The 1,138,713-nt window shown below is 33.8% G+C and overlaps 55 protein-coding genes and 10 long non-coding RNA genes across 95 annotated transcripts; 37 read left to right on the forward strand and 28 right to left on the reverse strand.

The window, feature by feature from the left end:
* Window positions 1–15,144: 15,144 nt before the first annotated feature.
* LOC135138417 (lysosomal acid lipase/cholesteryl ester hydrolase-like) lies at window positions 15,145–15,682 on the reverse strand. Its single transcript, XM_064068388.1, has 2 exons — window positions 15,319–15,682; window positions 15,145–15,248 (listed from the first exon to the last, which is right to left on the reverse strand). Exons 1-2 carry the CDS (start codon window positions 15,680–15,682, stop codon window positions 15,145–15,147), a joined length of 468 nt encoding a protein of 155 aa, XP_063924458.1.
* Window positions 15,683–19,941: 4,259 nt separating this feature from the next.
* Window positions 19,942–21,450, reverse strand: LOC135138419 (gastric triacylglycerol lipase-like). Its single transcript, XM_064068389.1, has 5 exons — window positions 21,307–21,450; window positions 21,035–21,233; window positions 20,878–20,989; window positions 20,565–20,826; window positions 19,942–20,124 (listed from the first exon to the last, which is right to left on the reverse strand). Exons 1-5 carry the CDS (start codon window positions 21,448–21,450, stop codon window positions 19,942–19,944), a joined length of 900 nt encoding a protein of 299 aa, XP_063924459.1.
* Window positions 21,451–26,392: 4,942 nt separating this feature from the next.
* On the reverse strand, window positions 26,393–27,928 carry LOC135138420 (lipase 3-like). Its single transcript, XM_064068390.1, has 6 exons — window positions 27,746–27,928; window positions 27,501–27,693; window positions 27,328–27,439; window positions 27,018–27,276; window positions 26,622–26,777; window positions 26,393–26,575 (listed from the first exon to the last, which is right to left on the reverse strand). Exons 1-6 carry the CDS (start codon window positions 27,926–27,928, stop codon window positions 26,393–26,395), a joined length of 1,086 nt encoding a protein of 361 aa, XP_063924460.1.
* A 4,028-nt stretch (window positions 27,929–31,956) lies between these two features.
* LOC135138421 (gastric triacylglycerol lipase-like) lies at window positions 31,957–33,644 on the reverse strand. The gene is made up of 7 exons (XM_064068391.1): window positions 33,486–33,644; window positions 33,244–33,433; window positions 32,962–33,073; window positions 32,671–32,917; window positions 32,473–32,619; window positions 32,196–32,423; window positions 31,957–32,148 (listed from the first exon to the last, which is right to left on the reverse strand). Exons 1-7 carry the CDS (start codon window positions 33,642–33,644, stop codon window positions 31,957–31,959), a joined length of 1,275 nt encoding a protein of 424 aa, XP_063924461.1.
* A 254-nt stretch (window positions 33,645–33,898) lies between these two features.
* On the reverse strand, window positions 33,899–37,349 carry LOC135138422 (gastric triacylglycerol lipase-like). Its single transcript, XM_064068393.1, has 7 exons — window positions 37,236–37,349; window positions 36,752–36,928; window positions 36,507–36,699; window positions 34,860–34,971; window positions 34,430–34,808; window positions 34,154–34,381; window positions 33,899–34,107 (listed from the first exon to the last, which is right to left on the reverse strand). Exons 1-7 carry the CDS (start codon window positions 37,347–37,349, stop codon window positions 33,925–33,927), a joined length of 1,386 nt encoding a protein of 461 aa, XP_063924463.1. The 3' UTR covers window positions 33,899–33,924.
* Window positions 37,350–37,647: 298 nt separating this feature from the next.
* On the reverse strand, window positions 37,648–39,455 carry LOC135138302 (gastric triacylglycerol lipase-like). 2 transcript variants are annotated; one of them, XM_064068247.1, is made up of 8 exons: window positions 39,348–39,455; window positions 39,074–39,293; window positions 38,836–39,022; window positions 38,675–38,786; window positions 38,379–38,625; window positions 38,181–38,327; window positions 37,905–38,132; window positions 37,648–37,858 (listed from the first exon to the last, which is right to left on the reverse strand). In XM_064068247.1, exons 2-8 carry the CDS (start codon window positions 39,230–39,232, stop codon window positions 37,667–37,669), a joined length of 1,272 nt encoding a protein of 423 aa, XP_063924317.1. In that variant the 5' UTR covers window positions 39,233–39,293; window positions 39,348–39,455; the 3' UTR covers window positions 37,648–37,666. The 2 variants fall into 2 exon arrangements, with proteins under 2 accessions (XP_063924317.1, XP_063924318.1); XM_064068248.1 differs by having other exon boundaries at window positions 39,074–39,308; window positions 39,348–39,454.
* A 16,927-nt stretch (window positions 39,456–56,382) lies between these two features.
* On the forward strand, window positions 56,383–57,284 carry LOC135138423 (uncharacterized). The gene is made up of 4 exons (XM_064068394.1): window positions 56,383–56,461; window positions 56,508–56,748; window positions 56,798–56,934; window positions 56,989–57,284. Exons 1-4 carry the CDS (start codon window positions 56,383–56,385, stop codon window positions 57,282–57,284), a joined length of 753 nt encoding a protein of 250 aa, XP_063924464.1.
* Window positions 57,285–70,163: 12,879 nt separating this feature from the next.
* LOC135138424 (uncharacterized) lies at window positions 70,164–71,104 on the forward strand. The gene is made up of 4 exons (XM_064068395.1): window positions 70,164–70,227; window positions 70,286–70,526; window positions 70,583–70,719; window positions 70,772–71,104. The coding sequence occupies exons 1-4, from the start codon at window positions 70,164–70,166 to the stop codon at window positions 71,065–71,067; spliced, it is 738 nt and encodes a 245-aa protein (XP_063924465.1). The 3' UTR covers window positions 71,068–71,104.
* A 461-nt stretch (window positions 71,105–71,565) lies between these two features.
* LOC135139003 (geranylgeranyl pyrophosphate synthase-like) lies at window positions 71,566–72,475 on the reverse strand. The gene is made up of 5 exons (XM_064069064.1): window positions 72,343–72,475; window positions 72,134–72,281; window positions 71,948–72,074; window positions 71,755–71,900; window positions 71,566–71,705 (listed from the first exon to the last, which is right to left on the reverse strand). The coding sequence occupies exons 1-5, from the start codon at window positions 72,384–72,386 to the stop codon at window positions 71,682–71,684; spliced, it is 489 nt and encodes a 162-aa protein (XP_063925134.1). The 5' UTR covers window positions 72,387–72,475; the 3' UTR covers window positions 71,566–71,681.
* Window positions 72,476–93,456: 20,981 nt separating this feature from the next.
* LOC135137999 (uncharacterized) lies at window positions 93,457–113,789 on the forward strand. 3 transcript variants are annotated; one of them, XM_064067807.1, is made up of 7 exons: window positions 93,457–93,557; window positions 101,562–101,722; window positions 104,467–104,625; window positions 104,822–111,953; window positions 112,003–112,112; window positions 112,165–112,272; window positions 112,330–113,789. In XM_064067807.1, the coding sequence occupies exons 2-4, from the start codon at window positions 101,585–101,587 to the stop codon at window positions 110,054–110,056; spliced, it is 5,532 nt and encodes a 1,843-aa protein (XP_063923877.1). In that variant the 5' UTR covers window positions 93,457–93,557; window positions 101,562–101,584; the 3' UTR covers window positions 110,057–111,953; window positions 112,003–112,112; window positions 112,165–112,272; window positions 112,330–113,789. The 3 variants fall into 3 exon arrangements, with proteins under 3 accessions (XP_063923877.1, XP_063923878.1, XP_063923879.1); XM_064067808.1 differs by having other exon boundaries at window positions 112,170–112,272; XM_064067809.1 differs by lacking the exon at window positions 93,457–93,557 and adding an exon at window positions 97,078–97,161.
* Window positions 113,790–116,486: 2,697 nt separating this feature from the next.
* On the forward strand, window positions 116,487–118,015 carry LOC135138425 (uncharacterized). Its single transcript, XM_064068396.1, has 3 exons — window positions 116,487–117,535; window positions 117,770–117,832; window positions 117,913–118,015. Exons 1-3 carry the CDS (start codon window positions 116,487–116,489, stop codon window positions 118,013–118,015), a joined length of 1,215 nt encoding a protein of 404 aa, XP_063924466.1.
* A 1,406-nt stretch (window positions 118,016–119,421) lies between these two features.
* LOC135138889 (uncharacterized) lies at window positions 119,422–120,445 on the reverse strand. Its single transcript, XM_064068915.1, has 3 exons — window positions 120,334–120,445; window positions 120,040–120,280; window positions 119,422–119,981 (listed from the first exon to the last, which is right to left on the reverse strand). Exons 1-3 carry the CDS (start codon window positions 120,398–120,400, stop codon window positions 119,540–119,542), a joined length of 750 nt encoding a protein of 249 aa, XP_063924985.1. The 5' UTR covers window positions 120,401–120,445; the 3' UTR covers window positions 119,422–119,539.
* A 10,382-nt stretch (window positions 120,446–130,827) lies between these two features.
* On the reverse strand, window positions 130,828–131,759 carry LOC135139120 (terpene synthase-like). Its single transcript, XM_064069230.1, has 5 exons — window positions 131,676–131,759; window positions 131,496–131,622; window positions 131,289–131,434; window positions 131,135–131,237; window positions 130,828–131,071 (listed from the first exon to the last, which is right to left on the reverse strand). Exons 1-5 carry the CDS (start codon window positions 131,709–131,711, stop codon window positions 130,842–130,844), a joined length of 642 nt encoding a protein of 213 aa, XP_063925300.1. The 5' UTR covers window positions 131,712–131,759; the 3' UTR covers window positions 130,828–130,841.
* Window positions 131,760–135,430: 3,671 nt separating this feature from the next.
* LOC135138969 (uncharacterized) lies at window positions 135,431–136,834 on the reverse strand. The gene is made up of 7 exons (XM_064069020.1): window positions 136,729–136,834; window positions 136,511–136,671; window positions 136,306–136,453; window positions 136,105–136,231; window positions 135,905–136,050; window positions 135,748–135,850; window positions 135,431–135,685 (listed from the first exon to the last, which is right to left on the reverse strand). Exons 1-7 carry the CDS (start codon window positions 136,831–136,833, stop codon window positions 135,456–135,458), a joined length of 1,020 nt encoding a protein of 339 aa, XP_063925090.1. The 5' UTR covers window position 136,834; the 3' UTR covers window positions 135,431–135,455.
* Window positions 136,835–139,158: 2,324 nt separating this feature from the next.
* LOC135138426 (terpene synthase-like) lies at window positions 139,159–140,077 on the reverse strand. The gene is made up of 4 exons (XM_064068397.1): window positions 140,042–140,077; window positions 139,841–139,967; window positions 139,562–139,792; window positions 139,159–139,388 (listed from the first exon to the last, which is right to left on the reverse strand). The coding sequence occupies exons 1-4, from the start codon at window positions 140,075–140,077 to the stop codon at window positions 139,159–139,161; spliced, it is 624 nt and encodes a 207-aa protein (XP_063924467.1).
* A 1,667-nt stretch (window positions 140,078–141,744) lies between these two features.
* Window positions 141,745–143,858, reverse strand: LOC135138427 (uncharacterized). The gene is made up of 4 exons (XM_064068398.1): window positions 143,770–143,858; window positions 143,251–143,727; window positions 142,206–143,193; window positions 141,745–142,152 (listed from the first exon to the last, which is right to left on the reverse strand). Exons 1-4 carry the CDS (start codon window positions 143,856–143,858, stop codon window positions 141,745–141,747), a joined length of 1,962 nt encoding a protein of 653 aa, XP_063924468.1.
* Window positions 143,859–158,182: 14,324 nt separating this feature from the next.
* Window positions 158,183–164,786, forward strand: LOC135138238 (uncharacterized). Of its 5 annotated transcripts, none has more exons than XR_010282013.1 (5): window positions 158,183–158,300; window positions 161,184–161,311; window positions 161,362–161,742; window positions 161,801–161,963; window positions 162,073–164,786. It is a non-coding gene; the product is annotated as an uncharacterized LOC135138238 (long non-coding RNA). The 5 variants fall into 5 exon arrangements; XR_010282016.1 differs by lacking the exon at window positions 158,183–158,300 and having other exon boundaries at window positions 160,826–161,311; window positions 161,362–161,511; window positions 161,554–161,742; XR_010282014.1 differs by lacking the exon at window positions 158,183–158,300 and having other exon boundaries at window positions 160,826–161,311; window positions 161,362–161,511; window positions 161,567–161,742.
* Window positions 164,787–167,730: 2,944 nt separating this feature from the next.
* LOC135138428 (uncharacterized) lies at window positions 167,731–172,872 on the forward strand. The gene has a single exon (XM_064068400.1). The coding sequence runs from the start codon at window positions 167,731–167,733 to the stop codon at window positions 172,870–172,872; it is 5,142 nt and encodes a 1,713-aa protein (XP_063924470.1).
* Window positions 172,873–173,182: 310 nt separating this feature from the next.
* Window positions 173,183–173,677, reverse strand: LOC135138429 (terpene synthase-like). The gene is made up of 4 exons (XM_064068401.1): window positions 173,634–173,677; window positions 173,440–173,587; window positions 173,255–173,381; window positions 173,183–173,205 (listed from the first exon to the last, which is right to left on the reverse strand). Exons 1-4 carry the CDS (start codon window positions 173,675–173,677, stop codon window positions 173,183–173,185), a joined length of 342 nt encoding a protein of 113 aa, XP_063924471.1.
* Window positions 173,678–178,148: 4,471 nt separating this feature from the next.
* On the forward strand, window positions 178,149–319,095 carry LOC135138748 (uncharacterized). Of its 4 annotated transcripts, none has more exons than XM_064068751.1 (8): window positions 178,149–178,244; window positions 182,723–182,883; window positions 183,344–183,502; window positions 183,709–189,869; window positions 189,920–190,030; window positions 317,409–317,569; window positions 317,617–317,786; window positions 317,840–319,095. In XM_064068751.1, exons 2-4 carry the CDS (start codon window positions 182,746–182,748, stop codon window positions 188,092–188,094), a joined length of 4,683 nt encoding a protein of 1,560 aa, XP_063924821.1. In that variant the 5' UTR covers window positions 178,149–178,244; window positions 182,723–182,745; the 3' UTR covers window positions 188,095–189,869; window positions 189,920–190,030; window positions 317,409–317,569; window positions 317,617–317,786; window positions 317,840–319,095. The 4 variants fall into 4 exon arrangements, with proteins under 4 accessions (XP_063924821.1, XP_063924822.1, XP_063924819.1 ...); XM_064068752.1 differs by having other exon boundaries at window positions 317,414–317,569; XM_064068749.1 differs by lacking the exons at window positions 317,409–317,569; window positions 317,617–317,786; window positions 317,840–319,095 and adding exons at window positions 276,532–276,639; window positions 276,693–276,862; window positions 276,916–278,183.
* On the forward strand, window positions 211,481–212,952 carry LOC135138750 (terpene synthase-like). Its single transcript, XM_064068754.1, has 7 exons — window positions 211,481–211,729; window positions 211,773–211,933; window positions 211,989–212,136; window positions 212,180–212,306; window positions 212,361–212,506; window positions 212,555–212,657; window positions 212,706–212,952. The coding sequence occupies exons 1-7, from the start codon at window positions 211,703–211,705 to the stop codon at window positions 212,933–212,935; spliced, it is 942 nt and encodes a 313-aa protein (XP_063924824.1). The 5' UTR covers window positions 211,481–211,702; the 3' UTR covers window positions 212,936–212,952.
* On the forward strand, window positions 213,028–214,139 carry LOC135138751 (uncharacterized). Its single transcript, XM_064068755.1, has 4 exons — window positions 213,028–213,196; window positions 213,251–213,491; window positions 213,545–213,678; window positions 213,730–214,139. Exons 1-4 carry the CDS (start codon window positions 213,130–213,132, stop codon window positions 214,029–214,031), a joined length of 744 nt encoding a protein of 247 aa, XP_063924825.1. The 5' UTR covers window positions 213,028–213,129; the 3' UTR covers window positions 214,032–214,139.
* LOC135138892 (putative nuclease HARBI1) lies at window positions 232,530–234,309 on the reverse strand. The gene is made up of 4 exons (XM_064068917.1): window positions 233,807–234,309; window positions 233,465–233,751; window positions 233,215–233,412; window positions 232,530–233,164 (listed from the first exon to the last, which is right to left on the reverse strand). The coding sequence occupies exons 1-4, from the start codon at window positions 234,007–234,009 to the stop codon at window positions 232,629–232,631; spliced, it is 1,224 nt and encodes a 407-aa protein (XP_063924987.1). The 5' UTR covers window positions 234,010–234,309; the 3' UTR covers window positions 232,530–232,628.
* Window positions 242,636–243,592, forward strand: LOC135139126 (uncharacterized). Its single transcript, XM_064069236.1, has 4 exons — window positions 242,636–242,733; window positions 242,784–243,024; window positions 243,081–243,217; window positions 243,270–243,592. Exons 1-4 carry the CDS (start codon window positions 242,670–242,672, stop codon window positions 243,563–243,565), a joined length of 738 nt encoding a protein of 245 aa, XP_063925306.1. The 5' UTR covers window positions 242,636–242,669; the 3' UTR covers window positions 243,566–243,592.
* On the reverse strand, window positions 243,750–245,167 carry LOC135138752 (terpene synthase-like). The gene is made up of 7 exons (XM_064068756.1): window positions 245,137–245,167; window positions 245,032–245,084; window positions 244,813–244,972; window positions 244,604–244,751; window positions 244,227–244,544; window positions 244,075–244,177; window positions 243,750–243,995 (listed from the first exon to the last, which is right to left on the reverse strand). The coding sequence occupies exons 3-5, from the start codon at window positions 244,854–244,856 to the stop codon at window positions 244,398–244,400; spliced, it is 339 nt and encodes a 112-aa protein (XP_063924826.1). The 5' UTR covers window positions 244,857–244,972; window positions 245,032–245,084; window positions 245,137–245,167; the 3' UTR covers window positions 243,750–243,995; window positions 244,075–244,177; window positions 244,227–244,397.
* Window positions 247,137–297,302, forward strand: LOC135138741 (uncharacterized). The gene is made up of 7 exons (XM_064068733.1): window positions 247,137–247,206; window positions 260,696–260,710; window positions 266,505–266,686; window positions 267,104–267,262; window positions 269,019–269,177; window positions 269,364–273,795; window positions 294,958–297,302. Coding segments are annotated over exons 1-7 (6,591 nt in total). The 5' UTR covers window positions 247,137–247,205; the 3' UTR covers window positions 296,601–297,302.
* LOC135138749 (uncharacterized) lies at window positions 282,387–294,299 on the forward strand. The gene is made up of 4 exons (XM_064068753.1): window positions 282,387–282,604; window positions 287,551–287,711; window positions 287,993–288,151; window positions 291,306–294,299. Exons 2-4 carry the CDS (start codon window positions 287,571–287,573, stop codon window positions 294,195–294,197), a joined length of 3,192 nt encoding a protein of 1,063 aa, XP_063924823.1. The 5' UTR covers window positions 282,387–282,604; window positions 287,551–287,570; the 3' UTR covers window positions 294,198–294,299.
* Window positions 301,485–311,903, forward strand: LOC135137825 (uncharacterized). The gene is made up of 3 exons (XM_064067577.1): window positions 301,485–301,511; window positions 302,304–302,399; window positions 310,629–311,903. The coding sequence occupies exons 1-3, from the start codon at window positions 301,485–301,487 to the stop codon at window positions 311,901–311,903; spliced, it is 1,398 nt and encodes a 465-aa protein (XP_063923647.1).
* A 6,062-nt stretch (window positions 319,096–325,157) lies between the features above and the next one.
* Window positions 325,158–665,174, forward strand: LOC135138742 (uncharacterized). Of its 6 annotated transcripts, XM_064068737.1 has the most exons (7): window positions 325,158–325,257; window positions 334,835–334,989; window positions 335,450–335,608; window positions 339,725–343,364; window positions 343,467–343,934; window positions 630,495–630,728; window positions 663,752–665,174. In XM_064068737.1, the coding sequence occupies exons 2-7, from the start codon at window positions 334,858–334,860 to the stop codon at window positions 664,894–664,896; spliced, it is 5,778 nt and encodes a 1,925-aa protein (XP_063924807.1). In that variant the 5' UTR covers window positions 325,158–325,257; window positions 334,835–334,857; the 3' UTR covers window positions 664,897–665,174. The 6 variants fall into 6 exon arrangements, with proteins under 6 accessions (XP_063924807.1, XP_063924804.1, XP_063924806.1 ...); XM_064068734.1 differs by having other exon boundaries at window positions 339,725–343,934; XM_064068736.1 differs by lacking the exon at window positions 325,158–325,257 and adding an exon at window positions 331,618–331,717 and having other exon boundaries at window positions 339,725–343,934.
* On the reverse strand, window positions 375,672–417,181 carry LOC135138350 (uncharacterized). The gene is made up of 7 exons (XM_064068307.1): window positions 417,093–417,181; window positions 406,232–406,347; window positions 377,701–383,661; window positions 377,546–377,650; window positions 377,329–377,486; window positions 377,098–377,267; window positions 375,672–377,043 (listed from the first exon to the last, which is right to left on the reverse strand). The coding sequence occupies exons 2-3, from the start codon at window positions 406,325–406,327 to the stop codon at window positions 379,039–379,041; spliced, it is 4,719 nt and encodes a 1,572-aa protein (XP_063924377.1). The 5' UTR covers window positions 406,328–406,347; window positions 417,093–417,181; the 3' UTR covers window positions 375,672–377,043; window positions 377,098–377,267; window positions 377,329–377,486; window positions 377,546–377,650; window positions 377,701–379,038.
* Window positions 436,464–437,287, forward strand: LOC135138975 (uncharacterized). The gene is made up of 2 exons (XM_064069034.1): window positions 436,464–437,214; window positions 437,267–437,287. The coding sequence occupies exon 1, from the start codon at window positions 436,502–436,504 to the stop codon at window positions 437,147–437,149; it is 648 nt and encodes a 215-aa protein (XP_063925104.1). The 5' UTR covers window positions 436,464–436,501; the 3' UTR covers window positions 437,150–437,214; window positions 437,267–437,287.
* Window positions 460,344–462,169, forward strand: LOC135137826 (terpene synthase-like). Its single transcript, XM_064067578.1, has 7 exons — window positions 460,344–460,436; window positions 460,839–460,999; window positions 461,046–461,193; window positions 461,252–461,339; window positions 461,382–461,572; window positions 461,622–461,724; window positions 461,804–462,169. Exons 1-7 carry the CDS (start codon window positions 460,344–460,346, stop codon window positions 462,031–462,033), a joined length of 1,014 nt encoding a protein of 337 aa, XP_063923648.1. The 3' UTR covers window positions 462,034–462,169.
* On the forward strand, window positions 489,350–493,256 carry LOC135138378 (uncharacterized). 2 transcript variants are annotated; one of them, XR_010282032.1, is made up of 4 exons: window positions 489,350–491,946; window positions 491,997–492,135; window positions 492,187–492,625; window positions 492,676–493,256. It is a non-coding gene; the product is annotated as an uncharacterized LOC135138378 (long non-coding RNA). The 2 variants fall into 2 exon arrangements; XR_010282031.1 differs by having other exon boundaries at window positions 491,997–492,625.
* Window positions 594,524–595,902, forward strand: LOC135138117 (uncharacterized). The gene is made up of 2 exons (XM_064067989.1): window positions 594,524–594,982; window positions 595,045–595,902. The coding sequence occupies exons 1-2, from the start codon at window positions 594,699–594,701 to the stop codon at window positions 595,829–595,831; spliced, it is 1,071 nt and encodes a 356-aa protein (XP_063924059.1). The 5' UTR covers window positions 594,524–594,698; the 3' UTR covers window positions 595,832–595,902.
* Window positions 595,879–597,253, reverse strand: LOC135138118 (uncharacterized). Its single transcript, XM_064067990.1, has 2 exons — window positions 596,761–597,253; window positions 595,879–596,704 (listed from the first exon to the last, which is right to left on the reverse strand). The coding sequence occupies exons 1-2, from the start codon at window positions 597,011–597,013 to the stop codon at window positions 595,911–595,913; spliced, it is 1,047 nt and encodes a 348-aa protein (XP_063924060.1). The 5' UTR covers window positions 597,014–597,253; the 3' UTR covers window positions 595,879–595,910.
* On the forward strand, window positions 634,970–637,253 carry LOC135138756 (uncharacterized). The gene is made up of 4 exons (XR_010282051.1): window positions 634,970–635,439; window positions 635,492–635,625; window positions 635,679–635,834; window positions 635,888–637,253. It is a non-coding gene; the product is annotated as an uncharacterized LOC135138756 (long non-coding RNA).
* A 4,425-nt stretch (window positions 665,175–669,599) lies between the features above and the next one.
* Window positions 669,600–677,946, reverse strand: LOC135138430 (uncharacterized). Its single transcript, XM_064068403.1, has 3 exons — window positions 676,205–677,946; window positions 670,377–670,554; window positions 669,600–669,782 (listed from the first exon to the last, which is right to left on the reverse strand). Exons 1-3 carry the CDS (start codon window positions 677,944–677,946, stop codon window positions 669,600–669,602), a joined length of 2,103 nt encoding a protein of 700 aa, XP_063924473.1.
* A 2,895-nt stretch (window positions 677,947–680,841) lies between these two features.
* On the reverse strand, window positions 680,842–682,693 carry LOC135139032 (uncharacterized). The gene is made up of 2 exons (XR_010282105.1): window positions 682,598–682,693; window positions 680,842–681,272 (listed from the first exon to the last, which is right to left on the reverse strand). It is a non-coding gene; the product is annotated as an uncharacterized LOC135139032 (long non-coding RNA).
* Window positions 682,694–686,525: 3,832 nt separating this feature from the next.
* On the reverse strand, window positions 686,526–687,476 carry LOC135138431 (uncharacterized). The gene is made up of 4 exons (XM_064068404.1): window positions 687,407–687,476; window positions 687,113–687,356; window positions 686,925–687,058; window positions 686,526–686,572 (listed from the first exon to the last, which is right to left on the reverse strand). The coding sequence occupies exons 1-4, from the start codon at window positions 687,474–687,476 to the stop codon at window positions 686,526–686,528; spliced, it is 495 nt and encodes a 164-aa protein (XP_063924474.1).
* A 6,898-nt stretch (window positions 687,477–694,374) lies between these two features.
* LOC135138432 (uncharacterized) lies at window positions 694,375–695,284 on the reverse strand. The gene is made up of 4 exons (XM_064068405.1): window positions 695,212–695,284; window positions 694,917–695,157; window positions 694,727–694,860; window positions 694,375–694,676 (listed from the first exon to the last, which is right to left on the reverse strand). The coding sequence occupies exons 1-4, from the start codon at window positions 695,282–695,284 to the stop codon at window positions 694,375–694,377; spliced, it is 750 nt and encodes a 249-aa protein (XP_063924475.1).
* Window positions 695,285–701,148: 5,864 nt separating this feature from the next.
* On the forward strand, window positions 701,149–702,155 carry LOC135138922 (uncharacterized). Its single transcript, XR_010282083.1, has 4 exons — window positions 701,149–701,467; window positions 701,522–701,667; window positions 701,717–701,819; window positions 701,871–702,155. It is a non-coding gene; the product is annotated as an uncharacterized LOC135138922 (long non-coding RNA).
* A 138-nt stretch (window positions 702,156–702,293) lies between these two features.
* Window positions 702,294–703,318, forward strand: LOC135138434 (uncharacterized). Its single transcript, XM_064068406.1, has 5 exons — window positions 702,294–702,360; window positions 702,415–702,655; window positions 702,709–702,842; window positions 702,894–703,198; window positions 703,258–703,318. The coding sequence occupies exons 1-4, from the start codon at window positions 702,294–702,296 to the stop codon at window positions 703,193–703,195; spliced, it is 744 nt and encodes a 247-aa protein (XP_063924476.1). The 3' UTR covers window positions 703,196–703,198; window positions 703,258–703,318.
* A 15,739-nt stretch (window positions 703,319–719,057) lies between these two features.
* On the forward strand, window positions 719,058–720,014 carry LOC135139139 (uncharacterized). The gene is made up of 4 exons (XM_064069262.1): window positions 719,058–719,155; window positions 719,206–719,446; window positions 719,503–719,639; window positions 719,692–720,014. Exons 1-4 carry the CDS (start codon window positions 719,092–719,094, stop codon window positions 719,985–719,987), a joined length of 738 nt encoding a protein of 245 aa, XP_063925332.1. The 5' UTR covers window positions 719,058–719,091; the 3' UTR covers window positions 719,988–720,014.
* A 157-nt stretch (window positions 720,015–720,171) lies between these two features.
* LOC135138754 (terpene synthase-like) lies at window positions 720,172–721,589 on the reverse strand. Its single transcript, XM_064068758.1, has 7 exons — window positions 721,559–721,589; window positions 721,454–721,506; window positions 721,235–721,394; window positions 721,026–721,173; window positions 720,649–720,966; window positions 720,497–720,599; window positions 720,172–720,417 (listed from the first exon to the last, which is right to left on the reverse strand). The coding sequence occupies exons 3-5, from the start codon at window positions 721,276–721,278 to the stop codon at window positions 720,820–720,822; spliced, it is 339 nt and encodes a 112-aa protein (XP_063924828.1). The 5' UTR covers window positions 721,279–721,394; window positions 721,454–721,506; window positions 721,559–721,589; the 3' UTR covers window positions 720,172–720,417; window positions 720,497–720,599; window positions 720,649–720,819.
* Window positions 721,590–723,548: 1,959 nt separating this feature from the next.
* On the forward strand, window positions 723,549–751,363 carry LOC135138743 (uncharacterized). 2 transcript variants are annotated; one of them, XM_064068742.1, is made up of 5 exons: window positions 723,549–723,644; window positions 743,234–743,415; window positions 743,833–743,991; window positions 745,748–745,906; window positions 746,093–751,363. In XM_064068742.1, exons 2-5 carry the CDS (start codon window positions 743,254–743,256, stop codon window positions 750,974–750,976), a joined length of 5,364 nt encoding a protein of 1,787 aa, XP_063924812.1. In that variant the 5' UTR covers window positions 723,549–723,644; window positions 743,234–743,253; the 3' UTR covers window positions 750,977–751,363. The 2 variants fall into 2 exon arrangements, with proteins under 2 accessions (XP_063924812.1, XP_063924811.1); XM_064068741.1 differs by lacking the exon at window positions 723,549–723,644 and adding an exon at window positions 737,340–737,439.
* A 4,423-nt stretch (window positions 751,364–755,786) lies between these two features.
* LOC135138757 (uncharacterized) lies at window positions 755,787–758,293 on the forward strand. Its single transcript, XR_010282052.1, has 2 exons — window positions 755,787–757,855; window positions 757,908–758,293. It is a non-coding gene; the product is annotated as an uncharacterized LOC135138757 (long non-coding RNA).
* Window positions 758,294–758,940: 647 nt separating this feature from the next.
* Window positions 758,941–892,577, forward strand: LOC135138746 (uncharacterized). Of its 3 annotated transcripts, XR_010282049.1 has the most exons (7): window positions 758,941–759,166; window positions 764,020–764,180; window positions 764,468–764,626; window positions 811,724–811,884; window positions 812,340–812,498; window positions 812,667–817,164; window positions 892,538–892,577. XR_010282049.1 is itself a non-coding variant. In XM_064068745.1 (6 exons), exons 4-6 carry the CDS (start codon window positions 811,747–811,749, stop codon window positions 817,080–817,082), a joined length of 4,713 nt encoding a protein of 1,570 aa, XP_063924815.1. In that variant the 5' UTR covers window positions 758,941–759,166; window positions 764,020–764,180; window positions 764,468–764,626; window positions 811,724–811,746; the 3' UTR covers window positions 817,083–819,033. The 3 variants fall into 3 exon arrangements, 2 of the variants coding, with proteins under 2 accessions (XP_063924815.1, XP_063924816.1); XM_064068745.1 differs by lacking the exon at window positions 892,538–892,577 and having other exon boundaries at window positions 812,667–819,033; XM_064068746.1 differs by lacking the exons at window positions 758,941–759,166; window positions 764,020–764,180; window positions 764,468–764,626; window positions 892,538–892,577 and adding an exon at window positions 800,268–800,366 and having other exon boundaries at window positions 812,667–819,033.
* On the forward strand, window positions 792,135–1,047,075 carry LOC135138737 (uncharacterized). Of its 8 annotated transcripts, none has more exons than XM_064068726.1 (10): window positions 869,279–869,381; window positions 878,249–878,451; window positions 882,690–882,848; window positions 888,037–891,979; window positions 956,248–964,413; window positions 964,463–964,575; window positions 964,628–964,735; window positions 964,789–964,958; window positions 965,013–965,256; window positions 1,046,227–1,047,075. In XM_064068726.1, exons 2-5 carry the CDS (start codon window positions 878,269–878,271, stop codon window positions 961,761–961,763), a joined length of 9,801 nt encoding a protein of 3,266 aa, XP_063924796.1. In that variant the 5' UTR covers window positions 869,279–869,381; window positions 878,249–878,268; the 3' UTR covers window positions 961,764–964,413; window positions 964,463–964,575; window positions 964,628–964,735; window positions 964,789–964,958; window positions 965,013–965,256; window positions 1,046,227–1,047,075. The 8 variants fall into 8 exon arrangements, with proteins under 8 accessions (XP_063924795.1, XP_063924796.1, XP_063924794.1 ...); XM_064068724.1 differs by lacking the exon at window positions 1,046,227–1,047,075 and adding an exon at window positions 876,310–876,468 and having other exon boundaries at window positions 965,013–966,314; XM_064068729.1 differs by lacking the exon at window positions 1,046,227–1,047,075 and having other exon boundaries at window positions 956,248–956,844; window positions 957,640–964,413; window positions 965,013–966,314.
* LOC135138381 (uncharacterized) lies at window positions 849,900–850,278 on the reverse strand. The gene is made up of 3 exons (XR_010282033.1): window positions 850,214–850,278; window positions 850,008–850,127; window positions 849,900–849,955 (listed from the first exon to the last, which is right to left on the reverse strand). It is a non-coding gene; the product is annotated as an uncharacterized LOC135138381 (long non-coding RNA).
* On the forward strand, window positions 859,357–861,308 carry LOC135138353 (uncharacterized). 2 transcript variants are annotated; one of them, XM_064068314.1, is made up of 4 exons: window positions 859,357–859,709; window positions 859,770–860,821; window positions 860,871–860,928; window positions 860,980–861,308. In XM_064068314.1, exons 1-4 carry the CDS (start codon window positions 859,607–859,609, stop codon window positions 861,234–861,236), a joined length of 1,470 nt encoding a protein of 489 aa, XP_063924384.1. In that variant the 5' UTR covers window positions 859,357–859,606; the 3' UTR covers window positions 861,237–861,308. The 2 variants fall into 2 exon arrangements, with proteins under 2 accessions (XP_063924384.1, XP_063924385.1); XM_064068315.1 differs by having other exon boundaries at window positions 860,983–861,308.
* LOC135138744 (uncharacterized) lies at window positions 905,470–919,645 on the forward strand. Of its 2 annotated transcripts, XM_064068743.1 has the most exons (5): window positions 905,470–905,574; window positions 910,357–910,517; window positions 910,935–911,093; window positions 913,560–913,718; window positions 914,651–919,645. In XM_064068743.1, exons 2-5 carry the CDS (start codon window positions 910,377–910,379, stop codon window positions 919,430–919,432), a joined length of 5,241 nt encoding a protein of 1,746 aa, XP_063924813.1. In that variant the 5' UTR covers window positions 905,470–905,574; window positions 910,357–910,376; the 3' UTR covers window positions 919,433–919,645. The 2 variants fall into 2 exon arrangements, with proteins under 2 accessions (XP_063924813.1, XP_063924814.1); XM_064068744.1 differs by lacking the exon at window positions 913,560–913,718.
* LOC135138435 (terpene synthase-like) lies at window positions 970,426–971,685 on the reverse strand. The gene is made up of 7 exons (XM_064068408.1): window positions 971,678–971,685; window positions 971,463–971,629; window positions 971,258–971,395; window positions 971,062–971,187; window positions 970,857–971,002; window positions 970,707–970,809; window positions 970,426–970,655 (listed from the first exon to the last, which is right to left on the reverse strand). Exons 1-7 carry the CDS (start codon window positions 971,683–971,685, stop codon window positions 970,426–970,428), a joined length of 918 nt encoding a protein of 305 aa, XP_063924478.1.
* On the forward strand, window positions 976,245–977,323 carry LOC135138436 (terpene synthase-like). The gene is made up of 6 exons (XM_064068409.1): window positions 976,245–976,286; window positions 976,342–976,502; window positions 976,566–976,713; window positions 976,773–976,899; window positions 976,968–977,113; window positions 977,162–977,323. Exons 1-6 carry the CDS (start codon window positions 976,245–976,247, stop codon window positions 977,321–977,323), a joined length of 786 nt encoding a protein of 261 aa, XP_063924479.1.
* On the forward strand, window positions 986,962–987,899 carry LOC135139128 (uncharacterized). The gene is made up of 3 exons (XR_010282122.1): window positions 986,962–987,563; window positions 987,618–987,763; window positions 987,813–987,899. It is a non-coding gene; the product is annotated as an uncharacterized LOC135139128 (long non-coding RNA).
* Window positions 988,680–989,458, forward strand: LOC135137811 (uncharacterized). Its single transcript, XM_064067557.1, has 4 exons — window positions 988,680–988,748; window positions 988,802–988,935; window positions 988,984–989,288; window positions 989,349–989,458. Exons 2-3 carry the CDS (start codon window positions 988,836–988,838, stop codon window positions 989,283–989,285), a joined length of 402 nt encoding a protein of 133 aa, XP_063923627.1. The 5' UTR covers window positions 988,680–988,748; window positions 988,802–988,835; the 3' UTR covers window positions 989,286–989,288; window positions 989,349–989,458.
* LOC135139138 (uncharacterized) lies at window positions 1,010,783–1,011,739 on the forward strand. Its single transcript, XM_064069261.1, has 4 exons — window positions 1,010,783–1,010,880; window positions 1,010,931–1,011,171; window positions 1,011,228–1,011,364; window positions 1,011,417–1,011,739. The coding sequence occupies exons 1-4, from the start codon at window positions 1,010,817–1,010,819 to the stop codon at window positions 1,011,710–1,011,712; spliced, it is 738 nt and encodes a 245-aa protein (XP_063925331.1). The 5' UTR covers window positions 1,010,783–1,010,816; the 3' UTR covers window positions 1,011,713–1,011,739.
* On the reverse strand, window positions 1,011,897–1,013,314 carry LOC135138884 (terpene synthase-like). Its single transcript, XM_064068909.1, has 7 exons — window positions 1,013,284–1,013,314; window positions 1,013,179–1,013,231; window positions 1,012,960–1,013,119; window positions 1,012,751–1,012,898; window positions 1,012,374–1,012,691; window positions 1,012,222–1,012,324; window positions 1,011,897–1,012,142 (listed from the first exon to the last, which is right to left on the reverse strand). Exons 3-5 carry the CDS (start codon window positions 1,013,001–1,013,003, stop codon window positions 1,012,545–1,012,547), a joined length of 339 nt encoding a protein of 112 aa, XP_063924979.1. The 5' UTR covers window positions 1,013,004–1,013,119; window positions 1,013,179–1,013,231; window positions 1,013,284–1,013,314; the 3' UTR covers window positions 1,011,897–1,012,142; window positions 1,012,222–1,012,324; window positions 1,012,374–1,012,544.
* LOC135138747 (uncharacterized) lies at window positions 1,015,273–1,047,075 on the forward strand. The gene is made up of 4 exons (XM_064068747.1): window positions 1,015,273–1,015,369; window positions 1,036,717–1,036,871; window positions 1,037,289–1,037,447; window positions 1,041,062–1,047,075. Exons 2-4 carry the CDS (start codon window positions 1,036,827–1,036,829, stop codon window positions 1,045,556–1,045,558), a joined length of 4,701 nt encoding a protein of 1,566 aa, XP_063924817.1. The 5' UTR covers window positions 1,015,273–1,015,369; window positions 1,036,717–1,036,826; the 3' UTR covers window positions 1,045,559–1,047,075.
* LOC135138740 (uncharacterized) lies at window positions 1,029,569–1,090,014 on the forward strand. The gene is made up of 8 exons (XM_064068732.1): window positions 1,029,569–1,029,668; window positions 1,058,601–1,058,761; window positions 1,059,059–1,059,217; window positions 1,073,613–1,073,693; window positions 1,080,452–1,080,601; window positions 1,080,797–1,084,535; window positions 1,084,833–1,085,030; window positions 1,085,987–1,090,014. The coding sequence occupies exons 2-8, from the start codon at window positions 1,058,621–1,058,623 to the stop codon at window positions 1,088,518–1,088,520; spliced, it is 7,002 nt and encodes a 2,333-aa protein (XP_063924802.1). The 5' UTR covers window positions 1,029,569–1,029,668; window positions 1,058,601–1,058,620; the 3' UTR covers window positions 1,088,521–1,090,014.
* Window positions 1,090,015–1,090,793: 779 nt separating this feature from the next.
* On the forward strand, window positions 1,090,794–1,092,969 carry LOC135138755 (uncharacterized). The gene is made up of 4 exons (XR_010282050.1): window positions 1,090,794–1,092,524; window positions 1,092,575–1,092,685; window positions 1,092,738–1,092,845; window positions 1,092,899–1,092,969. It is a non-coding gene; the product is annotated as an uncharacterized LOC135138755 (long non-coding RNA).
* Window positions 1,092,970–1,093,134: 165 nt separating this feature from the next.
* Window positions 1,093,135–1,099,228, forward strand: LOC135138758 (uncharacterized). 2 transcript variants are annotated; one of them, XR_010282054.1, is made up of 3 exons: window positions 1,093,135–1,093,229; window positions 1,093,283–1,096,355; window positions 1,096,519–1,099,228. It is a non-coding gene; the product is annotated as an uncharacterized LOC135138758 (long non-coding RNA). The 2 variants fall into 2 exon arrangements; XR_010282053.1 differs by having other exon boundaries at window positions 1,093,283–1,099,228.
* A 1,443-nt stretch (window positions 1,099,229–1,100,671) lies between these two features.
* LOC135138233 (uncharacterized) lies at window positions 1,100,672–1,109,030 on the reverse strand. Of its 2 annotated transcripts, XR_010282008.1 has the most exons (4): window positions 1,108,919–1,109,030; window positions 1,108,625–1,108,865; window positions 1,101,851–1,108,566; window positions 1,100,672–1,100,909 (listed from the first exon to the last, which is right to left on the reverse strand). XR_010282008.1 is itself a non-coding variant. In XM_064068160.1 (3 exons), the coding sequence occupies exons 1-3, from the start codon at window positions 1,108,983–1,108,985 to the stop codon at window positions 1,108,125–1,108,127; spliced, it is 750 nt and encodes a 249-aa protein (XP_063924230.1). In that variant the 5' UTR covers window positions 1,108,986–1,109,030; the 3' UTR covers window positions 1,100,672–1,108,124. The 2 variants fall into 2 exon arrangements, 1 of the variants encoding a protein (XP_063924230.1); XM_064068160.1 differs by having other exon boundaries at window positions 1,100,672–1,108,566.
* LOC135138437 (uncharacterized) lies at window positions 1,104,120–1,105,416 on the forward strand. Its single transcript, XM_064068410.1, has 2 exons — window positions 1,104,120–1,105,040; window positions 1,105,162–1,105,416. Exons 1-2 carry the CDS (start codon window positions 1,104,120–1,104,122, stop codon window positions 1,105,414–1,105,416), a joined length of 1,176 nt encoding a protein of 391 aa, XP_063924480.1.
* Window positions 1,109,031–1,112,194: 3,164 nt separating the features above from the next.
* On the reverse strand, window positions 1,112,195–1,113,317 carry LOC135138438 (terpene synthase-like). The gene is made up of 5 exons (XM_064068411.1): window positions 1,113,273–1,113,317; window positions 1,113,060–1,113,223; window positions 1,112,854–1,113,001; window positions 1,112,488–1,112,590; window positions 1,112,195–1,112,424 (listed from the first exon to the last, which is right to left on the reverse strand). The coding sequence occupies exons 1-5, from the start codon at window positions 1,113,315–1,113,317 to the stop codon at window positions 1,112,195–1,112,197; spliced, it is 690 nt and encodes a 229-aa protein (XP_063924481.1).
* A 6,913-nt stretch (window positions 1,113,318–1,120,230) lies between these two features.
* On the reverse strand, window positions 1,120,231–1,121,305 carry LOC135138439 (uncharacterized). The gene is made up of 6 exons (XM_064068412.1): window positions 1,121,268–1,121,305; window positions 1,121,076–1,121,223; window positions 1,120,878–1,121,004; window positions 1,120,678–1,120,823; window positions 1,120,521–1,120,623; window positions 1,120,231–1,120,460 (listed from the first exon to the last, which is right to left on the reverse strand). The coding sequence occupies exons 1-6, from the start codon at window positions 1,121,303–1,121,305 to the stop codon at window positions 1,120,231–1,120,233; spliced, it is 792 nt and encodes a 263-aa protein (XP_063924482.1).
* Window positions 1,121,306–1,138,713: the final 17,408 nt, after the last annotated feature.

The raw sequence follows: 1,138,713 nt of genomic DNA on the forward strand, positions 1-1,138,713 counted from the left end.
TTAGATATTTCGATTTTTTAATTTGTTGATGTTTGGATTTCTGGATTTTTGAATTTCTCAATTTTTAAAAGTTTTAAATTTTCGATGTGTCGATTTCTCAATAACTTGATTTTCCGATTTTTTAATTCTCTGATTTTTAAATTTTTCGAAATTTTAAGTTTTACATTTTTCAGTTTTTTGATATTTCGATCCTCGATCTTTCGATTTTTCGACTTTCCGGTTTTAGATTTCTTGGTTGTTCAATTTTCCGATTTTTAAAATTTTTTATTTTTCGATTTGCCAATTTCTCGGTTTTAAATTTTTTCGATTTTTCAATTTTTCTTATTTTCGATTCATTATAAATTCGATTTTCCGATTTTTGATTGTTAAATTTTTCGATTTTTCGATTTTTCGATTTTTCGACTTCTTAACCTTCTATTTCTCGATATCTCGATTCTTCAAATTTTCGATTTCTCGATTTCTTCATTTTTTCATTTTTCAATTTTTCGATGTTTCAGTTTTTCAATTTTTCAAATTTTGACATCTCTAAATGTGTAATTTATCCATTCTTAAATTTTTCTTCCATTTTTCAATTTTTCGATAGTTTAGTTTAGACTATTCAATTTTTGAACTTCTGAATTTTAAATTTTCCAATGTCTTAATTTTTTGATAATCTAATTTTTTATTTTTTGGGTATTTTGATTTTTCAATTTTTAAATTTTAGATTTTTCGATTTCTCGGTTTCTCGATTTCTCAGTATCTCGATTTTTCGATTCTTCGACTTTTCAATTTTTCGAATTCTTAAATTTTAGATTTTTCTATTTCTGGATATTTCAGTTGCTCCTATCTTCAATTTTACGACGATTTTAGATTTTTCGGTTATTCAATTTCTCAATTTTTAAAATTTTTGTTTTTTCGATTTTTCAATTTTTCGGTTTTTATTTTTTTTTTTATTTTTCATTTTTTGCATTTGAATTTTCGATTTTTTGATTGTTAAATTTCTTGAATTTTCGATTTGTCAATTTTTCAATTTCTCGATTTTTCAGTTGGTCGATTCTTCAATTTTCTGAAATTTCAATTGTTACAATTTTTAAATTTTGGATTTTTCAGTTCTACGATCTTTCAATTTAAAGTTTTTCAGTTTTTTGATGTACCAAATTCTCGGTTTTTCTATATTTCGATTTTCAGTTTTAAATTTTTCGGTTTTTAAATTTTTCGATCTCTAAAATTTTTGATTTTTCGATTTTTCAATTTTTCGATCTCTCGATTATCAAAATTTCGATTATATTTCGATTCTCGATTTTTCGATTTTTCGACTTTCCAGTTTTAGATTCTTTGGTTATTCAATTTTTTGATTTTTAAAATTTTTGAATTTTAGATTTTCCAATTTCTTGCTTTTTGATTTTTTCAATTCATCAAAATTTCGATGTTCCGATTTTTTGTTTGTTGAATTTTTCGAGTTTTCATTTTTTTAATTTATTGATTTTTTCCTATTTGGTTTTCGCAATTTTTCGATTGTTCGACTCCTTAACGTTCCATTTCGCGACTTTTCGATTCTTCAAATTTTCGATTTCTCGATTTCTCGATTATTTTTCGATTTCTCAGTTTTTTAATTTTTGTATTTTTGACATATCTAAATTTTCAATTTTTAGATTTCCCACTTTTTCTATTACTCGATTTTTTGATTTTTCCATTTCTTGATTTCTTGACTGTTCAGTGTTACAATTTTTCAGTTTTCCAATTTCAAATTTTTGATTTTTCAATTTTTCTTATTTTGATTCATTGTAAATTCGAGTTTCCGATTTTTTTTTGATTGTTAAATTTTTTGATTTTTCGATTTTTTTCGATTTAGGCCTATTTCGATTTTTCGACTTCTTAACTTTCTATTTCTCGATATCTCGATTCTTCAAATTTTCGATTTCTCGATTTCTTCATTTTTCGATTTTTCAATTTTTCGATGTTTCAGTTTTTCAATTTTTCAAGTTTTGACGTCTCTAAATGTTTAATGTTTCCATTCTTAAATTTTTCTTCCATTTTTAAATTTTTCGATAGTTGTTCAGTTTAGACTATTCAGTTTTTGAATTTTTGAATTTTAAATTTTCCAATTTGTTAATCTTTTGATAATTGGATTTTTTATTTTTTGGATATTTTGACTTTTCAATTTTTAAATTTTAGATTTTTCGATTTCTCGGTTTCTCGATTTCTCACTATCTCGATTTTTGATTCTTCGACTTTTCAATTTTACGAATTCCCGGTTTTAGATTTTTCTCTATTTTTAAAATTCTTGTTTTTCGACTTTTCAACTTTTCGGTTTTTTTTTATTTTTAATTTTTTTCCATTTGATGTTTCGATTTTTTGATTGTTAAATTTCTCGAATTTTCGATTTGTCAATTTTTCGATTTATCGATTTTTTAAATTAAAAGTTTTCAATTATTCATTTTGTTCTACAAAATTTTTCGATTTGGGCCTATTGAGATTCCCCAATTTTTAGTTTTTCGACTTCTTCTTGATGTTCCATTTCTTGATTTCTCGATCGTTTGACGTTTCGATTTCCCCCAATTTTTCTTATTTTAGTTTTGGAATTTTTCAATTTCTCGATTTTTCAGTTGGTCGATTCTTCAATTTTCTGATATTTCAATTGTTACAATTTTTAAATTTTGGATTTTCAATTTCTCGATTTCCCTATTTCCTGGTTTTTTAATTTTTCTAATTTTCAATTCTTGAATTTTTCAGTTTTAAAAATTTCAGGGTTTTCGATTTCTCAATTTCTGAATGTTTCGATTTTTCAGTTCTACGATCTTTCAATTTAAAGTTTTTCAGTTTTTTGATGTAACAAATTCTCGGTTTTTCTATATTTTGACTTTTCGGTTTAAAATTTTTCGGTTTGTAAATTTTTCGATCTCTAAAATTGTTAATTTTTCGATTTCTTAATTTTTCGGTGCTTAATCTTTTCGATTTTTCAATTTTCTATCTTTGGATTATCAAGATTTCGATGATATTTCGATGCTCGATCTTTCGATTTTTCGACTTTCCAGTTTTAGATTCTTTGGTTATTCAATTTTTTAATTTTTAAAATTTTTGATTTGTCGATTTTCCAATTTCTTGCTTTTTAAATTTTTCGATTCATCAAAATTTCGATGTTTTTTGATTGTTGAATTTCTCGACTTTTCATTTTTTTAATTTATTGATTTTTTTCGATTAAGGCCTATTTGGTTTTCGCAATTTTTCGATTTCTTGACTCCTTGACGTTCCATTTCGCGACTTTTCGATTCTTCAAATTTTTGATTTCTCGATTTCTTCATTTTTCGATTTCTCAATTTTACAGTGTTTCAGTTTTTTAATTTTTGTATTTTTGACATATCTAAATTTTCAATTTTTAGATTTACCACTTTTTCTTTTACTCAATATTTTGATTTTTCCATTTCTTAATTTCTTGAGTGTTCAGTTTTCCAATTTCAAGTTTTTGATTTTCCAATGTTTCGCTTTTTCGACTCTTCGATTTCTCGATTTTCAATTTTTAGATTTTTGAATTTTTCGATATGTCCGTTTTGGGATTTTGCAATTTTTCGATTCTTCAAATTTTCAATTTCTCAATTTTTTTATTTTTAGACTATTCAATTTTTCAAGTTTTGAATGTTCCGATTTCTTGATTTATTGATATTTGGATTTATGGATTTTTAAATTTTTCGATATTTTGATTTTTCAATTTTTAAATTTTAGATTTTTGGATTTCTTGAATTTTCGATTTCTTGATTTCTAGATTTCTCGATTTCGCGATCTCTCAATTTCTCAATATCTCGAGTCTTCGATTTTAGGTCTTTCCGGTTTTAGATTTTTCGGTTGTTCAATTTTTCGATTTTAAAAATTTTTATTTTTTCGATTGTTGAATTTCTAGAATTTTCCATTTTTCAATATATCGATTTTTACTTCCCGAGCGTAAGCAAAGGAAGTATTGTAATCGAGTCCGTCGGCCGACTCTCTGCTTTTACGTTTTCTCGATCTTTCATGACCCCTAGAAGACGAAGAAATAGGTCTCCCATTTCCGTCTGTCTGTCCGTCCGTCTGTCCGTCCGTCTGTCCGTCTGCCGTCCCGGATTTTTATTAGACAGATAATCTCCGAAAGTACTGGACCGATTGTTGTGAAATTTTGTACTTATATTAGGAATATCATGTAGATGGCATTAGATGGTAAAACGCTAACCAAAATTTGTCTAATCATCCCCACCACTAATGCGATGACGTCACTTCAAAATTGTACATAGTAAATAGGTCTTAAATTGTATAAAATAACATAGTCCTACACATGTAGTTTACGACTCCGAATTCAGTTTTTACCCGAAACGTGCAGATTTTTGGAAAAAAAATCAAAATTATAAAACAACATTTTGCAATTTAATTTTGAATCTGCTAACCCGAATGTTTTGAAATGTTGCAGATGTTTTAAGGCTCTAAAGAGCATCATAAATCTTTAGTCAAAATATATTTGGTTATCCCCTCCAAAAACTTGATGACGTCAGCTCAAAAGTTTGCCAAATAAATCCTATCTAAAATGTACAAAATATGATGCGTCTGTGCTTGTGATATATCACTCCATTCATATTTTTTGGATTTGCATATACAGGGTGACTCAAAAAAATTAATGAATGCGCAAAATTTATTTTATTGATTTACTCATTAACTACAAAACCGAATGCTTCGAAATCTTGAAGATGTTTTAAAGTTATCATAAGCATGGTAAATTTTTTATCAAAATGTATTTGGTCGTCCCTCCTAAAAAATTTATGACGTCACCACAAAATTTTGCCGAATAAATCCTATCTAAAATGTACAAAATATGGTGAGTCTCTTCTTGTGATTTATCATTCCATTCAAATTTTTTCGATTTGCATATACAGGGTGACTGAAAAAAATTAATGAATGCGTCAATTTATTTTATTGATTTAATCAGGAATTACATAATCGAATGCTTTGAAATCTTGGAGATGTTTTAAAGTTACCATAAGCATGGTAATTTTTTATCAAAGTGTATTTGCTCTTCCCCCCTAAAAAAATCGATGACGTCACCCTAAAATTTGGTGAATAAATCCTATCTAAAATGTGAAAAATATGATGAGTCTGTACTTGTGATTTATCACTCCGTTCATATTTTTTCGATTTGCAGATATAGGGTGACTGAAAAAAATTATTGAATGCGTCAATTGATTTTATTGATTTAATCAGGATTTACAGAACCGAATGCTTTGAAATCTTGGAGATGTTTTAAAGTTATTATAAGCATGGTAAATTTTTTATCAAAATGTATTTGCTCATCCCCTAAAAAGTTGATGACGTCACCCCAAAAGTTTGCTGAATAAATCCTATCTAAAATGTACAAAATATGATGAGTCTGTACTTGTGGTTTATCATTCCATTCATATTTTTGGATTTGCATATACAGGCTGACTCAAAAAAATTAATGAATGCGTGAATTTATTTGATCGATTTAATCAGGAATTACAAAACCGAATGCTTTGAAATCTTGGAGATATTTTAAAGTTATTATAAGCATGGTAAACTTTTGTTCAAAATGTATTTGTTCATCCCTTCTAAAAAAATTGGTGACGTCACCCTTAAATTTTGCTAAATAAATCCTATCTAAAATGCAGAAAATATGATGAGTTTGTACTTGTGATTTATCATTCCATTCATATTTTTTAGATTTTCTTAAAGGGTGGCTCAAAAAAATTAATGAAGTCAATTTATTTTATTGATCAAATTAAAGGCAACACTTATTATTAGTATTACATTGGACCAACCCAATTTGGTAGACACAAAATTTTTTAAAGTTAAAACTCGGTTGAAACATAGCTGACTAGGTTCCGCGAATGTGGTATAGACATGTTTTAAATCAACCAATTGTGAATTCCACCGTCAAAAATTAAAATAAAATCCAATGTTTTATATAATAAGCGGAAGTCGACGCAATAAAACCGATTGTCGTTTTGTTTACAGTTTCTTTGTTTGACTCTCACGTATGCTGTTACGCCTGTCATCTTAAATTAAGAATGTTTATACATACACGATTTTCAGTTGCCTCTGATATGTATACGTGAGTAAATTGTTTCGTTATTTTATTGATTATTACAAATCAATATTCAAAACGAACCAATTCATTTTCCCGAAAATTTGAGAATATAATAATTTTATTCTTAGTATTACACTACATCTATCCCAACTGATATACGTGTCCTTGCAAAAATGTTGATGACGTCATCGCAATTTTTTTTTAAATTCCCACTACAAAAATGTAATGAGAAAAATAACACGATAGGCATGCAGTCGTCAAGTTTCCGACAGCGAGGGAAGTACTGTCTAAACTCTTTAGACCAATTTTTTTATTTAAAAATTTTTAATTATTCATTTTTTACAACAAGATTTTTCGATTTCTCAATTTTTCGTTTATCAATTCCTTGACGTTCCATTTCTCGATTTCTCGATCGTTTGATGTTTCAATTTCCCAATTTTTCTTCATTTTAGTTTTGGAATTTTTCAATTTCTCGATTTTTCAGTTTGTCGATTCTTCAATTTTCCGATATTTCAATTTTCGCAATCTTTTAATTTTGGATTTTCGATTTCTCTATTTCCCGGTTTTTCTATTTTTCTACTTTTCTATTTTTTAATTTTTCAATTTTAGATTTCTCGGTTTTAAATTTTTCGGTTTTTCAATTTTTCGATTTCTTAATTTTCCTAGTTCTCGATTATCAAAATTTGGAGGTTCGATTGTTGAATGTCTCAATCTTTCGACACTTTTTAATTTTTCGTATTTTTTTAATTTTTGAATTTTTCAGTTTTTCCTATTCGATTTTTCAGTTTCTAAATAAAGATTTCAATGTTTCGACATCCCAATTTGTACTCATTTAGTTTTGGAATTTTTCTATTTCAAGATTCTTCATATTTTCCATTCTTCAATTTTCCGATTTTCCAATTTTTGCAACGTTTTAAATTTTGGATTTTCTCAATTTCTCAGTTTTTGATTTTTCGTCTTTTCAATTTTTGCATTTCGTTGGGGTTTCGATTTTTCGGTTTTTCAATTTTTCAAAATTTCAATTTTGGCAACTTTTCAACTAAACTTTTCAATTTTTCGATACAAAATATACAATTTTTTATTATAATTTCTTTAATACTAGGGATAGTCTCATTGAAAATATCTGATACATAATTTTTTCTCAGTGTACTTTCGGCCGGTATAACATTTTTACAATATTTTTCTAAAAACGCTTTGAAACAAAGATCTTTTAAAGGGGAATTTATTAAAGTTTTTTCCACTTCGTCATTTTTCACAAAATTTACAACCACCAGTCTTCTTCAATGTTTATTAGTTATGGTTATGAATTAATTAAAAGTTATTTCGCCTGTAGTTTGTCTAAAATTTTGAATAAGTCCTTATAAAAGGACTCTTCTACGTATCTCGACCAGACAAAGTCGGAATGCCCAAACTGCCACTTATCATCTTCAGTCCCACTCGGAACCTTAAAATACCCCTTTTCACTGCTTCCCAACTCTTGAAAAATTTTTTTCACACCCTGTGGGAAAAACGTACAACAACTCTCATCACTCAAATTTAATTACCTCTTCCTTCAACAAAACATCCTGCTTGCCATAAAACATGTACGTCGGAAGCTTAAAATTGCTTAAATTATACAGAGAAGGTTTTTCTTGTTTGTACCTCAACAAATTTTCTTCTCTTCCATAATCAAATTTCTGAAAATTCCCGGAATTAGTGAGTTGTGAGTAATGCAGGAGTTGCATCACTGAGACGGTTCCAGGATATATGGAAAAATAAGCCAGAAGATCCTCCTAAATACGAGTAGATAGAAAACACAACCTGAACGCTTATTTTGAGCAAATTATCGTTAATTACCGGCGAAAATTGTGAGGTTCTTCCAGAAACCATATTGACAATGAACAGACAAACGTAAGGAGAGTTTGTGCAAAGAATTTGGAAGAAATTTACTGTCAATTCTGTGGGGTAAAAAAAGACTGAAGTTCTTAGTGTTTGGAAGAATTCCTACAAATAAAAAATCTGAGTTAATTACTTAAGGGTATGCAAAATTTTAAAATGTGGAACTGACTCCAAGAAACGGTCCATTTTGAGAAATAATTCGGATGGACGAAACGGGTTCAAGGTACACAATTGGAGCTATGGCAATGAAGCCAGCTAGCAATTTTTGAGCTTCTTCTGGGTGTTCGCAGGCATACATGAAAAGTACTGTGCTCCCTCTGGAGTGACCAATGTAGATAATTGAACCTGATTTGTTAGTTGCTAAAGCGACAGTGTTTAAAATTGCTGGTACGTCGTAGGCAGCGACAGTGTCAAGGCTAAAATTAATAATAATTATATATAATTATATATAACTTATATATAAATACGTGACGTTGTCGAATTGATGATTAAAGAGCGGATTCTAGAAAGAAATAGTAGGAATTGAAAAATTTTAAAAAAGAAAAATTAAAACATCGAAAAGTTGAAAAAAATTAAGAGATCGAAGTATAAAACTGTCGTAAATTTGAGAAATCTAAAGTTTAACGAAAAATTGAAAACCCAAAAGGTAAAAAAGGGGTGGAAACCCAAAAACTGCAAACTGAAAAATTTAAAAATTGGAATCGATTGGCCTGAAAATTTGAAAAATTGAATAAACGAAAAATTGGAAAATCAAAAGAAACAACAAAAATTAAGGAAATAAAAAAACAAAAAAATGTGATATAAAATCGAGAAAATGAAAAATTAAAAATCAGGAAAATGCAAAATAAAAATTGGGGAGTTGAAAAATTGAGGAAACGGAAAATTGAAAAAGGACATAATTAAAAATCGGGAATGTGAAAAATGGACAAATGAGAAATTGTAATATTGAAAAATTGGAAAATTTGGAAGTCGACAAATTGTAAAATTGAAAAATCAAAAATAAAAAAACGAAAAAGTGTATAATAGAAACTTAAAAAATGTACAAAGTGAAAAACTTGAAAATTTCAAGAAAAATTGCTAAAAACCTGAAAATTTGAAAAATGTAATAAAGGAAAAATTGTAAAATCGAAAGAAACAACAAAAAATAAAGGAAATCGAAAAAGTGAAAATTAAAAAATCGGGGAAATGAAAAATAAAAATCGGAAACAAAAAAATTGGAAAAGGGAAAAATGAAAAATGAAATTCTGTAATATTGAAAAATTGCCAAATTGAAAAATGCACACCGAAAAATTGAAGGAACGAAAAATTAAAAATTTTGGAAGTCGAGAAATTGTAAAATTGAAAAATCAAAAATGCAAAACGAAAAATTACAAAATGAAAACTTGAAAAGTCTTACGAGTCTAAAGAAACAACAAAAAATAAAGGAATTGAAAAAATGAAAATTTGTGACATAAAATCGAGAAAATGACAATTAAAAAAATCGGGAAAATGAAAAATAAAAATCGAGAACTTGAAAAATTGAGGAAACGAAAAATTGAAAATGCAAATATGTCGCAGAAAAAATGAACTTTTTAGAAAGACAAATAAAAACTGTAGAGGAAGCATACAGAAAAAAGAGATAAGAAACTTTTATAAAGACATACAAAACACAAAGTGAACAAAACACGAATCTACGCAATATATAAAAGATATAGAGGCAACTTAATAGGTCACGATGAAGGAAAATTAAGAAGATGGAAACAGTACTTTTAACAAATATTGAATAGCGAAATCAGAGATCAGAGAGAAGAGCAGTATAGAAGGATAAATGGAAGACGCTCTAGGAGAATATCAAAGAGGCTTTAGAAAAGGAAAAGAGACAATCGATCAATCGATCAAATATTTATGTTGAAACAAATCATTGTAGGAAGCTACGAATATGAGATTCCTATTCATTTACTCTTCGTGGATTTCAAAATAGCTTACGATACGGTGAACAGGACGAAGTGAATAAACATATTGAGAGAACTAGATATTCCCGAAAAACTAATAAATCGAATAAAAATGATATTTAAAAACACAATAAGCAGAGTAAAAGTAAAAGTAAAAACAATTCTATTCAATCTGGTTGTAGAGAGTATTACAAGGAAAAGTGATATAAACAGGAAGGGACTACTATTCAATAGAAGCCATCAATGCCTAGCCTAGGCAGACGATTTAGTCCTACTAGCTAGGAACAGAAAGGAATTAGAAAGGATAACAGCAAAGCTAATGAGACAAGCAGAAGAGGTAGGCTTAGAATTTAATATAGAAAAACGAAATATATGGAATTAAAGAATAACTGTGGGAGTAGAGACAAAAACAACCAACAAATAGACAGACAAGAAGGAATAAAAGTAGAATTTGTAGAAGTAGAAATGTTTATGTACTTAGGAGTGTTGATAACTAACAAATGCCAAGGATAAAAAGAAATAGAATTGAGAATTTCTAAAAGTAACAACTGTGCAGGAGGCTTAAGAAAAATTATGAAAAGTTACGAAATATCAAGGCAAACAAAACTAAGAATATATAAAACCATAGTGAGGCCAACCCTAACATACGCGTGCGAGACATGGATTATGACAAATAAAATGAAACAAAGACTGGAAATTGGGAAAGGAAGAAGAATCTTTGGAGGGAAACAAACAGGAGGAGGATGAGAAAGACGAACCAATGAAGAAATATATGATTTATATGAAGACAAAGTTGTAAGCAATTTAATAGTAGTAAGTGTTTATTTTTTACCTTACAGGCTTAAAAGATTCTTGATTTACAACACTACAAGTTTTTTCCTAATTAACAAAAACCAAATAACTCATTTTTTTTCCTTTACCCCATCCCCCCTTGCTCCAGCCTTACTCTTGTCCTCTCCACTTCTTTCATCCATTCCACCCCTCTTCCGTCTTCATTCAATATCTTTGTCACACTCTCCTCTCTTTCTTTGCTCTCCTCACAGTCATGCAGCATGTGCTTTATCGTCTCTCGCCGTTCTCCACACATCCTACACATTCTCTCACCTTCGCTTACCCAAAACTTATTATTTCTTTCTTCATTTCCACACCTAAATCTCGCAATTATTTTTTTTTCTTTCGCGCTTTCTCTGTCTAGGTACTTTGGTATTGTTTCTGTTATTATCTTTCCATAGTCTGCATTGTACCTAGATTTACTTACACTCGCTCTTGTCTCTTGTTTATCTATGTCTATGTCACGCATACACAACTCTTCTCTCATACTCACCCCCATTTCTCTCTTTCTCTCTATTTCCATCCTTGCATATCCCAGTCTTTCGTAATATCCTTGTCTACCCTTGTGGTGTTCTTTCCCTGCTTCCTTTTTTATTCCTTCCAGCATTCATACAATATCCTACATTCCTCTCTTTCTTTCAACCTTTCATCATACTTTGCCGCTCTTTTCCCAGTGTATACTCTTAATTTCTCTCGTTTACATTCTTTTGTTACTATATAGCCTGGCGTCTCTTTCCGTAGCCCTAACATCCACCTCAAATATTTTTCTTGTACTGCTTCCATCTCTGCATATTCCTTCCGCCCCCATATCTCCACTCCATACATTAATACACTCCTAACTAAACTATCAAACATTTTCATCCTTCTTCTTACGTCATGTCCAAATATTCTCTCACCTATACTCCACACCATTACCATTATCTGCATTGCTTTGCCCCTTCTTTCTCTTATGTGTGCTTTTACCGTGTTAGTTGTTGTAAACTTAAATCCTAAATATTTAAACTCCTTTATTGTGTCTATGATTCGATCTTCCCAACGCCAGACTTTTTCCTCCCCTTTTCTTTCTTGTTTTTTTCTAAACACCATCATTTTTGTTTTTTCTACATTTACCTCCAGTTTCTTTCTTTTAAAATATCTTTGCAGATTTTTTTTCATCTCATTCATTCCACATTCATCCTTCGCCACTATTACCAAATCATCTGCAAATGCCAAACACCATAGCTTTTCTCTCCCCACCACAATTCCTCCCGCTTGTACTCCTCTAAACATTTCCTCGATATCGCTTATGTAACAAGCAAACATACTGGGACTTAATGGGCATCCCTGTCTCAATCCTTTCGTCGTCCAAAACATTTCACTTTCTATTCCTCCCACTCTCACACTAGTCACTGTCTCTCTATAAATCTCTCTTGCTGCTGTAATTAACTTTTCACTCAGTCCTCTTTTCTCCATGTATTCCCACAAACACTCTCTGTCCACCGTATTAAACGCGCAGGATATATACATTGTCCATAGCCCCTCTACCTTTTCTAAATCCCGCTTGACTTTCCGGTAATATACTGTTTTCGTTCATCTCTGTCACCAACCTTTCATTTAACACCATTGCGTACAGTTTAAATGCCGTATTTAGGAGAGTTATTCCCCGATAATTCTCTACTTTTTCTTTATTACCCTTTTTATGAATTGGGCATATTTGCCCTACTCTCCATTCCCTGGGAAAACCTTTACCCGTCCACACATCATTCATTAACTCGCTCAATCTTTCAATCATCCCATCTGTCCCAAGTATCCACACTTCCTTTACCAACCCATCCCTCCCCGGTGCTTTTCCCCTTTTCAGTCTTCCTACTTGTTTTCCTACTTTCTCTACTCGAATCTCCGCCTCCCTTTCTCTACCACCGATCCCGGTTTTACTATCTTGCACTACAATTCTCTCTTTCTTTCCATTCAACAGTTCCATAAAATGTTTCTTCCACTGTATTATAGATATGTCTTCACTAATCGTGCTTCTGTTCTTCAGTTCTTTATTTATATACTGCCATGCCTCTTGCTCAGTTCTTATGGCTTTAATTTTTCTTCTTCTTCTTGCTGCATCTCTTCTTTCTTTTCTTTGCATCGTTTTCTATAATTATTTTTTGCTTGCCAGTACTCTTCTTTTATACCTTTCCCCTTTTTCCACCTTCGTAAACATTTCCTTGCTTCTGTTTTTAAATCTCTGCATCTGCTATCCCACCATCTGTTTCTCTTTTCTAAATTTCTCGTTACAATTTCTTTTCTTATGGCTGCTTTTTGAATTTTTCTTTTTAATTCTTCCGTTTTCTTTTCAGTTCCTTTTTCTTTAAATTCCACTTCCAACATTTTTTTTTAATAATGCTCAATTCTTTTTTCATTCCATACCCATGTCTTCTTCTCTTTTCCTGCTTCATTACTTAAGCATTCGCTCCCTCTACTTATGCGCCTCACTTTTACTTCTAGTGGCATGTGATCGGAGTCCACTCTTTCTCCTATCTTGAATGTTTCTATCTCTTCTTCTGCTAATCCGTTTACTATTACGTAGTCTATTATCGATTCCCCTTTTTACCTATCCAGGTAAATTCCCCCTCCTCGTCCCCTTCCTTCACCCCATTCAAGACTTCCCAATCTCTTTCTTTAATTAATTCCCATAGCAATTTTTCGTCTTTGCTTTCTACTTTATCTTTCGATTTTCCTGTGTTTTCCCCGTCTTCTTCCCTGCTTTTGTTCCCTATTCTGGCATTAAAGTGCCCTCCTAACAGTATAAATTCTTCTTCGGACTCTTCGATTTTTTCTTGTATTTCTTGTTTCGTGTTTCTCATTCCTCTACTATATATTGTGCAGATTCTCCATCTTTTTTTTATTTACCATCAGTTTTCGTTCAACCATGCCTTCCATTTCTATCGCCCCATGTTATGATTCCACCTTTTGCTCTACCCTTGCGTTTTTCTTTTTTTCCCCTTGCAATTTCCACTAAAATTCCTTTGGCAACACGTCTTTCAGTTTGTTCCAGTCTCTCTCTAGTATCCATGTTTCTGTTAGTCCCAGAAAATAAAAATTTTTCACGTAGTCCCAAAATAAATTATCTTTCTTTTTCAGACCCGCAATATTCCAAAAGAGTAATTTTAAACCACGTTTATCTTCCCCACTCTTCTTTCCCATTCTCCTATTATGTACAAAATCTACATTCTTAAACCTAAAGTCTTTAATTGTCCTATCATTACTACCCCTCCCCTTTGTGTTTCTTTCTTCGGTTAGTGCTGACTTGATTTGCAAAATTTTTCTTCCAATTTTCCTGTATTGTCATTCCATGTATACATCTTGTCCCCTACTTCCAGCTTCTTATACCCCACCCTTGTTGTATATCCTTTTTTTCTTTCCTCTTTAGCTACCTCCCTAATTTTTTTTTTAATTTTTTGTTCTTGTACTGTCCAATCATTATCAATATATATTCTCTTTCCTCTCAGTTTATTTTTGTTCTTCATTACCTCTTGTTTTTCCTCCCAAAGTGTCTTAACCAGTATTTTCTTGCTTTCCTCTTTCCCTATAATTATTGTTTCCAACACTTTTACTTCTACCTCAATTTCTTTTGTCAAAAATTCCTCTACTTCTTTTGCATCTGTTTTTTCCCTTATTCCATACCCGTAATTATGAAATTGTTTCTTCTTTGTTGCCTCTCTTTTTTTCCAACTTCTTCTCTAAATTATTGATTCTTTCTTCGAAGCTTCTCTCCTTTTCTTTCCATTCTTCTCTTTTTCTTTCCAGTATTCCATTTATTGTCTGTAATTCTTTTTTTACCCCTCGATTTTCTTCTCTCAGTTGTTTCATTTCTTCCATTAGTTGCTTCATCATTTCCATCAACGGCTCTTATCCTTGCTTTATTATCGCGACAAATCGGATCGGGCGCGAATTTCAAAATACGATTTAAAAACCTTTTTACAGTGAATGAGTGCGATTCAACGATTTGAAAAAAATACTGGCCGATAGCCCTCTTCGACCCCCACAAAGGCATCACTCAATAGTAGCTTTGAAATGATCTGGGGAGATATAATAAAATAAAAACCAATTTGCCATGTTAATTCCGTATGTCCAAACTTGGATGCGGCAGTCTGTATAGTCAATTTATTAGTTGGTACTTTATGTACAAACTTTTATTTAATTGCTGTAACTTTGATGTTCAACTGTTGTTTTAAGTTTCTTGTTGTCGAAATAATTCTACACATGCTAAAAAAAAGACAAAATGTAGCACCACTCATTCGCCCTATCTCAATTGTGATGTGGGCGGGGTTTATATTTTGTCCATTTTTCTTTAATGTACGAAGGCTTCCTTTCCCAACAAGAAACTGAAAACATGTTTAGCAATCTTGTTGTGATATTTATTTTCAGAAAGTATGTATTTTTATCGCTTACTTTGGCTTTTTTAACCTAAAATCCGCTCTTCAGTTTTGATTACCTGTTACTCCAAAAGTTATAGTCAGAGGTTTTGTACGTTTTGTGTGTGGTGTAGCCGCTGTCCCTCTGGTTTGCTAACCACACGTCATAGCCGGCATTGGCTAACACAAAAGCTTCAATCACAATAAAAAACTAAAAAATGACGGTTAATTTTTCACCTTCATTTTATACCTAGAGATCGGTTTCCTGCCCACGTCCAAACTGCAGAGTTCACAAGGACACCGTGTTGTAACACCACAGGTTGTTTGTTCTTCCTGTTATCGTTATCTCGTACTGGTATACGAAAAATTCGTGATTTGTAACCGTCCCCTGTAACTACGTCGTGTTCCTGCACGTCGTAACCACTTTGACGAATCATTTTAACGGTAGACGAGAGCACGTTGGGATTTTCGTAACAGTCAGGGCTGTGTTCTTTAAGAGGATAATCCCCAAAACGGGTGCAGGCATTCTTTTTCGTGTTTGTGTCTGTAGAGCCTGTTAGTGGAAGGTAAAGTTGACACAGCGAAAGTACGGTAAGTGTGGTAACTAACAACATGTTTGCAGCTTGGAATCACACTAACAAAATTATTAGTCATTACTGTCTAGTCAGTGATTATAAAAAAAAATATACGTGCATAGACTTATGTGTCTATTCTACCTAAATCACTGTAGACCAGTTTTTTTAGACAAGGAAATCTATACTTCTATACTTATATTATAAAGCTGAAGAGTTTGTTTGGTTGAACTACTGGTTCGAATTCAAAAAATCTTTTTGTGTTTGATAGTCCATTTATCGTATTTACATATAGCCTATATAACATCACGCTACGATCATTAGGAGCGAAGTAGCAATGAAAAATTCGGAAAAACGGGAAAATTATTCCTCCTTTGACAGCTTCCGTTGCTTACGCTGCTTAAACGGTTAAAGTTACGTAAAAATCATGTATGACGAAATTGTTCCCCTCTAGAAGTTCTAAAGAAAAGTCCCCGGCAGCATATGTCTATCTTTTAAGGTCGACTCAGTATAACCTTTTTTATGGTAATGAAATTTGTTTTAAAATAATAATGCATCTATATAAATAAAAATGAATCGCCGAAATGTATGTACGAGCATGACTTCAGAACGACTGCACCAAATTGGATGATTTTTTTTATGTGTTCCTTATTGTCAGGACAAGGTTTTTATATAAGAAAATTTATAAAAAAGCGAACAGCTAAAAAATAAAAAAATTCTAAAAATTTTGTATGGGAATCGCCACTTCGAATTAATTTCAATAGTTGGCGTTCCTGACGGGCCTGTCGTCTAACTGACGTGTCATACAAAACTACTTCTTCCGTGCGATTGTGAAAAGTATATTGCATTTCAAATTCTTCTTTGTTTTTTCGTAAAAAAACGTCGTTTATTTTAAGAAAAGTCTTGGTTAAAGTGAATTTAGTTGCACATTGCGAAAGTTTCTTATTAATTTTGACCTGCCATTCTATTTACCTGTATTCACTTTGTTGGTTTCGACAAAACCTTTTATTATTCTTTTATTTTTAATTTAGTAGGTAGGTACCTATATTTTTTTTTTTTGAAAAATATTCATTGCTTTTTATTGCAAAACTTCTAATTAGCAACACATAAGTTTTTTTTTCTTTTGTTATTATTATTATTTTTTTGTTTTAGTTAAAATGAATAAAACTCCAAAAAGAAGTAAGTTAAACGAAGAAAACCGCGTATTTAATGAAAAATGGACTTTTGATTGCTTTTTCATTAACAACTTTAATAAAGCATTATGCTTAATTTGCAAAGAAACTGTAAATGTGTTTAAAGAATTTAATTTACGCCGTCATTACGACACGAAGCATACAGATGAGTACGATCAATTAGAATCGCAGTTTAGGCAAAATAAAATAGATTCTTTGAAAAAGTCATTACATGCCCAACAAAACATTTTTAAAAAGTGTGTTGAACAAAATTCAGCGTTAGTCAAAACGAGTTTACAAATTTCAAAATTAATTGCTGAACACGGCAAAGCATTTACTGATGGAGAGTTTATTAAAAAGTGCATTTTAACTGCGGTGAATGAAATTTGTCCGGATAAGATTAACACATTTGCAGATATTAGTTTGTCTGCGCGCACAGTAGTTCGCCGAATTGAAGATATATCGACAAATATGTTTTGTAAATTAAAAGAAATGTCTACAAAATTTGAATATTTTTCACTTGCACTTGATGAAAGCAACGATATTACTAGTACCGCTCAACTGTTGATTTTTATCCGTGGAATTGATAAACAATTTTAGATAACGGAGGAACTAGCTGCCCAAGAACATGACAGGTCATAATACAGGTGTAATGGGGTTGATTAATAGAAAAATCACGGAATTAAATATTACACCAACCCCTTTACAACTGCATTGCATTATTCATCAACATGCACTTTGTGCCAAAGTTGTCAGTTTGAAAAATGTTATGGAGACTGTAATATCAACCGTTAATTACATTCGCAAAAACGGTATGAATCATCGAAGTTTTCGAGAATTCTTAAATGACATCGATGCAGAATATGAAGATATTATGTACTTTTCTGAAGTAAGGTGGCTTAGTCGTGGAAAAGTTTTAAAAAGATTTTTTGATTTGAGACTTGAAATTGAAATATTTTTGACAGACAAAGAAAAGAGTATACCAGAAATATCAAATTTTCAGTGGGTAAGCGAGTTAGCTTTTCTTGTTGACATTACAACTTACCTCAATAAATTAAATATAATTCTACAAGGAAAAGGAAAATTAATTAATGAGTTATTTACAGAAATTAAGAGTTTTCGGTTAAAACTAAAATTGTTTATTTCACAAATTGAGAGGAATAATTATTGTCATTTTCCTACTTTACAATCAGTGTTAACAAGAAATGACAGACAGTGTATTTCTAATGATGTTTATCTTAATTCTTTGAGATTACTGGAAGAAAATTTCTGTTTGCGATTTAAAGATTTTTTTGAGCAAGAACGTGACATCAAAATATTTGAAAATCCTTTTAAATTTGCACCGGAAAATTTACAACTAGAACTAATAGATTTACAGGCAAATAGTATATATAAAAATAATTTTGATGAAAATAATTTAATACTGTTTTATTCAAGCCTACCCGAAAATAAATTTCCAAATGTTAAGAATTTTGCAAAATCAATGATTTGCATTTTTGGAAGTACTTATTTGTGCGAACAAATATTTTCGCGGATGAATATTATTAAAACAAAATACAGGACAAGATTGACTGATGACAATTTACAAAACATTCTCAGGATTTCTGTATCGCAAACTGATGCCGACTTGAATGAATTGGCAAAAATGATACAGCAGCAAAAGTCGCATTGAATTGTAATGTTACTTCTCAACAAAATCAGGTTTTTTACTTATGTGATTATAATATTAGATTTTATTTTTATTGTCTTATTATAACATATTAATCCTAATAAAATTGTTTCTGTATAAAGATTTTTTTTTGCTGTGCGGTCCGCGTAAATTTTTTTTTTTTTAAGTGGCCCACTCTCCTAAAAAGGTTTCCGACTCCTGATCTATTCTATGTACTGCTATGTATCTGCTTGGAAACATTGTATCTCCCCGGACACAAACTGAACATCTACGCGATTTGTCGTTGTAAGAGTGAATTTTAACTAAACATGGCGACTTTCGTGAACGTGGAATGTCGTCAAAAGGTGCATTCAGTTTGAAAAACACATTAGGAGTGGGAATATCTAAAACTTTTCAGATAATTAACTGTTATTTATGCATAAATTGTGCAGTGCGTTTTTTCTAACACTGGCCACAGAGATTCCCATCTCAAGGTGTCTACCCCATACTAATTTATATTTTGGTGACTCGATTTTTGCCTTGATGGTTGAACACTGTCACTGTTTTCCTTTTTTGTTGTATCGAGATGCTACTTGAGCATCAACTGTTATCTACTAAAGTATTAGCATCATCTAGAAAAACTAGAAATATTTTGATTTGATATTCGAGTAGATACTTCGTACTTCGAGTATGAGCATCTACTGAGTTTTATTTATATCAACCATTGTCAAAAAATTGATCGAACGTTGTTTCGACAGAACTCCCTTCGCACCAAAAGTATAATGAAACATATTCAGCATTTTAGAGTTGAGTCTTTTCTTCACACAATTTTATGATGACCTAATCAACATTTACAATTAACACATATACCACCTTGGATTGGTGCAGCGTAATACTAAAAATAAGTAAAATAACTGTATTGTAGGTATTCCCAAAATTATCTGCGAAAATCGAGTGAGCCATTCCATCAATTTTTTGGGGGGAATAAATAAATATTCTTAACAATTTACCATGCTTACAATAACTTTAAAACGTCTACAAGATGTCAAAGTATTCATTTCTGCAACTCTTGAGTTATTCAATAAAATAAATTGACTGATCCATACATTTTTTTTTGAGTCACTCTAAAAGCAAATCTAAAAAATATGAATGCAATGTAAATTACGAAAATATAATGATGATATTTTGCACATTTTAGATAGGATTTATCCGGCAAAATCTTGAGATGGCGTCATAAATTTTTTGGAGGGGATAAGTAAATATATTTTGATTAAAAATTTATTATGCATATCATATGTTTAAAACATCTGCAAGATTTCACAGCATTCGGTTTTGCAGATTCAAAATTAAATTGTAGGTGAAACGAAGTTCACGAGGTCAGCTAGTAATAAATATGTTGTTTGAAATCAAACATTAAATGCATATATTTAACACTCTTGAAAATTAAGATATAATAACTGCAGATTCACCAACATCGCGGATTATCCTTTAGGTTTCAATTTATTCAGCACTTTGAATAGGTCCTTGTAAAACAACTCTTCTATATACCTAGACCAAATGAAATCGTCATGACCAAACTGCAACCTCTTATCGTCAACTCCAATTGGCACACTATGGTATTCTTTTTCGCTGCTTCCGAGCTCCTCGAAGATCCTTTTTACGGTCTACAAGAAAATTTTGTAAGGACGAAATCGCCAAGTATTATTCATTACATGTTCTTTGATGAAAACATCGTGTTTTCCATAAAACATATATATTGGAAGCGTAAAATTACCAAGATTATACAAAGGCGGCTTTTCTTGTCCATATTTTAGCATGTTCCGTTTTTTTCCGTAGTCATATTTTTGAACTCTTTTGGAATGAAGTAACTGAACGACATGTAAAAATTGCATTGATGAAAGAGAACCCGGGTAAATAGAAAAAAATGCCAAAAGGTCGTCCTGAAATCAAAATTGTAGTTTCCGTGTTACAAGGTTGGTAGAGTTACCGGTAGAAACTGATAAGCGCTACCAGAAACCGCGATAAGATACAGCTTACAAACATATGGAAGAAAGGTGCAAAGGATTTGATAAAATTTGACGGAGTATTTGACTGGATAATTTACCACTGGAATAATATTCAAGATTAAAGGAGACAGACGGGCAACAATTCTAAAGTGGAAACTAAAGTCAAGATACGCAGCAGGAGACAGTGCTACCACGCCCCGTATAAATTTCTCTGCCTCCTGTGGATTCTCAGACATATACATAAAAGACGTAATGGTCGCTCTGGAATGACCAATAAAAATAATCGAACCCGATTTGTTGGTTTCTGCAGCCACCGTCTTTAAAATTGCTGGTTCCCCTTTAGACGCATAATCATCTAAACTGAAATGACTTATTTAGAAAACTGGTTTAAGAATAGCGCTTAGTGCTTGCCTGTTAGCCCAAAAGCGGGAATCTGAAGTTTTGTATTTGTTGTGTGTTGTGTAACCACTATCTCTTTGGTTCACCAACCACACGTCATAACCAGCTTTGGCCAAAACGAATGCTGTAACACAAAGAAATTTATGGAATGTAGAACTTTTATAATTACGCGAACCTAAAGATCTATTTCCCATCCAAGTCCAAGCTGCTGAGTTAATCTCTATCCCATGTTCCAAGATGATGGGTTGTCCTTTTCCTCCACCATCATCTTCCCGTGGTAGTACCCGAAAAATCAAGGATGTGTAACCATCTTCTGAAACCACTTTGTATGTCCCGCATTTGTAACCGTTCTGTTTAATCATGTCAGGCTGAAACGTAATGTTATCATTATCACATTTTGGAATTGTCATTTGGTTCGTTCCTCACAGTTGAAGATAGTACGTTTGGATTTACGTAACAGCGGGAGCTGAAAGCTTTCACAGGGTAGTCAATCAGGCGCGGACAAGCATTATTTTCTCTATGAAAACTAAAGCCAGTAGTTGCAGTGGAACACAGTACTATTAGAGGTACAAAAATTAGAAACATAGCTTTAGTTATGTGTGTTTCTGTCCACGTTCAAACACTAATGGATAGATACTGATACCTCATTTAAAAAATGTGGTGTAGTTAGCTTTTACGCAATAGTGGAAAAGTGCTATTTTAATATGGACTGTTTCGCTGTAATTAAATGTCGACTAAGCTTGACAAGTTTCGAACCAAACTAGTGCATGTCAAAACCCATCATGATAATATGTACACTTTGTAGATTACGAACTAAGTGGTTTGGAAGTCGCTTTCAAAAATGTAGAAGGTGATAAAAATTAAATAGGTGCAGTGAGGTTATAGTTTCACGATCGATATTTATAACTTTTTATTTAAAGTCGTGAAAATATATAACTGTTTTTGTCATAAAAATTGAAGACAGTCCTTCAGCAATTCTGTGTTTACTCGAATTCTGAAAAAACAGACTTGCTATGCTGTTAATATTGGAAAAGTGTTACAAAAATTTCGATGTTGCTATTCGTCTCTACGCCAGGCAATATCCTACTAGAATATTCAACTTTTCGAATGAAAAATGGAACAACTGCAAAATTTTAAAATCAAAAACCAAAACTTTGAAAAATATAAAAACTGGAAACAAAGAACTTGAAAAATAGACGAAATGACACATTGAAAAATCGAAAGATTAAAAATTGAGAAACTTAAGGATCGAAAAGGTGCAAATCCGAAAAAACGAAATATAGAATCAAAATATTGACAGTTAAAGAAATCGGAAAATCGGATAATTGAGAAATCCAAAAATTGCAAAATTGAATCACTTAAGAGTTGGAAAATCGATGATCGAACATTTGAATAACTGATTAAACGAAAAAGTATAAAACGAAAGAAACATTGAAAAAATAGATCAAAATATATGGAACTAACATCGAAAGGCTGAATTGGCCATCTGTTGCGCTATTAAATATAGAAGAAACGGTAAAAAAATACACCAGAACAGAAGAATGCATTTAAAAAAAAGAAATTCTGAACAGTATTCATCATGTTTTCGGAAATCATGAAAAATGTGATACATATGTACTTCTCCAATGGTTCCAAAGCTAATGAGAAAAGTTTTATTCCGGAGTTGAAACAATGTGGTTTATACAATGATGTATTGATTCACTTCAACAGACTGGTCCACAATAGTAGTAATCTTTTGAAAAATATGACGAATAATGCTTCGGAAAATTATATTCTGTATTGGCAAAATTTGTAGGAGAAAAAAGAATAGATAGGTTATTCATGGAATTCCGAAGCACCGTCGGCCTGGCATATTTCAGGGCCCCCAGCGAAATATATTTTCGGGCCTCGTTAAGTGGTACTCTTTTTAAAAAATCAAATAAAGTTTTAGAGGAAACAATGTTTTTATTACAAAATTAGGTAAAATTAATAATTCTATTACTAGTACCAGTACAGTGCTAAGATTTATTACTATTCATCCCAAAAACAGATTAAGTATTATAACTACAAGGGTTTACACTTTGCCCTTTTTTTTCTTAATATTTGTAGTATTTTTTTTAAAATAAGAAAGGTAAGACATGTTTAAAATGGTAAATTTTTGTGGGAAAGTATCGATTTTGCAATTAGGCTACTCCCCTTGGTTTGACAACGAATGAAAAATTCATCACAATTGAGCTTGGGATGGATATGGGTGGGGCTTAATTTTTGGGTTGTTTTTTCTTAATATACATTGTATTCTTTCGACAATACGATACTCATACATGTTTTCTATTTCCTGTAGAGAAATAAGGACTAACTGCAAAATACCTAATATTTCTTTACAAGAAATTAAAAACATACTTGGTAATTTCTCGTAGAAACATAAGAAGTTTAAAGTTAAATAAATAATAAATAAATAAATAAATAAATATATTATTAATATCCAACAGACATTAGTGTCTAACAGGATTAATGTAAGAGTTATATAAATACAAAATATCAATATAGAAGACATACATAAATATAAAGAAGACTTAGCAAAATAGTAACAAATAAAACTACAAACTAACAACCAAGGACACTTTTACATTGTGAACAAAATTTTTTAATATCGTACGTAAATATATCGACCTCCGGTATGCCATTATAACACCGACACATATTATTTAGTGGGGCATTCATGTGCTGATTTGTTTGACAAATGCTAAGAGCAAAAGTTAATGGACACCGGGAATTTAATCTAGGCACATGAAATTTGATCTGATTAACAAGACTACTACAACTAATAACGCCATTAATTAATTTAAATGAAAATAACACATTTGCGAAAGTTCTTCTTGCTTTTAATGAGCACAAGCCAAAAGCCGATAATAATACTGGATGACTGAATGATCTTACAGGATAAACACCGTACTTAATAAAATAAAGTCGTGTAGTGTAAAGATATTGCAAGCCAATGAACCCGGACGATGAATCGACAAAAGCAGCACACTTTAAGGAAATAACTAAGCAATATTATAAGTGCTCATCGGTTCATTGACGAGGAAATGGTGAAAATGCATAATATACAGAATAAGCAAAAACTGACGTAAAATATTTTTTAATTTTTTTTCTCATAGGTGGGAACATCAACTGTGGCGAAAATTTTATCAACAGGGATCAAAATTTAAAAACATCACTATCTGGCAAGCGAAACCACCGGATTTATTTACAAATTATATGTTTCGGCAAGACCTGCAACGACACATTTGGCAACTTAATGGAAAAAAAAACGAATATTTCACTATAGATACTCTTTTGGCATATTCTAGGGAACAGTTGGAATTTAAAGGGGGGCGAACCACATTATACAAAATTCTTAAGTCAATGGGTTATAAACATAGAGAAGTAAATGGTCGCAAAATTCTATGTGAACAAAAACATGTCGTTGCAGCCAAAATTACTTTTTTGAGAACATATTTACAGTTTCTAATTTCTTGTGAAAATTTGACTTTCGTGTATTTGGATGAAACATGGATCTATCAAAATGGTCCATTCATTCGTTGTTGGGTGCACGATACTGATCTAAAAAGCAATCCCATCAAAATTAAAAGTGAAGGATCAAGGTTTACTGTTCTCCGCGCAGGTTGTTCAACGGGGTTCTTGGATGGTTGTAACAATTTTTTTAATTCAAAAAATAACGATAGAGACTAATCTAAAACGATGGACGAGACAATTTTTCAAAATTGGGTGGTTAATCAGCTCATTCCTGCTTTGGCAAAGTTGAACCAAAAATGTGTGGTGGTTTTAGACAATGCACTGTATCATTCGGTCCAGTTGGATAAACCACCCACTTTTTATAGTAAAAAATATGAAACGCAGAAATGGCTCTTTAAACATAGTGTTGAATTTGATAAAAAAATTTCGAAGAAACAGTTGTGGGACTTAATTAAACCCTTCAGAAACAATAGAAAAAAAAAGATATTTGGTAGACGAAACATTAAGAGAAAGTGGCCATGAAGTTCTTAGATTGCCTCTGTATCATTGTCAATATGATCCAATTGAAATGGCGTGGGGATTTTGTAAGAACTGTTACAACAAGCATATAAATTCTCAACGTTCATTAAAAATAGGGTGTAAAATTTATGGCTTGGGGCGCTTTCTGAATGTACTCCAAATATGTGGCAAAATTTTTGTAAACATTTTGAAAAACTTATTTTGCCAAATTGGGAAAAACTATGGGAAATCTTTCGTACGAATCTATACCTCCTTTCATTATTTCGCTAGGTGAATCTGATTCAGAATTTGAATTTGAAAATGACAATGATGATACAGATTTTCATAGCGAAATAATGGAAATGGAGTGAATTGTAGCTTGTCGGGGGGTGATATTTTTACGCATCTTTCGTTCTAAATTTACCAAGATAGTATATGAAGAACTACCTAACGTACAACAAAATAAATATAATTTTAGTTAGATCATCCACGTTGTTACTTTGCACCAAATTTTAAGCATTTTCATTTTTTTTGTAACTCTTCATGGACATGGAGAAGGCGTATAGTAACAGTCTTGTTAATAAGCGTTTGGAAGTACTTGGTAAAAGCAAATAAAGAGCACTTACGTAAGCATTAGTAATAGCTATATAGATAAATCATTCAATTTAAGGCCGGAAAAATGTTTCAGAAGAGCTAAACCCAACAAAATACTGGAGCAAGGTTGTTGTCTTTTACCAACCCTTTTAGTAATCTTAGAAAAGTGAAAAAAGAAGTTGGAAGAATGCAAATAGGCTGCTCACAAAGGTCGAAATTTCCATTTCTAAGAAGAGTGGGCGAGCAGAACGAACTGATGATTGAGAATTAAAGATGAGATGCTAAATGTGGCATGCGACAATAGTCGTATGTAGAACCCCCATTTATATAAAAACAATGTGCAAGTGAAATTTTAGTGTTTGTTCCTTACATATGAAATAAACACTTACAAAAATCCGAATAACTGTTTTTAATAGCGTAAAGTTTTATGCTTTCTAAGAAACGGATACCGTTAATTTGGTCATTGCTACTGAAAACTGTAAGTATCGGCAACAATGTTTATATTTCTGGCATATTTTTTAACCTTTAATTTAATAAAACATAAGCTAACGAAAACTCTAAGATCGTGAACAGATAATAATCCGAAATTCTCTGGAATGTTACAATGAATCATATTATGGATACAAAAAAAAAATAATAGAAACATCACTTTATGTATACGTGACTCAGTTCAAATATTAATAAATACTGATAACACTATCTAACACTGCATATGGAAGGAACTTATAATTATACTTAATAACTAGGTATGACCGAGACTACCACCCAGATCGGAATATGTGTGTAATTTTTGACATAGGTACATTGGTGGAACTCTTAACACTTGGAACTGGACTAGGTCGTCTAAAAAATAAACGGATCTAAATAACTATATTTATATTTGACAACATTGTCAAAAATTAAGCCACAACACACGTGCAGATTAACCAAACTTCAAGCATTACTCCTTAGGTTTCAATTTATTCAGTACTTTGAGCAGGTCCTTGTACAACAACTCTTCTATGTACCTCGACGAAATGAAATCGTTATGACCAAACTGCAATTTCGGATCGTCATTTCCAATTGGCACACTAAAATATTCCTTTTCGTTGCTTCCAATCTCCTCAAAAGTCCTTTTCACGGTCTAGAAAAAAAAAATTGTACTGACGAAATCACCAAACCTTGATTACCTTTTTTTTCATGTAGACATCCCGTTTTCCATAAAACAGATATACAGGAAGCTTGACATTACTAAGATGGTACAATGGAGGTTCTGCTTGCCCATATTTCAGCATGTTCTGCTTTTTTCCGTAGTCATATTTTTGAAATCTTCCAGTGCGGTATATCTGAAAGAGTTGTACAAAATGCATTGTTGAAAGGGAAAGTGGAAAAATGGAATAAAATGCTAGAAGATCGTCCTGAAATCAAAGCAGTAGTTTTTGTGCTACACTTAGTTTGTAAATTACCGGTAGAAATTGACTAGCGCTACCTGAAGCCGCGTAAATAATCAGCATACAGACATGTGGAAGATTGGTGCAAAGGATTTGATAAAATTTTTTTGTGAATATGTCTGGATAATTTATCACCGGAATTTTTCGTAAGATGATAGCGGCTACATAGAAAGCAATCTTAAAGAAGAAACTAAACTCAAGATACACAGCAGGAGCCAGTGCTACAACACCCCGAAGATACTTTTGTGCTTCGTCTGGATATTCAGACGCGTACATAAAACCCAGAACAGTCCCTCTGGAATGACCAATATAAATAATAGAACCAGATTTGTTGGTTTCTGAGGCAATTGTTTTTAAAATTGCTGGTACTTCGTAAGATGCAACATCGTCTAAACTAGAAGTACTTATTTGGACAACAAGTTTAGGACTATTGCGTAGTGCTTACGTGGTAGTCCAAAAGCGGTAATCTGAAGTTTTATATTTAATGTGTGTTGTGTATCCACTATCTCTTTGGTTAGCCAACCATACGTCATAACCAGCTCTGGCCAAAACGAATGCTGTAAGACAAAGGGATTTGTACAATGTATTTAGAAGTAAAGTGTGACGTAAACTTTATACCTAGAGACCTATTTCCCATCCAAGTCCAAGCTGCTGAGTTAACTTGCACCCCATGGTCCAAGACGATCGGTTGTCCTTTTTCTCTACCATCATCTTCCTGTGGTAGTACCCGAAAAATCAAAGATGTGTAACCATCTTCTGAAACCACTTTGTAGGTCCCGCATTTATAACCGTTCTGTTTAATCATTTCAGGCTAAAAGGTAATGTTATCGCACCTGGTAATTATCAGTTGGTTATTTCCTTACAGTAGAAGATAGTACGTTGGGATTTACGTAACAGTGGGGGCTGAAAGCTTTCACAGGATATTCTAACAGACGTGGACAAGCATTATTTTCTTTATGAAACGTAAAGCAAGAAGTTGGAGTGAAATAAAGTAGTGTTAGAAGTACAAAAATTAAAGACATGTTTTCAGTCGTACGTTCACCCATATTTCTGATAGCAGAAAACAACCGCAACTACACTGACTATAACTACCGGTTGAGTGATTAATGCCTAAGCATTGCTACGAAATTTATATAATTATGGGAATAAGTTTCTGTTAAAACTGACACACGTAAAAAAATTATGATAATGAATGTTTTATGATTCAAACTAAGTGCTTTCAAAGATACAGTAGAAAGCTCAAATTTGGATAAAATACTTTTAACTGGGTTCCAACTTTGACCATATATGATGCATCAGAAAGCATTAATACGATTGTATTAAATGGTATAGCATTGGATAAAAATATGTTAGTTAAACTTTGTTGGGCAAATCTACTTATAGTTACATTAGTCGCCTTTTCTGACTCTTTAACAGCAATTAAATAAGAAGATTACAGGCCGTTAAGTAACGAAGTCTTGGAAAAACCCGTCCGCATTACTACAAAACTGTATTAAAACTGTATTAAAAGTAAGATTTTCACCAATTAGCACAAAAAATGCAGCAAAACTTCCCGGGTTGAAAATTATTCTCCCCACTGCGAATAACCACGACTCGTTATTGTGATCGTTTCTACGTTTTCAGTACTTGTTTCATGCTATTTACTGTTTGAAATACTTAGTCTTGTTGGTATACTTTTCAGTTCGCAGTGTTTTGCGTTTGTAAAATTAAGTTTTTAGTGTAAAAAAAAGACTTGTAGATATAATGGTCAGTTGTAAATTGTGCAAACGTACCATTAATAACATGATCTTCTGACTGCAGATAAGCAACATGAAATTATAAATTTTGCCCAAGATATCCTACAAAATAAATTAGAAAGGACCTAGAAAATGGGGCTGCTAGTATTTGTGACATTGTTCAAATGTGTTCAGTCAGAGTAAGTTTTTTCTACTTTTGATCATGAGTGCACAGTTATGTACGTAGGTAAGTTTTAAAATAGTTGTCTCCTGCTTTTTTATGAAGAGTTTTGATACGTTAAACGTTTTTGTAAAGTTAAGTTCAAAAGTGTTAAAAATGCAATTAATTCACGTTTTGTAAAAACATAGCAACCAAAAACTGACAACGAAAGGTGAAGTTTGAAAAATCTCAAGTAAAAAGTCAAAAGTATTTTTTCAGAAACAATCAATTTGAAACAATTTTAACCGGATGTTTAAACATTTTGGAGTAAAGAATTATTTTAAATGGTAGTAATTAGTAGAGAGCGGATTTCTAGGTTTAATGCTTTTTGTGAAAAATGTAAGCACTTCAAAACTTTTTTATATCTGTAACTATGATACAATTTGGAGTCATTTGACACATTTTTTTATGCTTATTTGTTTTTTTTTTCAATTTTATGCATATTAAAACTTATTTGCTTATTTAATGCTTTTTTCGACGAATATGAGTTTTAATGCATATTTTCTTCAAATGCCGGCCTTGTCGGGATGACAAATACTTGTTAGTTAGCCGTATCGTATCGTATGCATTTTACCTAGACTTGACCATTGAAGTACACTTAGTCAAGACCCTTTCTGTGAATAGGTTCCGGTCGTTTGGGTAATAAAATTTTATTATAGGATTGGAAAAATACTCCATAGATTTTATGACTTAAAAATCCTTACTTCCGTTGATAATGAATTAAAGCTTTTAACCAGATGTTCTTTTTCGGCATTTTGCGGCAAGACCGTTGAAGATTCTACAAAAAAGGATTATTGTACCCAACTACTTACCTTAAAATTTTTCTAATGGAAACTTTTAAGTAAATGAACCGTTTATTTCACAACCATCAGTCTATCGCATCTGTCGTAGTACAGTGTTATACGTGGTTCTCCCTTGTTACATGTTGAGTTCTTTTTGGTAATATTACTAATATTTTAAAAGAATGCCGAAAGTAAAATCGACGCCGGATGAGTGGATAAGGGATTCTCCAGAATTAAAATTAGAAAACAACAAAATATTCTGCAGAGCTTGTGTGAAAACCGTAAGCACACTAATTTTTTTTTATCTATTTTCCTTTGTTAATCCTGTATAAATACGTTGTTTTAGATTCAAAGTGATAACGTGACGCAACATGTCAGAACGACTCTTCATGTAGAAAGGAAGAAAATGTTTGATGTTTCTAAAATTAAACAGCAGACCATACATGAATCTGTTGCATCTACTTCCACAAAAGATGAGCAGTTTCAGTTTAATTTCGATTTATTTAAAATGATGATCCAGTCCAATACACCTTTAAAAAAATTGGAGAAAGGCCCTCTTCAAGAATTCCTTGAAAAATACTGCAATCGAAATATTCCGGTTGAAAGTACTCTTCAAAAAAATTATGTAGGCCCAGTGTTTCAGCAAGTTTACAACGAAATTAAACATCGCATTGGAGATAATTATTTATGGTTCGCTGTCGATGAAACAACCGATAGTTGTGGAAGATACGTGGCAAGTTTAATTGTTGGAATCTTAAATGAAAATTTCCCTAGTCGAGGGTATGTAGTAAGTTTGAAAATGTTAGATAAAACAAATGGCAATACGATTACCAGATTTGTAAATGACCATCTTACGTCACTATTTTTGCCAAATAAAATTTATTGATGATCTTGGATGCAGCTCGTTATATGTTGAAAGCAGTGAATAATCTAAAAATATTGTACCCCAGTTTAATTCACTCTACTTGCATTGCCCACGGTTTAAACAGAGTGGCTGAAGGAATACGTTTGCAGTTTCCTACTGTTAATAAATTAGTGGCAAATGGTAAAAAGATTTTTGTTAAAGCCCCACTAAGAGTGCAACATTTTAAGGAAAGATTTCCAAACATACCATTGCCGCCAGAGCCGATTATAACGAGGTGGGGAACATGGTTACAGGCCACATTTTATTATGACAAATATATCAAAGAATTTGAGAAAGCAGTTACGGAGTTTAGCGAAGATTCTTCTCAATCGATTAAAGATTGCATAAATATTTTGGAAAACAAAGATTTGCGACAAGATCTAGCTTTTCTAAGAAGCAATTATCAATTCGTATGTGAGGTAATAGAAAAGTTAGAAAAACCCAATATGTTGTTGGTAGATGCCATAAACTTAGTGAAAGAATTTAAACAAGCAAACGTAGTAAGGGGTGATATTGGTACTAAAGTACCTCAAAAACTTGCCGAAGTGTTAAATAAAAATGCAGGTTTCGGTGTTCTTTCCGACGTTGCTCGTGTTTTACAAGGCCAGGAGGTGGAAAATTTGGAGTTAGATTCAACATTAATTGCAAAATTCAAATTTGCGCCAACAACGAGTGTGGATGTTGAACGCACATTCTCCAATTTTAAACACATTTTAAATGTCGGCGAAAAAATTTTACAGTGGACAACTTGGAACATATTACAATCATAAATTGTTTTAAAGAAAACTAAAATACGTGTGTAAAATATAAAGTCTAGGATTATTGTAATAATATTTTATCTAAAGTTCTAAGAACTGTTCTTTGATTTGTAATATGATTGTTTTTAATACTTTTTTGTTTAAAATAAAACTTTTTTAATGAAAATGTTGTGCTTATTTAAGCGCTTATTCTTAATTTTTTTGGGCTTATAAATCCGCTCTCTAGTCATCACAACTAATTAACTCAAATACTTTTAAAAGTCATCGTTGCTGAAAGAAATAATTATAGATCCGCTGTAATTAAACTTAAAAACTAGACAGTAATTTGATAGTGACTATCTCCACAGCTCAAATGATCGGAATATACTTATCTATCTGTGTATAATTATTGAAACATGTTTTTAACGAATGTAAAAGTTCATGAATTGAAAGTAGAGGTAAGTATTTACACCATTATTAAAATTGATGAAGAGTGGAAATTAAAAAAAAACTCATTTGATTTTAATGAAATTATGGGACAAGGAAACGGGTGCTTTTGATTATGGAAGAGCAGTTGCTTTCAATTTTTTTGTCGATTTTTTTGTGAAATCGTTTTTTACTTTAGTTAAATAAAATACACTATTAACGATTCATTGATTCTATTAAGTCTATTATTACAAATAAAAAAGCGTTAATCGTTGATTAGTCATAGCTTGTCATTCCAGCGAAAACTTAGGCTGTAGCTTACTCAGAGTGCGCAGCAAATCTTTATAAAATAACTCTTCTATATAAATAGACCAAACGAAATCATTATGACCAAACTGCAACTTCTTGTCGTCGATTCCGACAGGTGTACTGAAATATTCCTTCTCGGTGCTTCCAACTTCTTTAAAAACCCTTTCCACGCTCTGTAAGAACTATGTTGCTGGGAAAAATACGCAAACAGTTGTATTACCTTTTTTTTGATTAAAATGTCTCGCTCTCCATAATACATATAAATAGGAAGCTTAAAGTTACCGAGATTGTACAAAGGAGGTTCTTCTTGCTGATATTTCAGCATATTTTGTTTTTTTCCATAATTATATTTTTGAAATTTTCCGGAACGGTATATTTGGGCGTATTGTAAAATATGCATTACTGAAATCGTAATCGGAAAATTGGAAAAAACTGCTAAGAGATCCCCCTGAAATTAAAATAGTAGTTTTTGTACAACAGAAACGTGGTAAAGTTACCGGTGGAAACTGATTTGCGCTACCTGAAGTCAATAGAAGAATTAACTTACAAAAGTATGGCAAATTGGTGCATAGAATTTGATAAAACCCTATGGTTAGTCCAACTGGATAATTTAGTACCGGAATTCTCAAAAGTTCTAAGACTTTCTAAAACAAAACAAAAATTGCAACAGGAAACTAGTTTGAACCCTATCTTACGCCAATTATAGGTGCTAAGTAGCAAAGAACTCGGACTACCAAATTGGGATTAAGATACACAATAGGAGACAGAGCGACAACACCTCGAAGCAATTTTTGGGCTTCTTCTGGATTTTCGGATGCGTACATGAAAACCAGAGTGGATCCTCTGGAATGTCCAATGTAGATGATAGAACTGGATTTGTTAGTTGCAGTAGCGATTGTGTTTAAAATTGCGGGTACTCCTTTAGACGCAACGTCGTCCATACTAAAACGATTTAGTTCAAAGTGGGTTAATGCATTATTGCTTACCTGGTGGCCCAGAAGTTGTAATCTGAAGGTTTGTACTTATTATGGGTTGTATAGCCGCTGTCCCTTTGGTTTACTAACCACACGTCATAACCGGCCTCGGTTAAAACAAAAGCTGTAACAATTAATTCTAACACTCTATAATTTTTAATTTTACTTCAAATTAAGCACCTCCATAGACACGTTGCTTTTAATTTCAAGGCTACACGTGTCGGTGACACAAGGTTGACTAAGTTAAGACTAAATGGACGCTTTAAGCTCTAAAATCATTTGACGGTACTTTACCTAGAGATTTATTTCCCCTGTAAGTCCAAATTGCTGAGTTAGTCTGTATCCCATGTTCCAAAACGACGGGTGGCCCTTTCCTACCATGGTTATCTTGTGGTAGTACTCGAAACATCAAAGACGTGTAACCATCTTCTGAAACCACTTTGTAAGTCGCATATTTGTAACCATTGAGTTTGATCGATTCAGGCTGAAACGTCATTGTTATCACATTTTAAAACTTTTAATGGTATTGATAACACAGTTGAAGCAAGGACGTTAGGGTTTACGTAACAGTGGGAACTGAAGGCCTTGACAGGGTAGTACTTTAAACTTGGACAAGCATTATTTTCTTGATGAATAGTAAAACTGGTGGCTGAAATGGAACACAATACGATTTGAAATATAAAAATTAACAACATAATTTCAGGTATATGTGGCTTTGTTACTTCCAATTGTCAATAGACACTGACACGAATGCCAACAAACAATTTCATATATGTATAAGTATACTAAGGTCGAAACTTTGTTCATATCTACCACTTTAAAAGTAGCAAATAGATTAAAATAAAACTAGCAACATATAATTTTTATAATATCGTTGCGTTTGTCTAAGCAATTTATTGTTAGATACATACATTGAAGACCAATTTCTTGAGACAATAAAGTGTGAAAACTAAGACAAAATCGAAAGATCAAGCATTATTCTTTAGGTTTCAATTTTTTCAGTACTTTGAGCAGATCCTTGTAAAACAACTCTTCTATATACCTCGACAAAATGAAATCATTATGACCAAACTGCAATTTCGTATCATCATTTCCAATCGGCACACTAAAATATCCTTTTTCGCTGCTTCCTATCTCCTCAAACGTCCTTTTCACGCTCTACGAGAAAAATTGTGTACGGACGAAATTACCAAATCTAGATTACCTTTTCCTTCATGAAAACATCCTTTTTTCCATAAAATAGATACGCAGGAAGCTTGAAATTACTAAGATTGTACAAAGGAGGTACTTCTTGTCCATATTTCAGCAGATTTTCTTTCCTTCCGTAATCATATTTTTGAAATCTTCCTGAACGGAATAACTGAACGATGTGTGAAACTTGCATTGATGAAAGGGAAACTGGAAAAATGGAAAAAAAAGCCAAAAGGTCATCCTGAAATCAAAATTGTAATTTCTGTGTTAGACTTAGTTTGTGAATTACCGGTAGAAATTGAGACACGCTACCAGAAACCGCGAGAAGAATCAGTTCACAAACATGTGGAAGATTGGTGCAAAGAATTTGATAAAATTTGATTGAGTATTTGACTGGATAATTTAGCACTGAAATTCTCGGTAAGATGATAGGTGCCAGGTAGGCAACAATTCTAAAGTGTAGACTAAAGTCAAAATACGCAACAGGAGCTAGTGCTACAACACCACGAAGAAATTTTTGGGCTTCGTCTGGATATTCAGACGCGTACATAAAACCCAGAATAGACCCTCTGGAATGACCAATATAAATAACAGAACCAGATTTGTTGGTTGCTGTAGCAACTGTATTTAAAATAGCTGGAACTCCTTTGGATGCCATATCGTCTAAACTAGAATACCTTATTTAGAAAACTGGTTTAAGAATAGTGCTTAGTGCTTACCTGCTAGCCCAAAAACGGGAATCTGAAGTTTTGTATTTGTTGTGTGTTGTGTAACCACTATCTCTTTGGTTCACCAACCACACGTCATAACCAGCTCTGGCCAAAACAAAAGCTGTAAGACAAAGAGATTGTTTTGATGTAGAAGTTTGTGGTTTCTTTAAGATATTTATGATATAGGTGTTAAAAATATAAAATTATTTTTCGAGTATACGCTTTTAAATGACTTTTATGCTTGATGATGATCAAAGGAATTTTGTTTGTAATATAGATTCGTCACATCAAGTTAATGATGTCGGTTTAAATGTTACTGTTTCAGATATTTTTAATCTTACATGCAACTTAAAGTCGTCATGTAATCCTGGTCCCGATGGGGACCAAGGATTACATGACGACAAGCGTAGTTTTAAAAAACTGTATCTACTCTATTTGTTCACCTTTATTGATATTATTTAAAACATCATTGGACAAAGGTATTTTTCCTAAATTATGGAAGAATAGTTACAGCTTTCCTATTTTTAACTCTCGTATCAAGTCAACTTCAATGGGCATCGTCGCAGATCATTTCTTGTCAACAGCATGGTTTTTATCCTAAGAGATCCGCAATGTCTAATTTGGTAGAATATCAGTCATTTCTAAACGATGCATTGTCTAACCCTATTTAGGTAGATACTATTTATACGGACTTTGCGAAGGCATTTGATCGTGTCAATCATCGGTTACTGATTATAAAACTTCAACAACTGGGTTTTAAAGATTTGACAGTGAAGTGGTTATCTTCATTTCTTTATGATAGATGGCTACAGGTTCGTATTCATAATTTTTTTTCAGATTCGTTTGGGCTCCGCCTGGTGTTCCTCAAGGTTCACATTGTGGGCCAATTATTTTTACACTATTTATTAATGATTTGACATGGTGTTTTCAATATTGCAATTATTTGTTGTATGCGGATGATTTGAAATTATTTGCAATGATACGTTCTGTTCAAGATTCGAAACAACTGCAGAATTTAAGTTATTTTTATTTTTATTTAATTAATGTATAATTTTCTGTGAATTTTTGGTGTCATTGTAAGTTTGTAAAATGAAGTTTTTCGTTAATAAATATTAATTTACTGCCGAAAATGTTACTTCAGGGAACTTGTATGATACAGTTGAACTGGACTACACAAGTTCCCGAAGACTTAAAAGAATCCTTTTGACGATGGTTGAACGATTTGAATTGTCTTTCATTACTGAGTATCCCTAGATGGTTTTGCACACAGAGTGATCAGCTGAGTTTCCACACTTTTTCTCTCTTTGATTAAGTTGACTGAAAACTGGAAACCATTTGTTTAGAATCGGATAGAAGAATTTCACAAGCTGACAAACGCTACCGACTGGTACTTTGTACCTGGTACAATAAATCCAGCTGATTTACTATCAATATTGTCACCAAACAAAATTGACGTCTCTTGGGGTTACAGACAATTTTCCTAATTCGAGCAGGCAGTCAGATTGTTTGGTTGGAACAGAAGATTTTGGCACAATGCCAAAAATTGCAGCAGTGGAAGAAAAGATCCTATGTTAGAATTTGGACTGGTTTTCTGTTAATTTGTTGTCGTCTAAATTATTTGAGGTGAAAAATCATAGCGCGACGTAAACTTTATACCTAGAGACCTATCTCCCATCCAAGTCCAAACGGCTGAGTTGACTTGTACTCCATGTTCCAAGACGATGGGTTGTCCTTTTTCTCCACCATCGTCCACCTGTGGTAGCACGCGAAACATCAGGGATGTGTAACCATCATCTGTAACAACTTTGTAGGTTCCACATTTGTAACCGTTCTGTTGAATCATTTCAGGCTGAAAGGCAATGTTATCACATCTTGGAATTTTCAGTTAGTTGTTTTCTTACAGTAGAAGACAGTACGTTGGGATTGTAGTAACAGCGAGAAGTGAAAGCTTTCACAGGGTAGTATAGCAGACGTGGACAAGCATTATTCTCTTTATGATAAGTAAAGCTCGTAGTTGGAGTGGAATAGAGTACTGTTAGAATAATAAAAATTGGAAACATATTTTCAGTTACATATACCTAAGTGGGTTTGTCCACATTCAGATATTAATATATGTGTATTTTTGACAAACAGAATCTAACTAATGGTCGAAAAGTAACGAAACAGTATTGAAATAGAACGGTTAATTTATGACTAAGTATATGTTATTATGCATTTATCGTAGGAGGCTTTTAGTAAAACTGACACATAAATAAACATTATGATAATAAAAGTACATATTACAAGCTAAGTACGCGCTTTAAAATCCATTTTTTAATATGATCCCTGTAGAACATTACCTATATTTATCTTTGACGCTGTTACTGCTATTAACTATATTCTTACTGTTGAAGTTATTATCGATAACGTTACTTCAATGCACTCCATTGGTCGACACATTTTCGAATGGGCATAGCCTTGCGCTTTATCAATGCATTTATTGTTCATGGTTGCGTCCATGGTCTTTCTTATCATTATTTATTTCTTTTATTTTTCAGTTTTATCTGTATACTAGTCTAGGCAACCCATCTTCTCCTATTTTAATCCCCGCTTAGTGCAATATAATGACTGTTTTTACTCCCTAGGGAGTTAAAAAATCCATAATCTTGAAGGTTTCGCCTCGTGATTTAAAGATAGAATATTAGTGTTGTGATGGTCATTAAATCAGAGTTATATACACTGTTTTTTCTATATAAAAACTGTATTTATCGATTTACTAATTTTATTAAGTCTAGTATTACAAGCAAAAACGCTAGTCGAACACTAATCATAATTTATTATTCCAGCGAAGATTTAGGCTTTAGTTTACTCAGAGTTCGCAGCAGATCTTTATAAAACAATTCTTGTATATCTTTAGACCAAATGAAGTCATTATGACCAAACTGCAACTTCTTCTTGTTAATTCCAACAGGTGCACTGGAATATCGCTTCTCGGTGCTTCCAAGTTCTTTAAAAATTCTTTTCACACTCTGGAAGAAAACATATGTACCGAAAAATATACAAAATTTATATCACCTTTTCTTTGATTAAAATATCCCGCTTTCCATAGTACATGTAAATAGGAAGCTTAAAGTTACCAAGATTGTACAAAGGAGGTTCTTGTTGCTGATATTTCAGCAAATTTTGTTTTTTTCCGTAGTTATATTTTTGAAATTTCCCGGAACGGTATATCTGGGCGTACTGTAAAGTTTCCATTACTGAAAGCGAAATTGGGAAAATGGAAAAAAAAGCTAAAAGATCATTCTGAAACTAAAGTAGTAATTTTGTATTCCAGAAAGTTAGTGAAATTACCGGCTGAAATTGATTCACGCTTCCTGAAGTCAAGAGAAGAATTAACTTGCAAAAGTATGGCAAATTGGTGCATAGGGTTTGGTAAAACCCTATAGTTAGCCCTACTGGATAATTTATTACTGAAATTCTTAAAAGTTCTAGGACTTTCTAAAACAAAACAAAAATTGCTACAGGAAACTAGTTTGAATTCTATCTTACGCCAATAATAGGTGCTAAGTTGCAAAGTACTCTGACTACCAAGTTGGGATTAAGATACGCAATAGGCGACAAGGCGACAACTCCTCGAAGAAATTTTTGTGCTTCTTTTGGATTTTCGGACGCATACATAAAAGCTAAAGTAGATCCTCTCGAATGACCAATGTAAATAATAGAACCAGATTTGTTAGTTGCTGTAGCAACAGTATTTAACATTGCTGGTACTCCTTTAGTGGCAACATCGTCCAAACTAAACCGACTTACTTACTTAAAAAGTGGGCTTAGGGCTTATTGCTTACCTGTTGGCCCAAAATTTGTAATCTGACGTTTTGTACTTATTATGGGTGGTATAACCACTGTCTCTTTGGTTCATTAACCAAACGTCATAACCAGCGTCGGTCAAAACGAAAGCTGTAAACCCTGTGTTTTCTTATTTTGGATATATTTGACGCTACTTTACCTAGAGACCTATTCCCCATCCAAGTCCAAACTGCTGAGTTAACCTGTACCCCATGTTCCAAGATGACAGGTTGTCTGTTCCTACCACCGTCGTGTGGTAGTACACGAAAAATCAAGGAAGTATAACCGTCTTCTGAAACCACTTTATAGGTTCCATATTTGTAACCATTGAGCTTAATCATTTCAGGCTGAAACGCTTTGTTGTAACATTTTAAAATTTTAATGGTTATTGATAGTACGGTAGAAGCAAGGACGTTGGGGTTTACGTAACAGTGGGAGCTGAAGGCCTTGACAGGGTAGTACTTTAAACTTGAACAAGCATTATTTTCTTGATGGATAGTAAATCCGGTGGCTGAAATGGAACACAACACGATTTGAAATACCAAAATTAATAACATAGTTTTAGTTTAATGTGTGTCTGATTACTTCCAGTTGTTAATAAACACTGACAGGAATGCCCTACAATTTAATATACTTATAATAAATTAAAGTCGAAGTCTGTTTCATATCTACTATTTTAAAAGCGTTGCACTTTATTAAACTGCCTAGAAAAGAATACCATATAATTTTGATGACTGTAAACGAAACTTATCGTTTAACTGTCAGTCGACGCAATGTTAACACGACTATACAAATTCAAGGATTCGAGGATAATAAGTACGTGTTAGATAGCTCAAAATTAGTATTTAAAACAATTCTACAGACATGTTTTTTTTTTATTTTTATTGGTAGAAATATTAAAATAACAATCAGACAATAGATCTACACTAACTAAAGTAGATTTGTAGAGGTTTGCTCCATTATCTGCTTAACATTTTCATTATTTTCTGTTATTTTTCCGTCTGACATGTAGAGACGAAATTTCTTGGAACTTTATCATACATCGTTATAATGGGCAGAAATGGGCATAGTTGAAGATATTTCTGCGAGGAGTAACAACAAGTAAGAACGGAGTGCTTCGTGTGACATTTTTTCTATGATGTAGCTTTAAGTATTCCAAGTATGACTCGATTACAAATTATGTTGTTCGACCGATATCACAAAGGTCGCACATATAATTTTTATCAAATGCTTTTTTTTGGTCACTAGACGTGAAACTAACTATTTAAATGTAATGTAAATTTAAATGGCCGTTGTAATTTTAACAAGGACATAAGTCAAGGGTAAAGGATAGTAAATGTATGTATGAATAATGCAGATCTAAATTAGAATTTGAAAATAGATGAAAACAATATGATTACTTTCCCTTCTTCTTCTTCTTCTGCATTTGTTTTTAACTGTGGAAGAGAATTTGAATTCAGTGTCAAGGACCAACGAAGTTAAAATGTTGTTAGATGTTCACTGGTTTAGAAATACAGTGATTCTATAAACAGAAATCTTAGACAGCTTGTATAGTCCCTATAAACTAAAAAAGAGCCTAGATGATATAGATATGGACGATTAGTATCGTTATGTAACAACTAGGCTTCGGATCTTAGGTTTTTTGCCTTTTTACTTCCCGAGCGTAAGCAAAGGAAGTATTGTAATCTAGTCCGTCGGCCGACTCTCTACTTTTATGTTTTCTCGATCTTTCATGACCCCTAGAAATCGAAGAAATAGGTCTCCCATTTCCGTCTGTCTGTCCGTCTGTCCGTCTGTCCGTCCGTCTGTCCGTCCGTCTGTCCGTCTGCCGTCCCGGAATTTTATTAGACAGATAATCTCCGAAAGTACTCGACCGATTGTTGTGAAATTTTGTACTGATATTAAGAATATCATGTAGATGGTAAAACGCTAACCAAAATTTGTCTAATCATCCCCACCACTAATGCGATGACGTCACTTCAAAATTGTACATAGTAAATGGATTTGAAATTTAATTTTTAATCTGCTAACCAGAATGCTTTGAAATGTTGCAGATGTTTTAAGGCTATAAAGAGCATCATAAATCTTTAGTCAAAAAATATTTGCTTATCCCCTCCAAAAACTTGATGACGTCATCTCAAAAGTTTGTGGAATAAATCATATCTAAAATGTACAAAATATGATGAGTCTGTACTTGTGATCTATCACTCCATTCATATTTTTTGGATTTGCATATACAGGGTGACTTAAAAAAATTAATGAATGCGTAAATATATTTTATTGATTTAATCAGGAACTACAAAACCGAATGCTCTGAAATCTTGCAGATGTTTTAAGGTCATAAAGAGCATAATAAATGTTTAGTCAAAATATATTTGCTTATCCCCTCCAAAAACTTGATGACGTCAGCTCGAAAGTTTGCCGAATAAATCATATCTAAAATGTACAAAATATGATGAGCCTGTACTTGTCATTTATCACTCCATTCATATTTTTTGGATTTGCATATACAGAGTGACTCAAAAAAATTAATGAATGCGTAAATTTATTTTATTGATTTAATCAGGAACTACAAAACCGAATGCTTTGAAATCTTGCAGATGTTTTAAGGTTATAAAGAGCATAATAAATTTTTAGTCAAAATATATTTGGTTATCTTCTACAAAAAACTGATGACGTCAGCTCAAAAGTTTTCCGAATAAATCGCATCTAAAATGTACAAAATATGATGAGTCTGTACTTGTGATTTATCATTCCATTCATATTTTTGGATTTGCATATGCAGGGTGACTGAAAAAAATTAATGAAGGCGTGAATTTATTTTATCGATTTAATCAGGAATTACAAAACCGAATGCTTTGAAATCTTGGGAATATTTTAAAGTGATTATAAGCATGGTAAACTTTTGTTCAAAATGTATTTGTTCATCCCTCCTAAAAAAATTGATGACGTCACCCTTAAATTTTGCTGAATAAATCCTATCTAAAATGCAAAAAATATGATGAGTTTGTACTTGTGATTTATCATTCCATTCATATTTTTTAGATTTTCTTAAGAGGTGGTTCAAAAAAATTAATGAAGTCAATTTATTTTATTGATTAAATTAAAGGCAACACTTATTATTAGTATTACATCCCAACCAACCCAATTTGGTAGACACAAAATTTGTTAAAGGAAAAACTCGGTTGAAACATAAGGGTAGCACGCTTATTTACATCGACTTTAACGTTACAGATCTGCATTTGTTTTATGCGGTCACTTGGTTCCGCGAATGCGAAATAGACATGTTTATAATCAACCAATTGTGAGTTTCACCGTCAAGAATTAAAATAAAACCCAATGTTTTATATAATAAGCGGAAGTCGAAGCAATAAAACCGACGGTCGTTTTGTTTACAGTTTCTGTGTTTGGCTCTCACGTATGCTGTTACGCCTGTCATCTTAAATTAACAATGTTTATACATACACGATTTTTAGTTGCCTCTGATACGTAGGTATACGTGAGTAAATTGTTTCGTTATTTTATTGATTATTACAAATCAATATTCAAACGACCCAATTCATTTTCCCGAAAATTTGAGAATATAATAATTTTATTCTTAGTATTACACTACATCTATCCCAACTGATATACGTGTCCTTGCAAAAATGTTGATGACGTCATCGCAATTTTTTTTTAAATTCCCACTACAAAAATGTAATGAGAAAAAAAACACAATAGGCATGCAGTCGTCAAGTTTCCGACAGCGAGGGAAGTACTGTCTAAACTCTTTAGACCAATTTTTTTAGTTCTGGCACCAATTATACGTCCTACCCCAGACAGTGCATTGTAACGGTAGTATATGGGACGCAATCATTATCTACCTCCCTCGCCTTCACAGCTAATCGGTACTCTTCTTTACCTGCGTTTTGGTTTGTTCTTCGAAAAGTGCTTGGATGCTTTTTAGAACTCTAGCCTCGGCTTTACGATATGTCGCCTGGGGTTTTTGAGGGATATCTAGAGCTGAACAAAATTCTGAAATTTGAGAATAACCTACGACCGTTGATCTAGCTCCACAAATAGCTGCATAATTGACTTTGTATATATGATTTTCAGGTTCAGTACAAAGATTACCGAATATTCCGTATATATGAAATTTGTAGTAGAAAAGAATTTTTAAACGATAACAATTTTCATGAGTTATTTCAATATTATCTAAAGTACTGATTGATTCCAGTGTTGTTAATAAGTGGCCTATGTCAACAATTCTACGTCCAGTACTAATTTCTCGACGTGTCATGACTTCTAGAGTACGAAAAAAATGGTCTCCCGTTTTCGTATGTCCGTCTGTCTGTCTGTCTGTCTGGTGTCTGTATCCATTTTTTATTAGACAAGTGTTCTCCGAAACTACTGGATCGATTATTGCCATATTTTGTATGTATATTAGAAATATCATGTAGATGGTTAAACGCTAACTAAAATTTGGCAAATCATCTCCACCACCAATGGGATGACGTCATCTCCAAAATTTATAATACAAAGTTTTTTATATTTGAAAAAATTAGATACTCCTGCACTTGTGGTGTGTAAATCCGTGTAGAATTTTCACCCTAGACATCTAGAATTTTTGGACAAAATTTTAACATATCCGGGTTCTCATTAAAAAAATATAATTCGCATAATCAAATTTTATAATTTTTCGAAAAAGCTGGGTTTGTTTTATTGTATTTCAGAGGCGAGAGAAGTTCTGTTGAAATAACCTTCCACCAATTTGCTTCATTCAAAATGCATTCCGAGAGGTAACTAGGTATGTACCTACCTAAATTTCTAATAAGATTTCGGGTTGAAAAATTCCAAGATTACTAAGAAATACTCACAATAACGAACCTTCGTACCTACAATAAAATATTCTTGGAAATTTAATTTTACTTTTCTACCTACTTACCGAATATGCCCAACACGTACGAATTTTTATGGAAACAGGAATTTAAAAATAAGAGGAAGAATTATGGTCGGAATTATATTTATGAACAAGCATTTTTTTGTTGTGTGTATTGCGAGTAAAGATCTCAACAGTCTCTGACAATGATTTTATTAATTTATTTTAAAACACACATTTGGCTTTTTTCTCGTCTTATGACAGTAAATTAGGTTAAACCGCATATCAAAAATTCTCTTTCAAGGGACTTTATGCTAAAAAAAGGTAGGAGGTGCTATTTAAAAAATTATCGATGACGTCATACACCTGTCAAATATCGCTCAAAACTTTTGAAACTAATATTACAAAATGGCAATTTTTAAATACCAGTAGACGTGTTTTTGCGTTTTTACTTCTCGAACGTAAACTAAGAAATATTGTTTGTTTTCTTTCATAGTAGATAAATATTTTAGTTCCTTACTCTGCTCTACCTGCAAGCTGGGATACACTTCCCCCGCTGACAATAGCAGTAATAAAACTAGTTAAGTATTGTAAACAAACTGAACGATTTTAACCCTTAGAGATGAGTGGCAGCTGTCATAACGAGGTAGCACGGGTGTTTTACAAGTTACATATCTTTTAAAATAGAAATTTTCTTGAGGTGTGGTAGAGCCTTAATTGTAAATTTTAAAAGTGGACGTGCTTGCACAACAGAGATTTTCCGTGAATTCATTGCTTTGGCTGGCAGATTGTTTAAAAATGGGTTGCAAACAACGCCCTTGAGTTTAATGGTAAGGGTTGCCGTCGCCAACTGACAACGCTGGCCTACCTTTCATTTAGATTATAGCCGGAAGGAGGTGATTCTCTGAAAAAGCATTTTATTTTAGAAGTTTATTGTTAGTGATACTGAGTGTCTTTGCGTGTTATTGAGTGTGCTGGGGCCGGTTTTGTTTTTTGTGCATACAGTAAAGAATCCTCAAAATGCCTAAGGTAAAATCATCCATGAAAGATAAGATCAAATTATGGTTAGGGAATAATTTGGACACTAATTTTCAATTTCCTTCTTCAACCAAAGACAATGAGTTATTCTGCAAAGTGTGTAGAAAAGTTGTAAGTAAACATTTAAAATACTGAAGCTTGAATTATATCCACATTTTTGTTTCCTAGTTTAAGTGCGAAAAAAAATCACACAACACTGCAGTGGCGATGCACGTAAAAAGAACTAGAATACATCCAGTAAACAGACTTTATTAAACATTCGTTCCGACAATGATTTTACGCAATTTTGCATCGGCTGCCATAAATTAACGGAAAGGGCGGAAGTGGCCAGATTTGCAAACGGTCAGCCGAAGACGAAATCGTATTTTTGTAAGAACCAAATTAGAAACAATTTTTTTTTTACATTTAAGCCGAAGGGGGCCTGAGTGGTTAAAATTGTGTGCTAAAAACGATAAAATCGAGTTAAGTGTAGATTTTTGTAACAAAATAGGTGAATTTCTTCAGATATATGACGACTACATAAATTTACACAGTCCTAAGGTAAGCAACCGACTTACCAGTTTTTCATTTGTTTGAAGTAATTTTCTAGTACGCAACCGTTCGGATTCTCTCTTCATATAAAATAGAAGTTTCACTTTAACAAGTATCCAATATCACCATTTATTTTCTTAATTCTCCGTGTTAGATATGTTAAAAAAAGACCACTGGACATAGAAAGTAAGAAACTTTTTGTGGAGATCCTGGAAGTTTCGAGTACAATGGAATTCTGGTCGACGTGGACAACATGAATGTAGGAAAAAATTCATGTCTAGAACGAGTTCTTCACGATCTACTCGACAATTTAGAAACGGAAATTTATTACGATTATTTCATTTGTTTGTAAAGGTACGGTGCCAAATTAATTCTACAGGACCGCAGAAAGTTTAGTGGATTAATTATTATAACTAAAAATGTAATGTATTTTTGAAGTGTCGAGTTTTAAATTAAAATAACCGTTCCAAATATGCACTATCTACTTTATTTTACCCCATCACATTTGTCGTACAGAATTCTTTATTCCTCGTTAATCGAAAAAGTTCTGCGCTGGTACTCTTCGCAAAATATTATTGAACCACACCATAAAATATTGTGTGTAGAAATGTGGAAATAGTCCTTGCAGGTATCTACACGCGCCGTTTCCATTTTGGTTAATTTTGGCATTCAGAGCATCGTTCTGCCACTGATCATCAAACACTTTCGTGTAATTAAATATAGCTTGCTGAGGTACCATATACAACGTACTGTTAACCGCTCTAAAATAGACGGTGCCATTTCTTGGTACTTCTTGCAGGTTGAATGTTAGTTCGAAAGTCGGGTTAACTGAAAAATACAAACTGTGAATGATCCAGTCTAAAACAAACTATATTCTTACTTAACAGAACAGAACTATTTCGGCTTATCGTGTTCATTGGTATGGTGATAAATCTTCCATATATTCCATAATCAAACGTGAAAAACACCGCATTGTAGGTAATGTTTATGGACAAAACTCCCGACGCTGGATTGAATCTGGAAGAAAATTATTCAGGTGGACTCGTTTCACGTTTTTTATTTATAATACGTAGCGCTGGTTGAGTTGATATTCGTCAGTCCGAAAACTTCTATGTTGGTGTAGTTTTGTCGAAGACCGGTTCTTGCATCTCCGAATACGGCTGGACTCGGTACTTTGAAAGGGTCGATAACTGGTAGATCGTAGTCGGGTATGGGAACTACCATCTGGATGATCGCGTGTTGAATGGCATTCGATAAACAATTATTAAAATTCGGAAGACTTATATTGCATCTGATGATAGAAGTTCGCACTGAAGTAATTTTGATAATGATGAAAAAACCAGCAAAATGTACTTACTTGGCCCCATGCAGTAGCAGCAGGTTAAGAGGGCTGCTGTAAGAATTAACGCCGAAGTCTTCATTGTTTCGACTACGAACTGTTGGCCAGAGTTTCTGTATTTATATTGTATTTTTGGTGAGATAGCGAATATTTATTACTGCATTTTTGTCGGTAAAAGTGGCAATAAATATCTTATTGTATTAGCTTGTAGCACCGTTTTTTAAAATAGTTGCTATTTCAAATTAAATTTTCCTTTAACTCACTGTTAAAAATGGCAACAAAATCATAATTTATTGTAAAAATGTGTTTAACTGTTGTAGAAGAATACAGTTTTTCCGTCAATGTATACCGGCTTATTTACCCGAGAATTTGTTTGTTACAGTTTATATTACCCAGTGTGTCTTAATAAGGCTCGGATGCTATACCACTTAATAAAATCGTATTAATGCTTTCTGATGCTACGTCATATAAGGTCTAAGTTGGAACCCACTTGAAAGTATTTTATCCAAATCTGATTCATTGCACTTGTCTCGTCCAGGGTGTAAACAGAATACCGGAAGAAGTACGAAATCAATTTCCATTGGTAAATCAATTAATTAATATGAAATTTTTTTGTTAAAGCTCCTTCAAGAGTACAAGTATATAAAGATACTCTACCAGATGTACCATTGCCTCGTAAACCTGTCATTACATGATGGAATACATAGTTTGACGCAGCTTTATTTTATTTCAAATATAACTGTAAAATGAAAGAGATCATGTCAAAATTTGATGATAGTTCATCTGCAGCAATCAAGGAAGCTAGAAAGATTTTAAATAGTCCTAACTTAAATTAGAACTTAAGTTTCATAAATAACAACTACGAATTAATTGGTGTAACATTACGAAAATTAGAAAAACACAAAGTACCGATACGTGAATTCATGCAGCTAACAGAAAATTAAGAAAAAATCACTAAAGGACAAGGTCCTATTGTTCAAACAGTCTCAAAAAAACTAGCCGAACTATTTAGTAAAAATGAAGATTCTACAAGAGTAACTGATGTATAGGCTTCGGATCTTAGGTTTTTTGCCTTTTTTGTTCATTTATTACTACCTAAAATGCCTAATTTACCGTTACAGATCTAAAGTGTTAATTAAAAGACTTAACTGTAAATTTTAAAAGGCTTAACATAGGATTCCACGACCAACGAAGCAGACGATCTTGAACGATAGCGATTTTCCGTGAATTCATTGCTTTGGCTGGCAGATTGTTTAAAAATGGGTTTTAAACAACGCCCTTTAGTGTTAGTGAGTGTGCTGGGGCCGGTTTTGATTTTTGTGCATACAGTAAAGAATACTCAAAATGCCTAAGATAAAATCATGAAAGATAAAATCAAATTGTGGTTAGGGAATAATTTGGACTCTAATTTTCAATTACCTTCTTCAACCAAAGACAATGAGTTATTCTGCAAAGTGTGTGGAAAAGTTGTAAGTAAACATTTAAAATACTGAAGCTTGAATTATGTTCACATTTTTGTTTCCTAGTTTAAGTGCGAAAAAAAAAATCACACATTGAACAACACTGCAGTAGCGATGCACATAAAAGAACGAGAATAAATCCAGTAAACAGACTTTATTACACATTAGTTCCGACAATGATTTTACGCAGTTTTGTACCGATTTATGTAAGGCATTTACCGCAGCAAATATTCCATGGAATAAAGTTAGTTGTCCTGAGTTTAAAAATTGTATGCATAAATATACAGGAAGGCATTTAACCTCAGAAAGCACTCTGAGAAAAGAATTGTTTACCAAAAGATTACGATATGGTGAGCACTAGAATTTTTATTTAAAAAATTTTTAACATAAATTTTATAATTTACAGGTAATTAAACAAACTGGAAACTCTATTGGAAATAATGATGTATGGATTAGTATCGATGAGACGACGGACAGATTAGGAAGATACATAGCCCATTTAGTAATTGGAAAGTTATCTTCTGAAGAAGCTAACCGTCCATTTCTACTAGCTTTGACGCAACTTGATTTATAAACGAATCATTGGGTGTGCTATTGATAATTTTAAGCATTGAAATTATTATAATTTATTTAATTGCGAATTTGTAGCTTTATCGTGGCCAAAAGGAACTGAACACAAAAAAGTTAAATGGTTTGTATCAGATGGTGCTTCATACATGATCAAAACTGGTACTAATTTGAAGGTGTTTTATGAAAATATAAAACACTTAGCATGTATGTCACATGGGTTACATTTAGTGTCTGAAACAATTAGACTGAATTATCCAGATGTCAATGGGATAATTAGCAATGTTAAGAAAATGTTTTTAAAAGGACCAATAAGAGTAGAGTTTTATAAAAACAGTTTACCAAATACACCTCTCCCACCTGAACCTGTATTAACCAGGTGGGGCACTTGGATTCAAGCAGCATTGTTTTATGCAGAACACTTTGATGTTTTAAAACAAGTCAGTAAATATATAATGGTTTTTTACTATCATTCTTATATTGAATATTTTTAGGTTGTAATGTCATTTGAAGCAACAGATGCACAAAGCATTAAAAAAGCTCAAGAATTCCTGAATAAAGCAAACGTTAAAAATGAACTCTTGTACATTAAAACTCACTTTAAAATTATTGCTGATGCAATAGAACAATTAGAAACTATAGGTTTAAAATTAAACCAAAGTATGGAAATTGTGGAAAAAGTGTAAACATCTTTAAAAACACACCAGGAAAGGTGGGGGAAATGGCGTTCCGAAAATTCTGTTCTCTATTAAAAAAGAATCCAGGATACGATTTTATATGTTCAGTAAATAACGTAATTTGCGGTAATGGAAATGCTACCAACAATACATACATAAATGAAAACGTAGATTGTTCAATATTTAATTTTGCACCCATTACTTCTTGTGATGTGGAACGCACGTTTTCAAAACTTGAAAGTGTTTTAAGCGATCAAAGGTGTAAATTTACAATCGAAAATTTAGAGAAATATATATCTTGCCTTTGTAACTCATTTTAAATACCTGAATTAATATTTTAGTTTTGTTAAATGCGACTTACTTTAATTTGATCACAATTTTTTTGCGATAACTTAGAATTAGTGTACGTAACTATAAATCGTTTGTTTATTTAATCATTTTTTTGTTTGTTACACAAAGTATTTGTTTCTATAATGTTTTGTTTAATGTTTTTTTTTTAATATATATTTTTTTGATGTATGCTTTTTCGTTGAGCAAATATGTTTTCCTCCAAGTTTTTAACCTAGACTAAGATTTTTATAACCTAATTCGTCAATTTTGGAACCTAAAAGTGTCTCCTTTTATTCATTTTTTAACGACCAAAGATCCGAAGCCTAGTAATAACCTATAGAGGATGAGTATGATAACAACGAGACCCTGACCAAATTTCAATGCAACACAAAATACTTACTTATCTTATCTGTAACTCTAGTACTTGCTAAGATAAGAATGATTTTGGCAAATGACATATTTCTCAGGAAAATATAGGGTGGGTGGGTGGGGATAGTACTTGCCAAGATAAGACTTTTCGATATCCAGAAGTCATTTTTGGCTTCGTTCCTTTGAAAATTTCTACCGTTTAGTAAAATCGCTAATTGAAATACAGCAATTTTTAGAGTTTCGTCAAAATAGCTCACCATAAAAATTTTGTAGACAAAAAAAACTTTTTATAAATTTTTCTTTTTGTATCCCATTTAAATAAAAAAAATTTATTCAACTTTTAAAGTTATAAATTTAGAGGTCCAGAATTTCTTTAATTTTTATAAAAGTGTAATAATATAAATAAAACTTCTGTTATTTTCAAAAATCCTAAACACGAAAAATTCAGATAAGTTAAAAAACGAAGGCCTTTTAACATATCTTTTAAAGAATTTTCTAAATTGTGGGTTGATTTCACTAACAATAAAAACCGAGAAAAATTAACAACTTAACTGAATGTATTAATTTTTTCAGACAGTTTTGAATATTTCACTAATGTAAATTTTTAATGCTGTCAGCATTTTTGGGTATTCCCAGTATTAGATTCAATTTATAAAATTTTGCGCAAGAATTCTTTATTTTTATCGAAGTTTCAGGTTTTCAACAATATCGATTTCAGCAAATTTCAGAATTCACGAAATCGTTTTACCATTTTAAGAAAAGTTACGATTCGCACTTTTTCTTCTAGATTATATTATTAGTTTCCATCCCCATTTGAAAGAAGAACATAATTATCCCCACCCACCCACCCTGTCTCCTTTTGAGTGATTATACTAAACAGAAACAAAATTAGTCGTTGGAATGACAAGAGGGTAGGTGGGCGGAGCTAGTACTTGCTAAGATAAGACTGATTTTGGCAAATAACATACCCCCTAAAAAACGAGAGGGTGGGTGGGCGGGGCTAGTACCTGCTAAGATAATACTGATTTTGGCAAATGAGATAAGAAAATCTATCTGAATAGCATGCTTATTTCTCGTGGTATAGGCATAGTCTATAGAAGAATAATTTGAAATTTGACCCATTTTTATACACATAAATTAAACACTCAAGAATAAAAATGCTAGTACTTTACAAAATAAGGTCTGCAATGCTCATGATAACGATATAATAACTGAGGTGTCATCGGCAAAGAGGATACGTTTGCCGTTGGTAATACAATTTGCAAGGTAATTAATGTATATTAAAAAAAGCAAAGGTCCAAGAATCGAACCCTGCGGAATACCCATATATATTTTCTCGACAGCTGAATTAACATTGTTAAAGTGGACAAACTGAGTTCTGGTGCTTAAGTAGGATTCAATTAACATTGTACTATTTGTATTGACAGAATAATATTTAAGCTTCTGTAAAAGAATACTGTGCTCCACACTATCGAAGCTTTTAGATAAGTCAAAACTTAACATTGAAGAGTAACTTTTTTTTTCAAAGGCTTGAAGAACTTCATTACAAAGTGTACTAACAGCTAAACTCCTGGATCTATTATTACGAAAACCAAATTGAGAGCTATCCAGTAAGTCGTTTCCTTCCTGATGTGCATTAAGTTGTATTTTAAGAATGGTCTCAAATATTTTACTTAAAATGGGTATAAGCGATATTGGTCTATAATTAGAAACAACATTTGGATCATTCTTTTTTAAAATAGGAATAACCTTGGCAAGTTTTAAATGGACAGGGAAAACAGAATCTCGAATACCTTTGTTAATTGTTTTTGTTAATGAAATGACAATTATATTAACCAAATTCTTGATTATGATGGTGTTTATACCATATACATCTCTACTATTTGTGTTTTTCAAACTATATATGTATCGCACTTCTAACCTCATTAAAAGTTACTTCTTTGAATTCGAAATTATTGACATTAGCTTGTGGTAGATACTCATTGAAACTAGTCTTCACCTGTGGTATATTATTTATAAAATTCTTGGTAATATTTACAAAATGACTGTTGAACTCATCAGGTGTAACATTAATACCATTCATTTCTATAGAGTTTTTTATTTTGCTTTATCACGTCCCACATAGCTTTAAGCTTTGTAGATTTAGTTACATAGAATAATATCTGGTGACATCGAAAGTGGCAACAGGCATTCCACAAGGATCCGAGTTGGGGCCATTGTTGTGGAGTGTCTTCTATGCCCAGAAGAAGTAGAAGCCATGGGCTACTTTTTTTAGTAGGCAACCAACAAAACACCGACAGTGAATAAAAAGTATGATTTTGTTCCAATTTTTACGCTTATAGCAACTACACAATTGAAGAGTCCTAGATAAATCATCACTAACCTATATTTTGGCCAAATTTTACCACATGTCATACTCTGACATCTTTCCGATCTCGTATTTTTTCAGATTTTCACGTATACCTACTTTGAAATTTTTTCGAACTGTTTTCGGATTCTCCTAGATTTACTTATTTTGATCCTTCCGGATTCTTCCGAATTCGCTCGGATTCTTTCAGATTCTTTTGGATTTTCTCAGACTATTATCGATTTTCTCAAATTTTTTGGAATTTGGCTCGAAATTCAGTCGGATTCTTTTCCGATTCTTTTCGTATTCTTTTGGATTCCGCTGGAATTTCTCGAGAATTTGACCAGGTTTTTATTCGGTTCTTTCGAAAATTGGTCAGATTCTCTCGAATTCTTTCGGATCCTTTTCTTTCTCCCGAATTCTCGGGGATCCTTTCGGATTTTTCCCATTATCCCGTATTCTTTCGGATTTACATTTATGTTCACGAATTTTCTCAAATTCTCTTAGGTTCTTTGGAACATTTTGAATTTTTTGCGTGTTTCGTATTCTCTCGTATTCTTTCGGATTATGTTCAATTTTCTCAGATCTTTCGGATTCGTCGAGATTCTCTCTAAATTTGGTCGGATTCGCGAGTATTCACTTAAATTTTTTTGGATTCTCCAATATTCTTCTGTATTCTTATCGTATTCTTTCGGATTCCGTCGGATTTTCTCTGATTCCTTTGGATTGTGTCGGATTTTCTCGGAATCTTTTTATTCTTCTGGATTCTGTCTGATTTTCTTTTATTCATTACAGTTTTGTCGGATTCCTCCAGATTCTTCAGATTTTTGAGAATTCTTTGCATATTTTTCAGCTTCTTTCCAGATTCTGTTTAATCCTCTCGGAATTTGATTTTTGCCGGTCCTGTCGCAATTTGGTGGAATTTTCTCATATTATTCCTATTCATTCATATTTTTTCATATTCTTTCGGATTCCTTGTATATTTTTCGGCTTCTTTCAAATTATTATGCGATATTCTTTTCGGTCCACTTTTTTTATTCTTTCGGATTCTATTGAATTATTTGGGATTCTCTAGAACGCTAAAATATGTTAATTTAGTTTTTGTTTCTTAGGTTTCCTAGGTTCCTATAATGTAGCCGAATTCTCTCGTATTCTCTTGTATTTTTACGGATTTTTCGGATTCTTTTTGTAATTTTTTGGATTTTGTCTGACATTCTCTGGATCTCTCGTATTCTCTTGAATTCTTTCGGAGTTTCTGCAATCCTCACGAAATTTAGTCGAAATTTAGTTTAGATTCTCTTGTATTGTTTTCGAATTCTGTCAGTTATTCTCAGATTCACTCTTCCAGATTATCTCGTTTTCTTTCAGATTCTTAGCGCATTCCTTCCGATTCTTTGGAATTATTTTTGGATTCTCTTAGACGGGTATTTTTCTTTCCGGGTTCTTTAGAAATTTCTCAGATTTTTTCGGATTCTGTCCGTCTGTTCGTCTGTCCATCTGTCCGTCTGTCTACGAAACCAAATGCTTTGAAAACTTCCAGATATTTTTAAGTTATGATAAGCATATTAAATTTTTATTCAAAATATATTATTTATCTAAAATGATGAGATATGATGAATCTGTACTTCATACTAATGATTTATCACTCCATTCATATTTTTTGGATCTGCTTATACAGGGTGATTAAAAAAAATAATGAATGCGTAAATTTGTTTTATTGATTTAGTCGAATCCTAGCATATAAAAACTTTTAAATCCTAGGATTAAAAGTGAATGTTGCCCTAGTAACACAAGTGTTTTTCCTAATTACAAAAACGTCTACTTTTACTGTTGAAATTGTCATTAAAAATGTCATGTTTTGAGACGGCTGAAGAAAAAATAATTTCTCTTGCATACTTTGCATATATATCTTGCTTTTTTTTGCAATTTTTTTCATATAATGTGAAATTTCTCTGCGTATATATGCGCATATTTACATGTTTTTTCTGCATATAGTTCCGAGCTTTATTTATACTCTATAATATTCAGTTCCTCAGAACACCAGAATTCTCAAATCCTCAGAACAACATAATCCTCAGCCTCGTCCTTTTTGTCCTTTTCGTGCTGTTCCTCCTTTTTGTCCTTTTCGTCCTTTTCGTCGTTTTCATGTTTTTCGTCCTTCTCGTCGTTTTCGTCATTATCGTCCTTTTCGTCTTTTTCGTCGTTTTCGTCCTTGTCTCCCTTTTCTTTATTGTCTTTCTTTTCTTTCTTTTCGTCCTTTTCGTTCTTGTCCTCCTTTTTGTCCTTTTCGTCTTATTCGTCCTTTTCGTCCTTATCGTCCTAATCGTCCTTTCCGTCTTTTTCGTTCTTTTCGTCCTTTTCCTCCTTTCTTTCCTTTTCATACCCTTCGTTCTTTTCCTCCTTTTCGTCTTTTTAGTCCAATTTTTTGAATTTCGTGCGTTTTTTGTGTTCCTTCGATTCCTTGGGTTCTTTGGTTTTTTTCGGATCCTTTCGTATTCATTCGGATTATTTCCGATCTTCTAGAAATTTAATCGGATCTTCCCATATTCTCTATGCCATCACAAAAATTCGACAAAAATTTTAGCACCAGAATATAACCCTCTAAACTGGTCAGAACTATGCCCAATCGAAAAACTTTGGACTCGTTAAACACAAATTACTAACGACCGGATTCTAAGCGGTTAAAATTTTGATAACAGATGGCCAAAATACTTAGTTCTTTAAATTATCAGAAATAGTCCTCTAAAAGTCGAAATTAAGAATTTTTAATAATAAAAAGGCATCATTGTGCCGAAAATCCGGGTCCTAGAAATTAAGCAGAAATAATAAAAAGATCTTCGGCTAGAGAAAAGTGAAACAATTTTGTTTTTGATGATAATATTATCTTATATTTGGCAACACAATTCAACAATAATAATCAGTAACAACCCTGTTTGATTTACATTAAACTCGAAATCGGCACCCTATCCAAAACATTATTAAGCCACACAATAAAAAAATTTGTCCAAAACTGTGGAAGAAGCCCTTGCAAAAAATCGAGGCCCCCATTTCCGTCCTGGTTAAGCAAGGTATTAAGAAAATCATTGAAGGATCGATCGTCAGATAGCCCCGTGTAATTGAATTTGGTCTGCTCTGGCACCATATTCAGCGTACTGTCGATAGCCCTAAAATACTGCGTGCCATTCCTGGTGACTTCTTGAAAGTTGAAAGTTAGTTCAAAAACAGGCCTTACTAAAACGAATAAAAATAAAAACTGGTGTTTTTACGAAACCTATCTATGTACCAAGAATTACTGTATTATTTCGGCTGATTACATCCACCGGCATGGCAATAAAGCGACCGTGCAAACCTAAATCATAGGTACAAAACAGCTCGTTGAACGTAACATTTATAGATAAAATTCTCGACACTGGGTCAAACCTGCAACAAAACTAGTTATTTTTTTAATTATGAAGATTTAATCTTCTTTCCATACGTAGCATTAGTGGAGTTGATGTTCGTGAATCCGACAATTATAAAATTGCCGTAGCTTTGTACAAGTCCGGTTCTTTCGTCCCCAAAGTGTTGAAAATAGTCGCCTGTTCTGAATGGGTCAAGACGTGGGATGTTGTATTCAGGCAGTGGTCTGCGGAGATGGATGATTCCCTGCTGGATGGCATCCGACAAACATTGGTTGAAATTGGAAGATCGTAGATAGCATCTTCTAAAACTCACTAAAAAAGAAGAAAAATTTGGGTGTAACGTGGGGAAAATAAATTTACCTAGTCCCATGCCGTGACAGCATGCTATGAGAGCCGCTACGAAAATTAGCGAACGAGTTTTCATTTCTGTTGGTAAAAAATTGGTTCGAAACCCGATATTTATAGGGGAGGATAGTGGCTATTTATTGCTACACGTATTAGGATAAAGATGATAATAAAGATCTTAACATATTAGTTTGCTACACAAATTATAATTTTAGAAACTTAACATAATTCATTTGTAGATAATGAAGTGCAAGTGCTCGTAAATTTTTAGGAATATCTACTAGAGGTGTCATAATGTAGGCTGTTTACGTTTTAACGCATGAATTACATAATTCACCTATAACTGCAATTAAGTAATGTAGCTAATTGAGTAATTAGTGACACAAATGTAGCCATAAAAAAAAAAAATCAGTTCTGCTATAAATACAGAAACCTTCGACACCATATGGTAGTAGGAAAAATGAAAACTTTGTCGTTAATTCTTCCACCAGCCCTCATAGTCTTTGTCTCCTGCTTGGAACCAGGTAACTACATTTTTTCCATTTTTCTCAAAACAGAAACATTTCGTAGTACCAAATTTTATTGGAAGATGTGATATAAACCTTCCGAGTTTCAACCAGTGTCTATCAGATGCCATTGAACGTGCCATCATACAGATGAAAGAGCCAATACCCGACTACGATCTCCCAGTAATCGATCCTTTCAAGCCAGGACATACTGCCGCATATGGAAACTCGAAAACCGGTCTTCGACAAACCTATAGCAACGCTGAAATTTTTGGATTTACGAACATCAATTCGACTAACGCTACGTACTACAGTAAAAATGTGAAACAAACCGAATTTGATAGTTCTTTGCAGATTCAGTCCTGCGTCGGAAATTTTGGCTATAAATGTTACTTTCAATGATATTGTTGCAACGTTTGATTATAGACTACGTGGCAGGTTTGTCACCATCCCTGTGGACGTGCTAAGTCGAAATAGTAGTGTTCATTTAGGTGAGATAATATTTTTCTAGGTGAGTAACAATCATTGATGTTTGTGTTTTTCAGTTGAACCAACATTTCAACTAATATTCTACTTGCAAGAAGTTCGAAGAAATGGTACCGTGTATTTTAGAGCGGTCAACAGTACGTTGAAGATGGTACCGAAGGAAGCTATATTTAATTACACGGGGATATTTGATAACCAATTCGAGAATGATGCTCTAAACGCCAGAGTTAACCAAAATGGAAACGAAGCTGTCGACTACCTGCAAGGACTATTTCCGAATTATTTTACGGTGGATTTTCTAAAGTGGTTTAATAACGTTTTAGAAGAAGTACCAGCGAAGAGCTTTTTTGTTTAAAGGGAATAAAGAGTTATTTATATATGTCATCTGTATGGTACTATTGCATACATAATAGTGTTGCAAATACTAATCACTAACAGGTGCACAATAAAAAAAATTGGTCTAAAGAGTTTAGACAGTACTTCCCTCGCTGTCGGAAACTTGACGACTGCATGGCTATTGTGTTTTTTTCTCATTACATTTTTGTAGTGGGAATTTAAAAAAAATTGCGATGACGTCATCAACATTTTTGCAAGGACACGTATATCAGTTGGGATAGATGTAGTGTAATACTAAGAATAAAATTATTGTATTCCCAAATCTTCGGGAAAATGAATTGGGTCGTTTTGAATATTGATTTTTTATAATCAATAAAATAACGAAACAATTTACTCGTGTATACGGCAACTGAAAATGGTTTATGTATAAACATTCTTAATTGAGGATGACAAGCGTAACAGCATACGTGAGAGTCGAACAGAGAAACTGTAAACAACACGACCATCGGTTTTATTGCTTCGACTTCCGCTTTTTATACAAAACATTGGGTTTTATTTTAATTCTTGTCGGTGAAATTCACAATTGGTTGATTATAAACATGTCTATTTCACATTCGCGCAACCAAGTGATCGCATAAAACAAATGCAGGTCTGTAATGTTAAAGTCGATGTAAATAAGCGTGCTACCCTTATGTTTCAACCGAGTTTTTCCTTTAACAAATTTTGTGTCTACCAAATTGGGTTGGTTGGGGTGTAATACTAATAATAAGTGTTGCCTTTAATTTAATCAATAAAATAAATTGACTTCATTAATTTTTTTGAACCACCTCTTAAGAAATTCTAAAAAATATGAATGGAATGATAAATCACAAGTACAAACTCATCATATTTTTTGCATTTTAGATAGGATTTATTCAGCAAAATTTAAGGGTGACGTCATCAATTTTTTTAGGAGGGATGAACAAATACATTTTGAACAAAAGTTTAAACTTTAAAATATTCCCAAGATTTCAAAGCATTCGGTTTTGTAATTCCTGATTAAATCGATAAAATAAATTCACGCCTTCATTAATTTTTTTGAGTCACCCTGCATATGCAAATCCAAAAATATGAATGGAATGATAAATCACAAGTACAAACTCATCATATTTTGTACATTTTAGATACGATTTATTCGGCAAATTTTCGAGCTGACGTCATCAAGCTTTTGGAGGGGATAAGCAAATATATTTTGACTAAACATTTATTATGCTCTTTATAACCTTAAAACATCTGCAAGATGTCAGAGCATTCCGTTTTGTAGTTTCTGATTAAATCAATAAAATATATTTACGCATTCATTAATTTTTTTGAGGCACTCTGTATATGCAAATCCAAAAAATATGAATGGCGTGATAAATGACAAGTACAGACTCATCATATTTTGTACATTTTAGATATGATTTATTCGGCAAACTTTCGAGCTGACGTCATCAAGTTTTTGGAGGGGATAAGCAAATATATTTTGACTAAACATTTATTATGCTCTTTATGACCTTAAAACATCTGCAAGATTTCAGAGCATTCGGTTTTGTAGTTCCTGATTAAATCAATAAAATATATTTACGCATTCATTAATTTTTTTGAGTCACCCTGTATATGCAAATCCAAAAAATATGAATGGAGTGATATATCACAAGCACAGACGCATCATATTTTGTACATTTTAGATAGGATTTATTTGGCAAACTTTTGAGCTGACGTCATCAAGTTTTTGGAGGGGATAACCAAATATATTTTGACTAAAGATTTATGATGCCCTTTAGAGCCTTAAAACATCTGCAACATTTCAAAACATTCGGGTTAGCAGATTCAAAATTAAATTGCAAAATGTTGTTTTATAATTTTGATTTTTTTTCCAAAAATCTGGACGTTTCGGGTAAAAACTGAATTCGGAGTCGTAAACTACATGTGTAGGACTATGTTTTTTATACAATTTAAGACCTATTTACTATGTACAATTTTGAAGTGACGTCATCGCATTAGTGGTGGGGATGATTAGACAAATTTTAGTTAGCGTTTTACCATCTACATGATATTCTTAATATAAGTACAAAATTTCACAACAATCGGTCGAGTACTTTCGGAGATTATCTGTCTAATAAAAATCCGGGACAACAGACGGACAGACGGACAGACGGACAGACGGACAGACGGACAGACGGACAGACGGACAGACAGACGGAAATGGGAGACCTATTTCTTCGTCTTCTAGGGGTCATGAAAGATCGAGAAAACGTAAAAGTAGAGAGTCGACCGACGGACTCGATTACAATACTTCCTTTGCTTACGCTCGGGAAGTAATATATGGTTTAGTATACGGTAACTCAGTACTCTATCAGTGCTCTTTTTCCTTATTCTTAACTCTGCTCCTGAGGATGCCACTTACGAAAGTGTGCGAAACGTTGACCCCAAAAACGCAATTAACACGATTCCAACCCGGAAAACGATCATGTATGTTTTAAGTTTCTTGTTGTCGAAATAAGTCTACACATACTAAGAAAAAAAGGCAAAATATAGCCCCGCCCACCCGCCCTATCGCAATTGTGATGATTTTTTTATTCGTCGTGAGACAAAGGAACACGGCTTAACTGCAAAATCCTTATGTCCCTACGAGAAATTAAAAACATGTTTCTGAGAGATGTGTTGTTCAAAGAATACTATGTAGATTAAGAAAAATATAAAGCCAAAGATTAGACCCCACCCATATCGGCCTCGATCTTAGTTCTCAATTGTGATGCATTTTTCATTCGTTGTCAGATCGAGGGGCCGAGCTTAATTGCAAGATCGAAATTTGTCTAGAAGAATTTATTATTTTAAACGTGTTTTAAGTTTTGTGTTCTGAAAAGACGACTAAGTATATTACGAAAAAATTGGTCTAAAGAGTTTAGACAGTACTTCCCTCGCTGTCGGAAACTTGACGACTGCATGCCTATTGTGTTTTTTTTTTCTCATTACATTTTTGTAGTGGGAATTTAAAAAAAAATTATGATGACGTCATCAACATTTTTGCAAGGACACGTATATCAGTTGGGATAGATGTAGTGTAATACTAAGAATAAAATTATTGTATTCCCAAATTTTCGGGAAAATGAATTGGGTCGTTTTGAATATTGATTTCTTATAATCAATAAAATAACGAAACAATTTACTCAGGTATACGGCGCCTTTTTTTGAACCACCTCTTAAGAAAATCTAAAAAATATGAATGGAATGATATATCACAAGTACAAACTCATCATATTTTTTGCATTTTAGATAGGATTTATTCAGCAAAATTTAAGGGTGACGTCATCAATTTTTTTAGGAGGGATGAACAAATACATTTTGAACAAAAGTTTACCATGCTTATAATAACTTTAAAATATTCCCAAGATTTCAAAGCATTCGGTTTTGTAATTCCTGATTAAATCGATAAAATAAATTCAAGCTTTCATTAATTTTTTTGAGTCACCCTGCATATGCAAATCCAAAAATATGAATGGAATGATAAATCACAAGTACAGACTCATCATATTTTGTACAATTTAGATACGATTTATTCGGCAAACTTTTGAGCTGACGTCATCAGTTTTTTGTAGAAGATAACCAAATATATTTTGACTAAAAATTTATTATGCTCTTTATAACCTCAAAACATCTGCAAGATTTCAAAGCATTTGGTTTTGTAGTTCCTGATTAAATCAATAAAATAAATTTACGCATTCATTAATTTTTTTGAGTCACCCTGTATATGCAAATCGAAAAAATTTGAATGGAATGGTAAATCACAAGAAGAGACTCACCATATTTTGTACATTTTAGATAGGATTTATTCAGCAAAATTTTGTGGTGACGTCATACATTTTTTAGGGGGGACGACCAAATACATTTTGATCAAAAATATACCATGCTTATGATAATTTTAAAATATCTTCAAGATTTCGAAGCATTCGGTTTTGTAGTTCCTGAGTAAATCAGTAAAATAAATTTACGCTTTCATTTATTTTCTTGAATCACCCTGTATATGCAAATCCAAAAAATATGAATAGAGTGATAGATCACAAGTACAGACTGATCATATTTTGTACATTTTAGATATGATTTATTCGGCAAATTTTCGAGCTGACGTCATCAAGTTTTTGGAGGGGATAAGCAAATATATTTTGACTAAACATTTATTATGCTCTTTATAACCTTAAAACATCTGCAAGATGTCAGAGCATTCCGTTTTGTAGTTCCTGATTAAATCAATAAAATATATTTACGCATTCATTAATTTTTTTGAGTCACTCTGAATATGCAAATCCAAAAAATATGAATGGAATGATAAATGACAAGTACAGACTCATCATATTTTGTAGATTTTAGATATGATTTATTCGGCAAACTTTCGAGCTGACGTCATCAAGTTTTTGGAGGGGATAAGCAAATATATTTTGACTAAACATTTATTATGCTCTTTATGACCTTAAAACATCTGCAAGATTTCAGAGCATTCGGTTTTGTAGTTCCTGATTAAACCAATAAAATATATATACGCATTCATTAATTTTTTTGAGTCACCCTGTAGATGCAAATCCAAAAAATATGAATGGAGTGATAAATTACAAGTACAGACTCATCATATTTTTACAGTTTAGATAGGATTTATTCGGCAAACTTTCGAGCTGACGTCATCAATTTTTTGGAGGGGATAAGCAAATATATTTTGTCTAAACATTTATTATGCTCTTTATAACCTTAAAACATCTGCAAGATTTCAAAGCATTCGGTTTTGTAGTTTCTGAGTAGATCAGTAAAATAAATTTACGCATTCATTAATTTTTTTGAGTCACCCTGTATATGCAAATCCAAAAAATATGAATGGAGTGATAGATCACAAGTACAGACTCATCATATTTTGTACATTTTAGATATGATTTATTCCACAAACTTTTGAGCTGACGTCATCAAGTTTTTGGAGGGGATAAGCAAATATTTTTTGACTAAAAATTTATTATGCTCTTTATAGCCTTAAAACATCTGCAACATTTCAAAGCATTCTGGTTAGCAGATTAAAAATTAAATTTCAAAATGTTGTTTTATAATTTTGATTTTTTTTCCAAAAATCTGGACGTTTCGGGTGAAAAGTCGATTCAGAGTTGTAAACTACATGTGTAGGACTATGTTATTTTATACAATTGAAAACCCATTTACTATGTACAATTTTGAAGTGACGTCATCGCATTAGTGGTGGGGATTATTAGACAAATTTTGGTTAGCGTTTTACCATCTACATGATATTCTTAATATAAGTACAAAATTTCACAACAATCGGTCGAGTACTTTCGGAGATTATCTGTCTAATAAAAATCCGGGACGGCAGACGGACGGACAGACGGACGGACAGACGGACAGACGGACAGACGGACAGACGGACAGACGGACAGACGGACAGACGGACAGACGGACAGACGGACAGACAGACGGAAATGGGAGACCTTCAAAGAATACTATGTATATATATTAAGAAAAAAATAAAGCCAAATATTAAGCCCCACCCATACCTGACCCTGATCTAAATAGTAATGAAGTTTTTATTCGTTGGCATACCTAGAGGCAGAGCCCAATCCCAAAAGCCATATTTATTTAGAAAATGTTTTAAGCTTCTAAGAAAAAAAAAATCATCACAATTGAGGTGGGGTGGGTGGGCGGGGTTAATATTTCACTTGTTTTTCTTGCATACATAGTATTCTGTGAACAACACGATACTCAAAAACATGTTTTTAATTTTTTGTAAAGAAATAAATATTTTGCAGTTAAGCTCCACCCCCCCCGGTTCACGGCGAATAAAAAAATCATCACAATTGGGAGCGGGTGGGTGGGCGGGCTCACATTTTGCCTTTTTGGTTTAATATATGTAGACTTTTTTTCACAACATGAAACTTAAAACATGTTATTTGGCTCCGCCTCAAAATTACGAAATTCATATTTACTCGCAAAAATGTACCATTTTGACCATGTTTTAAGTTTCTTGTTGTGAAAAGATGGCTATGTATATTAAGAAAAAAAAAAGGCAAAATAGAAGCCCCACCCATCCGCCCCATCTCAATTCTGATGATTTTTTATTCGTCGTAAGCAGAGGGGCGGAGCTTAATTGTAAAATCCATATTTCTTTACAAAAATTTACCATTTTAAACGTTTGTTAAGTTTTTAAGAATAAAAAAAAATCATCACAATTGGGATAGGGTGGGTGGGTGGGTGGGGTCTATATTTTGCCTTTTTTTCTGAATAAGATGGTATTTTTTTAAGAACACGATATTCAAAACCATGTGTTTAACTTCCTGTAAATAAGTAAGTATTTTGCAGTTAAGCTCCGCCTCTTTAACTGACGGCGAATAAAAAAAAATCATCACAATAGAGATAGGGCGGGTGGGCGGGCTTACATTTGCCCTTTTGTTTTAATATCTGTAGATTCTTTTCACAACATGAAACTTAAAACATGTTTAAAATGGAAAATCTATATAAGGAAATATTGATTTTGCAATTAAGCTCCGCCCCATAATTGCAAAATCCATATTTCCTTGCAAAACTATTTTCACCATGTTTTAAGTATCTTGTTATGAAGATGTAACCAGGCTGGGGCGTGAGTTAAAAAAAAATAATATTTTGAAAAATTAAATTATCGTTAATCGGGTAGCGTGTTTTTATCTGGTCTTCTACCTGCGAAGTGTTAATCACACATCACAGAAAAATGGGAATTCTCTTACCTTTCGAAACTTCCCTTTTCGCTGCTCGAGGGCACGGAGTCACTCACTAGTACCGCTGTTTCAATGCACTATTATTTTAACGGAAGGGTTGGCCGCAAAGTCCGCGAAAAGAAAGTCCAACTTAGTTGAAAATCGGTCACCCTTATTTATTTACACACACTAATGAATTAATCAAAAATTTACACAAGAAAACCAAAATGAACAAGTGGATCACCGCTCGCGGCGACTTCCACAAATTTAGAAAATAAAGCAAATGAAAATTTAACACTGAACAAAAATGAACACTAAGACACTTTGAAGCAAAATTTAAAACAAAGAACGCGTCGAGAAGGAACGAGTTGCACACTACAAAATCCCGACCAGAGAACTGACAAAAATTGACAAAACTACTCTTTTATAATTTCGCCAAGAGTGGAGACTCCACCCGGCGTCAAAGGGGCTAACAAAGAGAAACCAATGGGATGAAACTCCCTGTGTTGGAAAGAAGTGCTTTCTCGTTCTCTCTCGTCTATACCAGCAAAACACCCAAATCGCCGTCGATTTACATATTCCTATCAAAAATTCCCTAACAATAGCAATTACCGTATGAAATAACTCTATCGAACAGCTTTTTGGAGTGGCCACTGGCTCGCGACTTAACTAGGATAGCCAGACATAGATCTCGAACCCATCAAACGTTCTTTTACTTATGACTCGGCTGTTTCTCACAGGTGGAACTGCAAACTTTATTCCACCTGTGGTGGGCCAGATCTATGTCCGTCATCCATCCGAATTTCCAACCTTTTGTTTTCTCAAAACATCTGTACATAATTATTTACAAAGTGAGGAATCGCATCATGCCATTTCGATAACGGGATCTCTCAAACAAAGCCCTTCTCTGCCTCTGTCCCCATCCATCATGGTCGCTATAAAACTGTGCCGTTTCTTGAAATTCGACAAAAGGGCTAGGCACGCTTGAAACTCAATTTACTTTTTTAACGACTCCCTCGGAAAAGACCGGACATGTGGTACTATAAAGTTAACCCGAGGGTCCAGTGCCACATGCAGAGAGGACAGGATATAGCTAGATGGGACAAAGGAAGTATATGGATCTATTTGTTGGGATTTTCTGGGAAGGTGATTTTTAAGGGGTCGTTAACAAGAATTTCGACCCATGATGAACAGCCGAGACAAATCAGCTCGCGACAATGACCTTTTTGGGGTTGCACGTGCACTCGTACAAATGCACTTGTTACAAAGAGATGGCTGTCTATATCAAGAAAAATGCAAAATATTACTTCCGCTCTACGAAGAAATAGGTCTCCCGTTTCCGTCCGTCCGTCTGTCTGTCTACCGTTGCGATTTTTTTTTTTGTATATTTTTGCAGAGTGGTTCTTCTGTAAGTATGCTCTAGCTGTGCAAGTGAGTTGTCGTTTTCACCCCTTGGTGCTTGGGACTCGGGGCGGGCCGCCACCACCGCTCCCCCTTTAAGCCGCCACTGAATGTATTAGTTTTTTGAGGAAATATAGAGAAGCTCTGATACGTCTAGTCTTTAAGTCGTTATACCAAATCTGATTAAAAGGTCAGATTGGGGTACGCCTCTAGCTTGATTAATTTACAAATCAATACAAAATGAAAACTGACTTGGATTTTTAAGAAAAAAAATTTCAATGATTGTAAAAATTTTTGATTCTTTTAGTACATTTACAAAATTAGAAGCTGGTCATTTGAAACCGATAAACTATTGAAGAGACCACATATATTATGGCCGATAACATCTTCGGCTGTAGTAAAAGCCATGAACCGCACCATCATCGGGTAACTGGACTATTTATATTGTTACGAAATACACCCTTACGCCGCCCCAGTACGACGCCTATGGCCGTCGAGAGCTTCCTGCGCTGATGGGTGAATCATCACGGCCGAGCGGCGGACGCATAAAGACAGGTCTGGAGCCGGTTACCGGAAGTCTCGAAGCGGCGTCCAGGGAAGTCTCGAAGGGGAGTCGCGATGGATGTTCGTGAAAGATCTCGATCAGGTAAGTATGGGTTCAAATAAAGGCGATCGTTGGGAAGGAATTATTCAGCCAGTGAAGATAGTCAAGAGCGTCCAGTGAAATTCGTCGGAATAATTTCTGTACATATTCGTTGTAATAGTTAGTAGTGTAATTCGAGCTAAAGAAATAAATCTTTGAGTTATCTTTTCATCCATTATACCTCTCGCTGAGTGTACACGTATAAAATTTATCTCCTATTGTTTCCCTGTTTAACAGTCATGCATCCTAATTGTATAAAATGTAATAAAAAGTGTAGTGATGGGTTTGCATGTGATTTTTGCAAACAATATTATCATGTCGATTGTGCTGGTTTATCAGCTACTGAAGCTGCTGGTTTACGTATAAAAAATAGGAGAATTCTTTTCTATTGTGATAACTGCAACGTGGTAGATATGATAAAAGAACTGAAAACCCAAATCCATATACTGTATGACGAGATTGAAAATTTAAAATGTATTAAACAATCGCCAGAAACACCTTCAAACAACACCTTGTCGGAAGATGAACTTATCAGTGAAATTGAAGAAAGGCAAAAAAAGCAACCAATGTCATTATTTATAATTTATCAGAATCAACACATCAAAACAAATCTGAGGAAGATCACGAGAGATGTATTACTATTATTAATAAGGCATGTCCAAATGTTACCATTAGACTCCGCTGATGACGTATTAGCAATCCTAAAGGCCTACAGAAGACATGACAATATCTATCTGAATCGTGATTTAACTTATAGGCAACGTAATCAGTGTTACAATATACGCAAGGAATTTCGAGAAAGGATTGCTACTGGAGAGGGAAACATTATACTTAAATATTATAAGGGTATTCCAAAGATTATAAAAAAAACGTCCCTCAATCCAGCAGCCAATAAATTCGCAACATTTTTCTATCTGAGAGTGATGTGGTCGTACTCACAGAAACATGGTTGCAGGAAAATGTTGAGTCATCTGAATATTTTAGTGGTAACTATGATGTGTTTCGTTTTAACGGAGGTTATAGTGGCCGTAGTCGTGATATCTTAATTGCTGTTAATTCTATTTACTCTTCAAAAAACCTAAATTTAACTAGTCCTGTGTCCTGTTAATATAATTGATCTTGTGGTGGTCAAAGTCTTTCATCAAACTAGTCTCTTTAATATAATAGCCATATATGTTCGTCCTGGAACTTCATTAGCCGATTATCAAACATTATTTGACTATCTCGAACAATCATTGAACATTTCCACAAAAACCATTATTGCAGGCGATTTTAATAATCCGAATTACAGTCCTTCTATTAGTTCATCTCAAACGCATTGTGTGCAAGCTCTACAACAGTTTGCCTTGTATAACGCCTTGAATCAGGTAAATACTGTGTGCAATAAATACGGTCGATTTTTTGATCTTCTATTATGTCCGGAAGATCTGAAACTTCCTGTCAGTAAACATGAATATCCACTAGTGAGAGAGGATTGTCACCATCCTACACCTTTAGCCACTGTGGATATAGATTTTCTTAAACAAGTTTCTCATTCTAGCGTCAGATCTGACAACTATTTTTTCTACAATTTCAAAAAAGCTGACTTTCGTAGTTTATATGGTGCGCTAGCTAATATGTCCTGGAATGTATTATATAAGATAAATAATATCGATGATGCTTGTAATTACTTCTATGATAAACTGGATAAGATAATTGCATCATGTGTACCAGTAGTGCAACCTAGAATGTCTACTTTTCCCAAGTGGTATTCTAAAGAAATGATAAATAAGAAAAAACACTTTAGAAAAATGCTTAAGAAAACGTAAAGATATCAAATTGATGATGAAAAGAGACTACAGCAGATATATTGAAGTTGTTGAACGCAGTATTCGCACTGATCCATGTAAATTTTGGTCATATATTAATCTAAAGAAAAACTCGTCTAGAATCCCTGGAAGAATGATCTATGGAGATCAAGAACTAATATCACCAGTAGAAATCGTCAATGTTTGCTAAACATTTTGGGAATGTATATATCTCAAATTCGTTATGCGATGTTAAAGAAAATGATACGCCCTCTAATAGTAACGAATGTGATATAAAAAATTCAACGTATGATAACAAATGTTCTACTTCATATGGCTGTGTGGCAGAATTCCGGCATTTTTTGTTAAGGATACTATCTGTTGTTTAAGTGAGCCACTTTGCTATCTTTATAACTTAATAATGCGTAGTTCGACTTTTCCTGGATGTTGGAAAACTTCTAAAATTACACCTGTGTTTAAATCTGGAAGTAAGGAAGAAAACACAAATTTTAGACCTATCGCTATTATAAACAATTTTGCTAAGACTTTTGATAGTATTCTAGCCGATGCCTTGCGTAGCCACACATCATCTTTAATTATTGACGAACAACACGGTTACATCAAAGGAAAATCTACTTGTACGAACCAATGCGAATTTATTCAGTTCGTATCGGATGCAATGAACAACTTTTTGCAGACCTTTCGAAGGCTTTTGATGGTGTGAATATAGACTTACTTTGGGAAAAACTCAATCATTTTGGTTTATGTAATGGTCTGATTACACTTTTTAAAACTTTGCTTGCCGATCCTAATCAATATGTGGAATATAGAGGATGTGAATCTTCACATTTTGCTACAGCTAGTGGGGTCACTCAGGGATCCACACTAGGTCCAGTATCATTTAGCCCCTTTTTATAAATGATGTAACAAAGTATGTAAACAGTAAAATGTTTCTTTATGCGGATGACTTGAAAATAGTTGGAGTAATTAAAGACATTAATGACTGCTTTGCACTTCAGAGAGATATAAATAATTTTACACATAACAGTGGACAGAACAAATTAAAAGTTAACCATAAAAAGTTTTTTTCAACGACTTTTTCACGCAAAGAAAATCCAATTACTTATGAGTATACTGTAGATGGTGTTGTAATAAAGAACTATACCGAAATTAGTGATTTAGGTATTATTATGGATTCGTCATTGTCGTTTGTCTCACACGTGAATAAAATTTGTAACGATGCCTACAAATCACTAGGACTAATCAAAAGAAATACGTCTAGATTTAAAAATGTAGATTACTTTATTACTTTGTTTAATTCATTGGTTAGGCCTAAATTAGAATACTGTTCTAATGTGTGGTATCCTTTTTATCAAATTCATATTACCGATTTGGAAAAAATACAGCACAAATTTTGTAAATTTCTTTACTTCAAAATATATGGAGTGTATCCTTGCCAGGGTTATCCAAATACACATTTGCTACAGGAATATAATTTGTACACCTTAAGATCTAGAAGAAATTATGCCGCAATTATATTTTTATATAAGATCCTTAATGGAATTATTAACTCTCCCTCATTATTGAATTATGTTAAATTGAGTGTACCGCATATTAATTTAAGACAGTTTCCATTATTTTATTGTGAATTTGCACGTACTAATCAACACATGTATTCTCCAATATTTAATCTGTTTAAAACATACAATGAACATACCGATCTCGATATATTTGGTAACAATTTTAATACATTTCAAAATAATTGTAAACGCTTAATCTTAAAATTTTAAATTATACATATAGTGATTCGGCGACTTTTAACTTATTATTTAATTAATTACATATTCATTTAGTTTTCATTGTTCTACAACTTTACATACTGTTTAAGAGATATTTGCTTAAGTTGTCATGATGTCTATACATAGTGAAAAACTAACAGTTATGTTATTCTTTACTTTGTGAGAAATCATTTTTTGTTTATATTATATCCTATTTGGGCTAATGGTCTGCCGGATGTCAATAAACATTATTAATATTATTATTATTATTAATATTCCTAGACATATTACTAGCTAGTGCGCAACAGTTGAACAGACAATTTTTATGTACCTATTACTATTTTGGTGGTATGTATTTTAATTTAATTTTGTTAATTATTGTATGTTTCGAACTGAAATAGTAACCGTTTTAAAAAACTAATATGGTAAGATATTTATCACCATTTTTACTGACAAAAATGGGGTAATAAATATTCGCTATCTCACCACAAATAGAATGTATTCTCCTATAAATACAGAAACTCTGTCTACCAATTTGTAGTCGAAACAATGAACACTTCGTCGTTAATTCTGACAGCAGCCCTCCTAACCTGCTGCTACTGCATGGGGCCAAGTAAGTAGTTTCTATTCCCCCATTCCCGTTTTTCTCATCATAATCCAAATTTCTTCAGTGCCAACTTTTATCATCAGATGCAATATACAACTTCCGAATTTTAATAACTGTTTATCGAATGCCATTCAACACGCGATCATCCAGATGGTAGTACCCATACCTGACTACGATCTACCAGTTATCGACCCTTTCAAGGTGCCAAGCCCAATCGTATACGGAAATGCAAGAACCGGTGTTCGACAAAACTACACCAACATAGAAGTTTTCGGACTGACGAATATCAACTCAACTAGCGCTACGTACTTATTATAAATAAAAAACGTGAAACGTGTCCACTTGAATAATTTTCTTCCAGATTCAATCCAGCGTCGGGAGTTTTGTCCATAAATATTACCTACAATGCGGTGCTTTTCACGTTTGATTATGGAATATATGGCAGATTTATCACCATACCGATGAACACGGTAAGCCGAAATAACTCTCTTGTATTAGGTAAGGAGATACTTTGTTTTAGACTGGATCATTGACAGTTTGTATTTTTCAGTTGATCCGGTTTTTGAACTAACATTCAACCTGCAAGAAGTACCAAGAAATGGCACCGTCTATTTTAGAGCGGTCAACAGTACGTTGTATATGGTACCTCAACAAGCTATATTTAATTACACGAAAGTGTTTGATGACCAGTGGCACAACGATGCTCTGAATGCCAAAATTAACCAAAATGGAAACGACGCATGGAAATACCTGCAAGAACTATTTCCACATTTCTACACACAATATTTTATAGTGTGGTTCAATAATATTTTGCGAAGAGTGCCGGCGCAGAACTTTTTCGATTAACGAGGAATCAAGATTTCTATATGACAAATGTATAATGCAGTAAAATAAAGTAGATAGGGTATACAAAGCATATTCGGAATGGTTATTTTAATTTAAAACTAGACACTTCGAAGATACATTGCATTTTTACTTATAATTAATCCATTAAATTTTCTGAAGCCCTGTAGAATTAATTAAATTAAAAAATTAACCGTACCTTTACAAACAAATGAAATACATGCAATCTCCAAGTTTATGTTAGTCGCAACCATCGTAATAAATTTCCGTTTCTAAATTATCGAGTACATCGTGAAGAACTCGTTCTAAACATGAATTTTCTCCTACATTCATGTTGTCCACGTCGACCAGAATTGCATTTTTCAACTCTTCCAGTACCTTTCGCGTGTACTCGAAGCTTCCAAAACTTTCCAGTATCTCCACAAAGAGTTTCTTACTTTTTATATCCAGTGGTCTTTTTTTTAACGGAGAATTAAGAAAATAAATGGTGATATTGGATCCTTGATAAAGTGAAACTTCTATTTTATATGAAGGATACTAAGAATGCGATGGTCGTTGGGATGGGTGTGAATTACATGCATTACAAGAAAGTTAAATTTTCCCTCATCAAGATCGTCTCAGAGAATCCGAACGGTTGCGTACTAGAAAATTACTTCAAACAAATGAAAAACTGGTAAGTCGGTTGCTTACCTTAGGACTGTGCAAATTTATGTAGTCGTCATATATCTGAAGAAATTCACCTATTTTGTTACAAAAATCTACATTCAACTCGATTTTATCGTTTTTAGCGCACAGTTTTAACCATTGGACTCCCCATACGAAAGCAGTGGCACATTCTAAAACAGGAGACTCCATTTCAAAAATTATAAAACCTTGAACTTACTAGCACGAATTAGTGCTCTAAAATCGTTAAAAGTAGGACATTGTTGGATGTCTCTATAGTAGATTTCGAGTCCTTGTCCAGTGAAGAATCGAATACCTAAAGTAATATAATCATCAAGAGCGATGTCCTAAATGAAAACATAAACAGTAACAAAGAGAGAAATTTTCATCAGTGGTTGTTGGTTACCTCCCGGTTTTCCGCATAACAGAGTACATTTTTCATTATTAGAACCATCTTGTGTAGTGTAGCATACAGAGTTAGCGGAATTCCATAAACCATGTGGGCAGAAGGAAGTCCTCTGCGAAGTATCGTTCCGTCCAGAATATCGTCTACTCTGGAAAAAGTACATGGATTAAAGTAGGTAATTAAATTAAGGTGAGTATAACGAAACTTACATAATAAGCATTTCGTATAATCCACTTTCAATATCATTAAACATTTTCAATTCGTATTGAGGGCACTTTACCCAAACATTGCAAGCACCAAACAGTCGGTTAAAAATGTTCCGATCTTCTCGGCCCGCTTGTAAAATGTGTTCCACGCCAGTAAACACAGTTACGTTGTAGCGATGTTAATGCCACTTAACTCTGTCTACGATCTTGTTAGCTGTTACATCCCAAACTGCGTACGTTTGCCTTCCCTGTGCTATGTAATGTAATCAACAGTGGCCCATGCTTGTAACATACTGGTGATATCCACATTGTTTCAGACTAGAGACGTGCTCGCTGGTACATCATCATAACGTTGTGTTAGTATGTCGCTAGATTCTCTATATTTTGATGTATCTGTTACGTTTTATTTTAAACGCCAATATAACGTATTAAATGGACATAGACGTTACGTATATATCGCAACATCGCAAACATATGACTCTCAGTATATTTTATTAACATGATCTATGTGATATGAATAGGCATTTCAGAAAGTCTAGTTACCATTTAGGGATATGGATATGGAGAGTAAAATTTAGAGCTTACAGTAAATTATTATTTTATTCAATGTTTGAAAAAATATAATATGTAATAAGTAATAAAATACAAAAATTAATATAAATTCATAATATAAATAAATAAATATATATATGATTTCCTAATTCGAAAATAATACAATATAATTTACACTTAAAAAAAGACACAGAAACTATAAACTGTCGTTGTTTTTTCTTTCTTCAGGCGTTGACTAGAATGCCGTAGCCACTCTGAGCAGCGTTGTTCTACTTCTTTTTCTATTGCGGAATGGGTCTTCATTGTAATTTCTTCAAAAATAAAAATTGTAATAATTATATTTATTGCAAAAAAAAATACCTTTCATAATATTCATTGTTTTTGTCCCAGCCATTTTGGAATTTTCCTACCGAACAAACAAGCTACAGCAAATTCACTGAATTTTTATTTTTTTTTTAATATACCCCCCACATTGTTCTTTTTCCCATTACCACCTATCTGGGACAATAGCAGTTTCTGAAATAAGAAAAGAAGAAAATATTTTTATGTGTATATATCGAGTGACTCTGAAATAAGTTCGGAAAATAAAATCACAACATCACGAAGTAGAGAAAATTTTAAGTAATTTCTTTTATCTAGTCCTAATTCAGGGGAAAAAATATCAAGATCTACACCTCATTCAGTGCCATTTGTTTTCATCTAAACAACACACAGCAAAAATAAAGAAAAAATTTAGTCACAATGGAAACTGAATAAATCATTGCCGCATCATTTACATTTAACAAGATGTTCCGTATTTGTTTCATGAAACTGGAGCAGCAATTTAATTACTTTGAATCCGTGTGACAATTAAAGGATTTTTTTTTCCGAATCTATTTGGAAGTCACCGCGTACGTATAACATACAGGGTGCTTCACTATAAGACTTTTCTGCAACCCACTATGTATGTAACGTGTTAAGCGAAATGTGTCATGTTTAGTAGGTTCCTAAAAAGTGTTATAGTATTACAGGCATCTACCTGTATATAATATCCAAAATTATGTTATATGTAAGTACATATAAATATATTTAGTCCAGTCATTTTAGCATAAAAAAGGGATCAACCTCGGAATGAGAGACAATAAGCTGAATTATTGTATACGCCTTAATTTTGGCGTTCTAAAAGTTGTCTCAAAAGTCTCATAAAATCTCGTGTCTGCGTCGTAAGTTATTCAAGGTCAAAGGTCAAGAAACAGTTTTTTGCAATTATCTCAGTTTCTATTGCTCCAATGATGTTAACAATTATTACCATAATCGTAGAGCACAAAATTTGGGACAAATTTTATTTGAAATATTTTTTCATGCGCTCAATCGTTTTTGAGATAGAGGACAGTGAGCGCGCAGCGCTCGTCCATACGTACTGTAATGCAATCAACCGTGAATATCTGTGAATACTACCTTGAATTTTGAATAATTTGTATTATTAATCAATTAATACATTGTATTTAATAACATTTTACATATTTTCAATATATTCATAGAATAATACTTACCTACTTTGTGTAATTAAAAACTCATTTAATGAAATATTTATTGTATATCTCAATTTATTTATATCTTTAAAATGTGTAAGTTTTTAAATACTTATTTTTCTATCATGATTATAACTGGAAGGTCTGGAAACAACAATTCAGGGCACCGAAGATGACGACGATGAAACAGAAATTCCCGAACGTCCAGAAGATGACGGTGAAGAAGAAGAAAATTGATACTTTTGTTCTTTAAATTATTAAAAATTTATAGATTTTCACTGCAATTCAATTTCAATCGTAAGAAATGTACAGCTGCTGAATAAAGATAAAATTAAAATATATTAACTCGTTTTACTTCCTTAAAATTTACTTTGAAAACATTAATATAACTTTAAGATATATAATAATCTAACCTAAGATATACCTACAATAAATATGTCATTTAAAGAGTTTTTAATTACACAAAGTAGGTAAGTATCATTAAATAAATGTATTGAAAATATGCAAAATGTTATTAAATGCAATGTATTAACTGATAAATAATACAAATTTTTCAAAATTCAAGGTAGTATTCACAGATATTCACGGTTGATTGCATTACAATTACAGTATGTATGGATGAACGCTGCGCGCCCACTGCCCTCTATCTCAAAAACGATTAAGTGTATCAAAAAATGTTTCAAATAAAATTTGTCCCAAATTTTGTGGTCTACAATTATGATAATAGGTGTTAACATCATTAGAGCAATAGAAACCGAGATAATCGCAAAATAATGTTTTTCTTGACCTTTAACCTTGAATAACTTACGACGCAGACACGAGATTTTATGAGACTTTTGAGATAACTTTTAGAACGCTAAAATGAAGGTATATACGAAAATTCAGCTTATTATCTCTCATTCCGAGGTTGATCGCTAATTTGACTGGACTAATTGTATTTTTTTAACTTACAAAGAAACCTGCTTGTTGTAGTAGGCAAAGATAATCTTCTAATTCCTCAAAATTTGGTTACTTGTGGTCTTGGCGGCATATCTTCTATTACTGTTTTCTTTTTGATTTGTCACATTTGATGACGTTTTCATATTGGAGATTTGTTCACTCGTTTCCTTTAGAATTTCTTTTGTTTGGCACATATTTTTTGTATTTGTTTCAAGTCTAGAGTAAAATTATGTTCATTAGCACCTAGTTCATAAAAAATTGCAGTAACATACCTTTGCAACATGTTATGGCAAAGCGCCTCACTTTCAAAAACAATCACCGTAAGTTCATCAAAATCAGCGGGAGTATCGTCAGTGATTAATGGTGGTATTTCCAGCTTGTCTGAAAAAACTGTTGTTGTTATTTACGTACAGTTATCAAAAACAACAGAAGCATGTAAAAATTAAAATGATTACTTCATTAGAATTATATTAACTTACCTAGTGTAAATTCAACCCACACTGAATGGCACAATTTCACAAAACTGCATTAAAAATGAAGTGAGTTACGGATTCACGAGAAAGGTTCGGTGGTTGTGAACCAAATGGCTAAATGGAATTCGACAGCTTCACTGTGAGTGTGAAGTGCAATAACCATAAATACGGAAAAAAGGGATCGTCCGACTCATAGACAAACCAAACCAACAAAGGTCCGACTGCACCCCCCAAACATCTGGTGGATAGTAAATGCAGAAGTTGAGCGTTACTTTTTCATTAGATAAAATAAATTTAATAAAATCAAAATTAACCACTCTCTAGTTTTTTTGCTACCCATCATCGCTTTATAAACGTCTTTATAAAATCAAAATTCGACGAATGAACTCTTCAAAACCTTGTCCCGTTTCAGGGACAATGGGCAAAGAATTTTTATGGCTTTGTTTGTGTCGTTGGGTCTTCCCTATATTACCCCAGATGTTTAAGGTGACCAGACGTTCCGATTTGATCGGAACTGTACCGATTTCAATACTCTAATAATTCCGATTTCAAATTTCGTCCAATAAATGTTCCGATTAAAACATTCGTTCCGTGAATGTTCCGATTTCTATAAATCTGATAAGAATAAAGATAAATCCTCGGATAAATCACTAATTTTCATGAATAGTAATTTTATTTTGTGAAAAATTGCGAACAAAACTTGTATCGATACTGTTTTAAATGTCAGCAGATGTCAGTACTGTTAGTATATTACACCTAAAAATTTTTAAAGCAGTTATATATCAGATTACGATGGAAATGGAAACTAATGTTCCGATTTCGGACTTTTGAAATCTGGTCACCTTACAGATGTTCTATTTATAATTTGCCAAGCAGGTACTTACAAAATAACATTTCAAGTGAACAAGTTTACAGAAATAATTCTTAGAAATTATTACAATGAAAAAAACTTGTCTTTGGTGTATTTCTAATAAAGCCGTTGTATTTTTCGCTCTGAATATAATTATTAATTCAGCATTACGAACTCACTGACGAAGGTCACTTTTTAAAGAATACGACGACCCACATCTAATTGACCATATAATCTTTAACAATAAATTTCAAATAATACCATAGTGGTTTATTTAAATTTTGATAAGGTGTTGTAAAACTATTTCTGTTTCTGTTTTTATTCCAGGTACTGTATTTACGTGGGCAAAGGATGCCGTACGTGGGATTTTAGGGGCGGAAACGTATACCTGCTTAAATACTGTAAATACAGTGGTGTCGAACGAAGACAACAACAGAAACATACCCGATGTATTGGTTATTATTAGAGAGCGGATTTTATGAAATTTGCATATCCGTTATTTTTTGTATATAAGTCTTGATATTTAATATGTAGACAGCGGATTTCTGTCGGGCTACGTCACAATTATAGGTGGGGACGCGCTGCATCGCCGGGACTCAGTAGCGGGTGATAGGTAATCACTGAATTTAATTGTCACTTTATTCGATAAATACAATTAACGATTTATTAATCAAACGGCTAAGTAAATGAGAACTGGAATTAACAGCAGAGTGCAACGAAGCAGCGTTATTCTAATCTCAAATAAACGAAGTGCAGCCGGTAACTGCAATGAATTCCCATCCCGTACGAGCCGTACCGAGTTTGGCCTTGTCTAGCCCATAGAGATCTCAGACTGGAGAGACGTTAGAGAGAGAGGGTACGGTGACCATTTGAGAGGTCCGAATCGGTAGGCAAAACAAAGCAACTTCCAGTTAAAATTTACTTTTAATTACTCACTTCCTGGTGTGTGTGGCATTTCTGTGCAGTTCTAAAGTGCTTTTTTTCTTACAATCGCAATAATAACAATCATATTCACGATGGTTACATCTTGTTGTGCATTTGGATGCGAAGAGCGGCATCACAAAGGCTGTAATATTTCATTTCATCGGTTAGATATCTGCTGAATAATTTTTTCATACAATCTTTATTTAATTTAATTTCAGTTTTCCGACAAATCTGTTGCTAAGAAAGCAATGGATTGTTGCACTTAAACGAGATAAATTTGTTCGGACGTCTGCGTCAAGAGTGTCTAGCAAACATTTTAAAAATGAGAATTTTCGGCAGTTAATAAATTCTGTTAATCCCACACAACAACTGAGCATTTTTCAAAACATAAAAAAAATGAAACAAGGCCTAGAAAACTGACTAACAATGAGACCCAATGAGACCCTTTCGGCACTGCTAAATTTAAAAAAATAGAGGTGAACTTACAAAGCCATCAGTTGATGTCATCAAAGTTTGTAATGTAAGAAAGTTTTGGGAGTGATATTTATTTTCTAATTAATTTTGAGAATTGACGAAGACATGTTGTATTTAAAGAATTTTATGGCATTTACGACCGCTGATAAAAATATCCCAGACGCAAAAAAAAGGGCATTATGTCCGTTCACACTAATAATCTGACTGCAAGGGTGCGACGTTATACTTGCATATCGAATCCGCTATTTAGGGCGATAACCACTTGACTGGTCCATTAGCGAACCCTGATGAGTGACTTGGCCCAGATGGGTGGCCCTGTGTTTTATCGGGATGTTTACCAAAAAGGTCCGAAGGAATAGTTTTCAGTTTTAAAACGGACGCGTACCGGTTAAGACGATTTTAATATTACGTGTTACGGTTGATCAAAAAGTGTTGAGGTGAGTGTATCACTGAGTTATCGGTCTTAGGGGTGATGTGAGTGAGATTGCACTAAGGTGTAATCTGCATTGTTAATTGTTGTAAAAGCTAATTGGATTATCTACTGTGATTTGGTGAGTCCGTTCCTTGTTGTTATCGTTGCATTTGACATGATTATTGATAAGTGGTACCGAGTCAGTTGTCAAATAATGTTAACAGAATCTTGAGAAATATTGCAATAGTAAAAGTGATGAAATGAGCCTTGACATGTCGAGCTAATTTAATTAGACTGTCCGCCCTCCTGTGATACCTTTGTCCGTTGTCGCGGACGCCCGTTGTAGCGGGACCTGTTATCCGTTGTTGCGGATGCCCGTTGGTGCGGGACGCGCCTGTTGTCGCAGGCGCCAGAATAAAATCCGTTGTGGCGGATGTGTCTGTTGTAGGCAGATACGGTGCGGGCATCAATCCTGATGCCTTGTGGTCAAAGGACTAGTTATCGAAGTGGGCACCTCGCGCGTCTTCAGTTTTTCCCTTGGTGTCCTTGCACTCTTTGGTACTAGTCCTGGGACAGTAACTGGAGCGGGGCGTCGTGCGCCTTCATTTCCCTTCGCCCATTGCACGACTCAGTACTGTACCCTGTTGTCGGTAGCGAGAGCGAGTACTTCGTGCGTCTTCAGTTTTTCCCTTAGTACTCATTGCACACTCCGTACCGGACAATTTCGACCGTTGTGACTCCAACCTCTTGGACAGAGCTCATTGATGAAATAATTGTTAATTAAAGCAGTCATATTCATGATAAAGTAGTACCAAACTTGTTGATTGTTGATAAGTCAAAATGACACGGACTCGCTATTAAAGAGTATCACCCAATTAGCAAATTCGCCACATCGACTTTAGGAATCGATGGCTCACATCCCCAATTGCATTTTACAGGGTGCATAATTGTTGTAATGACCGATTCACCTCGACACCAGCCCTCCTGACCAGGCTATAAATGTAATGAATCAGCTATCAACACTGACGACTTAAAAGTGAGTTTATAATTTATGTTATATTAAAACCTGACGTTTGATAATGCGGATAACTGGTAAAGAAATAATGTAACGCCCTCACACATCAAAAAAAAAAAAATGTGTTCTTTTTGTTTAAAATTTTTCATCTCCTACAGTAAGATAGCTGAAACCACTTTCAGAACTATGAAATATAATATTTCAGCGAATGTTATTAATATTCTTACAATTAAAACCATTAGATTACTAAATTTCAGAAATATGTTTAATGTCTTAAATGACCACATTTTGGATCAAGATCCACTTAACAATCATGTAGTCCAGTTGGTTTATGTAATTTTACGTATTTTTTTATTATTAGACTGAATTATGAAAACAGCAGAAATAATCAAGTTCCTAATAAAATCAGACAGGTATACACAAAATTAATTTTGTTCAATAAATTGTGTGTTTATATTCATTTTGTATTGTATGTATATACAGTGTCCTACAAAATAAAAAAAAACGACAACAAAGTTGAATTTTAAAATCATTTTTACATTATCTCCTATTTAACTCAACGGCACCGAAGCTCGTTCTTGCCTACCGATACGTGTTGGCCTTGTCTAACAACACTCACTGTAGATATGTTTATTTCTCTCTCTAGTTGTCACCGCATGCGAGCGGTATTACGCGCCTCAACATTCTATCCATTAGTTATTAGATCATTGGTCTAGCCCGACAGAAATCCGCTCTCTATTAATATGTGAACGAATCATGCTAATTAAAAATGAATACAGCTATAAAAAAAAATTGCATATTTGCATATACAGGGTTAGTCACGAGAGAATTACTTCTGAAAATTATTTTTACGCAACCCAAAATACGAATACCATGTACCACTTGATACTAACTGAATTTAAAATGTAATGCTTAATCCATGATTGCTTTGAGTTTGGCAGTCTCATTTTGACAATTGTGGAAAAGGAGGTTATGCGAGTGTCCATGGTGGTACCGCAGCCAGTCGGAAATCTCCTCCGGCGCCGCTAATAAATTTGTCAGTGTGCCTTTTGATCTTCTGCAACCGATTAATCACGAGAAAATTATTTCTAAAAATTCCTTTTACGGCATTTTATTCAAAGGTTACAACACAAACTCAAACAAGTAAGTAAATAATTTAACTACTAATCTGTTGAAAATGTTGGGCATTTTGTGGGAATGCTACGGCTTTTTTGTAAATGGATGGCCAAAGAAGTCCAGAGGTTGCAGATTTGCACTTCGAAGAGGCTCTAGGTGACCCAGAGATAGCGAATTAACACATGCACATTAGCGGCGAACAACATTGGTAGAGCACTTACGGCTTCAGTATAGCCCAGATTGATCTGACTGTATGTCGTCGATCCAGTGGGGCTCTATAGGCGAGTCAACGATGAAAAAAAATGTTAAAAATTAATTAACGTCAAAGTGACACTGCCAAAGTCAAAGCAATCATGGATTAGGCATTTCATTTTAAATTTAGATAATATCAAGTGGTACAGGGTATTATAGGTTGGGTGCGTAAAAATAATTTTCAGAAGTAATTCTCTCGTGACTAACCCTGTATTTGCCTTCTGCTGCATATTTCACGTAACGGGTGCATATTTTGCATTTTTATCAATTTTTGTGCTACTTTGAAAAAAAAAAATGCCATTCGATCGGCATTTTTCTAGAAAAACAAAATTTCATGAATCATATTGCAAATATTGTCCTGAGCTTCAAATAACTGGGAAAGGTTTGGGTTTTATAGTAGTTTGGGTGTTAAGCCATCCTTCCAGGTAAATTCGGCTCCTAATTACTTTTGGAAATACCATTCATTTCAATATTTTTGTTCGTTACTTAAGTGTACCTATTAATGATATATTTTATGGTGGTCGAAGGGACGTTATCCTATTATTTTTCATCCTGAGTTTGCATTTAAGTATTTAAAGCGATAGAGATGTGTGTCAATATGTAGATAACTCAAATTAATTTATGAATTAAATCTTTTCCTGAACTTAGTCTTCAAGAAGGAACTGTGTTTTGTTGTGCCTGCTCTAATCCGATAAGTATTTTTACATCTGTGGACGCAGTACGCAGTTTTTCTATTTACAAATACATACTTTAGAATCACCGGCAAAATTTTTGTTAGAATATTTCGAAAAATATTTAAAAATATATTGTTACCAAAATAGTAATTAAATAGTCGATTACTACTATTTTTTAATTCGTTCTGTTTACCTATATTTATTTTTGAGTATAAGAATATGATCTTAAAAAATGTCATTTATTTGTCAGTGAGATCTAATTAAACATTTTGCAATGTGATTTATGTATTTTTTTGTAATAAAAGCTAAGGTGTTTTTGCAATTTGTAAATAAATTTAGTTCGGTTATTACGCTTTTTTTTAATTTTTGGAGCATGTACAACTGCATATCTCTGCATATATTAAGAAAGTTATTGCATATTTGCATAAATTTGATGCATGTCATATGATCATATTTCCCAAAATTTTGCTGCATATTTTCCGCTCTCTAGTTATTATACATACACTCTATTACCGACATTAAAAAAAGTCTACACTATTTCGTCATATCTGCTGCTTTATTATCAGTTTTCAGTTAGTTACATATTGGATATGAAATTAAGTGAATTTTTTGAATAAATAATAATTTAAAGATCAACCATGAAAATACTCAATTAATTATACATTATACATTACCAGTTTATTTTAGAGCCCAAGATTAAATTTTCAAAAGTTTAGATTTTTCCAATGTAATGTTAAACAGATATACCTATAACTGAGTGCGAAAGTCAATACACAAAACTCGATGATCAATTATTGTTTCGTATTCAAATTATTATTTATTTCCCTTACGATCAAAGTGAAGAAATTATTTAATTCATTTTTATTTAAGAACGATATCGCTGACCTTGAAATAGATTAGTTTTTTAATTTCGATTTTTTTCTTTTTGTTGCTTTTGTTGCCGATCAACATATTTCGCATTAGAATTAATAAAATAATGAAATATATCATTTTATTTTTCGAGCTCAGTTCAAAATTCTGTATATGTATAATTGTTCCTTTTTGGCAGTGACGCATACGCAGAGGTTAAAAAATAATGTCCCATTACTAGTCTTAATTCGTATTACCTGGTAGATGGGACATTTTTTAATTTTGATCATAAACTATGTGCATTAAGTCTCTTGTTCTGTTTTATAAAGCGCAGGTCGTTATGGACATATAAAAATAAAATTATAAATAAATATAATTACAGGAAATATAATATGAAAAAAAAAAATTAAGAGCAACTCACTATTGGCGTCATCTCGCTTGTGCAAGATTTAAGACAGAGAAGAAATTTCTTTTTTTAAGACTCAGTATCTTTTGTTTATGAATATACTATTTACTTGCAACACAAACATAAATAATAAATATAAAATAGAGCTATATAATACTCGATATTTGTATTTTTAAATGTTTTTTGCTGTTGCCCTGTCAGAAACGTTAATTTTCGATTTAACATGCCATTTTGTAAAATCAACTGAAAAACACTTTGCATAATTAACTAATAAAAATAAAACATTCCGAAGCAAGTATATATGTATATATATATATATATATATATATATATATATATATATTAATCAGATATCTAGTAACTGCAGTTAACATTATTTATTGGTTACATAACCGTAGTACTCCATTGTGATGTTACAATGCATACCTGCCAACTATATCGCTGCGACACAATAATGAGATATCTAGTAAATGCAGTTAACACTAGTTGTTAGTTACATAACAGGAGTACCACAGTGTGATGTTTAAATGCTTATACGCAAGCTATATCGCTGCGACATAATAATGAGATATCTAGTAAATGTAGTCAACATTACGTGTTTGTTACCTTACATAGCATGAGTGCTCCATTGTGATGTTATATAGCTTACGTTCCAGGTATATCGTTAAGACATAATCATGCGATGTACTTATTGTTCTTTTGTGAGTACGTACCTGTCACGTCAACATCACAACTGTGTTTACTGGGACTGGTCTTGTCAATAACTGCAATAAATAGTTTGTTAAGAAATACAGACAAAATTTTACTGTTGCGACTACATTACCTCTTCGCTTTTGATCTCCATTTCGTCTGTGTTTGGTAGATATTTCTGCCTTCCTATAATTCTGAGTATTTTTCTTTATTATACGTACGAAGATACGAAACATACACAAATAACTGCCTTAATTGTCTTTCGTGTCTACTTATAAAAATCCTTGACAAATAAATCTAATACGAGTCGTTATAAAAAAGTAATAGCCCATTTATCATTCTCCAATTACGTCAGCAAAAATGAAGAAAGCGTCAGCGACTCTAGTCTTGATTTCGCTGTGTAGCTGCTACTCCATGAAATTATTACGTCAACTTCGTAATTTAAATTTATCACGAACTTCTTCAACTTAATTTTACAACAACAACTTTCGACTTTCATCCCTGTTTATCCTCGGCAGTTGAGAATTCCCTAAAACAACTGAAATTTTTTGAATCCCTAGGGATTCAAAATTTGCTACTATGGGTAGTGGTCGAAGTTGCAGGACCGAAGAACTGTTGAGCATAGAAATAGTTGTATAGAGGAACCGTCCTTGTTGACACTAAGACACAAAAGTCGCGACGATTTACCATTTTTCATGAGCACAAGAAGTCGATCAGTCATTTGGAACTGTACAAGAAATACGCCAGACTGAGGCCTGAAAATGCGCCGCACAAACGGTTTTTTATAAATTACAGAGGGAATAAGTGCATCAAACAACCCATTGGAAAAATATCTTCTCAAAGTTTTGTAGAATTTTTGAAATTACCAGATTCTACGCTGCGTACAGGGCAGTTTTTGTCGGTGCTCTGCGACATTTTTAGTCAAAACTGGCGATAATAAACGTTTATAAAAATGTTTCGTTGTGTTTATTCTTCTTTGACAACAATTAACAAGAAGTTAATCGGTATGAGAAGAATATTGCATATGTGAAGAAAGTATGTGTGGAATAATACAACCATGGTGACTGTTGACGACTGGAGCTTTTTCCAGCCGTATTTTTTTTTTTTTCTAATCAACACAAGATTCATAATTAGCGGAACGCAATTGACGAAAGACGAAAATAGAAACAAAAAACTATTTTATGATGGACATCTTTGTATATATACCTACATCCTTCATCTGTCTTCAGATATTGTGAAGATTTGTGTTTATTTATTTATTTATCTATATAGCGGAAACAGTTGTTATATCATGTAATGTTTCTATTTAACTTCGCTTTCTCTGTCAACCATCAAAAGCACCAACAAATTTTCCACAAAATTGTGGCAAGTTTCTGGCGATTATTTTTTTTTTTTTTAATTAAAGAATTCCATGAGAAGATGTGCAAAAAGTTTTAGCATGTAATACTAATAAGTATTTTCTATTTGACTGCCAATTTTCTTTTGTTTTTCTGTACTGTACTGAATATAAATGAATTGCGAAACCAATTCTTGGAAGATAGATAATATCTTATCCGCTACGACGCAAATGGTAACAAGTACTTAGATAAATATGAATTACTACTTAACTAAGATCAAATGTCGTGATTTGATTGTAAAATTTTCAACCAAGGCGTCAATAAACACTTCATGTTTATCGTTATCTTAAATCTAGCTTTTAAAATATTTACTTGTATAGTATCTAAACAAAAAGCAATTAATTTAAAATGTAAGTTAAGTATTATTAAAACCTTCTGCACTTTTTGCATTTGGCATACCAGTGTGTTATGCGTCAGGATAACTTGATACACTTTTTCGAAATGAAACGCAGCAGAAACACCACTAAGAGGTTTTATTAAACTGAAGACAATTAGGATGTTTTACACAGTGTAGTCGATAGGGCAACAAGACTTGACTATATTCTTAATGATTACAGTAGTAGGGCTCCTTTATAAATCAAAATTATAACAAAGAAAGTGACAAAGGGATACAATTATTCATTGACTGCATAAATAATAATAGATAAAACAAACTAATAAGTTGCCTACATTAGTCTACAGATTTGGAATAAAATATTATAATATTAATTAATTGATTAATTACATAAGAATAGGGGTTCTCAACACCTCCCCCCTTGGTAAGAATTTCGTCATTTATATTTAGGCGAAAGTTCGTGTGAAGCCCTCAAGGCAGAAGCAGGTGTAGGCTGTGGTACTGGATGACCGTCATCATCGTCATCTGTGGTAATGCCTGGCGTGTGGTGAGTCAGATTTCGGAAATGAATGTGCTCGGAAGGTGCAACCTGTCGGGTCTTTTTCCTACATTACCTTGAAATAATGTTATTAGTGACGGAATTACGCGTACTTATTCTAGCCCTATCGTCTCCTGGATTGCAACGTTTGTAATAGCAGTGTAAACATTTATACAGGGTGCCGCATCCAAGTCTGGATATAGGGAATTAAGATGGCGATTGGTTTTAAAAATCGTATTTTGAAATTCGCGCCCGATCCGATTTGTCGCGAACTGTTCCGTCGCACTATCGAAGTTCGGCGATCGCGTCTCTGGATTAAGCGTACAAAATCCAAATGTCAAAGTGAAATAAGAAATTACTCTCAGAAATCAACAAACAACTCAAACTGAATTATTTTATTCAGTGTGATGATTATTGTAGGACAAATTAAAAGGAATAAATGCACAAATTGATCCATTCATTCGTCATAGTGCGCGACCCCGTCAAACGAACTACACTCAGGCCGTATTCAAAAAGCAGGAGATGAAGACTTCGAGCAGCTCGTCTTTCTCAAAACCCCGTCAGCAGCATTGTGACATATCCTGGGAGCCCGTCAAGCTAGGAATGTACTCGCGCTGCCTCACTCAGTAATTACTGAACGACTCAAATTGAATTATTTTATCCAATATGACGATTATTGTAGGTCAATTTAAACGGTATAAATGCACAAACTGCACAAAATATTTTATTAGGTTATGCTATGTTCTACTGCGATTAGATGAAAAGCGAGGACCTTCTTGTTCTTCAACGGTTAACTTAATTAGTAGGTAATTTGGGCAAATTTCACATTTTTTTTTCGAATCACTAAAGATTGGAAGTCAATTGATTTTACATTCGTTAAGCAGGGATGGAAGTTTTACCGCCTGGAAGCATGTTCGTTACAAGAAATTTTTGAGAAAGAAATGTAGACATTGACTCATAAACATTTTAAAGTATTTTTCTCTATTACGAATGTGTTTTGGGATTCAGAAACTTTTGTATTACTGTTTTATTTGTTTATTGTGTTAACAACAACAAAAATAAAAATAATATTTCACAAAACAAAAGTTACATTTATTTTCAAAGGTGATAAAAAGTAAATAAAATTAGGTGGGCACGATGTTTTCTAGGGATCTTAAACAGATAGGATAGAAGAGTTTCAAAAGGCATCATGACAAAAAACTGAAGCCTGAGGACTACTTCTCACGTATGGAGTCTTACGAAGAAACATTTGTTTTACTGACGAATGTTCATTTGGTTTTAAGGGAAGTTATAATCGTCAGAACGATTAAATTTGAGCATTACACAACCCTCACGTGGTCCATGACCATCGTTAATTGGCGTGCAACTGTCAGTGTATGACTGGGGCTTCTTGGACAACATGTCATTGCACCTTTTTTCATCGAATCTGGATTGAATGCTCAGAAATAGGACAATATGCTAGCTCAGCAAATACTTCCTGTTACTCGAAGGGTGCGGCATCTGCAACAGGTCTTTTACATGCAGGACCAAATCTCCAGCCACACAGCTCGCATAAATGTTGTTTATTTGAACCAATATTTTCCCGCAATGTTGGAATGGAAAGTTTGCACCGCCCCATTGGTCTGTGCATTCGCCGGATCTAAACCCCTGGGAATTTTTTCTTTGGAGATTTCTTCACGACCATCTGTATTCGAACAATACCAGCTATATAAACAGAGAGCAATCCTGCAATATTGTCTTCAGATTTCAACTCAAACACTGATCAACACACGTAGGAGTTTTGAACATCGGCTTACTTACTGTACAGTTGCTGAGAGCAGTCTTTTTAAGCAATTCTTGAAAATAGTGCAATACTTCTCCGGATTCGTAGAATATTTCATTACTTCATTCATCAACAATTGTTAAGTTTTGTTATTTGTAATTAGCATAGTGACTGTATTACGTTCATTACTAATTGTATTAAAAACCATTTCTCTTAAATATGTTTATTTTTAGGTTTTTATTTTTTTTTCTCTTTTTTAGGGTTTTTGGTTTGTAATCAATATTATAATTGTTTTGTTATCTTTATGTATTCACTCTCACTCTATTAATCAATTATTTGTCAATATTTCCTGTAACTGGGTGTAAATACCGTAGGAAATAAAGATATATTATTATTATTATTATTATTATTATCAAAAAAAAAAGGAGGGCCCGCTTTTCTTATTGTGTAATGATAAGATTTACCATCAAAACAGCTGGCGCTTTCGAAGAGAAACTTTTAATGAACCATTTAATGTCACAATAGGCGGCAATATCATTGAATAATTCGCACATTAATGCAATAGGCGATCTTACTAATACGTTGGTTCTGTTTGATTCACAATAGAATATGTTAATTTGTCTAGTATTAATCCTAGGAATTAAAAAATTGAGTTGTTCTAAAAGTAACGGACAGTCTATTTTATTATTTATAAGATGTATTAAAAATTTTATTATTATTATAATTCTCCTTAAGTGGAGAGGTAAAAAGTCAAATCTTGAGAGTAAAGCAGAATGGTCATAGCCTCTTGCTGGGTAACTGGGTAAGTACCATCAAGTAGAAAGCATAGAAATTAAAAAAAAACACGTTGGATGTGTTCAATATGTTGAATGTGAATCTGATATATTGGGAACCAAATTAAAGCTCCGTATTCAAGTTGTGATAGCACCAGAGAAAAGAATAGAGAACACAAGGTTCATGTATATGTAAAATCTCGGCAATTTCTGTAGATAAATCCGTACGTTCTAAAACTTTTGGATACCATCTCATTAATGTGCTCTATGAACTGAAGTTTAGTATCAAAGAGTATACCTAGATCTTTAATCCTTTCAGTTCTATTTATTAAACTGTTGTCAAATCGATAGGGAAAAATGATGTTCTCCTTTTTTCTAGAGTAGGTCATAGCTAAGCATTTATCTTTGTTTAACTACAATCTATTTTTGGAAGTCCAGTCGCATATTGAGCATATATTTTGTTGTAATTGTTGGCAGTCCAATGTTGAGGTAATTTTTAAAAACAATTTAAGGTCGTCTGCAAAAAATAATTTCTGACATGAAATAACGTCTCCAAGATCATCTATAAAAAGTAGGAAAAGCAGGGGGCCGAGGTTAGAGCCTTGCGGAACACCAGAGGCGGGCTTGATAATATTCGATTTGTAATTGCGATATTTAACATATTGTTCACGATTAAATAAGTATGATTCAAAAAGTTTTAAAAGACCTTCTGAGAAACCAAATCTTTTTAATTTGTCGAGTAGTATAAAGTGATCAATTTGATCAAACGCTTTCTGAAAGTCAAAATAAATAGTATCTACTTGCTGACGATTATCAATTGCTTTGGACGTAAATTGTGTAAAGCAGGCTAAGTTTGAAACTATGGAACGTTTCTTCATAAATCCATGTTGGTGAGGCGAAAAAATATTTTAATTGAGGAATAGATATGTTTATAAATTATAGATTCAAAAACTTTGGAAAAATTGCAAAGAAGAGAGATAGGTCTATAATTCTTTATTTCTGCTACATCTCCTTTTTTGTATACTGGACAGATAGTTGCTCTTTTCCAGATATTTGGGAAAGTGGAAGAATTTAATATTTTATGAAAAAACCGGAAACAAGGATCTACAAAAATATACGCACAGTTTCGTAACAGAAAACCTGGAATGCCATCAGGTCCCATTGTAAGCGAATTTTTACAACTTTTTAAAGCAGATAGAATTTCTTTTTGTGAAATACTATTGATATTCACTAGTAGCGATGGATTGATTTCATAGTTGTTGGCAGTTGTGTTGGAATTAGAATTTTTGTAGACTCCATTAAAATAATTTGCGAAACCTTCAACAATTATATTCGGAGAGTTGAGTTCTTCATTATTATATTTGCTTTTTCTTCTAATCGCAGTAGAACATGGCATTTTAATGAGATTTTAGTAATAAAGACCCGACCAGCACCAGCAACATAACCTAATAAAATATTTTGTGCAGTTTGTGCATTTATTCCGTTTAAATTGACCTACAATGATCGTCATATTGGATAAAATAATTCAATTTGAGTTGTTCAGTGATTACTGAGTGGGGTAGCGCGAGCAAATTCCTAGCTTGACGGGCTTCCAGGACATGTCATAATGCTGCCGATGGAGTTTTGAGGAAGACCAGTTGCTCGAAGTCTTCATCTCGGGCTTTTTGGATACGGTCTGGGTGTAGTTCGAGATGGCTCGTTTGACGGGGTCGCGCACTATGACGAATAAACGGATCAATTTGTGCATTTATTCCGTTTAATTTGTCCTACAATAATCATCACACTGGATAAAATAAATCAGTTTGAGTTGTTCGTTGATTTCTGAGAATAATTTCTACTTTCACTTTGACATTTGGATTTTGCATGATTAATCCAAAGACGCGATCGCCGAACTTCGACAGTGCGACGGAACATTTCGCGACAAATCGGATCGGGCGCGAATTTCAAAATACGATTTTTAAAATCATTTTACAGTAAATGAGCGCGATGCAACGATTTGAAAAAAATACTGGCCGATAGCCCTCTTCGACTTCCACAAAGGCATCATTCAATAATAGCTTTAAAGTGATCTGGGGAGATATTATAAAATAAAAACCAATTTGCCATGTTAATTCCCTATGTCCAGACTTGGATGCAGCACCCTGTATATGATATAAAATGGTATTAGTATGATAAACATATTAAATAGAAACGAATAATGGGTTAGCGTGGATGAGTGGACAGCATTTCTTTCGTTCTCTTCGATAAGAGATGTCACTTCTTTAAGACTTTTATTAACTACGTTCAACTGATGATGGTTATGAATCTTGTACATTGTTGGGGCATATATACAATGAAAAATCAGTATCGTTAACAATTTTTGACTTATTTAAACATATATCTAAATTTAAATTAAAAAATGGTAAATAATTTGAATGGACAGTAGAATATAAACTTTCATATGGTTTTAACACAGACTGGCTAGTAAAGGCAGTGCCTGTTCTATTCAATTTAAACAAATCGCTTCTTTCTAACTTAACATTGAAAGGTGTGCTAAAGTTTCTATAATTTATAGTTACGTATTCGATTGATCCTAACACGATGACTAATGTTACTGTAAACTCTTATTAGTTGCCAATTACACTACTTAGTTTACAAATTTAAACTTTTTTTCATATCCAAAAATAAAAAAAATATTTTTTACTTCTAAATTACTTACTGATAACAAATCCAAAAACGGATATTCCTTATCACGTCAGATTTTTTCATAAAGCCAAAATAATGAACTTTGCTTTTACCTTCACGTTAGTGTTAAACTGATTCATGTTAATGCACCATTGTCGCATAAAAAATATTTTCGAGATCCTGCAAAGTAAGTGCAAATCAGTTTAGTTACGTTTGTGGTAAAATTGTAGTACCTAAAGCGGGAAGACCTGTTCAAATATGCTTAAAAAGAAGGTATCAAGGATTTTGGGACGAAAATCTGTTACTGTTGCTCTATTATAAGGGAAACTGACAGTCATAATGTTTATAATATATACTGGGTGTGGCTTTTATTTGATACAACCCCTAAACTTCTTTATTCTTAAAGATAAACCTGTATTTTTTTGAACAAATTTGTATCATTTTAAACGATCTTTGTGAGGACAACCTCACATTTTTATTATCACTTCCCGTAGAAAAATCAAAAGCAACCAATTATTCTAAAATCAATACATGAAAAATTTTGAATAAAACATTGATGACAATCTAATAGCTTGACAAATCGACACTCATGTTATTTATTTATGTAAATGATCTTTTAAAATGATACAAATTTGCTCAAAGAACTAGGTATATGTTCATATATATTTAAAAATAAACAAGTTACAAGAGTTGTACAAAAGAAAAGAAATACGGGGTATGTTTATATAAATATCTCAAAAACCTGACGTGATGAATTTCCCGAACCCAAATCCTTTATATTCAACTATTTTTGCCTTTGGATATAAAACCTTGTAAACTAGTGATATCGTTGGTGATTAGGAAGTCTTCTCTAGCCTCTAAATAAACTCCGGGTTGAAGAGAAAAAGATTTATTATGATAAAGGTCATCTTCATGGCAATTATTGCAAAGATCGAAGCTAATGACCATGTAATTAAAAATGGAATTAGTGAAGGATATAAAAGATGGTCATACCTAGTAAATTTTGGACAGTTCGTCTTCTTGAAGTGGGGCGCAGAACTCCATGATTTAGAGATAGGAGTTATGCTATTCCATACTACAGACGTTATTCTCGGGTTAGTTTTAGAAATATATACAGGGTGCTAATTTTATCTGTTCACACCTGACAATTTTTGCATAGGCAACATATTATACACCCCAGAGACGACTTCCTCTAATTTATTTTTTTTTTAATAAGCAAAAATAGCAATCACAGAAAAAAAAATGACAAAGATGTCAATGCCAAATAATGACAAAATTGAAAAAATTAATGCTCAATTTATTAATGCATTAGATTACAACGAAAACGAATTTATAATACTTAAATGTTCAAAATACCTGCTTCCACTATTTTCACAAAGTCCTATCACTCCTATCCTACATTCAAAATTCCGACCAACTCTATTTTACAAGTCGGGAGTTATAGATCTGCATGATGCTATTATCCTTTCACGTAAGTGGTTTTGATTTTCGATTGGGACACTATAAACGTCATTTTTCACCTTCCCCCAAAGAAAAAAATCTAATAGATTTAGATTGGGGCTCCGTGCAGGCCAAGCGTACTCTTCTTCTCTAACAATAAGCCTTGGTTCAAACGCTCTGTGTAAATACGTCCTAACGTCTCTCTGATAATGAGCGGGAGCGCCTTCATTTTGAAACCAAATTATTCTTCGTATGTCCAGCTTTACGTTTTCCAACAGTTGAAGTAAAATATTCTTTAAACAATTTAGATGCATGGACCAATGACGTGGTTACCATCAAATAGATCATATCGTCGCTATATGACGCAAATGGAAACAAGTAGATAAATATGACTTATTACTTAAATAAGATAAAATCTCTTGATTTGATTGCAAATTTTTCAACCAAGGCGCCAAAATAAACACTTCATGTTTATCGCTCTCTGAAATCTAGCTTTTAAAATAAGTATTTACTTGTAGTATGTAACCAAAAAGCGATGAATTTAAAATGTAAATTATGTCCAATATACCAGTGGATGACGTGTTTATTGATTTATTACGACGTTTAAACAAAAAACTAAAAGAAACTCACTCTCATTTAAGCATTTAACTACATTAAGGTATACTTCATAATCATCCGATGGTCTTTCGTCCACTGAAGCCTGAAGTTAGTACGCCATAGTTATCAGTAACAACAAAAATTAATTTAGGAAGATTGTTTTTTGTGTTAAATTAATATTATAGCTATTCACCCTGCCATAAATTACATATTACTACTTGATCTCTTATTTGCTTTATTTTATTTTACTTTATTGGTAGTTTCGTTAATAAATCTAAATCTGCGTACGTATGAAAAATGGAAAAAAACCATGGAGAAAACATTAAATTAGTCATTTATCAGGTTTTAGAGTTTCCAGATCTTGAAGGTCTTTCTCTTGATAACACAAACTTATCAGATATGCTAACCCCACCTTTAGAATATAGTATATAAGGAACAACATTAAAAAAAAATGCTGATTATTGTAATACGGCTGACTTAAAAGTTTACCGTAATAAAGTAATACGTTAGTTGTAAACATATTTCATAAAAGTTTTTGTGATTATAAATTTCAAAAATAAGTGAACTTCCTGACGGGTAAGTTGAAAATTACACTCAGAATTTACCATGTAGTTACGCGTATTTTTGTTTTCGCATAATGATCGTTAACGAATTTATTATAACTTGCATTGCTTTTATCAATATGTACAGTACTACACTTCAGACTTAAAACTTGCGTTTCTACCTCGAATAAATCTCCAAATTTGTGTTCTAATGGTGCTTCTTATAAATAAAGAGCGAATTTTAGACTAAAAAAAAAGTCAAAATAAGCGATAACAATTGTGGATTTAGACAGGAAAATGGCAAAATAGGCGCTTTAGGCAAGTTTTAGGAAAAATTTTAAGCAACGTCTGGTTCACTTTCAGATCTATAATTTGAAAAATTGGTGTGGATGTATAGTTACACATGGCCACTTGATAATAATATTTTGCTTTTTTTTTATTGCTTTCGGTTTCATACAGAAGGCCGCCTTTTTTTTTTTTTTAATGGAACCCCCAGATTTATTGACATTTTCTGATGCGGAATAAAAAACTCCGACCCTCTCTAGGGGTCGTGAAACGCCGAGAAAATTTGAAAGTGCTAAATCGCCTGGTGAACTCAATTACTATATTACTTAGCTTACGCTCAATATTTCTGTAATGTACTTAATATAAATAAGCGCGAAACCAATTCTTAGAAAAAAGATTATATCTTAGGTATTACGACGCAAACGGAAACAAGTAAATAAATATGAATTACAACTTAAATAAGATAAAATGTCGTGATTTAATTGCAAAATTTTCAACCAAGGCGTCAATAAACACTTCATGTTTATCGTTATCTTAAATCTAGCTTTTAGTATCCACCCAAAAATAAAAATTAGTTTAGGAATATTGTTTTCTGCTTTAAATTAATCTCATAGTCATTTAGCCCACCATAAAATATTTGCTCTTTAGCAATTTGTTAATATATGAGTGAAATTTTCACTTATACGGTTAGAATTAAATACCAGATTTTGCAGTGATCAGTTTATTTTTGGTTTGCTCTTTTTTATTTTACTTCATTACTACTTGCGCTAGTAAATCTAAATTTACGTATGAAAAATGGAAATCTAATATGCAAACACTAGAATTTATGAAATTAGTCATTTATCAGGTTTTGGATTTTCCATAACTTGAAGGTCTTGCTTTTGATAACACTAACTTATCAGATATGCTAACCCCACCTTTAGAATATAATATTTAAGGAACGCCGTTAAAAAAATTGGTGATCATTTTAATACGGATGATTTAAAAGTTTATAGTAAAAAAATTGGTCTAAAGAGTTTAGACAGTACTTCCCTCGCTGTCGGAAACTTGACGACTGCATGCCTATTGTGTTTTTTTTCTCATTACATTTTTGTAGTGGGAATTTAAAAAAAAATTGCGATGACGTCATCAACATTTTTGCAAGGACACGTATATCAGTTGGGATAGATGTAGTGTAATACTAAGAATAAAATTATTATATTCTCAAATTTTCGGGAAAATGAATTGGGTCGTTTTGAATATTGATTTGTAATAATCAATAAAATAACGAAACAATTTACTCACGTATACGTATCAGAGGCAACTGAAAATCGTGTATGTATAAACATTCTTAATTTAAGATGACAGGCGTAACAGCATACGTGAGAGTCAAACAGAGAAACTGTAAACAAAACGAACATCGGTTTTATTGCTTCGACTTCCGCTTATTATATAAAACATTGGGTTTTATTTTAATTCTTGACGGTGAAATTCACAATTGGTTGATTATAAACATGTCTATTTCACATTCGCGGAACCAAGTGAGCGCATAAAACAAATGCAGGTCTGTAATGTTAAAGTCGATGTAAATAAGCGTGCTACCCTTATGTTTCAACCGAGTTTTTCCTTTAACAAATTTTGTGTCTACCAAATTGGGTTGGTAGGGGTGTATTACTAATAATAAGTGTTGCCTTTAATTTAATCAATAAAATAAATTGACTTCATTAATTTTTTTGAACCACCTCTTAAGAAAATCTAAAAAATATGAATGGAATGATAAATCACAAGTACAAACTCATCATATTTTTTGCATTTTAGATAGGATTTATTCAGCAAAATTTAAGGGTGACGTCATCAATTTTTTTAGGAGGGATGAACAAATACATTTTGAACAAAAGTTTACCATGCTTATAATAACTTTAAAATATTCCCAAGATTTCAAAGCATTCGGTTTTGTAATTCCTGATTAAATCGATAAAATAAATTCACGCCTTCATTAATTTTTTTGAGTCACCCTGCATATGCAAATCCAAAAATATGAATGGAATGATAAATCACAAGTACAGACTCATCATATTTTGTACATTTTAGATACGATTTATTCGGCAAACTTTTGAGCTGACGTCATCAGTTTTTTGTAGAAGATAACCAAATGTATTTTGACTAAAAATTTATTATGCTCTTTATAACCTTAAAACATCTGCAAGATTACAAAGCATTCGGTTTTGTAGTTCCTGATTAAATCAATAAAATAAATTTACGCATTCATTAATTTTTTTGAGTCACCCTGTATATGCAAATCGAAAAAATTTGAATGGAATGATAAATCACAAGAAGAGACTCACCATATTTTGTACATTTTAGATAGGATTTATTCGGCAAACTTTCGAGCTGACGTCATCAAGTTTTTGGAGGGGATAAGCAAATATATTTTGACTAAACATTTGTTATGCTCTTTATGACCTTAAAACATCTGCAAGATTTCAGAGCATTCGGTTTTGTAGTTCCTGATTAAATCAATAAAATATATTTACGCATTCATTAATTTTTTTGACTCACCCTGTATATGCAAATCCAAAAAATATGAATGGAGTGATAGATCACAAGTACAGACTCATCATATTTTGTACATTTTAGATATGATTTATTCCACAAACTTTTGAGCTGACGTCATCAAGTTTTTGGAGGGGATAAGCAAATATTTTTTGACTAAAGATTTATGATGCTCTTTATAGCCTTAAAACATCTGCAACATTTCAAAGCATTCTGGTTAGCAGATTAAAAATTAAATTTCAAAATGTTGTTTTATAATTTTGATTTTTTTTCCAAAAATCTGGACGTTTCGGGTGAAAAGTCGATTCAGAGTTGTAAACTACATGTGTAGGACTATGTTATTTTATACAATTGAAAACCCATTTACTATGTACAATTTTGAAATGACGTCATCGCATTAGTGGTGGGGATGATTAGACAAATTTTGGTTAGCGTTTTACCATCTACATGATATTCTTAATATAAGTACAAAATTTCACAACAATCGGTCGAGTACTTTCGGAGATTATCTGTCTAATAAAAATCCGGGACGGCAGACGGACAGACGGACAGACGGACGGACAGACGGACAGACGGACAGACGGACAGACGGACAGACGGACAGACGGACAGACAGACGGAAATGGGAGACCTAGTTCTTCGTCTTCTAGGGGTCATGAAAGATCGAGAAAACGTAAAAGTAGAGAGTCGGCCGACGGACTCGATTACAATACTTCCTTTGCTTACGCTCGGGAAGTAAAAAGTAATACTTTAATTGTATCGTATTTTATAAAAGTTTTTGTGTGATTGTAACTTTCAAAAATTAGTGCACTACCCGACGGGTAAGTAGAAGATGATAGTCAGAATTAAGCATGTACGCATGTTTTTTATTGTACATACATAATAATCATCCATCGTCACTTGCAATTGCTTCGACCAATATATGCAAAACTTGACCTAAAACTTGCATTTCTACCTCTGGTAAACCACCGAATTTGTGTTCTAGTGGCACTTCTTCTAAGTTGATGCATTCTAAGTAAGCCTATTTAATACAAACTGTGTTTTAGACTCATCTTATCATTATAAACTTATAAGCACTAAAACAAACCTCAAATTTAATATTTATTTTTCTGGATCTTCAAATGCAAATGACCCTAAATATGCTTTCCAATTTACGAAATCCATCTTAAAAGTATATAGAATCAGTCCAACGCAAGTTCCTGAAATTTTTGTCATATCGTTCATCTGGGGTAAATCCTGAGAGTAATCTATTTCTACTTCATTATATTTTAGTTAATAATTTTTTATATATACCTAGATATTTTTTTCCTTTTCTTTGTATTTACTGCATAATCATTGTTAGTTTTTTCCCTGTAACCTGGTGTTTTGTTACCTGTTGGGAATAAAGTATTATTATTATTATTTTTAGTTGATAAAAATCTACATCATTCTTCCCTGTGCATAAATATTAACAAGATTTCCATTCGCTCTTCTCAAGCTTTTCAAATTGTGTACAGTTCTCAAAATTATAAATATTACTAGCGCCACTAATTCCAAAATTTGCCTCTAAGAAATTCACCTTTTGTTTACAATAATGCGCATATGTATCGTTAAAAATATGAGCACATTATTAAACCCCTACATCGTTTCCAAATTTACTTTTACAAATTTTGGGGACAGATTCTAAATTATAGAAATTATTCTATTTTCAAAAATATTAAAAAAGTCATGTGAAAGTGGTTTAGAATTTTATGAGCTAACCTTAGAAATCGAGTCAATTTTCAATAAAGACATAAACCACTTCAGTCTTCCCGACTTGAAGCAAAACTATCGTCGGCATTCTGATTTTAATTTTTAAACGACCAAAAAATTTATTTATTTTTACTTCCCGAGCGTAAGCAAAGGAAGTATTGTAATCGAGTCCGTCGGCCGACTCTCTACTTTTACGTTTTCTCGATCTTTCATGACCCCTAGAAGACGAAGAAATAGGTTTCCCATTTCCGTCTGTCTGTCCGTCTGTCCGTCTGTCCGTCTGTCCGTCTGTCCGTCTGTCCGTCTGTCCGTCTGTCCGTCTGTCCGTCTGTTGTCACGGATTTTTATTAGACAGATAATCTCCGAAAGTACTCGACCGATTGTTGTGAAATTTTGTACTTATATTAAGAATATCATGTAGATGGTAAAACGCTAACCAAAATTTGTCGAATCATCCCCACCACTAAAGCGATGACGTCACTTCAAAATTGTACATAGTAAATGGGTTTTCAATTGTATAAAATAACATAGTCCTACACATGTAGTTTACAACTCTGAATCGACTTTTCACTCGAAACGTCCAGATTTTTGGAAAAAAAATCAAAATTATAAAACAACATTTTGAAATTTAATTTTTAATCTGCTAACCAGAATGCTTTGAAATGTTGCAGATGTTTTAAGGCTATAAAGAGCATCATAAATCTTTAGTCAAAAAATATTTGCTTATCCCCTCCAAAAACTTGATGACGTCAGCTCAAAAGTTTGTGGAATAAATCGTATCTAAAATGTACAAAATATGATGAGTCTGTACTTGTGAACTATCACTCCATTAATATTTTTTGGATTTGCATATACAGGGTGACTCAAAAAAATTAATGAATGCGTAAATATATTTTATTGATTTAATCAGGAACTACAAAACCGAATGCTCTGAAATCTTGCAGATGTTTTAAGGTCATAAAGAGCATAATAAATGTTTAGTCAAAATATATTTGCTTATCCCCTCCAAAAACTTGATGACGTCAGCTCGAAAGTTTGCCGAATAAATCATATCTAAAATGTACAAAATATGATGAGCCTGTACTTGTCATTTATCACTCCATTCATATTTTTTGGATTTGCATATACAGAGTGACTCAAAAAAATTAATGAATGCGTAAATTTATTTTATTGATTTAATCAGGAACTACAAAACCGAATGCTTTGAAATCTTGCAGATGTTTTAAGGTTATAAAGAGCATAATAAATTTTTAGTCAAAATATATTTGGTTATCTTCTACAAAAAACTGATGACGTCAGCTCAAAAGTTTTCCGAATAAATCGTATCTAAAATGTACAAAATATGATGAGTCTGTACTTGTGATTTATCATTCCATTCATATTTTTGGATTTGCATATGCAGGGTGACTCAAAAAAATTAATGAAGGCGTGAATTTATTTTATCGATTTAATCAGGAATTACAAAACCGAATGCTTTGAAATCTTGGGAATATTTTAAAGTTATTATAAGCATGGTAAACTTTTGTTCAAAATGTATTTGTTCATCCCTCCTAAAAAAATTGATGACGTCATCCTTAAATTTTGCTGAATAAATCCTATCTAAAATGCAAAAAATATGATGAGTTTGTACGTGCTCATTCCATTCATATTTTTTAGATTTTCTTAAGAGGTGGTTCAAAAAAATTAATGAAGTCAATTTATTTTATTGATTAAATTAAAGGCAACACTTATTATTAGTATTACACCCCAACCAACCCAATTTGGTAGACACAAAATTTGTTAAAGGAAAAACTCGGTTGAAACATAGGGTAGCACGCTTATTTACATCGACTTTAACATTACAGACCTGCATTTGTTTTATGCGTTCACTTGATTCCGCGAATGTGAAATAGACATGTTTATAATCAACCAATTGTGAATTTCACCGTCAAGAATTAAAATAAAACCCAATGTTTTATATAATAAGCGGAAGTCGAAGCAATAAAACCGACGGTCGTTTTGTTTACAGTTTCTCTGTTTGGCTCTCGCGTATGCTGTTACGCCTGTCATCTTAAATTAACAATGTTTATACATACACGATTTTCAGTTGCCTCTGATACGTAGGTATACGTGAGTAAATTGTTTCGTTATTTTATTGATTATTACAAATCAATATTCAAACGACCCAATTCATTTTCCCGAAAATTTGAGAATATAATAATTTTATTCTTAGTATTACACTACATCTATCCCAACTGATATACGTGTCCTTGCAAAAATGTTGATGACGTCATCGCATTTTTTTTTAAATTCCCACTACAAAAATGTAATGAGAAAAAAAACACAATAGGCATGCAGTCGTCAAGTTTCCGACAGCGAGGGAAGTACTGTCTAAACTCTTTAGACCAATTTTTTTTTACTGTACAGAATCTATGATCACGATTCCCACTTTTGACAACATGAGTCATTTTTATCAAGTTTTTTACGTAGTATTGCGACGAAATTCCGGATGATGGGGGACGGACGGTCCGGTGACGGTCCGGAATCTCGCCGATAACGTATGGGGTGGCGGCGTACTTGGGTGCCAAGCTTTGGGTCGACTAGTATCGCTGATCTCAGTAACACGTCTGGTCGACCAAGCTTATGCGGCTACCTTCACGCCGCCGGGGGTGGCGCCTTCGGTCAGGAGCGGCGGTCGCTCGGGCGCCAGCTCCCTCTCCGGGGGAGGGAGCGCCGGGGTGCTCTAAAGCCGGAGACAAGGAATTCAGGTGATGAGCCGCCGCGAAAACCCGAGAATAAATAAAATAAAACGGCAAGAGATATTTTACAATAAAATAGGGTTTATTCCCTGCCACCAGCTACACGGTCTAAAATAATAAATCTTACGGCTAAACAACCAAAGTATCTAACAAAACGGTTTTACAAACAAAAAGAATCAAATGTCCGGCACGGTCGTTCCTCCTGGGCGGCGACTTCCTTCAGGCCGAGCTCCTCTTGGCTCTGGAGGCGGCGATCTTGAACCTGGAAATCGCGCGAAGACGGTACGGCGACCCGGGAGGGGAGCGCGGTGACGGTAACGACGCGTGCACGACGGTGTCGACTTTCGACGGTGACAAAAAAAACGCGGTGACGGTGACACGGTTTTTCGCTCGGGGCGGCGATTCCAAAACCGGTACTAACACGGGCAGACGACCCAAAAAGGTACTTACGGTGGTCGGAGGGTCAACTGCGGACTTCTTACTTCTCAAAAACACTCTTCACCAGGACAGCAGCCACACACTTCCGCACTCTCTGGAGTTGCAGGGAAGAATCCTCTTCTTCCGCCGCGGCGGCGCGGCGATCGCCAATTTACCCCCGGCTCTCGCGGTACGCGGCACGGTTTCCGGCCCGCGAAAATTCGCTTCGTTACAGTATAATTCATTTTTAGCTTTATTGTCGAAAAATGACACATATTAGTATCTATGTTTTCTGACCGTCGCTAATTTACTTGATTGATTGATATTTTTCTCAGCATACACGTTCAAATTTGTCGCCATGGACTCAAGTTCCGACGAAGAAATCGGAAGATTAAGAGAGGAATTGGAACGTAAGCTGGAACAAAAAAGACGAAGAAAACAAGAAAAGTTGCTACACACCCCGCAACCCGAGGAGAATACTACTTCTGCGTTAAAGGTATTATAAATTTGGATCTATCAAAACCGTCCTCAAATTCATTTGGTTATTAATTTCTATTTTCAATTTACTTATTACATTTTTACAAAGACAAGTACCTGAACTTCAATATTCAACGTAGGCAACATAGTATAGCATTGTATTGTATTGTATTATAGTATAAAAAATTGGTCTAAAGAGCTTAGACAGTACTTCCCTCTCTGTCGGAAACTTGACGACTGCATGCCTATTGTGTTTTTTTTTCTCATTACATTTTTGTAGTGGGAATTTAAAAAAAAATTGCGATTACGTCATCAACATTTTAGCAAGGACACGTATATCAGTTGGGATAGATGTAGTGTAATACTAAGAATAAAATTATTATATTCCCAAATTTTCGGGAAAATGAATTGGGTCGTTTTGAATATTGATTTGTAATAATCAATAAAATAACGAAACAATTTACTCACGTATACGTATCAGAGGCAACTGAAAATCGTGTATGTATAAACATTCTTAATTTAAGATGACAGGCGTAACAGCATACGTGAGAGTCAAACAGAGAAACTGTAAACAAAACGACCATCGGTTTTATTGCTTCGACTTCCGCTTATTATATAAAACATTGGATTTTATTTTAATTTTTTACGGTGGAATTCACAATTGGTTGATTTAAAACATGTCTATACCACATTCGCGGAACCTAGTCAGCTATGTTTCAGCCGAGTTTTAACTTTAAAAAATTTTGTGTCTACCAAATTGAGTTGGTCCAATGTAATACTAATAATAAGTGTTGCCTTTAACTTGATCAATAAAATAAATTGACTTCATTAATTTTTTTGAACCACCTCTTAAGAAAATCTAAAAAATATGAATGGAATGATAAATCATAAGTACAAACTCATCATATTTTTTGCATTTTAGATAGGATTTATTCAGCAAAATTTAAGGGTGACGTCATCAATTTTTTTAGGAGGGATGAACAAATACATTTTGAACAAAAGTTTACCATGCTTATAATAACTTTAAAATATTCCCAAGATTTCAAAGCATTCGGTTTTGTAATTCCTGATTAAATCGATAAAATAAATTCACGCCTTCATTAATTTTTTTGAGTCACCCTGCATATGCAAATCCAAAAATATGAATGGAATGATAAATCGCAAGTACAGACTTATCATATTTTGTACATTTTAGATACGATTTATTCGGCAAACTTTTGAGCTGACGTCATCAGTTTTTTGTAGAAGATAACCAAATATATTTTGACTAAAAATTTATTATGCTCTTTATAACCTTAAAACATCTGCAAGATTTCAAAGCATTCGGTTTTGTAGTTCCTGATTAAATCAATAAAATAAATTTACGCATTCATTAATTTTTTTGAGTCACCCTGTATATGCAAATCGAAAAAATTTGAATGGAATGATAAATCGCAAGAAGAGACTCACCATATTTTGTACATTTTAGATAGGATTTATTCAGCAAAATTTTGTGGTGACGTCATAAATTTTTTAGGGGGGACGACCAAATACGTTTTGATCAAAAATTTACCATGCTTATGATAATTTTAAAATATCTTCAAGATTTCGAAGCATTTGGTTTTGTAGTTCCTGAGTAAATCAGTAAAATAAATTTACGCTTTCATTTATTTTCTTGAATCACCCTGTATATGCAAATCCAAAAAATATGAATGGAGTGATAGATCACAAGTACAGACTGATCATATTTTGTACATTTTAGATATGATTTATTCGGCAAATTTTCGAGCTAACGTCATCAAGTTTTTGGAGGGGATAAGCAAATATATTTTGGCTAAACATTTATTATGCTCTTTATAACCTTAAAACATCTGCAAGATGTCAGAGCATTCCGTTTTGTAGTTCCTGATTAAATCAATAAAATATATTTACGCATTCATTAATTTTTTTGAGTCACTCTGTATATGCAAATTTAAAAATATGAATGGAGTGATAAATGACAAGTACAGGCTCATCATATTTTGTACATTTTAGATATGATTTATTCGGCAAACTTTCGAGCTGACGTCATCAAGTTTTTGGAGGGGATAAGCAAATATTTTTTGACTAAAGATTTATGATGCTCTTTATAGCCTTAAAACATCTGCAACATTTCAAAGCATTCTGGTTAGCAGATTAAAAATTAAATTTCAAAATGTTGTTTTATAATTTTGATTTTTTTTCCAAAAATCTGGACGTTTCGGGTGAAAAGTCGACTCAGAGTTGTAAACTACATGTGTAGGACTATGTTATTTTATACAATTGAAAACCCATTTACTATGTACAATTTTGAAGTGACGTCATCGCATTAGTGGTGGGGATGATTAGACAAATTTTGGTTAGCGTTTTACCATCTACATGATATTCTTAATATAAGTACAAAATTTCACAACAATCGGTCGAGTACTTTCGGAGATTATCTGTCTAATAAAAATCCGGGACGGCAGACGGACAGACAGACGGACGGACAGACGAACGGACAGACGGACAGACAGACGGAAATGGGAGACCTATTTCTTCGTCTTCTAGGGGTCATGAAAGATCGAGAAAACGTAAAAGTAGAGAGTTGGCCGACGGACTCGATTACAATACTTCCTTTGCTTACGCTCGGGAAGTAAAAATGATGAAACTTTTGAAACTTTAGTTTCAAAATTATTCTAGTTAATTGTTAAAATTAGCTAAAATAATTGTAACAATGTTTTGGCAGAAACGCGATAATAACTTTGTTAATTAAATTATTTTTAGCGGACAGATCTCACAGGAATAGAAGACACTCCAAACAAGCAAGCTGCTCTATCAGAAGACAGTCATCAAATTAAGGGAAATACCCAAGAAAATGTAGTTCCAGGGAACCGGGCTGGACAAACAACAGATGGCGAAAGAAATAAAACTTCGTCGGATAAGGTAAATTTATTTATGATGAAATATACGATTTGGCCGTTGTTTTGTACCAAAAAAAAATAACTCAAACAAGACCTGTCTGCATTTATATCTGCAAAAGCATAAAAAAAACTGAGAACTATTTCGAAGTCTAATTTTTAAATGATTTACAACTATTTTCGATTTATTCACATTGTTGATTTCTTGATTTCTATTCCAGATTTTTGAAAAACGAGCAGGAACCACCGACAAGGGAAAAAAATACGAAGATTTGGTTACCGCTAAAGTCGCACTACAATTGGTAAGCGACAGTAAAATAAGAGATTTCTACATTTCTTCGAATGATAAAAATTTTGGTGATTTTGATGACGTGGTTATTGAAATTGAGACAGATAGTATAATAAAAACAATAGCACTGCAATTAAAACACAGTAATGAAAAAAAACAATTATATATAAAGCAACTGGCAGGCAAGAAGGGAGACTTTAGTTTAATCAAATATTTCAAATCTGCTCAAGAGGTTCAAGGCGAAGTGCAAGAATTTATATTATTCACCACAAACAGCTTTACAACTTCAAAGGAAACAAAATTTAAACTAGAAGGAGAACAGTTTTACGTGAAGGTCATTAAAAAGACAGTTTCAGGAGACGATTTCGACGTTTTAAGAATTTCTGAAAATATAAATTTTTATCATACATTTCAGATCGTAGAGGACGAATGGACTAAACAAAATCCTGAAAAAATTCAGCAGTACCAGACATTCTTCGAGCGCTTTCGTCTTTACACAAACCAAGAACGTTTTGAAGCTATTACAAAATCAACAATGGATAAATTTATTGAGATGTTTTGCTCTAACGAAGAAACTTTCAAGAAGTACGTCGACGTCATATCAGAATGGAGTATGCGAGATGGAAAAAAAGAAAAACTAAGCAAAAGAATGATGCAACGTGTCATCGCACTTCGTTTGCTTTATTCTCAGATCGAACCGTTTGCTTTTGGTTCAGTCACAAACGAAATGAAAATACTTCGAGAGGCTATTTGTCTGTTCCACATTACGTTGTTGGAAAAAAAAGGCAGCAACGCATTTAAAAATTTGTGGGGAGACTTGGACCAAAACATTGACCTCAAAGAACTAAACAAAGTTCGATCACTTTATTCTCTTTCTTCTAATTACATAAGTAGTGCCGAAAATCTGGATGCAAATTTGTTGACTCAATTGCTGTGGCTTATGCAGAAATGTCCACTCATTGTGAGAAAACACGTCAATATGGAGAAAGCTATTAACCTCTGTCCAGGTGCAAAATTTATTATTCTTGGCGAGGGTAAATATGAAGAATGGATGAAAAAACACTCTGTGTTTCAAAACTTGTTCAACTTGAAACCAGAAGTCGAATTGTATGAAAAAGTATTGCGAAAATTCACCATTTCTATACAAGGCAAAGAACCACGTAATTTGGTGACTGCTTTCGAAAAAAATGAAGAAATTTTTAAGTATGTCACTGTGGAAAAACTTTTAGAGATGGCATATGGTCCATGCCATATAGATGGACAAAAGGAAGTTTTTCCCAATCTTTATATCGACAGATATTTGTCAGTCAATATTATAGACATTAAATATCTAGAACATGTTAATCGAAACACTGTTATCATTTTAAATTGCGAAGGTAATTCTCAGCAATTGAAAATATCTAAAAAGCATACTCTAACAGACATCGAGGGTTTTTTAAGTAATACAGACCCCAAAATTTTTGATAATCCAATTTTTATAAAGTGTGAAAAAAATTGCAGTGATTCTGATTTTCAGAAAATATGTTCTAAAGCAACAGCATCAAAAACTGTACACTGTTTTCAATTTCTCAACGATCAAAATTTAGAATGGATTGGAAGCAAAGGATCTGTTAATGAACTGCGAAAATATAAATTACGTAGTCGTTCCAAAAACGAAAACGAAATTTGGTCATCCAAATTCAGCAACAACATAAATCTGATAACAGGTGACCCAGGAATGGGCAAAACCGAGTTAACGAAGAATCTAAAAAACAACTGTTGTGCGAGATATTGGACCGTGATTCTGAGTGCCCAAGATGTTATGTCTTTCTTTAAAAATTCACCAAAGTCTGAAAAACCAGCAGACTTACAATTCAAAACATTTATTTTAAACGAAAAATATCGAGACCTCGCTGGGTTGGATCGTGAATTCTTTACAATGTGTTTAAAGCAACGAAATGTGGTTTATGTATGGGATGCTCTTGATGAAATATTTACTCAGTTTTTAAATGGTACTTTAGATTTAATTCTTATGTTATCGCAGAAAGGTTACATTCAGTGGGTTACTGCAAGGCGACATTTGAGATCTTCTCTTGAAGAAAAATTTAATACTCTGTCAGTGAGTATCAATCAGTTCAACGAACTCGAGCAAGAAGATTATATTAAGAAACGTCTTAACAGTTTTATTGCGTCTGAAGGATTGAAACCAATCATCGACAAAATTAAATCCACGTTTGCATTTACAAAACATATAAATATATTGGGAATCCCTCTTCAAATTTTTATGTTAACAGACGTATTACTTAAAAATAAGGAAACATATTCAGAGTTATTAAATAATAAATTTCTGCTGACTGACATGTATCGTTACTTTATTGAAGGAAAATTTAAGTTTTTCTACGAAGGCAAAGTTCCTGTAAACAATGATTTTTGGCAAGAAAAAGTGAGGAAGGAAAAGGAAGAGAAATTAAAACAGTATGAAAAGTTGGCGCTCAAAGTAATATTTCCTGAAAATGTTTTGAAACAATTAAATATAGATTATTCGCAAACGATAGATTCTGTTTCTGAAGATTTCGCAACTGTTGGTATCATGACTGGACTACAAAATGGCATCCCGCAATTTGCACATGCGTCCTTTGCCGAATATTTTGTTGCCTTACATTTTTCTAGAAATTTTGAAATGATACACAGGGATATATTTTTTGATGTGAAGTATAATAACGTACGTTTCTTCTTCGACATGTTAACTGGCAAAAAATTACCGGTCCACATAGCAATTTTATATAGAAATTTTGATGAAGTGGAGAACTTTGACGACGAAATAATAAAACGTAAAGATGAGTGTGGAAGAAGTGCCTTACATCTCATTTGTTCTTGGGGACGAAGACATGGGCGTTTAAATGTACAAACCGAATCTGGAGGTTATGTTATTGAGGCAACTAGGGAGATTATGAGTAGTTCATTAGAAACGAAACAATATTTGAAAGCGTTATTGTTTTTGTTAGACAAATGTGAAATATTAGAAGAAGATTTTTTACATCAACTCACACCCTTAGCATGGGCACAAGAAAGTGAAAGTTTGGGAGCGGAACTGGAATTATTGCAATCATGCAAATTACAACTGAAAGATTCGTATAGTCGAACAGACAAAATTAATATTTTCTTTTTTGCCGCTTTGCACGGATACGCAGAAGCGTTTAAAATATTATTTTCATCTTCGAGTGTTTCTAATAATGAAGTAAATTTTAGTGTTGAATTCGAACGTAGTACGCCTCTTATAATAGCTTCTCGAGAGGGGCACGAAACAGTTGTAGAGTACTTGTTCAAATACGGAGCCGAAATCAATCGCGCTAATAAATATGGTGAGACACCGCTTTACACAGCTTCCTCTCAAGGTCACGAAAAAATTGTCGAATGCCTGGTGAAATGCGGAGCCGAAATCAATCGCGCTGATAAAGATGGTCCGACACCGCTTTACGCAGCTTCCTCTCAAGGTCACGAAAAAATTGTCGAATGCCTGGTGAAATGCGGAGCCGAAATCAGTCGCGCTGATAATGTTTTTGGTGAGACACCGCTTTACGCAGCTTCCTCTCAAGGTCACGAAAAAATTGTCGAATTCCTGGTGAAATGCGGAGCCGAAATCAATCGGGCTGATGAAGATGGTGAAACACCGCTTTACGCAGCTTCCTATGGAGGGCACGAAGAAATTGTCGAATTCCTGGTGAAATGCGGAGCCGAAATCAATCGCGCTGATAAAGATGGTCCGACACCGCTTTACGCAGCTTCCTCTCGAGGTCACGAAAAAATTGTCGAATTCCTGGTGAAATGCGGAGCCGAAATCAATCGCGCTGATGAAGATGGTAAGACACCGCTTTACGAAGCTTCCTCTCAAGGTCACGAAAAAATTGTCGAATTCCTGGTGAAATGCGGAGCCGAAATCAATCGCGCTGATGAAGATGGTGAAACACCGCTTTACGCAGCTTCCTCTGGAGGTCACGAAAAAATTGTCGAATTCCTGGTGAAATGCGGAGCCGAAATCAATCCCGCTGATAAAGATGGTCCGACACCGCTTTACGCAGCTTCCTCTCGAGGTCACGAAAAAATTGTCGAATTCCTGGTGAAAGGCGGAGCCGAAATCAATCGCGCTGATAAAAATGGTCGGACACCGCTTTATGCAGCTTCCTCTAGAGGTCACAAAAAAATTGTCGAATTCCTGGTGAAATGCGGAGCCGAAATCAATCCCGCTGATCAAGATGGTCGGACACCGCTTTACGCAGCTTCCTATGGAGGGCACGAAAAAATTGTCGAATGCCTGGTGAAATGCGGAGCAAAAATTAATCCAGCTAATACATATGAGAACACATTGTTGTACGCAGCTTCCGATCAAGGTCACGAAAAAATTGTCGAATTCCTGGTGAAATGCGGAGCCGAAATCAATCGCGCTGATGAAGATGGTGGGACACCGCTTTACGCAGCTTCCTATGGAGGGCACGAAAAAATTGTCGAATTCCTGGTGAAATGCGGAGCCGAAATCAATCGCGCTGATAAAGATGGTCGGACACCGCTTTATGCAGCTTCCTCTCGAGGTCACAAAAAAATTGTCGAATTCCTGGTGAAATGCGGAGCCGAAATCAATCCCGCTGATAAAGATGGTCAGACACCGCTTTTCGCAGCTTCCTATGGAGGGCACGAAGAAATTGTCGAATTCCTGGTGAAATGCGGAGCCGAAATCAATCGCGCTGATGAAGATGGTGGGACACCGCTTTTCGCAGCTTCCTATGGAGGGCACGAAGAAATTGTTGAATTCCTGGTGAAATGCGGAGCCGAAATCAATCGCGCTCATAAAGATGGTCGGACACCGCTTTACGCAGCTTCCTCTCGAGGTCACGAAAAAATTGTCGAATTCCTGGTGAAATGCGGAGCCGAAATCAATCGCGCTGATAAAGATGGTCGGACACCGCTTTATGCAGCTTCCTCTCGAGGTCACAAAAAAATTGTCGAATTCCTGGTGAAATGCGGAGCCGAAATCAATCCCGCTGATAAAGATGGTCAGACACCGCTTTACGCAGCTTCCTATAGAAGTCACGAAAAAATTGTCGAATGCCTGGTGAAATGCGGAGCAAAAATTAATCCAGCTAATACATATGAGAACACATTGTTGTACGCAGCTTCCTGTCGAATACTGTAAAATGTGGAGCAAAACCTTTCGTTTAATAAAATGAATAATGATGGTTCAACTCGAATACTCACCAAAAATCCGTCGAATGATTAGTTCAACGGCGATCCATAGCTCCTCTACGCCGGGCCAGACTTTCAATATTTTATTACCATCCGCCGCCTTACTTTTTTATTGTTATTTTGTTGATCATATCAGGGACGGTAATTTTGCTCTATCTATTAAAAAGAATGTTACCTTAACCTTTGAGAGATATTATTACATACTTTAGTTATAGGATTTATATTAAAAAAAATAGAATTGAAAAAAACTGAATTTGTTCGACCGTATTTCAGGAGCGAGAAGTGTCCTGTCTGATACATTGGACCAATTTTACCTAGTTTGATTAAAATGAAAATTTGTTTCTACATTATTTTTTCGTAATACAGTGTTTTACTTTATTTGTCGAATATGTTTCACTATTTGACTCAATTTTCCCGTATTTGCCTTTTTGATATCATATGCCCAAAGTAATTCCCTTTGTCAAAATTCTTTCAATTTATCGCAGGGCCCAACCATAAGTAATTTATTTTAACAAATATGTCAATCTACAATCATGAAATACCTATAACAAATTATTTAAGTTCAAAATTTCATTTCTGTTGAGGCAATCCCCACAAATTATTGCGTCAAAAGTATTGTATACTTGGATATTGCATATTTAATTCGTCTTCGTTTCTAGGATGACTTCTTTTAATAATCACTTTCCACTGATTAAACAGTTTCCCAATTAGGTTTGATCTGTAGATTTCAAAGGGGGCTGCACACGTCATTACCACTCTTCGACCAAGTTTTGAGCTAATGGATTGAGAAAAGTCCTATATCGAAGTACAAATACAGGAAAAACTCCATGGGTTTGTATCAATTGTTGAATTTCTTCAGTTCTGTGAAATCTTACATCGTTCATTAAAATATGTCCGTGCGCCCCTAATATTATCTTCTTGTAAGTGATTCAATAAGGTTTTAAAAAATCGTAATCGACTAATTACGACCTGTCAGCTGATCTTCGACTTTGTTTGCGCTACGGTTACTTGGTGATCTTCCGTAAGAGTTAAACACAGTCTTCATAAATCCAATTGCATATTTTTTCTTTCTTTTGTTTAGTTAACTTTTACGTGCGCTGCATAGCATTTTCTTTCTCCATTTGATTACTCAAGTAAATTTTTCTAACAGTGTTTGGTTGAATATTAAAGTGCTGTCCACTTTGGCTGATGTGCGACGAAATTGTTTTGTTAAAAATAAGAAACTGTTTTGACAGAAGGTAAAACAATTTGAGAAACATAGCGCACCATTTAATAAGAGTAGGAAATAAATTTGACAATTAGTGGAACACAATTGATGAAAGACGAAAATCAAAAGAAAAACACTATTTTATGATATACAGCTTTTTATATCTACATACCTATATCCTTCATCTGTTTTCAGATATTGTAAAGATTTGTATTGCTTATTAATGAATGAATGAATGAATGAATGAATGAATGAATTTATCTATTCTAATATTTAAACTTATTTTTGAGATTCACACAATTTTCACATCTATGGAAAACATAGCCACAAGCTAAATAATTCGTTTTCTTTTATGTCTACATATTTCAATTGAATAAACTAATTTGACATGACGACTTCTTTTATAGTTATTTTGTTTATAGTTTTTTCTGAAGTACCATTTTCGGATTTTTTAACTTGCATGAAATTTATTTTATTCTTTTCAAACAAAATTTGAACTTTCGATAAATTATTTTGATACTATTCCAAATTTTAATTAGTTGACGACCACATAAATGCAAACTCGATCAGTCAATATTTTACGAAAATTTGTCAAGTACATTTTCGGACAAATTCAGCTAAGCTTCAACTTTTACTTTAGGTGAGTCATCAACAAAATATATTTGGCGTTATGTAACTATGAATTTCAGTACAATTTTTTTTTCGTGAGGTCATCACAACAATACGAAGAGAACTGCAGCAAAAACTGTCCTACTATCAAACTTTAAAAAAATACAAACAAAACACATAAACTACTAAGGTAAGTAAAAATATTTTAATATTAACTTTATAAATTTGGTTTAACATTTCAGTACAGGTGTTTCCATAGTTTTAAAAAAAATTGAAACCAAAACTGCTGTTATTCATCAAGAACTAATATTGGAACAATGTTTTGAAAAATACTTCCGCTTCAAAAAGAGGTAAATTTCCCTACCAAAGTAGGTACTTAGTTTTAATTATCACATTTTGCATTATAGACTTTTCGTGCCTGCCAAAACAACGAATTGAAAAACAGCAACTACTGTTTTAATTTCGTATCACAACAAAATATACCTTACGCGGAATCAGGTTTCTAACCTCAAAATATAACAAATGAGTTAAATACCGCTAACTGACCTGGACAATATCAACAGAATTGCGTTTTACTGTAAATTTTATAACTTTAAAATCTCACAATCTCACAAAATATTTAAAATTGCAGTAAAACATAATAACGCTAAATGAATTATAAACCAGAGAATTTAGGCGAAATTCCTGCACTATCAGCAGAAACTTCATCTTGTCATCGTAGTGGCTACAAATTGTCCATACATTCCGAAATCACTGCATAGAGAACAGTATGGTGCTATAGAAAATCATCTTAATCGGATTCATATTATTTACATAACATCATTTAACATATTAATATTCACTTTGATTGAGATAGTTTTCCATCGCACAATTAATTCTAGTTCTAATATGAGTTTGATAATAACTTTATTATTTGCAAGTAGTGTTGTAAATGGTTGCTCTAATGTGTAATTTATTTCGTGACAAGATCGCTCAACGGATGCAGCATTCATATCTAACAAACGTCAGCGCTAGATTCGTTGTTCACGCATTCAAGACGCGTTTTAGTATTTGCATCTGTTTGGCGCTTCGAGGACAAAATAATTAAAAATTTTTAAATGTAAAGTGCCATGATACCTTTTAACTAAGTACTTGTACTCAGAATTAGCAAAAAACGACGTCAAGGCTGTTTTCCATTGTCGAATATTTTTATCACTATATAGATCCACTGGGTTTGCATTACAAAAATGAACATTTTGTACCAAGTCGTGGTTGTGGTTTAAATTTGTTCATAGTGTTTTAAGCATTTCACATCGATTTCCCAAAAACATACTCTTTTGACAAACTGACAAAGTTTGATTCAGAGAGGAAGCGGAAAATTTACTGTGACCAAATACTGAAGATGCTCAAGCATGGCAACTACGAAACTATCTTTCTTCTTGACAATTGGTACACAGATGAAAAAACACTTAACAAAACCAAAGCACGTAATTGAAGCAGGTTTTCTTTTGGGAATAGTTGTTGATAGAAAGTGTAAAAATCTGAAATGGAGCAAAAATACCGAAGACGGACTGCAACCTTGTCGTATTTTCTTACTTAATCATTGTTTGTCGGTTTATTAAAAAAAGTATCATGACATGTGAGGGATATTTTTACTTTGTAGTGGAAATATATACAAGTATTGTAGTTTATAAGTTTATTACTAGTAATGTAACGGTGATTACTCCAACCAAGGACTTCGATAAACCTGTGTATCTAAAAAATGTAATCAATCTGTACCTATATTGTAAATATGTAAATAATGATTTAATCTGTACATATACTGAAATAGATTGTTGTTTGTTATTAAACAGTAGACAAAGTTCCATTTTTTAGAATCCTTATTAAATTGGTTTTTATTTTCTTTTACGACTAGAACAAAACAAACTGATAGGGGAATGTCCGCAAATGGTAAAAGAACACATCAATAAAGAAATAGTACGTACATTGTTACACGAGTGAGAAAATTGCTCACTTTTCACCAGATGACAATTTACGAAACGAGCCGAAGACGAGTATAACACTGTACTTTTTCCAATCATATGAACGCAAAAATTTAGTAATTTATTTATTTATAAATATGTATATTTAAAGTTCCATGATTAATAATGAAAAATGGAGCTGAATTTACATCAAAATTTAAATTTTTACTTGTACTGTAATGGAATGAGTAAGTTTGAATTCGTTAGTCAGCAAATGCTTGTCCATTGCAAGGAACTAGGTCATCAATAGTGTATAAAAGTGTAAGTGATAGCTAAAACAAGGAAGTGTTAAGTCTGGGTTTGTAGTGGTAATATGGGTAAATAAATGGATAATAAATATGTAGTGGTGTTATTAACCAACCACCGTCGTGACTATTAGAGAGGACATCACACTTTTATAAAAACACCAAATTTGGATATTCGATATTATATACCTACGGGAAATAATGCTAAAATGTGGAACGAAAGTGAACAAGAGAGTGGGCAGTAGCAGGGAGGAAATAAAATAGAGGAAGTTTGTTATTCCAATAGGTAAATTTGAGTTAAAAACGAAGTGTAAACAGATAATAGCTGAAGATAAGCGACAAATTGTGCGCAAGAAATACTCGCGGCGTTGCCAGACGAAGGAACAAGCGAATTTTTAAAGAGAAAACATTAAAACACCGACGAATTAAGCACGAATTCCACTGAGGCAACACTGAACGACATGTTGCTTGATACTTGTTGCCTACTGTTGCCTGTTGTAGGCGTGCGACAATGTGGCATAAAATTTCAATTAATGTCGCTGTGTGTTCCTTCAATGGAAAGACTGTGTGTAGCATGCGTGAATGCACGGATTATGAACAAAATAAATATGAAAATAGACGACGTGACGACGACAACGACCCCAACATGAAATCGGAAGAGAGTTTAACCGATGAGGGAAGGAACAGCAAAGGAGAAGAAGGTATCGACATCACAAGAAGATCGAAAATAACACCGAGGACACCGCAAACAGGCGAAAATAAAACGGAAAAACAGAGGACACAAATAGAGCAAATGATGACGATGCTAAAAGCAGTCGTGGGACACGAGGACAATTAGAGAAGAACTAAAAAGAACAAGCGAAGAAATAAAGGGAATGAGAAAAGAAATAAGTGAGATAGCACAAAACCAAGAACTATATTTGCATGGTGACGCCAAGCGATACGATCGTGTCTTCCGGCTCGCGAGTGTTTGTCGCTAAAGTCTGGTGTTTTTGCTCTTTATAATTTGTTTTTTTGGCTCGAACATTCCTATCTGTGCAAAAGGTGTCTTCTGGCTAATTAACAGGTTGTTGCACACTTCGTAAGTGTCTTATTTATCTGATTCAAATTATATTAATTCACGAGTCGTGGTTCAGACTGCTTATCTCGTACGTTTTTCTGGCTCCCGTTTTTCTTTTTTTTTCTGTCGATTCACGTGAAACAGCGATATGCCAAACTGTCTTAATTGCTCAGCACCATTCGGTAACTGCAAAACGCTGGTAGCTTGTGACGAATGCACAGGATCGATCCACATGTCTTGTGCCGGTTTAAATGAAGATGATCTAAAAAGAATACCTCAGAATAAAGGGCTATCCCTAAAGCAATGCAATAGCGTTGATTTACGTTCACTGTTACTAAAATTGGTCAGTAGAGTAGAGTCAATCGAAAATAAACTAGATCACCACCAAGAAAAAAATTACGATGAAATGATTGAGGATGCAAGTATCGAGGCAGCTGAACGAATGAAAAGAGCGAAAAACGTAATAATTTATGGGATTCCAGAGACAACAGGATCTATTGCAAGTCGCAAACAACACGACCTTCAAGAGGCATCTAATATACTTGCCAAATTATCAACCGGTATGGAAGATTTCAAAATCACTTGTTTTCGTTTGGGCAAAGCATCACCGGAAAAAAAAGACCACTGAGGGTCATTTTTCCAAATGAAGAAACAGCGCTCTTAGTTCTAAACACAAAAAAAATCTGAATGGCATTAATTTCAAAGATATCAAAATATCCGACGACAAAACACCTCGTCAATTAAAGTATATTACCTCGAAAATGGAAAAGTGGGCCTAACTATAAAATTCATCAAAAAGAAGCCAACTATCGTTAACATCACAAAAAACTAAGACAAGTTCTCGAGTGGAAGATTATATACACTAATATAAATTCAATATTTCCTAAGTTAAACGAATTTACCGCATTTGTACAGCTTAATAAACCGAAAATAATAATGTTAACGGAAGCTTGGTTGTCTTTAAACATTCTCGATTCTCTCATATCCTTAAAAGGGTACTCACTATATCGCAAAGATCGCGACAATGGCAGAGGGGGCGGGCTTTGCATCTTTGTTGATGAAGAAATATCTACAACTTTTCAAATTTCAATAATCCCATTTTCACACGCCCACTGGATGTGAATCATTAGCTGTAAATTTTCTCTCTTCCCAATTCAGTTTGTCATTTTGCTACATTTACAGACCTTTTTTTGTACCCATACCCGACATGGATTTTTCTCACTCCCCAACAAAAATGTAATAATTGAGGTGATTTCAACATGTCTTATCTATCCTGGCCTCTACAACCTCATTCACCCTACAACGAAATTATTCTCGATTCAATGCACGAAGGAAATTTAACTCAACTAGTATCAGAACCAACAAGAATTCGTCAAAATCAAAGTCCCTCACAAACTGATCTAATTTTTGCAAATGACCCCGATCTGCTTACTAAAATAGAATACCTCCCCCCTTTTGGCAAATCGGACCATCTTGTTATATCGTCAAACGTTCAAATTTATGTTAACCCAACAAAGAAGTTGGTCAAAAAAATTAAACACACAAACTATGGAAACGTTAGACGGGATCTTGCCAATTTTAACTGGATTTCAATGTTTCAAACTTCAAACGCTTGCGAAATGTGGGAAGTATTTCAGTCTAAACTATCGGCCTCTGTCAACAACCATACATATGTTAAAGAAGTTAAACTAATTCCTAACAAACCATGGATTGACAATCGTCTAGTTCAGTTAATCAAACATAAACGTCAACTTTGGACTTGTTATAAAAACAGTTCGTCAGAAGATAGGTATCGTGAACATAGAATATTCTCAAATCATGTCACTACAGAATTGAAAAAAGCAAGGCAACTCTTCGAAAACAACTTAACAGAGACGGAGTCTCCGAAAAAGTTTTACAAATATATTAGATCAATGCTTTCAACAAAAGTGGGAATTCCTTTACTACGAAAACCTGACGGTTCACTTTGTACATCTAACCAACAAACGGCCGATCTTCTTGCTGATGAATTTCACCACAACTATAGTAAAAAAACGTTTGGCCCCTTTATTCAATCATCTATACACCACAAAAACTTTTTGTCAACCATATCTATTACCGAAGAAAACATAAAAGCAACTCTAGAGGAAATAGCTAGAAGGAAAAGTGCCCCAGGGCCCGACAATATCACATGCCAACTGATTGCAGCATGTTTAGACGAAATTATATACCCTATATATTTAATCGCCAAATCCTCTTTTGAAGAAAGTATTTTACCCCCTCAGTGGTTAACTGCAAATGTAACACCTATCTCCAAGAAAGGCGATAAGTTCTCTCCCAAAAATTATCGACAAATAAGCTTAACATGCATTATCTGTAAAGTTCTGGAAACAACTATATTTAAACAGATGTCAACCTTTTTGTTAAACGAAAAAATCATTCCTGATTGTCAACATGGCTTCTTACCGGGACGCTCCCCAATCTCAAATATGTTGATTTGTGTGAATGACTGGACCCTGGCTCTTGACTCCAATCAACTACTTAATTGACATCGCATACCTAGACTTTTAGAAAGCTTTCGATCGAGTTCCCAGGGAGAGGTTACTATTCAAGCTACACTGTGCCGGTATAAAAGACAACTTATTAAATTGGATCAGAAGAAAAAAACTTTAAAACTACGGTCCGCCAAAACTTCCTGTCAAACAGAGTATTCCAGATTTGGAACAATCTTCCCGAACAAGTCATCAACGCGCAGTCTACTAACATTTTTAAGAACCGATACGACCAACACGCAAATTTACACTTATGAAACTTATTAGCTTCAGAAGTTACCTTTCTTTAAATTTAATTTGTATTTTTATGTAGGCTTAAATTTTGAATTTTGTTTTCTTTATTATTAAAAAGACCAATTATATTATGTTAACTCTGCGGACTAATAGATTAGTCTCAGTCTGCACTATGTATGTAATAATAATAATAATAATAATATAAGACAGTTAAAAGAATCTAATGAGAAAATGGTAAGAGAACTGGATGGGCTAAAAACGGAAATAATAGCTGCCAAGGAGAGAGTAGAAAAGCTAGTACAAGGTATTAAAATAAACGAAAACAAACAGAGCATTTTAATTAAGGCAATGAAAAATTTTATGGACAAAGAATTGGGAGTAAGGGTAGAAGTAAACACAGTAAGGAAGTTGGGGGAGGAAATTGCTGCAGTGGAATTGAACAACATCCAAGATAAAATGAAAATAATGGAAAACAAAAGTAAATTAAAAAACAGAAATGACGAACCAATTTACACAAATGATGACATGACAAAGGAAGAAAGAATAATACAAAGGGAAGAATAGCACAACTAGAAAGGAATAAAGGGAAGAGAATCAAGGTAGAATATCAAAAGATCATAGAGGGAGAAACATTGAGATGGAATAAGAAAAAAAATGGGATTGATATAGACAAAAAGAAAGAATTAAAAAACTAGACAAGACAGAAAAAAACTCGGAACGAACGAAGACGATATGGAGAGATAAAAGAACACGAAATGGAAAAACAACAAAAAAAGCAGCAGGAAATGGGAATAAAGTTGATAGAACAGTAATTAAATTGGGGACATGGAACGTAAGAGGTACTTACGAAGAAGGAGCTTTGAGAAACCTGATAGACACAATGGAAAAATATCGGCTCTACAAGAAATAAAGCAGCAAGGAAATGAAGTTATGGAGATCAGAAAAAACGTATTCTTTAAAAGTAGAGGAAACAAAAGGTACTTTGGGACTGGATTCATAGTCAATGAAAGGATGAAGAGGACCGTGATCGACTTCAAATCAATATCTGACAGAATGCGTTAATAAGAATCCGAGTAAAATATAGAATAAAAAATTAATTTTATGAAACGATTGCAGATATAATAAGACGAATTCCAAAATACGACAAAAATATTTATCGGAGACACAAATGCAAAAGTAATAACAAAGAATACTTCCGGCATATCACCGGAGGAAAAAGCCTTTCTTGGTTAAAATTAAAGAAAACACGATTATTATTTGAAATAAAAATAAATAATAACAAGAACTTGTGCTTTCATTGTAAATAAGTAAATTAGGTAAGTTCTACAAGAATTCTAAAATATATAAAGTATCATTAAAAAAAGTTGATGTAGAAAAACACGCTTGTATTTTTATTTTAAAGGAAAAATATATTTAAAAATCAAGCACATTTTTCTAATCTGTATTTTTTTATTTTCTTTTTATTTTTTACTTTGTAAATTATTCCACAATTCGTTTATTTTTAACATATACCTATTAAAACACTGTAGTTCGAAGCAATACACGGTTTAATCCAGTCCATCGATAATTTGATCAGCTGGAACTTTTTCCAAAATGCTTCTAAGCAATGCATCAAAAAATGGGTCATAAACATTCAAAAACCCATGAATAAACTTCCAGGCTCCCTCCCAATTTTTATACATTTCCGAGTTTAACGCATCCGTTAGATTTTGATTTTCAAAGACCTTAGTGAAAATATATTTCGCCCTCTTGGGTTCAAGTACAACCTCAGTACTAATCAGTTTAAAATATCCGTTCCCTTTTTTAGGTTTTTGGATTTTGTATGTTACTTTAATCTTCCCCCCTTTCACAAATTCGCAACGAAATGATGAAAACACGTCAACCGGGAGGAGAAGAACTGCGCCGTGGGCTTCATAGTTGGAGGCGAAAACTAGCGTACGGTCGTAGCTCACTTCGAGATCTAAGGTGATGACAGAGCCAGAAGTCCAGCTAGTGAAAAAATAAATCAATAACACACAAAATTTTATACTCCATTGTAAATGATTACCTTGCATCTGTAGCAACGGGTTTGCTCAAGCCGTAAACTGTTACATTGCTCCAAATTTGATGCAAACCCTCAGAAGCGTTCCCTACTTCCATCGTCAGAGTTTCCATCCAAAATGGATCTATGCTGTGTAGACCCAGTTTAGGAATTGGGTCTTTCAATTGCTGGATGGCGTTCTGGACGGCGTTGCTCAAGCACTTTTTAAAATCCGACTGCTTTATGTTGCATTTTTTGAAACTAGGTGCTTAAAAACGAAAAATTGAAGTGAAAAATTTATTATAAAAATTATAAATTTACGTAGTTCCGCACAGTAAGAGAAAGTCAAAATTATCAAAACACAGACAGATGCGATTGTGGTTTTCATGTTTAAGAAGAGCAGTTTGCAACTACCTCTGTTCTACGATATCGCGTTTTTATATTATTGTCTCTCGGTCGTCAGTCACTCTTTTCAGGGAGAAATTTGTTGTTTTCTTGAGTGTAAGATGGTTTGGCGATTAAAGTATTAACATAGTCGAGACTAACGGATTTAAAAGATGTTTTTGTTAACTTGGTCATATTGTTGTACGCTATTCAATGAAATAAAAATTAATGCGATAAACGCCTAACGGAAATATTAAGTAATTCCGGTGCATGTGCATTGCGATAAGATAAGTTTTTTATTATAATTTGTAAATAAAATGTTTGTGCTCTGGGTTTGCTGTGGTGTTTTTAATGTAGTTCTGACTTATCTGTTTAACGTATCTTCTTTACAAATAACGATAAAAAACAGGATTGCGTTTACGTTGTTTCAGTTTATTTATAGATATTTTAATTTTCATAGTAGTATATAATTTTTATATTTTTATTCGAATCCTCAATTGTCCAGTTTTTAACGAATCAGTTTTTAAATGTTTGACTTTCCGATTATCAGATTTTCCCAATCTTGCAATTTTTCGATTTTTCTTTTCACAGTTGTTCGATTTAATTTTGAAAGTGTATTTAGCGGTTCGTATTTTGAAAATGGACTTCGTACCAAATAGACTTATTACGTTAATATGTAGAAGGTGTGGATTTTGTAGAAAGAAATTCAATAATATTTTTGTATACGAATATGTGTAGACTTCTTTTCACAACAGGATACTTAAAACATGTTTAAATTGGAAAATTTGTACAAAGAAATATCGATTTTGCAGTTAGGTTCCATTTACCAAAGTTAACTAAATACATTTTCTTGTAGATTTTGAGCTCTGGAACTTCCGACCTCGTTTCTTTGATAACTCTAGCAGTTTTTCGAGAATCAGCCTTCGAAATATCGAAATTTTTAGAATTTAAAACTGAACATTTTGGAAATGTTGCTCGATGAACATACAAACGTTATATTTTTGAAATCAGCACGTCCAGATCTATGTACATCCCTGAATTTTTTGAAAATTTTTTGAGAACTTTTTTAACAGTGAAATTTTTCCAATACTAGAGGGTATGTGATTTGCCGGAATTACTTTTATCTTAGCATAAATTAAGGCCCGCCCACCCACCCCCTATCTTCTTAGATTAGTGATTAGCTAAAATCAGTCTTACCTTTGCAAGTAGGTACTAAAAAAAAAAAAAATTGAAAAATTACAAATCAAAAAATCAGTCTTATCTTAGCAAGTACTAACAAAAAAAATAAAAATCGAAAAATTGAAAACTCGTGAAACTGCAAATAAAAAAATTGCAAAATTACAAATTGAAATATCCAAAAATTGGAAAATTGAAAAACTGAAAAATTCTTAAATAAAAACTCGAAAAGTCGCATATCTTAAAAATGAAAACACAAAAAAATAAACACTGAAAAATCGAATATTTGAAAAAATAACGAAACAAAAATCAAAGTTAGTGAAATGAAAACAAGAAGTGGGCGGAGCTGAGTTTCGGTTTTTCTAAAGAGTTTTATAATTATACGCAAACAGTAGCCCCGCCCACCGACTCTCTCTTCATTCCAGTGACTACTCTTAATATTCAGTCTTACCTTGGCAAGTATTAGCCCCGCCCACCTACCCTCTATTTTCTTAGAGGATATGGTGATTTGCCAAAATTAGTTTTATCTTAGCATGTACTAATTTCGACTGAATTTTGTTCCTTTTCGAAACTTAACACATTGTCTTGTGGATTTCGACCTCTAGAACCCACTTCCGACCTCCTTTCTTTGATAACCCCAACAGTTTTTCCAGAATCGGCCTTCGAAAAATCGAAATTTTGGAGTTTTAGGAACATTTTTCTATAGGAAAAATAGTTTATACAAAAAAAACGAAAACTTAGGAAAATCTTTAGGATATTAACGAAAAGCTCAACTTTAAAAACACAAAAATATGAAAAAAAAAAGGAAAAATCTGACGAGAAAGAATTGAATTTTTGATATGAAAATTTTGAGAAAAATTGCAAAATGTCGATAACGCACTTTGGGGCTTTCACAAACATTCAATTATATTAACAAGAAATTGACATCTTGAAATAAACCCAGAATTTGAAGCAACATGACAATCTCAAAAAAAATGAGAACAAAAAAATTCAATTAACAAAAATTTAAAGAATCAGATTTTGAAAAAAGCAATCAAAATCCGATAAAATCTTCAAAAAAGCAAACAAAAAATTTCGATTTCGATTAAAATGCTGTTTAAAAACACAGGTTTTGAAGGAATGAAAACAAGGCGGAAGTCTAAAAAAGAAACAGAAAAATCTACTAGGAAAATCTGCAAAGTTTATACGAATAAAATTTTAACAAGTGAGAAACAGAAAATTCCACTTTTCAACACAAAATCAATATTGTAAGAAGGAACGTCCAGATTTTGACAAAACTTTGAAAATAGTAAAAACATCTGGGAAAAAAAACGAAAACTATATCAGGAAAATCTTGTAACATGAAAATGTTACCACAATTTAAATAGCGCGCGCAATTTAGAGAGTAGGGGGGTAGGAGATGGAAGGTTCGAGAAGAGCGTGGCTTTCGGGTTTTGAGACGGCGACGAGAGAAGGTCGAGAGAAAAAGACACGGAAGTTTTAGGGTGTCGTTGTTCACTAAAAAAAGGGTGAAGAGTTAGTGTCAAGGAGAGGTGTCATCCTGTCATCCTGGTAAGTCTGTCGAACCGCCAACCTGGAGGTAAATTAACCGCGTTCATGGACTGCTAAACGCTACAACAAACCGAACTCCTGCCCACCACATTTTTTTGATTTCAAGTCATAGTTTTTTTATAATGTACCTAATTAGTCGATTTAATTTATTATATATTAAATAAAAAGAGCATTGGTGAAGTTGGGTGGTCTCAGTCCCCCCAACCCTCCTTTCCACCATAACGACTGAGTGGCGCCCTATTATTTTTGGTTAGGAAGAGTTTAGCAACGAAGTTGAATCCACGGTAAGTGCAACCACCACGAGAAGAACCCGCTCTCCGAAAGTAGCACCGGCGTAAAAAGAAGATAAGAGGTTATACAAAAAATGGCGCCGTAACGTGGGGCCAGATGCGGTATTGACAGTGGTAGGTGGATTTACGACTTGGTTCGACTTCGTTACTTGTGAAATTCTATAAGATCATAGGAGTTTGTTGAGGTATGGTACGGTGGTGTGGCAATTAGCAGCCCAAGTAATGAAATAGGTGGTGACAGACATTTTGTTGATGATATCGTGCGAACATAATTCTAATTACTCTGCATTTTAGACTTTGTCATCCTGACTTTGTTATCCTGACTTTGTACATCTCGAATTTGTATGTCTTGGCTTTGGATGTCTTGTAACCATTTCACATTGGTGATATTAATATGGACGACACTTTTAAGGCAAGGTATTTACTAGCAGGTGAGCTCGATTATGAGTTGCGTATAAGGGGAATTGTAACCAAGCGTGGTAGTGATGATAAACGGAGGTTGTTGCAGCGTTCGGTTGATAAAGACATCGGTCGACCACTAGAACTAATTTTGGCGTATAAAGACCCGCAGTTTGATTACGAGCAGGAAGTAGAATCAATTAATAGTACGATTGATAGTATTAAACAGTTGATGCCGGAATTTGAAGGTTCTCCTCAAGATGCTTTATTTAAACGGTTGCGAACGCGAATTGCTCATGCGACTCTTCGGGTTCTTAGAATTAAAATTCCTGACAATCTTTCCGAACACGACGCTAAAGAAATGGTGGAGTTCCGTAACGAATCTCATGCAACGTGTGCGCTACTCGAGGCCGAATTGTATGATAAGGTAGAGACCACCGCATCGCCGCAAGCGTCTTCTCCGGTTGCTCCCGTTATTTTTCCGTCAGTAGTTCCGTCGCTTCCACCAGTTGTCAATACTAAATTAGTACCAATTTACAAGTGGGGAATTTCGTTTAGCGGTGAAGCCCAAGGTGTAGGGGTTAATCAATTTCTTGAACGTGTTGACGAGTTGTGTCAGGCCCGACATGCCACTAAGGATGATTTGTATAACTCAGCAGTTGATTTGTTTAGCGGAAAAGCGTTATTATGGTATCGAGCTGTTAGACATAAATACGTAGATTGGGATTCGTTAGTGAACGCGATTAAGCAAGAATTTCTTCCTAGTGATTGTGACGATATTTTATGGGATGATATTAAAAATAGAATGCAGGGCAAGGGCGAGTCCATATCAATTTACGTAGCAGTGATGGAAACACTTTTCTCGCGCCTTTCGCGTGCTCCGTTAGAAATCACTAAAGTCAAAGTAATCCAAAGAAATCTGGGTTTAGCATATTTGAATCATTTAGAGATCGCGGAGGCAAAAACGTTAGATGAATTAATTAAGATCGGTAAGAAAATCGAGCAGATGCTTAGTTTGAGACAGAGATCTAAGGTTCCGTGTCGGCAGTCGTGTTTGTTGGAAGCCGAGTTGGCTGGTGTACAAACACAACCTGTTCGGGATACGTTTAAGGAAAAATCCAGTAACGAGAAAATTTCTAATTTTGTGGTCCCGTCGAGGGCAGATGTACAACCTTTCGGTGAGGGTGAAGTAAAACAAGGCAAGGAAGATCCGCGGAAGACCCTATTGATCTGTTGGAATTGCCGACAACCAAATCATAGCTACCGCAATTGTGTGGCCAAGCGCGTGAAATTTTGTTACAAATGTGGTCTGCGGAACGTGACTGTAGTATCTTGTCCAAAATGTCGTTCGGGAAACGAGTAACGGAAACACGATTTTTAGGCCGGTCGTCGTTTCCAAAGTTTCGCAAGGTCAACGCTGATCGGAGCAATCGTTTCGGTACTACCTATTCTAAAGTAAAAAGTTTTGTTCAGACTCGCGATGATTGGAACAAATGGGTTAATTTTGTGCGTCAATTTTATAAGAGTAGTATTAGTCCTAAAAAGGGGGAAGTCGCTCCTACATTTTCGAAAAGGGATGGGGATAACAGGCCCTTTATTTCGGTTCAATTAAATGGTAAATTTGTCGAGGGGTTATTAGATACTGGTTCTAATTGCAGTATTATCGGACGTGGTGGTTTAGATTTATTTAAACAACCGCGATGTCATATAAATATGGTTCCTTCCAAGCTAAAGGCCGTGATCACCGCAGATGGAAAATCTCACTGTGTTGCAAGCGCAGTGGAACTGGAGATTGGGTTGCAAGGAAGGCGTCATAAAATTTTCTTCTATGTAGTACCTGATTTGATACATAAAATAGTTTTGGGGAGTGATTTTTGCAGACTTTTTGCGTTAAAGTTGGACTTTCGAACATTTTCTTATGAAATTTCAAGTGCGGGTTTAAATAATGGTCGAAAGCAGCCAAAAGTATCGCACGTAGGTGCAGTAGAAGCATCAACAGAGTTAAATTCGGATATCGATCAGTTAATATCTACGGATTTTGATGCGGATAGTCGAAAGAAAATAAAAGAAGTAATAGGGGAATTTAAAAAGTTGAATTACACCGATCAACTGAGTCGAGCTACAGTTAGTCCACACCGTATTGACACCGGAAACGCGACTCCCTTCAAGCAGAGACAGTTTTGGTGGTCTCCGTATATGTTATCGGAATTGAATCGTGAGATTGATAAAATGTTGAAGCTTAAGGTTATAGAGCCTTCGAATAGTTCGTGGTCCTCTCCGATTCTTTTAGTTAAAAAACCTACTGGGGAATTTAGAGTATGTTTTGATGGACGAAAGTTAAATTCGGTTACCGTGCGGGATAATTATCCTTTGCCTTTAGTAGATAGGATATTAAGCATGCTGGGTGACGCGAAATATATCAGTTCGGTAGATTTGAAACAAGCGTTTTGGCAAATACCGTTGGAAGAATCGTCGAAACCAAAAACAGCATTCGCCGTACCAGGGCGTGGTCTTTTCCATTTTACGGTGATGCCTTTCGGGCTCACTAATGCAGCTCAAGCTTTGCAAAGGCTAATGGATGAATTATTCGGTCCAGAACTAGAGCCGCAAGTTTTCGTATACTTAGATGACCTAATTATATTGTCGAAAACGTTTGACGAGCACTTGTCCGTACTACGCGACGTAGCGAGACGTCTGTCGAAGGCGAATCTTTCGATTAACCTAGACAAGTGTAAATTTTTTCGTCCGTCTTTAAAATATTTGGGTTTTATAGTGGATCAGCAAGGGCTCCGTACAAATCCCGAAAAGGTTGAGAGTATGGCCAATTATCCGGTGCCGAAAACGTCTACTGAAATAAAGCGATTTGTAGGAATGTGTTCCTGGTACCGCCGCTTCGTGCCGCATTTTTCGTCTTTGATAGCGCCGTTGAATCGTTTATTAAAGGGAAAGCGCAAACGTCAAAAAGTCGAGTGGGATGAAGACGCTGACCTCTCTTTCCGTAAGCTTAAAGAAGCACTCGTATCAGCTCCTGTTTTAGCCAGTCCAAATTTCTCTGAACATTTTACGATCCATACCGATGCTTCAGATACGGGTTTGGGCGGTTTGCTTACCCAAACCATCGAAGACCAAGAAAAGGTTATAGCTTACGCCAGTCGATCGTTAAGTAAAACGGAACGCAATTACAGCGTGACCGAACGTGAATGCCTTGCCGTGGTTTTTGCGTTAGAAAAATTCCGCCCTTATGTTGAAGGAGTACATTTCACCGTGATAACTGATCACTATTCCTTGTTATGGTTGAAAAAAATGAAGGACCCCGTCGGTAAACTAGCTCGGTTTAGCGTTAGGCTAAACCAGTTCTCGTTTGACTTAGTACACCGGAAAGGATGTTTGAATGTTGTTCCGGATGCGTTATCGCGTCTTCCCGCCGAAATTAGTTCTGTCGATACCGATACCTATTTAGATGTGACCGTGGATGATACTGAAGAAGCGTACGCCACTATCCGAAAGACCATTCTTGACGATCCACAGAAATACTTATCATGGAAAGTCGAGGGTAAATTTATTTTTAAATATTTTCCGAACAAAATCAATCTGACAAGCAATGTCCCAGAGTGGAAATTATTCGTTCCAGAAAGTCAACGCGTTAAGGTATTGCGATTATGTCACGATGAGCCCACTTCTTCTCATTTAGGCTATTTTAAGACCCTATCGAGACTTAAGATCCATTATTATTGGCCGAAAGTCAATAGAGACGTGCGTAAGTACGTTTTGAGTTGTCAAGTTTGCAGCGCTCAGAAAGCTCCAAATGTAAGTCGTCCGGGGATTATGGGGAAAGAAAAGATCGTTCAGTTTCCTTGGCAAATTATCTCAGTCGATTTAATTGGGCCACTTCCAAGATCGAAGAAGGGATTCACGTACTTGTTCGTAATAGTGGATTGGTTCTCTAAATACGTCGTCATGTGTCCTCTTAGAAAAGCTAATAGTCCTAACATTGTGCATTTTTTAGAAAACGAAGTCTTTTTAGTATATGGAGTACCACAATTCATATTGGTAGATAACGGTAAGCAGTTTATCGGAAAGAATTTTATTAGAGTTTGTAAGGAGTATAAAGTCCAAAAAATCTGGTTTACAGCCAAGTATCATCCACAAGCAAACCCTGTGGAGCGCTACAACCGTGTGATAGGGACGGCGATTCGATGCTATATTAAGGGTAACCACGAAAACTGGGATGCCGAGATAGCGAAGATCGGATATGCCATTAGAACCGCTGTTAGTGAAATTACTGGTTTCAGTCCAGCGTTTTTAAATTTCGGACGCGTGGTCCCGTGTACCGGAGAATTTTACGGGAAAGTCTGTACCAATCCCGATATTCTTACAGCTTACGACCGAGAGAAGTACGCTAGAGACTTGGAGAGTCTTCAAAGTATTTTTCAGGGGGTCATGAAGCGCTTGAATAAGGCTTATGTTAGGAACACCAGAACGTACAATTTACGGAAGCGCGATGTTGAATTCTTTGTCGGTGATCGAGTGTGGAAACGGAATAAAGTACTGTCCAACGCATCCAAAGCGTTCGCCCAGAAACTAGCACCGCGTTATGTTCCGTGTACGGTACGGAGAAAGTTGTCTAAGCTTGCTTATGAGCTGGTGGATGAATCCAACGCAAATATAGGTGTTTGGCACATAAAGGACTTGAAGCCCTTTATTTCGGCCGAAGATTCCGATGTCGAGTCCCAAGGTTAGTAGTTTTAGTTTCGGTTTGTCAATTTTCAATTTTCAGTTTAGTTTTTTTTCTTTTCTCTTTTTTTCTTTTTGTTTTCATTGTTGTTGGAATGATTTTCGAAACCCGATTTGCGACCTACCCAATTTGTGACTTTTCCCGGCTGTGACATTTCATCTTACCGCGTCATTCAAATGACTTTCAGTTAATACCCGTTCTATGTTATTAACCGTTCGGTACGCGAAGTTACCCAATTATAAGGACGAAAGCGAAAGTGTTCCCGACAACATATTTTTTTTGTAATAAGGTGTTGCAATTTTGTTTCATTAGAGGTTTTTCCGGAATTTTCTTTTTGTTAAAAAATATATTCGTTGCACGTCATATATTTTTTTCTTTTAGGAGGGGGGTAGTGTAACATGAAAATGTTACCACAATTTAAATAGCGCGCGCAATTTAGAGAGTAGGGGGGTAGGAGATGGAAGGTTCGAGAAGAGCGTGGCTTTCGGGTTTTGAGACGGCGACGAGAGAAGGTCGAGAGAAAAAGACACGGAAGTTTTAGGGTGTCGTTGTTCACTAAAAAAAGGGTGAAGAGTTAGTGTCAAGGAGAGGTGTCATCCTGTCATCCTGGTAAGTCTGTCGAACCGCCAACCTGGAGGTAAATTAACCGCGTTCATGGACTGCTAAACGCTACAACCAACCGAACTCCTGCCCACCACATTTTTTTGATAGTTTTTTTATAATGTACCTAATTAGTCGATTTAATTTATTATATATTAAATAAAAAGAGCATTGGTGAAGTTGGGTGGTCTCAGTCCCCCCAACCCTCCTTTCCACCATAACGACTGAGTGGCGCCCTATTATTTTTGGTTAGGAAGAGTTTAGCAACGAAGTTGAATCCACGGTAAGTGCAACCACCACGAGAAGAACCCGCTCTCCGAAAGTAGCACCGGCGTAAAAAGAAGATAAGAGGTTATAATCTTTACGATATTAACGGAAAGCTCAGCTTTAAAAACACAAAAATATGAAAAAAAAGAAAAAATCTGACGAGAAAGAGTTGAATTTTTGATATGAAAATTTTGAGAAAAATTGCAAAATGTCGATAACGCACTTTGGGGCTTTCACAAACATTCAATTATATTAACAAGAATTTGACATCTTGAAATAAACCCACAATTTAAAACATGACAATCTCAAAAAAAATGAGAACAAAAAAAACCAGTTAACAAAAATGTTAAGAATTAGATTTTGAAAAAAGCAATCAAAATCCGATAAAATCTTCAAAAAAGCAAACAAAAAATATATCAGGAAAACGTTCACGATTTCGATTAAAGTGCAGCTTAAAAACACAGGTTTTGAAAAAATGACAACAAGGCGAAAATCTAAAACAAGAAACAGAAAAATCTACTAGGAAAATCTGCAAAGTTTATACGAATAAAATTTTAACAAGTGAGAAACAGAAAAATCCACTTTTCAACACAAAATCAATATCGTAAGAAGGAACGTCCAGATTTTGACAAAACATTGAAAATAGTAAAAACATCTGGGAAAAAAAAACGAAAACTATATTAGGAAAAGCTTTACGATTTTGAGCAAAAGTTCGGCTTTAAAAACACGGAAATACGAAAAAAAATATTAGAAGAGAAAAACTCAAATTTTTGATATGAATATTTTGAGAAAAATTACAACATCTCTACAATTCACCTTGGGGCTTTAACAAACATTCCATTACATTAACAAGAAATTATTAACATTTTGAAATAAAACCAGAATTTAAAATAATATGAAAGTTTAAAAGAAATTAAAAAAAAAACATTTAAAATCCAATAAAATCTCCAAACAAAAAATATGTATCTAGAACTCACTCCCGACTTTGTTTCTTTGACAACTGCAACAGTGTTTTCAGAAACGACCTTCAAAATACCGCGATAAACTCATTCAAATCAAACAAATGTCTACGTAACATTCTCCCGATGTAAAGTATTCCCGTTGACTTGTTTCGGTAAATATCCTGGCCGATCTACATATAATTTTTCTAAGAATTAGAAGTTACATATGTAGAAGATGTTGAATTTAAAGAAAGGAATTCCATAATGTCTGTGTATAAGAATAATATATTTTCCTAATTTCTTTTAAGGTTTCACCAATTATGAATTAAAATAAATATATTAATCCAATTTTTAGCTGTAGTACTTACATTTTCAAAACACAAGATTCATGAAACTTACATTATTTAAAAATTATATAGAAATAAATACATAGAAAACACTCTTTCCTAAACACCACTACTTTAAGGAATCATGTATATGTATATTTTAGTCACAACCATCGTAATAGATTTCCGTTTCCAAATTACCCAACACATCTTCCAGAATTCGTTCCAAATATGGATTTTTTCCCATATTCATACTGTCTGCATCAGTCAAAATTCCAATTTTCAACTTTTCCAATTCCCGTCGCGTGTACTCGAAACTTCCAAAACTTTCCAGTATGTCGACAAAAAGTTTCTTACTTTCCATATCCAATGGTCTTCGTTTTAACATATCTAAAATGGAGAATTAAGAAAATAGAACGTAATCTTGGATAAAGAATTGTGCGTAAAGGATACCCAAAAGCCGATGATCATTCGGGTGACTTTGAATGCCATGAATCATAGGAAAGGTGAATTTTCCCTCGTCAAGATCGTCACAGAAGACACGAACTGTGGCGTACTGAAACGACAATTTTAAACACAATTTAAAAACTGTAAATGATTTCCAGACCTTAGCGCTGTGTAAATTAAGGTAGTCGTCATATATTTGAAGAACGAGGCCTATTTTAGTGTATAGATCTTCACTAAAGTTGGTGTTCTCCTTTTTGGCGCAGAATTCTAACATCTGGACTCCCCACTTTAAAACAGCGTTAGATTCTAAAATCGATTTCAAAAAATTAATTTGTGACATGTACAAGAAAACAAAAATTTTACTTACTGCCAAGAACTTGTACTTTGTAATCGTCAAAAGTTGGACATTGTTGAATGTCTCTAAAATAGATTTCCATTCCTTGTCCAGTGAAAAATCTAATCCCCAACGTAATAAAATCATCAACGGCGATGTCCTAAATGAGAACGGAAAGTATAAAACGGGCACAAAAATTTCAACATTAGGTACCTTCCTATTTTCTGCATAACATAGTAAATTTTGCATTATTAGAAAAGTCTTGTGCAATGCAGCACGAATCGTTAGCGGAATTCCATAAACCATATGTGCTGAAGGAAGTCCTCTACGAAGAATGGTTCCATCCTGAATATCATCTAGTCTGCAGAAAATTCATTAAATAAATTGTAAAGAATTCTATGAGTACAACTTGAACTTACACAATCGTCGCATCGTGTAACGCATTTCTAAAGTCGGCACAGATTTTCACTGCGTCGTGGGGACTCTTAATCCAATTATTAAAGGAACAAACGAATATTTTCAAAAGGTTACGATTTTCTGGTCCCGCTTGTAGAATATGGTCGGTAGGTCGTGCTATTATCTAAGACTTTGTCAAAATAGAATTAATTTTAGTTAGGTGGCTACATTACCTCTTCCACTCCGATCTGTATATCAGTTTTGATAATTGTTGCCATCTTCAACGATTGTTGGTACTTTTTTGATCTAAACGTGTAAAAAACATTGGAAAGGTGGCGTATATATAGTGTCGGGAACAAGTTTTCAAACCGAATAGATGGTTATTTGTTCCATTTATTATTATTATAATCTCTGGTATTATAGAGCTTTCCAATTATTGTTTGCACTCGTTGTAAAAGTCGCCAATTATAAGTTAATTCATGTTAATTTCAAACTGCTTGCGACAAACCTATATTTTGGGCGGGTTTAGAACTTTGATTTTATCAACTACTTAGTTTAATCAGTGAAACTAGAATTCTATGAATTGTGCTACGTAGAGAACAACCACAAATATTTTAAAAATAAGGTTCATAGAAATGATAGGATACCAATATTTGCAGGGGTATTTTCAGTAATCTTTATAATACACTAGCTGACCCGGCCACGCGTTGCTGTGGCTAAAGTTTTTGTTATATTACATTATAGTAAACAATCTAAGAGGAACAATAAGAGAACATCAGTCACGGAGTCCACTATGCTTTTTCACACAGATGGTATTTGTAAAAAAATATGGTGATCTCCTTATTTGACTTTCTACTACTATAACCCTTTAGTACAATGAAATTATTTACGAACAAAGACGAAAATGTTGATGTTGGTATACAAATTCACTGGATTGAGATTTGAAGGGGAAGTACGTTGAACACAATATTTCGTTCACTACAAAATAAATTTAATTAATTTTATAGCGTCAACAACACGTGGTAATTATGCTGTTAAAATGTAGCTTATATGACACGTTCGTAGATTTACCATAGCAGCGCCATCTATTGATTACTTACTCAACCCAGTCGAAAGGTATCGACATCTGTTAGAATCATTTGGAGTTAACAGATAATTGTGACTGTCAAATAATAACAGACAAATAATTAGCAATAAATTAAAATTGCGACTATAATTTGAGATTTAAACTATCCTATCTCTCAAGTTGGATCGAACTGCACATGGTGTGCGAATTTTATTATAATCGGTTAAGTGGTTTAGGAGTCCATTGAGGACCAACATTGTGACACGAGATTTATATATATTAAGACTAGAGAGATAAAGAGTTGAAATAACAAGCCATATACACCATATTCGTTTTAGCATCTTCTAGGTGAGTAATCGCGGTAGATAGTTCTATTACTGTGATTTGTAAAGATCCTACTTATAATAACGAGTGTCCATTTAAAAAAATCATCAAGTTAACATTGCCATTTTGGTAGACAGCTGTCATCGATCATAAATTTGAATTTCAGCGCATCTGGTGATTCATCAGTAAAGCTCGGAATTATATCCAGAAAATAACACGTCAATATGCGCATATACATATATGCAGAGAAATTTGGCCTTATATGCAAAAAATTGCTAAAATATGCAAATATATGCAAAATATGAAAGAAAAATTACTTTTTTTTACACATTAATATTTTAATTTTATCTTTCTTTTTCGATTTTTATTTTGGAGCTCTTGCACTTTTTTCGAAATTTCACTAAATTCATTTTTTTGTAGATTTCGGACCGCAGAATTCGTATCCGCTTTCATTTCTTCGATAACTCCAATGGTTTTTCCAGAATCGTCCCTTGAAATATACAAAAAATGCAAAATACCACCAATTTCCTACCAATTTTCAACGAAATTTTCGAAATTTTAGTAAATGCATTTTCTTATAGATTTAGGGCCGCAGAAGTCATATCCGCTTTCATTTCCTCGATAACTCCAATGGTTTTTCCAGAATCGTCTTTGAAATGTACAAAAATTTGCAAAATATCATCAATTTTCCACCAATTTTCAACGAAATTTTCGAAATTTTACTAAATGCATTTTGCTGTAGATTTCGGGCCGCAGAAATCATATCCGTTTTCATTTCTTCGATAAATACAATGGTTTATCCTAAATCGTCCTTTGAAATATACAAAATATGCAAAATACCAATTTTCGACCAATTTTCAACAAAATTTTCGAAATTTCAATAAATGCATTTTCTTGTAGATAAAAGTCCGCAGAATTCATATCCGCTTTCATTTCTTCGATAACTCCAATGGTTTGTCCAGAAGGGTCCTTTGAAATGTACAAAAATATGCAAAATACCACCAATTTTCGACCAATTTTCAACTAGATTTTCGAAATTTTACTAAATGCATTTTCTTGTAGATTTCGGGCCGCAGAAGTCATATCCGCTTTCATTTCTTCGATAACTCCAACGGTTTTTCCAGAATCGTCCTTTGAAATGTACAAAATATGCAAAATACCACCAATTTTCCACCAATTTTCAACGAAATTTTCGAAATTGCACCAAATGCATTTTTTTGTAGATTTAGGGTCGCAGAAGTCATATCCTCTTTCATTTCTTCAATAACTCCAAGGGTTCTTCCAGAATCGTCCTTTGAAATTTATAAAAATAGGTAAAGTACCACCAATTTTCAACGAAATTTTCGAAAGTTCACTAAATGCATTTTCTTGTAAATTACAGGTCGCAGAAGTCATATCCGCTTTCTTTTCTTCGTTAACTCCAATGGTTTTTCCAGAATCAGAATGCTAATTCATAATTAAAATTTTTCGATTTTTCAATTATACAATTCAATTTTTCAACTCAAATTAAAATTGTTTGTATTTTTGATTATTTCATTGATAGAAATTTTTGTTTTTCGTTTTTTCGATTTTTCACTTTCCCGATTTTAATTAATTAGGGTTTTCAGGTTTTAATATTACAATTTTCATTTCTTCATTTTTAGATTTTTCGATTTTAAATTTTTCGATATTTCAAGTTTCCGCGTTTATATTAATAGCGGCTTTTTTACTGCGAGGAAGTAAATGGAGAGCATTTTGAACAACTTTTTTAGAAAACAGAAGTTTAATGTTGGTTTCGGTTATTATTGGTTAATTTATTTAATTATTGTTTAACAATTTATTTTGCCATTTCAATCAGAAAGAAAGTATGATTTGAATGAATTCAGAAAAAAAAAACTGTGTTCAAAAATGCATTTCAAAAATTAAAAGTGCCATTTAAAAAAATTGAGTTGAGCTTGGATCTTGAAGGCAAATTTAACCGTTTGCGTACATTCTAGCGACCTGTATATTTTGTTAATTTCCTCTAGGGTTTCATTTTTATACATAATGCATTTGTTTTATTCAGAATTTTAAATCATTCTCATCATATAATTTTTACCTGTAATGCATGAAACTTATTTGCGAACCCTTACAAATTATATATTAAAAATAACTTAAAAAAGTAAATACATTACATAGAAATAGATACACAGAAAACGGTCGTTCTAAACACAACTACTCTGCATTTTTTAGTCACAACCATCGTAATAGATTTCCGTTTCCAAATTACCCAACACATCTTCCAGAACTCGTTCCAATTGTGGATTTTTTCCCATATTCATGTTGTCTACATCAATCAGAATCCCATTTTTCAACTTTTCCAATTCCTTTCGTGTGTACTCAAAACTTCCAAAACTTTCCAGGATGTCTAAAAAGAGTTTCTTACTTTCCATATCCAGTGGTCTTCGTTTTAACATATCTAAGATGGAGAATTAAGAAAATAAAACGTAATCGTAGTGAAGAATTGTGCGTAAAGGATACCCAAAAGCCGATGATCGTTGGGATGACTTTGAATGGCATGAATTATAGGAAAGTTGAATTTTCCCTCGTCAAGATCGTCACAGAAACCACGAACAGTGGCGTACTTAAACGTAAAATCGTGTAAACAAAATTTAAAAGCTATAAATAGTTTCCTAACCTTAGCGTTATGCAAATTAATGTAGTCGCCATAAAGTTGAAGAACTAGGCCCATTTTATGGTACAGATGTTCACTAAATTCCATTTTCTCCTTTTTGGCGCAAAATTTTAACCACTGGACTTCCCATTTTAAAGCATCGGTAGATTCTAAATTTTGCAGCAAAAAAATTGACTAAAATATGTATTACAAATTTTACTTACTGCCACGTATTAAAGTGCTGTATTCGTGAAAAGTAGGACATCGCTGACTGTCTCTATAATAGATTTCTAGTCCTTGTCCAGTGAAAACTCTAATACCCAGCTTAATAAAATCATCAAGGGCGATGTCCTAAATAAGAACAGAAACAATAATAAAGCAAACACAAAAATTCCAAGATTAGTTATCGGTTTTCTCAACATCACCTTCCTGTCGTCTGCATAGCACAGTAAATTTTGCATTATTAGAAAAATCTTGTATAGTGTGGCCTGGACAGTTAGCGGAATTCCATAAACCATATGTGGTGAAGGAAGTCCTCTGCGAAGTATCGTTCCATCCAGAACATCATCCAGTCTGTCAGAAATGGAACAGGAAAGACTAAATAAATCTATGAATACAAGACAAACTTACACAAGATTGATTTCGTGTAACCCATTTGCAATGTCGGCACAGACTTTCAGTGCGTCTTTGGGACACTTAACCCAATTATTAAAAGAACTAACGAATAATTTCAAAATGTTACGATTTTCTGGTCCCGCTTGTAAAATATGTTTCATAGGTCGCGCTAAAATCTACAATAAAGAGTTTGTTAAAAAAAATGTTTAAATTTAGTTTGTTGGTTACGTTACCATTTCGTCCTTGGTCTCCATATCGGTTGATTGGTTTGCCGCTATCTTCAACAACTGTTGATATTTTTGTAATGTAAAGGTGTAAGTTGCTTCAAAAAGTGACATTTATGTAGTTAGTGTCTGGAAGGAATTAATTAGAACAAGTTGTAAAACAGGATAAATGTTTATTTGTTACACTTAACATATATAATGAATAACAAGTTAATTAAAAATTGTAGGTACTTACTTGTTTATTCTGTATTGTCATACTCAAGTACATACAGGGTCATTATAAAATATTATAGTCAAGGAAGGTCATGACTTTATTGACATTGTGTGCCGCCTTTCATAGTTTCGTGGAAACGATTACACTAATATTGGAATTTTTATTTTTAACACCACATAAGTCAGAGGCGGATCTAGGCTGTTGGGGGCCTGTTGCTATTATTTAATTGGGGCCCCATTTATGAATAGAAGTTTGTTAGAAGCATTTAATTTACACATTTTCAATACTTTAATATAAAAAAAACAATAACAAAAAATACAAAAATTAAATATAATAAACAAACAGAAACAAATTATATAACAATTTTCTTTCTGCACTTGAGGTCAGCATACGTTCGTATGGCGCTGTCGTACGTAACTGACCTTCTGATGTCATTTTCAATTGCAAGAATCGACAAAGAACTTAGTCTTTCGTTTTTCATTGTCGATCTATATTTATTTTTAATAAAATTCAATTTAGAAAAAGCTCTTTCAGCTTCACGACTGGTCACTGGCGGTGTCAAGAAAATCTTAACTACTGCGTACAGATTCGGAAAAATGTATAATTTTAATTTTTCAGATTTTAAAGTTTTAGGTTTTTAGATTTCTCACTATCTCGACTTATCGATTTTTCAGTTCCATGATTTTTCAATTTGTCGAATTTTTAAATTTTACATTTTTTGTTTTCTTTGATGTTTTGAGTTCTCGATCATTCGATTTTCTGAGTTTTCAGGCTTGGATTTTTTTTTGTTCAATTCTTGGATTTTTAAAATTTTTGCTTTTTAAATTTTCTTATTTATCAACTTGCTGGGATTTCAATGTTTTGATTTTTGATTGTTCAAGTTCTCGATTTTTTGAATTTTTAGTTTTTGATAAGATTTTTTTCTCAAAAATTTTCAGTTTTTCAATTTATTAACTTTACGATACTTCAGTTTTGCTCGATTTCGATTCCTCAATTTTTCAATATATTACTGTTGGGATTTTTCAATTTATCGATTCTTCGATTTCTCGATTCTTCATATTTTCGGTTTTTCGAATTTCTTCATTTTTCGATTTCTCAATTTTCCGATGTTTCAGTTTTACGATTTTTATATTTTTTTATTTTTCAGTTTTCAATTTTTGACGTTTCTAAATCTTTCGATTTCTCAATTTTTCGATTAACTGATTTTTTTATTTTCCGATTTCTCTATTTCTCGATTTTTCAATTCTTTCTTCAACTGTGGTTTTTCAATTTTTCTATTTCTGAATTTTTCAATGTTTCAGTTTTGGATTTGTTCACTTTTCCGATTCTTCAATTTTCTTTCCATTTTTCAGTTTTTCAAGATTTCAGTTTTGAATTTTTTCACTATTTCAATTTTTCAATTATTAACTTTTCGATTTTTCAATTTTGGTCTAATTTGATTTCTTAATTTTTTGATTTTTTGACTCCTCTACTGTTGATGTTTTGATTTCTCGATGTTTCAGTTTTTGAACATTCGGATATTTCGATTTTTCGATTTTTTGGCTTTTCGAGTGTTCAATTTTTTGATTTTTGAATTTTAGATTTTTGTTTTTTTGATTTTTTTGGTGTTTCGGTTTCCCAACTCTTCAATTTTTCGATATTTTAATTTTTCAATTTTTCGAATTTTTAAATTTTTCATTTTTCAATTTTACAATTTTTTGATGCTTGGATTTTTCAATTTTTCCAGTTTTCAATACTCAATTTTTCAGGATTTGAATATTGAGAACTTTTCAATTTCTGGATTTTCAGTTTTCAGATATTTTAATTTTTTGATTACCCATCTGCACCGGACACTCTTTATAGTAGGCATCCCAGATGTAGGTGGCTGCCATAAATTAACGGAAACACACTTTTTGAAGGTCAAATATATTGCAGTAGCATTCACAGATGCTCCTTAACACCGCAACCACAAACCTGGCAATTCAATTTTTTACACATCTGACAGTTTTGTTCTGACGTTCGTGACGTTTCAAAAATTTCAGTTGTTTTTCATAGGTGGGTTTACCCTGTACATTTGTTTTATTCAAAATTTTAAATGTTTCTCATCATGTAATTTTTACCTGTACATTTTTTACCAACGCTGACGAACTATTAAAAATAACGTTATAAAATTAAATGGATTACATAGAAATATATACACAAAAATGGTCGTTCTAAACACCACTACTACAGCTGCTATGTATATTTTAGTCACAATCATCGAAATAAATTTCCGTTTCCAAATTACCCAACAAATCTTCCAGAACTCGTTTCAAATATGGATTTTTGCCCATATTCATGTTGTCTGCATCAGTCAGAATTCCATTTTTCAACTTTTCCAGTTCCTTTCGTGTATACTCGAAACTCCCAAAACTTTCCAGTATGTCTACAAAGAGTTTCTTACTTTCCATATCTAGTGGTCTTCGTTTTAACATATCTAAAATAAATAATTAAGAAAAGAGAAGTAATCTTGGATTCCCGATGAAGTATTTAACGTAAAGAATACCCAAAAGCCGATGATCGTTCGGGTGGCTTTGAATGCCGTGAATTATAGGAAAGTTGAATTTTCCCTCATCAAGATCGTCACAGAAAACACGAACAGTGGCGTACTGAAGTGGAAAATTATTAAACAAAATTTAAATGCTATAAATAGTTTCCTTATCTTCGCGTTGTGCAAATTAATGTAGTCGCCATATACTTGAAGAACTAGGCCTAATTTATTATATAGATTTTCACTAAATTCCATTTTCTCTTTTTTGGCACAGAATTTTAACAACTGGACGCCCCATTTTATAACAGCGGTGCATTCTACAATCGGTAAAAATGTGCTATATTGTATACCTATATTATTATTAAGAACAGACTAATTCGTAAAAAAGTTTTACTTACTGCCACGGATTAGACTATTGTACTCGTGAAAAGTGGGACATCGTTGAATGTCTCTAAAGTATATTTCTAGTCCTTGCCCAGTGAACATTCGAATACCCAACTCAATAAAATCATCAAGGGCGATGTCCTAAAAAAGAGCAGAAACAATAAAACAGACACAAATTTTCAAAATTAGTCATCTATGTATTCTCTCAACATCACCTTCCTATTTTCTGCATAGCAGAGTAAATTTTGCATTATTAGAAAAGTCTTATATAATGTAGCATGGACAGTTAGGGGAATTCCATAAACCATATGTGCTGCAGGAAGTCCTCTGCGAAGAATCGTTTCATCTTGAATATCATCTAGTCTGCGAGAAGTAGAACAGAAATGAATAAATAATAATTAATCTATAAATACAACGTAAACTTACATAAGAACCATATCATGTAATGCATTTCCTATATCGGCACATACTTGTACTGCGTCTTGGGGACACTTGACCCAACTATTAAAAGAACAAACGAACAATTTCAAAAGGTTACGATTTTCTGGACCCGCTTGTACAATGTGTTCGATAGGTCTCGTTATTATCTAGAGTCAAGAGCTTAGTAAAGAAACATTTAATTTTACTTTGGTGGTTACATTACCACTTCGGCCTGGGTCTGAAAAACGGTTTTGTTATTTGCTGCCATCTTCAACAACTGATGATATAGATATATATATTTTTTATTTAAACACATAAATTGTTTTTCCACAATTTAAATATAAGTATAATGTCTGGAGTGCATCAATTAGAACAAGTTTTCAAACAGAATAAATGCTTATTTGTGACACTTAATTTGTAGCGATATATCAAAACGAGGTTTCTAATTACTGTTTACCAATTCAAAGTAAATGAATGCAGGTTTTCAATCGAATGGAGTTGGACTCAATGACAAATACACACAACAAAAAGTAATGAGTGTACCTTCAATAACAATTATTTATGCATCAAGGGAATAAACTGCTCTATTAATCATGAGACTAAGTGTTTTTCAGTCGAGAGGGATTAAGAAAGTTTATTACAGAGATGCATACGAAATTTTCCTCCAAACCGGTTAAATTAAATATTAAATTACAAACGAAAATTAAGTTATCAAGGAAACGAGTTTGTTGTGTCAAAAAAAAATACTTCTCGAAATATTCATTTATGAGTAACTAGCGGAACCCGGCAGACGTTGTCCTGCTTGTGTATATATTTACTTTGTATATATGTGGGTATAAATGTCTGGTCTGAAGCGCAGAATGCGTTGTAGAAAACTGTGGAAAAATTAATACTAAGATAACTCATATTGATGCTATTCCATTTATTTTCATTAGTATACACAATGTACACATTTTTGTATTAGTAATTCACGTGAATGAACAAAATTTTTGACTATTGTATTCGCTATATAACTGAAACAACTTGAACACATTTTAATCAATAATAACATCTATCGTAACGCTAGTGGGTAAAGAATATTTTTGGTTTTTCGATTTGGTGTATAGACGTACAGAGTTTTTGGAGTTCCTACTCTGGAGCAAGCAACATATAGTTAACCATGCGAAAAACATGGATTTCCTAAATTTAATCCGGCAACGCGCAGAGAGTGCCCTTGGGCTTTGTTGATTGTCATCCCGAAAGCAAGACGCACAGGAAACTGTAGTCGTTTGAATGTAAAGGGCAAATCAGTAGGAACCATTGGAATGCGCGTAATCAGCACATCTTGACGTTTACATTTGCCGTTAATTATTGTTGCTTCAATCACATTCGGCATCAGTTTTTTCACTGAAAGTCTGGTTCCATTGCATAACTTCGGGGCATTGAGATTTCGAAGGAGCAGTGTTGGTGAGCCAACTTTTAACGTCAGTATGTGCGGTGGCATTCCAGGAGGCTCCAACTATTCTGTAACTGTAATCGATTTGTATCCCGTAATCACCCCAGGAATTTTTAATTGAATCTTATTATTGATTCGATTGACATCATCATTCATTGGAGCTAAGATAGCTCCCTCGCAAAGCCAATCATGATTTCTAAAGTTGTTGGCGATGTTTGAGAAAACTCTCTCTTCAAGTTCTTCAATTGATGACTGAAGTTGACAGAAGTTCGGAGGGAACGCTATCTCCTGTGTTGTAGGATCAGCCAAAAGTTTGCCATCGCCGATATCCAAAAGTTGTTTGGCAAATATTTGTGCAGAAACATCTCCAAGTAAATGCACACGCATATTGGTCGACAGTGTAATTTTTTCACATGTCTCCAGAGAGACGAATTTTTCAGGCATGCATTCAATTCGTCTGCTGGTGTTGATCTAGGAATTACGGGCAAAGTTTGACGGAAATCACCTGCGAGCAGGATCAGAACTCCGCCCAGTGGACGTTCATCGCTTCGGAAATCTCGCAGAGTACGATCAAGTGCTTCAAGTCCTTTCTTATGGGCCATAGTATATTCATCCCAAATAATGAGTTGGCATGTTTTCAATACAGTTGGCATTCCAGTTGTTTTTCCAATGTTGCAAAGAGGATCAGCAGCTAGATTTAAATTCAATGGCAGCTTGAGAACCGAATGCGCCGTGCGTCCTCCATCGAGTAATGCTGCTGCAATCCCCGATGATGCCACAACCAAAGCAATCTCATGTTTCATTCGAATTTCGGCGGGTATCAAATTGAGTAGAAATGTTTTTCCTGTGCCTCCTGGTGCATCAAGAAAAAGAAGTCCACCATTTCCGCCTCGCACATGCTCCATAATTGTGTCGTATGCAACTTGTAGCGCATCGACGTCGTATTGCTTTTCTCGCAATACGTCTCTATCGATAACGTCGTTTCTGTCACGTTCCGGTGAAAACAGCCCAAGCTGATCGAGGATTTTGTTGTTAATCGACATACACACATCCTCAACTGATATCAGTGCTTCATTGAAAATGTATTCCGAATACTGTACATCCAAGCCGGGATTATTTCTGCGTGCTCGGAGAAGTATGTCTTCGCTCATACTCTCTTTGTGTTTTTCCCATAAACCTTTCGGATCAGAAGGTGCGCAGGTTGTCAAAATTATGACAAACAGAGTTCGTATTTGATGGGCATGAGGTGTCTCAGATGCTTCCGCTAATGTGTTGTCCCAATGTTGATCATTTTCAAGCAAACCAAGTTTAAAACATGCTTCTCTGTATGTCTCACACTCTTGACCATCGATTGTTTTGATTGCTTGAAACGATGTTGGTCCTTTGACCACGTGAAGCAGCATTCGCAAATAGTAGCATTCACCATTATTTGGATGAACAGTATATACTCTTCCCAGTGCACCAGTAGAAAATATGCCAGCTATAGAAGAATGCCTGGCGCCTCGTTTTCTTCTGCAAAATTTCTTCGTCGATTGATTCCAAGTGTAGTACTGCGGGACTTAGTGATACATTAATGTTTTTGCGAATTCGTCAGTTGCACACAATTGGAAAAAAGCGGTCAACGTTGTATTTGGTGGATCTGCAACTCGTTGGGGTGCGTTGTCTTCCGTGAAGTAGACTCGTTGACCGTTTTCCAAGTGAACACTGAGATGCATGACAGCAGGAAAGCGTTCATGAATGTCGAAACCAAGAATTCTCCATACAGCTTCATTGCTGCTAATGTAACGTCCCATTTGAAATTGCTCGATTTCATTGACGGGCGCATTGGGATTCGCAATTCCGAAAATTGCCATATTGCTGCCTTTATTCACGTATTTGCATATGTATTTTGTCTTAACTGAATTACAGGACTCCACGTTGATATGTGCATTGAATGATTTCGAAAGGATAGGAGAGTGGGGCACAATCCATCGGTTATCAACTTCGAAATCAACGTTATTGATTTTGATAGTTGTGGTGTATCCTCCATCATCTGGTTTTCGTCGTCTGTACAACGGATAACCGTCGCCACCAGTTTGTGTTTCTTACAGCAGCTGGCGTGGATACTTTTTGGTGCATTTTCCGTCTTTCATGCATGGCGAGTGTGGGTTGTGTCCCCCACATCGTCCGTGAATCATATTTTTTTCACAATTTCAAATAATTCTGGATCTTCTTCTGCGTTGGGCAGCTCAGCAGTAATGATATCATCAATTTGAGTTGGAACAATTTTTTCAACCAACTAAATTAAGATATGAGCATGTGGTAGACCTCTTTTCTGCCATTCGATGGAATACATCCAACAGCGAGTTTCTCCATATATATGGTTCTTAGTGATGAGATCCATAAAACGTATCAATTTTTGTTTGAAAACTCTCGCTGTGAGGTCATGCCGATCAGTTGGTTGCTGGCCAGGCAAAAGTAAATCTTTGATTTCACAGCAAGATGGATTGCATGTGAACGTGATGAAAAGATCTGGACGTCCATATCTGCGAACATATGTCAGAGAATCCTGAGCATATTCTTGCATATGTCTTGGACTTCCAGTATACGAAGCTGGAAGTATAACCCTTTGTCCAATGTTACCAATTGTTCCATCATTCGCGATTGCATCTCGCAAATGAATATAATCTTCGACTCGAAGCTTCGATTGATTGTAACGAATGTAATTGAGTCGTTCGCTTTCGACTTTGGCGTACATATCAACGATGAATTGTTGAAAAACATGACGACACTTTAAGATATGGTTGGATTGTTCGGCTCGAATCATGATGCGATATGCATAAAAATCCATACAACTGACTTTTTTCGTTGTCGCAGCACCTGTGACGGGATGAGTTTGATACAATTCGAGATGATAACCGTCTTCTCTAGCGGAAATAGAATTGGATATTGAAGTGCGTCGTACGATCGATGTGTTTCAGCAATACGTTGCTTGGTTTGATTTCGCCTGCTGATAGTGATAATAATATCTCGCCGAGTAATTTCTGTACCGATAATTACAGCTGCTACTTCAGGGGCTATTGGAGCATTGAAGCGTCTTTCATGCTCATTCGATGGGGTTTTGTCTGCTCTGATAATGAGTTTGAAGTCATCCGCTCTTACATTCTCCAATGCGGATTTGAAATCTCGGACCAAACAGTTGTGCTCGTGGAATAATGCTCGTAATTCAGCAATAATCTTTCGATCTGTTGCTACACTAAATGCGCATCGTCGATCAATCTCCTTCTCCACATTGTCCATGAAATAAATTTGCAAAAATTGCGGATCTTTTTTGGATACTGGAAGGAGTGAACCAATCTGATGATACACTTGTCCTTGCACTTTAAATGTGGGCATAAAATTATTATATCTCACAATATTCGTCGCTCCAAACGATGTCATCTGAAAGCATGAGTTGTATTTCCGAATATGCTGTAGAAGTGTTTGGACTCCCGAGTAACTCCAGCAAAGTAAGTGAGCAGTTGTTCTGGTGATTCAGTCATTGGTGGCAAACTGATTTTGCCATTGGAGCAACACATGCCAGGCGTAATTTAAATTTATCACGAACCTGACACTTATTAGACACAAAAGTCGCAACGATTTAACATTGTTAATGATCAAAAGAAGTCGATCAGTTATTTGGAACTGTACAAGAAATACCTCAGACTGAGACCTGAAAATGCGCCGCACAAACGGTTATTTATAAATTACAGAGGGAATAAATGCATCAAATAACCCATTGGAAAAAATATCTTCTCAAAGTTTTGCCTAATGTTTTAAACTACCAGATTCTACGCTGCGTACAGGGCACTGTTTTTGTCGGTGATCTGCGACATTTTTATTGAAAACTGGTGATAAACGTTTATAAATATGTTTCGTTGTGTTTATTCTTTTTTGATAACAATTAACAAGAAGTTAATCGGTATGAGAAGAATATTGCATATGTGAATAAAGTATGTGTGGAATAATACAACCATTGGAGCTTTTTCCAGCCGTATTTTTTTTCTTTCTAATCAACACAAAATTCACAGTTAGCGGAACACAACTGACGAAAGACGAAAATCAAAAGAAAAACAGTATTTTATGGTGGACATATACACATACCTACATCCTGTGTCTTCAGATATTCTGAAGATTTGTATTGTATTTATTGATTAATTTATTTATTTATCTATATAGCGAAAACAATTGTTATATCATGTAATGTTTCTGTTTAACTTCAGTTTCTCTGTTAACCATCAAAAGCACCAATAAATTTTCTACAAAACTGTGGCAAATTTCCAGCGATTACTTTTTTTATAATTAAAAAATTTCATGAGAAGATGTACAGAAAGTTTTAGCATGTAATAAATATTTTCTATTTGACTGCCAATTTTGTTTTGTCTTTCTGTACTGTACTGAATACAAATTAATTGCGAAACCAATTCTTGGAAAATAGATAATATCTTATCCGCTGCGGCGCAAATGGAAACAAGTACTTAGATAAATATGAATTACTACTTAAATAAGATCAAATGTCGTGATTTGATTGTAAAATTTTCAACTAAGGCGTCAATAAACACTTCATGTTTATCGTTGTCTTAAATCTAGCTTTTAAAATATTTACTTGAAGTATCTAACCAAAAAGCAATTAATTTAAAATGTAAGTTAAGTATTATTAAAACTTTCTGCACTTTTTGCATTTGGCATACCAGTGTGTTATGCCTCGAAATGAAACGCAGCACAATCACTACTAACAGGTTTCATTAGACTGAAGACAATTAGGATGATTTACACAGTGTAGTCGATCGGGGAACAAGACTTGACTATATTCTTAATGATTACAATAGTACGGCTCCTTTATAAATCAAAATAATAACAAAGAAAGTGACATAGGGATACAATTATTCATTGACTGCATAAATAATCTAGATAAAACAAACCAACAGATTTGGAATTTAACACCCCCCCCCCCCCTTAGTACGAATTTCCTCATTTATATTTAGGCGTCATCTGTGGTAATGCCTGGCGTGTGATGAGTCAGATTTCGGAGATGAATGTCTTTGGAAGGTGCAACCTGTCGGGTCTTTTTCCTACACCAGCTTGAAATTATGTTATTAGCGAGGAGGGTAGAATAAGAACGGAGGGATAATACGGTCGAAAAATGTGGAACCGACCGTCCGAAATCCAGACACCGTTTATGACGGTGTTTGGAATACCCGCTCGGCTAAACCACGCCCCCAGTTTCTACAGAATCGCTAAACAGTGGCGGGCAAAGTTACTCAACTTATAAATTTATTACTTACTTATGAAAACTAAGTCTGTCTTTCACAGATTGTTTACTACCATTCCACGACTTACAAAGTTTGCAATTCACCATGTTGAATTTATTAAAAACAACACGCCTCAATGTATAAAGATACACAGCACATGATGGAACAAAATAACTGAGATGTACGCCCATGGAGTACGATGGGCTTTTCTCGAGTTTGTAGCCAGTTCGCCCATGCGCACAGTCGACAGACCGATCGTAAACGGTGTTTGCGGTAGTTGATTTTGGGCCAAAATCGTACCATTGAAAGCATACGACATGCTCCCTCCGTTCTTATTCTACCCTCCTCGGTTATTAGTGACGGAATTACGCGTACTTATTCTAGCCCTATCTCCTCCTGGATTGCAACGTTTGTAATAGCAGTGTAAACATTTAATTTTATACAGAGTGCCGCATCCAAGTCTGGATATAGGGAATTAACATGAAAATTGGTTTTTAATTTAGAATATCTCCCCAGATCACTTTAAAGCTATTATTGGGTGATGCCTTTGTGGAGGTCGAGGAGGGCTATCGGCCAGTATTTTCTTCAAGTCGTTGCATCGCGCTCATTCACTGTAAAAAGGTTTTAAAAATCGTATTTTGAAATTCGCGCCCGAGTCGATTTGTCTCGAAATGTTCCTAATAAAATATTTGGTGCAGTTTGTGCATTTGTTCCATTTAAATTGACCTATAATAATCATATTGGATAAAATAATTCAATTTGAGTTTTTCATTAATTACTGAGTGACGCAGCGCGAGTAGATTCGTAGCTTGACGGGCTCCCAGGACATGTCACAATGCTGCCGATGGGGTTTTGAGAAAGCCGAACTGCTCGAAGTCTTCATCTCGGGCTTTTTGGATACGGCCTGAGTGTAGTTCGAGATGGTTCGTTTGACGGGATCTCGCACTATGACGAATAAACGGATAAATTTGTACATTTATTCCGTTTAATGTGTCCTACAATAATCATCACACTGGACAAAATATTTCAGTTTGAGTGGTTCGTTGATTTCTGAGATTAATTTCTTATTTCACTTTGACATTTTGATTTTGCATGATTAATCCAAAGACGCGATCGCCGAACTTCGACAGTGCGAATTTCAAAGTACGATTTTTAAAACCTTTTTATAGTGAATGAGCGCGATGCAACGATTTGAAAAAAAATACTCCACCTCCAGACCTCCACAAAGCATTACTCAATAATAGCTTTAATGTGATCTGCGGAGATATTTTACAATAAAAACCAATTTGCCATGTTAATTTTCTATGTCCAGACTTGGATGCGGCACCCTGTATATGATATAAAATGGTATTAGTATGATAAACATATAAAATAGAAATGAATAATGGGTTAGTGTGGATAAGTGGACAGCATTTCTATCGTTCTCTTCGATAAGAGATGTCACTTCTTTAAAACTTTTATTAGCTAAGTTCAACTGATGATAGTTATGAACAGAGAGCGGATTTTATGAAATTTGCATATCTGTTATTTTTTGCATATAAGTTTTGATATTTAATATGTGAACGAATCATGCTAATTAAAAATGAATATTTGCCTTCGGCTGCATATTTCACGGAACGGGTGCATATTTTGCATTTTTATCAATTTTTGTGCTAATTTGAAAAAAAAAAATTATTGTCATTCTATCGGCATAACTAGAAAAGGTTTGGGTTTTATTTTTTAGTTTGGAGACACCAGTGGGTGTTAAGCCATCTTTACAGGTAAATTCGCGCCCTAATTACTGTTGGAAATACGGTTCATTCCCAATATTTTTGTTCGTTAGTTAAGTGTATTAATGGTACGTTTAGTGGTGGTCGAAGGGACGTTATACTATTATTTTTCCTCGTGAGTTTGTATTGAAAGCATTTAAAGGGTTACAGGTGTATCAATGTGTCGAAAATAACTCAAATTAATTTATGGATTAAACCTTTTCCTGAACTTATTCTTCAAGAACGAACTGTGTTTTGTCGCGCCTGCCCTAAACCGGTAAGTAGTTTTACATCTGTGGACGTAGTACGCAGTTTTTCTATTTACATGTACATTTACTTTACTGCCCATTCACAATGGACATAAGGCATAACAAGTACATAAAGCTTACATAAAGTTGCAACGATGGAAAACGTTTACCCCTGTTCACAGTGGACGAACGTAATTCTTATGCTTATGAACGTTTTATGTAATCCTTGTGTGCGTACCTTAGATCATATAATAAATAGATACCAATACTCAAACTGAAAGCTGTGACTAGACATCAGTGGCGGCTCCTCAGAGGAGGCAGGGGAGGCTGAGCCTCCTCTGTTTTTTGGAGCTGAGCTTCCTCTAATTTTTTTCGATGAAAGAATTTATATTTTTGTAGACATTTGTTATTTTTCAGAATATTTTGCTGGATTTCATTTACTTTCATCATATATCAGGTTAAAATGTCGCAAAAATTTATATTTACGCCCTCACAATCATAATTCACATTCACACCACTCCGCGTTTGGTTTCAGCGGCAGAGGCTTGTTAGCCGCTAGCCTCCGCCGAGAATGCATCTTGCTATTGAGACCGTAGACCTTGACGCATCGTCAGTCTGTATTGCATTGGCTAAAACTTTCATCGGACTGCCGCTCCAAGCCGCTAGCCTCCGGCCAGTTCATCTCTTTTCAGATCAAGTCGTACAGATAACTTTATCTCTTTCTTATTAGTTGGCGCAATCGGGTGTAAGTAGGAAAAACTTTGAGGTGGTTTCGCGAGCTCCCTGTTCAGTGATGGTGATGTTTAGGCTTTACGTAGGTAAGGGTACAAAAGGGGAGACCAACACCATCACTCCCATTAATTGTATTGACAGTTACAATTAGAAATAAAACAGAGCATTTCATGAAAATAATTATAATAAAACTAAATAGTTAACGGCTTCGGTTTTAAGAAACAAATTATACTGTTGGAATTGTGTATTATTTATAAGTGATAAATCTTCCGTTTGGGGTAAAACAGGCTAAAATAATTTACAAAATTTGTCACGAGCTATAGAAAGGCATGAAAAATCATAGGACCACATATTTTCTTCGATTAAATTAGAAATGCTTGGTAAACAAAACAATGCCAATCATTTAGATTCGGCTCATAAAAGGGAGAACTATTACGAGAAAGTTGGTGAAAATTGGGCAATTTTGAAAAGACTAATCGATGCAAAAGTTTATTTATCTATCAACGCACGAGTGTTCTTTTCGTGGGCATGACAAAAAAAATATTCAGATAATGAAAGATATAAAAAGTAGTGCTTTTCAAATTTGAGCCTCCTCTGAAGAAAACTTCACGAGCCGCCACTGCTAGACATGAAGCTATCTGTTGTCGTTTTCTACGTCAAGAGGAGTAGTATAATGCTATCCTTGTGTGATCACCACATCTTCATCTTTGTCATATGCATTTCATCTGTATATGTCTATTTCATTTCCATCTGTGTACCGCACCAGCGCAACAAATCGCTTTTGACAGATGTTTCTTCTAACCTCTCTTTCGAGTTGTTGTACAAAAAACAATTTTAGAATTTAGAACAAAGATCCTATTTTAAGTGATGTAATCATAAAGGATCACAATTGCTGCCCAATAATTTACTATTCCTTTCATTATCTACTGTGAATTATTTATAAAATCAAGCTGTCAACATCTTTCGTACGAAGTTAGTTCAGACATACTTCCTAAAATTTAGGCGCGCAAAATTCAAATAGTGATCAGGCAAGGATAGCTTCATTGTAATCCCTCCATGCACGAGAGAGATGTGTGACAGGAGGATGTGGTCACAGGCTCTGCTAGGGAAAGAACACGGCATGGTGGTATCTATTTATTATATGATCTAAGGTGCGTACACAAAGTTGAAATAAGTTCAACTTTGTGCACGAATTATGTCAAAATTATGTTAAAATCTAGGGACTTTGGATGCTGCTATTGAATTCCCTTTGACAGTTGGCACTTGGCACTTCACACTTTTGATTATATTATATAAATTATAATCAAAGCTTCACACTGCGAGTCTGTTCTGTAGTGCGAATTGTCAAGTTCGAATATCGTACGAAATTGTAGGTTAGATATTTTGATTGACTCAGTTTGAGGTTAGCCGTTTCTATGTTTAACCGGGAGTTATTCCGTTCTGCGTTTGCCCAGTTTAACAATTCTTACAGAGTTCACTCTGTCCACTGTGAACGTAGATAAGCATAAGCCAGACACAAACCAAAAACGTAAATTATGTTATGCGCTCGTTCGCATGTCTTATGTCCATTGTGAATGGGCAGTAAGAATCACCGGAAAAAGTTTTTGTTAGAATATTTCGAAAAATATCTAAAAATAAATTGTTACCAAAATAGTAATTAAATAGTGGATTACTACTATTTTTTAATTTGATCTGTTTATATTTATTTTTTAGTACAAGAATATTATCTTTAAAAACGTGATTTATGTGTTAGTGAGATGTAATTAAACACTTTGCAATGCGATTTATGTATTTTTTGTAATAAATCGTAAGCTCGGGAAACCTGTTTTTGAATTGTATAAATAAATTTTGTTCGCTTCTTAAGCTTTTTTTTTTAATTTTTGGAGCATATGCAACTGCATATCACTGCATATATTAAGAAAGTTACTGCATATTTGCGTAAATTTGGTGCATATAATATGATTATATTTCTCAAAATTTTGCTGCATATTTTCCGCTCTCTAGTTATGAATCTTGTACATTGTTGGGACATACCTACAATGAGAAATCAGTATCGTTAACAAGTTTTAACTTATTTAAACATATATCTAATAAATTTAAATTAAAAGACGGTAAATAATTTGAATGGACAGTAGAATATAAATTTTCATGTGGTTCTAACACAGACTGGCTAGTAAAGGCAGTGCCTGTTCTATTCATTTTAAACAAATCGTTTCCTTCTAACTTAACATTGATGTGCTAAAATTTCTATAATTTATAGTTACGTATTCGCTTGATCCCTAATATGATGATTAATATCACTGTAAACTCTTATTAGTTGCCAATTACACTATGCAACACTAAAAAATTCACAGAAAGTTCAGATAGTGTTTGAGGTTGGGTATACTCCATATACTAAAGAAAAAAATGTCTTATAGTCATATCACATCACAAAACATAGATAACGGGTGTTTTGTTTTTCTTACTTAATGGGACACTTGATTGCATTTAATCGTAAAAATATCGCTTTTATGTATCCACCCATGTTTGCAGACTTCTGTTGGTGTCTTCAGAGGGATACTGCGAGATCTGGCTACAATAGGAATGTCAATCGTTCGAAAAAAAAGACCTTTTTCAATGAAAAATTAAGTTTTGTTTTATTAATTTTGTATGATTTCAAAAAATTCAATAAACGCCTTTCATTTTGAAACCTGATGTGATACGATTCTTTCAAGTATAATCCTCAATTGAGTTTGAGGTAAGAAATTTTAACTACATACTGTGAATTCTGTGAATTTTATTTTTTTTTAATTTGTTGCATAGTGTTATCGTTGGTGATTAGGGAGTCTTCTCTAGCCTCTAAATAAACTCCGGGTTGAAGTGAAAAAGATTCATTATGATAAAGGTAATCTTCATGAAAATTATTGCCAAGACCGAAGCCAATGACCATGTAATTAAAAATGGAATTAGTGAAGGATATAAAAGATGGTCATAGTAAATTTTGGACAGTTCGTCTTCTTGAAGTGGGGTGCAGAGCTCCATGATTTAGAGATAGGAGTTAAGCTACTCCATACTGTAGACGCCATTTTCAGATTAGTTTTAGAAATATATACAGGGTGTTCATTTTATCTGTTCACGCCTGACAATTTTTGCATAGGCAACATATTATACACCCCCGAGACGACTTCGTCCGCTTTAATTTTGTTTTAATAGTCAATCAGCAATCACAGAAAAAAATGAGAAAGATGTCAATGCCAAATAATGAGAAATTGAAAAAATTAATACTCAATTTATTAATGGATCAGATTACAGTGAAAACGAATTTGTCATAAATGTTCAAAATACCTGCTTCCACTATCTTCACAGAGTCCTATCCTACATTCCAAATTTCTATGAACTCTATCTAACAAGTCGGGAGTTATAGATCTGCATGATGCTATTACCCTTTCACGTAAGTGGTTTTGATTTTCGATTGGGACACTATAAACGTCATTTTTCACCTTCCCTCAAAGAAAAAAATCTAATGGATTTAGATTAGGGCTCCGTGCAGGCCAAGCGTACTCTTCTTCTCTAACAATAAGTCTTGGTTCAAAGGCTATGTGTAAATAGTTCCTAACGTCTCTCTGATAATGAGCGGGAGCGTTATCATTTTGGAACCAAATTATTCTTCGTATGTCTGGCTTTACGTTTTCCAACAGTTCAGGTAAAATATTCTTTAAAAAATTTAGATACATAGGTCCGTTTAAATTTCGTTCAAAAAAATGTGGACCAATGAAGTGGTTACTAACAATTCCACACCACATTAACTTTGAAAACTTCTTGGAAGTGCGAAGATATATAAAATCAACGAATTTATAAGTAAAAGTTTAGTTTTTTCATTTAGAATATGTTTTAGAGGAATCAGTTGCCTAAATTTTAGGTAACACTCTCTACAGGTATGAGGCACATGGGAGGAAAATGTTAATTCAGAATCGAATATAACCTCAAGATTGTTAACATTGTCCACATACTCTATTTTTTCGTTATTAATAGTAGGTAATGTGAAGGCTGATGCCCGAAACTTTACGTGATGTGCCAAACAAGATATGACAAATTATCAAATTGTTAGATTGTTAAAATTAGTATCAGGTGGTCTGTACAAAGTACCTCCGGCAATCTTCCGTTAGTTTATCTTAAGTTTAATTAATAAGTACTCAATACAGCTATCAAAGGTTTTCATCCTAACAAAATTTTAAAATTTCAAATTTAAGAAAAGACAACCATGTTTCACTGACGTCGATGAAGTAATAGTCATGTCGGAGGACAATGTCTTTGAAATTGTGAAATTTGTGACATAAGGGTTTCTGTTTAAATTCGGTTTCTCTATCAAACGTCAAAAGCACCAATAAATTTTCCAAAAAATTGTAACAAATTTCCGGTAATTTTTTTTTTTTTTATAATTAAAGAATATCAGGAGAAGATGTACAAAAAGTTTTAGGATGTAATAAGTATTTGTTATTTGACTGCCAATGTTGTTTTGTATTTCTGTATTGTACTGAATATGAATGAATTGAGAAACCAATTCCTGGAAAATAGATCATATCATAGCTGCTATTATGACGCAAATGTAAACAAGTAGATAAATATGAATTACAACTTAAATAAGACAAAATGTCTTGATTTGATTGCAAAATTTCAACCAAGGCGCCAATAAACACTTCATGTTTATCGTTATCTTAAATCTAGTTTTTAAAATATTTACTTGTAGTATCTAACGAAAGAGCAATGAATTTAAAATGTAAATTATGTCCAAACTTTCTGCACTTTTTGCATTTAGCATACCAGTGGATGACGTGTTTATTGATTTATCACGACGTTTAAACAAAAAACTAAATAAAAGAGACTCACTTTCATTTTAAGCATGCAAGTACATTAAGCTATGCTTCATAATCATCCGATGGTGTTTCGTCCACAAACACCTGAAGTTGGTACACCATAGTATCTAGTAATAACAAAAGTTAATTTAGGAAGATTGTTTTTTGTTTTAAATTAATCTTATAGCTATTCACTCCGAGATGAATTACATATTACTACTTGTTTGCTTTATTTTATTTTACTTTATTGCTATTTGCGTTTGTGGGGGATGGCAATTCCCACAAAATTGTATAATATTTGTATCTTTGTATATAATCCGTATTTAATTACTTCCAACCAGTATCACCCAGAAACTTTCTCTTCGTCCACCTGCATGTCGTAAAACCTATCTTTTGTTCACCCTTCTTAGTAATACTTATTCTTTCCCAGATTTCGAATACCTTCCTATAACTCTTTTAACACAACTGTTTTCACTGTTTTCTACCGACCTTTCTTTTCATTTCAAATTCACAAACTCCAGTACTCTTCCTTCATCTGCCGAACCGACAACATCAAAATAAATACGCCACAAACGCAAGTGCTGTTTCAATCATCTGATCACTCCACAATTGGTGACAACGACGTGAGTTCTTTCAACATGGTGAGTGATCAGTGTACACACAGTGTCCTCCATTTCGGCGTTCCAACGTAATTCGCCCTCCGCCCGCCCCGTTTAATTCCATGTGTGCACCGTATAACCATGTCGCCGCAAAACGACGATTCACTAACCAAGGCTCGACTGCAAGAATGGACCAGCTGGAATCCATGCTCACAAAGGTACTTGTAGAGCTCGCGCTCATGAAGATGGATTCCGCAACCCCCAACCACCTCAACAGTTCGAGTTCACACCATCGTTCCCGCCCGTCGTCACGTTCGCGTTCCCGAGGCCTACATCAGCGAGAAGGCGCTTCGGACAAAACGCCAGAAAATGTGAATAGCCCTGCAGATTCAACTCAGATGCGAGAAACGACGGGGCAATCGTTGATGGCGACCAACGATGCAAGCCCGTAAATCTCCAGCCGATTATTCATCGCTGATCGTCACACAAAAGTTCGGTTCCTCATCGACACCGGAGCTGACTTGTGCGTCTTCCCACACAAAAAACTGCCAAAACCGCGAGCAAACTCCAACTACAAACTTTCCGCGGCAAATGGCACAACCATCACTACATACGGGACGATTACGCTTTCGCTGGACATAGGACTACGAAGACAATTCACCTGGAGATTCGTCGTAGCGGATGTTTCAAAGCCCATTATTGTTGCCGACTTCCTCACCCATTACGAACTCCTGGTGGACATCAAAAATCACCGGCTTTTGGCCAAATCACTCAGCTCACCTCCCGTGGAGAGGTGGTCGAGTGTGAGTCCCACACAATCAAAACCATCGCCGGATCATCACCATACCACCAACTCCTGCAACGGTTCCCAGAAATAACGCTACCTAACGGTACGGCTCAAGTCGCTAACCACGCCACGAAACACCACTCCTGGACCGCCGGTCGCGCAAAAGCCGCAACGACTCGCACCCGACAAACTTCGCGCCCCCAAAAAAGAATTTGATCTCATGGTACACATAGGTATCGCCCGCCCATCGCAGAGTCCATGGTCTTCACTCCTACGCATAGTCCCAAAACACGGCGACGAGTGGAGGCCATGTGGCGACTACCGCGCACTCAACGCCAGAACAATTGCAGATCGCTTCTCGGTAAAACACATCCAGGATTTTTCTCAGTCGCTGTCTAGAGAAACAATTTTTCTACCATCGACCTCGTGTGCGCATTTAATCAGATACCGGTCGCCGAAGAAGATATTCCGAAAACAGCCATCACGACACCCTTCGGCCTATTTGAGTTTATGTACATGATTTTCGGGCTACGAAACGCGGTGCAGACCTTCCAGCGCTTCATCGATGAGGTACTGCAAGGTCTCGACTTCTGCTACGCATACAACGATGACATCCTCGTCGCATCGACGTCCACGGAAAAACATCTCCAATACCTAGAAACACTTTTGCAGCTACTGCAGAAATACGGAGTTGTCGTCAATCCAGCCAAATGTATTTTTGGAAAAACCAATGTCAAATTTCCCGGCTACCTAATCTCCTATGCTGGTACACGCCGGTTACCCGACAAAGTGGAAGCCATCCGCGCCTACCCACGCCCGAACACTATCAAGCAACTGCGCCAGTTCTTGGGGATGGTGAATTTCTTCAGGAGATTCCTTCCAAGGCTGCCGAAAATCAAGCACCGCTCAGTAACCTCCTCCAGGGCAACGCAAGGGGAAAAACACCGGTCGAGTGGACACCTGCGGCCATCCAAGCTTTCGACACGTGCCAGGAAAGTCTCGCTGGGGCGACCTTGCTCAACCCCGGCGCCACGCTAGCCATTTTTAGCGACGCTGCCGAACACGCCATCGGAGCCGCCGTCAAGCAATTTGTCGACGGCGCCTAAAAGCCACACGATTTCTTTTCAAAGAAATTAAGCCCGGCCGAATCCAAGTATACAGCGTACGATCGCGAACTACTCGCGATATACCTCGCAATCAAGCACTCCTGACACATGGTGGAAGGTCGTTCGTGCACAGTCTGCACGGTCCACAAACCCATCACCTACGTCTTGAGGAAGAAAAACAGTGCTCGCCTCGACAATTCCGGCACTTAGAGTTCAAAAGCCAATTTACCACCGACATTCGTCACATATCCGGAGAAGACAACATCGTCGCTGACGCTCTTTCCCGAATTGACGAGCTTGAGTCCATCCTCAACTACGAAGCCCTCGCAGCCTCACAACAAGATGACGAAGAATTGCAGAGTTATCGAGAAAACAACTCCGCACTGCAACTTCGATTAATTCACATTTGTAACGTCAGCAGTGCGTCCATTGAAAACCAAAGCATTCCAAAAGGCAACCGCCAGCCGTAAGGATCCACCAGCTGTTGTTACGACACCATCATCGACGCATCGCACCACCAGGTCCGATAGACGCGTCCGTTTCACAGATCGGCTCCAAGGTGGATTTTCGTAATTCACACCCTGCGCGAATCACTTGCAGGGGGGTACTGTGGGGGCTGGCAAGTCCCACAAAATTGTATAGTATTTGTATATTTGTATACAATCCGTATTTAATTACTCCCAACCAGTATCACCCAGAAACTTTCTCTTCGTCCACATGCATGTCGTAAAACCTATCTTTTGTTCACCCTTCTTAGTAATATTTATCGTTTCCCAGATTTCGAATACCTTCCTAGAACTCTTTTAACACAACTATTTTCACCGCTTTCTACAGACCTTTCTTTTCATTTCAAATTCACAACCTCCAGGACTCTTTCTTCATCTGCCGAACCGACAACATCAAAATAAATACACCAAAACGCAAGTGCTGTTTCAATCAGCTGATCACCCCACACGTAAATAAATCTAAATCTACGTACGTTTGAAAACTGGAAAATGATTCATTCATTAGAAACCATGAACCGTATAGAAAACATTAAATTAGCCATTTATCAGGTTTTGGAGTTTCCAAATCTTGAAGGTTTGTCTCTTGATAACACTAATTTTTTTATCTGATATGCTAACCCCACCTTTAGAATATAGTGTATGTTTAAGGAACACCGTTAAAAAAATTGGTGATTATTGTAATACGGATGAATTAAAAGTTTACCGTAAAAAAGTAATACTTTAATTGTAAACATATTTTTTAAAAGTTTTTTGTGATTATAAGTTTCAAAAATAAGTGAACTTCCTGACGGGTAAGTTGAAAATTATAGTTAGAATTTACCATGTACGCGTTTTTTTTAGTGTACATAATAATCATTAACGAATTTATTATAACTTGCATTTCCACCTCTATTAAATCTCCAGATTTGTGTTCTAATGGTACTTCTTATAAAAAAGGGGCGAATTCTAGACCAAAAAAAAGCCAAAATAGGCGATCACAATTGTGGATTTAGACCCGAAAATGGCAAAATAGGCGCATTAGGCAAGACTTATTGATAAAATATGCCACTGTTACATATAATAATTTCGATTCCAGTAGATGTGATGTACCAGCTGCCCCTTCAGATAATTTTCTACAATATTTGCAACGTATTGCCCATTAGAAATTGTACTCTCATCTACTGGCAATCCAAATATCGTGAACCCCAAAGTCTGTTCTAACTCTGTTAATCACCTACAAAAAAGCGAAATGTTTTGTTCTTAAGTTTCTTCAGTGTTATATTTGCCGCAACAAATGCACTCCCTAATAGTAAAAAATTCTCTTGTGGTCTTCGCTACAAAATAAACAAATTAAAGTTTGCCTGCTATCTTTGGTAACATTTGCATTGTGCATGAGTGCATGTTAGTATTTTTCATGTTGAAGAACCTGGCACTTCTTTTGGTATGAAATCTAGGAATTTATCGAATTAATTTCACAACGAGTTTTCCAATTTGAATTGTGCAACATTAATAATAATTTTCACTAACAATTTTCGAACAGGCTTTACAGAACAATTAGCCGTTTTTTATTTGAAAAACGTCTTTGTTTTTCGTTCGTTTCCTCAACTTGTCCTTTAAAGATTTTTGGATTATGTCGGCATTTTGCTGACCGAATTCTCCCGATCCTTTTACCCAAAACTCGAGTTGGTTTATCTTTTTTTACGGTACCGGAAATATTATATTGTCGCGTGCAAACTTGTTTGATCTACAGACCACAGCGCATTCAGGCCAATGTCGACTCTAAGCGTTCAGAAACGATATTAGCCATGTTCCCTGATCTGATGCACATCCTACGGAAAAACAAATTATTCAGTTATGTTCATGCATCTTATAAAGTGGCTAATTGTAGCAAACTCACTAATAAAGTGGCTAGAAAATTTTTACAGGTGCTTTCAAGTTAACAAAATTTATTTAATCCTAACTGGATGTGCTTATTAATAATATGCAGTGTACCGAAACTTGGAGATTTAAAACTGAACCTTCATTTAATTTTAAAAGACAAGAGAAAATATCACAAGATCAATTATTCATATTGTTATCGCACTTTGACTTGCAATTAAGGTTATTTGACTAAATTTGACGATTGAAACTAATTTAATAGTCGCTGCAAAAGAATATTTTAAACACTGCACTGGAACCAATATGCATCTGGACGATTGGACACACCCCTAAATTTTAACACGACGCAATACTTATTAAGTGCATTTTGTAGCTTTTACGATTTCTAGAAATCCCTGACATTTTTTTTTGTGGCGCCATGTGCAACCGAAATTCTGAGAAAGAAATAATCTTTTCCTACGCTAACATGCATACAAAATTTCTTAAAATGACCCGTGACAGTTATTTTCCAGATCAACGAAACACATGTGTGTACTGTTTGCTTAAAATTTCAAGTCGTTCAATATATGTATTTTTCTCAAATCGAGATCAAATAATCGGACTATTAAATGATTGGCCGCTCGCTATAATTAAAATATACTGGCGCTTACCACAGTACATAAATGATGTACTAGATTAGTAATGGAAGAATTCATGCAGTTGGCATGCGTGGCGCACGGCAATTTTAGTATATCTTATATTGATGGGACTTAAAAAAACCGAAGAATGTGTATTCGCATGTGGTAAATACTAAATAGTAGCACTGGTAATGTTGAATTATCAGCGAAGTGAACAAAGTGTCTATTATGTAGTAAGTATCTACCATGAAGCTGAACAAGCACTGAATTGGCTAGCAAACTCTCGATCTATCAATTAGAAATTCAGAAAATTCCAGGATTCAGCGTTGCCACTGCCTCCGTGATTCAAGTTACGACATTTTAACTGAACTGACCACCACCAATTTTACAGAGCTACATTAAAGTGTTGAATTCCAATCAAAGGTAACTGTATATATCAGTATACAGGGAAAACTTAAATTTAGAACATTCCTGAATAATACTATCAGTATTTTTTAGTTTCTAATATAGGTAACCAAAATTTCGTATATTGCCAGTAAGAACCTTTATATACTTTAACATTATTTTTAGTACCTATATACAAGAAAATCTAAAAAGTACTATCAGCTGTCAGTAATTTATTTTACAACAAAATTTTGTTAACTACTATGGAATAAGTACTTATTTTCATTGCAACAATATCATAATGAAAATGAGCTTGTAGTTTCAAACAAGAGGAAACAAGCCATTTTTGAAAATAATCCCACTAGTATTGATGAAACTGAACTAGAATCAAAATTTAAAAAAATTAATGGGTCAACACCAGTATTACTCTCGTCGTTGATTCTCAAGCTCCAAGTAATTTTGGCACAGAAACAGGAATTGCGTCAACCTCAACAGTTACAGACTTACGAAATAGCGACTGTGGTCAAAACTTTTCGTTCTTGTCTGTTGCACAAGAAATTCACGACTTTAATTTGAGTGCTATCTTAGAGGGAGATGTTATTGGGCGAGTCATTTTAACAAAACACAACAAGAATCTAAAAGTAACTAACAGAGATCGAAACAGGTTATGTGAAATAGTAATTTCTTATTTTTTGAACAAATCTGTTAAACTGAATAACGATTTTTTGTCGCTCATGGCGGATGAAATTACAAAGCTCATCCCTACTGAAAAAAAACTACTTATTTCGTAAGCCCCATCAAAAAAATTAATTCCAGATTTAATAAACCTGAAGTAGCAAGAAGAAAACTTGTGGACAAACACAGGAATAAACTAACAGCTTTAAGAAGAACAATAGAATTCCCACCTGTGCCAAGTAATTATAATACTGAACCTACTTCTAATGGTGAGTTGCAGTATTTTTCCGGTATTCAATGTTTATAAAAAATGTTCCAGAACCGTCACAGAGTCCTAAAGACAGTCAAATTTGGCCTTTGCATAATCGTGAAACTGTAGAAGATGTGTTACAATGTAATGGAATGAGTAAGTTTGAATTCGTTAGTCAGCAAATGCTTGTCCATTGCAAGGAACTAGGTCATCAATAGTGTATAAAAGTGTATGTGATAGGTAAAACAAGGAAGTGTTAAGTCTGGGTTTGTAGTGGTAATATGGGTAAATAAATGAATAATAAATATGTCGTGGCTATTAGAGAGGACATCACAACAACATCGGATAAATGCTTATGGAATACGAAAATTTTGTAACAACAAGAACGCGACAATAGAATCTTTTCTTAATGAATGGCCGATTTTGAATGAGCAGATAGCTATAGAATTGGTGAATATTATTCTAAATACAAAATTAAATCCTCAAGTGAAGTGTTCACATTTTTTAGGTCTCATACGACTTCAAACAGATGTTCCAACTTGAATTAACCGCAATTGATTTAGAAAATGCTTTTGAAACATTATTTGAATCTGTAATTCATAAAAGAAGGAGTAGTTTAAATCCAACTGATGAAACGTTTCTACAATTACTTGCTGGGAATATTACCACAGGTATTTAAATACATACATGACCATATCTAATGTAACTACTGTTTATACACATAAAATTGAAGTAGCAATTTTTGGCCGGTATATACATAATACATATTAACATTTTCAGATTCAAAGAATGCCGTTAATCTCTAAGTACTTGCTGTTTTCTTTAGTACCAGTTAAAGGAAGAACCAGAATTGGTCAATAACATTGGAAACCTTCTAGAACAGAAAACCGTGATGGATTCTTTTTACACGTAAAGGTGCCTGGAGATATTGAAAAAGCAAAACAGGAGAAAATTGACTGTAATTACTGCAGAGGTACAACTGTTCAACCGTATATCATTTTAGTAGGAACTAGTTTGAATAATATTTCAGCGGCATATGTTGTTGTCAACAATAACACCTATAAAAATATTTCGGTGTTAGATGCAATTGATTTTTGTTTTAAAGTTAATGCATTCACTTTTACCAAGATTTGACTGTAAACAAAGCAATTGTTTTAGAAGCTGTTCAACTATAAGTGATCTTCGAAAACACTTTAATAAGAATCACAATGAGTTAGTTGTTGCCCAAACAAATTTACGCGTACCATCTATTTCTGAAAGGAGTAGGAATATCTCTTGCAGCAAAGATGAAAATATTTTTTCCACTGCCCACGAAAGTAAAGACGAAATGACATCGGTTCATTCGAAAGCAATTTTAAGAGACGAGATTTTGTCTTTGCTAGGTCGTTTCTATAGTATACCTTCCTTACCAAGAAACATAGTTCAAATTGTTTTTGATCATATTTCTGAGTTGTTTAATACTTTTTTCGAATTTTCAGAGAACTTAATAACAAAGTCAAAAACAAAGGAAGATGTTTCTCACAAATTCACACAGATGTTTAATAATGTAAAAGAAACATTTACATCACTTTGTTCAAAATACTTACGTTTAAAGTTTTTTGAAAATTCTCAACTTTACGTAAAACCCGAAGCTTTTAAAATAGGAGAGCGCTCTACGTTACAACAAATTAATACTCCCGAACAGCCGAATTTAATTTTTAAAAAGGCAGAAGGTCAAATCATCAATTTGCGAAAAGTTTTAAAACTATTCCTAGAATTACCTGGCATTTTCAATAATATTATATCTTTTATGGATTCCGAACTATTCGCCCCACCAGATTTACTATCAAGTTTTGTTCAAGGAGATTTATGGAAAGCGGTAAAAAAAATATTCCCTAAAGATGTAATTGTTCTACCTCTCTTGCTCTATTTCGACGATTTTGAGTGTTGCAACCCACTAGGCAGCAGAACAGGAGTGTACATAATTGGAGCACTATACGTTTCTTTGGCGTGCATACCAACAGACTATATCTCATTATTTGAAAATATTTTCTTGGCGCAGTTATTTTACTCTTCTGATAGAACTTATTACGGAAACAAAAAAACTTTTGCTCATTTGTTGAAAGACCTGGCTTTTTTGGAAACGGAGGGTATTACAATTTCCGTTAATTCTATGCAACTGAAAATTTATTTCACACTTGTATTAGTTCTGGGAGACAATCTAGGTGTAAATTCTTTGCTAGGATTGCAAGAAAGTTTTTCATCTAATTTTTTTTGTCGAATTTGTAAAACTCCTAAAGAAATAACGAAAACTCAAAACGCTGAAAATATCTTAACACTTCGTACAAAAGAAGCATATGATAATGATGTTTCCTCTACTTCTTAGGGAATCAAAGAAGTTTGCATATTCCACCAGCTCCAACATTTCCACTGCACAAAAAATATTTCACTGGACTTAATGCATGCATTAGAAGGTATTCTGAGATATGACATGGCACATATTTTAAATTACTTAATTTATGTAAAATAATATTTTACTTTGGACAATATTAACAAGAGAATTCAACTTTTCAAATTTTCGGAAGTCGATTTAGGAAATCCTATGCGAGAAATTAAAGCAGATCATATAAAAAAGAAGCATATTGTAATGAGCGCGTCAGAAATGTTATCTTTTTTTACTTATTTTGGTATAATAGTGGGTGATCTAGTTCCAGAAAATGACGAATCCTGGGAGTTGTATATAAATTTGTACCAAATATTGCACATTTTGTTAAGTATAAGTTATATCTAAAAATACCGTTCAACATTTGTTTTATTTAATTGAAGAGCATCACACCTTGTATTGTAACTTATTTATGGATTCTCTCAAGCCTAAACATCATATGTTATTACATCATCCTCCCAGTTTTATTTTAAATGTTGGACCACCTAGGTAGGTACGTATGGTCAATGAGGTATGAAGCTCCCCACAAATGTTAGTCTTCTACACATGTAGTTAGTTACGTCAAGGAAAAATATTCGCTTTTCATATAGAAGAATAAGTAAAAAGGGATTTGTAAATGATATTGAATATGGGCCATCCTATGACATCAGCAGTTTATTTGATTATAACTATATAGATTATTTGCTTAAGACCAGATTCGAAAGCACATTTATGGAAAATAATAGTTGTAGTTTACATTGGTTAAAAAGCGATAATATAATGTACAAATTAGGTTTTGTGCTGCAAATATCTGACGATGAGATTCCTAAATCTGGTGTTATAAAACACATAATTATGATTGAGAGGACTATATGTTTTATACTTAACCCATCTGTCGTAAATTTTAATTTTCATAGGCAAACTTACGAAATTCTATCAGACTTCGAAAATACTTTATCACCTAACAACTGGATTTTATTGTTAAAAAATGAACTTGTTAACAAAATGCCTTCAAGTGTGCATTACACCGGCGATGGCACCAAAGTTATAAGTTTTATGCAATAAGACAGGAATATATTATTGCATAATATCTACCCAATGTTTGATAAAGATTGTTAACTTAAGTTATTATATTTTTTTTGCGTTCCTATTTGTGTTGAAATCAATATTGTTTTCCTTTTTTATATATAAACAATATAAAATACTCTGAGTTTTATTCAAAACAGACCTTTCATAATTTAAATAAACTTTAGACTTGATACAAATAATTGAATATTTTAAATGAAAGAAATGTCTAATTGACTGGAATAAGTCTTGTTAAGTAATATGAAAAACATTCTTTTAATGCAATAATATTTATATGTTAAATACTCTTAGTACATATTTGAGATAAATAAAAATTGTCTTAATACAAATAAATGTAAATGTTGTTTCAAATAGTTTTATTATAGAGTATAAAGTAACTGTTTTTTAATTCAAACATATATTTATTTAACTTTGGAGAGATTTACAAACAAATGTTATTTTATTATAAAAAAATAATTTTTTGAATATATCAAAGAAATAAAAGTGCGAAAACAAATAAATATTTCATTCCCCGTATAGAAATAACATATTTCTTTGGGCTAAACAAAATTTATTCGCCTTAAGCAATATTTTTTATCTGTGCAGTAAAATGTTTATTTTTTAAATTTAATACCTCAATCCCTTCTTCTGCATCTGTGGAACGGGTGTTTAGTAGCGGAAAACAAATTCTGAGACCAAGAAGAAGTAATTTAGGTGACAATACGTTTGAAATGTTGTTAATTTTAAGAAATTCATTAAACAATACATAAAAAAATACATAAACATGTTTTCAGTTATTTTATTCGCCAAAGCTTCAAAAAGTATCTATTTTCTTGCAGAATCTAGATACATTTCGAAAAAATCGAAAACAATCTGTATCTAGATACTTTTAAAAGTACCTGTCCCCAACACTGCGTTTGATTATGGAATATATGGCAGATTTATCACCATACCAATGAACACGATAACCCGAAATAGTTCTATTCTGTTAAGTAAGAAGATACTTTGTTCTAGACTGGATCATTCACAGTTTGTATTTTTCAGTTAACCCGACTTTCGAACTAACATTCAACCTGCAAGAAGTTCCAAGAAATGGCACAGTCTATTTTAGAGCGGTCAACAGTACCTACGTTGTATATGCTACCACAGCAAACTATATTTAATTATACCGAAGTATTTGATGGTCAGTGGCAGAACGGTGCTCTAAATGCCAAAATTAACCAAAACGGAAACGACGCGTGTAAATACTTGCTAGAACTATTTCCACATTTCTACACACAATATTTTATAGTCTGGTTCAATAATATTTTGCGAAGAGTACCGGCGCAGAACTTTGTTATCGTACCTTTGCAAACAAATTAAACACATGCAAGTAATTACCTTATTTATCCAATCAACTTTTTTTTAATACATTCCTTGGGTAAAAGAGTTAAAAAACAACCGCCAAGTTTATATTAGTCACAACCATCGTAATAAATTTCCGTTTCTAAATTATCGAGTACATCTTGAAGAATTCGTTCCAGACACGAATTCTTTCCCACATTCATGTTGCCCACGTCCACCAGAATTCCATTTTTCAACTCTTCCAGTACCTTTCGCGTGTATTCCAAGCTTCCAAAACTTTCCAGTATCTCCACAAAGAGTTTCTTATTTTCTACGTCCAGTGGTCTTTTCTTTTAACATATCCAAGACGGGCAATTAAGAAAATACATCGTGATATTGGATCCATGATAAAGTGAAGCTCCTATTTTATAAGAAGGATACTCAAAATGCGATGATCGTTGGGATCTGTGTGAATTGCATGCATTACACGAAAGTTGAATTTTCCCTCATCCAAAATCATCGAAAATTACTTCAAACAAGTTAAAAACTTTTAAATTGGTTCGTTACCTTGGGACTGTGCAAATTTATGTAGTCGTCATATATTTAACGATCCTGATGGTCGTTACGAATAAAAATTAACAATTTTTTATTCTATTTTATTAAATGATGATTACAAAACTTGAAACTATTCTAAGTTCGAATATAATAAAATAACGTTAGACTTTTCTAAGTCCGGACAAAATATAAAAGTAAAATATTTTATGATAAGACAGGAACGGCGTTACGGTATGATTTGAGACTTTTGACTGCAGATCACGACTCGAATGTTGAATACTTGAGTGTCGAATACTTGAAATGAATGTTCTGCTCGTTCTTCTCCCTTATATACTGAGGTTTGACCTCCTTTGGCGAAGATAAGCTGCACATGGGCTGATGTAAGAGCTTGCATCAGAATTACAGGTCAACCAAGGGTCGAGGGTTGATAAGGAGTACGAAACAAAGAAAGTTCGTTGCTCTAAGACGAATGTGCGTTGCATCTAGAAGTAGGCCAGTGATAACGAGTGCGTTAGCCTCAGGGTTAGAGGTCACTTCGGCAGGGTTGATAACATAAGCGAAGAAAGTTCATTGATCTAAGACGAAATGCGGTGCATCGGGAACCAAGTCGAATAAAATGTTAATAATGGAGTCTTCGGACGTAACATATATCTGAAGAAATTTACCTATTTTGTCACAAAAATCTACACTCAACTCGATTTTATCGTTTTTAGCACAGAGTTTTAACCATTGGACTCCCCACACGAAGGCAGTGGCATATTCTATGTTCGAACATAATTGCTCCATTCCGGCGCACGCGCGAGTGAGCGGAAGTAGTACGCTACTGAACGTAAAAGGTGCATGAGTGAACGGGTTTTGCTCTCGCGTGTTCCTCGTTGTGCTTCTCAAAATCAGGCTACCAAGAACCAGGGGCCCCTGTCACCGCCAGCAGGATACTCCAGGTTAGTGGTGCTTCTCAGTTATTCTCCGTCCTTCGCGCAAAGTTAAGTCACGGCACCCCGCGTGCACATTTGGTCCTAATCGAAGCCGGATCATAACCTCAAATTTGTCGATTTATCGTTTTCTCGATCGACGCTTTATCGCGTATCGCCGCAATGACTAACGAAGAATTGTTGCAATCTCAAATTAAGAAGCTCGCCGTATTGAAATCTACACGGGAAAAGTTATTTGCTCAAGTTCAAAACTGTTATGACTCCGTGAAGAGAACCACCGTTGATACAGCTCTTCAGTTCAAGCCTCGGTACGAAAAACTAGAGGTTATTGAGATAGAAATGGATAAGACTCAGAATGCAATTATTCAGCTAAATGCAGATTTATTGGATAATCGCCATGCTCTCGAAGTCTGTAAGGTGCAAACAGCTTTCGATGATTTAGTATTTAACACACGTGGTCGTTATTTAGACCTGGTGAAGACACAACCTCTGCAGCAAACCAGCAGTAATTCGGTCGCCAACAGCAACCAGCATTTGCCCAGAATAAATATCCCTACGTTCACCGGTCGCATCGAAGAGTGGTCGGCGTTTTTCTCACTGTTCGATTCGGTTGTCCACAAAAACGATGCGTTATCAGAAGCTGAAAAATTCCAGTATTTGCGCTCTTATCTGCGAGATGACGCATTAACAGTCATTGCCAATTTTCATTTAACCCCCGAAAATTACGCACTGGCGTATGAAGCATTGCAACTTCGCTACCAGAATAAAAGACGGTTGGCGACTCACTACGTCAATCAGATTCTAGGTTTTACTCCTTTATCATCCCCAAGTTCTAGCAGTTTGAGACATTTTTTGAATATTCATTCGAATTCCATTAATGCTCTTAAGGCTTTGAATCTTCAAGACCTTGGTGATTTCTTGCTGTTTCAATTATCGTTTGCAAATTTGGATCCTGTATCTAGAAAAGCTTTTGAGAATAGGCAAAGTTCAAATTCCGTTCCCAGCTATCAGGCGTTAATTGATTTCATAACGGATCAGAATCGAACGTACGAACTTCTCTCTCAGGACACGAAATCACCGAAATGTAAATCTCTATCAGTTAAGTCATTCCGTGCTTCACTCATGACAAATGCCAAATCCGATGCCCCCTCTACGTGCTCTGTCCCGTGCGTGCTCTGCAAAGGTTCACATCCCTTTCCGGCATGCAGCGAATTTCTCCAGAAAACAAATGAACAGAAATATGATACGTTGAAGAGATTGAGACGATGTTTCAACTGTTTGGGTGCTCATAATCGAAATGAATGTCAATCTCGTAAAACTTGTCGTATTTGTCACAGCAACAAGCATCACTCCGTGTTACACCAGGAGTCCAAGGTGGATACCTCCGAAACTAGTACTTCTCCCTCTGTAGAGGAAAGAAAATCTCCCGTTGTGTTTTCGTGCAAGACCTCAGCGCAGCGCAGCACTGTTTTACTAGCGACTGTGACAGCCCAGATCCAAGACTGTAATGGAGATTATCACAAGATAAGAGCTGTGGTTGATCCCGGCTCTCAAGTATCAGTGATTACTTCATCAACGGCGCAGCATTTGGGATTAAAAAGAAGCAGATCTCCCATTGAAGTTACTGGCATCGCCAGTTTTCCTGTCCGAACTCAAGGTCTCATTCGTACCACTCTACGCTCTAGAACTAGTGATGATGTCGTAAACGTTCACGCTGTTGTACTTTCAGATATTCCTAATAAATTTCCTAGTCAGACGTTACCTTCTCACATTAAGGATCAGTTCAGTCATCTAACGTTAGCTGATGAAAACTTCCATCAAGCTGCTCGAGTTGAATTCTTAATTGGAGCAGATTTATATCCTCACATTTTATGTAATACGCAGCCTAATGTTATTCAAGGACAACCCTCTGCCATTGACACAATCTTTGGATGGATAATTATAGGCTCGATTTCATCTTCAACAAATTCCCCCTTGTGTTCTCTTCTCACATGCACCGATTCTCTTGATGATACCGTTCGTAAGTTTTGGGAAACTGAGACTCTCGCTGATAACCTTTCAGTCTCCAATCCTGAAGATGACTTTTGTCAAGCTCATTTCAAGGACACGCACTATCGCGATCGCTCAGGCAGATATGTGGTATCAATGCCAGTCCGTGAGCAGCGCTCGCCGCTTCTCAGCAACCGAGAGACAACTCTGAACACTTATCTCAAAATGGAAACTCGAATGTCTCGACGTCCTCAACTCAACGCTGCTTATATTACTTTTCTCCAAGAATACCGCGATCTCGGACATATGCAACTAGCCGCACAACCTTCCATGTACGTAATGCCTCATCATTGTGTTCAAAAGGAAACTAGTTCAACTACCAAAGTGCGAGTTGTGTTTAACGGATCCTCCCCTGACTCAAACGGGACAACGCTTAATCAGCAACTTCTGCCCGGTCCTAAGCTACAAAAGGATTTGAGTCACATTCTCATGAATTTTCGCCTTCATGCTATAGCAGTCACAGCGGATATTCAACAGATGTATAGACAGATTTGGTTGAATCCAAAGCAACGTTATCTCCAGCACATATTCTGGAGGCCAGATCCCGCTTCTAATGTACAGGAGTATGAGTTAAAAACAGTGACATATGGTTTAGCACCATCAGCATATCTTGCTCAGCGTGTCCTTCTCCAGCTCGTCGAGGACGAAGGGCATGAGTTCCCATTAGCAGTGCAAGCTATCACAGAAAGCACCTATGTGGACGATATTGCGCATGGTGCCTCTACAGTTGAGGAAGCGAAGTCGCTACAGTTACAACTCGCAAACCTACTCAATCGTGGCGGTTTCCAGCTGAGAAAATGGGCTAGTAATGATCCAATTGCTCTCGATCATGTTCCAGAACAGCATCGTGAATCTCCGTTGAATTTCTCAAGTGACGATCCTTCTATTAAGATTCTTGGATTACGGTGGGATCCTCGGTCTGATACTTTCACCTATTATGTACAAGAATTTGATTCTCAAGTTACCAAGCGCACTGTTCTTTCTTATATCGCTCGAATCTTTGATCCGATGGGGTGGTTATCTCCAATTGTATTTTGGGCTAAGCATTTTCTGCAACAGATATGGATCTCTAAAGTGGGCTATGATGATATCTTGCCGCCTTCCCTATCGGAGGCTTGGGGAAGGTTTTCTTCTCAAATGCGGTGTCTACGCGCACTTAAAATTCCTCGATACATTCTCCAAAGTTTGCCACGTTTGCTCTTGGTGGGATTCTCGGACGCTTCCTCTAAAGGATACTCCGCTTGCATCTATTTACATGCGTATGATTCCAGTGGCACTTGTAGCAATTATCTTTTGAAGGCCAAGAACAAAGTGGCACCCCTCAAGACATTGACTATTCCTCGATTGGAACTCTGTGGAGCGTTGTTATTATCTAGACTACTTCGTGATGTGATTAAATCTCTTAAAGCCGTAAGATTTGAAAATGTTCATCTGTATACCGATTCTCAGATTGTCCTTGCATGGCTCCACACCTCTCCTCATCTTCTCAAAACCTACGTGGCCAATCGTGTAGTTCGCATATTAGAGCATACATCTCTTCACCAATGGGCACACACAGTGTCGAATCAAAATTCAGCCGACTTTGCGTCTCGAGGATTATTTCCCGAAGAGATCATGGATTGTCATTCCTGGTGGAATGGACCAGATTTTATGCAGAATCCGCCGTCCAAGTGGCCCGTAAGAGGCGATAATTATGTCGCACCCGAAGAGCTCCCTGAGCGTAAAAACGATCCTATAGTTTTGCGCATCCAAGCCGACCCAGAAAATCCTCTGTATGAAGTTGTGTCACGATTTTCTTCATTGAGTAGACTACAACGCGCTTTCGCATTTATTCGCCGATGGCTACTCCGAATAAGATGTCCCGAGATGAAGGGTCCACTCTCAAGCAAAGAGATGCGATACTCGACCTTATTGCTTGTGCGTCTCACACAGCAAAACCATTTTCCTCTGCTCATAGAAGAGTTGCGTTCCAAAGGTCACACCACAACTCCATTAAAGAAGCTGTTCCCATTCTTGGATGCAATGGGTATAGTTAGGGTGGGCGGACGGCTACGACACTCAGCCCTTCCCCTAGATGCGAAACACCCTCTGCTTTTACCTCAGAAAGCTCATCTCTCGGCGTTAATTTGCGACTACTATCATCTGTACGCTTGCCACGCTGGACCTAGAAGCGTGCAGACGCTTATACAGCAGAAGTTCTGGATAATATCGATTCGATCCCTCCTACGGCAGCGCATTTTTCGCTGCATTCGCTGTTTTAAGTTTAAATCGAAACCTGTATTTCCCTTGATGGCTGATCTACCGCCAGCTCGAGTTCAACCTAGCAAACCGTTTTCCTCTGTTGGCATTGACTTTGCCGGACCCTTCACGGTCAGGGAAAGTCGTCGACGTAAGGCCCACACATACAAAGGGTATCTCTGTTTATTTATATGTATGTCTACGAAAGCGGTCCATTTAGAAATGGTCTCGGAACTCTCCACGAAAGCCTTCTTAGCCTCGCTCAACAGATTCACCGCACGCCGTGGTCTACCCTCTGACATATACTCTGACTGCGGACGTAACTTTCTCGGCGCCGCTCGCCACCTGAGGGAGGTGAGTCAGTTTCTACGTTCGCACTCCTCTGAGATAACGAGTTCCTTAACTTCTTTGGAGATAAAATGGCATTTTAACCCTCCAGCCGCCCCCAATTTTGGCGGCCTATGGGAGGCTGCGATCAAATCCGCAAAGAGTCTCTTGTATCGATCAATCGGCACCTCTCTCTTAACTTTCGAAGAGTACAGCACGCTATTTTGTAAGATTGAGGCGGTATTGAACAGCCGTCCCTTATGTACCGTCACCTCTAACCCAGAAGACGCTGTAGATTACCTAAGCCCTGGACATTTCTTAGTCGGCAGACCTTTATTGCAACCTCCTGAAGCTCCCTTGGAGGACAACTTGAATTGGACCTGTCGGTGGCAACTACTCTCCCAGCTGTATCAGCGGTTCTGGAAGAGGTGGTCTACGGAGTATCTCCATACTCAACTCCAACGTCAGAAGTGGAATAAGGATCAACCAAACATTCAACCCGGCGCCATTGTCGCATTGTATGGCGCACAAACTACCCCCCTTTCATGGCCGTTAGGACGCGTACAAGAGGTACATCCCGGAACCGATGGAGTCGTCCGTGTGGCCACCGTGAAAACCGCTACCGGTTTATATACGCGTCCGGTAAACAAGCTCGTGATTCTCCCAACCCAATTCTCAATGGAGAATTGAGTGAACTCTCATAATGTACATAAGGAACTCTCTTTAATTTTCGTTTGATTTTTCGTTAAATTTTGTTAAAATTTGGTGGGCGGTTATGTTCGAACATAATTGCTCCATTCCGGCGCACGCGCGAGTGAGCGGAAGTAGTACGCTACTGAACGTAAAAAGTGCATGAGTGAACGGGTTTTGCTCTCGCGTGTTCCTCGTTGTGCTTCTCAAAATCAGGCTACCAAGAACCAGGGGCCTCTGTCACCGCCAGCAGGATACTCCAGGTTAGTGGTGCTTCTCAGTTATTCTCGGTCCTTCGCGCAAAGTTAAGTCACGGCACCCCGCGTGCACATTCTACAATAGGAGTCTCTCCATTACAAAAATTATAAAATCTTGAACTTACTAGCACGAATTAGTACTCTAAAATCGTTAAAAGTAGGACATTGTTGAATGTCTCTATAATAGATTTCTAGTCCTTGTCCAGTGAAGAATCTAATACCCAAAGTAATAAAATCATCAATAGCGATGTCCTAAATGAAAACATAAACAATAATATAAATATAAATTTTCATCAATGGTTGTTGATACCTCCCTGATTTTCGCATAGCAGAGTATATTTTTCATTATTAGAAACATCTTTTGTTCTGTGGCATGTACCGTTAGCGGAATTCCATAGACCATATGGGCAGAAGGAAGTCCTTTGCGAAGTATCGTTCTGTCCAGAATCTCGTCTAGTCTGGAAAAAGTACATGGAATAAAGTAGGTAATTAAGGTAAACTTACATAATAAGCATATCGTATAATCCACTTTCAATATCATTAAACATTTTCAATTCATCTTGGGGCACTTTACCCAAACATTACAAGCACCAAACAGTCGTTTAAAAATGTTCCGATCTTCCGGGCCCGCTTGTAAAATGTGTTGCACTGATCTTGCCAATATCTACAATCAATAGTTTGTTAAAAAATACAGATAAAATTTTGCTTTTGTCGCTATATTACCCCTTCGCCTGTGATCTGCATTTCGTCTGTGTTTTACTTTTTAACCGGTCCAGGTGCGTATCCATAGAAAATCTGACTTTTATAAAAATTTATATTTTGCTTGTATACCTAATTCTGATTGTTTTTCTTTATTATACGTACGAAGATACGAAACATACACAAATAACTGCCTTAATTGTCTTTCGTGTCTACTTATAGAAATCCTTGACAAATAAATCTAATACGGGTCGTTATAAACAAGTAATAGCCCATTTATCATTCTCCAATTACGTCAGCAAAAATGAAGAAAGCGTCAGCGACTATAGTTCTGATTTTGCTGTGTAGCTGCTATTCCATGAAATTATGTCAACTTCGTATTATATATATTATATAGATTCCATAGAGTATCCCTCCTTGTTATCAGCGTACCTGACACTAAGACACAAAAGTCGCGACGATCTAACATTGTTAATGAGCAAAAGAAGTCGATCCGTTTTCTGGAACTGTACAAGAAATACGCCAGACTGAGGCCTGAAAATACGCCGCACAAAGGGTTATTTATAAATTACAGAGGGAATAAGTGCATCAAACAACCCATTGGAAAAATAATCTTCTCAAAGTTTTGTCGAATTTTTGAAACTACCAGATTTTACGCTGCATTGTTTTTGTCGGTGCTCTGCGACATTTTTAGTGAAAGCTGGTGATAATAAACGTTTATAAAAATGTTTCGTTGTGTTTATTCTTCTTTGATAACAATTAACAAGAAGTTAATTGGTATGAGAAGAATATTGCATATGTGAATAAAATATGTGCGCAATAATACAACCATTGTGACTGTTGACAGCTGGAGATTTTTCCAGCCGTATTCTTTTTTTTTTCTAATCAACACAAAATTCATAATTAGCGGAACACACTTGACGAAAGACGAAAATCTAAAGAAAAAAACTATTTTATGATAGACATCTTTGTATACCTACCTACATCCTTCATCTGTCTTCAGATATTGTGAAGATTTGTATTGTGTTTATTAATTAATTAATTTATCTATATAGGGAAAATAATTGTTATATCATGTAATGTTTCTGTTTAACTTCGGTTTCTCTCTCAACCGTCAAAAGCACTAATAAATTTTCCATAAAATTGTGGCAAATTTCCGGCGATTACTTTTTTTTATAATTAAAAAATTGGTCTAAAGAGTTTAGATAGTACTTCCCTCGCTGTCGGAAATTTGACGACTGCATGCCTATTGTGTTTTTTTTTCTCATTACATTTTTGTAGTGGGAATTTAAAAAAAAATTGCGATGACGTCATCAACATTTTTGCAAGGACACGTATATCAGTTGGGATAGATGTAGTGTAATACTAAGAATAAAATTATTATATTCTCAAATTTTCAGGAAAATGAATTGGGTCGTTTTGAATATTGATTTGTAATAATCAATAAAATAACGAAACAATTTACTCACGTATACGTATCAGAGGCAACTGAAAATCGTGTATGTATAAACATTCTTAATTTAAGATGACAGGCGTAACAGCATACGTGAGAGTCAAACAGAGAAACTGTAAACAAAACGACCATCGGTTTTATTGCTTCGACTTCCGCTTATTATATAAAACATTGGGTTTTATTTTAATTCTTGACGGTGAAATTCACAATTGGTTGATTATAAACATGTCTATTTCACATTCGCGGAACCAAGTGAACGCATAAAACAAATGCAGGTCTGTAATGTTAAAGTCGATGTAAATAAGCGTGCTACCCTTATGTTTCAACCGAGTTTTTCCTTTAACAAATTTTGTGTCTACCAAATTGGGTTGGTTGGGGTGTAATACTAATAATAAGTGTTGCCTTTAATTTAATCAATAAAATAAATTGACTTCATTAATTTTTTTGAACCACCTCTTAAGAAAATCTAAAAAATATGAATGGAATGATAAATCACAAGTACAAACTCATCATATTTTTTGCATTTTAGATAGGATTTATTCAGCAAAATTTAAGGGTGACGTCATCATTTTTTTTAGGAGGGATGAACAAATACATTTTAAACAAAAGTTTACCATGCTTATAATAACTTTAAAATATTCCCAAGATTTCAAAGCATTCGGTTTTCTAATTCCTGATTAAATCGATAAAATAAATTCACGCCTTCATTAATTTTTTTGAGTCACCCTGCATATGCAAATCCAAAAATATGATTGGAATGATAAATCACAAGTACAGACTCATCATATTTTGTACATTTTAGATATGATTTATTCGGCAAATTTTCGAGCTGACGTCATCAAGTTTTTGGAGGGGATAAGCAAATATATTTTGACTAAACATTTATTATGCTCTTTATAACCTTAAAACATCTGCAAGATGTCAGAGCATTCCGTTTTGTAGTTCCCGATTAAATCAATAAAATATATTTACGCATTCATTAATTTTTTTGAGTCACTCTGTATATGCAAATCCAAAAAATATGAATGGAGTGATAAATGACAAGTACAGGCTCATCATATTTTGTACATTTTAGATATGATTTATTCGGTAAACTTTCGAGCTGACGTCATCAAGTTTTTGGAGGGGATAAGCAAATATATTTTGACTAAACATTTATTATGCTCTTTATAACCTTAAAACATCTGCAAGATGTCAGAGCATTCCGTTTTGTAGTTCCCGATTAAATCAATAAAATATATTTACGCATTCATTAATTTTTTTGAGTCACTCTGTATATGCAAATCCAAAAAATATGAATGGAGCGATAAATGACAAGTACAGGCTCATCATATTTTGTACATTTTAGATATGATTTATTCGGCAAACTTTCGAGCTGACGTCATCAAGTTTTTGGAGGGGATAAGCAAATATTTTTTGACTAAAGATTTATTATGCTCTTTATAGCCTTAAAACGTCTGCAACATTTCAAAGCATTCTGGTTAGCAGATTAAAAATTAAATTTTAAAATGTTGTTTTATAATTTTGATTTTTTTTCCAAAAATCTGGACGTTTCGGGTGAAAAGTCGATTCAGAGTTGTAAACTACATGTGCAGGACTATGTTATTTTATACAATTGAAAACCCATTTACTATGTACAATTTTGAAGTGACGTCATCGCATTAGTGGTGGGGATGATTAGACAAATTTTGGTTAGCGTTTTACCATCTACATGATATTCTTAATATAAGTACAAAATTTCACAACAATCGGTCGAGTACTTTCGGAGATTATCTGTCTAATAAAAATCCGGGACAACAGACGGACAGACGGACGGACAGACGGACGGACAGACGGACAGACGGACGGACAGACGGACAGACGGACAGACAGACGGAAATGGGAGACCTATTTCTTCGTCTTCTAGGGGTCATGAAAGATCGAGAAAACGTAAAAGTAGAGAGTCGGCCGACGGACTCGATTACAATACTTCCTTTGCTTACGCTCGGGAAGTAAAAATTTGAGAAGATGTACAAAAAGTTTTAGCATGTAAAGTATTTGCTATTTGACTGCCAATTTTATTTTCTCTTTCTGTACTGCATTAAATATATGTAATTCAATTGCGAAACCAATTCTTGGCAATAATATCTTATCTGCTACGACGCAAATGGAAACAACTAGATAAATATGAATTACTACTTAAATAAGAAAAAATGTTGTGATTTGATTGTAAAATTTTCAAGCAAGACGTCAATCAACACTTCATGTTTATCGATATCTTAAATCTAGCTTTTAAAATGTTTACTTGTAGTAACTAACCAAAAAGCAATTAATTTAAAATGTAAATTATGTACAAACTTTTTGCACTTTTTGCAATTAGCATGTGGGTGACGTGTTTATTGATCTATTACGACGCTTAAACAAAGAACTAACAGAGACTCACTCTCATTTTAAGCATGCAAGTACATTAAGCTATGCTTCATGGTGTTTCGTCCACAAACATCTGAAGTTGGTACACCATAGTTATTAGTAACAACAAAAATTAATTGTTTTTTGTTTTAAATTAATCTTATGGCTATTCACCCCGCCATAAACTACGTGTACATATTATTACTTGATCTCTTGTTTGCTTTATTTTATTTTAATTTATTGCTAGTTGTTTTAATAAATCTAAATCTACGTACGAAACATATTTATACATTATAAGCTATGAACCGTGGAGAAAATATTAAATTAGCCATTTATCAGATTTTTTTTTTTTTCATAATTTGGAAAGTCTTTGCTCTTGATAACACCAACTTATCAGATATGCTAACCCCACCTTTAGAACATAGTATATAAGGAACAACATTAAAAAGTTGGTGATAATTGTAATACGGATGATTTAAAAGTTTACCGTAATAAAGGAATACTTTAATTGTAAACATATTTTATAAAAGTTTTTTGTGATTATAAATTTCAACAATAAGTGAACTTCCTGACGGGTAAGTTGAAAATTACAGTTAGAAATTACCATGTACGCGTATTTTTTATTTTTTATAATAATCATTAAAGAATTTATTATAACAATATGTACAGTACAACACTTCAGACCTAAAACGTACATTTCTACCTCGGGTAGATCTCCAAATTTGTGTTCTAACGGTACTTCTTATAAATAAAGAGCGAATTTGAGACTAAAAAAGCCAAAATAAGCGATAACAATTGTGGATTTAGACACGAAAATGGCAAAATAGGCAAGTTTTATGAAAAACAAAATTTTACACAACGTCTGATCTATAATTTGGAAATTTGGTGTGGATGTATAGTTAAACATGACGACTTGATAAAAATATTTTTCATTTTTTTATCGCTTTCGGTTTCACACACAAGACCGCCTAATTTTTTTTTGTTTTAATGGAATACCCTGATTTTTTTGACATTTTCTGATGCAGAATAAAAAACTAATTTCAGAAATTATCGACATGCTTATTTATACTGATTCAAAAAAATAGAAAAAAAATCAAACTCGCCACGTTCAACTTCATATATATCCAAAGCAAATTTAAGAAAAAGAACTTTTAAAATAACTAAGCTATTCGATCGTTCCGGGACTTTACACTAACCCTGTATATATTTTATTATTTCACATTATCAGCGATTCTAATCCTAAATAGTTAAAATTTGCATAACAAATTAGATGTTTTTAAAAATTTTCTGCAGAAAGATTTTTCCTTTTGTCTGCTAAGACATTTTTTTTTGTCTAGAGAAAGATCTCTGAACATCACAATGAATTGTGCAAACATTAAGAATTTACACTTTAATTTTCGCCCAGGCTATACAGAACAATTCGCCGTTTTTTAAATGAGAAACGTCTTTGTTTTCCGTTCGTTCCCTCAACTTGTCCTTTAAAGACGATTTGACTTATTATTATTATTGTAATTCACATTGCGTTATTATAACTTGTCTTTAAGACTAGGCGAAGCAAACATTCCTCTAAGGGAGGCTTAGCATCCCTTCGCATCCCTTCAGCTACGGCCTTCTCTAGAGGTCGTGAAACGCCGAGAAAATTTGAAAGTGCTAAATCGCCTGGTGAACTCAATTACTATATTACTTAGCTTACGCTCAAAATTTCTGTAGTGTACTTAATATAAATAAGTGCGAAACCAATTCTTAGAAAAAAGATTATATCTTAGGTATTACGACGCAAATGGAAACAAGTAAATAAATATGAATTACAACTTAAATAAGATAAAATGTCGTGATTTGATTGCAAAATTTTCAACCAAGGCGTCAATAAACACTTCATGTTTATCGTTATCTTAAATCTAGCTTTTAAAATATTTACTTGTAGTATCCACCCAAAAATGAAAATAGTTTAGGAATATTGTTTTCTGCTGTAAATTAATCTCATAGTCATTTAGCCCGCCTTAAAATATTTGCTCTTTAGCAATTTGTTAATATGGGAGTGAAACTTTCACTTATACGGTTAGAATTAAATAGCATATTTTGCAGTGATCACTTTATTTTTGGTTTGCTCTTTTTTATTTTACTTCATTACTACTTGCGCTAATGAATCTAAATTTACGTATGAAAAACGGAGATCTAATATTCAAACACTAGTGTTCGGCTCGAAGACCAATGTTCCGGCTCGAGGGACCAATGTTCCGGCTCGAGGGACCAATGTTCCGGCTCGAGGGACCAATGTTCCGGCTCGAGGGACCAATGTTTCGGCTCGAAGACCAATGTTCCGGCTTGAATGCCAATGTTCGTACAATCCGAATCGTAGTACCAACGTTTTTTGTAATCCGGTTGATACGACCATGTATGGTCTTCCGAATTGTACCTTGATATTGCTCGAAGGACCTTTGTTTGCTATAATTGAAATAATGGACAGCGTTCGGTTTTGATGTTTAATGTAGGACGGTTACAGAAGTACTAAAATTACAGAGCTATTTACAAAAACAGGTAAAGATACCCAAAAGGGTCAGTGACCGCTTCCGGAAATGCAACAACTAGAATTTATGAAATTAGCCATTTATCAGGTTTTGGATTTTCCATAACTTGAAGATCTTGCTTTTGATAACACTAACTTATCAGATATGCTAACCCCACCTTTAGAATATAATATTTAAGGAACGCCCTTAAAAAAATTTAATACAAACTGTGTTTAGACTCATCTTATCATTATAAAACTTATAAGCACTAAAAAAAAAAACTCAAATTTAATATTTATTTTTCTGGATCTTCAAATGCAAATGACCCTAAATATGGTTTCCAATTTACGAAATCCATATAAAAAGTATAGAATCCGTCCAACGCAAGTTCCTGAAATTTTTGTCATATCGTTCATCTGGGGTAAATCCTGAGAGTAATCTATTTCTACTTTATTTTAGTGAATATTTTTTTATATATATCTATATATTTTTTTCCTTTTCTTTGTATTTACTGCACTGCTTCATAATCATTGTTAGTTTTTTCCCTGGGTGCATTGTTACCTGTTGGAAATAAAGTATTACACTGGTCTACAGTGGTTTTGTTGCCCTAGATATAAGATTGATTTTGGATCTATGTATGCTCATAATTCATGAAAGTATCAATGATTTTGTAAAGTTTGCTCTCGTTTTCTTTTAAATCTTTATTTTCATTTTATATTACAAAAATCGGAAAACAAAAAACAAAATAACAGATATATTTATAATATCGATTATATTTTGAAAAATTAGGATACATCGAAGTAAATAAAGAAGAAAATTTCGAAAACATGTTATATTTCCATAAAACGCCTTTTATGAGCTTTCCTCTTATAATTTTTCAGGGGACAATCTCTTTTAAAAGACCAGCAGTAATCTGCCATCATATGACAATCCCATCGACCCTGATATCTTTCCTCCATTACTTTTAGATCCTGATGGAACCGCTCTCCCTGTTCCTCACTATAATTTCCTAAATTATCCGGAAATTTATCCAAATGATTGCAGAGATAGTGTAATTTGATACTCATATTTGCTCCTAGAGTCTCAAAGTTTGTCAGCATATTTTGTACAATTTCTTCATAATTTAGTGCTTTATGGTTACCTAGGAAATTTTCGACTACCAATACAAAACTTTCCCAAGCTTTACTTTCCGGAACAATCATAACTTTAATAAAATCTGTGTCTTTCATCATTTGCCGTATTTGAGGACCATCAAATATTCCACCTTTCAACTTTTCCATACTAAGCTTCGGAAATTTTCTACAAATGTAATTAAAACAATCTCCTTCCTTGTCCAAAGCTTTTACAAATTGCTTTATCATTTCTAACTTAATATGTAATGGTGGAAGTATAATTTTGTCTCTGCTCACTAACGGCTCCCTTATTTGTTTTTTTGTTATATAAATACCACAAATATAACAAAATAAGTCACTACTATATTTACACTTTCTCCGTGACGAACTCACGTTTTAAAAAATAAGACAAATTTATTAGAATGGACATTCAGCGATTGAAACAAAATATTAATAAATAACAACTTATCCAGATTCACGTGTAAAGTACTTCAATATTATCAAATAACTGAGTTCTCAGCTGTTCTGCAGAGCAAGGAGTCTGAGAGTGGGGATCACGTGATATTTGTATGCGTGAAAAAGTTGCGCAGAAACATAATCATGACTGGGAAAATAAATTTTATTACTAACAAGCCGATAATTGTTCGAAATATATGATATGTAAAAATCATAAAAAAAAAGCACATTCAATACTTTTATGGATATATTCGTAATTTAGACACTTGAAAACATAAAAATTTACAAAGATATCCAGGGCAACATAATTTTTTTTTTTTTTTGTAGAGCTGTGTTATTATTATTATTTTTAGTTGATAAAGATCTACATCATTCTTCTCTGTGCATAAATATTAATAAGATTTTCATTCGCTCTTTTCAAGCTTTTCAAATTGTGTACAGTTCTCAAAAATATAAATATTACTAGGGCCACTAAATCCAAAATTTGCTTCTAAGAGATTCACTTTTTGTTTACAATAATCCGCATATGTATCGTTAAAAATATGAACACATTATTAAATCCCTACATCGTTTCCACACTTAAGTCAAATTTACTTTTACAAATTTTGGAGATTATAGAAATTATTCTATTTTCAAAAATATTAAAAAAGTCATGTGAAAGTGGTTTAGAATTTTATGAGCTTACCTTAGAAATCGAGTTAATTTTCAATAAAGACATAAAGTACTTCAGTCTCAAAGCAAAACTATCGTCGGCATTCTGATTTTAATTTTTAAACAACCAAAAAATTTATTTATTTATTTACTTTACTGTACAGATTCTATGATCACGATTCCCACTTTTGACAACATGAGTCATTTTTATCTAGTTTTTTACGTAGTATAATTCATTTTTAGCTTTATTGTCGAAAAATGACACATATTAGTTTCTATGTTTTCTGACCGTCCCTAGTTTACTTGACTGATTGATATTTTTCTCAGCATACACATTCAAATTTGTGGCCATGGACTCAAGTTCCGACGAAGAAATCAGAACATTAAAAGAGGAATTAGAACGTAAGATAGAACAAAAGAGACGAAGAAAACAAGAAAAGTTGCTACGCACACCGCAACCCGAGGAGAATACTACTTCTGCGTTAAAGGTATTATAAATTTGGATCGATCAAAACTGTCCTCAAATTCATTTGGTTATTAATTTCAATTTTCAATTTACTTATTACATTTTTACAAAGACAAGTACTTGAACTTCAATGTTCAACGTAGGCAACATAGTATAGAACTGTATTGTATTGTAGTTTAAAAATTAATTAAAACTATACAATTTTACCAGAGAAGGTAAAAAACGTATTAAGAAAAATGTAAAATTTTTCATTTTTTGTGCACCATGTGTTCAGATCAATTTTTTTAACAGATAATGTCATCTTCTCGAAAATTTCATGTTTCTTATTCACGGTCCATTATTTCAGCTCTAAGACAAATGATGAAACTTTTGAAACTTTAGTTTCAAAATTATTCTAGTTAATTGTTAAAATTAGCTAAAATAATTTTAACAATGTTTTGGCAGAAACGCGATAATAACTTTGTTAATTAAACTATTTTTAGGGCACAGATCCAACAGGAATAGAAGACACTCCAAACAAGCAAGCTGCTCTATCTGAAGACAGTCATCAAATTAAGGGAAATACCCAAGAAAACACAGTTCCAGGGAACCCGGCGTTACAAGCAACAGATGGCGAAAGAAATAAAACTTCGTCGGATAAGGTAAATTTATTTATGATGAAATATACGATTTGGCCGTTGTTTTGTACCAGAAAAAATAACTCAAACAAGACCTGTCTGCATTTATATCTGCAAAAGCATAAAAAAAAACTTAGAACTATATATTTCGAAGTCCAATTTTTAAATGATTTACAACTACATATTTCCGATTTATATTCACATTGTTGATTTCTTGATTTCAATTCCAGATTTTTGAAAAACGAGCAGGAACCACCGACAAGGGAAAAAAATACGAAGATTTGGTTACCGCTAAAGTCGCACTACAATTGGTAAGCGACAGTAAAATAAAAGATTTCTACATTTCTTCGAACGATAAAAATTTTGGTGATTTTGATGACGTGGTTATTGAAATTGAGACAGATAGCGGAATGAAAACAACAGCACTGCAGTTAAAACACAGTAATGAAAAAAAACAATTATATATAAAGCAACTGGCAGGCAAAAAGGGAGACTTTAGTTTAATAAAATATTTCAAATCTGCTCACGAGGTTCAAGGCGAAGTGCAAGAATTTATATTATTCACCACAAACAGCTTTACAACTTCAAAGGAAACAAAATTTAAACTAGAAGGTGAACAGTTTTACGTGAAGATCATTAAAAAGACAGTTTCAGGAGACGATTTCGACGTTTTAAGAATTTCTGAAAATATAAATTATTATCATACATTTCACATAGTAGAGGACGAATGGACTAAACTAAATCCTGAAAAAATTCAGCAGTACCAAACATTCTTCGAGCGCTTTCGTCTTTACACAAACCAAGAACGTTTTGATGCTCTTACAAAATCAACAATGGATAAATTTATTGAGATGTTTTGCTCTAACGAAGAAACTTTCAAGAAGTACGTCGACGTCATATCAGAATGGAGTATGCGAGATGGAAAAAAAGAAAAGCTAAGCAAAAGGATGATGCAACGTGTCATCGCACTTCGTTTGCTTTCTTCTCAGATCGAACCGTTTGTTTTTGGTTCAGTCACAGACGAAATGAAAATACTTCGGGAGGCTATTTGTCTGTTCGACATTACGTTGTTGGAAAAAAAAGGCAGCAACGGAGTTAAAAAATTGTGGGGCGACTTGAACAAAAACCTTGACCTTAAGGAACTAAACAAATTTCGATCACTTTATTCTCTTTCTTCTAATTACATAAGTAGTGTCGAAAATCTGGATGCAAATTTGTTGACACAGTTGCAATGGCTGATAGAGAAATGTCCGCTCATTGTGAAAGAACACGTCAATATGGAGAAAGCTATTAACCTCTGTCCAGATGCAAAATTTATTATTCTTGGCGAGGGTAAATATGAAGAATGGATGAAAAAACACTCTGTGTTTCAAAACTTGTTCAACTTGAAACCAGAAGTTGAACTGTATGAAAAAGTATTGCGAAAGTTCACCATTTCTATACAAGGCAAAAAACCACGTAATTTGGTGACTGCTTTCGACAAAAATCAAGAAATTTTCAAGCATGTTACCGTGGAAAAACTTTTAGAGATGGCAAATGGTCCATGCCATATAGATGGACAAAAGGAAGTTTTTCCCAATCTTTATATCGACAGATATTTGTCAGTCAATATTATAGACATTAAATATTTAGAACATGTTAATCGAAACACTGTTATCATTTTAAATTGTGAAGGTAATTCTCAGCAATTGAAAATATCTAAAGAGTATACTCTAACAGACATCGAGGGTTTTTTAAGTAATACAGACCCCAAAATTTTTGATAAACCAATTTTAATAAGGAGTGAAAAAAATTGCAGTGATTCTGATTTTCAAATAATATGTTCCAAAACACCAGAATCCACAACTGTGCACTATTTTAAATTTCTCAACGATCAAAATTTAGAATGGATTCGAAGCAAAGGCTCTGTTGATGAATTGCGAAATTATAAATTACCTAGTCGATCTAAAAACGAAAACGAAATTTGGTCTTCCGAATTCAGCAACAACATACATCTAATAACAGGTGACCCAGGAATGGGCAAAACGGAGTTAACGAAGAGTCTAAAAAACAACTGTTGTGCGAGATATTGGACCGTGATTCTGAGTGCTCAAGATGTTATGTCTTTCTTTAAAAAGTCAACAAAGTCTGAAAAATCAGCAAAATTACAATTCGAAACATTTATTTTAAACGAAAAATATCGAGATCTCGCTGGGTTGGATAGAGAATTCTTTACAATGTGTTTAAAGCAACGAAATGTGGTTTATGTATGGGACGCTCTTGATGAAATATTTACTCAGTATTTAAATGGTACTTTAAATCTCATTCTTATGTTATCGCAGAAAGGTTTCATTCAGTGGGTTACTGCAAGGCAACATTTGAGATCTTCTCTTGAAGAAAAATTTAGTACTCTGTCAGTGGGTATCAATCAGCTCACCGAAGTCGAGCAAGAGGACTACATTAACAAACGTCTTAACAATTTTATTAAGCCTGTAGATATGAAACCAGTCATCGACAAAATTAAATCGACGTTTGCATTTACAAAACATATAGATATATTGGGAATCCCTCTTCAAATTTTTATGCTTACAGATGTTTTACTACAAAATAAGGAAAAATATTTAGAGTTATTAGACACTAAATTTCTCCTGACTGACATGTATCGTTACTTTATTGAAGGAAAATTTAAGTTTTTCTACGGAGGTAAAGTGCCCGTAAACAGTGATTTTTGGGAAAAAGAAGTAACGAAGAAAAAGGAAGAGACATTAAAACAGTATGAAAAGATGGCGCTTGGAGTAATATTTCCTGAAGACATCTTGAAACTATTAAATATAGATTATTCGCAAGATATAGATTCTGTTACTGAAGATTTTGCAACTGTCGGTTTCGTGACTGGACTACAAAACGGCATTCCGCACTTTGCACATGCTTCCTTTGCCGAATATTTTGTTGCCTTATATTTTTCTAGAAATTTTGAAATGATACACAGGGACATATTTTTTGATGCGAAGTATAATAACGTACGTTTCTTCTTCGACATGTTAACTGGCAAAAATTCACCGGTCCACATAGCGATTTTATACAGAAATTTTGATGAAGTGGAGAACTTTGACGACGAAATAATAAAACGTAAAGATGAGTGTGGAAGAAGTGCCTTACATCTCATCTGTTCTTGGGGACAAAGACATGGGCGTTTAAAAGTACAACTAGAAAACGAGAGTTATGTTATCAAGACAAATCGGGAGATTATGCGTAGTTCGTTAGAAACGAAACAATATTTTAAAGCGTTATGGTTTTTGTTAGACAAATGTGAAATATTAGAACAAGATTCTTTACATAACATCACACCTTTAACATGGGCACAAGAAAGTGAAAGTTTGGGAGCGGAACTGGAATTATTACAATCACGCAGAATACAACTGAAAGATTCGTATAGTCGAACCGACAAAATTAATATTTTATTTTTTGTGGCTTTGTACGGATACGCAGAAGCGTTTAAAATATTATTTTCATCTTCGAGTATTTCTAATAATGAAGTAAATTTTAGTGTTGAATTCGATGGTAGTACGCCTCTTATAATAGCTTCTCGAGAGCGGCACGAAACAGTTATAGAGTGTTTAGTGAATTGCGGAGCCGATATCAATGGGGCTGATAAAAATGGTCAGACACCGCTTTACGCAGCTTCCTCTCGAGGTCACGAAAAAATTGTCGAATGCCTGGTGAAATGCGGAGCCGAAATCCGCGCTGATGAAATTGGTTGGACACCGCTTCACGCAGCTTCCTCTCCAGGTTACGAAAAAATTGTCGAATGCCTGGTGAAATGCGGAGCCGAAATCAATCGGGCTGATAAATATGATCGGACACCGCTTCACGCAGCTTCCTCTGAAGGTCACGAAAAAATTGTCGAATGCCTGGTGAAATGCGGAGCCGAAATCAATCGCGCTGATGAAATTGGTTGGACACCGCTTCACGCAGCTTCCTCTCGAGGTCACGAAAAAATTGTCAAATGCCTGGTGAAATGCGGAGCCGAAATCAATCGCGCTGATGAAATTGGTTGGACACCGCTTCACGTAGCTTCCTCTCGAGGTCACGAAAAAATTGTCAAATGCCTGGTGAAATGCGGAGCCGAAATCAATCGCGCTGATGAAATTGGTTGGACACCGCTTCACGCAGCTTCCTCTTCAGGTTACGAAAAAATTGTCGAATGCCTGGTGAAATGCGGAGCCGAAATCAATCGGGCTGATAAATATGATCGGACACCGCTTTACGCAGCTTCCTCTGAAGGTTACGAAAAAATTGTCGAATGCCTGGTGAAATGCGGAGCCGAAATCAATCGGGCTGATGAAGATGGTCGGACACCGCTTTACGGAGCTTCCTCTGGAGGTCACGAAAAAATTGTCGAATGCCTGGTGAAATACGAAGCCGAAATCAATCGCACTGATAAATATGGTTGGACACCGCTTCACGAAGCTTCCTCTTTAGGTCACGAAAAAATAGTCGAATGCCTGGTGAAATGCGGAGCCGAAATCAATAGCCCTAATAGATATGGTCGGACACCGCTTTCCTCAGCTTCCTCTCAAGGTCACAGAAAAATTGTGGAATTCTTAGTAAAATGTGGAGCAAAACCTTTCGTTTAATAAAATGAATAATGATGGTTGAACTTGAATAGTCACCAAAAATCTGTCGAATGATTAGTTCAACGATGATCCAAAACTCCTGTAGGCCGGGCCAGACTTTCAATATTTTATTACCATCTGCCGCCTCACTTTTTTATTGTTATTTTGTTGATCATATCAGGAATTGTAATTTTGCTCTATCTATTAAAAACAATGTTACCTTAACCTTTGAGAGATATTATTAAATACTTTAATTATAGGATTTATATTAAAAAAAATAGAACTAAAAAAAACCGAATTTGTTCGACCGTATTTCAGGAGCGACAAATGTCCTGTCTGATACCTTGGACCAATTTTACCTAGTTTGATTGAAATTAAAATTTGTTTCTACATTATTTTTTCGTAATACAGTGTTTTTCTTTATTTGTAGAATATGTTTCACTATTTGACACATTTTTCCCGTATTTGCCTTTTTGATATCATATGCCCAAAGTAATTCCGTTTGTCAAAATTCTTTCAATTTATCGCAGGACCCAAGCATAAGTAATTTATTTTAACAAATATGTCAATCTATAATCATGAAATACCTATAACAAATTATTTAAGTTCAAAATTTCATTTCTGTTGAAGCAATCCCCACAAATTATTGCGTCAAAAGCATTGTGTACTTGGATATTGCATATTTAATTCGTCTTCGTTTCTAGGATGACTTCTTTTAATAATCACTTTCCACTGATTAAACAGTTTCCCAATTAGGTTTGATCTGTAGATTTCAAAGGGGGCTGCACATGTCATTACCACTCTTCGACCAAGTTTTGAGCAACTGGGTTTGTATCAATTGTTGAATTTATTCAGTTCTGTGAAATCTTACATTGTTCATTAAAATATGTCCGTGCGGCTCTAATACTATCTTCTTGTAGTGATAAGATTTTAAAAAATCGTAATCGACCAATTACGACCTGTCAGCTGACCTTTAACTTTCTTTGCGCTACAGTTACTTGGTGATCTTCCGTAAGAGTTAAGCACAGTCTTTATTAACACAATTGCATATTTGTTCTTTCTGTTGTTCAGTTAACTTTTTCGGGCGCTGCCCAGCACTTCTTTCTTCACTTGATTAGTCGAGTAAAATTTTCTAACAGTGTTTAGTAGGATATTAAAGTGCTGTCCACATTGGCTGAAGTCGACGAAATTGTTTTACCAAAAAAAAGAAACTGTTTTGACACAAGGTAAAATAATCTGAGAAACATAGCGCACCATTTAATAACAGTAGGAAATAGATTTGAGAATTAGTGGAACACAATTAACGAAAGACGAGAATCAAAAGAAGTACACTATTTTATGATGTATATCTTTGTATACATACCTACCTCTATCCTTCATCTGTCTTCAGATATCCTGAAGTTTTGTATTGTGTTTATTAATTTCTTTATTTATCTAGTCTTATATTTAAACATATTTCTGAGATTCACACAATTTTTAAATCTATGGAAAATATAACCACAAGCCAAATAAGTCACTTTCTTTTAAGGTCACATATTTCACTTGAATAAACTAATTTGACATGACGATTTCTTTTATAAATATTTTGTTTGTAGTTTTTTCTGAAGTCTCATTTTTAACTTTCACCAAATTTATTTTCTTCTAATTTTGAACTTTCGATAAATTATTTTGATAGTGTCCCAAATTTTAATTAGTTGACGACCACACATTAAATTGATCGGTCACTTTTTTATCAAAACTTTTCAACTATATTTTCTGCCAAACTCAGCAAAGCTCCAACTTTTACTATTACTTAGGTGAGTCATCATCTAAATATATTTGGCGTTATGTAATTATGAAATTTCAGTACAAATGTTTTTCGTGAGGCCTTCAGAACAATACGAAGAGAACTGCAGCAAAAACTAGCGTACGTCCTACTATCCAATTTGAAAAATGCAAAAAAAACACATAAACTAAGGTAAGTAAAAATATTTTAAAATGGCTGTCATTTATGTGGTCAGTATTTTTGATTGTTTTTTGTCCGTAAATTTAATAAATGGTCAGTATTTTATAGTTTAAAATTGAAAATCAAACGAACTTACCTTAAGTGATGTTCGATTGTAATTATATAAGAGTCTCGTTCGAGATGATTACATCGTAGTACCGCTACTTTGACTAGATCCAACCACAAGCTTTAGAGAATAAATTTAAAATTTCGGCTTCCCGCCGCCTGCTCCTACGCCGCACCCTAGCGGCTAATCGTCATACAGTTTAAAGCTCATTCCACAATTATGGAATTAAGCTGTAACCAAACTCTCAACTTTAGGGGTGGGAAAAAAAATTTTTCAGGATAAAAATTTTTGGGAGGGCTGTAATCATCTCGAACGAGACTCTTATATAATTACAATCGAACATCACTTAAGGTAAGTTCGTTTGATTTTCAATTATATTACGAGTCTCGTTCTTCGAGATTACATCGTAGATGTTTAGAGCAAACCAACTTAGTCCTTATTCCTTAATACCTGTTACAGAGCTTAATGCCATAATAACATTATTCAAGCTAAACTTAATTTAAGACTTACTTAGACTTATTTTAGACTTATTCACCCTGTTGATTGAATAACCCTCTACAAACGATTCTTTTCTTGGTTCTATCGGGCGTTTGTAGAACTTTGCGAACACCTGTGAGCTGGCTGACCATCCAGCTGTACTCTTTATGATGTTTACATCTAAACCTCTCGCCTCTGCAGCAGACGTGGCTGCGTGTCTCGTGCTGTGAGCAGTGTATTTGGGATCTATTCCGGCTTCCACGAGACAGCGCCTTATCCAGCGGCTTATTGATTGCGCAGTTGCCCTATGGTAGGGCCTCTTAAATGTAATAAACAGGTAGTCTTCATTCCCTCTTAGAACTTTAGTTCTTTTTACGTATTTCAACAACACCGTGGCGACGCACGTGCCCTTTCGCTCTTTAAACAATGGTAGACTGAACGAGGGTTGTGCAACTCCGACTCTAGATGTTTTAATTTGCTCCGATATCTTTATGATCACATTGCTCTTCGAAACTGTCATGTCACTTATTTTGATTAGGGACAATGTCTGAACCCTATGGGCTGTAGCTAAGGCTAGTAAGGATACCAACTTAAAGGTGAGAGATTTTAGGTCCAGGACTTTCAGCGGTCCCAGTGCTTCTGCCCAGTTTAGAAACTGCCTCTGTGCTCCAGGTGGTGTCATATTTAGGCGTCGGTGGTCTGTTTTTAAAGACTCCTTTAAAAAAAACGACTAATTTCAGGATCACTACCCAAGTCTATCGTGCTTATCAGATTAATCGCTGATCTCTCTGAATTAAGTGTGCCGTATGATGCCTCCTGATTGAATCGAAATGTTAAGTATTTTAAAACTAGGTAAATATCTGGTTGTAGGGGGTCTCTCTTTTCACTCTGGCAGTAACTCCACCAGTTTTTAAGGGCTGTGTTGTATTGTTTTAGAGTAGAATCCGTTATTGAAGAGATTAGAATCTCTACAGCTTCTGCTGGCACTAGTTTCTGTTGATACGATCGCCGGAGAGCCTCCCTGCAACCAGGGAAAGATGATCCGCTAACGAATGAATTAGAGACCTGCAAGGAGATAACAGAAGCTTAGGTGAAGGCGAAAAATACAACGGTTCTTCTAATAGCATTGATTTAAATAAGGGAAATCAAGGCTGGGTAGGCCAGTGAGGGACCACCACTATTCCCTGAGCCTTATCTGAATTGATTTTTTGTAGCACCTTATCAACCATCGCGAAGGGAGGGAATGCATAAAAAAGGTATTTACTCCAAATAACTGTAAAAGCGTCAATGTAACGAGCTTCTGGGTCTCGTTTCCAGGAGCAGAACACATCGGTCTTAGCATTACTCCTTGATGCGAACAAGTCTATTTCTGGAAACCCCCACCTTTCTACTATGGTCTGAAAGAAGGGGGCTCCCAACTCCCATTCAGTATCTACATTGACTCTTCTAGATTCCCTGTCTGCGTCTGTGTTTTCCCGCGAGGGGATGTAGGAAGCAAAGATCCAGATTCTTCTTTTCTCACACCAAGTCCAAATATCTTTAGCCCTTTGATTAAGTTCTACGTATTGTACATCCCCCACACGATTGATATACGAAATTCTAAGTAAGATTTCGCAATTTTGGACTTCCCTAGCAAAGCACTTAAGCGCCAAAAACGCTGCTATAATCTCCAGCTGGTTTATATGTAACCTCTTCTCCTCCTGAGACCAAATTCCGTGAGTATTTTCTCCGTTGCAGTGCGCACCCCACCCTGTGAGCGATGCATCCGAGAAAATCTCTAACCTATAATTTAATGACCTAATCGGATTCTTTGCTACTGGAATATTCTTCAGCCCCCCTCCAGATCTTTCTTTACATATGAATGAATGATCATACTTCGATCAAAATTTTGATCGTTTAGGATTAGCGCCTTCATTTTTTCTCTTTCCAACATTTTTGTATACAGCATCCCATACGGTACGCCTGGGCATGATTTGTAATCTGGCTCGTCTTTACTTTTCTCTTCATTTATAATGAACCCCAGCTCAGTTAGAGTTTTTCTCGTGACTGCTACATTTTTCTTGCACACGGCCCGAGATTTGCCGATGCAAAGTGTATCATCTATGTACGCTGTCGATAACCATCCCCTTTCTCTAAGAAAGTTCAGGACTGGCTTTAGTCTTTGTAAATACATACGGACTTGTACAAAGTCCAAAGGGCAAGCATCGAAATTCAAATATTTGACCCTTGAATTTAAATCTTAAAAATTTTCGACTACCCGGACCAATTTTTACCAAGAAATATGCATCTTTCAAGTCTAAAATACATAGAAAATAATTTTTATTTCTTTGCATCCCTCAGTGGCCGCGGCTTGCTGGTTGACTTCGAGACATTGCTGTATGTACTCTTGCTGACCGGCTGAGATGGGGGGAATTTCGTCTGATACTGTTTTAGGCCCTGATACGAGTTCCCCTGTCTCGCATACGGGCCCCGCCAGTTTAAAGTGCGTCTAGGGGCTGGCCTGCTTGGTTTCTTGCTAGTACCAGAGGTCAATGGAAGAGGAGAGGCTTTAATCTCTATGCCGATCTTCTCCATTGACTTTGCAGTTTTTATCTTTTCCGTTAGCTTCTCTCCAAACAACAGAAACCCAGGCTTGGTTGTCTGTAACAGATTTTTCATTGACTTGGTCAATATTGGAGAGATAAACGCTCTTCTAGCTGAAGAGACCTGGAAATGTAGCTGCGTAATTAGTTTTCCTGCATCTGCTAATTTTTCTAGTAACTCCAAACGATCTAGGGGTTCTTCCTCATCTTTTAAAATCATCGTGATGCCTTGTCCTAATGCTGATAAGGCTGAACCAGCTAAGTTCTGTTCTTGGTTAAATAGCTGATCCCTCCTGACACCCGTTTCGTTCAGAGTAGCTGCTATTTCTTCATTTAATTCTGGGGCCTCGAGAGAAATATTCCCCTTTCGAGGATATTTGTCCACTACTTGGACTTTAATCTCTTTCGGCAATCCGTCAGACAGCCAAGATGCCCAACGCGACACCAAGCTCTCATGTAGCTCTACTTGATCTTTTTTCTTAGCCCCTGGATCATCTCCTAGAAGCAGTTCCACCTCGTTATCTAGCTTCTTAGACTCAGCTGCCTCAGTAGACTGGGCATCATCCTTTACTACTAGGCCCTCTTCCACAGCCTGCATCTGCGCGATCTCCTCGAGGATCTTGTCTGAGTCCGAGGTACACCTGACTGACTCTTTGAACCCGGGATCCCCAACTAGAGGATTGACGGATTCATTTTCTTTACCAGGGTCAAACTGATTTCCATCTGCAAGGAAAAATAATTACTTAATTTTTTCCCGTAATGCCAGATGAAAATTTTATGCACTGGTTGTTATTGCCTCCTACGTGCAAATTCACCAGCCTGGACGCCCGTCAAGGTCTGAAATAATTAATTAATTTTTCACCTAATGCCGGATGAAAATTTTATGCACTGGTTGTTATTGCCTCCTACGTGCAAAATTCAGCAGCCTGGACGCCCGTCAAGGTCTCATCATTAATTAATTTTTCCCCTAATGTCGGATGAAAATTTTATGCACTGGTTGTTATTGCCTCCTACGTGCAAAATTCACCAGCCTGGACGCCCGTCAAGGTCTCAAATAATTAATTAATTTTTCCCCTAATGCCGGATGAAAATTTTATGCACTGGTTGTTATTGCCTCCTACGTGCAAAATTCAGCAGCCTGGACGCCCGTCAAGGTCTCATCATTAATTAATTTTTCCCCTAATGTCGGATGAAAATTTTATGCACTGGTTGTTATTGCCTCCTACGTGCAAAATTCACCAGCCTGGACGCCCGTCAAGGTCTCAAATAATTAATTAATTTTTCCCCTAATGCCGGATGAAAATTTTATGCACTGGTTGTTATTGCCTCCTACGTGCAAAATTCACCAGCCTGGACGCCCGTCAAGGTCTCATCATTAATTAATTTTTCCCCTAATGTCGGATGAAAATTTTATGCACTGGTTGTTATTGCCTCCTACGTGCAAAATTCACCAGCCTGGACGCCCGTCAAGGTCTCAAATAATTAATTAATTTTTCCCCTAATGCCGGATGAAAATTTTATGCACTGGTTGTTATTGCCTCCTACGTGCAAAATTCACCAGCCTGGACGCCCGTCAAGGTCTCATCATTAATTAATTTTTCCCCTAATGTCGGATGAAAATTTTATGCACTGGTTGTTATTGCCTCCTACGTGCAAAATTCACCAGCCTGGACGCCCGTCAAGGTCTCAAATAATTCATTAATTTTTCCCCTAATGCCGGATGAAAATTTTATGCACTGGTTGTTATTGCCTCCTACGTGCAAATTCACCAGCCTGGACGCCCGTCAAGGTCTGAAATAATTAATTAATTTTTCACCTAATGCCGGATGAAAATTTTATGCACTGGTTGTTATTGCCTCCTACGTGCAAAATTCAGCAGCCTGGACGCCCGTCAAGGTCTCATCATTAATTAATTTTTCCCCTAATGTCGGATGAAAATTTTATGCACTGGTTGTTATTGCCTCCTACGTGCAAAATTCACCAGCCTGGACGCCCGTCAAGGTCTCAAATAATTAATTAATTTTTCCCCTAATGCCGGATGAAAATTTTATGCACTGGTTGTTATTGCCTCCTACGTGCAAAATTCAGCAGCCTGGACGCCCGTCAAGGTCTCATCATTAATTAATTTTTCCCCTAATGTCGGATGAAAATTTTATGCACTGGTTGTTATTGCCTCCTACGTGCAAAATTCACCAGCCTGGACGCCCGTCAAGGTCTCAAATAATTAATTAATTTTTCCCCTAATGCCGGATGAAAATTTTATGCACTGGTTGTTATTGCCTCCTACGTGCAAAATTCACCAGCCTGGACGCCCGTCAAGGTCTCATCATTAATTAATTTTTCCCCTAATGTCGGATGAAAATTTTATGCACTGGTTGTTATTGCCTCCTACGTGCAAAATTCACCAGCCTGGACGCCCGTCAAGGTCTCAAATAATTAATTAATTTTTCCCCTAATGCCGGATGAAAATTTTATGCACTGGTTGTTATTGCCTCCTACGTGCAAAATTCACCAGCCTGGACGCCCGTCAAGGTCTCATCATTAATTAATTTTTCCCCTAATGTCGGATGAAAATTTTATGCACTGGTTGTTATTGCCTCCTACGTGCAAAATTCACCAGCCTGGACGCCCGTCAAGGTCTCAAATAATTCATTAATTTTTCCCCTAATGCCGGATGAAAATTTTATGCACTGGTTGTTATTGCCTCCTACGTGCAAAATTCACCAGCCTGGACCCCCTCAAGGTCTCAAATAATTAATTAATTTTTCTCCTAATGCCAGATGAAAATTTTATGCACTGGTTGTTATCGCCTCCTACGTGCAAAATTCCCCAGCCTGGACGCCCGTCAAGGTCTCAAATAATTCATTAATTTTTCCCCAAATGGCAGCTGAAAATTTTATGCACTGGTTGTTATTGCCTCCTACCTGCAAAATTCACCAGCCTAGACGCCCGTCAAGGTCTCATCCTATAGAGTCCTGACGTCGTGTTATTTTTATCGAGTGATTTTATAAATGTGTCCGTCAGACACTGCACCACTCTTTCTAACCTCTTAATCCGCTTCTCGCAATTGCTCTCCTCATCTCTTTCTCTGCTGCGTTTTTCCCCATGATCTTACTGTAATTTTCGTCCCAAAGACAATAAAGAACAATAATTCTTGAATAAACAATTAATTTCTTGATAGAATTAAATCCTCAAACATGTGGTTTATTCTAGCACAAAAAACGTTATGACGATTAGCCGCTAGGGTGCGGCGTAGGAGCAGGCGGCGGGAAGCCGAAATTTTAAATTTATTCTCTAAAGCTTGTGGTTGGATCTAGTCAAAGTAGCGGTACTACGATGTAATCTCGAAGAATGAGACTCGTAATATAATTTAAAAATTTTGTTAGATTCCTTGAACATTCCGAGTTACGAAAAAAAGGATTGTTGCTACAAAAAGAGGGAATTTTATATCTATTGATTATTGTTTTAATTATTTGTACGTGGATTTAGAAAATAGATTTTACTAGAAAATTCCACACAATTTAATATGTTTAATTTAATTAGGCACCCTGTCACTTTTATCGAAAGTTTAATTAATTGTAGGATCCTAAAAATTTCAGATTTACCAATAAACATACACTACAAGATTAGTTAACTTGTAAAAGATTATTGTATTAACTGAATTCGTAATATATTGTAGATTCTGTATACACTTCATTTTATTAAAAGACTATCTCCACCACTTAACATGATTTTTGTTGTTTCATATTACACATAATTTTAATGTAAACTGTAAAAATATAGTTTTCATTAACAAGCGTTTGTTATAATTGATTGTTTGAACAAATTCATAAGAAAACGTATTAATTCCCGTTCAAATGAAGCGTTTTTTGCCACCCAGCACGTGCTACGTGGTCAGCCGTTTTTTTCCCACTGATGCATAACAACTCTTGCTATTTCTTTCTTGTGTTGATTACACTCGCTCGCGTATGGAAACGTATACAAGGCTCCATCCACTCCTTTATTAGATCAATGACTTATACGGTTTCCAAAGAGCAACGTGCAGTCCAATTATAAATAGGTCAATGGGTTAGAATACAAGAATAACAAATAACAAAAATTACAGCATTTGAACATGAACATTATTATTAGAATTAGAATGTCCAGTAAAGTGGAAATTGAAGGTGGCATTATCGTGGCCTGTAATGTTTAAAGAAATCCCCTGTTGCAAGTTTTCTCTTGAAAAATTGAATTTGTGAATGGATGTTGATAGCATGTTTGCAATCTTAATCCGACTGTTTAAGCAAGTGTCCACATAGCCCTCTGCTACGGCACTTGACTGGAACCTCCTAATTTTTTCACATCGAGGATGTCTCCTCCCCCATTGTCCGCTACCAAAGTCGCAGCTGTGCGTCTAAAGCAGTGTCCTGTGTATGTAATCACGTTGTTTAAATTTAGATAAGTGGCAATTTTTTTGGGGAATTGCGCAATTGAATTGTGGCCATACGGTTGTTTTGTAGCTTTTGCCTGCCGCACTTGAAGGAAAAATCGCTCATTCTCCACCTTTGATGTAAGTTGAATATATTCTTTTATAATCCGCATCCAATCTTTCTCAATTATTATGAATGATCGTGGTTGGTATGTTTTAGTATGGGGAATAAAAACGATTACTTTTTCTTCTTGTACATCCACATCTTTCTTATTCATTTTAAAGAGTTCGTCGCTTCTACATGCTCCTGAGACACCAATAATCAAAGCAGCCTGGAAAAATGAATAGTTTAATGCAAGAATTTTGGTTGTTACTTACAGTTTATACCTTATGGGGAAGAAACTCCAATGGGGCGTTTTTTAGGAACTTTTCCATATTTTCTTTTGTGAACACACTCGATTTTTTTGGCTGATAGCCAATATTTTGTTGTTTCAAGAACGCTATTAATTTGGCGTTTTTCGAGATGTCAATATTATCCTTTATGTTCAAGGTTGCACTCAACATTGAATAATGTGCCCATAGCGTCGAGGGCTTTTTGTCTTTTTTCAACTGGGCAAAATAAGCCAATATGACGTTTTCGGAGCCAATATTTGGAACGCCTTTATCATTACACCAGTCTGGATAAGCCCGGTACCGGTCTTTGCTTTTTACGGGTAACATATTCATCGTAATACTTTCCCATTGCAAGTCTTATGCAAATCTACTACGCTTACGTACAGTCCATTATTTCTTATGGCATTGTTTTCTGATACATATCATCTGAGTGGAACAAAGTCTTTATAACCCAGAAGAGATTTTTAAGAATTATACTTGATTTACCAAGTAAAGAATCATGTAGATCTTTTTTTAAAAAACTTGGCATAATGACAGTAACCTCCCTCTATATGTTTAAATTAATAATGTATGTAAGATCTAATGAAACCAGTTTTGAAAAAAACAGGGATCTTTACTCTCGGATGACCACAAGAGGTAATGCTTATCTTAGCGTGCCCAAACATAAAACCCGTTGCTTTGAAAAAGGCCCACATTATAGAGCAATTCTCGCATATAATTATTTGCCATCAACTATAATAAATATACGCGAAACAAATAAATTCAAATGGGAACTAAAAAAATATTTAATAGATAAAGAGTATTATAGCTTTGATGAGGTACTGAATCGATGTTAACGTCTATATTGTACTGTAAAAATGTATGTATGTGTATATATTTGTATGACACTATTGACACTTTTAACTCTTTGTATGTTGTGACAATGCCAGCGCTGGATTATATATGAGGCGCATGAGGCGCGCGCCTCAGGGCCCGGGGAGACAAGGGCCCGACAGCAACTCATAACTTAAGTTCAAATTAATGCTTAATAATTTAGGTTCCCTAATTCATTACTTTAGGTTGTTTTTGGTTTTTGTTAAAGTCATGTTAAAAAATTTGACAACAATCGACCCAGTAGTTTCGGAGATTATCTGTCTAATAAAAATCCGTGACAGCAGATAGACAGACAGACAGACGGAACAGAGAGACCTATTTCTTCGTATTCTAGGGGTTATGAAAGGTCGAGAAAACGTAAGAGTAGAGAGTCGATCGACGGACAATACTTCTTTCTCTTACGCTCGGAAAGTAAAAATTAAAACTAATAATGTCAAGATGAAAGAGGCCAGGGGCCCAGTATTTTTTGCGCCTCAGGCCCGAAGATTCTTTGATCCGGCCCTGGACAATGCCGATGTCGTATATTCACGACCTTGATGGCTGAATAGAATTTATTATTATTATTATTATTATATCTTGATGATTTTCTTATTCTTGAAAACTCTGAGCAGGAGTGTTGGAAATATATCAAATTAACTGTCTCCCTTCTCGAAAACTTGGATTTTCTACTCAATTATGAAAAAAGTTGCTTGAAGCCAAATAAATCATGTACCTAAATATTTAAGTTATATCTTTGACAGTATAAACATTGCCAGATGAAAAACGTAATCGAGCATTTAGCTTAATCTCGTTTTTCTTAACACACAAAAAATATAAAATTCGACAATTTCCACAGTTTATAGCCATCTTGGTGTCAATTTGTCCGACAGTAAAACATGGGAGGCTCAGTGTTGGGGACAGATACTTTTAAAAGTATCTAGATACAGATATAGATATATGGAAGATAAAAATATCTAGATACAGATTGTTTTCGATTTTTTCGAAATGTATCTAAATACAGATACAAGAAAACAGATACTTTTTGAAGCTTTGTCGAATAAAATAACTGAAAACATGTTTATGTTTTTTTTATGTATTGTTTAATGAATTTTTTTAAATTAACATTTCGAACGTATTGTCACCTAAATTATTTCTTCTTCGTGTCAGAATTTGGTTTCCGCTACTAAACACCCGTTCAACAGGTGCAGAAGAAGGGATTGTGGTATTAAATTTAAAAAATAAACATTTTACTGCAGCATAGTTATTCAAGATTGAAAAATCTTTTCTTTTTTCCTGCAAATACTTAGGCCATCGCTTCGCTGTTTGATGTGTCGCAAATTGTGCAATATTTATTACATACGCTTAAAAAGAATATTTTTTTTTTGTTTTTATTCCCATACTACAGTGTCCAAATTGTGTTTGAGTATATTTAATAATTATCTCCAGCATTAAAATTAATATTCCAAAAGAATACGGGAAATGATTATTCTGTGCTGAAGGTCTGTTGTCGGCAACCTGTCATAAATTATTATTCTTCAATATCGGCTTACGATGTTTTTATGACCATGTCCGGTAATCGTCTATCCCGGTGCGGCAGGTATATACATTTTAGGAAGAATTGCTTGTGTTAGATTTTGTGCCTCAATTATCAATTGACTGTCAACAACTCTGTCATACCTCTGCTTCTGCTTCACGAACTGCTCAAATTTGTACCTCATTCTGAACGTTGGATTGACTGCAAAATTTCGAAAATAATTTCCAAAATTTCGGGTTCAGGGTACTTATTACTAAAAGTTGCTCTTTCGACTACTGATGCATCTATAGGTAACACCATAACTTTGCCGCGCATTTCGTGATTGTATTCGAAAATTAGTTCAAAAAAGGTAATATTTATCCAGATGAATTGATTTTCAAAATGAACCCTAAAACCTTGTCGATGAATTTTATTCGTCTATTTAGTTAGGTATCCAATACTTACTCTGCTTTTGTTGTATTTATTTTCGTCAAACCGTTAATTTTAAAATTAGTGAATTTTTGTTTCATACAAGTGGTTTCATCCCCGAATTCTAACTGGCTTATGGCGTCTTGAATAGCCTTCGACAGACATTGATGAAAGTCACTTTTTCTTGTATCGCACTTTGTGAATGTGGAAGCTGTAACATACTGTATTTAGAAAAAAAACTATACGCTTTTTTGAGTAATTTACAAAGGGTTACACAAAAATACTGATGTACCAAAACCGACAAGAATGTAAAGACTACGAACTGTTTCATTTTCGTGGCGACGTTGTTAATGGTAACGTTATTATGCCTTCCTTAGGTTTAAAAAACCAGGTTTGTATATTAATTGTCCGTAAATTATCATGTACTATGACCAATGATTCCTATATGTCACCTTCACAAATGATAAAAATAACGATAAATAAATAAAAATCGCACAAGACAGAGTTTAGTTGCGGTTCTTCATATTTGATAAATTCAGTTTTCCTATTAGCGCAATAGCCAGCTTGCTCACCAGATCTTTCCTCTGTCAATTTTTTTTGTTACTAAACGGGATTACCCCAATACAGAAAATTAAACAATATCAAGGAGCAAAATTTGAGAGGTTCTGCCGAAATATATTTAAAGCAGGCAATGAACGGAAAAAATGCTTTTCGAAAAATCGAAAAACTGAAAAATCGGTATATCCACAGATTGAACAATCGAAAAGTTGAAACATTGGAACATCCATAAATCGAGAAATTTAAAAATCGAACAATCAAAAATTTTAAAAACTGAGATATTGAAAAACCGAAAAATCGAAGTTCCAAAAGTCGAAACATTAAAATATCCGGAAATTCAAAATGCAGAAATCGAAAAATCCCAAAACTGAAGCATCGAAAAACTGAAACATCGAAAAATTGAGAAATCGAAAAATGAGAAATTTGAAAAATTGAAAAATGGAGAAATTGAACAATTGGAAAACTAAAAAATCAAAACATTGAAAAGTCGGTGAAAGGGAAAATCAGAAAATCAATTAACGTAGAAATTGGGAAAACGAAAAATTAAAAATTTAGAAACGTCAAAAATTGCAACATTTGAAAATCGAAAAATTGAAGAGTCGAAAAATCTCAAAACTGAAGAAATATTGAAAAATTGAGAAACTAAATTTGTAAAATCGAGAAATCAAACATCTGAAAAAACGAAGGATGGAGCAACTCAAACATTAAAAAAATCGAAAAATTAAAATATCCGAAAATTTCAAAATGCAGAATTCAAAACTTCCCAAAATTGAAATGTGAAAAAATTGAGAAATTCAAAAATCTAAAATTTAAAAATCGAAAAATAGCAAAACTGAAGATCTGAAATATTGGAAAAGTCCCAAAACTGAAAAAATTATAGGGTTGAAAAATTGAAAAGTCGTAAAATTGAAAAATCCAAAAATGAAGAAATCGAGAAAATCAATTTGGACAAAAACGAAAAATCGAAAAGCAAAAAATTGAAAAATTGAAAAATTTTAAATCAAAAAATATTGAAAAATTGAAAAAATGAAAAATCCAGACATTGAAAATTAGAGAAATGGAGAAATGGAGAAATCAAAAATCAATTAACCGAGAAATTGAAAAATCGAAAATTAGAAAATTTAAAACGCCAAGAATTGAAAAATTCTAAAATTTAAAATTAAAAAACTTGAAGAGTCGAAAAATTGAAATCATCGGAAAATTGAGAAATCGCAAAATGAAAAAATCTAGAATTTGAAAAATCGAAGAATTGAAAGGTCTCAACACCGAGGAATCGAAAATTAAGTAATCGAGATATTGAAAATCCAGGAAATGAGAAATTGAAAAATCGAACAATTGAAGGATAAAAAAGCTGCATTGGAAATATAGGGAAAAACGAAACATTGAGAAATTGAAAGATCAAAAGATCGAGAAATCGAGAAATGAAAAAGTCGAGAAGTTGGAAATTCGAAAAATAGAAAAATTGAAGAACTGAAATATTGGAAACTCCCAAAACTGAAATATGGAACAATTGAAAAAAAAATGGAAGAATCGAAAAATTCAAAAATTGAAAAACTGAAAAATCGAGAAATGGGGAAATGGAAAAATAAAAAAATCGGGAGATTGAAAAATCGAAAATTTGAAAATACAGAAGGACAAAAATTGAAAAATTTAATAAAAAAAATGGTAAAATTGAAACATCGAAAAATTCAAAAAATGAAAAATGAAAAATTGAGACATTAAAAAGTTGGGAAATGGAGAAATGGAAAAATCAAAAAATCGGAAAATTGAAAAATCGAACATTTCAAAATTTAAAACGACAAAAATTTTAAATATTTAATCTAAAAAAAATAGTAAAATGTACACAATGTAATATTCAAAAACGAAACATAGAAAAACTGAAACATTAAAAGATAGAGATAACGAGAAATGGAAAAATCGAGAAGTCGGAGAATCGAAAAATTGATAAAATGAAAAAGAAATGAGAAATGGAGAAATAAAAAATCAATTAATCGGATAATTGAAAAATCCAAATTTTGAACACTTGAAACGTCAAAAATTGAAAAACTGAAAAATTTAATATAGAAAATATATGGTCGAAAAATTGAAAAATCGTAAAGCTAAAAATTGAAAAATTGAAAAATTTAAAATTAAAAACCAAGAAATTGAAAAATTGAGAAAGTGATAAATCGAGACGTTAAATAGTGGAGAAATGGAGAAATGAAAAAAATCAAAAAATCAATTAATGGAGAAATTGAAAAATCGAAAATTAAAAAATTTAAAACGTCAAAAATTAATTAAATTTAAAATTTAAAATTAAAAAAATTGAAGAGTTGAAGAACTGTAAAATCGTAAAATTGAAACATGGGATAATTGAAAAATCGAAAAATGAATGAATCGAGAAAACGAAAATTTAAAAAATCGAAAAATTGAAAGGTCCCAACACTGAAATATCCAAAACTGAGTAATCGAAATATTGAATATCCAAGAAATAAAAAATTGAAAAATCCAACAATTGAAGAATAAAAAACTGCAAAATCCCAAAAGTGAAATACCTAAATATTGAGAAATCAGAAGTTGAAAGACTGAGAAATCAAAAAACCGAAAATTCGAAAAACCGAGAAATAGAGAAATGTACACAATGTTATAGGTATTCAAAAATAAAACATCGTGAAATTGAAACATCAAAAGATCGAGAAATTGAGAAATGGAAAAGTCGGGAAGTCGGAAAATCAAAAAATAGAAAAAATGAAATATTGGAAAACCTCAAAACTTAAATATGGAAAAAGAAAAATTGAAAAATCGAAAAACTGAAAAATTCCAAAACTGAAACATTGAAAAATTCAAAAATTAAAGAACTAGAAAATCGAAAAATTGAAAAAATGAAAAAGTGAAAAATCGAGATATTGAAAAGTCGAGAAATGGAGAAATGGAAATATCAAAAAATCAATTAATCGAAAAATTGAAAAATGAAAAATTTGAAAATTTAAAACATCAAAAATTGAAAAATAAAAAAATTGAAAAATTAAAAAATTGAAAAATTAAAGAATTAAAAAAATTGAAGAGTCGAAAAATTGATACAGAGAAATTGAGAAATCGGAAAATAAAGAAATTGAGAAATCGAAAAACCGAGAAATACAAAAATGTACCAAATGTGATATTCAAAAACGGAATATCCAGAAATTGAAATATCAAAAGATCGAGAACTCGAAAAATGTCGAGAAGTCGGAAAATCGAAGAACTGAGAATTTGAATTGGGCCAAAATTGAAAAATTGAAAAAATCAATTGGGCTAAAACCGAAAAATCGAAAAGCTGAAAATTGAAAAATTGAACAATTTAAAATTTAAAAAAATCGAAAAATCGAAAAATTGAAAAGTCAAAAAATCGAGAAATTGAACAATCAAGAATCGAAATTTCAAAATCTCGATAAATCGAGAAATAGAATAATAGAAAAATCTAAAATATAAAAATCGAAAATTTTAAATCCCGAAAAATCGAAACATAGTCCAGTCAAATTAGCGATCAACCTCGGAATGAGAGATAATAAGCTGAATTTTCGTATATACCTTAATTTTAGCGTTCTAAATGTTGTCTCAAAAGTCTCATAAAATCTCGTGTCTGCGTCGTCAGTTATTCAAGGTCAAAGGTCGAGAAAAACAGTTTTTTGCGATTATCTCGGTTTCTATTGCTCCAATGAAGTTAACATTGTAATTGTAGAGCACAAAATTTGGGACAAATTTTATTTGAAACATTTTTTGATGCACTCAATCGTTTTTGAGATAGAGGGCAGTGAGCGCGCAGCGTTCATCCATACGTACTGTAATGCAATCAACCGTGAATATCTGTGAATACTATCTTGAATTTTGAATAATTTGTATTATTTATCAATTAATACATTGTATTTAATAGCATTTTACATATTTTCAATACATTCATTTAATTATACTTACCTACTTTGTGGAATTAAAAACTCTTTAAATGAAATACTTATTGTAGGTTTATCTTAATTTATTGAAAGTAGATTTTAAGTAGAAAAATAATTAAGTACTTTATCTTTCAAATGTGTAAGTTTTTAGATATTAGATAATATATTATACTTGTTATATTATTATATATCTTAAAGTTATATTAATTTTTTCAAAGTAAATTTTAAGGAAGTAAAATGAGTTAATATATTTTAATTTTAGCTTTGTTTAGCAGTTGTACATTTCTTACGATTGAAATTGAATTGCAGTGAAAATCTATAAATCTTTAATATTTAAAAAACAAAAGTATTAATTTTCTTCTTCTTCATCGTCATCATCTTCGGTGCCCTGAATCGTTGTTTCCAGACCTTCCATAATCATGATAAAAAAATAAGTATTTAAAATCTTACACATTTTAAAGATATAAATAAATTGAGCAATACAATAAGTATTTCATTAAATGAGTTTTTAATTACACAAAGTAGGTAAGTATTACTCAATGAATATATTGAAAATATGTAGAATGTTTAAATACAATGTATTAATTGATAAATAATACAAATTATTCAAAATTCAAGACAGTATTCACAGATATTTACGGTTGATTGCATTACAGTACGTATGGTTGAGCGCTGCGCGCTCACTGACCTCTATCTCATAAACGATTGAGCGCATGAAAAAATGTTTCAAATAAAATTTGTCCCAAACTTTGTGCTCTACAATTATGATAATAAATGTTAACATCATTGGAGCAATAGAAACCGAGATAATCGCAAAAAACTGTTTTTCTTGATCTTTGACCTTGAATAACTGACGACGCAGACACGAGATTTTATGAGACTTTTGAGACAACTTTTAAAACGCCAAAATTAAGGTATATACAAAAATTCAGCTTATTATCTCTCATTCCGAGGTTGATCCCTTTTTTTTCCTAAAATGACTGGACTAACATCAAAATTTTCAAAAATAGAAAAATTGGAAAAACCGAAAAATCGAAAAATCGAAAAAGCAATAAATCAAGAAATCGAAAAATCGAAATATAATCTTAAAATAATTTAAAATCTCAAAACTGAAACATCGAAAAGTCGAAAAACCAAAAAATGGAAAAATCAGTAACCAGAAATTGGAAAAATTGAAAAATTGAGAAACTGGAGAATTGAAAAACCAAAAAATCTAAACATTGTAAAGTCAGGAAATCGAGAAATGAAATAACCAAAAAAATTGCAAATAAAATTTGAAGTGTCAAATAATTGAAAAATCCTGAAGCTGAAGTTTCAAGAAATTGAGAAATCAAAAATCGTAAATTCGAAAAATTAAAACATCTTAAAATCTCCATGTTTAGGATAAGAATAGAAATTTTTGCCGGACGGCAGGAGCTTTATAGAGAGGCTACCAATAAGAAGCCAAGAGGTAGAATTATATTTTTTGAAAACATTATTCGGTGCGACGAAGATTCGTTCACAAATAAAAGACATCTAAAAAGTTGCATTTATTCAAACCGAGAGTTAAATGGAGACACAAAGAATACAAATATGCATTTTGCATATTATCCGAGTCTTAATCATGAGTGTTCTAATATGTTCGTAATTATAGCAGCAGAATTAATAAAAATATCGACGCAGTTATTGTACCAACTGATAACATCAAAGGCCAAAACCGACCCGAAACATCTTTATTATTGTAATCAGTTGCCACAAATCTAAAGTAATTAAAAATTAAAGGTCGTCAGCGTTGATTAAATCGCGACTATTCTTGTTATAGAGCACACAGCATAAATAAAAACGTTTTTTGCATACGTTCCAAATGTCTTATAAGTGTAAAATCATGTACTCTATTTTAAAAAAACTGAACCAGTTTATTAGATCCTTTAAATGAGATTAAAGTCTGACGTTTGATTAGCGTAGTACTCATAACATATTAGTAAAAGCCAGTTTGTATAAAAGTTTAATTTCGATTAAGTTAATCACACATTTAACGAGACATTTAGCGACGTCTGATTGGCGTAGAGTCCGTCACGTGGTACTTTAACACAGTGTTAAAAATCGCAATCGCAATTAAATATTTTTAATTGAGCTTGTACAGGGTTTTCATAAATGATTATAGGGTCGCAGTAGGTTATGGATGTGTGCCGCCTTTCGCTTTATGTGTACTTTACTAAATGTGTCCTTGGGCACGACAAGCACCACATGCATCTGTATAACTGGTTGCCTAAATGCTTCATGATTAAATATCGAAAACGCATGCGTCAATACACATGTGACTGACATAACAAGGCGATACTGGCGATAACAAGTGAAATTTTTGGTTGGCTGTTGATATACACACGCACAAATTCCAATAACTAAATCATCCACGGAAAAAGAAGTTCCACGTTTAGGAGTATATTTGTAATGAAGTGCAGGAGGCGAAGCGCCCGTGTGTCCTTTCAAAAAGTTAGCACGCGTTGGTGCCCATAAAAAGTTAGGTTATGTTAGCAACGGCTGCAATGCTGCAATTAAAGAATGCACGAATACGAAATTTAACAAATTTTTGTGGCAAAAGGAAGCATTTGCATAACATTTGAAGATGAGGAACGTGATCAAAAGATGCTGTAGAAGAGCTTTGCACAAACAGTTTGTGCGAAATCGAGAAGCGCGTGTTCTGCGCGATGTTACGGAGTTAGATAAGCGCAAATGTAGTTCATTTTCAAACTGTTTTTCAGAAGTTGAAGGCGCATTGATGACCAGTGGGACCAAGGGCCTTTGGTGGTTAAATATGCCTTTATATACATGGACACCAGATGCATGTGCTTAGAAAGATGATTTTTGATTAAGAACTCAGAGCAAGAGTATCTTTAATGGTGTATACAAATTTGACAAACAACGCATTTTAATGTCTGATAACTACATTTCCTATCCATCAGTTCTACTTCATGAAAGTTAGTTTTGGTTTGTGAGTGCATTAAATGTTTTACAGCAGATTCTTTAGGTACATTATCAAAACTTATCTGGGTGGCAAGTTTATGGGACTTACTGACCAAAAGGTCATGGTGAATAGCTGTAAGTCATAAAGTAGATGAAATTCTTGACCAAGATGTATCCTTCAGTAGTTTCTTCAAAGTGTCTAAATATGTTTCCAGCCCTCTATTGGTTTACCACCAAAATATTTGTATTTCAAAGATCTGTGCAAAGATTTGGCGTGCATGTTGGTGTTAATGCCTGCGTTCTTTTGATAACACTGGGCCCATGACTTCATGCGCTCTTTATTTTGAAAGTAGTAAGTGTTTAAATAATTCACAAATTTACTTTTTACCAAAAATTTAATCAGCTCTTGCTTCAGTCTTATAAATTTATTTTCATCTGTTTCTTTTAATACATAATCTAATTTTGTAAGAATCTGATTTATTGTTCCAGGCAATCCAATATGTAGCTGTAACTATCATCTGTCATGAAATAATTGGGTACCAAAACCGATATTAATGATTTTATTTCACCAACCAGAACCTCTTATATGTTGGTGTCCTTTCAGTTGGACAGAATAAATGTTACTGGATAATCAATATTTTTATCATCTAACACATGGACTTGTGGTCAATTCAATGTCATAGAGGTTTGTCCCATGTGTGCCATCTACACAAATGATTTTGGCGCCATATTTTTTTAACATATACTCCAGCCCACTGTACATGGAAGCTAATGCAGTCATTTTTGTGGAATTTTTCATGTTCTGATGCACAAGATTTTCCTTACTTCATTTACCAGATATATTATTTTTTCTGCAATGTGGGGAATGTCTTTCATAGTCAGAAGATTAAATCTGGTATATGAACTGAGTTCTAGATTTTTAACAGTTTCAATTATTTTTTCGTGTGTTACACCAGTGCGAATTTGTTCAACTAGATATGTCGTTTCTTTTGTAGTCAGGGGTTAACAGCGAAGATCATTGTGATGAACAACATGAATAGCAATAAACTGAACAAGTACCACTGAGGAAGAATGATCAAAGTGAGCTGTAATTCGTGAAGGACAGACTCCTTGCATTTTGATACTGCCACTAATTTTAGGAGCTCGTATATTACATTTACTAACAGAATTTGCTAGATTATTTCTGACATTCATAGTAGAAAATAATAATTCGTCATATAAAAGAATTAGTTTTTAACTCTAAATCTGCTTTTCGTGTAAAAAAAATCTCCCGTTTTCTTAAATTGTAGATCCTTTACTTCCAACTCAATGTTATAAACGATGTTGAAATGATTCGTTAATAAGTGGAAACGCTGAAAGTTTTCAAAGCATAGCGGACAAATTATTCTGCTAGTTTTTAATATTTTTGAAATTGTCGCCATGAAAATATCTTAGATGTCGATTTGTACTTGAAATTATTTCACACAATAAGCACATTTTGTTAACACTTCAAACTTTTGGATGCTCATACTGAAATATGTTTTGTCATGTCTAGTGCTTGTTTTTACTTAATAAACTAATCGAACTTTATCTGTCCATTGTCCTTTTCATAAAAATTACACGAAATTCTTTAATTAGCCACAAAACAATAGTATATTACAAAATTAATATTTCACTTCCCGCCACAAAAGTACATATTCAACGAAAATGTATAAACGTAAAAGATAAAAATCCAAATATAACTTTGACTGCTGGGTAGCTTCTAAACCCTCATCGTAGAGTCATATAAAATCAAGGACCACCAGATGGGTGAACGGACACGGATAATCAGAGTTTTTACGGTTTGAGATTTCATTCAGTTCTATCAAAAATTTTATTGTACATAATAAATAGGTATTTAGAACGTAGTGTGATTTTTTTTGTTGTTTTTTTTTTGTGTACAGATTCGTTTCAATGCAAAATTAGGTCACCCACATAGAATTTGAACATTTGAAATTACGCAGGCGTAATTTGTTACCCTCATGCGCGGAACTCCAACATTCTTGATAGTCAATTTGTTGTTAAAAATAAAAATAATTCATAATGGAATAAACAAACAAATTTATTGTGGTTAAACATCACAGTAAATGTTGAAAATGTTCACCATTTAGTTCAAGGCACATATTCACTCTCTTTTTCTTACTTTCAAAAATGTTCTGTAACATCCTTCCATCAATGCTTTGAACCCATCGTTCAATTTCATGTTGCAACTCTGCCAAGTTATTCATTTGCCGTTGAAACACTTTGTCTTTCAAATATCCAAATATTGAAAAGTCCAATGGCGTAAGATCTGGGGAACGTGGTGGAAATGCATGCTGCACTCCTAAACTTATTACACGATCGTCATAATGTTGTTGTAAATATTCCAATGTAGCACGTGCAGTGTGTGCAGTCGCGCCGTCCTGTTGAAAGTACCCTAACTGCAGCTCTTCGTCATCAAGTTGTTGAATAAATGGTTCCAAAATCTGTTGCCTATACCTCTCTCCAGTCATAGTATCATGAAAGAAAATAGGTCCATATATTCGTCTACGAGAAACTGCCAACCATACTCCAATTTTTAAAGGATGAAGAGGCGTCTCTACAAAAACATGTGGATTTTCCGCGGACCAAATTCTAAAATTTTGCGAATTGACATAGCCAGATAAATGAAACCATGCTTCATCACTAAAAAATGTAAGGTCCAGTAACCCGTCATCATGAAAAGTATTCTGAAACCAATTGCAATATTCTACGCGGCGTGGAGGATCTATTGGTAAAAGTTGTTGCACAGTAGTTATTTTGTAAGGATGCATATGCAATCGTTTTTTCACTACTTTGTGACATGTGGTTACGGGAACTCCTGACTGTTGAGATAATCTTGTCAAAGATCTTTGGGGATTCTGCTCGAGTCTTTCTCTCAAATCATCAACAACTTCCTCAGATACTGCAGGTCTCCCAGAAGATTTCCCTTTGTTGACATTGCCAGTGCGAACAAATCTGTTGATGACATCTCTAATGTGAGCCTCTAATGATGTTTCTTGAATTTCCAAATCAGGGTAATTGGCCAGATATTCTTGCTTACAAGCGGCTACAGAATACAGCCACGCTCCGTCTACGAATGTCCCATTGCGATAATAAGACATAACGATGAAAGTGTTTTGCTCAACCGAATAAACCATTTTCACGGTCTTCGCTTCGAGCACAAAGTTTTCGCACGCAAGCACCAAGAGCCTTGAGAAAGGCTATTTTGTTGTTTTAAACTTGGATCAACGAGAATTACTGTAAATCACACTTGGAAAGTGGTAGAACAATAAAGGCGATGATTTTAAGTGACAGGTTACAAATGACAAGCACAATGACAAGTGAGAACTGTCAAATGAGACAATTTCAGCAAAGCGGCATTTTTGAAATCCATGGCCAACTACGCCCTTAGAATCATTTATGAAAGCCCTGTATAAACCGGCTCTTGGTGAAAAACAATTTACGCGTTTATATCAAAAAGACACCAAGAATCGCTGAAGATGGCAGCAAGCACCAAAGACGAAGAAGTACGTAGCCACAAAAGTGAACTTAATAAATTATTTATTGCAGATATTATCACGACCTTTGGGACACACTCTACAAGTGGGCCCAGAAAATCGTAACATTTTTAAACAATCCATTTTTTCTTGTAATGTTTGGGTTAAGTGCCCCCAAGACGCACTCAAAGTCTTTAACGATATTGGAAGTAGCTTATACGATGTGCTTATTGTGTAATTTTACGTTGTACTCATAGCTTAATTACTTTAATTGATGAAGTTTTCCCAGACTTGATGATATTCTGGACGGAACGATACTTCGTAGAGGACTTCCTTCAGCCCATATGGTTTATGGAATTTCACTAACCGTACATGCTACAGTCCATAAGATGTTTCTAATAATGCAAAATGTACTCTGTTATGCAGAAAACAGGAAGGTAATGTTTTTATGCTGCCTGTGTTTTTAACGTATTGGTCTAGGACATCGCTCTTGATGACTTTGTTACGTTGGGTATTCGATTTTTCACTGGGCAAGGACTAGAAATCCACTATAGAGACTCTCAAAGGTGTCCTAGTTTCTGCGATTTCAAAGTCCTAGTTCGTGCCAGTAAGTTAAATTATTTATTAATTTTTGTAAAAAAAAAACAAGCTCCTGTTTTAGAATGTACCAGTTCCTTCAAATGGGGAGTCCAGTGGTTGAAACTGTGTGCCAAGAACGATACAATCGAACTGAGTGTGGATCTTTGCGACAAAATAGGTGAATTTCTTCAGATATACGACGACTATATAAATTTGCACAGTACTAAGGTAACGAACCAAATTAAGAGTTTTTATTGTTTTTATGTAATTTTTTAGTACGCAACCGTTCGGATTCTGTGTGACGATCTTGATGAGGGAAAATTCAACTTTCCTATGATTCATGCTATTCAAAGTCATCCGAACGATCATCGTCTCTTGGGTAAATTAGTTCATGTCGTTTTATTTGCTTAATTATCATTATTTTTAGATCTGCTAAAACAAAGACCACTAGATGTGGAAAGTAAGAAACTGTTTGTAGACATAATGGAAAGTTTTGGAAGTTTCGAGCAGACGCGGAAGGCAATGGAAGAGTTGAGATGTGGAATTCTCGCCGACATAGACAAAATCAATCTGGGGAAAAATCTGTGTATGGAACGAGTTCTTCAAAATGCATTGGATAATTTAGAAACGGAAATTTATTATGATGGTTGCGACTAAAATGTGTTTTGCTAAGTCTGAACCTTGTTAATTAATAATAATAATTTTTACTTTTTTTCTATTTCTCACACCAAGGTTATCCATTATCGATCATGTTATATAATAATATACGCATAATTAATCTATAACCTGACCGGTTAAACTTTAGCCAGAACGTTACTAGTAAAAACTTAGTTGTGAAGATATAAACGAAAATGAAAGAGTTCCTAGTGCTTACATTTACAACGGTTTTGATACATCAGTGTTTTACTTTAACACTTCGTAATTACTCAGCAAAATGTGTTTTTGGTTTTTTGTAACTACGTTATATTGCAGCTTCCACTTTCACAAAGTGCGATAAAAGAAAAAGTGACTTTAATCAGTGCCTGTCGAGAGCGATTCAAGATGCTGTAAGTCAGTTAGACAAGCCGTTCGACGATTACGGTTTGCCCAGTCTGGAACCGCTGGTGTCGAAAGACTTACTCGTGGAATTTGGAAACGAAACCACTTGCATTCGCCAAAAATACAGCAACTTTAAAATTCACGGTTTCACGAAAATAAATACAACAAAAGCAGAGTAAGTATCGACCATTTAAACAAACAAATTTACAATAATGAACAATATTTCAGACTAGATTTTGAAAACCAAGTCTTGTGGCTTAATATGACCTTCTTCAAACTAGTTTTCGGGTATGAGCACCAAATACGCGGCAGATTTATTGTGTTGCCTATGGATGTGTCCACAGTGGCGAAAGCAACATTAAGTAAATAAGTTAGTAAATCGCAATTCTTTGAAAATTATTTTCAATTTTTAGCAAGTCCGACGTTCAAGATGAGATACAAATTTGAACCGTACTTGAGGCAGAACGAGAAGTATGACAAAGTCGTTGACAGTCGACTCATAATGGAAGCACAAAATATAACTTTCAATTATGGAAATTTGTTCGACAACAAGCGACTGAGCGAAGACATTGTTGCCCAGTTTAACGCAAATTGGGAAGACATTTTGCAGTTCTGGCAAGCAGCTTTTCTCCAGGTGTACGTTAACGTGTTTGAGAAAATATTTAACGACTTCTTGTACAGAGTCCCGGTTCATGAAATATTTGATGGGTTTTAGTTGGTAATAATTAGGTCCCAAAATTGACGAAATAGGTTATAAAAATCTTAGTTTAGGTTAAAAACCTGGAGGAAAAAATATTTGCTCAACGAAAAAACATACATCAAAAAAATATATATTAAAAAAAACATTAAACAAAACATTATAGAAACAAATATTTTGTGTAACAAACAAAAAAATGATTAAATAAACAAACGATCTATAGTTACGTCTACTAATTCTAAGTTATCGCAAAAAAATGGCGATCAAATTAAATTAAGTCGCGTTTAACAATAAAATAAAATATTAATTCAGGTATTTAAAATGAGTTACAAAAGCAAACTATATATTTCTCTAAATTTTCGATTATAAATTTACACCTTTGATCGCTTAAAACACATTTAAGTTTTGAAAACGTGCTTTCCACATCACAAGAAGTGGGTGCAAAATTAAATATTGAACAATCTACGTTTTCATTTATGTATGTTGTAACAGATATGTATTGTTGGTTGCATATCCTTCATGTGTTAAGATGTTTGTAAGAACAAGTCAGTGAAATAGAGACCTTCAGAGAAGACAGTTGTTTCCTTCCCGGCTCCCAAATACAAACACATGACATGGCGCTGCGAAATGGAGAAGAATCCTCGTAAATCACCGAAGTGACCAGTTTCACGAATCTTTGAACAACGTGCTAATAACAAATTACAAATTCGACATCAACATGGACAAAGGAATAAATTCAATGGACATGACCGGCAACCTCTCAGAAAATTGGAAGAGATGGAAGCAGAAATTTGAAAACTATTTAATTGCTAGCGAAACCAACAAAAAACCAGAACGAGTCCAATGTGCACAGCTATTACACTTTTTGGGAGAAGATGCTCTTTCTATCTACGACACATTTAAATTCAACGACGAAGAAAAGGACAAACTTCAAGTGCTCCTTCAGAAGTTCGACGATTATTTTATACCGAAACAAAACCTAACCTACGAACGTTATAAATTTCTAACTTTCAAACAAGGAAATCAAACCTTCGAACAATTCATCAAGGAACTCAAGACACGTGCGAAGCAGTGTAAATTCGATACATTAACCGACGACTTAATAAAAACAGTACTAATTTGTGGGATGAACGATAATATGTTACGTGAAAAGCTACTTCAAAACGAAGATAAACCTCTTCAGAAAGTGATAGACAGTTGTTTGCTATGGGAAAATACAAAAATTCAAAGTGAAGAACTTTCCTCGAGAACCATCCATGACGTCAGAAATCCCAAGGCCAACGTGCAGAATAAGTTCAGTACACGTGCACCGACAAACGTCGCTTCTGGAAAAAGTACATCATACTTGCCGGCGCTCAGAAACAAAGAACATGGACCGACTCGACAACAATTCCAGGAATGGGCCGGGACCGGATCGAATTCAGATAAGTTCATAAGAAACTGTCGCAACTGTGGGAAATCGCATTTAATAAATTCATGCCCTGCATTTAAGAAAATTTGTAACTCCTGTAAACGTCTTAATCATTTCTCGATAATGTGCCGTAGTAAAAATAAAAAGATTAATGAATTAATTTCTCAAAACACCGATGTTAATGACGAAAATGACACTTTTCATGTAAATCAATTACAAATTGACTCTGTTAATGACAATAAAAATAAATCTTGGTTTTTAGATGTAACCATTAATGAGGTAAGCTCGTCCTTCAAAATTGACACAGGGGCAGAAGCCAATATTATTCACATTGACAAATTTCGTCTACACCATTTAAATTCTTACTGCATTACAACCTGTCCAGAAGTTTTATTTGACTATAATAATAAACCAATCCAGGTGTTAGGTAAATGCATGTTAACAATTTCATATAAAAATAAACATGTAAAAGCCCAATTCTACGTCATCAAGGGCCAGCGCAATTCTCTCCTTGGCTTTACCACGTCTGTAGAATTAGGTTTAATTAATCCAATTAACACGATTATCAATTCAACTTCTAACGTTGTTAACCAGTTCTCACAAGTTTTCAGTGGTATTGGCCTTATCGGTAAACCTTACACAATTGAAATTGAACCAAATGCTATACCTGTAGTCCACCCAATCAGAAAAATACCTTTCGCTCTGGAAGAAAAATTCAAAAAATGTTTAGAAGATTTAACGAAGATGGGAATCATTGAACGAGTAGGAACAAGTACCGACTGGCTAAATTCCTTCGTGATCGTACGCAAACAAGATAATTCGTTAAGGATATGTCTGGATCCGAAAGACTTGAACAAGGTAATTAAGCGACATAAATACAAAATTCCAACCATTGATGAAATTACAGTCAAACTACAAGGAGCCAAATTTTTCACAACGTTAGACGCTGCCAGTGGGTTTTGGAACATCCCATTAGACGAGGCAAGTAGTAATTTATGCACCTTTGGCACACCATTTGGCCGATTTAAATTCAAACGCTTACCATTTGGCATTGTGACAGCCAGTGAAGTATTTCAAGAACGATTTAAAGAAATATTCAATCTAGAAGGAGTAGAGATATATGTTGACGATATTTTGATTCATGGTAGGACTAAGGATGAACACGATAAAAGACTTTTTCAAGTTCTAAAAATCGCACTAGAAAATAACATCAAATTCAATTTCAACAAATGCAAATTTGGAGTGAATAGGATCACTTATTTGGGTTATGAATTTTCGGAAAAAGGAATGCACATAGATGAAGAGAAATTGAAAGCAATCGCAGACATGCCACCTCCAACGACAAAGCAAGAATTACAAAGATTTTTGGGCATGGTGACGTATGTCGGAAGATTTATAAAAAATTTATCAGAACAAACTGCACCACTAAGGGAAATACTCAGAGATAAAAATTGTTTTGTCTGGAATCATGCACAAGAAGAAGCCTTTCGAAATCTTAAAGTCATGCTAATAAACAGACCCTGTCTACAATACTTTGATCCAAAGGAACCAATTGTGTTATCCGTTGACGCTTCGAAATCTGGTTTAGGTGCTGTACTTCTTCAAAAAGGACTCCCATGTTGTTATGCTTCCAAGGCAATGACTTCAACACAACAGAAATATGCACAAATTGAAAAAGAGATGCTCGCCATCTGCTTCGGAGTCGACAAATTCCATCAATACATTTATGGCCAACGAGTTACAGTCGAAACTGATCATAAGCCACTTGTACCCATCTTCAAAAAGAATTTAAATGATTGTCCGCAACGTTTACAGAGAATGATGCTGAAACTACAAAAATATGACCTAACGATCGTTTACAAACCCGGGAAAGAATTATTGGTTGCAGATACATTATCCCGTGTATATTTGAAGGAAGAATATGAAGACAATTTGGATCTGGAGATGCAAATTTGTTCGATCATGGAAAAAATCAAAATAACTGATAAGAGATTGGAAGAATTAAAAGAAAAAACAAAAAATGATGACACACTTCAACATCTAAAGAAATATATAGAAACAGGTTGGCCTATGAATAAACGACAAATACCGGATTCTGTCAAACCGTATTACAACTTCAGAAATGAGATAACACAAGGTCAGAATCTAATTTTTAAAGGAAATAAAATAATCATACCAACTTCAATGCGAAATACAATACTGAATAGCATTCACAGTGGACATTTTGGTATAAATAAATCCATTGAACGTGCTAGCACAGCAATCTACTGGCCCAACATGAATACAGAAATTGAGAAGATGATAAAAAAGTGCGAAACATGCCAAAAATACATGAATTCAAATTCTAAAGAACCACTCATACAACACGAAATTGTCGAAATACCATGGTACAAAGTAGGAATGGATATCTATGAATTATATGGGGAACACTATTTGATTTTGGTAGATTACTATTCGAAATATCTTGAAGTTATGAGTTTGAACAAAAATTTAACTTCTAAAAACATCATTGATAAATTAAAAAGTATATTCGCTCGACATGGGGTACCAAACATTGTGATTTGTGACTCAGGAACGCAACTAATTAGCCAAGAGATAATAAGTTTTACTCACAAATGGAATTTTGAGATCAAACCAAGCTCCCCGCACCATCAACAATGTAACGGCATGGCGGAAAGAACAATTGGCACCATCAAAAAACTATTGAAAAAGACCATCGACGACAAAGAAGACATCTACTTAGCTTTACTTGCTTATCGCAACACTCCTGTTTACAACTCGTACACACCATCTCAAATTTTAATGTCCAGGATTCTAAGAGATAATATGCCACGAACAAAAGAACAGTTAACCCCCCAACTCATTAACAAAGAAAGATATCATATAAAGCTAAAAGAAGCTCGAGACAAACAAAAATTTTACTATGACAGACACACAACAAACAGACCGGAATTCGAAATCAAAGAAAAAATTTACTATCAAGAAAAACCTGGCTCAATATGGAAACCTGGAGAGATAGTGAAAAAAGAAAAAGACAGATCATACACCATTAAGACAGCACGAGGCACCATTTTAAGAAGAAATAAAATACATTTGCGAAGAAGAGGAGAAGAAGTGGAGGTATATCAAAATGACACAGAGCAAGAAGAAAGAATTCCCAACGAAACTACAAACCAACGCGACCCTCCTATCTCAAATCCAACCTCTCCTGATCCCCCCAATGCAAAAACTCAAGATATTACTGGAAACTTGTACACCACTAGATATGGACGAATAATTACACAACCAATCAGGTTCGGCGACTATGTTTCCTAATTTAACCAATGTTTAATGTTGTTTTATGTATTCCACAATTTTCATTTACAATAGTTGTACATAGACATTTAAGTTCTTTGTTTGTAATGAGGGAGATGTAACAGATATGTATTGTTGGTTGCATATCCTTCATGTGTTAAGATGTTTGTAAGAACAAGTCAGTGAAATAGAGACCTTCAGAGAAGACAGTTGTTTCCTTCCCGGCTCCCAAATACAAACACATGACATATGTATTGTTGGTAGCATTTCCATTACCGCAAATTACGTTATTTACGGAACATATAAAATCATGTCCTGGATTCTTTTTTAATAAAGAACATAGTTTTTGGAATGCCATTTCCCCCACCTTTCCTGGTGTGTTTTTTAAAGATGTATACACTATTTCCACAATTTTCATACTTTGGTTTACTTTTAAACTTATAGTTTCTAATTGTTCTATAGCATCAGCAATAATTTTAAAATCAGTTTTAATGTACAAGAGTTCATTTTTAATGTTTGCTTTATTCAGGAATTCTTGAGCTTTTTTAATGCTTTGTGCATCTGTGGCTTCAAATGACATTACAACCTAAAAATATTCAATATAAGAATGATAGTAAAAAACCATTTTATAAGTATTTACTGACTTGTTTTAAAACATCAAAGTGTTCTGCATAAAACAATGCTGCTTGAATCCAAGTGTCCACCTGGTTAATACAGGTTCAGGTGGGAGAGATGTATTTGGCAAACTGTTTTTATAAAACTCTACTAACTCTTATTGGTGCTTTTAAAAAGATTTTCTTAACATTGCTAATTATCCCACTGACATCTGGATAATTCAGTCTATTTGTTTCAGACACTAAGGGCCGGTTTATAGAACAGCGAGTTAAATATTTAATCCTCGATTAGTTTAACAGAGAATTAAAATGTGGAATATGAGCCCGTGATTGGTCCAAACATGCGCGTTGCCTCGCAACGGGCCTCAATTAAAAGTTAATCGCGAATTAACTTTAACTTCGCTTTCTATAAATCGGGTCTTAATGTAACCCATGTGCCATACATGTTAAGTGTGTTATATTTTCGTAAAACACCTTCAAATCAGTACCAGTTTTGATCATGTATGAAACACCATCTGATACAAACCATTTAACTTTTTTGTGTTCAATTCCTTTTGGCCACAATAAAGCTACAAATTAACAATTATAATATGATTCATTTATTTAAATGTACATCAAAACATCAACAAAATTAAACATTCAGTACTCTTTTCTATCTGTCAACCTTTTTTCTCATCAGCCCACTCTTCTTTTTTAATCAAAACTAACTTCCGTTACAAACTCCCCCTCTAAACAACACAAACGGCCCTCCGGTGTTGTTTAGGATGAAACATTCTTTTTAGGACGACCCCTCCTCCGTTTTGGTATTAAGGGCGTTAATGTATCACTTCTGGTCCCTTCAACAAACGGGCTGAGGTCCGCGGCGTGATAGCGTCCAATTCTTTCTGGAGGATTTGTACAGCTCCCTAACTCGTAGGTTGTAGGAGAAGCAATTCGCAAGATCATATAAGGACCATCCCTTCTTGGGGCAAGCTTTGAAGAGAATCCACTTTTGGAGCTACTGAGAGTATGAAATTTCAGGAGAACCTTGTCACCCTTCTTGAATACAGCTGGTCGTCGTCTGGAATCTAGACCGGTTTTCTGGACATCTTGTTTCTTGCAATTTCTATCCATTGCCTCAGACAGAGTAGTAGCTAGCTTCTTTAAGTAAAGAGTTATTCTTGGTATGAAATTTTCTGCATCAATCACTTTGCGTAGATCATATACAGGATCATTAGGAGCTCTATCTCCCTACCAAATGTGAGAAACGAAGGACTATATCCCGTAGAGTCGCAACATGTAGAATTTATGGCGAATCGAATGCTACTCAGGTGATGATGCCATTCTGAGTAGTGATCTTGAACCAAAATGGCTAACTGAGTCTTCAATTCGCGGTTCTTCCTTTCAACAGGGGTAGTCTCTGCATGATACAAAGGAATGAACGGAGTTGTGATACCAAAACAATAAGTAATTTGCTGCATTACATCATTGATAAATTGTACGCCGTTATCAGAAATTATTTTCCTCGGAGTTCCAAACCGCAGGAATATTTCTTCGATGAGAATTTTTGCACAAGATTCAGAGTGAGCTTTTACTAATGGGAAAAGTTTTACCCATTTTGAAGCAACATCCTCAATTATTAGGATCCATCGATTCCCCCTGGGAGTTGCCAGTAGGGGGCCAAATAGATCTACAGCCACGACTTCGAGTCTCTGGGAAGGGGCTGGGGTTTGAAGTAGGTCCGCAGGTTGACGATTTTCTGGTTTATATCTCTGACATTCCATACAACCTATTACATGGCGAGCAATACATTTTCTCATATCTGTGAACTAAAATTTTGAAGAGATCTTTTGAAGGGTTCTTTCGATGCCGTAGTGTCCTCCTGTAGGCGAATTATGGTATTGGGCCAAACATCTTCACGCAATTCTTTGGAAATCACTAACTGGGGATCTTCAGAGTCCACATATGGGTTGAAACGGAAGAGAACACCATTGTTCATCACGTATCCCCTCCCACACCATCTAGACATCTCTAACGGATCTTCACCTTCGAGAGATAATATAATAATCTTGATCTCATCATCTTTCAATTGTTTCTGTCGAATAGATTTAGCATCGTATGACGGTATGTCAACACTAACGAAGTAGCTCTGTACTTTTTCTTCTTCATCCGAGCAAAAAGTTCGAGACAACAGATCAGCTACTACGTTGATTTTACCAGGAGTATATACGTCCATATTCATGCCTTGAAGGCGGAGCGCCCAACGAGCCAAACGACCCGAAGGCGATTTTAAAGTCAGCAACCACCGTAATGGTTGATGATCCGACGCTTAACCACTTTCGCACCTTCTAGATAATGTTGAAATTTTTCTACAGCCCATACTACGGCGAGCGCCTCTCTTTCGGTAGTTGAATAATTTTTCTCGCTGTCCTTTAACAAGCGACTGGCGTATTCTATTGGATGTTCGTCGTATTTCTCCCCCTGGTGTAGAAATGCACCCAAGGCGTAACAACTTGCATCTATTCTAAGGATATATGGCTTGGTCTGGTCGGCTTGAGCAAGGACTGGAGCGGTAGTCAATCTTTCTTTTAACGTCTCGAAGACTCCTAATTTGGCTTCACCAAACTGGAAAGACGCATTTTTCTTAAGAAGATTATTTAAAGGACGTGCAATTTCGGAAAACTCTGGAACAAACTTGCGATACCAACTACATGTCTGAATCAAACTTTGCAGATGTTTGCGATTGCTTGGAGGTCTCAACAGTTTGATAGCAGCTATTTTCTCAGGGTTACTTTTTATTCCATCACTGATCAGTATATGTCCGTGAAATTTGACCGAGTCACAGAAGAACGAGCACTTTTCACGTCTAGCACGAAGACAAAAAAGTTTTAAACGCGAAAACACTGTTTGTAAGTCTATTATGTGCTTCTCGAAGGTTTCTGAAAGTACCAAGATGTCATCTGTATATACGAACACTGCAGTGTCATTCAAACCGGATCTAAATCTGTCCATCAATCGAACAAATGTCGGGGGCGCGTTTTTCAACCCGAAAGGCATTCGATTGAATTTAAACGTCCCAAATGGAGTCACAAAGCAAATTTTGTCGCGATCTTCTTCAGAAATAGGAACTTGCCAGTAACCTGTTTGTAAATCAATTGTAGACATGAATGGTATATGTTTAGCGGTGTGAAGAATATCGTCTATTCGCGGCATTGGATAACTATCGCTTACCGTTACTCAGTTTAGCTTACGATAATCTATGCAAAGACGATAGCTGTCTCTTTTTGTAGTTCAAACCACAGGGCTGGACCATGGTGACTCGCACTCTTCTATAATTCCTTGTGTTACTAATCGATCCAATTCTTCAAGCAGGAATTGCTTCGTTGGTCCGTTCAGCGGGTACGGTGGTACGGAGATTGGTACAGCATTTTGTGTGTTAATTCGATGCGTAGCAAACGTAGTTTCTCCCCCTTGTTCGAAGATGGTGCTATTCTTCTGAAGTAGGGTGTTTATTTCATCTTTTGCCGTGTCTTTAATCTTCTGAGCTTCATTTTGGCGTAGGGTTATGGGATTAATGTTTACGGAATTTGTTTTAATTCCATATTTGAAAGTATGTTCTGGTTTATCTCTAAAAAAACAACACTCGTTTTGGAAATCTATACCAATGTTAGCCTTCTTCAAGAATTCCCGCCCTAAGAGCGTATGGTTCTGGGTTAAATACGGCATTATAACAAAACTAGTTGGAGTTATTTTGTCTTTTATCTTAACGCCTACATTTGTTACCAGTAGTTTCTTATCTCTAGGAATTCCGTCAGCTAATGTTACCACTGCATCCATTGTTTCAAACTTAACTCCCTTATTTTGTAACACCTTATGGAGGGTGTGACCAGCTATGTTCCATTTTGATCCTGAATCGGCAAGTCCAATTTTTTTTACACCTTTCACTTCTAAGGGTAGGATTGGAGCGTCGTAGCTTGATTCATTTTCTAAAGATAGCCGTGAGAATTCCAAGCAGTTAGTTTTGACGTCTGCTTTTTCTTTGCATTTCGGGCAGTTCCATCTGTAGTAGCCAGGAGTACCACAGCCATAACACTCAGGTTTTGACAGGGCCGGCTCTAAGGGACCAGACGCCCCGATGCAAACTTACTGTTCAACGCCCTTAAAAAAAAATTGTAAAAAAAAAACAAATAAAATTTTGTAATCACATATTTTTGTAGAGAGATACTCTTTATTAACAAACATGCATAAAATTATGATGAATCAATCTTAATATATAAAAATGTTTGTCTTAACTGACAGACTGACTGATTCATCAACGCAAAGCCTAAACTACTGAAGCTACAAACATGAAATTTGGACAGTAGGTTACTTTTGTGTCATAAGCACCCATTAAGAAAAGATTTCTGGAAATTCCGCCCCTACGGGGACAAATAGGGGATGAAGCTTTGTGCAGAAATGCCGTGAGTTTTTAAGTCAGACGGGTTCACTGGGGAGGGAGGAGTGAACGAGATGAAAAATGATAATTTCGGAGGCTTTCACGGTCGGAATCAATACATGATCGTTTTCCGGGTTGGAACCGTGTAATTTCTCAAGAGTTTCGCCTCTGGTATGGTCGACATATTGAGTTACCGTGCTCTTTTGCCTTATTCTTAACCCTGCTCCTGAAGATGCCACTTACGAAAGTGTGCGAAACGTTGAGCCCAAAAACCCAATTTACACGGTTCCAACCCGGAAAACGATCATGTATGAAAAATGATGAGTCCTAATTGCGAATTCCACGCAAACGGATCTGCGGGCAACAACTTTTCTATAGTTTAGGAAATATCGTTGTACCCTATAAAATTTTCTTGCCAATAACGAGACGGACAGTAGTACAATAGCAAGAGATATTTACAACTTAAAGTTGTCACATGGCGGTAATCCGCAGACCTTAAATTTCTAAAGCAGCGGAAGTCCGATCCTATGCGTACAATTACCTGCTAAATGTTCTCCTACAAATTCGGGGGGACTGGTGTGAGCCATAAATATTTCTTACCACCGTACTACTGTCCGCCTCGTTATTATAATTAAATTTTATAGGGTACACCGATATTTCCTAAACTATATATAGTATAAATATAAAAATATTTACATTGCCAACGTTTTTCAATTTTTAATATTGTAAAATTGATACGATTTCAAAGTTATTTTTAATTTAGACTTACCTCAATGTTAATTGAAATTTAAATTTAAAATTAATGATGACAAAAAGCCACGAAATAATACACACAACTAAATTCGGCTACAAAGAGTGAAAAATATAACAAAACTGTTGGACAACCATCACAACCAAAACCAACCGACTAGACTTGGAAAATAAAATTTTTAAGTATGCCGACATGGACTTTTATGGTAAAAACAAACGTGACAAATGTTAGGAAAAACATCTGGGTGTCATACCGCTGTCTCATCAAATTGTTACCCAGATAATGCATCATAAATCTGGTTATTTTTTGTCGGTATTGATCTAAAGGTCCCATCACCCAACCCAAAGGCGCACTTTTTTTCAATTATTACAGTTTGAAAGTGCCAGGAATTGACTTCTTGGGATCTGTTTTGGTGGTCATAGTGGAATGTTAAAATGTAGCTTTTTCTGAAAAGTTTTCGATGGGCGCCTTGGTCTGTTACTGCTATAATATTTTATTGGTAGTGATTCAAAATGCAAAACTAATATTAATTTTTTTTTATAGAGTTAATATAATAGCATTGGCGGCGCCCGCCGCCCGGCGCCCTTTGCAACGGGCGCCCCGATGCGGTGCATCTTTCGCTTACCGTGTTAAGCCGGCCCTGGGTTTTGATCTTGCTGATGTTGACTTTGACAGTTCTTTATCATCGTTTTCTTTTTCCAGTTGGCGACACTCATTCTTTAAGTGACCAAAGGTTTTGCAATGTTCACAACGAGGTCGTAACTTCTTTATTTGCATTCCGTCCTGGTTTGTGTTTCTTTCTTGTTTGCGAAACGCGGATTCACGAAACAATAGTCAAATAAAAGTCCATAAACCATATCCAGCTGTATTTCTTCTGCGACACTATATGGCAATTGAGCTATTAAAGCTTGAAATTTCGCAACGAAGAGTTCTCGGAAGACTGCATGAGGGGGTAATTTCTTCGAGTACACATCTCTGAGGATATTTACTGCATTCTGCCAGTCTTTCGTCGACGGTTTGATTCCTTGCCACCAAGTAGCAGCGCTAGACTCGAGCAACATTGAAAGACCACGCAGTGCATTTTCGTCACTGATATTAGTGCAGTCTTTATATGTTATGATGTTGTCTAGAAAAGCTTCTACATCGATCGGCGTCATCTGACCCATTAAATGTGGCACTACATTTAGCAAAACTACCTGCAGATCGAATGTAAGAAGTTGGTGATACGCTTCGTCGTGCCTCGGACTGTTGTGTAGTTGAAGCTTGCTCCTTAATTGTCGATAGTAGTTGCTTAAATTGGTCAGCCGATAGAGTAACTGAAGCTGGAATATTAAGTTTCGGCGGCATCATGAAATTTTGCACAAAATTAACCGCGAATGTACAATGGGGTGCTTCGGGCCACTAGGGGGGCGACAATTATAATATAATTCATCTATTTAAATGTACAAAACATCAAGAAAATTAAACATTCAAATACTATTTTCTATCTGTCAACCCTTTTTCTCTCTTCTTTTTTAATCAAAACTAAGTTCCGTTACACAATTAAATAAATTATAGTCCCAATAATTTCAATGCTTAAAATTATCAATAGCACACCCAATGATTAGTTTATAAATCTCGAGATTGTGTTGCTATTAGTTTTATCCAGCTATTTCAAAGCTAGAAGAAATGGACGGCCAGCTTCTTCAGAAGATAACTTTCCAATTACTAAATGGGCTATGTATCTTCCTAATCTGTCCGTCGTCTCATCGACGCTAATCCGAATATTATTATTATCAATAGAATTTCTAATTTGTTTAATTACCTGCAAATTAAAAAAATTATGTTAAAAAGTTTTTAAATAAATATTCTAGTGCTCACCATATCGTAATCTTTTGGTAAATAATTTTTTCTCGGAGTGCTTTCTGAGGGTAAATGCCTTCCTGTATATTTATGCATAAAATTTTTAAACTCAGGACAACTAACTTTATTCCATGGAATATTTGCTGCGGTAAATTCCCTACATAAATCGGTGCAAAATTGCGTAAAATCATTGTCGGCACTAACGTTTAATAAAGTCTGTTTACTGGATTTATTCTCGTTCTTTTTGTATGCATCGCCACTGCAGTGTTATTCAAAGTGTGATTTTTTTTCGCATTTAAACTAGGAAACCAAAATGTCAATATAATTCAAGCTTCAGTATTTTAAATGTTTCCTTACAACATTTCCACACACTTTGCAGAATAACTCATTGTCTTTGGTTGAAATAAATGAAAACAAACAGAGCATTTTAATTAAGACAGGCAATGAAAAATTTTATGGACAAAGAATTGGCAGTAAGGATAGAAGTAGACACAGTAAGGGAGTTGAGGGAGGAAACTGCTGTAGTGGAATTGAACAACATCCAATATAAAATGAAAATAATGGAAAACAAAAGTAAATTAAAAAAACAGAAATGACGAACCAATTTATATAAATGATGACATGACAAAGGAAGAAAGAATAATACAAAAGAAACCTAGAAGAATAGCACAACTAGAAAGGAATAAGGGGAAGAGATTCAAGGTAGGATATCAAAAGATCGTAATAGAGGGAGAAATATGGAGATGAAATAAGAAAAAAAATGGGATTGATACAGACAAAAACAAAGAATTAAAATCTAGACAAGGCGGAAAAAACTCGGAACGAACAAAGACGACATGGCGAGATAAAGGGACACGAAATGGAAAAACAAGAAAAAAAGCAGCAGGAAAGGGGAACAAAAGTGATAGAACAATAATTAAATTGGGGACATGGAACGTAAGAGGTACTTACGAAGAAAAAGCCCTGAGAAACCAACAGAAGGCGAATGGAACCAAATTGAAGCAGAAATGGTAGAAACAGCAAAGAAATACATGGACAACACCGAACGAAGAGGTAGAAAGGAAGATTGGTATGATGAAGAATGTAAGAAAGACTTGATAAGTAGAAACATTGCAAAAATAGGAAAAGTACAAAAACCAACAAATGAAGCAATAAAAGCTTATGAAGAAAAAAGGAAAATAGCCAAACAAATATGCAAACGGAAAAAGAGAATATTCTAAAAAAAATTGATGCAATAGAAAAACACTACCAAAACAAAGAGATACAAAACTTCTACCAAGAAGTCAGGAAGACAAGACAGACCACGAGTACAAGAACGGTATACTGCAGAAGTAAAGAACAACTGATTGGAAACACAGTAGAAAAACTAGAGAGATGGTCTGAATATTTTGAAGACCTACTAAGTGACAAGACGGAGGAAGAACAACATCCAAAAGTAGTGAAAACAAGAAGACAAGAAAACAATGAAAAACAAGAAAAAATAGAAGAACCAACAAGGCAAGAAGGAATACCTGCAGAACTAATGAAACTAGAAACCGAACAACTTATCAAGAGAATATATCAACTATTACTTAGAATATGACAAGAGGAGATAACACCGAAAGGATGAAACAGCGCCATTATCTACCCCATATTTTAAAAAGTAGACAAAACGGAATGTGAAAACTACAGAGAAATAGCCATATTTGATGTAGTTTATAAGATCTTGGCAAAAATCATAAGAACTAAGGTAGAATGAGAGAATACACCACGCAAACAATAGGAGAATATCAAGGAGGGTTTAGAGCAGAAAGATCAACCATAGATCAGATTTTTACTCTAAAAACGACCCAAAATAGCAGCTATGAACAAAACCTAAGCCTGCACATTCTTTTCATAGACTTAAACTTAGACTGTCTTTAGACATAAACAAGCCTGTGATTCCACTGACCGAAACATGTTATACGAAGCAATGGAAAAGCTAGAAATACCAAGAAAATTGATAAGGTTAGTTAAAATGGCACTACAAAACACGAGCAATAAAATTATTTGGGAAGGAAACATGTCAGGAGAATTCTTGGTTAGAAAAGGGCTACAGCAAGGAGATCCACTATCAAGCGACCAGTTTAGTTATTATTATTATTAACAATCCTAACAGATAAACCATTTATAAGGATGGGGAAGAATTAAGAAAAAAAAAGAGAAAATCTAATTCAAAATTATAAACGCAAACTTTTAATTTGGCGGATACTGCTGTTGAATAGGTCAAAATGATTTCTGTATAAATTATTATAGTTACGACACATAGTGACAATAGGTGAAAACATATGTACGTTTATTTTTGAAAATTTAACTTAAAAACATTCTGGATTTGTGGTATTAAGTCTAGGTACCAAGATAGACAATTTTCCCAATAATACATCTGAATCAATTTTACCATTTACAAGTTTAAAGAGAAAACATAAAGACAAAATAACACGTCTCATTTCTAACCTCTGAACTGAGAAAATGGATAGCAGTGTATCATGGAGGAAAACCTCTATCCGGATAGAAACCGAATGCTCTAAAGTGCAGAAAATTTAAAAATTTGCGTTGTAAATTCTCTATTTTGAGGCAGTGCGTATTATAACCGGGAGACTAAATAGTGCAATCGTATTCTAATTTTACAAAACTAAAGTACAACAGAAGAGAATCTTGTTGTTCTGAAAATGCTTGCTGTTTCGAATTATGAATCCTAAAGCTCTGAGCGCTGATGCTACTATTGAATCATAATGTTCTGAAAATGATAACTTTATATCAAAAACTATTCCCAAATCTTTAATTGTGACAAACCGTTGAAGCGCAGTGTCACTTACATGGTACACATAAATGCTATTATTATGTTTCAATGAGAACGTCATTACACCACACTTCGAAATATTTAGAGGAAGCCCTTTTTCTTAAATCAGATTGAAGTTTAAGGTGGTCTGAAAAAGGTGATATTTTTCTAAATACTTTCAGGTCATCAGCATATAAAAGACATTGAGAATCCAGATTAGATACTATATCATTAATGAACATAATGCAAAATAAAGGCCCAAGAATATACCCTTGTGGAACCCACGAGATGACACGTATTTGATCCGAATGGAAAGCACTAAGAGTGACAGTTTGCGTTCTACCAATTAAATAAGATTTGAATAGTTTCATAAATGCATTTGATATACCGAAAGAGCTTAATTTATTTAGTAGCTTAAAGTGGTCTAATCTATCAAATGCCTTTGAGAAATCGGTATAAATACAATCAACCTGGGCTTCAGTATCAAATGATTCTGCAACAAATTGAGTGAAACAACAAAGATTAGTCTCAATAGATCTACCTCTGAAGAAGCCATGCTGTAATGCGGTGATATATGTTCTAATATGATGAACAATAGCATTATGTAATAATGTTTCAAATGCTTTAGAGAAGTTACACAGCAACGTTATGGGCCGATAATTTTCTATTTCGCTTTTGTTTCCTTTTTTGAAGACAGGAAAAACGTATGACTGTTTCCAAAGGGAAGGATATATTCCAGAGCTAACCGAAAGATTAAAGATAATCATTAATGGAAAAGCGAGGACGCTCGCACAATCCTTTAATAGAAAAGACGGGATGCCGTCAGGCCCAGATGTCATTTTGTTTTTCATCTTTTGCAGAATCTTGAGAACATCTTCTTCACTGAAAAATTTTCTAAAAACTGAGGCACAGTGATAGGAGAAAATTGCACCAGAGGAATCAGATGGGATAAAAGATTGCTGAAAAAAGTCAGCAAATGAATTAACGATGTTCATAGGACCGTTTATAATTTTATTGTTGTACGTCATCGAATTCGGTGTGAGATTTTCTTGTTTAAAGCTCTTAATATACTGCCAGAAAAGGTTCGGAACAGAAGGGATATTGCTTTCGATGTTTTGCATGTATGCGATATGGGACTGTTTGATCTCATTTTTAATCTCAGCTCTTAAATTTTTGAATTTATTATAGGATTCAACATCATTATTACGTTTATAAATAGCCCAAAGTTTCCATTTTAGATTAAGTTTTTGAATAATGTGGCAATTAAACCATGATGGGTACTGACGTTTTTTGAATCGTCTGCTTTGAGGAACTGACAACTCTACTATTTTTTAATTTGGAGTAAAAAAGGGAGCACGCAATGTCTACATCAGTACAGCTAGTAATAAAGGACCAGTCTGTGTTCAGGAGTAAACTGTACAACTGATAAAAATCAGCTTTTCTGAAATTATAGGTTTTAAAAGTACCATTATACAAATATTTACCATGACACAACTTGAGGCAGTTTGTTTCAGTTTCTAGACTCGGGTGATGGGCGTCTTCGTTAAGTAATACGTCACTAGCTTTCACAATTACACACTGCTTGTCTGATAAAACTAGATCTAATAATCTATCGTAATTATTTGTAATATAATTATATTGGTGATAATTAGTTAAATTTAAATTTAAAAAATCAGCAAAGTAACTTGGTATATTGAAGTCCTCAAGAATGATTATGTTATTACCGAGTAATGAACATAATGAGGAAAGAAGTTCAAAAAACAGTTCTACATCACCGGCACTAACTCTTGGGGCTGGAGGAACAAACTACAATAACATTAAGAGTACCATAAGCCATGCAAATTTTTACAACCAATACATCAATTACTGGTATCGCACTAAAGTTTAAACTGTCAAGTTTATATTTGTGAGATCTTAAATTTGAATCTACAACAAGAAGAGCACCTCCTCCTCTTTCACAATCAAGAGAAGAATATTTGAGGTCACTTCTATAAATAATATAATTAGGACCGGAGATTTCAGAATTTTGAACAGTCTCACTCAAGAATGTCTCAGTAAAAGCAACTACATCATAGTGACAACTAGCAAGTGAATTATATACGTCAGTTAATTTGGTGTTAAGGCCTCTAACATTCTGATAGCAAATAAAGAGTACTTTGGAATTTTTTATGCAGATATTGCTAGAATTATCTGACAAAAATTGATTAGATGAACTTGAACGAGGCAAGGAAGTTACCCTGGAATCATCACGTGATTGCTATATTGGGAGTCCAAATAAATCTTGTTTTATTTTTTGGAGGACTTGTTGGTGTGCCCCGCATTTGCTATAATCCCAGGCCGCGTGGTTAACGTTAATTTCACTGTTTTTATTTTTAATGTTTAGATTATTACAATTTACACAAGTAAATGAATCTGTACCTGAATTGCAATCCTTAAGACCATGTTTACCACCACAACGAGGATAAGAAACCGTATTTTCACAATATTTCTGAGAGTGGCCAAAGGTATTACAATTATAACATCTTGTGATATCTATGGCGTCATAAATAGAACAACCGTTTAAACCAATAAGGCAATGACCTAAACTTAACGCTTTTTTATATGTTATTAAGTCAACTTCAAAAACTGCTTGAAAGACCGTATTACTTTTTTTTATTGGACTGAATTTAAGTAAATTACAAGTGGAGCTCTCGTCAAATATGGATTCTTTTGTTTTTTCATGTAGGAAGATACATCTTTTGATTCTATATAATCAGGGATACCGGCGATTCGAATCCTAGGGTCTACTGATTTGACCTCACGAATTTCATAAGATGCAGATAGTTTATCTTGGGCAATTCGTTTAAAATTGCAGGAATTATCACATTTTAATAACAAACCATCTTTCAAATTCTTAACTTTTCCAGTGTTGACGTCTTTAATGCCCATTTGCACCAACGTTTAAGTCAGGTACTTAAAATTTAAGCTTTTCTTAAAACTAAGAATGCGTTGCACCAACGGTTAACTCTCTCTTAAAGCCTTCTAAGAAATCCTTAATTTAAGTGCCCGTTTACCTGTGGCTTAAATTTGTAAGCAGTGCTTAACGAGACACAACGATACAACGCATGTGCGGTAGCCATAGTAACGGAACAATACTTCGTTTCTATTGGCTGATGGTTTTGGAAATCGAAAATTTGCAATTTTGCAATCATTTTAGCCATTTCAACCTTTCAACAGTAGCAGCGTTCGTGAGTGTTTTGTAATCAGCGGTGAAAAGTGTGGAATAAAGTTCTAACAAGACAAAAAATAATATAAAGAAGATATGTACCACAATTATAACGTTTTGTTGTAAAGAATTATGTACATATGTTTTATTTTCAGATGAATAATACAAAGCGCCAGAGGGGAGCAAATTTTACGGCAGATGAAAAGACCTTTGTCTTAACATTAATCAGTCATTAATAGGAGGAGGCCAACAATAACAGCACTACATTCCAGCCATTTGTCGAAAGCTTACGACGAACTAGCTACAAAGAAAATGGAGTTAGTTGAGACACAACTCGAAGGACAAAAACATGACGAAGAAAGAAAGCAAGTTGAATTTTTGCTTCGAAAGCAAATTTTAGAATTAGATATTGAAATAAAAAAGGAGCAGCTGAGAAAACTGAAACAGGATAATACGGAAAAACAATAAAATATAAAATAAAATATTAATACAACAATAACATTGACCTCTGATATTTGACCATCTTCAATAAGTCGCTGCAGTTCATGCTGGTTAATGTCAGCTGGGAGAGGAGGTTCATCTTCACCCATTTGTCGAGCTATATTATGCAGGACTGCACACGCAATTACAATACTCAAAACAGTTTGTTTTTTTAATCGACATCCACATGCTAGCACAGGAAATCTTCGTTTGCAGACACCAAAAGTTCTTTCGATGACATTTCTTGTACGAATATGAGCTTCATTATACAACTGCTCTTCTTGAGTGTGTGGATTTAATAATGGTGTAAAAAAATAGTGTCTTACACCATAGCCACCATCACCTGAAAACAAATGCAATGTATTTTTACACATATTAAAAACTGAAACTTACCCAATATTATACAATTTGGATAATCTCCATTCTCAAAATTTGCTCGTAAAATCGAGTTATTGAAAATGGTCATATCATGAGTAGAACCAGGCCACCGAGCAACTACGTTTGTAAACTCCATATTCGCATTACACATGGCTTGAACGTTAATTGAAAAATAATCTTTCCGATTGCGAAAAACTTCAGCATTTTCTCCACCTTAAAAACGTTCCAATGAAAAGAATGTGTTTTTGGTTTTTTAAATCTTTACCTGGTGATTCAATTTTGATATGAGTGCAATCAATGGCCCCAATCACTCTAGGGAATCTCGCGATGTCAAAAAAACCATTTTGAATAAGCCTTTGCTCCATGAGAGTTTGGGGCATCTTAATAAAACGCTGGTAAAGTCTTGCTATAGCGTCCGATACGCGTCTAATTATTCTCGACACAGTTGAGATGTGCATTCCCATATAGTCCGCTACTGTACTCAAATGGCCCCCGCTTGCAAAGAATCGTAATGTAGTAAGCAGCTGATTTATAGGTGACACCGCCTGATTTCTGTAATGATCAAATCATAATATATTTACACATTAAATTTTTTAACCACTTTTACCTGTCTGTAGGAAATTCCAAGCGTTCTTCAATTAACGTTAATAAATGTAAAACTGTTGGTTTTGTTAGTCGAAATCTTTGGAAAAATTGAAGCTCTGGTAAACCATAGAAATGATCAGCTCTAGTGTACATCTGCCGTGGAATTCCCATCTCAACAATTTCAATGACTTCTAAGTCATCCTCGTACGCGTCGAACACATCCATTTTTTAAACACACATTCAACACCACATAAAATTAATTCAACAATATCACAACTACACACGCGCGGTGTCAATGACTGTCGTACACACAACAAACTAACCTAAAATTTTTGATGTTCCAATAACAACAAACGTCAGTGTTGCCAATAGAAATGAAACTTTTACACAATTCCCCAACTAAGTATTACTTGGTTAAGTAGAGTCTAAGCAGTGACGGTGCAACAACTGTACAATTTAAGAAGTAGTTACTTTTAAGAATTGCTTAGCTAAGCAATGCTTACTGCTAACGTTGGTGCAAATGGGCATAAGAGGATCAACACTTTTCATAACATCAAATTTTGTTTTATTAGTAGACTGTTTATCGTCTTTTGGCTTTACTATTATCGTCTTCTGGGAACTCTTCGTAACTACATTCCGGTAAGAAGTTTTTGCATTCTGTGCATCTATATCAGCAAAATTGGTTTGTTCACAAGGTAAGATGTTATTTAATTTACCGATTTCATTGCGTAGGTTCAAGTTTTCAGTAGATAAGTCCTGAATTGTCATTTTTAGTTCAGAAATGGCGTATATTAATGGCTTTATATGTTTGGCTACAATGGTATCAATCATTTTCATAGTCTCAGGTGTTAATTTATGGCTATGTATATTAAGAAAAATGCAAAATATAACCTTCGCCCTACGAAGAAATAGGTCTCCCGTTTCCGTCCGTTTGTCCGTCTGTCTGTTTGTCCGTCTGTCTACCGTCCCGATTTTTTTTTGTACCTTTTTGGAGAGTGGTTCTTCTGCGAGTGAGTTGTCGTTGTCACCCCTTGGTGCTTTGGTACTCGAGGCGGACCACTCCCCCCCCCCCTTTACGCCACCACTGAATGTATTAGTGTTTTGAGGAAATACAGAGAAGCTCTGATACGTCTATTATTATTCGTTCACGATCTTTGTATAGTAGGGTTGCCCTTAAAAATCAAGTGAGTTCGTTGGTATTCGATGCAGAAGAATAAAAATTCCCTGAACTTTTTTCGTTAGGTTATTTTATTGAATTAAAGGTTAAAAAGTATGCCAGAAATATAAACGTTGTTGCCGATACTTTCAGTTTTCAGTAGCAATGGCCAAGTTAATGGTATCCATTTCTTAGAAAGCATAAAACTTCACGCTATTTAAAACAGTTATTCGGCTTTTTGTAAGTGTTTATTTCATACGTAAGGAACAAACACTAAAGTTTCACGTAAACATTGTTGTTATATGAATGGGGGTTCTACATACGACTATTGTCGCATGCCACATTTAGCATCCCATCTTTAATTTTCAATCATCAGTTCGTTCTGCACGCCCACTCTTCTTAGAAATGGAAATTTCGACCTTTGTGAACAGCCTATTTCCATATCTTCCAACTTCTTTTTTGCCTGTTCTAAGATTACTAAAAGGGTTGGTAAAAGACAACAACCTTGCTCTAGTGCTTTGATGGGTTTAGCTCATCTGAAACATTTTTCGGGCCTTAAATTGAATGATTTATCTATATAGCTATTACTAATGCTTACGTAAGTGCTCTTTATTTGCTTTTACTAAGTACTTCCAAACGTTTATTAATTAGAACGTTGCTATACGCCTTCTCCAGGTCCATGAAGAGTTACAAAAAAAAATTAAAATGCTTAAAATTTGGTGCAAAGTAACAACGTGGATGATCTAACTAAAATTATACTTATTTTGTTGTATGTCAGGTAGTTTTTCACATACTACCTTGGTAAATTTAGAACGAAAGATGCGTAAAAATATCACCCCCCGACAAGCTACAATTCACCCCATTTCCATTATTTCGCTATGAAAATCTGTATCATCACCGTCATTTTCAAATTCAGATTCTGAATCAGATTCACCTAGCGAAATAATGAAAGGCGGTATAGATTCGTACGAAAGATTTCCCATATTTTTCTCCCAATCTGCCAAAATAAGTTTTTCACAATGTTTATAAAAATTTTGCCACATGTTTGGAGTCCATTTAGAAAGCGCCTCAAGCCATAAATTCTCCACCCTATTGTTTAATAAATGTTGAGAATTTATATGCTTGTTGTAATAGTTCTTACAAAATCCGCACACCATTTCAACTGGGGTATATTGACAATGGTTCGGAGGTAATCTAAGAACTTCATGGCCACTTTCTCTTTATGTCTCGTCTACCAAATATCGTTTTTTTCTATCGTTTCTGAAGAGTTTAATTAAATCTCACAACTGTTTTTTAGAAAATTTTTTCTCAAATTCGACACTATGTTTAATGAGCCATTCCTGCATTTCACATTTTTACTAGAAAAAGTGGGTGGTTTATCCGACTGAACCGAATGATACGATGCATTGTCTAAAACCACCACACTTTTTGGGTTCAACTTTGCCAAAGCAGGAATGAGCTGATTAACCACCCATTTTTGAAAAATTGTCCCGTTCATCGTTTTACGATAGTCTCTATCGTTATTTTTTGAATTTAAAAAATTGTTACAACCATCCAAGAACTCCGTTGAACAACCCGCGTGGAGAATAGTAAACCTTGATCCTTCACTTTTAATTTTGGTGGGATTGCGTTTCAGATCCGTATCGTGCACCCAGCGACGAATGGACGAACCATTTTGATAGATCCATGTTTCATCCAATTACACGAAAGTCAAATTTTCACAAGAATTTAGAAACTGTAAATATGTTCTCAAAAAAGTAATTTTGGCTGCAACGACATGTTTTTGTTCACATAGAATTTTGCGACCATTTAGTTCCCTGTGTTTATAACCCATTGACTTAAGAATTTTGTATAATGTGGTTCGCCCCCCTTTAAATTCCAACTGTTCCCTAGAATATGCCAAAAGAGTATCTACAGTGAAATATTTGTTTTTTCATTAAGTTGCCAAATTTGTCGTTGCAGGTCTTTCCGAAACATATAATTTGTAAATAAATTCGTTGGTTTTTCGCTTGCCAGATAGTGATGTTTTTAAACTTTGGTCCCCTGTTTATAACACAGTTGGTGTTCCCACCTATGAGAAAAAAAATTAAAAAATATTTTCCAGCGAATTTTTACATTACAGAAAATATTTTCGAGACCCTCATAGTTACTTCTTCGAAAGAAAGATCGGGTCTGCCTTTTCGAAACTGCAAAAAACATCTTTTTATTGCAATTTTTTGTTGCAGTAAAACTATTTTAGGCATTTTCAAAATATTAAACAAAATTAAAACCTTTGTTTGCTTGATTAAAAAATTGTGTCTAATAATTCTGATCATGGCCGACTAGTATAAAGATTATGGCCTGTCCAAAGGAATGTCAAAGGTACATTACGTGCTGCCATCTATTAATAATTCAAAAACGACAAAAGAATTATTAACACCTTTTGAAAGGCACAAAGGCATTCATACCGAAACAAACCACCATTACACGTTTTGAAGTCCCATAATGTCAAGTCAAATTAAAATTTTGCTAAATTATTAAGTGTAATTATTAATAGATGGCAACACGTATCGTACCTCTTGGACAGGCCATAATCTTTATACTAGTCGGCCATGTTCTGATCTAATAAGTGAAATAGAAAAGTGGCAATCCAGCTCAAAGCAAAATGTCAATCAGTTTATCCAACTTAAAGAAAAAATATGAAAGCCTACTTTACTATACCGCTATACTCTTAACAATCAACTGGTGAGTCTGGGAAAAATAGTAAAAAAAATCCTTCTCACATTTTGGTGGAGTTATAATGATTTTAAAATTGGTTCTTTTCAGTGGCGGCCCGTGAAGTTTTCTTCAGAGGAGGCTCAAATTTGAAAAGCACTACTTTTTACATCTTTATGTGTGGTAATCGTATTACATCATATTTGCAAGTTTCCACACCACCTTGCGGTATTGCAGCGGCGCGTTACCTTTTTGATTTTAGTGGGTGGTTCGCCGACAGCCCTATTATCCCACTTACTAAGTGTAAAATAAAAAGTAAATTCTCAAAAAAATAACAAATACATAAATATTCTTAAAAAAAACAAATTAAAATAAATTCGTAGGATTAAAACGAAATAACAAATAAAAATAAAATTCTTTGGTTTAAAAAATTATGCACTACCTACTGCAATTAAAGCTTCTTATAGCAAAGTGGTAATCTACGATTTTTCATGTTGGCAAAGTGATCGATTATATGTTCATAAAATGAATTATTCTCTTTTAATTTGCTTACCAAACGCTTTTCAATTGCAATTAACGATACATTTGATAACCGGTCTTGAGACATTCTATTTCTGTTATATGTTTTTATTCGCTTAAGAGCTGAAAAAGATCTTTCGACGGAAGCAGAAGTTACTGGAATTGATAAAACTAGGCATAAAAGCTTGTATAACTGAGGCAAGCAGTCTGTTAGATTATTTTTATAAATAAATGCTACCATTTCTTGAACTGACGTAGATTCTCCTAGAAGATGTGTATCCGAATAAAGAACAGACAGTTCATTTTTCAGAGATATTTGATCAAAAGACGAATACTGCTTGGTAAGTTCTTGTAGCAAATTACTAGGAAATTCTTTCGAAAACGTTCCAAAATTCTCATAATTTACCAAATCAAAATACTGTAGAGCCCCGATATCAGCAAACCTGGTCTCAAGTTGAACGATAATGATATCCAAAATTTGTGCATAAATTTGTTTGTAATGTAAATCTTGTCTTTCTAAATTAAATGACGTTTTCCGTTTTTTGTGCTGCGAAGGTCCTGGTTCATTCTCGGTATAGTTTTCATTTGCATCGTCCAAAAATATATTGTATAAGTCATTAAAATGAATTTCATTAGTACGAAAATCTTTCAATTTTTTTATTAATGAGTTAAGTCTACCCTTGGAATAATTAACATCTGTTGATCTGTTTTGCAAAATTTGAAAAATTATATCAGTTTGTTCAAAAATCATTGTAAAAACTTTTAGGTAAAAAATAAAATTTTTATCTAGCAGTAACCGTTTGAGCCCATAGGCTTCTCTCAAAGTTTGATGATCATTTAAAAATTCTTCACTATCGGAAATAAAATCAAAAACCTCAATTAATTTTTGTCTGTGTGAATTAATAGTAAACACAGCTCTGCTTGAAAAATTCCAACGAGTAGGAGCGTTACTTGGCAGCCTATGCTTAACGATTGAATTTAAAACTTCTGATCGTTTGCTTGATTTTGAAAAAAATGATGAAAATCCTGACAGGTTTGAAAAAAATATTCTGACGTCTTTTATACCGTTACAAGCTTTGCTTAATACCAAATTGAGTTTATGGGCATAACAATGTGTGAATAAGGCTTGGGGTGCAATATTTTTTACTTTAGTTTGAAGACTGTTTAAATGTCCTGCCATTACTGCAGCACCGTCATAAGTTTGGGCAATTAATTTATTTTTCAGATCAAACCGATTGAATTCTTTTGTTAATAACTGAAATAAACTTTCAGCATTTCTTCCACTACTAACGTCGTAGAACCCAGTAAATCTCTCAACAAGTTCGCCATCTGTAACATATCTTAAAATTACGGATAGTTGGCTTTTACAAGTTATATCTGTAGTTTCATCTATCTGCCAAGAAAAAAAAATCGGCTTTTTGCAGTTCTTCTTCTGTCTTATTTTTAATTACAAAACAGATGCTTTCAATTAAATCGTTTTGAATTGATTTTGAGGTTCCAGTAAAAACTGTAGCTTCATTTAAAAAATTTTGTAACTTTGAGTCGTAGGTTTTTAATAAATCGATCAATTCTTTAAAATTTCCCTTATTATCTGAATCATTTTTTTCGTCATGCCCACGAAAAGAACACTCTTGCGTTGATAGATAAATTATTGCATCGATTAATCTTTTCAAAATTGCCCTATTTTCAACAACTTTCTCGTTATAGTTCTCAATATCCCTCTTATGAGCCGAATCTAAAGTATTGGCAATGTTTTGCTTACCAAGCATTTCTAATTTAATCGAAGAAAATATGTGTTCCTGTGATTTTTCATGCCTTTCTACAGCTCGTGATAAATTTTGTAAATTATTATAGCCGGTTTTGCCCCAAACGGAAGATTTATCACTTGTGAATAATATACAATTCCAGCAGTATAATTTGTTCCTTAAAACCGAAGCCGTTAACCATTTGGTTTTGTTATAATTATTTGCATGAAATGCTCTGTTTTGTTTTCTGCCTGTCATTACCATTAATGGGAGTGATGGTGTTGGTCTCCCCTTTTGTTTTATAGCTATCTTTTTATCATAATCAAAGGTAGTAAATTCATTTTTTAATAGATAATCGACGATATCTGCACAAGAGACTGAATTATTTTGGTTGGTCATTCTCGTTATGTATAAGTAATATTAATATGCCGGTAATACTAGTTGTTTATAACGATCAGAAATTAAACGCAAATAAATGATACAAAAAACACCTTACCAACGTAAAGCCTAAACACCACTGAACAGGGAACGTGCGAAACCACCTCAATGTTTTTCCTGTTTTCACCCGATCGCGCCAATTAATAAGAAAGAGATAAAATTATCCGTACGACTTGATCTGAAAAGAGATGAACTAGCCGGAGGCTAGCGGCCTGAAGCGGCGTTCCGACCAACGTTTTAGCCAATGCAGTGCAGAATCATCATGCGTCAAGGTTACAGTTTCCATAGTAAGATGCATTTCCATCGGAAGCTAGCCTCTACGGCTGAATCCAAACGCGGAGAGGTGTGAATTATGATTGTAAGGGCGCAAATATAAATTTTTTCGACATTTTAACCTGATATATGATGAAAGTAAATAAAATCAAACAAAATATTCTGAAAAATAACAAATTTCTACAAAAATACAAATTCTTTCATCGAAAAAATTAGAGGAAGCTCAGCTCCAAAAAATAGAGGAGGCTCAGCCTCCCCTGCCTCCTCTGAGGAGCCGCCACTGGTTCTTTTGCTACCTTTAACAACTAAACAACTCATTCATTATCAGAATAACTAGTAGTAAAATTTTTAGTTAATATTTTTCTCGCCCATGACCATGTTTAATTACCATTTCCGTTAGAATGCACAAAGATATGGCTGTGTTGCTTTTGTAATAATTTGATAAAATTCCATTTGACAACAATGTTTGCCTGATATAAAGCGAAGGTGGATTTCAGTCAGCATCGTTACTAAGAAACCAGAAAGTACTTAAGACGGAGTTATTCACGCATTAGCAGTGTACAATGTTGCCAATTTTATTTTTTAAAACCACGTTTTTTTCGTTATCTACGTTATAAAGAATTTTTTTATTATTTTTTGGGGACTCCCGAAACCCCCGTATATAACGTGCTGAAGATTTAATCCGCCATTTTTCAGACAGCCGGTATAAAGATCGTGAATGGATAAGTCTTTAGTAGTCATTATACCGAAATTTTAATAAAAGGTCAGATTAGGGTAGGCCTCTAGGCTATATATATCCAGGGGCATTACCTCAGGCATTTCACTTTTCATTATAAAAGCTTGATTAATTTACGAATCAATAAAAAGTGAAAACTGACTTGGATTTTTAAGGAAAAAAAATTCAATAATTGTAAAAATTTTTTATTCTTTTAGTAAATTTACAAAATTGGAAGCTGAGGTCACCTGTAACCAATAAACTATTGAACAGACCATAGATGTTATGGCCCATAACATCTTCGGTTGTAATAAAAGTCATAACATTCCTGAATCTGTTAATAGTTATTGCGCAACAGTCGAAGAGACAATTTGTATGTACCTATTGTTATTTTGATGGTATTTTAAATTGTTAATTGTTGCATGTTTCGAACTGAAATAGTAACCATTTTAAAAAACTGATATGGTAAGATATTTATCACCATTTTTACTCACAATAAATAATAGTTTAAAAAACTAAAAAAACACGCTTTTATTGCTAATCGAACTAAAAACTAGAAAATAATTTTTAATGACAGAGTTTAATATTACAGTAGTAGAAGATCAAACAATCAATCATAATAAATCACCTCAAATTAAAATTATAATAAAATTTAAGTTATTAACAGAATAATTCAATTCAGAGTAAAAAGCGTGGGGTGCTTGATATTTTAAATATTACAATCATTCTATTGGCAACTATCTATGAGAGGATGGTTATGAACCGCAGTAAAATGCACCCCACGCTTTTTACTCTGAATTGAATTATTCTGTTAATAACTTAAATTTTATTATAATTTTAATTTGAGGTGATTTATTATGATTGATTGTTTGATCTTCTACTAATGTAATATTAAACTCTGTCATTAAAAATTATTTTCTAGTTTTTAGTTCGATTAGCAATAAAAGCGTGTTTTTTTAGTTTTTTAAACTATTATTTATTTTTCATTTTTTAGTCTGCGACAAATTCATAAATTGGGGAATTAATTACTTATTTAGATTTTTCTAGAAAGAACCACTCAGTGGTCTCCGTAGGATCGAGGATCCTGGCGGTCCTAATAAGGATAATGGGAAACTGTTATCAAATTATTGCATTGTCATCGATCCTTGAGACGTGTGCAAAGTTTCAAGATGATCAGACTTTTAGAAACCGATGAAAATTAAGCTCAAAGATTCCGTTACATACATACATAGATACAACCCAAGCTAATAAAAGCGTGATAAAAATGGGGTAATAAATATTCGCTACCTCACCAAAAATACAATATAAATACAGAAACTCTGGCCAACAGTTCGTAGTCGAAACAATGAACACTTCGGCGGTAATTCTTACAGCAGCCCTCCTAACCTGCTGCTACTGCATGGGCCCAAGTAAGTACCTTCTTTTCCCGTTTTTCTCATCATAATCAAAATTTCTTCAGTGCCAACTTTTATCATCAGATGCAATATACAACTTCCAAGTTTTAATAACTGTTTATCGAATGCCATTCAACACGCGATCATCCAGATGGTAGTACCCATACCCGACTACGATCTACCAGTTATCGACCCTTTCAAAGTACCGAGTCCAGCCGTATACGGAGATGCAAGGACTGGTCTTCGACAAAACTACACCAACATGGAAATTTTCGGATTGACGAATATCAACTCAACCAGCGCTACGTATTATAAATACGTAAAAAACGTGAAACGGGTCCACCTGAATAATTTTCTTTCAGATTCAATCCTGCGTCGGGAGTTTTGTCCATAAACATTACCTACAATGCGGTGCTTTTCACGTTTGATTATGGAATATATGGCAGATTTATCACCATTCCAATGAACACGATAAGCCGAAATAGTTCTATTCTATTAGGTAAGAAGATACTTTGTTTTAGACTGGATCATTCACAGTTTATATTTTTCAGTTAACCCGACTTTCGAACTAACATTCAACCTGCAAGAAGTTCCAAGAAATGGCACCGTCTATTTTAGAGCGGTCAACAGTACGTTGTATATGGTACCTCAACAAACCATATTTAATTATACGAAAGTATTTGATGATCAGTGGCAGAACGATGCTCTGAATGCCAAAATTAACCAAAACGGAAACGACGCGCTTAACTACCTGCTAGAACTATTTCCACATTTCTACACACAATATTTTATAGTGTGGTTCAATAATATTTTGCGAAGAGTACCGGCGCAGAACTTTTTCGATTAACGAGGAATAAAGAATTTTGTATGACAAATGTATGATGCAGTAAAATAAAGTAGATAGCGTATACAAAGCATATTTGGAACGGTTAATTTAATTTAAAACTCGACACTTAGAAGATACATTACATTTTTACCGTCCTGTAGAATTAATTTGGTATCGTACCTTTACAAACAAATGAAACACATGCAATCGCGAAGTTTATATTACTCGCAACCATCGTAATAAATTTCCGTTTCTAAATTGTCGAGTACATCGTGAAGAACTCGTTCTAGACACGATTTTTTTCCCACATTCATGTCGTCCACGTCGACCAGAATTCCATTTTTCAACTCTTCCAGTACCTTTCGCGTGTACTCGAAGCTTCCAAAACTTTCCAGTATCTCCACAAAGAGTTTCTTACTTTCTATATCCAGTGGTCTTTTTTTTAACATATCTAAGACAGAGAATTAAGAAAATAAATCGTGATATTGGATCCATGACAAAGCGAAGCTCCTATTTTATACGAAGGATACTCAGAATGCGATGATCGTTGGGATGGGTGTGAATTGCATGCATTACAAGAAAGTTAAATTTTCCCTCATCAAGATCGTCGCAAAGAATCCGAACGGTTGCGTACTAGAAAATTAGTTCAAACAAATGAAAAACGGGTAAGTCGGTTGCTTACCTTAGGACTGCAAATTTATGTAGTCGTCATATATCTGAAGAAATTCACCTATTTTGTTACAAAAATCTACACTCAACTCGATTTTATCGTTTTTAGCGCACAGTTTTAACCATTGGACTCCCCATACGAAAGCAGTGGCACATTCTAAAACAGGAGACTCCATTTCAAAAATTATAAAACCTTGAACTTACTAGCACGAATTAGTGCTCTAAAATCGTTAAAAGTAGGACATTGTTGGATGTCTCTATAGTAGACTTCGAGTCCTTGTCCAGTGAAGAATCGAATACCTAAAGTAACATAATCATCAAGAGCGATGTCCTAAATAAAAACATAAACAGTAACAAAGAGAGAAATTTTCATCAGTGGTTGTTGGTTACCTCCCGGTTTTCCGCATAACAGAGTACATTTTTCATTATTAGAACCATCTTGTGTAGTGTAGCATACAGAGTTAGCGGAATTCCATAAACCATGTGTGCAGAAAGAAGTCCTCTGCGAAGTATCGTTCCGTCCAGAATATCGTCTACTCTGGAAAAAGTACATGGATTAAAGTAGGTAATTAAATTAAGGTGAGTATAACGAAACTTACATAATAAGCATTTCGTATAGTCCACTTTCAATATCATTAAACATTTTCAATTCGTCTTGAGGGCACTTTACCCAAACATTGCAAGCACCAAACAGTCGGTTAAAAATGTTCCGATTTTCTGGGCCCGCTTGTAAAAGTGTTCCACTGGTCTTGCCAATATCTACAATCAATAGTTTGTTAAAAAATACAGACAAAATTTTACTGTGGTGACTACATTACCTCTTCGCCTTTGATCTCCGTTTCGTCTGTGTTTGGTAGATATTTCTGCCTTCCTATAATTCTGATTATTTTTCTTTGTTATACGTACGAAGATACGAAACATACACAAATAACTGCCTTAATTGTCTTTCGTGTCTACTTATAAAAATCCTTGACAAATAAATCTAATACGAGTCGTTATAAAAAAGTAATAGCCCATTTATCATTCTTCAATTACGTCAGCAAAAATGAAGAAAGCGTCAGCGACTATAGTCTTGATTTCGCCCTGTAGCTGCTACTCCATGAAATTATTACATCAACTTCGTAATTTAAATTTATCACGAACTTCTTCAACTTAATTTTACAGCAACAACTTTCGACTTTCATCTTTGTTTATCCTCGGCAGTTGAGAATTCCCTAAAACAACTGAAATTTTTTGAATCCCTAGGGATTCAAAATTTGCTACTATGGGTAGTGGTCGAAGTTGCAGGACCGAAGAACTGTTGAGCATAGAAATAGTTGTATAGAGGAACCGTCCTTGTTGACACTAAGACACAAAAGTCGCGACGATTTACCATTGTTCATGAGCAAAAGAAGTCGATCAGTCATTTGGAACTGTACAAGAAATACGCCAGACTGAGGCCAGAAAATGCGCCGCAAAAAGGGTTATTTATAAATTACAGAGGGAATAAGTGCATCAAACACTGTTTTTGTTGGTGCTTTGAGACATTTTTAGTGAAAGCTGGTGATAATAAACGTTTATAAAAATGTTTCGTTGTGTTTATTCCTCTTTAATAACAATTAACAAGAAGTTAATCGGTATGAGAAGAATCATATGTGAATAAAATAGGTGCGGAATAATACAACCATTGTGACTATTGACGGCTGGAGCTTTTTCCAGCCGTTTTTGTTTTTCTTTCTAATCAGCACAAAATTGACAATTAGCAGAACACAATTGACGGAAGACGAAAATCAAAAGAAAAAAACTATTTTATGATTGACATCTTTGTATACATACCTACATCCTTCCTCTGTCTTCAGATATTGTGAAGATTTGTCTTGTGTTTATTAATTTATTTATTTACTTATCTATATAGCGAAAACAATATTATATATATTATATCATGTAATGTTTCTGTTTAACTTCGGTTTCTCTCTCAACCGTCAAAAGCACTAATAAATTTTCCACAAAATTGTGGCAAATTTTACTTTTTTTTTATAATTAAAAAATTTGAGAAGATATACAAAAAGTTTTAGGATGTAAATTATTTGCTATTTGACTGTCAATTTTATTTTGTCTTTCTGTACTGTATTGAATATAATTGAATTGCGAAACCAATTCTTGGCAAATAAATAATATCTTATCTGCTACGACGCAAATGGAAACAACTAGATAAATATGAATTATACTACTTAAATAAGAAAAAATGTTGTGATTTGATTGGAAAATTTTCACGCAAGACGTCAATAAACACTTCATATTTATCGATATCTTAAATCTAGCTTTTAAAATGTTTACTTGTAGTAACTAACCAAAAAGCAATGAATTTAAAATGTTAATTATGTACAAACTTTTTGCACTTTTTGCAAAAAGCATGTGGGTGACGTGTTTATTGATTTATTACGAAGCTTAAACAAAAAACTAAAAGAGACTAACTCTCATTTTAAGCATGCAAGTACATTAAGCTATGCTTCATAATCATCCGATGGTGTTTCGTCCACAAACATCTGAAGTTGGTACAGCATAGTTTCAGTAACATCAAAAATTAATTGTTTTTTGTTTTAAATTAACCTTATAGCTATTCGCCCCGCCGTAAACTACGTGTACATATTATTACTTGATCTCTTGTTTGCTTTATTTTATTTTAATTTATTGCTAGTTGCTTTAATACTCGTAAATCTAAATCTACGTACGAAACATATTTATACATTATAAGCTATGAACCGTGGAGAAAACATTAAATTAGCCATTTATCAGATTTTGTTTTTTTCATAACTTGGAAAGTCTTGCTCTTGATAACACCAACTTATCAGATATGCTAACCCCACTTTTGGAACATAGTATATAAGGAACAACATTAAAAAGTTGGTGATTATTGTAATACGGATGATTTAAAAGTTTACCGTAATAAAGTAATACTTTAATTGTAAACATATTTTATAAAAGTTTTTTGTGATCATAAATTTCAAAAATAAGTGAATTTCCTGACGGGTAAGTTGAAAATTGCAGTTAGAAATTACCATGTACGCGTATTTTTACTTCCCGAGCGTAAGCAAAGGAAGTATTGTAATCGAGTCCGTCGGCCGACTCTCTACTTTTACGTTTTCTCGATCTTTCATGACCCCTAGAAGACGAAGAAATAGGTCTCCCATTTCCGTCTGTCTGTCCGTCTGTCCGTCTGTCCGTCTGTCCGTCCGTCTATCCGTCTGTCCGTCTGTCCGTCTGTCCGTCTGTTGTCCCGGATTTTTATTAGACAGATAATCTCCGAAAGTACTCGACCGATTGTTGTGAAATTTTGTACTTATATTAAGAATATCATGTAGATGGTAAAACGCTAACCAAAATTTGTCTAATCATCCCCACCACTAAAGCGATGACGTCACTTCAAAATTGTACATAGTAAATGGGTTTTCAATTGTATAAAATAACATAGTCCTACACATGTAGTTTACAACTCTGAATCGACTTTTCACCCGAAACGTCCAGATTTTTGGAAAAAAAATCAAAATTATAAAACAACATTTTGAAATTTAATTTTTAATCTGCTAACCAGAATGCTTTGAAATGTTACAGATATTTTAAGGCTATAAAGAGCATCATAAATCTTTAGTCAAAAAATATTTGCTTATCCCCTCCAAAAACTTGATGACGTCAGCTCAAAAGTTTGTGGAATAAATCATATCTAAAATGTACAAAATATGATGAGTCTGTACTTCTGATCTATCACTCCATTCATATTTTTTGGATTTGCATATACAGGGTGACTCAAAAAAATTAATGAATGCGTAAATATATTTTATTGATTTAATCAGGAACTACAAAACCGAATGCTCTGAAATCTTGCAGATGTTTTAAGGTCATAAAGAGCATAATAAATGTTTAGTCAAAATATATTTGCTTATCCCCTCCAAAAACTTGATGACGTCAGCTCGAAAGTTTGCCGAATAAATCATATCTAAAATGTACAAAATATGATGAGCCTGTACTTATCATTTATCACTCCATTCATATTTTTTGGATTTGCATATATAGAGTGACTCAAAAAAATTAATGAATGCGCAAATATATTTTATTGATTTAATCAGGAACTACAAAACGGAATGCTCTGACATCTTGCAGATGTTTTAAGGTTATAAAGAGCATAATAAATGTTTAGTCAAAATATATTTGCTTATCCCCTCCAAAAACTTGATGACGTCAGCTCGAAAGTTTGCCGAATAAATCATATCTAAAATGTACAAAATATGATGAGCCTGTACTTGTCATTTATCACTCCATTCATATTTTTTGGATTTGCATATACAGAGTTACTCAAAAAAATTAATGAATGCGTAAATATATTTTATTGATTTAATCAGGAACTACAAAACGCAATGCTCTGACATCTTGCAGATGTTTTAAGGTTATAAAGAGCATAATAAATGTTTAGTCAAAATATATTTGCTTATCCCCTCCAAAAACTTGATGACGTCAGCTCGAAAGTTTGCCGAATAAATCATATCTAAAATGTACAAAATATGATGAGCCTGTACTTATCATTTATCACTCCATTCATATTTTTTGGATTTGCATATACAGAGTGACTCAAAAAAATTAATGAATGCGCAAATATATTTTATTGATTTAATCAGGAACTACAAAACGGAATGCTCTGACATCTTGCAGATGTTTTAAGGTTATAAAGAGCATAATAAATGTTTAGTCAAAATATATTTGCTTATCCCCTCCAAAAACTTGATGACGTCAGCTCGAAAGTTTGCCGAATAAATCATATCTAAAATGCACAAAATATGATCAGTCTGTACTTGTGATCTATCATTCCATTCATATTTTTTGGATTTGCATATACAGGGTGATTCAAGAAAATAAATGAAAGCGTAAATTTATTTTACTGATTTACTCAGGAACTACAAAACCGAATGCTTCGAAATCTTGAAGATATTTTAAAATTATCATAAGCATGGTAAATTTTTGATCAAAATGTATTTGGTCGTCCCCCCTAAAAAATTTATGACGTCACCCCAAAATTTTGCTGAAAAAATGCTATCTTAAATGTGCATTTTGCAAAGTATGATGAGTCCATACTTGTGATTTATCACTGCATTAAAATTTTTAATATTTGCTTATACAGGGTGTCTGAAAAAAATTAATGACGGAGTGAATTGATTTTGCAAAACTGAATACTTAGAAATCTTGACGTTTTGAAGTTATTGTAAGCGTGGTAACTGTTTAATCAAAATGTATCTCTTTATCAACCCCAAAAAAAATTCATTACGTCTTCTCACAATTTTGCTGAATAAAGTATATGATCTGACTACACTTTTAAAATTTTTAATATTTGCTTATACAGGGTGTCTGGAAAAAAATTAATGACGGAGTGAATTGATTTTGCAAAACTGAATACTTAGAAATCTTGACGTTCTGAAGTTATTGTAAGCATGGTAACTGTTTAATCAAAATGTATCTCTTCATCAACCCCAAAAAAAATTCATTACGTCTTCTCAGAATTTTGCTGAATAAAGTATATGATCTGACTATACTTGTAAAATTTTTGATATTTGCTTATACAGGGTGTCTGAAAAAAATTAATGACGGAGTTAATTGATTTTGCAAAACTGAATACTTAGAAATCTTGACGTTTTGAAGTTATTGTAAGCATGGTAACTGTTTAATCAAAATGTATCTCTTTATCAACCCCAAAAAAAATTCATTACGTCTTCTCACAATTTTACTGAATAAAGTATATGATCTGACTACACTTGTAACTAATCATTGCATTCAAATTTTTTAACTTGCTTATACAGGGTGACTCAAAAAAAGAAATGAATCAGTCACTTTATTTTAGTGAATAAATCAAGAATTGCTAAACTGAATATTTTGAAATCTTGCAGATGGTTAAAATTGATTGTGAGCATGGTAAATTGTTAATGAAAATATATCTGTTTATTACCCCGAAAAAATTCATGACGTCATCTACAATTTTTGCCAAAAAAGTTTAACTCAAAATGTGCAAAAATATGATGAGTTTTAACATAAGCAACTGTGGCCTGTGGTTTAGTGGAGGTGGAGTGTGCAGTGCAATTAGAAGTTCCGGTAACAGATCCCGGCACTTCCAACTTTTTTCGCCCATCAAATCAAGAACAGCACTTCCGATTTTCGCAACAATAATGTTATAATATTTATTTATTTGTTATTGTGTGTTCGTGAATAAGCACCATAAATAGCAAATGTTGAAATTTTTTTTTGTGATCGGAAGAATATCTCTTAATCATTTTATATATTGTCAATACATGATTAACTTCGACTGTTAATGTTTATACATCGAGAGAAGCAGAGAAAAAGTACATATGCATTTGCTTCAGTTATGCCACTGACCGTGTCATTTCTTTATCGCACGTTGAGACATAGTTTATATAAACAAACTCCCAGCCATAGCAAAAAGCGGAAGTTGGAAACGACGAGCGGCGCGGGGGGAATCACTTGTTTGGGTGGCGAGACGAAACAGTTGCGATTGCGAAATGCGAAGCCAATTCGAAAAAAACTGTTGAAGAGTGAGTGTCATTGAGGATATATATCTCCAAATTTTAAAAATTGGACCAAGTTACAATAATTGTTGCCAGGTAAGTGCAGATATTTTGGATTTGCATATACGGGGTGATTCAAGAAAATAAATGAAAGCGTAAATTTATTTTACTGATTTACTCAGGAACTACAAAACCGAATGCTTCGAAATCTTGAAGATATTTTAAAATTATCATAAGCATGGTAAATTTTTGATCAAAACGTATTTGGTCGTCCATAACTTTAGAATATTCCCAAGATTTCAAAGCATTCGGTTTTGTAATTCCTGATTAAATCGATAAAATAAATTCACGCCTTCATTAATTTTTTTGAGTCACCCTGCATATGCAAATCCAAAAATATGAATGGACGTCTTGTGATTTATCATTCCATTCATATTTTTTAGATTTTCTTAAGAGGTGGTTCAAAAAAATTAATGAAGTCAATTTATTTTATTGATTAAATTAAAGGCAACACTTATTATTAGTATTACACCCCAACCAACCCAATTTGGTAGACACAAAATTTGTTAAAGGAAAAACTCGGTTGAAACATAAGGGTAGCACGCTTATTTACATCGACTTTAACATTACAGACCTGCATTTGTTTTATGCGGTCACTTGGTTCCGCGAATGCGGAATAGACATGTTTATAATCAACCAATTGTGAATTTCACCGTCAAGAATTAAAATAAAACGCAATGTTTTATATAATAAGCGGAAGTCGAAGCAATAAAACCGATGGTCGTTTTGTTTACAGTTTCTTTGTTTGACTCTCACGTATGCTGTTACGCTTGTCATCTTAAATTAAGAATGTTTATACATAAACGATTTTCAGTTGCCCCTCATATTACTAGACAGCGGATTTCTGTCGGGCTACGTCACGATTATAGGGGGGGACGTGCTGGATTCCATAATTATAATTAACGATTTATTAATCAAACGGCTAAGTAAATGAGAACGGGAATTAACAGCAGAGTGCAACGAAACAACGTTATTCTAATCTCAAATAAACGAAGAGCAGTCCGCAACGGCAATGAATTCGCATCCCGTGCGAGCCGTACCGAGTTTGGCCTTGCCTAGCCCGACAGAAACCCGCTCTCTAGATATTACACACCGGCGCCGTATACGTAAGTAAATTGTTACGTTATTTTATTGATTATAAGAAATCAATATTCAAAACGACCCAATTCATTTTCCCGAAAATTTGGGAACACAATAATTTTATTCTTAGTATTACACTCCTTGCAAAAATGTTGATGACGTCATCACATTTTTTTTTAAATTCCCACTAGAAAAATGTAATGAGAAAAAAAAAACATAATAGACATGCAGTCGTCAAGTTTCCGACAGCGAGGGAAGTACTGTCTAAACTCTTTAGACCAATTTTTATTGTTTTAATGGAACACCCTGATTTTTTTGACATATTCTGATGCAGAATAAAAAACTAATTTCGGAAATTATCAACATGTTTATTTCTACTGATTCAAAAAAATAGAAAAAAAATTGTTTGGATAGAACCTCCCTCGCTCCTGAAGTACAATAAAACAACAAATAATAATACAATAAATATTGTAATATCCAAAGCAAATTTCAGAAAAAAAACTATTGGACCGTTCCCAGACTTTATACTAACCCTGTATTCATTTTGTTATTTCACATAATCAGCGATTCTAATCCTAAGTACTTAAATTTGCATAACAAATTAGATGTTTTCCAAAATTTTCTGCAGAATAATGTTTCCTATTGTCTGCTAAGACATTTTTTGTCTAGAGTAAGATCTCCCAACATCACACTGAATTGTGCAACACTAAGAATTTACACTTACAATTTTTCCACAGGATTTATAGAACAAATCGCCGTTTTTTATTTGAAAAACATTTTTGTTTTCCGTTCGTTCCCTCAACTTGTTCTTTGAAGACGATTTGACTTTTTTTTATTATTGTAATTCACATTTCTCGCGAAATGTTCGGTCGCACTGTCGAAGTCAAATGTCAAAGTGGAATTAAAAATTATTTTTAGAAATCAACGAATAACTCTAACTGAATTATTTCATCCAGTCTGATGATTATTGTAGGACAAATTAAACGGAATAAATGCACAAACTGCACAAAATATTTTATTAGGTTATGTTGCTGGTGCTGATCGAGTCTTTATTACTAAAATCTCATTAAAATGCCATGTTCTATTGCGATTAGATGAAAAATCGAGGGCCCGCTTTTCTTATTGTGTGATGATAAGATTTACCATCAAAACAGCTGGCGCTTTTGAAGAGAACCTTTTAATGAACCATTTAGACAACTACAAATACATTTTTAGACAACTACAATAGCTGAATCTCAAGATGGCGGGCGGTGCGAACGTGTCGTCGATTTCGTCTTGTAAAAGATGTAAAAGAGAAGTCGTAAATGATGTTATAAAGTGTATAAACTGTGCAAGTTCTTTTCATCCAAGCTGTGCAAAGCTTTGTAGTGGAGTTACGGTGTTGGCCGACCAAACGTTGATGTGTTGTAAAGCTATAAAAACCTTGGACACACATCATACCAACGTTGATGAAAAATTTTGGGACGCGGTTGATGAAATTGCTAAGAATCACCAGATGTTGGACCCTCGAATCCTATGCTACATCTTAAAACAAAAGGACCAAATGATTTTTGAACTACGTGAGCAAATATCATCATTAAACACGCAGATTGAATTCTTGCAAAAAAATTTTTCACAATCACAGCGCGACAATTCAGACAAGAACGCTAAACAAGAAATATCAACACAAATGGAGGACAACGAAGGTCGGGGTCATTCCACTAATTTGACTGTTGCAAAGACAAAATTTAAACAGACCAAGAATATTCTTGACTCAGATAAATCACACAAGAAAACGATCGAAAATGAAACTGCACAGAATCAAATGAAACAACAGGAAGAAAATGAAGATACTCAACAAAAAAGTGGAAGAAGTAAAATGGACGGAAGCAAAAAGGAAGCATAGGAAAACCTCAAATATTGCTGTCGTCGGAACGGGCTCGTCTAACATCGAAACTGTACCCAAGAAGGCACATTTATTTGTAAGTCGACTACATCCGAATACCGATCGGAACTCTCTGGAGGCAGAAGTAAAGAAATTTTTCCATGAAGGTGAATGTGAACCGGTAACAAGTAAACACCCAAATGTTTATGCTAGTTTTAAAGTTACTATTAATGCCAGCAACTTGGAAAGTGCACTGAAACCTGAAATTTGGGCACCAGGGGCTCTCGTAACTAAATTTTTTCACCGGAAAAAGAAAATCAACGACAACAGTTAGTCCGTGCGGTCAAGTGTACAGACGTCACAACTCAAATCGAATTTTACAAAAGTCCAAGGAAAAGGAGCGACAAGATAAAACTTGTATTTACTCCAAAAAATAACTTGCAAGAAAGTTCGTTTCATCTTATGCACCAAAATATACAAGGTTTGGGCAACAAAATAGAAAAGCTTCAAGTTGTATTATCTGAAATAAACTCTAGTATTGTAGTACTTAGCGAACATTGGCAGTCTTCTGACCAAATTAAGCTTATCAACTTGGAAAACTATTTATTATGTTCTAGTTTCTGCCGTAACAAAAACAAACATGGTGGCGTATCAATCTTTGTCAATTCTAATTTAAAATCTGCAGATTTACCACAGATTAAAGAAAAATCTATAGTTAATGTGATAGAATGCTGTGCGATAGATATTTTAAGTATAAATGTAGTTATTATTGCTCTGTATAGACCTCCTTCGGGCGACTTTTACTTATTCATTGATGTTTTGGGTGACATACTATCCATAGTACCTAATAATAATAGAACAGTTATGGTTGTGGGAGATTTCAATGTAAACTTCCTGGTAGATTCATCCCATAAAACGTATTTACTAGATTTATTAGCAACTTTTAATTTAGTTCAAACTATAACAGAACCAACTCGCAATAAGGCATGTCTTGATAACATTTTTGTATCTGCAATTAACATTAAATACGACGCGCGAGTCGTAAATTTTAATTTAGCTGATCATAGTGCTCAACAATTATCTTTTAATTTAAGGTGCCCACTAATTCCAAGAACCAGTCATAGATATATACGTAACTTTTGCGAAGCAAATTATCAACACTTCTATTATGCTCTTGAAAAACACGATTGGAGTGCACTTTATGACACAACTGACACGGAAGTAGCTTTTGACATTTTTATGTCTGATTTTAGAAGACTTTTTGAACTATCGTTTCCTTTTAAAAAAATTACATACATTCTTAACGATTCCAAGAAAAAATGGATTACTCCAGAAATCATAAACCTAAAAAACACTGTCTCACTTTATGCAAATCTTAGCATGCACTTTCCCGTTTTTAAGGATGAATTTAGAAAAATTAACAAAGAATACGAACATTTACTAATTAAAACAAAACAGAACTACAACGAAAACAGACTTTTCACCTCCACTAACAAAAATAAAACTATGTGGGATATTATTAGAGAGTGTTCTAATAAAATAAAAATTAAAAATGAAGTTAAAATTTCTCAAAATGGATTTTCTTTAAACGACCGAGAGAGTGCCAATCTTTTCAATAAATGTTTCTCCGAAATTGCTTCTAATACAATTAAACAATTGGACATGACCAACGACTATACTTTTCTTTCTAATAATATTCCATTATCTTGCCACAGTCTAAACCTTTTACCAGTCACAAATTCAGATATTCTTCAAATTATACTTAAACTGAAAAATTCTAAATCATCTGGACATGATGACATATCAAATAGCCTACTGAAAAAAGTAGGAACCATTATTGCTGAACCTTTAGCACATATTGTTAATTTATCCTTAAGTAATGGACATTTTCCCACCGTACTAAAACAAGCCATAGTAATTCCACTTCACAAAAAAAATGATCGTCACGTAGTCTCTACTTATAGACCGATTAGCATTTTACCTAGTATATCAAAAATTTTTGAACATGTGATAAACAACAATCTTGTGTCATTTTTAAATAAATACGAAATAAGTGATCCCTCCCAACATGGTTTTACAAAAGGCAAAAGCTTAGACACTGCACTGGCAGATTACCTTAGCCAAATATCCCAGTGTATGGACAAAAATATCTCTTGCCTCGGATTGTTTGTAGATTTTACAAAGACCTTCGACTGCGTAAGTCATGAGTTACTGCTTCACAAATTAGAACGCTATGGGATAAGGGGTACAGCCTTACAGTGGTTCCAATCATATCTATCAGACAGAACTCAAAAAGTGCTTGTAAATAGCACTCTTTCTAGAGAATCGACTGTCACTATCGGGGTACCTCAAGGATCAATTCTCGGACCGACTCTGTTCATAATTTTTATTAATGACTTATTAAAATTGGTAAAAAAGACGTCAAATTGCACCGTTATGTCCTACGCTGACGATACCAACTTCATTATTACTGGAACAGACGTTAATGCCATTACTAGAAGGGCACAGGAGGTATTCTCTCTAGTGCAACAATGGGTCAGTAAAAACAAACTATGGATAAACAATCAAAAACTTGCCTTTACAATTTTTACTAACATGACAAACTTTCAGAATATTACGCTAAATTTAAATAAGACGCTTGTTAAGTGCTCCAACTCCATCAAACTATTAGGAGTCGTTTTTGACAATCATTTAAAATGGAATCTTTATATAGATCAATTATGCTCGAAATTATCTTCGGTTTGTTATGCACTCAAGAATGTAGCCAGACAGTGTAATTATTCTACAGTAAAACAACTATACTTTGCTTGCTTCCAAAGTCTTCTAACATACGGCATTATTCATTGGGGGCACTCTCCTGACTTTCAACGAGTTTTTATTTTACAGAAATGGGCAATTAGAATCTTAGCCGGAATTAAAAGTATGCACTCTTGTAGATCCGCCTTTAAACAGCACAGAATCTTAACATTACCAAACATATATATCTATGAGATGTTATGTTAAACATATAAAAATATTAACAAGTTCAGTCAAACTCGAACAGATCATGAGTACAATACTAGACACAAGAAGTTGTTATTGCCAACTCAACACAAAACAGCCCACTTTCAAAGAAGTTTACATTTCAATTGTTGCAATTTTTTTAACAACTTGGACTATGAAATAAAAGATGCACCTAATTTGCGTACGTTCAAGGCTAAATTAAAAATATTTCTTTTGGATAGAAATTTTTATGATTTTAATGACTTTTTTAAGAAAGCGTGTAGCGTCTATTAGTTCATTGTAAGTAGGTACATGTTATCGTGTAATATGTAGAAACCATCTTGTATTTTTTGCACTATTTTGGTGCTATGTGTTTGTAGTGTTATTTTATTTTGACAATCCCTTCTTAAATATTTTCTATTTTTCTGTATAATATTTTCTGAAGGTAAATAAAGTATTATTATTATAATAACAAAACTTAACAATTATTGATGAATGAAGTAATGAAATATTGTACGAATCTGGAGAAGTATTGCCACTATTTTCAAGAATTGCTCAAAAAGACTGCTGTCTGCAGCTATACAGTAAGTAAGCCGATCTTCAAAATTCCTACGCGTGTTGATTAGCATTTGAGTTGAAATCTGAAGACAATATTGCTGGATTGCTTCAGATTTGGATGCGGCACCCTGTATATGATATAAAATGGTATTAGGATGATAAACATATAAAATAGAAATGAATAATGGGTTAGTGTGGATGAGTGGACAGCATTTCTTTCGTTCTCTTCGATAAGGGATGTCACTTCTTTAAGACTTTTATTAGCTAAGTTTAACTGATGATAGTCATGAATCTTCTACAGTGTTGTGACATACAATGAGAAATCAGTATCGTTAACAAGTTTTGACTTATTTAAACATATATCTGAATTTAAATTAAAAGACGGTAAATAATTTGAATGGACAGTAGAATATAAACTTTCATGTGGTTCTAACACAGACTGACTAGTAAAGGTAGTGCCTGTTCTATTCAATTTAAACAAATCGCTTCCTTCTAATTTAACATTGAAAGGTGTGCTAAAATTTCTATAATTTATAGTTACGTATTCGGTTGATTCCTAACACGATTACTAATGTTACTGTAAACTTTTATTAGTTGGCAATTATCGTTGGTGATTAGGGAGTCTTCTCTAGCCTCTAAATAAACTCGAGGTTCAAGAGAAAAAGATTCATTATGATAAAGGTAATCTTCATGGCAATTATTACCAACATCGAAGCTAATGACCATGTAATTAAAAATGGAATTAGTGAAAGATATAATAGATGGTCATAGTAAATTTTGAACAGTTCGTCTTTTTGAACTGGGGCTCAGAGCTCCATGATTTAGAGATAGGAGTTAAGCTACTCCATATTGTAGACGTCATTCTCGGATTAGTTTTAGAAATATATACAGGATGTTCATTTTATCTGTTCAAGCCTGACAATTTTTGCATAGGCAACATATTATACACCCCAGAGACGACTTCGTCCAAGTTATTTTTTTTAATAAGCAAAAATAGCAATCACAGAAAAAAAATGACAAAGATATCAATGTCAAATAATGACAAAATTGAAAAATAAATACTCAATTTATTAGTGGATCATATTACAATGAAAACGAATTTATAATAAATGTTAAAAACGCCTTCTTCCCCTATTTTCACAAAGTCTTATCCTACATTCAAAATTTCTACCATCTCTATCTCACAAATCGGGAGTTATAGATCTGCATGATGCTATTATCCTTTCACGTAAGTGGTTTTGATTTTCGATTGGGACACTATAAACGTCATTTTTCACCTTCCCCCAAAGAAAAAAATCTAATGGATTTAGATTAGGGCTCCGTGCAAGCCAAGCGTACTCTTCTTTTCTAACAATAAGTCTTGATTCAAACGCTCTGTGTAAATACTTCCTAACGTCTCTCTGATAATGAGCGGGAGCGCCATCATTTTGAAACCAAATTATTCTTCGTATGTCCAGCTTTAAGTTTTCCAACAGTTGAGGTAAAATATTCTTCAAAAAATTTAGATGCATGGACCAATAACGAGGTTACCATCAATTCCACACCAAGCATTAACTTTGAAAACTTCTTGGAAGTGCGGAGGTATATTATAAAATCAACGAATTTATAAGTAAAAGTTTAGTTTTTTCATTTAGAATATTTTTATGAGTAATAAGTTGCCTAAATTTTAAATAACACTCTCTACAGATATGAGGCACATGGGACGAAAATGTGAATTCAGAATCGAATATAACCTCAAGATTGTTAACCTTGTGTACATACTCTATTTTTTCGTTGATGCCTGAAACTTTACGTGATGTGCCAAACAAGATATGACAAATTAGCAAATTTAGATTGTTAAAATTAGTATCAGGTGGTCTGTACAAAGTACCTACGTGAATTTCCTTTGAGTTTATCTTAAGTTTAATCAATAAGTACTCAACAGAGCTGTTAAAGGTTTCGTCTTAAAAAAAAAATTAAATTTCAAATTTAAGAAAAGCTTAAACATGTTTCACTGACGTCGATGAGGTAATAATCATGTTGGAGAACAATGTCTTTGAACTTGTGCGATTTGTTACATAAGGGTTTCTGTTTAATTTCGGTTTCTGTGCCAGCCGTCAAAAACACCAATAAATTTCCGACAAAATGGTGACAACTTTCCGGCGATTATTTTTGGTACGGCTTGTGTCACCGACAGCTTCCCTGTCGGCGGCACTCTTTGTCGGGCAGCAGCAATCCGGCGGCCGCACCTTGTGGCGGCTTGCTTTTGTCGGCGGCGGACCTTGGCGGCCACATCTATCTGTGGTGGCTCGTGCCATAAGGGGTGGACGGACAAGTCCCCTCTCTTATTTTGTATAAAATTCTTTTTGTCATTCGTTAGGTAGCAGTCCAGCTGTGTGGACAATAAAATACAAAAATACAGTCCACTTCTTTTATTTCGAAATCATCACGGCCGCACCAATTTTTTTAATTAAAAAATATCAGGAGAAGATGTACAAAAAGTTTTAGCATGTAATTAGTATTTGCTATTTGACTGCCAATGTTGTTTTATTTCTGTACTGTTCTGAATATGAATGAATTGAGAAACCAATTCCTGGAAAATAGATCATATCGTCGCTATATGACGCAAATGGAAACAAGTAGATAAATATGACTTATTACTTAAATAAGATAAAATCTCTTGATTTGGTTGCAAATTTTTCAACCAAGGCGCCAATAAACAATTCATGTTTATCGTTGTCTTAAATCTAGGTTTTAGAATAAGTATTTACTTGTAGTATGTAACCAAAAAGCGATGAAATTAAAATGTAAATTATGTCCAATATAACAGTGGATGACGTGTTTATTGATTTATTACGACGTTTAAACAAAAAACTAAAAGAAACTCACTCTCATTTAAGCATGCAAGTACATTGAGCTATACTTCATAATCATCCAATGGTATTTCGTCCACAAACACCTGAAGTTAGTACGCCGTAGTTATCAGTAATAACAAAAATTAATTTGGGAAGATTATTTTTTGTGTTAAATTAATATTATAGCTATTCGCCCCGCCATAAATTACATATTACTACTTGATCTCTTGTTTGCTTTATTTTATTTTTCTTTATTGCTACTTTCGTTAATAAATCTAAATCTGCGTACGTATGAAAAATGGAAAAAAACCATGGAGAAAACATTAAATTAGTCATTTATCAGGTTTTAGAGTTTCCAGATCTTGAAGGTCTTTCTCTTGATAACACAAACTTATCAGATATGCTAACCCCACCTTTAGAATATAGTATATAAGGACAACATTAAAAAAAAAAAGCTGATTATTGTAATACGGATGACTTAAAAGTTTACCATAATAAAGTAATACGTTAATTGTAAACATATTTAACAAAAGTTCTTGTGATTATAAATTTCAAAAATAAGTGAACTTCCTGACGGGTAAGTTGAAAATTACAGTTAGAATTTACTTACGCGTATTTTTTATTGTACGTAATAATCATTAACGAATTTATTATAACTTGCATTGCTTCTATCAATATTATTATTATTATTATTATTATTATTATTATTCTTTGAGCGGAGGCTAGCGCCTATTGGGCTCACGAAAGGTTCTTCAGATGCTTGAGTAAAAAAAAAAAGAGATAAGGCTGACGTATGCTTAAACCAGAAGAAGCTTTGATATTTACACTTTCAGAATCAATAATATGTACAGTACAACACTTCAGACTTAAAACTTGCATTTCTACCTCGGGTAGATCTCCAAATTTGTATTCTAATGGTACTTCTTATAAATAAAGAGCGAATTTTAGACTTAAAAAAAAAAAGGCAAAAGCGATAACAATTGTGGGTTTAGACAGGAAAATGGCAAAATAGGCGCTTTAGGGCAAGTTTTAGGAAAAACAAATTCTACGCAACGTCTGGTTCTCTTTCAGATCTATAATTTTGAAATTTGGTGTGGATGTATAGTTAAACATGGCGCCTTGATTACAATATTTTGTCTTTTTTTATCGCTTTCGGTTTCACACACAAGAACGCCTAATTTCTTTTTGTTTTAATGGAACACCCAGATTTATTGATATTTTTTGGTGCAGAATAAAAAACCAATTTCAGAAATTATCGACATACTTATTTATACGGATTCGAAAAAATAAAAAAAAATCAAAGTCAACCACATATATATCCAAAGCAAATTTAAGAAAAAGAACTTTTAAAATAACTAAGCTATTCGACCTTTCCGGCACTTTATACTAACCCTGTATTTATGTTATTATTTCACATAATCAGCGATTCTAATCCTAAATAGTTAATATTTGCATAACAAATTAGATGTTTTACAAAATTTTCTGTAGAAAAATTTTTTTTTTGTCTGTTAAGACATTTTTTTGTCTAGAGAAAGATCTCTCAACATCACACTGAATTGTGCAACATTAGGAATTTACACTTACAATTCTCTTAGAGGCTTTATAGAACAATTCGCCGTTTTTTATTTGAAAAACGTATGTGTTTTTCGTTCGTTCCCTCAACTTGTTCTTTAAAGACGACTTGACTTTAAGTATTTTTAAAAATCGCACAAAATACTAGATAATAAGCAATTTTTAAAACACTTTTACACTTTTCAACTTAATTTACGAAAACCCAGCACAAAGTAAATGGTACAGGAAGAGAACTCAAACATAAAGTAGTAGGAGGGCATCAAAGCTCTCTCTAGAAAAGCAAGAGACAACTTGCTCTTGTCTGTAAATAGATATTTTAATTATTTTAAGACGTAGGTAGCCAACTGTCCAGTGAAATTTGTTCTTTGATGTTTGACGCTGAAAAACAGATTTTGGTTATGTTGGCATTTTGCTGACGGAATTCCCCCGACTCTTTTAACCAAAACTCGAGTTGTATTATCTTTTTTTATGGTACCGGAAGTATTAAATTCGTCGCCTGAGAACTTGTTTGATCAACAGACCACAGCGTCCTCAGGCTAATGTCGACTCTAATAAGCGTTCAGAAACGATTTCATCTATAAGCCATATTCCGTGATCTGATGCACATCCTAACCGGTTTCGACCATAATTTTTACGGAAAAACTAATTGTTCAGTTATGTTCATGCATTTTATAATAACATAAAATAACTTGACAACTACTTTAAATATTAAAAAGTAACATAGTCTCGAATTTGTTGTTTAAGAATCCACGTTGAATTTTTATCTTCGACATTGAGATTTTTCGGCTTTTCAACGTTCGAATTCTCAGTTTTTCGAAATTTTAGTTTTGGCGTTTTTCAGTTTATTTATTTTTCAATTTTTGGATTTTACAATTTTTTAATTTTCAGTTTTACGTTTTTTCAATTTTTCTCCTTTTCAATTCTAGGATTTTTCGATTTTGCAATTAATCGATGTTTCCATTTTCCTATTTCTTGACATTCGAGTATTTCGATTTTCCAGTTCTCCAATTATTTATTTTTTCGATTTTTCAGGTTTTTGATTTTTCAACTTCTCAATTTTTTTTAAGGTTTCAGTTTTTCGATTTCTCAATTTTTTTGGATTCTTAGTTTTTGGATATTTCAGTTTTGGTTTTTCAGTTTTTCTATTCTTCAGTTTTTCTTTCATTGTTCAGTATTTCAATATTTCAGTTTCGGGATTTTTCGATTCTTCGTCTTTTCGATTGTTGACTTTGGATTTTTGGATGTATCGATATTTTTTTACTTCCTCGATTTTTCAATTTTTCGATTTTTAAATTTTACATTTTTCAATTTTTTGATATTTAGATATTTCAGTTTTTAAAATTTTAGATTTTTCGATTTCTCTGTTCCAGATTTTCTGTTTTTGAATTTTTCGTTTTTTCAAATGTTCGATTTTTGAATTTTTCAATTTTGACATCTACAAACTTTCAATTTTTCGATTTTTCAGATAATCGATCTTTTATTTTTCATGATTTTTCCCATTACTTGATTTTCAACTGTTTCGATTTTTCAATTCTTCAATTCTTCAATTTTTCGACTTTTCGGGTTTTTGATTTTTCAATTTTTGGATTTTTTTAAGCTTCGATTTTTCGACCTCATTTTTTGATTTTTCGGTTTCTCAATTTTTCAGTTTTTTAGATTCTTAATTTTTGGATATTTCAGTTTTGGGATTTTTCAGTTTTTCCATTATGCTGTTTTTCTTTCATTTTTCAATATTTGGATTCTTCGACTTCTCGATTTCTGACTTATGGATTTTTCGATGTGTCGATTTTTTCACTTTTTCGATTTTTCAATTGTTCGATTTTTAAATTTTACATTTTTCAAACTGTTGACATTTTAATTTTTCAATTTTTAAAATTTTAGATTTTTCCATTTTCGATTTTTCATTTCAATTCTTCGATTATTCGACTTCCCGGTTTTAGATTTCCTGTTTACGAATTTTTCGTGTTTTCAAATTTTCGACTTTTCAATTTTTCAAATTTGACTTTTATAAACTCTCAATTTTTCGATTTTTCAATTAATCGATGTTTTGATTTTCTTATTAATTGACATTCGACTGTTTGGATTTTCCAGTTTTTCAATTCTCCAATTTTTCGATTTTTCAAGTTTCTGATTTTTCAATTTTTCGATTTTCTAAGTTTCGATGTTTAGACTATACTTTTTTGATTTTTCGATTTCTTAGTTATTCAATTTTTTAGATTCTCAGTTCTTCGATATTTCAATTTTTCAAGTTTTCGAATGTTTCAATTGCTTACATTTCTTAATCTTTTGATCTTTTGACTTTATGGTTTTAGATTTTCTATTTTTCAATTTTTAGATTTTTTCAAAATTTCGATTTTTAAATTTTTCATTTTTAAAATTTTTCGATTTTTCAAAGTTTTGATTTAGCGATTTATCGAGATTTGGTTGTTTTGATATTTTGATTGTTGAACTTTCTCGATTTATCAGTTTTTCAATTTGTACCTTTTCGATTTGTTTATTTTGGACTGCTTCGGTTTCTCAGTTTTCTACTTTTCTGTTTTTTCGTTTTTGTTTATTTTTTCGCTTTTAGATTTTTGAATTTGCAATTTTTTATCTTTTAACTTTTCATTGTTTCGATTTTGGCCAATTTCAGTATCCCAATTTTTTTACTTCGACTTAAACAAAAAAATAGTTGCATGTCAAGTGAGTGAAATATGTAACATGTGATATTATATTTGTAAATAAAACCATCTAAATATATACCAAAAATGTTCACTTATTCGTTATAAAATCCGACCGAACAACTATTTCACGTAGAAATTATTGTCCAAATCAACCAAATCGCTTGTGAACGCTTATAGAGTCGACAGTTGCCTGAGCGCGCTGTGGTCTGTAGATCAAACAAGTTCTCGGGCGACGAGATGTGACCTTCGCAAGAAACATGTGCTAAGGATATGGAAATAGTAACTTACACAACTAGTGTTAATCGAACATTTGACCAAATTTTACGTAAAGTTACACAAGGAACAACGTTGGTGAGATTTTTTTTTTTTGAAAATTTGCATTAATTTGCAAATATTAAATAATGAAACTAATAAAGCTATTTGTTACATTTTTAACTGCAAAGTTAAATTGTATATTTTAAACCAGAAAAATTACATGTACCTATACGCGGGCTGTGATTCTCCATTTGAAAATTTAATATTATTACTTTTGGCTAACAAATAAAAAACTGCTCATTTCTCGATTTTGTTTGTATTATAGATATTTTAAGTTTATTTGGTTTCTGTAATTAGGATTTCTTCCTGTTGAAATCAGTAAATATTATTATTAAAATAGAAGCATCAAAATTAGATATAATTAAGTATAATTTTCTTGCAGACAACCAGAATTGGTAGACAGCTAGGCTTTGAAACTACGATAGTGCATTAAGAAAACAGTAAATTTAGATTATTTTTGGTATTTCTTTATATAACGTTTGCGAATTAAGTGGATATATATCAGAAATGAATGACGGATTTTTAATAAACAATCAGTTAAAAATTAAAGTTAAAGTTAATCACGCATTTAACGAGGAGTTTAGCGACGTCTGATTGGCGTACAGTCGGTCACGTGGTATTTTAACGTCGTGTTAAAAATTTAATCGCAATCAAACATCTAATTGAGCTTCTGCAACGGTTTGAATTTATTATTATTTAATGAAATTGGTATCCCATTTGACTACAGTTTTTTCAAAAATTTTTTTTAAGTGATAAGCCGTATACATCCACACTTTTCCACTAAAATCATCATTCATAAGATTGAAGACAGGAGCAAATCCTGATATAATGATATAAATCTTGACTTTTTACCCGAGACATCCAGATTTAAAAAAAAACAAAATTACACAATAACAACATTTTTTAAATTGAAATCTTGCACTGGTTTTAAGGCAATCGCAAGCTTTAAAATTACTTATACAGGGTGAGTTGGAAATAATGAATCCCATGTTTCCCAATCTTTTATTATACAGGGTTATTATTATTAGTATTACGTTGCACAAGTTCAAATTATATGTGCCTTTGCTAACATGTTGGTGACGTTATCACAAGATTTTGTTAGGAAAAAATTCGCTTGAAACATACGTATTCGATGTTTATTTACCTGTAGTTTAACAATCCACACACATGTCTTTATTTTAACTTTATAGAGGATATCATTAAATAATAGTCTAATTCACAAAATTACATTTTATAATTTTTGGAAGAAGCTATATTTAAAGTTCTGTTTAAATAACTTTAGACCATTTTTTTTGTGAATATTCTATGTACTATAGTTAGACATATGACAGAAATGCCAGTACTCAAAGACAAAAGCTGAATTTTGCAACAGTTTTTAAGTATATGTGCTGTCGGAGGTTGACAGTAGTGGCTACTATCCTGTCCTCAGTTTTGTTAGTATAAAATAAATGCAAGGAAAAAACCAATTTTTTTTTAATTTTAACTATATGGGCATTAAAGTGCTTTTCAAAATTACATTAAATGTTTGGTAGTAATTGCTGGAATACTTTAAATTTTAGATTTGAATTTGATAGTAGATAGACATAAAATTTTCTTTTTTAAGATAATACTATCGTTCCCAGGTTACGAATTTTAACTGTTATAGAGCAGATTTTTGTCCGAACAACATTCTTTCCTCTTCTCCAAAAATAATGCGCTAATATAATAGAGCTTCCATTCTTTAGTTTTATTGTCCAAAACTGACACATATACCAGTATCAGTGTTCTGACAGCGAGAGATGTTTTTTAATTAGTACTTATAATTTTTAATTTTTTTTTCAGCAAACACATTCAACGTCATCATGGACTTGAGTTCTGAAGAAGAAGAAATTATAAATTTAAAAAAAGAAATTATAAAATTAAAAGAAAATTTAAAACGGAAAGAAGAAAATAGAACACGAAGAAAACATTTAGAAGAGATGAATACTTCGCAATCTGAAGAGAATGCATGTTCCTCAAAAAAGGTATTGTATCTTTGGGCCAGCAAAGAACAAATGTTTGTTTAGATTTATTACAACTTTAAAAAAATAAATACCTAACTTGACTGCGGAGTTCAAGATAAACGCATCTAATGGTGTTTGCCCCTGCAGAAGTGTACTAAATCTATAAAATTTTAGAGTAAAAAACATAAAAAAACTCCATTTTTTTTCTTCCAAATTATGCGAAAGAAAGTATTTTTCGACCAAGTATGAGACTACTGCTGTCTTTATAGACCCAAAGCGCTCTGTGATTAACAATTGATGCTATTTTAATTTACATGGTCTTCGCAAAAAAATGTTTAAATGTGCGTTTAAGAGTAGATAAAATTATTTCGTTAATTACATACATTTTTAGGATACATAAATAAATATGTAAATGTCACTAATTAAATACTTTGTCAGCCGACAGATCCAATACAAACAGAAGGTAGTTCATTCAAACAACTTTTAGCATTTTGGAATAATCAGCAAATTAAAGAAAGTACCAAAGAACATACACATCAAAAGAAGCAGATTCGTGAAGAAAAGGATGGAAAAGTAAGGGAAGCTTTTTCGAAAGAAGTGAGTTTCTGTACCAAAATATATGATATTTACTTTGGTTTTATGCGATATATTACAGTTTGAACATACCAATTATTTTATGACGCAAGATGAAATAAATAAGGCATTTGGACGTTTTGATGAATCGATAATATGTATTTGAATTTAGTCGATATCAATAGTTAATTAGAAGCAAATTTTTGGCAAAAAATGCTAGTACCTTAGTTTACAGTTGTCAATTTTGACATGGGCACACGTAACAAATGTGTTGATTGGTTAAGATGATGGTAGCTGCTATATACTTATGTTTCTTTGAAAATCAGTTTTGTCATTATAAAATTTTAAATAGTTTGCCAACCTGTTAAAAAAAATCAAATTTATTAACAGTCACCCGGTAGTTATTGATGTACCAAGGACGAAAAACTGCGTATTATACGCATGTCTGCAGTTTGGTAGTTGAGGCGTAGCCGAGGCCAGCAAACAAGTGAAATTATAAAGGGGCACTTTTTTACAGAGGTGCAAATTACATTTTCCTATGATCTTCTCGGTTTTAGGAAATTAAAAATTGGTCTAAAGAGCTTAGACAGTACTTCTCTCGCAGTCGGAAACGTGACGACTGCATGCCTATTGTTTTTTCTTTCGCAGTAGATTTCAAAGCATTCGGTTTCGTAGTTCCTGAGTAAATCAATAAAATAAATTTGCTCATGCATTTTTTTTTGAGTCACGCGGTATATTCAAATTCAAAAAATATAAATGGGATGATAAATTACAACTACAGACTCATCAAACAAATTTTGGTTAGCGTTTTACCATCTACATGATATTCCTAATATAACTACAAAATTTCACAACAATCGGTCCAGTACTTTCGGAGATTATCTGTCTAATAAAAATCCGGGACGGCAGACAGACGGACAGACGGACAGACAGACGGAAATGGGAGACCTATTTCTTCGTCTTCTAGTGGTCATGAAAGATCGAGAAAACATAAAAGTAGAGAGTCGGCCGACGGACTCGATTACAATACTTCCTTTGCTTGCGCTCGGGAAGTAAAAATATGAATGGAGTGATAAATCACAAGTACAGACTCATCATATTTTGTACAGTTTAGATGGGATTTATTGGCAAATTGTCGAGTGGACGTCATCAAGTTTTTGGAGGGGATAACCAAATATATTTTGACTAAAGATTTATGATGCTCTTTATAGCCTTGAAACATCTACAACATTTCAAAGCATTCGGGTTAGCAGATTAAAAATTAAATTGCAAAATGTTGTTTTATAATTTTGATTTTTTTTTCAAAAATCTGAACGTTTCGGGTAAAACCTCAATTCGGAGTCGTAAACTACATGTGCAGGGCTATGTTATTTTATACAATTTAAAACCCATTTACTTAGTACAATTTTGAAGTGACACATTAGTGGTGGGGATGATTAGACAAATTTTGGTTAGCCTTTTACCACTTACGCTCGGGAAGTAACTAATTAAAACTATACAATTTTACAAGAGAACTTCTAAAACATATTAAGAAAAATCTAAAATTTTCCATTTTTTTGTGCACCATGTGTTCAGATCAATTTTTTTACCAAATATCATCGTCTCGAAAATTTCATGTTTCTTATTCACGGTCCATTATTTCAGCTCTAAGAAAAATGATGAAACTTTTGAAACTTTAGTTTCAAAATTATTCTAGTTAATTGTTAAAGTTACTTAGAATAATTTTAACAATGTTTTTGCGAAAACACGATAATAATTTTGTTTATTAAATTATTTTTAGCAGACAGATCTAATAGCAATAGAAGACACTACAAACAAGCAAGCTGCTCTATCTGAAGACAGTCATCAAATTAAGGGAAATACCCAAGAAAATATAGTTCCAGGGAACTGGGCTGGACGAGAAACAGATGGCGAAAGAAATAAAACTACGTCGGATAAGGTAAATTTATTTATGATGAAATATACGTTTTGGCCGTTATTTTGTATCAGAAAAAATAACTCAAACAAGACCTGTCTGCGTTTATATCAGCAAAAGCATAAAAAAACTTAGAACTATTTCGAAGTCTAATTTTTAAATGATTTGCAACTATTTTCGATTTATTCACATTGTTGATTTCTATTACAGCTTTTTGAAAAACGAGCAGGAACCACCGACAAGGGAAAAAAATACGAAGATTTGGTTACCGCTAAAGTCGCACTACAATTGGTAAGCGACAGTGAAATAAGAGATTTCTGCATTTCTTCGAACGATAAAAATTTTGGTGATTTTGATGACGTGGTTATTGAAATTGAGACGGATAGCGGAATAAAAACAAAGGCACTGCAATTGAAACACAGTAACGAAAAAAGACAATTGTATATAAAGCAGCTGGCAAACAAAAAGGGAGATTTTAGTTTAATCAAATATTTCAAATCTGCTCAAGAGGTTCAAGACGAAGTGCAAGAATTTATATTATTTACCACAAATACATTTAAAACTTCGGAAGAAACGAAATTTAAACTAGAAGGGGAAGAGTTTTACGTGAAGGTCAGTAAAAAGACAGTTTCAGGAGACGATTTCGACGTTTTAAGAATTTCTGAAAATATAAATTATTATCATACATTTCACATAGTAGAGGACGAATGGACTAAACAAAATCCTGAAAAAATTCAGCAGTACCAAACATTTTTCGAGTGCTTTCGTCTTTACACAAACCAAGAACGTTTTGAAGCTCTTACAAAATCAACAATGGATAAATTTACTGAGATGTTTTGCTCTAATGAAGAAACTTTCAAGAAATACTTCGACATGATATCGGAATGGAGTTTGAAAGAAAAAGAAAAAGAAAAACTAAACAAAAGAATGATGCAACATGCAATAGCACTTCGTTTGCTTTCATCTCAGATCGAACCATTTGTTTTTGGTTCAGTCACAGACGAAATGAAAATACTTCGGGAGGCTATTTGTCTGTTCGACATTACGTTGTTGGGAAAAAAAGGCAGCAACGCAGTTAAAAATTTGTGGGGAGATTTGAACCAAAACATTGACCTCAAAGAACTAAACAAAGTTCGATCACTTTATTCTCTTTCTTCAAATTACATAAGTGGTGTCGAAAATCTGGATGCAAATTTGTTGACACAGTTGCTTTGGCTGATGGAGAAATGTCCACTCATTGTGAAAGAACACGAAAATATGGAGAAAGCTATTAAACTTTGTCCAGATGCAAAATTTATTATACTTGGCGAAGGAAAATATAAAGAATGGATGAAAAAACGATTTGTCTTTCAAAACTTACCCAACTTGAAATCAAAAGGCGAATTGTATGAAAAAGTATTGCAAAATTTCACCATTTCTATACAAGGAAAAGAAGCAATTAAGTTAGTGACCGCTTTCGACAAAAATGAAGAAATTTTCAAACATGTTACTGTGGAAAAACTTTTAGAGATGGCAAATGGTCCATGGCATATAGATGGACAAAAGGAAGTTTTTCCCAATCTCTATATCGATAGATATTTGTCAGTCAATATTATAGACATTAAATATTTAGAACATGTTAATCGAAAGACTGTTATCATTTTAAATTGCGAAGGTTATTCTCAGCAATTGAAAATATCTAAAAAGTATACTCTAACAGACATCGAGGGTTTTTTAAGTAATACAGACCCCAAAATTTTTGATAAACCAATTTTTATAAGGAGCGAAAAAAATTGCAGTGATTCTGATTTTCAAATAATATGTTCTAAAACAGCAGAATCCACAACTGTGCACTATTTTAAATTTCTCAACGATCAAAATTTAGAATGGATTGGAAGCAAAGGCTCAGTTAATGAACTGCGAAAATATAAATTACGTAGTCGTTCCAAAAACGAAAACGAAATTTGGTCTTCCGAATTCAGCAACAACATACATCTAATAACAGGTGACCCAGGAATGGGCAAAACCGAGTTAACGAAGAGTCTAAAAAACAACTGTTGTGCGAGATATTGGACCGTGATTCTGAGTGCTCAAGATGTTATGTCTTTCTTTAAAAATTCAGCAAAGTCTAAAAAATCACACTTAGAACTATTCGAAACATTTATTTTAAACGAAAAATATCGACATCACGCTGGACTCGATCGAGAATTTTTTAAAATGTGTTTAAAGCAACGCAATGTGGTTTATGTATGGGACGCTCTTGATGAAATATTTACTCGCTATTTAAATTCTACTTTAGATCTCATTCTTATGTTTTCACAAAAAGATTGCATTCAGTGGGTTACTGCAAGGCAACATTTGAGATCTTCTCTAGAAGAAAAATTTGATACCCTGTCCGTGGGTATCAATCAGCTCAGCGAAGTCGAGCAAGAGGACTACATTAAGAAACGTCTTAACAATTTTATTAAGCCTGTAGATGTGAAACCAGTCATCGACAAAATTAAATCCACGTTTGCATTTACAAAACATATAGATATATTGGGAATCCCCCTTCAAATTTTTATGCTTACAGACGTATTACTTAAAAACAAGGAAAACTATTTAGACTTATTAAACAATAAATTTCTCCTGACTGACATGTACCGGTATTTTATTGAAGGAAAATTTAAGTTTTTCTACGGAGATAAAGTGCCCGTAAACAATGATTATTGGGAAGAAGAAGTAAAGAAAAAGAAGGAAGAGAAATTAAAACAGTATGAAAAGTTGGCGCTCAAAGTAATATTTCCTGAAGATGTTTTGAAACAATTAAATATAGATTATTCGCAAAAGATAGATTCTGTTTCTGAAGATTTCGCAACTGTCGGTATCGTGACTGGACTACAAAACGGCATACCGCAATTTGCACATGCTTCCTTTGCCGAATATTTTGTTGCCTTATATTTTTCTAGAAATTTTAAAATGATACACAGGTACATATTTTTTGATGCGAAGTATAATAACGTACGTTTCTTCTTCGACATGTTAACTGGCACAAATTCACCGGTCCACATTGCGATTTTATATAGAAATTTTGATGAAGTGGAGAACTTTGACGACAAAATAATAAAACGTAAAGATGAGTGTGGAAGAAGTGCCTTACACCTCATTTGTTCTTGGGGACGAAGACAAGGGCGTATAAATGTACACACCGAATCTAGCGGTTACGTTATTGAGGCAACTAGGGAGATAATGAGTAGTTCATTAGAAACGAAAGAATATTTTAAAGCGTTATCGTTTTTGTTAGATAATTGTGAAATATTAGAACAAGATCTTTTACATAAAATCACACCCTTAGCATGGGCACAAGAAAGTGATAGTTTGGGAGCTGAACTGGAATTATTGCAATCATGCAAATTACAACTGAAAGATTCGTATAGTCGAATAGACAAAATTAATATTTTATTTTTTGCCGCTTTGCACGGATACGCAGAAGCGTTTAAAATATTATTTTCATCTTCGAGTAGTTCTAATAATGAAGTAAATTTTAGTGTTGAATTCGATGGTAGTACGCCTCTTATAATAGCTTCTCGAGAGGGGCACGAAACAGTTGTTGAGTACTTGGTCAAATACGGAGCCGAAATCAATCGCATTAATAAATATGGTGAGACACCGCTTTACGCAGCTTCCTCTCGAGGTCACGAAAAAATTGTCGAATTCCTGGTGAAATGCGGAGCCGAAATCAATCGCGTATATATTTATGGTGGGACACCGCTTCACGCAGCTTCCTCTCGAGGTCACGAAAAAATTGTCGAATTCCTGGTGAAATGCGGAGCCGAAATCAATCGCGTATATATTTATGGTGGGACACCGCTTTACGCAGCTTCCTCTCAAGCTCACGAAAAAATTGTCGAATTCCTGGTGAAATGCGGAGCCGAAATCAATCACGCTCTTGAAGATGGTCTGACACCGCTTTACGCAGCTTCCTCTCGAGGTTACGAAAAAATTGTCGAATTCCTGGTGAAATGCGGAGCCGAAATCAATCGCGCTGATAAAAATGGTCGGACACCGCTTTACGCAGCTTCCTCTCAAGGTCACGAAAAAATTGTCGAATTCCTGGTGAAATGCGGAGCCGAAATCAATCGCGCTGATAAAAATGGTTTGACACCGCTTTACGCAGCTTCCTCTCGAGGTCACGAAAAAATTGTCGAATGCCTGGTGAAATGCGGAGCCGAAATCAATCGCGCTGATAAAAATGGTCGGACACCGCTTTACGCAGCTTCCTCTCAAGGTCACGGAAAAATTGTCGAATGCTTGGTGAAATGCGGAGCCGAAATCAATCGCGCTAATAAAGATGGTGAGACACCGCTTTACGCAACTTCCTCTCAAGGTCACGAAAAAATTGTCGAATTCCTGGTGAAATGCGGAGCCGAAATCAATCGCGCTGATAAAGATGGTCGGACACCGCTTTACGCAGCTTCCTCTCAAGGTCACGAAAAAATTGTCGAATGCCTGGTGAAATGCGGAGCCGAAATCAATCGCGCTAATAAAGATGGTGAGACACCGCTTTACGCAACTTCCTCTCAAGGTCACGAAAAAATTGTCGAATTCCTGGTGAAATGCGGAGCCGAAATCAATCGCGCTGATAAAGATGGTCGGACACCGCTTTACGCAGCTTCCTCTCAAGGTCACGAAAAAATTGTCAAATGCCTGGTGAAATGCGGGGCAAAAATTAATCCAGCTAATACATATGAGAACACATTGTTGTACGCAGCTTCCTCTCAAGGTCACGAAAAAATTGTCGAATGCCTGTTGAAATGCGGAGCCGAAATCAATCGCGCTAATAAAGATGGTCAGACACCTCTTTACGCAGCTTCCTCTCGAGGTCACGAAAAAATTGTCGAATGCCTGGTGAAATGCGGAGCTAAAATTAATCCAGCTAATACATATGAGAACACATTGCTGTACGCAGCTTCCTTTCAAGGTCACGAAAAAATTGTCGAATGCCTGGTGAAATGCGGAGCCGAAATCAATAACCCTGATAAATATGGTCGGACACCGCTTTACGCAGCTTCCTCTCAAGGTCACGAGAAAATTGTCGAATGCCTGGTGAAATGCGGAGCCGAAATCAATCGCGCTGGTGAAGATGGTTGGACACCACTTAACGCAGCTTCCTTTCAAGGTTACGAAATAATTGTCGAATTCCTGGTGAAATGCGGAGCCGAAATCAATAGCCCTAATATAAATGGTTGGACACCGCTTTTCGCAGCTCTCTTTCAAGGTCACAGAAAAATTGTCGAATACTTAGTAAAATGTGGAGCAAAACCTTTCGTTTAATAAAATGAATAATGATGGTTCAACTCGAATAGTCACCAAAAATCTGTCGATTGATTAGTTCAACGGTGATCCAAAACTCCTCTACGCCGGGCCAGACTTTAAATATTTTATTACCATCCGCCGCCTCATTTTTTAATTGTTATTTTGTTGATCACATCAGGGACGTTAATTTTGTTCTGTCTATTAAAAACAATGTTACCTTTACCTTTGAGAAATATTATTACATACTTTAATTATAGGATTTATATTAAAAAAAATAAAATTAAAAAAAAACTGAATTTGTTCGACCGTATTTCAGGAGCGACAAATGTCCTGTCTGATGCCTTGGACCAATTTTACCTAGTTTGATTAAAATTAAAATTTGTTTCTACAAAATTTTTTCTTAATACAGTGTTTTTCTTTATTTGTCGAAAATGTTTCACTGTTTGACACCGTTTTCCCGTATTTGCCATTTTGATATCATGTGCGAAAAATAATTCCCTTTGTCAAAATTCTTTCAATTTATCGCAGATAGGTACTTTCCCTCAGTTCTAATAAATATTTTGTATTTTAGCTACAAGGGCCCAAGCATAAGTAATTTATTTTAACAAATATGTCAATCTATAATCATTAACAAATTATTTAAGTTCAAAATTTGATTTCTGTTTAGCCAATCCCAACAAATTATTGCGTCAAAAGCATTGTGTACTTGGATATTGGATATTTAATTCGTCTCCGTTTCTAGGATGACTTCTTTTAATAATCACTTTCCACTGATTAAACAGTTTCCCAATTAGGTTTGATCTGTAGATTTCAAAGGGGGCTGCACACGTCATTACCACTCTTCGACCAAGTTTTGAGCTACTGGGTTAAGAAAAGTCCTATATCGAGGTAGAAATACAGGAAAAACTCCATGGGTTTGTATCAATCGTTGAATTTCTTCAGTTCTGTGAAATCTTACATTGTTCATTAAAATATGTCCGTGCGCCCCTAATATTATCTTTTTATAAGTGATTCAATAAGGTTTTAAAAAATCGTAATCGACTAATTACGACCTGTCAGCTGACCTTTAACTTTGTTTGCGCTACAGTTACTTGGTGATCTTCCGTAAGAGTTAAACAAAGTCTTCATCAACCAAGTTGTTTAGTTAACTTTTACGTGCGCTGCATAGCATTTTCTTTCTCCATTTGATTAGTCGAGTAAATTTTTCTAACAGTGTTTGGTTGGATATTAAAGAGCTGTCCACATTGGTTGATGTGCGACGAAATTGGTTTGTTAAAGATAAGAAACTGTTTTGACAGAAGGTCAAACAATTTGAGAAACATTTAATTTAATAAGAGTAGGAAATAAATTTCACAATTAGTGGAACACAATTGATGAAAGACCAAAATCAAAAGAAAAACACTATTTTATGATGTACATCTTTGTATATCTACATATCCTTCATCTGTTTTCATATATTGTAAAGACTTGTATTGCTTATTAACTTATTTATTTATTTTTTTTTTAGTTATCTATTCTTATATTTAAACTTATTTTTGAGATTCATTAAATTTTCACATCTATGGAAAACATAGCCACAAACTAAATAAGTCACTTTCTTTGATGGTCACATATTTCACTTGAATAAACTAATTTGACATGACGACTTATTTTATAATTATTTTGTTTATAGTTTTTTCTGAAGTACCATTTTCGGATTTTTTAACTTCCATGAAATTTATTTTATTCTATTCAAACAAAATTTGAACTTTCCATAAATAATTTTGATACTATTCCAAATTTTAATCAGTTGACGACCACATAAATGCAAACTCGATCAGTCAATATTTTACGAAAATTTGTCAAGTATATTTTCGGGCAAAATCAGCTAAGCTTCAACTTTTACTTTAGGTGAGTCATTATCTAAATATATTTGGCGTTATGTAACTATGAATTTCAGTACAAATTTTTTTGGTGAGGCCTTCACAACAATACGAAGAGAACTGCAGCAAAAGCTGGCGTACGTCCTACTATCAAACTTTAAAAAAATACAAACAAAACACATAAACTAAGGTAAGTAAAAATATTTTAAAATTAACTTTATAAATTTGGTTTAACATTCCAGTACAGGTGTTTCCATAGTTTTAAAAAAAATTGGAACCAAAATTTCTGTTATTCATCAAGAACTAATATTGGAACAATGTTTTGAAAAATACTTCCGCTTCAAAAAGAGGTAAATTTCCCTACCAAAGTACTTAGATTTATTTATCACATTTTGCATTATAGACTTTTCCTGCCTGCCAAAACAACGAATTGAAAAACAGCAACTGGTGTTGTAATTTTGTATCAACACAAAATATATCTTAGGCGGAATCAGGTTTCTAACCTCAAGTTTTAACAAATGGGCTTAATACCGCTAACTGACCTGGACAATATCAACAGAAGAGGGTTTTAAGGTAACTTTTACAACTTTAAAATTCACAGTATCACAAAATATTTAAAATTGCAGCAAAACTTACGCTAAATGAATTCCAAACCAGAGAATTTAGTCGCAATTCCTGCACCATCAGCAGGAACTTCATCTTGTCATCGCAGTAGCTACAAATTGTCCATACATTCCGAAATCACTGCATAGAAAACAGTATGGTGCTATAGAAAATCATCTTAATCAGATTCATATTATTTACATGGCCAAACCGTTCACATGTAACATAATTTAACAAATTAATAACACATTCACTTTGATTGAGATAGTTTTCCATCGCACAATTAATTCTAGTTCTAATATGAGTTTGATAATAACTTTATTATTTGTAAGTAGTGTTGTAAATGGTTGCTTTAATGTGTAATTTATTTCGTCTCTGTGTGTCTTTTTTGCCAAGATCGCTCAACGGATGCAGCATTCATGTCTAACAAATGTCAGCGCTAGATTCGTTGTTCACGCATTCAAGACGCGTTTTTGTATTTGCATCTGTTCGGCGCTTCGAGGACAAAATAATTAAAAATTTTGAAATGTAAAGTGCCATGATACCTTTTAACTAAGTACTTTTACTCAGAATTAGCAAAAAACGACGTCAAGGTTGTTTTCCATTGTTGAATATTTTTATCACTATATAGATCCACTAGGTTTGCATTACAAAAATGAACATTTTGTACCAAGTCGTAGTTGGGGTTTAAATTTGTTCATAGTGTTTTAAGCATTTCACAACGATTTCCCAAAAACATACTCTTTTGACAAACTGACAAAGTTTGATTCAGAGAGGAAGCGGGAAATTTACTGTGACCAAATACTGAAGATGCTCAAGCATGGCAACTACGAAACTATCTTTCTTCTTGACAATTGGTACACAGGTGAAAAAACACTTAACAAAACCAAAGTACGTAATTGAAGCAGCTTTTCTTTTAGGAATAGTTGTTGATAGAATATGTAAAAATCTGAATTGGAGCAAAAATACCGAAGAGGGACTGCAACCTTGTCGTATTTTCTTACTTAATCATAGTTTTGCTGGTTTATTAAAAAAAGTATCATGACATGTGAGGGATATTTTTACTTTGTAGTTGAGATATGTACATATATTGTAGTTTATAAGTTTATTACTAGTAATGTAACGATGATTACTCCAACCAAGGACTTCGATAAACCTGTGTATCTAAAAAATGTAATCAATCAGTTCCTATGTTGTAAACAAGTATGTAAATAATGAATTAATGTGTACATATGTTGAAATAGATTGCTGTTTGTTATCAAACATTAGAATAAAATACATTTTTTTGGAATTTTTATTAAAAAAGTTTAAAATTGAAAAACCAAAAACTGAAGACTGAAAACTTGAAAATTCCAAAAACTGGAAAAATTCACATTGAAAAAAAAAAAGAAAAATGATGGAATCCGAACAGTGAAAAGCGAAAAATTTTAAAAATAAATAAAACAAAAACCAAAACGAAAAATTGTAATTAGAAAAATGGAAGAACTGAAAATTTGAAAACTCATGTAGCAACTTTCTTGAAACATTTTTCTTTGGAATGCTTCTTGCAAATTACAGTGAAATCGTTATTTTGAATGCATCTGCAAGTGGATCGGAAAAGTGTCTACCGTAAATTTGACTAAAAAATACTTACTGTAGTGTTTTTTGAAGAACTCGAACCACTCCTTTCTAGTGTTGTGATCTGGAGGTATTTCACACAGAGATAAGTCTTTATTTTTGCACAAGGCACAGCGTCTACCCATTGTTACAGATAACAAATAAATAACACAAATTGTTTATAACCCAATAAACACGAAAACTAAGAAACTAAACACGAAAAGTGAGAAACTGAACACGAAAAAATTGGTAAATCAAACACGAAATGTGAAAAATGGAGCAAGAAAATAAACTGAGAAAATTACGCTGACAAGAACATTTACGTTTACCGCCAAGGATTGACAGTAACTGATTAGAATTGGCAGATGTCGCCACTTTCTGAACGTCACGGCTCAAAATAGACATAAATGTAGTGATCGAATAACAAAAACTTTGACAGAGCCGAATTCTGGTAGAGACCTTGGGTACACCAGTAGAAATAAAGTGCCAAAAGTCCCCATAGATCATAGATCCCATGTGTGCTAAAAAAGTTATTCAAAGTCAAACATCAAAATTTTTGGCTTTTTGGATTTTTCTCGAAAACGGTAAGTTTTAACAAAAATTATATATAATAATATTATCTACAAAAATGGCCCACATACTTTTTTTTTTTGTAAGAATCACCATTCCTAAGTCCATAGGACCCTTTTCCTGTAAGCAAAGTGAGTAGACATTATATAAATTCCAATGATACAGAGTGAGACAACATCCCGCAGGCGAAGTCAGATTTTTGGAGCGCCAAGTTAAAATTAACCAATGAGCGACAGATTACGCATGTGTAGCCTGTCAAAGCGGTTTGTTGTCACAGGGCTTTGCTCTGCTGCCGGAGTGCCGGATACTATTTCCAACGTGGTTTTGAAGATGCGTGCGCACGGAAAGTCACTATGGAAGTTTTATGATCTTACAGGAAAAGGGTCAATTACCGTTCTAAAAGTTGAAGGAGTTACATTCCACATGATATGCACGCATTTCCACATCTGTGAAGTAGTGTACTTGGCGTTTTTTTTTTAACGTGGTTTTCCCCGTGGGCCTACTCCACGATCTGTTATGACGGAGTTATATCGGAAATTACGGTATTTAAGTACGGCATGATGATTATTGTTATTTATATAGTTAATTGATTTAAACCATAGTTCTAATTTCTGTTAACATTTTAATTTGATTCACACTTTTCAAATTCGACTTCAACAATCTTATCTTCCTCAATTTCTTCTTCTTCTTCCTCTTCTTCTTGCTGGTTGTTCGTAAATTGTTCAACTGAAGATGAATCAGCTGTCTCTTCATCGATATCACATCTAATCTAATTGTATACTCAATATTTATTCATGCCACGAGGGAAATACATTGGTGCTAAAATTAGCTCTCCTTCCCCTCTCCTTGTGGGTAGGGCAGGGGTTAACCTTGAAACCTTAAATATGAACTGCTATCTATTACTGCAGATTCGAAGTCTAAGTACGCATGATTTGTCTGAAACATTTTTTTCAATTTGTGACAAATGGTGCTGAATCGAAGAAATTCAAAATTTTTCGGTTTCTCCTGAGAAAAAATGCATATGATTCTGCAATACGTTGGCAATAAAAAAATACCACGTTTTTTGTAAGTACTCGAAAATCGTCGTTTATGCTGCAAATTTCGAACAACTTGGAAATTGTTACTTACCTGTAGAAATGTCAATGACTGGCGAATGAACGACTTTTAGCGCAACCCAGGAACAACGATGGGAACAAATTAGTATTCTGTTCGCTTCAGGGTGCTCGGTTAAAGTGGGTCCCTCTCGCCTCTGACTTATTATGGTGCTTAATTTAGTGCCCTCGTCTCGCCATCTTTCAATTAAAGTAAGTGCTCAAAATGATGGCCTTTGAATTCAGTGGATATTGAATGTGCACTGAGAAATGTGTCTGCTTGAATTTCGGCACAAGCATGTTTGATTTGTTAGCACCACAAAAAGAATCGGACCAGCTCTACCGATCCAGTGACCATTGAAATCATGATTCAGTATTCCACGTGCTACCATCGAATAGTCTTCTGGACAACCATCATGTTGAAATCACATGTTCTGCCGCACTTCTAAGCTCACTCTTTGATAGCTCTGTCTATGGTAGAGAAGCGTATTTCTAGTTGAGGATTAAAACACAGTCTTCATCAATCCACTTGCTTATTTGTTCTTTTGTTCTTCAGTTAAGTTTCATGGATGGTGCCTAGCACTTCTTTCCTTCGCTTGGTTAGTGTTTTTCTCACTCGAGAAAATTTTTATGACAGTGTTTGGTAGGACATTAAACTGCTGTCCATATTGGCCGCTGTGCGATGAAATTGTTTTGCCAAAAAATGAAACTATTTTGACACAAAATGAAATAATTTGATAAATAGTGGAACACAACTGACGCAAGACGAAAAACAAAAGAAAAAGACTGTATTATGATGGACATCTTTGTAATTCAATAATATGTGTACCTATATTCTTCATCTGTCTTCAGAAATTGTGAAGATTTGTATTATGTTTATTTATTTATTCTTATAATTTAACTTGTTTTTGAGATTCACACATGTGTCACTTCTTAGGAAAAATAGCTGCAGATAACATAGGCCAATTCACTTTCTTTTATGGATTCTTATTTAAATTGAAATTAATAAACTAAACTAAAAAAAAAACTTAAAAATTCAAATCAAAACTAGTTTTTCGTGAGGCCTTCACAACAATACGAAGAGAGCTGCAGCAAAAACTGGCGTATGTCTAACTATCCAACTTGAAAAATGCAAAAAAAACACGAAAACTAAGGTAAGTAAAAATATTTTGAAATTCACTTCATAAATTTGATTTAAATATTCAGTGTAGGTATTTCCATAATTTTTATGTCATGGGCTCTCCGACATAATATATTTTTACGAAATAAACCCATACCCGCAACGGCGCCTTTGGCTCTTCTAGTATGTGTGTGTTTATCCTGGTATGTACGGCGGTGATGACTCATCGACCGGGCGGCGCGGCGTTCGCTGACGAAAAGCCTGGAAGCGGAACTCGCGATGGGAAGCCCAGAAAACCCCCGAAGCGGCGTTTTCGAATCATCGAGAGGAACATTTAGGTTTCAATAGAGACCACCGGCGGGGACGCGGATTATCCATCCATTTGAGTCAAGAGAGTCCAGTGAAGTGCGCAGGAATTATAGTCGTGTAAATTCGCATTATTAAGAAATAAATTGTTGAGTTTTACCCACGCCGACTTTATCCACTGATCAACGAATCAATATTTTTCCTTTTATCAAACCTGAAACGAGAAATTATAATAGTATTTTACAACGAATGCGAAAACAATTGTTATATAATAATAATAAATGCGTTTATTGTTCTACTAAAGAGAAAATGTGAGAACAAAAGGTTCTGCTACAGCCCATCGCTGATAACTCAGGGTACTTATTGAAAACGTAACTCTCTAAGTGAGAAAATGAAGTTTTAAAAATTGACATTTTATGGGAAGGTAAGTATATCGAGTTGTCAATCATGTTGGAGGATAATGTCTTTGAACTTGTGAAATTTGTTACATAGGGATCTGTCAACAGCCAAAAGCACCAATAAATTTTCCACAAAAAGTTTTAGCATGTAATAAGTGTTTGCTGTTTGACTGCCAATTTTGTTGTCTTTCTGTACTGCACTCAATACGAATGAATTGAGAAACCAATTCATGGAAAATAGATCATATTTTCGCTACTATGACGCAAATAGTAGGTAAATACGAATTAGAAGTTAAATAAGATAAAATTTGATTGCAAAAAAACCAAGGCGCTAGTAAACACTTCATGTTTATCGTTATCCTAAATCTAGCTTTTATAATATTTACTTGTAGCAAATTAATTAAAATGTAAATTATGTACAAACTTTTTGCATTTGGCATATCAGTGGGTGACGTGTTTATTTATTTATTATGACGTTTAAACAAAAAACTCAAACAGACCCACTCTCAGTTTAGGCATATATAAGGAACACCGTTAAAAAATTTGTTGATCATTGTATAAAAGTTTACCATAACAAAGTAATGCTCTTTTTGTGTTTACAAAGTTCAAAAATAAGTGAACGTCCTGACGGGTAAGTTAAAAATGACGCGTATTTTGTATTGTACATAATAATCATTAACGAATTTATTATAACTTGCATTGCTTCTATCAATATGTATAAGACTTCAGACCTAAAACTTGCATTTCTACCTTTGGTACATCTCCAAGAAAAAATAAATTTTAAGCAACGTCTGGTCCTCTTTCACATCTATATTTTGGAAATTTGGTGTGGATGTATAATTAAACATGATTTGATTTTAATTTTTTTCTTTTTTTATCGCTTTCCGTTTCACACACAAGGCCGCCTTTTTTTTTTGTTTTAATGGAACACCCAGATTTTTTTTACAGTTCCTGATGCAGAATAAAAAACTAATTTCAGAAATTATCAACATGTTTATTTCTACTGATTCAAAAATTTGAAAAAAAAAAATTGGTAGAATAAAAATACCCAATAAAATATCTTGGGTATTTTTGATGTTAAACAAATATTGTAATCAAGTCGTCATGTTCAACTATATATCCAAAGCAAATTTCAGAAAAAAAATAACGAAGTTATTCGACCGTTCCGGGACTTTATACTAACCCTGTATTTATTTTATTATTTCACATAATCAGCGATTCTAATTTTAAATCGTTAAATTTGCATAACAAATTAGATAATTTTAGAAATCTTCTGCAGAAACATTTTTCCTCTTGTCTGTTAAGACATTTTTTTGTCTAGAGAAGGATCTCTCAACATCGCACGATGTTAAATGAGAATATCTAAAATTAGAAATTTCAGTGGATTTTATTTTTAAAACTTTTTCTACATTTTCGGTTTGTAATAACGTGCTCACAAATTGAAGCTCTTTGTAGTTTTTTGTAAAGTATCTTGAAGCTTTTTAAATGCTCTTCCCGAGGAATCTTCGAATCGTTTATACTATATCCACAGACTGACGGTCGTCCCAATGGTCTCTAATCTAGTTATGTTTGTTTATAAGATTTCATAATAACCTAAAAAGTTTCATTTAATTTACAATTACACAGTAAAATTATTATGAATAGCCATAAACGAACTTTTTTTTATATTGTCAAAAAGTTTGCAATAATATTTATATTATTATATTTGAATTAACATTATCATTTCGGAAATTGAATCACACCAAATTTAAATTTGACTTACACCAGATTACTTACCTTACCAAAAATTTGCTCTAGTTATGGAACAAAATTAATGCAACTTATTGACGTTACTACTTAACATGCAATTTGAACGCTAATGCAAGTCGAAGGTAATTTAAATCGATCTTAGAAAAACAATTTTTTTAATACTTAATTAAAAAAATTATCTAACGACTCATTGATAAAATATGTCACTGTTGCATTATTGTTTTTTTTTTATATTTTCGATTCCAGTAAATGTGGTGTACCAGCTGCCTCTGCTCTCCAAATGCCGTGAGCCCCAATGACTGTTCTAACTCTGTTAATCACCTACAAAAAAGAGAAATGTTTTGTTCTTAAGTTTCTTTAATGATATATCTGCCGGAAAAAACGCACTTCCTAATAGTAAAATTTTTTCTTATGGTTTTCGCTGTAAAATGAACAAATTAAACTTTGCCTGGTATCTTTAGTAAGATTTGTTTTGTGCATGTCAGTATTTTTCATGTTGAAGAACGTGCAGTAAAATTTGTTTTATGTTTTACGCAGAAAAACAGATTTGGGTTATGTTGGCATTTCGCTGACGAAATTCCCCCGACACTTTTACCCAAAACTCGAGTTGTATTATTTTTGATTATGGTACCGGAAATATTACAATTCGTCGCCTGAGAACTTGTTTGATCAACAAACCACAGCGCACTCAGGCTAATGTCGACTCTAAGCGTTCAGAAACGATTTCATCTATAAGTATATAAGAACAATTATTTAGTTATGGTCATGCATCTTATAATAAAATAAAATAACTTGACAACAACTTTAAACGTTAAAAAGTAACATACTCTCGAACTTGTGGTTTAAGAATCCATGTTGAATTTTTATCCTCGACATTGAGATTTTCGATTTTTCGGCTTTTCAGTTTCTTGCTTTTACAACGTTCGAATTCTCAATTTTTCAAAATTTTAGTTTTGGCGTTTTTTCAATTTTTGACGTTTATAAACTTTCATGTTTCGATTTTTCAATTAATCGATGTTTTGATTTCTCCATTTCTTGAGTTTCGAGTGTTTCGATTTTCCACTTCTTCAATTCTTCAATTTTTCGATTTTCTTTAAGGTTTCGATTTTTTGATTTCACTTTTTTTGATTTTTCGATTTCTCATTTATTCAATTTTTTTTATTCTCAGTTCTTCGATATTTTAATTTTTCAAGTTTTCGAATTTTTCAAATGTTTCGATTTCTTAGTCTTTTGATTTTTCGACTTTCCGGTATTAGATTTTCTGTTTTTCAGTTTTTTGTTTCTTTCAAAATTTCGATTTTTTAATTTTTCATTTTTAAAGTTTTTCGATTTTTCAAGGTTTTGATTTCCCAATTTATCGATGTTTGGATGTTTCGATATTTTGATTGTTCATTTTCTCAATTTATCACTTTTTCAATTTATAATTTTTCGATTTTTTATTTCGGGTTTTTTCGGTTCCTCAGTTTTTCTACTTTTCCGTTTTATCGTTTTTTTTTTATTTTTTCGCTTTTAGATTTTTGATTTTCCAATTTTTCATCTTTTAACTTTTCGTTATTTCGATTCTGGCCTATTTCGGTATCTCAATTTTTTGACTTTTCGACTTCTCGATTTCTCGATCTTTTGATTTTTCGATTTCTCGGTTTTCCGATTTTTCACTTTTCGGTTTTTCGATTTTCCAATGTTTCGATGTTTCGATTTTTTCAATTGTTCGATTTTTCAATTTTTCGATTTTTTAAATTTTCGAGTTTCGATTTCTCAATTTTTCGTTTTTTGAGTTTTCCCGAAAAAAATCAATTGGATTATTACGATTTCAACAATATTGTTAATTTAAGACGTATTGCTAGTAGAAAAGACAATTAAAAATCGAGTGAAATATGTAACATGTGATATTATATTTGTAAATAAAATCATCTAAATATATATCAAACAACTATTTCCCGCAGAAATTATAGTCCAAATCAACCAAATCGCTTATAAACGCTTATAGAGTCGACACTTGCCTGAACGCGCTGTGGTCTGTAGGTCAAACAAGTTCTCGGGCAGCAAGTAAAATGGTATTTGTGTAATATATTTTTTTCGTTACTTTTTTTAACCATTGAATTTACATATACGCGCGAGCTATGATTCACCATTTGAAAATTTAATATTATTACTTTTGGCTAACAAATGTAAAAGTTATTTGAGTTAAAAATTTTTAGCTGACTGTTTATTTCTCGATTGTTGCTGTTGAAATCAATAAATATTATTATTAAAACAAAAGCATCAAAATTAGGTATAATTATTACAATTTTCTTTCAGACAACCACAAATGGTAGAAAGCTAGAAAGTTCAATTCAACACCTGTGATAGTCCATTTTAAGAAAACAATAAATTTACTTTACTTTTGGTATTTTTTAAATAAGGTTTGTGAATTAAGTAGATATATATCAGAAATGACTGACGGCTTTTTAATTAAGAATCAGTTAATAATTTATTAAGCAGTTTATGGAATATTTTAACTGAGATTAAAGTTAATCATGCATTTATCGAGGCGTTTGGCGACGTCGGATTGGCGTACGGTCGGTCATGTGGTACTTCGGTCGTGTTAAAAATCTAATCCCAATCAAATATTTAATTGAGCTTCCGCAAGGGTTTGAAATTATTATTATTTAATGAAATTCGTAGATATTGAGTTTCCTATTTTTTTACAATTTTCCGTTTAACCAACAAAAATGATTGATTCAACTCTTAATTTATTTTTAAACATTGTCCTATAATGACTAAATCAGTATTTCGTCAACATTTCAAATAAATTCGCCATGTACCTAGATTTTTAGATAAACTGAAAAATTTTCTTGTAACATTTATTTTCCTTCTAATAAACCGTATAATGTCCACATGATAACATGACAATAATGTTGAATTTTTACCCTAGACATCCAGATTAAAAAAAAATTAAAATTACACAATAACAACATTTTGCATTTTAACATGCAAAACAATACTTATACAGGGTGAGTTGGAAATAATGAATTCGGCAGTATACTTTACAGATCAAATCAAGAGCGGCTCATCCCATGTTTCACAAACTTTTAGTCTGCAAGGTTATTATTATTAGTATTACATTGCACATTTTCAAATTATATGTCCCCTTGCTAACATGTTGATGACGTTATCACAAATTTTTGTTAGGAAAAAACTCGCTTGAAACATACGTATTCGATGTTTATTTACCTGTACTTTAACAATCCACACACATGTCTTTATTTTAACTTTATAGAGGATGTCATTAAATAATAGTCTAATTCACAAAATTACATTTTATAATTTTTTGAAGAAGCTGTATTTGAAGTTCTGTCTAAATAACTTTAGACCATTTTTTTGTGAATATTCTCTGTACTACACTTAGATATATGACAGAAATGCCACTACTCAAAGACAAACGCTGAATTTTGCAACAGTTTTTGAGTATATATGTGCTGTCGGAGGTTGACAGTAGTGGCTACAATCATGTCATCAGCCTAACGCCTAACTATATCGGCATGTGCTGTATAAAAAGTGCTTTTCAAAATTACATTAAATGTTTGGCAGTAATTGCTGGAATATTTTAAATTTTAAATTTGAATTTGATAGTAGATAGCCAAAAAAGATTTTTTTTAAACATAACACTAGTTATAGTAGCGAACTTTTGTCCTTTACCCCTCTCGAAAAATAGTTCGCTAATATATATAATAATCTCCAGCCTTCGGTTTTATTGTCGAAAACTGATACATACACTAGTATCAGTGTTCTGACAGCGAGGGGTGTACTTTTTTAATTGGTAGTCATAATTTTGATTTTTTTTTTCAGAAAACACATTCAACGTCATCATGGACTTGAGTTCCGAAGAAGAAGAAATTAGAAAATTAGAAGAAAATTTGAAACAGAAAAAAGAACATAGAAGACTAAGAAAACAATTAGAAAAGATGAATACTTCGCAATCTGAAGGGAATATATGTTCCTCAAAAAAGGTATTGTAACTTTGGGCCAGCAAAGACCAAATGTTTATGTAGTATTATTATTAGTGTATTACAACTTTAAAAAAATAAATACCTAACTTTTTTCCAATTTTTTTACACACAATATTTCTTTCTTACATTTACTTATTTTTTACATTACAAATTTGGAAGAATAAACATCTCTCATAAAATGTTGTCCGTGAACACTTTGTTGAATCTTATACTAAATAAATAATTACATAAATAAATAAATAACTAAATAAATAAATGTCATTAATTAAATATTTTGTTAGCCCGCAGATCCAATACAAACAGAAGATACTCCAAACAATCAAGCTTTCGCAATTCGGAATAATCAGCAAATTAAAGAAAGTACCACAGAAAATACACATCAAACCAAGCGGATTCGTAAAGAAACGGATGGAAAAGTAAATCAAGATTTTTCGAAAGAGGTGAGTTTGTTTACCAAAATATGATATTTACTTTGGTTTTTAAATTTATGCGACATATTACGAGTTGCACATACCAACTTAAGTATTTTATAAAGCAAAATGAGATAAATAGTGCATTTGGAGGTTTTGATGAGTCGATAATGTGTATTTGAATTTAGGCGATATCAATAGTTAATGTTTGAGGTAAATTTTTTCGTTAGCAATTCTGAATTATTGGAAAAAATGCTAGTACCTCAGTTTACAGTTGTCAATTTTGACATGACCAAGCCTAACAAATGTGTTAATAATAATAATAATATTTCTTGAAACGAGCAGAAAGAAATGAAATGTTTCGCACCATCACAAGCGCTGATTTGAACCACACACCCTTAAATCTGTCGAACACCGAAAAAATCCACACCCCCCACACAATAGACAAAATAATAAGTGGGTTAAAACAAAAACAACTACATGGAAAATTTTACAAAGGCTTAGAAGAAACTCATGTCATTGATTTGGTTAAAAAAATCAAGTTTGTATGCCGAAACAGAAGGATTTGTGTTTGCTATTCAAGACCAAGTAATCAATACCAAGAATTACAGAAAATACATCATCAAAGATCCGAATATAAGAAACGACTGCTGTCGCCTTTGGAAAGCAAAACCTGAAACGATCCAGCACATAATTTCCTCCTGCAGCATCCTGGCACAAACTGACTACAAAGCTAGACACGACAACGCAGCCAAAATCATTCACAAAGAATTAGCAACACTTATGAACTTAATCGAAGATACGACACCCTATTATACTTACATCCCATCTACGTTCCTTGAAAATAACAAATACAAATTATACTGGGATCGCACAATACTTACAGACTTAAACATTATAGCTAACAGACAAGACATCATACCTATCAAAAAACACACGAACGAAGCCATTCTCATTGACATTGCTATTCCTAACACAAACAATATTATTCAAACATACCACACCAAGATTTCAAAATATCTACAATTATCGATAGAAATGAAATCCATGTTGAATCTTAAAAAAATTTCAATTCTACCCCTAGTTATCTCTAATGTAGGTGTAGTTCCAAATAGCTTAGTTGAGAATTTAAAGTCTTTACATTTGAATGATTCAATAATTGACAAAATTCAAAAAGCTGTTTTGTTAGGAACATGTCATATTGCTCGTAAGTTTCTGGAATCATGTCAGTCAGATTAGATTAGCACTAGTAGGTCAGAGTAGTGTAGGTCATTTTCCAAGTGATGCGCGGATAAATGGTCGGTAGTTACGCTAGACTTTTGGGGATGGGGTGAGATTAGAGAATAATAGCAGACTAATTTGTATGCTGTAATTCTAGAATCTCGAAAGTTGTTTTGTTAATCTAATGAATGCATATCCTTACTTGGTCTTAATACCCGTAATGATAGAAGTCTTGCCTGAGTGCCGGTCATTTCCGGGTCAGTGGTGGATCTTAATAATAATAATAAACTTTATTAACGGACACGCCATTTACATATATATTATATAAACACAAAAAAAGAAAAGACAAAAAAAAAACAAAAACCCTAATTCAGTCTTAATTTAATCTTACATTTGTTTTTAAAATTGTTAAATGAAATACCCACAAAATCAACGTTATATAAAGTACATGCAAGTCTAGATAATCTAGTACTACCGTATAAGGTTCTATGAAATGGGATTTCCAAAAACCGTCGATTACGCACATCACGACTAGGGACATGCGTAATGCAACGCGAACATAGATAATATTGAATTACAACCTATAACGGCCATTAAAACTTTATACGAAAAAGCAGTCTAAAAAAATTGTCGTCTTTGAGGTAAAGGTGCTAATCCAAGGTATTTTAAAATATATACCGTGAGGTTTTTTTTTCTCTGAACATAGGACCAATGTTAAGTTGGTTGCATACCTGCTTGTAATGAATTGACTTGGACTTTTAAAAACTGAACATAAAATCTAATCGAGATTTAGGATATGTCAAAGATATTCCCATTGACATTTGGCACTACTGTCTCCATGTTAAGGTATTGTAATAAGTACAAGTTTAAAGAACAGAAAATTTACGTTATTAACCTTTTTAAAAAAATTTCGTCAAAAATTTTACAGTAAATGTCATCGTTGACATGGTCTACTGCTCTATTATTACGAATCTTATGTGATGTTATGTTCAGTTTTTAAAAGTCCAAATCAAACCATTGGAGGATGAATATGCAACCCAACAGACATACATGTTCAGAGAAAAAAAACTTCACGGTATATGTTTTTGGTTATTTATTGCTTCTTAAGTTTTGCCGTTTATTGCTTCATGGAATTCTAACTTCATTCTAGTAGAATTTAACATGTGTAGTAGAATTAGTATCAGAATGTAAGTATATTTATATATTTTTCTACCGCCCACGTTTTTTGGTTTTCTAATAGAGCTAATGACGTCACAACAGTTCGTTAATAGCCGAAAGGCGTTCTTGAATAGATCTGGTGTAATTTAGATCGGTAAGATTGGTAGCAATGACGAGAAATGTCAGGTGAATGTCAGTGGCAAATCTAAACTTAAAATTTCTCATGTTTCCGGACGCGTAACTTCTTCGCAAGACATTTTAACCAATTTTAAATTACAAAAACTCGAATTGGTTCGAATTACAATTGTTGTTGTGAAAATTAGAACCTCAAATATTTCGTGGTTAGTGTCAGACCGACCCATCACCAACCACGACAAAAGTCCCCAGATTAAAAAAAAAATGCAAATTTCAATTAAATTTTGGGAAAAAACGTGTGCGGTAGAAAAAATAGTATAAATAACCTGTTCATAAGGCCATTGAGGCACTCATCCTTTATATAACTCGCGGCTTCGCCGCTCGTTCTATAAACTTGGATTCGTGCCTCAATATTTGCCTTATGAAACTCGTTCTTTAATATACTATTATGTACTTTAAATTGTCCTATAATTGTAACTTGTTTCTGTGGGCAAATAAACTTGTTATTATTGTTAACATTTACATCCACATACAAGCTGACAGACTACATTAGAAAAATAATTAAATAATAAACAATAACTGGGAATATGTATTATCTACTCCGTAGCTCTATATTTTAAAACGAATTATAATCTTTCTCGATTTATTCACCTTGTTGATTCTGTTTCAGACTTTCGAAAAACGAGGAGGAACTACCGATAAGGGTAAAAAATACGGAGATTTGGTTACCGCTAACGTCGCGCTACAGTTGGTAAGCGACAGTAAAATAAGAGATTTCCGCATTTCTTCGAACGATAAAAATTTTGGTGATTTTGATGACGTGGTTATTGAAATTTGGACAGATAGGGGGATAAACAGAAAAGCACTGCAATTAAAACACAGTAATGAAAAAAGACAGTTATATACAAAGCAGCTAGCAGGCGAAAAGGGAGATTTTAGTTTAATTAAATATTTCAAATCTACTCAAGAGGTTCAAGGTGAAGTGCAAGAATTTATATTATTCATCACAAATACATTTAAGACTTCAGAAGAAACAAAATTTAAACTAGAAGGAGAAGAGTTTTACCTGAAGGCGATAAAAAATACAGTTTCAGGAGACGATTTCAACGTTTTAAGAATTTCTGAAAATATAAATTATTATCATACATTTCAAATCGTAGAGGACGAATGGACTAAACAAAATCCTGAAAAAATTCAGCAGTACCGAACATTCTTCGAAAGCTTTCGTCTTTACACAAACCAAGATCGTTTTGAAGCTCTTACAAAATCAACAATGGATAAATTCACTGAGATGTTTTGCTCTAACGAAGAAACTTTCAAGAAGTACGTCGACGTCATATCAGAATGGAGTATGCGAGATGGAAAAAAAGAAAAGCTAAGCAAAAGAATGATGCAACGCGTCATCGCACTTCGTTTGCTTTCTTCTCAGATCGAACCGTTTGTTTTTGGTTCAGTCACAGACGAAATGAGAATACTTCGAGAGTCTATTTGTCTGTTCGACATTACGTTGTTGGAAAAAAAAGGCAGCAACACAGTTAAAAATTTGTGGGGAGACTTGGACCAAAACATTGACCTCAAAGAACTAAACAAAGTTCGATTACTTTATTCCCTTTCTTTTGATTGTATAAGTAGTGTCGAAAATCTGGATGCAAATTTGTTGACACAGTTACTATGGCTGATGGAGAAAAGTCCGCTTATTGTAAAGGAACACGAAAATATGGAAAAAGCTATTAAACTCTGTTCACATGCAAAATTCGTCATATTAGGTGAGGGAAAATCTGAAGAATGGATGAAAGGACGCTCTGTGTTTGAAAACTTGTCCAACTTGAAACCAAAAGTCGAGTTGTATGAAAAAGTATTGCAAAATTTTACCTTGTCTTTACAAGGAAAAGAAGCAATTAAGTTAGTGACCGCTATCGAAAAAAATGAAGAAATTTTCAAACATGTTACTGTGGAAAAACTTTTAGAGATGGCAAATGGTCCATACCATATAGATGGACAAAAGGAAGTTTTTCCGAATCTTTATATCGATAGGTATTTGTCAGTCAATATTATAGATACTAAATATTTAGAAAACGTTGATCGAAATACTGTTATCATTTTAAATTGCGAAGGTAATTCTCAGCAATTGAAATTACCTAAAAAACATATTCTAATAGACACCGAGGGTTTTTTAAGTACTACAGACCTCAAAATTTTTGATAATCCAATTTTTATAAGGAGTGAAAAAAATTGCAGTGATTCTGATTTTCAGAAAATATGTTCTAAAGGACCAGCATCCAAAACTGTACACTGTTTTAAACTTCTCAACGATCAAAATTTAGAATTGATTCGAAGCAAAGGATCTGTTAATGAACTGCGAAATTATAAGGTAGCTTCCAAAAACGAAAACGAAATTTGGTCTTCCGAATTCTGCAACAACGTAAATCTAATAACAGCTGACCCAGGAATGGGCAAAACCGAGTTAACGAAGAGTCTAAAAAACAACTGTTGTGCGAGATATTGGACCGTGATTCTGAGTGCTCAAGATGTTATGTCTTTCTTTAAAAATTCACAAAAGTCTGAAAAATCAGCAGACTTACAATTCGAAACATTTATTTTAAACGAAAAATATCGAGACCTCGCTGGGTTGGATCGAGAATTCTTTACAATGTGTTTAAAGAAACGAAATGTGGTTTATGTATGGGACGCTCTTGATGAAATATTTACTCAGTATTTAAATGGTACTTTAGATTTCATTCTTATGTTATCGCAGAAAGGTTTCATTCAGTGGGTTACTGCAAGGCAACATTTGAGATCTTCTCTTGAAGAAAAATTTGATACTCTGTCAGTGGGTATCAATCAGCTCACCGAAGTCGAGCAAGAGGACTACATTAAGAAACGTCTTAACAATTTTATTAAGCCTGTAGATATGAAACCAGTCATCGACAAAATTAAATCCACGTTTGCATTTACAAAACATTTAGATATATTAGGAATCCCACTTCAAATATATATGCTTACAGAGATATTACTTCAAAATAAGAAACAATATTTAGAGTTATTAAAAAATAAATTTCTCCTGACTGACATGTATCATTACTTTATTGAAGGAAAATTTAAGTTTTTCTATGGAGATAAAGTGAACGTAACCGATCCTTTTTCGAAAGAAGAGGTAAGGAAAAAAATTGAAGAGAAATTAAAACAGTATGAAAAATTGGCGTTCAAAGCAATATTTCCTGAAGATGTTTTGAAACAATTAAAGATAGATTATTCGCAAGATATAGATTCTGTTTCTGAAGATTTCGCAACTGTTGGTATTGTCACTGGTGTGCAAAACGGCATTCCGCAATTTGCACATGCTTCGTTTGCCGAATATTTTGTAGCCTTATATTTTGTTAAAAATTTTGGAATGGTACGCAAGGACGTATTTTTTGATCAAAAGTATAATAATGTACGCTTCTTCTTCGACATGTTAACTGGCAAAAATTCGCCGGTCCACATAGCGATTTTATATAGAAATTTTGATGAAGTGGAGAACTTTGACGACAAAATAATAAAACGTAAAGATGAATGTGGATGAAGTGCCTTACATCTCATCTGTTCTTGGGGACGAAGACATGGGCGTTTAAATGTACAAACCGAATCTGGGGGTTATGTTATTGAGGCAAATAGAGAGATTATGAGTAGTTCATTAGAAACTAAAGAATATTTTAAAGCGTTATTGTTTTTGATAGATCATTGTGAAATTTTAGAACAAGATATTTTATCTAAAATCACACCCTTAGCATGTGCACGAGAAAGTGAAAGTTTGGGAGCGGAACTGGAATTATTACAATTACGAAAGTTACAACTGAAAGATTCCGATAGTCGAATAACTGACAAAATTAGTATTTTATTTTTTGCCGTTTTGCACGGATACGCAGAAGTGGTTAAAATGGTTGTTAAGCAACAATTATTTTCATCTTGGAGTATTTTTAAAAAAGAAGTAAATTTTGTTGTTGAATTTGATGGTAGTACGCCTCTTATAATAGCTTCTCGAGCGGGGCACCTAACAGTTGTTGAGTATTTAGTCAAACGCAAAGCCAAAATCAATCGCGCTGATAAATATGGTCAGACACCGCTTTACGCAGCTTGCTCTCAAGGTCAGGAAAAAATGGTCGAATGCCTGGTGAAATGCGGAGCCCAAATCAATCGCGCTGATAAAAGGGGTAAGACACCGCTTTACGCAGCTTCCTCCCAAGGTCACGAAAAAATTGTCGAATGCCTGGTGAAATGCGGAGCACAAATTAATCGCGCTGATGAAAATGGTCAAACACCGCTTCACGCATCTTCCTTTCAAGGTCACGAAAAAATTGTCGAATACCTGGTGAAATGCGGAGCCGAAATCAATCGCGCTGATGAAGATGGGAACACACCGCTTTACGCAGCTTCCTCCCAAGGTCACGAAAAAATTGTCGAATGCCTGGTGAAATGCGGAGCCGAAATCAATAGCCCTAATAAATATGGTCGGACACCGCTTTACGCAGCTTCCTCTGAAGGTCACGAAAAAATTGTCGAATACCTGGTGAAATGCGGAGCCGAAATCAATCGCGCTGATGAAGATGGGAACACACCGCTTTACGCAGCTTCCTCCCAAGGTCACGAAAAAATTGTCGAATGCCTGGTGAAATGCGGAGCCGAAATCAATAGCCCTAATAAATATGGTCGGACACCGCTTTACGTAGCTTCCTTTGAAGGTCACGAAAGAATTGTCGAATGCCTGGTGGAATGCGGAGCCGAAATCAATCGCGCTGATGAAGATGGTCGGACACCGCTTTACCTAGCTTCCTCTCAAGGTCACGAAAAAATTGTCGAATTCCTGGTGAAATGCGGAGCCAAAATCAATCGCGCTGATGAAGATGGGAACACACCCCTTCACGAAGCTTCCTCTCGAGGTCACGAAAAAATTGTCGTATGGCTGGTGAAATGGGGAGCCGAAATCAATGGCGCTGATAAAGATGGTCGGACACCGCTTTACCTAGCTTCCTCTCAAGGTCACGAAAAAATTGTCGAATTCCTGGTGAAATGCGGAGCCGAAATCAATCGCGTTGATGAAGATGGGAACACATCGCTTCACGAAGCTTCCTCTCGAGGTCACGAAAAAAGTGTCGTATGGCTGGTGAAATGGGGAGCCCAAATCAATGGCGCTGATAAAGATCGTCAGACACTGCTTCACGAAGCTTCCTCTCGACGTCACGAAAAAATTGTCGAATTCCTGATGAAATGCGGAGCCGAAATCAATGGCGCTGATAAAGGTGGTCGGACACTGCTTCACGAAGCTTCCTCTCGAGGTCACGAAAAAATTGTCGAATATCTGGTGGAATGCGGAGCCGAAATCAATCGCGCTGATAAAGATGGTCGGACGCCGCTTCACGCAGCTTCTGAAAACGGTCACGAAAAAATTGTCGAACGTCTACTGAAATGCGGGGCCAAAATCAATGCGTTTGATGTTAATAGTCAAACACCGCTTTACGCAGCTTGTTCTAAAGGCCGGGAAAAAGTCGTTGATTGCCTAGTGAAAAAGGATGCTAAAATCAATAACGCTGATTGTGTTGGTCGGACACCGCTCTACGCGGCTTCCGAAAAGGACCACGTGAATATTTCGGAGCTCTTACTGGAATATGGAGCCGAAATTAATCTCGCTAATATTTTCGGCTGGACACCCCTTTACACGGCTTCTTCGAAAGGGCACGAAAAAACAGTGGACTGCTTATTAAAAAATGAAGCTGAAATCAGTCCCGCTGATTTTATGGGTCGAACACCGCTGTACGTAGCAGCTCAAAACGGTCACGAAAGAATTGTCGAATGTCTGGTGAAATGCGGAGCCAAAATCAATCACCCTGATAAATATGGTCAGACGCCGCTTTGTGTAGCATGTTTGTACGAACACACGAATATAGAAAAATTTCTAATATCCAAAGGTGCCACAAATTTGTCAATTTAAATTTCTAGTGTGACACTTTTCAGCCAATGTGGCCAATTCGATAAATCTTTGTTAATACTGTCTATATATTCTCAAAAGAGACTTTCACAGAAGCATCGGTTGAGTAAGATCTCTATCACTTACTTAAATTACACCAGAATAACTATTATTTCAGAACCTATCATATATTTTTCTTTCCACATAATATATTAATGGAATTATTTACAGAACCTGAACATTCAGAGCAGTGCTGATAGTAATTCATTTTGTCCTTGCAGTAGGTACTTAGAAACGGAACTTATTTTCTGAAACGATTAAATAAGATAAAATGTGGTGTGACTGAGTGCAAATGAGTTCACCTGTGCATCTATAATAAATTTTTTAATTAAAAAAAAATCCCATCAAGGAAAATTGTGGTGTATTTATGGGTAGGGTATTTGTAGATATATTTTACAGATGATAAGCACGATCAACAAAAAACCACTTGATTGTTGAAATAAGGTGCAAGTTAATTCGTGTCGTTATAAGCGACTATGCCCATAAACTTGTGGATTGGTGGTTACATATTTAGTTATTAAATTATTTAATTTTTTAATTAGTTGTCATTGTTTCGCTTTATAGAGTAGTAATAACCTAATAACTGATTAACTAACTGTCTAGAAGAAATATTTAAATAGCTCCATATTTAATCATAATTAAAAAATGTGTGACTTGTAATGTAAAAATTAGTCCATTGAATCGTTTGTTTATTGAGTTACAAGCGTTAAATTAACATTGTAATTAGTATGTAGTTGTTTCAGTTACATGATTTAACTATCTAACTAGGTAAAAATTATAAAATCTTTAAATGTAATTGTTTCTTTTTTATTAAATTTAATTGAATCTTGGTATTTCGTTTCATTTTCACTACCTGAAAATAAGGTGACTTAAATGTTAACAGGAACTTATCCATACCTACGTGTCAATTGTAAAATTATCGAATACAATAAAACCACGGCCAGCTCCATCAACTACATATATTATTTTTCAAAATTTAAGCAAATTTCAAGGTCGACAACTTACCAGTGTAGTTAGCGGAGATCACAACCCTCGCAAAACTGTAGGGTCGCGGACGTTACAGTAAATAACACGTTTTGTTGTGCATCTGTGTTGTACTCGTCTATAATATTGTAAACAAAAGAAAATGTAACTAAATAGTATGTTATATAACAGAAAACACAGAATTTACATTGTTTTCACTCTCATGTTTCAACACAGCTGCTGTACATAGCAAGGCCTTTAGAGCCGTTTGCATTGAGGGCTTAATGCTGATTGTTGTTGACATTAAATGCCAAATGAAAAAGTGACAAGCTGACAAGTTATTAGAAAAACATTCTGATTCAGTATCAGAATCGAGAGAAATTGTGATTGGGGGTATGTCTTCATATGGTGCATTACCCATTAAACGCTTCCAATCATCCCTGATCAGCCGTTCACAATGTCTAATAAAATTTTGCCATTTGTCTGCACCTACTGTAGCAAGAGCCTCCCGCCATAAGGACTGTACAACACCAATAGCACCACCGTGTTCCTGAATATGTTTATTGTAATATAGTTTACACTGTCCCCACGCCAGTTCAATTGGATTATACTGACAGTGGTAGGAATATTGAAAAATACTTAGGTGGATAATTCCTCTTGCTCTCGTCACTGCCATACCATTTATCCTGGGCATATTTATAAATCTGTTCCTTTAGGATCTCTGCTGGGTGCTTTTAAGTTGTAGTTCTAACTTCCCCACTCCGTAAGAACATAATCTATCATAAATATTGCGATAGAACGCGCTCATAGAAACGATTCAAAATTAATGCGGTTCTTGACGTTTCAAGTGACAGATCAGTCACTATTGCATTGTCGATAAAGTAAAATAAGGAGGTGTAAAAAAATACTAAACTACACAGTTAAGAGTAAATTTTTGGGTTTTGCGTGTCCTTGACCTTCGCGCCCATTTTGAAAAATAATATACGGCCGTCTCATTTTTCAAATTTCCATTAGGCAAATTGTTTCTCCAGATCTGTCAAAATCGCCCCTTATACAGTGACATCTATTGATTACTAGTGTTATCAAACACGACATTTTTGGTCAGGTTTGTTGATTTTAATTGTCATGTATGTCAGTGAATCGTCGATGTCCGTAATTGAACTAAAAACGGTTTGTAAATAGTAATTTTAATCAATACTACTCTTGAAAATCGCCTTGAATAGTACACAAATATATTATAGGGCACTAAATTACAAAACCAAACAGTTTTATTGAAATGCTTACAAATTACCAAAGTCTAAAACGACAAGTACCTACCAAAACAACAGTAAGGGACTTACTAAGGAACATAATTTCGTGAAAATATCTTGGACAATGCGATCGCAAATGTATATTTACATTATTTATAATTTCAGTACTTTTCTACTTAATGGCTTTTGGCGTAATTGTAAATTCTTAACCATGTCTGTTTTTTCTAGACAAATATTGTCAAGAACAGGCTTCACAGTTAGATTGATAACCATACTAGACAATTTATCCTTGTGCAAGGGGCAACAAAATAACGAATTTTCCTTCAAATGAGGATATAAGCACTGAAATGCTTGATATAATGGCATTTCATATTTTAAAAAAGGTGAAATTTCTTGCACAATGTCAGCTATTCTCTTAATAATTCCAACAAAAGTTTCGTTTGGATACGTTAGACCTCCACGATCTTGCAAGAATATCAAACGGAGCAAAGGCCCTGGAAGTGTTGTGGAAACTAATGGTGATACACACACGTCACACTTTAATTTGTCATTCAGTTTCTTAATGATGTAACCTGCTAGGAACGCTACTGACGCAGAATATATTGTATTGTTAGCAGGTATGTTTGTCTTCAAATTTTGAATTTTCATTCTTAACTGAAAAGGTAATACCATCTCTTCTATATGTTGTTCTACTATCTCTCTTGTTTTTGATGGGGCTGTACTCACAAAACTCATAGTTTCAGAAATATTTGCCGATGTGGAAGCCTTAACAATGCCACAACGTAATATTTGACGTAGGGCGAACTCCGCCGCCCTTGCGTCTGTTGCATCATTAGACCCTCCTCTCAGGCGTACATGGGAAAACATAGCTTCAACAGCATCTGAACTGAATCCCCTTGTTAAAACGTAGTAAAATCCAACTTGTTTCAGCAAGAATTTTATACAAAGGCATGTACTCTTAGCGGTGAATTTTAAGGCCTCTGCTGTTTCTTCTGATAAACCAGACAAACTGTCTCTTGAAGAATTGCTTTGCACATCGTCGATGTAATTAGGAAGTGTTACATTTAACCACTCTAACCTTTGGTCTGATACATCTGCATAAGGTGCAACCGTGCTGTCTCGTGAACGGATATAATACGTTCTACTAGACATGTTGTGGATTTGGAAAAACTTATACATGTTTTCCAGATAACTAATAGTGGCGTCGACGTTGCAAAACCTCGGATCACCTGCTTCCTTCAAAAACTTCAAAGATGCCGTGACTGATGGTGAAAATATTTGAATGGCTCGCAGCACATTCATTTTTTCGAAATTCGAAGGGTACAAATGCTTCCTGGTTAGGTACCTTACAGGTTTAACAGGCAAATCTTTTTGTAACTCGTACAATTTTTTCAAATATGTAGATGAAATAACACCTTCGGAAGAGGACATTTCCCTGTCTAAAAATAAACTCCTCGCATTCTTCACTGCGTGACAGTAATCGTAGCTCAAAAACAAAGGTATTGATGGCAGAACAGGGTGAGAAATATAATTCTGAAGAGATCCATTTCCCAACTTTTTAAAAAGTGCAGTATTTGCCGAAAAGTTATCCGTCACCAGTCTCAACACAATAAATCCACTTTCACTCAAAAGTTGTAAAACCGAAATAGTAAGCGCATGAAAATCATTTGTGGATAAAGATTTATGAAAAAAATATCCCGCTGGGATGGTATATTTCGTCGACAACCCATGGACAACGTAACACAACATCTTATTTGCGATTTGGGGACGTTGGCCTATTTCGTGGGAACCACAAGTATCCAAGCCATAAATATGATCATCAGTTCTACTATACTGGATTCTTTCTTTGACTGACATATCGTCAACTATTAAAGAACACACTCTTTCAACCGGTACTCTAAAATTTTGGACTTCAGCCTCCAAACGTTGTTTTATTAAGACATTTTGGCCTTTGTATTCACCAAGAAACCTTGATAAAGTACTTTTCGAAGGAACTTTAAACAAATTCGTGTGACAGAATCGGTAACCTTTCGGAGAGCAAAATCTCCATATAATTGACATTCTTATGGTTTGCTCAGACCATCTCGGTTTCTGCTTAAAGTGGTTTTTTAATAAATCCAACAGAAATGCCGCCTTTTCATCACCAGCTTCTGCATTTCTTACTAATTTAGTGATAAGCTCTACATTTGGAGAGTTTTCGCTTTTCTGTTGCTTCAAATCTTCAATTTTTGACAAACATTGATGGTATTTTTGTGTGGTTCTTTTCAATTTTTGAGTTAACACTTTACAGTGGTACCGCAGATTTTGAAGTTCTTTTAAAGAAATTAAATCAGCTTGTACATATTTTTCAAATCTGCAAGGCAGGACAGGAAATTCAGGTTCTGGAGATGTTTCAACCTTTAAGCAATATAATTTCGAATTTTGTAAAATAATATAATAATAATTTTACATCAACAGTGGGTACAGCTTCTTTATTCAGCCGGTATCTCCTGTTGACAAATTTGAGACAGCCTTCTTCAAAGTGATTTTTACAGATTACAGAGTAATCATTAATATTTGTTACGTCTAAATTAAGGAAGAATATGTGAATTTTTACATTGATATTCAATATTCAAATTTACCACAAACTTTATTAATGACGTCTAACCATTTGGCTCTTAAAGTATGTTCCGCTGGAAACTGAAACAGCGGAATGCCCGTACTACCACAAATAAAGCACTTTTTAACCATTTTCTTTAATAATGAAAGAGTTTAATCAAATATTTAAATTGACAATTCGTGGATTTGAATTTGACAGTGTTTGACAGTTCTCCGATAGATGACGCCAAATAGAGGGCGGTCATGGCATGCTTTTTAGGAACAACTTTTAGAAAAAATGGGACGGCCGTATTTAGTTGATGGAGCTGGCCGTGAATAAAACTAACTAACTATGTATTTTATCACTATTGACCCAAATTTGTTATTGCCGAAAATTATGTTTTAATGATTTTGATTGTTATTTAATTCTTTCGTAATAAAATTTATGAAAACCCAAAAGTTGCCGTTATTGTTTTTAAAAAACCTTGTTGAAATATTTATTTACGAGAAGGAAAAATAAACTATGGAAATCATAATACAGTTGATCGATAATCTGGGTAGGTACACAAAAGTGCCTCGCTTTTATGTAAACAGGAAAATTTCGTTGGGAATCAGTGTCGTTGAGGAAAAGCGTAACCTCAAAGATCAATTATCAATTTGAGAAGTCAGAAATAGCTATAAGAAAAGACCGCCAAATACAAAAATAATGCACAATTTATAATGCAGAGGAGTAGAGATAAAATCGAGATCTTTATATTTATCTTAAATTTAATAATGAATTTGGAGTATTTGTTAAATTAAACCTTTTTATCTTAGTCAAGTCCCAAACCTGACAGAAATAAAAATTTTATTAACAATACAATTTTTTCTTGAACAGGTTGGAGATAGTGAAAAGAGCACTGACGAAAGCATTCAAAAGACGACAGTCCGCAGAGATGTAAACGGAGAAACAAATAAAACTTTTCCGGAAGAGGTAAATTTACTTAAACTACGAAATCCGCATTTTTTAAATTGATTTTTTAAGTAGGGCAACGAGGGGCTTGTTGTAACAGTTTTTAGGAAAACGAATATAATTTGGTATCTGTTAGCTGTTTGACCATTATAAAAGTATCTGTCGGTAGTCTAACTATTCCCCTACTGGACTGAACAGGCAAAAGGTCAAAATTGTTCATATTCACTTTATACCAGGCATTCTTAAAAAAAGTGCACTGTTACAACTTGCCCCGGGTTTGGGGCTAGTTGTAACAGCCATGAGGCAGGTAGTAACAGTAAAAATAAACCTGATGTTGATACATATTTAGACTTTATTTTTTAAAAATCAACACAACACTTCATTATATATAATATTTATCAGTAAAACTGAAATAAACTTTTAGAAAAAGAGTCAACATTAAAGATTTGAGTTTCGTTTTCCTTTTTCTTAATGTATCTGAAAAGAGATAGGTATATGGCATAGGCCAAAATTTTCGCTCGCTTTTCGTATGCTAGGTACGAGATTTCTAGAAGTGAATTTGGGATAAGTTGTAACATGTTAGAACTTGCCCCTCAGATATTGTTACAACAAGCCCCGTAGCACAATTTTCTACATTTAATTACATTTCGACAAATTTATGTCGCTTAGCGTCAAAATGTGTAAGGAATTTCAATGCTGAGTAATTTTTGAAATACATGCAAAACTTAAAGTTTAAAATTAATTAATAACAGATACGAAAAACCAAATTTTACCAAAGCAATATTTTACATAACTTGGCCAAAACGAAACACGTGCACACATCCACTCACTGCTCTGACTGGAGGAACAGTGGTTGTGATGACATGATGTCTTATGGTGCAGTAAAAAACCTGACGTTAAAGAGTTTAAATTCTGAGTAAAAATTTAGTGTTACAACTTACCCCTGTTTCAACAAACCCCTAGTTCCCTTGCTATAATTTGCATCAACGAGCAAAATATTCGATTCTCATACGGATTCACGAATTTCGTTTTTATTTATATACCTATTGGGCACAAAATTCGAACTGTACAGCTCTACCAAACTAAATACGGTATAAAACATGGTGAAATCACAATAAATTCCAGGGGCGGCTGACATTAACTAACTAGAGCCAGAACATTTTATACAAAAATACTTTATTGTTCTTAGGTTTGACGGCCGAGCGCGCGATGCTGGCAATTACGAAAAGGTATTTTTCTCCGAATAAAACATGTTATTTTTTTTTTAAACGTGAAACTGGATCCAATTTATTGGACATGAAAATGTTGAGTATAAAAAATTGTGACAAAAATCAGTTATATAGCCGATTCTTAAAGCACTAATACGAAAATTAACGTGTATTCTAACGTCTAAAAAATTCAAAGACACTTTTGATCATGATTATATATTGTTATAAAACAGGTAGGTACCTATACGAAATACGAAAACATCCTAGGCAGAAAAAATGAAATCACCTTGTGATTTTTCTTTTAATACCCATAAAGTTTTTCACTTTGATGTGAAAATAGGTTAGTGAGAAATTTACTCACCGAAAAGCCTTTTCTTTCTTCTTGTTTAATATTCCAATTCCAGTTAAGTATTTAAAACAACCCCTGTCTAAGTATGCCACCTTTAAAATCTGTAAAGGACAAGTTGTAGCATAACTGATCAAAATACCTTATTATTAAATTTAAAGTTAACTAATAAAAACATGCCTCTGGATTCTCTGGATTCTTAATTTATGGGGGCTGACCGTAGCCAGCCGGCACTTAGGCCTCGCCTTTGGGCCCATTGTACCTTCCCCAAGTCCATATCAGGGTGTTTTCCCGCTCCTCTACTCGTCAAGCCATCCAACTGCTTGAATGTACTTGAGTAATGCAGAGGGTGGAAACTCCCTGATATTTGCCATACTAGGCCAGATGTCCCCTAGTATGGATTCCCTGTAGGAGGCTAGGGCTGGACACTCACGAAGAATGTGCTCAGCTGTTTCCTCTTCTTCATTGCATCCACGACAGATTGGGTCTGTTGCTACCCCTATCGTATGTAGATGTTTGTTAAACTGGTAATGTCCCGTAAGGAATCCTACCAGTTTACGCAGTTTGTCCCTTGAAAGTGAGAGATAAAATTTTGTCAACTTACGGTCTGGTGTCGCCATACAAGCTCTACTATGCCGACAGCTGCTCAACGTCGCCCATATCTGCTCATGGCGTCTATGGGTATATTGCTTTACGAGTTCGTTCGAGAGGGCGACCGAAGGCGTGATTGCCGGTTCGGGTCCCCAGAAGGGCATACGCGCGGCTCGCTTCGCCATCTCATCTGCCCTCTCGTTTCCTTCGTTGCCACTGTGTCCTTTGATCCAACAAAGTACCACACTATTCCTCTGCGTTACATACTTTAGCGTTTGTCTGCACTCCCAAACCAGCCCGGATCGAACCATACAGCTGTCCAGGGCTAGTAGTGCAGACTTGCTGTCAGTAAGTATGCGTATTGATTTGTTGCCGATTTCACGTTCAGCAATGATTCTAGCTCCCAGCATTATTCCCATCAATTCTGTTTGTAAGACAGACGTGTGGGTGCCGAGAGGTACACTGATTTGTGCGTTCAGTTGTTCGGAGTAGATGCCGGCTCCTGAACCACTATCTGTTTTGGCACCATCGACATAGATATCTATGTCGGCTCGTCCTTCTGAATTATCACTCATTGATATTCTATATGTCTTCTCATATATTAATTTTGTGCCCATTCGGTCACAACCCATCCTCAACAAGGGTATTCTGTTGAACGCCTCCGTTAAGATCCGAGTGTGCTTCGTTGTGCGGCCTTGCTTGTTCCATACTCCCAGAGAGTGAAGTCTTAGAGACGTCGTCATTGCCGCTTCCTCTATGTAAAGGTTGAGAGGTGCTAAGCAAAGAAGAGTCTCCAGAGCCGCTGTGGGAGTGGTCCTCATTGCTCCTGTAACACTGAGACACGCCATTCTCTGAACGTGTTCAAGTTGCAGGGCTGTTGTTTTTTGTCTGGCTCTGGGCCACCAAACTAAAGCTCCATAGCACAGCATCGGTCTGACTATTGCCGTGTAGATCCAAAGGGCGATCTTGGGATTTAAACCCCACGACCTTCCCACCACCCTACGACATTGCCAGAGAGCCGAGCGTGCCTTTTCTACTTTATCATCTACATGCTTCTTCCAATTCAGTCGCCAGTCCAATACAACTCCCAGGTATTTGACTTCGTCCGAAAGTTGAAGCGTTGTGTTAAATATTTTTGGCATCTGTAGTGTGCCAATTTTCCTTTTCCTGGTGAACAGGATTAGTTTCGTCTTTTCTCCATTAACGGAGAGGGTATGTCTGTTGCACCATTCCTCGACTATTTTTACTGCAGCTTGCATTATCTCACATAATGTATCTGCGTTTTTTCCTGTTAGCAGAATGACTAGATCGTCCGCGTATCCAATTGTGTGGTAGCCAAGATCATTGAGGCGTCGTATCAGGCTGTCAACGACAGTATCCCACAGTACAGGAGAGAGAACTCCTCCCTGAGGACATCCCCTGTCTACAACAGCCTCGATCTCAGTGCCACCTACATTAATCATTACTTCCCTGTTCCTCAGCATACTGGCCACCCACCTACTTAGGGTGGGGTCCACGTCGTGCTTTCGTAGGGCTAGTTCTATGCTTTTGAAGGTCGTTTTATCAAACGCTCCTTCAATATCCAAAAACATTCCTAAGGTGAAGAGTTTGTTCTCCATCGCCCACTCTATACGGTTTACAACTGTGTGTAGGGCCGTATCGGTGGATCTTCCTTGGATGTAGGCATGTTGGTTCGGATGTAGAGGTTGCTTGCTCAAAGCAGTCTCCCGAATCTCTTTTTCGCTTAGTCTTTCTAGCGTTTTCAGCAAGAATGATGTTAAGCTAATTGGTCTGTAGGATTTAGCCAAGGTGTAATCTTGTCGTCCTGGCTTAGGTATAAAGATAACCTTTACTTTTCGCCATGCATTCGGTATGTAGCTGAAAGCCAGACACGCCCGAAGCATTGGCAACAAAATAGGGCGTAGTCTGCTCATTCCCCTCTGCAGGAGGGCGGGATAAATACCGTCAACTCCTGGAGATTTGTATGGGGAAAAGCTGTCCACTGCCCACTCCAGTCTTGCCTCCGTGACTACCTTTGCAGCCAGCGCCCAGTCCTTCGGGGAAGGTTGAGTACCGACTACATCCCTTTTGGAATGGGAGGTAGTCCGTGTGCTGCCTGGAAACATGGTCTGCAGCAAAAGTTCTGCGGACTCTTCTAAGGTGGCTGTAAAGGTGCCATCTTCTTTCTTTAGGAAACCTGGTTGATGTGTGTGGTCCTTCGAGAGAACTCTCTTCAGCCTTGCGGCCGAAGCAGTCGACGTTATGTCGCTGCAGAAGGATCTCCACGTTTCCCGTTTCCTCTTTCTTAATTCTTTTTTAAACTCTTTCCGGTGCTCTTTATAGGCTTCCCAGTCTTCAGTTTTCTTAGTGTTTTTTGCTCTATTGAAAAGTTTTCTTAGCCCTGATTGAAGTAGGCTGAGCCTTCGGTTCCACCATGGTGTACCTTTGCCCAGACCTTCCTTCTTTAGGGGGCAACTTTTCTCATACGCTGACATTAGAGAGCTGCCAAAGCTCGAAGATGATATGAGTGACAATTATGTATTATTATAACTCGACTATGACCGATTGAATTCTGACAATTTACATTTGACAGTTGTCTGTGATTGACATTGGCAGCACAAAACATTGACAGAAAAAACATCAACATCAACACATACGACGACTAGGCTTAAATGTCATTGGTTGATTCAGCGGCAACAAAAAACTTTTGAAGTCTAGGCAGAATTTTTTCAATCCAGTGAAGTGGGACTTGGTATTTATTAGTTGAGGTATGCAAGATCCCGTGTTTCTGACTTTTGAAGAAAAATGCTATTTATTTCATTTTATTAATTGAAATAAATAGTGCATATTTTAAACTTTAAATTGGAAACATTCCTTCCGAAGATATAATGACGGCATCTCTTCTAATAGACGTATAGTGATAAAAATATTGCACATCTACACATGTGGTTTATTAGTGAAGGTTTGTTGTTGTTCAGTATAATAGTACAAACATTTTGTTATTTCGATAAATTTAAAACCCAGCTTTAACGTAAAACATTAGATGCTATTTTCAACATTTTGTTTTAATTTAGCAGAATAATGTTGAACTTGGAATAAATTATAAAGCTTGTAACATTCTCTACAAAACAATACTCCCCTTGTCCCAAAATAAGTGTCTGATTTCTGTACTACCTTCATTTTTAAAGATGAAGAGCTGTTGTTTAAAACGTAGTTGTGTAGGTCAGATCCAACACTTTAGTACACAAAAATAATCAAAGGTTGATTCGGCAGGACTTCCCTCACCCCTGAGGTATAGTCCAACATAGTCGCTCCCTAAAAAATTAATAAATTTGATTGTGCAAATTTTTATTTGAAATAACCTTTACACATTATGAAAAAGATAGATAAGCAATACCAGTAATCGTAGAAGCAGGTAAATAACATCCCATACATTTGTTTTGACACGGTATATTTTTTTTGTTTGTCTACGACATCCCACGTATTTTTAATGACACGCTATATATATTTTTGAGAAACTCTTGTGGAGCTTAATTTTGTGAATTCATTAATATATCGTACTTTAACTACCTATACTTCGTCATTGCTTAGCATTCCAACATTATGTTACGAAAACACACATATATAAATATGAATCCATTGATAAAGGACAAGACTATGCCTGTTTGTATTACTGAGTTTTCTCATTTAAAAATATTCCGACTCGTTCTTAATTTGATCAATAAAAAATATGAATGCTATGATGAATCACAAGTAAAAACTCATCATATTTTGCTCATTTTAGGTAAAATTTATTCAGTAAATTTTGAGATAACGTCATTAATTTTTTGGGGGAAATAAACAGATTTATTTTGATTAACAATTTGCCGTGCCTACAATGACTTTAAAACGTCTGCAAGATTTCAAAGTATTCAGTTTTGTAATTCTTGATTTAATCAATAAAATAAATTGACTCAGTCATTAATTTTTTTCACACACCCCGTATAAGCAAATCTAAAAAATATTAATGGAGTGATAAATCACAATTATAGACTCATCATACTTTGCAAAATGCACATTTAAGATAGCATTTTTTCGGAAAAATTTTGTGTGGCATGATAATTTTTTTAGGAGGGGATGAGCAAATATATTCTCTCTAAGATTTCAAAGCATTTGGTTTTGTAGTTCCCGATTAAATCAATAAAATAAATTTACGCATTCATTAATTTTTTTGAGTCACCCTGTATATGCAAATCCAAAAAATATGAATAAAGTGATAAATCACAACTACACGCTCATCATATTTTGCACATTTGGGATAGAATTTATTCAGCAAAATTTTGAGATGACGTCATCAATTTTTTAGGGGGGGATGAGCAAATACATTTTGGCTAAAAATTTACCATGTCTATGATAACTGTAAAACATCTCCAAGATTTCAAGGCATTCGCATTTTGTAGTTCCTGATTTAATCAAATAAATAAATTCACTCATTCATTAATTTTTTTGAGTCACCCTGTATATGCAAATCAAAAAACTATGACTGGAATGAAAAATCACAAGTACATACTCATCATATTTTGTCCAATTTAGATAGGATTTATTCGGCAAACTTTTCAGGTGACGTTATCAATTTTTTAGAGGGGACAAGTAAATATATTTTGAATAAAAATTTATCATGCTAATGATAACTGTAAACCATCTGCAAGATTTCAAAGCATTCGGTTTTGCAGATTCCAAATTAAATTGCAAAATGTTGTTTCATAATTTTTATTTATTTATTTATTTTTTTAAATGTGGACGTTTCGGGTAGAAACTGAATTCGGAGTCATAAACTACATGTGTAGGACTATGTTATTTTATACAATTTAAAGCCCATTTACTATATACAATTTTTTTGTGACGTCATCACATTATTGGCAGGGATGATTAGTAAAATTTTGGTTAGCGTTTTATCATCTACATGATATTACTAATGTAAATACAAAATTTCACAATAATCAGTCCAGTACTTTCGGAAATTATCTGTCTAATAAAAATCCGGGATGGCAGGCAAACAAACAGACAGACAGACAGACGGAAACAGAAGACTTATTTCTTAGTCTTCTAGGAGTCATGAAAGGCCGAGAAAATGTAAAAGTATAGAGTCGGCCGATGGACTCGATTACAATACTTCCTTTGCTTACGCTCGGGAAGTAAAAACGGGCCAGTAATTCTGAGTTGGTTAATCGCAACCCAAACGCCGAGTTTGTGGGGATTCCGGACGCTAGGGTGGATTTTCCAAAGTCCGTATCCTTGTGTTTTGTAACTTTACATAGCCACTATAAGATGAAAGTATATTTCATCACTGAAAAGCGTTTTTTCGAGATGGTCATCCGAATCTAGAGGGTTTAGAGACGATCGACAGTTATGAATGCTGGGGAAAATCAATTGCACCTAATTCAGGCAGGTACAGATGAGAGACGATAGGAAAACAAATGAAGATCTTGTCTTAGAATCGTATTACAGTCATCAACAAACAAACGAGGTTGGTGTGATAAATGACGGATGGGAGGATCTGGGGTTTCTGCCATTACTTCGTTCGCTTCTTCACTAAGTTCTGGACTTCACTTCTTTGCTGCCGCTTCCAGGTTCTTGTGCCATAAATCCAGTTTCTTGGAAATTTTCTAAGCAAACGTTTAAAGTCTGTCAAAACTACGAATAGTCTGTGGCAAAGTCAGGGAATTCTTCTCGAAACTCTTTCATACATAATCCATTTAATTGAATATTGCCCAGTTCTATTTACTTTTAAGTCGTTTCGATAGCAACATATTACCATGAATACGTTCTGTTGTTCAGAGAACCCATTTTTGGTAAAAAATAAGGTAATCAGTAATCAGCAAAACATACATAAAAATTCTGAAAAAACTGACTTTTATCACAAAAATAAAGCAAAAGATTAAGTAACAATAAACCACGAGAAATTGATACGTAAGTTTAAGAAATGGTGTCAAGTCAAGTGTCAACTACCTGTCAACTGAATCACAAGTTAGGTAGTAGTAATGGTATTCGGTTGCCTACTTAGTTTCATAATATTGTACACCCGTTAGCTTTGCTCTATTCATTCACGTGTTGATTTTGTTTCAGATTTTTCAAAAAAGACGTGGAACCACAAATCTGGGTATAGAATACGAAGTTCTTGTTACCGCCAACATCGCACTACAATTGATAAGCGACAATAAAATAAAAGACTTCCGTATTTCGTCGAATAATGAAACTTTTGGTGATTTCGACGACGTAGTTGTCGAAATGGAGACAGATCGGGGAATCGAAATAAAAGCACTCCAATTAAAACATGGCAATAAAAAAAAGTACATAACAAAAAAGAACTTAGAAAAAAGTAAAGACTACAACTTAACCAAATATTTCAATTCTTTCCAAGAGACAAAGGACAAAGCAGACGTATTTATATTATTTACCAACAATAATATTAACGAAGATGAATTTAAACCCCAAGGGGAAAATTTTTGCTTGAAACCGATCAAAGTATCGATGTCAGAAGATATCCTCGACACTTTGAAAATTTCTGAAGATATAAATTATTATTATAAATTTAAAATTATAGAAGAGAAATCGACTGAACAAAATCCTCAAACAATTCAGCAATATCAAACATTCTTGAAACAATTTTATTTCTATACAGACCAAGAAGATTTGGAAACTCTTAAAAAATCAACAATGGAAAGGTTTATTAAGATTTTTTGTTCTAACGAAGCCACTTTCAAACAATACGTTAGTGTCATTTCAAGCTGGAGTATAAGAGCAGGAAAGAAAGAAAAACTAAGCAAAGAAATGACGCAACGTGCGATTGCACTTTGTCTGCTGTCTTCTCAGGTCGAACCTCATGCATCTAATGGTCAAGTCACAGACAAAATGGCAACCCTTCGAGAGGCTATTCGTGTGTTCGCCATTACGTTGTTGAAAGAAGAAAACAGTAAACTAGCTACAACATTGTGGGCCAATTGGAAAAAAAACATTCATCTGGAGGACTTAGATAAAGCGCATTCACGTTTTTCTGTTTTTTTTGATTATATAAGCAGTTTAGAGGATATGGATGCAAAATCGATAACACAATTGCTTTGGCTGGCGGAGAAATGTCCACTAATAGTAAAAGAATACAACACTATTGGAAAAGCTGTTCAGCTGTGTAGGGATGGAAAATTTATTTTACTTGGTGACGGAAAATGGAAAGAATGGATGAAAGATCTTTCGGTATTTGAGAAATTATCGCAGTTAGAGGGAAAGCCTGAACTGTATCAAAAAGTGCAACAAAATTTTAATATTTTTCAGCAAGAAATAGCAAAATTAACCGTGAATGAACTTTTAGAAATATCAAACGTACAACGGCATCCATCGACATAAGAAAATATTTCTTAGTCTTTATAAATGATTCGATAATGTTAGTAAAAACACTGTTATTATTCTGTTTTATTTTTCAACCTGGACGCTCCCACAGTTTGAGACAGTACAGCTAAAATCCATGACAATAGACTAGACTCCAAAATTTTCTTAGGGAAAATGGTGAAAGGTTATTACAATTCCCTTAGACGATTATCAGAGAAAGAAAAAATAATATCTTTTTCACCTCCACCTCCAAAAAAAAGGTTGATTTTTATCTTGCATAGGAAGCGATAACAGTTACTAACTGCAAAGTTTCTGTTTATCTTCAACTTCTTCTCGATCAACCGTCGGAACCACCACTAAAGTGTTTTGAAAATCATGAAAAATTTCTGACCATAATTCTAAACATACTTTATTTTAAGTATTAAATACTTAATTCGTATACATTCGACGTGCGTATTCTCCTCTTTTCAAGAAAACAAGGTGACTCGTTCTTAATTTGATCAATAAAAAATTTGTTATGTTGTCATAAGCATAGATAATGGTTTGGCATCAAATGTGCAACTTACTGTCAGTCCGCGTTTCGAGTTTTTAGTTTATGTAACCCACTGAGCGACAGTTGGAATATCCTACGCTAACGGTAAACTGTTATGTTATAATGCTGTGCTGTGTACTCTGTTACTGTTTTAGGAACATCTGTACGTTTAAGAAAAAAATTCAAAGCGGATTCGTTCACCATACGTTTAGGAGTATATTACTGTATAACATTTAAATCATTTTCAAATACAATTGTATTGGTTAGGAATTTACCATCCACATTTTCCACATATTTCTAATATACATACAAAATTTGCGTTGGCGATTGTTGAATCGGTCCAGTAGTTTCGGAGACTACGTGTCTACCATAAAAGTGGCCATTCGTCCTATGCACTCGGACACTACACTGCCATAGCTTACGCTCAGAAAGTAAAAATTGGTCACAATAACAATAAAACATATCCAGCTTTTTCGAAAAATGATTACCTAACGGATGCCTGCAATGTACTCGAAATGAAATTTATAACGGAGGTGAGACCCTAATGAAGCGCTAATAAATTACGAAACGTCGGTCAAACACTGTTTGTTATTTCCTATCACAATCATAAGGTTCTAATTTCGATGATTTCAAAGACATATTTATCATTAAAATTAGGGAATTGTTATTAATCTTCCTTGAACTGTACTTTCTGCCAAGCTAAACTGAATTCAGCATTTTCTTGTGAACCAGTATTCATCGTTAGTGTTGCATTTCCGGAAGCGGCCACTGACCCTTTTGGGTATCTTTACCTGTTTTTGTAAATAGCTCTGTAATTTTAGTACTTCTGTAACCGTCCTACATTAAACATCAAAACCGAACGCTGTCCATTATTTCAATTATAGCAAACAAAGGTCCTTCGAGCAATATCAAGGTACAATTCGGAAGACCATACATGGTCGTATCAACCGGATTACAAAAAACGTTGGTACTACGATTCGGGTTGTACGAAACATTGGCACTTCAAGCCGGAACATTGGTCTTTGAGCCGAAACAATAGCTTCTCAAGCGGGACACGTAATAGTTGTAGAATATTTGGTCAAATGCAGAGCCGAAATCAATCGCATTGATAAATATGGTCGGGCACCGCTTTACGCGGCTTCCTCGAAAGATCACGAAAAAATTGTCAAATGCCTGGTGAAATGCGGAGCCGAAATCAATCGCGATAACAAATATGGTTCTACACCGCTTTACTCAGCTTCCTTGAAAGGGCACGAACATATTTTTGAATGCCTGGTGAAATGCGGAGCCGAAATCAATCGTGCTGATGATATTTATGGTTGGACACCGCTTTACGCAGCTTCCTCGAGAGGTCACAAAAAAATTGTCGAATACCTAGTAAAATGTGGAGCAAAAAGTTTCGTTTATTAAAATGAATAATGATGAATAGTCACCAAAAAAAATCTGTCGAATGATTAGTTCAACGGCGATCCAAAACTCCTCCGCGCCGGCCAGACTTTCAACATTCTATTACCATCCGCCGCCTCATTTTTTTCTATTATTTTGTTGATCAAATCAGGGACGGTTCACCCTATAATTCCGTAAATTTGAGAATGCAGTACTCTTATTATTATTATTATTATATATATATATATATTATCATAAGTTTAATTTTGAAGGATTGTGCTTACGCTTTTGTTAAACCTTTGCTCTTATTATTTAACTTAATTATAAAAAAATCTCAATTCCCAGATACCTGGAAGCAGGCTAGTCCCACTCCTGTCTTTAAAAAAGGTGATCCAAAGTTAGTCCAGAACTATAGACCTATTGCTCTGCTTTGCAATCTTTCCAAAATCTTATAGAGTGCATAATACATAAGCGTATTTATTTTCAAGTCAAAAGTTTAATATCACCTGAACAACACGGTTTTGTTGAAAAGCGATCTACCGTCACAAATTTAGCCTACTTCAGTCAGTTTGTCCGAAGCAATAGATCGTAATAGCCAAGTGGACGTAATTTATTCCGAATTTCAAAAAGCTTTTGACCAAATAGACCACTTCATTCTCTTAAACAAGTTACATAATTTTGGTTTCACTCAGTCCTTGTTGTCGCTTCTGGAATGTTATTTATTTAACAGAGTTCAGTTTGTTAAATACCGCAATTTTCACTCTTCAAATTTCTCTCCTACCTCCGGTGTGCCCCAAGGGTCTAACCTAGATCCGCTTTTGTTCCTTTTATTTATTAATGACATAGTTGACGAAATTCATTGTGATAAGTTATCATATGCTGATGATATGAAACTCTTCTTTGAAATAAAATCAGTTGGTGACTGTTTAGCTCTGCAAAGTGATCTAAATCAATTATTGGAATGGTGCAAGGAAAATCGTTTAACACTTAATATATCCAAATGTAACGTTATGTCTTTCACAAAAAAAAAAGATGTTTATCAGCATAATTATGTCTTGAATGCGGTGCCCGTAAATCGTGTTTATTCATTCAAAGATCTTTGTACTTTATTTGACCAAAAATTTTACTTCGTCGATCATACAACAGATATCTTAGCCAAATCTTATTTATGGTTTCATTTATAGAAATTGTAAAGATTTCTCTGATATATCGGATTTAATCCTTCTCTTTTGCTCGCTTATAAGGTCCAAACTGGAGTACGGCATAATGGTTTGGTATCCCACATACAACATTCATGTGAATCATTTGGAAATACTACAGAGAAAGTATTTGAAATTCATATGTTACTTGATTGACGGTGCTATCCTCCTTGAGGCTTTGATCACACTGCTCTGTTAGCAAGATTCAATCTAACCACGCTGCATACTAGGCGTGTTGTTAGCGTTCTTCGTTTTTTGTATAACCTAGTTCATTTTCGGATCGACTGCCCGTATTTTCTGCATAAATTAAACTTTTTGGTTCCTCGTTTAAACTCAAGAAATTCGAATATGTTTTATTGTATCTGTAAAAGAACTAATGTCTTAGTTAGGTCACCAGTGGCATTAATTTCCGATATAGCTAATAACATAAATTGTGTGTGCGATATTTACTCTAACTCCATAGCTGCAATTTCAACGGCTGTTGTTTCATTTATTGAAATATAACTGATCTTTTTTTTTCACATAATCACAGAATTTCTTAATATTTAGTTCTTTTTATTTATTTTTATTTTTATTATTGTATCCTACTTAAATTAAAAATATTATTAAGTTATACCTACATTTATGTAATTTTTAGTTTTTCCTGTAATTAGATGAATATCACCTGTTGGAAATAAACCGATTATTATTATTATTATTGTCAGGATTTTGCTCTCTCTATTAAAAAACAATGTTACCTTAACATTTGAGAGATATTATTACTTTAATTATAGGATTTATGATTAAAAAATACAATTCAATAAAAAACTGAATTTGTTGGACCGTATTTCAGGAGTAAAAAACGTTCTGTCTGATACCTTGGACCAATTTTTACCCAATTTCATTAAAATTAAAATTTGATTCTACATTATTTTTTCGTAATACGGTGTTTTTCTTTTGGTTTTCATGATTTGTCTAGTATGTTTCACTATTTGATACATTTTTTTCCGTATTTGCAATTTTGATATCATATGCCAAAAGAAATTCCCTATATCAAAATTCTTTCTATTTCTGGAAAATACATACTTTTCCTCTGTTCTAAACTTCTAATAAATATTTTTTATTTTAGCTACAAAGCTCCAAGCATAAGTAATATATTTTAGTAAATGTATCTCTATCTATGATCGTGAAGTAGGTACCTATTACAAACTATTTAAATTCAAAATTTCATTTCTGCTGATCCCCCAAATATATCTCCATATGCCGCACATAATTTTCGCAATGTTCTTGCGTTATTGCCTCAGAATCATTGTTCATTAAAATATGTCCGTGCGCCCCTAAGTGATTTAAGTAAGTGATTTTGTAAGTGATTCAATAGGGTTTTTAAAAACTCGCAATCGAGTAATTACGACCTCTCGGCTGACCTTTAACTTTGTTTGCGCTACAGTTACTTGATAATCTTTTGTACCACCTTCCAGAACGTATCTATGTTACAAATTCATCAATAAAAAAAAGGACTAGTGAAAGTACTTGATAGCTCTGTCTATGGTAGATAAACTTATTTCTAGTTGAGAATTTTCCTCTAACAATTTAATTTTAATATCCTTAAGAGTTAAACACAGTCTTCATCAACCTATCGAAATTGTTTTGACAAAAAGTAAAATATATATACATATATACATATTTGACAATTAATGGAACACAATTGACGAAAAACGAAAATCAAGAGTAAAACACCATTTTATGATGGACATCTTTCTACATATATACCTATATCCTTCATCTGTCTTCAGATATGAAGATTTGTATTGTGTTTATTAATTTATTTATTTATCTATTTGGACTTATTTTTGAGATTCACAAAATTTTGACATAGATGGAAAAGATAGCTACAAGCTAAATACCTAAGTCACTCTCTTTATGGTTACGTATTTCAGTTAAATAAACTCATTCACCACGACGACTTCTTTTGTAAATATTTTTTTTATAATTTTTTCTGAAGTGCACTTTCGGATTTTTTAACTTTCATCAAATTTATTTAATTCTATTCACACAAAATTTCAACTTTTGATAAATTATTTTGATAGTGTTCCAAATTTGAATTAATTGACGACCACATACTTAAATGCAAACTCAGTGAGTCAATTTTTTTATGAAAATTTTTCAACTATATTTTCGGCCAAACTCAGCTAAGCTTCAACTTTTACTTTAGGTAAGTCATCATCTAAATATATTTGGCGTTATGTAACTATGAAATTTCAGTACAAGTGTTTTTCGTGAGGCTTTCACAACAATACGAAGATAAAGGCAGCAAAAACTGGCATACGTCCTACTATCAAACTTTAAAAAAATACAAACAAAACACATAAACTAAGGTAAGTAAAAATATTTTGAAATTAACTTTATAAATTTGATTTAACATTTCAGTACAGGTGTTTCCATAACTTTTAGAAAAATTGGAACCAAAACTTCTGTTATTCCTCAAGAACTAATAATATTGGAACAATGTTTTGAAAAATACTTCCACTTCCAAATGTATTCTGGAAAACTTTATAAAATAACATATAATATCAATCAATTTAAAAGACGTAAATTTTTCTTACTTCCTTTTTTTTTATAACATTTTGCATTATAGACTTTTCCTGGCCACCAGAACAGCGAATTTAAAAACAGCAACTGGTGTTGTAATTTCGTATCTTCATAAAATATATCTTAGGCGGAATCAAGTTTCTATCCTCAAGTTTTAACAAATGGGTTTAATACCGCTAACTGACATGGACAATATCAACAGAAGAGGGTTTTAAGGTAACTTTTACAACTTTAAAATTCACAGTATCACAAAATATTTAAAATTACAGCAAAACTTACGCTAAATGAATTCCAAACCAGAGAATTTAGTCGTAATTCCTGCACCATCAGCAGGAACTTCATCTTGTCATCGTAGTGGCTACAAATTGTCCATACATTCCGAAATCAGTGCATAGAAAACAGTATGGTGCGATAGAAAATCATCTTAATCAGAGTCATGTTATTTATATGGCCAAACCGTTCACAGGTAAAATCATTTAACATATTAATAACACATTCACTTTGACTGAGATTGTTTTCCATCGCACAATTAATTCTAGTTCTAATGTGAGTTTCATAATAACTTTATTATTTGCAACTACTGTTGTAAATGGTTGCTCCAATGTGTAATTTATTTCGACTGTGTGTGTCTTTTTTTGTCAAGATCGCTCAACGGATGCAGCATTCATGTCTAACAAATGTCAGCGCTAGATTCGTTATTCACACATTCAAGACGCGTTTTTGTATTTGCATCTGTTCGGCGCTTCGAGCACAAAATATTTACAAATTTTAAAATGTAAAGTGCCATGATACCTTTCAGCTAAGTACTTGTTCTCAGAATTAGCAAAAAACGACGTCAAGGCTGTTTTCCATTGTCGAATATTTTTATCACTATATAGATTCACTGGGTTTGCATTACAAAAATGAACATTTTGTACCAAGTCCTGGTTGTGATTTAAATTTGTTCATAGTGTTTTAAACATTTCACAACGATTTCCCAAAAAGATACTCTTTTGACAAACTGACAAAGTTTGATTCAGAGAGGAAGCGGGAAATTTATTGTGACCAAATACTGAAGATGCTACAAGCGTAGGAACTACGAAACTTTGTTTCTTCTTGACAATTGGTACACAGGTGAAAAAACACTTAACAAAACCAAAGCACGTAATTGAAGCTGCTTTTCTTTTGGGAATAGTTGTTGATAGAAAGTGTAAAAATCTGAAATGGAGCAAAAATACCGAAGACGGACTGCAACCTTGTCGTATTTTCTTACTTAATCATAGTTTTGTTGGTTTATTAAAAAAAGTATCATGATATGTGAGGGATATTTTTACTTTATAACGGAAATATAATACAAGTATTGTAGTTTATAAGTTAATTACTAGTAATGTAAGGGTGATTACTCCAACCAAGGACTTCGATAAACCTATGTATCTAAAAAATGTTATCAATCTGTACCTATATTGTAAATATGTAGATAATGATTTAATGTGTACACATACTGAAATAGATTGTTCTTTGTTATTAAACATTAGACTAAACTTCATTTTTTAAAATCTTTAATTAAATTGGTTTTTATTTTCTTTTACGACTAGAACAAAACAAACTGATAGGGGACTGTCCGCAAATGGCAAAAGAACACATCAATAAAGAAATAGTATGTACCTACGTTGTTACACGAGTGAGAAAATTGCTCATTTTTCACGAGATGAAAATTTACGAAACGAGACAACGGCGAGTATAACACTGTACTTTTTCCAATCATATGAACGCAAAAATTTAGTAATTTTTCTATTGATTTATAAATATGTACATTTAAAGTTCCATGATTAATAATGCAAAAGGGAGCTGAATTTACATCAAAATTTAAATTTTTACTTGTACTAGTACTAGAATTGGTGTTTGAAGTAATATTCGTGCTAGAAGGCTGCTAAATAGCATAATGAATCTTATGTGCACAATCTACGTTGTTCTTCAAGGAGTCGCCAATGTCGTCCTCTGCGACGGAGCTTGACTTCCAACCCCCTTTTTAATGCGGTAATACACACTTGTGCTACCGTCGACCACCAAGGTGGCGTTGGATCTGCGAAAACTGTGACAAGTATATCTTTCCGCTTCTGGTAATTTTAGAAATTTTGCAAATTGTTGGCCCATTCCGGCAAATTTGTTTACTCCAATTCTTTGGCAGGTACATTTACCTTTTTGAAAGTTCATAAAAAAAGTCCTTAAGAACGTTGGCAGGTTGAAGATTCCAATATTTTTTTACAACTTCATGGAACTCCCCAGTCACCGTAAATGTTCTTGGAGTTTTTATTTTAATGACTGGCACAGTCACCAAAAAATCTGTATTCAGATCCTTAATATCAATCACCTTCATGTAGTGGAGTTCATTAGTACGACAAGCACCGGCTATTCCCATTATTAAAATAAACTAAAAATTAGAGAAATATTATTAAACTAGCCGACCCCGTGAACTTCGTTTCACCTACAATTTAATTTTGAATCTGCAAAACCGAATGCTTTGAAATCTTGCAGATGTTTTAACCATATGATAAGCATAATAAATTTTTATTCAAAATATATTATACTTATCCCCTCCAAAAAATTGATGATGTCAGCCCAAAATTTTGACAAATGAATCCTACTTAAAATGTCCATTCATATTTTTTAGTTTTGCTTATAGGGGGTGTCTCAAAAAAATTAATCACTGAGTCAATTTATTTTATTGATTGAATCAAGAATTGCAAAACTGAGTTTTGAAATATTGCAGACGTTTTGAAGTTACTGTTTGACATGGTACGTTTTTAATCAAAATATATATGTTTATCAAGCCCAAAAACCTGATGACGTCATCTCAAGATTTTGCCGAATAAATCGTATCTAAAATGTGCAAAATATCATCAGTATATTTTCGTAATTTATCATTGCATACATATTTTTTAGATTTGCTTTAACAGTGACTCAAAAAAATATTTGGATCAGTCAATTTATTTTAGTGAATAACTCAAAAGTTACAGAAATGAATAATTTGAGATCTTGCAGACGTTTTAAAGTTATTGTAAGCATGATAAATTGCTAAGAAGATTTATTTATTCCCCCCAAAAAATTGATGGAATGGCTCACTCGATTTTCGCAGATAATTTTGGGAATACAATACAGTTATTTTTAGTATTACACTTCACCAATCCAAGGTGGTATACGTGTTGATCGTAAATGTTGATTAGGTCATCACAAATTTGTGTGAAAAGACTCAACTCGAAAATGTTGAATATGTTTCATTATACTTTTGGTGCGAGGGAAGTTCTGTCGAAACAACGTTCGATCAATTTTCTGACAATGGTTGATATAAATAAAACTCAGTAGATGCTCATACGCGAAATACGAAGTATCTACTCGCATATCAAATCAAAATATTTCTAGTTTTTCTAGATGATGCTAATACTTCAGTAGGTAACAGTTGATGCTCAAGTAATAATAATAATAATAATAATAATAATAGTGCTTTATTACGCCGAAAGATGTAAAGGCATTACATAAAGTACATAACAAAATATTAACATAACAATTCATATTAACATAATAGTAACAATTTGCGACATTCTTTCTTGAAGGCGTTGAGGGAGATACCAAAAAACTCTAAAGTGTTGCATTCGTTAGCAATCATCAAAACGCTATTTAGAGGCGAATGTAATGCATAATTCGTTTTATGAACTGGTATAAAAAACAGCCTAGGCGTACGAACCTTACGGATTGACACATTAAGACCTACCAACGCTAGCAATATGGGGGCTTCAATTAAACCATTTAATAATTTAAAAAGAAAACATAGTTTGTGATACTTACGGCGATTTTCTAGTGTATGTACTGACAGATAAGATGCAACAAGGTCTGTATCTGCTAACACAATACCATCACCACACAACTTATATTTGACATATTTTAAAAGTTTGACTTGGACAGCTTCAATTCGGCTTATGTGAGTGATATAAAACGGTGACCAGTTGACACAATTGAATTCCAATATCGATCGGACTAACGAATAGTATAATATCAGAATGGTTCTGATGTTGCTGAAGTTCACCGTCCACCGCTTTAAACACCCCAAAAGTTTTCTACCTCTAGAAACAACATATTCACAGTGACTGACGAAAGATAATTTAGTGTCTAAATAGATACCCAAATCCTTGGCATTGCTAACTATGTCTAGGGGCGTATTTTCTAGTAGGTACAATGGAACTGAGGGACGACTTTTGCGACTAAAGCACATTGCTTTGCATTTTTTAATGTTAAGAGACATATGATTGAGTTTACACCAATCGTTAAGACATATAAGATCATTTGTCAAAGTATTTATGTCATACATGGAATCAATCTTCTTATATAACTTCAAGTCATCTGCATACAGTAAGGAATTTGAGTTGAAATTCAAGCAGATATCGTTAATGAAGATATTAAATAAAAGTGGTCCTATAACCGAGCCTTGAGGAACTCCAGATGTTGATTCGTAGGTAGATGACTTGAACTTCATTAATTGTACAAAATGTAGACGATGACTGATATAAGATTGAATCCATGAAAGTAAAGGATCACGAACGCCGTAGAGTAGAAGTTTGTGTATCAAAATGGTGTGATCAACAGAATCAAACGCCTTGTGGAAGTCTGTGTAGATGCAGTGAATTTCCGAACCGTCCTCAATTGCATTAAAAATATCATTTATGTATACAAAGAGATTAGATTCAGTTGATCTACCAGAACAAAAACCATGTTGTGACACACTGATTACGTTTCTAAAAGAATCACTTATGAAACTGGACACAATGTTTTCAAAGATTTTCGATAGAACTGAAATTATACTAATCGGTCGATAGTTTTCAATGTCTTGCTTATTGCCAGATTTAAAGAATAAGTAGCATCTCGATACAACAAAAAAGGAAAACAGTGACAGTGTTTAACCATCAAGACAAAAATCGAGTCATCAAAATATAAGTTAGTATGGGGTAGACAGTTTGAGATGGGAATCTTTATGGCAAGTGTTGGAAAAAACGCACTGCACGATTTATGCATAAATAAAAGTTAATTACCTGAAAAGTTTTCGATATTCCCGCTCCCAATGTGTTTTTCAAACTGAATGCACCTTTTGACGACGTTCCACGTTCATGAAAGCCGCCATGTTTAGTTAAAATTCACTCTTACAATGATCCTACTAGTTTTCTAAGCTGCTTTACAGACAGCTCAGTCATTTGCCACGCCGATGCTCAATTTTAGATTAAATGCTCACAAAACGCGTAGATGTTCAATTTGTATCCGGGAAGATACAATGTTTCCAAGTAGGCACTCATTACATAGAGTAGATGCTCAGGTACATAAGCGTAATAATGAAGTAGAGGTACTTCGTACTTTGAATATGAGTATCTATTCAGTTTTATTCATACCACCCAATGTCCCACTTCAATGTTTGATTATGTTGATTATGAGCACAACGCTGATCAACTTCCATATCCGAATTACCCATGAAATAAATCATTGCGAATTGATTTTGTGGACCAATGTGAGCTTGTCGTCTTCTCGGCATTGTAATGAACTTCATAAAACGACACAAAATTATTTTCACGGTCAATCAAATCTGTAAATTTTGTCTTGAAAATTTTAAAATATTGAAAACTTCAAATTAAATCATCGAATAACGGTAAAGTTTGAGGTTTTGTCGGAACCAACAAAGTGAATATAGGTAAATAGAATGGCAGATCAACATTAATAAAGAACTTTCGCAATGTGTAACTAAATTTACTTTAACCAAGACTTTTCTTAAAATAAACGTTTTTTTTTTACGAAAAAACAAAGAACGATTTGAAATGCAATATACTTTTCACAATCGCACGGAAGAATTAGTTTTGTATGACACGTCAGTTAGACGACAGTTCCGTCAGGAACGCCAACTATTGAAATTAATTCGAAGTGGCGATTCCCATACAAAACTTTTAGAATTTTTTTATTTTTTAGCTGTTCTTTTAAGTTTTCCCTATTTTTTTATTTATGAACCATCCCCATAATATAAAAAATTCTTCAAATCGGTCAAACCGTTTTTGAGTCTTAGCGAGACTAACAGGAACAGCAATTGATTTTATACAGACGATTAAAAAATGGGGGTCGGTGGTAGAAAGGTGAAAATTTAGGGTTATGTGTATTTTTTGATGCCAAATCTTAAAAAATAAAAAATTTTGTCCAAAAAATAGACACAAATTTTTTAGGGTGGGCCACCCTTACCACTTAGGGGTATAAAAAATAGTTTACAACCTATTCTCAGACCTACCGAATATAAGTAAAAAATTTCATACAAATCGGTCAACCCGTTTCGGAGGAGTTCGGTTACAAACACTGTGACGCGAGAATTTTATACATAATGCATTATTATTTTAGAACAAATTTCATTACCATAAAAATGATTATACTGAATCGACCTTAAAAGATAGGCATATGCTGTCGGGGACTTTTCTTTAGAACTTTTAGAGGGGAACAATTTCGTCACACATGATTTTTACGTAACTTTAACCGTTTAAGCAGCGTAAGCAACGGAAGCTGTCAAAGGAGGAATAATTTTCCCGTTTTTCCGAATTTTTCATTGCTACTTCGCTGCTAATGATCGTAGCGTGATGTTATACCGGCTGTCTGGAAAATGCCTGATTAACTCTTCAGTACGTTATATACGGGGTTTCGGGAGTCCCAAAAAAATAATAAAAAAATTCTTTATAATGCAGATAACGAAAAAAACGTGATTTTATAAAAGTAAAATTGGCAACACTGTACACACCTAATGCGTGAATACCTCCGGCTTACTATCTCGTTTCCTACAGTAACGATGGTGACTGAAATCCACCTTCGCTTTATATCAGGCAAACATTGTTATCAAATGGAATTTTATCAAATTATTACAAAAACAACACAGCCATATCTTTGTGCAATGTAACTGAAAAGGTAATTAAACATGGTCATGGGCGAGAAAAATATTAACTAAAAGTTTTACTAGTTATTCCGATAATGAATGAGTGGTTTAGTTGTTAAACATAGCAAAAGAAGCAATATTAAAATCATTATAACTCACCCAAAATGTGAGAAGGATTTTTTTTACTATTTTTCCCAGACTCACCAGTTGATTGTTAAGAGCGTAGCGGAAAGTTAATCCGCCATTTTCCAGACACCCGGTATAGCCTATATGTAGATACGATACATAAACTATCCAACACAAAAAGATTTTTTGAATTCGAACCAGTAGTTTCTGAGATTAGCGCGTTCAATTAAACAAAAGCTTCAGCTTTATTATAGAAGTATAGAAGTATAGATTACTTGATCTCCTGTTTGCTTTATTTTATTTTACTTTATTGCTAGTTGTTTTAATAAATCTAAATCTACGTACGAAAAATATTTATACATTATAAGCCATGAACGGTGGAGAAAACATTAAATTAGCCATTTATCAGATAATGTTTTTTTTTTCATAATTTGAAAAGTCTTGCTCTTGATAACACCAACTTATCAGATATGTTAACCCCACCTTTACAAAATAGTATATAAGGAACAAGATTAAAAAGTTGGTGATAATTGTAGGATGATTTAAAAGTTTACCGTAATAAAGTAATACTTTAATTGTAAACATATTTTATAAAAGTTTTTTGTGATTATAAATTTCAAAAATAAGTGAACTTCCTGACAGGTAAGTTGAAAATTACAGTTAGAAATTACCATGTAGGTACGCGTATTTTTTATTTTTTATAATAATCATTAAATTAGCGTACATTGCTACCTCGGGTAGATCTCCAAATTTGTGTTCTAATGGTACTTCTTATAAATAAAGAGCGAATTTGAGACTAAAAATGCCAAAATAAGCGATAACAATTGTGGATTTAGACACGAAAATGGCAAAACAGGCAAGTTTTAGGAAAAACAAATTTTACACAACGTCTGGTTCTCTTTCAGATCTATAATTTGGAAATTTGGTGTGGATGTATAGTTAAACTGGCGACTTGATAACAATATTTTTCATTTTTTTTTCACTTTCGGTTTCACACACAAGACCGCCTATTTTTTTTTTTTTAATATAACACCCAGATTTTTTAACATTTTCTGATGTAAAATAAAAAACTAATTTCAGAATTATCAACATATTTATTTCTACTGATTCAAAAAAATAGAAAAAAAATTGGTCGAAAATTGTTTCGATAGAACCTCCCTCGCCCCTGAAGTACAATAAAACCTATCCGGGATTTCCGATGATAAATAAATATTGTAATATCCAAAGCAAATTTCAGAAAAAAAACTTTTCAAATAACGAAGCTATTCGACCGTTCCCAGACTTTATACTAACCCTATATTTATTTTGTTATTTCACATAATCAACGATTCTAATTCTATGTAGTTAAATCTGCATAACAAATTTGTGTTGTTTATGTTTTTCAAAATTTTCTGCAGAAAAATGCTTCCTATTGTCTGCTAAGACATTTTTTGTCTAGAGAAAAATCTCCCAACATCACACTGAATTGTGCAACATTAAGAATTTACACTTACAATTTTCCCACAGGATTTACAGAACAAATCGCCGTTTTTTATTTGAAAAACGTTTTTGTTTTTCGTTCGTTCCCTCAACTTGTTCTTTAAAGACGATTTGACTTTTTTTTATTATTGTAATTCACATTGGGTTATTATACGTGTCTAAGACTAGGTGAAGCAAACATTTCTCTAGGGGACGCTTAGCATCCCTTGGCATTCGCTTAGCTAGAGCCCTCTCAAGGGGTCGTGAAACGCCGAGAAAATATGAAATTGCTAAATCGCCTGGTGAACTCAATTACTATATTACTTAGCTTACGCTCAATATTTCTGTAGTATACTTAATACAGGGTGCCGCATCCTAATCTGGACATAGGGAATTAACATGGCAAATTAGTTTTTATTTTATAATATCTCCCCAGATCACTTTAAAGCTATTATTAAGTGATGCCTTTGTGGAGGTCGAAGAGGGCTATCGGCCAGTATTTTTTTCAAATCGTTGCATCGCGCTCATTTACTGTAAAAAGGTTTTAAAAATCGTATTTTGAAATTCGCGCCCGAGCCGATTTGGCGCGAAATGTTCCGTCGCACTGTCGAAGTCAAATGTCAAAGTGAAATTAAAAATTATTTTTTGAAATCAACGAACGAATCAAACTGAATTATTTCATCCAGTCTGATGATTATTGTAGGATAAATTAAACGGAATAAATGCACAAATTGCACAAAATCTTTTATTAGGTTATCTTGCTGGTGCTGGTCTAGTCTTTATTAGTAAAATCTCATTAAAATGCCATGTTCTACTGCGATTAGATGAAAAAGTGAGGGCCCCCTTTTCTTATTGTGTGATGATAAGATTTACCATCAAAACAGCTGGCGCTTTTGAAGAGAACCTTTTAATGAACCATTTAGATAACTACAAATAACAAAACTTAACAATTGTTGATGAATGAAGTAATGAAATATTGTACGAATCTGGAGAAGTATTGGCACTATTTTCAAGAATTGCTCAAAAAGACTGCTGTCTGCAGCTGTACAGTAAGTAAGCCGATCTTCAAAATTCCTACGCGTGTTGATTAGCATTTGAGTTGAAATCTGAAGACAATATTGCTGGATTGCTTCAGATTTGGATGCGGCACCCTGTATATGATATAAAATGGTATTAGGATGATAAACATATAAAATAGAAATGAATAATGGGTTAGTGTAGATGAGTGGACAGCATTTCTTTCGTTCTCTTCGATAAGAGATGTCACTTCTTTAAGACTTTTATTAGCTAAGTTTAACTGATGATAGTCATGAATCTTCTACAGTGTTGTGACATACAATGAGAGATCAGTATCGTTAACAAGTTTTGACTTATTTAAACATATATCTGAATTTAAATTAAAAGACGGTAAATAATTTGAATGGACAATAGAATATAAACTTTCATGTGGTTCTAACACAGACTGGCTAGTAAAGGCAGTGCCTGTTCAATTCAATTTAAACAAATCGCTTCCTTCTAATTTAACATTGAAAGGTGTGCTAAAATTTCTATCATTTATAGTTACGTATTCGGTTGATTCCTAACAGGATGACTAATGTTACTGTAAACTCTTATTAGTTGGCAATTATCGTTGGTGATTAGGGAGTCTTCTCTAGCCTCTAAATAAACTCCGGGTTGAAGAGAAAAAGATTCATTATGATAAAGGTAATCTTCATGGCAATTATTACCAACATTGAAGCTAATGACCATGTAATTAAAAATGGAATTAGTGAAAGATACTTATAATAGATGGTCATAGTAAATTTTGAACAGTTCGTCTTCTTGAAGTGGGGTTCAGAGCTCCATGATTTAGAGATAGGAGTTAAGCTACTCCATACTGTAGGCGTCATTCTCGGATTAATTTTAGAAATATATACAGGGTGTTCATTTTATCTGTTCAAGCCTGACAATTTTTGCATAGGCAACATATTATACACCCCAGAGACGACTTCGTCCAAGTTATTTTTTTTTAATAAGCAAAAATAGCAATCACAGAAAAAAAATGACAAAGATATCAATGTCAAATAATGACAAAATTGAAAAATAAATACTCAATTTATTAGTGGATCAGATTACAACGAAAACGAATTTATAATAAATGTTCAAAACGCCTGCTTCCCCTATCTTCACAAAGTCTTATCCTACATTCAATATTTCTATCATCTCTATCTCACAAGTCGGGAGTTATAGATCTGCATGACGCTATTATCCTTTCACGTAACTGGTTTTGATTTTCGATTGGGACACTATAAACGTCATTTTTCACCTTCCCCCAAAGAAAAAAATCTAATGGATTTAGATTAGGGCTCCGTGCAGGCCAAACTCTTCTTCTCTAACAATAAGCCTTGGTTCAAACGCTCTGTGTAAATAGTTCCTAACGTCTCTCTGATAATGAGCGGGAGCACCATCATTTTGAAACCAAATTATTCTTCGTATGTCCAGCTTTACGTTTTCCAACAGTTGAGGTATAATATTCTTTAAAAAATTTAGATGCATGGACCAATGACGTGGTTACCATCAATTCCACACCAAGCATTAACTTTGAAAACTTCTTGGAAGTGCGAAGGTATATTATAAAATCAACGAATTTATAAGTAAAAGTTTAGTTTTTTTCATTTAGAATATGTTTTAGAGGAATAAGTTGCCTAAATTTTGGGTAACACTCTCTACAGATATGAGGCACATGGGAGGAAAATGTTAATTCAGAATCGAATATAACTTCAAGATTGTTAACCTTGTGTACATATTCTATTTTTTCGTTGATGCTTGAAACGTTACGTGATGTGCCAAACAAGATATGAGAAATTAGCAAATTTAGATTGTTAAAATTGGTATCAGGTGGTCTGTACAAAGTACCTACGTGAATTTCCTTTGAGTTTATCTTAAGTTTAATCAATAAGTACTCAATAGAGCTATCAAATTTTCACGTTAAAAAAATTTTAAAATTTCAAATTTAAGAAAAGACTTAACCATATTCCACTGACGTCGATGAGGTAATAATCATGTTGGAGCACAATGTCTTTGAACTTGGGAGATTTGTTACATAAGGATTTCTGTTTAATTTCGGTTTCTGTGTCAGCCGTCAAAAGCACCAATAAATTTTCGACAAAATGGTGACAAGTTTCCGGCGATTATTTTTTTTTTTTTTATAATTAAAAAATATCAGGAGAAGATGTACAAAAAGTTTTAGCATGTAATAAGTATTTGCTATTTGACTGCCAATGTTGTTTTGTATTTCTGTACTGTACTGAATATGAATGAATTGAGAAACCAATTCCTGGAAAATAGATCATATCTTAGCTATATGACGCAAATGGAAACAAGTAGATAAATATGAATTATTACTTAAATAAGATAAAATCGCTTGATTTGATTGCAAATTTTTCAACCAAGGTGCCAATAAACACTTCACGTTTATCGTTGTCTTAAATCTAGCTTTTAAAATAAGTAATTACTTGTAGTATGTAACCAAAAAGCGATGAATTTAAAATGTAAATTATGTCCAATATACCAGTGGATGACGTGTTTATTGATTTATTACGACGTTTAAACAAAAAACTAAAAGAAACTCACTCTCATTTAAGCATTTAAGTACATTAAGCTATACTTCATAATCATTCGATGGTATTTCGTCCACAAACACCTGAAGTTAGTACGCCATAGTTATCAGTAACAACAAAAATTAATTTAGGAAGATTGTTTGTTGTGTTAAATTTATAGGTATTATAGCTATTCACCCCGCCATAAATTACATATTACTACTTGATCTCTTATTTGCTTTATTTTACTTTTCTTTATTGCTACTTGCGTTAATAAATCTAAATCTGCGTACGTATGAAAAATGAAAAAAAAACATGGAGAAAACATTAAATTATGCCCGTTTGCACCAGTTTAGCTTAAAGTTTTGGTTTAACTAAACTTGGCTTTCGTTTAAACCGGGCTTAAGATCTATGAGCGTTGCACCGCTATCGGCTTAACAAAGCGTTACATTAACCACTGTTTCCGTAAAAGCGCCTTTGCAGTAGTAGTTTCTGACAGTATTTTGACAGATGGCAGTATATCTAACATAACCTTGAACACAACCATAAGCCAAAATTGGAAACCTTCGCTTCAAAATTCCAAAACATCGTTCTATGACATTTCGTGTTCTAATATGGCTCTCATTGTATAAATGCTCAGCAGGAGCATGAGGTTGCAGTAAAGGGGTCATTAAATAATTTCTTATAGGATATCCACTATCTCCCAATAAAATACAATTTCTAAATTCATTGTTTTCAAATGAATGATTCACTCTGCTGTTATTAAAAATTATAGCATCGTGCGTAGCACCTGGCCATCGAGCTACAACATTTAATATCCTCAATTTACTATCACAGATCATCTGAGTGTTAACTCAAAAATATCCTTTCCTATTCCTATATATTTCTGCTTCTTCACCACCTGGAGACTGAATCTTAATGTGAGTGCAGTCTAAAGCATGTCGTGGGAAAGATGCAATGTTGAAAAAATTTTGCTGTCTTTGTCGCAGGGTGTCTTGATTTCCATGGAAAACTACGAATTGTTGATATTTGCTTGCAATTGCATTAGAAACTTTTTTTACAATTCTGCACACCGTAGATACATGCATACCAACAAAATCAGCAACACTCTGAAGATGTCCACCAGTGGAAAACAGGCGTAGACAAACCAATAACTGGTTTATTGGCGAAATGGAATTGTTCACATCATAGGGGTATTCTAGGTGTTCTTGAATGATGTCAAGTATATATAAAACACTCTCTCTAGACAGGCGAAATCTTCTGCGAAATGCAACCTCATCCAAGGTATCAAAATAATGAGATCGCTCGTATATTTGGCGTGGAATCCGATTCTCTAAAAAGTCCAGTACAAATAAATCATCAATATCTTCATTTTCTTCGAAAATGGCATTTGCGATTTCCATAATTGATGATTATATTATTGTACTCTTCTTATATCTATATGTATATGCATTTAAACCAGAAAAATAATCGAATACCAGCTTGCGTACTACTTATCGTATGTATGTTTATTACTAGTTCATGAGGGTCACGTGGGAAACTCTTTGACTACGACTAAACTGTGGAGTCAAAGGAAAACATCACTGAAATCATATAGTCTATATGATTTCAGTGATCACATCCAATCACATCATAACCTCAATAACCTGACATGTTTTCAACGTCTGTAAGTGCAGTTTTAGCTTTAACTTCAGCTTATTCTACGGTTTAAATTTTGTTCAATTTAAACCAGACTTCAAGTTTAAAAAATGGCGGTGCAATTCATATAGAGTAGTTAAACCGCGGTTAAATTTTAAGCCGAACTGGTGCAAACAGGCATTAGTCATTTATCAGGTTTTAGAGTTTCCAGATCTTGAAGATGTTTCTCTTGAAAACACAAACTTATCAGATATGCTAACCCCACCTTTAGAATATAGTATATAAGGAACAACATTAAAAAAAATGCTGATTATTGTAATACGGATGACTTAAGAGTTTACCGTAATAAAATAATACGTTAATTGTAAACATATTTCATAAAAGTTTTTGTGATTATAAATTTCAAAAATAAGTGAACTTCCTGACGGGTAAGTTGAAAATTACAGTTAGAATTTACCAGTACGCGTATTTTTTATTGTACGTAATAATCATTAACGAATTTATTATAACTTACATTGCTTCTATCAATATGTACAGTACAACACTTCAGACTTAAAACTTGCATTTCTACCTCGGGTAGATCTCCAAATTTGTATTCTAATGGTACTTCTTATAAATAAAGAGCGAATTTTAGACTTAAAAAAAAGGCAAAAGCGATAACAATTGTGGATTTAGACAGGAAATGGCAAAATAGGCGTTTTATGGCAAGTTTTAGGAAAAACAAATTCTACGCAACGTCTGGTTCTCTTTCAGATCTATAATTTTGAAATTTGGTGTGGATGTATAGTTAAACATGGCGACTTGATTACAATATTTTGTCTTTATTTATCGCTTTCGGTTTCACACACAAGATCGCCTAATTTTTTTTTTGTTTTAATAGAACACCCAAATTTATTGACATTTTCTGGTGCAGAATAAAAAACTAATTTCAGAAATTATCGACATGCTTATTTATACGGATTCAAAAAAATAGAAAAAAAAAATCAAAGTCAACTACATATATATCCAAAGCAAATTTAAGAAAAAGAACTTTTAAAATAACTAAGCTATTCGACCGTTCCGGGACTTTACACTAACCCTGTACATATTTTATCATTTCACATTATCAGCGATTCAAATCCTAAATAGTTAAAATTTGCATAACAAATTAGATGTTTTTCAAAATTTTCTGCACAAAGATTTGGCCTTTTGTCTGCTAAGACATTTTTTTGTCTAGAGAAAGATCTCTGAACATTACAATGAATTGTGCAAACATTAAGAATTTACACAGGCTTTACACAACAATTCGCCGTTTTTTTATTTTAGAAATGTCTTTGTTTCCGTTCGTTCCCTCAACTTGTCCTTTAAAGACGATTTGACTTTTTATTATTATTGTAATTCACATTGCGTTATTATAACTTGTCTTTAAGACTAGGCGAAACAAACTTTCCTCTAAGGGAGGCTTAGCATCCCTTCGCATCCCTTTAGCTACGGCCCTTTCTAGGGGTCGTGAAACGCCGAGAAAATTTGGAAGTGCTAAATCGCCTAGTGAACTCAATTACTATATTACTTAGCTTACGCTCAATATTTCTATAGTGCACTTAATATAAATAAGTGCGAAACCAATTCTTAGAAATAAGATTAGGTATGTCTTAGGTAGTACGACGCAAATGGAAACAAGTAAATAAATATGAATTACAACTTAAATAAGATAAAATGTCGTGATTTGATTGCAAAATTTTCAACCAAAGCGTCAATAAACACTTCATGTTTATCGTTATCTTAAATCTAGCTTTTAAAATATTTACTTGTAATATCTACCCAAAAATAAAAATTAGTTTAGGAATATTGTCTTCTGTTTTAAATTAATCTCATAGTCATTTAGTTCGCCCTAAAATATTTGCTGTTTAGCAATTTGTTAATATGTGAGTGAAACTTTCGCTTATACGGTTAGAATTAAATAGCATATTTTGCAATGATCACTTTATTTTTGGTTTGCTGTATTTTACTTTACTTCATTGCTACTTGCGCTAATAAATCTAAATCTACGTATGAAAATTGGAAACCTAAAATTCAAACACTAGAATTTATGAAATTAGCCATTTATCAGGTTTTGGATTTTCCATAACCTGAAGGTCTTGCTTTTGATAACACTAACTTATTAGATATGCTAACCCCACTTTTAGAATATAATATTTAAGGAACGCAGTTAAAAAAATTGGTGATTATTTTAATACGGATGATTTAAAATTTATAGTAAAAAAAGTAATACATACTTTAATTGTATCGTATTTTATAAAAGTTTTTGTGTGATTGCAACTTTCAAAAATTAGTGCACTATCCAACGGGTAAGTAGAAGATGATAGTCAGAATTAAGCATGTACGCATGTTTTTTATTGTACATACATAATAATCATCCATCGTCACTTGCAATTGCTTCGACCAATATATGCAAAACTTGACCTAAAACTTGCATTTCTACCTCTGGTAAACCTCCGAATTTGTGTTCTAGTGGCACTGCATTCTAATTAAGCCCATTTAATACAAACTGTGTTTTAGATTCATCTTATCATTATAAACTTATAAGCACTAAAAAATCTCAAATTTAATATTTATTTTTCTGGATCTTCAAATGCAAATAATCCTAAATATGCTTTCCAATTTACGAAATCCATATAAAAGTATAGAATCCGTCCAACGCAAGTTCCTGAAATTTTTGTCATATCGTTCATATGAGGTAAATCCTGATAGTAACTTATTTCTACTTCATTTTATTTTAGTTAATAATTTTTTATATATACCTAGTTTTTTTTCCTTTTCTTTGTATTTACTGCACTAGTTCATAATCATTGTTAGTTTTTTCCCTGTAACCGGGTGTATTGTTACCTGTTGGGAATAAAGTATTATTATTATTATTTTTAGTTGATAAAGATCTACATCATTCTTCCCTGTGCATAAATATGAACAAGATTTCCATTCGCTCTTCTCAAGCTTTTCAAATTGTGTACAGTTCTCAAAAACATAAATATTACTAGCGCCACTAAATCCAAAATTTGCTTCTAAGAGATTCACCTTTTGTTTACAATAATCCGCATATGTATCGTTAAAAATATGAACACATTATTAAACCCCTACATCATTTCCACACTTAAATCAAATTTACTTTTACAAATTTTGGAGACAGATTCTAAATTATAGAAATTTTTCTATTTTCAAAAATATTAAAAAAGTCATGTAAAAGTGGTTTAGAATTTTATGAGTTTACCTTAGAAATCAAGTCAGTTTTCAATAAAGATATAAACCACTTCAGTCTTCCCGACTCGAAGCAAAACTATCGTCGGCATTCTGATTTTAATTTTTAAACGACGAAAAAATTTATTTATTTATTTATTTTACTGTACAGATTCTATGATCACGATTCCCACTTTTGACAACATGAGTCATTTTTATCAAGTGTTTTACTTAGTATAATTCATTTTTAGCTTTATTGTCGAAAAATGACACAAATTTGTATCCATTTTTTCTGACCGTCATTAGTTTACTTGACTGATTGATATTTTTCTCAGCATACACATTCAAATTTGTCGCCATGGACTTCGACGAAGAAATCAGAACATTAAAAGAGGAATTAGAACGTAAGATAGAACAAAAAAGACGAAGAAACCAAGAAAAGTTGCTACACACCCCGCAACCCGAGGAGAATACTACTTCTGCATTAAAGGTATTATAAATTTGGATCTATCAAAACTGTCCTCAAATTCATTTGGTTATTAATTTCTATTTCCAATTTACTTATTACATTTTTACAAAGACAAGTACCTGAACTTCAATATTCAACGTAGGCAACATAGTATAGCATTGTATTGTATTATAGTCTAAAAATTAATTAAAACTAAACAATTTTACCAGAGAAGGTAAAAAACGTATTAAGAAAAATGTCAAATTTTTCATTTTTTGTGCAGCATCTGTTCAGATCAATTTTTTTACCAGATAATGTCATCTTCTCGAAAATTTCATGTTTCTTATTCACGGTCCATTATTTCAGCTCTAAGAAAAATGATCAAACTCTTGAAACTTTAGTTTCATAATTATTGTAGTTAATTGTTAAAATTAGTTTAGCTAATTTTAACAATATTTTGGCAGAAACGCGATAATAACTTTGTTAATTAAATTATTTTTAGCGGACGGATCTAACAGGAATAGAAGACACTCCAAACAAGCAAGTTGCCCTATCTGAAGACAGTCATCAAATTAAGGGAAATACCGAAGAAAATATAATTCCAGGGAACCGGGCTGGACAAGCAACAGATGGCGAAAGAAATATAACTTCGTCGGATAAGGTAAATTTATTTTTGGCCTCCTGACATGTAAACGTCAAATTAACATTCAAATGACATCTTCGGAAACATCAAATTTACAGTCATCCTGGATGTTTACCACCCGGCGTGGGTAAAAATTGCCCAAATTGTCCGCTCTTCCTAGACGTTTATAAATAAAAATCTCTTTACACAACGAAAATATAATGATTAAAACGCCAAATACATAAGTTATTTATTGTTGAATAGCAATGTATCATATAATTTCGAATATTTTTTAGTTCAAACGGAGCTACGCCATCTTGTGTATTTTTGTGCACCAGTTACAGATCACTGTAATTGACATATTCATTGACAGTTATGTTTGTTTTATTTCTGACTTTATGTGAAATTTAATAAAAAATATAAATAATTTTTAAAAATTGTCGGCCAAAAAGTTTAATACAAATCTTGTGCGTTAACCATTTTACAGCGCTCAATCATTAAAGCACTCCGGCTTCGCCGTCGTGCTTCAAATTTATTTCGCGCTGTAAAATGTAAGTTACCACACGCGAATGTAATAGTATTGTTACGAAATACACCCTTACGCCGCCCCAGTACGACGCCTATGGCGGTCGAGAGCCTTCTGGACGTACGCACGGCGCTGATGGGTGAATCATCGCTGTTGACGGCCGAGAGGCGGGCGCATAAAGACAGGTCTGGAGCGTCTCGAAGCGGCGTCCAGGGGAGTCTCGAAGCGGAGTCGCGATGGATGTTCGTGAAGGATCTCGATCAGAGACTATGGGTTTAAATAGAGGCGACCGTAGGTAATGGATTCATTCATCCAGTGAAGACAGTCGAGAGCGCCGGAATAATTTCTGTACATATTCGTCGCAATAGATAGTGTTGTAATTCGACCTGAAGAAATAAATTTTTTGAGTTTTACCAACACCCGATTTATTATTCGTCCGTCAAGCGTAACAGTATATTACATATCGAGGGTGGTAAGAAGCTAATTACGAACGAAGTTTACACACGAGCGAGCGTAGCGAGCGAGTGATGTAATATGAGTTCGTAATTAGCTTACCACCAGAGTTGTGTCATATACTTTTTCTACGATCTATAATGAAGAATCACTTTCAGAAGAATTTTTTTTGGGAAAGCAAATATTTATAGTTGCTATGGAAACTACCCAAACAGGCACGTAATATATATATATTACGTGCCTGTTCATTCATTACATGCCAGTGGGTGTAACTATGGTTTTACTATGAGGCTAGACAGTTCGTAATTCATGGATTACTATGTGGGAGTAGAAAAATAACTATTTTTCGCCTCATAATAAAGATTACACACCAATGTATGATTTACATAAGTTATTTTATTATTCAAGATGAATTTTTTTATATAAAAATCAAAATAAAAAAAAAATTTGGTGAAGCGCCATCTATTATTCATTATTGGAAGTTCGAAGCTTCAAAAACTGTCAAATAATTTTCTTTTAGGTGTTAAACCATTTAAAGCATAAAATGGGCCGCTTAATTGACAAAATTGCAGTCAATAACTAATAAGAAAAGTATAAATGATATTAAAATAAAAACGTAAGTGAATAAAATGCAACTTTCGCTTTCCATAACCTCAATTCTCATTTTCTAGATCCCCAATTTTGTTTTGATCCATCCGAAATCCTCTTAGTGTTAATGCATGAGAAAACTAATTCAACATTTGAAGATTTAATGATCCTATGCCCATTGAAATAAAATATAATTAATTATGCTAATAAATTCTCTAACCTCAAAAATGTGTCCATTTATTCAAAGAGCTAAAAACTACTAACAAGTTAACAAAACATTTTACTTATTTAAGTTACAATTGTTATAAATATTTACATTTATTGTTGAATTTTGCACCATGGAAAATAAACCTGGTATTAACTGATTTGCTTGAATTGAAGATGTCTGATTACTGTCAATTTCAATTCTTGGTGGTGGAGCAATTATTGGATTGTGAAAATCAATCTGTAGTGGGGTCACGTTAGGCGTTTTGGATGTGGAAGGACCATGCTGTGACATCATATCGGCAACTTGAATTTTTCTTTTTAAAGATTCTTCGACATACCCCTCTGCTACACTCGAACTTTTCCACCCTGCATGTCTCTTCAATGATAATATGTCAGCTCCTCTATTTACAAGCAGAGTGGCAGAACTTCTCCTGAAGCAATGCCCACTGTAGTCTTTTGGACACTCTAACTTAAGAAATTCAGCGATTTTTGCTGGTATTTGACCAATTGTATTGATTCCCATTGGTGAGCTTACGCATTTACCTTTTTCGTATCGTAAGAATAAACGATCTTTAATTTTCAATACATGGCTCCTAATATTTAAGTATTTTTTAATAATTTCAATCCATTCTGTGTTTGTTATTACAAATGAACGCGATATTTTTGTTTTTGTGATTGGAATTTTAAATATTAAAATATCGTCCTTTTGTTGGATATCATTGAGGACCATCTTATACAACTCTTCTCTTCTACAAGAGCCGGATATTCCTATTACTAGGGCGACCTAAAATAAAATGTAAGTGTGAATTCCCAGCATTATTATTAAAAGTTCCTAAATGTGTACTTACTTTCATTAATAAATAATTTTCGTCTGGTGCTTGTTTGATGAAATTTGAAATACTATCTTCGTCTAATATTTTGCTTTTTTTTGGTTTATGAGTTTCTGTTTTCCGCTTTAAATATGAAATAAGTTTTGAATATTTGGCAATCTCGATATTATCGTACAACAAAATACAGGCCTTCAACATGGAATAAATTGACCATAAAGATTTCTTGTTGTCTTGTACTAGTTCCGAAAAATATGCAACCATAACATTTTCCGAGTACACTTTGATTTTCTTTAATTCGCACCATTTCTTGAAAGCTTTATATTGGGCCTCATATCTTTCTTTGGATTTTTGAGGAAGCAACTCAGACGATATTTTCTCCGCCATTTCTTTTATTTCCGGTGGTGTTAAATTTAGATCATCGTCACTTTCACTCATTTTTTATTCTTTTTAGTTTAGAATAATTGAAATTTGGAAAATCAAACAAACAATTCGCTCTCAAAATAAGACCTGTCAAATTTCCTTACTTCTGATGCGCGATTGTTTGTATCATGACCTACTATGTTCAACACATGCCATTTGATTTGAAAGTTATTACTTAATTTTATTAATAATAATACTATCAATTAAATCTTAATCGGCGAAAAAACGTAATACAAATCTCGTGCTGTAAGTATTTTACGGCGCTCCAGCTAATGCCGCCTTCGCCTTCGGCTCAGGCGGCAAACAAAGCTGTCGCGCCGTAAAATAACACTTACAGCTACTCGAATGTAAATAACTATTTCGCCTCCTGACATGTAAACAAAACATTCACACACCTTTGACATGCCGCGTAACAATGACTTTACGCACCAAATATCAATTTACCGTTGCTTTACCGTCTTTGGGTGCCAAAGTAATTCAGTATGCATTAGCCTCTAGAAGCTCTAATAAAAAAAAATTTCTGTATAAATACTAAAAGAAAACATACTAGAATACTACTTTACATCATGTTTTGTTCGATCAAAATTATTGAATTAGAAAAAATGAATTATTTAAAAAAAAATTACATGGCGCCATCTCGTGGCTGTCGGTATTATAGATTCCTTCAGTAAACGTATCAACACAGACCATTAAGCAAATATTTGCTTAATGGTCTGTGGTATCAAGTCTAGAAACTGTCACCATTCATTTCCATTTCGAAAAATATTTTTAAAAACAAATATTTCTTAAAATAAAATCAATGTCGGCGAAAAAATTTAATACAATTTTGGTGCGTTAGGCATTTTGCAGGTTTCGGTCCCAAGCCACCCTCCGCTTCGCGTCGGGTGGCAAATTAGAACCTCAACCTGCAAAATGTTACCTACCGCACTCATAATGAAAATAAGTATTATGATGAAATATACGTTTTGGCCGTTATTTTGTACCAGAAAAAATAACTCAAATAAGACCTGTCTGCATTTAAATCTGCAAAAGCATAAAAAAAACTGAGAACTATTTCAAAGTCTAATTTTTAAACGATTTACAACTATTTTCGATTTATTCACATTGTTGATTTCTTGAATTCTATTCCAGATTTTTGAAAAACGAGCAGGAAACACCGACAAGGGAAAAAAATACGAAGATTTGGTTACCGCTAAGGTCGCACTACAAATGGTAAGCGACAGTAAAATAAGAGATTTCTACATTTCTTCGAACGATACAAATTTTGGTGATTTTGATGACGTGGTTATTGAAATTGAGACAGATAGCGGGATAAAAACAAAAGTACTGCAATTAAAACAGAGTAACAAAAAAAAAGAATTAAATATACAGCAGCTAGCAGGCAAAAAGGGAGACTTTAGTTTAATAAAATATTTCAAATCTGCTCAAGAGGTTCCAGGCGAAGTGCAAGAATTTATTTTATTCACCAGAAATACATTTGAAACTTCAGAAGAAACAAAGTGTAAACTAGAAGGAGAAGAGTTTTACGTGAAGGCCATTAAAAAGACAATTTCAGGAGACGATTTCGACGTTTTAAGAATTTCGGAAAATATAAATTGTTATCATACATTTCAAATCGTAGAGGACGAATGGACTAAACGAAATCCTGAAAAAATTCAACAGTACCAAACATTCTTCGAGCGCTTTCGCCTTTACACAAACCAAGAACGTTTTGAAGCTCTTACAAAATCAACAATGAATAAATTTACTGACATGTTTTGCTCCAACGAAGAAACATTCAAGAAGTACGTCGACGTCATATCAGAATGGAGTATGCGAGATGGAAAAAAAGAAAAGCTAAGCAAAAGAATGATGCAACGCGTTATCGCGCTTCGTTTGCTTTCTTCTAAGATCGAACCGTTTGTTTTTGGTTCAGTCACAGACGAAATGAAAATACTTCGGGAGGCCATTTGTCTGTTCGACATTACGTTGTTGGAAAAAAAAGGCAGCAACGCAGTTAAAAATTTGTGGGGAGATTTGAACCAAAACATTGACCTCAAAGAACTAAACAAAGTTCGATCACTTTATTCTCTTTCTTCTAATTACATAAGTAGTGTCGAAAATCTGGATGCAAATTTGTGGACACAATTGTTATGGCTGATGGAGAAATGTCCTCTGATTGTGAAAGAACACGTCAATTTGGAGAAAGCTATTAACCTCTGTCCAGATGCAAAATTTATTATACTTGGCAAAGGAACATATGAAGAATGGATGAAAGAACGCTCTGTCTTTCAAAACTTGTTCAGTTTGGAATCAAAAATCGAATTGTATGAAAAAGTATTGCAAAATTTCACCATTTCTTTACAAGGAAAAGAAGCAATTAATTTAGTGACTGCTTTCGAAAAAAATGAAGAAATTTTCAAACATGTTACTGTGCCAAAACTTTTAGAGATGGCAAATGGTCCTTGCCAAATAGGTGGCAAAAAAGAACGTTTTCCGAATCTTTATATCGAGAGATATTTGTCAGCCAATATTATAGACATTAAATATTTAGAACATGTTGATCGAAATACTGTTATCATTTTAAATTGCGAAGGTATTTCCCAGAAACTGACAATATCTAAAAAGCATACTCTAATAGACATCGAGAATTTTTTAAATAATACAAATCGTACAATTTATGATAATCCAATTCTTATAAGGATTGCAAAAAATTGCAGTGATTCCGATTTTCAGGAAATATGTTCTAAAACACCAGCATCCAAAACTGTACATTATTTTAAATTTCTCAACGATCAAAATTTAGAATGGATTCGAAGCAAAGGCTCTGTTAATGAACTGCGAAATTATAAATTACCTAGTCTTTCCAAAAACGAAAACGAAATTTGGTCTTCCGAATTCAGCAACAACATAAATCTAATAACAGCTGACCCAGGAATGGGCAAAACCGAGTTAACGAAGAGTCTAAAAAACAACTGTTGTGCGAGATATTGGACCGTGATTCTGAGCGCTCAAGATGTTATGTCTTTCTTTAAAAATTCAGCAAAGTCTAAAAAATCACACTTAGAACTATTCGAAACATTTATTTTAAACGAAAAATATCGACATCTCGCTGGACTCGATCAAGAATTTTTTACAATATGTTTAAAGCAACGCAATGTGGTTTACGTATGGGACGCCCTTGATGAAATATTTACTCACTATTTAAATGGGACTTTAGATCTCATTCTTATGTTATCGCAGAAAGGTTTCGTTCAGTGGGTTACTGCAAGGCAACATTTGAGATCTTCTCTGGAAGAAAAATTTAATACTCTGTCAGTGGATATCAATCAACTCACCGAAGTCGAGCAAGACTACTATATTAAGAAACGTCTTAACAGTTTTATTGCGTCTGCAAATATGAAACTCACGATCGACAACATTAAATCCACGTTTGCATTTACAAAACATATAGATATATTAGGAATCCCTCTTCAAATTTTTATGCTTATAGACGTATTACTTAAAAATAAGGAAAAATATTTAGAGTTATTAAACAATAAATTTCTCCTGACTGACATGTATCGTTACTTTATTGAAGGAAAATTTAAGTTTTTCTACGAAGGCAAAGTTCATGTAAACAATGATTTTTGGCAAGAAAAAGTGAAGAAGGAAAAGGAAGAAAAATTGAAACAGTATGAAAAGTTGGCGCTGAAAGTAATATTTCCTGAAAATGTTTTGAAACAATTAAATATAGATTATTCGCAAACGATAGATTCCGTTTCTGAAGATTTCGCACCTGTCGGTATCGTGACAGGACTACAAAACGGCATTCCGCAATTTGCACATGCGTCGTTTGCCGAATATTTTGTTGCCTTACATTTTTCTAGAAATTTTGAAATGATACACAGCGACATATTTTTTGATGCGAAGTATAATAACGTACGTTTCTTCTTCGACATGTTAACTGGCAAAAATTCACCGGTCCACATAGCGATTTTATATAGAAATTTTGATGAAGTGGAGAACTTTGACGACGAAATAATAAAACGTAAAGATGAGTGTGGAAGAAGTGCCTTACATCTCATCTGTTCTTGGGGACAACGACGTGGGCGTTTAAATGTACAACATCAAAACAACAGTTATGTTATCAAGACAAATCGGGAAATTATGCGTAGTTCGTTAGAAACGAAACAATATTTTAAAGCGTTATTGTTTTTGTTAGACAAATGTGAAATATTAGAAGAAGATTTTTTACATCAACTCACACCCTTAGCATGGGCACAAGAAAGTGAAAGTTTGGGAGCGGAACTGGAATTATTAGAATCACGCAAATTACAACTGAAAGATTCGTATAGTCGAACAGACAAAATTAATATTTTATTTTTTGTCGCTTTGCACGGATACGCAGAAGCGTTTAAAATATTATTTTCATCTTCGAGTATTTCTAATAATGAAGTAAATTTTAGTGTTGAATTCGATGATAGTACGCCTCTTATAATAGCTTCTCGAGAGGGGCACGAAACAGTTGTAGAGTACTTGGTCAAATACGGAGCCGAAATCAATCGCGCTAATAAATATGGTGTGACACCGCTTTACTTAGCTTCCTCTCGAGGTCACGAAAAAATTGTCGAATGCCTGGTGAAATGCGGAGCCGAAATCAATCGCGCTGATGAAGATGGTCGGACACCGCTTTACGCAACTTCCTCTCAAGGTCACGAAAAAATTGTCGAATTCCTGGTGAAATGCGGAGCCGAAATCAATCGCGCTGATAAATATGGTTTGACACCGCTTAACGCAGCTTCCTTTCAAGGTCACGAAAAAATTGTCGAATGCCTGGTGAAATGGGGAGCCGAAATCAATGGCGCTGATAATTATTATGGTCAGACAGCGCTTTACGCAGCTTCCCTTGAAGGTCACGAAAAAATTGTCGAATGCCTGGTGAAATGCGGAGCCAAAATCAATCGCGCTGATAAAGATGGCGTGACACCGCTTTACGCAGCTTCCTCTCAAGGTCACGAAAAAATTGCCGAATGCCTGGTGAAATGGGGAGCCGAAATCAATCGCGCTGATAATTATTATGGTCAAACAGCGCTTTACGCAGCTTCCCTTGAAGGTCACGAAAAAATTGTCGAATGCCTGGTGAAATGCGGAGCCGAAATCAATCGCGCTGATAAATATGGTTTGACACCGCTTAACGCAGCTTCCTTTCAAGGTCACGAAAAAATTGTCGAATGCCTGGTGAAATGGGGAGCCGAAATCAATGGCGCTGATAATTATTATGGTCGGACAGCGCTTTACGCAGCTTCCCTTGAAGGTCACGAAAAAATTGTCGAATGCCTGGTGAAATGCGGAGCCAAAATCAATCGCGCTGATAAAGATGGTGTGACACCGCTTTACGCAGCTTCCTCTCAAGGTCACGAAGAAATTGTCGAATGCCTGGTGAAATGCGGAGCCGAAATCAATCGCGCTGATAAATATGGTCTGACACCGCTTAACGCAGCTTCCTTTCAAGGTCACGAAAAAATTGTCGAATGCCTGGTGAAATGGGGAGCCGAAATCAATCGCGCTGATAATTATTATGGTCAAACAGCGCTTTACGCAGCTTCCCTTGAAGGTCACGAAAAAATTGTCGAATGCCTGGTGAAATGCGGAGCCGAAATCAATCGCGCTGATGATCACGGATGGACACCGCTTAACGCAGCTTCCTCTCAAGGTCACGAAAAAATTGTCGAATGCCTGGTGAAATGCGGAGCCGAAATCAATCGCGCTGATGATCACGGATGGACACCGCTTTCCGCAGCTTCCTCTCAAGGTCACAGAAAAATTGTCGAATACTTAGTAAAATGTGGAGCAAAACCTTTCGTTTAATAAAATGAATAATGATGGTTGAACTCGAAAAGTCACCAAAAATCTGTCGAATGATTAGTTCAACGGTGATCCAAAACTCCTCTACGCCGGGCCAGACTTTCAATATTTTATTACCATCCGCCGCCTCATTTTTTTATTATTATTTTGTTGATCATATCAGGGACGGTATCTATTAAAAACAATGTTACCTTAACCTTTGAGAGATATTATTACATACTTTAATTAGGTATAGGATTTATATTAAAAAAAAATAGAATTAAAAAAAAAATTGAATTTGTTCGACCGTATTTCAGGAGCGAGAAATGTCCCGTCTGATACCTTGGACCAATTTTACCTAGTTTGATTAAAATTAAAATTTGCTTCTACATAATTTTTTCGTAATACAGTGTTTTTCTTTATTTGTCGAATATGTTTCACTCTTTGACACATTTTTCACGTAATTAGGTATTTGCCATTTTGATATCATATGCCAAAAGTAATTCCCTATGTCAAAATTCTTTCAATTTATCGCAAATGCTTTCCCTCTGTTCTAATAAATATTTTTATTTTATCCTATATTGTAACCATACCGATAACACGTTGACAACGAGTTACGTTAAGGCATACTTTATATTACTAGTACTGTTATGAATTTTCTTAACAACACTAGTGTTGTTATGAAATCATAATCTTCACTGACATTTTCCCTTCAGAGCTGTTGACATAAAAATTAAAACACTTACTAATTCCGAAGCGTCTGCTAATAGTAATTAATTTATCTATTGTGTATTTTTTTCTCCAGGTCTTAAAGTTTACTACCTCTTTGAGATACCTGCCAGCTGTTTTTTTGCCTTTCAGCAACGGCCTTTTATTTTGGAAGTCATTCTCGCATTTACAAAATCAGAAACAATCGTTTTTTCAGTGTAAACAACTAATACCGTGGCTACCAACGCAGGCATAGCTGACTGATTTTTCGTGCGCTTTGAACTTTGTCGTTAAAAATATTTTTGTTATAGTTTTAAATTGTGATTATAGGATAAAATAAAACGTGTTACGATGCACGTAACGTTATCTGGTTTTACATTACTCGGAAATTTTAAAGAACTCGGGGCTACCGCCCCTCGTTCTTCAAACATATTCCTCGTAATGTAAAAACCCTAATAACGTTACTTGTATCGTAAACTACTATTATTCCATTTTGACAATTTAAACTGACTTTATTAACTCCATAGTAACCTTCATAAGGAGTTCATGATTCACTAGTGAAATCAAAGCGTTTGAATTCACTAGTAGAATCAAAGCGTTCAGTGAATAAAAAAATTTCAATTAAGAACAGATTTTTATTTCTTCTCCAAAAATATTAACATTGAATTAGTCTTTGTCAAAATTACTTTTTGCAGTAAATATTCATCATCAGAAGCATTATCTAAAAACCTTTCCATTTCTTCGAGCGTGAACACTTTGGATTTCTTTGGTCTGTGCCCTACAGACTGTTGTTTTAGGAAAGCTGACACTTGATGAAATCTATAATAATGAATATTTTAAACCTTATATTAATCATTGCGATGTCACAAACCTGCTTATATCAATATTTTCCTTCACAGATAACATATTCTTCAGTTGGGAATAATACGACCATAGTGATGAAGATTTAGCATTTTTTGACCGTTCCGAAATATAAGCCAAAATTATTCTTTCATCTACTCCTTTTGCATGCTTTCGTTTCCTCCATTCACAAAAATTCGTATACTCTTTTTCATATGAATGCTTGGATTTTGCTGGCACCACCTTATTGAGAGCTTCCAAAGCTTCGTCTAGGACTGCTGAGGGTACAAACACTTCGTTTTCGTCTTTATTTTCCAAAATTCCAGACATTTTTGTCTAGGAAAACACAAATGCCGCAAGTGTCACAAATTTAGAAAAATGTAAACAACTGGTTGTTAAGCTGGTTGTCACGAAAATTAGTTTCGCAGTTTACACGATTTCTCGATTCGAATTTTTATTTATTGAAATTTTATTAATAAAATTCGTCAAAATGGAATAAAAACATATATACACCGCGTGAATCAAACATATTTATTCACTCGAAGAAATGATCTCACTCGCACTGCGTGCTCGTGATATCAACATCTTCTCGTGAATAAACGTATGTTTGATTCACTTGGTGTATAATATTTATGTATTTTAGCTACAAGGGCCCAAGCATTAGTTATTTACATAATTAGTTATGAAAAGTGGGATATTGTTTGACGAGTCCTAACAGTTTGCCAAAACGACCGAAGGGAGTTTTGCAAGTTAGGCGAGTCAAACAATACCCATTTCATAACGTATTATGTACAAAATTTTATCCGATTTTGTTGAATTTGACCATTTGAATGCGTTTTTAATTTTGTTATCACAAACCTTTATAAATATGGCAATTGGGTAAGTAGGCAGTCGTCTGAAAAACAAGTGAATCATTGTTTTGAACCAAAAGTCAAAAGTGACAATTGGCTTTGTATAGTGAGCGATTCTGACTGTGAATTACCTTTGGACGTTGAAGAAAGTGCTATTGTAGCATTGAATTCGTTAATATTAGTAAATCAAAAGGCAGGTATGACGCAGCATACAAAAATTTGAAGAGTGGTGCCAACAATTGCCACAATAATTAATGAAAAGGTAATGTTGGCCTATTTTGGAAGCACCAAAAAAGTCAAGCTAAATTGTTTTTAAGAATTGTACTTGCACTAATCTTGTGTTTAATTTAAATAATAAACCATAAAGACGTATTGCTTTTGACTTTTTAACTTCCCCGGAGAACCTCCGGAAAGTTATTTCATATCAATTAAACGAGTTATGAAATGAATTCTCATTACGTAACTGAGTTATGAAATGAAGTGACAGTCATGAAAAAATTGACTTTTGACAACTGTCAACAATTTTGAAATAACCTAGCTTTCATAACGAAATTGGATAAAAGTAATTTATTTTATCGCCAACCGGCAATAGAGACATGCATTACCATAGCGATTTTCGGAAGTAAACAAACACTTTATTTTACTGTAAAAATCAAGCACTTTACCTGCCGCTCATAATTGTCAACATAACCATGACTGTATGACATTCTGTCTGTCACTGTCACGGTTCCAACGAGAAAAGTTCTGATACGATTGCAGAGTCCTATGTTGAGGAATCTGTGCCCAATAAAAAAGAAAATCGCAGAGACAATTTTAGGTGAAAGTCAAACTGACAACATGTTTGTTACCAATGATAATTTTACTCAAGATTCACCTAATGAAATTATTAGCACGGCTAATCCTCAAACATTTTCACTTCAAACTCCTTCGACTTCAGGGGTGCGATTTTTTTTCTCGATCGAAAAAAACTTGATAGCGATAAAATCTCGTTTGCTGATTGGTTGAGAGGCTGAGTTTGTGAGACATTTCTGTCACATTTCTCAATTGTGTCACGAAATCAAGTCTTCATGGAGTGATATTTTCTCGATAGCTCTGAGTGAAGTGATAAACTTTGGAGACATAACCTGGAAATTTATGTGAAAGTAGAAGTTCAAAATCGTAATTCTGAGTTATAAGTTCTTAAAATTAAGGTAATTGTAAACTTTTGAGCATTTAATAAGCTTATATGCAAAGAATAAATGCAAACTTTGCATTTAAAAGCCTCGCAATGACATTTATCGCAAGTGATAATTTATCACTTCGATCGAGAAACAAAATCCCACCCCAGGACTCAATTTTTATAATCCGTCAGGTAGTACATTTACATTTAATATAACAAGTAATAAGTAGATATCTTTTGACTCATTGTTATTATATGTTTACTGTCATAATAAAATGTGATAAGTCATAACATTTCCATTATTTTTAATTATAAATTTTTAAGGTTGGCGATAAAAATTTGTATGCACCACGTCAGTAAAGGATCTTTATCGAACTCGCCTGTTACTCGCCTCGGTCGCTTTGCTCGCTCGGCTCATAATCTCAGACTCGTTCGATAAAGAATCACTTTACTGACTTGGTACATAAATAACTATTATCTACAACTGCTTTATAAAGGCCTTATTACACAACTCATTCGGCACTGTTTGAGTTGAGTAATAAACCCTATTATTTCACTAGTGGTGTAATAGAAACATTAGGGGAAAGTCCCCTCATTCGGACCTAGTGGGATATTTTTTCAATTAAAACCAAAATGTAATACGATATTAACTTATCTAGTGTTGAGCCATTAACTTTGACATGTTTTCAATGTTTGGTAATTTTTTTAGAATTTTTTGAAACATCCAAATTGGTTAAAAAAAATAATTTTTGAAGGTCTGCAAGTGGTCCAAAATAGGAGACTGGGTTCGTAAATTGGACCACTATATTCTTGAATTGGACCACCGGTTCTTAAATTGGACCTTCTTGGTAAAAATGCATGAAATGAACATAATTTTTCTGTTGTTATAGATGTTACAAATATTTTCGATTTTTTTTTTAAGAAAGATTGAGTTTCAAATTATTAGATTCGAAATTTTACAAATTAAAATTTCAAATAGATTTGTTGCTCGTTAAACAAATAATTTAATTTTTTACTTAACAGTAACATTTTTATTTAATGATTTCTCGGAAATGATTGAACTTATTTTCTCTAAAATTTTAGTCAACAAAATTCATAATGCTGCATACCTGTATTCGTATTTGTGGAAATGATATTTCCACATCAATAATTACAGATAATAATAGATACATTTTTCAGAGATAATTAAGATTAAGATTTCTTAATCAACTTCACGCGCAGAACAAGTAATACGGCAAGGACTCATAATGTGAAATAAATGAAAAATTGAAACGATATTAGAAATCTCGTGGTGAAGTAGTTAACTAAGTATAACGAACAATGAATGTTAAGTTATTGATGTTTTGATTCGATTTTTTCTAAATATTTTTAAAATAAAGAGACTTATTTTTCTTTATTTTTATATAAAATCTACATTTGATAAAACGCATTGCAGTCATTCATTTTACTTAAAAATTGTAGAATCCAAATATTGCATTGTTAATTTCCATTGTTAAATGGTGAATTGTGAACGAAATACGGAGTACCAAATTTAAATGTGTTTTACAGAAAGGAATTATTTTTACAAAGGATAATAAAATGATATTTTCTTTGCATTGGCGGAGTAATGGCGGCTCGTTGACTCGCTGCAGTCCTACTAAAATTGCAGCTTAATATGTAATTTTTTTATATAAAATATTCAAACTGATAAAGAACACTCGGGTAAAAATAGGTTGTTGTCTCAAACAATTAGATTCCAGTATTTTATTACATTACGTGGATATTGACTACAAGTAGCTATTGTCGGGCAACCAGAGAAAATTAGGAGTGATACTGTTTAAAACTGTAAATGCAGTATATTTGGATTTGGAAATAAATCATTCGTTTCCATGTCTTATGTATCAGTAACAATTATGTTGACTGCAACCTAAATCTATTTAACTACCCCTAACTCCATAATACCTAGTACTTGATACTTCATATAGTTATACGCTTTTCAGTTGAAAATGAAAGAATTATTTGTACTGGTAGTTGTAAACAATTGTATAAATATTTCCGTTGGATTCCTTTGCGAACTCTTTGTCAATTATTATTTATGATACTATGGTATGATCCCAAACTGTTTAGAGAAGAAAGGGAGGCTGTGGTGTGCGCACGTAAACTTGTCCTATTTCTTTCTAATACATTAGCTCTATATATTAGCTCTGTGTCTATCATCTCCTACGTGCGCTTATCATAGACTCCTTTTATCTAAAAAGTATGCAGTATTTCCCGCGCAAACCAGCAGTCAGATCTCTAGATTGCCTGGCCTCGTGATTTGTCACGTATTTTTAAATAACATACAGTTTTCTAAATTTGCTGAAGTACTACTAAACTACAAAAATAAATATACGGGTAAATTATATTCTCAAATTATAACTCCGAATTAAACATGCAATGTGAAAAGTTAATGCCGTGAACCCTACTAAGTATAAATTAAACGTCATTGTTTGCTAACTACATAATTGATTAAACTTATTATTTTAATAAGGTATAGTGAACCAAGAGGTATAAGGTTATATGGCCATCATAAAATTAGTTGACCGCAAATAAATACCCCCTTTGTGTGGTTCGCACTAAGCTTACCGGTTGGCAATAAATCATCTTCTAAACATTTCTTGCTCATATTTAACAGGGCCGGCTTTCAAAGCGAGTGGTTATTGCGGAACCCTCAGCGGCTGCAGGTAGCAAAGAAATAGTGGAGTGGTGGATTTTCATATTTAGTGAAAGCCGCCCCTGAACGAAACCGCAAGAGCCGGTCGAGCTGTAGTGGACTCGTTATTTACGACCCTAAAACCTTTTCTATTGTAAACAACTTAATTTCCACACAATGGGATGATTTTATGATGGCCATATAACCTTATAGCTCTTGGTTCACTATATTAAACTAAACAGAGACTTGAATACTTTTTTTTACTAATTTTAATAATTCTTGTAAATGAGTAGATATTTAATAATAAAGCAATAGATATTATTATACGCAAAAAATATATTTGCATGCTTTTACATAAACTTCCTGCACTTATAATTTATGAACAGTATTTTGGACGATGCCCAATTAATTGATAAATAATAGTATGTTGATGTAAAAAGAGTATCATTACATTACTTCAAATTCTTTTAACTTTCTTTATGTAGTATATCCTGTTTCCAAAATCTCAAGAAATTAGGGTTATGGTAATTCAATTCAATCTGGGTGCTTAGGGTAAAAACAGAAAAAGAGTTGCACAAATTACAGTTGCTTTTTTTTAATTTCAGATTCATCAAAATTGTTAAGTCTCTTTTTTATTTATTTCACATTATTCTTATTGTTCTGCGCATGAAGTTGAATACGATTTCTTTCCCAACCCCAAACCTAACGCTGAAAAGCAAAACAGCAAGGAAGTCCGTAAAAACGGATAACGGTACTGTATCGATTTCTGCTTGGACATGCGGCAAATCAGCACTGAATCTAAACTATGTTTCGCTTCGCCCAAGTGCGACATGCGGCAAATCTGCACCAAACAGTAGAGGCGAAAATCCCTCGGACGCGATCTGGATTTCTCCATTTGATTAGTCGAGTAAATTTTTATAACAGTGTTTGGTTGGATATTAAAGTGCTGTCCACATTGGCTGATGTGCGACGAAATTGTTTTAATAATAAGAATAATAATAATAAAAATAGTCTTTATTGTCCAACGGAATAACTAATTATAGGACAAATAAATAAAGTAATAATATTTCACAAATATAAATTAACTGAAATAGTTATTAAGGTATTTAGGGGGTTATGAAATAAATAACGTACGAGGTCGACAGTGTACTCCCGAGGGCGTCCCGCCCGAGGGAAAGTACGTTGGCCGAGGGTGTTATGTTCATAACCCCCGTGGTGCTTTCAACATTTTATGTCATCCTTACCAGCAAAAGTTTATAAATAAACACAAAATTCCAAAAAAAAGCTTATTCCCGTAATTTAACGGAAAAATCGACCTACCTTGGTCACTAGCAACGGCGTTGTTTACTAAATGAAAAATTGTGTGACAGGTGCAATATTACAAAATGTACGACGAAAACTTGCCGGAACGTGTTTTGGCAAGTGCTGCAAAAGCTGTGGAAGCAAGAATTCCAGTGAAATCGAAATCTGTTTACGAAAAAGAATATTCCCGCTTCATTCAATGGACAAACGACAATTCAGTGAAGACCGTAAATGAAACCGTTCTGCTTGCTTATTTTCAAGAGCTAACTGCGGATTTTTTTCCGAATTCGTTGTGGACTAAATTTCCTATGTTAAGGAAAGAATTAATGGTTAAAAAAGTGGTGAATAGTGCTAAAAAGTTTTCCCAATTGGAGGCCTATTTGAAGCAACGCTCAAAAGGCTACCAACCAAAAAAATCAAAGGTACTAACACGGGAACAGGTCTTAACGTTTCTTAAAAACGCTTCAGATGAATCTTTTCTGATGATTAAAGTCGCTTTGGTGATGGGTGTGTTTGGAACATGTAGAAGGGATGAGCTTGTAAAAATGAAGCGCAGCGATGCTCGTGATATGGGTGAGCACATACTCGTCAATATACCAGCTTCGCCACAGTGCCAGAAGTATACGTGGATGATAGCGAATGTTCCAAACGGAAGAATGCTCGTTTAGTTTCTGGCGTAAACAAGTCAGTTGACATCAAAAAGTAAAGTCAATTTTCAAGTGTTACAGATTCCAAAGGTGTTAATTTTTCAGGTCACTTTACTAATTGTACTTTTGAAATAAAGCAAAAAGAATAAATTTATATAAAGTACGTTATTGTTCCATTTTTATCATTACTCTTACTATAATTTCTGAATATTGAAAAATAACGCCCTAGGACCTATTAATTTCAAAAATAACGCCCTAGACCGTTATTTACATTGTAACGCGTATTAAATAAAGGTTGTTATTGAAAAATAATAATAAAGGATGACATAAATATGTATATTGTACAATTAACAAAGAAAATAAAAAAATTAAAAAGAAAAATTATTTTTTTTTTATTTATTTTTTATTTTATTGATTAACGTTACCCAACAGGCCGGAGACCCAATTACAGGGTAACGGGGGACATACACAACACCCAGAGCAGGGCGGGAATCGAACCCACGACCCAAGGTGTGGCAGGCAAGCGCGATGCTACCTAACCCACCCGGGTCCAATTAAGCAGAATTTAAGCAGAAATTAAACAAAAATGTCGTCAAAGATGCGATCAGCCGCCTTGCACATGAGGTTGATGGGAGCTCTGCGCAGCACGTCGGTTCTTGCAGCCGGGGGACGAAATGAAACATCAGATCTCGAAGAGATGCGTGGAACATAAATTGGAATTTTTGAAAGTAAAAATTCACAATCGATTTGATTATGCAACAGTTTGTATACGAATTTAGCGTAACTTTGATCCCTCCTATAGCTCAACGAGACCATATCATGTCGATGTAATAGGTGAGGTTGATCAATACCGATCTCAGGGTAAATGCCATCCACCTTAAATGACAGGAACTTCAAAAAGCGACGACGAATTTTATCCAAAGCAATTGCATGCGATGCATAAATGGGGCACCATATAAGGTAGGCATATTCAACTTTGCTCAAAACATAGGAATAATAAAGTTTTTTGATCAAACTGATATCTGAGAAGTATTTGCTGATACGCATGACAAAGCCCAAGGATTTAAGCGATGAACTACACACATTGTCAAGGTGTGGAAGAAGAGTGAGTTTTTGCATCAAACCACACTCCAAGATCTTTCATACTATGCGTTTTCTCGAGCAAATGATCATCTACATAGTAAGAGGTATTAAGGGGTGTCAGAGTCCGCGTATAATTAACCGTACAACACTTATCCACATTCAGATTGAGTTTGAACCTTTCGCACCACTGAATAATCCTATTTAAATTTAATTGAAGCAAGTTCATATTTCCCACTGAAGAGATCTCATGATAAAGTTTTACATCATCCGTATAAGCTAAAGCTGGGCAAGACAGTTGCAATAGAAGATCATTAATAAATAGAATAAACAATAGAGGACCAAGGTTGGACCCTTGCGGAACCCCAGATGCGACGATGAATTCACTCGAGGCGTAACCATTGTAAACAACATAAGCAACTCGATCGTACAAGTAAGATCGAATCAGTGCCAGAGCACTATCAGTAAGTCCAAAGTAGCTAAGTTTATGTAATAGGATATTTTGCTGAATTGTATCAAAAGCTCGGCTAAAATCCGTATAAATAATGTCGACCTGACCACGATTATCAATCTTTTCAACAAGATACTGAGTGACTGTAGCAAGATTCGTAACTGTTGAACGGCCAGAAACAAAACCATGTTGTTGTGATGAAATGTTTAGTTAAATATAAGAAACTGTTTTGACAGAAGGTAAAACAAGTTGAGAATCATAGCGCACCATTTAATAAGAGTAGGAAATAAATTTGACAATTAGTGGAACACAATTGATGAAAGACAAAAAGTCAAAAGAAAAACACTATTTTATGATGTACATCTTTGTATACCTACATATAGTCTGTATGCTGATAGATTGACTGACAGAAAAGTTACTAGAAATTAAGGAGCGCGCGAAAATTTAAAAATTTAATTTTCTTATTTAAAATTTTGCGCACTACTAAATTTTAATAAAGCAATGAATTTTGAAGAAACTTTACAGCATTCTAAATAAAGTATGTTTAATCTCTTATAATTCGAGATATCTTATTATTAAGGTCTGAATTTTTAATTTAAATTGCTATACAAGAACTTTGTTAATAGAACTTTATTTCTTCATATATCATTTTCAGCAAAATTAAAATCGCCATCACTCTCATCTGTCTCTACGTTTAAATTTATTATAATATTATTTACTTTTACAAACTTTTCTTTGTCCCAATAGGTTTTAATCATATTTTCTGTATGTTTAACATAGCTTTTCCATTGTTCCGGTGTTACATTTTGTAGGGCTCGGTTCCAGGCATCAAGTGGGTTTTTAGATTTTAAAACGTCTTTGTCGTAGAAACGTTTTGTTTGACTCCATACCATCTCTATGGGATTAAATATACAATGGTATGGAGGCAAATGTAAAACATCATGACCAGCTGCAGTAATAATATTGTCTACTACATACACTGGATTTTTATAATGAGCTTTACATAGCTTTAACAGTGTATCTTTTTTATGCAACTCTGAAAATGCGATACAGTTCTTTTGCAGCCACAATTGAAGATCAACTTTTTTCCACGTCGTTGTAGGTCGCTTTTCTTCAAGTCGACTATGGTAACTGGCGTTGTCTAAGACTATTATACTAGGTTCTTCCAGTTTTGGTAACAAATCGTTTTGCAGCCACTTTTCAAAATTTTCAGCGTTCTATTTTTTTTCTACAAATCCTTCTTCGTTACCAGCATTGATTATAATGTATCTACCTAAAATTGTTTTGAGGTAACTTCAGTATTAGACATAAATGCATTGATCCTGTATTAGCGTAAATTAAACTCAGTGTAGTAGATACTCTACCGCCGTCTCCAGAAGTTCTTTTGACAGAACGTAGATCCTCATCCTGCCATGATCTCCTAACGGTTCCATTTGAAAATACCCAAGTTTCATCCAAATATATGAAAGGTTTTTTCTCTGCAGAATTAACATTCTCCATATATTTTGATAGAAATACTTTCCTCAGCGCTACAACATGTGGTTTTTCCATTAAAGCACGTCTGCTATCATCTTTTCTGTATGAAAATCCCAAATTCTTTAATAGAAGTGCTAAACTAGATCTTTTATATGTGTAGATAAATTCAGCTGATAATTCTGCTCCCAAGGTATCCAAATTTACATGAATTCCTAGAACAAATTTAATGTAATTAAAATTTATTGTATCTATTTGAATTGAATCTCTGGGAATCTATAGAATAGTTAAGTTCAAATTCTAGTTGGAAGAAAATTGCGTCAGAAAAGTTAAATTTGATGTAATTAGTCTTACTGTTTTGCACCATATCGTACAATACAAGACGAACTTCTCGTTTGATGTTTGGATCCAGGTCAGATGTTGCTTTTTTTGGACGTTTTCGTTTTATTTTTCTTGCAGTTGTATCAGTAAAATTTTTATACTTTATTACTTGGTTCCTACTAATTCCGAGACATTTAGCTGTGATCTATAAACATTCAAATACCCATAAGAAACCATGCATACAACTGCACAATTTGTTGACCTCAGCTGGCGATCCCAAGCATAGATTTTTATTTTTGAAGAAAGCGTAAGCATTTGCAATCATCTTTTGCGCCACAGTATTGTCTATTACTGTTAAGTAATTTCGCTTCATTTGGTTTTCCTAAAAAATATACACATGAAGCCTTTTAAATAAGCCATCATACACTTACCTGGGCAATATTACTCATTATTAGATCGTTATTGTTTATGAAGTTTATATTTTTGTCTAGGTAGGTTTGTATTTACCCACAACACTAGTTCACAGATAACACAATTTTAACTTAACTTACAAATATTATAATAAACACATCACTATACGATTAATGTAACCCAATACAAAAATCTAAAGCACAACATAAATTCTAAAAACCCGAAAAAATGTAATTTTTAATTTAAACGATTGAAACCAACGCATGCGCGTCTAACCTCAATGACATTTGTCAAAAAATTCAAGGCTGCAATTCACCAAACTACAATTCGCGCGCTTAATTCTTGGGACTTTTGTGATCTATGGATATTTAAAATAGTTGAATCTATCACTGGAAATACTATACCTATATCCTTCTTCTGTTTTCAGATATTGTAAAGATTTGTATTGCTTATTAATTAATTAATTAATTTATTTATCCATTCTTATATTTAAACTTATTTTTGAGATTTACAAAATTTTCACATCTATGGAAAACATAGCCACAAACTAAATAAGTCACTTTTTTTTATGGCTACATATTTCAATTGAATAAACTAATTTGACATGACGACTTCTTTTATAATTATTTTGTTTATAGTTTTTTCTGAAGTACGATTTTCGGATTTTTTAACTTGCATGAAATTTATTTTATTCTATTCAAACAAAATTTGAACTTTTGATAGATTATTTTGATAGTGTTCCAAATTTTAATTAGTTGACGACCACATAAATGCAAACTCGATCAGTCAATATTTTACGAAAACTTTTCAAGTATATTTTCAGGCAAACTCAGCTAAGCTTCAACTTTTACTTTATGTGAGTCATCATCTAAATATATTTGGCGTTATGTAACTATGAATTTCAGTACAAATTTTTTTCGTGAGGCCTTCACAACAATACGAAGAGAACTGCAGCAAAAACTGGCATACGTCGTATTATCAAACTTTAAAAAAATACAAACAAAACACATAAACTAAGGTAAGTAAAAATATTTTAAAATTAACTTTATAAATTTGGTTTAACATTTCAGTACAGGTGTTTCCATAGTTAAAAAAAAAAAGTGGAACCAAAACTGCTGTTATTCATTAAGAACTAATATTGGAACTGGATAATATAACCACGCATGACACAACTTCCTTGTCTATGGAACTGGATCCGCTTTTACGACCAACCAGGTAATCGCCCGCTAACCTACCCCTTCCTTCTGGGAAGTGACCAGGGGGTGGACCAAGAGTCGTCTCCGAACATCCGACGAGAACAGTATGACGAGTACACTTGTATATAGCAAATAGTTGTTGATGTTGTAAATAAACATATAAAAGCACATTCCATCGTTTTCGTGAATATTGCGCTAATATAATTTTGGTCCTTCGAGCCGGATATGCAAGCCGAACGTGCAAGTTTCACGTGTTAGTGTAATTAATCAGCTCTGCAAGATTCAAGTGCACGTAACCGCAACATCAGCAACAGCAAGTTCGCGTTACCGCAATATCAACAACAGTTCCACGAGGCCAGCATCAGGTCAACAGAAACAACACAGGTCAGATCCTTTTTTCATCATCCTTATTTTACACGGTGTACCTTTATTTTGGTGTCAACAAACGCATTCATAATCTCTTCAAATCGTAACCATGTCAGAATCATATATAAAGAAACGGGCACAGATTATCAATCGTCTCGAGCGAATCGCTTCATTTGTTGCTACAAGTAATGACATTAGTTTAATTAAGGCTAGTTATCAAATAGCTCGAGACACATTCAAAGAATTTAATATAATTCAGGACAATATTGAAGAACTAGTACCATTGGGCAGTTTTGCTGCACAGAATTTGGAAAGAGTTAAATTTGAAGATACTTTTCAACTATCGCCAAAATGGAATTATTAATTGAACAAGATAATCTTTAATCTTTATTGATCATTCTACAGGTAAAAACCCAGTTACAGAGATCAAAGTGTACAATATAAAATACAATAACACAATAAAATGACAGGGTATATATAATGGAGACAACAGAACGTTTCACGTTTCCACAACACTTAAAGCGGCACGAGCATGATTTAAAATCGAATTTATTGAGTCATGGTGTAAATCACAATCTTGACAAAGAACGTTGTATGTGGACATCAATACTGCTACTGGAGCTTTGACTGCTACATTGGTACGGCTGTAAGAGAGCTTGAACAACGGAGCGTAACGCAGCCCAGGACGAGGAACATTAAACCGAAGGGAACCCAAGATAAAAGGGCAATCAATTTTACCATGAGCTAACTTATATAGGAAACGCAAGACTGTTAACATTCTTCTAGTTTCTAGAGAAGAAAATTCAAATATATTCAAGAGAATATTGTAATGGATGCCATGTACAGGATAAGCACCGTCCATTCTGAAGGCGAGAAATTTTAAAAAACGTCGTTGCACTTTTTCAATGGACACATTATATGTTCTATAGATGGGGTACCAGATCAACGCACCATATTCAAGGTGAGGTCGCACCAATGAGCAAAACAGAGTATTCAAAATGGTCAAATTGGTAAAATTTCGACAGTGTCTATATATAAAACCGTAGATTTTGAATGCCTTATTGATAGCATTAAATATATGCTCTTTAAACATAAGTTGAGCATCAAACAGGATACCTAGATCTTTGAAATTGAAATTGAGGCCAAAAATGCAAGGGTCAGTTCTGGAAGCAAATCGGAAGCACAAACGAATCCAAAATTAAAAATTAACCTACCCACAATTGAATTACCTGAGTTCAACTGTAATTACGCAGACTGGTTTTCCTTCCGAGATGTTTTCGAATTTCTCGTTCATAATAATGAAAATCTCTGCAATCTTGAAAAAATGCACTATTTATGCTCAACATTAAAAGGCGAAGCGCTCCGTGCTATCGATGCGCTTACAATATCAAGTGCTAATTACAATTCGGCTTGGGATCTTATAACAAAACGCTTTGAAAATCATCGTCTGTTGATAGAGGCACATGTACGAAACATTTTAAATGCTCCCACATTAACAAAAGGTTCTTATGACTCTTTACGTAAATTAATTGAGGACGTAAAAATTAACTTGGAAGCTCTTAACTGCCCATTCACAATGGACATAAGGCATAACAAGTACATAAAGCTTACATAAATACATAAAGTTGAAACGATGGAAAACGTGTACCCCTGTTCACAGTGGACGAACGTAATTCTTATGCTTATGAACGTTTTATGTAATCCTTGTGTGTCAAAATTATGTTAAAATCTAGGGACTCTTGAATGCTGCTATTGAATTCCCTTTGACAGTTGACACTTGGCACTTCACACCTTTGATTATCTATATTAATAAAAATGAATCGCCGAAATGTATGTACGCCCATAACTTGAGAATGGCCGCACCGAATCGGACGATTCTTTTTTTTGCGTGTTCCTTATCGTCAGGAGGTTTATATGTAAGAATATTCATGAAAAATGAGACCGGTTAAAGATAAAAAAATTTTAAAAATTTTGCACGGGAATCGCCATTTCGAATCAATTTAAATAGTTGGCCATTCCTGACGGATCTGTCGCCTGACTGACGTGTCACACAAAACTATTTCTTCCGTGCGATTGTGAAAAGTATTATTGCATTTCAAGTCGTTGTTTGTTTTTTCGTAACAAAAAACGTCGTTTATTTCAAGAAAAGTGTTCGTTAAAGTGAATTCAGTTACGCATTGCGAAAGTTTCTTATTAATTTTGATCTGCCATTCTATTTACCTATGTTCACTTTGTTGGTTTCGACAAAACCTCAAACTTTACCGTTATTCGAGGATTTATTAATTTGAAGTTTTCGATATTTTAAAATTCTCAAGACAAAATTTACAGATTTGATTGAAAATGTGAAAATAATTCTGTGTCGTTTTATGAAGTTCATTACAATGCCGAGAAGACGACAAGCTGACATAGGTCCACGAAGTCGATCAAATATGCAACGAACTACCTCAGGTGCAAATGGCAATGATTTATTTCATGGGTAATTCGGATACGGAAGTTGATCAGCGTTGTGCTCATAATCAACATTGAGGCGAGACATTGGGTGGTATGGTAAGCATTCGGTTTTGTTGTTCCTGATTAACTCAATAAAATAAATTCACGCATTCATTAATTTTTTTGAGTCACCCTGTATATGGAAAACGAAAAAATTTAAATGGAATGATAAATCACAAGAAGAAACTCACCATATTTTGTACATTTTAGATAGAATTTATTCAACAAAATTTTGTGGTGACGTCATAAATTTTTTTAGGGGGGACGACCAAATACATTTTGATAAAACATTTACCATGCTTATGATAATTTTAAAACATCTTTAAGATTTCATAGCATTCGGTTTTGTAATTCCTGAGTAAATCAGTAAAATACATTTACTCATTAATTTTTTTTTTTTGGGTCACCTGTATATGCAAATCCAAAATATATTAATGGAGTGATATATCACAAGTACATATTTTGCACATTCTAGATAGGATTTATTCGGCAAACTTTTGAACTGACGTCATCAAGTTTTTGGAGGGGATAACCAAATATATTTTGACTAAAGATTTATGATGCTCTTTAGAGCCTTAAAACATCTGCAACATTTCATAACATTCCGGTTAGCAGATTCAAAATTAAATTTCAAAATGTTGTTTTATAATTTTGATTTTTTTCCAAAAATCTGGACGTTTCGGGTAGAAACTCAATTCGGAGTCGTAAAACACTACGTTCTTTTATACAATTTAAAACCGATTTACTATGTACAATTTTGAAGTGACGTCATCGCATTAGTGGTGGGGATGATTAGACAAATTTTGGTTAGCGTTTTACCATCTACATGATATTCCTAATATAAGTACAAAATTTCACAACAATCGGTCCAGTACTTTCGGAGATTATCTGTCTAATAAAAATCCGGGATGGCAGACAGACGGACAGACGGACAGACAGACGGAAATGGGAGACCTATTTCTTCGTCTTCTAGGGATCATGAAAGATCAAGAAAAGGTAAAAGTAGAGAGTCGGCCGACGGACTCGATTACAATACTTCCTTTGCTTACGCTCGGGAAGTAAAAATATGAATGCAATGATAAATTACGAATATATACTGAAGATTTTTTGCACATTTTAGATAGAATTTGTTCGGCAAAATTTTGAGATGACGTCATCAAGTTTTTGGGTTTGATAAACAGATATATTTTGATTAAAAAGCTACCATGCTTACAGTAACTTTAAAACGTCTGCAATATTTCAAAATTTTCAGTTTTGCAATTCTTGATTCAGTCAATAAAATAAATTGACCCAGTGATTAATTGTTTTGGGACACCCCGTTTAAGCAAAAGTAAAAAAATATTAATGCAGTGATAAATCACAAGTAAAAACTCATCATATTTTGCACATTTCAGATAGGATTTATTCAGCAAAATTTTCAGGTGACGTCATCAATTTTTTAGGCGGAATGAACAAATACATTTTAATAAAAAAATTACCATGCTTATGATAACATTAAAGCATCTCCAAGATTTCAGAACATTCGGTTTTGCAGTTCCTGATTAAATCAATAAAATTAATTCATCCATTCATTATTTTTTTTGAGTCACCCTATATAAGCAAATCTAAAAAATATGAATGGAATAATAAATCACAAGTATAGACTCATCCTATTTTGGACATTTTAGATAGGATTCATTTGGCAAATTTTGGGCTGAAGTCATCAATTTTTTGGAGAGGATAAGTAAATATATTTTGAATAAAAATTAATTATGCTTATCATATGTTTAAAACATCTGCAAGTTTTCAAAGCATTCGGTTTTGCAGATTCAAAATTAAATTGTAGGTGAAACGAAGTTCACCGGGTCAGCTAGTATTATATAAATTATAATCAAAGCTTCACACTGCCAGTCTGTTCTGTACTGCGAGTTGCCAAATTCGAATATCGTATGAAATTGTAGGTTAGATATTTTGATTGACTCAGTTTGAGGTTAGCTGTTTCACAGTCAGAATTTAATGTCAAAAACTAATTTGTAAAAATCCTTTATTTGTCTTAATTATTTTTATACCAAAATTTGAGGTAGAACTATGCGCCTTTAATAAATCTGGGATTATGTTTTAATCAAAAAAGTGTCAAGCGACACAGCACTTTTTACTTCCCGAGCGTAAGCAAAGGAAGTATTGTAATCGAGTCCGTCGGCCGACTCTCTACTTTTACGTTTTCTCGATCTTTCATGACCCCTAGAAGACGAAGAAATAGGTCTACCATTTCCGTCTGTCTGTCCGTCTGTCCGTCTGTCCGTCCGTCTGTCCGTCTGTCCGTCCGTCTGTCCGTCTGTCCGTCTGCCCCCGGATTTTTATTAGACAGATAATCTCCGAAAGTACTCGACCGATTGTTGTGAAATTTTGTACTTATATTAAGAATATCATGTAGATGGTAAAACGCTAACCAAAATTTGTCTAATCATCCCCACCACTAATGCGATGACGTCACTTCAAAATTGTACATAGTAAATGGGTTTTCAATTGTATAAAATAACATAGTCCTACACATGTAGTTTACAACTCTGAATCGACTTTTCACCCGAAACGTCCAGATTTTTGGAAAAAAAATCAAAATTATAAAACAACATTTTGAAATTTAATTTTTAATCTGCTAACCAGAATGCTTTGAAATGTTGCAGATGTTTTAAGGCTATAAAGAGCATCATAAATCTTTAGTCAAAAAATATTTGCTTATCCCCTCCAAAAACTTGATGACGTCAGCTCAAAAGTTTGTGGAATAAATCATATCTAAAATGTACAAAATATGATGAGTCTGTACTTGTGATCTATCACTCCATTCATATTTTTTGGATTTGCATATACAGGGTGACTCAAAAAAATTAATGAATGCGTAAATATATTTTATTGATTTAATCAGGAACTACAAAACGGAATGCTCTGACATCTTGCAGATGTTTTAAGGTTATAAAGAGCATAATAAATGTTTAGTCAAAATATATTTGCTTATTCCCTCCAAAAACTTGATGACGTCAGCTCGAAAATTTGCCGAATAAACCATATCTAAAATGTACAAAATATGATCAGTCTGTACTTGTGATCTATCACTCCATTCATATTTTTTTGGATTTGCATATACAGGGTGATTCAAGAAAATAAATGAAAGCGTAAATTTATTTTACTGATTTACTCAGGAACTACAAAACCGAATGCTTCGAAATCTTGAAGATATTTTAAAATTATCATAAGCATGGTAAATTTTTGATCAAAATGTATTTGGTCGTCCCCCCTAAAAAATTTATGACGTCACCACAAAATTTTGCTGAATAAATCCTATCTAAAATGTACAACATATGGTGAGTCTCTTCTTGTGATTTATCATTCCATTCAAATTTTTTCGATTTGCATATACAGGGTGACTCAAAAAAATTAATGAATGCGTAAATTTATTTTATTGATTTAATCAGGAACTACAAAACCGAATGCTTTGAAATCTTGCAGATGTTTTAAGGTTATAAAGAGCATAATAAATTTTTAGTCAAAATATTTTTGGTTATCTTCTACAAAAAACTGATGAGGTCAGCTCAAAAGTTTGCCGAATAAATCGTATCTAAAATGTACAAAATATGATGAGTCTGTACTTGTGATTTATCATTCCATTCATATTTTTGGATTTGCATATGCAGGGTGACTCAAAAAAATTCATGAAGGCGTGAATTTATTTTATCGATTTAATCAGGAATTACAGAACCGAATGCTTTGAAATCTTGGGAATATGTTAAAGTTATTATAAGCATGGTAAACTTTTGTTCAAAATGTGTTTGTTCGTCCCTCCTAAAAAAATTGATGACGTCACCCTTAAATTTTGCTGAAAAAATCCTATCTAAAATGCAAAAAATATGATGAATTTGTACTTGTTATTTATCATTCTATTCATATTTTTTAGATTTTCTTAAGAGGTGGTTCAAAAAAATTAATGAAGTCAATTTATTTTATTGATTAAATTAAAGGCAACACTTATTATTAGTATTACACCCCAACCAACCCAATTTGGTAGACACAAAATTTGTTAAAGGAAAAACTCGGTTGAAACATAAGGGTAGCACGCTTATTTACATCGACTTTAACATTACAGACCTACATTTGTTTTATGCGCCCACTTGGTTCCGCGAATGTGAAATAGACATGTTTATAATCAACCAATTGTGAATTTCACCGTCAAGAATTAAAATAAAACCCAATGTTTTATATAATAAGCGGAAGTCGAGGCAATAAAACCGATGGTCGTTTTGTTTACAGTTTCTCTGTTTGACTCTCACGTATGCTGTTACGCTTGTCATCTTAAATTAAGAATGTTTATACATAAACGATTTTCAGTTGCCTCTCATATTACACTGATATTACTAGACAGCGGATTTCTGTCGGGCTACGTCACGATTATAGGTGGGGAAGCGCTGGATCGCCGGGACTCAGTAGCGGGTGATAGATAATCACTGAATTTAATCAGTACTAATTCCATAAATATAATTAACGATTTATTAACCCAAACGGCTAAGTAAATGAGAACGGGAATTAACAGCAGAGTGCAACGAAACAGCGTTATTCTAATCTCAAATAAACGAAGTGCAGTCCGTAACTGCAATGAATTGGCATCCCGTACGAGCCGTACCGAGTTTGGCCTTGCCTAACCGGACAGAAATCCGCTCTCTACATATTACACACCGACGTCGTATACGTGAGTAAATTGTTTCGTTATTTTATTGATTATAAGAAATCAATATTCAAAACGACCCAATTCATTTTCCCGAAAATTTGGGAATACATACAAAAATTTTATTCTTAGTATTACACTACATCTATCCCAACTGATATACGTGTCCTTGCAAAAATGTTGATGACGTCATCACAATTTTTTTTTAAATTCCCACTACAAAAATGTAATGAGAAAAAAAAACACAATAGGCATGCAGTCGTCAAGTTTCCGACAGCGAGGGAAGTACTGTCTAAACTCTTTAGACCAATTTTTTTAATTGGATGTGCAGTGCTTTGTTTCTTTGTAATTAACCTACAAACTTAGTATTTTATAAGCGTCAATTTTGGCTTTATAATGTATTTACTCCAGTAAAACAAGGAAAGTACACTATTTTATTTGGAAAAAAAGAAAATAGATCGTGGCGCACAAAAGGTGGGCTCTTGTCTTAAGAGCTTAATACCTACTGAAAATTTTACCAAAAAGGATATAACAGAACTGACTCTGTGGTCTGACTCTTGTGGGCGTCAAAATAGTAATATAAAAACTGTATTCATGCTAAAATCAATTTTATAGCAACATTCTACTTAACAAACGATTTATTTCAACTTTTTTGTTTCGGAAGATAGTTTTTTACCAAATGACAAAGATTTTGGAGTCATTAAGTAGGTATATACGCCACAAGATTACGCCAATATTATGTTAAATTGTAGAAAGAATAATCCACTTATTGTTTAGTTTATGCAGAAAGAACATTTTTGTAGTTAAACCGATTTAGAGTCTAGTGTCACAAATAGAAGGCATACATGAACAAAAAATTAGACGCTTGAAAACAATATCAATATAACTTACTAAAGATAAACCGCTTTCTATTTTTATGACAAAAGCATTTTGTTACCTCCGTAAATGTGTTTGTTATCTTTGGATTTTGCAAATAATAATTGATTTGTTGTGGACCTATGTGTTCCTCGCATTGATGAGATCTAATCTATACTATTTTATCTACTAGATCTTCGCTTCAAAGCTTTAATTTGTGTAACTTCCTGGTAAAAATCGCACATATTCAAGGTAATTAGTAGTTTTTATTTATTATATTTCTTGCAACAGCTGATTAACTGAAACAAAACCTACCACTTGTATTTGTACCCGTGGCCTTCCTCTGTCTGTCGGCTGGTTAGTCACCCTGATAGGCCCCTGGGTGCGAAGCTGTGTATCCCCGTTTTTTTTCCTTATACATATTTATTGTTGCATAAACTACTATTAATTATGAGAGAAAGACAGGGTCAGCACCTACGCTAAACTGTGACAGCTGTCAAGGCGTCTTGCACTTCAGTTGCGTTGGGTTGTCAGAAAACGAAATCAAACTAACTAGATCGAAATGAAAGTCCATAAAGCTGGTATGCAATTCTTGTAATGGTAATATGGCTATGTTCAAAAATCTTCAAACAATGATTTCATCGTTACAAGCAGAATTCGCTGCGTCTCTAAACCAGTTAAAAACCGATTGTGAAACTCAAATAAATGCTCTTAGGGAATCTATCAACAACCAACAGTTGCAGCACTCAACTCAGCAGTTTGAAGGTGTGGTCCAGGAAGTTTATGAATGACAAAAGAGGGGCAAAAACTTAATCATATATGGTGTTCCTGAACAGGAGGAGGGCGTTCAAAGGATGGAAAGTGACTGTGAATTAGTTTCTAACGTGTTAAAAGCGGTTAGACCAGACTTTATAGTTCCGCAGGATCTAAAAGTTTATCGTTTAGGTCAACATACACGAGAAGCTGCTCATAGTAGACCAATTAAAATTACTTTAGCTGATGAATCTGAAGTCGTTAAATTTATTCGTAACAACAGAATTCAAAAAAATAATGCAAACTTCAATAATATATCTTTGGCACCAGATCGCACGATTAGACAGCGCGAACATTATAAGCAGTTGAAACGGGAACTTGATAACAGAACTAATAATGGAGAAGCTAATCTCAGAATTCGCTACATTAATGGCACTCCAAAAATTGTTCATTTAAACTAGATTCAACACCCAGTTACAAAGCCCTTAATTGTATTTATCAAAATGTTCGTGGTTCGAGATCTAAGGTAGTCGATTTTTTCAATGCGATATCTTCTGCAAATTTTGACATAATAGCAATAACTGAATCATGGCTAAAAAACGACATCAGCGACTCTGAAATATTTCCGCATAACTACGTAGTATTTCGCAAAGATCGAATAACTGAAGGTTCCAAGGTCAGTAGGGGAGGTGGTGTAGTGCTAGCTTTCAAAGATACACTATCGACAACTAATTTGGACTTGTCTATTTTTAATGAAATGTTACCAATGATAGATATAGTGGGTGCTAAGCTACAAGGTACTAATTTTGTGAAGTTGTATGTTTTACTTATATATTTACCGCCTTCAACTTCTTTCGATGACTTCAGCTTATTCTTTGATCTTCTAAGTTCGTTGAAAATTCTTGGGGATGACAAAGTACTGATACTAGGTGACTTTAATACGCCTTCGTTTAATACATCTACACCAGACAGATTTGGCAATATAATAAATTATTTCAAGGAATTTCAGGACATTAGTCAATACAACAACATACCAAATCATCTTAATCGCTTATTAGATTTGGTCTTTGCCAATCTTAATATTCAGGTAGAGAAATGTTTGACTCCTCTAGTTGATGAAGATCTGCATCATCCTACCTTGTTTATTAAACTGAATATAATTCCCAATAAGTCCACTAATTTTTGCATGAACCATAACGAAAAAAGTTATAATTTTAGGAGGGGCAACTTTCCTTTATTGTATAGCTTAATAGCTTCCACTGACTGGTCGAGTTGTGACTCGTGCGATGATGTTGAAATTGCCTAGGTACACTATTTTTCAAAATTTATTACATCAAGCTTTTAACGCAAGTGTTCCTAAACTGCAAGTTAACCGATCTCGGAAAGCTTACTATCCGCCCTGGTTTACTTCAGAAATTATTAGAAGTCTTCATACTAAAAACAAAATTTTAAAGCAATACAAAAAATTCAAAACGCAATATTATTATCAACTATTTAGCTGTCATCGAGCTAAAATTAAAACTCTCATGGCTACCGACTATAGAAGGTATATCTCAAATATGGAACTTGTTGTCTCAAGTGATCCAAAAAAAATTTGGTCATTTATCGAGTACAAGAAAGGTAGAACTAGGATTCCTGGGTCAATGGAGTTCAATAATGTTAAGTTGGAATCACCGCAGTCTATTGTGAATGCTTTTAGTGAATACTTTAGTAACGTGTATGTGAAATCAGACCCTAACAACTTACCATCTACTTTACACTTAATTCAAAATTTGAACCTAACAATCTCATACATATCGGAAGATGAAATAATAGATGCATTAAAGTCCTGTAAAAATACTATGACATCTGGACCTGACGGTATTCCAAGCTTCTTGTGGAAACGTTTTAAAAAATTTGGATATGGAAGAGATTTAATGCAAGTCAATTCACTCAGAAAACGTATTAAGAATGATATTAAAAAGGAATACACAAATTTCGTATCTCTCGCTGAACACAATATTAAAGGTGATCCTAAAAACCTGTGGAAGTATATTAACCTAAAAAAAAAAATGATACAAGTATCCCTGGTAATATGTATTATCAAGAGACCGAGTTAACAGATTCACAGGCAATAGTGAATCACTTCGCAGACAGAACTAAAGTAATCTGTGAATCACTTCGCAGATTACTTTAGTTCTGTCTTTACTTGTGATAATTCTCACAGTGATTCTGTGTTCGTCTGTGATAAGGGTAGTGATATAACTAACGTTTTACATAACTTTGTGATTTCCGACTGTGATATAAATCGTGCTGTGAAGAAAATTAAGCCCAATCTCACCATGGGTTCTGACGGGGTGCCAGCGTTCTTCATCAAGGATTGTGTCACATGCTTACTTCAGCCTTTGTGTTTTTTGTTTAATTTAATTATTTCTAAAGCTACTTTTCCTGATCGTTGGAAAACTGTTAAGGTTGTCCCTGTGTATAAAAGTGGTGACAAACACAATATACAAAACTACAGACCCATTGCTATCAGTGGCGGCTCGTGACCTAAAATTTTGGTGAGGCCACACCTTATGACGTAAAAATAGTTAAATACATATAATTTTTTTTTATATCTGTAAATTACTCTACTCTGTCAGTTGAAAGTGATACCTGAGATTAAAAAAATTTCCACTTCCATTTTCCCCACACTTGGCGACTTACTTAAGAAATTTGGAATTGTAAGTTGGTTCTATACGTCAATACTAGATGAAAATTTATTTTATCACGAATTCGGCGTCTTTTGATCACAGGAAATTTGAACATAAAAAAATATTAACAAAAATGCACCACATAATCAACTGTCCGGCAAGAACCGACGTGGAGGTGTAGAGTTTTCTTGCCAAGAAAGAAGGATAGGGCAGAATAGGAAACAAGAATGATAACAAGTGGAAGGTTTAAAACAAAGGGAAATAAAAAATGTGGCAAAACAATAGTAATATAAGTAAAATGAAAACTTAATAAAAATTGTAGTTTTCGAACAACCGCTTCAAAACCGTGGTAAATAACAAAAAAAAGATTTATAAATAATAATATAAACAATAACAATACTTATGGATTAATTTATCTTGTAGGTTGTATTTATTGAAATTATGTAGCAATTGAAATAAACCTTCAGAAGTTCGTCCAGAACTAACATCGAAAAACCCCATGAATCTTTCGACAATTTTACCGGAGATAACGTAACGAAAAATAACTGATAATTGCGATTTACAACTTATGTCAGTCGTTTATGACAAAAAAAATTGATTCAGCTAACTCGTTCTGAATCATTTTTGAAGTACCGGAAAACACGGGTTTATTGTCAGAATCTTTTTCCAAAAAATTTCCCATATAATTGTCATATCTATTCAACAATGGAATTAATTCTTTGAAATTTCCGCGATTGAAAGACGTTTCTGACTCGTCATGTCCTCTAAAGGTAAGCTCTTGTGTGCATAAAAATATAGCAACATCAATTAACCTTTTAATAATTTTCCTATTTTCGCGAACTTTGACATTAAAATTTTCTATTTCAATTTTGCGAGCAGAATCTAGAGTACTGGCAATATTCTGTTGGCCGAGAAGAACAAACTTGGAAGTAGATGATATGTGATCTTTACTTTTGGAATATTTTTCCAAGGAACGCGACAAATTTTTCAAATCTGCATATCAAGTTTCTCACCAAACCGATTTTCCACTGTTTTTTTGTTTCTCTCTTTGAATTAATGTTAAGCTTAAATCTGGACATGGACGTTTGCTTTACTTTACAAACAGTTTATCTTCGTATGTTAACTTATTGGAGGGACATTTATTCACGAGAAAGTTAATAACAACCGTGGAGATTACCTGAGTACCAGATGGGCCTGCGTCCATGTTCATTATTATTTAATTACAAATAAAATTAATCGGAGTATCCACAATCCACTACTTAACCAAGTACCGAACTCTTTAACGACAACGACTGAAATTTAAAATTTATGCAGTCTGCAAAATACAAAACGCACGTGCATGTGGACTGAGCTAAGAAGGAGAACCAATCAGATAAGAGCTGCGGCCGGCCTCAAAACTATCTGTCCTAAAGCATTTGATTCCCATAATAAACGGAACCGGTAATACTGTGCGTTGTAAAAACATCGAGCCTCCTATTCCCACATTTTAATCAACCCGTGAGGCCGGCCTCAACGCATGAAAATACATGATTGGTTAGAATAACGCTGCGCTTTTATTTTGTGGTTGGCATAGAAAGTTCAGTTGTCGCGGTAATTTTAAATTCCCCCGTACAAAAAAATCCATTTTTCATACTAATGGAAGAAAAACATTTTTTATGATTATGTATGGTGAGGCCCTGCCTCACCTGCCTCACCTGAGAAGCCGCCACTGATTGCTATCAAATCGAATTTTTCGAAGTTGTTCGAATCCATCCTATCGAACGTTTTGTATGGCCATGTATCACCCATGATCAGTACTTGTCAGCATGGATTTATAAAGAGTAGATCGACATCCACTAACCTTTGCGAATATGTCTAATTTATATCTAACGCGCTTGAAGCAAGAACCCAAGTTGATGTTATATACACAGACTTGTCAAAGGCGTTCGACACTGTTAAACATGATGTTCTTATTAATAAGCTTTTGTCTTTTGGTATATGTAATAACTTATTAAATTTATTCAGATCGTTATTGCTAAATCGTGAATAATATGTCGAATATCGTGGATTTCGTTCCTACAACTATCTTACTTCTAGTGGTGTTACACAGGGTTCAAACTTGGGACCTATTCTGTTTGTAATCTTCTTTAATGATGTATTCTTACAATTTAAATGTCAGGTGTTCGTATACGCTGATGACTTAAAAGTAGCGAATTGTATCTCTAACCTTGATGACTGTCGTACCTTACAATCTGATTTAGATAATTTTAAAGTGTGGTGTGATAACAACGGTCAAATCATCAATTAGAAAAAATGCAAACTTATAAGATTTACTAGGTCAAACACTAACATTCTGTATCAATATATGTTAAACAATACTGAAATTGTTACAGTCAGTCAAATAAAAGACCTTGGTGTCATTGTAGATTCGCAGTTGTCCTTCGTACCACATATAAACTATATTACTGATCATGCTATGAAAATGTCTGGTTTTATCTATAGAAACACCCTGCATTTCACTAATATTGATGTTTTACTCTCTCTTTACTTTGCGTACGTGAGATCCAAATTAGAATATTGTTCCATGGTATGGCATCCGTTGTATAATGTTCATATTAATAACTTAGAACGTATTCAACGGAAGTATTGGAAGCGACTTTATTTTATTAAGTACCGTGTTTATCCTGTAAGATCATTCAGTCATCCAGTATTATTATCGGCTTTTGGCTTGTGCTCATTAAAAGCAAGAAGAACTTTCGCAAATGTATTATTTTTATTTAAATTAATTAATGGCGTTATTAGTTGTAGTAGTCTTGTTAATCAGATCAAATTTCATGTGCCTAGATTAATTTCCCGTTGTCCATTAACTTTTGCTCTTAGCATTTGTCAAACAAATCAGCACATGAATGCCCCACTAAATAATATATGTGGATGTTATAATAACATACCGGAGGTCGATATATTTACGTTGGATATTAAAAAATTTTGTTCACAATGTAAAAGCGTCCTTGGTTGTTAGTTCGTAGTTTTATGTGTTACTATTTTGCTAAGTCTTCTTTATATTTATATTTATATATGTCTTCTATATTGATATTTTGTATTTATATAACTCTTACATTAATCCTGTTAGACACTAATGTCTGTTGGATATTAATAATATATTTATTTATTTATTTATTATTTATTTCTTCTTGAAAGACTGTGCATCGGTTCTTGCTAACCCGTTGTATTTGCTATTCAATTTAATACTTCGGCAATCTTCGGTTCCATCTCAATGGAAAAATGCTGCTATTTGTCCAATCTTTAAAAAGGGTGACAAAGCCAATGTAAAAAATTATAGGCAAGTTTGCTTAATATGCAATTTTGCTAAAGTTTTCGAGTCTATTATATATAAGCGCATTTATTCATCTGTTAGTCATTTGATCACTCCAGTTCAACACGGCTTCGTACAGAAAAGATCTATAATCTTCAATTTAGCCTGCCTATCGCAATTTGTATCTAAAGCTATTGACAATAACAGTCAAGTTGATGTGGTGTATACGGACTTCCAAAAAGCCCTTGATCAGATTGATCATTTTGTTTTGCTTAACAAGTTAAATGCCTTGGGTTTTTCTGCGGAACTACTAGCTTTGTTAAAGTTTTATTTGCTTGGTAGACAACAGTATGTGAGATATCGCAACTATACTTCTTCGACATTTTCACCATCTTCGGGAGTACGCCAGGGGTCCAATTTAGGACCTTTCCTTTTTTTTGCTGTTTATTAACGATTTGCCAGAAGTTGTTACTTGTGAAAGTCTCTTATTTGCCGATGATTATAAATTGTATGCTGAAATTAAATGGACAGAGGACGGTGAAGCTTTACAAGAGAACCTTGATGCAGTTTTGAGATGGTGCAACTTGAATCGACTGTCGCTAAATGTCTCTAAATGTAATGTTGCAACATATTCTAGAGAAAAACAAACCATTAACTATCCATATAATATTAACTCAGTCAATATAAATCGTTTAGAGTATATCAAAGACCTCGGCATTTTGTTTGATAATCAGTTTACTTTTGTTGGACACATACAAGACATGGTCAAAAAAGCTTTTAGAACTTATGGGTTTATATATAGGAATTGTCGTGATTTTTCTGACATACGTACTTTATTTCTGCTGTTTTTTTCTTTAGTTAGATGTAGGTTAGAGTATGAAGCAATTATTTGGTTTCCTATATACAAAATACATATTGTATTCATTGAATCAGTTCAAAGATCATTTTTAAAATTTGTGTGTTTGCTCTTAGACGGCTCGTACCCTGCAAGAGGCTTCGATCATGGGACTTTACTTTCTAGGTTTAATATTAACTCGCTGAGTACAAGAAGAATAATATTGATAGTCCGATTTTTGTATAATTTAGTTAATTATAAAATTAACTGTTCATCACTTTTAAATGAAGTAAATTTTGCTATTCCGCGTCAAGGCACACGGCATGTTTATACTTTTTATAGTTCGTTCAATAGAACCAATGCTATGTATAAATCCCCCATATCTTTAATGTGTAATTACTATAACCAAATATGTAGGAAGTTTGATATTAATTTTGACAAGGCGAGTTCGTTAAGCTGTGCTGTTATTGAAGAATTTGGTCTTTAAATTTAGGAAGTTTTACTTAATTTTGGTGCAGTTTATCCCGGTTTCTCTTTATTAATGTATTCTTTTTTCTTTTTTATAATAATTTCTAAATTAAGTATGTAACTTATGTACTCTCTCAATCACATATAGTTTAATTTTATTATTTCCTGTAAGTGGGTGTAAAACCTGTTGGAAATAAAGTTTATTTATTATTATTATTATTTATTACAAACAAAAAATTAAACGCTTGAAAACAAGAGTGATTAAACTTACTAAAGATAAACCGCTTTCTATTTTTATGACAAATAATCAGGAAAATCTACAATGAAGTTTTGTTGCATAAAAGCAAAAGACTTCTAAAAATTTTGGAAAATTGTCTACATTATGGCCCAATGGAAAAACAATATCGCGTAAAAAATTGGTAGATCTAGAAACACTATGTCCTTTTATTCCCGAGGATGCAAAACTCTTTTACAAAAACTTACGGGGAGTAAACTGTGAACTTTATGTGGAGGGTTTTTCAGATGATATCGATTTCGAATTAGGGGAAACAAATTTAACTTAATCATTTTTGTTTTTGTTTCATGGCATATGTTCCTTTTTGTAGCAGGTCATTAAATTAATATAAATATATATAATATTTTTCAAAAAATTACTTAGTGCCTTTTTACGGAATAAAAAAGATGTGGTGTCGTGGGACACCAGGTAGGAACGAAGTTCCTTCGGCTAATGTAGAATCGACACAATTTGCAAAAAAAAATCGTGCTCAATTTTATGTAGGTTTTCTTGATTTTTCTCTTAAATTTTGCTGATTAGTTTTTATTTAAGTACAGGAAAGTATTTAGGAAATTCAGTATTTTAGGAAATAATAAATTACGTAAAATAGGTAGAATTATCAAAATATATATATATATATATTTAAATGTTTGGAATTGAAGGGAGAATTTGTTTTAATTATTTAAATATTTTCATTAGTTTAGAGGATATCTTTGCTTTATAGCGTACCTTTCTTGCTTATTTTCATTTTTTTTTAGCTTTTTCGCGTTGTCTATACGCTTTTTGATACTCTGCTTTGGTTTTTGGTGGTTTTGCAGTACTAAAAATGATTAAATATAAATAGAATTATTAATAACATGTATATATATTTAGGACAGAATTAACTTTTAAAAAGAAATATTCACACACACGCACACACACACACACACACACACACACACACATATATATATATATATAATCTCTATGAAGTTTCGTAGTTTTTTGCTCAATTTTTCCGTATGACCCTCAAAACAGCAAGAAAGATAACCTAAAAAACCTTACAAAGATTTTAGTATGTACACACAATATTAACCAATGTAAAATATTTTATATTTATAAATAAACTAATACTTACGTATTTAATTCTTTTGCACTGAATAATTTCCCACTATTATCACTGTCAATTGCATTCAAGTCACTTGTTAGTTCACTTGCCATTGTTACTATATTTATTATTGTTTTGACGATGAGAACGAAAAGAATGAGGGAGAAAGAGAAAGGTATTATCCACTACTCGCTTGTGTATACGACGGTCGCGCCTGCGCACGTCTCATTTAACGGTTTTATTCCACGGAATTTTTCTTACGGTTTTACTATCACATTTTCTTCAGTTCGGTCGCGCAGCAAAATCGCTATCCCCTCCAAGCCTGCCGTAAGGAACTTCGTTCCAATAAAAACCAACTTAATTAAAAATTGTAAAAAATGAAGTTTACTCTAATGTTTAATAGCAAACAACAATCTATTTCAGGATATGTACACATTAATTAATTTTTTACATATTTACACACCGTGATATTAACACTATAGGTACAGATTGATTACAATCTTTAGATAATAGGTTTATTGAAGTCCTTGGTTAGAGTAATCACCGTTACATTACTGGTAATAAACTTATAAACTACAATACTTGTAAGTACATATTTCCACTACAAAGTAAAAATGTCGCTCACATGTGTCATGATACTTTTTTTAATAAACTGACAAAACTATGATTAAATGAAGAAATACGATAAGGTTGCAGTCCGTCTTCGGTATTTTTGCTCCAATTCAGATTTTTACACCTTCTATCAACAACTAATCTCCAAAAGAAAACCTGCTTCAATTACGTGCTTTGATTCTGTTAAGTGTTTTTTCACATGTGTACCAATTTTCAAGAAGAAAGATAGTTTCGTAGTTGCTACGCTTACGCATCTTCAGTATTTGGTCACAGTAAACTTCCCAGTTCTTCTCTGAAACAAACTTTGTCAGTTTGTTAAAGGAAAGGAGTATGTTTTTGGGAAATCATTGTGAAATGCTTAAAACACTATGAACAAATTTTAACCACAAGCCACTTCGACGCTGGATGAGAACCACGGCTTGGTACAAAATGTTTATTTTAGTTATGCAACTTGAGTGGATGCATATTGAGAAAAATATTCGACGATGGAAAACTGCCTTGAAGTCGTTTCTTGCTAATTCTGACTATAAGTAAGTAGTTAAAAGGTATCATGGCACTTTACATTTCAAAATTGTTAAATATTTTGTATTCGAAGCGCCGAACAGATGCAAATACAAAAACGCGTTTTGAAGGCGTGAACAACGAATCTAGCGTTGCCATTTGTTAGATGAAACGTATCCTGAAATGTTAATAGCATCACGTGGGCTTTAGCACGGGTTGTTCATGCTTCGATCTTTAACATGAATGCTGCATCCGTTGAGCGATTCTGACAAAAAGACACACACAGACGAAATAAGTTACACATTGGAGCAACCATTTACAACACTACTTGCAAATAATAAAGTTATCATTATACTACATATTAGAACTAGACTTAATTGTGCGATGGAAAACTATCTCAATCAAAGTGAATGTGTTATTAATCTGTTAAATGATGTTACCTGTGAACGGTTAGGCCATATAAATAATATGAATCTGATTAAAATGTTTTTCTATCGCACAATACTGTTTTCTATGCACTGATTTCGGAATGTATAGACTATTTGTAACCACTAGGATGACAAGATGAAGTTCCTCCTGATGGTGTATTTATTTCCCCTAAATTCTCTGGTTTGGAATTCTCTTAGCGTATGTTTTGCTGCAATTTTGAATATTTTGTGGTACTGTGAAATTTTAAAGTTATAAAACTTACCTTAAAACGCTCTTCTATTGATATTGTCCAGGTCAGTTAGCGGTATTAAAAACACTTGTTAAAAGTTGAGGTTAGAAACCTGATTCCGCCTAAGACATATTTTGTGAAGATACGAAATTACAGCACCACTTGCGGTTTTTAAATTCGTTGTTCTGCTGGCCAGGAAAAGTCTATAATGCAAAATGAGATCAATAAAAATAAGTAGGTACCTACTTCGGTAGGGAAATTTACCTCTTTTAAATTAGTTGGTATTAAATGTTATTTTATAAAGTTTTTCACAATCCATCTTGAAATGGAAGTATTTTTGTAAACATTGTTCCAATATTAGTTCTTGACGAAACACAGAAGTTTTGGTTCCAATTTTTTTTTAAATTAAGAAAACACCCGTACTGAAGAGTTAAACCAAATTTATAAAGTTAATTTCAAAATATTTTTACATTTTACTTACCTTAGTTTATGTGTTTTATTTGTATTTTTCAAGTTGGATAGTACGACGTACGCCAGTTTTTGCTGCATCTCTTTTCGTGTTGTTGTGAAGGCCTCACGAAAAACACTGAAATTTCATAGTTAGATAACACCAAATATATTTAGATGATGGCTCACCTAAAGTAAAATTTGAAGTGTAGCTGAATTTGGCCGAAAATATAGGTAGTTGAAAAATTTCATTAAAAAAAATGCGATACTTATGCGATCGTCAACTAATTAAAATTTGGAACAGTATCAAAACAATTTATCGAAAGTTTAAGTTTTGTGTGAATAGAATAAAATAAATTTGATGAAAGTTAAAAAATCCGAAAATGGTACTTCAGAAAAAACTATAAAGAAAGTATTTATAAAAGAAGTCGTCATGTCAAATTAGTTTATTCAGTTGAAATATGTAGCCATAAAAGAAAGTGAATTATTTAGCTTGTGGCTATATTTTCCATAGATGTGAAAATTGTGTGAATCTAAAATATAAGTTTAAATATAAGAGTAGATAGATAACACAATACAAATCTTCACAATTTCTGAAGACAGATGAATGATATAGGTATGTTTACAAAGATGTCCATCATAAAATAGTATTTTACTTTTGATTTTTGTCTTTCGTCAATTGTGTTCCGCGAATTATCAAATCTATTTGCTACTTTTATTAAATAGTGCTCTATGTTTGTCAAACTATTTTGCTTTGTGTCAACACAGTTTCTTTTTGTTAACAAAACAGTTTCGTTGGGTTGATAAAGACTGTATTTAACTCTAATAGAAATTAAAATTAAATTGTTAGAGGAAAATCCTCAACTAGAAATAAGCTCATCTACCATAAACAGACCTATTAAGTAATTTCACTAATCAATTTTTTTACTGATGAATTTGGGACATAGGTAGATACAATCCAGGAGGTCGTACGGAAGATCACCAAGTAACTGTAGCGCAAATAAAGTTAAAGCTCAGCTGAGAGGCCATAATTACTCGATTGCGAATTTTTAAAAACCCTTTTAAATCACCTACAAGAAGACAATATTAGGGGCGCACGGACATATGTTAATGAACAATGTAAGATTTCACAGAACTGAAGATTCAACAGTTGATTTCCTGTATTTCTACCCCCATATAGGCCTTTTCTTAATCCAGTTGCATAAGACTTGGTCGAAGTGTGGAAACGACGTGCGCAGCCCTCTTTGAAATCTACAGATCAAACCCCATTGGGGAATTAATTAATTAGTGGCAAGACTGGCAAGTGATTAAAAAAAGTCAGTGTAGAAACGAAGACGAGTTTTATATACAATATTCAAGTACACAATGCTTCTGAGGCAATAACCCAAGAAGATCATCCAAATTATGTAGGGCATATGGAGACATATTTGGGGGACTTTATCAACAGAAATGAAATTCTGAATTAAAATAATTTGTTATAGGTAGGTACTTCAGGATTATGGATAGAGACTTATTTATTAAAATATATTACTTTTTCTTGGGGATCAAAAGAAAAGTATTTGCGATTGATCGAAAGAATTTTGGAAACAAAATTATTAAAAAAAAAAATATGGCCGCGGATAGTGATAGAATTTTGAAAGTCCGACTCAGCGCGGAGGAGTTTTGGATCGCCGTTGAACTAACAATTTTTCCGCCACATTTTACCAGGCATTCGACGGTTTTTTCGTGACCTTGAGAGGAAGCTGCTTCAAGCGGTGTCACACCATATTTATCAGCATGATTGATTTCGGCTCCGTGTTTCATTAGGCATTCGACAATTTTTTCGTGACCTTGAGAGGAAGCTGCGTAAAGCGGTGTCCGACCATTTTTATCAGCGCGATTGATTTCGGCTCCGCATTTCACCAGGCATTCGACAATTTTTTCGTGACCTTGAGAGGAAGCTGCGTGAAGCGGTGTTCGACCATATTCAGCACGGTGAGTCATTTCGGCTCCGCATTTCACCAGGCATTCGACAATTTTCTGGTGACCTTGAGAGGAAGCTGCTTCAAGCGGTGTCACACCATATTTAGTAGCGCCATTGATTTCGGCTCCGCATTTCATTAGGCATTCGACAATTTTTTCGTGGCCTTTCCAGGCAGCTGCATAAAGCGGTGTTCGACCATATTCATCAGGGCAATCGATTTCGGCTCCGCATTTCACCAGGTATTCGACTATTTTTTCGTGGCCTTTCCAGGAAGCTGTGTAAAGCGGTGTTCGCCCATATTCATCAGCGCGATTGATTTCGGCTCCGCATTTCATCAGGCATTCGACACTTTTTTCGGGACCTTGAGAGGAAGCTGCGTAAAGCGGTGTCTTACCACCTACTAGAATGCGATTTATTTTGGCTCCGCATTTCACCAGGCATTCGACAATTTTTTCGTGCCCTTGACAGTAAGCTGCGTAAAGCGGTGTCTCACCATATTTATCAGGGCCATTGATTTGGGCTCCGCATTTCACTAGATATTCGATAAGATTTTCGTGGCCTTTCCAAGAAGCTGCGTAAAGCGGTGTTCGACCATATTCATCAGCGCAATTGACTTTGGCTCCGCATTTCACCAGGCATTCGACAATTTTTTTGTGACCTTGAAAGGAAGCTGCGTAAAGCAATGTGTTGTCATAATGATTAGCGGGTTTAATTTTTGCTCCGCCTTTCATCAGGCATTCGACAATTTTTTCGTCACCTTTCGAGGACGCTGCGTAAAGTGGTGTCTCGCCATCTTCATTAGCGCGATTGATTTCGGCTTTGCATGTGACTAAATACTCTACAATTGTTAGGTGCCCCTTTCGAGAAGCTATTATAAGAGGCGTACTACCATCGAATTTAATACTAAAATTTACTGCTTTTTTACTCCAAGGTGAAAACATTTTTTTGTTAACAAACATTTGAAATACTTTTGCGTATCCGTGCAAAGCGGCGAAAAATAAAACATTAATTTTGTCTGTTGGACTATCCGAATCTTTCAGTTGTAGTTTGCCTGATTCTAATAATTCCAGTTCCGCTCCCAAACTTTCACTTTCTTGTGCCCATGTTAAAGGTGTGATTTTATGCAATGAATCTTGTCCTAATTTATCACATTTATCTAACAAAAACAATAACGCTTTAAAATATTCTTTCGTTTCTAATGAACTACTCATAATCTCCCTATTTGCTTCAATAACATAACCCTCAGATTTGGTTTCTACATTTAAACGCCCATGTCTTCGTCCCCAAGAACAAATGAGATGTAAGGCACTTCTTCCACATTCATCTTTACCTTTTAATATTTGATCCTGAAAGTTCTCTACTTTATCAAAATTTCTGTATAAAATCGCGATGTGGACCGGTGAATTTTTGCCAGTTAGCATGTCGAAGAAGAAACGTACATTATTATACTTTTTATCAAAAAATATGCCTCTGCGTACCATTGCAAAATTTTTAGAAAAAAATAAGGCTACAAAATATTCGGCAAAGGAAGCGTGTGCAAATTGCGGAATGCCGTTTTGTAGTCCAGTCACGATACCAACAGTTGCGAAATCTTCAGAAACAGAATCCATATCTTGAGAACAATCTATCTTTAATTGTTCCAAAACATCTTTAGGAAATATTTTTTGAAGCGCCAACTTTTCGTATTGTTTTAATTTCTTTTCCTTTTTTTCCCTTACACTTTCTTTCCCAAAATCTTTGCCTTCGTAGAAAAGGTTAAATTTTCTTTTTATAAAGTAACCATACATGTCAGTCACGAGAAATTTATTGCTTAATAACTCTAAATATTGTTTCTTCTTTTGAAGTAATACCTCTGTAAGCATATAGATTTGAAGTGGGATTCCTAATATATCTAAATGGTTTGTAAATGCAAACGTGGATTTAATTTTGTCTATCGTTGATTTCAAATCTACAGGCGCAATAAAACGGTTAAGGCGTTTATTAATATACTTTTCTTGCTCGACTTCGCTAAACTGATTGATACTCACTGACAGAGTATTAAATTTTTCTTCAAGAGAAGATCTCAAATGTTTCCTTGCAGTAACCCACTGAATGAAACCTGACTGCGACAACATAACAATGAGATCTAAAGTCCTATTTAAATAGTGAGTAAAAATTGCATCAAGAGCGTCCCATACAAAAACCACATTGCGTTGCTTTAAACACAGTTTCAAATATTCTAGATCCAGGCTAGACAGGTGTCGATATTTTTTACTTAAAATGAATGTTTGGAATTGTTCTAATTTATCTAACTTTGCTGAATTTTCTATTAAAAAATTAACATCTTGAGCACTTAGAATCACGGTCCAATATCTCGCAATACACTTGTTTTTTAGACTCTTCGTTAACTCGGTTTTGCCCATTCCTGGGTCAGCTGTTATTAGATTTATGTTGTTGCTGAATTCGGAAGCCCAAATTTCGTTTTCGTCTTTGGAACGACTACGTAATTTATATTTTCGCAGTTTATTAACAGATCCTTTGCTTCCAATCCATTCTAAATTTTGATCGTTGAGAAATTTAAAACAGTGTACAGTTTTTGATGCTGTTGCTTTAGAACATATTTTCTGAAAATCAGAATCACTGCAATTTTTTTCACATTTTATAAAAATTGGATCATTCAAAATTTTGGGGTTTGTATTACTTAAAAAACCGTCAACATCTGTTAGAGTATGATCTTTAGATATTTTCAGTTCCTGGGAATTACCTTCGCAATTTAAAACGATAACAGTATTTCGATCAACCGCTTCTAAATATTTAGTGTCTATAATATTGACAGACAAATATCTATCGACATAAAGATTGGGAAAAACTTCCTCTTGTCCATCTATATGGCATGGACCATTTGCCATCTCTAAAAGTTTTTTCACAGTAACATGTATGAAAATTTCTTCATTTTTTACAAAAGCGGTCGCTAACTTAATTACTTCTTTCCCTTGTAAAGAAATGGTGAAATTTTGTAGTATTTTGTCATACAATTCACCTTTCCATTTCAAGTTGGATAAGTTTTGAAAGACAGAGCGTTCTTTCATCCATTCTTCATATTTTCCTTCGCCAAGTATAATAAATTTTGCATCTGGACAGAGGTTAATAGCTTTCTCCATATTTTCGTGTTCTTTCACAATGAGTGGACATTTCTCCATCAGCCAAAGCAATTGTGTCAACAAATTTGCATCCAGATTTTCGACACTACTTATGTTATTAGACGAAAGAGAATAAAGTGATCGAACTTTGTTTAGTTCCTTAAGGTCGAGGCTTTTGTCCAAGTCGCCCCACAGATTTTGAATTGCGTTGCTGCCTTTTTTTTCCAACAACGTAATGTCGAACAGACAAATAGCCTCTCGAAGTATTTTCTTTTCGTCTGTGACAGAACCAAAAACAAATGGTTCAATCTGAGAAGAAAGCAAACGAAGTGCAATTGCACGTTGCATCATTTTTTTGCTTAGCTTTTCTTTTTTTCCATCTCGCATACTCCATTCTGATATGACGTAGACGTACTTCATGAAAGTTTCTTCGTTAGAGCAAAACGTCTCAATAAATCTATTCATTGTCGTTTTTGTAAGAGCTTCAAAACGATCTTGGTTTGTGTAAAGACGAAAGCTTTCGAAGAATGTTCGGTACTGCTGAATTTTTTCAGGATTTTGTTTAGTCCATTCGTCCTCTAGGATGTGAAATGTATGATAATAATTTATATTTTCAGAAATTCTTAAAACGTCGAAATCGTCTCCTGAAACTGTCTTTTTTATCGGCTTCAGGTAAAACTCTTCTCCTTCTAGTTTAAATTTTGTTTCTTCTGAAGTTTCAAATGTATTTGTGGTGAATAATATAAATTCTTGTGCTTTGCCTTGAACCTCTTGAGCAGATTTGAAATATTTGATTAAACTAAAGTCTCCCTTTTTGCCTGCTAGCTGCTTTGTAGTTAATTGTCTTTTTTCGTTACTGTGTTTTAATTGCAGTGCTTTTGTTTTTTTTCCTCTATCTGTCTCAATTTCTATAACCACGTCATCAAAATCACCAAAATTTGCATCGTTCGAAGAAAGGCGAAAGTCTTTTATTTTACTGTCGCTTACCATTTGTAGTGCGACGTTAGCGATAACCAAATCTTCGTATTTCTTGCCCTTGTCTGTTGTTCCTTTGCGTTTTTTGAAAGTCTGAAACAGAATCAACAATGTTTATAAGTCGAGAAAAATTATAATTCGTTTTAAAATATAGACCTACGAAGTAGTTAACACAAGCATCCCCTGTTACTGTTCATTGTTTTATTATTTTTTTCTAATTTAGTCTGTCAGCTTGTATATGCATGTGAATATTAATGGTTAACAATAATAATAATAATAATAATTTAATAAAATGATGACACAGCCCCGGAATTGCAAAAGGTGGCGCGTGCAACTACAAAAGACTTACTTGCACGGAAGTCACATGTCTGTTATGAAAACTAATATAAAACTTCGAAGAAGTGCTGTCAAAAACATAAGGTTCAAAAGTCAACAGCATTTCAACAGGTTAAAATTGGAAATAATGTTGCTTATAAACCTACGATTTCGAAGTTGCGTTATCAAGCACAAGAAATCAGAATTTGTCCTTTGCGTCCTACTCGACCGCAGGAATATTAGTCTTGGTGACTAACTTTAAATTTAGTTTTATGATTAAAATAAAGAATTGTAGCACTTAAAAAGCATGTATGGGTTTTTAATTTTCTAGAACCGAGAAGATCAAAAGAAAATGTAATGTGCACCTCTGTAAAGAAGTGTCTGTTATAATCTCGCCTGCTTGCTGTCGTCGTCGACGCCTCGACTTCCAAACTGCAGACTTGCGTATAATACGCAGTTTTTCATCCTTGGTACATCAATAACTACCAGGTGACTATTAATGAATGTGATTTTTTTTATCAGGTTGGCAACCCATTTAAAATTTAATAATGGCCAAACTGAATTTCAAAGCAGATGCCATCGTCTTAACGAATCAACACATTTGTTACCCGTGGTCATGTTAAAATTGACAACTGTAAACAGAGGTACCAGCGTTTTTTGGCAAATAATTCAGAATTGCCAACGCAAAAATTTGCTTCAAACATTAACTATTGATATCGACTAAATTCAAATACATAGTATTATCGATTCATCAAAACGTCAAAATGGATTGTTTATTTCATTTTGCTTCATAAAATAAAAGCAGCAGCATATCGATGTTTGATTCTCCTTTGACCAAATTTCAATTCAAAATGTCGTCATTTTATAACAGTAGTTTTTAGTTCATTATTTAACTATTCAAAAAAATATTCATGGATTGGCGGTTACTAATATAAAAACAATAAATAATGAACTAAAATCTACTGTTATAAAATAACGAAATTTGAATTTAAATTTGATCAAAGGAGAATCAAATATCGATATGTTGCTGTTGTTTGAATAAACATTATTTGCAGCTAGCATCATTCTATGTAAACGATGATTACGACCTATATTCGATGTAGATGGTGCCACCCTAAAAATATCTTTATTTCGAGTTGTGCGGCTGTTGACGGCAGGGTACAAGAAGGAGAGTCTTGATAGCAGCGATGGATGGTCAATACGACCATTTAATATCCCGTGCAGAACAGAAGCATCCGTTATAGATCTTCGAATATATAGGGGTTGTGTATTAAAATGATGTTGAATCCAATTGTAGTCGCCTTTAATATGTTTGAAGCCAACTTTAAATTCGAGAACTCTCAAAAATTTTGTCCTGAGCATTTTCTAGCAACTCCCGATCAACATTATATAAAGGTGACCAAACAGGTGAACAATAATCTAAGTGTGACCGAACTAAGGAGCAATAGAAACTTTTGAGGACCAAAGGTGAAAGCTCATGACAATTTCGCCAAATAAACCCCCACATGTTCAAAGCTTTTTTGGATATATAGGAATAATGACTTTTAAACGAAAGTGATGAGTGGAAAAATAACTTCTAAATTCTTAATCTGAGTCACACGTTTAATACAACGCTTATTCAGTTGGTACTTAAAACTGATGTTAGATTTTATGTTAAAAGTTGACATAATATAACATTTATCTAAATTTAAGGGGAGTAAGTGTCAAGGTATTAGTCAAAAGGCGTTTGGAGCGAATGTCTAAAAGGTTCTTATAAGGGGAAATCAATTTGAATCCATTAAATGTAGTTTGACAAATCTTATTTATATGGTCAGTAAATTTTAGCTGATTGTCAATATGTAACCCAACTACTCCAATATGAAGATTAAGATCTGAGTTTATTGCTCTTATTTTATTTGGTGTGCCTAAAGTAATTGAAATAGTTTTTGCAAGATTTAAGGAAAGACAGTTCTTACAACTCCATTCACGTGAACGTTCAAGATCTGAGTTAAATTTTTCTGGAGCGTTATGTTCAGATACATTGAAAGAATAATAAATTTGAAAATCGTCAGCATACATATGAAGTTGACAATGTTGACGATATTTAGGGAAGTCAGCCGTATAAATAGAAAACAAGACAGGACCTAGTACAGGTTCTTGAGGTACACTTCTTTTTATTGTAAGAGGTTTAGAAATAGAACCATGACAGGATACGACTTGAGATCTATTAAGAAGGTAGATATTTGTTCTTTCAAATTTGTGACATAAAAAATAAGTAGGTAAATGTAAGAAAGATATATCGCATGTTAAAAATGGAAAAAATCTTAATTTAAACAAATTCGTAGTATACCTAGTATATTTACAACACAGAAATTGAAAAGCTTAGAAAAGGTACAACCTAAAATATCTTTTAAATTACTGAATGGGCTGAAGACTCTTTAATTCTAATACTTCTAATGCAAATAGTTCTACTGTAGACTTCCCTCAAACATATAAGGCGTTTATGGCTTCACACCAATTTGACTCCCATTATAATTCAATAGGCCGTCACAGCCGGATGTCTTAAACCCGCTCACCGATACCTACCTGAAAAGAACTTTTCTGGTAAAAGCACAGGGCAGGACTGAGTTTTGCATTTACCGACAACTGTGCCTTTCGATTTTTTTATTTTAGGTAAAAACAAAGTAACTTTGTACTCAATCATTTTTTATTACAGCAAATTAATTAGAATTTTGACATACACAACTATTTGCTTATTAACTACTACTGCTTATTTATTGATCGAAATTGTCACTGTCATCATCACTCGACTCTTCTAAATTAAAAATTAACGGTTTTATCAACCGTGCCCTGTACTGGTCTTTTCCTGAATTTGTTCTTCAAGAAGGCACTGTATTTTGTATCTTCTGTTACAAACCGCATTTCTATTTAGAAATATATGTTTTCGGATCACCGGCAAAATTTTTTGCTACAATATATCGAAAAGTATTTAAAAAAATTGGTCTAAGGAGTTTAGACGGTACTTCCCTCGCTGTCGGAAACGTGACGACTGCATGCCTATTATGTTTTTTTTTCGCAGTAGATTTCAAAGCATTCGGTTTGGTAGTTCCTGATTAAATCAATAAAATACATTTACGCATTCATTTTTTTTTTGGGTCACCCTGTATATGCAAATCGAAAAAATATGAACTGAATGAAAAATCACAAGAAGGGACTCATCATATTTTGTACATTTTAGATAGGATTTATTCAGCAAAATTTTGTGGTGACGTCATACATTTTTTAGAGGGGATGAGCAAATACATTTTCATCAAAAACTTACCATGCTTATGATAACTTTAAAACATCTTCAAGATTTCAAAGCATTCGGTTATGTAGTTCCTGATTAAATCAGTAAAATAAATTCACGCATTAATTAATTTTTTTGAGTCACCCTGTATATGCAGATCCAAAAAATATGAACGGAGTGATAAATCACAAGTACAGACTCATCATATTTTGTACAGTTTAGATGGGATTTATTTGGGCAATTTTTGAGCTGACGTCATCATTTTTTTGGAGGGGATAACCAAATATATTTTGACTAAGCATTTATTATGCTTTTTATAACCTTAAAACATCTGCAAGATTTCAAAGCATTGGGTTTTGTAGTTCCTGATTAACTCTATAAAATAAATTCACGCATTCATTAATTTTTTTGAGTCACCCTGTATATGCAAATCGAAAAAATTTGAATGGAATGATAAATCACAAGAAGAGACTTACCATATTTTGTACATTTAAGTTAGGATTTATTCAGCAAAATTTTGTGGTGACGTCATAATTTTTTTAGGGGGGACGACCAAATACATTTTGATCAAAAATTTACCATGTTTATGATAATTTTAAAACATCTTCAAGATTTCAAAGCATTCGGTTTTGTAGTTCCTGTATAAATCAGTAAAATAAATTTACCCATTCTTTAATTTTTTTGAGTCACCCTGTATACGCAAATTCAAAAAATATGAATGGAGTGATAAATCACAAGTACAGACTCATCATATTTTGTACAGTTTTGATGGGATTTATTCGGCAAATCAAGTTTTTGGAGGGGATAACCAAATATATTTTGACTAAAGATTTATGATGCTCTTTATAGCCTTAAAACATCTGCAACATTTCAAAGCATTCGGGTTAGCAGATTCAAAATTAAATCGCAAAATGTTGTTTTATAATTTTGATTTTTTTTCCAAAAATCTGGACGTTTCGGGTAAAAACTCAATTCGAAGTCGTAAACTACATGTGTAGGACTATGTTATTTTATACAATTTAAAACCCATTTACTATGTACAATTTTGAAGGGTCGTCATCGCATTAGTGGTGGGGATGATTCGACAAATTTTGGTTAGCGTTTTACCACCTAAACTATGTTTAATACCTCCACTTCAGACTGAAGGAAGATCTTAATTGGGCGACAGCGACCAGGAATAAATTTACCTAACCTCTGTAAACTAATATTAGTGATATTTACATCATTAGTAGTTACTTGCAGGATGTTAGAGATGTCACTCGTCTTAGACATTAAACGCTCATCACGAGACATTGTTTCAGGCTGCTAGGGAACATTGTAAATCATGACGTTTTTACTTCGTTTTTGTCTCTCTTGTACCACGTCTTCAAAATTGGGCTGAGCACAGGGGCGGCTTGTCCTATGAGGCAGGTGAGGCAGTGCCTCACCAATGAATTTTACGCCTTATTAGGATTTTTATTATTTTATACGGACACATTTCGGCCAATAATTTGTGTCTTTTTTCTAAAATTTTAAAAATAAATATAGAAAATTATATTCTTATTTTTATCTCGGTAGGTACTCGTTGCTCCCTTAATTAAACAGCGCGCTCGGCACAACATGTATTTTGTGACGCAAATGAGGCAGACTCGAAGCTTGCCTCTACAGCATATATAGAAATCATGTCGTTAATAGGCAAGCAACCTGCAATACACTCATACGCGGTATGAGTTGAAAAAAGAGAAAATTGAGGCTAGCCTCATTTCCGTGCTTGCAAAAGAGATGGACAACTATAATATTTGCGCGCGAGGAACGTGCGATTACAATGCACTCTGCACTCGCAGGAATATTCAAAATTAGGCCGTTGATTGTTTTGCCACAAATCTGTGTGTGTATAAATTGATTCAAAATTTCGGTAACAGAATTTTGTCTTAAAAGTGCCTACGTTTGCGTGGGTCGCGTTAGTGCTTTGTGCTTGTCATAATTTGATTTCGGTAATCGTTATTTAAGATTACGAGTAAATCGGAATTTTTCTCTACTAACGTTAAATGACAATGGCAGTTCTGTTTTTTCTACTTTCACGTATGATGATAATAGTCCAGTCATTTTAGAATAAAAATGGCATCAACCTCGGAATGAGAGATAATAAGCTGAATTTTTGTATATACCTTAATTTTGGCGTTTTAAAAGTTGTCTCAAAAGTCTCATAAAATCTCGTGTCTGCGTCGTAAGTTATTCAAGGTCAAAGGTGAAGAAAAACAGTTTTTTGCGATTATCTCGGTTTCTATTATTTCAATGATGTTAACATCTATTATCATAATTGTAGAGCACAACATTTGGGACAAATTTTATTTGAAACATTTTTTCATGCGATCAATCGTTTTTGAGAAAGAGGGCAGTGAGCACGCAGCACTCATCCATACGTACTGTAATGCAATCAACCGTGAATATCTGAGAATACTACCTTGAATTTTGAAAAATTTGTATTATTTATCAATTAATACATTGTATTTAAACATTTTACATATTTTCAACATATTCATTGAATAATACTTACTTACCTATCTACTTTGTGTAATTAAAAACGCATTTAATGAAATATTTATTGTATATCTCAATTTATTTATATCTTTAAAATGTGTAAGGTTTTAAATACTTATTTTTCTATCATGATTATAACTGGAAGGTCTGGAAACAACGATTCAGGGCACCGAAGATGATAACGATGAAACAGAAATTCCCGAACGCCCAGAAGATGACGGTGAAGAAGAAGAAAATTAATACTTTTGTTCTTTAAATTATTAAAGATTTCTAGATTTTCACTGCAATTCAATTTCAATCGTAAGAAATGTACAGGTACTGAACAAAGATAAAATTAAAATACATTAACTCGTTTTACTTCCTTAAATCTTTACTTTGAAAAACTTAATATAACTTTTAGATATATAATAATATAACAAGTATAATATATTATCTAATATATAAAAACATTCACATTTAAAAGATAAAGTACTTAATTATTTTTCTACTTAAAATCTACTTTCAATAAATTAAGATATACATACAATAAGTATTTCATTTAAAGAGTTTTTAATTCCACAAAGTAGGTAGGTAAGTATCATTATCATTAAATGAATGTATTAAAAATATGTAAAATGTTATTAAATGCAATGTATTAACTGATAAATAATACAAATTATTCAAAATTAAAGGTAGTATTCACAGATATTCACGGTTGATTGCATTACAGTACGTATGGATGAGCGCTGAGCGCTCACTGCCCTCTATCTCAAAAACGATTGAGCGCATGAAAAAATGTTTTAAATAAAATTTGTCCCAAATTTTCTGCTCTACAATTATGATAATAAATGTTAACATCATTGGAGCAATAGAAACCGAGATAATCGCAAAAAACTGTTTTTCTTGACCTTTGACCTTGAATAACTTACGACGCAGACACGAGATTTTATGAGACTTTTGAGACAACTTTTAGAACGCTAAAATGAAGGTATATACGAAAATTCAGCTTATTATCTCTCATTCCGAGGTTGATTGCTAATTTGACTGGACTATAAATTGTATGTAGTTAAGGAATTAAAACCGCCGGTTCCTGATTTGAGTAACTCGTTAATTGATCCATAAAAAAAATTTAAAATAAATCCGTATTTATATTTTATATTTTTTTCATTTTGTTTTTTGTTATAAATCAAATTAGCTTTATTTTATGTTGTATTTGATCTTTTTCGATATGTTTTCTTTAAAGTTTATTTTAATTTTGTTTTTTGTTAGAAGTTATATTAGTTTTTTCTGATCACGCTTCCCTTTCCTTTTGTCCTGTCATTCTCATCCTTTCCTTGCAAGACCTCCTTACACCTTCACGTTGGTTCTTTGTGGACAGTTAAATGAGTTTACAAATTTGTTTTTCGCATTTCATTCAGTAATACACTAGATTTATGCACTTCAAATCGTACAGTAAAAACTCATTTTACTGAATAGGCAATCATTACTGCATAGCAACCATTACTGCATAGCAACCATTACTGCATAGCTACCATTACTGCATAGCAACCATTACTGCATAGCAACTATCACTTTTTTCGCTTCCCGCCACTGGCAAAATACTCCATACGTCTTCTCGTATTTTTCCTTTGATTTCGCAGGGAGCAGACTCGTGCAAGCTTCGCGGGCAGCATTCAAAATATCCTCACTTACGGGAATATTCCGTGAATCCATTTCTGATTTAGTTTAAAATTGTTTGACTGTTGTTGTATGCGAAAAACAAGTTCTGCTTGGTTGCTACGTTATTGAAAAGCGTTACCTACTATTATTTTTTATTCGTACTTGACTTTTACATAATATTTAAAATTATTAACGCAAATAATATCTGGTTATGAAATGCGAAAAAATAGTATACGCGCCTCGATAGAAAAGTCTTTTCACAACTCGTATGGTTTTTAAGTTACTCGTTCGCTTCGCTCACTCGTACTCAAACGAACCATACTCGTTTGGTAAAACTTCACTTTTCTATACTTGGCACGTAATGTACTATTATTTGACTAAATAGAAAATATTTAAGTAATCTTGATTTATTTATATTTTAGAGCGTTTTGTGCTTTGCCTCATCAATTTTTCAAGTCATGAAAGCCGCCCCTGGCAGAGCAGGATTAGGTTGATGGCAGTGGCGTAACTACCGGTGTTCCATGTGTTCGGCGGAACACGGGCCCGCTTCTTCAAGGGGCCCGGTCTGGTCATACGAACATTTTTTTTATTAGATTTTTTTATATTTTGTCCAAATTACATCCCGAAATAAAAAATTCGAATATGTGCGGTAATCCCATGATTACAGCACATTCATTGCTATGTACCAATTTTTTGCTGCAAAGGGCTGGATTCTGGCGGCATCTCAATATCATAAACTCAATAAACTCGGGTTTTAGCGACCGACACCGGCGGTCGAAAATGCAGCAGCATCTGTTTCTAATAAACCTGTCGCAGTGTCCCAATCCCATTGTGGCAAATCTAACACCCCATGTATAGTGAACCAAGAGTTATAAGGTTATATGGCCATCATAAAATCATCCCATTGTGTCGAAGTTAAGTTGTTTACAATAGAAAAGGTTTTAGGGTCGTAAATAACGTGTCCACTGCAGCTCGACCGGCTCTTGTGGTTTCGTTCAGGGGCGGCTTTCACTAAATATGAAAATCCACCACTCCACTATTTCTTTACTACCTGCAGCCGCTGAAGGTTCCGAAATAACCACTCGCTTTGAAAGCCGGCCCTGTTAAATATGAGCAAGAAATGTTTAGAAGATGATTTATTGCCAACCGGTAAGCTTAGTGCGAACTACACAAAGGGGGTATTTATTTGCGGTCAACTACTTTTATGATGGCCATATAACCTTATAGGTCTTGGTTTACTATAGTACATTACCAATGTTTATCCGACAAAAGTATGACTAATTTATGGTGCGGGACAACAAAATACTTAAATTTTGTCCTCAGATCTACAGTGAAACTTCATGCTGTAATAAGACATGAAAAAACATTCAGTTTCAGTTGTTTTATGAAAACTTTCGTATTTTCAAAACTATTTTAATTTTGTACCTGTGGTGCTTTTTTTGGAATAATAAAATATATCTGATGTATGTTACAACTAGTAGAAAAAACTGGACTGCGAAATTATTACAGAATAAGTACCTAGTACATGCACTAGTTTCACTGCAATTATCACAGCATGTTTCACTTCTTTTACAATATCTTTTGGTGGCTTCAGCGGAAAGATCTTTTTCGAAATTAAAAATGACTAAAAATTTTTTAAGAAACACAATGGGTCTATGCAGATTATCTTCACTGAATCTCTCAATTGGAAATCAAATTGCCAAAAGCTTAGATGTGTCAAATTTTGTATCTACTTGTGCCCATTGGAAAGCAAGAAAACAATTTTGAGATTAAAAAAAAATGGGCATTTTTATCTATACTTCTATACTTCTACACTTACTCATATTATAAAGTTGAAGAGTTTGTTTGGTTGAATGCGCTAATCCGAGAAACTACTGGTTCGAATTCAAAAAATATTTTTGTGTTGGATAGTCCATTTATCGAGGAAGGTTATAGGCTATTTAACATCACGTTACGATCAATAGGAGCGGAGCAGCAATGAAAAATATCGGAAAACGGGAAAATTATTGCTCCTTTGACAGCTTTCGTTGCTTACGTTGCTTAAACAGTTAAAGTTACGTAAAAATCATGTATGATGGAATTGTTCCCTTCTAAAAGTTCTAAAAAAAGTCCGCGACAGCATATGTCTATCTTTTAAGGTCGATTCAGTATAACATTTTTTATGGTAATAAAATTTGTTCTAAAATAATAATCTAATAGTATAAAATTCTGGGGTCACAGTGTTTGTAACCAAACTCCTCCGAAACGGCTTGACCGATTTTTATGAAATTTTTTGTGTATATTCGGTAGGTTTGACTGGTACGTGGATGGATAGAAGGTTAACGTTGATTGAAGTTTAGTAAAAGAATACTTCAATCACGGTGACAGATAAGGGTCAAAAAATAGACCAATAATGTAACTCAGAAAAAGCTACAAATCCGTATAACTCACGTCAAAATAAAGCACAGAAGATCAAGCAAAATAACTGAAAATCAGCGGAGCAATTTGCACTGTAAACCCACACTAATCGCACGTCTAATGCGTCATGAAAGATAGAGAAAACGTAAAAGTAGAGAGTCGGCCGACGGACTCGATTACAATACTTCCTTTGCTTACGCTTGGGAAGTAATAAATTGTTACAAAAATACTAATTAAATGGCCTATTATTATTATTATTTTTTATTTATTTGTTACTATTTAGTGTAAGACAATAATTTTTAGAAATTTTATTTATCTATGTATTTTTTATTAAAAAAATTAAGCTCGATAAACCTGTTTTTATAATTTGTAAATAAATTTAGTTGTGTTATTACTAATAATAGTAATAACTTATTACACTTCTTTTCAATTTTTGGAGCATATGCAACTGCATATCTCTGCATATATTAATAAAGTTACTGCATATTTGTACAAATTTCATGCATATTACATGATCATATTTTTCAAAATTTTGCTGCATACTTTTCGCTCTCTAGTCATGTATTATTTTTAATATAACAGCAATATGAATGTATTCTCTGGATTTGAAAAAAAGGACGGTGACACCGTCAAAATTATTTGATTTATCAAAAAACTTAATGGAGCAGTTTTCTATGACTGCGATCGTACTTATTAAAGATTTTAGGTTTTTTGCTTTCAGTATCTTAATAATATTTTCAAATGTGCAGAATAATCATTAAATAATTAAGGTACGGAAGAAACGTAAAAAACAAAATTACTCTTCCTCGCGTCCTTCGCGTCTCGGCCGTCCCTGGCACGTGGCATGGTTTACATTTACTAAGTTTTATGAAAGGTCGGCTGTAAAGTACTTTAAACGTCAAAGCTATAAACGCCTTAAATGTTTGAGGGAACTGTAATTCCTGTTTGATTCTTCGTTTATAAAATTAATTAAAATTCGTAAATCAATGTTGACCATCCAACCCTACTTGATAAGTATAAAAATTGTAAATGTTAATTAAATAAATACATATTCAGTATATTTTACAAATACTACTAAATTTACTTTGACGTAATGAAATTACACTATCTTAAATTTGGGCATTAGTTACTGTTTAATAATTTTCTTTCATAATGTTAATTATTAAACACAAATAGGTAGAGTTTTGGAAATTTCGTTTTACCCTATAAAATTTTATTAGCAATAACGAGACCGGCAGTAGTACAATAGCAGGAGATATTTACAACTTAAAGTTGTCGGGTGCCGGTAATCTCCAGATGGTAGAAAGCAGAATAATCCAGGTCTGGACAGGGCCCATCGTTACTCACGAACAAAAGTGGTGAGCATTATTTTATTAATACAACTACCTGCTAAATGTTTTCTGACAAATTCGAGTGAACTAGTGTGAGCCATAAATATTTTTTACCATTGTACTACTGCCCGTCTCGTTATTGTAAATAAAATTTTATAGGGTAGAATGAAATTTCCAAAACTATACCTACTTAATATCTAATCTGTAGATACTGCAAAAAGCATAGACTGGGCTAGGCTTATCCTAGGTTTTTGGTTATACCAACTTATTTTCAAATATCATCCTTCGTAGTGATTCAGATGTTAACTTCAAGTTGGAAAAAATGTGGGTAAGAGACTTAATTAAATTCAAAACAATTTATACAAGCGACATCAAGAAGTGGTGAAGCCTACTCCACCTACTTTGCAAAATGAAGAAAGACTGCGTTTATTATTTCACACTGAATACAGAAAATTGTGCAATAAATTAAAAAATATTGTGCAGTTTTAACTGATCACGACTCATTTTATAACTGTGCAAATTACATTTCTTTTTTAAACGGTGTGAAAATCCGTTAAATACTGATTATAATATAATTTTTTTTTCTGAGCAGATCTCAAATAAATACCGAGCGTTTTATTACCACCCATTTATTTTATTGATTAAATCAAGAGTTGCAAAACTGAATACTTTGAAATCTTGAGGTGTTGAAGTTATTGTAAGCATGCACAGATAATGCCAGCGTGGTTGGAGAAACGCGTCGACAAATATGTTGTGTGTTTTCGGTGTTGTGAAAATACAGGTTCTATAAAATACAAAGTGGTCGAAAAATTATAAAATTTAATTTTGCGAATATTATTTTTACTTCCTGAGCATAAGCAAAGAAAGATAGTGTAATCGAGTCTATCAGGGAGCGACTGACTACTTTTATGTTTTCTCGACATTTCATGGCCCATAGGGTATGAAAAATTAGATCTCGTGGCTCAGTCTGTGTACCGTCTGTTCAGATTTTTATTGGGCAGATAATCTCCAAAACTACCGGACCGATTGTATTTTATATAAGTATATATGTTAAGAATATCGTGTAGATGGTAAAACGCTAAACAAAATTTGCCCAATCTCCCTATCAATGTCATGACACTGCACTTCGGGAGCGAGGGTCCTGTCGAAATAACTTTCGACCAATTTTTACTTCCCGAGCGTCAGCAAAGGAAGTATTGTAATCGAGTCCATAGGCCGACTCTCTACTTTTACGTTTTCTCGATCTTTCATGACCCCTAGAAGACGAAGAAATAGGTCTGCCATTTCCGTTTATCTGTCCGTCTGTCCGCCTGTCCCTCTGTTCGTCTGTCCGTCTGTCCGTCTGTCCGTCTGCCGTCTGTCTGCCGTCCCGGATTTTTATTAGACAGATAATCTCCGAAAGTACTGGACCCATTGTTGTGAAATTTTGTACTTATATTAGGAATATCATGTAGATGGTAAAACGCTGACCAAAATTTGTCCAATCATCCCCACCACTAATGCGATGACGTCAGTTCAAAATTGTACATAGTAAATGGGTTTTAAATTGTATAAGATAACATAGTCCTACACGTGTAGTTTACAACTCCGAATTGAGTTTTTACCCGAAACGTCCAGATTTTTGGAAAAAAAATCAAAATTATAAAACAACATTTTGAAATTTAATTTTGAATCTGCTAACCCGAATGCTTTGAAATGTTGCAGATGTTTTAAGGCTATAAACAGCATCATAAATCTTTAGTCAAAAAATATTTGCTTATCCCCTCCAAAAACTTGCGGTCTAGGACAATTCGGCGCGGCCGACTTGGCGCGGTACATTTTGGCGCAAGTCATCTTAGCGCGAGCCATCTTGGCGCGGATCAACTCGCACAAAGAAAAATATATATATAAATATATATAAATTGCAGCCGTTGCTAACATAATCTAACTTTTTATAGTCACCAACACGTAGAGGGATAATGTCGACTTTTTAATGGACACACGGGCGCTTCGCGCCCTGTACCACATTACAAACATACTCCTAAACGTGGAACTTCTTGCTCCGTGGATCATTTAGTTATTGGAATTTGTGCGAATGAAATTCCGTGTGTATTTGGTTGTCTACACTTGGCGTAACTAATAGGGTGCCAACCACAGTACGAACAATAAATATTTTTTATAATATAGGTACACCCACCTACTCGCGTCAAAATGGCTTGCGCCAAAGCGTCCCTGCCCCAAGTTGGCTTTGCGCCAAAATTTCTCGGGCCAAGTCGGCTGCGCCAAGTAGGCCGCGCCAAGTTGGCCGGGCCAAGTCGGCCGCGCCAAATAGTCCCATTCCGAAAAACTTGATGACGTCAGCTCAAAAGTTTGCCGAATAAATCGTATCTAGAATGTACAAAATATGATGAATCTGCACTTGTGATCTATCACTCCATTCATATTTTTTGGATTTGCATGTACAGGCTGACTCAAAAAAATTAATGAATGCGTAAATTTATTTTATTGATTTACTCAGGAACTACAGAACCGAATTCTTTGAAATCCACTGCGAAAAAAAAACATAATAGGTATGTAGTCGTCACGTTTCCGACAGCGAGGGAAGTACTGTCTAAACTCTTTAGACCAATTTTTACTTCCCGAGCGTAAGCAAAGGAAGTATTGTAATCGAGTCCGTCGGCCGACTCTCTACTTTTACGTTTTCTCGATCTTTCATGACCCCTAGAAGACGAAGAAATAGGTCTCCCATTTCCGTCTGTCTGTCCGTCTGTCCGTCTGTCCGTCTGTCCGTCTGTCCGTCTGCCGTCCCGGATTTTTATTAGACAGATAATCTCCGAAAGTACTCAACCGATTGTTGTGAAATTTTGTACTTATATTAAGAATATCATGTAGATGGTAAAACGCTAACCAAAATTTGTCTAATCATCCCCACCACTAATGCGATGACGTCACTTCAAAATTGTACATAGTAAATGAGTTTTCAATTGTATAAAATAACATAGTCCTACACATGTAGTTTACAACTCTGAATCGACTTTTCACCCGAAACGTCCAGATTTTTGGAAAAAAAATCAAAATTATAAAACAACATTTTGAAATTTAATTTTTAATCTGCTAACCAGAATGCTTTGAAATGTTGCAGATGTTTTAAGGCTATAAAGAGCATCATAAATCTTTAGTCAAAAAATATTTGCTTATCCCCTCCAAAAACTTGATGACGTCAGTTCAAAAGTTTGTGGAATAAATCATATCTAAAATGTACAAAATATGATGAGTCTGTACTTGTGATCTATCACTCCATTCATATTGTTTGGATTTGCATATACAGGGTGACCCAAAAAAATTAATGAATGCGTAAATTTATTTTACTGATTTACTCAGAAACTACAAAACCGAATGCTTTAAAATCTTGCAGATGTTTTAAGGTTATAAAGAGCATAATAAATGTTTAGTCAAAATATATTTGCTTATCCCCTCCAAAAAATTGATGACGTCAGCTCGAAAGTTTGCCGAATAAATCCTATCTAAACTGTAAAAATATGATGAGTCTGTACTTGTAATTTATCACTCCATTCATATTTTTTGGATTTGCATATACAGGGTGACTCAAAAAAATTAATGAATGAGTAAATATATTTTATTGATTTAATCAGGAACTACAAAACCGAATGGTCTGAAATCTTGCAGATGTTTTAAGGTCATAAAGGGCATAATAAATGTTTAGTCAAAATATATTTGCTTATCCCCTCCAAAAACTTGATGACGTCAGCTCGAAAGTTTGCCGAATAAATCATATCTAAAATGTACAAAATATGATGAGTCTGTACTTGTCATTTATCACTCCATCCATATTTTTTGGATTTGCATATACAGAGTGACTCAAAAAAATTAATGAATGCGTAAATATATTTTATTGATTTAATCAGGAACTACAAAACGGAATGCTCTGACATCTTGCAGATGTTTTAAGGTTATAAAGAGCATAATAGATGTTTAGTCAAAATATATTTGCTTATCCCCTCCAAAAACTTGATGACGTCAGCTCGAAAATTTGCCGAATAAATCATATCTAAAATGTACAAAATATGATCAGCCTGTACTTGTGATCTATCACTCCATTCATATTTTTTGGATTTGCATATACAGGGTGATTCAAGAAAATAAATGAAAGCGTAAATTTATTTTACTGATTTACTCAGGAACTACAAAACCGAATGCTTCGAAATCTTGAAGATATTTTAAAATTATCATAAGCATGGTAAATTTTTGATCAAAATGTATTTGGTCGTCCCCCCTAAAAAATTTATGACGTCACCACAAAATTTTGCTGAATAAATCCTATCTAAAATGTACAAAATATGGTGAGTCTCTTCTTGTGATTTATCATTCCATTCAAATTTTTTCGATTTGCATATACAGGGTGACTCAAAAAAATTAATGAATGCGTAAATTTATTTTATTGATTTTATCAGGAACCACAAAACCGAATGCTTTGAAATCTTGTAGATGTTTTAAGGTTATAAAGAGCATAATAAATTTTTAGTCAAAATATATTTGGTTATCTTCTATAAAAAACTGATGACGTCAGCTCAAAAGTTTGCCGAATAAATCCTATCTAAAATGTACAAAATATGATGAGTCTGTACTTGTGATTTATCATTCCATTCATATTTTTGGATTTGCATATGCAGGGTGACTCAAAAAAATTAATGAAGGCGTGAATTTATTTTATCGATTTAATCAGGAATTACAAAACCGAATGCTTTGAAATCTTGGGAATATTTTAAAGTTATTATAAGCATGGTAAACTTTTGTTCAAAATGTATTTGTTCATCCCTCCTAAAAAAATTGATGACGTCACCCTTAAATTTTGCTGAATAAATCCTATCTAAAATGCAAAAAATATGATGAGTTTGTACTTGTGATTTATCATTCCATTCATATTTTTTAGATTTTCTTAAGAGGTGGTTCAAAAAAATTAATGAAGTCAATTTATTTTATTGATTAAATTAAAGGCAACACTTATTATTAGTATTACACCCCAACCAACCCAATTTGGTAGACACAAAATTTGTTAAAGGAAAAACTCGGTTGAAACATAAGGGTAGTACGCTTATTTACATCGACTTTAACATTACAGACCTGCATTTGTTTTATGCGCTCACTTGGTTCCGCGAATGTGAAATAGACATGTTTATAATCAACCAATTGTGAATTTCACCGTCAAGAATTAAAATAAAACCCACAATTTTATATAATAAGCGGAAGTCGAAGCAATAAAACCGATGGTCGTTTTGTTTACAGTTTCTCTGTTTGACTCTCACGTATGCTGTTACGCTTGTCATCTTAAATTAAGAATGTTTATACATAAACGATTTTCAGTTGCCTTTCATATTACTAGACAGCGGATTTTTGTCGGGCTACGTCACGATTAGAAGTGGTGACGCGCTGGATCGCCGGGACTCAGTAGCGGGTGATAGATAATCACTGAATTTAATCAGTACTAATTCCATAAATATAATTAACGATTTATTAATCAAACGGCTAAGTAAATGAGAACGTTAATTAACAGCAGAGTGCAACGAAACAGCGTTATTCTAATCTCAAATAAACGAAGTGCAGTCCGCAACCGCAATGAATTCGCATCCCGTACGAGCCGTACCAAGTTTGGCCTTGCCTAGCCCGACAGAAATCCGCTCTCTAGATATTACACACTGGCGCCGTATACGTGAGTAAATTGTTTCGTTATTTTATTGATTATAAGAAATCAATATTCAAAATGACCCAATTCATTTTCCCGAAAATTTGGGAATACAATAATTTTATTCTTAGTATTTTTTTAATTTTTGAAAACCCTCATCAAGCAATAGACGCTCTAAGAACATATAAGCGTAGCGACAACTTATACTTAAACAGAGACTTGACACCCCGCCAGCAAAACTACAATTTTGTCATTCGCACGGAATTTAAAAACAGGCTAGAAAAAGGTGAAGATAACATATTCTTGAAGTACGTTAATGGAATTCCGAAAATCGTCCCCAAAAAGAATTTAAAAAGCATGCAAATACCCAACAGCCAATAGAAAATAATTTAAACAACTTAATGATAAACTATCAAAACGTCAGGGGATTAAACACCAAGGTTAATGTCTTCTACCCTAATGTAGCAGCGAATGACTATGATGTTATAGCCGTTACTGAAACGTGGTTAAAATCTGACGTTTTAAGTAGTGAATACTTTAACTCGAATTATGTAGTGTACAGTAATAATAGTAAAGGTAGGGGCAGAGGGGTTCTAATTGCAGTTCGAGCAACTTATGTATCCAAGCAATTGTCGCTAATATCTCCTATTCCTGAAGCTGATCTAGTCGGTGTCCAATTGTCTCTCCCTAATAATTATAAATTAAATATAATTAATCTGTATATACCTCCGGCAGCTTCATGTGAGCAGTACGATGACGTGTATGATTACTTAATGGCTAAATGTACTTTATCGAAATGTACTCTCATTATGGGTGACTTTAATGTTCCACAATATGTTAAAATGGTTACTGCAAAAGATGAGCTGGATCGGCTAACAGGCACATGTATTCCGTTAAATGAATTTTTGAATATTAATAATTTGAAGCAGTGTAATTTGATAATGAACTCCAACCTACATTTATTAGACTTAGTATTAACGTCTAGTGATCTTACTTGTAATGTTCAACGTTGTGATAACGCACTAGTCCCAGAAGATAAGCACCATCCATCTTTAGATATAGATGTCAATATATCAGTGGCTAATCATGAAGTGAAATTTGGTAAATATGGAGATACTAATGATAAGATGAAATATAATTTTCGAAAAGGCAATTATGTACAGTTATATAATGCAATAGCTACTAAAGACTGGTCACAAATTCGATCTATGAAAGATGTTAATGAGGCATGTGACCTTTTCCACCAGGAACTAGATGCATTGTTAGACTATTCTGTTCCGAAAAGCACAGTGAAATTGTCAACATATCCTGTATGGTACACTGCATCAATTGTTAAGGACATAAAACTAAAACGTCGTCTGTGGAAACGGTTTAAAAAAAATGGGTTCAACAGAGATCTTGCTAGAGTCAATTCATTAAGAAAACGAATCAGAACAGAGGTGAATAAAGCCTACAGAAATTTTATTAATACAGCGGAAAATGATATTAAAACTAATCCAAGAAATTTATGGACATACATTAATTTAAAGAAAAATTGTACAAGTGTGCCTGGAATTATGTCCCTGAGAGAGAAAGAATTAACCTCGCCCCAGCAAATTGTTGACAGCTTCGCAGAGTTCTTTAGTTCTGTTTTTATTAGTGATACCGACTGTGATAATATGAATTTAAGTGATAATGCCTGTGATAGCTTAAAAATAGGTGATACCATCTGTGATATGCCTACCCTCCATAATTTTGTGATTAATGACGGTGATATTTACAAAGCAGCAAGAAAGTGTAAATCAAATTTCACAATGGGTCCTGATAATATTCCAGCATTTTTAGTGAAAGATTGTATTGTTTGTTTATGTGAACCTCTTTGTTATATATTTAATTTGATTATTACTCAAGCCACTTTTCCAAATAGATGGAAAATATCAAAAGTTATTCCAGTTCACAAGTCAGGCTCTAGAAATAATATTGAATTTTATAGACCTATAGCTTTAATCTCTAATTTCGCTAAGTTGTTTGAGTCCATACTAGCTAAAAATTTACATAGTCATATATCTAGTCGATTAAGTCCTAGTCAACATGGTTTCGTTCAGTATAAATCAACCACTACTAGTTTATGTGATTTCGTTCAATATATATCTAATGGGTTAGAATCCATGGTGCAGGTGGATGTGATTTATACTGATCTTTCCAAAGCATTTGATATTGTTAACCATCGCATTTTACTACACAAGTTACAATCTTTTGGGGTTTGTGGTAATTTAGTTCAATTGTTTTCTTCTATTTTAGTTGATAGAGTACAGTTTGTCGAGTTACGGGGCTATCGTTCTGAGATGTATTCGACTCCCAGTGGGGTTACGCAGGGATCCAATCTTGGTCCCACTTTATTCCTGTTATATTTTAATGATGTGTTATCAAAATTTAAATGCCCCATCTATGTATATGCCGATGACTTGAAAATTACTCACTATGTTTCCTCAGTTGAAGACTGTCGACTCCTGCAGGAGGATTTGAACACTTTTAGCAAAGCGTGTGTTCAGAATAAGCTAAAAATTAATGTAAAAAAATGTAAAGCAATAACTTTTTCGAGATTACTTAACAACGTTCATTTTAAGTATGAATTGGAGGGCGCTGAAATAGAAAGGGTTAATCAAATAAAAGATCTAGGTGTCATTATGGATTCCCGCCTAACTTTTGTTCCCCACATTCAGGATATATGTGTACACGCCACAAAGATGCTTGGTTTTATCTTTAGAAATACGGTAGGATTTACGAGTGTTGACTCTTTGTTAGTTCTATATTATACCTATGTGAGATCGAAATTGGAATATTGTTCAATAGTTTGGGACCCTTACTATAAGACTCATATTAATGCAATTGAACGCATTCAACGTAGATTTTGTAAACATTTACATTTCGTAATACATGGTTATTATCCTCCAAGATCTTATCCAAATGAGAATCTGTTGAAAGACTTTAAGTTATATTCACTTCATAACAGGAGAATATTTGCCAACATTATGTTCTTGTTTAAATTGATACACGGATATATCCAGTGTAGTAGTTTACTTAGGAGGATAGATTTCCACGTACCACGATTGAACTCTCGTCACCCTAATACTTTTTCAATCACCGCCTGTAGAACTAATCAGCATCAGTACTCACCTCTAAATAATATGTGTCGGTGTTATGATAATATTGCACCAAAAGTCGATATTTTTATTGCCAAGATAACCTCTTTTCGTTGTTTGTGCTTAGCTGCCCTTGGACAGTAAGCACGTTCTCTATGTATACGGTTGTAGTGTTGGATTAGATATAGAATACTTTTATTCGTTTATGTACCTACTTACAGTGTTGGGCAGTATCTAGATACTTGTATCTAAATAAAGTATCTAGATACATTTTTGGGTATCTAGTATCTGTATCTAGATACAATCGAATTTAAACACAAAATATCTGTATCTAGATACAAAATTAGTGGCGCAGATACAGATACATTTTTTTATTTCACTTTTTTTTCAGTAATTATTAGTTGAGTTATACTAGTAGTAATTTTTGATACTTCATGTTGGTGATTTTGGTCACATAAACAAAAATACAGGTAAGAGGTCCACTAATAGTGTTCTGTCACGGAAATTTTCATATTTTAAATACCATCATTTCCTACATGGTAGCCTTCAGTACTTATACATCTTTAAATATAATCCCGAGGGGTAATAAATCTAAGCCATCGTAAGATGGTATTTTAAAAACCATAAACCACAATTCACTATTCACTGCGTTTTACCCTTGTCGGGGCAATGTACTTTATCTGTGTACCTGAGCAACCCGGGTCTGGTAGGCCCGCTGGTTGTATTTGTGTTATTAAATAAGAGTAATTTTAATAGTAAAAATATTTGTTTAAGGTATGTTATTATTTTTAAAAAATAATAACTGCGTGTTACATAATGTTGAATTTTTTCAATTAGCACAAATTAGTTTTGTAAACGATTAATCGAATGTGCAATACATATATTTCTCTCGCATAAATCGCATATTTGTTACTGTTTTATATCTTCATTTTTCAGACAAATGTAGCATCTTTTCCTGTTGCCACATGTGTCATTTCTTCACTTTTTCATTGTTGGACCTAACGCGAGGCGGGCTTGACAGGTCCGTTTTGCTCTAGAATGTGCCGATTATGTTTATTAAGTGTAATTATCTTGGTCAATAAAATTAATATTTTTACAACCCTCGGTAGAATAATTTATTGTGATATATTCTCAGAAATCGTGAAACGAGATTAAAATAAAATGAGTTTCAACAAAAATCTGCAAATTTAAAGTTGCACTCTGGTGATTCTGGCCTGCCAGGCAGCCTTTGATCCTATAAGGGGTTAAATACCTTTCTAAGAAATTGTACTTATTTTGTCTTAAACGGAACCAGCAATTCTTCCTAAAATGTATATACCTGCCGCACCGGGATATACGATTACCGGACATGGTCATAAAAACATCGTAAGCTGATATTGAAGAATAATAATTTATGACAGGTTGCTGACAACAGACCTTCAGCACAGAATAATCATTTCCCGTGTCCTTTTGAAATATCAATTTTAATGCTGGAGATAATTATTAGATGTACTCAAACACAATTTGGACACTGTAGTATGGGAATAAAAACAAAAAAAAAATCTTTTTAAGCGTACGTAATAAATATTGCACAATTTGCGACACATCAAACAGCGAAGCGATGGCCTATTTGCAGGAAAAAAGAAAAGATTTTTCAGTCTTGAATAACTATGCTACAGTAAAATGTTTATTTTTTAAATTTAACACCACAATCCCTTCTTCTGCACCTGTGGAACGGGTGTTTAGTAGCGGAAACCAAATTCTGACACCAAGAAGAAATAATTTAGGTGGCAATACGTTCGAAATGTTAATTTTAAAAAATTCCTTAAACAATACATAAAAAAATACATAAACATGTTTTCAGTTATTTTATTCGTCAAGGCTTCAAAAAGTATCTGTATCTGTATCTAGATACATTTCGAAAAAATCGAAAACAATCTGTATCTAGATACTTTTATCTTCCATATATCTGTATCTATATCTAGATACTTTTAAAAGTATCTGTCCCCAACACTGCCTACTTAGTTACTGTTCATGTTTTGAAAATGAGTTTATATGTTATCCTTGTAGACCTTGGTCTGTTGGGTGTAAATAAATATTATTATTATTATTATTATTATTATTATTACACTACATCTATCCCAACTGATATACGTGTCCTTGCAAAAATGTTGATGACGTCATCACAATTTTTTTTTAAATTCCCACTACAAAAATGTAATGAGAAAAAAAACACAATGGGCATGCAGTCGTCAAGTTTCCGACAGCGAGGGAAGTACTGTCTAAACTCTTTAGACCAATTTTTTTAAAGTTTTAATAAATCAAAATACCTAAACGTTCGTTCTTTGCTAGCCCAAAGTTATAATACTTGTTTTGATGAACATAAATTCTCTTCAGAGTGCGAAGTATTTACCTTTTGTGAATGTTTTCTTTGTCTTCTTTTTTCTTTTATTTGCTTTAAATTTTCTTCTAATTTTCTAATTTCTTCTTCTTCGGAACTTGAGTCCATGGTGGCGTTGAGTGTGTTTGCTGAAAGAAAAAAAAATCAAAATTATAACTACCAATTCAAAATACACATAAAACTAAAGGCTGGAAACTCTATTATATTAGCGCATTATTTTTCGATAGGGGGAAAGAATGTTGTTCGGACAAAAATTCGCTACTACAGCAGTTAAAATTCGTAAGCTGAGAACGATAGTGTTATCTTATTGTTATTTATTATTATTATTATTATCTTAAAAAAAAACTTTTATGACTATCTACTATCAAATTCAAATCTAAAATTTAAAAGATTCCAGCAATTACTACGAAACATTTAATGTAATTTTGAAAAGCACTTTTCATAGAGTACATGCCGATATAGTTAAAATTGAAAAAAAAAATTTGGTTTCTACCTTGCATTTATTTTCCACTAACAAAGCTGATGACTATATACTTAAAAAGTCAGCCTTTGTCTTTGAGTAGTGGGATTTCTGTCATTTGTCTAACTGTTGTACATAGAATATTCACACAAAAAAAAATTGGTCTAAAGAGTTTAGACAGTACTTCCCTCGCTGTCGGAAACTTGACGACTGCATGCCTATTGTGTTTTTTTTCTCATTACATTTTTGTAGTGGGAATTTAAAAAAAAATTGCGATGACGTCATCAACATTTTTGCAAGGACACGTATATCAGTTGGGATAGATGTAGTGTAATACTAAGAATAAAATTATTATATTCTCAAATTTTCGGGAAAATGAATTGGGTCGTTTGAATATTGATTTGTAATAATCAATAAAATAACGAAACAATTTACTCACGTATACTTACGTATCAGAGGCAACTGAAAATCGTGTATGTATAAACATTGTTAATTTAAGATGACAGGCGTAACAGCATACGTGAGAGCCAAACACAGAAACTGTAAACAAAACGACCGTCGGTTTTATTGCTTCGACTTCCGCTTATTATATAAAACATTGGGTTTTATTTTAATTCTTGACGGTGAAATTCACAATTGGTTGATTATAAACATGTCTATTTCACATTCGCGGAATCAAGTGAACGCATAAAACAAATGCAGGTCTGTAATGTTAAAGTCGATGTAAATAAGCGTGCTACCCTTATGTTTCAACCGAGTTTTTCCTTTAACAAATTTTGTGTCTACCAAATTGGGTTGGTTGGGGTGTAATACTAATAATAAGTGTTGCCTTTAATTTAATCAATAAAATAAATTGACTTCATTAATTTTTTTGAACCACCTCTTAAGAAAATCTAAAAAATATGAATGGAATGATAAATCACAAGTACAAACTCATCATATTTTTTGCATTTTAGATAGGATTTATTCAGCAAAATTTAAGGGTGACGTCATCAATTTTTTTAGGAGGGATGAACAAATTTTGAACAAAAGTTTACCATGCTTATAATAACTTTAAAATATTCCCAAGATTTCAAAGCATTCGGTTTTGTAATTCCTGATTAAATCGATAAAATAAATTCACGCCTTCATTAATTTTTTTGAGTCACCCTGCATATGCAAATCCAAAAATATGAATGGAATGATAAATCACAAGTACAGACTCATCATATTTTGTACATTTTAGATACGATTTATTCGGAAAACTTTTGAGCTGACGTCATCAGTTTTTTGTAGAAGATAACCAAATATATTTTGACTAAAAATTTATTATGCTCTTTATAACCTTAAAACATCTGCAAGATTTCAAAGCATTCGGTTTTGTAGTTCCTGATTAAATCAATAAAATAAATTTACGCATTCATTAATTTTTTTGAGTCACTCTGTATATGCAAATCCAAAAAATATGAATGGAGTGATAAATGACAAGTACAGGCTCATCATATTTTGTACATTTTAGATATGATTTATTCGGCAACCTTTCGAGCTGACGTCATCAAGTTTTTGGAGGGGATAAGCAAATATATTTTGACTAAACATTTATTATGCTCTTTATGACCTTAAAACATCTGCAAGATTTCAGAGCATTCGGTTTTGTAGTTCCTGATTAAATCAATAAAATATATTTACGCATTCATTAATTTTTTTGAGTCACCCTGTATATGCAAATCCAAAAAATATTAATGGAGTGATAGTTCACAAGTACAGACTCATCATATTTTGTACATTTTAGATATGATTTATTCCACAAACTTTTGAGCTGACGTCATCAAGTTTTTGGAGGGGATAAGCAAATATTTTTTGACTAAAGATTTATGATGCTCTTTATAGCCTTAAAACATCTGCAACATTTCAAAGCATTCTGGTTAGCAGATTAAAAATTAAATTTCAAAATGTTGTTTTATAATTTTGATTTTTTTTCCAAAAATCTGGACGTTTCGGGTGAAAAGTCGATTCAGAGTTGTAAACTACATGTGTAGGACTATGTTATTTTATACAATTGAAAACCCATTTACTATGTACAATTTTGAAGTGACGTCATCGCTTTAGTGGTGGGGATGATTCGACAAATTTTGGTTAGCGTTTTACCATCTACATGATATTCTTAATATAAGTACAAAATTTCACAACAATCGGTCGAGTACTTTCGGAGATTATCTGTCTAATAAAAATCCGTGACAACAGACGGACAGACGGACAGACGGACAGACGGACAGACGGACAGACGGACAGACAGACGGAAATGGGAGACCTATTTCTTCGTCTTCTAGGGGTCATGAAAGATCGAGAAAACGTAAAAGTAGAGAGTCGGCCGACGGACTCGATTACAATACTTCCTTTGCTTACGCTCGGGAAGTAAAAATGGTCTAAACTGATTTAGACAGAACTTCAAATACAGCTTCTTCAGAATTTATATTATAATTCACAAAATTTAATTTTGTGAATTATACACTGACCGGCAAAAGAACCGGCCATCCTGGAAAATTTTGCAAAACCGAACCTTAAAAATTATTAATTTAACTAGTGATCGTTATTTTATTAAGGAACCATTCACTAGAAGGAGACAAATAAACGCAGAATTAAATTTAATTTAACAAAATAACAGAAACAGAGTGAGAATTTGAGAGACGTCTGTAAGAGTTAACGGAATTGTTTACAACAACAGCCTCTTTTATCATTTTTTACTTCCCGAGCGTAAGCAAAGGAAGTATTGTAATCGAGTCCGTCGGCCGACTCTCTACTTTTACGTTTTCTCGATCTTTCATGACCCCTAGAAGACGAAGACATAGGTCTCCCATTTCCGTCTGTCTGTCCGTCCGTCTGTCTGTCCGTCTGCCGTCCCGGATTTTTATTAGACAGATAATCTCCGAAAGTACTCGACCGATTGTTGTGAAATTTTGTACTTATATTAAGAATATCATGTAGATGGTAAAACGCTAACCAAAATTTGTCTAATCATCCCCACCACTAATGCGATGACGTCACTTCAAAATTGTACATAGTAAATGGGTTTTCAATTGTATAAAATAACATAGTCCTACACATGTAGTTTACAACCCTGAATCGACTTTTCACCCGAAACGTCCAGATTTTTGGAAAAAAAATCAAAATTATAAAACAACATTTTGAAATTTAATTTTTAATCTGCTAACCAGAATGCTTTGAAATGTTGCAGATGTTTTAAGGCTATAAAGAGCATCATAAATCTTTAGTCAAAAAATATTTGCTTATCCCCTCCAAAAACTTGATGACGTCAGCTCAAAAGTTTGTGGAATAAATCATATCTAAAATGTACAAAATATGATGAGTCTGTACTTGTGATCTATCACTCCATTCATATTTTTTGGATTTGCATATACAGGGTGACTCAAAAAAATTAATGAATGCGTAAATATATTTTATTGATTTAATCAGGAACTACAAAACCGAATGCTCTGAAATCTTGCAGATGTGTTAAGGTCATAAAGAGCATAATAAATGTTTAGTCAAAATATATTTGCTTATCCCCTCCAAAAACTTGATGACGTCAGCTCGAAAGTTTGCCGAATAAATCATATCTAAAATGTACAAAATATGATGAGCCTGTACTTGTAATTTATCACTCCATTCATATTTTTTGGATTTGCATATACAGGGTGACTCAAAAAAATTAATGAATGCGTAAATATATTTTATTGATTTAATCAGGAACTACAAAACCGAATGCTCTGAAATCTTGCAGATGTGTTAAGGTCATAAAGAGCATAATAAATGTTTAGTCAAAATATATTTGCTTATCCCCTCCAAAAAATTGATGACGTCAGCTCGAAAGTTTGCCGAATAAATCCTATCTAAACTGTAAAAATATGATGAGTCTGTACTTGTAATTTATCACTCCATTCATATTTTTTGGATTTGCATATACAGGGTGACTCAAAAAAATTAATGAATGCGTAAATATATTTTATTGATTTAATCAGGAACTACAAAACCGAATGCTCTGAAATCTTGCAGATGTGTTAAGGTCATAAAGAGCATAATAAATGTTTAGTCAAAATATATTTGCTTATCCCCTCCAAAAAATTGATGACGTCAGCTCGAAAGTTTGCCGAATAAATCCTATCTAAACTGTAAAAATATGATGAGTCTGTACTTGTAATTTATCACTCCATTCATATTTTTTGGATTTGCGTATACAGGGTGACTCAAAAAAATTAATGAATGCGTAAATATATTTTATTGATTTAATCAGGAACTACAAAACCGAATGCTCTGAAATCTTGCAGATGTGTTAAGGTCATAAAGAGCATAATAAATGTTTAGTCAAAATATATTTGCTTATCCCCTCCAAAAACTTGATGACGTCAGCTCGAAAATTTGCCGAATAAATCATATCTAAAATGTACAAAATATGATCAGTCTGTACTTGTGATCTATCACTCCATTCATATTTTTTGGATTTGCATATACAGGGTGATTCAAGAAAATAAATGAAAACGTAAATTTATTTTACTGATTCACTCAGGAACTACAAAACCGAATGCTTCGAAATCTTGAAGATATTTTAAAATTATCATAAGCATGGTAAATTTTTGATCAAAACGTATTTGGTCGTCCCCCCTAAAAAATTTATGACGTCACCACAAAATTTTGCTGAATAAATCCTATCTAAAATGTGCAAAATATGGTGAGTCTCTGCTTGTGATTTATCATTCCATTCAAATTTTTTCGATTTGCATATACAGGGTGACTCAAAAAAATTAATGAATGCGTAAATTTATTTTATTGATTTAATCAGGAACTACAAAACCGAATGCTTTGAAATCTCGCAGATGTTTTAAGGTTATAAAGAGCATAATAAATTTTTAGTCAAAATAGATTTGGTTATCTTCTACAAAAAACTGATGACGTCAGCTCTAAAGTTTGCCGAATAAATCGTATCTAAAATGTACAAAATGTGATGAGTCTGTACTTGTGATTTATCATTCCATTCATATTTTTGGATTTGCATATGCAGGGTGACTCAAAAAAATTAATGAAGGCGTGAATTTATTTTATCGATTTAATCAGGAATTACAAAACCGAATGCTTCGAAATCTTGGGAATATTTTAAAGTTATTATAAGCATGGTAAACTTTTGTTCAAAATGTATTTTGTTCATCCCTCCTAAAAAAATTGATGACGTCACCCTTAAATTTTGCTGAATAAATCCTATCTAAAATGCAAAAAATATGATGAGTTTGTACTTGTGATTTATCATTCCATTCATATTTCTACTTCCCGAGCGTAAGCAAAGGAAGTATTGTAATCGAGTCCGTCGGCCGACTCTCTACTTTTACGTTTTCTCGATCTTTCATGACCCCTAGAAGACGAAGAAATATGTCTCCTATTTCCGTCTGTCTGTCCGTCTGTCCGTCTGTCCGTCTGTCCGTCTGTCCGTCTGTCCGTCTGTCCGTCCGTCTGTCCGTCCGTCTGTCCGTCCGTCTGTCCGTCTGCCGTCCCGGATTTTTATTAGACAGATAATCTCCGAAAGTACTCGACCGATTGTTGTGAAATTTTGTACTTATATTAAGAATATCATGTAGATGGTAAAACGCTATCCAAAATTTGTCTAATCATCCCCACCACTAATGCGATGACGTCACTTCAAAATTGTACATAGTAAATGGGTTTTCAATTGTATAAAATAACATAGTCCTACACATGTAGTTTACAACTCCGAATCGACTTTTCACCCGAAACGTCCAGATTTTTGGAAAAAAAATCAAAATTATAAAACAACATTTTGAAATTTAATTTTTAATCTGCTAACCAGAATGCTTTGAAATGTTGCAGATGTTTTAAGGCTATAAAGAGCATCATAAATCTTTAGTCAAAAAATATTTGCTTATCCCCTCCAAAAACTTGATGACGTCAGCTCAAAAGTTTGTGGAATAAATCATATCTAAAATGTACAAAATATGATGAGTCTGTACTTGTGATCTATCACTCCATTCATATTTTTTGGATCTGCATATACAGGGTGACTCAAAAAAATTAATGAATGCGTAAATATATTTTATTGATTTAATCAGGAACTACAAAACCGAATGCTCTGAAATCTTGCAGATGTTTTAAGGTCATAAAGAGCATAACAAATGTTTAGTCAAAATATATTTGCTTATCCCCTCCAAAAACTTGATGACTTAAGCTCGAAAGTTTGCCGAATAAATCATATCTAAAATGTACAAAATATGATGAGCCTGTACTTGTCATTTATCACTCCATTCATATTTTTTGGATTTGCATATAGAGAGTGACTCAAAAAAATTAATGAATGCGTAAATATATTTTATTGATTTAATCAGGAACTACAAAACGGAATGCTCTGACATCTTGCAGATGTTTTAAGGTTATAAAGAGCATAATAAATGTTTAGTCAAAATATATTTGCTTATCCCCTCCAAAAACTTGATGACGTCAGCTCGAAAATTTGCCGAATAAATCATATCTAAAATGTACAAAATATGATCAGTCTGTACTTGTGATCTATCACTCCATTCATATTTTTTGGATTTGCATATACAGGGTGATTCAAGAAAATAAATGAAAGCGTAAATTTATTTTACTGATTTACTCAGGAACTACAAAACCGAATGCTTCGAAATCTTGAAGATATTTTAAAATTATCATAAGCATGGTAAATTTTTGATCAAAACGTATTTGGTCGTCCCCCCTAAAAAATTTATGATGTCACCACAAAATTTTGCTGAATAAATACTATCTAAAATGTACAAAATATTTTTTTTTTCCTCTCTCTTCTTGTGATTTATCATTCCATTCAAATTTTTTCGATTTGCATATATAGGGTGACTCAAAAATTAATGAATGCGTAAATTTATTTTATTGATTTAATCAGGAACTACAAAACCGAATGCTTTGAAATCTTGCAGATGTTTTAAGGTTATAAAGAGCATAATAAATTTTTAGTCAAAATATATTTGGTTATATTCTACAAAAACTGATGACGTCAGCTCAAAAGTTTGCCGAATAAATCGTATCTAAAATGTACAAAATATGATGAGTCTGTACTTGTGATTTATCATTCCATTCATATTTTTCGATTTGCATATGCCGGGTGACTCAAAAAAATTAATGAAGTCGTGAATTTATTTTATTTTATCGATTTAATCAGGAATTACAAAACCGAATGCTTTAAAATCTTGGGAATATTTTAAAGTTATTATAAGCATGGTAAACTTTTGTTCAAAATGTATTTGTTCATCCCTGCTAAAAAAATTGATGACGTCACCCTTAAATTTTGCTGAAAATTTCCAATCATATTTTTTAGATTTTCTTAAGAGGTGGTTCAAAAAAATTAATGAAGTCAATTTATTTTATTGATTAAATTAAAGGCAACACTTATTATTAGTATTACACCCCAACGAACCCAATTTGGTAGACACAAAATTTGTTAAAGGAAAAACTCTGTTGAAACATAAGGTTAGCACGCTTATTTACATCGACTTTAACATTACAGACCTGCATTTGTTATATGCGTTCACTTGGTTCCGCGAATGTGAAATAGACATGTTTATAATCAACCAATTGTGAATTTCACCGTCAAGAATTAAAATAAAACCCAATGTTTTACATGATAAGCGGAAGTCGAAGCAATAAAACCGATGGTCGTTTTGTTTACAGTTTCTCTGTTTGACTCTCACGTATGCTGTTACGCCTGTCATCTTAAATTAAGAATGTTTATACATACACGATTTTCAGTTGCCTCTGACACGTATACGTGAGCAAATTGTTTCGTTATTTTATTGATTATTACAAATCAATATTCAAAACGACCCAATTCATTTTCCCGAAAATTTGAGAATATAATAATTTTATTCTAAGTATTACACAACATCTATCCCAACTGATATACGTGTCCTTGCAAAAATGTTGATGACGTCATCGCAATTTTTTTTTAAATTCCCACTACAAAAATGTAATGAGAAAAAAAACACAATAGGCATGCAGTCGTCAAGTTTCCGACAGCGAGGGAAGTACTGTCTAAACTCTTTAGACCAATTTTTTAGATTTTCTTAAGAGGTGGTTCAAAAAAATTAATGAAGTCAATTTATTTTATTGATTAAATTAAAGGCAACACTTATTATTAGTATTACACCCCAACGAACCCAATTTGGTAGACACAAAATTTGTTAAAGGAAAAACTCTGTTGAAACATAAGGTTAGCACGCTTATTTACATCGACTTTAACATTACAGACCTGCATTTGTTATATGCGTTCACTTGGTTCCGCGAATGTGAAATAGACATGTTTATAATCAACCAATTGTGAATTTCACCGTCAAGAATTAAAATAAAACCCAATGTTTTATATAATAAGCGGAAGTCGAAGCAATAAAACCGATGGTCGTTTTGTTTACAGTTTCTCTGTTTGACTCTCGCGTATGCTGTTACGCCTGTCATCTTAAATTAAGAATGTTTATACATACACGATTTTCAGTTGCCTCTGATACGTATACGTGAGTAAATTGTTTCGTTATTTTATTGATTATTACAAATCAATATTCAAAACGACCCAATTCATTTTCCCGAAAATTTGAGAATATAATAATTTTTATTCTTAGTATTACACTACATCTATCCCAACTGATATACGTGTCCTTGCAAAAATGTTGATGACGTCATCGAAATTTTTTTTTAAATTCCCACTACAAAAATGTAATGAGAAAAAAAACACAATAGGCATGCAGTCGTCAAGTTTCCGACAGCGAGGGAAGTACTGTCTAAACTCTTTAGACCAATTTTTTTAAGAAAATATCGTACTTTGTCTGCTTCGCCTCTTGGTAAATCACCTTAGTACTCAGCTGTAATCAACCTCATTTCACTCGAGTTAGTAATCTACTAATCCCAACTTAATTCATGTAACATGTTTGGATCACGCCTCGAGTTTAGTAGATGGAATTATCCGAAATCAATATGAAGATGTCAATGGTTTAATTCCCAACGTAAAGAAAGTATTTCTTAAAGCTCAAGCCTTTCAAGAAACCTTGCCGAATTGTTCATTGCCTCCAGAACCGGTTCTGCTAAAATGGGAAACATGGATTGAAGCGGCAATAGGTATATTATTGTGATCATATTGATATAAAAAAAAGTACGTTTATTGCTATTCATAATTTTGCTGTGTAATTATAAATTAAATAAAACTTTTTAGGTTATTGTGAAATTTAATTCCACAGTGTCGAAATGCATCGACGATTGACCATCTTAAAAACAAGCATAATTAGATTAGAGACCACTGGCTGACCTTGAATCAGTCTGTGGATATAGTATAAACGATTCTAAAATACTTCGAGGAAAGCATTTAAAAAGCTGCAAGATACTTGACAAAAAAATATCGGATAAAAAAAGCTTAAATTTCAGCAAATTATTATTACAAAGCGAGAATGTAGAAAAAGTTTTAAAAATGAAATCCACTGAAATTTCTAATTTTAAATATTCTTCTTTAGCATCGTGTGATGTTGAGAGATCATTTTCTAGACAAAAAAGTGTCTTAACAGACAAAATGAAACATTTTTCGGCAGAAAATTTTGAAAAATATTTAATTTGTTATGCAAATTTTAACGATTTAATATTATGATCGCTAATTATTATGTAAAATAATAAAATAAATACAGGGTTAGCATAAAGTCCCGGAACGGTGGAATAACTTCGTTATTTGAAAAAATTTTTTTTTCTGAATTTTGCTTTGGATATATATTTGAACATGGCGACTTGATTACAATTTTTATTTAACATCGAAAATGCCGAAATGTTTTATTGTATTTCAGGAGCGAGGGAGGTTCTGTCGAAACAACTTTCGACCAATTTTTTTTCAGTAGAAATAAACATATTTATAATTTCTGAAATTAGTTTTTTATTCTGCATCAGAAAATGTCAAAAAAATCTGGGTGTTCCAATAAAACAAAAAAAATTAGGCGGCCTTGTGGGTCAAACCGAAAGCCATAATAAAAGGAAAAATAATGTAATCAAGTCGCCATGTTTAACTATACATCCACATCACATTTCTAAAATATAGATCTGAAATATAACCAGACGTTGCGTAAAATTTGTTTTTCCTAAAACAACTCTAAAGCGCCTATTTTGCCATTTTCGTGTCTAAATTCACAATTGTTATAGCTCACTTTGGCTTTTTTTTAGTCTAAAATTCGGTCTTTATTATTATACCATTAAAACACAAATTTGGAAATTTACCAGAGATAGAAATGCAAGTTTTAGGCCTGATGTGTTGTATATATTGATAGAAGCAATGCAAGTTATAATAAATTCGTTAACGATTATTACATACAATAAAAAATAAGCGTACTTGGTAAATTCTGACTGTAATTTTCAACTTACCCGTCAGGAAGTTCACTTATTTATAATCACAAAAACTTTTATTAAATATGTTTACAATTAACGTATCACTTTATTACGGTAATCTTTTAAGTCATCCGTATTACAATAATCAGCATGTTTTTTAATGTTGTTCTTTATATACTATATTCTAAAGGTGGGGATAGCATATCTGATAAGTTGGTGTTATCAAGAGAAAAACCTTCAAGATCTGGAAACTCCAAAACCTGGTAAATGGTTAATTTAATGTTTTCTCCATGGTTTTTTTCCATTTTTCATACGTACGCAGATTTAGATTTATTAACAAAAGTAGCAATAAAGTAAAATAAAATAAAGCAAACAAGAGATCAAGTAGTAATATGTAATTTATGGCGGGGTGAATAGCTATAATATTAATTTAAAACAAAAAATTGATCTAAAGAGTTTAGACAGTAGGTACTTCCTTCGCTGTCGGAAACTTGACGACTGCATGCTATTGTGTTTTTTTTTTTCATTACATTTTTGTAGTGGGAATTTAAAAAAAAATTGCGATGACGTCATCAACATTTTTGCAAGGACACGTATATCAGTTGAGATAGATGTAGTGTAATACTAAGAATAAAAAAATTGGTCTAAAGAGTTTAGACAGTGCTTCCCTCGCTGTCGGAAACTTGACGACTGCATGCCTATTGTGTTCTTTTTCTCATTACATTTTTGTAGTGGGAATTTAAAAAAAAATTGTGATGACGTCATCAACATTTTTGCAAGGACACGTATATCAGTTGGGATAGATGTAGTGCAATACTAAGAATAAAATTATTGTATTCCCAAATTTTCGGGAAAATGAATTGGGTCGTTTTGAATATTGATTTCTTATAATCAATAAAATAACGAAACAATTTACTCACGTATACGGCGCCAGTGTGTAATATCTAGAGAGCGGATTTCTGTCGGGCTAGGCAAGGCCAAACTCGGTACGGCTCGTACGGGATGCGAATTCATTGCGGTTGCGGACTGCACTTCGTTTATTTGAGATTAGAATAACGCTGTTTCATTGCACTCTGCTGTTAATTCCCGTTCTCATTTACTTAGCCGTTTGATTAATAAATCGTTAATTATATTTATGGAATTAGTACTGATTAAATTCAGTGATTATCTATCACCCGCTACTGAGTCCCGGCGATCCAGCGCGTCACCACCTATAATCGTGATGTAGCCCGACAAAAATCCGCTGTCTAGTAATATGAAAGGCAACTGAAAATCGTTTATGTATAAACATTCTTAATTTAAGATGACAAGCGTAACAGCATACGTGAGAGTCAAACAGAGAAACTGTAAACAAAACGACCATCGGTTTTATTGCTTCGACTTCCGCTTATTATATAAAACATTGGGTTTTATTTTAATTCTTGACGGTGAAATTCACAATTGGTTGATTATAAACATGTCTATTTCACATTCGCGGAACCAAGTGAGCGCATAAAACAAATGCAGGTCTGTAATGTTAAAGTCGATGTAAATAAGCGTACTACCCTTATGTTTCAACCGAGTTTTTCCTTTAACAAATTTTGTGTCCACCAAATTGGGTTGGTTGGGGTGTAATACTAATAATAAGTGTTGCCTTTAATTTAATCAATAAAATAAATTGACTTCATTAATTTTTTTGAACCACCTCTTAAGAAAATCTAAAAAATATCATCATATTTTTTGCATTTTAGATAGGATTTATTCAGCAAAATTTAAGGGTGACGTCATCAATTTTTTAGGAGGGATGAACAAATACATTTTGAACAAAAGTTTACCATGCTTATGCGACGAAATTCTGGATGATGGGACGGACGGTCGGGTGACGGTCCGGAATCTCGCCGATAACATATGGGGTGGCGGCGTACTTGGGTGCCAAGCTTTGGGTCGACTAGTATCGCTGATGTCAGTAACACGTCTGGTCGACCAAGCTTATGCGGCTACCTTCACGCCGCCGGGGGTGGCGCCTTCGGTCAGGAGCGGCGGTCGCTCGGGCGCCAGCTCCCTCTCCGGGGGAGGGAGCGCCGGGATGCTCTAAAGCCGGAGACACGGAATTCAGGTGATGAGCCGCCGCGAAAACCCGAGAATAATAAATAAAACGGCAAGAGGATATTTTATAACAAAATAGGGTTTATTCCCTACCACCAGCTACACGGTCTAAAATAATAAAACTTACGGCTAAGCAACTTAAATCACTAAACAACGGTTTTACAACAAAAGAATTAAAGTCCGGCACGGTCGTTCCTCCTGGGCGGCGACTTCCTTCAGGCCGGGGCTCCTCTTGGCTCTCGAGGCGGCGACCTTGAGTTCTGGAAATCGCGCGAATACGGTACGGCGACCCGAGAGGGGAGCGCGGTGACGGTAACGACGCGTGCACGACGGTGTCGACTTTCAACGGTAACAAAAAAACGCGGTGGCGGTGACACGGTTTCTCGCTCGGGGGTGGCGATTCCAAAACCGGTACTAACACGGGCAGACGACCCAAAAAGGTACTTACGGTGGTCGGAGGGTCGAACTGCTCACTTGGTCACACTTCTCCAAACCAAAAACAGCCAAAATCGCCACAGCACTTCCGCACTCTCTGGAGTTGCAGGTAAGAGTCCCCTTTCTCGGCCGCGGCGGCGCGGCGAGCGCGAATTTACCCCCGGCTCTCGCGGTACGCGTTACGGTTTCCGGCCCGCGAAAATTCGCTTCGTTACACTTATAATAACTTTAAAATATTCCCAAGATTTCAAAGCATTCGGTTTTGTAATTCCTGATTAAATCGATAAAATAAATTCACGCCTTCATTAATTTTTTTGAGTCACCCTGCATATGCAAATCCAAAAATATGAATGGAATGATAAATCACAAGTACAGACTCATCATATTTTGTACATTTTAGATACGATTTATTTGGCAAACTTTTGAGCTGACGTCATCAGTTTTTTGTAGAAGATAACCAAATATATTTTGACTAAAAATTTATTATGCTCTTTATAACCTTAAAACATCTGCAAGATTTCAAAGCATTCGGTTTTGGGGTTCCTGATAAAATCAATAAAGTAAATTTACGCATTCATTAATTTTTTTGAGTCACCCTGTATATGCAAATCTAAAAAATATGAATGGAATGATAAATCACAAGAAGAGACTCACCATATTTTGTACATTTTAGATAGGATTTATTCAGCAAAATTTTGTGGTGACGTCATAAATTTTTTAGGGGGGACGACCAAATATATTTTGATCAAAAATTTACCATGCTTATGATAATTTTAAAATATCTTCAAGATTTCGAAGCATTCGGTTTTGTAGTTCCTGAGTAAATCAGTAAAATAAATTTACGCTTTCATTTATTTTCTTGAATCACCCTGTATATGCAAATCCAAAAAATATGAATGGAGTAATAGATCACAAGTACAGACTGATCATATTTTGTACATTTTAGATATGATTTATTCGGCAAATTTTCGAGCTGACGTCATCAAGTTTTTGGAGGGGATAAGCAAATATATTTTGACTAAACATTTATTATGCTCTTTATGACCTTAAAACATCTGCAAGATTTCAGAGCATTCGGTTTTGTAGTTCCTGATTAAATCAATAAAATATATTTACGCATTCATTAATTTTTTTGAGTCACCCTGTATATGCAAATCCAAAAAATATGAATGGAGTGATAAATTACAAGTACAGACTCATCATATTTTTACAGTTTAGATAGGATTTATTCGGCAAACTTTCGAGCTGACGTCATCAATTTTTTGGAGGGGATAAGCAAATATATTTTGACTAAACATTTATTATGCTCTTTATAACCTTAAAACATCTGCAAGATTTTAAAGCATTCGGTTTTGTAGTTTCTGAGTAAATCAGTAAAATAAATTTACGCATTCATTAATTTTTTTGAGTCACCCTGTATATGCAAATCCAAAAAATATGAATGGAGTGATAGATCACAAGTACAGACTCATCATATTTTGTACATTTTAGATATGATTTATTCAACAAACTTTTGAGCTGACGTCATCAAGTTTTTGGAGGGGATAAGCAAATATTTTTTGACTAAAGATTTATGATGCTCTTTATAGCCTTAAAACATCTGCAACATTTCAAAGCATTCTGGTTAGCAGATTAAAAATTAAATTTCAAAATGTTGTTTTATAATTTTGATTTTTTTTCCAAAAATCTGGACGTTTCGGGTGAAAAGTCGATTCAGAGTTGTAAACTACATATGTAGGACTATGTTATTTTATACAATTGAAAACCCATTTACTATGTACAATTTTGAAGTGACGTCATCGCATTAGTGGTGGGGATGATTAGACAAATTTTGGTTAGCGTTTTACCATCTACATGATATTCTTAATATAAGTACAAAATTTCACAACAATCGGTCGAGGACTTTCGGAGATTATCTGTCTAATATAAATCTGGGACGGCAGACGGACAGACGGACAGACGGACAGACAGACGGAAATTGGAGACATATTTCTTCGTCTTCTAGGGGTCATGAAAGATCGAGAAAACGTAAAAGTAGAGAGTCGGCCGACGGACTCGATTACAATACTTCCTTTGCTTACGCTCGGGAAGTAATTATTGTATTCCCAAATTTTCGGGAAAATGAATTGGGTCGTTTTGAATACTGATTTGTTATAATCAATAAAATGACGAAACAATTTACTCACGTATACGGCGCCGGTGAGAGGCAACTGAAAATCGTTTATGTATAAGCATTCTTAATTTACGATGACAAGCGTAACAGCATACGTGAGAATCAAACAGAGAAACTGTAAACAAAACGACCATCGGTTTTATTGCTTCGACTTCCGCTTATTATATAAAACATTGGGTTTTATTTTAATTTTTGGCGGTGGAATTCACAATTGGTTGATTACAAACATGTCTATTCCACATTCGCGGAACCTAGACAGCGCACAAAACAAATGCACGTCTGTAATGTTAAAGTCGATGTAAATAAGCGTGCTACCCTTATGTTTCAACCGAGTTTTTACTTTAAAAAATTTTGTGTCTACCGAATTGGGTTGGTCCAATGTAATACTAATAATAAGTGTTGCCTTTAATTTAATCAATAAAATAAATTGACTTCATTAATTTTTTTGAGCCACCTCTTAAGAAAATCTAAAAAGTATGAATGGAATGATAGATAAATCACAAGTACAAACTCATCATATTTTTTGCATTTTAGATAGGATTTATTCAGCCAAATTTAAGGGTGACGTCATCAATTTTTTTTAGGAGGGATGAACAAATACATTTTGAACAAAAGTTTACCATGCTTATAATAACTTTAAAATATCTCCAAGATTTCAAAGCATTCGGTTTTGTAATTCCTGATTAAATCGATAAAATAAATTCACGCATTCATCAATTTTTTTGAGTCACCTGTATATGCAAATCCAAAAATATGAATGGAATGATAAATCACAAGTTCAGACTCACCATATTTTGTACATTTTAGATAGGATTTATTCAGCAAAATTTTGGGGTGAAGTCATCAATTTTTTAGGGGGGATGAGCAAATACATTTTGATAAAAAATTTACGATGCTTATGATAACTTTAAAACATCTCCAAGATTTCAAAGCATTCGGTTCTGTAATTCCTGATTAAATCAATAAAATAAATTGACGCATTCATTAATTTTCATCCTGTATATGCAAATCGAAAAAATTTGAATGGAGTGATATATCACAAGTACAGACGCATCATATTTTGTACATTTTAGATAGGATTTATTCGGCAAACTTTTGAGCTGACATCATCAAGTTTTTGGAGGGGATAACCAAATATATTTTGACTAAAGATTTATGATGCTCTTTATAGCCTTAAAAGATCTGAAACATTTCAAAACATTCGGGTTAGCATATTCAAAATTAAATTGCAAAATGTTGTTTTATAATTTTGATTTTTTTTCCAAAAATCTGGACGTTTCGGGTAAAAACTGAATTCGGAGTCGTAAACTACATGTGTAGGACTATGTTATTTTATACAATTTAAGACCCATTTACTACGTACAATTTTGAAGTGACGTAATCGCATTAGTGGTGGGGATGATTAGACAAATTTTGGTTAGCGTTTTACCATCTACATGATATTCCTAATATAAGTACAAAATTTCACAGCAATCGGTCCAGTACTCTCGGAGATTATCTGTCTAATAAAAATCCGGGACGCCAGACAGACGGACAGACGGACAGACAGATGGAAATGGAATACCTATTTCTTCGTCTTTTAGGGGTCATGAAATATCGAGAAAACGTAAAAGTAGAGAGTCGGCCGACGGACTCGATTACAATACTTCCTTTGTTTACGCTCGGGAAGTAAAAATTATCTTCCTAAATTAATTTTTGTGTTTACTGATAACTATGGCGTACTAACTTCAGGTGTTTGTGGACGAAACACCATCGGATGATTATGAAGTATAGCTTAATGTACTTGCATGCTTAAATGAGAGTGAGTTTCATTTAATTTTTTGTTTAAACGTCGTAATAAATCAATAAACGCATCATCCACTGGTGTGCTTGGACATAATTTACATTTTAAATTCATCGCTTTTTGGTTACATACTACCGTAAATACTTATTTTAAAACCTAGATTTAAGACAACGATAAACATGAAGTGTTTATTGGCGCCTTGGTTAAAAAATTTGCAATCAAATCTTATTTAAGTAATAATTCACATTTATCTACTTGTTTCCATTTGCGTCATATTAGCTAAGATATAATCTATTTTCAAGGAATTGGTTTCTCAATTCATTTATATTCAATACAGTACATGAAGACAAAACAAAGTTGGCGCTCAAATAGCAAAAACTTTTTGTACATCTTCTCCTGATATTTTTTTAATTATAAAAAAAATAATCGCCGGAAACTTGTCACAATTTTGTGGAAAATTTATTGGTGTTTTTGACGGTTGACAGAGAAACCGAAATTAAACAGAAACCCTTATGTAACAAATTTCACAAGTTCAAAGACATTGTCCTCCAACATGGTTATTCCCTCATCGACGTCAGTGAAACATGGTTGTCTTTTCTTAATTTTAAAATTTTAAAATTTTGTTAGGATGAAACCTTTGATAGTCCTATTGAGTACTTATTGATTAAACATAAGATAAAATCAAAGGAAATTGCCGCAGGCACTTTGTACAGACCACCTGATACTAATTTTAACAATCTAAATTTCCTAATTTGTCATATCTTGTTTGGCACATCACGTAAAGTTTCAGGCATCAACGAAAAAATAGAGTATGTACAAAGGTTAACAATCTTGAGGTTATATTCGATTCTGAATTAACATTTCCCTGCCATGTGCCTCATACCTGTAGAGAGTGTTACCTAAAATTTAGGCAACTTATTCCTCTAAAACTTATTCTAAATGAAAAAACTAAACTTTTACTTATAAATTCGTTGATTGTATAATATACCTTCGCACTTCTAAGAAGTTTTCAAAGTTAATGCTTGGTGTGGAATTGATGGTAACCACGTCATTGGTCCAAGCATCTAAATTTTTTAAAGAATATTTTACCTCAACTGTTGGAAAACGTAAAGCTGGACATACGAAGAATAATTTGGTTTCAAAATGATGGCGCTCGCGATCATTATCAGAGAGACGTTAGGAACTATTTACACATGGCGTTTGAACCAAGACTTATTGCTAGAGAAGAAGAGTACGCTTGGCCTGCACGGAGCCCTGATCTAACGCCATTAGATTTTTTTCTTTGGGGAAAGGTGAAAAATGATGCTTAAAATGTCCCAATCGAAAATGTAAACCACTTACGTAAAAGGATAATAGCGTCATGCAGATCTATAACACCCGACATCTTAGATAGAGTTCGTAGAAATTTTGAATGTAGGATAGGACTTTGTGAAGATAGGGGAAGCAGGCGTTTTGAACATTTATAATAAATTCATTTTCGTTGTAATCTGGTCCCCTAATAAATTGACTATTTATTTTTTTCAATTTTGTCATTATTTGGCATTGACATCTTTGCCATTTTTACTTCCCGAGCGTAAGCAAAGGAAGTATTGTAATGGAGTCCGTCGGCCGACTCTCTACTTTTACGTTTTCTCGAACTTTCATGACCCCTAGAAGACGAAGAAATGGGTCTCCCATTTCCGTCTGTCTGTCCGTCTGTCCGTCTGTCCGTCTGACCGTCTGTCCGTCTGTCCGTCTGTCTGCCGTCCCGAATTTTTATTAGACAGATAATCTCCGAAAGTACTGGACCGATTTTTGTGAAATTGTGAACCTATATTTGGAATATAATGTAGATGGTAAAACGCTAACCAAAATTCGTCTAATCATCCCCACCACTAATGCGATGATGTCACTTCAAAATTGTACATAGTAAATGGGTTTTAAATTGTATAAAATAACATAGTCCTACATATGTAGTTTACGACCCCGAATTGAGTTTTTACCCGAAACGTCCAGATTTTTGGAAAAAAAAATTCAAAATTATAAAACAACATTTTGCAATTTAATTTTGAATCTGCAAATCCGAATGCTTTGAAATGTTGCAGATGTTTTAAGGCTATAAAGATCATCATAAATCTTTAGTCAAAATAAATTTGGTTATCCCCTCCAAAAATTTGATGACGTCAGCTCAAAAGTTTGCCGAATAAGTCTGATCTAAAATGTACAAAATATGATGAGTCTGAACTTGTGATTTATCATTCCATTCATATTTTTTGCATTTGCATATACAGGTTGACTCAGAAAAATTAATTAATGCGTAAATTTATTTTACTGATTTACTCAGGAACTACAAAGCCGAATGCTTTGAAATCTTGAAGATGTTTTAACATTATCATAAGCATGGTAAATTTTTGATCAAAATGTATTTGGTCGTCCCCCCTAAAAAATTTATGACGTCACCACAAAATTTTGCTGAATAAATCCTATCTAAAATGTACAAAATATGGCGAGTCTCTTCTTGTGATTTATCATCCCAATCAAATTTTTTCGATTTGCATATACAGGCTGACTCAAAAAAATTAATGAATGCGTGAATTTATTTTGAGTTAATCAGGAACTGCAAAACCGAATGCCTCGAAATCTTGCAGATGTTTTAAGGTTATAAAATGCATAATAAATGTTTAGTCAAAATATATTTGCTTATCCCCTCCAAAAAATTGATGACGGCAGCTCGAAACTTTGCGGAATGAATCCTATCTAAACTGTACAAAATATGATGAGTCTGTACTTGTGATTTATCACTCCATTCATATTTTTTGGATTTGCATATACAGGGAGACTCCTGAAATATTCTTCCTTTTGTTCTTTTGCTTTAGGTATCCCAGGACTTGCACATAAACACTTACATTTTTTACAAGACGTTTATTGTGTTCTTGGTGGAGGTTTTTAATTCTGTCTATTTAACAACAATTTATGCTTATTCTGTATGTCATGCATTTTCACCATTTCCCCGTCGATGAATATTGCTTAGTTATTTCCTTAAACTCTGCTGTTTTTGTCGGTTCATCGTCCGGGTTCATTGGCTTGCAATATCGTTAGATTACACTCCAAAAAATTAATAAATGCGTAAATTTATTTTATTGATTTACTCAGAAACTACAAAACCGAATGCTTTGAAATCTTGAAGATGTTTTAAAGTTACCATAAGCATGGTAAGTTTCTGATCAAAATGTATTTGCTCATCCCCCTAAAAAATTTATGACGTCACCACAAAATTTTGCTGAATAAATACTATCCAAAATGTACAAAATATGATGAGTCTCTTCTTGTGATTTATCATTCCGTTCATATTTTTTCGATTTGCATATACAGGGTGACCCAAAAAAATAATGAATGCGTAAATGTAATTTATTGATTTAATCAGGAACGACAGAACCGAATGTTTTGAAATTTTGCAGATGTTTTAAGGTTATAAAGAGTATAATAAATTTTTAGTCAAAATATATTTGATTATATTCTCCAAAAAACTGATGACGTCAGCTCAAAAGTTTGCCGGATAAATCCAATTTAGAATGTACAAAATATGATGAGTGTGTACTTGTAATTTATCATCCCATTCATATTTTTCGAATTTACATATACCGGGTGACTCAAAAAAAATAACGAATGCGTAAATTTATTTTATTGCTTTACTCAGGAACTACAAAAACGAATGCTTTGAAATCTACTGCGAAAAAAAACATAATAGGCATGCAGTCGCCACGTTTCCGACAGCGAGGGAAGTACTGTCTAAACTCTTTAGACCAATTTTTTTTCTGTGATTGGTATTTTTGCTTATTAAAAAAAAATAAATTGGACGAAGTCATCTCTGGGGTGTATAATATGTTGCCTATGCAAAAATTGACAGGCGTGAATAGATAAAATGAACATCCTGTATATATTTCTAAACCTAACCCGGGAATGACGTCTACAGTATGGAGTAGCTTAACTGCTGTCTCTAAATCATGGAGCTCTGCACCCCACTTCAAGAAGACGAGTTGTCCAAAATTTACTATGACCATCTGTTATATCTCTCACTAATTCCATTTTTAATCACATGGTCATTAGTTTCGATCTTGGCAATAATTTCCATGAAAGTTACCTTTATTACAATGAATATTTTTCCTTTTAACCCGGAGTTTATTTAGAGGATCGAAAAGACGCCCTAATCCCCAACGATAATTGCCAACTAATAGTTCACAATAACACTAGTCATCGTGTTAGGGATCAACCGAATACGTAACTATAAATTATAGAAATTTTAGCACACCTTTCAATGTCAAATTAGAAGGAAGCGATTTGTTTAAATTGAATAGATCAGGCACCGTCTTTACTAGCCAGTCTGTGTCAGAACCACATGAAAGTTTATATGTATTCTACTGTCCATTCAAATTATTTGCCGTCTTTTTATTTAAATTTAGATATATGTTTAAATAAGTCAAAAGTTGTTAACGATACTGATTTCTCATTGTATGTCCCAGCAATATACAAGATTCATGACTATCATCAGTAGTTGAATTTAGCTAATAAAACTTCAATTTTTTTTAAAGTGACATCTCTTATCGAAGAGAACGAAAGGAATGCTGTCCTATCAGCCCCACTAACCCATTATTCCTTTCTATTTTATACGTTTATCATACTAATACCATTTTATATCATATACAGGGTGCCGCATCCAAGTCTAGACATACTGGACATAGAGAATTAACTTGGCAAATTGGTTTTTATTTTATAATATCTCCCCAAATCACTTTAAAGTTATTATTGAGTGATGCCTTTGTGGAGGTCTGGAGGTCGAAGAAGGCTATCGGCCAGTATTTTTTTTCAAATCGTTGCAAGGCGCTCATTTACTGTAAAAAGGTGTTAAAAATCGTATTTTGAAATTCGCGCCCGATCCGATTTGTCGAGAAATGTTCCGTCGCACTGTCGCGATCGTGTCTTTGGATTAAGCGTGCAAAATCCAAATGTCAGAGTGAAATTAGAAATTATTCTCAGAAATCAACGAACAACTCAAACTGAATTATTTTATCCAGTGTGATGATTATTGTAGGACAAATTAAACGGAATAAATGCACAAATTGATACATTAATTCGTCATAGTGCGCGACCCCGTCAAACGAGCCATCTCGAACTACACTCAGGCCGTATCCAAAAAGCCCGAGATGGTCTTTCTCAAAACCCCATCGGCAGCATTGTGACATGTCCTGGGAGCCCGTCAAGCTAGGTATGTACTTGTGATGCCACACTCAGTAATCACTGAACGACTGAAATTGAACTATTTTATCCAATATGACGATTATTGTAGGTCAATTGAAACGGAATAAATGCAAAAATATTTTATTAGGTTAGGTTGCTGGTGCTGGTCGAGTCTTTATTACTAAAATCTCATTAAAATGCCATGTTCTACTGCGATTAGATGAAAAAGCGAGGGCCGCTTTTCTTATTGTGTGATGATAAGATATACCATCAAAACAGCTGGCGCTTTTGAAGAGAACCTTTTAATGAACCATTTAGATAACTACAAATAACAAAACTTAACAACTTACTGTTGATGAATGAAGTAATGAAATATTCTACGAATCCGGAGAAGTATTGCACTATTTTCAAAAATTGGTTAAAAAGACTGCTTTCAGCAGCTGTACAGTAAGTAAGCCGATCTTCAAAGCTCCTACGCGTGTTGATCAGCATTTGAGTTGAAATCTGAAGACAATATTGCTTGATTGCTTGTTTCAGCGGGTCTCTGTTTGTATAGCTGATATTGTTCGAATGCAGATGGTCGTGAAGAAATCTCCAAAGAAAAAATTCCCAGAGGTTTAGATCCGGCGAATGTACAGACCAATGAGGCGGTGCAAACTTTCCATTCCAACATTGCGGGAAAATACTGGTTCAAATAAACAACATTTATGCGAGCTGTATGGCCGGAGATTTGGTCCTGCATGTAACAGACCAGCTGCAGATGCCGCACCCTTCGAGTCCCAGGAAGTATTTGTTGAGCTAGCATATTATCCTACTTTTGAGCATCCAATCCAGATTCGATGAAAAAAGGTGCAATGACATGATGTCCTACAAGCCCCAGTCACACACTGACAGTTGCACGCCATTGATAACGATGGTCATGGACCACGTGAAGGTTGTGTATTGCTCAAATTTGACCATTCTGACAATTATAACTTTCCCGAAGACCAAATGAACATTCCTCAGTAAAACAAATGTTCCTCAAAAACTCTCCATCAGCCTAGATTCTCTCAAGCGTTCCTTCGTAAAACTCCATACGTGAGAAGGAGTCCTCAGGCTTCAATTTTTTGTCATGATGCTTTTTGAAACTCTTCTATCCCATCAGTTTTAAAAGACGTCGTGCCCACCTGATTTTATTTACTTTTTATCACCTTTGAAAATAAATGTAACTTTGTTTTGTGATTTTTATTTTTGTTGTTGTTAACCCAATAAACAAATAAAACAGTAATACAAAAGTTTCTGAATCCCAAAACACATTCGTAATAGAGAAAAATTCTTTAAAATGTTGATGAGTCAATGTTCTACATTTCTCTCTCAAAAATTTCTTGTAACGAACATGCTTCCAGGCGGCAAAAATTCCATCCCTGTTTAACGAATGTAAAATCAATTGACTTCCAATCTTTAGTGATTCGAAAAAAATGTGTGAAATTTACTCAAATTACCCACTAATTAAATTAATCGTTGAAGAACTAGCAGGCCCTCGCTTTTTCATCTAATCGCAGTAGAACATAGTGTTACGAAATAAACCCATACGCCGCCCCGGTACGACGCCCATGGGTTCTCGAGCTTTCTTTTACGGTGATAATGACGCGTCGTGGATGACGTCACCCAAGCAGCGCTCGCATAAAGACAAGTCTGGAGCCGGTTACCGGAAGTCTCGAAGCGGCGTCCAGGGAAGTCTCGAAGCGGAGTCGCGATGGATACTCGGGAAAGATCTCGGTCTTAGAAGTATTGATTTAAATAGAGGCGACCGTCGGGAACGGATTCATTCAGAGAGTGGAGACAGTCAAGAGCGTCCAGTGAAATTCGCCGGAATAATTTCTGTGCATATTTGTTGCAATAGTTCGTCGTGTAAATACCAGTTATTAAGAAATAAATCGTTGAGTTTTACCTACGCCCGATTAATTATTCGCCCGTCAAACGTAACATTAGCATAATCTAATAAAATATTTTGTGCAGTTTGTGCATTTATTCCGTTTAAATTGACCTACAATAATCGTCATATTGGATAAAATAATTCAATTTGAGTCGTTCAGTGATTACTGAGCGAGGCAGTGCGAGTAGATTCCTAGCTTGACGGGCTCCCAGGACATGTCACAATGCTGCCGATGGGGTTTTGAGAAAGACCATCTCGGGATTTTTGGATACGGCCTGAGTGTAGTTCGAGATGGCTCGTTTGACGGGGTCGCGCACTATGACGAATTAATGGATCAATTTGTGCATTTATTCCGTTTAATTTGTCCTACAATAATCATCACACTGGGTAAAATAATTCAGTTTGAGTTGTTCGTTGATTTCTGAGAATAATTTCTAATTTCACTTTAACATTTGGATTTTGCACGCTTAATCCAAAGACGCGATCGCCGAACTTTGACAGTGCGACGGAACATTTCGCGACAAATCGGATCGGGCGCGAATTTCAAAATACGATTTTTAAAACCAATTCCCATGTTAATTCTCTATATCCAGACTTGGATGCAGCACCCTGTATAAATATTTACACTGCTATTACAAACGTTGCAATCCAGGAGACGATAGAGCTAGAATAAGTAGGCCTAATTCCGTCAGTATAACTAGGGCCCGGACTTTAGGTTTTTTGACTTTTTGTTCCTGTTTAAGGCATTTACATAAAACTTAGCTATAAATGTGTTTCGCAAAAAATAATGTCATTTGAGCCTACTTTATAATTGCCTAATTGCCTAAAATGAGAGTGTGTGACCTAAAACTGATTTTTGTGACCTAAAGCGTCCTAAACTTGCTGTTTTGCAGTAATTTCACAAAAATCCACACAATGGGTGAGCCCAAAACAGACTTTTCCAGGAAACATGTAACGTGACATTTACGCGGCGGCGCAGCTCTGCGGGAGCGAAGGCGAAAAAAAAAAAAAGAAAAAGAGAGGCGAGCGTTGGGTGAAGGCGATGAGGGCCGGTGTCGAGGCTTTGGGGAAGCGGGACCGTGTTTGGAAGACGAGAAAAGGGCTGAGGCGAGAACACCAAAGGCCAACGGAGTCCAGGAGAGGCACAGGAGTCGAAGCTGACCTCAACAGGACCGCGGCGACGGGAACGGGCGTTCTGCGTATTGGTACCAATACGGTAAGTCGCCGGGAAGTGCGCGCCGATCGTCCGGGAGAAACCGGGAGCGTCCCAGTTTGCGTTGTGCCAGTTTTTTGTTTTGCCTCCAATCGTCACGGGTCGCCGGTTCACCAGGGTCATCAGTTCACCTACCAACGAGCTGCTGCCGCCCCCCCCCCCAATTTCTATTAATTTTTTTTGGATATACAATCCTTATTATATACTTGATTAGACCGGGTATTTGTTGCTTCTCCCTTTTTTCCCTTTCCTCCCTTTTATTCTCTCTATACTACTTATTCTACTCTTCGTTCTTTCTCTTCTGCGGCTTTCCTGTCATCTTTTTTTCTGTGTGCCCTCTTGTAACACACTGGCGCCCAAGGCAAAGAGAGTTGATAGACCCATCACCCCGCAACGACGAAGGAGCTAGCCTGGCCGTGAGAAAGACGTCACACAAGAAGATGGCGCTCACCAACGTGGGGCTTTGATTCGAGGCTTTAGGGTGTAAAACTTTGATGCGAGTGGTGGATTTTGTTGAGTTGTCGGGATCTTTTCTTTTTTTCTTTCCTTTCTATTTCTTTTTCTACGCTCTATTCTGTCCGGGAAGCAACAATAATTAGTATCTTATTAGATCTAGATCGTGCGCATTTTTAAGAGGTCTTGTATCGTAGGGTTACATAATGGCCAGTGTAAGCTCCATTTATGATACGGAACCGAACTTTCTGAAGGTCAACGAAATCGACTACGAGTTGAGGATACGAGGAGTGGCTCGAACAGACCGTGTCGACGTGGACACAAAAAGGAAGAATTTGAGGAAAAGGCTACGGGAAGATCAGGCACGGCTCAATATTGTGTACACTACGCCGCAGTTTGTGTTTCAAGATGAAAAGAGGGAAGTTGACGCCACGATAGCGGAGATACGAGAGTTGTTGAGGCAATTTGACGGATCTCGGGTAGAAGCAAACAGGAGGTTACAGACCAGGATCAACCACGTGTTGGGAAGAGTAAGTAGATTTTGTGCAGACCCCGCCAGCGATGAAGGTGAAGAGTCCGCAGCATATAAATTGGACAATACGTTGATCATTGCAGCATTCGATGAAACACGTTTAGAGATATTGGACCAAGCCAACTTACCGAGAGGTTCAGGTAACGCAGATCTACAAGGAGCTATGCACAAAATAGCACCAGTGTACAAATGGGGAATTACGTTCGATGGCAAATCAGTGAGTTCGTTTCTGCAGCGAATTGATGAACTTAGAAGGGCGAGAAGTACATCAAAAGAAGAATTATTCCGATCTGCCGTAGATTTATTCCAAGGTCAAGCGCTAATATGGTACCGTTCAATCAGAGATTCAGTGCACAGTTGGGATTCGTTAGTACAGGCTTTGAAGCGAGATTTTTTACCACCCGATTACAACGAAGAATTGTGGAGAGAGATTCGTAGCAGGACACAAGGTAACAGCGAACGTGTTACTATTTACATAGCTGCAATGGCGAATTTATTTAGTCGTCTCTCACAACCGCCGTCAGAAGAAATTAGATTAAGCACCATAAAGAAAAACTTGCTGCCCAAGTTCCAGACGAGTATAGCTTTGCAAGAGATAAGATCCATTGAACAGTTAGCCGATGTGTGCAGGACGTTGGAAGCCGCCTTTACGACACAACAACGATTCCAACCCCCACCAAGGAGAAGTGTAGCGTTGCTAGAACCAGATTTGGCCTACTCTGAGACGTTAGTAGAGACAGAGGCGCATTTGTCTAAATCGAGGCAGTCACGGTCACATTGTGCCCGACCGGAAGTTAGTGAACTGCGATGTTATAATTGCAATCGTGCTGGTCATTTGAAGCGAGATTGTCGTGAAGCCAAGAAGGAACCAGTGTGCTTTGGATGTGGACGACGAGGCGTTATCCGCCCTAACTGCCCGAAGTGTTAAAAAAACTAGCAAACAGGCAACACGCATCCAAGAGCCCACGCGAGTTGTCTGGTGTATATCAAAAGGCTCAGAAAAAATGTGGCATCGCACCACACGAGTGGAGAGAGTGGTTGGCGAAGGTGAAGAGTTTTTGTGGTTCTTTAGCAAGATGTCCAAAAAGGTGTATAAAAAAGGCATCGTTTAAGCAGGTTAGTAACTCCGAATGCTCTGGAATAGTAACAAATCCGTTAGATGCTATGTTTGAGGTAGACAAAAAATGTGATAGTCGGCCCCATTTGAAAATTGAAGCGTATGGACATTCATTGGTGGCATTAGTAGATAGCGGAGCGTCAATTTCGGTAATAGGGGAAAACGGTCTATATCTGATAGAATTTTTTAATCTACATGTGTACGAATCAGGAACGGAAGGCGTGAATACTGCAGAAGGACGTATGCAGAAAATTACGGGGTACGTTCAGTTACCTATATCGGTAGATGGAACGTGCAAGGTCATGAAGTTTTGGGTGGTACCGACCATCCGCCATTTTGTAATCTTGGGTAACGATTTTTGTGAGAAATTTGGAACGGTAATAGATTGGAATCAGAAAACCATTGTTGTGAATGATAAACGTGAGGGATGCGAGGTAGGTGAAACAACCAACGAGGCAGTGATGACTGTCAACAAAATTATTTGTAGGGGAGAGTTGAATAGCGACCAAGAACAAAACTTGAGAGAGGTTATTGGGAAATTTAAGTCTCTTTCGTGGGAAGCAGGAACCAAGTTGGGTAGAACCAACAAAATAATTCAGAAGATTGACACCGGTGAAGCAGAACCAATTAAGCAGAGATATAACAACATGTCTCCATATATGTTGCAACATTTGAACGGCGAGTTAGACAAAATGTTAGAATTAGGGGTAGTACAGCCATCCTCATCCCCGTGGGCATCACCAGTAGTGTTGATAAAGAAATCCTCAGGTGAGTATAGATTTTGCTTTGACGGACGTAAGCTTAACTCAGTCACGAAGCGCGACGCTTATCCGTTGCCGCACATTGATAGTATTTTGAGCAAATTAACGGGAGCTCAGTTTCTGAGTAGCATAGATCTTAAAGCTGCGTTCTGGCAGATTCCCTTAGATGCCAACTCTAAAGAAAAGACTGCTTTTGTGATACCATCTAGAGGTCTATATGAATTTAATGTACTGCCGTTTGGGTTGAATAATGCAGCGCAAACTCAACAACGCCTTATGGATACGATTTTTGGACCCTCTTTAGAACCATTTGTCTTTGTGTATCTAGATGACTTACTGATAGCGACACCCACTTTTGAGAAGCACGTAGCAGTGTTACAACAAGTATATGGAAAACTGCATGACGCCAATCTTACAATTAACTTTAACAAATGTGAATTTTGTAGAGCGAGTCTGCGTTATTTAGGGTTCGTAATTGACAGACAGGGGTTGCGAACGGATCCTGAGAAAGTGAGAGCTATGGTGGAATATCCACGGCCCAACACGCGAACAGAAGTGAAACGTTTCTTAGGAGTTGCGGGTTGGTATAGGAGATTTGTTCCTAATTTTGCGGTGATGAGTGCACCTATAACTCAGCTCATTAAAGGGCAAAAGAAAGGTCAGGCGATTACTTGGACGACCGAAGCTGAGGAAAGTTTTGTGAAGATCAAGGAGGCGCTAGTATCAGCACCTGTGCTTGCCAGTCCTGATTTTACTAAATTATTTTCAATCCAATGCGACGCATCAGATAGAGGTTTAGGATGTGTGCTTGTGCAGGCGAATGAAGAAGGCAAGGAGACTCCGGTAGCTTACGCTAGCCGAACACTGACAGACCAAGAAAGAAAATACACAGTTACTGAGAAAGAATGTTTAGGTGTATTGTTTGGTGTTGAGAAGTTCAGGCCGTATGTGGAAGGTACACAGTTTAAAATTATAACTGACCATTACAGCTTGTTGTGGCTCAATCAATTGAAAAATCCAACAGGTAGATTAGCACGTTGGGCCATGAAGCTACAGCAATACGACTGTGAGATCGAACATAGAAAGGGAGCGTTGAATGTAGTCCCAGACGCACTGTCGAGAGTGCCACACGAGGTAGCGATATTGACTATGGTCAAGGGTGAGAGCATGAAAGATCCGGAATACAGACGTCGATTTGAAAGAGTCAGCAAATTTCCAGATGGTAATGCAGTGTGGAAGATACAAGATGACTCCCACCTGTTTAGGTGTTTGAAGAGCCAAAATGGCAGTCCAGAGTGGAAATTATATGTAGCAGAGACCTACCGAACAGAGGTCATGAAATCATGTCATGACGAACCAATTGCTGCGCACCTAGGCATGTTCAAAACTTTGAAAAGAGTGCAAGAGCTTTATTATTGGCCGCGCATGCGTAAGGACGTACAACGTTATGTAAGAAGCTGTGAAGTGTGCAAGGCGCAGAAGCCACTCAATTTGGCGCCACCAGGATTGATGGGGAAGTCCCGTAAGGTCTCTTACCCATGGCAGATGATTGCTTTGGACCTGATAGGACCACTTCCAAGATCGTCTAAAGGTAATAGATTTTTGCTTGTGGTATCAGACTGGTTCACAAAGTTTTGTTTATTGAAGCCGCTGCGACAGGCGACTAGTAGCAGCATTACCACCTATTTGAGAGAGAATGTCTTCTATATCTTTGGCGCACCGCAAGTAATAGTGTGCGATAATGGGAAGCAGTTGACGAGCAACATGTTTAGAGGATTGGCCAAGGAGTTTGGAAGCCAATTATGGTTTAATTGTAAGTACCATCCTCAAGTGAATCCTGTGGAAAGGGTAAACAAAGTAGTAGGAGCTGCGATACGCTCATACATAAAAGATAAGCGACATGACAAGTGGGATTCTAACATCCACGAGATTGGCTACGCGTTGAGAACAGCCGTCCACGAATCGACAGGATACACTCCCGTTTTTTTGAATTTCGGCCGTTTTGTACCAGTACACGGGTTACTGTACGGTAAGGACGAGAACCTACACCAGTTCGATCTTCAACCCACTTTCAGGGATATTTATGCGGAAAGTATGGATCGTTTATTGCCATTGTACAACGAGGTAAAGAGGAAACTTGATAAGGCGTATCACAGAAATTGTCATTATTATAATCTAAGGAGACGCGAGGCACCTTTGTATGCCGTTGGTGATACGGTGTGGAAGAAAAATTACGTTTTGTCAGATGCTTCTAAAAGATATGCCGCTAAATTGGAACCGAAATTCGTGAAGTGCAAGATTGCAGAAGTCCTTTCACCTCTAGTGTACCGATTAACGACAGAGAATGGTGTGGATCTTGGGAGATACCATACCAAGGATCTGAAACCTGATCAGACAAGAAACTCGGATTAGACGCTGTGAGGAAGGTGAGGAGTGCATGAAGAAGAACGATAGATCTCGTGAATGGAGTGTGAACGGTTAGGGTGTTTGTTTGTGTAGAGAATAGATTTCGATTTTGACTTTTTCTAGGCACTAGTGTCGAGGTTGGCAGATTTGTCAGATTTGTATAATAGGCAGAATTTGAATGAAAATTTAGCCATTTATACCCAGAGTAGACAGAATAATAGATTGACAGGTTGTGACGTAGCTATTATACCGGATTTAGACATATGAAAATTGACTATGTGATGGACTACAGTTTGGCCATTAGTCTGAAATGTCGGACCATCCAATAAGGAGAATAGTTGGATGAGTGGTCCAAGTCCTATAGGGAAACTCGAAATAAGTTTAGTTATTATGTAGGTAGGGTAGGTTTAGGAAAAAATTAATACTCCTCGTAATTATTTTAATTCCAGTTATTATTAATTTTTTTGGGTAACTAACGGGGATGTGTAACGTGACATTTACGCGGCGGCGCAGCTCTGCGGGAGCGAAGGCGAAAAAAAAAAAAAAGAAAAAGAGAGGCGAGCGTTGGGTGAAGGCGATGAGGGCCGGTGTCGAGGCTTTGGGGAAGAGGGACCGTGTTTGGAAGACGAGAAAAGGGCTGAGGCGAGAACATCAAAGGCCAACGGAGTCCAGGAGAGGCACAGGAGTCGAAGCTGACCTCAACAGGACCGCGGCGACGGGAACGGGCGTTCTGCGTATTGGTACCAATACGGTAAGTCGCCGGGAAGTGCGCGCCGATCGTCCGGGAGAAACCGGGAGCGTCCCAGTTTGCGTTGTGCCAGTTTTTTGTTTTGCCTCCAATCGTCACGGGTCGCCGGTTCACCAGGGTCATCAGTTCACCTACCAACGAGCTGCTGCCGCCCCCCCCAATTTCTATTAATTTTTTTGTATATACAATCCTTATTATATACGTGATTAGACCGGGTATTTGTTGCTTCTCCCTTTTTTCCCTTTCCTCCCTTTCCTCCCTTTTATTCTCTCTATACTACTTATTCTACTCTTCGTTCTTTCTCTTCTTCGGCTTTCCTGTCATTTTTTTCTGTGTGCCCTCTTGTGACACACTGGCGCCCAAGGCAAAGACAGTTGATAGACCCATCACCCCGCAACGACGAAGGAGCTAGCCTGGCCGTGAGAAAGACGTCACAAACAACACCAATAAAGTGCGGCAGTTTTTTGAAAGACGTCTTGCACCTTTATTTTCAATTGTAATACTTTATCTTACAAACAAGTTTGTAACACATTTTTATTAGTTCTTTTGTAAATCCACTTCTGCTAATACCACTTGCCATATTTCTGACGTTCAGTTAAAATTGTGTCGTGGTGTAAGTTTGGTGTTCACTTGGGAAATACTCTTAAACATCGTGATACCTAAAGAGAAAACCTCTAACACGGTTAAGATTAACCACTGGCTCAAATCCATGGATGATGCCAATATATATTAAATTGCCAACGATGCCAGCGGATTATTCTGTAAAGCATGTGGCAAAGTGGTAAGCATGTAATTACGATTTTCATCAATTTGTTGTTATTTAAGTAACATATATTTTAATTTTAATGTTGAATATTCAAGTTTAAGTGTGAAAAGATGTTTCATTTGGAACAGCATGAACAAGGAGACATTCACAAAAAGAATGTAAAGAACCCATTACGTCAAAGTTTACGTCAATTACATCAATTAATATAGAAAGATCTTTTTCATGTTTAAAAAATATTTTTGCAGATAATCGCACATCAATGACATGTGAAAATTTAGCGCGATATATAGTTTGTCATGCGAATGCCCGCTTGAATGAATTATTTACATATTATAGTATTACGAGTATATTCAAAACTTTAAATAGTTAAATATATGTATTATGTTAATTAATATTGTGAATAACTGTTAAACAATATAAAGAATAAAAAAAAATGTTTTAGTTACTTTGAAATTTTGAAGATTTCAGATTTGTATCAACGTATTTGAACCTATTTCAACATTTTTATAACCTAATCTGAAGTTTTTTAAAGCCTATTTTAAGCGCCTTTTTCGTCATTTTTTGTGACCTAAAATCCGGGCCCTACTAATAACATTATTTCAATGTGGTGTAGGAAAAAGACCCGACAGGTTGCACCTTCCGAGCACATTCATCTCGGAAATCTGACTCACCACACGCCAGGCAGTACCACAGATGACGATGATGATGGTCATCCAGTACCACAGCCTACACCTGCTTCTGCCTTGAGGGCTTCACACGAACTTTCGCCTAAATGTAAATGCCGAAATTCTTACTAAGGGGGGAGGTGATAAGAACCCCTATTCTTATGTAATTAATCAATTAATTAATAATATAATATTTTATTCCAAATCTGTAGACTCATGTAGGCAACTTGGTTTGATTTATCTATTATTATTTATGCAGTCAATGAATAATTGTATCACTCTGTTACTTTCTTTGTTATAATTTTGATTTATAAAGGAGCTGTGCTATTGCAATCATTAAGAATATAGTCAAGTCTTGTTGCTCTATCGACTACACTGTGTAAAACATCGTAATTGTCTTCAGTTTATTAAAACCTGTTAGTAGTGTTTGTGTTGCGTTTCATTTCGAAAAATTGGTCTAAAGAGTTTAGACAGTACGTCCCTCGCTGACGACTGCATGCCTATTATTTTTTTTGCAGTAGATTTCTAAGCATTCGGTTTTGTAGTTCCTGAGTAAATAAATAAAATAAATTTACGCATTCATTTTTTTTTTGAGTCACCCGGTATATGCAAATTCAAAAAATATGAATGGGATGATAAATTACAAGTACAGATTCATCATATGTTATACATTCTACATAGGATTTATTCGGCAAACTTTTGTGCCGACGTCATCAGTTTTTTGGAGAAGATAACCAAATATATTTTGACTAAAAATTTATAATGGTCTTTAAAACCTCAAAACATCTGCAAAATTTCAAAACATTCGGTTCTGTAGTTCCTGATTAAATCAATGAGATACATTTACGCATTCATTATTTTTTTTGGGTCACCCTGTATATGCAAATAAAAAAAATATGAATGGAATGATATATCACAAGCACCCCAAGCAGCAGACTATCGTCTAATTCACGTCAATTATTGGTGATAACCACTACGCGGGATTCTATCTCACCGGTGCAATTCCCCAGTTGAAGTAAGGTGTGTTTTACGGCGAGTAGCGGGAACGCTTTGATCTGGTCCACAAGGTCGTAGCCAGTGCGTCGCTAGAAGTGTTTACAGCTTGTTAAAAAACTACTTCTATATTACTATATTACTTCAAATAATAATACTCGATGCCCTTTTTAATTTTTCACCCACAGGACCACAGATTGCTGATCTTGAAATGTTATATTATGTTGATATAGTCCAAAAGAAAAGTATATTTGTAATCAAACTCTCGCCGCGACAGCACTGGATCTAGCGTATGAGATACAATTCCGCGCGTTGGTGATAACTCGTCGGCGAAGTCATTCGCCCAAAAAATCACGTGATAATGACGAGATTTTTATGACTTACTTCTGACGTCAATTAAAGATGTCAAAAGGCCGTCTTTTCTTCGTCATTTTTTATAGATTATATGATCAATTAGATGTGGGCCGTCGTATTCTTTAAAAAGTGGCCATCATAATGCTTAATTATATTTAGAGCAAAAAATACAACGGCTTTATTAGAAATACACCAGAGACAAGTTTTTTCATTCTAATAATTTCTAATAAAATAATTATTTCTGAAAACTTGTTTACTTTGGAAGTGTAATTTTGTAAGTACCTGCTTGGCAAATTATAAATAGAACATCCGGGGTTGAGCGTATAATAGTGAAAAGACCCAACGACACAAACAAAGTCATAAAACTTCTTTGTCCATTGTCCCTAAAACGGGACAAGGTTTTGAAGAATTCCTTCGTCAAACTTCGATTTTATAACGACGTTTATAAAGTGATGATGGTTACCAAAAAAAATTAAAGAGTGATTAATATTTAGTTTTATTAAATTTATTTCAACTTTCAACTAATGAAAAAATAATGCTCAACTTCCATATTTACTATACAATACATCAGATGTTTGGGGTGTGTATTCGGACTTTCGCTTTTTTTCGGTATTTATGTTTATTGCACTTCACAGTGAAGCATTCCAACATTTCCAGTTGGTTCTTAACGACCGAAACTTTCTCGTGTATCCGTTACTCACTTCATTTTTAACGCAGTTTTGTGAAAATTTCTGCCATTCAGTGTGGGTTGTACTTTATTTGCACTAGGTAAGTTAATATCTAATAAAGTAATCATTTTAATTTTTACGTGTTTCTGTTATTTTTGATAACTGTACGTAGATAACAAAAGCAGTTTTTTCAGATAAGCTGGAAAGACCACCATCAATCACTGAAGATACTCCCACTGATTATGAAGAACTTACGGTGATTGTTTTTGAAAATGAGGCTCCATAAAATATTGCAAAGATATGTTACTGCAATTTTTTATGAACTAACGCTAATGAACAAAATTTTATTCTAGATTTGAAACAAATACAAAACACATGTGCGAAACGAAAGAAATGCTAAAGGAAACGAGTGAAAAAATCTCCAACATGGAACCGTCATCAAATCTGACAACTGAAAAAGAAAACAAAAATAAAAGTTATGCCGCCAAGACAACACCTAAACAAATTTTGACGAATTACAACATTATCTTTGCCTATTAGAACAAGCAGATTTCTTTATAAGTTAAAAAAATTGGTCTAAAGAGTTTAGACACTACATCCCTCGCTGTCGGAAACTTGACGACTGCATGCCTATTGTGTTTTTTTCTCATTACATTTTTGTAGTGGGAATTTAAAAAAAAATTGCGATGACGTCATCAACATTTTTGCAAGGACAAGTAGATAGGGATAGATGTAGTGTAATACTAAGAATAAAATTATTGTATTCCCAAATTTTCGGGAAAATGAATTGGGTCGTTTTTAATATTGATTTGTTATAATCAATAAAATGACGAAACAATTTACTCACGTATACGGCGCCGGTGTGTAATATGAGAGGCAACTGAAAATCGTTTATGTATAAACATTCTTAATTTAAGATGACAAGGGTAACAGCATACGTGAGAGTCAAACAGAGAAACTGTAAACAAAACGACCATCGGTTTTATTGCTTCGACTTCCGCTTATTATATAAAACATTGGGTTTTATTTTAATTTTTGACGGTGGAATTCACAATTGGTTGATTATAAACATGTCTATTCCACATTCGCGGAACCTAGTCAGCGCATAAAACAAGTGCACGTCTGTAAAGTTAAAGTCGATATAAATAAGCGTGCTACCCTTATGTTTCAACCGAGTTTTTATTTTAAAAAATTTTGTGTCTACCAAATTGGGTTGGTTTAATGTAATACCAGTGAGTATAGATGTTAAAGAGAGGCAACCTTACGGACAAGTGCGGGGCTAATGCTCCCTCTTACCCCTCACTTCACTTCCTCCACAAACGTAGTAGTGGATAGTGGCTCTCCCTCTTTTTTTCTTGTGAACTACGTCAACAGTAGTCGGGACGAACACCCTCATCAGCCTTGTGGGCTTGGGGCCAGTGCGATTACGTTAAAGCAAAATAGCCCACCCCCCCAATAAACGGTGACTGGTTAAAGAGCGGATTTCTGTCGGCTCTGGCAAGGCCAAACTCGGTACGGCTCGTGCGGGATGGGAATTCAGGTCAGGTACAGGCTGCACTTCGTTTATTTTAAAATAGAATAACGGTTCTTCGTTGTACTTTGCTGTTAATTCCCGTTCTCATTTACTTAGCTGTTGTAGAAATTAAGTTTTCATTCATTGTATTTATAGGATAAGTGAAGATTAAATGCACTGATCATCACCCGCTACTGATTAGCACCGATTTACGCGTCCCTACCTATAATCGTGACGTTGCCCGACAGAAATCCGCTGTCTATGATGAGTAATAATAAAAATCGTGCCATAATGTGACGGATTATAAACAAATTTATCTTACAGTAGTAGGCTTTGACTACTTTATTCAACAATTTTATTTCTCACATTTTCATTGGAAGAGTAAGAAATGGGATTAGCTTAACCTGCTGTGGGAAAATTTTGGGATACATTTTAATACGTCGGTATTAGTTTAAAAGTATAATTTTAGCAGGAACTACATACATATTTAAATCATAAAGTATATTCTACATGGGAAAAACATTTCGCTAAAAAAATAAAAATAATTGTTTACAGTTTAAGAACAATGCAGGTGTGTATACGTTTAGAGATGCTACAAAATATACTATACCAGTGAGTATGGATGTTAATACATAGTCACTGACTATACTAAACTACACACTATCGAATATAAAAAAAAATAACTTCCAATTTTCACAACAAATAAGAATGTGCTTACGAATAACATCTATTCTTTACTGGTATAAAAGGAGAAAAACAGTACAATGTATTCAGATTTTCCATAAAATTCAATTATTATATAGGGGTCATACGTATAAAATAAGTATTATAAAATAAAAAGAAATGGTCGAATTTTATTTCGACAGAACTCCCTTCGCGCTTGAAGTACAACTCCAACAAAGAAGCCACAATCGAACAAAATGTTCTGAATGTTGTTATTATAATTCTTATTAATAGTCCAGTCATTTTAGAATAAAAATGGCATCAACCTCGGAATGAGAGATAATAAGCTGAATTTTTGTATATACCTTAATTTTGGCGTTTTAAAAGTTGTCTCAAAAGTCTCATAAAATCTCGTGTCTGCGTCGTAAGTTATTCAAGGTCAAAGGTGAAGAAAAACAGTTTTTTGCGATTATCTCGGTTTCTATTATTTCAATGATGTTAACATCTATTATCATAATTGTAGAGCACAACATTTGGGACAAATTTTATTTGAAACATTTTTTCATGCGATCAATCGTTTTTGAGAAAGAGGGCAGTGAGCACGCAGCACTCATCCATACGTACTGTAATGCAATCAACCGTGAATATCTGAGAATACTACCTTGAATTTTGAAAAATTTGTATTATTTATCAATTAATACATTGTATTTAAACATTTTACATATTTTCAACATATTCATTGAATAATACTTACTTACCTATCTACTTTGTGTAATTAAAAACGCATTTAATGAAATATTTATTGTATATCTCAATTTATTTATATCTTTAAAATGTGTAAGGTTTTAAATACTTATTTTTCTATCATGATTATAACTGGAAGGTCTGGAAACAACGATTCAGGGCACCGAAGATGATAACGATGAAACAGAAATTCCCGAACGCCCAGAAGATGACGGTGAAGAAGAAGAAAATTAATACTTTTGTTCTTTAAATTATTAAAGATTTCTAGATTTTCACTGCAATTCAATTTCAATCGTAAGAAATGTACAGGTACTGAACAAAGATAAAATTAAAATACATTAACTCGTTTTACTTCCTTAAATCTTTACTTTGAAAAACTTAATATAACTTTTAGATATATAATAATATAACAAGTATAATATATTATCTAATATATAAAAACTTTCACATTTAAAAGATAAAGTACTTAATTATTTTTCTACTTAAAATCTACTTTCAATAAATTAAGATATACATACAATAAGTATTTCATTTAAAGAGTTTTTAATTCCACAAAGTAGGTAGGTAAGTATCATTATCATTAAATGAATGTATTAAAAATATGTAAAATGTTATTAAATGCAATGTATTAACTGATAAATAATACAAATTATTCAAAATTAAAGGTAGTATTCACAGATATTCACGGTTGATTGCATTACAGTACGTATGGATGAGCGCTGAGCGCTCACTGCCCTCTATCTCAAAAACGATTGAGCGCATGAAAAAATGTTTTAAATAAAATTTGTCCCAAATTTTCTGCTCTACAATTATGATAATAAATGTTAACATCATTGGAGCAATAGAAACCGAGATAATCGCAAAAAACTGTTTTTCTTGACCTTTGACCTTGAATAACTTACGACGCAGACACGAGATTTTATGAGACTTTTGAGACAACTTTTAGAACGCTAAAATGAAGGTATATACGAAAATTCAGCTTATTATCTCTCATTCCGAGGTTGATTGCTAATTTGACTGGACTATAAATACAGAATCAGATATGCGTATTCTCACATAAATAAATAAAAGGGGGTGACTTGTTCTTAATTTGATCAATAAAAAAACTGTTATGAAAGAGAAAGTGGCATCGAACGTGCGGGTGTGCAGATCGGCATTCTCCTCAATAACCAATACGTCTACGAGGGCTTACATCCCGTGTTGGTAGTAAAATGTTATTATACTTTGCAAATGTTTTTGAGAAAATTTGAAAGTTAAAGGAAAAATTCAAAGCGGAATCGTACACCACAGGTATAGGCGTATAATACTGTAAAACATTAAAACAAAATGACGTCATCAAATTCTTGGTGGGAATGATTAGCCAAATTTTGGTTAGTGTTTTATCGTCCACATAATATTCCTAACATGTACAAAATTTGACAACAATCGGTACAGTTGTTTCGAAAGTTAGTTATCTAATAATAATCAAAATTGATACAGACGCCAAACAGACAGACAGATAAATAGACAGACGGAAATGGGAGACTACTTTTTTCGTACTCTTGGGGTCATGAAATGTTGAGAAAACAAAAATGGCCATTCGTTCAATGAACTAAATTACTATACTATGTTACTATACCTATAGATATTTTGTAAAAATTTGAACAAAATTAGTTTTGTAGTTTCCAAAATAATTTATAAAATTTACTGATATATTTTTTTAGCCACAAATTTAATGTATTTATTTTAACCTTTCAATATTTTTAATTTACTCTTTGCAGATACAGTTTTTTCTTGAGACGAAAACAAAAACGTCTGTCTATTTAATTTAGTAATAATTAAATGCTCTATAATATATTTTTTGTGTTGAACGCAGTTAGCATTGTCGTATATCCAATCGTTAATTAAACCATTCTTTTCAATGGCTTTACAAATCCGGTGACGTAGTTGCTTTTCATAATAATGCATTTTAAAATATTCATTGTGAATTTGAATAAATTTGTTAAATATTGCAATGAACTCCTTTTTGGGTCTTTTTAAGTATTTTACAGGGTTCTTTATATTCTTATATTGTTTATTTAATATTAATATTTCATTTTCATCGTTCATTTCTTCATTGCCCTTTAATAAATTATTTTCGCATGTTTCACATTTTTCGCATCTTTTATGGGAAATGAAAAAAAACGAAAATTGCTTCGTTTCCTTGAAATATTGCAACCGAAATAATTGCAACGCGTATACGACATGATTTTAACAATTTAACGCTGCGAAACTTCGGAAGAAAATGATGAGAAAAGAAAGACGTTATTGCCCCCACTTGAAATTTGAAAAATGAAATCTCAAAACCCGGTTTTTAATATGTACGTACCTACCTACCATAAAATTACTACGACAGGGGTTGTACCGATTTGTCAGTACAATTCCAAAGTACCTGTGGGTATAGGTATAAGGAGAATTTGTTAATCCTATTAGTTTATTACTAGGAAAGGGAGGCGGGGAAGACACAAGATAATGCTGTTTACAAAGATATTGCTGGCACATCTTCAAGAAAGACATTTTAATATTTTGTCTGATAATTAGACAGCGGATTTCTGTCTACGTCACGATTATAGGTAGGGACGCGTAAATCGCTGCTAATCAGTAGCTGGTGCTGGTGATGATCAGTGCATTTAAACTTCACTTATCCTATAAATACAATGAATGAAAATTTAATTCCTAAAACAGCTAAGTAAATGAGAACTGGAATTAACAGCAAAGTACAACGAAGCACCGTTATTCTATTTTAAAATAAACGAAATAACGAAGTGCAGCCTGTACCTGCACACACCATCCCGCACGAGCCGTACCGAGTTTGGCCTTGCCAGGCCGGACAGAAATCCGCTCTTTGCTGATAATAATGTGATAATGGAATACTTAGATGAAAATGATTGGCGAAAATGCGAAATGTGTTTGTCGAATTTTATGCAGACCATATGCATTTAAGGGTGGCGTCTGGTTCGGTTTCGCCCAATACTAAATACATTGAAATTGAAAACATCGTCGTAGTTTCCGGAATTGCATTTTTAAAATACTGAAATCTCCAACCAAGTCAGAATCTAAGTAAACCTGCATTCTGCTACCGCATCACAGCTCGTTTGATGCCGATTTCTCGTTTCAATAGATTTTGACTTTTCGCGAGTTATTTACCTTAGTCGTCGATTTTTTAATATTATAAATGGTATCAAAAGAAAGCTGACACTTTTCCCCAGGGGACCTCCTATCTCAGAATGCAAAAAACTTCAGCACTTCGTCAAAAAATGCATCAATGTGCCGGTTAAAATGTGATGTAAAAGTTGTTCAACTTTATAATTTTTTTTTGTAAAAACTGCATACTAGATATGAATATAAATATGGAGGTCCCCTGGACTGAAGTTTGTTAATTCGAAATATAATTTTTTTAAAGCGATATATCTCATATTTTTAAAATTCAACTCCGGAAACCGCGACGATGTTTTCAATGTATTTAGTATAGGGCTAAACCGAACCAGACGCCAGTCTTAAAAAACCCCTTCACAGTTAAAACGCCGTGTTAAGTTAAACATTTGCGAAGGAAGTAGATATGGTGCAGATTAGAGATGTACCGACTACAGTCGGCCGACTGTTTATAAATGCAACAGACAGTGGTTTTTTTTTCTATTTCTCTGACTACCTTAAAAACTTGTTTTATTTTAATACAAGGAATAACTGAAGTTTCTTTTTTTTCCAAAAAATGTGTTAAATTTTTTTGGATAATTTTAACATTTAATTTTTTGTAGTAACTCAGTACAAAAATAAAGAATAACACAATTTAGGGCAGTTTATACAATGCTTAACCAATTTTAACCACTTTTTTGGAAAATTTTTGGAAATTTTGAATTCGCTTTGCGTGTTTATTGGACCATATATCGTGACGGCGATTTCAGAATCGTAACTAGCGGAAGATATTCTACACTTTGACACCAATTTTCGGTCCATTAAACTAATTTTAACCGGTTTTGACACAGCCGACTAGTCGGCCGACTGTAGTCGGTACATCCCTAGTGCAGATTGTATTCTTTAAAGTTGTGTTATATATGTTAACAATTACATTTTTAATTCGTCAATTAATAATAAAGTTATACTAGTTTGAAGCTTATGGAGAGATTTTGTTCCCACATCCTTATTTGATTCGAGTCGCAAAGTGTCGGTAATTTTCCGCGCCGTCCGACTCGTTAAATTTCAAACTAAAACGGCTGCAACAGTGATTCTCTTACAGTAGTTGTGCTGTACGAGTTCAGACAACAACCCGTGAAATGGTATTAGTAACAACCATTGAAGGTTAGAGGGCTTTTGTCGCTTTTTGTGGCGCCCTCTAACCGCGAATATTCTCTCAGTGGTACGCATAGGGATACGGGGTTGCCGGTCATTTAAATACATAGTCACTGGTAATACTAATAATAAGTGTTGCCTTTAATTTAATCAGTAAAATAAATTGACTTCATTAATTTTTTTGAGCCACCTCTTAAGAAAATCTAAAAAATATGAATGGAATGATAAATCACAAGTACAAACTCATCATATTTTTTGCATTTTAGATAGGATTTATTCAGCAAAATTTAAGGGTGACGTCATCAATTTTTTTAGGAGGGATGAACAAATACATTTTGAACAAAAGTTTACCATGCTTATAATAACTTTAAAATATCTCCAAGATTTCAAAGCATTCGGTTTTGTAATTCCTGATTAAATCGATAAAATAAATTCAGGCATTCATTAATTTCTTTGAGTCACCCTGTATATGCAAATCCAAAAATATGAATGGAATGATAAATCACAAGTACAGACTCATCATATTTTGTACATTTTAGATACGATTTATTCGGAAAACTTTTGAGCTGACGTCATCAATTTTTTAGGGAGGAAGAGCAAATACATTTTGATAAAAAATTTACCATGCTTATGATAACTTTACTACATCTCCAAGATTTCAAAGCATTCGGTTCTGTAATTCCTGATTAAATCAATAAAATAAATTGACGCATTCATTAATTTTTTTCAGTCACTCTGTATATGCAAATCGAAAAAATTTGAATGGAATGATAAATCACAAGAAGAGATTCACCATATTTTATACATTTTAGATAGGATTTATTCAGCAAAATTTTATGGTGACGTCATAAACTTTTTAGTGGGGACGACCAAATACATTTTGATCAAAAATTTACCATGCTTATGATAATTTTAAAATATCTTCAAGATTTTAAAGCATTCGGTTTTGTAATTCCTGAGTAAATCAATAAAATAAATTTTGCGCATTCATTAATTTTTTGAGCCACCCTGTATATGCAAATCCAAAAAATATGAATGGAGTGATATATCACAAGAACAGACGCATCATATTTTGCACATTTTAAATAGGATTTATTCGGCAAACTTTTGAGCTGACGTCATCAAGTTTTTGGAGGGGATAACCAAATATATTTTGACTAAAGATTTATGATGCTCCTTAGAGCCTTAAAACATCTGCAACATTTCAAAACATTCGGGTTAGCAGTTTCAAAATTAAATTGGAAAATGTTGTTTTATAATTTTGATTTTTTTTCCAAAAATCTGGACGTTTCGGGTAAAAACTCAATTCGGAGTCGTAAACTACATGTGTAGGACTCTATAATTTTATACGATTTAAAACCCATTTACTATGTACAATTTTGAAGTGACGTCATCGCATTTGTGGTGGGGATGATTAGACAAATTTTGGTTAGCGTTTTACCATCTACATGATATTCCTAATATAAGCACAAAATTTCACAACAATCGGTCCAGTACTTTCGGAGATTATCTGTCTAATAAAAATCCGGGACGGCAGACAGACGGACAGACGGACAGACGGACAGACGGACAGACGGACAGACGGACAGACGGACTGACGGACGGACAGACAGACGGAAATGGGAGACCTATTTCTTCGTCTTCTAGGGGTCATGAAAGATCGAGAAAACGTAAAAGTAGAGAGTCGGCCGACGGACTCGTTTACAATACTTCCTTTGCTTACGCTCGGGAAGTAAAAATACAATGAATTCATATATACATATAACATAATATTGAATATTATATACAGGTAGATGCTTGTAATACTACGATACTTTCTGGTAATTTACTATACATGGCAAATTTCGCTTCTTTATAAAAAGTATTGAGGAGACTTTCCTGATAGGCTATACGTTTTTGTCAATGCAACCACTTTACGATTATCCGTTAGATTAAAGTAAATTTAGCATTTATAAAATGCAGAATTTGTCTTCTGTTTTAACCTGTAATCCCTTAAATTTAATAATAGCCAAATGCTGGCTATTGTCCATACACAAAAAAATGATTGCATTTCGATTAATCCATGCATTCTAACGGGTTTTTCTTTTCAATGCAATAAATTGAGGCAAACTTAAAAAACTTAGGTTATTAATATGATTGTTAAAACAGAATTAATTCTTAACGGTACTTTTTGTGTGTTGGGGACAGTCAAGTCGTCGTGAATTAGAAAGTTTTAGAGTGCATTTTCAAATCGAGTAACTTCAACAATGCGATTCAATTGTTTTTTCCCTTTATTCTAGTTTTTTTTTTTATATTTTTTGCAAATAGATTTGTTTGTGTTTTTAAGACTGATTTATAGTTTATTATAGTTTTCTTTTAATATTATTTCTAACTAAATATATTTTTTTGTGTTTTTAAACTGATTTTTCTTTAAATAGCATATTTTATTGCAACGTTTATTTTTGATTATATATTGTTTATTATCTTTTTTTTTGTTTATTCTAATTATACTCGTAATTACTTGTATGCAGATTTGTTTGTTCTTAGGAGTGGTCTATCTTTAATTTGTTTAATTGACTTATATTTTTTTATTTATTTAATGAAGTTCATTGTTGGTTGTACAAAATTGTAGTAAATTTAATTTGTTTACACTAATTTGTTTTAACTTTAATTAATATATATTTTGTTTTGGAGTTTACCTGGTGATTACAACGAATTATAAAATTTTATTTAAGGTAAACAATATAAAAATATAAAATTATTTCAGCGTTTTATTTATTGCATATTTTTTTCTAAAAATCAAAATATAAAAAACGTCTTAAAATGGACAATACATGCCGTCCCTAAGACGTCAGTAAATCATGTCAATAGTTCGTTACAAAATGACGTCATCTGGACGAAACATTTGACCGTCATTGGTACGTCAATATCACGTGAAATCTTTGGTCACTATGACGTAATTCATGACCATTTATTCACGTGAAAAAGACGACATCATGTTGCCTGGGACGGACTCATCATATTTTGTACAGTTTAGATAGAATTTATTCGGCAAACTTTTGAGCTGACGTCATCAAGTTTTTAGAGGGGATAACCAAATATATTTTGACTAAAGATTTATTATGCTCTTTATAGCCTTAAAACATCTGCAACATCTCGAAGCATTCGGGTTAGCAGATTAAAAATTAAATTGCAAAATGTTGTTTTATAATTTTGATTTATCATCTCACAGGTTGTCAAGAGTAGACACTTATTCAAATTAGTGAAATTAACCACATGACTTTTGTCACCAGTGAGAAAACTCAGCGAAGTCAAGAGTAGGGTCCCTGGACGTTTTGGGTAAAAACTCAATCCGGAGTCGTAAACTACAGATGTAGGACTATGTTATTTTATACAATTTAAAACCCATTTATTATGTACAATTTTGAAGTGACTTGATCGCATAAGTGATGGGGATGATTAGACAAATTTTAGTTAGCGTTTTACCATCTACATGATATTCCTAATATATACTCGTCGGCAAATGGATAAAACCACTTGTTAAAACGTCAGGTTGGTATTATTGCCATGGTAATTTTAAGCCCCTCGGATTGGCAGCGCTTTGACGTTTGTAACCGACAATAACGTCAAACGACTCGTAAACGACTCAAACAACTTCGAACTAGCGCAGCGTGCTTCAAATTCAAAAAGAGAGCGTTTAAATTTGAAAATAATTATTATGAAGCCAAAAACGCGAACTTTGTTCAAAAAACAAATAAAAGCTGCTATTGTAAAATGTTATGAAGAGTTTCAACGGGCATATCCTTCGTCTTCCCAGCGTGAACTCGAGTTACGACTAGCGAATATTTTTTCAGTACGAAATCTTGGTAGTAACTATAACATTTCCAACGTTACTTGTCCACCACACAGTTCACGTTGTCCATTTTTCACACCAACCAGTGACTCAGTAACATCCTTTTATCCTATCATTAACCAGCTCATTTTCCTGCAGTGTTCAAGAAGTCAAATAAGAACGCTTTTACTCCAACATAAATCCGGACAACTTCCCGAAGATTCTAGACCTTCCCCACGAAAGAAGTCAAAATGATTTACGGATTTTGAATTCAAAGAAGACCTAAACTTTCACATATTTGAAAAAAATCGTCAGAATGAGTTTTTTACAATTCAGGATTTATTTAATTTTGCCACAGAAAATCTTAATTACAACGCCAGTATCCGGACTCTACGAAGGGTTATTAAATTCATGGGTTACAATTTTAAAAAAGTTGAAAACAGGAAAATTATAATTGAGTCGCCCCGCTTACAGGGATTAAAAATTAAATTTGTAAGGCGTTACATACAGTTAATGGAAGAAGATGTGACATTTGTTTACTTAGACGAGACGTGGGTGTATCAGCATGGTGTACCAGTAAGAAGATGGGTGCATGAGAGTGATCGGAGAGGCATGCCTGCGAAAATAGTAATGAATGAGGGTAGAAGATTTACCATACTTCATGCAGGGGGTAAATTTGGTTTTTTGGAAAACTGCTTGCTATTTTTAGATAGAAATAATGATAGCAGGGACTATCATAAGACTATGAACGGGCAATTGTTCAGGCAATGGGTGGAAACACAGTTAATTCCATCTGTTAATTTTATTAACGGTAAGGTTGTTATCATCATGGACAATGCACCTTATCATTCGGTGTTAGCAGAACAATTGCCTCGTTTGTCTTGGATTAAATCATAATTCATATTTTGGCTTGCACAAAAAAAAATTCCTTTTGGCGATAATTTGACAAAAAAACAACTTTGGGATATTATCAAACCTCTTTTACCATCAACTCGTAAATATGAGATTGATGAATTGTTGTCAGAGAGTAATATTGAAGTTTTACGTTTACCTCCATATCACTGCCACTATAATGCTATAGAAATGGTATGGGGATTCTGTAAACCATACTATAACACACACATCTTGAAGCAGTCTTCCAAAAAATCGGAAATTAAGCACTTGTGGATTGAAGCTATGTCTAAATATACACCAGAAATGTAGACATCAAGTGTAATCCACTGTGAAAATATTATCAAGGATAATTGGCAAAGAATGATGGGTAATACCAGTGTAAAAGATATTCCTCCTGTCATAATATCACTTGGAGAATCTAATAGTGAATCTGATTTAAGTTCAGATGAATCAGACAGTATAAGTGATATTATGCAGGATTATGTATTAGCCAACAGAACATTAAATGTAAGTATGGATCCTGAAACCAGTATGAATGAAACACAAGGCAATATTGGAGAAGGCCACCAGCTTTGTGTAGATGATGTTGAGATGTGTGAATGGATGAATGCAGAGAATGATATAGAAACAATTATTGTAGAGGTAATAGATGATTAATTTACCTTGCTAAGTAAATAAATGTCACACCTTTTAACAATTATTGCATTAATGAGTTTGTTAGTTGTTCCTGTTTTATTGCATTGTTAAAGTTTTTGAAAATACACTTATTTGTAACAGTTGAGACTACTGTTTACGTTTCTATAAATTATGTTCATTGAGAATTGTCTTTCTATCACATTTAGAACATTTCATTTTATTTAATTCCCTCCTGTGATTCAACCTTTGTTTAACAACCTTAATGAATTGATCTGCTTCTTTACATCACTTCCTTTTGCTTCACGCTTTATCTCTTTAAATACTTCATGTAGTTTCTTATAAATTATAACCTACAATGTTCTCATATTTATTTGTAAACAGTGGGCTCAAAATACTCAACAGTTCTTGTAACATTTCATTAAAATGTGTAAATCTTCTAATGACGCATTATTAGTACAAGCACCAGAGTTCTGTGATTCAAAAGAACCAAGCCATAAGTCAGTATCGTCCATGGCAGCACAAATAAGACTGATGGAAATATTAATACGAACTGCCAGTCATGTGGTCATTCTTCGTGCACCATCCTTGTACATAGATATGTAAAAATACAAATAAAAGTTCCAATTTTCACTATACCTTTGAGTCGTGCTTGCCCATTTTAATGATGTCTACCTTTTGTTAACGAGATGATAAACTGTTAACTGCTTACACCATCAATTGTGGCAGTGCAGATTTATACTGCACTTTCGATTCCACAGTTTGATAATGTCTGTGTATGTGCACTGAAAATGCGTACCCTAAGCTCTAACCCACATAAAAGAGCCCCTTAATTAATAAGCCGTCGCCTTGTAAGAACAGAACCTTGTAAGACGGCGATCAAACAAATGTCAAAAAAAAGTAACTAATGTCATTAATCGTCGGCCATTTTCTCTCTAAAAAGGTACGGAAAGCCGTTTACACCAGCGAAATTTTGAAAACTTACACTAGGGAGTGGTTAAATCGAAATGCCGACGACTGTAAGTACAAAATTTCACAACAATCGGTCCAGTACTTTCGGAGATTATCTGTATAATAAAAATCCGGGACGGCAGACAGGCAGACAGACGGACAGACGGACAGACGGACAAACGGACAGATGGACGGACGGACGGACAGACAGACGGAAATGGGAGTCCTATTTCTTCGTCTTCTAGGGGTCATGAAAGATCGAGAAAACGTAAAAGTAGAGAGTCGGCCGACGGACTCGATTACAATACTTCCTTTGCTTACGCTCGGGAAGTAAAAAGTGTAACAAGTTATCCTGAGACATACACTGGTATGCCAAATGCAAAAAGTGCAGAAAGTTTTAATAATACTTAACTTACATTTTAAATTAATTGCTTTTTGGTTATATATTACAAGTAAATGTTTTAAAAACTAGATTTAAGATAACGATAAACATGAAGTGTTTATTGACGTCTTGGTTGAAAATTTTACAATGAAATCACGACATTTGATCTTATTTAAGAAGTAATTCATATTTATCTAAGTACTTGTTTCCATTTGCACCGCAGCGGATAAGATATTATCTGTTTTCCAAGAATTGGTTTCGCAATTCATTTATATTCAGTACAGTACAGAAAGACAAAACAAAATTGGCAGTCAAATAGAAAATACTTATTACATGCTAAAACTTCCTATACATCTTTTCATGAAATTTTTACTTCCCGAGCGTAAGCAAAGGAAGTATTGTAATCGAGTCCGTCGGCCGACTCTCTACTTTTACGTTTTCTCGATCTTTCATGACTCCTAGAATACGAAGAAATAGGTCTCCCATTTCCGTCTGTCTGTCCGTCTGTCTGTCCGTCTGTCCGTCTGTCCGTCTGCCGTCCCGGATTTTTATTAGACAGATAATCTCCGAAAGTACTGGACCGATTGTTGTGAAATTTTGTACATATATTAGGAATATCATGTAGATGGTAAAACGCTAACCAAAATTTGTCTAATCATCCCCACCACTAATGCGATGACGTCACTTCAAAATTGTACATAGTAAATGGGTCTTAAATTGTATAAAATAACATAGTCCTACACATGTAGTTTACGACTCCGAATTCAGTTTTTACCCGAAACGTCCAGATTTTTGGAAAAAAAATCAAAATCATAAAACAACATTTTGCAATTTAATTTTGAATCTGTTAACCCGAATGTTTTAAAATGTTGCAGATGTTTTAAGGCTCCAAAGAGCGTCATAAATCTTTAGTCAAAATATATTTGGTTATCCCCTCCAAAAACTTGATGACGTCAGCTCAAAAGTTTGCCGAATAAATCCTATTTAAATTGTGCAAAATATGATGCGTCTGTTCTTGTGATATATCACTCCATTCATATTTTTTGGATTTGCATATACAGGGTGGCTCAAAAAAATTAATGAATGCGCAAAATTTATTTTACTGATTTACTCAGGAACTACAAAACCGAATGCTTTGAAATCTTGAAGATGTTTTAAAATTATCATAAGCATGGTAAATTTTTGATCAAAATGTATTTGGTCGTCCCCTCCTAAAAAATTTATGACGTCACCACAAAATTTTGCTGAATAAATCCTATCTAAAATGTACAAAATATGGTGAGTATCTTGTTGTGATTTATCATTCCATTCAAATTTTTTCGATTTGCATATACAGGGTGACCGAAAAAAATTAATGAATGCGTCAATTTATTTTATTGATTTAATCAGGAATTACAGAACCGAATGCTTTGAAATCTTGGAGATGTTTTAAAGTTATCATTAGCATGGTAAATTTTTTATCAAAATGTATTTGCTCATCCCCCCTAAAAAATTGATGACGTCACCCCAAAATTTTGCTGAATAAATCCTATCTAAAATGTACAAACTATGATGAGTCTGTTCTTGTGATTTATCATTCCATTCAAATTTTTTCGATTTGCATATACAGAGTGACTCAAAAAATTAATGAATGCGTGAATTTATTTTATTGAGTTAATCAGGAACTACAAAACCGAATGCTTTGAAACATAGGAGATGTATTGAAGTTATCATAAGCACGTTAACTTTTTTATCAAAATGTATTTGCTAATCCCCCCTCAAAAAATTTGATGACGTCAGCTCGAAAGTTTGCCGAATAAATCCTATCTAAAGCGTAAAAATATGATGAGTCTGTACTTGTGATTTATCACGTCATTAATATTTTTTAGATTTTCTTAAGAGGTGGCTCAAAAAAATTAATGAAGTCAATTTATTTTATTGATTAAATTAAAGGCAACACTTATTATTAGTATTACATTGGACCAACCCAATTTGGTAGACACAAAATTTTTTAAAGTAAAAACTCGGTTGAAACATAAGGGTAGCACGCTTATTTACATCGACTTTAACATTACAGACGTGTGCGCTGTCTAGGTTCCGCGAATGTGGAATAGACATGTTTATAATCAACCAATTGTGAATTCCACCGTCAAAAATTAAAATAAAACTCAATATTTTATATAATAAGCGGAAGTCGAAGCAATAAAATCGATGGTCGTTTTGTTTACAGTTTATCTGTTTGACTCTCACGTATGCTGTTACGCTTGTCATATTAAATTAAGAATGTTTATACATAAACGATTTTCAGTTGCCTCTCATATTACTAGACAGCGGATTTCTGTCGGGCTACGTCACGATTATAGGTGAGGACGCGCTGGATCGCCGGGACTCAATAGCGGGTGATAGATAATCACTGAATTTAATCGGTACTAATTCCATAAATATAATTAACGATTTATTAATCAAACGGCTAAGTAAATGAGAGCGGGAATTAACAGCAGAGTGCAACGAAACAGCGTTATTCAAATCTCAAATAAACGAAGTGCAGTCCGTAACCGCAATGAATTCGCATCCCGTACGAGCCGTACCGACTTTGGCCTTGCCTAGCCCGACAGAAATCCGCTCTCTACATATTACACACCGGCGCCGTATACGTGAGTAAATTGTTTCGTTATTTTATTGATTATAACAAATCAATATTCAAAACGACCCGATTCATTTTCCCGAAAATTTGGGAATACAATAATTTTATCTTAGTATTACACTACATCTATCCCAACTGATATACGTGTCCTTGCAAAAGTGTTGATGACGTCATCGCAATTTTTTTTTAAATTCCCACTACAAAAATGTAATGAGAAAAAAATACAATAGGCATGCAGTTGTCAAGTTTCCGACAGCGAGGGAAGTACTGTCTAAACTCTTTAGACCAATTTTTTTATTATAAAAAAAGTAATCGCCAGAAATTTGCCACAATTTTGTGGAAAATTTATTGGTGCTTTTGATGGTCGACAGAGAAACCGAAGTTAAACAGAAACATTGCATGATATAACAATTGTTTTCGTTATATAGATAAATAAATAAATTAATCAATAAATACAATACAAATCTTCACAATATCTGAAGACAGATGAAGGATGTAGGTATGGGTACAAATATGTCCACCATAAAATATGCACTGTTTTTCTTTTGATTTTCGTCTTTCGTCAATTGTGTTCCGCTAATTGTGAATATTGTGTTGATTAGAAAGAAAAAAAAATTGGTCTAAAGAGTTTAGACAGTACTTCCCTCGCTGTCGGAAACGTGACGACTGCATGCCTATTATGTTTTTTTTTCGCAGTAGATTTCAAAGCATTCGGTTTTGTAGTTCCTGAGTAAACCAATAAAATAAATTTACGCATTCAATTTTTTTCAGTCACCCGGTATATGCAAATTCAAAAAATATTAATGGAATGAAAAATTACAAGTACATACTCATCATATTTTGTATATTCTAGATAGGATTTATTCGGCAAACTTTTGAGCTGACGTCAACAGTTTTTTGGAAAAGATAACGAAATATATTTTGACTAAAAATTTATTATGCTCTTTATAACCTTAAAACATCTGCAAGATTTCAAAACATTCGGTTCTGTAGTTCCTGATTAAATCAATAAAATACATTTACGCATTCATTAATTTTTTTTGGGTCACTCTGTATATGCAAATCCAAAAAATTTGAATGAAATGATGAATCAGAAGAAGAGAGTTACCATATTTTGTACATTTTAGATAGGATTTATTCAGCAAAATTTTGTGGTGACGTCATAAATTTTTTAGGGGGGATGAGCAAATACATTTTGACCAAAAACTTACCATACATATGATAACTATAAAACATCTTCAAGATTTCAAAGCATTCGGTTTTGTAGTTCCTGAGTAAATCAGTAAAATATATTTACGCATTCATCAATTTTTTTGAGTCATCCTGTATATGCAAATCCAAGTACAGACGCATCATATTTTGTACATTTTAGATAGGATTTATTCGGCAAACTTTTGAGCTGACGTCATCAAGTTTTTGGAGGGGATAACCAAATATATTTTGACTAAAGATTTATGATGCTCTTTAGAGCCTTAAAACATCTGCAACATTTCAAAACATTCGGGTTAGCAGATTCAAAATTAAATTGCAAAATGTTGTTTTATAATTTTGATTTTTTTTTCAAAAATCTGGACGTTTCGGGTGAAAACTAAATTCGAAGTTGTAAACTACATGTGTAGGACTATGTTATTTTATACAATTTAAAACCCATTTACTATGTACAATTTTGAAGTGACGTCATCGCAGTAGTAGTGGCGATGACTAGACAAATTTTGGTTAGCGTTTTACCATCTACATGATATTCCTAATATAAGTACAAAATTTCACAACAATCGGTCTAGTACTTTCGGAGATTATCTGTCTAATAAAAATCCGGGACGGCAGACAGACGGACAGACGGACAGACAGACGGATAGACAGACGGAAATGGGAGACCTATGAATGATCGAGAAAACGTAAAAGTAGAGAGTCGGCCGACGGACTCGATTACAATACTTCCTTTGCTTACGCTCGGGAAGCAAAAATACGGTTGGAAAAAGCTCCAATCATTGTATTATTCCACACATACTTTATTCACATGCAATATTCTTCTCATACCGATTAACTTCTTGTTAATTGTTATCAAAAAAGAATAAACACAACGAAACATTTTTATAAACGTTTATCACTAGTTTTCACAAAAAATGTCGTAGAGCACCGACAAAGTCAGTGCCCTGTACGCAGCGTAGAATCTGGTAATTTCAGAAATTCGGCAAAACTTTGAGAAGATATTTTTTCCAATGGGTTGTTTAATGCACTTATTCCCTCTGTAATTTATAAATAACCGTTTGTGCGGCGCATTTTTAGGCCTCAGTCTGGCGTATTTCTTGTACAGTTCCAAATAACTGATCGACTTTTTTTGCTCATGAACAATGGTAAATCGGCGCGACTTTTGTGTCTTGGTGTCAGGTACGCTGATATTATACACAATCTATTTCTATTCTCGACAGTTCCTCTGTCCTGCAACCTCGACCCATAGTAGTAAATTTTTAATCCCTATAGATTAAAATGGAATTGTCAACTGCCGACGAAACAGTCGAAAGTTGTTGCTGTAAAATTAAGTTGAAGAAGTTCGTGATAAATTTAAATTACGAAGTTGACGTAAGTTCATGCAATAGCAGCTACACAGCAAAATCAAAACTATAGTCGCTGAAGCTTTCTTCATTTTTGCTGACGTAATTGGAGAATGATAAATGGGCTATTACTTGTTTATAGCGACTCGTATTAGATTTATTTGTCAAGGATTTTTATAAGTAGACACGAAAGACAATTAAGGCAGTTATTTGTGTGTTTAGTATGTTCGTACGTATAATAAAGAAAAATAATCGGAATTATAGAAGCAAAATATAAATTTTGATAAAAGTCAGATTTTCTATGGATACTGGACTCACTTGGACCGGTTAAAAAGTAAAACACAGACGAAATGCAGATCACAGGCGAAGGGGTAATATAGCAACAAAAGTAAAATTTTGTCTGTATTTTTTAACAAACTACTGATGGTAGATATTGGCAAGACCAGTGGAACACATTTTACAAGCGGGCCCAGAAGATCGGAACATTTTTAAACAACTATTTGGTGCTTGTAATGTTTGGGTAAAGTGCCCCCAAGACGAATTGAAAATCTTTAATGATATTGAAAGTGGATTATACGATATGCTTATTATGTAAGTCTACCTTAATTACCTACTTTATTCTATGTATTTTTTCCAGACTAGACGATATTCTGGACGGAACGGTACTTCGCAAAGGACTTCCTTCTGCCCACTTGGTCTATGGAATTCCGCTAACGGTGCATGCCACAGAACATAAGATGTTTCTAATAATGAAAAATATACTCTGCTGTGCGAAAATTAGGGAGGTATCAACAACCATTGATGAAAATTTATATTTATCTTATTGTTTATGTTTTCATTTAGGACATCGCTATTAATGATTTTATCACTTTGGGTATTAGATTTTTCACTGGACAAGGACTAGAAATCTATTATAGAGACATTCAACAATGCCTACTTTTGACGATTTTAGAGTACTAATTCGTGCTAGTAGGTTCAAGATTTTATAATTTTTGTAATGGAGAGACTCCTGTTGTAGAATATGCCACTGCCTTCGTGTGGGGACTCCTATGGTTAAAACTCTGTGCTAAAAACGATAAAATCGAGTTGAGTGTAGATTTTTGTGACAAAATAGGTGAATTTCTTCAGATATATGACGACTACATAAATTTGCACAGTCCCAAGGTAACGAACCAATTTAAAAGTTTTTCACTTGTTTGAAGTAATTTTCTAGTACGCAACCGTTCGGATTTTCTCCGACGATTTGGATGAGGGAAAATTCAACTTTCCTGTAATACATGCAATTCACACCCATCCCAACGATCATCGCATTCTGAGTATCCTTCATATAAAATAGAAGTTTTACTTTATCAAGGACCCAATATCACGATTCATTTTCTTAATTCTCCGTCTTAGATATGTTAAAAAAAAGACCACTGGACGTAGAAAGTAAGAAACTCTTTGTGGAGATAATGGAAAGTTTTGGAAGTTTCGAGTACACGAGAAAGGTACTGGAAGAGTTGAAAAATGGAATTCTGGTCGACGTGGACAACATGAATGTGGGAAAAAATTTATATCTAGAACGAGTTCTCCACGATGTACTCGATAATTTAGAAACGGAAATTTATTACGATGGTTGCGACTAATATAACCTTGGCGATTGCATGTGTTTCATTTGTTTGTAAAGGTACGATACCAAATTAATTCTACAGGACGGCAGAAAGTTTAGTCGATTAATTATAAGTTAAAATGTAATGTATCTTCGAAGTGTCTACTTTTAAATTAAAATAACAGTTCCAAATATGCTTTGTATACACTATTTACTTTACTTAACCGCATCATACATTTGTCATACAAAATTCTTTATTCCTCGTTAATTGAAAAAGTTCTGCGCCGGTACTTTTCGCAAAATATTATTGAACCACACTATAAAATATTGTGTGTAGCAGTGGCGGCTCGTGACTGTCTGATGTGGTGAGGCGATGATAGAAGTTTGACAATAATAACATTAATAATAATATTGTAACGAAGCGAATTTTCGCTGGCCGGAAACCGTGACGCGCACCGCGAGAGCCGGGGGTAAATTCGCGATCGCCGCGCCGCCGCGGCGGAAGGAGAGGGACTCTTGCCTGAAACTCCAAGGAGTGCGGAAGTGCTGGGGCGATTTTCTGAGTGAAGAGGAGTATTTTTGAGAAGCAAGAAGAGTTGTGGATTTTGAGAAGCGAGAAGAGTGCAGTTTGACCCTCCGACCACCGTAAGTACCTTTTTGGGTCGTCTGCCCGTGTTAGTACCGGTTTTGGAACCGCTGCCCCCGAGCGAGAAACCGTGTCACCGTCACCGCGTTTTTTTTGTTACCGTCGAAAGTCGACACCGTCGTGCACGCGTCGTTACCGTCACCGCGCTCCCCTCCCGGGTCGCCGTACCGTTTTCGCGCGATTTCCAGATCTCAAGGTCGCCGCCCCCAGAGCCAAGAGGAGCCCGGCCTGAAGGAAGTCGCCGCCCAGGAGGAACGACCGTGCCGGACGTTTAATTTTCTTTTTGTTGTAAAACCGTTGTATAGTTATTTAAGTTGCTTAGCCGTAAGATTTATTATTTTAGACCGTGTAGCTGGTGGCAGGGACCTATTTTATTGTAAAATATTTCTTGCCGTTTTATTTTATTTATTCTCGGGTTTTCGCGGCGGCTCATCACCTGAATTCCGTGTCTCCGGCTTTAGAGCACCCCGGCGCTCCCTCCCCCGGAGAGGGAGCTGGCGCCCGAGCGACCGCCGCTCCTGACCGAAGGCGCCACCCCCGGCGGCGTGAAGGTAGCCGCATAAGCTTGGTCGACCAGACGTGTTACTGACATCAGCGATACTAGTCGACCCAAAGCTTGGCACTCAAGTACGCCGCCACCCCATACGTTATCGGCGAGATTCCGGACCGTCACCGGACCGACCGTCCGTCCCACATCCGGAATTTCGTCGCAATATTAATAATCAAATTAATTAAATTAATGTGATTAATGCATATTACTTGGTCTTACTAATTAGTATTACTAATTAGTAATGATAGAAATCTTGTCCGAATACCGGTAATTTCCGGGTCAGTGGTAGGTCCTAATAATAATAATAATATTAATAATAGCACCCATAATACATTTAATCAACAATGATTTACAAGTTAAAATTTTGTTCAAATAACTAGCACTTTCTTGGAGGGATTCGGGAATAGTTGTCTTCCTTTGTAAAGGTTTGAGGCCCATGAAATTTTTAATGTGTACTTTGGAACTTTCATGTAACTTTGCGCTTCGGATGAAATTATTTAAATCGTTATATCCCGGGACGTCAAATATTACGGCAGAGCCATTTATATATGTTTCGTACCAAGTTGATTTAAAAGACTTGGAGTACTGACGATTCTGTCGCTTATCAATGGAAGTTAAATGAATTAACGGTTTTGACTGCTCGATATTTAGCAAAATTTACCGACGTTCTAGCTCGCACCACATCAACACGTGGGCTTTTACTCACGTTCATGCTAATTACCCACCCCGCAGCCCTTTCGTTCTGTAAAATAAATGGGAAAATGGTTTAATGAGTACGCCGAAAATGGCCGAGAAGCACCGAAGATATCGCCTCAGTTCCGAGCGAACGCATGTATAGGAGAATAGGAGCTGAGCCATGGAAATTCGTGTCTGTGATTGGGCTTCGTTGGTTCAAGTGAACCGACGTTCTGGCCGCTTCAGTTAAACAATTAGGAGCATAAATCGTACGGTATTCAACCAAAAATGTCAGCAGAAAGCGTAAAAAATAAAAAATCATCTACAGATTTGCCATTTCAACATATTTTTGTAACTAAAAATGCATTGAAAGCTCTTTTTTAATTACAAATTAAGTCAACCTGTTCTTAAGATATATGCTGTGAGGCGCCGGCTCACTTGCCTCATCTGACGAGCCGCCACTGGTGTGTAGAAATGTGGAAATAGTTCTAGCAGGTATTTACACGCGTAGTTTCCATTTTGGTTAATTTTGGCATTCAGAGCATCGTTCTGCCACTGATCATCAAATACTTTCGTATAATTAAATATGGTTTGTTGAGGTAGCATATAAGCAGGGGCGGCTTGTCCTATGAGGCAGGTGAGGCAGTGCCTCACCAATGAATTTTACGCCTTATTAGGATTTTTATTATTTTATACGGACACATTTCGGCCAATAATTTGTGTCTTTTTTCTAAAATTTTAAAAATAAATATAGAAAATTATATTCTTATTTTTATCTCGGTAGGTACTCGTTGCTCCCTTAATTAAACAGCGCGCTTAAACACTCGGCACAACATGTATTTTGTGACGCGAATGAGGCCGACTCGAAGCTTGCCTCTACAGCATATATAGAAATCATGTCGTTAATAGGCAAGCAACCTGCAATACACTTATAAGCGGTATGAGTTGAAAAAAGACAAAATTGAGGCTAGCCTCATTTCCGTGCTTGCAAAAGAGATGGACAACTATATTATTTGCGCGCGGGGAACGTGCGATTGCAATGCAGTCTGCATTCGCAGGAGTATTCAAAATTAGGCCGTTGATTGTTTTGCCACAAATCTGTGTGTGTATAAATTGATTCAAAATTTCGGTAACAGAATTTTGTCTTAAAAGTGCCTACGTTTGCGTGGGTCGCGTTAGTGCTTTGTGCTTGTCATAATTTGATTTCGGTAATCGTTATTTAAGATTACGAGTAAATCGGAATTTTTCTCTACTAACGTTAAATGACAATGGCAGTTCTGTTTTTTCTACTTTCACGTATGATGATAAATTGTATGTAGTTAAGGAATTAAAACCGCCGGTTCCTGATTTGAGTAAATCGTTAATTGATCCATAAAAAAAAATTTAAAATAAATCCGTATTTATATTTTATATTTTTTTCATTTTGTTTTTTGTTATAAATCAAATTAGCTTTATTTTATGTTGTATTTGATCCTTTTCGATATGTTTCCTTTAAAGTTTATTTTAATTTTGTTTTTTGTTAGAAGTTATATTAGTTTTTTCTGACCACGCTTCCCTTTCCTTTTGTCCTGTCATTCTCATCCTTTCCTTGCAAGACCTCCTTACACCTTCACGTTGGTTCTTTGTGGACAGTTAAATGAGTTTACAAATTTGTTTATTTGACTAAATAGAAAATATTTAAGTAAACTTGATTTATTTATATTTTAGAGCGTTTTGTGCTGTGCCTCATCAATTTTTCAAGTCATGAGCCGCCCCTGCATATAAGTACTTACAACGTACTGTTGACCGCTGTAAAATAGACTGTGCCATTTCTTGGAACTTCTTGCAGGTTAAATGTTAGTTCGAAAGTCGGATTAACTGAAAAATACAAACTGTGAATGATCCAGTCTAAAACAAAGGATCTTCTTACCTAACAGAATAGAACTATTTCTATCTTATCGTGTTCATTGGAATGGTGATAAATCTGCCATATATTCCATAATTAGAGAGCGAATTTTATGAAATTTGCATATCCGTTATTTTTTTGCATATAAATCTTGATATTTGATTAATCAAGTTCTGGTTATCGATACGGTTGGTGTGAGTCTTGATCTTATAGTTTTCAATACTAATTGTCGGCAACATTCACACGTGTTAATAGACACAACAGTAGTTTGTTATAGCTGTTTTTTTTTGTGTGTAGATGTGTATTTGGCATGAAGTTTTTGCAAGTATATGTACATAGTATAAACGCACAATTTTAAAATAAGTTTTTATTAAAACAAAGAGACAGCTGAATGTGTGAACTCTCTCTCTCGACGTATGAGTACGTTCTGCCCTCTCTTGCCCCGGAACTCCTCGTCCACATCTCATGTGCGACTCCATTCAGACGCACACGAGTCCATAAAATTCAAGGGCGCTTACAATAGTTTTTTCTTTTTTCTCTTAACTTATCAACGACGTTGGCTGCCGCTACGCGGCGCTGGCTTAAGCGGTGTTCTCACTCAAGTCCATTAGTGGCGCTGGTATAAAAACATTTTTTTGGGTACTAAAATGACATTGTTGATGTTTTATTTTCATCTAACCTAAATATAATGTCGGTAGCGAGTACTTCAACAACACCAAAGAGTGGAGGCTCACCAAATTCTGTTTCTGAAATATGTCCAGCGTGCAAGCAGGGCTATGAAAGTCTCAGCTGATTCCATAAGAAATACATGGGGAGCTTACGGAACGACATAAAGAGGTCACTAGCGTTCTAAAGGTGCTCCGACCTTGAAGAACATAGTTTCTTTTTCATTTTAAGATTTTCGGTGAACGTTTTGCCTGGTTTTGTCAATAAGAAATGTCATATTAATTACGGAATCATACGGGATGTTGGGTTATGGGGTTAAAAACAAACGTAAAATTTATTTTAACAAAGTAATAGATACTTACGATACATGTAAAAAATACTAGAAAATTACAGGCTAAAGAGGTCAACAAACTGCAGGTTAAACGAAATAGTTTAATTTTCGATGTGTGCGTGTTTGAGCGGTCCAAGATTTATTTTTAAATTTTAGTGTGTAAAAAATTCTAACTCTAATAAAAACTGAAACGAGGTAATCAAGAGGAAAGTCTTTGCAGGGTTGGTGGAATGGTATTTTTGTATGGTTCGTTTTTCAGCCGCAAACCAGTTAACGACTACGGTGCATAAATTGGAAAAAAATTAAAAAATGTATTACCCATTAGCGAAGTATAAAATGCAAAATGTTTAGGTGGCATCATTAAATCGCCAAAAATCACATCTTCATTGAAGACTTTAAAATGTCACACAATTAAAACAGGATGTACCACTTCGTAAGAATGTGCAAAGTTCACACAAACTTCGCAGAAGTGGTGGTGTAAGAATTTTCGTATCAATCAGTATCCACAAACATACCATAAACAGTTGTGTTCTTTCAAGGTGAGTTTCCGGTAACTCACATCACTTAATGATTGTTGAAAAGGCCGGAATACAGGGAAGATGTGTTGTGGAAGTTTGTTTAAAAGAACACCTTAGCAAATTTTTCATTTCAAATAAAATAGTGTTTCATAGTTGGTTCTTGCACTTGTATCGAAATAATCTGTAGTAAATAGTTCCCGAAACGTTCTTTGGAATTCTATTGGTGTGGGATTTATACAATTACCAAATTGACGCCTCACAGAGCCAAACAAATATGTCAAACAATACTAATTTAGTTGCAGCAACCTTTTAGTGAAAATTGTAAACAAATTGTATTCTGTGAAAACTATTAAAAATAATAAGCAAAATGTTTATGTTCCTGAAGTTTTTTTTTTGTCAGTGATTAAAAATATTAAGAGTGAATTAAAAATCTTGCAATTCACTTTAATAAACGCAGTTTAAAACGTCAAAATTGAATAAAAATGTTTTGCTTGAATATATTAATCATTTATAAGAAAGAAAAAAATGGCCAATGTCACTAGTACATGCCAACCATTTTTATTTTTGTGTACAATTTATTAGTATTATATGAATCACATACGAATGCTACGAAATATTTGAATCTTCGTGTTTCCCGGGAACGGGCTCCCAAGGTCACACCCGTACCGCAAATATTGCTGAAGTTTCGTTACTGATCTACTGTGGTGCAAGGTTCCTGCGGACAAATCAACTGCGTTCCACTGTGATGGCTGTAGTCGCTCAGTTCATTTTTCGGGCTTAGGTTTGTTAAAACAAGATAGATCTGCTTGTGAACACCTAAGACGCTATGCAGCTCACGTAAAATTTCTGTGTGCTGACTGTAACAATGTTTTTAAAGTACCTATGTATATATATAGATTCGCCAAATTCAATTGCTTCAAATGTAGCATCAATATTACAAAACAATGAGCTTCAAGATGTAATCAAAAATATGATTGCAAGTGAAAATAATACCTACCGTATGCATGCAACAGGCAGTTTGGCAACCAAGATACCTGTCAAGGTCATCAAATACGAAAATTATTACAATTAATTACACCCTTACTTCCCTAGTATCTCCTGTTTGTTTAAGATGTAAATTGCAGTTTGTATTAGGCTTTTGAAACATTAATAAACCGATTATTACGTTCCGATACATTATTTACTGCAGAAGTTGCTTGTCTTCGAAAAAATTAGGTAAGTACTGCATAATGCGTACTGTACGCAAGCAGCACGAGTTTGACACACACGAAGCTATCAAAATGTCATAGTCAGCAAAATGCGAAAATTATGACAATTAATGACGTTTTTAATTTCCAAGTAGGTACATCACTTTTGCTGTAATTTTAAATTTTCGCTTGAATTGGACCATTATACCATTAAAAACCTCTAATTAGTTTGTCTAATAAATACGTAAATCTCTGGCAACTTAAGCAAAATGCGAAAGTAGTGAAACTTAATTTTGTTTTTACTTCCCTAGCCACTTCTGTTTGCTAAAGATGTCAATTTCCGACTGAGTAGGTCTGTTAGGACAACAGCACCCACTTAACATGTTCAGACCCAATTCATAATGTAGAAATATATATATTTTTAATAATAAAACATATACTGCATAATACTTACATTTAACACTTAACTCAATGCTCAGAACATTCTTACGCGTAATACAAAATCGTTTGTTGTCAAAAATCATTTTTTTAATATTAATTGCATTTATTAACGCCAATAAAGCTGTTACAGAGTAAAATAAAGACAAAAACTACAATAAACTACAATAAACAGAAACGCACAACTTACATTCTAAAATAAATTCCTAAGCTGGGACTTAAAAACTTTAAAACTCACACCTGTAAAATCAACCTCAGTACGGCACAGACCACCCAACCATAAAAGTCTCTGTAAAGATGAGTGGAGACAGTAGTTGGTCTTAAAGCAGTTAAATTTAAACAGAGATTGGGATCTTGTGCCGTAGTGAGGAGTGGCAAACAAAATCTGGCTCAGAATTTCACCGGAGTCTACAATAGTTATTTATGTTACAAGTGTTGAAAACGGTCCATTGCATTACGAACGAGAATACGGCGCGAGACGCAGTCGAGCGCTGTATGTAAGTGAGTAATGCAATGGAGTTTTCACACGAGTATCATACAATATTTTTTGCGCTGCCTTTTTGAAAAAAGAACATTTTTCAATCGCTAAAAGAATAAATATTACTGAACCGAAATTATGTTGGTATTGAATTTATTACCAAATACCTCAAATACCAATCTGTCAATTTGTCCGGGCAAAATTTGGAATTTCAAAGTTGAAATGGAAAATCGTGCACGTATTCAGAAAATTGCAGATAAAGCAACTGCAAATTTGTTGCCTGCAAAATCCGCAGGTCCATATGAAGCCGAATATCAAAAATTCATCAAGTGGTGCGAAGAAAATAAAATACGCGAATTTTCTAAAACGACGCTCGTGGTTTATTTCCAAATTAAGTCGGAAATAATGAAAGCCTCCACACTGTGGACAATATATTCAGTTCTGAAAAGTCCTCTTGGCATGAAACATAACATAAATCATTCGAAATTTTATAAATTAACAGCGTTTTTAAAGCGGCAGAATGACACAAGCCCAAGAAGTCTGAAATACTTACATACATTTTTATTTGCGGCTCCAGATCAGAGAGAATCTTGTGAATATGATTCAGCGTGAGGTTGCGAATAACGTCAAGTTTAAACGGTTTTTTAATTAACCAGAAGTACTAACAAACAGTAATAACATAATAGTTGTCAACAACATAAACCAAACCACCGAATAGTGTCAACTGTCAAATTACTACAAATCTAAATTTTGATCAACAAATTCCCCTATTTAAGATTACAACTTAAATTGCGCTTTTTTAAAATTTCGAGCCACTTTTTGTTATAATAACTTTAGATACATGATTATCAATTAGTAGTAATTACTTTGTGATAATCAATTTATTTTTTCAAAGCTTAAATTCCTCGTTTGTATTTTGCAGCACTAGATCCTTTTTCATTGCCATTGCGACACGCCACGTGTCAACGTAAAATGTCAATTACAACTATGGCAGCGCAAAAAATTATTTACAATCTTATAAAGAAAGCAAAGCTGAAGATGAATCCGTCTTTTTTGTAGAGGTATGAGTCCCAAATAATCACATAGTTGATTAAACGGCACAATAACATTTCTTGACCTTAGCTTAAAGTCTACATATTTAAGAAACTTTCCTTGGACATTTTCAATTCGGAGGATATGTATGTTGTAAAAAGGTGACCAAATGACAGCGCAATATTCTAACACTGATCTTACAAAAGCATTAAATAATAGTAACAAAATTCGCACATTTGCAAAGTCATAGGTCCATCTTTTTATACATCCCAACATTTTATTGGCTTTGGCCACAATAAAATCATAATGTTTAGTAAAGGTGAGTTTAGTATCCAGAACAACACCTAAGTCCTTAATGTTATCAACCTCTCTCAAAACTGAATTACTAATACTATAACATGGAGTTGACTTGTTGAGTTTATGACTAAAGTTTAGGACATAACATTTCTCCAGATTTAAAGACATAGCGTTATTTTCACACCAAACTGTTAGATTGTTAAGATCCAATTGTAAGCTAGTGACAGTGTCGTTATTAACTTGATTAAAGATCTTTAAATCATCAGCAAACATTAGAAATTTAGATTTAAGGAGATATCCAAGGTCATTAATATATAATAGAAATAGAAACGGCCCTATAATCAATCCTTGGGGAACACCTGAGGTTACATGGATAACTTTTGAAAAAGTCTTCCTAATCTTGACCTGTTGGGTTCGGGAAGTTAAGTAACTAGTCACCCAAGAGAGTAAAGGATCCCTGATGCCATAGAGATATAATTTGTGTGCTAAATTAAAGTGATTTACTTTATCAAAGGCTTGTATGAACTTCTCTAGCTTTTTCGAAATTACTTAGAATAAAATTGGTGAAAGAAAATAGATTTGTAAGCGTGGATCTTTTTTTGAGAAAGTTCGGGGATAATAACATGTTTGAATTTAAAAGCTAAATGTGATGTAATTATAGACTCAAAGAGCTTGGTAGGTGCAGATAATAAACTGATAGGTCTGTAATTAGACACATTATTTTTGTCGCCATTTTTAAAAATTGGCACAATGTGAGCGTGTTTCCATTTGGACGGAAAAACACCAGATTTAATAGAGAAGTTGAAAATAACAGATAAGGGTTCCATTAAAGTAAGGCAGCAGTTTTTGTAAAAGGCAGGTGTAATGCCATCAGCACCGGTCCCTTTATTGGTGTTAAGGTTAATAAGCTCTTTATGTACCTCTTCAGTTGAGATATGAATATTATTTAGATCAACTGAAATGCGCGGCTCGAAATTATATGTAAGTTTATAAGGTGGACTAAAAACAGAGTGGAAGTGAGAAACAAAAGCATTTGCTATGTCTAGATCATTTTGGATTTCACTGTTATTGAAATACATATGAAAAGGGATGGCTGGATTTTTACGTTTCTCTTTGATGAATTTCCAAAAATTATTAACATTATGAATACCTAATAGAATTTTCAACATTAAGCATGAAATTATTATATTTTTCTAAAATCAGAAGTTTACAACGTTTCCTGGCCTCAAAAAATATATTAAATAATCCTCATGATTTTTAGTTAATTTAAATTTTTTATGTAACATTTTCTTTTCTTTAATCAAATTGATGAGACTGCTGTCAAACCATTTAGGATAAGACCTTTGGATAACTGCTTTTATAGGTACAAATAATTCGCAAGCACTGAAGACTATGTTATAGAAATTTTCGACCATGCAATCAACATTGTCACAGTTTAAGACGTTTAGCCAGTTTACATTAGGGTAAATGTGTACAAGAGTACGCACTTAGTGGAAAACTGTCAACAACTTTTTAATTTTTTTGGATAGACAAATTTTATGATATAGGTTCGTTATATACATGTTTAGAGATCAGATATATTTAATTGTACGTCCCAACACCACTATATTTTAAGAGTAATTTTAATTTTTGTCAAGATGTGTAAATGCGCGCTCTTAGACAGTTCATTGCACAAGAGTGCGCATTTCAACGCTTATGAGTACGCATTACATTTTATGAAAAAATATTTGTTTCTAAGGTGAAAATAAATGGGAATAAGTGACTACAGACTACACATAAAACGGGGGACCTATTTCTTCGTACTCTAGGGGTCTTGAAAAGACGAGAAAACGTAAAAATAAAGAGTCGGTCGACGGACTCGATTACAACACGCTCAGGAAGTAAAAATAAAAAAAAAATCACCATAACCACCACCACACAACTTGAGAAGCAGTACAAAGTAGTAGAGTTAAATAATGCAGTATCGTATGATATGTATCTCCAAGACTATTAGACTACGTATTGCAAGCAATGCGCACTCTTATACAATGCCTCGCTGCGCACTCTTGTACATTTGTACATAACCTAATGTTTTCAAAGTTAAAAGCTTTTGATTGACAGAAAGTGTAAAACTGTTAGTGTATAACGACACCTTAAAAGTTACAACTAATGACAATTATTACTGTAAAATAAAAGAACTGGTACGTACCTTACAAAAAACTAAAACTATGAGCGGTAAAAATTACATCCACACAACGTGTGAACATAAAATCGTCAGTACGACCAAACTATAAACTATATTCAGGTCACTTTTGCACCTTTATCTCAGGTTTAGCATTAAATTCTGAATGGTATAACTTCATCTTACCCAGATGGCACTAATAAGCAGAAATCATCAGTGCGTACTCTTATACATATTCGCACTCTTGTACACATTTACCCTACTAAAGTACATGTTCAATTCATCATAATTAGCAGCTTTAAAGTCATAAAAAACATCGGGGAGACAGTATGTAACATTAATACTGGTATTTAAATCGAATGTTAATTTAAAAGGTGGGTGACTAGAGTCAACGCTAATGAGGGGATCACAGCTAGTAATGCCGACGTCACAGGAATTTGTAAAACACAAGTCGAGTACATTACCGTAACTATTAACAAGATTATTTAGTTGATATGAATGAGATCATAAGTTGGAAAACTATCACAGATGAGAAGAGCCTTTTCTGAGGAGACGGATACTGGAACCAATCCTTCAAAATCAGCGTCCTTGGACCAAAAAACTTCTGGCATATTAAAATCACCGCATAGAATCACAGTGTCATTTGGATGATTTAACATTATTTTCTTGACTGAGTTTACGTGATTCAAGTAAGAAGACGGACTTACATGAGGCGGAAGATACACGGCACCCAGGATGACAGAACTGCCATTTCCTAAAAAAACCCTGATCCATAATTCTTTGACGGATTTACTGGCTACGATTTTATAGGACTTGAGGGGTTTCTTGATGGCAATTAGAACTCCACCACCTAATGATTTGATGCTATTTTCCGGATTTCTGTCAGTGCGAAAGATGGTGTATCGGTTGTCTAACAGCTCATTATCTAGGATATCCATATGTAGCCAAGTTTCAGTTAAAACTAAAAAATTGAAATTTTCATTTAGTGTTGCGAGATGAAGATGTTTAAGTTTGGTACGTAGACCTCGGACGTTTTGGTAGTATAAAGTAAGGTTTCTTGCATAGGGAGACGAATTAATGGAGCTTGTCATGGTTTTACGGTCTGCTGGGTGCTTCTTCGAAAAAAAATATTTACCAAAACACCTTCAGGCCAATAACTAGGAGAGAGGAGAGTTTCTTTAAGATCTCTGGGCACTTCAATTTTAAAAGAAGAGTAAACATCGGGTTTCTTGGAAACTAACTTTTCACATGAAACGTCCTTGTTCAGAGTATCAAGGTAATCTAAGATATCTCGTTCAGTTGTGGCAGGGACAAGGCGACTTAGATGTATAGAGATAGTAGACTTTTTGAGAACACTTATGAGTTTTCTGTTGTTTGAAGTGCCGATAATTGGTTTAGTCTTGTTTTGAGTGAGGCCGGTAGAAAAAAAATCGACAGACTTCTTAGGATTAGCCTCTGACTCCCTGGCGTTACTTTTGGTAACATTTCTTTTTTTCTTGTATACGACTTCTTTGAATTGATTATTACTGACCAAATCTTCGATTGGATGAGAGTTACTTACATCGTTGTTAATATCAATTATTGAGTTCATTACAGTTTTCTGAAGTTCTTCCAATTCATGAAGATTTTGTTTTGTATTTAGATCATCACTCGTAGTGAGAGATAAACTCAGACCAGCGGCATGTGTCGTTTCCGAAGGGAGAGTTTCGTTTTCAGAGTTAGTAGGCAACTGATTTAAGGCCATGTTTACACCTGGGTCCGTCACCTTGGGGTTGACATATGCTTTTGACTTAATTTGCAATTGCGAACGATCCCCTTGATTTGCCTTATCGGACTTAACGTTTTTACTTGCAGAAGAACTCGAATCATTGATAAGACCACTGAATTTTTCAAGTATATTTAGAGAACTAATATGGTCTTTTAGTAAAGAGTTATGTTCACAAAGCTGGTTTATCACAATGTCTTTCTCGGTTATAATTCTTTTCAAGTACTTGATTTCTTGGGACTCACTCAGCGGTATGGACAAATCAGCAGAAGGAAATTCAACATCATTTACTTGATTATCACTTGAATCACAGCATTTAATTAAGTAATCATTTATAAATTTCACTCTATTTAGTAACTTAGCACAACTTAGATGAAATATTGAACCACAAGATACACACTTAGGTCCTTTTATAACCTTGATTTTACATTCTCCACAGCGGAGCGAAATTTGCGTGTCCGCACCGTCAGCCATCTTGGATACTTTTGAATGATTAAATATTTTAGAAAAAAATAAAAGTCATGCGAAACTGCCTGTTAATTGCGTACCGTATACATGCAACAGGCAGTTTGGCATACAAGAAAATGCCTGTCAAAGTCATCAAAATACGAAAAGTATTAAAATTAATTATGCCTTTGGTTCCCAGTACTAGAATTGTTTGTTAAAAATTTGAATTACCGCTTGAATTGATCTGTTGAGATATTAAAAACCACTTATCTTGCACAGATGCAATCAATACTGCAGACATTCCATGTTGTTGATAAAATGAAGCAAATACTGCCTAATACTAAGTGTAACGTGCTCAGAATGTTCGTAGGCTAACACCAAAACTTTTATTGTTAAAAACCATTTTTTTTTACTCCTCGAATGTAACTGAAGGAGGTATTGTAATCGAATCCTTCAGCCGGTTCTCTACTTTTATGTTTTTTTCGATTTTAGTGGCCCCTAGAACACGAAGAAATAGGTTTTTGTTTACATTACAATCGCCAAAAGTTCCGAGTAGCCGGAGAGCTGCATGTAAGCGAATTATGCTACTCGGTTTTGGCGTAAGTTATGTACATAATTTTTTGTACTGCTCTTCTACATAATTACATTTTTTTAGAAATAATAATTTTACTATTATTTCCAGTCCATTGTTACTACTTACGTTGGCATTAGCCTTGTCAATGGTATATTAGGGAAGTAAAAACATCATAAATCGTCATAATTTTCGAAATTTGCTGCACTAACGGGTAGGTATATATGTGTGTGCCAAAATGCTTGTTACGTGCGTACGGTACGCATTTAACAGGCAGTTTCGAATGATTTTAATTTTTACACAACATTGTAAATCCAAAAAACGTGGTTTCCAACAATAAAAGTTCTTGTGTTAAGCGTAATATTATTCTGGGCACATTACACTGCAGCATTTACTCTTTTTTTTTTAAAGAAACAATTTTTGCAGTATAGATTGTATCTGGACATGCTAAAAATTTTTCATCTATCAACAGCCCAATTCAAACGGGAATTGCCATCTTTAGCACACAGGGGGTATTATGGAGGTAAATGTGTTATTAAGTGTCATTATTTTCGTATTTTGCTTATGGTGACCGGTGTGTACGTGTGTGCCAATCTGAGTGTTACAAGCGTACGTTATCTACAAATTCAACAGGCAGTTTCGCATTTTTTTTGCGCAAAATTATAAATTTAAAAAAGAACTGGTTTTCTACAACAAAAGGCCTTGCGTTATACGTAAGAAAATTTTGAGCATTCTACACTTAGTACTACGCAGTATTTGGTTCAAATTTTCACATTTCTCAAAACAAAGTATTTCTGCAATATAAATTGTACCTGGACCGAGGACTAGTGGTGGAAGTTAAAAACTTACGCCCGCCGAACTTTGGCATTATTCACTATTTTCTGATTTTGCTTACGATGAATAATTCTCATATTGCCATCTACCTGTGGGAAGAAGAAACTCTGTTTGCAATTAATGATTTTCTGTTGCATGTTTGTCGATAACTTACATGTTGCCAAATCTCGTGCCGAAATGCCGAGTTGGTGCGATGGTAGTTTGGCACCAGTGCGAAAGTGCACAAAATATGCCAAACTGCCTGAAAAATGCTCGAAAAATGTGCGGAAAAGCCCATTTTATGAACATACTGATACCTGTTAAGTTGTTATAGTTTCCTCAAACCTATAAGGCGTTTATAGCTTTGACGTTTAAAGTACTTTACAGCCGACCCTTCATAAAGCTTAGTAAATGTAAACCATGCCACGTGCCAGGGACGGCCGAGACGCGAAGGACCGGACTAAGAGTAATTTTGTTTTTAACGTTTCTTCCGTACCTTAATTATTTAATCATTATTCTGCACATTTGAAAATATTATTAAGATACTGAAAGCAAAAAACATAAAATCTTTCATAAGTACGATCGCAATCATAGAAAACTGGTCCACTAAATTTTTTGATAAATCAAATAATTTTGACGATGTCACCGTCTTTTGTTTGAAATCCAGAGGGTACATTCATATTGCTGTTATATTAAAAATAATACATGACTAGAGAGCGAAAAGTATGCAGCAAAATTTTGAGAAATATGATCATGTAATATGCATGAAATTTGTGCAAATATGGTGTAACTTTATTAATAATATCTGGTTGACCGAGCTTCACTCGGCTCGTTTGGTAGTATTAGATCAGATTAGGACAGATAAATATGCGTATAGTATGCATTTTGAAGTACACGCGCTACTTAAAAATACACATTAAAAAAGAAATTCCATAAGCAGTCTTTGTTTTAAATACTGATGAGTGACATGTAGAGATTAAAGAAAAAAAAACTGGAATTATTGTTTGACATTTATTAAAATCTCATTTGTTACCCAAGTTCTCTCTCTGTCGTTCTTTTCTTTTTCCTAGTTCTCTCTCTCGACTCTAGAAAAAGGTCACAACCACATTCTTACTGCCAGAAGAGTTTCGCCTCTGGTGTGGTTAACATATTGAGTTACCGTGCTCTTTTGCGTTATTCCTAATTTCTCAATCTCAACCCTGCTCCCGAAGATGCCACTTACGAAAGTGTGCGAAACGTTGAGTCCGAAAACTCAAATAACACGGTCCCATCTCGGAAAACGAGCACATATTGACTCCGACCGTGGAACCTCTGAAATGAATGCTTGACAACATTACCTCAATTCAACGCACTTTCGTGTGACTTTTATCCGCTCACTGTTTAGTTTTCTCACCTCAGAAGGTGAATTCTAACGTCCTCTATACAGTGGAGTATGTTTCGGTACGTACAATTGAAGATAAAAAGGTACGTCAAACGTACTGTCAGACTGTCACCCAAACTTCTCATATAAAACAATCTCATGTTCGTGTAGTGTCATCTGATGTTGCCTAGCAACAAATATAATTCACTGCCTGAAAATTGCTGAAAATGCATGAAGCTGTAATTTTCAGAAGTTAAAACTATGATCAATCGATTTTTTGACCCAAAAAACCCCTAACCTGTAAATTTCATCGAAATCGTTAGAGCCGTTTTCGAGAAACCCATTACATATATATATATATATATATATATAAATATATATATGTTAATGATAACTTTCGACCTCAAATTCTCTCACGTATATATACTTTTGGGCTCAAATTGGAAGTTTCGGCCTCGCCGTAGCTTTTGAGGCCGAAGTGACTCACACATTCAACGTAACATTTGGACTCACGCATATCCAGTGACATCTTTTAACAGTAATTTTAACAATTTTGGTTTGAGAAAAGATTGTTAAGTATAAAAGTTGGTTGCATAGATGATTTACTTAACAAAGCTAATATTATGACTAGGTTTTATATAAATGCGGGAAGTTGTTTGAAGGTAGTAATTTCCAGAAGAATGTTGGAAATTTATCTAAAATTAAAGAAAATATAAAGCAACTGAAAACAATTGGACAGTAGAAGAGCCAAAAATTCAGAAAGAAGTTAGAGAGTAAGAAATAAAAAAAAAAGATACACAACAGCTATAGAATGTAAGAAACGGAAAGTTGAGGACATGGAATGAAGACAGGGAAATTTGGATGAAAAATTTTACAAAGAGAGTTGGAATTAACTTAGCAAGGAAGCATAAAGAGAAGGGGTGGTAATTATAAAAAAAATAGAGAGGGAATGGAAAAGAAAAGCGGGGAGGACAAATGGGGTTTAAAATTGCTTGTTTGAAATATTGCATTATTAAGAAAAATAAACAGAATTTATTTAATGAGTACATAAAATTTTGATTTTGTGTGATTAACAGAAACATGGATACTAAAGAGTAAGGGGAATAAATTGAACAAGGAAAAAGGAAAAGTTGAGGGTGAAGCAAGTGGGGGATCCATAACAGGGGTGACAAAAGATATAAAACAAATCGAAGAGCGGGTAATAGAAGTGGAACGCATAGTGGAAAGAAAGATAAAAGAAAAAAAGAATTTGCATATTGTATTGCATTGGAATTACAAAAAATTTGAAGAAAAAAATTTAAGAAAAAATTGAAGAGTCTAACGAAGAATTTCTTCTGATAGGAGATGGTTTTAACGCCAAAATAGGCAACAAAAGCAGGGAATATAGCGGAGAACGCACAGAAAAATCTAAAGATAAAATTTTAAATAAAGACAGAAAATTTCTATGGAAATTAATTGAAGAAAGAGTTTGGTAGTCTTGAATGGGGTGAAGGAGGGGGATGAAGATAAAGAATTTACCTGTATATGTAACCCAGTAGCTGATGAAGAAGCCGAAACATTTAAATTAGGAGAAAGAATTGATTCCGACCACATGCTATAAGAAGTAAAATTGAGGGATAGAAGTAGAAAAGTCGGAGTCACAAATAAGGAAGTAGATAAAAAGGAGAAGGGAACTGAGCATTATAAAAGATGTTGGAAATTGAATTCAAAAGAAGTAAGCTAAAATAAAATAGAAGAATTAAAAATAACAACTGAAAAAGCAGCAATAAGAAAAGCATTTATAACGAAGAAATCAGAAAAGAGAAACAAATGGCGGGTTAATAGATGCAGAGATTTAAAAACATAAGAAAGAAAATGTTTACGAAGGTGTAAAAAGGGAAAGATAAAAAAGAAGAGTACTGTCCAGCAAGAAATAATAACAGGTCGGTGTGAATAAAAAAAAGAAGAGATTCCGAAAGAAGAAATAAAATAAAAGCCATAAAATCAGAGCAAGAACCAAAATAAGGAAAAACAAAAACATGATCAGTGAAGAAATGCTAATAATACAATGGAAGTACCATTTCATGAAACTAATGAGTGGAAATGAGAGTACTGTAGCGCAAAAGAGTTAAACCGAGAATGCTGAGAGAGAAAGAATGGCCGAACATTACAGTGGAAAAAATATGGAAACAAGTTGGAGGGTCGAAAAGAGGGAAAAGACCAGGGAGGAATGGATTGGTAAATGATGTATGGACGTTTAGAACGGATGATTTGATTGAAAGACTGTGTGAAATAATGAATGAGATGTGGAAAAGTAAAGGTCTCCTCGAAAGTGGCAACAAGGACAAATATGTCCAATGGCGAGTATAAAGGAACCTAGGTACAATGGGGGTTATACTCGTCTAAAGATAATATCAGAAACAACGCCAAGGTACCTAGAGAGAGAAAGAACGAAGGAGAAAAAGTAATTGCTAGACAGAGGGGTGGACATGAAGAAAGAAACAATAACTTTTGCTTAAGCGAAAGCAGAAGAATATATAGGATGTGTGGAGAAGTGCAAGAGACTTTAGAATACATGCTACAAGACTAGAGCGAAATTAAAGAAAAAAGGAAAGTATAACAGAAATATTGAATGAAGATGGAAGAGAAGCAGGGTGGATGAAAGGAGTGGAAAAGAGCGGAGTAAGGCTGGAGCAAAGGGGATGCGATAAAAGAAGTAAATTGTAAAATCCTTGATTGTTGACCATTATTATTGCTATATCACACCAAAATAGTATAAATAAAAATAAATAATTGGCAGAGTGGTGAACTATCTAGCCTAAAATTATTTTCATCTTTTGTACAATTCGGCCTCACAGAATCGTAGAAAACAACTTTCAAACTTACAACCCAAGCTAAAATTAACTTAATAGCAGTTATTTTAATAACAAATAAGAGAAATAAACCTACAAGAAAAAGTCATAATTATGTTATTAATTATGAAGTAACTATTAAAAAAATCTAAAGATTGTGATGCCAAAAGTTACTTTAAATCAAATAATGGCTTTCATCCATAGAAACTTTTGGCCTCATAATTACATGACGAATAACTTTCGGACTCATGTGCTAACATACATTAAAGTACAAGGTACATAAATAAATCTAAAATCGGAAACCCAAAATTTGGTCAAATCGAGGCAGTAAAATTCATGTGAATCAATATTCGGTGCTATATATTCAGGCACACCCCCAAGTGTAAAGATTCAGATTTTTTCCATAATACGAAACATTTTGTATGAAGTTAAAACAAAATTAGACTGTGAATGGTAGAAGTATCTGTAGACGCATTCATAAAAATATTTTTTATTCAAAGTTAAAGTGATAATTTACATTTTTTAAATACTTGCTACTTAGCCAAATATAAAGGACGACAGGTCCAAAGTTGCTATTAATGAGCCAATTATTTTGATATGTTTGTTTCCATATTAGCGTGGGTATAAAGTTGGGTTAGGTAGTTCTGCAATCAACCAATTATTTATTTTTATTTATACTATTTTGGTGATACCAGTTTCAGGGTTCATCCCCTTTCTCAGCCACCTCGTCAGTAGACTTATAACACATTAAAAATGTCAATATTTGGTTAGATTTTTAGACTTATTAGTGTTAATATTATCTGGAAATTGATGTGCCGTTTTTTGATCCTAAAATACTTGATTTTTGACCATTATTCTTGCTATACCACACGAAAATAGTATAAATAAAAATAAATAATTGGCTGAATGTTGAACTATCTAACCTAAAATTATTTTCATCTTTTGTAGACTTTGGCCTCACAGAATCGTAGAGAACAACTTTCAAACTTACAACCCAAGCTAAAATTAACTTAATCGCAGTTATTTTAATAACAAATAAGAGAAATAAACCTACAAGAAAAAGTCATAATTGTGTTATTAATTATGAAGTAACTATTAAAAAAATCTAAAGATTGTGATGCCAAAAGTTACTTTAAATCAAATAATGGCTTTCATCCATAGAAACTTTTGGCCTCATAATTACATGACGAATAACTTTCGGACTCATGTGCTAACATACATTAAAGTACAAGGTACATAAATAAATCTAAAATCGGAAACCCAAAATTTGGTCAAATCGAGGCAGTAAAATTCATGTGAATCAATATTCGGTGCTATATATTCAGGCACACCCCCAAGTGTAAAGATTCAGATTTTTTCCATAATACGAAACATTTTGTATGAAGTTAAAACAAAATTAGACTGTGAATGGTAGAAGTATCTGTAGACGCATTCATAAAAATATTTTTATTCAAAGTTAAAGTGATAATTTACATTTTTTAAATACTTGCTACTTAGCCAAATATAAAGGACGACAGGTCCAAAGTTGCTATTAATGAGCCAATTATTTTGATATGTTTGTTTCCATATTAGCGTGGGTATAAAGTTGGGTTAGGTAGTTCTGCAATCAACCAATTATTTATTTTTATTTATACTATTTTGGTGATACCAGTTTCAGGGTTCATCCCCTTCCTCAGCCACCTCGTCAGTAAACCTATAACACTTTAAAAAAGTCAATATTTGGTTAAATTTTTAGACTTATTAGTGTTAATATTATCAGGAATTTGATCTGCCGTTTTTTGAGCCTAAAATACTTGATTGTTGACCATTATTCTTGCTATACCACACGAAAATAGTATAAATAAAAATAAATAATTGGCAGAGTGTTGAACTATCTAACCTAAAATTATTTTCATCTTTTGTAGACTTTGGCCTCACAGAATCGTAGAAAACAACTTTCAAACTTACAACCCAAGCTAAAATTAACTTAATAGCAGTTATTTTAATAACAAATAAGAGAAATAAACCTACAAGGAAAAGTCATAATTGTGTTATTAATTATGAAGTAACTATTAAAAAAATCTAAAGATTGTGATGCCAAAAGTTACTTTAAATCAAATAATGGCTTTCATCCATAGAAACTTTTGGCCTCATAATTACATGACGAATAACTTTCGGACTCATGTACTAACATACATTAAAGTACAAGGTACATGAATAAATCTAAAATCGGAAACCCAAAATTTGGTCAAATCGAGGCAGTAAAATTCATGTGAATCAATATTCGGTGCTATATATTCAGGCACACCCCCAAGTGTAAAGATTCAGATTTTTTCCATAAAACCAAACATTTAGTATGAAGTTAAAACAAAATTACGACTGTGAATGGTAGAAGTATCTGTAGACGCATTCATAAAAATATTTTTTATTCAAAGTTAAAGAGATAATTTAAATTTTTTTAAATACTTGCTACTTAGCCAAATATAAAGGACGACAGGTCCAAAGTTGCTATAAATGAGCTAATTATTTTGACATGTTTGTTTCCATATTAGCGTGGGTATAAATTTGGGTTAGGTAGAGTTCTGCAATCAACCAATTATTTATTTTTATTTATACTAATTTTGGTGATACCAGTTTCAGGGTTCATCCCCTTCCTCAGCCACCTCGTCAGTAAACCTATAACACTTTAAAAAAGTCAATATTTGGTTAAATTTTTAGACTTATTAGTGTTAATATTATCAGGAATTTGATCTGCCGTTTTTTGAGCCTAAAATACTTGATTGTTGACCATTATTCTTGCTATACCACATGTAAATAGTATAAATAAAAATAAATAATTGGCAGAGTGTTGAACTATCTAACCTAAAATTATTTTCATCTTTTGTAGACTTTGGCCTCACAGACTCGTAGAAAACAACTTTCAAACTTACAACCCAAGCTGAAATTAATTTAACAGCAGTTATTTTAATAACAAATAAGAGAAATAAACCTACGAGAAAAAGTCATAATTGTATTATTAATTGTGAAGTAACTATTAAAAAAAATCTAAAGATTATGATGCCAAAAGTTACTTTAAATCAAATAATGGCTTTCATCCATAGAAACTTTTGGCCTCATAATTACATGACGAATAACTTTCGGACTCATGTGCTAACATACATTAAAGTACAAGGTACATGAATAAATCTAAAATCGGAAACCCAAAATTTGGTCAAATCGAGGTAGTAAAATTCATGTGAATCAATATTCGGTGCTATATATTCAGGCACACCCCCAAGTGTAAATATTCAGATTTTTTCCATAATACGAAACATTTTGTATGAAGTTAAGACAAAATTAGACTGTTAATGGTAGAAGAATCTGCAGACGCATTCATAAAAATATTTTTTTATTCAAAGTTAAAGTGATAATTTAAATTTTTTAAGTACTTGCTACTTAGACAAATATAAAATACGAGAGTTCGAAAGTTGCTATAAATGAGCTAATTATTTTGATATGTGTGTTTCCATATTAGCGTGGGTATAAAGTTGGGTTAGGTAGTTCTGCAATCAACCAATTATTTATTTTTATTTATACTATTTTGGTGATACCAGTTTCAGGGTTCATCCCCTTTCTCAGCCACCTCGTCAGTAGACTTATAACACATTAAAAATGTCAATATTTGGTTAGATTTTTAGACTTATTAGTGTTAATATTATCTGGAAATTGATGTGCCGTTTTTTGATCCTAAAATACTTGATTTTTGACCATTATTCTTGCTATACCACACGAAAATAGTATAAATAAAAATAAATAATTGGCTGAATGTTGAACTATCTAACCTAAAATTATTTTCATCTTTTGTAGACTTTGGCCTCACAGAATCGTAGAGAACAACTTTCAAACTTACAACCCAAGCTAAAATTAACTTAATCGCAGTTATTTTAATAACAAATAAGAGAAATAAACCTACAAGAAAAAGTCATAATTGTGTTATTAATTATGAAGTAACTATTAAAAAAATCTAAAGATTGTGATGCCAAAAGTTACTTTAAATCAAATAATGGCTTTCATCCATAGAAACTTTTGGCCTCATAATTACATGACGAATAACTTTCGGACTCATGTGCTAACATACATTAAAGTACAAGGTACATAAATAAATCTAAAATCGGAAACCCAAAATTTGGTCAAATCGAGGCAGTAAAATTCATGTGAATCAATATTCGGTGCTATATATTCAGGCACACCCCCAAGTGTAAAGATTCAGATTTTTTCCATAATACGAAATATTTTGTATGAAGTTAAAACAAAATTAGACTGTGAATGGTAGAAGTATCTGTAGACGCATTCATAAAAATATTTTTTATTCAAAGTTAAAGTGATAATTTACATTTTTTAAATACTTGCTACTTAGCCAAATATAAAGGACGACAGGTCCAAAGTTGCTATTAATGAGCCAATTATTTTGATATGTTTGTTTCCATATTAGCGTGGGTATAAAGTTGGGTTAGGTAGTTCTGCAATCAACCAATTATTTATTTTTATTTATACTATTTTGGTGATACCAGTTTCAGGGTTCATCCCCTTCCTCAGCCACCTCGTCAGTAAACCTATAACACTTTAAAAAAGTCAATATTTGGTTAAATTTTTAGACTTATTAGTGTTAATATTATCAGGAATTTGATCTGCCGTTTTTTGAGCCTAAAATACTTGATTGTTGACCATTATTCTTGCTATACCACACGAAAATAGTATAAATAAAAATAAATAATTGGCAGAGTGTTGAACTATCTAACCTAAAATTATTTTCATCTTTTGTAGACTTTGGCCTCACAGAATCGTAGAAAACAACTTTCAAACTTACAACCCAAGCTAAAATTAACTTAATAGCAGTTATTTTAATAACAAATAAGAGAAATAAACCTACAAGAAAAAGTCATAATTGTGTTATTAATTATGAAGTAACTATTAAAAAAATCTAAAGATTGTGATGCCAAAAGTTACTTTAAATCAAATAATGGCTTTCATCCATAGAAACTTTTGGCCTCATAATTACATGACGAATAACTTTCGGACTCATGTGCTAACATACATTAAAGTACAAGGTACATGAATAAATCTAAAATCGGAAACCCAAAATTTGGTCAAATCGAGGCAGTAAAATTCATGTGAATCAATATTCGGTGCTATATATTCAGGCACACCCCCAAGTGTAAAGATTCAGATTTTTTCCATAAAACCAAACATTTTGTATGAAGTTAAAACAAAATTACGACTGTGAATGGTAGAAGTATCTGTAGACGCATTCATAAAAATATTTTTTATTCAAAGTTAAAGAGATAATTTAAATTTTTTTAAATACTTGCTACTTAGCCAAATATAAAGGACGACAGGTCCAAAGTTGCTATAAATGAGCTAATTATTTTGACATGTTTGTTTCCATATTAGCGTGGGTATAAATTTGGGTTAGGTAGAGTTCTGCAATCAACCAATTATTTATTTTTATTTATACTACTTTTGGTGATACCAGTTTCAGGGTTCATCCCCTTCCTCAGCCACCTCGTCAGTAAACCTATAACACTTTAAAAAAGTCAATATTTGGTTAAATTTTTAGACTTATTAGTGTTAATATTATCAGGAATTTGATCTGCCGTTTTTTGAGCCTAAAATCCTTGATTGTTGACCATTATTATTGCTATATCACACCAAAATAGTATAAATAAAAATAAATAATTGGCAGAGTGGTGAACTATCTAGCCTAAAATTATTTTCATCTTTTGTACAATTCGGCCTCACAGAATCGTAGAAAACAACTTTCAAACTTACAACCCAAGCTGAAATTAATTTAACAGCAGTTATTTTAGTAACAAATAAGAGAAATAAACCTACGAGAAAAAGTCATAATTGTATTATTAATTGTGAAGTAACTATTAAAAAAAATCTAAAGATTATGATGCCAAAAGTTACTTTAAATCAAATAATGGCTTTCATCCATAGAAACTTTTGGCCTCATAATTACATGACGAATAACTTTCGGACTCATGTGCTAACATACATTAAAGTACAAGGTACATGAATAAATCTAAAATCGGAAACCCAAAATTTGGTCAAATCGAGGTAGTAAAATTCATGTGAATCAATATTCGGTGCTATATATTCAGGCACACCCCCAAGTGTAAATATTCAGATTTTTTCCATAATACGAAACATTTTGTATGAAGTTAAGACAAAATTAGACTGTTAATGGTAGAAGAATCTGCAGACGCATTCATAAAAATATTTTTTATTCAAAGTTAAAGTGATAATTTACAATTTTTAAATACTTGCTACTTAGCCAAATATAAAGGACGACAGGTCCAAAGTTGCTATTAATGAGCCAATTATTTTGATATGTGTGTTTCCATATTAGCGTGGGTATAAAGTTGGGTTAGGTAGTTCTGCAATCAACCAATTATTTATTTTTATTTATACTATTTTGGTGATACCAGTTTCAGGGTTCATCCCCTTTCTCAGCCACCTCGTCAGTAGACTTATAACACATTAAAAATGTCAATATTTGGTTAGATTTTTAGACTTATTAGTGTTAATATTATCTGGAAATTGATGTGCCGTTTTTTGATCCTAAAATACTTGATTTTTGACCATTATTCTTGCTATACCACACTAAAATAATATAAATAAAAATAAATAATTGGCTGAATGTTGAACTATCTAACCTAAAATTATTTTCATCTTTTGTAGACTTTGGCCTCACAGAATCGTAGAGAACAACTTTCAAACTTACAACCCAAGCTAAAATTAACTTAATCGCAGTTATTTTAATAACAAATAAGAGAAATAAACCTACAAGAAAAAGTCATAATTGTGTTATTAATTATGAAGTAACTATTAAAAAAATCTAAAGATTGTGATGCCAAAAGTTACTTTAAATCAAATAATGGCTTTCATCCATAGAAACTTTTGGCCTCATAATTACATGACGAATAACTTTCGGACTCATGTGCTAACACACATTAAAGTACAAGGTACATGAATAAATCTAAAATCGGAAACCCAAAATTTGGTCAAATCGAGGCAGTAAAATTCATGTGAATCAATATTCGGTGCTATATATTCAGGCACACCCCCAAGTGTAAAGATTCAGATTTTTTCCATAATACGAAACATTTTGTATGCAGTTAAGACAAAATTAGACTGTGAATGGTAGAAGAATCTGTAGACGCATTCATAAAAATATTTTTTTATTTAAAGTTAAAGTGATAATTTAAATTTTTTAAGTACTTGCTACTTAGACAAATATAAAATACGAGAGTTCGAAAGTTGCTATAAATGAGCTAATTATTTTGATATGTGTGTTTCCATATTAGCGTGGGTATAAAGTTGGTTTATGTAGTTCTGCAATCAACCAATTATTTATTTTTATTTATACTATTTTGGTGATAGCAGTTTCAGGGTTCATCCCCTTTCTCAGCCACCTCGTCAGTAAACTTATAACACTTTAAAAAAGTCAATATTTGGTTAGATTTTTAGACTTATTAGTGTTAATATTATCTGGAAAATGATGTGCCGTTTTTTGATCCTAAAATACTTGATTTTTGACCATTATTCTTGCTATACCACACGAAAATAGTATAAATAAAAATAAATAATTGGCTGAATGTTGAACTATCTAACCTAAAATTATTTTCATCTTTTGTAGACTTTGGCCTCACAGAATCGTAGAGAACAACTTTCAAACTTACAACCCAAGCTAAAATTAACTTAATAGCAGTTATTTTAATGACAAATAAGAGAAATAAACCTACAAGAAAAAGTCATAATTGTGTTATTAATTGTGAAGTAACGATTAAAAAAATCTAATGATTGTGATGCCAAAAGTTACTTTAAATCAAATAATGGCAATCATCCATAGAAACTTTTGGCCTCATAATTACATGACGAATAACTTTCGGACTCATGTGCTAACATACAGTAAAGTACAAGGTACATGAATAAATCTAAAATCGGAGACCCAAAATTTGGACAAATCGAGGCAGTAAAATTCATGTGAATCAATATTCGGTGCTATATAATCAGGCACACCCCCAAGTGTAAAGATTCAGATTTTTTCAATAATACGAAACATTTTGTATGAAGTTAAGACAAAATTAGACTGTGAATGGTAGAAGTATCTGTAGACTCATTCATAAAAATATTTTTTTATTCAAAGTTAAAGTGATAATTTAAATTTTTTAAGTAGTATAAATAAAAACAAATAATTGGCTGAATGTTTAACCATCTAACCTAAAATTACTTTCTTCTTTTGTAGACTTTGGCCTCACAGAATCGTAGAAAACAACTTTCAAACTTACAACCCAAGCTAAAATTAACTTAATAGCAGTTATTTTAATAACAGATAAGAGAAATAAACCTAAAAGAAAAAGTCATAATTGTGTTATTAATTGTGAAGTAACTATTAAAAAAATCTAAAGATTGTGATGCCAAAAGTTACTTTAAATCAAATAATGGCTTTCATCCATAGAAACTTTTGGCCTCATAATTTCGGACTCATGTGCTAACATATCTTAAAGTACTAGGAACATGATTAAATCTAAAATCGGAAACCCAAAATTTGGTCAAATCGAGGCAGTAAAATTCATGTGAATCAATATTCGGTGCTATATATTCAGGCACACCCCCAAGTGTAAAGATTCAGATTTTTTCCATAAGACGAAACATTTTCAATGAGGTTAAGACAAATATTGGTGGATTGAGAAATAAATCTAAGAAATAAATTCATAATGATGTTGTTAAGTGTAAAATACCTATGAAAAAAGATCTAAAGACTGTGATGCCAAAAGTTACTTTAAGTCAAATAATAGTTTTCATCCATAGCAACATTTAGCCTCATAATTGCATGTTAGGTAACTTTCGGACTCGTGCGCTTCGTATATGTGAAAACAGGTAATTAACCCATCATTCCGGGCACAATTTTGTTTTTGGAACGAAGTACTAGATTAATAAATTTAAAATTGGAAACCCGAAATTTCAACACAAGCCGGTGAAATTCATGAGGTGTATTATTTCACGATATGGATTCGTAAAATTTAAGGCACAATCTCAACATTCAAATTGTAATTGATAGACTCCGGCTTTATCTAGTTAAGTAATTTTATCTTTGTTGTTCAGTAACTGATTTCTGGTTGAATTAATTTTTATAAATGAAATATTAACATTTTTATTCACTCTATTTAGTATGTTTTTAATTTTGTAAGATAATGTTTCAATAAAATCCAGAAAATAATATCTACCTATGTCTTCCTTAGTATCATGGTCCGTTTTGAACAACGAGCAACATTGTTTTTTTTTTAATTTTGTATCTTATTTTGTCAATTAGATTGTGGATTAATTTTACTTTAAAGTCATTATTTATTGCAATTTGTTTTATGGACTGAAGTTCTTTATTATAGTTTTCATGGTTTAGATTAGAATTGAACAATATTTCAATTAAAGATGCAAAAGTTGATATTTTATGAATCCATAGGTGGTTGGAAGAATTGCAAATAATGTTGTCTGTGTATGTTTTATTGGCCCAATATCTTACAAAATTAAAAACATTCTTGGAGAAATATTAAACACGAGAGGCCAAAAGTTGCTATAAACGAAGTCATTCTTTTCATCTTTAGTACACTTTGACCCCATATGGATTCATACAAAACAACTTTCAGGCTCACAGTCCAAGGGGACATTAAATTAGTAACCCTTGTTTTAAGAATACCAAATCGTCTTTCAAATATCGGCGGATTGAGAAATTAATAAATCAAAGGGACAGATTTATAATTATGTTGTTTACTGTGGAGTATCTACGAAAAAAATCCAAAGACTGTGATTCCAAAAGTTAATTTAAATCAAATAATAGTTTTTATCCATAGCAACATTTGGGTTCATAATTACTGCTCCATTAAAATATTAAACTGGTTTTTCAAATTTCGCTTGTTTCTTGGATAAAATAATATAAAATACGAGAGGCCAAAAATTGCTACAAATGTAATTAATGATTATAAAAGAGTATAAGTAATTATTTTCATCTTTAGTACACTTTTGTCACACAAATTCATACAAAACAACTTTCAGGTTCACAACTCAAGCTAAAGTTAAATTAATTGTCGTTGTTTTAAGATTATCAAATTGTGATTCAAATACCGGAAGAAAGAAAAACAAATCTAAGAAACAATTTCATGGTGATACTATTAACTGTAAAGTACCCATGAAAAAAATCTAAAGAATGCGATATCAAAAGTTACTTTATATCAAATAATACATTTCATGCATAGTAACATTTGATCTTATAATTACATGTTTCGGAATAATGAGCTTCATATCTATCATTTCAAGTACAATTTTTGTTTTTGGAAATGAAATTCCAAGTGATTAGAAAATAAAACAGAAGCTCAAAAATGTATGGAAACGATGCATGACGTTCCAAGATATTAATTCCTAAAATTTAAAGCACACCCTTAAGCAAATATCCAGATTGGCTCCATAAGTAGAAAAATAATTTAAGAGATTAACAAAAACTTGTACTGCTAATTGTAGAAGTGCCTGTACACACAACCATAAAAGTAAATTTCTTACTCCAACTTAAACTGGTATTTTAAAATTGACATGTACGCCTTTCTTGGAGAAATATAAAAAGAGAGGTTAAAAGCTGCTAAAAAATAGTAATGTTTCTTTTTTCGAAATCGCGCAGTAATGTGCTTTTTCTATGTTCAAAAATCGGCACAGAAATTAAATGCGGTGTTGTCATATTAGTATTATCTACCTCCACAATTACATTTTACAAGGTTATAAATTGTTTTTCGGTTTAGCAGTAATTCTATACTCTTTGATAACCCTTTTTATTAGTTATTAGAAACACATCCGGTTTATTAATTTTATAAATATAATTTATTAACTAAATTTGCGCGTAATCTCGCAACGTCGCAACCTTGCATGGCAACAGCGGATTTCTTGAAGTGCAGCGACATTCTATGGCAGCGAACAATGTGTATCCACATAACCTGTAATAAGTTTTTGTTCGGTGCAGAAACAACCATGGAAAACATTATATGGAGAATATCTCATTTTGCATACGAGTATTTCGCTGAAAAAGAAAATTCTGTGAAATCAACATTTTGGGCTACATAGTCGTTGTTAAAGTCAACTCTGTTAATATAAAACAGCATAGATATAATCTAAGTACACCAAGTTCTCAAGCAAAAAATATAGGTTATGTTTCCCAGAAATCAAATATATTTACAAGAGAAAACTTACGAAAATTTTTAACAGAGTCCCGTGATTAATGTACCTAATGTCAAAGGTAATCTCAAAGAAGGTCAATCACATTGTCTATAAAACATAATGTTTTAGGTATATTTTTTATTCGAAGTTGTAGGAGTATGCGGAAAGGAAGAATTTGAACAATTTTCTTGTATCTACATAACCTATAATAAGCTTTTATTATTATTACAGAACAGATTATTAGCTTACATGCCCATTTTAAATGAAAGTATGAAGCATACCTCTTATTTTTCGGCACTTTTAATATTTTTGCTTGCAGAAAGATCTGCAGCAATTGCAAAATAGAGATGGATAGCAATAATAACAAGCAGTTTACATGCATTCGACCGAACTTGCAAAAACTGGCAGATAATATATCAAATTTATTACCTAAAAACTCAGCCACAGTTTATGAAAAGCGGTATGAATTTTTTTTTTTTTTGCGCAGAAACAACCATGCAAAATATATGGAGAACACCTCATTGCATACGAGTATTTCGCTGAAAAAGCAAATTCTGTGAAATCTTTAACACTTTGGGCTGCATAGTCGTAGTTAAAGTCAACTCTGTTAATAAAAAACAGCATAGATATATCTAAGTACACCAAGTTTTCAAGCAAAAAATATAGGTTACATTGCCAAGAAATCAAATATATTTACAAGAGAAGACTTACCAAAATTTTTAACAGAAGCCCGTGATTAAATGTACACGATGTTAAAGGTGATCTCAAACAAGGTCAATCACATTGTCTATAAATCATTATGTTTTAGGTTTATTTTTTATTAGAAGTTGTAGGAGCATGTGGAATGGATAAATTGAAAAATAATGACGGCATTCAAGACAAAAACGATACGCTAATAATTAAAATTCCAACGTCTAAAACTGGCAAAGCACGAGAATTTACAAATATGTGTAAAAATATTTATCCAATTGAAATATAGTAAAAATACCTAATTTTAAGACCGCACCATACACCAGACAAATCATTATTTATACATTACATTTGGATAGTGAATGCAGCAGCTGCTGCATTGTACAAATATACCTGCAAACACACTGTAACAAATTATGCAGACACCTCTTTTGACTAAAAGATATATATTTAACTTTATCCATACGTTGTCAACTTTGTTAATAATTGCAATCTCTAACTTCAAAAGAAATATGAATAATCTACTTTGGTGTTTTATAGTAGTATTAAATGTTCATAGAATATAATTGCACTTACTACGAAGTAAGCTTTCCTAGTTTTAAGTTGTTTTCTTTTCTCTTTGATTATCTTAATTTCTTCAGCCTCTATGTGGCTGTTTTAATTCCAAAAAATTGTTTCTGAATAAACTGATTCATACCACTTTTTCTTTCTTTTACTCGAAAACAGTTTAAACTATAACTCCAAATATTTACCTACTTTACAACGTGTCAAGCATTCGGTTGTTGTAAATGATGCAACCATAAATACAAATTTGAACACTGATATGACAGGTTTGAGGCTAGGATGTGGTTTTCATATACTCCCATTACTTGTTGCCTAAATCTGGCGCGAGGCCAAAAGTTATTATTGACGTATATATATATATATATAAACTTTGCTCGTTTAATAGTATGTATAAGATATGCAGAGATATGCAGTTGCATATCCTCCAAAAATTGAAAAGAAGTGTAATAACACAACTAAATTTATTTACAAATTATAAAAACAGGTTTATCAAGCTTATTTTTTTTAATAAAAAATACATAGATAAATAAAATTTTTAAAAATTATTGTCTTACACTAAATAGTGACAAATAAATAAAAATTAATAATAATAGGCCATTTAATTAGTATTTTTGTATCAATTTATTTTTAAATACTTTTCTAAATATTGTAGCAAAAAATTTTGCCGATGATCCGAAAACATATATTTGTAAATAGAAATGCGGTTTGTAGCAGAAGAGCTACAAAACACAGTGCCTTCTTGAAGAATAAATTCAGGAAAAGACCAGTACAGGGCACGATTGATAAAACCGTTAATTGTTAATTTAGAAGAGTCGAGTGATGATGACAGTGACTATTTCGATCAATAAATAAGCAGTAGTAGTTAATAAGTAAACAGTTGTGTATGTCAAAATTCTAACTAATTTGCTGTAATAAAAAATGATTGAGTACAAAGTTACTTTGTTTTTACTTAAAATAAAAAAATCGAAAGGCGCAGTTATCGGTAAATACAAAACTCAGTCCTGCCCTGTGCTTTTACCAGAAAAGGTCTTTTCTATCGGTGAGCGGGTTTAAAACATCCGGTTGTGACGGCCTATTGAATTATAATGGGAGTCAAATTGGTGTGAAGTCATAAACGCCTTATATGTTTGAGGGAACTCTACCTCCGGCATATGGAACAGACGACCTGACCTCCGGGTTACCCCCTTCGTCTATCGTCATATATGTGATATATTTGGAATGAGGGGAACCCCTACAATTCGAATCTCAAAAGAGGGGAAACGATTTCTAGTATTTTAAAAGGTCATATATAACATATATAATAATAAAAAAAAAAAAAAAAAAAAAAAAAAAAAAAAGTGACCTTTGGTTGTTCGTAAATTTCTTAAGAAGGCGGAATCTTTGGATAAAACTCGATTCAATACCTTTATTTGACTCAAAAGGACTCATAATAGTGCAAGGTACTGTATTTACTATTAAAACCACATATTTAACTCGATATTTGCACTTAATTTCCTTTTTTCATAATCAACTGTCAACGCTGACATTTCCAACTAAAAAATGAGTCTAAACCAAATTGTTTCGCCTACAACGGAGAATGTTCAACTCGAAATCCGACGAACACCTATTACTGCAGTCTCCGAAGAGGTCGATGGAGCAAGTGGCATCACCTCGGGAAACACTACCACAAGGACAATTAACAACGTATTAGTCTCTAATGTTTCTCAGACAAATCAGCCTCAGACCATTAGAAGACGAGAAGAACCAAAAAAGTGTAAAAAATGGTCTCTAGACATGAATTTACATATTATGCGCTTATATTATAAAATTACAAACAATGAAACTGATGTAAGTAATTATCGTACAGCTCTACACGAAGCCTTTAGCCGTGAGTACCCAAATTTTCCAGTTACCATTCAAAATTTAGCAGATCAACGTAGAGCTATAGTTAAAAATAACTACATACCTCAACTTACTCTAGAACAATTAAAAAATGAACTTTCTAAAACCATTAATCCACTACCTGAAGATATCAACAACACAGTACCAAATACATTACTGACTGACACATCTGTCACCAATTTGTCAAAAACAACATCTCAAAATAAGATCCCAATTATACCACAAAATAGTAATAGTAGTATATTAAATACACCAGAGACACGAACTGACAGATTTACTAAAGATTTATTAAACAAAACACCTCATAATAAGATCACAACCGTAACACAAATTACCAACACATTAACTGACAAATCACTTAACAATTCATCAAGAACAATCCAAAACCAAATTAACATCACAGATAATCTACAAAACACGTACTACAACACAGAAGACACATTAATCAAAACTGTAAACAAAAATTTTAAATTTCACATTAATTTCCAAAATGAAATTGAAGACCAATTTAAATTAACTTTCGAAACATGTTCTAAATTAAAACCAAATGATAGACAATCACTTCCCCGCCAGTTTTATTCTAAAAAGTTTCTGGCAATTGTAGAAATAATGAACTCCTTCATTTTACCAAAATATCTCACAAACTCGATCTCTTTTGAAAAACTTCATACAATTATCTACTGTGCAGCTTTAACTTGTATTCAAATTAACACATGTAAAAATAACATAATAAATACAAACAACAATCGCATACCCTCCACCCCTCATTGGGAAACACGGTTAAATTATAAAATTAATAACATTAGAAAACAACTGGGTCAAATAACACAGTACCTTAGAGGAGTTAAAACACCACACATCATGACATGTATGCATTTGATACTGACCAACAATAATTTTCATCAAACTGATTACGATGAGTACAACACAACACTATCCGAAATTAAAGATACACTATTACAAAAGCTTTCCTTATATAGCAAAAGACTTAAAAGATACAAACAATCACATCTCAGAAAAATTCATAACACTAAATTTTTAAACAACGAAAAACTATTCTATCAACATTTAACTAATTCAAGCAAAACTCAATTATCCGGTGAACTACCAAGTTCACAAGATGTAACAACATTTTGGTCAAAACTTTGGTCTCAAGAATTTGAATTTAACAAATCTGCCAAATGGATTCCTCATATATATCCCTGTTAAAAATGCCCAATCAAATCCAATCTAAATTATTTTGGGATCGCCCAATATAAATTAAATTGGGTACGCCCAATCAAATCCAATCTGCGAGTAGTCCGCACGCCAATCGGACAAAGACGGTAAAAAAAGGCCACCACAATGGTCACGTGGTACGCAAGCAAACATATTATCACTATTATAGCGAACAATAAAACTTTTTTAAAAAACAACCCTTTTACGCGGGTTTAAGTGTTAATATTATCCGAGAGGAGTATATTTTTGGGAAAAAATTCTGTGTTCGACACGATAAGATTTATGACGATAAGCGTAATCAAAAAAATTGCATAAATATTTTCCTGCGTATTAGCAACCCCCATAAGGAGGTCGACGAAGAACGTAACCACCCACTTCGATCAGAAGTCGTAAAGAAACACATTACGCAACCATTATGCATCCTACGGCAACGATACGGACCGTAGGTGCCTCAATATTACGTTTAAACGACGGTCACAGTGTCGCCCAATCTGGCCCAATCAAATACAATCCCAAATTGGGGGCGCCCAATCTCGCCCAATCTGCGAATAATTCGCACGCCAATCGCAGAAAGCAGGTAAAAAATGACCACCACAATGGTCACGTGGTACGCAAGCAAACATATTATCACTATTATAGCGAACAATAAACCTTTTTTAAAAAACAACCCTTTTACGCGGGTTTAAGTGTTAATACTGTCCGACCGGAGTATATTTTTAGGAAAAAATTCTGTGTTCGACACGATAACGTTTACAGCGATAAGCATACCAAAAAAAAATGCATAAATATTGTCTGCGTATTAGCAACCCCCATAAGGGGGTCGACGGAGAACGTAACCACCCACTTCGATGAGAAGTCGTAAAGAAACACATTACGCAACCATTTTGCATCCTACGGCAACGATACGGACCGTAGGTGCCTCAATATTACGTTTAAACGACGGTCACAGTGTCGCCCAATCTGGCCCAATCAAATCCAATCCCAAATTGGGGGCGCCCAATCAAATCCAATCTGCGAATAATTCGCACGCCAATCGCACAAAGAAGATAAAAAATGACCACCACAATGGTCACGTGGTACGCAAGCAAACATATTATCACCATCATAGCGAACAATAAAACTTTTTTAAAAAACAACCCTTTTACGCGGGTTTAAGTGTTAATACTGTCCGACCGGAGTATATTTTTGGGAAAAAATTCTGTGTTCGACACGGTAAGATTTATGACGATAAGCATAATCAAAAAAATGGCATAAATATTTTCCTGCGTATTAGCAACCCCCATAAGGGAGTCGACGGAGAACGTAACCACCCACTTCGATGAGAAGTCGTAAAGAAACACATTACGCAACCATTTTGCATCCTACGGCAACGATACGGACCGCACGTGCCTCAATATTACGTTTAAACGACGGTCACAGTGTCGCCCAATCTGGCCCAATCAAATCCAATCCCAAATTGGGGGCGCCCAATCAAATCCAATCTGCGAATAATTCGCACGCCAATCGTACAAAGAAGGTAAAAATTGACCACCACAATGGTCACGTGGTACGCAAGCAAACATATTATCACTATTATAGCGAACAATAAAACTTTTTTAAAAAACAACCCTTTTACGCGGGTTTAAGTGTTAATACTGTCCGACCGGAGTATATTTTTGGGAAAAAATTCTGTGTTCGACACGGTAAGATTTATGACGATAAGCATAATCAAAAAAATTGCATAAATATTTTCCTGCGTATTAGCAACCCCCATAAGGGAGTCGACGGAGAACGTAACCACCCACTTCGATGAGAAGTCGTAAAGAAACACATTACGGAACCATTTTGCATCCTACGGCAACGATACGGACCGTAGGTGCCTCAATTTCACGTTTAAACGACGGTCACAGTGTCGCCCAATCTGGCCCAATCAAATCCAATCCCAAATTGGGGGCGCCCAATCAAATCCAATCTGCGAATAATTCGCACGCCAATCGCACAAAGAAGGTAAAAAATGACCACCACAATGGTCACGTGGTACGCAAGCAAACATATTATCACTATTATAGCGAACAATAAAACTTTTTTAAAAAATAACCCTTTTACGCGGGTTTAAGTGTTAATACTGTCCGACCAGAGTATATTTTTGGGAAAAAATTCTGTGTTCGACACGATAACGTTTACAGCGATAAGCATACCAAAAAAAATGCATAAATATTGTCTGCGTATTAGCAACCCCCATAAGGGGGTCGACGGAGAACGTCACCACCCACTTCGATGAGAAGTCGTAAAGAAACACATTTCGCAACCATTTTGCATCTTACGGCAACGATACGGACCGTAGGTGCCTCAATATTACGTTTAAACGGCGGTCACAGTGTCGCCCAATCTGGCCCAATCAAATCCAATCCCAAATTGGGGGCGCCCAATCAAATCCAATCTGCGAATAATTCGCACGCCAATCGCACAAAGAAGGTAAAAAATGACCACCACAATGGTCACGTGGTACGCAAGCAAACATATTATCACCATCATAGCGAACAATAAAACTTTTTTAAAAAACAACCCTTTTACGCGGGTTTAAGTGTTAATACTGTCCGACCGGAGTATATTTTTGGGAAAAAATTCTGTGTTCGACACGGTAAGATTTATGACGATAAGCATAATCAAAAAAATGGCATAAATATTTTCCTGCGTATTAGCAACCCCCATAAGGGAGTCGACGGAGAACGTAACCACCCACTTCGATGAGAAGTCGTAAAGAAACACATTACGCAACCATTTTGCATCGTACGGCAACGATACGGACCGCACGTGCCTCAATATTACGTTTAAACGACGGTCACAGTGTCGCCCAATCTGGCCCAATCAAATCCAATCCCAAATTGGGGGCGCCCAATCAAATCCAATCTGCGAATAATTCGCACGCCAATCGTACAAAGAAGGTAAAAATTGACCACCACAATGGTCACGTGGTACGCAAGCAAACATATTATCACTATTATAGCGAACAATAAAACTTTTTTAAAAAACAACCCTTTTACGCGGGTTTAAGTGTTAATACTGTCCGACCGGAGTATATTTTTGGGAAAAAATTCTGTGTTCGACACGGTAAGATTTATGACGATAAGCATAATCAAAAAAATTGCATAAATATTTTCCTGCGTATTAGCAACCCCCATAAGGGAGTCGACGGAGAACGTAACCACCCACTTCGATGAGAAGTCGTAAAGAAACACATTACGGAACCATTTTGCATCCTACGGCAACGATACGGACCGTAGGTGCCTCAATTTCACGTTTAAACGACGGTCACAGTGTCGCCCAATCTGGCCCAATCAAATCCAATCCCAAATTGGGGGCGCCCAATCAAATCCAATCTGCGAATAATTCGCACGCCAATCGCACAAAGAAGGTAAAAAATGACCACCACAATGGTCACGTGGTACGCAAGCAAACATATTATCACTATTATAGCGAACAATAAAACTTTTTTAAAAAATAACCCTTTTACGCGGGTTTAAGTGTTAATAATGTCCGACCAGAGTATATTTTTGGGAAAAAATTCTGTGTTCGACACGATAACGTTTACAGCGATAAGCATACCAAAAAAAATGCATAAATATTGTCTGCGTATTAGCAACCCCCATAAGGGGGTCGACGGAGAACGTCACCACCCACTTCGATGAGAAGTCGTAAAGAAACACATTTCGCAACCATTTTGCATCTTACGGCAACGATACGGACCGTAGGTGCCTCAATATTACGTTTAAACGGCGGTCACAGTGTCGCCCAATCTGGCCCAATCAAATCCAATCCCAAATTGGGGGCGCCCAATCAAATCCAATCTGCGAATAATTCGCACGCCAATCGCACAAAGAAGGTAAAAAATGACCACCACAATGGTCACGTGGTACGCAAGCAAACATATTATCACCATTATAGCGAACAATAAAACTTTTTTAAAAAACAACCCTTTTACGCGGGTTTAAGTGTTAATACTGTCCGACCGGAGTATATTTTTGGGAAAAAATTCTGTGTTCGACACGGTAAGATTTATGACGATAAGCATAATCAAAAAAATGGCATAAATATTTTCCTGCGTATTAGCAACCCCCATAAGGGAGTCGACGGAGAACGTAACCACCCACTTCGATGAGAAGTCGTAAAGAAACACATTACGCAACCATTTTGCATCGTACGGCAACGATAATGACCGTAGGTGCCTCAATATTACGTTTAAACGACGGTCACAGTGTCGCCCAATCTGGCCCAATCAAATCCAATCCCAAATTGGGGGCGCCCAATCAAATCCAATCTGCGAATAATTCGCACGCCAATCGTACAAAGAAGGTAAAAATTGACCACCACAATGGTCACGTGGTACGCAAGCAAACATATTATCACTATTATAGCGAACAATAAAACTTTTTTAAAAAACAACCCTTTTACGCGGGTTTAAGTGTTAATACTGTCCGACCGGAGTATATTTTTGGGAAAAAATTCTGTGTTCGACACGGTAAGATTTATGACGATAAGCATAATCAAAAAAATTGCATAAATATTTTCCTGCGTATTAGCAACCCCCATAAGGGAGTCGACGGAGAACGTAACCACCCACTTCGATGAGAAGTCGTAAAGAAACACATTACGCAACCATTTTGCATCGTACGGCAACGATAATGACCGTAGGTGCCTCAATATTACGTTTAAACGACGGTCACAGTGTCGCCCAATCTGGCCCAATCAAATCCAATCCCAAATTGGGGGCGCCCAATCAAATCCAATCTGCGAATAATTCGCACGCCAATCGCACAAAGAAGGTAAAAAATGACCACCACAATGGTCACGTGGTACGCAAGCAAACATATTATCACCATTATAGCGAACAATAAAACTTTTTTAAAAAACAACCCTTTTACGCGGGTTTAAGTGTTAATATTATCCGACAGGAGTATATTTTTGGGAAAAAATTCTGTGTTCGACACGATAGGATTTATGACGATAAGCATACTCAAAAAAAAATGCATAAATATTTTCCTGCGTATTAGCAACCCCCATAAGGAGGTCGACGGAGAACGTAACCACCCACTTCGATGAGAAGTCGTAAAGAAACACATTACGCAACCATTTTGCATCCTACGGCAACGATACGTACCGTGGGTGCCTCAATATTACGTTTAAACGACGGTCACAGTGTCGCCCAATCTGGCCCAATCAAATCCAATCCCAAATTGGGGGCGCCCAATCAAATCCAATCTGCGAATAATTCGCACGCCAATCGCACAAAGAAGGTAAAAAATGACCACCACAATGGTCACGTGGTACGCAAGCAAACATATTATCACTATTATAGCGAACAATAAAACTTTTTTAAAAAATAACCCTTTTACGCGGGTTTAAGTGTTAATACTGTCCGACCAGAGTATATTTTTGGGAAAAAATTCTGTGTTCGACACGATAACGTTTACAGCGATAAGCATACCAAAAAAAATGCATAAATATTGTCTGCGTATTAGCAACCCCCATAAGGGGGTCGACGGAGAACGTCACCACCCACTTCGATGAGAAGTCGTAAAGAAACACATTTCGCAACCATTTTGCATCTTACGGCAACGATACGGACCGTAGGTGCCTCAATATTACGTTTAAACGGCGGTCACAGTGTCGCCCAATCTGGCCCAATCAAATCCAATCCCAAATTGGGGGCGCCCAATCAAATCCAATCTGCGAATAATTCGCACGCCAATCGCACAAAGAAGGTAAAAAATGACCACCACAATGGTCACGTGGTACGCAAGCAAACATATTATCACCATCATAGCGAACAATAAAACTTTTTTAAAAAACAACCCTTTTACGCGGGTTTAAGTGTTAATACTGTCCGACCGGAGTATATTTTTGGGAAAAAATTCTGTGTTCGACACGGTAAGATTTATGACGATAAGCATAATCAAAAAAATGGCATAAATATTTTCCTGCGTATTAGCAACCCCCATAAGGGAGTCGACGGAGAACGTAACCACCCACTTCGATGAGAAGTCGTAAAGAAACACATTACGCAACCATTTTGCATCGTACGGCAACGATACGGACCGCACGTGCCTCAATATTACGTTTAAACGACGGTCACAGTGTCGCCCAATCTGGCCCAATCAAATCCAATCCCAAATTGGGGGCGCCCAATCAAATCCAATCTGCGAATAATTCGCACGCCAATCGCACAAAGAAGGTAAAAAATGACCACCACAATGGTCACGTGGTACGCAAGCAAACATATTATCACCATTATAGCGAACAATAAAACTTTTTTAAAAAACAACCCTTTTACGCGGGTTTAAGTGTTAATACTGTCCGACCGGAGTATATTTTTGGGAAAAAATTCTGTGTTCGACACGGTAAGATTTATGACGATAAGCATAATCAAAAAAATTGCATAAATATTTTCCTGCGTATTAGCAACCCCCATAAGGGAGTCGACGGAGAACGTAACCACCCACTTCGATGAGAAGTCGTAAAGAAACACATTACGCAACCATTTTGCATCGTACGGCAACGATAATGACCGTAGGTGCCTCAATATTACGTTTAAACGACGGTCACAGTGTCGCCCAATCTGGCCCAATCAAATCCAATCCCAAATTGGGGGGCGCCCAATCAAATCCAATCTGCGAATAATTCGCACGCCAATCGCACAAAGAAGGTAAAAAATGACCACCACAATGGTCACGTGGTACGCAAGCAAACATATTATCACCATTATAGCGAACAATAAAACTTTTTTAAAAAACAACCCTTTTACGCGGGTTTAAGTGTTAATACTGTCCGACCAGAGTATATTTTTGGGAAAAAATTCTGTGTTCGACACGATAACGTTTACAGCGATAAGCATACCAAAAAAAATGCATAAATATTGTCTGCGTATTAGCAACCCCCATAAGGGGGTCGACGGGGAACGTAACCACCCACTTCGATGAGAAGTCGTAAAGAAACACATTACGCAACCATTTTGCATCCTACGGCAACGATACGGACCGTGGGTGCCTCAATATTACGTTTAAACGACGGTCACAGTGTCGCCCAATCTGGCCCAATCAAATCCAATCCCAAATTGGGGGCGCCCAATCAAATCCAATCTGCGAATAATTCGCACGCCAATCGCACAAAGAAGGTAAAAAATGACCACCACAATGGTCACGTGGTACGCAAGCAAACATATTATCACCATTATAGCGAACAATAAAACTTTTTTAAAAAACAACCCTTTTACGCGGGTTTAAGTGTTAATACTGTCCGACCAGAGTATATTTTTGGGAAAAAATTCTGTGTTCGACACGATAACGTTTACAGCGATAAGCATACCAAAAAAAATGCATAAATATTGTCTGCGTATTAGCAACCCCCATAAGGGGGTCGACGGGGAACGTAACCACCCACTTCGATGAGAAGTCGTAAAGAAACACATTACGCAACCATATTGCATCCTACGGCAACGATACGGACCGTGGGTGCCTCAATATTACGTTTAAACGACGGTCACAGTGTCGCCCAATCTGGCCCAATCAAATCCAATCCCAAATTGGGGGCGCCCAATCAAATCCAATCTGCGAATAATTCGCACGCCAATCGCACAAAGAAGGTAAAAAATTACCACCACAATGGTCACGTGGTACGCAAGCAAACATATTATCACCATTATAGCGAACAATAAACCTTTTTTAAAAAACAACCCTTTTACGCGGGTTTAAGTGTTAATAGTATCCGACCGGAGTACATTTTTGGGCAAAAATTCTGTGTTCGACACGATAACGTTTACATCGATAAGCATACCAAAAAAAATGCATAAATATTGTCTGCGTATTAGCAACCCCCATAAGGGTGTCGACGGAGAACGTAACCACCCACTTCGATGAGAAGTCGTAAAGAAACACATAACGTAACCATTTTGCCTCCTACGGCAATGCCACTGACATAATGTGCGAACGACGCTTTTCAATAAATGTGTGGGCCGATGTCGCTTGGATGAAACATATATTTTATGAAAATCAACCGTGTCCAGTAGAAACTATCAAAGAGCTTCCACGACGAGTGGAAGTGGCAGCCGCCAAAGTTGATGGAATTCCCGGTGTTTTTTTTAGGTCGTTTATGTTGCGACGTTCTGAAGCGTTTATTGCTAGTTATGGGCAACATTTTCGACATGTATTGTAAAGAGGTAGTAGCACTGTAAGTTGCTCTTATTTGTATTCTAATAAACAAAGTGGAATCGTTGTGACAAGGACCAAACTTCCGTCAGAATAAAAAGTCGATCACGATGAAGCATTATCAAAAATCGGTCCTTTTCAGGTCAACCATTTATTTCTATAACAAATAACCTTCCGCATTGACCTCCAACGATGAATGAATGAATGATAACCAGCAAAAAGTTGGTTTTACTTTTAATTGAAACTGAAAGTGTTTACATCGTTTTTATTGGAACGTTTTTCCACTTACTCTTTAAAAGGTGGATCAATGGCATCGCATCGAGGGTGGTTCATGGCGGTTTTGCCCATTCGATTTTTAATTTGTGTTTTAGTTCCCGAGCGTAAGCTAAGGAAGTGTAGTAATCGAGTCCATCAGACGATGGGTCACTTTCATGTTTTTTCGTATTTCCAACAAGGGTTGTATGTATGTACGTCTCCTAAGCGCAGTGGGTGGGTATCAGAGAGAACGGCGACCTGCGGGACTGTGATTGTGGGTTCGTTGCCGAACTTGGCCGCTTACTTTTTATTTACTTTCATTGGTATAACCAGAGTATAACGCTGTGACTACTTCTCTTTTGTGCTGCGATTAGAATTATGCATGTTGATGACGTCATCACAAATTCTGTTATTGAAAACATCATGAACGAGTCACCTCATTTTCTCGAAAATGTAAAGACCACGCACATCTTTTTATAATAATACCTAATAAAATAAGCATTATAATATAATAATAATTTTAGTCTTTTGTTTTGAGGAGACAACTTATTCAATTAAATTAAACAAATTTCTACGTAACATTTGTTCGATGTATAAACTGAAAAATGATTTTAATGTTATATAAAAATATACTCCTATACTTGTAGTGTACGAATTCGCTGTCAGTTTTTCCCTAAACGTTCACATTTTTGCAAAAAACATTACCCAACGCAATACGGTTATATTACTAACACCGGACAGGAGTCGCGGTGGCGCTGCGGCAAAGGCGGAACACCGAGACGTTCAACGCAGCCGTGCGACAGGCGGAAAATGGTTCGATGCTGAATGTGGCCGTCTTTTGTCTTATATTGGTAATACGCTGTGACTATTTTTCTTTCGTGCTGTGACTAGTATTATCTACTAGTATATTGATGACGTCATAACAGATTTTGTATTGGTCAAATGAAGAACGAGTCACCCCATTTCCTCGAAAATGTGAAAAACACGTCTTTATAATAACGATGATAAAATAAGACTTATAATTTTCAGAGAATTTTGTTCAATTGTGGTTTAATTCAAATCAAACTAATTTCTACGTGACATTCGCCCGATGTTTAAACATAAATAAACACGCGAGAATCCCGGATATGTTTCATTGTTACTTCAGGAGCGAGGCAATTTCTGTCGACACAACCTTCGACCAATTTTTATTAAGGTGCTGAACCGATAAATCGACTTCAGATATAGTGTCAAATATTTTGAAAAAGAGACAAAAGGAGCATTTCAAAGTTTGGGAGATTTGTCGCCAAACGTGACAGATTCATATCACATTCACACAAGGTGGGGCATTGTGGGGCTCTTTGTATAAGTCACCGTAAACATACACAAGTATTTCCAACTTAAGAAAATGTACGACACTAAAAAATGTTTTATTCAATGTAAGGTACAAGTAATAACTACAATATAATTAATGTGTGAAAAAGTACTTACCTTGAAGGGTATTGAGGTACAATTTCAATAATATATATATATATATGTTCATAAAGTGGGCTTTTCCGCACATTTTTCGAGTAAATTTCAGTCAGTTTGGCATATTTTGTGCACTTTCGCACTGGTGCCAAACTACCACCGCACCCGGTCGGCAGTTCGGCACGTGATTTGGCAACATGGTATAGGATCGACAAACATGCAACAGAAAATCATTAATTGAAAGCAGAATTTCTTCTTTCCACAGGTAGATGGCAATATGAGAATATTTATCATAAGCAAAATCGGAAAATAGTGAATAATGCCAAAGTTCGGCGACCAATTCAAGCAGTAATTCAAATTTTTAACAAACAATTCTAGTACTGGGAACCAAAGGCATTATTAACTGTTTAAATTTTCGTATTTTGGTGACTGACAGCTATTTTCTTGTGTGCCAAACTGCCTGGTGCATGTGTACGGTACGCAATTAACAGGCAGTTTCGCATGATTTTTATTTTTTCCTAAAATATTTTTAACAACAAAAGACTTTATATTACACGTAAGAATATTCGGAGCAAGGTAAGTGTAAGTATTATACGTACAGTATATATATTTTTTTTATTAAAAAAAAACATCACATTATAAATTGTGTTTGGACATGTTAAGTGGTTGCTGATGTTCCAACAGACCAACTCAGTCGGAAATTGACATCTAGAGATTTTTTATGGTGTAATGGTCCAATTTAAGCGAAAATTTAAAATTTCAGCAAAAATGATATACTTAGAAATTAAAAACGTCATTAATTGTCATAATTTTCTCATTTCGCTGACTGTGACATTTTGATAAATTTTAACGTGTGTGTCAAACTGTTGCTGCTTGCGTACAGTACGCATTATAATAATGCATTTAATAATAATAATGCATTTATTTCCAACGGGTTAGACAACCACCCAATTACAGGAAAAATAATATAACAGAAAGATTAATTCAAAATTAAAAAAAAAAAAGGAAAAAAAAAGAAATACGGTGACGTGCTCCTATTCTAAATTAATAATAAGTACAATAATAATAGATAAACATAATAAAAAATAATAAACTTATGTTTCTAAGATGTGTATGGTGATGTCAATTAAGTGTTTCACAGAATCGTAATTAATGTCACAATGATATCTAATCAGGTTAAAGTGATTACACATTAAACTAACTGGCGCTTTTAGTAATACATTGGTTCTATATTTAGGACAATAAAATGTAAGGCTGTTTCGAGAATTTATTCTGGGTACTAAAAATGGGATTCTATTAAGTATATAAGAGCATTCAATTTTGTTATTGAGAATATTATATAAAAATTTTACAGTTTGAATTGAACGACGTGTGCTTAAAGAATTACAATTGAATCGTTTTAACAACACAGCATGGTCCGACCCCTGAGGAGGATAGATGCCGTCACACAAATAAGCAAGAAATTTCAAAAACTTTCTTTGTATCTTTTCTATATGTGAAATATGTACTTGATAGATAGGGTACCAAATAATTGCGGCATATTCTAATCTAGATCTTACTAGAGAAAAATATAAAGTAAGCAATGCCTGTACATTATTGAAAGCCTTGCAATTACGGTATATGAAACCAAATGATCGATAAGCTTTTGTCACGCAGTCATTGATATGATCTATAAAATACAATTTGCTGTCGAAAAGGACACCCAGATCGCGATGGGTGTTGGCTCTTGTTAAATTTTCACTTCTTATGTTATAATTGAAAGTTATATTGGTTAGTTTTCGTGAATAAGTCATTGTGTAACATTTTAGCGTATTTAGGCTCAGACGATTAACTTCACTCCAGTTCGTTACAGAAAGCAAATCCTTTTGAAGACGTTCACAATCACCCGTACAGTTGACTTCAGAAAATAATTTTAAGTCGTCAGCAAACAGTAATGATTCACAAGACACAACATTACACACATCATTGACGAATAACAAAAACAACAGAGGCCCCAGGTTGGAACCTTGTGGAACTCCCGATGTTGGAAAAAACGATGTAGAGCAGAAGTTATGATATTTCACGAATAATTCTCTGTTTAGTAAATACGATTCAAGGAGAAGTAACAACGATAACGAAAAACCAAACGCCTGTAATTTTTTTATTAAGAGATAGTGATCTATTTGATCGAAGGCTTTTCTAAAATCTGTATAGATAACATCTACTTGGTTTTTGCGATCAATTGCTTCCGATACGTATTGATTAAAACAAGCCAAGTTGGTAACAGTCGATTTGTTCTCCATGAAACCATGTTGAGATGGCGTAATAAAACAACGAATATTTGAATAGATCTGTTTGTATATAATAGATTCCAATACCTTGGCAAAATTACATAGGAGACAAATTGGCCTATAATTCTCGACTAACGAAGGATCTCCAGTTTTGAATATTGGAGTGACAGCAGCTCTTTTCCAAAGTTCAGGAAATACCGATGTTTTGATTATTAAATTGAATAAGATATAGAGAGGTTTAACGAAGATGTAAGCGCAATCTTTTAGTAAAAAACTTGGAATATGATCAACCCCAGCAGTTAAGGAATTTTTACAATTTTTTAGGGCCTGCAGTATTTCATCCTCAGAAATGTGACAAATTGAAACTAGAAGATTGGGAATGTCTTGGGTACATTGCGGCAATGAGATATTAGGATCAGAGGGTATATAAACACTGTTGAAAAAGGAACTGAAAGCATTCACTATCTCGTTTGGATTTGACAAATCCTGTCCGTTAAAATTCATAATGTTTGGGATTCGAGAACCCCCTCGTTTATTTTGAATGAATGCCCAAAACTTCTTTGGATCTTGAGTAATTGACCTTTGAATATCCTGTAAATATTGTGTATAACTTTGTGAGATGAGAGATTTGGTTATTGATCGAAAGTGCTTGAATTTATCATAGTCAGATTGTCTTCTGAATTTTTTGAATTTCTTATGAAAATATGCTTTCTGACGTAAACACTCGATAATCTTACGATCAAACCACGGAGGAAAGACTTGGTGTTTTTTGTTATATTTAAATTTAGGTACTGAAATTTCGAAAAGCTTGTTTAAAGTTTCGTAAAACATCGAGCAAGCCGTATTAACATCTAACGAATTATTATCCAAAAACGACCAGTCGACCAATGAAAGTGCGTTATAGAGTGACGGGAAGTTGGCTTTTTTGAAATTGAACTGCATAGTCTGCGTGTTAACACTGAAATTATTTGGCTGTGTACTTTCAATATTTATCTGGATTTCCAATGGTGGATGATATTTGTCAATTTCAGCTAGGGGATGCTCTGATAAATCAACAGAAGATACAGTATTTGAAAATACCAGGTCAAGCGTGCGATTTGTCACATTGAGTATGTTATTGTGTTGGCAGAAATTATGGAAACTACTGAAATTATTCAGCAGTTCCGTATATTTGTTATTGTGATTGTCAAGAAAATGTGGAACATTAAAATCTCCTAAAACAATTACTTTGTTATTATTGACTTCATCAATGTTGCTAAAAAGATCAATAAAAGTTTCATAATCATCAAAAGAGGTAGATGGTGGTATATACAACACAAATACACAGAAACCATTATTAAAATTGTTACAAGTAGATATCATTATACCAACAACATCTATTGAAGGCAGAGCGTTAGTGATGAAACTTAAATTAATTTGTTTACTAAAATAATTGTCATGAATAGCTATAAGGACGCCTCCTCCTCTAGATACGTTGATGGCGTTAAGGTCTCTGTCTTTTCTGTATATTAAGTAATTTTTTGGAAACAATTCGCTATTAGAAATGCTATCACAAAGCCAGGTTTCTGATAAAGATATAAAGTCATAAGATGAAGCACATATATTATTGTAGAACTCGTTTACTTTAGATCGCAATCCACGGACGTTTTGGTAAAATAAAATAGTCGAGCATTGGTGATTGGGTGAGTCTATCAGTTTAAAGTAACAATGCGAGGAGTACCGTTGACGTAGCGAATTTTAAGATTAGTTTCTCCACTCGCAGTTCTAGTTTCTAGTTGTTGTCTAAGTTGTTGATACATTTCCAGCTGCCTCGGTGTTCTATCAAATGATATCCTAATATTTGTAAATCCCCCATGGTTTTGGAGATTCTTTGTACCTCTGATGATGTTAAGTACATCAGTATCATTCCTTAATATGACTCTCAGCGGTCGAATACGAGCTTTGTTATAGCGGCCCAATCTTTGGAAACTTTGAATTACCTCACTGGGATCAGTGCTATTGTGGGTGACGTTGAGAATTTCAGATATAATTGTCTTCTCATTTTCCAGACGCTCATCTTTTGAATTATTCGCAGAAGCTTGCTCTGGTACATTGTAAATAATAATATTCCTACTCCTTTTATTACGCTCTAGAACTTCGTGAACGACTTCTTCGAGAATTGGACTACTTTGAATATTTTGTGGTTGCTTTTCATCCAATACTGCCTTGATTTCAATGATCTGTTGCTGACAATTTGCCAAGTCTTTCTTGACGTTTTCTGACGCCGTAGAGTTTTTTAATTCTGAGACGTTAAGCTTCAAAGTCGTAATATCATCTTCCATCCTCTTTATTCTCTCGTGAGTTTGTTTAAATTGTTCGTTAATCGCTTCACGGATAGCTTGATTTACTTCTGATTTCAAATCTTTTTTTAATTCAGAGAATTGTTTTTGGATTAAATCCACAATTGATAATTCTGTGATAGGCTCAGGCGAACATGTATGACAAATCCAGGTAGGCATATCTATGGCGTCTAGGTTTAAGTCCAAACAAGCGAGGTGATAACGTTTTTTACAGTTACCATTGCATTTAATGGAAGGGGTGGTTGGGACGACACCCGCGTTACAAGTAGGGCAATTGGTGGGCATTTTAGAATCAGTCAGTTAACAAGCAGTTTAAAAAAAAAAAAAAAGCGAAAAAAGCGAACAATCACAGACGGGGACACACTTCTTCGCACCGACGGGATCCTTCGTGGTGACTAACTTAACAGTGACAAACTAGCATGGACCACGGAAAGGAATCAGATAGGGTGTACATAGGTGGTTATAATCTACACTAATGGATAGAGTAATTTAGTGGGAAGCGCCAATGTATGAGTAAAAGTTTTTCAACTCTGATTATTTTTAACACACACACAATGTGGATAAGATACAAATAAAAAGTGGAAAAGATGATTCGTTTTAGGTGTAAAGAGCTGAATTATCTTACGTGAAAAACGGCCCAAATTTGCTGAATGAGTGCGAACGTTTGTATACTCCGTACTGTCCAAAAATCACTTTTATTTAACAAGAATTTACCAGTCAAATTTAGAATAATTTGTGGAGCACAGCAACAGAATTATCTTTCGCTAAAGGATTATGCAGTACTTACTTAATTTTTTCGAAAACAAGCAAGTTCTGCAGTAAATAATGTATCTGAACGTAAAAATCGGTTTTTTAATGTTTCAATAGCCTAATACAAACCGCAATTTACATCTTAAACAAACAGGAATACTAGGGAAGTAAGGGTGTAATTGATTGTAATAATTTTCGTATTTTGATGACCGACCTTGACAAGGTATCTTTGGTGCCAAACTGCCTGTTGCATGCATACGGTACGCATTTAACAGGCAGTTTCGCATGATTTTTATTTTTTCCTAAAATATTTCATCGTTAAAAAAAGGTATTTTTAACAACAAAAGACTTTATATTACGCGTAAGAATATTCTGAGCAAACTAAGTGTAAGTATTATGCAGTATATGTTTTTTTATTAAAAAAAAAAAGAATATTTCTGCATTATGAATTGTGTCTGGACATGTTAAATGGATGCTCATGTCCTAACAGACCTACTCAGTCGGAAATTGACATTTTTAGCAAACAGAAGTGGTTAGGGAAGTAAGAACAAACTTAAGTTTCACCACTTTCGCATTTTGCTTAAGTTGCCAGGGATTTACGTATTTATTGGACAAACTAATTAGAGATTTTTAATGGTGTAATGGTCCAATTCAAGCGAAAATTTTAAATTTCAGCAAAAATGATATACTTGGAAATTAAAAACGTCATTAATTGTCATAATTTTCGCATTTTGCTGACAATGATATTTTGATAGATTTTAACGTGTGTGTCAAAAATGGTTAAACTGTTGCTGCTTGCGTACAGTACGCATTATGCAGTACTTACTTAATTTTTTCGAAAACAAGCAACTTCTGCAGTAAATAATGTATCTGAACGTAATAATCGGTTTATTAATGTTTCAAAAGCCTAATAAAAACTGCAATTTACATCCTAAACAAACAGGAGAAACTAGGGAAGTAAAGGTGTAATTAATTGTAATAATTTTCGCATTTTGATGACCTTGACAGGTATCTTGGGTGCCAAACTGCCTGTTGCATGCATTCGGTACTCATTTAACAGGCAGTTTCGCATGATTTTTATTTTTTCCTAAAATATTTCATCTTTAAAAAAAGGGATTTTGAACAACAAAAGACTTTATCTTACGCGTAAGAATATTTTGAGCAAGCTAAGTGTAAGTATTATGCAGTATATGTTTTGTTATTAAAAAAAAGTATATTTCTACATTATGAATTGTGTCTGGACATGTTAAGTGGGTGCTGATGTCCTAACAGACCTACTAAGTCGGAAATTCACATCATTAGCAAACAGAAGTGGTTAAGGAAGTAAAAACAAAATTAAGTTTCGCCACTTTCGTATTTAGCTTAAGTTGCCATGGATTTACGTATTTATTGGACAAACTAATTAGAGGTTTTTAATGGGGTAATGGTCCAATTCAAGCGAAAACTTAAAATTTCAGCAAAAGTGATATACTTAGAAATTAAAAACGTCATTAATTGTCAAAATTTTCTCATTTTGCTGACTATGACATTTTATAAATTTTAGCGTGTGTGTCAAATTGTTGCTGCTTGCGTACAGTACGCATACTGCAGTACTTACTTAATTTTTTCGAAAACAAGCAACTTCTGCAGTAAATAATGTATCTGAACGTAATAATCGGTTTATTAATGTTTCAAAAGCCTAATACAAACTGCAATTTACATCTTAAACAAACAGGAGATACTAGGGAAGTAAGGGTGTAATTAATTGTAATAATTTTCGTATTTTGATGACCTTGACAGGTATCTTTGGTGCCAAATTGCCTGTTGCATGCATACGGTACGCATTTAACAGGCAGTTTCGCATGATTTTTATTTTTTCCCAAAAATATTTCATCTCTAAAAAAAGGGATTTTTAACAACAAAAGACTTTATATTACGCGTAAGAATATTCTGAGCAAGCTAAGTGTAAGTATTATGCAGTATATGTTTTGTTATTTAAAAAAGTATATTTCTACATTATGAATTGTGTCTGGACATGTTAAGTGGGTGCTGATGTCCTAACAGACCTACTCAGTCGGAAATTCACATCTTTAGCAAACAGAAGTAGTTAAGGAAGTAAAAACAAAATTAAGTTTCGCCACTTTCGTATTTAGCTTAAGTTGCCATGGATTTACGTATTTATTGGACAAACTAATTAGAGGTTTTTAATGGTGTAATGGTCCAATTCAAGCGAAAACTTAAAATTTCAGCAAAAGTGATATACTTGGAAATTAAAAACGTCATTAATTGTCATAATTTTCTCATTTTGCTGAGTTTGATATTTTGATAAATTTTAACGTGTGTGTCAAACTGTTGCCGCTTGCGTACAGTACGCATTATGCAGTACAAACTTAATTTTTTCGAAAACTAGCAACTCTTCTGCAGTAAATAATGTATCTGAACGTAATTATCGGTTTATTAATGTTTCAAAAGCCTAATACAAACTGCAATTTACATCTTAAACAAACAGGAGATACTAGGGAAGTAAGGGTGTAATTAATTGTAATAATTTTCGTATTTTGATGACCGACCTTGACAGGTATTTTTGGTGCCAAACTGCCTGTTGCATGCATACGGTACGCATTTAACAGGCAGTTTCGCATGATTTTTATTTTTTCCTAAAATATTTCATCTCTAAAAAAAGGGATTTTTAACAACAAAAGACTTTATATTACGCGTAAGAATATTCTGAGCAAGCTAAGTGTAAGTATTATGCAGTATATGTTTTGTTATTTAAAAAAAAGTATATTTCTACATTATGAATTGTGTCTGGACATGTTAAGTGGGTGCTGATGTCCTAGCAGACCTACTCAGTCGGAAATTCACATCATTAGCAAACAGAAGTGGTTAAGGAAGTAAAAACAAAATTAAGTTTCACTACTTTCGCATTTAGCTTAAGTTGCCATGGATTTACGTATTTATTGGACAAACTATTTAGAGGTTTTTAATGGTGTAATGGTCCAATTCAAGCGAAAACTTAAAATTTCAGCAAAAGTGATATACTTGGAAATTAAAAACGTCATTAATTGTCATAATTTTCTCATTTTGCTGACTTTGATATTTTGATAAATTTTAACGTGTGTGTCAAACTGTTGCCGCTTGCGTACAGTACGCATTATGCAGTACAAACTTAATTTTTTCGAAAACTAGCAACTCTTCTGCAGTAAATAATGTATCTGAACGTAATAATCGGTTTATTAATGTTTCAAAAGCCTAATACAAACTGCAATTTACATCTTAAACAAACAGGAGATACTAGGGAAGTAAGGGTGTAATTAATTGTAATAATTTTCGTATTTTGATGACCTTGACAGGTATCTTTGGTGCCAAACTGCCTGTTGCATGCATACGGTACGCATTTAACAGGCAGTTTCGCATGATTTTTATTTTTTCCTAAAATATTTCATCTCTAAAAAAAGGGATTTTTAACAACAAAAGACTTTATATTACGCGTAAGAATATTCTGAGCAAGCTAAGTGTAAGTATTATGCAGTATATGTTTTGTTATTTAAAAAAAAGTATATTTCTACATTATGAATTGTGTCTGGACATGTTAAGTGGGTGCTGATGTCCTAACAGACCTACTCAGTCGGAAATTCACATCTTTAGCAAACAGAAGTAGTTAAGGAAGTAAAAACAAAATTAAGTTTCGCCACTTTCGTATTTAGCTTAAGTTGCCATGGATTTACGTATTTATTGGACAAACTAATTAGAGGTTTTTAATGGTGTAATGGTCCAATTCAAGCGAAAACTTAAAATTTCAGCAAAAGTGATATACCTAGAATTTAAAAACGTCATTAATTGTCAAAATTTTCTCATTTTGCTGACTATGACATTTTATAAATTTTAGCGTGTGTGTCAAACTGTTGCTGCTTGCGTACAGTACGCATAATGCAGTACTTACTTAATTTTTTCGAAAACAAGCAACTTCTGCAGTAAATAATGTATCTGAACGTAATAATCGGTTTATTAATGTTTCAAAAGCCTAATACAAACTGCAATTTACATCTTAAACAAACAGGAGATACTAGGGAAGTAAGGGTGTAATTAATTGTAATAATTTTCGTATTTTGATGACCTTGACAGGTATCTTTGGTGCCAAACTGCCTGTTGCATGCATACGGTACGCATTTAACAGGCAGTTTCGCATGATTTTTATTTTTTCCTAAAATATTTCATCTCTAAAAAAAGGGATTTTTAACAACAAAAGACTTTATATTACGCGTAAGAATATTCTGAGAAAACTAAGTGTAAGTATTATGCTGTATATGTTTTTTTATAAAAAAAAAAGAAAATTTCTGCATTATGAATTGTGTCTGGACATGTTAAATGGATGCTGATGTCCTAACGGACCTACTCAGTCGGAAATTGACATCTTTAGCAAACAGAAGTGGTTAGGGAAGTAAAAACAAAATTAAGTTTCCCTACTTTCGCATTTTGCTTAAGTTGCCAGGGATTTACGTATTTATTGGACAAACTAATTGGAGATTTTTAATGGTGTAATGGTCCAATTCAAGCGAAAATTTAAAATTTCCGCAAATGTGATACACTTAGAAATTAAAAACGTCATTAATTGTTATAATTTTCGCATTTTGCTGACTAGGACATTTGGTTGATTTTAACGTGTGTGTCAAACTGTTGCTGCTTGCGTACAGTACGCATTATGCAGTACTTACTAAATTTTTTCGAAAACAAGCAAGTTTTGCAGTAAATAATGTATCTGAACGTAAAAATCGGTTTATTAATGTTTCAATAACCTAATACAAACTGCAATTTACATCTTAAACAAACAGGAGATACTAGGGAAGTAAGGGTGTAATTGAATGTAATAATTTTCGTATTTTGATGACCGACCTTGACAGGTATCTTTGGTGCCAAACTGCCTGTTACATGCATACGGTACGCATTTAACAGGCAGTTTCGCATGATTTTTATTTTTTCCTAAAATATTTCATCTCTAAAAAAAGGGATTTTTAACAACAAAAGACTTTATATTACGCGTAAGAATATTCTGAGCAAGCTAAGTGCAAGTATTATGCTGGATATGTTTTGTTATTAAAAAAAAAAAGAATATTTCTGCATTATGAATTGTGTATGGACATGTTAAATGGATGCTGATGTCCTAACAGACCCACTCAGTCGGAAATTGACATCTTTAGCAAACAGAAGTGGTTAGGGAATTAAAAACAAAATTAAGTTTCACTACTTTCGCATTTTGCTTAAGTTGCCAGGGATTTACGTATTTCTTGGACAAACTAATTAGAGGTTTTTAATGGTGTAAAAGTCCAATTCAAGCGAAAACTTAAAATTTCAGCAAAAGTGATATACTTAGAAATTAAAAACGTCATTAATTGTCAAAATTTTCTCATTTTGCTGACTGTGACATTTTGATAAATTTGAGCGTGTGTGTCAAATTGTTGCTGCTTGCGTACAGTACGCCTAATGCAGTACTTACTTAATTTTTTCGAAAACAAGCAACTTCTGCAGTAAATAATGTATCTGCACGTAATAATCGGTTTATTAATATTTCAAAAGCCTAATACAAACTGCAATTTACATCTTAAACAAACAGGAGATACTAGGGAAGTAAGGGTGTAATTAATTGTAATAATTTTCGTATTTTGATGACCTTGAGAGGTATCTTTGGTGCCAAACTGCCTGTTGCATGCATACGGTACGCATTTAACAGGCAGTTTCGCATGATTTTTATTTTTTCCTAAAATATTTCATCTCTAAAAAAAGGGAGTTTTAACAACAAAAACTTCTGAGCAAGCTAAGTGTAAGTATTATGCAGTATATGTTTTGTTATTTAAAAAAAAGTATATTTCTACATTATGAATTGTGTCTGGACATGTTAGGTGGATGCTGATGTCCTAACAGACCTACTCAGTCGGAAATTCACATCATTAGCAAACAGAAGTGGTTAAGGAAGTAAAAACAAAATTAAGTTTCACTACTTTCGCATTGAGTTTTAAGTTGCCATGGATTTACGTATTTATTGGACAAACTAATTAGAGGTTTTTAATGGTGTAATGGTCCAATTCAAGCGAAAACTTAAAATTTCAGCAAAAGTGATATACTTAGAAATTAAAAACGTCATTAATTGTCATAATTTTCTCATTTTGCACACTATGACATTTTGATAAATTTTAACGTGTGTGTCAAACTGTTGCCGCTTGCGTACAGTACGCATTATGCAGTACATACTTAATTTTTTCGAAAACAAGCAACTCTTCTGCGGTAAATAATGTATTTGAACGTAATAATCGGTTTATTAATGTTTCAATAGCCTAATACAAACTGTAATTTACATTTTAAACAAACAGGAGATACTAGGGAAGTAAGGGTGTAATTAATTGTAATAATTTTCGTATTTTTATGACCTTGACAGGTATCTTGGGTGCCAAACTGCCTGTTGCATGCATACGGCACGCATTTAACAGGCAGTTTCGCATGATTTTTATTTTTTCCTAAAATATTTCATGGTTAAAAAGAGGGATTTTTGACAACAAAGACCCTATATTACGCGTAAGAATATTCTGAGCAAGTTAAGTGTAAGTATTATGCAGTATATGTTTTGTTATTAAAAAAAAATATATTTCTACTTTATGAATTGTGTCTGGACATGTTAAGTGGGTGCTGATGTCCTAACAGACCCACTCAGTCGGAAATTAACATCTTTAGCAAACAGAAGTGATTAGGGAAGTAAAAACAAAATTAAGTTTCACCACTTTCGCATTTTGCTTAAGTTGCCAGGGATTTACGTATTTATTGGACAAACTAATTAGAGGTTTTTAATGGTGTAATGGTCCAATTCAAACGAAAACAAAAAATTTCAGCAAAAATGATATACTTAGGAATTAACAACTTCATTAATTGTCATAATTTTCTCATTTTGCTGACTATGACATTTTGATAAATTTTAACGTGTGTGTCAAACTGTTGCCGCTTGCGTACAGTACGCATTATGCAGTACATACTTAATTTTTTCGAAAACAAGCAACTTCTGCAGTAAATAATGTATCTGAACGTAATAATCGGTTTATTAATGTTTCTGTGAATACTACTGTGAATACATTGGAATTGGCCAAAACTAATTGAGGAGAATAAACTTGTCTAGCTTTATTGAAACGTCTTCTTGCGACGACAATCAGAGACTTACTTCGACTACATTCCAACGACATAAAACAAAGAGTAGGGAGCGAGACACCTGCATCCGCTTTGCAGCGTCTGACGTCATTCGTCTCCCAACAAAAACAAGCAAACTTTAAATTCACAAATAAAAATACTTATTCTAACAGTTTCAAAAGCCTAATACAAACTGCAATTTACATCTTAAACAAACAGGAGATACTAGGGAAGTAAGGGTAAAATTAATTGTAATAATTTTCGTATTTTGATGACCTTGACAGGTATCTTGGGTGCCAAACTGCCTGTTGCATGCATACGGTACGCATTTAACAGGCAATTTCGCATGATTTTTATTTTTTCCTAAAATATTTCATCGTTAAAAAAAGGAATTTTTAACAGCAAAAGACTTTATATTACGCGGAAGAATATTCTGAGCAAGCTAAGTGTAAGTATTATGCTGTATATGTTTTGTTATTAAAAAAATAGAATATTTCTACATTATGAATTGTGTCTGGACATGTTAAGTGGGTGCTGATGTCCTAACAAACCCACTCAGTCGGAAATTGACATCTTTAGCAAACAGAAGTGATTAGGGAAGTAAAAACAAAATTAAGTTTCATTACTTTCGCATTTTGCTTAAGTTGCCAGGGATTTACGTATTTATTGGACAAACTAATTAGAGGTTTTTAATGGTGTAAAAGTCCAATTCAAGCGAAAACTTAAAATTTCAGCAAAAGTGATATACTTAGAAATTAAAAACGTCATTGATTGTCAAAATTTTCTCATTTTGCTGACTGTGACATTTTGATAAATTTGAGCGTGTGTGTCAAATTGTTGCTGCTTGCGTACAGTACGCATAATGCAGTACTTACTTAATTTCTTCGAAAACAAGCAAATTCTGAAGTAAATAATGTATCTGAACGTAAAAATCGATTTATTAATGTTTCAATAACCTAATACAAACTGGAGTTTACATCTTAAACAAACAGGAGATACTAGGGAAGTAAGGGTGTAATTACTTGTAATAATTTTCGCATTTTAATGACCTTGACAGGTATCTTGGGTGCCAAACTGCCTATTGCATGCATACGGTACGCATTTAACAGGCAGTTTCGCATGATTTTTATTTTTTCCTAAAATATTTCATCGTTAAAAAAAGGGATTTTTAACAACAAAAGACTCTATATTACGCGTAAGAATATTCTGAGCAAACTAAGTGTAAGTATTTTGCAGTATATGTTTTTTTATTAAAAAAAAAGAATATTTCTGCATTATGAATTGTGTCTGGACATCTTAAATGGATGCTGATGTCCTAACAGAACCACTCAGTCGGAAATTGACATCTTTAGCAAACAGAAGTGGTTAGGGAAGTAAAAACAAACTTGAGTTTCACTACTTTCTCATTTTGCTTAAGTTGCCAGGGATTTACGGATTTATTGGACAAACTAATTAGAGGTTTTTAATGGTGTAAAAGTCCAATTCAAGCGAAAACTTAAAATTTCAGCAAAAGTGATTTACTTAGAAATTAAAAACGTCATTAATTGTCATAATTTTCTCATTTTTCAATTTTCATATAGTTTCTTAGTTATAGTACGCCTTAATTATGACTATTAAATGCAGTAAATGCTTCCTTAAGATTGGGCGCAATGACTTGAATGTATCATGCAATCAGTGTAAACATTATTATCACATAAAATGCGGTGGCTTAACAGTAGAAAGTTATCAAAGTATGGATGATAAAGAGTTACTTAATAAGTGGCTGTGCTCATTTTGTAAACTGAAAAAAAATACTTCATCTACTGGTATACAAACTGATTCTGCTGATGACGACATAGTTACCGTTTCTGTTGCTGAATTAAAACATTTGTTTACCAACATTCTAAATCAGGAATTGCAGCCACTTATTCAGCAAATTGATTCTCTTAAGTCTGAGATCCAGCAATTAAGTAATCAGAATACTCAGCTCCGGGAAGATGTTGTAAAACTTGCTAGAGATAATGGTGGCTCGAATAAAACTCCTGATCATGTGCCCACGTCTTCTGCTACTTCAGCCAGGGAAACTTACGCGGAAACAGTAGCTAAGAGCATAAATAATACAGTTATTGTTCGTCCCAAAGATAAATCTCAGACCATCAATAAGACTAAATCTGACATTATGGCAAATATTGATTCTGTTGCATCCTCTGTTAGCAAAGTAAAAAATCTTAAAGATGGCGGTATTCTTCTTGGATGTCAGGATATAACTAGATTTAAACGTCTAGCTGATGATAAACTTGCGGGAGCGTATGATATAAGAGAAGTTAGTACACTTAAGCCTCGTATCAGAATTGCTGGAATTTCCAAGGATGTTAGTGAATCAAGTGTCCTGGATTTTTTGGTCAAACAAAATGAGTTTATTTTTAGCAACGATGAAGAGAATGTATACAAGTTGATTAAATTTTTGCCTGTGAAAAATAAGTCTGACCGTTTTCAAGTAATTGTTGAAGTAGACATCGCTTCCTATAAAAAAGCCATTAGCATAGGGCACTGCCTAATAGGTTTAGACAGATGTTATATCTTTTGTGGTATTGATATTTTCCGGTGTTTCACTTGTAATGGTTTTAACCATTCATCCAGCTCTTGCAAAAGTAATGTTATCTGTCCTCGCTGTGCTGGGAACCATAGTGTTAAAGAGTGTCAAGCCGAGAAGCTGCGTTGTATAAATTGTACCAACATGAAATCGTCTAGTAATCACGATCAAATAAATGATGATCATGCTGCTTGGGACCGAGATAACTGCCATTCATATAGTGCTGCTATTAACAAAATAAAACGTGATGTTTTTGGCTTATCTTCATAGCAATTATTCCTTGCAGATTCATTCCACTCCCTAAATTTATCATCATTGCAGTCTAGTAGCGATATATCAATCGACAATTCTGTTGTTGTTGTCTCTCCTTCTATAGTTAAAACTGTTGAGGATGCATTTATCACACTTTATTATCAAAATACTCGTGGTATTAACTCTAAATTTAATGAACTTTATCAATCTTTATTGTGTTGCGATTTTGATTTTATCTGCCTTACAGAAACTTGGCTTTCTAGTTCTGTGCTTAACTCTGAATTTTGCCCTAACAATTATATAGTCCTCAGATCAGACAGAAATTTTGATAAAACTAATGTAACTAGAGGAGGAGGAGTTCTTCTTGCGTCCAAGTTGCAATTTTCAACTATCCAACTTGACCTGGCGTCTAAAGGGTTTGACATGCTTATTTTCACAGACATTCTTGGGGCTAAATGTAGTGTTGGCTATTTCAGTTTCTATATCTTCATTGTTTATATTCCACCTAAATCTACGGTTGATGAATACATACTATTGTTCAATTTACTGGGTAATCTAGAAGAACTATTCAACCAACGTGTAATAATTATTGGTGATTTCAATCTTCCTGATTATGACAAAGATTCTTTGTGTGATAAATCTGGCAATAGTAAATTATCTTCGTTGATGTCTTTTTTGAACTTTTTTGAACTTAATCAATATAATAATATCGCTAATAAGTCTGGGAGATATCTTGATCTGGTTTTGTCTAACTTTCATTGTTTTATTAGCTCTTGTGAAGATCCTCTTCTAGAAGAGGATTCACATCACCCAACGTTGTTAGCTTCTTTTAAAAATCGTGAATCTAAAGCTAAAACCATTAACGGTCATCCCTCCTTGCAGCGTTGGAATTTTCGCAGAGCGGATGTTACTGGGTTGTATGAGCATCTATTATGCATTGACTGGTCCTTTCTTAAAAGCATCACTGATGTTAACTTAGCATGTTCCTGTTTTTATAGTAAATTAAACAACATTTTGGATGTACATGTTCCCAAGTCTCGTTCCTCTCGTTTAAGCTCGTATCCACCTTGGTTCTCCTATGACATTAGAAAGAAACTTAAATTGAAGTCCAAATTATGGCGTTTGTCTAGAACCAAGAGATCTGAATATAACATTCGCAATTTTAAGACTATTCGCTCTTCATTAAAGAATGACATCAAGTTGGCACATCGCAGATATCTTGAGAATCTGGAAACTGATATTAAAGAAAATCCTAATAAATTTTGGAGTCACATTAGCAACTTAAAGAAACAATCTGGAATACCTTTGCAGATGAATTACTTAAATCGATTAATTGATAATCCAAAAGATATCCTTAATGCTTTTGTTGACCACTTTAGTTCAGGGTTCACTAGCGCTGCCAATGTCAATTCGAATAAGTTTGTTGATGGGTCCGTGAATACTACCATTCATCTAGCCTTTGTAAATGAGTCAGATACTTATGCGGCGTTGAAAAAAATTAAGCCTAACTTAACTTCTGGTTATGATAATATTCCTGGTTTTTTACTTAATGATTGTGCGGCCGTTTTTGCTTATCCCTTATCTATTATATTTAACTTAATAATTAAAACTTTATCATTTCCTGATATGTGGAAATATTCTATTATTACTCCTGTTTTTAAAAAGGGTAAACGTGATGAAATTGTTAACTATCGTCCCATCTCACTCATATCTAATTTTTCAAAAGTTTTTGAAATTTTTCTTCATAACTTCTTATTCTTTCATGTACGCAACTGCTTAAGTAATTCACAACATGGGTTTATCAAAGGAAGGTCGTCTATTACCAACTTAGTTTGTTTCACCCAATATGTATCTGAGTCGTTTGAATTTAAACAGCAACTGGATGTGGTGTATACTGACTTTTCAAAGGCGTTTGACAGGATTGATCATTCTATTTTATTAATTAAGCTACGCAATTTTGGATTTTCTGATAGCTTAGTGAAGCTGATTAAATCGTATTTAACGGGAAGAATGCAATGTGTTAAGTACCTTGGTCATGTTTCTGACAAAGTTCCTGTCTTATCTGGCGTTCCACAAGGTTCTGTTTTAGGACCATTGTTTTTTGCCATCTTCATTAATGATGTAGTAAAAAGAATCGGTTCCGAAGTATTATTGCTTGCTGATGATCTAAAAATGTTTAGGCGCGTATCTTCCAACTATGACTGCCATTTACTTCAAAAAGATATCAATGAATTCTATAACTGGAGTGCTTGTAATAACCTTCCCATTAATTTGGATAAATGCCATGTAATGACCTTCTCAAACAAAAACTTTGTTATAACCAATAACTATACCATCAGCAGTACAGTCTTAAAACGCGTTCATTACTTCAAAGATTTGGGCATTATGTTTGATCCCAAACTTACATTTTCGTTGCATTATGATGCCGTTGTTAATGAATCTCTCAAGAACTTAGGATTCATCATTAGATCCTGCAAAGATTTTAAAGACATAAGTACATTTATATCTCTATTTTTTGCTTTTGTAAGATCAAAGCTAGAGTATGGTAGTGTTGTATGGGCTCCGTCGGCGAATATTCACATTGATATCTTTGAAAAAATTCAGAGGCGTTTTTTGAAATTCCTGGTTTTCAGACTGGATGGAGTTTATCCTCCTAGGGGTTACCCTCAAAACTTACTGCTTGAGAGGTTTGGGTTTCAGGATTTGCAATCTAGGCGCATCAAAGCCTCGCTAAATTTTTTGAAAAAACTTATTAATTCAAATATTGATTGCCCTCCTTTACTCGGTCAGATTAATTTCCACTCACCGCTATTAACATTACGTCATCCAAACTTGTTTTACCTACCCACTCCTCGTCTTAATGTACTGAAATACTCTCCCATTAGCGAAATGTGCAACAACTACCACCAGTTTTGTGATACCTTTGAACTGTTTTAACAGTTTTAATATTTACCTGCTAGCTGACTAATATACCTTTAGGGCACCACAGTATGATAGCTGTGCTATATTAGCTGCCGGTAATATCAGTTTCATTAATAATTGGACTGTAATTGGGTCATGTACCTGTTGTCCAATTTCAAATAATAATAATAATAATAATAATAATTTGAATAAAATAAAATAAAATAAAAAAAAATTTTGCTGACTGTGACATTTTGATAAATTTTAGCGTCTGTGTCAAACTGTTGCTGCTTGCGTACGTACGCATAATGCAGTACTTACTTAATTTTTTCGAAAACAAGCAACTTCTGCAGTAAGTAATGTGTTTGAACGCAATAATCGGTTTATTAATATTTCAATAGCCTAATACAAACTGTAATTTACATCTTAAACAAACAGGAGATACTAGGGAAGTAAAGGTGTAATTAATTGTAATAATTTTCGTATTTTGATGACCTTGACAGGTATCTTTGGTGCCAAACTGCCTGTTGCATGCATACGGTACGCATTTAACAGGCAGTTTCGCATGATTTTCATTTTTTCCTAAACTATTTCATCTCTAAAAAAAGGGATTTTTAACAACAAAAGAGTTTATATTACGCGTAAGAATATTCTGAGCAAGCTAAGTGTAAGTAGTATGCAGTATATGTTTTGTTATTAAAAATAAAGTATATTTCTACATTATGAATTGTGTCTGGATATGTTAAGTGGGTGCTGATGTCCTAACAGACCTACTCAGTCGGAAATTGACATCTTTAGCAAACAGAAGTGATTAGGGAAATAAAAGCAAAATTAAGTTTCACTACTTCAGCATTTTGCTTAAGTTGCTAGGGATTTACGTATTTATAGGACAAACTAATTAGAGGTTTTTAATGATGTAATTGTCCAATTCAAGCGAAAATTTAAAATTTCAGCAAGAGTGACATACTTGGAATCTAAAAACGTCATTAATTGTCATAATTTTCGCATTTTGCTGACTATGATATTTTGATAGATTTTAACGTGTGTGTCAAAAATCGTTAGAATATTGCTGCTTGCGTGCAGTACGCAATATGCAGTACTTACTTAATTTTTTCGAAAACAAGCAACTTCTGCAGTAAATAATGTATCTGAACGAAATAATCGGTTTATTAATGTTTCAAAAGCCTAATACAAACTGGAGTTTACATCTTAAACAAACAGGAGATACTAGGGAAGTAAGGGTGTAATTAATTGTAATTATTTTCGTATTTTGATGACCTTGACAGGTATTTTGGGTGCCAAACTGCCTGTTGCATGCATACGGTACGCATTTAACAGGCAGTTTCGCATGATTTTTATATTTTCCTAAAATAATTCATCTTTAAAAAAAGGGATTTTTAACAACAAAAGACTTTATATTACGCGTGAGAATATTCTGAGCAAGCTAAGTGTAAGTGTTATGCAGTCTATGTTTTGTTATTAAAAAAAAAGAATATTTCTACATTATGAATTGTGTCTGGACATGTTAAGTGGGTGCTGATGTCCTAACAGACCTACTCAGTCGGTAATTGACATCTTTAGCAAACAGAAGTGGTTTGGGAAGTAAAAACAAAATTAAGTTTCACCACTTTCGCATTTTGCTTAAGTTGCCAGGGATTTACGTATTTATTGGACAAACTAATTAGAGGTTTTTAATGGTGTAATGGTCCAATTCAAACGAAAACAAAAAATTTCAGCAAAAGTGATATACTTAGAAATTAAAAACGTCATTTATTGTCATAATTTTCGCATTTTGCTGACCATGATATTTTGATAGATTTTAACGTGTGTGTCAAACTGTTGCCGCTTGCGTACCATACGCATAATGCAGTACTTACTTAATTTTTTCGAAAACAAGCAACTTCTGCAGTAAGTAATGTATTTGAACCTAATAATCTGTTTATTAATGTTTCAATAGCCTAATACAAACTGTAATTTACATCTTAAACAAACAGGAGATACTAGGGAAGTAAGGGTAAAATTAATTGTAATAATTTTCGTATTTTGATGACCTTGACAGGTATCTTGGGTGCCAAACTGCCTGTTGCATGCATACGGTACGCATTTAACAGGCAGTTTCGCATGATTTTTATTTTTTCCTAAAATATTTCATCGTTAAAAAAAGGAATTTTTAACAACAACAGACTTTATATTACGCGGAAGAATATTCTGAGCAAGCTAAGTGTAAGTATTATGCTGTATATGTTTTGTTATTAAAAAAATAGAATATTTCTACATTATGAATTGTGTCTGGACATGTTAAGTCGGTGCTGATGTCCTAACAAACCCACTCAGTCGGAAATTGACATCTTTAGCAAACAGAAGTGATTAGAGAAGTAAAAACAAAATTAAGTTTCATTACTTTCGCATTTTGCTTAAGTTGCCAGGGATTTACGTATTTATTGGACAAACTAATTAGAGGTTTTTAATGGTGTAAAAGTCCAATTCAAGCGAAAACTTAAAATTTCAGCAAAAGTGATATACTTAGAAATTAAAAACGTTATTAATTGTCATAATTTTCTCATTTTGCTGACTATGACATTTTGATAAATTTTAGCGTGTGTGTCAAACTGTTGCTGCTTGCGTACAGTACGCATAATGCAGTACTTACTGATTTTTTTCGAAAACAAGCAACTTCTGCAGTAAGTAATGTATTTGAACGTAATAATCGGTTTATTAATGTTTCAATAGCCTAATACAAACTGTAATTTACATCTTAAACAAACAGGGGATACTAGGGAAGTTAGGGTGTAATTAATTGGAATAATTTTCGTATTTTGATGACGTTGACAGGTATCTTTGGTGCTAAACTGCCTGTTGCATGCATACGGTACGTATTTAACATGCAGTTTCGCATGTTTTTTTTTCCTATAATATTTCATCATCAAAAAAAGGGATTTTTAACAACAAAAGGCTTCATATTACGCATAAAAATATTCTGAGCAAGTTAATTGTAAGTAGTCTGCAGTATGTGTTTAAAAAAAAAAGAATATTTCCACTTTATGAATTGTGTCTGGACATGTTAAGTGGGTGCTGATGTCCTAACAGACCCACTCAGTCGGAAATTGACATCTTTAGCAAACAGAAGTGATTAGGGAAGTAAAAACAAAATTAAGTTTCACTACTTTAGCATTTTGCTTAAATTGCCAGGGATTTACGTATTTATTGGACAAACTAATTAGAGGTTTTTAATGGACCAATTCAAGCGAAAATTTAAAATTTCAGCAAGAGTGGCATACTTGGAAACTAAAAACGTCATTAATTGTCATAATTTTCGCATTTTGCTGACACTGTCAGGTAAATAAGTTTGTGCCAAAATGCCTGTTGCATGCATACGGTACGTATTTAACAGGCAGTTTCGCATGATTTGTATTTTTCCACAAAACTGTAAATCTAAAAAAAGCGGTTTTCTCTACTTTTACGTTTTCTCTACCTTCCGTGACACCTACAGTACGAAGGTGTCCCGTTTCTGTCTGTCTGGCCGTCTGTCTGTACATCTGTCTGCGGTCCCGGATTTTTATGAATTATGATACAGATAATCTACGAGCCACCGATTGTTGTCAAATTTTGTATTTATATTAGGAATATCTTGTAGGTAATGTCAATTCCCGCTTGAATTGGGCTATTGGAACATCGAAAACCATTAGCACACCCAGATACAATCTATCCCATAGAAATTCCTAGTTTTTTAAGCAAATACAGTATAATCAGCGTGCTTAGAATATTCTTATGAGTAACATAGAGTGTTTTGTTCTTAAAAATCACTTCCTTTTTGATTTAAAATTTTGGGGGAAAATAAATGTCATGCGAAACTCCCTGGTAAATGCGTACCGAACGCATACAACAGGTAGTTTGGCACACACTTTAGTCCCGGTCACTGTTAGCAAAATGCGAAATAAAGACAACAAATAATGCCTTTACTTCCCTAGTATTTTCTATTTGTTAAAGGTTTCAATTTCCGCTTGACTTGGGCTATTGGAACATCTAAAACCACTTTGAATTTCCAGATACAAACAATTGTGTCGAAATGTTTTATTTTTTAAAAAAGTAATTCTAGGGGTGACGTACTTAGAATATTCTTATACGTAACACAAATCCTTTTGTTTTTTGGATTTACAATTTTGTTGAAACTTACCGCAAACTTTATTAATTATAACATTTTAAATATAAATGCCAAAGTGCCTTTTAAATATAATTAAATTTTGTTTGGCCATCTATCGTCGAGGGGCTGAACTATGCCGTATTTTCCTTATGTGCGAAACTGACTAATTTATGCGTTTGATCAACTACAGTGTTGCCATAGTGTGCCGACCGTGCCAAAGTTCCGGGATTATATACATATATATATATATATATATACCTTAGTACTTAATATTACGCACTTGGGTATGTAAATATAAATCTATAAGATTTATTGCGAAAAAAATACCCTAACATATGCACGAAACAAATGTAAGTTACGAAAGTTAACAAACATCTCATTATTCTTAATAATATCGAGAGTGTCGATGCACAAGTGCCGTTAAAAAAAGGCCAAAGGCCGTTCATTTACTTTTATCGCATAGTGTTTCTTTATCTACTATCACTAACGTTTTTGCAAAAAACAATCAGGTTGACCTATATACCATTACATTCAATGAGTCACTATACCGTGAACTTGAATTCTGTTTTTATACTTCGGTTTTTCTTGTTGATGCGCTTGCTATATTTGCCTGTTTTTACTTGCAAACTACAATTTAATTTATACAATGCTATACTACAAATTAAGGTGCAGTGTCTAGTCCTTTAGAAGATACGATATAAAAAGCCAAAAGTGGCGTTATGTGAACGGCACTTTTATTGAATATCGTTATAAAGCATTACGGTACCACTTGTTTTCTTAGTATGGTAGCAAAGTAACACTGTGGTTTTTATGGAATCTGCATGATTTGTTCTCCAACAACAAAAAAAGAGATTCCAACCTGTTCAGTCTATCTGAACAAGGGTTTGGGCGGATACAAATTGTCCACCTTAGTCCCACCCGTATTAGGGTACCTATAACCGTTTTCAAAATTATTCACGTTTAACCCGTCGACGAGGCCGCCTCGACACCGGTACGCCTCCGAAGCCGGCATTTTTATATTTGTGTGAAATCAAATAAATTACTGTGCAATCTCCGATCGCGATTTGATTTCGCGCTCCACAACCTCATAACCACTTACATAGATAACCAAGTATTATTTGTCTTTACTAAGTGGGTAGGTTTGGTAAATAAATACATTAATTGTTTAATGTTAACTTTATTTTACTATATATTTTATCACCTTCGGCAACCACCCTACTCTGTCTGAAAATAGAAATGGCATCGATCGTTAAAAAAAAAAACATTACTGGGAAAGGTAATTGTCCAGAATTATATGAATTTTATGGACTCCCAAAGTTAACTTGTTTTACAGCCCTGTTGTCAATTTTATTGTACAGCTGAAGAGCGGGGTGAACTCAGGTACAGAAAACATCGGCTTTCCCCTGACAGGCTCTTTACCTGTACAATAGAATTGACGCCTGGGCTGTAAAATGAATTAACGTTGGGAGTCCATAAAATTCATATAATTCTGGACAATCTTTACATTCTACATGATATGCATACAAATGCCCCGTACATACATAGTCAGACTCTCAATATAAGTAAAAATGCCATTCGTGTCTATTACTATAAGATAACCACGAACAATATAATAAATAACTACTAACAATTCTGAGAATATACAGTCAAAAGCAACTCAGTCCCTTAAACAGTCCCTTCTACCATAGAGTCATAACATTATTAATTTTTTTTAAATCTGGAAAGGCTCAACAGCGAACAGAAATATATTCTTCAAGCAGTTTATCTGCTTATCCAAAATGGCAAAACCATATATTATGTTTACATGCAATAACCGGCTGCGATACTACATCAGCAATGTTCAGAAGGGGTAAAACTTCCGCACAGAAATTGTTTGAGAAAAAGGACTTAACTTATTGCGCTAAAGTATTTGAAGAAATTGACGCGTCTCCTCAAACGATAATCACAAAAAGAATTCGCTTCCTCCTTGCTGTTTATGGAGCTCCAAAAAAATTTGTTTCTACAAGTATAGATATGTATTTAACTTTTGGAAAAAAAAACGAAACAAGAAACAAGTACGACTATCTTGTCTTCCTCCAACATGGTTTCTGATCATCAACACTTGTACCGAGTATAGTATCAAGTTTAGACATGGCTAGTCTATCAACTGAACCCCGACGACTGGGGTTGGAAGCTAATACTTTGGAACCGATTCAAACTAGTTCCACCTGCTCCGAAAAAACTCCTAAACACAATAATTTGCAATTACACAAAAGGTTATTGTACATACTAAATGTGGCTGTAGAAGGGTAGGGTGGTTATGTGTAGCGTGCACTAATTGCCAAGGCCATTCTTGCTGGAATGTTCAACTGAATCCAACAGAGTAAGATTCATGTGATATCGATAAAGAGACAGCTGATTCATCTTCAGTTGAACAATTTATGAACATCCGGCAAGAAAAACAGGAAAAAGAAAAAGAAATTGAAGAAGACATGACTGTTGAAGTACGGAAGCGTAGAATGGTCAGATGGAATTTTATTTTGAAAAAAACTCGACATGTCGGGATTAAAACTCAACATGTTGAGAAAAAACTCGACATGTAGAGTTTAATCTCGACATGTAGACTTTTTACTTCCCGAGCGTAAGTGAAGGAAGTATTGACCTTCAACAACCCTACAGAACGAAGAAATGGGTCTCTGTCCGTCCGTCTGTCTGACGTCCCGTATTTTTATTAGACAGATAAACTTCGAAAGTACTGGGCCAATTGTTGTCAAATTTTTTATTTATATTAGGAATATCATAGATGGTAAAACCTTAAGCAAAATTTATCTAATCATCCCCACCAATAATGTGATGACGTCACTTCAAAAATTGTAAATAGTAAATGGGTTCTAAATTGTGAAAAATAACATAGTCCTACACATGTAGTTTATGGCTCCGAATTGAGTTTTTGCCCAAAACTTCCAGAGTTTTTGAAAAAAAAACAAAATTATGAAACAAGATATTACAATTTATTTTGGAATCTGCAAAACTGTGTGCTTTGAAATTTTGCAGATGGTTTACAGTTATGATAAGCATGATACATTTTTGATCAAAATATATTTACTTTTCCCGTCCAAAAAATTGATGACGTCAGCTCAAAAATTTGCCGAATAAATCTTATCTAAAATGTACAAAATATGATGAGTCTCTGCTTGTGATTTATCATCCCATTGATATGTTTTGGATTTGCATATACAGGGTACCTCAAAAAAATTAATGAATGCCTGAATTTATTTTATTGTTTAACTGAGGAACTACAAAACCGATTGCTTTCCAATCTTGGAGATGTTTTAAACTTATCATAGGCACGGTAAATTTTTTCTCAAAGTCGTCACCCTAAAATTTTGCTGAATAAATCCTATCTAAAATGTACAAAATATGATGACTAATGAGGCTATACTTGTGATTTATCACTAGATTCATATTTTTTAGATTTGCTTATACATGGTGTTTGAAAACAATTAATGACTCAATCAACTAATTTTATTGATTAAATCAAGAATTACAAAACTGAATACTTTGAAGTCTTAACATTTTGTCACTAATGTCACTAATTTGGAACGTATCATCCGTAAATTTTTGAAGTATTTGTCTTATCGGGAAGACGGAGTGTATCCTCCAATTGGTCTGCCTCAGCAGGATTTATTAAATAGATATAATTTTACCAGCTTTTTGAATACGTGTAAAAGATTTTACATGGTTTTTCTATTTAAACTTCTTAATAATGGTGTAGATTGCCCCATCATATTATCACAAATTACATTTAATGTGAGTTCGCGCAGTGTCCTGTCCCGTTATTATGATCTGTTTTATTTGCCAGTCCCAAGAACGGATATTGCTAAGTTTTCACCGATGTTTACCATGTGCAGAATCGGTAATGTGTTCCATCGTGAAGTAGATCTCTTTTCATCATCGCTTAGAGAAGTACGTGGTTTTGATTACAGTAAACTTTAGGATACTTTGGTTAGACTATAAAATATTCTATAATTGGGGTCTCACCCTGTAGAGTATTCACTTAATAATAATATTATTAATAATAATAATAATAATATGCAATTATGGATTCAATATAAGAATTAACAAACAAAGAGAAAACAGAATAAGTCACTTGCTGTATATGGATGACATAAAAATATATGCAAGTACACAAAATCAGTTAACAAACCTATTAAATCTGACTGAACAATTTTCCGGTGATATTGGTATGTCCTTTGGTATTGAGAAATGTAAGACCCAAGCAATCAGAAAAGGCGTGTTTCACCAAGTACCACATATAACACAGAATAAGGAAATAATTGAAGCCCAAGAACGAAACGATACATACAAATATCTGGGTTTCTGTCAATCCTCCCACATCAATCATACCAAAACGAAAACACAGTTGAAAGATCAATACGTAGCAAGATTAAAATTAATATTGAAGACACAGTTAAATGGAAAAAATTTAATGAAAGCAGTAAATACATTCTGCGTTCCACTGCTAACATATTCTTTTGGAGTCATTAAATGGTCCAAAACTGATCTTGAAAATTTAAACATCGCAACAAGGAAAATCTTCACATAGTATAGAAGGCATCACCCAAAATCGTCGATTGAAAGATTCTCATTACCAAGACAGAATGGAGGAAGGGGTTTCCAGAACTTAGAAAACTTATATCAGATACAAATTTCAGATTTGAAGAAGTATTTCTTGAAACGAGCGGAAAGAAATGAAATGTTTCGCACCATCACAAGAGCAGATTTGAACCACACACCCTTAAATCTATCGAACACCGAAGAAATCCACACCCCCCACACAATAGATAAAATAATAAGTGGGCTAAAACAAAAACAACTACATGGAAAATTCTACAAAGACTTAGAAGAAAATCATGTCAATAAGAAGATGTCATTGATTTGGTTAAAAAAATCAAGTTTGTATGCCGAAACAGAAGGATTTGTGTTTGCTATTCAAGACCAAGTAATCAATACCAAGAATTATAGAAAATACATCATCAAAGATCCGAACATAAAAAACGACTGCTGTCGCCTATGCAAAGCAAAACCTGAAACGATCCAGCACATAATCTCTTCTTGTAGCATCCTAGCACAAACTGATTACAAAGCTAGACACGACAACGCAGCCAAAATCATTCACAAAGAATTAGCAACACTTATGAACTTAATCGAAGATACGACACCCTATTACACTTATATTCCGTCTCCATTCCTTGAAAATAACAAATACAAATTATACTGGGATCGCACAATACTTACAGACTTAAACATTACAGCTAACAGACCAGACATCATACTTATCAAAAAACACACGAACGAAGCCATTCTTATTGACATTGCTATTCCTAACACAAACAACATTATTCAAACATACGACACCAAGATTTCAAAATATCTACAATTATCGATAGAAATGAAATCCATGTTGAATCTTAAAAAAATTTCAATTCTACCCCTAGTTATCTCTAATGTAGGTGTAGTTCCAAATAGCTTAGTTGAGAATTTAAAGTCTTTGCATTTGAATGATTCAATAATTGTCAAAATTCAAAAAGCTGTTTTGTTAGGAACATGTCATATTGTTCGTAAGTTTCTTGAACAGTCTGATCATGTCAGTCAGATTAGATTAGCACCAGTAGGTCAGATTAGTGTAGGTCACTTTTCATGTGATGCGCGGATAAATGGTCGGTAGTTACGCTGGACTTTTGGGGATGGGGTGAGATTAGAGAATAATAGCAGACTAATTTGTATGCTGTAATTCTAGAATCTCGAAAGTTGTTCTGTTAATCTAATCAATTCATATCATTACTTGGTCTTAGTACCCGTAATGATAGAAGTCTTGCCTGAATGCCGGTCATTTCCGGGTCAGTGGTGGGTCTTAATAATAATAATTTTGAAGTTATTGTAAGCATGGTAACTTTTTAATCAAAATGTATCTGCTTATCAACCCCAAAAAATTGATTACGTCATCTCAAAATTTCGCCAAATAAATTCTTTCGAAAACGTGCAAAATATGATGAGACTGTACTTGTAACTTATTATTGCATTCATATTGTTTTAAATTTGCTTATACAAGGTAGCTCAAAAAAATTAATGAATCAGTCAATTTATTATTGATCAGTTTAAGAACGTGCCACCCCATTTTCTCGAAAATGTGAGAATATGCTCGTCTTTATAACAATAACATAATGATAAGGTGAGAATTATACCTAATAAACATCCAGATTTTTTTTTCAATTGAGGCTTATGGATAATATTAGTCATGTGTTTTGAGGCGATAAACTCATTCAAATCAAATAAATGTTTACGTGACATCCTTCCGACGTATAAACATTAACATTTTTAATTCTACGCATATTGCGGAGATAGCTTTATTCCCGTTGATAATATGCTGTAAATATATTTTTTGCACTTATGACCTTTTTTGATGCCTTCGGGGCATTCAACAGCATGCGGGAGGTCCAACTTTCCGCACACGTGCTTTGTTCTTTCCGTCGCCATGGTAACCTTAAAATAGCCCGGAAACAGCAAACTGCTAAGTGTTGACGCCGCTGTCAACATCGTTGTTTATAAATAACTCACAGTTAATCTTTTTGGTTTAAAAGTTTATTCGTTGCAAAAAATATTGTACACAAACAATGTCATTAAAAAGTCTACTAGTTTTTTCTCAACATGTCGCGTTTTTTCTCGACATGTTGTGTTTTTTCTCAACATATCGAGTTTAATCTCGACATGTTGAGTTTTTTCCAAAAAAAAAAATTCACCTGACCATTCTACGCTTCCGCAGTTGAAGTCGAATTTGAAGATTAAAATGTTAACAGAAATTAGAACTACAGGGTGTTATTGAAAGGTACGTACAACAAAATTGACAGTTCTTCGCGAAGTCTAAAAAGCCTGAAAAACTTAGTTTCTGTTATCAAAATTATAAGGGGAAAATTAACCCTTATCCAACCTTTTTAGACGCTACTGAAGGATAAATAGGTAAAATTAATTTATTTTAATAAATCCTAGCAACTGTAACGATAAAACTTTTGTCAAGACTAAATGTTGCTATAGAAACGAAAGATGTTCTTTTTATCAGAGGCGTAGAACGAATTTGGACATAAATTTTAATAATTTTTATCTCTAAAAGAAGAACACTTTTTCCTGAACTTTTTTTTTACTTTTAGCCCCCATATTCGAGACCAATTGCCGATTTTATTTTGTACGTACCTTTCAATAACACGCTGTATAGTTTAAATCAATCAACTATATCAATATCAAAATCAATAATCATCATGCAGTAAAAACAGTATTTTTCCGTAAAACTCCGTCATAACAGATCGTAGGCCTACTGGGACAACCACGTAAGCGCGTCAAGTACACTACCTCAGAGGTGGTGTGGAAATGTATGCATATCATATAGAATGTAACTCCTTCAACTTTTAGAACGGCAATGTCTTAGGAATGGTGATTCTTAAGAAACAAAGTATAAGGACCATTTTTGTAGATAATTTTATGCTCTATAACGTTTGTCTGAACTATATTTTTGATAACACTTACCTACCGTTCGAGAAAAATTCAAAAAACAAAAATTTTGACGTTTGACATTTTTGAAGCACACATGGGATCTTCTGGAACTTTTGGCACTTTATCTCTACGGGTGTACCCAAGGTGTCTCCCAAAATTCAGCTCTGTCCGAGTTTTTGTGATTTGAACACTATTTGTATATCTATTTTGACCGAATTTAGTGCATTGCAGTAGAAAAATGGATTCGACCCCCATCTAATTGAAACCATTGAAGGTCCGGTCAAAATAGGCATAAAAATAGTGATCCAATAACAAAAATTCCGACAGAGCTGAATTTTGGTAGAGACCTTGGATACCCTAGTAGAAATAAAGTCCCAAACGTCCTCATAGATCCCATGTGTGCTAAAAAAGTTATTCAAGGTCAAAGGTAAAATTTTTGGTTTTTTGGATTTTTCTCGAAAACGGTAAGCTTTATACAAAAATTATAGAGCATAAAATTATCTACAAAAATGGTCCTTATACTTTTTTCACAAAAAATCACCATTCCTAAGTTATCGCCGTTCTAAAAGTTGAAGGAGTTACATTCTACATGATATGCACACATTTCCACATCACCTGTGGGGTAGTGTACTGGCGTGGTTTTTTTTAACGTGGTTTCCCCAGTAGGCCTACGATCTGTTATGACGGAGTTTTATGGGAAAATACTGTATTTACTGCATGATGATTATTGATTTTGATATTGATATAGTTGATTTAAATCAATCAACTATAGTTCTAATTTCCGTTAACATTTTAATCTGATTCATGCTCTTCAAATTCGACCTCAACAGTCATGTCTTCTTCAGTTTCTTCCTCTTCTTCCTCTTTTTCTTGCTGGATGTCCATAAATTGTTCAACTGAAGATAAATCAGTTGTCTTCATCGATATCACATGAATCTTCGTCTGTTGAATTCTGTTGGACATTCGAGCAAGAGTGGCCTTGGCAATTAGTGCACGCTGGTGAACACAACAACCCTACTCTTCTACAGCCACATCTAGTACAACAACCTTTTTTGCAATTGCAAAAAATAGTGTTTAGGAGTTTTTTCAGAGTATAGTTTGAATCCAAAGTATTATCTGTTAGTTTCCAACCCCAGTCTTCGAGGTTCAGTTGTTAGCCTAGCCATGTCTAGACTTGATACTATACTCGGTACAAGTGTTGATGAGCAGAAGCCGATGTTGAAGGAAGACACAATAGTTGTACTTGTTTCTTATTTGTTTTTTTTTTTACAAACGTTAAATATCTATACGTGTCGATACAATTAATTTTTTTGGAGCTCCACAAACAGCAAGGAGAAAGCGAATTCCTTTTGTGATCATCGTTTGGGGAGACGAGTCAATTTCTTCAAATCCTTTAGCGCAATCACGTTCTTTTTTTCAAATAATTGCTGATGTTTAACCTCTTCTGAACACTATCGCAGCCGGTTATTGCATGTAACAATAAAACGTGGTTTTGGCATTTTGGATAAGCAGATAAACTTCTTCAAGAATATATTTCTGTTCGCTGTTGACCCTTTCCAGGTTTTAAACAGTAAATAATTTTATCAATTTATGGTAGAAGGGACTGTTTAAGGACTGAGTTTCTGTTGAGTGTATATTCTCAGAATTAGTTAGTAGTTATTTATTATATTGTTCGTAGTTACGTATTTTTTTGTACATTTAAGAGACACGAATGGCATTTACATTTATTTAATACAACCCGTGTAACTTTTTTATTCTGAAATATAAACCTGTAGGTTTTTTTTGAGGAAATCTGTATCATTTTAAAAGATCTATGTGGTGGCAACCTCACATTTTTATTATCACTTCCGGTAGAACCAGAAATGTAGTAAAATATTTAAAAAAATTTCCATTTAATTCAAAATCTAGTTGTTTGAAAAACGATAGTAGTTTAATCTGTCAGTTCGGCGTTTCTAACAATAATTTGATCATAATTTTTGAAGTTTGATGAGTGTTATTTTAGTGGCTCATAACGATAACATTATAGAAATTGTAGAAAATTTTAATAACGAAGACTATTTTCGTATGATCGTACTCTATGGGAAATGCGAAGAAAGTTTAAACGGCACTTGCCGAAAGTTCAACGAATTATATCCCAACAGGAGAAAGTTGTATCGAACAAAACTGAAACAAATAACTGAAAATTTAAAAAACCAAGGTCAGTTTAATGTGAAAACGAAAAGACCTGCAAATATCACCGAAGATTATGAGACGGTACTCAATGTTTTGCTAGCCGTTATTGAAAGTAAAGACATTTCTATTCGAGAGATTAGATCAACGTTTGGAATTGCTCAGTCGGCGTCCTTTTAAATACGCAAAGCATCAACATCTTGAAGCAGGTGCTTTCTTAAGGCGACAAAAGTTTGCAGAGTGGCTGCTAATAAGAGACCAAGAAGAACCACTATTCCTTCAAAATATCATTTTCAGCGACGAAGCATCGTTTACTAATAAAGGCATTTTTAACAGACGGAATACCTATTATTGGTCTACTGAAAATTAGCATTTATTTAAACCAAGAGGCAATCAGAGGGCGGGGAAATTCATTGCATGGATTGGTATTATCAACAACACGATAATTGAACCATACTTTTTTGACAACAACTTAAATGCCGAGCAGTATCTACGTATTCTGCGGCAGATGGAAGACGATTATTTAGATAACTTACCTCTCAAGCAAGTTCAAAACTTGTATTTCCAGCAGGATGAGGCACCAACTCACAACGTGAGGAACGTGGATAATTTCTTAACAGAAACATTTCAAGACCGTTGGATGGAGAACACGGGTCCAATAAGATGGCCTGCAAGATCGCCAGATATGAAACCCCTAGATTATTTTCTTAGGGGTTTCGTAAAAGACAATGTTTACTTTGAAGAATGGAGAGATAAAGAGCCCTTGAAAGAACGCGTCAGAGAAATTTGCATATCATTAAACCCACAGTTTATAACAAATGCCACACAAGGCATTCGTAGACGTGCTGAAATGTACATCCAACAAAACGGAGATATTTTTGAAAATTTATTGTGATAAAAACGTATACAATTGTTATTAGTTAGTTATTCAAAAATTACATTCTTGGTTGTTGTTAAAATTTTCATTGAAATGCAGTGAACCTACGTAAATAAATGACATGAGTGTCAATTTTTCAAGCTACTAGATTGTCATCAATAAATATGAATTTTTCGTCAATTTTATTGAATAACTTTTAAAGTATTGATTTTAGACTATTAATTGCTTTTCATTTTTTGTAGTACACTACAAAAAATCAATCTTTCCATTTATGACAAAATATACCTAGTGTTCCATTAAAAAAAAATAAGTTGACGTCATTTCCGTTTCTACCGGAAGTGATAATAAAAATGTGAGGTTGCCACCACATAGATCTTTTAACATGAGACAAATTTTCTCAAAGAACTACATGTTTATCTTTAAGAATAAAAAAATTACAGACGTTGTATCAAATAAAAGAGACACCTGTATACATGGCATTTGTGTGCATCATGTAGAATGAAACTCCTTCAGCTGTTATAACGGCGATATCTTGGGAATGGTGATTCTTAGGAAAAAAGTATAAGGATCATTTTTGTAGACAATTTTAGGATCTACAATTTTTGTCTGTGCTATGTTTTTGATAAAACTTACTGTTTCCGAGAAAAATCCAAACCAAAAATGTTGACCTTTGACCTTGAATAACTTTTTAGCACACATGGGATCTATGGGGACTTTTGTCCCTTTATTTCTACGGGTGAACCCAAGGTTTGTACCAAAATTCAGCTCTGTAGGAGTGTTTGTTATTTAAAATGTCTATTATGACCGGACTATATGTTAAATCTCGCTATTAAAACCATAGTTTAATCGAAAGGATGAATAAAATGTTCATAGCAACACTTTATTCACACGAATAAAGTAAAAAAAACTACAAATTTGCACTACCACTGAAATTTTCGTTGCTATGGATGTGTAAACATATTCAACTAAAATTTGCAACGCTTGATGGTCCACCTTCTGTAAAACAATCCTAATGAAAGGCCAGGAACATCCTTTGAATTTGACCGTGACGAAAGTATAGGCAACTTAGGCAATTTACCTTCTTTAAATGCTCATCATATTAGTAGGAGTACAATTAATATTTATGTAAATACTGTACCTAAAGATTTTCATTTTTTAATTTTGCGAAATTGGAAACAATCTTCTATGAAACACGTGAATAAACGAATAATATCCACTATAAAACATTATCACACGCGGCTTCGCCTCGTGTGCTAAACTGTTTTTTTCTACCGCCCACCTTTTTTGGTTTTCTAATAGAGCTATTAACGCACGCAAATGACGTCACAGCAGTTCGTTAATAGCGGAAAGGCGTTCTTTAATAGATCTGGTGTAATTTAGATCGGTAAGATTGGTAGCAATGACGAGAAATGTCAGGTGAATGTCAGTGGCAAATCTAAACTTAAAATTTCCCACGTTTCCGGACGCGTAACTTCTTCGCAAGACATTTTAACCAATTTTAAATTACGAAAACTCGAATTGATTCGAATTACAATTGTTGTTGTGAAAATTCGAACCTCAAATATTTCGTGGTTAGTGTCAGACCAACCCATCACCAACCACGACAAAAGTCCCCAGATTAAAAAAAATGCAAATTTTAATTAAATTTTGGGAAAAAATGTGTGCGGTAGAAAAAATAGTATAAATAACTCGTTCATAAGGCCATTGAGGCACTCATCCTTTATATAACTCGCGGCTTCGCCGCTCGTTCTATAAACTTGGATTCGTGCCTCAATATTTGCCTTATGAAACTCGTTCTTTAATATACTATTTCGTTAGACAAAGTTCGTTTTTAGTCATTTATACCATAAATAGCTATTTTACTATTTCCAAACTCACCAGTTGATTGTTAAGAGCGTAGCAGAGAGTTAATCTACCATTTTCCGACACCCGGTATAACGGTGCTTTTCGACACAATTAATTGCCCACATATCTGTATGTATTGCTTACAAGTAAGTTAAAGATGACGATAGAATACCCCAACATGCAGATAAGAAAAGAGAGATAGTTAAACAATATGATTAATTGATTATATTCATTAACAAACATCGGAACTATGCGACTGAATCCTAGAGCGCCAAAGCATTAGTCAACGTAAATAAGCGAGGTCATTCCCATGATTTACCTGGCAGACTGGATACGTCTTATCACTTAAGTTTTTCATCAATACGTTTTTATAAAAAAAACACTCAGATTAATCTGCATAATGCCGCAATGAATGAGCTACTATCGTGAACTTGAACTTTGTTTTATAGTTCGGTTTTTGTATTAGTACACACACTTCTTAAATATGCGTAATTTGTAGTACCTGAAGAGACAAAATATCTGCATCGTATTTCCAGCAGCAGCTCTTCACAATAAATAACTAATTCATAATGTCATATCTATCTAGTTTACGTAGACCGTTGAAATAAAAAGAAAAGGTTAGCAGCAGTAGGTCAGAGTAGTGTAGGTCACTTTTCAAGTGATGCGTGGATAAATAACCGGTAGCTACGCTAGGCTCTTAGGGATGGGGGGGGCGTGTCTAATTTGCAGACCACAGTTTATCTTGCAGACTGGGGGTTAAAAATGCTGCAATCAAGTCAAAACTCGACATTTGCTTATTGCTCAATACGAAAATTGTTGATACAAAATTTCAAACCGTTCGGAGAAACCCTTACAAACCACCCCCAAAACAACCTTGCAGACTGAGGCTTAAAAATACTCTAATCAAGTCAAAATTTGACATTTGCTAGTTTCTCAATACGGGGATTATCGTAAGTAACAAAATATCGAGTTTTGACTTGATAAGAGTATTGCAACAAAATATTTTTTCAAAACCAACAGAATATGAAACCCATTTTCTGTTAATTTTCTCTACCAAAATAAAACTCCTAAATATACTTTTTCTGGAGTCTAATGGTAATTTTTATTTCCAAAATTGGTGGGTAGATAATTTAGTATTCAAGGGTACATTAGGACTTAGCTTTATAAATAAGGTATGTAGTGCCATTGGATTGGAAAGATTAAAATCATGTATATTTTCAAATTCTACTTTTTTTTTTCTTGAATTTTCACATCTATATCGTTATTTCAATACAACTAAAATGTTCCTAAATACATGCACTCAACTAGATTAGCCGTCTTTACTTTTACTAAGATTTTCCAATTTTAAGTCACTTTCACCGCTAGTACGTAAAAAAAGAGAGAAAAACTACTAAATTTTTTTTAAACCAAGCAACCTTTCTTGTTTCCCATTTTATACAATTTATGTCATATGTCAATTAACGCTTAAACAATGTCATACAAAATAGAATTGCAAAAAGCCATATATCAGTTAATTACCGAAGTACCTAAAAGTGAAATTGTGAATATATTTTGGACCAAATATGTTATAGGTACTCGCAACTAAGTATGCACACAACAATTAAAGACTGCGAGGTAGCAATACCACCTGGTATTAATTTGCCAAAAAGTGATAGGCCACGAATTTTCAGTGAAATAAGTTTAGAAAGATTAAGAAGAAATAGTAAAGACAAGAATCTGGAACATCAACAAGAAGATTGATTAGCTCGATTGTTTAGAGTTCCCATATAACAGTTTCTAAAGAAATAGACAAAAACAACTTAAAATACTGCAAAAAAGCTAAATGTTAAACATACAGCATCGCAGTTAGAGAGAATTTTCAGATGTTCCCGGCTATTGAGAATTCATCATTTTCTGGATAATCGTGTGGTTATGCTATGCGATGAAAAATAGTTTACGTTTGCCTATTCCGAGATGGAAGGTAACGATGGATTTTATACAAACAATATAGAAGAAATTTCAAATAAAATTTAAGTCGAAAGCAAAATTTGAAGATAAAATTTTGGTTTGATGGGCTATATCTCCGGCTGGCGCTTCAGCACCATTCATTGGTCGTATTAGTGGTGACGCGGTCAATACATAACAATATATGACAACACGATAATAACAACGATGTAATATTTTGGCCAGATTTTGCAAGCTGCCATTATAATAGAATGTCCAGGGATTGGTTAGAAAGAAATAATATAAATTTTGTACCTAAGAAAAGATAATCCCCCCCATAATGCCCCCAGTGCGAACAATCGAAAACAACATTTGGGCAATACTAGGTAGAAAGGTTTACAACAACGGCTGGGAAGCCAATTTAGAAGAACAATTAATAAGCACAATCTACCAGAAAGTTAGAAAAATGGACGTGGACACTATCCAAAGGCTGTAAGATCTATGAAGACAATTTTGCGTCGTATTGAATATAATGGATCTTTATCTGTTTTCCTATTAATAATAATTAATTAAGAAATTAGCACTTTTCTGGGTTCTTTATGAAATTCAAATAAAATTAAGTTTGAGCTTCCTATTATTACTTTAAACTTTCTCTCAAAACGTTTTCTTTACGTTAGGTTTCTCAAAAATTAAAAATGTCTAATGTGCTTTAAAATAATGTCTTTAAGATTTTGTTTCCTCTGAATTTTAAATTTTCTCTTCTGGACACCACTTTGTATTTTTTGACTGATGATGAAAGTTTAATAATAGATACCCCAAAGAACTTAAAACCAGCATATAGTATGTACTGAATGAACCAAGTTAACAGCAAAAATGACGTGTAAAAACACACCCCAAATTGAGAGAATGAACGAAAAAATGCCGAACTTATGCATCCTTACATAGTAGCAACTGATTATTATCTAACAGCGATAAACATAAACTCAAATTATCGCAATTCACGTATCTATAACAAATACTCCTATATTCGTAATTTACATATTTTGTAAATTTAAATTTAAATATTAATAAATTAATTAATAATTAACAATAAAATAATAAAAAAATAAATTAAAAAAACTAAATTAAATTTAAATAATAAAATAATTTTTTGGAGTGATTCGTTTAGGGAGCTTTTAAGGCGATCGCTGGGTAGCCGGGCTGTTTTAATCCCTAGTCTGTTTCTTTTAAGGATTTCTACGAATGTACTGAAATTTTGTATCAACAATCTTCGTATTGAGAAATAAGCAAATATAGTTTTGATTGGAGCATTTTTCAACCCCCAGTCTGCAAGGTTGTTTTGGGGGTGGTTTTTGAGGGTTGCTCCAAATGGGCTGAAATTTTGCACCAAAAATCGTCGTATTGAAAAACTAGCGATTGTGAAATTTTGACTTGATTAAAATAGTTTTAACCCCCAGTCTGCAAGGTTGTTTTAGGGGTAGTTTTTAACCGTTTCTCCGAACAGGTTGAATTTTTGTATTAACAATCTTCGTATTGAGAAATAAGCAAATATCGAGTTTTGACTTGATTGGAGCATTTTTAACCCCCAGTCTGCAAGGTTGTTTTGGGGGTGATTGTTGAGGGTTTCTCCGGAATAGGCTGAAATTTTGCATCAGTAATCCTCGTATTGAAAAAATAGCGAATGTCAAATTTTAACTTGATTAGAGTATTTTTAAGTCTCAGTCTGCAAAGTTGTTTTAGGGGTGGTTTTTAACTGTTTCTCCGAACGGATTGAAATCTTGTATTAACAATCTTCGTATTAGTAAATAAGCAAATGTCGAGTTTTGACTTGATTGGAGTATTTTTAACACCCAGTCTGCAAATCTGTTTTAAGGGTGGTTTTTAAAAGTTTTTCCGAACGGCTTGAAATTTTGTATCAAGAATCTTCGCATTGAGAAATAAGCAAATATCGAGTTTTGACTTGGTTGGAGCATTTTTAACCCCCAGTCTGCAAGGTTGTTTTGGGGGTGATTGTTGAGGGTTTCTCCGAATGGGCTGAAATTTTACATCAATAATCCTCGTATTGAAAAAGTAGCGAATATCAAATTTTAACTTGATTAGAGTATTTTTAGGCCCCAGTCTGCAAGGTTGTTGTGGGGGTAGTTTTTAACGATTTCTTCGAACGGGTTGATATTTTGTATCAACAATCTTCGCATTGAGAAATAAGCAAATGTCGAGTTTTGACTTGATTGGAGGATTTTTAACCCCCAGTCTGCAAGATAAACTGCAAATTAGAAACGCCTGGGATGGGGTGAAATTAGAGAATAATAGCTGACGAATGTGTATTTTGTAAGTCTGGGATTGCCAAATTTTTTTATTCATCTAATCAATGCATAACATTAATAGGTTTTAGTATCCGTAAATGCCGGTCATATCCGGGTCAGTGATGAGTCCTACCATAATATTAATAAGATGTATTGTCAAATAGGAAATACATTTCCAAATTCGACAATATCCCAATGACTGAGGTTATGAAAGTAAGCAAAGCATTTAGCGACAATTACAATAGAGAGGAATGAGGAACATCAATATTGATGATATAATAGTAAAAGACTTAACTACATTAGGAATAACTGAACATTGAATATCGTAATTCGTTTTGCTTTAACGTACGTTACAAGCATACAAAAATACCTAATCGGTTAATTCTCGATGTTTTTATAATAAGCACCACGCCTGAATGTTGAAACTTCTAGCCGACACAATTAAACGATTGTACTTTTTGCGGCAAAGATTCCTGATAAATTTTTGTAACACCGACACTAATACATATTCGATCAATGAGAGTGAATCTGTTTTTAGTGCTATATTTCATTTAATACATTGACAACCTCATTCATGGACAAGGGAAGATAAATACTAATACAATATTCGCATTGATGTCCGTAATACCCGCTTAACATTATTATTATTTTTATTATTGTTACGAAATAAACTCATACGCCGCCTCGGTACGACGCCTTGGGTTTTCTCGAGAGCTTTCTAGTAAGTATGTACGTATGAAAGCCACCTTTTAAGCAAATAAATAAAATTATAATCATTTCAATGCCTTGTGATAACCCAAACATGTCGCCCTAAATTCACACATGGATGAAACGTTACACTTGGTTGCCAAGATTTAACGATTTTCTTAATTTCTTTTATTCAAATTATTCAAATGCGATTTCGTCCCGTTGTTTTTTTTTTTCGCCAAATTTGAATCCACATTTGGACACCACAGCGTTTTATATGTAGAAACGTGTTACAGCCCATAATAGAAGTTTGAACTTTAGACCTATAATAGGTGCCGATCGGAAGTGAAGAACCCAAACCAATAAATGACGACGGTTTTTCAAATTGGTCACCTAAACGAGCGTCCTCAATTGTTTCATCAATCATGCGAACACATGTTTATTCACACATGCTGTTTCACATGGAAAGGCCGACATTAAAATCGCACCTATCATCGTGAGCAAAAAATTCTAGTCGTCAATGTCATTTTTGTGCACCGAATTAAATGGCACACGCTGATACTGACGACCAGAATTTTTTGCTCGCGACGGTATCTCGTTTTTAAAAGTACCTACACAGGTATTCAGTAATATCACTGATGAATACTGATGATATTTTGGTTAAGCTGACAACAAATTATACCATTTGTATCACTATCCTGTTAGTAATGATACGAAGGCTGACGGCAAGAATCGTCTATATAGTTAATGGTCCTTTTTCGCATTTCATATGGTACGTCGAAGACGATAGATTAAAAGACGTTTGATGGGCGACCAGCTCTAGCTTGTATCCTCGTCTTTTTCGCACACCAAGAGATAGGTAATATGATTCCACGTTTAGAGACTGATTTCTGTTAATAGGACCTGCACTCTGATATTCAAATAAAGAATAAGCCTAGTGTTAGTTTGGTGTTTTCGGATTTGGTAGAAACACTGGATAGGAACTTTAAACACTGCTACGATGGGGAAGACCGGATCATAAATTTGAAAAGACAATGGTGTATGTAATACAAACATACGTTAATGAAACCATTCAACGTAGATTTCACGGAATTGTTTTTCTTCGTTAGTGCCATGCCAACGCCATTTACGATATTGTTTTATCATGATTCCTAAAAAACGTTTTTTTCGAACCATGCAACTTACTAGTTCAATAGCGACAACACTCATTTTTTGTCCGATGAGACTCCACATGCTCGTCAACAAGTACGAGTTCAAGAGACCGTTTTCGATAAACGTGTATCGGTTGGATGCAACAGTTAGTTTGTGGAAATCAACAGTGTCCAGAAAATATCGTAGAGCTTCAAGAACAAGTGATATTTATCAACAAACATCTTGCGACGCTCTGACGCCTGTATTGCTACTCAGGGACAACATTTTCAACACTTCTTGTAGCATTCTAAGTTACTCTTATTTTTGTTCCAATAAACAATGTAAAATCGTTGTGGCAAGGACCAAACATCCGTTAAAATCAAAAGTCGATCGTCATGAAGCATTACCAAAAAAACTTTAGCACTGACCATTAACGATGAATGAATCCATGAATGAGTGATAAGCAGCAAAAAGTCGGTTTTACTTTTAATTGAAACTGAAAGTGTTTACGTCGTTTTTATTCGAACGTTTTTCCAACTCTGTTTACGAGGTGGCTGAGCGTCTTCGTATCGAAGGTGGTTCACGGAGGTTTTGCCCCATTCGATTTTCAATTTGTTTTTTCTATATTTCGATACTACCAGGGTGGGGAATACCGTGTTTAAAATTATTGCATATACAGGGTTATTCAGCTAAGATGATCCATTTATGTTTTTAAAATAGGCAACCCAAAATACCGATTCCACCTGAACCTGGATTACAAACAATGTTTCAAAATTGAATTGACTAATGACATTGTGAACGTCGTTTAAACGTAATTTTGACCCACGTCTGGTCAGGATCATTGCCGTAGAATACAAAACAGTTGTGTTATGCGTCTCTTCACGAGTTCTCATCTCATTTATGGGCATATATTAATCAAAAGAAAAATGTCTCGAGTATCCCAGGCCATGTGTTCAATAATGGTATTGAACTAACTGATCCACAAGAAATTGTCAATCATTTCGCGATTCATTTCAGTGACGTCTTTAGTAGTGATAATATCTGTGATAGTTTCCCAGTCTGTGATAGAGAAAGTGATATAGTGAGCGTCTTACACAATTTCGTAATAAATACCTGTGATATTTTGGATGCCGTCAAAAAAGTCAATTCTAATTTTACTATGGGTCCTGACAATGTGCCTGCTTTCCTTGTAAAAGACTGTATTTCTTGTTTATGTGAACCCCTTTGCTACTTGTTTAATTTAATTATTGCTGAGGCTGCATATCCTAATAAGTGGAAGTCTACTAAAGTTATCCCGGTCTTCAAATCTGGCGTACGTAATAACATCGAGAATTATAGGCCCATTGCAATAGTTTCAAATTTTAGTAAGATCTTTGAAAGAATTGTAGCTAATAATTTATATAGTCATGTATCTAATCAACTTAGCCCCAGTCAACATGGCTTTATAAAAGGAAAGTCAACTTCAACAAATCTGTGTGAATACATCCAATACATATCTGATTCTCTTGAAAGTAAAAAACAAGTTGATGTTATTTACACAGATTTATCTAAAGCTTTCGATGTGGTTAATCACTCGATTTTGCTTGATAAGTTGAGCAAATTTGGCCTGTGTAGTAATTTAATAAAGTTATTTCAATCCTTTTTGTGTAATCGCATTCAGTATGTTGAGTACCGTGGTTTTCGCTCTCAAACTTATGTAACTACGAGTGGTGTAACGCAAGGGTCAAACCTTGGACCTATTTTATTTATTATATACTTCAATGACGCACTTTTAGAATTTAAGTGTCCTATCTTTGTGTACGCTGATGACATGAAGGTGGCTAAAACTATTACCACGCTTGATGATTGTTACTCGCTTCAAAATGATCTTAATAATTTTATTATATGGTGTCACAATAATAAACAAAATATTAATGTAGCCAAATGTAAAGTAATAACCTTTTCTAGATCACCTGATACTACACAATTTAAGTATGAATTAAACGATACAGAAATAGATAGAATATTCCAAATTAAAGACCTTGGTGTTGTGGTTGATTCAAAATTGTCATTTATACCCCATTTTCAACATATTTGTGATCATGCTAATAGAATGTTAGGGTTTATTATAAGAAATACTGTCGGTTTTACCAATGTTGATTCTTTGCTTGTATTATATTATTCATTTATTCGTTCTAAACTGGAATATTCATCCGTCGTATGGGATCCATACTACAAAATTCATATATCTTCAATAGAGCGTATTCAAAGAAAATTTTGTAAACATTTATTTTATGTTAAATTTGGCAGATATCCCGTAAGAACTTGTTCGAGCGTAGTTCTTTTCAATGAATTTAATCTATACTCGTTGAAGGATAGAAGAACGGTGGCAAATATTATATTTTTACATCAGCTGATTCACGGGAAAATTTTTTCACAAAATCTGCTTGGTAATCTTAGTTTTCACATACCGCGCTTAAATTGTAGATATGCTGGAACATTTGCAATAGATTGGTGTAGAACTAATCAACATTTCTATTCGCCGTTATATAATATGTGCAGAAGTTACAATAATATTGCTCCTCTTGCTGACATCTTTTTACAGAATATCAAACATTTCACTTATCTGTGTAAAAATGCAGTTCTTACGCCACTGTAGTTGACATTCCTGCATGTTGAGTTATATAATTTTTTAGTGATTAGTGTTTAGTTATATAATTGTTTTGTATTGATTTCTTTCTTTTTTTGTTATATGTATTTGTGTATACTTATCCGGAGTTATGTACAAGTATCCACATAGATCTTTGTCTGTTGGATAATAAATTACGATTATTATTATTATTATTATTAAGTGAGTCAGTACGTTCTGCGTCAACCCTCATGCAGGGGTTGCTAATTTATACAAAATATCTAACTTCTCATGTTTATAGTTATACATTTTATTGTGTCGAACACAGAATTTTTTTCCAATAGTATACTCCGGTGGTGCAGTATTAACCCTTAAAACCCCGTAACAGGGTTGTTTTCTAAAAAAGTTTTATTATTCGTTAAAATGGTGATAATATGCTTGCTTGCGTACCAGATTACCACCCTGGTGGTTATTCTGTACCTTCTGTGTGAGATGGGTGTGCGGATTATTCGCAGATTGTATTTGATTGGGCGACACTATGAATGTCGTTTAAACGCAATATTGAGCCAAGCCTGGTCAGGACCATTCCCGTAGAATAAAAAATAATTGTTATGTGTCCCTTTACGTTTTCTTATCAAAGTGGGTCGTTACGTTCAGCGTCAACCCCCTTACAGGGGTTGCTAATTTATACAAAATATTTATATAACTTTTTTAATCATGATTACAGTTATACATTTCATTGTGTCGAACACAGAATTTTTTCCCAAAAATATACTTCTCTCGGATAATATTAACACTTAAACCCGCGTAAAAGGGTTGTTTTTTAAAAAAGTTTTATTGTTCGCTATAATAGTGATAATATGTTTGCTCGCGTACCACGTGACCATTGTGGAGGTCATTTTTTACCTGCTTTGTGCGATTGGCGTGCGAATTATTCGCAGATTGGGCGAGATTGGGCGACACTGTGAACGTCGTTTAAACGTAATATTGAGGCACGTGCGGTCCGTATCGTTGCCGTAGGATGCAAAATGGTTGCGTAATGTGTTTCTTTACGTCTTCTCATCGAAGTGGGTGGTTACGTTCTCCGTTGACCCCCTTATTGGGGTTGGTAATTTGTAGCAAATATTATGCAATTTTTTTTGGTATGCTTATCGCTGTAAACGTTATCGTGTCGAACACAGAATTTTTTCCCAAAAATATACTTCTCTCGGATAATATTAACACTTAAACCCGCGTAAAAGGGTTGTTTTTTAAAAAAGGTTTATTGTTCGCTATAATAGTGATAATATGTTTGCTCGCGTACCACGTGACCATTGTGGAGGTCATTTTTTACCTGCTTTGTGCGATTGGCGTGCGAATTATTCGCAGATTGGGCGAGATTGGGCGACACTGTGACCGTCGTTTAAACGTGAAATTGAGGCACCTACGGTCCGTATCGTTGCCGTAGGTGCCCAAAATGGTTGCGAAATGTGTTTCTTTACGACTTCTCATCGAAGTGGGTGGTGACGTTCTCCGTCGACCCCCTTATGGGGGTTGCTAATACGCAGACAATATTTATGCATTTTTTTTGGTATGCTTATCGCTGTAAACGTTATCGTGTCGAACACAGAATTTTTTCCCAAAAATATACTCTGGTCGGACAGTATTAACACTTAAACCCGCGTAAAAGGGTTATTTTTTAAAAAAGTTTTATTGTTCGCTATAATAGTGATAATATGTTTGCTTGCGTACCACGTGACTATTGTGGTGGTCATTTTTTACCTTCTTTGTGCGATTGGCGTGCGAATTATTCGCAGATTGGATTTGATTGGGCGCCCCCAATTTGGGATTGGATTTGATTGGGCCAGATTGGGCGACACTGTGACCGTCGTTTAAACGTGAAATTGAGGCACCTACGGTCCGTATCGTTGCCGTAGGATGCAAAATGGTTCCGTAATGTGTTTCTTTACGACTTCTCATCGAAGTGGGTGGTTACGTTCTCCGTTGACCCCCTTATTGGGGTTGGTAATTTGTAGAAAATATTATGCAATTTTTTTTTGGTATGCTTATCGCTGTAAACGTTATCGTGTCGAACACAGAATTTTTTCCCAAAAATATACTTCTCTCGGATAATATTAACACTTAAACCCGCGTAAAAGGGTTGTTTTTTAAAAAAGTTTTATTGTTCGCTATAATAGTGATAATATGTTTGCTCGCGTACCACGTGACCATTGTGGAGGTCATTTTTTACCTGCTTTGTGCGATTGGCGTGCGAATTATTCGCAGATTGGGCGAGATTGGGCGACACTGTGAACGTCGTTTAAACGTAATATTGAGGCACGTGCGGTCCGTATCGTTGCCGTAGGATGCAAAATGGTTGCGTAATGTGTTTCTTTACGTCTTCTCATCGAAGTGGGTGGTTACGTTCTCCGTTGACCCCCTTATTGGGGTTGGTAATTTGTAGAAAATATTATGCAATTTTTTTTTGGTATGCTTATCGCTGTAAACGTTATCGTGTCGAACACAGAATTTTTTCCCAAAAATATACTTCTCTCGGATAATATTAACACTTAAACCCGCGTAAAAGGGTTGTTTTTTAAAAAAGGTTTATTGTTCGCTATAATAGTGATAATATGTTTGCTTGCGCACCACGTGACCATTGTGGTGGTCATTTTTTATCTTCTTTGTGCGATTGGCGTGCGAATTATTCGCAGATTGGATTTGATTGGGCGCCCCCAATTTGGGATTGGATTTGATTGGGCCAGATTGGGCGACACTGTGACCGTCGTTTAAACGTAATATTGAGGCACCTACGGTCCGTATCGTTGCCGTAGGATGCAAAATGGTTGCGTAATGTGTTTCTTTACGACTTCTCATCGAAGTGGGTGGTTACGTTCTCCGTCGACCTCCTTATGGGGTTTGCTAATACGCAGGAAAATATTTATGCATTTTTTTTTGAGTATGCTTATCGTATAAATCCTATCGTGTCGAACACAGAATTTTTTCCCAAAAATATACTCCTGTCGGATAATATTAACACTTAAACCCGCGTAAAAGGGTTGTTTTTTAAAAAAGTTTTATTGTTCGCTATAATGGTGATAATATGTTTGCTTGCGTACCACGTGACCATTGTGGTGGTCATTTTTTACCTTCTTTGTGCGATTGGCGTGCGAATTATTCGCAGATTGGATTTGATTGGGCGCCCCCAATTTGGGATTGGATTTGATTGGGCCAGATTGGGCGACACTGTGACCGTCGTTTAAACGTGAAATTGAAGCACCTACGGTCCGTATCGTTGCCGTAGGATGCAAAATGGTTCCGTAATGTGTTTCTTTACGACTTCTCATCGAAGTGGGTGGTTACGTTCTCCGTTGACCCCCTTATTGGGGTTGGTAATTTGTAGAAAATATTATGCAATTTTTTTTTGGTATGCTTATCGCTGTAAACGTTATCGTGTCGAACACAGAATTTTTTCCCAAAAATATACTTCTCTCGGATAATATTAACACTTAAACCCGCGTAAAAGGGTTGTTTTTTAAAAAAGTTTTATTGTTCGCTATAATAGTGATAATATGTTTGCTCGCGTACCACGTGACCATTGTGGAGGTCATTTTTTACCTGCTTTGTGCGATTGGCGTGCGAATTATTCGCAGATTGGATTTGATTGGGCGCCCCCAATTTGGGATTGGATTTGATTGGGCCAGATTGGGCGACACTGTGACCGTCGTTTAAACGTAATATTGAGGCACCTACGGTCATTATCGTTGCCGTACGATGCAAAATGGTTGCGTAATGTGTTTCTTTACGACTTCTCATCGAAGTGGGTGGTTACGTTCTCCGTCGACTCCCTTATGGGGGTTGCTAATACGCAGGAAAATATTTATGCAATTTTTTTGATTATGCTTATCGTCATAAATCTTACCGTGTCCAACACAGAATTTTTTCCCAAAAATATACTCCGGTCGGACAGTATTAACACTTAAACCCGCGTAAAAGGGTTGTTTTTTAAAAAAGTTTTATTGTTCGCTATAATAGTGATAATATGTTTGCTTGCGTACCACGTGACCATTGTGGTGGTCATTTTTTACCTTCTTTGTGCGATTGGCGTGCGAATTATTCGCAGATTGGATTTGATTGGGCGCCCCCAATTTGGGATTGGATTTGATTGGGCCAGATTGGGCGACACTGTGACCGTCGTTTAAACGTGAAATTGAGGCACCTACGGTCCGTATCGTTGCCGTAGGTGCCCAAAATGGTTGCGAAATGTGTTTCTTTACGACTTCTCATCGAAGTGGGTGGTGACGTTCTCCGTCGACCCCCTTATGGGGGTTGCTAATACGCAGACAATATTTATGCATTTTTTTTGGTATGCTTATCGCTGTAAACGTTATCGTGTCGAACACAGAATTTTTTCCCAAAAATATACTCTGGTCGGACAGTATTAACACTTAAACCCGCGTAAAAGGGTTATTTTTTAAAAAAGTTTTATTGTTCGCTATAATAGTGATAATATGTTTGCTTGCGTACCACGTGACCATTGTGGTGGTCATTTTTTACCTTCTTTGTGCGATTGGCGTGCGAATTATTCCCAGATTGGATTTGATTGGGCGCCCCCAATTTGGGATTGGATTTGATTGGGCCAGATTGGGCGACACTGTGACCGTCGTTTAAACGTAATATTGAGGCACCCACGGTCCGTATCGTTGCCGTAGGATGCAAAATGGTTGCGTAATGTGTTTCTTTACGACTTCTCATCGAAGTGGGTGGTTACGTTCTCCGTCGACCTCCTTATGAGGGTTGCTAATACGCAGAAAATATTTATGCCATTTTTTTGAGTATAGTTATCGTCATAAATCCTATCGTGTCGAACACAGAATTTTTTCCCAAAAATATACTCCTGTCGGATAATATTAACACTTAAACCCGCGTAAAAGGGTTGTTTATTAAAAACAAATTATTTTTCGCTATAATAGTGATAATATGTTTGCTTGCGTACCACGTGACCATTGTGGTGGTCATTTTTTACCTGCTTTGTGCGATTGGCGAGCGAATTATTCGCAGATTGGGCGAGATTGGGCGACACTGTGAACGTCGTTCAAACGTAATATTGAGGCACGTATCGTTGCCGTAGGATGCAAAATGGTTGCGTAATGTGTTTCTTTACGACTTCTCATCGAAGTGGGTGGTTACGTTCTCCGTCGACACCCTTATGGGGGTTGCTAATACGCAGACAATATTTATGCATATTTTTTGGTATGCTTATCGATGTAAACGTTATCGTGTCGAACACAGAATTTTTGCCCAAAAATGTACTCCGGTCGGATAGTATTAACACTTAAACTCGCGTAAAAGGGTTGTTTTTTAAAAAAGGTTTATTGTTCGCTATAATGGTGATAATATGTTTGCTTGCGTACCACGTGACCATTGTGATGGTCATTTTTTACCTTCTTTGTGCGATTGGCGTGCGAATTATTCGCAGATTGGATTTGATTGGGCGCCCCCAATTTGGGATTGGATTTGATTGGGCCAGATTGGGCGACACTGTGACCGTCGTTTAAACGTGAAATTGAGGCACCAACGGTCCGTATCGTTGCCGTAGGATGCAAAATGGTTGCGTAATGTGTTTCTTTACGACTTCTCATCGAAGTGGGTGGTTACGTTCTCCGTCGACCCCCTTATGGGGGTTGCTAATACGCAGACAATATTTATGCATTTTTTTTGAGTATGCTTATCGTCATAAATCCTATCGTGTCGAACACAGAATTTTTTCCCAAAAATATACTCCTGTCGGATAATATTAACACTCAAACCCGCGTAAAAGGGTTGTTTATTAAAAACAAATTATTTTTCGCTATAATAGTGATAATATGTTTGCTTGCGTACCACGTGACCATTGTGGTGGTCATTTTTTACCTTCTTTGTGCGATTGGCGTGCGAATTATTCGCAGATTGGGTTTGATTGGGCGCCCCCAATTTGGGATTGGATTTGATTGGGCCAGATTGGGCGAGACTGTGACCGTCGTTTAAACGTGAAATTGAGGCACCTACGGTCCGTATCGTTGCCGTAGGATGCAAAATGGTTGCGTAATGTGTTTCTTTACGACTTCTCATTGAAGTGGGTGGTTACGTTCCCCGTCGACCCCCCTATGGGGGTTGCTAATACGCAGAACATATTTATGCAATTTTTTTGAATATGCATATAGATGTATTTCTTGTGATCGATTCAGAATTCTTTCGAGCCTTGTTCTCGGGTAATAAAATGTTAACAACTTATTCTATTCGTGAAGGGGGTGCTTTTTTCAAATAATTGTATTTTTCGTTATAATCGTTTCAATAAGCGTTTTATTTCCATAATAAATAATTATCTTTTACGGCATTTTATTATAAATGATAACTCAAAGCCATTTTGGGAATCTAAACGAAAGCAACAAAATTATTTATATTAGGGACATCAATGTTAGTGATAAAATAAAATAAAATGTTCCATTTGCACGTTCTAGCACACTCCAAACCTAAATTGTATTTATTACATCACATTTTGCTTTTTAGATGTTTTTATTGGTAATACACAATTATTTCCAATTTTCACAATCAAATCCAATCAAATCCAATCAAAGCCCTTAATTGTGTTTGCCCAATCAAATCCAATATAAGTTCAAATTGAATCCCAATTAACCCAATCAAACACAATCTGGTCCAATCTAACTTAGATTGGGTTATATTGGATTTGATTGGGCATTTTTAACAGGGATAATAAACTATCCACAGTTACACCAATGAATGATCATCAGATAACACTTGCCGAATTAATAAATACCATCAATAAGACACACAACTGGAAATCACCAGGACCAGACAAAATCCATAATTTTTGGATAAAAAAATTAAATTGTGTACATATTCATTTACTACATCACTTAAATCAGTTCCTTCTTGACCCATCCTCTTTTCCAACATTCTTATGTCATGGTGTAACATACTTAAAACCTAAAGATAACGACACAAAAAATCCATCAAAATACAGACCTATCACATGTTTACCGACAATCTATAAAATATTAACCTCATGCATTACACAAAAAATATATCAACACTGTTTTAACTCTGACATCATTAATGAAGAACAGAAAGGATGTATTAAAGGATCCTTTGGCTGCAAAGAGCAATTAATCATAGATTCCATCATCTGTGAACAAGCTAGAAAAGAAAACCGAAACATATATACTGCTTTTATTGATTATAAGAAAGCTTACGATTCTGTCCCTCATTCCTGGCTATGCAAAATTCTGGAATTATACAAGATTGATACTAAAATCTGCACTTTTCTCAAATGTTCCATGGAATTTTGGAAGACCACCCTCCAAATAACCTTAAATGAACAAACAATTCAGTCAGACCCAATAATGATCCGAAGAGGAATTTTTCAAGGCGATTCTCTTAGCCCGTTATGGTTCTGCTTAGCAATAAATCCCCTCTCCGATATCCTGAACAGCTGCAATTATGGGTTCAATATAAGAATTAACAAACAAAGAGAAAACAGAATAAGTCACTTGCTGTATATGGATGACATAAAAATATATGCAAGTACACAAAATCAGTTAACAAACCTATTAAATCTGACTGAACAATTTTCCGGTGATATTGGTATGTCCTTTGGTATTGAGAAATGTAAGACCCAAGCAATCAGAAAAGGCGTGTTTCACCAAGTACCACATATAACACAGAATAAGGAAATAATTGAAGCCCAAGAACGAAACGATACATACAAATATCTGGGTTTCTGTCAATCCTCCCACATCAATCATACCAAAACGAAAACACAGTTGAAAGATCAATACGTAGCGAGATTAAAATTAATATTGAAGACACAGTTAAATGGAAAAAATTTAATGAAAGCAGTAAATACATTCTGCGTTCCACTGCTAACATATTCTTTTGGAGTCATTAAATGGTCCAAAACTGATCTTGAAAATTTAAACATAGCAACAAGGAAAATCTTCACACAGTATAGAAGGCATCACCCAAAATCGTCGATTGAAAGATTCTCATTACCAAGACAGAATGGAGGAAGGGGTTTCCAGAACTTAGAAAACTTATATCAGAAACAAATTTCAGATTTGAAGAAGTATTTCTTGAAACGAGCGGAAAGAAATGAAATGTTTCGCACCATCACAAGAGCAGATTTGAACCACACACCCTTAAATCTGTCGAACACCGAAGAAATCCACACCCCCCACACAATAGATAAAATAATAAGTGGGCTAAAACAAAAACAACTACATGGAAAATTCTACAAAGACTTAGAAGAAAATCATGTCAATAAGAAGATGTCATTGATTTGGTTAAAAAAATCAAGTTTGTATGCCGAAACAGAAGGATTTGTGTTTGCTATTCAAGACCAAGTAATCAATACCAAGAATTATAGAAAATACATCATCAAAGATCCGAACATAAAAAACGACTGCTGTCGTCTATGCAAAGCAAAACCTGAAACGATCCAGCACATAATCTCTTCTTGCAGCATCCTAGCACAAACTGATTACAAAGCTAGACATGACAACGCAGCCAAAATCATTCACAAAGAATTAGCAACACTTATGAACTTAATCGAAGATACGACACCCTATTACACTTACATTCCGTCTCCATTCCTTGAAAATAACAAATACAAATTATACTGGGATCGCACAATACTTACAGACTTAAACATTACAGCTAACAGACCAGACATCATACTTATCAAAAAACACACGAACGAAGCCATTCTTATTGACATTGCTATTCCTAACACAAACAACATTATTCAAACATACGACACCAAGATTTCAAAATATCTACAATTATCGATAGAAATGAAATCCATGTTGAATCTTAAAAAAATTTCAATTCTACCCCTAGTTATCTCTAATGTAGGTGTAGTTCCAAATAGCTTAGTTGAGAATTTAAAGTCTTTGCATTTGAATGATTCAATAATTGTCAAAATTCAAAAAGCTGTTTTGTTAGGAACATGTCATATTGTTCGTAAGTTTCTTGAACAGTCTGATCATGTCAGTCAGATTAGATTAGCACCAGTAGGTCAGAGTAGTGTAGGTCACTTTTCATGTGATGCGCGGATAAATGGTCGGTAGTTACGCTGGACTTTTGGGGATGGGGTGAGATTAGAGAATAATAGCAGACTAATTTGTATGCTGTAATTCTAGAATCTCGAAAGTTGTTCTGTTAATCTAATCAATGCATATCATTACTTGGTCTTAGTACCCGTAATGATAGAAGTCTTGCCTGAATGCCGGTCATTTCCGGGTCAGTGGTGGGTCTTAATAATAATAACCTTTATTGCCCTACAGTTCCTAGAACCTCTTACAGAGCAATATTAATAATTATAAATAAACAAAAAATAAGATCGAACCGACGACTTAAATATTAATTAACACACAAAAAAAAACATAAATCAAATCCTAAGTAAGTAAACAATAATGTAACAAAAAATAAACTAAACTAGTGTCATTAATTTAACATGTTCCTCGCTAATTTCCTAAAATTTATTTCATTAAGGTAAAAGACATCCAAATCCTTAAACTTGTTATTATATAACATACAGATTAAATTAATTGGAGATCTGAGTAATATATTTGTATGACCTGCAGGAAAGTATAAAGACAATGCTCCTCTGCAACATAGCCGTGGAACATGAAATGAAATCTTTGCTAGTAACTCAGCACAATCAATTTTAAACTGAACGATTTTATGAAAGAACGTTATAATGGCGATTTGTCTTCTACTATCCAAAGATAGCATTTCAAATTCAGCTAACAAAATGGAATTATCAATTCCACGCTGCGGATAGATACCATGTTTTTTGAACCAACAAAATTTGAGAAATCTTCTCTGAACTGCTTCAATAGCACTTATATGAATGAAATAAATTGGATGCCAAATAATACATCCATATTGTAAACATGCAACAACATAAGAATTAAACAAAACCTTAATTGTTGAAATATTATTAAACGACTTACCTTGTCTTATTATAAAGCCTAATAATGAAAATGCTTTCGCTATTATATGATTAATATGATACACAAACGTTAACTTACAATCAAAAAAGATACCTAAATCTTTGATGACGCTTTCTCTAATTAGTGGGTCATTACCAAACTTATAATCATAAATTGTAGGAGAGGTCTTACGTGTAAACGATACTACTTTACATTTATTCACGTTCAAATATAGTTTATTGGAAGATATATATAAGATATACAAAAGAGGCGTTCTTACCTCCATATACGTATATGTGTGGGTACTCGTAGTTTGTTGTTACCTCCAACAGCGTTGTCAAGTTCCTACACGAGCTATCTTCTTTTACGTATATAGCTATTTTACACCAAATTAGATATCTTGATTTCGTACGATCATTCAAAGAAAGTGTTTAATTATATTGCTGAATTTTTTGGATATTTTTGGTAAAAACTGCAAGATGATTCCAATTTTTTTATAGGAATAGCAAGACTTCATCCTAGAAATGCATAAAAAAATCGGTCGAAGGTTATTTCGACAGAACTTTCCTCGCCCCTGAAGGACAATACAACTTCAGCTTTTTTGAAAATTATTTGATTTTGCGAATTTTATTTTTTACTTTCCAAACGTAAGGAAGTATTGTAAACGGGTCTGTCGGCTGAGTCTCTACTTTTACGTTTTCTCGACCTTTTATGGCCCATAGAGTACGAAAAAATGGATCTCCCGTTTCCGTGTGTGTCTGTCCGCCGTCCGTGACGATTTTTGTTATGAATCTCCGAAACTACTGAACCGATTTTTGTCAAATTTTATATGTAGGTAAGTATATTATCATGTTGATGGTAAAACGCTAACCAAACTTTGTCTAGTCATCCCCACCAACAATGTGATGATGATACTTCAAAATTGTACATAGTAAATAGGTTTAAACTGTGTAAAATAATATAGTCCTACACGTATAGTTTATGAATCCGTGTTGAGTTTTTACCCGAAACGACCAGATTTTTGGAAGAAAAATCAAAATTATATAACAATTATGTGTTGCAAGTTAAAAGTTACATTACAAAATATACTTTTTTTTTTCCAAAAATCTCGATGTCCAGTGTGAAAACGCAGTACGAATTCATACACCACAAGTGCAGGAACATCGTATTTTATAAAATTAAAAAAAATACTATTGTAAATTTTGGAATGTCACTCATCCCATTGGTGGAGGGGATGATTAATCAACTTTTGTCAGCGTTTTGCCATATACACGATATTCTTAACATATATTATTTTTCAAAATGGGCGCGAAGGTCAAGGACACGCAAAACCCAAAAATTTACTCTTAACTGTGTAGTTTAGTATTTTTTTCACTAGCAGCCATGAACCATGCAAATGTCGACTCATTTAGAGGTAGCAAATTCAACTTTTGCGACCACGGGTTCAAAAAGAAGATTGAGGTTATGTACGCAATACTTGATGTGATTATTTCTTTAAAAATGAGTAAATGTGTGCAACTAACATTACTTGAGTATACGCATGGTAGTTGCTGGACGGTAGAAGATAAAATGATTAATTCAGCGACAAGTGTAAACGGTTTTCTTTTTGTTGAAGATTTAGATTAAGTCTGATTAGAAATCAAAACAAAATCATGTTGCGTCAAAAAATCGAACGTTTATTTTTTCAATTTCTTGTCTTATGGTTTCTACTACTGAAAAAAATAGTATATTAACCACGGTTGCAAACCCACTTCTAGACCTCGCGTTTCAGAGCCCTCGACGCTGCGCGTCTCGGGTTCTAATTTGCGCTCGGTCTAGAATGCTTGGCTTTGCAACCTTGGCTAATAATATACTATTTTTACACCTCCTTATTTTACTTTATCGACAATGCTAGTGACTGATCTGTCAGTTGAGACGTCAAGAACCGCATTAAATTTGAATCGTTTCTATGAGCGCGTTTTATCGCAATATTTATGATAGATTATGTTCTTACGGAGTGTAGAAGTTAGAAGCACAACTTAAAAACACCCAGCAGAGATCCTAAAAGAACAGATTTATAAATATTACGTCTAGGGTAAATGCTATGGCAGTGACGAGAGCAAGAGGAATTATCCACCTATTTTTCAATATTCCTACCACTGTCAGTATAATCCAGTTGAACTGGCGTAGGGAGAGTGTAAACTATATTACAATAAACATATTCGGGAACGCGGTGGTCCTATTGGTGTTGTACAGTCCTTATGGCGGGAGGCTCTTGCTACAGTAGGGGCAGACAAATGGCAAAATTTTATTAGACATTGTGAACGACTGATCAGGGATGATTGGAAGCGTTTAATGGGTAATGCACCATATGAAGACATACCCCCAATCATAATTTCTCTCGATTCTGATTCTGATTCTGAATCAGAATGTTTTTCTAATAACTTGTCAGCTTGTCACTTTTTCATTTGGCATTTAATGTCAATAATAATCAGCATTAAGTCCTCAATACAAACGGCTCTAAAGTCCTTGTTATGTACAGCAGCAGTGTTGAAACATGAGAGTGAAAGCAATATAAATTCTGTGTTTTCTGTTATATAACATACTATTTAGTTACATTTTCTTTTGTTTACAATATTATAGACGTGTACAACAAAACGTGTTGTTTAGTGTAACGTCCGCGACCCTACAGTTTTGCGAGGGTTGTGATCTTCGCTAACTACACTGGTAAGTTGTCGACCTTGAAATTTGCTTAAATTTTGAAAAGACATATAAGTATAAAATTTGATAACAATTGGCGTGGTAATTTCGAAGATTATCAGTCTAATAAAAATTGACACAGATGTCAGACGTCAGAGAGACGGAACCGGGAGACCAAATTTTTCGTACTCTAGACGTCATGAAACGTCAAGAAAACATGCAAGTAGGAAGTCGCTTAATAGACTCGATTACTATACTTCTGACTGTACTATATGTGAAAGTAATTCGAAGTCCCGGAATTTAAGACTAGACTTTTCAAACTGCATGCTACTGTTGCTAAAAGCTAACATTTCATCACTCGCAGGCTCTAAACCAACCTGAATTCTAATTCTAAGGCGATTTTGACACGTTTCGAACGTTATTACTGACAGAAACGTCTTATAATTGTTACTTCCCCAGCGTAAGCGAAGTAAGTATTGTAATCGAGTCCGTCGACCGACTCTCTACTTTTATGTTTTTTCGAACTTTCATGACCCCTACAGTACGAAGAAATAGGTCTCCTGTTTCCGTCTGTCTGTCTGTCCGTTTGGCTGCCGTCCCGAATTTTTATTAGACAGATAATCTCCGAAAGTACTGGGCCAATTATTGTCAAATTTTGTATTTATATTAGGAACATCATGTAGATGGTAAGTAAAACGCTAACCGAAATTCGCCTAATCATCCTCACCAATAACGTGATGATATCATTTCACAATTGTACATAGCAAATGGGTTTTAAATTGTATAAAATAACATAGTCCTACACATATAGTTTATGAAGCCGTGTTGAGTTTTTATCGAAACGTCCAGATTTTTGGGAAAAGAATCAAAATTATAAAACAACATTTTGCAATTTAATTTTGAATCTGCAAACCGGAATGCTTTGAAATCTTGCAGACGTTATAAAGTTATGATAATCATAATAAATTTTTAATCAAAATTATTTACTTATCCCCTCCAAAAGATTGATGACGTCAGTTCAAAATGTTGCCGAATAAATCCTTTCCAAAATATGAAGAGTCTATATTTGGGAACAACAGTTCCCCCAAAAACACGTAATATACCTGAATACATGTGATATTTATGTAAATTTCTGTACAAATCCTATCCTTCCTCCTATCCTATCTTTCGTCTACCTGCCCTATGCTTCAACTTTCTCTTCCAGTTTCTAGAATTTTCTAAACACTTTCTTTAAGTTCTTCCACCTCTCCAAAACCGAACCTACGTGCTGACAATTTTTAAATACCATTCCTTTTTCTTCCTCGAGCTCTCAACCCGTAAGCATCTAATAAAAATCTGAAAACCGTAACCGTTGCTATTTCTTATTAAAATCCCCACCGATACCCACAATTCTATTCATATTTTTTGGATTTACTTATACAAGCTACGCAAAAAAATTATTGACTAAATCAAGAATTGCAAAACTCAATACTTTGAAATCTTGAAGATGTTTTGATGTTATGAAAGAATGGTAAATTAATTATCAAAATATATCTGTTCATCAACTCCAAAAAATTGATGACGTCATCTAAAAATTTTGCAGAATAAATCCTATCTAAAATGTGCAAAATATGATCAATCTATAATTGTAATTTATCACTCCATTCATATTTTTTAGCTTTGCTTATAGAGGGTGACTCAAAAAAATTAATGAATCAGTCAATTTATTTTATTGAATAAATCAAGAATAGCAAAACTGAATACTTTGAAATCTTGCAGCCGTTTTAAAGTTATTGAAGCATGGTAAATTATTGGTCAAAATATATCTGTTTACTCCCCCCAAAAAACTGATGATGACATCTCAAAATTTTGTAGAATAAATTCCACCCAAAATGTGCAAATGTGTTCTTATTTGTAATCGATCATTGCACTCATATTTTTTAGATTTTCTAAAACAGGGGACTCAAAAAATTAATGAATGGGTCAATTTATTTTATTGATTAAATTAGGAACGCCTCACTCCATTTTCCCAGAAAATTTTGGGAATACAATAAAGTCTTTGCCATTTCTATTGAAACACCACCTGTTGACTTTGCTTAAAATTTGGCAATTGGTAACAGCTTTCGGTTGATTGACAACGGCTTTTAGTTAGAAAATTGTGTGAATATGAACGTTGCCAAATTTACGATCAACAAGTGGTGTTTCAATAGAAATGCAAATACTATACTGTTATTTTTAGTATTATACTGCATCAATCCAAGTTGATATACGTATATTTGCAAAATGTTGATGACGTCATCACAAAACGTTGCTTTTAGCAACAGTAGTAACTTAAATTCGAATTTGAAGACGATTTTGAGACGATTCAAACACCATTTGTGATAGAATGTTTAATGAAACACAGGTTTAACACATAGAACTTTTATAAACAACTAATGACGTAAGTCAAAGAATTCGAGAATGCCGAAATTTTAAATACAATAATCAGGGCTAATTGAGGAAATCGAGCTTGGAATGTCCTACATAAAAAAAAAGAAGAAGAATAAAGAAGGGCTCGGACTGTGTCCAGAATGGAGGGCCAGATCTCGAAAATCTTGTGTTGTTACTATAAACTAGGATTAAATCGGCTCTTTTCAGAACCAAGAGTAATTTCGACAAATAAAGTAATTGTAAATTGGTACTGGTCAACATTTTGGAGAAGCATGTGCACTCTGCACTAATGTTGGTTAGTGGTTACACAAAAACCTAAATTCTGCGATCCCATATTACATACGACTGCAATAACTGTATAATCACAAATAAAATTTTCAATTTAAAGCTGGTTAGCTGGTTGCTAATCAATCTTATTATTACTGATACAATGCCTCAACAGAGTGAAAACTCCAATTATTAGGCAAGGAGCATAAAGATTAACAAAAAAGAGTGGAGTGAAATTAGCAAGTTTAAAATCTTAAGCACATAAACGAAACACAATGAATGCTAGACAACTCGATGGAATGTGCTGTACTGATGATATCAAACAAGATCGAAACTGCAGGCTACAGTTTTCCAACACGTTGTCTAGCCTTCGGGGTGATTGCAAATTAATGTATTTTAAATTTGCCGCTAATTTGATGCCATTGGACGGAACAGTCAATACGCATGCGTATACCATGTTTCCTTCTACCATGCGTTGGATACACAGTGCATCTTTTTTAAAAGTGGCCATAGGGATTCCCATGTTAAATTTTATACCCCATGTTAACTTATGTTTGAGTAAAAATTCAGAGCTGAAATTTTTACTGAATGTAATTTGGGTTATCTCTTGTCGATTTTGTTAAAAGTCATGATTTAAATTAAAGGATATTTCTTTAAAAGAAAATAAAATATTTGGATATTTTTGTCGCTAATATTGTAGGCAGCCATGTAAAAACAGACATTTACTAGACGTTTCTAAACTTTGATTACTCGTTCGATTACTGGTTTTTATTGACCGAAATTCGTCAACATGCCATAGTACACAATTAAAGAAAAAGTAGAACTGATTACTGATGGATACATTAAGGCCTTATCGACAACAGAGAAACCGCGCAAAATTTTGCTGCAGCATTCTCACATCGCTCCATACCCGTCAAGAGCACATTTTGAAAATACAGGGTCATTATAAAATATTGTAGTCAACTCACCTATGAAAAACAAATGAAATTTTTCTCGTGCCGCTAATCACCAAAATGATTTGAACTGTTTTGAAATGTCACGAACGTCCAAACAAATCTGTCAGATGTGTCAAAAATTGAAATGCCCGGTTCGCGGTTTAATTTCATTTTAAATAGACACGAAAAGACGCCAGGCCAGAGCATTAAGGGTTGCAGTGTTATCGAGCATTTGTGAACGCCACTGCAATACATTTCAGTTTCAAAAATTGTAAATTGTCAGAAAAACGTTTAAGGGTTTTGTCATGAATTACACCTTGGAAAGTCGATTGGAGTTGAACAGAATAAATCATCTGGTCTGTTTTGCAAAGAAGCAATAATTTTTCAAATAATGAAATCCAAAAAGTGAGGTTAAGTTTGTCGAAACCAATGAACACGGTAATTATTTAAAAAATTACATTTTTATAGGTACCCTGAAGGTAAAAATTGTGAAAAATCACGTAATGGACAATGGCAGAGCAAGTCTTATCACAGTTAACGAACACTATGAGTACCTAATGAGTTTTTGCAGTAAATAATTTTGCCAAAGTTGTGATCCCGCGAAAGTTCTGTTTGTAAATTGTAAGGAATCGTCAAAATATTGGTGCAGACATGGTTTGTGACCGGTGCTTTTCTCTTGAAAAAACACAACTGAAATCCTTGATCTTCATCCCTACAATAGGTGAAAACTGCTATGTCCAAACATTACCTTCAGCTTTGCAGTTTCTAGATATCTGAAACATGTCAGATCTGCATAACAGGAATGTCAAAGAGGTTCTACCCAAAACACGCCCACATGGCCATCCTAATATCAAGATTTTTCAAAATTTCTATAAGAAAAAAGATGAAAAAACCAATAAAATTTCAGGAGCATAGTGTTAAGAGTTCTGTAGCTGATTATGAGATCTCTTGAAACAACAGAATGTTTAATAAAGATTTTTAACTTTCCTAATAGTAAAATTACAATTATTACTAAACAGTAAGTTGAAGTAAGTTTTAAATTAAGAGAATGCAACTAACACCGAAAGAAAAATGAAAGTTACTGAAAATAAAAAACTTTATTGCAGTACCTACATACACTTTCTACATCTAATTTTGTTTATTGATCACATTCATTTACTTGAAAAAGTATCAGGCCTATGAATCGTCGTTTGCTAACCACACACCAACTTTCACTGCGTGTAATGGTGTTTCTTCAAAAGGGTGAGTGTTTTCTATACACCAAATTCTGAAGTTCTGTGAGTTGACATAGCCTGACAGATGAAACCAGGCTTCATCAGAAAAAAACGACAAATTGAGAATCCTGTTATGGTCCATATTAGCTTGAAACCAACGACAATACCCAACGCGGGGAGGAAAATCAGCTGGTTGCAGCTCCTGAACCAACGAAATCTTGTATGGATGCATATGTAACTTCTCTTTTACGACTTTCTGACATGTGCTGTTTGGTACTCCGGACAGTAAAGATTTTTGACAAAGCTTTATTCGGACTTTGTTCCATTCTCATCCTTAAATCTTCAACAACGTCTTCACTAACTTGAGGTCTCCCCGTCGGTTTTCACTTAGAAATGCTACCAGTGTCGTTAAATCTGGCCATAATTCGCCATATAGCGTCTTCAAAGATTCTTCATCAATGACAACAGAACATTTCACTAGATACTCGTTTTTAGACGCCTCCACAGAGTACACTCCATCCCCATCCTCATTTAACACCCCATTACGGTAATAGGCATGATGATTGCGCCAAAGAACTAAAAAAATCATTTGTAACACTGACCATAGTTATTCCTCTCTGTTCATTACCTGAGATTATTCCACAATGATCTGTAGTTTTGATAAAAACTGTTTTTTGAGACACTTATTAAAGTTCTAACAAAGGGGAAGACAGCAAAAATGAAAACAAGACAAGTCAATTAACGCACAAAGTGAGGGAAAACGTACCAGTACAAACGAAAAAATTATTGACATCTGACAGAATTTGATGAAGCGTTGAAACAGTGCAGCCGCTAATGTCAACTAATGTGGCGCTAAAAATAAAAATTCCAATATTAGTGTAATCCTTTCCACAAAACTGAAAAAGGCGGCACAAAATGTCACCAAAATCATGGCCTTCTTCGACTACAATATTTTATAATGACCCTGTATTATGGCACAGGTTTTTTCGATCGTGGACATTAAAAACGCAATTTCAGTGAAATTATATTTTATTATCTTCATTTATGTTTGAATTCCATCATTTTGTTTCTTTTCTAAAAACTGTAATAAATGTATTTAATGATTAAATCAAAATTATGCTGTCAAAAATGACAAATTAAAGTGACAAGTCAAAACCGTCTATGGTGTACCAAACTTTTTTAATCAAATTAATTTTTATTTTTTAAAGCACAGATTAACAAATTTCCGCAAAAAGTGGTAGTGAAAATTAAAGTACAACCCTAAAGCTATTTTCTCCGCAAAAATCATCCCTGGGTTTTCATCCTAACAAAAGTTAACAGGGGGTCAAAAATTTAACATGGGAATCCCTATGGCCACTTTTAAAAAAGATGCACTGTATGTATGACGGCGACGTTGCCAAGTTTCAGAGGTCAGAACGTACAGTTTATATGCCGGAGGTAACAACATACTAGCAGTGTATAAAGGTAAGCGACGCCAGCGCCAACGGTCTACAGCTGAACTAAAATAAAAAGTTGCGACTATGGGATGCACGTTATGACCTCCAGACGAAAATTGAAAATCAAGCTCCTAGCGCCCTCTGGATGATTAAAAAATTATTTACAAGGCAAAACGTTTCTATACCTCCGAAACCGGAGGTCAGAACGTTGTAGATGAGGTGACAACGTACTAACCAGACCTTTTGAGACGTTACCAGACCCGGGTTCGGGTCTGACAACGGTTAACCATATATTTTGCTTCATTGGATCCAGTACAACTAAAAATTGAAATAAAAAATGGGGTCTGGTAAAATTGTTGAACGTCAAATTTTATACAGAAATAGTTCATTCCCCTTTTCTGCAGAGGGCGTCGTGTCGCTTAGCTGTATAATATCTGTCTGCATAAAATCGTCCACATCGGACCAACGTTACCAGATCCTGAAATCTGCAACACTGCATTTTAGCAGATCAGTTCAGTGTTTAAGAAAATCATGAATACTTTTCTTATTCTAATTATATCTGACTGCTTACATTAAGTTGAATATGATATTTGAATTAATAAAGCACTTTTACAATGAATCGTTTGAGGATAGACTAGTTTCATGTTTTCTCGATGTTACATAATTCCAACACAATTTCCAAAATTGAATTGTAGATACAGTTTAGGATTATCGTGGAGACGGTAAAATGCTAATTAACTAAAAAAATAATTCAGCCTTATTTTTTATAAAAACAATAAAGGTAATGTTTTTTAGTTTAAATATACCATATGTTCGAAAAAAAAAGCCCGGGACCGTAGCTATCTTATTTTTTTGAATAGATCAAATTAAATCATTTTAAATGTACCTACTGCGATCTTAATTGAAAAACTGATTTTTAACTTTCTTTTTTTTGCCTATGACATTCAACTTTTATTTTTTAAATGACATCCTAGATATTTTTTTTAATTCTTGTGGATTTCTTTTTCTGAATACATTGATGTACCATGTTTCGCATTTTGTTAAAAAGTTGTGGTAAAAATTAATTTAATTTTTATAGCATGATAACTGTAATGGAAAAATGTACCAAAATTTTTGTTACATAGCAAGTTTAACACGGTTTATAACACTTATTAATGTATAGGAGTTTTAAATTTGAAAATTAAACTTCTATACGAAAACATTATTATTATTAAGACCCACCACTGACCCGGAAATGACTGGCATTCAGGCAAGACTTCTATCATTACGGGTACTAAGACCAAGTAATGATATGCATTGATTAGATTAATAGAACAACTTTCGAGATTCTAGAATTACAGCATACAAATTAGTCTGCTATTATTCTCTAATCTCACCCCATCCCCAAAAGTCTAGCGTAACTACCGACCATTTATCCGCGCATCACTTGGAAAGTGACCTACACTACTCTGACCTACTGGTGAATGACATGATCAGACTGTTCAAGAAACTTACGAACAATATGACATGTTCCTAACAAAACAGCTTTTTGAATTTTGACAATTATTGAATCATTCAAATGCAAAGACTTTAAATTCTCAACTATTATTATTATTAAGTACCCACCACTGACCCGGAAATGACCGGCATTCAGGCAAGACTTCTATCATTACGGGTACTAAAACCAAGTAATGATATGCATTGATTAGATTAACAGAACAACTTTCGAAGAAGAAGATTGAAAGATCAACACCAAATTGGTGCGTAAGAATGTTGTAGGTGCACACAAGATCATTAATGATACGACGCTTTTCCAAAGAAGGAAATTTAAGTGAAGAAAGTCTAGCATCGTAAGGTTTATCCTTTAAAGTTTGTACAGTTTTTAAATAACGACGTTGCACTTTTTCTAGTAATTGTTTGTTTCCAATTAAGCTCGGTGACCAGATTACACTTGCATACTCTAAAATGGGACGTAGGTATGTAGGAGACAAGTAAAGTTTTGGATAATTCTTCCGTTGGACTTACAAATTCTTTTTGTATTAGATACTTGACTGTATTGGCTTTTTTAACTACAAGGTTGACATGTTCGGAAAAGGATAAATTGTTGTCTAATAGTACGCCTAGGTCCTTGATCTGATTAACGGGTTGTAAGACATGGTTATCAAGAGTGTACGGTATGTTTGGGTTATCTTTGCCCAGACGGAAAACGACACATTTTTTGTTGTTCAAGGGCATTAACCAAGTGGACGTCCAGTTCTGTGCTGTAAGCAAATCGCTTTGAATTATTTGAGAGGATGTTAATGGGTTGTTAAACAGTCTGCCGTCATCAGCGTAAAAAGCATGAGGTGATTTTAACAAAGACAGAAGGTCGGATATGTACACAAGAAACAGTATCGGGCCCAACACCGATCCTTGAGGAACACCTGAAAGTAATTCCCGGTTGGATGAATAACAAGAACCCACTCTTACTCTAAAGCTACGTCCTCTCAGAAAAGCTTCAATCCACTGGAGTAAGAGACCTCTGATTCCGACATTATTTAACTTTCGTAACAGCCGACGGTGAGGAACGCGATCAAAAGCCTTTTCAAAGTCTAAGTAAATAATATAGACCGGTTTATTTTAATCCAAAGATATCGTCCACGTGTTAAGGCACTGAAGCAAGAAAGTAACGGTAGATCTTCCTGGTAGGAACCCATGTTGGTTAGCAGAAAGTATGCTTTGATCGTTTAAAAATCGAAACATTTGATTCCATATGATTCTCTCCATAACTTTGCTGCATATGGAAGTAAGGCTGATAGGTCTATAATTTTTTGCTTTCGTTTTATCGCCTTTCTTATATATGGGTGTGATTAGTGCTTGGAGCCATATAGGGGGAAGAACTGAGTTCTGAAACGAAAGAGTCATAATGTGGGATAAAGGACCAGCAATCTAACTAGCACATTTTTTGAGTATAAGAGGAGATAAACCATCAGGTCCTGGCGAACTTTTTTCAGAAATTTTGATTAACTCTGCAAGAACCAGTTCTTCAGTAAAATCAATATTAGAAAGAAACAGTTCTTTATGGGGTGATAAACAAGGAGGTAGATTGGTATGAGGTTCGGAGGTGAACACACTTTGGAAGAAGTCAGCCAAGAGATTGGCCGATTGATGTTCATTAGCCGCAAGTGTGTTGTCGTTTTTACACATAATTGGAACTGAGACTTTGGATAACATCTTTCCACGAACTCATTTGTATACCGCTTTAGGACCACTTTTTAACTTATTAGAAAAACCTCGATGTTGATCGTAGTCATATTGCGAGCCAGAAACCTTAAATTTGTTCCACAACATTTTTTTATTTTAGCTTGTTTTAGAAAATGAGAAGAAATCCAGGGCTTGGTACGAATATACTTAATATGGAAGGTACCTAGTAGTGTTTTGAGAGGTGAGATCAGATAAGACATAAAAAAAAGTAAAAATATCCCAGGCTTCGATGGAGTTGGAAGTGTGGTAAAGAGAATCCCAGTTTATTTTGGCCAGGTCAGAATTTAGACATCAAAGTCGATCCTGGTGTATTCTCGTCGTTCGTATCTTTATGTTGGTGGGATGTGATACTGTAAGAAAGTTTCAATGACGCAGTGGTCAGAAATACCAATTGGAGGCTGTTGACTGATTTCGCATAAAAGATTGGGATCGTTCGTAAGAATTAGTTCTATTAGCGAAGGAGTTTGTCCAAAACGGAAGCGAGTAGGGAATGATACCAGTTGCATTAGGTTAGTTTCCAAAAGAAGGTCAGCAAATAAGATGGCGGAATTATCGTTGTCGAGCAGCTGTAGGTGCGGCCAGGAGATCTTGGGAAAATTAAAATCACCGAATATTAACAGGTTAGAGTAATGGCTGCAAAACACTTTAATATCCTCGAAGAGAAGTTGATCTTCGACTACAGAGGCTCCAGGTGGTCGGTAGATACATACCAATGAAAAGCTTTGGCAGCTGGATACACAGGTGACGCGTATTAATTCTATTTTGCCGTAGTTTTTACTGCAGCCCGTAACTGAAAACTGTTTGAAAAGTGTTCTATTTAACAAGATACAGACTCCTCCTCCACGTGAGGAACGATCCGTACGATACAGGATGTAGTCGTTTAAACCAATCAAAGAGTCTGGGACAACGGGAGACAGCCATGTTTCAGTTAGCAGAATACAGGCCGAATTTTTTTCTTGTATATATAGAGTAAGAGGGTGAAGTTTGGCTAATAAAGATGCAATGTTCGTGTACATCACTGAATATTGCGCGATTTTGTTTCGATCGTGATACGATGTTTCGACATGGCCAGAAGACCTGCGCACTGGTTGCTATGTTGAAAAAATATCAGCTTTAAGTTTCTCAAGAGCTGACTTGTAAACGGGACAAGAATTATCCCAGGCGATGTGATTTGTGTCAAATTGTTTGCCTTCTTTGATAGACATTCGAATGCAGTTTATACATTTCAGGTTTTCGGCTACGCATGCACTTAATTCATGCTCAGAACTGCATTTTGGACAGGAAAGTTTCTTCTTGCACACGCGGGACGAATGGCCGAAATTGTTGCAATTGAAACAGCGGTTAGCATCTAGTCCGTCAAAAACTATACAGTAATCGTACCCGATGAAGAGTCCGCCAGCTGCCATTAATCTGTCGTAAGATTTTTTATCTACTTGCAGTAGAGCCTGGTACGTAGACCGTTTTTTCTTCGTTGCCCAGAATTTTAAAATTTTGCAAGAGGACGAAACGTTGAAAATGGAAATATTAACTGACTTCATATAATCGGCAAGTTCGACCCATTCATCTTCATATTTTTGAGAGAATCCGACAATCCTGACACGAGGAGATATACCGTTTAATTCACGTATTACGTAACTATTAGCTAGTTTTTCTTGAGCCAACTGTTTGAATCTCAAGTTTTGATCCGAAGATAGACAGCCGACCAACATACCGCCGTTTTTTGTACTTTTCACTTTTGCAATCTGGATTTTTTCATTAGCAGGATCGATGGAAGAAGCAATGTCGGTTTTCGGATTCTTAGGTTCAATTATGACTGCTGGTTTCGTTTTGTTTTTTAATATCGAGGAGAATGAAGTTACAGGTTCCGGCTCCATGAATGTGTCTTTTATCTGAGGTTCGGCGTTCTTAATCAGATCAGTCTTTAAGTCGGAGAAAACTTCTTTCAGATTGTTAACCATTTCCTCGCATTTTTTCCCGAGAAAAACGTTCAGTGAATCCGAATCAAAACTAACACATTTTTTTAAACAATCCGAACATTTCCAGTTGAGACCTGGAACAGATTCCAGGTGTAACCAGCCTAACAAGGCTGGGGCGTGAGTTATAAAAAAAATAGAAGTATTATTTTTAAAAAATTAAATTATCTTTAATCGGGTAGCGTGTTTTTATTTAGTCTTCTACCTGAGAAGTGTTAATCACACATCACAGAAAAATGGGAATTCTCTTACCTTTCGAAACTTCCCTTTTCGCTGCTCGAGGGCACGGAGTCACTCACTAGTACCGCTGTCTCAATGCACTATTATTTTAACGGAAGGGTTGGGCGCAAAGTCCGCGAAAAGAAAGTCCAACTTAGTTGAAAATCGGTCACCCTTATTTATTTACACAAACTAATGAATGAATCAAAAATTTACACAAAAAACCCAAAATGAACAAGTGGATCACCGCTCGCGGTGACTTCCACAAATTTAGAAAATAAAATAAATAGAAATTTAACACTGAGCAAAAATGAACACTAAGACACTTTGAAGCAAAATTTAAATCAAAGAACGCGACGAGAAGGAACGAGTTGTACACTACAAAATCCCGACCAGAGAACTGACAAAAATTGACCAAACTACTCTTTTATAATTTCGTCAAGAGTGGAGACTCCACCCGACGTCAAAGGGGCTAACAAAGAAAAACCAATGGGATGAAATCCCCTGTGTTGGAAAGAAGTGCTATCTCGTTCTCTCTCGTCTATACCAGCAAAACCGCTCAAATCGCCGTCGATTTACATATTCCTATCAAAAAGTCCCTAACAATACCAATTACATTATACAATGACTATCGAACAGCTTTTTGGAGTGGCCACTGGCTCGCGACTTAACTAGGATAGCCAGACATAGATCTCGAACCCATCAAACGTTCTTTTACTTATGACTCGGCTGTTTCTCACAGGTGGAACTGCAAACTCTATTCCACCTGTAGTAGGCTAGATCTATGTCGGTCATCCATCCGAATTTCCAACCTTTTGTTTTCTCAAAACATCTGTACATAATTATTTACAAAGTGAGGAATCGCATCACGCCATTTCGATAACGGGATCTCTCAAACAAAGCCCTTCTCTGCCTCTGTCCCCATCCATCATGGTCGCTATAAAACTGTGCCGTTTCTTGAAATTCGACAAAAGAGCTAGGCACGCTTGAAACTCAATTTACTTTTTTAACGACTCCCTCGGAAAAGATCGGACATGTGGTACTATAAAGTCAACCCGAGGGTCCAGTGCCACATGCAGAGAGGACGGGATATAGCTAGATGGGACAAAGGAAGTATATGGATCTATTTGTTGGGATTTTCTGGGAAGGTTTGGAAGAAGTGATTTTTAAGGGGTCGTTAACAAGAATTTCGACCCATGATGGACAGCCGAGACAAATCAGCTCGCGACAATGACCTTTTTAGGGTTGCACGTGCACTCGTAACAAATGCACTTGTTACACAGGTGATCTTGCAGGCTTTCCGATACATTTACACATTTAAAGTGAAAACGCTTTTCACATGTACCTGAGCAGGATAAATAGCCTGAAGATGGACGGGTTTTGATAGCGCTATGACATGTACCGCAAAGAGGTAACATGGTCGATTTGAAAGAATTGTCGAAATGTTGGAAATTAAGAAAAAGTATATATATATTTTTTTTTTGGCAAGCGATTGAGGGTCAGCGGGCCGCCTACAAAAAAGATGGCCGACCGCTGGCCGAACGAACACAAAAAAACAACTGCGGCTTAGTAGATAACGACAACACCGAAAGGAGATACACAATAAGTTGGTAATTAAATGGAAAGATCTCACCAGATTGGGATGAGGTGTGGATCACCGAATATTATAAACCAGGCAAAGTGATAACTCTCCCTGAATATGCACTTTTGTTAAGTATAAATTCAAGATAAACTTCGAAAAACACTCGGAAACTCGGAGCACGACGTGAACACCGCACCGTGAGCTCGTCCCAATTAACTCAAGACATTTTATTGCAAAGTTGATGTATTAAATTATTAATATTTGAGAATATTAAACTATTGTGTACACTATGATACAGCGATAAATTTAGAAAAAATCTCTACATGAACCTTAAAAAAAAATTCAGTGTGTCATTTAAAAAACAAAAGTTATATGTCGTAGATAAAAAACAAATGAAAGTTAAAAATTACTTTTTTAAATCAGATCGTTGTATTTATATTTAGTAGACGATATATGTAAATTTTTTGAAAAATATATAAAAATTATACAACATTTGACAATTAATTTCAGAAATTAGAAAACGACTGCTCAAAATTTTGCATAGTCATGCCTTTTAAGGTTATAATGAACGTGGTCACTCGGTAATCAAAATTTATTCTTTTATCCCCTATTGACATCACATCAAAAGCGTTTAGAATAACTGAATGTAATTTGAAAAGTGCAAAATTGTATACTTCTGTAAGTGTAGCTTTTTAATCCTGTCTTATTTTCAAATTCTCTATAATGTTCCACGTATCCTTTTTTTTTTTTTTTGTTTTTTTTTTCGTGGAGGGGAAATGTCTACGCAGACCACCGTAATGGTTCTTGGCCTCTTCTGCGGCCTACGGTGGTACTGGGGGAATGGTTACCGCCCTAAAACCCCTCCTTCTTCTGCTCGGGTACCAGGACATCGTCCCTTACAACCATGACGCGCATCTTGGTGGACACAGCGGGAGCTGCGCTACCGAGCTCGGTTGAACTATTGATTGCCTAGGAGTTGGCCCCCATCAGCGGTTTTTCCTCGCGGTTCCTGCGGCCGGTGGAGATCTGAAACAGAAAAAGTGCGCTATGCGCTGGCGTTAGTTGTGCAACACCTAGGAGGCGATGCGGTCGGGGTGTGGGGGAGGCTGGAAAAGCCGGTCGGTGGAGACGGCAGGTGATGTTACTTGCCGTTTTGGTCTTCAAGCAACGTCCTACGGGGCCGCTTGCGACTGGGGTGACTTTCTCGTCGAACTCGTAGTCGACGGCTTCTCGCACCAGGGGGTTGGGGTGTTCTTCAGCTTTCCTGAAGGCTCGGAGGGCGATTTCGTGCAGGAACTCCTTTAGCGGCGGGAAGTTGGCCTCTCGGAGCAGTTGACGTTTCTGACGAACCATGGGACTTGGAAAATCTGTCAGAGGGTTTTCGTCTGGATGACTTCCAGATGGTGAAACTGGGTTTTGGACGGTTGGTAGCTCCAGGCCACTGAAGCATAGGACATGGTGGGGCAAATGATGGTGCGATACAGCAACAACTTGTTCCAGATCGACACCTTACTGCGCCTGTCTATTAGCGCAGACAACGAACCCTTTATCCCGTTCGCTTTAGCTACGATGTAGTCAATGTGCGGAATAAAGGTTAGGCTTTTGTCGACGACGACACCTAGGTATTTTGCTTGGCTCCGCCAAGGGAGGACCCGGTTAAACATCGTAACATTTCCTGCTGGCCCAATACGTCTTTTCCAGATAAGAAGCGCAGTGCTCTTTTCTGGATTGACTGTAATGAGCCATCGTTTGTACCACTCCTCCAGCGCATCCACGGCCTCCTGTAAGTAGGAGGTTACGAGGTGCGGCATTTTGGAGCGTGCCAGGATAGCCGTGTCGTCTGCGTAGATGGGAAGGCTAGTTCGAGGGATTTGGGTATGTCGGCGGTGAAAACCGCGTACAGGAGCGGGGAGAGCGCCGAGCCCTGGGGGACTCCTGCGCTAATTGGATGTTCGGCAGACAAAGGGTGCCAAATGCGTGCTTTAAACGTGCGGGAATCCAGGAATGATTGAATGAGCTGCACCATCGCCAACGGCACGCCTGCTTGGTGAAGCTTGTAAACAAGTCCATCATACCAGATGGTGTCGAAGGCTTTCGCAACGTCGAGAAAGACCGCACCAGTCAATTGTTTCCATTCAATTGATTTTGCGGCGAATTCGACTACTCGGAGGAGTTGTTCGGATGTGGAGTGTTGGGGGCGAAAACCGAACTGTTCATCGTGGACTGCGCCTCGTTCGTTGACGAACTCGGCTAGTCGTTTCCGAATCACACGCTCAGCGATCTTCCCCACGGACGAGAGGAGACTGATGGGTCGGTGATTTTCCAGGAAAATGTGATTTTTCCCCTGTTTCGGGATGAAAATGACATGGGCTTCTTTCCACCTAGTTGGAAAAAATCGGAATTTGAACATTGCTTTAATGATACCTGCTAGTCGAAGAGGTTCTTCAACGCTTTGTTCGGGATGCCATCTGGGCGTGGGGCTTTCCTGGGCTTGAGGCGTCGGATGATTTCTCGGATTTCTTCGGGAGGGGTTTTTAACGATCAGCGCGTTTTCGTCGGGTTCTGTCCTTCGAATTTCTTCGACGGTTTCTTCGACGAGGTCCAGATGCTCCTCAAATGCCAAATGCTCACCAAAAAAAAAAAAAAAGATTTCGGGGCACCTAGGACCAGGACACACATTCTCGAGTCGTCAGTTGGAGAGGAAGGTCCTGTGTTCCGGTAGTGAGTTTGTGTTTGCATGCTCTTGTGAATTCACCGCTGTGCTACAATCAACGCCCGCTGCGTTATTGTGCTTTTCAGCGCTTTATCGCAGAATCTCCGCAACGTTTTTGTAACGTCGCAACGATTTATTCGTCTACACTGCTTTTTTCAAAGCGATTTGTACTCGATGCCCCACAAATAATTTCGCAACCTGAAAACGTCCCAGGCTCTGTCAGCGCCACCATGGCGCAGGCAGGGGCCCCAGAAGAATCCATGCTGTCGAGGATCCTGGCCGTCGTGACCAGGATGGAGGCAGCGTTGAAGAAACACGCAAAGAGAATCGAGAGGATCGAGAGGATTTCTACAGCCCCCACCGACCTCCACAAATGAAGAGGAAGAAGACTCCGATGTGGACGTAGCCATGGAGGTCGCGTCCTCCGAAGCCCCCCTGGAATCCCCGTTTGAGGAACCCCCATTCCAGGCCGTCCCCCCCGCCTAAACTGGCGCAAAGAGGTCAGGCACCCCCACCCCCTGGGCCAGCCAAGCAAAATACCTAGGTGTCGTCGTCGACAAAAGCCTAACCTTTATTCCGCACATTGACTACATCGTAGCCAAAGCGAATGGGATAAAGGGTTCGTTGTCTGCGCTAATCGGCAGGCGCAGTAAGGTGTCGAACAGGAAAAAGTTGTTGCTGTATCGTACCATCATTCGCACCAGCATGTCCTATGCTTGAGTGGCCTGGAGCTACCAACCGTCCAAAACCCAGTTTCACTGTCTGGAAGTCATCCAGACAAAAACCCTCTGACAGATTTTCCAAGCCCCATGGTTCGTCAGAAACGCCCAACTGCTCCGAGAGTCCAACCTCCCGCCGCTGAAGGAGTTCCTGCACGAAATCGCCCTCCGAGCCTTCAGGAAAGCTGAAGAACACCCCAACCCCCTGGTGCGAGAAGCCGTCGACTACGAGTTCGACGAGGAAGCCCCCCCCCCCCCCCCCATCCAGCATCCAGTTGCAAGCGACCCCGTAGGGCGCTGCTTGAAGACCAAATCGGCAGCGCATAGCGCACTTTTTCTGTTTCAGATCTCCACCGGTCGCAGGAACCGCGAGGAAGAACCGATGATGGGGGCCAACTCCTAGGCAATCAATAGCTCAACCGAGCTCGGTAGCGCAGCTCCCGCTGTGTCTACCGAGATGCCCGTCATGGGTGTAAGGGACAATGTCCTGGTATCCGAACAGAAAGAGGGGTTTTAGGGCGGTAACTATTCCCCCAGTACCACCGTAGGCCGCAGAAGAGGCCAAGAACCATTACGGTGGTCTGCGTAGAGATTTCCCCTCCACCAAAAAAAAAAAAAATTTTGGGGCAGTCGACAGCGGGCAGAGGACCAAGAAGAAACGGAGCAAGACCAAGGGACCTGGACGAAGACCTCTCAGGCGCCGGTGCGGCCGGCCGGCGACCCACTATACCAACTCCGGGGGCCCCCTTAACCTTTACTGCACAAATAAGGCTTTTATTTTTACACCTTTACAATTCCCCAATGAATTTCGCAACCAATCGTGTACTCCGAGGTGTCGTCTTTTTCAAGACGAGCAGCACGTCGTCGTAGGTTCACCAAGTCAAGAACTCGGTCCCGTAACAGAAGATAGCAACTTGATTATATTCTAAATTAATTGATCGTCACTTAATATTAATTGACAGAGATCATTCTTTTAGCTACATCTAATTTGTACATCTATTGGTAGATTTCGATAACAATCTTTTTAAAGCAACATTTAGTTTTTATTCAATTTTTTTTTAATGAATTTTTATTATTTGTCGGCAAATGTTTTTTTTTTGTTCGTTAGAATTTCGCAATTAGTTGTTGTTTTACCTACTCAGCGTAAACAAAGGAAGTATTGTAATCAAGTCCATCGGCCGACTCTCTACTTCTACGTTTTCTCGACCTTTCATTACCTCTACAGGACAAAGAAATAAGTCTCCCATTTCCGTCTATCTGTCCGTCTGTCTGCAGCCCCAGATTTTTATTAGGCAAATAATCTCCGAAAGTACGGGGCGATTGTTGTCAAATTTTGTATTTATATTAGGAATATCACTCCGTATTGAGTTTTACCCGAAAAGTGCAGATTTTTGGAAAAAAATCAAAATTATGAAACATCAAAATTTTGCGCCATAAATCCGCATTTTATTCATATTTTTCGAATTTGCTTAAAGAGGGTGACAAAAGAATGATTGAATGCGTGATTTATTTTATTAATCTAATCAGGAATTGCAAAACCTAATGTTTTGAAATCATGTAGATGTTTTTAAGATTATCATAAACATGGTAAATCTTTGATCAAAATGTATTTGCCCATCCACCCTAAAAAAAAGTGATGACATCACCTCAAAATATTACTGAATAAATCCTATCTTAAATATGCAAAATATGATGACTTTATATTTGTTATTTATCACTGCATTAATATTTTTTAGATTTGGTTATACAGGTGTTTCAAAAAAATTGTGACTAAATGACTAAGTCAATAATTAAATCACGAATTGCAAAACTGAATACTTGGAAATATTGCAGACGTTTTGAAGTTGTTGTACGCATGGTAACTTTTTAATCAAAATGTATCTGCTTATAACCGCCAAAAAATTGATGTCATCTCAAAATTTTGCCGGATAAATCCTATCTAAAATGTGCACAATATGATCAGTCTATACTTGTAATTTATCATTTCATTCGTATTTTTTAGATTTGCTTATACAGGGTGCCTCAAAAAAATTAATGGATCAGTCAATTTATTTTATCAAATAAATCAAGAATTGCAAAACTGAATACTTTGAAATTTTTCAGACGTTTTAAAGGTTTTAAGGATGGTAAATTGTTAGTCAAAATATATCTGTTTATTACTCCCAAAAAATTGATGACGTTATCTCAAAATTTTGCCGAATAAAATTTTTAAATCAGGAACAACTCATTTAATTTTCCCATAAAATTTTGGTAATACAATAGATACTGTTTGTTATTTTTAGTATTATTACCAGGTGGTCTGTAAAAAGTACCTACGGCAATCTCCTGTGAGTTTCTCTTAAGTTTAATTAATAAGTACTCAATAAAGCTATCAGGATAGTGATGTTGGAGGACAATGTCTTTGAACTGGTCAAATTTGTTACATAAAGATATATCATAAGTATATCATGTAGTATTTCGGTTTAATTTCGGTTTCTCTGTCAACTGTCAAAAGCACTAGTAAATTTTCCACAAAATTGTGACAAGTTTTTGGCGATTATTTTTTTTTTATATTTAAAACATTTCAGGAGAAGATATACAACAAGTTTTAGCATGTAATAAGTATTTGCTATTTGACTGTCAATTTTGTCTGTACTCTACTGAATATGTAAATGAATTGAGAAATGATGAGAAACCAATTCTTGGAAAATAGATAATATCTTATTTGCTACGACGCAAATGGAAACAAGTAGGTAGATAAACATGAATTACAACTCAAGTAAGATAAAATCTCTTGTTTTGATTCCAAGTTTTTCAACCAACGCGCCAATAAACACTTCATGTTTATCGTTATCTTAAATCTGGCTTTTAAAGTAATTACTTGTAGTATCTAACCAAAAAGCAATGAATTTAAAATGTAAATTATGTACAAACTTTCTGCACTTTTTGGATTTAGCCTACCAGTGAGTGATGTGTTTATTGATTTATTACAACGTTTAAACAAAAAACTTTGGTCGTCCCCTCCTAAAAAATTTATGACGTCACCACAAAATTTTGCTGAATAAATCCTATCTAAAATGTACAAAATATGGTGAGTCTCTTGTTGTGATTTATCATTCCATTCAAATTTTTTCGATTTGCATATACAGGGTGACCGAAAAAAATTAATGAATGCGTCAATTTATTTTATTGATTTAATCAGGAATTACAGAACCGAATGCTTTGAAATCTTGGAGATGTTTCAAAGTTATCATTAGCATGGTAAATTTTTTATCAAAATGTATTTGCTCATCCCCCCTAAAAAATTGATGACGTCACCCCAAAATTTTGCTGAATAAATCCTATCTAAAATGTACAAACTATGATGAGTCTGTACTTGTGATTTATCATTCCATTCAAATTTTTTCGATTTGCATATACAGAGTGACTCAAAAAATTAATGAATGCGTGAATTTATTTTATTGAGTTAATCAGGAACTACAAAACCGAATGCTTTGAAACATAGGAGATGTATTAAAGTTATCATAAGCACGTTAACTTTTTTATCAAAATGTATTTGCTAATCCCCCCTCAAAAAATTTGATGACGTCAGCTCGAAAGTTTGCCGAATAAATCCTATCTAAAGCGTAAAAATATGATGAGTCTGTACTTGTGATTTATCACTTCATTAATATTTTTTAGATTTTCTTAAGAGGTGGCTCAAAAAAATTAATGAAGTCAATTTATTTTATTGATTAAATTAAAGGCAACACTTATTATTAGTATTACATTGGACCAACCCAATTTGGTAGACACAAAATTTTTTAAAGTAAAAACTCGGTTGAAACATAAGGGTAGCACGCTTATTTACATCGACTTAAACATTACAGACGTGTGCGCTGTCTAGGTTCCGCGAATGTGGAATAGACATGTTTATAATCAACCAATTGTGAATTCCACCGTCAAAAATTAAAATAAAACTCAATGTTTTATATAATAAGCGGAAGTCGAAGCAATAAAACCGATGGTCGTTTTGTTTACAGTTTCTCTGTTTGACTCTCACGTATGCTGTTACGCTTATCATCTTAAATTAAGAATGTTTATACATAAACGATTTTCAGTTGCCTCTCATATTACTAGACAGCGGATTTCTGTCGGGATACGTCACGATTATAGGTGGGGACGCGCTGGATCGCCGGGACTCAATAGCGGGTGATAGATAATCACTGAATTTAATCGGTACTAATTCCATAAATATAATTAACGATTTATTAATCAAACGGCTAAGTAAATGAGAACGGGAATTAACAGCAGAGTGCAACGAAACAGCGTTATTCAAATCTCAAATAAACGAAGTGCAGTCCGTAACCGCAATGAATTCGCATCCTGTACGAGCCGTACCGAGTTTGGCCTTGCCTAGCCCGACAGAAATCCGCTCTCTACATATTACACACCGGTGCCGTATACGTGAGTAAATTGTTTCGTTATTTTATTGATTTTAACAAATCAATATTCAAAACGACCCGATTCATTTTCCCGAAAATTTGGGAATGCAATAATTTTATTCTTAGTATTACACTACATCTATCCCAACTGATATACGTGTGCTTGCAAAAGTGTTGATGACGTCATCGCAATTTTTTTTTAAATTCCCACTACAAAAATGTAATGAGAAAAAAATACAATAGGCATGCAGTTGTCAAGTTTCCGACAGCGAGGGAAGTACTGTCTAAACTCTTTAGACCAATTTTTTAGATTTTCTTAAGAGGTGGTTCAAAAAAATTAATGAAGTCAATTTATTTTATTGATTAAATTAAAGGCAACACTTATTATTAGTATTACACCCCAACCAACCCAATTTGGTAGACACAAAATTTGTTAAAGGAAAAACTCGGTTGAAACATAAGGGTAGCACGCTTATTTACATCGACTTTAACATTACAGACCTGCATTTGTTTTATGCGCTCACTTGGTTCCGCGAATGTGAAATAGACATGTTTATAATCAACCAATTGTGAATTTCACCGTCAAGAATTAAAATAAAACCCAATGTTTTATATAATAAGCGGAAGTCGAAGCAATAAAACCGATGGTCGTTTTGTTTACAGTTTCTCTGTTTGACTCTCACGTATGCTGTTACACCTGTCATCTTAAATTAAGAATGTTTATACATACACGATTTTCAGTTGCCTCTGATACGTATACGTGAGTAAATTGTTTCGTTATTTTATTGATTATTACAAATCAATATTCAAAACGAACCGATTCATTTTCCCGAAAATTTGAGAATATAATAATTTTATTCTTAGTATTACACTACATCTATCCCAACTGATATACGTGTCCTTGCAAAAATGTTGATGACGTCATTGCAATTTTTTTTTAAATTCCCACTACAAAAATGTAATGAGAAAAAAAACACAATAGGCATGCAGTCGTCAAGTTTCCGACAGCGAGGGAAGTACTGTCTAAACTCTTTAGACCAATTTTTTTAATCAAGTGAATATCGTAGTTATTCATTAGCATGTTGAAGGTATCACACATTTTATAAGTAGGCGACCGGAATAAGACATTAGTTGACGCTTTAGGTATGTAGAATGTTCTGAAAGATCTTAGATTTGTTAGTGGCACATTAAAGAATATCGATGACATCAATTCGTTCGATATGATTTTATTATGCAGGAGGTTATGTAAGAATACAACAAAATACTGTGTTCGTCTGTCGGAAAGAGATGTAAAATTAAAAGCGTTACACAGAATACGGTTATCAACTCCCTGAACGGGATAAGAACCACTTTCTTTAAACCATAGATATTTTAAAAATTTCCTTTGAACAGATTCAATACTCTCTTCGTACTTTTTGTAATAAGGTGACCAAATTATTGCGCCATATTCCAACTTCGATCTTACACATGCATAGTATAAGGATTTAAGACACTTCAGCGAATTAAAGTCCCTACAAGATCTTATGATAAATCCTAGCGTTTTAAAACCAGATGCAACATTATTCCGAATGTGCAGATTAAAATTGAGTTCGGAGTCGAATAATATACCTAAATCCTTAGTGTTAGAACAACGTGTTAAATTAATTCCCCCTAGAGAATAATCAAAAGAAATAGTAGTCACTTTCCGACAAAAAGAAACTATTTTACATTTAGAGATATTGAGATTAAGTTTATTGTGCAGGCACCACTGTTGTAGAAGATCTAAATTCTCTTGTAATTGTATGCAATCAGCCGCAGAATTGATAACAGTGAATAATTTCAGATCATCAGCAAATAACAAAACACAAATATTGAAGATAGTTGTTATATCGTTAATAAATAGTAAAAACAACAAAGGACCCAAGTTGGAACCTTGTGGGACTCCGGACTTCACAATGAATTTTTGTGAAATGAAACCCTTGAAGGTAACTATCAATTAAACTCAAAAGTGGAGAGCTGAATCCATAATTTTTTTCATAAGTTTATTCAGTAATACTTTATGATCCACTCGATCAAAGGTCTTGGAAAAGTCAGTATATATAACGTCCACTTGTGAATTGTCATTAAGGGCTTTGGCAAGGTAATGAGTGATACACGACAGATTGGTGACAGTTGATCTTCCGCTGACAAAACCATGCTGATCATCTGAAATTATATTCTTCACGTTATAATAAATGTGTTTATATAATATAGATTCAAAGACCTTAGAGATGTTGGACAGAATTGTTACAGGTCTATAATTTTCAATCTTGTCTTTGTCTCTCGATTTAAATATGGAACATACTCTTCCAACTTTCCAACTTACAGGGTAGGCGGACGTATCAATTACTAAATCAAAAATTTTCCGAATTGGAGTCACTAATACATTGGCACAGTCTTTCAAAAAAAATGAAGGTATACAGTCATCACCAGATGAAAACGTCGGTCTAAGTCTCTTTATAGCTTTAAGTATTTGACTTTCAGAAATTGTTCGTACACTAACACCTGCAAAAATGCGAGAGTCTGAAGACTGACCCTGATAACCACCTGAAGATTGAACATAAGACTTTGAAAAATGACTAGAAAAAGCGTTCGCTATTTCTTGTGGTGAATCTAAGCGTTCATTGTCTAGAGACATAGAACCGGAGTACTCATATCCTTACGTTTATTATTGATCAACATCCAAAAGTTTCTGGGATCGTTGGTTAATTTGCGTTCGACATTATCTATATAGTTTTTATAAGCAATATTAGTGTCCAATTTAATTTCACGCCGAATATTTCTATACTCCTCAAGACAAGATTGAGTTTTAAACTTCTTGTATTTTTTAAAGAGTTTGTCTTTTGATTTGATTTTCCGAATTGAATCAGCTGTGAACCAAACAGGAAAAGAACCCTTTTTAGGTTTTGTTTTAGGAACAAACCTGTCGAATAGTTCATATAATTTTACATAGAACAACTCACAAACTTCATCGGCAGAGTTAATATTATCCAAAAAATTCCAGTTCACCTCAATCAAAGCATTATATAAACCAGTAAAATCAGCCTTCTTGAAGTTATATCGAAAAATGTCACACGGTATGGGAGAATTTGCATTAGTATGATGTGGAACGCTAAAAGTGGTCAAGAGAGCAGGGTGATATCTACTTTCAGGTAGAAGTGCGGAGACATCGTGTTGCACATTGCATTTAAGATTAGAACAAACGAGATCAAGAAATCTGCCATCACAGTTAGGTATATTATTAAATTGTTGAAAGTCCATTACATTCAGAAACCGACTTAGATATGCACTTTTTATGTCATTCACGTTCGAGTTAATAAAGTTCTTAAAACATGGGACATTAAAATCACCGACACAAACAACGTTAGACTCGTACAGAACATTTAGTTGCTCAATACAATCCAAAACAAGAGAAAAATCAGAAGCAGAAATCTGCGGAGGAATATAAAAAACAAATACATAAACTGAGATTACAACATTTATTTTCACTTTGCAGCCGACCACATCAATCATAGGGATAAGTTCACGTATGAACTGAAGATTCAAACGTTCACACTGAAATGAATTGCGTATCAAAAGCATGGTACCACCACCCCTAGTAAGATTTAACTGTTGAAAATTCCTGTCACAACGAAATACCTCATACTGATTACTATCGACAATTTCAGTAGACAATATTGAAGACGAAAGCCAAGTTTCTGAAATAGCAATAACGTCACAATCAGATGAGGAGGCATTTATATAAAAATCACTGAGCATTAGCCATTTATCAGGTTTTGGAGTTTCCATATCTTGAAGGTCTTTTTCTTGATAACACCAACTTATCAGACATGCTAACCCCACCTTTAGAATATAGTAGATATATAAGGAACACCGTTAAAAAATTGGATGATTTAAAAATTTACAGTAATAAAGTAATACTTTAATTGTATACATATTTTATAAAAGTTTTCTGTGATTATAAGTTTCAAAAATAAGTGAATTTCCTGACGGGTAAGTTGAAAAATTATAGTCAGAATTTACCACGTACGGGTATTTTTCATTGTACATAATAATCATTAACGAATTTATTATAACTTGCATTGCTTCTATCCATATGTACAACAAAATAAGCCAAAATAAGCGATAAAAATTGTAGATTTAGACCCAAAAATGGCAAAATAGGCGTCTTAGGTAAGTTTTAGGAAAAATGAATTTTACACAACGTCTGGTTCTCTTTTAGATCTATACAGGGTTAGTATAAAGTCCCGTCACGATTAAATAACTTTGTTATTTGAAAAGCGTTTTTTTGGAAATTTGGTGCGGATGTATAGTTAAACATGGCGATTTAATTACAATATTTTTCATTTTTCTATTGCTTTCGGTTTGACACACGACGCCGCCTAATTTTTTTTTTTTTTTTTAATGGAACCCCTAGGAAAATTCAGATTTTGTTAAAAAAATAGGCAGAAAAAATAAAATAGGCTGAAAAAAATAAAAAATAAATAGGTTGAAAAAATGCAAATATACAAAAACAAGTAGGGTTCAGATAAAAGAATTTTCTCAGATATACAGGGTGTTCGCTAAGTTGAGACATTCCTTCGAACACGTGCTACTATACTTAATTCTAAAGGGTTTTAGCCTAAGTCACTTAAGCAAAAGTGGCATTGTAAGAAAGTTAGATAGTTATTTGTAATTGTACTTTTCTAAAATTTTGAGTTCGGTCCTGTTCATTCTGTCCTAATTGGAATACGATGCCTACCTATACAATATCCATTGTTACCATGGTTGTCATATTTTCTAATAATGTCAATAGTACTTGTCCCTTTATGACGTTTTAAAAATCGTTTGGAAGTTTCGGATTTTAACTCTTCATCTCTATTTCGTAGTTCAAGGTTTAAAACGTCTACCTATTCGAAACGATAAGAAAAATCTATAAACTATCTAGGTGAATCACAACGGTAAGTTGTTAGATTTATTCATGTACTAAATTGATAACTGAAATGTAACACAACAGAATTTAATTAATCAGATGACTAATTATTTGAAGAAATAAAATGTAAAAACAAAGAAGTGATGTTTTACGAAATGTCTAACTTAAGAATTCTCACTGCAACTGCGCACCTGATAAATTCACAGTAAATACTCAAAATTGTTGCCGTTATTTGCAATGCAAAGCCTTGATCTTCGTATCCAGGAATTGCCACAGGACAAGAGCCCTTGCTACTGTCGAATTTGGTTAACGGCAATTCAGGGGCGGCTCATGACTTGAAAAGTTGATGAGGCAAAGCACAAAACGCTCCAAAATATAAATAATGCAAGGATACTTAAATAGACTCTACTTAGTCCGTTAAACAAATTTGTAAACTCATTTAACTGTCCAGCAAGAACCAACGTGGAGGTGTAGAGAACTCTTGCCAGGAAAGGATGGGAATGACAGGACAAAAGGAAAGGAAAACATAGTCAGGAGAAACTAAATATAAATTCTAACAAAAAACAAAATTAAAATAAACTCTAAATAAAACATATAAAAAAAAACAAATACAACATAAAATAAATCTAATATGATAATAATTTATAACAAAAAACAAAACGAAAAAAAATTGATAAATACTGTGAATCTATTTTAAAACTTTTTAAAGATCAAGGGAATTCTGCGATTTTTTTGTTCCGCGAAATGATCTATTATTTCTTCTGTGAAGTTATTATCTTGAGATTTTATAAATTCCCTTTGCAATTTTGGCCATGTTACTTAATCGCGCCTGCCCAGTGGTGTTTCTTATATAAGTTTTTATCCTTTTTAATGTCGAAAAACTCCTTTCTGTGGAAGCAGATGTTACTGGCAAGACAACAGCGACACAAAATAATTTGAAAAGTTGTGGCATGCAGGACTGAAGGTTATTCTCGTGGAAAAAAGCTAACATTTCAGTAGGAGTAGTACAATTGTCTACAATATTATTATTGTATAAAACAATCAATTCGTTTTTTAACTGACTCATGTCGAAAAAATGATATTGTTGTGTAAGCGTTTTTAGGAGTTCATCGGGAAATTGTTTAGCAAAAAATGAAAATTTAGAAACATTAAGCAAATCAAAAAAATGTAATTTTTCTATGTCAAAAAATCTAATTTGTATTTGATTAATTATAATATCAAGAATTTCGAAAAAGATTTGCCTTAGTTGCTGCTGTTTATCGTTTATTTCATTCCCTTTGCGACGTTTGGGCGGTAAATTATCAATGTCAAGTTTCTCATAAATTTTGTTAAAAAAATTGTCACTGCTTCTAAATTCTCCTAATTTATCTAATGTTGTTAACAACAAATTCCTGGCTCTGAGAATATCTGTAAATTTACTTTGTAAAATAGAAAAGACGGTGTCGGTCTGTTGAAAAATTAATACAAAAGTTTCTAAAAAAAATAAATTTTGGTAATTTTCCAGAAATCCTTTTAAACCCACCGCTCCTCTTATAGAAGCATCGTCAAATTCACGACTATTTATAATAAAATCAAAAACCTCCAACAATTTGTCCTTATTATTGTGAACAGTTAAAACGGCACGAGAAGTGAAATTCCAGCGAGTTACTACATTAGTGGGCAGGCGCCGGCCACAAATTTCATCCAAGACATGGGTGCGCTTCGTAGATTTTGAAAAATATGAGGAAAATCCTGACAAAGTTGCAAAGAAAACTCTAATTGACTGTATTGAACTACAGACTTAATTTTTGATTGCAGTCCATTCAATTCGCCAGACGTTACAGCTGCTCCATCATATGTTTGAGCTACTAATTTAGTGTTCAAATCAAATTTGTCAAATTTAGTTACTAAAAGCTGAGATAGTTCTTCCGCAGATCGTCCGGAACTTACATCAAAAAATCCCATAAATCGCTCAACAGGTTGGCCCTCATGTATATAACGAAAAATAATAGATAATTGTGAATGACAATTGATATCTGTGGTTTCGTCGACCTGCCAAGAAAAAAATAAAGATTTTGATATTTCATTTTCTATTTTTTTATTTAAAACAAATACAATAGAATCTATTAATTCATTTTGAATTGTTTTTGACGTCCCAGAAAAAACAGATCTAATATCATTGTCCCTTTGCAAAAAAGTTTTTAAATCGGGGTTAAATTTACTAACTAACGTAACGAGTTCCTTAAAATTCTCACGATTTGAAGAATTTTCTGATTCATCATGCCCTCGAAACGGTAACTCTTGCATACATAAATGCATTGTAATTTCAATTAATATAAAAAAGTAATAATAAAGTTGAGATACTGCATACCATCCATGCGATCCGGTAGAATAAATGTTCCAATACGTATACCATTTACAATGCCAGCCCATATGCTTATCGAAAATTTGTGCTGAAAATTTGTGCGGCGAATTGCATCCGGATTTTCAAAGGCCCATACATGGGTATTACGAAAATTCATTGTACCATTACGAGTAAATGTTGTTTCATCAGTGATCAGAAATTGATTAATAAAATTTTCATGGTTCATAGTTTGTTCCAAAAGCCATTCTGAAAATCGTACTCTTCTGGGATAATCAGGAGGTATTAAAGATTGCACACGTTGGACGTGATAAGGATGGAGCTGATTTTCACGTAATGTGCTCCATACTTTGCTGCGACATGTATTTACTCGATGGGCAATTTGTCGGGTACTAATTGCTGGATCTTCGACTATTATTTCTAGAATTTCCTCTTCTAGATCTACCATCTGTTGGAGTCTTGGTCTATCGGCGTGTCCTCCACGATGTTCCTGTAAGTTTCCAGTTTCTCTAGCTCGCTGTACGAGATTCGTAAATTGACGAGGCCCAGGGGGATGCCTTCGGAGGAATCTTTCTGCATACATTCTCGACGCCGCAGCAGCGTTTTGGTGACATTCTCCATAGAGTATTAACATATCTACGAGCTCACTATTTTCAAAACGATAAGCACGTTGAAAATGAGCCATGTCAATAAATTTGAATGACAGCTCTGACAATACTCTAAATTCATATCCATGACAATGATATTTTTTGTAAACGCTAATCTTTAATTAGAAATTTTGGACAAGACCGTCTCTAAAAATTTCTAAAATTTATAAAAAGATGAAATCAATAAATATCGAAATTTTACCAAGGTAATAGAAGCTAAATCGCTCTAGAGCAAGGCATAAAACTAAGTGTTAAAAGGAATATCTCAACTTAGCGAACACTCTGTACATTTTTATATAAGTTTTATGCATTTGCTGCAACCAAAGTGAAAAGGCCCTAGAATCCGCAATGTATCAGTTAAAAATTTTGACGTTAGGATTCTTGGCTCACTAGTGATATTCTTTGCAGAGAACTATTGACCGCTTTATTTATATGGAATTACTTTTGCTGCCAAAAACTGTTACTATTGCACTGAAATCGATCTTTCATGAATAACCGATATTATTCCTTCTGTTGATATTGTCGGTGCGGTGCGGTGTTTTATACAGAGTGAGTCAGCTTAAAGACGACACCTCAAATAACTTTTTTATTTATGAACCTATGTTAACTGATTTTAGTTATAAATGAAGACGAATGAGTTCCATGTATGCATCACTTTATTAACATGAAATAATTGGTTTAAAGAGTTTAGACAGTACTTCCCTCGCTGTCGGAAACTTGACGACTGCATGCCTATTATGTTTTTATCTCTCATTACATTTTTGTAGCGGAGCATTTTAAAAAAAAATTGCGATGACGTCATCAACATTTTTGCAAGGTCACGTATATCAGTTTGGATAAATGTAGTGTAATTCTAAAAAAAATAGGGCTAGGCGGTTGAAATTTATGCGCTGCGTATGGACCACGACAGACCAGTGGCACGCAACCGATGTTAGGCATCGTGAAGAAAATTATGAGAAAACTAACGTTAACTGAACGTCAGTTGATGATTTAAAAATCCATATCCACAAAATAATAACAATAATATTTTTAATAATTTCGAAGCGTCGGTCTCGCTGAAAATAAAACTATTTCTGCAAATTATTAAAAATGATGCACAATTGGAAAGCGAAAAGCAAACAAGGCAAAGATGCACCGGCCACACTTCAGATGGGTAGATAGGATGAATAAATTTCGACCGCTCAGCTTTATTATAAACAACGACGTCGTAAACACTTCGTAATTTGACGTTTCCGGGCTAGGCTACCCTGGCAAAGTATAACAAAACGCATCTGTGCGTGAAATTTACACTTATTCAAATTAAATTTTATGTTATTTTTTCTAGCAATGTCAAAAACTTGTTTCAATATTCTGTCATGTTCTGTCTGATTATTTGCATAAATTAAGATATCATCGATATAAATCTCTACTCCTGGAATCTCAAAAATGTCCTTAAATTTTTAATGAAATACTTCTGGAGCCCAAGTAATACCAAAAGGAAGAGGTAAAAATGTATACCGTCCAGACGGTGTGGAAAAAGTGCATAGATCCGAACTTTCTTTATCAAATGGTATTTGCCCAAACCCCGACATAGCATCTAAAGTTGAAAATACTTTTGTACCTGCTAGTTTACTAGTTAGTTCCTCAAAAGTGGGTAACTGATAGTGTTCTCGACGAATATTTTGATTTAAATTTTTTGTATTTAAGCATATTCTCAAAGTTCTGTCTGGCTTATGTACAAGCACTATTGGATTAACCCATTCTGTTGGATAATCTACTTTAGAAATTATGCCATCTTTATCAATTTTTTCTAAGCATACTTTGTGTTTCGTACTTATGTTTATGATTGCGGGGAGTTAGGCGAGCAGCAATTCCTGTCCACCTTCTTATTGCCTACCCTTAACTACCACCACAGTATAGACATCAATCAGTATGGACAACTCGTGTCGGCGCCTTTGATCTTTCTGACCCAAATGTTAAGCCGTCGTTGCCCAAAATATTTCTAGATGCCCCACCCAATTTAAAAAGGATCACAAACGCTTCATTTTAAAATTGATTCGTGTACACAATTTACTACACTTTGTGCAAATGAATTTTTGGAAAAGACTTAAAAATAGTGTAGTAACAATAACATTTTGTAACTAGTTGATCTTAGAAACCACACAGTCTATTATAATAAATAATTAATTAAGCGCTCTATAACAGAGATGCCGTGTTGAAATTTAGATGCGGCCCGCTTCTTCGATTACGATTTTACGTTTTATTAATTTCTTTTTCATGATGGTTGTAAAATTCAACGTTATTATTATCTGTTTTTTTATTAAAAACTCGCTAACGTCGCAATTTCCGCGGAAAGTATTATCGGCAACACTGCACTGATTTGATTTAGGGAATTTTTTGACATCAAAAATTTTAAGGTTATTTTTGAAAAGTCATATTTTTTCTCAAAGTACAATAAAAGTTAAGATTATAACAGTTATAAGAAACAACAATAGGTTACTAGTAGTGCCCTGTAAACTTGTCGTTGCTTGAGGAAATTCCACAGACATAGCATCGCCATCACCTTCTATTTCAGCGACATCATCGTCAGTTACCCTCTCATCATCATCTGTTTCGTCTGTATCAGAGTCTGCTAAAGATATTATGGAATATTATCTAGAGGAAAATTGCCCATTTCTTTGTGCCAGTCTGCTAGAATTAATTCTTCACAATGCCGAATACTATTTTTCCACATTTGTGAATCAAAATTATTTAAAGCCTCCAACCATAAGTGCGTTACTCGATTTTTGTCTTCAGTATATTCGTGAATGTTTTGATTATAATAACGTTTGCAGTGTGCCCATGCCAGTTCAATAGCATTGTATTGACAATGGTAAGGTGGAAGTCGAAGCACATCAATACCATGCTGTTTCAAAATGTTATCAATTTCATATTTTACAGGAGTATCAGGTGAAATTGTGGGTTGAATTAAATCCCATAAATCTTTTTCTGTAAATTTTGGATCAAATGCAATGTTACATTTTGTTAAATATTCCTGCATGACAGTTTTGTTTGAAGACTTAGTTGGTGGTTTATCTAATTTTACGGAGTGATAGCTGGCATTATCCATAATCACGACTATTTTAGAACTTTTTGAAAGATTTGGTGAAAAATTACATTAGGTATAAATTGGTTTAAAACCCATTCTTTGAACATACTGGAATCCATGGTTTTGTGATAATCTCTATCATTATTCGTATAGTGTAAGAGGAAGCTACACCATTTAGAGAGTTTGCGCTAAACAATTATTCACTTATAAAAACTCCCCTTATGGTTATAATCATAACGAGGTGGTATAAGCATACCGTAAATGTGAATTTCTTACACTATTTTTGAAAATAGCGTGGCCAATCAAAAATCTCCGGTTATAATATCTGACCGTTGCTGGCCTTGATTATTCTGACAGTGACAGCCGATGTGACAGCGGTCCGTGTAGGTTAGGTTTTCCTCGTGTTCCTACATTTAAAAAATAATAATGTGTTCACGGGACCTTTGGGAGCGTGATAATAATCAGACGTCCTTGCCACCGATTCCCAAATCTGCGACGTCATTGCAGACGCAGGAATCACAGCAAAGATATCCACAAGATCCATGCACCCCTTCAACTTCTAGTGGAAAGAAAAGCAGGTTTCGGTTTAGCGAAGCTGAAAGAATAAAAAGCATAAAGGAGCTGTTCAATCTTTTATGTGAGGGGGATTTTGCAACAGAAGAACAGTTGTGGAAAAACTTACATTTTGTTTTGTGCTATGACAGTGATAGGTATGTAGGTAAAGTTAAAACCAAACCAGGAATGTTTTGCGAATTGTTTATTGACATTTCAGATTCAAAAGTTGCAGTTTGAGATTATTGAAAGAGCACATGCTGGAACAAGTAGTCAAATACAAGAAATATGATTCAGAAGAGGCTACTGAGAGTGGAAAGGAGCGTTTGCACACAGAGTGGGGAGATGCTATGAGGACGTTGTTGACAGTGTGGTACAATTACGAATCTATTGTAAATTTAGAAGCTGAGAAGAAAACCAAGAAACCTGGACGTCCTCGGAAAGAAGCAACTATGAAAAAAAATGATGATGTGGCTGCAGCCAAGGCGATTAGGGAAGCTGCTTTGCAGACAATAGAGAATAATAGTTCCTTTTCAGAAAATATCATAATAGAATTAACTGATGTTGATGATAGTGATAACACTGATTATGGACTGCACTATATTAACAGCAATGACGCTGAGTTTCAGGATGATACTGAATCTACCAATAATTGTCCTAATGCGCCTAGAGCTAAAGGTGTCAAGAGAAAACATACCACACAAGCAGTGAAAACTAGAAATTCATCTACTTCCCAAGGTAATGGAGTTTTCTTGTACTTGTCAGACAAAACAAGAGTTGAGAATGAACTTAGAAAAGAAGAATTGCGTTTAAGAGAACGGCAACATGCTGATACCATCAAACTCCAGCAAGACGAGATTGCCTACAAAAAAGCAAAGTTGGAATTCGAAGAAAGGAAGTGGCAGCAGCAATATGAAGAAAAGCAAAGTGATAATCAAAGAAATGATACTATTATCAAGCTTCTTGAGGCCGTTTTAAATTCTGGTGTTCTAAAAAAAAATCCTTGAATTAATTTTTTAAGTAACTTTGTAATAAAACTTCATATTTGGTCGAAGCTGTTTATTTGAAACCACAGTAATATAGAGTTCATTGAAAATACTCAAACAAATCAGGAGTGTCAATATTAAAGTATTTTGAAGTTAAGCTACCGTAAATGCAGGAATGGGCGTTGGTTAACAAAGTTGCTACGAAGTAATATTTGCCTACAGGCTGCAGCAGAAGCTTCTGATTTTTTTTAAAATCGACGAAGGCGAATTGTTGCACAATTTTACCGAAGCTCCATTCCACACATTGTCTTACTCTTGACATTTTCTTATTAAACAGCTGCTGCTGCTCAGTTAATCTGGTATTCGAGTATGGTCTTATCAACTGGGATTTTAATGGATAGCCTTCGTCACCATAGAGGCAAAATGTTGGACAATACAATCTTAATTGTTGCAGTATATGTGTGTCTTTTAAAATGAAGGAATCATGACGTCTGCCAGGATATGGCTGGCTTAAATGTAATATTAAACCATTGGGTAAAGTTATAGCTTGAAACTTGAGGCAGTGCACTCTTTTGTGGCCACTATATAGCTCCTTCTGCATTCTAGTTGGTCGGCAGGTGGATCGAGCTGTTCCATCTATGAATCCAATACAATTTGTTAGCGGAGCACCTTTCTCGTGCACCAGCAGTGCCAGTTCTTTCAAAAAATCAGTCGTCAGCCACTTATTTTCTTCAAAGTTCAGCAGCAATTTGCTCCACCTCATATAAACAAAATGACAAATCAATTTCACTAGTTTACTGAGACTCGAGTATTGCAAACCAAATTCATTTTGCAGTTCTTTCAACCTATTTGGGTAGGCAAATCTCCGAAGCAAAAGGCACAAACCTTCCACTCCTGAAAAAAATAAATATGATTAGTAGGGAATATATTATTGCTTATGTTTTACAAACCCCCAATGATATGTCTGTCTTCAGTTTCGAATCGATGTGGCAGTTGTAGAGCTCTGTGCAGTTTTACAATATCTTCCTTGTCAAACCGGTAAAGGTATTTAAAATTACCGATTTCTACCTTGTGAATATCAAAAGGAACACGCGTATATAGTTGCCTTTTCTCTGCTAAAACTTTCTCCAGGGATTTGTAGAAGAAATAGTCGCTGATACTGTCGGTATCCCCATAGAGTAGAAGATCCTGGATGATATCCATAATTTCTTCACTGATACAAAACTTAAATTTTCAATCCAGTGTAGTTTTCTAAGTATTTTTAAGCTGTCAGTAATTGGTATAGTTATGTTGTACCTTAAGCCATCTCCAAATGACTGTATTTAACCTAACCTAACAAATGGATCTGTCATACGTCAATTATACCATACCGTACCAGCACGCACTACAGCGCAAACACTTTTCAAAACTCAAACGTTACACTATATTTGTAGGTTATGTTGATTATAATTATAACGTAGAAATACAAGGCGCAAACTCTCTATTTATAAAACCCTCTGAGGATCCAGCATGCAAAACCGTAAAACGCTGTCCTTCAAATTTTGTGGCTTTATAGTTTTTTGTGTGCATATTGTCATGTACCCATGTTTTTAACTGGGAACCATGCTTGTAAATCCAAGTTTCATCGAGGAAAATGAATTTAACGTCTGGATAATCTGCTTTATATTTCAGGTAACATTTTAGAAATTTGATTCTTTTAGCAACTATATCAGGTCTTTCTATTAAAATTTTTCGATGATTTTCATACTTATATTTGAAACCCATTGCTTTAATTATTTTATATAGGGTACTTCGCGATCCTGTGTATTCTAAATTCTTTTGTGCAAATGAAAGAAGCGTATCCAAATTAAAATATTGCCCTGTTTCTTTGTATTTTTGAATTTGCCGTCCCAACTCTTCCCTAAAAAAGTGATCCTCGAACGCTGCAATTTTTTTTCTCCCCCCTGAACTTTTCGATGAGACAATTGGTTTGCCCGTTGTATGGCACTTCAAAATAGCTCTTACCGTGGACTCAGAAACCTAGTTTAAAATATTGATAAATATTACGTACTGAGCATCTTTTAGTACCGAAAAGACTGTCTTTAAGTGTTCATGCATTTTTCTTCCAGTTATGGCTGGCTCCAGTGTCAAAATTAAGTGGTAGCAATTAATGAGTGCCATTTTCAATTTAGCACTTAAAAGATTTCGCGTTTTGCGATGCATTTTTTGTTCTTTCAAAAATTAAGAAATTTTTGAATGACGGGCTCTTATTGAAACTTTCAAAAAACAGGCGTGCCAATAAAGTATGGAATAACACTACATAGGTTTTTTTTTTGTTATACCAACTTGATTCAACAGGTGGTGAGTTTTTAAAATAAAAATAAATTATAGAAAACGCTAATATACAGAGTTGGTCACGAGAAAATTACTTCTGAAAATAATTTTTACGCAACCCAAATTACTAATACCCTGTACCACTTGATATTATCTAAATTTAAAATGAAATGCCTAATCCATGATTGCTTTGACTTTGGGAGTGTCACTTTGACGTTAGTTAATTTTTATTTTTTTTTTTTTCATCATTTACTCCGCTCTAGAGTCCCATTCCATCGACGACATACGCTCAGATCAACCTGCGCTATACTGAAGCCGTAAGTGCTCTCTAACAATATTGTTCCCCGCTAATGTGCATGTGTTAATTCGCCATCTCTGCGTCACCTACAGGCTCTTCGAAGTGCAAATCTGCAGCCTCTGGGCCTCTTCGAGCACCCATTTACAAAAAAGTCGTAGCATCCCTGCAAAATGCCCAACATTTTCAACAGTTGTAGTAGTTAAATTGTTTACTTACTTTATTGAGTTTATGTTGTAACCTTTGAATAAAATGTCGTAATAGTATATTGTATAACAAGCGCCGAAAGTTGGATATTTCAAACGAGCGTGCCAGATGAGCCACGAGCTTTGAGTATATATATTATTAATATATATACTCAAAGGCCACGAGCCGATAGGCGAGTGGCTCAGGCATGCGAGTTTGAAATAGCCATTCGGCGCGTGTTGTACACTATACTTTTCCTACGACCACAGCTGAAGGAAACAAAAAAACAACAAAATCTGCATTGTTATTAGTTTTGCGAAAAAAAAGCCGATTGATAGAATTGTCGAAAAATTTTTTTAGAACATGTACATTTTCAAACTTAAAAACCAAGGGGTTTTCAAGAACCCTCTAAAAAAATTAATTATTGTTTTTAATTAAATTTATGGTTATGTTGGTGCAGTTATTTAATATCATAGGTGCTTTTGCTAGCGACTCGTCATTAATTAGCAAATTCTCCTCTTCTTGATTAGAAGCCGATGATCTCGCCGATAATGAAGATTCTATGATGGACCCAACAATTTGTTTGGATGTTTCCAATTTCTTGTTAATGGAGTCGTTGATATATCCTTCGGCCACGGTGTTGGATTTCCAGCCACCGTGGCGTTTTAAAGTCAATAAATCGGCCCCAGAGTCTACAAGAATTGTAGCGGAAGACCGCCTTAATGCGTGGCCAGTGTAGTGGTCTGCGTCCGCAAGATTTAGAAATTTGGCAACAACTTTAGGTACATTGCCAAATTTGTTGACACCCACAACTTGCCTAGTACACTTTCCTGTTTGAAAGTTCAAAAAAAAGCGGTCAATTTGGTCGCTATCAGGTACCATAGCACGGAGGTTTGCATACTTTTTGTAAATCTCGTAAAATTTACCCGTTATTGTAAAAGACCTCGGTGTTTTATTCTTTGTATGAGGAATGCGGACCAATAATGCCGATTTTAAATCCTCCAGATCTCGCACCTTGACATTACACAGCTCCGCTTTCCGCAGAGCTCCACATATACCAAAAATTAAAGCTACCTGCAAAAAAGGAACACAAAATATCAAAAATTTGTTTTGCAAAAATTTCGTAGTCACGTACCTTCGTTAATAAATGTTTGTGATCAGGAGCTGTGTCAATGAATTCTTTGATTTCGCCGGTACTAAGAGTGTTTGATTTTTTCGCTATATACCCGTGAGAGTATCGCTTCAAAAGGGCTTTCAATTTTGCATAGGTAGCAATATTAATGTCATGCCTAACTACTAGTGATGTTCTCAGCATGGAATAAATTGACCATAATGTACTTGACTTATACTTCTGTGAAAGTTCTCCAATATAAGCGAGCAATACGGTTTCCGAAAAGCCGTCTGCTCCATTTTGGCCTTTCCAACCCATGAAATTTTTATAGGCAAGGTCGTACCGGTCTTTCGATGCGGAAGGAAGCAAATTATCCGTCACCGCAGACGCCATTTCCCTTATATTTTCGGGCGTCCCGCATCTCTCATCCACCTCTCTATCCATGATATTCAAATTTGCCTAAAAATTAATACATCAATCTTTATCGTCTTGTATTTACGACAATAATTACCAAATTGCGCTGCTCTACCTTGAAAAATCTCGTTGTTGACATTGTTGACAAGGAAAATTCGAATTTTTTGTTGTGACAGATTGCTGGATTTTTAATCCGAAATGCGCTTATTGGTCGAACAGCGTGAATCAAGACGATATTTCATAACCAGAGAACGGCGAAGCCGTTTTAATTCATAGCCGTACACACAGTTTTCGCAGCGCGCTCAAGGTCTAGAGCTCGCTCGAGATTTTCCTCTGTAAAACGTGTTCTTTTGGGGGTGAATAAGTCTTTCAATTTAGAACATGAACGATCCACGTCACAACTGGTTGTGGGACTGTAATTAAAAAATGAGAGGATATTTTAATATGTATTTTGTGCTAATGTTTGGCTCTGTCATGCCGTCGCAAACTTGATGCAGTGTTTAAACCGGGAGTGCTACTAAAAACAGATTCGACTTTCATTTTTAACTTCTTCCCAAATTCACCTGGAAGCCTTTTAAATTGGGTCACAATATTTTGAAATTTTGATAAAGCACCATGCAACTTTAAAGTTTCAGAGTGCAAATAACCTATAGTTTTCGATGAATCTTAACAATTTTGTGCAATGTTAAATATTATAAAAAAATAATATAAAATGCTGCTTCTATTAAAAATGAAATAAAAAAATCAAAATAAGATTCGTAAAAATGAAAAGTATACTGAAAAACCTCCAGACAGATATATATAAATAAAAAGAAACTAAAATGTTAAACACATTTTTGTTACTAATTTGCTATTTTACAAATGAATACTGCCCCGACTGCGCCACTTCTAAGCATTTGATGTGCAAGGAGTACTCGACGCCTATGTACAGGTGCGTATTGCACCTGAAAAACAAGCGATAAGACTGCGATCACAATGCAGTGTAGTCGGCCAACGAATTGATCGACACCGTGGCGCACTGGTCATTTGCATATATGTGGTGGTCCGCACAGTTTTCAACTCCAAGGTCGCCGCCCTTTGTTCATAACAGTTCCAAAGCACTTTCTGTACGCTCTATGAAATATTCAATTTTCTGTAGTAACAAGCCGTGCCATTTTTTGTTTATTTCATATTGGTCGTAGGAAAAAGGAATTTTTAAAAATAATTTTCTTGTGATTAATCGGTTGCAAAAGATCAAAAGGCATTCCAAACAACAAGCCCTGAGAAATTTATTAGCGACGCCAGCGGAGATCTCCGACCGCCATGGACTCTCGCGTAACCTCCTTTTCCACAATTGTCAAAATGACATTGCCAAACTCAAAGCAATCATGGATTAAGCATTTCATTTTAAATTCAGTTAGTAGCAAGTGATACAGGGTATTCGTATTTTGGGTTGCGTAAAAATAATTTTCAGAAGTAATTTTCTCGTGACTAACCCTGTATGTATTTACGAGTACATTTAATTTTTTTTACAAAAAATTTAAACAGTAAACAATGGTCCTATGAAAACGTGAACAACGCTTTTTAAAATGTCTCTGTGAGAATATAATTCATGGATCACATGACCCCATTTCTTCCAATAGAATTTGTCCATGCCCTTAGTTACATGTCTATCACAGCGATAATAATTTTATTGCCTTATTGTGGTCTCTTGCTACCTAAATTTAAAAACTGTCAAATTTGACAAATTTTAGAATTTCAAAAATTTTTTTATCTTTTATGGCTTGCCAACGTTGGGGGCAAGCTCAAAACGACGAAATCAATTCTGTTATCAAAAAATGTGTTCATTTATTATATTCTCATGTTGAATATAACTCGTGATATGATTAATAATCGAAGATATGGCTCGTGAAACCGAAGCAGCACATTCAACTCGTGCTTCGCACTCGTTGAATCTGCAGCTCGGTTTCACTCGAAATATTATCGATAATAATCATATCACTTGTTATATTATAATTGAAAATTACACTGAACTGCAATAATTACACTGGAAGATCAGCCTTAAATCATCAAAACCAATGCAACTAAACTACCAAATTTCATATATTTCACATTAAGTAAAGTTACTATACAACCAAAGTACCGCAGTTCAATGTCCCAATGTGTAAGAAAGAGAAGTACCTTGCATTGCGCGCCTTCATACGGTCACAAGACAAACGACCACCCATGAAAACGGGTCAGTAAAAACAGCGAGTTGTCTCCACTGATTGATATCTATACTATGCTACCACCCTAAGATCATCCCCACCCACACACGAAAGCCGCCATCTAGTACAAGAAAGATTCATAAAGAGAAGAAACGGTTGTTGTTCGTTAACCCTCAAGGCTGCAACACCTCGTGGTGGCCTTTTTTGTCGGTGTTATTTTGTTGGTGCAAGCGGACCCCAGCGCCTCCTAATCGTGGAAGCAAGTGAATCGTAGCGGAAGATCGGTGCAATTAGGGTGAGTCCGTTGTCCATTTCCCCCATATTGTTGTTTGTATATATGTACATAACTTGCGTCGTAAACACTTTGAACTTATTAACAAGAGCAAAACGTACTTTTCTTGGGGCATGAAATACTGGACTAATGTTATTTTTCAATTTAATTGTATAGGGATCTCCCAGACAACCTATGCCTTTGTAATCAGCCTAGCAAGGCTGGGGCGTGAGTTATAAAAAAATAATATTTAAAAAAATTAAATTATCTTCAATCGGGTAACGTGAATTCATCTGATCTTCTACCTGAGAAGTGTTAATCACACTTAAAACACTGAACAAAAGTGAAAATTAGAATAGCAAATTGCGCGTCGAGAAGGAACGAGTTTCACACTACAAAATCCTGACCAGAGAACTGACAAAAATTGACCAAACTACGCCTTGATCATTTCGCCGAAAGTGGTGAGTCCACACGGCGTCAGGGGGGGGGGGGCTAACAAACAAAAACCAATGGGATGCAACCCCCTGTGTTGAAAAGGAGTCCCTTCTCGTTCTCTCTCGAACTATACCAGCAAACCGCCCAAATCGCCGTCGATTTACATATTCTTACCAAAATTAGTCCCTAACAATGTCATTTACATTATAAACTAAATCTATCGAACAGCTTTTTGGAGTGGCCACTTGCTCGCGACTTAACTGGGATAGCCAGCCATAGATCTCGAACCCATCAAACGTTCTTTTACCTGTGACTCGGTTTCTCCGAGGTGGAATCGCAAACTTCATTCCACCTGTAGTAAGCTAGATCTATGCCTGTCACCCATCCGAATTTCCAACCTTTTCTTTTATCACAACATCTGTACATATTTACAAGGCGAGGAGATCGCATCACTCAATTTTGATAACGGGATTTCTCGAAAAAAGCCCTTCTCTGCCTCTATGCCCATCCATCATGGTCGCTATAAAACTGTGCCGTTTTCTTGAAATTCAACAAAAAGGGCCAGGCACGCTTGAGATGCAATTTACTTTTTAACACTCCTTCGAAAAAGATTGAACATGTGGTACCATAAACCTAACCCGAGGGTCCAGTGCCACATGGGGAGAGGACGGCATATAGCGAGAAGGGACGAAAGCAAGTATATGGATCTATTTGTTGGGATTTTCTGGGAAGGTCCGGAAGAGGTGATTTTTAAGGGGTCGTTAACAAGAATTCGACCCATGATGGACAGCCGAGACAAATCAGCTGGCGCGACATTTGGAGTTGCACTTGCGTTGCACTTGCTACACCTTTAAAGACATTCTTATAACTTTCTACTATTCTATTACAGCTAATATTATCAACCCGTTTAATTAAATTTAGTTGTATATGAATTAAGCCCTAATGTTGTAGTACATTTATCTCTTACTACACAAAATTCTAAGACATAATCATTTTCTTGGAAAGTACAACGTAGCTTACATTTTCCTCTTTTATGGGTAAAATTAGTCATAATTAAATTAATGTTTTTAATTTTTCCTAAATCAAACCCCAAACTTTTTAATGTACTTTGGCAAATGACCAACGGGCGGAATAATATCTCAGACGCTCGATCCAGTGCTACCGGGTCGATACTTTGATTAAAAATATATTTTTATTTTGGACTATATCAACATAATATAACATTTCAAGATCACAAATCTGTGGTCCTGTAGTTGAACAATTAACACGGGCACCGAGTATTATTATTTGAAGTAATATAGTTATATACAGGGTGTTATTGAAAGGTACGTACAACAAAATGGACAGTTCTTCGCGAAGTCTAAGAAGTAGGAAAAACTTATTTTGTGTTATCAAAATTATTAAAAAGTATTATTATTTGAAGTAATATAGTTATATACAGGGTGTTATTGAAAGGTACGTACAACAAAATGGACAGTTCTTCGCGAAGTCTAAGAAGTAGGAAAAACTTATTTTGTGTTATCAAAATTATAACGGGAAAATTAATTCTTATCCAACCTTTTTAGACGCTACTGAAGGATAAATAGGTAAATTAATTTATTTTAGTAAATCCTAGCAACTGTAACAATAAAACTTTTGTCAAGACTAAATGTTGCTATAGAAACGAGAGATGATCTTTTTATCAGAGGCGTACACCGCATTTGGACATAAACTTTAATAATTATTTTTATCTCTAAAAGGAAAACACTTTTACCTGAACTTTTTTTAACTTTTAGCACCTAGACTTCGAGACCAATTGCCGATTTTATTTTATACGTACCTTTCAATAACAGGCTGTAGAAGTAGTTTTTTACTAGCTGTAAACACTCCTAAAGACGCACTGGCTACGACCTTGTGGACCAGATCAAAGCATCCTCGCTACTCGCCGTAAAACACACCTTACTTCAACTGGGGAATTGCAGCCGTAATAGTAATTTACACAATTAGTTCGGGATAGCCTGCTTCCCGTATGAACGCTTGTTTGCGGCACGACCTAAGGGAGTGTCGCATTTGCGTCATGCGGGAAGCAGGCTCACGAACCTGTTGTGTACAATATTTTTTGCAACGAATAAACCTTTAAACTGAAAAGATTAACTGTGAGTTATTTATAAACAACGGCGTTGACAGCGTCCTAAACACGTCACAATGTTGACACTACCCGACTATTTTAAGGTTACCATGGCAACGGAAAGTTAAAATGCACGTGTGCGGGAAGTTCGACCTCCCGCCCCCTGGTGAATGCGCGAAAGTCATTAAAAAAGGTCATGAGTGCAAAAAATAAATTGAATTAATTTTTTCAATTTTGTCATTATTTGGCATTGACGTCTTTGTCATTTTTTTTCTGTGATTGTTATGATTGCGTATTAAAAAAAAAATTAAATTGCACGAAGTCGTCTCTGGGGTATAATATGTTGCCTACGCAAAAATGGTCAGCTGTGAACAGACAAAGTGAACAGATAAAATGAACAGCCTGTATAGTACTTGTAATTTAAGACAAATAGCCATTACACTGACACCAACCTGTAGATGCGACGGTGAAACACAAACTAAACTAAAATTGGGTGAAGACCTGTAAACCAACTTATTAGCAATAATAAAACATGGTTTCTACGAACAATTAGTATTACATTGCATATGTTCAAATTATATGTACCTACCCTTGCTAACATGTTGATGACGTTATCACAAAATTTTCTTAGGAAAAAAACTCGCTTGAAACATACGTATTCGATGTTTATTTACCTTTACTTTAATAATCCACACACATGTCTTTATTTTAACTTTATGGAGGATATCATTAAATTATACTATAATTATAATTGAGTGTGCGTCTGAACGTTACGGTGTTCGGACGTGTTTAAGGTGTTTGTGATTATTGCTTGTGTAATAGAAAAAATTTGAGTGCCTTCAGTGGATATTGATATTCTTCCATCTCTTAAGATAAATGATTCTTATTTTTATTGTCTATTTTTTGTCTGATGTGACAACGATATCACCTGCAGCACCTCTTATCCTAACTCATCCTCTTTTTGTCGGCCAACGTCTTTCTTGTGAGAATCGGCGAATATGGCTATAAAGTGCAGAAAGTGTAATAAGTAAGTACATAGGTAGGAGTGACGATTACATAAACTGCAGAAAATAATGTAATGCATGTTACCATATCGCATGTGTAAATTTAAATAAAACTGCCTTTAAATCACTTAAAGACACTGAATTGATAAAAACATGGGGATGTGGCCTGTGTAGCCCATATACCATACCATCTGATAATGGAGAAAAAAATGCAAATGAAAAGTTGCTTAACAATATTCCCGCTGAAACTCTTGATAAACTTCCTGAAAACTTAAAAACAGTTATTAATGATTTTTCTCGTATAATAATGTCTGACAATTTCTGTATGCTCAGTCAACAAATTATGGACCTGAAAAAAGAAAATTCTATGCTTCGAAATGATATTATATATTAAGCTGACACAAAAAATAAGTAGGTAATGATGAACATCATGAACCAATAAATACTAGATCCTATGCCGATTCTCTTAAAAATACAGCGGCTATTGTCATCAAGCCTAAGGATACAAAACCAGTGGCGGCTCGTGACTATTTTGGTTGGGTCGGCCAGCAGTGAGTAACCCAAAGTTTTAAGACATAGAATACAAGAACCAGGGACCTCAAGTTAGTCATTATCTATAATTTGCTACCTGTATGGTGTTAATTCATATAGTCCTAACAACTTGGTAAAACAAAATAAAAAATATTCTTCAAATAGGTATAAAGTAAAGCATATACTTATACAATATAAGCCATCTAAGTATAATAATAAAATAACGACAATGAACTCAAATAAAAATGAAAATAACATTCAAGTTATAAAGTAACACATTCTAACAAAAAATATAACATGAAACGTCAACAACTATTTATTAGTAAAAAACAAAATTAAAAAAGTAAATTAGAATTTTTTTTAAACCAATTCAATGCGTCTTTGTTTTGTATTGGCAAAGTGGTCAATTGCTTGATTATAGAACTTTTGATCTTCCGTTAAGTTTGTAAGCACTTCTTTTTCTATTGCTAAAACGAATAATTTGGAGAATCGATTTTGACTAATGGAGTTGCTAGTAAAATTTGTAATTCGCTTTAAAGCTGAAAAACTGCGTTCAACATATGCTGATGTGGATGGTATATGATTAAAATTAAAGACAGAAATAATTTCGGAGGCTTCTACATTTTCGTAAGTAGCATCATCAGGAGCAGGGTTGAGAAATTAGGAAGATGGCAAAAGAGCACGGTAACTCAATATGTCAATCGTACCAGACGACCAGAGGCAAAACTCTTTTTCTGAAGTTTTTTTGAATTTATTGTCAACATCATATCCAAAAATTAAACAATACCAACAAAATAGTTTGTTTTTTGACTTGCTCCCCGTCAGCCATTCATAATTTTCATACCATGCTGTATTAATTATTAATTATTAATATGCTATTGCACCGGAGCTGACATTATTGCTCCGTGCTTCGATTAAATGTTGCATGCGCCGCTCCGATCGGCCCATTTCTTTTATATCCAAGGAATTGATCATCGTACGTTAAAAGTCGAAAGTCATTATTTAATAGATGTGTAACAGCATCAAAATTTAAATCAGTTACTAATTCTCTTACTAACTGTTGTCATTGTTACTGAAATTAGAAACAAACCTAAACCAATTTCATCCACGTGAAGACTGCAGAAATTCACAATATACAGATAGCGGCCAGCCGGTGCTGGTAGTGGGGAACCGCATGGAAAAGTGCACGGCAGAAGTGCAGTGATGAAACGGAATATTGTACGGTTTCGTCGCTATTGCATTCTAACTTATACAAACAGAAGGTGATAGCGCTATAACAACTTGATGTACTGCCGAAAGGCCGGCCGATTTTACCAGACATTTGACCAATCACTGCTGCAGGCGCGTTAATCAGAGTGTATCAGACACGTATCAGTTTTTATAGCTAATTCTCTTTAATTCTGCTAAACAGAGAGCGATAGCAGATATGACATTATTCGACGTTTATTCTTGTAGTCGGCCGGCCTCAGCTACTGCTCCTCGCAGTAAAAATATTCAAACTTCCCGGCACGATTTGTGCTTCCGAACGAAAGTGAATAAATTAGATAACGCTTTTTGTAATTAAAAAAATAATAACAACAGTAAAATCAGGTGATTTCAAAATAGATTTAAATTATATTCTTGCGTTTAAAATAAAAATGAATATCGCAAATTGACAAGTTCGGTGACAGACTCGGCCTGGCCTAACTGGCCTCCCCTGACGAGCCGCCACTGTACAAAACAATCTATTGCTAAAACAAAATCTGACATTATTTCAAATATAAATCCGGAAACTTCTGATGACTATGGAATTGCTAAAGTTAAAACAATTAAAAGTGGTGGCATAATTCTTAAATGTCATAACCCTGATGAATTAAAAAAGTTGCAGAAGAGAAAGAATTATCTGATAAGTATGAGATTGGTGATTTAAAAACACCGCAACCAAGTATACGTATCGCAGGTATTTCAAATGATATTGGCGAACAACATATTACTGCATTCTTAACGAGACAAAACAAACACATTTTTTCAGATACATCCCACTGTAAACTTCTCAAAGATTCGCCCATAAAAAACAACAATGATTTTTCTCAGGTAGTTACTGAAGTCGATATATCAACGTATAAATGTGCATTATCGTATGGTCACTGCTTAGTAGGTCTCGATAGCTGTAATATTTTTGATGCAGTTGATATCATACGCTGTTTCAAATGTAATGGTTATAATCATTCCCTAAAAAACTGTAATAGAGAAACATCTTGTCCAAGGTGCTCATCTAACCATAGTGTTAAAGACTGTAAAGCTGCTGATAACGAACTAAGATGTATTAACTGCGTAAATATCCGTGAAAAAGAAAATCTTAGTGAAGTTGATATAAACCATGCCTGCTGAGACCAAAGTAACTGTTTTGCTTACAAACGTGCAATTGAAAAATTAAAATCAGATGTTTTTGGGTTATTGTAACAATCAGTGTTTCTACCTACAAGTATGACTAAATCTTCTCTTCTGATTTATTATCAAAATGTTAGAGGTCTAAATACTAAAACAAACATCTTGTATAATGCATCTCTTATAGACCATTTCAAAGTGATTGCATTTACGAAAACGTGTTTAAATTCTACCATTAATAGTTGTGAACTTTTTAATCTTTCCCTGTACAATGTTTTTCGAGGTGATCGCAAGTATCACTTGTTGAATAAACAAAGAGGTGGTGGTGTTATGTTGGCGGTTGATAAGTCCTATAGAGCAGTCCAATTGGAGGTTCCCAATGTTCCAGACATAATTGATTTACTTTGTATTAAAGTATTTTTATCATCTAGATTCATATACGTCATTGTGCTAACTGTTCCACCAGGTATAAATGTAGAAGAGTGTGATGCTCTTGTTGACTCTATTATGTCTCTTGAGTGTTTATACAACAACAGAATTGTAATTCTAGGTGATTTTAATATCCCTGAAATAGGAATATCAAAGGCATCACATGCGGTACAGATTCTAGAAAAACTCTTTACCTTAGAACAATCCAATCATATTGTTAATATAAATGGCAGAATTCTAGATCTTATTTTTCATAATTTTACGCATTGTATTGTCACTCGTGCTAATGATCCTGTATTACAGGAAGATAATCATCACCCACCTCTGTTAATTGACTTAAGTATAAAACATAACACTCATACTCTAACCTATAGATCGAAAGGTGGCTTTAATTTTAAGAAGGCGAATTTTAGTCAACTCTATGATGAAATATTTAGGTATGATTGGTCAATGATTCATAATTCTAGTGATCCTTCTGATGCTTTGAATTTATTTTATGAGCATCTTAATATGTTATTTGAGAAATCAGTGCCCAAGAAAAAATCCATAAAAACATCTTATCCTGTCTGGTTTACATTGGGGATAATAAAAAATATAAAATTAAGGTAAAACACAGAGAATGGAAAAAATATAAGCGTACTGTTGATATTATACAGGGTCATTATAAAATATTGTAGTCAAGGAAGGCCATGACTTTGGTGACATTTTGTGCCGCCTTTTTCAGTTTTGTGGAAAGGATTACACTAATATTGGAATTTTTATTTTTAACGCCACATTAGTATGACATTAGCGGCTGCACTGTTTCAACGCTTCATCAAGTTCTGTCAGATGTCAATAATTTTTTCGTTTGTACTGATTACTGGTACGTTTTCCCACACTTTGTGCGTTAATTGACCTGTCTTGTATTCATTTTTGCTGTCTTCCCCTTTGTTGGAACTTTAATAAGTGTCTCAAAAAACAGTTTTTATCAAAACTACAGATCATTGTGGAATAATCTCAGGTAATGGACACAGAGGAATAACTATGGTCAGTGTTACAAATCACTTTTTTAGTTCTTTGGAGCAATCATCATGCCCTATTACCGTAATGGGGTGTTAAATGAGGATGGGGATGGAGTGTACTCTGTGGAGGCGTCTAAAAACGAGTATCTGGTGAAATGTCCTGTTGTCATTGAGGAAGAATTTTTGAAGACGCTATACGGCGAATTATGGCCAGATTTAACGACACTGGTAGCGTTTCTAAGTGAAAACCGACGGGGAGACTTCAAGTTAGTGAAGACGTTGTTGAAGATTTAAAGATGAGAATGGAACAAAGTCTGAATAAAGCTTTGTCAAAACTCTGTACAGTCCAGAGTACCATACAGCACGTGCCAGAAAATTGTAAAAGAGAAGTTACATATGCATCCATACAAGATTTCATTTATTCGGGAGCTGATTTTCCTCGCCGCGTTGGATATTGTTGTTGGTTTCAAGTTAATATGGACGATAACAGGATTCTCGATTTGTCATTTTTTTCTCATGAAGCCTGGTTTCATCTGTCAGGCTATGTCAACTCACAGAACTTCAGAATTTGGTGTATAGAAAATACTCACGTTTTTGAAGAAACACCATTACATGCAGTGAAGGTTGGTGTGTGGTTAGCTTTTTCCAGACGACAATTCATAGGCCCGATACTTTTTCAAGTAAATGAATGTGATCAATAAACAAAATTGGATGTAAAAAGTGTATGTAGGTACTGCAATAAAGTCTTTTATTTTCAGTAACTTTCATTTTTTTTCTGTGTTAATAGTTGCATTCTCTTAATTTAAAACTTACTTCAACTTACTGTTTAGTAATAATTGTAACTTTACTATTTGGAAGGTTTAAAAATCTTTATTAAACATTCTGTTGTTTCAAGAGGTCTTGTAATCATCTACAGAACTCTTTAACACTATGCTCCTAAAATTTTATTGTTTTTTTCATCTTTTTTATTATAGAAATTTTGAAAAATCTTGATATTAGGATGGCCATGTGGACGTGTTTTGGGTAGAACTTCTTTGACGTTCCTGTTATACAGATCTGGCATGTTTCAGATATCTAGAAACTGCAAAGCTGAAGATAATGTTTGGACATAGCAGTTTTCACCTATTGTAGGGATGAACATCAAGGCTTTCAGTTGTGTTTTTTCAAGAGAAAAGCACTGGTCACAAATCACGTCTGCACAATGCTTTGGCGATTCCTTACAATTTCCAAACAGAACTTTCGCGGGATCACAACTTTGGCAAAATTATTTACTGCAAAAACTCATTACTCATTGTCATTTTAAAACAGTGGTAGTGTTCGTTAACTGTGATAAAACTTGCTCTGCCATTGTCCATTACGTGATTTTTCACAATTTTTACCTTCAGGGTACCTATAAAAATGTATTTTTTTAATTAATTACCGTGATCATTGGTTTCGGCACATTTAACCTCACTTTTTGGATTTCATTATTTGAAAAATTATTGCTTCTTTGCAAAACAGACCAGATGATTTATTCTGTTCAACTGCAATCGACTTTCCAAGGTGTAATTCTTGACAAAGCCCTTAAGGGGGAGCTGAAGTAGATTTCGGCATAGGGGAAATAATGTAAAACGGGGCACGTGTTTTACGGAAAACCCGTGGTCCAATCACAACAATTTTTCGTATATATAATCTACGGAAAAAACTCTATAGATCTGCTTTTTAGTTTTTTGAAAAAACTGTATTTGAACATACTTTTTAAGCTTTACAATTCCTGAAATTTTGAGTGTTTTTATTATTTATGACTTGTAAGGAAAATTTCCAAATTTTGCTTACAGACATCTGTAGTTAATTTACTCTGGAGTAGATATGTTTTTGAAAAATGAAAATCGGATAATAAATAAACTCTAAAACACATGCCGAAAAAACAGATTCGGAAATATTTTTCAAGCTGAGTAATTTTCTGGTTTACTGGGGATGAGACCAGGTATACGCCTAAAGAGCTTAACGCCATCACTCATAGATAAAGGGATTAAAGTGAAGAGGCCAATTGTGTTATGGTTCAGGAGATTTTTTTACTAGAAATTATTTAGCTAATTTTCGCAGAAATTCAGATTTTATTTTCTTCTTACTTATGGTCTACACAGTAATTGGTCAGAGGATCCTAATATTAGTCGGCAACTGAAAATTTTACATTTAGTTTAGTTGCTGTATTCGTAGCAATATACAAGTGGTTACAGTTTGTGGTCATTTTATCAATCTGAAGATGTATCTGTTCATTAGAATACTGCATTTATATAAACAGGTTTGTACATTTGTACGTATTTCACAAGTTAAATACCTATACAGTAGAAACTTAAAAATCAAAAAAGTTCTAACAAGATTTCTTTCTGGTATAGATTGATCATATCTTTTATGTTTATTGCTAACTCAGGGGAATACTTTATCACTCACACGTTACATCTTTCAAGTAAAATAGAAATAGCTTTTGTATTTTGGAAATATAAATTTTTACAAAAAAAAAATAATTAAAATGATTTCTTGTTTGAGAGTCGTCATTGTCATTTTCTTCAACAGGAACTCGATAGTTGGCGGAAAAAACTTTTTTAATTGTAATCGCCACACTCGTATTATATTTTAAAATACATTATTTGGTAAAAAATCTATGTTCATATAACCTATAGCTGTAGAAAAACTTTCAAAAATTTTCACTCTTCGAAAAAAAAAATAAATAAATAAGTTGCTACTTAATAACATGTCAATGACAATATAATTTAAAACAAAGACAATCAACATACAATTTTTATGTAGCGATGTACAGTTGCAACCCCCCAAAAGTGCACGATTTTTCGTTGTCATGGAATTTTTTGAATTTTTAAATTAATGTAAGTCTGGCTATTACCAGTGACGTAGCATTTTTGAATAAACAAAATGTCAAATTTGACAAACTTTGTTATTCGAACGCCCATGATTTGAACATATATACATTTACAAAAGAGAAAATTATCGTGTACTTTTGGAAGGCCGCAACTGTACATGTTGAAAATATGTATTTAGAAAATCGAACTTAAAAATTTAAATATACATACCTATCAAAATTAAATGCAAAAAATTTTACTGTAATGTTTGTTTTTTCAAGCAGAATGCCTCCTTTTACCATAAACTGGACAAAAAGAGTAAATAGGAACATGTATATTATTACCAAATGCAGGGCCAGTTGCACATAACGAAAAGGAAATCTTGTATTTTTGCCATTTGGACACTCAAAGGGGTTAAAATTACATACGTTCGATATGACGAAGAATTTTGTAAAAAAATGGTTCTAAAACTCCAAAACGTTTATTACGGATGCGTTCTTCCGGAACTTGTTGATCCTAGGAGACGTAGGATATTATCGATTCGAAATCCTGATTATATTTTAAAAGCACACAGAGAAAAAAAATCACTAAAAGTTAAAAAACAACTTTAATTTTAAGTTTAATAAAACTGATTGTTATTTTTTTGTTGTGTTAATTCGTCATTATTAATTTTATAAATTTGACATGTTTTTAAATTATCATTCTCTGTTTTTCGGAAAGTTTGGTCGAAATCAGCTTCGAGCAAATTTTTTATAATCTATGTATCTGTCTATCTATAAGCCTGTCTGTCCAATTTTGAACGTATGCCTTCCCTTCATTCTTACATACTTTTTTTATTTTTTTATTACTATAAATTATACTCCTATTGCATACTATTTATGTATAGATTATTTGCTCGTTTTGAAAATATTTAATATACTTACTAAATCTGTCACCTCTAAAATGGTAGTTTCATTGTCTGTTATTCTTCTGGTTAATATTGATCAACATGATGCCTTTCTTAATACAAAAAAAAAAACGTGAAGATTATTTAGATAATCGTAAAATTTACCTGCAAAATAGAAAATAATCATACTCGACCTGCAACAACCAGAGGACGGACGACCGTCCTCAGGTAATTTATTCAGATAAGGAATTAGTACAGTCGCCCATCCAAGTAGAGATTTTCGGTGCTAATAATCCGCACCGACAAAATATTTTACTTCAGCTCCCCCTTAAACGTTTTTCTGACAATTTACAATTTTTGAAGCTGAAATGTATTGCAGTGGCGTTCACAAATGCTCGATAACACTGCAACCCTTAATGCTCTGGCCTGGCGTACTTTCGTGTCTATTTAAAAGGAAATTAAACCGCAAACCTGGCATTTCAATTTTTGACACATTTGATAGATTTGTTTCGACGTTCGTGACATTTCAAAAGAGTTGAAATCATTTTGGTGATTAGCGGCACGAGAAAAATTTCAATTGTTTTTCATAGGCGAGTTGACTACAATATTTTATAATGACCCTGTAGAAAACTACCCTTTTGCTAACTGTATTACCGACATAAGCTTGCGCATGTGCGCACTTGAAACAAACTAGTAATGTAAGTTCAGTTGATGTACCACGAAGTTGCAATACACATTTCAATCGTTTCGTTCAGTTTTATTCACCTATAATTTCCAAACAATCAATTCCACTGGATAAAGCAAAATTTGCTACACGTACTAAAAATATTGTCCATTATAATAATATGAGTTCTCTTAGAAAAACTATTAAACGAGATGCTGCTAAAGCATATAACGAGTATGTTGAGTCTATGGAAGCAAGCATAAAAACAAATCTAAACAAATTCTGGGCTTTTGTTAACTCCAAAAGGAAATTTTCTGATCTACCACATTGTTTCACCTATAATAATGAAGAACACACCGATCCTCAAAACATTGCAGATTTATTTGCATCATTCTTTGCATCGACGTATAAAGATCATAATGATATAACCAAGGATACAACTAACTGCAATAATCTCCAACATGAAGTTCTACATAACTCTTGTCTAAATATTAATAAAATAGAAGAAAATGATGTACTCAAGGCAATTAAGCGATTAAAAACATCCATGACAGCTGGACCAGACTTTATACCTGCATTTATGATTAAGGATTGTGCATATATTTTTGCCAAACCATTGTGTAAGATTTTCAATTTAATAATAAACACATGTAGCTATCCAGATATATTTAAATTGACACGTATATGCCCCGTTTTCAAAAAAGGTGACAAATGTTTGGTTGAGAACTATAGACCAATCTCTATAATGTGTAATTTTGCCAAAATATTTGAATTTATCATATCAGACTTAATAGCGTTCCATGTTAACAAAATTATATCAGAACATCAGCATGGATTCATTTATAAAAGATCTACAGTCACAAACCTTTTATCTAATATGCGCATGCGCTACGATGAGTAAAGACGTACCGAAATTGTGCTGCTCCTCTTGTAAAGAATATATTATTGATGAAACTAAAAGAATTATATGTAGTGGACTGTGCAACCAAGTATATCATCCTGATTGTACCAGTCTTAAGAAAACCGAACAAAAACTGCTAGAAAATGACAGTTTTAAATGGTTCTGTGCCCAGTGTAAAGTCATCACTACTAACGTAATTGATGTGCTAACGACATTAAAAAATAGTGTCCTCATGTGCCAGGATCAAATTCTTCGTCAAGGTATGACTATCGATAAACAAGCTTCAAAAATTCAAGAATTATTAAACGAAGTAAAACAGTTGAATTTACGCGATAAGAAAAACACACAAGATAAATCTTTTTCATCGAACACTTTTTCACTGGACGTACCAAGGCTCCATAAAAACGATGTGTACAAACAACATATACACAGTGAATTAACGAAGCACGAGTACGATCATCACGAGATACGAGATAAGCCGAGGGTTAGGTCTTCGAATTTGCCAAATACCGGCTCAACTAGTAATCTGAATTCCTTAGAAGGATCGATACTAACCGATGAACACAACAAGGATCTTTTCTCAAGTACAAGAACAACTGCTTTCGCAGAGCCAAAGATAAAATTCAACGAGCTAATTCCAACCATTATGAATGAGTTACCTGAAAATTCAGTGTCAACCAAAGGATTGAATCAAGATGAGGACTTCACTCTAGTCACCAATAAGAAAACATTTAGAGCAAGACCTCAAGGACGTAAACCAAATCAAGTCATCACTGGTACGGCGAAGAATAACGAGGAGTTATCAGCTGCTGGGAAGAGGGCTTGGTTTTACGTTGGGAGAGTTAAAAAGGATGTTGAGGAAGTTAAACTTTCGAACTATATAAGCCAGAAGTGTACCGGAGTGCAGAACATTTCGGTGACGAAATTAAACGCTATAGGGAAAAATCTTTCTTTCTGTGTCGGAATTGATTTTGACTATAAGGATAAATTAATGGATGAGCAATTTTGGCCTAAAGGTATACTTGTACGTAGGTTTAACTTTAATTTTAAAAAGACTTCCCAAAATTTTCAAAAGGAAGCAAGAAATGTGGAAACAAAGTAACATATCCCACGCTGACAAATATAGTTAATTTAGTTGATGACTTAAAGAAGCCAGATTCGAATCTAGGTGTACATGTTGCTAAGGATACGGTATTTTCTGTTGTAAATCTATTTTACATAAATGTTCAATGCTTAAGTAATAAGGTTTTGCAGTTAAATGCTTTTCTAAATGTGTCTCAACCTATCGAAATTTTATGTCTTAATGAACATTGGCTTACTAAAGATCAGATTTCTACTATAAATACTGATAATTATAATCTAATTTCTTATTATTGTAGACCCCCAAAATGTCATGGTGGTGTTGGAATTTATGTACATGAATCGATTGCAAGCTGCAAACCATTTTGTGTTGAGAGTTACTCTGTGTCTTTACATTGTGAAATGGCTGCTATCACGATATTTAATATTGTAATTGTAACTGTCTATAGATCTCCTGATGGTAATTTTGATGTATTCGTAAGTAATATTGAATCTTTATTAAATAAATTGATAAAAAATAACAAATATATAATCGTTTCTGGGGACTTTAATGTCCAATTTGAGACTTCTCAAAATAATGCTCGTATTTTAGTTAATATATTTCGTTCTTTTGGCTTAATCCAGACAGTTCACCAAAATACCAGAGATAACGCTTGTTTAGATAACATTTTTACAAATTTTTTGGAGCCTAGTTACTTAACTACAGTTTATGAGCCACATTTATCTGATCATAAGGGTATTTGTATGAGTTTAATACCACCAGTAAGTGAAACATCACAGATTGAGTATAATCACTTTAACTTGTTAAGACCAATAACTGAAATATGACTTTTTACACTCTACAACTTAGTAGAAAACTTAAACTGGGACTTTCTCGATGATGTAAATTCTAAAGGTGATGAGTGTTTTGAATTATTTCTACACAAGATGTTAGTAGCTATGGACCAGTCTTTTCCCATCGTTCGAAAAACACAATTTTCAAGATCAAGAAAAGTAGGAATAAATAATAACTGGTTTACTTATAAACTAAAAGAAATGCGTAATACGGTAAGAATACTCTATGATTTATCTCTTAATAATTTAATCGACAAAAAAATTTTTAAGTCTTATAAAAAATTATATACGGCCGAACTCTCGAAGGCTAAAAAGTTTGCAAATGATCTGTATGTATCTAAATCTACTAACAAGGTTAAAGCTATGTGGGATGTGATAAAGCAAAATAGCAAAAAACCGTTTAGAAATGAATCTATTAATATTACACCTGATGAGTTCAACAGTTATTTTGTAAATATTACCAAAAATTTTATAAATAATATACCACAGGTCCAGACTAGTTTCAATAAATACCTACTACAAGCTAATATTAATAATTTTGAATTCAAAGAAGTGACTTTTAATGAGGTTAGAAGGGTGATACACAGTTTGAAAAACACAAATAGTAGAGATGTGTATGGTATAAATACCATTATAATCAAGAATTTAGTTAATATAATTGTTATTCCATTAACAAGAATAATTAACAAATGTATTCGAGATTCTGTTTTTCCTGACCAATTAAAAATTGCTAAGGTTATTTCTGTTTTAAAAAAGAATGATCCACATGTTGTTACCAATTATAGACCAATACCGCTTGTCCCCATTTTAAGTAAAATATTTGAGACCATTCTTAAAGTACAACTTAGTGCATATCTGGAAGGGAACGATTTACTGCATAGCTCTCAATTTGGTTTTCGTAGTAATAGATCTACGTGTTTAGCTGTTAATACAATTTGTAATGAAGTTCTTCGAGCCTTTGAGAAAAAAAGTTACTCTTTAATGTTAAGTTTTGACTTATCTAAAGCTTTCGATTGTGTCGACCACAGTATTCTTTTACAGAAGCTTAAATATTATTCTGTCAGTACGAACAGTATAATGTTAATTGAATCTTACTTAAGCACAAGAACTCAATTTGTCCACTTTAATAACGTGAATTCAGTTGTCAAGAAAATATATATGGGTGTTCCACAGGGTTCGATTCTTGGACCTTTGCTTTTTTTATTATACATTAATGACCTTCCTAATTGTATTACCAGTGGAAAATGTATCCTCTTTGCTGATGACACTTCAGTTATTATAAATAATAGAAATCCTGTTGAATTAAATTTGGTTAAGTGTGCCGTGCAGTCTGATGTATTTACCTGGTTTGCCGCAAACAAACTTACGCCTAATGTCAATAAAACTCAGTATATGACATTTTCATTATACGATATGCATTTACATCATGACCCTATTTCATTTCTTGGACTTAAATTAGATAATCATTTGACCTGGGACTTGGATGTACAGTATCTATTAGACAAATTGTCTAATAAACTATTCTTTTTACGTAGGCTTAATGAAATCGTTTCTACAAAAATGCTTAAAATGGCTTACTATGCTGCTGTACATAGCGTTATCTCGTATGGGATTCTTGTCTGGGGACATTCTTGTCACTGTATAAAAATTTTTGCTATTCATCGTAAATGCATCAGAATTATGGGAGGACTTCGTTATCGTGATGATTGCAGACCTTATTTTGTAAAATATAAAGTACTTACCTTACCTAGCATTTACATTCTTGAGTGTTTAATCTATATGTATAAACATGTGTCTAATTATTCTACTTTTGATCATGCCTATTCCACGAGAAATAAACATGCTATTCAGATGGATTTTCTTAGATTAAGCAAAACTAGAAATAGCGCATTCTATTATTGTATCAAGTTTTATAATGCTCTACCATTATATGTACAAGAGAGTACTTTTATAATCTATAAAAAGATAATTAAAAGGTGTTTAACTGAAAATGCTTTTTATAGCTTTGATGAATTTTTTGAATATTGTACTGTGCATAAATGTCTATAGTTGTATATTTAATTTCATTATTTTATTATATTTTTATTGGACGAGTGTTAATTTTTGTAAATTTAAGCATAATAAAGTATATTATTATTATTATTATTATTATCTAAAACTCAATATATATCCGAATGCCTTGATAGAGGTAATCAGGTGGACGTTATATATCTGGATTTCTCCAGGGCGTTTGATAGTATTAATCACACATTGCTCCTTGATAAACTTGAATGTTTTGGATTCTCAGACTCTTTTATTCTTTTACTAAATTCTTATTTATCTAATAGGTCTACATATGTGAATTATGGGGGTTTTACTTCTTACACATTTACCCAATCATCTGGTGTACCACAAGGGTCAGTTCTTGGACCTCTCCTCTTTGTTTTATATATAAATGACATCACGGAAACACTTTATACTAAACATCTGTTGTATGCTGATGACCTTAAGATTTACCATGAAATAAAAAACACATCTGATTGTTCAATGCTACAGCAGGACTTACAAAATATATTAAACTGGAGTACCCTAAACCATTTGAATATTAATAAAACTAAGTGTTATGTTATGTCATTTACTAGAAGTGAATACAAAGTAAATTATCACTATAGCATAGATGATGTTATCTTGAATAGACCTAATGTCGTCAATGATCTTGGGGTAACATTTGACGCTAAATTATCGTTTTCATGTCATATAAGAAAAATTTCAGATGATGCGTATAAATGTCTAGGTCTCGTTATTCGTAACTCCAAATCATTTAATGACACCTCCACAATCATGACACTCTATATCGCCTTTGTTCGCAGTAAAATTGAATATGCATCTACAATCTGGTCTGCATGCTATAAGATATATTGTTCAGATCTTGAAAAGATTCAAAGACGCTTTTTGAAATTTTGTGCATTCTTCGTAGATGGTTTTTATCCTATTCGTAACTTTCCACAGGACCTGCTACTATCTCGTTTCGCTTTACAAAGTCTTCTTATCAGAAGATCCATGCAAGCATCGGTAATTTTATTTAAAATAATACAAAATATAGTTGAATGTAAATATATTTTCAATCAAATTTCTCTACATACACCTAGAATCAACTGCCGGTATCATCATATTTTTCAGCCACTTCGTGCTAGAACTAATATGCTTATGTTTTCGCCTCTAAATCAGATGATACTAAGCTACTGCAGCGTTGAGAAAGACGTTAATATTTTTAACTGCAAGCTGAATCAATTAAAAAGATGTTTTCATAAATGACAATACAAAGAGGTTAAACACCAACACTGGTACCTAATAGAAAATTAGTCATGGTTTCATTACATTTTAAGAGTAAACATAATAGTGCTTATTGTATTTTATAATAATTATTATCTGAGCTCACCTAACTGGGACTTGCAGTAGTAGAAATGCAATTGTGCTCAAACTGATGAAATCAATATAATACATGTTTTAAGTTGGCTTGTTAAAAAACCTGTTAGCCAATGTACAATAATAATATTATTAATAATAATAATAATAATGGTCCAAAACTGATCTTGAAAATTTAAACATCGCAACAAGGAAAATCTTCACACAGTATAGAAGGCATCATCCAAAATCGTCGATTGAAAGATTCTCATTACCAAGATAGAATGGAGGAAGGGGTTTCGAGAACTTAGAAAACTTATATCAGAGACAGATCTCAGATTTGAAGAAGTATTTCTTGAAACGAGCGGAAAGAAATGAAATGTTTCGCACCATCACAAGAGCAGATTTGAACCACACACCCTTAAATCTGTCGAACACAGAAGAAATCCACACCCTTCACACAATAGATAAAATAATAAGTGGGCTAAAACAAAAACAACTACATGGAAAATTCTACAAAGACTTAGAAGAAACTCATGTCAATAAGATGTCATTGATTTGGTTAAAAAAATCAAGTTTGTATGCCGAAACAGAAGGATTTGTGTTTGCTATTCAAGACCAAGTAATCAATACCAAGAATTATAGAAAATACATCATCAAAGATCCGAACATAAAAAACGACTGCTGTCGCCTCTGCAAAGCAAAACCTGAAACGATCCAGCACATAATCTCTTCCTGCAGCATCCTGGCACAAACTGACTACAAAGCTAGACACGGCAACGCCGCCAAAATCATTCACAAAGAACTAGCAACCCTTATGAACTTAATCGAAGATACGACACCCTATTACACTTACATTCCATCTCCGTTCCTTGAAAATAACAAATACAAATTATACTGGGATCGCACAATACTTACAGACTTAAACATTACAGCTAACAGACCAGACATCATACTTATCAAAAAACACACGAACGAAGCCATTCTCATTGACATTGCTACTCCTAACACAAACAACATTATTCAAACATACCACACCAAGATTTCAAAATATCTACAATTATCGATAGAAATTAAATCCATGTTGAATCTTAAAAAAATTTCAATTCTACCTCTAGGTATCTCAAATGTAGGTGTAGTTCCAAATAGCTTAGTTGAGAATTTAAAGTCTTTGCATTTGAATGATTCAATAATTGTCAAAATTCAAAAAGTTGTTTTGTTAGGAACATGTCATATTGTTCGTAAGTTTCTTCAACAGTCTGATCATGTCAGTCAGATTAGATTAGCACCGGTAGGTCAGAGTAGTGTAGGTCACTTTCCAAGTGATGCGCGGATAAATGGTCGGTAGTTACGCTAGACTTTCGGGGATGGGGTGAGATTAGAGAATAATAGCAGACTAATTTGTATGCTGTAATTCTAGAATCTCGAAAGTTGTTCTGTTAGTCTAATCAATGCATATCATTACTTGGTCTTAGTACCCGTAATGATAGAAGTCTTGCCTCAATGCCGGTCATTTCCGGGTCAGTGGTGGGTCTTAATAATAATAATTCGCAAAATTAAATTGTATAATTTTTCGAAGAAGCTGTATTTGAAGGCCTGTCTAACTTTGGACCATTTTTTTGTGAATATTCTGTGTACTATAGTTAGACATATAACAGAAATGCCACTTTTCAAAGACAAAAGCTAAATTTTGCAACAGTGTTTAAGTATATGTGCTCTCGGAGATTGACAGTAGTGGCTACAATCCTGTCATCAGCTTTGTTAGTGGAAAATAAATGCAAGGTAGAAATCAAATTTTGTTTTCAATTTTAACTATATCGGCATGTACTCGTGCTTTTCAAAATTACATTAAATGTTTGGTAGTAATTACTGGCATATTTTAAATTTGAAATTTTAAATTTGATAGTAGATAGTCATGAAAGTTTTTTTTTTGAAATCACACTATCGTTCTCAGCTTACGAATTTTAACTGTTATAGTAGCGAATTTTTGTTCAAACAACATTCTTTCTCTCTCTGGAAAAATAATGCGTTAACATAATAGAGTTTCCAGCCTTTAGTTTTATGTGTATTTTTAATTGGTAGTTATAATTTTGATTTTTTTTTTCAGCAAACACACTCAACGGCACCATGGATCTCAGTTCCGAAGAAGAAGAAATTAGAAAATTAGAAGAAAATTTAAAACAGATAAAAGATCATAGAAGACTAAGAAAACAAGGAAAGAGGAATAATTCGCACTCTGAAGAGAATGTATGTATTATAACTTTGGGTCAGCAAATAACACATGTTTATTACAACTTTCAAAAAATTAAAACCTAATTTGACTGCAGAGTTCCAGATAAACACGTCTAATGGTGTTTACACCTGTAGAAGTGTACCAAATCTATAAAACTTTAGAGTAAAAAACAGAAAAAGTCTTTTTTTTCTTTCAAATTATGCGAAATAAGGTATTTTTTCTACTCACTATATAGAAAATGTGATTTTCTTCCTTCATTTAAGGGCACAAAGTGTCACTTTACCTCCTGGCGGGAGGTAAACTATTTTGACTCCCGCCGGAAGCTAAAGTACATTTTTGTCAAAAATAACGTTCATAAATTTATAAACTTGCTACTTCTAAAACGTCTGGACGGGTACAATTATTATCTGAAGCACTACTTTCATCCAAATCCTCCATTTTTTCCTAAATTAATGCGTTTTAAGGAACACAAAACTACAATTCACGAGACGATTTGTTCAAACGCGATTAATTTTTTATTTGTTTGAAAATTGTCATAGAAACTATGTAGATGACTTAGTTTATTGCGGTAATAGTTTTTTCATTTAAACTTTTATAAAATTGATTTTTCCTACTCCCCTTATCGTAATCATACCATTAATACATGGTTTTCATGGACGTAAGTTCGTTTTACGAAATGATTACGGTTGTTAATGACGACGGGACGTAATAATGATTTACTTACGTCCCTTAGGAAAAAAAGTGCATCAGGACACGTGCTCTGTTAATTTATATTTATGGTAATGTTACAGTTTGTACAATTACTAACATTGTTAACAAAATTGGGATATTTATTTAGTACATTTTTTGATAATTCAATGCTATTATCACCTTCTTTATCCAGCAATTTAATTAAAATTGACTAATTTCCTTTTATTTGTGTTTATAAATAACTGCATGTAGGTGCTGCCTAGTAACGTTTCAGATGTATGCTGAGGCTGACTAATAACGTTTTAGTTGTATTTGTACTATCACAATAAATTAATTAATTACTTTTCTTCCTGAAAATTGTATCGTCTGGGGAGTAGGAAAAATGTTATAAACAATTCGGGAGGTAGAATATTAACCAGCCTCGAACTGCATTGCTTGCCCTCGGGGTACCCCCTCGGGCGCAATCACGTTCTCGTCTGGTAAATATTACCTACCTCCATTAATGTTTAAATAACTATTAAACGTTCGTTCAAAGAAAAAATTATATATATCACTTGAGCAAAGTGCCAATTGCTCCCTCAGATTCTTAAGGCCCTCCGCTACGCGTCGAGCCTCAACCTGAATCCGCGGGAGTAAATGTTTCACTTTGCTCCCTTGATATATAAACAACTATTCCGACCAAGTATTAGACATCTGCTGTCTTTATAGACCCAAAGTGCTCTGTGATTAACAATTGATTTATTTTAATTTACACTCTCTTAAGAAGAAATTGTTTAATATGTGTATTTAAGAGTAGATTGAAATAATTCGTTAATTACATATAACGGGTGATCAAAAAGCTTATAGATTAGAGCTGGCCATGGAAATATTGTTAACCGACAGATCCAATACAAACAAGAGATAGGTACTTCAAACAAACAAGCTTTTACATTTGGGAATAATTAACACATTAAAGAAAGTACCAATGAAAATGCACATCAGAAGAAGCGGATTTGTAAAGGAAATGATGGAAAATTAAATGAAACTTATTCGAAAGAGGTGTTTGTTTACCAAAACGTATGATATTTAAGTACTTTGGTTTTTAAATTTATGCGACATATTACAATTTGAACGTACCAACTATTTTAATTTAATTTAATTTATTTGTAATGCAATCTCCAATTTACATTTTGAATGATTAAAATAAATTACCTAAATAATACATATTCTAACAGAGTGTTCCCTAATAAGTAAATTCAAAACAAAATATTTATGGCTTAGCGGTTACTAATATGAAAACATTAAATAATGAACTAAAATCTACTGTTATAAAATAACGACATTTTGAATTTGAATTTGGTCAAAGGAGAATCAAACATCGATATGTTTCTGCTTTTATTTTATGAAGCAAAATGAAACAAACAATGCATTTGGACGTTTTGATGAATCGATAATATGTATTTGAATTTACTCGATATCGATAGTTAATGTTTGAAGCAAATTTTTGCGTTGGCAATTCTGAATTATTGGCAAAAAATGATAGTATATATTTCAGTTTACAATTGTCAATTTTGACATGACCAAGCGTAACAAATTTGTTGATTGGCTAAGGCGATGGCAGCTGGGATATGTATGTTACTTTTTTTAATTATTTATTTTAATCATAAAACTAAATTTAAAGGTACTCTTCAAAACTAATGTTAACTGTGCAATAAGTGCAGTTGTTTATATTAATTCCTGCTGTCGAATAGGACGCAAGGAACAAATTCTGATTTCTTGTGCTTGATAACGCAGCTTCGAAAGTCGTAGGTTAATAACCAGCATTATTACCAATTCTAACCTGTTGAAGTGCTGTTAATTTTTTTTCGTTATACCTCTTTGTTATTTGATCATATCCGTTGTGTCTCCATGGAAGTTATGTCATCGATAACAGCCACGGACGTTATAATAACAGCCGTGAACGTTATTTATTTAACAATATAATTATTTTTAATCAGATTTATTCCATCACGTTTTTCAATAAATTACAAATTCAAATTACTAGAACACTAAAATAACCTTCTCTAGCAAAAAGTAGTCATATGGTGCTTCCAGAAGAAATCTGATGATTTGCTCATTTGTTAGGATTTTTGCCCTTTTTGGGTTATAAAATTCAGATTTGTGTTTCAGGAACATAAGTTTTCCATATCTGTAACAAACGTAACTTTTGAGTAATAAGACGTAACTAAAAATGACAAATACTAGCCCAGAAATGTCGATACTTTCATGTAATTTCAAGCATGTCTTTAACATGGAAAGTTTTGTCCATAAGCTGTTTGGCGAAAAATTTTTGCTCAATTGTGACGCGTAGCAGAGCAAAATATCGTCACTAATCCCCTCAACGCCTCTCTTTTTACGCCATATTGTAAAATTCTGATATTCCTTTTCATACCTGAGACTTGTCTTCAGAGGCAATAAATCCAAATTTGCAGAGGCCGCTTCATCGCGAATATCTTCGGGAATTTTACAAACAGCTACATTTTTACGCAACATGTCAAAATTTTATTTTTGATTTATAAACATACCGTTACTATGGATAAAAAGTTAAGACTACCTGATTAGTTTCTTGAATTTGTATTTTTTGAGTATTTTTTTAATTAACCAGTTTTAGGTATGACGAAAAATAGTGAACGAAATACGGCCGATAAACCGTATAACAGTCTCGGATAATATTTATACGCCTCGGCTTCGCCTCGGCTATCAAACAATTATCCTCAACTGTTATACGCTTAATATCGGCCTAATAACGTTAAATACTATAACCTCATGTTCTTGACAGCATTTCATAGAAGTTTTATATTGGTTTTCATAAAAGACAGGTGACTTCCATGCTAAGAAGTCTTTTGTAGTTGCATGCGCCACCTGCTGCAATTCTGGGGCTGTGTCATCATTTTGTTAAATCTTTCTGAATATTGTTTGTTAATCATTAATATTCACTTGCACATACAAGCTAACATACTACATTAGAAAAATAATTAAATAATGAACAATTACAAGGAATACGAGTATTAACTATTTCGTAGGTCTATATTTTAAATAGAATTATAGCTTTTCTCGATTTATAAACTTTCTTGATTCTGTTTCAGACTTTCGAAAAACGACAAGGAACAATAGACAAGAGTCAGAAATACGTACATTTGATCGTCGCTAACGCCGCACTACAAATGGTAAGCGACAGTAAAATAAAAGACTTTCGCATTTCTTCGAACGATAAAAATTTCGGTCATTGTGATGACGTGGTTATTGAAATTAATACAGATAGGGATATAAAAACGAAAACACTTCAATTAAAACACAGTAACAAAAAAAGACAAATACGTACAGACGAGCTAGAAAGCGAAACGGGAGACTTTAGTTTAACCAAAAATTTCAAATCTGCTCAAGGGGTTCAAGGCAAAGTACAAGAATTTATATTATTCACCACAAATACATTTGAAACTTCAGAAGAAACAAAATTTAAACTAGAAGGAGAAGAGTTTTACCTGAAGGCGATTAAAAAGACAGTTTCAGAAGACGATTTCGACGTTTTAAGAATTTCTGAAAATACAGATTATTATCATACATTTCAAATCGTAGAGAACGAATGGACTAAACAAAATTCTGAAAAAATTCAGCAGTACCAAACATTCTTCGAGTGCTTTCGTCTTTACACAAACCAAGAACGTTTAGAAGCGCTTACAAAAACGACAATGGATAGATTTATTGAGACGTTTTGCTCTAACGAAGAAACTTTCAAGAAATACATCGACGTGATATCGGAATGGAGTTTGAAAGACGGAGAAAAAGAAAAATTAAGCAAAAGAATGATGCAACGTGCAATTGCACTTCGTTTGCTTTCTTCTCATATTGAACCATTTGTTTTTGGTTCAGTCACAGACGAAATGAAAATACTTCGAGAGGCTATTTGTTTATTTGACATTACGTTGTTGGAAAAAGAAGGCAGCAACGCAATTAAAAATCTGTGGGGCGACTTGAGCAAAAATGTTGACCAGAAAGAACTCAACAAGATTCGATCCGTTTATTCTCTTTCTACAAATCGCATAAGTGGTGTCGAAAATGTGGATTCAAATTTGTTGACACAATTACTATGGCTGATGGAGAAATGTCCACTTATTGTAAAGGAACACGAAAATATGGAAAAAGCTATTAAACTCTGTTCCGATGCAAAATTCGTCATACTAGGTGAGGGAAAATATGAAGAATGGATGAAAGAACGCTCCGTGTTTCAAAACTTGTCCAACTTAAAATCAAAAGACGAATTGTATGAAAAAGTATTGGGAAAATTCACAATTTCTTTACAAGGGAAAGAACCACGTAATTTGCTGACTGTTTTAGAAAAAAATGATGAAATTATAAACCATGTTAATGTGAACAAGCTTTTGGAAATGTCAAATGGTCCATGCCAAATAGGTGGACAAAAGGAATTTTTTCCGAATGTTTATATCGATAGATCTTTGTCAGCCAACATTATAGACATTAAATATTTAGAAGACGTTGATCGAAATACTGTTATCATTTTAAATTGCGAAGGTAATTCTCAGCAACTGAAAATATCTAAAAAACATACTTTAACAGACATCGGGGGTTTTTTAAGTAATACAGACCCCAAAATTTTTGATAAACCAATTTTTATAAAGTGTGAAAAAAATTGCAGTGATTCTGATTTTCAAATAATATGTTCCAAAACACCAGAATCCAAAACTGTGCACTATTTTAAATTTCTCAACGATCAAAATTTAGAATGGATTCGAAGCAAAGGCTCTGTTGATGAATTGCAAAATTATAAATTGCCGAATCGTTCCAAAAACGAAAAGGAAATTTGGTCATCCGAATTCAGCAAAAACATACATCTAATAACGGCTGACCCAGGAATGGGCAAAACCGAGTTAATGAAGAGTCTAAAAAACAATTGTTGTGCGAGATATTGGACCGTGATTCTGAGTGCTCAAGATATTATGTCTTTCTTTAAAAATTCAGCAAAGTTTGAAATATCAGCAGATTTAAAAAAACTACTCCAAACATTCATTTTAAATGAAAAATATCAACACTTATCTAGGCTGGATCGAGAATATTTCACACTGTGTTTAAAGAAGCGCACTGTGGTTTTTGCATGGGACGGTCTTGATGAAATATTTGCTCGCTATTTAAATATGACTTTAGATCTCATTGTTATGTTATCGCAAAAAGGTTTCATTCAGTGGGTTACTGTAAGGCAACATTTGAGATATCCTCTTGAAGAAAAATTTAATACTCTGTCAGTGAGTATAAATAAGCTCAGCAAAATCGAGCAAGATGATTACATTAAGAAACGTCTTCCTAGTTTTATTGCGTCTGTAGAGTTGAACCCAATCATCGACAAAATGAAATCCACGTTTGCATTTATAAAACATACAGATATATTGGGAATCCCTCTACAAATTTTTTTGCTTACAGACGTATTACTTAAAAATAAGGAAAAATATTTAGAGCCATTAAACAATGAATTTCTCCTGACTGACTTGTATCATTACTTTATTGAAAGCAAATTTATGTTTTTCTACGGACATAAAGTGAACGTAACCGATCCTTTTTGGGAAGAAGAGGTAAGGAAAAAAATTGAAAAGAAATTAAAACAGTATGAAAAATTGGCGTTAAAAGCAATATTTCCTGAAGATGTTTTGAAACAATTAAAGATAGATTATTCGCTAGATATAGATTCTGTTTCTGAAGATTTCGCAACTGTTGGTATCGTGACTGGAGTACAAAACGGCATTCCGCAATTTGCACATGCTTCCTTTGCCGAATATTTCGTAGCCTTATATTTTTCTAAAAATTTTGGAATGGTACGGAAGGACATTTTTTTTGATCAAAAGTATAATAATGTACGTTTTTTCTTCGACATGTTAACTAGCAAAAATTCACCGGTCCACATCGCGATTTTATACAGAAATTTTGATAAAGTAGAGAACTTTCAGGATCAAATATTAAAAGGTAAAGATGAATGTGGAAGAAGTGCCTTACATCTCATTTGTTCTTGGGGACGAAGACATGGGCGTTTAAATGTGAAAATCGAATCTAAGGGTTATATTATTGAAGCAAATAGGAAGATTATGAGTAGTTCATTAGAAACGAAAAAATATTTTAAAGCGTTATTGTTTTTGTTAGAAAATTGCGAAATATTAGAAAAAGATGTTTTACATAAAATCACACCCTTAGCATGGGCACAAGAAAGTGAAAGTTTGGGAGCGGAACTGGAATTATTAGAATCAGGCAAACTACAACTGAAAGATTCGTATAGTCCAACAGACAAAATTAATATTTTATTTTTCGCCGCTTTGCACGGATACGCAGAAGTATTTAAAATGTTTGTTAACAAAAAAATATTTTCACGTTGGAGTAAAAAAGCAGTAAATTTTAGTATTAAATTCGATCGTAGTACGCCTCTTATAATAGCTTCTCGAGAGCGGCACCTAACAATTGTAGAGTATTTAGTCAAATGCGGAGCCGAAATTAATCGCACTAATGAAGGTGGCGAGACACCGCTTTACGCAGCTTCCTCGAAAGGTTACGGAAAAATTGTCGAATGCCTGATCGAACACAAAGCCGAAACCAATCACGCTGATAAATATGGTCGGACACCGCTTTACGCAGCTTCCTGGGAAGGCCACGAAAAAATTATCAAACGCCTGGTAAAATGCGGAGCCGAACTCAATCACGCTGATAAATATGGTCGAACACCGCTTCACGCAGCTTCCGCTCAAGGTCACAAAAAAATTGTGGAATGCCTGGCGAAATGCGGAGCCGAAATAAATCACGCTGATTTTTATGGTTCGACACCGCTTAATGCAGCTTCCTCTCAAGGTCACAGAGAAATTGTCGAATGCCTGGTAAAATGCGAAGCCAAAATTAATCGCGCTTGTAATGATGGTTCCACACCGCTTTACGCAGCTTCCTGTCAAGGGCACGAACAAATTGTCGAATGCCTGGTGAACTGCGGAGCCGAAACCAATCACGCTGATAAATATGGTCGGACACCGCTTTACGCAGCTTCCTGGAAAGGTCACGAACAAATTGTCGAATTCCTGGTGAAATGCGGAGTCGAAATCAATAGCGCTGATGAATATGGTAAGACACCGCTTTACGCAACTTCCTCTCAAGGGCACGAAAAAATTGTCGAATTCCTGGTGAAATGCGGAGCCGAAATCAATAGCGCTGATGATGATGGTTCCACACCGCTTTACGCAGCTTCCTGGAAAGGTCACGAAAAAATTGTCGAATGCCTGGTGAAAGGCGGAGCCGCAATCGATAGCGTTGATAATGATGGTTCTACACCGCTTTGTGCAGCTTCCTGGAAAGGTCACGAAAAAATTGTTGAATGCCTGGTGAAATGGGGAGCCGAAATCAATCACGCTAATAAATATGGTCAGACACCGCTTCACGCAGCTTCCTCTCAAGGTCACGAAAAAATTGTCGAATGCCTGGTGAAACGTGGAGCCGAAATCAATAGCCCTAATGAATATGGTCAGACACCGCTTCACGCAGCTTCCTCTCAAGGTCACGAAAAAATTGTCGAATGCCTGGTGAAATGCGGAGCCGAAATCAATCGCTCTGATAGATATGGTGAAACACCGCTTTACGCAGCTTCCTGGAAAGGTCACGAAAAAGTTGTCGAATGCCTGCTGAAAAACGGAGCCGAAATCCAGGGCCGCCGCTAGAACTTTTGGCGCCCCAAGTGCAAGTTTGAATTTAGCGCCCCTCTTCAATATAGGTAAGATTTTTTTAAGTAAAAATTGTATTAAAATCAGTGGAAAATTAAGGGCCAGTCTTTAAAACGTTAAAATTAAAATTTATTTCGTATAAAATGAATAAACAAATACCTTTATCGAACACATATCTACTTTGCTAATAAAAAACCTAAAGCATACAAATAATGTAATTAAATATTTTTTTACTAAACCAAATGAATGTTTCTAGATTTCATACTGGGAAATTCAGCAACAATTTTTTTGTCAAAATTGTCTAACAGTTCATGTTCAATTGCAACAATAGATAAGTTACTTAGCCTGCCTTGGTTGATCTGAGATAATTTTTTATTATTTTCAATTTTGAAAAGGATCGCTGGCCAGATGCAACCGAAACTGGTGGTGTAAGCAAAGTTCTTACTCGTAGTGCTATTAATGTATTGGAAAAGTTGAGATTAAATTGTTTTGACACCAATACGTAAAATTTGGTGTGAATTTTCTAACGGTATAGCTGAAGAGTGCAGTTTTAAAGCTTTAATCTTATTAAATATGGCAATGTCGACCTCACCAAGGGATCAACTGCCAGTTTTAAATGTAAATCTTTACAGTTTTTTAACATGTCTTCTAAGGACTTAAACACATTATTGAAAAACCCAAATACATTATCATATGTGTTTAGTTCCTCAAATCTATTATTTAAAGAAGACAAAGTTTGGTTCAGAATTCGGTAAAAAAAAATATTTTAAAATTAATTTTTGGATCTACAACTTCGTAATTCTGCTCATGATCAAAATGTTTCGGTTTTCTTCTTGGACGCACGGTTTGGATTGGCGGAAAAAATAGTTCAACATTAATTTCATAGGCAAGTTTGTCTGTTTCAGTTATAATTTTAGCAAAACTTTCATCTGAACGATATTTGGTAAAGTAACCTACTACATCTTTAAATACATTGATATATACTTTGATGTTGATGTTAGGATTCTGCATCATTTTAGTTAAGATGTTGATTTGATTCAGAATACTTATCAAATCAAATTAGCGTTGAACAAATAACTGCCATGAAGAAGTATCTTCGGATATTTCCAGCAAATCATCAAAGATTTTGCAAATGTGATAGGTACGTATAAATAAAATAAATTTATCGTCCAAACTACAAGTCCAAATAACTACTATGTTGCATTTGCCAGCTCGGACACCAACTAATTTTTGGAGCAATGTTCTTTAACACCTTTCTGTGAATTACTAAAATAATTTCATTTATTGCTAACATCCCCCTTGACGTTCCAACAAACAACACCCGCAATTCTGGAAACTTATTCCTTTATGCTTTAGCGATCTACAAGTTTGTTCACCATGCACTATAAAAAACAGATGTTTATTGATTTATCGATGACTGGATGACCTAAACAATATTTCTTTCTTTGCTTTCTCCTAAAGTCTCAATAAACCCTTTTTTCGAGTTGTACATTTTTTTATATTATTTTGGGAATTTTGAAAAGTGCTGCTTTGCGTGCCAATTTGCCGCCCCCCTTTGGCAGCGCCCGCGTGCGGTGCACGCCTTGCACCCCCGCTTACGGCGGCCCTGCCGAAATCAGTCGCGTTGGTAAAATTTTTCGTCACACATTGCTTTAAGCAGCTTCCTCGTTCGGTCACGACAAAATTTATTAAACTGAATAATGATGGTTTAACTCGAATAGGCACCAAAAATCTGTCGAATGATTGGTTCAACGGCGATCCAAAACTCTTCCTCGCCGGGACAGACTTTCAATATTCTATTACCATCCGCCGCCACATGTTTTTTTTATTATTTTGTTGATCAAATCACGGACGGTTCACCTTATAATTCGGAAAATTTCAGAATGCAGTACTGTTATTATAAGTATTTTGCTAAAAAAATTTATTATAAAAAAACAATGTTACCTTAACACTTGAGAGATATTATTACTTTAAGTGTAGGATTTATGGTAAAGGAAACAGAATTCAATAAAAAACTAAATTTGTTGGACTGTGCTTCAGGAGCGAGGAATGTTCTGTTTTGACACCTTGGACCAATTTTACCTAATTTGGTGAAGGTTAAAATTTATTCCTACCTTATTTTTTCGTAATACAGTGTTTTTCTTTTGGTTTTCATTATTCGTCGAATATGTTTCACCATTTGACACATTTTTTTCCCGTATTTGCAATTTTGATATCATATGCCAAAAGAAATTCCCTGTGTCAAAATTTTATATTTTAGCTACAAGGGCTCAAGCATAAGTAATATATTTTTATAAATGTGTCTGTCTATAATCATGAAGTACCTATAACAAATTATTTTAATTCAAAATTTCATTTCTGTTGAGGCAGTCCCCACAAATTATTACCTCAGAAGCATTATGGACTTGGATATTGGATATATAACTCGTCTTCGTTCTAGGCTGATTTCTTTTAATAATCACTTTCCACTGATTAAATAGTGCCCCAATTGGGTTTGATCTGTAGATTTCAAATATGGTTGCGTACGTCACTTCTATTCTTCGACCAAGTCTTGTGCAACTGGGTTAAGAAAAGCCTATATGGAGGTAGAAATACAGGAAAATCTCCATGGGTTCGTAACAATTGTTGAATTTCTTCAGTTCTGTGAAGTCGTACTTACATTGTTCATTAAATTATGTCCGTGCGCCCCTAACATTATCTTCTTGTAAAGTGATTCAATAGGGTTTTTAAAAATTCTCAATCGAGTAATTACGACCTCTCAGCTGAGCTTTAACTTTGTTTGCGCTACAGTTGCTTGGTGATCTTCCGTACGACCTCCTAGATTGTACCTATGTTCCAAATTCATTAGTAAAAAAAAAATGATTAGTTAAAGTACTTAATAGCTCTCTTTATGGTAGATAAGCTTATTTCTAGTTGATGATTTTCCTCTAACAATATAATTTTAATTTCCATAAGAGTTAAACACAGTGTTCATCAACCCAACGAAATTGTGTTGACACAAAGTAAAATAATTTGAGAAAAATAGCGCACTATTTAATAAAAGTAGGAAATAGATTTGACAATTAGTGGAACACAATTGACGAAAGACGAAAATCAAAACAAAAATAGTATTTTATGATGAACATTTTTGTATACATACCTATATCCTTCATCTGTCTTCAGATATTGTGAAGATTTATTTTGTATTGTGTTTATTAATTTATTTATCTATCTATTCTTATATTTAAACTTATTTTTGAGATTCAGAAAATTTTCACATGTATGAAAAATATAGCTACAAGCTAAATAAGGCACTTTTTTATGGCTACATCTTTCCATTGAATAAACTAATTCACCAGCACGACTTCTTTTATAAATATTTTCTTTATAGTTTCTTCTGAAGTGCCATTTTCGCATTTTTTAACTTTCATGAAATTTATTTTATTCTATTCACACAAAATTTGAACTTTCGATAAATTATTTTGATTGTGTTCCAAATATTTAATTAATTGATAGCCACATACCTAAATACAAACTCAATCAGTCAATTTTTTGATGAAAAATTTTCAACTATATTTTCGACCGAACTCAGCTAAGCTCCAACTTTTACTTTAGGTGAGTCATCATCTAAATATATTTGGCGTTATGTAACTATGAAATTTCAGTACAAATGTTTTTCGTGAGGCCTTCACAACAATACGAAGAGAACTGCAGCAAAAACTACCGTACGTCCTACTATCCATTTTGAAAAATGCAAACAAAACACATAAACTAAGGTAAGCAAAAATATTTTGAAATTAACTTTATAAATTTGACTTAACATTTCAGTGCAGGTGTTTCCATAATTTTTAAAAAAGTTGGAACCAAAACTTCTGTTATCATTATTTGAAAAATACTTTCACTTCAGATTAGATTCTAGAAAACTTATAAAATAACATTTAATATCAACTAATTTAAAAGAGGTAAATTTCTCTATCAAAGTACTTATCTTTATTCATCATATTTTGTATTATAGACTTTTCCTACCCACCAGAACAACGAATTTAAAAACAGCAACTGGTGTTGTAATTTCGTATCTTCACAAAATATATCTTAGGCGGAATCAAGTTTTAACAAATGGGTTTAATACCACTAACTGACCTGGACAATATCAACAGCAGAGCGTTTTAAGGTAACTTTTACAACTTTAAAATTCACAGTATCACAAAATATTTAAAATTGCAGCAAAACTTAGGCTAAATGAATTCCAAACCAGAGAATTTAGACGAAATTCCTGCACCCTCAGCCGGAACTTCATCTGATCATCTTGTCATCGTAGAAGCTACAATTTGTTCATACATTCCGAAATCACTGCGTAGAAAACAGTATGGTGTGATAGAAAATCATCTAACTAGAGTCATAATATTTATATGGCCAAACAGTTCACAGGTAACATCATTTAACAAATTAATAACGCATTCACTTTGATTGAGATAGTTTTCCATCGCACAATTAATTCTAGTTCTAATATGTAGTTCCACAATAATTTTATTATTTACAAATACCTTAGTGTTGTAAATGGTTGCTCCAATGTGTAATTTATTTCGTGTGTGTGTGTCTTTTTTGTCAGAATCGCTCAACGGATGCAGCATTCATGTTAAAGATCCAAGCATGAACTACCCGTGCTAAAGCCCACGTGATGCTATTAACATTTCAGGATACGTTTCATCTAACAAATGGCAACGCTAGATCCGTTGTTCATGCATTCAAGAGGCGTTTATATATTTGCATCCGTTCGGCGCTTCGAGTACAAAATATTTAAAAATTTTGAAATGTAAAGTGCCACGATACCTTTTAACTACTTATATTCAAGATTAGCAAGAAATGACGTCAAGGTTGTTTTCCATCGTCGAATATTTTTCTCTATATATCCACTCGTCTTGCATTATTAAAATGAACATTTTGTGCCAAGCCGTGGTTCTCTTCGAGCGTCGAAGTGGTTTGTGGTTAAAATTTCTTCATAGTGTTTTAAGCATGTCACAACGATTTCCCAAAAACATACTCTTCTGACAAACTGTCAAAGTTTGATTCAGAGGGTAAGCGGGAAATTTACTGTGACCAAATACTGAAGATGCTCCGAGTATAGCAACTACGAAACTATGTTTTTTCTTGACAATTGGTACACAAGTGAAAAAACACTTAATAAAACGAAAACACGTAATTGAAGAAGGTTTCCTTTTGGGGACTAGTTGTGATGGAAAATGTAAAAATCGGAATTGAAGCAAAAATACCGAAGACGGACTGCAACCTTGTCGTATTTTCTTATTTAATCATAGTTTTGTCAGTTTATGAAAAAAAAAGTATCATGACATGTGAGCGATATTTTTACTTTGTAGTTGAAATATGTACATATATTGCAGTTTATAAGAGGATTACTAATAATGTAACGTTGATTACTCCAACCAAAGACTTTGATATACGTATGTAGGTACCTAAAGAGTGTAATCCATCTGTACCTATATTGCAAATATGTAAATAATGAGTTAATCTGTACACGTACTGAAATAGATTGTTGTTTGTTATTAAACATTAGAATACACTGCACTTTTTATTGGTGTTGTTAATTGAGTATATTCCTAATGAGTTTACAATAGCGTCATAAAACTGTTTCATGGAGTGGAAATTATTATCACAATTTTTGACATATAAATTGAACATATTACACATAACGAAAATAGGAGATCTTTTTAAAACATTGGATTTCGGCTTGTGACAATAAAAAGTTAAAAATCTACGAGAGTTTAACCGTGGAATAGTGAAATTTGGTCTAACAGTTGGGTACAATCAATTTTGTGATTCAAAAGCTTAATTAAAATCTGGATTACATTAATAATACGAGTATTTAAAGAATTATAATTAACCCCTAAGTACCAACATATTATGATCGTACCCTTGTTGAGGATAAACGCCACGGACATATCATATAGGGCACCCCTGTTATTCGCTTATCAGTGTTGGTGCCACTATGAAATTCAGTGTGGGAGATCTTTAGAATTTATAACGAATTAAAAACAAAAAGTACAACAAAAATTCACAAAATATTTATTTAGAAAATAAACAATAGAAAAATATAATATCGCAGTTAATAAACGATTAATGTTAAAATTAATAACAGTTTAAGCAAACATATGTTATACATATATTAGATTGAGCAACACTTACCTACATTTGTTTTTTAATTGAATGAAAACAACAGTTAATTACGTATTAATCACCGATTGGAAAACAAATAGGTGCAGCAAGAAAATCACCAAAATTTAAGTACATAATACTGACTATATTCTTTAGACCAACAATGTTAAACTAGTTTAATTGTTTGTCCTTTCTCTATAATCCCATAGATATAGACAGTAGTCACTCATATTATCGGAATTTTTAATGATTACCTAGGTGTTTCATTTCATTTCTACACAGATTTGGACAGCATGTGTTTTCACAAGATCTTTTTAATAGAAAATTTTCGAATAATTGAATTACTTTTACCATGCTAGTAATGTTAAATACTATAACATGTCAGCAGGACATTGTTAATTCGTTTGGCACCCACTTTTCAAGCATGTTTAACTGTGATAATGACAGCCATATTTGTAGTATTAAATGCTGTGATACGTTTGAAAAGTCCTGTAAATATTGTATAAATACTGTTGTCCATCTTTAGATATTAAATTAGACTGTGATAGTAGTAATATCTTGAATATGATCTCTATAAATGACTGTGATATTTTGAAGGCCATTAAAAGAATTAACAGGGGCGGCCGGTGCCGGGGGGCACAAGGGCACGTGCCCCCCCAATATTACAACATTTCAAAACATTCAGGTTAGCAGATTCAAAATTAAATTGCAAAATGTTGTTTTATAATTTTTATTTTTTTTCCAAAAATCTGGACGTTTCGGGTAAAAACTGAATCCGGAGTCGTAAACTACATGTGTAGGACTATGTTATTTTATACAATTTAAGACCCATTTACTATGTACAATTTTGAAGTGACGTCACCGTATTAGTGGTGGGGATGATTAGACAAATTTTGGTTAGCGTTTTACCATCTACATGATATTCCTAATATAAGTGCAAAATTTCACAACAATCGGTCCAGTACTTTCGGAGATTATCTGTCTAATAAAAATCCGGGACGGCAGACAGACGGACAGACGGACAGACGGACAGACGGACAGACGGACAGACGGACGGACAGACAGACGGAAATGGGAGACCTATTTCTTCGTCTTCTAGGGGTCATGAAAGGTCGAGAAAACGTAAAAGTAGGGAGTCGGCCGACGGACTCGATTACAATACTTCCTTTGCTTACGCTCGGGAAGTAAAAATTGAAGATATTTTTTGTTGAAGTGCAATCTTTTGCTGCATTTTTTTGTAGATCCACAAAACGAACGGCAATTTTGGATGAAATAGTAAAGAAGAGACTTCCCAAAGCAACTCCAAGAAGATGGAATTTTAAAACAAGGATCATCAATACAATACACGAAAAGAAAGGATTGATCCACGAGTGCTTAGAACAAGTTATAATTACAGAAAATGATTCAAAAACAGTTAGTGAAGCAACTGGTTTATTGAGAATTTTAAATTGTGCAGATTTTAATTTTTTCTTATAGAGAATTCATTATATTGCACCACATGTGGATGTACTTTTCAACCAAATGCAAGTTCGAGGGGCTAGCAGCTTATACGTTCAAAAATGTTTAAAAGGTTTTGAGAAACAGATTACAGATATTAGAGAAAATAAAATTGACACCTTAAGTAAAGAAATGGAAATGGCGAATGACGGTGAACCTTTTCCATTAAAGCGTCGTAAAATAGATGGCATATCTGAAAATAATAAAATTATTCTTAAAGAATATTGTGATGTAATCCTTACACAAATAAATGACAGATATGATTTTACCGGGCATTTATCTGCTGCTAGATTATTTTTCCCAGATTTGTTTATTACATATAAAGAGTAACTACTTCCCCGAACAGAGTTTTAATAGTACTCTTGAAGCATATACTTTTAATGATAAAGAGAAATTAAAAACCGAGTTGACTGTTATTTATAGCAGAGATGACAATCAGTGTAATGGTGTTTTGCCTTTTTTAAAATTTTTGGAAGGCAATAATTTGCGAGAGGCTTTTTCTGAAACTTATAAAATTTTAGATATCCTTTGTACTACAGCAATGACTACATGCGAATGTGAGAGATGTTTTTCAACCCTAAAGAGAATCAAGTATTTCCTAAGAACGACTATGACTCAGGACAGATTAAATGCACTCGCGATGTTATCAGTTGAAAAACAATTAACGCAAACAATTGAAAATTTTGACAATAAAGTGTTAAATATTTTTGTGAATAAGAAAAACAGAAGATTAGACTTTAATTATAAATAAAACTACATTCTAGTGATAAGTGAAAGACAGTGTAAAATAAAAACTTTAATATTTATTATTGTGTATGCACTGTGACTTGTATTTTTAGAAATTCTTAAATTCTGTGTAAAAATCAGACGTTTCATCATCATACCATCAACGTAAAATTTTGATCGAAAGCAAAAAGGTATGTGGAGAAATACTTTTTTACTTTTATTGAATGTATTTTTGTATTTATTTCCGTTACACAATTTCGTCTATTATATTAATTGGTAATAACAACTTAACAACCTGTTTAATATCTTCATATTTAACTCATCAATCAAATTGTGTCCCCCCATTTGAAAAGGTCACGAGCCGCCACTGGCAAATAATTAGAGAGGTGGTAAAGGAGGTAAAGACATTGAGTTTTTTCAATTAATAAATAAATTTAGTAGCATGAAACTTGAGGTTTATGCACTATTTGTTTATAAATTAAGACCATGTTCCGAAATGCAACAATAAAATTAGTCATCACTAGAGAGCGGATTTTATGAAATTTGCATATTCGTTAGTGTTGATATTTAATATGTGAACGAATTATGTTAATTAAAAATGAATACAGTTATAAAAAATTGCATATTTGCATATATTTGCCTTCTGCTGCATATTTCACGTAACGGGTGCACATTTTGCATTTTTATGAATTTTTGTGCTAATCTGAAAAAACAAATGATGCTATAGAAAATCATGTTAACTAGAATCATAATATTTATATGGCCTAACCGTTCACAGGTAACATCATTTAACATATCAATAACACATTCACTTTGATTGAGATAGTTTTTCATCGCACAATTAATTCTAGTTCTAATATGAGTTTGATAATAACTTTATTATTTGGAAGTAGTGTTGTAAATGGTTGCTCTAATGTGTAATTTATTTCGTCTGTGTGTGTCTTTTTTTGTCAAGATCGCTCAACGGATGCAGCATTCATGTCTAACAAACGTCAGCCCTAGATTCGTTGTTCACGCATTCAACACGCGTTTTTGTATTTGCATCTGTTCGGCGCTTCGAGCACAAAATAATTAAAAATTTTGAAATGTAAAGTGCCATGATACCTTTCAATTAAGTACTTGTACTCAGAATTAGCAAAAAACGACGACAAGGCTGTTTTCCATTGTCGAATATTTTTCTCACTATATAGATCCACTGGGTTTGCATTACAAAAATGAACATTTTGTACCAAGTCGTGGTTGTGGTTTAAATTTGTTCATAGTGTTTTAAGCATTTCACAACGATTTCCCAAAAACATACTCTTTTGACAAACTGACAAAGTTTGATTCAGAGAGGAAGCGGGAAATTTACTGTGACCAAATACTGAAGATGCTCAAGCATGGCAACTACGAAACTATCTTTCTTCTTGACAATTGGTACGCAGGTGAAAAAACACTTAACAAAACCAAAGCACGTAATTGAAGCAGCTTTACTTTTGGGAATAGTTGTTGATAGAAAGTGTCAAAATCTGAATTGGAGCAAAAATACCGAAGAGGGACTGCAACCTTGTCGTATTTTCTTACTTAATCATAATTTTGTCGGTTTATTAAAAAAAGTATCATGACATGTGAGGGATATTTTTACTTTGTAGTGGAAATATATACAAGTATTGTAGTTTATAAGTTTATTACTAGTAATGTAACGGTAATTACTCCAACTAAGGACTTCGATAAACCTATCTATCTAAAAAATGTAATCAATCTGTACCTAATCTGTATTGTAAATTTGTAAATAATGATTTAATGTGTACATATACTGAAATAGATTGTTGTTTTGTTATTAAGCACTAGACTAAATTCCATTTTTTAGAATCCTTAATTAAATTGGTTTTTATTTTCTTTTACGACTAGAACAAAATAAACTGATAGGGGAATGTCCGCAAATGGTAAAAGAACACATCAATAGTACGTATGTACATTGTCACACGAGTGAGAAAATTGCTCATTTTTCACCAGATGACAATTTACGAAACGAGCCGACGGCGAGTATAACACTGTACTCTTTCCAATCATATGAACGCAAAAATTTACTAATTTTTTTATTTATTTATAAATATGTATATTTAAAGTTCCATGATTAATAATGGAAAATGGAGCTGAATGATAGTTGATTTAAGCATTGAATGTAGAGACCATAACGTGGAGGACTTGGATTTCTTTGCCTGCTCGGTGAAGTATACCAGCAGGACATTTTCCAAAAACGCCTTGTAAGCCGTTTCTAGATTTTCCGGAAAGTAAATTAAGCCTCGTTACTTTTGCTGCCCCTGTGATGTTTGGGGGTGTACAGTTTTCATTTCCTTCGTCTTAATCACACATTAAGTTGTCTAAACGGTACCAACAGTTGTCTAAAAGCCGAATGCAATTTATTCTGGAGGTCCAATCTAAACAACTATGAACTGTAAAATTTTTTCAAAGCAGCGGACTACAACATGGGACGAATTCAATTTTATTAGAGTTGAAGTAAGTTAGTAACATTGAGCACCCTCAGCAAAATTTTAATTTTGATATGGGAAACCAAATTTTGCTTGAAATTGTGTATTCTCATTGAACAAAAATGCTATGAATGAAATAGTCAAATTTAATTCATAGTTTTCCTGAAAAATAAAACGGATTATGAAAACAATATTCGTATTAAATTGAAGAACGTCGCAAAATAAACTTTGACAAAATCTTGTAACAAATCCCATTATCTTCCTTTAATTTTACTGTTAATTTGACAATAATGTATTGGATCTTCCCCAGGAATAGTTTCACCGTTTTGCCTCCACAAACGAGGTACGTTGTTCTTCGTTTTCGTTTAATTCTGAGGGGATTAGGTTTAAATTACCAAAATGTCACGAATATAATAATATAGTAATGACATGGTGCTTATGAAAAATGCCTAGGTAATTTTTATATACGTTCACCAAAAATGGAAATTTCAGGTTTCTAAATGTTTAATTTTTTTTTGTCACTCTGCTTAGTTTATGGACAATAATCATAAACGACATTTAATTTGAAACTCTTACTCCAATCTCGTTATTAAGATGAAAATAAACATTTTGATTTTATCTCGACCATTTTGGTACGACATTGATTTCCTGTTATACTTTCCTGTTGACATAAAAAAGAGCACCTTTGTGTACCCATATTATTGATCAACCTTATCATTATTTTAAAGTCTACAACATAAAATCTGGTGTGATTTATACAGTTTATTTTTTCTACTGATAAATAAATGATATGAAAAACAAGACGAGTCGCCAGGCGCGCGTTACTCGATATCTCGTTAATTATTAGAAATAAAAAAAAACAACTATCAAAGTTGTACGGTTTTTTGAGAATTATACTCTAGAATTATTTTTAACTATACAGAGTGTTTTGTTTTTAAGGCGTAACAGACGACTTAGTATTATTTAAACGAAACACTCTATATATCTTTACATACAGGGTTATTCACGAGCAGCTCCATCCCTAAAAAATTTGAGGCGCAACCAGAAATACAATTTCAAAATCATCTTTGATATTTCATACCATTTTTTAAAAAAATTAAAACATAGTTACCGGTTTTGTGTAACAACATTGCGTAGTATCAGATACCATTACGTTAAAACTGACGTTTCCTCAAAATTACCACAGAGTGTTCAAACAACGAAAAAACTGATGTGATTTTGAAATATAGTGAGTGCGGTTTTCTAGCGACATTATCCGTACAGGAGATTCGCTACAAAGTCATGTCTTGAATAAGTTTGTTTTCAATTTTAACCCAACTATTGACGTTTATTCCTAAATTATCAAAATCAAGCAGCTAAGTATGTTTAACATAAAATAAAAAGTGTGGTAAATATCAAAGACTGTTATGAAATTGTACTGTTGGTTGCATTTTAAAATTTTTAGACGTGGAGCTTCTCGTGAATAACCCTTTATGTAAATATATATGGAGTGTTTCATTTAAAAAAATTGGACGCCTAGTGACTCATCTAGTATATATACATATAGATAACATTTATTTATTAGTGGGGAAAATAAGTTGTGTAAATCAGAAAAAATCTTACGTTGTACCTAGATATTGAAATAATGATAAGTTTGATCAATAATATGGATACACAAATGTGCTCTGTTTTTTATGTTGACAAGAAAGTGGATTAGGAAATCAATGTCGTTGATGTCCAATCAATGTCCGAGATCAATTTCTCAATTTCAAAAGTCAGAAATAAAAGGAGAAATACAAAAACCGTAGAATTTGGATTGGACCAAAATGGTCGAGATAAAATCCAAATGTATACTTACACCATGACAACGTAATTGAACTAATAGTTTCAAATTACTCGTAAATGTCACTAATGGTTATTGTCCGTAAACTAAGCAAATCAACAACAATTTTTAAAAATAATATTTTCAAAATTTTCATTTCTGATAAATGTATAAAAAATGATGTAGGTATTATTCATAAGCAGTACATTCTGGTATATTTAATTTAATACGGTTTTCAAAAGGATATAGCACGTATTTTATCCCAACTATTGCCTTTCCTACAGCACAAGTAATCGTATTATTTTTAAATAATCGCTAAATTTATATTAGTCGCAACCAGCGTAATAAATTTCCATTTCTAAATTGTCTAGTACATCTTGAAGAACTCGTTCCAGACATGAATTTTATCACTGATTCTGATTTTGCGAACTTGTATTCAATAAAACAAATACAAGATTATGCTATTTTATAAATTTATCAATAAACACATAATAAAAAAGTTGCAATTTTCACAGTAAATATATAAAGAATACTTCAACCAGCGTAAGTTACGAAGATAAGTTCACGTACCGAACTAGTGATAAATTTATAGTAGGTACAAAAAATCTGTTTAAGTTATGATTAATGTACATGTATTTTTACTTCCTGAGATCATATAGTAAATTACATTACAATTCGATGCATGTACCGATACTACTCTTAATATTGGTTTCCTACTCCCTATGTGTATTAACAATATGCTGACAACTACTATTTCCTAATTAGAACAATAACTCATTGCACGAGAAAACAAAAAAAATCCCAATATTTTTTTACTTCTTGAGCGCAAACTAAAAAAATAGAATTCGCGAAATCAAATTTTATGATTTTTCGAAAATGCTGGATATATTATTGTAGGTACTTTAGATGCGAGGGAATTTCTGCCGAAACAAATTATAATAGCTTTAAAATGTATGCAAGATTTCAAAGCATTCCGTTTTGCAGTTCTTAATTTAGCCAATAAAAAAAAATTGGTCGATTGATGTAATTGTTGAGTTATTATAACTAGGCGAGGCAAACACTTTTCTAGGAGTCGTGAAACGCCAAGAAAATATGAAAGTGCTAAGTCGCCTGGTGAACTCAATTACTATTATTTAATAAGTAGAAATGGCCTAACTCTCCGCAATAACTGAAACTGTTTGTGTTTATACATCGGAAGAATGTCACGTAGAAATTAGTTTGATTTGAATGAGTTTATCGCCTCAGAAAAGAGGATTGAAATTATTAATTGAGCCACGGTCGAACAAAATGTTCTGAATATTATTGTTATTATTCTTATTTAACCATTATTAACTAAATATCTGCATTTTCTCACATTTTCGAGAAAATAGGCTGACTTGTCTTTAATTTGAAAAAAAAAGAGGGCGATTAATTTTATTTTATCAGAAGGAAAATGGGGGTAGGGTGACTAAGCAGATATATTTGGATTGAAAATTTACTAAACTTGCAATAACCTTGAAACGTCTGAGATTTCATAACATTGGATTTTGCAGTTCCTGTTATCTATACTTATATAATAAAGCTGAAGCTTTTGTTTATTTGAACACGCATATCTCAGAAACTACTGGTTCAAATTCAAAAAATCATTTTGTGTTGGATAGTCCATGTATAATATCTACATATAGGCTATATAACATCACGCTACGATCATTAGGAGCGAAGTAGCAATGAAAAATTCGGAAAAACGGGAAAATTATTCCTCCTTTGACAGCTTCCGTTGCTTACGCTGCTTAAACGGTTAAAGTTACGTAAAAATCATGTATGACGAAATTGTTCCCCTCTAAAAGTTCTAAAGAAAAGTCCGCGACAGCATATGTCTATCTTTTAAGGTCGAGTCAGTATAACCTTTTTTATGGTAATGAAATTTGTTCTAAAATAATAATGCATTATGTATAAAATTCTCGCGTCACAGTGTTTGTAACCGAACTTTTCCGAAATGGGTTGACCGATTTGTATGAAATTTCTTATGTATATTCGGTAGGTCTGACAATAAGTTGTAAACCATTTTTTAAACCCCTAAGTGATAAGGGTGGCCCACCCTAAAAAATGTTTGTCTATTTTTTGGACAAAATTTTTTATTTATATTTTTTTAAGATTTGGCATCAAAAAATACATATAACCCTAAATTTTCACTTTTCTACCACCAACCCCCATTTTTTAATCGTCTATAAAATAAAAATCAATTGTTGTTCCTGTTAGTCTCGCTAAGACTCAAAAACGGCTTGACCGATTTGAAAATTTTTTTATATTACGGGGATAGTTTATAAATAAAAAAAAAAATACGGATAACTTAAAAGAACAGTTAAAAAATAAAAAAATTCTAAAAATTTTCTATGGGAATCGCCACTTCGAATTAATTTCAATAGTTGGCGTTTCTGATGGACCTGTCGTCTAACTGACGTGTCATACAAAACTAATTCTTCCGTGCGATTGTGAAAAGTATATTGCATTTCAAATCGTTCTTTGTTTTTTCGTAAAAAAAAACGTCGTTTATTTTAAGAAAAGTCTTGGTTAAAGTGAATTTAATTACACATTGCGAAAGTTTCTTATTCATTTTGATCTGCCATTCTTTTTACCTATATTCACTTTGTTGGTTTCGACAAAACCTCAAACTTTACCGTTATTCGAGGATTTAATTTGAAGTTTTCAATATTTTAAAATTCTCAAGACAAAATTTACAGATTTGATTGACTGTGAAAATAATTCTGTGTCGTTTTATGAAGTTCATTAAAATGCCGATAAGATGACAAGCTCACATAGGTCCACGAAGTCAATTAAATGTGCGACGAACTACCTCAGGTGCAAACCGCAATGATTTATTTCATAGGTAATTCGGATATGGAAGTTGATCAGCGTTGTGCTCATAATCAACATAATCAAACATTGAAGCGAGACATTGGGTGGTATGAATTAAACTCAGTAGATACTCATTTTCGAAGCAAGAAGTACCTACTTCATTATTACTCTTATATACCTGAGCATCTACTCTATGTACTGAGTACCTACTTGGAAACATTGTATCTCCCCGGACACAAACTGAACATCTACGCGTTTTGTGAGCATTTAATCTAGAAATGAGCATCGGCGTGGCAAATAACTGAGCCGTCTGTAAAGCAGTTTAGAAAACCAATAGGATCGTTGTAAGAGTGAATTTTAACTAAACATGGTGACTTTCATGAACGTGGAACGTCGTCAAAAGGTGCATTCAGTTTGAAAAACACATTAGGAGCAGGAATATCGAAAACTTTTCATTTTATTTATGCATACATTGTGCAGTGCGTTTTTTCTAACACTGGCCATAGAGATTCCCATCTCAAGGTGTCTACCCCATGCTAACTTATATTTTGGTGGCTCGATTTTTGCCTTGATGGTTGAACACCGTCACTGTTGTCCCTTTTTGTTGTATCGAGATGCTACTTGAGCATCAACTGTTACTTACTGAAATATTAGTATCATCTAGAAAAACTAGAAATATTTTGATTTGATATCCGAGTAGATACTTCGTATTTCGAGTATGAGCATCTACTGAGTTTTATTTATATCAACCATTGTCAAAAAATTGATCGAACGTTGTTTCGACAGAACTTCCTTCGCACCAAAAGTATAATGAAACCTATTCAGCATTTTCGAGTTGAGTCTGTTCTTCACACAATTTTGTGATGACCTAATCAACATTTACTATCAACACGTATACCACCTTGGATTGGTGCAGTGTAATACTAAAAATAACTGTATTGTATTCCCAAAATTATCTGCGAAAATCGAGTGAGCCATTCCATCAATTTTTTGGGGGGAATAAATAAATATTCTTAACAATTTACCATGCTTACAATAACTTTAAAACGTCTGCAAGATCTCAAAGTATTCATTTTTGCAACTCTTGAGTTATTCACTAAAATAAATTGACTGATCCATATATTTTTTTGAGTCACTGTAAAAGCAAATCTAAAAAATATGAATGCAATGATAAATTACGAAAATATACTGATGATGTTTTCCACATTTTAGATAGGATTTATTCGGCAAAATCTTGAGATGACGTCTTCAAGTTTTTGGGCTTGATAAACAGATATATTTTGATTGAAAACCTACCATGTCAAACAGTAACTTCAAAACGTCTGCAATATTTCAAAATTCAGTTTTGCAATTCTTGATTCAATCAATAAAATAAATTGACTCAGTGATTGATTTTTTTGAGACACCCCTTATAAGCAAAACTAAAAAATATGAATGGAATGATAAATCACAAGTATAGTCTCATCCTATTTTGGATGTTTTAGAAAGGATTCATTTGGCAAAATTTTGGGCTGACGTCATCAATTTTTTGGAGGGGATAAGTAAATATATTTTGAATAAAAATTTATTATGCTTATCATATGTTTAAAACATCTGCAAGATTTCAAAGCATTCGATTTTGCAGATTCAAAATTAAATTGTAGGTGAAACAAAGTTCACGGGGTCAGCTAGTAATCCATAAAATAAATTGAGTCATTCATTAATTTTTTTGTGTCATTCTGTACAAGCAATTCTAAAATAAAATTATGAAGGCATTCGTAAATCACAAGTATAGATCCATCACATTTTGTACATTTTAGATAAAATTTTGAAATAATGTCATCAGTTTTTTGGGGGACATAAACAGATAAACATATGTGTTTTGGTTAAACATTTACTGAGTTTACGATAACTTTTTAACGTCAATTTCCAAACATTTGGTTCTGCGGTTCCAGATTTAACCAATAAAATGAATTGACCCATTTATTTCTTTTCGGTCTTCATGCATAAGCAATTCTAAAAATATGAAGGCAGGAATAAATCACAAATATACATACACTCGTGACTCGTCACATTTGCGATAGGACTGATTGGAAAAAAATGAGACGTCATCAATCTTTGGGGGATAAACAAATACGTTTTGATGAAAAATTTACTATTCTTTAAAACATCTGCAAGATGTCAAAGCATTCATAGATTCAAAATTAAATTGCGAAATGTTGTTTTATACCTAATTTTGATTTTTTTCCCCAAAAATCGGGACGTTTCGGGTAAAAGCTCATAAACTGCATGTGTAGGACTATGTTATTTTATACAATTTAAAACCCATTTACTACGTACAGTTTGAGATGACGTCATCACGTCAATCCGGACAGACGGAAGACAGACAAACAGACGAACGTACAGTAAGGGGAGACCCATTCCTTCGTACTTTAGGAGTCATGAAAAGTCGAGAAAACATAAGAATAGGAAGTCGCTCGTTGGACTCGATACTTCCTTAGCTTACGCTCGGGAAGTGAAAACAGTGAAAGAGAATCGAGTTTATTCATGCAAATTCAAAAAATTAATATAATCAACAAGTTTGTCAACATTAATAAATTGTAAGCGAGTAATAGCGACTAGGAATCGTGACGATAAGCATGCTATTATGTCCTTTTTTCGTATTAAATTTTTGTAGCGGGACATTTTAAAATAAATTAAGTATTAATTTTTTCAATTTTTGTCATTATTTGGCGTTGGCATATTTGTCATTTTTTTGTGATTGTTATAACTGCTTATTAAAAGAAAATTAAATTGGCGAAGTCGTCTCTGGGGTGTATAATATGTTGCCTATGCAAAAATTGTCAGGCGTGAACAGATAAAAGGAACACCCTGTATAGTACTTGTAATTTAAGACAAATAGCAATAACACTTATCAATTACAAACTAAACTAAAACATGTTTTCTACGAATTGGAATAACTGGATGACAATGCCGACGGCCCAGACTTTTTTATTGCTCTGAATTCCGTTTATTGAATAAAACACTACATTTTTTCGGTTTTTGGATGCTGTAATTCACATTTAGTTAATTGTAACTTGTCTAGATCTAGGGGAGCATCCCTTAGTTTCCCACTAGTTACGGCCTTGTCTAGGTGTTATGGAATATCGCGAAAATTTGAAAGTAACAAATTGTCCAATAGATTCCATTACTGTACGTCCTTAAATTATCCTCGATAAGAAAAACAAGGTTTCATGTTTATACATCGAAAGAATATCAGGTAGAAATTAATTTGATTTGAACGAGTTTGTCCCCTCAAAACAGACGATCAAAACAATTAACTAGTAAGCTACAATCGACAAAATGTTCTGAATATCATTATTATAATTCTTATTAAATAAAAATGTTTGTATTTTCACTTTTTCGGGAAAATGGGGTCACTCGTTCTTAATTTGATCAATAAAAAATATGAATGCTATGATTACAAGCAAAAACTCATCATATTTTGCACATTTTAGGTAGAATTTATTCAGTAAAATTTTGAGATAACATCATCAATTTTTTGGGGGAAATAAACAGATTTATTTTGATTAACAATTTATAATGCTTACAATAACTTTAAAACGTCTGTAAGATTTCAAAGTATTCAGTTTTGCAATTCTTGATTAAAGCAATAAAATAAATTCACGCATTCATTAATTTTTGATCGCCCTGTTTATGGAAATCCAAAAAATATTAATGGAATGATAAATCACAACTACAGACTCATCATATTTTGCACATTTTAGATAGGATTTATTCGGCACACTTTTGAGCTGATGTCATCAATTTTTTGGAGGGTATAAGTCAATATATTTTGATTGAAAATTTATCATGCTTATCATAACTGTAAACGATCTGCAAGATTTCAAAGCATTCGGTTTTGCAGATTCAAAATTAAAGTGCAAAATGTTGTTTCATAATTTTGATTTTCTTTCCAAAAATCTGAACGTTTCGGGTAAAAACTCAATCCGTAGTCATAAACTACATGTGTAGGACTATGTTATTTTATACAATTTAAAACCCATTTACTATGTACAATTTTGAAGTGACGTCATCGTATTAGTGGTGGGGATGATCAGACAAATTTTGGTTAGCGTTTTACCATCTACATGATATTCTTAATATGAGTCAAAATTTCACAACAATCGGTCCAGTACTTTCGGAGGTTATCTATCTAATAAAAATCCGGACGGCAAAGAGACAGACGGACAGACGGACAGACGAACCGACGGACAGACGGACGGACGAACAGACGGACAAACGGACAGACGGACAGATAGACGGAAACGGAAGACCTATTTCTTCATCCTGTAGGGGTAATGAACGGTCGAGAAAACGTAAAAGTAGAGAGTCGGTCGACGGACTCGATTACAATACTTGCTTTGCTTACGCTCGGGAAGTAAAATGGACATCCGATCGTGGAACAAAAAGTTTTATCAAGTAATAAGTAGGTACGTGTTATTTAACTGCCAATTTTTCCTTATATTTCTGTAGTGTACTTAATTTAAATAAGTGCGAAACCAATTCCTAGAAAAAAGATTATATCTTAGGTACTACGACGCAAATAGAAACAAGTAAATAAATAAAAATTGTAACTTAAATAGGATAAAATGTGGTGATTCATGTTTATGGTTATCTTAAATCTAGCTTTTAATATATTTACTTGTAGTATCCACCCAAAAAGCTAAATCCTACAGACCAATTAGCTTAACATCATTCTTGCTGAAAACGCTAGAAAGACTAAGCGAAAAAGAGATTCGGGAGACTGCTTTGAGCAAGCAACCTCTACATCCGAACCAACATGCCTACATCCAAGGAAGATCCACCGATACGGCCCTACACACAGTTGTAAACCGTATAGAGTGGGCGATGGAGAACAAACTCTTCACCTTAGGAATGTTTTTGGATATTGAAGGAGCGTTTGATAAAACGACCTTCAAAAGCATAGAACTAGCCCTACGAAAGCACGACGTGGACCCCACCCTAAGTAGGTGGGTGGCCAGTATGCTGAGGAACAGGGAAGTAATGATTAATGTAGGTGGCACTGAGATCGAGGCTGTTGTAGACAGGGGATGTCCTCAGGGAGGAGTTCTCTCTCCTGTACTGTGGGATACTGTCGTTGACAGCCTGATACGACGCCTCAATGATCTTGGCTACCACACAATTGGATACGCGGACGATCTAGTCATTCTGCTAACAGGAAAAAACGCAGATACATTATGTGAGATAATGCAAGCTGCAGTAAAAATAGTCGAGGAATGGTGCAACAGACATACCCTCTCCGTTAATGGAGAAAAGACGAAACTAATCCTGTTCACCAGGAAAAGGAAAATTGGCACACTACAGATGCCAAAAATATTTAACACAACGCTTCAACTTTCGGACGAAGTCAAATACCTGGGAGTTGTTTTGGACTGGCGACTGAATTGGAAGAAGCATGTAGATGATAAAGTAGAAAAGGCACGCTCGGCTCTCTGGCAATGTCGTAGGGTGGTGGGAAGGTCGTGGGGTTTAAATCCCAAGATCGCCCTTTGGATCTACACGGCAATAGTCAGACCGATGCTGTGCTATGGAGCTTTAGTTTGGTGGCCCAGAGCCAGACAAAAAACAACAGCCCTGCAACTTGAACACGTTCAGAGAATGGCGTGTCTCAGTGTTACAGGAGCAATGAGGACCACTCCCACAGCGGCTCTGGAGACTCTTCTTTGCTTAGCACCTCTCAACCTTTACATAGAGGAAGCGGCAATGACGACGTCTCTAAGACTTCACTCTCTGGGAGTATGGAACAAGCAAGGCCGCACAACGAAGCACACTCGGATCTTAACGGAGGCGTTCAACAGAATACCCTTGTTGAGGATGGGTTGTGACCGAATGGGCACAAAATTAATATATGAGAAGACATATAGAATATCAATGAGTGATAATTCAGAAGGACGAGCCGACATAGATATCTATGTCGATGGTGCCAAAACAGATAGTGGTTCAGGAGCCGGCATCTACTCCGAACAACTGAACGCACAAATCAGTGTACCTCTCGGCACCCACACGTCTGTCTTACAAACAGAATTGATGGGAATAATGCTGGGAGCTAGAATCATTGCTGAACGTGAAATCGGCAACAAATCAATACGCATACTTACTGACAGCAAGTCTGCACTACTAGCCCTGGACAGCTGTATGGTTCGATCCGGGCTGGTTTGGGAGTGCAGACAAACGCTAAAGTATGTAACGCAGAGGAATAGTGTGGTACTTTGTTGGATCAAAGGACACAGTGGCAACGAAGGAAACGAGAGGGCAGATGAGATGGCGAAGCGAGCCGCGCGTATGCCCTTCTGGGGACCCGAACCGGCAATCACGCCTTCGGTCGCCCTCTCGAACGAACTCGTAAAGCAATATACCCATAGACGCCATGAGCAGATATGGGCGACGTTGAGCAGCTGTCGGCATAGTAGAGCTTGTATGGCGACACCAGACCGTAAGTTGACAAAATTTTATCTCTCACTTTCAAGGGACAAACTGCGTAAACTGGTAGGATTCCTTACGGGACATTACCAGTTTAACAAACATCTACATACGATAGGGGTAGCAACAGACCCAATCTGTCGTGGATGCAATGAAGAAGAGGAAACAGCTGAGCACATTCTTCGTGAGTGTCCAGCCCTAGCCTCCTACAGGGAATCCATACTAGGGGACATCTGGCCTAGTATGGCAAATATCAGGGAGTTTCCACCCTCTGCATTACTCAAGTACATTCAAGCAGTTGGATGGCTTGACGAGTAGAGGAGCGGGAAAACACCCTGATATGGACTTGGGGAAGGTACAATGGGCCCAAAGGCGAGGCCTAAGTGCCGGCTGGCTACGGTCAGCCCCCATAAATTAAGAATCCAGAATCCACCCAAAAAGCAAAGAATTTAAAATGTGATTTATGCACCAAATTTATGCACTCTTTTGCATTTAGCAAATCAGTGGGAAATGTGTTTGTTGATTTATTACGACGTTTAAACAAAAAACTAAAAGAGAATCTCATTTAAGTATGCAAATACATAGATTAAGCATTATATCACAATCATCCGATGGTGTTTCATTTACAAACACCTGAAGTTGGTACACGATACTTGTCAGTAACAATAAAAATTAGTTTAGGAATACTCTTTTCTGTTTTAAATTAATCTCATAGTCATTTAGCTCACCATGAAGTATTTGCTCTTTATATGTGAGTGAAACTTTCACTTATACGGTTAGAATTAAATAGCATATTTTGCAGTTATCACCTTATTTTTGGTTGGTTGTATTTTATTTTACTTCATTACTTCAAACACTAGAATTTATGAAACGTGGAGGAAATATTAAATTCGCCATTTATCAGGTGTTGGATTTTCCATAACTTGAAGGTCTCGCTCTTGATTACACTAAGTTATCATCAGATATGCCAACCCCACCTTTAGAATTTAGTATTTAAGGAACGCCGTTAAAAAAATTGGTGATTATTGTAATACCGATGATTTAAATGCTTACAGTAAAAAAGTAATACTTTAATTGTATCGTATTTTATAAAAGTTTTTGGGTGGTTGTAAATTTAAAAAATAAGTGAAATTCCCGACGGGTAAGTAAAAAATTATAATCAGAAATTAGAATGTAGGAACGCATATTTTTTTATTGTACATACGTAATAATCATCAATCGTCACTTGCAATTGGTTCGACCAATAGATGCAAAACTTGACCTACAACTTGTATTTCTATCTCTGGTACACCTCCAATTGCTACTATTGCACTGAAATCGATCTTGTGTCAATAACCAACATTGTTCCTTCCACTGATATTGTCGGTCCGTTGTTACACTGTCCGCGACGATTTTGTGAGATAGATAATCTCCGAAACTAGAGGACGGATGGTTGTCAAATTTTATGTGTGTATTGTGAATGTCATGTGGATGGTAAAACGCTTACCAAATTTTGTCTAATCCCTCTCACCAACGTCACCTTAAAATTGCACATAGTAAATGGGTTTAAAATTAAATTGCATAGTCCTGTACATGCAGTTAAGAATCCGTATCGAGTTTTTACCAGAAACGTTCATGTTTTTGAAAAAAAAAAAATTACTCCTATATAACAACAATATTTTAATTTTGAGTCAGCCAAACCGAGTGCTTTTAAATCTTCCAGCTGTTTTAAAGTTTTCATATGCATGGTAAATTATTAAACAAAATATATTTGCTTACCCCCTCGAAAAAATTGAAGATTTGATTTTGCGAATTTTATTGTTTTTACTTCCCGAGCGTAAGCAAAGGAAGTATTGTAATCGAGTCCGTCGGCCGACTCTCTACTTTTACGTTTTCTCGATCTTTCATGACCCCTAAAAGACGAAGAAATAGGTCTCCCATTTCCGTCTGTCTGTCCGTCCGTCTGTCCGTCTGTCCGTCTGTCCGTCTGTCTGCCGTCCCGGATTTTTATTAGACAGATGATCTCCGAAAGTACTGGACCGATTGTTGTGAAATTTTGTACTTATATTAGGAATATCATGTAGATGGTAAAACGCTAACCAAAATTTGTCTAATCATCCCCACCACTAATGCGATGACGTCACTTCAAAATTATGCATAGTAAATGGGTCTTAAATTGTATAAAATAACATAGTCCTACACATGTAGTTTACGACTCCGAATTCAGTTTTTACCCGAAACGTCCAGATTTTTGGAAAAAAAAAATCAAAATTATAAAACTACCTTTTTCCAATTTAATTTTAATCTGCTAACACGAATGTTTTGAAATGTTGCAAATGTTTTAAGGCTATAAAGAGCATCATAAATCTTTAGTCAAAATATATTTGGTTATCCCCTCCAAAAACTTGATGACGTCAGCTCAAAAGTTTGCCGAATAAATCCTATCTAAAATGTACAAAATATGATGCGTCTGTACTTGTGATATATCACTCCATTCATATTTTTTGGATTTGCATATACAGGATGACTCAAAAAAATTAATGAATGCACAAAATTTATTTTACTGATTTACTCAGGAACTACAAAACCGAATGCTTTGAAATCTTGAAGATGTTTTAAAATTATCATAAGCATGGTAAATTTTTGATCAAAATGTATTTGGTCGTCCCTCCTAAAAAATTTATGACGTCACCACAAAATTTTGCTGAATAAATCCAATCTAAGATGTACAAAATATGGTGACTCTCTTCTTGTGATTTATTATTCCATTCAAATTTTTTCGGTTTGCATATACAGGGTGACTGAAAAAAATTAATGAATGCGTCAATTTATTTTATTGATTTAATCAGGAATTACAGAACCGAATGCTTTGAAATCTTGGAGATGTTTTAAAGTTATCATAAGCATAGTAAATTTTTTATCAAAATGTATTTGCTCTTCCCCCCTAAAAAATTGATGACGTCACTCCAAAATTTTGCTGAATAAATCCTATCTAAAACGTACAAAATATGATGAGTCTGTACTTGTGATTTATCATTCCAATCATATTTTTTGGATTTGCATATACAGGGTGACTCAAAAAAAAAATGAATGTGTCAATTCATTTTATTAATTTAATCAGGAATTACAGAACCGAATGCTTTGAAATCTTGGAGATATTTTAAAGTTATCATAAGCATGGTAAATTTTTTATCAAAATTTATTTGCTCGTCCCCCTCTAAAAAAAATGATGACGTCACCCTAAAATTTGGTAAATAAATCCTATCTAAAATGTTAAAAATATGATGAGTCTGTACTTGTGATTTATCATTCCATTCATATTTTTTCGATTTGCATAGACAGGGTGACTGAAAAAAATTAATGAATGCCTCAATTTATTTTATTGATTTAATCAGGAATTATAGAACCCAACGCTTTAAAATCTTGGAGATGTTTTAAAGTTATCATAAGTATGGTACATTTTTTATCAAAATGTATTTGCTCTTCCCCCCTAAAAAATTGATGACGTCACTCCAAAATTTTGCCGACTAAATCCTATGGAAAATGTACAAAATATGATGAGTCTGTACTTGTGATTTATCATTCCAGTCATATTTTTTGGATTTGCATATACAGAGTGACTAAAAAAATTAATGAATGCATGAATTTATTTTATTGGTTTAATCAGGATTTACAGATCCGAATGCTTTGAAATCTTGGAGATATTTTAAAGTTATTATAAGCATGGTAAATTTTTTATCAAAATGTATTTGCTCATCCCCCCTAAAAAATTGATGACGTCACCCCAAAATTTTGCTGAATAAATCTTATCTAAAATGTACAAAATATGATGAGTCTGTACTTGTGATTTATCATTCCATTCATATTTTTGGATTTGCATATACAGGTGACTCAAAAAAATTAATGAATGCATGAATTTATCTTATCGATTTAATCAGGAATTACAAAACCGAATGCTTTGAAATCTTGGAGATATTTTAAAGTTATTATAAGCATGGTAAACTTTTGTTCAAAATGTATTTGTTCATCCCTCCTAAAAAAATTGATGACGTCACCCTTAGGTTTGGCTGAATAAATCCTATCTAAAATGCAAAAAATATGATGAGTTTGTACTTGTGATTTATCTATCATTCCATTCATATTTTTCAGATTTTCTTAAGAGGTGGCTCAAAAAAATTAAGGAAGTCAATTTATTTTATTGATTAAATTAAAGGCAACACTTATTATTAGTATTACATTGGACCAACCCAATTCGGTAGACACAAAATTTTTTAAAGTAAAAACTCGGTTGAAACATAAGGGTAGCACGCTTATTTACATCGACTTTAACATTACAGACGTCCATTTGTTTTGTGCGCTGTCTAGGTTCCGCGAATGTGGAATAGACATGTTTATAATCAACCAATTGTGAATTTCACCGTCAAGAATTAAAATAAAACCCAATGTTTTATATAATAAGCGGAAGTCGAAGCAATAAAACCGATGGTCGTTTTGTTTACAGTTTCTTTGTTTGATTCTCACGTATGCTGTTACGCTTGTCATCTTAAATTAAGAATGTTTATACATAAACGATTTTCAGTTGCCTCTCAATAAATTGTTTCGTTATTTTATTGATTATAACAAATCAATATTCAAAACGACCCAATTCATTTTCCCGAAAATTTGGGAATACAATAAATTTAATTCTTAGTATTACACTACATCTATTTCAACTGATATACGTGTCCTTGCAAAAATGTTGATGACGTAATCGCAATTTTTTTTTAAATTCTCACTACAAAAATGTAATGAGAAAAAAAACACAATAGCCATGCAGTCGTCAAGTTTCCGACAGCGAGGGAAGTACTGTCTAAACTCTTTAGACCAATTTTTTTTATTTGTTCCTCACTTGTAAACATCAATTTACCAAGTCACTGTATTCAACATGAAAATGTCACTTAACTGACTATTGCCTGTAAAAAATGTTACTGCCTAGCCAGTAAAATTTTTACAGCCCTGCTCGTGCTATACAACCATGTATTTTAAGCATTATAAACTATTATAAGTTGAAATGACAGGCAAAATTGATTCAGGTAAATTTTCACTCACAATTGCTGCTTCCTCAGTAATATAGCTTGCGCCACACACATTTCAATACACCGAAAACGATAAATCGAAAAATCTAAATGACTCGAGAACACAGTAAATGCTGTGACAAGTGCCATGCTGACGTGCGTTTCCAAGACAATACGTCTAAAGCTCATACGATGTTTCTTCAAATATTGGACCTTCTAGAGTTTTTAATAATTTATAATAGTTATTTATAAGTGAGAAACAAATAAAATATTGAACAATACACGCAAGGTAACGTGTTTTTACTGGCTCCAGAAGGTGTCTAGCTCGCCTGCGGCTCGCCAGTCATTTCCTTCTGTCCGCCAGTAAAAACCCTTTTACCATGCTAGTAATGTTAAATAATATTTACTTATTGTACAGATTCTGTGATCACGATTCCCATTTTTGACAACATGAGTAATTTTTATTTAGTTTTTTAGGTAGTATAATTAATTTTTATCTTTATTGTCGAAAAGTGACCCATATATATTAATGAATATTATATATTAGTATCCATGTTTTCTGACCGTCGCTAGTTTACTTGACTGATTGATATTTTTCTCAGCATACACGTTCAAATTTGTCGCCATGGACTCAAATTCCGACGAAGAAATCAGAAGATTAGAAGAGGAATTAAAACGTAAGAAAGAACAAAAAAAACGGAAAACACAAGATAAGTTACTACACACACCGCAACCCGAGGAGAATACTTCTGCGTTAAAGGTATTATAAATTTGGATCAGTCCAAACTGTCCTCAAATTCATTTGGTTATTAATTTCTACTTTCAATTTACTTGTTACATTTTTACAAAGACAAGTACCTGAACGTCAATACCTATTGAACGTAGGCAACAGAGTATAGAACTGTATTGTATTATAGTATAAAAATTAATTAAAAGTATACAATTTTACAAGAGAACGTAGAAAACGTATTAAGAAAAATGTAAAGTTTTCCATTTTTTTTTTATGTTCAGATCAATTTTTTTACCAGATGATGTCATCGACTCGAAAATTTCATGTTTCTTATTCACGGTCTATTATTTCATCTCTAAGAAAAATAATGAAAGTATTGAAACTTTAGCCACGTAATTGTTAAAGTTGCTACGAATAATTTTAACAATGTTTTTGCGAAAACACGATAATAATTTTGTTTATTAAATTATTTTTAGCGAACAGATCTAATGGAAATAGAAGACACTCCAAACAAGCAAGCTGCTCTATCTGAAGACAGTCATCAAATTAAGAGAAATACCGAAGAAAATATAGTTCGAGGGAACCCGGCTGGACAAGCAACAGATGGCGAAAGAAATAAAACTTCGTCGGATAAGGTAAATTTATTTATGATGAAATATACGTTTTGTACCAGAAAAAATAACTCAAACAAAACCTGTCTGCATTTATATCTGCAAAAGCATAAAAAAAATTAGAACTATTTCGAAGTCTACTTTTTAAATGATTTACAACTACATATTTTCCATTTATTCACATTTTTGATTTCTTGATTTCTATTCCAGATTTTTGAAAAACGAGCAGGAACCACCGACAAGGGAAAAAAATACGAAGATTTGGTTACCGCTAACGTCGCACTACAAATGGTAAGCGACAGTAAAATAAGAGATTTCTACATTTTTTCGAACGATAAAAATTTTGGTGATTTTGATGACGTGGTTATTGAAATTGAGACAGCAAGCGGAATAAAAACAAAAGCACTGCAATTGAAACACAGTAATGAAAAAAAACAATTATATATAAAGCAACTGGCAGGCAAAAAAGGAGACTTTAGTTTAATCAAATATTTCAAATCTGCTCAAGAGATTCAAGGCGAAGTGCAAGAATTGATTTTATTCACCACAAATACATTTAAAACTTCAGAAGAAACGAAATTTAAACTAGAAGGGGAAGAGTTTTACGTGAAGGTCATTAAAAAGACAGCATCAGGAGACGATTTCGAAGTTTTAAGAATTTCTGAAAATATAAATTATTATCATACATTTCAAATCGTAGAGGACGAATGGACTAAACAAAATTATGAAAAAACTCAGCAGTACCAAACATTCTTCGAGTGCTTTCGTCTTTACACAAGCCAAGAACGTTTTGAAGCTCTTACAAAATCAACAATGAATAAATTTACTGACATGTTTTGCTCTTACGAAGAAACTTTCATGAAGTACGTCTACGTCATATCAGAATGGAGTATGCGAGATGGAAAAAAAGAAAAGCTAAGCAAAAAAATGATGCAACGTGTCATCGCACTTCGTTTGCTTTCTTCTCAGATCGAACCGTTTGTTTTTGGTTCAGCCACAGACGAAATGAAAATACTTCGGGAGGCCATTTGTCTGTTCGACATTACGTTGTTGGAAAAAAAAGGCAGCAACGCAGTTAAAAATTTGTGGGGAGATTTGAACCAAAACATTGACCTCAAAGAACTAAACAAAGTTCGATCACTTTATTCTCTTTCTTCTAATTACATAAGTAGTGTCGAAAATATGGATGCAAATTTGTTGACACAATTGCTATGGCTGATGGAGAAATGTCCACTCATTGTGAAAAAACACGTCAATATGGAGAAAGCTATTAACCTCTGTCCAGATGCAAAATTTATTATTCTTGGCGAGGGTAAATATGAAGAATGGATGAAAAAACACTCTGTGTTTCAAAACTTGTTCAACTTGAAACCAGAAGTCGAACTGTATGAAAAAGTATTGCGAAAATTCACCATTTCTATACAAGGCAAAAAACCGCGTAATTTGGTGACTGCTTTCGAAAAAAATGAAGAAATTTTTAAGCATGTTACTGTGGAAAAACTTTTAGAAATGGCAAATGGCTCATGCCATATAGATGGACAAAAGGAAGTTTTTCCCAATCTTTATATCGACAGATATTTGTCAGTCAATATTATAGACATTAAATATTTAGAACATGTTAATCGAAACACTGTTATCATTTTAACTTGCGAAGGTAATTCTCAGCAATTGAAAATATATAAAAAGCATACTCTAACAGACATCGATGGTTTTTTAAGTAATACAGACCGCAAAATTTTTGATAAACCAATTTTTATAAGGAGTGAAAAAAATTGCAGTGATTCTGATTTTCAAATAATATGTTCTAAAACACCAGAATCCACAACTGTGCACTATTTTAAATTTCTCAACGATCAAAATTTAGAGTGGATTGGAAGCAAAGGCTCAGTTAATGAACTGCGAAAATATAAATCACGTAGTCGTTCCAAAAATGAAAACGAAATTTGGTCTTCCGAATTTAGCAACAACATACATCTAATAACAGGTGACCCAGGAATGGGCAAAACCGAGTTAACGAAGAGTCTAAAAAACAACTGTTGTGCGAGATATTGGACCGTAATTCTGAGTGCCCAAGATGTTATGTCTTTCTTGAAAAGTTCACCAAAGCCTGAAAAATCAGCAGACTTACAATTCGAAACATTTATTTTAAACGAAAAATATCGAGACCTCGCTGGGTTGGATCGAGAATTCTTTACAATGTGTTTAAAGCAACGAAATGTGGTTTATGTATGGGACGCTCTTGATGAAATATTTACTCACTGTTTAAATGGGACTTTAGATCTCATTCTTATGTTATCACAAAAAGGTTGCATTCAGTGGGTTACTGCAAGGCAACATTTGAGATCTTCTCTTGAAGAAAAATTTGATACCCTGTCCGTGGGTATCAATCAGCTCAGCGAAGTCGAGCAAGAGGACTACATTAAGAAACGTCTTAACAATTTTATTAAGCCTGTAGATGTGAAACCAGCCATCGACAAAATTAAATCCACGTTTGCATTTACAAAACATATAGATATATTGGGAATCCCTCTTCAAATTTTTATGCTTACAGACGTATTACTTAAAAACAAGGAAAACTATTTAGACTTATTAAACAATAAATTTCTCCTGACTGACATGTATCGTTACTTTATTGAAGGAAAATTTAAGTTTTTCTACGGAGATAAAGTGCCCGTAAACAATGATTATTGGGAAGAAGAAGTAAAAAAAAAAAAGGAAGAGAAATTAAAACAGTATGAAAAGTTGGCGCTCAAAGTAATATTTCCTGAAGATGTTTTGAAACAATTAAAGATAGATTGTTCTCAAGATATAGATTCTGTTTCTGAAGATTTCGCAACTGTTGGTATCGTGACTGGACTACAAAACGGCATTCCGCAATTTGCACATGTGTCCTTTGCCGAATATTTTGTAGCTTTATATTTTTCTAAAAATTTTAGAATGGCACGCAGAGACATATTTTTTGATCAAAAGTATAACAATGTACGCTTTTTCTTCGACATGATAACTGGCAAAGATTCACCGGTTCACATCGCGATTTTATACAGAAACTTTGATGAAGTGGAGAACTTTGACGACGAAATAATAAAACGTAAAGATGAGTGTGGAAGAAATGCCTTACATCTCATCTGTTCTTGGGGACAACGACAAGGACGTTTAAATGTTCAACATCAAAACAAGAGTTATGTTATCAAGACAAATCGGGAGATTATGCGTAGTTCGTTAGAAACGAAACAATATTTTAAAGCGTTATTGTTTTTGTTAGGTAAATGTGAAATATTAGAAGAAGATTTTTTACATAAAATCACACCCTTACTATGGGCACGAGAAAGTGAAAGTTTGGGAGCGGAACTGGAATTATTACAAACACGTAAATTACAATTGGAAGATTCGTATAGTCGAACAGACAAAATTAATATTTTATTTTTTGTCGCTTTGCACGGATACGCAGAAGTGTTTAAAATATTATTTTCATCTTCGAGTATTTCTAATAATGAAGTAAATTTTAGTGTTGAATTCGATGGTAGTACGCCTCTTATAATAGCTTCTCGAGAGGGGCACGAAACCGTTGTCGAATGCCTGGTGAAATGCGGAGCCGAAATCAATAGCCCTAATAAAAATGGTTGGACACCGCTTTACGCAGCTTCCTCTCAAGGTCACGAAAAAATTGTCGAATGCCTGGTGAAATGCGGAGCAAAAATTAATCCAGCTAATACGTGTGAAAACACATTGTTGTACGCAGCTTGCTCGAAAGGTCACGAAAAAATTGTCGAATGCCTGGTGAAATGCGGAGCCGAAATCAATAGCCCTAATGAATATGGTCGGACACCGCTTTACGCAGCTTCCTCTCAAGGTCACGAAAAAATTGTCGAATGCCTGGTGAAATGCGGAGCCGAAATCAATCGCGCTGATAAATACGGTTGGACACCGCTTTACGAAGCTTCCTTTCATGGTCACGAAAAAATTATTGAATGTCTGGTGAAATGCGGAGCCGAAATCAATAGCCCTAATAAAAATGGTCGGACACCGCTTTACGCAGCTTCCTCTCAAGGTCACGAAAAAATTGTCGAATGCCTGGTGAAATGCGGAGCAAAAATTAATCCAGCTAATACATATGAGAACACATTGTTGTACGCAGCTTGCTCGAAAGGTCACGAAAAAATTGTCGAATGCCTGGTGCAATGCGGAGCCGAAATCAATCGCGCTGATAAATACGGTTGTACACCGCTTTACGAAGCTTCCTTTCAAGGTCACGAAAAAATTGTCGAATGCCTCGTGAAATGCGGAGCCGAAATCAATAGCCCTAATAAAAATGGTCGGACACCGCTTTACGCAGCTTCCTCTCAATGTCACGAAAAAATTGTCGAGTGCCTGGTGAAATGCGGAGCAAAAATTAATCCAGCTAATACATATGAGAACACATTGTTGTACGCAGCTTGCTCGAAAGGTCACGAAAAAATTGTCGAATGCCTGGTGAAATGCGGAGCTGAAATCAATCGCACTGATAAATGTGGTCGGACACCGCTTTACGAAGCTTCCTTTTATGGTCACGAAAAAATTGTCGAATGCCTGGTGAAATGCGGAGCCGAAATCAATCGCGCTGATAAATACGGTTGGACACCGCTTTACGAAGCTTCCTTTTATGGTCACGAAAAAATTATTGAATGTCTGCTGAAATGCGGAGCCGAAATCAATCGCGCTGATAAATACGGTTGTACACCGCTTTACGAAGCTTCCTTTCAAGGTCACGAAAAAATTGTCGAATGCCTCGTGAAATGCGGAGCCGAAATCAATAGCCCTAATAAAAATGGTCAGACACCGCTTTCCGCAGCTTCCTCTCAACGTCACAGAAAAATTGTCAAATACTTAGTAAAATGTGGAGCAAAACGTTTCGTTTAATAAAATGAATAATTATGGTTCAACTCGAATAGTCACCAAAAATCTGTCGAATGATTAGTTCAACGGTGATCCAAAACTCCTCTACGCCGGGCTAGACTTTCAATATTTTATTACCATCCGCCGCCTCATTTTTTTATTGTTATTTTGTTGATCATATCAGGGACGGTAATTTTGCTCTATCTATTAAAAACAATGTTACCTTTACCTTTGAGAGATATTATAACATACTTTAATTATAGGATTTATATTAAAAAAAATAAAATTAAAAAAAAACTGAATTTGTTCGACCGTATTTCAGGAGCCACAAATGTCCTGTCAGATACCTTGGACCAATTTTACCTAGTTTGATTAAAATTAAAATTTGAGCCTACATTATTTTTGGTAATACAGTGTTTTTCTTTATTTGTCGAAAATGTTTCACTATTTGACACATTTTTCCCGTATTTGCCTTTTTGATATCATATGCCCAAAGTAATTCCCTTTGTCAAAATTCTTTCAATTTATCGCAGGGCCCAATCATAAGTAATTTATTTTAACAAATATGTCAATCTACAATCATGAAATACCTATAACAAATTATTATTTAAGTTCAAAATTTCATTTCTGTTGAGGCAATCCCCACTAATTATTGCGTCAAAAGCATTGTGTACTTGGATATTGGATATTTAATTCGTCTTCGTTTCTAGGATGATTTCTTTCCAGAACACAAGGTAAAATAATCTGAGAAACATAGCGCACCATTTAATAACAGTAGGAAATAGATTTGAGAATTAGTGGAACACAATTAACGAAAGACGAAAATCAAAAGAAGTACACTATTTTATGATGTATATCTTTGTATACATAACTACCTATATGCTTCGTCTGTCTTCAGATATTCTGAAGTTTTGTATTGTGTTTATTAATTTCTTTATTTATCTATTCTTATATTTAAACATATTTCTGAGATTCACGCAATTTTTAAATCTAAGGAAAATATAACCACAAGCCAAATAAGTCACTTTCTTTTATGGGCATATATTTCACTTGAATAAATGAATTTGACATGACTATTTCTTTTATAAATATTTTGTTTGTAGCTTTTTCTGAAGTATCATTTTCGGATTTTTAACTTTCACCAAATTTATTTTCCTCAAATTTTGAACTTTCGATAAATTATTTTGATAATGTCGCAAATTTTAATTACCTAGTTGACGACCACACATTAACTTGATCTGTCACTTTTTTACCGAAACTTTTCAACTATATTTTCGGTCAAACTCAGCTAAGCTCCAACTTTTACTATTACTTAGGTGAGTCATCATCTAAATATATTTGGCGTTATGTAATTATGAAATTTCAGTACAAATGTTTTTCGTGAGGCCTTCACAACAATACGAAGAGGACTGCAGCAAAAACTAACGTACTTATTCCTACTATCCAATTTGAAAAATGCAAACAAAACACATAAACTAAAGTAAGTAAAAATATTTTGAAATTAACTTTATAAATTTGATTTAACATTTCAGTACAGGTGTTTACATAACTTTTAAAAAAATTGGAACCAAAACTTCTGTTATTCGTCAAGAACTAGTATTGGAACGATGTTTTGAAAAATACTTCCGCTTCAAAAATAGGTAAATTTGCCTACCAAAGTACTTATTTTTATTTATCGCATTTTGCATAATAGACATTTCCTGCGTACCAGAACAACGAATTTAAAAACAGCAACTGGCGTTGTAATTTCGCATCTTCACAAAATATATCTTAGGCAGAATCGGATTTCTAACCTCAAGTTTTAACAAATGGTTTAATACCGCTAACTGACCTGGACAATATCAACAGAAAAGCGTTTTAAGGTAACTTTTATTACTTTAAAATTTCCCAATATCACAAAATATTTAAAATTTCAGCGAAACACACGCTAAACGAATTCCAAACCAGAGAAATTAGGCGAAATTCCTGCACCATCAGCCGGAATTTCGTCTTGTCATCGTAGGAGCTACAATTTGTCCATACATTCCGAAATCACTGCATAGAAAACAGAATGGTGCGATAGAAAAGCATCTTAATCACTGTCATATTATTTACATGGGCAAACCGTTCACAGGTAACATCATTTAACATATTAATAACGCATTCACTTTGATTGAGATAGTTTTCCATCGCACAATTAATTTTAGTTCTAATATGTAATGTGATAATAATTTTATTATTTGCATAGGAGTGTTGTAAATGGTTGCTCCAATGTATAGTTTGTTTCGTCTGTGTGTGTCATTTTTGACAAGATCGCTCAACGGATTCATATCTAACAAATGGCAACGCTAGATTCACTGTTCACGCATTCAGGACGTGTTTTTGTATTTGCATCTGTTGGGCGCTTCGAGCACAAAATATTTAAAAATTTTGAAATGTAAAGTGACATGATACCTTTTAACTAAGTACCTACTTGTATTCAGAATTAGCAAAAAACGACGTCAAGGCTGTTTTCCATCGCCGAATATTTTTCTCACTATATAGATCCACTCAGGTTGCATAACTAAAATGAACATTTTGTACCAAATCGTGGTTCTCTTGGAGCGTCGAAATGGCTTGTGGTTTAAGTTTGTTCATAGTGTTTTAAACACTTCACAAGGATTTTCCATAAACGTCCTCGTTTGACAAACTGACAAAGTTTGTTTCAGAGAGGAAGCGAGAAATTTACTGTGACCAAATACTGAAAATGCTACAAGCATAGCAACAACGAAACTTTTTTTTTTCTTGAAAATTGGTACACAGATGGAAAAACACTTAACAAAACCAAAGCACATAATTGAAGCAGGTTTCCTTTTGCGAATAGTTGTTGATAGAAAGTGTAAAAATCTGAATTGGAACAAAAATACCGAAGAGGGACTGCAACCTTGACGTATTTTCTGACTTAATTGTAGCTTTTTCAGTTTATTAAAAAAAGTATCATGACATGTGAGGGATATTTTTACTTTGTAGTTGAGATATGTACATATATTGTAGTTTATAAGTTTATTACTAGTAACATAACGGTGATTACTCCAACTAATAAGGACTTCAACAAGCCTATGTGTCTAAAGAGTGTAATCAGTCAGTTCCTATGTTGTAAATAAGTATGTAAATAATGAATTAATGTCTACAAATGTTGAAATAGATTGTTGTTTGTTATCAAACATTAGAATAAAATACATTTTTTGGAATTTTTAATTAAATTGGTTTTTATTTTCTTTTATAACATGAACGAAAATTGTTTTTTTAACAAATAAAATATTGTGGACCGACTGGGACAAAAATTTTGTTGAAATTTTGTTAAAGTTAACAAAACTTTTCTTACTGTACAGAAAGAGATGAAGAGAACGAGATAGTGTGTCAACGAACAGGTAGAATAGAATAATCAACAGAAAGAATTTTAAGAAAAGAAGACGAACACCCGAATACGAATAATGAAAGTTTTTATCAAAAAGGGTGTTTAGGACATATTAGAGAGTGTTATAAACAGGGAAGAGATTAGGGATGAGCTGCAATTTTTCGACAGGTAATTTGTAATGTTCAAAAATTCTTAGGTCAGAATAATATAAATCGAGCTCTTTTATATTGTAGGCCGGTCATTCGGTTTTAACCCGAAACTGGTACCAATTAAATAAGCAAGGAATACTGGACAAAAAGTGTTTCTTTTATTCAAAATGAAAAAATAAATTATGTTTTTTTAGAACAGCGCCTACAGCTTACATTCTTTTCCACTACGTGACCTTTTGTAGGTGTCTCCACACTCCACAGTACAGACACTCTGTGTTACCATTGTTTAAGTATAGGTATAGAGGAAGTTTAAGTATATACTTAAACAATGGTGTTACCTTCGTCATTCTCTTCCTCTTCAGAGCCTGTCTGAGGTGTCAACAGGTTATGCTTACCTTTTTTTACTGTTACTTTATCTTTTTTTCCAAATATCCATTTTTTACCCGCGACTTGCCTTTTTTTTATTTTATTACTTTTTTTGTTCATTTTTTTTGTTTTAATTTTTCTTTATATGGTGTGCTTGTTAATTCCATAGGAGATTGGGATCGCGTACAAACTAAAATGTTTTTTTTTTTATTGACTCAAGGGGTGAGAGATGTCTTCTGCAAGTTTCCATTTTTACACGGACATTTTGGAACGCGGCTTTTGATTATGAAATTACCCCTTACTACTGGAAATATTACATACTGAATATGACACACACCGTAAGAGCCAAACGTGGCGACTCGCCTTAAATTGAACCGGTCCAATTTGAAATGCCAAACCAGGTTCAAATTAAGCACCTTTACCAATTTTCTGTCCATCTAACCTCCACAATTTACCTCAGTACTTAACAACTTTATTTTATAGTAAGATACTTTAAAATACAAACATGTAGAAAAATTCAAAAGTACTTAACTACTTACCCTATAAACACAACAAGTTATCACTCTACAAACAAACTAGAATTATAACATGAAGTGGAGAAATGTTTAGGTTTTTGAAATGCCAAAATTAACTAAAGTGGAAAAGATGCGTTTGAGTACTGCAAGGACTGTTTCCACACTTCTACACATAACATTTTGGGAAAAGTATACCAGCGCAGAACTTTTTGGATTAACGAGGAATAAAGAACTGAGTACGACAAATTGATGAATAAAGTAAAAAATGCATAAAACAAATATTTATTTCTATTTTCATCCCTATATCTGCATCAAGCAAAGTTATTTCTTGAAGTGCAATTTATCCAGTACTCGAATGAGATCCGTGTAAAATAACTCCTCGCTGTCTTCAGAAAAAAAGTAATCGTTGTGACCAAACTTCAACTTCTTGGTGTTAGTTGCACTTGGTACCCGAAAATATTCTTTTTCGCTGCTTCCAAGTTCCTCAAAAACTCTTTTCACAGCCTGGAAACAAATATTTTTAAACAGAGAGAGCAAAGAATCACACTACTTTTTCCTTGATGATTATGTCACAATTACCATAAAACATGTACACAGGAAGCTTGTAGTTAGTCAGATTATACAAAGGGAGCTGCTCTTGAATATATTTTATAATATTTCCTTTTCATCCATAGTCATACTTTTGGAATTTTCGAGAGTGGAACATTTGAGCATATTGTTGAACTTGCATTAGTGACACTGGAACGGGAAGAATCGAAAACGTTGACAAAAATCATCCTATAATGAAACTGTAAGTGTAATAGCAAAGTTTTCTATCTGTAAAGAAAAAGAAAATTACCGGTGATAACTGAGACGAGCTGCCAAACGTCAAAGTAATAATGAGCTTACAAATGTATGGGAAAAAAGTACAAAGAAACTAATAAAACTTTGCTGTATATTCGACGGGATAGTTTATCACTGGAATTCTCAATACGTTGGCGATTTTCTGCACAACAAAGAACAAGATGCCACTAGAAGAAAATTAAAATGGTGAAGCTTACACTAAGTACAGGTGATAATTGGAAAAGTATTTTCATAGAAAACGGGTTCGAAATATACAATGGGAGCCAGGGCGACCACACCTCTCAGAATTTTTTGGACTTCTTCTGTATACTCAGAAGCGTACATGAAAGCCAAAGTAGCTCCTCTAGAGTGACCAATGTAAATATTAGAACCTGATTTATTAGTTCCTGTATCTAGAATTGCTGAGATTCCGTTAGTTACAACAGTATCAAGGCTGAAACCTTCAGTTATAAATGTTATTTAATTATTTTGATGTTGCCCCAAAACTTGAAATCTGACATTTTGTACTTAACATGGGTGGTGTAACCGCTATCTCTATGATTCACCAACCATACGTTATAACCAGCATTGACCAAAACGAATTGTGGTTTCTCTATTTCTCGATGCCTCAGTTTTCCAATTTTTTGAAGTTTCGAGTTTTCAGTTACTAATCCAACTTTTTTCAATTCTTGGATTTTCGATTTTTCGAGTTTCAAATTTATTAATTTTTCAATTTTTGGAAATTTTTTTCAATTTTAAAATTTGCCAATATTTTGATTCTTCAACTTTTCGATTTTTCGACTTCTGGATTTATCGATTTTCAATTTTTATTTTTAGATTTTCAGTTTCTCAATTTTCCAATTTTTAAAATTTTCGAGTTTCGATTTCTCGATTTGTTGATATTTCAGTTTTTCAATTTTCTGATATTTTAATTTTTCAATGTTTTAAATTTTAGATTTTCCGATTTTTCGATTTTTCAGTTCTTCCATATTTTTTAATTTTCCGAATTTTGACGTTTCTGAATTTTCAGTTTTCCGACTTCTCAATGAATTTATTATTTGATATTCCCATTTCTCGACTTCCCAAAGTTTGGATGTTTCAGTTCTACGTTTCTTCAATTTTTCGATTTTTCAGGTTTTTGATTTTTCAATCTTCCGATTTTTTTGTTTGCGATTTTTCGACTTTGCTTTTTGAATTTTCAATTTCCTAATTTTTCAATTTTTCAATTTCCCAATTTTTCGATATTTCGTTCAATTTTGTGATTTCTTCAGTTTTCCGATTCTTCAATTTTTCTTTTATTTTTCAATTTTTCAATATTTCACTTTTGAAATTTTTTTGTATGTTGACTGTTCGATTTTTTGGTTCTGGATTTTTGGATTTCTCGACTATTTACCTTTTGGATTTTCAATTTTTCATTTTTAAACGTAAAGTTTTCAATTTTTCAACTGTTTTGTACTTCAGTTGTTCAATTTTTCAACTTTTCGATATTTAAACTTTTGAATTTTTCGATTTTTTGTTTACTGGGATTTTTAATTTTCCGATTTTTCAGTTTTCGATGTTACAGTTTTGAGACTTTTTAAGTTATCGATTCTTCAATTTTTCTTTGATTTTTCAAGTTTTTCGATTTTTCGATGTTTCAATTTTTCCATGACTCAATTTTTCGATTTTTCTTTCGATTTATCGCTAAGAATTCCAAAACTGAAATATCGAAGAAATATATATATATATGAATTTCAGTTTTGGGATTATTTAATATTTGGATCCATTTTTTCGACTTTGCGATTTTTCAATTCTTGGATTTTTTGATTTCTTGATTTTTCACTTTTTCGATTTCTCAATTTCTCGATGTTGTAGTTTTGAGATTTTCCAATTTATCAATTCAATTTTTTTTTATTATTTCGTGTTTTTTTATTCTTCGATTTATTTATCACGTCTGGAATTCTTCAATATTTTTATTCCGCGAAGTTTCGTTTTTTCGACTTTTCAATTTTTCGATTTTTTGTTTAGTTGGTTTGTTAATTTTCCGACTTTTCAATTCTTGGTTTTTTTAATTTCTTGATTTTTTAATTTTTTGTTTTTGCATTTTTTCGATTTTTCAATATACTATCTTTTAAATTTTATAAATTTTGATTTCTCGGTTGCTCGATTTTTCAATTTATATATTTTTCAATTTTTTTTAAACTTCCTATTTTAGATTTTTAATTCTTTAATGTTTCAGATTTTCAATTATTTATATTTTACGGATTTCAATTTTTCATTTTTTCGATTTTTCGGGTTTTTAAATTTTTAATTTTTTCTTTTAAATTTCCCATTTTTCGATTTCTAGATTTTTCACGTTTTCAACTTCTTAATTTTTTGATGTTTCTCAATTTCTCGATGTTGTAGTTTTGAGACTTTCCAATTTATCAGTTCAATTTTTCTACGATTTTTCGTCCTTTCGACTTTTAGATTTATTAATCAGTTTTGGAATTGTTCAGTATTTTGAGATTTTCCGATTTGTTGGTTACTCGGATTTTTAATTTTCCGATCTTTCAGTTTTAAGATTTTTTAATTCATCGCTTCCGCAATTTTTCTTTGATTTTTGATTTTTCAATTTTTCGACGGCTCGATTTTTCGATTTAAAGCCAAGAATCCCAGAATTGAAATATCGGAGAAATATATTTCAAGTTTGAAATTCTTCATTTTTCGATTTTTCAATTCTTGGATTTTTTGATTTCCTCATTTTTCACTTTTTCGATTTTTCAAATTTTCGTTTTTTTAAATTTTATATTTTTTGATTTCTCGATTTGTCGATTTCCCGATTATTTTTCAATTTTTCGATTTCTCAACTTTTGGATATTTTAGTTTTTCGATTTTTCAATTTATCGGCTCCTCAATTCTTCTTCTATTTTTCGATTTATCAAATATTCCAGATTTTAGTTTTGGGATTTTTCAATATTCAATTCCTCGATTTTTCACTTTTTCAATTATTCAATTTATCGATTCTATTTTTTTTTTTCGATTTTTCGTGTTCTCGATTTTTTGATTTATTTATGGGTTTTGGAATTCTTCAATATTTTGATTCTTAAAAGTTCCGATTTTTCGACTTTTCAATTTTTCGATTTTTTGTTTACTCTGTTTTTTAATTTTCCGATTTCTCAGTTTTCGATGTTTCGGTTTGGAGATTTTTTAATTTACGATTCTTCAATTGTTCGATTTTTAGAGTTTTCCTTTTTTCGATTTTTCGATGTCTCAAAATTTCGATTTTGTTTTCGACTTATCTCTAAGAATCGCTAAAACTGATATATCAAATATATATTTCAGTTTTGGGATTCTTTAATATTTCTATTCATTTTTCGATTTTTCGATTTTTCAATTCTTGGATTTTATTGGTTTCTTGATTTTTCACTTTTTCGATTTCTCGATATCTCGAAGTTTTAGTTTTGCGATTTTTCAGTTTATCGATTCCTCTTCGATTTTTCGATTTATCAAATATCCGATATTTAAGTTTTGAGATTTTTCAATATTCAATTGTTCGATTTTTTGATTTTTTACTTTTTCTATTTTTCAATTCTTGACCCTTCTAGATTTTCTATTTTCAGAATTTTTCGATTTTTCCACATTTCGATTTTTCGATTTTTTGACTATTTCATTTTTCGATTTTTTCAGATTTCCCGTTTTTTCAGTTTTTCAATTCTTCACTGTTTCAGATTTAAAATTCTTCATTTTTTCGATTTTTCAGGTTTTTGATATTTTCATTTTTTTCTTTTAAATTGTATATTTTCTGATTTCTAGATTTTTCACTATTTCAGTTTCTCTATTTTTCGATGTTTCCAGTATTGAGATTTTCCAATTTAGCGATTCAATTTTTCTTAGCTTTATTTATCACTTTTGAAATGTTGAAAAAATATATATTTTAGTTTTGTGATTCTTTAATATTTCGATTCATTTTTCGATTTTTCCATTTTTCAATTCTTGGATTTTTGCGATTTCTTGATTTTTCAACTTTTCGATTTCTCAATTTGTCGATGTTTTAGTTTTGGGATTTTTCAATTTATCGATTCTTCAATTCTTCTTCGATTTTTCGATTTATCAAATATTCCATATTTCACTTCTGAGATTTATCAACATTAAATTCTTCGATTTTTCGGTTTTTTGATTTTTTACTTTTCCTATTTTTCAATTTTTCAATTTTTCACGCTTCTATATTTTCTATTTTCAGATTTTTCAATTTTTATAGTTTTTCAATTTTTTGAAAGGCTAAATTTTAGATTTTTAATTTTTTGACGTTTCAGTTTTTCAATTATTCAAATTTTTTCATTTTTTAATTTTTTCTTTCAAATTTTCTATTTTTCGATTTCTAGATTTTTCAGGTTTTCAATTTCTCCATTTTTCGATGTTTCAGTTTTGAGATTTTCTCAAATTATCTGTTCAATTTTCCAAAGAAAAATTGCTTTTTTTGCTTTCGATTTTTCGATTTATTTATCACTTTTGGAATTCTTCAATATTTTGATTCCTCAGTTTTACAATTTTTCGATCTTTGTTTACTCGGATTTCTTAGTTTTCGATGTTGCAGTTTTGAGACTTTTTAATTTTTCGATGCCTCAATTTTTCGATTTTTCTTTCGATTTATCGCTAAGGATCCCAAAACTGAAATATTGAAGAAATATGTATACTTTATTTTTCGATTTCTTTATTTCTCGATGTTTTATATAATAATAATAATATAATAATAGGTTTATTCATTCCAACAGACGTTAGTCTATGGTGGACATGTATACACAAAAAGACATTAAATTCAACTTAAACTAAACTTACAATTTAAAAAAAATCTAAAAAAAAAAAAATCTAACATCAGAACAAATATTATGTACATATATTATTGTGCATATCGTGCTAATAACTTTTTTTTGAAAGATGCTTTATTAAAATTAGCGTGAAAAATATCAATGCTATCGTCTAAAGTACAGTTATTATAAAGTCTAAAACATGTAATTAAGGGGCTATTAAAGTGATGATAAGAATTAGGAATTTGATAGTAAAAAGTGGATGGATTTCTGCACAATAAACGAGGAACACAAAACTTAATATTATTTAGTAACGCTGGACAGAATATATCACCACGCACCAATTTCTGCAAAAATACAAAACAAGCAATATTTCGTCTATACTCGAGAAAATTTTCATTCACTATATTAAGAAGAGCTCTCTGGTTACAATGACTAACAGGATAACAGTCGAACATTTTAAAATACAGATACTTAGCAAATTTCCTGTTAACGTTTTCTATAATATTAATGTAAATTTGGTGATGAGGTCTCCAAATTATAGAACAGTATTCTAATTTTGATCTAACTAGACTATAATAAAGCTGTTTAATACATAAAATATTATTAAATTCTTTAGTATTTCTACAGATGAAGCCAAGTGTTTTGATAGCTGAATTTGTTATATCAATGATATGAGGAACAAATGACAATGCAGAGTCTACAATTATGCCTAAATCGCGTATTTGATTACAGTTTTCTAGCAAAGTTCCATTAATATTGTAATAAAAATTAAAATTAGTGTCTTTCCTGGAGAATGTAATTTTTCTACATTTTTTTTTATTAAGGCTTAACTTATTCTGTTCACACCACAGCGCTAATTTATCTACATTATCTTGTAAAACTAAACAATCTCTGTTCGTTTTTATTACTTTAGCTATTTTTAAATCATCGGCATATATAAACACTCTACAACTGATAACATTTAGGACATCATTGAAAAAAACAGTAAACAACAGCGGGCCTAGGTTTGAGCCTTGAGTAACTCCGCTGTTCACAGGAAAGAATGTTGACTTGACTCCGTGAATTTCAACAAATTGTTCCCTACCAAACAGGAGATTTCTAAAAATCATTAACAGCTGATGACATATTCCTAATGTATCAAGTTTTTTTAACAATATGCAATGATCTACCCTATCAAAAGCTTTGGATAAATCAGTGTATATGGCATCAACTTGAAAGCGATTATCTAAAGCTAAGGATACATATTCAGTGAATTCACATAAATTGGTGACAGTGGATCTTCCTTTTATAAATCCATGCTGTTCTAAGGCAATTTTTGAAATACAGTGGGTATACAGGAAGTCTGACATAATACATTCAAATAATTTAGAATAGTTCGATATAAGTGCTATCGGTCTGTAATTTACAATGTTAGCTTTGTCACCAGCTTTAAATACAGGAAATACACGAGACACTTTCCACATTTGTGGATAAATAGACGACTTTAAAATTAAGTTGTATATATGACATAAAGGTTTTAACAAATACTGAAGACAATCAATCACTAAAAATGCCGGTATATCATCTGGACCACAAACGAAATTTGGTTTAATTTTTTTCGCAGCTTTTAAAATATCACAGTCATTAATCACAGGCAGGTTGAATATGAGATTGTTATCACAGACAGAATTATCACAGATGGAATTATCACAAATAGGATTATCACTTACTAAAGAGCATCGGCAGCTTCCGCAGTATTCACAGTTAGTTTTATTACAACTTGATGCAACACAGGGTTTATGGTTGTCATTGGTGTAAACACTTGCGAATTGTGATGCGAATGCGTTCACTATGTCTTGCGGATTAGACATTATAACACCATCACCAGCTGTCATGCAACTGGGAACACAAGTAGTTTTCCTCCTTTTATTTACGAATGACCAAAACTTCTTTGGGTCATTTTGAAGTGAATTTTCAGCTTCACTGATGAAGACTTTATAAGCTTGCCGAATATTACGTCGTATGTCGCATTTTAGAATTCTTATTCTGTCCAAGTAAGTTAACAATTTACTTTTCCTATAGAGATCCCATAGCCTGTGTTTTTCTTTAATGCTGGATATAATCGTTTTTGTGAACCAGGGAGGGTAATATGTCTTCGCTGATGACGAACACTTCGGAACATAAATATTTAATAATTTAAAATTGATATCATAAAATGTAGAACATGCTGTCTCAACATCCACTGTGTCTAAAACTTCTGACCAGTCAGTTTCAATAAAGGCATTATACAATCTTACTAAATCTGCTTTACGAAAATTAAATTTTACTGTGTTCGATGTTCTTGGAAATGGATTACTTGATTGGTCTTTGATAAATAAATTGATGTCCAAGCAAGGGTGGTGAGCATCTTCACGAACTAATGGAAAATTGCTATTTGCTACTTCAGCTGAGACTTCATCAGTTGTCAAAACTATGTCCAAGATTCTGTTGTTGGAGTTTAAAACTGAATTATGTTGTTTCAAATTATTCATGGAAATGAAGTGAGAATAAATATTGAAGATGTGTGACGAGTTCCGGCCAGATGCACAATCTACTAACTCAGGTATATTAAAATCGCCTACAATAACAACCGGATTTGAAAAATCAATGGCACTTTCAATATACTCAAAGATTTGAGTGTATGCATCAACATGTAATGCTGGCGGAATGTATATCACAACGAAAATGAAAGTACTATTACCTTGAACTTTGATACCAATAAGATCTATCTCAGGTACCGGAGAAATAAGGTTTAGTCGTTCAGCTACAAAACCAATTTTGACTGCCGCTAGTACGCCACCGCCTCTTCTCTTATTTCTGTCACATCGAAAGATTTCAAAATCTTGAGGAAAAAGTTCAGCTGAAAAAACATTTTCATGAAGCCATGTTTCGGTCAGTAACAATATATCTGCTTCTATGTCACAGCAGTTGTTATAAAATTCTTGCACTTTAGAATTCAAACCACGCACATTTTGGTAAATTAGTGTATATGTTGATGTAGTATTGAGTATGTTATAATTAATAGATGACGATGAATTGGATGTCTGTTGGATGTTCATTCGTTTTTTGTTTCAACAATTTTCGGCATGCCATTGTAGTATCTTAATCGAATATTATTTTCACCATTGTCACGACGCCTTTTAAATTCCTTACGAACAGCAAAAGCCCTATTCTGTTGAATGTTTTAGTTTTGGTATTTTTCAATTTATCGATTCCTCAATTCTTCTTCAATTTTTTGATTTATTAAATTTTCCATATTTCAGTTTTGTGATTTTTCAATATTCAATTCTTCGATTTTTCGATTTTCTGACTTTTAACTTATTCTATTTTTCAATTTTTCAATTCTTCTAGCTTTTCTATTTTTAGATTTTTCTATTTTTTTGTTTAATCACTTTTTCAATTTTTCGACTATTCCATTTTTCGATTTTTCCACTTCTCGATTTCTTTTCGATATTTCCATTTTTCGATTTCTTCATTTTTCGATTTTTCAATTCTTGGATTTTTGGATATTTAGTTTTTGGATTTTTCAGTTTATCGGTTCCTCAATTCTTCTTCGATTTTTCGATTTATCAAATATTCCATATTTCAGTTTTGGGATTTTTCAATATTAAATTTTTTACTTTTCCTATATTTCAATTTTTCAATTCTTCACCCTTCTATAGATTTTCTAATTTCAGCTTTTTCGATTTTTTCATTTCTCGATTTCTTTTCGATAATTCGATTTCTCGATTTCTCGATTTTTCAGCTTTTCAATTGTTCACTTTTTCGTGTTTTAAATTTTTCGTTTTTTCGATGTTTTAGATTTTTGATATTTTAGTTATTTCCTTTTAAATTTTCTATTTTCCCCTTTTTAGATTTTTAATTTTTTCAATTTCTCTATTTTTCGATGTTTGAGATTTTCCAATTTATCGATTCAATTATTCTTCTATGACTTTTGGAATTCTTCAATATTTTAATTCCTCAAAGTTTCGATTTTTCGACTTTTCAATTTTTCAATTTTTTGTTTACTCGGTTTTTTAATTTCCCGATTTCTCAGGTTTCGATGTTTCAGTTTTGAGACTTTTTAATTTATCGATTCTTGAATTCTTCTTCGATTTTTCGAGTTTTCCATTTTTCAATTTTTCGATGTCTCAAAATTTCGATCTTTTGTTCGACTTATCGCTAAGAATCGCCAAAACTGAAACACTAAAGAAATATACGAGTACTTCAGCTTTGAGATTCTTTAATATTTCGATTCATTTTTCGATTTTTCAATTCTTGGATTTTATTGATTTCTTGATTTTTCACCTTTTCGATTTCTCAATTTCGCGATGTTTTAGTTTTGGGATTTTTCAGTTTATGGATTCTTCAATTCTTCTTCGATTTTTCGATTTATCAAATATTCCAATTTTCGAGTTTTCGATGAATGCCAAAACTGAAATATCGAAGAAATATATTTCAGGTTTGGGATGCTTTAATATTTCGATTAATTTGTTGATTTTTCGATTTTTCTACTCTTGGATTTTTTTATTTCTTGATTTTTCATTTTTACGATTTTTCAAATAACCGATTTTTTAAATTTTATAATTTTTGATTTCTCGATTTTCTCGATATTTCAATTTTTATATTTTTTCAGTTTTTCGAAATTTCAAATTTTTGATTTTTAATTTTTTAACGTTTTAGTTTTTCAATTATTTTTGTGTGGTCAATTTTTCATTTTTTCGATTTTTCAGGTTTATGATTTTTAAATTTTTTCTTTTAAATTTTCCATTTTTCGATTTCTAGATTTTTCAGGTTCTCAATTTCTCCATTTTTCGATGTTTCAGTTTTAAGATTTTTTAATTCATCGATTCTGCAATTTTGCTTCGATTCTTGATTTTTCAATTTTTTTACGTCTCGATTTTTCGATTTAAGGCTAAGAATCCCAGAACTGAAATATCGGCGAAATATATTTCAATTTTGAAATTCTTCATTTTTCGATTTTTCAATTCTTGGATTTTTTGATTTCCTCATTTTTCAGTTTTTCGATTTTTCAAATTTTCTGATTTTTTAAATTTTATGTTTTTTGATTCCTCGATTTGTCGATTTCCCGATTATTTTTCAATTTTTCGATTTCTCAATTTTTGGTTATTTTAGTTTTTGGATTTTTCAATATTCAATTCATCGATTTTCCACCTTTTCAATTTCTCCATTTTTCGATATTTCAGTTTTGACATTTTCCAATTTATCGATTCAATTTTTTTTCGATTTTTAGTGTTCTCGATTTTTTTATTTATTTATCGGTTTCGGAATTCATCAATATTTTGATTCTTCAAAGTTCCGATTTTTCGATTTTTTGTTTACTCGGTTTTTTAATTTATCGATTCCTCAATTTTTCTTCGAGTTTTCGGTTTTTCGATGTCTGAATTTTTCGATTGATTATTATTATTATTATTATTATATATTATATAATTCCGAGAAGACTTTCCCAATAACATCGTGGACTATGTCTATTTTTCCAACGCATTATATTGTATGTGATAAGGGTTTTTTTTTTAGTATATAATCAATTAATAATATAACATTTAACGGTTGGCAATTATCTATTTATACCAAAGTTCATGGTTATGTGTGTACGCTGTAGTTGACAACAAAACCATATTTTTCTCTTTATACTGAATGCACCAAATGACCAAATGATAATTTTTTTGAAAACTGAACGCAAATTTTAGGACTCGACGAAATTGCAGACGAAAGGTCTGTTGGTGAGACTTTTTATTAAGTAAACAGAGAAACAGATGATTGGCCAGTTTTAGAAGTTAATCGGTTTGCAATAATTTGTTTGTTGGATTTTTTCCTCAGGTCGAATAAAAAAATGGAACAACTTTTTTTAATTTGTCATTCAAATCAACTCGTTTGCCGGCTCGTGTGCTTTTCATTGCTATTCAAGTCTGTTACCATCTATTACTAATGTTACTACATTTAGGAAAATATAATTCGATAACATAAAACTTTATTTTCTCGTAAAAGACAAACGTGAGCACCCATTTAACAAAAAAATACTAAAGTTAAACAAAAAAGTTGTATAACGGGCAACTGAAAATGTGCAATTCCACCTCGTTGGACTAGACCCCATCGAACAAGTCAACCACAGGCACTTTTTCCAACAGATTATTAAATAGTTTTTCAAAACTTCGAATAAACATCCCGGGGAACAGCCGTTGCCAAAATATCGCAATATTTAACCAGTTTTTATCCATTAGGGCATTCAATCCTTTATCTAAGTCTTCGTTTCCAACAATTTTCTTAAAGTCGTAGTGGACTGATGTGGGAACAAATAACATTTTGCTCCCCGTTACCTTATAGTGTATGTCATTTCCTTGTTTGAATTCTTGTAGAGGGAACGTCATTTTAAAAGTCGATGAATCTGAAAAAAAAGTAACTTCAACTGCGAAAGTTAAAAAATAAAATTCTCAATATCAAATTTCGACCAATCTATCGTTCTAGTAAAATTTAATTACCACCTAAATCTATGTGGTAACCAGTGTTGGGGATAGATACTTTTAAAAGTATCTAGATACAGATATAGATATATGGAAGATAAAAGTATCTAGAATTCTAGATACAGATTGTTTTCGATTTTTTCGAAATGTATCTAGATACAGATACAAGAAAACAGGTACTTTTTGAAGATTTGGCGAATAAAATAACTGAAAACATGTTTGTATATTTTTTTATGTATTGTTTAATGAATTTTTTAAAATTAACAACATTTCGAACGTATTGTCACCTAAATTATTTCTTCTTGGTGTCAGAATTTGGTTTCCGCTACTAAACACCCGTTCCACAGGTGCAGAAGAAGAGATTGTGGTATTAAATTTAAAAAATAAACATTTTACTGTGGCATAGTTATTCAAGACTGAAAAATCTTTTCTTTTTTCCTGCAAATAGGCCATCGCTTCGCTGGCTGATGTGTCGCAAATTGTGCAATATTTATTACGTACACATAAAAAGAATATTTTTTGTTTGTTTTATTCCCATACTAGAGTATCCAAATTGTGTTTGAGTATGTCTAATAATTATCTCCAGCATTAAAATTACTATTTCAAAAGAATACGGGAAATGATTATTTTGTGCTGAAGGCCTGTTGTCGGCAACCTGTCATAAATTATTATACTTCAATATCGGCTTACGATGTTTTTATGACCATGTCCGGTAATCGTCTATCCCGGTGAGGCAGGTATATATACATTTTAGGAAGAATTGCTGGTTCAATTTCTTAGAAAGCTATTTAAACCCCTTATAGGATCAAAGGCTGCCTGGCAGGCCGGAATCACCAGAGTGCAACTTTAAATTTTCAGATTTTTGTTGAAACTCATTTTATTTTAATCTCGTTTCACGATTTCTGAGAATATATCACGATAAATTAATCTACCCAGGGTTGTAAAAATATTAATTTTATTGCCCAAGATTTACACATAATCGGCACATCTAGGGCAAAACGGACCTGCCAAGCCCGCCTCGCGTTAGGTCCAACAATGAAAAAGTGAAGAAATGACACATGTGGCAACAGAAAAAGATGCTACATTTGTCTGAAAAATAAAGATATAAAACAGTAAGAAATATGCGATTTATGCGAGAGAAATGTATGTATTGAACATTCGGTTAGTCGATTACAAAACTAATTTGTGCTAATTGAAAAAATTAATGATTATAACACGCAATTATTATTTTCAAAAAATAATAACATACCTTAAACAAATATTTTTACTATTAAAATTACTCTTATTTAATAATAATAACACAAAAGATGGCGAACCAGTCTATACGTGTTTCGTGCGCTCTGTGCAATACTAACATTGACGATGTGAATACAGTGATTACATGTACCATCTGCAGTAAGAACTTCCACTCCGATATCTCTAGTGTTGAAGGTGAAGGGTCATTAGAGATAACCCAAAACACGAAGCCAAGAAAAAACATCAAACAACCAACAGCTGATGTAAATAAACAAAGTCCAAATCCGACTTCACCTAAGACGTTTCACGAGGAAAGCGGTAAGCCCGAAAATGGAAAAAACCAGTGTGAGTCATTACAGACAAGTATGGTTAATAACAGAAAGAGAGAAGCTTCAACGACATTAGCGAAGACCAATATTGTTAATAAACAATAATCGTTAGTAAAAGAAGCGATTCTGTGACGATAAGGACATCGCCAGCCAAAGCCTATCTATACATCAGAAGACTTGCCAAGAGTACAACCGCTGCCGATCTGAAAGAATACTTGGTGGAAGACTTCCCAGAAGTTGTCTGTGAACCTCTGGAGAACTATGAAGCGTCTCACTCAAGATTCAAGGTTACTGTTAATTTTGATAATCTTGAAAAGATCTACAATCCGGATTACTGGCCAAATGGAGTCCTAATCTCAAGGTTTTTTCATCCCAGAAGTCCAAAAATTCAACAGAAATAACATCAGGCCAGCATTACAAGACGGATCTGCTAAAACCAGCCTTGAAAACTCTCATGATGACAACATGTTTCGAAGCATTACCTTAAAAATTGCTAACCAAAATATTCAAAGTCTGGGGAACAAAGCTGTACGCCTAGAGTATCATCATCAAAGTACCGATGTATTAGTCATAACAGAACATTGGATGGACTAGCAAAGAATCTTAAATTTCAAATTGGGTAATTTTTTGTTAGGTAGTTATTTCTGTATCAGTAGATCATGGAGGAGTAGCTATATTTGTTCGTGAAAAAATTGTTAAATATAAGGAACTTATGTTTGTGAAAAATATTTCTGTTATCAATGTGATAGAGTGTTGTGCCGTAGAAATTCCAAATTATCATTTAATCATTGTGGGTATTTACAGACCTCCTGCAACAAACCTTCAGAATTTAAACATCTTTTTTGATAGAATAAGTTGGATACTGTCACACCTCTCTAAATTTAAAGACAGACATATAGTAATCACTGGTGATTTTAATATTCATTTCAATGATAGCAATAACAAGGAAACAAAAAAATTACATGATATCTTAACTGTGTACAATATGACGCCCATGTCTACTGCACCGACAAGAGTGACCCCCTCCAGTAGTTCATGTCTGGATAACATCTGTGTGAGTATTGTCCATAATTGTCACTTTTCAGTACTTAACGACTTCGTATCTGACCATTCTGGTCAGATGTTGCTACTTCACATTGATGAAAATATATCAAAAGCCAAAGTGGACCTCACTCAAAGGCGGATTTTCTCTAACGACAATATTACTTATTTTTGTAAACTTTTATCAACTCAAAAGTGGGATACTGTCTTAAAGGAAGAGGATGTGAATGTAAGTTTCAATCTGTTATGCAATATTTTAAGCAATGCATTTTCAACTGGTTTTCCTTTAAAAACTATCAAATCTAATTCAATTAAAAATAAACAAGATCTGTGGGTGACGGATGAAATAATTAGAATGAAAAATCGTGTGGCACTATATGCAAATCTATCCATCAAGTATCCTATATTTAAACCGATTTTTTCATTGCTTAACAGTCAATATCAAGATATGTTAGTAGCAAGGAGGAAGGCCTATAATGATAATCTGATTATGACTGCAAACAATAAAAGCAAGGCCACTTGGAGAATTATAAATAGAATAACGAATAAAAGTTTTAAGGACTCTAATATTGAAATTTTTGAAAATGTGACTTGTTCTGTTAAGGAAAGTGCCGAAAAACTTAATAATTTCTTTGCTAGTGTGGCGCACAACTGTACCTACTGCCAATTTACCGAATACCATAGATATTGACTTTGTCAGAAGTAGCATTCCTTCAAATTTACATAGTTTTTTTTTGCACCACTAACGAATAGTGATGTTGGTAGTGCAATAAATAAATTGAAATCTTCAACGTCAGCCGTTGAAGATGGCATCTGCAATAATTTATTGAAGGCGGTGTCGGAATTTATAGCTACCCCATTAACTTATATTTTTACCTTGTCCTTCTTAAAGGGCACATATCCTGATTCGTTAAAGAATGCTCTAATTATTCCTCTTTTTAAGAAGGGTGACCGTAATGCAGCGGAAAACTACCGCCCTTTCAGTCTCCTGCCATGCATTGGCAAAATTCTTGAAATCATTGTAAATGATAGACTCACAGGCTTTTTAGAAAAATATAATCTCTTGCACAATTGCCAGCATGGATTCAGAAAAAGCTTTAGTACTGACACTGCACTCAGCCAATTCATTCACAACATTCAGTTATCACTTGATATAAATTTAACAACCATGGGTTTGTATGTGGATTTCACTAAAGCCTTCGATTGTGTGAACCATCAAATACTAATTGAAAAACTTCATAGATATGGAATTCGTGGGGTTGCTCTAGATTGGTTTACCTCTTACTTATCCAGTCGTTCGCAAAAGGTGCAGTTACATAATGCCACCTTCTCCTCGTTAAGAAGTGTAGATTGCGGAGTGCCTCAAGGGTCGATCCTCGGGCCTACTTTGTTTATTATCTATGCTAATGACCTTCATTTGTATTTACAAAAGCTTCCTAATGTTTTGCAAATCTATTATGCTGATGATTCAAATTTTTTGATAACTGGTAACAGTCTACAAGAAGTTGCTTCTATTTCAACCGGACTATTGTAAAGCATAACTTTATGGTGTAACAAAAATAGGCTTGTGATTAATAATGACAAAACAACGCACATGTTATTTCGGAAAAGGTATAGTAGTTTTGAAAACTTTCTTAATATCTCATTGTCTAATTCTAGTAAATTACTGGGAGTTGTAGTTGACAACACATTGTCATGGACGTCACATATTGACTATATTTGTGGTAAACTAACAAAGGTTTGTTATATGCTTAAAAGTGCTTCGCATCACTGTAGCAGGGATATCCTGATAACTCTATACTTTGGTCACTTCCACTCAATACTTGCCTATGGCATTGAGAATTGGTACAGATCATCTCAATTTGAAATTAATCGGGTGTTTAAAATACAAAAATGGGCAATTCGTACCATCGCAGGTCTGAAAAGATTGGATTCTTGCAGACCATTCTTTAAGATTTACAATATTCTTACTGTTGCTAATATTTACATAATACATATGCAAGGTATTATGTTTTGCCTTTAAATATAGAGGAAAGTTTCAAACCTGTGGTGCTACTCATACATATTTTACCAGAAACAGGAAATGTCTTCTACCTGAGAAACATGTTACATCAAAATACCAAAGAAGTTTATTCTTTAATTCGTGTAAACTTCATAATAACCTGCCGAACGATATAAAAAAAAAAATAGATAATTTTTTTACATTCAAGAAAACTATTAAACGATATTTATTAGAACAAAATTGTTATGCTGTTAACGAATATTTTAATTGATATGTCTCCGTTTTTAATTTTTAATTTTTAATTTGTTTTGTACCTAATTATTTATGTAATGTAATCGATTACTTTGCTATGACGTGCAAAAATGTATACATGTTGTATATGTTTTTATGAAATACGTATATTATTATTATTATTATTATTATTATTATTATACAACCAGCGGGCCTACCAGATCCGGGTTGCTCAGGTACAAAGATAAAATGCATTGCCCCGATAAGCGTAAAACGCAGTGAATAGTGAATTGTGGTTTATGGTTTTTAAAATACCACCTTACCATGGCTTGGATTTATTACCCCTCAGGATTATATTTAAAGATGTATAAGTAGGTACTGAAGGCTACAATGTAATAAATTATGGTATTTAAAATATGAAAATTTCCATGACAGAACACTATTAGTGGACCTCTTATCTCGATTTTTGTTTATGTAACCAAAATCACCAACATGAAGTATCAAAAATTACTACTAGTATAACTCAAGTAATAACTACTGAAAAAAAAGTGAAATAAAAAATGTATCTGTATCTGCGCCATTAATTTTGTATCTAGATACAGATATTTTGTGCTTAAATTCGATTTTATCCTAGATACAGATACTAGATACCCAAAAATGCATCTGGATACTTTATTTAGACACAAGTATCTAGATACTGCCCAACACTGATGGTAACAATGGAAAAATATACTTACTGAGAGTGGCAGCTGCTTCAGTGACAACTTCCACAGGCACCAAAACCATCCTTCCGTGAGCTTCATACTCAAAGCTGCACACCAACTTAGGTGCAACAAGATCGAGATATAAAATTTTATGCACAAAGTCCATTCTACAAATTACCCACCACTGATTCTCATTACAAATTTTGCTATAGCGTACGAACCTGGCGTCAGTACTTTTGATGTTTGTGAAACCAGAAATTTTGAATTTGCTGAATTTTTGTCGCAGGCCCGTTATCTCTTCTCCAAACACAAATGTTCTTTCATTGGGTGTCACATAAGGGTCGAAACTGACTAAACCGTATTCAGCCAGAGGTTTGTTCAAGTGTTTTATGGCGTCTTGGATTGCTGACGACAAACATTTGTCGAAATCGGGCTTTCCTTTGTCACATTTTTTGAAATTTGTTGCTGTGAAATTGGTGTCAAAATGGGTGTGAAGTTTGAGTGAGGAGACTTACGTAGTTTTGCAGATTGGTATTGATGTAGTGTTGATAAAACAACCAGAATAATTGTTGTTGTTTGCTTCATGGTTAATAACGTGGGATCTATGGATGTGCTGAATGGACTTTTATTTATATGTATCTATATTAATTGACTGATGTTTATACAATGATTTGTGTTTTTATATACATTTTGCAACGATACAGTTTTATAATAATTATTATGTTGTTTAAATGGCCAAGGTCTTGTAAATTATTATTTTTCCAGAAAATGTGATTCTTGATTGAACGTTATTGCTATTTTTTTTCTGTAATAAAGAAATATACGTTACCTACTTGCCTTGGTTTTGCAGAAAAGTAAACAGTTGAGTTCATGTTTGTTGATTTAAATGTTATGAGTTATTATAGTCCTGAAGTTGTGGTTTATGAATCCGTTATGAATTTTTATCCTAAACATCGACATTTTTGAAATAATGTCCAAATTTATGGATTTTTCTATTTTTGAGTTCTCAATTTCTCGATTTTTCAGTTTTGGCGTTCCTAAATTTTTAATTTTCTCATTTACCGACTTTTCAATTTTCGATTTTTTAGTTTCTGAATTTTTCAATTTTTAAAATTTCAGGTTCCTGGTTCTTCAATTTTTCGATTTTTTGATTTCTGGGTTTTTGATGTTTCGATTCCCCGATTTTTCAATTTTTTGATATTTTAATTAATCAATTTTTAAAATTTCTAGATTTCTCGACCTTTCAATTTTCCAGTTCTTCGATCTTTCAATTTTTCCAATTTTTAAATTCTAAATTTTTCAGTTTTTTGATGTTTTTAATTTTTCCATTTTTCGATTTTTCGACTTCTCTATTTGAGATTTTTCGTTTTTTCACTTTTTCCATCTTTAATTTTTGGAATTTTGTACAATTTTGGTCTTTCAATTCTTCGATTTTTCGAAATCTGGATGTTTTAATTTTCGGTTTTTTATTTCTTCGAATTTTAAATTTTAATTTTTGATTTTTCGATTGTTTGATTTTTCAATTTTTTGATATTTTAATTTTTCAATTGTTACAATTCTAAATTTTTTAATTTCTCGATTTCTCGAGATTTCGATTTTCCAGTTATTCGACCTTTCGATTTTTCCAATTTTCATGTTCTAGATTTGAGACTTTTCGGTTTTTGAATTATTCGAATTTTAAAATTTTTGAATTTTCGATTTTTAATTTTTCGGTTTTTAAGTTTATTTAATTTTCTTTTTTCGATTTTTTAATTGTTCTATTTCTCGATTTATCGAGATTTCGAACTTTTCGATTTTTCAGCTTTTTGATTTATGCATTTTTCCACTTTTGATTTCGCAACTTTTCGATATTTCAGTTTTTGGGATTTTTCGCCTCTTCAATTTTTCGAGTTTAAAATATTTTAATTTTTGACGTTTCTAAATTTTTAATTTTTCGATTTTTCAATCTCGATTTTTCAATTTTCCAAATTTCATTTTTCTGATTTTCCAACTTTTGATTTCTGAGTCATTCGAAATATTACCAGTTTTGGGATTTGTAGGTTTTTTTAAACTTCAATTTCTCGATTTTTTAATTTTACATTTTCCCAATTTTCAATTTTTCGATTAGTCAGTTTTTGAATATTTCAGTGCTGATTTTTAGATTTTAAAATTTTTCAATTTGTCAGTTATCCAATTTTTCAAATTTTCAAATTTTGGTGTTTCTAAATTTTCAAATTTTCGATTTCTCAACCTCGCTATTAATTGATTTTTTTGATTTTCCCATTTCTCGATTTCTCGACTTTTCATTGTTTCGTTTTTCAGTTTTTCAGTTCTTCAATTCGATTTTACGAGTTTCCGGTTTCTCAATTTTTCAGTTTTTTGATTTCTCAATTTTTTGATGTTTCAGTTGTGGAAGTTTTCATTTTTTGATTCTTCAATTTTTCTTCTACTTTTCAATTATTCGATATTTCAGTTTTGAAATTCGGTAGTTTTTCGATTTTTTCAGTTGTAGATTTTTTGACTTTTTTATTTTCAAATTTTCCGATTTCTCGATGTTTCAATATTTCGGACTTCAAGTTTTTAATTTTCCAGTTTTTCGACTTTAAAATTTTTAACTTTTCGATTTCTCCATTTTTTTTCATTTTCGATTTTTAAATTTTAGATTTTTGAATTTTTCAATGTTTCGATTTTTTCGATGTTTCGATTTCTCGATTTTTCAATTTTTCAATTTTTTAATTTTTCGATTTTACGATTTTTGATATTTCAATTTCTTGACATCCGGGTTATTTGATTTTTAAAATTTTTCGACTTCTCGATTTCTAGATTTTTTGATTTTTCAAGTTTTTTATGTCTCAATTTTCCATTTTAATTTTGGGAACTTCTCAATTTTTGATTTTTTAACTTTTCAGATTTTGATTTTTCCGTTTTCCCAATTTCCCATTTTTAAAATTTTTGATTTCACAGTTTTGGAAATTTTCAATTTTTTGATTTTTCAATTTTTCTTCCATTTTTTGATTTCTCCATATTTAAATTTACGGATTTTGCACTTCAATTTTTTTTCGGTTTTTCGATTTCTAGATTTTTTAATTTTCGATTTTTCAATTCTTCGATTTTTCATTTCTTCGATTTTTAAATTTTACAGTTTTTCAATTTTTCAATTATTCATTTTTTCCAATTTTCAATTTTTCAATTTTTCCAATTTTCAATTTTTCAATTTTTCACTTTTTCAATGTTCAATTTCTCAATTTTTCAATGTTTCAATTTTACAATTTTTCAATTTTTCAATTTCTAGTTTTCTCGACTTTTCAATGTTTCGTTTTTCCAGTTTTTCATTTCTTCAATTTTCCGATTTTTCAATTCTCGATTTTCAGGTTCCTGATTTTCCGACTTCGATTTTAACACTTTTTTTTGGGTTTCACAATTTTTTCAATTTTTTAATTTCTGAATTTTATGATATTTCAGTCTTGGGAATTTTCACATTTTTGATTTATCAATTTTTCTTTCATTTTTCAGTTATTCGATATTTCAGTTTTAGGATTTTGTAATTTTTCCGTTTTTCGAATTTCAGGTGCTTGATTTTTCAATTTCTCCATTTTTTGACTTTTAAATTTTTCGATTTTTTGATTTTTCAATTTTTCGATTTCCCAGTTTTTCGTCGTTTCAATTTTGCAATTTTTCAGTTTTTCAATTGTTCGATTTTCCGATTATTGCATTTTTGCTTTTTTAAATTGTAAAATTTTGATTTCTATATTTCTCCTTTTTTTCCATTTTCGCTTTTTCGATTTTTTAATTTTAGATCTTTGAATTTTTTTAATTTTTCGATTTTTTTGATGTTTCGATTCCTTGACATCTCGTTCACTCAGTTTTTAAAATTATTGCACTGTTCGATTTTTAGATTTCTCGATTTTCAACTTTTCGATATTGTGATTTTCCTAATTTTTTGCTTTTTTAACTGCTCAACCTTTCGATTTTATGACTTTTCAAACTTTGATTTTTCGGATTTTCAATTTCTCATATTTGAAAATTTTTTATTTTTCAATTTTTCTTTTTTTCGGTTTTTAAAATTTTGCGACTTTTTGATTTCTCAATTATTTGATGTTTCAGTTTTGGGATTTTTCAAGTGAATTTTTCTTTAACTTTTCAATTATTCGATATTTCAGTTTTAGGATTTTGTAATTTTTTAGGTTTTTCGATTTTTCGATTTTTTTATTTTTTCGATCTTGGAAATTAAAATTTTTCACTTATATGATTATTTGATTTTTGTTTTTCCGATTTCTCGATTTTTCAATTTTTTGATTTTCCGGTGCTTGATTTTTCAATGTTTCCTTTTTTTGACTTCTAAAGTTTCGATTTTTCAATTTTTAACATTTTGATTTTCCGCTTTTGGACTAGTTGGATTTCTCGGTTTTTCGATTTTTCGATTCTTCAGTTTTTCGATTTCCCAGTTTTTCGTCGTTTCACTTTTGCAATTTTTCAGTTTTTCGATTTTTCAATTTTTGCTTTTTTAAATTGTAAAATTTTAATTTCTATATTTCTCCGTTTTTTCCATTTTCGATTTTTCGATTTTTTAATTTTAGATCTTTGTATTTTGCAATTTTTCGATTTTTTTGATGTTTAGATTTAGTGACATCTCGTTTATTCGATTTTTGAAATTTTTGCGGTATCCGATTTTTAGATTTCTCGATTTTCAATTTTTGGATATTTTAATTTTTCTATTTTTTGCTTTTTTAACTGCTCAACTTTTCGATTTTATGACTTCTCGGACTTTGATTTTGCGGCTTTTCAATTTCTCATTTTTAAAATTTTCGATTTTTCCATTTTTCAGTTTTTCGGTTTTTAAAATTTTGTGATTTTTCGATTTCTCATTTATTTGATGTTTCAATCTAAGGAGTTTTCACTTTTTTGATTCATCAGTTTTTCTTTCACTTTTCAATTATTCGATATTTTATTTTTAGGATTTTGTAATTTTTCGGTATTTCGATTTCTTGATTTTTTATTTTCCGATTTCTCGATTTTTCAATTTTTCGATTTCCCAGTTTTTCGTCGTTTCAGTTTTGCAATTTTTCAATCTTCCAATTCTTCAATTCCCCGATTTTTCAATTTTTTAATTATAGATCTTTGAATTTTACAATTGTTCTATTTTTTTGATGGTTCGATTTCTTGACATCTCGGATTTTTGAAATTTTTGCGCTCTTCGTTTTTCGATTTTTGGATACTTTAATTTTTCTATTTTTTGCTTTTTAACTGCTCAACTTTTCGATTTTATGATATTTCGGACTTCGATTTTTCAGCTTTTCAATTTCTCATTTTTTAAATTTTTGATTTTTCAATTTTTCAGTTTTTCGGTTTTTCAAATTTTGTGATTTTTCGTTTTCTCATTTATTTGATGTTTGTCTTAGGAGTTTTCACTTTTTTGATTCATCAATTTTTTTTTCACTTTTCAATGATTCGATATTTCAGTTTTAGGATTTTGTAATTTTTCGGTTTTTCGATTTCCTGATTTTTTATTTTCCGATTTCTCGATTTTTCAATTTTTCGATTTCCCAGTTTTTCGTAGTTTCAGTTTTGCAATTTTTCAGTTTTTTAATTCTTCAATTTCCCGATTTTTCAATTTTTGCTTTTTTAAATCGTAAAATTTTAATTTCTATATTTCTCCGTTTTTTTTCATTTTCGATTTTTCGATTTTTTAATTTTAGATCTTTGAATTTTGCAATTTTTCTATTTTTTTGATGTTTCGATTTCTTGACATCTCGTTTATTGGATTCTTGAAATTTTTGCGCTCTTGTTTAAATTGTAAAATTTTAATTTCTATATTTCTTCGTTTTTTCCATTTTCGATTTTTCGATTTTTTAATTTGAGATCTTTGAATTTTTGTATATCTTAATTTTCCTAGTTTTTGCTTTTTTAACTACTCAACCTTTCCATTCTATAACTTTCCGAACTTTTTCGGCTTTTCAATTTCTCATTTTTTAATTTTTGATTTTTGATTTTTCAATTTTTTTTATTTTTCTAAAAGCAATTTTTTTGGCTTATTGTCTGCCTTAACAGCTATTTGGGCTTATCTCACGTAATAATAATAATAATAATAATAATAATAATAATAATAATAAGAAGAAATCCACACCCCCCACACAATAGATAAAATAATAAGTGGGCTAAAACAAAAACAACTACATGGAAAATTCTACAAAGACTTAGAAGAAAATCATGTCAATAAGAAGATGTCATTGATTTGGTTAAAAAAATCAAGTTTGTATGCCGAAACAGAAGGATTTGTGTTTGCTATTCAAGACCAAGTAATCAATACCAAGAATTATAGAAAATACATCATCAAAGATCCGAACATAAAAAACGACTGCTGTCGCCTATGCAAAGCAAAACCTGAAACGATCCAGCACATAATCTCTTCTTGCAGCATCCTAGCACAAACTGATTACAAAGCTAGACACGACAACGCAGCCAAAATCATTCACAAAGAATTAGCAACACTTATGAACTTAATCGAAGATACGACACCCTATTACACTTATATTCCGTCTCCATTCCTTGAAAATAACAAATACAAATTATACTGGGATCGCACAATACTTACAGACTTAAACATTACAGCTAACAGACCAGACATCATACTTATCAAAAAACACACGAACGAAGCCATTCTTATTGACATTGCTATTCCTAACACAAACAATATTATTCAAACATACGACACCAAGATTTCAAAATATCTACAATTATCGATAGAAATGAAATCCATGTTGAATCTTAAAAAAATTTCAATTCTACCCCTAGTTATCTCTAATGTAGGTGTAGTTCCAAATAGCTTAGTTGAGAATTTAAAGTCTTTGCATTTGAATGATTCAATAATTGTCAAAATTCAAAAAGCTGTTTTGTTAGGAACATGTCATATTGTTCGTAAGTTTCTTGAACAGTCTGATCATGTCAGTCAGATTAGATTAGCACCAGTAGGTCAGAGTAGTGTAGGTCACTTTTCATGTGATGCGCGGATAAATGGTCGGTAGTTACGCTGGACTTTTGGGGATGGGGTGAGATTAGAGAATAATAGCAGACTAATTTGTATGCTGTAATTCTAGAATCTCGAAAGTTGTTCTGTTAATCTAATCAATTCATATCATTACTTGGTCTTAGTACCCGTAATGATAGAAGTCTTGCCTGAATGCCGGTCATTTCCGGGTCAGTGGTGGGTCTTAATAATAACATTAATGTCAATAAAATTTGATGAAACTTGGCTTGTTATTCATTTTGTTGTGTATGAAAAATAAAAGTCCCTTGGGAATTTCTTAAAGGGTTATTTCCCTAGAAAAAAATATATCCCTTTTGACATCACTTTTTTCCCATACAAACTGTCTTGTACTCCTGGTCGTGGAAAAACAGAAACACGAAAAGCAAAAAGTTAAAAATAATATGTATAACAATTGTAGATTATTTATTTGCTATAACATTGAGTTTGACAGTTTGAAATTTTACTAATTATGCCTCGATATTACCCATCAAGTATTTCACGAAATGGAACCTTATCCAAGAAATCATTAAATATCTTCTCAAACACCTTTACGTACACCTGAGGAAAAGTGTCTTCAAAAAATTTCAAAACATCTTGCCATTTTTCGTTAAAATGAGCCACAATCTCTTCGTTCAGACGCTTACTATCAAAAAAATTTCCATCATAATCGAGGGTTAGATTTTGTGCCTCCATTATCAATTGACTGTCAACAACTCTGTCATACCTCTGGTTCTGCTTCACGAACTGTTCAAATTTGTACCTCATTCTGAACGTTGGATTGACTACAAAATTTCGAAAATAATTTCCAAAAATTCGGGTTCAGGGTACTTACTAAAAGTTGCTCTTTCGACTACTGATGCATCTATAGGTAACACGATAACTTTGCCGCGCATTTCGTGATTGTATTCGAAAATTAGTTCAAAAAAGGTAATATTTATCCAGATGAATTGATTTTCAAAATGAACCCTAAAACCTTGTCGATGAATTTTATTCGTCTATTTAGTTAGGTATCCAATACTTACTCTGCTTTTGTTGTATTTATTTTCGTCAAACCGTGAATTTTAAAATTAGTGAATTTTTGTTTCATACAAGTGGTTTCATCCCCGAATTCCACGACTAAGTCTTTCGACACTAGAGGCTCTAGATTTGGTAAACCATAATCTTCTAAGGGTTTGTCTAACTGGCTTATGGCGTCTTGAATAGCCTTCGACAGACATTGATGAAAGTCACTTTTTCTTGTATCGCACTTTGTGAATGTGGAAGCTGTAACATAGTGTATTTAGAAAAAAAAACTATACGCTTTTTTGAGTAATTTACGAAGGGTTACACAAAAATACTGATGTACCAAAACCGACAAGAATGTAAAGACTACGAACTGTTTCATTTTCATGGCGACGCTGTTAATGGTAACGTTATTATGCCTTCCTTAGATTTAAAAAACCAGGTTTGTATATTAATTGTCCGTAAATTATCATGTACTATGACCAATGATATACCTATGTCACCTTCACAAATGATAAAAATAACGGTAAATAAATACAAATATCACACAAGACAGAGTTTAGTTGCGGTTCTTCTTATTTAATAAATTCAGTTTTCCTATTAGCGCGACAGCCAGCTCGTCTACCAGATCTTTCTCCTGTCGATTTTGTTTATTTTATTACTAAACGGGATTACCCCAATACAGAAAATTAAACAATATCAAGGAGTAAAACTGGGAGGTTCTGCAGCATAAATTGGAAATTAAAAAAATTGGTTGCCAGCAAATTCTAGAAAATTAATGCGAACAATATGAAATATATTTAAAGCAGGCAATGAACGGAAAAAATCAAGAATTTTAAAAATCGACAAATTGGAAAACCAAAAAATCGAAATTCCAAAAGCCGGTAAATCGAAACATTAAAAAATCGAAAAATTAAATTTTCCGAAAATTCAAACTACAGAAATCAAAACTTCTCAAAAAATTAAAAAAGAAAAATCGAAAAATTTAAATCCCGACTAACTGAAGAATCGAAACATCAAAATTTTAAAAATTGAAAAATTGAAAAACCGAAAATCCAAAATCGAAAAAACACAAAACCCAGAAATAGAAAAATGAAAAAATTGAAGAATTAAAGTAGTTCAATATCCTAAAACGGAAGAATCGAAAATTTGAGAAATCAGAAATTTGAAGAATTGAAAAACTAAAAAATCAAAACATTGAAAAGTCGGTGAAAGGAAAAATCAGAAAATCTATTAACGTACAAATTGGGAAATCGAAAAATTAAAAATTTAGAAACGTCAAAAATTTAAACATTTTATTAAAATCGAAAAATTGAAGAATTGAAAAATCGCAAAACTGAAATATTGAATAATTGAGAAACAAAGTTTGAAAAATCGAGAAATCAAAAAGCCGAAAGATCGAGCAACCGAAACATCAAAAAAATCGAAAAATTAAAAAATCCGAAAATTTCAAAATGCAGAAATCAAAACTTCCCAAAATTGAAATGTTGAAAAATTCAGAAAACGAAAACTTGAAAAATAAAGAGTTCTAAAAATCGAATGACCGGAATGTCAAGAAATTGAAACGTGAAAAAAATTTAAAAATCGAAAGGTAAAAATAAAAAAATAGCAAAATTCTGAAATATTGGAAAGTCCGAGAACTCAAATATGGAAAAATTGAAAAATTACAAAAAATTGAAGAATCGAAAAACTGGAAAATCTCAAAAACTGAAACACCGAAAAATTGAAAAATCGAAAAATTGAAAAAATGAAAAAGTGAAAAATCGAGACTGAAAAGTCGAGAAATGGAGGAATGGAAAAATAAAAAAATCAGTTAATCGAGAAATTGAACAATCGAAAATTTGAAAATTTAAGACATATCAAAAATTGAAAAATCGTAAAATTGAAATACCAAAAATTGAGAAATCGAAAAACGAAAAAATCAAGAAATCGAAGATTTGAAAAGTCGAAAGATTGAAAGATCTCAACAGCGAAGTATCGAAAACTAAGTAATCGAAATATAGGAAATGAAAAATTGAAAAATCGAAAGATTGGGAAGTCGCGAAAAGGAAAAGTCGAGAAGTCGGACAATAGAAAAGTTGAAGAACTGAAATATTGGAAAGTCCCAAAACTGAAACATGGAAAAATTGAAAAAAAAAATTGAAGGATCGAAAATTGAAAAATCCCAAAATTGAAGCATTTTAAAATTAAAAATCGAGGAACAATGTAAAACCTCAAAATCGAAAAATTGAAAAATTGAAAAATTCAAAAAATTAAAAATTGAAAAACCGAGACATTGACAAGTCGAGAAATGGAGAAATAGAAAAATCAAAAATCAATTAATCGGTAAATTGAAAAATCGAAAATTTGAAAATTTAAAATATCAACTTGAAAAATTGAAAAATTTAATAAAAAGAATATAGGGTCAAAAAATTGAAACATCGGAAAATTGAGAAATCGAAAAATGAAGAAATCGAGAAATTGAAACATCAAAAGATCGTGAAGACGAGAAATGGAAAAATTGAGAAATCGGAAAATCGAAAAATTGAGAAGTCGGAAAATCGAAAAATTGAGAAAATCAATTGGGCCAAAATCAAAAAATCGAAAAGCTAAAAATTGAAAAATTGAAAAAATGAAAAAATGAAATCGAGACATTGAAAAGTCGACAAATGGAGAAATGGAAAAATCAAAAAATTAATTAATCAAGACATTGAAAAATCAAAAATTTGAAAATTTAAAACGTCAAAAATTGAAAAAATTTTAAATTTAAAATAAAAAAAATTGAAGAGTCGAAAAATTGAAAAATCGTAAAACTGAGAAATCGAAAAATGAACAAATCGAGAAATCCAAAAATTTGAAAGGTTTCAACATCGAAGTATTCATTGGGTAATCGAAATATTGAAAATCGGGGAAATGAAAAATTGAAAAATCGAACAATTGAAAAACGAAAAAACTGCAAAATCTCAAAACTGAAATATCAAAATATTGAGAAATCAGAAGTTGAAAAATCGGGAAATCAAAAAACCGAAAATTTGAAAAACCGAGAAATAGAAAAATGTACACAACGAAATATCGAGAAATAGAAACATCAAAAGGTCGAGAAATTGAGAAATGGAAAAGTCGACAAGTCGGAAAATCGAAAAATAGAAAAATTGAAGAACTGAAATATGCATTGGAAAATCCCAAAAGTGAAATATGGAAAAATTGAAAAAACATTGAAGAATCTAAAAATTGAAAAATCCCAAAATTGAAGCATCGAACAATTCAAAAATCGAGCAACTGAAAAGTCGAAAACGAAAAACCTGAAAATCGAAAAATTGTGAAGTCAAAAAATTCAAAAAATGTAAAAGAGAAAAATCGAGGCATTGAAAAGTCGAGAAATAGAGAAATGGAAAAAAAATCAAAAAATCAATTAATCGGGAAAATGAAAAATCGAACATTACAAAAATTTAAAACGTCAAAAATTGAAAAATTGAAAAATTTAATAAAAAAAATTAAAGAGTCGTAAAATTCAAAAATCGTAAAATTGAAACACGGGAAAATTGAAAAATCGAAAAATGAAAGAGTCGAGAAATCGAAAATTTGAAAAATCGAGAAATCGAAAATTTAAAAAATCGAAAAATTGAGGTCCCAACACTGAAATATCCAGAACTGAGTAATCGAGATATTGAAAATCCAAAAAATGAAAAATTGAAAAATTTTAAAACTGAAATATCGAAAGATTGAGAAATCTATAGTTGAAAAATCGAGAAATTAAAAAACCGAACATCAAAAACCGAGAAATAGAACAATGTACACAGTGTAATATTCAAAAACGAAACATCGAGAAATTCAAACATCAAAAGATCGACAAATCGAGAAATGAAATAGTCGGGAAGCCGGAAAATCGAAAAATAGAAAAATTGAAAAATTGAAGAACTGAAATATTGAAAAATCCCAAACCTGAAATATGGAAAAATAGAAAAATTGAAGAATCAAAAAACTGAAAAATCTCAAAACTGAAACATTGAAAAATTCCAGAATCGGGGAACTGAAAAGACGAAAAATTAAAAATATGAAAATCGAAAAATTGAAAAAATGAAAAAGTGAATAAACGAGACATTGAAAAGTCGAGAAATGGAGAAACGGAAATATCAAAAATCAATTAATCGAAAAATTGAAAAATCGAACAATTGAAGAATAAAAAAAACATCGAAAGATTGAAAAATAAAAAATTGAAAAATTGAGAAATCGAAAAACCGAGAAATAGAAAAATGTACCAAAATAATGTAGTATTCAAAAACGGATCATCGAGAAATTGAAACACCAAAAGATCGAGAACTCCAGAAATGTCGAGAAGTCGGAAAATCGAAAAACTGAGAATATGAATTGGACCAAAATCGAAAAATTGAAAAAATCAATTGGGCTAAAATCGAAAAATCGAAAAGCTGAAAATTGAAAAATTGAAAAATTTAAAATTAAAAAGGATCGAAAAATCGAAAAATTTTGAAAGTCAAAAAGTCAAGAAATTGAACAATCAAGAATCGAAATTTCAAAATCTTGATAAATCGAGAAATAGAAAAACAGAAAAATCTAAAAGATAAAAATCGAAAATTTTAAATTCAGAAAAATCGAAACATCAAAATTTTCAAAAATAGAAAAATTGCAAAACCGAAGAACCGAAAAATCGAAAACTCGAGAATCCAGAAATCGAAAAATCGTAAATTTTAAAATTTAAAAATTAAATAACAAAGAATCGAAAAATCGAAAAAACAAGGAAAAATTGAAGAATCGAAAAAATCAAAAATCACAAAACTGAAACATCGGGTGATTCGTGCTTCCGAGGTTTACGATGCGTAAGCATAGCAAGTATGATATAATTAAAAGTGACATTGCAAGTCAAAGTAAATATGCATAATAATAACATCGAAAAGTTGAAAAACCAAAAAATGGAAAAATCAGTAACCAGAAATTGGATAAATTGAAAAATTGAGAAACTGAACAATTGAAAAACTAAAAAATAGAAACATTGTAAAGTCAGGAAATCGAGAAATGAAAAAACCAAAAAAATTTCAAATAAAAATTTGAAGTGTCAAAAAATTGAAAAATCCTGAAACTGAAGTTTCAAGAAATTGAGAAATCAAAAATCGTAAATTCGAAAAATTAATAGGTACACCTTAAAATCTCGATGTTTAGGATAAAAATAGAAATTTTTGCCAAACGATATACGAAGCCAAGAGATACAATGATATTTTTTGAAAACTTTATTTGGGGCGACGAAAATTCGTTCACAAATAAAAGACAACTAAAAATTTGCATTTATTCAAACCGAGAGCTAAATGGAGACACAAAGGATATTTGTACTGTAGTATTAAAATTTAATTCTTACTCTATTGTTCTTACCACGAAAAATGCAGCAAAAATCTTAAAATATGCAATAAATCCAAAAAAATAATTAAATATGCAGAATATGCAAAAATATGCATTTTGCATATTATCCGAGTCTTAATCATGAGTGTTCTGATATGTTCGTAATTATAGCAGCAGAATTACTTAATAAAAATATCGACGCAGTTATTATACCAACTGATAACATCAACGGCCAAAACCGACCCGAAACATCTTTATTATTGTAATCAGTTGCCACAAATCTAAAGTAATTAAAAATTAAAGGTCAATGTTAATTAAATCGCGACTATTCTTGTTATAGAGAACCAGTTCATTAGATACTTTAACTGAGATTAATGTCTGACGTCTGATTGGCGCAGTACTCATAATATATTAGTAAAAGCCAGTTTGTATAAAAGTTTAATTTCGATTAAGTTAATCACACATTTAACGAGACATTTAGCGACGTCTGATTGGCGTAGAGTCCGTCACGTGGTACTTTAACACAGTGTTAAAAATCGCAATCGCAATTAAATATTTTTAATTGAGCTTGTATAAACCGGCTCTTAGTGAAAAACAATTTACGCGTTTATATCAAAAAGACACCAAGAATCGCTGAAGATGGCAGCAAGCACCAAAGACGAAGAAGTACGTAGCCACAAAAGTGAACTTAATAAATTATTTATTGTAGATATTATCACGACCTTTGGAACACACTCTACAAGTGGGCCCAGAAGATCGTAACATTTTTAAACAATCCATTTTTTCTTGTAATGTTTGGGTTAAGTGTCCCCAAGACGCACTCAAAGTCTTTAACGATATTGGAAGTAGCTTATACGATGTGCTTATTGTGTAATTTTACATTGTACTCATAGCTTAATTACTTTAATTGATGAAGTTTTCCCAGACTTGATGATATTCTGGACGGAACGATACTTCGTAGAGGACTTCCTTCAGCCCATATGGTTTATGGAATTTCACTAACCGTACATGCTACAGTCCACAAGATGTTTCTAATAATGCAAAATGTACTCTATTATGCAGAAAACAGGAAGGTAATGTTTTTATGCTGTCTGTGTTTTTAACGTATTGGTCTAGGACATCGCTCTTGATGACTTTGTTACGTTGGGTATTCGATTTTTCACTGGGCAAGGACTAGAAATCCACTGTAGAGACTCTCAAAGGTGTCCTAGTTTCTGCGATTTCAAAGTACTAGTTCGTGCCAGTAAGTTAAATTATTTATTAATTTTTGTAAAAAAAAAACAAGCTCCTGTTTTAGAATGTACCAGTTCTTTCAAATGGGGAGTCCAGTGGTTGAAACTGTGTGCCAAGAACGATACAATCGAACTGAGTGTCGATCTTTGCGACAAAATAGGTGAATTTCTTCAGATATACGACGACTATATAAATTTGCACAGTACTAAGGTAACCAACCAAATTAAAATTTTTTAATGGTTCTTATGCAATTTTCCAGTACGCAACCGTTCGGGTTCTCTGTGACGATCTTGATGAAGGAAAATTCAACTTTCCTATGATTCATGCCATTCAAAGTCATCCGAACGATCATCGTCTCTTGGGTAAAATAGTTCATGTTGTTTTATTGCTTAATTATTATTAGGTATTTTTAGATCTGTTAAAACAAAGACCACTGGATGTGGAAAGTAAGAAACTGTTTGTAGACATAATGGAAAGTTTTGGAAGTTTCGAGCAGACGCGGAAGGTAATGGAAGAGTTGAGAAATGGAATTATCGCCGACATAGACAAAATGAATCTGGGGAAAAATCTGTGTATGGAACGAGTTCTTCAAGATGTATTGGATAATTTAGAAACGGAAATTTATTATGATGGTTGCAACTAAAATGTGTTTTCCTAAGTCTGAACCTTGTTAATTAATAATAATGATTTTTACTTTTTTCTATTTCTCACAAGAAGGTTATCCATTATCGATCATGTTATATAATATTATACGCATAATTAATCTATAACCTGACCGGTTAAACTTTAGCCAGAACGTTACTAGTAAAAATTTAGTTGTGAAGATATAAACGAAAATGAAAGAGTTCCTAGTGCTTACATTTACAACGGTTTTGATACATCAGTGTTTTACTTTAACACTTCGTAATTACTCAGCAAAATTTGTTTTTGGTTTTTTGTAACTACGTTGTATTGCAGCTTCCACTTTCACAAGGTGCGATAAAAGAAAAAGTGACTTTAATCAGTGCCTATCGAGAGCGATTCAAGATGTTGTAAATCAGTTAGACAAGCCGTTCGACGATTACTGTTTGCCCAGTCTGGAACATCTGGTGTTGAAAGACTTACTCGTCGAATTTGGAAACGAAACCACTTGCATTCGCCAAAAATACAGCAACTTTAAAATTCACGGTTTCACGAAAATAAATACAACAAAAGCAGAGTAAGTATCGACCGTTTAAACAAATAAATTTACCATAATGAACAATATTTCAGACTAGATTTTGAAAACCAAGTCTTGTGGCTTAATATGACCTCCTTCAAGCTAGTTTTCGGGTATGAGCACCAAATACGCGGCAGATTTATTGTGTTGCCTATAGATGTGTCCACCGCGGCGAAAGCAACATTAAGTAAATAAGTTAGTAAATCGCAATTTTTTGAAAATTATTTTCAATTTTTAGCAAGTCCGACGTTCAAGATGAGGTACAAATTTAAACCGTACTTGAGGCAGAACGAGAAGTATGACAAAGTCGTTGACAGTCGGCTGATAATGGAAGCACAAAATATAACTTTCAATTATGGAAATTTGTTCGACAACAAGCGACTGAGCGAAGACATTGTTGCCCAGTTTAACGCAAATTGGGAAGACATTTTGCAGTTCTGGCAAGCTGCTTTTCCCCAGGTGTACGTAAACGTGTTTGAGAAAATATTTAACGACTTCTTCTCCAGAGTCCCGGTTCATGAAATATTTGATGGGTTTTAGTTGGTAATAATTAGGCTTCGGATTTTAGGTCGTTAAAAATGAATAAAAGGAGACATTTTTAGGTCCCAAAATTAGGGTATAAAAATCTTAGTTTAGGTTAAAAACCTGGAGGAAAAAATATTTGCTCAACGAAAAAGCATACATCAAAAAAATATATATTTAAAAAAAAAACATTATAGAAACAAATATTTTGTGTAACAAACAAAAAAATGATTAAATAAACAAACGATCTATAGTTACGTCCACTAATTCTAAGTTATCGCAAAAAAATGGCGATCAAATTAAAGCAAGTCGCATTTAACAAAAAATAAAATATTAATTCAGATATTTAAAATGAGTTACAAAAGCAAACTATATATTTCTCTAAATTTTCGATTGTAAATTTACACCTTTGATCGCTTAAAACACTTTTGAGTTTTGAAAGCGTCCGTTCCACATCACAAGAAGTGATGGCTGCAAAATTAAAAATTGAACAATTTATGTTTTCATTTATGTATGTTTTGTTGGTAGTATTTCCATTACCGCAAATTACGTTATTTACGGAACATACAAAATCATGTCCTGGATTCTTTTTTAATAGAGAACATAATTTTTGGAACGCCATTTCCCCCACCTTTCCTGGTGTGTTTTTTAAAAATGTATACTCTTTTTCCACAATTTCCATACTTTGGTTTAAATGTAAACCTATAGTTTCTAATTATTCTATTGCATCAGCAATAATTTTAAAATCAGCTTTAATGTACAAGAGTTCATTTTTAACGTTTGCTTTATTCAGGAATTCTTGAGCTTTTTTAATGCTTTGTGCATCTGTGGCTTCAAATGACATTACAACCTAAAAATTTTCAATATAAGAATGATAGTAAAAAACCATTATATATTTACTGACTTGTTTTAAAACATCAAATTATTCTGCATAAAACAATGCTGCTTGAATCCAAGTGCCCCACCTGGTTAATACAGGTTCAAGTGGGAGAGCTATATTTGGTAAACAGTTTTTATAAAACTCTACTCTTATTGGTGCTTTTAAAAAGATTTTCTTAACATTGCTAATTATCCCATTGACATCTGGATAATTTAGTCTAATTCTTTCAGACACTAAATGAAACCCATACATGTTATATTTTCATAAAACACCTTCAAATTAGTACCAGTTTTGATCATTATGAAGCACCATCTGATACAAACCATTTAACTTTTTTGTGTTCAGTTCCTTTTGGTCACAATAAAGCTACAAATTAACAATTATAATATGATTCATTTATTTAAATGTACAAAACATCAACAAAATTAAACATTCAGTACTCTTTTCTATTTGTCAACCTTTTTTCTCATCAGGCCACTCTTCTTTTTTAATCAAAACTAAGTTCCGTTACAACCTCCCCCTCTAAACATGAAACATTCTTTTTAGGACGACCCCTCCTCCGTTTCGGTATTAAGGGCGTTAATGTGTCACTTTCAGTCCCTTCAACCAAGGTCCGCGGCGTGATAGCGTCCAGTTCTTCCTGGAGGATTTGTACAGCTTCCTAACTCGTAGGTTGTAGGAGAAGCAATTCGCAAGATCATATAAGGACCATCCCTTTTTGGGGCAAGCTTTGAAGAGAATCCACTTATGGAGCTACTGAGAGTAGTAGAGTAGAGATTTCAGGAGAACCTTGTCACCCTTCTTGAATACAGCTGGTCGTCGTCTGGAATCTAGGCGGGTTTTCTGGACATCTTGTTTCTTGCAATTTCTATCCATTGCCTCAGACAGAGTAGTAGCTAGCTTTTTTAAGTAAGAAGTTATTCTTGGTATGAAATTTTCTGCATCAATCACTTTGCGTAGATCATATACAGGATCATAAGGAGCTCTATCTCCCTACCAAATGTGAGAAACGAAGGACTATATCCCGTGGAGTCGCCACATGTAGAATTTATGGCGAATCGAATGCTGTTCAGGTGATGATCCCATTCTGAGTGGTGATCTTGAACCAAAATAGCTAACTGAGTCTTCAATTCGCGATTCTTCCGTTCAACAGGGTTACTCTCTGCATGATACAAAGGAATGAACGGAGTTGTGATACCAAAACAATAAGTAATTTGCTGCATTACATCACTGATAAATTGTACGCCGTTATCAGAAATCATTTTCCTCGGAGTTCCAAACCGCAGGAATATTTCTTCGATGAGAATTTTTGCACAAGATTCAGAGTCGGCTTTTACTAATGGGAAAAGTTCTACCCATTTTGAAGCAACATCCTCAATTATTAGGATCCATCGATTCCTCTGGGAGTTGCCGGTAGAGGGCCAAATAAATCTACAGCCACGACTTCGAATCTCTGGGAAGGGGCTGGGGTTTGAAGTAGGTCCGCAGGTTGACGATTCTCTGGTTTATATCTCTGGCATTCCATACAACCTTTTACATGACGAACAATATATTTTCTCATATCTGTGAAGTAAAATTTTGAAGAGATCTTTTGAAGGGTTCTTTCGATGCCGTAGTGTCCCCCTGTAGGCGAATTATGGTATTGGGCCAAAACATCTTCACGCAATTCTTTGGGAATCACTAACTGGGGATCTTCAGAGTCCACATATGGGTTGAAACGGAAGAGAACACCATTGTTCATCACGTATCCCCTCCCAGACCATCTAGACATCTCTACCGGATCTTTACTTTCGAGAGATAATATAATAATCTTGATCTCATCATCTTCCATTTGTTTCTGTCGCATAGATTTAGCATCGTATGACGGTAGGTCAACACTAACGAAGTAGGTCTGTACCTTTCCTTCTTCATCCGAGCAAAAAGGTCGAGACAACAGATCAGTTACTACGTTGATTTTACCAGGAGTATATACAACGTCCATATTCATGCCTTGAAGGCGGAGCACCCAACGAGCCAAACGACCCGAAGGCGATTTTAAAGTCAGCAACCACCGTAATGGTTGATAATCCGACGCTTAACCACTTTCGCACCTTCTAGATAATGTCGGAATTTTTCTACAGCCCATACTACGGCGAGCGCCTCTCTTCGGTAGTTGAATAATTTTTCTCGCTGTTAACAAGCGACTGGCGTATTCTATCGGATGTTCGTCGTATTTCTCCCCCTGGAGTTGAACTGCACCCAAGGCGTAACAACTTGCATCTGTTCTAAGGATATACGGCTTGGTCTGGTCGGCTTGAGCAAGGACTGGAGCGGTAGTCAATCTTTCTTTTAACGTTTCGAAGGCTTTTAATTCGGCTTCACCAAACTGAAAAGACGCATTTTCCTTAAGAGGATTAGTTAAGGGACGTGCAATTTTGGAAAAAACTGAAACAAACTTGCGATAGCAACTACATGTCTGAATGAAACTTTGCAGCTGTTTGCGATTGCTTGGAGGTCTCAACAGTTTGATAGCAGCTATTTTCTCAGGGTTAGTTTTAATTCCATCACTGGTCAGTATATATCCGAGAAATTTGGCCGAGTCACAGAAGAACAAGCACTTCTCACGTCTAGCACGAAGACCAAAAAGTTTTAAACGCGAAAACACTGTTTGTAAATCTATTATGTGCTTCTCGAAGGTTTCTGAAAGTACGAAAATGTCGTCTATATATACGAACACTGCAGTGTCATTCAAACCGGATCTAAATCTGTCTATGAATCGAACGAATGTCGTGGGCGCGTTTTTCAACCCGAAAGGCATTCGATTGAATTTAAACGTCCCAAATGGAGTCACAAAGCAAGTTTTGTCACGATCGTCTTCAGCAACAGGAACTTGCCAGTAACAGGCTAGGTGTGACCAGCTATGTTCCATTTTGATCCAGAATCGGCGAGTCCAATTCCTTTTGCACCTTTCACTTCTAAGGGTAGGATTGGAGCGTCGCAGCTTGACTCATTTTCTAAAGATAGCCGTGAGAATTCAAAGCAGTTAGTTTTGACGTCTGCTTTTTATTTGCATTCCGGGCATTTCCATCTGTAGTAGCCAGGAGTACCACAGCCGTAACACTCAGGTTTTGATCTTGCTGATGTTGACTTTGACAGTTCTTTATCATTCTTTTCTTTTTCCAGTTGGCGACACTCATTCTTTAAGTGACCAAAGTTTTTGCAATATTCACAACGGGGTCGTAATTTCTTTTTTTGGATTCCATCCTGGTTTGTGTTTCTTTCTTGTTTGCGAAACGCGGATTCACGAAACGATTGTTCTATTTCGCGGGCACAATTAAGCAAATCTTTGAAAGAGTTTATTTCACTACGCATACTTAAGTCTCTTTCGAATCCTCAGAGCTAAAAGTCCATAAATCATATCCAGCTGCATTTCTTCTGCAACACTATATGGTAATTGAGCGATTAAAACTTGAAATTTCGCAACGAAGATATCAGTGGCTTCGTGTTGTCTTTGCTCCCGAGCAAAGAGTTCTCGGAAGACTGCATGAGGGGGTAATTTCTTCGAGTACACTTGTCTGAGGATATTTACCGCACTCTGTCAGTCTTTCGTCGACGGTTTGATTCCTTGCCACCAAGTAGCAGCGCTAGACTCGAGCAACATTGAAAGACCACGCAGTGCATTTTCGTCACTAATATTGGTGTAGTCTTTATATGTTATCATGTTGTCTAGAAAAGCTTCTACATCAGCGTCATCTGACCCATTAAATCTGGCACTACATTTAGCAAAACTACCTGCAGATCGAGTGTAAGAAGTTGGTGATACGCTTCGTCGTGCCTCGGACTGTTGTGTTGTTGCAGCTTGCTCCTTAATTGTCGACAGTAGTTGCTTAAATTGGTCAGCCGATAGAGTAATTGAAGCTGGAATATTAAGTTTCGGCGGCATCATGGAATTTTGCACAAAATTAACCGCGAATGTACAATGGGGTGCTTCGGGCCACTAGGGGAACGCCAATTATAATATGATTCATCTATTTAATAATGTACAAAACATCAACAAAATTAAACACTCAGATACTATTTTCTATCTGTCAGCCCTCTCTTCTTTTGTAATCAAAACTACGTTCCGTTACACAATTAAATAAATTATACTCCTAATAATTTCAATGCTTAAAATTATCAATAGCACACCCAATGATTAGTTTATAAATCTCGAGATTGTGTTGCTATTAGTCTTATCCAGCTGTTTCAAAGCTAGTAGAAATGGACGGCCAGCTTCTTCAGAAGATTACTTTACAATTACTAAATGGGCTATGTATCTTCCTAATCTGTCCGTCGTCTCATCGACGCTAATCCGAACATTATTATTGTCAATCGAATTTCTAATTTGTTTAATTACCTGCAAATTATAAAATTTATTTAAAAAGTTTTTAAATAAATATTCTAGTGCTCACCATATCGTAATCTTTTGGTAAATAATTTTTTCTCGCAGTGCTTTCTGAGGGTAAATGCCTTCCTGTATATTTATTATTATTAGTACTAAAAGCCAGTCTACAGGTGGTGGAACCCAATTACAGACTAACCGAATGATATGTAAAGATTATGTATTTACATGTGTTACGAAAAATTGTTGACTATTCAGGCAGCTATTATTACTACCTTATCCTATAGGAAAGTTAGACAATTTTAATTGGCTGATTCTATTATGTTGTATATCAAGTTAGGATAGCTGCTCTTAACACACAATCGTTTACTATGAATATGTCTATGTTGTCATTAACATCATGATAGTTCAGAATCATCTGATATATTGGAGACATTAGCAGTGCATTTGTTCTGGGCGTTGGAATTTATGCATAAAATTTTTAAACTCAGGACAACTAACTTTATTCCATGGAATATTTGCTGCGGTAAATTCCCTACATAAATCGGTGCAAGATTGCGTAAAATCATTGTCGGCACTAACGTTTAATAAAGTCTGTTTACTGGATTTATTCTCGTTCTTTTTCTATGCATCGCCACTGCAGTGTTGTTCAAAGTGTGATTTTTTTTCGCATTTAAACTAGGAAACGAAAATGTGAATATAATTCAAGCTTCAGTATTTTAAATGTTTCCTTACAACTTTTCCACACACTTTGCAGAATAACTCATTGTCTTTGGTTGAAATAAATGAAAACAAACAGAGTATTTTAATTAAGAGAGGCAATGAAAAATTTTATGGACAAAGAATTGGCAGTAAGGATAGAAGTAAACACAGTAAGGAAGTTGAGGGAGGAAACTGCTGTAGTGGAATTGAACAACATCCAATATAAAATGAAAATAATGGAAAACAAAAGTAAATTAAAAAAACAGAAATGACGAACCAATTTATATAAATGATGACATGACAAAGGAAGAAAGAATAATACAAAAGAAACTTAGAAGAATAGCACAACTAGAAAGGAATAAGGGGAAGAGATTCAAGGTAGGATATCAAAAGATCGTAATAGAGGGAGAAATATGGAGATGGAATAAGAAAAAAATGGGATTGATACAGACAGAAACAAAGAACTAAAATCTAGACAAGGCGGAAAAAACTCGGAACGAACAAAGACGACATGGCAAGATAAAGGGACATGAAATGGAAAAACAAGAAAAAAGCAGTAGGAAAGGGGAACAAAGGTAATGGAACAATAATTAAGTTGGGGACATGGAACGTAAGATGTACTTCGACAAAAAAGCCCTGAGAAACCAACAGAAGACGAATGGAACCAAATTGAAGCAGAAATGATAGAAACAGCAAAGAAATACATGGACAACACCGAACGAAGAGGTAGAAAGGAAGATTGGTATGATACAGAATGTAAGAAATACTTGATAAGTAGAAACATTGCAAAAATAGGAAAAGATCAAAAACCAACAAATGAAGCAACAAAAGATTATGAAGAAAAAAGGAAAATAGCCAAACAAATATGCAAACGGAAAAAGAGAATATTCTAAAAAAAAAGTGGATGCAATAGAAAAACATTACCAAAACAAAGAGATACAAAACTTCTACCAAGAAGTCAGGAAGACAAGACAGACCACGAGCACAAGAACGGTATAATGCAGAAGTAAAGGACAACTGATTGGAGGCACAGTAGAAAAACTAGACAAATGGGTTGAATATTTTGAAGACCTACCAAATGACAAGACGGAGGAAGAACAACATCCAAAAGTAGTGAAAACAAGAAGACAAGAAAACAATGAAAAACAAGAAAAAATAGAAGAACTAACAAGGCAAGAAGTGAGTAGAATGATACAAGAAGTCCCGAAGAAAATGGAATACCTGCAGAACTAATGAAACTAGAAACCGAACAACTTATCAAGAGAATATATCAACTAATACTTAGAATATGACAAGAGGAGATAAGATCGAAAGCGCCATTATCTACCCCATATTTTAAAAAGTAGACAAAACGGAATGTGAAAACTACAGAGGAATAGCCATATTTGATGTAGTTTATAAGAACTTGGCTAAAATCATAAGCACTAAGGTAGATTGAGAAAGTACACCACGCAAACAATAGGAGAATATCAAGGAGGGTTTAGAGGAGGAAGATCAACCATAGCTATGAAATAGCAGCTATGAACAAAACCTAAGCCTGCACATTCTTTTCATAGACTTTAAACAAGCCTGTGATTCCACTGACCGAAACATGTTATACGAAGCAATGGAAAAGCTAGAAATACCAAGAAAATTGATAAGGTTAGTTAAAATGGCACTACAAAAAACGAGCAATAAAATTATTTTGGAAGGAAACATGTCCGGAGAATTCTTGGTTAGAAAAGGGCTACGGCAAGGAGATCCACTATCAAGCGACCAGTTTAATTATTATTATTAACAATCCTAACAGATAAACCATTTATAAGGATGGGGAAGAATTAAGAAAAAAAACAAAAAATCTAATTCAAAATTATACACTCAAACTTTTAATTTGGCGGATACTGCTGTTGAATAGGTCAAAATGATTTCTGTTTAAATTATTATAGTTACGACACATAGTGACAATAGGTGAAAACATATGTACGTTTATTTTTGAAAATTCAACGTAAAAACATTCTGGATTTCTGGTATTAAGTCTATGTACCAAGATACACAATTTTCCCAATAATACATCTGAATCAATTTTACCATTTACAAGTTTAAAGAGAAAACATAAAGACAAAATAACACGTCTCATTTCTAACCTCTGAACTGAGAAAATGGATAGCAGTGTATCATGAGGAAAACCTCTATCCGGATAAAAACCGAATGCTCTAAAGTGCAGAAATTTTAAAAGTTTGCGTTGTAAATTCTCTATTTTGAGGCAGTGCGTATTATAACCGGGAGACCAAATAGTGCAACCGTATTTTAATTTTGATCTCACAAATGCGAAGTACAACAGAGGAGAGTCTTGTTGTTCTGAAAATGCTTGCTGTTTCGAATTATGAATCCTAAAGCTCTGAGCGCTGATGCTACTATTGAATCATAATGTTCTGAAAATGATAACTTTGTATCAAAAACTATTCCCAAATCTTTAATTGTGACAAACCGTTGAAGCGCAGTGTCACTTACATGGTACACATAAATGCTATTATTATGTTTCAGTGAAAACGACATTACACCACACTTTAGTGTAAATATTTAGAGGAAGACCTTTTTCTTAAATCAGATTGAAGTTTAAGGTGGTCTGAAAAAGATGATATTTTTCTAAATACTTTCAGGTCATCAGCATATAAAAGACATTGAGAATCCAGATTAGATACTATATCACTAATGAACATAATGCAAAATAAAGGCCCAAGAATTTACCCTTGTGGAACCCCCGAATGGAAAGCACTAAGAGTGACAGTTTGCGTTCTACTAATTAAATAAGATGTGAATAGTTTGATAAATGCATTTGATATACCGAAAGAGCTTAATTTATTTAGTAGCTTAAAGTGGTCTAATCTATCAAATGCCTTTGAGAAATCGGTATAAATACAATCAACCTGGGCTTCAATATCAAATGATTCTGCAACAAATTGATTGAAACAACAAACATTAGTCTCAATAGATCTACCTCTAAAAAAGCCATGCTGTAATGGGGTGATATATGTTCTAATATGATGAACAATAGCATTATGTAATAATGTTTCAAATGCTTTAGAAAAGTTACACAGCAACGTTATGGGCCGATAATTTTCTATTTCGCTTTTGTTTCCTTTTTTGAAGACAGGAAAAACGTATGACTGTTTCCAAAGGGAAAGATATATTCCAGAGCTAATCGAAAGATTAAAGATAATAATCATTAATGGAAAAGCGAGGACGCTGGCACAATCCTTTAATAGAAAAGACGGGATGCCGTCAGGCCCAGATGTCATTGTTTTTTCATCTTTTGCAGAATCTTGAGAACCTCTTCTTCACTGAAAAATTTTCTAAAAACTGAGGTACAGTGATAGGAGAAAATTGCACCAGAGGAATCAGATGGGATAAAAGATTGCTGAAAAAAGTCAGCAAATGAATTAACGATGTTCATAGGACCGTTTATAATTTTATTGTTGTACGTCATCGAATTCGGTATGAGATTTTCTTGTTTAAAGCTCTTAATATACTGCCAGAAAAGGTTCGGAACAGAAGGGATATTGCTTTCGATGTTTTGCATGTATGCGATATGGGACTGTTTGATCTCATTTTTAATCTCAGCTCTTAAATTTTTGAATTTATTATAGGATTCAACATCATTATTACGTTTATAAATAGCCCAAAGTTTCCATTTTAGCTTAAGTTTTTGAATAATGTGGCAATTAAACCATGGTGGGTACTGACGTTTTTTGAATCGTCTGCTTTGAGGAACTAACAACTCTACTATTTTTTAATTTGGAGTAAAAAAGGGAGCACGCAATGTCTACATCAGTACAGCTAGTAATAAAGGACCAGTCTGTGTTCAGGAGTAAACTGTACAACTGATAAAAATCAGCTTTTCTGAAATTATAGGTTTTAAAATTACCATTATACAAATATTTACCATGACACAACTTGAGGCAGTTTGTTTCGTTTCTAGACTCGGGTGATGGGCGTCTTCGTTAAGTAATACGTCACTAGCTTTCACAATTACACACTGCTTGTCTGATAAAACTAGATCTAATAATCTATCGTAATTATTTGTAATATAATTAAATTGGTGATAATTAGTTAAATTTAAGAAGTAAAGAAGTGAATTAGTTTTTGAATCTTTTAATTGAGAATTTACTAAATAAGCAAAGTAACTTGGTATATTGAAGTCCTCAAGAATGATTATGTTATTACCGAGTAATGAACATAATGAGGAAAGAAGTTCAAAAAACAGTTCTACATCCCCGACACTAACTCTTGGGGCTGGAGGAACAAACTACAATAACATTAAGAGTACCATAAGCCATGCAAATTTTTACAACCAATACATCAATTACTGGTATCGCACTAAAGTTTAAACTGTCAAGTTTATATTTGTGAGATCTTAAATTTGAATCTACAACAAGAAGAGCACCTCCTCCTCTTTCACAATCAAGAGAAGAATATTTGAGGTCACTTCTATAAATAATATAATTAGGACCGGAGATTTCAGAATTTTGAACAGTCTCACTCAAGAATATCTCAGTAAAAGCAACTACATCATAGTGACAACTAGCAAGTGAATTATACGTGTCAGTTAATTTGGTGTTAAAGCCTCTAACATTTTGATAGTAAATAAAGAGTACTTTGGATTTTTTTATGCAGATATTGCCAGAATTATCTGACTAAAATTGATTAGATGAACTTGAACGAGGCAAGGAAGTTACCCTGGAATCATCACGTGATTGCTATATTGGGAGTCCAAATAAATCTTGTTTTATTTTTTGGAGGACTTGTTGGTGTGCCCCGCATTTGCTATAATCCCAGGCCGCGTGGTTAACGTTAATTTCACTGTTTTTATTTTTAATGTTTAGATTATTACAATTTACACAAGTAAATGAATCTGTATCTGAATTGCAATCCTTAAGACCGTGATTACCACCACAACGAGGACAAGAAACCGTATTTTTACAATATTTCTGAGAGTGGCCAAAGGTATTACAATTATAACATCTGGTGATATCTATGGCGTCATAAATAGAACAACCATTTAAACCAATAAGGCCATGACCTAAACTTAACGCTTTTTTATATGTTATTAAGTCAACGTCAAAAACTGCTTGAAAGTCCGTATTATTTTTTTTTATTGGACTGAATTTAATTAAATTACAAATGGAGCTCTCATCAAATATAATCAGGGATACCGGCGATTCGAATCCTAGGTCCTACTGATTTGACCTCACGAATTTCATAAGATGCAGATAGTTTATCTTGGGCAATTTGGTTAAAATTGCAGGAATTATCACATTTTAATAACAAACCGCCATCTTTCAAATTCTTAACTTTTCAATTTTTCCAATGTTGACGTCTTTAAGAGGATCAACACTTTTCATAACATCAAATTTTTTTTTATTAGTAGACTGTTTATCGTCTTTTGGCTTTACTATTATCGTCTTCTGGGAGTTCTTCGTAACTACATTCCGGTAAGAAGTTTTTGCATTCTGTGCATCTATATCAGCAAAATTGGTTTGTTCACAAGGTGAGATGTTATTTAATTTACCGATTTCATTGCGTAGGTTCAAGTTTTCAGTAGATAAGTCCTGAATTGTCATTTTTAGTTCAGAAATGGCGTCTATTAATAGCTTTATATGTTTGGCTACAATGGTATCGATCATTTTCATAGTCTCAGGTGTTAATTTATGGCTATGTATATTAAGAAAAATGGAAAATATAACCTTCGCCCTACGAAGAAATAGGTCTCCCGTTTCCGTCCGTTTGTCCGTCTGTCTACCGTCCCGATTTTTTTTTGTATCTTTTTGGAGAGTGGTTCTTCTGTAAGTATTCTCTAACTGTGCGAGTGAGTTGTAGTTGTCACCCTTTGGTGCTTGGTACTCGAGGCGGACCGCTCCCACCGCCCCCCTCCCCTTTACGCCGCCACTGAATGTATTAGTTTTTTGAGGAAATATAGAGATGCTCTGATACGTCTATTATTATCCGTTCACGATCTTTATATAGTAGGGTTGCCCTTTAAAATCTAGTGAGTTTGTTGGTATTCGATGCGGAAGAATAAAAATTCCCTGATCTTTTTTCGTTAGGTTATTTTATTAAATTGAAGGTTAAAAAATATGCCAGAAATACAAACGTTGTTGCCGATACTTTCAGTTTTCAGTAGCAATGACCAAGTTAACGGTATCCATTTCTTAGAAAGCATAAAACTTTACGCTATTTTAAACAGTTATTCGGCTTTTTGTAAGTGTTTATTTCATACGTAAGGAACAAACACTAAAGTTTCACTTAAACATTGTTTTTATATGAATGGGGGTTCTACACACGACTATTGTCGCATGCCACATTTAGCATCCCATCTTTAATTTTCAATCATCAGTTCGTTCTGCACGCCCACCCTTCTTAGAAATGGAAGTTTCGACCTTTGTGAACAGCCTATTTCCATATCTTCCAACTTCTTTTTTGCCTGTTCTAAGATTACTAAAAGGGTTGGTAAAAGACAACAACCTTGCTCTAGTGTTTTGATGGGTTTAGCTCTTCTGCAACATTTTTCCGGCCTTAAATTGAACGATTTATCTATATAGCTATTACTAATGCTTACGTAAGTGCTCTTTATTTGCTTTTACTAAGTACTTTCAAACGCTTATTAATAAGAACGTTACTATACGCTTTCTCCAGGTCCATGAAGAGTTACAAAAAAAAATTAAAATCCTTAAAATTTGGTGCAAAGTAACAACGTGGATGATTTAACTAAAATTATACTTATTTTGTTGTACGTCAGGTAGTTTTTCACATACTACCTTGGTAAATTTAGAACGAAAGATGCGTAAAAATATCACCCCCCGACAAGCTACAATTCACTCCATATCCATTATTTCGCTATGAAAATCTGTATCATCACCGTCATTTTCAAATTCAGATTCTGAATCAGATTCACCTAGCGAAATAGTGAAAGGAGGTATAGATTCGTACGAAAGATTTCCCATATTTTTCACCCAATCTGCCAAAATAAGTTTTTCACAATGTTTATAAAAATTTTGCCACATGCTTGGAGTCCATTTAGAAAGCGCCTCAAGCCATAAATTCTCCACCCTATTTTTTAATAAATGTTGAGAATTTATATGCTTGTTGTGATAGTTCTTACAAAATCTGCACACCATTTCAACTGGAATATATTGACAATGGTTCGGAGGTAATCTAAGAACTTCATGGCCACTTTCTCTTAATGTCTCGTCTACCAAATATCGTTTTTTTCTATCGTTTTTTCGAACATTTTTTCTCAAATTCGACACTATGTTTAAAGAGCCATTCCTGCATTTCACATTTTTACTAGAAAAAGTGGGTGGTTTATCCAACTGAACCGAATGATACGATGCATTGTCTAAAATCACCACACTTTTTGGGTTCAACTTTGCCAAAGCAGGAATGAGCTGATTAACCACCCATATGTTCTCAAAAAAGTAATTTTGGCTGCAACGACATATTTTTGTTCACATAGAATTTTGCGACCATTTAGTTCCCTGTGTTTATAACCCATTGACTTAAGAATTTTGTATAATGTGGTTCGCCCCCCTTTAAATCCCAACTGTTCCCTAGAATATGCCAAAAGAGTATCTACAGTGAAATATTTGTTTTTTTCATTAAGTTGCCAAATTTGTCGTTGCAAGTCTTTCCGAAACATATAATTTGTAATTAAATTCGTTGGTTTTTCGCTTGCCAGATAGTGATGTTTTTAAACTTTGGTCCCCTGTTTATAAAATTTTCGCCACAGTTGGTGTTCCCACCTATGAGAAAAAAAATTAAAAAATATTTTGCAGCGAATTTTTACAATACAGAAAATATTTTCGAGACCTTCATAGTTACTTCTTCGAAAGAAAGATCGGGTCTGCCTTTTCGAAACTGCAAAAAACATCTTTTTATTGCAATTTTTTGTTGCAGTAAAACTCTTTTAGGCATTTTCAAACCTTTGTTTGCTTGATTAAAAAATTGCGTCTAATAATTCTGATCTAATAAGTGAAGTAGAAAAGTGGTAATCCAGCTCAAAGCAAAATGTCAATCAGTTTATCCAACTTAAAGAAAAAATATGAAAGCCTACTTTACTATACCGCTATACTCTTAACAATCAACTGGTGAGTCTGGGAAAAATAGTAAAAAAAATCCTTCTCACATTTTGGTGGAGTTATAATGATTTTAAAATTGGTTCTTTTGCTACCTTTAACAACTAAACAACTCATTCATTATCAGAATAAATAGTAGTAAAATTTTTAGTTAATATTTTTCTCGCCAACGACCATGTTTAATTACCATTTCCGTTAGAATGCACAAAGATATGGCTGTGTTGCTTTTGTAATAATTTGATAAAATTCCATTTGACAACAATGTTTGCCTGATATAAAGCGAAGGTGGATTTCAGTCAGCATCATTACTAAGAAACCAGAAAGTACTTAAGACTGAGTTATTCACGCATTAGCAGTGTACAATGTTGCCAATTTTATTTTTATAAAACCACGTTTTTTTCGTTATCTACGTTATAAAGAATTTTTTTTATTATTTTTTGGGGACTCCCGAAACCCCCGTATATAACGTACTGAAGATTTAATCCGCCATTTTTCAGACAGCCGGTATAAAGATCGTGAATGGATAAGTCTTTAGTAGTCATTATACCGAAATTTTAATAAAAGGTCAGATTAGGGTAGGCCTCTAGGCTATATATATCCAGGGGCATTACCTCAGGCATTTCACTTTTCATTATAAAAGCTTGATTAATTTACGAATCAATAAAAAGTGAAAACTGACTTGGATTTTTAAGGAAAAAAAATTCAATAATTGTAAAAATTTTTTATTCTTTTAGTAAATTTACAAAATTGGAAGCTGAGGTCACCTGTAACCAATAAACTATTGAACAGACCATAGATGTTATGGCCCATAACATCTTCGGTTGTAATAAAAGTCATAACATTCCTGAATCTGTTAATAGTTATTGCGCAACAGTCGAAGAGACAATTTGTATGTACCTATTGTTATTTTGATGGTATTTTAAATTGTTAATTGTTGCATGTTTCGAACTGAAATAGTAACCATTTTAAAAAACTGATATGGTAAGATATTTATCACCATTTTTACTCACAATAAATAATAGTTTAAAAAACTAAAAAAACACGCTTTTATTGCTAATCGAACTAAAAACTAGAAAATAATTTTTAATGACAGAGTTTAATATTACAGTAGTAGAAGATCAAACAATCAATCATAATAAATCACCTCAAATTAAAATTATAATAAAATTTAAGTTATTAACAGAATAATTCAATTCAGAGTAAAAAGCGTGGGGTGCTTGATATTTTAAATATTACAATCATTCTATTGGCAACTATCTATGAGAGGATGGTTATGAACCGCACTAAAATGCACCCCACGCTTTTTACTCTGAATTGAATTATTCTGTTAATAACTTAAATTTTATTATAATTTTAATTTGAGGTGATTTATTATGATTGATTGTTTGATCTTCTACTAATGTAATATTAAACTCTGTCATTAAAAATTATTTTCTAGTTTTTAGTTCGATTAGCAATAAAAGCGTGTTTTTTTAGTTTTTTAAACTATTATTTATTTTTCATTTTTTAGTCTGCGACAAATTCATAAATTGGGGAATTAATTACTTATTTAGATTTTTCTAGAAAGAACCACTCAGTGGTCTCCGTAGGATCGAGGATCCTGGCGGTCCTAATAAGGATAATGGGAAACTGTTATCAAATTATTGCATTGTCATCGATCCTTGAGACGTGTGCAAAGTTTCAAGATGATCAGACTTTTAGAAACCGATGAAAATTAAGCTCAAAGATTCCGTTACATACATACATAGATACAACCCAAGCTAATAAAAGCGTGATAAAAATGGGGTAATAAATATTCGCTACCTCACCAAAAATACAATATAAATACAGAAACTCTGGCCAACAGTTCGTAGTCGAAACAATGAACACTTCGGCGGTAATTCTTACAGCAGCCCTCCTAACCTGCTGCTACTGCATGGGCCCAAGTAAGTACCTTCTTTTCCCGTTTTTCTCATCATAATCAAAATTTCTTCAGTGCCAACTTTTATCATCAGATGCAATATACAACTTCCAAGTTTTAATAACTGTTTATCGAATGCCATTCAACACGCGATCATCCAGATGGTAGTACCCATACCCGACTACGATCTACCAGTTATCGACCCTTTCAAAGTACCGAGTCCAGCCGTATACGGAGATGCAAGGACTGGTCTTCGACAAAACTACACCAACATGGAAATTTTCGGATTGACGAATATCAACTCAACCAGCGCTACGTATTATAAATACGTAAAAAACGTGAAACGGGTCCACCTGAATAATTTTCTTTCAGATTCAATCCTGCGTCGGGAGTTTTGTCCATAAACATTACCTACAATGCGGTGCTTTTCACGTTTGATTATGGAATATATGGCAGATTTATCACCATTCCAATGAACACGATAAGCCGAAATAGTTCTATTCTATTAGGTAAGAAGATACTTTGTTTTAGACTGGATCATTCACAGTTTATATTTTTCAGTTAACCCGACTTTCGAACTAACATTCAACCTGCAAGAAGTTCCAAGAAATGGCACCGTCTATTTTAGAGCGGTCAACAGTACGTTGTATATGGTACCTCAACAAACCATATTTAATTATACGAAAGTATTTGATGATCAGTGGCAGAACGATGCTCTGAATGCCAAAATTAACCAAAACGGAAACGACGCGCTTAACTACCTGCTAGAACTATTTCCACATTTCTACACACAATATTTTATAGTGTGGTTCAATAATATTTTGCGAAGAGTACCGGCGCAGAACTTTTTCGATTAACGAGGAATAAAGAATTTTGTATGACAAATGTATGATGCAGTAAAATAAAGTAGATAGCGTATACAAAGCATATTTGGAACGGTTAATTTAATTTAAAACTCGACACTTAGAAGATACATTACATTTTTACCGTCCTGTAGAATTAATTTGGTATCGTACCTTTACAAACAAATGAAACACATGCAATCGCGAAGTTTATATTACTCGCAACCATCGTAATAAATTTCCGTTTCTAAATTGTCGAGTACATCGTGAAGAACTCGTTCTAGACACGATTTTTTTCCCACATTCATGTCGTCCACGTCGACCAGAATTCCATTTTTCAACTCTTCCAGTACCTTTCGCGTGTACTCGAAGCTTCCAAAACTTTCCAGTATCTCCACAAAGAGTTTCTTACTTTCTATATCCAGTGGTCTTTTTTTTAACATATCTAAGACAGAGAATTAAGAAAATAAATCGTGATATTGGATCCATGACAAAGCGAAGCTCCTATTTTATACGAAGGATACTCAGAATGCGATGATCGTTGGGATGGGTGTGAATTGCATGCATTACAAGAAAGTTAAATTTTCCCTCATCAAGATCGTCGCAAAGAATCCGAACGGTTGCGTACTAGAAAATTAGTTCAAACAAATGAAAAACGGGTAAGTCGGTTGCTTACCTTAGGACTGCAAATTTATGTAGTCGTCATATATCTGAAGAAATTCACCTATTTTGTTACAAAAATCTACACTCAACTCGATTTTATCGTTTTTAGCGCACAGTTTTAACCATTGGACTCCCCATACGAAAGCAGTGGCACATTCTAAAACAGGAGACTCCATTTCAAAAATTATAAAACCTTGAACTTACTAGCACGAATTAGTGCTCTAAAATCGTTAAAAGTAGGACATTGTTGGATGTCTCTATAGTAGACTTCGAGTCCTTGTCCAGTGAAGAATCGAATACCTAAAGTAACATAATCATCAAGAGCGATGTCCTAAATAAAAACATAAACAGTAACAAAGAGAGAAATTTTCATCAGTGGTTGTTGGTTACCTCCCGGTTTTCCGCATAACAGAGTACATTTTTCATTATTAGAACCATCTTGTGTAGTGTAGCATACAGAGTTAGCGGAATTCCATAAACCATGTGTGCAGAAAGAAGTCCTCTGCGAAGTATCGTTCCGTCCAGAATATCGTCTACTCTGGAAAAAGTACATGGATTAAAGTAGGTAATTAAATTAAGGTGAGTATAACGAAACTTACATAATAAGCATTTCGTATAGTCCACTTTCAATATCATTAAACATTTTCAATTCGTCTTGAGGGCACTTTACCCAAACATTGCAAGCACCAAACAGTCGGTTAAAAATGTTCCGATTTTCTGGGCCCGCTTGTAAAAGTGTTCCACTGGTCTTGCCAATATCTACAATCAATAGTTTGTTAAAAAATACAGACAAAATTTTACTGTGGTGACTACATTACCTCTTCGCCTTTGATCTCCGTTTCGTCTGTGTTTGGTAGATATTTCTGCCTTCCTATAATTCTGATTATTTTTCTTTGTTATACGTACGAAGATACGAAACATACACAAATAACTGCCTTAATTGTCTTTCGTGTCTACTTATAAAAATCCTTGACAAATAAATCTAATACGAGTCGTTATAAAAAAGTAATAGCCCATTTATCATTCTTCAATTACGTCAGCAAAAATGAAGAAAGCGTCAGCGACTATAGTCTTGATTTCGCCCTGTAGCTGCTACTCCATGAAATTATTACATCAACTTCGTAATTTAAATTTATCACGAACTTCTTCAACTTAATTTTACAGCAACAACTTTCGACTTTCATCTTTGTTTATCCTCGGCAGTTGAGAATTCCCTAAAACAACTGAAATTTTTTGAATCCCTAGGGATTCAAAATTTGCTACTATGGGTAGTGGTCGAAGTTGCAGGACCGAAGAACTGTTGAGCATAGAAATAGTTGTATAGAGGAACCGTCCTTGTTGACACTAAGACACAAAAGTCGCGACGATTTACCATTGTTCATGAGCAAAAGAAGTCGATCAGTCATTTGGAACTGTACAAGAAATACGCCAGACTGAGGCCAGAAAATGCGCCGCAAAAAGGGTTATTTATAAATTACAGAGGGAATAAGTGCATCAAACACTGTTTTTGTTGGTGCTTTGAGACATTTTTAGTGAAAGCTGGTGATAATAAACGTTTATAAAAATGTTTCGTTGTGTTTATTCCTCTTTAATAACAATTAACAAGAAGTTAATCGGTATGAGAAGAATCATATGTGAATAAAATAGGTGCGGAATAATACAACCATTGTGACTATTGACGGCTGGAGCTTTTTCCAGCCGTTTTTGTTTTTCTTTCTAATCAGCACAAAATTGACAATTAGCAGAACACAATTGACGGAAGACGAAAATCAAAAGAAAAAAACTATTTTATGATTGACATCTTTGTATACATACCTACATCCTTCCTCTGTCTTCAGATATTGTGAAGATTTGTCTTGTGTTTATTAATTTATTTATTTACTTATCTATATAGCGAAAACAATATTATATATATTATATCATGTAATGTTTCTGTTTAACTTCGGTTTCTCTCTCAACCGTCAAAAGCACTAATAAATTTTCCACAAAATTGTGGCAAATTTTACTTTTTTTTTATAATTAAAAAATTTGAGAAGATATACAAAAAGTTTTAGGATGTAAATTATTTGCTATTTGACTGTCAATTTTATTTTGTCTTTCTGTACTGTATTGAATATAATTGAATTGCGAAACCAATTCTTGGCAAATAAATAATATCTTATCTGCTACGACGCAAATGGAAACAACTAGATAAATATGAATTATACTACTTAAATAAGAAAAAATGTTGTGATTTGATTGGAAAATTTTCACGCAAGACGTCAATAAACACTTCATATTTATCGATATCTTAAATCTAGCTTTTAAAATGTTTACTTGTAGTAACTAACCAAAAAGCAATGAATTTAAAATGTTAATTATGTACAAACTTTTTGCACTTTTTGCAAAAAGCATGTGGGTGACGTGTTTATTGATTTATTACGAAGCTTAAACAAAAAACTAAAAGAGACTAACTCTCATTTTAAGCATGCAAGTACATTAAGCTATGCTTCATAATCATCCGATGGTGTTTCGTCCACAAACATCTGAAGTTGGTACAGCATAGTTTCAGTAACATCAAAAATTAATTATTTTTTGTTTTAAATTAACCTTATAGCTATTCACCCCGCCGTAAACTACGTGTACATATTATTACTTGATCTCTTGTTTGCTTTATTTTATTTTAATTTATTGCTAGTTGCTTTAATACTCGTAAATCTAAATCTACGTACGAAACATATTTATACATTATAAGCTATGAACCGTGGAGAAAACATTAAATTAGCCATTTATCAGATTTTGTTTTTTTCATAACTTGGAAAGTCTTGCTCTTGATAACACCAACTTATCAGATATGCTAACCCCACTTTTGGAACATAGTATATAAGGAACAACATTAAAAAGTTGGTGATTATTGTAATACGGATGATTTAAAAGTTTACCGTAATAAAGTAATACTTTAATTGTAAACATATTTTATAAAAGTTTTTTGTGATCATAAATTTCAAAAATAAGTGAATTTCCTGACGGGTAAGTTGAAAATTGCAGTTAGAAATTACCATGTACGCGTATTTTTACTTCCCGAGCGTAAGCAAAGGAAGTATTGTAATCGAGTCCGTCGGCCGACTCTCTACTTTTACGTTTTCTCGATCTTTCATGACCCCTAGAAGACGAAGAAATAGGTCTCCCATTTCCGTCTGTCTGTCCGTCTGTCCGTCTGTCCGTCTGTCCGTCCGTCTATCCGTCTGTCCGTCTGTCCGTCTGTCCGTCTGTTGTCCCGGATTTTTATTAGACAGATAATCTCCGAAAGTACTCGACCGATTGTTGTGAAATTTTGTACTTATATTAAGAATATCATGTAGATGGTAAAACGCTAACCAAAATTTGTCTAATCATCCCCACCACTAAAGCGATGACGTCACTTCAAAATTGTACATAGTAAATGGGTTTTCAATTGTATAAAATAACATAGTCCTACACATGTAGTTTACAACTCTGAATCGACTTTTCACCCGAAACGTCCAGATTTTTGGAAAAAAAATCAAAATTATAAAACAACATTTTGAAATTTAATTTTTAATCTGCTAACCAGAATGCTTTGAAATGTTGCAGATATTTTAAGGCTATAAAGAGCATCATAAATCTTTAGTCAAAAAATATTTGCTTATCCCCTCCAAAAACTTGATGACGTCAGCTCAAAAGTTTGTGGAATAAATCATATCTAAAATGTACAAAATATGATGAGTCTGTACTTCTGATCTATCACTCCATTCATATTTTTTGGATTTGCATATACAGGGTGACTCAAAAAAATTAATGAATGCGTAAATATATTTTATTGATTTAATCAGGAACTACAAAACCGAATGCTCTGAAATCTTGCAGATGTTTTAAGGTCATAAAGAGCATAATAAATGTTTAGTCAAAATATATTTGCTTATCCCCTCCAAAAACTTGATGACGTCAGCTCGAAAGTTTGCCGAATAAATCATATCTAAAATGTACAAAATATGATGAGCCTGTACTTATCATTTATCACTCCATTCATATTTTTTGGATTTGCATATATAGAGTGACTCAAAAAAATTAATGAATGCGCAAATATATTTTATTGATTTAATCAGGAACTACAAAACGGAATGCTCTGACATCTTGCAGATGTTTTAAGGTTATAAAGAGCATAATAAATGTTTAGTCAAAATATATTTGCTTATCCCCTCCAAAAACTTGATGACGTCAGCTCGAAAGTTTGCCGAATAAATCATATCTAAAATGTACAAAATATGATGAGCCTGTACTTGTCATTTATCACTCCATTCATATTTTTTGGATTTGCATATACAGAGTTACTCAAAAAAATTAATGAATGCGTATGTTGCATTTCCGGAAGCGGCCACTGACCCTTTTCGGTATCTTTACCTGTTTTTGTAAATAGCTCTGTAATTTTAGTACTTCTGTAACCGTCCTACATTAAACATCAAAACCGAACGCTGTCCATTATTTCAATTATAACAAACAAAGGTCCTTCGAGCAATATCAATGTACAATTCGGAAGACCATACATGGTCGTATCAACCGGATTACAAAAAACGTTGGTACTACGATTCGGATTGTACGAAACATTGGCATTCAAGCCGGAACATTGGTCTTCGAGCCGAAACATTGGTCTTCGAGCCGGAACAGCGTAAATATATTTTATTGATTTAATCAGGAACTACAAAACGCAATGCTCTGACATCTTGCAGATGTTTTAAGGTTATAAAGAGCATAATAAATGTTTAGTCAAAATATATTTGCTTATCCCCTCCAAAAACTTGATGACGTCAGCTCGAAAGTTTGCCGAATAAATCATATCTAAAATGTACAAAATATGATGAGCCTGTACTTATCATTTATCACTCCATTCATATTTTTTGGATTTGCATATACAGAGTGACTCAAAAAAATTAATGAATGCGCAAATATATTTTATTGATTTAATCAGGAACTACAAAACGGAATGCTCTGACATCTTGCAGATGTTTCAAGGTTATAAAGAGCATAATAAATGTTTAGTCAAAATATATTTGCTTATCCCCTCCAAAAACTTGATGACGTCAGCTCGAAAGTTTGCCGAATAAATCATATCTAAAATGCACAAAATATGATCAGTCTGTACTTGTGATCTATCATTCCATTCATATTTTTTGGATTTGCATATACAGGGTGATTCAAGAAAATAAATGAAAGCGTAAATTTATTTTACTGATTTACTCAGGAACTACAAAACCGAATGCTTCGAAATCTTGAAGATATTTTAAAATTATCATAAGCATGGTAAATTTTTGATCAAAATGTATTTGGTCGTCCCCCCTAAAAAATTTATGACGTCACCCCAAAATTTTGCTGAAAAAATGCCATCTTCAATGTGTAAAGTATGATGAGTCCATACTTGTGATTTATCACTGCATTAAAATTTTTAATATTTGCTTATACAGGGTGTCTGAAAAAAATTAATGACGGAGTGAATTGATTTTGCAAAACTGAATACTTAGAAATCTTGACGTTTTGAAGTTATTGTAAGCGTGGTAACTGTTTAATCAAAATGTATCTCTTTATCAACCCCAAAAAAAATTCATTACGTCTTCTCACAATTTTGCTGAATAAAGTATATGATCTGACTATACTTTTAAAATTTTTAATATTTGCTTATACAGGGTGTCTGGAAAAAAATTAATGACGGAGTGAATTGATTTTGCAAAACTGAATACTTAGAAATCTTGACGTTCTGAAGTTATTGTAAGCATGGTAACTGTTTAATCAAAATGTATCTCTTCATCAACCCCAAAAAAAAATCATTACGTCTTCTCAGAATTTTGCTGAATAAAGTATATGATCTGACTATACTTGTAAAATTTTTGATATTTGCTTATACAGGGTGTCTGAAAAAAATTAATGACGGAGTGAATTGATTTTGCAAAACTGAATACTTAGAAATCTTGACGTTTTGAAGTTATTGTAAGCATGGTAACTGTTTAATCAAAATGTATCTCTTTATCAACCCCAAAAAAAATTCATTACGTCTTCTCACAATTTTACTGAATAAAGTATATGATCTGACTACACTTGTAACTAATCATTGCATTCAAATTTTTTAACTTGCTTATACAGGGTGACTCAAAAAAAGAAATGAATCAGTCACTTTATTTTAGTGAATAAATCAAGAATTGCTAAACTGAATATTTTGAAATCTTGCAGATGGTTAAAATTGATTGTGAGCATGGTAAATTGTTAATGAAAATATATCTGTTTATTACCCCGAAAAAATTCATGACGTCATCTACAATTTTTGCCAAAAAAGTTTAACTCAAAATGTGCAAAAATATGATGAGTTTTAACATAAGCAACTGTGGCCTGTGGTTTAGTGGAGGTGGAGTGTGCAGTGCAATTAGAAGTTCCGGTAACAGATCCCGGCACTTCCAACTTTTTTCGCCCATCAAATCAAGAACAGCACTTCCGATTTTCGCAACAATAATGTTATAATATTTATTTATTTGTTATTGTGTGTTCGTGAATAAGCACCATAAATAGCAAATGTTGAAATTTTTTTTTGTGATCGGAAGAATATCTCTTAATCATTTTATATATTGTCAATACATGATTAACTTCGACTGTTAATGTTTATACATCGAGAGAAGCAGAGAAAAAGTACATATGCATTTGCTTCAGTTATGCCACTGACCGTGTCATTTCTTTATCGCACGTTGAGACATAGTTTATATAAACAAACTCCCAGCCATAGCAAAAAGCGGAAGTTGGAAACGACGAGCGGCGCGGGGGGAATCACTTGTTTGGGTGGCGAGACGAAACAGTTGCGATTGCGAAATGCGAAGCCAATTCGAAAAAAACTGTTGAAGAGTGAGTGTCATTGAGGATATATATCTCCAAATTTTAAAAATTGGACCAAGTTACAATAATTGTTGCCAGGTAAGTGCAGATATTTTGGATTTGCATATACGGGGTGATTCAAGAAAATAAATGAAAGCGTAAATTTATTTTACTGATTTACTCAGGAACTACAAAACCGAATGCTTCGAAATCTTGAAGATATTTTAAAATTATCATAAGCATGGTAAATTTTTGATCAAAACGTATTTGGTCGTCCATAACTTTAGAATATTCCCAAGATTTCAAAGCATTCGGTTTTGTAATTCCTGATTAAATCGATAAAATAAATTCACGCCTTCATTAATTTTTTTGAGTCACCCTGCATATGCAAATCCAAAAATATGAATGGACGTCTTGTGATTTATCATTCCATTCATATTTTTTAGATTTTCTTAAGAGGTGGTTCAAAAAAATTAATGAAGTCAATTTATTTTATTGATTAAATTAAAGGCAACACTTATTATTAGTATTACACCCCAACCAACCCAATTTGGTAGACACAAAATTTGTTAAAGGAAAAACTCGGTTGAAACATAAGGGTAGCACGCTTATTTACATCGACTTTAACATTACAGACCTGCATTTGTTTTATGCGGTCACTTGGTTCCGCGAATGCGGAATAGACATGTTTATAATCAACCAATTGTGAATTTCACCGTCAAGAATTAAAATAAAACGCAATGTTTTATATAATAAGCGGAAGTCGAAGCAATAAAACCGATGGTCGTTTTGTTTACAGTTTCTTTGTTTGACTCTCACGTATGCTGTTACGCTTGTCATCTTAAATTAAGAATGTTTATACATAAACGATTTTCAGTTGCCCCTCATATTACTAGACAGCGGATTTCTGTCGGGCTACGTCACGATTATAGGGGGGGACGTGCTGGATTCCATAATTATAATTAACGATTTATTAATCAAACGGCTAAGTAAATGAGAACGGGAATTAACAGCAGAGTGCAACGAAACAACGTTATTCTAATCTCAAATAAACGAAGAGCAGTCCGCAACGGCAATGAATTCGCATCCCGTGCGAGCCGTACCGAGTTTGGCCTTGCCTAGCCCGACAGAAACCCGCTCTCTAGATATTACACACCGGCGCCGTATACGTAAGTAAATTGTTACGTTATTTTATTGATTATAAGAAATCAATATTCAAAACGACCCAATTCATTTTCCCGAAAATTTGGGAACACAATAATTTTATTCTTAGTATTACACTCCTTGCGAAAAAGTTGATGACGTCATCACATTTTTTTTTAAATTCCCACTAGAAAAATGTAATGAGAAAAAAAAAACATAATAGACATGCAGTCGTCAAGTTTCCGACAGCGAGGGAAGTACTGTCTAAACTCTTTAGACCAATTTTTATTGTTTTAATGGAACACCCTGATTTTTTTGACATATTCTGATGCAGAATAAAAAACTAATTTCGGAAATTATCAACATGTTTATTTCTACTGATTCAAAAAAATAGAAAAAAAATTGTTTGGATAGAACCTCCCTCGCTCCTGAAGTACAATAAAACAACAAATAATAATACAATAAATATTGTAATATCCAAAGCAAATTTCAGAAAAAAAACTATTGGACCGTTCCCAGACTTTATACTAACCCTGTATTCATTTTGTTATTTCACATAATCAGCGATTCTAATCCTAAGTACTTAAATTTGCATAACAAATTAGATGTTTTCCAAAATTTTCTGCAGAATAATGTTTCCTATTGTCTGCTAAGACATTTTTTGTCTAGAGTAAGATCTCCCAACATCACACTGAATTGTGCAACACTAAGAATTTACACTTACAATTTTTCCACAGGATTTACAGAACAAATCGCCGTTTTTTATTTGAAAAACATTTTTGTTTTCCGTTCGTTCCCTCAACTTGTTCTTTGAAGACGATTTGACTTTTTTTTATTATTGTAATTCACATTTCTCGCGAAATGTTCGGTCGCACTGTCGAAGTCAAATGTCAAAGTGGAATTAAAAATTATTTTTAGAAATCAACGAATAACTCTAACTGAATTATTTCATCCAGTCTGATGATTATTGTAGGACAAATTAAACGGAATAAATGCACAAACTGCACAAAATATTTTATTAGGTTATGTTGCTGGTGCTGATCGAGTCTTTATTACTAAAATCTCATTAAAATGCCATGTTCTATTGCGATTAGATGAAAAATCGAGGGCCCGCTTTTCTTATTGTGTGATGATAAGATTTACCATCAAAACAGCTGGCGCTTTTGAAGAGAACCTTTTAATGAACCATTTAGACAACTACAAATACATTTTTAGACAACTACAATAGCTGAATCTCAAGATGGCGGGCGGTGCGAACGTGTCGTCGATTTCGTCTTGTAAAAGATGTAAAAGAGAAGTCGTAAATGATGTTATAAAGTGTATAAACTGTGCAAGTTCTTTTCATCCAAGCTGTGCAAAGCTTTGTAGTGGAGTTACGGTGTTGGCCGACCAAACGTTGATGTGTTGTAAAGCTATAAAAACCTTGGACACACATCATACCAACGTTGATGAAAAATTTTGGGACGCGGTTGATGAAATTGCTAAGAATCACCAGATGTTGGACCCTCGAATCCTATGCTACATCTTAAAACAAAAGGACCAAATGATTTTTGAACTACGTGAGCAAATATCATCATTAAACACGCAGATTGAATTCTTGCAAAAAAATTTTTCACAATCACAGCGCGACAATTCAGACAAGAACGCTAAACAAGAAATATCAACACAAATGGAGGACAACGAAGGTCGGGGTCATTCCACTAATTTGACTGTTGCAAAGACAAAATTTAAACAGACCAAGAATATTCTTGACTCAGATAAATCACACAAGAAAACGGTCGAAAATGAAACTGCACAGAATCAAATGAAACAACAGGAAGAAAATGAAGATACTCAACAAAAAAGTGGAAGAAGTAAAATGGACGGAAGCAAAAAGGAAGCATAGGAAAACCTCAAATATTGCTGTCGTCGGAACGGGCTCGTCTAACATCGAAACTGTACCCAAGAAGGCACATTTATTTGTAAGTCGACTACATCCGAATACCGATCGGAACTCTCTGGAGGCAGAAGTAAAGAAATTTTTCCATGAAGGTGAATGTGAACCGGTAACAAGTAAACACCCAAATGTTTATGCTAGTTTTAAAGTTACTATTAATGCCAGCAACTTGGAAAGTGCACTGAAACCTGAAATTTGGGCACCAGGGGCTCTCGTAACTAAATTTTTTCACCGGAAAAAGAAAATCAACGACAACAGTTAGTCCGTGCGGTCAAGTGTACAGACGTCACAACTCAAATCGAATTTTACAAAAGTCCAAGGAAAAGGAGCGACAAGATAAAACTTGTATTTACTCCAAAAAATAACTTGCAAGAAAGTTCGTTTCATCTTATGCACCAAAATATACAAGGTTTGGGCAACAAAATAGAAAAGCTTCAAGTTGTATTATCTGAAATAAACTCTAGTATTGTAGTACTTAGCGAACATTGGCAGTCTTCTGACCAAATTAAGCTTATCAACTTGGAAAACTATTTATTATGTTCTAGTTTCTGCCGTAACAAAAACAAACATGGTGGCGTATCAATCTTTGTCAATTCTAATTTAAAATCTGCAGATTTACCACAGATTAAAGAAAAATCTATAGTTAATGTGATAGAATGCTGTGCGATAGATATTTTAAGTATAAATGTAGTTATTATTGCTCTGTATAGACCTCCTTCGGGCGACTTTTACTTATTCATTGATGTTTTGGGTGACATACTATCCATAGTACCTAATAATAATAGAACAGTTATGGTTGTGGGAGATTTCAATGTAAACTTCCTGGTAGATTCATCCCATAAAACGTATTTACTAGATTTATTAGCAACTTTTAATTTAGTTCAAACTATAACAGAACCAACTCGCAATAAGGCATGTCTTGATAACATTTTTGTATCTGCAATTAACATTAAATACGACGCGCGAGTCGTAAATTTTAATTTAGCTGATCATAGTGCTCAACAATTATCTTTTAATTTAAGGTGCCCACTAATTCCAAGAACCAGTCATAGATATATACGTAACTTTTGCGAAGCAAATTATCAACACTTCTATTATGCTCTTGAAAAACACGATTGGAGTGCACTTTATGACACAACTGACACGGAAGTAGCTTTTGACATTTTTATGTCTGATTTTAGAAGACTTTTTGAACTATCGTTTCCTTTTAAAAAAATTACATACATTCTTAACGATTCCAAGAAAAAATGGATTACTCCAGAAATCATAAACCTAAAAAACACTGTCTCACTTTATGCAAATCTTAGCATGCACTTTCCCGTTTTTAAGGATGAATTTAGAAAAATTAACAAAGAATACGAACATTTACTAATTAAAACAAAACAGAACTACAACGAAAACAGACTTTTCACCTCCACTAACAAAAATAAAACTATGTGGGATATTATTAGAGAGTGTTCTAATAAAATAAAAATTAAAAATGAAGTTAAAATTTCTCAAAATGGATTTTCTTTAAACGACCGAGAGAGTGCCAATCTTTTCAATAAATGTTTCTCCGAAATTGCTTCTAATACAATTAAACAATTGGACATGACCAACGACTATACTTTTCTTTCTAATAATATTCCATTATCTTGCCACAGTCTAAACCTTTTACCAGTCACAAATTCAGATATTCTTCAAATTATACTTAAACTGAAAAATTCTAAATCATCTGGACATGATGACATATCAAATAGCCTACTGAAAAAAGTAGGAACCATTATTGCTGAACCTTTAGCACATATTGTTAATTTATCCTTAAGTAATGGACATTTTCCCACCGTACTAAAACAAGCCATAGTAATTCCACTTCACAAAAAAAATGATCGTCACGTAGTCTCTACTTATAGACCGATTAGCATTTTACCTAGTATATCAAAAATTTTTGAACATGTGATAAACAACAATCTTGTGTCATTTTTAAATAAATACGAAATAAGTGATCCCTCCCAACATGGTTTTACAAAAGGCAAAAGCTTAGACACTGCACTGGCAGATTACCTTAGCCAAATATCCCAGTGTATGGACAAAAATATCTCTTGCCTCGGATTGTTTGTAGATTTTACAAAGACCTTCGACTGCGTAAGTCATGAGTTACTGCTTCACAAATTAGAACGCTATGGGATAAGGGGTACAGCCTTACAGTGGTTCCAATCATATCTATCAGACAGAACTCAAAAAGTGCTTGTAAATAGCACTCTTTCTAGAGAATCGACTGTCACTATCGGGGTACCTCAAGGATCAATTCTCGGACCGACTCTGTTCATAATTTTTATTAATGACTTATTAAAATTGGTAAAAAAGACGTCAAATTGCACCGTTATGTCCTACGCTGACGATACCAACTTCATTATTACTGGAACAGACGTTAATGCCATTACTAGAAGGGCACAGGAGGTATTCTCTCTAGTGCAACAATGGGTCAGTAAAAACAAACTATGGATAAACAATCAAAAACTTGCCTTTACAATTTTTACTAACATGACAAACTTTCAGAATATTACGCTAAATTTAAATAAGACGCTTGTTAAGTGCTCCAACTCCATCAAACTATTAGGAGTCGTTTTTGACAATCATTTAAAATGGAATCTTTATATAGATCAATTATGCTCGAAATTATCTTCGGTTTGTTATGCACTCAAGAATGTAGCCAGACAGTGTAATTATTCTACAGTAAAACAACTATACTTTGCTTGCTTCCAAAGTCTTCTAACATACGGCATTATTCATTGGGGGCACTCTCCTGACTTTCAACGAGTTTTTATTTTACAGAAATGGGCAATTAGAATCTTAGCCGGAATTAAAAGTATGCACTCTTGTAGATCCGCCTTTAAACAGCACAGAATCTTAACATTACCAAACATATATATCTATGAGATGTTATGTTACACATATAAAAATATTAACAAGTTCAGTCAAACTCGAACAGATCATGAGTACAATACTAGACACAAGAAGTTGTTATTGCCAACTCAACACAAAACAGCCCACTTTCAAAGAAGTTTACATTTCAATTGTTGCAATTTTTTTAACAACTTGGACTATGAAATAAAAGATGCACCTAATTTGCGTACGTTCAAGGCTAAATTAAAAATATTTCTTTTGGATAGAAATTTTTATGATTTTAATGACTTTTTTAAGAAAGCGTGTAGCGTCTATTAGTTCATTGTAAGTAGGTACATGTTATCGTGTAATATGTAGAAACCATCTTGTATTTTTTGCACTATTTTGGTGCTATGTGTTTGTAGTGTTATTTTATTTTGACAATCCCTTCTTAAATATTTTCTATTTTTCTGTATAATATTTTCTGAAGGTAAATAAAGTATTATTATTATAATAACAAAACTTAACAATTATTGATGAATGAAGTAATGAAATATTGTACGAATCTGGAGAAGTATTGCCACTATTTTCAAGAATTGCTCAAAAAGACTGCTGTCTGCAGCTATACAGTAAGTAAGCCGATCTTCAAAATTCCTACGCGTGTTGATTAGCATTTGAGTTGAAATCTGAAGACAATATTGCTGGATTGCTTCAGATTTGGATGCGGCACCCTGTATATGATATAAAATGGTATTAGGATGATAAACATATAAAATAGAAATGAATAATGGGTTAGTGTGGATGAGTGGACAGCATTTCTTTCGTTCTCTTCGATAAGGGATGTCACTTCTTTAAGACTTTTATTAGCTAAGTTTAACTGATGATAGTCATGAATCTTCTACAGTGTTGTGACATACAATGAGAAATCAGTATCGTTAACAAGTTTTGACTTATTTAAACATATATCTGAATTTAAATTAAAAGACGGTAAATAATTTGAATGGACAGTAGAATATAAACTTTCATGTGGTTCTAACACAGACTGACTAGTAAAGGTAGTGCCTGTTCTATTCAATTTAAACAAATCGCTTCCTTCTAATTTAACATTGAAAGGTGTGCTAAAATTTCTATAATTTATAGTTACGTATTCGGTTGATTCCTAACACGATTACTAATGTTACTGTAAACTTTTATTAGTTGGCAATTATCGTTGGTGATTAGGGAGTCTTCTCTAGCCTCTAAATAAACTCGAGGTTCAAGAGAAAAAGATTCATTATGATAAAGGTAATCTTCATGGCAATTATTACCAACATCGAAGCTAATGACCATGTAATTAAAAATGGAATTAGTGAAAGATATAATAGATGGTCATAGTAAATTTTGAACAGTTCGTCTTTTTGAACTGGGGCTCAGAGCTCCATGATTTAGAGATAGGAGTTAAGCTACTCCATATTGTAGACGTCATTCTCGGATTAGTTTTAGAAATATATACAGGATGTTCATTTTATCTGTTCAAGCCTGACAATTTTTGCATAGGCAACATATTATACACCCCAGAGACGACTTCGTCCAAGTTATTTTTTTTAATAAGCAAAAATAGCAATCACAGAAAAAAAATGACAAAGATATCAATGTCAAATAATGACAAAATTGAAAAATAAATACTCAATTTATTAGTGGATCATATTACAATGAAAACGAATTTATAATAAATGTTAAAAACGCCTTCTTCCCCTATTTTCACAAAGTCTTATCCTACATTCAAAATTTCTACCATCTCTATCTCACAAATCGGGAGTTATAGATCTGCATGATGCTATTATCCTTTCACGTAAGTGGTTTTGATTTTCGATTGGGACACTATAAACGTCATTTTTCACCTTCCCCCAAAGAAAAAAATCTAATGGATTTAGATTAGGGCTCCGTGCAAGCCAAGCGTACTCTTCTTTTCTAACAATAAGTCTTGATTCAAACGCTCTGTGTAAATACTTCCTAACGTCTCTCTGATAATGAGCGGGAGCGCCATCATTTTGAAACCAAATTATTCTTCGTATGTCCAGCTTTAAGTTTTCCAACAGTTGAGGTAAAATATTCTTCAAAAAATTTAGATGCATGGACCAATAACGAGGTTACCATCAATTCCACACCAAGCATTAACTTTGAAAACTTCTTGGAAGTGCGGAGGTATATTATAAAATCAACGAATTTATAAGTAAAAGTTTAGTTTTTTCATTTAGAATATTTTTATGAGTAATAAGTTGCCTAAATTTTAAATAACACTCTCTACAGATATGAGGCACATGGGACGAAAATGTGAATTCAGAATCGAATATAACCTCAAGATTGTTAACCTTGTGTACATACTCTATTTTTTCGTTGATGCCTGAAACTTTACGTGATGTGCCAAACAAGATATGACAAATTAGCAAATTTAGATTGTTAAAATTAGTATCAGGTGGTCTGTACAAAGTACCTACGTGAATTTCCTTTGAGTTTATCTTAAGTTTAATCAATAAGTACTCAACAGAGCTATTAAAGGTTTCGTCTTAAAAAAAAAATTAAATTTCAAATTTAAGAAAAGCTTAAACATGTTTCACTGACGTCGATGAGGTAATAATCATGTTGGAGAACAATGTCTTTGAACTTGTGCGATTTGTTACATAAGGGTTTCTGTTTAATTTCGGTTTCTGTGCCAGCCGTCAAAAACACCAATAAATTTCCGACAAAATGGTGACAACTTTCCGGCGATTATTTTTGGTACGGCTTGTGTCACCGACAGCTTCCCTGTCGGCGGCACTCTTTGTCGGGCAGCAGCAATCCGGCGGCCGCACCTTGTGGCGGCTTGCTTTTGTCGGCGGCGGACCTTGGCGGCCACATCTATCTGTGGTGGCTCGTGCCATAAGGGGTGGACGGACAAGTCCCCTCTCTTATTTTGTATAAAATTCTTTTTGTCATTCGTTAGGTAGCAGTCCAGCTGTGTGGACAATAAAATACAAAAATACAGTCCACTTCTTTTATTTCGAAATCATCACGGCCGCACCAATTTTTTTAATTAAAAAATATCAGGAGAAGATGTACAAAAAGTTTTAGCATGTAATTAGTATTTGCTATTTGACTGCCAATGTTGTTTTATTTCTGTACTGTTCTGAATATGAATGAATTGAGAAACCAATTCCTGGAAAATAGATCATATCGTCGCTATATGACGCAAATGGAAACAAGTAGATAAATATGACTTATTACTTAAATAAGATAAAATCTCTTGATTTGGTTGCAAATTTTTCAACCAAGGCGCCAATAAACAATTCATGTTTATCGTTGTCTTAAATCTAGGTTTTAAAATAAGTATTTACTTGTAGTATGTAACCAAAAAGCGATGAAATTAAAATGTAAATTATGTCCAATATAACAGTGGATGACGTGTTTATTGATTTATTACGACGTTTAAACAAAAAACTAAAAGAAACTCACTCTCATTTAAGCATGCAAGTACATTGAGCTATACTTCATAATCATCCAATGGTATTTCGTCCACAAACACCTGAAGTTAGTACGCCGTAGTTATCAGTAATAACAAAAATTAATTTGGGAAGATTATTTTTTGTGTTAAATTAATATTATAGCTATTCGCCCCGCCATAAATTACATATTACTACTTGATCTCTTGTTTGCTTTATTTTATTTTTCTTTATTGCTACTTTCGTTAATAAATCTAAATCTGCGTACGTATGAAAAATGGAAAAAAACCATGGAGAAAACATTAAATTAGTCATTTATCAGGTTTTAGAGTTTCCAGATCTTGAAGGTCTTTCTCTTGATAACACAAACTTATCAGATATGCTAACCCCACCTTTAGAATATAGTATATAAGGACAACATTAAAAAAAAAAAGCTGATTATTGTAATACGGATGACTTAAAAGTTTACCATAATAAAGTAATACGTTAATTGTAAACATATTTAACAAAAGTTCTTGTGATTATAAATTTCAAAAATAAGTGAACTTCCTGACGGGTAAGTTGAAAATTACAGTTAGAATTTACTTACGCGTATTTTTTATTGTACGTAATAATCATTAACGAATTTATTATAACTTGCATTGCTTCTATCAATATTATTATTATTATTATTATTATTATTATTATTCTTTGAGCGGAGGCTAGCGCCTATTGGGCTCACGAAAGGTTCTTCAGATGCTTGAGTAAAAAAAAAAAGAGATAAGGCTGACGTATGCTTAAACCAGAAGAAGCTTTGATATTTACACTTTCAGAATCAATAATATGTACAGTACAACACTTCAGACTTAAAACTTGCATTTCTACCTCGGGTAGATCTCCAAATTTGTATTCTAATGGTACTTCTTATAAATAAAGAGCGAATTTTAGACTTAAAAAAAAAAAGGCAAAAGCGATAACAATTGTGGGTTTAGACAGGAAAATGGCAAAATAGGCGCTTTAGGGCAAGTTTTAGGAAAAACAAATTCTACGCAACGTCTGGTTCTCTTTCAGATCTATAATTTTGAAATTTGGTGTGGATGTATAGTTAAACATGGCGCCTTGATTACAATATTTTGTCTTTTTTTATCGCTTTCGGTTTCACACACAAGAACGCCTAATTTCTTTTTGTTTTAATGGAACACCCAGATTTATTGATATTTTTTGGTGCAGAATAAAAAACCAATTTCAGAAATTATCGACATACTTATTTATACGGATTCGAAAAAATAAAAAAAAATCAAAGTCAACCACATATATATCCAAAGCAAATTTAAGAAAAAGAACTTTTAAAATAACTAAGCTATTCGACCTTTCCGGCACTTTATACTAACCCTGTATTTATGTTATTATTTCACATAATCAGCGATTCTAATCCTAAATAGTTAATATTTGCATAACAAATTAGATGTTTTACAAAATTTTCTGTAGAAAAATTTTTTTTTTGTCTGTTAAGACATTTTTTTGTCTAGAGAAAGATCTCTCAACATCACACTGAATTGTGCAACATTAGGAATTTACACTTACAATTCTCCTAGAGGCTTTATAGAACAATTCGCCGTTTTTTATTTGAAAAACGTATGTGTTTTTCGTTCGTTCCCTCAACTTGTTCTTTAAAGACGACTTGACTTTAAGTATTTTTAAAAATCGCACAAAATACTAGATAATAAGCAATTTTTAAAACACTTTTACACTTTTCAACTTAATTTACGAAAACCCAGCACAAAGTAAATGGTACAGGAAGAGAACTCAAACATAAAGTAGTAGGAGGGCATCAAAGCTCTCTCTAGAAAAGCAAGAGACAACTTGCTCTTGTCTGTAAATAGATATTTTAATTATTTTAAGACGTAGGTAGCCAACTGTCCAGTGAAATTTGTTCTTTGATGTTTGACGCTGAAAAACAGATTTTGGTTATGTTGGCATTTTGCTGACGGAATTCCCCCGACTCTTTTAACCAAAACTCGAGTTGTATTATCTTTTTTTATGGTACCGGAAGTATTAAATTCGTCGCCTGAGAACTTGTTTGATCAACAGACCACAGCGTCCTCAGGCTAATGTCGACTCTAATAAGCGTTCAGAAACGATTTCATCTATAAGCCATATTCCGTGATCTGATGCACATCCTAACCGGTTTCGACCATAATTTTTACGGAAAAACTAATTGTTCAGTTATGTTCATGCATTTTATAATAACATAAAATAACTTGACAACTACTTTAAATATTAAAAAGTAACATAGTCTCGAATTTGTTGTTTAAGAATCCACGTTGAATTTTTATCTTCGACATTGAGATTTTTCGGCTTTTCAACGTTCGAATTCTCAGTTTTTCGAAATTTTAGTTTTGGCGTTTTTCAGTTTATTTATTTTTCAATTTTTGGATTTTACAATTTTTTAATTTTCAGTTTTACGTTTTTTCAATTTTTCTCCTTTTCAATTCTAGGATTTTTCGATTTTGCAATTAATCGATGTTTCCATTTTCCTATTTCTTGACATTCGAGTATTTCGATTTTCCAGTTCTCCAATTATTTATTTTTTCGATTTTTCAGGTTTTTGATTTTTCAACTTCTCAATTTTTTTTAAGGTTTCAGTTTTTCGATTTCTCAATTTTTTTGGATTCTTAGTTTTTGGATATTTCAGTTTTGGTTTTTCAGTTTTTCTATTCTTCAGTTTTTCTTTCATTGTTCAGTATTTCAATATTTCAGTTTCGGGATTTTTCGATTCTTCGTCTTTTCGATTGTTGACTTTGGATTTTTGGATGTATCGATATTTTTTTACTTCCTCGATTTTTCAATTTTTCGATTTTTAAATTTTACATTTTTCAATTTTTTGATATTTAGATATTTCAGTTTTTAAAATTTTAGATTTTTCGATTTCTCTGTTCCAGATTTTCTGTTTTTGAATTTTTCGTTTTTTCAAATGTTCGATTTTTGAATTTTTCAATTTCGACATCTACAAACTTTCAATTTTTCGATTTTTCAGATAATCGATCTTTTATTTTTCATGATTTTTCCCATTACTTGATTTTCAACTGTTTCGATTTTTCAATTCTTCAATTCTTCAATTTTTCGACTTTTCGGGTTTTTGATTTTTCAATTTTTGGATTTTTTTAAGCTTCGATTTTTCGACCTCATTTTTTGATTTTTCGGTTTCTCAATTTTTCAGTTTTTTAGATTCTTAATTTTTGGATATTTCAGTTTTGGGATTTTTCAGTTTTTCCATTATGCTGTTTTTCTTTCATTTTTCAATATTTGGATTCTTCGACTTCTCGATTTCTGACTTATGGATTTTTCGATGTGTCGATTTTTTCACTTTTTCGATTTTTCAATTGTTCGATTTTTAAATTTTACATTTTTCAAACTGTTGACATTTTAATTTTTCAATTTTTAAAATTTTAGATTTTTCCATTTTCGATTTTTCATTTCAATTCTTCGATTATTCGACTTCCCGGTTTTAGATTTCCTGTTTACGAATTTTTCGTGTTTTCAAATTTTCGACTTTTCAATTTTTCAAATTTGACTTTTATAAACTCTCAATTTTTCGATTTTTCAATTAATCGATGTTTTGATTTTCTTATTAATTGACATTCGACTGTTTGGATTTTCCAGTTTTTCAATTCTCCAATTTTTCGATTTTTCAAGTTTCTGATTTTTCAATTTTTCGATTTTCTAAGTTTCGATGTTTAGACTATACTTTTTTGATTTTTCGATTTCTTAGTTATTCAATTTTTTAGATTCTCAGTTCTTCGATATTTCAATTTTTCAAGTTTTCGAATGTTTCAATTGCTTACATTTCTTAATCTTTTGATCTTTTGACTTTATGGTTTTAGATTTTCTATTTTTCAATTTTTAGATTTTTTCAAAATTTCGATTTTTAAATTTTTCATTTTTAAAATTTTTCGATTTTTCAAAGTTTTGATTTAGCGATTTATCGAGATTTGGTTGTTTTGATATTTTGATTGTTGAACTTTCTCGATTTATCAGTTTTTCAATTTGTACCTTTTCGATTTGTTTATTTTGGACTGCTTCGGTTTCTCAGTTTTCTACTTTTCTGTTTTTTCGTTTTTGTTTATTTTTTCGCTTTTAGATTTTTGAATTTGCAATTTTTTATCTTTTAACTTTTCATTGTTTCGATTTTGGCCAATTTCAGTATCCCAATTTTTTTACTTCGACTTAAACAAAAAAATAGTTGCATGTCAAGTGAGTGAAATATGTAACATGTGATATTATATTTGTAAATAAAACCATCTAAATATATACCAAAAATGTTCACTTATTCGTTATAAAATCCGACCGAACAACTATTTCACGTAGAAATTATTGTCCAAATCAACCAAATCGCTTGTGAACGCTTATAGAGTCGACAGTTGCCTGAGCGCGCTGTGGTCTGTAGATCAAACAAGTTCTCGGGCGACGAGATGTGACCTTAGCAAGAAACATGTGCTAAGGATATGGAAATAGTAACTTACACAACTAGTGTTAATCGAACATTTGACCAAATTTTACGTAAAGTTACACAAGGAACAACGTTGGTGAGATTTTTTTTTTTTGAAAATTTGCATTAATTTGCAAATATTAAATAATGAAACTAATAAAGCTATTTGTTACATTTTTAACTGCAAAGTTAAATTGTATATTTTAAACCAGAAAAATTACATGTACCTATACGCGGGCTGTGATTCTCCATTTGAAAATTTAATATTATTACTTTTGGCTAACAAATAAAAAACTGCTCATTTCTCGATTTTGTTTGTATTATAGATATTTTAAGTTTATTTGGTTTCTGTAATTAGGATTTCTTCCTGTTGAAATCAGTAAATATTATTATTAAAATAGAAGCATCAAAATTAGATATAATTAAGTATAATTTTCTTGCAGACAACCAGAATTGGTAGACAGCTAGGCTTTGAAACTACGATAGTGCATTAAGAAAACAGTAAATTTAGATTATTGTTGGTATTTCTTTATATAACGTTTGCGAATTAAGTGGATATATATCAGAAATGAATGACGGATTTTTAATAAACAATCAGTTAAAAATTAAAGTTAAAGTTAATCACGCATTTAACGAGGAGTTTAGCGACGTCTGATTGGCGTACAGTCGGTCACGTGGTATTTTAACGTCGTGTTAAAAATTTAATCGCAATCAAACATCTAATTGAGCTTCTGCAACGGTTTGAATTTATTATTATTTAATGAAATTGGTATCCCATTTGACTACAGTTTTTTCAAAAATTTTTTTTAAGTGATAAGCCGTATACATCCACACTTTTCCACTAAAATCATCATTCATAAGATTGAAGACAGGAGCAAATCCTGATATAATGATATAAATCTTGACTTTTTACCCGAGACATCCAGATTTAAAAAAAAACAAAATTACACAATAACAACATTTTTTAAATTGAAATCTTGCACTGGTTTTAAGGCAATCGCAAGCTTTAAAATTACTTATACAGGGTGAGTTGGAAATAATGAATCCCATGTTTCCCAATCTTTTATTATACAGGGTTATTATTATTAGTATTACGTTGCACAAGTTCAAATTATATGTGCCTTTGCTAACATGTTGGTGACGTTATCACAAGATTTTGTTAGGAAAAAATTCGCTTGAAACATACGTATTCGATGTTTATTTACCTGTAGTTTAACAATCCACACACATGTCTTTATTTTAATTTTATAGAGGATATCATTAAATAATAGTCTAATTCACAAAATTACATTTTATAATTTTTGGAAGAAGCTATATTTAAAGTTCTGTTTAAATAACTTTAGACCATTTTTTTTGTGAATATTCTATGTACTATAGTTAGACATATGACAGAAATGCCAGTACTCAAAGACAAAAGCTGAATTTTGCAACAGTTTTTAAGTATATGTGCTGTCGGAGGTTGACAGTAGTGGCTACTATCCTGTCCTCAGTTTTGTTAGTATAAAATAAATGCAAGGAAAAAACCAATTTTTTTTTAATTTTAACTATATGGGCATTAAAGTGCTTTTCAAAATTACATTAAATGTTTGGTAGTAATTGCTGGAATACTTTAAATTTTAGATTTGAATTTGATAGTAGATAGACATAAAATTTTCTTTTTTAAGATAATACTATCGTTCCCAGGTTACGAATTTTAACTGTTATAGAGCAGATTTTTGTCCGAACAACATTCTTTCCTCTTCTCCAAAAATAATGCGCTAATATAATAGAGCTTCCATTCTTTAGTTTTATTGTCCAAAACTGACACATATACCAGTATCAGTGTTCTGACAGCGAGAGATGTTTTTTAATTAGTACTTATAATTTTTAATTTTTTTTTCAGCAAACACATTCAACGTCATCATGGACTTGAGTTCTGAAGAAGAAGAAATTATAAAATTAAAAAAAGAAATTATAAAATTAAAAGAAAATTTAAAACGGAAAGAAGAAAATAGAACACGAAGAAAACATTTAGAAGAGATGAATACTTCGCAATCTGAAGAGAATGCATGTTCCTCAAAAAAGGTATTGTATCTTTGGGCCAGCAAAGAACAAATGTTTGTTTAGATTTATTACAACTTTAAAAAAATAAATACCTAACTTGACTGCGGAGTTCAAGATAAACGCATCTAATGGTGTTTGCCCCTGCAGAAGTGTACTAAATCTATAAAATTTTAGAGTAAAAAACATAAAAAAACTCCATTTTTTTTCTTCCAAATTATGCGAAAGAAAGTATTTTTCGACCAAGTATGAGACTACTGCTGTCTTTATAGACCCAAAGCGCTCTGTGATTAACAATTGATGCTATTTTAATTTACATGGTCTTCGCAAAAAAATGTTTAAATGTGTGTTTAAGAGTAGATAAAATTATTTCGTTAATTACATACATTTTTAGGATACATAAATAAATATGTAAATGTCACTAATTAAATACTTTGTCAGCCGACAGATCCAATACAAACAGAAGGTAGTTCATTCAAACAACTTTTAGCATTTTGGAATAATCAGCAAATTAAAGAAAGTACCAAAGAACATACACATCAAAAGAAGCAGATTCGTGAAGAAAAGGATGGAAAAGTAAGGGAAGCTTTTTCGAAAGAAGTGAGTTTCTGTACCAAAATATATGATATTTACTTTGGTTTTATGCGATATATTACAGTTTGAACATACCAATTATTTTATGACGCAAGATGAAATAAATAAGGCATTTGGACGTTTTGATGAATCGATAATATGTATTTGAATTTAGTCGATATCAATAGTTAATTAGAAGCAAATTTTTGGCAAAAAATGCTAGTACCTTAGTTTACAGTTGTCAATTTTGACATGGGCACACGTAACAAATGTGTTGATTGGTTAAGATGATGGTAGCTGCTATATACTTATGTTTCTTTGAAAATCAGTTTTGTCATTATAAAATTTTAAATAGTTTGCCAACCTGTTAAAAAAAATCAAATTTATTAACAGTCACCCGGTAGTTATTGATGTACCAAGGACGAAAAACTGCGTATTATACGCATGTCTGCAGTTTGGTAGTTGAGGCGTAGCCGAGGCCAGCAAACAAGTGAAATTATAAAGGGGCACTTTTTTACAGAGGTGCAAATTACATTTTCCTATGATCTTCTCGGTTTTAGGAAATTAAAAATTGGTCTAAAGAGCTTAGACAGTACTTCTCTCGCAGTCGGAAACGTGACGACTGCATGCCTATTGTTTTTTCTTTCGCAGTAGATTTCAAAGCATTCGGTTTCGTAGTTCCTGAGTAAATCAATAAAATAAATTTGCTCATGCATTTTTTTTTGAGTCACGCGGTATATTCAAATTCAAAAAATATAAATGGGATGATAAATTACAACTACAGACTCATCAAACAAATTTTGGTTAGCGTTTTACCATCTACATGATATTCCTAATATAACTACAAAATTTCACAACAATCGGTCCAGTACTTTCGGAGATTATCTGTCTAATAAAAATCCGGGACGGCAGACAGACGGACAGACGGACAGACAGACGGAAATGGGAGACCTATTTCTTCGTCTTCTAGTGGTCATGAAAGATCGAGAAAACATAAAAGTAGAGAGTCGGCCGACGGACTCGATTACAATACTTCCTTTGCTTGCGCTCGGGAAGTAAAAATATGAATGGAGTGATAAATCACAAGTACAGACTCATCATATTTTGTACAGTTTAGATGGGATTTATTGGCAAATTGTCGAGTGGACGTCATCAAGTTTTTGGAGGGGATAACCAAATATATTTTGACTAAAGATTTATGATGCTCTTTATAGCCTTGAAACATCTACAACATTTCAAAGCATTCGGGTTAGCAGATTAAAAATTAAATTGCAAAATGTTGTTTTATAATTTTGATTTTTTTTTCAAAAATCTGAACGTTTCGGGTAAAACCTCAATTCGGAGTCGTAAACTACATGTGCAGGGCTATGTTATTTTATACAATTTAAAACCCATTTACTTAGTACAATTTTGAAGTGACACATTAGTGGTGGGGATGATTAGACAAATTTTGGTTAGCCTTTTACCACTTACGCTCGGGAAGTAACTAATTAAAACTATACAATTTTACAAGAGAACTTCTAAAACATATTAAGAAAAATCTAAAATTTTCCATTTTTTTGTGCACCATGTGTTCAGATCAATTTTTTTACCAAATATCATCGTCTCGAAAATTTCATGTTTCTTATTCACGGTCCATTATTTCAGCTCTAAGAAAAATGATGAAACTTTTGAAACTTTAGTTTCAAAATTATTCTAGTTAATTGTTAAAGTTACTTAGAATAATTTTAACAATGTTTTTGCGAAAACACGATAATAATTTTGTTTATTAAATTATTTTTAGCAGACAGATCTAATAGCAATAGAAGACACTACAAACAAGCAAGCTGCTCTATCTGAAGACAGTCATCAAATTAAGGGAAATACCCAAGAAAATATAGTTCCAGGGAACTGGGCTGGACGAGAAACAGATGGCGAAAGAAATAAAACTACGTCGGATAAGGTAAATTTATTTATGATGAAATATACGTTTTGGCCGTTATTTTGTATCAGAAAAAATAACTCAAACAAGACCTGTCTGCGTTTATATCAGCAAAAGCATAAAAAAACTTAGAACTATTTCGAAGTCTAATTTTTAAATGATTTGCAACTATTTTCGATTTATTCACATTGTTGATTTCTATTACAGCTTTTTGAAAAACGAGCAGGAACCACCGACAAGGGAAAAAAATACGAAGATTTGGTTACCGCTAAAGTCGCACTACAATTGGTAAGCGACAGTGAAATAAGAGATTTCTGCATTTCTTCGAACGATAAAAATTTTGGTGATTTTGATGACGTGGTTATTGAAATTGAGACGGATAGCGGAATAAAAACAAAGGCACTGCAATTGAAACACAGTAACGAAAAAAGACAATTGTATATAAAGCAGCTGGCAAACAAAAAGGGAGATTTTAATTTAATCAAATATTTCAAATCTGCTCAAGAGGTTCAAGACGAAGTGCAAGAATTTATATTATTTACCACAAATACATTTAAAACTTCGGAAGAAACGAAATTTAAACTAGAAGGGGAAGAGTTTTACGTGAAGGTCAGTAAAAAGACAGTTTCAGGAGACGATTTCGACGTTTTAAGAATTTCTGAAAATATAAATTATTATCATACATTTCACATAGTAGAGGACGAATGGACTAAACAAAATCCTGAAAAAATTCAGCAGTACCAAACATTTTTCGAGTGCTTTCGTCTTTACACAAACCAAGAACGTTTTGAAGCTCTTACAAAATCAACAATGGATAAATTTACTGAGATGTTTTGCTCTAATGAAGAAACTTTCAAGAAATACTTCGACATGATATCGGAATGGAGTTTGAAAGAAAAAGAAAAAGAAAAACTAAACAAAAGAATGATGCAACATGCAATAGCACTTCGTTTGCTTTCATCTCAGATCGAACCATTTGTTTTTGGTTCAGTCACAGACGAAATGAAAATACTTCGGGAGGCTATTTGTCTGTTCGACATTACGTTGTTGGGAAAAAAAGGCAGCAACGCAGTTAAAAATTTGTGGGGAGATTTGAACCAAAACATTGACCTCAAAGAACTAAACAAAGTTCGATCACTTTATTCTCTTTCTTCAAATTACATAAGTGGTGTCGAAAATCTGGATGCAAATTTGTTGACACAGTTGCTTTGGCTGATGGAGAAATGTCCACTCATTGTGAAAGAACACGAAAATATGGAGAAAGCTATTAAACTTTGTCCAGATGCAAAATTTATTATACTTGGCGAAGGAAAATATAAAGAATGGATGAAAAAACGATTTGTCTTTCAAAACTTACCCAACTTGAAATCAAAAGGCGAATTGTATGAAAAAGTATTGCAAAATTTCACCATTTCTATACAAGGAAAAGAAGCAATTAAGTTAGTGACCGCTTTCGACAAAAATGAAGAAATTTTCAAACATGTTACTGTGGAAAAACTTTTAGAGATGGCAAATGGTCCATGGCATATAGATGGACAAAAGGAAGTTTTTCCCAATCTCTATATCGATAGATATTTGTCAGTCAATATTATAGACATTAAATATTTAGAACATGTTAATCGAAAGACTGTTATCATTTTAAATTGCGAAGGTTATTCTCAGCAATTGAAAATATCTAAAAAGTATACTCTAACAGACATCGAGGGTTTTTTAAGTAATACAGACCCCAAAATTTTTGATAAACCAATTTTTATAAGGAGCGAAAAAAATTGCAGTGATTCTGATTTTCAAATAATATGTTCTAAAACAGCAGAATCCACAACTGTGCACTATTTTAAATTTCTCAACGATCAAAATTTAGAATGGATTGGAAGCAAAGGCTCAGTTAATGAACTGCGAAAATATAAATTACGTAGTCGTTCCAAAAACGAAAACGAAATTTGGTCTTCCGAATTCAGCAACAACATACATCTAATAACAGGTGACCCAGGAATGGGCAAAACCGAGTTAACGAAGAGTCTAAAAAACAACTGTTGTGCGAGATATTGGACCGTGATTCTGAGTGCTCAAGATGTTATGTCTTTCTTTAAAAATTCAGCAAAGTCTAAAAAATCACACTTAGAACTATTCGAAACATTTATTTTAAACGAAAAATATCGACATCACGCTGGACTCGATCGAGAATTTTTTAAAATGTGTTTAAAGCAACGCAATGTGGTTTATGTATGGGACGCTCTTGATGAAATATTTACTCGCTATTTAAATTCTACTTTAGATCTCATTCTTATGTTTTCACAAAAAGATTGCATTCAGTGGGTTACTGCAAGGCAACATTTGAGATCTTCTCTAGAAGAAAAATTTGATACCCTGTCCGTGGGTATCAATCAGCTCAGCGAAGTCGAGCAAGAGGACTACATTAAGAAACGTCTTAACAATTTTATTAAGCCTGTAGATGTGAAACCAGTCATCGACAAAATTAAATCCACGTTTGCATTTACAAAACATATAGATATATTGGGAATCCCCCTTCAAATTTTTATGCTTACAGACGTATTACTTAAAAACAAGGAAAACTATTTAGACTTATTAAACAATAAATTTCTCCTGACTGACATGTACCGGTATTTTATTGAAGGAAAATTTAAGTTTTTCTACGGAGATAAAGTGCCCGTAAACAATGATTATTGGGAAGAAGAAGTAAAGAAAAAGAAGGAAGAGAAATTAAAACAGTATGAAAAGTTGGCGTTCAAAGTAATATTTCCTGAAGATGTTTTGAAACAATTAAATATAGATTATTCGCAAAAGATAGATTCTGTTTCTGAAGATTTCGCAACTGTCGGTATCGTGACTGGACTACAAAACGGCATACCGCAATTTGCACATGCTTCCTTTGCCGAATATTTTGTTGCCTTATATTTTTCTAGAAATTTTAAAATGATACACAGGTACATATTTTTTGATGCGAAGTATAATAACGTACGTTTCTTCTTCGACATGTTAACTGGCACAAATTCACCGGTCCACATTGCGATTTTATATAGAAATTTTGATGAAGTGGAGAACTTTGACGACAAAATAATAAAACGTAAAGATGAGTGTGGAAGAAGTGCCTTACACCTCATTTGTTCTTGGGGACGAAGACAAGGGCGTATAAATGTACACACCGAATCTAGCGGTTACGTTATTGAGGCAACTAGGGAGATAATGAGTAGTTCATTAGAAACGAAAGAATATTTTAAAGCGTTATCGTTTTTGTTAGATAATTGTGAAATATTAGAACAAGATCTTTTACATAAAATCACACCCTTAGCATGGGCACAAGAAAGTGATAGTTTGGGAGCTGAACTGGAATTATTGCAATCATGCAAATTACAACTGAAAGATTCGTATAGTCGAATAGACAAAATTAATATTTTATTTTTTGCCGCTTTGCACGGATACGCAGAAGCGTTTAAAATATTATTTTCATCTTCGAGTAGTTCTAATAATGAAGTAAATTTTAGTGTTGAATTCGATGGTAGTACGCCTCTTATAATAGCTTCTCGAGAGGGGCACGAAACAGTTGTTGAGTACTTGGTCAAATACGGAGCCGAAATCAATCGCATTAATAAATATGGTGAGACACCGCTTTACGCAGCTTCCTCTCGAGGTCACGAAAAAATTGTCGAATTCCTGGTGAAATGCGGAGCCGAAATCAATCGCGTATATATTTATGGTGGGACACCGCTTCACGCAGCTTCCTCTCGAGGTCACGAAAAAATTGTCGAATTCCTGGTGAAATGCGGAGCCGAAATCAATCGCGTATATATTTATGGTGGGACACCGCTTTACGCAGCTTCCTCTCAAGCTCACGAAAAAATTGTCGAATTCCTGGTGAAATGCGGAGCCGAAATCAATCGCGCTGATAAAAATGGTCGGACACCGCTTTACGCAGCTTCCTCTCAAGGTCACGAAAAAATTGTCGAATTCCTGGTGAAATGCGGAGCCGAAATCAATCACGCTCTTGAAGATGGTCTGACACCGCTTTACGCAGCTTCCTCTCGAGGTTACGAAAAAATTGTCGAATTCCTGGTGAAATGCGGAGCCGAAATCAATCGCGCTGATAAAAATGGTCGGACACCGCTTTACGCAGCTTCCTCTCAAGGTCACGAAAAAATTGTCGAATGCCTGGTGAAATGCGGAGCCGAAATCAATCGCGCTGATAAAAATGGTCGGACACCGCTTTACGCAGCTTCCTCTCAAGGTCACGGAAAAATTGTCGAATGCTTGGTGAAATGCGGAGCCGAAATCAATCGCGCTAATAAAGATGGTGAGACACCGCTTTACGCAACTTCCTCTCAAGGTCACGAAAAAATTGTCGAATTCCTGGTGAAATGCGGAGCCGAAATCAATCGCGCTGATAAAGATGGTCGGACACCGCTTTACGCAGCTTCCTCTCAAGGTCACGGAAAAATTGTCGAATGCCTGGTGAAATGCGGAGCCGAAATCAATCGCGCTAATAAAGATGGTGAGACACCGCTTTACGCAACTTCCTCTCAAGGTCACGAAAAAATTGTCGAATTCCTGGTGAAATGCGGAGCCGAAATCAATCGCGCTGATAAAGATGGTCGGACACCGCTTTACGCAGCTTCCTCTCAAGGTCACGAAAAAATTGTCAAATGCCTGGTGAAATGCGGGGCAAAAATTAATCCAGCTAATACATATGAGAACACATTGTTGTACGCAGCTTCCTCTCAAGGTCACGAAAAAATTGTCGAATGCCTGGTGAAATGCGGAGCCGAAATCAATAACCCTGATAAATATGGTCGGACACCGCTTTACGCAGCTTCCTCTCAAGGTCACGAGAAAATTGTCGAATGCCTGGTGAAATGCGGAGCCGAAATCAATCGCGCTGGTGAAGATGGTTGGACACCACTTAACGCAGCTTCCTTTCAAGGTTACGAAATAATTGTCGAATTCCTGGTGAAATGCGGAGCCGAAATCAATAGCCCTAATATAAATGGTTGGACACCGCTTTTCGCAGCTCTCTTTCAAGGTCACAGAAAAATTGTCGAATACTTAGTAAAATGTGGAGCAAAACCTTTCGTTTAATAAAATGAATAATGATGGTTCAACTCGAATAGTCACCAAAAATCTGTCGATTGATTAGTTCAACGGTGATCCAAAACTCCTCTACGCCGGGCCAGACTTTAAATATTTTATTACCATCCGCCGCCTCATTTTTTAATTGTTATTTTGTTGATCACATCAGGGACGTTAATTTTGTTCTGTCTATTAAAAACAATGTTACCTTTACCTTTGAGAAATATTATTACATACTTTAATTATAGGATTTATATTAAAAAAAATAAAATTAAAAAAAAAACTGAATTTGTTCGACCGTATTTCAGGAGCGACAAATGTCCTGTCTGATGCCTTGGACCAATTTTACCTAGTTTGATTAAAATTAAAATTTGTTTCTACAAAATTTTTTCTTAATACAGTGTTTTTCTTTATTTGTCGAAAATGTTTCACTGTTTGACACCGTTTTCCCGTATTTGCCATTTTGATATCATGTGCGAAAAATAATTCCCTTTGTCAAAATTCTTTCAATTTATCGCAGATAGGTACTTTCCCTCAGTTCTAATAAATATTTTGTATTTTAGCTACAAGGGCCCAAGCATAAGTAATTTATTTTAACAAATATGTCAATCTATAATCATTAACAAATTATTTAAGTTCAAAATTTGATTTCTGTTTAGCCAATCCCAACAAATTATTGCGTCAAAAGCATTGTGTACTTGGATATTGGATATTTAATTCGTCTCCGTTTCTAGGATGACTTCTTTTAATAATCACTTTCCACTGATTAAACAGTTTCCCAATTAGGTTTGATCTGTAGATTTCAAAGGGGGCTGCACACGTCATTACCACTCTTCGACCAAGTTTTGAGCTACTGGGTTAAGAAAAGTCCTATATCGAGGTAGAAATACAGGAAAAACTCCATGGGTTTGTATCAATCGTTGAATTTCTTCAGTTCTGTGAAATCTTACATTGTTCATTAAAATATGTCCGTGCGCCCCTAATATTATCTTTTTATAAGTGATTCAATAAGGTTTTAAAAAATCGTAATCGACTAATTACGACCTGTCAGCTGACCTTTAACTTTGTTTGCGCTACAGTTACTTGGTGATCTTCCGTAAGAGTTAAACAAAGTCTTCATCAACCCAATTGCATATTTGTTCTTTCTGTTGTTTAGTTAACTTTTACGTGCGCTGCATAGCATTTTCTTTCTCCATTTGATTAGTCGAGTAAATTTTTCTAACAGTGTTTGGTTGGATATTAAAGAGCTGTCCACATTGGTTGATGTGCGACGAAATTGGTTTGTTAAAGATAAGAAACTGTTTTGACAGAAGGTCAAACAATTTGAGAAACATTTAATTTAATAAGAGTAGGAAATAAATTTCACAATTAGTGGAACACAATTGATGAAAGACCAAAATCAAAAGAAAAACACTATTTTATGATGTACATCTTTGTATATCTACATATCCTTCATCTGTTTTCATATATTGTAAAGACTTGTATTGCTTATTAACTTATTTATTTATTTTTTTTTTAGTTATCTATTCTTATATTTAAACTTATTTTTGAGATTCATTAAATTTTCACATCTATGGAAAACATAGCCACAAACTAAATAAGTCACTTTCTTTGATGGTCACATATTTCACTTGAATAAACTAATTTGACATGACGACTTATTTTATAATTATTTTGTTTATAGTTTTTTCTGAAGTACCATTTTCGGATTTTTTAACTTCCATGAAATTTATTTTATTCTATTCAAACAAAATTTGAACTTTCCATAAATAATTTTGATACTATTCCAAATTTTAATCAGTTGACGACCACATAAATGCAAACTCGATCAGTCAATATTTTACGAAAATTTGTCAAGTATATTTTCGGGCAAAATCAGCTAAGCTTCAACTTTTACTTTAGGTGAGTCATTATCTAAATATATTTGGCGTTATGTAACTATGAATTTCAGTACAAATTTTTTTGGTGAGGCCTTCACAACAATACGAAGAGAACTGCAGCAAAAGCTGGCGTACGTCCTACTATCAAACTTTAAAAAAATACAAACAAAACACATAAACTAAGGTAAGTAAAAATATTTTAAAATTAACTTTATAAATTTGGTTTAACATTCCAGTACAGGTGTTTCCATAGTTTTAAAAAAAATTGGAACCAAAATTTCTGTTATTCATCAAGAACTAATATTGGAACAATGTTTTGAAAAATACTTCCGCTTCAAAAAGAGGTAAATTTCCCTACCAAAGTACTTAGATTTATTTATCACATTTTGCATTATAGACTTTTCCTGCCTGCCAAAACAACGAATTGAAAAACAGCAACTGGTGTTGTAATTTTGTATCAACACAAAATATATCTTAGGCGGAATCAGGTTTCTAACCTCAAGTTTTAACAAATGGGCTTAATACCGCTAACTGACCTGGACAATATCAACAGAAGAGGGTTTTAAGGTAACTTTTACAACTTTAAAATTCACAGTATCACAAAATATTTAAAATTGCAGCAAAACTTACGCTAAATGAATTCCAAACCAGAGAATTTAGTCGCAATTCCTGCACCATCAGCAGGAACTTCATCTTGTCATCGCAGTAGCTACAAATTGTCCATACATTCCGAAATCACTGCATAGAAAACAGTATGGTGCTATAGAAAATCATCTTAATCAGATTCATATTATTTACATGGCCAAACCGTTCACATGTAACATAATTTAACAAATTAATAACACATTCACTTTGATTGAGATAGTTTTCCATCGCACAATTAATTCTAGTTCTAATATGAGTTTGATAATAACTTTATTATTTGTAAGTAGTGTTGTAAATGGTTGCTTTAATGTGTAATTTATTTCGTCTCTGTGTGTCTTTTTTGCCAAGATCGCTCAACGGATGCAGCATTCATGTCTAACAAATGTCAGCGCTAGATTCGTTGTTCACGCATTCAAGACGCGTTTTTGTATTTGCATCTGTTCGGCGCTTCGAGGACAAAATAATTAAAAATTTTGAAATGTAAAGTGCCATGATACCTTTTAACTAAGTACTTTTACTCAGAATTAGCAAAAAACGACGTCAAGGTTGTTTTCCATTGTTGAATATTTTTATCACTATATAGATCCACTAGGTTTGCATTACAAAAATGAACATTTTGTACCAAGTCGTAGTTGGGGTTTAAATTTGTTCATAGTGTTTTAAGCATTTCACAACGATTTCCCAAAAACATACTCTTTTGACAAACTGACAAAGTTTGATTCAGAGAGGAAGCGGGAAATTTACTGTGACCAAATACTGAAGATGCTCAAGCATGGCAACTACGAAACTATCTTTCTTCTTGACAATTGGTACACAGGTGAAAAAACACTTAACAAAACCAAAGTACGTAATTGAAGCAGCTTTTCTTTTAGGAATAGTTGTTGATAGAATATGTAAAAATCTGAATTGGAGCAAAAATACCGAAGAGGGACTGCAACCTTGTCGTATTTTCTTACTTAATCATAGTTTTGCTGGTTTATTAAAAAAAGTATCATGACATGTGAGGGATATTTTTACTTTGTAGTTGAGATATGTACATATATTGTAGTTTATAAGTTTATTACTAGTAATGTAACGATGATTACTCCAACCAAGGACTTCGATAAACCTGTGTATCTAAAAAATGTAATCAATCAGTTCCTATGTTGTAAACAAGTATGTAAATAATGAATTAATGTGTACATATGTTGAAATAGATTGCTGTTTGTTATCAAACATTAGAATAAAATACATTTTTTTGGAATTTTTATTAAAAAAGTTTAAAATTGAAAAACCAAAAACTGAAGACTGAAAACTTGAAAATTCCAAAAACTGGAAAAATTCACATTGAAAAAAAAAAAGAAAAATGATGGAATCCGAACAGTGAAAAGCGAAAAATTTTAAAAATAAATAAAACAAAAACCAAAACGAAAAATTGTAATTAGAAAAATGGAAGAACTGAAAATTTGAAAACTCATGTAGCAACTTTCTTGAAACATTTTTCTTTGGAATGCTTCTTGCAAATTACAGTGAAATCGTTATTTTGAATGCATCTGCAAGTGGATCGGAAAAGTGTCTACCGTAAATTTGACTAAAAAATACTTACTGTAGTGTTTTTTGAAGAACTCGAACCACTCCTTTCTAGTGTTGTGATCTGGAGGTATTTCACACAGAGATAAGTCTTTATTTTTGCACAAGGCACAGCGTCTACCCATTGTTACAGATAACAAATAAATAACACAAATTGTTTATAACCCAATAAACACGAAAACTAAGAAACTAAACACGAAAAGTGAGAAACTGAACACGAAAAAATTGGTAAATCAAACACGAAATGTGAAAAATGGAGCAAGAAAATAAACTGAGAAAATTACGCTGACAAGAACATTTACGTTTACCGCCAAGGATTGACAGTAACTGATTAGAATTGGCAGATGTCGCCACTTTCTGAACGTCACGGCTCAAAATAGACATAAATGTAGTGATCGAATAACAAAAACTTTGACAGAGCCGAATTCTGGTAGAGACCTTGGGTACACCAGTAGAAATAAAGTGCCAAAAGTCCCCATAGATCATAGATCCCATGTGTGCTAAAAAAGTTATTCAAAGTCAAACATCAAAATTTTTGGCTTTTTGGATTTTTCTCGAAAACGGTAAGTTTTAACAAAAATTATATATAATAATATTATCTACAAAAATGGCCCACATACTTTTTTTTTTTGTAAGAATCACCATTCCTAAGTCCATAGGACCCTTTTCCTGTAAGCAAAGTGAGTAGACATTATATAAATTCCAATGATACAGAGTGAGACAACATCCCGCAGGCAAAGTCAGATTTTTGGAGCGCCAAGTTAAAATTAACCAATGAGCGACAGATTACGCATGTGTAGCCTGTCAAAGCGGTTTGTTGTCACAGGGCTTTGCTCTGCTGCCGGAGTGCCGGATACTATTTCCAACGTGGTTTTGAAGATGCGTGCGCACGGAAAGTCACTATGGAAGTTTTATGATCTTACAGGAAAAGGGTCAATTACCGTTCTAAAAGTTGAAGGAGTTACATTCCACATGATATGCACGCATTTCCACATCTGTGAAGTAGTGTACTTGGCGTTTTTTTTTTAACGTGGTTTTCCCCGTGGGCCTACTCCACGATCTGTTATGACGGAGTTATATCGGAAATTACGGTATTTAAGTACGGCATGATGATTATTGTTATTTATATAGTTAATTGATTTAAACCATAGTTCTAATTTCTGTTAACATTTTAATTTGATTCACACTTTTCAAATTCGACTTCAACAATCTTATCTTCCTCAATTTCTTCTTCTTCTTCCTCTTCTTCTTGCTGGTTGTTCGTAAATTGTTCAACTGAAGATGAATCAGCTGTCTCTTCATCGATATCACATCTAATCTAATTGTATACTCAATATTTATTCATGCCACGAGGGAAATACATTGGTGCTAAAATTAGCTCTCCTTCCCCTCTCCTTGTGGGTAGGGCAGGGGTTAACCTTGAAACCTTAAATATGAACTGCTATCTATTACTGCAGATTCGAAGTCTAAGTACGCATGATTTGTCTGAAACATTTTTTTCAATTTGTGACAAATGGTGCTGAATCGAAGAAATTCAAAATTTTTCGGTTTCTCCTGAGAAAAAATGCATATGATTCTGCAATACGTTGGCAATAAAAAAATACCACGTTTTTTGTAAGTACTCGAAAATCGTCGTTTATGCTGCAAATTTCGAACAACTTGGAAATTGTTACTTACCTGTAGAAATGTCAATGACTGGCGAATGAACGACTTTTAGCGCAACCCAGGAACAACGATGGGAACAAATTAGTATTCTGTTCGCTTCAGGGTGCTCGGTTAAAGTGGGTCCCTCTCGCCTCTGACTTATTATGGTGCTTAATTTAGTGCCCTCGTCTCGCCATCTTTCAATTAAAGTAAGTGCTCAAAATGATGGCCTTTGAATTCAGTGGATATTGAATGTGCACTGAGAAATGTGTCTGCTTGAATTTCGGCACAAGCATGTTTGATTTGTTAGCACCACAAAAAGAATCGGACCAGCTCTACCGATCCAGTGACCATTGAAATCATGATTCAGTATTCCACGTGCTACCATCGAATAGTCTTCTGGACAACCATCATGTTGAAATCACATGTTCTGCCGCACTTCTAAGCTCACTCTTTGATAGCTCTGTCTATGGTAGAGAAGCGTATTTCTAGTTGAGGATTAAAACACAGTCTTCATCAATCCACTTGCTTATTTGTTCTTTTGTTCTTCAGTTAAGTTTCATGGATGGTGCCTAGCACTTCTTTCCTTCGCTTGGTTAGTGTTTTTCTCACTCGAGAAAATTTTTATGACAGTGTTTGGTAGGACATTAAACTGCTGTCCATATTGGCCGCTGTACGATGAAATTGTTTTGTCAAAAAATGAAACTATTTTGACACAAAATGAAATAATTTGATAAATAGTGGAACACAACTGACGCAAGACGAAAAACAAAAGAGAAAGACTGTATTATGATGGACATCTTTGTAATTCAATAATATGTGTATCTATATTCTACATCTGTCTTCAGACATTGTGAAGATTTGTATTATGTTTATTTATTTATTCTTATAATTTAACTTGTTTTTGAGATTCACACATGTGTCACTTCTTAGAAAAAATAGCTACAGACAACGTAGGCCAATTCACTTTCTTTTATGGATTCTTATTTAAATTGAAATGAATAAACTAAACTAAAAACAAAACTTAAATTCAAATCAAAACTAGTTTTTTCGTGAGGCCTTCACAACAATACGAAGAGAGCTGCAGCAAAACCTGACGTATGTCTAACTATCCAACTTGAAAAATGCAAAAAAAAACACGAAAACTAAGGTAAGTAAAAATATTTTGAAATTCACTTCATAAATTTGATTTAAATTTTCAGTGTAGTTGTTTCCATAATTTTTATGTCATGGGCTCTCCGACATAATATATTTTTACGAAATAAACCCATACGCCGCCCCGCAACGACGCCTTTGGCTCTTCTAGTATGTATGTGTTTATCCTGGTATGTGCGGCGGTGATGACTCATCGACCGGGCGGCGCGGCGTTCGCTGACGAAAAGCCTGGAAGCGGAACTCGCGATGGGTAGCCCAGAAAACCCCCCGAAGCGGCGTTTTCGAATCATCGAGAGGAAGATTTAGGTTTAAATAGAGACCACCGGCGGGAAAGAGGATTATTCGTCGATTTGAGTCAAGAGCGTCTAGTGAAGTGTGCAGGAATTATAGTCGTGTAAATTCGCATTATTAAGAAATAAATTGTTGAATTTTACCCATGCCGATTTTATCCACTGATCAACGAATCAATATTTTCCCTTTTATCAAACCTGAAACGAGAAATTACAATAGTATTTTACAACGAATGCGAAAACAATTGTTATATAATAATAATAAATGCGTTTATTGTTCTACTAAAGAGAAAATGTGAGAACAAAAGGTTCTGCTACAGCCCATCGCTGATAACTCAGGGTACTTATTGAAAACGTAACTCTTTAAGTGAGAAAATGAAGTTTTAAAAATTGACATTTTATGGGAAGGTAAGTATATCGAGTTGTCAATCATGTTGGAGGATGATGTCTTTGAACTTGTGAAATTTGTTACATAGCGCTGTGTCAACAGCCAAAAACACCAATAAATTTTCCACAAAAAGTTTTAGCATGTAATAAGTATTTGCTGTTTGACTGCCAATTTTGTTTTGTCTTTCTGTACTGTACTGAATATGAATGAATTGAGAAACCAATTCTTGGAAAATAGATCATATTTTCGCTACTATGACGCAAATAGTAGGTAAATACGAATTAGAAGTTAAATAAGATAAAATTTGATTGCAAAAAAACCAAGGCGCTAGTAAACACTTCATGTTTATCGTTATCCTAAATCTAGCTTTTATAATATTTACTTGTAGCAAATTAATTAAAATGTAAATTATGTACAAACTTTTTGCATTTGGCATATCAGTGGGTGACGTGTTTATTTATTTATTATGACGTTTAAACAAAAAACTCAAACAGACCCACTCTCAGTTTAGGCATATATAAGGAACACCGTTAAAAAATTTCATCCATCATTGTATAAAAGTTTACCATAACAAAGTAATGCTCTTTTTGTGTTTACAAAGTTCAAAAATAAGTGAACGTCCTGACGGGTAAGTTAAAAATGACGCGTATTTTTTATTGTACATAATAATCATTAACGAATTTGTTATAACTTGCATTGCTTCTATCAATATGTATAAAAGTTTAGACCTAAAACTTGCATTTCTACCTTCGGTACATCTCCAAGGAAAAATAAATTTTAAGCAACGTCTGGTCCTCTTTCACATCTACATTTTGGAAATTTGGTGTGGATGTATAATTAAACATGACGATTTGATTTTAATATTTTTCCTTTTTTTATCGCTTTCGGTTTCACACACAAGGCCACCTTTCTTTTTGTTTTAATGAAACACCCAGATTTTTTTGACAGTTCCTGATGCAGAATAAAAAACTAATTTCAGAAATTATCAACATGTTTATTTCTACTGATTCAAAAAAATTGAAACAAAAATTTGGTAGAATAAAAATACCCAATAAAATATATTGGGTATTTTTGATGTTAAACAAATATTGTAATCAAGTCGCCATGTTGAACTATATATCCAAAGCAAATTTCAGACAAAAACTAACGAAGTTATTCGACCGTTCCGGGACTTTATACTAACCCTGTATTTATTTTATTATCTCAGAAAAATTTTTCCTCTTGTCTGTTAAAATATTTTTTTGTCTAGAGAAGGATCTCTCAACATCGCACGATGTTAAATGAGAATATCTAAAATTAGAAATTTCAGTGGATTTTATTTTTAAATTTTTTTCTACATTTTCGCTTTGTAATAACGTGCTCACAAATTGAAGCTTTTTGTAGTTTTTTGTAAAGTATCTTGCAGCTTTTTAACTGCTCTCCCCGAGGAATCTTCGAATCGTTTATACTATATCCACAGACTGACGGTCAGCCCAATGGTCTCTAATCTAGTTATGCTTGTTTTTAAGATTTCATAATAACCTAAAAAGTTTCATTTAATTTACTATTACACAGTAAAATTATGAATAGCCATAAACGAACTTTTTTTTATATTGTCAAAAAGTTCGCAATAATATTTATATTATTATATTTGAATTAACATTATCATTTCGGAAATTGAATCACATACCAAATTTAAATTTGACTTACACCAGATTACTTACCTTACCAAAAATTTGCTCTAGTTGTGGAACAAAATTAATGCAACTTATTGACGTTACTACTTAACATGCAATTTGAACGCTAATGCAAGTCGAAGCTAATTTAAATCGATCTTAGAAAAACGATTTTTTTAATACTTAATTAAAAAGATTATCTAACGACTCATTGATAAAATATGTCACTGTTGCATTATTGTTTTTTTTTTTTAATATTTTCGATTCCAGTAAATGTGGTGTACCAGCTGCCTTTGCTACCCAAATATCGTGAACCCCAATTACTGTTCCAACACTGTTAACCATCTACAAAAAAAAGAAATGTTTTGTTCTTAAGTTTCTTCAATGATATATTTGCCGCAACAAATGCACTTCCTAATAGTAAAAATTTTTCTTATGGCCTTCGCTGTAAAACGAACAAATTAAACTTTGCCTGGTGTCTTTAGTAAGATTTGTTTTGTGTATGTCAGTATTTTTCATGTTGAAGAACGTGCAGTAAAATTTGTTTTATGATGTTTCACGCAGAAAAACAGATTTGGGTTATGTTGGCATTTCGCTGACGAAATTCCCCCGACACTTTTACCCAAAACTCGAGTTGTATTATCTTTGTTTATGGTACCGGAAATATTACAATTTGTTGCCTGAGAACTTGTTTGATCAACAAACCACAGCGCACTCAGGCTAATGTCGACTCTAAGCGTTCAGAAATGATTTCATCTATAAGTCATTGTCCGTGATCTGATGCACATCCTAACCGGTTTCGACCATAATCTCTACGGAAAAACAATTATTCAGTTATGGTCATGCATCTTATAATAAAATAAAATAACTTGACAACTACTTTAAACGTTAAAAAGTAACATACTCTCGAACTTGTTTTTAAAAATCCACGTTGAATTTTTATCCTCGACATTGATATTTTTCGATTTTTCGGCTTTTCAGTTTCTTGCTTTACAAATATTAGTTTTGGCGTTTTTCAGTTTATTTATTGTTCAATTTTTGGATTTTACAATTTCTCAATTTTCAGTTTTTCGATTTCTCAGTTTTCCGTTTTTTCAATTTTGCTCCTTTTCAATTCTATGATTTTTAAATATCTCGATTTTTCAATTTTTGGCGTCTATAAACTCTCATGTTTCGATTTTTCAATTAATCGATGTTTTGATTTCTCCATTTCTTGAGTTTCGAGTGTTTCGATTTTCCACTTCTTCAATACCTCAATTTTTCGATTTTTTTTTTAAGTTTTTCGATTTTCCAAGGTTTTGATTTCCCGATTTATCGAGATTTGGATGTTTCGATATTTTGATTGTTCACATTCTCGATTTATCAGTTTTTCAATTTATACCTTTTCGATTTTTTTATTTTGGACTGATTCGGTTTTTCAGTTTTTCTATTTTTTCGTTTTTTCGTTTTTTTTATTTTTTGACATTTAGATTTTTGATTTTCCGATTTTCGTTTTTTTGATTTTTGCCTATTTCGGTAGGTATATCAATTTTTTGACTTTCCGACTTCTCGATTTCTCGATCTTTTGATTATTCGATTTCTCGGTTTTTCGATTTTTTACTTTTCGGATTTTCGGTTTTTCGATTTTCCAATGTTTCGATGTTTCGATTTTTCAATTTTTCCATTTTTAAAATTTTGGAATTTCGATTTCTCATTTTAAAATGTTTTGCTAGTATAAAATACAATTAAAACTCGAGTGAAATATGTAACATTTAATATTATATTTGTAAATAAAATCATCTAAATATACATCAAAAATATCCACTTATTCGTTATAGAATCCGACCAAACAACTGTTTCCTGCAGAAATTATAGTCCAAATCAACCAAATCGCTTTTGAACGCTTATAGAGTCGACACTTGCCTGAACGCGCTGTGGTCTGGTAGGTCAAACAAGTTCTCGGGCGACGAAATGGACCTTCGCAAGAGACATGTGCGAAGGGTATGGAAATAGTAACTTACACAACTAGTGTTAATCCAACATTTGACCAATTTTACGTAAAGTTGCACTAGGAACGACGTTGGTCAGAAAATTATTTTTTTTTAAGGAAAATAGCAGTAATTTGCAGAATATTAATATTAATTAGTGATGCTAATAAAGCTATTTGTGACATTTTTTGTGTAATATATTTTTTTCGTTACTTTTTTAAACCATTGAATTTACATATACACGCGAGCTATGATTCTCCATTTGAAAATTTAATATTATCACTTTTGGCTAACAAATAGAAAAGTTATTTGAGGTAAAATTTTTAGCTGACTGTTTATTTCTCGATTGTTGCTGTTGAAATCAATAAATATTATTATTAAAACAAATGACGATAGTCCATTTTAAGAAAACAATAAATTTACTTTACTTTTGGTATTTTTTAAATAAAGTTTGTGAATTAAGTAGATATATATCAGAAATGACTGACGGATTTTTATTTAAGAATCAGTTAATAACTTATTAAGCAGTTTATGGAATATTTTAACTGAGATTAAAGTTAATCATGCATTTATTGAGGCGTTTGGCGACGTCGGATTGGCGTACGATCGGTCATATGGTACTTCGGTCGTGTTAAAAATCTAATCCCAATCAAATATTTAATTGAGCTTCTGCAAGGGTTTGAAATTATTATTATTTAATGAAATTCGTAGATATTGAGTTTCCTATTTTTTTACAATTTTCCGTTTAACCAACAAAAATGATTGATTCAACTCTTAATTTATTTTTAAACATTGTCCTATAATGACTAAATCAGTATTTCGTCAACATTTCAAATAAATTCGCCATGTACCTAGATTTTTAGATAAACTGAAAAATTTTCTTCTAACATTTATTTTCCTTGTAATAAACCGTATATGTCCACATGATAACATGACATAAATGTTGAATTTTTACCCTAGACATCCAGATTTAAAAAAAAAAAAGACAAAATTAGACAATAACAACATTTTGCATTTTAACATTGCAACTACAAAACAATACTTATACAGGGTGAGTTGGAAATAATGAATCAGGCAGTATACTTTACAGATCAAATCAAGAGCGGCTCATTCAATGTTTTACAAACTTTTAGTCTGCAGGGTTATTATTATTAGTATTACATTGCACATTTTCAAATTATATGTGCCCTTGCTAACATGTTGATGACGTTATCACAAATTTTTGTTAGGAAAAAACTCGCTTGAAACGTACGTATTCGATGTTTATTTACCTGTACTTTAACAATCAACACATATGTCTTTATTTTAACTTTATAGAGGATATCATTAAATAATAGTCTAATTCACAAAACTACATTTTATAATTTTTGGAAGAAGCTGTATTTGAAGTTCTGTCTAAATAACTTTAGACCATTTTTTTGTGAATATTCTCTGTACTACAGTTAGATATATGACAGAAATGCCACTACTCAAAGACAAACGCTGAATTTTGCAACAGTTTTTGAGTATATGTGCTGTCGGAGGTTGACCATAGTGGCTACAATCATGTCATCAGCCTAACTTTTCAAAATTACATTAAATGTTTGGCAGTAATTGCTGGAATATTTTAAATTTTAAATTTGAATTTGATAGTAGATAGCCAAAAAAGATTTTTTTTAAACATAACACTATTGTTTTAACTGTTATAGTAGCGAACTTTTGTCCTGTACCCCTCTCGAAAAATAGTTCGCTAACATATACAATAATCTCCAGCCTTCGGTTTTATTGTCGAAAACTGACACATACACTAGTATGAGTGTTCTGACAGCGAGGGGTGTATTTTTTTAATTGGTAGTCATAATTTTGATTTTTTTTTTCAGAAAACACATTCAACGTCATCATGGACTTGAGTTCCGAAGAAGAAGAAATTAGAAAATTAGAAGAAAATTTAAAACAGAAAAAAGAACATAGAAGACTAAGAAAACAATTAGAAAAGATGAATACTTCGCAATCTGAAGAGAACGTATGTTCCTCAAAAAAGGTATTGTAACTTTGGGCCAGCAAAGAACAAATGTTTATGTAGTATTATTATTAGTGTATTACAACTTTAAAAAAATAAATACCTAACTTTTTTCCAATTTTTTTTTACACACAATATTTCTTTCTTACATTTACATATTTTTTACATTACAAATTTGGAAGAATAAACATCTCTCATAAAATGTTGTCCGTGAATACTTTGTTGAATCTTATACTAAATAAATAAGTAAGTAAATAAATAAATAATTACATAAATAAATAAATGTCATTAATTAAATATTTTGTTAGCCCGCAGATCCAATACAAACAGAAGATACTCCAAACAATCAAGTTTTCGCAATTCGGAATAATCAGCAAATTAAAGAAAGTACCAAAGAAAATACACATCAAACCAAGCGGATTCGTAAAGAAACGGATGGAAAAGTAAATCAAGATTTTTCGAAAGAGGTGAGTTTATTTATTTATTTATTTATTTATTTAAAAATGAAATAGGGCAGAGGCTGGAGCCTGTTATGCCCAAGGGACAGTTGTTTTATTTACATGTATTATCAGTTATGATGACCGACGAACCAGGTATCTAGTGCTATCTTGAAACTGATTAAAGAAGAACTTTCGATTATATTCGGAGATAGGGAGTTCCAAATACCCAAAAAAAACCGCTCCGGGAGGAAGAATTGTCTCATTCTTGTTTTGAAAGCATATTTACGTAGCTTTAGTCGATGCCCTCGTGTTCTTGGATCAGCAGATGTTGAAAAAAGATGGCGAATAGGTGAATCGAGTTGCGATAATATTTTGAAGTTCGTGATAACATCTCCTCTAACTTTACGGTGTTCAGTTGTCGGTAATTTCATTATCTTAAGACGATCTTCATAGCTAGGACGATGAAAACCAAAAGGAATACGGGTGATGCGACGTTGAACAGACTCCAGCAGCTGTTTGTCCCTAACAAGAATTGGATGCCAAACTGAATTGGCGTATTCTAGTATTGGGCGTACATATGTCTTGTGCAGTTTTGCGATAATTTCGATGGGGGCACAGGGGAAAGCCTTTGTTATCAAATACCCAATGGAGTTAGCTTTTTTGACAACAGATAAGATGTGAGAAGACCAGGACAAATCTTCTGTAATGGTGATGCCCAAGTCAATCTGCGACGATACACACTGCAAAACGTGGCCACCAAGATTATATTGCATTTTGGGATTGTTGCTGCCTAGATGAAGTACACAACATTTTTTCATATTGAAGGGCATAAGCCATTTTTGCGTCCATGCATAAAGTGTTATTAAATCCGCCTTTAAAACATTATTATTCTTCGAGGTATTATACAATTTCAAGTCGTCAGCGAACAGAGCGAAAGGACTGGAAAGTTCTACGGTAAGATCGGCGATATACACTATGAATAGTATGGGGCCTAAAATTGTTCCTTGTGGAACCCCACTTAGGACCTTTTGTGAATTACTAAGGCATCCATCAATTTTAACTCTAAATGTTCGAAACGATAAAAAGCCTTCTATCCACTTAAGTAATCCACCTCTAATTCCAAAATGTTCAAGTTTGTGCAACAAGCGACGCGTCGGGACTTTATCAAATGCTTTGATGTAGTCAAAATAAATTACATCGACAGGATTATCGTTGTCAAGTTCTCTGGACCAGTCATTGAGGCAACTGAGAAGATTGGTAATTACCGATCGTTTGGGCAAAAATCCGTGTTGCTCGGCCGGAATAATCTTGTGTTCAAGAAGGAACTTCATCATAGTGTGACATATAATGGATTCCATCAATTTACTAATCAGAGATGTTAGGCTAATAGGGCGAAAATTTCCAGCATCAAGTTGGTCCCCTTTTTTGAAAATCGGTTTGACAGTTGCTGTTCTCCAATCGTTAGGCAATTCACCGGTGACAAATGATTGCTGCATGAAGAGACTCAAGGGCTTACATAAAGAAAGCGCACATTCATTCAAAATGGCAGCACTCAAGTCGTCAGGTCCGGGAGATTTAGTTTTCTTCAACTTTCGGAGCCTAGTGTATACTTCTTGTTCAAGGAACTCAACATTAGTTAGTGAGTACATCGAGGTGTAAAAACTACAGGAGGATTTGAAGAAGGTTCGGCAGTGTATGCCTCAGCAAAAGTATCTGCAACGATATTTGCAATTTTGTCATTATCTGAAATTAATGCACCAGTGGAGTCTCTCAACTGTGGTTTCCGAACTGATCCTCCAACAATATCACGAATGTATTTGTAAAAACACTTAGGGTTTTTATTTCGAGCAAGTTGAGCTTCATATGAGGATTTAGCGCTTTTAATTTTCGAAGCTAACTGATTTGAAAAAGTTCGGTGAGCAGCATAATCTACCACGTTACCAGTACGTTTGAAGGAGCGCCACAAATTTCTTTTGATCCGAATCATTTTAACCAATTGATCATTAATCCAAGGTTTTTTGGTGGACTTCATAAATACTCTACGAATGGAATTAAGGAGGGTTAGTTCTTGAAGCTGGGATTTAAACGCTTCCCAGTTTTCGGATATAGTATTGTACTTGAGGGTTGATGCCCAGTCAACTTCAAGCAGATCTTTCTCTAACATCTGATAATTAATAATTGACTTTGTGGTAACGGTTATTTTATTTGTAGCCTGCATATTGATCTGAAGATTCACCAGAATTGTCACATGGTCAGATTTACCGATTGGGCTAGAATATTCTAGATTAGCAATGAGGTCAGGGTTAGAAGAAAGAACTAGATCTAGCACAGAAGGGCATTGGTTTTTTCTATATCTGGTTGGCTCCGATACCATTTGATACAAATGGGAGTCGCTAATCAAATCTACCAGCAACTGCGAAGATCGGTTTAACGATCCAGAACACACAATTACAAAATTGGATACATATATGCAAACTCCTCCTCCTCTTATAGATTGACGGTCTCTCCTAAAAAGACTGTATCCTGACAATGAGACTAGTGAATCCGGTATATCTGAAGTAAGCCACGTTTCAGTAACCATCACAAAAGAAGGTTTATTTACTGCCACAATAGCTGTAAACTCCAAAAACTTAGAGCACAAGGAAGCAATATTGGTGTACATTAGTGGACATAAGAATAAAGAAGAAGTTAGATGAGTAATTGGGGTGAATATAATAATTAATAAGTTTCTGGATCATTTCGATCCAGGGAAGACAAGGATAAATACAAAGTATAGGCTTTGTTAAGTTTACGTTGTGTTTTTAAACACCTATTACGGATGCTGTTGCGGGATAGTAAGGGATAAATTTTATACATATACCTAGTTGATTCTGGAGACCGGTTATGTCATCTGTATATTTCCATGCAATGGGTAAAATGTCTGATTCGCCTAGTACGTCCTCCATAAACTTTATCAGTTCCGGAAAAGGAAGAGGGAAGGGAGGGTCAGCTTCGCTACATAAAACTTGCACCGGTTCCAGTAATTCCAGAGTGCCAATAAGACTTTCAGTCGAATCGTTGGGCCTAACTTTCTTTAAGGCTCGATTAAAAGAGTCATGTACCACCTCTTGAAGTGAAGGTTCATTTACAGGTGAATCGTCGGAGGGGTTGGATCTTTTATGAGTGGCAGTTTCTGTAACCATATTGTCGGATGTTGTGCCGGTTGTAGCAGTATCATCAGTGGTAGCAGCGTCATAAGCGGTCGCAGCATCAATTGGTTCAGTCAGCAGATCAGGATTAGGGGAAACTTGCTGTTGCATTGTACACTGACTGGCTATATGACCGGTCTGGCGACATTTAAAACAAGCTTGGTCATCATACGTTAGGAAAATGCGGTAGCTAGTTTCTTCATATTTTAATACCAAGGAAGAGGGTAGTTCTATTGTTGCATCCGGCGTTACAAATATTTGTCGTCTGAAGCTTAGGACGTGGCTGTAATCTTCATTTTGAATTCCTGCCCGTAAGTAGGACAGAGGAGAAACAGGTTTGTAACCAAGACCTTTAATCAAAGAAAGAATGACATCATGAGGAATACTGGGACAAACGTTTGATATGATGATCCTTTGCGCTGGAGTAATGAATCGCCGAATGCCAACTTCTTGGTTATTAATCGTTAAATTCGGATGTTTTGAAACTAACTCATCTACTAATGATTTTTCCTTGAGGTAGACAGGGTTGGGCAAAATACACTTTCCACTGTAATTGAAATACAAAATACAAAATACTTCAATTTAATGTATTTGAAATACAAATTACAAAATACATTTAAGTCTTGTAGTTGAAATACAAAATACAAAATAGTATTTCAAATACTTTTAAAAATACAAAATATATTTTCTCCAACCGTCATAAAAGCATGACGTTTTTTGACTGTCAGGGATCTCTAAGGTTAACATTTTCTTTACTGAGATAATAAAAGATGGCATCCTAGCAACAAACAAGTCATTTTTTATCTTAGGAGCTAAACTGTTACTTTTACTTTTAACGTTTGAAAATTTTCCATGACTACATCGAAATAGGCTACTTTATTTTCCAACGAGTTTTTGGTTAATTTTAATTGTTCAAAAGCAAAAACGAAATAGTTTCGTGATACACTTTAGAACCTAATAATATAATATACTATTGTTCAGGACAGTGGTAAAAATAAAATTTTGATAGAAGCTCGTTCCTAAAAATTTTAAAGTTAACTGTCAGAATTCTTTCATTATCTTTATAAGTTGTCCCTGTATGTTACATTCCATATCCATCTACTGTCAATTTGTCGAAAGTAAAACGCGTCGTTAAAAATATTGTGACATTTCTTCTAGTTAATTTTATTCCTAGTTAGAACCAAACACTGCTGCCAACATAAATTGCGAAGTCCTGAACCGTCATTTAATTTAAACTCAGAGATATGTAAAAGACAGATGCGGTTATAGCTTTCCCGATCTAGGGCCAACATCTATGATCTAAGAGTGGCAATACTTTGTGTCGCATATCCTTTTCTATATCAGCACCAGTACTATGGATTGCCAAGTGAAGGCTACATCGATCACTCTCTAAAAGGTGGTTGTCTTGTTATTGGCCCGTTCTGATGGCGGCAATTATAAATAATCATAACCACCCACAGTCTGATTGGTCTGACAGGGACCGGCACAAACACAAGAACGGCATCAACGACAAACGTTGCGCCAACTGATTGGTTGCGCCGTACAGAGCGAGACCTTCAGATATCGGGTTACCATTGTACGTGCTAGAGAAAAAGAGGGAGATATAAACGTACAGTGACATCTTGGGCCTAAACGTATGTATACGAGAACATTAAATATCTGTATCTAGTCTTTTACATATCTCTGTTTAAACTATGGCGCTTCTCAATGTTCTCTGTTACAACCATAGAATATCCTGTTACTTCTCGAAGTACACGAACATACACGAATTAACACGATCGGAAAACTGTTGTAATGAGCGCGCCGTAGTTTGATAAAATGTATTTCAAGTAATTGAAAATACAAAAATACAAGTTAAAATGTATTTGAAATACAAAATACAAAATACATTTGTGTCATGTATTTGAAATACAAATTACAAAATACAATTGTATTTCAAATACTGTATTTCAATTACAAGTAGTTCAAATAGTGCCCAACCCTGGTCATAACCAGCATTGACCAAAACGAAAGCTGCAATAGTGTGAGTGTTGTATTGAGGAATTAATCAAAGCAACGCACTATACCGAGAGATATGTTTCCCCTCCATGTCCATACTTCCATCATTTCTCGTATTCTTTTCACATATTAATTTTAATTTTCGAGATAATTATTATATTATTCAAAAACAATTTAGACACTGTAGAGCAAACAAGGCTTATCAAGCCTGTCTATTAGTTTATTCGCCTAAATGTATTATTAATACCGTTTTCAAATTACACCAAAATTGAAAAATCGAAAAGTTAATAATCGAAAAATTGAAATATTTTAAATGAAAAAAATAGGTAAACCGAAAAATTGAAAAATCTATAAATCGAGAAATTGAACAACCTAAAAATTAAACAATTTAAAAATCGAAGAATTGGAAAACCAAAAAATCGAAACCGAGAACTTGAAAAATCGAATAATCGAGAAATCAAAACATCAAGGAAAACAAAAAAATTAACGGAAAATCTAGAACTTAAAAATTAAAAAATTAAAATTACTATCGAAAAATTGAAAAGCCGAGAAATCGAAACATCAAAAAATAAAAAAATTGAAGAACCGAAACATTGCAAAATCCCAGAACTGATATAGTAAAAAACTGAAAAATGGAAGGAAAATTGAAAAATCGAAAAAGTGAAAAAATTCAAAATTAAAATCTTGAAAAACTGAAAAATAGAAAGAAAATTGAAGAATCGGAGAACTGAAAAAATCCAAAACTGAAACATTGAAAAATTCAGAAATCGAAAAATTGAAAAATCACAATTGAAGAAACAATTGAAAAATCAAGAAATAGAGAAATGGGAAAATCAAAAAATCAGTTCATCGAAAAATTAAAAAATCGAAAAATTTAGAAACGTCAAAAATTGAAAACTGAAAAATAAAAAAATTTAAAAATCGTAAAACTGAAATATCGGAAAATTGAGAAATCGAAAAATGAAGAAATTCGAGAAACCGAAAATATGAAGAATCGAGAAATCGAAGAATCGATAAATTGAAAATGCCCAATAGTAATACATACATATGTCGAGAAATTGAGAAATCGAAATCGAGCAAACTGAAGTATCGTAAAGTTAATAAATTGAAAAACTGAAAATTTTTGAAAAAAAAATCGTATCAAAAACTAAAAATTAAAAAAATCGAGAAATTGAACAATCAAAAAATCAAAACATTGAAATCGCACTAAGTTGATAAATAGGAAAATTTAAAAAACAAAAATTTTAAAAATCCAAGAATTGAACAACAAAAAAAATCTAAGCCTGAAAACTCAAAACACCAAAGAAAATAAAAAATCTAAAATTTAAAAATTCGAGAAATTGAAAAATCATGGAACTGAAAAATCGAAAAGTCGAGATAGTGAGAAATCTAAAAACCTAAAACTTTAAAAACTGAAAAATTAAAATATCGAAAAATTTAAAAGCCGAGAAAACACAATATCAAAAATTTGAAAAATTGAAGAAACGAAATATTGCAAAATTCCAAAGCTGAAATATTGAAAAACCTAAAAATGGAAGGAAAATTAAAGAATCGAAACAGTGAAAAAGTCCCAAACTGAAACATTGAAAAATTGAGAAATGGAGAAATGGGAAAATCAAAAAAATTGGTCTAAAGAGTTTAGACAGTACTTCCCTCGCTATCGGAAACGTGACGACTGCATGCCTATTATGTTTTTTTTCACATTAGATTTCAAAGCATTCGGTTTTGTAGTTCCTGATTAAATTAATAAAATAAATTTGCGCAGTCATTAAATTTTTTGAGTCACTCTGTACATCCGAATCCAAGAAATATTAATGGAATGATAAATTACAAGAAGAGACTCATCATATTTTGTACATTTTAAATAGGATTATACGGCAAACTTTTGAGCTGACGTCATCAATTTTTTGGAGGGTATAAGCAAATATATTTTGACTAAAAATTTATTATGCTCTTTATAACCTTAAAACATTTGCAAGATTTCAAAGCATTGGGTTCTGTAGTTCCTGATTGAATCAATAAAATAAATTTAAGCATTAATTAATTTTTGGGATCATCCTGTATATGCAAATCCAAAAAACATGAATGGGATGATAAATTACAAGAAGAGACTCATCATATTTTGTACATTTTAGATAGGATTTATTCAACAAAACTTTGAGGTGATGTCATCAATTTTTTAGAGGCGACAAGTAAATATATTGTGATTAAAACGGTCCTGGTTTAATAACAAAAAAATATTGTTCGTCTATAAAACAAGCTTGTCTTAGACAAAGTATTCGTAAAAAAATATGTCGTAAAAAGATGTACGTATGCTGGTCCCGACTGCGATTATGGTTTAAATATTTTTTAGAAAATCCTGTCATGGATGTAAAAACATTTGTGACAGCCAAAGAGGTTTTTTTGAGAAAATTATCTTTGAATTTAGACCAAATTGAAAAAGACACTAGGCAACAGGCACTCTCTAACACTTGGGCAAAAGAAAGAGAAATTAGGGTTACGGCTTCAAATTTTGGACGTATTTACAAACTTAGACCAACTACAGCAATAGCTAAAACTGTGGAGTCTCTGTTGTACAGTACATTTAGAGGTAATAGTCATACATACTATGGACAACAAAATGAGGAAAAAGCTGTCAAGTGTTTTGAAATAAATAAAAATATAAAAACTGAACGGTGTGGCTTCTTTATTTCAAAACAATTTCCTTACTTGGCTGATAGTCCAGACAGGGTTCTAGAGGATAGGAGTGCATTAGTCGAAATTAAATGCCCTTCGAAATCGCAAGATTTGTCTCCCGAAGAAGCGGTTAGAAAAAAAAATAATCAAATTTTGTACATTGACAGACTACGGAAGCGTAGAATGGTCAGGTGAAATTTTTTTTTGGAAAAAACTCGACATGTCGAGATTAAACTCAACATGTTGAGAAAAAACTCGACATGTCAAGATTAAACTTAACATGTCGAGAAAAAACTCGACATGTTGAGAAAAAACTCGACATGTCGAGTTTAATCTCGACATGTAGACTTTTTACTTTCCGAGCGTAAGTGAAGGAAGTATTGTAATCGAGTCCGTCGACCGACTCTCAACTTTTACGTTTTTTCGACCTTCAACAACCCTACAGAACGAAGAAATAGGTATCCCGTTTCCGTCTGTCTATCTGTCCGTCCGTCTGTCTGTCGTCTCGTATTTTTATTAGACAGATAAACTCCGAAAGTACTGGGTCAATTGTTATCAAATTTTTTATTTATATGTATTAGGAATATCATAGATGGTAAAACCCTAACCAAAAGTTATCTAATCATCCCCACCAATAATATGATGACGTCACTTCAAAAATTGTAAATAGTAAATGAGTTCTAAATTGTGAAGGATAACATAGTCCTACACATGTAGTTTATGGCTCCGAATTGAGTTTTTGCCCAAAATGTCCAGATTTTTTGAAAAAAAATCAAAATTATGAAACAAGATATTACAATTTAATTTAGAATCTGCAAAACTGTGTGCTTTGAAATTTTTCAGATGGTTTACAGTTATGATAAGCATGATACATTTTTGATCAAAATATATTTACTTTTCCCCTCCAAAAAATTGATGACGTCAATCTAAAATGTACAAAATATGATGAGTCTGTGCTTGTGATTTATCATTCCATTGATATTTTTTGGATTTGCATATACAGGGTAACTCAAACAAATTAATGAATGCGTGAATTTATTTTATTGATTTACTCAGGAACTACCAAACCATTTGCTTTCAAATCTTGCAGATGTTTTAAAGTTATCATAGGCATGGTAAATTTTTGATCAGAATGTATTTGCCAATCCCCCCTAAAAAATTTATGTCGTCACCCTAAAATTTTGCTGAATAAATCCTATCTAAAATGTGCAAAATGTGATGACTGATGAGTCCATACTTGTGATTTATCACTACATTAATATTTTTTAGATTTGCTTGTACATGGTGTTTGAAAAAAATTAATGACTCAATCAACTAATTTTATTGATTAAATCAAGAATTACAAAATTGAATACTTTGAAATCCTAACGTTTTGAAGTTATTGTAAGCATGGTAACTTTTTAATCAAAATGTATCTGTTTATCAACCCCAAAAAATTGATGACGTCAGCTCAAAAGTGTGGCGTATAATCCTATTTAAAATGTACAAAATATGATCAGACTGTACTTGTAACTTATCATTGCATTCATATTTTTTTAAATTAGCTTATACAAGGTGGCTCAAAAAAATTAATGAATCAGTCAATTTATTATTGATCAATTTAAGAACGTGCCACCCCATCATCTCGAAAATGCTCGTCTTTATAACAATAAAATAATGATAAGGTAAGAATTATACCTCATAAACATCCAGATTTTTTTTTTCAATTGAGGCTTATGAATAATATTAGTCATCTGTTTTGAGGCGATAAACTCATTCAAATCAAATAAATGTCTACATTTTTAATTCTACTCATATTGCTCAGATAGCTTTATTCCCGTTGATAATATGCTGTAAATATATTTTTTGCACTTAAGACCTTTTTTGATGACTTTGGGGCATTCACCAGCATGCGGGAGGTCGAACTTCAGGCACACGTGCTTTTTTCTTTCCGCCGCCATGGTAACCTTAAAATAGCCCGGAAACATCAAATTGCTAAGTGTTTACGCCGCTGTCAACGTCGTTGTTTATAAATAACTCACCGTTAATCTTTTTGGTTTAAAAGTTTATTCGTTGCAAAAAATATTGTACACAACACGTTCGTGAAGCCTGCTTCCTGCATTCCCGCAACCGTCTATGCAGGAAGCAGGCTATCCCCAACTAGTTGTGTAAATTACTATTTCGATTTGCTTATACAGGGTGATACAAAACAATTAATGATTCAATTTATTTTATTGATTAAATCAAAAACTGCAAAACTGAATGTCTTGTAATCTTGCAGACGTTTTGAAGTTATTACAGGCATGGTAAATTTTTAATCAAAATCTCTTTATCCCCCCCAACAAATTGATGACGTCTCATGTCATAATTTTGTCGAAAAAATACTATCTAAATTGTGCAAATCATGATGAGTCTTTACTTGTGGTTTATCATTGCATTAACATTTTTTACATTTGGATGAATAAAATAATTTATATTATTGATGAAATCAAAACGGCTCACACCATTTTTTCCAAAACATTGGGAGGGGAGGGATACAATACGTTATTCTTAGTAACCAACCTAAGTTGAAATACATGTTCTGATGATTGACGTCATCACAAAATTTTGTAAAGTAAAAACATATTTGAAACATACGCGTAGCATACTTCTTTACATTTACTTTAGCATTACATATTCACGTTTATTTCAACTTATAGGGGTTCTCAAAAAATATAAAATCCGCAAAATCAATTTTTATAATTTTTCGAAAATGCTGGATATGGTTCATTGTACTTCAGGAACGAAGTAATTCCTACATTGTCCTAATTGTCACGAAGCAGGTTTAAGACAGAAATTACTTAGTATGTTTTTAACCACTAAATTTACAAAACGTAATAATTTCAGACACCAATTTCAAAACTGTTGTTTGTATAGGAAAGGACAACAGACACATAAATCGTTTTGATAGATTTTTACTTCCCGAACGTAAGTGAAAGAAGTATTGTAATCGAGTCCGTCGTCCGACTCTCTACTTTTACGTTTTCTCGACCTTTCATCACCCCTACAGGACGAATAAATAGGTCTCGCGTTTCCGTCTGTCTGTCTGTCTGTCCGTCTGGCCGTCTGTTCGTCTGTCCGTCTGTTCGTCTACTCGTCTGTCCATCTGTCCGTTTGTCCGTCTGTCTACCGTCACGGATTTTTTTTGTTAGATCTATGAAATTTGTTTTACGTAAAGTCCCTATCTAAGTAACATTTTAGTTTTAGAAGAAACAAAGTAAGACGCAATAACAACGAGCCATTTCAACATAATCACCATCAAGGATCCTAAAAGTGTTGTCTTTCTAATCACGAGTATTTTTCTTTTATGTTTTTTCTTTTTCTTACGTCATCAGCTGAGTGTCACTTTCGCATTTATTTTTTTTTACCATTAGATATGAAAATATACGTTTTTAATAATATGTTTCTACATTTATTTTTTAACTGATTACTGATTAGTAATTACGAATCTATCTTGAGATTTAACTTAGTAAGGTCCACCAATTCTTTTTCTTGACGATCTTTTGGTAGTAGACCAGTGTTTTCTTGTTTTTTGATTGCATTATAACTCTTACTTCCCCTTTAAGACTTGAGATTCCGATAATAATAAAAAAAAGTATATTTCTATTTCTATTTATTTCTTTATTTATTTGACTATACTTTGTAAAACTATTAAATTAATAAAAATAATTATCCAAAGAATTTGATATCATTCTTGATTACCAAATTAATTACATTTCGTGGCCATCTTAGAGCGTTGGTAATTAGGACAGGGCGAGTATATCAATATCATATTCAAAATTATAATTGATGAAATGAAAAATGTACATCTAACATGTGTGTGTGAAATCCGCATTACACGAATTTATTATTACTGTACCCGACAATATAAGAGGGAAAGGGATAGCTTTATTTTTTGAGAAGTTCTAAGTAACGAATTAAATAATTTAATATTTTTATATAATTCATTAATTCATTAGAGCAGGCGGCACTTTTAATACAGCGACCATTTTGGTGGGCTGGTAATTAGAGGTGCAGGTAATTATTGGTGAAAGTTGCCTAATGGCACGCATTTACTATTGGCATGTCATTAAAAAGTCTACATGTCGAAATTAAACTCGACATGTCGAGTTTTTTCTCAACATGTCGAGTTTAATCTCGATATGTTGAGTTTTTTCCAAAAAAAAAATTCACCTGACCATTCTACGCTTCCGTAACAGACAGAGAATTGAAACTAAAAAAAAAATCATGATTACTACTTTCAAGTCCAGGGACAAATGCTTGTTACGAGTATTTCACAAGTTTATTTTGTTGTGTGGACACCCAAAGGAATAAGTATAGAAAAAATTTATAAAGACGGAGAAATATGTAAAAAGATGGTAGATAGACTTGGCAGATTTTACTTTGGCGCATTATTGCCCGAAATAATTGATTCAAGAAAAAAGAGAAACCTGCCTTTGCGAGAGATTTTTTTTAAATAAATAAAATTTGTTTCTATTTTTTTATGTACTTTAATAATTTATTAGGAGTACATTTTTCATCACCAAGACTTGCATATTTTTATTATAAATATATTTTGAAAATGATCTCTCGGCAAATGAAAACATATACGAGCACTTTTTTCGAGTAAACAATGAAGGGAGAAGTTACTGGGCGTAGGACTTTTTTAAAACACCTCCTTTCTGGGATAAGTAGTAGATACACTTAGCTACTTATAGGTGTTAAACAAAAGCTGTATTTTATATATTTTTTATTATTATTATAAATATGTTTATTAGTTGTATTAATTAACAAAACAAAATATACCTATATTAACAATAATATTACAATGAATTTTTAGTAATCATGTGTATTGAATTCAGGATCCTGAGAGGAGTAAAAATATTATAGTACGTAAAAGTTAATTTCCTTAACAATAGATTACTACGGCCGGTCCTGGCGGCTTGTTATAAAACTGAGTTTCTTGCCATAAATTAGAAAAATCAGCCGAAACTCTAACAATCAGCTTATGGTAGAGCAGACGATAAGGGTTTTACCTTGGAAAGTCGCTTCCGTAAATTTTAGTGGCGCTCCTATCGGCGAAGTACTGAACTAACTGCCCAAATTCTGTCGAATTGATACCCATTTTTTTCAATAATTGTTTTTCAATTTTTGTAAAAAACTCTGCTAACCAATAGATCATTAATTTTCGTCTGATATTCCATACATTTCACAAATTCAAAATTTGTTATTATATTTTCTTTTAGTTTTTTAATTTGGCTTTCTACGGTATATTTTTTTTTATTGTTGATGAGCTGCGGATTTTAATGTACGTATCAATCTGAATATTTTTTAAAATTTCAACAAACTGATAAATATTTGGATGTTTCGAGTAAAAAAGCGAATTAAATTTAGCATGGAATGATTCGCACGCGTTTGTTGTTCTACAAAAAGACGAACTACATTCAGCCCAAATTTTTGGGGGGAATCTGGAGTTCTCCGAAATATACATATCTACAAGATAGTCCGCAAAATTTTGTATTTTTGAATTTTGTGGTTGTATTGCAGCAAAATCCAAGGCAAAACAGTCTCCAACAGCAAACGGTTCTAAAAAAAGTAGCCTAAACACATACTGGAGATATTTGCAGATTCTTTGGTGTATTCACAAGTTAATCCAAGCTGTTGTATTTTTCGCTACCTAGAAAATATTACAATATTTTAAGAATCGAAGTATTACTTAGAATTTAAGTATATATTACCTTACCAAGATTTATCTGAGTGAGGTGAAATTTACAGCCTCTTATGTCAATGAGCGGAAAAACTGTTGATGCTGCCTTATAGATATTTTCCTCAAAATCAATATAAATTTTTTTTTGGATAAAACTTATTTGTAATTTTTCGCATTCTTCCTTCACGCATCGGAATGCGTCCATGTACGATTGGTCTTTTTTGTTGGGCAAAAGAAAAAAAATTAGAGGGATGTAGTGTCCGTTTATAAAGCCATGAAGACTAAACATCTGATAAAAAAATTTTGTACAACACTTAAAAGTTCCATCAACATATAGTGTTGAAATACCGCTTAAAAATTTGAGGTTTTCGCTGCACGAAAATGCAAGTAAATGTTTAGTAGGATCATTTCTCAACAAAAATTTCTCTCCTTTGTTGGTTTGTATCTTCATACTATTTAGAGCATCGTGAACGTCACTGATACATTTTGGAATATTGGAAATAACATTTTTTTGACTATTATAAATATTTTTCCGTATTAAATTGTTGTCAGTTTGTGTCAAAGTCCCCACATCACATTTATTTAGCTCTTGATGAAGCATTTTCATAGGTTTTTCACAAATGTCTTCAGCCGCTCGTCTTTTTAAGGAATTGCTGAGTTTCTGTCTGTTTCATTTTGATGTTTCAGTCGCTTCGTGAGTATGTTATGTTCACCACTTTGTTCTATCATTCGAAGCAATCGTCTTGATGTACGATTTACAGCCACGTTTTAGACACTGCCAACGTATAACACTTTGAGCTAACACTTTATGAAAATTATATTTATAATTATTAATTAACAGAACTGTTTTCCCTTTTTCACTAATCATTTCGTCCAAACAGTCCATTTTGTAACAATTATCTTAAGCGCTTGGGCACAAGAAAGTTTAAGAAAAAACTGATATTTTTCGGCCGGAAATTTTGTATTTGTGTTGAATGGGCATTTTCGACCAGTGCAGATAGTAATAAAAGTATAGAAATATTTACTCTCACCGTAACGATTGTTATCCTCTTACTTCAAAGACCCCGCAAATCTGGGAAATACCAGAAAACCCCTTTGTAACTACCTTACCGCCACCACTTTCTAGGCATAGAAATTTGATGACTATGGAATTATATGTTCCTGTAATTCAGACAAACAACACATTTCCTCCGACAGCAGGAAATAACGCATCTGCAGATGATCCCCTCACCGTAGGAGGTACCATAAAATCTACCTTCCTTGCACCATCGGAGCCAATTTACCTACACCCATTTTCGGCAGAGGGTCAAATACCGTCCGCCGGAGCGAACTAGCATGTACCCTTTGGATACTGTAGCATGGGAATAAAAAAAAAAAAATGTTTTTAAGCCTACATAATAAATATTGCACAATTTGCGACACATCAAAGAGCGAAGCGATGGCCTATTTGCAGGAAAAAAGAAAATATTTTTCAGTCTTGAATAACCATGCTACAGTAAAATGTTTATTTTTTAAATTTAATACCACAATCCCTTCTTCTGCACCTGTGGAACGGGTGTTTAGTAGCGGAAACCAAATTCTGAGACCAAGAAGAAATATTTTAGGTAACAATACGTTCGAAATGTTGTTAATTTAAAAAAAATCATTAAACAGTACATAAAAAAATACATAGGTAAACATGTGCAGACTGAGTTAACAGAGAGTAGTCCGCAGAGTTAACATAATATAATTGGTCTTTTTAATAATAAAGAAAACAAAATTCAAAATTTAAGCTTACATAAAAATACAAATTAAATTTAAAAGAATGATAACTTCTGAAGCTAATAAGTTTCATAAGTGTAAATTTGCGTGTTGGTCGTATCGGTTCTTAAAAATGTTAGTGGATTGCGCGTTGATTCGCCAAAGCTTCAAAAAGTATCTTGTATCTGTATCTAGATACTTCTATCTTCCATATATCTGTATCTGTATCTAGATACCTTTAAAAGTATCTGTCCCCAACACTGATGGTACCACAGCAAACTATATTTAATTATTCGAAAGTATTTGATGAACAGTGGCAGAACGATGCTCTGAATGCCAAAATTAACCACAATGGAAACGACGCGTGTAAATACCTGCTAGAACTTATTTCCACATTTCTACACACAATATTTTATAGTGTGGTTCAATAATATTTTGCGAAGAGTACCGGCGCAGAACTTTTTCGATTAACGAGGAATAAAGAATTCTATATGACAAATGTATTGTAATTTAAAACTCGACAGTTCGAACATGCATTACATTTTTGTTATAATTAATCCACTAATCTTTCTGATGCCCTGTAGAATTAATTTGTTATCGTACCTTTGTCAACAAATTAAACACATGCAAGTAATTACCTTATTTATCCAATCATTTTTTTTTAATACATTCCTTGGGTAAATGAGTTAAAAAACAACCGCCAAGTTTATATTAGTCACAACCATCGTAATAAATTTCCGTTTCTAAATTATCGAGTACATCTTGATGAATTCGTTCCAGACACGAATTTTTTCCCACATTCATGTTGCTCACGTCCACCAGAATTCCATTTTTCAACTCTTCCAGCACCTTTCGCGTGTACTCGAAGCTTCCAAAACTTTCCAGTATCTCCACAAAGAGTTTCTTACTTTCTACGTCCAGTGGTCTTTTTTTTAACATATCTGAGACGGAGAATTAAGAAAATAAATCGTGATATTGGATCCATGATAAACTGAAGCTCCTATTTTATACGAAGGATATTCAGAATGTGATGATCGTTGGGATGGGTGTGAATTGCATGCATTACAGGAAAGTTGAATTTTCCCTCATATTGCGTACTAGAAAATTACTTCAATCAAGTTAAAAACTTTTAAATTGGTTCGTTACCTTGGGACTGTGCAAATTTATGTAATCGTCATATATCTGAAGAAATTCACCTATTTTGTCACAAAAATCTACATTCAACTCGATTTTATCGTTTTTAGCACAGAGTTTTAACCATTGGACTCCCCACACGAAGGCAGTGGCATATTCTACAACAGGAGTCTTTCCATTACAAAAATTATAAAACCTTGACCTTACTAGCATGAATTAGTACTCTAAAATCGTTAAAAGTAGGACATTGTTGAATATCTCTATAATAGATTTCTAGTCCTTGTCCGGTGAATAATCTAATACCCAAAGTGATAAAATCATCAATAGCGATGTCCTAAATGAAAACATAAACAATAACATAAATATAAATTTTCATCAATGGTTGTTGATACCTTCCTGATTTTAATAATAATAATAATAATAATAATAATAATAATAATAATAGCGTTTATTGCCCAACAGTTTTTACAAAACCAATTACAGAGCAACAAAATTAATACAAAAGAACAAAATAATTAGCATTCTAAAACGAACAAAATTATACTTATATAAATGTAATAAAAAGAGGGACAAAATTATTATTAGCAGTTGCAGCAATTTCAGTTCAACGATATTAATACAGAAGAACAAAATTATTAGCATTCTTGTGGTGTAGGTAGTTGCATAGGTGTGGGCGCACGCAGTGCAGAGCATGCGCCAGAGTAGGGAAGAGCAATGATGGCCGTCGAATAGAGCGTTAAGTTAGAGAAGTTGTGTTTCTTTATTTGTATATAATCGCGGGTATTAAATAAGGCAAGGAAACTATGGAGTTTTATTTAAGAAACACTACAGTGGCGACGAGGAAAATTATGGACAGATCGGCGTAAGTTAAAGAGAGAGTGAAAAAGTGGTGGCCACGTGGCAGTTAAGCGTTGGAAAAAAAAAAAAAAACAAGATGGGCGGCGAAGATACGAAATCAAGTGAGGCAAGATTTACGAATGTGGGTCATCTGAGGCAGTTTACACTCAATTCAGACTGGAAGATTTTTTATACTCAGTTGACGCAATACTTTGTGGTGAACAACATCACAGACGAAAAAATTCAACAAGCTCTACTGATCAATTGTTGCACCGAAGAATCATACAAGTTGCTGGAGAATCTATGTGTTCCAGAAGATCCAACGAAGAAAACATTCAGGGAGTTGATTACACTGTTCGACAAGCATTTTGTCCCCCCCAAGTTACATTTCCCAGAGAGGTATAAGTTTTATCATGCGGTGCGAGGGCGAGACGAAGAGATAGTCGAGTGGGCGTCCCGAATCCGACATTTGGCGTCGAAGTGCAAGTTCGGGGCGGAACTACAAGTGCTACTGAGAGATCGCTTTATCATGGGGCTTGGCGAAGGAGTTATTTTAGATCGCTTATTGGAGGAAGATGTGAGTAACCTCACGTTGCAGCAAAGTGTCGATATTGCGGCTAGTAAGGAGGCGTCGAGGCACCGTTATGTATTGGACTCAGAAAGGTCCCGGAAGAAGGAAGAGGCGGAAATGTTCCAGTTGTCTCATCAAAAAAGTTGGAGAGAGTCACAAGGCCAGGGAAGAGAGTCACAAAGTTTAAGAAGAGGCAATGGTCGTGTGACAGGAAAGGCGGAATTTGGGGCTACTTCCCAGCTAGCAGCCAAGTCAGGATCGCAGTTATGGTGTAAGGTTTGCGGTAAAAAGGGACACCATGTCAGTAAGTGTCGTTATCAGAATTACATATGTCATATTTGTGGAATTCGAGGTCATTTAGCAGCGGTTTGCTCAAGTTCAAAGAATAATGGAGACGATTTTACAAGGGTTAGATGGGGTGTGTTGTTTTCTCGATGATATTTTGATTACGGGAGAGAATTTTAGCCAGCATGTAGAGCGAGTGCACGCGGTGTTGACTAGATTACAACATTGCGGGTTAACCATTGAATTTTCGAAATGTGCATTTTTCCAAGATAGGGTAACGTATTTAGGATACGTGATTGACAAGACTGGGTTACATCCTTGTGAGGATAAGGTGAGAGATGTCAAGAACACTCCACGACCGCAGAATGTTAAGCAAGTGAAAGCTTTTTTAGGGTTGGTAAATTATTACAATAAATTTATACCTAATAATGCGAGTCTGTTGCACCCATTATATGAATTGCTCAAAAAGGATTCACAGTTTGTGTGGTCGGAGCATTGCGAACGGGCTTTCGTGCAAGTAAAAGAAATATTGACATCAGATCGAGTGTTAGCGCATTATGATGCAACATTGCCAATAGTTTTAACGACTGATGCATCAGAGCATGGGGTTGCAGCTATTATTTCGCATGTAGTAAATAATGTCGAATATCCAATAGCGTTCGCTTCTCGAACGTTATCGTGCGCGCAAAGGAAATACAGTCAGTTAGAGAAGGAGGCTTTAGCAATTATATTCGGTGTTACTAAGTTTCATCAATATCTTTTTGGTCATAAGTTTATTTTACAGACAGATCATAAGCCTTTGGTTACAATTTTTGGCCCTAAACGAGGTTTACCAGTTTTAGCGGCGAATCGTTTACAGCGTTGGGCGTTAATATTAGCGAATTATGAGTACGATATTAGGTTTATCAAGTCAATGGATAATAATGCCGATGCGTTGTCGCGGTTACCAGTAGCAGACGAGTTTACGGAACCAGCTGCTGACTATACTTATTTTAATTATATTTTTTCTAACTCAGACCTACCTATCGACAGTGCTTGTATCGCGTCGGAGACTGTGAAGGACAAGGCATTAAGTAAGGTGTTGAAATATATTCAAAAAGGGTGGCCGAAACGTATAACCAAGGAGTTAAAGGGGTACGAACAGTACAAGAATAATCTCACCGTAGAAGGGAATTGTATTTTGTTTGGTTATAGAGTCGTGATTCCAAAAGCGTTGCGACATAATATTCTTCAGGAGCTACATAGATCCCATATGGGAATTGTGAAAACAAAAAGTTTAGCACGTTCGTACGTGTGGTGGCCTAATATGAGCACTCAAATAGAAAATTTCATTGCAAATTGTCCAAATTGTTTAAAGTTGCGTGAGGCTCCTGGTTTAAGTAAACTAATGCCATGGTCAATTCCAGATTCAGTTTGGGAACGGATACATATAGATTTTTTAGGGCCGATTTTCAATAAACAAATTTTAATTGTGGTGGATGCGTACAGTAAATGGACAGAAGCGTTTGTTATGACAAACATCTCAACTCAAGCAACCATTAATGTTTTGCGAAGTTTGTTTGCGAGGTTTGGGTTTCCCAAAACCATTGTGTCGGATAATGGCAGAGCTTTTACATCGGAAGAATTTGAAAATTTTTTGCGAGTTAATGGTATCCGATTTAAAAGATCAGCTCCATATCACCCCGCTACGAATGGTCAAGCAGAGAATTCTGTTAAAACGGTCAAGAGGGCGTTATACAAATGTTTAAAAGATGACAATCTTGCAAATTTTAATTTAGCGTTAAACAAATTCCTTTTGGATTATAGAAATACGGTTCATTGTATGACTGGTCAATCACCAGCAATGTTAATGTTAGGTAGGAATCTAAGATGTAGACTAGATTTGTTACGACCCGACACCAGGGCCGTAGATGTTGGTAAGGCAGGCTTGCAGCAAACGTGGCGTAAAAAGCAAGCTCAGGCAGTTAAACATTATAAAGGCAAGCGATCCCAACAATTTCAGGTAAATGATACTGTTCTAGCACGTGATTATCGCCACACCAAGCCAGCTTGGTGTGCAGGCAGCATTGTCAAGGTGTTAGGGCCGCGCACCTATTTAGTAGAAATAACGGAAGGTTATGTGTGGAAACGACATATAAATCAGCTGTTAGTCAATAGGGCACTACGGAATGTACAAGATAAGAACGTAGATATTGAGGATAAGAACTATGTAGAGGATAGGAAAATTCTGTTAGATTGTAAGATTGATCAGGACGTGCAGGATAATCAAACAGAGTTGTCAAAAGAAAGCTCTTTAGTCACAAAGCTGAGACGGCGTAGTCAATTGAAACCGCCAGACCGTTTCCGATACTAAGGAGATTTCTTATATTTTTTTAAGGGGAGAGTAGTGTGGTGTAGGTAGTTGCATAGGTGTGGGCGCACGCAGTGCAGAGCATGCGCCAGAGTAGGGAAGAGCAATGATGGCCGTCGAATAGAGCGTTAAGTTAGAGAAGTTGTGTTTCTTTATTTGTATATAATCGCGGGTATTAAATAAGGCAAGGAAACTATGGAGTTTTATTTAAGAAACACTACATAAACCGAACAAAATTTACTCATATAAATGTAATTAAAGGAAGGACAAAAAATAACAAATCATTATAATGTGTAAACAAGGTGAGAAAACAGTGCTAAACATTTAATTTTGCATAACAATGTTGAATGATTAATTTTTTAAATTTTAAATTATTAAACTGGAATATATCAATAATACAGAATTCCTTATTATAAAGTTTGCACATTGTGTATATGGGAGATTTAATGAAGGTATTAGAACGTGGTGTAGAGGTATACGTTAGGGAAATGTTTCTGGAATTTTGGCGAGGTACATGAAAAGATATGTTAGCTAACAATTCAACACAGTCGACATTATAATTTAGAAGTTGATAGAAAAATATGACAATATTTATTTGCCTTTTGATTGTTAAAGGTAACGTACAAACGCTCTATTGAGAAGTTCGTTGTCGATTCCTCGTTCAGGGTAGACACCGTACTTCTTATACCAAAGAAATTTTAAAAATCGTCTTTGAACAGATTGAAGTAAGTTAATTTTTGTGACATAAATTGGGTTCCATATAAGATAACAATATTGAAGGATAGATAAGATGAAAGTGTTATATAACAGTTTTATAATGCTTAAATCAGTGAAATCCCTGCTATTTCTGATAATGAAACCAAGAATAGAAGTTGCTCTGGCAGTAAGTTCGTTTATATGGTAATGAACGGTTAATTCTGAGTCAAAATATATGCCTAGATCTTTAACAACATTGTGGCGGCTTAAGAGTTTATCTTTAATTTTGTAATTGAAGACAACTTGACATTTTTTACGAGTAAATGACACTATTTTACATTTGGCGGCGTTTAATGAAAGTTTATTGTCCAGACACCATTTATTCAGAGAATCAACATCCTCTTGAAGAAAAAGTGCATCACTGATGTTGTTCACAATTCTATATAACTTAGCATCGTCAGCAAACAGTAGGGCGGGACTTTTTACAGTGGCAGGTAAATCATTGATGAAATACAAAAACATTAGTGGTCCAAGATTTGCACACTGTGGAACCCCCGATTTCACATTATATGTCAACGAGCGACAGCCATTGTAATACACAAACTGACATCTGTTAGATAAGTATGATTTAATAAGTTGAAAGATTCTACCTGTTAAACCAAATAACTCAAGTTTTTGTAATAAAATGCCGTGATCGATTGTGTCAAACGCCTTTGAGAAATCAGTGTAAATTACGTCTACCTGCGATTGTTTATCAATAGCATCAGATATAAATTGAGTAATACATGTCAGATTAGTTAAAGTAGATCTTTTATTAATAAAGCCATGTTGTTGGGGCGATATATAGGTTTTTACATGAGAATATAAGGAGGAGTATATAACAATTTCAAAAACTCTTGAAAAATTACTCAAGACAGAAATAGGACGGTAATTATTGACATCTGTGTTGTCACCACTTTTAAACACGGGCGTCACTTTTGAGAGCTTCCATAAAGACGGAAAAGAACCTACTTTCAGTGACAAATTAAAGATTGTTGAAAGGGCTTTTACAAAAACATATTTGCAATCGCGAACCATAAAGCATGGAACTTCATCCGGGCCACTTGTGAACTTTTTAATTTGTTTAAAGCATTCAAAACATCATTTTCAGTTATTGTGCGGATAGTTAATGCGGGGATATCGGACGAACTCGTTTTTGCTTGAAAATTTTGTTGAGACGTTATGTATGATGCTTAGATCATATAATAAATAGATACCAACACGCCGTGTTCTTTCCCTATGAGAGTCTGTGACGACATCCTCCTGTCACACATCTCTCTTGTGTGTAGAGGGATTGCAATGAAGCTATCCTTGCCTGATCACTATTTGAATTTTGTGCGCCTAAATTTTAGGAAGTATGTCTGAACTAACTTCGTACGAAAGATGTTGACAGCTTGATTTTATTAATAATTCACGCAGATATCGAAAGGAATAGTAAATTATTGGGCAGCGATTGTTATCACTTAAAACAGTATCTTTGTTCTAAATTCTAAAATTGTTTTTCTTACAAGAACTCGAAAGAGAGGTTAGAAGAAACATCTGTCAAAAGCGATTTGTTGCGCTGGTGCGGTACAAGAATGGAAGTGAAATAGACATATACAGATGAAATGCATATAACAAAGATGAAGATGTGGTGATCACACAACTATAGCATTATACTACTCCCCTTGACATAGAAAACGACACAGCTTTCAGTTTGAGTATTGGTATCTATTTATTATATGATCTAAGGTATGATGACTGGAAGTAAGTTGCAAAAGCGTCAAATATTTTTCCGCTCGAAGTTATGGTATCATTTTCGAATGTCATTCTACCCGGAATTCTTGATTCACCTTTCCTGGACTTAATGTAGGACCAGAATCTCTTTGGATCTTTGGTTATGTTATTTTGCGTTACCTCAATATACTTTTTATGCGAAAGGCAATATCTTTTTTGACATATTTACGATATTCTTTGAATTTGTCTAGATAAAATTCATTTTTGGTTTGTTTATACTTATTATGATAATATGTTTTTAGTCTAAGTTTACTTATAATATCAAAGTGGAACCAAAGGGGATACGTTGTTTTTTGTTTAGAAGTGAAGTTATAACGTGGAACGTGCTTATCAAGAGTACTATAGAGCACATTGTAAAACTGTTCCACTGAATCATCAACATTTTTGCATTTGTCTAAAAATGACCAATCAATATCAAACAGATCGCGATAAAGCGTTTGAAAGTTAGCTTTCTTAAAGTTATAAGTCCAAAATTTGCTGTAATCATTAGTAAAATTAAGAAAAGTGTTAAACGATTCAACAGAAATTAACAGAGCAGGGTGGTGGCTGTCTTCAGGGATAATAGAATCATTATCATGACTGATTTTACAATTTACATTAGCAAATATAAGGTCATGTAATCTACCAGAAGATTTTTTCATATTTTTGTATTGTGTCAAGTTCAAGAATCTGCAAAAGTTATTAATTGTATTCATTACATTATTATTTATGTCCATGTTAAAGAATGGTATATTAAAATCACCCAAAATTATTAAATCATTGCTGCCTGAATTGTAGTGCTCTTCAAAGAAATTGCAAAATATAGACAAGTGATTTACAAATGGTGTTTTAGAGAAATAAGCTACTATGATACAAAGTGGTTTGGTCTTAAAGTTAAATTTACAACCAATTACTTCAATTGAAGTGATGTTATCGCGAAGATACGATAAGTTTTGTAATTCCGCCTGTAACTTGTTATTTACTGCTAAAAGAACACCTCCACCTCTAGAAATACCCAGTTGCCTAAAGTTACGGTTACATCTGAAGGTAGTGTAGATTTGGGGACATAATATTTCGGAGTTGGAGATTGAGTCACACAGCCAAGTTTCACTAATACAAATAATGTCAAATGTGGAGTCACTTGTAGCATTATAAAAGTCCTGGGTCCTATTGCGAATACTTACTACGAGCATTCTGATAATAAATCAGTAAAGAGCCATTGGGCTTTAAGCGTTTAAATTTGACTTAACTATTTGCGGAACATCCTGTATGAACTTGATTCCAATATTATCCTCTCCGTTATTTATACGTTGACGCAAATCATTTTTGACTGACTGTAGGTACGATAATTGTAGTGGGGTTCTTGTCTATGGATACACCGACGTTTTTAAGTTGTCGATCATTCTGGATTTGAGCAGTCTTTGTACGAACGGTTTGTAAAATTTTTTTAGCTTGCTGTACTTTGATGGGCCGAGGACGACTTCTATTGACATCATATTTCCCTAAACGGAAACAATCAAGATCCGTAACTGTAGCATCGCCAGTTATTTCAAGAAACGCCAAAAAGTCAGTGACGAGGGTTCGATCTTTAATTTTTCTCTCAGATGCGGGCGTATGCTGGGGTAGTTTATCGAAGCCGTAAAATATTAGATTTGATTTTCTGAGCTGACGTTCGTTTACTTCTCGAATGATATCTTCAAGTCCAATGTCGGACGGCGTTTTTTATGACAACTGGTTTTTTAAAGATTCAACTGTAGCTGATAGCTTATCAATTACTTCCTTTAGATGGGGAATTATGTCACAACAATCACACTTGTTATTAGAAACAGAAGCTGAGGTAGACTTGGAGCACTTTGGGCACTCCCAAAAAAAGCTAGGAGTAGACCTTATCAGGTCAAGTTGATTTTTTGTAATATCAACACATCTGATGTGATAGTATGCCGCACAAATTGCACATTTTATACTCTGCACAGTAGGGGTTATCACATTCTCACACTTGACACAAAGAGCCGGCATTTTCGAAAATAATATCTGATAAACACGGAGCACAACGAAACACGTCCGTTCGGTTGACTGCTACCTTGTTTTTTTGCATAGAAGAGTATATTTTTCATTATTAGAAACATTTTATATTCTGTGGCATGTACCGTTAGCGGAATTCCATAGACCATATGGGCAGAAGGAAGTCCTTTGCGAAGTATCGTTTCGTCCAGAATATCGTCTAGTCTGGAAAAAGTACATAGAATAAAGTAGGTAATTAAGGTAAACTTACATAATAAGCATATCGTATAATCCACTTTCAATATCATTAAACATTTTAAATTCGTCTTGGGGACACTTTACCCAAACATTACAAGCACCAAACAGTCGTTTGAAAATGTTCCGATCTACGCAATCAATAGATACAGACAAAATTTTGCTTTTGTCGCTATATTACCCCTTCGCCTGTGATCTGCATTTCGTCTATGTTTTACTTTTTAACCTGTCCAGGTGTGTCCAGTATTCATAGAAAATCTGACTTTTATAAAAATTTATATTTTGCTTCTATAATTCCGATTATTTTTCTTTATTATACGTACGAACATACTAAACACACAAATAACTGCCTTAATTGTCTTTCGTGTCTACTTATAAAAATCCTTGACCAGTAAATCTAATACTAGTCGTTATAAACAAGTAATGGCCCATTTATCGTTCTCCAATTACGTCAGCAAAAATGAAGAAAGCGGCAGCGACTATAGTTTTGATTTTGCTGTGTAGCTGCTATTCCATGAAATTACGTCAACTTCGTAATTTAAATTTATCACGAACTTCTTTAACTTAATTTTACAGCAACAACTTTCGACTATTTATCCCTAGGGATTAAAAATTTGCTACTATGGGTACCGGTCGAGGTTGCAGGACAGAAGAACTGTTGAGAATAGAAATAGATTGCGTAGAGGAACCGTCCTTGTTATCAGCGTACTTGACACTAAGACACAAAAGTCGTCACGATTTAACATTGTTAATGAGCAAAAGAAGTCGATCCGTTTTCTGGAACTGTACAAGAAATACGCCAGACTGAGGCCTGAAAATGTGCCGCACAAAGAGTTATTTATAAATAACAGAGGGAATAAGTGCATCAAACAACCCATTGGAAAAATAATCTTCTCAAAGTTTTGTCGAATTTTTGAAACTACCAGATTCTACGCTGCGTACAGGGCACTGTTTTTGTCGGTGCTCTGCGACATTTTTAGTGAAAGCTGGTGTTAAACGTTTATAAAAATGTTTCGTTGTGTTTATTCTTTTTTGATAACAATTAACAAGAAGTTAATCGGTATGAGAAGAATATTCCATAGGTGAATAAAATATGTGTCCAATAATACAACCATTGTGACTGTTGACGACTGGAGCTTTTTCCAGCCGTGTTTTTTTTTCTTACTAATCAACACAAAATTGACAATTAGCAGAACACAATTGACGTAGGACGAAAATCAAAAGAAAAAAACTATTTTATGATGGACTTCTTTGTATACATACCTACATCCTTCCTCTGTCTTCAGATATTGTGAAGATTTGTATTGTGTTTATTAATTTATTTATTTACTTATCTATATAGCGAAAACAATTGTTATATCATGTAATGTTTTTGTTTAACTTCCGTTTCTCTCTCAACCGTCAAAAGCACTAATAAATTTTCCACAAAATTGTGGCAAATTTCCGGCGATTACTTTTTTTTTATAATTAAAAATTTGAGAAGATGTACAAAAAGTTTTAGCATGTAAAGTATTATTTTGCCATTTGACTGCCAATTTTATTTTCTCTTTCTGTACTGCATTAAATATAATTGAATTGCGAAACCAATTCTTAGCAAATAGATATCTAATATCTTATCTGCTACGACGCAAATGGAAACAACTAGATAAATATGAATTACTACTTAAATAAGAAAAAATGTTGTGATTTAATTGTAAAATTTTCAAGCAAGACGTCAATCAACACTTCATATTTGTCGATACCTTAAATCTAGCTTTTAAAATCTTTACTTGTAGTAACTAACCAAAAAGCAATGAATTTAAAATGTAAATTATGTACAAACTTTTTGCACTTTTTGCAATTAGCATGTGGGTGACGTGTTTATTGATTTATTACCAGGCTTAAACAAAAAACTAAAAGAGACTCACTCTCATTTTAAGCATGCAAGTACATTAAGCTATGCTTCATAATCATCCGATGGTGTTTCGTCCACAAACATCTGAAGTTTGTACACCATAGTTATCAGTAACAACAAAAATTAATTTTACTTCCTCTTGTCTTGTTAAAGCTCGTTTACTGTCGTCTGAACTAACTCGGTAAATTAGCCTTTACACGCACCCTGCCTGTAAAGCGTTACCGTGGCAGCTTTACAGGCACCTTGCCTGTAAAACGTTATCATGACAGCACCGGAATCAAAGACACATTCGCTGCGTCGGCCTTTTTCTTAATCTCACTAATACTGTGCTAATACTAACGTTAAAATCACCTTCAAACTCTTCATCTTCATCGAATTCCACAATTAACAGAGCTCAGAAACAAAATTAAACTATTTAAATTATTAATCGAATTTACAAATTGACAGTCCCGTTATTTTCAAACAATTCAATTTTCCATAGTTACCGGAGCAAACTATGAAAAATAAGTACAATTTCTATGACTGTAATTTCAAGTAAAATTTCTACAGATGCCAAAGTTGTTCATTTTCAGGATTTTCAGCAAGAGGAAGTAAAACGTTGTACGCGGCTCGCTTGCAACTAGCCTTTACTGGGGCTCACCGGATTACAGGGCTCGCTCCTACGTCGCTCGCCCTGCAAACATTCCGGCTAGCCCGTAAAGGCTAATTTACTAAGCTTGCCACGTAAATAACTATAAGAAGATCACCCCGCCGTAAACTACGTGTACATATTATTACTTGATCTCTTGCTTGCTTTGTTTTATTTTAATTTATTGCTAGTTGCTTTAATAAATCTAAATCTACGTACGAAACATATTTATACATTATAAGCTATGAACCGTGGAGAAAACATTAAATTAGCCATTTATCAGATTTTGCTTTTTTTCATAACTTGGAAAGTCTTGCTCTTGATAACACCAACTTATCAGATATGCTAACCCCACCTGTAGAAAATAGTATATAAGGAACAACATTAAAAAGTTGGTGATAATTGTAATACGGATGATTTAAAAGTTTACCGTAATAAAGGAATACTTTAATTGTAAACATATTTTATAAAAGTTTTTTGTGATTATAAATTTCAAAAATAAGTGAACTTCCTGACGGGTAAGTTGAAAATTACAGTTAGCAATTACCATGTACGCGTATTTTTTATTTTTTATAATAATCATTAAAGAATTTATTATAACAATATGTACAGTACAACACTTCAGACCTAAAACGTACATTTCTACCTCGGGTAGATCTCCAAATTTGTGTTCTAATGGTCCTTCTTATAAATAAAGAGCGAATTTGAGACTAAAAAACAAAAATAAGCGATAACAATTGTGGATTTAGAGACGAAAATGGCAAAATAGGTGCTTTAGGCAAGTTTTAGGAAAAACAAATTTTACGCAACGTCTGGTTTTCTTTGAGATCTATAATATGGAAATTTGGTGTGGATGTATAGTTAAACATGGCGACTTGATAACAATATCTTTTCTTTTTTATCACTTTCGGTTTCACACACAAGACCGCCTATTTTTTTTTTTTTTGTTTTAATATAACACCCAGATTTTTTTAACATTTTCTGATGTAGAATAAAAAACTAATTTCAGAAATTATCAACATATTTATTTCTACTTATTCAAAAAAATTGAAAAAAAATTGGTCGAAAGTTGTTTCGATAGAACCTCCCTCGCTCCTGAAGTACAATAAAACATATCCGGCGTTTCCGATGATAAATAAATATTGTAATATCCAAAGCAAATTTTAGAAAAAAAACTTTTCAAATAACGAAGCTATTCGACCGTTCGCAGACTTTATACTAACCCTATATTTATTTTGTTATTGCACATAATCAGCGATTCTAATTCTATATAGTTAAATTTGCATAACAAATTAGATGTTTTTCAAAATTTTCTGCAGAAAAATGTTTCCTATTGTCTGCTAAGACGTTTTTTGTCTAGAGAAAGATCTCCTAACATCACACTGAATTGTACAACATTAAGAATTTACACTTACAATTTTTCCAAAGGATTTACAGAACAAATCGCCGTTTTTTACTTGAAAAACGTTTTTGTTTTTCGTTCGTTCCCTCAACTTGTTCTTTAAAGACGATTTGACTTTTTTTTATTATTGTAATTCACATTGGGTTATTATAACTTGTCTAAGACTAGGTGAAGCAAACATTTCTCTAGGGGACGCTTAGCATCCCTTCGCATTCGCTTACCTAGAGCCCTCTCAAGGGGTCGTGAAACGCCGAGAAAATATGAAATTGCTAAATCGCCTGGTGAACTCAATTACTATATTACTTAGCTTACGCTCAATATTTCTGTAGTATACTTAATACAGGGTGCCGCATCCTAGTCTGGACATAGAGAATTAACATGGCAAATTAGTTTTTATTTTATAATATCTCCCCAGATCACTTTAAAGCTATTATTAAGTGATGCCTTTGTGGACGTCGAAAAGGGCTATCGCCCAGTATTTTTTTCAAATCGTTGCATCGCTCTCATTTACTGTAAAAAGGTTATAAAAATCGTATTTTGAAATTCGGACCCGAGCTGATTTGTCCCGAAATGTTCCGGCGCACTGTCGAAGTCAAATATCAAAGTGAAATTAAAAATTATTTTTAGAAATCAACGAACAACTCAAACTGAATTATTTCATCCAGTCTGATAATTATTATTGTAGGATAAATTAAACGGAATCAATGCATAAATTGATCCATTCGTTCGTCATAGTGCGCGACCCCGTCAAATGAGCCATCTTCTACTATACTCAGGCCGTAGCCAAAAAGCCAGAGATGTAGACTTCGAGCAGCTGGTCTTCCTCAGAACCCCATCGACAGCATTATGACATGCCCTGGGAGCCCGTCAAGCTAGGAATTTACTCACGCTGTCCCATTCAGTAATCACTGAACGACTCAAATTGAATTATGTTATCCAATATGACGATTATTGTAGCTCGATTTAAACGGAATAAATGCACAAACTGCACAAAATATTTTATTAGGTTATGTTGGTGGTGCTGGTCGAGTCTTTATTACTAAAATCTCATTAAAATGCCATGTTCTACTGCGATTAGATGAAAAAGCGAGGGCCCCCTTTTCTTATTGTGTGATGATAAGATTTACCATCAAAACAGCTGGCGCTTTTGAAGAGAACCTTTGAATGAACCATTTAGATAACTACAAATAACAAAACTTAACAATTGTTGATGAATGAAGTAATGAAATATTGTACGAATCTAGAGAAGTATTGCCACTATTTTCAAGAATTGGTCAAAAAGTCTGCTCTCAGCAGTTGTACAGTAAGTAAGCCGATTTTCAAAAGTCCTACGCGTGTTGATTAGCATTTGAGTTGAAATCTGAAGACAATATTGCTGGATTGTTTCAGATTTGGATGCGGCACCCTGTATATGATATAAAATGGTATTAGTATGATAAACATATAAAATAGAAATGAATAATGGGTTAGTGTGGATGAGTGGACAGCATTTCTTTCGTTCTCTTCGATAAGAGATCTCGCTTCTTTAAGACTTTTATTAGTTAAGTTCAACTGATGATAGTTATGAATCTTGTACATTGTAGGGACATACCTACAATGAGAAATCAGTATCGTTAACAGGTTTGAACTTATTTAAACATATAGGTATCTAACACTAAATTAAAAGACGGTAAATAATTTGAATGGACAATAGAATATAAACTTTCATGTGGTTCTGACACAGACTGGCTAGTAAAGGCGGTGCCTGATCTATTCAATTTAAACAAATCGCTTCCTTCTAATTTAACATTGAAAGGTGTACTAAAATTTCTATAATTTATAGTTACGTATTCGGTTGATTCCTAACACGATGACTAATGTTACTGTAAACTCTTATTAGTTGGCAATTATCGTTGGTGATTAGGGAGTGTTCTCTAGCCTCTAAATAAACTCCGGGTTGAAGAGAAAAAGATTCATTATAATAAAGGTAATCTTCATGGAAATTATTGCCAAGATCGAAGCTAATGACCATGTAATTGAAAATGGAATTAGTGAAGGATATAAAAGATGGTCATAGTAAATCTTGGACAGTTCGTCTTCTCGAAGTGGGGCGCAGAGCCCCATGATTTAGAGATAGGAGTTAAGCTACTCCATACTGTAGACGTCATTCTCGGGTTAGGTTTAGAAATATATACCGGGTGTTCATTTTTTCTGTTCACGCCTGACAATTTTTGCATAGGCAACATTTTATACACCCCAGAGACGACTTCGTCCAATTTTTTTTTTTTTAATAAGCAAAAATAACAATCACAGAAAAAAAAATGACAAAGATGTCAATGCCAAATAATGACAAAATTGAAACAATTAATACTCAATTATTAATGGATCAGATTACAACGAAAACGAATTTATAATAAATGTTCCAAACGCCTGCTTCCCCTATCTTCACGAAGTCCTATCCTACATTGAAAATTTCTACCAACTCTATCTCACAACTCGGGAGTTATAGATCTGCATGATACTATTATCCTTTCACGTAAGTGGTTTTGATTTTTGATTGGAACACTATAAACGTCATTTTTCACCTTCCCCCAAAGAAAAAATCTAATGGATTTAGATTAGGGCGCCGTGCAGGCCAAGCGTACTCTTCTTCTCTAACATTAAGTCTTGGTTCAAACGCTGTGTGTAAATAGTTCCTAACGTCTCTCTGATAATAAGTGGGCGCGCCATCATTTTGAAACCAAATTATTCTTCGTATGTCCAGCTTTATGTTTTCCAACAGTTGAGGTATAATATTCTTTAAAAAATTTAGATGCATGGACCAATGACGTGGTTACCATCAATTCCACACCAAGCATTAACTTTGAAAACTTCTTGGAAGTGAGAAGGTATATTATAAAATCAACGAATTTATAAGTTAAAGTTTAGTTTTTTCATTTAGAATATGTTTTAGAGGAATAAGTTGCCTAAATTTTGGGTAACACTCTACAGATATGAGGCACATGGGAGGAAAATGTTAATTTAGAATCGAATATAACCTCAAAATTGTTAACCTTGTGTACATATTCTATTTTTTCGTTGATGCCTGAAACTTTACGTGATGTACCAAACAAGATATAACAAATTAGCAAATTTAGATTGTTAAAATTAGTATCAGGTGGTCTGTACAAAGCAGTGGCGGCTCGTGACTGTCTGATGTGGTGAGGCGATGATAGAAATTTGACAATAATAGTAATATTACTTGGTCTTACTAGTTAGTAATGATAGAAGTCTTGCCTGAATACCGGTCATTCCCGGGTCAGTGGTAGGTCCTAATAATAATAATAATAATAACACCCATAACACATTGAATCAACAATGTTTTTACAAGTCAAAATTTTGTTGAAAGTAGCACTTTCTTGGAGGGATGCGGGAATAGTTGTTGTGTTCTTTTCTAAACGTTTTAAGCCCATGAAATTTTTAATGTGTACTTTGGAACTTTCATGTAACTTTGCACTTCGGATGAAATTCTTAAAATCGTCATATCCCGGGATGTTGTGTAAATATTACGGCAGAGCCATTTATATGTTTCTTAGGTACCAAGTTGATTTAAAAGACTTGGAGGATTGACGATTCTGTCGCTTATCAATGGAAGTTAAATGAATTAACGGTTTTGACTGCCCGATATTTAGCAAAATTCGCCGACGTTCTAACTCGGTTCGCCGTGAAAACGGCGTTTCAAGAAGCAACATGACGATATCGTATTCGGGATTCATTTTTCACTCATCTCTACCTATGAAAGAGACAATAACACAAAAAACCAACACGTGGGGTTTTATTCACGTTCATGCTAATTACCCACGCACCCCGCAACCTGTAAAATAAATGGAAAAATAGTTTAATGAGTACGCCGAAATTGGCCGAGAAGCACCGAAGATATCGCCTCAGTTCCGAGCGAACGCATGTATAGGAGTATAGGAGCTGAGCCATGGAAATCCGTGTCTGTGATTGGGCTTCGCTGGTTCAAGTGAACCGACGTTCTGGTCGCTTCAGTTAAAGAACTAGGGGCATAAATCGTACGGTATTCAACGGAAAATGTCAGCAGGAAGCGTAAAAAATAAAAAATCATGTACAGATTTGGCATTTCAACATATTTTTGTAACTAAAAATGCATTGAAAGCTCTTTTTAATTATAAATTAAGTCAATCTGTTCTTAAGATATATGCTGTGAGGCGCCGCCTCACTTGCCTCATCTGACGAGCCGCCACTGGTACAAAGTTATCTATGTGAATTTCCTTTGAATTTATCTTAATTTTAATCAATAAGCACTCAATAGAGCTATCAAAGGTTTCATCTTAAAAAAATTTTAAAATTTCAAATTTAAGAAAAGACTTAACCATGTTTCACTGACGTCGATGAGGTAATAATCATGTTGGAGGACAATGTCTTTGAACTCGTGACATTTGTTACATAAGGGTTTCTGTTTAATTTCGGTTTCTGTGTCAAAAGCACCAATAAATTTTGGACAAAATGGTGACAAGTTTCAGGAGATTATTTTTTTTTATAATAATAAAAAATAACAGGAGATGTACAACAAGTTTTAGCATGTAATAAGTATTTGCTATTTGACTGCCAATGTTGTTTTATTCCTATACTGTACTGAATATGAATGAATTGAGAAACCTATTCCTGGAAAATAGATCATATCTTCGCTATATGACGCAAATGGAAACAAGTAGGTAAATATGACTAGAGAGCGGATTTTATGAAGTTTGCATATCCGTTATTTTTTGCATATAAGTCTTGATATTTAATATGTGAACGAATCATGCTAATTAAAAATGAATACAGCTATAAAAAAAATTGCATATTTGCATATATTTGCCTTCTGCTGCATATTTCACGTAACAGGTGCATATTTTGCATTTTTATCAATTTTTATGCTACTTTGAAAAAAAAAAATTGCCATCCGATCGGCATTTTTCTAGAAAGACGAAATTTCATGAATCATATTGCAAATATTGTCCTGAGCTTCAAATAACTGGGAAAGGTTTGGGTTTTATGGTAGTTTGGAGGAACCACTGGGTATTAAGCCATGCTTCCAGGTAAATTCGAGTCCAAATTACTTTTGGAAATACCGTTCATTTCAATATTTTTGTTCGTTACTTAAGTGTATTAATGGTATGTTTTATGGTGGTCGAAGGGACGTTATCCTATTATTTTTCATCGTGAATTTGCATTTAAGTATTTAAAGCGTTAGAGATGTGTGTCAATATGTAGATAACTCAAATTAATTTATGAATTAAACCTTTTCCTGAATTTATTCTTCAAGAAGGAACTGTGTTTTGTTGTGCCTGCTCTAATCCGATAAGTATTTTTACATCTGTGGACGCAGTACGCAGTTTTTCTATTTACAAATACATACTTTAGAATCACCGTAAAAATTTTTGTTAGAATATTTCGAAAAATATTTAAAAATAAATTGTTACCAAAATAGTAATTAAATAGTCGATTACTACTATTTTTTAATTCGTTCTGTTTACCTATATTTATTTTTTAGTATAAGAATATTATCTTAAAAAATGTCATTTATTTGTCAGTGAGATCTAATTAAACACTTTGCAATGTGATTTAATTATTTTTTGTAATAAAAGGTAAGGTCTTTTTGCAATTTGTAAATAAATTTAGTTCGGTTATTACGCTTTTTTTTATTTTTGGAGCATATGCAACTGCATATCTCTGCATATATTAAGAAAGTTATTGCATATTTGCATAAATTTGATGCATATCATATGATCATATTTCCCAAAATTTTGCTGCATATTTTCCGCTCTCTAAATATGACTAATAAGTCATAACTTACTCGTAGATAAGAGAAAATCTCTTGATTTGATTGCAAATTTTTCAACCAAGGCGCCAATAAACACTTCATGTTTATCGTTGTCTTAAATCTAGCTTTTAAAATAAGTATTTACTTGTAGTATGTAACCAAAAAGCGATGAATTTAAAATGTAAATTATGTCCAATATACCAGTGGATGACACTGTTTATAGATTTATTACGACGTTTAAACAAAAAACTAAAAGAGAGTCACTCTTATTTAAGCATGCAAGTACATTAAGCTATACTTCATAATTATTCGATGGTAATTCGTCCACAAACACCTGAAGTTAGTACGCCATAGTTATCAGTAACAACAAAAATTAATTTAGGAAGATTGTTTGTTGTGTTAAATTAATAGATATTATAGCTATTCACCCCGCCATAAATTACATATTACTACTTGATCTCTTGTTTACTTTATTTTATTTTACTTTATTGGCTACTTTCGTTAATAAATCTAAATCTGCGTACGTATGAAAAATGGAAAAAAAAACCATGGAGAAAACATTAAATTATTCATTGATAAACCTGATAAGGTTTTAGAGTTTCCATATCTTGAAGGTCTTTCTCTTGATAACACAAACTTATCAGATATGCTAACCCCACCTTTAGAATATAGTAATTATATAAGGAACAACATTAAAAAAAAATGCTGATTATTGTAATACGGATGACTTAGAAGTTTACCGTAATAAAGTAATACGTTAATTGTAAACATATTTAACAAAAGTTTTGTGATTATAAACTTCAAAAATAAGTGAACTTCCTGACGGGTAAGTTGAAAATTACAGTTAGAATTTACCATGCACGCGTATTTTTTATTGTACGTAAATATCATTAACGAATTTATTATAACTTGCATTGCTTTTATCAATATGTTTATGTTTATGTTTATGTTTACTTTATTTACGGAAAACTCCATTTTAAAAAAAATATATATATAAACAAGGTAAACTAACAAAAGTAAATAATCATTTCCTACCATTACTACAAATACAAAATGATATAAAGAAGTAATAAAAACTATCAAACTGAATATAACAAAAAAGCTAAGCTAAAATAAAATAAAACTATAACTTATTATAATATAATGAAATCTGAGACCTAAACCGAGCTTTCGACAATTCAAAAACAGAAATTTCAGATCGATTTGAATATTCGTTTGCAGCTTTCATCATTCTTTTCAGCGGATGGTAATGGGCTAGAGTTGTACTTGACGTTGGAACCCTAAAAATGTTTTTACTGCGTGTTATCCGGCTACTTATTACAGGCAACAAAAAAGATAATTTTCCTAACAAATATGGTTGGTCAATATGCCCATTGATAATGCCGTGAAGAAAGCAGGCATCAGCAATCAATCTTCGCCTAAATAATGACTGAATATCTAACATGTTCATTATCCAGTTGTAACTACCCTTAACATGTCGATGCCCAGATTTGAATTCCATAGTGCGAAGAAATTTTTTTTGGACTTTTTCTAACCTTTCAGAGTCTACCTTATAAATCGGGGACCATACAGGAGAACAATAATCAAAATTCGACCGAACAAGTGAACAATAAAGAGATTTCAATGCTGAGGGTGAAAGATCGCTAGAATGACGCCAAATAAATCCCCACATGTTTAAAGCTTTTTTAATAACAAAAGAGCAATGATTTTTAAACGAAAGAGATGTGTCAAAAATCACTCCTAAATCCTTAATTTCTGAGACACGTGAAACACTATGGTTTTCTAAATGGTAATCATAAATAGTGTGTGTTTTCGTTGTAAAAAATGAAATTACCTGACATTTATTAATATTCAGAAGCAACCAGTTTTTGTCGCACCAGTCAAATAGTACATTAAGGTCCATCTGAAGTTGTTCAGCATCTTGAACCGAATTTACAGATTTAAATAATTTTAAGTCATCTGCATACAACAAATAATTAGAATAACGGAAGCCACAAGTCAAATCATTTATAAATAACAAAAAAAGAACAGGTCCACAGTGTGTGCCTTGAGGAACACCAGATGTGACGCAAAAAGGAGTCGAATTATAATTCCCAATGCGAACTTGTTGAGATCTGCCAATCAAAAATGAAGATAACCACCGAACCGTTTTGTCATTGAAGCCTAATCTGTGTAATTTCATGATAAGTAAACGATGATTCACACGATCAAAAGCTTTCTCGAAGTCCGTATACACAGAGTCAACTTGAAACCGATTAGCGAGTGCTTCATTTAGGAACGTCTGATATTCAATAAGATTGGACAATGTTGATCTACCAGGGCAAAAACCATGTTGTTTATAAGAAATTACCGACCCGGATGCCCATTGCAACTGGGTAGTTACAATAGAATCAAGCATCTTAGGAATAACAGATTGATTACAGACACCTCTGTAGTTGTTGATTTTATCTCGCTGTCCCGATTTAAATATAGGCGCAATATAACTTCTTTTCCACAGTTTCGGAAAAACACCTTCATTTAACGAACTTTTGAATACAGTGAACAAAGGTCTACACAATGTATATATACAATTTTTAAGGACTATACTCGGAACGCCATCTGGACCCGAACTACAAGACGACTTCAAGTTAGAAATATGCGTAAAAACATCAAGGAGATTAATAGTTAGACCGGCTTCATTAACTTGACTAACAGAATCAAAATCACAATTAAAGTTACGGTTATCATCCACAATATAAACTGAAGAAAAATATTCAGCAAACAAACTCGCAATTTCATAACCCCCTTTTGCTGAACGCTGATCCAGAGACATTTCTTTTGGGAAAGTACTAGCATTGCTTTTCTTGTCACGAATAAATTTCCAAAAAAATTTAGGGTTATTAAAAATACTAGCATTAACGTTGGAAATGTATAACTCATAGAGTTGTTTGCTAAGTTCCTTACACTGCGATCTTAACAATTTAAAGTACAGATAATCTTCAAATTTGCCGGATTCTTTATATTTAGAATGTGCTGATCTTTTCTTTCTACAAAGATCCTTAAGCTCCTTATTAAACCAAATAGGATAATTCTGGGCATTATGCTTTACCGTTTTATATGGGATATATTTTTCAAAACCAACAAATAGAATGTCGTAGAAGATTGACACTTTCTCATCAAGATTACTACTAGTCAATAAAAAATCCCAACAAATTGAAGCAAAATATCCATTCAAGAGGTTATAATCGCCCTTTGCAAAATCGTAAATACAAAATTCGAAGCGTAATGATGGTGTAACACTGGTGGACATCTGCCATGAACAAGGAGTATGATGAATGCTTTGTACAAATATAGGATCTAGCGCAGGCGAAACTTGTATATCAACCACATATGAAAATATTAAATCCAAAAAAACGTTTCGACTGTTAGGAATCATGTTAATTTGTTTAAGGTTCAAAAGCGCAGAAGTTGAGCTTATAGCATCGCAATATTCCTGCTGACTAACTGAAGAACAGCTAACATCATCTCCGTTCCAGATAAGATCGGGGAGATTAAAATCTCCGGCGATTATGTAGGATGAATTGGGGAAACGATCAAAGATTGACTCCAGATCACTGCAGTATTCCTCATAAATGGAAAGTGGTGATGCAGGAGGAATATATACCCCACCCACAATCAAATCTATATCGTTATAAGTTAAACGGACAAAAATACTTTCAACAGAATGCCCGGATAGTATAATTTGAGATTGAAAAAATTTGTTAATGGCAATCAACACCCCACCACCACGTAATTTACCTGTAAAATGAACATTGCGATCCGCACGAAAGATGTTGTAATTATTTAAACACAACTCGTTATTACCAATACTACTACATAACCACGATTCTGAAATAATGATAACGTCATACACTGACAAATTAACTTTCGAAGAAAAATCCTTTATTTTAGACCTAAGACCGCCAACGTTCTGGTATACAGTATGTTTGTATGTACAGTACAACACTTCAGACTTAAAACTTGCGTTTCTACCTCGAGTAGATCTCCAAATTTGTGTTCTAATGGTACTTCTTATAAATAAAGAGCGAATTTTAGACTAAAAAAAAAGCCAAAATAAGCGATAACAATTGTGGATTTAGACAGGAAAATGTCAAAATAGGCAAGTTTTAGGAAAAATTTTACGCAACGTCTGGTTCACTTTCAGATCTATAATTTGAAAAATTGGTGTGGATGTATAGTTACACATGGCCACTTGATAACAATATGTTGTTTTTTTTTATTGCTTTCGGTTTCATACACAGGGCCGCCTATTTTTTTTTTGTTTTGTTTTAATGGAACACCCAGATTTATTGACATTTTCTGATGCGGAATAAAAAACTAATTTCAGAAATTATCGACATGTTTATTTATACTGATTCAAAAAAATAGAAAAAAAATCAAAGTCGCCACGTTCAACTACATATATATCCAAAGCAAATTTAAGAAAAAGAACTTTTAAAATAACTAAGCTATTCGACCGTTCCGGGACTTTACATTAACCCTGTATATATTTTATTATTTCACATAATCAGCGATTCTAATCCTAAATAGTTAAAATTTGCATAACAAAATTTTCTGCAGAAAGATTTTTCCTTTTATCTGCTAAGACATTTTTTTTTGTCTAGAGAAAGATCTCTGAACATCACAATGAATTGTGCAAACATTAAGAATTTACACAGGCTTTACAGAACAATTCGCAGTTTTTTATTTGAGAAATGTCTTTGTTTTCCGTTCGTTCCCTCAACTTGTCCTTTAAAGACGATTTTACTTTTTTTTAATATTATTGTAATTCACATTGGGTTATTATAACTTGTCTAAGACTAGGCGAAGCAAACATTTCTCTAGGGGAGGCTTAGCATTCTTTCGCATCCCTTTAGCTATGGCCCTCTGTAGGGGTCGTGAAACGCCGAGAAAATTTGAAAGTGCTAAATCGCCTGGTGAACTCAATTACTATATTACTTAGCCTACGCTCAAAATTTCTGTAGTGTACCTATTATAAATAAGTGCGAAACCAATTCTTAGAAAAAAGATTATATCTTAGGTATTACGACGCAGATGGAAACAAGTAAATAAATATGAATTACAACTTAAATAAGATAAAATGTCGTGATTAAATTTGATTGCAAAATTTTCAACCAAGACGTCACTTCATGTTTATCGTTATCTTAAATCTAACTTTTAAAATATTTACCTACTTGTAGTATCAACCCAAAAATAAAACTTAGTTTAGGAATATTGTTTTCTGTTTTAAATTAATCTCATAGTCATTTAGCCCGCCCTAAAATATTTGCTCTTTAGCAATTTGTTAATATGTGAGTGAAACTTTCACTTAGACGGTTAGAATTAAATAGCATATTTTGCAGTGATCAGTTTATTACTTCATTACTACTTGCGCTAATAATTCTAAATTTACGTATGAAAAATGGAGATCTAATATTCAAACACTAGAATTTATGAAATTAGCCATTTATCAGGTTTTCGATTTTCCATAACTTGAAGGTCTTGCTTTTGATAACACTAACTTATCAGATATGCTAACCCCACCTTTAGAATATAATATTTAAGGAACGCCGTTAAAAAAATTGGTGATTATTTTAATACGGATGATTTAAAAGTTTATAGTAAAAAAAGTAATACTTTAAATGTATCGTATTTTATAAGTTTTTGTGTGATTGTAACTTTCAAGAATTAGTGCACTTCCCTACGGATAAGTCGAAGATGATAGTCAGAATTAAGGATGTACGCATATTTTTTATTGTACATACATAATAATCATCCATCGTCACTTGCAATTGCTTCGACCAATATAAGTATGCAAAACTTGACCTAAAACTTGCATTTCTACCTCTGGTAAACCTCCGAATTTGTGTTCTAGTGGCACTTCTTCTAAGTTGATGCATTCTAATTAAGCCCATTTAATACAAATTGATGTGTTTTAGACTCATCTTCTCATTATAAACTTATAAGCACTCAAATTTAATATTTATTTTTCTTGATCTTCAATCTTAATGACCCTAATTATGGTTTCCAGTTTACGAAATCCATGTAACAAATATAGAATCCGTCCAACGTAAGTTCCTGAAATTTTTGTCATATCGTTTATATGAGGTAAATCCTGATAGTAACTTATTTCTACTTCATTTTATTTTAGTTAATAATTTTTTATATATACCTATTTTTTTTTCCTTTTCTTTGTATTTACTGCACTACTTCATAATCATTGTTAGTTTTTTCCCTGTAACCGGGTGTATTGTTACCTGTTGGGAATAAAGTATTATTATTATTATAATAAAGTTTATTAACGGTTTTTTACCTTTACATAATATTTGTTAATCTAACACTATAGAACGAACGGACAGTTTAAAAGAGGAAAACTTATTACAGAAGAAATCAACATTGTAGCAAACAGTATTACAACTTGCAAGAATTCCATTTAAGGGAGAGAATAGCGCATAAAACTGATTACATGTACGAGGGTGGGGTGACAAGTACCGGGCCTCCCATAGATGTGGGAGTAATAAGATCAGTATAATGATGGCATTCCATAATTTCATCTTCCATCAGCTTCCCTTAAAAATTTCATGTCAATATGTCTTTTAATATTTGGATGGCAGTCCTTCAGATTAGATGCCTCAAACAATTCTAACAAAATGGAAAAAGTGGAAATTCGGCCAGTGATTAATTTTTTTTTTTTTGAAAGGCCTAAAAGCAAGTGAGATCAAAAAACAGTTGTATACAACATTGGGAGACTCCTCTCCATCGTATACAATAATTAAGTGATGGGTTGCTAAATTTAAAATGGGTCGAATCAGCACAAATAATGGACCACGCATTGGGCGCCCTGTTGAGGTGACCCCTTCAGAAATTATAGAAAACAATCATAAAATCATCTTGGCTGACCGGAAAGTGAAAGTGAGGGAGGTAGCAGAATCAATAAGGATCACAACAGAGTGCATTCGAAATATTTTAGATGAACACTTAACAATGAAGAAGCTTTGTGCCAGGTGGTTGCCGCGTTTGCTCGCTCCAAACCAAAAACAGCATTGTAAGGATGTTTCGGCTGATTGTTTGGCACACTACAGGTGTAACCCAACTGAGTTTTGCGTCCATCCATTACTGTCGATGAAACATGGGTACATCATTACACCCCCGAGACAAAACAGCAGTCGAGACAGTGGACCAAAAAAAGAGAACCTGCTCCGAAGAAAGCGAAGTCAGTTGCATCGGCCAGTAGGGTTATGGCCACCATCTTTTGGGATGCGAGGAGAATAATTTTTATTGACTACCTTCAAAAGGGAAAAACACTTAGTGGGGAATATTATGCCACTCTACTACAACGTTTACAATAGGAAATTAACGCAAAACGGCCACATTTAGCGAAAAAAAAGGTGCTGTTTCATCAGGACAATGCACCAGTCCATACTTCAGTCATTGCGATGGCTTCAATTCATGAATTAAAATTTGAATTGCTTCCCCACCCTCCCTACAGACCCCATTTAGCCCCTGGTGACTTCCACCGTTTCCCAAACCTCAAAAAGTGGTTGGGTGGTAAAAGGTTTATGACAACATCGAACCAGCAAATAGTTATTTTGAAGATCTCTACAAATCGTTGTATTTGTTCGGGTTTCGGTTTTACCTACCAACCGCAACCCTTGTCAACAAGCGTCCCCAACTTTCTCTTCTACCTGCAATGTATCGCTTCCGATTTTAACCACTTTGTACATAGACTCCGAACCGTTAACAACAAGTAAATACAGTGTTACACAGCACATGTTTGTGTTTCATTTATATCAATCTTTTTCAGTACGTATGTATGAATAACAATCATACATCCAACAGTATTACTCCGGTGTAACCGCTCTAGAAGATCGCTGGGTTAAGTGTATCGAGCTAAATGGAGATCATGTTGAGAAATAAATAAAAATTAACCCAAAAAAACAATGCATTCCTGGTCAGGCCCGGCATTAATCACCCCACCCTCGTATCAATATAGAACAACGGAGATTTCCTAATAACATATTGAGGCACATTAAATTTAATAAGATCTAAAATTCCAGGACAGTCACAAATATTGTTTAAAATTTTATACATAAAACAGATTTTTAAATAAGTTCTACGATCATTTACTTTACTTAATCCTAAATAAGTCATTGACATGTCAGGAGATTTACGGATATTGAGAGGAAGACGACGAGATATATACTTGACAAATTTAATTTGAACTAACTCATATGTTTTGTAATAGGGAGCCCACACTACGCATCCATACTCTAGAATGGAGCGTACATATGTAGTATACAAAATTACCAGAGTACGTAAGTTATTGAAATCTTTGCAGTACCTTTTAATGCATCCTAGCATTCTGTTTGCTCTAGCTACTATGTGCTAATGTTGGGATATAAAAGAAAGCTTGCTATCCAAAAATATACCCAGGTCCTTGATCAAATATGACACTTTAAGAAATTTCCCATTAAGTAAATAAGCAGGAGTCGACGGTGATTGTTTTCTACTGAAATTTATTACATGATATTTGTCATGGTTTAAAATCATGATATTATTATCGCACCAGTCAGATAGTGTGACTAGAGCCCTTTGTAGACGTGCAGCATCATTGGAGTTTTTGATCATTGCATATATTTTCAAATCATCAGCGAATAAGCTAAAATCACAGAACAAATGGTTACCAATATCATTGACATATATCGAAAACAGCAAAGGGCCTAATATCGAGCCCTGGGGACCCCTGACGGTACACGCCGACTTTCTGAAAGGCAATGATTTAATTTGACTTGTTGTACTCGACCTGCTAAGTAACTCCTAAACCATCTTAACAAAGAACCTTTAATTCCATATGCGGATAATTTCCCAATTAGTATACCATGATGGACCTTGTCAAAGGCTTTGCTGAAATCTGTATAGACGGCGTGTACTTCGAGGCCCTTAGACATAGCCATGATTATTTTATTACTAAAGGGCAGAAGGTTAGTTAATGTTGAACGTTTACGAAAAAACCCGTGCTGATTGGTAGAAGATCTACATTCCCTGTAAAGCCTTGGAGGTACATTATCAGGTCCTGCCCCTTTGTTGGGATCTAATCTATCCAAAACATCAAGAACATCACTTAATTCAATGTACATATCGCTCACATTAACATTACAATCATATACTACATTGTAATTGTTTGATATAGTAATGTCAGAATACAAAGATAAAAAATATTGATTGAAGACTTCGCATACGTCTTCATAACTGGAAATGTATTTTTCACCATATTTCATGGGCAGAGGCATATCATTATCAGATAATTTATTACGAATGAATTTTCAGAAAGTACTCGGATTGGTGATTAAATTAGACTCAGTTTTTTTAATATAATCACTATAAGCTTTTTCAATACTGTGTTTACATGCCCTCCTTAAGCTAGAAAATTTGTTATATTCAAAGATACTCCTCTTGAACGCTTATACTCTTTATGAGCTCGTTTTTTGGCATTGATTAGATTTAAGATGTTAGGTGTAAATCATTTAAGATAACTTGAACTTATCTTACATTTCATAGGCACAAAACATTCACACGCTTGATAAATATGTTGGTAAAATATATCTACAGCTCTATCAATATCACAATCACATAAAATAGTTGCCCAATTAATATTGGAGATATAAATACAGATATCATTATAAGAAGCAGCTTTAAAATCATAATAGCATATCACATTACCATTATTGGAATTAACACTAGAAGAGTCCAAATCACAATTAACAACAAAAGGCAGATGACTAAAATCTACAGGTACAATTGAATTATCACATAATGACAATTCTAAATCATCACAGTTAGCAAACCATAAGTCTAAAACATTACCACAATTGTTCTTGATATTACTGAACTGGAGAAGATTACATAATGTAAAGCCATCACATATACACTCTTCTCGCTTTCCCGCACAAGCAGATGGAATAAAGTCATTATTATCATCACATGATTGCCATTTTATATTTGGTAAGTTGTAGTCACTTAATATAATAAACTGACAATCAGGCATATTATCACAAATTGTTGTAACTACTTCTCCATGACTAGAATATTTGTCAATAGCTATGGTAGGAGGCAAATATACAGCACCTATCACAAATGAACATACGCTATTATAGACCTTAACAAAGATTTGTTCAACAGATTCACAGTTTAAAGATATTTGATAACCTTGAAATGATTTATGCACTGCTATCAATACTCCTCCACCATCTGATTTTGTATTATTGGTATTATTTCGATCGTTTCTAAAAATCATATATCGACTATCAAGGATTTCATTGTTATTAATGACCGGGGATAACCACGTTTCTATTAAGACTATTACATCATAACTTTCACTTAAACACGCACAGTACACATTCTTCAGCTTGCTTCTTATTCCTCTAACATTCTGATAGTAAATTTTTAGCTGCTTACCACTACCTAAACTATCACTGTGAGCTACTCCTGCTGACCGCCTTTTGACAGTTTCCGTAAACAATGAAACTTTTTAAGTTTCAGTCCAACTGGCCAGTTGTCTTCACTGAGTAATTCCGGCAATAAGGATTCATTCGCTCCAATTTTAAAAGCAACAACTTTTCTATTTCAAATTTATTTAGCGGAAATTTATCCGTAAGGAATGTGTTAATCTCCTGACATTCAGTATCTACAGCTAAATTGCCAACATAGATATAATATAACTTCTCGGCCACTTTGAATGGGAGAGTCTCAGAAGACGATGTCATTTTACCTCTGATAAACTTAGGACCTCTTTTCTTATAAACGACTTTTTTAAATTCATCATTTTCATGATTTCCTGTATTGGTTTCAACATTGACACTGATTATAGGCGATTTTATGTGCTCTTGTTCTCTTGGCATATCTAAGTTAATAATTTTATTCATAATCCGGCTTTGTTCTTTAATTCTTCCTCAAACGATGATGTGGTGCTTCCACTTTTTGGCTTAAATGGGGGAACAGACGAACCTGCAACATTGAGTTTATCCAACGATTTCCAAGAACCTTATCAGAGAAACTAGTGTATTGCTGGTTGTCTGACATTCCTACGGACAGCGATGTTATTTGAGGTATTGATAACGGATAATTCTCGTGTTTTTGTGTATTATTTGACAATACAGTTCTTACAGGATTACAAGATGTTTTCTTAAACTGACAGATTTCCTCATCTTTAACCGCTAACTGATCTTCCAAATATGCTACTTTATCCTCCAGTAGCCTGTTGTTCTTTCTTAATTCCAAAATAAGAGATTTAAACAGCATAACGTTATCTTTGTTGACTTCACAACAGTCAATACCGTCGTTCTTTTCCTCAAGAAGAAAATCACAACAAAACTTTGCACGACCGGCACAACTTGGATGAAAACCCAAGCCATATTTAATACAAATGGGCCCAGTGTTTGCTTTTCTTTTACACACTTTACACGTTCTATCACTATTGTTCGCCATCTTAGTATCAATGACAGCCTTAGACTGACTTATTTTTAGTTGATAAAGATCTACACCATTCTTCCCTGTGCATAAATATTAACAAGATTTCAATTCGCTCTTCTCAAGCTTTTCAAATTGTGTACAGTTCTCAAAAATATAAATATTACTAGCGCCACTAAATCTAAAATTTGCTTCTAAGAGATTCACTTTTTTTTTTACAATAATCCGCATATGTATCGTTAAAAATATGAACACATTAATAAACCCCTACATCATTTCCACACTTAAGTCAAATTTACTTTTAAAAATTTTGGAGACAGATTCTAAATTATAGAAATTATTCTATTTTCAAAAATATTAAAAAAATCATATGGAAGTGGTTTAGAATTTTAGGAGCTTACCTTTGAAATTCAGTCAATTTTCAATAAAGACATAAACCACTTCAGTCTTCCCGACTCGAAGCAAAACTATCGTCGGCATTCTGATTTTAATTTTTAAACCAACAAAAAATGTATTTATTTTTTTTTACTGTACAGATTCTATGATCACGATTCCCACTTTTGACAACATGAGTCATTTTTATCTAGTTTTTTACGTAGTATAATTCATTTTTAGCTTTATTGTCGAAAAATGACACATATTAGTATCCATGTTTTCTGACCGTCGCTAGTTTACTTGACTGATTGATATTTTTTTCAGCATACACGTTGAAATTTGTCGCCATGGACTCAAGTTCCGACGAAGAAATCGAAAGATTAAGAGAGGAATTAGAACGTAAGATGGAACAAAAAAGACGAAGAAAACTAGAAAATTTGCTACACACACCACAACCCGAGGAGAATACTTCTTTTGCGTTAAAGGTATTATAAATTTGGATCAGTCCAAACTGTCCTCAAATTCATTTGGTTATTAATTTCTCTTTCAATTTACTTGTTACATTTTTACAAAGACAAGTACCTGAACTTCAATATTCAACGTAGGCAACATAGTATAGCATTGTATTGTATTGTATTATAATATGAAAATTAATTAAAACTATACAATTTTACAAGAGAACGTATAAAACGTATTAAGAAAAATGTAAAGTTTTCCATTTTTTTGTGCACCATGTGTTCAGATCAATTTTTTTACCATATGATGTCATCGTCTCGAAAATTTCATGTTTCTTATTCACGGTTCATTATTTCATCTCTAAGAAAAATGGTTTGAAAGTTTTGAAAATTTAGCCAGTAATTGTTGAATAATGTGTTAGAATAATTTTAACAATGTTTCTGCGAAAACACGATAATTATTTTGTTTATTAAATTATTTTTAGCGGACAGATCTAATAGCAATAGAAGACACTCCAAACAAGCAAGCTGCTCTATCTGAAGACAGTCTTCAAATTAAGGGAAAAACCGAAGAAAATATAGTTCCAGGGAACCGGCCTGGACAAGCAACAGATGGCGAAAGAAATAAAACTTCGTCGCATAAGGTAAATTTATTTATGATGAAATATACGTTTTGGCCGTTATTTTGTACCAGAAAAAATAACTCAAACAAGACTTGTCTGCATGTATATCTGCAAAAGCATAAAAAAAATTAATTTTTAAATGATTTAGAACTATTTTCGATGTATTCACAATGTTGATTTCTATTACAGGTTTTTGAAAAACGAGCAGGAACCACCGACAAGGGAAAAAAATACGAAGATTTGGTTACCGCTAAAGTCGCACTACAATTGGTAAGCGACAGTGAAATAAGAGATTTCCACATTTCTTCGAACGATAAAAATTTTGGTGATTTTGATGACGTGGTTATTGAAATTGAGACAAATAGCGGAATAAAAACAAAAGCACTGCAATTAAAACACAGTAATGAAAAAAGACAATTATATATAAAGCAGTTGGCAAGTAAAACGGGAAACTTCAGTTTAATAAAATATTTCAAATCTGCTCAAGAGGTTCAAGGCGAACTGGAAGAATTTATATTATTCACCACAAATACATTTAAAACTTCAGAAGAAACGAAATTTAAGCTAGAAGGGGAAGAGTTTTACGTGAAGGCCATTAAAAAAGCAATTTCAGGAGACGATTTGGACGTGTTAAGAATTTCTGAAAATATAAATTATTATCATACATTTCAAATCGTAGAGGACGAATGGACTAAACAAAATCCTGAAAAAATTCAGCAGTACCAAACATTCTTCGAGCGCTTTCGTCTTTACACAAACCAAGAACGTTTTGAAGCTCTTACAAAATCAACAATGGATGAATTTATTGAGATGTTTTGCTCCAACGAAGAAACTTTCAAGAAGTACGTCGACGTCATATCAGAATGGAGTATGCGAGATGGAAAAAAAGAAACGCTAAGCAAAAGAATGATGCAACGTGTCATCGCACTTCGTTTGCTTTCTTCTCGGATCGAACCGTTTGTTTTTGGTTCAGTCACAGACGAAATGGAAATACTTCGGGAGGCTATTTGTCTGTTCGACATTACGTTGTTGGAAAAAAAAGGCAGCAACGCAGTTAAAAAATTGTGGGGCGACTTGAACAAAAACCTTGACCTTAAGGAACTAAACAAAGTTCGATCACTTTATTCTCTTTCTTCTAATTACATAAGTAGTGTCGAAAATCTGGATGCAAATTTGTTGACACAGTTGCTTTGGCTGATGGAGAAATGTCCACTCATTTTGAAAGAACACGTCAATATGGAGAAAGCTATTAAGCTCTGTCCAGATGTAAAATTTATTATACTCGGCGAGGGAAAATATGACGAATGGATGACAGAACACTCTGTGTTTCAAAACTTGTCCAACTTAGAACAAGAAATCGAATTGTATGAAACAGTATTGCGAAAATTCACCATTTCTATACAAGGCAAAGAACCACGTAATTTGGTGACGGCTTTCGAAAAAAATAAAGAAATTTTCAAGCATGTTACTGTGGAAAAACTTTTAGAGATGACAAATGGTCCATGCTATATAGATGGAAAAAAGGAAGATTTTCCCAATCTTTATATCGATAGGTATTTGTCAGTCAATATTATAAACACTGAATATTTAGAACATGTTGATCGAAATACTGTTATTATTTTAAATTGTGAAAGTAATTCTCAACAATTGAATATATCTAAAAAGCATACTCTAACAGGCATCGAGGGTTTTTTAAGTAATAGAGACCCCAAAATTTTTGATAATCCAATTTTTATAAGGAGTGAAAAAAATTGCAGTGATTCTGAGTTCCAAATAATATGTTCTAAAACACCAGAATCCACAACTGTGCACTATTTTAAATTTCTCAACGATCAAAATTTAGAATGGATTCGAAGCAAAGGCTCTGTTGATGAATTGCGAAATTATAAATTGCCTAGTCGATCTAAAAACGAAAACGAAATTTGGTCTTTCGAATTCAGCAACAACATACATCTAATAACAGGTGACCCAGGAATGGGCAAAACCGAGTTAACGAAGAGTCTAAAAAATAACTGTTGTGCGAGATATTGGACCGTGATTCTGAGTGCTCAAGATGTTATGTCTTTCTTTAAAAATTCACTAAAGTCTGAAAAATCAGCAGACTTACAATTCGAGACATTTATTTTAAACGAAAAATACCGAGACCTCACTGGGTTGGATCGAGAATTCTTTACAATGTGTTTAAAGCAACGAAATGTGGTTTATGTATGGGACGCTCTTGATGAAATATTTACTCACTATTTAAATGGTACTTTAGACCTCATTCTCATGTTATCACAAAAAGGTTGCATTCAGTGGGTTACTGCAAGGCAACATTTGAGATCTTCTCTTGAAGAAAAATTTCATACGCTGTCAGTGAGTATCAATCAGTTCAACGAACTCGAGCAAGAAGATTATATTAAGAAACGTCTTAACAGTTTTATTGCGTCTGAAGGATTGAAACCAATCATCGACAAAATTAAATCCACGTTTGCATTTACAAAACATATAGATATATTGGGAATCCCTCTTCAAATTTTTATGCTTACAGACGTATTACTTAAAAACAAGGAAAACTATTTAGACTTATTAAACAATAAATTTCTCCTGACTGACATGTATCGTTACTTTATTGAAGGAAAATTTAAGTTTTTCTACGGAGATAAAGTGCCCGTAAACTATGATTATTGGGAAGAAGAAGTAAAGAAAAAAAAGGAAGAGAAATTAACACAGTATGAAAAGTTGGCGCTCAAAGTAATATTTCCTGAAGATGTTTTGAAACAATTAAAGATAGATTGTTCTCAAGATATAGATTCTGTTTCTGAAGATTTCGCAACTATTGGTATCGTGACTGGGCTACCAAAGGGCATTCCGCAATTTGCACATGCTTCATTTGCCGAATATTTTGTAGCTTTATATTTTTCTAAAAATTTTAGAATGGCACGCAGAGACATATTTTTTGATCAAAAGTATAACAATGTACGCTTTTTCTTCGACATGATAACTGGCAAAGATTCACCGGTTCACATCGCGATTTTATACAGAAACTTTGATGAAGTGGAGAACTTTGACGACGAAGTAATAAAACGTAAAGATGAGTGTGGAAGAAATGCCTTACATCTCATCTGTTCTTGGGGACAACGACAAGGACGTTTAAATGTTCAACATCAAAACAAGAGTTATGTTATCAAGACAAATCGGGAGATTATGCGTAGTTCGTTAGAAACGAAACAATATTTTAAAGCGTTATTGTTTTTATTAGACAAATGTGAAATATTAGAAAAAGATTTTCTACATCAACTCACACCCTTAGCATGGGCACAAGAAAGTGAAAGTTTGGGAGCGGAACTGGAATTATTACAAACACGTAAATTACAATTGGAAGATTCGTATAGTCGAACAGACAAAATTAATATTTTATTTTTTGTCGCTTTGCACGGATACGCAGAAGCGTTTAAAATATTATTTTCATCTTCGAGTATTTCTAATAATGAAGTAAATTTTAGTGTTGAATTCGATGGTAGTACGCCTCTTATAATAGCTTCTCGAGAGGGGCACGAAACAGTTGTCGAATGCCTGGTGAAATGCGGAGCCGAAATCAATCGCGCTGATAAATATGGTTGGACACCGCTTTACGAAGCTTCCTCTCAAGGTCACGAAAAAATTGTCGAATGCCTGGTGAAATGCGGAGCCGAAATCAACAGCCCTAATAAAAATGGTCAGACACCGCTTTACGCAGCTTCCTCTCAAGGTCACGAAAAAATTGTCGAATGCCTGGTGAAATGCGGAGCAAAAATTAATCCAGCTAATACATATGAAAACACATTGTTGTACGCAGCTTGCTCGAAAGGTCACGAAAAAATTGTCGAATGCCTGGTGAAATCCGGAGCTGAAATCAATCGTGCTACTAATGATGGTGTGACCCCGCTTTACGCAGCTTCCCTTCGAGGTCACGAAAAAATTGTCGAATGCCTGGTGAAATGCGGAGCCGAAATCAATCGCGCCGATGAAGATGGTTGCACACCGCTTTACGCAGCTTCCTATCAAGGTCACGAAAAAATTGTCGAATGCCTGGTGAAATGCGGAGCCGAAATCAATCGCGCTGATAAATATGGTTGGACACCGCTTTACGCAGCTTCCTCTCAAGGTCACGAAAAAATTGTCGAATGCCTGGTAAAATGCGGAGTCGAAATCAATCGCGCTGATGAATATGGTTGCACACCGCTTTACGCAGCTTCCTCTCAAGGTCACGAAAAAATTGTTGAATGCCTGGTGAAATGCGGAGCCGAAATCAATCGCGCTGATGAATATGGTTGCACACCGCTTTACGCAGCTTCCTCTCAAGGTCACGAAAAAATTGTTGAATGCCTGGTGAAATGCGGAGCCGAAATCAATCGCGCTGATGAATATGGTTGCACACCGCTTTACGCAGCTTCCTCTCAAGGTCACGAAAAAATTGTCGAATGCCTGGTGAAATGCGGAGCCGAAATCAATCGCGCTGATGAATATGGTTGCACACCGCTTTACGCAGCTTCCTCTCAAGGTCACGAAAAAATTGTCAAATGCCTGGTGAAATGCGGAGCAAAAATTAATCCAGCTAATACATATGAAAACACATTGTTGTAAGCAGCTTGCTCGAAAGGTCACGAAAAAATTGTCGAATGCCTGGTGAAATGCGGAGCCGAAATCAATCGCGCTGATAATTATGGTTGCACACCGCTTTCCGTAGCTTCCTCTCAAGGTCACAGAAAAATTGTCGAATACCTAGTAAAATGTGGAACAAAACCTTTCGTTTAATAAAATGAATAATAATGGTTCAACTCGAATGGTCACCAAAAATCTGTCGAATGATTAGTTCAACGGTGATCCAAAACTCCTCTACGCCGGGCCAGACTTTCAATATTTTATTACCATCCGCCGCCTCATTTTTTTATTGTTATTTTGTTGATCATATCAGGGACGGTAATTTTGCTCTATCTATTAAAAACAATGTTACCTTAACCTTTGAGAGATATAACTACATACTTTAATTATAGGACTTATATTAATAAAAATTGGTCTAAAGAGTTTAGACAGTACTTCCCTCGCTGTTGGAAACGTGACGACTGCATGCCTATTATGTTTTCTTTTCGCAGTCTATTTCAAAACATTCGGTTTTGTAGTTCCTGAGTAAATCAATAAAATAAATTTACGCATTCATTTTTTTTTTGAGTCATCCGGTATATGCAAATTAAAAAAATGTGAATGGAATTATAAATTACAAGTACACACTCATCATATTTTGTACATTTTAGACCGGATTTATTCGACAAACTTTTAAGCTGACGTCATCAAGTTTTTGGAGGGGATAAGCAAATATATTTTGACTAAACATTTATTACGCTTTCTATAACCTTAAAACATCTGCAAGATTTTAAAGCATTCCGTGTTGTAGTTCCTGAGTAAATCAGAAAAATAAATTTACGCAGTCATTAATTTTTTTGAGTCACCTTGTGTATGCAAATCCAAAAAATATGAATGGAGTGATAGATCACAAGTACAGACTCATCATATTTTGTACATTTTAGATAGGATTTATTCGGCAAGCTTTTGAGCTGACGTCATCAAGTTTTTGGAGGGGATAACCAAATATATTTTGACTAAAGATTTATGATGCTCTTAATAGCCTTAAAACATCTGCATCATTTCAAAACATTCGGGTTAGCAGATTCAAAATTAAATTGCAAAATATTGTTTTATAATTTTGTTTTTTTTTTCCAAAAATCTGGACGTTTCGGGTAAAAACTCAACTCGGATTCGTAAACTTGTAGTGGAGTAATTAATAAGTAATGTGTGAAAGAGAGAGTGAATGATTAGAGTAGGGATTAATGTAGATGTAAGCAATAATGTATGTAATAAGACTAATAAGAAATGTATTAAGCAGAGAGTAAGAAGTTAGTAAGTAAGCAGTAAGTGTCTAGGCAACCAAGCGGTGTAAGAAAGAAGAATAATAAAGATATGTAGTAGTTAAGTGGTGAGTTTCAATAGTGCGTAACCTGGCTAAGCTGCCTACCCCCGGCAAGCACTACATGGCGATCCTGCCAGAGCACTACATGTGTAGGACTATGTAATTTTATACAATTTAAAACCCATTTATTATGTACAATTTTGAAATGACGTCATCGCATTTGTGGTGGGGATGATTAGACAAATTTTGGTAAGCGTTTTACCATCTACATGATATTCTTAATATAAGTACAAAATTTCACAACAATCGGTCCAGTACTTTCGGAGATTATCTGTCTAATAAAAATTCGGGACGGCAGACAGACGGACAGACGGACAGACGGACAGACGAACAGACGGACAGACCTACAGACGGACAGACGGACAGACGGTCAGACGGACAGACGGTCAGACGGACAGACGGACAGACGGACTCGATTACAACACTTCCTTTGCTTACCCTCGGGAAGTAAAAATAGAATTAAAAAAAAAACTGAATTTGTTCGACCGTATTTCAGGAGCGAGAAATGTCCTGTCTGATACCTTGGACCAATTTTACCTAGTTTGATTAAAATTAAAATTTGTGTCTACACTGTCTATATTATTTTTGGTAATACAGTGTTTTTCTTTATTTGTCGAATATGTTTCACTATTTGACACATTTTTCCCGTATTTGCCTTTTTGATATCATATGCCCAAAGTAATTCTCTTTGTCAAAATTCTTTCAATTTATCGCAAATATGTCAATCTATAATCATGAAATACCTGTAACAAATTATTTAAGTTCAAAATTTCATTTCTGTTTAGGCAATCCCCACAAATTATTGCGTCAAAAGCATTGTGTACTTGGATATTGGATATTTAATTCGTCTTCGTTTCTAAGATGACTTCTTTTAATAATCACTTTCCTCTGATTAAACAGTTTCCCAATTAGGTTTGATCTGTAGATATCAAATGGGGCTGCACACGTCATTACCACTCTTCGACCTAGTTTTGAGATACTGTGTTAAGAAAAGTCCTAAAAACTCCATGTGTTTGTATCAATCGTTGAATTTCTTCAGTTCTGTGAAATCTTACATTGTTCATTAAAATATGTCCGTGCGCCTCTAAAATTGTCTTCTTGTAAGTGATTCAATAGGGTTTTAAAAAATCGTAATCGACTAATTACGACCTGTCAGCTGACCTTTAACTTTGTTTGCGCTACAGTTATTGGGTGTGCTTCCGTAAGATTTAAACACAGTCTTCATCAATCCAATTGCATATTTGTTCTTTCTGTTGTTCAGTTAAATTTTTCGGGCGCTGCCCAGCACTTATTTCTTCACTTGATTAGTCGAGTAAATTTTTCTAACAGTTTGGTTGGATATTAAAGTGCTGTCCACATTGGCTGATTTGCGATGAAATTGTTTTGTTAAAGATAAGAAACTGTTTTGACAGAAGGTAAAACAATTTGAGAAACATGGCGCACCATTTAATAAGAGTAGGGAATAAATTTGACAATTAGTGGAACACAATTGATGAAAGACCAAAATCAAAAGAAAAACACTATTTTATGATGTACATCTTTGTATACCTACATACCTATATCCTTCATCTGTTTTCAGATATTGTAAAAATTTGTATTGCTTATTAATTTCTTTATTTATCTATTCTTATATTTAAACATATTTCTGAGATTCACGCAATTTTTAAATATAAGTAAAATATAACCACAAGCCAAATAAGTCACTTTCTTTTATGGTCACATATTTCACTTGAATAAACTAATTTGACATGACGATTTCTTTTATAAATATTTTCTTTGTAGTTTTTTCTGAAGTATCATTTTCGGATTTTTTACTATCACCAAATTTATTTTCTTCTAATTTTGAACTTTCGATAAATTATTGTTTATTTTGTTTTGCCAAAAAGAAAATAATTTTTAACAGAGGCAATACTAAAGTATTTGAAGTATACACTAAAAGCTACTTATAATTTTTTATAATATATATAATAATATATTATGACGTGCAAGTCACTTACATTGTGATTAGTACCCAAATCTAACTTACTATAAAACCAAATATTTAATTTAATTAATTTTTCCTAGCAAACTCTCAAGCTGTTTTCGAGTACAATTGAAAATATCAAAATCATGTGGCAAGCTATTTATTTGTCTCATAATACTAGTAGTTGGCGTATTATAACCATAATTGGTTCTGTGTGAATCTACAACCACTAACTCTTGACATCGAGTAGAATGAGACGGTACTCTAAAATTGAATTTGGTCATAAGTTCATTGGAATCGATCAGGTTGTGTGGCAAATTAAAACCAAACGTTATTTCAAAATTACGACGACGTACTTCTAAGGACTGAAGTCCTATAAGCCTTAAGCGTTCTTGATGTATTATTTTGTTTTTATCTATTTTCATGTTTAATAATAAAAAGTTTACAAAGCGTTTCTGAACTCTTTCAAGCCGATTTATATAAATATTGTAATCGGGGTTCCAGATTATGCAGTTATATTCTAGGATAGGACGGACCAAAGAACAATAAATTTTCATAATAGCTATGTAATTTTTAAAATCTCTGCATTGTCTTTTTATGAATCCGCACAATTGGTTTGATTTTTTAATTATGTTTTCTATATGTTCACTAAAAGATAGGTTTGTATTGAATGTCACACCAAGATCGGAAACACTATTGGTCCTTAGGAGCTTATTATTATCAACATAATAATCTTTTAAATAAGGATCTTTTTTTGATGCAAAGGTAATAACTTTACATTTTCCACTATTCAGATACATGAAATTTTTTCCACACCAAAACTGTAGGGCTATCAGCTCACTCTGAATTTTAATATGATTACTTTCATCTTGAATTTTTAAAAACAATTTCAAATCATCCGCGAATAAGAGATATTTACAGTGGGTGGAATATTGGGTTAAGTCGTTTAGATAAAGAAGAAACAAAATCGGTCCTAGATGACTTCCTTGGGGTACTCCAGAGGATACTTTAATTTCTTTGGAAAGATGGCCATTGACATTTATATATTGTGTTCGTTCTTTTAGATAAGATTTTAACCACTGAAAGACCTTGCCCCCTACGCCATAATTTACAAGTTTATTTAACAGTAATTCAATATTGATTCGATCGAAAGCTTTGCTAAAGTCAGCATAGATTGTGTCTACTTGATAACCTGCTTCGACTGCTTTATTTATGAAACTTTGATAAACTAACAAATTTGAAGTTGTGCTTCGTTTCGGGAAAAATCCATTATTTTGATAGTGTCCCAAATTTTAATTAGTTGACGACCACACTTTAACTTAATCGGTCACTTTTTTACCAAAACTTTTCAACTATATTTTCAGCCAAACTCAGCTAAGCTCCAACTTTTACTTAGGTGAGTCATCATCTAAATATATTTGGCGTTATGTAATTATGAAATTTCAGTACAAATGTTTTTCGTGAGGCCTTTACAACAATACGAAGAGAACTGCAGCAAAAACTAGCGTACTTCCTACTATCCAATTTGAAAAATGCAAACAAAACACATAAACTAAGGTAAGTAAAAATATTTTGAAATTAACTTTATAAATTTGATTTAACATTTCAGTACAGGTGTTTCCATAACTTTTAAAAAAATTGGAAACAAAACTTCTGTTATTCGTCAAGAACTAATTTGGAACGATGTTTTGAAAAATACTTCCGCTTTAAAAATACGTAAATTTGCCTACCAAAGTACTTATTTTATTTATCACATTTTGCATAATAGACATTTCCTGCGTACTAGAACAACGAATTTAAAAACAGCAACTCGCGTTGTAATTTCGCATCTTCACAAAATATAGGTATCTTAGGCAGAATCAGATGTCTAACCTCAAGTTTTAACAAATGGGTTTAATACCGCTAACTGACCTGGACAATATCAACAGAAGAGCGTTTTAAGGTAACTTTTATTATCTTAAAATTTCCCAATATCACAAAATATTTAAAATTTCAGCAAAACACACGCTAAACGAATTCCAAACCAGAGAAATTAGGCGCAATTCCTGCACCATCAGCCGGAACTTCATCTTGTCATCGTAGAAGCTACAATTTGTCCATACATTCCGAAATCACTGCATAGAAAACAGTATGGTGCGATAGAAAATCATCTTAATCAATGTCATATTATTTACATGGGCAAACCGTTCGCAGGTAACATCATTTAACATATTAATAACGCATTCACTTTGATTGAGATAGTTTTCCATCGCACAATTAATTCTAGTTCTAATATGTAATGTGATAATAATTTTATTATTTGCAAGTAGTCTTGTAAATGGTTGCTCCAATGTATAATTTATTTCGTCTGTGTGTGTCTTTTTTGTCAAGATCGCTCAACGGATGCAGCATTAATGTCTAACAAATGTCAGCGCTAGATTCGTTGTTCCCGCATTCAGGACGCGTTTTTGTATTTGCATCTGTTCGACGCTTAGAGTACAAAATATTTAAAAATTTTGAAATGTAAAGTGCCATGATACCTTTTAACTACTTAAGTACTTGTACTCAGAATTGGCAAAAAACGACGTCAAGGCTGTTTTCCATCGTCGAATATTTTTCTCACTACATAGATCCACTCAGGTTGCATAACTAAAATTAACATTTTGCACCAAATCGTGGTTCTCTTGGAGCGTCGATGCGGCTTGTGGTTTAACTTTGTTCATAGTGTTTTAAACATTTCACAACGATTTTCCATAAACATCCTCTTTTGACAAACTGACAAAGTTTGTTTCAGAGAGGAAGCGGGAAATTTACTGTGACCAAATACTGAAAATGCTACAAGCATAGCAACTACGAAACTTTTCTTTTCTTGAAAATTGGTACACAGATGGAAAAACACTTAACAAAACCAAAGCACATAATTGAAGCAGGTTTCCTTTTGGGAATAGTTGTTGATACTAAGTGTAAAAATCTGAATTGGAACAAAATACCGAAGACGGACTGCAACCTTGTCGTATTTTCTGACTTAATTATAGCTTTTTCAGTTTATTAAAAAAAGTATCATGACATGTGAGGGATATTTTTACTTTGTAGTTGAGATATGTACATATATTGTAGTTTATAAGTTTATTACTAGTAACATAACTGTGATTACTCCAACTAACCTATGTATCTAAAGAGTGTAATCAATCAGTTCCTATGTTGTAAATAAGTATGTAAATAATGAATTAATGTGTACATATGTTGAAATAGATTGTTGTTTGTTATCAAACATTAGAATAAAATACATTTTTTGTAATTGTTAATTAAATTAGTTTTTATTTTCTTTTATAACATGAACGAAAATTGTTCTTTTCACAAATAAAATATTGTGGACCGACTGGGACAAAAATTTTGTTGAAATTTTGTTAAATTTAACAAGACTTTTCTTACTGTACAGAAAGAGATGAAGAGAACGAGACAGTGTATCAACGAACAGGTAGAATAGAATAATCAACAGAAAGAATTTTAAGAAAAGAAGACGAACACCCGAATACGAATAATGAAAATTTTTATCCAAAAAGCGTGTTTAAGACATATTATTAATTCCCGTATTCTTTTGAAATATTAATTTTAATGCTGGAGATAATCTATACTTCTATACTTATATAATAAAGCTGAAGCTGTTGTTTATTTGAACACGCTAATCTCAGAAACTACTGGTTCAAATTCAAAAAATCTTTTTGTGTTGGATAGTCCATGTATCATATCTACATATAGGCTATATAAAATCACGCTACGATCATTAGGAGCGAAGTAGCAATGAAAAATTCGGAAAAACGGGAAAATTATTCCTCCTTTGACAGCTTCCGTTGCTTACGCTGCTTAAACGGTTAAAGTTACGTAAAAATCATGTATGACGAAATTGTTCCCCTCTAAAAGTTCTAAAGAAAAGTCCGCGACAGCATATGTCTATCTTTTAAGGTCGAGTCAGTATAGCCTTTTTTATGATAATGAAATTTGTTCTAAAATAATAATGCATTATGTATAAAATTCTCGCGTCACAATGTTTGTAACCGAACTTCTCCGAAATGAGTAGACCGATTTGTATGAAATTTTTTATGTCTATTCGGTAGGTCTTACAATAGGTTGTAAACTATTTTTTAAACCCCTAAGTGATAAGGGTGGCCCACCCTAAAAAATTTTTGTCTATTTTTTTGTCAATTTTTTTTATTTTTATTTTTCTAAGATTTGGCATCAAAAAATACACATAACCCTAAATTTTCACCTTTCTACCACCAACCCCCATTTATTAATCTATACTTATATAATAAAGCTGAAACTTTTGTTTATTTGAACATGCATATCTCAGAAACTCCTGGTTCAAATTCAAAAAATCTTTTTGTGTTGGATAGTCCATGTATCATATCTACATATAGGCTATATAACATCAAGCTACGATCGCTAGGAGCGAAGTAGCAATGAAAAATTCGGAAAAACGGGAAAATTATTCCTCCTTTGACAGCTTCCGTTGCTTACGCTGCTTAAACGGTTAAAGTTACGTAAAAATCATGTATGACGAAATTGTTCCTCTCTAAAAGTTCTAAAGAAAAGTCCGCGACAGCATATGTCTATCTTTTAAGGTTGAGTCAGTATAACCTTTTTTATGCTAATGAAATTTGTTCTAAAATTATAATGCAATATGTATAAAATTCTCGCGTCACAGTGTTTGTAACCGAATTTCTCCGAAATGGGTTGACCGATTTGTATGAAATTTTTTATGTATATTCGGTGGGTCTGACAATAAGTGGTAAACTATTTTTTAAACCCCTAAGTGATAAGGGTGGCCCACCCTAAGAAATGTTTGTCTATTTTTTGGACAAAATCTTTTATTTTTATTTTTTTAAGATTTGGCATCAAAAAATACACATAACCCTAAATTTTTACCTTTCTACCACCAACCCCCATTTTTTAATCGTCTATAAAATAAAAATCAATTGCTGTTCCTGTTAGTCTTGCTAAGACTCAAAAACGGCTTGACCGATTTGAAATTTTTTTTATATTACAGGGATGGTTTATAAATAAAAAAAATAAGGATAACTTAAAAGAACAGTTAAAAAATAAAAAAATTCTAAAAATTTTGTATGGGAATCGCCACTTCGAATTAATTTCAATAGTTGGCGTTTCTGACGGACCTGTCGTCTAATTCTTCCGTGCGATTGTGAAAAGTATATTGCATTTCAAATCGTTCTTTGTTTTTTCGTAAAAAAAAACGTCGTTTATTTTAAGAAAAGTCTAGGTTAAAGTGAATTTAATTACACATTCCGAAAGTTTCTTATTCATTTTGATCTGCCATTCTTTTTACCTATATTCACTTTGTTGGTTTCGACAAAACCTCAAACTTTACCGTTATTCGAGGATTTAATTTGAACTTTTCAATATTTTAAAATTCTCAAGACAAAATTTACAGATTTGATTGACTCTGAAAATAATTCTGTGTCGTTTTATGAAGTTCATTAAAATGCCGAGAAGACGACAAGCTCACATAGGTCCGCGAAGTCAATCAAATATGCGACGAACTACCTCAGGTGCAAACTGCAATGATTTATTTCATGGGTAATTCGGATATGGAAGTTGATCAGCGTTGTGCTCATAATCAACATAATCAAACATTGAAGCGAGACATTGGGTGGTATGAATAAAACTGAGTAGATACTCATATACCTACTTCATTATTACTCTTATATACCTGAGCATACTCTATGTACTGAGTACCTACTTGGGAACATTGTATCTCCCCGGACACAAACTGAACATCTACGCGTTTTGTGAGCATTTAATCTAGAAATGAGCATCGGCGTGGCAAATAACTGAGCTGTCTGTAAAGCAGCTTACAAAACCAGTAGGATCGTTGTAAGAGTGAATTTTAACTAAACATGGTGACTTTCATCAACGTGGAACGTCGTCAAAAGGTGCATTCAGTTTGAAAAACACATTCGAAGCAGGAATATCGAAAACTTTTCATGTAATTAACTTTTATTTATGCATAAATTGTGCAGTGCGTTTTTTCTAACACTGGCCATAGAGATTCCCATCTCAAGGTGTCTACCCCATGCTAACTTATATTTTGGTAACTCGATTTTTGCCTTGATGGTTGAACACTGTCACTGTTGTCCTTTTTTGTTGTATCGAGATGCTACTTGAGCATCAACTGTTACTTACTGAAGTATTAGTATCATCTAGAAAAACTAGAAATATTTTGATTTGATATTCGAATAGATACTTCGTATTTCGAGTATGAGCATCTACTGAGTTTTATTTATATCAACCATTGTCAAAAAATTGATCGAACGTTGTTTTGACAGAACTTCCTTCGCACCAAAAGTATAATGAAACTTATTCAGCATTTTCGAGTTGAGTCTGTTCTTCACACAATTTTGTGATGACCTAATCAACATTTACTATCAACACGTAGATATACCACCTTGGATTGGTGCAGTGTAATACTAAAAATAACTGTATTGTATTCTCAAAATTATCTGCGAAAATCGAGTGAGCCATTCCATCAATTTTTTGGGGAGAATAAATAAATATTCTTAACAATTTACCATGCTTACAATAACTTTAAAACGTCTGCAAGATCTCAAAGTATTCATTTTTGCAACTCTTGAGTTATTCACTAAAATAAATTGACTGATCCATATATTTTTTTGAGTCACTGTACAATGCAAATCTAAAAAATATGAATGCAATGATAAATTACGAAAATATACTGATGATGTTTTCCACATTCCATCTTGAGATGACGGCTTCAAGTTTTTGGGCTTGATAAACAGATATATTTTGATTGAAAACCTACCATGTCAAACAGTAACTTCAAAACGTCTGCAATATTTCAAAATTCAGTTTTGCAGTTCTTGATTCAATCAATAAAATAAATTGACTCAGTGATTAATTTTTTTGAGACACCCCCTATAAGCAAAACTAAAAAATATGAATGGAATGATAAATCACAAGTATAGTCTCATCCTCTTTTGGACATTTTAGATAGGATTCATTTGGCAAAATGTTGGTCTGACGTCATCAATTTTTTGGAGGGGATAAGTAAATATATTTTGAATAAAAATTTATTATGCTTATCATATGTTTAAAACATCTGCAAGATTTCAAAGCATTCGATTTTGCAGATTCAAAATTAAATTGTAGGTGAAACGAAGTTCACGGGGTCAGCTAGTTATTAGATATACTCAAACACAATTTGAATACTGTGTACGGGAATAAAAACAAACAAGAAATTCTTTTTAAGCGTACCTACGTAATAAATATTGCACAATATCTGACACATCAAACAGCGAAGCGATGGTCTATTTACAGGAAAAAAGAAAAGATTTTTCAGTCTTAAATAACCATGCTACAGTAAAATGTTTATTTTTTAAATTTAATACCACAGTCCCTTCTTCTGCACCTGTGGAACGGGTGTTTAGTAGAGGAAACCAAATTCTGACACCAAGAAGAAATAATTTAGGTGACAATACGTTCGAAATGTTGCTAATTTTTAAAAATTGATTAAACAATACATAAAAAAATTCATAAACATGTTTTCAGTTATTTTATTCGCCAAACCTTCAAAATACTTTTAAAAGTATCTGTCCCCAACACTGGTTGTATCCTATAGTTAGCTTTAGAACTAGATTAACATCCACTCTTGATAATGTTTTCACAAATATTAACAATCATAATTTAAACACAATCCCCGTTGATTTACATGTCTCAGACCATCGTGGTGTCCTAGTGTCCCTTACATGTTCAAATATTGCCCCAAATTGTAAACCTATACGCAAAATTTTAAGACCGATAACAGAAGAGCGTCATTTTATGTTTTACAGCATACTTGACAGTACAGACTGAAATTTTCTTAATTTAAACCTTGACGCTAAAGATAAATTCAAAATATTCTTCGATATACTTACGCGGAGTTTTAAGGAAGCATTTCCACTAAAACAAGTTACCATTCATAAAAAAAGTCTTAATAAGATATCTGTAAATTGGTTTACTAATAAAATAAGGCAAATGAGAGAAACTTTAGGTTTTATAACAGATGCCTATAAATTGCACAAGACTCAAGAGTTAAAATTATTAATGTGTAACTACAGAACCCAATATAACCTGGAAATCAAATATGCAAAGTTAGAATAATAACTTTGTACTTAAAAACAAAAACAATCCTAGAGTCTTGTGGACTCTTATTAATAACTCATACAGAAGTAGCAATAAAGAAGAGAAATGTAAAATTAAACCAAGTGTATTTAACATCCACTTTTCTAATGTAGCAACCAATATAGTAAATTTGCCTTTGCCAAATTTCGATCCAATTACTGATATCAGTTGTATAAAACAGCACAGCAATTAGTTTCTCATTTTTGATGAAGTTTCTGAGGTGGAAGTTAGAGACCCAATTATACCAAGTCTCCGCAATAATCATTCGAAAGATCTATATGGATTTACTGTTTCTGTTTTAAAGAAAGTTAAAAATGTGTTGATATCTCCACTCACTATAACTAATCAATGTTTTAAAGAGCATATATTTCCAGATTGTCTTAAACGAGCTCTCGTTATACCAGTATACAAAAAGGGAGATATTAATGACGAGAATAAAGTTTTTTAGAAAATATTATTAAAACAAATATATCAGTATGGATTTCGAAGAGGGTCTTCAACTTCTGCAGCTATCCTCAATTTTGTTAATCAAGTATCACAAGCTTTTGAACAAAAAGAATCATACAATGCTTTTTTTCTGGAACTTAGTAAAGCTTTTGATTGCGTCTCTCACGACATCTTAATAAGGAAGTTACTTTGTTATAATTTTCATCTGTTTCGCACGAAGCTTATTTGTTCATATCGAACAAACCGTACTCAGTGTATTAAGGTAGACGGATCATTTTCTGATGAGCCCATTATTACTTATGGTGTGCCGCAAGGTTCCATATTGGGTCCCATTCTGTTTTTGTTGTATATAAACAATTTACTCTATTATTTAAAAAGTGTTGATGTTATGATGTATACGGATGATACGACATAAGACACAATTTCAAAAAAAAAAGTAAATTATCACGAGTACTGAATCATGGTTCCTTGCTAATAGATTAGACATTAACAGTAAAAGAATTGCAGAAATGTTATTGACACTAAAACATGTACAAAAAGATGAACATTTTGTAGAATGTGTCAAATATCTTGGCGTTTTCATAGATTTTAAATTGTCGTGGAATGATCATGGTGAACAGGTTGCCAAAAAGGTATCTAGAAATATCTTCTTACTCCGTAATTTGTCTCTTAGTCTTTCTATGCAGGTTCTTAGAGCAGCATATTTTGCCTTGGTGCATTGTCATTTGGAATATGCCCTATTAGCATGGGGCCATACGTCAACGTGTGACCGATTATTTAAGTTGCGAAGACGTGCCATTAGAGTAGTACCCAATTTAGCTCATCGTGAGGACTGTCGGTCATATTTTCGTAGTTTAGGCATTCTAACTGTACCGTCAATGTTTATTTTTAAGTGTTTAGAATATATAAAAGACAGGCCAGAATTGTATCCTAAATTAAATTGGGACCACAATTACAACACTAGAAATGATTTAATAGCGTACAGACCTTTACTTTTTTTAATGTAATACCAGAACAGATAAAAATAATGCCTACTAAATAGTTTCCAAACACCATTAATCAGTATTTGTTACAGAAATGTTGCTACAATTTTGATGAATTTTTGAATAGTGCTTTAGAAATGGTTAATGTTCAATGATTGTAATAGTTATGGTCAGTTTATGTTGTACGAATTTACTTCTGTAATTTTGTAATTATGACATGTGCAAATACTATGTATCACAGCACAAATAAACATTTTTCGACTTAAAAAAAAAACGAAGCATTTGGTGTGTGTTGTTGTTTCGACTTAAAATAATATAAATCATGTAATCAAAAATAAGAACTTTACGTTAAATGGACTTACAAATGTGTGACAGTTTTTTGCGTTTCTCTCAAAACATAGTGTGAGGAAGTTAACGGGTTTGAGTCTTGGTACCTCAACTTTGGTGAATGTTCAATGAGTAGACCAAATTTTGTACACTGACTTCTTATAGAGTTTACGATTTCTCATATTTTCTTGGGCCATTCTCACGACATTCCTATATTTTGGAAGCAAGTTATACTATAAAAAAGTGCCGCATAATTATTTCCAACTTCTTGAAGATTTCCTCATAAATGTAAAACATGATTTTCGTAGTGATTTACCACTACATATTTAGCTGAAACCTGAAAGTTGATGTATAATTTTGCCTTAAATATTAGAAGTGAAGCATAATTTGATACTCGTATCTCTTGTCAGTCATTGACAGCGTCAACCTATTTTAGTGCCGAAGTTATTTCCAATCATTTTCATTGTACGTACCGCGACTGAAAATTTGTCTGACGGAGACAGAAAACTAAAAGATACAGCAAAAAATTTGAAAAATCGTAAAACTGAAAGTTGAGAAATCTAAAGTGAAGAAATCGAGTTATATTTATATTAAAATTGCGAATTGTTGTAATATCTTTTTTAAAAGTGCATAATTCATCAAAATTGGAGGAGACAAACAACGGAGCCCAAACACATAATTTTATATTCACTTATTTTTTGGTAATGATAACCCACTAATTAATGCATACTATTACATTCCAAGGCAATAACTATAGAAATATACTAACATCTATACAAGTCTTCTATATAACCTAAGCAGTTATTTTGTCATTCGTTATTTTAGGAAAACCTAGACAACTTACACTTAATCGCACCCATCTATAAAAAGTTTAGTTTCTAGATTAGTGAAAATATCGTCAAGAACTCTCTCCAGATGTAGATTTCTTTCTAATTTTATTTTTTCACCTCTTCGAGAATTCCATATTTCAAATCCTCCAGAAACGCCCGACTGTGCTCAAAATTTCCAAAACTCTCCATTATGTTTACAAAAAGTTTCTTACTTTCCAAATCAAGTGGCCCTTTTTTCAACATATCTAAAATAATGAATTAAGTCAACTGATCAAACATTTTGCGTAAAGGATACTTATAAGGCGATGACTTCCGGATGACTTTGTATAGCATGAATTATCGGATAACTGAATTTTCCTTCATCTTGGTCATCACAGAAGATCTGAACCGTTGCCCACTCTGAAACTACATTTAAATTAAATGTAAAATTGCTAATTTCCTTACCTTAGGATTGTGCATATTTATATAGTCGTCATATACCTGAATGAAGTAACCCATTTTCTCCCAAAATTCGTGACTGAAATTGATTTTTTTGGTCTTGGCAAACATTTCTAACAATCGAACTCCCCACTAGGTAATTGCGCTGAAAAGGCCCTAAGCCTCAGCAGCGCCCCACACTCCATGCCATGTAATATCTTAAGGAAAAACTGTTACCAACCAGCTTAAATAAATGTATTTTTGACTTGACCTGACTAGGTAATTATGAAATGTACACTTACAAGCAAAAGTTTTGATCGTCTTAGCAATACAGGCCGTTTAATTTAGCATTGCACAACAAAATTATGAATAACAATAAACGAATCTTTCTTATACAGTCAAAATAATCGCATAACTGAACCGCACCTTATCACAGTAGAATGGGCCATCCGGAAAGGCTTCCCGGAAGGCTTGGACCCTCAAATGAGCTTAAGGAATAACTTTTTTTACATATTGATTGCGAATAATTATGACGTTTATTTTTTATAAATATTTTGCGATATGATGATTCCTTTTTACTTTTCAGTGTAAGATAATATTACTATACACATTGCTTAATTTGTTTCTAATGTGATTGCTAATAATTATAACCTGGCTTTAAAAAAAATAACTATTTGCAAAAAAGACAAATGAACATGTTTGCCAACATTGCTCATGTAGAACTATATCCACACTTCAAGGTGATTGATATAATATTTTCCTTGAGAATTTTTATTTTTAAGAGTAAAAACAGTGCGAACTGATATTCGGATTAACGAAAAAAGAATTAAATAGCATTAGTATTGTACTATGAGTATTTAGTTGCTATTTTAACCTTATATTTAAACTAAACACAATTTAATATTAGAATTAAATAATCCGTCCGAAATAAATTACATAGTGATACAAGACAGCGAACAAGAATTTTCCAAAGTAATTTCGTTAATTTTGATAACCAATTAAATCCAGTTAATTATAAAAATGTCAGTCAAACATACGAGTACATCTCTTTCCGGTAATAATTTTCTATCCGATGGGTTTTTAGATGGTTGCAACTTTTTATTAAATTCGAAAAACATTGATAGAGATTATCGCAAAACGATGGACGGAACAAAATTTGTCTGGTGGTTGTGGAGAACGCACCATATTATTATTATTATTATTATTATTATGCAATAAGAATGGAGCGGAGGCAAAGCCTGTGATGCTCTCCTAATACAATTTGTGTGGAAAATAATAATCATATACAAGTATCTAGATAAATTACAAAATAAAATATACAAAGCAAAATTAATTACTAATAAAGTTAAAAAAAAAATAATAACAATTACTTTCAAACGTATAGTTAGAACAAAATTAATTACATTTAGGTTGCACTGTGTCTAAACCAACTTCATGTATTGAGTCTAATCTGTTCTTAAAATTGTTAATAGAGGGAGCAGATATCACTTCTAAAGGCAATGAGTTCCAGGAATTGAAGATTCTATTTGTAAAGAAGAATTGACGTTGTTTGGTCCTGAACCTTTCTTTCGCCAGTTTTAAGGGGTGTCCACGTAGTCGGTTATCTTGATTTAAGACAAAAAGATGTTGCGTCTTCTGGTCAAAAAACCATTTAGAGCTTTATAGGCGAAAATCAGATCTCCACGGAGACGACATTGTAATAATTTAAGTCGTTCTTGATAGGAATAATTACGAATGGATGGTACCATTATTCTTGTCGCTCTACGCTGAACTGTTTCAATTAGTTTGTTATCTCTTATAAGCATCGGTGACCAGATCACGGCAGCGTGTTCGAGAAGGGACGAATATATGATTTAAACAGATAACAGAAAGACTGGAAATCGAGATTGCGAGAAGCCTTGGAGAACAGAAAAATTGATCTGTTAGCTCGTTTCACTATCTCAACGATATGTTGAGACCAGGATAGGGAAGGTGTGATGGTAATACCAAGATCAGAGTGATATTCAACAACTTTTAACTGTTGGTTGGCAATGTTAAGCGTGAGTAAAGGATTGTCGGATCCTAAGTGCATTAAGACACATTTAACCAGATTTAATGGGATGGACAAATTTTGACACCATTTTTTCACAGAGTGCAGATCCAATTCTAGGGAGTTGTGATCAGTTAGCGGATTGGCATAAATTTTGCAATCATCAGCATAGAATATGTGATCCGATCTAATATGCAAGCTAAGATCAGCAATATGGGACAAAAATAACGCGGGGCCTAAAACTGATCCTTGCGGAACTCCTGAGCACACGGAACGCTCAGTAGAAACACAAGAACCAATGCGTACGGAAAAAGTTCTAGCGGTTAAAAACGCAACGATCCATTCTAATAAACGACCACGGATTCCAATATATTCTAATTTATAAAATAATCTATTGTGCGGGACGCGATCGAAAGCTTTAGCAAAGTCCAAATAGACAATGTCAACACGTCAACAGGACTGCGTTCATCAAGAGATAAGGACCACTGATTAACACACTGAAGCAGACAGGTAACTGTGGACTTGTGAGGTAAAAATCCATGTTGGGTAGAGGGTATAACGTTATTTTCGAGTAAAAAATTTAGCAAATATTTCACAATTATTCTTTCCATAATTTTGACGCACACAGAGGTCAAGCTGATGGGACGATAATTGGCTGCTTCTGTTTTTTCTCCTTTCTTAAAGATTGCTGTGGCATGAGCCTTTTTCCAAGGAGAGGGAACGCGGGAAGTAGTAAAAGAAAGATGAAAAATGCACGACAGAGGCTTACTTAGTCTTCTAGCCCAACTACCTAGTACGTGAGGAGACAAGTTATCGGGTCCGGGAGAAGAAGCAGAATCAAGACTGCATAACTCTTCGTAAATGTCTTCGGGAAATTCAATAGTATCTAGCGACTCTGAAACTCGGGGTGATAATATTTCCGGAAAATTATCGCAAAGTTCATTTAAATATACTGATTCAAAGTGATCTGCAAACGCTTCCGCTGTTGAGAAATCGTTTGCACATAGTTCACCGTCTTTATTTTTAACTACGGGTTTAGAAACTTTGCTTCTTAGTTTGCTTTTGGTATATTTATATAGTGCTTTCGGACCTTTACTAAGTAGCCTGTTTTCGTAGTTTGCTCTAGATTTGCGGATGTCGTATGATAAAGCATTGGAGAAATGTCTATGGCTTACGTAGTCTTCTTGACGGTGCGACTGTTGAAATTTTCTCCAAAGGTGTCCTTTAATTTTACTACGTCGGATAAGGTCTTGTGTAATCCATGGTTTAGAAGGGTTAGTTAAAACAGTATATGTTGAAGTGCAGGACTGTGTAGATTAAATAATACTAGAAAGAAAGCACTCCCACATATCGTCAACGCTAGGCGATTCGTACAATGGTTCCCAATTAAAGTGTTCTAGATGCAGCTGTAATGCGTTATAATTAACTTTATTAAAAACTTTCAAGACATTACGTGGTTGAGTGTAGGACATGAACTGCACAAAAAACAAATATGATTCAGTTCACTTCTGAGAAAATAGAAGGTGAGTGGGCGGAACTTGTATTTGCTAAGATAAAACTGATTTTGCCTGTATTAGTCTTGTAAAAACTTGCTACCCAAAAACATGTCAGATCTTAGAAAGTACTAGCCTCGCCCACCAGCCCCTATTTTCTCAGAGGTTATGGCATTTGCCAAAATCAGTCTTATCTTAACAAGTACTAGCACCCTCTGAGAAAATAGAGGGTGGGTGGGCGGGGCTAAGACTTTTTAAGATAAAGTCTTATATTGGCAAATGACATGTTGTCTGAAAAAAATAGGGGGCGGGTGGGCGGGGCTAGTACTTGCTAAGATAAGGCTGATTTTGGCAAATGACATGCTCCGAGAAAATAAGGGGCGCGTGGGCGTACCTAGTACTTGCTAAGATAAAACTGATTTTGCCCGTATTAATCTTGTAAAAACGTAGCTAGCTAATCCTAATTATATTATGAAATTTGTTGAGATTCCTGGCAAACCTTGGAACAACTCATATTTTCTCAATCAATTTAGTCTCAAAAAGAGCCTTTGGAACAAATACTAGCAATCAAAAAATGTCCAGGACTATTACAATTATAGATCTTTTTCAAACGCACTGTCGAACAGACTAGCTACTGCTATATCTTTACGAAAATCACCTTGCTGATGATTACAACAATCATAAACGCTTTTTCAAATACATTCGATCCTATATTAATGTAAAAGTTAGCGAGGATATACTATGTGTGATAATTATGCAGAAATTGCATCCGCTTTTGCTGACACTTTTTCCTCCTCATTTACCGTTGAACCTTCTCCAATCATATTGCCCAAAATATTAACTGAAAAAGATTCTGACTCCATTTGTGAAGTTGCGTTTACTCATGCATTAGTGAATACATTTATCAAGAAAGTCAAAGATTCATCGGCACCAGGACTATACAAATTATCCTCAAAAATACTAAAAACTTGTTTGGACAATTGATTGCTCTATTTAGCAACGATTATGTAACAATCCTTTGACTCTGGTACACTTCCTTCGTTTAGGCTTCTGTCTGTTATATCACCTATCTATAAAAAGGGTGACAGATTCGTGGCCTCTAATCACAGACCAATATTATGCATTCACCATTTTTATATAGTAGGGTTGGTCATGAAAATCTAGTGTGTTTGTTGGTAGTCGATGCAGAAGAATAAAAATTCCCTGAATTTTTTTCGTTAGTTTATGTTTTATTAAATGAAAGGTTAAAAAATATGCCAGAAATATAAATATTGTTGCCGATACTTTCAGTTTTCAGTAGCAATGACCAAGTTAACGGCGTCCATTTCTTAGAAAGCATAAAACTTTACGCTATTTAAAACAATTATTCGGCTTTTTGTAAGTGTTTATTTCATATGTAAGGAACAAACACTAAAGTTTCACTTAAACATTGTTTTTATATGAATGGGGGTTCTACATACGACTATTGTCACATGCCACATTTAGCATCTCATCTTTAATTCTCAATCATCAGTTCGTTCTGCTCGCCCACTCTTCTTAGAAATGGAAATTTCGACCTTTGTGAACAGCCTATTTCCAAATCTTCCAACTTCTCTTTCCACTTTTCTAAGATTACTAAAAGGGTTGGTAAAAAACAACAACCTTGCTCTAGTGCTTTGATGGGTTTAGCTCTTTTGAAACATTTTTTCGGCCTTAAATTGAATGATTTATCTATACAGCTATTACTAATGCTTGCGTAAGTGCTTTTTATTTGCTTTTATTAAGTACTTCCAAACGCTTATTAATAAGAACGTTACTATACGCCTTCTCCAGGTCCATGAAGAGTTACAAAAAAATGAAAATGCTTAAAATTTGGTGCAAAGTAACGACGTGGATGATCTAACTAAAATTATACTTACTTTGTTGTACGTCAGGTAGTTTTTTACATACTACCTTGGTCAATTTAGAACGAAAGACCGTCATTTTCAAATTCAGATTCTGAATCAGTTTCATCTAGCGATATAATGAAAGGAGGTATAGATTCGTACGAAAGATTTCCCATATTTTTTTCCCGATCTGCCAAAATAAGTTTTTCACAATGTTTACAAAAATTTTACCACACGCTTGGAGTACATTTAGAAAGCGCCTCAAGCCATAAATTCTCCACCCTATTTTTTAATGATGGTTGAGAATTTCTATGCTTGTTGTAATAGTTCTTACAAAATCCCCACGCCATTTCAATTGGATTATATTGACAATGGTACGGAGGTAATCTAAGAACTTCATGGCCACTTTCCCTTAATGTCTCGTCTACCAAATATTTTTTTTTTCTATTATTTCTGAAGGGTTTAATTAAATCCCACAACTGCTTCTTCGAAAATTTGTTGTCAAATTCAACGCTATGTTTAAAGAGCCATTCCTGCATTTCACATTTTTTACTAGAAAAAGTGGGTGGTTTATCCAACTGAACCGAATGATACGGTGCATTGTCTAAAACCACCACACATTTTTGGTTCAACTTTGCCAAAGCAGGAATGAGCTGATTAACCACCCAATTTTGAAAAATTGTCCCGTCCATCGTTTTATGATAGTCTCTATCGTTATTTTTTGAATTTAAAAAATTGTTACAACCATCCAAGAACCCCGTTGAACAACCCGCGTGGAGAATAGTAAACCTTGATCCTTGACTTTTAATTTTGGTGGGATTGCTTTTTAGATCAGTATCGTGCACCCAGCGACGAATGGATGAACCATTTTGATAGAACCATGTTTCATCCAAATACACGAAAGTCAAATTTTCACAAAAATTTAGAAACTGTAAATATGTTCTCAAAAAAGTAATTTTGGCTGCAACGACATGTTTTTGTTCACATAGAATTTTGCGACCATTTACTTCCCTGTGTTTATAACCCATTGACTTAAGAATTTTGTATAATATTGTTCGCCCCCTTTAAATTCCAACTGTTCCCTAGAATATGCCAAAAGAGTATTTGCAGTGAAATATTCGTTTTTTTCATTAAGTTGCCAAATTTGTCGCTGCAGCTCTTTCCGAAACACATAATTTGTAAATAAATCCGTTGGTTTTCGCTTGCCAAATAGTGATGTTTTTTGAAATTTTGGTCCCCTGTTGATAAAATTTTCGTCACAGTTGATGTTCCCACCTATGAGAAAAAAAATTAAAAAATATTTTGCAGCGTATTTTTACATTACAGAAAATATGTTCGAGTCCCTCGTAGTTACTTCTTCGAAAGAAAGATCGGGGCTGTCTTTTCGAAACTGCAAAAAACATCTTTTTATTGCAATTTTGTTGCAGTAAAACTATTTTAGGCATTTTCTTGTTAAATAATGTCGCAATGATCTGTGAATCTGTAACAATGACAAATTATCTATGCTGACAAAATTAAAACATTTGTTTGCTTTTTATTAATTTATTACACTATTGGAAACCGGGCTTTCTGAAGATATTAAATAGCGAATTATTTCCAGATAATTATTTAGTGTATAGAAAAGATAGAAATTTTGCTGCAACTAATGTCACAAAAGCAGGTGGAGTTCTTATTGCAGTTCTTAACACATTTATACATATCTTCCGAGATTGATTTATCGCATATCATGTTAACTTTACCAACAATAGACATATTTGGGCTAAAAATTAAATCTTCATGTGGACTCTTTCTCTTTTCCTTCGTTGTTTATATTCCTCCTTCAATTAACTTCAATGATCTTGAGTTCTTTCTGAATTTATTCAGTGCTGTTGAAGAATCTCATATGGACAATGTTGTTGTTCTTTGTGACTTTAACGTACCAGATTTTTCAGCCAATTTAGATAATAGAGTCACAATCTTGCTCAAAAATTTTGAGAATTTTCATAAATTTTCTCAGTATAACAAATTCAATCGCATTTTAGATCTGCTATTCTCTAATCTTTATTGCTCTGTAAAACAGTCGGATCTTCCCCTTGTACCAGAAGATGACTACCGTCCTGCATTAAATATTTCATTACACTCATTTTTTTTTATATAATAAAATCTTCTGGTCATTTTCTTATTAGTGATTTATGTGGCATTAATAATGATCCTTTTAGTTAAATATCAAACACGTTAATGTCTTATTTAGAGAATTAGGGAGTATTGTTTTATTTATATTTTGGCTTTTTTATTACAAATTTAGTATTGTATTTTGTTTCCTTCTTCTTATTGCCACAGTTTGCATCGTTATGTCTGCATTGTTTTCCTTTTTGTTTGCTGTAATAACTGGGTGCTTACTCGTTGGTTACCCAGTCAATATAAATATGAATGACGACAATCGTCATCGCCTTAAAATATCCAGGATATCTTATCAATCTTGTGATTTATGTCTTCCGATAATAGCAATGTTGTCCTTATCGGACTCGTAATTTATATCTTCTCACCAAAATATGTAATAAAAAATTTAACTCTCCATGTAATTTAAATAATGCAAACGTTTTGCCACAAAAACTTCAACATTGCAAAAATTTAAAGCTCATTTGGTATGACATAAATAATTTTGTAAAGTAAAAGACACATTTCATTACGTCAAAAAAAGATAGGCGGCCAGTATAAAAACCGGACAAAACACACTTTTTGGAGTGTAGGGGAACCAGGGGCTTGTTGTAACAGGGGTAAGTTGTAACACTAAATTTTTACCCAGAATTTAAACTCTTTAACGTCAGGTTTTTTACTGAATTTAATTCTACAATTCTATAAAATTACTCAGCTTTAATATTCCTTACACATTTTGACGCTAAGCCACATAATTTTGTCGAAATGTAATTAAATGTAGAAAATTGTACTACGGGGCATGTTGTAACAATACGCTTGGGGCAAGTTGTAACATGTTACAACTTATCCCAAATTCACTTCTACAAATCTCTTACCTAGCATACGAAAAGCGAGCCAAAATTTTTACCTATGCCATATATTGCTTTCCAGATATATTAAGAAAAAGGAAGACAAAACTCAAATCTTTAATGTTGACTCTTCTTCTAAAAGTTTAGTTCAGTTTTACTGAAAAAAAATTGTATATAATGAAGTGTTGTGTTGATTTTTGAAAAATAAAGTCTAAATATGTATCAACATCAGCTTTATTTTTACTGTTACTACCTGTCTGATGGCTGTTACAACTAGCCCCAACCACGGGGCAAGTTGTAACACCGCACTTTTTTTAAGAAAATGCCTGGTGTGAAGTGAAGATGAACAATTTTGACCTTTTGCCTGTTCAGTCCTATAGGGGAATAGTTAGACTACCGATAGATACTTTTATAATGATCAAACAGCTAATAGATACCAAATTATATTCGTTTTCGTAAAAACTGTTACAACAAGCCCCTCGTTCCCCTACTCACTTACAAACTCAAGGGAGAAAATCGAGCCCATTCGCTCTAAAAAGTTGGGTCATAGTGGTAGTATTGTTAAAATAAGGAGTAAGTATTGAATTTTGCTGTTGGTTTTGATAATAATAATTTGAAACTGTAGACATGACAACAAGTAGACCTCAAACGCAAATCCAAGACGAAGAGGTAACCTACAGACAAAAATAAAACATCACAATCTATTTAATTAAAAAAATACTCGTAGATAATACTACGACCTACGGTACATATTACACAAGCAGGAAGAGAATATAAAAATATTATGAGACGAATTTGGCGTGCTTGTAATTATTGGATCAAGTGTCCTAAAGACAGACAAAAAATTTATGGCAATATAGGTGAAGAATTTTATAATGTGGCTCTTATGTATGTAAACAGACGTTATGTTTACGTACCGGTTTAAATACATTTTGTTTTGTACTTTTTTAGTGTAGATGATATGGAAGATCGTACAATACTTCGTCGAGGAATTCCTGCTGCTCATATGGTTTATGGAATTCCTTTGACGGTACAAGGTACAAGATTTACAGGACTATTCTTTCACTTGAAGAATTGTTCCATTATTTAGAAGATCGTAAGGTTTGTAAATAGTAATCTGTTTATTGAGATTCATTTTCTACTGAGTTTTTTATTTTCGTTTAGGAAGAAGCTACTGATTCATTAATTAAGGTCGGAATTCGTTCGTTTACAGGACAAGGAATAGCCCAGTGCGCTACCTTCGACGATTACAGAGCGATAGTTTATGGCAGTAAGTTAGAATTATCATCATGTTACTTAATTTTAGTTTGTCATATTTGAACAAGTTTAATTTTAGAATGTCTCGCTATTATGCTCTGGGGAGTTCGATTGTTAGAATTATTTGCCAAGAAAGAACAAATCCAGCTTAGTGCAAAATTTTGGGAAAATTTGAGCTATTTTGCAACGGTATATGACGACTACGTAAATTTGCACAACCCTAAGGTTGAGTTTGGTTTGACTCGTTTCGTAGTGGGGAAGCGTTCGGGTCTATTGTGATGATCTCGATGAAGGAAAATTCAGCTTCCCTATGATTCATGCTATTCGGAGTCATCCAAATGATCATCGGCTTTTGAATATCCTTTACACGAAAGATGATATTCACCCAAAGAAAGCGTTTCATTTTCTTAATTGTTGTCTTAGATATGTTGAAAAACAGGCCACTGGATTTGGAAAGTAAAAAACTTTTCGTGGATATAATGGAAAGTTTTGGAAGTTTTGAGTACACTAGAAAAGTACTGGAAGATATGAATGGTGTTCTCGACGAAATGGACAACATGAAGTTAGAGAAAAATCCACATTTACAACGAGTTCTTGAAGACATATTTACTAAATTAGAAACTGACCTTTTTATTGACACGTGTAATTAAACGGAAACTTTGTTCTTTTTTATATCTCCACTAATTATTAAAATAATCGCACTTTTATTTGTGGTAACCTCTATACATTAAAACGAATATAGATAAGGCAAGTCTTATAAATAAGTACCCATTCAAGCATAAATCGTACTTGGTCATATTTATATGTACCTGTTGAAGTTACTATTATTCAAATTACTAAAATTTATATCAAATTGCCGATGAATGGCCAAAATAATATTTTGATGACTAGTTTCTTGTTTTGACAGAGAATTTGACGCAGAGAAACCTACTCTCAGATTTAAGATTGATCTATTATTAATGATTTTTGATAATTGCTCGATAATTCTTCTCGAAATTTCGATTTTATTATTCACGGAATCCTCTATCTAAAGTATCTGGATGCAAATACACAACCACCACCAGAACGCCTCGTCGGGAATGCAAATGACCCCAAAAGTTGAGGTGGCACCCGGGTTTCTATAACAGTGTGGCGATCGAACAATCTCAGATTTATTCTAGAGCACAGCAAAATTACCCATAGGTGGCGTTGTAGCACGCCAGCTCGACAAGGAACCGCGCACTCCGCTGCCGCCACGTGTTTCTGTGTTATTTATCTCAATTCCATTTAAATGGTCAATTTCTATAACTGTGTTATTAAACCACAACCGAACAAGTGTTAAAGTTTCAAAGAGAGCGATAACAACATTTAACTCGCCATACACTTTCGTGAAATTTTAAACGCAAAGAATTCTCATCTGAGATTAAGATTGGACGTCAGATAATTTATATTAATGAGGTTAATATTTGCCACAATTTATCTACGATTCAAACAAAGAATTTACATTGTTCTGACCATTTAAGAACAGCTGACATGTCGCTTGTAATAAGATGATTGCAACTTTCATTATACATGTTAAGATCGTCCGCGTACATTGCGAAGTGAGAGCTTATAGAGAACTTTAGATCAGCGGTATAAACTAAAACAAGAAGTAGACCAAGTACCGACCCTGGAGGTACACCACTAATTACTTGAGCTGCAGCCCTCAAACCACCTGCTATTTTTACGTTATGTTGAACTATAAGTCAAAAACAAATTAATGTTTTTGTCATCCTCATAAGTTTTCGTTTATTGTAGATAATGTTAACTGCAACCTTTACTGTGGATAGCTACTTATTTATAAAACAATTCTTAACGGGTAACATATTAACGATTCGGAAATTGTACACATAGGAGGTCATAATTAAGAACTTTAGGAGATGTCACTTTCAAAATGACTCATCTTGTGATTTATGTCTTCCGATAATAGCAATGTTATCCTTATCGAGCTCGTAATTTATATCTTCTCAACAAAATAATAAAAATTCTAAATTTACGTATAATTTAAATAATTTTGCCACAAAAACCTGCAAAATTTCAATAATTTAAACTCATTTGGTACGACATAAATAATTTTACAACCTGAAAACGCACGATTTATTACCTCAAAAACAGATAGGCGACCAATATAAAAACTGGAGAAACACACTTTTTTGAGTGTACTCACTTATCAATTCAAGGGAAAAAATCGGACCCAAAGTCCCTCTAACCAGTTCCGTATAGACGGAAAACTTTCTCAAACCGTTTCTACTTAACCAACAACAAGGAAATATTGGCTGAAAATGACAACAAGTAGATCTCAAACGCAGATCCAAGACGAAGAGGTACAGACAAAAATAAAACACCACAATCTATTTAATTTAAACAAAAATAACTCGTAGATAATACTAAGACCTACGATACATATTACACAAGCAGGAACAGAATATAAAAATATTATGAGACGAATTTGGCGTGCTTGTAATTATTGGATCAATTGTCCCAAAGACAGACAAAAAATTTATGGCAATATTGGACAAGCATTTTATGATGTTGCCCTTATGTATGTAAATACACGTTATGTTTATGTACTGGTTTAAATACATTTTGTTTTGTACTTTTTTAGTGTAGATGATATGGAAGATCGTACAATACTTCGTCGAGGAATTCCTGCTGCTCATATGGTTTATGGAATTCCATTGACGGTGCAAGCTACGATTTACAAGACTATTCTTTCACTTGAAGAATTGTTCCATTATTTAGAAGATAGTAAGGTATGGTTGTAATGCTTGAAAATAGTACTCTGTTTATTAACATATTTTCGTTTAGGAAGAAGCTATCGATGGACTAATTAAGCTCGGAATTCGCCTGTTTACAGGACAAGGAGTAGAGATACACTTCACTGATACCGTACAGTGCTCTACCTTTGACGATTACAGAGCGATAATTTACGGCAGTAAGTCAAAATTTTGCATTACGTTGCTTAATTTTAATTTGTCATGTTTGAACATGTTTTAACTTTAGAATGTCTCGCTGTTATGCACTGGGGAGTTAGATTGTTGGAGTTATTTGCCAAGAAAGAAAAAATTCAATTTAGTGCAAAATTTTGGGACAATTTGAGTTATTTTGCAATGATATATGACGACTACGTAAATTTGCACAACCCTAAGGTAAGTAGATTTTTACTATTTTTGAGTTTGGTTTGACTCGTTTCGTAGTGGGCAACCGTTCGGGTCTACTGTGATGATCTCGATGAAGGAAAATTCAGCTTTCCCATGATTCATGCTATTCGGAGTCACCCAGATGATCATCGGCTTTTGAGTATCCTTTAGACGAAATATGATATTTAGTCGAAGAAAACATGTATTTTCTTAATTATTCGTTTTAGATATGTTGAAAAACAGGCCACTGGATATGGAAAGTAAGAAACTTTTCGTAGATATAATGGAAAGTTTTGGAAGTTTTGAGTACACTAGAAAAGTACTGGAAGATATGAAAAATGGTGTTCTCGATGAAGTGGACAACATGAAGTTAGAGAAAAATCCACATTTGGAACGAGTTCTTGAAGATATATTTACTAATTTAGAAACTGACCTTTTTGTCGACAAGTGTAATTAAACGAAAACTTTGTTCTTTTTTTATATCTCCACTCATTACTAAAATAATCGTACTTAGGTTGTAACTGCTTTGGGAATTATGAAATTGCCTAAACTTACTTTGTTACACTTACTTACAATTAAGTTTATTTTGCTAACTGTTATTTGTGGTAACCTCTAGACATTAAATAGTAAGTATATCTTGATGATTTTCTTATTCTTGGAAACTCTGAGGAGAAGAGTTGGAAATATGTCAAATTAACTGTCTCCCTTCTCGAACACTTGGATTTTCTAGTCAATTATGAAAAAAGTTGGTTGCAGCCAAATTAAACATGTAAATGTTTAAGTTACATCTTTGACAGCATAAACATGCGTATTAGATTGCCAGATGAAAAACGTAATTGAGCATTTAACTTAATCTCCGTTTTCTTAACACAAAAAAATGTAAAATCCGACAATTTGTACGGTTGGTAGGTATCTTGGTGTCAATTTATCCAGTAGTAAAATATGGGAGGCTATACCTGAAAAATTTTGAAAGACAAAAAGTGTTGGTATTACAAACTAATAACCAGAATTATAACAAAATCATGACAGTTTTAGAGGAAATCCTTTCCGATTTACTGCGGTGGCAGGACCACCTGCTCACTTGCTCTAGCACAATTCGACAAGATAGAAATTTTTACTGATGCAACCTGGTACTTGTTGAGGTAATATTGATTTTGAAAAGAGAAAAGAGACGGTGGGTGGGCGGGGCTAGTACTTACTAAGTTAACACTGATTTTGGCAAATGGTTCACCCTTTGATTTTCCTAGAAGGGGTCATTCGCAAAATCAGTATTATCTTAGCAAGTAGTAGCCCCACCCACCCGCCCTTTATTTTCTTAGAGGGAATGTCATCAACCAAAGTCAGGCTTATTTTAGCAAGTACTAGGACTCAAAGCCGCCTTACATTGTCTTTCATTAATAGAATGGGTAGCATAAAACACCGACATTTGGATAGGTTAGCTCGGCAGATTTGTTCCAAAAATAAGTACTTAGCAGATCATGCATCTCGGTCTCTGTTAAAAGAAATCGCATGAGAACTATCTGAAAAGACGTATCGATCGATTACAGAGACATTTGGTAATACTGAGATATACATATTTGCATCCTACCTAAATTATAAATGTACGACATAATATATACATACTTTTTAGTGGCGCAACAATATTTCTTTAAACGTCTACCTAATTAGATAAAGAAATGTTCAGATGAGAAGACGGATAATTAAACAGGTCAAACGACTTTAAGATGTTCGATCTTAATTATACTAGTCTTCTCATCTGAACATTCGGTCACACCCACCATAACGTGAGATGTTTTGTTAGTTAATTGTTAATTGACTAATTCTTATCTATACTTATATTATAAAGCTAAAGTGTTTGTTTAGTTGAACGCACTAATCTCAGAAACTACTGGTTCAAATTCAAAAAATCTTTTTGTGTTGGATAGTCCATTTATCGTATCTACATATAGGCTATATAACATCACGCTACGATCATTAGCAGCGAAGTCGCAATAAAAAATTCGGAAAAACGGGAAAATTATTCCTCCTTTGACAGCTTTCGTTGCTTACACTGCTTAAACGGTTAAAGTTACGTAAAAATCATGTATGATGAAATTGTTCCCCTCTAAAAGTTCTAAAGAAAAGTCCGCGACAGCATGTCTATCTTTTAAGGTCGACTCAATATAACCTTTTTTATGGTAATGAAATTTGTTCTAAAATAATAATGCATCTATATAAATAAAAATGAATCGCCGAAATGTATGTACGCGCATAACTTCAGAACAACTGCACCAAATTGGATGATTCTTTTTTTATGTGTCCCTTATTGTCAGGACAAGGTTGGCATGCAAGAAAATTTACAAAAAATAAGACAGCTAAAAAATCAAACAATTCTAAAAATTTTGTATGGGAATCGCCACTTCGAATTAATTTCAATAGTTGGCGTTCCTGATGGACTTGTCGTCTAACTGACGTGTCATACAAAACTAATTCTTCCGTGCGATTGTGAAAAGTATATTGCATTTCAAATAATTCTTTGTTTTTTCGTAAAAAAAAACGTCGTTTATTTTAAGAAAAGTCTTGGTTAAAGTAAATTTAGTTACACATTGCGAAAGTTTCTTATTAATTTTGATCTGCCATTCTATTTACCTATATTCACTTTGTTGGTTTCGACAAAACCTCAACCTTTACCGTTTTTCGAGGATTTAATTTGAAGTTTTCAGTATTTTAAAATTCTCAGGACAAAATTTACATATTTGATTTGCTGTGAAAATAATTCAGTCGTTTTATGAAGTTCATTACAATACCGAGAAGACGGCATGCTGACATAGGTCCACGAAGTCAATCCGCAATGATTTATTTCATGGGTAATTCCGATACGGAAGTTGATCAGCGTTGTGCTCATAATCAACATAATCAAACATTGAAGCGAGACATTGGGCGGTATGAATAAAACTGAGTAGATACTCATATTCGAAGTACGAAGTACCTACTTCATTATTACTCTTATATACTTACTACTACTCTATGTACTGAGTACCTGCTTGGAAACACTGTATCTCCCCGGACACAAACTGAACATCTACTCGTTTTGTGAGCATTTAATCTAAAAATGAGCATCGGTGTGGCAAATGATTATTTGTCCTTATAAATAATAAGTTAAATGTAATATATTTTTGTTAATTTAAGAATATAAAGTTAACAAAGTTAGTTGAGTTACAAAAGTCTCTTTTGCTCCATGTTGGCCACCAACGAGCGATTTTCATGATTTTTGTGAAACTTTGCTGATTTTGAATTTGAATTTTCTGTCCTCGATAGTTGATGCTCAGCACGAACCACGGCAAGGTCTGGAGCAGATCTCGCTAGGAAAGGAGAGGGCTAGGATTTGTTAATGAGGGATAGAACGTTATACAGTACAATACAACAGAAATCAAATACAAGTACCTACAATCTAACCATAATACAGAATACACTACAGATACAGACACAATTCAGATACAATGCAGATACAATACACCACCGGAAGAAATTGCACCAAAAATTGAGGATGTTGCAAAATGAAAATCCAAGCAAACACACCGAACGAAATCTATAGGTCGCAGCGCTCACACGGCCAAGGGAGAACGCAGCCGCATAAATACAGGGCCCACTGACCTCATCCTTATAGGATGATGACCCAGCGTCTAAGGGTCAACACAAACCCCCCAGGCCAGAGCGTCTGACGACATGGAGAATTCAGACTCGGAACCAAAGAATGCACTGTTGCAAAATTAAAACCCAAGCAAGTGCACCGTGAAAACAAAGCATTTGCACCACTGGAGCTAAATTGGCAAGACCCAACAGAAACCGGTACAGTGGAATTAGTAGGTCGTTTTTTATAATATTACAATTTAATTAATTTTTGTTCAAATATACTTTAATTTTTAATTAACAGAATATCAAATACAGACTCATCTTAGTGATGTTACCAGAAATTGTGACCAGAGACGGTTGTAGAAACACTACCAACTCTTTTGTTAACTCGATTTTTCCTAAAGATGGCCAAATAAAATTCTGCCTCGTTCTAATCTCTGTTTACACCAAAGTCATAGTCCTTTGATGGTAAAAGTGATTGAAGAACATTTGTTTGACTGTGGCGAAAGTTCCGCTAGATAAAAATTTCGGACGCATTTTTCTGTCTACAAAATCAGATCTCAGAACAGATGAATAGTCTTTTATTTTACTGTGTTAATTCATAACTATGTGTACAACTTATTAACTAATTCCCAGCAGGTTTCCCGAAGCAGTTACAACCTAAGTATGAAGATTTTAGTAATTAGTGGAGATATAAAAAAAAACAAAATTTCGGTTTAATTACACGTGTCGAAAAAAAGATCAGTTTCTAATTTAGTAAATATATCTTCAAGAACTCGGTGCAAATGGGGATTTTTCTCTAACTCCATTTTGTCCATTTCCTCCAGAATAGCATTTTTCATTTATTTCATCACATTTCTAGTATACTCAAAACTTCCAAAACTTTCCATTATATCTACGAAAAGTTTCTTACTTTCCAAATCCAGTGGCCTGTTTTACAACACATCTAAGACAAATAATTAAGAAAAAATAATGTTGTCTTTGACTGAATGAATATCATCTTTCGTGTAAAGGATAGTCAAAAGCCGATGATCATCTGGATGACTCCGAATAGCATGAATCATAGGAAAGCTGAATTTTCCTTCATCGAGATCATCACAGTAGACCCGAACGCTTGCTCACTACGAAACGAGTTAAACCAAACTCAAAAGTAGTAAAAATCTGCTTACCTTAGGGTTGTGCAAATTTACGTAGTCGTCATATATCGCTATAAAATAACCCAAATTGTCCCAAAATTTTGCACTGAATTGGATCTTTTCCTTTTTGGCAAATAATTCTAACAATCGAACTCCCCAGTGCAAAACAGCGCGAGATTCTAAAACCAAAACATGTTAAAAAATGACATATTAAAATTAAGCAAAGTGATGACAAATTTTAACTTACTGCCATAAATTGTCGTTCTGTAGTCATCAAAGGTAGGACACTGGGCGATATCCGTGAAGTATATGTCTACTCCTTGTCCTGTAAGCAGACAAATTCCGATCTTAATAAATCCATCAGTAACTTCTTGCTAGACGAGAATATTTACAAAATGAATCTCAATTACCAGATTAGTATTTACAAGAACTACAACCATACCTAGCTTACTATTTTCCAAATAATGGAACAATTCTTCAAGTGAAAGAATAGCCCTGTAAATCGTGACTTGCACCGTCAATTTAATTCCATAAACCATATGAGCCGCAGGAATTGCTCGACGAAGTATTGTATAATCTTCTATATCATCTAGACTAAAAAAGTACAAAACAAAATGTGTTTAAACCAGTACATCAACACAGTCTGTTTACATACATAAGGGCAACATTATAAAATGCTTCTCCAATGTTGCCATAAATTTTTTGTCTGTCTTTGGGACACTTGATCCAATAATTACAAGCACGCCAAATTCGTCTCATAATATTTTTATATTCTGTTCCTGCTTGAGTAATGTGTACCGTAGGTATTAGTATTATCTGCAAAGTATTGTTTTAATAATCAAATATGGGGTGTTTTTTTGTAGAAAACCTCGTCGTCTTGGATCTGCGTTTGAGCTCTGCTTGTTGTCATTTTCAGCGAATATTTGCCTGTTCTCGGTTTGAGAAGATCTTACGCCTATTACAATATTCTTAGCTGAATACTCGGGAACTGAAAATATCACAATAAAAACAAATGAAACAACAAAGATAATAGTTTAATTATTATCAAAACCAATGCAAAATGTCAACAATTACTTCTTATTTTAACACCACCACTACGGCACAATTGGTTACAGGGACTTTGGGCCTTGTTTCCTCCCTTCAACTTCTATAAGTGAATGCACTCCAAAACGTGTGTTTTGTCAAGTTTGCATATTGGTCGCCTATCTATTTTTGAGGTAATAATCCGAAGGGCATAACGGTGAAGTGATAGAAGCCACCTCCGGTGGACAACGCAGTGTTTTCTTTGTCGTCCGGGTGCAAACCTACTTGCCAGTAACCACTCTTCAAGTCCAAGGTCGAAAACCACGCCGAGCCGGATAAGGTCGTAAAGGTATCGTCTATTCGAGGAAGGGGGTAACTGTCTTTCTTCGTGACGTCGTTCAGTTTCCTGTAATCGACGCAAAATCGGGTAGTCCCGTCTTTCTTGGTGACCAAGACAACTGGAGATGACCACGCGCTGTTGGAATCTTCAATCTCCAGGGCCGCACCTCGTAGTGCTACTACCAAAGCGGTCGTTTTCTGTTGGTCATTCCAGCTATTCGACAAGGCCGCAGCTTCAAATTGCTTCTTATAAGTAGTCCACGACGTCTGCCCATCAAAAATAGGGGGTTGAACTCTCACCTGTGTGAATTCTGCAGGTGTCGTGGTGTTTGCAGCCTTTCTTCGAGCTCCTTGATCTTGTTTTCCATTTCATTTCTCACCTCGTCCACTTCATTTCGCACGACTTGGAGAATTTCGCCTCGGCTGTTCAAAAGTATAGTTTGCATGGCTTTTAAATTTTCTTCCATTATTCTTCGATCTTCTTTTCTATTTTATTCCATTATTCTTTGATTTTCTTCCATTATTCTTCGATCTTCTTTTCTATTTTCTTCCATTACTCTTCAATCTTCTTTTCTACTTTCTTCCACTATTCTTTGATTTTCTTCCATTATTCTTCGATCTTCTTTTCTATTTTCTTCCATTATTCTTCGATCTTCTTTTCTACTTTCTTCCATTATTCTTTGATTTTCTTCCATTATTCTTCGATCTTCTTTTCTATTTTCTTCCATTATTCTTCGATCTTCTTTTCTACTTTGTTCCATTATTCTTTGATTTTCGCTCAACATTTTCATCATTTTTGTCAGTTGTTCCTCCATGTTGGCTGTTTGCGCTCTTGTGGAAATCGGCATAAAATTTTCTTCTAGAAACTTCTCGAGTCTTGACGGATGTCGCGGGAGAGAATTTTCTCGAAAGTTCACTTTGTTCCGGTCTCCCCTAGTAGCACCAACCAAATTCGAATCCCGATTTATGTCACAATTGATCCCACTTCCGACACCAGTGTTACGTTTGACTGACGAATAATAAATCGGGCGTTGGTAAAACTCAAAAATTTATTTCTTGGGCTCGAATTACAACACTATCTATTGCAACGGATATGTACAGAAATTATTCCGGCGCTCTTGACTGTCTTCACTGGCTGAATCCCCCATTACCTAAGGTCGCCTCTATTTAAACCCATATTCTCTGATCGAGATCTTTCACGAACATCCATCGCGACTCCGCTTCGAGACTTCCCTGGACGCTGCTTCGAGACGGCCCCAGACCTGTCTTTATACGCCTACCGCTCGGCCGTCGACACCGTCAGCAGTGATGATTCACCCATCAAAAAGCTCTCGACGGCCATAGGCGTCGTATTGGGGCGGCGTAAGGGTGTATTTCGTAACAATATCAAAAATATGTACCGGATTTTTTTGAGAAATTGTCTGTGTCCCAATATTTAGTTGTTAGGGCTCGTACTGCCTTCACTCAACAACGTTGAGTATATGACTATATTTGACTATATAGGTGACGTTGTAAATTTTTCTTATCCTCTGTTACTCTGTGGAGACTTTAATATAAGTGAACTTATGGATTGCCATACAGATGTTATTACCTCAACAACTTTATTTAACATCTACGTGCAACCTGTGGGTTGAGCTACCTATCAGGCGCTTCCCCAGGGTTGCGGATAGGGGGAGACCGGCATTGTCTGGGGAAGGGAGGTCTGGGAAGGGCGGATATACCCCCCGGAACTAAACACTCCTGGGGGTGGTGGAAGTCCGACCTGGATTTTTCCCTTCTCCAGATATGTAGGTTAGGGCTGAGGCTCGTCTTGCCTGGACATGCCTTGGTGGTTGTCGGCTTAGACGGCCGCGAAGGCGATTCAGTAGAGGAGGGCTGGAAATAAACGTGTCCCCCGGGATTAAACCCCGGGTGTGGGGTCGTCAAAACAGCCCCGCGGACAAGCTCCCGCGTGTTTGTGCCGTGCGTGGAGACCCGTAAGGTGGGATGAAGGAATCCTGGAGGTTGAGCCCCCCTTGGTGCAGTGTGTCACCAAGGCTGGGCAACACGCCTCTTTGGCCTGGATTTCCACCAAAACGGGAGGTCGAGACTAACCCATCTCAGATCAATCGGCTGTGTCGTCGGGTCAGACCGCCGACAGGGTGAGTCCTTGGGGGAAGTGTAGTCTGAGCACGAGTAACCTCACTAGTTGAGGCTGCGTACTGCAGGATGAGCTTCCCTGGGGGCTATATCCTTCTGCTAGCCCTGACGTCGAAGTTCGACGTCCCCTTGTTGGACTCCGTGGTGGGTGGGGACGCAGGAGGACGAAATCAAAATCCAGATCATGGAAAATAATAATAATAAAAAAACCACTGAGGAAGTGCCTTCGGGTGCACCTCAAACAGAAAACCCGGCCAATGTGGGGTCGCAGCCTCCTAGGAGGAAGCGAATCTGCGGGGCTGAGGTAAAAAGGCGGAGGAAGGCTCGTTTGCAGGCGGAGGCGGCGAATACCGACCCGCCGAAACCGGTTCCATCCTCCTCCGGGATAAACCCCAAGGGTAAAGGGCAGGCTACGATAGCCAACCCTACACTGTAAAAAATATAGGTAAATTTACCTAAGGCTTCTGTAAACTTTACACCTTGAATAGGAGTGAAATTACCGTATTTTTGATGTAAATGCAAATTTCCATGTTATTTTAGGGAATTTTTTGCTTTTAAAAAAAATTTACCCTTATAGAGTTTAATTTCATTCTTTATGGTTAAATTTTCCTTTAATAAGTGGTAAAATTATATCTTAGTTTTAGATTTCCACAACGGCAAAAAAATTTACACTCAATAATGTATTATGTCAATTAGCATCTGAAAAATTATATATTGTATGGAGTGTAATATTCCCAGATTAATGTGAATTTTTGTATTTAGAGGCAAAATCGGACGTTTGTGGACACACCTACTATTCAATCAATAATTATTTATTATTATTAATTAGTAAGTATACTGATCACTGATCAGAATCATAATGAACGTATAAACTGTTGTGTGCGCTATAATGTAAATTTCTATTCGTAGTATTATTGGTATTTAAAATTTTGCCCACGGCCCAGCTTGTAAACTACATACTCCCTCGGTGATTGCATAATGTGCCCTTCTTCGCGTGCAGACAATAAGTCTTTTTTTGATAATTATTCGGAGTATTATTTTAATTTGATATGATCTACGAGTGTTTTAAGTTTTCTGCAGTTGGGGGTTAAACGGAAACCACTATAAGTCACTATAAGTAACTTTGAGAAAACGTAGGCACAATTAACACGTGTTGTCTGATTAACACAGGGCAAGCGCAAGAGAGCCAATAAGCGAATATAGTTGGATTCATGTATCTTTTGACACACGTGACTGAAGTATCATACAAGCTCAGACAGCACCTACCATAAGAATCTTTGTTTTAAGGATTACAAAAACCAAGAGCCAGACAAATAGTGTGTCTACCGAAATTAGGCCAAATTACGCTTTACGTCAGTTATTCTCTTCCACAAAGTTCCTTGAATTAGAAAAAGATAAAATACGTAATAAATGCGTCCACATAGTGCGACAGGCACTGATGTAGTCAATCTAGTGACTGTTAATAATTCATCGATTTTTCATCAAACGTCACTGTCATTTTTGGTTTTACTCAGAGTGGTTAATCGCAGTTTTTCGTTGTTCTATTCAAGTTTTCTGTTCAGTTCTTCGTAAAGTTCGTTGGTTGTTAGGATTCTTGTTTCTTTGTCCTATTTTTTATGTTTTGTTATCTTATTTCTTGTTCGTGTTTGGTCTACAACATGGAGGGCAAACGTTTGAGTTCCCGTGCCCAGGACATCGTGTCCAACTTTATAGAGTATATTGCTCTTGAGAAGGGAAACGGTGGTCCTTTAATCTCATTAAATGGTACAGAACAAGTAAGTAAAAACCACTTGAAGGTTCATGGTTAATAATTTCGCTCAAATTTTTAGCGAGTTGCAGATGCTCTAGGCGTTACCCGCCGAACGGTTTCGAAGATTAATAAAAGTCGAAAAGAAAGACTCGGCGTCTTTCCCAGTCCGACAAAATCACGACCCAATCGGAAAGCACCGAAACCAAAAGACCTGCCTGAGCCTACACATTTGTGTCATGTAGAGATGTGTCGTTCGCGAACGAACGAATCAAATTGAACGGGTCGTTCGAATGAACGAGTGACCGAAATCGTTCCCAACGCAAACTAGTCGTTCTTTCGTTCATTTCGTTCACTCGTTCACTCGTTCACCGTTCACATTGTCTCGACTGGATCTTGGTTCCGTTGGATCTTTGAATCATGGCACCAGCACAGTTCTATGTTCTGTATCCAATACTAGGAGCACATGCTATGCTATTTATGAAATTAACTAAGAACGTAAGTTTTCCAGACAGATTAATTCCAGTAGTATGAATTTAAATTAGGAACCGGGAACAAAAATGACAATTTATGACGATAACTACTATACAATGTTCATAAACGTCTGAACATTAGAAACTAAAAAAATAAATGTAAATTAAGAATTATTATTACTATTGTAATGATTATTAATAAAAAAAAAATCCGTGTTATTTTTTTAGAATACAGGATTGTGTGACGTCAAATTAAATCGTTTTAAATATGCTACGACCTGATTAAATAAGAATATTTAACATTTAACGTTCATTTGTTTTTGTCTATGACATTCAACTTTTTTTTTAATACACCGTCTACATTGTTTAGAGATTCTTCTAGTTTTTTTTTAATTCTTTGATTTAGCATATGCCATATTTTACTCAAAAGTTGCTTGGAAGCTGTGATAAAAACGAATTTAACTTTTGTGTCAAAAGTGCTATTGATGTATTTATTAACACAATTATTTGCGTCCACAAATTCAAGTTACTTTTTTTAAATATTAAATTATTATTTATACATCACAGAATTCGGAAAAAAATCGTTACATGAATCTCTAAAAAAATGGGAGGCATTAAAAAAAATTAAATGTAGACAAAACCAAATAAACGTTAAATCATTAATTTTTCGAATCAGATCATAATATATTTCAAACGATTTAATTTGACGTAGCACACAATGCAGTATTCGAAAAAAAAAGACAGCAATGGGCCGGGTTTTTTTTTTTCGAATACCTATGCGATAGTTCTGAGCATGACCTTCCCTATAAAGTGATCGGATTCAAGCAAAAGGGAAACTAAGACCATTGACCGAAGAGCCGAAAGACCGAATGATTCATCAATAGATCCCTGAGCCTTGAATGATTAAGAACGAAGTGAACGGTGAACGAAATGACCGAAATGACCGAAATGAACGAAATGAACGAAATGAACGACATTTGACGACCGGGTCTTCGTAGGGACCGAACGATGAACGACCCGTTCGTAGTGATGACCGAATCTGCCCATCCCTAGTGTCATGTTGACGTTATGAACATTGTCATCTTTTTGACTAGTTACTACAAAGTAACAGTTATTAGTTCGGACATTAGCTTTTGGTCACGTGTGTAAAAAGATACATGAATTCAACTATAGCCGATACCCCATGTAAGCAGCTTTGGTTGAACGGAAACGGTTTTGGTGTTTTTTAACCGTTGTTTATTTATGTGATGTGATTTGGATCATTTGGGACCTTCAAGCAATAAAGGTAAGTGTCTGATTAGCAAGTGGAGTGATCAGTGATCATTCATTGATAGTAAACTTCTCAAAAGCAGTTGTTGCTTGCCTCGTGAATTCTAACCTTACTTTTAAGCGTGCAAAAAGTATTTTATTGTTATTTAAACGCATATTACTATTATTACTTGAAACTGCAGTTTAGGAGATATGCCCTTTTATTACTTAGATACAGATTAGTACAAATATATGTATAAATTTACCATTATCCATTATAAATGCATTTATCACGTAGGCAACACATTTAATGCCCACGTGACGATTGTAAAAGTACAATTTTATACAGCTTCAGCTATTAAAGTTTTATTTTACACTTCTGTAGCTTATCATTAATTTTGTTATGCCTGAAGAAAATATAACAGATAATAAATAAACCACATATAGCTTGTATTTGTCTAGTAGTGAACAGCAATGTCAACAATCGATTGTTCCTAATTAAAATCTTTTTTGATTTTCAGACAGAGAAATGTATGAATGCACTATCTGCAAAGTGAAATTACGTGACCTTACAGCATACAATTCTCATCAATACAGCCATAGAAATTTTAGAAATATTCGATTTTACTGCAAATACCCAAACTGTCTCCATGAATATACCAAATATAAAAGTTTTAAAATGCATTTACATCTTAAACACTCAAATCCGAAAAAAAATCGTACCGATAAGACACATTTCTGCAATGTTAATAACTGTAATTACATAACGAACATTTACCATCATCTGGTTTCTCATATGTATAAACACATTAAAATAGAAGAAAGCATAACTTGCCCTTTTGAACAATGTACTACCAGTTGTGCCTTCCAGTCTGTAGCGAGTTTTAAATCACACTTCTATCGGCATCATTACAAGAAACTTAAAAATGAAACTTCTATTAGTGATCATGTACAGAACATACAACCTGATCCACAGTACAATTTTGAGAGTCTTCGTGATAATCTTTCGGGTAACGATAGTCAAGTATTAGATTTTATCTCTTCCAATAACTCAATAAATTTACACTCTATGTACTTGAAATCTTTGGCTTCGACATATTTGATATTGCAAGCTAAATTTTTCCTATCAGATGCTGCATCACAGGCAATTATTGACGGAATTTCTGATTTAAACCAAATTAGTTTGAATAATATTGATCACATACTGCAACAAAATGGTCAGTCAAATATTGCAAAGATTATGCGTGACCAAAACTTGTTTGAAATAGCTCATCGACCTTCCAATGGGATATTGAGATCACCGTTCATAAGAAAACAATACTACCGAAATAATTTTAACTTTGTTGCGCCCATGGACGTTTATTTTGAAGAACCGTGTAATGATAAAAAGTTATTTTTTTCGTATGTATCTATCATAGATACCATTAAAGTTCTAATCGGCAATCGTGATTTGTATGAACAGTGCTTCACACAGACTAGATCAAAGGGAGGACTGTTTACGGATTTTTGTAGTGGGGAATGTTACAAAACGAACTCTTTTTTTATTAACAATCCTAATGGTTTACAAATCATACTGTATCAAGATTCTTTTGAGGTGTGTAATCCGTTAGGATCTTCACGAAAAATACATAAAATCGTTGGCATATACATGACTTTAGGCAACATTCCCCCCTATAACAGATCTAAAGTTGATCAGATCCAATTAGTAGCCCTGTGTCTAGATTCACATGTAAAAAAATTTGGTTTTGAAAAAATTTTTAATACCATTATGCCTGACATAATTCACTTAGAAACTAAAGGTGTTCAAATTAATGACGAAGTTGTAAAGGGTACATTAGTAGCTGTTGCTGGGGATAATTTAGGGAGCCACCAAATTGGTGGGTTTACTGAAAATTTCAGTACAAGCAATCATCTTTGTCGTTACTGTTATGCAAACAAAAATCAGTTAAACAAAAGAGACTCTATTACATATCGAACTATTTCGTCATATGAAGATGATGTTACAATTAGTACAATGTTAGGAGAGATTACTAATGGAGTTAAATGTAACTCAGTATTAAACCAGTCTGAATATTTTCACGTATGTTCACCGGGTTTGCCACCATGTTTAGCTCACGATATTTATGAAGGCATCCTACAGTACGATTTCATGCTTTGCATTAATGAACTGATTGCAAAAAAATATTTCACTCTTGACATGTTGAACGAAAAAATCCAGACAGTACGTTTCAATAGTGATGTTCAATATGAGAACGTTCCTTTAATTAAAAAAGGAGAAAAATTAGTTGGCAGTGCTAGCGAGAATTTAAGATTATTGTTGGTTATACCTTTTGCACTTTATGATATGGAAATCGATAATCCATGTTGGGAAATGCTTTTGTTGTTACGAGAAATAAACAGCATTTTACTTTCTGTAAACATATCTATTGGTCAAGTTGCTTATTTAAAAATTCTAATCAGTGAATATATTGATGCTAGAGTCAATTTATTTCCGCAAATCCCATTAAGACCAAAACATCATTACTTTTCTCATTATTCATATCTAATAAAAAAATTTGGTCCTTTGAAGCATCTTTGGACACTTCGCTTCGAAAGTAAACACCGCTATTTTAAAAGTATCTTGAAGCATTCTCCAAACTTTAAAAACATACTTCATACTTTATCAGAAAAGCATCAGTTTCTTCAAGCTCTTCACGCTTCTTCTAGTGTTCTATTTTTGGATAAAGTTTCTTGTAACGATGCAATTGAGTTTTCTTGTCAAAGTTCCGACCAAGACATGTTGTCGTATGTAGCTAGTCATTGTACGTTTCAGGGAAAAAAATTCATTAGTAAAAAATCTGTTTTTAGAGGAATAACTTATTCAGCTGGAATGTATGTATGTTGTGAAAAAAATCGTTATGATGATTTCGTTTTATGTTTGGTAAGATATGTGGTAGTCAATGAATGTTATGATGACTTATTTTTTGTTGGAAATATGGTCGAAATTTTCCAAAATAAACCCAAAGGTCTTTTTGAATGTGGCGTAGAAACACCTACGAAGTTGATTGGCTGTCATTTTAACAATCTATTAACACATGAACCAATGATGGTAAAAGTTAGAAACGATAAGATTATATTTTCTTTTAAATCTGCTCCTTTTGAGGAGCTGTAAGGCGACACTACCTATGCTACCAAATATTAGAACACATGCAACACTAATATTTTCGTCTTGCGTTGTTGAAACTTGTTTTACGGTTGCTTGATTGTATTGCAAAAATCATATATTTTTCGTTGGTCATGAATTGATAAAATATTTAAGTTTTTTTTAATATGTAATAATTTGTAAAGTGTATAAAATAAATTCATGTTTACCAACCTACTATGATATAACCATATAATCTTTTCTCACACCCGGAGGAATACAAAATCAGGTACCCACTGTACAACATGTAATTAGTGAGTGGTTACCAATCTTAGTGTCATGGCTACGTAAATTTTTTATATTTCAGGTTCTTCACGATGGTTTTACGTTTCAAGCTTTGGAATTTGACTCGAACTTTAAAATTGTTTGTTGCAGTAGAAGAGACAAAGGGGAACATACGTGATGCATTAATTGCCAAAGGTTAACCTTTAAACCTAAATAAAATGTATGTTATCTAAAAATGTATTTGTGTATATATAGCTTCCGAGAAGATGAAAATCCATGGTACGTCTCTTGTCCTAGAATCTGATGGTACAGAGATTGAAGACGACGACACATTAATGGATATTAAAAAAGAAACATTAATGTTATTACAAGATAATGAAATCTGGTATGATGGACCTTCCGTACCATTAGAGCCTGTTCACTCCTTTGCAAGCGCTGACACCTTGTCCGTTAGTGACTCATCTTTGAGTAGTATTTCAAGAGCATCAACTCCCGATACCGAAAGATTATCTGAAAACCCATGGGAAGAGTTTGAAATACCATGGTCCAGAATGAGTTCGTTTGTCATAAAAGATTGTGAAGCGGGGCTAAGGCATAAATCTACTATTACTGAGGTCATTCATTGTATTACTAATGCCTTAAAAGGTCTTAAAAATATAGCGAAAAAGGTGGTTTTAAAGTATCCCAAAACCTTTCAAGATATTGACGAAGATGGTCATGTTTACGGCGATGGATCTCACTCGATTTTTTCCAAATTAAGAGAACATTTTAAATATGTAAACAGACGCAGCTCTGCTGAGAGGTCTGATGCACCCTCTCCAATTTCACTTAAGAAAAGAAAGAAAATGTTGGCTTCTAAAGCAGGTTGTTCTAATTGGCAACCACATGTTGAAGAACACCCAGTGGACGTTACGGAAAATATTAAAGAGCAGTTAAAAACAATTGATATTAAGTGTGTGGCATTAGAGCCAGAGATTCTGGACTTACTCGAAAAGAGCTACCTAGCTCAAAGACTTTTTTTAAATTCGGCTGAACCACCTGCTTTGAAAACTATAAGACAAGAATGGCCAGTTCTTTTGTGTCCTGCTGGGATTTTCTGGCATTACGAAAAATTAATGTCTCAAAATATCAATGTGCTTTATGAGGCTTTAATTACTAAGTCAGAAAAAATTTTAAAATTCGGCAGGAAGAAAAATTACATAAATGATGAATCCCTCACTGATGAAAATGACAAATTCATTAAAGTCATGGTTGTACTTTGTATGTTCTTTTCTGAACCTCCAAATGCCTTATACTGCATAGTAAACGTGAGTATTTTTTTAAAGTCTAGTCCGCTCTTGTAATAATTTTCTTTAGGACGAGTCTGACATAGGAAAAGGCATGAACGCTCCCAGTATTATAGGCTTTCATAAAGGTTTGGTTTTTTGTATTTTTGTTGTTTAATATTTTGAAATTTATTTCTTAGAAGGAAGCACTGTTTACCATGTCGTGATGGAAAATGAAGTTCTTAATGGGGGTTCTTGTTATTTTAAAGATGCATTGTTGCAGTTGTTTGCTATATATTATAACTTTAATTTAGAATACCCAAAACAAACTTCAAATACACTAGAATTTATTCAACGATACATGATGAAAATCCATCCCGACGTTGGAACCAAGAATAAGAAGACTGCTTCTAAAATGAAGATCATTTCGTTGATTAACAAGTTGCGCGATGAATAAAAAAAGCCGTAGTAATATGGCAAGAGTTTTTTTTTTGTAATTTTTCGAAGTTATTACTATTTTTCATTTATAAGGGAGTTTATATTATTTTTTTAATAAAAATAAAAAATATGTTAAAAAATGTAGTGTGTACTCTTCCTAACTGCACTCCACCAAAATATGGATAACTTCTAAGGTTAAAAAAAAAACTTTGACTTACGCTCTTTAAGTCAAATATATATCTTGTTTTTTTACTATCTTTGCAGTGCCTAGTGTTCAAAGTGTAGACCACTTATTATTTGCAACTCATTTTAATTCATACACTCAAACTTTTGCAGTTTTTTAAAGCCACGCTCAAGAGGTACCTGAAGAGATCCAATTATTAACCTGCAGTACTAACAAGAAAAACTGTTATGGTAAATATATAAAAAAGAATATTAATGAAATGACTTTATGAGAATGCGCGTAAGTATACCTACTTGTAAACCTCTATTCACAAAACTAATAGTTTTAAGGTAATGAATACTCTCCTCGCGACACAAAACAATTTTAGATGCGAGCTGTCGAGGTCCTACCAAATCAATGGTTATAAAGTTATAGGAACAGGTATTTTTTCAGTGATGGCGTAAGTTTAATGAAAAAAGAAATACAAATGGAAAAAAATAGGAGGCAACTTTTCTTTTTCTATTATTTGTGTAACTTTACTTACTGTGAAAATTTTACCTAGCGATGTAGAAAATGGGCACAATCGATCGGTAAAAGTCACTAATGCAATTACAAATGAATTTCAATTTTAACTCTTCGTGATGTAACATTACATTTGTAGGGTAAAATTCACCAACGCATTTACATGCAGCGATGTAATAACACAATGGTTGGGTAAAATTCACCATCGTAATTACATAAAAAATGTAATTACTGTGGTGAATTTTACCCAACCATTGTATTATTACATCTCTGCATGTAAATGCGTTGGTGAATTTTACCCATGTGAATTTAATATTACCTTCCAAAAAAGTAATATTCACGCAATAGGTAAAATTGCAACAGTAGTGTAAGTTTACATTAACAATAGGAGTAGAAAAGTTGCCTCCTATTTTTGATGTAATTTTCCCCAAAAATTTTTTACAGTGTAAACAACCCGCGGGGAAAAAGACCTCAGGGTCAAAGAAGAGAGTGAGGTCTTCAACCTCCACAGCTCCGGCAGCTGAAAAGCAAAAGAGGATGAGGAGGCAGGAGACTACCTCTAGAAAACAGAGCTACAGGGAGGCGGCTGCAAGTCATCTCCGTGTAGCTGTGATTGATGTGCAGCATCCACTTGGTAAGCTGACTGCTGACCAGGTGGAGATAGTACAAAAGGGCCTGATGGGAGCGCTGGACAAGCAACTTGACCAGTGCTTGGCATCGGGTAGACAAGCAGCCACTTTCAGGGGCATGAAGTACACAGGGGAAATCCTAAGGATAACCTGTGAAGACGAGTTGTCCCTGAAATGGCTACAACAAACAGTGCGCTCCCTAACACCCTTGTGGGAGGGCGCACAACTTAACGTGGTCCCCTTGGCTGACCTACCAAGGCTGGTGAGGGCGACCCTGTGGATACCGGGACCACCGGTGGACGCAGGAGTCGTACTTCGCCGCCTGGAGGGTCAGAACCAATGGGCCAACGTCAAAAAATGGCTTCTTTTCCATCGCGAGGCCAAACCCGAGGCTGCCTCTCCAGACAACCTCTTTGTGTTTGGTCTTGGGATGGAAGAGGCCAAGATAATCAGGGAGAGAGAGGGCAGAATCAATTATATGCTGTCCTCTTTCAACCTGAAACTCAAGGAGAACGAGGCGTCGGCTAAGGAAGGGCGGACCCCTATGGAAGCGGTAGAAACCCCAGGGGATGAAGCCTCTACCAGTGGGGGCGGGCCCGCCTGAGACATGTGCCTCGTGTCTCCTAGGACAATTATGGGATTTTTGGTTGCAGAGATGGCGCTGCAGCAGATAAATTTCATTCAGATTAACCTGCAGCGTTGTCGCATGGCGACGTCTGTTTTGTGTCGTCGTCTAGACAAGATGCAGAACACTATAGCAATAATCCAAGAACCATGGATAGTAAAATCCAGGATCGCAGGGTTGAGCAATTTAAATGGCACTGTTGTTTCAGGTACCACAATAGTATCTCCAAGGACATGCGTCTACATTCCGAGGAAAATTAAAGCCGTCCTCCTACTTCAGGTCAGCTCCAGGGATGTGACTGCGGTAAATGTTAAGTGTAACATAGGAAGAGGCGAAGAGCAACTGGTAATAGCATCCGTGTACTTACCACAGGGAGCACAGGAACCATGTCCAACATGGGAAATGGCGAACTTGGTGGAACACTGTGATACCGGAAATATAAACCTCATCATCGGTGCCGATGCGAATGCCCACTGTCTGTTGTGGGGGAGCAAAGACACTAATGATAGAGGAAGAACACTAGCTGAATATCTTTTATCAACAAATCTAGAGATTCTCAACCGAGGCTGCGAACCAACTTTCGTAACATCACGTAGTCAGTCAGTAATAGATATTACACTGGCTACATGGGATATCTCACAATATATAATGGGATGGCACGTCTCTAAAGAGGCGTCAGTGTCAGACCATAGATGGATCATGTATACATCAAAATGTATAGACATGGAGATAAAGACGTACAGGAACCCTAGGCTGACGAACTGGGCTTTATACAACGAAGAACTGGACGACAGACTGGGGACCTCCGTGCAGTCTATACCAACAGAATACAGTTCGACAGAAGACATAGAGAAAACCTTGACCATTATCAACGACTCTCTAATGTCAGCGTATGAGAAAAGTTGCCCCCTAAAGAAGGAAGGTCTGGGCAAAGGTACACCATGGTGGAACCGAAGGCTCAGCCTACTTCAATCGGGGCTAAGAAAACTTTTCAATAGAGCAAAAAACACTAAGAAAACTGAAGACTGGGAAGCCTATAAAGAGCACCGGAAAGAGTTTAAGAAAGAATTAAGAAAGAGGAAACGGGAAACGTGGAGATCCTTCTGCAGCGACATAACGTCGACTGCTTCGGCCGCAAGGCTGAAGAGAGTTCTCTCGAAGGACCACACACATCAACTAGGTTTCCTAAAGAAAGAAGATGGCACCTTTACAGCCACCTTAGAAGAGTCGGCAGAACTTTTGCTGCAGACCATGTTTCCAGGCAGCACACGGACTACCTCCCATTCCAAAAGGGATGTAGTCGGTACTCAACCTTCCCCGAAGGACTGGGCGCTGGCTGCAAAGGTAGTCACGGAGGCAAGACTGGAGTGGGCAGTGGACAGCTTTTCCCCATACAAATCTCCAGGAGTTGGCGGTATTTATCCCGCCCTCCTGCAGAGGGGAATGAGCAGACTACGCCCTATTTTGTTGCCAATGCTTCGGGCGTGTCTGGCTTTCAGCTACATACCGAATGCGTGGCGAAAAGTAAAGGTTATCTTTATACCTAAGCCAGGACGACAAGATTACACTTTGGCTAAATCCTACAGACCAATTAGCTTAACATCATTCTTGCTGAAAACGCTAGAAAGACTAAGCGAAAAAGAGATTCGGGAGACTGCTTTGAGCAAGCAACCTCTACATCCGAACCAACATGCCTACATCCAAGGAAGATCCACCGATACGGCCCTACACACAGTTGTAAACCGTATAGAGTGGGCGATGGAGAACAAACTCTTCACCTTAGGAATGTTTTTGGATATTGAAGGAGCGTTTGATAAAACGACTTTCAAAAGCATAGAGCTAGCCCTACGAGAGCACGACGTGGACCCCTCCCTAAGTAGGTGGATGGCCGGTATGCTGAGGAACAGGGAAGTAATGATTAATGTAGGTGGCACTGAGATCGAGGCTGTTGTAGACAGGGGATGTCCTCAGGGAGGAGTTCTCTCTCCTGTACTGTGGGATACTGTCGTTGACAGCCTGATACGACGCCTCAATGATCTTGGCTACCACACAATTGGATACGCGACTGTGCTATGGAGCTTTAGTTTGGTGGCCCAGAGCCAGACAAAAAACAACAGCCCTGCAACTTGAACACGTTCAGAGAATGGCGTGTCTCAGTGTTACAGGAGCAATGAGGACCACTCCCACAGCGGCTCTGGAGACTCTTCTTTGCTTAGCACCTCTTAACCTTTACATAGAGGAAGCGGCTATGACGACGTCTCTAAGACTTCACTCTCTGGGAGTATGGAACAAACAAGGCCGCACAACGAAGCACACTCGGATCTTAACGGAGGCGTTCAACAGAATACCCTTGTTAAGGATGGGTTGTGACCGAATGGGCACAAAATTAATATATGAGAAGACATATAGAATATCAATGAATGATAATTCAGAAGGACGAGCCGACATAGATATCTATGTCGATGGTGCCAAAACAGATAGTGGTTCAGGAGCCGGCATCTACTCTGAACAACTGAACGCACAAATCAGTGTACCTCTCGGCACCCACACGTCTGTCTTACAAACAGAACTGATGGGAATAATGCTGGGAGCTAGAATCATTGCTGAACGTGAAATCGGCAACAAATCAATACGCATACTTACTGACAGCAAGTCTGCACTACTAGCCCTGGACAGCTGTATGGTTCGATCCGGGCTGGTTTGGGAGTGCAGACAAACGCTAAAGTATGTAACGCAGAGGAATAGTGTGGAACTTTGTTGGATCAAAGGACACAGTGGCAACGAAGGAAACGAGAGGGCAGATGAGATGGCGAAGCGAGCCGCGCGCATGCCCTTCTGGGGACCCGAACCGGCAATCACGCCTTCGGTCGCCCTCTCGAACGAACTCGTAAAGCAATATACCCAGAGACGCCATGAGCAGATATGGGTGAAGTTGAGCAGCTGTCGGCATAGTAGAGCTTGTATGGCGACACCACACCGTAAGTTGACGAAATTTTATCTCTCACTTTCAAGGGACAAACTGCGTAAACTGGTAGGATTCCTTACGGGACATTACCAGTTTAACAAACATCTATATACGATAGGGGTGGTAACAGACCCAATCTGTCGTGGATGCAATGAAGAAGAGGAAACAGCTGAGCACATTCTTCGTGAGTGTCCAGCCCTAGCCTCCTACAGGGAATCCATACTAGGGGACATCTGGCCTAGTATGGCAAATATCAGGGAGTTTCCACCCTCTGCATTACTCAAGTACATTCAAGCAGTTGGGTGGCTTGATGAGTAGAGGAGCGGGAAAACACCCTGATATGGACTTGGGGAAGGTACAATGGGCCCAAAGGCGAGGCCTAAGTGCCGGCTGGCTACGGTCAGCCCCCATAAATTAAGAATCCAGAATCCAGAATCCACCTACGTGCAGTTCACATAAAATTTAACGTTTTCTCGTCATGTTATTTCAAAATCTTTACATGTTGGGATCATTATTTGAGTTTATAGTTCTATAAACTCTTAACAAATCCATTGATGTGCTGAAGCATTTTTTTGCTCCTCTTATAGCTCCAGAACAACATGGATTCGTGAGAGGCAGGTCCACTGTCACGAATTTAATGGACTTCACACAGTTTGTTTACAATGTATCAGATAACAGGCAGCAAGTTGATGTGGTGTACACAGATCTGAGTAAAGCTTTTGATAAGGTACAGTTATGTATTTTATTGAAAAAGTTAAGACAGATTTGGTTTATGTGAGAGTTTGTTGTATTTATTAAAATCAATGTTATGTAATCATACTCAGTTCGTAGCATATGGTGGCTTTAGGTCACAGTCTTATGTAGTTAATTCAGGGGTGGCCCACGGGTCTACTCTGGGACAATTATTGTTCATTATATTTTACAATGATGTTGTTAAAAATCTAGAATGTAAATCTTTTTACAGCCCTGTTGTCAGTTTTATTGTTTAGCTGAAGAGCGGGGCGAACTCAGGTACAGAAAAGATCGGCTTTCCCCTGACAGGCTCTTTACCTGTACAATAGAATTGACGCCTGAGCTGTGAAACAAATTAACGCTGGGAGTCCATAAAATTCTTATAATTCTGGACAAACTTTACATACGTTTAGTGGTGGTCGAAGGGACGTTATATTATATTTCATCGTGAGTTTGTATTGAAAGAATTGAAAGGGATACAGGTGTATCAAGATGTCGAAGATAATTCAAATTAATTTATGGATAAAACCTTTTCCTGAACTTATTCTCCAAGAACGAACTGTGTTTTGTCGCGCCTGCCCTAAATCGGTAAATATCTTTACATATGTGAACGTAGTACGTAGTTTTTCTATTTACAAATACATATAGTTTAGAATCACCCGAAAAACTTTTTGTTAGAATATTTCGAAAAATATTTAAAAATAAATTTTTACCAAAATAGTAATTAAATAGTGGATTACTACTATTGTTTAATTTGTTCTGTTTATATTTATTTTTTGGTATAAGAATATTTCTTTAAAAACGTGATTTATGTGTTAGTGAGATGTAATTAAACACTATGCAATGTGATTTATGTATTTTTTGTAATAAAACGTAAGCTCGGGAAACCTGTTTTTGTATTTTATAAATAAATTTAGTTCGCTTATTAAGCTTTTTTTTTAATTTTTGGAGCATATGCAACTGCATATATCTGCATATATTAAGAAAGTTACTGCATATTTGCATAAATTTGGTGCATATCATATGATCATAGTTCTCAAAATTTTGCTACATATTTTCCGCTCTCTACTTATCAGTGTTTGTGCAAGGATGAAATACAGTGTGGGAGATCTTTAGAATTTATAACGAATTAAAAACAAAAAGTACAACAAAAATTCAGAAGATATTTATTTATAAAATATACAATAGAAAAATATAATATCGCAGTTAACAAACGAACAATGTTAAAATTAAGAATAGTTTAAGCAAATATGTGTTGTCTTAGGCTGAATAACACCTACATTTGTTTTTTAATTTTAATGAAAATTAATTACGTATAAATCACCAATTGGAAAGCAAATTGGTGCAGCAAAAAATCACCAAAATTTAAGTACCTACATAATACATGACTGAAAATTATAAAATCTGTATCCCAGTTAGTAGAACAACAATGTTAAACTAATTTAATTGTTTGTTCTTTTTCTATAATCCCACAATGGACAATAGTCACTCATACTGTCGGAATTTTTAATGATTAGTAGTTTCATTTCATTTCTAGACAGATTTGGACAGTATCAAATATAATATTTTCAAAAGATTTTTTTAATAGAAAATTTTCGAATAATTGAATTACTTATTAATCTTATTATAATTCCGCAGTTGTAGCTATCTTGCTGCCTCTTATAATTTGTCACTAACTTAACATGCCAGTTGTTTACGGGAATTTCTTTAATCGATGACGAATTATATTCTTTGAAAAATGTTTTTTTTTCCAAAATTTTTAATGTTTCGGGTAAAGGCTCAATATGGAATCATAAACTACATGTGTAGCACTATGTTTTTATATACAATTTGAAACCCATTTACGGTGTGCAATTTTGAAGTGACATCACTTGATTGGTGGGGATGATTAGACAAATTTTGGTTAGCGCTTTACCATCTACATGATATTCTTAATATAAATACAAAATTTAACAACAATTGGCCCGGTTCTTTTGGAGATTATCTGTCTAATAAAAATCCGGGACGGCACACGGACGGACAGACAGACAGACAGATAGAGAGACAGACGGACACATCCTGACAGATAGAGAGACAGACGGACGGACAGACAGACGGAAACGGGAGACCTATTTTTTCGTCCTCTAGGGGTGATGACAGGTCGATAAAATGTAAAAGTAGAGAGTCGGCCGACGGACTCAATTACAATACTTCCTTTGCTTACTTTGGGGAAGTAAAAATGGAGACCTAATATTCAAACACTAGAATTTATGGAAGGTGGAAAAAACATTAAATTAGCCATTTATCAGGTTTGGCATTTTCCATAACTTGAAGGTCTTGCTCATGATAACACTAACTTATCAGATATGCTAACTCCACCTTTAGAATATAGTAGATATATAAGGAACGCCGTTAAAAAAATTGGTGATTATTGTAATACGGATGATTTAAAATTTTGCAATAAAAAAAGTAATAGTTTAATTGTAAACATATTTTATAAAAGTTTTTGGGTGGTTGTAAATTTCAAAAATAAGTGAACTTCCCGACGGGTAAGTGAATTATAGTCAGAATTTAGAATTTACCTACGCATATTTTTTATTGTACTTACATAATAATAATCATCCATCATCGTTTGCAATTGCTTCGACCAATATATGTAAAACTTGACCTACAGCTTGTATTTCTATCTCTGGTACACCTCCAAATTTATGTTCTAGTGGCATTTCTTCTAACTCGATACATTCTAAGTGTGTTGAATTTTACAACAATGTCTCATTTATCAATAATTGAATCGTGGCTAATTATTATTAGTGGTATTGTTTGTAGAGTCTTTTTCACCAATAATAGGTACTGTTTTTCGTAACGACCGCTCTATGGATTGCACCGGTTTGTCTAGAGCTGGTAGAATTATTTTTGTTGCTAAAAAGGGTTACAACTATTGCACTGAAATCGATCTTTTGTCAATAACCATCAACACTGTTCCTTCTACTGATATTGTCGGTCCATCGTTACACTATCTGCGACGATTTTGTTAGATAGATAATCTCCGAAACTACAGGACGGATGGTTGTCAAATTTTATATTTATATTGTGAATATCATGTGGATGGTAAAACGCTTACCAAATTTTGTCTAATCCCCCCACCAACGTCACCTTAAAATTGCACATAGTAAATGGGTTTAAAATTATATAAAATTAAATAGTCCTGTACGTGCAGTTAAGAATCCGTATTGAGTTTCTACCTGAAACGTCCATGTTTTTGAAAAAAAAAAAATCAGAATTATATAACAACAATATTTTAATTCTGAGTCCGCGAAATCGAATGCTTTGAAATCTTGCAGCTGTGTCAAAGTTATCATAAGCATGGTAAATTTTTAATCAAAATATATTTGCTTATCCCCTCCAAAAAATTGATGATGTTACCTCAAAATTTTGCGGAATAATGCTATCTAAAAAATTGATCAAAGATTACTTTGACAGAACTTCCCTCGCCCATAAAGTACAGCTCTTTCGAAAATATAAAAGATTTGATTTTGTGAATTTTATTTTTTTTGTATGGCAACCATTATAAGCTAAAATAAAAATATGTATCTAATGTTTAAGAAAAAGTAAAGAAACGTGCTAAACGTTTGTTACAAGTGAGTTTTTTTATTACAAAATTTTGTGTTGATGTAATTGTAATTCTAATAATAAAAGTAATGTATTATTGTTGTTTGTTTGAATTTATAAATAACATGTATTCTTCAAAATATTTACGTACTTAAATTCATGTCAAAATTTAATGATCATCGAAATATTAATTCCGAAACCTCAATTTGTTATTTGGCATGGCATATGATATTGCAAAACATTTAATAGAATTAACGTTTTCTGTCGCAAGTTGCATAGATTTTTTCTGATTTTCGATTTATCATATTCTTTGTATATCTTATCTGCTACGACCCAAATGGAAACAAGTACTTAGATAAATATGAATTACTCCTTAAATAAGATCAAATGTCGTTATTTGATTGTAAAATTTTCAACAGGCGTCAATAAACACTTTATGTTTCTCGTTATCTTAAATCTAGCTTTAAAATGTTTACTTGTAGTATCTAATCAAAGAGCGATTAATTTTAAATGTAGGTTAAGTATTTTTAAAACTTTCTGCACTTTTTGCATTTAGCATACCAGTGTGTTATGCCTCAACACAACTTGTTACACTTTTTCAAAATGAAACGCAACAGAAACACCACTAACAGATAATTAGGATGTTTTACACAGCGTAGTCGATAGGGCAACAAGACTTGACTATATTCTTAATGATTGCAATAGCAGAGCTTATTTATAAATCAAAATTATAACAAAGAAAGTGACAGAGGGATACAATTATTCATTGACTGCATAAATAATAATAGATAAAACAAACTAAGTTGCCTACATTTGTCTACAGTTTTGGAATTAAATATTATAATATTAATTAATTGATTAACTACATAAGAATAGGGGTTCTTCTTACCTCCCCCCTTAGTAAGAATTTCGGCATTTACATTTAGGCAAAAGTTCGTATGAAGCCCTCAAGGCAGAAGCAGGTGTAGTCTGTGGTACTGGATGACCGTCATCATCGTTATCTGTGTAGTGCCTGGCGTGTGGTGAGTCAGATTTCGGAGATGAATGTGCTCGGAAGGTGCAACTTGTCGGGTCTTTTTCCTACACCACCTTGAAATAATGTTATTAGTAACGGAATTACGCGTACTTATTCTAGCCCTATCGTCTCCTCGATTGCAACGTTTGTAATAGCAGTGTAAACATTTATACAGGGTGCCGCATGCAAGTCTGGATATAGGGAATTAACATGGGAATTGGTTTTAAAAATCGTATTTTGAAATTCGCGCCCGATCCGATTTGTCGCGAAATAATCAGTCGCACTGTCGAAGTTCGGCGATCGCAAATGTCAAAGTGAAATTAAAAATTATTCTTAGAAATCAACGAACAACTCAAACTGAATTATTTCATCTAGTCTGATGATTATTGTAGGACAAATTAAACGGAATAAATGCACAAATTGATCCATTCATTCGTTATAGTGCGCGACCCCGTCAAACGAGCCATCTCGAACTACACTCAGGCCGTATCGAAAAAGCCCGAGATAAAGACTTCGAGCAACTGGTCTTCCTCAAAACTCCATCGGCAGCATTGTGACATGTCTTGGGAGCCCGTCAAGCTAGGAATTTACTCGCGCTACCCCACACAGTAATCACTGAACGACTCAAATTGAATTATTTTATCCAATATGACGATTATTGTAGGTCAATTTAAACGGAATAAATGCACAAACTGCACAAACTGTTTTATTAGGTTGTGCTATGTTCTACTGCGATTACATGAAAAAGCGAGGGCCCGCTTTTCTTATTGTGTGATGATAAAATTTACAAAATACGATTTTTAAAACCTTTTTACAGTGAATGAGCGCGATGCAACGATTTGAAAGCAATACTGGCCGATAGCCCTCACAATTTGCTATGTTAATTCCCTATGTCCAGACTTGGATGCGGCACTCTGTATATGATATAAAATGGTATTAGTATGATAAACATATAAAATAGAAATGAATAATGGGTTAGTGTGGATGAGTGGACAGCATTTCTTTCGTTCTCTTCGATAAGAGATGTCACTTCTTTAAGACTTTTATTAGGTAAGTTTAACTGATGATACAATGAGAAACCAGTATCGTTAACAAGTTTTGACTTATTTAAACATATACCTGAATTTAAATTAAAAGACGGTAAATAATTTGAATGGACAGTAGAATATAAACTTTCATGTGGTTCTAACACAGACTGGCTAGTAAAGGCAGTGCCTGTTCTCTTCAATTTAAACAAATCGCTTCCTTCTAACTTAACTTTGAAAGGTGTGCTAAAGTTTCTATAATTTATAGTTACGTATTCGGTTGATCCCTAACATGATGATTAATATCACTGTAAACTCTTATTAATTGCCAATTATCGTCGTTGGTGATTAGGAAGTCTTCTCTAGCCCCTAAAAAACTCCGGATTGAAGAGAAAAAGATTTATTATGATAATGGTAATCTTCATGGCAATTATTACCAAGATCGAAGCTAATGACCATGTAATTAAAAATGGAATTAGTGAAAGATATAATAGATGGTCATAGTAAATTTTGAACAGTTCGTCTTCTTGAAGTGGGGTGCAGAGCTCCATGATTTAGAGATAGGAGTTAAGCTACTCCATACTGTAGACGTCATTCTCGGATTAGTTTTAGAAATATATACAGGGTGTTCATTGGTTCTGTTATTTTTTCATAGGCAACATATTATACACCCCAGAGACGACTTCGTCCAATTTATTTTTTTTTTAATAAGCAAAAATAGCAATAACAGAAAAATAAATGAGAAAGATGTCAATGCCATATAATGACAAAATTGATAAAATTAATACTCAATTTATAAATGGATTTTTGCGTGATCTGATGCACATCCTACGGAAAAACAAATTATTCAGTTATGTTCATGCATCTTATAACAAAATAAAATATCTTGACAACTACTTTAAATGTTAAAAAGTAACATAGTCATGAACTTGTGGTTTAAGAATCCACGTTGAATTTTTATCCTCGACATTGAGATTTTTCGATTTTTCGGCTACCCAGTTTCTTGCTTTTTCAACTTTGGAATTCTCAGTTTTTCGAAATATTAGTTTTGGCATTTTTCAGTTTATTTATATTTCAATTGCTGGATTCTACAATGTCTCACTTTTGCAGTTTTTCGATTTCTCAATTTTCCGTTGTATCAGTTTTACGTTCTTTCAATTTTTCTTTTTTTCAATTCTACGCTTTTTATATATTTCGATTTTTCAGTTTTTGACTTTTATAAACTCTCAACTTTCCGATTCTTCAATTGATCGATATTTTGAGTTTCCCATTTCTTGACTTTCGAGTGTTTCGATTTTCTTGTTCTTCAATTCTGCAATTTTTCGATTTTTCACGTTTTTGATTTTTCAATTTTTCGATTTTTTTTAAGGCTTCAATTTTTCGACTTAACTTTTTGAATTTTCGATTTCTCAATTTTTCAATTTTTTAGATTCTCAGTTTTTGGATGTTTCAGTTTTGGGGTTTTTCAGTCAGTTTTCTTTCATTTTTCAGTTTTTAATATTTCAGCTTCGGGATTTTTCGTCTTTTCGATTTTTGACTTCTGGATTTTTCGATGTATCGATTTTTTAAATTTTACATTTTTAATTTTTTTTTATTTTAAAATTTCAGTTTTAAAAATTTTAGATTTTTCGATTTCTCTGTTCTTGATTTTCTGTTTTTGAATTTCTCGTTTTTTTAAATTTGACATTTATAAACTTTAAATTTTTCGATTTTTCAATTAATCGATGTTTTGATTTTCTCATTACTTGATTTTCGACTGTTTCGATTTTCCAGTTCTTCAATTCTTCAATTTTTCGATTTTTCGGCTTTTCGATTTTTTTAAGGTTTCGATTTTTCGACTTCACTTTCTTGATTTCTCAGTTTTTCAATTTTTAGATTCTCAGTTCTTCGAGATTTCAATTTTTCACGTTTTCGGATTTTTCAAATGATTCGATTTCTTAATCTTTTGATTTTTCGACTTTCTAATTTTAGATTTTCTGATTTTCAATTTTTCGTTTCTTTCAAAATTTCGATTTGTACTTCCCGAGCGTAAGCAAAGGAAGTATTGTAATCGAGTCCGTCGGCCAACTCTCTACTTTTGCATTTTCTCGACCTATCATGACTCTCCGTATGTCTATCCGTCTGTCTGCCGTCTCGGATTTTTATTAGACAGATAATCTCCGAAAGTACTGGACCAATTGTTGTCAAATTTTGTATTTATACTAGGTATATCATGTAGATGGTAAAACAGGTGTTTCGGATTGATGGCATATAGCCCATAAGAAACATTCCTCAAAAATTATTGTTGAGTAGATTTTCCATATTAAGTTTAGAGTGCCGAAGAATTATAAACTTAGTAATGTTTTTACATTCGCTAGTAAACAACAGATTGGATGCTCCAAGTTTACTTGAACAAGTGTGTTATTATTATATTAAACTGATATACGTGTCCTTGCAAAAATGTTGATGACGTCACCGCAAAAATTTTTTAAAATGCTTCGCTGCAAAAATATAATGAAAAAAAACATAATAGGCATGGCATCGTCACGTTTCCGACAGCTAAGGAAGTACTATCTAAATTCATTAGACCAATTTTTGAATTTTTCATTTTTAAAATTTTTCGATTATTCAAGGTTTTGATTTCCCCATTTGTTGAAACTTGAATTTTTCGATATTTTGATTGTTCATTTTCTCGATATATAAGTTTATCAATTTATACCTTTTTTTCTACCTCTCCGTTTTTTCTTTTTTTATATTTTTTCGTTTTTAGATTTTTGATTTTGCAGTTTTTTATCTTTTAACTTTTCGTTGTTTCAATATTGGCCAATTTTGGTATCTCAATTTTTTTTACTTTTCGGCTTCTCGATTTCTGGATTTTTGATTTTTCGAGTTCTCGGTTTCTCGATTTTTTACTTTTCGGATTTTCGGTTTTTCGATTTTCCAGTGTTTCGATGTTTCGATTTTTCAATTATCCGATTTTGCAATTTTTTAATTTTTTAAATTTTGGAGTTTCGATTTCTCGATTTTTCGTTTTTCGGTTTTTCCCGAAAAAAGCGGTTGGATTATTACGATTTCAACAACATTGTTAATTTAAGACGTTTTGCTAGTATAAAACAATTAAAAATCGAGTGAAACATGTAGAATGTAATATTATATTTACAATAAAACCATCTAAATATATGCCAAAAATGTTCAGTTAATTCTTTATAAAATCCGATCAAACAACTACTTCACGCAGAAATTATAGTCCAAATCAACCAAATCGCTTCTGAACGCTTATAGAGTCAAAAGTTGCCTGAGCGGGCTGTGGTCTATAGATCAAACAAGTTCACGGGCGACGAAATGTGACCTTCGCAAGAAGCATGTGCTAAGGGTATGGAAATAGTAACAGTTAGTGTTAATCCAACATTTGACCAAATTTTACGTAAAGTTGTACCAGGAAAAACGTTGGTCAGAAAATTAAAATTAATTTTCTTTTAAGAAAAATTGCAGTAATTTGCAGATATTATATATTTGTCACATTTTTTGAAATTAAAAAAAAAAACTGCAAAGTTAAATCTAATGTAATAGGAGTAGGTATATTTTGTTCGTCACTTTTGTAAACCAGTGAATTTACAAATACACGCGAGCTATTATTCTCTATTTGAAAATTTAATATTATTACTTATGGCTAACAAATAACAAAGTTATTCAAGGTAAAATTTTTTAGCTGACTGCTTAATTCTCGATTTTGTTTGTATTATAGGCATTTTAAGATTATTTGGTTTCTTTAATTGAGATTTCTTCCTAATATTATTTATTATTAAAACACAAGCATCAAAATTAGATATAATTATAGTTTTCTTTCAGACCACCAGCATTGGTTGACAGCTAGAAAGTTAAATTCAACGCCTACGAAGTCCATTAAGAAAACAATAAATTTAGTTTACTTTTGATATTTTTTAAATAAGGTTTGTGAATTAAGTAAATATATATCAGAAATGACTAACGGATATCAGGAATAATCAGGTAATAATTTATTGCGCAGTTTATGGGATATTTTAACTCAGATTAAGTTAATCACGCATTTAACGAGGCGTTTATCGACGTCTGATTGGCGTACAGTCGGTCACATGGTACTTTAAGGTCGTGTTAAAAATTTAATCGCAATCACATATTTAATTGAGCTTCTGCAGGGGTTTGCAATTATTATTATTTAATGAAATTGGTAGATAATGAGTTTCCCATTTTTTTACACTTTTCCGTTTAATCATCAAAATTAATTGATTCAATTCTTAACGAATTTTTAAACATTGTTCTATAATGACTAAATCAGTATCTCGTCAACATTTCAAATAAATTCGTCATGTACCTAGATTTTTAGATAAACTGGAAAACAAATTCTTCTAAAATTTATTTTCCTTGTGATAACCGTATACGTCCACACTTTTCCACTAAAATCATCATTCATAAATCATAAGATATGAAGACCGGAGTAAACCATGATATCATGACATAAATCTTGAGTTTTTACCCTAGACATCCAGATTAAAAAAAAAAAACCAAAATTACACAATAACAACATTTTGCAATTTAACTTTGAAATTTCAAAATCGAATGGTCTAAAATCTTGCACAGGTTTTAAGGCTATCGCAAGCTTTAAAATTACTTATAGAGGGGGAGTTGAAAATAATGAATCAGACAATCTATTTTATTGATCAAATCAAGAGCGGCTTATCCCATGTTTCCCAAATTTTTAGTGTACAGGGTTATTATTATTAGTTTAGTATTACATTGCACATGTTCAAATTATATGTGCCCTTGATAACATGTCGATGATGTTATCACAAAATTGCACATGTCTTTATTTTAACTTTATAGAGGATATCATTAAATTATACTATAATTCGCTAAATTAAATTTTATAATTTTTCGAAGAAGCTGTATTTGAAGTTCTGTCTAAATGATTTTAGACCATTTTTTTTTTGTAAATATTTTATGTACAGTCGCGGACAGTGAATTTCGTTCACACAATTCAGGCAAATTCACAAAAATTCACTGTAGTCGGTGCTTTATTGTCATGATGGCTGACGTAAGTATTGTCAAATTTAATTTAGCTTCGAACCTGCCATCGATTAGTTATTTTAATGAAGGTAAACTAATATCCCTTTTCCAAGACGGGATGTCGCTACACTTTTGGGCTTATCGCGGACTAGTGTTAGTTATCGTATAAAAAAATGTTTGCCCCTTTATGTCAAAATGACAAAAAAAGGTTAGAAAGATCTAAGGGCTAATTTAGAGTTTTTTTCTATCAAAGAAATTGGGTGGACGAAATTCACTGTCCACTACCGTACTATAGTTACCAATATGACAGAAATGCCACTACTCAAAGACAAAATCTGAATTTTTTCAATTTTGTCGGAGGTTGACAGTAGCGACTATAATCCTGTCATCAGTTTTGTTAATGTGTAAAAAAAATGCAAGCTTGAAACCATTTTTTCTTATTTTAACTGTATGGGCATGTACTGTATAAAAAGTGCTTTTCTAAAATTACATTAAATACTTGGTAGTAGGTAATTGTTGGAATATTTTAAATTTTAAATTTGAATTTGATAGTAGATAGTCATAAAAATTTTCTTTTTAAGATAATAATACTATCGTTCTCAGCTTACGAATTTTAACTGTTATATTCTTTCCCCCTCTCGAAAAATAATTCGCTAATATAAAATTGACACATACACTAGTATCAGTGTTCTGACAGCGAGAGATGTTTTTTAATTAGTACTTATAATTTTTAATTTTTTTTCAGCAAACACATTCAACGTCATCATGGACTTGAGTTCTGAAGAAGAAGAAATTATAAAATTAGAAAAAGAAATTATAAAATTAAAAAAAGAAATTATAAAATTAGAAGAAAATTTAAAACGGAAAAAAGAACAAAGAACACGAAGAAAACATTTAGAAGAGATGAAGACTTCGCACTTTGAAGAGAATGTACGTTCCTCAAAAAAGGTATTATATCTTTGGGCCAGTAAAAAACAAATGTTTATTTAGATTTATTACAACTTTAAACAAATAGTATATTATTAGCCAAGGTTGCAAAACCAAGCATTCTAGAACGAGCGCAAATTAGAACCCGAGACGCGAGGTCTAGAACTGGCTTTACAACCGTGGTTAATATACTATTTTTTTCACTAGTAGAAACCATAAGACAATAAATTGAAAAAATAAACGTCAATTTTTTGACGCAACATGATTTTGTTTTGATCTCTAATTAAACTTAAATTAAATCTTCAACACAAAGAAAACCGTTTACACTTGTCGCTGAATTAATCATTTTATCTTTTACCGTCTACCAACTACCAAGCGTATACTCAACTAATGTTAGTAGCACACATTTATTAATTTTTTAAGAAATAATCACATCAAGTATTACGTACATAACCTCAATGTTTTTTTGAACCCGTGGTCGCAAAAGTTGAATTTGCTACCTCTAAATGAGTCGAGATTTGCATGCTTTATTAATATTAATTATATTATTTTATAGTATGTTCAACAGAATAAATTACAATTACTGAACATACTTCAGGCTATTTTCAGTGAACATACATTTTAATACTACCCGAACTAACATAACTAAATCTGAGAAAACTCAAGTTTTTTCAATTCATTAACGGAAGTATGGAATAAATCAGTGACCTTATTTGCATAATTGCCTAGGTTAAACATCACATATAAGGGGGAATATTTTAATATATCCGTACGAGGAGTGCTAACATAAAAAAGGTTCTTACATCTAGATTGATAGCATCTGGTGTTCGCGTGTAAATTTATCTGCTCTAGTAATTGTGGACAGTCAAATATAGAATTTAATAACTTGTAGATAAATATTACTCTAGCACAACTATTTCTTTCATTAAAACTTCTTGATGAAAAGCTGTATAATAACCTAGATTGGGGATATTCCCTAAGTGGATAGAACCCATCCAAACCGAAAGTTAGATATTTTAGAAACCTTCTCAGCACACATTCAATAATATCAATATACATTTTTCTATGGGGAAACCAGACTACCAACGCATACTCCAATTTACTTCTGACGAATGCATTAAAAATTCCCATCAAAGTTGAAATATTAGAAAAATCCTTGGTATTGCGTATTATATATCCATATATCTTAAGTGAAGTCCTTACTGTATTTTCAATATGTTTTGCGAACGCAAGCTTTTTGTCAAAATATACTCCCAAATCCTTTACAATATCAGGTCTTTGCAGTGAGCAATTGTTTATTTTGTAAGGAAATAGTATTTCATGCTTCTTGAGACCAACTGTCATAACTACACACTTTTTAATGTTGACAGGAAGTAAATTGACATGACACCAGTTAATAACTAATTCCAGGTCTTTTTGAAGGATAAAAAAGTATTGGACATTATGAATTATGGAATATAATTTAAGATCATCATAAAAATAGTAAACAGCAACGGTCCGAGGACTGAACCCTGAGGTACACCAGATAATGCAGTGAATTCTTTAGAAAAATGATCTTTGACGAATATAAATTGTTGACGATTACGCAGCTTATCCAACAAAATGTCATGGTCTAGCCTATCAAATGCCTTCGATAGATCCAGATATATTACATCAGTCTGAAAACCATTATCAATGGATTTAGAGACAAATTGAGTTTGGTTACAACATCAAAGCAGATCGACTGTAACAAAGGTTTGTTACAGTCGATCTGCCGAACATGAAACCGTGCTGTACTTCAGACAGAGATAATTTTTGAATTGAAAAATGAATTGCTTGTGTAATATGAATTCGAATATTTTACAAAAGTTGCTAATTAATGATATAGGACGATAGTTTTCCATTTGATTTTTATTACCGCTCTTAAAAACAGGAACAATCTTTCAGTTTTTCCATACTTCAGGAAAAGTTAGATAACTGAGCGACATATTATACAAGACTGTTAATGGCGGAGCAAAAACCGGAGCACATTCACGTGTAACAATAGCCAGAATTTTGTTAGGACCTGCCGCATATTTCTGTTCCAGTTTGTATATTGATTCAATAACATCCTTTTCAGAAATTAAAGATAATGAAATACTTTTAGGTGTGTTAATGAGTATTTTATCTTTTACACTAGTTGGATTAGAATTACACACAAATCTAAACATTGTAGCAAATGCAGCAACTATTTCATCAGACCCTGAATAAGTAATTAGCAGCATTACATGTCATATTGAGTGGAATATCCGAACTGTTTTTTTTTTGTAATTTAAGAACCTGCCAAAATTTGCTGGGATTTTCCGAAATTTCTTCTTCTGTTTTAGATACGTAACAACTATAAAGATTTTTCAGCTCTGATTTAATTTCACTTCTAAGTCTTTTGAAATCATCTAAGTCCTTGCTATTGCCATATTTCTTGTAGGTATTTTTTAGAACATCTTGCTTTTACCTTGACTTTTCTAACGAGGTATGGAGAAAACCAGGGCGGATAATTACATTTACAAGCTCTGTATTTAGGAACACATACATTAAGTAGATTATATAATTTATCATAAAATAATGCACAAGCTGAGTTTTAGGAGACAGATGTATTAATGGTCAACATTGATTTACGAATTTTAATTAATTTTATAAACAACGAATCAAACACGAATTATAGTGGATCTATTTGCCTTAGAAGTATTAGAATTAAAGAGTCTTCCACCCGTTCAGTGATTTAAAAGATATTTTAAGTTTTACATTTTTTTACCTTTTCAAACTTTTCATTATAGGTTTTTCTTTGCACGTTTGAAAATGTGTCACTTTCTGTGTTTAAATATACTAGGCATACTAGGAATTTGTTTAAATTAAGATTTGTTCCATTTTTATTAACACGCGATTTTTCTTTCTTACATTCACTTATTTTTACTTCCCGAGCGTAAGCAAAGGAAGTATTGTAATCGAGTCCGTCGGCCGACTCTCTACTTTTACGTTTTCTCGATCTTTCATGACCCCTAGAAGATGAAGAAATAGGTCTCCCATTTCCGTCTGTCTGTCCGTCCGTCTGTCCGTCCGTCTGTCCGTCCGTCTGTCCGTCCGTCTGTCCGTCTGTTGTCCCGGATTTTATTAGACAGATAATCTCCGAAAGTACTCAACCGATTGTTGTGAAATTTTGTACTTATATTAAGAATATCATGTAGATGGTAAAACGCTAACCAAAATTTGTCTAATCATCCCCACCACTAATGCGATGACGTCACTTCAAAATTGTACATAGTAAATGGGTTTTCAATTGTATAAAATAACATAGTCCTACACATGTAGTTTACAACTCTGAATCGACTTTTTACCCGAAACGTCCAGATTTTTGGAAAAAAAATCAAAATTATAAAACAACATTTTGAAATTTAATATTTAATCCGCTAACCAGAATGCTTTGAAATGTTGCAGATGTTTTAAGGCTATAAAGAGCATCATAAATCTTTTGTCAAAAAATATTTGCTTATCCCCTCCAAAAACTTGATGACGTCAGCTCAAAAGTTTGTGGAATAAATCATATCTAAAATGTACAAAATATGATGAGTCTGTACTTGTGATCTATCACTCCATTCATATTTTTTGGATTTGCATATACAGGGTGACTCAAAAAAATTAATGAATGCGTAAATATATTTTATTGATTTAATCAGGAACTACAAAACCGCATGCTCTGAAATCTTGCAGATGTTTTAAGGTCATAAAGAGCGTAATAAATGTCTAGTCAAAATATATTTGCTTATCCCCTCCAAAAACTTGATGACGTCAGCTCGAAAGTTTGCCGAATAAATCATATCTAAAATGTACAAAATATGATGAGTCTGTACTTGTCATTTATCACTCCATTTATATTTTTTGGATTTGCATATACAGAGTGACTCAAAAAAATTAATGAATGCGTAAATATATTTTATTGATTTAATCAGGAACTACAAAACCGAATTCTTTGAAATCCACTGCGAAAAAAAAAACATAATAGGCATGCAGTCGTCACGTTTCCGACAGCGAGGGAAGTACTGTCTAAACTCTTTAGACCAATTTTTTACATATCTTCCATAAAAAGTTGTCGGTGAACACTTTGTTGAATCTTATAATAATTACATAAATAAATAAATAAATAAATAAATAAATAAATAAATAAATAAATAAATAAATAAATAATTAAATAAATAAATAAATAAATAAATAAATAAATAAATGTTATTAATTAAGTATTTTGTTAGCTGACAGATCCAATACAAACAGGAGATACTTCAAGCAAACAAGCTTTAGCAATTGGGAATAATCACCAAATTAAAAAAAGTACCAAAGAAAATACACATAAGAAGAGGCAGATTCCTAAAGAAAAGGATGGAAATGCAAATGAAACTTTTTCGAAAGAGGTGAGTTTGTTTACCAAAATAGGTATATGATATTTACTTTGGTTTTTAAATTTATGCGACATATTACAATCTGAACACACCAACTATTTTATGAAGCACAATGAAATATTTATTATTATTATTATTATTATTATTGACCATCCTGGGAATCGGAAGCACTCGGCATGGTTTGTCGCAGACACGACTCAATTGTATTCAGTTAGATCAGAAACTGCATTCTGCATTTAATTATAAAACTGTAAGCTGTGCAAATAATTAGAGAGGTGGTAAAGGAGGTAAAGACATTGAGTTTTTTCAATTAATAAATAAAGTTAATCGCATGAAACTTGAGGTTTATGAACTATTTGTTTATTATTATATTAATTAGTCGTCACTAGAGAGCGGATTTTATGAAATTTGCATATCCGTTATTTTTTGCATATAAGTCTTGATATTTAATATGTGAACGAATCATGCTAATTAAAACTGAATACAGCCATAAAAAATTGCATATTTGCATATATTTGCTTTCTGCTGCATATTTCACGTAAGGGGTGCATATTTTGCATTTTTATGAATTTTTGTGCTAATCTGAAAAAACATTCTATCGGCATTTATCCAGAAAGACGAAATTTCATGAATCATATTGCAAATATTGTCCTGAGCTTCAAATAACTGGGAAAGGTTTGGGTTTATGGTAGTTTGGATTGGAGAATCCACTGGATGTTAAACCATCCGTCCAGATAAATTCGCGCCCTAATTACTTTCCGAAATGCCATTCATTCCCAATTTTTTTGTTCGTTACTTTTAAGAGTATTAATGGTATATTTTGTCGTGGTCGAAGGGACGTTATCCTATTATTTTTCATAGTGAGTTTGCATTGAAAGCATATAATGCGATACAGATGTGTCAATATGTCGAAAATAACTCAAATTCATTTATAGATTAAGCCTTTTCCTTAACTTCTTCTTCAAGAAGGAACTGTGTTTTGTCGCGCCTGCTCTAAACCGGTAAGTATTTTTAATTCTGTGGACGTAGTACGCAGTTTTTCTATTTACAAATATATACATACTTTAAAATCACCGGAAAAATTTTTGTTAGAATAATTCGAAAAATATTTAAAAAATAAATTGTTACCAAAATAGTAATTAAATAGTCGATTACTACCTACTATTTTTTAATATGTTCTATTTATATTTATTTTTTAGTATAAGAATTTTATCTTTACAAATGTGATTTATGTGTTAGTGAGATGTAATTAAACACTTTGCAATGTGATTATGTATTTTTCGTAATAAAACGTAAGCTCGGGAAACCTGTTTTTGTAATTTGTAAATAAATTTAGTTCGCTTATTAAGTTTTTTTTTTAATTATGGAGCATATGCAACTGCATATCACTGCATATACAGGGTGTTATTGAAAGGTACGTACAACAAAGTTGACAGTTATTCGCGAAGTCTAAGAAGTCTGAAAAACTTATTTTGTGTTAGCAAAATTATAAGGGGAAAATTAACCCTTATCCAACCTTTTTAGACGCTACTGAATGATAAATAGGTAAAATTAATTTATTTTAGTAAATCCTAGCAACTGTAACAATAAAACTTTTGTCAAGACTAAATGTTGCTATAGAAACGAAAGACGATCTTTTCATCAGAGGCGTACAACGAATTTGGACATAAATTTTAATAATTTTTATCTGTAAAAGGAGAACATTTTTACCTGAACTTTTTTTTACTTTTAGCACCCATACTTCGAGACCAATTGCCGATTTTGTTGTGTACGCACCTTTCAATAACACGCTGTATTAAGAAAGTTACTGCATATTTGCATAAATTTGGTGCATACCTATCATATGATGATATTTATAAAATTTGGCTGCATATTTTCCGCTCTCTAAATATGACATTATAACAGAAAGTGGGATCATATGAATGTGACAACCTGTGACACAGAAACCACAAAATCTGCGTGATATAACTTATGGAGAACACCTTATTTCGTTCAATGATTTACATAATAGTTTTACATATATACCTGATACAAAAAATCGTAATGTTATCATTACTCTTTCATGAATACAATTTTAGGTCCACATAAGTCGACTACCCAAATAATTTATGTCCTCTTACTACTTGTTTTCACAGCTTTAATTAATTTTTGACCGCATTTCTTGAAAAATAAATTAACAAAAGGCCCGTAAAATCATAAATTCTTCGTTAAATTAAATATAATTCTGCATTTATTTGTCTTCTTTTTTTTGCTAATTTGTACATCATGTGTCAATAACGATAATAATAATAAATAACGATCACTAGTTAAGTTAATAATTTTTAAAGTGGTTTTGCGAAATTTTTCAGAGTGGCAGTTTTTTTTTGCCGCCGGTCAGTGTATATGTTTTATATAATGCAACAATAACCTTAATGTTCGCTTTCCCAAAAGCTTTAGTGATTAAATACACTGTTTTGTTAACCTTACTGGTCATGCAAGCAACGTGTTCTGACCACGAAAGATCTGATGTAATGGTAACACCTAAATCGGAGCAGGTGTTCGTTTTAGAAAGCTCGACGCCATTAAGGTAGTAACAATTCCGAGGGTTTAGTCCTCCGAGGTGGAGTACTCTACACTTAGACACATTTAATGGAATTAACCAGTCACGGGACCAGGGACCAGGTGTGGATTGAGGTGATATCGTTGCTTAAAATCATACAGTTCGCGCTAGAGTTGTTTTACATCGTCGACGTACATAGCACATTTAAATCTCAAACCGTTGGTGATATCTGACGAATAAACTACAAAAAACAAGGGGCCGAGTTCGGAGCCTTGAGCGGCTTCGCTCAGTACCTTAACTGGGACACTAACAGAATTACCGATTCTGATCCTAAATGAACGATCAGTGAGAAAGGAGTCTATCCAGCGAAGAAGGTTGCCCCTTATTCTAGACTTCTAGAGTGATCTAATTTAAACAGAAGACGACGCTTAGGCACACGGTCAAAAGCCTTGGAGAAATCGAAATACATATACAACGTCCACTGTGTCACCCGTGTCCAGGGCTCGAGTCCAATCAGCGAGAGAAGTCAGAAGGTTGGTGTTCATAGATTTTTTGCACTCATGACCTTTTTTGCTGACTTTCGTGCATTCACCAAGCTGCGGGAGGTCGAACTTCCCGCACACGTGTTTAACTTTCCGTTGCATGGTAACCTTAAAATAGTTGGGTAGTGTCAACATTGTGACGTGTTTAGGACGCTGTCAACGCTGTTATTTATATATCACTCACAGTTAATCTTTTCAGTTTAAAGGTTTATTCGTTGCAAAAAATATTGTACACGACACGTTCGTGAGCCTGCTTCCCGCATTCACGTTTCGGTCGTGCCGCAAACAAGCGTTCATGCGGGAAGCCGGTTATCTCGAACTAGTCGTGTAAATTACTATTTTCGCCTCCTGACATGTAAACAAAACATTCATACACCTTTGACATGCCGCGTAACAATGACTTTACGCACCAAATATCAATTTACCGTTGCTTTACCGCCTTTGGGTGCCAAAGTAATTCAATATGCATTAGCCTCTAGAAGCTCTAATAAAAAAAGTGTCAGCAAAGTTTTATGAATAATGAAACCAAAACGCAAAATTTAGAGGTTTATTCTTCGAACGCAACAATCGTGTATTTCAGATGAGACATCCGAACACAAGTCCATTCCTTCCCTGTTCGATCAAAACTTTTGAATTAGAAAAAATGAATTATTAAAAAATAAAATCACATGGCGCCATCTCGTGGCTGCCGGTATTATAGATTCCTTCAGTAAACGTCAAGTCACAGACCATGTCAAGTCTATAAAGTGTCACTTCATTATTTCCATTTCGAAAAATATTTTTAAAAACAAATATTTTTTAAAATAAAATCAATGTCGGCGAAAAAATTGAATACAATTTTCGTGCGTTAGGCATTTTGCAGGTTTCGGTCCCATGCCACCCTTCGCTTCGCGTCGGGTGGCAAATTAGGACCTCAACCTGCAAAATGTTACCTACCGCACTCATAATGTAAATAACTATTCCCGGCAGAAAACCATGCTGTGCTGGCGGAATTACATTATGTTTCATAAGAAACGCAATCATATTATCGTAAATAATGGACTCCATGACCTTCACGACAAGAGACGTTAGACTAATGGGGCAGTAATTGTCTGCATCGAGTTTGTTAAATAACGCATTTGGACGTTTTGATGAATCGATAATATATGTATATTTGAATTTAGTCCATATCAATAGTTAATGTTTGAAACAAATTTTTGCGTTGGTAATTCTAAATTATTGGCAAAAAATGCTAGTACCTACTTCAGTTTACAGTTGTCAATTTTTACATGGTCACAAGTAACAAATGTGTTGATTGGTTAAGACGATGGCAGCTGCTATATATGTTACCTTAAAAATCATCTTTTCCATTATAAAATTTTAAATAGGATGTTAACCTGTCAAAAAAATCTCATTTATTAACAGTCAGTCGGTAGTTATTGATGTACCAAGAATGAAAAACTGCGTATTATACGCATGCCTGCAGTTTGGTAGTCGAGGCGTAACCGGGGACAGCAAACAAGCGAGATTATAACGCGCACTTTTTCACAGAGGAAGGTACATTTTCCTCTTCCCGGTTTTAGAAAATTAAAAATCAATACAATAAAAGGGTTTTAAGTGTTACAGTTCTTTATTTTAATCATAAAACTAAATTCAAATTTAGTCTCCAGGACTAATGCTAACTGTGCAATTCGTGTAGTTGTTTATATTAATTCCTGCTGTCGAATAGGACGTAAGGGACAAATTCTGATTTCTTGTCCTAGGTTTATAAGCAGCATTATTTCCAATTATAACCTACTGAAGTGCTGTTGATTTTTTCACCTCATGATTTTGACAGCATTTCATGAAAATTTTATATTGGTTTTCATAAAAACCACGTGACTTCCGTTGAAGTAAGTCTTTTGTAGCTCCACGCGCCACCTACTACAATTCTGGGGGTGTGTCATCCTTTTGCTAAATCTTTATGATTATTTTTTGTTAATCATTAATATTCACATACACATGCAAGTTAACAGACTAAATTAGAAAAATAATTAAATAATGAACCATAACAGGGAATACGTATTGTCTATTTCAGGTCTATGTTTTTAAACGAATTATAGTTTTTCTAGATTTATTCACGTTGTTGGTTTTGTTTCAGATTTTCGAAAAACGAGCAGGAACTACCGATAAGGGCAAAAAGTACGAAGATTTGGTTACCGCTAACGTCGCACTACAAATGGTAAGCGACAGTAAAATAAGAGATTTCCGCATTTCTTCGAACGACAAAAATTTTGGTGCTTTTGATGACGTGGTTATCGAAATTCAGACAGATATGGAAACAAAAACAAAAGCACTGCAATTAAAACATAGTAACGAAAAAAAACAATTGTACATAAAGCAGTTGGCAAGTGAAACGGGAAACTTCAGTTTAATAAAATATTTCAAATCTTCTCAAGATGTACAGGGCGAAGTGCAAGAATTTATATTATTCACCACAAATAGTTTTACAACTTCAGATGAAACAAAATTTAAGCTCGAAGGAGAAGAGTTTTACATCAAGGCGATTAAAAAAACAGTTTCAGAAGACGACATCGGAATATTAAGAATTTCAAAAGATATAGATTATTATTATAAATTTCAAATTCTAGAAGACGAACAGACTAAACAATATCCTGAAAAAATTCAGGACTATCGAACATTCTTCGAAAGCTTTCGTCTTTATACAAACCAAGAACATTTTGAAGCTCTTACAAAATCAACAATGAATAAATTTACTGAGATGTTTTGCTCTAACGAAGAAACATTCAAGAAATACGTCGACGTCATATCGGAATGGAGTTTGAAAGACGGGAAAAAAGAAAAACTAAACAAAAGGATGATGAACCGTGCAATCGCCCTTCGTTTGCTCTCTTCTCAGATCGAACCATTTATTTTTGGTTCAGTCACAGACGAAATGAAAATTCTTCTTCGAGAGGCTGTTTGTCTGTTTGACATTACGTTGTTGGAAAAAGAAGACAGCAACGCAATTAAAAATCTGTGGAGCGACTTGGACAAAAATGTTGACCTGAAGGAACTCAACAAAGTTCGATCACTTTATTTTCTTTCTTGTGATTATATAAGTAGTGTCGAAAATCTGGATGCAAATTTGTTGACACAGTTGCTATGGCTGATGGAGAAAAGTCCGCTTATTGTAAAGGAACACGAAAATATGGAAAAAGCTATTAAACTCTGTTCAGATGCAAAATTTGTCATACTAGGTGAGGGAAAATGTGAAGAATGGATGAAAGAACGATCTGTGTTTCAAAACATGTCCAACTTGAAATCAAAAGGCGAATTGTATGAAAAAGTACTGCAAAATTTCACCATTTCTTTACAAGGAAAAGAAGCAATTAAGTTAGTGACCGCTTTCGAAAAAAATGAAGAAATTTTCAAACATGTTACTGTGCAAAAACTTTTAGAGATGGCAAATGGTCTATGCCATATAGATGGACAAAAGGAAGTTTTTCCCAATCTTTATATCGACAGATATTTGTCAGTCAATATTATAGACATTAAATATTTAGAACATGTTAATCCAAACACCGTTATCATTTTAAATTGCGAAGGTAATTCTCAGCAATTGAAAATATATAAAAACCATACTCTAACAGACATCGAGAATTTTTTAAATAATACAGACTCCAAAATTTTTGATAATCCAATTTTTATAAGGAGTGAAAAAAATTGCAGTTATACTGATTTTCAGAAAATATGTTCTAAAGGAGCAGCATCCCACACTGTACACTATTTTAAATTTCTCGAAGATCAAAATTTAGAATGGATTCGAAGCAAAGGCTCTGTTAATGAACTGCAAAATTATAGATTACTTAGTCTTTACAAAAACGAAAACGAAATTTGGTCTTCCGAATTCAGCAAAAACATAAATCTAATAACAGGTGACCCAGGAATGGGCAAAACCGAGTTAATGAAGAGTCTAAAAAAGAACTGTTGTGCGAGATATTGGACCGTGATTCTGAGTGCTCAAGATGTTATGTCTTTCTTGAAAAATTCAGGAAAGTCTGAAATATCAGGAGATTTAAAACCATTTGAAATATTCATTTTAAACAAAAAATACCGACACCTAGCTGGGCTGGATCGAGAATATTTGACACTGTGTTTAAAGCAACGCAATGTGGTTTACGTATGGGACGCTCTTGATGAAATATTTACTCATTATTTAACTGGTACTTTAGATCTTATTCTTATGTTATCGCAGAAAGGTTTCATTCAGTGGGTTACTGCGAGGCAATATTTGACATCTTCTCTTGAAGAAAAATTTAATACTCTGTCAGTGAGTATCAATCAGCTCACCGAAGTCGAGCAAGACGACTACATTAAGAAACGTCTTAACGGTTTTATTTCGTCTGAAGCTATGAAACTCATCATCGACAAAATTAAATCAACGTTTGCATTAACAAAACATATAGATATATTGGGAATCCCTCTTCAAATTTTTATGCTTACAGACGTATTACTTAAAAATAAGGAAAAATATTTACAGTTATTAGACAATAAATTTCTCCTGACTGACATGTATCATTACTTTATTGAAGGAAAATTTAAGTTTTTCTACGGAGATAAAGTGCCCGTAAACAATGATTATTGGGAAGAAGAAGTAAAGAAGAAAAAGGAAGTAAAATTAATACAGTATGAAAAGTTGGCACTTGTAGTAATATTTCCTGAAGATGTTTTGAAACAATTAGAGATAAATTGTTCACAAGATATAGATTATGTTTCTGAAGATGTCGCAACTGTTGGTATCATGACTGGATTACTAAACGGCATTCCGCAATTTGCACATGCTTCATTTGCCGAATATTTTGTAGCCTTATATTTTTCTAAAAATTTTGGAATGGCACGCAGAGACATATTTTTTGATCAAAAGTATAACAATGTACGCTTTTTCTTCGACTTGATAACTGGCAAAGATTCACCGGTTCACATCTCGATTTTATACAGAAATTTTGATGAAGTGGAGAACTTTGAAGACGAAATAATAAAACGTAAAGATGAATGTGGAAGAAGTGCCTTACATCTCATTTGTTCTTGGGGACGAAGACATGAACGTTTAAATGTACAAACCGAATCTGGAGGTTATGTTATTGAGGCAACTAGGGAGATTATGAGTAGTTCATTAGAAACGAAAGAATATTTTAAAGCGTTATCGTTTTTGTTAGATAATTGTGAAATATTAGAACAAGATTTTTTACATCAACTCACACCCTTAGCGTGGGCACAAGAAAGTGAAAGTTTGGGAGCGGAACTGGAATTATTGCAATCACGCAAATTACAACTGAAAGATTCGTATAGTCGAACAGACAAAATTAATATTTTATTTTTTGCTGCTTTGCACGGATACGCAGAAGCGGTTAAAATATTATTTTCATCTTCGAGTATTTCTAATGAAGAAGTAAATTTTAGTGTTGAATTCGATCGTAGTACGCCTCTTATAATAGCTTCGCGAGGAGGGCACGTAACAATTGCAAAACATTTAGTCGAATGGGGAGCCGAAATGAATGGCACTGATAATTATGGTCGTACTTCGCTGTACGCAGCTTCCTCTCAAGGTCACGAGCAAATTGTCGAATGCCTGGTGAATGGCGGAGCCGAAATCAATCGCGCTGATAAAGATGGTCAGACACCGCTCTACGCAGCTTCCTCTCAAGGTAACGAAAAAATCGTCGAATATCTAGCGAAACACGAAGCCGAAATCAATCGCGCTGATAACTATGACTGGACACCACTTCACGAAGCTTCCTGGAAAGGTCACGAAAAAACTGTCGAATGCCTCGTGTATTGCGGAGCGGAAATTAATCGTCCTGATAAAGACGGTCGGACACCGCTTCACGCAGCTTCTTCTCAAGGACACGAAAAAACCGTCAATTGGCTGGTGAAATGTGGAGCCAAAATCAATCACGCTGATAAAGATGGTCGGACACCGCTTCACGAAGCTTTCTCTCAAGGTCACGAAAAAACTGTCGAAAGCTTGGTGAAATGCGAAGCCAAAATCAATCGCGCTGATAAATTGGGTCGGACGCCGCTTCACGAAGCTTCCTCGAAAGGTCACGAAAAAACCGTCGAAAGCTTGGTGAAATGTGAAGCCGAAATCAATCACGCTGATAATTTGGGGCGGACGCCGCTTCACGAAGCTTCCTCGAAAGGTCACGAAGAAACTGTCAAATGCCTCGTGAAATGCGGAGCCGAAATTAATCGCACTGATAATTTGGGTCGGACGCCGCTTCACGAAGCTTCCTTGAAAGGTCACGAAGAAACTGTCGAATGCCTCGTGAAATGCGGAGCCAAAATCAATCGCGCTGATAAAAATGGTCGGACACCGCTTCACGAAGCTTCCTCGAAAGGTCACGAAGAAACTGTCGAATGCCTCGTGAAATGCGGAGCCGAAATCAATCGCACTGATAATTTGGGGCGGACGCCGCTTCACGAAGCTTCCTCGAAAGGTCACGAAGAAACTGTCAAATGCCTCGTGAAATGCGGAGCCAAAATCAATCGCGCTGATGAAAATGGTCGGATACCGCTTCACGAAGCTTCCTCGAAAGGTCAGGAAGTAACTGTCGAATGCCTCGTGAAATGCGGAGCCGAAATCAATCATGCTGATAAAGATGGTTGGACACCGCTTCACGAAGCTTCCTCGAAAGGTCACGAAGAAACTGTCGAATGCCTCGTGAAATACGGAGCCAAAATCAATCGCGCTGATAAAAATGGTCGGACACCGCTTCACGAAGTTTCCTCGAAAGGTCACGAAGAAACTGTCGAATGCCTCGTGAAATGCGGAGCCGAAATTAATCGCACTGATAATTTGGGTCGGACGCCGCTTCACGAAGCTTCCTTGAAAGGTCACGAAGAAACTGTCGAATGCCTGGTGAAATGCGGAGCCAAAATCAATCACGCTGATAAATATGGTCGCACACCGCTTTACGCAGCTTCCTCGAAAGGTCACGAAGAAACTGTCGAATGCCTGGTAAAATGCGCAGCCAAAATCAATCGCGCTGATAAAAATGGTCAGACACCTCTTTACGCAGCTTCCTCTCAAGGTCACGAAAAAATTGTCGAATGCCTGGTAAAATGCGGAGCTGAAATCAATCGCGCTACTAATAATGGTCTGACACCGCTTTACGCAGCTGCCTCCCAAGGTCACGAAAAAATTCTGGAATGCCTGGTAAAATGCGGAGCTGAAATCTGTCGCGCTGATAAATATGGTTCGACACCCCTTTACGGAGCTTCCTGGAAAGGTCACGAAAAAACTGTCGAATGCCTGATGAAATGCGGAGCCGAAATGAATTGCACTGATAAATATGGTCGGACACCACTTTACGCAGCTTCTTTGAGTGGTCACGAAAATATTGTCGAATGCCTATTGAGGTGCGGAGCCGAAATCAATGGCGCTGATAATGATGGTGAGACACCTCTTTACAAAGCTTCCTCGAAAGGCCACGAAAAAATTGTCGAATGCTTGGTGAAATGCGGAGCCAAAATCAATTGCGCTAATAAATATGGTCGGACACCGCTTTACGCAGCTTATTCGGGAGGTCACAAAAAAATTGTCGAATACCTATTAAAATGTGGAGCAAAAACTTTCGTTTATTAAAATAAATAACAATAATTAATGCAGAGTGGTGGGGAACCCAATTAGGTATAGGACACAGAAGCGTTGTAGAAATATTTTAACCATAACTTCAACTTGGCTCTGTTTGATAGTATCTTTTAATCTGACCTAAAGTGCAATTAAATAGATCAACTTGATTCTCGATGTCCATATAATTAACAATCATTTGAATAAGTGGGTAACCTGCTGTACTGTTAGTGCGTACAGTGGACAAATAGAAATTATTTTTACTACGGATGGGCCCTCTGTTGACCTTAAGTGATAAATTGCAAAGTAAATCAGGACACTCTTGCAGTCTTTGACAATTTTAAATAAACTTATTACCGAGTGCTCTCTACGTCCATTTAGCAGAAGTAGATCCTGAGAATAACCTCTCAGGAGATAAACGCCATCGACTATGTAGGACACCGTCTTAAAAAAACGTCTTTGTATTCTTTCAAGAGAAGAAATGTGGATATTATATACAGGACTCCATATGACAGAGACGTATTCAAGACAAGATCTACAGTAAGTGAAATAGAGTAATTTCAGTATTTCAATAGCACCAAACTCCCGACGATTCCAGACTGAAAGCAGACTCAGTTATTGCCTGAAAATGTTTCCTGAACGAAAGTTTTGAGTTCAAAATCGCGTATAACTTCAGGCCTAGTAAGAACGGTATTATCAAAACTGTATCTGTAAATAATAAGTTTTTCTTTTTTAGTAAATGATATGGCGTAGCGTTTAGTTTTATTAATCATTAAATTGTTATTCCAACACCATCTGTAAACTCTGTCAAGAAATTTTTGAACCCGAAGAGAATCATGATATGAATTGACTACAGTATAATAAATCTTCAGATCATCCGCAAAGAGAAGGGAATGCACATCTATGACATCAACAATGTCATTAATACACATACAAAAAGCAAGGGACCCAATACGGAACCTTGTGGAACACCAGTTCTGATTTAAATCCATTGATTTTAACAAATAAATATCGACTGTCTAAATAAAAATTTAATAATGAAATTAATAATGATGGTTGAACTCCTTCGCGCCAGAAAATTCTTATCAAAAACCGCCCTGAAACGGTCGAGTAACGTGTAAACATTCATCCAATAAACATCAAAACCAAAATACTATAAAGTATAACTATAAAGAAGTGCGTTTGGAGTGATCTCACTACAAAAAAGTGCAAGATCTCAGAAATAAAGTGAGTACCTAAACTTAATTATTCTGTCGTATTTTGCCTCTATTATATGCATTATTTATTCAATTTTATGATAACATTGAAAGACAAACTTATTTAGCGAAGTTTTTTAGGTTATTGTCGCTATCTTGAGATGGTTAACTGCCGGGTAATGGGAGCTACTCAAGCTCCCATTACCCCGTCATGGCTCTTATTACCCTTATGAAGGAAGTTTTTGAGGAGAAGAAGGTGAAAAAGAACAAAAGAGTGATGAATAGGAATAAATCAAAGAAAATACAAATAAATAAATCTAAGAATAAGAGACAGGTTAAGAATAAATTATCTCAAAAAAATATAAACAGAGTAACTAAATATTTGTTCCAAGACAGCACTTCTGACGAATCAACTATCGATGAAAATAATATTTGTGATGATGATTCTGAATGTTCTGAGGAGGAAAATGTATGTAAGGAATGTTCATTTTATAAAGCGGACACTGAAAAATTGCTACTAATTCGAGTACTTTGGGCTAATTTAATTTTTTTTGTTATAAAAATGTTTAACAATGTTAAATGAAATAATTATTCTTATTCTCTAATCAATTATATTCAGAAACTATAAAATTTTCTAACTATTGCGCGAATACCGCGAATCACTGTTTGCACAGGTTTGTTTGTGATTTTCTTCGTAGCAGGAGGCCACATTTTTTTAAATTCTCCAAGTTATGATGTTGTTCGGCCATCTTTTCTTAACACTGCTTTCATATTTGCCCATTATCGCTCAAGTGGACGAAGCTCAGGACAGTTGGGTGGTTTATCTTCCTTTTTTAAAAACTGTACATTATTGGCATTAAGAAGCTCCTGAGTGGCACCAGCGCAGTGAACCGAAGCCAAATCTGGCCAAAACAATGGAGGGTTATGATGTTTGCAATAAACAGGCGATAATCGCGTTTTTATACATTCTTTCCTGTAAACATCGCCTCCAATTGTTCCAATCGTAAAAAAAAACTAAAACTTTTTAGCCCACAAGAACAAATCGGTTGCCACACTAAGACTTTTTTCCCAAACTTTTCAATTTTTTTTGTTTTCATGTCATCGAGGACATCTTCCCCTACGACTGCATTATAAAACTGGGAGCCGGGTAGTGTATTGCAGTCCATTTTAACCTTCGTTTCGTTGTCCATCAAAACACAATGACTTTTGTTCCTGACCAAAATTGTTTATAATTTCCTGCTTTTTTTTTTGAAACTGTATGCGCTGCTTTTCGCTTCTTTTTGGGATTTTTTGCTTTAACACGTTCTAATGTTATTCCGAGTCTTTATATTTTGTACAGTACCTACGGTAACACCTTGCTTCTTCGGTATTTCCCGCACAGACATACATTTCGTTAATTTTAGCAGTTTAATGATGTTTTCCTCAATATTTTCGTTAAGCGGGCCTTTTTTCGGTCTGGATTTGAGCAAATCTTCTAAAGTATTAAACTCCCCAAACTTTTTGGTTATTTGGAACACTGCTGATTTTGAACATTTAGTTATTTTTGGCAGTCCCCCCAACGGAAATTTTTCGTAGCATCACTTTTGCAAAAATAATTTTCTTGCCCCAAAGGCGATTCGCTTCATTTTAAAAAGAAATAACGTTATTTTGAAAACCAAAGTGGCATTTAATAGATGCAACTTAAAGCTTTCATATATAAAAACTAGAATAATTTAGATTAAAAATTAGAAAAGTGGCGTTACTTAAAAGTGTCCGTTTAATAAAATGAACACTCCTTATGATTTGTAACGATGTTGGTAAAGATGAAGAATTATGGTATCGTTGCAGAGCTTGTGGCAAATGGGCCCATTCTGAGTGTTCAGGTTGCGATCACCCTAAAGATTATCTTTGCAATTTTTGTTTAGATCCCTAAAATACCTTTTTTGTTATTACTTTTTTAATGAAAATGTTTTATTTTATGTTTTGTTGATTACTTAAAAATTTTTGATTGTTTAAGTTCTTCTTTAATAGGTAAAAATATGATTTTATTTCGTTTAATGTTATTTCATGGCTCTCATTACCCGATGCGTGGGGTAATGGGACCAAAAGTAAGATTTATAAAAAACGTGATTTTACCTATGTAAGGCTGTATTTTTTTTATGTTCTTTAGCAATTATTGAAAGACGGGTAACTAAAAGACTGATTAGTGTCTATAAATGTCTGTGATTGTAACCAAAACTGTATTTTTGTTTTACTTTTCCTTACATGGCTCCAATTCCCCCACTCTCTCCTACCATTTTCGGATTTTTACTTTCATCAAATTTATTTTATTCTATTCACACAAAATTTGAACTTTAGATAAATTATTTTAATAAGATTCCAAATTTTAATTAGTTGACGACCGCATAAAAGCAAACTCGATTAGTCCATTTTTTTTAGGAAAATTGTTTAACTATATATTCGGCCAAACTCAGCTAAGCTTCAACTTTTACTTTAGGTGAGTCATCATCTAAATATATTTGGCGTTATGTAACTATGAATTTCAGTACAAATTTTTTTCGTGAGGCCTTCACAACAATACGAAGAGAACTGCACCAAAAACTGGCGTACGTCTTACTATCAAACTTTAAAAAAATACAAACAAAACACATAAACTAAGGTAAGTAAAAATATATTAAAATTAATTTTATAAATTTGGTTTAACATTTCAGTACAGGTGTTTCCATAGTGAAAAAAAAAATTGGAAATAAAACTGCTGTTATTCATCAAGAACTAATATTGGAACAATGTGTGAAAAATACTTCCGCTTCAAAAAGAGGTAAATGTCCCTACCAAAGTACTTATTTTTTTTATCACATTCCTCTCCTGCCTACCAGAACAACGAATTTAAAATCAGCAACTGGTGTTGTAATTTCGTATCAACACAAAATATATCTTAGGCGGAATCAGGTTTCTAACCTCAAATTTTTACAAATGGGTTTAATACCGCTGACTGACCTGGACAATATCAACAGAAATGCGTTTTAAGGTAAATTTTATAACTTTAAAATTTCACAATATCACAAAATATTTAAAATTGCAGTAAAACGTACGCTAAATGAATTCTAAACCAGAGAATTTAGGCGAAATTCCTCCACCATCAGCAGGAACTTCATCTTGTCATCCTAGTGGCTACAAATTGTCCATACATTCCGAAATCACTCCGTAGAAAACAGTATGGTGCGATAGAAAATCATGTTAACTAGAATCATAATATTTATATATTAACATATTAATAACACATTCACTTTGATTGAGATAGTTTTTCATCGCACAATTAATTCTAGTTCTAATATGAGTTTGATAATAACTTTATTATTTGGAAGTAGTGTTGTAAATGGTTGCTCTAATCTGTAATTTATTTCGTCTGTGTGTGTCTTTTTTGTCAGGATCGCTCAACGGATGCAGCATTCATGTCTAACAAACGTCAGCGCTAGATTCGTTGTTCACGCATTCAAGAGGCGTTTTTGTATTTGCATCTGTTCGGCGCTTCGAGCACAAAATATTTAAAAATTTTGAAATTTAAAGTGCCATGATACCTTTTAACTAAGTACTTGTACTCAGAATTAGCAAAAAACGACGTCAAGGCTGTTTTCCATTGTCCAATATTTTTATCACTATATAGATCCACTGGGTTTGCATTACAAAACTGAACATTTTGTACCAAGTCGTGGTTGTGGTTTAAATTTGTTCATAGTGTTTTAAGCATTTCACAACGATTTCCCAAAAACATACTCTTTTAACAAACTGACAAAGTTTGATTCAAAGAGGAAGCGGGAAATTTACTGTGACCAAATACTGAAGATGCTCAAGCATGGCAACTGCGAAACTACCTTTCTTCTTGACAATTGGTACACAGGTGAAAAAACACTTAACAAAACCAAAGCACGTAATTGAAGCAGCTTTTCTTTTGGGAATAGTTGTTGATAGAAAGTGTAAAAATCTGAATTGGAGCAAAAATACCGAAGACGGACTGCAATATTTGTCGTATTTTCTTACTTAATCATCGTTTTGTCGGTTTATTAAAAAAAGTATCATGACATGTGAGGGATATTTTTACTTTGTAGTGGAAATATATAAAAGTATTGTAGTTTATAAGTTTATTACTAATAATGTAACGGTAATTACTCCAACTAAGGACTTCGATAAACCTATGTATCTAAAAAATGTAATCAATCTGTACCTATATTGTAAATATGTAAATAATGATTTAATGTGTACGTACATATACTGAAATAGATTGTTGTTTTGTTATTAAACACAAGACTAAATTCCATTTTTTAGAATCCTTAATTAAATTGGTTTTTATTTTCTTTTACGACTAGAACAAAATAAACTGATAGGGGAATGTCCGCAAATGGTAAAAGAACACATCAATAGTACGTATGTACATTGTCACACGAATGAGAAAATTGCTCATTTTTCACCAGATGATAATTTACGAAACGAGCCGAAGGCGAGTATAACACTGTACTTTTTCCAATCATATGAACGCAAAAATTTAGTAATTTTTTTATTTATTTATAAATATGTATATTTAAAGTTCCATGATTAATAATGGAAAATGGAGCTGAATGATAGTTGATTTAAGCATTGAATGTAGAGACCATAACGTGGAGGACTTGGATTTCTTTGCCTGCTCGGTGAAGTAAGTATACCAGCAGGACATTTTCCAAAAACGCCTTGTAAGCCGTTTCTAGATTTTCCGGAAAGTAAATTAAGCCTCGTTAATTTTGCTGCCTCTGTGATGTTTGGGGGTGTACAGTTATCGTTTTCTTCGTCTTGATCACACATTACGTTGTCTAAACGGTACCAAGAGTTGTCTAAAAGCCGAATGCAATTTATTCTGGAGGTTCAATCTAAACAACTATGAACTGTAAAATTTTTTCAAAGCAGCGGACCATAACATGGGACGAATTCAATTTTATTAGAGTTGAAGTAAGTTAGTAACATTGAGCACCCTCAGCAAAATTTTAATTTTGATATGGGAAACCAAATTTTGCTTGAAATTGTGTATTCTCATTGAACAAAAATGCTATGAATGAAATAGTCAAATTTAATTCATAGTTTTCCTGAAAAATAAAACGGAGGATGAAAACAATATTCGTATTAAATTGAAGAACGTCGCAAAATAAACTTTGACAAAATCTTGTAACAAATCCGATTATCTTTCTTTAATTTTACTGTTAATTTGACAATAATGTATTGGATCTTCCCCAGGAATAGTTCCACCGTTTTGCCTCCACAAACGAGGTACGCTGTTCTTCGTTTTCGTTTAATTCTGAGGGGATTAGGTTTAAATTATCAAAATGTCACGAATATAATAATATAGTAATGACATTCTAATGTATAAATTCTACCAGAACTGAATGAGGTGCTTATGAAAAATGCCTAGGTAATTTTTTTATACATTCAGTAAAAATAGAAATTTTGACTGAGGTTTCTAAATGTTACTATTAAATTTTTTTGTCAATCTGCTTAGTTTATGGACAATAACCATAAACGACATTTAATTTGAAACTCTTACTCCAATCTCGTTATTAAGATGAAAATAAACATTTTGATTTTATCTCGACCATTTTGGTACGACGTTGATTTCCTGTTATACTTTCCTGTTAACATAAAAAACAGAGCACCTTTGTGTACCCATATTATTGATCAACCTTATCATTATTTTAAAGTCTACAACATAAAATCTGGTGTGATTTATACAGTTTATTTTTTCTACTGATAAATAAATGATATGAAAAACAAGACGAGTCGCCAGGCGCGCGTTACTCGATATCTCATTAATTATTATTATTAGAAATAAAATAAAACAAATATCATAGTTGTTTGGTTTTTTGAGAACTATACTCTAGAATTATTTTTTAACTATACAGAGTGTTTTGTTTTTAAGGCGTAACAAACGACTTCGTATTTTTTAAACGAAATACTCTATATATCTTTACATACAGGTTATTCACGAGCAGCTCCACCCTTTTTTAAAAAAGTAAAATATAGTTACCGGTTTTGTGTAACAACATTGCGTAGTATCAGATACTATTACGTTAAAACTGACGTTTCCTCAAAATTAACACAGAGTGTTCAAACAACGAAAAAACTGATGTGATTTTGAAATATAGTGAGTGCGGTTTTCTAGCGACATTATCCGTACAGGAGATTCACTGCAAACTCATGTCTTGAATAAGTTTGTTTGCAATTTTAACCCAATCATTGACGTTTATTCCTAAATTATCAAAATCAAACAGCTAACTATGTTTAAAATAAAATAAAAAGGGTGGTAAATATCAAAGACTGTTATGAAATTGTACTGTTGGTTGCATTTTAAAGTTTTTAGGCGTGGAGCGTCTCGTAAATAACCCTTTATGTAAAAATATATATAGAGTGTTTCATTTAAAAAAATTAAGTTGTGTGTTGTGCCTTATAAACAAAACACTCTGTATAGTTCAAAATAATTTTATAGTATAGTTCCCAAAGAACCGTACAACTTTGGTATTTGACTTTTTTTCTAGTTCTAATAATTAATGAGATATCGAGAAATGCGCGCCTAGTAACTCATCTTGTATATATGCATATAGATAACATTTATTTATCAGTGGGAAAAATAAGTTGTGTAAATCAGACCAGATGTTACGTTGTAGATATTGAAATAATGATAAGTTTGATCAATAATGTGGGTACACAAATGTGCTCTGTTGTTTATGTTGGGAAGAAAGTGAATTTCTCAATTTCAAGTCAGAAATAACAGGAGAAATACAAAAACCGTAGTATTTGGATTGGACCAAAATGGTCGAGATAAAATCCAAATGTATACTTTCGCCATAACAACGTAATCGAAGTAACAGTTTCAAATTAAATGTCACTTATGATTATTGTCCGTAAACTAACCAAATCAGCAACAATTTTTAAAAATAATATTTTAAAAATTTCCATTTTTGATAAATGTATAAAAAAATGACGTAGGTATTATTCATAAGCAGTTCATTCTGGTATATTTAATTTAGTACGGTTTTCAACAGGATATAGCACATATTTTATCCCAACTCTTGCCTTTTCTACAGCACAAGTATTTTATTTTTGTTAAATAATCGCTGAATTTATATTAGTCGCAACCATCGTAATAAATTTCGATTTCTAAATTGTCGAGTACATTTCGAAGAACTCGTTCCAGACATGAATTTTACCACTGATTCTGATTTTGCGAACTTGTATTCAATAAAACGAATACAAGATTATGCTATTTTGTAAATTTTGTTATAAACATTTTTGAGATGTCATGACACTGATAGGGAGATCGGGCAAATTTTGGTTAGCGTTTTCCTTGTCTTCTTGATTACAGGTTGAGGTCGATGATTTTGAAAATTCTTCATTTTTGTCACCGTAAAGAATTTTTAATTAGTTACAATGTCGAAGTTAAAACCAGGAAATTTATTGTATTTTAATCATACCAATTTGAGTTTTGATAATAATTTATTAGGTATAACTGAGCAGAGGAATTTTGTGATAAAATTCAAATATGGTCCTTATGTAAATCTAAGTGGAAGGAAAGGGTAATGGAAAGCACATATATACCTGAGCCGTGAACAAAATCTTATGTTCTCTGAGCGGAAATAAATATTCGTTATTATTTATCAATAAACAAATATTAAAAAACGTTGAAATTTTCATAGTAAATATGTAAAGAATACTTCAACCAGCGTAAGTTACGCAGATAAGTTCACGTTTATTTTGAATTTAAAGGAGTGGTTTTGGGAATATTTACATGTGTCGAACTAGTGATAAATTTATAGTAAAAAAATATGTTTAAGTTATGGTTAATGTATGTACATGTATTTTTACTTCCTGAGCGCATATTAGTAATTTACACAACTAGTTCGGGATAGCCTGCTTCCCGCATGAACGCTTGTTTGCGGCACGACCGAAGGGAGTGACGCATTTGCGTGAATGCGGGAAGCAGGCTCACGAACGTGTTGTGTACAATATTTTTTGCAACGAATAAACCTTTAAACTGAAGAGATTAACTGTAAGTTATTTATAAACAACGGCATTGACAGCGCCGTCAACACGTCACAATGTTGACACTACCCGAGTATTTTAAGGTTACCATGGCAACGGAAAGTTAAATGCACGTGTGCGGGAAGTTCGACCTCCTGCACTCTGGTGAATGCGCGAAAGCTATCAAAAAAGGTCATGAGTGCAAAAAGTAAATTACATTACAATTCGATGTATGTACCGCTACTACTCCTAATATTAGTTTCCTACTTCCTGTGTGTACTAACAATATGCTGAATACTACTATTTCCTAATTAGAACAATGACTCATTGCGCGGTAAAACAAAAAAAATCCAAATATTTTTGTTACTTCTTGAGCGCAAAACAACAGTTAATTACGTATTAATCACCAATTGGAAAACAAATAGGTGCAGCAAAATTTAGGTACATAATAGGTACTGACTATATTCTTTGTAACCATAATTATAAAATCTATATCCCAGTTAGTAGACCAACAATGTTAAACCAATTTATTTGTTTGTCTTTTTCTACAACTCCACAATATAGACAGTCGTCACTCATATTGTCCGAATTTTTAATGATTAGTTGTTTCATTTCATTTCTATACAGATTTGCACAGCATGTGTTTTCAAAAGATTTTTTTAACAGAAAATTTTCGAATAATTGAGTTACTTATTATAATTCCGCAGTTGTAGCTATCTTGCTGCCTCTTATAATTTGTCACTAACCTAGCATGCCAGTTGGTTACGGAATTTTTTTTATTCGATACAGAATTATATTCTTTGAAAAATGTTTCACTAATATCACTAACAGTCGTTCTAACGGAGTTAAAAAAATAAAATTCTTCATTGTGAAAATTTGCAATAGCCAAAGTCCAGTGATTTCCATTCACGCGCGTCGGTACTACAATTACATATTTTATATCTGGTAGCTGTTTTATTTGAAGTGGAAATATTTCTTGCTTTTGAGAAATATTTTTAGTTTTGAACAAAACGATACCACCTTCGTCGCAAATGAAAAGAGTGATATTGTCAACACCTGAATTTCGAACTATAATTCCCATCCCAATATCAATTAACCAATTTGTGAGCCATTTGTCTACAGATTTCGTAAAGTCTGACGCGTGCAACCTGATATAATCGTTAATTGTTACTTCGTTACTCTCAAATTTGAGAATTTCGCGACAGTATAGTTTAAGTTTTTGTCTATAATTATTGGTTTGTAGTAGTTTATGTTATTAACTAATCCATTTTTACTTCCGAGCGTAAACTAAGGAAGTATAGTAATCGAGTCCATCGGACGAAGTGCCACATTTATGTTTTCTCGATGTTTCATGACTAGAGAGCGGAAAATATGCAGCAAAATTTTGGGAAATATGATCATATGATATGCATCAAATTTATGCAAATATGCAGTAACTTTCTTTATATATGCAGAGATATGCAGTTGCATATGCTCCAAAAATAAAAAAAAAAGTTAATAAGCCAACTAAATTTATTTACAAATTACAAAAACAGGTTTCCCGAGATTACGTTTTATTGCAAAGTGTTTAATTACATCTCACTAACACATAAATCACATTTTTAATGATAATATTCTTATACTTAAAAAATAAATATAAACAGAAAAAAATAAAAAATAGTAGGTAGTAATCGACTATTTAATTACTATTTTGGTAACAATTTATTTTTAAATATTTTTCGAAATATTCTAACAAAAGGTTTTTCCGGTGATTCTAAAGTATGTATTTGTAAATAGAAAAACTGCGTACTACGTCCACAGATGTAAAAATACTTACCGGTTTAAAGCAGGCGCGACAAAACACAGTTCCTTCAAGAAGAATAAGTTCTGGAAAAGGTTTAACCCATACATTAATTTGAATTATCTTGGATCTATTAACACACCTGTATCGACCCAACTCTGTCTAAAACGGAAGCGAGAAAAAAAATGATGATTTCTGCGAAAAACATTTAATTCAATTCGTAGACCTGCAGGTGCATTTTTTGTCAACACAAAGTCACTGTTTTCAATTCTTATTTGATTAGTGTGTCTCGTGGTTGGATGTGTGTTCGCAATGGCCCAAAACAAGACCAACAACAGCAAAATTTAATTAATGTACACGAGCCGTCATCAAATTGTTGATGGGGATGAATATCCAAATTTTGGGTAACATTTAACCATATACATGATATTTATAATATACATACAAAATTTGTCAACAATCGGTCCAGTAGTTTCGGAGATTACTTGTCTAATAAAAATGGATGTAGACACCAGACAGACAGACAGACAGACGGAAACGGGAGACTACTTTTTTCGGACTATAGGGGTCATGATCATAATCATCCGATGGTGTTTCGTCCACAAACACCTGCAGTTGGTACACCATAGTTATCAGTAACAACAAAAATTAATTTAGGACCATTGTTTTGCCATTAATTAGATACTACTACTTGATCTCTTGTTTGCATTATTTTATTTTACTTAATTGCTACTTGCGATAATAAATCTAAATCTACGTACGTATGAAAAATGGAAAAATATTCATACATTAGAAACTATGAACCGTGGAGAAAATATTAAATTAGGCATTTATCAGGTTTTGGAGTTTCCAGATCTTGAAGGCTTTCTCTTGATAACACCAACTTATCAGATATGCTAACCCCACCTTTAGAATGTAGTATATAAGGAACAACATTAAAAAAATTGGTGAGTATTATAGTACGGATGATTTAAAAGTTTACCGTAATAAAGTAATAAGTACTTTAATTTTAAACGTATTTTATAAAAGTTTTTTGTGATTATAATTTTCAAAAATAAGTGAACTTCCTGACGGGTAAGTTGAAAATTACAGTTAGAATTTACGATGTACGCGTAATGTTTATTTTTCATAATAATCATTAAAGAATTTATTATAACAAAATGTACAGTACAACACTTCAGAACTAAAACTTGCATTTCTACCTCGGGTAGTTCTCCAAATTTGTGTTCTACTGGTACTTCTTACAAATAAAGAGCAAATTTTAGACTAAAGAAAAAAAAAGCCCAAATAGGCGACAATAATTGTGGATTTAGACACGAAAATGGCAAAATGAGCGCTTTAGGGAAGTTTTAGGAAAAACAAATTTACGCAACGTCTGGTTCTATTTCAGATCTATATTTTAGAAATTTGGTGTGGATGTATAGTTAAATATGGCAACTTGATTACAATATTTTTCCTTTTTTTATCGCTTTCGGTTTGACACACAAGGCCATCTAGTTTTTTTTTTTTTGCTTTAATGGAACACCCATATTTTTTTGACATTTTCTGATGCAGAATAAAAAACTAATTTCAGAAATTATCAACAGTTTATTTCTACTGCTAGAAAAAAAATTGGTCTAAAGTTGTTTCAACAGAACCTCCCTCGCTCGTGAAGTACAATAAAACATATACGACATTTTCGTTGTTAAATAAATATTGTAATCAATTCAACTCTATATGCAAAGCAATTTTTAGAAAAAACACTTTTCAAATAACGAAGTTATTCGACCGTTCCAGGACTTTATTCTAACCCTGTATTTATTTTATTATTTCACATAATCAGAGATTCTAATCTTAAATTGTTAAAATTTGCATAACAAATTAAATATTTTTAAAAATTTTCTGCAGAAAATTGTTTTCTGTTGTCTGTTAAGACATCTTTTTGTCCAGAGGAGCTCTCAACATCACACGATGTTAAATAAGGAGAATATTTAAAATTAGAAATTTCAGTGGATTTCATTTTTAAAACTTTTTCTACATTTTCGCTTTGTTGTTTGCTGACAAGTTCAAGCTCTTGGTATCCGATATTTTTTGTAAAGTATCTTGCAGTTTTTTAAATGCTCTCCCCGAGGTAACTTCGAATCGTTCATACTATGTCCACAATCCGGTAAGACTACAACGGAAGGCTTGGATTCTTAAACTGGATAACTTCAACTACTAAGTTTGAGGCGTGATCCAAACATGTTACATGAATTAAGTTGGGATAAAATATTTCCCGATGTTTACTATATTTAACCATGTATGCAGCGTCGTCCTTTAATAGTAGTTTTACTTTTTCGTATTTGTTTCACGTTGGCTATAATATACCTGTATTATTATTATATTTGAATTAACATTATCACTTCGGAAATTGAGTCACAGACCAAATTTAAATTTGGCTTTTTTGGATTTTACAATTTCTCAATTTTCAGTTTTTCGATTTCTTAATTTTTGACTTTTATAAATTCTCAATTTTTCGATTTTTCAATTAATCGATGTTTTGATTTACCCACTTCTTCACGTTTGCGTGTTTCTATTTTCGATTTTTCGATTTTTTCAATTCTTGGCTGATTCAATTTTTCTAATTTTCGAATTCTTCAAATTTTTCGGTTTCTTAATCTTCGATTTTTCGACTTCCCGGTTTTAGATTTTCTGTTTTTGAATTTTTCGTGTTTTCAAATTTTCGATTTTTCAATTTTTCAAATTTGACTTTTATAAACTTTCGATTTTTCAATTAATCGATGTTTTGATTTTCTTATTAATTGACAATCGACTGTTTCGACTTTCCAGTTTTTCAATTCTCCAATTTTTCGATTTTTCGAATTTTTGATTTTTCAATTTTTCGATTTTCTTAAAGTTTCGATGTTTCGACTATACTTTTTTGATTTTTCGATTTCTTAGTTATTATTCAATTTTTACATATTTCAATTTTTCAAGTTTTCGAATGTTTCAATTGTTTCGATTTCTTAATCTTTTGATTTTTGGACTTTCTGGTTTTAGATTTTCTATTTTTCAATTTTTAGAAATTTCGATTTTTTTATTTTACATTTTAAAAATTTTTCGATTTTTCAAAATTTTGATTTAGTGATTTATCGAGATTCAGTTGTTTTGATATAACGATTGTTGGCTTTCTGGATTTATCAGTTTTTTAATTTGTACCTTTTGTATTTGTTCATTTTGGACTGCTTCGGTTTCTCAGTTTTCTACTTTTCTGTTTTTTCGTTTTTGTTTATTTTTTCGCTTTTAGATTTTTGATTTTCCAATTTTTTATCTTTTAACTTTTTATTGTTTCGATTTTGGCCAATCTCGGTATCTGAATTTTTTGACTTTTCGACTTCTCGATTTCTCGATCTTTTGGTTTTTCGGTTTCTCGGTTTTGCGATTTTTTACTTTTTGCACTTTCGGTTTTTCGATTCTCCAATATTTCGATGTTTCGAATTTTCAATTATTGGATTTTTCAATTGTTCGGTTTTTTAAATTTTGGTGTTTCGATTTCTCAATTTTTCGTTTTTCGGGTTTTCCCGAAAAAAATCCATTGGATTATTACGATTTCAACAATATTCTTAATTTAAGACGTTTTGCTAGTATAAAACACAATTAAAGAATTAATTCTTAGTTAAACAAAAAAATGGTTGCATGTCAAAAGCGAGTGAAATATGTAACATGTGATATTATATTTGTAAATAAAACCATCTAAATATATACCAAAAATGTTCACTTATTCGTTATAAAATCCGACCGAACAACTATTTCACGTTGAAATTATTGTCCAAATCAACCAAATCGCTTCTGAACGCTTATAGAGTCGACAGTTGCCTGAGCGCTTTGTGGTCTGTAGATCAAACAAGTTCTCGGGCGACGAGATGTGACCTTCGCAAGAAACATGTGCTAAGGGTATGGAAACGGGGGTAAGGATATGGAAAAGGAACAACGTCGTTGGTCAGATTTTTTTTTGTATTAAATAATGAAGCTAATAAAGCTATTTTTTACATTTTTAACTGCAAAGTTAACCTGTATTTTTTAAACCAGAGAAATTACATATGTACGCGGGCTCTTATTCTCCATTTGAAAAGTTAATATTATTACTTTTGGCTAACAAATAAAAAACTGCTCCTTTCTCGATTTTGTTTGTATTATAGATATTTTAAGTTGATTTGGTTTCTGTAATTGGGATTTCTTCCTGTTGAAATCACTAAAAATTTTTATTATTATGGAAGTATCAAAATTAGATATAATTAAGTATAATTTTCTTTCAGACAACCAGAATTGGTAGACAGCTGGGCGTTGAACCTACGATAATGCATTAAAAAAACAATAAATTTAGATTACTTTTGGAATTTCTTTATATAACGTTTGCGAATTAAGTGGATATATATCAGAAATGAATGACAGATTTTTAATAAACAATCAGTTAAAAACTAAAGTTAAAGTTAAAGTTAATCACGCATTTAACGAGGCGTTCAGCGACGTCTGATTGGCGTACAGTCGGTCACGTGGTATTTTAAGGTCGTGTTAAAAATTTAATCGCAATCCAACATCAAATTGAGCTTCTGCAACGGTTTGAATTTATTATTTAATGAAATTGGTATCCCATTTTATTACAGTTTTCCGTTTAACCAACAACATTAATTGATTCAACTCTTAACTTATTTTTAAGCATTGTTCTATACTGACTAAATCAGTTTCTAGTCAACATTTCAAATAAATTCGTCCTGTACATAGATTTTTACATAAACTGAAAAAATTTCTTCTAAAATTTATTTTCCTCGTGATAAGCCGTATACGTCCACACTTTTCCACTAAAATCATCATTCATAAGATTGAAGACAGGAGCAAATCATGATATAATGACATAAATCTTGAGTTTTTACCCTAGACATCCATATTTAAAAGAAATCAAAATTACACAATAACAACATTTTTGAAATTGAAATCTTGCACAGGTTTTAAGGCAATCGCAAGTTTTAAAATTACTTATACAGGGTGAGTTGGAAATAATGAATCCCATGTTTCCCAAACTTTTAGTATACAGGGTTATTATTATTAGTATTACGTTGCCAAGTTCAAATTATATGTGCCTTTGCTAACATGTTGGTGACGTCATCACAAGATTTTGCTAGGAAAAAATTCGCTTGAAACATACGTATTCGATGTTTATTTACCTGTACTTTAACAATCCACACACATGTCTTTATTTGAACTTTATAGAGGATATCATTAAATAATAGTCTAATTCACAAAATTACATTTTATAATTTTTGGAAGAAGCTGTATTTGAAGTTCTGTCTAAATAACTTTAGACCATTTTTTTTTGTGAATATTCGATGTACTACAGTTAAACATATGACAGAAATGCCAGTACTCAAAGACAAAAGCTGAATTTTGCAACAGTTTTTAAGTATATGTGCTGTCAGAGGTTGACAGTAGTGGCTACTATCCTGTCGTCAGTTTTGTTAGTATAAAATAAATGCAAGGTAAAAACCAATTTTTTTGTTTAATTTTATCTATATGGGCATGTACTGTAATTAAACGTGCTTTTCAAAATTGCATTAAATGTTTGGTAGTACTTGCTGGAATATTTTAAATTTTAGTTCTGAATTTGATAGTAGATTTTTTAAGATAACCCTATTGTTCTCAGCTTAGGAATTTTAACTGTTATAGAGCGGATTTTTGTCCGAACAACATTATTTCCTCCTCTCCAAAAATAATGCGCTAATATAATAGAGCTTCTAACCTTTAGTTTTATTGTCGAAAACTGACACATATACTAATTATCAATGTACTGACAGCGAGGGGTGTATTTTTAATCGGTAGTTATAATTTTAATTTTTTTTTCAGAAAACACATTCAACGTCATCATGGACTTGAGTTCCGAAGAAGAAGAAATTAGAAAATTAGAAGAAAATTTAAAACAGAAAAAAGAACATAGAAGACTAAGAAAACAATTAGAAAAGATGAATACTTCGCAATCTGAAGGGAATTTATGTTCCTCAAAAAAGGTATTATAAATTTGGGCCAGCAAAGAACAAATGTTTATTTAGATTTATTACAACTTAAAAAAATAAATACCTAACTTGATTGAGGAGTTCAAGATAAACGCGTCTAAGAGTGTTTGCCCCTGCAGAAGTGTCCCAAATTTATAAAATTTTAGAGTAAAAAACACAAAAAAAACTCCATTTTTGTCTTCCAAATTATGCGAAATAAAATATTTTTCGACCAATTATTAGACTACTGCTGTCTTTATAAACCCAAAGCGCTCTGTGATTAACAATTGATGCTATTTTAATTTACATGGTCTTCGCTAAAAATTGTTTAAATGTGTATTTAAGAGCAGATAAAAATATTTCTTTAATTTACATATATTTTTAGAATACATAAATAAATATATAAATGTTATTAATTAAATACTTTGTCAGCCGACAGATCCAATACAAACAGAAGATACTTCAAACAAACACGCTTTTGCATCTCGGAATAATCAGCAAAGTAAAGAAAGGACCAAAGAAAATACACATCAAAAGAAGCAGATTCGTGAAGAAAAGGATGGAAAAGTAAGGGAAGCTTTTTCGAAAGAGGTGAGTTTCTGTACCAAAATATATGATATTTACTTTGGTTTTATGCGACATATTACAGTTTGAACATACCAATTATTTTATGACGCAAGATGAAATAAATAAGGCATTTGGACGTTTTGATGAATCGATTAATATGTATTTGAATTAAGTCGATATCAATAGTTTAGACAGTACTTCCCTCGCTGTCGGAAACGTGACGACTGCATGCTTATTATGTTTTTTTTTCGCAGTAGATTTCAAACCATTCGGTTTTGTAATTCCTCAGTAAATCAATAAAATAAATTTACGCATGCTTTTTTTTTTTGAGTCACCCGGTATATGCAAATTAAAAAAACATAAATGGGATGATAAATTACAAGTACAGACTCATCAGAAGCAAATTTTTGCGTTGGCAATTCTGAATTATTGGCAGAAAATGCTAGTACCTCAGTTTACAGTTGTCAATTTTGACATTGGCACACGTAACAACTGTGTTGATTGGTTAAGACCATGGTAGCTGCTATATACTTATGTTTCTTTGAAAATCAGTTTTGCCATTATAAAATTTTAAATAGTTTGCCAACCTGTTAAAAAAAATCACATTTATTAACAGTCACCCGGTGGTTATTGATGTACCAAGGACGAAAAACTGCGCATTATACTCATGTCTGCAGTTTGGTAGTCGAGGCGTAGCCGAGGCCAGCAAACAAGCGAGATTATAAAGGGGCACTTTTTACAGAGGTGCAAATTACATTTTCTTATGATCTTCTCGGTTTTAGAAAATTAAAAATTGGTCTAAAGAGTTTAGACAGTACTTCCCTCGCTGTCGGAAACGTGACGACTGCATGCTTATTATGTTTTTTTTTCGCAGTAGATTTCAAACCATTCGGTTTTGTAATTCCTCAGTAAATCAATAAAATAAATTTACGCATGCTTTTTTTTTTTTGAGTCACCCGGTATATGCAAATTAAGAAAACATAAATGGGATGATAAATTACAAGTACAGACTCATCAGATTTTGTATATTCTATATAGGATTTATTCGGCAAACTTTTGAGTCGACGTCATCAGTTTTTTGGAGATGATAACCAAATATATTTTGACTAAAAATTTATTATGCTCTTTATAACCTTAAAACATCTGCAAGATTTCAAAACAATCGGTTCTGTTGTGCCTGTGCCTGATTAAATCAATAAAATACATTTAGGCATTCATTTTTTTTGGGTCACCTGTATATGCAAATCGAAAAAATATGATTGGAATGATAAATCACAAGTACAGACTCATCATATTTTGTACAGTTTAGATGGGATTTATTCAGCAAAATTTTGTGGTGACGTCATACATTTTTTAGGGGGGATGAGCAAATACATTTTGATCAAAAACCTACCATGCTTATGATAACTTTAAAACATCTTCAAGATTTCAAAGCATTCGGTTTGGTAGTTCCTGAGTAAATCAATCAAATAAATTTACGCATTCATTAATTTTTTTGAGTCTCCCTGTATATGCAAATCCAAAAAATATGATTGGAATGATAAATCACAAGTACAGACTCATCATATTTTGTACAGTTTAGATGGGATTTATTCGGCAAATTTTCGAGTGGACGTCATCAAGCTTTTGGAGGGGATAACCAAATATATTTTGACTAAAGATTTATGATGCTCTTTATAGCCTTGAAACATCTACAACATTTCAAAGCATTCGGGTTAGCAGATTCAAAATTAAATTGCAAAATGTTGTTTTTTAATTTTGATTTTTTTTTACAAAAATTTGAACGTTTCGGGTAAAACCTCAATTCGGAGTCGTAAACTACATGTGCAGGGCTATGTTATTTTATACAATTTAAAACCCATTTACTTAGTACAATTTTGAAGTGACGTCATCACATTAGTGGTGGGGATAATAAGACAAATTTTGGTTAGCGTTTTACCATCTACATTATATCCCAAATATAAGTAAAAATTTAACAATTTTTTGGAGGGGATAAGCAAATATATTTTGATTAAAAATTTATTATGCTTATCATAACTTTAAAACAGCTGTAAGAATCAAAATTAAATTGTAAAATGTTGTTTTATGTTTTCTTTTCCAAAAATCTGGAATCGGCCCAGTACTTTCGGAGATTATCTGTCTAATAAAAATCCGGGACGGCAGACAGACGGACAGACGGACAGACGGTTACGCTCGGGAAGTAATTAATTAAAACTATACAATTTTACAAGAGAACTTATGAAACATATTAAGAAAAATATAAAGTTTTCCATTTTTTGTGCACCATGTGTTCAAATCAATTTTTTTACCAAATGATGTCATCGTCTCGAAAATTTGATGTTTCTTATTCATAGTCCATTATTTCATCTCTAAGAAAAATTATGAAAATTTTGAAACTTTAGCCACGTAATTGTTAAAGTTACTTAGAATAATTTTAACAATGTTTTTGCGAAAACACGATAATAATTTTGTTTATTAAATTATTTTTAGCGGACAGATCTAATAGCAATAGAAGACACTCCAAACAAGCAAGTTGCTCTATCTGAAGCCAGTCATCAAATTAAGGGAAATACCGAAGAAAATACAGTTCCAGGGAACCGGGCTGGACAAGCAACAGATGGCGAAAGAAATAAAACTTCGTCGGATAAGGTAATAGTTATTTACGCAATAAGTGGGATACACACATTATTATCGCACGCACATGGAAATTGCGCAAACGAGGGCGTCAGCCCGAGTTTTGCGTAACCATGTAAGTGCGATAGTAGTGTATCCCACGAATTGTGTACAAAATTTTATGTACAACTGTTGAATTTTTTATAAATAAAACATTTTTGCTGCTTTCAATCATGGACTAACAATTCTCGATCAAAATGTTGTGAATATTAATTAAAAGAAGCAGCTGCATCTCATTGTTCAAAATGATGGCAACGTACTTAGCAACAGTGTAAACAGTAAACAAATTTTGGTTTTGAATATTTTGTTACTAAATCATCAGAATGAGTGCTTCAGAAGATCTGCCTTTAGTTGCTTTGGATGTTATTTCTGGTCTTGTTCCTCAGAAATCACGCGAAAAATATCAGCTGGCGTTTGAACGATATGCAAAATGGTGCAATGAAAACACTTCCTACATTAGTTCGTCGTCAACGACCCCACAATTATCAACTGAATCTGATGACATTAATTTGTTTCACTGTAAGAGTTGTATTATCAATGTATATATATAACAATAATAAATAGCAGGTCTCTTTGATTCTTTTGTATTCATGGATGTGTGTCCGATTTGACATATTATCGCACGCGTGCGGTTATCTAAAAATTATCGCACGCGTGCGATAATCTCAAACATTACGTTGTCCCAGTGAGTGCGATTTATAAGATATATCCCACGGTTGTATATAAATTTATTTATGATGAAATATACGTTTTGGCCGTTATTTTGTACCAGAAAAAATAACTCAAACAAGACCTGTCTGCATGTATATCTACAAAAGCATAAAAAAACTTAGAACTATTTCGAAGTCTAATTTTTAAATGATTTAGAACTATTTTCGATTTATTCACAATGTTGACTTCTATTACAGGTTTTTGAAAAACGAGCAGGAACCACCGACAAGGGAAAAAAATACGAAGATTTGGTTACCGCTAAAGTCGCACTACAATTTGTAAGCGACAGTAAAATAAGAGATTTCTACATTTCTTCGAACGATAAAAGTTTTGGTGATTTTGATGACGTGGTTATTGAAATTGAGACAGATAGCGGAATAAAAACAAAAGCACTGCAATTAAAACACAGTAATGAAAAAAAACAATTACATATAAAGCAACTGGCAGGCAAAAAGGGAGACTTTAGTATAATCAAATATTTCAAATCTGCTCAAGAGGTTCAAGGCGAAGTGCAAGAATTTATATTATTCACCAGAAATACATTTAAAACTTCAGATGAAACAAAATTTAAACTAGAAGGAGAAGAGTTTTACCTGAAGGCGATTAAAAAGACAGTTTCAGGAGACGATTTCGATATTTTAAGAATTTCTGAAGATATAGATTATTATTATACATTTCAAATCGTAGAGGACGAGTGGACTAAACAAAATTCTGAAAAAATTCAGCAGTACCAAACATTCTTCCAGTGCTTTCGTCTTTACACAAACCAAGAAAGTTTTGAAGCTCTTAAAAAATCAACAATGGATAAATTTACTGAGATGTTTTGCTCTAACGAAGAAACATTCAAGAAATACTTCGACGTGATATCGGAATGGAGTTTGAAAGAAAAAGAAAAAGAAAAACTAAACAAAAGAATGATGCAACATGCAATAGCACTTCGTTTGCTTTCATCTCAGATCGAAACATTTGTTTTTGGTTCAGTCACAGAAGAAATGAAAATACTTCGCGAGGCTATTTGTTCGTTCAAGATTACGTTGTTAGAGAAAGAAGGCAGCAACGCAATTAAAAACTTGTGGGGCGACTTGAACAAAAGTCTTGACCATAAGGAACTAAACAAAGTTCGATCACTTTATTCTCTTTCTTCAAATTACATAAGTTGTGTCGAAAATTTGGATGCAAATTTGTTGACACAGTTGCTTTGGCTGATGGAGAAAAGTCCGCTTATTGTGAAAGAACACGTCAATATGGAGAAAGCTTTTAACCTCTGTCCAGATGCAAAATTTATTATACTTGGCGAAGGAAAATATGAAGAATGGTTGAAAGAACGATTTGTCTTTCAAAACTTATCCAACTTGAAATCAAAAGGCGAATTATATGAAAAAGTATTGCAAAATTTCACCATTTCTTTACAAGGGAAAGAACCAATTAAGTTAGTGACCGCTTTCGAAAAAAATGAAGAAATTTTCAAACATGTTACTGTGGAAAAACTTTTAAATATGGCAAATGGTCCGTGCTATATAGATGGAAAAAAGGAAGATTTTCCCAATCTTTATATCGATAGGTATTTGTCAGTCAATATTATAAACACTGAATATTTAGAACATGTTGATCGAAATACTGTTATCATTTTAAATTGCGAAAGTAATTCTCAACAATTGAAAATATCTAAAAAGCATACTCTAACAGACATCGAGGATTTTTTAAGTAATACAGACCCCAAAATTTTTGAAAAACCAATTTTTATAAGGAGTGAAAAAAATTGCAGTGATTCTGATTTTCAGAAAATATGTTCTAAGGGAGCAGCATCCCACACTGTACACTATTTTAAATTTTTCAACGATCAAAATTTAGAATGGATTTTAAGCAAAGGATCTGTTAGTGAACTGCGAAAATATAAATTACCTAATCGTTCCAAAAACGAAAAGGAAATTTGGTCTTCCCAATTCAGGAACAACATAAATCTAATAACAGGTGACCCAGGAATGGGCAAAACCGAGTTAATGAAGAGTCTAAAAAACAACTGTTGTGCGAGATATTGGACCGTGATTCTGAGTGCTCAAGATGTTATGACTTTCTTTAAAAATTCAGCAAAGTCTGAAATATCAGCAGACTTAGAACTATTCGAAGCATTCATTTTAAACGAAAAATATCGACACTTCGCTGGGCTCGATCGCGAATTTTTTAAAATGTGTTTAAAGCAACGCAATGTGGTTTATGTATGGGACGCTCTTGATGAAATATTTACTCGCTATTTAAATGCTACTTTAGATCTCATTCTTATGTTTTCACAAAAAAATTGCATTCAGTGGGTTACTACAAGGCAACATTTGAGATCTTCTCTTGAAGAAAAATTTAATATTCTGTCAGTGAGTATTAATCAGCTCAACGAAGTCGAGCAAGAAGATTATATTAAAAAACGTCTTAACAATTTTATTGAGCCTGTAGATATGAAACCAGTCATCGACAAAATTAAATCCACGTTTGCATTTACAAAACATATAGATATATTGGGAATCCCTCTTCAAATTTTTATGCTTACAGACGTATTACTTAAAAACAAGGAAAACTATTTAGACTTATTAAACAATAAATTTCTCCTGACTGACATGTACCGGTACTTTATTGAAGGAAAATTTAAGTTTTTCTACGGAGATAAAGTGCCCGTAAACAATGATTATTGGGAAGAAGAAGTAAAGAAAAAAAAGGAAGAGAAATTAAAACAGTATGAAAAGTTGGCGCTCAAAGTAATATTTCCTGAAGGTGTTTTGAAACAATTAAAGATAGATTATTCTCAAGATATAGATTCTGTTTCTGAAGATTTCGCAACTATCGGTATCGTGACTGGGCTACAAAAGGACAGTCCGCAATTTGCACATGCTTCATTTGCCGAATATTTTGTAGCCTTATATTTTTCTAAAAATTTTAGAATGGCACGCAGAGACATATTTTTTGATCAAAAGTATAACAATGTACGCTTTTTCTTCGACATGATAACTGGCAAAGATTCACCGGTTCACATCGCGATTTTATACAGAAATTTTGATGAAGTGGAGAACTTTGAAGACGAAATAATAAAACGTAAAGATGAGTGTAGAAGAAATGCCTTACATCTCATCTGTTCTTGGGGACAACGACATGGGCGTTTAAATGTAAAACATCATAACAAGAGTTATGTTATCGAGACAAGTCGGCAGATTATGCGTAGTTCGTTGGAAACGAAACAATATTTTAAAGCGTTATTGTTTTTGTTAGACAAATGTGAAATATTAGAAGAAGATTTTTTACATCAACTCACACCCTTAGCATGGGCACAAGAAAGTGAGAGTTTGGGAGCGGAACTGGAATTATTGCAATCATGCAAATTACAACTGAAAAATTCGTATAGTCGAACAGACAAAATTAATATTTTATTTTTTGCCGCTTTGCACGGATACGCAGAAGCCTTTAAAACATCATTCTCATCTTCGAGTATTTCTAATAATGAAGTAAATTTTAGTGATGAATTCGATGGTGGGACGCCTCTTATATTAGCTTCTCGAGAGGGCCACGAAACAGTTGTAGAGTACTTGGTCAAATACGGAGCCGAAATCAATCGCGCTGATAAATATGGTGAGACACCGCTTTACGCAGCTTCCTCTCGACGTCACGAAAAAATTGTCGAATGCCTGGTGAAATGCGGAGCAAAAATTAATCCAGCTAATACATATGAGAACACATTGCTTTACGAAGCTTCCTCTGGAGGTCACGAAAAAATTGTCGAATGCCTGTTGAAATGCGGAGCCGAAATCAATCGTACTTATTATAATGGTGAGACACCGCTTTACGCAGCTTCCTCTCAAGGTCACGAAAAAATTGTCGAATGCCTGGTGAAATGCGGAGCCGAAATCAATCGCCCTAGTGAATATGGTTGGAATCGCCCTAGTGAATATGGTTGTAATAGCTCTAGTGAAGATGGTTGGAATAGCCCTAGTGAATATGGTTGGAATAGCCCTAGTGAATATGGTTGGAATAGCCCTAGCAAATATGGTTGGACACCGCTTTACGCAGCTTCCTCTCGAGGTCACGAAAAAATTGTCGAATGCCTGGTGAAATTCGGAGCCGAAATCAATCGCGCTAATGAAGATGGTGAGACACCGCTTTACGCAGCTTCCTCTGAAGGTCACGAAAAAATTGTCGAATGCCTGGTGAAATGCGGAGCCGAAATCAATCGCGCTAATGAAGATGGTGAGACACCGCTTTATGCAGCTTCCTGTCGAGGTCGCGAAAAAATTGTCGAATGCCTGGTGAAATGCGGAGCCGAAATCAATCGTACTTATTATAATGGTGAGTCACCGCTTTATGCAGCTTCCTCTCGAGGTCACGAAAAAATTGTCGAATGCCTGGTGAAATGCGGAGCCGAAATCAATCGGACTGATTATAGTGGTTGGACACCGCTTTACGCAGCTTCCTTTGAAGGTCACGAAAAAATTGTCGAATGCCTGGTGAAATGCGGAGCCGAAATCAATCGGACTGATTATAGTGGTTGGACACCGCTTTACGCAGCTTCCTTTGAAGGTCACGAAAAAATTGTCGAATGCCTGGTGAAATGCGGAGGCGAAATCAATCGCGCTAATAATAAAGGTCGGACACCGCTTTACGCAGCTTCCTTTGAAGGTCACGAAAAAATTGTCGAATGCCTGGTGAAATGCGGAACCGAAATCAATCGCGCTGATAAAGATGGTTGGACACCGCTTTACGCAGCTTCCTCTCGAGGTTACGAAAAAATTGTCGAATGCCTGGTGAAATGCGGAGCCGAAATCAATCGCGCTAATGAAGATGGTAAGACACCGCTTTACGCAGCTTCCTCTCGAGGTCACGAGAAAATTGTCGAATGCCTGGTGAAATGCGGAGCAAAAATTAATCCAGCTAATACATATGAGAACACATTGTTGTACGCAGCTTCCTCTCGAGGTCACGAAAAATTGTCGAATGCCTGGTGAAATGCGGAGCCGAAATCAGTCGCGCAGACTTTCAATATTTTATTGCCATCCGCCGCCTCATTTTTTTTATTGTTATTTTGTTGATCTTATCAGGGACGGTAATTTTGCTCTATATCTATTAAAAAGAATGTTACCTTAACCTTTGAGAGATATTATTACATACTTTAATTATAGGATTTATATTAAAAAAAATAGAATTAAAAAAAAACTGAATTTGTTCGACCGTGTTTCAGGAGCGAGAAATGTCCTGTCTGATACCTTGGACCAATTTTACCTAGTTTGATTAAAATTAAAATTTGTTTCTACTATATTTTTTCGTGATACAGTGATTTTCTTTATCTGTCGAATATGTTTCACTATTTGACACATTTTTCCCGTATTTGCCATTTTGATATCAAATGCCAAAAGTAGGGTAAATACACCAGTTATTGGCACCCTTAAGACAAATTTTGCTTTTGTAAACTCATTCTTTAGCGGCAATCAGCGGAAGTTATAACGACTTACCGTTACTGGATTCCTAGCAGACTTTTCTATCGAGTTTATAATTTTAATTTAGTCTTTCCTATTGATTTAATATAATAAAATAATATTATTTTTGTTTGTAACACAATTTCAGTCATTGGCATATTTGTTTTTAACATTGGCACTTTTTGTATCAGTTATAGGCAGGGTTAAAAAAGGTAGTTGCATATTAGTAGACATTCTAAATCAGGAATATTTAATTTGTAAAAACTAGATTTAGGTATTTTGTTTTAAATTACTTTTCAGAATTTTTTTGACTTACAAGTTTTACATACAAAAACATTGCTGCTTAATAAATAAGCTTGTTTGGTAAAAATGCATTTGTAATGGAAATTTCTAATGCATTTTGCGCATTTTAAACCAGTTAACTGCATCGTAATGGGATTTGCACAACTAAAACAAAGCGAATTCAATTTGGCATTTTCATTTTCTTCAAGGCAGGTACTTGTCTGGATCTAGAAATTATATAATCACATGGTTGTTTAAATTTCCACATTATTTGTTACCTCAGAATCGTCAACTGCATTATTAATGTATATATCGGATTTCTTCACAGCATTGTCAGTTTTTTCATCAGAATTATTGTTAACGTCTCCGTCTTGAAATACTTTCCTAACATGTCTTGGTTTGACTTTTTCTTTTGGTGTAACCTTTCTCTTCTTCGGTGGTTGTTCTTTTTCCTTTTTATTAACAAGTCGTTTTCTTTTTCTCTCTTCTTTTTCTGCTTCTTTTTGTTCCTTTTCACGTATTTTCTTTTCTTGAATCTCTTTCCAACCAGTCGATGTCACGACATACGGAAGTTTTTCTTTTTCGGAAAGTTGCCGGCCTTTTCTTTGGGGCGTAGCTGGCCAATGAATAATTTGAAGTATGTTTATTTTTTGTTCTTTCTTGTTTGGGGAATAATGCACATTTTGAATTTCCTCTGACTGCTCTACTGAATGATCATTTTGTGAACCATTATTAATTATTTCAGTTAACTGTTCTACTACATCATTTTCAGTAATTCCAGGCTCCTTTACTTTATTGTTAATCTCCATTTGGAATGAATCGTGTAAAATTATTTGTTTTTCGTTTTGATCAAATCCTGTATTTTGTGGTGTATCGTTAATACTGATTATAGGCAAAGAGTTAGTCGACATATTTTGCAGATCATCAGCAAAAACAATGGGTATATCTTCAATATTATAAATTCCTTCTACGTTATTGTCTGCCACCTTTTCATTATTATTACAAATTGAAAGGTCTCGCTGAACATTATGGGGCAAAAGCTCTTTATAAATTTTATAGAGGCAAAGTAGATTTTCATCTTTTGGTTCGTTTATTAAATTTTGAATTTCATCAATTTTACCTGGACCCAAAATTTCACAAAATGCATTATATGACAGATGTGTGTCACATGCAAAGCTAGGCTGTTGATTTTTTTTTTGTCCAGTGTTTTTTCCAAGACATTTGGAATAATCTATTGCATCTTTGTTCCAAGGAAAAAGTCCGCATGCCCGAAATCCATTAATAATGTTTTGAGGCTTTATGTCCTTTACAATGGTATCTAATATGGGAGCGAAGTTCTCTTTGGTAATTTGTTCTAACGGATGGTCTCTTCTCCATTTCTGTAACGCATTCTTCCAACCACTTTTAATAGGCCGAAATGCTGACACATCTGCTGGTTGTAAAATACGTGTGGCGTTGGGGTAAAGTGCAATCAATATTATATTCAAAGACGTGCATAAGCAACTCAGTTGATACGTTAGGTGAGTTTTGTGACCATCGACAAACAGTATAACTGGGAAGGTCACGTTTGTTTTGATTAAGAATGGATATAGGATATTGGAAATATATTCGAAAAATAATTCTGCTTTCATCCAACCATTGTCAGATAATCCTATGCCATATTCGTTTGGTACGGTTTTTTGAATTTTGGAGCTCATCCTCTTTAAAGGATATATTATCATAGGAGGAGTAGTGACACCGGAGGCAGAAAAGGTGAACATGACAGTCAAACTTGATTTTGCTTGACCGCTGTCTATTTGATATACATTTTTGCAGCCCTTTGGGGCTAATACAGTTTTCTGTTTTGGACATAACTGAAATCCTGTTTCATCTCCGTTCAGAATGCGAGTTGGATCTTGCAAAATTTCAAAAAAATCTTTCGAATTTAAATACGATTCAATGGTATCAAACCATTTTCTAATGTTTTCCTCAGAGACATTTCCACTCGCACTAGAAACGGATTCAGGTGTTCGATTCACTATTTCGGGATGTCTTTGTAAGAATTTTTTGTACCATGTTCTACCTGGTAAATTATCTTTAAAAGGGTTTTTGCGACCACTTTTATCAAAAAATTCTTTTACAGTAAGAAAAATATCGTCTTTGTTGCGTGGAAAACCCTTTTGAACACATTCACCGATCCACAGGACCAATATATTTTCTTCGTCGGACGTTAAATACGGTGTTGGTCCCTTAGACGTTTTTGTAAAATTGGTACTTAGCCGGAATTGGAGAGTGCTTCTCGGCACCCCAAATAATCTAGAAGCCTTCAACTTTGGCATTCCTTCCTGTATAGCATTTAACGCCTTGTCAACGTCTTCTTCGCGATAACAAGTCGATGATTTACGTTTATTTTTTTTTTGATTTAGCCATTTTTGTTATATTCTGTAATAAATGACACAAATATTTGTATGATTATTTCTTTGATCAACACCCCGCTAACTTATAAGAAATAACTGCCAACCACTAGTCCACAGTAAAATCCAATGTTTCATTTATTGACACCCTATGCCAAGTACTGATTCAAACAGTTTTTTAGGTCTAGTCATTGGCATCCCTATTTTTATGAGAAAACGCTTGTCCTAACCTAATTTTAACATGCCCATCAACAAAATAAATCTATCTACTAAGAGATTGAAGTAATAAATACTTAAAATCGCTACGCTAGACTGCATTATGCCTTAATTTCAAGCAACGGAAAGTTAGTTCAATGATCAAACTTACCCAAGTTCCTTGACACGAAGAAGTTAACAACCACAATATTTGGCGGGAAGTGAATTGACATAAAATACAAGCATGCCAACAGTTGAAGAATTAAATATACTAACTATTACAAATACTCAAAATACGCATTCTCAGATATTGCACCACAAATAAAGAAAAACTGTACTGAAGTGCCAACAACAGGTTCCATGCCAACAATGGGTGCGTTTACCCTAATTCCCTTTGTAAAAATTCTTCCAATTTATCGCAGATACTTTCCCTCTGTTTTAATAAATATTTTATATTTTAGCTAGCAAAATTTCATTTCTGTTGAGGCAATCCCCACAAATTATTGCGTCAAAAGCATTGTGTACTTGGATATTGGATATTTAATTCGTCTTCATTTCTAGGATGACTTCTTTTAATAATCACTTTCCACTGATTAAACAGTTTCCCAATTAGGTTTGATCTGTAGATATCAAAGGGGGCTGCACACGTCATTACCACTCTTCGACCTAGTTTTGAGATACTGTGTTAAGAAAAGTCCTATAACGAGGTAGAAATACAGGAAAAATTCCATGGGTTTGTATCAATTGTTGAATTTCTTCGGTTCTGTGAAATCTTACATTGTTCATTAAAATATGTCCGTGCGCCTCTAAAATTGTCTTCTTGTAAGTGATTCAATAAGGTCTTAAAAAATCGGAATCGACTAATTACGACCTGTCAGCTGAGCTTTAACTTTGTTTGCGCTACGGTTACTTGTTGATCTTCCGTAAGAGTTAAACTGATGGATTTATTCGCGGAAGATAAAATACTTTGATGCTATATACACACACGAGGCTTTATTTCGATTACAATAATAATAGTAATGACAGTTAAAAACGTAAAATGTAAATATGACAGACGTTCGGTATGCAACGAGTATTGCACACTTTAGATGTGTAAACTCCAACACCCCCTTTCAATGCGTGGTGACATCCGAAATTCCAAGATATTTTCTGAACTTCTCATGCTTGGGTCGATAAAGACCTTTAGTAAGTACATCGGCAACCATGTCGTCGGTCGGAATATATTTCACGTCGATTTCTCCTTTTCTGAAGATTTCACGGATGTAATGATGACGGAAATCGATATGTTTTGTTCGACAGTGAAAAACAGGATTTTTCGTTAAGTTCTGTGCTCCCTGGTTGTCACAGAATAAGACGGTAAGTTCGCATTTTAGATGGATGTAGCCTATTTCTTGCAGTAAATTACGGAGGTAGACTGTTTCTTTTGTTACTTCGCCCAAGACTAGGTATTCTGCCTCAGTGCTCGATAAAGCTACTGTTCTCTGTTTCTTTGATTTCCATGTTATAGCAGCATCTGCTAACTTGAATACAAATCCAGTGTAAGAAATGCGATCGTCCAAACTAGCTCCCCAATCAGAATCAACAAATCCGATGAGTGGATCTTCAGTCTTCTGATAGACTAAACCGCGATTCGTTGTTCCTCTCAAATATCTGAGTATTCGCTTTGCGGCCATCTAATGAGCTTTGCCTGGATTAGTGTTGTACTGACTTAGGGGCCAATTCCAAGTTGTCGGCGCAAATCACTGGTGCAGCGCAACTTTATAATGCTAATTTGGGTATCAAATGCTGGTTGCTAGGGGTGACGGAATCAACAAACGCAGTTTTGTCGAACTTTGCATTGAAATTTGCACCATGGAGTTGCGGCACCTCTAGTAGGCAGTGCAAGTTGGCGCAATTTATCTCGAAAAATTGCGCTTGTTTATTCCGTCACCCCTAGCAACCAGCATTTGATACCCAAATTAGCATTATAAAGTTGCGCTGCACCAGTGACTTGCGCCACCAACTTGGAATTGGCCCCCTTACTGGTGCAGCGCAACTTTATAATGCTAATTTGGGTATCAAATGCTGGTTGCTAGGGGTGACGGAATAAACAAACGCAATTTTTCGAGATAAATTGCGCCAACTTGCACTGCCTACTAGAGGTGCTGCAGCTCCATGGTGCAAATTTCAATGGAAAATTCGACACAACTGCGTTTGTTGATTCCGTCACCCCTAGCAACCAGCATTTGATACCCAAATTAGCATTATAAAGTTGCGCTGCACCAGTGACTTGCGCCGCCAACTTGGAATTGGCCCCTCAGGAAATAAACTGAATAAGCGATGTCAGGACGCGTTGAGACTGCTACATACATTAAAGAGCCTATAAGTGATTGATATGGTATCATTTTCATCTCCGAAATCTCTTCCTTAGTAATTGGCTTCATTTTATTGCTCAGTTTAACATTATTATCCAATGGGGTCGTTACTGGTTTTGAGTTTTTCATCCCAAAACGAACTAAAACATCTTCAATATATTTTCTCTGACTCATAGAAATCGTCTTTGTGAACGGATCTTGTTTGAACTCTATTCCAAGACAATAATGAAGATTACCCAAATTTTCAACTTTGTATTTCTGGTTTAAAGTTTCTTTCAGTCGAATGAAGATTGATTGATTGATTATTTGTTCCCACAATCAAGTCGTCGACATAAATTACAGCGATAAGGTAAAAGTTCGCAGTTTTCATGTAATAAACACACTTCTCAGTTTCTGATGGTTTTAGACCAAATTTCCGTAATTCTTCGTCTAATTTCTTGAACCATTGACGACCAGACTGTTTTAATCCGTAGATTGCTCCTTTCAGCAAATAAATCTCATCTTCATTTGTTTCAAACCCTGGGACTTGTTCCATATAAACTTCTTCTTCTTCCCTATGTACTTCACCCTCATCTTCAGGTTGTACGTACTGTATAGGATATAGTTTACGTGGTCTTCCTTTTTGGCCAGTTCTGACTAACTTTGGGCGTCTACGCCCCCTCTTAATTTCTATTGCCCTGTTCTCTTCAATCTCAGCAGGTTCAAGTTCAGGTTCAGTGGCTTCAACTTCTCCTTGATTTTCCAGTCTTGACTCATTTTCCAAGAGATCAAAAGTTGTGAATTCGGTGACTTGTGATGTGACTTGTTCTTCTCGGGATTGTTCAGTTTCCAAAAATCTAACATCTCGACTTATAACAATCTTTTTTGCGTTCGAATTCCATAGACAATAAGCTTTCGACTCTCTTGAGTATCCCACAAAAATGCATTCAAAAGATTTCTGATCAAATTTGCCTCGACCTGGACGTTTGTTGAGCACATACGCCCTGCAACCAAATGTTTTAAAATGTGAAACATCGGGTTTCTTACCAAATTGAGCTTCATATGGAGTCATGTCGGTCAATGATCTTGTTGGACATCGGTTTCTAATGTAAACTGCTGTGGCAATGGCTTCAGCCCAAAATGTTGTTGGTAATTTCGCTTCCAGAAGCGAACATCGAGCCATTTCTACCAAAGTACGATTCATTCGTTCAGCTGTCCCAATTTGTTGCAGTGTATACGCCACTGTTCGTTGTCTCTTGACTCCAGCAGATTCGAGTTGTTGTTTGAACTCAGCTCCACAGTACTCTAGACCATTGTCAGTGCGAAGAACCTTGATTTTATTTCCAGTCTGATTTTCTATGTACGACTTGTAATGTAAAAATGCTTCCTTGACGTCACTTTTATTCTTTAGAAAGTATACGCTGACATATCTGAACTTATCATCAATAAATGTGGCAAAATATGACGCGCCACCTAGTGAGTGAACTCTCATGGGTCCACAAAGATCTGAATGTACCAAATCTCCTATTTTTCGACTCGGGGAATGGAGTCGCACTTTGTTTGCCTTGAATACAGACTTCACATGTAGGTAGTGGTCCCATTATTCCTGAAGGAATTCCCAGCACGATGTCTTTCATAAAAACTTTCTTTAAGCCATGTTCATTTAAATGTCCATAACGTCGATGCCATTTTTCTGCTTCATTCACTTCTTGACTTGCAATAGCCTCAGATTCAGTGAAGGTTTCTACATAAAACAGCTCACCTCTCTTCTTTGCCATAAGTACAGGATTGCCTTGTGCATTAGATACTAAAACATGAGTTTCTTTAAAATTCACACTGTACCCATTAGAGGTTATTTTCGAAATTGACATCAACTTGGTTTTCAGATTAGGTACAAACAAAACGTTTTCCAATCTTATTTTCTTTTGCCCTTGTCCACTTTGAACGATAAGATAAGCACAGTGCCCTTTCCTAAAATGTTTGTGGTCATGTTAACTGCAAGGGGGACTTTGTGATTTGCGACAGGAACTATATCCGAAAACATTTTACGATCATGGCACATGTGTGAAGTGGCTCCACTATCTATGCACCATTCATTTGTGTCGATTTCTACAGACTTTAATGCGACATTGACGGTTTCAGCTACAAACACTTCTTCTTCCACCTTTGATGTAGATTGATTTGAGTGTTTCTGTTTATTGGCCTTCTTCCAACATTCTGCAGCTTTGTGACCTAGTTTGTGGCAGTAATTACACTTATACAATTTCTTCAGTCCTTTCTGACTTGCGAAATTTCCACCAAATGCCTTCTTGAGACCGTGTCCCCCCAGAGACTTCATATACAGCGCATCTTGATCTGTCTTGCCAACCGTTTTGCCCCTTCTTGCATCAAATTCTTCGAGTAATTTCACTTTAAGGGCCTCTGGACTCGGAAGATTGTCTCGAGCTTCGATAGCACATCGAAAATTTTCATAGTTGTCTGGAATGCTATACAACAATAAAATCGACAACAGGTCTTCGGCAACTTCAATACCCATCTCCAATAATTTATCATTAGTGTCGAAAAACAAGTTAAGATGGTCCCTCATATGTTCGCCCTCTTGCATCTTGGTGAATAACAGCCGTTTCAATAGTGTAGCCTTACGTGCACGACCTTTCGATAGATAAATTTCTGCCAACTTGACCCAAACTTCGTATGAGGTTTTACAACGTTTGACGTGGCATAATTCTGATGGTGATATTGATAATATGATATCTGACCTTGCTTTATTGTCTGCAGTCTCCTATGTATCTATTTCTTTTTGATTTGTAACAACCCTTGTGTTAGCATCTGTAACTGGCATTGGCTTCGATATTTTTCCATTTGCATAACCCCAGAAATCATTTTTGATTAATATTGCTTCCATTTGCAGCCGCCATGCATCATAATTTTCTTTACTTAACTTTTCAATATACAGTACAGCCCCAGACATGATTGTAAAAACAGCGTGGTATGTCTTCAACTTTTGAGGTTAAGTTTGGCTTCTGTTCGTTGTAGTACGAAATTATGAAAAATGTGATTTTGTCTTGTTTCTCTTCAATGTCCTTTTTACTTTTGCGCTGGACACATAACCTGATGGATTTATTCGTGGAAGATAAAATACTTTGATGCTATATACACACGAGGCTTTTATTGTTAGTTATATGAGGCACGTGGAACGAAAACATGAACAACAGTTAACACATTTATTATACAAACACAAGTAAATATACATTTCAGTGAAGTTCGACACACGCGCGCGGACCACCGACCAGCCATTAGTGTGACGTTCGTCTTCGTCATGGCTACGTCATCGCTGGCGCAGTCGCGCAGACTACCGCCGAACACGCGCTCCATCTATGTTTCCTAACATTTATTTCGATTAGAATAATAATAATAATGACAGTTAAAAATGTAAATGTGAATATGACAGACGTTCGGTATGCAACCAGCATTGCACACTTAGATGTGTATCTCCAACAAGAATAAACTGGATGTTCTATTACTTACTGTTTTTAATTGGTTATATTCCTAATGAGTTTACAATAACGTCATAAAACTGTTTCATGGAGTCGAAATTAATATCACAATTTTTGACATATAAATTGAACATAATACACATAACGAAAATAGGAAATCTATTTAAAACATTGGATTTCGGGGTGTGACAATAAAAAGTTAAAAATTTACGACAATTTAACCGTGGAATAGTGAAGTTAATTTGACATAAAAGTTGGGTACAATCAATTTTGTGATTCAAAAGCTTAATGAAAATCTGGATTACATTAATAATACGACGAGCATTTAAAGAATTGTAATTAAAACTAAGTAGCAACATATTATGATCGTACCCTTATTGAGGATAAATACCACGGACACACGATATAGGGCACCCCTGTAATTCGGTTATCAGTGTTGGTGCCACGATGAAATTCAGTGTGAGAGAACTTTAGAATTTATAACGAATTAAAAACAAAAAGTACAACAAAAACTCACAAAATATTTATTTAGAAAATATAAAATAGAAAAATATAATATCGCAGTTAATAAACGAACAATGTTAAAATTAATAACAGTTTAAGCAAACATGTGTTATATATTATTAGGCTGAGTAATACTTACATTTGTTTTTTAATTTTAATGAAAACAACAGTTAATTACGTATCAATCACCAATTGGAAAACAAATAGGTGCAGCAAAAAAATCACCAAAATTTAAGTACATAATACTGACTATATTCTTTATAACCAAAATTATAAAATATATATCCCAGTTAGTAGACCAACAATGTTAATTGCCGGTCTCTCGGGTCGGCACGTCTTTGCCCTCTAGTTACTTCTGGACGACTCTCCGATGAGAATGGAATAATAAAAATAGTTAAACTACTTGCATATAGATCGGTAAAATTTATTAAAGAGACTAATATTTCTTTCAACAATTTTTTTGGTTTTTTATCTATAAAATTACTGTTAATATCATTCACCATAATTTTGACAAAATGTGAGCAACAAACATGTATAATTGTTAAACCGTCTAGAAGAAACTTGTTTTTGATGCTCGTATAATTCCAAAAATACAAAATCGCGTTAATCATTGCAAAATTGAAATCACTGACCACCATGGAAAACAGAAGCCAACGAGCGCCATACTTTTGTATAAATGATTTATAGTTAGCCGAAAAACTACCAATACTACTTGCATCATGTTTGCAGCTACCTCTTTCAAGTAAAGGTACAATTCTCTCATTTTTTACATTTATTACCCCACAACAATAATAAAACCGCTTGTTAATAGAATTTTGTTTTTTGAATATGGAACCAGTTGCATCAAAGTATAGAATCGGCAAACATTTATTTTCTTTTATGAGAAATTTTACACAATTTCGATTTGCTCTAAGCTATAAATTTCAAAATCGAAAGGGTCTGAAATTCGTTGTATGTAACATGAAATTTTTTTATCGCCACATTAATTTTAACTCAATAACATCATCGGAATGTCTTGATTCAAAATCATCTATCAAATTGCGACGTTATCTGGAGCAGACATAATAGTTACTTCAGTATTTGGTTTTATTTATGTCTTAATTTCCAAGTTTCGTAATTTATTTATCCCATTTTATATCGCTTCGGCCAAATACGCGAATACAAAGTGAAAGTAGCCCACAGCGATCTTAAATCATTGTAATTAAAAAGCAGAGCAAAAATCTTTTGTTCTAGGGTCTACTACGAGTACATGTTCAAATTTTTGGTCAGAAACTCGTTACATTTTTGTAAAAACTTCAATAATGATTTTGGCGATTGACAAAAAGAAGTTGAATTTAAACCGAAACTTTACATAGTAATTGTAGTCGCTCTCTATGGCAGATTAAAATTGAATTTCTCTTTTTGGATTTGCTAATATAGAAGGCGTGTTTTTCCGTTTTACACTGAATATTTGATTGAAATTTTAGTGTTTTGTTGCGAACAAAATAATTACAAACTTTTGCTGCAGAAAAAATGTATGGGAATTTTCGTCTGCAGATAAAGCTCACAAATCCATCCTGTGGAGACCAAAAAGCAAGTGAATGTTGTAAGGACGGATCAAAATAACATAAAATTGATGTGTTTATTCGTAGTTTTATTGAAAATTTGTCATAAAATAGCGACACTATCTTAAGCAAGTATAATCCTTGTTAACTGGCCCTTATCTGGGTCTTATTTTCTAAGAAAAATTAATCTATTTGGGAATTTATTTACGTCAAACTACATACTTAATATTTTATTTTTTCGTACTCATAATCCTTAAGCCATTCGTTAAAATATAATACACGGTATACCGGTATTAGTGGCTATGTTTACTTTACCTAAATATATGTCCCCCTTCGGGATTAAAACACGGATAAAACGGCTTAAATGAAAATTGTGTCCTCTTAAGATAAAGTGTCGCAATTTGACGGCAAATTTTTGAAAGAAATACGACTAAACACTTTAATTTTACCGTTATCTTAAACCTAGCTATCAAAATATTAAGTGGTATTAACCAAAAAGTGGTGAATTTGATGTGTTTGCTGATCTAGCAGAAGGTCTGGTTTCAAATCGTTCCACGTATTCTGATATTTCACAATTTCCTAAATTAAAAAAAAAATTTAACATCTTAATACCTATTAATATAAAAATTCGAAAAATTGTCCTTTTGTCTGTCTTTAAGTATACAATTTAACATTTCACAAAAGAGTGTTCAAAAGTCTCTTTCAATATATCCATATAATTTCATTATTTACATATTTACAATATACAGACTTAATTACCGTTTAAATACATAGGTTAGTTGAGTCACTAAGCGGATTCCTCGATATCTCATTATTTGAAATAGAAAACAAAATGTTGGATGTATGATTGTTACTTATACATACGTACCGAAATGATTGATAAAAATGAAACACAAACATGTGCTGTGTGACACTGTATTTTCTTGTTGTTGACGGTTCGGAACCTATGTACAAAGTGTAGTATAATTCGAAAGAGATACATTGCAGGTAGTTTTAAAAGAGGCAGTTGGGGACGCTTTGTTGACAAGGGTTGCTGGGTAAAACCGAAACCTGAACACAAAGTCAAGGACCAAAGTTGTACGATTGTTTAAAGACTACACTATAGAATTATTTGTAACTATACAAAGCGTTCTGTTTTTCCGGCGTAACAAAAAACGTAGTTTTTTTTTAATGAACCCTATATTTTAATTGACCTCTTCTTAGGTTTTACAACTACACTTCATTTTGAAAATTACGATGCGAAATGATTTTGTTCTTGAAGAAAAGAATGACAGTTTTGAGTGCAAGATATGTGTTCGCCAGTTTAAGAAAACATCCTGTAATCCTGTGAGCATTATCAGTAACCGACACTTCAAATAATATCGTCCGTAGGAACATCAAACAATCAACAATACAGTAGTTGTAGCTGTAAAGGTACGTATCCACTGGAGAGGGGTTGTCGATTTGAGAGGATATTTTAGCAAATTTTGCTCGCCGATAGATGTTATATCTGTCGATCAGACAAAGCTATCAAAACCTTGTCCACTACACAGTTGCACTTGCCAGGAAAATGGACCCTCTTTACTCGAACCGACAAAGAATTTATGTTTTGTTAATTTATTTTTCAAGAAATGCGGTAAAATAATAAAGCTGTGAAAACAGATAGTAAGAGGACATAAATTATTTGGGTAGTCGACTTATGTGGACCTAAAATTAGTATTCGTGAAAGAGTAATGGTAACATTACGATTTTTTGTGTCAGGTACATATGTAAAAGTATTATGTAAATCATTCAACAAAATAAGGTGTTCTCCATAAGTTATGTCATGCAAATTTTGTGGTTTTTGAACCCTTCTTTTCTGTGTCACAGGTTGTCACATTCATATGATCCCACCCTCTATTATAATGTCATGTCGCACCGAAAGAACAATGAAACATATCTAACATTTTCGAGTTTTTTCTTCACACAATTTTGTGATAACCTAATCAACATTTACGATCAACACGTATACCACCTTGGATTGGTGCAGTATAATACTAAAAATAACAGTAGATGAATATGAATATGAATGTAGTGATAAATCACAACTAAAAACTCAACATATTTTGCACATTTTGGATAGAATTTATTCTGCAAAAGTTTGAGATGACGTCATCTAGTTTTTGTTGAGAATAAACAGACATATTTTGATTAACAATTTACCACGCTTAAAATAACCTTAAAACGTCTGGAAGATTTCAAAGTATTCAGTTTTGCAATTCTTGTGTTATTCAGTAAGATTCTAACCGTCCGCCTTTTGTTGTTGACTGAGATTCAGTCTGTTACAATGTTAATTCCAACAGTGCGAACGTCATATGGTATTAAGATTTTAATGTTGCTTCCTATAACGGTATTGATAATATTTTTTCAATATTAATTATTTGGAAACTTGGAAACTACTTATATATTTCATTTCACTGGGAAATTGATAGAGATATAGACATATTTTACCACCATATTTATCAAGTATGTGAATACTTTGTGGTTATGAAATGTAAGATAATTTCAAGTTATCCTACGCCTATTATCATAAATCTAATTAACGCCAAAAGCAGTTCATAAAGGAAGTATCTTTGATTAGATACAACACTTTTTCTAGCTTAAGGAATATTATTATTATAATTGTTATTTAACCATTATTAAGTAAAGAGCTGCATATTCTCACGTCTTCCAGAGAATAGGCTGACTCGTCTTTAATTTGATCAACAAAAAATTAGAGAGCGATTAATTTTATTAATTTTACTTTCTCAAATGGAAAATGGGGGTATCGTGATTAGGCAGAGATATTTGGATTGAAAATTTACTAAACTTGCAATAACCTTGAAACGTCTGTGGGATTTCAAAACATTTGAGTTTTCATTTCCTGTTATAATCCATAAAATAAATCGAGTCATTCATTAATGTTTTTGTGTCACTCTGTATAAGCAATTCTAAAATAAAATTACGAATGCAATCATAAATCACATGTATAGATCCATTATATTTTGTACATTTTAGATAAAATTTTGAAACAATGTTATCAGGTTTTTTGGGGGACGTAAACAGATAATCATATGTATTTTGGTTAAACATTTACTGAGTTTACGATAACTTTTTAACGTCAATTTCCAAACATTTGGTTCTGCGGTTCCAGATTTAACCAATAAAATGAATTGACCCATTTATTTTTTTTCGGTCTTCCTGTATAAGCAATTCTAAAAATATGAAGGCAGGAATTAATCACAAATATACATACACTCGTCAGATTTGAGATAAGACTGATTGGAAAAAAATGAGACGTCATCAATCTTTGGGGGATAAACAAATACGTTTTGATGAAAAATTTACTATTCCTTAAAACATCTGCAAGATATCAAAGCATTCATAGATTCAAAATTAAATTGCGAAATGTTGTTTTATAATTTTGATTTTTTTTTCCAAAAATCTGGACGTTTCGGGTAAAAGCTCATAAACTACATGTGTAGGACTATGTTATTTTATACAATTTAAAACCCATTTACTACGTACAGTTTGAGATGACGTCATCACATTTTTGGTAGGGATGACTAGATACAGTTTGGTTAGCATTTTACCATCCACATAATATTTATGATACGCATATAAAGCTTGACAACAATCGCTCCAGTAGTTTCGGAGATTCTCTGTCCAAAGACAGACAGACAGACAGACGAATGTACGGTAAGGGGAGACCCATTTCTTCGTACTTTAGGAGTCATGAATAATCGAGAAAAGATAAGAATAGGAAGTCGCTCATTGGACTCGAATACAATACTTCCTTACTACACGCTCGGGAAGTGAAAACAGTGAAAGAGAATCGAGTTTATTCATACAAATTCAAGAAATTAATATAATCAACAAGTTTGTCAACATTAATAAATTGTAAGCGAGTAATAGCGACTAGGAAAAAATTGGTCTAAAGAGTTTAGATAGTACTTCCCTCGCTGTCGGAATCGTGGCGACTGCATGCCTATTATGTCCTTTTTTGGTATTAAATTTTTGTAGCGGAGCATTTTAAAATAAATTGATTATTAATTTTTTCAATTTTGTCATTATTTGGCATTGACATATTTGTCATTTTTTTTGTGATTGCTGACTGCTTATAAAAAAAAATTAAATTGGACCAAGTCGTCTCTGGGGTGTATAATATGTTGCCTATGCAAAAATTGTCAGGATTGAACAGATAAAAGGAACACCCTATATAGTACTTGTAATTTAAGACAAATAGCCATAACACTCATCAATCTGTAGACGTGACGGTGAAACACAAACTAAACTGAAACATGTTTTTTACGAATTGGAATAACTGAATGACAATGCCGACGGTCCAGACTTTTTTATTGCTCTGACTTCGGTTTATTGAATAAAACACTACATTTTTTAGGTTTTTGGATGCTGTAATTCACATTTGGTTAATTATAACTTGTCTAGATCTAGGGGAGCATCCCTTAGCCTCCCTATAGCTACGGCCTTGTCTAGGCGTTATGAAATATCGAGAAAGTTCGAAAGCAACAAATTGCCCAATGGATTCCATTACTGTACGTCTTTAGGTTATCCTCGATAAGAAAAACAAGTGTTTATGTTTATACATCGGAAGAATGTCACGTAGAAATTAGTTTGATTTGAATGAGTTCGTCCCCACAAAACAGGGAATCAAAACAATTAACTAGTAAGCTACCATCGACAAAATGTTCTGAATATAATTATTATAATTCTTATTAAATAAAAATGTTTGTATTTTCACTTTTTCGGGAAAATGCGGTCACTCGTTCTTAATTTGATCAATAAAAAATATGAATGCTATGATGAATTACAAGCAAAAACTCATCATATTTTGCACGTTTTGGGTAGAATTTATTCGGTAAAATTTTGAGATAACGTCATCAATTTTTTAGGGGAAATAAACAGATTTATTTTGATTAATAATTTACCATGCTTACAATAACTTTAAAACGTCTGCAAGATTTCAAAGTGTTCAGTTTTGCAATTCTTGATTAAAGCAATAAAATAAATTCACGCATTCATTAATTTTTTTGAGTCGCCCTGTTTATGAAAATCCAAAAAATATTAATGGAATGATAAATCACAACTACAGACTCATCATAATTTGCACATTTTAGATAGGATTTATCCGTCACACTTTTGAGCTGACGTCATCAATTTTTTGGAGGGTATAAGTCAATATATTTTGATTGAAAATTTATCATGCTCATTATAACTGTAAACCATCTGCAAGATTTCAAAGTATTCGGTTTTGCAGATTCAAAATTAAATGACAAAATGTTGTTTCATAATTTTGATTTTTTTTCCAAAAATCTGAACGTTTCGGGTAAAAACTCAATCCGGAGTCATAAACTACATGTGTAGGACTGTGTTATTTTATACAATTTAAAACCCATTTACTACGTACAATTTTGAAGTGACGTCATCGCATTAGTGGTGGGGATGATCAGACAAATTTTGGTTAGCGTTTTACCATCTACATGATATAATTAATATGAGTCAAAATTTCACAACAATCGGTCCAGTACTTTCGGAGGTTATCTATCTAATGAAAATCTGGACGGCAGAGAGACAGACGAACAGACGGACAGACGGACCGACGGACAGACGGACGAACGAACAGACGGACAAACGGACAGACGGACAGATAAACGGAAACGGGAGACTTATTTCTTCATCCTGTAGAGGTAATGAACGGTCGAGGAAACGTAAAAGTAGAGAGTCGGTCGACGGACTCGATTACAATACTTGCTTTGCTTACGCTCGGGAAGTAAAATGGACATCCGATCGTAGAACATAAAGTTTTATCAAGTAATAAGTAGGTACGTGTTATTTAACTGTAAATTTTTCCTTATATTACTATTATTATTATTATTAAGACCCACCACTGACCCGGAAATGACCGGCATTCAGGCAAGACTTCTATCATTACGGGTACTAAGACCAAGTAATGATATGCATTGATTAGATTAACAGAATAACTTTCGAGATTCTAGAATTACAGCATACAAATTAGTCTGCTATTATTCTCTATTCTCACCCCATCCCCAAAAGTCTAGCGTAACTACCGACCATTTATCCGCGCATCACTTGGAAAGTGACCTACACTACTCTGACCTACTGGTGCTAATCTAATCTGACTGACATGATCAGACTGTTCAAGAAACTTACGAACAATATGACATGTTCTTAACAAAACGGCTTTTTGAATTTTGACAATTATTGAATCATTCAAATGCAAAGACTTTAAATTCTCAACTAAGCTATTTGGAACTACACCTACATTAGAGAGAACTAAGGGTAGAATTGAATTTTTTTTTAAGATTCAACATGGATTTCATTTCTATCGATAATTGTAGATATTTTGAAAACTTGGTGTCGTATGTTTGAATAATGTTGTTTGTGTTAGCAATAGCCATGTCAATGAGAATGGTTTCGTTCGTGTGTTTTTTGATAAGTATGATGTCTGGTCTGTTAGCTGTAATGTTTAAGTCTGTAAGTATTGTGCGATCCTAGTATAATTTGTATTTGTTATTTTCAAGGAACGGAGATGGAATGTAAGTGTAATAGGATGTCGTATCTTCGATTAAGTTCATAAGTGTTGCTAATTCTTTGTGAATGATTTTGGCTGCGTTGTCGTGTCTAGTTTTGTAGTCAGTTTGTGTTAGGATGCTGCAGGAAGAGATTATGTGCTGGATCGTTTCAGGTTTTGCTTTGCAGAGGCGACAGCAGTCGTTTTTTACGTTCGGATATTTGATGATGTATTTTCTGTAATTCTTGGTATTGATTACTTGGTCTTGAATAGCAAACACAAATCCTTCTGTTTCGGCATACAAACTTGATTTTTTTAACCAAATCAATGACATCTTCTTATTGACATGAGTTTCTTCTAAGTCTTTGTAGAATTTTCCATGTAGTTGTTTTTGTTTTAGCCCACTTATTATTTTATCTATTGTGTATGGGGTGTGGATTTCTTCGGTGTTCGACAGATTTAAGGGTGTGTGGTTCAAATCTGCTCTTGTGATGGTGCGAAACATTTCATTTCTTTCCGCTCGTTTCAAGAAATACTTCTTCAAATCTGAGATTTGTCTCTGATATAAGTTTTCTAGGTTCTGGAAACCCCTTCCTCCATTCTGTCTTGGTAATGAGAATCTTTCAGTCGACGATTTTGGATGATGCCTTCTATACTGTGTGAAGATTTTCCTTGTTGCGATGTTTAAATTTTCAAGATCAGTTTTGGACCATTTAATGACTCCAAAAGAATATGTTAGCAGTGGAACGCAGAATGTATTTACTGCTTTCATTAAATTTTTTCCATTTAACTGTGTCTTCAATATTAATTTTAATCTCGCTACGTATTATTATTATTATTATTAATATTATTATGTGTGAGTTGGTCAACAGGTTGAAAACAAACCCAATGACAGACCAACTATTAACGATGGAGGTGCAATGAAAGTAACTAAATTCATGTTAGTAGCTATAAGATTACTACTTTATTGTTGTATATAGCCCGAGAAGGTAGACGCACGCTTCAGCTAAGAGCTCTCTAAATTGTTACTAATAGTTTCACAAGTGGTGATCATTTTTTTTAGTTAAATATGTCTGTTCCATGTGCCAAGTGCGATGTTTTGTGTAATGATGGCGGAGGTGTAACTTGTGATATTTGTGGTCAAGTATATCACACAAACTGTGCAGATATTTCTCGAGCGGAGGCTGAATGTTTAAAATCAGGACGCCCTAGTTTGCGTTATTTTTGCAATAACTGCAATATTGTCCAGAAAATTAATGATTTTCAAGTCACAATTCATCAACTGCAGAAACAATTAGAATCATACGCCGAGTTAAAAACTGAGGTAGTTCAATTAAAGAAAGAGATTATTGAGTTGAAAAAAGGTAAAAACATCGAGGGCAAAGAAACGCCTGTGGGTACAGATGAACTTAATAATCAACTAAATCAAGAAGATGTGATAGCAGAAATATATGACCGACAAAGACGTGCCAACAATGTGATAATATATAATTTACCAGAATCTGCAAATGCGAATGAGATTGATAACAGGAATGAGGATAGCAAAAAATTCATTGATATTATTGGAAAAGATGTGGTAAATGTAACGTTAATTGTTAAGAGTATGCGTTTAGGAAAAAGAGTTGACAATAAAATTAGACCTCTTTTGATTACATTAAATTCCTTGGAAGATGTTTCAAATGTACTGAGAAATTATCGAACCAAGAATAATATATACGTGAATAGAGACCTTACTGTTCGCCAAAGAAACTTAGCTTATACGGTGAGATCTGAATTTAAACGAAGAAAGGATGGAGGTGAAAATGATATCAAGTTAAAGTATACGAATGGAATGCCAAAAATTGTAAAAAAACAAGATTCAGCTCAACGAATAAGTAATAGCAAATTTGAAATAAGAACTGTGTATCAAAATGTTCGAGGTTTAAATTCAAAACTAAATATTTTCTACATTAATTCTGCAACTGTAAATTTTGACATTATTATGTTAACGGAAACATGGCTAACGGATTCGAAAAAATCAAGTGAAATAATGTGCAACAACTACCGTGTTTTCAGATCCTCTAATGCAAGAAGGGGTCGAGGTGTACTAACAGCCATTTTTCACACGTATTCAGCCGAAGTCATATCCACGAACTCACCATTGGAACAAGTCGATTTACTAATAGTCAAAATGCATATCAAAAATGTTCCCGTACTGATAATCAATTTGTACATTCCTCCGTCAACCCCCATTGAAGACTATGGAGCTCTCCTGGATCATCTTGAAAACTGTTGCGACTTGTCAAATTATTGTATCATCGCCGGCGATTTTAACATACCAGAACTGTACGCATGCTTATATGATAATCGCAGTCCCACAAATTTGTATAATGCGTTTGTTTCATTTTTAACTTTCAACAACTTAATACAACATAATCGCGTTCTAAATGCTAATGGCCGTATACTGGATGCAATTGTAACATCGGACGCTATAATAAGTAAAAGAGGACAGTCACCATCCTTCATTATTAATGAAATTTTTTATTAACGTCATAAATGAAACCAAATTTGAACCAGCACAAACAGATAAGAAGTCATTTAATTTTAGAAAAGCTGATTTCAAAGGATTATATGAAGCTATATCAAAAGTAAATTGGAATGAAATGTTATTAATTGAAGATACTTATAAATAAGGGTTGCGAATATCTAACTAATGTTATTACTAAATTGTTTTCTATATACGTTCCTCAACGAATAAACAAACAAAAAAACGTCTATCCAGTATGGTTTAATACCGACATTGTTAGAGCAATAATACAAAGGAAGTATCATTGGAAAATGTATAAAAAATACAAGCTTTTGTCACACAAAGAACGGGCGCGGCAATTAAATCAAAGAATAAGAAGTGCAGCAAGGGAAGAATACCAGAATTTTTTAAATTCTGCGGAAGAGAAAATTAGAAATGATCCCTCTCAGCTATGGTCTTTTGTAAATGAGAAAAATAAATCGTCAAGAATTCCCGGAGTCATGTCGCATGGTGAGAAAAAACTTGCCAATCCTCAGGACATTGTCAATAACTTCGCCATTTTATTCAGCAGCGTGTTTAAACAATATAATAGTGGCAACTCATCTGTAAGTTCAAATCAGTGTGATAATAAGAAATGTGATACGAAATGCGACTGTGATAACATCTGTGATAATACTTTAAATATACCTGTTTTACACAATTTTGTTATAAATGAAAAGGATATATCTAAATGTGTGCGGAAAATCAAAGCAAATTTTACAATGGCTGCTGATTCTATTCCGGCTTTTTTTATTCGTGATTGTATATCTTGTCTTATCACACCCCTCCAACATCTTTATAACTTAATTTTAAAGACGGAGGTCTTCCCAGAAAGTTGGAAGATTGCAAGGGTATGTCCTATCTTCAAATCCGGCTCTAAATTTGAGACAACAAACTACAGACCTGTTGCAATTATTCCAAACTTTGCAAAGTTATTTCAAATCATATTGTTTGATAACGTTTATAGCCATATATTACAGCAGTTAACCGATCACCAACACGGTTTTTTACGAATTTATGCAATTTTACACAATTTGTCTCAGATTCTTTAAACTGCACACAACAGGTAGATACAGTATACATGGACCTATCCAAAGCTTTTGATGTTGTAAACCACCCAATTCTACTGAAAAAGTTACATAATTTCGGATTATGCGATAGTTTAGTTAATCTTTTTAAATCGATATTAAGTGGCCAAAAGCAATATTATGTTCAATATTCAGGTTATAGGTCACCATGTATGAATGCCATTCTGGTGTTTGTCAAGGATCCAATTTAGGACCCTTATTATTCATTATTTATATTAATGATGTGGTAAAATGTCTAAACTTTGATTGTCGTATTTTTTTGTATGCAGATGATATTAAATTAGCAAAAATAATTGATAATCTCCAGGATTGTGAAAAGTTGCAGAAAGTTCTTGATGCAAGAATTCGTTGGTGTCAAATACATAAGTTAGACATAAATATTAACAAGTGTCATATAACAGGAAAACTAATGTTATAGAATATAATTATAATATTGGAGGAGTAGAGATTAAGAGATGTACTGAATTTAGAGATTTAGGTATCATTATGGACTCTAGACTGTCGTTCGTCTCTCACATTAATAATATTAACTGTAAAGCTCTGAAGATGTTAGGTTTTGTCATACGCACTACAAAAGATTTCAAAAATACCGATTGCATGTTTTTATTGTACTTCGCTTATGTTCGTTCTATTTTGGAGTACTGTACGTTGGTATGGGATCCGTATTATAATATACACGTTTCCGCATTAGAAAATATCCAAAGAAGATTTTGTAAGTACGTATACTTTAGGAAACATGGGATATATCCAGTCCGTAATTACCCACAGAAACTACTGCTAGCTGAATTCGATTTAATACCCCTTGTAGATCGACGGAAGTACTTCTCTTTAACATTTTTATATAAATTATTACATGGCATTATTCGGGACAGTAACCTTCTTTCTCAGATTAACTTTTGTGTACCTAGACTTGATAATCGTCAACCACTTGTATTTTCTAATCAGGTATCACGTACCAATCAACACTTGCATTCCCCTATACTACATATGACTAGGTTATATAACGTTAATGCTGCGCACTTAGATGTATTTGTTGAAAACTTTCGTTTTTTTTGTTGTACGTGTAAAAATCTATGTTACAATTATACACCGCAATTAGCATGAACGTCTACTTACTAATAACTTGTATGTTTTTTTTTGTGTATTGTGAAATTATTCAAATGTTATTATGTACTATTTTGCCCTATATGAGCTTGCTCGTTGGGCTGTAATAAATTATTATTATTATTATTATTATTATTATTATTATAGGAGGAGTTTGTCTTAACGAAATAATTCCAGATCATATAAGTTTTGATTATATAAGGAGCACATTTCATAAATAGGCGAATGTTTTACAATATTAATACGGGGAGTGGGAAGATAAAAATAAAACCGATTACGTGAGGATAGCCGTGGGACATAAAAGCAGATTTTACTAAGAAGGTAAGAACAATCAATGTCAAAAGCAATAAGCTTTTTTAGGAAGTTTAAAGCTGCCTTGACCCGTCTGGTGTTCAAATCATCAATATGAAATATCTGAAGCAAGGATACATGAGGAAATCCTCTAGGAGGGTAATTTCCATCAGCCCTAAACATTAAATATTTTAAAAATCTCCGTTGAATCTTTTCTAAGGAATCAATATAGGTTTTTTGAAAAGGGGACCAGACGACACTAGCGTATTCAAGTTTTGACCGCACGTAAGCGAAATATAAGATACGAAAACAATTTATATCTGTTAGATGATAACCACATCGTATAATAAAGCCAAGAGATTTGAAAGCTTCTGAAGTAACTGCATTAATGTGATTATGAAAAGTGAGTTTCGAGTCAAAGATAACACCAAGATCTTTACAAGTATCAACCCGAGATAAGAAAATGTTATTTAACGTGTAATTGTATAATATCTGGAAATTTTTATTTGTGTAAGACATTACATACGATTTGTCAAAATTGACAGGAAGTAGATTACTATTGCTCCAGTGAAGAAATGTAGTAAGATCATTCTGCAGAATAAGGCAGTCCTCCATACTAGAAATCGTTTTAAATATTTTTATATTATCAGCATATATGAGAATGTTGGACTTAATGTTCACAATAGTATCATTAATGAAAATCACAAAAAAGAGAGGTCCTAACACAGATCCTTGAGGCACTCCGGAACAAACTTCAACTTCATGGGATTGGTAGCCTTGATATTTACTTTACTGCTACTTTCGTTAATAAATCTAAATCTGCGTACGTATGAAAAATGGAAAAAAACCATGGAGAAAACATTAAATTAGTCATTGATAAACCTTATAAGGTTTTAGAGTTTCCAGATCTCGAAGGTCTTTCTATTGATAACACAAACTTATCAGATATGCTAACCCCACCTTTAGAATATAGTATATAAGGAACAACATTAAAAAAAAATGCTGATTATTGTAATACGGATGACTTAAAAGTTTACCGTAATAAAGTAATACGTTAATTGTAAACATATTTAACAAAAGTTTTTGTGATTATAAATTTCAAAAATAAGTGAACTTCCTGACGGGTAAGTTGAAAATTACAGTCAGAATTTACCATGTCTGCGTATTTTTTATTGTACTAATAATCATTAACGAATTTATTATAACTTGCATTGCTTCTATCAATATGTACAGTACAACACTTCAGGCTTAAAACTTGCGTTTCTACCTCGAGTAGATCTCCAAATTTGCGTTCTAATGGTACTTCTTATAAATAAAGAGCGAATTTTAGACTAAAAAAAAAAGCCAAAATAAGCGATAACAATTGTGGATTTAGACAGGAAAATGGCAAAATAGGCGCTTTAGGCAAGTTTTAGGAAAAATTTTACGCAACGTCTGGTTCACTTTCAGATCTATAATTTGGAAAATTGGTGTGGATGTATGGTTACTCATGGCCACTTGATAACAATATTTTGCTTTTTTACTTCCCGAGCGTAAGCAAAGGAAGTATTGTAATCGAGTCCGTCGGCCGACTCTCTACTTTTACGTTTTCTCGATCTTTCATGACCTCTAGAAGACGAAGAAATAGGTCTCCCATTTCCGTCTGTCTGTCCGTCTGTCCGTCTGTCCGTCTGTCCGTCTGTCCGTCTGTCCGTCCGTCTGTCCGTCTGTCCGTCTGCCGTCCCGGATTTTTATTAGACAGATAATCTCCGAAAGTACTCGACCGATTGTTGTGAAATTTTGTACATATATTAAGAATATCATGTAGATGGTAAAACGCTAACCAAAATTTGTCTAATCATCCCCACCACTAATGCGATGACGTCACTTCAAAATTGTACATAGTAAATGGGTTTTCAATTGTATAAAATAACATAGTCCTACACATGTAGTTTACAACTCTGAATCGACTTTTCACCCGAAACGTCCAGATTTTTGGAAAAAAAATCAAAATTATAAAACAACATTTTGAAATTTAATTTTTAATCTGCTAACCAGAATGCTTTGAAATGTCGCAGATGTTTTAAGGCTATAAAGAGCATCATAAATCTTTAGTCAAAAAATATTTGCTTATCCCCTCCAAAAACTTGATGACGTCAGCTCAAAAGTTTGTGGAATAAATCATATCTAAAATGTACAAAATATGATGAGTCTGTACTTGTGATCTATCACTCCATTCATATTTTTTGGATTTGCATATACAGGGTGACTCAAAAATATTAATGAATGCGTAAATTTATTTTACTGATTTACTCAGAAACTACAAAACCGAATGCTTTGAAATCTTGCAGATGTTTTAAGGTTATAAAGAGCATAATAAATGTTTAGTCAAAATATATTTGCTTATCCCCTCCAAAAAATTGATGACGTCAGCTTGAAAGTTTGTCGAATAAATCCTATCCAAACTGTAAAAATATGATGAGTCTGTACTTGTAATTTATCACTCCATTCATATTTTTTGGATTTGCATATACAGGGTGACTCAAAAAAATTAATGAATGCGTAAATATATTTTATTGATTTAATCAGGAACTACAAAACCGAATGCTCTGAAATCTTGCAGATGTTTTAAGGTCATAAAGAGCATAATAAATGTTTAGTCAAAATATATTTGCTTATCCCCTCCAAAAACTTGATGACGTCAGCTCGAAAGTTTGCCGAATAAATCATATCTAAAATGTACAAAATATGATGAGTCTGTACTTGTCATTTATCACTCCATTCATATTTTTTGGATTTGCATATACAGAGTGACTCAAAAAAATTAATGAATGCGTAAATATATTTTATTGATTTAATCAGGAACTACAAAACGGAATGCTCTGACATCTTGCAGATGTTTTAAGGTTATAAAGAGCATAATAAATGTTTAGGCAAAATTTATTTGCTTATCCCCTCCAAAAACTTGATGACGTCAGCTCGAAAATTTTGCTGAATAAATCCTATCTAAAATGTACAAAATATGGTGAGTCTCTTCTTGTGATTTATCATTCCATTCAAATTTTTTCGATTTGCATATACAGGGTGACTCAAAAAAATTAATGAATGTGTAAATTTATTTTATTGATTTAATCAGGAACTACAAAACCGAATGCTTTGAAATCTTGCAGATGTTTTAAGGTTATAAAGAGCATAATAAATTTTTAGTCAAAATATATTTGGTTATCTTCTACAAAAAACTGATGACGTCAGCTCAAAAGTTTGCCGAATAAATCGTATCTAAAATGTACAAAATATGATGAGTCTGTACTTGTGATTTATCATTCCATTCATATTTTTGGATTTGCATATGCAGGGTGACTCAAAAAAATTAATGAAGGCGTGAATTTATTTTATCGATTTAATCAGGAATTACAAAACCGAATGCTTTGAAATCTTGGGAATATTTTAAAGTTATTATAAGCATGGTAAACTTGTGTTCAAAATGTATTTGTTCATCCCTCCTAAAAAAATTGATGACGTCACCCTTAAATTTTGCTGAATAAATCCTATGTAAAATGCAAAAAATATGATGAGTTTGTACTTGTGATTTATCATTCCATTCATATTTTTTAGATTTTCTTAAGAGGTGGTTCAAAAAAATTAATGAAGTCAATTTATTTTATTGATTAAATTAAAGGCAACACTTATTATTAGTATTACACCCCAACCAACCCAATTTGGTAGACACAAAATTTGTTAAAGGAAAAACTCGGTTGAAACATAAGGGTAGCACGCTTATTTACATCGACTTTAACATTACAGACCTGCATTTGTTTTATTCGTTCACTTGGTTCCGCGAATGTGAAATAGACATGTTTATAATCAACCAATTGTGAATTTCACCGTCAAAAATTAAAATAAAACCCAATGTTTTAAATAATAAGCGGAAGTCGAAGCAATAAAACCGATGGTCGTTTTGTTTACAGTTTCTCTGTTTGACTCTCACGTATGCTGTTACGCTTGTCATCTTAAATTAAGAATGTTTATACATAAACGATTTTCAGTTGCCGTATACGTGAGTAAATTGTTTCGTTATTTTATTGATTATAAAAAATCAATATTCAAAACTACCCAATTCATTTTCCCGAAAATTTGGGAATACAATAATTTTATTCTTAGTATTACACTACATCTATCCCAACTGATATACGTGTCCTTGCAAAAATGTTGATGACGTCATCGCAATGTTTTTTAAATTCCCACTACAAAAATGTAATGAGAAAAAAACACAATAGGCATGCAGTCGTCAAGTTTCCGACAGCGAGGGAAGTACTGTCTAAACTCTTTAGACCAATTTTTTTATTGCTTTCGGTTTCATACACAGGAAGTTTTTTTAATGGAACACCCAGATTTATTGACATTTTCTGATGCGGAATAAAAAACTAATTTCAGAAATTATCGACATGCTTATTTATACTGATTCAAAAAAATTGGTCTAAAGAGTTTAGACAGTACTTCCCTCGCTGTCGGAAACTTGACGACTGCATGGCTATTGTGTTTTCTTCTCATTACATTTTTGTAGTGGGAATTTAAAAAAAATTGCGATGACGTCATCAACATTTTTGCAAGGACACGTATATCAGTTGGGATAGATGTAGTGTAATACTAAGAATAAAATTATTGTATTCCCAAATTTTCGGGAAAATGAATTGGGTCGTTTTGAATATTGATTTTTTATAATCAATAAAATAACGAAACAATTTACTCGCGTATACGGCAACTGAAAATCGTTTATGTATAAACATTCTTAATTTAAGATGACAAGCGTAACAGCATACGTGAAAGTCAAACAGAGAAACTGTAAACAAAACGACCATCGGTTTTATTGCTTCGACTTCCGCTTATTATATAAAACATTGGGTTTTATTTTAATTCTTGACGGTGAAATTCACAATTGGTTGATTATAAACATGTCTATTTCACATTCGCGGAATCAAGTGAACGCATAAAACAAATGCAGGTCTGTAATGTTAAAGTCGATGTAAATAAGCGTGCTACCCTTATGTTTCAACCGAGTTTTTCCTTTAACAAATTTTGTGTCTACCAAATTGGGTTGGTTGGGGTGTAATACTAATAATAACTGTTGCCTTTAATTTAATCAATAAAATAAATTGACTTCATTAATTTTTTTGAACCACCTCTTAAGAAAATCTAAAAAATATGAATGGAATGATAAATCACAAGTACAAACTCATCATATTTTTTTCATTTTAGATAGGATTTATTCAGCAAAATTTAAGGGTGACGTCATCAATTTTTTTAGGAGGGATGAACAAATACATTTTGAACAAAAGTTTACCATGCTTATAATAACATTAAAATATTCCCAAGATTTGAAAGCATTCGGTTTTGTAATTCCTGATTAAATCGATAAAATAAATTCACGCTTTCATTAATTTTTTTGAGTCACCCTGCATATGCAAATCCAAAAATATGAATGGAATGATAAATCACAAGTACAAACTCATCATATTTTGTACATTTTAGATACGATTTATTCGGCAAACTTTTGAGCTGACGTCATTAGTTTTTTGTAGAAGATAACCAAATATATTTTGACTAAAAATTTATTACGCTCTTTATAACCTTAAAACATCTGCAAGATTTCAAAGCATTCGGTTTTGTAGTTCCTGATTAAATCAATAAAATTAATTTACGCATTCATTAATTTTTTTGAGTCACCCTGTATATGCAAATCGAAAAAATTTGAATGGAATTATAAATCACAAGAAGAGACTCACCATATTTTGTACATTTTAGATAGGATTTATTCAGCAAAATTTTGTGGTGACGTCATAAATTTTTTAGGGGGGACGACCAAATACATTTTGATCAAAAATTTACCATGCTTATGATAATTTTAAAATATCTTCAAGATTTCGAAGCATTCGGTTTTGTAGTTCCTGAGTAAATCAGTAAAATAAATTTACGCTTTCATTTATTTTCTTGAATCACCCTGTATATGCAAATCCAAAAAATATGAATGGAGTGATAGATCACAAGTACAGACTGATCATATTTTGTACATTTTAGATATGATTTATTCGGCAAATTTTCGAGCTGACGTCATCAAGTTTTTGGAGGGGATAAGCAAATATATTTTGACTAAATATTTATTATGCTCTTTATAACCTTAAAACATCTGCAAGATGTCAGAGCATTCCGTTTTGTAGTTCCTGATTAAATCAATAAAATATATTTACGCATTCATTAATTTTTTTGAGTCACTCTGTATATGCAAATCCAAAAAATATGAATGGAGTGATAAATAACAAGTACAGGCTCATCATATTTTGTACATTTTAGATATGATTTATTCGGCAAACTTTCGAGCTGACGTCATCAAGTTTTTGGAGGGGATAAGCAAATATATTTTGACTAAACATTTATTATGCTCTTTATGACCTTAAAACATCTGCAAGATTTCAGAGCATTCGGTTTTGTAGTTCCTGATTAAATCAATAAAATATATTTACGCATTCATTAATTTTTTTGAGTCACCCTGTATATGCAAATCCAAAAAATATGAATGGAGTGATAGATCACAAGTACAGACTCATCATATTTTGTACATTTTAGATATGATTTATTCCACAAACTTTTGAGCTGACGTCATCAAGTTTTTGGAGGGGGTAAGCAAATATTTTTTGACTAAAGATTTATGATGCTCTTTATGACCTTAAAACATCTGCAAGATTTCAAAGCATTCTGGTTAGCAGATTAAAAATTAAATTTCAAAATGTTGTTTTATAATTTTGATTTTTTTTCCAAAAATCTGGACGTTTCGGGTGAAAAGTCGATTCGGAGTTGTAAACTACATGTGTAGGACTATGTTATTTTATACAATTGAAAACCCATTTACTATGTACAATTTTGAAGTGACGTCATCGCATTAGTGGTGGGGATGATTAGACAAATTTTGGTTAGCGTTTTACCATCTACATGATATTCTTAATATAAGTACAAAATTTCACAACAATCGGTCGAGTACTTTCGGAGATTATCTGTCTAATAAAAATCCGGGGGCAGACGGACAGACGGACAGACGGACGGACAGACGGACGGACGGACAGACGGACGGACAGACGGACAGACAGACGGAAATGGGAGACCTATTTCTTCGTCTTCTAGGGGCCATGAAAGATCGAGAAAACGTAAAAGTAGAGAGTCGGCCGACGGACTCGATTACAATACTTCCTTTGCTTACGCTCGGGAAGTAAAAATAGAAAAAAAATCAAAGTCGCCACGTTCAACTACATATATATCCAAAGCAAATTTAAGAAAAAGAACTTTTAAAATAACTAAGCTATTCGACCGTTCCGGGACTTTACACTAAACCTGTATATATTTTATCATTTCACATCATCAGCGACTCTAATCTTAAATAGTTAAAATTTGCATAACAAATTAGATGTTTTTCAAAATTTTCTGCAGAAAGATTTTTCCTTTTGTCTGCTAAGACATTTTTTTGTCGAGAGAAAGATCTCTGAACATCACAATGAATTGTGCAAACATTAAGAATTTACACAGGCTTTACAGAACAATTCGCCGTTTTTTATTTTAGAAATGTCTTTGTTTCCGTTCGTTCCCTCAACTTGTCCTTTAAAGACGATTTGACTTTTTACTATTACTGTAATTCACATTAGGTTATTGTAACTTGTCTTTAAGACTAGGCGAAGCATACATTTCTCTAAGGGAGGCTTAGCATCCCTTCGCATCCCTTTAGCTACGGCCCTCTGTACGGGTCGTGAAACGCCGAGAAAATTTGAAAGTACTAAATCGAAAGTACTAAATCGCCTGGTGAACTCAATTAGTATGTTACTTAGCTTATGCTCAATATTTCTGTAATGTACTTAATATAAATAAATGCGAAACCAATTCTTAGAAAAAAGATTATATCTTAGGTATTACGACGCAAATGGAAACAAGTAAATAAAGATGAATTAGGTACAACTTAAATAAGATACAATGTCGTCAATACACACTTCATGTTTATCGTTATCTTAAATCTAACTTTTAAAATATTTACTTGTAGTATCCACCCAAAAATAAAAGTTAGTTTAGGAATATTGTTTTCTGCTTTAAATTAATCTCATAGTCATTTAACCCGCCCTAAAATATTTGCTCTTTAGCAATTTGTTAATATATGATTAAAATTTTCACTTATACGGTTAGAATTAAATACCAGATTTTGCAGTGATCGGTTTATTTTTGGTTTGGTCGTTTTTATTTTACTTCATTATTACTTGCGCTAATAAATCTAAATTTACGTATGAAAAACGGAGATCTAATATTCAAACACTAGAATTTATGAAATTAGTCATTCATCAGGTTTTGGATTTTCCATAACTTGAAGGTCTTGCTTTTGATAACACTAAATTATCTGATATGCTAACCCCACCTTTAAAATATAATATTTAAGGAACGCCGTTAAAAAAATTTAATACAAACTGTGTTTTAGACTCATCTTATCATTATAAACTTGTAAGCACTAAAAAAAAAAAACTCAAATTTAATATTTATTTTTCTGGATCTTCAAATGCAAATGACCCTAAATATGGTTTCCAATTTACGAAATCCATATAAAAAGTATAGAATCCGTCCAACGCAAGTTCCTGAAATTTCTGTCGTATCGTTTATCTGGGGTAAATCCTGAGAGTAATCTATTTCTACTTCATTGTATTTTAGGGAATATTTTTTTATATATACCTATATATTTTTTTCCTTTTCTTTGAATTTACTGCACTGTTTCATAATCATTGTTAGTTTTTTTTTTCCCTATAACCTGGTGTTTTGTTACCTGTTGGGAATAAAGTATTATTATTATTATTTTTAGTTGATAAAGATCTACATCATTCTTCCCTGTGCATAAATATTAACAAGATTTCCATTCGCTCCTCTCAAGCTTTTCAAATTGTGTACAGTTCTCAAAATAATAAATATTACTAGCGCCACTAAATCCAAAATTTACTTCTAAGAGAGTCACTTTTTGTTTACAATAATAATCCGCATATGTATCGTTAAAAATATGAGCACATTATTAAACCCCTACGTGATTTCCACATTTAAGTCAAATTTACTTTTACAAATTTTGGAGACAGATTCTAAATTATAGAAATTATTCTATTTTCAAAAACATTAAAAAAGTCATATGAAAGTGGTTTAGAATTTTAGGAGCTTAATTTTGAAATCGAGTCAATTTTCAATAAAGACATAAACCACTTCAGTCTTCCCGACTCGAAGCAAAACTGTCGTCGGCATTCTGATTTTAATTGTTAAACGATCAAAAAATGTATTTATTTTTTTTATTTACTGTACAGATTCTATGATCACAATTCCCATTGTAATGCATGAGTAATTTTTATTTAGTTTTTTACGTAGTATAATTCATTTTTAGCTTGATTGTCGAAAAATGACACATATTAGTATCTATCTTTTCTGACCGTCGCTAGTTTACTTGACTGATTGATATATTTCTCAGTATACACGTTCAAATTTGTCGCCATGGACTCAAGTTCCGACGAAGAAATCGGAAGATTAAGAGAGGAATTAGAACGTAAGCTAGAACAAAGAAGACGAAGAAAACAAGAAAAGTTGCTACACACACCACAACCCGAGGAGAATACTTCTTCTGCGTTAAAGGTATTATAAATTTGAATGGGTCAAAACTGTCCTCAAATTCATTTGGTTATTAATTTCTACTTTCAATTTACTTGTTACATTTTTACAAAGACAAGTACCTGAACTTCAATATTCAACGTAGGGAAAATAGTATAGAACTGTATTGTATTGTATTATAGTATAAAAATTAATTAAAACCATACAATTTTACAAGAGAACATATAAAACGTATTAAGAAAAATGTAAAGTTTTCCATTTTTTTGTGCACCATGTGTTCAGATCAATTTTTTTACCAGATGATGTCATCGTCTCGAAAATTTCATGTTTCTTATTCACGGTTCATTATTTCATCTCTAAGAAAAATGGTTTGAAAGTTTTGAAACTTTAGCCAGTATTTGTTGAATAATGTTAATAATTTTAACAATGTTTCTGCGAAAACACGATGATAATTTTGTTAATTAAATAATTTTTAGCGGACAGATCTAATAGGAATAGAAGACACTCCAAACAAGCAAGCTGCTCTATCTGAAGACAGTCATCAAATTAAGGGAAATACCCAAGAAAATATAGTTCCAGGGAACCCGGCTGGACAAGCAACAGATGGCGAAAGAAATAAAACTTCGTCGCATAAGGTAAATTTATTTATGATGAAATATACCTACGTTTTGGTCGTTATTTTGTACCAGAAAAAATAACTCAAACAAGACCTGTCTGCATGTATATCTGCAAAAGCATAAAAAAAACTGAGAATTATTTCAAAGTCTAATTTTTAAATGATCTACAACTATTTTCGATTTATTCACATTGTTGATTTCTTGATTTCTATTCCAGATTTTTGAAAAACGAGCAGGAACCACCGACAAGGGAAAAAAATACGAAGATTTGGTTACCGCTAAAGTCGCACTACAATTGGTAAGCGACAGTAAAATAAGAGATTTCTACATTTCTTCGAACGATAAAAATTTTGGTGATTTTGATGACGTGGTTATTGAAATTGAGACAGATAGCGGAATAAAAACAAAAGCCCTGCAATTAAAACATAGTAATGAAAAAAAAACAATTATATATAAAGCAACTGGCAGGCAAAACAGGAGACTTTAGTTTAATCAAATATTTCAAATCTGCTCAAGAGGTTCAAGGCGAAGTGCAAGAATTTATATTATTCACCACAAATACATTTAAAACTTCAGAAGAAACGAAATTTAAACTAGAAGGAGAAGAGTTTTACGTGAAGATCAGTAAAAACACAGTTTCAGGAGACGATTTCTACGTTTTAAGAATTTCTGAAAATATAAATTATTATCATACATTTCACATAGTAGAGGACGAACAGACTAAACAAAATCCTGAAAAAATTCAGCAGTACCAAACATTCTTCGAGCGCTTTCGTCTTTACACAAGCCAAGAACATTTTGAAGCTCTTACAAAATCAACAATGAATAAATTTACTGACATGTTTTGCTCTAATGAAGAAACTTTCATGAAGTACGTCTACGTCATATCAGAATGGAGTATGCGAGATGGAAAAAAAGAAAAGCTAAGCAAAAAAATGATGCAACGTGCCATCGCGCTTCGTTTGCTTTCTTCTTGGATCGAACCGTTTGTTTTTGGTTCAATCACAGACGAAATGAAACTACTTCGAGAAGCTATTTGTTTGTTCGACATCACTTTGTTGGAAAAAAAAGGCAGCAACGGAGTTAAAAAATTGTGGGGCGACTTGAACAAAAACCTTGACCTGAAGGAACTAAACAAAGTTCGATCACTTTATTCTCTTTCTTCTAATTACATAAGTAGTATCGAAAATCTGGATGCAAATTTATTGACACAGTTGCTATGGTTGATGGAGAAATGGCCACTCATTGTGAAAGAACACGAAAATATGGAGAAAGCTATTAAACTTTGTCCAGATGCAAAATTTATTATACTTGGCGAAGGAAAATATGAAGAATGGATGAAAGAAGGATTTGTCTTTCAAAACTTATCCAACTTGAAATCAAAAGGCGAATTGTATGAAAAAGTATTGCAAAATTTCACCATTTCTTTACAAGGGAAAGAAGCAATTAAATTAGTGACCGCTTTCGAAAAAAATGAAGAAATTTTTAAGCATGTTACTGTGGAAAAACTTTTAGAGATGGCAAATGGTCCATGCTATATAGATGGAAAAAAGGAAGATTTTCCCAATCTTTATATCGATAGGTATTTGTCAGTCAATATTATAAACACTGAATATTTAGAACATGTTGATCTAAAAACTGTTATCATTTTAAATTGCGAAAGTAATTCTCAACAATTGAAAATATCTAAAAAGCATACTTTAATAGACATCGAGGGTTTTTTAAGTAATACAGACCCCAAAATTTTTGACAATCCAATTTTTATAAGGAGTGAAAAAAATTGCAGTGATTCTGATTTTCAGAAAATATGTTCTAAAGCAGCACCATCCCACATTGTACACTATTTTAAATTTCTCAACGATCAAAATTTAGAATGGATTGGAAGCAAAGGATCTGTTAATGAACTGCGAAAATATAAATTACCTAATCGTTCCAAAAACGAAAAGGAAATTTGGTCTTCCCAATTCACCAACAACATAAATCTAATAACAGATGACCCAGGAATGGGCAAAAGCGAGTTAATGAAGAGTCTAAAAAACAACTGTTGTGCGAGATATTGGACCGTGATTCTGAGTGCTCAAGATGTTATGTCTTTCTTGAAAAATTCAGCAAAGTCTGAAATATCAGCAGACTTAGAACTATCCGAAGCATTCATTTTAAACGAAAAATATCGACACCTCGCTGGGCTCGATCGAGAATTTTTTAAAATGTGTTTAAAGCAACGCAACGTGGTTTATGTATGGGACGCTCTTGATGAGATTTTTACTCACTATTTAAATGGGACTTTAGATCTCATTCTTATGTTGTCACAAAAAGGTTGCATTCAATGGGTTACTGCAAGGCAACATTTGAGATCTTCTCTTGAAGAAAAATTTAATATTCTGTCAGTGAGTATTAATCAGCTCAACGAAGTCGAGCAAGAAGATTATATTAAAAAACGTCTTAACAATTTTATTGAGCCTGTAGATATGAAATCAGTTATCCACAAAATTAAATCCACGTTTGCATTTACAAAACATATAGATATATTGGGAATTCCTCTTCAAATTTTTATGCTTACGGACGTATTACTTAAAAACAAGGAAAACTATTTAAACTTATTAAACAATAAATTTCTCCTGACTGACATGTACCGGTACTTTATTGAAGGAAAATTTAAGTTTTTCTACGGAGATAAAGTGCCCGTAAACAATATTTTTTGGGAAGAAGATGTAAGGAAAAAAAAGGAAGAAAAATTGAAACAGTATGAAAAGTTGGCGCTGAAAGTAATATTTCCTGAAGATGTTTTGAAACAATTAAATATAGATTATTCGCAAAAGATAGATTCTGTTTCTGAAGATTTCGCAACTGTCGGTATCGTGACTGGTCTACAAAACGGCATTCCGCAATTTGCACATGCTTCCTTTGCCGAATATTTTGTAGCCTTATATTTTGCCAAAAATTTTGGAATGGTACGCAAGGACATATTTTTTGATCAAAGGTATAATAATGTACGCTTCTTCTTCGACATGTTAACAGGCAAAGATTCACCGGTCCACATAGCGATTTTATACAGAAATTTTGATGAAGTGGAGAACTTTGACGACGAAATAATTAAACGTAAAGATGAGTGTGGAAGAAGTGCTTTACATCTCATTTGTTCTTGGGGACGAAGATATGGGCGTTTAAATGTACAAACCGAATCTAGAGGTTATGTTATTAAGGCAAATTGGGAAATTATGAGTGGTAGTTCATTAGAAACGGAAGAATATTTTAAAGCGTTATTGTTTTTGTTAGATAAATGTGAAATATTAGAAGAAGATTTTTTACATCAAGTCACACCCTTAGCATGGGCACAAGAAAGTGAAAGTTTGGGAGCGGAACTGGAATTATTGCAATCACGCAAATTACAACTGAAAGATTCCTATAGTCGAACAGACAAAATTAATATTTTATTTTTTGTCGCTTTGCACGGATACGCAGAAGTGTTTAAAATATTATTTTCATCTTCGAGTATTTCTAATGAAGAAGTAAATTTTAGTGTTGAACTCGATGATAGTACGCCTCTTATGATAGCTTCTCGAGAGGGGCACGAAACAGTTGTAGAGTACTTGGTCAAATACGGAGCCGAAATCAATCGCGCTGATGAATATGGTGAGACACCGCTTTACTTAGCTTCCTCTGAAGGTCACGAAAAAATTGTCGAATTCCTGGTTGAATGCGGAGCAAAAATTAATCCAGCTAATACATATGAGAACACATTGTTGTACGCAGCTTGCTCGAAAGGTCACGAAAAAATTGTCGAATGCCTGGTGAAATGCGGAGCCGAAATCAATCACGCTGATAAATATCGTGGTAGGACACCGCTTTACGCAGCTTCCTCTCAAGGTCACGAAAAAATTGTCGAATTCCTGGTGAAATGCGGAGCCGAAATCAATCGCGCTAATAATGATGGTGAGACACCGCTTTACGCAGCTTCCTCTCAAGGTCACGAAAAAATTGTCGAATGCCTGGTGAAATGCGGAGCCGAAGTCAATCGCGCTAATATTTATGGTTGGACACCGCTTTACGCAGCTTCCTCTCGAGGTCACGAAAAAATTGTCGAATTCCTGGTGAAATGCGGAGCCGAAATCAATAGCCCTGATAAACATGGTCGGACACCGCTTTACGCAGCTTCCTCTCAAGGTCACGAAAAAATTGTCGAATTCCTGGTTGAATGCGGAGCAAAAATTAATCCAGCTAATACATATGAGAACACATTGCTTTACGCAGCTTCCTTTCAAGGTCACGAAAAAATTGTCAAATGCCTGGTGAAATGCGGAGCCGAAGTCAATCGCGCTAATATTTATGGTTGGACACCGCTTTACGCAGCTTCCTCTCGAGGTCACGAAAAAATTGTCGAATTCCTGGTGAAATGCGGAGCCGCAATCAATCGCGCTGATGAAGATGGTCGGACACCGCTTTACGAAGCTTCCTCTCGAGGTCACGAAAAAATTGTCGAATGCCTGGTGAAATGCGGAGCCGAAATCAATAGCCCTGATAAACATGGTCGGACACCGCTTTACGCAGCTTCCTCTCAAGGTCACGAAAAAATTGTCGAATTCCTGGTTGAATGCGGAGCAAAAATTAATCCAGCTAATACATATGAGAACACATTGCTTTACGCAGCTTCCTCTCAAGGTCACGAAAAAATTGTCCAATGCCTGGTGAAATGCGGAGCCGAAATCAATCGCGCTGATAAAGATGGTCGGACACCGCTTTACGCAGCTTCCTCTCAAGGTCACGAAAAAATTGTCGAATTCCTGGTTGAATGCGGAGCAAAAATTAATCCAGCTAATACATATGAGAACACATTGCTTTACGCAGCTTCCTTTCAAGGTCACGAAAAAATTGTCGAATGCCTGGTGAAATGCGGAGCCGAAATCAATCGCGCTGATAATTATTATGGTCAGACACCGCTTTACGCAGCTTCCTTTCGAGGTCACGAAAAAATTGTCGAATGCCTGGTGAAATGCGGAGCCGAAATAAATCGCTCTAATAAATATGATCAGACACCGCTTCACGCAGCTTCCTCTCGAGGTCACGAAAAAATTGTCGAATGCCTGGTGAAATGCGGAGCCGAAATCAATCGCTTTAATAAATATGGTCAGACACCGCTTCACGCAGCTTCCTTTCGAGGTCACGAAAAAATTGTCGAATGCCTGGTGAAATGCGGAGCCGAAATCAATCGCGCTGATGAAGATGGTCGGACACCGCTTTACGAAGCTTCCTCTCGAGGTCACGAAAAAATTGTCGAATGCCTGGTGAAATGCGGAGCCGAAATAAATCGCTCTAATAAATATGATCAGACACCGCTTCACGCAGCTTCCTCTCGAGGTCACGAAAAAATTGTCGAATGCCTGGTGAAATGCGGAGCCGAAATAAATCGCTCTAATAAATATGATCAGACACCGCTTCACGCAGCTTCCTCTCAAGGTCACGAAAAAATTGTCGAATGCCTGGTGAAATGCGGAGCCGAAATCAATCGCGCTGATAAAGATGGTGAGACACCGCTTTACGAAGCTTCCTCTCGAGGTCACGAAAAAATTGTCGAATGCCTGGTGAAATGCGGAGCCGAAATCAATCGCGCTGATAATTATTATGGTCAGACACCGCTTTACGCAGCTTCCTTTCGAGGTCACGAAAAAATTGTCGAATGCCTGGTGAAATGCGGAGCCGAAATAAATCGCTCTAATAAATATGATCAGACACCGCTTCACGCAGCTTCCTCTCGAGGTCACGAAAAAATTGTCGAATGCCTGGTGAAATGCGGAGCCGAAATCAATCGCTTTAATAAATATGGTCAGACACCGCTTCACGCAGCTTCCTTTCGAGGTCACGAAAAAATTGTCGAATGCCTGGTGAAATGCGGAGCCGAAATCAATCGCGCTGATGAAGATGGTCGGACACCGCTTTACGAAGCTTCCTCTCGAGGTCACGAAAAAATTGTCGAATGCCTGGTGAAATGCGGAGCCGAAATAAATCGCTCTAATAAATATGATCAGACACCGCTTCACGCAGCTTCCTCTCGAGGTCACGAAAAAATTGTCGAATGCCTGGTGAAATGCGGAGCCGAAATAAATCGCTCTAATAAATATGATCAGACACCGCTTCACGCAGCTTCCTCTCAAGGTCACGAAAAAATTGTCGAATGCCTGGTGAAATGCGGAGCCGAAATCAATCGCGCTGATAAAGATGGTGAGACACCGCTTTACGAAGCTTCCTCTCGAGGTCACGAAAAAATTGTCGAATGCCTGGTGAAATGCGGAGCCGAAATCAATCGCGCTAATAATGATGGTGAGACACCGCTTTACGCAGCTTCCTCTCGAGGTCGCGAAAAAATTGTCGAATGCCTGGTGAAATGCGGAGCAAAAATTAATCCAGCTGATACATATGAGAACACATTATTGTACGCAGCTTGCTTGAAAGGTCAAAAAAAAATTGTCGAATTCCTGGTGAAATGCGGAGCCGAAATCAATCGCGCTGATAAAGATGGTGAGACACCGCTTTACTCAGCTTCCTCTCAAGGTCACGAAAAAATTGTCGAATTCCTGGTTGAATGCGGAGCAAAAATTAATCCAGCTAATACATATGAGAACACATTGCTTTACGCAGCTTCCTTTCAAGGTCACGAAAAAATTGTCGAATGCCTGGTGAAATGCGGAGCCGAAATCAATCGCGCTGATAATTATTATGGTCAGACACCGCTTTACGCAGCTTCCTTTCGAGGTCACGAAAAAATTGTCGAATGCCTGGTGAAATGCGGAGCCGAAATCAATCGCGCTGATGAAGATGGTCGGACACCGCTTTACGCAGCTTCCTCTCCAGGTCACGAAAAAATTGTCGAATGCCTGGTGAAATGCGGAGCCGAAATCAATCGCTTTAATAAATATGGTCAGACACCGCTTCACGCAGCTTCCTTTCGAGGTCACGAAAAAATTGTCGAATGCCTGGTGAAATGCGGAGCCGAAATCAATCGCGCTGATAAATATGGTCAGACACCGCTTTACGCAGCTTCCTCTCATGGTCACGAAAACATTGTCGAATGCCTGGTGAAATGCGGAGCCGAAATAAATCGCTCTAATAAATATGATCAGACACCGCTTCACGCAACTTCCTCTCGAGGTCACGAAAAAATTGTCGAATGCCTGGTGAAATGCGGAGCCGAAATCAATCGCTTTAATAAATATGGTCAGACACCGCTTCACGCAGCTTCCTTTCGAGGTCACGAAAAAATTGTCGAATGCCTGGTGAAATGCGGAGCCGAAATCAATCGCGCTGATGAAGATGGTCGGACACCGCTTTACGCAGCTTCCTCTCAAGGTCACGAAAAAATTGTCGAATGCCTGGTGAAATGCGGAGCCGAAATCAATCGCGCTAATAATGATGGTGAGACACCGCTTTACGCAGCTTCCTCTCGAGGTCGCGAAAAAATTGTCGAATGCCTGGTGAAATGCGGAGCAAAAATTAATCCAGCTGATACATATGAGAACACATTGTTGTACGCAGCTTGCTCGAAAGGTCACGAAAAAATTGTCGAATGCCTGGTGAAATGCGGAGCCGAAATCAATCGCGCTAATAATGATGGTGAGACACCGCTTTACGCAGCTTCCTCTCAAGGTCACGAAAAAATTGTCCAGTGCCTGGTGAAATGCGGAGCCGAAATCAATCGCGCTGATGAAGATGGTGAGACACCGCTTTACGAAGCTTCCTCTCGAGGTCGCGAAAAAATTGTCGAATGCCTGGTGAAATGCGGAGCCGAAATCAATAGCCCTGATAAACATGGTCGGACACCGCTTTACGCAGCTTCCTCTCAAGGTCACGAAAAAATTGTCGAATTCCTGGTTGAATGCGGAGCAAAAATTAATCCAGCTAATACATATGAGAACACATTGCTTTACGCAGCTTCCTTTCAAGGTCACGAAAAAATTGTCGAATGCCTGGTGAAATGCGGAGCCGAAATCAATCGCGCTGATAATTATTATGGTCAGACACCGCTTTACGCAGCTTCCTTTCGAGGTCACGAAAAAATTGTCGAATGCCTGGTGAGATGCGGGGCCGAAATCAATCGCTTTAATAAATATGGTCAGACATCGCTTCACGCAGCTTCCTCTCATGGTCACGAAAACATTGTCGAATGCCTGGTGAAATGCGGAGCCGAAATAAATCGCTCTAATAAATATGATCAGACACCGCTTCACGCAGCTTCCTCTCGAGGTCACGAAAAAATTGTCGAATGCCTGGTGAAATGCGGAGCCGAAATCAATCGCGCTGATGAAGATGGTCGGACACCGCTTTACGAAGCTTCCTCTCGAGGTCACGAAAAAATTGTCGAATGCCTGGTGAAATGCGGAGCCGAAATAAATCGCTCTAATAAATATGATCAGACACCGCTTCACGCAGCTTCCTCTCGAGGTCACGAAAAAATTGTCGAATGCCTGGTGAAATGCGGAGCCGAAATCAATCGCTTTAATAAATATGGTCAGACACCGCTTCACGCAGCTTCCTTTCGAGGTCACGAAAAAATTGTCGAATGCCTGGTGAAATGCGGCGCCGAAATCAATAGCCCTGATAAATATGGTGGGACACCGCTTTACGCAGCTTCCTCTCGAGGTCGCGAAAAAATTGTCGAATGCCTGGTGAAATGCGGAGCAAAAATTAATCCAGCTGATACATATGAGAACACATTGTTGTACGCAGCTTGCTCGAAAGGTCACGAAAAAATTGTCGAATGCCTGGTGAAATGCGGACCCGAAATCAATCGCGCTAATAATGATGGTGAGACACCGCTTTACGCAGCTTGCTCTCAAGGTCACGAAAAAATTGTCGAATGCCTGGTGAAATGCGGAGCCGAAATCAATCGCGCTAATAAATATGATCAGACACCGCTTCACGCAGCTTCCTCTCGAGGTCACGAAAAAATTGTCCAATGCCTGGTGAAATGCGGAGCCGAAATCAATCGCGCTAATAAATATGATCAGACACCGCTTCACGCAGCTTCCTCTCGAGGTCGCGAAAAAATTGTCCAATGCCTGGTGAAATGCGGAGCCGAAATCAATCGCGCTAATAAATATGATCAGACACCGCTTCACGCAGCTTCCTCTCGAGGTCACGAAAAAATGGTCGAATGCCTGGTGAAATGCGGAGCCGAAATCAATCGCTCTAATAAATATGGTCAGACACCGCTTTACGCAGCTTCCTCTCAAGGTCACAGAAAAATTGTCGAATACTTAGTAAAATGTGGAGCAAAACCTTTCGTTTAATAAAATGAATAATGATGGTTCAACTCGAATAGTCACCAAAAATCCGTCGAATGATTAGTTCAACGGCGATCCATAGCTCCTCTACGCCGGGCCAGACTTTTAATATTTTTCCGGAAATCGTCATTGAAACAGCATTTCCTTGCGACATTAGGCGCAGGAAAATTGGATTTCCCTGACTAGTACTGTAAAAACTACAAAAATGACGCAAAATAATTAGTTATTTAAACAAGAAAAATGTATTCAAAATTTCGTAAATTACACTATTTACTGATATTAACATTAATTGTAGAATTCGATATATTTGCAATGTTAATTCCAGACAGAGATTTATGATCAAGTTTAACCTTTTTATCAAAAATTTCAGTCGAGATTTCGGTGCAACAGATTTCAGATGAATCACTACTTGTAGAGGGACAGAAATACGTCTTCCGTTAGCGAAGTAACATTTTTAAGCCTGCGGCAATCTTCAAAGATTTGGAACTGCTTTTCATACCGCTCCTTAGATTTCGACGGTAACAATTCTTCTGTAGTAGCAGCAGCGGCTGCTTTGCTTAGGTCAAAAGGAACATCCTCACCAGTGTTTTCGCTTGTATTCATAATTAATTAATGAAATAAACACACAGCTCTGACGTACGCACAAAATTTTATAATTGTTTTGTTTGTAACCATCGTTTTCAAGAAATTGACAAACTAGATTTTTGCGCAATTAATTAAAAAACTTGTTGGAAAATCTCGATTTTTAGCGATTTATTGCGATTTCCGGAAAAATTTAATACAAAACTCGTCAGTAAAATGTCTTATTTGACTCGGAGCTTTAAAATACTCGGCACAAAGTGCCTCGTATTTCAACATAGCTCCTCTTCAGTAATGAGACATTTTCCTGACTTTTATGTAAATATCTATTATTACCATGCGCCGCCTCATTTTTTTATTGTTATTTTGTTGATCATATCAGGGACGGTAATTTTGCTCTATCTATTAAAAACAATGTTACCTTTACCTTTGAGAGATATTATTACATAGTTTAATTATAGGATTTATATTAAAAAAAATTGAATTGAAAAAAACTGAATTTGTTCGACCGTATTTCAGCAGCGAGATATGTCCTGTCTGATACCTTGGACCAATTTTACCTACTTTGTTAAAATTAAAATTTGAGTCTACATTATTTTTGGTAATACAGTGTTTTTCTTTATTTGTCGAATATGTTTCACTATTTGACACATTTTTCCCGTATTTGCCTTTTTGATATCAAATGCCCAAAGTAATTCTCTTTGTCAAAATTCTTTCAATTTGTCGCAAGGCCCAAGGATAAGTAATTTATTTTAAAAAATATGTCAATCTGTAATCATGAAATACCTATAACAAATTATTTAAGTTCAAAATTTCATTTCTGTTGAGGTAATCCCCACAAATTATTGCGTCAAAAGTATTGTGAACTTGGATATTGCATATTTAATTCGTCTTCTCGTCTAGGATGACTTCTTTTGATAATCACTTTCCACTGATTAAACAGTTTCCCAATTAGGTTTGATCTGTAGATTTCAAAGGGGGCTGCACAAGTCATTACCACTCTTCAACTAAGTTTTGACCTACTGGGTTAAGAAAAGTCCTGTATCGAGGTAGAATTACAGAAAAAACTCCATGGGTTTGTATCAATTGTTGAATTTCTTCAGTTCTGTGAAATCTTACATTGTTCATTGAAATATGTCCTTGCGCCCCTAATCTTATCTTCTTGTAAGTGATTCAATAAGGTTTTAAAAAATAATAATCGACTAATTACGACCTGTCAGCTGACCTTTAACTTTGTTTGCGCTTCGGTTACTTGGTGATCTTCCGTAAGAGTTAAAACACAGTGTTGATCAACCCAATTGTATATTTGTTCTTTCTGTTGATTGGTTTACTTTTACGTGCGCTGCATAGCATTTTCTTTCTCCATTTGATTGGTCGAGTAAATTTCTAACAGTGTTTGGTTGGATATTATTGTACACATTGGCTGATGTGCGACTAAATTGTTTTGTTAAAGATAAGAAACTGTTTTGACAGAAGGTAAAGCAATTTGAGAAACATATCGCACCATTTAATAAGAGTAGGAAATAAATTTGACAATTAGTGGAACACAATTGATGAAAGACCAAAATCAAAAGAAAAACACTATTTTATGATGTACATCTTTGTATATCTACATACCTATATCCTTCATCTGTTTTCAGATATTGTAATGATTTGTATTGCTTATTAATTAATTAATTAATTAATTAATTAATTTATCTATTCTTATATTTAAACCTATTTTTGAGATTCACAAAATTTTCACATCTATGGAAAACATAGCCACAAACTAAATAAGTCACTTTCTTTTATGGCTACATATTTCAATTCAATAAACTAATTTGACATGACGACTTCTTTTATAGTTATTTTGTTTATAGTTTTTTCTGAAGTACCATTTCCGGATTTTTTAACTAGCATGAAATTTATTTTATTCTATTCAAACAAAATTTGAACTTTCGATAAATTATTTTGATACTATTCCAAATTTTAATTAATTGACGACCACATAAATGCAAACTCGATCAGTCAATATTTTACGAAAATTTTTCAAGTATATTTTCGGGCAAACTCAGCTAAGCTTCAACTTTTACTTTAGGTGAGTCATCAACGAAATATATTTGGCGTTATGTAACTATGAATTTCAGTACACATTTTTTTCGTGAAGCCTTCACAACAATACGAAGAGAACTGCAGCAAAAACTGGCGTACGTCCTACTATCAAACTTTAAAAAAATACAAACAAAACACATAAACTAAGGTAACTAAAAATATTTTAAAATTAACTTTATAAATGTGGTTTAACATTTCAGTACAGGTGTTTCCATAGTTTTAAAAAAAATTGGAACCAAAACTTCTGTTATTCATCAAGAACTAATATTGGAACAATGTTTTGAAACATACTTCCGCTTCAAAAAGAGGTAAATTTCCCTACCAAAGTACTTAGTTTTATTTATCACATTTTGCATTATAGACATTTCCTGCCTGCCAAAACAACGAATTGAAAAACAGCAACTGGTGTTTTAATTTCGTGTCACAACAAAATATATCTTAGGTGGAATCAGGTTTCTAACCTCAAGTTTTAACAAATGGGTTTAATGCCGCTAACTGACCTGGACAATATCAACAGAAGAGCGTTTTAAGGTAACTTTTATTACTTTAAAATTTCCCAATATCACAAAATATTTAAAATTTCAGCAAAACACAGGCTAAACGAATTCCAAACCAGAGATATTAAGCGAAATTCCTGCACCATCAGCCGGAACTTCATCTTGTCATCGTAGGAGCTACAATTTGTCCATACATTCCGAAATCACTGCATAGAAAACAGTATGGTGCGATAAAAAATCATCTTAATCAATGTCATATTATTTACATGGCCAAATCGTTCACAGGTAACATCATTTAACATATTAATAACCCATTCACTTTGATTGAGACAGTTTTCCATCGCACAACTAATTCTAGTTCTAATATGTAATGTGATAATAATTTTATTATTTGCAAGGAGTGTTGTAAATGGTTGCTCCAATGTATAATTTATTTCGTCTGTGTGTGTCTTTTTTGTCAAGATCGCTCAACGGACGCAGCATTCATTTCTAACAAATGGCAACGCTGATTCACTGTTCACGCATTCAGGACGCGTTTTTGTATTTGCATCTGCTCGGCGCTTAGAGTACAAAATATTCAAAAATTTTGAAATGTAAAGTGCCATGATACCTTTTAACTACTTATGCTCAGAATTAGCAAGAAACGACGTCAAGGCTGTTTTCCATCGTCGAATATTTTTCTCACTATATAGATCCACTCAGGTTGCATAACTAAAATGAACATTTTGTACCAAACCGTGGTTCTCTTGGAGCGTCGATGCGGCTTGTGGTTTAAGTTTGTTCATAGTGTTTTAAACATTTCACAACGATTTTCCAAAAACATCCTCTTTTGACAAACTGACAAAGTTTGTTTCAGAGAAGAAGCGGGAAATTTACTGTGACCAAATACTGAAAATGTTACAAGCATAGCAACTACGAAACTTTTTTTTTTCTTGAAAATTGGTACACAGATGAAAAAACACTTAACAAAACCAAAGCACATAATTGAAGCAGGTTTCCTCTTGGGAATAGTTGTTAATAGAAAGTGTAAAAATCTGAATTGGAACAAAAATACCGAAGACGGACTGCAACCTTGTCGTATATTCTGACTTAATTATAGCTTTTTCAGTTTATTAAAAAAAGTATCATGACATGTGAGGGATATTTTTACTTTGTAGTTGAGATATGTACATATATTGTAGTTTATAAGTTTATTACTAGTAACATAACTGTGATTACTCCAACTAATAAGGACTTCAACAAACCTATGTATCTAAAGAGTGTAATCAATCAGTTCCTATGTTGTAAATAAGTATGAAAATAATGAATTAATGTGTACATATGTTGAAATAGATTGTTGTTTGTTATCAAACATTAGAATAAAATACATTTTTTGGAATTTTTAATTAAATTGGTTTTTATTTTCTTTTATAACATGAACGAAAATTGTTCTTTTAACAAATAAAATATTGTGGACCCACTGGGACAAAAGTTTTGTTGAAATTTTGTTAAGTTTAACAAGATTTTTCTTACTGTACAGAAAGAGATGAAGAGAACGAGACAGTGTATCAACGAACAGGTAGAATAGAATAATCAACAGAAAGAATTTTAAGAAAAGAAGACGAACACCCGAATACGAATAATGAAAATTTTTATCAAAAAGGGTGTTTAGGACATATTGGAGAGTGTTATAAACAGGGAAGAGATTAGGGATGAGCTGCAATTTTTCAACAGGTAATTTGTAATGTTCAAAAATTCTTAGGTCAGAATAATATAAATCGACCTCTTTTATATTGTAGGCCGGTCATCCGGTTTTAACCCGAAACTGGTATCAATTAAATAAGTAAGGAATACTGGACAAAAAGTGTTTCTTTTATTCAAAATGAAAAAATAAATTATGTTTTTTTAGAACAGCGGCTACAGCTAGCCCATTCCTCTCCACTACGTGACCTTTTGTAGGTGTCTCCACACTCCACATCCACAGTACAGACACTCTGTGCTACCATTGTTTAAGTATATACTTAAACAATCGTCTTACCTTCGTTATTCTCTTCCTCTTCAGAGCCTGTCTGAGGTGTCAACAGGTTATGCTTACCTTTTTTTACTGTTACCTTATCTTTTTTTTTTCAAATAAATCTCATCAGATTTTTTCCCGCGACTTGCTTTTTTTTATTAATTTTTTTGTTCATTTTTTTTTGTTTTCATTTTTCTTTATATGGTGTGTGTTAATTCCATATCAGATTGGGATGCGTTGTCTTGTCGTTCACATGTTTTTTTGCCTCCGGTCGGCAGTGGCGAAATCGCGTACAAACTGAACTGTTTTTTTTTTATCGACTCAAAGGGTGAGAAATGTCTTCTGCAAGTTTCCATTTTTATACGGACATTTTGGAACGCGGCTTTTGATTATGAAATTACCCCTTAATACTGGAAATATTACATGCTGAATATGACACACACCATAAGAGCCAAACGTGGCGACTCGCCTTAAATTGAACCGGTCCAATTTGAGATGCCAAACCAGGTTCAAATTAGGCACCTTTACCAATTTTCTGTCCATTTAACCTCCACAATTTACCTCAGTACTTAACAACTTTATTTTATTGTAAGATACTTTAAAATACAAACATGTAGGAAAATTCAAAAGTACTTAACTACTTACCCTATAAACACAACAAGTTATCACTCTACAAACAAACTAGAATTATAACATGATGAAGTGGAGAAATGTTTAGGTTTTTGAAATGCCAAAATTAACTAAAATGGAAACGACGCGTTTAAGTACTGCAAGGACTGTTTCCACACTTCTATACATAACATTTTGCGAAAAGTACCGGCGCAGAACTTTTTGGATTAACGACCAATAAAGAATTGAGTACGACAAATTGATGAATAAGGTAAAAAATGCATAAAACAAATATTTATTTCTATTTCCATCCCTATATCTGCATCAAGCAAAGTTATCTCTTGGAGTGCAATTTATCCAGTACTCGAATGAGATCCCCATAAAATAACTCCTCACTGTCTTCAGAAAAAAAGTAATCGTTGTGACCAAACTTCAACTTCTTGGTGTTAGTTCCACTTGGTACCCGAAAATATTCTTTTTCGCTGCAGTACAAAGAAACTAATAAAACTTTGCTGTATATTCGACTCGATAGTTTATCACTGAGATTCTCAATACGTTGACGATTTTCTGCATAACAAAGAATAAGCTGCCACTAGAAGAAAATTAAAAGGGAGAAACTTACACTCAGTGCAGGTGATAATTGGAAAAGTATTTTCATATAGAAAACGGGTTCGAAATATACAATGGGAGGCAGACCGACCACACCTCTCAGAATTTTTTGGGCTTCTTTAGGATACTCAGAAGCGTACATAAAAGCCAAAGTAACCCCTCTAGAGTGACCAATGTAAAGATTAGAACCTGATTTATAAGTTGCTGCATAGCAACTGTACTTAAAATTGCTGAGATTCCTTTAGTTGCAACAGTATCAAGGCTGAAACCATCAGTTAGAAATGTTATTTAATTATTTTGAACTCACATACCTACCTGTTGGCCCAAAATTTGAGTTCTGACATTTTGCACTTAACATGGGTGGTGTAACCGCTATCTCTCTGATTCATCAACCAGCATTGACCAAAACGAAAGCTACAATACTGTGAGTGTTGTATTGAGGAAGTAATCAAAGCAACGCACTATACCGAGAGATCTGTTTTCCCTCCATGTCCATACTTCCGAGTTAACCTGAATACCATGTTCTAAGATAATGGGTTGTTTTTTCTTTCTATCGTCGTGAATTTTTGATGGTATACGAAAAGCCAGCGATCAGTGTTGGGCAGTATCTAGGTACTTGTATCTAAATAAAGTATCTAGATACATTTTTGGGTATCTAGTATCTATATCTAGATAAAATCGAATTTAAGTACAAAATATCTGTATCTAGATACAAAATTAATGGCGTAGATACAGATACATTTTTTTATTTCACTTTTTTTTTTAGTAGTTATTAGTTGAGTTATACTAGTAGTAATTTTTGATACTTCATGTTGGTGATTTTGGTCACATAAACAAAAATAGAGGTAAGAGGTCCACTAAATTTTAAATACCATCATTTCCTACATTGTAGCCTTCAGTATTTATACATCTTTAAATATAATCCTGAGAGGTAATAAATCTAAGCCATGGTAAAATGGTATTTTAAAAACCATAAACAACAATTCACTATTCACTACCTTTTATGCATATCGGGGCAATGCATTTTATCTGTGTACCTGAGCAACCCGAGTCTGGTAGGCCTGCTGGTTGTATTTGTGTTATTAAATAAGAGTAATTTTAATATTAAAAATTTTGTTTAAGGTATGTTATTATTTTTAGAAAATAATAATTGCGTGTTACATAATGATTAATTCTTTCAATTAACACAAATTAGTTCTGTCATCGACTAATCGAATGTTCAATACATACATTTCTTTCGCATAAATCGCATATTTGTTACTGTTTTATATCTTTATTTTTCAGACAAATGTAGCATCTTTTCCTGTTGCCACATGTGTCATTTCTTCACTTTTTCATTGTTGGACCTAACGCGAGACGGGCTTGGTAGGTCCGTTTTGCCCTAGAATGTGCCGATTATGTTTAAGTGGGCAACAAAATTAATATTTTTACAACCCTCGGTAGAATAATTAATCGTGACATGTTCTCAGAAATCGTGAAACGAGATTAAAATAAAATGAGTTTCAACAAAAATCTGAAAATTTAAAGTTGCACTCTGGTGATTCCGGCCTGCCAGGCAGCCTTTGATCCTAAAAGGGGTTTATATACCTTTCTAAGAAATTGTACTTATATATTTTGCCTTAAAGGGAACCAGCAATTCTTCCTAAAATGTATATACCTGCCGCCCCGGGATAGACGATTACCGGACATGGTCATAAAAACATCGTAAGCCGATATTGAAGAATAATAATTTATGACAGGTTGCCGACAACAGACCTTCAGCACAGAATAATCATTTCCCGTATTCTTTTGAAATATTAATTTTAATGCTGGAGATAATTATTAGATATACTCAAACACAATTTGTACACTGTAGTATTGGAATAAAAACAAAAAAAAAATATTCTTTTTAAGCGTACGTAATAAATATTGCACAATTTGCGACACATCAAACAGCGAAGCGACGGTCTATTTGCAGGAAAAAAGAAAAGTCTTGAAGAACTATGCTACAGTAAAATGTTTATTTTTTAAATTTAATACCACAATCCCTTCTTCTGCACCTGTGGAACGGGTGTTTAGTAGCAGAAACCAAATTATGACAGCAAGAAGAAATAATTTACAAACAACGGAGTTCAAACGCATAATTTTATATTCACTTATTTTTTGGTAATGATAATCCACTAATTAATGCATACTATTACATTCCAAGGCAATAACTATAGAAATATACTAGCATCTATAAAAGTCTTCTATCTAACCTAAGCAGTTATTTTGTCATTAGTTATTTTACGAAAACCTAGACAATTTACACTTAATCACACCCATCTATAAAAAGTTTAGTTTCTAGATTATTGAAAATATCATCAAGGACTCTCTCCAGATGTGGATTTCTCTCTAATTCCATTTTTTTCACCTCTTCGAGAATTCCATATTTCAAATCCTCCAGAAACTCTCGACTGTGCTCAAAACTTCCGAAACTCTCCATTATGTCTACAAAAAGCTTCTTACTTTCCAAGTCTAGCGGCCTTTTTTTCAACAAATCTGAAAAGACGAATTAAAACAACTTGATCAAACATTATGTGCAAAAAATACTTATAAGGCGATGATCTTCCGGATGGCTTTGAATAGCATGAATTATCGGATATCTGAATTTTTCTTCATCTAGGTCGTCACAGAAGATCCGAACTGTTGCCCACTGTGAAACTACATTTAAATCAAATGTAAAATGTCTAATTTCCTTACCTTAGGATTGTGCAGATTTATATAGTCGTCATATACCTGAATGAAGTAACCCATTTTGTCCAAAAATTCGTGACTGAAATTGATTTTTTTGGTCTTGGCAAACATTTCTAACAATCGAACTCCCCACATAAAGGTGCAGGAAGATTCTAAAACAGAAACATATTATGGTGATTAAAATTAAAGAAAAAGCTGATGTTTAACTGACTGCCGTGAACCACCACCCTGGAATCGTCAAAAGTAGGACATGTTTCAGTGTCCCTATAGTATATTTCCACCCCTTGCCCTGTCATAAGGTTGAGACCTACTCTAATGAAGCCACCAACGAGGGGTTCTAAATAAGAATATTTGTAAACAAATCTATAGGTATCATTATATATTTTTACAACTAGACAACACCTCACTATCTCCCAGATGATAAATCATGTTTTGAAAGAGCAAAATAGCCTTATGTATGGTAGCTTGCACCGTTAACGGGACTCCATAAACCATATGGGCGGCGGGGATTCCTTGTCGAAGTTTTGTTAAATCTTCAATTTCATCTAAACTGTAAACGTATAAAACAGAAGAAAATTTAAATAAATATTTGTGTAACCAGAGCATATTTACATAAGAGCCACATTATAAATTGTATCTCCAATATCACCATAGACGTGTTGCAAGTCTTTGGGGCACTTAATCCAATAGTTACAAGCACGCGCCACAGTCTTCTCATGATGTTACGAAATTCCGGCCCAGGTTGTGTAACGTGTATACTTAATAGGTGCCAATAAAATCTGCGTTCAGAAAAATAACCACGATTTTTAGTTTCGTGTTCAAATTACCTCTTCATCTTTGGGCTGTATCTTCAATGAAGTTCTTGCTGACACATATATTACATTTGATGTGTTAGTGTTATCTTTATATATAGCAAACGAAGATATAAAAAGTAGTGATTTTGTAAAGTGGTTTTATATAAAATGATGTTCTTAATAACAGTCATATTCCTAATTTCATCATTTATGTGATTTATAATTACCAATAGGTAATTATGAAATGTACACTTGCAAGCAAAAGTTTTGATCGTCTTGGTAATACAGGCCGTTTAATTTAGAATTACACAACAAAATTATGAATAACAACAAAACGAATCTTTTTTATATCGTCAAGACGATAGCAATAATAATCAATAATATTAACGTTTATTTTTTTATAAATAATTTGCGAGAAGGTTGATTCCTTTTTACTTTTCCGAGTAAAATAATATTATGATACACATTGCTAAATTTTTTTTTAATGTGATTGGTAACAATTATAACCTGGCTTAAAAAAAATAACTAGTTACAAAAAAGACTAATGAACATGTTTACCAACATTGATCATGTAGAACTATAAACACACTGTAGTTAGTAATTCAAGGTGATTGATATAATATTTTCCTTGAGAATTTTTATTTTTAAGAGTAAAAATAGTGAGAACTGTTTACGATTTACGAAAAAAGTATTAAATAGCATTAGTATTGTACCATGAAGTTGCTATTTTAACCTTATATTTAAATTAAACACAATTTAACATTAAAATTAAATAAATCCGTCCCAAGTAAAGTACACAGTGATACAAGACAGCGAACAAGAACTTTCCAAAGTAATTTCGTTAATTTTGATAACCAGTTAAATCCAGATAATTATAAAATGTCAGTCAAACATACGAGTTTTTAGATGGTTGCAACTTTTTAATAAATTCGAAAAATATTGATAGAGATTATCGCAAAACGATGGACGGAATAAAATATGTGTGGTGGTAATGGGGAACGCACCATATCATTCAGTGCACTTCTGAGAAAATAAAGGGTGGGTGGGCGGAACTAGTAGTTGCTAACCTAAAATTGATTTTGCCCGTATTAATTTTGTAAAAATTTACTTATCAAAAACATGTTCCCTAGAATATGTCAAAAGAGTATCTACAGTGAAATATTCGTTTTTTTGATTAAGTTGCCAAATTTGTCGTTGCAGGTCTTTCCGAAACATTAATTTATAAATAAATCCGTTGGTTTTCGCTTGCCAAATAGTGATGTTTTTTGAAATTTTGGTCCCCTGTTGATAAAATTTTCGCCACAGTTGATGTTCCCACCTATGAGAAAAAAAATTAAAAAATATTTTGCAGCGTATTTTTACATTACAGAAAATATGTTCGAGTCCCTCGTAGTTACTTCTTCGAAAGAAAGATCGGGCCTGTCTTTTCGAAACTGCAAAAAACATCTTTTTATACAATTTTTTGTTGTAGTAAAACTATTTTAGGCATTTTCTTTTTAAATAATGTCGCAATGATCCGTGAATCTGTCACAATGCCAAATTATCTATGCTGACAAAATTAAAACATTTGTTTGCTTTTTATTAATTTATCGCACTATTGGAAACCTGGCTTTCTGAAGATATTAAATAGCGAATTATTTCCATATAATTATTTAGTGTATAGAAAAGAAAGAAATTTTGCTGCAACTAATGTCACAAAAGCAGGTGGAGTTCTTACTGTAGTTCTTAACACATTTATATCTTCCGAGATTGATTTATCGCATATCATGTTAACTTTACCAACAATAGACATACTTGGGCTAAAAATGAAATCGTCACGTGGACTCTTTCTCTTTTCCTTCGTTGTTTATATTCCTCCTTCAATTAACTTCAATGATTATGAGTTCTTTCTGAATTCATTCAGTGTTGTTGAAGAATCTCATATGGACAATGTTGTTGTTCTTTGTGACTTTAACGTACCAGATTTTTCAGCCAATTTAGATAATAGTCACAATCTTGCTCAAAAATTTTGCGAATTTTCATAAATTTTCTCAGTATAACAAATTCAATCGCATTTTAGATCTGCTATTTTCTAATCTTCATTGCTCCGTAAAACAATCGGATCTTCCCCTTGTATCAGAAGATGATTACCATCCTGCATTAAATATTTCATTACACTTTATAATAAAATCTTCTGGTCATTTTCTTATTAGTGATTTATGTGACATTGATAAATGATCATTTTAGTTAAATATCAAACACGTTAATGTCTTATTTAGAGAATTAGGGAGCATTGTTTTATTTATATTTTGGTCTTTTAATTATAAATTTAACATTGTATTTTTTTCCTTCTTCTTATTGCTACAGGTTGCATTGTTTTTCGTTTTGTTTGCTGTAATAACTGGGTGCTTACACGTTGGTTACCCAGTCACTATGAATATGAATGACGACAATCGTCATCGCCTTAAAATATCCAGGATATCTTATCAATCTTGTGATTTATGTCTTCCGATAATAGCAATGTTGTCCTTATCGGACTCGCAATTTATATCTTCGCACCAAAATAATAAAAAATTTAACTTTCCATGTAATTTAAATAATGCAAACGTTTTGCCACAAAAACTTGAACATTGCAATAATTTAAAGCTCATTTGGTACGACATAAATAATTTTGCAACGTAAAAGACACATTTTATTACGTCAAAAAAAGATAGGCGGCCAGTATAAAAACTGGACAAAACACACTTTTTGGAGTGTACTACTTACAAACTCAAGGGAGAAAATGGAACCCATTCGCTCTAAAAAGTTGAGTCATAGTGGCGGTATTGTTAAAATAAGGAGTAAGTATTGAATTTTGCTGTTGGTTTTGATAATAATTTGAAACTGTAGGCATGACAACAAGTAGACCTCAAACGCAAATCCAAGAAGAAGAGGTAACGTACAGACAAAAATAAAACACCACAATCGATTTAATTAAAAAAATACTCGTAGATAATACTACGACCTACGGTACATATTACACAAGCAGGAAGAGAATATAAAAATATTATGAGACGAATGTGGCGTGCTTGTAATTATTGGATCAAGTGTCCCAAAGACAGACAAAAAATTTATGGCAATATTGGAGAAGCATTTTATAATGTGGCCCTTATGTGTGTAAACAGACGTTATGTTTATGTACTGGTTTAAATACATTTTGTTTTGTACTTTTTTAGTGTAGATGATATGGAAGGTACAATTATTCAAATTACTAAAATTTGTATCAAACTGCCTATGAATGGGCAAAATACTGTCTTGATGACTAGTTTCTTGTTTTGATGCAAAGAAACCTGCTGCCGGATTCAAGGCACATCTATTATTATTAATGATTGTTGATGATTGCTCGATGATTCTTCTCGAAATTTCGATTTTATTATTCACAGAATCCTTTATCTAAAGTAACTGGATGCAAATACACAACCACCTCAGAGCGCCTTCTCGGGAATGCAAATGACCCCAAAAGTTGAGGTGGCACCCGGATTTCTATAACAGTGTGGCGATCGAACAATCTCAGATTTATTCTAGAGCACAGCAAAATTACCTATAGGTGGCGTTGTAGCACGCCAGCTCGACAAGGAACCGCGCACTCCGCTGCCGCCACGTGTTTTTGTGTTATTTACCTCAGTTCAATTTAAGTGGTCAATTTCTATAACTGTGTTATTAAACTACAACCGAACAAGTGTTAAAGTTTCAAAGAGACCGATAACAACATTTAACTCGCCATACACTTTCGTGAAATTTTAAACAGTAAAGAATTCTCATCTGAAATTAAGACTGAACATCAGATAATTTATATTAATGAGGTTAATATTTGCCACACGTTATCAACGATTCAAACAAAGAATTGACATTGTTCTGACCATTTAAGAACAGCTGACATGTCACTTGTCGCAATAAGACGATTGCAACTTTCATTATAAATGTTAAGATCGTGCACGTACATTGCGAAGTGAGAGCTTATAGAGAACTTTAGATCAGCGATATAAACTAAAACAAGAAGTGGACCAAGTACCGACCCTGGAGGTACACCACTAATTACTTGAGCTGAAGCCCTTAAAGCACCTGCTATTTTTACGTTATTGTGAACTATAAGTCAAAAACAAATTAATGTTTTTGTAATCCTCATAAGTTTTCGTTTATTGTAGATAATGTTAACTGCAACCTTTACTGTGGATAACTACTTAGTTAGAAAACAATTCTTAACGGGTAACATATTAACGATTCGGAAATTGTACACATAGGAAGTCAATTAAGAACTTTTGGAGATGTCACTTTCAAAATGACTCATCTTATGATTTATGTCTTTCGATTATAGCAATGTTGTCCTTATCGGGCTCGTAATTTATATCTTCTCAACACAATAATCAAAATTTTAAATTTACGTATAATTTAGATAATTTTGCCACAAAAAAATGCAAAATTTGAATAATTTATGCCCATTTGGTATGACATAAATAATTTTACAACCTAAAAACGCACGATTTATTACCTCAAAAACAGATAGGCGACCAATATAAAAACTGGAGAAACACACTTTTTTTTTAGTGTACTCACTTGTAATTCAAGCAAATATTGGCTGAAAATGACAACAAGTAGACCTGAAACGCAGATCCAAGACGAAGAGGTACAGACAAAAATAAAACATCACAATCTCTTTAATTTAAAAAAAATACTCGTAGATAATATTAAGACCTACGGTACATATTACTCAAGCAGGAAGAGAATATAAAAATATTATCAGACGAATTTGGCGTGCTTGTAATTATTGGATCAAGTGTCCCAAAGACAGACAAAAAATTTATGGAAATATTGGAGAAGCATTTTATGATGTTGGTCTTATGTATGTAACCAGACGTTATGTTGACGTACTGGTTTAAATACATTTTGTTTTGTACTTTTTTAGTGTAGATGATATGGAAGATCGTACAATACTTCGTCGAGGAATTCCGGCTGCTCATATGGTTTATGGAATTCCTTTGACAGTGCAAGCTACGATTTACAAGACTATTCTTTCACTTGAAGAATTGTTTCATTATTTAGAAGATAGTAAGGTATAGTTGTAATGCTTGAAAATAGTAGGTACTCTGTTTATTAACATATTTTCGTTTAGGAAGAAGCTATCGATGGACTAATTAAGGTCGGAGTTCGCCTGTTTACAGGACAAGGAGTAGAGATACACTTCACTGATGCCGTACAGTGCCCTGACTTTGACGATTACAAAGCGATAATTTACGGCAGTAGGTCAAAATTTTGCACTAGTTAGCTTAATTTTAATTTGTCATGTTTGAACACGTTTTAACTTTAGAATGTCTCGCTGGTTTGGACTGGGGAGTTAGATTGTTAGAATTATTTGCCAATAAAGAAAAAATCCAATTTAGTGCAAAATTTTGGGACAATTTGAGTTATTTTGCAATGATATATGACGACTATGTAAATTTGCACAACCCTAAGGTAAGCAAATTTTCACTATTTTTGAGTTTGGTTTGATTGGTTTCGTAGTGGTCAAGCGTTCGGGTCTATTGTGATGATCTCGATGAAGGAAAATTCAGCTTCCCTATGATTCATGCTGTTCGGAGTCATCCAGATGATCATCGGCTTTTGAGTATCCTTTACACGAAAGATGATATTCATTCAGTCAAAGAAAACATTATTTTTTCTTAATTATTTGCCTTAGATATGTTGAAAAACAGGCCACTGGATGTGGAAAGTAAGAAACTTTTCGTAGATATAATGGAAAGTTTTGGAAGTTTTGAGTATACTAGAAATGTGCTGGAAGAAATGAAAAATGGTATTTTCGAGGAAGTGGAGAAAATGAAGTTAGAGAAAAATCCACATTTACAACGAGTTCTTGAAGATATATTTATTAAATTAGAAACTGACCTTTTTGTCGACAAGTGTAATTAATTGGAAACTTTGTTCCTTTTTTATATCTCTACTAATTACTAAAATAATCGTACTTAGGTAGTAACTGCTTTGGGAAGCCTGCTGGGAATTAGGGAATTGCCTAAACTTATTTAGTTACACTTACTTACAATTAAGTTGATTTCGTTAACTGTTATTTGTGGTAACCTCTAGACATTAAATAGTATATTCTGTAGCATGTGAAGTCATCAAGTCATATATATCGGACCATTTCTCGCAAGTATTGAAAATCTCTTCTGGGGACCCGCAAATAGAGTCAGAAACACTCTATACTCAAAAATGAAATTTCGTAAGTTCAAAAATTAATCTTACTTTTTACGAAGCCATTAGAAATGAATCTTGGCATAATGTTTATTGTGTGTCAGACAGCAGCAGTAAATTTAAACAATTCTATGAAATAATCAAATACCATTTCAACAAATCCTATCCATTAATAACAAAGCCTGCCATCCAAAATAAAACAAAAAAAATTAACAACCCATATTTGAAAACGTGGTCAACATATATACATGATCTATATAACTTATACATAAAAAATAAATCACCACAACTGCTCCAAAAACTTAAACAGGAAAAAAAAGACTAAGAATTTTTTAAAAAAAGTAAAACAAGATGAAAATTATAGATTAATTAATGGTTCCACAAATAAATCAAAAACAACGTTTGCTATTTTTAAAAGTATCACACAGCGGGGGTATAGAAAGCACCAATATTCAATCAAAGATAACAATGTCCCAATTGCTGATCCATCAGAATTAGCCAATAGGTTTATGAAAGACTAGGGACAGCAACTCTAGTAGTTCCAATAATAATAATCATTCAGTTAGTAACAAATATGTCAATAATAGCATGTACCTTATGTCGGTGACAGTAGACGAAGTAAAAAAATTGATTACCACGTTACCAAATAAATATTCAAGTGGGATTGATGAAATTCCTATAACTGTAATAAAAAGCGTCAACAATCTTATAAGTGAACCCCTAACTCAAATACTTAATCAATCCTTTTTAGATGGCTACTTTCCAAATGAGTTAAAAGAAGCCAAAGTTATTCCTATTCACAAAAAAGGCAGTAAAGAAAATATTAACAACTATAGGCCAATATCTCTTCTGTCATCAATCTCAAGAATTTTTGAAAAAATTAAATATCATAGATTAATTAATTTCCTTCAACGTAACGCTATCATTTCTCAAACACACCATGGTTTTGTACCTAATCGTAACACCGAAACTGCTTTATTTAATTTTATGGACTCATTACTGAATTCTCTTGACGATCATCAAAAATGTGCCGGTGTTTACTTCGATTTGTCAAAGGCATTTGATACAATTAAACACGACATCCTGTTAAATAAAATAGAGAAATATGGTCTTAGGGGGCAAGTAAATAAATTAATAGCATCATATTTAACTGGCAGAACTCAACGAGTTTATGTAACGACTACTATTAATAATATTTTAACAACTAAAAAGTCGTATATTAGTCATATCATGCAAGGGGTACCGCAAGGATCAATTCTTGGCCCCATATTGTTCCTTCTATATGTAAATGATCTACATGAACACGTGGACATTAAGCAGGTTTATCAATTTGCTGACGATACTTCGTGTATGGTGTGCAGTCATAGTCTTAATATGCTTTCTGAAAACATAGTTACGGTCATTAACAAAATGATTACATACTGCAAGCAGAATTGTCTAAAATTAAATGTGGATAAAATAGGATTGCTATTTTTTAAAAATTTTGAAAACATATTTATAAATCATATGCAAACTCAGCAATCTAGTGAAATAAAATTACTAGGAATTGTCATAGATTGCAAACTGCAATTTTCGGAACACATTAAAAATATAATAAGTAAGATAAATACAGCATGCTATGTAGTACGTGTTCTAAAAGAAGAATTACCCATTGCAAGTCTTATGCAATTCTACTACGCTTACGTACAGTCCATTATTTCTTATGGCATTGTTTTCTGGTACATATCGTCTGAGTGGAACAAAGTCTTTATAACCCAGAAGAGATTTTTAAGAATTATACTTGATTTACCAAGTAAAGAATCATGTAGATCTTTTTTTAAAAAACTTGGCATAAAATGACAGTAACCTCCCTCTATATGTTTAAATTAATAATGTATGTAAGATCTAATGAAACCAGTTTTGAAAAAAACAGGGATCTTTACTCTCGGATGACCACAAGAAGTAATGCTTATCTTAGCGTGCCTAAACATAAAACCCGTTGGTTTGAAAAAGACCCACATTATAGAGCAATTCTCGCATATAATTCTTTGCCATCAACTATAATAAATATACGCGAAACAAATAAATTCAAATGGGAACTAAAAAAATATTTAATAGATAAATAAGAGTATTATGAGGTACTGAATCGATGTTAACGTCTATATTGTACTGTAAAAATGTATGTATGTGTATATATTTGTATGACACTATTGACACTTTTAACTCTTTGTATGTTGTGACAATGCCGATGTCGTATATTCACGACCTTGATGGCTGAATAAAATTTATTATTATTATTATTATATCTTGATGATTTTCTTATTCTTGGAAACTCCGAGCAGGAGTGTTGGAAATATATCAAATTAACTGTCTCCCTTCTCGAAAACTTGGATTTTCTACTCAATTATGAAAAAAGTTGCTTGAAGCCAAATAAATCATGTACCTAAATATTTAAGTTATATCTTTCACAGTATAAACATTGCCAGATGAAAAACCTAATCGAGCATTTAGCTTAATCTCGTTTTTCTTGACACACAAAAAATGTAAAATCCGACAATTTGCACAGTTTATAGCCATCTTGGTGTCAATTTGTCCGACAGTAAAACATGGGAGGTTCAGTGTTGGGGACAGATACTTTTAAAAGTATCTAGATACAGATATAGATGTATGGAAGATAAAAATATCTAGATACAGATTGTTTTCGATTTTTTCGAAATGTATCTAAATACAGATACAAGAAAACAGATACTTTTTGAAGCTTTGTCGAATAAAATAACTGAAAACAAGTTTATGTTTTTTTTTATGTATTGTTTAATGAATTTTTTTTAAATTAACAACATTTCGAACGTATTGTCACCTAAATTATTTCTTCTTCGTGTCAGAATTTGGTTTCCGCTACTGAACACCCGTTCAACAGGTGCAGAAGAAGGGATTGTGGTATTAAATTTAAAAAATAAACATTTTACTGCAGCATAGTTATTCAAGATTGAAAAATCTTTTCTTTTTTCCTGCAAATACTTAGGCCATCGCTTCGCTGTTTGATGTGTCGCAAATTGTGCAATATTTATTACGTACGCTTAAAAAGAATATAGTGTCCAAATTGTGTTTGAGTATATTTAATAATTATCTCCAGCATTAAAATTAATATTCCAAAAGAATACGGGAAATGATTATCGGCTTACGATGTTTTTATGACCATGTCCGGTAATCGTCTATCCCGGTGCGGCAGGTATATACATTTTAGGAAGAATTGCTTGTGTTAGATTTTGTGCCTCAATTATCAATTGACTGTCAACAACTCTGTCATACCTCTGCTTCTGCTTCACGAACTGCTCAAATTTGTACCTCATTCTGAACGTTGGATTGACTGCAAAATTTCGAAAATAATTTCCAAAATTTCGGGTTCAGGGTACTTACTAAAAGTTGCTCTTTCGACTACTGATGCATCTATAGGTAACACGATAACTTTGCCGCGTATTTCGTGATTGTATTCGAAAATTAGTTCAAAAAAGGTAATATTTATCCAGATGAATTGATTTTCAAAATGAACCCTAAAACCTTGTCGATGAATTTTATTCGTCTATTTAGTTAGGTATCCAGTACTTACTCTGCTTTTGTTGTATTTATTTTCGTCAAACCGTTAATTTTAAAATTAGTGAATTTTTGTTTCATACAAGTGGTTTCATCCCCGAATTCCACGACTAAGTCTTTCGACACTAGAGGCTCTAGATTTGGTAAACCATAATCTTCTAAGGGTTTGTCTAACTGGCTTATGGCGTCTTGAAAGCCTTCGACAGACATTGATGAAAGTCACTTTTTCTTGTATCGCACTTTGTGAATGTGGAAGCTGTAACATAGTGTATTTAGAAAAAAAACTATAAGCTTTTTTGAGTAATTTACGAAGGATTACACAAAAATGCTGATGTACCAAAACCGACAAGAATGTAAAGACTACGAACTGTTTCATTTTCGTGGCGACGTTGTTAATGGTAACGTTATTATGCCTTCCTTAGGTTTAAAAAACCACGTTTGTATATTAATTGTCCGTAAATTATCATGTACTGATTCCTATATGTCACCTTCACAAATGATAAAAATAACGATAAATAAATAAAAATCGCACAAGACAGAGTTTAGTTGCGGTTCTTCATATTTGATAAATTCAGTTTTCCTATTAGCGCAATAGCCAGCTTGCTCACCAGATCTTTCCTCTCTCGATTTTTTGTGTTACTAAACGGGATTACCCCAATACAGAAAATTAAACAATATCAAGGAGCAAAATTTGAGAGGTTCTGCCGAAATATATTTAAAGCAGGCAATGAACGGGAAAAAATGCTTTTCGAAAAATCGAAAAACTGAAAAATCGGTATATCCACAGATTGAACAATCGAAAAGTTGAAACATTGGAACATCCATAAATCGAGAAATTTAAAAATCGAACAATCAAAAATTTTAAAAACTGAGATATTGAAAAACCGAAAAATCGAAGTTCCAAAAGTCGAAACATTAAAATATCCGAAAATTCAAAATGCAGAAATCAAAACTTCTCAAAAAATTAAAAAAGAAAAATCGAAAAATTTTGAAAAATAGAAAAATAGAAAAACCGAGAACCCAAAATCGAAAAACCTAAAATTTTAAAATCTGAAAAATTAAAACATCGAAAACTGGAAAAATCGACAATTCAAAACATCTACAATCGAAAAATCGATAAAACAAAAAATCCAGAAATCGAAAAATCCCAAAACTGAAGCATCGAAAAACTGAAACATCGAAAAATTGAGAAATCGAAAAATGAGAAATTTGAAAAATTGAAGAATGGAGAAATTGAACAATTGGAAAACTAAAAAATCAAAACATTGAAAAGTCGGTGAAAGGGAAAATCAAAAAATCAATTAATGTAGAAATTGGGAAAACGAAAAATTAAAAATTTAGAAACGTCAAAAATTGCAACATTTGAAAATCGAAAAATTGAAGAGTCGAAAAATCTCAAAACTGAAGAAATATTGAAAAATTGAGAAACTAAATTTGTAAAATCGAGAAATCAAACATCTGAAAAAACGAAGGATGGAGCAACTCAAACATTAAAAAAATCGAAAAATTAAAATATCCGAAAATTTCAAAATGCAGAATTCAAAACTTCCCAAAATTGAAATGTTAAAATTTGAGAAATTCAAAAATCTAAAATTTAAAAATCGAAAAATAGCAAAACTGAAGATCTGAAATATTGGAACAGTCCCAAAACTGAAAAAATTATAGGGTTGAAAAATTGAAAAGTCGTAAAATTGAAAAATCCAAAAATGAAGAAATCGAGAAAATGAATTTGGACAAAAACGAAAAATCGAAAAGCAAAAAATTGAAAAATTGAAAAATTTAAAATCAAAAAATATTGAAAAATTGAAAAAATGAAAAATCCAGACATTGAAAATTAGAGAAATGGAGAAATGGAGAAATCAAAAATCAATTAACCGAGAAATTGAAAAATCGAAAATTAGAAAATTTAAAACGCCAAGAATAGAAAAATTTTTAAATTTAAAATTAAAAAACTTGAAGAGTCGAAAAATTGAAATCATCGGAAAATTGAGAAATCGCAAAATGAAAAAATCGAGAATTTGAAAAATCGAAGAACTGAAAGGTCTCAACACCGAGGTATCGAAAATTAAGTAATCGAGATATTGAAAATCCAGGAAATGAGAAATTGAAAAATCGAACAATTGAAGGATAAAAAAGCTGCATTGGAAATATAGGGAAAAACGAAACATTGAGAAATTGAAAGATCAAAAGATCGAGAAATCGAGAAATGAAAAAGTCGAGAAGTTGGAAATTCGAAAAATAGAAAAATTGAAGAACTGAAATATTGGAAACTCCCAAAACTGAAATATGGAACAATTGAAAAAAAAATGGAAGAATCGAAAAATTCAAAAATTGAAAAACTGAAAAATCGAGAAATGGGGAAATGGAAAAATAAAAAAATCGGGAGATTGAAAAATCGAAAATTTGAAAATACAGAAGGACAAAAATTGAAAAATTTAATAAAAAAAATGGTAAAATTGAAACATCGAAAAATTCAAAAAATGAAAAATGAAAAATTGAGACATTAAAAAGTTGGGAAATGGAGAAATGGAAAAATCAAAAAATCGGAAAATTGAAAAATCGAAAATTTCAAAATTTAAAACGACAAAAATTTTAAATATTTAATCTAAAAAAAATAGTAAAATGTACACAATGTAATATTCAAAAACGAAACATAGAAAAACTGAAACATTAAAAGATAGAGATAACGAGAAATGGAAAAATCGAGAAGTCGGAGAATCGAAAAATTGAGAAAAATGAATTGGGCCAAAATCGAAAAATTGAAAAGCTAGAAATTGAAAAATTGAAAAATTTAAAATTAAAACTTCCAAAAATTGATAAAATGAAAAAGAAATGAGAAATGGAGAAATAAAAAATCAATTAATCGGAAAATTGAAAAATCCAAATTTTGAACACTTGAAACGTCAAAAATTGAAAAACTGAAAAATTTAATATAGAAAATATATGGTCGAAAAATTGAAAAATCGTAAAGCTAAAAATTGAAAAATTGAAAAATTTAAAATTAAAAACCAAGAAATTGAAAAATTGAGAAAGTGATAAATCGAGACGTTAAATAGTGGAGAAATGGAGAAATGAAAAAAATCAAAAAATCAATTAATGGAGAAATTGAAAAATCGAAAATTAAAAAGTTTAAAACGTCAAAAATTAATTAAATTTAAAATTTAAAATTAAAAAAATTGAAGAGTTGAAGAACTGTAAAATCGTAAAATTGAAACATGGGATAATTGAAAAATCGAAAAATGAATGAATCGAGAAAACGAAAATTTAAAAAATCGAAAAATTGAAAGGTCCCAACACTGAAATATCCAAAACTGAGTAATCGAAATATTGAATATCCAAGAAATAAAAAATTGAAAAATCCAACAATTGAAGAATAAAAAACTGCAAAATCCCAAAAGTGAAATACCTAAATATTGAGAAATCAGAAGTTGAAAGACTGAGAAATCAAAAAACCGAAAATTCGAAAAACCGAGAAATAGAGATATGTACACAATGTTATAGGTATTCAAAAATAAAACATCGTGAAATTGAAACATCAAAAGATCGAGAAATTGAGAAATGGAAAAGTCGGGAAGTCGGAAAATCAAAAAATAGAAAAAATGAAATATTGGAAAACCTCAAAACTTAAATATGGAAAAAGAAAAATTGAAAAATCGAAAAACTGAAAAATTCCAAAACTGAAACATTGAAGAATTCAAAAATTAAAGAACTAGAAAATCGAAAAATTGAAAAAATGAAAAAGTGAAAAATCGAGATATTGAAAAGTCGAGAAATGGAGAAATGGAAATATCAAAAAATCAATTAATCGAAAAATTGAAAAATGAAAAATTTGAAAATTTAAAACATCAAAAATTGAAAAATAAAAAAATTGAAAAATTAAAAAATTGAAAAATTAAAGAATTAAAAAAATTGAAGAGTCGAAAAATTGATACAGAGAAATTGAGAAATCGGAAAATAAAGAAATTGAGAAATCGAAAAACCGAGAAATACAAAAATGTACCAAATGTGATATTCAAAAACGGAATATCCAGAAATTGAAATATCAAAAGATCGAGAACTCGAAAAATGTCGAGAAGTCGGAAAATCGAAGAACTGAGAATTTGAATTGGGCCAAAATTGAAAAATTGAAAAAATCAATTGGGCTAAAACCGAAAAATCGAAAAGCTGAAAATTGAAAAATTGAACAATTTAAAATTTAAAAAATCGAAAAATCGAAAAATTGAAAAGTCAAAAAATCGAGAAATTGAACAATCAAGAATCGAAATTTCAAAATCTCGATAAATCGAGAAATAGAATAATAGAAAAATCTAAAATATAAAAATCGAAAATTTTAAATCCCGAAAAATCGAAACATCAAAATTTTCAAAAATAGAAAAATTGGAAAAACCGAAGAATCGAAAAATCGAAAAAGCAATAAATCAAGAAATCGAAAAATCGAAATATAATCTTAAAATAATTTAAAATCTCAAAACTGAAACATCGAAAAGTCGAAAAAACAAAAAATGGAAAAATCAGTAACCAGAAATTGGAAAAATTGAAAAATTGAGAAACTGGAGAATTGAAAAACCAAAAAATCTAAACATTGTAAAGTCAGGAAATCGAGAAATGAAATAACCAAAAAAATTGCAAATAAAATTTGAAGTGTCAAATAATTGAAAAATCCTGAAGCTGAAGTTTCAAGAAATTGAGAAATCAAAAATCGTAAATTCGAAAAATTAAAACATCTTAAAATCTCCATGTTTAGGATAAGAATAGAAATTTTTGCCGGACGGCAGGAACTTTATAGAGAGGCTACCAATAAGAAGCCAAGAGGTAGAATTATATTTTTTGAAAACATTATTCGGTGCGACGAAGATTCGTTCACAAATAAAAAACATCTAAAAAGTTGCATTTATTCAAACCGAGAGTTAAATGGAGACACAAAGAATACAAATATGCATTTTGCATATTATCCGAGTCTTAATCATGAGTGTTCTAATATGTTCGTAATTATAGCAGCAGAATTAATAAAAATCTCGACGCAGTTATTGTACCAACTGGTAACATCAAAGGCCAAAACCGACCCGAAACATCTTTATTATTGTAATCAGTTGCCACAAATCTAAAGTAATTCAAAATTAAAGGTCAATGTTGATTAAATCGCGACTATTCTTGTTATAGAGCACACAGCATAAGTAAAAGCGTTTTTTGCATACGTTCCAAATGTCTTATAAGTGTAAAATCATGTACCCTATTTTAAAAAAACTGAACCAGTATATTAGATACTTTAAATGAGATTAAAGTCTGACGTCTGATTAGCGTAGTACTCATAACATATTAGTAAAAGCCAGTTTGTATAAAAGTTTAATTTCGATTAAGTTAATCACACATTTAACGAGACATTTAGCGACGTCTGATTGGCGTAGAGTCCGTCACGTGGTACTTTAACACAGTGTTAAAAATCGCAATCGCAATTAAATATTTTTAATTGAGCTTGTATAAACCGGCTCTTGGTGAAAAACAATTTACGCGTTTATATCAAAAAGACACCAAGAATCGCTGAAGATGGCAGCAAGCACCAAAGACGAAGAAGTACGTAGCCACAAAAGTGAACTTAATAAATTATTTATTGTAGATATTATCACGACCTTTGGGACACACTCTACAAGTGGGCCCAGAAGATCGTAACATTTTTAAACAATCCATTTTTTCTTGTAATGTTTGGGTTAAGTGTCCCCAAGACGCACTCAAAGTCTTTAACGATATTGGAAGTAGCTTATACGATGTGCTTATTGTGTAATTTTACGTTGTACTCATAGCTTAATTACTTTAATTGATGAAGTTTTCCCAGACTTGATGATATTCTGGACGGAACGATACTTCGTAGAGGACTTCCTTCAGCCCATATGGTTTATGGAATTTCACTAACAGTTCATGCTACAGTCCACAAGATGTTTCTAATAATGCAAAATGTACTCTGTTATGCAGAAAACAGGAAGGTAATGTTTTTATGCTGTCTGTGTTTTTAACGTATTGATCTAGGACATCGCTCTTGATGACTTTGCTACGTTGGGTATTCGATTTTTCACTGGGCAAGGACTAGAAATCCACTATAGAGACTCTCAAAGGTGTCCTAGTTTCTGCGATTTCAAAGTACTAGTTCGTGCTAGTAAGTTAAATTATTTATTAATTTTTGTAAGAAAAAAACAAGCTCCTGTTTTAGAATGTACCAGTTCCTTCAAATGGGGAGTCCAGTGGTTGAAACTGTGTGCCAAGAACGATACAATCGAACTGAGTGTCGATCTTTGCGACAAAATAGGTGAATTTCTTCAGATATACGACGACTATATAAATTTGCACAGTACTAAGGTAACCAACCAAATTAAAAATGTTTAATGGTTCTTATGCAATTTTCCAGTACGCAACCGTTCGGGTTCTCTGTGACGATCTTGATGAAGGAAAATTCAACTTTCCTATGATTCATGCTATTCAAAGTCATCCGAACGATCATCGTCTCTTGGGTAAATTAGTTCATGTCGTTTTATTTGCTTAATTATCATTATTTTTAGATATGCTAAAACAAAGACCACTAGATGTGGAAAGTAAGAAACTGTTTGTAGACATAATGGAAAGTTTTGGAAGTTTCGAGCAGACGCGGAAGGCAATGGAAGAGTTGAGATGTGGAATTCTCGCCGACATAGACAAAATGAATCTGGGGAAAAATCTGTGTATGGAACGAGTTCTTCAAGATGCATTAGATAATTTAGAAACGGAAATTTATTATGATGGTTGCGACTGAAATGTTTTTTGCTAAGTCTGAACCTTGTTAATTAATAATAATGATTTTTACTTTTTTCTATTTCTCACACCAAGGTTATTCATTATCGATCATGTTATATAATAATATACGCATAATTAATCTATAACCTGACCGGTTAAACTTTAGCCAGAACGTTACTAGTAAAAACTTAGTTGTGAAGATATAAACGAAAATGAAAGAGTTCCTAGTGCTTACATTTACAACGGTTTTGATACATCAGTGTTTTACTTTAACACTTCGTAATTACTCAGCAAAATGTGTTTTTGGTTTTTTGTAACTACGTTATATTGCAGCTTCCACTTTCACAAAGTGCGATAAAAGAAAAAGTGACTTTAATCAGTGCCTGTCGAGAGCGATTCAAGATGCTGTAAGTCAGTTAGACAAGTCGTTCGACGATTACGGTTTGCCCAGTCTGGAACCTCTGGTGTCGAAAGACTTACTCGTGGAATTTGGAAACAAAACCACTTGCATTCGCCAAAAATACAGCAACTTTAAAATTCACGGTTTCACGAAGATAAATACAACAAAAGCAGAGTAAGTGTCGACCATTTAAACAAACAAATTTACAATAATGAACAAAATTTCAGACTAGATTTTGAAAACCAAGTCTTGTGGCTTAATATGACCTTCTTCAAGCTAGTTTTCGGGTATGAGCACCAAATACGCGGCAGATTTATTGTGTTGCCTATAGATGTGTCCACAGTGGCAAAAGCAACATTAAGTAAATAAGTAAATCCCAATTTTTTTGAAAATTATTTTCAATTTTTAGCAAGTCCGACGTTCAAGATGAGGTTCAAATTTGAACCGTACTTGAGGCAGAACGAGAAGTATGACAAAGTCGTTGACAGTCGACTCATAATGGAAGCACAAAATATAACTTTCAATTATGGAAATTTGTTCGACAACAAGCGACTGAGCGAAGACATTGTAGCCCAGTTTAATGAAAATTGGGAAGATATTTTACGGTTCTGGCAAGCTGCTTTTCCCCAGGTGTACGTAAACGTGTTTGAGAAAATATTTAACGACTTCTTCTCCAGAGTCCCGGTTCATGAAATATTTGATGGATTTTAGTTGGTAATAATTAGGCTTCGGGTTTTAGGTCGTTAAAAAATGAATAAAAGGAGACATTTTTAGGTTCCAAAATTGACGAATTAGGTTATAAAAATGTTAGTTAGTGGAGGAAAAAATATTTGCTCAACGAAAAAGCATACATCAAAAAAATATATATTAAAAAAAATATATTAAACAAAACATTATAGAAACAAATATTTTGTGTAACAAACAAAAAAATGATTAAATAAACAAACGATCTATACTTAGTTACATCCACTAATTCTAAGTTATCGCAAAAAAATGGCGATCAAATTAAAGCAAGTCGCATTTAACAAAAAATAAAATATTAATTCAGGTATTTAAAATAAGTTACAAAAGCAAACTATATATTTCTCTAAATTTTCGATTATAAATTTACACCTTTTATCGGTTAAAACACTTTTAAGTTTTGAAAACGTGCGTCCCACATCACAAGAAGTGGTGGGTGCAAAATTAAATATTTATTGAACAATCTACGTTTTCATTTACGTATGTATTGTTGGTAGCATTTCCATTACCGCAAATTACGTTATTTATTGAACATATAAAATCGTATCTTGGATTCTTTTTTAATAAAGAACATAATTTCCCCCACCTTTCCTGGTGTGTTTTTTAAAGATGTATACACTTTTTGCACAATTTCCAGACTTTGGTTTAATTTTAAACCTATAGTTTCTAATTGTTCTATTGCATCAGCAATAATTTTAAAGTGAGTTTTAATGTACAAGAGTTCATTTTTAACGTTTGCTTTATTCAGGAATTCTTGAGGTTTTTTAATGCTTTGTGCATCTGTGGCTTCAAATGATATTACAACCTAAAAATATTCGATATAAGAATGATAGTAAAAAACTACTATATAAATATTTACTGACTTGTTTTAAAACATCAATGTGTTCTGCATAAAACAATGGTGCTTGAATCCATGTGCCCCACCTTGTAAATACAGGTTCAGGTGGGACAGGTGCATTTGGTAAACTGTTTTTATAAAACTCCACTCTTATTGGTGCTTTTAAAAAGATTTTCTTAACATTGCTAATTATCCCATTGACATCTGGATAATTCAGTCTAATTGTTTCAGACACTAAATGTAACCCATGTGCCATACATGTTAAGTGTGTTATATTTTCATAAAACACCTTCAAATCAGTACCAGTTTTGATCATGTATGAAATACCATCTGATACAAACCATTTAACTTTTTTGTGTTCAGTTCCTTTTGGCCACAATAAAGCTACAAATTAACAATTATAATATGATGCATTTATTTAAATGTACAAAACATCAACAAAATTAAACATTAAGATACTATTTTCTATCTGTCAACCTTTTTTCTCATCAGCCCACTTTTCTTTTTTAATCAAAACTAAGTTCTGTTACAAACTCCCCCTCTAAACATGAAACATTCTTTTTAGGACGACCCCTCCTCCGTTTTGGTATTAAGGGCGTTAATGTATCACTTCTGGTCCCTTCAACAAACGAGCTCAGGTCCGCGGCGTGATGGCGTCCAATTCTTTCTAGAGGATTTGTACAGCTTCCTAACTCGTAGGTTGTAGGAGAAGCAATTCGCAAGATCATATAAGGACCATCCCTTTAAAGGGCAAGCTTTGAAGATAATCCACTTTTGGAGCTACTGAGAGTATGAGATTTCAGAAGAACCTTGTACCCTTCTTGAATACAGCTGGTCGTCGTCTGGAATCTAAACGGGTTTTCTGGACATCTTGTTTCTTGCAATTTCTATCGATTGCCTCAGACAGAGTAGTAGCTAGCTTCTTTAAGTAAGGAGTTATTCTTGGTATGAAATTTTCTGCATCAATCACTTTGCGTAGATCATATACAGGGTCATAAGGAGCTCGTATCTCCCTACCAAACGTGAGAAACGAAGGACTATATCCCGTGGAGTCGCAACATGTAGAATTTATGGCGAGTCGAATGCTGCTCAGGTGATGATCCCATTCTGAGTGGGGATCTTGAACCAAAATAGCTAACTGAGTCTTCAATTCGCGGTTCTTCCGTTCAACAGGGTTACTTTCTGCATGATATAAAGGAATGAACGGAGTTGTGATACCAAAACAATAAGTAATTTGCTGCATTACATCACTGATAAATTGTACGCCGTTATCAGAAATCATTTTCCTCGGAGTTCCAAACCGCAGGAATATTTCTTCGATGAGAATTTTTGCACAAGATTCAGAGTCAGCTTTTACTAAAGGGAAATGTTTTACCCATTTTGAAGCAACATCCTCAAGTATTAGGATCCATCGATTCACCCTGGGGGTTGCAGGTAGAGGGCCAAATAGATCTACAGCCACGACTTCGAATCTCTGGGAAGGGGCTGGGGTTTGAAGTAGGGCCGCAGGTTGACGATTCTCTGGTTTATATCTCTGACATTCCATGGCGAGCAATATATTTTCTCATATCTGTGAAGTAAAATTTTGAAGAGATCTTTTGAAGGGTTCTTTCGATGCCGTAGTGTCCCCCTGTAGGCGAATTATGGTATTGGGCCAAAACATCTTCACGCAATTCTTTGGAAATCACTAACTGGGGATCTTCAGAGTCCACATATGGGTTGAAACGGAAGAGAACACCATTGTTCATCACGTATCCCCTCCCACACCATCTAGACATCTCTAACGGATCTTCACCTTCGAGATATAATATAATAATCTTGATCTCATCATCTTCCAATTGTTTCTGTCGCATAGATTTAGCATCGTATGACAGTAGGTCAACACTAACGAAGTAGCTCTGTACTTTTCCTTCTTGATCCGAGCAAAAAGGTGGAGACGACAGATCAGCTACTACGTTGATTTTACCAGGAGTATATACAACGTCCATATTCATGCCTTGAAGGCGGAGCGCCCAACGAGCCAAACGACCCGAAGGCGATTTTAAAGTCAGCAACCACCGTAATGGTTGATGATCCGACACTTAATCACTTTCGCACCTTCTAGATAATGTCGAAATTTTTCTACAGCCCATACTACGGCGAGCGCCTCTCTTTCGGTAGTTGAATAATTTTTCTCGTTGTCCTTTAACAAGCTACTGGCGTATTCTATCGGATGTTCGTCGTATTTATCCCCCTGGAGTAGAAATGCACCCAAGCCGTAACAACTTGCATCTGTTCTAAGGATGTACGGCTTGGTCTGGTCGGCTTGAGCAAGGACTGGAGCGGTAGTCAATCTTTCTTTTAACGTCTCGAAGGCTCTTAATTCGGCTTCACCAAACTGGAAAGACGCATTTTCCTTAAGAAGATTAGTTAAGGGACGTGCAATTTCGGAAAACTCTGAAACAAACTTGCGATACCAACTACATGTCTGAATGAAACTTTGCATCTGTTTGCGATTGGTTGGAGGTCTCAACAGTTTGATAGCAGCTATTTTGTCAGGGTTAGTTTTAATTCCATTACTGGTCAGTATATGTCCGAGCAATTAGACCGAGTCACAGAAGAACGAGCACTTCTCACGTCTAGCACGAAGACCAAAAAGTTTTAAACGCGAAAACACTGTTTGTAAGTCTATTATGTGCTTCTCGAAGGTTTCTGAAAATGTCGTCTATATATACGAACACTGCAGTGTCATTCAAACCGGATCTAAATCTGTCCATCAATCGAACGAATGTCGGGGGCGCGTTTTTCAACCCGAAAGGCATTCGATTGAATTTAAACGTCCCAAATGGAGTCACAAAGCAAGTTTTGTCACGATCTTCTTCAGCAACAGGAACTTGCCAGTAACCTGCTTGTAAATCAATTGTAGACATGAATGGTGTATGTTTAGCGGTGTGAAGAATATCGTCTATTCGCGGCATTGGATAACTATCGCTTACCGTTACTGAGTTTAGCTTACGATAATCTATGCAAAGACAATAGCTGTCTCCTTTTGGAGTTAAAACCACAGGGCTGGACCATGGTGACTCGCACTCTTCTATAATTCCTTGTGTTACTAATCGATCCAATTCTTCACGCAGGAATTGCTTCTTTGGTCCGTTCAGCGGGTACGGTGGTACGGAGATTGGTACAGCATTTTGTGTGTTAATTCGATGCGTAGCAAACGTAGTTTCTTCCCCTTGTTCGAAAATGGTGCTATTCTTCTGAAGTAGGGTGTTTATTTCATCTTTTGCTGTGTCTTTACTCTTCTGAGCTTCATTTTGGCGTAGGGTTATGGGATTAATGTTTACGGAGTTTGTTTTAATTCCATATTTGAAAGTATGTTCTGGTTTATCTCTAAAAAACCAACACTCGTTTTGGAAATCTATACCAATGTTAGCCTTCTTCAAGAATTCCCGCCCTAAGAGCGTATGGTTCTGGGTTAAATACGGCATTAGAACAAAACTAGTTGGAGTTATTTTGTCTTTTATCTTAACGCCTACATTTGTTATCAGTAGTTTCTTATCTCCAGGAATTCCGTCAGCTAATGTTACCACTGCATCGATTGTTTCAAACTTAACTCCTTTATCTTGTAACACCTTATAGAGGGTGTGACCAGCTATGTTCCATTTTGATCCTGAATCGGCAAGTCCAATTCTTTTTGCACCTTTCACTTCTAAAGGTAGGATTGGAGCGTCGCAGCTTGACTCATTTTCTAAAGATAGCCGTGAGAATTCAAAGCAGTTAGTTTTGACGTCTGCTTTTTCTTTGCATTTCGGGCAGTTCCATCTGTAGTAGCCAGGAGTACCACTGCCATAACACTCAGGTTTTGATCTTGCTGATGTTGACTTTGACAGTTCTTTATCATCGTTTTCTTTTTTCAGTTGGCGACACTCATTCTTTAAGTGACCAAATTTTTTGCAATGTTCACAACGAGGTCGTAACTTCTTTATTTGCATTCCGTCTTGGTTTGTGTTTCTTTCTTGTTTGCGAAACGCGAATTCACGAAACAATAGTCAAATAAAAGTCCATAAACCATATCCAGCTGCATTTCTTCTGCGACACTATATGGTAATTGGGCGATTAAAACTCGAAATTTCGCAACGAAGATATCAGTGGCTTCGTGTTGTGTGTGCTCACGAGCAAAGAGTTCTCGGAAGACTGCATGAGGGGGTAATTTTTTCGAGTACATTTCTCTGAGGATATTTACTGCATTCTGCCAGTCTTTCGTCGACGGTTTGATTCCTTGCCACCAAGTAGCAGCGCTAGACTCGAGCAACATTGAAAGACCACGCAGTGCATTTTCGTCACTGATATTGGTGTAGTCTTTATATGTTATGATGTTGTCTAGAAAAGCTTCATACCGGCGTCATCTGACCCTTTAAATGTGGCACTACATTTAGCAAAACTACCTGCAGATCGAGTGTAAGAAGTTGGTGATACGCTTCGTCGTGCCTCGAACTGTTGTGTAGTTGAAGTTTGCTCCTTAATTGTCGATAGTAGTTGCTTAAATTGGTCAGCCGATAGAGTAACTGAAGCTGGAATATTAAGTTTCGGCGGCATCATGGAATTTTGCACACAATTAACAGTGAATGTACAATGGGGTGCTTCGGGCCCCACGTTGGGCGCCAATTATAATATGATTCATTTATTTAAATGTACAAAACTCAACAAAAAAATCAACATTCAGATACTATTTTCTATCTGTCAACCCTTTTTCTTATTAGCCCTCTCTTCTTTTTTAATCAAAACTAAGTTCCGTTACACAATTAAATAAATTATACTCCTAATAATTTCAATGCTTAAAATTATCAATAGCACACCCAATGATTAGTTTATAAATCTCGAGATTGTGTTGCTATTTAGTTTTATCCAGCTGTTTCAAAGCTAGTAGAAATGGACGGCCAGCTTCTTCGGAAGATAACTTTCCAATTATTAAATGGGCTATCTTCCTAATCTGTGCGTCGTCTCATCGACGCTAATCCGAATATTATTATTGCCAATAGAATTTCTAATTTGTTTAATTACCTGCAAATTATAAAATTTATGTAAAAAAGTTTTTAAATAAAAATTCTAGTGCTCACCATATCGTAATCTTTTGGTAAATATTTTTTTCTCAGAGTGCTTTCTGAGGGTAAATGCCTTCCTGTATATTTATGCGTAAAATTCTTAAACTCAGGACAACTAACTTTATTCCATGGAATATTTGCTAAATGCCCTACATAAATCGGTGCAAACTTGCCTAAAATCATTGTCGCAACTAATGTTTAATAAAGTCTGTTTACTGGATTTATTCTCGTTCTTTTTCTATGCATCGCCACTGCAGTGTTGTTCAAAGTGTGATTTTTTTTCGCATTTAAACTAGGAAACGAAAATGTGAATATAATTCAAGCTTCAGTATTTTAAATGTTTCTTTACAACTTTTCCACACACTTTGCAGAATAATTCATTGTCTTTGGTTGAAATAAATGAAAACAAACAGAGCATTTTAATTAACAGAGGCAATGAAAAATTTTATGGACAAAGAATTGGCAGTAAGGATAGAAGTAAACACAGTAAGGGAGTTGAGGGAGAAACTGCTGTAGTGGAATTGAACAACATCCAATATAAAATGAAAATAATGGAAAACAAAAGTAAATTAAAAAAACAGAAATGACGAACCAATTTATATAAATGATGACATGACAAAGGAAGAAAGAATAATACAAAAGAAACTTAGAAGAATAGCACAACTAGAAAGGAATAAGGGGAAGAGATTCAAGGTAGGATATCAAAAGATCATAATAGAGGGAGAAATATGGAGATGGAATAAGAAAAAAAATGGGAATGATACAGACAAAAACAAAGAATTAAAAAACTAGACCAGGCGGAAAAAACTCGGAACGAACAAAGACGACATGGCGAGATAAAGGGACACGAAATGGAAAAACAAGAAAAAAGCAGCAGGAAAGGGGAACAAAAGTGATAGAACAATAATTAAATTGGGGACATGGAACGTAAGAGCTACTTACGAAGAAAAAGCCCTGAGAAACCAACAGAAGACGAATGGAACCAAATTGAAGCAGAAATGGTAGAAACAGCAAAGAAATACATGGACAACACCGAACGAAGAGGTAGAAAGGAAGATTGGAATGATGAAGAATGTAAGAAAGCCTTGATAAGTAGAAACATTGCAAAAATAGGAACAGATCAAAAACCAACAAATGAAGCAATAAAAGCTTATGAAGAAAAAAGGAAAATAGCCAAACAAATATGCAAACGGAAAAAGAGAATATTCTAAAAAAAAATGGATGCAATAGAAAAACACTACCAAAACAAAGAGATACAAAACTTCTACCAAGAAGTCAGGAAGACAAGACAGACCACGAGCACAAGAACAGTATACTGCAGAAGTAGAGGACAACTAATTGGAGACACAGTAGAAAAACTAGAGAGATCGTCTGAATATTTTGAAGACCTACTAAATGACAAGACGGAGGAAGAACAACATCCAAAAGTAGTGAAAACAAGCAGACAAGAAAACAATGAAAAACAAGAAAAAATAGAAGAACCAACAAGGCAAGAAGGAATACCTGCAGAACTAATGAAACTAGAAACCGAACAACTTATCAAGAGAATATATCAACTAATATTTAGAATATGACAAGAGGAGATAACACCGAAAGGATGGAACAGCGCCATTATCTACCCCATATTTTAAAAAGGAGACAAAACGGAATGTGAAAACTAAAGAGGAATAGCCATATTTGATGTAGTTTATAAGATCTTGGCAAAAATCATAAGAAATAAGGTAAAATAATGAGAGAATACACCACGCAAACAATAGGAGAATATCAAGGAGGGTTTAGAGCAGGAAGATCAACCATAGATGAGATTTTTACTCTAAAAACGACCCAAAATAGCAGCTATAAACAAAACCTATGCCTGCACATTCTTTTCATAGACTTTAAACAAGCTTGTGATTCCACTGACCGAAACATGTTATACGAAGCAATGAAAAAGCTAGAAATACCAAGAAAATTGATAAGGTTAGTTAAAATGGCACTACAAAATACGAGCAATAAAATTATTTTGGAAGGAAACATGTCAGGAGAATTCTTGGTTAGAAAAGGGCTACGGCAAGGAGATCCACTATCAAGCGACTAGTTTAATTATTATTATTATTATTATTATTAACAATCCTAACAGATAAACCATTTATAAGGATGGGGAAGAATTAAAAAAAAAGAGAAAATCTAATTCAAAATTATAAACGCAAACTTTTAATTTGGCGGATACTGCTGTTGAATAGGTCAAAATGATTTCTGTATAAATTATTATAGTTACGACACATAATGACAATAGGTGAAAACATATGTACGTTTATTCTTGAAAATTCAACGTAAAAACATTCTGGATTTCTGGTATTAAGTCTAGGTACCAAAATAGACAATTTTCCCAATAATACCTACATCTGAATCAATTTTACTATTTACAAGTTTAAAGAGAAAACATCTAATTTAAGTGAAGAGGAAATTTATAGTGCTATGAGGAGATTTAAACCTAATTGTGTGTCAGGGTTTGATCAGATTCCTTCTTTTATTGTTAAAGATTGTGCTATAGCGCTTGTTAAACCTTTGTGTTTCATGTTTAATTTAGCTTTAAATTCAGAAACGTTTCCAAACAGCTGGAAAGATGCAAGAGTTTGCCCAATTTTTAAAAATGGTGATGTGTCAAATATAAAAAATTATCGACCAATCTCGTTATTATCAAATTAATCTAAGGTGTTCGAAAGGGTGATTCGTAATCGCGTGTTTCCTAAAATAAAAAATTTAATAACTACATCCCAACATGGTTTCATGACCAATAGATCAACAATATCAAACTTGGTTTGTATCTCGCAATTTCTATCTGAATCGCTAGATAGGAGAAGGCAGGTGGATGTGATATACACTGACTTCTCAAAAGCGTTCGATTGTGTTCAGCATGACATATTGCTCTCTAAAATGCCAAGTCTTGGCTTTTCGGAAACATTATTAAATTTTTTTAAATCATATCTTGATCATAGAACTAACTACGTATCCCTTGGCGGTTACCTCTCTGATAAGTACACAGCTAATACTGGTGTGCCTCAAGGATCGATATTGGGGCCACTTTTATTCAATATTTATATCAATGATGTTGTTGATTTATTTGTCAATTCGCAGTGCCTTTTATATGCAGACGACTTAAAAATTTTCAGAATAGTGTCAAGTAGGGAGGACTGCCTACAACTTCAATCTGACATTAACCAAATTTTCAAATGGAGTGAGAACAATAATCTAAAATTAAATCTAGCAAAATGTAAAGTGATTTCCTTCACTAGGAATGAGAATAAAATTATATTTGATTATAGCGTTAACACCGTTCAACTGCACAGATGTTCCACATTTAAGGATCTTGGAGTAATTTTTGATCAGAAATTGACATTCATTGATCACTTGTGTTACATAACTAATGCAGCTTTAAGAACTCTTGGTTTTATAGTACGTAACTCCCGAGATTTCCATAGTGTGCCCGTGTTAAAAATCCTGTATTTTTCGTTAGTTAGATACAAATTAGAATATGCTAACATTATTTGGTCCCCATATACTACATATATCAAAAAATCAACTTAGAAAAGGTTCAAAGGAGGTTTTTAAAATTATTATGTTTTAGAACTGATAATACCTATCCCAGTCGTGGTACTAATCAAAAATATTTACTGCAACGTTTCGGGTTTCAGTCACTGCACTGTAGAAGGTTAATAGCTAGCATATGTTTTGTAGTTAAATTGTGTCGTAATAGAATTGATTGTCCATATCTTTTATTTCTAATTCAGTTCTTTGTACCTTCATTTTATACACGGGACAAGAGTATGTTCAAACTTAGACACTACAAAACCAATCTTGGTATGAAATCACCTATTAATGTAATGTGTCAGAACTTTAATAAAATTTCTCAAAAATGTGACTTATACAATGATAGCCTTGGTAGTTAATTTTGCCAGGGGTTATTTTGATTCAATTGTTTAAGAGCGAATGTTAATTTATTTCCATATTGTTACACACCAGCACACTGTATGTCGAATTTAACTGAATTTCTAAATTAATTAATTAACTGCGGTTGTATTTGATTATTTTAGTAGTATTTTAGTTTTTTTTTTATTTTAGTACTCTTAGTTTAGTTTAACATTAATTAACTTGTAATTACCCTGTTAATGGAAAATTTCTGTTGGGTAATAAATTTATTATTATTAATATTATTATTATTATTATTATTATAAAAACAAAATAACACGTCTCATTTCTAACCTCTGAATTGAGAAAATGGATAGCAGTGTATCATGAGGAAAACCTCTATCCGGATAGAAACCGAATGCTCTAAAGTGCAGAAAACTTAAAAATTTGCGTTGTAAATTCTCTATTTTGAGGCAGTGCGTATTATAACAGGGAGACTAAATAGTGCAACCGTATTCTAATTTTGATCTCACAAATGCGAAGTACAACAGAAGAGAGTCTTGTTGTTCTGAAAATGCTTGCTGTTTCGAATTATGAATCCTAAAGCTCTGAGCGCTGATGCTATTATTGAATCATAATGTTCTGAAAATGATAACTTTGTATCAAAAACTATTCCCAAATCTTTAATTGTGACAAACCGTTGAAGCGCAGTGTCACTTACATGGTACACATAAATGCTATTATTATGTTTCAGTGAAAACGTCATTACACCACACTTCGAAATATTTAGAGGAAGACCTTTTTCTTAAATCAGATTGAAGTTTAAGGTGGTCTGAAAAAGATTATATTTTTCTAAATACTTTCAGGTCATCAGCATATAAAAGACATTGAGAATCCAGATTAGATACTATATCACTAATGAACATAATGCAAAATAAAGGCCCAAGAATTTACCCTTGTGGAACCCCCGAATGGAAAGCACTAAGAGTGACAGTTTGCGTTCTAGCAATTAAATAAGATGTGAATAGTTTGATAAATGCATTTGATATACCGAAAGAGCTTAATTTATTTAGTAGCTTAAAGTGGTCTAATCTATCAAATGCCTTTGAGAAATCGGTATAAATACAATCAACCTGGGCTTCAGTATCAAATGATTCTGTAACAACTTGAGTGAAACAACAAAGATTAGTCTCAATAGATCTACCTTTGAAGAAGCCATGCTGTAATGGGGTGATATATGTTCTAATATGATGAACAATTGCATTATGTAATAATGTTTCAAATGCTTTAGAAAAGTTACACAGCAACGTTATGGGCCGATAATTTTCTATTTCGCTTTTGTTTCCTTTTTTGAAGACAGGAAAAACGTATGACTGTTTCCAAAGGGAAAGATATATTCCAGAGCTAATCGAAAGATTAAAGATAATAATCATTAATGGAAAAGCGAGGACGCTGGCACAATCCTTTAATAGAAAAGACGGGATGCCGTCAGGCCCAGTTGTCATTTTTTTTTCATCTTTTGCAGAATCTTGAGAACCTCTTCTTCACTAAAAGATTTTCTAAAAACTGAGGTACAGTGATAGGAGAAAATTGCACCAGAGGAATCAGATGGGATAAAAGAGTGCTGAAAAAGTCAGCAAATGAATTAACGATGTTCATAGGACCGTTTATAATTTTATTGTTGTACGTCATCGAATTCGGTATGAGATTTTCTTGTTTAAAGCTCTTAATATACTGCCAGAAAAGGTTCGGAACAGAAGGGATATTGCTTTCGATGTTTTGCATGTATGCGATATGGAACAGTTTGATCTCATTTTTAATCTCAGCTCTTAAATTTTTGAATTTATTATAGGATTCAACATCATTATTACGTTTATAAATAGCCCAAAGTTTCCATTTTGGCTTAAGTTTTTGAATAATGTGGCAATTAAATCATGGTGGGTACTGACGTTTTTTGAATCGACTGCTTTTAGGAACTGACAACTCAACTATGTTGTTTAATTTGGAGTAAAAAAGGGAGCACGCAATGTCTACATCAGTACAGCTAGTAATAAAGGACCAGGCTGTGTTCAGGAGTAAACTGTACAACTGATAAAAATCAGCTTTTCTGAAATTATAGGTTTTAAAATTACCATTATACAAATATTTACCATGACACAACTTGAGGCAGTTTGTTTCAATCTCTAAACTCGGGTGATGGGCGTCTTGGTTAAGTAATACGTCACTAGCTTTCACAATTACACACTGCTTGTCTGATAAAACTACATCTAATAATCTATCGTAATTATTTGTAATATAATTATGTTGGTGACAATTAGTTAAATTTAAGAAGTAAATAAGTGAATTAATTTTTGAATCTTTTAATTGAGAATTTACTAAATAAGCAAAGTAACTTGGTATATTGAAGTCCTCAAGAATGATTATGTTATTACCGAATAATGAACGTAATGAGGAAAGAAGTTCAAAAAACAGTTCTACATCCCCGGCACTAACTCTTGGGTCTGGAGGAACATAACTACAATAACATTAAGAGTACCATGAGCCATGCAAATTTTTACAACCAATACATCAATTACTGGTATCGCACTAAAGTTTAAACTGTCAAGTTTATATTTGTGAGATCTTAAATTTGAATCTACAGCAAGAAGAACACCTCCTCCTCTTTCACAATTAAAAGAAAAATATTTGCGGTCATTTCTATAAATAATATAATTAGGACCGGAGATTTCAGAATTTTGAACAGTCTCACTCAAGAATGTCTCAGTAAAAGCAACTACATCATAGTGACAACTAGCAAGTGAATTGTATACGTCAGTTAATTTGGTGTTAAGGCCTTTAACATTTTGATAGTAAATAAAGAGTACTTTGGAATTTTTTATGCAGATATTGCCAGAATTATCTGACAAAAATTGATTAGATGAACTTGAACGAGGCAAGGAAATTACCCTGGAATCATCACGTGATTGCTATATTGGGAGTCCAAATAAATCTTGTTTTATTTTTTGGAGGACTTGTTGGTGTGCCCCGCATTTGCCATAATCCCAGGCCGCGTGGTTAACGTTAATTTCACTGTTTTTATTTTTAATGTTTAGATTATTACAATTTACACAAGTAAATGAATCTGTATCTGAATTGCAATCCTTAAGACCGTGATTACCACCACAACGAGGACAAGAAACCGTATTTTTACAATATTTCTGGGAGTGGTCAAAGGTATTACAATTATAACATCTTGTGATATCTATGGCGTCTTAAATAGAACAACTGTTTAAACCAATAAGGCAATGACCTAAACTTAACGCTTTTTTATATGTTATTAAGTCAACTTCAAAAACTGCTTGAAAGACCGTATTATTTATTTTTATTGGACTGAATTTAAGTAAATTCCAAATGGAGCTCTCATCACATATGGATTCGTTTTGTTTTTTCATGTAGGAAGATACATCTTTTGATTCTATATAATCAGGGATACCGGCGATTCGAATCCTAGGTCCTACTGATTTGACCTCACGAATTTCATAAGATGCAGATAGTTTATCTTGGGCAATTTGTTTAAAATTGCAGAAAGTATCACATTTCAATAACAAACCGCCATCTTTCAAATTCTTAACTTTTCCAATATTGACGTCTTTAAGAGGATCAACACTTTTCATAACATCAAATTTTGTTTTGTTAGTAGACTGTTTATCGTCTTTTGGCTTTACTATTATCGTCTTCTGGGAGTTCTTCGTAATTACATTCCGGTAAGAAGTTTTTGCATTCTGTGCATCTATATCAGCAAAATTGGTTTGTTCACAAGGTAAGATGTTATTTAATTTACCGATTTCATTGCGTTAGGTTCAAGTTTTCAGTAGATAAGTCCTGAATTGTCATTTTTAGTTCAGAAATGGCGTCTATTAATAGCTTTATATGTTTGGCTACAATGGTATCAATCATTTTCATAGTCTCAGGTGTTAATTTATGGCTATGTATACTAAGAAAAATGCAAAATATAACCTTCTCCCTACGAAGAAATAGGTCTCCCGTTTCCGTCCGTTTGTCCGTCTGTCTACCGTCCCGATTTTTTTTGTAACTTTTTGGAGAGTGGTTCTTCTGCGAGTGAGTTGTCGTTGTCACCCCTTGGTGCTTGGTACTCGAGGCGGACCGCTCCCACCGCCCCCCCCCCCCCTTTACGCCACCACTGAATGTATTAGTGTTTTGAGGAAATATAGAGAAGCTCTGATATGTCTATTATTATCCGTTCACGATCTTTATATAGTAGGGTTGCCCTTAAAAATCTAGTGAGTTTGTTGGTATTCGATACAGAAGAATAAAAATTCCCTGAACTTTTTTCGTTAGGTTATTTTATTAAATTAAAGGTTAAAAAATATGTCAGAAATTTAAACGTTGTTGCCGATACTTTCAGTTTTCAGTAGCAATAACCAAGTCAACGATATCCATTTCTTAGAAAGCATAAAACTTTACGCTATTTAAAACAGTTATTCGACTTTTTGTAAGTGTTTATTTCATATGTAAGGAACAAACACTAAAATTTCACTTAAACATTGTTTTTATATGAATGGGGGTTCTACATACGACTCTTGTCGCATGCCACATTTAGCATCCCATCTTTAATTTTCAATCATCAGTTCGTTCTGCACGCCCACTCTTCTTAGAAATGGAAATTTCGACCTTTGTGAACAGCCTATTTCCATATCTTCCAACTTCTTTTTTGCCTGTTCTAAGATTACTAAAAGGGTTGGTAAAAGACAACAACCTTGCTCTAGTGTTTTGATGGGTTTAGCTCTTCTGAAACATTTTTCCGGCCTTAAATTGAATGATTTATCTATATAGCTATTACTAATGCTTACGTAAGTGCTCTTTATTTGCTTTTACTAAGTACTTCCAAACGCTTATTAATAAGAACGTTGCTATACGCCTTCTACAGGTCCATGAAGAGTTACAAAAAAAATTAAAATCCTTAAAATTTGGTGCAAAGTAACAACGTGGATGATCTAACTAAAATTATACTTATTTTGTTGTACGTCAGGTAGTTTTTCACATACTGCCTTGGTAAATTTAGAACGAAAGATGCGTAAAAATATCACCCCCCGACAAGCTACAATTCACCCCATTTCCATTATTTCGCTATGAAAATCTGTATCATCACCGTCATTTTCAAATTCAGATTCTGAATCAGATTCACCTAGCGAAATAATGAAAGGCGGTATAGATTCGTACGAAAGATTTCCCATATTTTTCTCCCAATCTGCCAAAATAAGTTTTTCACAATGTTTATAAAAATTTTGCCACATGTTTGGAGTCCATTTAGAAAGCGCCTCAAGCCATAAATTCTCCACCCTATTGTTTAATAAATGTTGAGAATTTATATGCTTGTTGTAATAGTTCTTACAAAATCCGCACACCATTTCAACTGGGGTATATTGACAATGGTTCGGAGGTAATCTAAGAACTTCATGGCCACTTTCTCTTTATGTCTCGTCTACCAAATATCGTTTTTTTCTATCGTTTCTGAAGAGTTTAATTAAATCTCACAACTGTTTTTTAGAAAATTTTTTCTCAAATTCGACACTATGTTTAATGAGCCATTCCTGCATTTCACATTTTTACTAGAAAAAGTGGGTGGTTTATCCGACTGAACCGAATGATACGATGCATTGTCTAAAACCACCACACTTTTTGGGTTCAACTTTGCCAAAGCAGGAATGAGCTGATTAACCACCCATTTTTGAAAAATTGTCCCGTTCATCGTTTTACGATAGTCTCTATCGTTATTTTTTGAATTTAAAAAATTGTTACAACCATCCAAGAACTCCGTTGAACAACCCGCGTGGAGAATAGTAAACCTTGATCCTTCACTTTTAATTTTGGTGGGATTGCGTTTCAGATCCGTATCGTGCACCCAGCGACGAATGGACGAACCATTTTGATAGATCCATGTTTCATCCAAATACACGAAAGTCAAATTTTCACAAGAATTTAGAAACTGTAAATATGTTCTCAAAAAAGTAATTTTGGCTGCAACGACATGTTTTTGTTCACATAGAATTTTGCGACCATTTAGTTCCCTGTGTTTATAACCCATTGACTTAAGAATTTTGTATAATGTGGTTCGCCCCCCTTTAAATTCCAACTGTTCCCTAGAATATGCCAAAAGAGTATCTACAGTGAAATATTTGTTTTTTCATTAAGTTGCCAAATTTGTCGTTGCAGGTCTTTCCGAAACATATAATTTGTAAATAAATTCGTTGGTTTTTCGCTTGCCAGATAGTGATGTTTTTAAACTTTGGTCCCCTGTTTATAACACAGTTGGTGTTCCCACCTATGAGAAAAAAAATTAAAAAATATTTTCCAGCGAATTTTTACATTACAGAAAATATTTTCGAGACCCTCATAGTTACTTCTTCGAAAGAAAGATCGGGTCTGCCTTTTCGAAACTGCAAAAAACATCTTTTTATTGCAATTTTTTGTTGCAGTAAAACTATTTTAGGCATTTTCAAAATATTAAACAAAATTAAAACCTTTGTTTGCTTGATTAAAAAATTGTGTCTAATAATTCTGATCTAATAAGTGAAATAGAAAAGTGGCAATCCAGCTCAAAGCAAAATGTCAATCAGTTTATCCAACTTAAAGAAAAAATATGAAAGCCTACTTTACTATACCGCTATACTCTTAACAATCAACTGGTGAGTCTGGGAAAAATAGTAAAAAAAATCCTTCTCACATTTTGGTGGAGTTATAATGATTTTAAAATTGGTTCTTTTCAGTGGCGGCCCGTGAAGTTTTCTTCAGAGGAGGCTCAAATTTGAAAAGCACTACTTTTTACATCTTTATGTGTGGTAATCGTATTACATCATATTTGCAAGTTTCCACACCACCTTGCGGTATTGCAGCGGCGCGTTACCTTTTTGATTTTAGTGGGTGGTTCGCCGACAGCCCTATTATCCCACTTACTAAGTGTAAAATAAAAAGTAAATTCTCAAAAAAATAACAAATACATAAATATTCTTAAAAAAAACAAATTAAAATAAATTCGTAGGATTAAAACGAAATAACAAATAAAAATAAAATTCTTTGGTTTAAAAAATTATGCACTACCTACTGCAATTAAAGCTTCTTATAGCAAAGTGGTAATCTACGATTTTTCATGTTGGCAAAGTGATCGATTATATGTTCATAAAATGAATTATTCTCTTTTAATTTGCTTACCAAACGCTTTTCAATTGCAATTAACGATACATTTGATAACCGGTCTTGAGACATTCTATTTCTGTTATATGTTTTTATTCGCTTAAGAGCTGAAAAAGATCTTTCGACGGAAGCAGAAGTTACTGGAATTGATAAAACTAGGCATAAAAGCTTGTATAACTGAGGCAAGCAGTCTGTTAGATTATTTTTATAAATAAATGCTACCATTTCTTGAACTGACGTAGATTCTCCTAGAAGATGTGTATCCGAATAAAGAACAGACAGTTCATTTTTCAGAGATATTTGATCAAAAGACGAATACTGCTTGGTAAGTTCTTGTAGCAAATTACTAGGAAATTCTTTCGAAAACGTTCCAAAATTCTCATAATTTACCAAATCAAAATACTGTAGAGCCCCGATATCAGCAAACCTGGTCTCAAGTTGAACGATAATGATATCCAAAATTTGTGCATAAATTTGTTTGTAATGTAAATCTTGTCTTTCTAAATTAAATGACGTTTTCCGTTTTTTGTGCTGCGAAGGTCCTGGTTCATTCTCGGTATAGTTTTCATTTGCATCGTCCAAAAATATATTGTATAAGTCATTAAAATGAATTTCATTAGTACGAAAATCTTTCAATTTTTTTATTAATGAGTTAAGTCTACCCTTGGAATAATTAACATCTGTTGATCTGTTTTGCAAAATTTGAAAAATTATATCAGTTTGTTCAAAAATCATTGTAAAAACTTTTAGGTAAAAAATAAAATTTTTATCTAGCAGTAACCGTTTGAGCCCATAAGCTTCTCTCAAAGTTTGATGATCATTTAAAAATTCTTCACTATCGGAAATAAAATCAAAAACCTCAATTAATTTTTGTCTGTGTGAATTAATAGTAAACACAGCTCTGCTTGAAAAATTCCAACGAGTAGGAGCGTTACTTGGCAGCCTATGCTTAACGATTGAATTTAAAACTTCTGATCGTTTGCTTGATTTTGAAAAAAATGATGAAAATCCTGACAGGTTTGAAAAAAATATTCTGACGTCTTTTATACCGTTACAAGCTTTGCTTAATACCAAATTGAGTTTATGGGCATAACAATGTGTGAATAAGGCTTGGGGTGCAATATTTTTTACTTTAGTTTGAAGACTGTTTAAATGTCCTGCCATTACTGCAGCACCGTCATAAGTTTGGGCAATTAATTTATTTTTCAGATCAAACCGATTGAATTCTTTTGTTAATAACTGAAATAAACTTTCAGCATTTCTTCCACTACTAACGTCGTAGAACCCAGTAAATCTCTCAACAAGTTCGCCATCTGTAACATATCTTAAAATTACGGATAGTTGGCTTTTACAAGTTATATCTGTAGTTTCATCTATCTGCCAAGAAAAAAAAATCGGCTTTTTGCAGTTCTTCTTCTGTCTTATTTTTAATTACAAAACAGATGCTTTCAATTAAATCGTTTTGAATTGATTTTGAGGTTCCAGTAAAAACTGTAGCTTCATTTAAAAAATTTTGTAACTTTGAGTCGTAGGTTTTTAATAAATCGATCAATTCTTTAAAATTTCCCTTATTATCTGAATCATTTTTTTCGTCATGCCCACGAAAAGAACACTCTTGCGTTGATAGATAAATTATTGCATCGATTAATCTTTTCAAAATTGCCCTATTTTCAACAACTTTCTCGTTATAGTTCTCAATATCCCTCTTATGAGCCGAATCTAAAGTATTGGCAATGTTTTGCTTACCAAGCATTTCTAATTTAATCGAAGAAAATATGTGTTCCTGTGATTTTTCATGCCTTTCTACAGCTCGTGATAAATTTTGTAAATTATTATAGCCGGTTTTGCCCCAAACGGAAGATTTATCACTTGTGAATAATATACAATTCCAGCAGTATAATTTGTTCCTTAAAACCGAAGCCGTTAACCATTTGGTTTTGTTATAATTATTTGCATGAAATGCTCTGTTTTGTTTTCTGCCTGTCATTACCATTAATGGGAGTGATGGTGTTGGTCTCCCCTTTTGTTTTATAGCTATCTTTTTATCATAATCAAAGGTAGTAAATTCATTTTTTAATAGATAATCGACGATATCTGCACAAGAGACTGAATTATTTTGGTTGGTCATTCTCGTTATGTATAAGTAATATTAATATGCCGGTAATACTAGTTGTTTATAACGATCAGAAATTAAACGCAAATAAATGATACAAAAAACACCTTACCAACGTAAAGCCTAAACACCACTGAACAGGGAACGTGCGAAACCACCTCAATGTTTTTCCTGTTTTCACCCGATCGCGCCAATTAATAAGAAAGAGATAAAATTATCCGTACGACTTGATCTGAAAAGAGATGAACTAGCCGGAGGCTAGCGGCCTGAAGCGGCGTTCCGACCAACGTTTTAGCCAATGCAGTGCAGAATCATCATGCGTCAAGGTTACAGTTTCCATAGTAAGATGCATTTCCATCGGAAGCTAGCCTCTACGGCTGAATCCAAACGCGGAGAGGTGTGAATTATGATTGTAAGGGCGCAAATATAAATTTTTTCGACATTTTAACCTGATATATGATGAAAGTAAATAAAATCAAACAAAATATTCTGAAAAATAACAAATTTCTACAAAAATACAAATTCTTTCATCGAAAAAATTAGAGGAAGCTCAGCTCCAAAAAATAGAGGAGGCTCAGCCTCCCCTGCCTCCTCTGAGGAGCCGCCACTGGTTCTTTTGCTACCTTTAACAACTAAACAACTCATTCATTATCAGAATAACTAGTAGTAAAATTTTTAGTTAATATTTTTCTCGCCCATGACCATGTTTAATTACCATTTCCGTTAGAATGCACAAAGATATGGCTGTGTTGCTTTTGTAATAATTTGATAAAATTCCATTTGACAACAATGTTTGCCTGATATAAAGCGAAGGTGGATTTCAGTCAGCATCGTTACTAAGAAACCAGAAAGTACTTAAGACGGAGTTATTCACGCATTAGCAGTGTACAATGTTGCCAATTTTATTTTTTAAAACCACGTTTTTTTCGTTATCTACGTTATAAAGAATTTTTTTATTATTTTTTGGGGACTCCCGAAACCCCCGTATATAACGTGCTGAAGATTTAATCCGCCATTTTTCAGACAGCCGGTATAAAGATCGTGAATGGATAAGTCTTTAGTAGTCATTATACCGAAATTTTAATAAAAGGTCAGATTAGGGTAGGCCTCTAGGCTATATATATCCAGGGGCATTACCTCAGGCATTTCACTTTTCATTATAAAAGCTTGATTAATTTACGAATCAATAAAAAGTGAAAACTGACTTGGATTTTTAAGGAAAAAAAATTCAATAATTGTAAAAATTTTTTATTCTTTTAGTAAATTTACAAAATTGGAAGCTGAGGTCACCTGTAACCAATAAACTATTGAACAGACCATAGATGTTATGGCCCATAACATCTTCGGTTGTAATAAAAGTCATAACATTCCTGAATCTGTTAATAGTTATTGCGCAACAGTCGAAGAGACAATTTGTATGTACCTATTGTTATTTTGATGGTATTTTAAATTGTTAATTGTTGCATGTTTCGAACTGAAATAGTAACCATTTTAAAAAACTGATATGGTAAGATATTTATCACCATTTTTACTCACAATAAATAATAGTTTAAAAAACTAAAAAAACACGCTTTTATTGCTAATCGAACTAAAAACTAGAAAATAATTTTTAATGACAGAGTTTAATATTACAGTAGTAGAAGATCAAACAATCAATCATAATAAATCACCTCAAATTAAAATTATAATAAAATTTAAGTTATTAACAGAATAATTCAATTCAGAGTAAAAAGCGTGGGGTGCTTGATATTTTAAATATTACAATCATTCTATTGGCAACTATCTATGAGAGGATGGTTATGAACCGCAGTAAAATGCACCCCACGCTTTTTACTCTGAATTGAATTATTCTGTTAATAACTTAAATTTTATTATAATTTTAATTTGAGGTGATTTATTATGATTGATTGTTTGATCTTCTACTACTGTAATATTAAACTCTGTCATTAAAAATTATTTTCTAGTTTTTAGTTCGATTAGCAATAAAAGCGTGTTTTTTTAGTTTTTTAAACTATTATTTATTTTTCATTTTTTAGTCTGCGACAAATTCATAAATTGGGGAATTAATTACTTATTTAGATTTTTCTAGAAAGAACCACTCAGTGGTCTCCGTAGGATCGAGGATCCTGGCGGTCCTAATAAGGATAATGGGAAACTGTTATCAAATTATTGCATTGTCATCGATCCTTGAGACGTGTGCAAAGTTTCAAGATGATCAGACTTTTAGAAACCGATGAAAATTAAGCTCAAAGATTCCGTTACATACATACATAGATACAACCCAAGCTAATAAAAGCGTGATAAAAATGGGGTAATAAATATTCGCTACCTCACCAAAAATACAATATAAATACAGAAACTCTGGCCAACAGTTCGTAGTCGAAACAATGAACACTTCGGCGGTAATTCTTACAGCAGCCCTCCTAACCTGCTGCTACTGCATGGGCCCAAGTAAGTACCTTCTTTTCCCGTTTTTCTCATCATAATCAAAATTTCTTCAGTGCCAACTTTTATCATCAGATGCAATATACAACTTCCAAGTTTTAATAACTGTTTATCGAATGCCATTCAACACGCGATCATCCAGATGGTAGTACCCATACCCGACTACGATCTACCAGTTATCGACCCTTTCAAAGTACCGAGTCCAGCCGTATACGGAGATGCAAGGACTGGTCTTCGACAAAACTACACCAACATGGAAATTTTCGGATTGACGAATATCAACTCAACCAGCGCTACGTATTATAAATACGTAAAAAACGTGAAACGGGTCCACCTGAATAATTTTCTTTCAGATTCAATCCTGCGTCGGGAGTTTTGTCCATAAACATTACCTACAATGCGGTGCTTTTCACGTTTGATTATGGAATATATGGCAGATTTATCACCATTCCAATGAACACGATAAGCCGAAATAGTTCTATTCTATTAGGTAAGAAGATACTTTGTTTTAGACTGGATCATTCACAGTTTATATTTTTCAGTTAACCCGACTTTCGAACTAACATTCAACCTGCAAGAAGTTCCAAGAAATGGCACCGTCTATTTTAGAGCGGTCAACAGTACGTTGTATATGGTACCTCAACAAACCATATTTAATTATACGAAAGTATTTGATGATCAGTGGCAGAACGATGCTCTGAATGCCAAAATTAACCAAAACGGAAACGACGCGCTTAACTACCTGCTAGAACTATTTCCACATTTCTACACACAATATTTTATAGTGTGGTTCAATAATATTTTGCGAAGAGTACCGGCGCAGAACTTTTTCGATTAACGAGGAATAAAGAATTTTGTATGACAAATGTATGATGCAGTAAAATAAAGTAGATAGCGTATACAAAGCATATTTGGAACGGTTAATTTAATTTAAAACTCGACACTTAGAAGATACATTACATTTTTACCGTCCTGTAGAATTAATTTGGTATCGTACCTTTACAAACAAATGAAACACATGCAATCGCGAAGTTTATATTACTCGCAACCATCGTAATAAATTTCCGTTTCTAAATTGTCGAGTACATCGTGAAGAACTCGTTCTAGACACGATTTTTTTCCCACATTCATGTCGTCCACGTCGACCAGAATTCCATTTTTCAACTCTTCCAGTACCTTTCGCGTGTACTCGAAGCTTCCAAAACTTTCCAGTATCTCCACAAAGAGTTTCTTACTTTCTATATCCAGTGGTCTTTTTTTTAACATATCTAAGACAGAGAATTAAGAAAATAAATCGTGATATTGGATCCATGACAAAGCGAAGCTCCTATTTTATACGAAGGATACTCAGAATGCGATGATCGTTGGGATGGGTGTGAATTGCATGCATTACAAGAAAGTTAAATTTTCCCTCATCAAGATCGTCGCAAAGAATCCGAACGGTTGCGTACTAGAAAATTAGTTCAAACAAATGAAAAACGGGTAAGTCGGTTGCTTACCTTAGGACTGCAAATTTATGTAGTCGTCATATATCTGAAGAAATTCACCTATTTTGTTACAAAAATCTACACTCAACTCGATTTTATCGTTTTTAGCGCACAGTTTTAACCATTGGACTCCCCATACGAAAGCAGTGGCACATTCTAAAACAGGAGACTCCATTTCAAAAATTATAAAACCTTGAACTTACTAGCACGAATTAGTGCTCTAAAATCGTTAAAAGTAGGACATTGTTGGATGTCTCTATAGTAGACTTCGAGTCCTTGTCCAGTGAAGAATCGAATACCTAAAGTAATATAATCATCAAGAGCGATGTCCTAAATAAAAACATAAACAGTAACAAAGAGAGAAATTTTCATCAGTGGTTGTTGGTTACCTCCCGGTTTTCCGCATAACAGAGTACATTTTTCATTATTAGAACCATCTTGTGTAGTGTAGCATACAGAGTTAGCGGAATTCCATAAACCATGTGTGCAGAAAAAAGTCCTCTGCGAAGTATCGTTCCGTCCAGAATATCGTCTACTCTGGAAAAAGTACATGGATTAAAGTAGGTAATTAAATTAAGGTGAGTATAACGAAACTTACATAATAAGCATTTCGTATAGTCCACTTTCAATATCATTAAACATTTTCAATTCGTCTTGAGGGCACTTTACCCAAACATTGCAAGCACCAAACAGTCGGTTAAAAATGTTCCGATTTTCTGGGCCCGCTTGTAAAAGTGTTCCACTGGTCTTGCCAATATCTACAATCAATAGTTTGTTAAAAAATACAGACAAAATTTTACTGTGGTGACTACATTACCTCTTCGCCTTTGATCTCCGTTTCGTCTGTGTTTGGTAGATATTTCTGCCTTCCTATAATTCTGATTATTTTTCTTTGTTATACGTACGAAGATACGAAACATACACAAATAACTGCCTTAATTGTCTTTCGTGTCTACTTATAAAAATCCTTGACAAATAAATCTAATACGAGTCGTTATAAAAAAGTAATAGCCCATTTATCATTCTTCAATTACGTCAGCAAAAATGAAGAAAGCGTCAGCGACTATAGTCTTGATTTCGCCCTGTAGCTGCTACTCCATGAAATTATTACATCAACTTCGTAATTTAAATTTATCACGAACTTCTTCAACTTAATTTTACAGCAACAACTTTCGACTTTCATCTTTGTTTATCCTCGGCAGTTGAGAATTCCCTAAAACAACTGAAATTTTTTGAATCCCTAGGGATTCAAAATTTGCTACTATGGGTAGTGGTCGAAGTTGCAGGACCGAAGAACTGTTGAGCATAGAAATAGTTGTATAGAGGAACCGTCCTTGTTGACACTAAGACACAAAAGTCGCGACGATTTACCATTGTTCATGAGCAAAAGAAGTCGATCAGTCATTTGGAACTGTACAAGAAATACGCCAGACTGAGGCCAGAAAATGCGCCGCAAAAAGGGTTATTTATAAATTACAGAGGGAATAAGTGCATCAAACACTGTTTTTGTTGGTGCTTTGAGACATTTTTAGTGAAAGCTGGTGATAATAAACGTTTATAAAAATGTTTCGTTGTGTTTATTCCTCTTTAATAACAATTAACAAGAAGTTAATCGGTATGAGAAGAATCATATGTGAATAAAATAGGTGCGGAATAATACAACCATTGTGACTGTTGACGGCTGGAGCTTTTTCCAGCCGTTTTTGTTTTTCTTTCTAATCAGCACAAAATTGACAATTAGCAGAACACAATTGACGGAAGACGAAAATCAAAAGAAAAAAACTATTTTATGATTGACATCTTTGTATACATACCTACATCCTTCCTCTGTCTTCAGATATTGTGAAGATTTGTCTTGTGTTTATTAATTTATTTATTTACTTATCTATATAGCGAAAACAATATTATATATATTATATCATGTAATGTTTCTGTTTAACTTCGGTTTCTCTCTCAACCGTCAAAAGCACTAATAAATTTTCCACAAAATTGTGGCAAATTTTACTTTTTTTTTATAATTAAAAAATTTGAGAAGATATACAAAAAGTTTTAGGATGTAAATTATTTGCTATTTGACTGTCAATTTTATTTTGTCTTTCTGTACTGTATTGAATATAATTGAATTGCGAAACCAATTCTTGGCAAATAAATAATATCTTATCTGCTACGACGCAAATGGAAACAACTAGATAAATATGAATTATACTACTTAAATAAGAAAAAATGTTGTGATTTGATTGGAAAATTTTCACGCAAGACGTCAATAAACACTTCATATTTATCGATATCTTAAATCTAGCTTTTAAAATGTTTACTTGTAGTAACTAACCAAAAAGCAATGAATTTAAAATGTTAATTATGTACAAACTTTTTGCACTTTTTGCAAAAAGCATGTGGGTGACGTGTTTATTGATTTATTACGAAGCTTAAACAAAAAACTAAAAGAGACTAACTCTCATTTTAAGCATGCAAGTACATTAAGCTATGCTTCATAATCATCCGATGGTGTTTCGTCCACAAACATCTGAAGTTGGTACAGCATAGTTTCAGTAACATCAAAAATTAATTGTTTTTTGTTTTAAATTAACCTTATAGCTATTCACCCCGCCGTAAACTACGTGTACATATTATTACTTGATCTCTTGTTTGCTTTATTTTATTTTAATTTATTGCTAGTTGCTTTAATACTCGTAAATCTAAATCTACGTACGAAACATATTTATACATTATAAGCTATGAACCGTGGAGAAAACATTAAATTAGCCATTTATCAGATTTTGTTTTTTTCATAACTTGGAAAGTCTTGCTCTTGATAACACCAACTTATCAGATATGCTAACCCCACTTTTGGAACATAGTATATAAGGAACAACATTAAAAAGTTGGTGGTTATTGTAATACGGATGATTTAAAAGTTTACCGTAATAAAGTAATACTTTAATTGTAAACATATTTTATAAAAGTTTTTTGTGATCATAAATTTCAAAAATAAGTGAATTTCCTGACGGGTAAGTTGAAAATTGCAGTTAGAAATTACCATGTACGCGTATTTTTACTTCCCGAGCGTAAGCAAAGGAAGTATTGTAATCGAGTCCGTCGGCCGACTCTCTACTTTTACGTTTTCTCGATCTTTCATGACCCCTAGAAGACGAAGAAATAGGTCTCCCATTTCCGTCTGTCTGTCCGTCTGTCCGTCTGTCCGTCTGTCCGTCCGTCTATCCGTCTGTCCGTCTGTCCGTCTGTCCGTCTGTTGTCCCGGATTTTTATTAGACAGATAATCTCTGAAAGTACTCGACCGATTGTTGTGAAATTTTGTACTTATATTAAGAATATCATGTAGATGGTAAAACGCTAACCAAAATTTGTCTAATCATCCCCACCACTAAAGCGATGACGTCACTTCAAAATTGTACATAGTAAATGGGTTTTCAATTGTATAAAATAACATAGTCCTACACATGTAGTTTACAACTCTGAATCGACTTTTCACCCGAAACGTCCAGATTTTTGGAAAAAAAATCAAAATTATAAAACAACATTTTGAAATTTAATTTTTAATCTGCTAACCAGAATGCTTTGAAATGTTGCAGATATTTTAAGGCTATAAAGAGCATCATAAATCTTTAGTCAAAAAATATTTGCTTATCCCCTCCAAAAACTTGATGACGTCAGCTCAAAAGTTTGTGGAATAAATCATATCTAAAATGTACAAAATATGATGAGTCTGTACTTCTGATCTATCACTCCATTCATATTTTTTGGATTTGCATATACAGGGTGACTCAAAAAAATTAATGAATGCGTAAATATATTTTATTGATTTAATCAGGAACTACAAAACCGAATGCTCTGAAATCTTGCAGATGTTTTAAGGTCATAAAGAGCATAATAAATGTTTAGTCAAAATATATTTGCTTATCCCCTCCAAAAACTTGATGACGTCAGCTCGAAAGTTTGCCGAATAAATCATATCTAAAATGTACAAAATATGATGAGCCTGTACTTATCATTTATCACTCCATTCATATTTTTTGGATTTGCATATACAGAGTGACTCAAAAAAATTAATGAATGCGCAAATATATTTTATTGATTTAATCAGGAACTACAAAACGGAATGCTCTGACATCTTGCAGATGTTTTAAGGTTATAAAGAGCATAATAAATGTTTAGTCAAAATATATTTGCTTATCCCCTCCAAAAACTTGATGACGTCAGCTCGAAAGTTTGCCGAATAAATCATATCTAAAATGTACAAAATATGATGAGCCTGTACTTGTCATTTATCACTCCATTCATATTTTTTGGATTTGCATATACAGAGTTACTCAAAAAAATTAATGAATGCGTAAATATATTTTATTGATTTAATCAGGAACTACAAAACGGAATGCTCTGACATCTTGCAGATGTTTTAAGGTTATAAAGAGCATAATAAATGTTTAGTCAAAATATATTTGCTTATCCCCTCCAAAAACTTGATGACGTCAGCTCGAAAGTTTGCCGAATAAATCATATCTAAAATGTACAAAATATGATGAGCCTGTACTTATCATTTATCACTCCATTCATATTTTTTGGATTTGCATATACAGAGTGACTCAAAAAAATTAATGAATGCGCAAATATATTTTATTGATTTAATCAGGAACTACAAAACGGAATGCTCTGACATCTTGCAGATGTTTTAAGGTTATAAAGAGCATAATAAATGTTTAGTCAAAATATATTTGCTTATCCCCTCCAAAAACTTGATGACGTCAGCTCGAAAGTTTGCCGAATAAATCATATCTAAAATGTACAAAATATGATGAGCCTGTACTTGTCATTTATCACTCCATTCATATTTTTTGGATTTGCATATACAGAGTTACTCAAAAAAATTAATGAATGCGTAAATATATTTTATTGATTTAATCAGGAACTACAAAACGGAATGCTCTGACATCTTGCAGATGTTTTAAGGTTATAAAGAGCATAATAAATGTTTAGTCAAAATATATTTGCTTATCCCCTCCAAAAACTTGATGACGTCAGCTCGAAAGTTTGCCGAATAAATCATATCTAAAATGTACAAAATATGATGAGCCTGTACTTATCATTTATCACTCCATTCATATTTTTTGGATTTGCATATACAGAGTGACTCAAAAAAATTAATGAATGCGCAAATATATTTTATTGATTTAATCAGGAACTACAAAACGGAATGCTCTGACATCTTGCAGATGTTTTAAGGTTATAAAGAGCATAATAAATGTTTAGTCAAAATATATTTGCTTATCCCCTCCAAAAACTTGATGACGTCAGCTCGAAAGTTTGCCGAATAAATCATATCTAAAATGTACAAAATATGATGAGCCTGTACTTGTCATTTATCACTCCATTCATATTTTTTGGATTTGCATATACAGAGTTACTCAAAAAAATTAATGAATGCGTAAATATATTTTATTGATTTAATCAGGAACTACAAAACGGAATGCTCTGACATCTTGCAGATGTTTTAAGGTTATAAAGAGCATAATAAATGTTTAGTCAAAATATATTTGCTTATCCCCTCCAAAAACTTGATGACGTCAGCTCGAAAGTTTGCCGAATAAATCATATCTAAAATGCACAAAATATGATCAGTCTGTACTTGTGATCTATCATTCCATTTATATTTTTTGGATTTGCATATACAGGGTGATTCAAGAAAATAAATGAAAGCGTAAATTTATTTTACTGATTTACTCAGGAACTACAAAACCGAATGCTTCGAAATCTTGAAGATATTTTAAAATTATCATAAGCATGGTAAATTTTTGATCAAAATGTATTTGGTCGTCCCCCCTAAAAAATTTATGACGTCACCCCAAAATTTTGCTGAAAAAATGCCATCTTCAATGTGTAAAGTATGATGAGTCCATACTTGTGATTTATCACTGCATTAAAATTTTTAATATTTGCTTATACAGGGTGTCTGAAAAAAATTAATGACGGAGTGAATTGATTTTGCAAAACTGAATACTTAGAAATCTTGACGTTTTGAAGTTATTGTAAGCGTGGTAACTGTTTAATCAAAATGTATCTCTTTATCAACCCCAAAAAAAATTCATTACGTCTTCTCACAATTTTGCTGAATAAAGTATATGATCTGACTATACTTTTAAAATTTTTAATATTTGCTTATACAGGGTGTCTGGAAAAAAATTAATGACGGAGTGAATTGATTTTGCAAAACTGAATACTTAGAAATCTTGACGTTCTGAAGTTATTGTAAGCATGGTAACTGTTTAATCAAAATGTATCTCTTCATCAACCCCAAAAAAAATTCATTACGTCTTCTCAGAATTTTGCTGAATAAAGTATATGATCTGACTATACTTGTAAAATTTTTGATATTTGCTTATACAGGGTGTCTGAAAAAAATTAATGACGGAGTGAATTGATTTTGCAAAACTGAATACTTAGAAATCTTGACGTTTTGAAGTTATTGTAAGCATGGTAACTGTTTAATCAAAATGTATCTCTTTATCAACCCCAAAAAAAATTCATTACGTCTTCTCACAATTTTACTGAATAAAGTATATGATCTGACTACACTTGTAACTAATCATTGCATTCAAATTTTTTAACTTGCTTATACAGGGTGACTCAAAAAAAGAAATGAATCAGTCACTTTATTTTAGTGAATAAATCAAGAATTGCTAAACTGAATATTTTGAAATCTTGCAGATGGTTAAAATTGATTGTGAGCATGGTAAATTGTTAATGAAAATATATCTGTTTATTCCCCCGAAAAAATTCATGACGTCATCTACAATTTTTGCCAAAAAAGTTTAACTCAAAATGTGCAAAAATATGATGAGTTTTAACATAAGCAACTGTGGCCTGTGGTTTAGTGGAGGTGGAGTGTGCAGTGCAATTAGAAGTTCCGGTAACAGATCCCGGCACTTCCAACTTTTTTCGCCCATCAAATCAAGAACAGCACTTCCGATTTTCGCAACAATAATGTTATAATATTTATTTATTTGTTATTGTGTGTTCGTGAATAAGCACCATAAATAGCAAATGTTGAAATTTTTTTTTGTGATCGGAAGAATATCTCTTAATCATTTTATATATTGTCAATACATGATTAACTTCGACTGTTAATGTTTATACATCGAGAGAAGCAGAGAAAAAGTACATATGCATTTGCTTCAGTTATGCCACTGACCGTGTCATTTCTTTATCGCACGTTGAGACATAGTTTATATAAACAAACTCCCAGCCATAGCAAAAAGCGGAAGTTGGAAACGACGAGCGGCGCGGGGGGAATCACTTGTTTGGGTGGCGAGACGAAACAGTTGCGATTGCGAAATGCGAAGCCAATTCGAAAAAAACTGTTGAAGAGTGAGTGTCATTGAGGATATATATCTCCAAATTTTAAAAATTGGACCAAGTTACAATAATTGTTGCCAGGTAAGTGCAGATATTTTGGATTTGCATATACGGGGTGATTCAAGAAAATAAATGAAAGCGTAAATTTATTTTACTGATTTACTCAGGAACTACAAAACCGAATGCTTCGAAATCTTGAAGATATTTTAAAATTATCATAAGCATGGTAAATTTTTGATCAAAACGTATTTGGTCGTCCATAACTTTAGAATATTCCCAAGATTTCAAAGCATTCGGTTTTGTAATTCCTGATTAAATCGATAAAATAAATTCACGCCTTCATTAATTTTTTTGAGTCACCCTGCATATGCAAATCCAAAAATATGAATGGACGTCTTGTGATTTATCATTCCATTCATATTTTTTAGATTTTCTTAAGAGGTGGTTCAAAAAAATTAATGAAGTCAATTTATTTTATTGATTAAATTAAAGGCAACACTTATTATTAGTATTACACCCCAACCAACCCAATTTGGTAGACACAAAATTTGTTAAAGGAAAAACTCGGTTGAAACATAAGGGTAGCACGCTTATTTACATCGACTTTAACATTACAGACCTGCATTTGTTTTATGCGGTCACTTGGTTCCGCGAATGCGGAATAGACATGTTTATAATCAACCAATTGTGAATTTCACCGTCAAGAATTAAAATAAAACGCAATGTTTTATATAATAAGCGGAAGTCGAAGCAATAAAACCGATGGTCGTTTTGTTTACAGTTTCTTTGTTTGACTCTCACGTATGCTGTTACGCTTGTCATCTTAAATTAAGAATGTTTATACATAAACGATTTTCAGTTGCCCCTCATATTACTAGACAGCGGATTTCTGTCGGGCTACGTCACGATTATAGGGGGGGACGTGCTGGATTCCATAATTATAATTAACGATTTATTAATCAAACGGCTAAGTAAATGAGAACGGGAATTAACAGCAGAGTGCAACGAAACAACGTTATTCTAATCTCAAATAAACGAAGAGCAGTCCGCAACGGCAATGAATTCGCATCCCGTGCGAGCCGTACCGAGTTTGGCCTTGCCTAGCCCGACAGAAACCCGCTCTCTAGATATTACACACCGGCGCCGTATACGTAAGTAAATTGTTTCGTTATTTTATTGATTATAAGAAATCAATATTCAAAACGACCCAATTCATTTTCCCGAAAATTTGGGAACACAATAATTTTATTCTTAGTATTACACTCCTTGCAAAAATGTTGATGACGTCATCACATTTTTTTTTAAATTCCCACTAGAAAAATGTAATGAGAAAAAAAAAACATAATAGACATGCAGTCGTCAAGTTTCCGACAGCGAGGGAAGTACTGTCTAAACTCTTTAGACCAATTTTTATTGTTTTAATATAACACCCTGATTTTTTTGACATATTCTGATGCAGAATAAAAAACTAATTTCGGAAATTATCAACATGTTTATTTCTACTGATTCAAAAAAATAGAAAAAAAATTGTTTGGATAGAACCTCCCTCGCTCCTGAAGTACAATAAAACAACAAATAATAATACAATAAATATTGTAATATCCAAAGCAAATTTCAGAAAAAAAACTATTGGACCGTTCCCAGACTTTATACTAACCCTGTATTCATTTTGTTATTTCACATAATCAGCGATTCTAATCCTAAGTACTTAAATTTGCATAACAAATTAGATGTTTTCCAAAATTTTCTGCAGAATAATGTTTCCTATTGTCTGCTAAGACATTTTTTGTCTAGAGTAAGATCTCCCAACATCACACTGAATTGTGCAACACTAAGAATTTACACTTACAATTTTTCCACAGGATTTACAGAACAAATCGCCGTTTTTTATTTGAAAAACATTTTTGTTTTCCGTTCGTTCCCTCAACTTGTTCTTTGAAGACGATTTGACTTTTTTTTATTATTGTAATTCACATTTCTCGCGAAATGTTCGGTCGCACTGTCGAAGTCAAATGTCAAAGTGGAATTAAAAATTATTTTTAGAAATCAACGAATAACTCTAACTGAATTATTTCATCCAGTCTGATGATTATTGTAGGACAAATTAAACGGAATAAATGCACAAACTGCACAAAATATTTTATTAGGTTATGTTGCTGGTGCTGATCGAGTCTTTATTACTAAAATCTCATTAAAATGCCATGTTCTATTGCGATTAGATGAAAAATCGAGGGCCCGCTTTTCTTATTGTGTGATGATAAGATTTACCATCAAAACAGCTGGCGCTTTTGAAGAGAACCTTTTAATGAACCATTTAGACAACTACAAATACATTTTTAGACAACTACAATAGCTGAATCTCAAGATGGCGGGCGGTGCGAACGTGTCGTCGATTTCGTCTTGTAAAAGATGTAAAAGAGAAGTCGTAAATGATGTTATAAAGTGTATAAACTGTGCAAGTTCTTTTCATCCAAGCTGTGCAAAGCTTTGTAGTGGAGTTACGGTGTTGGCCGACCAAACGTTGATGTGTTGTAAAGCTATAAAAACCTTGGACACACATCATACCAACGTTGATGAAAAATTTTGGGACGCGGTTGATGAAATTGCTAAGAATCACCAGATGTTGGACCCTCGAATCCTATGCTACATCTTAAAACAAAAGGACCAAATGATTTTTGAACTACGTGAGCAAATATCATCATTAAACACGCAGATTGAATTCTTGCAAAAAAATTTTTCACAATCACAGCGCGACAATTCAGACAAGAACGCTAAACAAGAAATATCAACACAAATGGAGGACAACGAAGGTCGGGGTCATTCCACTAATTTGACTGTTGCAAAGACAAAATTTAAACAGACCAAGAATATTCTTGACTCAGATAAATCACACAAGAAAACGGTCGAAAATGAAACTGCACAGAATCAAATGAAACAACAGGAAGAAAATGAAGATACTCAACAAAAAAGTGGAAGAAGTAAAATGGACGGAAGCAAAAAGGAAGCATAGGAAAACCTCAAATATTGCTGTCGTCGGAACGGGCTCGTCTAACATCGAAACTGTACCCAAGAAGGCACATTTATTTGTAAGTCGACTACATCCGAATACCGATCGGAACTCTCTGGAGGCAGAAGTAAAGAAATTTTTCCATGAAGGTGAATGTGAACCGGTAACAAGTAAACACCCAAATGTTTATGCTAGTTTTAAAGTTACTATTAATGCCAGCAACTTGGAAAGTGCACTGAAACCTGAAATTTGGGCACCAGGGGCTCTCGTAACTAAATTTTTTCACCGGAAAAAGAAAATCAACGACAACAGTTAGTCCGTGCGGTCAAGTGTACAGACGTCACAACTCAAATCGAATTTTACAAAAGTCCAAGGAAAAGGAGCGACAAGATAAAACTTGTATTTACTCCAAAAAATAACTTGCAAGAAAGTTCGTTTCATCTTATGCACCAAAATATACAAGGTTTGGGCAACAAAATAGAAAAGCTTCAAGTTGTATTATCTGAAATAAACTCTAGTATTGTAGTACTTAGCGAACATTGGCAGTCTTCTGACCAAATTAAGCTTATCAACTTGGAAAACTATTTATTATGTTCTAGTTTCTGCCGTAACAAAAACAAACATGGTGGCGTATCAATCTTTGTCAATTCTAATTTAAAATCTGCAGATTTACCACAGATTAAAGAAAAATCTATAGTTAATGTGATAGAATGCTGTGCGATAGATATTTTAAGTATAAATGTAGTTATTATTGCTCTGTATAGACCTCCTTCGGGCGACTTTTACTTATTCATTGATGTTTTGGGTGACATACTATCCATAGTACCTAATAATAATAGAACAGTTATGGTTGTGGGAGATTTCAATGTAAACTTCCTGGTAGATTCATCCCATAAAACGTATTTACTAGATTTATTAGCAACTTTTAATTTAGTTCAAACTATAACAGAACCAACTCGCAATAAGGCATGTCTTGATAACATTTTTGTATCTGCAATTAACATTAAATACGACGCGCGAGTCGTAAATTTTAATTTAGCTGATCATAGTGCTCAACAATTATCTTTTAATTTAAGGTGCCCACTAATTCCAAGAACCAGTCATAGATATATACGTAACTTTTGCGAAGCAAATTATCAACACTTCTATTATGCTCTTGAAAAACACGATTGGAGTGCACTTTATGACACAACTGACACGGAAGTAGCTTTTGACATTTTTATGTCTGATTTTAGAAGACTTTTTGAACTATCGTTTCCTTTTAAAAAAATTACATACATTCTTAACGATTCCAAGAAAAAATGGATTACTCCAGAAATCATAAACCTAAAAAACACTGTCTCACTTTATGCAAATCTTAGCATGCACTTTCCCGTTTTTAAGGATGAATTTAGAAAAATTAACAAAGAATACGAACATTTACTAATTAAAACAAAACAGAACTACAACGAAAACAGACTTTTCACCTCCACTAACAAAAATAAAACTATGTGGGATATTATTAGAGAGTGTTCTAATAAAATAAAAATTAAAAATGAAGTTAAAATTTCTCAAAATGGATTTTCTTTAAACGACCAAGAGAGTGCCAATCTTTTCAATAAATGTTTCTCCGAAATTGCTTCTAATACAATTAAACAATTGGACATGACCAATGACTATACTTTTCTTTCTAATAATATTCCATTATCTTGCCACAGTCTAAACCTTTTACCAGTCACAAATTCAGATATTCTTCAAATTATACTTAAACTGAAAAATTCTAAATCATCTGGACATGATGACATATCAAATAGCCTACTGAAAAAAGTAGGAACCATTATTGCTGAACCTTTAGCACATATTGTTAATTTATCCTTAAGTAATGGACATTTTCCCACCGTACTAAAACAAGCCATAGTAATTCCACTTCACAAAAAAAATGATCGTCACGTAGTCTCTAATTATAGACCGATTAGCATTTTACCTAGTATATCAAAAATTTTTGAACATGTGATAAACAACAATCTTGTGTCATTTTTAAATAAATACGAAATAAGTGATCCCTCCCAACATGGTTTTACAAAAGGCAAAAGCTTAGACACTGCACTGGCAGATTACCTTAGCCAAATATCCCAGTGTATGGACAAAAATATCTCTTGCCTCGGATTGTTTGTAGATTTTACAAAGACCTTCGACTGCGTAAGTCATGAGTTACTGCTTCACAAATTAGAACGCTATGGGATAAGGGGTACAGCCTTACAGTGGTTCCAATCATATCTATCAGACAGAACTCAAAAAGTGCTTGTAAATAGCACTCTTTCTAGAGAATCGACTGTCACTATCGGGGTACCTCAAGGATCAATTCTCGGACCGACTCTGTTCATAATTTTTATTAATGACTTATTAAAATTGGTAAAAAAGACGTCAAATTGCACCGTTATGTCCTACGCTGACGATACCAACTTCATTATTACTGGAACAGACGTTAACGCCATTACTAGAAGGGCACAGGAGGTATTCTCTCTAGTGCAACAATGGGTCAGTAAAAACAAACTATGGATAAACAATCAAAAACTTGCCTTTACAATTTTTACTAACATGACAAACTTTCAGAATATTACGCTAAATTTAAATAAGACGCTTGTTAAGTGCTCCAACTCCATCAAACTATTAGGAGTCGTTTTTGACAATCATTTAAAATGGAATCTTTATATAGATCAATTATGCTCGAAATTATCTTCGGTTTGTTATGCACTCAAGAATGTAGCCAGACAGTGTAATTATTCTACAGTAAAACAACTATACTTTGCTTGCTTCCAAAGTCTTCTAACATACGGCATTATTCATTGGGGGCACTCTCCTGACTTTCAACGAGTTTTTATTTTACAGAAATGGGCAATTAGAATCTTAGCCGGAATTAAAAGTATGCACTCTTGTAGATCCGCCTTTAAACAGCACAGAATCTTAACATTACCAAACATATATATCTATGAGATGTTATGTTACACATATAAAAATATTAACAAGTTCAGTCAAACTCGAACAGATCATGAGTACAATACTAGACACAAGAAGTTGTTATTGCCAACTCAACACAAAACAGCCCACTTTCAAAGAAGTTTACATTTCAATTGTTGCAATTTTTTTAACAACTTGGACTATGAAATAAAAGATGCACCTAATTTGCGTACGTTCAAGGCTAAATTAAAAATATTTCTTTTGGATAGAAATTTTTATGATTTTAATGACTTTTTTAAGAAAGCGTGTAGCGTCTATTAGTTCATTGTAAGTAGGTACATGTTATCGTGTAATATGTAGAAACCATCTTGTATTTTTTGCACTATTTTGGTGCTATGTGTTTGTAGTGTTATTTTATTTTGACAATCCCTTCTTAAATATTTTCTATTTTTCTGTATAATATTTTCTGAAGGTAAATAAAGTATTATTATTATAATAACAAAACTTAACAATTATTGATGAATGAAGTAATGAAATATTGTACGAATCTGGAGAAGTATTGCCACTATTTTCAAGAATTGCTCAAAAAGACTGCTGTCTGCAGCTATACAGTAAGTAAGCCGATCTTCAAAATTCCTACGCGTGTTGATTAGCATTTGAGTTGAAATCTGAAGACAATATTGCTGGATTGCTTCAGATTTGGATGCGGCACCCTGTATATGATATAAAATGGTATTAGGATGATAAACATATAAAATAGAAATGAATAATGGGTTAGTGTGGATGAGTGGACAGCATTTCTTTCGTTCTCTTCGATAAGGGATGTCACTTCTTTAAGACTTTTATTAGCTAAGTTTAACTGATGATAGTCATGAATCTTCTACAGTGTTGTGACATACAATGAGAAATCAGTATCGTTAACAAGTTTTGACTTATTTAAACATATATCTGAATTTAAATTAAAAGACGGTAAATAATTTGAATGGACAGTAGAATATAAACTTTCATGTGGTTCTAACACAGACTGACTAGTAAAGGCAGTGCCTGTTCTATTCAATTTAAACAAATCGCTTCCTTCTAATTTAACATTGAAAGGTGTGCTAAAATTTCTATAATTTATAGTTACGTATTCGGTTGATTCCTAACACGATTACTAATGTTACTGTAAACTTTTATTAGTTGGCAATTATCGTTGGTGATTAGGGAGTCTTCTCTAGCCTCTAAATAAACTCGAGGTTCAAGAGAAAAAGATTCATTATGATAAAGGTAATCTTCATGGCAATTATTACCAACATCGAAGCTAATGACCATGTAATTAAAAATGGAATTAGTGAAAGATATAATAGATGGTCATAGTAAATTTTGAACAGTTCGTCTTTTTGAACTGGGGCTCAGAGCTCCATGATTTAGAGATAGGAGTTAAGCTACTCCATATTGTAGACGTCATTCTCGGATTAGTTTTAGAAATATATACAGGATGTTCATTTTATCTGTTCAAGCCTGACAATTTTTGCATAGGCAACATATTATACACCCCAGAGACGACTTCGTCCAAGTTATTTTTTTTAATAAGCAAAAATAGCAATCACAGAAAAAAAATGACAAAGATATCAATGTCAAATAATGACAAAATTGAAAAATAAATACTCAATTTATTAGTGGATCATATTACAATGAAAACGAATTTATAATAAATGTTAAAAACGCCTTCTTCCCCTATTTTCACAAAGTCTTATCCTACATTCAAAATTTCTACCATCTCTATCTCACAAATCGGGAGTTATAGATCTGCATGATGCTATTATCCTTTCACGTAAGTGGTTTTGATTTTCGATTGGGACACTATAAACGTCATTTTTCACCTTCCCCCAAAGAAAAAAATCTAATGGATTTAGATTAGGGCTCCGTGCAAGCCAAGCGTACTCTTCTTTTCTAACAATAAGTCTTGATTCAAACGCTCTGTGTAAATACTTCCTAACGTCTCTCTGATAATGAGCGGGAGCGCCATCATTTTGAAACCAAATTATTCTTCGTATGTCCAGCTTTAAGTTTTCCAACAGTTGAGGTAAAATATTCTTCAAAAAATTTAGATGCATGGACCAATAACGAGGTTACCATCAATTCCACACCAAGCATTAACTTTGAAAACTTCTTGGAAGTGCGGAGGTATATTATAAAATCAACGAATTTATAAGTAAAAGTTTAGTTTTTTCATTTAGAATATTTTTATGAGTAATAAGTTGCCTAAATTTTAAATAACACTCTCTACAGATATGAGGCACATGGGACGAAAATGTGAATTCAGAATCGAATATAACCTCAAGATTGTTAACCTTGTGTACATACTCTATTTTTTCGTTGATGCCTGAAACTTTACGTGATGTGCCAAACAAGATATGACAAATTAGCAAATTTAGATTGTTAAAATTAGTATCAGGTGGTCTGTACAAAGTACCTACGTGAATTTCCTTTGAGTTTATCTTAAGTTTAATCAATAAGTACTCAACAGAGCTATTAAAGGTTTCGTCTTAAAAAAAAAATTAAATTTCAAATTTAAGAAAAGCTTAAACATGTTTCACTGACGTCGATGAGGTAATAATCATGTTGGAGAACAATGTCTTTGAACTTGTGCGATTTGTTACATAAGGGTTTCTGTTTAATTTCGGTTTCTGTGCCAGCCGTCAAAAACACCAATAAATTTCCGACAAAATGGTGACAACTTTCCGGCGATTATTTTTGGTACGGCTTGTGTCACCGACAGCTTCCCTGTCGGCGGCACTCTTTGTCGGGCAGCAGCAATCCGGCGGCCGCACCTTGTGGCGGCTTGCTTTTGTCGGCGGCGGACCTTGGCGGCCACATCTATCTGTGGTGGCTCGTGCCATAAGGGGTGGACGGACAAGTCCCCTCTCTTATTTTGTATAAAATTCTTTTTGTCATTCGTTAGGTAGCAGTCCAGCTGTGTGGACAATAAAATACAAAAATACAGTCCACTTCTTTTATTTCGAAATCATCACGGCCGCACCAATTTTTTTAATTAAAAAATATCAGGAGAAGATGTACAAAAAGTTTTAGCATGTAATTAGTATTTGCTATTTGACTGCCAATGTTGTTTTATTTCTGTACTGTTCTGAATATGAATGAATTGAGAAACCAATTCCTGGAAAATAGATCATATCGTCGCTATATGACGCAAATGGAAACAAGTAGATAAATATGACTTATTACTTAAATAAGATAAAATCTCTTGATTTGGTCGCAAATTTTTCAACCAAGGCGCCAATAAACACTTCATGTTTATCGTTGTCTTAAATCTAGGTTTTAAAATAAGTATTTACTTGTAGTATGTAACCAAAAAGCGATGAAATTAAAATGTAAATTATGTCCAATATAACAGTGGATGACGTGTTTATTGATTTATTACGACGTTTAAACAAAAAACTAAAAGAAACTCACTCTCATTTAAGCATGCAAGTACATTGAGCTATACTTCATAATCATCCAATGGTATTTCGTCCACAAACACCTGAAGTTAGTACGCCGTAGTTATCAGTAATAACAAAAATTAATTTGGGAAGATTATTTTTTGTGTTAAATTAATATTATAGCTATTCGCCCCGCCATAAATTACATATTACTACTTGATCTCTTGTTTGCTTTATTTTATTTTTCTTTATTGCTACTTTCGTTAATAAATCTAAATCTGCGTACGTATGAAAAATGGAAAAAAACCATGGAGAAAACATTAAATTAGTCATTTATCAGGTTTTAGAGTTTCCAGATCTTGAAGGTCTTTCTCTTGATAACACAAACTTATCAGATATGCTAACCCCACCTTTAGAATATAGTATATAAGGACAACATTAAAAAAAAAAGCTGATTATTGTAATACGGATGACTTAAAAGTTTACCATAATAAAGTAATACGTTAATTGTAAACATATTTAACAAAAGTTCTTGTGATTATAAATTTCAAAAATAAGTGAACTTCCTGACGGGTAAGTTGAAAATTACAGTTAGAATTTACCATTTACGCGTATTTTTTATTGTACGTAATAATCATTAACGAATTTATTATAACTTGCATTGCTTCTATCAATATTATTATTATTATTATTATTATTATTATTATTCTTTGAGCGGAGGCTAGCGCCTATTGGGCTCACGAAAGGTTCTTCAGATGCTTGAGTAAAAAAAAAAAGAGATAAGGCTGACGTATGCTTAAACCAGAAGAAGCTTTGATATTTACACTTTCAGAATCAATAATATGTACAGTACAACACTTCAGACTTAAAACTTGCATTTCTACCTCGGGTAGATCTCCAAATTTGTATTCTAATGGTACTTCTTATAAATAAAGAGCGAATTTTAGACTTAAAAAAAAAAAGGCAAAAGCGATAACAATTGTGGGTTTAGACAGGAAAATGGCAAAATAGGCGCTTTAGGGCAAGTTTTAGGAAAAACAAATTCTACGCAACGTCTGGTTCTCTTTCAGATCTATAATTTTGAAATTTGGTGTGGATGTATAGTTAAACATGGCGCCTTGATTACAATATTTTGTCTTTTTTTATCGCTTTCGGTTTCACACACAAGAACGCCTAATTTCTTTTTGTTTTAATGGAACACCCAGATTTATTGATATTTTTTGGTGCAGAATAAAAAACCAATTTCAGAAATTATCGACATACTTATTTATACGGATTCGAAAAAATAAAAAAAAATCAAAGTCAACCACATATATATCCAAAGCAAATTTAAGAAAAAGAACTTTTAAAATAACTAAGCTATTCGACCTTTCCGGCACTTTATACTAACCCTGTATTTATGTTATTATTTCACATAATCAGCGATTCTAATCCTAAATAGTTAATATTTGCATAACAAATTAGATGTTTTACAAAATTTTCTGTAGAAAAATTTTTTTTTTGTCTGTTAAGACATTTTTTTGTCTAGAGAAAGATCTCTCAACATCACACTGAATTGTGCAACATTAGGAATTTACACTTACAATTCTCCTAGAGGCTTTATAGAACAATTCGCCGTTTTTTATTTGAAAAACGTATGTGTTTTTCGTTCGTTCCCTCAACTTGTTCTTTAAAGACGATTTGACTTTAAGTATTTTTAAAAATCGCACAAAATACTAGATAATAAGCAATTTTTAAAACACTTTTACACTTTTCAACTTAATTTACGAAAACCCAGCACAAAGTAAATGGTACAGGAAGAGAACTCAAACATAAAGTAGTAGGAGGGCATCAAAGCTCTCTCTAGAAAAGCAAGAGACAACTTGCTCTTGTCTGTAAATAGATATTTTAATTATTTTAAGACGTAGGTAGCCAACTGTCCAGTGAAATTTGTTCTTTGATGTTTGACGCTGAAAAACAGATTTTGGTTATGTTGGCATTTTGCTGACGGAATTCCCCCGACTCTTTTAACCAAAACTCGAGTTGTATTATCTTTTTTTATGGTACCGGAAGTATTAAATTCGTCGCCTGAGAACTTGTTTGATCAACAGACCACAGCGTCCTCAGGCTAATGTCGACTCTAATAAGCGTTCAGAAACGATTTCATCTATAAGCCATATTCCGTGATCTGATGCACATCCTAACCGGTTTCGACCATAATTTTTACGGAAAAACTAATTGTTCAGTTATGTTCATGCATTTTATAATAACATAAAATAACTTGACAACTACTTTAAATATTAAAAAGTAACATAGTCTCGAATTTGTTGTTTAAGAATCCACGTTGAATTTTTATCTTCGACATTGAGATTTTTCGGCTTTTCAACGTTCGAATTCTCAGTTTTTCGAAATTTTAGTTTTGGCGTTTTTCAGTTTATTTATTTTTCAATTTTTGGATTTTACAATTTTTTAATTTTCAGTTTTACGTTTTTTCAATTTTTCTCCTTTTCAATTCTAGGATTTTTCGATTTTGCAATTAATCGATGTTTCCATTTTCCTATTTCTTGACATTCGAGTATTTCGATTTTCCAGTTCTCCAATTATTTATTTTTTCGATTTTTCAGGTTTTTGATTTTTCAACTTCTCAATTTTTTTTAAGGTTTCAGTTTTTCGATTTCTCAATTTTTTTGGATTCTTAGTTTTTGGATATTTCAGTTTTGGTTTTTCAGTTTTTCTATTCTTCAGTTTTTCTTTCATTGTTCAGTATTTCAATATTTCAGTTTCGGGATTTTTCGATTCTTCGTCTTTTCGATTGTTGACTTTGGATTTTTGGATGTATCGATATTTTTTTACTTCCTCGATTTTTCAATTTTTCGATTTTTAAATTTTACATTTTTCAATTTTTTGATATTTAGATATTTCAGTTTTTAAAATTTTAGATTTTTCGATTTCTCTGTTCCAGATTTTCTGTTTTTGAATTTTTCGTTTTTTCAAATGTTCGATTTTTGAATTTTTCAATTTTGACATCTACAAACTTTCAATTTTTCGATTTTTCAGATAATCGATCTTTTATTTTTCATGATTTTTCCCATTACTTGATTTTCAACTGTTTCGATTTTTCAATTCTTCAATTCTTCAATTTTTCGACTTTTCGGGTTTTTGATTTTTCAATTTTTGGATTTTTTTAAGCTTCGATTTTTCGACCTCATTTTTTGATTTTTCGGTTTCTCAATTTTTCAGTTTTTTAGATTCTTAATTTTTGGATATTTCAGTTTTGGGATTTTTCAGTTTTTCCATTATGCTGTTTTTCTTTCATTTTTCAATATTTGGATTCTTCGACTTCTCGATTTCTGACTTATGGATTTTTCGATGTGTCGATTTTTTCACTTTTTCGATTTTTCAATTGTTCGATTTTTAAATTTTACATTTTTCAAACTGTTGACATTTTAATTTTTCAATTTTTAAAATTTTAGATTTTTCCATTTTCGATTTTTCATTTCAATTCTTCGATTATTCGACTTCCCGGTTTTAGATTTCCTGTTTACGAATTTTTCGTGTTTTCAAATTTTCGACTTTTCAATTTTTCAAATTTGACTTTTATAAACTCTCAATTTTTCGATTTTTCAATTAATCGATGTTTTGATTTTCTTATTAATTGACATTCGACTGTTTGGATTTTCCAGTTTTTCAATTCTCCAATTTTTCGATTTTTCGAGTTTCTGATTTTTTAATTTTTCGATTTTCTAAGTTTCGATGTTTCGACTATACTTTTTTGATTTTTCGATTTCTTAGTTATTCAATTTTTTAGATTCTCAGTTCTTCGATATTTCAATTTTTCAAGTTTTCGAATGTTTCAATTGCTTAGATTTCTTAATCTTTTGATCTTTTGACTTCGTGGTTTTAGATTTTCTATTTTTCAATTTTTAGATTTTTTCAAAATTTCGATTTTTAAATTTTTCATTTTTAAAATTTTTCGATTTTTCAAAGTTTTGATTTAGCGATTTATCAAGATTTGGTTGTTTTGATATTTTGATTGTTGAACTTTCTCGATTTATCAGTTTTTCAATTTGTACCTTTTCGATTTGTTTATTTTGGACTGCTTCGGTTTCTCAGTTTTCTACTTTTCTGTTTTTTCGTTTTTGTTTATTTTTTCGCTTTTAGATTTTTGAATTTGCAATTTTTTATCTTTTAACTTTTCATTGTTTCGATTTTGGCCAATTTCAGTATCCCAATTTTTTTACTTCGACTTAAACAAAAAAATAGTTGCATGTCAAGTGAGTGAAATATGTAACATGTGATATTATATTTGTAAATAAAACCATCTAAATATATACCAAAAATGTTCACTTATTCGTTATAAAATCCGATCGAACAACTATTTCACGTAGAAATTATTGTCCAAATCAACGAAATCGCTTCTGAACGCTTATAGAGTCGACAGTTGCCTGAGTGCTTTGTGGTCTGTAGATCAAACAAGTTCTCGGGCGACGAGATGTGACCTTCGCAAGAAACATGTGCTAAGGATATGGAAATAGTAACTTACACAACTAGTGTTAATCGAACATTTGACCAAATTTTACGTAAAGTTACACAAGGAACAACGTTGGTGCGATTTTTTTTTTTTTTGAAAATTTGCATTAATTTGCAAATATTAAATAATGAAACTAATAAAGCTATTTGTTACATTTTTAACTGCAAAGTTAAATTGTATATTTTAAACCAGAAAAATTACATGTATACGCGGGCTGTGATTCTCCATTTGAAAATTTAATATTATTAGTTTTGGCTAACAAATAAAAAATTGCTCATTTCTCGATTTTGTTTGTATTATAGATATTTTAAGTTTATTTGGTTTCTGTAATTAGGATTTCTTCCTGTTGAAATCAGTAAATATTATTCAGTGGCGGCTCGTGACTGTCTGATGTGGTGAGGCGATGATAGAAGTTTGACAATAATAATATCAATAATAAAATTAATTAAATTAATGTCATTAATGCATATTACTAGTCTTAGTAACTACTATCATTACTAACTAGTAATGATAGAAGTGTTACTTGAATACCGGTCATTTCCGAATCAGTAGTGAGTCCTAATAATAATATTATTACTAATAATAATAATAATAATAATAACACCCATAACACATTTAATCAACAATGTTTTTACAAGTCAAAATTTTGTTTAAACTAGCACTTTCTTGGAGGGATTCGCCAATAGTTGTGTTCCTTTCTAAATATTAATTTAAGCCCATGAAATTTTTAATGTCTTTGGAACTTTCATGTAACTTTGCACTTCGGATGAAATTCTTTAAATCGTTATATCCCGGAGACATCGTCCATGTGTTTTTTTCATTGCCTAAGAGTAGATACGGCCAACAATATACATTTTCAGCATAAATATTACGGCTACGGCAGAGCCGTTTATATGTTTCGTACCAGGTTGATTTAAAAGACCTGGAGTACTGACGATTTTGTCGCTTATCAATGGAAGTTAAATTAATTAACGGTTTTGACTGCTCGATATTTAGCAAAATTTACCGACGTTCTAACTCGGTTCGCCGTGAAAACGGCGTTTCAAGAAGCAACATGATAATATCGTACTCCGGATTCATTTTTCACTCACCTGTACCCTGTACCCTGTACCTATGAAAGAGACAAAAACACGAAACACCAACACGTGGGCTTTTATTCACATTTATGCTAATTACCCACGCACCCTGCACCCCTACCATTCTGTAAAATAAATAGGAAAATGGTTGAATTAGTACGCCGAAATTGGCCGAGAAGCATCGAAGATATCGCCTCAGTTCCGAGCGAATTCATGTATTGGAGTATAGCAGCTGAGTCATGGAAATCCGTGTCTGTGATTGGGCTTCGTTGGTTTAAGTGAACCGACGCTCTGGCCGCTTCAGTTAAAGAATTCGGGGCATAAATCGTACGGTATTCAACGAAAAATGTCCGCAGAACGTGTAAAAAATTAAAAATCATGTACAGATCTCCCATTTCAACATATTTTTGTAACTTAAAATGCATTGAAAGCTCTTTTTTAATTATAAATTAAGTCAATCTGTTCTTTAGATATCTGCTGTGAGGCGCCGCCTCACTTGCCTCATATGACGAGCCGCCACTGATATTATTATTAAAATAGAAGCATCAAAATTAGTTATAATTAAGTATAATTTTCTTTCAGACAACCAGAATTGGTAGACAGCTAGGCTTTGAAACTACGATAGTGCATTAAGAAAACAGTAAATTTAGATTATTTTTGGTATTTCTTTATATAACTTTTGCGAATTAAGTGGATATATATCAGAAATTAATGACGGATTTTTAATAAACAATCAGTTAAAAATTAAAGTTAAAGTTAATCACGCATTTAACGAGGAGTTTAGCGACGTCTGATTGGCGTACAGTCGGTCACGTGGTATTTTAACGTCGTGTTAAAAATTTAATCGCAATCAAACATCTAATTGAGCTTCTGCAACGGTTTGAATTTATTATTATTTAATGAAATTGGTATCCCATTTGACTACAGTTTCTTCAAAAATTTTTTTTTAGTGATAAGCCGTATACGTCCACACTTTTCCACTAAAATCATCATTCATAAGATTGAAGACAGGAGCAAATCATGATATAATGATATAAATCTTGACTTTTTACCCGAGACATCCAGATTTAAAAAAAAACAAAATTGCACAATAACAACATTTTTGAAATTGAAATCTTGCACTGGTTTTAAGGCAATCGCAAGCTTTAAAATTACTTATACAGGGTGAGTTGGAAATAATGAATCCCATGTTTCCCAATCTTTTATTATACAGGGTTATTATTATTAGTATTAGGTTGCACAAGTTCAAATTATATGTGCCTTTGCTAACATGTTGGTGACGTTATCACAAGATTTTGTTAGGAAAAAATTCGCTTGAAACATACGTATTCGATGTTTATTTACCTGTAGTTTAACAATCCACACACATGTCTTTATTTTAACTTTATAGAGGATATCATTAAATAATACTCTAATTCACAAAATTACATTTTATAATTTTTGGAAGAAGCTATATTTGAAGTTCTGTCTAAATAACTTTAGACCATTTTTTTTTTGTGAATATTCTATGTACTATAGTTAGACATATGACAGAAATGCCAGTACTCAAAGACAAAAGCTGAATTTTGCAACAGTTTTTAAGTATATGTGCTGTCGGAGGTTGACAGTAGTGGCTACTATCCTGTCCTCAGTTTTGTTAGTATAAAATAAATGCAAGGAAAAAACAAAATTTTTTTTTTAATTTTAACTATATGGGCATGTACTGTAATTAAAGTGCTTTTCAAAATTACATTAAATGTTTGGTAGTAACTGCTGGAATATTTTAAATTTTAGATTTGAATTTGATAGTAGATAGTCATAAATTTTTTTTTTTTAAGATAACACTATCGTTCTCAGCTTACGAATTTTAACTGTTATAGAGCGAATTTTTGTCCAAAGAACATTCTTTCCCCCTTTTCAAAAATAATACGCTAATATAATAGAGCTTCCATCCATTAGTTTTATTGTCGAAAACTGACACATACACTAATATCAGTGTTCTGACAGCGAGGGGTGTATTTTTAATCGGTGTATATAATTTTGAATTTTTTTTCAGCAAACACATTCAACGTTGACTTGAGTTCCGAAGAAGAAGAAATTAGAAAATTAGAAGAAAATTTAAAATAGAAAAAAGAACATAGAGCACTAAGAAAACATTTAGAAAAGATGAATACTTCGCAATCTGAAGAGAATGCATGTTCCTCAAAAAAGGTATTGTATCTTTGGACCAACAAAGAACAAATGTTTGTTTAGATTTATTACAACTTTAAAAAAATAAATACCTAATTTGACTGCAGAGTTATAGATAAACACGTCTAATAGTGTTTACACCTGCAGAAGTGTAGTAAATCTATAAAATTTTAGAGTAAAAAACATTAAAAAACTCAATTTTTTTTCTTCCAAATTATGCGAAATAAAATATTTTTCGACCGAGTATTAGACTACTGCTATCTTTATAGACCCAAAGCGCTCTGTGATTAACAATTGAGCTTATTTTAATTTACATGGTCTTCGCAAAAAATTGTTTAAATGTGTATTTAAGAGTAGATAAAAATATTTCGTTAATTACATATATTTTTAGGATACATAAATAAATATATAAGTGTCATTAATTAAATACTTTGTCAGCCAACAGATCCAATACAAACAGAAGATACTTCAAACAAACAAGCTCTTGCATCTCGGAATAATCAAGAAATTAAAGAAAGTACCGAAGAAAATGCACATCAAAAGAAGCAGATTCGTGAAGAAAAGGATGGAAAAGGAAATGAAGCTTTTCCGAAAGACGTGAGTTTGTTTATCAAAGTATATGATATTTACTTTGGTTTTTAAATTTATGCGACATATTACAATCTGAACATACCAACTATTTTAATGAATCAAAATGAAATAAATAATGCTTTTGGAGGTTTTGTTGAATCGATAATATGTATTTGAATTTAGTCGATATCAATAGTTAATGTTTGAAGCAAATTTTGCGTTGGCAATTCTGAATTATTGGCAAAAAATGCTAGTACCTCAGTTTACAGTTGTCAATTTTGACATGGGCACACGTAACAAATGTGTTGATTGGTTAACATGATGGCAGCTGCTATATATGTTTCTTTGAAAATCAATTTTGCCATTATAAAATTTGAAATAGTTTGCCAACCTGTTAAAAAAAAATCACATTTATTATCAGTCACCCGGTACTCCCGGTAGTTATTGATCTACCAAGGATGAAAAACTGCGAATAGGGTACTTGCACTCAACTGCCAATTTTAATAAAAATTGGTGCAAGTGTTCCCTATGTAATATAGAACCTAAAGTCCTCAACAAAAGTTGAAAAAAAAATTGTAAAAAATATCCAGAGTCTTAATTCTTGAGTTTTATTTTAAAGGCGGAACCTGGTCTCTGACGTCATAAGCCATAGTCCAATCATATCAGTGCTGAACATGGCAACATTGAAGAACTTGTTCTTCAATGACGCGTACATAACTTGAGGTTATGTACGTGTCATACATAACCTCTTATAATTGTATAACCTATTTTACGATGTCGGCTCTGCCAAAAAAGAGCGCTGGACAAAATAACGCGCGACTAAAAAAACCGCGACAAAAGAGCGCCGAGACAAAAAAGCCCAGTAATTAAATAATATGGGAAAAAAAAACGCCGAGACAAAACAGCACGCGATTAAATAGCGCTGGGACATTTTATTGCGCCATGAAATAGCGCAGCATTTTTAGCTTTGTAGTAGGTTTGTGCCAATCCAAAGTTTTTCTCATTTTGTCAAATTTTCAAACGCCCGTCATGGAATTTGCGAAATCACAAAAAGGTGCAAGAATATTGTTTTATGGTGGTTACCGCTACCGCAAAGACAAAGAGAACATCCATTCCGTTTCTTGGAGGTGTTCTCAAGAAGGATGGAAAGGGAGATTGCTAGTGTCAGAAAATTCAAGTGAACCGACTTCAACAACGGCTCATAGTCACGGCTCAGATTCGGCGAAGAGAGAAGTCGGAGTGAGGCAATCTATGAGGGAATTGGCAGAAACTTCCAAAACCAAGGCAGATAATTCAAACCTCCATCGAAGGTACTTTCGAAGAAGCCGCAGTCCTCTTACCGACATACGACTCGAGAAGCTCTGGTAATTTTACTTGCCGAGAGGAAGTCGTAATTAAAGAACACCACAGGATTTCGGAAAGAGGTGAAAATTTTCTGCTCTTAGACACAGACTTGGGAGATAACCAAAGAATTCTTGTTTTTGGCACCAGAACGAATTTGGACACATTAAAGGAGTTTCGCCACTGGGCGATCGACGGTACATTCAAGACCTCGCCTCCATTATTTCAATAATTATTTACCGTGCACGTAATAATAGACGGAAAAGCGATTCCTGTGATATTCGGTCTATTGCCCAACAAGCAAGAACAAACTTACATGAAATTTTTCGAAAGCATACTGGAAGTGGAACCAAACTTGGGCCCAGAAACAGTTTTGGTGGACTTCGAAATAGCATCTTTGAGTGCAGTCAGAAGGTGTTTCGGGCAAGCAAGAACCGTCGGCGGTTTTTTCATCTAAGCCAAAATTTATGGCGAAAAATTCAGCAAACCCATCTAACGGAACAACAGCGAAGTCAGAATAGGATGTAACATGTTGCTTGCTCTCGCATTTGTACCTGAAAAGGACGTGCAGTTTGCGTTGGAGATTATCGATGAAAATTTTCCTCATGAACTGCTACCTTTAGTAGAGTATTGGGAGAAAACTTACGTCGGAAAACGAATGCATAATTTGAGGTCTAGGTACGATATCAACATCTGGAATATGTTTGATCGAATGTTAACGGACCAAGGACGAACAACTAGTTAGAAGCTTGGCCCAACTCTTTCAAACACTCTTTGGATTGCCAACACCTTCAAATCTATAAGCTTATTAGACAGGGAACAAAGTGCTACACAAATGCATATGGCGAGGTACAGATCGGGAATGAGAGTTTGAGAATCGGCCAACTGTAAATATGTTCAGCTGAGAAAGCGGTTGAACCTATTGGTTTCGGAGTACTCATTTGCAAATGTTGAAAACTATTTGAAATCTGTGGCGTTAAACTTATCACTTTAATCGTTTATTGTTTGTTTAATTTTTGAATAGTCTGTTTCTAGTTCTGAAATAAAGTTGAGTTGATTTTGTGTGGTTTATTCATAACCGATCTATTTGGAGGCTATAGTATTACCGTTTTGAGACGTTTTATTGGGCTAGTAAAGGTAATTTTTAACATTAAGTCAATATTCATATTAATATTCACATCAGGACATCATTCTCGTTTGTCTACCCTTTTCTGACGTGTTCTATATGCCTAATAGTAATAAGACAATACATAATACAATTAATAGGTAACTATTAATTGTCGCAGATTATTTTGTCGCGTGTTAATTTGTCTTAGCGCTTTTTTGTCTCGGCGCTGTTTTGTCGCAGTTTTTTAATCGCGTGCTATTTGTCCAACGCTGTTTTTTGGCAGAGCCGCACTTGACAGTACAGCCGACCATAAAAAGTCCCTATATTAATACGGAAACATCCTCGACTTGGCAACAATGTATGGCTTATGACGTCACGCCCAAAAGTGCGCGTGATTTAAATATTAATTTTTAATAATTTATTGCTACACTATGAATAATCAAATGCACTTTTTACAACAATACCCTTGTTTTATGAGTTCTGCTGAATCATTTTCTGGCTTTACTCAAAAACGTGCAAGATGCCTATTATACGCATGTCTGCAGTTTGGTAGTCGAGGCGTAACCGAGGACAGCAAACAGGCGAGATTATAACGCGCACTTTTTTACAGAGGTGCAAATTACTTTTTCCTATGATCTTCTCGGTTTTAGAAAATTAAAAATCAATACAATACAAGGCTTTTAAGTGCTACAATTTTTTATTTTAATCAAAAAACTAAATTCAAATTTAGTCTCCAGGACTAATGTTAACTGTGCAATTAGTGCATTTGTTTATATTAATTCCTGCTGTCGAATAGGACGTACGAGACAAATTCTGATTTCTTGTCCTAGGTTTATAAGCAACATTATTTCCAATTTTAATCTGTTGAAGTGCTGTTGATTTTACCTCATGTTTCAGCATTTCATAAAAGTTTTATATTGATTTTCACAAAAGACACGTGACTTTCGTGCCAGTAAGTCTTTTGTAGCTGCAATTCTAGAGATGTGTCATCATTTTGTTTAACTTTTATGATTATTTTTTGTTAATCATTAATATTCACATGGATATACAAGCTGACAGATTACATTAGAAATGTAATTAAATAATGAAAAATAACAAGGAATACGAGTATTAACTACTTTGTAGGTCTATATTTTAAAACGAATTATATGTAGTTTGTCTCGATTTATTCATGTTGTTGACTCTGTTTCAGACTTTCAAAAAACGGAGAGGAACTACCGACAAGGGCAAAAAATACGAAGATTTGGTTACCGCTAACGTCGCACTTCAAATGGTAAGCGACAGTAAAATAAAAGACTTTCGCATATCTTCGAACGATAAAAATTTTGGTGATTTTGATGACGTAGTCATTGAAATTAAGACAGACAGGGGAATAAAAACAAAAGCATTGCAATTAAAACACAGTAACGAAAAAAGACAATTAACTACAAAGCAGCTGGCAGACAAAAGGGGAGACTTTAGTTTAATCAAATATTTCAAATCTGCTCAAGAGGTTCAAGACGAAGTGCAAGAATTTATATTATTCACCACAAATACATTTGAAACGTCAGAAGAAACGACATTTAAACTAGAAGAGGAAGAGTTTCACCTGAAGATCAGTAAAAAGACAGTTTCAGGAGACGATTTCGACGTTTTAAGAATTTCTGAAAATATAAATCATTATCACACATTTCAAATAGTAGAGAACGAATGGACTAAACAAAATCCTGAAAAAATTAGGAAGTATCAAACATTCTTTGAAAGATTTCGTCTTTACACAACTCAAGAACGTTTTGAAGCTCTTACAAAATCAACAATGAATAAATTCACTGAGATATTTTGCTCTAACGAAGAAACTTTCAAAAGGTACGTCGAGGTCATATCAGAATGGAGTATGCGAGATGGAAAAAAAGAAAAGCTAAGCAAAAAAATGATTCAAAGTGTGATCGCACTTCGTTTGCTTTCTTCTCAGATCGAACCGTTTGTTTTTGGTTCAGTCACAGACGAAATGAAAATACTTCGAGAGGCTATTTGTCTGTTCGACATCACGTTGTTGGAAAAAAAAGGCAGCAAGGCAGTTAAAAATTTGTGGGGAGACTTGGACCAAAATATTGACCTCAAAGAACTAAACAAAGTTCGAATACTTTACTCTCTTTCTTCTAATGACATAAGTAGTGACAAAAATCTGGATGCAAATTTGTTGACACAGTTGCTATGGCTGATGGAGAAATGTCCGCTCATTGTGAAAGAACACGTCAATATGGAGAAAGCTATTAACCTCTGTCCAGATGCAAAATTTATTATTCTTGGCGAGGGTAAATATGAAGAATGGATGACAGAACACTCTGTGTTTCAAAACTTGTTCAACTTGAAACCAGAAGTTGAATTGTATGAAAAAGTATTGCGAAAATTCACTATTTCTATACAAGGCAAAAAACCTCGTAATTTGGTGACTGCTTTCGAAAAAAATGAAGAAATTTTTAAGCATGTTACTGTGGAAAAACTTTTAGAGATGGCAAATGGTTCATGCCATATAGATGGACAAAAGGAAGTTTTTCCCAATCTTTATATCGACAGATATTTGTCAGTCAATATTATAGACATTAAATATTTAGAACGTGTTAATCGAAACACTGTTATCATTTTAAATTGCGAAGGTAATTCTCACCAATTGAAAATATCTAAAAAGTATACTCTAACAGACATCGAGGGTTTTTTAAGTAATGCAGACCCCAAAATTTTTGATAAACCAATTTTTATAAGGAGCGAAAAAAATTGTAGTGATTCTGATTTTCAAATAATATGTTCTAAAACACCAGAATCTACAACTGTCCACTATTTTAAATTTCTCAACGATCAAAATTTAGAATGGATTGGAAGCAAAGGCTTTGTTAATGAACTGCGAAATTATAAATTACCTAGTCGTTCCAAAAACGAAAACGAAATTTGGTCTTTCGAATTCAGCAACAACATACATCTAATAACAGGTGACCCAGGCATGGGCAAAACCGAGTTAACGAAGAGTCTAAAAAACAACTGTTGTGCGAGATATTGGACCGTGATTCTGAGTGCTCAAGATGTTATGTCTTTCTTTAAAAATTCACCAAAGTCTGAAAAATCAACAGACTTACAATTCGAAACATTTATTTTAAAGGAAAAATATCGAGACCTCGCTGGGTTGGATCGAGAATTCTTTACAATGTGTTTAAAGCAACGAAATGTGGTTTATGTATGGGACGCTCTTGATGAAATATTTACTCAGTATTTACATGGTACTTTAGATTTCATTCTTATGTTATCGCAGAAAGGTTTCATTCAGTGGGTTACTGCAAGGCAACATTTGAGATCTTCTCTTGAAGAAAAATTTGATACTCTGTCAGTGGGTATCAATCAGCTCACCGAAGTCGAGCAAGAGGACTACATTAAGAAACGTCTTAACAATTTTATTAAGCCTCTAGATATGAAACCAGTCATCGACAAAATTAAATCCACGTTTGCATTTACAAAACATATAGATATATTGGGAATCCCTCTTCAAATTTTTATGCTTACAGATGTTTTACTTCAAAATAAGGAAAAATATTTAGAGTTATTAGACACTAAATTTCTCCTGACTGACATGTATCGTTACTTTATTGCAGGAAAATTTAAGTTTTTCTACGAAGGCAAAGTTCCTGTAAACAATTATTTTTGGCAAGAAAAAGTGAGGAAGGAAAAGGAAGAAAAATTGAAACAGTATGAAAAGTTGGCGCTCAAAGTAATATTTCCTGAAAATATTTTGCAACAATTAAATATAGATTATTCGCAAAAGATAGATTCTGTTTCTGAAGATTTCGCAACTGTTGGTATCGTGACTGGACTACAAAACGGCATTCCGCAATTTGCACATGCTTCCTTTGCCGAATATTTTGTTGCCTTGTATTTATATAGAAATTTTGAAATGATACACAGAGACATATTTTTTGATGCGAAGTATAATAACGTACGTTTCTTCTTCGACATGTTAACTGGCAAAAATTCACAGGTCCATATAGCGATTTTATATAGAAATTTTGATGAAGTGGAGAACTTTGACGACGAAATAATAAAACGTAAAGATAAGTGTGGAAGAAGTGCCTTACATCTCATCTGTTCTTGGGGACAACGACATGGGCGTTTAAATGTACAACATAAAAACAAGAGTTATGTTATCAAGACAAATCGGGAGATTATGCGTAGTTCTTTAGAAACGAAACAATATTTTAGAGCGTTATTGTTTTTGTTAGACAAATGTGACATATTAGAAGAAGATTTTTTACATCAACTCACACCCTTAGCATGGGCACAAGAAAGTGAGAGTTTGGGAGCGGAACTGGAATTATTGCAATCACGCAAATTACAACTGAAAGATTCGTATAGTCCAAAAGACAAAATTAATATTTTATTTTTTGCCGCTTTGCACGGATACGCAGAAGCGTTTAAAATATTATTTTCATCTTCGAGTATTTCTAATAATGAAGTAAATTTTAGTGTTGAATTCGATGGTAGTACGCCTCTTATAATAGCTTCTCGAGAGGGGCACGAAACAGTTGTAGAGTACTTGGTCAAATACGGAGCCGAAATCAATCGCGCTAATAAAATTGGTTGGACACCGCTTTACGCAGCTTCCTCTCAAGGTCATGAAAAAATTGTCGAATGCCTGGGGAAATGCGGAGCCGAAATCAATCGCGCTACTAAACGTGGTGCGACACCACTTTACGCAGCTTCCTCTCAAGGTCACGAAAAAATTGTCCAATTCCTGGTGAAATGCGGAGCCGAAATCAATCACGCTAATTATATTCAAGGTCAGACACCACTTTACGCAGCTTCCTCTCAAGGTCACGAAAAAATTGTCCAATTCCTGGTGAAATGCGGAGCCGAAATCAATCGCGCTAATAATATTCCAGGTCAGACACCGCTTTGCGCAGCTTCCTCTCAAGGTCACGAAAAAATTGTCCAATTCCTGGTGAAATGCGGAGCCGAAATCAATCGTGCTGTTAATAATGGTCAGACACCGCTTTCCGCAGCTTCCTCTCAAGGTCACGAAAAAATTGTCGAATTCCTGGTGAAATGCGGAGCAAAAATTAATCCAGCTAATTCATATGAGAACACATTGTTGTACGCAGCTTGCTCGAAAGGTCACGAAAAAATAGTCGAATGCCTGATGAAATGCGGAGCCGAAATCAATCGCCCTGATCAATATCGTGGTAGGACACCGCTTTACGAAGCTTCCTCTCAAGGTCACGAAAAAATTGTCGAATGCCTGGTGAAATGCGGAGCCGAAATCAATCGCGCTGATGAAGATGGTTGGACACCGCTTTACGCAGCTTCCTCTCAAGGTCATGAAAAAATTGTCGAATGCCTGGGGAAATGCGGAGCCGAAATCAATCGCGCTACTAAACGTGGTGCGACACCACTTTACGCAGCTTCCTCTCAAGGTCACGAAAAAATTGTCCAATTCCTGGTGAAATGCGGAGCCGAAATCAATCGTGCTGTTAATAATGGTCAGACACCGCTTTCCGCAGCTTCCTCTCAAGGTCACGAAAAAATTGTCGAATTCCTGGTGAAATGCGGAGCCGAAATCAATAGCCGTAATCAATATGGTCGGACACCGCTTTACGCAGCTTCCTCTCAAGGTCACAGAAAAATTGTCGAATACTTAGTAAAATGTGGAGCAAAACCTTTCGTTTAATGAAATGAATAATGATGGTTCAACTCGAATAGTCACCAAAAATCTGTCGAATGTTTAGTTCAACGGTGATCCAAAACTCCTCTACGCCGGACCAGACTTTCAAAATTTTATTACCATCCGCCGCCTCGTTTTTTTATTGTTATTTTGTTGATCATATCAGGGACGGTAATTTTGCTCTATCTATTAAAAACAATGTTACCTTTACCGTTGAGAGATATTATTAAATACTTTAATTATAGGATTTATATTAAAAAAAATAGAATTAAAAAAAACCGAATTTGTTCGACCGTATTTCAGGAGCGACAAATGTCCTGTCTGATAACTTGGACCAATTTTACCTAGTTTGATTGAAATTAAAATTTGTTTCTACATTATTTTTTCGTAATACAGTGTTTTTCTTTATTTGTAGAATATGTTTCACTATTTGACACATTTTTCCCGTATTTGCCTTTTTGATATCATATGCCCAAAGTAATTCCGTTTGTCAAAATTCTTTCAGTTTTCCATCGCACAATTAATTCTAGTTCTAATATGAGTTTGATAATAACTTTATTATTTGCAAGTAATGTTGTAAATAGTTGCTCCAATGTGTAATTTATTTCCTCTGTTTGTGTCTTTTTTGTCAAGATCGCTCAACGGATGCAGCATTCATGTCTAACAAATGTCAGCGCTAGATTCGTTGTTCACGCATTCAAGACGCGTTTTTGTATTTGCATCTGTTCGGCGCTTCGAGGACAAAATAATTAAAAATTTTGAAATGTAAAGTGCCATGATACCTTTTAACTAAGTACTTGTACTCAGAATTAGCAAAAAACGACGTCAAGGCTGTTTTCCATTGTCGAATATTTTCATCAATATATAGATCCACTGGGTTTGCATTACAAAAATGAATATTTTGTACCAAGTCGTGGTTGTGGTTTAAATTTGTTCATAGTGTTTTAAGCATTTCACAACGATTTCCCAAAAACATACTCTTTTGACAAACTGACAAAGTTTGATTCAGAGAGGAAGCGGGAAATTTACTATGACCAAATACTGAAGATGCTCAAGCATGGCAACTACGAAACTATCTTTCTTCTTGACAATTGGTACACAGGTGAAAAAACACTTAACAAAACCAAAGCACGTAATTGAAGCAGCTTTTCTTTTGGGAATGGTTATTAATAGAAAGTGTAAAAATCTGAACTGGAGCAAAAATACCGAAGACGGGCTGCAACCTTGTCGTATTTTCTTATTTAACCATAGTTTTGTCGGTTTATTAAAAAAAGTATCATGGCATGTGAGGGATATTTTTACTTTGTAGTTGAGATATGTACATATATTGTAGTTTATAAGTTTATTACTAGTAATGTAACGCTGATTACTCCAACCAAGGACTTCGATAAACCTGTGTATCTAAAAAGTGTAATCAATCAGTTCCTATGTTGTAAATAAGTATGTAAATAATGAATTAATGTGTACATATGTTGAAATAGATTGCTGTTTGTTATCAAACATTAGAATAAAATACATTTTTTGGAATTTTTATTAAAAAAGTTTAAAATTGAAAAACCAAAAACTGAAGACTGAAAACTTGAAAAATCCAAAAACTGGAAAAATTCACATTGAAAAAAAAGAAAAATGATGGAATCCGAACAGTGAAAAGCGAAAAATTTAAAAAATAAATAAAACAAAAACCGAAACGAAAAATTGTAATTAGAAAAATGGAAGAATTGAAAAATTGAAACCTCATGTAGCAACTTCCTTGAAACATTTTTCTTTGAAATGCTTCTTGCAAATTACAGTGAAATCGTTATTTTGAATGCATCTGCAAGTGGATCGGAAAAGTGTCTACCGTAAATTTGACTAAAAAATACTTGCTGTAGTGTTTTTTGAAGAACTCGAACCACTCTTTTCTAGTGTTGGGATCTTGAGGTATTTCACACAAAGGTAAGTCTTTATTTTTACACAAGGCACAGCGTCTACCCATTGTTACAGATAACAAATAAATAACACAAATTGTTTATAACCCAATAAACACGAAAACTAAGAAACTAAACACGAAAAGTGAGAAACTGAACACGAAAAAATTGTTAAATCAAACACGAAATGTGAAAAATGGAGCAAGAAAATAAACTGAGAAAATTACGCTGACAAGAACATTTACGTTTACCGCCAAGGATTGACAGTAACTGATTAGAATTGGCAGACAGATGTCGCCACTTTCTATACGTCACGGCCTACTTTTTGAGAACCGAATTTTCTGCAAAGTGAGCAGGCCTTATAACGCATGAATTCAGTCGGCCTTGTGTTTTTGTTGGCGGGATGAAAACAGGCAACTAGCGGGGTGCGCAATGCAGGGATGCGCGAGAATGTGCAGGGGTTATCAATGTTATCATTCGTGTTGTCGGGTGAAAACAGAACCGAACTTTGTTACATACTTCATATTATATATTCCGGTCAAAATAGACATAAAAGTAGTGATCGAATAACAAAAACTTTGACTTATTTAAGTACGGCATGATGATTATTGATTTTGATATTGATATAGTTAATTGATTTAAACCATAGTTCTAATTTCTGTTAACATTTTAATTTAATTCACACTTTTCAAATTCGACTTCAACAGTATTATCTTCCTCAATTTCTTCTTCTTCTTCCTCTTCTTCTTCCTGGTTGTTCGTAAATTGTTCAACTGAAGATGAATCAGCTGTCTCTTCATCGATATCACATTTGATCTAATTGTATACTCAATATTTAATCATGTCACGAGGGAAATACATTGGTGCTAAAATTAGCTCTCCTTCCCCTCTCCTTGTGGGTAGGCCAGGGGTTAACCTTGAAACCTTAAATATGAACTGCTATCTATTACTTCAGATTCGGAGTCTAAGTACATATGATTTGTCTGAAACATTTTTTTCGATTTGTGACAAATGGTGCTGAATCGAAGAAATTCAAAATTTTTCGGTTTCTACTGAGAAAAAATGCATATGATTCTGCAATACGTTGGCAATAAAAAAATACCACGTTTTTTGTAAGTACTCGAAAATCGTCGTTCATGCTGCAAATTTCGAACAACTTAAAAATTGTTACCTGTAGAAATGTTAATGGCTGGCGAATAAACTACTTTTAGCGCAACCCAGGAACAACGATGAGAACAAATTAGTATTCTGTTCGCTTCGGGGTGCTTGATTAAATTGGGTCCCTCTCGCCTCTGACTTATTATGGTGCTTAATTTAGTGCCCTCGTCTCGCCATCTTTCAATTAAAGTAAGTGCTCAAAATGATGGCCTTCGAATTCAGTGGATATTGAATGTGCACTGAGAAATGTGTCTGCTTGAATTTCGGCACAAGCATGTTTGATTTGTTAGCCCCACAAAAAGAATCGGACCAGCTCTACCGATCCAGTGACCATTGAAATCATGCTTCCGTATTCCACGTGCTACCATCGAATAGTCTTCTGGACAACCATCATGTTGAAATCACATGTTCTGCCGCACTTCTAAGCTCACTCTTTGATAGCTCTGTCTATGGTAGAGAAGCGTATTTCTAGTTGAGGATTAAAACACAGTCTTCATCAATCCACTTGCTTATTTGTTCTTTTGTTCTTCAGTTAAGTTTCATGGATGGTGCCTAGCACTTCTTTTCTCTGCTTGGTTAGTGTTTTTCTCACTCGAGAAAATTTTTATGTCAGTGTTTGGTAGGACATTAAACTGCTGTCTATATTGGCCGCTGTCCGACGAAATTGTTTTGCCAAAAAATGAAACTATTTTGACACAAAATGAAATAATTTGATAAATAGTGGAACACAACTGACGCAAGACGAAAAACAAAAGAAAAAGACTGTATTATGATGGACATCTTTGTAATTCAATAATATGTGTACCTATATTCTTCATCTGTCTTCAGACATTGTGAAGATTTGTATTATGTTTATTTATTTATTCTTATAATTTAACTTGTTTTTGAGATTCACACATGTGTCACTTCTTAGGAAAAATAGCTGCAGATAACATAGGCCAATTCACTTTCTTTTATGGATTCTTATTTAAATTGAAATGAATAAACTAAACTAAAAACAAAACTTAAAAATTCAAATCAAAACTAGTTTTTCGTGAGGCCTTCACAACAATACGAAGAGAGCTGCAGCAAAAACTGGCGTATGTCTAACTATCCAACTTGAAAAATGCAAAAAAAAACACGAAAACTAAGGTAAGTAAAAATATTTTGAAATTCACTTCATAAATTTGATTTAAATTTTCAGTGTAGGTGTTTCCATAATTTTTATGTCATGGGCTCTCCGACATAATATATTTTTACGAAATAAACCCATACGCCGCCCCGCAACGACGCCTTTGGCTCTTCTAGTATGTGTGTGTTTATCCTGGTATGTACGGCGGTGATGACTCATCGAAGCCTGGAAGCGGAAGTCGCGATGGACAGCCCAGCAAACCCTCGAAGCGGCGTTTTCGAATCATCGAGAGGAACATTTAGGTTTCAATAGAGACCACCGGCGGGGGCGAGGATTATTCATCCATTTGAGTCAAGAGAGTCCAGTGAAGTGCGCAGGAATTATAGTCGTGTAAATTCGCATTATTAAGAAATAAATTGTTGAGTTTTACCATTGCCGATTTTATCCACTGATCAACGAATCAATATTTTTCCTTTTATCAAACCTGAAACGAGAAATTATAATAGTATTTTTCAACGAATGCGAAAACAATTGTTATATAATAATAATAAATGCGTTTATTGTTCTACTAAAGAGAAAATGTGAGAACAAAAAGTTCTGCTACAGCTCATCGCTGATAACTCAGGGTACTTATTGAAAACGTAACTCTTTAAGTGACAAAATGAAGTTTTAAAAATTGACATTTTATGGGAAGGTAAGTATATCGAGTTGTCAATCATGTTGGAGGATAATGTCTTTGAACTTGTGAAATTTGTTACATAGGGATCTGTCAACAGCCAAAAGCACCAATAAATTTTCCACAAAAAGTTTTAGCATGTATTAAGTGTTTGCTGTTTGACTGCCAATTTTGTTGTCTTTCTGTACTGCACTGAATACGAATGAATTGAGAAACCAATTCATGTAAAATAGATCATATGTTCGCTACAATGACGCAAATAGTAGGTAAATATGAATTAGGTACAAGTTAAATAAGATAAAATTTGATTGCAAAATTTTCAGCCAAGGCACTAATAAACCCTTCATGTTATTATCGTTATCCTAAATCTAGCTTTTATAATATTTGAATTGCTAACTGCAGAAAGGGGATATATCACATTTTTCAAAATGTTGAGGAAATGAATAAAACATCTCAGATTTTTACAACTACTTGTTTCCGATCCCCGTTTTCAATTGCCGGTTCTCTATGTTCTCAGTTATCAACGAGTGTTGGTTAAATGCATGTTTTCTTTTTTGGGTCAATTTGGCTGTCAAATTTGACACTTGGACATATCCCCTTTTTGCAGTAAAATAAAAAAAAAGGTAAAAAAAACACAAAAAACAGCTTTATTTCAGTTATAATTTTACACAAACATGTTATATGTATATCTGACTAAAAAACTTAATCATTATCGCGCTCCTGTTCTACAGTTGGCCAAGTAGCAATCTCCTGCCAAAATGCGTTATAAGCGTCTGGGATAAATCGTAAAGTGTTTGTTATATCCGTCATTTTCTTCTGGCTGATGGCTAGTTTTTCGGGATACGCTTGTGTTGTAGGAAAAGCCAAATTCTTTTCTGTATTTCTCAATCTAAAAGTGTCTGTGAGTAAACCGTTTATCAGCTCTCGACTAACAATTTCGCTAGGTGAGGAAATAGTTATCTGCTGAAAAGAAGCAATCGCAAATGACTTTTTCTGACTGCGTGGTACGCGCTTCCCGTAAGACTCATTACTTAGGCATGTCTTTTTGTAAAATCTTGACCACCAGCTTTTAAAATCATAAATCATATCTCTAGAAACCTCAACAATTGAAAATTTCTGAGGATTCTTTGATGCTGCAGAGATTATTTGAATGTATTCAGGTACTGTGTAGAATCTTTCAGCTCTTAGTCTTTAAGACGTTGAGACCACGGTGTTTACTGCAGAAAGTCGATATCTCCTGGACATATCCCTTTTCTGATGTAACCGTAAATTTCATCCGCTTGTAGCCCCGAGCTAAATCATTAAACATGGCCCGTTTTTGCAGTAAAGATGTGTTTAGACCTCTAGAACACGATTATGTACGAATGTTATTGTGGTAAAAAATGGGACATGTCCCCTTTCTGCAGTTAGCAATTCATTTACTTGTAGCAAATTCATTAAAATGTAAATTATGTACAAACTTTTTGCATTTAGCATACCAGTGGGTGACGTGTTTATTTATTTATTATGACGTTTAAACAAAAAACTCAAACAGACCCACTCTCAGTTTAGGCACATATAAGGAACACAGTTAAAAAATTTGGTGGTCATTGCATAAAAGTTTACCATAATAAAGTAATGTTTTTTTTGTGATTACAAAGTTCAAAAACAAGTGAACGTCCTGACGGGTAAGTTAAAAATGACGCGTATTTTTTATTGTACATAATAATCATTAACGAATTTGTTATAACTTGCATTGCTTCTATCAATATGTATAAAACTTTAGACCTAAAACTTGCATTTCTACCTTTGGTACATCTCCAAGGAAAAATAAATTTTAAGCAACGTCTGGTCCTCTTTCACATCTATATTTTGGAAATTTGGTGTGGATGTATAATTAAACATGACGATTTGATTTAAATATTTTTCCTTTTTTTATCGCTTTCGGTTTCACACACAAGGCCGCCTTTTTTTTGTTTTAATGAAACACCCAGATTTTTTTGACAGTTCCTGATGCAGAATAAAAAACTAATTTCAGAAATTATCAACATGTTTATTTCTACTGATTCAAAAAAATTGAAAAAAAAATTGGTAGAATAAAAATTGGTCTAAAGAGTTTAGACAGTACTTCCCTCGCTGTCGGAAACGTGACGACTGCATGCCTATTATGTTTTTTTTTCGCAGTGGATTTCAAAGAATTCGGTTTTGTAGTTCCTGATTAAATCAATAAAATATATTTACGCATTCATTAATTTTTTTGAGTCACTCTGTATATGCAAATCCAAAAAATATAAATGGAGTGATAAATGACAAGTACAGACTCATCATATTTTGTACATTTTAGATATGATTTATTCGGCAAACTTTCGAGCTGACGTCATCAAGTTTTTGGAGGGGATAAGCAAATATATTTGACTAGACATTTATTATGCTCTTTATGACCTTAAAACATCTGCAAGATTTCAGAGCATTCGGTTTTGTAGTTCCTGATTAAATCAATAAAATATATTTACGCATTCATTAATTTTTTTGAGTCACCCTGTATATGCAAATCCAAAAAATATGAATGGAGTGATAAATTACAAGTACAGACTCATCATATTTTTACAGTTTAGATAGGATTTATTCGGCAAACTTTCGAGCTGACGTCATCAATTTTTTGGAGGGGATAAGCAAATATATTTTGACTAAACATTTATTATGCTCTTTAGAACCTTAAAACATCTGCAAGATTTCAAAGCATTCGGTTTTGTAGTTTCTGAGTAAATCAGTAAAATAAATTTACGCATTCATTAATTTTTTTGAGTCACCCTGTATATGCAAATCCAAAAAATATGAATGGAGTGATAGATCACAAGTACAGACTCATCATATTTTGTACATTTTAGATATGATTTATTCCACAAACTTTTGAGCTGACGTCATCAAGTTTTTGGAGGGGGTAAGCAAATATTTTTTGACTAAAGATTTATGATGCTCTTTATAGCCTTAAAACATCTGCAACATTTCAAAGCATTCTGGTTAGCAGATTAAAAATTAAATTTCAAAATGTTGTTTTATCATTTTGATTTTTTTTCCAAAAATCTGGACGTTTCGGGTGAAAAGTCGATTCGGAGTTGTAAACTACATGTGTAGGACTATGTTATTTTATACAATTGAAAACCCATTTACTATGTACAATTTTGAAGTGACGTCATCGCATTAGTGGTGGGGATGATTAGACAAATTTTGGTTAGCGTTTTACCATCTACATGATATTCTTAATATAAGTACAAAATTTCACAACAATCGGTCGAGTACTTTCGGAGATTATCTGTCTAATAAAAATCCGGGACAACAGACGGACAGACGGACGGACAGACGGACGGACAGACGGACAGACGGACGGACAGACGGACAGACGGACAGACGGACAGACAGACGGAAATGGGAGACCTATTTCTTCGTCTTCTAGGGGTCATGAAAGATCGAGAAAATGTAAAAGTAGAGAGTCGGCCGACGGACTCGATTACAATACTTCCTTTGCTTACGCTCGGGAAGTAAAAATACCCAATAAAATATATTGGGTATTTTTGATGTTAAACAAATATTGTAATCAAGTCGCCATGTTCAACTATATATCCAAAGCAAATTTCAGAAAAAAAATAACGAAGTTATTCGACCGTTCCGGGACTTTATACTAACCCTGTATTTATTTTATTTCACATAATCAGCGATTCTAATTTTAAATCTTTAAATTTGCATAAAAAATTAGATAATTTTAAAAATCTTCTGCAGAAAAATTTTTCCTCTTGTCTGTTAAAACATTTTTTTGTCTAGAGAAAGATCTCTCAACATCGCACGATGTTAAATGAGAATATCTAAAATTAGAAATTTCAGTGGATTTTATTTTTAAAACTTTTTCTACATTTTCGCTTTGTAAAAATGTGCTCACAAATTGAAGCTCTTTGTAGTTTTTTACTTCCCGAGCGTAAGCAAAGGAAGTATTGTAATCGAGTCCGTCGGCCGACTCTCTACTTTTACGTTTTCTCGATCTTTCATGACCCCTAGAAGACGAAGAAATAGGTCTCCCATTTCCGTCTGTCTGTCCGTCCGTCTGTCTGTCCGTCTGTCCGTCCGTCTGTCCGTCCGTCTGTCCGTCCGTCTGTCCGTCTGTTGTCCCGGATTTTATTAGACAGATAATCTCCGAAAGTACTCGACCGATTGTTGTGAAATTTTGTACTTATATTAAGAATATCATGTAGATGGTAAAACGCTAACCAAAATTTGTCTAATCATCCCCACCACTAATGCGATGACGTCACTTCAAAATTGTACATAGTAAATGGGTTTTCAATTGTATAAAATAACATAGTCCTACACATGTTGTTTACAACTCTGAATCGACTTTTCACCCGAAACGTCCAGATTTTTGGAAAAAAAATCAAAATTATAAAACAACATTTTGAAATTTAATTTTTAATCTGCTAACCAGAATGCTTTGAAATGTTGCAGATGTTTTAAGGCTATAAAAAGCATCATAAATATTTAGTCAAAAAATATTTGCTTATCCCCTCCAAAAACTTGATGACGTCAGCTCGAAAGTTTGCCGAATAAATCATATCTAAAATGTACAAAATATGATGAGCCTGTACTTGTGATCTATCACTCCATTCATATTTTTTGGATTTGCATATACAGAGTGACTCAAAAAAATTAATGAATGCGTAAATATATTTTATTGATTTAATCAGGAACTACAAAACGGAATGCTCTGACATCTTGCAGATGTTTTAAGGTTATAAAGAGCATAAAAAATGTTTAGTCACAATATATTTGCTTATCCCCTCCAAAAACTTGATGACGTCAACTCAAAAGTTTGCCGAATAAATCGTATCTAAAATGTACAAAATATGATGAGTCTGTACTTGTGATCTATCACTCCATTCATATTTTTTGGATCTGAATGTACAGGGTGACTCAAAAAAATTAATGAATGCGTAAATTTATTTTATTGATTTACTCAGGAACTACAAAACCGAATTCTTTGAAATCCACTGCGAAAAAAAAAACATAATAGGCATACAGTCGTCACGTTTCCGACAGCGAGGGAAGTACTGTCTAAACTCTTTAGACCAATTTTTGTAAAGTATCTTGCAGCTTCTTAAATGCTCTCCCCGAGGAATCTTCGAATCGTTTATACTATATCCACAGACTGACGGTCTCTAATCTAGTTATGCTTGTTTTTAAGATTTCATAATAACCTAAAAAGTTTCATTTAATTTACAATTAGGCACAGTAAAATTATGAATAGCCATAAACGAACTTTTTTTTATATTGTCAAAAAGTTCGCAGTAATATTTATATTATTATATTTGAATTAACATTATCATTCCGGAAACTGAATGACATATCAAATTTAAATTTGGCTTACACTAGATTACTTACCAAAAATTTGCTCTAGTTGTGGAACAAAATTAATGCAACTTATTGACGTTACTACTTAACATGCAATTTGAACGCTAATGCAAGTCGAAGTTAATTTAAATCGATCTTAGAAAAACGATTTTTTTAATACTTAATTAAAAAGATTATCTAACGACTCATTGATAAAATATGTCACTGTTGCATTATTGTTTTTTTTTTTATATTTTCGATTCCATTAAATGTGGTGTACCAGCTGCCTCTGCTCTCCAAATGTCGTGAACCCCAATGACTGTTCTAACTCTGTTAATCACCTACAAAAAAGAGAAATGTTTTGTTTTTAAGAGTCTTTAATGATATATTTGCCGCAAAAAATGCACTTCCTAATAGTAAAAATTTTTCTTCTGGTCTTCGGTGTAAAACGAACAAATTAAACTTTGCCTGGTATCTTTAGTAAGATTTGTTTTGTGCGTGTCAGTATTTTTCATGTTGAAGAACGTGCAGTAAAATTTGTTTTATGATGTTTTACGCAGAAAAACAAATTTGGGTTATGTTGGCATTTCGCTGACGGAATTCCCCCGACACTTTTACCCAAAACTCGAGTTGTATTATCTTTGTTTATGGTACCGGAAATATTACAATTCGTCGCCTGAGAACTTGTTTGATCAACAAACCACAGCGCACTCAGGCTAATGTCGACTCTAAGCGTTCAGAAACGAATTCATCTATAAGTATATAAGAACAATTATTTAGTTATGGTCATGCATCTTATAATAAAATAAAATAACTTGACAACAACTTTAAACGTTAAAAAGTAACGTACTCTCGAACTTGTGGTTTAAGAATCCATGTTGAATTTTGATCCTCGACATTGAGATTTTTCGATTTTTCGGTTTTTCAATTTCTTGCTTTTTCAACGTTCGTATTCAAAATTTTTCAAAATTTTAGTTTTGGCGTTTTTTCAATTTTTGACGTTTATAAACTCTCATGTTTCGATTTTTCAATTAATCGATGTTTTGATTTCTCCATTTCTTGAGTTTCGAGTGGTTCGATTTTCCACTTCTTCAATTCTTCAATTTTTCGATTTTCTTTAAGGTTTTGATTTTTTGATTTCACTTTTTTGATTTTTCGATTTCTCATTTATTCAATTTTTTAGATTCTCAGTTCTTCGATATTTAAATTTTTCAAGTTTTCGAATTTTTCAAATGTTTCGATTTCTTAGTCTTTTGATTTTTCGACTTTCCGGTTTTAGATTTTCTGTTTTTCAGTTTTTTGTTTCTTTCAAAATTTCGATTTTTTAATTTTTCATTTTTAAAGTTTTTCGATTTTTCAAGGTTTTGAATTCCCAATTTATCGATGTTTGGATGTTTCGATATTTTGATTGTTCATTTTCTCGATTTATCAGTTTTTCAATTTATACTTTTTCGATTTTTTATTTCGGGTTGTTTCGGTTCCTCAGTTTTTCTGCTTTTCCGTTTTATCGTTTTTTTTTATTTTTTCGCTTTTAGATTTTTGATTCTCCAATTTTTCATCTTTTAACTTTTCGTTATTTCGATTCTGGCCTATTTCGGTATCTCAATTTTTTGACTTTTCGACTTCTCGATTTCTCGATCTTTTGATTTTTCGATTTCTCGGTTTTCCGATTTTTCACTTTTCGGTTTTTCGATTTTCCAATGTTTTGATGTTTCGATTTTTCAATTGTTCGATTTTTCGATTTTTCGATTTTTTAAATTTTCGAGTTTCGATTTCTCAATTTTTGAGTTTTCCCGAAAAAAATCAATTGAATTATTACGATTTCAACAATATTGTTAGTTTAAGATGTATTGCTAGTATAAAAGACAATTAAAAATCGAGTGAAATATGTAACATGTGATATTATATTTGTAAATAACTATTTCCCGCAGAAATTATAGTCCAAATCAACCAAATCGCTTATAAACGCTTATAGAGTCGACACTTGCCTGAACGCGCTGTGGTCTGTAGGTCAAACAAGTTCTCGGGCAGCAAGTAAAATGGTATTTGTGTAATATATTTTTTTCATTACTTTTTTAAACCATTGAATTTACATATACGCGCGGCCTATGATTCTCCATTTGAAAATTTAATATTATTACTTTTGGCTAACAAATGTAAAAGTTATTTGAGGTAAAAATTTTTAGCTGACTGTTTATTTCTCGATTGTTGCTGTTGAAATCAATAAATACTATTATTAAAACAAAAGCATCAAAATTAGGTATAATTATTACAATTTTCTTTCAGACAACCAGAAATGGTAGAAAGCTAGAAAGTTCAATTCAACGCCTACGATAGTCCATTTTAAGAAAACAATAAATTTACTTTACTTTTGGTATTTTTTAAATAAGGTTTGTGAATTAAGTAGATATATATCAGAAATGACTGACAGATTTTTAATTAAGAATCAGTTAATAATAATTTATTAAGCAGTTTATGGAATATTTTAACTGAGATTAAAGTTAATCATGCATTTATCGAGGCGTTTAGCGACGTCGAGTGCTTTTCAAAATTACATTAAATGTTTGGCAGTAATTGCTGGAATATTTTAAATTTTAAATTTGAATTTGATAGTAGATAGCCATAAAAGATTTTTTTTTTAAACTTAACACTATTGTTTTAACTGTTATAGTAGCGAATTTTTGTCCTTTACCCCTCTCGAAAAATAGTTCGCTAATATATATAATAATCTCCAGCCTTCGGTTTTATTGTCGAAAACTAACACATACACTAGTATGAGTGTTCTGACAGCGAGGGGTGTATTTTTTTAATTGGTAGTCATAATTTTGATTTTTTTTTCAGAAAACACATTCAACGTCATCATGGACTTGAGTTCCGAAGAAGAAGAAATTAGAAAATTAGAAGAAAATTTAAAACAGAAAAAAGAACATAGAAGACTAAGAAAACAATTAGAAAAGATAAATACTTCGCAATGTGAAGGGAACGTATGTTCCTCAAAAAAGGTATTGTAACTTTGGGCCAGCAAAGAACAAATGTTTATGTAGTATTATTATTAGTGTATTACAACTTTAAAAAAATAAATACCTAACTTTTTTCCAATTTTTTTACACACAATATTTCTTTCTTACATTTACTTATTTTTTACATTACAAATTTGGAAGAATAAACATCTCTCATAAAATGTTGTCCGTGAATACTTTGTTGAATCTTATACTAAATAAATAAGTAAATAAATAAATAATTACATAAATAAATAAATAACTAAATAAATAAATGTCATTAATTAAATATTTTGTTAGCCCGCAGATCCAATACAAACAGAAGATATTCCAAACAATCAAGTTTTCGCAATTCGGAATAATCAGCAAATTAAAGAGAGTACCAAAGAAAATACACATCAATCCAAGCGGATTCGTAAAGAAACGGATGGAAAAGTAAATCAAGATTTCTCGAGAGAGGTGAGTTTGTTTACCAAAATATGATATTTACTTTGGTTTTTAAATTTATGCGACATATTACGAGTTGAACATACCAACTAAGTATTTTATAAAGCAAAATGAGATAAATAATGCATTTGGAGGTTTTGATGAATCGATAATGTGTATTTGAATTCAGTCGATATCAATAGTTAATGTTTGAGGCAAATTTTTTCGTTAGCAATTCTGAATTATTGGAAAAAATGCTAGTACCTCAGTTTACAGTTGTCAATTTTGACATGACCAAGCCTAACAAATGTGTTAATAATAATAATAATAGTAATAATAATAATATTTCTTGAAACGAGCAGAAAGAAATGAAATGTTTCGCATCATCACAATAGCTGATTTGAACCACACACCCTTAAATCTGTCGAACACCGAAAAAATCCACACCCCCCACACAATAGACAAAATAATAAGTAGGCTAAAACAAAAACAACTACATGGAAAATTTTACAAAGGCTTAGAAAAAAAAATCATGTCAACAAGAAGATGTCATTGATTTGGTTAAAAAAATCAAGTTTGTATGCCGAAACAGAAGGATTTGTGTTTGATATTCAAGAGCAAGTAATCAATACCAAGAATTACAGAAAATACATCATCAAAGATCCGAATATAAGAAACGAGTGCTGTCGCCTCTGGAAAGCAAAACCTGAAACGATCCAGCACATAATCTCTTCCTGCAGCATCCTAGCACAAACTGACTACAAAGCTAGGCACGACAACGCCGCCAAAATCATTCACAAAGAATTAGCAACACTTATGAACCTAATCGAAAATACGACACCCCGACACCCTATTACAATTACATCCCATCTACGTTCCTTGAAAATAACAAATACCAATTATAATGGGATCGCACAATACTTACAGACTTAAACATTGTGGCTAACAGACAAGACATCATACTTATCAAAAAACACACGAACGAAGCCATTCTCATTGACATTGCTATTCCTAACACAAACAATATTATTCAAACATACCACACCAAGATTTCAAAATATCTACAATTATCGATAGAAATGAAATCCATGTTGAATCTTAAAAAAACTTCAATTCTACCCTTAGTTATCTCTAATGTAGGTGTAGTCTCAAATAGCTTAGTTGAGAATTTAAAGTCTTTGCATTTGAATGGTTCAATAATAATAATTGTCAAAATTCAAAAAGCTGTTTTGTTAGGAACAAATTTCGCGAATTTAATAAATATAAAACTTAAAGAGTATTAAGGATTGAAACCTTGGCATGATATAAAAAGGAAAAATCATAACTTTACAATGCTACCTCCATTCTAATAAATTAAACAATTAGAAATTATACTAATAATTTAAAATTAAGAAAAAAAATAAAAATTAATGCGGAGACGGAACATTACCGCCCACCAAAAATCGCATGGATTTTTCGGGAAAATTACGTTTCTATTGGAAGAGGACAAATCTTCACAACGGGACGTCTGACAAATCCTGCTTTGGTCTTAATAGTAACGACTCGAATAATTCCATCATTCCCAGGATGTACTTCGGTTATATGACCAAGTCGCCAATGCAGGGGAGACATTACTTCATTTTTTATAACTACTAAAGTGCATATGTTAATCGGTACAGAAGGGTTAAACCACTTGGATCGCTGATGCAAGGTATGAAGATATTCATTAGACCATCGGGACCAGAGGTCTTGAAACATCCTTTGAATAAGCTGAAATCTGAAATTTAAGACGATTAAGAGGAAGATCTCTTAAATTTGGTTCCGGTAGAGCAACCAATGGCTCAAAGGTTAAGAAATGACTAGGTGATAGAGCTGACAGATCGTTAGGGTCATGACTGACAGGAGTTAGAGGACGGGAATTAAGCATGGATTCAATCTGCACCAATAACGTCATTAATTCTTCATATGTTAACAAATGGTCGCCGACTACGCGCATGAGATGCGTTTGGACAGACTTCACTCCCACTTCGAACAAACGTCCAAAGTGAGGACTGGAAGGAGAATTGAAATGCCAAGAAACGGTTTCTTCATTTGCAGCGGTATGCATTAAATGTTGAAGTGGATTACTACCACCAACAAAGTTGGTTCCACAGTCGGAATATAAATGTTGACATCGACCGCGTCTAGCAAGAAATCGACGAAGAGCTGCTAAAAAAATCTCAGTAGATAAGTCAGACGCGAGCTCGAGATGTAACGCCTTTGTGACATGACATACGAAAATACATAGATATGCTTTCAATTTTTTGGCTCCACGACCTTTTGACATGGTTATGGTAAAAGGGGCTGCAAAATCTACATCGATGTGTAAGAAAGGCTTCGCCTGAATTAACCTGGAGGGAGGTAAATTACCCATAGGAGGCTGAACTGGAACTGGACTAGCTCGAAAACATCGAATACATTTAGACAATACTCGCCGAATGGCACATTTAGGGGCTAAAATCCAAAATTGATGCAATAATAAAAAATGAACGGTTTGATTTCCGGCATGATAATATTTATTATGGATATGCGAGATTAGATCAGTAAACCGGTGATTTGAAGTTAAGATAGCTGGGTGATTTTCCTCAAAAGAGAGTGGGGAATTTTTGAGACGACCACCAACGCGTAGGATATTATTGTTATCGATAAAGGGCGACAATTTTTGAAATGGTTTTGGAAGACGTTTATTACTTCTCATAGCTGACAATTCAGCTGAGAACTGAGTGGATTGAACGTGACGAACAATATCCAGAACGGCAGAATGAAGTTCAGAAGATTTCAAAGTCAGTCCGGTTTCTCTTTCTTGACGTCTTAGATTATAGAAAAAACGGCGTTCGAAAGCTACACATCGTATTACTTTATTGAAGGACGAAAATTTATCAATAAGGGTATCAATAAAATGAGAGTCGGTGGTTGTCATTAAAACGACCTTGCGTTCTTCTTCCAAAGCTAGGGGAGAAGGTTCTATAACCGAATCAGGGAAGCTTGTAGTAGATCGGAGGAAAGCTGGTCCCGCCCACCAAAGCGAACTTTGCAATAGTTTAGAGGGTAGTAATCCACGAGTACCAATATCAGCTGGATTATCTAAGGAAGGTAAATATAACCAGTGACAGGATAGAAGCGGTTCTTGAATGAAAAACACTCGATTACTCACAAAGGTTTTCCAACGATGTGGAGGAGAGTTAATCCACGACAAGACCACCTGCAAATCTGACCATGCACATATGCGACTAAATGTTAAAAGATCTTGATAGATACGACAAATATAATTGATCAGACGAGTTAACAAAACCGCAGCAGAGAGCTCCAAGCGTGGTATGGACAATCGTTTTAAAGGGGCTACTTTGCACTTAGCGCAAACAAAGGAGGTAGTGATCTCTCCAGAAGGAAGAATAAATGCAAAGTAAACGACCGCGCAATATCCCTTTTCCGAACTGTCTCCAAAACCATGTAATTGACACGACAAAAAGGTACCAGGCATGATACGACGAGGTATTCGCAAGTCTTGAAAACAGGGGAGATCATTTATAAAGGATTCCCATAGTCGAATGATTTCATTTGGAGGAGTGTCATCCCAATCCAGTTTGAGAATCCAGAATTGTTGTATTAAATGCTTGAGGATAAAGGTAACTGGACTTAACATCCCTAAAGGGTCAAAGATGCGGGCCAGATGTGATAATATTTACCTTTTAGTACAAAGACGATTAAATGGCTGTGTATGAAAGTGAAAGCAATCGGACGAAGGTGTCCATTGTAATCCCAAAATTTTCAGAGAGGTTTCCTGATCGGTTTCAAATGATCGTGATTGATTGGCAAGGTGTGATTCAGGCAAATCATCCAGTAAAGCTGGCTCATTACTAGCCCATTTACGCAGTTCGAAACAACCTTGTTTTAATAGGCATATCAATTGTGATTTTAATTCACGAGCAGCTTCTAAAGATGGTGCACCAGTAACTATATCGTCAACATATGTGTTTTCTTGAAGAATACTTGCAGCTGAGGGAAATAAAGCACCTGCGTCGTTGGCTAGCTGCAGTAAAGTACGAATGGCCAAATATGGAGCGGAAGAGAGTCCGTATGTAACAGTTCGTAATCGAAAATCGGCCAGAGGTTCGTTGGGTGAAAATCGCCATATAATACGTTGGTAATCGCGATGCTCGAGGGCGATACATAATTTTGATGTCAGCAACAAAAACAACTTTGTGTAAGCGAAAAGTTAAAAGAATAGAAATTAAATCGCGTTGTAATTTAGGACCGACATAAAGATGATCATTCAGCGATGATGATTGATGAGGAAGTGATGCTGAGCCATTAAAGACGACACGTAACTTGGTGGTGAGACTGTCAGGCTTAAGTACACTATGATGCGGAATATAAAAAAATGCGGAAGAATCCCCGGATGGCACATCAGCAAGCTCCATGTGATTTAAAGCGAGATATTCTTGCATAAAGGCAGAATACTGTTGATATAATTCGGGATTGCGTTGAAGACGTTTTTCTAACCATAGAAAGTGTTGAACGGCGAGTTCTCTAGATGTCGGAAAGATCGGCCTAGGACTTTTGAAGTGTAAAGCTACAGCACAACGACCGTCTTCGTTACGATAATGGAACTCAGAGTATAATCTTTCACAGAGTACGTCATCAGGTGAAACGATTGTGGCAGGAGGAACTTTTTCGAGTTCCCAAAATTTACACACAGTTTCTTCTAAAGAAGGGGTCCCGTCCGAAGTCATGACAAAGGTGCCAATAGGAAACTCACGAAGGGTAGTAACTGGGCCCATAAGTACATAAACAAAGATAGTTTGAATTGCGTCTGGTTCACTAAGATGACCAGAAATTTTATTTCCCAGGAAAAGACTGGAAAAAACATCAGCTCCGAGTAACATGTCGATATGACCAGGACTGGCAAATTCTGGATCTGCAAGAGGTAAATTTGATTTTATGTGAGACCAGTGTTGAGAAGAAATATGAGTTGATGGCAGAGGATCACAAATTTTTGGTAAAATGTAAGCGTCGACTTGTATTTCGGGAAATGTTTTATCAGTGGGTCGTATGGAAACGGTAGTTGCACCGTGCGGGGTTCGAGTAGAAGTTGATCCTAATCCATGAACCAGTATGCTAGTTCGTTTGTTAGGGAGTCCTAACTTGTGAAAAGCTTTGCTAGTAATGAAAGAGCTTTGCGATGCGGAGTCTAATAGAACTCGAAAGATTTGAGGAAATCCTCTTGAAGAAAGGACTGCGATCCTTACAGTAGAAAGCAGGACTGTGTTGGATACACATGACGATTTATGTAAGCGAGAAATATTGTTAGGATTTTGAGAAATCAACGTAGTGGTGGTAGGTTGCGTTTCTGAAGATGAGGGTGAATTTTTAGAGCTGTCAAAATGCAGAAGTGTATGATGTTTTTGACTGCACTTGTGGCAGTTTTGACTTGAGTTACAATTGATAGTGGAATGAAATTTGCTTAGGCAATTTAAGCAAAGACGTTTTGATTTTGCTATATTATAACGTTCATTGGGAGACTTAGAAATGAATTCAGAGCATTTGTAAATTAAATGTCCATTATTACAAATGCTACATTGAATGGGAGTTGAGTTTAGAAGGAAGGAAGTGGTGGGATTAGTTGACTTGAATTTATTTTTATTATAAGACTCAACTTTTTTTGAGCGAGGTTTAGTAATTGTATTGGCATTTTCTAAGCCACTCCATTGTTGTTCTAAAAACTTTACAAGTTGTGCGTAGGTAAAAATATATGAAGAATTATGATGAATAGAGAGCGGATTTTATGAAATTTGCATATCCTTTATTTTTTGCATATAAGTCTTGATATTTAGTATGTGAACGAATCATGCTAATTAAAAACGAATACAGCCATAAAAAAATTGCATATTTGCATATATTTGCCTTCTACTGCATATTTCACGTAACGGGTGCATATTTTGCATTTTTATCAATTTTTGTGCTAATTTGAAAAAAAAAATTGTCATTCTGTCGGCATTTATCTAGAAAAACGAAATTTCGTGAATCATATTGCAAATATTGTCCTGAGCTTCAAATAACTAGTAAAGGTTTGGGTTTTATGGTAGTCTGGAGAAACCACCGGGTGTTAAGCCATTCTTCCAGGTAAATTCGGGCTCAAATTACTTGTGGAAATACTGTTCATTCCCAATATTTTTGTTCGTTATTTAAGCGTATTAATGGTATGTTTTATGGTGGTCGAAGAGACGTTACCCTATTATTTTTCATCGTGAGTTTGCATTGAAAGCATTTAAAGCGATAGAGGTGTGTCAATATGTCGACGATAACTCTAATTAATTTATGGATCAAACCTTTTCCTGAACTTATTCTTCAAGAAGGAACTCTGTTTTTTCGCGCCTGCTCTAAACCCGTAAGGACGTAGTACGCACTTTTTCTACTTACAAAAGCATATTTTAGAATCACCGGAAAACTTTTTGTTAGAATATTTCGAAAAATATTTAAAAATAAACTGTTACCAAAGTAGTAATTAAATAGTCGATTACTCCTGTTTTTCAATTTGTTCTGTTTATATTTATTTTTTAGTACAACAACATTATCTTTAAAATGTGATTTATGTATTTTTTGTAATAAAACGTATGCTCGGGAAACCTGTTTTTGTAATTTGTAAATGAATTTAGTTCGGTTATTACGATTTTTTTTTTAATTTTTGGAGCATATGCAACTGCATATCTCTGCATATATTAAGAAAGTTTCTGCATATATTAAGAAAGTTACTGCATATTTGCATAAATTTGATGCATATCATATGATCATATTTCCCAAAATTTTGCTGCATATTTTCCGCTCTCTAATGATGAAGTTCAAAACATGTCACTAATGTTGAGTCTATTTTTTTAATCATCAAAGAAAATAAAAGAAAATCGGATAAATCTACAGGTAATGTAAAATTTTTAATAGCCTGAACATTTTTGGCAAAGTTATCAATAAGATCGCGGATATCTTGAGGATTATCAGCATTAACTCCTTTAGCTTTATCCAGATATTGCCAATGTGCATTGAGAATTAGTCGATTGTTCTGATACCCTTGTATCAAGCATTATATGCTACTGTATAATTGTCCGATGTAACAGGAATATGCTGAATAAATGCTAAAGCTTCACCTTTGAGAGATGCTAGTAAATAATTAAATTTTTCAATGTTAGTTAGCTCTGCGGGTCTATGAATAAGTGATTGATACATTTCGATATAGGGTGTAAAAGTGATGATGTCTCCTGAAAAGGTAGGTAATTCGATTTTTGGAAGTTTGATTTTAGCACTTGTACTAGCCTCAGTTGAGGCTGTCGATGATGAGACAAAAATCTTGTGATAAACGGACTTGACATGATAAAGAGTTGTTTCAAAATTTTTTCTTACTTCGTCTTCCACTTTGAATGCATCATCGACGTCCTCAATTAAGCCAATAATGGCATTATGTAATTTAAAAAATTCATTTTGAATATCATTAATGCTTTCCATGCGCATTTGAAACTCAAGGCGCCATGGTACATGATCTATTGATGCTAATGCAAGAGTGTTGAGTTCATTGAGACGATTAATCGCGGTTTGGCGATGTAACTTGTTCCTTTTCAGTTTTTCAGAATGAGCCATTATCCCAAGATTTTAAACGAAATCGTAAACACGGTAATTAATCAAGGAGTGGAAACAAAAGAATTAGTCTTTTTATACCTCAATGTGAGTGCGAATATGCGATAAAAACTGCTAATTATCAAGTGCAAATTAAAATGCAACCATGTGCTAGCGTCCGTTGAGAAGATTTGAAAATAGCAGTATGGATAAAGTTAACTTGCTCGCTTTGTTTGAATACTGACAATATTGTAAAGAAAGAGCAGTGTTTTTGCGTGAGTTTATCAATTGTGAGTGAAAATGCGAAAATTCTTCTTAATGATAAGGGTGAATAAGGTCTAACTGACCGTCAAGACACCAATAGATGATTCACGAACAAAAGCGTATTAATTAGATTAATCGCCACGTGGTTAATGATTTGACCAGCTGTGTCCGAATGGTCAGAGTTCTCGAACTCAGACGACGACCAACAATGGTTTCGAGGTTTTGTCTCTGGACGTCGAGGACCAAGCTCGTAGGGCATATATACCTGTCACCATATGTGACAAATCTGGAGTAGCAATCGTCGATTCCGGCGCAAAACGTAGCATAGCAGGTAATAAGCTGTACAACCACATGAAAAGTTCCGCTGTCCCCTTCCAGAGCATTGTCCAAGTCCTCAAGATGGCTGATGGGAACCCGATTGAGGTGGCTACGGAAGTTTTCGACGTGGCCATCGAATTACATGAGAGGCAGATACACACCACCATTACTGATGTGCCAGAACACAGACAAAGCAAAACACTACTGGGGATGGATTTTATCAATCAAGCCGATGTCATCCTGGACTTTCCCAAAATGAAATGGCGTTTCAGGGAAGACGAAGGGTGGAAAGATCTTTTCGATGAAGCCACCATCATGGAGGGAGTTCAAGTTTGCAGCGCGGTCGTACAACCCCTTCGGTCAGAAGAGGGCACTGACCTCAGTGCAAGCGGAAGGTCACAACTGAATGGACTGCTAAATGTCTACTCAGATAGATTCGAGGTGAATGAAGAGCCTACTCCGTATGCAGAACACTGCATTGAGCTGACAGACACCACACCCATCGCGACGAGGCCGTACAGGTTGTCGCCACAAAGAAGAGACATCCTGGAAACGGAAATAGGTGACATGGTAGACAAGGGCGTGATGGAAGAGTGTGAATCCCCTTATGCGGCTCCGGTTGTGATGATACCAAAGCGGGACGGTAGTTGCCGCGTATGTGTGGACTTTCGAAAACTGAATAGTGTTACGGTGCCGGACCGATATCCGCTGCCGCGTATCGACGACGTGCTCCATGCTGCCCAGGAAACGTCCTATATGAGTACGATCGATATGAAAAGTGGATTTTGGCAGGTTCCAGTGCGCGTGGAGGACCGGGACAAAACCGCGTTCGTGACACCATTCGGGCTGTACCGGTTCGCGAGGATGCCTTTCGGATTATGTAACGCGCCGGCGACGTTCCAAAGACTTATGGACCGTTTTAGGGCGGGGCTGCATGAGGTGTTTCTCCTGGCGTACATGGACGACATCATCATTTTGTCGAACAATTTTGAAAAACACTTAAGCGATCTAGAAAAGGTGTTTCAGCGGTTGCGCAAATTCAAACTTAGTGTGAATCGGGAAAAGTGCGTGTTCGCATGCAAGCGGGTTAAGTTCCTAGGCCACATAATCACGAAAGAGGGCATTTCAGGGGATCCTGAAAAAGTCGCGGCCATTGCCGGCATGTCAGCACCAAGAAATGCCAAGAAAGTCATGTCGTTTCTGCAGACATGTAGCTGGTTTCGCCGTTTCGTCCCAGAGTTTTCGAGAGTGGCGCGACCTCTTTCAGATCTAACAAAGAAGAAGGCTACGTGGATTTGGGGCACTGAGCAAGAAGCGGCCTTCACCGACCTAAAGGAAAAACTCACGACGGCCCCCATATTACGTCAAGCCGACCCTGCACTTCCCTACATGTTGAAGACCGACGCAAGTTCATACGCGTTGGGTGCATGCCTGTTGTAGGGTGAGGGCGCGGATGAGAGGCCCGTAGAATATGCGAGCTCTTTTCTGACACAGGCAGAACGTAACTACAGCACGACTGAGAGGGAAGCACTAGCCATTGTCTACGCGGCACAAAAGTTCCGCGGCTACTTGGAGGGCGCGAAAGTGCGGGTGGCTTCTGATCACCGGCCACTTCGTTGGCTGATGACCCTCCGTTCGCCGGCTGGCAAGCTAGCGCGGTGGGCGCTCCTACTGCAAAGCTATGATTTGACGATTGATTATATTCCAGGCAGGAGCAATGTGGTCGCCGATACGTTATCACGACCACCAGGTGTCGACGAAGCCCTACAAGCCTGTCTCGTTAGCATCGACTTACCCACCGCTTCTCAACGAGGTATCCGTGACGAGCAGCTGGAGGACCCAGACGTGGCAAACATCATTTCTGCCTTCGACAGTGTCGACGGCGACCTGTCACGATGGACCGACAGGGGGTACACCATGAATGATGGAGTGCTCTACCGCTACTCCCCGGACGAGGAAGCAGATGAACCGCAACTGGTGGTGCCGCAGTCAAGGGTTGCTGAGATATTGAGGGAGTTTCATGACTCGCCCATGGCGGGTCACCCAGGTGTAGAGAGGACGCTCGCGAAGCTGTCGCAGAGGTATTACTGGTCTACTATGCGTCGCGACGTCCGGAAGCATGTGCAGCAGTGCCTGGAGTGTCAGCGCTACAAATGCAGCAACCTGAAACCTGCAGGTTTGCTGAGGACGCCGGTCATGGCCCAGCGCTTCGAGGTTCTGGCGATGGATCTCTTCGGACCGCTGCCACCCACCGACCAGGGGGAGAGATGGGTGTTCGCAATCGAAGACACCGCCACCAGGTGGATCGAACTTTTCGCGCTGAAGAAAGTAACTGCCGAAGCATGTGCGAAATGCTTGGTGGATGAGGTAATCTTGCGATATGGCACGCCGCGGAGGGTTATCAGCGACAATGGTCCGCAGTTCGTGAGCGACATCTTGCAAAAGGTGTCATACTGCCTCGGGTTCGAGTAGAACCTGACCCCTGTGTATCACCCGTCGTCCAACCCGGAGGAAAGAAGAAACCGCGATTTGAAGACACAGCTGGCGATAATCGTGGAAAAGGAGCATACAAAGTGGAGTACTGCTTTGCCCGCAGTGCGCTTCGCGATGAACAGTGCTCTCCATTTAGGTGTCGGTCAAAGTCCCGCGTACTTGTGCTTTGGTCGCGAATTAAGGACACCCCTGGAGGTGCACGATGACCTGCGTGCGGTGGTCGAGAGTGAGAACTTTGTCGCCGAAATAACTCCGTATTTGCAGACAATTTCCGAAACACTAAAGTGCGCGCGCGAAACCTCCGAAAGGAACCAGGACCGCGCCAAACTGCTGTGCTCGTCGATGTACATGCCCTGAGCAAGGCTGACAGCCGCTATAGCAGCAAATTCGCCCCGAGACGTGATGGTCCGTACGTGATCATCGAGGAGGTATCCCCGGTCACCTACGTCGTGGCCTCACCCAACAAACTGGACGAACCCCTAGGGAAGTATCATACTTCAGCCCTGCGCCCCTTCGAAAAAGGTGCCCGTGAGTCAGTTATGCCGCTGGTGCTCCTCAGAAGACGTGGACGTCCAAGGAAGAGCACTGAGGAAGAACCTCCCAGGCAACATGATGTCGTCTTTTTCACGTGAATAAATGGTCATCATTTACGTCATAGTGACCAAAGATTTCACGTGATATTGACGTACCAATGACGGTCAAATGTCTCGTCTAGATAACGTCATTTTCTCACGAACTATTGACGTGATGTACTGACGTCTTAGAGTCGTCATTTTGTAACGAATTATTGACGTGATTTACTGACGTCCCAGAGACGGCATTTATTGTCCATTTTAAGACGTTTTTTATATTTTGATTTTTAGAAAAAAATATGCAATAAATAAAACGCTGAAATAATTTTATTTTTTTATATTGTTTAACTTAAATAAAATATTATAATTCGTTCTAATCACCAAGTAAAGCCCAAAACAAGGTATATATTAATTAAAGTTGAAACAAATTAGTGTAAAAAAATTAAATTTACTACAATTTTGTACAACCAACAATGAACTTCAATAAACAAATAAAAAATATGTCAATTAAACAAATTAAAGATAAACCACTCCTAAGAACACAAACAAATCTACATACAGGTAATTACGAGTATAATTGGTATAAACAAAAAAAAGGATATTGTACAATATATAATCAAAAATAAATGTTGCTATTTAAAGAAAAATCAGTTTTAAAAACCCAAAGAAATCTATTTAGTTACAAAGAATATTAAAAAAAAACTATAATAAACTATAGATGAGTCTTAAAAACACAAACAAATCTATTTACAAAAAATATTTAAAAAAACTAGAATAAAAGGAAAAGACAATTGAATCGCATTGTTGAAGTTACTTGATTGAAAATGCACTGTAAAACCACAGTATATGTAAAACTATCTAATTCACGACGACTTTATTGTCCCCAACACACAAAAAAGTAGCGTTAAGAATTAATTCTGTTTTAACAATCATATCAATAACCTAAGTTTTTTAAGTTTGCCTCAATTTATTGCACTGAAAAGAAAAACCCGTTAGAGTGCATGGATTAATGGAAATGCAATCCTTTTTTCATCTATGGGCAATAGCAAGCATTTGACTATTATTAAATTTAAGGGATTACAGCTTAAAGCAGAAGACAAATTCTGTATTTTAAAAATGCTAAATTTACTTTAATCTAACGGGTAATCGTAAAATGGTTTCATTGACAAAAACGTACAGCCTATCAGGAAAATCTCATTGTCAATACTTTTTACAATGAAGCGAAATGTGTATGTGTAAATAGTAAGTTACCAAAAATATCGTAGTATTACAGGCATCTACCGGTATATAATATCCAATATTAATGTTATATATGTACATATGAATTCATTGTATTTTTTTAACTTACAAAGAAATCTGCTTGTTCTAATATGCAAACATAATCTTGTAATTCGTCAAAATTTGTTTAGGTGTGGTTTTGGCGGCATAATTTTTCTTTTTCAGTTGTCAGATTTGATGACGTTTGCATGTTGGAGATTTTTTCACTCGTTTCCTTTAGCATTTCTTTCGTTTCGCACATGTGTTTTGTATTTGTTTCAAATCTAAAATAAAATTATGTTCATTAGCATTAGTTCATAAAAAATTGCAGTAACATATACCTTTGCAATATTTTATCGCGCCTCATTTTCAAAAACAATCACCGTATGTTCTTCATAATGAGTGGGAGTATCTTCAATGATTAATGGTGATCTTTCCAGCTTATCTGAAAAAACTGCTTTTGTTATCTACGTACAGTTATCAAAAATAACAGAAACACGTAAAAATTAAAATGATTACTTTATTAGATATTAACTTACCTACTTTAAATAAGTACAACTCACACTGAATGACATAAATTTGCACAAAGCTGCGTTAAAAATGAAATGAGTAACGGATACACGAGAAACTTTCGGTGGTTGAGAACCAACTGGAAATATTGGAATGCTTCTCTGCAAAGTGCAATAAACATAAATACCGAAAAAAGGGAAAGTCCGAATGCACACCCCAAACATCTGATATATTGTATAGTAAATACTAAATACGGATAAGAATAAATTTAATAAAACTGAATATTAATCACTCTCGAATTTTTTTGGTAACCGTCATCACTTTATAAACGTCTTTATAAAATCAAAATTCGACGAAGGAATTCTTCAAAACCTTGTCCCGTTTTAGGGACAATGGACAAAGAATTTTTATGACTGTGTTTGTGTCGTTGGGTCGTTTCGCTCAACCCCAGATGTTCTATTTATAATTTGCCAAGCAGGTACTTACAAAATAACACTTCCAGAGTAAACAAGTTTTCAGAAATAATTATTTTATTAGAAATTATTAGAGTGAAAAAACTTGTCTTCGGTGTATTTCTAATTAAGCCGTTGTATTTTTTGCTCGAAATATAATCAAACATTATGAAGGCCACTTTTTAAAGAATACGACGACCCACATCTAATTGATCATATAATCTATAAAAAATGACGAAGAAAGGACGGCCTTTTGACGTCATTAATTGACGTCAGAAATAAGTCATAAAAATCTCGTCATTTTCACGTGATTTTTTGGGCGAATGACGTCGCCGACGAGTTATGACCAAAAATTGACGTGAATTAGACGACAGTCTGCTGCTTGGGCTGAGGAGGTCCCGTCCCCGGAGTCGCCACAGAATCCGATAGAGCCTACGCCTTCCCAGCCTGGAACACACCGCCGCCGTCGGGGTAGGAAGCCTTGCTCGGCGCCGTACTGCCGCTAACTTTATTATAGGTTTTGGATTCCTCCTGGGGGCAGTGAGCGGACTCGAAAGGGGGAGTGTAACGCGAGGCCGCTAGATGGCGCTATCAGAGTATCACCCCACTGGCGGAACCACCCTCGTACCTTCTTCTTCCCTGAGTCGCAGACGTGGACGGCCGTGTTTTACATTGCGTTCATATTATTTTAAAGTTTTATACATTTATTATCAGTTTTGTGAATAAAGTTTTCGTAGCAAGAAAAGTGGCGAAAAAGTAATCGTCGCGTAACATATTATTATTGTTAACATTTACATCCACATACAAGCTGAGAGACTACATTAGAAAAATAATTAAATAATGAACAACAACAGGGAATATGTATTATCTACTCGGTGGCTCTATATTTTGAAACGAATTATAGTCTTTCTCGATTTATTCACGTTGTTGATTCTGTTTCAGACTTTCGAAAAACGAGGAGGAACTACCGATAAGGGTAAAAAATACGAAGATTTGGTTACCGCTAATCTCGCACTACAGTTGGTAAGCGACAGTAAAATAAGAGATTTCCGCATTTCTTCGAACGATAAAAATTTTGGTGATTTGGATGACGTGGTTATTGAAATTAAGACAGATAGGGGGATAAAAAAAAGCACTGCAATTAAAACACAGTAACGAAAAAAGACAATTATATACAAAGCAGCTAGCAGGCGAAAAGGGAGATTTTAGTTTAATTAAAGATTTCAAATCTACTCAATAGGTTCAAGGTGAAGTGCAAGAATTTATATTATTCACCACAAATACATTTAAGACTTCAGAAGAAACAAAATTTAAACTAGAAAGAGAAGAGTTTTACCTGAAGGAGATAAAAAAGACAGTTTCAGGAGACGATTTCGACGTTTTAAGAATTTCTGAAAATATAAATTATTATCATACATTTCAAATAGTAGAGGACGTATGGACTACACAAAATCCTGAAAAATTCAGCAGTACCGAACATTCTTCGAAAGCTTTCGTCTTTACACAAACCAAGATCGTTTTGACGCTCTTACAAAATCAACAATGGATATATTCACTGAGATGTTTTGCTCTAACGAAGAAACTTTCAAGAAGTACGTCGACGTCATATCAGAATGGAGTATGCGAGAAGGAAAAAAAGAAAAGCTAAGCAAAAGAATGATGCAACGTGCAATCGCACTTCGTTTGCGTTCTTCTCAGATCGAAACGTTTGTTTCTGGTTCAGTCACAGACGAAATGAAAATACTTCGAGAGTCTATTTGTCTCTTCGACATTACGTTGTTGGAAAAAAAATTCAGCAACGCAGTTAAAAATTTGTGGGGAGACTTGGACCAAAACATTGACCTCAAAGAACTAAACAAAGTTCGATTACTTTATTCCCTTTCTTTTGATTGTATCAGTAGTGTCGAAAATCTGGATGCAAATTTGTTGACACAGTTGCTATGGCTGATGGAGAAAAGTCCGCTTATTGTAAAGGAACACGAAAATATGGAAAAAGCTATTAAACTCTGTTCAGATGCAAAATTCGTCATATTAGGTGAGGGAAAATCTGAAGAATTGATGAAAGGACGCTCTGTGTTTGAAAACTTGTCCAACTTGAAACCAAGAAGTCGAATTGTATGAAAAGGTATTGCAAAACTTCACCATTTCTTTACAAGGAAAAGAAGCAATTAAGTTAGTGACCGCTTTAAAAAAAGTGAAGAAATTTTCAAACATGTTACTGTGGAAAAACTTTTAGAGATGGCAAATGGTCCATGCCATATAGATGGACAAAAGGAACTTTTGCCGAATCTTTATATCGATAGGTATTTGTTAGTCAATATTATAGACACTAAATATTTACAAAACGTTGATCGAAATACTGTTATGATTTTAAATTGCGAAGGTAATTCTCAGCAATTGAAATTACGTAAAAAACATATTCTAATAGACATCGAGGGTTTTTTAAGTACTACAGACCTCAAAAATTTTGAAAACCCAATTTTTATAAGGAGTGAAAAAAATTGCAGTGATTCTGATTTTCAGAAAATATGTTCTAAAGGACCAGCATCCAAAAGTGTACACTGTTTTAAACTTCTCAACGATCAAAATTTAGAATTGATTCGAAGCAAAGGATCTGTTAATGAACTGCGAAATTATAAGGTAGCTTCCAAAAACGAAAACGAAATTTAGTCTTCCGAATTCAGCAACAACGTAAATCTAATAACAGCTGACCCAGGAATGGGCAAAACCGAGTTAACGAAGAGTCTAAAAAACAACAGTTGTGCGAGATATTGGACCGTGATTCTGAGTGCCCAAGATGTTATATCTTTCTTAAAAAATTCAATGAAGTCTGAAATATTAGGAGATTTAACATTATTCGAAACATTCATTTTAAACGAAAAATATCGACACCTCACTGGGCTGGATCGAGAATATTTCACACTGTGTTTAGAGCAACGCAATGTGGTTTTTGTGTGGGACGCTCTTGGCCCAACACATTAGGCAGACGTTACCAAGCCCGGCTGTTTTTCCGAGTATAATACAATAAATTTAATGGTTTTTGCATTAACAAACTTAAAAAAATGTAAAGGGGTAAAATTATACCATGAAAAAAGTTAACACCATATTCATCCAACGTTACCCGGCCCACTATGTCCAACAGCTTTTTCAGTCCCGTTTCAGTATAAATAACACAGTAAACCGACGTTATCACTCCCGACATTGTTGCCACATTAAATTTATCAAAAATCGCTTCACATTGTATTGATCTGTAAAATTTCTTGTGTGTCTTGGAATTATCTTGTGCAGTCAGTGGATATGGAAAAGTATCACAAAAAAAATAAGGAAAACCAAAAATATATCTTGTCTGCCTGTCTTTTTGACGCATAGTTTATATTTTGTCTGCCTGTCTTTTTGACGCAGAGTTTATATGTCATACCCATGAGTGCCATGACAAACTGATAACTCATTCATAAAATTTGTTTGATAGATATTAATAAAATTTTCTTTTTACCAGTACATGTCTATCGAGTCCATATAGTTAGTTGAACCAAAATTTGGATACCTATTCCCACCTAAAATTTGGCGACATCTGAAAATTCTTAAGAAGAATTACTTTATTAATTTTAAGAAAATTTATAAAATAACATAATTTTACACTTGCGATTTATTATTAATGCAATTTTTATTTGACCTTAGGCTTACAGATTTGTAAAAAAAAATGTTAGCACCAAAATTTTCTAGTTTATTTCATAAATTTTGTAAATGATATCTACCTAAGGTTTTCTTACACATTACATAAATCACAAATTAAGATTTTTTAATATTGAAATCCTAAAAAAATCGAAATTTTAGCCACAATATGTGTTAGAAACGTTAAAATTGATTTAGAGATCTAAATTGCATATTCCTTAAGATGATCTTTAATATTTCAAATTATTAATTGAAAATTTTAAGAACACTAGCAATAAAAAGACCCTCTTCAAAAGAGTTACAATGCTCCATAGTAATTATTTAATCAATACTTGTTAATAAGGGCGATTAATAATCGCCTATTAACAAACGAGTTGGTTGCAATACTTCTCCGGTGATTGTAATTTCATACACGAAACTGCTAAAAATCAGTTTCAAATTTCATGATATTTATAACATTTAAATAAAAAATTTCACATCAAGTGCGCGGGGATACATCTGATTGTTATATTAACCCATTAAAATATAAATCGTTTATTAATAGCCGCAATTAATGAATGATTTCGAGACAGAATTACCAAAAAATGTTTTTAAGCCTAGCTGGCAGCTTTAGAGGCACAACAAAATGCACCATAATTTTCTGCAATTTTAAGCTTGTCTTTGTTTATATTGTTAAATAAAAAAAAATAATTTAAAGAATTATCGGAAATATTAGTGTCAAAACTCAATGCTTAAAACATTTGCAAATTAACATGTACAGTAAAGTATCACTGTCGAAGGATCTCGATCCTTTAATATATAATAATTAGCGTGGTAAACGCTACGATGAATTTAGTCCATGTGGAGTCCATGTGATATTTTTATTTTTCGTGTACATATTTTGTCTGGACCATATGAATTCAGCAAAATAATCCGTCTGCTTGCTGAGACACATTTTAAGACTTTCATCTTTCTCTAGATTGTCTGTTTCCCATCTAAGTATTTAAAATTTAAAATTAAAATGTCTGTTCAATACATGTCATTTTGCTTAACCTAAGTTAAAAAAATTGGTCGAAAGTTGTTTCGACAGAACTTCCCTCGCTGCTGAACTACAGGGAAACATATCCAACCTTTTCGAGTTTTTACACAATTTTGTAATGACGTCATCAGCCATTTTAGCAAGAACAAGAATATCAACTTATGGGCCAATTTCAGGTTGATTTGCAATTAATTGCAAGAGCCGTTGCTATGGTGATCTCGTAGAACTCTTAATACAAACCATTATATGTTTAGGAGGTTACCATAGCAACGCAGCTTGCAATTAATTGCAAACCAACTTGAAATTGGCCCGCAAGATTGGTGCAATATAATACAAAAAATAACAAACACTATTGTATTAACAAAAGTTTATGGGAAAATGGAATGAGTCGTTCCAGATTTTATAAATTTTATTCGACAAAATTTTCAGATAACGTCATAAATTTTTTGGGAGGAATAAACAGATAAATTTTGATTAACAATTTACCATGCTTACAATAACTTTAAAACGTCTGTAAAATTTCAAAGTACATATTCAGTTTTAAGGATGTCATAAGTATTAATGCATAAGAATTTATGTTTAGTGCTCTATGCTTCTATTCGTTTACAATGAGCATAATGCTTAGGACATCCTTATGCTTTATGCCTATTGTGAATGAGCACTTATGCTCATTGTGAACAAATACAACCATAGAGCTGTAATCATAAATTCATATACATTAATGCTTATGACATCCTTATGCTTTATGCCCATTGTGAATGAGCACTAAGGCAAAATTTTGAGGAGTGGTTTTCTAATTTCTCAAATTAATTGTCAAATCTTGTATAATTTTTATATATTTTTCAAAAAATTTACATATATCGCCTACTAAATGTAAATACGATACGAGAAAAAAAACACAATAGGCATGCAGTCGTCAAGTTTCCGACAGCGAGGGAAGTACTGTCTAAATTCTTTAGACCAATTTTTTCTCATTACATTTTTGTAGTGGGAATTTAAAAAAAAATTGCGATGACGTCATCAACATTTTTGCAAGGACACGTATATCAGTTGGGATAGTAGTAGTGTAATACTAAGAATAAAATTATTGTATTCCCAAATTTTCGGAAAAATGCATTGGGTCGTTTTGAATATTGATTTGTTATAATCAATAAAATAACGAATTTACTCACGTATACGGCGCCGCTGTGTAATATGAGAGGCAGCTGAAAATTGTTTATGTATAAGAATTCTTAATTTAAGATGACAAGCGTAACAGCATACGTGAGAGTCAAACAGAGAAACTGTAAACAAAACGACCATCGGTTTTATTGCTTCGACTTCCGCTTATTATATAAAACATTGGGTTTTATTTTAATTTTTGACGGTGGAATTCACAATTGGTTGATTATAAACATGTCTATTCCACATTCGCGGAACCTAGTCAGCGCATAAAACAAATGCACGTCTGTAATGTTAAAGTCGATGTAAATAAGCGTGCTACCCTTATGTTTCAACCGAGCTTTTACTTTAAAAAAATTTGTGTCTACCAAATTGGGTTGGTCTAATGTAATACTAATAATAAGTGTTGCCTTTAATTTAATCAATAAAATAAATTGACTTCATTAATTTTTTTGAGCCACCTCTTAAGAAAATCTAAAAAATATGAATGGAATGATAAATCACAAGTACAAACTCATCATATTTTTTGCATTTTAGATAGGATTTATTCAGCAAAATTTAAGGGTGACGTCATCAATTTTTTTAGGAGGGATGAACAAATACATTTTGAACAAAAGTTTACCATGCTTATAATAACTTTAAAATATCTCCAAGATTTCAAAGCATTCGGTTTTATAATTCCTGATTAAATCGATAAAATAAATTCACGTATTCATTAATTTTTTTGAGTCACTTGTATATGCAAATCCAAAAATATGAATGGAATGATAAATCACAAGTACAGACTCATCATATTTTGTACATTTTAGATAGGATTTATTCAGCAAAATTTTGGAGTGACGTCTTCAATTTTTTAGGGGGGATGAGCAAATACATTTTGATAAAAAAATTACCATGCTTATAATAACTTTAAAACATCTCCAAGATTTCAAAGCATTCGGTTCTGTAAATCCTGATTAAACCAATAAAATAAATTCATGCATTCATTAATTTTTTTGAGTCACCTGTATATGCAAACCCAAAAAATATGAATGGAGTGATATATCACAAGTACAGACGCATCATATTTTGTACATTTTAGATAGGATTTATTCGGCAAACTTTTGAGCTGACGTCATCAAGTTTTTGGAGGGGATAACCAAATATATTTTGACTAAAGATTTATGATGCTCTTTGGAGCCTTAAAACATCTGCAACATTTCAAAACATTCGGGTTAGCAGGTTCAAAATTAAATTGGAAAATGTTGTTTTATAATTGGAAAATGTTGTTTTATAATTTCGATTTTTTTTTTTTAAATCTGGACGTTTCGGGTAAAAACTCGATTCGGAGTCGTAAACTACATGTGTAGGACTCTATAATTTTATACAATTTAAAACCCATTTACTATGTACAATTTTAAAGTGACGTCATCGCATTTGTGGTGGGGATGATTAGACAAATTTTGGTTAGCGTTTTACCATCTACATGATATTCCTTATATAAGTACAAAATTTCACAACAATCGGTCCAGTACTTTCGGAGATTATCAGTTTAATAAAAATCCGGGACGGCAGACAGACGGACAGACGGACAGACGGACAGACGGACAGACGGACAGACGGACAGACGGACGGACAGACGGACAGACGGACAGACAGACGGAAATGGGAGACTTATACAATTTTACAAGAGAACGTATAAAACGTATTAAGAAAAATCTAGAGTTTTCCATTTTTTTGTACACCATGTGTTCAGATCAATTTTTTTACCAGATGATATCATCGTCTCGAAATTTTCATATTTCTTGTTCACGGTCCATTATTTCATCTCTAAGAAAAATGATTAAAGTTTTGAAACTTTAGCCACGTAATTGTTAAAGTTACTTAGAATAATTTTAACAATGTTTCTGCGAAAACACGATAATAATTTTGTTAATTAAATTATTTTTAGCGGACAGATCTAATAGGAATAGAAGACACTCCAAACAAGCAAGCTGCTCTATCTGAAGACAGTCATCAAAGTAAGGGAAATACCGAAGAAAATATAGTTCTGGCTGGACAAGCAACAAATGGCGAAAGAAATAAAACTTCGTCGGATAAGGTAAATTTATTTATGATGAAATATACGTTTTTTCCGTTATTTTGTACCAGAAAAAATAACTCAAACAAGACCTGTCTGCATTTATATGTGCAAAAGCATAAAAAAAACTTAGAACTATTTCGAAGTCTAATTTTGAAATGATTTACAACTATTTTCGATTTATTCACATTGTTGATTCCTTGATTTCTATTCCAGATTTTTGAAAAACGAGCAGGAACCACCGACAAGGGAAAAAAATACGAAGATTTGGTTACCGCTAAAGTCGCACTACAATTGGTAAGCGACAGTAAAATAAAAGATTTCTACATTTCTTCGAACGATAAAAATTTTGGTGATTTTGATGACGTGGTTATTGTAATTGAGACAGATAGCGGAATGAAAACAACAGCACTGCAGTTAAAACACAGTAATGAAAAAAAACAATTATATATAAAGCAACTGGCAGGCAAAAAGGGAGACTTTAGTTTAATTAAATATTTCAAATCTGCTCAAGAGGTTCAAGGCGAAGTGCAAGAATTTATATTATTTACCACAAATACATTTAAAATTTCAGAAGAAACGAAATTTAAACTAGAAGGGGAAGAGTTTTACGTGACAGTCAGTAAAAAAACAGTTTCAGGAGACGATTTCGACGTTTTAAGAACTTCTGAAAATATAAATTATTATCATACATTTCACATAGTAGAGGACGAATGGACTAAACAGAATGCTGAAAAAATTCAGCAGTACCGAACATTCTTCGAGCGCTTTCGTCTTTACACAAACCAAGAACGTTTTGAAGCTCTTACAAAATCAACAATGAATAAATTTACTGACATGTTTTGCTCTTACGAAGAAACTTTCATTAAGTACGTCTACATCATATCAGAATGGAGTATGCGAGATGGAAAAAAAGAAAAGCTAAGCAAAAGAATGATGCAACGTGCAATCGCACTTCGTTTGCTTTCTTCTCAGATCGAACCGTTTGTTTTTGGTTCGGTCACAGACGAAATGAAAATACTTCGAGAGGCTATTTGTCTGTTCGACATTACGTTGTTGGAAAAAAAAGGCAGCAACGCAGTTAAAAATTTGTGGGGAGATTTGGACCAAAACATTGACCTCAAAGAACTAAACAAAGTTCGATTAATTTATTCTCTTTCTTTAAATTATATAACTGGTGTCGAAAATCTGGATGCAAATTTGTTGACTCAATTGTTATGGCTGATGGAGAAATGTCCACTCATTTTGAAAAAACACGTCAATATGGAGAAAGCTATTAACCTCTGTCCAGATGCAAAATTTATTATTCTTGGCGAGGGTAAATATGAAGAATGGATGAAAAAACACTCTGTGTTTCAAAACTTGTTCAACTTGAAACCAGAAGTCGAATTGTATGAAAAAGAATTGCGAAAATTCACCATTTCTATACAAGGCAAAGAACCACGTAATTTGGTGACTGCTTTCGACAAAAATGAAGAAATTTTTAAGCATGTTACTGTGGAAAAACTTTTAGAGATGGCAAATGGTCCATGCCATATAGATGGACAAAAGGAAGTTTTTCCTAATCTTTATATCGACAGATATTTGTCAGTCAATATTATAGACATTAAATATTTAGAACATGTTAATCGAAACACTGTTATCATTTTAAATTGCAAAGGTAATTCTCAGCAATTGAAAATATATAAAAAGCATACTCTAACAGACATCCAGGGTTTTTTAAGTAATACAGACCCCAAAATTTTTGATAAACCAATTTTTGTAAGGAGTGAAAAAAATTGTAGTGATTCTGATTTTCAAATAATATGTTCTAAAACACCAGAATCCACAACTGTGCACTATTTTAAATTTCTCAGCGATCAAAATTTGGAATGGATTGGAAGCAAAGGATGTGTTAATGAACTGCGAAAGTATAAATTACCTAGTCTTTCCAAAAACGAAAATGAAATTTGGTCTTCCGAATTCAGCAACAACATAAATCTAATAACAGCTGACCCAGGAATGGGCAAAACCGAGTTAACGAAAAGTCTAAAAAACAACTGTTGTGCGAGATATTGGACGGTGATTCTGAGTGCTCAAGATGTTAAGTCTTTCTTTAAAAATTCAGCAAAGTCTAAAAAATCAGACTTAGAACTATTCGAAACATTTATTTTAAACGAAAAATATCGACACCTGGCTGGGCTGGATCGAGAATATCTCACACTGTGTTTAGAGCAACGCAATGTGGTTTACGTATGGGACGCTCTTGATGAAATATTTACTCACTATTTAAATGGGACTTTAGATCTCATTCTTATGTTATCGCGGAAATGTTTCATTCAGTGGGTTACGGCAAGGCAACATTTGAGATCTTCTCTGGAAGAAAAATTTAATACTCTGTCAGTGGACATCAATCAACTCACCGAAGTCGAGCAAGACGACTACATTAAGAAACGTCTTAACAGTTTTATTGCGTCTGCAAATATGAAACTCACGATCGACAAAATTAAATCCACATTTGCATTTACAAAACATATAGATATATTGGGAATCCCTCTTCAAATTTTTATGCTTACAGACGTATTTCTTAAAAATAAGGAAAAATATTTAGAGTTATTAAACAATAAATTTCTCTTGACTGACATGTATCGTTACTTTATTGAAGGAAAATTTAAGTTTTTCTACGAAGGCAAAGTTCCTGTAAACAATGATTTTTGGCAAGAAAAAGTGAAGAAGGAAATGGAAGAAAAATTGCAACAGTATGAAAAGTTGGCGCTCAAAGTAATATTTCCTGAAAATATTTTGAAACAATTAAAGATAGATTATTCGCAAAAGATAGATTCTGTTTCTGAAGATTTCGCAACTGTTGGTATCGTGACTGGACTACAAAACGGCATTCCGCAATTTGCACATGCTTCATTTGCCGAATATTTTGTTGCCTTACATTTTTCTAGAAATTTTAAAATGATACACAGGGTCATATTTTTTGATGCGAAGTATAATAACGTACGTTTCTTCTTCGACATGTTAACTGGCAAAAATTCACCGGTCCACATCGCGATTTTATATAGAAATTTTGATGAAGTGGAGAACTTTGACGACGAAATAATAAAACGTAAAGATGAGTGTGGAAGAAGTGCCTTACATCTCATTTGTTCTTGGGGACGAAGACATGGGCGTTTAAAAGTACAAACCAAATTTATGCATTATATTATCGAAGCATATCAACAGATAATGAATGCTTCATTAGAAACGAAAGAATATTCTAAAGCGTTATTGTTTTTGTTGGACAAATGTGAAATATTAGAAGAAGATTTTTTACATCAACTCACACCCTTAGCATGGGCACAAGAAAGTGAAAGTTTGGGAGCGGAACTGGAATTATTGCAATCACGCAAATTACAACTGAAAGATTCGTATAGTCCAACAGACAAAATTAATATTTTATTTTTTGCCGCTTTGCACGGATACGCAGAAGCGATTAAAATATTATTTTCATTTTCGAGTATTTCTAATAATAAAGTAAATTTTAGTGTTGAATTCGATGGTAGTACGCCTCTTATAATAGCTTCTCGAGAGGGGCACGAAACAGTTATAGAGTGTTTAGTCAATTGCGGAGCCGAAATCAATGGCGCTGATAATTATGGTTCGACACCGCTTTACGCAGCTTGCTCTCAAGGTCACGAAAAAATGGTCGAATGCCTGATGAAATGCGGAGCCGAAATCAATCGCGCTGATGATGATGGTCAGACACCGCTTTATGCAGCTTCCTCTCAAGGTCACGAAAAAATTGTCGAATACCTGGTGAAAAGCGGAGCAGAACTCAATTGCGCTGATATCTATGATTGGACACCGTTTCACGAAGCTTCCTTTCAAGGTCAGGAAAAAATTGTCGAATGCCTGGTGAAATGCGGAGCCGAAATCAATCGCGCTACTAAACATGGTGTGACACCGCTTTACCTAGCTTCCTCTCAAGGTCACGAAAAAACTGTCGAATGCCTGGTGAAATACGGAGCCGAAATCAATCGCACTAATGACAATGGATGGACACCGCTCTACGCAGCTTCCTCTCAAGGTCACGAAGAAATTGTCGAATGCCTGGTGAAATACGGAGCCGAAATCAATGGCACTAATGACAATGGATTGACTCCGCTTTACGCAGCTTCCTCTCAAGGTCACGAAAAAATTGTCGAATGCCTCGTCAAGGGCGGAGCAAAAATTAATCCAGTTAATAAATATGAGAAGACATTGCTCTATGCAGCTTCCTCCCAAGGTCACAAAAAAATTGTCGAATGCCTGGTGAAATGCGGAGCAGAAATAAATCGCGCTGATAAAAGCGGTAAGACACCGCTTCATATAGCTTGCTCGGAAGGTCACGAAAAAGTTGTCGAATGCCTGGTGAAAGGCGGAGCCGAAATCAATCGCGCTGATAAAAGCGGTAAGACACCGCTTTACGCAGCTTCCTCTCAAGGTCACGAAAAAATTTTCGAATACCTGGTCAAGGGCGGAGCAAAAATTAATCCAGTTAATAATTATGAGAAGACATTGCTCTATGCAGCTTCCTTTCAAGGTCACAAAAAGCTTGTCGAATGCCTGATAAAATGCGGAGCCGAAATCAATCGCACTAATGACGATGGATGGACACCGCTCTACGCAGCTTCCTTTCAAGGTCACGAAGAAACTGTCGAATGCCTGGTGAAATACGAAGCCGAAATCAATGGCACTAATGACAATGGATGGACACCGCTCTACACAGCTTCCTATATAGGTCACGAAAAAACTGTCGAATGCCTGGTGAAATACGGAGCCGAAATCAATCGCACTAATGACATTGGATGGACACCGCTCTACGCAGCTTCCTATATAGGTCACGAAAATATTGTCGAATGCCTGGTGAAATGCGGAGCCGAAATCAATCGCACTAATGACATTGGATGGACACCGCTCTACGCTAATGTGACTCGATCTTGAAATGTGTGGCAATTAGTAACTTTTATGAAATAGAAATATATCTGTGTCCTTGTTATGCTCCGTCTTTTCGACAGCAGGTATTTTTTGCTTCCAGTATGGCGATCCTGTTACTGTCATTTGGCCGTCAATTGCCTTGGTGGTAACACGTCTTCCACGACTGTTTGCTGGTTACCGGTGACACTTTCTCGTTGAATAGGGCTGGAGTTACTTTGAGACTGGAATAGTGTTCTTTCCGGTCCGTTAACTCAATAATTCTAGTACAGTCTGTCGTAACCTCAAATCGTAAACACATCAACCTTTCGTTGACAGATAGCGAAAATTACTAGCCTCGCGCTATCTTTGTTTAACACATAGGTTAGGTTCCTCTCTGTCGAATTCCGACCACAGGCAGTTTGCCGTACTTTCTAAAAGTAATAGTAGATCTAGTGACTTTACTCTACGCAGCTTCCTATATAGGTCACGAAAATATTGTCGAATGCCTGGTGAAATGCGGAGCTGAAATCAATCGCGCTGATAAAAGTGGTAAGACACCGCTTTACGCAGCTTCCTCTCAAGGTTACGAAAATATTGTCGAATGCCTGGTGAAACGCGGAGCCGAAATCAATCGCCCTGATAAAAGTGGTAAGACACCGCTTTACGCAGCTTCCTCTCAAGGTCACGAAAAAATTGTCGAATGCCTGGTAAAATGCGGTGCCGAAATCAATCGTCCTAATGACAGTGGATGGACACCGCTCTACGCAGCTTCCTATAAAGGTCACGAAAAAATTGTCGAATGCCTGATGAAATGCGGAGCCCAAATCAATCGCGTTGATAAAAGTGGTAAGACACCGCTCTACGCAGCTTTCTCTCAAGGTCACGAAGAAATTGTCGAATGCCTGAGGAAATGCGAAGCAGAAATAAATTACGCTGATAATGATGGTCAGACCCCGCTCTACGCAGCTTCCTCTCAAGGTGACGAAAAAATGGTCGAATGCCTGGTAAAATGTGGAGCCGAAATCAATCGCCCTAAATACAATGGATGGACACCGCTCTACGCAGCTTCCTATAAAGGTCACGAAAGAATTGTCGAATGCCTGATGAAATGCGGAGCCGAAATCAATCGCGCTGGTAATGATGGAACGACACCTCTTTACGCAGCTTCTTATCGAGGTCATGAAAAAATTGTCGAATACCTGGTGAAACGCGGAGCCGAAATCAGTCGCGCTGATAAATATGGTCGAACACCGCTTTACGCAGCTTCTTATCGAGGTCATGAAAACATTGTCGAGTACCTGGTGAAATGCGGAGCCGAAATCAATCCCGCTGATGCTGATGGTGAGACACCGCTTTACGCAGCTTCCTCTCGAGGTCACGAAAAAATTGTCGAATCCCTGGTGAAATGTAGAAAAGCCGAAATCAATCGCGTTGATAAAGATGGTGAGACACCGCTTTACGCAGCTTCCTCTCGAGGTCACGAAAAAGTTGTCGAATGCCTGGTGAAATGCGGAGCCGAAATCAATCGCGCTGATAAAAGTGGTAAGACACCGCTTTACGCAGCTTCCTCTCAAGGTCACAAAAAGCTTGTCGAATGCCTGATACAATGCGGAGCCGAAATCAATCGCACTAATGACGATGGATGGACACCGCTCTACGCAGCTTCCTCTCAAGGTCACGAAGAAATTGTCGAATGCCTGGTGAAATACGGAGCCGAAATCAATCGCACTAATGACATTGGATGGACACCGCTCTACGCAGCTTCCTCTCAAGGTCACGAAAAAATTGTCGAATGCCTGATGAAATGCGGAGCCAAAATCAATCGCGTTGATAAAAGTGGTAAGACACCGCTTTCCGCAGCTTCCTCTCAAGGTCACAAAAAAATTGTCGAATGCCTGGTAAAATGCGGTGCCCAAATCAATCGCCCTAATGACAGTGGATGGACACCGCTCTACGCAGCTTCCTATAAAGGTAACGAAAAAATAGTCGAATGCCTGATGAAATGCGGAGCCCAAATCAATCGCGTTGATGAAAGTGGTAAGACACCGCTCTACGCAGCTTTCTCTCAAGGTCACGAAAAAATTGTCGAATGCCTGATGAAATGCGGAGCAGAAATAAATCGCGCTGATAATGATGGTCAGACCCCGCTCTACGCAGCTTCCTCTCAAGGTGACGAAAAAATGGTCGAATGCCTGGTAAAATGTGGAGCCGAAATCAATCGCACCAATGACAATGGATGGACACCGCTCTACGCAGCTTCCTATAAAGGTAACGAAAAAATTGTCGAATGCCTGATGAATTGCGGAGCCAAAATCAATCGGGTTGATAAAAGTGGTAAGACACCGCTTTACGCAGCTTCCTCTCAAGGTCACAAAAAAATTGTCGACTGCCTGGTAAAATGCGGAGCAGAAATAAATCGCGCTGATGATGATGGTCAGACCCCGCTCTACGCAGCTTCCTCTCAAGGTGAGGAAAAAATTGTTAAGTGCCTGGTAAAATGTAGAGCCGAAATCAATCGCCCTAATTACAATGGATGGACACCGCTCTACGCAGCTTCCTATAAAGGTCACGAAAGAATTGTCGAATGCCTGATGAAATGCGGAGCCGAAATCAATCGCGCTGGCAATGATGGTACGACACCTCTTTACGCAGCTTCTTATCGAGGTCATGAAAAAATTGTCGAATACCTGGTGAAACGCGGAGCCGAAATCAGTCGCGCTGGTAAAAGTGGTAAGGCACCTCTGTGCGCTGCTTCCTCTCAAGGTCACCAAGAAATTGTCGAATTCCTGGTGAAATGCGGAGCCGAAATCAATCGCGCTGATAAATATGGTCGAACACCGCTTTACGCAGCTTCCTCTCGAGGTCACGAAAAAGTTGTCGAATGCCTGGTGAAATGCGGAGCCGAAATCAATCGCGCTAATAAAGATGGTAAGACACCGCTTTCCGCAGCTTCCTCTCAAGGTCACAGAAAAATTGTGGAATTCTTAGTAAAATGTGGAGCAAAACCTTTCGTTTAATAAAATGAATAATGATGGTTGAACTCGAATAGTCACCAAAAATCTGTCGAATGATTAGTTCAACGGTGATCCAAAACTCCTCTACGCCGGGCAAGACTTTCAATATTTTATTACCATCCGCCGCCTCATTTTTTTATTGTTATTTTGTTGATCATATCAGGGACGGTAATTTTGCTCTATCTATTAAAAACAATGTTACCCTAACTTTTGAGAGATTTTATTACATACTTTAATTATAGGATTTATATTAAAAAAAATAGAATTGAAAAAAACTGAATTTGTTCGACCGTATTTTAGCAGCGAGATACAGGGTCATTATAAAATATTGTAGTCAACTCACCTATGAAAAACAAATGAAATTTTTCTCGTGCCGCTAATCACCAAAATGATTTGAACTGTTTTGAAATGTCACGAACGTCCAAACAAATCTGTCAGATGTGTCAAAAATTGAAATGCCCGGTTCGCGGTTTAATTTCATTTTAAATAGACACGAAAAGACGCCAGGCCAGAGCATTAAGGGTTGCAGTGTTATCGAGCATTTGTGAACGCCACTGCAATACATTTCAGTTTCAAAAATTGTAAATTGTCAGAAAAACGTTTAAGGGCTTTGTCATGAATTACACCTTGGAAAGTCGATTGGACTTGAACAGAATAAATAATCTGGTCTGTTTTGCAAAGAAGCAATAATTTTTCAAATAATGAAATCCAAAAAGTGAGGTTAAATTTGTCGAAACCAATGAACACGGTAATTAATTAAAAAATTACATTTTTATAGGTACCCTGAAGGTAAAAATTGTGAAAAATCACGTAATGGACAATGGCAGAGCAAGTCTTATCACAGTTAACGAACACTATGAGTACCTAATGAGTTTTTGCAGTAAATAATTTTGCCAAAGTTGTGATCCCTCGAAAGTTCTGTTTGTAAATTGTAAGGAATCGTCAAAATATTGGTGCAGACATGGTTTGTGACCGGTGCTTTTCTCTTGAAAAAACACAACTGAAAGCCTTGATCTTCATCCCTACAATAGGTGAAAACTGCTATGTCCAAACATTACCTTCAGCTTTGCAGTTTCTAGATATCTGAAACATGCCAGATCTGCATAACAGGAATGTCAAAGAGGTTCTACCCAAAACACGCCCACATGGCCATCCTAATATCAAGATTTTTCAAAATTTCTATAACAAAAAAGATGAAAAAACCAATAAAATTTCAGGAGCATAGTGTTAAGAGTTCTGTAGATGATTATGAGATCTCTTGAAACAACAGAATGTTTAATAAAGATTTTTAACTTTCCTAATAGTAAAATTACAATTATTACTAAACAGTAAGTTGAAGTAAGTTTTAAATTAAGAGAATGCAACTAACACCGAAAGAAAAATGAAAGTTACTGAAAATAAAAAACTTTATTGCAGTACCTACATACACTTTCTACATCTAATTTTGTTTATTGATCACATTCATTTACTTGAAAAAGTATCAGGCCTATGAATCGTCGTCTGCTAACCACACACCAACCTTCATAGCGTGTGATGGTGTTTCTTCAAAAGCGTGAGTATTTTCTATACACCAAATTCTGAAGTTCTGTCAGTTGACATAATAGCCTAACAGATGAAACCAGGCTTCATCAGAAAAGAACGACAAATCGAGAATCCCGTTATCGTCCATATCAGCTTGAAACCAACTACACTACCCAACGCGGCAAGAAAAATCAGCTGGTTGCAGCTCCTGAACCAACAAAATCTTGTATGGATGCATATGTAACTTCTCTTTTACGATTTTCTGACATGGGCTGTATGGTACTCCGGACAGTAAAGATTTTTGACAAAGCTTTATTCGGACTTTGTTCCATTCTCATCCTTAAATCTTCAACAACGTCTTCACTAACTTGAGGTCTCCCCGTCGGTTTTCACTTAGAAATGCTACCAGTGTCGTTAAATCTGGCCATAATTCGCCATATAGCGTCTTCAAAGATTCTTCATCAATGACAACAGAACATTTCACTAGATACTCGTTTTTAGACGCCTCCACAGAGTACACTCCATCCCCATCCTCATTTAACACCCCATTACGGTAATAGGCATGATGATTGCGCCAAAGAACTAAAAAAATCATTTGTAACACTGACCATAGTTATTCCTCTCTGTTCATTACCTGAGATTATTCCACAATGATCTGTAGTTTTGATAAAAACTGTTTTTTTGAGACACTTATTAAAGTTCTAACAAAGGGGAAGACAGCAAAAATGAAAACAAGACAAGTCAATTAACGGACAAAGTGAGGGAAAACGTACCAGTACAAACGAAAAAATTATTGACATCTGACAGAATTTGATGAAGCGTTGAAACAGTGCAGCCGCTAATGTCAACTAATGTGGCGTTAAAAATAAAAATTCCAATATTAGTGTAATCCTTTCCACAAAACTGAAAAAGGCGGCACAAAATGTCACCAAAATCATGGCCTTCTTCGACTACAATATTTTATAATGACCCTGTATGTCCTGTCTGATACCTTGGACCAATTTTATCTAGTTTGATTAAAATTAAAATTTGAGTCTACATTATTTTTGGTAATACAGTGTTTTTCTTTATTTGTCGAATATGTTTCACTATTTGAAACATTTTTCCCGTATTTGCCTTTTTGATATCATATGCCCAAAGTAATTCTCTTTGTCAAAATTCTTTCAATTTATCGCAAGGCCCAAGCGTAAGTAATTTATTTTAACAAATATGTCAATCTATAATCATGAAATACCTATAACAAATTATTTAAGTTCAAAATTTCATTTCTGTTGAGGCAATCCCTACAAATTATTGCCTCAAAAGCATTGTGTACTTGGATATTGGATATTTAATTCGTCTTCGCTTCTAGGATGGCTTCTTTTAATAATCACTTTCCACTGATTAAACAGTTTCCCAATTAGGTTTAATCTGTAGATTTCAAAGGGGGCTGCACACGTCATTACGACTCTTCGACCAAGTTTTCAGCTACTGGGTTAAGAAAAGTCCTAAATCGAGGTAGAAATACAGGAAAAACTCCATGGGTTTGTATCAATTGTTGAATTTATTCAGTTCTGTGAAATCTTACATTGTTCATTAAAATATGTCCGTGCGCCCCTAATATTATCTTCTTGTAAGTGATTCAATAAGGTTTTAAAAAATCGCAATCGACTAATTACGACCTGTCAGCTGACCTTTAACTTTGTTTGCGCTACAGTTACTTGGTGATCTTCCGTAAGAGTTAAACACAGTCTTCATCAACCCAATTGCATATTTGTTTTTTCTGTTATTCAGTTAACTTTTTCGGGCGCTGCCCAGCACTTCTTTCTTCATTTGATTAGTCGAGTAAATTTTTCTAACAGTGTTTAGTAGGATTTTAAAGTGCTGTCCACATTGGCTGAAGTCGACGAAATTGTTTTGCCAAAAAAAAAGAAACTGTTTTGACACAAGGTAAAATAATCTGAGAAACATAGCGCACCATTTAATAACAGGAAATAGATTTGAGAATTAGTGGAACACAATTAACGAAAGACGAAAATCAAAAGAAGTACACTATTTTATGATGTATATCTTTGTATACATACCTACCTATATCTTTCATCTGTCTTCAGATATTCTGAAGTTTTGTATTGTGTTTATTAATTTCTTTATTTATCTATTCTTATATTTAAACATATTTCTGAGATTCACGCAATTTTTAAATCTATGGAAAATATAACCACAAGCCAAATAAGTCACCTTCTTTTATGGTCACATATTTCACTTGAATAAACTAATTTGACATGACGATTTCTTTTATGAATATTTTCTTTGTAGTTTTTTGTGAAGTATCATTTTCGGACTTTTAACTTTCACCAAATTTATTTTCTTCCAATTTTGAACTTTCGATAAATTATTTTGACAGTGTCCCAAATTTTAATTAGTTGACGACCACAATTTTTTACCAAAACTTTTCAACTATATTTTCGGCCAAACTCAGCTAAGCTCCAACTTTTACTATTACTTAGGTGAGTCATCAACGAAATATATTTGGCGTTATGTAATTATGAAATTTCAGTACAAATGTTTTTCGTGAGGCCTTCACAACAATACGAAGAGAACTGCAGCAAAAACTAGCGTACGTCCTACTATCCAATTTGAAAAATGCAAACAAAACACATAAACTAAAGTAAGTAAAAATATTTTGAAATTAACTTTATAAATTTGATTTAACATTTCAGTACATGTGTTTACATAACTTTTATAAAAATTGGAACCAAAACTTCTGTTAATCGTCAAGAACTAATATTGGAACGATGTTTTGAAAAATACTTCCGCTTCAAAAATAGGTAAATTTCCCTACCAAAGTACTTATTTTTATTTATCACATTTTGCATTATAGACATTTCCTGCCTACCAGAACAGCGAATTTAAAAACAGCAACTGGTGTTGTAATTTCGTTTCACCACAAAATAGACAATTAGCGAAATTACGTTCCCTACAATGTATTTTACGTTAACGTACACAATCGCCAATAGGGACACCGTATTTTCTATGTTTCCATAGATATAACAGTTTTTTCTACGTTGTGCGTGCTGTACGTTCTACGAAACGTGGTTTCGCTAATTGTCTATTATATCTTAGGCCGAATCAGGTTTCTAACCTCAAATTTTGACAAATGGGGTTAATACCGCTAACTGACCTGGACAATATCAACAGAAATGTGTTTTAAGGTAAATTTTATAACTTTAAATTTCACAATATCACAAAATATTTAAAATTGCAGCAAAACATACGCTAAACGAATTCCAAACCAGAGAAATTAGGCGAAATTTCTCCACCATCAGCCGGAACTTCATCTTGTCAACGTAATAGCTACAAGTTGTCCATACATTCCAAAATCAGTGCATGGAAAACAGTATGGTGCTATAGAAAATCAACTTAATCAGAGTCATTATATTTAAAAGGACAAACCGTTCACAGGTAACATCATTTAACATATTAATAACACATTCTCTTTGATTGAGATAGTTTTCCATAGCACAATTAATTCTAGTTCTAATATGTAGTTCCACAATAATTTTATTATTTACAAGTACCCAGGCAACATGATGTCGTCTTTTTCACGTGAATAAATGGTCATCATTTACGTCATAGTGACCAAAGATTTCACGTGATATTGACGTACCAATGACGGTCAAATGTCTCGTCCAGATGACGTCATTTTCTAACGAACTATTGACGTGATGTACTGACGTCTTAGAGTCGTCATTTTGTAACGAACTATTGACGTGATGTACTGACGTCCTAGAGACGGCATTTATTGTCCATTTTAAGATTATATTTTGATTTTTAGAAAAAAATATGCAATAAATAAAACGCTGAAATAATTTTATATTTTTATATTGTTTACCTTGAAAATAAAATATTATAATTCGTTATAATCACCAGGTAAACCCCATAACAAAGTATATATTAATTAAAGTTAAAACAAATTAGTGTAAAAAAATTAAATTTACTACAGTTCTGTACAACCAACAATGAACTTCAATAAACAAATAAAAAAATATGTCAATTAAACAAATTAAAGATAAACCACTCCTAAGAACACAAACAAATCTACATACAGGTAATTACGAGTATAATTAGTATAAACAAAAAAAAAGGATAATGTACAATATATAATCAAAAATAAACGTTGCAATAAAATATGCTATTTAAAGAAAAATCAGTTTTAAAAACACAAAGAGATCTATTTAGTTACAAAGAATATTAAAAGAAAACTATAATACACTATAAATCAGTCTTAAAAACACAAACAAATCTATTTACAAAAAATATTTAAAAAAAACTAGAATAAAGGGAAAAGACAATTGAATCGCATTGTTGAAGTTACTTGATTTGAAAAAGCACTGTAAAACCACATTATATGTAACACTATCTAATTCACGACGATTTGACTGTCCCCAACACACAAAAAAGTACCGTTAAGAATTAATTCTGCTTTAACAATCATATCAATAACCTAAGTTTTTTAAGTTTGCCTCAATTTATTGCACTGAAAAGAAAAACCCGTTAGAGTGCATGGATTAATGGAAATGCAATCATTTTTTCGTTTATGAGCAATAACAAGCATTGCCCATATTTGGCTATTATTAAATTTAAGGGATTACAGCTTAAAGCAGAAGATAAATTCTGCATTTTAAAAATGCTAAATTTACTTGAATCTAACGGATAATCGTAAAATGGTTGCATTGACAAAAACGTACAGCCTATCAGGAAAATCTCGTTGTCAATACTTTGTACAATGAAGCGAAATGTTATCAAAAAGTATCGTAGTATTACAGGCATCTACCTATATATAATATCCAATGTTATGTTATATATGTATATATAAATCCATTGTATTTTTTTAACTTACAAAGAAATCTGCTTGTTCTAATTTGCAAAGATAATCTTGTAATTCGTCAAAATTTGTTTAGGTGTGGTCTTGGCGGCATAATTTCTATTTTTGTTTTCTTTTTCAATTGTCAGATGTGATGACGTTTCCATGTTGGGAGATTTTTTCACTCGTTTCCTTCAGCATTTCTTTCGTTTCGCACATGTGTTTTGTATTTGTTTCAAATCTAGAATAAAATTATGTTCATTACATTAGCATTTAGTTCATAAAAAATTGCAGTAACATACCTTTACAATATTTTATGGCGTCTCATTTTCAAAAACAATCACCGTAAGTTCTTCATAATCAGTGAGAGTATCTTCAGTGATTAATGGTAGTCTTTCCAGCTTATCTGAAAAAACTGCTTTTGTTATCTACGTACAGTTATCAAAAATAACAGAAACACGTAAAAATTAAAATGATTACTTTATTAGATATTAACTTACCTCGTATAAATAAGTACAACCTACACTGAATGGCAGAAATTTTCACAAAACTGCGTTAAAAATGAAGTGAGTAATAACGGATACACTGTTACGAATTGAAAATTCGCAGTAGCTATTTCGGTTTTTATTGGCATTCTCGGATCGGATTACATTTTGTTTACTCGTTTTTTTTTCGTTTCGTCATTTCGTGCATGGGTGGTTGGGTTGGGCACGGTGGCAATGAAGGACAACTTTGGTGGAGGGTTCGTCCCGAGCTTTTGACTCCCCCAGTCGCAAGACTGTCGCGATGATGCTGAGCTTGGAGGGGCTCAGATGAGTGTTTCGGCCTCGCTGTTGTAGATCGGTCTTCTGGATCGTTTCAGCTTGGTTCTTGCTATAAGGAACTGGATGGATCGCGCCATCCCAGAGCTTCACTCTGAAATTCGATTTTCGTTCTGTTTGTTATTTTTGTTCGCGAATTTCATTTGCTTACCTAGGTGGGAACAAACGCCGTGGAGCGTCCCCTAGAGTCTTCGTCATTTCTGGAATCTTGATAGCCTTGTTTGTTTTTTTCTTTTGTTAATAACCATCGCATCCACTCATTAGTTACATCGATTAGGGATTTTCGTCGGAATTCGACGTTTCGTAAGTTTGCCACTAGAGGGCCAAACTTCCGTGAACTCTCGCTTCGTTACCTTGCCACGTCATCGCAGGTGGAAGGGAATCCATTTTGCTTTGGTACTCCGTGTTGAATGGTGTTGGGGGTTAGTGCTTTCCTCTTTTGCAGTTCGTTTTAGCAACCTTTTCTTTGGCGTTACGTTTGGAATCGCATTCGTCGGATCTGTTGGGTCCCCTAAAAGGTGCTATCGCTTGGAGCGCATTTGTGAGCTGTAAAAGAAATAGTGCGTTCGAGCACTACGACTTCGTCGGATTTTTTTTGATTAAGAGCACTAGACCATCCCGCTAAAATCGGAGAAGCTGCAGTCGATCCGCAGGTAAATCTTTTGATTAGCTTTTCCCTGGCATCCCTTCGAACAGTGGTTATGGTTATTTTCATGTTAACGATAATATTTTACTACTTACCAAGTGCATGTGACATGTGGAACCCTTGGGGTTGACTGAGTTCGAACATCTTCTCAGACTTTGCTCTCCTTGCAGCTTTTTTGTTTTGTCGCTGATCTTGTTATTCCCGTGATCGAGAATTGGAGCCAGTTTTGAGTGGGAGAACGAATTCTATGAATTCCAACTGTCGTGGGCAGTTGTGAGCCCTCCCAGAACAGCTGGAGAGTTACCATCGGTTGGACAGGCCGTCACCAAAAACCTCGACTCGACATCGACTGGAAATTCGCTGCGACGCCGCTGTGTTTCGACATCTCGTCGTGGATATCGAAGGAGGCAGGTGCCCATGGTACTTCCATTCCATCTCATTAAGTTTAAGTATTAGTCGCCTTACCTTTTCTTTATTGTATCGCAAAACGTTTCGAAGTTTGGCGTAACTAGCACTCGCACATAACTTAGTAATAACAACCGGTAAGACTGTGACGCTCCGCTCTACGTTGATACCTTCGTACGTTCGTTAGGACTACCGAGCGTGTGGCCTACTTCGTTTATCCCATAGCCCTCGAAATAATTAATCAAATCGTTATTCGTTACGACTCCAACTAATTTATTCGCTTCGTAAACATCGTTCGTATCGCTCGTATTTATCGTTAATTAGTTCGTCGCCTTTCGTAATTAAACTATCGTTCGTATTGCTCGTATTTATCGTAAACCGTTAGTCGCATTAAATCATTATCATTAATATCTTACTCATTTTCTTTTGCTTAATTATTTAGTTATTTCTCACTCTTACTTTTTTTAATTAGTGACCTTAGGTTTTATTGTAATCAAATATTTTAAGTAACAGCTTGCAATTACAATAGTTAAATATTTTTCCGGTTTTTTGTTGTTGTAATTGTGTCTTAATAAAAACTGGTGGCGCCCTGGCGACGTCGCTACACAAAACAGTGTGCTCTCTCTTCTTTGCGAACCTCTAGCGACCTGACCCTTTGCACCCGCAGGAACTCACCCCTTCTCCACTAGCAGGCCGGCAACGAGCTGTGAGTTTGGCTCGTAACAACACGAGAAAGTTTCGGTGGTTGAGAACCAACTGGAAATGTTGGAATGCTTCACCGTGAAGTGCAATAAACATAAATACCGAAAAAAGGGCAAGTCCGAATGCACACCCCAAACATCTGATGTATTGTATAGTAAATACGGAAGTTGAGCATTATTTTCCCATTAGATGAAATAAATTTAATAAAACTAAATATTAAATCACTCTCTAATTTTTTTGGTAACCATCATCACTTTATAAACGTCTTTATAAAATCAAAATTCGACGAAGGAATTCTTCAAAACCTTGTCCCGTTTTAGGGACAATGGACAAAGAATTGTTATTACTCTGTTTGTGTCGTAGGGTCTTTTCACTATTATACGCTCAAGCCCGGATGTTCTGTTTATAATTTGCCAAGCAGGTACTTACAAAATAACACTTCCAGAGTAAATAAGTTTTTAGAAATAATTATTTTATTATAAATTATTAGAATGAAGAAACTTGTCTTTGGTGTATTTCTAATAAAGCCGTTGTATTTTTTGCTCTAAATATAATTAAGCATTATGAAGGCCACTTTTTAAAGAATACGACGACCCACATTTAATTGATCATATAATCTATAAAAAATGACGAAGGAAAGACGGCCTTTTGACGTCATTAATTGACGTCAGAAGTAAGTCATAAAAATCTCGTCATTATCACGTGATTTTTTGGGCGAATGACGTCGCCGACGAGCTATGACCAAAAATTGACGTGAATTAGACGACAGTCTGCTGCTTGGGTAGTGTTGTGAATGGTTGCTCCAATGTGTAATTTATTTCGTCTGTGTGTGTCTTTTTTGTCACGATCGCTCAACGAATGCAGCATTCATGTCTAACAAATGGCAATGCTAGATTCACTGTTCACGCATTCAGGACGCGTTTTTGTATTTGCATCTGTTCGGCGCTTAGAATACAAAATATTCAAAAATTTTAAATTGTCAAGTGCCATGATACCTTTTAACCACTTATGCTCAGAATTAGCAAGAAACGACGTCAAGGCTGTTTTCCATCGTCGAATATTTTTCTCATTATATAGATCCACTCAGTTTGCATAACTAAAATGAACATTTTGTACCAAATCGTGGTTCTCTTGGAGCGTCGAAATGGCTTGTGGTTTAAGTTTGTTCATAGTGTTTTAAACATTTTACAACGATTTTCCATAAACATTCTCTTTTGACAAACTGACAAAGTTTGTTTCAGAGAGGAAGCGGGAAATTTACTGTGACCAAATACTGAAAATGCTAGAAGCATAGCAACTACGAAACTTTTTTTTTCTTGAAAATTGGTACACAGATGGAAAAACACTTAACAAAACCAAAGCACATAACTGAAGCAGGTATCCTTTTGGGAATAGTTGTTGATAGAAAGTGTAAAAATCTGAATTGGAACAAAAATACCGAAGACGGACTGCAACCTTGTCGTATTTTCTGGCTTAATTATAGCTTTTTCAGTTTATTAAAAAAAGTATCATGACATGTGAGGGATATTTTTACTTTGTAGTTGAGATATGTACATATATTGTAGTTTATAAGTTTATTACTAGTAATATAACGGTGATTACTCCAACTAATAAGGATTTCAACAAACCTATGTATCTAAACAGTGTAATCAATCGTTCCTATGTTGTAAATAAGTATGTAAATAATGAATTAATGTGTACATATGTTGAAATAGATTGTTGTTTGTTATCAAACATTTGAATAAAATACATTTCTTGGAATTTTTAATTAAATTGATTTTTATTTTCTTTTATAACATGAACGAAAATTGTTCTTTTAACAAATAAAATATTGTGGACCGACTGGGACAAAAATTTTGTTGAAATTTTGTTAAATTTAACAAAACTTTTCTTACTGTACAGAAAGAGATAAAGAGAACGAGACAGTGTATCAACGAATAAGTAGAATAGAATAATCAACAGAAAGAATTTTAAGAAAAGAAGACGAACACCCGAATACGAATAATGAAAATTTTTATCAAAAAGGGTGTTTAGGACATATTGGAGAGTGTTATAAACAGGGAAGAGATTAGGGATGAGCGGCAATTTTTCGAGAGGTAATTTGTAATGTTCAAAAATTCTTAGGTTTGAATAATATAAATCGAGCTCTTTTATATTGTAGGCCGGTCATCCGGTTTTAACCCGAAACTGATACCAATTAAATGAGTGAGGAATACTGGACAAAAAGTGTTTCTTTTATTCAAAATGAAAAAATAAATTATGTTTTTTTAGAACAGCGGCTACAGCAAGCCCATTCCTCTCCACTACGTGACCTTTTGTAGGTGTCTCCACACTCCACAGTACAGACACTCTGTGTTACCATTGTTTAAGTATATACTTAAACAATGGTGTTACCTTCGTCATTCTCTTCCTCTCAGAGCCTGTCTGAGGTGTCAACAGGTTATGCTTACCTTTTTTTTACTGTTACCTTATCTTTTTTTTCCAAATAAATCTCATCAGATTTTTTCCCGCGACTTGCCTTTTTTTTTGTTTTATTAATTTTTTTGTTAATTTTTTTTTTTTGTTTTAATTTTTCTTTATATGGTGTGCTTGTTAATTCCATAGCAGATTGGGATCGCGTACAAACTAAAATGTTTTTTTTTTATTGACTCAAGGGGTGAGAAATGTCTTCTGCAAGTTTTCATTTTTATACGGACATTTTGGAACGCGGCTTTTGATTATGAAATTACCCCTTAATACTGGAAATATTACATGCTGAATATGACACACACCATAAGAGCCAAACGTGGCGACTCACCTTAAATTGAACCGGTCCAATTTGAGATGCCAAACCAGGTTCAAATTAGGCACCTTTACCAATTTTCTGTCCATCTAACCTCCACAATTTACCTCAGAACTTAACAACTTTATTTTATAGTAAGATACTTTAAAATACAAACATGTAGAAAAATTCAAAAGTACTTAACTACTTACCCTATAAACACAACAAGTTATCACTCTACAAACAAACTAGAATTATAACATGATGAAGTGGAGAAATGTTTAGGTTTTTGAAATGCCAAAATTAACTAAAATGGAAACGACGCGTTTAAGTACTGCAAGGACTGTTTCCACACTTCTACAGATAACATTTTGCGAAAAGTACCAGAGCAGAACTTTTTGGATTAACGAGGAATAAAGAACTGAGTACGACAAATTGATGAATAAAGTAAAAAATGCATAAAATAAATATTTATTTCTATTTTCATCCCTATATCTGCATCAAGCAAAGTTATTTCTTGGAGTGCAATTTATCCAGTACTCGAAAGAGATCCTTGTAAAATAACTCCTCGATGTCTTCAGAAAAAAAGTAATCGTTGTGGCCAAACTTCAACTTCTTGGTATTAGTTCCACTTGGTACCCGAAAATATTCTTTTTCGCTGCTTCCAAGTTTCTCAAAAACTCTTTTCACAGCCTGGAAACAAATATTTTTAACCAGAAAAACCAAAGAATCATACTACATTTCCCTTGATTAATATGTCCCATTTACCATAAAACATGTACACAGGAAGCTTACAGTTAGTCAGATTGTACAAAGAGTGCTGCTCTTGATTATATTTTATACTAGCTGACCCGGTGAACTTCGTTTCACCTACAATTTAATTTTGAATCTGCAAAACCGAATGTTTTGAAAACTTGCAGATGTTTTAAACATATGATAAGCATAATAAATTTTTATTCAAAATATATTTACTTATCCCCTCCAAAAAATTGATGACGTCAGCCCAAAATTTGCCAAATGAATCCTATCTAAAATGTCCAAAATAGGATGAGTCTATAGTCGTGATTTATTATTCCATTCATATTTTTTAGATTTGCTTATATAGGGTGAAAAATTAATGAATGGGTGAATTAGTTTTATTGATTTAATCAGGAACTGCAAAACCGAATACTCTGAAATCTTGGAGATGCTTTAATGTTATCATAAGCATGGTAATTTTTTGATTAAAATGTTTTTGTTCATTCCCCCTAAAAAATTGATGACGTCACCTGAAAATTTTGCTGAATAAATCCTATCTGAAATGTGCAAAATATGATGAGTTGTTACTTATGATTTATCACTGCATTAATATTTTTTTAGTTTTGCTTAAACGGGGTGTCCCAAAACAATTAATCACTGGGTCAATTTATTTTATTGATTGAATCAAGAATTGCAAAACTGAATTTATAAATATTGCAGACGTTTTGAAGTTACTGTTTGACATGGTAGGTTTTTAATCAAAATATATCTGTTTATCAAGCCTAAAAACTTCATGACGTCATCTCAAAAATTTGCCGAATAAATCCTATCTAAAATGTGCAAAATATCATCAGTATATATTCGTAATTTATCATTGCATTCATATTTTTACTTACCGAGCGTAAGCAAAGGAAATATTGTAATCGAGTCCGTCGGCCGACTCTCTCGATTTTTCATGATCCCTAGAAGACGAAGAAATAGGTCTCCCATTTCCGTCTGTCCAGGGACGGATGGGCCGGTCGGGAATTCGGGAAAAATCCCGAAGGGCCGATCGAATTGGGCAAGTCTGGGCCGGTCAAATTGGTTAAATCCAAATTAACTGATTTGAAACACGCCTGCGAACAAGGAAATCGGAATGACTTATTTCTTGGAAATAAGTCGGTACAGGCACAGTAACATATCTTCGACAGCGGTCAGCTCTTTTAAAATCGCATAAATTGCTCAAACCCTAGCACGTGTTAAACACACCACCAACACTCCCCAGATCTCTGCTTCCCTTGTTTCTTCAGCAGTGTTCCATTCAAAATAGAGCTGACTACATTGCAATAATTACCACTGACAAATATTTTATTTTAAAGTGATCGCAGTATTCGTAGTTTACTAGTTCAGATCAAAAACATACTTTACTTCAGTTTAAACAATAATTTACGTGTCGATTTGATATTAGTGACTACTTATAGTGATTAATCAATTTAGGTAAATCCTTTCTCTAGTTTATTTTTCCGCCTATTTAGTATTTTTATTTATAGATAATATAGGTACAGTCCGCTCAAAAGTGCTTATACAAACTTTGATCTTCAACTGCAAAATCACAACAACAAGCGGACTGACAAAAATAGACCTAATTATAGTTCATTGGATAAAGGCAGCAACAAAACCAAAGCAAGGGGCGGCGCTGAAAAAGAAAGAGAGAGAAAAAAGCGAAGACTGATGGACGAAGCAAAAACTTGTAGGACGTTAACAAGCATGTTCCTAAAAACACCAGCTTCCGAAAATCAAAAATACAATTTTCCTTCGACCTCTAAGATCTGCGATTATACAACCGCAGAACATCAAGAAGCTAATGAGACAGAACATGCTAAAATTATCAATTATATTCCTAGTGAATTGCGTTGTGAAAAAGATGAAAATGTGGCGGCAAAAGAGAACACTCCAACTGAGAATTATTCGGATGATTACGACTTTTTTAAAAGACCGGACGTTATGGAACTGAATATGTTTTTTAATCATCATCCTGTCATCCCAAAAAATCAAATAGGATTGCCTTTTAAAGTTGGTAAGACTTTTAAACGCGAAAATGGAACTAATAGAGTATGGTTGACCTACAGTTTCTCGAAAAAAGCGTTATTTTGTTCAGTTTGTTTAGCTTTTGAAAGCAAAGAAACAAATAGCTTTAACTCTAACTGCGGCATGGTGGATTGGAAACATGTTTACCAGCGAATTGAAGAACACGAACGAACTATTCTACACGGGAAAAATTGTGATGCATATTTTATGCACCTGAAGAATAAAACTATAGACAAGTTATTATACACAAGCGCAATCAGGAAGTGATCAACAATCGACAAATATTAAGTACTATTATCAACGTCATTAAATTTATAGGCAAGACAGGCCTTTCTTACAGAGGAAATATAAATGAGGCCGCATATTCATTAGAAAATGAAAATATTGACCATGGAAATTTTCTTGAAATAGTTTTATTAACATCCAAATATGACATAATTTTGAAAAAACATCTGGATGTAATCATCAAAGCCAGCAAAAGAGCTCATGAAAAAGGTAACACCCGAAGAACTGGAAATTTTTTAACATTCCTATCAAAGACTACAATAAATTCAATAATCTCTATTATAACTAAAATTATGAAAAAGAAAATGTCAGTGGAGATTTTAGAAGCCGAAATGTTTTCTGTTGAAATAGATTCTACGCAAGATATTTCCACAAAGGAGCAATGCTCGGTTGTTATAAGGTAAGATAGTGAAATTTTTATATATGTAGCATTAAACATTAACATTTTTGTATTTTTGCCAGATACGTTTACATGGGAAATATTATCGAACGATTATTTTCGCTAATTCGATGTACCGATACAACTGGAAAAGGTTTTGAGGCTCTTGTCTTAAATGTATTGGAAAGTAATGGCTTAAATCCTCAAAACTGTATTGCAAATTCGACAGACGGCGCGGCAAATATGCAGGGTGAATATAATGGTTTTTCTGCAAAAATGCAAAACCTCAATTCAGACCATGTGCACATTTGGTGTTACAGTCACATCCTAAATCTAGTCCTGTGTGATATATATTGAATGCAAATTTAAAAGCTGCTTCACTTTTTTCTTTATTAAACTCGATATCTTCTTTCTTTAAAGAATCTTATTAACGTATGAACATTTGGGAGTCTAATAATTCTACTGATTCAAAACAAAGAAAGATTCAAAGTATTGGTGCAACCCGTTGGTGGGCTAAGGAACTGGCGCTTAAGAAAGTATTTGGAGATTTTAACAAACCGGAAAACAGTTTATATGTTGTTGTTATTGATACTTTGGAAAAAATTGAAAAAAATGATAAAATTAACCCTGACACCAGGGTTACAGCTAAAAATCATAAGGATAATTTATTGAAATACGAAAATATAATCACTGCGCAAATATTTTTAAAGATTTTTAGTATAACTGGTCCTCTGTCAAGATATCTGCAAACTAGAGGATTAGATCTTCTTAAATGTAACCACATGTTAGAGACGACTATCGAACAACTGAGGTCTATACAGAGAGATTTTATCTCTATCCAGGAGGCTACAAACACATTTTTACGTTGGGCTAAATTAGAGTTAGAGTCAAAAGACATAGATGCAGATATACAGGAACATTTCACTAACGTACGTCGAAGATACGTAAAAAAATTTTATGAAGAAAAATCAATTGATGAGCAGCCACAATCTCCAGAAGAAAGATTTAAGATATCTACTTTTAACATGTTGATGGACATTGCGGTTGAAGCCATGAATAATCGATTTTTAAAAAATATGGATATATGTAGGGATATGGCAATATTAGATCCCAATAATTTTGAAGAAATTTGTAACAAAAAAAGTTTGCCAGACAACTGCATGAAGTACTTGTCCGCGAAAATAATAAAATATAATTCGACTGCAACTTCTTCCCAGTTAAAAGAGGAGCTGTTAAGTTTTGCCTCAAATTGGGAGAAACTAAAATTAACTTTGGAGGATACGTACAAGACAAATTACGATCTAGATCTACATATCATTGAGGACGACTACGATGATGAGGATGGTATCGATACTGTAAATTTACCTAATTCTTCCGAAATTACGGATGTTAAACTCAAAAAAAAATATTTGCAAGAGTTGCAAAAACTGTGCAATATGTTGCTACACTGTTATTTTGAAATATAACATGTTCCAGGGGGCATATTGTGCACTTGCTACAGCGTATCAGTATCTCCTAACACTTCCAATAACTCAAGTGGAGTGTGAGAGATCGTTCTCAGTTCTGAAATATATTAAAAATAGATTAAGAAATAGATTAACAGATGACCGACTGGAATCTTTCGTCATCATGAATATGGAAAAATCCATTTTAAACACAGTTGATAATGAAGAAGTCATTAACAGTCTTGCGGCAGAGAGTAGTTTGTTAAAAAAAGCTTTAATATATTAGATTACATAGTTGTTAGTTCGATTTTGCTAATTTTTTGTGAAATATAGGTTTTATTTTTTGTGAAATGCATTTTTTTTTGTAAAGAGTGAATATCTTTTTCACATTACTCATGATTAATTATGTCTGACAAATATCGGTTTCCTCCGCAACAAAAATAAAAAAATTACTTTTCAGTCTGGGCCGTACTTGTTATTTTCCCGGGCCGGAAGACTGTACCCCATCCGTCCCTGCGTCTGTCTGTCCGTCTGTCCTTCTGTCTGCCATCCCGGATTTTTATTAGGCAGATAATCTCCGAAACTACTGGACCGATTGTTGTGAAATTTTGTACATATATTAGAAATATCATGTACATGGTAAAACGCTAACCAAAATTTGTCTAATCATCCCCACCACTAATGCGATGACGTCACTTCAAAATTGTACATAGTAAATGGGTCTTAAATTGTATAAAATAACATAGTCCTACACATTTGGTTTACGACTCCGAATTGAGTTTTTACCCGAAACGTATCAAAATTATAAAACAACATTTTGAAATTTAATTTTGAATCTGCTAACCTGAATGTTTTGAAATGTTGCAGATGTTTTAAGGCTATCTTTATTCAAAATATATTTGGTTATCCCCTTCAAAAACTTGATGACGTCAGTTCAAAAGTTTTTTTTTTTTTTAAAGGAATTGGAAGTGAATGTGGAAAAATCAAAAATGGTGATAAGACAGGAGAAGGAAGAGTGGGCATGGAGAGGGAAGTAGATTGAACAGGTGAAAGAATTCCAGTACTTAGGATATACATTAAAGAGCAAAAACGCATATTCAAGAAATGGTCCGAAAAGCGAACAAAGTGATTGGAACAGTACGGGGAACAGGAGAGAGAAAAGTTGGACATGATTATAAGAGAAGAATGATGATGTTTGATAGTTTGATCAAAAGTGTATTTATGTATGGAGCTAAGATTGGAGATGGAGGGAATATGAAGAAATAGAGAGAGTGCAAGAAAAATACTTGAAATAGACATTGGGATTGGAAAAGCATACGCCGGGGTATAGAGTGAGAGAAGAAACAAAAAGGGAGAAAATGAGAGTGGAAGCGGGTAAAAGGGCGGTTGGATTTGAAGAGAAGTTCAGTGAGAGATGTGATTGAAAAATATTGCAAGGATGTTGGAAAGAAATAAGAAAGGAAGGGGGAAAACATGTTTGGAACGAAAGAGACAAGTATTATGGAGGAAAGCGATATGCATCCGAAGAAATAGAGAGAATGAGAGAAATGGGAGTATGACAGAAGAACTGAGTGAAAGAGATAAGGATATAGATAAGCAAGAACGCAGAGCGAGAATATCGGAGTCTAGATATAATAATAATAATAATATTAATATAAGACAATTGAATCTAATGAGAAAATAGTAAGAGAACTGGATGGGCTAGAAACGGAAATAACAGCTGCCAAGGAGAGAGTAGAAAAGCTAGTACAAGGTATTAAAATAAATGAAAACAAACAGAGAATTTTAATTAAGGCAATGAAAAATTTTATGGACAAAGAATTAGGAGTAAAGGTAGAAGTAAACACAGTAAGGAAGTTGAGGGAGGAAATTGCTGCAGTTGAATTGAACAACATCCAAGATAAAATGAAAATAAAGGAAAACAAAAGTAAATTAAAAAACAGAAATGACGAACCAATTTACACAAATGATGACATGACAAAGGAAGAAAGAATAATACAAAGGGAAGAATAGCACAACTAGAAAGAAAGAAAGGGAAGAGAATCAAGGTAGAATATCAAAAGATCATATAGGGAGAAACATTGAGATAAAATAAGAAAAAAAATGGGATTGATATAGACAAAAAGAAAGAATTAAAAAACTAGACAAGACAGAAAAAAACTCGGAAAGAACGAAGACGATATGGAGAGATAAAAGAACACGAAATGGAAAAACAACAAAAAAAGCAGCAGGAAATGGGAATAAAGTTGATAGAACAGTAATTAAATTGGGGACATGGAACGTAAGAGGTACTTACGAAGAAGGAGCTCTGAGAAACCTGATAGACACAGAGGAAAAATGTCGGCTCTACAAGAAACAAAGCAGCAAGGAAATGAAGTTATGGAGATAAGAAAAAACGTATTCTTTAAAAGTAGAGGAAACAAAAGGTACTTTGGGACTGGATTCATAGTGAATGAAAGGATGAAGAAGACCGTGATGACTTCAAATCAATATCTGACAGAATGCGTTAATAAGAATCCGAGTAAAATATAGAATAAAAAATGAATTTTATGAAACGATTGCAGATATAATAAGACAAATTCCAAAATATGACATAAAAATATTTATCGGAGACACAAATGCAAAAGTAATAACAGAGAAGACCTCCGGCATATCACCGGAGGAAAGTCTTTCTTGGTTAAAATTAAAGAAAACACGATTATTATTTGAAATAAAAATAAATAAAATCAAGAACTTGTGCTTTCATTGTAAATAAGTAAATCAGGTAAGTTCTACAAAAATTCTAAAATATATAAAGTATCATTAAAAAAAGTTGATGTAGAAAAACACGCTTGTATTTTTATTTTAAAGGAAAAATATATTTAAAAATGAAGCACATTTTTTCTAATCTATATATTTTTTTTCTTTTTATTTTTTAATTTGTAAATTATTCCACAATTCGTTTATTTTTAACATATACCTATTAAAACACTGTAGTTCGGAGCAATACACGGTTTAATCCAGCCCATCGATAATTTGATCAGCTGGAACTTTTTCCAAAATGCTTCTAAGCAATGCATCAAAAAATGGGTCATAAACATTCAAAAACCCATGAATAAACTCCCAGGCTCCCTCCCAATTTTTATACATTTCCGAGTTTAACGCATCCGTTAGATTTTGATTTTCAAAGACCTTAGTGAAAATATATTTCGCCCTCTTGGGTTCAAGTACAACCTTAGTACTAATCAGTTTAAAATATCCGTTCCCTTTTTTAGGTTTTTGGATTTTGTATGTTACTTTAATCTTCCCCCCTTTCACAAATTCGCAACGAAATGATGACAACACGTCAACCGGGAGGAGAAGAACTGCGCCGTGGGCTTCATAGTTGGAGGCGAAAACTAGCGTACGGTCGTAGCTCACTTCGAGATCTAAGGTGATGACAGAGCCACAAGTCCAGCTAGTGAAGAAATAAATCAATAGCACACAAAATTTTATACTCCATTGTAAATGATAACCTGGCATCTGTAGCAACGGGTTTGCTCAAGCCATAAACTGTTACATTGCTCCAAATTTGATGTAAACCCTCAGAAGCATTCCCTACTTCCATCGTTAGAGTTTCCATCCAAAATGGATCTATGCTGTGTAGACCCAGTTCAGGAATTGGGTCTTTCAATTGCTGGATGGCGTTCTGGACGGCGTCGCTCAAGCACTTTTTAAAATCCGACTGCTTTATGTTGCATTTTTTGAAACTAGGTGCTTAAAAACGAAAAATTGGAGGGAAAAATTGATTATAAAAATTATAAATTTACGTAGTTCCGCACAGTAAGAGAAAGTCAAAATTATCAAAACACAGACAGATGCGATTGTGGTTTTCATGTTTAAGAAGAGCAGTTTGCAACTACCTCTGTTCTACGATATCGCGTTTTTATATTATTGTCTCTCGGTCGTCAGTCACTCTTTTCAGGGAGAAATTTGTTGTTTTCTTGAGTGTAAGATGGTTTGGCGATTAAAGTATTAACATAGTCGAGACGAACGGATTTAAAAGATGTTTGTGTTAATTTGGTCATATTGTTGTAGGCTATTCAAATAAAAATTAATGCGATAAACGCCTAACGGAAATATTAAGTAATTCCGGTGCATGTGCATTGCGATAAGATAAGTTTTTTATTATAATTTGTAAATAAAATGTTTGTGCTCTGGGTTTGTTGTGGTGTTTTTAATGTAGTTCTGACTTATCTGTTTAACGTATCTTCTTTACAAATAACGATAAAAAACAGGATTGCGATTACGTTATTTCAGTTTATTTATAGATATTTTAATTTTCATAGTAAGTAGTATATAACTTTTATATTTTTATTCGAATCCTCAATTGTCCAGTTTTTAACGAATCAGTTTGTAAATTTTTAACTTTCCGATTATCAGAGTTTTCTTTTCACAGTTGTTCGATTTAACTGGACTTCGTACCAAATAGACTTATTACGATAAATTATGATCTGTAGAAGATGTGGATTTTATAGAAAGAAATTCAATAATATTTTTGTATACGAATAATATGTGTAGACTTCTTTTCACAACAGGATACTTGAAACATGTTTAAATTGGAAAATTTGTACAAGGAAATATCGATTTTGCAGTTAGGCTCCATTTTCCAAACTTAACTAAATAAATACATTTTCTTGTAGATTTTGAGATCTGGAACTCACTTCCGACCTCGTTTCTTTGATAGCTCTAGCAGTTTTTCGAGAATCAGCCCTTGAAATATCGAAATTTTTCGAATTTAAAACCAAACATTTTGGAAATGTTGCTCGATGAACATACAAACGTTATATTTTTGAAATCAGCAGGTCGAGATCTATGTACATCCCTGAATTTTTTGAAAATTTTTTGAGAACTTTTGTAACAGTGAAATTTTTCCAATACTAGAGGGTATGTGATTTGCCCGAATTACTTTTATCTTAGCATAAATTAAAGCCCGCCCACCCACCCCCTATCTTCTTTGAGGGTATGTGATTAGCTAAAATCAGTCTTACCTTTGCAAGTACTAAAAAAAATAAAAAATTGAAAAATTACAAATCAAAAAATAAGTCTATCTTAGCAAGTACTAACAAAAAAATTAAAAATCGAAAAATTAAAGAAACGAAAAATTGAAAAAACCAGAAAATGAGAAATTAAAAATTGAAAACTCCTGAAATTGCAAATAAAAAAATTGCAGAATTTGAAACTGAAACATCCAAAAATTGGAAAATCGAAAAACTGAAAAATTCTTAAATGAAAACTCGAAGAGTCGCATATCTTAAAAATAAAAAAACAAAAAAATAAACACTGAAAAATCGAACATGTGAAAAAACAACGAAACAAAAATCGAAAAATTGCAAAATATAAAAATTGAAAAAATCAAAGTGAAATGGAAACAAGAAGTGGGCGGAGCTGAGTTTCGGTTTTTCTAAAGAGTTTTATAATTATATGCAAACACAGCCCCGCCCACCGACTCTCTCTTCCAGTGACTACTCTTAATATTCTATCTTACCTTGGCAAGTACTAGCCCCGCCCACCTACCCTCTATTTTCTTAGAGGATATGGTGATTTGCCAAAATTGGTTTTATCTTAGCATGTACTAATTTCTTTGATAACTCCAACAGTTTTTCGAGAATCGGCCATTGAAACACCGAATTTTGGAGTTTTAAAAAAAATTTTCTATAGGAAAATCTGCAAAGTTTATAGAAAAAAAAACGAAAACTATATTAAAAAAACCTTAACGATATTAATGAAAAGCTCTGCTTTAAAAACACAAGAATATGAAAAAAAAGGAAAAATCTGACGAGAAAGAGTTGAATTTTTGATATGAAAATTTTTACAAAAATTGCAAAATGTCAGTAACGCACTTTGGGTTTTCACAAACATTCAATTATATTAACAAGAAATTGACATCTTGAAATAAACCCAGAATTTAAAGCAACATGACAATCTCAAAAAAAATGAGAACAAAAAAAAAAATCAGTTAACAAAAATTTAAAGAATTAGATTTTGAAAAAAGCGATCAAAATCCGATAAAATCTTCAAAAAAGCAAACAAAAAATATCTCAGGAAAAAGGTTCACGATTTCGATTAAAGTGCAGCATAAAAACACAGGTTTTGAAAAATGAAAACAAGGCGGAAATCTAAAAAAAGAAACAGAAAAATCTACTAGGAAAATATGCAAAGTTTATACGAATAAAATTTTAACAAGTGAGAAACAGAAAAATCCACTTTTCAACACAAAATCAATATCGTAAAAGGAACGTCCACATTTTGACAAAACATTGAAAATAGTAAAAACATCTGGGAAAAAAACGAAAACTATACTAGGAAAAGCTTTACGATTTTGAGCAAAAGTTCGGCTTTAAAAACACGGAAATACGAAAAAAAATATTAGAAGAGAAAAACTCAAATTTTTGATATGAATATTTTGAGAAAAATTACAACATCTCTACAATTCACCTTGGGGCTTTAACAAACATTCCATTACATTAACAAGAAATTATTAACATTTTGAAATAAAACCAGAATTTAAAATAATATGAAAGTTTAAAAGAAATTAAAAAAAAAACATTTAAAATCCAATAAAATCTTCAAACAAAAAATATGTATCTAGAACTCACTCCCGACTTTGTTCCTTTGACAACTGCAACAGTGTTTTCAGAATCGACCTTCAAAATACCGCGATAAACTCATTCGAATCAAATAAATGTCTACGTAACATTCTTCCGATGTAAAGTATTCCCGTTGACTTGTTTCGGTAAATATCCTGGCCGATCTACATATAATTTTTCTAAGAATTAGAAGTTACATATGTAGATGTTGAATTTAGAGAAAGGAATTCCATAATGTCTGTGTATAAGAATAATATATTTTCCTAATTTCTTTTAAGGTTTTACCAATTATGAATTAAAATAAATATATTAATCCAATTTTTAGCTACAGTACTTACATTTTCCAAACACAAGATTCATGAAACTTACATTATTTAAAAATTATATAGAAATAAATACATAGAAAATACTCTTTCCTAAACACCACTACTTTAAGGAATCATGTATATGTATATTTTAGTCACAACTATCGTAATAGATTTCCGTTTCCAAGTTACCCAACACATCTTCCAGAATTCGTTCCAAATATGGATTTTTGCCCATATTCATATGGTCTGCATCAGTCAAAATTCCAATTTTCAACTTTTCCAATTCCCGTCGCGTGTACTCGAAACTTCCAAAACTTTCCAGTATGTCGACAAAAAGTTTCTTACTTTCCATATCCAATGGTCTTGGTTTTAACATATCTAAAATGGAGAATTAAGAAAATAGAACGTAATCTTTGATGAAGAATTGTGCGTAAAGGATACCCAAAAGCCGATGATCATTCGGGTGACTTAGAATACCATGAATCATAGGAAAGGTGAATTTTCCCTCGTCAAGATCGTCACAGAAGACACGAACAGTGGCGTACTGAAACGAAAATTATTTAAACACAATTTAAAAACTGTAAATGATTTCCAGACCTTAGCGCTGTGTAAATTAATGTTTTCGTCATATATTTGAAAAACTAGGCCTATTTTAGTGTATAGATCTTCACTAAAGTGTCTCTAAAATAGATTTCCATTCCTTATCCAGTGAAAAATTTGATCCCCAACGTAATAAAATCATCAACGGCGATGTCCTAAATGAGAACGGAAAGAATAAAACGAGCAGAAAATTTTAACATTAGGTACCTTCCTATTTTCTACATAACGTAGTAAATTTTGCATTATTAGAAAAGTCTTGTGTAATGCAGCACGAATAGTTAGCGGAACTCCATAAACCATATGTGCTGAAGGAAGTCCTCTACGAAGTATCGTTCCATCCTGAATATCATCTAGTCTGCAGAAAATTCATTAAATAAATTGTAAAGAATTCTATGAGTACAACATGAACTTACACAATAGTCGCATCGTGTAATGCATTTCCAAAGTCGGCGCAGATTTTCACTGCGTCGGGGGGACTCTTAATCCAATTATTATTAAAGGAACAAACGAATATTTTCAAAAGGTTACGATTTTCTGGTCCCGCATGTAGAATATGGTCGGTAGGTCGTGTTACTATCTAAGACCTTGTCAAAATAGAATTAATTTTAGTTAGGTGGCTACATCACCTCTTCCACTCGGATCTGCATATCAGTTTTGTTAATTGTTGCCATCTTCAACGACTGATGGTATTTTTTTGATCTAAACGTGTAAAAAACTTTGGAAAGGTGGCGTATATATAGTGTCGGGAACAAGTTTTCAAACCGAATAGATGGTTATTTGTTCCATTTATTATTATTATAATCTCTGGTATTATAGAGCTTTCCAATTATTGTTTGCAGTCGTTGTAAAAGTCGCCAATTATAAGTTAATTCATGTCAATTTCAAACTGCTTGCGACAAACCTATATTTTGGGCGGGTTTAGAACTTTGATTTGATCAACTACTTAGTTTAGTCAGTGAAATTAGAATTCTATGAATTGTACTACGTAGAGAACAACCACAAATATTTTTAAAATGAGGTTCATAGAAATGATAGGATACCAATATTTGCAGGGATATTTTCAGTAATCTTTATAGCACACTAGAGAGATAAATAGTTGAAATAACAAGCCATATACACCATATTCGTTTTAGCATGTTCTAGGTGAGTAATCGCGGTAGATAGTTCTACTACTGTGATTTGTAAAGATCCTACTTACAATAACGATTGTCCATTTAAAAAATTCATCACGTTAACATTGCCATTTTGGTGGACAGCTGTCATCGATCATAAATTTGAATTTCAGCGCATCTGTGATTCATCAGTAAAGCTCAGAATTATATCCAGAAAAAAACACGTTAATATGCACATATATATGCAGAGAAATTTGGCCTTATATGCAAAAAATTGCTAAAATATGCAAGAAATATATGCAAAATATGAAAGAAAAATTACTTGTTTTACACATTAATATTTTATTTCTATCTTTCTTTCTCGATTTTTATTTTGGAGTCCTTGTATTTTTTTCGAAATTTTACTAAATGCATTTTCTTGTAGATTTCGGGCCGCAGAATTCATATCCGCTTTCATTTCCTCGATAACTCCAACGGTTTTTCCAGAATCGTCCCTTGAAATATACAAAATATGCAAAATACCATCAATTTTCAACCAATTTTCAACGAAATTTTCGAAATTTTACTAAATACATTTTCTTGTCGATTTCGGACCGCAGAAGTCATTTCCGCTTTCATTTCTTCAATAACTCCAACGGTTTTTCCAGAATCGTCCTTTGAAATGTACAAAATATACAAAATACCACCAATTTTCAACGAAATTTTCGAAATTGCACTAAATGCATTTTTTTGTAGATTTCGGGCCGCAGAAGTCATATCCGCTTTCATTTCTTCGATAACTCCAAGGGTTTTTCCAGAATCGTCCTTTGAAATTTATAAAAATAGGTAAAGTACCACCAATTCCCCACCAATTTTCAACGAAATTTTCGAAATTGCACTAAATATATTTTTTTGTAGATTTCGGGCCGCAGAGTCATATCCGCTTTCATTTCTTCGATAAATCCAATGGTTTTTCCAGAATCGTCCTTTGAAATATACAAAATATGCAAAAACCACCAATTTTCGACCAATTTTCAACGAAATTTACGAAATTTTACTAAATCGATTTTCTTGTAGATTTAGGGCTGCAGAAGTCATATCCGCTTTCATTTCTTCGATAACTCCAATGCTTTTTCCAAAATCGTCCTATGAAATACAGCCTGTTATTGAAAGGTACGTACAAAATAAAATCGGCAATTGGTGTCAAAGTATGGGTGCTAAAAGTTAAAAAAAGTTCAGGTTAAAGTGTTCTCCTTTTAGAGATAAAAATTATTAAAATTTATTACCAAATTCGTTGTACGCCTCTGATAAAAAGATCATCTTTCGTTTCTATAGCAACATTTAGTCTTGACAAAAGTTTTATTGTTACAGTTGCTAGGATTTACTAAAATAAATTAATTTTACCTATTTATCCTTCAGTAGCGTCTAAAAAGGTTGGATAAGGGTTAATTTTCCCCTTATAATTTTGATAATACAAAATAAGTTTTTCCGACTTCTTATACTTCGCGAAGAACTGTCCATTTTGTTGTACGTACCTTTCAATAACACCCTATATACAAAATATGCAAAAAAAAACAATTTTCGACCAATTTTCAACGAAATTTTCGAAATTTCACTAAATGCGTTTTCTTGTAGACTTCGGGCCCCAGAAGTCATATCCGCTTTGATTTCTGGATAACTCCAATGGTTTTTCCAGAACCGTCCTTTAAAGTACACAAAATATGCAAAATACCACCAATTTTCGACCAATTTTCAACGAAATTTTCGAAATTTCACTGAAAGCATTTTTTGTAGATTTCAGGCCGCAGAAGTCATATCCGTTTTCATTTCTTCGATAACTTCAATGGTTTTTCCAGAATCGTCCTTTGAAATAGACAAAATATGCAAAATACCACCAATTTTCCACCAATTTTCAACGAAATTTTCGAAATTTTACTAAATACATTTTCTTGTCGATTTCGGACCGCAGTTATTTCCGCTTTCATTTCTTCAATAACTCCAACGGTTTTTCCAGAATCGTCCTTTGAAATGTACAAAATATACAAAATACCACCAATTTTCAACGAAATTTTCGAAATTGCACTAAATGCATTTTTTTGTAGATTTCGGGCCGCGGAAGTCATATCCGCTTTCATTTCTTCGATAACTCCAAGGGTTTTTCCAGAATCGTCCTTTGAAATTTATAAAAATAGGTAAAGTACCACCAATTCCCCACCAATTTTCAACGAAATTTTCGAAATTGCACTAAATATATTTTTTTGTAGATTTCGGGCCGCAGAGTCATATCCGCTTTCATTTCTTCCATAAATCCAATGGTTTTTCCAGAATCGTCCTTTGAAATATACAAAATATGCAAAAACCACCAATTTTCGACCAATTTTCAACGAAATTTACGAAAATTCACTAAATCGATTTTCTTGTAGATTTAGGGCTGCAGAAGTCATATCCGCTTTCATTTCTTCGATAACTCCAATGCTTTTTCCAAAATCGTTATATGAAATATACAAAATATGCAAAAAAAAACAATTTTCGACCAATTTTCAACGGAATTTTCGAAATTTCACTAAATGCGTTTTCTTGTAGACTTCAGGCCCCAGAAGTCATATCCGCTTTGATTTCTGCGATAACTCCAATGGTTTTTCCAGAACCGTCCTTTAAAGTACACAAAATATGCAAAATACCACCAATTTTCGACCAATTTTCAACGAAATTTTCGAAATTTCACTGAAAGCATTTTTGTAGATTTCAAGCCGCAGAAGTCATATCCGTTTTCATTTCTTCGATAACTTCAATGGTTTTTCCAGAATCGTCCTTTGAAATATACAAAATATCCAAAATACCACGAATTTTTGACCAATTTTCAACTAAATTTTCGAAATTTCACTAAATGCATTTTCTTGTAGATCTCGGGCCACAGAAGTCATATCCGCTTTCATTTCTTCGATAACTCCAATGCTTTTTCCAAAATCGTCCTTTGAAATATACAAAACATGCAAAAACCACCAATTTTCGACCAATTTTCAACGAAATTTTCAAAATTTCACTAAATGCATTTTTTTGAAGATTTCGGGCTGCAGAAGTCATATCCGCTTTCATTTCTTCGATAACTCCAATGGTTTTTTCAGAATCGTCCTTTGAAATGTATAAAAATAGGTAAAATACCACCAATTTCCCACCAATTGTCAACGAAGTTTTCGAAATTTCACTAAATGCATTTTCTTGTAGATTTCGGGCAGCAGAAGTCATATCCGCTTTCATTTCTTCGATAACTCCAATGGTTTTTCCAGAATCGTCCTTTGAAATGTATAAAAATAGGCAAAATGCCACCAATTTCCCACCAATTCAACGAAATTTTCGAAATTTCACTAAATGCGTTTTCGTGTAGATTTAGGACCGCAGAAGTCATATCCGCTTTCATTTCTTCGATAACTCCAATGCTTTTTCCAGAATCGTCCTTTGAAATATACAAAATATGCAAAACACCACCAATTGTCGACCAATTTTCAACAAAATTTTCGAAATTTCACTAAATGTATTTTTTTGTAGATTTCGGACCGCAGAAATCATATCCGCTTTCATATCTTCGATAACTACAATGGTTTTTCCAGAATCGTCTTTGAAATGTACAAAAATATGCAAAATACCACCAATTTTCGACCAATTTTCAACAAAATTTTCGAAATTTCACTAAATGCATTTTTTTGTAGATTGCGGGCCGCTGAAGTCATATCCGCTTTCATTTCTTCGACAACTCCAATGTTTTTCCAGAATCTTTGTTTGAAATATACAAAATATGCAAAAACCACCAATTTTCGACCAATTCTCAACGAAATTTTCGAAATTTCACTAAATGCATTTTCTTATAAATTTAGGGCCGCAGAAGTGATACCCGCTTTCATTTCCTCTATAACTCCAATGGTTTTTCCAGAATCGTCTTTGAAATGTACAAAAATTTGCAAAATATTACCAATTTCCCACCAATTTTCAACAAAAGTATCAAAATTTCACTTAATACATTTTCTTGTAGATTTCGGCCCGCAGAAGTCATCTCTGTTTTCATTTCTTCGATAACTACAATGGTTTTCCTAGAATCGTCCTTTGAAATATTCAAAAATATGCAAAATAACCCCAATTTTTCACCAATTTTCAACGAAATTTTCGAAATTTTACTAAATGCATTTTCTTGTAGATTTAGGGCCGCAGAAGTCATATCCGCTTTCTTTTCCTCTATAACTCCTATGGTTTTTCCAGAATCGTGCTTTGAAATATTAAAAAATATGCAAAATATCAATTTTCGACCAATTCTCAACTAAATTTTCGAAATTTCACTAAATGCATTTTCTTGTAGATTTCGGGCCGCAGAAGTCATATCTGCTTTCATTTCTTCGATAACTCCAATGGTTTTGCCAGAATCTTCCTTTGAAATATACAAAATATGCAAAAACCACCAATTTTCAACGAAATTTTCGAAATTTCACTAAATGCATTTTCTTGTAGATTTAGGGCCGCAGAAGTCATATCCGCTTTCATTTCCTCGATAACTCCAATGGTTTTTCCAGAACTGTCCTTTGAAATGTACAAAAATTTCCAAAATATCACCAATTTTCAAAGAAATTTTCGAAATTTCACTAAATGCATTTTCTTGTAGATTTCAGGCCGCAGAAGTCATATCCGCTTTCATTTCTTCGATAAGTCCAAAGGTTTTTCCAGACTCGTCCTTTGAAATATTCAAAAGTATGCAAAATAACCCCAATTTCCCACCAATTTTCAACAAAATTTTCGAAATTTCACTTAATACATTTTCTTGTAGATTTCGGGTCGCAGAAATCATATCCGTTTTCATTTCTTTGATAACTCAGATGGTTTTCCCAGAATCGTCCTTTGAAATATTCAAAAATATGCAAAATAACCCCAATTTCCCACCAATTTTCAACAAAATTTTCGAAATTTCACTAGATGCATTTTCTTGTAGATAAAAGTCCGCAGAATTCATCTCCGCTTTCATTTCTTCGATAACTCCAACGATTTTTCCAGAATTGTCTTTTGAAATGTACAAAATATACAAAATACCACCAATTTTCAACGAAATTTTCGAAATTTCACTAAATGCATTTTTTTGTAGATTTCAGGCCGCAGAAGTCATATCCGTTTTCATTTCTTCGATAACTTCAATGGTTTTTCCAGAATCGTCCTTTGAAATATACAAAATATGCAAAATACCACCAATTTTCGACCAATTTTCAACGAAATTTTCGAAATTTAACTAAATACATTTTCTTGTTGATTACGGGCAGCAGAATTCATATCCGCTTTCATTTCCTCGATAACTCCAATGGTTTTTCCAGAATCGTGCTTTGAATTGTACAAAAATTTGCAACATATCATCAATTTTCGACCAATTTTCAACGAAATTTTCGAAATTTCACTAAATGCATTTTCTTGTAGATTTCGGGCATCAGATGCCATATCCGCTTTCATTTCTTCGATAACTCCAATGGTTTTTCCAGAATCGTCCCTTGAAATTTATACAAAATATGCAAAATCCCACCAATTTTCGACCAATTTTCAACGAAATTTTCGAAAGTTCACTAAATGCATTTTCTTGTAGATTACAGGTCGCAGAAGTCATATCCGCTTTTATTTCTTCGTTAACTCCAATGGTTTTTCCAGAATCAGAATTTTAATTCATAATTAAAATTTTTCGATTTTTCAATTATACAATTCAATTTCTCAACTCAAATTAAAATTGTTTGTATTTTTGATTATTTCATTGATAGAAACTTGTGTTTTTCGTTTTTCCGATTTTTCGCTTTCCCGATTTTTAATTAATTAGGGTTTTCAGATTTTAATATTACAATTTTTCGGTTTTTCCATTGTTTTTTCAATTACCCACTTGTTTAATTTCTCATTTTTTTCATTTTTAGATGTTTCGATTTTAAATTTTTCGATATTTCAAGTTTCCGCGTTTATATTAATAGCGACTTTTTTACTGCGAGGAAGTAAATGGAGAGCATTTTAAACATCTTTTTTAGAAAACAGAAGTTTCATTTTGGTTTCGGTTATTATTGGTTAATTTATTTAATTATCGTTTAACAATTTATTTTGCCATTTCAATCAGAAAGAAAGTATGATTTGAATTAATTCAGAAAAAAAAACTGTGTTCAAAAATGCATTTCAAAAATTAAAAGTGCCATTTAAAAAAACTGAGTTGAGCTTGGATCTTGAAGGCAAATTTAACCGTTTGCCTACATTCTAGCGACCTGTATATTTTGTTAATTTTCTCTAGGGTTTCACTTTTATAAATTATACATTTGTTTTATTCAGAATTTTAAATCATTTTCATCATATAATTTTTACCTGTAATGCATGAAACTTAAATTTTTTTGCCAACCCTTACAAATTATATATTAAAAAAAACTTAAAAAAGTAAATACATTACATAGAAATAGATACACAGAAAATGGTCGTTCTAAACACAACTACTCTGCATTTTTTAGTCACAATCATCGTAATAGATTTCCGTTTCCAAATTACCCAACACATCTTCCAGAACTCGTTCCAATTGTGGATTTTTTCCCATATTCATGTTGTCTACATCAATCAGAATCCCATTTTTCAATTTTTCCAATTCCTTTCGGGTGTACTCAAAACTTCCAAAACTTTCCAGGATGTCTATAAAGAGTTTCTTACTTTCCATATCCAGTGGTCTTCGTTTCAACATATCTAAAATGGAGAATTAAGAAAATAGAAGATTCGCAATGAAGAATTGTGCGTAAAGCATACCCAAAAGCCGATGATCGTTCGGGTGACTTTGAATGGCATGAATTATAGGAAAGTTAAATTTTCCCTCGTCAAGATCGTCACAAAAACCACGAACAGTGGCGTACTTAAACGTAAAATCGTGTAAACAAAATTTAAAAGCTATAAATAGTTTCCTGACCTTAGCGTTGTGCAAATTAATGTAGTCGCCATAAAGTTGAAGAACTAGGCCCATTTTATGGTACAGATCTTCACTAAATTCCATTTTCTCCTTTTTGGCGCAAAATTTTAACCACTGGACTTCCCATTTTAAGGCATCGGTAGATTCTAAATTTTGCAGCAAAAAAATTCACTAAAATAAGTATTACAAATTTTACTTACTGCCACGTATTAAAGTGCTGTATTCGTGGAAAGTAGGACATCGTTGACTGTCTCGATAATAGATTTCTAGTCCTTGTCCAGTGAAAACTCTAATACCCAGCTTAATAAAATCATCAAAGGCGATGTCCTAAATAAGAACAGAAACAATAAAGCAAACACAAAAATTCCAAGATCAGTTATCGGTTTTCTCAACATCACCTTCCTGTTTTCTGCGTAGCACAGTAAATTTTGCATTATTAGAAAAATATGGTATAGTGTAGCCTGGATAGTTAGCGGAATTCCATAAACCAGATGTGGTGAAGGAAGTCCTCTGCGAAGTATCGTTCCATCCAGAACATCATCTAGTCTGCCGGAAATAAAACAAGAAAGAGTAAATTAATCTGTGAATACAAGGGAAACTTACACAAGATTGACTTCGTGTAACCCATTTGCAATGTCGGCACAGACTTTCAGTGCGTCTTTGGGACACTTAACCCAATTATTAAAAGAAGCAACGAATAATTTCAAAATGTTACGATTTTCTGGTCCCGCTTGTAAAATATGTTTCATAGGTCGCGCTAAAATCTACAATAAAGACTTTGTTAAAGAAATATTTAAATTTAGTTTAGTGGCTACGTTACCACTTCGTCCTTGGTCTCCATTTCGGTTGATTGGTTTGCCGCTATCTTCAACAACTGCTGATATTTTTGTAATGTTGTAATTTGCTTCAAAAAGTGACATTTATGTAGTTAGTGTCTGGAGTGAATTAACTAGAAAAAGTTGTAAAACAGGATAAATGTTTATTTGTTACACTTAACATATATAATGAATAACAAGTTAATTAAAAATTGTACTTACTTTTTTATTCTGTATTTTCATACTCAAGTTCATACAGGGTCATTATAAGGAAGGCCATGACTTTATTGACATTGTGTGCCGCCTTTCACAGTTTCGTGGAAACGATTACACTAATATTGGAATTTCTATTTTTAACGTCACTTTAGTGGCTGCACTGTTTCGGCACCAACGCTTCATCAGATTCTGTCGTTGTTGTTAATGATTTTTTCGTTTTTACTGATTACTGGTGAGTTTTCCTACACCTTGTGCGTTAATTGACTTATCTTGTTGTTTTCATTTGCTGTCTTCCCCTTTGTTCGAACTTTAAGTGTCTCAAAAAATAGTTTTCATTAAAACTTCAGATCATCGTGGAATAATCTCAGGTAATGCACACAGAGAAATGACTATGGTCAGTGTTACAAATAACTCTTCTAGGTTAAGATGGGTTATTCTTTGGAGCAAAACACTTTTGTTATCATGTCTTATTACCGTAATGGGGTGTTAAACGAGGATGGGGAATGGATGTACTCTGTGGATGCGTGTAAAGACGAGTATCTGGTGAAATATTCTGCATAATAAGTTTAAGAGCCAATCCAGAGTTGCCTCTCCGATCTCCTGACTTGACCCCACTTGATTTTTTAATATTTGGATGGATGAAGGACAGCGTTTATAAGGATAGAGCCCACACATTGGAAGAATTAATGGATAAAACTACATGTTTTTGTAATGAAAATCTTAATGAAAGAGTGTTGCAAAACATTTTTGAAAACAAAAAATAAAGAGTGGCTTTCTATTTGCGGAAAAATGGACCACAGTTTCAACATATTTTATAAAATACATACATGTGTAGTTTACATTTTGTTACATTTGTGCTAAGTAAATCAATGTGATCAATGGACAAAATTGGATGTAAAAATTGTATGTAGGTACGGCAAAGTTTTTTATCTTCAGTAACTGTGGTAGTTGCATCCTCTTAATTTAAAACTTACCTCAACTTACTGTTTAGTAATAATTGTAACTTTACAATTAGGAAGGTTACAAATCTTTACTAAACATTCTGCTTTTTAAACAGATCTCGTAATCATCTGCAGAACTCTTAACACTATGGTCCTGAAATTTTATTGTTTTTTTTTTATTTAATTTATTATAGAAATTTTGAAAAATCTGTATGTTAAGATAACCATGTGAGTGTGTTTTAAGTAGAATTTCTTAGATCTGGCATGTTTCAGATATCTAAAAACTGCAAAGCTGAAGGTAATGCTTGGATATGGCAGTTTTCACCTACTGTAGGGACGAAGATCAAGGCTTTCAGTTGTGTTTTTTCGAGAGAAAAGCGCCGGTTAGAAACCACGTCTGTACAATGTTTTGACGATTCCTTACAATTTACAAGCGGAACTTTCGCGGGACCACAACTTTAGCAAAATTATTTAATCCAAAAACTACTCATTGTCATTTTAAAACAGTGGTACTGTTCTTTAATTGCGATCAGACTTGTTCTGCCAATGTCCATTACGTGATTTTTCACAATTTTACCTACAAAAATGTAATTTTTTAATTAATTACCGTGTTCATTGGTTTCGACAAATTTGACCTCACTTTTTGGATTTCATTGTTTGAAAAATTATTGTTTCTTTGCAAAATAGACCAGATGATTTATTCTGCTCAACTCTAATCGGCCTTCCAAGGTGTAATTCACGACAAAGTCTCCAGTCGTCACCTAGAAAATCGGTTCCAGTGGGAAGAATTATTTTTTGTAACTATGCAACTCAAACTACCAACCCACCACAGGTACCGACCCAAGAGAGGAGAGATTATGGTCACTATATAGAGTCCATCATAAAATGCAAATTTGTAAACAACACCAGATAAGCTTATTTATTTCCAAACGAAGAGTACAGGGGAATATCGATCGAAGTTCATTTGTATGTAAAGAAATTGAGTTGAAAATTTAAAACGCTCCAGAAAATAGATTGAGAAACCCACAAGGCTCAGTCTGACAAAACTTTTTATTTTCTTTATTTATTACATTAGTTATACATATTATTTTGAATACAGTCGCAAATTTATCATCTAGTTTTAAAAATGTAATAAGAGGCAGATAGCATTTACAAAAACGTTTAGTAATAGACAAATAACGTGCCACAAAAAGAAACGTACTTTAAAAAGAAAACAGCGCAGACAGTGTGCAGATTCTAAGTAATTATGGGCATGTCGTCGCCTGAGAACTTATTTGATCTACAGGCCAGAGTGCACTCAGGCCTATATCGACTCTAAGCGATTTATCTATAAGCCGACTTTCGTTAGAGCTGATCTGACTGATACACTACGAAGAACTAACTCGTTTCGACCATCATGGTCGGACTTTACAACGAACAAAGTTCTAGAACAATGACAAAATTTACATTTCAAATTGTATTATCAAGTGGTAGAACGCTCACCAAAATTTCTCACCAACAGTGAAATGACGTAATCTCCAAATTTTACAGTAGTTGATGTAATTTAAATTTTATATCATCCGTTTATGGTTTATCAATCCGTGTTGAGTTTTTACCATAGATATCAAAATTTTTGAAAAAAAATCAACAACATTCTCCAATTTATAGTTATTGGAAGCATGTTAAATCGTTAGTTAAGATTTATTTGTTGATGTTCCCCAGGAGTTGATGATGTCATCTTACAATTTTGTCGAATAAATGTTGTTTAAATGTTAAAAAGTAGCATAATCCTGAACTTGTGGTTTACATTATTGAGATTTTTCGGTTTTTCGGTTTTTCGATTTTTCAACTTTTGATGTTTCAATTTTTCAATACCTATTTCAATTTTTGACATTTTCAATTTTTCCATTCTTCAAGCATTCGATTTCTCCATTTTTTTATTTTTCGATTTCTCAATCGTCCGATGTTTCAACCATACGATTTCACAATTTTTCAACTTTTCGATATTTTAATTTTTCAATTATTAAAATTCTAAATTTTTCGATTTTTCGAGTTTTCAGTTCTTCTATGCATATTTCAGTTTTTCAATTTTCGGAGTTTACTAAATTTCTGATTTTCCATTTTTTTTTTTAATTTTTCGATTTTCCAGTTTTTCGATGTTTCGATTTTTCCATTATACGATTGTTTAATTTCTCGATTTCTAAATTTTAGATTTTCCAACTTTTATTTCTTTGATTTTTTCATGTTTGGACTATTTATTATTGCTAAAAGTAAAAGTAAAAAATAACTACCAAAATTGTGATTGAAAATATGTAAAAATTAATACAAAATAGAACACATTGTTGCTAAAACATAAAAAAACTGTACTTTCCCAAAAAAATCTATTGCATGATTACTGTTCCACTAGTATTGCTAATTTAGGGCGTTACTTAGTATCAAACGCAATGAAAATATTAATTCTTAGTTAAACAAAAAAATAGTTGAGTGTCAAAATCGAGTGAAACATGTGAGACGTGTGTAAACAAAAGCATCTAAATAATAACTATTTTATCTAAGTACCTGAACTGATTACCTGAAAGGGTCGGTCGGCAAGGCTCCCTGCTGTGTAAAACTCAACTATTTATCGAAACGGATCTTTGTAAATCGGGTTGCCTAGTTTCACTTTATTTTCATTAATCAGTATTTTTTTAAAAACAAATAGTTTGATAAATATTAATTTTAAAGAAAAATGACCGGGTCTTCCCCATAAAGCTTAATGATGTCTTTGCACTGCTATAAAAGTTGAAGCGAAAAATGCTTTCTCTTCGTCTAAAAATGCAATTTCCTTCGAAGAATGAACGATTAATTAAACACTAAACAATCACTTATTTTAAAAATTATTGTGTCTTCCCGAGATTTAGACATAATCTATCAATTGAAATGTTGAAATTACGTCCGTACAATGAAATTCTATTTAGCTCATTTTTCGGTCTGCTACTGGGCACCCTTAAACGCTTTTCTGATAACTTACAATTTTTGAAGGTCAAATATATTGCAATAGCGTTCACAGATGCTCGATAACACGATAACACTTACAACCCCTAATGCTCTGGCGTATTTTCGTAATGAAATTAAATCGCAAACCTGGCATTTCTATTTTTGACACATTTGACAAATTTGTTTTGACGTTCGTGACAATTCAAAAGACTTCAAATCACTTTGGTGATTAGCGGCACGAGAAAAATTTCAGTTGTTTTTCATAAGTAAGTTGACCCTGTATACTTGTTTTATCCAAAATTTTAAATCCTTCTCGTCATATAATTTTTACCTGTACCTACTGCATGAAACTTACATTTTTTGGCAACACTGACAAATTATTAAAAATAACGTTAAAAAATTAAATAGATTACATAGAAATAGATACACAGAAAACTGTCGTTCTAAACACCACTACTCTTATGTTACCTCTATGCATATTTTAGTCACAACAATCGTAATAGATTTCCGTTTCCAAATTACCCAACATATCTTCCAGAACTCGTTCCAATTGTGCATTTTTTCCCATATTCATGTTGTCTGCATCAGTCACAATTCCATTTTTCAACTTTTCCAATTCCTTTCGCGTGTACTCGAAACTTCCAAAACTTTCCAGTATGTCTACAAAGTGTTCCTTACTTTCCATATCCAGTGGTCTTCGTTTTAACATATCTAAAATAGAGAATTAAGAAAGTAGAAGTAATCTTGGATTCACGACTAAGTATTTAGTGTAAAGGATACCCAGAAGTTGATGGTTTGGGTGACTTTGAATGGCATGAATTATAGGAAAGTTGAATTTTCCCTCATCAAGATCGTCACAGAAAACACGAACAGCGGCGTACTAAAGCGGAAAATTATTTGAACAAAATTTAAATGCTATAAATAGTTTCCTGATCTTCGCGTTGTGCAAATTAATATAGTCGTCATATAGTTGAAGAACTAGGCCTATTTTAGTGTATAGATCTTCACTAAATTCCATTTTCTCTTTTTTGGCACAGAATTTTAACAACTGGACTGCCCATTTTAACACAGCGGTAGATTCTAAAGTCGGTAAAAATTTATAATAAGTACAAACGACTTTGTAAAGTTTTACTTACTGCCACAGATTAGAGTGCTATACTCGTGAAAAGTAGGACATCGTTGAATGTCTCGATAATAGATTTCTAGTCCTTGTCCAGTGAAAAATCGAATACCCAACTTAATAAAATCATCATAGACGATGACCTAAATAAGAACGGAAACAATAAAACTGGTATAAAAATTTCAAAATTATCGGTTTTCTCAATCACCTTCCTATTTTCTGCATAGCAGAGCAAATTTTGCATTATTAGAAAAGTCTTATATAGTGTAGCATGGACAGTTGGCGGAATTCCATAAACCATATGTGCTGCAGGAAGTCCTCTACGAAGAATCGTTTCATCTTGAATATCATCAAGTCTGTCAGAAGTAGAACAGAAATGGATAAATAATAATTAATCTATGAAAACAACGTAAACTTACATAAGAATCATATCATGCAATGCATTTCCTATGTCGGCACATACTTTTAGTGCGTCTTGGGGACACTTGACCCAACTATTAAAAGAACAAACGAACAATTTCAAAAGGTTACGATTTTCTGGACCCGCTTGTACAATGTGTTCCATAGGTCTCGTTATTATCTAGAGTCAAGACCTTACTAAAGAATTATTTAATTTTACTTTGGTGGCTACATTACCACTTCATCCTGGGTCTGCATAACGGTTTTGTTATTTGCCGCCATCTTCAACGACTGATGATATAGATATATAATTTTTTTATTTAAACACGTAAATATATAATGTCTGGAGTGAATCAATTAGAACAAGTTTTCTAACAGAATAAATGCTCATTTGTGACACTTAATTTGTAGCGATATATCAAAACGAGGTGTCTAATTACTGTTTATCAATTAAAAGTAAATGAATGGGGTTGGCCTCAATGACAAATGCTCGCAACAAAACTAACGGGTATACCTACAATAATAGTTATTTATGCATCAAGGGAATAAACTGTACTATTAATCCTGAAACTGAAGTGATTTTCAGTCGAGGGATTAAGAAAGTTTATTCCAGAACCAGAGGTGCATACAAAGCTTTCCTCGCAACCGGTTAAATTAACAAAAATACTTTGGGCAAAATACCATCGACTATTGCAAACTAGTTGAAGCTTCCTAATGTTAAAATTTACCGGGCACTGTATGAGAAGAACATCAGCCACTCTATTGGCAGACAGTGGTACTGGTCAAGGTAAAACGCTAATTGCAGAACAAACTCTGACCGATAATGACAATAATGAAAATGAGGCTTCAACCAGCAGAGACGAAACTTCAACTAGCAGGACCAGCAAGGTTTCAGTCGTTGGCAATAGAAATAATGAATGATAAAATTTGGTATTTCACTTGAATTGTCCTTATTGTAACTATTTCTTAATGAACAGAATAAAGTACTATTTTATTTAATTAACTGGAATTGCCGTTTATTTGGAAAAGTGTAAGTGTTTTTCAGACATTAAGTGAGCATCATTTGCATTACTATCTTGAATGTAGTCGGTTTGATAAATAATTGACAATTCAGTTAACAGCATTTCCTAGACTTACGGATTCGCAGATAGTTTGTGGATATAATAAGTATATACAATATTGTAATTGTGCAAACGACTACTATCTTCTAAGAAAATAAAAGGGTGAATCATTTGCCAAAATCAGTCTTATCTTAGCAAGTAGTAACCCCGCCCACCCGCCCGTTATTTTCTTGGAAGGAATATCATTTGAAAAAGTCAGTCTCATCTTAGTAAATACTAGCCCCGCCCACCCGTTCTCTCTTTTCTTCGAGGGAATGTTATTCGCCAAAATCAATATTACCTTAACAAGTACTAGCCCCGCCCACCCGCCCTTTATTTTCTTAGGGGGTATGTCATCAACCAAAGTCAAGCTTATGTTAGCAAGTACTAGTGCGAACGCATAAAGTATTTAGAACTCAAAGCAGCCTTTCATGGGCTGCAATGTTTTGCTTGTGATCTACATAACTTACTACCTAACTAACCTTTCGCCTCATTCTCCAGATCACTCAGAGTTTAATAAGATTGGAAGATTACCATTTTATTATTTTCCGGAAGACGGATACGCGCGCTTCGGTCAACACATTAGGTAGGTGGATAAAACAAACTCTACAAGCAACGTAAATTGACACAAATATATATGCTTTTCAGTTGCGCAATAATATTTCTCTAAACGTCTACCTAGTTAGATAAAGAAATGTTCAGATGAGAAGACGTTTGTGTAGGAACAATAGGGAAGGAATTGAAATGCAATCTCTTAATACACGTCAGTCGAGAGTATATTTTTTACATCAATTATTATATCAACAAAATGTGTCTCTATGCCTACTAAGTTGACAACCTTAAAGTATGAGGGATGAAATAAATGTACACACATTACCAACACTTCCCCTCAAACCTCAACTACTTTATCGCAAACACTTTACTACATCGCGTCTCATCCCAAGACCTTGGACACACTTCTCATGCTTAGCCTTCGAAAGTCCTTTGGTGAGAATGTCCGCTGTCATCTCCTGAGTAGCAACGTGTTCAATCACAATCTCCTTCTTCTTCACACAGTCTCGAACAAAATGGTGTCGTATATCTATGTGCTTCGAACGAGCGTGAAAAACTGGGTTTCCGGATAACTTTTCAGCACCAATGTTATCGTTCCTCAAAATTATCGTCTCGAGGTTAACACCCAGACTCTTCAATAATTTCTTCATATAAATGGCCTCTTTTGCCGCATCAGTTAGCGCCATATACTCAGCCTCTGTCGATGAAAGAGCCACAGACCGCTGTTTCCTTGATCCCCAGCTCACTGCTGTACCCCCGACTAGGAAAACATATCCTGTATAAGATTTCCTATCTACCAGACAACTGCCCCAGTCAGCATCAGTATACATTACTGGAGGTTCGCTTGCGTTGCCTCGTGAGTAGACTAGACTCAGATCTCTAGTCCCTTTAAGATAACGTAATACCCTTTTTGCTGCCTTCCAATGAGACTCTCTAAAGCAACTGTTAAATTGACTAAGATAGCTTACTGCATGTGTTATATCTGGTCTAGTTCCCATAGATAAGTACATTAGTCCGCCGATGAGTTCTTGATAGGGGATATTCTTCGGGCAAACGTCTTCTCCTTCGTCTTTCGTCAAATTAATCCCCAACTCTAATGGTGTAGAGACCGGATTGCAAAGACTCATATCAAATTTCTTGAGTAGATCATCAATGTATCCCCTCTGGCTAATGGCTAGATAATTGTCCGTTCTTTCAAATTCAACACCTAGACAGTACTTAAGATCTCCCAAGTCTTTGACGTCAAACTTTTCACAAAGACAACTCTTCAGTCGTTCGATTTCGACTTCACTGCTCGACATAATCAATATATCGTCAACGTAAATGACTATAAAACTTGTGACGTTCGATGCCTGGACGACGTATACACAAGGATCTGCATCGGATGGAACCGCTCCAAGACTTCGGAGTTCTTCATCTAATCGATCGTTCCAAGCTCTGCCAGCTTGTGGTAGACCGTAAAGACCCTTGTTCAGTAAACAAACCACGTCGCCTTTACGCATTCGCTCCATCATCTTTCTTGCTTCTTCTCTGATTGTCGTTTCCTTCTTTTCGGTTCTCACGATGTGTTCAAGTATTTCTTCTAAATGTTTCGGAGTTTCCATAAAGATCTTCTCTTTGATAATTCCATTCAAATAAGCTGTAGTTATATCGAGTTGCCGAATCTTCATGTCTTTAGAGAAAGCTACTGCAACCGCAGCACGTACAGAAGCCAATCTTGCCACGGGAGCAAACGTTTCTTGAAAGTCTATTTCAGGTTTCATACCAAACCCTTGAGCCACCACACGAGCCTTGCGCTTGTCTATCGTGCCGTCTGACTTATACTTGTTCCGTAGAACAAATCTACTTCCAATGATCCGCTGACCCCCTGGCCTGTCTACCAAATACCAAGTATTGTTTTTAATTAAGGATTTCACTTCCGAAGCCATAGCTTCAATCCACTCTGGATGATCGGGTCCAGACATGGCTTTTCTCGCGGAAATTTCAGCAATGTCGGCACTTACTGGTTCTAGAACTACTTGCTTAGCGAAATCTTTACGTGGTCGTCCCGGACGTCCTGTTCTGATGATTCTCGGCCGTCCCGGTCGTCGAACCGGTGCCGTTTCTTCTTCTTGGACATCGTTTTCACCTAATTCTGGCGAAAGACCTCTGATTACCTCTTCAGGATTCGGTTCAGGTTGGAGTTCAACCTCCTCAACGGATTTCTTAACAATGTCTACATCAAACCAATCGCGCTCGACATCCTTCTCGATAGAAAACTTGTGGTCGTTCTCCATGAATTTCACGTCTCTCGTTATTTCTATTTTTCTGGAATCCGGCAGCCATATTCGATACGCCTTTGATAAATCGGCATACCCCACAAAAATTCCTTCTCTTGATCTGTTTTCTAGCTTCCCCTTAGTTGATGTCTTATTCAAAATAAATGCCCTACACCCAAACTCTCGGAAATAGACCACAGTTGGTACTCTGCCATTCCAAAGCTGGTACGGAGTCTTTCCACCGATCTTCTTTGCTGGACATCGATTTCTGATGTGACACGCCGTCGACACAGCTTCTGCCCAGAAAGACGATGATAGACCAGATTGAATTAAGAGACAACGAGCCATTTCTATCAACGTTCTATTCATCCTTTCCGCTACCCCGTTCTGTTGCGGTGTGTAAGGAGCCGTGAGTCTATGTTTGATGCCTTCTGACTTCAAAAATTCGTCAAATTCCGCATTCACATACTCGCCCCCGTTGTCGGACTGAATCTCCTTGATGAATACGCCGTGTTTCTTCTCGACCAGCGCCTTGAATCTTTTGAACTCTTCAAGCGCCTGATTCTTATTTTTCATGAATCGCACCTCTGTCCACCGAGAACAGTCATCAATGAAGGTGATGAAATATAGCGATCCACCGTTCGAAGAAATTCTCATTGGGCCACATATGTCTGTGTGTATGAGCTCTAACTTTGTCGTGTTTCGCTCTGTTTCTTTTGGAAATGGTGGCCTGCTCATCTTCCCCTTAAAACAAACTTCACAGCTTACATCTTCTGTTTTCTCCGGCAAAATTACGCCATGAATAGCTCCGGTCTTTGATGCATCGACAAGGTCTCGAAAATTCACATGACCCATTCTTCGGTGCCAAATTTGAAGATCATCCCTTGACTCCATTTTTCTCTCCACCACAGATAACCCATCTTGACGGTTTTCACTTGATTCCCCTTTGACATAGTAAAGATCATCAACTCGTTTTGCAACCACTTTTGTTACACCCTGTTCGTCAATAATCTTGGCCTGAAGTTTCTCGAATACTACTTTGTATCCCTTGTCTGTGATTTTAGCAACTGACAATAAGTTGTGTCGAAGTTCGGGAACGTGTAATGTATCGTAAACGCTTACATCGCAAAGGTCGCCATTCCTCTTCGTTTTAATTATGGCAGTGCCTTTACCTTTAATTTCTGCGGATGCCTCACTAGCCAATTTCACTTGACCGCTTTGACCGCTGTCGACCTCCGTGAAGGTATTTAAGTCTCTACACAAGTGAGAAGTGCACCCACTGTCCAGACACCAGTCATTTCTTGTCACTTTGCTGACATTATGACATACGTCAAACTTCACCTCGGTTGAGAAAAGAGCTACACTCGCAGAACTGTTGTTCACTTTTCTGAGTGGACATTGAGCCTGCCTATGCCCTTGCTGATGACACCTGAAGCATTTGAAGTTAAAAAACTTCTCTTTCTTTTCTTCCTTCAACACGACATTTTTCTCTCTCTTGTTTTTCTGCTTATTCTTCTGAACGTACATAGCACCCTGATTCGAATTCGACGTTGTCGTATTCTTCCTCGCACCGTACTCTTCCGTTATCTTCGTTCGTAAGTTGTCAGGCGTTGGCAACACATCACGACTTTCAATTGCCACTCTAAAATTTTCAAAACTTGCTGGCAAACTGTACAATAACATGATTGCGAGTAAATCATCGTTTATGTTTACGTCCATCTCCGCTAGCTTATCGACCGAGTCAAAAAATTCATGCAAATGTTCGTGAATGTCATCACCTTCGTTCATCTTCTTCAAAGTAAGATTCTTTAATAACGAAGCCTTCCGTGCAGGTCCTCTTGACTGAAACGTATCTTCGAGCTTCTGCCACAGTTCACGAGATGTTGCACAATTCTTCACCATTTTCAACTGACTTGCTCCAATCGACAAAATCAGGTCAGACTTTGCCTTCTCGTCTCGATTTGTCCATTCTTGAACCTCAGCCGCGTTGTCCTCCGGTTTGACATTACTTCCGCTTACGTAGCCCCAAGCGTCATTCTTAATCAACAGCGCTTTCATCTGTATCTTCCACGTATCGTAATTGTCGCGTCCGAGGACTTCGATTCTCACAGTGCCGTTCACGTTCATCGTAGTTTTATCGAGACTCACACTCACACGCCTCCTGGGCCCATAACCAATGTAGGAACAATAGGGAAGGAATTGAAATGCAATCTCTTAATACACGTCAGTCGAGAGTATATTTTTTACATCAATTATTATATCAACAAAATGTGTCTCTATGCCTACTAAGTTGACAACCTTAAAGTATGAGGGATGAAATAAATGTACACACATTACCAACAGTTTGCAGCCCTTCCAAATATTGTTCCACGCTACTTTAAACTTAATGAAGCGCGGCGCCAACTAGAGTCAAAAATAGGAGGCGAAATCGCGGTTATTCAGAGGACGTGGTCAGTTTAAAATTTGTGTATCGGTGCAGTACTACCTAGTTAGATAAAGAAATGTTCAGATTAGAAGTCTAGTCTAAGGTCAAACACTTTACTAACTCCATAGTAACCTTCATACGCGTTTGAATTCACTACTTAAATTAAAGCGTTTAGTGAATTAAAAAATTCCAATGAAGAACAGATTTTTAATTCTTCTACAAAAATGTTAACATTGAATTTGTAGTGTCTCATAGACATTTTCTAAGAATCTCTCCATTTCTTCGAATGTCAACACCTTGAATTTTTTTGATCTGTGCCCTGGAGACGGTTGTTTCAATATTTTCCTCTTTTCCAAAATTGCAGACATTATTGTAGCGCAAAAACACAAATGTCACAAGTTTTGAAAAATATGAGCAACTTGTGGTTCACTTGCTTGTCACGAAATTTATTACTGTTATAGTTGGCGATATTTTTAAACATGACAAGTCCACCGACTTATCGATTTGCGTTAAATGTAAACATGCATAGGTATCTATCAGTGTACACAGTGATCAGTGACCAATTATCTACATGACAATATAATTACATAAATGTACTAAAGTTTCCACTACACGTAAGTCGCATAAACATTGCTTTATACGCAAATCGTAGCAATAAATTGCTTCAAACCAGTTGCGAATGGAAGCGGGTTTCGAGGTCTCTAACACTGATCTGATTTACCAGGTATTGTTTATTTATATTGTAATGAACCAAGAAAATAATAATAATTATTTTGTTTTTCATGCACCATCGCTGAATAACAAGTATAAATTAGAGAAAAAAAAATTGGTCTAAAGAGTTTAGACAGTACTTCCCTCACTGTCGGAAACGTGACGACGACATGCCTATTATGTTTTTTTTTCTCATTACACATTTGTAGCGCAGCATTTTAAAAAAAAATTCGCGATGATGTCACCGACATTTTTGCAAAGACACGTATATCAGTTTGGATATATGTAGTGTGATTTCCAGACTTTGGTTTAATTTTAAACCTATAGTTTCTAATTGTTCTATTGCATCAGCAATAATTTTAAAGTGAGTTTTAATGTACAAGAGTTCATCTTTAACATTGGCTTTATTCAGGAATTCTTGAGCTTTTTTAATGCTTTGTGCATCTGTCGCTTCAAATGACATTACAACCTAAAATACTCAATATAAGAATGATTGTAAAAAACGATTATATATTAACTGACTTGTTCTAAAACATCAAAGTGTTCTGGATAAAACAATGCTGCTTGAATCCAAGTGCCCCACCTCGTTAATACAGGTCCAGGTGGGAGAAGTGTATTTGATAAACTCTTTTTATAAAACTCTACTCTTATTGGTGCTTTCAAAAAGATTTTTTTAACATTGCTAATTATCTCATTGACATCTGTGCCATACATGTTAAGTGTGTTATATTTTCAAAAAACCTCCTCAAATTAGTACCAGTTTTGATCATGTATGAAGCACCATCTGATACAAACCATTTAACTTTTTTGTGTTCAGTTCCTTTTGGCCACAATAAAGCTGCAAATTAACAATTAAATAAATTATAATAATTTCAATGTTTAAAATTATCAATAGCACACCCAAGGATTCGTTTATAAATCTCGAGATTGTGTTGCTATTAGTTTTATCAAGCTGCTTCAAAGTTAGTAGAAATGGACGGCCAGCTTCTTCAGAAGATAACTTTACAATTACTAAATGGATTATGCATCTTCCTAATCTGTCGGTCGTCTCGTCGACGCTAATCCATATATCATTATTGCCATTAGAATTTCTAATTTGTTTAATTACCTGTAAATTATAAAATTTATGTTAAAAAGTTTTTAAATAAAAATTCTAGTGCTCACCATATCGTAATGTTTTGGTAAATAATTTTTACTCAGAGTACTTTCTGAGGGTAAATGCCTTCCTGTATATTTATGCATAAAATTTTTAAACTCAGGACAACTAACTTTATTTCATGGAATATTTGCTGCGGTAAATGCCCTACATAAATCGGTGCAAAATTGCGTAAAATCATTGTCGGAACTAATGTTTAATAAAGTCTGCTTACTGGATTTATTCTCGTTATTTTTATGTGCATCGCCACTGCAGTGTTGTTCAAAGTGTGATTTTTTTTCGCACTTAAACTAGGAAACACAAATGTGAACATAATTCAAGCTTCAGTATTTTAAATGTTTACTTACAGCTTTTCCACACACTTTGCAGAATAACTCATTGTCTTTTTTATAAGCAACGACGTCATAGCAAAACGCATCTGTGCGTGATGTTCGACGTCCCCCATGCTATTGAATGCGCCGGTCATCAAAACAGGATATGAGTGTAAAAAAATTTATTTACAGCACATTACATCGAAAGAATGTCACGTAGACATTTGTTTGATCTGAATGGGTTTATCGCGCCAAAACAGATGACTAAAATTATTAATAAGCCTCCATTGAACAAAATATTCTGAATGTTATTATTATAATTCTTACCTTATAATTATTTTATTGCTCGTTCTTAATTTGATCAATAATAAATTGACTGATTTATTAATTTTTTTGGTCACCTGTTTAAGCAAATCTAAAATATATGAATGCAATGATTAAAAATCTGTTCATATTTTGCATATTTGCGAAAGAATTTATTCGGCAAAATTTTGAGATGCCGTAATCAATTCTTTAGGATTGATAAACAGATACATTTTGATTAAAAAGTTATCATGCTTACAATAACTTCAAAACGTCAAGATTTCAAAATATTCAGTTTTGCAATTCTTGATTTAATCAATAAAATAAATTAACTTAGTCACTAATTTTTTTTCACACACCGCGTATAAGCAAATCTAAAGAAAATGTATGCAGTGATAAATCACAAATATACACTCATCGAACTTTGTGTTAGGGAACATATATGGAGCGCGTGTTCGGCGGTAGTCTGCGCGACTGCGCCAGCGATGACGTAGCCATGACGCAGACGAACGTCACACTAATGGCTGGTCGGTGTGTTATAATATAACTAACACTTTGCACAAAACACATTTAAGACAGCATTTTTTCGGAGAAATTTTGGGGTGGCGTGATAAATTTTTTAGGGTGGCTGAGCAAATATATTTAGAATAAAAACTTATCATGCTTATCATTAGAGAGCGGATTTATAAGCACAAAAAAATTAAGAATAAGCGCGTAAATAAGCAGAACACTTTCATTAAAAAAGTTTTATTTTAAGCAAAAAAGCATTAAAAACAATCATATTACAAATCAAAGAACACTTCTTAGAACTTTGGATAAAATATTATTACAATAATCCTAGACTTTATATTTTACACACGTATTTCAGTTTTCTTTAAAACAATTTATGATTGTAATATGTTCCAAGTTGTCCACTGTAAAATTTTTTCGCCGATCATTTAAAATGTGTTTAAAATTGGAGAATGTGCGTTCAACATCCACATTCGTTTTGGCGAAAATTTGAATTTTGCAACTAATGTTGAATCTAACTCCAAATTTTCCACCTTCTGGCCTTGTAAAACACGAGCAACGTCGGAAAGAACACCGAAACCTGCATTTTTATTTAACACTTCGTCAAGTTTTTGAGATTCTCTAGTACCAATATCACCCCTTACTGCGTTTGCTTGTTGTTTAAATTCTTTCACTAAGTTTATGGCATCTACCAGCAACATGTTGGGTTTTTCTAACTTTTCTATTACCTCAAATACGAATTGATAATTGCTTCTTAGAAAAGCTAGATCTTGTCGCAAATCTTTGTTTTCCAAAATATTTATGCAATCTTTAATCGATTGAGAAGAATCTTCGCTAAACTCCGTAACTACTTCCTCAAATTCTTTGATACATTTGTCATAATAAAATGTGGCCTGTAACCATGTTCCCCACCTCGTTATAATCGGATCTGGCGGCAGTGGTATGTTTGGAAATTTTTCCTTAAAATGTTGCACTCTTAGTGGGGCTTTAACAAAAGTCTTTTTACCATTTATCACTAATTTATTAACAGTAGGAAAATGCAAACGTCTTCCTTCAGCCGCTCTGTTTAAACTGTGGGCAATGCAAGTAGAGGGAATTAAATTGGGGTACAATATTTTTAGATTATTCCCTGCTTTCAACATATAGCGAGCTGCATCCGAGATCATCAATAAAATTTTATTTGGCAAAAATAGTGACGTAAGACTGTCATTTACAAATCTGGTAATCGTATTGCCATTTGTTTTATCTAACATTTTCAAACTTACTACATACCCTCGACTAGGGAAATTTTTATTTAAGATTCCAACAATTAAACTTGGCACGTATTTTCCACAACTATCGGTTGTTTCATCGACAGCGAACCATAAATAATTATCTCCAATGCGATGTTTAATTTCGTTGTAAACTTGCTGAAACACTGGGCCTACATAATTTTTTCGGAGAGTACTTTCAACCGGAATATGTCGATTGCAGTGTTTTTCAAGGAATTCTTGAAGAGGGCATTTCTCCAATTTTTTTAAAGGTATATTGGACTGGATCATCATTTTAGATAAATCGAAATTAAACTGAAACTGCTCATCTTTTGTGGAAGTAGATGCAACAGATTCATGTATGGTCTGCTGTTTAATTTTAGAAACTTCAAACATTTTCTTCCTTTCTACATGAAGAGTCGTTCTGACATGTTGCGTCACGTTATATTTTTTATCACTTTGAATCTAAAACAACGTACATATACAGGATTAACAAAGGAAAATAGATAAAAAAAAATTAGTGGGCTTACGATTTTCACACAAGCTCTGCAGAATATTTTGTTGTTTTCTAATTTTAATTCTGGAAAATCCCTTATCCACTCATCCGGCGTCGATTTTACTTTCGGCATTCTTTTAAAATATTAGTAATATTACCAAAAAGAACTCAACATGTAACAAGGGAGAACCACGTAAACACTGTACTACGACAGATGCGATAGACTGTGAAATAAACGGTTCATTTACTTAAAAGTTTCCATTAGAAAAATTTTAAGGTAGGTAGTTGGGTACAATAATCCTTTTTTCTAGAAAATCTTCAACGGTCTTGCCGCAAAATGCCGAAAAAGAAAATCTAGTTAAAAGCTTTAATTCATTATCAACGGAAGTAAGGATTTAAAGTCATAAAATCTATGGAGTATTTTTCCAATCCTATAATAAAATTTTATTACCCAAACGACCGGAACCTATTCACAGAAAGGGTCTTGAGTAAGTGTACTTCAATGGTCAAGTCCTGGT

This window comes from Zophobas morio, unplaced genomic scaffold (genome assembly GCF_036711695.1).
Source record: "Zophobas morio isolate AGI-343-1 ecotype UQ-CSIRO unplaced genomic scaffold, CSIRO_AGI_Zmor_V1 ptg000030l, whole genome shotgun sequence".
Classification (NCBI taxonomy): domain Eukaryota; kingdom Metazoa; phylum Arthropoda; class Insecta; order Coleoptera; family Tenebrionidae; genus Zophobas; species Zophobas morio.

Excerpts from the sequence above, each read along its gene's own strand:
- LOC135138740 (XM_064068732.1), top strand. The coding sequence starts at position 1,058,621 with ATGGACTTGAGTTCCGAAGAAGAAGAAATTAGAAAATTAGAAGAAAAT. Across the intron at positions 1,058,762-1,059,058 it reads ACGTATGTTCCTCAAAAAAG|CCCGCAGATCCAATACAAAC; the intron begins GTATTGTAACTT and ends ATATTTTGTTAG. Across the intron at positions 1,085,031-1,085,986 it reads TTACGCAGCTTCCTCTCAAG|GTCACGAAAATATTGTCGAA; the intron begins GTCACGAAAAAA and ends CTTCCTATATAG.
- LOC135138892 (XM_064068917.1), bottom strand. The coding sequence starts at position 234,009 with ATGGATGTGTTCGACGCGTACGAGGATGACTTAGAAGTCATTGAAATT. Across the intron at positions 233,752-233,806 it reads TTGGAATTTCCTACAGACAG|AAATCAGGCGGTGTCACCTA; the intron begins GTAAAAGTGGTT and ends TGATCATTACAG. Across the intron at positions 233,413-233,464 it reads TATCAAAATTGAATCACCAG|GTGGAGAAAATGCTGAAGTT; the intron begins GTAAAGATTTAA and ends AACGTTTTTAAG.
- LOC135138434 (XM_064068406.1), top strand. The coding sequence starts at position 702,294 with ATGAAAGAGTTCCTAGTGCTTACATTTACAACGGTTTTGATACATCAG. Across the intron at positions 702,656-702,708 it reads ATAAATACAACAAAAGCAGA|ACTAGATTTTGAAAACCAAG; the intron begins GTAAGTATCGAC and ends ACAATATTTCAG. Across the intron at positions 702,843-702,893 it reads CGCGGCGAAAGCAACATTAA|CAAGTCCGACGTTCAAGATG; the intron begins GTAAATAAGTTA and ends TTCAATTTTTAG.
- LOC135138428 (XM_064068400.1), top strand. The coding sequence starts at position 167,731 with ATGACTAACGAAGAATTGTTGCAATCTCAAATTAAGAAGCTCGCCGTA.
- LOC135138424 (XM_064068395.1), top strand. The coding sequence starts at position 70,164 with ATGAACACTTCGTCGTTAATTCTGACAGCAGCCCTCCTAACCTGCTGC. Across the intron at positions 70,228-70,285 it reads CTGCTACTGCATGGGGCCAA|TGCCAACTTTTATCATCAGA; the intron begins GTAAGTAGTTTC and ends AAATTTCTTCAG. Across the intron at positions 70,527-70,582 it reads ATCAACTCAACTAGCGCTAC|ATTCAATCCAGCGTCGGGAG; the intron begins GTACTTATTATA and ends ATTTTCTTCCAG.
- LOC135138747 (XM_064068747.1), top strand. The coding sequence starts at position 1,036,827 with ATGAATACTTCGCAATCTGAAGAGAATGCATGTTCCTCAAAAAAG. Across the intron at positions 1,036,872-1,037,288 it reads ATGCATGTTCCTCAAAAAAG|CCAACAGATCCAATACAAAC; the intron begins GTATTGTATCTT and ends ATACTTTGTCAG. Across the intron at positions 1,037,448-1,041,061 it reads ATGAAGCTTTTCCGAAAGAC|ACTTTCAAAAAACGGAGAGG; the intron begins GTGAGTTTGTTT and ends ACTCTGTTTCAG.
- LOC135138752 (XM_064068756.1), bottom strand. The coding sequence starts at position 244,856 with ATGTTTAATGATATTGAAAGTGGACTATACGAAATGCTTATTAT. Across the intron at positions 244,752-244,812 it reads CTATACGAAATGCTTATTAT|AGTAGACGATATTCTGGACG; the intron begins GTAAGTTTCGTT and ends TACTTTTTCCAG. Across the intron at positions 244,545-244,603 it reads GTTATGCGGAAAACCGGGAG|GACATCGCTCTTGATGATTA; the intron begins GTAACCAACAAC and ends GTTTTTATTTAG.
- LOC135138430 (XM_064068403.1), bottom strand. The coding sequence starts at position 677,946 with ATGAACATCCAACAGACATCCAATTCATCGTCATCTATTAATTATAAC. Across the intron at positions 670,555-676,204 it reads TGTATTATGTCAGACTTCCT|CCTTGATACTGTTGTAACTA; the intron begins GTATACCCACTG and ends TGAAGGTTTCAG. Across the intron at positions 669,783-670,376 it reads TGGTCGCCCTGGCTCCCATT|GCTGTGAAAAGAGTTTTTGA; the intron begins GTATATTTCGAA and ends ATTTGTTTCCAG.
- LOC135138744 (XM_064068743.1), top strand. The coding sequence starts at position 910,377 with ATGGACTTGAGTTCCGAAGAAGAAGAAATTAGAAAATTAGAAGAAAAT. Across the intron at positions 910,518-910,934 it reads ATTTATGTTCCTCAAAAAAG|CCGACAGATCCAATACAAAC; the intron begins GTATTATAAATT and ends ATACTTTGTCAG. Across the intron at positions 911,094-913,559 it reads GGGAAGCTTTTTCGAAAGAG|CGGACAGATCTAATAGCAAT; the intron begins GTGAGTTTCTGT and ends AATTATTTTTAG.
- LOC135138743 (XM_064068742.1), top strand. The coding sequence starts at position 743,254 with ATGGACTTGAGTTCTGAAGAAGAAGAAATTATAAAATTAAAAAAAGAA. Across the intron at positions 743,416-743,832 it reads ATGCATGTTCCTCAAAAAAG|CCGACAGATCCAATACAAAC; the intron begins GTATTGTATCTT and ends ATACTTTGTCAG. Across the intron at positions 745,907-746,092 it reads ATAAAACTACGTCGGATAAG|CTTTTTGAAAAACGAGCAGG; the intron begins GTAAATTTATTT and ends TTTCTATTACAG.
- LOC135138749 (XM_064068753.1), top strand. The coding sequence starts at position 287,571 with ATGGACTTGAGTTCCGAAGAAGAAGAAATTAGAAAATTAGAAGAAAAT. Across the intron at positions 287,712-287,992 it reads ATATATGTTCCTCAAAAAAG|CCCGCAGATCCAATACAAAC; the intron begins GTATTGTAACTT and ends ATATTTTGTTAG. Across the intron at positions 288,152-291,305 it reads ATCAAGATTTTTCGAAAGAG|ACTTTCGAAAAACGAGGAGG; the intron begins GTGAGTTTGTTT and ends ATTCTGTTTCAG.
- LOC135138419 (XM_064068389.1), bottom strand. The coding sequence starts at position 21,450 with ATGTTTCTAATTTTTGTACCTCTAATAGTACTGTGTTCCACTGCAACT. Across the intron at positions 21,234-21,306 it reads GCTGTTACGTAAATCCAAAC|CCTGACATGATTAAACAGAA; the intron begins GTACTATCTTCA and ends ATTACGTTTCAG. Across the intron at positions 20,125-20,564 it reads TCTTGAATATTATTCCAGTG|ACCGTAAAAAGGATCTTCGA; the intron begins GTAAATTATCCA and ends ATTTTCTTGTAG.
- LOC135138437 (XM_064068410.1), top strand. The coding sequence starts at position 1,104,120 with ATGAACATTTGGGAGTCTAATAATTCTACTGATTCAAAACAAAGAAAG. Across the intron at positions 1,105,041-1,105,161 it reads ATGAGGATGGTATCGATACT|GGGGCATATTGTGCACTTGC; the intron begins GTAAATTTACCT and ends AACATGTTCCAG.
- LOC135138350 (XM_064068307.1), bottom strand. The coding sequence starts at position 406,327 with ATGGACTCAAGTTCCGAAGAAGAAGAAATTAGAAAATTAGAAGAAAAT. Across the intron at positions 383,662-406,231 it reads AAAGAAAACATTCACAAAAG|ACTTTCAAAAAACGCAAAGG; the intron begins GTAAATACTTCG and ends ATTCTGTTTCAG.
- LOC135138432 (XM_064068405.1), bottom strand. The coding sequence starts at position 695,284 with ATGAAAATGAAACAGTTCGTAGTCTTTACATTCTTGTCGGTTTTGGTA. Across the intron at positions 695,158-695,211 it reads GTATTTTTGTGTAACCCTTC|CTTCCACATTCACAAAGTGC; the intron begins GTAAATTACTCA and ends ACTATGTTACAG. Across the intron at positions 694,677-694,726 it reads AGTCGAAAGAGCAACTTTTA|TCAATCCAACGTTCAGAATG; the intron begins GTAAGTACCCTG and ends GAAATTTTGTAG.
- LOC135138426 (XM_064068397.1), bottom strand. The coding sequence starts at position 140,077 with ATGCAAAATTTACTCTGCTATGCAGAAAATAGGAAG. Across the intron at positions 139,968-140,041 it reads GCTATGCAGAAAATAGGAAG|GACATCGCCCTTGATGATTT; the intron begins GTGATGTTGAGA and ends GCTCTTTTTTAG. Across the intron at positions 139,793-139,840 it reads CAATAGTCTAATCCGTGGCA|GTATACAATATAGCACATTT; the intron begins GTAAGTAAAACT and ends ATAATAATATAG.
- LOC135138420 (XM_064068390.1), bottom strand. The coding sequence starts at position 27,928 with ATGGGTGAACGTACGACTGAAAACATGTCTTTAATTTTTGTACTTCTA. Across the intron at positions 27,694-27,745 it reads CCAACGTACTATCTTCTACT|CCTGAAATGATTAAACAGAA; the intron begins GTAAGGAAATAA and ends ATTACCTTTTAG. Across the intron at positions 26,778-27,017 it reads TCATCTTACGAAAAATTCCG|ATATACCGCACTGGAAGATT; the intron begins GTGATAAATTAT and ends CAACTCTTTCAG.
- LOC135138741 (XM_064068733.1), top strand. Across the intron at positions 266,687-267,103 it reads ATGCATGTTCCTCAAAAAAG|CCGACAGATCCAATACAAAC; the intron begins GTATTGTATCTT and ends ATACTTTGTCAG. Across the intron at positions 267,263-269,018 it reads GGGAAGCTTTTTCGAAAGAA|CAGACAGATCTAATAGCAAT; the intron begins GTGAGTTTCTGT and ends AATTATTTTTAG.
- LOC135138353 (XM_064068314.1), top strand. The coding sequence starts at position 859,607 with ATGGTTTTACGTTTCAAGCTTTGGAATTTGACTCGAACTTTAAAATTG. Across the intron at positions 859,710-859,769 it reads TGATGCATTAATTGCCAAAG|CTTCCGAGAAGATGAAAATC; the intron begins GTTAACCTTTAA and ends GTGTATATATAG. Across the intron at positions 860,929-860,979 it reads TATTATAGGCTTTCATAAAG|AAGGAAGCACTGTTTACCAT; the intron begins GTTTGGTTTTTT and ends TTTATTTCTTAG.
- LOC135138233 (XM_064068160.1), bottom strand. The coding sequence starts at position 1,108,985 with ATGAAAACCACAATCGCATCTGTCTGTGTTTTGATAATTTTGACTTTC. Across the intron at positions 1,108,866-1,108,918 it reads CTCTTACTGTGCGGAACTAC|CACCTAGTTTCAAAAAATGC; the intron begins GTAAATTTATAA and ends TTCGTTTTTAAG. Across the intron at positions 1,108,567-1,108,624 it reads CCCGTTGCTACAGATGCCAG|CTGGACTTGTGGCTCTGTCA; the intron begins GTTATCATTTAC and ends TTTCTTCACTAG.
- LOC135137826 (XM_064067578.1), top strand. The coding sequence starts at position 460,344 with ATGGAATTGTCAACTGCCGACGAAACAGTCGAAAGTTGTTGCTGTAAA. Across the intron at positions 461,340-461,381 it reads TTATAGAGACATTCAACAAT|GTTCAAGATTTTATAATTTT; the intron begins GCCTACTTTTGA and ends TCGTGCTAGTAG. Across the intron at positions 461,725-461,803 it reads CAACGATCATCGCATTCTGA|ATATGTTAAAAAAAAGACCA; the intron begins GTATCCTTCATA and ends TCTCCGTCTTAG.
- LOC135138969 (XM_064069020.1), bottom strand. The coding sequence starts at position 136,833 with ATGTCACTTTTTGAAGCAACTTACACCTTTACATTACAAAAATATCAA. Across the intron at positions 136,232-136,305 it reads GCTATGCAGACGACAGGAAG|GACATCGCCCTTGATGATTT; the intron begins GTGATGTTGAGA and ends GTTCTTATTTAG. Across the intron at positions 136,051-136,104 it reads CAGCACTTTAATACGTGGCA|AATCTACCGATGCTTTAAAA; the intron begins GTAAGTAAAATT and ends TGCAAAATTTAG.
- LOC135139138 (XM_064069261.1), top strand. The coding sequence starts at position 1,010,817 with ATGAACACTTCGGCGGTAATTCTTACAGCAGCCCTCCTAACCTGCTGC. Across the intron at positions 1,010,881-1,010,930 it reads CTGCTACTGCATGGGCCCAA|TGCCAACTTTTATCATCAGA; the intron begins GTAAGTACCTTC and ends AAATTTCTTCAG. Across the intron at positions 1,011,172-1,011,227 it reads ATCAACTCAACCAGCGCTAC|ATTCAATCCTGCGTCGGGAG; the intron begins GTATTATAAATA and ends ATTTTCTTTCAG.
- LOC135138439 (XM_064068412.1), bottom strand. The coding sequence starts at position 1,121,305 with ATGGGTTACACGAAGTCAATCTTGTGTAAGTTTCCCTT. Across the intron at positions 1,121,224-1,121,267 it reads ATCTTGTGTAAGTTTCCCTT|ACTAGATGATGTTCTGGATG; the intron begins GTATTCACAGAT and ends TATTTCCGGCAG. Across the intron at positions 1,121,005-1,121,075 it reads GCTACGCAGAAAACAGGAAG|GACATCGCCTTTGATGATTT; the intron begins GTGATGTTGAGA and ends GTTCTTATTTAG.
- LOC135137811 (XM_064067557.1), top strand. The coding sequence starts at position 988,836 with ATGACCTTCTTCAAGCTAGTTTTCGGGTATGAGCACCAAATACGCGGC. Across the intron at positions 988,936-988,983 it reads AGTGGCAAAAGCAACATTAA|CAAGTCCGACGTTCAAGATG; the intron begins GTAAATAAGTAA and ends TTCAATTTTTAG.
- LOC135138737 (XM_064068725.1), top strand. The coding sequence starts at position 878,269 with ATGGACTTGAGTTCTGAAGAAGAAGAAATTATAAAATTAGAAAAAGAA. Across the intron at positions 882,849-888,036 it reads ATGAAACTTTTTCGAAAGAG|ATTTTCGAAAAACGAGCAGG; the intron begins GTGAGTTTGTTT and ends GTTTTGTTTCAG. Across the intron at positions 891,980-956,247 it reads TCACGAAGCTTCCTCGAAAG|GTCACGAAAAAATTGTCGAA; the intron begins GTCACGAAAAAA and ends CTTGCTCGAAAG.
- LOC135138427 (XM_064068398.1), bottom strand. The coding sequence starts at position 143,858 with ATGATTCACGGACGATGTGGGGGACACAACCCACACTCGCCATGCATG. Across the intron at positions 143,728-143,769 it reads AAGTATCCACGCCAGCTGCT|ACGACGAAAACCAGATGATG; the intron begins GTAAGAAACACA and ends TCCGTTGTACAG. Across the intron at positions 143,194-143,250 it reads GAATTCGCAAAAACATTAAT|AAGAAAACGAGGCGCCAGGC; the intron begins GTATCACTAAGT and ends GAAATTTTGCAG.
- LOC135138423 (XM_064068394.1), top strand. The coding sequence starts at position 56,383 with ATGGTAGTAGGAAAAATGAAAACTTTGTCGTTAATTCTTCCACCAGCC. Across the intron at positions 56,749-56,797 it reads ATCAATTCGACTAACGCTAC|ATTCAGTCCTGCGTCGGAAA; the intron begins GTACTACAGTAA and ends AGTTCTTTGCAG. Across the intron at positions 56,935-56,988 it reads AAATAGTAGTGTTCATTTAG|TTGAACCAACATTTCAACTA; the intron begins GTGAGATAATAT and ends TGTGTTTTTCAG.
- LOC135138754 (XM_064068758.1), bottom strand. The coding sequence starts at position 721,278 with ATGTTTAATGATATTGAAAGTGGACTATACGAAATGCTTATTAT. Across the intron at positions 721,174-721,234 it reads CTATACGAAATGCTTATTAT|AGTAGACGATATTCTGGACG; the intron begins GTAAGTTTCGTT and ends TACTTTTTCCAG. Across the intron at positions 720,967-721,025 it reads GTTATGCGGAAAACCGGGAG|GACATCGCTCTTGATGATTA; the intron begins GTAACCAACAAC and ends GTTTTTATTTAG.
- LOC135138436 (XM_064068409.1), top strand. The coding sequence starts at position 976,245 with ATGACAACAAGTAGACCTGAAACGCAGATCCAAGACGAAGAG. Across the intron at positions 976,503-976,565 it reads TTTTATGATGTTGGTCTTAT|TGTAGATGATATGGAAGATC; the intron begins GTATGTAACCAG and ends GTACTTTTTTAG. Across the intron at positions 976,714-976,772 it reads ATTATTTAGAAGATAGTAAG|GAAGAAGCTATCGATGGACT; the intron begins GTATAGTTGTAA and ends ATTTTCGTTTAG.
- LOC135138748 (XM_064068751.1), top strand. The coding sequence starts at position 182,746 with ATGGACTCAAGTTCCGACGAAGAAATCAGAACATTAAAAGAGGAATTA. Across the intron at positions 182,884-183,343 it reads ATACTACTTCTGCGTTAAAG|GGCACAGATCCAACAGGAAT; the intron begins GTATTATAAATT and ends AACTATTTTTAG. Across the intron at positions 183,503-183,708 it reads ATAAAACTTCGTCGGATAAG|ATTTTTGAAAAACGAGCAGG; the intron begins GTAAATTTATTT and ends TTTCAATTCCAG.
- LOC135138302 (XM_064068247.1), bottom strand. The coding sequence starts at position 39,232 with ATGTTATTAATTTTGGTATTTCAAATCGTGTTGTGTTCCATTTCAGCC. Across the intron at positions 38,328-38,378 it reads ACTTAGCACCTATTATTGGC|AAAGTCCTAGAACTTTTAAG; the intron begins GTAAGATAGAAT and ends GTTTTGTTTTAG. Across the intron at positions 38,133-38,180 it reads GCGTGAATCAATTTCAGCCG|AATGATCTTTTAGCTTTTTT; the intron begins GTAATTTCACTA and ends CTTTAGTTTCAG.
- LOC135139126 (XM_064069236.1), top strand. The coding sequence starts at position 242,670 with ATGAACACTTCGGCGGTAATTCTTACAGCAGCCCTCCTAACCTGCTGC. Across the intron at positions 242,734-242,783 it reads CTGCTACTGCATGGGCCCAA|TGCCAACTTTTATCATCAGA; the intron begins GTAAGTACCTTC and ends AAATTTCTTCAG. Across the intron at positions 243,025-243,080 it reads ATCAACTCAACCAGCGCTAC|ATTCAATCCTGCGTCGGGAG; the intron begins GTATTATAAATA and ends ATTTTCTTTCAG.
- LOC135138422 (XM_064068393.1), bottom strand. The coding sequence starts at position 37,349 with ATGGACGCAACCATGAACAATAAATGCATTGATAAAGCGCAAGGCTAT. Across the intron at positions 36,929-37,235 it reads TATCGATAATAACTTCAACA|GTATATGTAACTGAAAATAT; the intron begins GTAAGAATATAG and ends AAACCCACTTAG. Across the intron at positions 34,108-34,153 it reads ATGTTTTCATGAAGGAAAAG|AGCGTGAAAAGGACGTTTGA; the intron begins GTAATCTAGATT and ends TTTTTCTCGTAG.
- LOC135138889 (XM_064068915.1), bottom strand. The coding sequence starts at position 120,400 with ATGAAAACCACAATCGCATCTGTCTGTGTTTTGATAATTTTGACTTTC. Across the intron at positions 120,281-120,333 it reads CTCTTACTGTGCGGAACTAC|CACCTAGTTTCAAAAAATGC; the intron begins GTAAATTTATAA and ends TTCGTTTTTAAG. Across the intron at positions 119,982-120,039 it reads CCCGTTGCTACAGATGCAAG|CTGGACTTCTGGCTCTGTCA; the intron begins GTAATCATTTAC and ends TTTTTTCACTAG.
- LOC135138884 (XM_064068909.1), bottom strand. The coding sequence starts at position 1,013,003 with ATGTTTAATGATATTGAAAGTGGACTATACGAAATGCTTATTAT. Across the intron at positions 1,012,899-1,012,959 it reads CTATACGAAATGCTTATTAT|AGTAGACGATATTCTGGACG; the intron begins GTAAGTTTCGTT and ends TACTTTTTCCAG. Across the intron at positions 1,012,692-1,012,750 it reads GTTATGCGGAAAACCGGGAG|GACATCGCTCTTGATGATTA; the intron begins GTAACCAACAAC and ends GTTTTTATTTAG.
- LOC135138438 (XM_064068411.1), bottom strand. The coding sequence starts at position 1,113,317 with ATGGCAACAATTAACAAAACTGATATGCAGATCCGAGTGGAAGAG. Across the intron at positions 1,113,224-1,113,272 it reads TGCAGATCCGAGTGGAAGAG|ATAGTAACACGACCTACCGA; the intron begins GTGATGTAGCCA and ends ACAAGGTCTTAG. Across the intron at positions 1,112,591-1,112,853 it reads GTTATGTAGAAAATAGGAAG|TACGCCACTGTTCGTGTCTT; the intron begins GTACCTAATGTT and ends TTTTCGTTTCAG.
- LOC135139003 (XM_064069064.1), bottom strand. The coding sequence starts at position 72,386 with ATGTTTAATGATATTGAAAGTGGATTATACGAAATGCTTATTAT. Across the intron at positions 72,075-72,133 it reads GTTATGCGGAAAACCGGGAG|GACATCGCTCTTGATGATTA; the intron begins GTAACCAACAAC and ends GTTTTCATTTAG. Across the intron at positions 71,901-71,947 it reads TAGAGCACTAATTCGTGCTA|AATGTGCCACTGCTTTCGTA; the intron begins GTAAGTTCAAGG and ends CTCCTGTTTTAG.
- LOC135138417 (XM_064068388.1), bottom strand. The coding sequence starts at position 15,682 with ATGTTGTTAGTTACCACACTTACCGTACTTTCGCTGTGTCAACTTTAC. Across the intron at positions 15,249-15,318 it reads GGCAGGAAACCGATCTCTAG|CCAATGCCGGCTATGACGTG; the intron begins GTATAAAATGAA and ends CTTTTGTGTTAG.
- LOC135138750 (XM_064068754.1), top strand. The coding sequence starts at position 211,703 with ATGGCAGCAAGCACCAAAGACGAAGAA. Across the intron at positions 211,730-211,772 it reads CAAGCACCAAAGACGAAGAA|ATATTATCACGACCTTTGGG; the intron begins GTACGTAGCCAC and ends TATTTATTGCAG. Across the intron at positions 212,507-212,554 it reads TAAATTTGCACAGTACTAAG|TACGCAACCGTTCGGATTCT; the intron begins GTAACGAACCAA and ends GTAATTTTTTAG.
- LOC135137999 (XM_064067807.1), top strand. The coding sequence starts at position 101,585 with ATGGACTCAAGTTCCGACGAAGAAATCGGAAGATTAAGAGAGGAATTG. Across the intron at positions 101,723-104,466 it reads ATACTACTTCTGCGTTAAAG|CGGACAGATCTCACAGGAAT; the intron begins GTATTATAAATT and ends AATTATTTTTAG. Across the intron at positions 104,626-104,821 it reads ATAAAACTTCGTCGGATAAG|ATTTTTGAAAAACGAGCAGG; the intron begins GTAAATTTATTT and ends TTTCTATTCCAG.
- LOC135138431 (XM_064068404.1), bottom strand. The coding sequence starts at position 687,476 with ATGAAGCAAACAACAACAATTATTCTGGTTGTTTTATCAACACTACAT. Across the intron at positions 687,059-687,112 it reads ATCAAAAGTACTGACGCCAG|AATGGACTTTGTGCATAAAA; the intron begins GTTCGTACGCTA and ends GGTAATTTGTAG. Across the intron at positions 686,573-686,924 it reads TGAAGCAGCTGCCACTCTCA|CCTTCAGTACCTACTTATAC; the intron begins GTAAGTATATTT and ends ATTACATTGTAG.
- LOC135138429 (XM_064068401.1), bottom strand. The coding sequence starts at position 173,677 with ATGTTTAATGATATTGAAAGTGGATTATACGATATGCTTATTAT. Across the intron at positions 173,588-173,633 it reads TTATACGATATGCTTATTAT|ACTAGACGAGATTCTGGACA; the intron begins GTAAGTTTACCT and ends TACTTTTTCCAG. Across the intron at positions 173,382-173,439 it reads GCTATGCGAAAATCAGGGAG|GACATCGCTATTGATGATTT; the intron begins GTATCAACAACC and ends GTTTTCATTTAG.
- LOC135138435 (XM_064068408.1), bottom strand. Across the intron at positions 971,396-971,462 it reads ATTTATAATGTGGCTCTTAT|ATGAAATTGAAGATTTAACA; the intron begins GTAAATATGCTC and ends TTTACAGTTTAG. Across the intron at positions 971,188-971,257 it reads GATTTATCATCTGGGAGATA|AACCCCTCGTTGGTGGCTTC; the intron begins GTGAGGTGTTGT and ends ATTCTTATTTAG.
- LOC135138117 (XM_064067989.1), top strand. The coding sequence starts at position 594,699 with ATGTGTTCACGGGACCTTTGGGAGCGTGATAATAATCAGACGTCCTTG. Across the intron at positions 594,983-595,044 it reads TTGTGCTATGACAGTGATAG|ATTCAAAAGTTGCAGTTTGA; the intron begins GTATGTAGGTAA and ends TTGACATTTCAG.
- LOC135139139 (XM_064069262.1), top strand. The coding sequence starts at position 719,092 with ATGAACACTTCGGCGGTAATTCTTACAGCAGCCCTCCTAACCTGCTGC. Across the intron at positions 719,447-719,502 it reads ATCAACTCAACCAGCGCTAC|ATTCAATCCTGCGTCGGGAG; the intron begins GTATTATAAATA and ends ATTTTCTTTCAG. Across the intron at positions 719,640-719,691 it reads AAATAGTTCTATTCTATTAG|TTAACCCGACTTTCGAACTA; the intron begins GTAAGAAGATAC and ends TATATTTTTCAG.
- LOC135138742 (XM_064068734.1), top strand. The coding sequence starts at position 334,858 with ATGGACTTCGACGAAGAAATCAGAACATTAAAAGAGGAATTAGAACGT. Across the intron at positions 334,990-335,449 it reads ATACTACTTCTGCATTAAAG|CGGACGGATCTAACAGGAAT; the intron begins GTATTATAAATT and ends AATTATTTTTAG. Across the intron at positions 630,729-663,751 it reads TCACGCAGCTTCCGCTCAAG|GTCACGAAAAAATTGTCGAA; the intron begins GTCACAAAAAAA and ends CTTGCTCGAAAG.
- LOC135138975 (XM_064069034.1), top strand. The coding sequence starts at position 436,502 with ATGTTTAGAGGATTGGCCAAGGAGTTTGGAAGCCAATTATGGTTTAAT.
- LOC135138746 (XM_064068745.1), top strand. The coding sequence starts at position 811,747 with ATGGACTCAAGTTCCGACGAAGAAATCGAAAGATTAAGAGAGGAATTA. Across the intron at positions 811,885-812,339 it reads ATACTTCTTTTGCGTTAAAG|CGGACAGATCTAATAGCAAT; the intron begins GTATTATAAATT and ends AATTATTTTTAG. Across the intron at positions 812,499-812,666 it reads ATAAAACTTCGTCGCATAAG|GTTTTTGAAAAACGAGCAGG; the intron begins GTAAATTTATTT and ends TTTCTATTACAG.
- LOC135138118 (XM_064067990.1), bottom strand. The coding sequence starts at position 597,013 with ATGGATATCATCCAGGATCTTCTACTCTATGGGGATACCGACAGTATC. Across the intron at positions 596,705-596,760 it reads AGACAGACATATCATTGGGG|GAGTGGAAGGTTTGTGCCTT; the intron begins GTTTGTAAAACA and ends TATTTTTTTCAG.
- LOC135139120 (XM_064069230.1), bottom strand. The coding sequence starts at position 131,711 with ATGCAAAATTTACTATGTTATGCAGAAAATAGGAAG. Across the intron at positions 131,238-131,288 it reads TTAATTTACACAGCGCTAAG|TACGCCACAGTTCGTGTCTT; the intron begins GTCTGGAAATCA and ends TTGTCGTTTCAG. Across the intron at positions 131,072-131,134 it reads GAATGATCATCGGCTTTTGG|ATATGTTAAAACGAAGACCA; the intron begins GTATCCTTTACG and ends TCTCCATTTTAG.
- LOC135137825 (XM_064067577.1), top strand. The coding sequence starts at position 301,485 with ATGACGTCTAACCATTTGGCTCTTAAA. Across the intron at positions 301,512-302,303 it reads CTAACCATTTGGCTCTTAAA|GTTGGAGATAGTGAAAAGAG; the intron begins GTATGTTCCGCT and ends TTTCTTGAACAG. Across the intron at positions 302,400-310,628 it reads ATAAAACTTTTCCGGAAGAG|ATTTTTCAAAAAAGACGTGG; the intron begins GTAAATTTACTT and ends ATTTTGTTTCAG.
- LOC135138751 (XM_064068755.1), top strand. The coding sequence starts at position 213,130 with ATGAAAGAGTTCCTAGTGCTTACATTTACAACGGTTTTGATACATCAG. Across the intron at positions 213,492-213,544 it reads ATAAATACAACAAAAGCAGA|ACTAGATTTTGAAAACCAAG; the intron begins GTAAGTATCGAC and ends ACAATATTTCAG. Across the intron at positions 213,679-213,729 it reads AGTGGCGAAAGCAACATTAA|CAAGTCCGACGTTCAAGATG; the intron begins GTAAATAAGTTA and ends TTCAATTTTTAG.
- LOC135138425 (XM_064068396.1), top strand. The coding sequence starts at position 116,487 with ATGTCTTATCTATCCTGGCCTCTACAACCTCATTCACCCTACAACGAA. Across the intron at positions 117,536-117,769 it reads ATCTCCAAGAAAGGCGATAA|ACTTTTAGAAAGCTTTCGAT; the intron begins GTTCTCTCCCAA and ends TCGCATACCTAG. Across the intron at positions 117,833-117,912 it reads ATTCAAGCTACACTGTGCCG|AGTATTCCAGATTTGGAACA; the intron begins GTATAAAAGACA and ends CCTGTCAAACAG.
- LOC135138421 (XM_064068391.1), bottom strand. The coding sequence starts at position 33,644 with ATGTTGTTAATTTTTATATTTCAAATCGTATTGTGTTCCATTTCAGCC. Across the intron at positions 32,424-32,472 it reads GCGCAAATCAGTTTCCACCG|GGGGATCTCTTAGCAGTTTT; the intron begins GTAACTTTACCA and ends TTTTAATTTCAG. Across the intron at positions 32,149-32,195 it reads ACATTTTAATCAAAAAAAAG|AGCGTGGAAAGGGTTTTTAA; the intron begins GTAATACAACTG and ends TAGTTCTTACAG.